This window comes from Rhinatrema bivittatum, chromosome 4 (assembly GCF_901001135.1).
Source record: "Rhinatrema bivittatum chromosome 4, aRhiBiv1.1, whole genome shotgun sequence".
Taxonomy (NCBI): domain Eukaryota; kingdom Metazoa; phylum Chordata; class Amphibia; order Gymnophiona; family Rhinatrematidae; genus Rhinatrema; species Rhinatrema bivittatum.
In genome coordinates, this window is record NC_042618.1 from 166,641,396 (window position 1) to 167,781,007 (window position 1,139,612).

General features: G+C 45.5%; 8 protein-coding genes and 1 long non-coding RNA gene across 30 annotated transcripts; 4 read left to right on the forward strand and 5 right to left on the reverse strand.

Moving 5' to 3' along the window:
* Positions 1 to 900: 900 nt before the first annotated feature.
* On the reverse strand, positions 901 to 32,254 carry CANT1 (calcium activated nucleotidase 1). Of its 4 annotated transcripts, none has more exons than XM_029599146.1 (4): positions 32,105 to 32,254; positions 12,508 to 13,153; positions 11,739 to 11,942; positions 901 to 1,372 (listed from the first exon to the last, which is right to left on the reverse strand). In XM_029599146.1, the coding sequence occupies exons 2-4, from the start codon at positions 13,133 to 13,135 to the stop codon at positions 1,002 to 1,004; spliced, it is 1,203 nt and encodes a 400-aa protein (XP_029455006.1). In that variant the 5' UTR covers positions 13,136 to 13,153; positions 32,105 to 32,254; the 3' UTR covers positions 901 to 1,001. The 4 variants fall into 4 exon arrangements, with proteins under 4 accessions (XP_029455006.1, XP_029455008.1, XP_029455007.1 ...); XM_029599148.1 differs by lacking the exon at positions 32,105 to 32,254 and adding an exon at positions 31,925 to 32,061; XM_029599147.1 differs by lacking the exon at positions 32,105 to 32,254 and adding an exon at positions 29,204 to 29,366.
* Positions 32,255 to 59,846: 27,592 nt separating this feature from the next.
* C1QTNF1 (C1q and TNF related 1) lies at positions 59,847 to 84,408 on the forward strand. 4 transcript variants are annotated; one of them, XM_029599149.1, is made up of 5 exons: positions 59,869 to 59,928; positions 62,312 to 62,403; positions 71,077 to 71,288; positions 72,397 to 72,545; positions 77,214 to 84,408. In XM_029599149.1, the coding sequence occupies exons 3-5, from the start codon at positions 71,089 to 71,091 to the stop codon at positions 77,762 to 77,764; spliced, it is 900 nt and encodes a 299-aa protein (XP_029455009.1). In that variant the 5' UTR covers positions 59,869 to 59,928; positions 62,312 to 62,403; positions 71,077 to 71,088; the 3' UTR covers positions 77,765 to 84,408. The 4 variants fall into 4 exon arrangements, with proteins under 4 accessions (XP_029455012.1, XP_029455009.1, XP_029455010.1 ...); XM_029599150.1 differs by lacking the exon at positions 59,869 to 59,928 and adding an exon at positions 61,849 to 61,890; XM_029599152.1 differs by lacking the exon at positions 62,312 to 62,403 and having other exon boundaries at positions 59,847 to 59,928.
* A 15,027-nt stretch (positions 84,409 to 99,435) lies between these two features.
* On the forward strand, positions 99,436 to 126,155 carry ENGASE (endo-beta-N-acetylglucosaminidase). 4 transcript variants are annotated; one of them, XM_029599156.1, is made up of 14 exons: positions 99,436 to 99,542; positions 101,286 to 101,365; positions 101,448 to 101,649; positions 102,182 to 102,330; positions 113,783 to 113,940; positions 114,372 to 114,520; positions 114,765 to 114,930; positions 120,941 to 121,044; positions 121,355 to 121,463; positions 121,716 to 121,921; positions 122,621 to 122,769; positions 123,437 to 123,608; positions 123,813 to 123,927; positions 124,774 to 126,155. In XM_029599156.1, exons 1-14 carry the CDS (start codon positions 99,451 to 99,453, stop codon positions 125,194 to 125,196), a joined length of 2,274 nt encoding a protein of 757 aa, XP_029455016.1. In that variant the 5' UTR covers positions 99,436 to 99,450; the 3' UTR covers positions 125,197 to 126,155. The 4 variants fall into 4 exon arrangements, with proteins under 4 accessions (XP_029455016.1, XP_029455014.1, XP_029455015.1 ...); XM_029599154.1 differs by lacking the exon at positions 99,436 to 99,542 and adding an exon at positions 99,553 to 101,200; XM_029599155.1 differs by lacking the exon at positions 99,436 to 99,542 and adding an exon at positions 99,553 to 101,200 and having other exon boundaries at positions 122,621 to 122,760.
* A 24,530-nt stretch (positions 126,156 to 150,685) lies between these two features.
* On the reverse strand, positions 150,686 to 710,275 carry RBFOX3 (RNA binding fox-1 homolog 3). 12 transcript variants are annotated; one of them, XM_029599169.1, is made up of 15 exons: positions 709,768 to 710,275; positions 683,556 to 683,638; positions 654,370 to 654,471; positions 405,918 to 405,958; positions 228,397 to 228,630; positions 213,602 to 213,742; positions 190,988 to 191,041; positions 189,432 to 189,524; positions 186,503 to 186,563; positions 184,307 to 184,360; positions 177,023 to 177,155; positions 172,638 to 172,677; positions 170,763 to 170,824; positions 167,981 to 168,059; positions 155,388 to 159,194 (listed from the first exon to the last, which is right to left on the reverse strand). In XM_029599169.1, the coding sequence occupies exons 5-15, from the start codon at positions 228,595 to 228,597 to the stop codon at positions 159,150 to 159,152; spliced, it is 963 nt and encodes a 320-aa protein (XP_029455029.1). In that variant the 5' UTR covers positions 228,598 to 228,630; positions 405,918 to 405,958; positions 654,370 to 654,471; positions 683,556 to 683,638; positions 709,768 to 710,275; the 3' UTR covers positions 155,388 to 159,149. The 12 variants fall into 12 exon arrangements, with proteins under 12 accessions (XP_029455024.1, XP_029455025.1, XP_029455026.1 ...); XM_029599164.1 differs by lacking the exons at positions 155,388 to 159,194; positions 405,918 to 405,958; positions 654,370 to 654,471; positions 683,556 to 683,638; positions 709,768 to 710,275 and adding exons at positions 150,686 to 151,969; positions 274,242 to 274,262; XM_029599165.1 differs by lacking the exons at positions 155,388 to 159,194; positions 405,918 to 405,958; positions 654,370 to 654,471; positions 683,556 to 683,638; positions 709,768 to 710,275 and adding exons at positions 150,686 to 151,972; positions 274,242 to 274,262.
* Positions 710,276 to 870,171: 159,896 nt separating this feature from the next.
* Positions 870,172 to 977,823, forward strand: ENPP7 (ectonucleotide pyrophosphatase/phosphodiesterase 7). Of its 2 annotated transcripts, XM_029599171.1 has the most exons (9): positions 870,172 to 870,522; positions 924,465 to 924,715; positions 939,102 to 939,247; positions 950,087 to 950,716; positions 956,058 to 956,292; positions 963,986 to 964,006; positions 964,666 to 964,686; positions 972,591 to 972,729; positions 977,311 to 977,823. In XM_029599171.1, exons 1-9 carry the CDS (start codon positions 870,473 to 870,475, stop codon positions 977,318 to 977,320), a joined length of 1,503 nt encoding a protein of 500 aa, XP_029455031.1. In that variant the 5' UTR covers positions 870,172 to 870,472; the 3' UTR covers positions 977,321 to 977,823. The 2 variants fall into 2 exon arrangements, with proteins under 2 accessions (XP_029455031.1, XP_029455034.1); XM_029599174.1 differs by lacking the exon at positions 964,666 to 964,686.
* Positions 977,824 to 992,560: 14,737 nt separating this feature from the next.
* CBX2 (chromobox 2) lies at positions 992,561 to 1,002,604 on the reverse strand. Its single transcript, XM_029599175.1, has 5 exons — positions 1,002,136 to 1,002,604; positions 1,001,658 to 1,001,701; positions 999,385 to 999,450; positions 997,823 to 997,892; positions 992,561 to 994,461 (listed from the first exon to the last, which is right to left on the reverse strand). The coding sequence occupies exons 1-5, from the start codon at positions 1,002,205 to 1,002,207 to the stop codon at positions 993,067 to 993,069; spliced, it is 1,647 nt and encodes a 548-aa protein (XP_029455035.1). The 5' UTR covers positions 1,002,208 to 1,002,604; the 3' UTR covers positions 992,561 to 993,066.
* A 36,924-nt stretch (positions 1,002,605 to 1,039,528) lies between these two features.
* On the reverse strand, positions 1,039,529 to 1,044,395 carry CBX8 (chromobox 8). The gene is made up of 5 exons (XM_029599176.1): positions 1,044,197 to 1,044,395; positions 1,044,053 to 1,044,096; positions 1,043,845 to 1,043,910; positions 1,043,667 to 1,043,733; positions 1,039,529 to 1,043,472 (listed from the first exon to the last, which is right to left on the reverse strand). Exons 1-5 carry the CDS (start codon positions 1,044,263 to 1,044,265, stop codon positions 1,042,591 to 1,042,593), a joined length of 1,128 nt encoding a protein of 375 aa, XP_029455036.1. The 5' UTR covers positions 1,044,266 to 1,044,395; the 3' UTR covers positions 1,039,529 to 1,042,590.
* Positions 1,044,396 to 1,068,305: 23,910 nt separating this feature from the next.
* Positions 1,068,306 to 1,082,514, forward strand: LOC115090277. Its single transcript, XR_003856359.1, has 2 exons — positions 1,068,306 to 1,068,394; positions 1,081,888 to 1,082,514. It is a non-coding gene; the product is annotated as an uncharacterized LOC115090277 (long non-coding RNA).
* Positions 1,073,507 to 1,082,834, reverse strand: CBX4 (chromobox 4). The gene is made up of 5 exons (XM_029599177.1): positions 1,082,616 to 1,082,834; positions 1,082,400 to 1,082,443; positions 1,081,480 to 1,081,545; positions 1,079,201 to 1,079,267; positions 1,073,507 to 1,078,401 (listed from the first exon to the last, which is right to left on the reverse strand). The coding sequence occupies exons 1-5, from the start codon at positions 1,082,682 to 1,082,684 to the stop codon at positions 1,077,052 to 1,077,054; spliced, it is 1,596 nt and encodes a 531-aa protein (XP_029455037.1). The 5' UTR covers positions 1,082,685 to 1,082,834; the 3' UTR covers positions 1,073,507 to 1,077,051.
* Positions 1,082,835 to 1,139,612: the final 56,778 nt, after the last annotated feature.

The window sequence follows — 1,139,612 nt, forward strand, 5'->3', positions numbered from 1 at the left end:
CCATATTGCATTAGCCTGTATGTTACTATCTTAGAATGCATGTCTAACTTTGTTAGATTCCTGGTGTGTGAGCCCGTTGTCTGAATCAGATAAGGAACAACCCACATGGGCACCAGGCAGGAACAAAGATGAGTCTTCTTTTGGCTAAGTATGGCATGGTATCTTCAGAAGATGCAGGCGATCAGCTCTCTGCCTCAGCCAGCAGAAGGTGCTTGAAAAGCCTGGGCTACCAGATAGCTAAGGACTCTTCATTTTCAGTTATTTTAATTTATTTTGCTGGGAATTTATAAGAACAAAAACAAAAAAAAAATCAGTGGGAAAAAAAAAGTAGTCATTTTTCCTGGTTAAATATAATTTTTGTTCTTGTAATAAACAACTAATACATTCCTAACAAAAATAAAATAAAAACTGAAAAACAAAGGATAACCTCCTTCCAGGTGCAGTATCCTTAAATCTGCTCAAGAATCTTAGCTCTCCCCCAGCACTTACTGAGCCAGAGCTCATCAGCTCAATCCCCAAAATCAAATTTATAAGTGGAAACTATTCTGCCAGCACCGCTCCCAGCTCCTACAATATCCCAGAATATGCCCTGCCAGCACCTTTCCGAGATCCCAGGATACATCCTGCCAGGCGCTCTCCCAGCTCCCACAATATTCCACCTCTCCAAGATCCTGGGAATCATCCTGCTGGACACTCTCCGAGCTCCCAGAATCCATCCTTTCAGCCCCTCTCAGAGCTTCCAGGATTTCTATCTGGCCCCACTGTATGGTTCACTAAGCCTGGACTGTTTTCTCTCCCTGGTGTAGGATACAGAGTTTTCACAGCCAGATAAAACCTCCTTAACAACCAGCACCAAGTAACACACTAACACTCAAGTCGAGGATAAAAATTTCAAACTAAAAGAGAAAATAAAAACAATTTATTGAATAAAACTCTGTGTTGAGACTTGTTACTCCTCCTACATTCATTTTGCTTGAGATAAAGATTTGTTTTTGTCTATTTTAAATAAATTCTATTCCTTCATATTTTATGCTGCCGATCTTGGTTTCTGGCAGCAAAAAGCGCCCATCCAACGTGAACACCATGATGTAGGTGGCAACTGTTCCACTGTCCTCCTCCGATTTCAGTGCCACTATAATCTGATCGTCTGTGTCAGGGATGAACTTGAAAGAGGAGAAGCCGTGGGTGGGCTTCAAGTCACCAATGTGGCTGACAGCTATGTCTGTGAAATCTTGAGTGCACCGGAGGAGAAGGTTGGTGCCTTTGTGCTCATCGTCCTTTTCATTGTAACGCTGGTGGCTAGCACGGCGCGGCAGGAAGAACCATCGCTGTAGGGTCTCACTCCAAGCTGCAGATTCATGGATCAGGTAACCTGGGAAAGAGCAGCACATACCAGCCTTCATTCTCTGAACGGTAAAACATATTTAAGAATTTGCTTAAAACACGCATCCTACAATTCAAGAAGGAACACATTCAAGATTTATTTATCTTTCATTTATTTTAAAATTATTTTTTGTAAACTTTTTATTTTGAACTAAGGGAGGACATGTACATAAACCAGCAATGATATAATGTTGACCAATGCTCTACAGCCCTTCTGTGCCTGCAACACAAACATCAGTAAGTACAGCTCTCCAAATTCCCCATCTTACAGCTGCTTAGGCCCAACTGCTCCAAGTCCTCAAGGCCCGAGTTCCTAGCACTGACCTATTTCCAATAGGGCGCCCATATTCTGTCATACAAATGAGACATTTTGAAGAGAGTAAGTCATTTTCTCGATCACCGCCATGTCATGAACCTGTTTATGCCGGTGCAACATGAGTGATTCCGACTTCCAGTGTGTTGCTATGGAGAACTTAGCTGCATGATTAACTGATTGCAAAGTGTTCGCTGTACCCCTGGGAGAAACACATCAGCACAGAGCACAAGGAGACAAGTAACAGGCCTGAAATTTGGCATCCCAGGATATCCACAATCCTCTGTCCAACCCTCCTCCAGAACCTTCTCACTAGTGGACATCCCCACCAAACGTGCAAGTAGGAGCCCATCTCTCCGCACCCCCTCCAGCACAGCAGGGAAGAAGAGGGAGAAAACTCGTCACAATATAAGGGGTACATATATAAGTTCTCTTTTTCAGTTTATACATAAGTTCTGATCTGCAACTGCATATGGAAACCTTGTGAGCCTTTTTCCAAATTCTGCACCAGACCCTCTCCCCCAGCCGCAGCCCCAAATCCCTATTCTAGCTATCCAGACTACCCATCGGATCCCTGTCCTCTAATACTGAAATATGAGCTTTGTAAAGTAAGGAAATGGTCTTCCTCCCTGACCCCTATAACATGAGAACCTTCTCCCCCCAATGGGCATTCTCCTTCAGTCCTACTAAGGTACTCCTGAAGGCTATCTAAAACCTCCCTTGACCCATCATGCAGCTCAAACTCCTCCTGTAAATCCTCAAAAGAGATACATCCCTCCTCTCCCACAACTGACCCAGGAAACGCCAACTTGCTCTCCATTATTCTGCTGTGACATTATGAAGGGTGGCCGCCAAAATACATCTATTATTCCTTCAACATCACCATCGGCCCCTGAACTCCCCCTGGAAACTCTAAGCTTTTGCACATTCCCCTCCAAACCTGAATACTGTGTCCTATGATCGGGCATGATCTAGTGGCCAGTCTAGCCTGCGAAGAGGCAGGGTGCATGAATGGCAAAAGTGCCAGGTGTACCCATCCTGCCAGTCTGACATCCAGGGAAAGCCAGGGTTATGAGTAATCCCTACGCAACCAGCCTCTAATAAATGCTAAGCAAGCGGTCCTTTAATATCATAGAAGATTGGGCAATGCCATTCCCCTCCCCCATCCCCCTTCGTTCCCATAAAGTACTTAGTTTCACTCTGGGGTTCCTTCCCTGCCAGACGAATCGTGAAAGTTGACAGTTTAAGTTAGAAAAGATTTTAGTGGGCAGCCCTATAGGAATGTGTTGAAATAAATACATAACCTGGGCAGAATATTCATCTTAAGGACCTCAATTCTCCCCAGCCCTGACCAATTTAGCTGATCATCAAGTATCTTGGTATATGCCGGTGCATAGTTTGTCCTGTATATGTCAGTCCAATTACAAAGCAGAAAAATGCCCAGGTATTTGAAGCCTTCTGCGGCCACCCGAAATAGATGCATGCAACATGGCAGGGAGTGCACTGTCACCCCCCCCCCCACCACCCCCATCCCGGGAGATACAGCTCCAATTTTTTGTAGTTAACCATATCCTTTCAAAGTTGCCAAAACTCTGGGAGCCAATTCTTTAATCTTTACATAGTCTGTGTAAAGAGAAATCTTATGATCCTTTCATTAACCCTGAACCCCATGATCTCCTGATCTGATCACTTGAGCCAGCATTTCAATAAGCAGATCAAATAACAATGGGGAGAGGGGGCAGCCCTGCCTCGTCCCCTGCCGGATGGGAAAAGCTTCAGACAGGAAGCTGTTGGTCAGGCACTGGGTGTGTATACAGAACTGTAATCCATCCCACAAACCCAGGGTCCAAATTAAATTTGTTAAGCACCTCAAACATAAATGACCAATACACCTTGTTGAAGGCCTTCTCAGCATTCAAGGTCACCAAAAGCCTCGGAATCTTAAGCTTGCTGGCCAAAGAAATAATATGAAAGGCCTTTCTGGTATTTGCCTTAGGTAAGTGCCCTTTCACGAATCCTGTCTGATCTTCCTGCACCAGCTGAGGATTGATTCCTCTCCAGCCTCAGATGTAGTACCTTTGCCAGGACTTTGATGTCCGCATTTAATAATGAGATGGGTCTATATGACCCTGGGTCTTCTTCCTTCCTTCCTATCTTTTTTATGAATGAGAACTATAGTGGCCTCAGTCATCCTGTGCAAGCAAGAAGGATCCACCCTCAAATACCTGAATGCACTAGCCAAAGGGAGAGCCAGGTCTGAAAAGAATGACTTATAAGTCAAGAGGAAATCCATCTGGACCTGGGCTTTTGCTGACCAGAAGCAGCTTAACTGCCCTGTCCATCTCTTCCAATGAAATTGGTGCTCTGAGATGTTCATTGTGTTGCCCTGAGAGCACTGACAAAGTGATTTTATACAGATATCCAAGAATTTCTTCCTTAGTACAAAGCTCCTTGCCTGCATATAGGTCTGCATAATATAGGCGAAAGGTGTCATTTACAATTTTTAAGTTACCAGACAGTACCCCGCTTGCAGTATGAATTTTGATTAATGTACCCTTTGCCCATCTCCTCATACTTGCCAGTAGTTTCCCCGCCTTGTTCCCATGCTCACAGAACTTTGTTTTATCATTTTTATTGGTTTTCATATTACAACATGACCCATAGGCAACAAATAGTGGAATATAGTACCTCTGTGAACCAGTCAGTACTAGTAACCAAATATATAACAGAACAATGTCCACTTATAATGCCAATCGTCTGTCATGTTTGTATCATTATAACAGCACTTATCAAATACTAATGGATATCAGACCAATGTCTTCCTTTTGCAGACTTTCTTCTCAAGACACCCCCACCAGATGGGTTCACAACAGCCATACTAAAACTTAGCTAATTATACCCTCCCACCCACCCCCTCGCAAGCTGTATAGTGCATGCACCATTTAGTACCTAGGATGAACAACTAACAGATGTGTGTGGCAGGAAATTGATATCGCCTCTTAAGAGTTTGTTTCTCAAGTCAACTGGGAGCATAGGAGATAAAAGCCTCCAAATGTGCAAAAACCTTTGTTCGAGATTGGATTGCTCATGACCTACGAGCGGAATTCCAACATAATTAACTTGATCATAGTCAATTTCCATACTTCCAGTGAAGACTAGAACTATTGAGCCAATAACTTTTAATATTCCCTTTTCGGCCAAACTACATTTTATAAGTAGTTCTTTAAAATGTTTTCGAATCTCAACATTTTTCTCGACATGGCCAAGAATACAGAAAGGTGCAGAACAAACATTAAAAGGAATATCCAATTTAGATAAAAATGTTTTAGTGGACATTTACGATGAGATCCAAGATGGCAGCGAGCTGGTAAGACGCACTTGGAACGGCTCCGTGGGTTCATATTTCCTTAACCATGCCGCACTCCGCGTGTAAACTGAAAGCTAAAGAACTTGAACTGTTACCTGTTGTGATGGGCCTGATGGATTCACACGTGCGGCGAGTCTCAGAGATTCCGGGAGTGGGCTCGCTGGGGAGTAACCAGGAGCAAGAAGTACTCGGCGCTTCCCCAGAGCTACAAATATCTCTGTCCCCAGAAGAGAGGTGTGCCCCGGCCAATCTGGCTGAGGCTAGAACCTCACGCTTACCTTGGGAGCCGGCTTTGTTGGAAGTAAGCAGCATCGCTGAAGCCCTAGAAAAGGGAGTGAGCCCTAATGGAGGGCCCCCAATGACAGGAAGAACTGGTGAAGAGCTTCAACAGCCAAAGTTCCAGCAACAAAATGGAGCTACAACCGGCAGGATTCAGCCGCAAGTTGTTGAGCTGGTGAGACCTACTCTAATTACTTTGGATGCAATTTGGGACACTATTAGTCTGTTAAATGGAAATGTTGCTAGTCAACTGAAACCTATAGTTGAAGACCTAAATGGTTTGGAAGATCGTATGACTAAGGTAGAAAAGGCGATAAAGGAAAATCATGAAGAAAGTGAGAATGTGAAAAAGGAAATAAATACAATTAAAGATGTTCAATATTCCATCATAAAAGAAAATTTAGATATGAAGATGAAGATGGAATCCATTGAGAACCAGGCTCGGGCAAAAAATATCCGTTTTATAAATTTTCCAAAAAATTCCTTAATAGCACCAAGGGATATGTGGAAGAGGTATCTTTTAGAAATCCTTAAAATACCTAAACAGACGTTGCCTTTAATATCAAGAATTTACTACATATCACCTCTTAAAAGGGGAATTGAAAAAGTACGTGGGGGACAGATTTGTTCAACATTAGCACCTCAAATGGATGTGACTAATATTATTGAAAGCTCTTTGAACGAACAGGTCACTCCAGCTACACTTATTGTGTCATTCCTCCTGGAGACAGACAAAGAATGGATATTTAAAAGATTCTTTCGATATAGATCTGAAAGCTTTCTGGGCTTGAAAGTTCAAGTTTTTCCAGACTTGGCAAAAGAAACTCAAAAAAAGAGGAAACAATTTTTAATTTTAAAACCTAAGGTGTTAGAAATGGTGGCTGCATATTTCCTAAAATTTCCATGTAAATGTCTAGTAAAGTATCAAAATGCATCATACATTTTCTATATTCCTGCTTTCCTCTTTTATAACCGATAGATTTACGCAGTTGCTACGTCATCTCCTGTCTTTTGAAAATCTGTAAGCACAACCGTTAAAAGAAGGGACCCGTTTAACCAGCTTTTGTTAAGTAATATAGATACTTCTATTTCCTCAAGGTAGTGGATTGAATCTCAATTTTGAGGACTAAATACATCGACAAAAATTGTAATTCCTGATTTTTTCTTTTTTGTATAAGTACTTTGAGAATGTCATAATATTTTTCTATTCAAATGTTAATTCTTGAAATATGTAATTGGAAATTATAAATAAAGAATTATAAAAAAAAAAAAAAGTCTTAGTGGATAACCAGAAAGCTTGAACAGCAGGGCAGCCCCAAAACAGTGCATTAAAGTAGCCTTATAGAACTTTCATCGTGTGAAACGCATAGATTTTTCTGTCACAGCCATCTAAAGCAGCTCCAATTCGCACGTCCTCTCTATGAGCCACCTCCAGATCTTTGAAAACCCCCCACACACACACACACTTATACAAACGCTCCAGCCATGCTATATCCCGCACCAACTGGCCTCTCTCAACTTTTTACAGTGACTAGTATAGCTGATCATCTTGCTGTGTAAAACCGCCTTCAGAGTTTCTCATATGACAACCGGGTTACATTCGATAGTTGCACATATTTCCTGAAATATCTTTATTTCTTCCTCAATCATGGCCTTTAAATCCTCTCACCCCAGAATCGAAAGACTTAACCACCACGAGTGCTCCCCCGGCAGTGTCTACATTAAATCCATATCTAGCCCTATAGGGCTGTGGTCTGATAGATAACAGGGCAAAATGGTCACACCCAGCACTCTACCCAACAGGCTTTTACCTTATAGAAAAAAATTTATGAGGCTGTGAATGTTATGCACAACTGAAAAGTATGTGTAATCCCTGCTTGTTAGGTAACTGTTTCTCCATATATCCACCAGGTCCAAACCTTGTATGAAGGCTCGAAGCCCTCTATTTGGTTCTGACCCAACCTGCCGTGATCTAACCAAAGTAGGATTTATGCATGTACTCCAATCTCTTGATGCTAGGCCGGATGAGGGGAAAAACCAGCCTTCTCCGCCCTGACCTGTGAGTAGAAGGCATCCTGCTGTTTGTTTGGCCCATACACAGCCACCACCACCGTTTGTTCATACAGGGTACCGTCAATAAAAACAAATCTGTCCTCCATATCTTTTTGAACTTTGTGACCATTGAGTGGGAGAGCTTTATGTATCATTATACAGACCTCCTGACTTTTAGAGTTAAAAGATGCATAACAGAACTGACCCACCCACTCTCTCGAGTCTCCCATATTCTCTATCAGTCTGGGTTTCCCATAGCAAGGCTATCTGTGTCGAGTGCTATTTCAGAAAATTGAAAATTTGCTTCCGCTTAATGGGGGAGGTAATGCCGTGAATATTCCAGGTCACCAAGTCTATCTTAGAATTAGCCATTTTCAAGATGTATACGCCCACTCTGAAGGATTAAGCCGATGTGCCTGCTCCACCAATTAATCCAGCACTGGACAAAGAGCGCCAAGGAAAAACATCATCCTCCCAAGTTTTGAGTTAACGCATGAACCCTAAAAACCTCTTCTTCATTAAAGCTACCCAGAACCCAACTAATAGAACTTCCCCAGGTTTAGGAATGGCGAGAACCCCTATAGACTCTCTAATCCCATACTGTCCCAACCTTCCAATACTTCTCATTTCCCACCCCCACCTCTCCTCCCACTCCATACAGTGGCAGGTTTCTCCAGCGGGAGAACCCTTGGAGCCAGAGCTCTGCCCTCTCCCTCCATATCACCCCTCTTCCCCCCCTCAGCCTTCTCTACCTTATCCCCCACCTTTCCCACACAATCCCCAAGCAATATTCCATCATATTCTATCCCTCTGCAATCTCAAAGCCCCCTCCCCCGAGCCAGGGCCCTCCCATCCGCCAAGCCCCTTAGCCCTCAACCCCCAACCCTTCTCCCCTGTCCCACCCACACTTCCCAATGGAACCCTTGACTAACATGATGCCTCCTGAAACAAGAATAAGTAACAGTAATCCCACCAATACTGCCCATGCTAATGTACCATGGCCCTTTAAAAGTAAAAGTACAAGTCTCTTGTAGCACGTGCTAACCCTTGCAAAGTCCCCCAGGTAAACAGACACGAGTACAGGTACCAACTTCAGAGGTCTCCAAGAACTGACTCCATGAGCTAGAATTCTTTTTAATACATGCTCCTGCCTTCTTTGCTCGCCAATCTCACCAGCCAAGCGCCTCCGCTCCCCCCGAGCATGCTCCTTTCCGTTTGTGCGTAGCTGGGCAGATACCATAAATAAGGCTTGTTCTGCAAGTGCATGTGGTCCTGACCATTCAAGGCCAGCATTACCACAGGAGACAGATAAAAGCATACAAAACATAAGGACCGTGGCAACAGCAGCTTACCTCTCCACACCTACCCACCATACACCCCCCCAGTCACTCCAATAAGGCAGACAGATGTAAAAAAAGAAAAAGAACATATAGTAAAATCTCCCAGAGATCACCCCATCAACAGTCATGCATAAAACTCTCTTTTGTGCCTGCTTGACTCTCCCTCCCCCGACAGCACAGGGTACTCTCCTATTCGACTCCTGGCGAGCAGGCCTCAGCCGCACCGCAGCCCTGTTTCCGTCCCATCAGCGCTTCCCCCGGCTTGTTCAATAGCATTCTGTACCTCCACCAATGAGTCAAAGATCTGAGGTATGTCAGGGAAAAAGACCTTCAGGCACGCAGGATAAAGGAGGGCATATGCGAGGCCTCGCTGTCGCAGCACCTTTTTAACCACCGCAAAGCCAGTCCTCTTTTTGTACTGGCATAGAAAAATCCTGAAAGAACATCACTTTGTGATTTAAGAGAATCTCGCCCTTTGCTCGTGCGGCGTTCATTATCTTAATCGTATCTGGAAATGCATGCGGCTGCATGACGACAATACAAGGTTGCATGCCAAAACTCTATGTGCGCATTCCAACCTGATGTGGGTCCTCATCAGCTGTCAAGTCAAGTACCTGACAGCCAATGCTCGAAAAACGCTAATGGCGTCGAGCCCTCCACCTCCCTCTGGAAGTCAGACAACTCTAATATTATGGCGGTGGCCCCGGTTATCATCCAACTTATCTGTTGTCTCAGTAAGTCACCAATCCAGCAGATCCACCTCGCGCCACACTTCAGTTATTGAAAGCTCCACATCCTCAATTCCAGTCTCCACTGAATCCAGGCAAGATGAATTATCTTGCACCAAAGCCACTAGCTCCGTGACTTTTTCCACAACAATCACAAGTTCTCTGTGGATTGTCGAGGTTAGTTTACAGAAAAATGACTCAACAGGATTTGTAACTGTTTTGGCACGTCTATCGGGGGCACGAGCGTAGGCCACTCGTTATCAGAGGCCTGGCTCCTCAGCCTGCGCCCTAACACCCTGCAAGCTTTTATGACCAGATCTCTGTGCCTTGTCCCCTTTGTCTGCCCACATCGCCAGCAGCTATTTAGAGGGTTCTTCTTTTGCCATTTAGAGAGCTTCTAAGAAGTATTAAGTGCAAGGATGAAGCCAGATTTCAGACCCAGGGGTGGGAGAGTCAGCCACAGGCATCCTCACCCTTCAGCACACCACATGATCTCCTAAAATTATTTCTATACTGAGAACAACCTCTCCCACAGCACATTTTAAAGATCTTTATCATTAAAGGCCAGAAGGATCAGCTAACGTTTTGGGGATAATCTCATATATTGAGATTGTATTTTATATTAGAAGTGTACCTCCACTTATTGCCTCTTGTAATCAACCCCCCTACCCACTCAATACAATGCTATTATGATTATTAGGAAAGGAATGGAGAATAAAGTAGAGAATCTCATAATACTTCTTTATCGGTCAATGGTGCCCCATGTGCAATTCTAGTTGCCACATCTCAAACAAGATATAGTGTAACTAGAAAAAGGTACAGAGAAAGGTGACCAAAATAATGAAGATGGACTGGCTTCTCTATGAGGAAAGGCTAAAGAGGTTAGAACTCTTCAGTTTGCAGAAGGGACAGCAGAGAGGGAGATATGATACAGGTCTATAAAATTATGAGTGGAGTAGAACAAGTAAATGAAATCAGTTGTTTACTCTTTCCAAAAAACAAAAAAAGGCTAGGGGACATCACATGAAGTTACTAAGTAGCACATTTAAAACAAATTGCAGAAAATGGTCTTCACTCAACACACAATTAAGCTCTGGAATTCATTGCCAGAGAATGTAGTAAAAGCAGTAAGCATAGTTGGATTTAAAAAAGGTTTGGACAAGTTCCTGGAGGAAAAGTCCATAAACCGTTATTAACCAGGTAGACTTGGAGAAAGCCACTGCTTATCCTTGGGTATAAGCAACATGGGATCTGTCTACTTTTTGGGATCCTGCCAAATAGTTGTAACCTGGATTGGCCACTGTTAGTAACGGGGTTCTGGGCTTATTGGACCCTTGGTCTGACTCAGTATGGTGATTCTAACGACAAGAAGACAATATTAAATTGAAACCCCACAAATCAGAATATCCCAATACAGAGTCAAATACATAAGAACCAACAATAGTAACTGAACACAGGTAAGAGAATCTAATGCTTCCTGGCTCTTGTCAGCCTCAGGAAATGAAATAATTCTCTGCTGTCATGAATCTTCCCCCCCTGGATACTGAAGTGTGGAAGTCAAGGTGACATCACAGATGGGTGCTGGGAGTGGGAGTGGCAGTGGACGACACATGAGAGGAGATTTTTCTCTACAACTAGCAACTGCTGCGGTTCTTCATGTCCTGCCCTGTTTGGACTGGTGCCAAAAACCAGCTGTCCAAAGCCAAAGGTCAGGGCACCTTAGGAACTGGCACAGGAACTTATGGCAATTAAAAAAAAAAAAAAAGTCACAAATGGAAATTAGTCAAGAAATATATGAAGGACCTAATTTACTGAGCAAAATGAGAGAAAATCCTTAGGACATAAGCCCTTGTCTAATAAAGAGGTTTCTCTCTTTTTTTTTTTTTTTGTTATTTATTGACCTTTATTGCCATGCATTCAAGTGAATTAACATAGCAACCATGCTACTGAAACAGACTTGAAATTGATTCAAGGGATTGAGGCTTTGTCAGGTTCGATCTTGTATGGATTCTTCATGCCAGTGCCTGCAAAAGCACAACGCTGACCGACCAGCATCAAAATCTCATTTTCCACCTCATAATGGAACCATTTGGTCCCAAAAAGAAGTTTGAGCTCAGGCAGGGCTTTCTGCATCTTTGGAACTGCAGCATGAAAACACCCTAAAAAGAAGGCACACACCTGCTAAAAAGAGCACGTACTCCGGGCACAGGGACTTCTCCTCGAGCCAGAAAGCGCTGCCACTGAATAGTGTGCCTGGACATGATCGACCATCCTACCTGGGGGTTTGATCAATGCGGCAGATCTTAGTGCATTGTAATTGGAGATCCAGTTCTCGTGGTACACGTTGCCCTTCTGGCCAATCACTTTCACCCACTCGGGGTTCTCGTTCAGGACCTCTCCTGTGGTGCTGGTCCACTCCTTGCCCAAGCCCCCCACGTAAAGGTGCTGATCTTTCACGGCGAGCCACTCTGCTTTAAAACCTAGAGGAAAGAAACCCCATCACACACCATCATTAGATAAGGAGGCAAGGACACCGCAATTCTAAGCAGAGCTGGTAGCAGATACCCCCACTCTGTAGCAACATAGATCAAGGAGGAAAGAATACTGCCCCTCCTCTCCTAACATACTGTCACTGGGTCAATGACATCCCCTGTCCACTCTAAGGAGATTGGGACAAGCATAGCGCCCTTCCCCCCTCGCTACACAAACCACTGAATTAAAAACGTTACCTTCCTTTCCCCTCTCCCTGCTATGTATAGTTTGGGATGATAAAATTACTCCTAAGTTGGATAGTCAGTTTCTGAACTACATCAGGAATTGCAACCCAGGCCTGAGCTCAGAGTTATGGTAGCTGTAGCACATACATTTACAGTTAACAATGCTCTCACAGGTTCGATCCCGAACCCCCTCCCCCTCCTCTGTCCTAGGCTCGACCTTGCTCTCTAGTTTGTTCTGTCCATTAATTCCCCGGCTTGTGAAGTTTCAGATTTGGATCTGGACTTATCTTGCCAAAGACGGGAAAACCTGGACTTAAAAAACACTCACCTTTCTCCACTGTCCCGTCTCCGTCAGGCAAGATTACCCAGGGAATGGCTCTGTTTCCCTCTAGCTGATACACCACCCCTGTCCGGTCATCCACAGAGTACAGCTTGCCATTGAAAACTGCCAGTTCAGAAAGCTCCATCCCTCTGTCCTTCTCAGCCAGGTGAGACTCCAGCATGGTGTCATCTTTGTCCCACTCCAAAGTCACTTTGTCCCAGCTATTTGAGAGCATCAGGTATCCCTTCTTCAGGTAGCTGTACCAGGTATTCTTCTTGGTGCTCTTAGAGTTCGTATCTAGGTCTGCAACGACCCCTATTCGGTACCGCATTCCCTCGGTGGTTTTCTGCACAGGGGAGAGTGGGTAGGTGTCATTGTACTGTTCCTTTGAGAGTCTGCTGAGCCTCCAGTTATGGGCATTGGGCTGGATAACTCTGGCAGTGGAAGATCGGTGGAAACAGTACAGCAGCAGCACCAGAGCAATGCACACAAGGGACACAAGGATAGCCTTCCAGCGGGGGCGAAAGCGTGGGTCAGCGGCCTTGGTCATTGATGCCAACACAGGAAGACCACCAACGCTGATCCTAAGTGGGTGCATAGGATCACTACATTCCAAGAGCTCATAAGTCTTCATGGGATAGCAGAGAGTAACCTACAAGAAAGAACAGCCAGGACTCAGATACATTGCAAATGGCCTGCTGTCATATCAAAAGAAACAAAAATAAAAGTAGCATTACACAATAAACGGAGGAAGATTTCTGGGCATCATGATACACTGTGGCTTTGGGGAAACAGATTCATTATATACAGAGAGGACTGGCAAATCTACCTACAGGCCTCTGTCATGCAGGAGTACATCGCAAGATTAACTATGAAAAAAACAGCAGAAATATCACAGTAACGTGAAAAAGAACATGTCTGACAGGACTATGATTCTTGCTATTCAAGTGTGAATAGGAGGTTTCTATATCCTATTCCCATCTGTGTTACTTATGGAATTCCCTCTTGAATGGGATAAAGCCTTACAAACGAATACCAGGATGGATCTGATGTCTCATGACTTGAAGTTGTATACATGCTGGAGGGGGGCGGGGGGAGGGAAGACATTTGTGGAGATGGTGGGGAAGAAATGAGAAGCTGAAGTTGTCAGTCAACCATGCATGGGTTTATTACCCACTCGGGACCATAACAAAACTGACTTCCCAATAACTATCATGCAAATCAGCGTCACCTCACAATCTCACAAGGCCAAAGAGGCTAATCCATGAGTGTAAAGATCTGCAGAGAGCCTCCACCAGCCAAAAAAGCAACACAAACTCATTACATGTAACAGGCATATCCAGCATAGCTCTCTGCTTCAACGGCAGGGGAGAAAGTCCAATACTTCACGCATATCCAGCAAAGCTCTCTGCTTCAATGGCCGAGGGAATGAAGAAAAGTGGATCTATATACAGACAATAACCAACAAGGACTGAATTACATAGTCTGGGTAAACAAATAAGCATGGGTGTAGCTTGCTTATTGCGGCGGTTACTACCCCTAACTAATTAAGCTAGATATTCACTTAGATGCAGTTCCAACACTGCTCTCTACATTAATGGTGGGGGTGGAAGGGAAATAGAACCAAAAGGTTACTAAGAGCCAAGACTAACAGAAGTATGAGAAAAAAAAAAAAAGTGCAAAGCTTACTGGGCAGACTGGATGGGCCATTTGGTCTTCTTCTGCCGTCATATCTATGTTTCTATGTAACAGTTCTCAGACATTCCTAGGATACAGTAAAGCACCCCCCCCCCTCCCACACACACACACACACACACACAGATTCTCGACTGCCTGCTAAAGCAGCAGAATTAGACTGGTAGAGATCTTAGGGCAGGATGGTGACGTTGCTGCTTTGTAGCACTATATCTCTGAATCAGATGCTAAGAGGAAGGAAGAAAAAAAGAATGGAAACAGTGAAAATTGTGTAACTTTCTAACATGAAATAATACAGAGATGAAGGAGGAAGTGACAGTACCCTGCAAGATGGCTGCCTGAGCTTCCCATTATGTTTTGATAAAATCCTGATTCTACTCATTTGTTGAGCATCCTGGTTATTTTTTTAAAGTGGATATAGAGTTATGACAGCCACCCAGAAGAAGCTGGTCAATTTAAGAGAATTTTCTTATGCTGGAGGCCAATAGAAGGCGGGCTTTGCAGGGTTGGCTGAGGAATTTGCAACCGAGAATGAACAAGTTACCTGGGTGGATTTCCAAAAATGGTTCTGAGATTTTAAAGCTGATATAGCTTCGGTGAAGAGTGAAATACTGGATACTGTGACTGATTTATGGAAGGATATTAGTGAGATTGGCAATAGAGTGGAGGAAGCTGAGATGCATTTTGAGGAGCAGACCAACATAATGATACACTTACAAAAGAAATTCCAGCGCTTAGGGAGGGCAAATGGAGGACTTGCAGTTAAGCTTGGAGAACTTGAAAATCAGTCCAGGAGGAGTAACTTGTGCAACCGGGGAGTCCCTGAAAATGGTAAGTTCATTGACTGGATATGTGCCGTGTTTTTGGAGTCGGACGGCTCTGAGCCTTCTCACGTGCATATAAGGTGGAGAGGGCATATAGAACTTTAGGGGCACCAATCAACAGTAAACCAAGGGATACTGTGGTTTGTTTTCATCACTTTACCACTAAGGAGGTTATTACAAAGAAAGCCAAGTCCTTGGGCACTATACAGTGGAAAGGCCATGTGACAGCAATTTTCAATGATTTATCGCCTATCACTTGAAGAAGGTGGGAACTAAAATGTGTGATGGACTCTCTCAAGGCTCAAAATATTTGCCTCAAGTGACTTTTCCCATTCGGCCTCGCTTTCACTATTAGTGGGGTTACTATGAGAGTTCGTTTGATGGAGAAAGCTTTGAAATTGCTGGGAGATGCTGAAGCAATGCGAAATGGACACCAAGTGTTTACCTCAGCAAAAGTATTCCTGCTGGCGAAGAGTCAGAGGGGTGGGGGGGGGGGACGAGACTCAAATGTAACTCTGGTGAAGATGTACTTGTGGGCCATCTTGGGGGGGGGGGGGGGGCGAGGTTATCATTTCTCATTTAAATGGGTGTGTTTGATCTAGCCTCTTCCAACATTTTTGAGTAAGATGGTAGAGGGGATATGTGCGTTCACTTTGCTATGGGAGAGGAATTTTGTGGGCTAATCTTCTATTGTCTCTCTCTTTTCTCATGTTGGCTAATCTTAAAGTGTCTTCTTTAGATGTTAAAGGCTTTGAATTCCCCTAAGAAACGCCAGCTTCTATTTAAAGAAGCCAAAACATTGTATCAATTTCCTTTATTCAGGAAACTCATTTGAAAAGCAAGTGGAAAAGCTGATGCATAAGAAATTGTTTCCTTACATTCTTTATGCTTCTCATGTGGTATATTCTAAACATAATGGGGCTGGTATTTTAAAGTTCAAAAGATTCACTTTTTTGATGTCTTGGAGGTGATAAGGGATAAAGAGGGGAGCTAGATATTATTAAAGTTGAAGAGTGATGGCATCATTTTTTTCTTCTCTCAATATTTATGGTCCTAATATAAATCAGATTTAGTTTTTTCTGTCCCTGAGGGATACTCCTATTGAATACTTGAAGGTCATTTGATTGTTGGGGGTGATTTCAGTATAACTTTCTCCTCTATTAGATAATTCTAAGAGTTGTGATGCTCATTCAAGACTACAAAGAATCGAGCTTAAGCATTTTTTCTCTTCACTAGGATTAATAGACTTGTGAAGGGTGTACAAATCAGTCTATTAGATTATACTTTTTATTCTAAGTCGCATATTCTAAAATTGATTTCTTTTTAATGAGTAAATCACGTCTATCAGAGGTACTGTCCTCTGCGTTAGGACCTATCATGTTGTCTGATCATGCTTCTGTCGTGATTGAATTCTTTTTCAAACAAAATGACAATGGATGTTGTTTTTAGAGATTAAATGGTTCTTTATTAAAAGATGTAGCATTGTGTGAGCAATCGAGAGCGGATTTGCAGGATTATCTTCAGTTTGATGATCAAGAGGGTATTTCTGCTCATAGACTATGGGAATACCTTAAAGCTATGATTCATAGAAAATTAATATCATGGGCCAAAAAGGAAGAAAGGCAATTGGAAAATGACGAGTTGACCAAGTCAATTCAGTGAGTAGAACAAATGCATAAATGCAATGGTAATCCTAAAATCCATGGTAAATTAGAGGCAGAGAAGGGGAAACTGAAGGAACTTTTGCCTCGTTTGAATTCAGAAACAAGGCCAGCAGGCTATTTGCTTGTTCATTGAAGCAGGTATAGACTAAAAATAAAATCACCAGGATTAACGAGGGAGAGGGGTGGGTTATTTTTATGGCAATGATGGTTTTATCAGGACTTATATACTAAAACTACTTTATTAATGATGAGGAGATGAATAGGTATCTGGATCAGATTGTTATGCCTATGATCTCTCCTGATGTATAATCCAGATTGGAGACAGAAATTTCTGAGCCAGAAGTGTTGTCAGCTATTGGGTCATTAAAGTTGAACAAATCACCTGGATTGGATGGTTTTACAGCTAAATTTTATATGAAATGTAGTGGCATTCTTGTGAAACCAGTTAAAGCTGGTCCTCCTTCTATGAATCTGGCTGGGATAACAGTTCTTGCCAAGCTGGGTAAAGACAGCATGTTATGTAGGTCTTATGAACCCATTTCTCTTTTCAATTTGGGTTTAAAAATCTTGGCAAAAGTACTAGCTTCTTTTTTGGGGTGTGCTATGCAGGAGTTAATGCATGATGACCACTCTGGATTTGTTCTCAAGAGACAAGCTGCTGATAATGTTTGAAGACTTTTGAATTAGGTCTGCTAAACCCAACATGGGGCGAATTTCTATGTTGCTTCTTGCAACTGATGCAGAGAAAGCCATTTCATTGGGGGTCAGAGGTACCTCAGGTTTAAAGTATTACAGAAAATGGGTTGGGTCCCGATTTTATTGCGTGGATAAGGGGGTTATATTTGCAACCCCAAGCATGCATTAAGATTAATGGTAGGTATTCTGATATCTTTTCCTTAGGTAGGGGTACTCAACAGGGATGACCTCTTTCTCCTCCATTCCATGCTATTGTTATGGAGCCCCAATGAGAGCGCATGCTTATTATGGGGGATCTCTCGGGCATAGAGGTGGGGAATGACATATTCAAGATTTTCCTTAATAACATAAGAAGTTGCTTTACTGGGTCAGACCAAAGGTCCATCAAGCCCAGCATCCTGTTTCCAACAGTGGCCAATCCAGGCCATAAGAACCTGGCAAGTACCCAAACACTAAGGAGATCCCATGCTACTGATGCAATTAATAGCAGTGGCTATTCTCTAAGACAACTTGATTAATAACAGTTAATGGATTTCTCCTCCATGGACTCATCCAAACCTTTTTTTAAACCCAGCTACACTAACCACATCCTCTGGCAATAAATTCCAGAGCTTAATTGTATGTTGAATGAAAAACAATTTTCTCCAATTAGTTGCCAACTTCATGGAGTGCCTCCCTAGTCCTTGTAGTACCTGAACAAGTAAATAACAGATTCACATTTACCTGTTCAAGTTCCTTCATGATTTTATAGACCTCTATCATATCCCCCCAGTCATCTCTTCTCCAAGTTGAACAGCCCTAACCAATTTAGCCTCTCTTCATAGGGAAGCTGTTCCATGCCCTTTATCATTTTGGTTGCCCTTCTCTAGTGCAAATATATTTATTTATTTTTATTTTGTTTGTTAAGATTTCTATACCACTATTCAGTCAAGCCGTCATAGCGATTTACATGTTTTAAAAGAATAAAAGAATACATAAATTTATCATAAATATATCCCAAATAAAACAAGAGTAAAATACAATATGCTAACATTATTCATAAGGAGATTACAACAAATAAAGTGTAATAAAAGAGTTAAATAAGAGTTCTTTGCCTATTTTCCTTCCAAATTCTCAAAAGCAATACCAAACAGCCATGCGGCGAACAGAACTGCACATAGTATTCAAGGTGCGGTCTCACCATACAAAGGATTTATGACATTTTATGTTTTATTCATCAGTTCCTTCCTAATAATTCCTAACATTGTTTGCTTTTTTGACCGTCGCGGCATACTGAGCTGACAATTTCAGTGTATTATCCACAATGATAACTAAATCTTTTTCCTGGGTCGTAACTCCTAATATGGAATTTAACATCGTGTAACTACAGGATGGGTTATTTTTCCTTATATGCATCACCTTGCACTTGTCCACATTAAATTTCATCTGCTATTTGTACGTCCAATCTTCCAGTCTTGTAAGGTCCTCCTGCAATTTATCACAATATGCATGTGATTTAACAGTTAGCTTCTTCAGACTGTTTTCTCGGTGCTAACTTGGAATGGACTTTTGATCTCATCTGATCTCTGCCTGTCTTGACCTCTACTTGGACTCCGACCTTGCCCGACCGCTGACCTTGGCCTGACCCATACCAAGAAAAATTTTGCCAGCCGAGAGTGCAACTGGAGGGACTTTCCTCCTGCTGGAGGGAATTACGGCCAGAGGGACTGCTCAGAGCCTGCCAAAACACCTGAAACTACTTCTCCACGCCCCCTGTGATGTGATCGAACCGGGACTGGTTAAAACCAGGGGGCTGCGGCGTGCAGCTGCCGGTGCGCTGCCAAAGGAGTGCACCTAAGAGGGCACACTCCTTGCTGCTCTCTAGCTAACATTGGAGATTATTCCTTGAAGATACATGGGCAGGAAAAGGAAAATTAAGGTATTTCCTTCGCTTCCAATGCCTGGGCGGTTAGGGGGCCTATGGATAGTCATATAATACGTAGAATGAATGTTTCCTTAAACCTTAACCAAGATGTATCTTTTTCCTTGGGCTCAATACAGAGTCCCGGCCACCATTCATCACCTCAGAGTCAAGGCTATATCTGATAAAGATTTAAATATTTTAAGTGTTTCCTTGATTGATTCAATTCCTCAAAATAATGAAGTGGCTGCAGTAGGGGGAGGCTTGGATACCTCTCACCCGCAGCCATTTCTGATGGAATAATAATGGAAGCTTCTAACATTGAAATACCTGATTTAAACAATGTGACCTTGCTAGATGTTTGGAAGTCAGTAAATAGTATGCAGAAATTATTAACCCAGGCTTTGACTCAATTTGGTTCTTTTAATAATGAGATTAAAAATTTGCTTCAAGATCATGCAACTTGATTAGTTAGTTTGGAAAGTAATTATATGGTGATAAACTCACAAGTTTCAAATTTATAAGCAGCTAATACAGCATTTGTTAAGGATAGTTTGGTGACTTCAAGACAGCTAGAGAGTTTAGAAAATGTAATAAGGTCAAAAAATCTTCGTTTTTTTAAACTTCCCAATTACTAGGTTATTGTCAGCAACAGAATTGCTACGGAAATATCTGGGTGAAGTTTTACAAATCTCTACAAGCAAAGAAATAGCGTTAACTAAGATATTCTATGCCCCTAGATCCAAAATTAGTCCTTTGGGTCCTGAGGTTGGAGTAGTTATGATACAGGGAGGTAGCCTGAATTTAATTTCTTCTCTAAAAGCTTCAATTTATTATTTTTATATACCGACATCTGATCTGAGATATCACATCAGTTTACATTCAGGTACTGTAGGTATTTCTCTATCCCCAGAGGGCTTACAATCTAAGTTTTTGTACCTAAGCAATGGAGGGTAAAGTGACTTGCCCAAGGTCACAAGGAGCAACAGTGGGACTTGAACCCTGGTCTCCTGGTTTGCAGCCCACTGCTCTAACCACTAGGCTATACCTCCTCCTTCGATGGATGATATTTCTACAAGGGCTACCCTCTTAGTAACCTTCAATAGTGAGATTGATAAAAATATAATCCTACAAAGATATTTTAAAAACAAGGATTTTCTCTTCTGCGGAAGGAAAGTCCATGTTTTTCCAGATGTGGCTAGACTCACCCAGATGACAAGAAAACAATTTCTAGTATTAAAAGACAGGATTTGGGAGTCACGTGATGTGGTGAGCTCAGTGGCAGCTACGAGACTGAGCTCCGGTCATCACCCCGGATAAATCCTCCACCATCTTCTCTTACCAGGCTTTCCCCGTGACATCTCTATAGCTACAGCATTCCCGCTGCCCCAGTGTTGCAGTGCAAGTATTTCTCTTTCCCCTTATGGCGACCCGGACGGCGTGAAAAGAAAAAGAAAGCAAGGATCCCAGACGTCAAGATGACCGCCGCACATCCTGAGGACAATCAACCCGCTGAATCCCTGGAAGAAAAAATATCACACGCGGTAGTGGCTGCGCTAGACATCGGTTTGCACCAGCTATCCGAACAAATTGCAGAGGTGCGTGCTTCCCTCACTGACTTTGATTCCCAAATTGAATGGGTGGAAGGACGCGTTGCCCTCGTGGAAGACGACACAGGGGCCCTTCGCCGCAATAATTTGAGGTTTGTGGGGTTCCCAGAGGCGCTCACAGAAGTGGACCTCCCTCGCCTACTAGAAGCATGGTTGTTGGGCCTTGTTCCGTTGCTGGCCTCACCATCAGGGGGTCTGTTTGAGCGTGCACACCACAAGGGCAGAAAACCGGACGGGGAACAAAATCGACGTCCCAGGGTGATAATCACCCGCTTCTTGCATTTTGCCCATAAATCGCTGGTTTTACAACACTACCAGAAACAAAGGGAATTCCTTTATGAAAACACTAAGATATTGGTGTTTCAAGATTTCTCCCCAAGTGTTACGGCTAAGCGCAAAGAATTCACTGGAACATGTTCAGATCTCATTGCTAAGAAAATTAGATTCTCTCTCCTGTACCTGGCTCAGCTTCGCATCTCCTACCTGGGGTCCACCAAATCTTTCATCTCTGCCGTAGAAGCTAAAGCCTATGTACAGAGTTTGCCAGACCCGGTCGCTGGGGATCAGCCTTGATGTATGACATAGAACCTAGAAGATGGTGAAATTATTTTATTTTTGATGCATAACCCACCTTGGTCCACATTTGTCCCGGTCACTCATGCCGGCGCACTGTAATTCTTTCTGTGGTTACACTGTGCACTATGTCTATAGCCATGCACGGACTTCTATTTCTACTTGGTAGATGCTCAGCTTAAAAGAAAGGGTTTTGTCGTTAGGTGCTTTATTCCTACTTAAATTTCCATGCAAGTGTTGCATTACTCTAAATGGAAATAAGTTTATCTTCTATGATCCTACACATTTTGAAAAACTTTTCTTCTTGATAAAGAGTTGAAATCTGAGTGATTTAGAGAATTGTTGAGGATTTGATGTAAAGAATAGAAAATGTTGTCTCTCTTAAGAAACTGATATTTTGTTTCTTCTTTACTATTGCTTGGTGTAGCACTCTCCGTTTATAATGAGGACTAGAGAAAAGATATTGGATTGATAATCCATATTGCGTTGGTTGTTTCTTTGTATTTGTGAAAACCTTATTTCATGTATTTTATCGATATAAAAAAAATTGATAAAATCTTAATAAAATATTAATTTAAAAAAAAAAATTTGCCAGCCACCAGAACCTGCAGGCTCATCCCAAGGGGGAAGTGGCTGGCCAGGCGGAAGACCTTGTTCTGCTCTGCCATGAAGCCTTGTGCTACGTCTATAGGGGAAATCCCCAGACCCAGCTGGCTAGTCCATGACAGACACAATGTCAAAGAAAGCAGTTTCTGCAGTTGAAGCATAATGTTCTAGAGTTAAAAGTCACTTTCTTCCTTAAATTTTCATGCAAATGTCTAATCATGTATCAAAAGAATACATTTGTTTTACTGACCCTCTTCATTTAGAGATTTTCTTCAAAGATAAAGGCTTAGGAAGAATTATTATCTAATAGGCAGTGTGTTTAGATGTTGCTATCTCTTATTTGATTTTTTTTCTTCGTGTTATTTTCTTTTATCAGCTCTCCCCCCTTTTGGAGATGGGGGGGGGACGACTAGTTTGTGTTAATGTTAAAATATTGTATTTCTTTAAGTAATTATCCTGCATATAATCTTCTCAGTTATTTACATGATTTTCTTTTATTTCATTTTTTACAAATGGAGAAAAATTAAAATAAAATAAATAGGCACGAGATAATTTAAAATATTTAGGGGTGCATATTAGGGCAAATTGGCAGGGTCTGTTTAACTATTAATTGCTAGTCTATTCAGAGATTTGGAGTCTCATCTTGATCTTTATTGGCTTGGACGCACTACGCCATGAAGATCTCTTTTTTGCCTAAGTTGTGTTGAATACCTGCCAAAATTGACAGAGGAAGTTGTCCAAATTCTCCACCTGAGGGTCATTCCATTCCCAAAGGAGTGCTGCCCAGACTAGAGTAGGACCTGCCAGAAGAGATAGCGTAAAGGTCACCGTAGTTCGGTCCGAAGAAAAGCTGGCAGCCTGTAGATCAAAATGCATCCTGCACTGATTGATAAAACCTCAGCAGGCCCTAAGATCCCCATCATACCTGGAAGGTGGCATGAGATGCGGCATGCATCCCAGATGCTGGGCACGAACAGCTAGAGGAGTCACCAGTGCAGGTGCATGAACCTGCATGGATTCCATTCGGGTTACAGGCCTTAGAGTATACCAGTCATATTGTTGAGCTAGTCTTGCTGCTGCTGGACCTGGAAGACCAACCTTGAAATATCCTGAGCTGGAAACGCGTCCATTGAGTTTATGGCCTCAGCAAATGGTGTGAAAATGGTTGATGCAGCCCAGCAGGAGAACCTATTAAGTCCATGCTGACAGCTGGTGAACTCACACTTACTAGAACTGGAGCTAGGGCTTCACCTATATCAGCCCCCTTCCCAGCAGGTAGAGCCCATGGGTTCCAGGAGCCGCCGGGGCTTAGACGAGAGACCCATAGGGAGTGATCAGACAAAGTCAAGTCTCAGGAAGAAGTTAGGGCTGGCAGCAAGTAATGGTATCTGGGTCCAGACCAAGGTTGGGACAGGCAGCAAACAATTAGTATCTGGATCCAAGCAGGGGTCAAGGCAGACAGAAGTCCAGAAGAGTAGTCCGTATCCATAGCAGAACTCATAACCAGGAATCAGGCAGAGACGAACGGACAAGACAAGGCACCCAAACACAGACAACTCTCTCAATTGAAGGGACATCAAGAAGAAATTTTCCTTGGGACCATAAAGAATGAGTGGGCAGATACATTTTCAATAAAATCAAGAGATAATTTGGGCCATCCTGTTTTTAAAGTTTTAAAAATCATTAACAATATTTTAAATTCAATTCACTGTTTCATTAGAAGCCAGTGAAATTTTTTTTTTTTAGTACCAGCATAAGAACTCAAGGGTCTTTACCAACGATTAGACATGCTGCAGAATTTTGTATAATCTGGAGGGCACGTGTGGAAGATTTAGGAAGCCCAATAAATGAGAAATTACTACTTACCTGATAATTTCCTTTTCTTTAGTATAGACAGGTGGATCCAGAACTTTTAGGTTATGTACTCTACTAGCAGATGGAGACTGAGCAAAGCTGACACCACAGTATGTGTACTCCAGCAGTGACATCAGCCTGCCAGTATTCTCTGCAAAAGCAAACTGTGGACAAACTAGCAAAAACTTGATTAATAACAGACAACCATTCCAGCACTCAGCCAACAGGAAAACACTGAGCTCAGACAAAGAATGTATAAACACTAGTCTAGGGACTGGATTAACACTTACCAGTAACCCCTGTAACACACAGCCAACCAGGAGGACAACAGCACAACCTGGCGGCAGCCAAGGGCGGGAAGGTGGATCCACCCGTCTATACTAAAGAAAAGAAAATCAATCAATTAAGTAGTAATTTCTCATTTGTTAGCATTTAGACAGGTGGATCCAGAACAAGTGGGACGTACCTAAGCTAGTCCCGAACAGGGCTGGAGGCTGCCCACGGTCCTGTCAAAACCGCACGTGCAAAGGCTGCGTCCTCCCAGGCTTGCACACCCAGATGATAATACCTGGAAAAGGTGTGTAAGTAGGAGAGCGTCGCCACTCAGCAAAATGATGATGGGAGACAACAATCTAACCTCCGCCCATGACACTGCCTGAGCCCTTGTGGAATCTGCCCCAACCTGAGTAGGCAACGGCTGCTCAGCAGCCACATACACGGCCTTAATGCAGTGAGCTATTGTAGCTCTCTGGCCACTCCTGCACAAGGACATCGATGCCCAAAGCCTTTGGATCTCTCCTGCGACTGAAGAAACAAGGAACCTTTGCAGTGCAAGACGTCGTCAGAAGGTCCAGACATGGAAAGCCCCAGCGATCCACTATCAGCTGAAATGCCTTGCTTTACAATTCCCATTCTCCTAGATCCAGTCTCTGCTGAGAAAGTCTGCTCTTACATTGTCTTTTCCTGTAATGAGACTGTGGGCTCCAACGAGACTGCAGGAAGTGCTAAGAGGATGCATATGTGCCTTCGCCCACAGCCCCACGTCCAGGGTTGCTGGCATCAATCCGAGCACCTATAGACAAGACCACGATGTTGGGCGTACTGTGTTCATCAATAGGCACACCTATGTCATCAACTTCTGAATATGACCCTCTGGCAGGAACACCCTGCCCTGCTTCGTGTCGAATCGAACACAGAGATACTCTTGCGACTGAGATGGCTGAAGACTGATTTTTGGCCAGGTTCACCACCCAACTGGACGTCCAACCAGGTGCCCAACTAAGCATCCAACTAGGCGCCCAAAAACTGGATGCACAACTGGATGCGCAACCAGATGCACTCACAAGAACTGACGGGCCTGAAGAGGGCAGCCTAACGCAAACAATAAAATGTGTGAAAATGCCACCGCAGACTATACCACGTGGTGAACAGAGATAAGTCTAGGAGTGGGGCCCTAGCTTTGTCTTGCCAGGAGCCGTTCCTTCAAGTGACTCTGGGGGCAATACAGCTGTGTACCGTTCCTGCCTTTTTGCCAAAAGTGGTTTCATATTTTCACTTGAATCAGTCCATTTCCTTGCCATCTCTGGGCAGGGAAAGAGGCTGCTCAACCCCGCCCGGCTGCCTACATCCCCTGAGCTCCCCTGGAGGCAGGAAGGAACCATTGGATCGGCGAGCCAAGCACGGAGACCAGAGGAAGGAGGAATCCCTACAAAACTCCTTCTCTGTTGCACTTTTCTCTTTTTTTTTTTTTGCTTTACCTGGGCTCAGCCCATCCTGGTTGAGAATAGAATCAGTCTCCGGCTGTGGGGGGAGAGGGCATAGACCGTCACTGCTACACTTGGCTTCCTGTGCCCGCTTGCCTTTCAGCTGTCTTTTACATCTAAGTCCACGTTGGCTGAAAACCAGCTACGGACCAAGGCACTCATCTGAGGGAAATTCCAATCACCTCAGGAATTCTCAACTGAGGGAGGGTATCACCACAGGAGAGTGGGGCAAATTAATTTTCTTTCTTCTTTTCTCCTTTTAAAAAAGCTTTAAGCAATCCTCAGTAGGGAGGTGCACATTCACCATCTGCTGGAGATGGAGAATACTGGCAGGCTGATGTCACTGCAGGGGTATATATACCGTGATGTCAGCTTTTCTCCATCTCCATCTGCTGGTAGAGGTGCATAACCCACTTGTTCTGGATCCACCTGTCTTCACGTTAAGAAATAATAACTTACATTAATCTATCACTGTAAGCCCAAAAGCTTGTACTACAGTGCGAAAATCCAAGAGTGTCTAAGTGACAAACTATCTTATTTCTTGTAACACTTGACAATGGAAAAAAAAATACAGCTGAATATCATCAGCATAGATTTTAAGCATTATAGATTTCCTATCTAGTATAGAACATAATGGCTGCAAATAAATAGTAAAAAGTGCTGCGGAGGGGACAGCCCCTTGTTATAGCCCTGAAGGGAGCACAAAGCAAAGCGAACAAATTACATTCATAATTCCAGATAAAACTGGAACCAAGAGAGAAGTGTCCCCCTCCCTCAATTCCCCAGCCCTTCAGCCTGTCCAATAAAATGGATAGTGTCAAAGCTGAGGATAAATATATTAAAAAAAACCCCAAAACACTCAGCAATTATCGGGGTATCTGCATCAAACTGTTCAAGAAGAAAATTCAAAAACAGAGATCAGGGGGGGGGCTTCTGTTCTGTGCTTTACTCGAAACCCACACCGACAGGGATGCAAGTACAGCAGAACAACCGCGGCTAGGCCACTTGGTTACCAGTATCGTCAAGTTGTAAATTTAAATGCCCGAGTCCGGTTTTCAAGGCTGCAAGGAATTGGTTCCGCAAAGTTGAAGAAAACATTGAAATGGTATGAGACAAGCAGGAGCTTAAGGTGGAAAGGGAAATCTCAGTTACAAATTCCATCAGCAAAATGTATGAGACAATCAAAACTGCTGAAAAGATCATTTGGCAGTATTACGCCAGTGTTGTGGAATGAGCTCCCCCTTGAATTGAGGGAGGAAGTCGATAGCGTTGAAAACTTGGTTTAATGTCTCAATCCTTTATGGCAAGGGCGTAGAACGGAACACTGAGAAATGTAGGCATCGAGTCCTGCAATGTTATGCGAGGTTATTTTTTAAAAATATATTATTTTTATTTTATTTGTGAATTAATTGAAATGTTGGAAATATCGATACTGTTCATCACTGAGCGATTTTTAATCAGTGAAGCTATTTATAAATATTCATTTATTTTATTTAATATCTTCAAGAAATCTGCAAGCTGACAATAAGGAAGGGTTCCTACTGATTTCAAAGACAGTTGTAAAGCTAATAATTGAAAATGCTAAGCTTGCTACAGATTTACCATTTAATTACTGAAAGCAAATAAATCCTCTTGGAGGGTATATAAGATTGATAATGGACATGAATCCAAGAAACTATCAGGTCAATGCAATATAGTGCGCTCGGCTGAGTGCACTACTTAACACGCGCATCCAAACCCCTTATGCAATAAGGGGATTAGCACGTCCAAACGCGTGTCCTAACCAGTGCATAGCTAATAGCGCTCATCACATGTAAATTCATGTTGATGAGGCTATTAACTATTACCCCCCATGCCAAAAAAAAATAAAAAATTGTGCACCCCAGAGCAGGCATTAATTCTTGAGGAGCCGCTAAAATTAACAGAAAAGCAGAAAATACTGCTTTTCTGTTCCTCTGGCTTAATATCATGGCAATATTAAGTTGGAGGAACAGAAAAAAGGAGTAAGGAAAAAAAAATTAAAAAAAAAAAGTCACCAGTTAGGAAAATGGATGCTCGTAAAATTGAGCATTTGTTTTCCTAACCTGCACTGACAGCCACCTCTCCTGGGCTCCCGCTGCCGAGGAGGCGCTAGTGTCTCCTTTTTACCACAGCAGCCCATTTACATAGGGTGCCCCGGAGAGGTGCACTGGCACACACCGGGCCTTCATCTTCGCAGCGAATGGTGCGGGTCCCGTGGCATGCCGGTGAGAGAGAATGTGTGGTGGAGGGGAGTGTGTGAGAGAGCAGGAGGGTGTGAGAGAGCATGGGGGGGGGATGCCGGTGAGAGAGAGAATGTGTGTGTGAGGGGGGATGACAGAGAGCATGGGAGGTAAGAGAGCAGGCAGGGGGATGCTTGTGAGAGAGAATGTGTGTGTGAGAAAGGAGAGGGGGTGTGGGGGAGTGCGAGAGACAGCTTGGTAAATAAACTTTGCCAGCCCTCGCTTTAGCAAATGTGCCTCCACGTTCCTTGCCCTGGGTGAAAACAATTTTGTTTTTCCTTTTCAGCTAATGCTTCCATGCAAGAGCATATGTGCCAATAAAAAGGCTCACCGCCCAGGCATAGAACGGGTACACTTGCTAGTAATCCTATAATCGTGTTGTATATAAAGATATTGTTTGTACGGTGCAAATAGTGGGAAGAGTACACCAATGTAGTCGCTTACTCTTTTCCTTTCCATGTTGTTTGTAATGTTCTTGTGTATGAAAGGTTTAATAAAAAAAAAGATTTGAAATATAAAGATATTCTTGTCTTCGGGTGCGTCATTGTGTGTTAAGTAAGCTTATTCATCTGGAAGTATCTAGAAATTCATCCCCCTTCAAAATTGTTGAAGTATAAGACTCTTTTCTTAATCCTGAGCTCTTTTTCTGCACAGATTACTGACAAGTTATAAAAGTATTATTTTGCTAGCATATGACACCTGAAAAACTACATAAAATAATATCCACACATTGATGGTGCCTGGTGGAACTGTGATCAGGTGCAGAGTTATTGGGGGAGATGATAAATATAATTGACAATGTTGCTGACACTGTTTTACCTAAAGATCCCTGTGTTTTACTATGTTTGTGTATGGATGCCTACTTCCTGCTTCTATTTTCATTTCATTATGGGGTGCTGGGGTTCGGTCAGGAGTATTAAGCTGAAAAAAATGTATGGTCTACTATGATTGCTGTGTTCTGCTGATTTTGTAATATGCTATGGTTGTATTTTACTTTTCTTATCAATTGTGAAAGGCAGTGGTTCAATAAATATTGATTTAAAAAAAAGAAATAGAGGAATGTGGTGGGGTGAAAGAGTAAAGAGACAGGTGTGAGGGGAGTGGGGTAACTGGATCACTATCACATGCGCAGCCCACAGACCCTCTAGGTAACCTGTCTCATGAACTGAAGCGTAAACTCTGCTTACCAGAGTCCACATACAAAGGTTAACCGCTCCAGCTGTGCCCTCCCAGACTCTGGCGCCGAGGCCTCTTACTTTTCCATGGCTTTGAAGACCTCTGAATTCATCTTTTGCAGTACTCCAGAAGAGTCTTGGGATTATTTAGCGGGAGACAAGGTTGGAAAAACTCGGCATACTCCTGCTGGTTTCTTAGCCTCAGTCTTTGTACAGAAATGTACAGACTCTTTGCTGGATGGAGGGAGGGGGAGAAACTGGTTAAGCAGCAACTGAAGGGTGAGGCTCCTCCAGGATGTGGAAATGCCATTAAGGACACGTCACCTGCATTGGGGACAGGTACTCGCTGCTGGCCGAACCTGCTTCTCTTAAGGAGCTATTAACCCTGGAAGCTCAGACAGACTGACAGCATAACAGCCTCAAAAGTAAGATCCAGGCCATTTAACAAGTCCTTCAGCTGGCTGAATTCGATTGCAGAAAAAAATCGTTTGAATCCCAGGGACTCAATCATTGCTCGTGCTGTGAATCAGGGCAACCAGGATTCAAATCCTGCTGTTGCCCCTTGTGACCTGGGGCAAGTCACTTCTCCCTCCATTGCCTCAAGTGCAAACTTAGATGGTGAGCCCATTGGGGACAGAGAAATACCTACAGTACCTGAATGTTATCCGCTTTGATGTGCCTGATAGAGTGGAATAATAAATAAATACAGGCCACCCAGCTGAGGCTCTGAGGAGCAGCCGCAAGCCATCAGAGTCCCAAATACTTGTCCAGAGGAGACTGGCCATGGCTTCCCCTAGACAAAATATCATGGGGCATTGGGGGACAAGACACGCCTACACATGAGCACCCTGTTAGCAGATTTCTGAAGGCAGACAGGTGACTCTGAAGGGACTGGTATATCCTGCTTTAGGCAAGTTCATATTCAAAAATGGAAATGAAAAATACACCTCTGACTCGTCCAGGCCTTAAAACAATTTTAGGTACAGTACAAGTATCACCCTCTCCTCTTCCCTCCCTAGCCTCAATGACTGGTTTGTTTGGTTTTTTGGGGTTGTTTTTTTTTAGCTCCTGTTATGGCTATGTGAGTAACAAATTGTTTACAAGCACAAAACCAGAGTTACTGCGACTAACAATCTGTGGAAGCCCGAGACACAGCAGAGACTATGCTTACATACACCCACTGAACCCCTCAAATCCCCTGAACTTCACCAGGGCATAGACTCCCCACAAACTCTACCATGCCCTTCTAGGGCTCCTGCTGTGTAAGGAGTGAATGCCAGATGTTCAGAGGCACAGCAACAGGCTTCCAGCTCTATGGATATGTTTGGCTGCAGTCTCTAGGTCTCATAATCTGTGATGCCTTTACAAATCAGAGTAACTAGCACTGAGAAGGCACAAAGCTGACCACAGCCAATTACAATCTGTATCTGCCAAAGGTAATCTCCAGCAACTTCCCTCATCCTCAGCTTCTTACATTCTGCTCTTTAAGCTCAAGGTGAGGATGTTCAACATTCAAAGCAAGAGAAGGGGTTAAATACAACTGCATTTTTTATCTGTTAAGAAAACAGGTTCTGTTCAGTGTGTGATACCAAGCAAACTTTGTCCCCAGTAAGATAATGAAAAAGACTGGATAAGAGAAGCTGCTGCTGCTGCCTCCTGCTCACAGAGAGACTCCAGCAGGATGCTGACACCCCCCCACCTGATTGGTATTAATGCCTAGTCACAGATAGCACCACAGCTCGGCTTTTTAAAACTCCCATCTACCTGCAGTTTATGGTCCTATTTTAAATCATATTCCAGAATGCAACATGACAAAAATGCAACACCTCACACTGCCCATCCCTGTGAGCCAGGGGGTGCCTGAGATAGAATTCAGCTAATGCTCCATTCTTAGGGGCGAGCGGCCAAAGCATGATTCAGTTTTTATGGTACAGGTAAAGAAACACAGCCAGCTTGACAAAGCAATTTTCTGATACAGAATTAGAAACAGATTCCATTGTGCAGTGTTTTCCCAACCCTCTCATGGAGGCACACATAGCCAGTTGAGTTTTAAGGATTGCATGAGAGATTTCCATACACTAGGTGTCCAAGCTATGGAATTCCATCTCAAGCATATTTATTACAGATATCCTGAAAACGATACCAGTTAAGTGTGCCTCCAAGAGAGAACTGAGAAAAACTGCCATAGTGTTTGGATGGGATAAGTAACCAGAAAACACAGCATGTCCCAGTTTTCCTTACATTGCTAACTACACAGCAACACCCAGCAAGAAGGCCCTTAATCACCCTCTCCAGATTCTTCTGCAGTTAGCCAAAAAAGAAAGGCTTGGCTCACTGGACCTTTAACTAAGAACCTACATAAAACAGCAACATATACCCAAGACAAACAGCAAGTGCCCAACTGACATCCATGGTACAACACCACGAGCAATTGGCTCAGCTCATAAGAGCCGGGAGTTTCTCAGACTTTGCAGATTGGGGGGGGGGGGGGGGATGTAAAAACAATGAGGCAGGTCTTATTTCTAACTCGAAATTCCTCTCAGTCCGTGCTCTTCTATCTGCAGCTCTCAGACCCTGGGATCAGGACATCCGCTCATTAGTGTTAATGTCGGAAATATCCACGGGAATGCAATGGAAGTAAGAACAGAAAGCAAATGCCAACGAAGATCAGGCTGATCTTCCATACGCCAGCGTGAAGCAGATGAAGAAGGAGGCAGCGTAACACCAGTAAGGCAGCAGCACTGAACCAGTCTGTACACCGTAAGACGGGACAAAATAACGCTCGCATCAATCGCATAATACCGCTAATGATCAGGGCCGCAAAGTCGGCCTTCGCCGCGGGAGACCCGGGGGCCTTTTTGAAAACGAAAGCATTGAGTGGCAGCGGACAGTTCATTTCCCCTCTCCTGTCCGCCCCGGAAGAAAAACATCGGTGGCAGCGGCCGGCACAGTCAACTCTCTCTCACCCCCTCCTTTACTCACCGGCTCCTATCATGCCGAAACAGCAGGAGGAGGACGAGGACGGCAGCCTGGCAGCTCCTCCGGCGCCTCCTCCTCCCTCCTTCCCTGCCAGGCCCTGAGCGCCGGACTCTGCACCTCGTGCTTCCAAGCGCTGCCAATCAGACGCCGGCGGGGGAGGAGCTGCCAGGCTGCCGTCCCCCGTTAGGAAATGACAGGAGCCGATGAGTAAGGGGATGCGGGGGAGGGGGCGGTGAGTGAACAGGGGAATATGCGGGATTCCTGGGGTGGGTGGGGAGAGTGAAGGGGGGGGGGGGGAAACCAGGTGAGTGGGAGGTTTGAAGGAGGAGGGAACTGGGGTGGGGGGTTGGGGGAGGGAGTGAACCGAGGCGGGAACCAGGGTAGGTGATGGATTTGTTGGGAGGAGGACATGAAAGCAGTAGAGTGAAGAGATCAAAGGGGTTTTGGAAGGGGGATAAGGGAAAGAGGGGATGGGTGGCTGAGTCTTACTTATTTATTTATTTATTTATTGTTTGTTTTTGTTATACCGAGTTTCACGATAGGCATCACATCAACCCGGTTTACAAATAACAAGGAGTGTAAAGCATAACCTAACGTAAAAATCAATATTTTCAATAAGAACCTTGAACTTTAAATACAGTGAATCAGAAAAAGGGAGAGGGAAAGTTACAAAAAACAAGGAAAATAAACGGGATGGAAGGGGAGAAATTGAACAGCACAATATTTACATTTCAGCCTATTGATACATTAGAATAGCAAGTGAAAAAAATAAGACTATGAAACGGTACATAGGTAATCAAATGAATAAATATGACACAGTTGTGAATGGTAATAGTATGATAAATATTCAGCAGGAATTAGTGAGAGAGGGTTTGAGGTTGGTTGATTCGTGTTTACATTCCATTATTGCATAAGAGTTAGTGCTAGTGAGAGGAGGTTTTATTCAAGGCTTGGAAATGCTTTTTTGAAAAGCCAAGTTTTTAGTCTTTTCCTAAATGTTAAAGAGCATGGCTCTTGTCTCAAATCAGGTGGGATCGAGTTCCAGAGAGCTGGACCTGCTGATGAGAAGGCTCTGAGACTCAAGGATTTATGTTGGTAGGTTTTGGCCTTTGGAATTTGGAGTGACTCTTTGTAGTGTTCCCTGATAGGCCTGGCGGAGGTGAATTTTTTAAGTGGTATTTGTAGGTCGAGTTGCGTGTGTTGGTTGATAGTTTTGTAAATGATGTTAATGGTTTTGTACATGATTCTATAGTGGATCGGAAGCCAATGGAGGTTTTTGAGAATAGGTGAAATGTGGTCAATTTTCCTGGAATTTGTAAGGACTCTGGCTGCAGAGTTCTGAACCATTTGTAAAGGTTTGGTGTAAGAAGCTGGGAAGCCTAATAGTAATGAGTTGCAATAATCTAGTTTGGAAAAGATTATTGCTTGCAAGATTGTTCTGAAGTCCTGAGTGTGAAACAGCGGTTTTATTCTTTTCAGGATATGTAATTTGTAGAAGCAATCTTTGGTGGTTTGGTTAATGAATGTTTTGAGGTTGAGACGATTGTCTAGGATGGCTCCTAAGTCTCTTACGTGGGTTGTTTGAAGGAGTGTGGGTGGTTTAGGAAGTGTGTTATTGTTTTCCGGTGATATGAGCAGGAATTCTGTTTTCGAAGCATTGAGTACAAGGTTTAGACTGTTGAGGAAAAGTTTAATTTCTAATAGGCAACTGTCCCAGTATTCCATTGTTTTTGAGATTGATTCTTTTATAGGGATTACGATCTTCCTTTCTTCCTTCACCCCCATCCCTATTCCTCTCTCTTTCCTCATCTCTTCTTCAGCCCAATCTTCCCTCCTCTTCCACCCCATCCCCCCTTTCTTCCCACCTCTTCCCCGATCTTCCCTCCTCCTCCCCACTCCTGATTTCTCTTCCCTCCTCTTCCTCCTTTCTTCCCATTCCTTATCCTCCCTGAATCCACCATCCTCTCTTCTCTCTGTACCCTTCTCCGTCTCTTACGCCCTACCCCTCCCACCTAATATTCCTTCTTCATTTTTCTCCTCTGCAATCTTCTTTCTTCCCATTCTAGATCTCTTTCCCTCCTTCCTCCCCAGCCTTAATCACTAAGATCCCTTTTCCTCTAATAAAAAAACAAATAAATTAATTGGACACAAAAATGTCAGAAAATGATTTGTATTAAGTAAAAAAAAATCTATATAGAATTGATTTATTTAAATTGCAAATATGTGCAAAAATATGCAGATTTCCACATAATTGCCGCAGAATCTTGAAAAATCTTCTGCAGAAAATCAGGGGCACTCAAAGTGCACTCTGGCCTGCCCAAACAACCAACCCCCTTTCTGTAAGCCTGCTGGATCCTGCAACCCCTTGCCTGAATGGTTCTGTGTCACACTATCCGATACACTTCCGGCAGCTTCATTCTATCGCTGGCAGAGTACGGTGCAGTGCTGGTAGCCTCGCTCCACCTTTCAGTCAGGGAAAGTGAATGGAAACCTTTATTCGCTCAGGAGTGCCAAGTGAGGGGGCAGGGACTGCTTCCCTCAGGAGCTCTATGTGCCATTGCCTTTGAGAACAGATTTCCTACTGAAGGCCTCAAAATAAAAATACGAGAGGAGAGCTGTGCCAGAACTGCTCAGTGACAGACATTGTCTCCCTCTTCTGGATGGGCTTCATGTGCTTATCCCCAAGGCACACTGGCTCCATGTGCATATCCAACTTTGTACACTCTGGAGCACAATAGAGAGAGGCGGGCCAGCCTTTCTCTATTGTTTTTCTTTTTTTCCCCAAACCTTTTCACACAGGGGCCGATGCAATAAGACGCATGTTCAAGACGGGTGCTCATATTGAGTGCCTGTTGTCCTAACGTGTGTGCAGCCACATCCCCTGTGCGCCCCATGCAGTATTTAAATGAGAGGAAAATCAGGGCATTGTAAAAAAGGGTGCGCTAAGGCAGACTTGTGTGTCTCTGGTGCTCAAAGGTTTATTGCATCAGGTGCCCACAACTGCAACAGGTGCTCAATACGTTGGTCCATTTTGATAAAGCTTCTTTTTGATTATTTTGCTGCAGTGCTGATTTCAATGCTGAAGTTTGGTTACTGTGACTCCAACATCGCTCTAAGTTTCAATAGCAAGAGGAAATGTGGAAAAAAGGATTTGCACTCACAAAGCGGGGAGTAGCTGGCTTGTTACGGCGGTTACTACCCCAAACCAAATAAGCCTGATACTTCACTTTCAATGCATATCCAGCATAGCTCTCTGCTTCAATGGCAGGGGAGAAGAAAAACTAATACTTCACGTATATCCAGCATAGATCTCTGCTTCAACGGCAGGGGAGAAGAAAAACTAATACTTCACGCATATCCAGCATAGATCTCTGCTTCAACGGCAGGGGAGAAGAAAAACTGATACTTCACGCATATCCAGCATAGCTCTCTGCTTCAACGGCAGGGGAGAAGAAAAAACTGATACTTCACGCATATCCAGCATAGCTCTCTGCTTCAACGGCAGGGGAGAAGAAAAAACTGATACTTCACGCATATCCAGCATAGCTCTCTGCTTCAATGGCAGGGGAGAAGAAAAACTGATACTTCACGCATATCCAGCATAGCTCCCTGCTTCAACGGCAGGGGAGAAGAAAAACAACCAATAAGGGCTGAAAAACAGTCTGGGTAAAACAAATAAGCATGGGTGTAGCTTGCTTATTGCGGCGGTTACTACCCCTAACTAATCAAGCTTGATCACTGCTCTCTACATTAATGGAGGGGGTGGAAGGGAAATAGAACCAAAGAGCTAAGAGAAACAGATAAGTTTGCGACTCTTCCCACTCCATAACCCCTAATGTGACTTTGGAACATATATTAAATGCTATTTCCACTATGGAAAAGTCTATTGCTTCCCTGACTGTTACAGTCAGGGAAAGCATTGATCTGAGTCATGGATTGGAAAAAAGACTGGAGAAAACTGAATCCATAACATCTGTATTGGAAAAGAAAACAACTGAAATAGAAAAGATTCAGATGAATTTGATTAAATCTGAGTCTATACAAATGACTAAAATGGAAAATCTGGAAAATCTCGTAAAAAGGAACAATATAAGAATCTTAAATTTTCCTAAGATGAGATTATTATCACACCGTGAACTGCTTAGATGTTATTTTACAAATGTTTTAAAATTTGCTGAGCAGGATATTCCTAAAATAAAGAGAATATATTATATACTCCAGCCAAATGAAGTAAAATCATGTTTAGATCACAGGGAGAATATGGAGGATTCTTATGATTTAACCAACATCCTAGAAAAATCCTTTGAATTGGAAGTGAAGGAGAGAGCTACTCTATTCGTTCAATTTGACTCATCTGTGGAAAGAGATGTGATCTTGAAGTTGTTTTTTCGAAATCAGAATCAAAAATTCTATGGTTTCACTGTGAAAGTTTTCCCTGATCTTACTAAAATAACTCAGTTAAGAAGAAAACGATTCCTGGAAATGCGGGGAGAGGTTGTATCTAGAGGGGGGAAATTTCTCTTACGATTTCCATGTCAATGTTTAATCATATATAAAGATTCTAGGTATAAGTTTAAAGAGCCGGAACAATTACGTACATATCTCGATTCTCATTCCAGTCAGCCTGAGGGGAATTAGGCACATAGAATTGTGCACAGGTTAACTCAGAAGCTTATGTTATTGTTTAAGACTATCCTTAAATTACTGCTTATTTCAAATTGTCTCTCCCCTATTTCTTATAATATTTTGGGCTAAATGGAAGGGATGTATTTTTTATTACATATATTTGTTTCTTAATAATAATTGTTTTTTCCCTTCTATTGTGAAATGCTGATTATCTGTAAAATTTGTGAAAATTCAATAAATAGATAATTAAAAAAAAAAAAAAAAAAGAGAAACAGATAAGTATGAGAAAAAAAAAATGTGTGAAGCTTGCTGGGCAGACTGGATGGGCCGTTTGGTCTTCTTCTGCCATCATTTCTATGTTTCTATAAATCAGGTGCCCATTGCTACGGGCGTCTAACTTGTGCAGTCAGAAGAAAGGTGCACTTCTTTTTGATAAATCGATATACATATATTCTCCACTGCAACAAGTAAATTTAAGAGTCAGGATGAACCTAAGGAGGTGGACACATTTATCACAACACAGAGGTCCATATTTTTAAATGTTTCTCATGAGCCCTTGACTGCGATTTAACTTTACTCCACCTCCGTAGCTGGAGTTAAATGCCTCATGTTAAAAAATGTGTGTCGGCTGCCCAGCCTTTGGATGCACTTTCCTGCATCGGAGGGTAATAGTCAATGTTACATGGAATTTACATGCGTTGGGTGCTATTGGGTACGCATTTGTTAAGGTGTGCGTTTTGGGTCTGCTCTTCTCTTTACTGCATTGTACGCTTTTCTTGTGCGACCAAAACACGTGCCCAACTGCAAGTAAACCTGTGCGCCAGGCTGGGCAAACCTTATTGCATTAGCTGCACAGGTAGTTAATGTCAAGGCAGTGAATGGGATGGGTGTGTGTGACATTTCTTTTAAAGATTTGTACTGTGTCATGTGGCCTGCACAGAGGTACAATTTGCAGGCAAAGGCGACAGATTTGCACAGCTAGCAGCACTGTGCTAGCCAGGCACTCGGAGATGCATGTATCTGCAAAGGTCAAGCAATTTGGTTCTTCTTGCAAGGACCCTTGATGAGATCTTGTCCCATGGTCAGATTCCACCCTGCCGAGTATTCCAGAATCAGAGACAGGCCATGTTTTCCAATTTCCCACAGATCTCTGAGCAGAGCTAGTGCCCTGCAGTCAATGACCAGGAGCACAACACTTAAGGAATTGGTACAGATGCTATGCCAAAACAGACAACACTCCAGCTCACTCTGGCTGCCCCAGGGTAAAAAAAAAAGCAGAGGCAAATTTTAGCTAAATAAGAGATTCCAGCCAGGAACAGAGCCAAATTAATAAGATAGACAGAAGTGAAGACATTTCCTAAATCTGCTGTCAGATAAATGGTTGAATTAGCACAAGATTGAGGCTTGTGAACAGTAAAACCAGTGGTGATTTTCTATTTAAAAAAAAAAAAAAAAAAAAAAAAAGTTCTAAGTTTGACCCTGTGTTGACTTCCATCATTCACACTGGCTGCAATGGGGCAAAGGAAGCAAGATCTGAAAGGTTTCAGATCGATGACCAGACAGAAAATCAGCACCACGACCACTGTCAAGCTTTCAGACCAGGTCACTGCTACCACTTTGCTGTGTGTCCATGCTGTATGAATCACCTTCACATGCTTGGAAGTTCTGGAATTTTTGGAAAATCGGGCATGGGCTGAAAGTAGAAATATACAGGATGAAGAGAGGAGGGAGACCAGACTGGGTAATAAGAACACAAGTTCCTCTCCCCTTTGAAAGCAAGACAGAAATCCACCAGACTATCCATCCCAGAACTGGCTGCATGTACATTTCTGAAATACCAAAAATCGTAAAATGCTTTTAGCTGGATAAAAGGTCCTGGGTAAATCCCTGATCCATTATGAAAGTGCTTTAATTACCACATTATTGCAACACAGTGAGGTGTTTTCCATGTTGCCAAACATACTCGCAATGTGATGTTACCAACATTTTAAAATAAGGTTTAAAAGTGAGGATGAGGACAGGATACCTATCACTGGATGCTGCTGATCCCTCAGGTGCATGAGGCTGACAGAGCTGTAGAATTGTAATCATAAAATGAACATCATATTGGCACAGTGAACTAAACCTGTGGCCAATATTGAAATGTTACTTAGCTGGATAAATAGGACTTATCTGGCTAAGTGGTGGCCGCTGAATATCCGTCTATGTTCAGTGGCCACCACTTAGCCGGATAAGTCACTTGTCCGGGTAAGTAGGTAGCCGGGTAGTCAATGGATGAGGAATGGGCAGATCGGATGGCACTACTTATCCAGTTAACTTAAGTAAACGTTTAATTTTGAATACTGGGCCAAGATAAATTTATCACTGACATCAAACAAAGCAAAACAAGCCTGAATAGTAGAACATGATACCATTATACTCCACCTCAAGACAGTGCTATCAGCTGATAATACTGCTCCTTCCTGGAGAGCAGCCAGGCACACACAGACTTCCCTCCCAATAGAGCAAAATGGAAGCCTTTCCCTGAGAAGAGACTCTGCAGGGCACAGATTTCAGCCATTGTCCTTTAACATAAGCTTTTAGAAGGTCAAGAACTATAAGGTATAGCCAAGCTAATACAATTAATCTTTCTAGTCTGTCCACCCTCACAACTGCTGAGCTCTACAATCCCTATTGTTCCCCTCAGAGATCCCATGCTGTCCTTGTCTCCCCCAGCTCCATTGGGAGGCTGTTCCATTTATCCATTACCCTCTCTATAAAGAAATATTTTCTTAGATTACTCCTCGGTCTACCCTTTTCACCCACATCCCATGACCCCTTGTTCCAGAACTTCCTTTCCTGTCTCCTGTACATTGATCATATCTCCCCTATCCTGCCTTTTCTCAAAAGTATACATGTTTTAGATTTTTAAGTCTGTCCCGATATGCTTTACTTCGAAGATTAGTAGCCACCCTATTGACTGACTCCATCTGGTTTATATCATTTTGAAGGTGTGATTTCCAGAATTGTACACAATATCCCACATGATGTCTCATCAAGGAGTTACATAGCGCCTATATCACCTCCTTTTTTCTGCTGGCCATTCCTCTCCCTAAGCAGCCAAACATCTATCTTGGTTTTGCCATCACCTTATTTACTTGTTTGGCCACCTTGAGACCATCAGATACAATAACCATCAGATCCCACTCTTGTTTTATGCTTAGAAGAATTTCACCCTCTAGGTTGTACAGCTCCCTTGGGGCTTTGCAGTATAACTCCTGGACTCTGTGAGGTCACCAGTATTACCCCCCAACCCAGGGCACCATGAGGGCATCAGTATTATCCACTTCTCTGCCTCTCACCAGACTTGTGAGGCCACAGCATTACCCCCTCCCCTCAGGCTCCGTGAGAGCAGCAGTGTTCAAAAGCAAAGCTTGTCAAGAAGCATTGTTTGAATTTTCAAGAAGGCTCCTCACCCAGTACAAATGTTCCTTTGTGAATACACAAGGCTTAGGGGTAACCTGCACGGAGCAGCAGTTGCTACCATTAATAGAAACGTGAGGGTTACCTGCACAGAGTGGAAGTTACTCCCATAAGAAACTTTCTGGGCAGACTGGAGGTCAGTAGTAATACCCTCCCTGGGGGCTCCGTGAGGGCAGCACCATAACCTCCCCTCCCAGGGGTCTGTGAGAGCAGCAACATTACCTCCCTCCTGGTGGCTCTGTGAGGGCGGCATTATTACCCCCCCCCCCCCCCCCCTCCTCCTCAAGATTGTGAAAGCAGGCAGAGTTACCCCCCTCCCCACTGGAGCACTGTGAGGGCAGCAGCATTACCCCGCCCTTCCCTCCCAGGGTTGTCAACTTTTCCACAGACCAGGATTGGTCACTTGAGGACTGGGAAGAGGGGAGAGATACCTGACTCTCCCCTCATTTGCATAACTATGCCACCACTGCCTTTGAACCTGACTTCTTTCTTTTGTCCCTCTGTTCTTTTTATTCTGGCATCCTGAGGACAGTGGCAATCTATCAATGGATCAACAGAACCAACAGGGCTATCAATGATGAGTGATGCGCTCATGAATCCATTTGGAACACCGTAAGAATGACAGCGCACAGCCTGCCAAGATGCATGTATTCCATTAATTGTGTATGCACATGTGTATGATGGGTGCATTGCTCATTTTTCTCAGTGTTACAGAAATATGAGCACATCAATCATCCACACCCTTCACTGATCTCTTCTTATGGTTCGTTCACAGCTGGCCGAGATACTCAGGCACAGCACAGAACAGCACACAGCCACTTACATTCAGCCTTTGAGTTACAGTATTGTAGAAATTTAAAAATTGTGTTGTTTTTAATGTGCTACTGAAAATAAATTGGCAATGAATCCTCTGGGAAAAAAAAGTGAATTACAATTACAATGTCGTAAGCCTTCCATACCAAACAGTACTAACTGCCAGCACTCAAATAGTAACAACTCTATCTATGATAAGACATCACTTCAAATATTACATTAGACCCTAAAACACTCCTACACCTCCTATCAGGAAAATAAAATAAGTCAAGCTGCTATAGATCCCTACACAGAAACTAGATGCTAGCAGAATACCTTGCTTAGTCACACACGCAGAACACAGACAAACCCACACCCAGCACAGACTAAAGAGACCATCAAATATAAATAGAAACATGCAGACAAACTCAACTTAAAATCGCAATAAGCCAGACTGTGGAAAAACAGAAACATTATCATTTCACATAAAACATCAAACAATAAAATCAAGAAATTAAAACGTAATAGTAAAACCATACTCATAGAAAGAATAAATATTTCAAAATAGCTGGCGAAAAGAATATCCAATAATTTAAAAACCTCATATACATTTTTTTTTATTTCCTAAACACCAACAAAATATTTCAGAACAGCAGGTACAACAAACGCCCAATAATTAAAACAAATAAGGATTTAGAATATCCCCTGCTCTCCATACCTGGGAACTTTTGGCATACAACACAGCTGGGAGCAGGTTTCACATAGATACAGGGATGTGAAGGCCCACATGAAAGGCAAGATAGCAGCACACAACCAGTATCAGCGGGAAATAAGAGGAGGGGCCCCTTGCCCTATAACGTTCACCGAGATGGAGACACGATTGATGGAGCGGCTGGGACCAGAAGTCTTTGAAGGCATGGATCAGCGGCTAGACATGTCACATCTCGCTGCTGGTAAGTTGCCAGATAGTGTCTTGTGAAGGTCTTGTAAAAAATCTGTCTTAGCCAAAACATGAGCCACAAAGCATGTGCTGTGTCCTCAGTGCCTCCAAACAGATAGCTAGCCAGATACAACATAAGGTTAAAAGCACCATGCTATGTGAGAGGATCACTATGTAAATTAAATAACTGCACCTCTCATGCAAATAAAAATAAATTTGTGTGCAGCCATTGGTACTTATGTGCTCTCTTGTTTTCCCCTCTGTTTCCACAGAACACTCCGGTCCCAGCCAGGAGTGTCCAGGACCCAGCTGAGATGGCCCAGGGATGCGCTGTTATCCCCCAGGGACGAGCCGCCCACCGATATTTCACAGGCCCTTGTTAATGGATGCCCAGACACAGTGGTCATCAGAGGAAGAGAAGGAGCAACAGCCAACCCTGAGAACCCCCTCCCACTATGTCATGCAGTCATCAGCATCAAGAAGTCCCCTGAATCTTTCCCTTGAGCTTCGCTCCTTAATGGAGCAGCACATTGAGTGGGAAGCCTCCAATGAGCCTTCAAGCAGCACCCCATGCCGCTTAAATGTCCACCCGGCAATGCCGAGCTTGCAACCTCTGAACTCATCACCAAGCCCTATACCACTGCCACCCTCATGTGCACCTGTGCCACCAATAGCTCTAGCACCTGCACCAGCACCACCCACACCACCACTGTTGGATCCTGCTCCATCAGCCCCAGATCCCATGACAGCTAGGCATGCAATGCAATTGTGTGCAGAAATGCATGGGGTACACAGAGCCATTACCCGCCAAAATCAACTGAGACAGCTAGGGACAGCAGCATTACGACAGCTATCAGCACCCTCTCAAACATTGTGCTTCAGATATTGCAGCGGATGCCTGAACAGCAGGCAGGCTCAATACCCTCTACACCACGCAGCAGTCCCTCAGTGTCCCAAGGGCACAGGGGTTGTCCTTCCAAAAATATGCCACCGCCAACTGGTAAGCCACGGCGTGGCAAGGGGCCGTGAGGCCAAAACAGTCTTGGCTAGGCCAGAAGCTAATCTTCTAACACAGGGATGGCCTCCTCACAGAGGTGATGTACCGTATAGATGGAAAAATCCGGATCAGCGTGTGCTTTCCACAGAGGTGATGTGCTCAACGAGGCGCTTTCCTTTGGAGTTTGAGCTGTCCTCATCCACTGCACGTGTGTGCTGCATGCTGCAGGGTGCCATCTCTTCTCATCGGCTGCAAGTGCTGGCTCCATGCTGCTGTGTCTCATCCTGGGCCTCCTGCCTCCATGCTGCTGTGTCTTGTTCTGCTCCTTCAGTGCTGTTGCTAGATCTTGTGCTTGTTCTCCTGCTGCCTACATGCTGAACTGTTTGCTTGTTCTCCTGCTGCCTTCATGCAGCAAGTTGCTGCCGTGGCTCTAAGGCTGTCCCCTTTCAGTGCACTCTTTCAGCAGGGACTGTCTGGGGCCTCTGCCTGTTTACACATTGTATACCTTAATGGACTTCTCATTTGATGGCAGTACTTGAGCTTTTGGGGTGCCACTTCCTATTTCAACATTCCTAGGTTATCATGCTTCTGCATTACAGATCACACCCACTACCTGTATATGTTAATAACTGATAGCATTTATGTGGGTACAACTTCCATCGTAATGTGCTTTAAGGAAAAAATAGCTATTTTTTGGCTATTAGTTATCTTGTACTTGCAGAATGTGATAACCTATGATTTTGACCTTAATGTTAACAGTGCAGTACACAAGTTGTTTAATAAACACCTCACTGTTTTGAGGAATAAACCTCCTGTTAACGGTAAGTTCTTTGTGTCTTTCTTATGTTCTGCTAGTCGAAATGTTTTCCGTGGACATTACTGTGCAAGCTCCAAATGACACATAATGTAGCAAGCTAGAGTATATGGCGTTTTGCTTTTAATGCATAGCTCTGTGTATGCATGTGAAGGGGCAATGCAGAGGTTAATAAGAAGTCCTTTACTGGACCCTTGACTGCTAGCTCTGCATCCCCCTTTTACAGACCTTACAGTTTGGTTACTCCTGCTTATATGTATGTGTCTGTGAATCCTCTCTGTAGCTTAAAGGGCAACACATGATATAGTCAGCATCTACTGGGTGGGTGTTAAGGAAGAACCTGCAGTGTCAAGGAGGTTACAGGAGTACATGTCACGGTAATAAATATAGGAATGGTAGTGTATGTCACTACATAGAAGTGACAGTGACAGAATTAAATACATTTATGGACTTTCTAAATGTTCTGCAACAAAAGACAAGGGGTGCAGAGCACTGTCGTGAAGTAGAGTCATTTTCACCCACTGTTTCTAGTAAGGTGTGTCAAGATCTTAAACACTGCACTGTCAAGTAATACTGCAAGTACAGGCTTTCTTTCCATTACAGTTTGCAAGTGTGATGAGCCACCATGCATGGCTAATGACATAGTTGGGCTGCAAGAATGCTTGTTCACATGTGGTCTGAAAGGGGTGCTGAACCCCACCTAGTCTGGGTGCCCTAGACGCAGAAGAAAAAAATCTTTTAGCTGGTGTGGACATCCATTATTGACAGTCCAAATGCATACACTCCATGTCCTGGCAGTTTAGGGATAGCATAGTGTGTTTCCAAGTTCAGCAGAGAAAGCTAAGCACTTACCTTATCGTAAGCGACATATCTCACTACCTCAAACACATGCCTTCCTGTAGATGTGTACATGTTGTGGCTTGCAAGGGTTATTATCCTTACTGGGGAAGACTTAGGGTTGGTACCCACTGCAAGACCATTTCCCATTTGCATTGTGCGTGCACTACATGCAGGACAATGCCACACTGTATAAACAGACAATGAGCAAGGGTGTTGCTTGTGTTGTATAGATGCCCACCTTAGTGTCTTCCAACAGTGCTCCTGGACTGGCATCGCAACAGAGTATGATATGTTTAGGGGGTGGGGGTGAGATAGTGGAAGTGAGATCTCCATGCCCACTGAGACATGCCCTCCTCTGGGGTGCAGACTGTCTGTTTGCACAGCGTTCACATGAGGCAAACACAGAACATTGTCTTCTGGCTAGTGTGTGACATGGGTTCCAGCAGAACTTAGGCTATGCCGCACCATACTCTTAGCCCTCCCTTGTGGCAGGTTACCCTCCAGTGTGAACTACCAGCTCTGCTTTCAGCATGCCCCATTTAGATGGTGTCCCACTCACAACTGTGAGGAAAAAGGAGACTGGCTCAACCCTCTGTATCGGAACGAGGCATAAGTCCACATCATGTCCGGGTCAAGGGGAGTCGGGGGCAGGTGGTACCCGCCGGTTTCTGCTCCATTCCCCCTACCTCGCTTGCTGTGTTTCTCCTGCTCACGGCCCAAATATTCTCAAATGCTCTTTGCCGCAGCTCTTGGGTGGCAAAAAACTCGCCGCCCTAGGCAAACTCATCAAGGCTGTGTCAGCCCTGGCCCGCATTGCCATACTCCCTCCGCACAGGAAATGGAGCTGTTTCACTGTGATGCACACACATTTCCCCAGCTGGGTGATGTGGTTTGTGCGGGATTCCACCCCGCGGCTGTAAAGACATACAGGTCGATCCAGTATCGTCCGCTCGAGGATTGCCCGTCTGTAACGTGCTCGTAGCGCACAATTCGGGCGCGCAAGGCAATTCGGCGATACAGTCTCCAGTTTCACGCGTCCGTATCGCTTCTGAAAACAGACGCATAACCCTTTCCGCACCCGGCATGTAAATGAACGAAAAAGCTGTATAATGAAGGAATTAGCTATTCCCCTGCGATACTGTAACGGGCGCTGATATTATCTCCTCCGTAACCCGCTGTTCTGCCGCGGCCTTAACCTGCTAGTTTACCGCCTCCCCCTAGTAGGAGTTAGTGTAGTGTAGTGTAGGGTAAAAACATTGCTTACCCGCCCTGGTCCCGTCCGGTCTCCTGCAGCCCCGTCCGGACCGGACGGGGCTGCAGGAGACCGGACGGGACCAGGGCAAAAAAAAACAAACGAAAAAGTAGCAAGGCTCGGGCCTGCTATGGTAAGTTTAAAAAGTGTAAAAAACAAAAAACCTGTGTGTTATATAAAAAATAAAACAATTTTAAATACCTGTCGGAGGGCCGTGGGTCCCGGTGGGCGGCGGGCAGCCATCAGCGGCATCCGGTAGTCCCTTCTCCCTTCCTCCCTCCCTCCCCTGCCTGGATGAGCGCCAAAATCGCACGGGCGGGTCGGCAGCGGGGGGGGGGGGGGGGCGGCAGCAGGATCCGGAAGCGGCGGGTAGGCGGCAGCGGGGTCCGGGGGGGCAGCGGCAGCGGGGTCCGGGGGTGGCAGCGAGATCCGGGGAGCCAGCAGCGGCAGCATGTTCGATCGGGTAGGCAGCTAGGTGGCAAAGTAAAGATGGCCGCCTGCACGGGAAAATCGTGCAATTGGCCGCTGAAGACGTGACGTCACGACGTTTGGCGTCACGGGGTGTGACGTCACGTCTTCAGCGGCCAATTGCACGATTTTTCCCGTGCAGGCGGCCATCTTTACTTTGCCACCTAGCTGCCTACCCGATCGAACATGCTGCCGCTGCTGGCTCCCCGGATCTCGCTGCCACCCCCAGACCCCGCTGCCGCTGCCCCCCCGGACCCCGCTCCCGCCTACCCGCCGCTCCCGGATCCTGCTGCCGCCCCCCCCCGCTGCCGACCCGCCCGTGCGATTTTGGCGCTCATCCAGGCAGGGGAGGGAGGGAGGAAGGGAGAAGGGACTACCGGATGCCGCTGATGGCTGCCCGCCGCCCACCGGGACCCACGGCCCTCCGACAGGTATTTAAAATTGTTTTATTTTTTTATATAACACACAGGTTTTTTGTTTTTTACACTTTTTAAACTTTTTTACACTTCCTGGTGCCTGTCATTTCAAATGTCATTTGAAATGACAGGTACCAGCGCACCCAGGTTACTGTATAGGCGCTGTTACAGCGCCTATACAGTAAAATGGGTTGCGCGGGCATAACCCTTCCCTAACGCTTCACAGCCGCGGCATGCATTTGCATGCGATTAGAGGAGAGTATCGGGGAGTTAGTGAAGAGAACTGTGCGTGCGGGGAGGAAGGGTGCGCCTGACACTACCTCACTGTTTTTACCGCGGCCTTACTGGATCGACCTGAGAGTCTGGCAGTGGTGTCGGCTCTACTGCACCACAGAGGCCTATAACTCTTCCCCGCCTTGGAATTAAGGCTTTTCCGGATTACCATGCCGGAGGCTGCCCTGCGGATCTTCACATTCACAGCCAAGGTGCTACCGTGATAGGGATTAATGATCATCTCCCCACACTCATACCTCACACTGACCACTCAGCTGCTGTTCATTGGGCCCCTTAGGCACAACTGTCTGGCCAGAGCCTTTCTCCCTCGGGATGCTCCAGTCGCCATGGCAGAGAAGACAGCATCTATCGGGCCGGCTCTTTTATCTCTGTGCATTAATTTATGCCCCTCCTGGACCATATGGCAGTGTGGCCGCACGCTACCCATTTGGTCACCCTGCACGTGTGTGGCCCAGTGGGTGCTCCGCTCACAATGTCGCCAGGCCTCCAAGACCCTCTTGGCATTTTCTGATGTCAGGTATCCCCTTACCGAGCCCCTCTCCTGGTGGAAGCATGTGCTCTGTTAGGAGAGGCCACACCCTTATCTGGGACTGTACATAAAGTTATTTTGTACTATAGTGCCTCCAACCTGGGTTAGGCATGGCACCTGGATGCTGTATGTACAGAGGATCTCTGTACTAAGCAGCAAGCTATGTACCCGATCTACTCCTTGTAACAGCGTGCAATCAGGTATGTCCCCTACGCGTTTGAGGGTCATGTGGACACCAAGACGGTATTGATCATGACAGACAAGCACATAGCTATGTGGCACAGACAAAAGCTGGTCTCCTCACAATAGTGGGAGGAGTCAGTGCAAATCTGGCCCAGGTCCCTGTGCAGGTACCGTCTCCTACAAACTGTGTACCTTGCAGGCAGGCCAACCATCATATTGCACAGTATGAGCCTGAATTTACAGGCCCACAAGTGTTTGCGGAAGTTGGCTATTTGGGCCTACATCTAACACCTGAGGGTGGTGTGGTACTTTCATGTCTTTGCCTAGCCCTGCTAATGCTAAGTTAGCCACTTCACCTCCACATAGCAGGAGAACTGTGAACCAGCTTTTTATACCTTAGCACGATCACGGGGATGAGGCCTCTGCTTCCTCTGGTGGGGGAAGGCTTTGGACCAGCTCTAACAGCACAGGGGCACCGTGACGCTCACTGTCCAGTACTGGCTAGGCCCGGTTCCGTTCCCAAATGTGTACAATATTTCCATAGGGGAGGGCATTCACATGGGCACCTGTCCAAACCTCTTCACGCGGCATTACTCCTAATTGCAATACCGGAACCTCCAGTCATTGGCCCTCAATGTGTCTCAGGTAGTGGAGCCTGCATGAAAGCTTTCCATCAGCAAGTCTTAACACTTGAAATGAAGGATGTTCTCCCCCTGGTGTGGTGACAAAGCCTCGGACCCTTAACCCAGACACACAGGGAAGCTACTTGACTGTCTGTCAATACTCGCCAATTCTGGCTAGATGACCAGTTGCATGCAGGTGCACAGGAGTACAATCAGTGGTTACCAACAGGGAGTGTGTGGCGCACCGATTTCGGTGTTGGCCTGGGTAAGGCCTCTTTCAGAGGGCTTGCCACAAATCAATCTGCCTCTGTGCCCTCGTGTTGTGTGCTGGGACCTCGACATGGTGCTTGCATGCCTAATGCAAGCTCGTGTAAAGTCTTTGCGCTCCTGCAACCCTAAACATATGACCTGGAAAGTCAGGTTTGTGGGAGCAATGGCCTGTGCTGGCAGGCTCTGTGAGCTTCAGACGTTATAGACCCTTTCTGCGTTTAAAAGGCTTAGACGGGGCGCTGTTCCGCAGCCAATGGGACAAGACGAGTAAGTGCAGAGCTCCGTCCCCTCCGCGCTGAAAACACCACATAAACACCTTATTTTCCCCGTTTTTCTGTCCCGGTTTGCACTGCCGCGGCTGCTTCCGTCGTGCCTGCGATCATGGTGGCGAAAAAAAAGATGGCAGACCTTAAACAATTTGCCTACGGGAAATTGCACGCAGAAGAGGGGCCTGCGAGCACGGACCAGACCTGCCTTGATTCTGACGCTGCCGAGGCTCCCGGTGCCGCGATCGGAGCCCTCCCCCAGCAGACCCAGCTTACCGCGGGAGAAGCAGTCACGAAGGAGGAGATGAGAGGGTGGTTTTTGGAGCTTTGCGCCGACATGAGGCAGCATAAACAAGATCTTATGTCCTCCATGGCTGACATTAGGGAGGACTTAGCTGCACTTGGACACCGTGTGGATGATGTGGAAGTGAGGGTGGATGGTCATGGGGAGACCATGCACAAAATGGCGGCTCAACAGCAGCAGTTTGCTACAGATCTCTCTGACCTCTCTGACAAATTAGAGGATCTAGAAAACAGAAATAGGAGATGCAATCTCCGAATCAGAGGCGTGCCAGACAGTCCGGAATATGCAGATGTCCATAGCACTGCCCAGCAAATCTGTATTTTCATCTTACAAATGGAATCTATGGAACAGGATAACAACTCTGTAGAGGCCCCTACCATCCGGCTGGAACGAGCCCACCGGGCCCTGGGACAGCAAGGGGAGCAAAGATCACGGGACATCATTATCTGTTTTCACAGTTTTCTGCAGAAATCCCAGGTCTATGAAGCGGCCAGAAAGCAGCGTGATATTAAGTGGAAATCTCACTCCCTCGCAATATTTCAAGATTTGGCACCAGTGACTCTCAAACGCCGCTACGACCTGCGCGAAGCCACAGCAGCTCTGCGATCGGGAGGGATACGCTATAGATGGACTTTCCCATTTGGACTGCAATTCCAAGTTCAAGGCGTGACATACTGTGTCAAGACACTACCGGAAGCGGCGGAGGCATTCAAGCAGGCTCAGCTACCAGTCCCGTTCCAGATGCCAAAGCAGGCCACGGCCCACCCCAAACCGGATGCCATGCCTCGCTGGCACCGGGCTGGAAAGGGGGGACGCCGCCTCCGCCGTCAATCGGGAGATGCCGGAGCGTCCATGTCTGATCAGGGCTGAACAGTTGATCTCATACTTGGTCCACCTTACCAGTATTCCTCACACAGAGGTGGTCTTGGAGATTGCTTCTCACGGCACCCTTTTTCCAAGGGTTATCTACATCTTACACAGACGTTTGGGTGGATATTTTCTCTGCCCTATTGAGTTATTCCGAGTTCTGTACTTGTTTGCATTCTTGGTGTTTTCATGTTGTTCTGCCATCTTTTTGCTTATGAGGGGGGGGACGACCTCGGCACGGGGAGTTCCCAGTGTGCCGGGTTTAGTTGCAACCTCCTGAAGGTCTGCTTTCCACTAGGAATGGTGGCATGCATTCCACTATTTGGGATTGACAACAGGGTATCTTACTATTGTTATGCGATCTATGCGTGGCATATACTATCTATGTGGGGTGACTGTATACACTTCTGTTTGGGTGGGGATCCAGAACCTGGAGAGCTTTGGGAATGGCCACATGTTTCTCTAATTTCTCTAGTGTGCTACTCTTTTTCCTACTATGGCTTCTAAAATAATATCCCTAAATGGAAAGGGGCTAAATACTCCCCGGAAAAGAGTACTTCTCAAAAAGGAATTACAAGTGCACCAAGCTGCTCTAGCCTTTGTTCAGGAAACGCATATCCGGAAGTGTTTTGAAAAATTGCTAGTTTTTCCCTCTTACCCCAGCACATATTGGGCAGCCAGCACAAAAGCTTCCCGTTACACAGGGGTGGGGATACTTATTTCTCACACCTTAGTCCATGACTTGATGCATAAGGTTCTGGATCCACAGGGCAGGTATTTATTGCTTAAATTGAGGGTGGGCGGCCGTGTCCTGACCCTGGTTAATGTCTATTTCCCTAATGTAAATCAAGCCTCATTCCTGAAAGAGGTAGACCAGTTACTGCTTAGTCAGGCAGCGGGAGATATTATATTGGGGGGAGATTTTAATTTATCCATGGACCCTAAGGTTGATAATTCCTCTCAGTCTACCAATGCCTTCTCTGGGTTACGCAAAGCGTGGCGCTCCTTCCTGACTCGCTGGCACTTAGTTGATATTTGGCGGGATAGGTACCCGACCTCGAGGTCCTATACATTCTTTTCTGCTCCACACAATTCTTATTCCCGTATTGATTATCTTTTTATTGGTGCCCATATTCAAAACCTTGTGCGGGCAGTGGGCATTGATGGCATAACGTGGTCCGATCATGCGCCTGTTTGGGCTACCCTGGCCCTCACAGACAAAGATGGAGGCCTGCGCACTTGGCGTCTTAATAGCAGTTTGCTGAAAGATATAGCCTTCACCAAACAGCTTGACTCCCACATACGAGAATACTTTAGTATGAATAAAACAGACGGCATGTCTGACGTCACACTCTGGGAATGCTCTAAGGCAGTGGGTCGAGGGCTTTTGCTCTCTCGGGCGACTTTTTGCAATAAGGAACGAGAGGGCAAAAGATCGGCATTGGTGTTGGACATTGCCCAGCTGTCGCGACAGCACGCTGCTACCGGGTCGCCTGCACTTTATAACCGCCTTTTACATGCTAAAGACCTGTTACGCTCCATAGATGATGCTTATGTGAGTCATCAGCTGAACATGACTAAACAAAAATACTTCGAGGGGGATAACAAGGCGGGGCGCTTGTTGGCGCAGAGTTTGAAGGCGCAGCAGGCGCAGACCTTAGTTGCCAAAATTTGCACTTCCCAGGGGATCATGGAAACCTCTTCAGAAAGCATTCGCACCTGCTTTTCTGATTTTTACGCCCAGTTATACACTCCTGAGGCATCTATACAGGACGCTGATACTGACTGCTATTTAGCCTCCGTATCATTACCAGCACTTACAGGGGATCAACAGCATTTGCTAGACGCCCCTATTACAGTAGATGAAGTCACATTTGCTATTAAGAACTTGAAACCAGGTAAGGCACCGGGGTTGGATGGATTCATGGGGGAATATTATCGGCAGTTTAAAACGGCTTTGGCGCAGCCCTTTACTGATATGTTTAATGCTCTTAGAGACATTGATAACATCTCTGCTACTGCAAACACGGCTGGGATCTCAGTCATAGCAAAGCCCGGTAGGGACCTGTCCCGACTTCCTGTGGATCATATAGGCCCATTTCATTGATTAATGTGGACTTAAAGATTTTGGCTAGAGTCCTTGCAGAGAGATTGAATAGCGTTCTTGTTAACCTAGTCCACCCGGATCAGGTGGGCTTTGTCCCAGGCCGCTTGGCTGCGGATAACGTCCGTCGGATTGTGGACATTATAGACCTTGTTCAACATGACCATATCCCAACTGTTTTATTGTCTCTAGATGCGGAGAAAGCGTTTGACCTGGTTCACTGGCCCTTTCTCTTTCGCACACTAGAACATATGGGGTTTGGCATCTTTTTTATTACTTGGCTACGGAAACTCTATGACCACCCTATGGCCAGAGTCAAAATTAATGGTAGTTATGGTCCACCCTTTTCCATTGGTCGAGGAACCCGCCAGGGCTGCCCCTTATCTCCCTTGTTATTTGCCCTGTTTTTGGAACCATTCACTACTCGCATACGGATGACCCCCTCTGTGGCTGGGGTTTCTATTGGACGACACCACTTTAAAATCTCCCTATTCGCAGATGACATTATGCTTACCCTCACTGATCCGATTAATTCTCTACAAGGTGTGATGTCCGAATTGAAAGCTTTCGGGGCTGTCTCGGGGCTTAAAGTCAATTTTGACAAGTCTGAAATATTGAATGTTAATCTCCCCCCCCCCCCCCCCCAGATGTAGCAACTTTACAACTCAGCCTACCTTTTAAATGGGCCAAAACAGCGTTGAAATACTTGGGAGTTCGTATAGGACCTACAGTTAGTCAGTTGTTTGCCCTGAACTATACGCCTCTCTTACAATCCATTGCTGCTGACCTCCACAAATGGTCCAGACACACACATTCCTGGCTTGGGCGAATTGCCATTGTGAAAATAAACATTCTCCCCCAATTCTTATACTTTTTTACCACCATCCCAATTCTGTCTCACCAGCTATCCTTCGCATGTGGCAGCAGAAGATCTTTGGGTTCATATGGCGCAAAAGACCACCCCGGGTTTCACGCAACACTCTGTATCTTGCTAAAGATAGAGGTGGCTTGGGAGTCCCGAATTTACAATGGTATTACTGCGCGGCCCAGATCCGTGCCTTACTTGTATTCCATACTACTCATAACATCCCACTGTGGGTCTCTCTGGAACAGGCGATAATGGGGGATTTTCCACTCTCTGCACTCCCGTGGCAGCCTAAGTCCTCCTGGGCCATGGTCTCTTACATGCCCTATGCTCTGGGTACCACACTTTGTCTCTGGCAACGGTGGAAAGCTCTGTTGGTTGGGAAGGAGCCTTATACTCCTCTCACTCATCTTATTGCTAATGCGCTTTTCCCTCATACCACCGCTGCTGAGGCGTCTCAGCCATGGCTCGCAGCTGGCATTCGCTATATAGAACACGTTCTTGTTCAGGGCTCTGTCATGACAAAGGAGGCTCTTTGCTGTCATTATCATCTTATAGACGTGGACTTCTTACTGTATGCTAAAATATATCACTCCATTAAAAGGGCTGTAAGACAGGATACTTTGTGCCTCAATGTCACATTGTTTGAACATTATTGTCTTAATGTACATAAGCTAAGGGGACTCATCTCCAAAACTTATGCTTTATTGGCAGGGAGGACACCGGGCCAGTTTTGCCAACAGAGGGCTTGGGTGTCTGACTTTGGACATGTATTGGATGAGGATGACTGGTCTCAAAGTTTTCTGACAGCCCGCAAATGTTCTATCTCTGCTAATCTCCAGGAAAACTGTTACAAACTATTGTATCGCTGGCATTATACCCCTATGCTTCTCCATCGCTTCAAACCTATCATACCGGATGCCTGCTGGCGGCAATGCGGACAGATAGGAGATTATTATCATGTTTGGTGGCAATGTGGGAAAATTAGTAGCCTGTGGGCTGAGGTTTTTGAGTGGTTATCTCATACCCTTCGGGAACCTCTAGAGATCAAACCGTGGCACGCCTTGTTAACCTTGCCAGTGACATCAGTAAATAAACCACAACAAAGGTTTATACAACAAGTCTTTATTGTCACTAGGATTGAAATAGCAGCACATTGGAAAGCCAGTGGTGTCCCCAGTCTTGCTCAAGTCCTTCATAGATTACGTAATGTTTATCAACTGGAGCGCCTAACAGCAGTGCATCATAACCGTGTGAAACCTTTTACTGCAATTTGGGAACCATATCTTACATGGTTGAAGGATCAAGCCCAGGGGGACCCTGTCCCTGGCTTGAGTGCTGAGTCTCGCTTGTTAATCTGATCTCCCCACTTCCTGTTCTCCCCTCTCAGGCTTGGGATTTCCCGACGGTCTTCAGGCACCCTGGCGCCTGACTCACTTAAAGCTGTGTACTTATGTCACCCCTTCACAACAAAAAACGAAAAACTATGTACTTTTGTCACTCATTCACTGGTTGTTTCAATTCTTGTTGTCAGGGTGGGAGGGGGGGTTGCAGGTCCTATTCTTATTCTTATAGTTCTGATGATTGCTATTATGTTTGTACTTACTATTTTGTGTTTGCTAAATCATCCAATAAAAATTGTTAAAAAAAAAAATAAAATAAATAAAAGGCTTAGACCTCATACGTTGCTGTTTTTTTCCATCTGAATAGGTCCTTTCTCATGCCCAGCTTCTTAGAAAGGACATATTCGCAACAAGGGAAACAAACTCTGTACAGGCTCACTGGAAGCGTGCTGTAGCCTTGCACAGCAGTACACAGCCATTCCACACAAATCTTTCTATCCTATGAGAAGAACATTTTTGGGTTTGCTGGGGCCAAGCGCACCCTGTTCAACAGGTTCTCGCACTGTGTCTCCTTTGGCCAAGAGCAGGCAGGGCTTTCACTTGGAGGCCTGGTCAACAGGCACTCCATGTGAGCCATGGCAGCCTCGGTGTCCAACTTCCATGCATTCCACTTTTTCGAGAGATTCCAGGCCGCAACATGCAGTTCTTTACACCCATTAGCTGTGCACTACTGTGCACATTTTGATCCACACTATCACTGTACCTTCTGCCCGTGTTAGCTCTTCCCAGTTTAAGAAGGCAATTCTTTATGCCTATAGACCAGTGTATAGCTTCATCCTGCCTCCCCTGAGGCCACAAGCACAGCAGTTGGAACAAAGATCTTGGCATTGTGAAGGTGCACGTGAGACTGTATGCCTCATTAACAAGAATTACCTTATAAGAACCAGCCATATGCATATGATAGTGATGCAATTTGTGAGAGACAGAGGTAAGCCCCGAAAACCGTATGCATGTATGACCTTAGCTTTTCCGATCAAAGATGGGATAGCTGTCAGTGTGCTATGACTGATGAAGTCAAGGCTGTACAGTACTTCTGGCACTGCTGTTCTTTCACTATCCTGCAAGTGCTTTGTCACATAGCATAGAATGCCTACCACACATATAACACATCAGCAGTGGCAAGAGCCAGCCCTTGTGCACATCAATTGTGAGACATTTGACTGCACTCATTGAATATATGGCATCCATGTAAGGGTGCTTGCATTCAGAAAGGGTAAGGCTAACTCAATGACCTTGACATATACACATAGCAGTAAGTAACACACACATCACTGTAAGCTTCAGCAAGGTAGTAAGGGAAGATATAAATAGGAACATGTCTCATGTGTGCTGTATTGTGGCCATGCGTGGAAAATGGCAAAAAATAAACATGCTGCAATTGTATGTACATTTAAGCTGCTGCCCCGCTCTACCAACTGCCATTCTCTCTACATGTATACATGCAGTTCCTGAATCTAGTGTTACATCCATGGAAAACTACATTACACAGGGGTATGATTTAGCTTACAGTGCCTGAACCTGAAGCATGTGCTCCAGTGATGTGATAACAGTGGGACATCTCCTTGTCTGGGTATGCGAGAGCTGCAATCATGATGGCTGTCACGGTACATGGTCATAGATAGGGTCTCCACAGCCATAGCAGACATGCCTTTTTTGGAATGGCAAAGAGGCTGAAATGAAGGTCACACACATGTAGACAAGTTCACAAAGATAGTCTATATTTTATTTCATGTACCCTGTTATGGGCCATCCCTAACCTTTTTGATGAGCAGCCCTAAGTTTTTTGGGGGTGTACACTTTCAGCTAGTCATGCAAGTAGCATAACAAAGAAAAGATGTACCCAGTACAGGAGCTCCTACCAAGAGTCAGCCAGACCTTCCCTGCTGGGGGAAAGGATAGTCCTGGGCCATCTTTAAAAGTGTGTCTGTATTAGGTGCTGGCGAATCTGGCTGCCACTGACTGTGTTCTCATGGACTCGTGCATGCACACATGGGGGATCATGTGTGAGATCAGGATGTATAGCCATTGGTATTCCATGGTGAAAAGCCACATTATGGAAAAATCCTAGCAGCTTTGGGTAGAGCATACATTAAAGCTCCCCCGACTTGTCCAAACAGTGAAAGCGGCTTTTCAGAAGGCCAAAGGTACGTTCTATGACTGAACGTGTAGCACATAATGCATCGTTGAATCTTATTTGTGGCGGCATGTTGAGCATGAGTATGGGGGTCAGAAGCCAGGGCCTGCATCCATACCCCGAGTCTCCTGTAGCAATGACAGATGAAAGCCATTAGAGTTTGCAGTCTTAGAGGCAGATGTGACTACCTCACCACAATATCCTGTAGCACTGTATAAAATAGGCTGTCCCTTGGTTGAGTCTTTCTACATGATTCTGGTAGCCTGACAGGCTAATAAATGTTTGCTGTTGGCTACAGCATGTATTGCACAATTTGGAAGTATAGCATGACTGGCCCTCATAACCAGACTAATGGTACTGGTGTGTATCTGCCAGCAAACCTTCAGGACTATCGTTAGTGCTCAGATACCTGTGCTAAAAGGTTATGCGGGACCTAATGCTGTCACGGTTCTGGGGCCTATGTGCTCTGCAGTAAGATCAATAAAGCAAACCTTTCACAAATACCTAAATAGGTAACAAGGCAGGCCAGCGACATGTACAGCTGAATGATAGTGGTACAAGTGTCTGATGAGGATCTGAAACCTCACTATCTTACTTACACCTCAGTAACTGAGCACAGCTAACATCGCTGTGCCAGCAATGGGCACCATTCACGGTTGACACAGACATGAACCAATGCAAGAGAAGCAAAGTGGAGGAGCCCAACATGTGATATAATGTAGAAATGCATGCGACATATAGATTGCTTCCTATTGTCCATTCTGTAGCTTGTCTGATAGGGGACTTTGGCAGGGCCTAGATACATTTGTGGAAAAAAGCCCAATGTGCCACTAAAAGTGGCATTTGGAAGCATACAAGCCAGGTATTATGCCAGTAATCATGTCTAACCTCACAAGCCTAAGCATCCCATGTGGGTGGCATTGTTTATTTATTTATTTATTTGCTTTTGTATACTGACATTCGTTGGGGTACATCACATCGGTTTACATGTTGGCGTGGAGAAATAGTAGGACGAGCTTATCTTACTATTTTACATGGAGGAGGCAAATCAACAGTTGGTACAATTACGTTATGTGAATCAACAATATAATTACATTTCAGCAAATCAGCAGTTAGTACAATTACATTTTAGCAGTGGTGAACATTGAAACGGAATTGATTCAAACATCTCAACAGTTAGTACAATTATATTTTTATTATATTATATTATATATTATATATATTATATTATATATTATATTATATGCATTACACTCATACACATAGAGATGGAATGAATCTAGAAAAGTGTCTTGTACCTACGAACCAACCATCACCGTACAGGCCTGCCTCAAAACTTTGAAACAGATCAGATTGCCTGAGTATAAAGGAATCGTGCGCTGCTCCCGGGTGCCTGGCCATCACATCGAGGATCCGCATTCCTGCATCACGGACCTCTTGGACGTTGAGGGAGTGGAAGAGCTTTCTGTTGCGGTTCACCTCCTCCCTTTCCCGAGGTGGAATGATAGCCACATGAGTGCAGTCAATAGCTCCAGTGACATTAGGAAAGTGGGCAAAGGCATAGAAACCTTGCTTCAAGTCCATCAAGCCCTGCCTGTTGCGAGGGAAGTTTATGTAGCGAGGCAGGCGGTCCGTTACAGCTTCAATGACCTGGTGCAGACATCGTGAAAAGGTGCTTTGGAACATTCCACCCATGACTGCTGCTGTGGATTGGAAGGAGCCACTTGCTGTGAAATGCAGGGCGGCCGAGAGTTTGGTGAGGCCGGCGATAGCACGGGACCTTCTGGCGAGAGGTTCAAGACCCCCCTCGTATTTATTCATAGCACGAGAGCTCAGACGATACCTGGTGATCACAATGTCCTCTGGCAATCCCAGCAATGAAGTTCGTGGCAGAAAGATCCGCTCCCCGTACCTGTGGCGCCGGAGCCCGTGGCAGCGGAGCCTCTGCCAGCACTGCTAGTACTTCCCTCGCATGTCTTGCAAGTGACCTTGCCTAGAGTCCGGGTTGCCCTTCGCCCACATCCTGTCATCTGCGGCGAGCCTGCTGATCCATGAAGTGGGGTTGCCAAATACATTCGGGAGTTTGTAAATGTTGTAAGGAAGGTAGACCTAGTAAAAACAGCCTTTTTTATTGCTCCAGAATGGGTTAGTTGGTGTGTGGGGATTGTTTACAGTTTTTTTCACGCGTGATACGCGCCATGATAATACCGCAGGGTGCGATACGCACACAGCGATAGAGCGTAACGCAACGGGAAAAGGTGTAGATATTGGGCATGTTAAGAGCCGCGATAACAGCGCAAGCTTTTCGCGGATCGCGGTAACACCTCCCTAGTTAACATTTGTCCCGCCCTAACTCCGCCCACATGAATAGTTAATTCAAAATGAACATACGCGTTTCGCGATAAGCAGTTTTAGCGTGCTCTGCAGTAGTATCGCATGCGATATGGCCGTATCGCGTGTGATAACGGCTTTTCGCGAGTTGGAAAATAACCCCCTAAGTGATGGTGGTTAGCCATGGCCAGATAGTCGGATAAGTACCATTTATCCGGCTATCTTTTTTTTAAACCGTACACAGTCTCTTTTTTCCCCGGTTTGCCTCCGCCACACCTTTCCAAGTTAAAATATATGTTCGGCCTGTGCCAAACACACATTTTTCAGTCAATGCAGGTTTTTTTTTTTTAACTTGCGATGCATTTACATAGCATTAGATTACTGAATCTGGAGTTAAACAAAATGTAATCCCCAGCATTAAAACTGTGCGCAGAAAGCCAGTGCACGGTTTCTTAAAGCTCAGATTATTGCATCGGCCTCAGAGGAAGATGATCTCTTTCTCTTTATTCCAGACTGTTAATGTGGGGCATGCAGATGTTTGCTTCTCAGTGTCAGAGGTTTTTCCTGACATCTTCGGTCTCTCTAGTCACAGCACTGAGAAAGTGGCAGAGCCTGGTCTGAAGCTCCCCGATCCGAATCCCCCGCCCCCCCCCCCCCCCCCAGGGTAGGAACCCAGTCATTCCCAGCCTGAGAAGCGCAGTCCCAGTGCTGTTACTGGGTGACTTCTTCCAGTCCCCCTCCCCGATCCGCCATGCGCTTCCTCAGCTGGCTCCTTTCACATTTGCCCTGTGTCCCGCTGCTTCCCTTCCGTTTGCCTCCCAGAAACCTTCTTTCCGAGCTGAGGAGGAAGATGTCAGGGATTGGCTTTCTTTATGCCTCGGCTCATCTTTCTGCTCTTTACTCTACAGGCAGCTGGGGTGGAGCTCAAGGCGCAGGCGGGATGCCAGAAAAAAAAAAAAAAAAAAAGCAAACTTGTCAGAGTCCTCACTCAGCTGAAGGCTAGGAATCGCCTGATTTGTGTCTTGGGATCTGGAACCCCGGAGAAAGGTAAGCGAAGGCCAGGGGCGTGATTTGATTACTGCCCCGGTGCAGGGCACATGGTCACCCAACCCTTCGGCCTTTAAACCGTTTCTGCGCTGCTGGGGATCCTTCCGCAGGCAAAAGCTGCATTCCGAAAGAGATGGAGAGTCCTCCCCACCTCCGTGGTGTGCATCCTCCTCCTCCTGTATACAAACCAGGATCAGTAAGGGGGGGCAGTGAGAGGATGGAGGAAGAGAGGGGGGGGGGGGGCAGGATGTGAGGAACTGGGATAGAAGAGAGAAGGAGGGCTTTCAGGAGATAAACAGGAGGAAGTGAAGAGGAATGCCAACGATTGACTAAGGCAGGGCTTCCCAAACTTGTAGCCAAAGTGACACCCATTTTTAGCAGGTGAAAATTCACCTGACCGTAGAGGTCAACCAAAACAAATTAGCAGGGGTGCAGTCCCCCTCCAGCAATCACACCTCACTCTCCCTGCACTCCAGCTGATCCCCTCTTTCAACCCCCACCCCCCTCCAGAGGAACCCTTCTCTCAACCTCTGCTCCTCTCACCTCCCTAGCCCATCCTCTTTTTCTCACCTTCTCCAGCCCTTTTTTGCAGGGACAGCGTTATTAGGGGCACACAGGGCCCATGGACCAACTCTGTGACTCAGTGCCCTGAATCTCTGCTTCTTCAGCTGCTGGCAGATGCCCTCTTGCTGGTGGCCGAACAAAAGGCCCAGTGGGGCTATCAGCCCTTTCCTCCTACCCACAGCTGACAAGACATCCAGCAGGGCCTCCCCCCCCCACCCTCCCAACCAATTCTCTCAGCCCCCAGCTTCTCTTACAGCTTATGATAGTTTCTGCCGCTCTGTGCAGGTTACCCCATGCAGGCTAAGAGAGAATTTGAAAAGAAGTTGGATGTAGAGGCAAAAATTCATAATAAAAAATTTTTGTTTAACATATCAAAGCAGGAAGCCTACAGGGGAATTGGTTGGACCATTAGAAGGTCGAGGGGTTAAAGGGTCTCTTAGGGAAGATAAGACCATCAAGGAAAGACTAAATGAATTATTTGGTTCAGTACTTACTAATGAGGATGTTGGGGAGATACTGGTTCCAAAGATGGTTTTCAGGGGTGATGATATGGATGAACTGAACCAAATGATGATATGGATGAACTGAACCAAAATAAGGTGAACCTGGAAGATGCAGTGGCCAGATTGACAAACTGAAATGTAGCAAATCACCTGGTCTAGATTGTATACACATCAGGGCTCTGAAAGATCTAAAAAAATTAAATTTCAGACCCATTACTAGTAATTTGTAACCTATCATTGAACTCATCCATTGTACCTGAATTCTGGAGGGTGGCCAATGTAACCCCGATATTTAAAAAGGGCTCCAGGGGCAATCCAGGAAACAATAGACTGGTAAACCTGACTTCAGTGCCGGGAAAAATTGTGGAAACTGTTATAAAGAATAACATCACAGATAGAGCTGGGGCTTCCATTAGGCAAACTAGGCAGTTGCCTAGAGTGCCAAAGGTTTGGGGGCAGCAAAATCTTGCCAGCATGAGACCCAAATGAATTCTGTGCCAGAGCTAATACTGCCAAAGAAGGGATCACTGTTCTGGAGCCACTGCTGCTGTAGGAGGGAGCACTGTTAGGGGTAAGTTGGGGGAGGGTATGCATGACCAAAGGTTTGCCTAATACTCTTGTACCAGCTCTGATCACAAAACATTTAGATAAACATGGTTTAATGGGACACAAAGAGCATGGATTTACCCAAGGGAAGTCTTGTCTCACAAGTCTGCTACAGGTTTTTGAAGGGATTAATAAACATGTGGATAACGATGACACAAAATTATTCAGAATAGTTAAATCACAAGTGGATTGTGATAAATTGCAGGAGGACCTTGCAAGACTGGAAGATTGGGCATCCAAATGGCAGCTGAAATTTAATGTGGACACGTGCAAGGTGTATCGCTCCATGGTGAGACTGCATCTTGAATATTGTGTGCAATTCCAGTCGCCGCATCTCAAAAAAAAGATATAATCATATTGACTTAGGGAATAGCTACTGCTTATTACCAGCATCAGTAATATGGGATCTATTTAATGTTTGAGTATTTGCCAAGTACTTGTATCTTGGATTGTCTACTGTTAGAAACAGGAAACTGGGCTTGATGGACCCTCGGTCTGACCCAGTAAGACAACTTTTTATGTTCTTAGAAGTGATACACCTAAAGTTAACATAAGTTACTCCATTTCTTCATTTCCATTCTCTGCCCTTTAGGGATCCGCAGTGTTTATCCCATGCTCTTTTGAATTCCATAACTGTTCTCTATTTCATTCTTTTTCTGTAGGAGTTGTATCTCCCTGACCTTGAGTCTATTCCATCTTGTGTGCTACAGGTATATGCTGCTGCTCAGGACTGTGACATCTATAGCAGAGTGCAACAGTAATCAGCCCCACTCCACCTGCCTCTCCAAGGAGTGCACATCTGGTAGGGTTGTCTGAGTTCAGCCCTGATGTGTACATTACCCCATGGATGAGAGAGCCCTGCAGCTGTAACAGTGTGTACAGTGCCTGATGAGAGAGCCCTGCAGCTGTAACAGTGTGCACATTGCCTGATGAGAAAGCACTTCAGATGTAATAGAGTGCACACTGCCTGATGAGTTTTTTCCGAATGTTCAGGCTCCACCTTAACCAGAGTGGAACCAGGCTGCTGGCACTAACTTTTAAAAAGGAGATAGGAGCAGCTTTTAAGCTAGAACAAGAGAGAAAGCCGACAGTTGCTCAGCACAGCATGGTTTGGATGGATTTGAAGGATACTAATGAAACAGGAGAGTTAGGGCATCCCAACAGAGAGGGTCCAATAAAAGCAAAAGTAGTCTGTGTGCATATAAGTAAAGAATCATCTGAGCTAAAGGACTCCAGATTATCCCTGTTAACTGAAAAGCAGGTTGTTAATACAAACAAAAACACACTTTGAAATGTCTGTATGCCAGTGCCAGAGGTCTAAGAAGTAAGATGGGAGAGTTGGAGTGTATAGCAATGATGGATGAGGTAGACTAATTGACATCTCAGAGACCTGGTGGAAGGAGGATAACCAATGGGACAGTGTTATATCAGGGTATAAATTATATTGCAATGATAGGGAGAATCAACTTGGGGGGGGGGGGGCACTTTATGTCCAGGAGGGCATAGAGTCCACAGGATAAAGATCATAGAAGAGGCCAAATGCACAGTAGAATCTTTATGGATAGAAGTCCTGTGTGTGTTAGGTAAAAGTATAGTGATAGGAGTATACTACCGTCCACCTGTCCAAAATGATGAAACAGATGATGAAATGCTAAGAGAAATCAGGGAAGCTAACCAAATTGATAGTTCAGTAATAATGACTGGGTAAATGTAATATCAGGACATGCTAGAGAGGTAAAGTTCCTGGATGGATTAAATGACTGCTTCATGGAGTAATTAATTCAGGAACTGATGAGAGAGGGAGCTATTTTAGATTTAATTCTTAATGGAGTGCAGGATTTGGTGAGAGAAGTAATGGTAGTGGGGCTGCTTGGCAATAGTGATCATAACATGATCAAATTTGAACTAATGACTGAAAGGAGGACAATATGTAAATCTACAGCTCTAACACTAAACTTTCAATAGAGAAACTTTGATAAAATGATGAAAATAGAAAAAACTGAAAGGTGCAGCTGCAGTGGTTAAGAGTGTTCAACAGGTGTGGACACTGTTTAAAAATACCATCTTAGAAGCACAGTCCAGATATATTCCATGCATTAAGAAAGGTGGAAGGAAAGCCAAATGATTACCGACATGGTTAAAAGGTAAAGTGAAAGAGGCTATTTTAGCCAAAAAAAACCCCTTCAAAACTTGGAAGAAGGATCCATCTGAAGAAAATAGGAAAAAGCATAAGTATTGTCAAGTTACATGTAAAACATTGATAAGACAAGTTAAAAGATAATTTGAAATGATGCTGGCTGGAGAGGCAAAAACTCATAATAAAAACTTTTTAAAATATATCCGAAGCAGAAACCTGTGAGGGAGTCGGTTAGACTGTTAGATGATTGAGGGGTTAAAGGGGCTCTTAGGGAAGATAAAACCATCACGGAAAGACTGAATGAATTCTTTGCTTCCATGTTTACTAATGAGGATGATGGGGAGATATCAGTTCCAAAGACAGTTTTCAAGGGTGATGATTCAGATACTCTGAACCAAATCACAGTGAATCTGGAAGACACAATAGACCAGATTGACAAACGAAAGAGAAGCAAATCACCTGGACCGGATGACATAAACCCTAGGGTTCTGAAAGAACTCAGAAATGAAATTTCAGATCTATTAGTAAAAATTTGTAACCTATCATTAAAATCATCCATTGTACCTGAAGACTGGAGGGTGGCCAATGTAACCCCAATATTTAAAAAGGGATCCAGGGTGAACCAGGAAACTATAGACTGGTGAGCCTGACATCAGTGCCGGGAAATATAGTGGAAACTATTCTAAAGAAATAAATCACAGAACATATAGAAAGAAATGGTTTAATGGATCACAGTCAGCATGGATTTACCCAGGGCAAGTCTTGCCTCCCAAATCTGCTACAGTTTTTTGAAGGGGTTAATAAACATGTGGATAAAGTTGAACCGGTAGATGTAGTGTACTTGGATTGTCAGAAGGCGTTTGACAAAGTTCCTCATGAGAGGCTTCTAAGAAAAACTAAAAAGTCATGGAATAGGAGGCGATGTCCTTTTGAGGATTGCAAACTGGTAAAAAGACAGGAAACAGAGAGCAGGATTGAATGGTCTGTTTTCTCAGTGGAAAAAAGTAAATAGTGGGGAGTGCCTCAGGGACGGGGCGGATTGGCCTTTCGGGGGATCGGGCATCCCCCGGTGGGCCGAGTGTGGCCGTGACAGAGCCGTGCTCGGCAGACCACATGGTATCTCCTGGGCCGGCCTGGGCGGCGAATCCCCGGGCCAGTCTTCAGCGGGAATCCGCTGCTGCTCAGGGATCTGTACTTGGACCAGTGCTTTTCAATATATTTATAAATGATCTGGAAAGGGATAAGATGAGTGAGATGATCAAATTTGCAGATGACACAAAATTATTTAGAGTAGTTAAATCACAAGCAGACTGTGATACATTACAGGAGGACCTTGCGAGATTGGAAGATTGAGCATCCAAATGGCAGATAAAACTTAATGTGGACAAGTGCAAGGTGTTGCACATAGGGAAAAATAACCCTTGCTGTAGTTACACGATGTTAGGTTCCATATTAGGAGCTACCACCCAGGAAAAAGATCTAGGCATCATAGTGGATAATGCATTGAAATTGTCAGCTCAGTGTGCTGCAGCAGTCAGAAAAGCAAACCGAATGTTAGGAAATATTAAGAAGGCAATGGTGAATGAAACAGAGAATGCCATAATGCCTCTCTCTGTATTGCTCCATGGTGAGACTGCACCTAGAGTACTGTGTGCAGGTCTGGTCACCGCATCTCAAAAAAGATATAATTGTACTAGAGAAAATACAGAGAAGGGCAATCGTGAGAGGACTAGAATGAGTAAATGTGAATCGGTTATTTACTTTTTCAGATAATAGGACTAAGGGCTCTCCATGAAGTTAGCAAGTAGCACATTTAAAACAAACCAGAGAACATTCTTTTTCACTCAACACACAATTAAACTCTGGAATTCATTACCAGAGGATGTGGTTAGGGAAGTTAGTATACCTGGGTTTAAAAAAGGTTTGGATATGTTCCTGGAGAAGTCTATAAACTGCTATTAATCAAGTTGACTTAGGAAATAACCACTGCTATTACTGGCTTTAGTAGCATGGGATCAATTTAATGTTTGGGTACTTGCCAGATATTTATAATCTGGATTGGCCACTGTTGGAAACAGAATCTGGGCTTGATCAACCTTTGCTCTGACCCAGTATGGCAACTTCAAATGTTCTTATGTGTACACTGCCTAATGAAAGACACTGCAGCTGTAATAGTGTGCATGCTGCCTGATGAGAGATACTGTGTCTGTAATATTGTGCACACTCCTGAGAGTACTGCAGCTGCAATAGTGTGCACACTGCCCAATGAGAGACACTACAGCTTTAATAGTGTGCATACTTCTGACAGAACTGCAGCTATAATGTGAATATTGCCTAATGAGAGACACTGCAGCTGTAATAGTGTGCACACTCCAAAGAGAACACTGCAGACTCCTGAGAAAGCACTGCAGCTGTAATCATGTGTACACTGCCTGATCAGAGAGAACTGTGGCTGTCCTGAGAGCACTGAAGCTGTAATAGTGGATACAGTGCCTGGTGAGAGACATTGCAGCTGTAATAGTGTACACACTACTTCAGAGAGCACTGAAGTTGTTATAGTGTGCACACTGCCTGATGAAAGACAATGCAGCTGTGACCATTTGCACAATGCACTACAGGATGAGAGATACTGCAGCTGTAATAGTGTGCACACTCCTAAGAGAGCACTGCAGCTGTAGTTGTGAATATTCTGACTGATCAGAGAGCACTGCACACTGCCCGATGAGAGACATTGCAGCTGTAATAGTGTGAACATTGTCTGATGAGAGACACTGTAGCTGAAAGAGTGTTCACATTCTTAAAAGAGCACTGTAGTTGTAATCGTGTACACAGTCCTGGGAGAGCACTGCAGCTGTAATCGTGTGCATGCTGACTGATTAGAGAGAACTGCAGCTGTAATAGTGTGCAGGCTGAGACAGCATTGTGGCTGTATTATTTATTTATAAAATTTATAATCTACTCTGTCTACAATGTTAGGCAGAATACACATGCATAATACAGGCTCACATGCATAATAAAATACTATCAAATTAAAGAAGACAAATATACAGCAACTGTGAACACACAACCACAAAATTAACACCAGCAACCCCTTGACACATCTCTTTGCAAAGTGCCTACAGAGTTGTCAATAACAAAATTACAACTCTTGCCTGAAGCTCCCAAAACATCTCCCTCAATTATAATACTGTGTCCAAAGAGCCTGATGAGAGAATTGCAGCTGTAAGGGTGCACATCCCTTGATGGAAACATGCTAGGCTCACACTCATCTTTACTTCTTGGTGATTCTTTTAATGCTGATGAACCTAAGTTGTGGATATTGCAAGATTTCTCCAATTGGATCTGCCAGGGGATCTTAAGCCCTGCTATGGGATGCCAGTCTCACCCTTCAGCAGTGACTGCCACAATGCCTGATGTAGGAAGCTGTCCACTGGGGGCCATTATGGGATCAATTTTGCTTCTTCTGGGCGCTACCATGTTAGCCAGAGAGAGCTGGGTCTCCAGAGTAAAGCACTTCTCTGCCCTAGCAGCCTCTTTCTTCACTTGGTCACACACTCTCTCAGCTATAATTAATGTGACTCATACAGAAACTATTCTACAAGAGACCTTGCCATCATGATTGAGGTTCCTGGCAGGTTCCCATATATCTCTAACCCCAAATTACCTTCTTTCCTGGAGAACTAGGAATCTTTTGCAATCTTGCGCCTTCTTTAATCATGTGGTAAAAGTTGAGGTAACAATGAGAAAATTCCCAGCTCCGGGGCACCTACAGCTGATGTGTTTGGTAGGGCAGGAACCACACCACAGGAAATCATAAAAGTTACTCAAAAGTTTACTTTGCCCACCCCCTTCTCTGTTTCTAATCTTCCCTTCTTCTTTTCTCTTCTGCTTCTGCCTTTTTCTCGCACTCTCTAATCCCCCAGCCCCCGTGCATTGGTAGGGAGGGCTCAAGGATAAAGAAGTGACATTATTAAACTGTGGCAGATAGATTCTCCTCTTGTTGCAGAGACAGTAAGAGCTCCCTGACAGCAACAAGATGGGGGAGGGGAACAGAGGCAAGGGCATGGCCTTAAGTCACCTATACATCAGGTCACCTATAACACTGCAGTCTGTAACTAGGAGCCCAGCTCCAGTCTGCTAATTTGCTTTTTTTTTTTTTTTTTTTTGCCATACTCCATTATAATAGTGATTACGTCTATTTTTAATATTCCCTTTGTTCCCTATTCCAGCAAATATTGTGCAGCCAGCTCCTCTCCTTCATTCCCCGACTACTGGCTTGTGCCTGTCGCTGCGGCCAAGGCTGTAGGGTTTCGGTGGGCTGGCACATGTCATGGAAAATTGTGGCTTCCGCCCTGATCGCTGGCTCCCACACCGAAATGCCTCAGGCAGCAAATCAGCCCTCTTATTTCAGGGGCTCCAACGTGGGGTTTCCGTCCCCTCGGGCAGAGATGACAGAGGGGCCGGACTGTGGATTTAGCAGGGTCACTGTCTCTTCTGCCGCTTCCGCCTACGCATGCTCGGCGGTTGTGGAGTAAACTTTACGTAAAGGCAGGCAGGTACGGGGATGTCCGCGCAGCACACGAGCAAAGGTAACTGCCTGCGCTGAGTTTGAAAACTGAGTTATGCGTCTACCTTTAGGTAAAGCAGAACGGCGGGAGAAAAGTTAGACGGTTTTAACGACACGCGGTTTAGGCAGGAACAGCTAATACGTGCCTCAGAAAGAGCTTTGTTTAGGCGGACACATTTGTGCAGGCAAGGAAAGTGCTGCGTACTTTCAGGCAGCCGAGAATCTACTGACCGCAGCTGGCTGACTTAGACCGGGTTAACTCTATTTTACCTGCCTAACAGGCAACTAAAGCACTTGATTTCTAAAGCTTCTTTTTCCATAGACTGCAAGAAAAGATTTTCAGGTCCATATTCAAAAGCCATTTAGATGCATAATTCAAACGTTTTCCTTCTAAATGGCAAATTTGGCATACTCAGCTACTTATCTGGCTAAATTATAGTCGGATAATTACTTATCCAGCTATAATTTAGCTGCATTAAAAGGGGCGTTCCGGGTAGGGTTTGAGTTATCCGGCTAACGTAGCTGAATTTCGGGTATATCCCAAATTATCCGGTTTCATGTGGTTGGCTAACTAGTTACTCACCCGGATATCTTCAGAGATAGCTGGGTGAATAGCGCACCTGTTAAAAATAAAAATCAAGTTGCAGGCCTCCCAGCCAGATGCCGACCCCCCACCACCACCATATGTCGCAACCCCTCCCTGCACGGCCTAGAATCCCACCCCCCCCCCCACTCAGGAAATGAGTTTTAAAGAAACAGTGCCAAGCCTAGGCCTCCCTCCCCACTAAGAAACCAATACATTATCCCATTCTCCCCCACAAACAGCATCCTCCTTCCACAGAAGCCCTCCCACCCACCAGGTACCTGTATTGTGGTCCCCATTGTCAGTGCCGGGATCGCCGAGCTATGCGATCCTGGCACTTCAAGTGTTACTTAGGTAATAACGCTGGAAGCGTACTGTGCAGTGTAAATGTACACTTCCAGTGCTATTACCTAAGAAGCACTGGAAGCACTGGGGTCACAGCATTGATAATGGGGGTCCATAATACAGGTACCAGGTGGGTGGGAGGGCTTCTGTGGGAGAGTGTCTGCCTATGGGTGAGAAGGGGCAATGTATTGGTTTCTTAATGGGAGGCCTGGGCTGAGCACTGATATTTTAAAACTCAGTTCTTGACGTTGGGGGTGTGTGTGTGTGTGTTTCTGATACAGTGAGGTGGGGGGTTGCGATTACTGATGGGAGGAGTGGGCATTGGACCAGGAGGCCCATGACTTTTTAAAAATTTTAACAAGTGCACCCAGACATCTCCGGGTAAGTAGCTAGTTATCCGGCCACATGAGGCTGGATAACTTTAAGCCTATCCAGCCATATTTGAACAATGTCCAGTTACAGTTAAAGTTATCCAGCTATATGTAGTTGGATAACTTTAATCACCTATATTCAGTGGTATGTTTCTCCTGCTGAATATATGGGATAAGTTATCCGACTAACTTCAGCTGGATAACTTGTCCACTACCCAGCCTGTTGAATATGGACCTCTTAGTGAATTAGGTCTTATCTGTCTCATTCTCTACAGCATCTCTTTTTCTGCCTCAACAGTCTTTCCTTGCCTATGCATGCGAGTATCCTTCTCCTTTCCTGCCCGGGCATGAGTCTCTCTCTCCTTCTCCCTGCCTTTGCATGCCAGCGACTCTCTCCCTCTTTCTGCCTGTGCATACCAGTGGCTGTCTCCCTCTCCCTGTGTGTGTGATCATCCCTCTCTCTCTCCCTACTTGTGCAGTGAGTGGCTCTCTCCTTTTCCCTACCTGTGCATCATTCTCTCCCTCTTCCTATGCATGTGAGGAGCTCTCTCTCTCTCTCTCTCTACCTCCCTGCCTATGCCTGTGAGTCGATGGCTCTCTCCCACTCCTTTTTTCTGTTGCTTGCCTTAATAAATTCTGCATTGGACAGGGCTAAGATCTGCTGGAAGATCTGAGGTTTGGACGTGGTAGAAATTCAATTTTCTTGAATGTGAGAGATGCCTTCAGAAATTTGACTAGTCTGTGTTGCAGACCTGATTCCTTTACAGTAAACAGGATGGAACCTGTGACTACACTACAATCCCAAATCTTTTCTCTTCCCCCACATACACACGCTACGCTATCTCCTTTCAGTTGTCCTCTTTCAATGCATATGTGAGCTCTTTCATGTTAGTCCTCTCTTTTCCCCATTCTTTTGGCACCTGCGCCCTAATGCCTCTCTCCCCTCTGAGGATTTCCTTCTTACAGTCCCCTTCAGATCAGGGGTTTACCTGAGCTGGATACTGAATTCAGTGTCCCATGTGGCAGTGCAGGTCACTAATTCTCTAATTACTGGACTGGACATTAAATCTGGTCTCATGAGGTTGGTTTTCCAGACTATGTGAATTATCTTGTACAGTGCTGTGTACAAAGATGCTACATAAATAATTCATATTATTGTCTTACCCCTCCTCCCAAGCCAGGGGGTCCTGTTGTAAGACTGGAGTAAAGTAAGGGCGTATTCATACACAGAGAGGGCTCTGGGTGAATGGAACCTCACAATACAATACAACACAATACAAGCAAGAGCAACTAAAGCAAGTGCAGAATTCAAGCAAATCTAGGACAAGCCCAGGGAGAAGAGGAGGTAAAAGTCTGTGGTACCCGTGCAAAGAAAAAACGGGCAGAGAGTGAATGGGCCTTGCAGTCTCGGTCTATGTTTCTATTTCTTTCCATGAATAACGAGCTCTTCTTCCATTGTCTCATCATCCCAGGAAGCTTCCAGAATGACCTGCATTTTGGGCCCTGGATTGCTACTCATCTCATGCCTTCTGCTTCTGGTGCAAGGGCCGGGTGACACTTTTCGGACTCAGGCCTATCATAGCCATCGATCCAAGAGGAACCTGGAGGAGCCCAGAAAAGAAGAGCAGCTTCAGAGCCATCAACACACAACTAGGTCACCCCCATTCCAGGACTCATCCTCCAGGTGGGCACCACGTGACCTTGTGTGTCTAGGTGTTCCTCACATATGCATGTATGTGTGGGCATGCATGGGAACCACTTGTGGGATAAACACCGACAGTGTGCTGGCTTAGGAGAGTTTAACAAGCAGATCAAGGGGTGAAAGTGAAATAGGGATATTCAACTGTCACCCTCAAGTACCGCACACTGAACATGGCAGAAAATAGATCTGCCTACAATTGGGGCATTAGTGATATCTGACAGCCTCGACTGGTTCATCATCCTCAAGGATCACAGTTGGAAACCCTGAACCCTGCACAGTGAAAAATATAAAAGATGAAAATGTCAGACTTCCATAAGGTTTCATGTTTCCAAGAACAGTGAAAAGATTGAGAAAGACTTTTCCATTCACTCTGCTGAGTATGGTCATGCACAATATAGTGCTGAGGGGTGGGGGAGAGAAAGGATACTGGGTGGGAGAGAGAAGACAGGCAATGCAGCACAGCCATGGGGAGCAAGGGGATTCAATAAGGTGCAGGTGGAGAAAAAATGGTTACAAAAGATATAGTACGGTGCTGGGGGGCACAGGGATATAGCACATTGCTGTGACAGTGAGGGAACACAGCAAGGAATTAATTATAGATGGAGGGAGGGCTACATCACAATGCGGGAGAGGGGATGCAGCATGGTGCTACAGTGCTGGGGGAGAGAAGAGGGGATATAGCACGGCACTTTGGGAGAGGGAAAGGTATGGAAACAGCATGATGATGAGGGAAGAGAGGAATACAAAACAGCATTTGGGGAAGGAAAGAGAGATACAGCATGCAGCTGGGTGGGGGAAGTGAGGGATACAGCACAGTGCTGGAACAGGGGGAGTTGAAGCATGGTGTGAGAAGGGGACGGGAGAAGGGCTACAGCACTGCAATGCAGGGAAAGGAGAGGGAGGCATGGCGCAGCACTAGTTGAGGGAGGGGGAGCATGGCTATATACGGCACTAGAGGTGGGGAGAGGAGCAGGGATACAGCATGGCATGAGGGGAGGGGAGAAGGGATACAGCATGGCATGGAGGTGGGGGAGTGGGATACAGCCTAGTTCTCTCTTGTAATATTTTCTCCTTGGTTTCTGTCTTAAAGGGTTGAGGAGGAGCCTGCTAGGACAGCTACAAATTCAGATTCACAGTCTCCCCCCTCCCAATGTGTGCGCTGCTGTGACCCCCTTACTTACTTACCTGTGTACCCCATATACCAACCAGTTCCCCAAATTAACATCACTCTCCTGAAAGGTAAGATGGAAGCTGGGCATAGAGGACCCTGTCCTGAGCGCTATAGGAGAAGAATCTTATAGGCATGTTTTTACAGGATCAGGACTCTAGACGCTGTTTGTTTGTTTTTTTATTATTTCTAAAGCATGACGGTTACTTTTAACAAAGACCATCCAGCCTTCTGGTGCCATCTCCTGGCATGATGTCATGCCTCATTGCTTGAACAATTTTCACATCTCGGGGGGGGGGGGGGGGGTGGGGGGGCTACAGCATGAAAGTGTGGGGGTGGAGGCAGATGAGAAAATGACTTCACACCGTATGGCTGCCATATTTAAACAAAGCGCCGTGAAGCAGAAGCAAAACAAAATCATTTTGGGCACAAACGTGAAGGAGAATCTGTAGAGGACAATCTCCAACCTTCCTGTCTAGATGCATAGGCCACCCGCAGGCCAGATACCCTGGTGTTTTCCAAGGGAAAGTGCACGGGTGCTTTGCACCTGCTTGGTATGTGGGTAAAATTTGAATGGAATATAATATGCATAGATTTTAAAATATAATCTACGCAAGTTATTTTCAGATCCCGCCCAAAACATGTCCCAATGGGACCCCACCCCTAAATGTGGCAAAAACTATGTGCATTGTGAAACAGCACATGAAGTTTTAGCTGCTCAGATGAGGGCGATTTACTCAGGTAAATTGCTCTCTTCCCTACCAGTAAACAGTTTTGAAATTTGCCCTCAACGTGTACAACCCAGAGGAGAAGAGGGGTTATGACGGAAACATTTAGGTACCTCAAAGGTATAAATAATGCATAGGAAGAAAAAACCTTTTCAGAGGAAACAATGCTCTAGATTCGAAAAAGAGGTTATAGTATAAGGCTCCGAGGGGGTAAAATCAGGAGCAACATCAGAAGGTATTTCTTTCCAGAAAGGGTGGTGGAGGTAGAAACAGTAACATAATTTAGGGATAAGCACAGAGGATCCTTAGCTGTGGGAGAGTGAGGAGTAAAGCCTGGGATAAGCACAGAGGATCCTTAGCTGTGGGGGAGTGAGGGGTAAAGCCTGGGATAAGCACAGAGGATCCTTAGCTGTGGGGGAGTGAGGGGTAAAGCCTGGGATAAGCACAGAGGATCCTAAGCTGTGGGGGAGTGAGGGGTAAAGCCTGGGATAAGCACAGAGGATCCTAAGCTGTGGGGGAGTGAGGGGTAAAGCCTGGGATAAGCACAGAGGATCCTTAGCTGTGGGGGAGTGAGGGGTAAAGCCTGGGATAAGCACAGAGGATCCTTAGCTGTGGGGGAGTGAGGGGTAAAGCCTGGGATAAGCACAGAGGATCCTAAGCTGTGGGGGGAGTGAGGGGTAAAGCCTGGGATAAGCACAGAGGATCCTTAGCTGTGGGGGAGTGAGGGGTAAAGCCTGGGATAAGCACAGAGGATCCTTAGCTGTGGGGGAGTGAGGGGTAAAGCCTGGGATAAGCACAGAGGATCCTTAGCAGTGGGGGAGTGAAGGGTAAAGCCTGGATTAAGCACAGAGGATCCTTAGCAGTGGGGGAGTGAGGGGTAAAGCCTGGGATAAGCACAGAGGATCCTTAGCTGTGGGGGAGTGAGGGGTAAAGCCTGGGATAAGCACAGAGGATCCTTAGCAGTGGGGGAATGAAGGGTAAAGCCTGGATTAAGCACAGAGGATCCTTAGCAGTGGGGGAGTGAGGGGTAAAGCCTGTGATAAGCACAGAGGATCCTGAGCTGTGGGGAGTGAGGGGTAAAGCCTGTGATAAGCACAGAGGATCCTGAGCTGTGGGGGAATGAGGGATAAAGCCTGGGATAAGCACAGAGGATCCTGAGCTGTGGGGGAGTGAGGGGTAAAGCCTGGGATAAGCACAGAGGATCCTTAGCTGTGGGGGAGTGAGGAGTAAAACCTGGGATAATCACAGAGCATCTTTAACTGTGAGATTTAAAGCCTGGGATAAGCGCAGAGGATCTCTAATAATAGGGAAGCAAAGGGAAAACTAGAGATCAAATAGTGCATTAACAAGCTAAATGGGCAGATGAAACAAGTGTTGCAGTTGTCATCTGACAATAAAAAATAAAATTTTCTAAAAATTCTGTTTCTATATAACTCAGGATATCTTACGAACAAAGAGGTAAAAAGCCGAAAGACTGGCCAATTGAACAAAATATTCAGCACATGCTAAGTTATAGCATCCAAAGCACTGTCAGCCAGAGTCTGCAAGTCATGGCAAGCTCACAATTTTGGCATTTTATGCTGTGCTTGGATTTGATGCTCTGCAGCCCATTTCCTGGCACACCTAATGCAGACAGCTTTTAGATCCTTTGCCTGCATCCACACCTCTCTACTTAAACATATACATGTGAACTGAGCTATGGTTTTGGTCACCGGTGAGGTTGGATTTAGCTTCTTTTTTTTAAGTGAAACTTGTTTTTCTTTGATGGTTTGTTTTTTTTTTTTGGGGGGGGGGGGGCATCTCTGATTCCGATGCATCCATCCTCCTTGGTGCTGCTGTATAGATAGGTAGATATGTGCCCACCATCCCTTGCATGGTGGACACACACCAGCAGTTAATGCCTAAAATGGGGAGTCAGAGCTGCTAAGTATTCTTAGAAGGATTATGACTAATTTGCTGGAGCTGAGGTGTAGTCAATGGCTACAGAACCTTCAGCTGTCAGTCCTGGTTTGTACAGTAGATTGTTGCCCATTAGCTTTACCTTGGGTCCCATGGTCCATTTTCAATTGGTAGCGCCCCAGGGGGGTGGAAACCTGGTTACTGAAGTTTGAATCTGTAGATGGGAGGGGACAAGACAACTGATGGGGTTTGTCTGTGCTGGTGTAGGTCAGGAGATGGGATGGGATGGGATGGATGTCAGTGAAGGGCAGGGACATGGGAAGGGTCTTGTGGATGCCTGTGAGAGGTAGGAGATGGGATGGAGTGGGGTGTTGCCAGTGGCAGTGAGGGGCAGAACACGGGATGAGTGCTGAGAAAATTTGTTTCTTAAAATTGGATATCCTGCTTTTCCTTAAATACCGCACATCAAAGAAGGGTCTCATTTCCCTATAGCTGTCATTGAGAGAACAAAACAGCCACAAGGATCAAGAGAAAGCTGTCCATGTGGCTGGGTTTCCTCAGTCCTGTTCTTCCATCCTCACTGCAGAGAATATAATAGGAAGGAGAGCTCATATTAACAGATTCTTTTTCATGTAAAACACAGTGCAGACTGGACAGAAAAGAGAACGTGCCTGTGCTGTTCTGTCCAGTATCAATGGTTTCCAAAAAAGAAAAAAATCATTGCAAACTGATAAAAAATGAAATAACACTGCCTTCTAGAAGATTATAAATAATGAAGGGCAATCATAAAGAGGGCATAATTCATGCATGGAACACAAAAAGTTTTATATACTCCTATCTATATTCTTATCCCAAATGTTTACATTTTTTTATAAATATATGCAATGTTCACAAACTGTCCTGTGCAAACTACCAAAAGAAAAAGTGCAATTGTCTCACTTAATCAACATAATCTTATCATAACGAGCAGAAATGCACCTACCAACAAGGTTCCTGGGAAAGTGGATACCTCACTATAGCTAGGAGTTGCTGTATGCATGTTAGAAACCTGCATTTTTGGAAAAGAACTAAATCTGTAGTGTCTACATGCGTCCTCTGCAAACCAGATCAAAAAAGCAGGTGAGGCATTCCAGGTAGCAGAGAGCATCGTGTGGAGCTCCCAACCAACATTTCACTTCACGCTCACTTTGACGATGTGCCAGCTTTTCTGCTTTTAACGCAGAAAAGCGTAAAAAGTTAGGACTGCCTGAACCTCTTTGTGTTTTGTGAATTTATTACTTCCTCTCTATGACTGTCTTTCAGATTTATACAGCATTGTTTCATTTTTTGATCAATTTTTTTATTTTGTTTTTGGAGACCATTTTTTTGCTTGTTAGTTTATTGGGCTCTTTTTTGCTTCTGATTTTCTTGAGTGTGGCAGTGCCAGGTTTGGATGGGTTTCTTGGCATATTTGTAATACAGCGTGTGAAGGTCAAAATGCATCAAAGTGCAAATGTGTGAAATATGGCTTTAGAAATCTCTACTGTGCAGTAAGCACTATGTGGTCCATATTCAATCACTGTCAAGATAGCAAATTTAGCCAGATAAACATATCCAACTAACTTTGGAGGTATATTCAATAGTGTAGTTGCACTACTAGATATATATCCAGCTATCTTAAAGTTAACCAGATAACTTTATCTGGCTAACTTTAGGACAGCTCTATGTCATGACCAGACTTAACAAGATAGGCTATCTGGATAATGTAACTCTTCCCTAAAATGCCCCCAAAATGCTTCCAAGTATTCTGACCTCTATGTTTTTATCTGAGAAAGATTTTATTACAATACCTGTAATAAGCACACAGGGCTCTTAAAGTTTCCATCCTTTCTGCCCAGATCATCAGGAAGGGAATACATGACTGAAAATCTGAATCACATGTGTAAGTTTCACTTGAAACAAAGTGCAGATAGTTGATTTTGACAAATATCTAGTGAAAGTCAGCGATTTTTTTCACTTTTGGGGGCAATGGAGGTATTTCTGCTGGTACAGAGCAGCAAAGTGGGGAGGTAAAATGTTACTGCTAAGGGCTCAGTTCAGTTTTTATAATGAAGTAAATATTTGTCCTTCTAGGTGAGAAAGGGGACATTGGAACACGAGGGCACCCTGGGAAGTCTGGCAAAACTGGAGGAGCAGGTTCTAGGGGCCACATTGGAGCCAAAGGACAGAAAGGGAGCCCTGGGGCCCCAGGAGACCCATGTAAGAATCATTATTCCGCATTCTCAGTGGGCCGGAAAAAGTCCCTGCACAGCAATGACTACTACCAGCCACTAATATTTGATAATGAGTTGGTCAACCTTTATGGGCATTTTAACATGTTCTCTGGGAAGTTCTTTTGTTATGTGCCCGGCATCTATTTCTTCAATCTGAATGTGCATACTTGGAACCAGAAAGAGACATATCTGCATGTGATGAAGAACAACGAAGAAGCAGTGATCCTGTATGCCCAGCCCAGTGACCGCAGCATCATGCAGAGCCAGAGCCTGATGCTGGAGCTGAAGGAAAAGGATGAAGTTTGGGTGCGCCTTTATAAGGGGGAACGTGAAAATGCCATCTTCAGTGATGACTTTGATACCTACATTACCTTCAATGGATACCTGATCAAAGCAAGCACCGAGCTGTAGCTCCTGATACCTCCAGTCCATATACCATCTTCCACCTATTGATCAACTCCTACTAGCCATCATTCCTCACTAAGTCACTGTTTCCTGCTCACCCATTACCTCCCAGTCAATCCATCGCTTCTCCCTACTGAATAACTCCTCCTCATCCATCGCCTCCCAGTTAATGTTCAATTCTTACCCATTATCGCTTCCCACCAATTGATCAACTCCTACCAGCCATCATCTCCCTCCAAGCCACTACTACTGGCCTACCCATCATGTCCTACCTATTCATCATCTCCCGCCTATTACATAATATAAAAAGTGCCATGCTGGGCAAGACCAATGGTCCATTCAGCCCAACATTCTATCTCCAACAGTGGCCAGTTTTGGTCACTTGGAAGTACATGTCACAACTGAATTGGGAAAGATCCCTTTCCTCTTTTCACTCCCAGAAGAGGTTGTGATCCCTACATCTACCTGGCTAATAATTGTTAATGGACCTGTCCTTCAGGAACTTATTCATACCTTTGGTAAACCTAGCTAAGCCTTGATTACATCCTCCAGCAACAAATTCAATAGCTTCTATCATATCCACCTCTCCAGTATCTCTTTTCCAAGCCGAAGAGCCCTAATCTATCTGGCCTTTCTTCATAAAGAATCTGTTTTATCCCTTTTATCATTTTTGTCGTCCTTCTTGGTACCTTTTCAAGTTCTGTTATATCTTATTTGAGGTGGGACAACCAGAAATGCACACAGTACTTAAGATGTGGTGATAGCATGGATCAGTACAGAGGCATTATGATGTACCCAGTTTTGTTTTCTATTTTTTTTCAAATAATTTCTAATATTCTGTTTGCTTTTTTGACCACTGCTACACACTGAGCTCAGGATCTCAGTGTTTATCCATAATGATTCTAATGTCCTTTTTCTGGGTAGTTACTCCTAATATGGAAATAGCATCATGTTTAGTGAGTTTGCTTACCGTAAACTGGGCTCTCCATAGACAGCAGAATGAATTAGCATAAAATAAATAAGCAGAAAAGCATTTAGAGTAGATCTTAACTTACTTTAAAGAAAGAAGCAAAATTTGTCAACTTTCCTGTTGTTCTCTTATGTGAACAAGTTGATTGATGGGCAACCTCAGAAGTCAAATAACCTGTCTGCCACTTCCTGGTCCAGGGTCCACTCATGGGGGCAAAAAACTCTGCTGAGGTGATCCGTCAACTTGTTGGAGATTCCAGAAAGGTAAATTTCTTAGAGAAAAGCTCTATAACTGAGAACCTATGCCTACATTCTCAGAAATTCCTGGCAGAGAATTCAGGATCCTGTGCTCCCTTGTTTGTTCATGTAGACTATTGCCACTTGGTTGTCAGTTTAGATCAGAATTCTCTTTCCCTGAAGGAGATGCAAGAACACTCAACATATATCAAATGGTTTGTAGTCCAAGAGATTGATCTCAAAAAGATATTCCAGTGCCAACCAGAACCCTGAATTCGTAAGAAGCCTATATGCACATCCCCCCCCCCCCAATAGATGTATCCATCACCAGCATTACCTGGTGAGGAAGAAGTCAAAGAGGGGCACCTTCTTCCAAGACCTTTGGATCTAGCCACCAGTGGAGGGAAGTTTTCATCCCTGCAGTAACCTGTATTGGATGAGACAGAGGCTGATGCAGTTGATCCCACTGAACACAGAAACCCCATTGGAGAACTCATGTTGAAGCATGTCATGGGGACCGCATAAACCGCTGCTGCCATGTGCTCAAGGACAACCAGAATTGCTTGGAATGGGACTTGATCTCACTGTAGTAAGTTTTGGATCAGCATTCGACGACAAACTGTCCAGTCTGATGGGAGGAATGTTTACTCCTCCTCTGAGTCTGTTCATACCCCAATGAATTTGATTATCTAGGTAGGAATGAGGTTTGACTTGGCAGAGTGATTATGAAACCTAGTGACTGAAACATTTGGATCATCTTCTGCAAGAAGTCCAACATCCCTTCTTGAGAAAGCCCCATCACTGACCAGCCATCCAAATAAGGAAAGACACAAATTCCAAATGATGAAAGTGTGTCACTGCTATGGCTATGCATTTTGTGAAGACTCTTGGGGCTGCCAAAAGCCTGAAGGGGAGAACCTTGTATTAATAGTGAGAAGAATCCATGTGTTTCCAACATGACAGATGAATGGGTATATATATGTCCTTCAGATCCAGAGCACATATCTAATTTCCTGCTTGGATGAAGGGTAGGACAGAGTATAGGGAGCTCATTTTGAACTTCTCCCATAAGAGACTCTTGTTCAAGCTTCATAAATCCAGGATATGTCTCAATCCCCCTGACTTCTTGAGAATAAGGAAATAGCAGAAATAGAATCCCTTACCATGGTCTTTGGAAGGGACAGGTTCTATTGCCCTCTGGCTGAGGAGCAACCTCAAGATGGAGCTGGGTTGAGTAAGACAGATCCAGATTGAAGGCTAAACATTGGTGCAGCCCTGGGGGACAGGAGAAGAACAAACAATTCTGAACATCCAATGGTCTGTCCTTGGTGATCTTTCATCATTCCTCGGAAAATGGGTGAATCCGCTCCCCTACCAAAAGTATTGAAACCTGAAGGTTGGATATCATCAAAAACTAGGCTTTGGTTTGGGCTGGGACTGCTGTGGTATTTTAGTCTGATGCCTCTCATGTGGGCATCCACGTGTTGGATGCTTTTGTTGCGGCAGTGCAGGTGGAGCGCGTTACCACTGAACTTAGTGGAAGGGATGTCTCTGGAAGAAGCAATGTTTAAAAGCAAAGTAAGGTTGTCTGGAGGAAGAAGGCTGTTTGGCTCCTGCCAGCAAGGCCTGAATGTTGCATGTTGCTCCTTAATCTGGGCAATGATTTCTCTGACCTTGCCCCCAGAGATGGTCACTGGAACATGGGACCTTAGCCAACTTGTCATGAATATCCTCATGCAAGCTGTTGGCTCTCAACCACGAAACCAGTGTTCTCCAATGGCTGTAGTAGAAGATCTTGCCACTGTTTTAAACAATTTGTACACTGATCAGAGAAGATGGCATTTGCACTCTTTCACAACCAGAAGAGCCTGCTGATAATCTTCCTGTTCTCTGTCCAGATTTTACCAGAGGCTTCAGCTTGCTGATGCAATCAGGTAAGTAATGCACCACATACAGTTGATGTGATGCATCAAGTTCTGGAAGACTTTCTTCCCCAAGCTGTTCAATAATCTAGGATCCCTGCCCAGAGGGGGGAAGGGGGAGGGAGTTGTAAAAATTCTGTTTTTTTTTTAGTTGTTTTAATGCAGACTCCACGATCACAGATTTGTGCGGTAACTGAACAACCCCAAACCCAGGAGTCTGTATTTAAGGTTCAGTTTCCTGGCTACAGGGGGACACAAAGCCAGATTATCCCTCAGGATTTGACAGTTTAGGATCACTGCTGGGTTGGAAGGCATTTCCAGAATCAAAAGTAGTCCGAAAACTTTGGTGTAGGGATCGTCTTCCCTACAGATATTGACTTCACTCACCTTATGCAGTTTGTCCAGGAATTTAGAGTATGAGAAATCTGGTGGCCATGAATGCCCTGGAAGGTCAGGTAAGGGGTCTGAGGAGATCCCCGTAGACCTCTCCTGAGAACCTAAAGATGGAGGGACACTAACTCAGGATCCCATGAAGATGATGGCAATTGGGGCAAGGACTTTAGTAGCCTTGGAGGGGAATACTCCTGGAGCACGTTCCAGGCAGCAGTGTCTCGGGCTCCAACCTCAAAATGCTGGCTAGTGTCCTTTGCAGAGAGGGATGGCCTGTCTGACTGAGGCAGGGTGGTTTCCATCACTGGGATCTCTGATGAGAGATCCCAAGGCATGGAGGCAAAATGGACTCCCTCTTGAGGGAACAAACCCAACATCCTTGACAGGAGAGATTGAAGGGTTCCCTCCTTGTCACTAGCAGTCAACAAGGTAAAGAACATCTTCACCAATTCAGTTTCATAGTCTATGGACTGTTGTGTTCTCTGGCCCAGAGTTGGAGAAGAGACATCCTCCTGAGAAGCATGTATTGGACTCCATGAGGAGGCTCCCTTTTGGGCTAACTGTGCTGAAGGCCACAAGACGACCATGGGCACAATGGAGCAGATAGAATTTGGTGTCTCCAAATGCAGTCCATGAGTAAGTTACATTAAAAAGGCCCTGGAATCCAGAAAGAGGAGGCAAGATTGAGATGAGTGCCAAATTGGAGTAATGTAACTACAAAGAGTCTCCTCTCAGTCCCCACAAAGCTTGTTTCTGTGCCAGGTGCACTGATGGCACCAAAAGCTGAGCACCTATGGTACAGAGGCCCAGTGCATTGATAAGGTCAAGGCTCAGTGCTTCAATGATGTATGCTTTGGTGCTGACTGTTTTTGAAAATGCCAACCACGCCACCAACTCTAATGAATGGCATTTTGTCTTCTGCATTGATGAACCCTGCACAGAGGGGGAAGAAGCCCATGGGTGTGCCACAAAGCATGCTGGCTTCTGTTCTAGATGCTTCCAAATCTTGCTCAATCCCTGTGTTGTGGTGAATCCGGAGCTTTTTTGCCACAGTTGGGGAGCCCTGCCCGAGGGGCTGTTGCTTGACTTGGTGAGGAGGCCCTGCTTTGAGATGATGAATGGCTCCAAAGATTTACCAACCTGTGAAGTTCCTTCTTCATCCAAACCCTGATCCACTGGGATCTGGGCGACACAGACTGCAGTCATAACAGTTAGCTTAATCATGATCTGGACCCAGCACCTGTAGCAGATGATGTGACCATTGGTGATGGACATCCTGCAGCCACAAACACAGTCCTTGGAGCGGCCTACTTGGAGCTGGACATTTCAATATTTCTTTTGGTTTTTTTTTTAGATAGCACTGAAAAGTGCTGTTGAGGGGTGGTTGAGGCAGCAAGGTAACTTCAAAAACTGTTTGAAGTTTGAAGAAAAACTGCAAAAGAAGAACATTAGAGAAAATTAATAGATAGAGGAAGGGTTCATATCCATGTGGATGCTCATCCAAAAAAAGCCTCATAAGGGCTCATAAGGCAGCACATGCATGGGACGTTCCATGCATGCTCAGTAGTAAAACTTTACTGATCTAGACAGAAGGGTCCATTCAGCACTGTCAGATGATGTCACCCATGTGTCATGGCTAATGCAGCCCTGCTTGTTGATAGAAAATTATAGTTAGGATTATTTTTCCAATGGATTTCACATTAAACTTGCCTATATTAAATTTCATCTGCCATTTAGATGCCCAGTTCCCCAGTTTGACAAGGTCCTTCTGCAGTTCCTCACAATCTGCTAGTGTTGTGTCATCGGTAATATTTAATTGTCTCATTCATGTTTTCCTTTCCATATCACTAATGAATAAGCTAAACAGCACTGGTACCAGCACAGATCCCTTGGTTACTCCATTATTTACCTCTTAAATGGGAACACTGACCACTCAAGCCTTCTCTGTTTCCTAGCCTTTAACCAGTTACGAATCCATAATAGGACATTTTCTCTTTTCTCATGACGTTTTAATTTCCTGAGGAGTCTCTCATGAGAAACTTCAACAAATGCTTCTGAGAATTCAAATATACTATATTGACTGGCTAACCCTTATCCACATTATTTACTCCTTTAAAGAATTCCAATAGATGAATAAGACGTGACTTCCCTTTGCTGAATCCATGCTGGCTCTTCTTTAAGTCCATATGCCCGTTAATTTTGTTCTTAACAATAGCTTCTACCATTATGCCTACTGCTGTTGTCAGGCTTAATGGTCTGTAATTACTTGGACCACTTCTGCAGCCCTTTCTAAAAACTAGCATTACATTGGCTACCCTCCAGTCCTCAGATACCATGGCAGATTTTAATGATTATCAGTACTGATCTACTCTTACCCACTGTCACCCACCAAACAACTGGTTTTGGCCTACCCATCATGTCCTGCCTAAGTTATTAGTACATCACATGTTCACTCACTTTCTATACTGTTTCATTCAGATCCATATTTAGGTCTCCAAGAGCAGACACATCTAGCCTTTTTTCTTAAACTCCTTTTAATTGTGAGTGCAATCTAATGGTTACAGCCCAGAGTTGTGACACCTGCAGACTTATAGGTGAATTTTCAAAACTTTACGTGCATAAGTAGCATCTACTCATGTATTTGTTGCTGGAGGATGTGTGAAAGCTGTTAGTATAGCTGGGGTTAAAGAAGATTTAGACAAGTACCTGGTAGAAAAGTCCATAAAGGATTATTTGGGTGAACTTGGGGAAATCCACTGCTTAGCCCTGGGATAAGCAGCATGGAATCTATCAAGCTTTTGGGATCCTGCCGGGATCCTGGGCTTGATGGATCTTTAGTCTAACCCAGTTTGGCAAATCTTATGTTCTTATTCTGTATTTTATAAAAGTAGAATATACGTGCATATTTTCACTTTTGCCCATACATGGACATGTATAAAAAAAGGAGTGGTCTAGAGGCATTCTAGGGTAAAGCCAACATTTCACAAGTAAGTTGCTATTTTAAAAGACACATACACATAGATTTTCCAATTTAGTCACGTAATTTTACACTTGCTGATTATCTGGCATAAGTGATATTAAACATGTTTATTGTGTACTAAAGGCCAGGTAGGAGGTCTGGGTGAACTGGGGAGGGGGTGGGGAGATCAGGCTGAAGAATCAGAAGGATCTCGATGACTGGGTGAACTGGTGGACTATTTGGTAAAACCGGTAATTTCCTTCATGCGCTCCTGTTTTAAAATACACTGACTTACTGTACGAGTGTAAATCCCGATATATGCAAGGCCTACTTTATTTTCACGTGTAAAATATACATGCGTATATTTTTAAAATAGGAAAAGTGAGTTCAGTGCATTGATATACGTTCTACATGTCTTCGCACGTAAGCCTACATACACATATATGCTGTGGGGTACAGATACATGTATTTTATAAAATGCACATATATCATATATGTGGGTTATAAAATACTAGTGTAGACCTGCTTGCGGCCATGTATGCGCTTATATGCCACTATGTGCATTTGTTTGAAAAGTTATCCTCTTCGGTTTTGTGGTCAGGATTGCCATCAAGTGACCATTACAACAAAATACCTAAATTTTTTCTGATTAAGCTGCAGGAAGGATGGCTGAATTAACACAAGTGTGAACTGTGAAACGGCTTCTGCTTTTGTTTTCTCACTACGACCTCTAGCAGTGCTCTGCAGTGACCCAAATTAATTTTAAACAACATTTGTGCATGTAGCAAAAAGCACCTTTGATATTTTATGCCTCACGTGAATCTTGGGTTTGTTTTTTTTCCTCTGTGTTGCAGCAGCAGAGATATGCAGAGTGAGGCAACAGGCAGTGGCCCATCCGACAGAGTCAATTCCTAATAAGTTGCAGCAATCTCTGTTGCTTAAATTTGCCTCTGCAGCACTGCTGGAAATAAATGCCAGAGTCTCGTTTTACTAACCTTGACTGCGAACCTTTCTCATTTGCAAGAAGTGCAGCAGAACTAACAAACCTCCCGATAATGACCCCCGACTCCTGTCCTAGTTCTTTTCATAGCAAGGGAAAAAGCCACTGCAGCCGCCAGAAAGATCCTGACCCAGGATATTCTGGTACTTACGAAGTTTGCACCGAGATGGGAAGTAAACCCAGGTCTGGCTTTCTAAGAATTTGAAGGCGCGCCCTCCTCTCTGCCACTGGGCTGGCTGGTGACCTCTGTCGGTAGGGTTTACAGAGGAGGAGGCTGGACCTGTTAGGTTAAGCACCTTCGTTTCTGCTTTATTATAACAACACCTTCTGCTGGTCAGGCTTTTAACAAGAATTTTTTATATAAAAACAAGGGCTTGTTCCATACTCATGGGACTTTATTACTGACAGGAATATTATACAGTGATATATGCATTTTTCTTAATGTATCATAACATTTGTTATAAAACTTAACCTTTTCCCAAATATTTATGGTGGAGATTGTTACTGATCCAGATTCTCTCTTTGGGGATGTGAATGAGTGAGTGCATGTGTTACACTCTTTCATTCCTGCTTTGCTCCGATTCTTTCCCCCATTCTCCGGGATGAACACCCATCCTGCATGTGAAGCCAAACCATCATTTTCTGCTCTGTCAGTCACATAGCCTTTCCCTCTTTTGTCTTGTTCATCTCTTTCCATTTACACTTTCTCCTTCCCCCTTCCCCCTCCCTCCTCAGTCTTTATTTTCCTGTTCTTGGGTGGGTATGGCTACACCCGTGAGCACACCAAGTATTACTGGAATATGTGGAACATTAGTACGACATGCTGGGTACTACAGAAGCATTTTGGAGTTCTGTGATTAAGTTGTACAACTCTAAACGGGAGTGGACTGGCGCAGGATCAAGGTCTGTTAGCCGTACATTACGGGAGTTTTTCTTGGCAGGCTGTATGGGGACCTGGCTGAGTTGGAGGAGAGGGGGAGAGTTTCTGTTCTCTCTTCTAGCTGCAGAACTGGAGCGTGAGATCACCAGGCCCGATGAGATATCTACAGCTCCAGGAGCCAAAGGAAATATTCCCAAACTGCACTCTAGGGTGGGGTCCCTATCCTTCAGAGTGCCGTGGAAGGGTTAGTAGATTAACCAAAGGAAGGGGGAGTGAACAATTGTGGGAGAATAGTACTTCACCCAGTGTATTTATATAGGTCTTACTTCTGTCATTTTGTAGGTTGTATACCTAAACCTGTTCTCCCGTTGTTTTGTTTCCTAAACACAAATCATTTTGTAATATAAGTAATTCAGGCAGAGTCCTGAATTACTTATGACAATACATGTTACTGCATTCTTGTCAGGCCGATTCAGTAAAAGTCACGGGAGAGCCGGCAAGCGCCCGCTCTCCCAACATGCGCACAGGCCACTCTCCTGTGTGCGCGATTCAGGAAGGAACAACATGCAAATGAGGGCCTGCGGTAAAAGGAGGCTCTAGGGACACTAGTGAATCCCTAGCGCCTCCTTTTTGACAGAAGCGGCGGCTGTCGGGTTTGACAGGCGACGCTCAATTTTACCGGCGTCAGTTCTCGAACCTGCTGACAGCTACGGGTTCGGAAAACAGACACCAGCTAAATTGAGCAACCGTCTTCCAACCCGCGGGCAGATTTTTAATTTTTTTTTTTACTTTTGGGGCTATGATATTAAGTCGGAGGGTGTACAGAAAAGCAGTTTTTACTGCTTTTCTGTTCACTTTCCCGGTGCCGGCCGAAATTAACGCCAGCCTTTGGCAGGCGTTAATTTCTGAAAGTAAAATGTGTGGCTTGGCTGCACATTTTACTTTCTGTATCGCATGGGAATAACTAATAGGGCCATCAACATGCATTTGCATATTGCAGGCGCTATTAGTTTCGGAGGGGAGGGGGGGGGTTGGCTGCGCGTTTTCGACGCGCAATTACCCCTTACTGTGTAAAGGGTAAAAATATCACGGCGAAAACGTGCGGCCAAACGCGGGCTAACAGTGCGCTCCACCGGAGCGCACTATACTCTATCGGCCTGTGTGAAAGATGGACCCCAGCTGAGCTCTGTCCTTCATCATCTGTTGACCCTCAGCCCAACTCCTAGCAGATGGTCAGAGGTCTGGCAGGATACACAAAGCAGCAAGACAGCTGAAATATATACTGGTGATTACCATGTATTTTACTTTTTCTGTCTTTGTCCCTGTCATCTCTGCTGCCTCCCCCTGGGTGGCTCAAGGCCTGGAATGCACCCCTCCTTCTTTCCTGGCTGGTCTTGACAGTCAGACCTGAATCACAGCACACAACTCTACCACTGGAGCCATGGGGCCCACTCTGATAAGTTTTACTTCACTTTGGGTGATTGTTATCTATAAAGTGATTAAGAAATGATATTAAATAAAATAAATAAATCCAAGGTAGCACATTTCAAAAAAAGAAAACTTTTGGACAATTATGCAAGAGTGGAAATATCCATAAAAGGTTCACCATGGCGGGGGGGGTTCCCCCAAACCTACAGCCTGCAAGGCTCACTCTTCCGGGCTCCAGCCCATCTTCAGGATTCTCTTTTTTTCTTTTGAGAGAAAAAAAAGCAGCACGGAAACAAGTCCATACTCCCCCCTCTGACTCTTGCATGAGGAAGGGTGCTGCCTCACAGGCACAGAGATGAGGTATGGAGGAGAAAGGGCCTCCGGCGGCAAGGAGGCCACCACTTCAGAGCCACTGTGACAGAGGACAAGCAGGAGCAGCAGCAAGAGAGACTGGGCAGGTCGAAGAAAAAAACAAATCACGGTCTCCTTCTTTCCACTGCTGCGGGGACCAAGCAGGAAGAGTGCAGCCATAGGGATTGGGCAGGGGGGGGGGGGGGGGGAAAGCCATATTGTGTTCTCTTTTCTGCCGCCACTCCCCCCAGTACCACGGGGGCCAAGCAGAAAGCTTTATCAGGGAAAATCAGATGAATGGGGTATGCTGGTAGGGGAAGCAAAAGGTAAAAGAAAGATGCAGGCAGGGCCTGGTGTGCTAGCGGGGGAGGCAGAGGGGAGACACAGGCTAGTGGGGGAGGCAGAGGGGAATGCAGAGCTGAGGGGTATACTGGTGGGAAAATGGAAAGGTAGAGGATAACATAGGAATGGGGGCATAGAATGATGGGGGAAGGTGAGGCAAGCTAACTACAGAAGAACATAAGATATGCCAAGCTGGGTTAGACCAAGGATCCATCAAGCCCAGTATCCTATCTCCAACAGTGGCCGATCCTATGCTACTAATGCCGGCAATAAGCAATGGCTATTCCCTGTTGATTAATAGCAGATTATTTACTTCTCATCAAGGCAATTATCCAAACCTTGTTTAAACCCAGCTACACTAGCTGCCTTAACCACATCCTCTGACAATGAATTCCAGAACTTAATTGTGCGTTGAGTGAAAAAGAATTTTCTCTTTGTTTTAAATGTTCTACTTGTTAAAAAGTCATGGAGTGCTCCCCTTGTATTATCCGAAAGAGTAAATAAGCGTTTCACATTTACCTGTTCAAGTCCTTTAATGATTTTGTAGAACTCTATCATATTCCCCCTCAGCTGTCTCTTCTCCAAGCTGAACAGCCCTAACCTCTTTAGCCTTTCCTTATAGGGCAGCCATTCCATGCCCCTTATATTGGTTGCCCTTTTCTGAACTTTCTCCAGTGCAGCTATCATTCTGAGAAGTGGCAACCAGAAATGCACACAGTATTCAAGCTTCAGTTTAACCATTGAGCAATACAGAGGCACTATGACATCCTCCGTTTTATTTGCCAGTCCCTTCCTAATAATTCCTAACATTTGGTTTGCTTTTTTTGTCTGCCACAGCATTCTTGCTTAGCACTTGTATAGTGCTAATCGACGTATGCAGCACTGTACAAAAACATGCGAGACAATCCCTGCTCAGCTGAGCTTACACTCTAATCAGGACAAACATACAGGGAAAAAGAGACTTTGGGAATTTAATTTATTAAAACAAATGTTAAAAATTAGTGAAGCTGTAAGCGAGACAATTAGGGCTTAAGATTTAAAAGCAGCCTCAAAAAGGTGGGCTTTGAGTCAGAATTTAAATAAGGCAAGAGAGGGAGCATGCTGCACCAGCTCAGGAAGTCTATTCCAAGCATATGTTGCAGTCAGGTGGAAAGCACCGAGTCGGAAATTGGTGAGAAGGGAATAGATACGAGTGACTTGCCTGATGAGTGGCGTGCATAAGGAGGGGCTTGGAGAGATAAGAGAGGAGAGGTAGTGAGAAGCCACGGACTGAAGGCGCTTGTAGTTGAGTAAGAGGAGCTTGAACATTTCTATGTTCTATGTTTCTATGAACTATATGTGGGAATGGATAGGGAGCCAATATAGTGACTTAAGAAGAGGGGTTATATGGGTGCAGCGACTTTGGCGAAAGAAGTCACGCAGGTGACTTTTGGCTAGATTATAGTGAAGACAGATGGCTCACTGGGAGACGTATGAGGAGCAGGTCTAAGCGGAAGGTGATGAAAGAATGGATAAGGGGTCTGGTAGTGGGTTCAGAGGTTATAAAGAAACAGCACATATGTGTAGAAAAGGAAAGAAGAGTCAAAGATGACTCTAAGGTTATGGGTTGAGGGGACTTGGAGGATTAGAATGTTATCCACAGAAATAGAGAAAGGAGGAAGGGGGAAGTGGGCTTAGGGGAAAGATAGGGAGCTCTGTCTTGGCCATGTTGAGTTTAAGGTGGGGACATACAGGCAGCAATATCAGATAAGCAGGCTGAGATCTGGGCCTGGATTCTTGATGACATTTCTGTTGTAGAGAGATAAATATGAAAATTGGTTCTTACCTGCTAATTTTTGTTCCTGTGGTACTCAGGATCAGTCCAGAAAAGTGGGATGTGTATCCCTACCAGCAGATGGAATCAGAGAGCAAAACTTTGGGCACTGCCATATATACAAGAGTGCCACCTGCAGTCCCTCAGTATTGACCTGTACCCAAGCCCATCGGTACCCTGGGTACTTGCCAGGTTCTTATGGCCTGGATTGACCACTGTTGGAAACAGGATGCTGGGCTTGATGGACCCTTGGTCTGACCCAGTATGGCATTTTCTTAACATAAAGAACGGAAGAAGGAAACTTAACCAAATGGAACCAACCTTTGTTCGAAGAACATAGTTAACCAATCAAACTACGAAAAAACTGCTCCAAAAACCATGTCTGCAAAATGACGGAGCCCTGTGCAATATGCAACAGAGAGAAAAAAGTTCAGTAAGGCTGTCTTTCGGTAGCTGAAGAAAGGGTCGGGCCTCTGGACTGATCCTGAGTACTACAGGAACGAAAATTAGCAGGTAAGAACCAATTTTCATTTCCCTATACGTACCAGGATCAGTCCAGAAAAGTGGGATGTACCCAAGCCCCCCTACACTGGGCGGGAACCCGAAAGACCCGCAAGCAGAACACTCTCACCGAAGGAAGACTCCTCCAGAGCATGCACGTCCAGACGATAATGCTTAGTGAAAGTATGCAAGGAAGACCACACCACCGCCCTACAGATTTCCTGAGGTGACAGTAACTGACATTCCACCCAGGAAGGAGCCTGGGCCCTAGTGGAATGAGCGCGGAGACCCAATGGAATTTGGCGCCCGTGAGCTATATATGATGAGCAAATGGCCTCTTTAATCCAACGAGAGATGGAAGCCTTAGACGCCTTGCCCCCTTCTTTGGGCCACCAAAAAGAATAAAAAAATGGTCGGACCTCCAGGTAACGTAGCAAAATGCGCCGCACGTCCAACAGATGTAGATCTCAGCCTTGGGAGGATTCATGAGACCACTGAGGGAAGCCCGGAAGCTCCACAGTTTGATTGATGTGAAACGCCGAAACCACTTTCGGCACGAAGGATGCAACCATGCGCAAGGACACCCTATCCTCGGAAATGCGAAGAAAGGGGTCCCGACACGACAAAGCCTTTAACTCAGAAATACGACGAGCCGAGCAAATGGCTATCAAAAATATCGTCTTTAAAGTTAAGTCCTTCAACGATGCCCGCGAAGAGGTTCGAAGGAGGGTCCACAGAGCACCCGAAGAACTAGGTTCAAACTCCAATCAGGGCATATCGAACGGATGGGAGGCCGCAAGTGTTTAACCCCCTTCAGAAACCTAGCAATGTCTGGATGAACAGCCAGCGAACCGCCCACAAACTTGCCAAGCAAGGCACCAAGCGCCGCCACTTGAACCCGCAGAGAGTTGAACACTAACCTCTTCATGAGACTCTGCTGCAGAAAATCCAGGTCCTGAGGAACAGTCACTGCTAACGTGGCGAAGGAGCGCTGTTGGCACCATGCCTCAAACAGTTTCCACACTCGCACATAGGCCATAGAAGTGGCCGGGCGTCTCGCCTGCAGGAGCGTAGAAATGATCGGCTCGGAATAGCCCTTCAATCGTAAACGTCGCTTCTCAAAAGCCAAGTCGCGAGAGAGAAGTGATCCTCCCAATCCGAGAATATCGGACTCTGCCGAAGAAGTCGTGGTAGATACACGAGCTGTAATGGTCCCTCGAGAGCCACGCAAACCAGATCCGCGAACCACGGGCGATGCAGCCACTCTGGAGCTACTAGCACCACCCTGCCTGGATGGAGCTCTATGTGCCGGAGAAGCCTTCTGATGAGGGGTCAGGGAGGAAAGGCATACAGTAGAATTCCCATGGGCCAGGGACACACCAGAGCATTGAGCCCCACTGAGCCCTGCTCGCGCCAACGGCTGAAGAAGCGTTCCGTCTTCGCGTTCGCTCGCGTTGCCATCAGATCCAACTGCGGAACGCCCCACCTGGTGCAAATGAGGTTCCAGGCGGGAAGAACGCTGCTTCCTTCTGATGACGTCAGACGCTGTAGGGCTATTTAAGCCCTGCAGCCAGAGCCTTTCGCTGCCTTGCAATGAGGTTCCTCAGGGCTTCCTGACGTCTAGTTGCTGCGTTCCTGCTTTGACTGTCTCCTTTGACCCGGCTTGCTTCCTGACTCTTCTTCAGCCTTATCCTCTGGTTCCGGCATCGTCCTCTGATTCCTGGTTTGACCTGTTTCCGTCTTCGACTCCGCACTTGTCTCTCCCCTGGTTTTGGTTGCCATTCTGCCTCCTGGTTCTGACCCGGCTCTGCTATATGACTCCGCCTTTTGCCTCTCCCTTGGAATTCGACTTGGCTTGACCACTGGACTCTGCCTCAGACCTCCTCGGCTCTTCAGTTCCTTGTTGGCTGGCCCCGAAGATTCTCCTAAGTCCCAGCGGCCGGGCCCCTACGGGCGCCTCCTGGGGGGGCTCCGGCTTCCAGGGCGAATCTCCAAAAGTCCCAGCGGCCGGACTCCTACGAGCTCCTCTCGGGGGAGTACCGGTCTCCAGGGCGAAGACCTTAGAGCTACAGGGCCAACGCCATCCCCTCCTCATTCCACTACTGAGCCCTTGGTCGCATAGGGCTCCTCCGGGGGCCACTATCCAGCCGTCCACGAGTCCGTTTAGCCGCCTCGCGGTCGGGACACCTGCGGTGATCCTTCACAGCACTCCATCTCTAGTCCCGACTGGCCCAAGGGTCCACGAAGCTAACACCAATATCCTGGACAAGACCCTCCTTCACCAGTTCCACTTGGACCACCATGCGAAGCCCAAGCCCCCAGGAAGGGGGCGAAGGAGAGGGGTACTGTTGCGGTCCTGGGCCGTGCCCCGGTCCCTCCACCTACCTCGGGGATGGTCCGGGCCACTACGGCATTTCTTCGGCCTATACAGGCCTGCCTGGCTTCAATCCGTGGCGCTCCCTCCTAGAGGGAGATGTCGCCGATGCTTCGGAGCTGGTCCCGCCCCCTAGGCGCACGCGCAAGGACCCGATTCTTAAAGGGGCCAGCACAGGAAAGCACAGCACCTCCCAGGAGTGACGTCAGACGCTCCCAGGGTATTTAAACCCTGCACCAACTCCACTCCTGGCCTTGCAACGAGGTTCACTCGCTTAGAGTCTCAAGTTGCTTCAGACTTCGGCTTCTTCCTGGCTCCTGACTTCGGCTCATCCTTCAATGTCTTGCTTGCTCCTTCCAGGAGGCCTCTCCTAAGTCCAAGCGGCTCGGGTCTTCATGGGCTCCTCCTGGGGGGACCACAGGCTTCCAGTGGTGAAGTTCCAGTCGGCCTCCTGGCTTCAACTTCCTTATCTTCACTCTAAGGAACGTCTCTTCAGACACTCGCTTCAGGAGACCTCTAGTAAGTCCAAGTGGCTCGGATCCTCACGGGCTCCTCCTGAGGGGAATCTCATGCCGCCTCCCGGCTTCGACCTCCACTGTGGGCCTTCCCACTGTGCGCCATCATCTGTCTCAGCCGGCTCAAGGGTCCACGAACTTAACATTTACTTACTGCAATATGAGACACTTACAGAAGATCCTTCGAGTTATTCCTTGCAGGTCATAAACTAATCTGATTTTCAGGATTTCCTGAATGTTCATAAGATGTATTTCCATTCAATGGAGGTGGTGCATGCTAATAGACCTTATGCATATTCATTGTGGAAATCCTGGAAACCAGATTGTTTTGCAGTCTTTGAAGACCAAGGCTAATAGCACTGCTTTACAATCAGGATTCTGTATGCCTTCAGGTCTGTTTATCAATGTGAAAAGGAAGTGCAACCAGAGGACAAATATCCCCATGTAGCTGAGATTTAAAAAGAAAAATAAAACTGCAAGCTACCACCCTACGTCAGGGCAGGGTGGGGTTGGATTGTTTTGAGTGCTGCATGGGGAGATTAGTCTTGTTTGCATTTCATTCATGCTCTGTGCTCTCAGGCAGGACAATTGAGGGTAGTACTCAATTGAATAGTAGTCAATAAACAAGCCCCATGTTAAAAGCCAACTATGCATTTGCATTGCTTGTCTGTAATTTGAGCCATATTTCTCACTGTTTTTCTACACTGCTTTTGTAGAACAAGCTTTTTAAAAAGCAATAAAGTAGAAAATTCTGCTAGAATAGGATTTTGTAATTTGTTTTTGAGCTTATAAACCTCCACTCATCAAACTCTGAAGGGGACCCCTCTCCCATCCTTCTTGATGATCTGACATATACTATGTGACCATTTCCTTGAAAAGTCTGGGGACCCCTGCACCACATCTTTGTGTGCCTTCATACTCCCCTGTGTGAGTCGTACGCCTCCCATCCCTGTATTGCCAGAGATCTCTGTACACTTATGATTCTCATCCTCACGTCCCCTCATGAAGTGGCACCTCTTTTGTTAGGATGAGTGTATGACTCCTGCAAATTCACTCCCTAGCAGCAGTATAACCATCAGAAAAGGAGGGGGCTCCATATACAGATGTGTGTGTGTGATGAAGAAGACAGTGGAGTCTGCAGCACTTGAGACCCTACAAAACCTTAGAAATGAACTGGGTAGCCAATTCATTTCTAAGCTTTAATTAGCCAGCGTTTAATCTAGCCGGGGTAACTAGGTTTAATTTACAATTGATTCAAAATCTCCTTGATGTTCTGCTCCCAGCTAGCTACTTAAATAGTCAGGTTCTAGCCTGCCTTAGTTATACTTGCACAAACGTCCGGCTCCTCAGCTTAAAAAGAGCTGGAGACTCAAATCCTGGTAATGCATCCATCGTGACCTTGTGACTGCCCAATCTGTGAGGCGTGGATGTGACTAAGGATCTATAGGGGAAAGGGGGCTATAGAGGGAATATATCCCCCAGCTCCAGTGCATCCCTATCTCCTGCTTATTCTACCTGGTGTTTGATACTGTAATAAAGTAAATGTTAATAAAATGTCATTCCTCACATTATCCACCACCTTTTTATCCAGTATTAGCTTTCATTCCTTTCTTCTTATTTAGGTGTGGTTCAGACGTTGTGCTGCTTCTCTCCTGTGCTTTTTAATAACTTTTGCTATTAATGGACTAAAATGTAGGCACGGGTCGGCAGCAGATAGAAAGCCAGGAAAAGTGCCATTCTCTTTCTGCCATTTGGGTTTGGGGAGCAGAGGTAAGAGAGAAAAGAGCACTGTGACCCTGTGGAGTTTGTGAAGGGAGCAGGATTAAAGTCGGTGTGGGGATGCAAATAAGCTTCCTATATCAGGCACTGTCTGTCTAATTATGGCTCTATTGTCTAGTGTTTGACACAGAAATGGGAAATAAAGGTCAACAAATAAAAACTAAACACTAACTTGTATAAGGCGATACCTTTTCATTGGACTAACAATACCATACTTGACTAGCTTTTACCAAATGCTTTAGATGAATTCTTTGGTAGTCTGTGGGCAATGATGCAGTTGCTAGAAGTTAGGAGATCTAATGACCACCAGATTATCACCTTGAATCATATAGAAACATCTACTCTCAGCAAAACTTAAAAAAAAAAAAAAACCCCTCCAAATAAGATGACAATTCTTACAATTAGTTCCTAGAACTTGTTTTCCTAACAATAAAATGTAAATAATTATCTTAGTACTGTTCAGCTAAAATAAAATCAAACCAAAAGTCATCTAAAAGAAATTACTTCATTCTTATCAAACCAAACCAGAGCTTGGTGACCTGCAGTAAGAAACTACTTTTCTTTTACCAAGTGATCTCTTTTCAAGATAAACTCACTACAAAAAAAAAAAAAATTAAAGTTTTCTTACTAGCCCAATTGCAGTCTGATATAGGAAAATTGGATCTTACCAGTTAATTTTCGTGCCTGTAATACCACAGATCATTCCAGACCAGTGGGTCATGCACTCCCACCAGCAGATGGAGGCAGAGAAAAAAACTTCGAGGCACTGCTATAAATACCACTAGTGCCACCTGCAGCTCCTCAGTATTGGTCGATCCCCAAGCAAAAGACCACTGGAACCAACTACAAACCAATTTAAACAACTATTCGACCCGAACAAGGCGAATAAAGGAAAAAAACAGGAGGATTGGATTCCCCTAAAGTATTTATTTATTTATTTTTGGCTTTTCTATACCGACGTTCATGTAAAAAAATACATATCACAACGGTTTACAATACAACAAAAACATTCGCTCAGGGCGATACAAAGTAGTGAAGGGTTGATAAAACAAGGAGGTAGGCGATCTAAAAAAGCCGTGGAGGCAACATAAACAATAGATGCCAGGTAATGTTCGTTAAGATGCTTTATTAGGAGACATGTATATCCAATGTAAAAATACCCGACTCAGGCCGAGTTTCGCCCCCCTCTCTTGGGGGCTGCCTCAGGGGCTGTGTGAAAATGTCTTATGTATATATATAGAGATGATCTTTTGCCTATAAAATTTCTTGGAAAATTCAAGTAATGAAACAGCGAAGTGAATGGTCTCCTGCAAGACGTGATTAGAAGTATTTTTCGGAGACAAATTTTAACAATTCGCTGTTATGCGCACCGCGGCTGGCTGGCACTCAGGCTGTGGGCATATGTATCATAAAGCTGTATAGCGGCACGCCGGTCTCCTTCTCAATGGAATGAATCGGTGAATTGTTAAAATTTGTCTCCGAAAAATACTTCTAATCACGTCTTGCAGGAGACCATTCACTTCGCTGTTTCATTACTTGAATTTTCCAAGAAATTTTATTGGCAAAGATCATCTCTATATATACATAAGACATTTTCACACAGCCGAGTTTCGCCCCCCCAAGAGAGGGGGGCGAAACTCGGCCTGAGTCGGGCATTTTTACATTGGATATACGTGTCTCCTAATAAAGCATCTTAACGGACATTACCTGGCAGCTATTGTTTATGTTGCCTTCCCCTAAAGTAGGAAACCCTACCCCAGATCTTCTTTAATATTGGCATCAAAATTATTTCCTTCAGAATTTTTTTAATACAGTAGCTAACCAAAAGGTCAGCCCATCTTTCGGCAGACATGTCTGGGCGGGCCTCTGGACTGATCTGAGATATTACAGGAACGAAAATTAGCAGGTAAGATCCAATTTTCCTTTCCTGAACATACCCAGAGCAGTCCAGACCAGTGGGATGTACCAAAGCTTCCCTACTGTGGGAGGGATTCCGAAAGACCCGCTCTTTGAACCCGTTCCCAGAAATTGGATTCCTCCGGCGCTCTTACGCCCAAGCGGTATTGCTTGGAAAAGGTATGCAGAGAAGACCAGACCGCGGCTCTTCAGATCTTTTGAGGAGAAACCAGCTGGCACTCCGCCCAGGAGGCCGCCTGTGTCTGCGGGGAATGAGCTTTTAAACCAACTGGAATGGAGCGGCCATTGCTAATGTACACTGAACCAAAGGTCTCCTTCAGCCACCGAGACAGAGTGGCCTTGGATGCCTTGTCCCCCTGCTTAGGACCACCAAACCCCCCCCCCCTTCCCTCCCCAGTTACTTAGTTAATTGTTCTGTTACTGCGTTTTACGTTATATACCGTTCTCTGTAAAGGCTATGCCTATATATCTTCTGTTGTAAGTTACTTGTAAACCGGCACGATGTGCAAACGGTTGCCGGTATATAAAATTAAATAAATAAATAAACAGGACAAACAAATGATCTGACTTCCGAAAAGGATTGGTGACCTTCAAATAGTGCAGGAGGATTTGGCAAAACATCCAATAAATACAGGTCTCTATCCATCGCCAAGTCGCGAGACCAATCCGGGAAGCCAGGGAGCTCTACCGACTAACAAGAAACGCCAACACCACCTTCAGCAGAAAGGATGGTACCGTGCGTGAGGACACCCTATCCACCGAAATCCGCAAAAACGGGTCCCTGCAGGACAGGGCCTACAATTCTGAAATGCGCCGCGCCAAACAGATCGCCACTAAAAAGACCGTCTTCAGTGTCAGGTCCTTGACTGAAGCCTGCCCCACCTGCTCAAAGGGTGGTACACATAAAGCCCGCAGGACGAGGTTCAGATTCCACTCCGGACACAGTTTCCGAACAGAGCTGAAACTTGAATCCAGATGGAGTTGTATCCCAGGCCCTTGGAAAGTCCCTGCTGCAGAAAAGCCAGAATGTGGGGAACAGATGCCGACTCCGGCCTAACTCCTTGTTGCACCCACCAGGACTCAAACACCCTCCACACTCGCATGTAAGCCATGGAAGTGGAAGGACGCCTGGCCTGCAGCAGAGTGGCAATCACCGCCTCTGAATACCCCTTCAGTCGTAGGCGTCGCCATTCAAAAGCCAAGCCGTGAGAGAGAATTGATCCTTCTGATCCACAAAAAAAACAAAATGGCACCCGTGCCAAAAATAACCCAGGCTCAGCACTCCGTGGAGGAGGAAGGAAGCAGTTAAAAAAAGACTGCAAACCTCCGATTTGACTGCCCAGGCCCTCAGAACACCTGCCCTGAGGCCAAAAACGCCCAAGAGCTGCTTCCCCGCTCCCAGGAGGCTCCGGGCACTAGGATACTCCTCCTCCCTCAGACAAGCATTGCCTGAGACAGCAAGCCTCAGAGAAAAAACTGAAGGCAAAAATTATCTTTTTTTTTTTTTTAAACGTAAGTAACAAAAAAGAAAAACCCCACCTTTAGGAGGACCTAGAAGAGGGCATTGGGGTGTGGAAGGAACCAGTCCCCTGGCTATCCAACTCCCTGGAATCCGAGGGCTCTACAGCCGGGGGTGTCCAACCCCCTGTTTGCCCTGCTCTACCCAAGGGATGGCCCTCGATCGGAACCTCACACCTCTGGGAGCCCTGCTAAAACTCAGTCCAGAGCTACAGGATGCACGACCACCATCTGCTAGAGACAGAGAAATACTGAGGAGCTGCAGGTGACACTAGTGGTATTTATAGCAGTGCCTCGAAGCTTTTTTCTCTGCTTCCATCTGCAGGTTGGGAGTGCATAACCCACTGGTCTGGACTGATCTGGGTATGTTCAGGAACTACCTTTATGTACTGGCTCTATGTCTCCCTCTCTCTCATTTTTGTGTTTTTGCTAACCTTTATTTCCGTGCATTCAAGAGCACTAAAACTGTAGCTAAATTAATTTATGTGTGGCCAGACTGCCTGATTTGGGTCCCTGTCCCCCCCAGACCTTACCTGGCGCAGAGATGTATGGTGTGACCCAGGGACAGAAAAAATAAAAGAAACAAACAACAAAAAATAATAACTAGACTGGTAACAACTGTATTCCAGATTTGCAGCAAGGGGAGAACTGGGCACTGTTGTTTTCCCTGTGGAGCAGAGAGATGTCATAATAAAACTGTTTCAGTTTAAATCCAGCATGAGACTTGTGCTGTTGCCAAAAAGCAGCTGTTATCGGATTACAAGAGGCACAGGGGGTTTGGCTACTAAAATGAGCCAATGGGGAGCCAGTTTACTACCCGGAAAGAGGAGAGAACGTCAGACCAATCAGAGAGGAGCAAGCAACAACAGGCAGGAGGAATGCAGTCTGCGTAAGTAGATCAGGAGAGAGAGAGAGAGAGAGCAGGGGAAGGAAAGCAGAGAGTTGTGCATGGGCTAGGATCCCTCCTTGCCCTTAGCCACCAGGAGACAGAGCACAGCAGAAGGAGAGTCCAGGAGCTGAGAGTTGACGTCCCCCTCCTGCAGGACCTCCTTCAGCTAAGTAATCCAAATTTGCTCAGCAGCAGTACAGCGATTCCTGCTGTCTTTCTGGGCCTCAGATGGTTGCATCAGTGAGCTGCAAGATAACCCTCTACTGTTTGCTAGCAACCAAGTAGAGGCCTGCCCATAATTTCTAAATCCCTGCCTCAGGGCCCGGAACCAGCTTGTTTCCCTGGTTTTGGTGCCTCTATAAAACTGGAGTTTTCCCAGAAAGTGCCAATACTTCTCAACTTATACAGCCTGCATTGATTATAATTTAACCACCACTTCTCTTACTGATACTCGTGCCCAACGTTCTTGTGATTTTCCTTTTTTTTTGGGTGTATACACTCCTTGGACTGGGACTAATGAAAGTAACAGTATAACATTTATTTTGTGCACTGGTATGACATTTACCCTCAAGGTCTTGGGTAACCATAAGGTTTGCCAGAGGGCAGTCTGAGCAGGAGAATCCACAGACTGCTACTGAAATTTCAAGTTGCTCATAGCCCTGGTTTACTGGGCAGGTTGCTCAATTTACTAGAACAATATTTGGCCAAATTGTGATTGTTAGGCTTATGGATGCGAGCTGTTAATAATTTCCCTTCTGTGCGTTATCATTTCTGTAGTGTTCTGAGTACCTGTTAATAGTAAAAAAACGTGAAGGTTTACAGAAAAGTGATTTTTGTGTTGTACACTGTTCCCAGGTGTGGGGTGGGAACTACAGAGACCCACGGAAGAGAGGATCGAGGCACTTGGACTATTTATCCCAGAGGTGCTAAAGTTACCTGCAAACCCCCCACTCTGACCTTCATACACACGGGTGCAGTTAGGGGTATTCTTCATGTGCAGCCCTTCTCCCTTGGCAGCAGAACAAGGGCGCTATGTATGCATAGAAACAAAAAACTTAATAGTGGATGAAGTCCATCCAGTTTTCTCCACAAAAGGGCATTTGGTTTTACTGGGCCTTGCACACTAGATAACTTGAAATGCAGATGCCCTTCATTCTTGCAAATCTCTTAAAAGCGAAAGGTATGTGTTTATAAGAAAGAGGTTTCCCTTTTTGCTGCAAATCCTTAGGAGTGTTGAAGCTTACTGCAGTGAGTCCTCTTACAAGTATTTGACAACACTTTACAATTGGCACACTGTAACCCTGAAAAAAGAAAACTCCCGACTTCCACTGTGGACGGACCCAAGCATTAGCGTGGGATTTTCCATGGCCCCTGTGGATAAACAGCAAGGAGGAAGAGGCCGGGAACTGTGGTGACGCGCATCACTAAGCGTCCGCCTCATTTCCAAATGTGAAACAGCGGAACTACAAGTTTCAGCATGCTTTGCACAGCAGCGAACGGGCGACCATTGCATGCAGCCTGCTGATTGGCAGAGGCTTAATGGACCCTCCCCAAGTGATAGGGGAGAAACCGAAAGCGAGTGGGCGAGAACAGAACACCATGGAGAGGGGTGCCGCAGCGGAGGAGCAGGAGTGGGGGCGGCCCGGGCCCGGCAAGATGTAGGGGCGGCATGACATGGGCGGTGCCACGAGCGTTTAATGGTGTTCGTGTCTGCTGAGATCTCTATTTCTGTTTCTCTCTCAGCTCCGGCGCCTCCGTGGACAGTGCAGCATCAGATGTTACCATTTGGGAAACCATCCACTATGATGCGACCCCGTTCTCGGGTAAGAAACTTGGCCGCCAGCAGGGTGGACTGTGCAACGCTGTGATCTCCCTCAGTTCACCTGCCCTTCTTTCTCGTTGCAGCCAGGCACCACGACAAAGATACCACTGAGCCAATTAGCTTCTACCTCTCCAGCCTGGAAGAGCTCTTGTCTTGGAAACCCACCAATCAGGATGCCTTTAATATTGCTGTAATGCCATTGGCTAAACGCCTGCCTCCACTTGAGAGCAAAAGGCCGAGGACCTTAGTGTGCCATGATCTGATGGGAGGCTATCTTCAGGACAGGTAGGAAGATGGGTGGGGAGGAGCTGGGCGCTGAGGGGAGAACCGTGGAGTGGGGCTGGAAGAGGAAGGAGGGGCTGGGGACGGGGCTGGAAGGGGGAGGAGCTAAAGGCAGAGGGTGGGTCGGGGTGGAACGGTGTTAGGGGAGGAATTAGCGCTAGAACTGGCGGAAGAACAAGGGAAGAGCTGGGGGCAGGGCAGTGGGTGGGGAGGAGCTGGAGAGTGGGGGTCAGTGCTGGAAGGAGGAACTGAATCCAATAGGCATCGGCTTGGAGCCATTGGGAGACCATTGATTGGGCACAGCTAGTAGATCCGTGGCAGAGCTGGAGTGTCATATTCTGTTGATACATACTGAGAGATATGTTATTGACTTCTAGAGTGGGACCTATTCTCCTCCTCTAGGGTTACCAGATCAAGGGGTACAGCCTGCACGCCCTGGGGATAAGACCATGACTGGCTTAGCCAATTCCTAATGACCTGGTAAACTCTATCCTTCACCTCACGTTTTTTTTTTTTACCCCATTCTCTGCTGCAGATTTATCCAGGGTTCAGATACGCAAGACTCTTATATCTTCTATCACTGGCAATACATCGACATCTTTGTATACTTCAGTCACCATATGTTCACCCTGCCCCCTGTCTGCTGGACTAATGCTGCTCATAAACACGGAGTCTCTGTCCTAGGTAAGAGCAGCACACCTTCAAAAATAACTCTGGGAGGGCAGTGTTTAAGAAAAGTCTGTGGTGCATATTTTTTATTTATTTATTTTATTTAAAGAATTTTTATATACCGGGGCACGTAAAATAACATCACCTCGGTTCACAGTGTAACATAACATAGCAACAAGCTTTACAATGATTATAAATAATGGTTCACAGTATAACATGACATAGTAACAAGCTTTACAATAGGTTCCAGGCTGGAGGAGATTAATCTATAAGGGAAGGTAGGGTTGGTATGTGGGATAACCTAATGTTTTTGATACATCGACTACTCAAAGAAGTCTGATTATTAACTATATACAAGTGAGGAAGGAGTCAAGGATTAACTAATAACATGGGAAAAAGAATATAAATAGTAAAAGGTTGGGGTAAGGAAGGGGGGTAAGGAAGGGGTAAGGTAGCCTAAAACTGAAGAGCTGTGAGCACCTCTATAGCTAGTGCTGTACTTCAGTCCCTACAGCACCTCCTGATTGGGTAGATAGGGACTGTAGGAACCTCCCCACTGTTAGGGCTCTTGCACCATCCCCTACAGTGCCTCCTGTTGGAGGAGATTAGAACTGCAAGAGCTATGAGTTGCTCTACAACCACATTCCTGAACCATTCCCTACATAGCCTCCTGCTGAAAGATGCTGGGATTATAGGAGCCCTGAGTTCCCCCAAAGCCAGTGCGCCTGTAGCATTGCCTATAATGCCTTCTACTGGAAGAGGTTTGGACTGCAGCAGCTGTGAGCTGAGCCAGGGCTTCTAGGGTGGGGTGGGGATAATCTGATAATTATTTATTTATTTAAATTCTTTTCTATACCATCGCTAAGTTATATACCATTGCGACGGTTTACATGTAGGCACAAATTTAATGTAGGTGGATGCGTACTATAGTACATTCTAACAGGTGCCACAAAAGGTTCAGTTACAATAAATCGTTAGACAATCAATTGTTTAGTGAAGTAGGTCATGATCAAGTGTACCTGTAAGGTACGGTTCACGGGTAAAAATCATATTTATAGTGTTTACAATTACATTTATTGTGAGGTAGAATTCATAGATTATTAAATGCACATTCTTAGAATAGTGCTGTGTGCTGCTGTTCTTCTGCCTATTCCTGTATATTTTCCATTCTCCAGTCTCTTTATAAAATGCTTGTTTAAAAAGCCATGTGTTTAAACTTTTCTTAAAGGTTTTGAGATCTCTTTGCAATCTGATCTCTAGAGGCACTGTGTTCCAAAGTGTGGGGCCCTTTCTCTCACTTGAGTTAGACTCGTTGTTTTTACTGAGGGAATGGTTAAGAGTGCTTTATTTGCCGACCGAAGGTTTCTGTGTGGGACGTGCACTCGCAATGCTGTGTTTAGCCAGTCAGATTTTTCATCATGTATTAGTTTATGTATGGTACATAGGGCTTTGTATTTAATTCTGTGTTCAATAGGTAGCCAATGTAATTCTGCCAGGGTTTCGGTTATATGGTCCCTCCTCCTTTTTCCGGTTAGTATTCTAGCTGCTGTGTTTTAAAGTATTTGAAGTGGCCTTAATGTTGAATACGGGAGTCCTAGTAAAAGGGCATTACAGTAGTCTGTGCTGGAGAACACTAGTGCTTGAAGTACTGTTCTGAAATCAGTTAGTGTTAGTAATGGTTTTAGTTTTCTGAGTACCATGAGTTTTGCATAGCCTTCTTTTACTTTTAGCGATATGTGCTGTTTTAGATTGATTTCTGGGTCCAATATTATTCCAAAGTTTCGTACTTTTTCTGCTAGTTCAATTTTCTGGTTGTCTTTGAGGATTATTGGAGTTTGGATGACTTCAATATTTTTCCATTCTAAGTGTATATATTCTGTTTTTTCAATATTAATCACAAGTTCCATTCAGTTTAGTAGGTGTTTTATAATGTCTAGGTACATGTTAGCTAGGTTTAACGTTTTCTCTAGTGTGTCCTCGATTGGTAAGATTAGTTGAATATCGTCTGCATAAATGTAATGTATGATTCCTAGACCTGCTAGCAGATGACACAAGGGCAGCATGTATATGTTAAAGAGGGTTGCAGACAGGGCTGATCCCTGCGGTATTCCTGTTTTGAGATTGACTTTTTCTGAAAATACGTTGTTGATCTGAACTTGAAAGAACCTATTATTTAGATATGAACTAAACCATTTTATTGTTTTGCTGTGTAATCCTATTTCTTCTAGTCTTTTTAGTAGTATTTTATGGTTTACTGTGTCGAAGGCTGCTGATAAGTCTAGCACAATTAGAATGTAATGTTTACCGCTATCAAAATCTCTTAGAATGTTATCTGTTAGTGAGAGAAGTAGTGTCTCAGTGCTGTAGTGCTTTCGAAATCCATGTTGAGATGGATATAGTATGTTATTATTATCTAGGTGTTCAGCTAGTTGTTTCTGTACTGTTTTTTTCTATTAGTTTAGCTATTAAGAGAAGATTTGAGACTGGTCTGTAGTTGTTCAGGATCATGGGGGACACTGTTTTTTTTTCTTTGATTGGTTTTATAATTGCCCCTTTTAGCATATCTGGCATAGTTCCTCCTTCTTCAAGGGATAGGTTTATGATCTTAGCTAATGTAGGGGAGACTGTGTTAGCTGTTTTCTTAAGTTCAAATGTTGGTATTGAGTCGATTTTGTGTGGAGCCGGGTTTGTTTTTTAGCATGTATTCCACTTCCATCTCGCATATCTCAATAAATGACGACCATTGGTTAACATCTCTTTTTTGCATTTTAATTTCTTGATTGTTAGTGTTTGGAAGTTTATTTCTTAAGTTAGTAATTTTTTCACTGAAAAATCTGGCAATTTCGTTACATTTTGATTCTGGTAGATTTTGTGATGATTCTTGTTTGTCATTGGTGAGATTTGATACTATTGAGAATAAGGTTCTTGGATTGTTAGCAAATTTTTCTATTTTATTGCTGTAGTACCGTGTTTTCGCGTGTATAGGCTGCGGCTTATACACGGATTTACATTTTTGAAGAGAGGGGTGCGGCCAATACAAGGGTGCGGCTTATCTAAATCTGTATTTACATAGGATAGACTAGGATAATCTAATACCTACCGGCATTCTTATATATATATTTTTTAGTTTGCTTGTTGAAAGTAATACCGGAATGTTTACCACTGAAAGTAGGAGCAGTAACTAGCACACTTCAAATTACCGTATATAACAGTATTGTTATTAAAGAAGAATGCACTGCAGACAATTCAAAACCAGATTGAGATGTTATTTTAATTAAGTGTATATATCGATACAGTACCTTTAATTTACCAGTAATTTCGAATTGTCACATATGAAAATTTAGAACACAAAAGCATATAAATATTTCCAAGTACTGTATTTCCATCTGGAACCAGTTACACATAAAACACATGTAAACTTCAGTCTATATTTTAACGAGGAAATAAGAATCTCAGTTTGTTATAGGCAGCAGTGTAATCTCAGTTAGCCAACACAATAAGTCAATATATGGTACTGCCAGACAATGATTCATTGCCAAATATTTTGTCATATCCAGTTTGGCGATTCAAGAGTACTGGTATTTACAGTTGTAGAGAAGTTTTGCTCATTTGGTCCCTAGAAAGAAGAAAAACATTTATTTATTAACAAGGAAAAAATATTTTCCGGAAGAGAGTCCAAAATTAAAGTACAGAAGATTTTTAAGATTTTAATGTTTTATGATATTTACACCATACCTCATCATATGGTGAAAATCCCTCAAAATCTGTCAAGCAATCAGAATCAGCAGTGTTCAGCTGCAAAGGCTTCTGCTTCGTCGTCGTTAAATTCGTAGTCATCATCTGAAGCTGATTCCGAAGCCGATGAATTAGCGCCATCTGTGCTCTCCAGTAAGCCTGCCTTCTTGAAGCCATTAAATATTGTCGTTGACTTTACAGCCTCCCAAGACCTCAGAACCCATAAGCACACTTCTGAATAGGTAGCTCGCCGCTGCTTCCCTGAAGGAGTGAATGAGTGCACCCCATCTGACATCCACTTCTCCCATTCCTTCCGCAGCAGGCACTTAAAAGGGTAATTAACCGCAATATCCAAAGGTTGTAATTTGCAAGCACCCATTCTCTTAGATTGGCTTCAAGAACTGGCCATTTGGCAGGCATACCTCGATGGGCACGCTTCTTTGGATTCATCTTTTCCAGTTTGGCTTCTTCTTTTCTCCATCTTCGAATACACTTTTCGTCCACAGAAAATTGACGACCCGATTCTCGATTTCCGTGTGTTTTTGCGTATTCTATTGCTGCCAGTTTAAAATCTGCCATGTAAGAATGACGCTTAGGCATTGTACGGTATACAAGGGTGTGGCCAATACAACAACTTGCTGACAGACACCGGATTTCCGCGGCTTATACATGGGTGCGGCTTATACTCGTGTGCGGCCTATGCATGCGAAAATATGGTATTCTTTCTTAACATTAAGGATAGTTTTTTGTAGAAAGCTAGATGTTTTCTGCATTTGGTTAGGGTATCGGTTGTTTTGTGTTTTCTCTTTTTTCCATTGATCCTGGGTGTGTGCTGGTACCTGTCATTTCAAATGACAGGTACCAGGAAGTGGATCCCAACTTTAACCAAAAGAAAACCTAAAATCCCCTCCTCCCGACGCAGGGCGAAAAGCGACTCGACATGTAAAGTATTGTGAATAAGTGTAACAAGTTTAAGTTACTTTCTTTCTTTCAGCCCTCTCTGCCTTCCTCCAGAGGCGCGCACCGCAGCTCCCCTGCCTCCCGGGGGCAACCGGTGGCGAAAGCGGCTTCCAGCGGCCCCCGCCGGCAAAGACTGATGAACGCACGCCCGTAGTGCACAGGCACTCAAGCCAGCGAAAGCACATGAATGGGTGTGCGTGACGTCACGGCGCACGTTCATATGGTTTCACTGACTTGGGGGCCCGTCAATTTGGGCACTCAAGCCAGCGAAGCTTTTGAGTGGCGGAGACTGAATAAGAAGGGTTATAGGGAGGAGGTTATTTCCACTCTGTTGCATGCATGAAAGACTTCCACCTCTCTGGCTTACATTTGAGTATGGAGGATGTTTGAGACTATGTGTGCTGACTCGGGAGTACCAGCGCGCAAGGCCCCGTTGTACCATTGTCTTTCAATTCTTTGCGGGTGCAAGTGTCTTCTCTTGGCTCCCTCCTAGGGCAGGTCGATGGTTTCACATTGGCCGCCCACCCTGATGTCATTAGTTTCCTCAAGGGGGCGAAGCATTTGAATCTGCCCATCCGTGTTGCTTGTCCATCGTGGAATCTTAATCTGATTCTTCGGGTTCTCTGGCGTGCCTTTTGAGCACCTCAAGCAGGCCACACTCAAAGACTTGACTCTTAAGACAGTGTTTCTAGTCTCTATTTGCTCGGCCAGTAGAGTGTCTGAGCTCCAAGCCTTGTCTTGCAGGGAGCCATTCCTTCATTTTTCCGATTCAGGTGTTTCACTCAAGACTGTACCATCCTTTTTACTGAAGGTAGTTTCCTCTTTTGACTTAAATCAGTCAGTAGAGCTACCTGCCTTTTCTTCAGAAGACACTGAGAGCACACCTGGCGAGACCTAAGGTGCCTAGATGTGAAAAGGGTACTCCTGCAATACTTAGTTTAGAGTCTCTAATCATCTCTTTGTCTTATGGAATGGATCCAATAAGGGGAACAAAGCTTCAAAGGCTACCATCGCTCACTGGCTAAAGGAGGCGATTGCATCGGCATATATTTGTCGGGGCTGGCTGGTCTCTGAGGGTTTAAAAGCCCATTCACTCTAGTTGCCGGCTTCCTCTTGAGCAGAGAGCCAGTTGGTCTTCCCGCAAGAGATATGCAGAACAGCTATTTGGAAATCTCTTCAAACCTTTGCTCGTCATTATCATCTAGATGAACAAGCGCCAGTCTTTGGTTACTTCGGCAGAGAGTTGCTTCAAGCAGGACTCTCTCAGTCCCACCCTACTTAGGGAAGCTTTGGGACATCCCACTGTCTGGACTGATCCGGGTACGTACAGGGAAAGGAAAATTGGTTCTTACCTGCTAATGTTTGTTCCTGTAGTACAACAGATCAGTCCAGACGCGCGCCCTTACTGGAGGGAATCTGACTTTTTCTCTTTGACAGCCGCTCAAAGCCTTTGCATTCACAGATAGCCCAATTTACAAGGCACTGGAATTATCGAATCAACATATAAGAGCTATACGGCACCGGTAATATCTATTAAATATATAAGAGCGATTACTTTGCACTTATTCAAATTTTTACAGTTACATTTTGGATGTTAAAGATTTTACTTGCTTGATCTTTTTTCTCTAGTTGAGGTTACATTTTTCTACTTTGATAATGTTTATACTGAAGGGATGCAGGGGAGCACTGTCCTGATATAGGATGCCCTTCGAGTTTCTCTGTCTCCATCTGCTGGAAGGAAGGCTCAATGCACTGTCTGGACTGCCTCCTTAAAGAAAAAAGGGAGAAACAACAAAGAGGGGAATTCTGTCCTCTGGCACCCTTTAGTGAGGGCACCAGAGACCAAATAATAATAAAGGAACGGGGGGGGGGGGTCCTTGAAAGAGGCCACAGGTCTCCCCATGGCCTAAACCCACTCCTCATCACTTACCTCATAGCTCTCACACTTCACCTTGGTTCTGTTGCTTGAGTTCCTTTCCAGAATCTTCAGGTCCTTCAGTCTCCTGAGAGCCAGAGCCAGCAGAGATGCTCACTGCTTGCTGCCCTCCTGTGAAATGCCACTGAGCCCAGGCAGCTCTGCCTTTTATAAGCCTCCTGCTGTCATTATGACCTCATTAGCAGGTGGGAGAGAACATTTGAGACTGATGGAGGGAGGAGGGGCCTATTTTCAAGACCCAGGAAGGGGGCAGTGGCAGGCAAAGGCTGCCCCACCTCCCTAAAGGAAAAGAGGAGCAACCGAACAAAAAGGGAATTTCTTTCCCCCATCACCCTCTAGTGGGGGCACCGGAGACTAGTTGTAATAAGGCAAAGGAAGCAGAGGGGGGAGGGGGGCCCTTAAAAGAAAGAGCCACAGGTTCCCCTGTGACCTAAACCCACTTTTCACCACTACACCACTTACCTGCAGGTAGTCCACCTTGGTTCTGTTGCTTGAGTTCCATTCCAGAATCTTCAGGTCCTTCAATCTCCTGAGAGCCAGAGCCAGAGCTATGCTCACTGCTTGCTGCCCTCCTGTGAAATGCCAAAGAAAAAGGGGAGAAATAAAGAGGGGAATTCTGTCCTCTGGCACCCTCTAGCGAGGGCACCAGAGACAAAATAATAAAGCAAGGGAAGGGGGGGGGGGGGTCCTTAAAAGAAAGAGGCCACAGGTCTCCCCATGGCCTAAACCCACTCCTCATCACTTACCTCCTAGCTCTCACATTTCACCTTGGTTCTGTTGCTTGAGTTCCATTCCAGAATCTTTAGGTCCTTCAGTCTCCTGAGAGCCAGAGCCAGCAGAGATGCTCACTGCTTGCTGCCCTCCTGTGAAATGCCACTGAGCCCAGGCAGCTCTCCTTTTTATAAGCCTCCTGCTGTCATTATGACCTCATTAGCAAGTGAGAAATAACATTTGAGACTGATGGAGGGAGGAGGGACCTATTTTCAAGACCCAGGAAGGGGGCAGGGGCGGGTAAAGGCTGCCCCACCTCCCTAAAGGAAAAGAGGAGAAACCGAACAAAAAGGGAATTTCTTTCCCCCATCACCCTCTAGTGGGGGCACCGGAGACTAGTTGTAATAAGGCAAAGGAAGCAGAGGGGGGAGGGGGGCCCTTAAAAGAAAGAGCCACAGGTTCCCCTGTGACCTAAACCCACTCTTCACCACTACACCACTTACCTGGGGAAGCTGATTCCGGTGAAATCGCTTCGCAGCTGCTCTAGAGCACGCAGGGACCCTGGGAGGGCAGAGTTGCGGCAGCCTCAGGACCCTTTTCTTTTCAGCGCAGGTACTGAAGCCTCACTGCAAACGTTCAGGGAGCAGGAGAAGGCTGCCCTGGGGGAGGGGAGCTCTCTGCCACCTCCTTCGCCGCGTCCTGCTGCCCCTGGGGGGCGACTTGCAGGCAGTGCAGATCTCTTCCTCAGAGGAGGAACGGGGGAAGGACTCGGATGAGTCTTCTTCCTCGTTCTCCAATTTTGTTTTGTTGCTGCATAAAGCCTACAAAACACGAAAAGCAGCAAAGAGCCAGGGTACTAAGGTACCCCGTGAGGTCCTGCCGTCGCTGGGGGCTGGGACAGGAGCTTCATCACTCCACAAGTGTGCATCAACCAAAATTGAACCAATCATCCAAAACCTTAATCCCGCAGCACACCGCCTTGACCCCATCCCAATAAAGCTACTAAAACAAATCCCTAACACCATCGCCAAAACTATATCAGACATAGTCAATCTCTCCCTCAAACAAGGCATCTTTCCAGACAGGCTCAAATGTGCCATCATCAAACCAACCCTCAAAAAGCCCCAACTTGACAAAACTGACCCATCAAACTACAGACCCATCTCAAACCTTCCATTTATTGCCAAGATCCTTTTCCTGTCAGGTGGACAGTTCAGGTACGGACGAGGTGGATGAAGGCGAGTCTCCTCCTCAAGGCCCTGGTGAGGGACCGGATGCGGATCAGGATCACCAGCTCCAGCCAGCCAAGCCAGTAGATGTGTCTTAGAAGGTTTCTGGCTCTTTAAAAAAAAATAATAAAAAATTTACTCAAGATTGTGAAAACAGTGGCAGAAGGCGCAGCAAGTTCCTTTGAGCCTCCTAGGAGGTTGGCAGGTCCTGGTGGGACTGTCCCCCCTAGTATTAGAGGCAAAAGAGCAGGGGGTTGAAGATCCGGGGACTGCTACAGCCGGCGGGTGATACCGAGGAGCCCGGTTCACTCACTCACGGCAGGCAGCTCAGCACAGCCTTCGGAGCACTGGGGGGGAGAAGGTAAAAGTGAGTTTTATTCTGGTCGGCCGGTCCAGCGTTCTCTCCAGCTCCTCTCTGCCTGCCATACCGCTGCATTTCGGCTCGTGCGAAGGCCCCTGCCGCCCGGTCTATTTTTGGCGCGCTTACCTCAGCTGATCGGAGCTAAATTTAGCTCGAGGCTATGCCTCGTGGTGCGGCCAACTTCGTGCAACAGTGCGCGCACCCGCCTCTCTAGAGCCGGCATTTGTGCAGATTGTGTCTCGGGAGGTGAAGGGACCTCAGGGAGGTCCGCTGAGGGGAATCCCCATGGCAGCAACAGTTCTTCGCAGCGCCTGGAGCCTGGGAGGCTTACAGCTCAGCCGCAGCCACCTGATCTGTTCCTGCTTAGTGCAGGGATGGAGGCCATTTTGAAAACATTCAGGGATGCAGAGAGAGCCGCGATGGAGGCATGGAGTTCCCCGTCACCTCTCTCCCTGTGCCCAGGGCCCTCTTGGGGGGGGGGCAGGTCGCAGGAGGATCGGGCTCATACTTCGGATGGTGATCCTGAGGGGGCCTCAGTCTTCTTCGTCGTTCTCCTCGGACTTGGTGAAGTTTTTTCACAAGATGTTCAAGGCATGGAGAGCGTCCAAACACAAGAGGGGCAAGGTCTCTGAGGTTCCCTCCTCCCGTAAGCGTCCCAAGTCCCTGCTGGTGGGGGGGGCATACTAAGTCTAAGCTCCCTCTCAGATCCATGGCAGGTCCGGATGATTCGTCGTCTTCGGATCTATCTGATGGAGGAGACCCTTCCCCGGAAGACCTTCAGGGGGTAGACGCAGGTCAGGATGGTCAGCCCCTGGTGCCCAAGCAGGGAAGCACGTCTGCAGTGGACGGTGATGATCCCAACGTTGGGAAATGGAGAATCCACTCGGCCGATAGATGTTCATATTCTGCAGATTTATTCAATGCATTTTGATATTGTGCGCCCACCTTCAAAGGGTAGGAGAATGGGTATGTTTTCATTCATGTTACCAGTTTTCATTCCCTCTGCTCTACGAGGGGGGGAAATTTTGGTTGTACTAGTTTACTTTTCTCTGCTTGGGTACAGTGTAATACTGACAGACTGTAGGTTGCACCTCAGGGGTATCGGGCGGAGTCCGTTAAAACTTCTCTGTCTCCATCTGCTGGAAGGGAGGCAAAACCCAGGAGTCTGGACTGATCCGTGGTACTACAGGAATGAAAATTAGCAGGTAAGGACCAATTTTCCTATATGCGTGCAGTGGGGTAACTTGCCGGTACGGCGGTTACCACCCGTAGCAGAAGGTATGGACATTACTACACTTAACCAATATGCTTTGATGCTTTTAATGCAACTGCAACACTGCTCCCTGCTTAAATGGCAGGGGGAAAAGAAGAACTGGATTCAGAAGACAACGGAGGGCCTCAATACCCATGGCCTGGGATACTGGGATACTGCTTCTACGGCCAAGTCTTAAAGGAAACAAAGAAAGCGTGCATGGGGGTAACTTGCTAGTGTAGCGGGTACTACCCTTAACCAATAAGCCTTCATATTCTTGATGCAACTCCATCATTGCTCTCTGCTTCAAGAGCAGGGGGAAAAGGGGAATTAGACTCAGACAGCAACCAATGAGGGCACTGACACTTAAGGTCTGGGAACTGATAAGCATGAGGGTAACCCGCACAAAGTAGCGATTCAACAGAAGGCATGGGATTACTATCCTTAACTAATAAGCCTTGATACTTTTAGTGCAACTCCAATATTGCTCTCTGCTTCAATGGCAGGGAAAAAGGGGAATTGGATTCAGATAGCAACGGCCCTGACTTTTATGGTTTGGGGAACTGATGACCATGGGGGTAACAGTGCAGCAGTTTCTACCCTTAATAGAAGGCATGGGATTACTACCCTTAACCAATAAGCCTTGATATTTTTGATGCAACTGCGACATTGCTCTCTGCTTCGGAGGGGGGTGGGGGAGGAGGAAAAGAACCAACATGAGCCATGACTTTTTTTTTTTTTTTTACAGTCTGGGGTACCGATGCGCAGACATTAGGGAAAAAACACAGGATGGCGCTTACAGCCAAGTGCATAAGCAAAGCACATTCAAGCAGCACTGACTGATACATGGGGTTTGGCACGGCAGATACTACCATAGGAAGCTTGCTGGGCAAACTGTATGGACCATTTGTCCTTTTCTGCTGTCATTTCTATATTTCTGTATTAATTTTAATATTTAGAAGTGTGATGATCATTTATGCATTTTTACAGGCTTGTTCTTGGAACTCAGGGAGGAAGCTGATCATGATTAAGTTTATTTTTGGAAACGTATTATTTACCTTATCACTCAAGTACCCAAAGCAAGATATGAAATATTGGGGCGGAAAGGGAGGAAGAGCTTATGGACATAAGCTCCGGGTCTTTTAAATACCTAGCAATGCCCCTATTGTCTGTTGAATGTGGGCTCTGCATTCATGACAGAATTGTTTGCTATAACCTATTTACATTTCTGCATTGATGTATTTCCTGCATTCCCTTATTCTTTGTTTTGTGCTCTGCTTCAGGGACATTCATCACAGAGTGGGAAGCAGGTGCAAGGGTATGTGAGTCCTTCCTAGCTGGTGAAGAGTCTTCGTTTCGTGCTGTGGCAGATCAGATGGTGCGGGTGGCACAGTTTTACCGGTTTGACGGCTGGCTGATCAATATTGAGAACCTCCTGAGTGTGAGTATGTGCTTAAGCATGGAGTGGCATAGAATTCTCTGAGGCTTGGTGGCCATGGCATGGCGAAAACAGGTGGCTGATCAATTTTATGTTCACCATGGGGAAGCTGGCCATGGGCTTTTGTCACATGGCTTCAATGATTGCAGTCTCTCCCTTTGCCTTTCTGTCAGGTTTGGTCACACAACCCTGGTACAAACTGTTGTCTTAACTGGACTGAGATTTGGTATTTCTTCTCTGGGCTCTCCTTGTGAGGCCATATTAAGAGCTGCCACATGCCTCTGATCAGCGAGCATATCCCCTCACTACCTCCACTATGTCTGCATCTGTCCTGTGTGTATAAGATATTTGAGTTTCTCCGCTTGTGTGTTTACATACTGATGTGCAAAGCGAGGGAATGCTTGTCTCTTTCTTTTGCTCCTGACATTTTGCAGGTGGTGGCAGCGAAGAACACGCCACACTTCCTGCGCTACCTAACGGAGCAGATGCACCAGCACGTGCCAGGTGGACTAGTGATCTGGTATGACAGTGTCATAGAGAATGGGGAGCTAAAATGGCAGAACGAACTGAATGAAAAGAACAGGTGAGAGGTGTATGGTGGAGTGCATGCATGTGTATGCACGCCTTTGTGAAAGAAGACCCATACAGGAGAGAGGCATGAGGTGGAGTGTGTGTGCATGTGTACACTTATGGAAGGAGATCCATGCAGATGAGCACAGTCACCTGCGCCAGCAGAGAGGGAGGAGGAAGAGGATACCTGTTACAAGCTGGTTCCTGCAATGTAGACTCTTTCCTTTTCAAATGTTTCTGTCTCCTGCTCCTCTCAGAGTATTTTTTGATTCTTGTGATGGAATCTTCACCAACTATAACTGGACAGAACAGCATGCCGAGCAGATGTCATCACAGGCAGTAGAGCGGCGAGCAGATGTATATATTGGGGTGGATGTGTTCGCACGAGGCAAAGTTGTTGGGGGCTATTTTGATACAAATAAGGTAGGTCAGAAAGTGGGTTACCTGTGGCGAATCAGAGGTTCCCTGTACGTACCCGGATCAGCCCAGACTCCTGGGTTTTGCCTCCCCTCCAGCAGATGGAGACAGAGAAGTTTTTTACGGGCTCCGTCCTATAGCCCTGAGGTGCCACCTAGAATCTGTCAGTATTTCTTTGTCTCCAATTGCTTGTATAGGAACAGCGAGGAAGACTCAGCAAGTTTTCTTCAAGCCTCCCAGGGGGTTGGCAGGTCCTGGTGGGACCCCCCCCCCCCCGGTATTAGAGGCAAAAGAGCAGAGGGTTGAGGACCTGGGGACTGCTAGAGCCGGAGGCTGATACCGGGGAGCCCGGCTCACTCACCCTTGGCAGGCAGGTCGTCAGAGCCTTCAAAGTAAGGTAAAGTGATTTTTTTGCTGTCGGCTGGTCCAGCATTCTCTCCAGCTCCTCCCTGCCTTACCGCTGCATTTCGGCTCACGCAAATGCTGCGGCCCCCCCAATCTGTTTTTGGCGCGCTTACCTCAGCTGATTGGGGATAAATTTAGCCTGCGGATATGCCTCGTGGTGTGGCCTGCTCCGCGTGTGGCAGCGCACGCACAAGCCTCTCTAGGGCTGGCGTTTGTGCTGACGGCGTCTTGGGGGGTCTGCGGAGAGGAATTCCTGTGGCAGCACCAGTTCTTCGCGGCAGCGGGAGCCTGAAAGGCTTGCAGCACAGCCTCAGCCGTCTGACCCGTTCCTGCTTGGTGCAGGGACGGAAGCCATTTTGAAGACCTTCAGGGATGCAGAGAGAGCCACGCTGGATGCAAGGAATTCCCCGCCAACTCTCTCTCTGCGACCGGGGCCCTCAGGGGGGCAAGTCGCAGGATGATCAGGCAGATCCTTCAGATGATGACCCTAAGGAGGCCTCAGATTGGTCATCTTCGTCGTTCTCCTCAGACTTGGTGAAGTTTTTTCACAAAATGTTCAAGGCATGGAGAGCATCCAAGCGTCGGAGGAGCAAGGTCTCGCGGGTCCCCTCGTTGCGTAAGAGACTCAAGTCCCCGCCGGTGGGGGGCCCACGAAGCCTAAACGCCCTCTTCGATCCGTGGCTGAGCTGGAGGACTCGTCTTCGTTGGATCTGTTGGATGAGGAGGACCCTTCCCCCACAGGACCTTCAGGAGGACGATGCAGGCCAGGATGATGAGACTCTGGTTCCTAAGCACGGAGGTGTTTCTGCGATTGATGGCGATGATCCCAAGGTGGTCCGTTTGTTCCGCAGGGAGGAATTGTCTGCTTATCCCGAATATTCTGTAAGAGCTTGGAATTAAGTCCCGCAGGAGGATTCGCGTATGGGAGCGGTGGATCCCGTGATGTTAGGTCTAAGAGATCCAGCTCGCTCTTTTCCCTTCCATATGTCGGTCACCAACCTCTTGTTCTGGCAGTGGGACACTCCGGATCTGGGATTGAAGGTCAGCCGCAACATGGATAAGTTGTACACTACAAGAGAACGCACTGGAGCTGCTCCGGGTACCCAATGTGGATGCGGCAGTTTCTGCAGTCTCTTAAGAAGACTATTATCCCGGTTACTGGGGCAACGGCCCCGAAGGATTTGCAGGATCGGAAGTTGGAGGTACAGCTTAAGAAAATATTTGAGACCTTGGCCCTGGGAGTGAGGGCTGCCATGTGCAGCAGTTTTGCTCTGAGGGCGAGCCTGCATTGGGTGCAGCACTTACTATCAGTGGCATCCCTGTCGGAAGTGGATATGGCTCAGGCAGGTTGCTTGGAAGCGCCAGTGGCTTACAGTGCGGATGCACTATATGATCTCCTATGCACGTCGGCCAGAGTTATGGTTTCAGCCGTTTCAGCCCGCAGGCTCCTTTGGCTTAGAAATTGGTTGGCGGATGTCTCCTCAAAGGCTCAGCTGAGTTCCTTGCCTTTCAAGGAAAGCTACTCTTCGGCCATCAGTTGGAGGACATGATTAAGTCTCTGGGAGAGAATAAGGTCCACAAGCTGCCGGAGGACAGACCCAGGAACAGAGGCTCTTTTCCTCAGAGGTCCAGATTTTGGGGGAATCGTCGTTTTCGGGCCTCAGGGTCTTCCTGATCCTCCGTTCGTCAAGCTCCCAGCCATCAACATTCCTGGAACCAGTCCTTTCGTGGCCTACGGCCGGCCAGAGAAGGAGCCCCTCTGGCTCATGGAGGCTCCAAGTCTGCGCAATGAAGTGAGGCCAGTCCACTCTTCCGTTCCAAGGATAGGGGGAAGACTGTCTCTCTTTCTGGAGGAGTGGGCCAACTTGACCTCAGATCAATGGGTCCTAAATATAATCGAACACGGCTATGCTTTAGATTTTGCTCAGCCGATCCACGAACACTACATGGTTTCTCCATGCGCTTACCACCAAAAGAGTTGGGCGATGCAGGATACTCTCCAACACTTGCAGGCATTGGGCACCATCGTTCTGGTCCTGGTCAGAGAGCTCCAGAGGGGGTGCTACTCCATCTACTTCTTGGTGCCAAAGAAGGAAAGAACCTTTCAATCCATCCTGGATTTTAAAAGGGTCAATCGGGCCCTAAAGGTGCCTCTGTTTTGGATGGAAACCCTGCGCTCGGTAATAGCGTCTGTACACAAAGGGGAATTCTTGGCATCTCTGGACCTGACCGAAGCATACTTGCACATACCAATTCGACCGGATCATCAGAAATACCTGTGGTTCGCAGTTCTCGGGCATCATTTCCAGTTCTGAGTGCTACCGTTCGGGCTGGTGATGGCGCCCAGTAGCCCTACGAAAGGAGGGTATTCTGGTGCATCCTTACCTAGACGACTGGCTGATTTGGGTGAAATTGGAAGTCCTTTGCAGAGCTGCGGTTCAGAGGGTGCTACAGCTGCTGACCTCATTAGGATGGGTGGTCAATCCCGACAAGAGCCATCTGATATCATCCCAGTCCTTGGAGTTTCTAGGGACTCGGTTCGACACAGTCCTCGGAAAGATCTTTCTTACCGAGGAGAGACTTTCCAAGCTTCTCACTCAGGTGGAATCCTTGCGGTCCACGCCTCGTCCCATAGCCTGGGATTATTTACAGGTCTTGGGCTCGATGGCAACCACTCTCGAGCTGGTTCCGTGGGTCTTTGCTCATATGCGTCCTCTTCAGTCAGCCTTGCTCTCCCGATGGAATCCGCTGTCCGCGCAATTTTATCTCCTCTTACCACTGACAGATGCGGCACGCTCCAGTCTTCTTTGGTGGCACTGTCCGGACAATTTGCGTCGGGGAGTGGATTTGGAAATACCCTCCTGGATAGTGGTCACCACAGATGCCAGCCTCAAGGAGTGGGGCGGTTTGTCAGGGGACAGCAGTGCAAGACCAATGGACGAAGGCAGAGTCCTTGTGGTCGATCAATCGGTTGGAGACCAGAGTGGTTTGGTTAGCGTTGCAGGCCCTACTCCCCTTGGTGGAGGGGCGTTCCGTGAGGGTACTCTCTGACAATGCGACGATGGTGGCTTACATCAATCGTCAGGGAGGGACCAGGAGCCGTCCGGTGGCGATGGAAGCTCAGCTCTTGATCCGCTGGGCGGAACAAAATCTGTACCAGATTATGGCGTCTCACATTGCCGGGGTGGACAATGTACAGGTGGACTTTCTCAGCTGCCATCAGTTGGACCCGGGGGAGTGTGAACTCTCCGCCAAGGCCTTTCGTCTTCTGTGCCAGAGCTGGCCCAGGCCCACCATGAATCTCATGGCAACGTACCACAATGCCAAGGCTCCTTGATTCTTCAGTCGGCAGTGAGAGCCGGGAGCAGAAGGAGTAGATGCTCTTGTCCTCCCCTGGCCAAAGGACATCCTGTTGTACGTTTTTCTGCCATGGCCGTTGGTCAGAAGGGTTCTACGCCACATCGAGATCCATCTGGGAAAGGTGGTACTCGTGGCTCTGGAGTGGCCGAGGCGTCCGTGGTTTGCGGATCTCCTAAATCTAGCAATGGATGGCCCGCTTCGGTTTCGACCGTCTCCCAATCTCCTGAGTCAGGGTCCCATTTGTTTCGGAGAGGTAGATCGCTTTTGTCTAGTGGCATGGCTTTTGAATGGCAGAGAGGTTAAGGAGTAAGAGTTACTCAGATGCGGTGGTAGCCACACTCTTACAGTCCAGGAAAAACTCTACATTCATTGCATACGTTTGGATTTGGGGAGCATTTGAATCCTGGTGCATAGAACGCGCCATGCAACTGTCCAGGGCTTCCATTCCAAATATTCTGGACTTTTTACAGGCAGGGTTAACCAAAGGGTTGGCGTTTTAATTCCCTGTGAGTTTAGGTGGCTGCCCTTGGCTGTTTGCATGGCAAGGTGCAGGGGGTGACACTAGCCTCTCATCCGGACGTGGTTTGTTTTCTGAAAGGGGCCAAACATTTGTGGTCCCCAGTCCGGAATCTCTGTCCCTCCTGAAAATTTAATCTGGTTCTCTGCGCCCTTTGCGATGCTCATTTTGAACCTTTGAAGTGGGCAACCATGAAGGATTTGATGCTGAAGGTTTTTTTTCTGGTGGCTATTTCCTCAGCATGGCGTATTTCCAAGCTTCAGGCGTTGTCTTGCAGGGAACCATTTTTCCTGATTTCGGAGACAGGAGTTTCATTACGAACAGTTCCCTCCTTACTGCTGAAGGTGGTGTCCTTTCATTTGAATTAGTTGGTGGACCTACCTTCTTTTGCAGGTCTGGATTCCTCTGATCCTGATTCGAAGATGTTAAAGAAGCTGGATGTAAAGAGGGTGTTGTTGCGTTACTTGGAGGTTATGAACAGTTTTTGTCTTTCAGACCATCTATTCGTGCTGTGGAGTGGCCCCAAGAGAGGTCACAAGGCGTCAAAAGTCTCTATCGCGAGCTGGTTGAAGGAAGCTATTGTGTCGGCATACCTCGTGCAGGTTTATCCGATCCCGGCCGGACTTAAAGCTCACTCTATCCGATCACAAGCGGCCTCGTGGGCGGAGTGCCAACAGGTGTCGCCGCAAGAGATCTGTAGAGCGGCTACCTGGAAGTCTACACATACATTTGCGCGGCATTATCATTTGGATGTCCGAGCTCTAGAGCCCGGTTCCTTTGGGGCCAGTGTGCTCCGAGCGGAACTCTCTCTGTCCCGCCCTGATTAGGGAAGCTTTGGTACTTCCCAGGAGTCTGGGCTGATCCGGGTACATACAGGGAAAGGAAAATTGGTTCTTACCTGCTAATTTTCGTTCCTGTAGTACCATGGATCAGCCCAGAGTCCCACCCAAGGGAAACTGGAGAGTCTGCTCGGCCGGTAATTAGTGAGTTCTACAAGTTGTTTTAACGTGCCCCCCTTTTCAGGGTAAGAGTATGGGCATTCGTTTGTTCAGCAAGTTTCTGGTTTTCATTTCCTCTGCTCTTTGGGGAGAGGTGGTGGTTTATATAGATATTATAGTTGAATTTTCTGCTTGGCTACAGTGTAATACTGACAGACTCTAGGTGGCACCTCAAGGGTATGGGAAGGAGTCCGTAAAAACTTCTCTGTCTCCATCTGCTGGAGGGGAGGCAAAACCCAGGAGTCTGGGCAGATCCATGGTACTACAGGAACGAAAATTAGCAGGGAAGAACCGATTTTCCATTTTGCATGCTTTGTGGTTTGTTGTTCTGCCCTGTGACACTTTTCCCCAGAGAGCTCATTGCCTCTGTGCTGGCCTGCAGGTGGTTGACCTCTGCACTGTCGTTCAAGCAGGGGCTTTGGATGCTGCTTTGATGCAGCAGGAAACTTAAATAACATACACATCCCAGCATCCCCAAGAACATGTAAGACTGAACCATCCTGCAGTGCCATTGGCCAAAAATCCATTTCTAGTCAGAAGACTATCGGTGTTAAAGCTATGCTTATTACTATGTGCACTGATTGGTCCTGAGGATTCTGAAAGTCTCCAGCCTTGGCTGGTACAGAGGGAGCAAATCTCTGTAATTAGGCCCTGTTCAGCTCCTGTGGACAGCATTTCACATAACAGACTTCCTGTGATATTTCCTGTGTCTGCTCCCCTTTCTTTCTTTCCCCAGTCTCTGCAGCTTATTCGCAGGTATGGCTTCTCTGCTGCACTCTTTGCGCCTGGCTGGGTCTACGAGTGTCTGGACAAGAACGACTTCCTACAGAATCAGAACAAGTGAGACGCTTTAAGTGTGTTGGCAGATTCCTGAGAGGTGGGGTGCCCTGTGACTGATTCCACAGGTGGTGACTGTAGAAGATTATTTGCCCCTGTGTACCAAACTGGAGACATTTGAAAAGTGAATAGTAGAAATCCTGTCATTTTATTTCTGGTGGGAGGTCTGGAAAAAATGTTGGACCAGAGAAAATATGTTGAACCATTTCTCCTTTCCTAAAGCTGTTTTATTATTTTTAACACATCTTTCTCGCTGCCTTCCCCAATGTTCCTCTTTCCCCTCTCTTCCCTTCCTTTTTGCTTGTCTGCCTAGATTCTGGAGCCTACTGGAGGAATATCTGCCCATACACAGCATCAGTACCCTGCCCTTTATCACGTCCTTCTGCATTGGCTGCGGGAAGCAGCGATTCTTCTATGGGAAGGTGGGTCTTCAGTATTGCCACTGTAGGTCCTGGAAAGACAAGCCCAAGAGGAGACACTTAACCTCTACCATTCAATGTCTGCAGTGTCCAAATAGGACCTCTCTGGCATGCTATTTTCCCCTGACTCTCTCTATCTCTCTCTCTCTCTCTCCTCTCTCACTGGAGGAGAGTATCTGCCTGTTGGCTTGTTCTTTCATTGTGTAGGATGAGGACATCTCTGGCAGTGCAATCTCTCTCCTCTCTCTCCCGTAGGAAGAGGACGTAGAGAGCTGGTCTAATCTAAGTGCACAGGAGATGCAGCCACTCTTTGTGAACCGCGCACCAGATTCTGGGACAGAGGGTGAGGAGACAGGTGGCTGGGTGAAGACCCAAATCTGCCCTAAGGATGCTTGGCTTGGAGGCAGCTCCTTGCTAGTGGAGGGTATGATTCCCATTGATGCAACAGATGTTACTGTGAGGTCAGTGTTGCTTTTGAAGGTCTTTAATTTTTGTGCCATCTGTGGGGCATGGGGGAATGTGGTTGGTGTTGTCTATGGGAGGGAAAGGAGTGTGTGTGTGGGGGGAGGGGGGTGAGGTTGACACTGTCTGTAGGGTATGAGATGAGGGTGCCATCTGAGGGGAGGTTGGTGTGAGGGTACAAGGAGTTAGATTGGCACTCCTTTTATAGGCATGGGTGGTGAGGTTGGCAACCTTTGAATGGGGATGGCAGTGGGGAACTGATTCACTCTGGGTGAGAAGTGGCAGTAGGGTCAGTATTTCTCCAGTACATTTCTATGAGGAAGAATGTCTTAAAAAAAAAAAAGTCTAAAGGTCAAAGATGATGGATTACTAATCGCAGCCCACACTATGCCGTGTATGAATGTTAGATCATGTGTACGTGCAGTGACACCATTGCAGCTCTGCGTCCCTCTTCTCTATTGCAGTCTGCCCAGATGCATTTCATTACTGTTACTCTGAAAGAAAAACAAATGGTTCTTAGGACAGGTATCATAGCCCTCCCAGTCTGTCTTATCAGGAGACTGAATACCCTGGAATCCCTTCCCAGGTTGGTAGAGGGGGACACTTCCTGGTGCCATGGGGAGTTGAGGAAGCAGATGGTAGGGAGCGTTGCACATTGTACAAAATAGTTGAACACACATTGTTGTTTGGGTCGGTAGGCTTTTCTCACTGCAGGTGCCTTCTCCTCCAAAACTCCTCCTCTCCATGGTGTATAAGTTGGATGGGAACCCCAATGTCAACATTGCTCTGGAACTGACAACTCAGGACACCCCTACCTGTCAGATTGGTAACATCTCAGGCCTCACAGGTGAGTGTGGTCAAAATCTGTGTATCTCTCTTTGGGCCCTTCTAGGCTCTCCTTATCTTCTACTGGCTTTTTCTTTCTGTAGTTTCTTTGGCCCCAGTCTTGTTCAGTTTTCATGCCTCTTCTTCTTATCCCTCTGCATCTCATCTCTTGGCATGCTCTGTCTCATAGAGTAATGTTGGGTGTTGCTGGAGTAGGAGACACAGTAATCCCAGAGGTTTGGAGATAGTTTGGTGTCTCGGTCCTGGGGGATCAGAGCCTGGCATAGCTTTGCGTTTTGTTTCTGTGAAACAGCCTGGACTGTCTTTTTTTTTTTTTTTTTTTGTCCACTCTCACATCTCTAATCCCAGCACATTATTTTAGGGTAGTACCATCTGGCCCTTGAGAAAAGATGAGCAGGACCCTTAGCTGTGTCACAGACTGTCCTAAGGATGCACTGGGATGCTCCTCTGGTGCCTGCAGCATTTCCTGACTTTTATACTTTTTGCTGTCTTGATCTGGGTCTCCTAGCTTTTCCATTTCCTCTTTTTTCCTTTGCTGATAAAAGTTCTGTTTGTTCTTTAGCTTCCGTGTTTCTATATGTGCCTCTCTTTTTTTTTTTTCCTTTAGTGTTCTTTGTCCTTTTTCCTTTATTGCTGTGCTTTGTTGCTTTTAAGCTGCCTTTCTCCAGTTCAGGGCACTACTACACATCATTTGAAATCTGGGCCAGACCCTCAGAGTGAGCCTTCAGAGCCTGGGCCGGGACCCCAGCTGCAGCACCATCCTGTGCCAGGATCTCACGCAATCCTTGCCAGACTGCTGGGCGGGTGTGGGCAGCAGAGTGACAGCGGCTGGAAGCAATAGTGAGTTGACCATTGCTAGCCTTTTTCATCCCCAGCTGCTCAAGGTTGTTCCTTGCACAGCCGGTAAGGTTTGGTGACATCAGTCCTTTTCCAGTAGGTTGGAATGTGTGAATGCTCCTGCATGTGATTGGAGTCTGTCTGCAGCGACTTGACTGACGGAGTCTCGTCCCTCTGTTTTTCTTTTTTGGGTTTTTTTTTTTTCAGTTGTTATGAGTTGGAGCTGCAGGGATGCCTCCTCCAGGACCTCTTTATCAAGGTCTCGCGGCTGCCGTCCAGTGTGCAGCCGGAGAACTTTAGCTTCCGCTTGGGAGAGATCAAGGTGAGAAGCTGCTAAATGTTCCTGCACTGGATGATGTTGCATGCCCAAATGACCAGACTCACCTAATGTTTCTGTGGCAAATCTGGCATTGTTTCCTGAACTGATAGGGACCCCTTTTGTAGCAGAATCATCTATAACTTGTGGATGCCCCAGATAGGCATTATGGCTGTGGGGTCCATATCAGAAATAAACCTATATGTTGTATATAGACCTATATCCCTCCCTCCATTTATTTATTTTGGATTTTTATATACTGACATTCTCAATACAAGTATCGAATCAGGTCGGTTTACATATAACAAAACTTTCGCAAAAAAGGCGTTACATTGAACAGCGTTTCTTAACATATAGCGTATAACATATAGCATATAGGTATAAATAATAGAATTAAATATTACATAGATAATAATAATAATAACTTGTCAACAGGACGTGGGTAAATGTTCGGCATGTTTAAAGCGAGAATAAATATCTAGAAAAATTAAAGGGGTAGACTAAATTGAGATATGAGGGAACATAGACCATGTTGATGTGCAAAAAAATGCGAGATATGCATGAGTTAAGGAAGACTGATGAATCATAGAAGAAGTCTTAAGCAGGTGTGTAGTTCAGATCTGAAGTGGTTGGGTCTTGAGGGGGGTAGGGTGATCTAGGATCTGGAGTTGGGGAGCTGATGGTATATGTAAAACTGTATCAGGTAATGGCAGATACATTACCTTGATGCAATAAATGATTAAGGATAACTGCATTTGCACTATTGCTTGAGAGCAGGTACCAGTGTAAAGATCTCTGAGGTGGGGGCTGTTTGCCTCTGGGCTCTCACCGACATTTGTCTCCCCTCTGTAGGTGCTGGATGCGTGCAGCCTGTCTGCCCCCCTGCAGCGTGTGCATAGTCTCAGCGCTCGTCACTTCCTCTGGCGACGAGGTTCTTACGACCCCGGCTGCCAGAACTCTCAGCTTTATCTGAGCGTCACGCTGCAGTGGTCCTACCCCATGGAGCGAGCTCGGCAGTTCCGCATCTATTGCCAGGGGGTGATGTGCCACCGTGCTGCCACGCCATCTCACACTGAGCAGCCACACCTCATCGGTCTGGCTTACGCCAACATTTACCGAGTGGTTGACCTCGCGGTACCATCGGCCTGCACTGGCCAACGCGGCCATTTAGAGTTCTCAGTGCAGCCGGTCACAAAGGAAGGATTTACCACGGACCGATCCGACTGGGGGAAGCTGGTGCTGGAGTATGCGGACCAAACTCATACCCAGGTGTGAGACCTGCTGTGCTAGTTACTGCAGGAAGTTCTTCCTGGCCAGACTGCCATCAAGTGCTGCCACCACTCCTTTCCACAGTTTGGGAGATGGAACCCACCTGTAGGACAGTAAACATGGTTTTAGGTTTTTCTTTTTTTGGTCTGTTATAATATCCTGTCAGCTGATGCTGTGGGGTTTTGCCTTTTTTTTTTTTTTCCCCCTACCTGGTAGTTTCTCCTTTTTCTTCCAGCTCAGTCAGAACCAATGCTGGTATTCTGGGATTTCCCCCCCTATTTTAATAGACCCGCCCTCTCACTGTTTCTAGTGTGGCCATTGCAGTAACAGTCCTGAAGCTGGGGCTCCTTCTGGAACCCTGTATCATGAGTTCTAAATCCAACCACCAGGTGTCGCCCTTACCAGTGATCATGATTCCCTCTCCATAGGGGCTGTGAATGCCGCCGCCGCCGCAGCAGCCTCAGCTGACCCAATCAGGAAATCAAACTGGGGACCTTCTGCATGGCAGCACTGCACCTGAGGCACCAAGCTGGGCTGGCCCAGCTTATGCTGTGTGTTTTTTTTTTAATGTACCCAATTATTCGCTATGGCGGGGGGGTGTTGGCTTTTGCCCCATTTCTCCCACAGTAGCTTCTGTCACTCCCCTCTTCCTAAGTGCCATTCATGGGCAGCATAAGGGATTCACACTTGCCCAGAAGAGGCATAATCTTTGTGCCAGCACAGCAATAACAGCCATCTTCCCCAGATTGGGGGAGTTGAATGCAGATCCCGTGCACCATTCAATACAGCACTACAGGGTGAGCCTACACTGGTGCTTTATAATAAAAGAGAGATTTTCTATTGTTAATTGTAAAGAATTGACTAAAGGTGCATAGCGCTTTTGCCATTTTCTTTTGGATACCAGAAATGCCTGGTAGCTAGTCAAGAAATGTATGCAGTTTATCCAATAAAAAGTGATAACCTAGTATTTTTTTATTGACTTTTTTCTAGGGCTGTGCACAGACTTTTTTGTGTTTTCATTTTTTATTTCATTTTGCTTATTTAAAGTGGAAAACAAAATTTAAAAAAAAGAAAAATATGTCTGCCCTGTCCAAGTAAAAGAACCCTCTGATCCCTCTCCAGCTTCTCTTACTCTATTGAAGAATCTTCACCAGGCAAGAGAGATCCTTGGTTGTGCCTGCCCGCCTGTGCTGTGATTACAAGTGACAGTGGTGCCATTAATTTATTCCATGCAAAATGATGCCAGCCAGGCCCAGACCCAAGCCAGCACCATTTTGTATAGAAGAAATGAACAGTTTCCTGTTTTAATTCAGACACACATCCCCATTATTTGTACACATTCTGGATTACCAGGAAGAAAGAGCCATAAGGCAATTAAAAGAAGGCTAGTCCTTGTGCAGCCTAACCTATTCTGTATCTCTGTAATTGCACCACAGTTCTAATTATTTAATGCACATGGTTATTCCCTTGCTGCTGTAATTCTAGTACAAGACATGGCTTCACACCAGTTACATGTAGTTTATGTGATGCACTGTGCCCACGGATCTGCATCTGAATGATATTCAGCCATTAGATCACTCTTTTTTTGTTTTGGAAGATGCTTATTGTAGGTTGTGAGAATCCTCTTTAAATATTTGAGTAAAAAGACGTGATAGTATTCCTTTATGATGCACTTATCATTCTTCAAAACAAGCAGATTATGAAGAAAGGGTGGTGAGTTTCAAAAACCAGATTGAGCAAAATATTGTGGCTGCTGTTAGTCCACTTGAGTATTTAGAAATAAAAGGTTAGCAATACACATCGTGAGTGAGAGCTTTTTACTGGACTAATTTATGTAACCCTTTTTTCACTGGGTGTATATCCCAAAGGGCATACAAAATAATTTCTGTGTCTGGGGCTGTCTCTGCTAATACTGTCTCCCTGTCAGTCGCTTCCCAAGGTGTGAGTTCTTTTTGTAGAGGGAAGTTGGGGGGGATGTCTTCTCTCTGTAAGCATTTAGGAACATAGGTTCCTGGAATGATGCCTGCCCCTCCTGCACTGAATGTGTAAAATGGCCAGTTTCTGGGCAGAATCCTGCTCTGCGTGGGGTCCCACAGTCCTACCTGAATTCTGGGCCCCAGCCTGTGCTTGGTCCCCTGAATGAAGAGTCTGTTGAGGGTCTTCAGATTTCTTCACCTTCTTCTTTACAGATATAATCTCTGAGGGAGAGGTCTGATATTAAAATCCAGAACTGTGCTTCTCAGCCACAACTCCAAGCGAGGAGAGGTGGACAAAACGTCCTGCCCACAAAAAATGGTATAACTCTTGGACAGACAGAAATCTCCTCCAGAGGGAAATCACTGTCACTGCAGATCTGCCTCTCTCTTATACAGGGTTCTAGCAGGTCTTCACTGAACCTGGCCTCCCATGCCAGGGAACTCCCGTCATCAAAAGGATGCCAGTAAAACTTCTCAAAAATAGTATAACACTTAACAAAGGCTCTGTAATGAACCAGAGGCAGATCCAGACAGGCAGTGAGTGCACAGAAAGGACTAACCTCTAACAATATACCCAGTCAGGAGATGGGCCTCATTTTAAAATAAAATATTTTGAGAGGTCCTCACTTTCCAAATCCTGAACTAAAATCCCACTCCTCACCTACTCCTAGCCCCCCACTTACAGGAAAAAGGGTCCACCCACTCCAGACAGCCTCTAGGGGAAGGTGCTGATAAGAGGTATCGCCTAGCTAGTTCTTAGGATAAGAAAGTAGGGCCATCTTGTGGCTGACCAGGGGTTTGCCACACTTAGTATGTCTGTGAGGAACGTTTGAGAGCTCTCTCCACTTCAGGCCAGTGAAGAAACGGCACTCACACTGATGTGAAGTAGTACCACAACTTGTTTGTTGCTCCTTTTTTCTACGGAAACCAGATTGTCGCAGAGACATGCTCCAGACTATTTTTAGAAACCCCCACATTCTATGCTTTTGTTAAGGCCTAGGTGCGCCTTTGCAGCCATGAGAAGCAGCCATATGGCGGCAAGACTCGTGTGCAGGAGCAAGCGTTGGGGGACCAAAGGGAGAAGAGGGAGGTGGGGCAATTATAGTTTGTACAAAGATTGTGAATGTAAAGGGCAAGGTTGTTGCATGGCCTTCCCCCAACCAAAAAGGTGTCCTGCTGTGCCTGCTTTATACATTCCATTTCAAAGCAATTAGCAAGAAATCTTCAGTCTGAGTCACATCTTACAAATGGTTAAGAGTGAATAAAAATTATTGTTGTTCCTAGTCTCAGCTCTGGAGGGCTCTGTGGACTCCAAGTAAATGGATAGATGTTTTCTACCTGCACTGGGCACTTGTCACCTTTTTCTAACCCAATATGTCAAGTTAATCGGAGAGTTCCCCAAGTATCCCTGCCACACCCACTGCTGGATGATCAGGGTTTTTGGACTCATAATTATTTATTTGTTTATTTAAAAAACTCTTCCCTGTACGTACCAGGATCAGTCCAGACGGTGGGTTATGTCCCCCGTCCAACAGATGGAGTCAGACGAGGCTTTGAAGGGTGCTGCTATAAGAACGTGTGCACCCTCACTAGGAGCCCAGTATATCTCTACCTCCAGCAGATGTGAGTAGGGGAACCTGGTGCTTCCCCTCCATGAAGGATCTTTTTTCTTTCATTTGGTTTGTTATCCTCAGGCTGGCTCAAGGTGTTTGAAAAAGTTTAAAGTTGTCAGAAAGTTTTGTTCAAAAAAAAAAAAAGTAAAAGAGGGAGGAGTGTGGACAGTTCCTCTCACGGAGCTTGCAGGCAGGGCTGCTTTCAGTCTCTCCCTCCCTCTCGCTTTCTCTCTCTCTCTCATGGGTAAGTGTTGATTTTGTGACTTTTTTCCTTGTAAAGTTTTCTTTTTCAGCTGTAGCTGCTTCTTGCTGGGGGAAAGCTGGTGGTGCCAGCCTCTTCCCCCCCCCGCCCCCCGCTGCCGCAGGTTGCCCCGCGACGTTTCATTCCCCGGGGCCGCTGCAGCAGAGAGGGGCATTCCTCTGCTGTTCTGAGGGCACCTGGGGGAGCGCAGGGCTGCTTCCCCGCTCTCCTGCGGCGTTTTCGCTCCTCTCTGGGCCCCTCCCCCCGTGGCTTGCCCCTCCCCCGGCTGCCAGTCGGCATGCCGCGGCCGTCCCGCTGCTCTGCCTGCAGCGAGCCAGGGTTAAGGATTTCTCGGGAGGGAGTCTGTTCTGGGTGCATCCCTGGTGGGGAGGGCACCTCTGGGCTGCTGGACCGTTCTTCTCACCGCGGCTCGACTCGATCCAGGCTTCGGGGGCCGGCCCCTTCAGCGGGAACGGCGGCCATTTTGGTTTTTTCCGATCCTCTCCAGCAGCCATCAGGGGAGGAAGGAGAGGACTCTGATAGGGAGGACCACCGATTCTTGCTTCAATGGGGGCCTCAGGAGGCCAGGACCCCCCAGATGAGCCCGGGGATCCATCGCCCCCCCCCCTCCCTGGGGTCCCCCCACCTTTTTCCCCGGAGTTCATTGTGCTGATGCACAATGCTTATTTGCAGCGCCTGGAGGTTCCTAGGGTGCCCAGGTCAGTGGAGGCTCCGCAGGGGACCCCGGGCTCAGCGGGGGAGGGGGGCCGGAGCTCTCCCACAGGGTTTCCTGGGTCCACTTTGCGCCCCTCGCTGGGGGGGGGGATCCCCCGTCTCATCCGGATGATCCGACCTCTGAGACACAACTGGAGTGCGATGACCCGCGGGTCCTACGCATCTTTAGGAAGGAGGAGCTTGAGGACCTTATCCCGCAGATCCTTCAGGAGTTGGACTTCGACCCTCCACCAGAACTGCCGGCGCCCCTGGTCCCAGTTGTCACCTCCTCTGCCAGGAAGGGGTCCCGCTCTTAGCCGGTCTGCGCCCTCTCTCCCGGGCTTTTCCCACTCATCCCACCTTTCTACAATTGTTAGCCCGGGAGTGGGATACTCCCGAGACATACCTTAGGGTCGGACGCGCCATGGACAAACTGTATCTGCTCCCGTAGGATTTCCTGGAGTTAAGGTCCCGAATGTGGACTCGGCGGTGACCAAAAGGACGACCATACTGGTGACGGGTGGCACAGCTCTGCGTGATACTCAGGATAGGAAACTGGAAGTCTACCTCAAGCGGGTATTTGAGGTCTCGGCTTTGGGGATGCGCGCTGCCATCTGCAGTTCCCTGGCGCAGAGAGCAAGCCTCTGCTGGGTTCAATAGCTACTGACTTCCCAGGCTTTGCCAGCTGAGGAAGCAAGACAGGCGGACCGTCTAGAGTCCGCCATAGCTTATGGGGCGGACGCCTTGTATGATTTGTTCCGCGTCCTGGCGCGATCCATGGTCTCCGTGGTTTCAGCACGCCGCCTCCTATGGCTTCGCAACTGGTTGGCGGATACCTCCTCCAAGTCCAGTCTTGGGTCTCTTCCCTTCAAGGGCAAGTTCCTCTTCGGTGAAGACCTCGATCAGATCATCAAATCTGTGGGGGAGAACTCGGTCCACAAGCTGCCAGAGGACTGCCAGCGGAACTTCAGGACTTTTACTCCTTCCAGATCCCGCTCCCGGGCGCAGCGTCGCTACCGTGGCTACAAGCAACAGGGGCCCCGGACCCCATCTTCCAGATCACAGTCCTGGCCCCGTTCCTTTCGCGGTCGCAGGCCCGCTCGGGAGGGGACGAGTCAGGGGGCCTCATCCAAGCCCACTCAATGAGGCCGAGCCCGCCCACTCCTCGACTCCGCGGATCGGAGGACGAACTTCTCACTTTTACAAGGAGTGGGCTCGCATCACTTCGGACCAGTGGGTCCTAGACATCTTAAAGAACGGCTACACTTTGGAGTTTGCCCACCGCCCGAGGGACAGGTTTCTCGCCTTGCGGATCGAGCCTCAAGAGACTGGCTGTGCAACAGACCTTGGACAGGCTCCTGAGCCTCAGGGCCATTGCGCCCATCCCCTTCGGAGATGTGGGCTCTGGCCATTATTCCATTTACTTCGTTGTGCCCAAGAAGGACGGTTCCTTCCACCCAATTCTGGATCTCAAGGAGATCAACACGTCCCTAAGGGTCCTCCGTTTCCACATGGAGACCCTGCGTTCCGTGATTGTGGTGGTACATCAAGGGGAATTCCTTGCCTCCCTCGACCTGACAGAGGCCTATCTCCACATCTCCATTCTGAAGGCACATCACAGGTTTCTCCGCTTCAAGATCTTGAACCGACACTATCAGTTCCGAGCCCTCCCCTTTGGACTGGAGACCGCCCCACGGACGTTCACGAAGATCATGGTGGTGGTTGCGGCTGCTCTGAGACTGGAGGGGATCCTAGTTCATCCCTACCTGGACGACTGGCTCATCCGAGCGAAGTCCTTCTCCCAGGGACAGTCGGCGGTCTCCAGGGTGTTTCACCTTCTCCGGTACCTGGGCTGGGTGGTGAATTTTGCCAAGAGCTCCCTCACCCCTTCGCAACATTTGGATTTTTTGGGAGCGCACTTCGACACGCTTCAGGGCAAGGTCTTCCTACGCCCGAACAAGGCCCAATCACTCCGGGAACAAGTACAGCGTTTTTCTGTGTTACCGGATCCCACGTCTTGGGACTATCTGCAGGTCTTGGGTTCCATGGCCTCCACGATCGATCTTGTCCCATGGGCCTTCGCACACCTCCGTCCCCTACAAGCGTCCCTTCTCTCTCGCTGGAAACCAGTCTCTCAGGATTACCAGCTGGTGCTTCCGCTCCCCCTGTCTATCAAGGACAGCCTGGACTGGTGGCTGGAGCCACGTCACCTGGCCCAAGGCGTATCTATAGAGACACTGAATTGGGTGGTGGTCACCACCGATGCCAGTCTGTCCGGCTGGGGGGCAGTATGCCACCGGAGTTCAGCACAGGGGCTGTGGACGAAGGAACAAGCGGCTTGGCCGATAAATCGCCTGGAAACAAGGGCGGTGCGTCTGGCCCTCATGCACTTCTTACCCTTGCTGCGGAATCGAGCGGTGAAGATCCTATCGGACAACTCGACAACCGTAGCATATATCAATCGCCAAGGAGGCACGAAGAGCCGGCACGTGTTGCTCGAAGCCGCCTGCCTAATGTCATGGGCGGAGAAGCATGTAACGCGCCTGGCAGCGTCGCACATCGAGGGCGTAGACAACATTCAGGCAGACTACCTGAGTCGTCAGCAACTGGACCCCGGGGAGTGGTCCCTCTCCAACGAAGCCATGCATCTCCTTCGCCATCCCTGGGGGACGCCACGACTGGACCTCATGGTGACGTCCCTCAACACCAAAGCAACTTGGTTCTTCAGCCGCCGGCGAGAGCGTGGTGCGGAAGGAGTGGACGCTCTAGTGCTCCCCTGGCCGGACTACGTTCTACTCTACGTTTTTCTTCATCGGGGGCCCGTCATTCTTGTGGCTCCCGAGTGGCCACGGCGTCCTTGGTTTGCAGATCTGCTCCATCTGGCAGTGGACGGCCCAATACGGTTAGGCCATCTTCCGCGACTGCTTCATCAGGGGCCAGTATTTTTTCGACCGGGCAGAACGCTTCTGTCTTGCGGCCTGGCTTTTGAACGGCGCTGCCTCCGACGCAAAGGATACCCCGATGCAGTACTCAACTCTCCTCAAGGCACGGAAAACCTCGACGTCGGCTACCTATGTGCGGGTCCGGAAGGTCTTTGAGGCTTGGTGCACAGCGCATGATACCCATACCTCAAGGGCCTCCGTCCCTCATATGCTGGCGTTCCTTCAAGATGGTTTGGATAAAGGACTCGCCTACAATTCCTTGAGAGTTCAGGTCGCTGCCCTGAGCTCGCTTCTTCAGTACGCTGCCCATTCATCTCTCTTGGGACAGCCGGATATCACCCGTTTCCTCAAAGGGGCGAAACATTTACGGCCTCCAGTCAGGGATCCATTCCCTTCCTGGAGTCTTAACTTGGTACTCAGGTCTCTGGCGGGTCCTCCCTTCGAGCCCCAACGAAACGCCACCATTAAGGATATCACGCTCAAGACTGTCTTCCTGGTGGCCATAAGTTCCGCTCGCTACATCTCGGAACTTTAAGCGCTCTCCTGCAGAGAACCCTATCTCCGGTTCACAGATTCAGGGGTTTCACTACGCACTGTGCCCTCCTTTCTACCCAAAGTCGTCTCGTCTTTCCACCTGAATCAGACGGTCGAGCTTCCGGCCTTCTCAGCGGGGGAATTGGGTCACCTTCATTCTCTGGATGTCAAGCGTGTTCTCCTTCGCTATTTGGAGGTCACTAATGAATTTCGAGTCTCAGACCACTTGTCTGTATTGTGGTCAGGACCAAGGAAGGGTTCCCAGGCCTCGAAGACGACAATCGCAAGATGGCTTAAGGAAGCCATAGTCACAGCATACATAGGTACGGGTAGGGATCCTCCTCGGGGGATCAAGCTGCACTCTCTCCATTCTCAGGCTGCATCCTGGGCTGAGGTACAGTCCGTTTCCTCCTAGGAGATCTGCCGCGCGGCGACTTGGAAGTCTCTGCATACCTTCGCACGACATGCGTTTGCAGTTGCCGTTGGCCTCTGGATGTTTTGGCGACCAAGTCATTCGAGCAGGGCTTTCAAGGGCCCACCCGGTGTAGGGAAGCTTTGGTACATCCCACCGTCTGGACTGATCCTGGTACGTACAGGGAAAAGAAAATTACTTCTTACCTGCTAATTTTCGTTCCTGTAGTACCAACGATCAGATGCCCGCCTCACGATTATGGGGTTCTCTCTTCTGGGGTCCTTCCTTCCCTGCTCAATCTATTCACCGCATTCTGTTGTCATTATGGTTTACGCTCGCCTTCTGGAGACTAGTTCAACTCACAAGCCTGTTGGTTGGTTTTGCTCTGCAAGTTTCAGTTCAATGGCTTTCATTGCCTCAGTTGGAATTTGTTTCATGATAGTTACACTTGATCCAGCCTTGATACGTGTTTTCTTTTTGGCTTTGATATTCTCTATACTGAGCTCCTAGTGAGGGTGCACACGTTCTTATAGCAGCACCCTTCGAAGCCTTGTCTGACTCCATCTGCTGGACGGGGGCATAACCCACCATCTGGACTGATCCTTGGTACTACAGGAACGAAAATTAGCAGGTAAGAATTAATTTTCTTTTATAACCCATTTATTCCATTGGACATTCATAGAGGCTTACAAAAAATACACTATACAATAAAACAAAAAATATATCAGATTGAAACAAAATAAGCAAAAACTCAAAAGAATAGACATCAATAAACTGAAACGCATCTCAAAGATTTTGTGTCACAGCTTACCCTGCCAACTTGCAGGTAAGACACCACAGATGGTATAAGTGACTTATAATCTACCAAGCTATCTTATGAGGCAAGCTTTTGTACCCCTTCTCCATCTTAATCAACAGGTAAGCCCCAGATCAGCTTCTGCAGTTCATCACTCTTGGAGGCCCTGCAGGCAGTCCTCACTTCTCTCAACCTAAACATTCTTCTAGAGGTCCTTATACCCCCGATATCCCAAAATTGCACATATAAAGCAGGGTACATGGAACTAGGGAAACACCATTTCTGATTTAGAACATGAATTTATTTAGTAAGAGACTACAGGGCCCTTGTATTTAATACTTTTACAATGAGCTTTCAAGAATTCTGCTTCCTTTATCAGATCAGTGCAAAATGAGCTAAATGTGATGTGCTCATATATAGAAGTCAATTGTTGGATGAATTATAGCATCACATAACCAAACCACACAATATCATTGTACACACAGCCAAACCACATAATACAATCGTACATATAGACAAGTCATGTGGTACCACTATGCACAGTCAAGCCACACGCTACTACCATATGCACAGCCAAATCACACAATACCATTGTATGCACAGACAAGCTATAAAATACAAAAGTATATATACCCACAAGCCACATGGTACCACTAAATGCATAGCCAAACCACACAATACAATAGTATATACAGACAAGCCTCACTGTCCCATCATATGCACAGCCAAAGGACCCAATACTACTGTCTGCACAGCCAAGCCACACAATGCAATAGTATATACAGCCAAGCCACACAATAAAATAGTATACACAGATGAGCCACACGGTACCACCGAATACACTGTTAAGCCACACAATACCACACTACACAAGCCAAACCACACAATGCCAATGATCAACCACTCTGAATCACACACAAAAGGACTCATTATCACTCTTCACCTAATTGTAAAATCTGCTTTTATGTCTGTGTCTCGTTTCCCATCCTTCTGTAAACACTTATCCAGGAGATGGCCACAAGGTGGCAGTACGATCATCACTTTCACAAGGAAACTCAAACAAACACCCCCCCCCCCCAAGCATTCACTCACATTCTAAGTTTTAGAAGCTGAATAATTACATTTAACTGAATTTGGGAATACTGCCATGTTTTGTATGTAAAAAAAAAAAAAAATTAATTTTAGGGGAAAAAAAAATTTTTTGGAAATTAAGTATTACAACAGATTCTTTGAGGGTAAAATGCTCCTAAATGCAGGGTAGCCTCAGCTAACTATTGTTAATTGCACTAAGTGCAGACGCACAGACACAGAAAATGTTGGCAGCAAGGATCACGGGGGCCACAGTCTGCCCCTTTTTGCTGCTCACTGTGCTGTCACAGTTGTTTTGTTTTTTTTTAAACAAATCTCTTTACTGATTTGAATGTTACAAAAAACAAATGAAAAATACATAAAACAAAGTATCTCAATAGAAAAGAAAGAAAAGGTGCTGGTGCGGTTACTATAATGACCTATTAGCGAAAGTTATGCATTGCATAGTCACTGTTCACATTGGATCACATCACATGCATTTTCAAAACGACTCCAACAGAAATTTGCAAATAGCCCTTCTGTTCTTTCCAACCTTTTTAGACATTTGGTTATACATCCCCTACCAAAATATAAATACGGTACCCAGACAGAAGGCGATATGACATCTGCAAGCCAGTCCTCTTTAGCTGGAGTGCTCAGCTCTTTCCAGCATAAAGACAGCCTGCGACAGGTCAATGCCAGTATGAATTCGAGATTATCACTAGCAGGATTAGGATGCATATCGTCAGTGGTACAGCCTAGTAAGCTACCAACAGATCAGGGGGAATTTCTTATATATTAATTCTAGCACAGACCCACAGCAGTCCAATAATCAGATACCTCTGCCCAGCTCCATGTCAAATGGAAAAGATTCCTTCCATGGCCCCATGTTATTTATTGATTTATCTACCTAAAAATGCTTCTTGGACAAAAGATAATTCAAAGTGCATACAAGCAATAATAAACACAAAAATACAACAACAAGCTTTAAAAATTAACCTCTCCCCACCCAACACAGGGGAGAATCCAACCAACCCATCTTAAAAAGCTGAACCGTTGTAAAATATGCCCTATGAATGTAATTCAAGTGGAAAAGCCAAAGATTTTGATAAACTGAAACTCTTCTTGGTGATTCGGCTATGGTAGTCCACTGACCGGACAATTCAACACAATCCAATGCCCATTTCTCAACCATGGTAAAGGCAAGTCCTTGGAGCAAGTCATGTTGCTATAAGGAACTCGTATTCATTTTGGTCTGGAGTTTACAATCAACTCTTTGATTGGTGACAACTTCAGAACTTTAATAGACCCCACTATAGAATAAAGGGCATATCTCAAGAGTAAATACTTCAAGAATATATTCCCCTTTAAGGAGTTTGAATTATCATCTTTATATAACTGTGTGGGTAACTATGCCTTTTGACTTCCATAGTTTAAATTCTTCCAAAGCATATAAATCTGGAAACCTGTTCTTTCTCCAGAACAGAGTTCCCGCTCTCTTCCCAGATTGTGGCTGATAATTGAATGGGAGAGGTAACACAGCTATCTTTCTCTTCACATCCATGCACATCTGTCAATTGACTTGACAGTGCCTGTTTTCGCTCTAAATGTGTATTATTCAGCCACCATTTTAACACAAGGGTAATTTGTTCAGCCAGTAATGAAGTTTATACTTTTAGATCCAAACCTGCTCTCTTCCAGGATAATTGTGACACACCAAGCTGAATTCTGGGGTCCTTCCCAGCCAAAGTGAAATGGCAAGGGGAGCTTTCAAATCTAATGAAGATATTAGGGGGTATGTCAATTGCAGTAGTCCTGATAATGTATCCTGTTAACCAGTAATAGAGGTAATGAGCTCCACCTAGTGAGATCAAATTCTATTTTCTCAATCAAAGGCATTTAATTATTCAGCATGAACTGAGTCAGCTCTTTCTCTACCTAAATCCCAAGATGTTGAAACCTGTCTAATACAATCTTAAAAGTAACTTCCTAAAATGTTTCCAGTGTGTCCACGTGACTGGGATAAACCAGGGATTTACAATTCATAATTCAGAGAAGCTCCCGCAAATATTCAGTGCCTCCATTACCTTTGGCATAACCACGATGGGCTTCTGAACATATGTCAATATCTCATCGGTGTAGAATGAGATTTTACAGTGGACATCATCAACTTCAAATCCTTCAATGACAGAGTGTCCTCTTATCACACTAGTCATTCCAAGGGCGAAGGGTAATGGAGAAATTTGACATCTCTGGTTCCTCTTCCCAAAGGAAAGACCTGTTTTTACTCTTGCCTTATGTAACAGATTTACCCACTTTGGGGCCGATGTGATAAGGCGCACTGAAGCAGCCATGCGTTTCTGCACGCTTATACACGTTTGTACACGCCTTTTCCCGCGCAAAGCCCTATATGGGTATGTAATAAGGATTTTGTGCATAGGAAAAAAGCGTGCACAAGTGTGCTTACAGCCCCGTGCTTTCTCTGTGCGAGTACATTGCTAATGACATGCAAAGGAGGCGATTATCTATTTACGGACAATGCAAGGGAGCCTCGCTAGCAGGGAGATAGGGTTAGTGCAGGTTTTTTAATGTGGGGTTTTAGTACCTGGGACAGGGTAGGAGGTAAGTGAAAGTGCCGGGGTGGAGACCAGTTTTTTTAATATTTTTGCGGGTCAGCCAAGCAGTGGAACAGATAGAGAGAAGGCAGCTTCTCAACAAGGCAGAGTCACCCATCTGCATTTCACGCTCTTTTTCGATCATGAAGGAGTTAGATATTGCTCTACCCACCTTCACATCAACTTCTGGACCACTAATTTATTCTTTTTTTTTTTTTAAAGAAAGGTTTTCACCGTGAGAATCAATTGTGGGGTTCACATTCCAATGGGTGTACGCACGGGTTTCTGCACGGATGTCTGCGCATTTTACTATAATAGGGCCATGAGCATATTACTGCGCACATTATGGCACATATGTTTGGTGTGCAAGGATTTTATGTGTGTATCCAATTAGCATACACTGCCATTATTACATCCCGCGCTTCTGCTGTTTTTTTGCCACATGCATCCAAAAAATTTGCACAGAAAAATCAACGCAGATGTCAGCACAAGTCTTATTACACCCTCTGTGAATACTGGAATAAAGAGCACCCGCAGGCATTTCCATCCCTTGAATCACACCATATGCAATAAAGAACATCCCCAGGCATTTCTATTCCTTACATTACTCTACATGCAATACAGAATATCCACAGGCATTTCTATCCCTTGTATCACTCTACATGCAATATAGAACATCCGTATGCATTTCTATCCCTTGCAATACTCTACATGCAATACAGAACATCTGCAAGCATTTCTATCCCTTGTATCACTCTACATGCAATACATAGTCTAGGGGAATTCTGTGCCACTGCGGAGCACAGAATTCCCCCCCTGCGCAGAATTGCCATTTTCTGCACAGAAAATAGCAGAGGAGACTCGGCATGCCGCGAATGCGACGCGCTCCACAGTGAAGATGAAGGCCCCGTGCGCCATTCACGATGAAATGGAAGGCCCCCATGTGCTGCGAATGAAGTGTGCTCCACTCGCGACAAAGATGGAAGGCCCCGGTGAGAGAGAATGTGTGTGTGTGTGTGTGTGTGTGAGAGAGAGAGGAGAGGGGGAGGGGTGGGGAGAGAGAGCAGGAGGGTGTGAGAGAGCATGGGAATTAAGAGTGGGGGGATGGGAATGCTTGAGTGTGGGTTTCAGAGAGGGAGTCTATATGAGGGGAGGGGAGGGTGAGATAGAGCATTGGAGGTAAGAGGGGGATGCTTGAGTGTGGGTTTCAGAGAGGGCACCTATATGAGGGGAGGGGGTGTGGGGGAGGGAAGAGAGAGCAGGAGGGTATGAGAGAAAGCATGGGAGGTAAGAGAGCGGGGAAGAATGCTTGAGTGTGGGTTTCAGAGAGAGGGAGCCTATGAGGAGATTGTGAAGGAGTGTGCATGTGCGTGAGAGACTGGGAGCTCGTGTGTATGAAAAAGGGATCATGTGTATATGAGAGTGCTAGCCTGTGTGAAGGGATTGTGTATGTTTGAGACAGAGCCTGTGCGAATGGGTGCGTGAGAGAGAGACGTAGGTAGCCTGTGTGAGGATGTATGTGTGAGAGAGAAAGGGAGCTTGTGTGGGTGTGTATGCAAGAAAGAGGGCCCTGTATGAGGGGATGTGTGTGTGCGAGAGAGTGAGAGAGCCTGTATGAAGATGTGTGTATGTGTATTAGAGAGAGGGAACATGTGTGAGAGAGAGGGAGGGACAGAGGGGAGCCTGTGTGAGGGGCAGTACTCAGAACGGGGTCAAACTCTGGGACTGGCGATAGAGTGGAAGGGGTTGAGCCTATAGGTGGAGGGGAGAGATACTGGCAGGTGGAGGAGTTGGTGCCTGAGAGGGCAAAGTGGCCAGGGGAGTAGGGAGAATGAGTGGAAGGGACACTCTTACAGTGAATTTCTAGGGAAATTCTGCTAAAAATAGTTTAAATTCTGCATCTTCAAGTAATAACTTTTTTCTGTATTAATTTTAAATGTAATTACTTAAAGACTATCATGTGACTTATTTTGACCAATATAAATTTTACAGAATTTTGCAGCATTTTAAGTTTTTGTGCACAGAATTTTAAATTTTTTTGCGCAGAATTTCCCCAGGAGTAAATACAGAATATCCACAGGCATTTCTATCCCTTGTATCACTCTACATGCAATATAGAACATCCGCATGCATTTCTATCCCTTGTATCAATCTATGTGCAATGCAGAACATCCATAGGCATTTCTATCTCTTGTAACACTCTGCATGCAATATAGAACATCCGCCTGTATTTCTATCCCTTACATCACTGTACATGCAATACAGAATATCTGCAAGCATTTCTATCCCTCGTATCACTCTACATGCAGTACAGAACATCCACAGGCATTTCTATCCCTCGTATCACCCTACATGCAGTGCAGAACATCCACAGGCATTTCTATCCCTCGTATCACCCTACATGCAGTGCAGAACATCCACAGGCATTTCTATCCCTCGTATCACCCTACATGCAGTGCAGAACATCCACAGGCATTTCTATCCCTCGTATCACCCTACATGCAGTGCAGAACATCCACAGGCATTTCTATCCCTCGTATCACCCTACATGCAGTACAGAACATCCACAGGCATTTCTATCCCTCGTATCACCCTACATGCAATATAGAATATCTGCAAGCATTTCTATCCCTTGCATCATGCTGCATGCAATAAAGAGCATTCCCAGACATTTCTATCTGTTTATTACACTGTATGCAATAAAGAATATCCAGATATTTCTATTCTTTGCATCATTCTATATGGAATAATATTAATTACAACATTTATTACTCGCACACTCCACGGTTTGTAGCGAATTACATAAAAACAATTATAATTAAAAAAAAACAACAAATCATCACATTACACGATCATCCATCACATATCAGTTCCCATAACTCTGTCACTGCTAACTTGTTACCTCAAATGTTTGCTGAAAAAAACCCCAAACAGTTGTCAAATGTTTCTTAAACAACTTGTGGCATTCTATAGCCCATAGTTGTACAGGGAGCAAATTACATAAGAACATAAGAAATTGCCATGCTGGGTCAGACCAAGGGTCCCTCAAGCCCAGCATCCTGTTTCCAACAGAGGCCGAACCAGGCCACAAGAACCTGTGACTGAAAAAGCCCTCTCTCAGGCCTTATATCTGGTCTAGATGTTCCCTAAGATTTTAGCTACCTGCTCATGGTATGAAGTACTTCTTCTCCAAGAAACTTAATTGCACAAGTCCAATTTTGCAATGTTTGTAACCAGCGTGCTAAAGTGTGCTATTGCTTTCCTAAGTGTTACACACACAATCTAGATTATGCATGTTAACAGCACGTTTGTGTGTAAATTAGTTTGCAAACTTTTTTTTTTAATTTAAGACTTTTATTGCATATTAATACCAAACCATTATGAATACATAGACTAAGCCGTCTGGTAACAGAAGTATCTCTAGGATTGCAAAACAGCATTTGTGATGCAATTTTTAAAAATCTCCCAGTTTACCCTCATCTCCTATCCCCTATCCCAATTACCTAGGCCAAATGTTTAATCTACTTGCTAGTCAATATCTGGGCTAGCAGTCTTTTAGGGCGTCAACCAGGAAGCATAAGGTGACCAAATCTCAAATCTGGCCAAAGCCTGATGTTTAATTGCTGTAAGTCTGTTCAAACTGTAGACTCGATCTAGTTCCCGCCTGACCATTTCCAACGAAGGGGCAGCTTTCTGTTTCCAATTACAGGCAACTTTGCACCTTGCCGCCAAGATCTGTTGAATAAGCTGCTGCAATGATAGTTTACATACAAACGTTTTAACACAGAGAAACTTTGCTGAGGTAATAATTATGTAAAACTATAGAAAACAGTTCATTACCTGTTAGTGCAACAAAAAAAACCCCCAAAACTAGGCATGCTAACTGCCTCACAGACACATTAACACAAAAAATGTAAGCACACCTCAGGGAGCTGTAGTTACATTATTGCGATAATATTCACAGGTGAAGCACATGCATACTTTACCTTCTGTCTGATATGCGTGTCATTAATGTCGGGCATTAGTACATCCGATAAACACCGCATTAACAGCCAATGTTAACACTCTTTAGTATGTTGGCTCTTATGTCTGAAGAAGTAAACAATGATTTTGCCAAATCCTTTATTTGCTGAGATTAGAAATAATATTCTTCTCCTTTGTCTCTGCCCTCAGTGGTCATTTCCATAACAGTGGAGTCCCTCGACCCCCACCAGGTGGCACTAAGGGTGAGGTGAGGTCTTGGCAGGATGCCATAAGACCATCCCCGGGCATTTCTATCCCTTGTATCACGCCGCATACAATAACGTATATCCTCGGGCATTTCTAACCCTTATATTATCCCACATGCAATAAAGATGATATCAAGATAAAGTGTGCATTTCTTTATGGCAGAGTTCACCGATATTTAGCCAGGTTGGTGATTTGTCCACAGCAGCATTTGGGATTCAGCTGCCGAAACCGCTGATTTTGGTGGACGAGCTTGGGCTGGGGCAGGGGGAGGTGTATCAGCATGTTGGCATGAAGTAGTGAAGATTTTCTGCCTGGTCAATGACCTAGGATCTTTTTGAATTTGCATTCTTGTCCCTACTGCAACTGGAGTGGAAGGTGGAGACTGTTGCCAGCCCAGTCCTGACATCTTTTATTTTTCTATTTTCTTTAATCACCACTGGCTTGAAGACCCAGTTATTTGACGATGAGCGTTAGCCAACCGATATGTTTCTCCTGGCGCAGTGCGTTTCTAAATGGATTTGTTTTTGCACTTAACATGACAGGAATGAACCTCATTTGTAAACTGGGGTATGTTGGGAAGGATCTCAGCCTCTCAACTTTACTGCTAATGCCCTTTTTATGACTTGCATTTTGCCAGAGAGAGTCTCCTGTGGTGTGCCCCCAGCTATACAGAGTTAAAGATCTTTGTGTCTGAGCTTCAGAGTACTGCTGGTCCCCACCCCCATGCCTAACCCCCAACCTTCTAACCTCTGTAGCAGCATTAACATCCTCTTCCCTGTAATTTGCATGCAGTCAATTTTCTAGCCCTGGTTCTGCTCAAATATTTTATGCAGAGAAAGAGAGAAAATTTATAGTAGCAATTATTTTCTCCCAGGCTAGGGAGCAAGCAATTAGATGTGAGGGGGTGTGGCAGATCGTGGAGTGAGCCAGAGATGCAGGCCACCAACTTCCTTGCAGCAGCCCCCAGACCCACAAGCAAAAATGCTCATTTCAGGAAAATTACTATGGGCTGGGGCCAATGCAATATCGTGGGTTCAGCAGTACGCACAAGAAGTTTTGTGCACAAAAACTGTGGGCCAGATTTTCAAAGGGGTGCGCGCGTAAGATACCTGGCCGAAGTACCCCCTGCGCGCGCCGAGCCTATGTTGAGTAGGTTTGGCGGCGCGCGCAAGCCCCGGGACGCACGTAAGTCCCGGGGCTTTCCGAGGGGGGGGGGGGCGTGTCGCGGCAGTGCGTCATTTGGGGCGGGGCTGCAGGCGTGGTACCGGCCCGGGGGCATTTCGGGGGCATGGCCGAGGCCTCTGAAACGGCTCCCGGGCCTGGGAATCGCGCGCCGGCGGCCGGCCTGGCGTGCGCAAGTTATGCCTGCTTCAGGCAGGCGTAACTTCTACAAGAGGTGGGGGGGTTTAGATAGGGCTGGGGGGGTGGGTTAGGGAGGGGAAGGTGGGGGGAGGCGGAAGGAAAATTCACTCCGAGGCCGCTCCAATTTTGGAGCGGCCTCGGAGGGAACGGAGGCAGGCTGCACGGCTCGGCGCGCACAGGCTGCCAATTTTGGGCAGCCTTGCGCACGCCGACCCCCGGATTTTAATGGATACGCGCGTATCTATTAAAATCCCGCAAACTCTTATTTGCACCTGGTGCGCGAACAAAAGTACGCGTGGGCGCAGATTTATAAAATCTACCCCTATGTGTGTAAAACCGTGCATCCTGCTTAGCGCCCGCGCATGAAAATCCCATGCCAATGACGGCCTTAATTATTACCCCCCAGTGCAGAAAGGGACATTAGCTTAACTTAGGTTTTCTTAGCACTGGAAACTTTACTCCTGGTCAGAGGTGGAGTAAAGTTTCCAGTGCTTTTGTCAATCTATGAGCAGAAGCTGATATTCTGATGCCCAGACCTGTAATCAGATCTATGCACAGAAAACGTGCTTTGTGCCCACAAAACATGTTTTCTGTGCATAATTATGCTGTATGTGCACAAAAATGCTTCCTGTGCTAGAAGTATTTTTGTGCACATAAATTATATTTTATGTATACAAATAATGTTTTGTGTGCATAAATCATTTATAACAGATTCCCCCATGCCCCCGAGTTTAAAATGTGCATTCAGCCTGTGCTGAGCGCACATTTTAACTCAGGTTTGTGTGCATATTTTCCAGTCTGTGCACTTTTTTTTTTTTAACTCCCAATGCATCAGTGTACCATTAGCTTACTGCATCGGGAGTTACAAAAAATTGTAACCTATGGGGCAGATTTTCAAAGGCTACGTGTGTAACCTGAAAAAATCTGCCCCTGCGCGCGCTGAGCCTATTTTGCATAGGCTCAGCGGCACGCGCAAGCCCTGGGACGCGCGTAAGTCCCCGGGCTTTCAAAAGTGGGTGGTCCAGGGGCAGGTCCGGGGGCGTGACGGCGGCGTGTCCCGAGCCCTCCTCCGTTCTGGCTGTGCCGGGGGTTTGCGTGCCGGCAGTCTGCCGGCGTGCGCAAGGTACGCCTGCCTCAGGAGGACGTAAGAAATAAAATAAGGTAGGGGGGCAGATTTAGGTAGCGCCGGGAGGTGGGTTAGATAGGGGAAGCGCGTGCCAAGCCTGGATTTTATAACATGCACGCGGCAGCATGCACATGTTATTAAATCGGGTGTAGATTTGTTTGCGCCGGGTTGCACGAACAAATCTACACCTGCGCATAAGTTTTAAAATCTGCCCCTGTGTTTAGAAATTGTGCGCCGAGTTTCAGCACACAGTTTAAATCCACACGTTATTGCATCGGCCCCTATATATATATATGTCCAAGTTACCAAGCACGCTTCTGGCTGAATACAATCAGGCTGAAAGGAGTTAACCAACAGGCTAAGGAAGGACATTGCTGGATTTTCCTTTCAGGCATGGCTGAAGCTTCCACTCGACCATACCATGTCCTCCTTTTCTCTTTCACCTATGTGGACGTATGGATTCTGTACTTGTCTTTCTGCCACTACTTATCATTTCCACATGCTCCAAACTAGGAACTTTCCCTCTTCCCAATTTCTTTTTGGAGATGTTGAATTTGAGGGTGATGTCACTGCTTTCAGATGTAATTGATTCTGCCTCACTGGAGAGACTTCAGAATCAAATGGACAGAGCCGTACAGCTCTGGATGTATTATACCCTTGAGAGAACACTTCTCCCAGTGATGTCTGGGGCAGTGAGCACACGTGCAGGACTGTCTGCAGAAGTGAAAGCACCTGTGGCGGGAGAGGATGAGGACTTCTTATATGCAGTTGTCCAATATTTTCTCAGCCTTCCTCAAATAAGCATGGGGGTAACCTGCACGGAGCAGCAGTTGCTAACCTTAACAGAAGGCAGTGGGATTACTACCCTTAAACAGTAAGCCTTGATTCTTTTGACACAAGTGCAACATTGCTCTCCGCTTTGCTGGGGGATAGAAGGGTGGTGGGAAAGAGGATTTGGATTCAGAGACAATCAACACGAGCCCTGACTTTTACAGTCTGGGATACTGATGCGCAGGCATAAAGGAAAAAGCACAGGACTGCTTCTGTGGCCAAGTCCAAAAGCAAAGCATATCAAGCAGAACTGTCTGAATTTTCAAGAAGACTCATCACCCAATAAAAAAGTTGCTAGCAGTAATGTTTTTTTTATGGGTTATCATAAGACTTGGGGAGAATTGCATGGCGTGGCAGTTGTACCCTTAAGAGAAACATGGGATAACCTGCACAGCGCTGCAGATACTACCATAAGAAGCTTTCTAGGCAGACTGGATGAACCATTTGGTCCTTTTCTGCTGTCATTACTTTGTTAAAAAATTTTCTTTTTTAATACACAGACTAATTTTGCTGGAGAGTGAAGGAAGCTGCTCCCTACAGAGCCACATCAACACTGTGAGCAGCAGCTTAGTGATCAGCTGGCATTGCCCACTTCAAGCCCTACTGCCTGCCTAGACAGGACACCTTCCAAGATCACTGGAGCACCCTATGACTTATTGGGATACGCATGCAAATAGATTATACAAAAAGAAAATATCTTACTTTTTTTTTTTTCATTTGGCAGTTTCTTCTTGCTTCTTTGTACTTGCAGCTCATTGGGAACCAGGGTTGGGATGCAGGTGCCATAAACCTTTATTTTTATCTGGGGATTTCACCCCTTTTTTTAAAATAAATAACCCCTCCCAACTTACATTTAGTTCACTCATTGCATTGATGGTCTTGGGCTGATGGCCATGCAATCATGGAGCCTTGGGGTCTGACAAGTTTTCGGTGTGCTTTTCTCCTCTGGTTTTTCAGACATTTAAATCAAGGGGTCAGAAGAAGAGCCCATAGCTTCAGACACAGGAAAATTCAGAGATACACATCAAAGTTACACAAAACAAACATTACTTGAAAAAAAACCTGATAGAATCCTCCCTCCACCCAGACAGGAGATTTCACGCCGACTCATAAATCAAAATGATTTCTACTAAAACATCAAATTTCAGGATCTGTCACTTTTGGTATTTCCCCCATCAGCTCAGGCAGCTAGCAGAACAGGGAGCTATAAGAAACGTATGAACTCACCAACATTACAAAAACTTGCAAAATATAAGAAATGACCATCTCTATTTCTAATAAAAACCTTCTCTCCCTTCTTAAGTTACGGAAACCACTCTTGTTCCACCTGGTTGCTGGAATTTGCTGGTTATAAGAGATTTCCCCCTTCCCCAGTACCCTTTGAGTTAGAACAAAGGACAGAGGCAGTGGAATCAGATGCACATCACTGAGGACTAATTATTCTTTAATTGTCTGCTTGATTTAAAGATAAGAATTAAGATGAAGGGGCCTCCGGACTGCAGTGTAAGCACAGAGACAAATTACAGAGGATAAGGAGAGACTTTACTTTTGTTTACCCTCCTGTGTTCATGGGGATATCAGGAGCAAGTTTACCAGAATTTCCAAATACAAGATTAGTGTCTGAGCTTGGAGAAAATAATCTTCCTGTGCCATCTTTTGAGCTCCATTCTTGCCAATATGTACTATTGTTGGGGCCTTAATCCTCCCGATCAGGGTCCCACTTCTAAGAGTCCCAGTGGCAGGGCTCCATTCACGGCTCTGGGGGCTGACCTAACTGACCCTGAGACACGGGAGTAACATAAGGGGCACAGCAAACTCATCAAATTTCAGAGCCAAGATGGGTACAGTTTAGGGAAGTGAAACCAGCAAATGAAGTAGCGAGTGCCAGGGGAGGGTAGGCAACAAGTAAAATCAGGACCAACTTGGTGCTTTCCAGAAATACATTTTTAATCAAAATGACAGAGAAAGCGCCTCTATGATCCTGAGAACAGGACAGATGGATGAATGGAAAAAGGAAAACAATGGCTCCTAGAGCGGAGGCCGCACAAAAATGTGGAGGTCATGAGGTCTAGTGGGCCATGCAAAGGCATTAGGTACCCTAGGTAAACCTTCAATCTGCTCTATCCCCCTTACACATCTGCCTATCAGGGCTCCTCTGGCACAGCATCCACCCCTAAGGTTGCCAATTTTCAACTGTAAAAATTCCGAACACTTAAGAGTTGTCGAGTAAAAGTTTTGCTGACCATGCCCTTTCCTTCCACATCCATGCATGACTGTCATTGTCACTCTATCGTTAGTAACAAGGCAATTGATGGCAGATAAAGACCAATTATTCAGAAGCATCATTTAATCAATCCTCTTTTATGAGAGTGATCTATTATCAACCCCAAACTATACAGAGCAGAACAGAACCCCTATAGAAAATCTGCAACCAAATATTCTGAGTCCATAGAAACCCCCCTAATAAGGGTTCAGAGCTGGAGGAGGTTTCCCTTTTACTATGCACCGTAAGAAAAAGAATATTCAAATTTTGGCATCATCTCAATAACAATGACAAAACTCCATCGTGTACAGGCTTTCTGTGAAGCAACACAAAATCCTACAAAAAGAACACTCAGCACCTATGGAGCAAACCTGCCATCCCCAAACAACACTAACACCCAGAACCCAAAACAGCACTAATCTTACATATGAAAAGATGGCAATGCAAATATTTGCAATGGACCTTAGAACACCAATATATCTCCTATGGAAAACAAAACAAACAAAAAAAAAAAGCAAACTTCTATCAATCCTTACACAAACTTATACCTACCTCACCTCAGCCATACATTCAGAACACAAGACAGACCCTCACCAAATATAGAATAAGTGACCAGAAATTAGAAATAAGCAGTCAAAACAAATAGAAATCCAGAGAAGCCAGACTCCACATGCAGTGCAACATTGGAGAACTTGAAACAGAAATGCATTTCCTTCTCTGCTGATCAAAATGAAAGGATAAGAGATGCATATTTCCAAAACAGAAATGTTCCAATCAATAAACTAAATATAAAATGCTTTCTTCTATCTTTGTTGTCTGGACATCTTGTTTTTTTCACATTGTGTTGATTCCAATCTCTCTTTTCTGCTTCTTACGACCTTGTTCAGGGTCTCCTTTAATTTTTCATTTCTTCTCCCTTCACCTGTCTTTTTCACCTCCTCCTCTACATGTCTTGAGATTTATCTTTCACTTTCATTTCTTTTTCTGCCTCTAGCTACTCATAGCTACTTTTCACCTTTCTCTCCTCACCTTTCAGTCCTCAATCTCTTTTCAATCTCACCTACCCACCAACTTTCCATCTCCCACTCCTACCACTTTCCCAGTCCATCTCTGCTCTCATTCTTTCCCTATTTCCACCCTTTATGCTCATCTCCTCTCCAGTCTTCAACTATTTTCCTCTGCCTCTGACCTTCTCATCATCTCATTTTTCATGTCCTACTCCGTCTCCTGCGCCTTTCTTGTCTTTTACCTCTATTCAGCAACCAAGTACCCTTCTTTTTACTGCCTCAACTCTATTCCCACTATCTCACCCCTCCATAGCACCCCCATCCTTTTCCTCTCAGGGAGGGAGGGTCACAAACTTTCTCCTCTCACATACTTGATTACTCACACATGCTCATACATTCTCCCTCACACACATACACATGTACATGCTCTCTCTCTTCACCCCACCTTCATGCTTGCTCTCCCTCAACACATATATGGACTTTCTCCCTCACACACACACATATGCTCTCTCTCCCCCTCCCACACACAGACATGCTCTCTCACCCCACTCACACATGCTCTGTTTCTCCCCCCTTCCCTACACACTCACTAACTCTCTCCTCCTGGAATGTGCAAGCAGTCGTCTCCTCCTTGGGCCCACACAGCATTGAGATGCCTCCTCTCTTCCATCTGTGGGACTGACACTGCTCCCCTTTTTTTTGATCACACAGGCCCAGACACTGCTGCCGCCTCCTGTTCCCCTCTTTCTCCAAGAGGGTCCCAGCTGTTGCTGATCTCATGCTCTGGCTCCTCTGGTGGGTGCAGTTTGAACATCAGCTGACTGAACCGCATGGTGTGCAGAGCATCGCACAGTTCAAACAGCTGACATTTGAAATGGGTGCAATTCAGAGACACTGAGCAGCTGGGGCAGAACTGAGGTAAAGGCACCATGGTGCTGTGCTGGAATAGCAGTGCATTGCAGACGGCAGGCTGTAGTAGATGATCTGACAGAGACTGCAGCTTGATTGCAGGTAATTTAGTCCTCCTCCTGGCTTCTGGACTGTCTGGAGAAATATTCACTCCTCACTCTTTCCTCACCCCTTGCCAAGTCCTTCCCCCCCCCCCCCCCTCCTTTGTCTATACTGCTCAAAATCCCTTCTATCCCTGTCCAGCATCTTTCTTTTCCCTCCCAGCATCCTCTTCCCCCTTGCTCAGCACAGCGTCACCCCAATCTCTGCCAAATTGCCACCTTTTTGCAGTGCCTAGCATCCTCTCTCCACCCCGCCCTCACCTGCCCAGCACCCTCTCCACAAATCCCCCCTCAGCTCCATCTCCCCATTTACTCAGCATCCATTACCTTTTTTCTTGTCGTGCTGTGCCTTAAAAGTGGATTGGTGGCGCCTGGAAATTTTTTACCACCCCTAAAATTTTGGCACCCTAGTTGACCACCTATTTTGCCTAATAAAAGAACCAGCTCTGGAAATCTTGTGTTAAAGGGAAAAGCAGATTGTACATGGTCATCACACCACGCCTCTCTGGGTTATCTTCATATCAAGAAAACTCTGACCTATCTGACCATGAGCTCAACCCGACACCCCCTCACTCAGCCAGCAATCTCCATCTGTCACCTCACAAACACAAGCCCAATGACCCCGAACACCCCCCTGTTGTAATCTTCATACCAATTATAACATCATGTCTTATCAGTTTTGAAATCAACGGACCACTGTCCTCCCTCACTCCCCAACATACCTCACCCCTTAGAAAAAGCAGAGAGCCAGCATACTGAAGAAAGAAATCTTTATTAATAATCATATAATAATACTGTTAATCTGAATCACACTTTAGAAGCATAGACAATGGCAAAGGAAGTTTTGAGGCTTGGAGCCCCAGGAAGGGACAAAGGGAGCCTGGAAGAAGTAAATGGAGAGCGAGGGCTATATACACCAGGAATAGAAAAGAAGACGTTCATTTAGTCACTTTTTTAGCACGCCGAGTACAAAGTGAGAGCTTTGCTTTAATGAGAAAGCGCAGCCATGTTGGGAGAGTTGAACAGTATAAATATATTCCATAGAGCCCCTTCTAGCACCCTCATCACACCCCGAGTGTCTGCAAAACCCAGCTGACTTCCCGCGGGCCTCAGACTCACTGCTTGCCGGCAATGCCATGGAATAGTGCATGAGAAATAAGGGGAGTGTATCAAAAGCTATTTTTTTTAAAGTGCTGTGGAAAACCATTTTTTTTTCCTTGGCTTACATATACATATATTTATATTTAAAAAAAAGCCCTGAAATTGAAGCCCTTTGGAAGAAAACCTACGGACCTGGACAATGCCCTACCGTCGGCACTTCCACTCCCCACCTCCCACTATTGTAACCACCTCTGCTAACTAGCAGGCACACAGAGTCCCTGATAGGGGATAAGGGGGGTGGGCGGGGAATCAAGACTACCTGTCTCCATTCTAGCACATGTGGCCCTGAAACCTTGGCAAACTTACTACATCACGGACACAAATGTTTCTCCTACCCAAAGCTAGAATGGCTACCCCCTTTCACTTCAAGACCTCCTCAATTTCCCACCAGTTTTTCTCTCACTTTGCCCTTCTCCCAAACGTACAGTGCATAAGGTGGCAGGAGGCCCAGTGCACCAAGGATGCCTCTCAGACTGGGATTTTGGCCTCATGGAAGATCCAGGCACACAATTCGGCTTATTCCTGTACATAAGCCTCTTCTTTTTTTCTTCCATCTGCCATGGAAATATTTACTGGAAGCTCAAAAAATATGGGAGGGAAGGGGCAGAGTCTCCCAACATGACTGCAGGATGCAAAGAAGTGACTTTATTCAGTGGAGTGCAAAAGTGCACAGGTTGCAACTCGGGCCTGGTAGACGCTGGGTCTCAAGCTCCCGCTGGTGCCTCCGATGGGACTTGCTTGCTTTGGGATGTGCATTTGTGTGTATGGGAGACAGAGAGAGAGCATTTTCTTCAAGCCTCTTTCTTTGTTGCCATCTCAGTATTCAAGTCCTGTTTTTGCCCTTGGCGATCCGAAGAGGTAAACATCAGATATGTTCACTACAATATAAAAAAAAAACAACAAAAGACAAAAAAGTACCCCCAAAAAAGCAAAAGCTTTTCACAGTATCACTGCAGCAACTATGAGACATTTCACTAGCAAAGTCAAAGGGTTTGCAAACTTCTGTGAGATAGAAAACAGGCCAGGCCACAAGATGGTGGATGCGTTCAGACCTCAGAGGCATAAACTGCGGACTGCGCCTGAGATGCCCTTTGCACCAAAGTATCCTTGTGGCGGGCTGGATAGGCTAGGCCACAGACTCTACTGGGTTTCAGAGTGGGAATGAGTAGGGCCCTTCTGAACCCCATGCAGTGTGCAAGGGGTGTGCTCTGCTCACACAATTGCAGGGTCTCAGACTTCTGAAGATGTTCAAGCTCTTACAGTGTTGCACTGGTGGCAAACATCACAGTGTTTATAAAGAGCATTGGCCTCAATGGAAAGCTATTCAGGAGGAAATCTGCCTCTCTGGCTTACAGCTGCAGAACTTTTAGGCAGATTATAGGTTACTTGCTTTGTTGGCAGGATGCGCTACTGGTGGTGTTCTGGTATTTAGGCTTCCTGTGTGCACAGGCCTAGTGTTTCCAGGTCACCTTACTAGACTTAAAATCCTCTTTATTCTCTCAGTGACTGCAATACTATATCACAAAAAAATGACAGAGGCTGGTGGAACCTTCTAGACCAACAGATTTATTGGGGCATGAGCTTTCCAGGACGAGGGTCAGCTTCAAAGTGATGAATCTGTTAGTCTAGAAGCTTCCATGGCCTGAAGCAAGGAAATGTTCTTAACAGTGCCAGTTAATCGTCTTGTGACCTCATTTCCTGAAAGGTCGCACCCTATGCTTTGTGCTCCTTCTTTAACTGAGATAGAATGGTTTTAAAAATCTAAGATATGAGCTTGAAGTTATGGATTATCTAGGTAGAAACCAAAGGATCTAATTTTTAACAAAGTCCTCAACAAATTCTGTTATAACATGGATTTTTTTTTTTTTTTTTAAATAGTGTCATGCGGGGACGATCAGTGCCCTGTGTCTCAGCTGCCGCTGTGAAGGATTTCTCCTCCGACTCTCCGAGTACTGCGTCGGGGACGGAGGTAGTGGGGGGGAGTTCTCCTGGGCCAGCTGCCGCATTGTGGGGCCTGTACAAACAGCACTGGTCAGACAGTGTGAAGAATGGAGAAAGAGGCTCCTGCCTGCAAGGCAAACACATCAAACAAGGGCGCTTCCTTCTCTGCCCACCTCCCCCCCACCGTGAGTAAAAGCCAGGTCAGGGCTGCAGGAGTGTAAAGCAGCACCGCTGCCAGCCAGGGGAGGCGGAGCCAAACCAAAGGAAATAAGTTTGACACTTCTGCAGCCCTGACGCTGGTATTAAATGCGGGAAGGTAGGCGAAGGAGGGAGTGCTGTCGTCGGATGTGTTTGCCCTGCTGGGGTGGGGAGATGCCTCCTTTCTGCACTCGCCCCCAGTCTCTGTTCTGCCTGATTGACACTGTTTTTAAAAGCACTTTGGCAAGGCCCGATACTGTTTTTGAAGGACCCGGGATTGCTGGGGCGGGGGGTGGAGGTGGGTAGTGGGGGATTGAGGTGAGGGATACAGTGAGGACCTGAGGATTAAGAAGGGAAAAGTAGGAAGTGGAGGAATTGAATGGGGAGAGGGCCTTGGAGGGTTGACGTTGTATGTGCTGAATTTTGTTTTCCCTCAGAGGGTTTCACCCCCCCCCCATGAATTAGCGGAAATCAAGTTGAAATACCAAACAAACAAATAAACAAAATACAATTGGGATGGGGAGGAGTAGAGATTTAGGGTTTGGCTGGGAGAATAAGTGAGGATTGAAGGACAATGTGAAGTGGGCAATTGGGTGAGTTTGGGGGTTATTTGGGCTGCCAGATAGGTGTAAAAGAAAAGGAGCTGAAGGTGGGGGAGGAGTTAGGGGATGGTGTTGAGAGGGTTGGAATGAGGAAGTGGAAAGGGTCAGGTAGCTAAGCCTGTAGCCCAGTTACCCCTAACACCTCAGTTTAATTATCAAAATCTCAGAGAGAGGGGGGGGGGGGGGAAAGAGAGGGAAGGACATATGCACCTGTGCACTGGACCTTTTAAGTACCCAGAAACAGCCCTGGTGTCATGCCCGGTTCCTGTTTGACACTACCCTGAGCACCCCTGGTGCTTTAGTTCCAGGTCTGCAACTTGACTACCTGACCAGGGGCTCTTTCACCCCAATCAAATCTCAGAATGTCCCAGTGAAGTAGGAAGTGTGGGCAGGCTCAGAGAAGGAGAAGACCAATAGCAGTTTTAAGAAAGAAATTCAACTGAAAAGGATTATAAAGCCAAAGTATACCAGGACAAGGCTGCAGCACTTGTCCTCAGAGTCCTGGAGGAATGTTCCAGACTCATGCCATCTGCACAGCTTTAGGAAGATGCACTGGTCCTGGACAAGCCTGACTCTCACGTCATTTTGGACGTGCTTCCGAGAGAGCCAGCAATGACTGCATAGCATCCTGTCTCTATCATTCATTGTGTTTTGCATGTGTTATATGTTGTATGACTTTGTGTTTTGCATGTGTTGCATGTGTTGTATGACTTTGTACGGTACAGATTATGTTGTAAACACAAACGGGCAAGTAGCTTATCAAGGACAGGAGTGATATCTAAACAGCGAGTATGCAATGCTCTATTTACATACTGATACAGTTATATCACTGTTACCAATTCACAGTACATAGGAAACACACTCTGTCCCTTACACTGCTGTTGGATATATATAATACAAGTTATGCATAGTAATGTTATATCATTGCATCTGCTATATACAGCATATGTTACATGCACACTAATGGTGCTTTGTCACTGTTATATCACCTGATCGGTTGGCGACAGTACAGGGCAGGTTACATGCGCAGTCCCTTCTGGAGCTGCTACAACATGTTTCTGTCTTGCACTCCCTTTGTCAAGCTGGCTGGCCTGTTCTGCTGATCTTTTTTCCATCTTTTGTGTTCACATATAAAAGACAGCCCATGGAATAACCATTCACATCAGAAATTTATAGAAGAAAACATGATCCTTTTTTCTTTCTATTTTTATAAATATAATAATGTTATAATAGTAAGTTCTATGAGCCCAAAACTTCAGCTGCCTGCTGTAGTTGTACATTAAACTAATGCATTTTTGTATTTACATTAATCTTTTCAAGTTATTTAGTTAGACATAAGACATGCCACAATGGGTCAGACCAAGGGTCCATCAAGCCCAGTATCTTGTGTCCATCAGTGGCCAACTAAATCACAAGTACCTTGCAAGTACCTGAATATTAAATGAATAGATCCCAAACTACTAATCTTTACTGATTAATAGCAGTTTATATATATATATATATATATATATATATATATATATATATATATATATATATCTATCTCTTCCACCCACACACACACATGCACACAAGTGGTACCATGTTGGATCAGACCAATGGCCCATTGAGCCCAGCATCCTGTCTCCAACAGTAGCCAGTCTTGAAAATACCTGGCCAGTTCATTCCCAGAAGTAAGAGGTGGAGAACCCCACATTGGCCTGGCTAATAATTATTAATAGGCCTGTGCATTACATTTACACACACATATATACGCATTACAGAACAGTAACAGAAGGTCTCAAGGGAAGCTAGTGTTAGGTGAGCAGGGTGACATTTTAGAGGAAGTCATGGAATAGAATTTAATGCTAAGACTGGAAAATCTGATGGAAAATCTTGCTGCCTTGTCCTATACGTGAGCTGCAGTCCTGACAGTCTTTTTAGAAAAACCAAGCCATAAATCCACACCAGAGAACAAATCTCAAGTACAGAAGTGCTGAAGGGGCAATGTAACAGACAGAAGATGTAGAAAGAGAGGAAAAAGCATGCAACCTGGATAGACAGCCAGCAGAAACCAAGGCAGAATTGGGTGGCAGGAGTTTTCAGGGGAGCAGGTATAACTCAGTAGGTGTCAAAAATGAAAATGCAAAGTGGTCACAGAATACATCTAGAATTTATTTTTAGCATTGCTGGGTTTGTCCTGAGGAATGCTATACTGAAACCATCTGCCTTCTTGATTGGCTAAATGCATGTATGTTTGTGAGAATGGCTATGTGGATATATACCTGTGAAAGTGAGTAACTGTGTGTGAGTGACTGTATACATACGCATGTATGAGAGGGATACTCTGCCTCCTGCTCCTTGGGCCCGGCCCTGCATGCCACAGAGATAGTGTTCACAGCCCCTGAAGGACAGGGAGTCTCAGCCATCACCCAACAGCAACACCTAGTGGTTAGATTCAGAATGCAGCTGTACCATGATCTGGCTGGAGCTGTCTGAGGGCTCTGGCCAAAGGCTGTCGCTGTGATGGCTGGGTGATAAGGGAAGAGGGTTTATAAAAAGGGGGGTGGGGAGGAATCCATGGGTGGTTGCAAATGAAAACACATGGTGCTGCAGTCCCATACAAGCTGGTTCCAACTGAACTGGAAACCTGAAGGTGCAGAAGTTAACTCCTGGGTCAAAAAAAAATAAAAATGGGAAAGTGTGTAAGTGTAGGATGGAGTGCTTGTGTTTTGTAGGACTAAGAATGTGCGAGTACATGTAAGCATGTGAATAATTATAGTATGTGAGGTCTATTGATAGGTGTAATGTGAGAATGTTAGTTGTGAATCAGTAAGTATGAAGGGGGTGTGTCTCTGTTTGAGTGGCTAAAGGAAGGCATAGATCAGGGATGTCTGAGCATGCAGTGGTGGGGGTGTACTCATGTGAGCATGTGTTCATATGGGAATGAGTCTACATGGCTGTAGACCGATGTGTGTGAAGGTGAGGGGGGGAGTATATGTGAATGAATAAGGTGAGTGTGAAGGGCTGTGAATGGGGATGTGTGGGTTAGTTTATTCCTTAAAGATTGCCAGCAGGAAAGGGTTGGTTCCAAGGAATGGTCACAGCATTCCAGCACTTTAACCTCCAGGCCACTAGTTCAAACCCCAGCCTGAGTGATCGAAGTGAATGATCTGGGCATCTCAGTCCAGTTCCAGGGGCCATAGGTGTGAATCTGTCAGTTCTACTGCACACCTCATCATGGTCTTGTGAGGAGAGAGTGTGCACTTTTTCCATATGGGACTATCTTATGAAGCATCCCTCCTCTGGGATTATCTTTACTTTGGATCTATTGTCTTGGTTAACTTTTTTGCTCTCCTCACTCTGGTTTTGCAGATTTACACCTGAGATCCTGTCGGAACCTATCTGCAGAAAGCCACCGGGCCTCCGTAAGAGCAGCTTGTGCAGAAAATAACACAGGGATTTTCAGAGAAGAATGGGGTATCTGAAACAAAGATGGCCGTCTTCTTGGCTCCTGCTGAAATTCAATTTTCTATCTTGCCTTTTCATTAGTTTCTGGATCTGCTAAATCTTTGTGGAACCTGCTCTAATTCAGGACAGTGATACCACATCTAGAGATTATAGAATTGCTTCTAAGCCTATACTGGCTAACAGGATATCGAAAGTTTAAGAGATGACTTGGATGATGGGAATCTTTTGGGCTCTTCCATTCTACAAATAATGCTTCTTGTGAGGGAGAACAGCAATGGACCCTTCCATTGCTAAAAAAAAAACTGGAGATTAACGGACAGTTCCATTTGATAAAAGGGGGATTAATGAATAATTCAATTACAATCTGTATGAGTGGGAATACTTCATTTCCCTCCCTGGGCTCTTCATGACAAAAGTAATTGATGAAGGTCCTGTGAATATGAAATAGATGAGGAGGCCAGGGCTGGATTTTAAATTATGGCACCTATAGGTAGAGAACGCAGGGAATTTGCTCCTGGACAGTTGTGGGGAGTGCTAGTTTTTGAACACCTTCAGAATTTGGCATCCAAGGCACATGCCCATGTTGCCCAAGTCTAAATTTGGCCCTGGAGAAGGCACTGAGTGAAGGCTCCCACTTTGGGTACACAGAATTCCTTAGATTTGTTTCAAAGTTTCCTGCCCAGTCAATGTGAGAAGAAATCCCATATTCCATGTATGAGTACGTGGTAGGGTTGTCAACAGGCTCCAGATTTTCTGGACAGGTTGATCCAGTCCTGTTTTTTTACCCCATTGCTTGTAGGGACTTGTAGTTCTGTCTTCCCTCTAAAGGTCCTTTAGAAAAGCAAGACTACAAGTCCCTGCATGCAGTGGGATAAAACCGGGATCAGAGCAGCTACCCTGAAAATCTGCAGCCAGTTGGTAACCCTAGCACCCGATGACTTGCATGTTCTGGGGTAAACACATTTGATGTGTTAGCACCTCAGAGTATAGTTGGACAGAAGCAAAGCCTGCTCTTCCCTTCACAGCAGACGAACCAATAAGATACATTTGAGTCACATACAGTGTATTAGCATGATACCAAAGGACTGCCTGAATAAAAGGGATCATCACTAGAAGCTGGAACCGCATCTGCTGACAGTCACATGAACCTGCACTGGATGACAAGGACTGTACCCCAAAACAGGAGATTGCACCATGGACAGCTGCATGAAGGTGGGCATGGGTGAGCTCTGGAAACCAAGTACTGGACATTTCTGGGAGATGGCAGCAGTCAAGGCGTCAGTGCAAGAGCAGGGTTCAATTACAGGCCTCACACCGAAGGGCGTCGTTCAGCACCGTTCCTCTGCACAGGTTGTGTTCACTTGCCGACCCGCCCTGGCGACAGTCTGGCCTTGTGCATTCTGCCTAAGCCAGAAATAAGGTTCTCTGAAGTCGGACTCTGGCTTCCAGCCCAGCTGCACAGAGCACACACGCCTTTCCTGACTTGCATCACAGCGCCATCATTTGGGCAATGCAGGGGGTCATAGTGGGCCAGTTGCCTGAGCATTACTCAGAGAAAACTCATGCACTCAGACCTCTGAGCACTCTTTAGTGCACGTCGTCCTGTTTTACACAACGTCGTTTGCAAACACCACAAACTGAACTGAGATTATAAGTAAAAGGACGATACACATCCGGAACAGAAAAAAAAAAAAAAAAGGGAGGGACACACATACAGGAAGCCCAATGGGTGGATAAAAGTCTATCATTAGGTTGCTGTGTGGTCCTGACCCGAAGGCTTTGTGTGTTTGTCCCGAGGACGGCCCATGCCTCTGTTTGGGTTTCACAGAGACAAGGTTAGTTACATTTTCAGGGAAAGTCTCTCTTGCTAGTAGGGGGTGAAACGACTGTACGCTCCTCTGTACAAGCTAGCCTGCAACATCAAAGATGAAAAAAAAACAACCAATCAGTATTCAAAAAAAAAATAAAATGGAAGTTTTTACATCCCTTTTTCTTTCCTTCTTGAAAGGCATCAAACTGTTCACCCAAACTGCTCACAATCAATGAACGAATTTAGAAGGCACATAATCGTCAGATTTGGCAAACGTGAGGCTAGAATAATCTCTTTTATCCCTCTTATTTTTTATTTTACTTTCCTCATTTCTTTGTTTTTCCCCCTCACTATATTTTCAGCTCCACTATTTGTTGCCATGTCTTCTTCAGTGCTTCCTTCCCACCTCCCTGTTGCCCCCCCCCCCCCCCCCCTGTCTCTCTCCAGAGTCTATGTAGCCCCAGAGGTCAGTATGGGCTATGCCTATGTGTGTAGATTAGAGAGATACAGCTTGAAAGATCACTGATAACTAGGAATCTGGCAGGGGCCAGGATAATTCAACAAAAGGTCTGGCTTTAAACCAGCATCTCTGGTCTTTTTTTGGTGCCTGGGTCTCAAAGGGCTAGAGCAGGGGGCGGGGGATGGGAGCTGCACTGCATGCTCCGTTTCTGTGTTGGCTGCATGGCTGATCTTGCTCAGCGATACCAGGTTTTTATATGGATTTCCGCGCAAAAAAAAAAAAAGGTACAAGGGTTCTCAGAATCTTTCTTATAGGCCAGCCTTGTTAGAACAAGCTTTCAAGTGACAGGTAAAATATAAGAGGTGAGATGGAGGAGTTTGTACATAAAGACAAAAGAGTGCAGCCTGCAGTGGACAGGATGGGCTGGGTTTCTGTCCTTTCCCGTTCCCCTCTCCCTTCAAGCTTTCCGACCCAATGCCTTTCAACTAGGAAGAGAAGGGAAGAGAAATCACGGCAAGAGGCAGGAAGGTGCTCCCTTCACATTAATGAAAGCTTTTAGCTAGCAGCTGCACTGGGGCAGGAGATTGACTAAAAGGACAAAAAAATCCCCCAACTCAGCAGAGCACATGGTGATGGCTGGGAGTATCTGTGTCAGGGTTAGTACAGTGTGAGATTTAGAAACTCTTTGGGGGGGGGGGGGGGGGGGGGGAAGAGAAGGAAAAGGACCAAAAGAAAATTAACCCCCCTTCATGCCGCTGCAGTTTTTGCTAGTTTCTCATTTAATTGTGGAGGATTAAAAAAAAACCAACCAAAAAACAACTTTCCCGGAAAAAAAAAAAGATTTTTCATCTTTGATGTTGGATGCAAAGCTAGCTAAAAACAAGCATTAATATTCCTCAGTGTGTATGGAGGTTCCATAGCAGAGAATAGGGCTTCCCGACTCCGGCCCTCTGAAACCGCCAATGGTTCAAGTGCTCAGGAGAACTGATGTGAGAATACACGCAATGGAGATCCTATGAATGCACACTGTGTGCACTAACTGGACTTAGTGCGCACTAAATCCAAGTTCCTGTTCATACCTGGATCAGTCCAGACTCCTGGGATTATGCCTCCCTTCCAGCAGATGGAGACAGAGAAAGTTTCACTGACACTGCTAATAACCTGGCGTGCCACCTGCAGTCCCTCAGTATTTCTCTGTCTCCAGCAGATGATGGAGGTGCAATTCCTGCAGCCTTGATGAGTTAAAAAAAAAAAAAAAAAGAAAGTAGGGGATTCTTCTAAATTTCCTCCCAGGAGGTTGTTAGGCCTTGGTGAGGCTATCCTTCCTAGTGTTGAGAGCAACGAGCAGGGGGTCAGGGACCCTTACCTGTCTCAGGCTATCACCGCTGGGGAAGGTATAGCTGGTAGTGCCAGTCTCCTCCTCCTCCCATTCCCCCAGGAGAACTCTGGCTCTTCTGCAGCAGCTCTCAGTCAGGAAGTATTGGTTTCTTTTCTCTTGGGCATTAGTAAAGTTAAAAAAAAAAGAGCTTCTTTTGCAGAATCTTTTGGAGGCTTCTGCAGCCGGGAGACTGTATGGAGAGTTGGGAGCTGCTTGCTGAGGTGGGAGCGTGGGCGGCAGACCTGTTTAGCAGCGTGGTGCAGGTGGACTGTCTGTCAGAGCTTGTTCTCTTTAATTGCGTGGTCGGGCCTGATCAAAGTTGGCACACTCTGTTGCAGCAGCGATGCTGCGCGGCAGTACTTGTTGCTTGTGTGGGGATACGCAAGTGTGTCTCTCCTGCAACGGACTGTGCTCCTGCTGCCTCTCCGGTGGAGAGGGCGGGTCGGGGCCATTGGAGCCCGCAGCAATCCGGCAGGCAAAGCCAAGTTCAGGCACGGGAGCGTCTTTAAAGTCGGCTGCCCCTCCTCCGCCGGGTGCAGGAAAGTCAACCATTTTGTCTGAGGCTGAGGGTCGCTCAGGGGCTAATTGGGGTTGTGATAACCTCCCTCTTCCATTGTCCCTGGTGGGGCAAGACTTTTTTGATCTGAGGCAGCCCAATTTGGATGGGGAGGGGGATCCTTCTGATGATGCCTCTGAGGATCCTGCCCTGTTCACTTCTGAATTTGTTCTTTTGATGCACGATGCGTTTTTGGCACGCGAGGCAGCTGGCAGGAAGTCGGATTGCTCTCAGAAGCCTGTCATTCAGCGACCGGTTAAGAGATCTGGGGTCTGAGAGGCCTGTGCCACGCAGGATGTCTAGGATCCTCGGGATGAGGTCAAGGTCCTCCCATCCTGGTGTTGACTCCAATGATACAGAAGGGGCTCCTCAGGGTGTAGCCATTCCGAGCCCTATGGGGGGTGGACAATGATCTAGTGGCCTGGGTGTTGATCCGGATAGTCCAGATCCGGATGGGGGGTTGGACCAGATGTTGGTGGCAGAGGGAGACGACCCAAAGGTGGTGCAATTGTTCAGAAAGGAGAAGTTGTAGCCTTTGATTACGCAGGTTCTTTGAGAGCTAGGGATTAAAGTCTCTCAAGAGGAGTCCGATCAGGAGGGAGTGGACCCAATCATGGATGGCCTGTGGGGCCCGGCAAAAGCCTTCCCTTTTCACAAGTCCATGAAAAAGCGGGTGGTCAGGGAGTCGGACACTCCAGAGACTGGCGTCGGTCGTGCAATGGCAAAGTTATATCTGTTACCAGAGGATACCCTGGACTTGTTGGCGATCCCCTAAGGTGGATGCTTCAGTGTCTGTTGTCACAAAAAAGACTATTATTCCTGTACCAGGTTCAGCGGCACTGAAGGACATTCAGGACAGGAAGTTGGAGATTTATCTCAAGAAGATTTTTGAGGGGTCCACGCTTGGCATTCAAGCAGCAGTTTGCAGTGGTTTCATGTACAGGACTAGGTTGCGCTGGTGCAGCAGTTGCAGGCTACAAAGATTGCTGTCTCCGTCCGAAGATAAACAGGCGGACTTGTCTGGAGGTAGCAGCTGCGTATGTAGCAAACGCTTTGTATAACCTCATCCGGAATTCCTCAAGAATTATTATGTCTGCGGTTTCGGCCAGAAGACTCCTTTGGTTAAGGAATTGGTCAGTGGATGTGTGGTCCAAGTCTCGTATGGGAGCCTTACCCTTCAAAGGGAAGCTTCTGCTTGGGGAAGACTTAGAGGAGCTCGTGAAGTGTCTCGGTGAGAACAAAGGGCATCGGCTGCCAGAAGACAAGCCCAAAGATGGTAAAAGGTTCCTTTGCGGGACGAGCCTAGTTTCGATCAAACCGGCGGTTTCGGCTGAGTAGGTCGCTGGTGCGAACTCAGAGGCAAGGCTCCGGGAGGCAGCAGACCTGGAGCCAGCCCTTTCGTGGGGGCAGGAAGTCCAGAGTGGGTCTTGGCCAGGGCTCTGGCGGAGTTAAGTCCACCCAATGAAGCAAGGTCAGACCACTCCTCGATTCCTCCAGTCGGAGGCTGTTTGACTGTTTTACGAGGAGTGGATCAAGATCACATCAGACCGGTGGGTCCTCAGCGTGATAAAAGATGGTTACATATTAGAATTCTCTTATCCATTACAGGACTTGTTCATGATGTCTCCTTGCACCCTGGTCGGAAAGCGAAAGTTAGCTCAAAGTACTGTGGAACAGTTACAAGCATTGGGAGCAGTGATTTCTGTCCCACTGGGGGAACAATGGACGGGCAGGTATTAAATATACTTCGTGGTCCCGAAAATGGACAATATGAACCATCCTATTTTAAATTTAAAGAAGGTAAATGTCATTCTCAAGGTTCCTCGGTTTCAAATGGAAACACTGCAGTCAGTGATTGCTGCAGTACGCAAGGGAGAGTTCCTGGCACCTCTGGATTTGTTGGAAGCTCATCTGCATATTCTGATTCATCCGAGGCATCAGAGGTTTCTGCGCTTCATGATCCTCGGGAAACATTTCCAATTTTGCGCCCTTCCATTTGGTTTGGTGACGGCACTGCAGAGATTCACCAAGATGATGGTGGTTGTGGCAGCAGTGCTCAGAAAAAGGAGCAACCTGGTTCATTCATATCTGGACGACTGGCTCATTTGGACAAAGTCAGAAGCCCTGGGTGTTCAGGCAATGGATCTCGTCTTGCAACAACTGAGGTCACTGGGATGGGTGGTGAATCTGGCAGAGTCACCTCACCCCTACTCAGGTTCTGGAATTCTTGGGAGCACGCTTTGATACCAAGGTGGGGAAAACTTTCCTTCAGGAGGATCGTATAATCAAGCTGCAGATGCGCAGATTATTGGAAGCAAGGATGACCAGGGTCTGGGATTATCTACAAGTCCTGGGGGGCTCTATGGCCTCGACGTTGGAGCTGGTGCCTTGGGCCTTTGCGCATATGAAGCCCCTGCAGTGGTCACTCCTTTCCCATTGGAATCCTTTGTCGGAGCAGTTTCATCTTCCTTTTTCACTCAAGGAGCCCGCCAGATCCAGTCTTTCATGGTGGCTTAGTCAAGAATATTTGAGGCATGGAGTGGACCTGGAAGTACCAGGAGTACCTGGAGAGCGGTATGCCAGAATCAGTCTGCTCAAGGGCAATGGTCCGAGGAAGACAAGGTTTGGAGACAAGGGCAGTGTGGTACGCCTTGATTGCATTTCTGCCTCTGTTGAGTAGCCACATGGTGCACATCTTATCGGAGAACACAACCACAGTGGTTTATGTCAATTGTCAAGGGGGAACCAGGTGTTGGGCGGTGGCCCAGCAGGCGCAGGATTTGTTTCTCTGGGTCGAATCTAGCTGTGCTGGCAGCGACTCACATTGTCGGAGTAGATAATATGCAAGCGAACTTTCTCAGTCGTCAGAAACTGGATTGGGGGAATGGGAGCTGTCCAAAGAGGCGATGGCTCTGATGAGTCGTAGGTGGGGTGTTCCCTGCCTGGACTTGATAGCGACGTGAAAGAAAGCTAAGGCACCCCGGTTCTTCAGTTGCAGAAGAGAGCACGGAGCGGAAGGCGTGGATGGTCTGGCGCTGCCTTGGCCCTGGGGAATTCTACTCCATGTCTTTTCTCTATGGCTTTTGGTAGGCAAATGGGTTTGTCGCATAGAAAATCACCCCGGGAAAGTGATTTTAGTGGTGCCAGAGTAGCCAAAGCACCCGTGGTTCACGGATCTGGTCAACCTGATGGTGGATGGTCCGCTGAAGCTAACCCAATTGCCAAACCTACTACGTCAGGGTCCAGTATTTTCGGATCAGGCGAATCACTTTTGTCTTGTAGCTTGGCTTTTTAAAAGAAGCGTTTGAGAGAAAAGGGTTATCTGGAGGATGTCATTTCTACTTTGCTGTAGGTTAGGAAGACTTCCAATTCATTGTCATATGTGAAGGTGTGGAAAGCCTTTGAATCCTGGTGTGCGGCTCGAGGAATAGTCTAGACTCAAGCTTTGATTCCTCACATCCTGGCTTTTCTGCAGGAGGGTCTGGTGAAAGGCTTGGCTTTCAACTCACTGAAGGTTCAGGTTACGGCCTTGGGCTGGCTGCGAGGTAGGGTGCATGGTCTGTTGCTTGCAGCCCATCCTGATGTGGTTAGTTTTTTTCGAGGTGCTAAGCATTTGCAACCTCCGGTACAGAAAACATGGCACCTGAATTTGGTTCTTAGAGAAATGTGTGTGGCTCCTTTTGAACTTTTAAAAAGGTCTACATTAAAGGTTTTTACGTTGAAAGTAGTGTTTCTGATAGCCATTTTTTCAGCTTGGAGGATTTCAGAACTGCAAGCGTTATCATGCAGAGAACCTTTTTTTTTTTTTTTAAAGATCTTGAACTCTGGGATTTCCTTGAGGACTGTGCCTTCTTTTCTTCCGAAGGTGGTGTCGTCTTTTCATTTGAACCAGTCTGAGGAGCTGCCTGCTTTTCCGAATCTAGACACGTCGTCTCCGCACATTAAGGATTTGCGGTGTTTGGATGTCAGATGGGCTTTGTTGCATTATCTCAAGGTCACCAATGGTTTCAGATTGCCTGACCATCTCTTTGTGCTATGGAGTGGCCCCAAAAAAGGGCAGAAGGTGTCAAAGTCCACGATTGCAAGGTGATTGAAAGAGGCAATAAGCTCCACTTATATATTTATAAGGGGCATCCGGTCCCAGAGGGATTGAGAGCTCATTCAGTTCGGTCTCAGGTGACTTCGTGGGTTGAGTGCCAGCTGGTGTCGCTGCAAGAAATTTGTCGGGCAGCTCCTTGGAAGTCATTGAACACTTTCGCCAGACATTATTGTTTGGATGTCCAACACCCAGAGTCCATGGGCTTTGGTGAGAGTGTTCTTCGAGCGGGACTCTCACAGTCCCACCCTAATTAGGGAAGCTTGGGTACATCCCAGGAATCTAGACTGATCTGGGTATGAACAGGAAAGGAAAATTAGTTCTTACCTGCTAATTTTTGTTCCTGGAATACCAAGGATCAGTCTAGAGTCCCGCCCTGGTGTGGGTGAGAGTCCGCTCGTATTTCTGTCAGGTTTCTGCTTGTATATAGGCTGCAGAGCTGCTTACGATTCAAACCAGTTCCCCTGTTGTGGAGTTATAGAGCAATCAGCTTTTTGGGAACGGTTTTATCCTCATTTTCCCTTGCTTGTTTGAGGAAATATTATTGGCATTAAGTTTGCATACGTTTATCTTGGCTTGGGTACAGGTCAATACTGAGGGACTGCAGGTGGCACTCCAGGTTATTGGCAGTGTCAGTGAACCTTTCTCTGTCTCCATCTGCTGGAAGGGAGGCATAATCCCAGGAGTCTGGACTGATCCGTGGTATTCCAGGAATGAAAATTAGCAGGTAAGAACCAGTTTTTCTTTAGCGTACACTATCTGGTCTTAGTGTGTACTAACAGAAAACTAAAAAAATAATTTTGGTGTTTTTTTTTTTTTCACTGCGTGCTTCCAACAAAATGAAATGAAATACACATTGTCGTTGACAGTGTCTATTTCGTTTTAAGTGAATGCACAATCCTACTGGGAATGATCAGCTTACTGAAATTCTAAATATACATGCAGATATCCTAAGTACAATCAATAATCCTAGAATACAGATTTTTGTTCAGCAACCATTACATAAATGTCTAGAAAGCATTATATCAGAGGCACACAAGCCAAGCTCTTCTGGGGCTAGAAGAAAATTGGGTTTTTCAGGTAGCTAATTTGTGCCAATCAGCCTGTTTTTTCAGACCAAATATCCATTGTAGGTAGGCTGAAAATAGAGGAACAGGGCTGGGCAGATCTTAGAGTTTTATAAGCAATGAAGTGGAGATGAACTAGTTCATGTGTTATTTGACCAATCAGCGACTCGGGTGGGCTGCTCTCACAGTGCCCAATAACATCACAAAGGCACTCTGACAATTGTGTCCAGAAAGAGCCGCAACAGGGGATTATTTAATGTTTTAACACATGTCATGCACATCACAGGTTGCAGAAGTTCATGTTCCTTTTCACTAAGAGTGAAGGCATCTCTAACCATTTGCCTCATGCGAGCAGTGGACACACATCTAAGTGATCACTCTTACTTTACCCAATGGACATGTATAATAATATTTTGAGAGAGAGAATGTTACATTGTTATTAGTTTATAGATATATTACCAATCCATGAGTTACTCTTGTTCTGATTAGGTGACAAGTGACAGAAGAAGCCACAAGTAGTTCTGAGAAGGGTCAGCAAAGACTAGAAGTGCTCAAGGTAGCTGTACAGTCAGTTTAGGCAATTAAATGAGTTTTCTTAAAAGCACAAATTAAAAAAAACCCTCGGATGCTCTTAGTTTTTAGCTGTGGGTTGCCTCACAATTCAAGCTTTGGGTGAGTTTCTGAGATATATGGGTCCAGGGGCTATGATTCCTTTGAATCCCTGATGCACACTCAGGAGCAAATTTTAAAAGCCCTACGAGCGTAAATCCGGTTGGATTTACACGCACCAAGCCTATTTTGGGGCGTGGGCGATCTGGGGGCGTGGCCAGAGGCCTCCCTAGGGCCACTTGGTTGGCGTGCGCAACCTATGCCTGCCCAGAGGCAGGCACAACTTGCATAACAAAGGTATGGGGGCGGTTTTAGGTAGGGCTGGGAGAACATCTCAGATATAAAATGTCCGATTTCGGAGCAGCCTCAGAGGGAACAGGGAAAGCCATTGGGGCTCCCCTAGGGCTTGGCGCATGCAAGGTGCACAAGCTTGTGCACCACCTTGCGTGAGCCGACCCCGGATATTATAACATGCGCGCGTCTGTGTGCACATATTATAAAATCGGGTGTAGATTTGTGCGCGCCGGGTTGCGCGCACAAATCTACGCCCGCATATAGGTACTAAAATCTGGCCCTCACTGTTCCTGGCCTGTTTTCAGAGAACTGAGCCCCGTTTATCAGGGCACTGGCTCTGTGTGGACTTCAGGAGCTCGCACAGTAGCTAGAGGTCTGAGGATTTAGCATTTTCCATGCTGAAAGTCTGAGGAGCCTGTGCTACTTACCATGGTTCCGATGCTGTATGTGGTAGCAGGGCCGATGGTATGGTGGTAGGGTTCAGCAGCTGCATACAGCCTTCCATAGCTACAGAGAAAGCACATGGGAAGGGAGAACATCTCAGATATAAAATGTCTGACAAATTCTTTGACAGACACAACTAAGTGTGTCAGTGCATGGAGAGGGAAACATTCGGGCCGAAACAGTACAGCATTGTTAGCCCGGGTCTGTTCGCACGTTTTCGACGCGCTAGCTTTACCCCTTATAAAGTAATGGGTAATAGCATGTTGAAAACGCGCGGCCAACCCCCCCAAAACTAATAGCGCCCACAACATGCAAATGGATGTTGATGAGCCTATTAGTTAGTCCCGCACGATCCAGAAAGCAAAATGTGCAGCGAAGCCGCACATTTTACTTTAAAAAATTAATGCCGGCCCAAAGGCTGGCGTTAATTTCTGCCGGCGCCGGGGAAGTATACAGAAAAGCAGAAAAAACTGCTTTTCTGTACACCCACCGACTTAGTATCATAGCGATATTAAGTCGGAGGCCCCAAAAATTAAAAAAAAAAAAAATTTAAAAAAAAATAAAAATTTAAAATCGGCCCGCGGGTCAGAAGATGGACGCTCAATTATGCCGGCATCCGTTTTCCAAATCCATGGCTGTCAGCGGGTTTGGAAAATAGAGCGTCTGCTGTCAAACCCGCTGATAGCCGCCGCTCCTGTCAAAAAGGAGGCACTAGGGATGCGCTAGTGTCCCTAGCGCCTCTTTTTACCGCAGGCCCTAATTTGCATACGCCACCCTCCTGAATTGCATGTCCAGGAGAGTGGCCTGTGCGCGCGCCGGGAGAGCCGGCGAGTGCCGGCTCTCCCGCACGTTTTTCTGTATCGGCCTGATTGTGTATTACTAACCAATGAAAAGACTGCTTTATTACACTAAGTGAATCTCTGACCTATGAGAAGACTGCTTTATAGTGCTAAGCTGTAACACCGATCAATGGTAAGACTGCTTTATAAAAATACTAATCTGTAACCAATGGCAAGACTACTTGGTAGTGATGAATTGTCTATTCTAAGTAATGGCAGCAGTGGTTTATTGGCTGGGCTGTCCATTTTCTGACAGTGTTGGTTGAGGCCTTTCTTTGAAGATGTTGCAGTAAGAGTTCAGGGCTCTAGGGGCAGCATGGTAGTTTCATGTGATCTTTACTCCCAGAACACAGACTGAGACCCATCTCACTATAACCTCATTACCTACTCAGGTGTCAGCTAGTGCTGCCATGTAAACCAGGATCAACCCTAAAAGGCTGATGCAGTTCTGGCTTTGCCCCATTGCTTCTATGGGAACATAAGAACATGCCATACTGGGTCAGACCAAGGGTCCATCAAGCCCAGCATCCTGTTACCAACAATGGCCAATCCAGGCCATAAGAACCTGGCAAGTACCCAAAAACTAAGTCTATTCCATGTTACCGTTGCTAGTAATAGCAGTGGCTATTTTCTAAGTCAACTTAATTAATAGCAGGTAATGGATTTCTCCTCCAAGAACTTATCCAATCCTTTTTTAAAACACAGCTATACTAACTGCACTAACCACATCCTCTGGCAACAAATTCCAGAGTTTAATTGTGCATTGAGTAAAAAAAGAACTTTCTCCGATTAGTTTTAAATGTGCCACATGCTAACTTCATGGAGTGCCCCCTAGTCTTTCTATTATACGAAAGAGTAAATAACCGATTCACATCTACCCGTTCTAGACCTCTCATGATTTTAAACATCTCTATCATATCCCCCCTCAGCCGTCTCTTCTCCAAGCTGAAAAGTCCTAACCTCTTTAGTCTTTCCTCATAGGGGAGCTGTTCCATTCCCCTTATTTTGGTAGCCCTTCTCTGTACCTTCTCCATCACAATTATATCTTTTTTGAGATGCAGCGACCAGAATTGTACACAGTATTCAAAGTGTGGTCTCACCATGGAGCGATACAGAGGCATTATGACATTTTCCGTTTTATTCACCATTCCCTTTCTAATAATTCCCAACATTCTGTTTGCTTTTTTGACTGCCGCAGCACACTGAACAGACGATTTCAATGTGTTATCCACTATGACGCCTAGATCTCTTTCTTGGGTTGTATCACCTAATATGGAACCTAACATTGTGTAACTATAGCATGGGTTATTTTTCCCTATACGCATCACCTTGCACTTATCCACATTAAATTTAATCTGCCATTTTGACGCCCAATTTTCCAGTTCTCTCAAGGACTTGCAGTTCCAGTCCCTGTAGGAAAGACAGGGGTAAAAGCAGAACTGGATCAGTCCCTCAGGGTAGAGCTCAGCCAGGTGGCAATCCTCACCTAAAGTCAGAGATTAACTCCTTTGTAGAGCGCATGAGACCTACTAATAGACCACGCCATAAGGGTGCCAGGCTAGGTCAAACAAGACCTACTGGAAGTCATGTCATATGTGGAACCTGAGGTAGGAGACAGGCTGAGGATGCAGCAGAACTCATTACACATACATTGCTGTTACGACCACTACCTTCAGTATGTTATTTATTATGTTTTTATGTTATTTGTTTAGATGTATTTTAAAATATATTTTGTATTTACCTTCATTTGTAAAATGCTTTGGGTGTTTTTATAGCAAATTGAGAGAAAATGGGGTATATGCATAAGATATCAATATACCAGTGACCCAGAAAAGCCCCACAGAAATATCTTAAATGTAAAAGAATTTCCAAGTCTCCGGTTCTTCACTGCTCTCGGTCAGTCCAGACAGAAGTCCTTTTCCCATACCTGTCACTGTAGGCTGCTGTTGCTGCCGCCGGCTGCGCATATCTGTATGCTGCATACCCGCCCTACAGCAAGAAGAAAGAGGGTTGAAAACCAGCAGAAGGCATCCTCAAAACCAAGAGAGTATCTCATCCCTGTATAGACCGTACTATGCCTCCCGTATCTACTTACCTGACAATTATCTATTTAATGTAGTCACTTATTAACTTTGTCAATGGATCGCTATCAATTTGAATGATCCATCTGCCCATCCTACTAACCTCCAGTAGCCACCCTAGGGACATCTGAGAACCCTCCAGAATTTATAAGAGATCACAGAGGAGACCATGGTTTGTCCGCAGGCTTGTTGCTGCTGAACAAGGACCTCTGTATGGAAGGAAGGTTTCAGCACTGGATTTAATTTTATTAAATTTTATATATCGCATGTAACTGGGCATAACCAAGCACTTTATAAGGATAAAACATACATAATAGAGGTTTAAAAAACCCCGTATATACCATAACAAAAAACCCCAAATCATACATAATAAACAAGCGAACACAATAAATAGGTTAAACAATATAAAACAACTATTGCAGGAGGCTGTTAGCCTGGCAAGGTGATAAGGCCGCAGTTCAGCTAACATTTTAGCAGTTATAGGGCCTGCCAAAAGAGCCAGGATTTTACTGCTTTGGGCCTGGTACTCTGCCCAGCATGCTCTGTTCAATCTGAAATTGAGCCAGTGGGTGCCTGGGAGGAAAGCAACCCCTGCTGAAAGAAAGCACCCCTGAAACAGCATCCCTCCTCCCTTACAGAATGCCAGGATCATAAGCAATCCTGGGGCGCTTCCAGAAACATTAACCTTAAATAAATTACACTTCTAGAGGTGAGAATGTCACCTCCCTGATGGTTTTAATTATGTGTCACTTTCACAGACCTTTTAAAAAACAAGGTTACATGCTGAACCCAGTGGCTGTGCCAACAAGCACTAGGAACAAATTTTAAGGTAATGCTCTCATGGTTTGCGTCTGTGTTGTTCAAAAGTCAAGAATGCAGGGATGCAAAAAATAAAGAGGCATCCAGGATGCTTTTCTCAGGACAAATGTGCACCAAACAAGTGCCCCTTTGTAGTGGTTTCACAATAATAAAAATCAGACCTGATGGAAAGATCACAACTCCCACAATCCCATCCTCTCTCAGCAGGGAATAGTGCAGAGGTGCTGGCTGTTGGGCAGCCTACAGCTCCTGCAGTCCCAGTCTTCCTTCACAGGAAGCACTCAGAGAGTGGTTCAGGAGCTCTGGTTATTGGGGGAACCTGCAGGCCCAGCTTCTTCTAGCAGGAAGTGCTGTAGGGAATGGTTAGGGAGTACTCGCTGTGGGGAAGTTTACAGCTCTTGCAATCCCAGCTTCTCCCAACAGGTGGTGCTGTAGGGAATGGTGCAGGAGCACTGGGCGTGGGGGAAGTTTACAGTTCCTGCACTTCCATAATCTCCCAGAAAGTCACAGAGAAAGCGGCTTCCAAAGCATTTTGCCAGTGTTAACCAGCTGCCTGAAAACTGTGCTTCCTCAAAGTAGCTAGAAGTCCACTCTTTGTTCCACAATGCACATACTTTAGCAGGATTCAAAAGAGGCATCCTGGGGCCCTGTTTCGATCGGGGGAGGAAAAATGGAGGCAAAGATTGCTTTTTCAAATCTTCCAATGCACTTAGATCAAGCAAAATTCTAGCTGCAGGAAAAGGGGGCATACATGTCTGTGGGGTACTTTGTGTCCACGGCAAATTTCAGAAGGAAAGTGTGTGGCAAAATCCAAGGCGAAAGGTACCCGCGGGCATATTCCCAATGCAGGTGGTCTGAAAACTGCACCCCAATCTCATAGAAAGAAAGTCAAGAGAACTTACATAAATTTCTGCTCCATAAAAGCCGTCTTGGTAAACAACTCTAGAAAAGCAAAGAGGAAAGAGGCTCGATGAAACCAAGTAATACCCAGCTAGCGGGAGTTGAAAGAGAACCAGAGGTCTTCAAGTCAAACTTTCTTCTCTTTGCCTAATCGCTTTCTACATGCTAATATGGGTGGGGGAGATGGCGAACGACCATGGAGCACTGGCAGCCAATTCTGTAACAAGGAAAGAACTTGAGAGGCTCCAAGAGAATAAACTCAGTCTGGACTCTCTTTCAGCTTATCTAAGGCTGTGGGTTCCCTTTATTTATTTATTTATAAGCTTTTATACACCGAAGTATTGGCGGGGGCCTTCACTCCGGTTTACATTTTTAACAACGCTATACATTGAATTCAGAGGAACAACTTTAACAGAATTAAAATTATAACGAATATATACAAAAGACCTGTTAAAGGTCTAAGTATGTCATACTGTTAAAAACATAGACATACTTTAACATACTTACAATTATAGCGAATATATACAAAAGATTAGGGGGGCTACATAAACAAGGGTGAGTAAAAGATCTTAGTGGTAGCTCTTTATGCTTTTCTGAGGTTGGGTGCCCAGCACTGAATCTCACACACTTCAAATGTGGCCTGACATACACAGAGGAAGGGTGGTTCACACCTGTGCTGTGTACATACAAGGTACAACAATTCTTAATGAAACACCAGCAAGTTATCTGAGTGTTCCAAAAGTACTGGATCTATTTTGATCCAAGGAAGAGACTTTTCGATCCTAAAAGCTAGTCAAGAAATGTTATTAAGTTAGTCCAATAAAAAGGTAGCACCTTAGATTTTTTTTTTTTTTGGTTTTTATTTACTAAACTTTATTTCTGTGGATCAAATGTATCATTTTTGCTTCAATTTTCACAGGAAGGAAAACAGGGAGTCCAAGACTTGATTATTTCCTTTAGATAAAAAAAATGTATGCAACGGCTCCCCATAACCATGTGGCAAAAGACAGCTCAGACAACAAGAGGAGCACACTCAGGCAACATTGCTCTATGTACAAAATGAAAATTCCATCCAATCCTAACACTGCCCTGCAGCTCAGAACAAAAATCCCATCCAATCCCAACACTGCTCTACAGTACAGAATGAAAATTCCATCCAAACCAAACACTGCTCTACAGTGCAGAATGAAAATTCCATCCAATCCTAATATTGCCCTGCAGCACAGAATAAAAATTCCATACAATCCCAACACTGCTCTACAGTGCAGAATGAAAATTCCATCCAATCTTAATATTGCTCTACAGTAAGAATGAAAATTCCATCCAATCCCATCACCTCTCTACTGTACAGAATGAAAATTCTATCCAATGCTAACACTGCTCTACAGTACAGAACAAAAATTCCATCCAATCCCAACACTGCTCTATTGTACATAATGAAAATTCCATCCAATCCTAATATTGCTCTATAGCACAGAAAGAAAATTCCATCTAATTGTAACACTGATCTATAGTGCTGTATTGCAGTTCTAACCAGTGGTAAAATCCTATATTGTGCTGAATTGTCTATTCTAAGCCAAGGTAACACTGTTTTATGTACCAGACTATCTGTTCTAACCAATGGTAATCCTGCTGTACAGGCTGCACTAGCCATATTTCTGAACATTTTGAGAACAATTTTCTTAAATGATGTGACAAAGGAGAAGTACAAATTCTGCTCAAAGGAAGAGAGAAGCAAACATCCAGAAAATATTTACTCAGGGCCTGATGAAATAAGGTGCGCTCAGTACAACACAGGTTTACTTGCAGTTTTGTGCACACTTTTTATGCACAAATGTTACTCCTGATGCAGCAAGGAGCTTTGTGCACAAAAAGATGAATTTTAAAAGTCTGGCGCGCCCAAGTCGGGCTTAAGCATGCCCACTGAATTTTTAAAGCTGCCAAGATGTGCGCGTATCTCCCACTGTGTGCACATCTCATTGGATTTCACAAAGGGGGCATGTGTAGACAGGGCTTGGGTGTTCCGAGGTGGGGCATGGGCTGATCTAAGAGATTTGTGTTATGTCTCCAGAGACACACACACCTGTGCTTGTGACAAAAGACATTTAATTTCTAATTTGCTAGCTATAATATAAACTGATTTCCTGCTGACATTGTTCTCTTTTCTGCTATATTTCCTCTGTTGTTGCATGTTTTTGACATCTCTATCTATTTAATCTAGCTACTGTTTTTAGCCTCCTGGCTAGTGTGTATTGAAATAACTGTCGGGTCGATTCAGTAAAAACGTGGGAGAGCGGACGAACGCCCGCTCTCCCGGCGCGCGCGATTCAGTATGTAAATTAGGTGGCGCGGTAAAAACTGGCAAAAGGAGGCGCTAGGGACACTAGTGCGTCCCTAGCACCTCCTTTTGACCCGGAGCGTCGGCTGTCAGCGGGTTTGACAGCCGACGCTCAATTTTGCCGGCATCTGTTCTCGAGCCTGCTGACAGCCACGGGCTAGGAAACCGGACGCCGGCAAAATTGAGCGTCCGGTTTTCGGCCCGACAGCCGCCGGCCCAATTTAAAATTTTTTTTTTTTTTTTTTTTTTTTACTTTTTACACCTTTCGGGACCTCCGACTTAATATCGCTATGATATTAAGTTGGAGGGTGCATAGAAAAGCAGTTTTTACTGCTTTTCTGTGCACTTTCCCGGTGCCGGCAGAAACTAGCGCCTACCTTTGGGTAGGCGCTAATTTCTGAAAGGAAAATGTGCGGCTTGGCTGCATATTTTACTTACTGTATCCCGTGGGCATACCTAATAGGGCCGTGCCGCGGGTTGGACGCGCGTTTTCCGCCCCTGTATACACCCCTTACTGAATAAGGGGTAAGGGAAAACGCGCGGCCTGTGTGTTTGTAATTTATAGAACAAAGGGCTGTTCTCTGCTTCAACAGCAGGGGGAAAAGAGGAAAAGGGGAATTGGATTCAGACAGCAACCAACAAGGACCCTGAATTTTATGGTCTGGGAAAACAAATAAGCTTGGGGGGGGGGGGGGGGGGTAACTTGCTGATGCGGCTGTTACTGCCCTTAACCAACTCCAACATTGCTCTCTGCTTCAATGGCAAGAGGTAATGGGGAGCTGGACTCAGTCAGCAACCAGCAAGGGCCCTGTCTTTAAGGTCGGGAAACTGATAAGTATGGAGGTGACCTGTACGGCGCGGCAGATACTACCGTGGGAAGCTTGCTGGGCAGACTGGATGGACCATTTGCTCCTTTTTTGCCGTCATTTCTATGTTTCTATCTGCATGCACATATTTACGCCGCCTGGGTGTGTGCTCAGGTCGAGTGCCACATATCTTTACTTCTGCTAGGAACGAGGTGTAAGTAAAAAAACAAAACAAAACAAAAAAACAGCTACTCCTGATGTATTTAAAGATTTTGGGGTAACTGGGGGGGGGGGGGAGGAGTGCAGGTTATTAAACCAGAGGGGCTTGGGCAAACTGGTGGATGAACCTGGCGAAACTGGTCGCGGTGTGGGCATGCGCCACTTTTAAAGTACGGAGACTTACGCGATAGAATCGCAATTTACATGCATACGTGCACGCCCACTTAAAATGAGGGTGAGCCCAGGCTATTTTATAACGAGTGTGCAAGTTATTCGTGCGCCAATGTGCGCCCACACGCCAGTCTGAAAGTTACTGTCAAAATGTGCATCCAAAACTGTGCTTCCTGCTTAGTGCCCTCGCATGGAAATCCCATGCAAATGAAGGCACTGACTATTACCTCCCAATGTAGAGAGTGGCGCCAGCTTAACTTAGGTTTTCTTAGCCCTGGCAATTTCACTCAAAAGTGGAGTAAAGTTTCCAGCACTTGTGTCAGTCTATGGGCAGAAGCTTAAGTTCTGGCGCCAGAAACTGTAATCAAGATTTATTTGCAGAAAACATGCTTTGCGCACAAAAAAAAAGCATGTCTTCTGCGCATAAATAGGATTTATGTCCACAAAAAATGCTTTCTGCAATGAGAGCATTTTTGTGTGCATAAATCATATTTTATGTGCACAAACCATGAATTTTGTGCATACAAATCATGTCTGAGAGACTCCCCTGCTCCACCAAATTAAAATGTGCACTCAGCACATTTTAACTCGGGTTTGCGTGCCCATTTTCCAGCATAACTATTAGCTTACTGCATCAAGAGTTAAACATTTTCTTTAACCTGTGTGTTAGGAAACTGCGCACTGAATTTCAGAGCCCAGTTTTAACCCACACCTTATTATATCGGGCCTTCAGAGACAGAGAGGAGCACACACATGCAAGACACTTGATACTCAGGAGGGAAAAAGGAGCGCAGACTCACTCTGGGCCCTTCTCTCGCTCTGGCACGCCTTCTCATCCACGAAAAATACTCACGTTCCGTAAGTGGGAATGGGAGGCGGAGGGGGTGCAGCACGGAATGTGTTATACACCGCCCGACCTCTGCCGCGCAGATTTGTCCCTCTGTATGCTACTGTGGTTCCTGCTGCTGGATAAGGAAATCCTGTTACTGGAGATCGAGAAAAAAAGTGGTTAGCCAGAGAGGAAAAAAACAAAAAGACATAAAATGTACAGGGAAGGAGACCTGGGGGGGGGGGGGGGGGGGAGGGTTAAAGAGACAGAAGGCCACACAAAACACTCTGTTGTTACCCTAAAGCGGGACAGCTACCTGTTCACTCCCACACCCTCAGTACGCCCAAATCTCTAGATGGACTTGTTCTTCAGAGCAATAATTGAGAAAGAATCATTTTTCACTAATAACGTCCCTGTAACAGCAGGTGCTCAGAGCTGAGGAGTGTGGGAACATGCTCGCTGCGCCTTCTTCCAGAGTGTCCTGACTACAAAGGCTGCGTACATCTCGCGTCTGCAGCTCCCTCAGTGTCCCGACTACAAAGGCTGCGTACATCTCTCATCTGGCTGCAGCTCCCTCAGTGTCCCGACTACAAAGGCTATGTACATCTCTCATCTGGCTGCAGCTCCCTCAGTGTCCTGACTGCAAAGGCTATGTACATCTCTCATCTGGCTGCAGCTCCCTCAAGTGTCCTGACTATAAAGGCTATGTACATCTCTCATCTGGCTGCAGCTCCCTCACTATCCCGACTATGAAGGCCGTATACATCTCTCTTGGTTGCGCCTCCCTCGGTGTCCTGACTACGAAGGCTGTGTACAGTTCTCATCTGGCATTGCTTGTTCTCTCTCCCTTCATGCTGCCAACGAGTTTCTCTTGCCCTGATCTGTATTTGCAACTGCAAATAATCTAAGTCCTACTCTCAGCTGAGATCAAAGGTACTTCAGGAGAGAGCTGGCCTTAAAAACATAACATAAAGGCACTAGGAGGTGAATTTTAAAAGCCCAGCGTGTGCATTAATTAGGGGATACACGAGTAACTTGGGCTTGCGCATGCTGAGCAGATTTTAAAAGCTGTCCGGATAGGTGCATCATTTCCCGCAACGCGCACATCTCCAAAAGGTTTCAAAAAGGGGCAAGGCGTGAACATGGTCTGGGTGGGGCATGGGCGTTTTGGGATGTGAAGCAGAGCGGTGCGTATCAATGCTTACATGCCCCGGCGTGCACCGAGGGACCCCGCTGCGTAACCTTACCTCTGCTGTGGATAACGTGTAAGCTAAAATATAAAGAAAACTGGGCAGACCTGTGGGGTTTTAAGGGTCACGGCTAAGTGGCGGGCGTGAAGGCTATTAAACTAGTGGGGTTTGGAGGACCCTCTCACTTAAATGGGCAAACTGGTGATAATGGTAAAACCGGCAATGGCGTCGGCGTGTGCTCTTTTTAAAATCCCCTGATTTCTGCGGCAGAAGAGGGATTTGTGCCTGCAACCTCGGCGCACGTGCGCACGGCCAGGCTATTTTTTGTAACATGCGCACATACGCGTGGATATGTCATGAAATGGCCGCGTCCTTGGGCGCGAGCTGACGTATGTGCGCAAATGTGTGCCTGCGCGCCGGTTTGAAAGTTACCCTCCCTGCACCTGGACACTAAGATGTCTGCATGAATACATTTAAACATGGACGCAATAAGAGAAACCTCACTATTACACCGGCCCACACGACAAGCATAGATAGTTACAGCTGTGCATAATACTACACTAATACCTGTACTCGCATCAACACAAGGCCTAACACAGGGACATAATCTGCACTCATTGGCTCTGGGGGCGCTGGGTTTGGTTCAGCTGGGCCAGAGTACTTGTGCCAAGTAACAGATGGTGTGGTACAACAGTCCTTAGTCTTGTAGAAGGGGGGGAGAGGAGCCAGGGGAGGAGAAATGAGAGCCTCAGCTAGGTTAGGGTAATTCTGCATTGCATTTCTGGGTAAGGGTATGTAAAATAAGGAGAAACGGTCATTTGGGGGAGGAGGCTATTATTCATCTGCTAAGCAGGGAGTGAGAAACAAGCCAGAATTACACAACAGAGAACCTCTTGCTTGGCTTCTCCTGCCCGACTGAAGACATCCTTCAATCTAAGCAGCGCAAAGGCAGGGCTTCCCCAGTCCTCAGCTATTCCTGGGCTGCAGGAGAGGTCATTATGATTGCTAACTCCACTGCATAATGCACCTCAGCTGCTTCCCTGCCACAGAATCAAACTGAAATGGCTGCTCCCTCTCCTCTGTGCTGCCATAATATTGAAGACCATACATCATTTTATTTTATAATTGATTGTACAATAAACAATTGTTTTTTTGTTTTTTTTTTTGGCTTGTTAACTGAGTGTAAGTTAAGGAAAGGCGATTCATCAAATATAATAAACTAAACTAAAGGTAATATTTAGCAAATCATCTGGTACCTTATGAACCAAACTTGTCCCTTACAATTCTCCCAGCAAGGCTTCCTTACTCTACTTTCTCCCACGCTTAGGAGGCTGGAACAGACCCATAGACTGGCTTTTAGTTTCATGGCTCTCCTTTTATGTGGAACAACCTCCTACCGTATTAAGTACTAGAAAAGAAACAAAGTATCTAAAATTTAGGGGGAAAAAAACTGTAATGCATGGCTGTTCACAGATTTCAGAGTTTCTCTCCCTCTCCACATCCTCCTAGCCGGGCTGAATGCTTAGCAGGAGTGTGCGCTGCACTTTTTAGTTTTTCTTTTGTTGCAAAAACAAAAAAGAAATGGAAAAAAAAAATCTAAACAAAATAAAAAAATCAATGTTGGATCAGAGGTTTTTCACCTTTTTCTGCCGCCCACAAAAACAAAAAATTATATATATCTAAAGAAAAAAAATAATCCTGGACCCCTTTCCCCACTCCTGTATGAGCCATATGGCAAAATGGTGCTGGCCACAGGTCGCCAGCACCTCTTTGGAAAATAGCAATGATGGGGCTGGAGTGACAGGATCCCATTCGGGATCCTGTAGAATGGGATCCCAGTATCGTGCCCCATTCGGAGCTGACGAATGGGGCACGATACTGGGAAGAGGCATGGGGAGGGAGAGAGGTGGAAAAAGTCCTGCCATGAGCCTTGTTTTTTTAAGAAAACGAACACAACTTTATTGGTTTTCCTTTCATTTTGTTTTCATAACAAAAGGAAATGGGAAATTTGAATGAAATTTGCTGTTTCCAAAGCGTCCATCCCTAATTCTTGGAGCAGCAGTTTTGACAGCTCCTGGCACATACATATTCATCTCTTCAGGTCACTCACTGAAGCAGTCAATCTCCATTCAGAACCCAACTCTGAATGGGGCTTGGTCTCTATACAGAGGGGAGGTAGGCCATCAGAGGCACACAGGAAGTGTAAAAGACAAAGATCATTAATAGCATAAGAGACAATATAGAGACCAAGCCCAGTTCAGAATTAAGTTCTGAACAGGGGATTAATCTATTCATTCACTGAGTGCAGTGAATAAACGGATAGATAAGTGCTGGGAGCTATCAACACTACCAAACTAAGAGGATAACTTTCAAACAATTCTGCGTGGTCCCATATGCACGTTTATGCGGGTGTGTGAAGATCTACTACAGTATTTTATAATCTGTGCATATCTGGTTTGTGCAAATTATAAAAAAGGCTTTTGTCCATCCAACATACGTGCGTGTTTCATTATGCATTAACATCAGCAATGCACTGAGGGGTAGATTTTCAAAGGGTTACTCTTTAAAACCTACCCCTGCGCGCCGCCGAGCCTATTTTGCATAGGCTCGGCGGCGCGAGCAAGCCCCGGGACAGGCGTATGTCCCGGGGCTTTGAAAAAGGGGTGGTCCAGGGGCGGTCCCGAGGCCTTGTTACGCCTGCCGGAGGCGATTTCGGAGCGGCCTCGGAAGGAACGGGGAAAGACATCGGGCCTCTGCTAGGGCTCGGCGCGCGCAAGGTGCACCCCCCCTTGCACGCGCATGTTATAAAATTGGGTGTACATTTGTGCGTGCCAGGTAGCGCGCACAAATGTGCCCCGCGTGCGTAAGATTAAAAATCTGCCACTGAAAATGCATATTTTTTCTACCTATTTTATAAACATATGCTTGCAAATTTTGGGCCGCATTTTCAAAAGGTTAGGCCCGTAAATCCGCTGGATTTACGCACGTAACTGGCCTTATGCGCACCAGGCCTATTTTAAAAAGGCCCGGCGACACGCGTAAAACCCCGGGATGCGTGTAATTCCTGGGGCTTGCAAAAAGGGGCGGAAAGTTGGCGGGGCGGGGTCAGGGGCTCCAGGCACAGCAGCCATTTGCCGCTGTGCTTGGGGCGGGGTCAGGTGCTCCAGGCACAACAGCCATTTGCCGCTGTGCTTGGGATCGTGCGTTGGCAGTTGGCCGGCGCGCGCAACTCACTTCAGCCCCAGGGCTGAAGTAAGTTTAGTAATAAAAGAAAGGAAAAAGAAATGGTAGGGGGGGAAGGGCAGGGGAGGTAGGGGAAGGGAAGGTGGGGTGGGGAGTAAGGGAAGTTCCCTCCGAGGCCGTTTCCTCCCAGGCCGCTCCGATTTCGGAGCGGCCTGGGAGGGAACAGGGAAAGGCAGCGTGGTTTGGCGCGGGTTTGGTGCGCGCAAGGTGCACAATTGTGCACCCCCTTGCATGCACCGGCCCTCGATTTTATAACATGCGTGCGCCTGAGCACGCATGTTATAAAATCGGGCGTACATGTGTGCGCGCCGGGTAGCACACGCACATGTACGTCGCGCATGCTCCTTTTAAAATCTACCCCTTATGTACAAAAAAAAGTATTTGTTCATATAAAACCCTAATTTATACGCGGAAGCAGGTATATTTTAAAAAATGCGAATGCAATTGAAATCAACACTTTGCCAATACCTCCATCACTTCACCCAGTCAATCTTCAGTTCATTCAGAACCTCCTAGTATTTCACCCTGAACTCCCCCCAGTTCATCCAGTCCTTCCATCTAACAATAGCAGACAACTGATGAATCTGATATCAATTGTGCCAGATAATTAGCAAATATAAAATTGTGCGATTAAGTTTGACAGAGTCCCTCATGAGAGGCTTCTAAGAAAACTAAAAAATCATGGGATAGGAGGCGATGTCCTTTCGTGGATTACAAACTGGTTAAAAGACAGGAAACAGAGAGAAAGATTAAATGGTCAATTTTCTCAGTGGAAAAGGGTAAAGAGTGGAGTGCCTCAGGGATCTGTACTTGGACCGGTGCTTTTCAATATATTTATAAATGATCTAGAAAAGGATATGACAAGTGAGGTTATCAAGTTTGCGGATGATAGAAAATTATTCAGAATAGTTAAATCACAAGCGGATTGTGATACATTACAGGAGGACCTTGCAAGACTGGAAGATTGGGCATCCAAATGGCAGATGAAATTTAATGTGGACAATTGCAAGGTGTTGCATTTAGGAAAAAAATAACCCTTGCTGTAGTTTCATCATGTTAGGTTCCATATTAGGAGCTACCACCCAGGAAAAAGATCTAGGCATCATAGTGGATAACACATTGAAATCGTCGGCTCAGTGTGCTGCAGCAGTCAAAAAAGCAAACAGAATGTTAGGAATTATTAGGAAGGGAATGGTTAATAAAACGGAAAATGTCATAATGCCTCTGTATTGCTCCATGGTGAGACCGCACCTTGAATACTGTGTACAATTCTGGTTGCCGCATCTCAAAAAAAATATAGTTGCGACGGAAATGATAAAAGGGATGGAACAGTTCCCCTATGAGGAAAGGCTGAAGAGGTTAGGGCTGTTCAACTTGGAGAAGAGACGGCTGAGGGGGGGATATGATAGAGGTCTTTAAGATCATGAGAGGTTTTGAATGAGTAGATGTGAATCGGTTATTTACACTTTTGGATAATAAAAGGACAAGAGGGCATTACATGAAGTTAGCAAGTAGCACATTTAAGACTAATCGGAGAAAATTCAATTTCACTCAACGCACAATTAATCTCTGGAATTTGTTGCCAGAGGATGTGGTTAGTGCAGTTAGTGTAGCTGGGTTCAAAAAAGGTTTGGATAAGTTTTTGGAGGAGAAGTCCATTAACTGCTATTAATCAAGTTTACTTAGGGAATAGCCACCGCTATTAATTGCATCAGTAGCATGGGATCTTCTTAGTGTTTGGGTAGTTGCCAGGTTCTTGTGGCCTGGTTTGGCATCTGTTGGAAACAGGATACTGGGCTTGATGGACCTTTGGTCTGACCCAGCATGGCAATTTCTTATGTTCTTATGTAGTCACGTAAATAACTTATAAAATACCAACTTGCATGCGTTTCTCTTAGCCCTGCCCCGGAATGCACCTAGACTGACTCTTTTTTTTGCACAGGTAAATGTGTGCGCGAAACAAAAATACATGCATACTTCTGATATTTACGAAATAGCACGTACACAATTATGAACTACTTATGCGCATATATGCTAAATGAAAATTAACACATAAGTATTCAGCAGGGAGGAGATAAGATCCTTTAGTTTAGTTTAGTTTTTTAAATTTGGTGGATTGTCTTTTTTTTTTTTTTTTAACTACAAAAAAAGGTGATGTACATTTATATGGTTAACAAGCAAAATCTCTTTCTCCCAGCTTGGTCTAGGGAGACTGGGGAAGGGGCATTAGGCGTGATGATGTGAGGGAGGTAGTGGATGCCCCCTTATGTTTTCCAAATGACTGGATGCAGGGTGTGAGCACAGACTATTTTTTATTGCAGGAGACAGGTGGGGTGCCAGGCAGCAAGATTTAGGATCATGTAAGTTAGGCATTTAGTGTTGAAAATCAGTGCTAGGTACCTAACGTCCTCCCTGGCCCCTTGTTCCCACCTTGCCCTTTTTTAAAGCACTTTAGGTGCTCAGAGCCGGCAGATATTTTAATTCATGTCTAGGCTCCTCACTCTTAGGTCTTTTAAATCCTGGCCTCAGAGTGAAAGATTAAAAAAAAAAAATATTGGGATGTTTATACACATTTGATGATGTAAAACTTTGTGCAAAAATATGGTCAAGGTGATTAGCATAGTGGGGTTTAAAAGAGGTTTAGTCAAGTTCCTGGAAGAAAAGTCCATAACACATTACTAGCCAGGTAAGACTAGAGAAAGCTATTGCTATACCGGGGATTGAGAAATATGAAATAGATCTAGTTTTTTGGGACCTGCTGGATATTTGTGACCCGGACTGGCCACTGCCAGAGACAGGATGCTGGGCTCGACAGACCTTGGTTTGACCCAGCATGGCACTTATGTTCTTAATTCCAGTCCTACTCACAACCAACCTGCATAGAACTCGGGACCATAAACAGTGCCCACCACTGGGTTTAACTTCCAGCCTGCAACAAAAAAAGCACAGTAGGGACATTAATCCAATCCATTCCAATCCAAAATTTATTTGTTGTTCAAATTTCCATATAACAAGGCTTAAAACCAATATAAGCAGAAAAAGTAAATAATGGTCATGCAATAAAAAAATTACATTAAATAATTACAAAATCAATTTACAATAAACATTTCAACAAAAAAGCGACTTGCAACATTTAAAAATTACAACATTCAGTTTATACTACAAATATAATCATTGCAATGAACTAGAGACTCATAACAACAAACACTTTAAACGAACAGGAAAAGATAATCTAGTCCAATTACTAGGACTAATTACAACCAATGAAGTCAAAATCTGTAAGGGATAGAATAAAAATGGACTAAATACATTCTTTGAAAGCAAAGTGAAAAAGCCAGGATGTAATCCTTTTCCTAAAGGTAATCAAACAGATTTCTCTGGGTAAAGGATTCCATAATATAGGACCTTTGCAAAGAGAAAGATCCCTGTCTCACACCCTTACTAATTGCGTAACACAATGTCTGTATAGAAAGAGCTATATCCAGGATGTCCCCCGCCCCCGGCAAGCAGTAAGGATGTGCTTTAGTTTAGAACGACACAGAAAATTTCACGGATATTTTTGAGAATATTTTGAAAGTTCGTGAGTGGGTTTGTCGAAGATTACTGCAGCATCGGTAACAGCAGTTATTATGGTTTGTTTTTTTTATTTAGTATTTTTTAGATGGAGTGTCTTATTTCTAATATGGGTTTATTGTGATTCTGATTGATTCTTCTGTTGTAAGAATGTACCGACCCACACATGACCACATGACCAGATTGCCATCACCATCCCCCTCTGTCTTGGATTAGGTACAGCGACTGTTCCGGCTTCATTACAGATCACTGCCACACTGTCTTGTCTTCGCTCTGCCTGGATCTCATCCTCCTCTATCCCGGGTTCTGCACAGCGCCTGTTCTGTCTTCGTTATAGATCACCGGTGCTCCACCTTGCCCTAGGTCTGCCTGGATCTCTTTTTCCTGTAGGTCAATACTGAAGAGCTTTTTTTTTTTTTTTGGGAGGGGGGGCAGGGGAATCTTCTTTGTTTTATTATTTCTACACCCGGTCTCCATTGTTCCTTGTGATATCTGAATTTCTCGGTCACAGGACAGATATTTAGTTCTTTGCTTATACCTTCATTCCTAATCCTATCATGTCTATTACATCCTTTAACCAATCTTAAAAATTTCATTTCTGCTGCATGAATTCTGCTAATATTTTTATTGTGTGTAACCCATGTTTCACATCCACGGAAAAATGTTGGTGCTGCACCTGTAAGGGTTGACTCAGGGTGACGTTATAATAATGTAAGCTGCATTTCCCTTCTGGTTTTCCCTTTGAATGTTCTATGGATGTTTCCACAGATTGATTGGAATCAATATAATTTATGTCATGTCATGTCATTGTCAGAACCACAAGCTGCATAATTAAAGTGCAAGACTTCTTCAAGAGCACAGTTGTCAATGACAGTCTTAGTTCTCACAAGACATTTTCCTTTTAATGACAATGTCTTGGTTTTCTTTAAAGATATTTTGAGATTATAGCTCTTACAGAGTTGATGTAATTGATAAATTGATTTCTAAATTTCACTTTCAGTTTTATGGTCATTAATCAGAAGTTCTTGTATTTACGTTTTGTGATTCAGTGGAATTTTGGGATCAGCTAAATGCTTCTATTCTCTAACCTCTTCAATATAGATATTAAGCAGTGCTAGTGATAAGCAATGCCCCTATCTTACTCCTTGATCTATTTCATCGTAGAATGAACCAACCAGCACATGACAGTACATGTGTTGGAATGCACCAAGCCACACAATGGCAGGAGTGCAAGAATGCACCAAGCCACACATGACGGCAGGAATGCAAGAATGCACCAAGCCACACATGATGCCAGGTGTGCAGGAATGCACCAATAAGTGGATTATTGAAGGGTTGCCTGAACAAATTCCTTGTTATGTCATTGCTTACAATCTGAGCGTTTGCTGAATCCAGTGAATTTAATGAGCCTTCAGCAGTACTTGAGAGGCGATTGCTGGTATCACCTTGAATTGAAGTCTGTAGTAAGCAGATAACAGAGCCAGTGTCAGCCTCTTACCATTTGTGTAGGGATTTGCTGCCTTTTTATTTGTCATTACTCGGGCTGTGGCATTGTTTACCTGAAACAAGAGAACAAAGAGGAGGTAATATTATACATTGCCTGGAAATATTAATCTATCCTGCTACCCGGGCAGATATCTTCTAATTAATGCACCTCACTCCTATCCTGCAGCACTTACTGCTATTCCAGTACTGAGACCTCCACACCCAGCTCTGCCAATGTACCTCAGTCCTGGCCTGAAGTATCACCTGGTATTCCAGGGCTGACACTTCCCACACACACACAGTTCTTCCAATGCACCTCACTCCTTCCCTGCAGCACCCCCTGCTATTCCAGTATTGAGCACCCTCTCCCCCAACCCCACACAGCTCCGGCTCTCTATGCAGTAACCCACCATGGTGCTCAGAATGACTGACTGAAACCTGTTCATGTTCGGTGCAAAACTGAATGCTCCTTGGCAAACAGACAAGTGAGAATAAAGAAAAACAGCTGGAGATGGTTAAAACTAAATCAGCATGAATCAGAACATTCATATCAGAATGTTTGCTCTACATAGATTTCCAATAAACATTTTTAACAATTTTACATATACAACCGTAACATGACCATTGATTTTACAATTAAAGTTAAAATAGTGAGCATAAAACAAGTAAAAACCAGGTACACTTTTAGACTTCAATAATCAGATAGCAGTTGTCTACAAATGTGTGTGTCACAAGTATAAGAACTCAAACTCCTATCCCCTCACCAGAGGCGGCATAATTTTAGTACATTTACATATTAGTCAAATTATGACACTTCAGCTAAGGTAAACGGATTCAATTGATAAGTGGGGAGAGCAATGTTTGAGTTCTCCATTGGCCTGCAAATGGATTTGTAAAAGGAAAACTCCTCCGGGAGTTTCTCTTTAAAAATCTCCCCCCCCCCCCCCCCCCCCCCGCCAGTGCTGCAGGAAGGATTTGCCTGCATAATCTGCAGGCGCAGAATTACGAGGGGGGAGAAAACGCAGGCGGAAGCACGCGCAGGGATTTCAAAATGAAATCCCTGCTGTGTACTTCTACCAGCCTCTCCCCCCCTCAGCATTGCCCCTTGTCCCCGCAATACTCCCTTTGAATTCTGCCCCCTAAATGTTTGAGAGAGATTAGCCCTATATAATTAAGAAAACTACTAAAAGAAAGCTATGAATTTCACTACTGACTGCTGATTTCAAGTCCTTGAACCATCAGGCTGATAGATCTGCATCTCTCTGTAAACCATGGCAGCTCTCTCAACCACATCCATAACAAAGCAGCTTTCTGGTGACCATGCACAGCCAGAAAAGCTCAGAGAAACTTAAAAAAGCAAAGAGCTGGAGAGGAAGTGAGAGCATGCAGTGGGAAAAGTAAGCCAGGTAACTTCCAGTGGGCACAGAACAGGGGTATAGCTAGGGGAGTGGGTCTCAAGAGGGAGGGAGTGAGCCCCCTTCACCTTTGGCTCAGGCCTCCTTCCTTTGCATGCAGGATCATATCAGACCTGAGTCAGCTCTTACACCTGCAACAGTTAGGGGGGGCCTGGATGCACAGGAATCACTGCCAATCTACGATCCCCCTGTACCTTTGAACAGGCTAACTTGGACCGGGAAACCAACATGGCCCTTAGGCTAGTCCAGTAAAGATTTGAAGCCATCAAAGTCTTTCTTTTTTTTTTTTACTTTTGGCAGGTAATTATCCCCCCCTCCTCTCAGCATCTTAAAAGTTCAGGAATGCCTGGCTGGTTTTCATAATTGCTCTACTGCAGCCTGAGAGACAGCCAGGGCAAGGAGAGAATGGAAAAAAACAGAAGACACAAGAGTATTGCCAGGAAATTAAAGTGTTTTGTAACCACTGCCACGAAGACTCACATAGGATGGAGTAAGGCATGGGGGTGGGGTGGGGGTCAATACAGTGCCCCCCCATGCTAGTCTTGCCCCCCCCTAAAAAAATTAAGTTCTGGCTAAGCCCCTGGCACATCAAGAGGCCTACAAACGCTGCCAATTTCTGGTCCTGGCTGCCAGGGCTGAACGGAGGGCTTTAGCTTGCATTCGGCATGTCAGGTTGTGGAGGGCAATGGCTGTCATCATTTACACTGACAATGCAGAATTAATGATGTCACTGCAGGAGATTCTGAAATGGGAAGAACGAATGTGGGGGGAGAAGAAAGGAAACGCAGGAAAGAGAAGCCCGATGCGTGAAAGGAGGCGGTACTAGAAATGTATGGAAGAGGAGGGACAAGTGAGAAGCATGGGACGTGACAATGGAGTTCTAAGGGTGAAAAAAAATGGGAGGGGCAGATGTACCAGCCCAGGCTGGGGGAAGGTAAGATGGAAGAGTTTGGGCAGGAGCGAGGGATGGAAAGGGGCAGCAGGTGGAAGAGTCAGGCAGGGCAGGAGAACAGCGGAACACATTGCACTGCACTTAGCTCATGCTCTGACTGCCTCCTACATCCTGGGCTGTTACTGCACAACCTAGAAACTTCCCACGTCGTCCGGGCAATACCAAAAAGAGTCAAGGACTTCAGAACAGAGGGGTGGAAAAGACTATTTGTACATGTAGCCTGTTTGTTAAGAGGGGCCATAGGGGAGACACAAAGCAACACAGAGAAAAGGGGACCCAAAAAAAGGCAGAGAAATATGGAGGAGGGTGATAAGCACGAGAAGAAACACAGGGACGTAGAGGAGCACCCTACCCTTCTATAGAGCCTTTGGACCATTTGGGACCTGCGCATTTCTTGTTTTTTTTTAATATATATATATATATATAATCAGCTAAAGTACATTTTTGTAAAGGATGGTTAGGAGTTTGGAAACCACGGCTGCTGCGTGAGGAAGGCGGAAATTTCTTTTTGGAGTGTAGAGGCGAGGACAGGCACGAGAGACGCATGCAGAGCACAACAAAAAGCAGGCAGGCACCTCAATTTTCCGGCCCTCTACGATTGTCCCATTCAGTTTTTCTCGTGCTCGGTCCGCATCCGTGCTAGTTTCAAAAGTTACAAACCCAAAACCCTGTGAGATAGACAGAGAACGAGGAGAGAGGACAGAGAGAGCAATATCAAGACAGAGCAAGAGGGAGAGAAAGAGAGAGAAGGAAGGGGGGTGAGTAAAGAGAGAAGTACTAGTAAAACGGAGAACATGAAAAGGAAAATTTCATAGCAGAGGGTTACAGAAATGTTTCCAGCACTCAGAATCTAGAAAGACTGCAGCACACACAGACAGCTTGGGAAGGAATCCTTCTCTAGACACTGGAATGGAGCTCACTGCTTACAGTCCAGCTAAGGGGCATTTCTGCAGATACCACCATCTTTTAAGGAAGTAGGCAGAGTTCATCTGAGGGCTGCAGGCATTCTCTGAGGTAGGTCCTACCCCCCTGGAATCAGCTCCCAAAATCACTCAGACAGGAATTGTACTTTTGGACATTCAGAAAGCATCTTAAAACATTTCTTTTTTTACTAGTGTTTAATTGTTTTTCATTATTTTGGTGGGGACTTTTCTGGCTGGCTGTTTAAATTTTTATGGCAGATCTCAGTTTAATTTCCAAGTCTTTACTGTTTTAATTGTACAATGTGTTGTAATGGCTTTGTTGTACACCACCTTGAATGACCTTTCTGAAGGCTGAGGAGGTGGTTTATAAATAAGCTAGATAAATAAAATAAAGATATACGGCTGGGAGGGTTTCAGGGATAGGGGAAGAATCTTTTCCTTACTCCTGCTGTATTGTCCATAACAAAACATCTAGTTTGGGATGGAAAACCTGTTAGCAACCACAGCATTAGCAGTATATGGATCCATAGGGGTACAGCGCCATCTGATACTTTGGGGGGAGATGTGTGCACTAAAACGAACCGAACTCCAGCCCCCCCAAACCGAATAAAAAATAAAGCAAAACAAAAATAAAAATGAATATTTTCTGGCTGCAAATCTGTACAAGTTGGCTTGCATGGGCAGAGGAAGGGATTGTTCCAGAACATGCCTGCCTTCCTCATTCTTAACCTCTCCGATACTTGAGAAGACCATTCCCACACTGCCTCCCCGTGGATTTTCAGTGGCTGTCCCACCCCCCATTTGTACACTATGACTAGAAATCTACCAACTGGATGTTTACTTCAGCAGGGGTTGCCGAAACACCTTTTAAAAGCAATAACAGACTGCAGTTCTTTTCCGAGCTACTTCCAGGGATGCCGTCTGGTTGCACACTGTTACTTTATAACTAGCTTTGGGTTTATTCCTCCCCCTCGGGGCATATCAGATGTACTCCTGCAGCACATCCAGCCTGGGATCCGGCTAACAGAGCCCTCTGCGGCACTTTCAGTGCCAGGAATTGGGGTATGGCTCTGCTAACCCCTGCAGCCATCTCCTCCAGAAAAACGGAGGACAGGACTCCCCCGAGTGCCGGCCACGCTGCCCCACACCATTTTCTCTTTAGCTCCCCCTCAGAAGCCACATTCCTTTCTTTGCCCCTCGATACTCACCTTAGATCCCCGCTCATTAAAAATGATTTCCACGTCTAAAATTTTTCCAAATTGCTGAAAAACAGAAACAAGAGTTTACTGAAAGACACGAACATGCCGTTATTCCTCAGGGAAAGCAACAGGGAGAGTAACTGGCACTTGCTGCGCTCTGCGCTATTCTGGCCTGTGTGTGAGATCTTGTTGCATTGCTAGCGCTCCGTGCCTCACCGGGTAATAAATGTTCCCCGTTTTCCCGCCCTCTATGGTCCCAGTTTCCAAAATAAGGAATGCATATCCTTTATCTGCAACCCCTCCTCCCCTTCCCTGCCCCCCCCCCCCCAGCATCTGAAGGCTCAGTACTACCTAGCAATGCAATGAAGCCAAGCCTATGCAAGGGTGAAGGGAGGCGCAATGAAGCAGAGATTTGAGGTGGGGACTGCCACACAAACTGGAAGATGGAACGGGAGGACAGGAAAGTTAAACATTTCCCAACTGACCAGAAATCATGGTGAGAGGTAAACTGAAAAGTGCATTCTTCTAATGACTGTGAGAGAGCAAGTTTTAATTGCTGCCTTCATTAAAATTAACCACCTTGTCAACACAAGGTTCATTTAGAAATAATGAGGGAGAATCAGGCTTTCTACACAGTGTAAGAAAGATTGGAGCGAAGAATATATCCAGTGGTCACCAGCCGTTCCAGACCAGGGGCCCTGGGGAACTAACAAACCGAAAGTTTTAACAGGAAGGACAAATTCCCTACGCCTCAGAGTAACACAGCAGATGACGGCAGAGAAAGACCAGCTGGCCTGTACAGTTAATCCAGTCATTCCCTTCTCACACTGCTTCCTCACTATCCTCTTTTACAAATTTCACATTGAATGACATGTCTAACCTTTCAGTACTCAGAGCCTTTCATGTGGTACAATCAATTTCTCATATCAAGTTTCCTGCTAACTTTCTCAGAAAACTCAAAAGGCATGGTCCAAGCAGGAAGCTGTTTGTCCTGAATGGTTCGGGTCACTCAAACATACCATTTGCAAGGGAGGTTCTCCCGCCCGCGTGGATACTATCCTGTGGAGTTCCCCAGGGTGCCAGCCTCTCCCCGTGCTCTGCCCCATGGTGTGAAGGGGTCAGGTTCCACGTATATGTGGATGATATCCAGCTGTGTCTAGAGCTCACTCCATGGAGGTAGGAAGCTCTATTAAAGCTGAATGGTTGTTTGCACTGAATCACAGATTGGATGTGGAAAAACAGATTAAAACTGAACCTGTAAAACAGACGGGCCGATACAGTACAGTGCACTCTGGTGGAGCGCACTGTTAGCCCGAGTTTGGCTGCGCGTTTGATGCGCTAGCTTTACCCCTAATACAGTAAGGGGTAATAGCGTGTCAAAAATGCGCAGCCTACCCCCTCGAAACTAATATTGGCCGCAACATGCAAATGCATGTTGATGGCCCTATTAGGTATTCCCACGTGATCCAGAAAGCAAAACGTGCAGCGAAGTCACACATTTTACTTTCAAAAATTAACGCCTGCCCAAAGGCTGGCGTTAATTTCTGCCGGCCGGGGAAGTGTACAGAAAAGCAGAAAAAACTGCTTTTCTGTACACCCTCCGACTTAATATCGTAGCGATATTAAGTCGGAGGCACCAAAATTAAAAATAATAAAAAAAAAAAATTAAAAATTGGCCTGCGGCCCGGAAGACAGATGCTCAATTATGCCGCCATCCGTTTTCTGAACCCGTGGCTGTCAGCGGGTTTAAGAACCGATGCCGGCAAAATTGACCATCGGCTGTCAAACCCGCTGACAGCTGCCGCTCCTGTCAAAAAGGAGGCGCTAGGGACGCGCTAGTGTCCCTAGCGCCTCTTTTTACCGCGGGCCCTCATTTAAATACTGGATTGCGCGCCCAGAAGAGTGGCCTGGGCGCGCGTTGGGAGAGTGGGCGCTCGCCTTGGAGCGCCGGCTCTCCCGCCGATTTTACTGTATCGGCCTGAAGGTTAGGAGCAGAAAACCTCTATTACAACAATGCCTCTGATCTTAATGGACAGATGATGGAGCATCAGAACGAAGTCGTATACTGGGATTACAGTGGACTTTGGCTTGTTGTCAAAGCCTTTATAGAGTCTACTGTGAGACTCTTCCAGCTGATTCAATTACACCATTTATGATCTTTTCCTGAGCAGAAAGATTTGGCCTCCCTGGTTCATGCAGCAGAAACCAGCAAGTTAGATTACTGTAATTCCCGGTTGGTAGGACTAACGTAGGCTAATGTTAGTCCATTGCAAAAAATCCCAAATCCTGCAGCACGTTTCTTGTTCAATCTCTGCCCGTGGGATCATATTCCACCTGCTGTAGAATCACTGCATGAGCTGCCCATCGCTGCCCATCTCTTTGCAAACAGAGTTTAAGATCTGGTCTATGGTGTTTAAAGTGCTCTCAGGGAGTGCCAATTATATTTTAAAAATCTCTTAACTCTGGTATTCTCCAATTAGATATTTAAGGTATTTCCATCAAGTCTAATTTCCAAAGGAGATCAGGCTGGTGGGGACGAGCCAGAGGGCATTCTCTTATCATTGCACTAAAATTGTGGAACTCGCTTCCAAGTTATGCTCGAAAGATCACAAATGGCTTCTTATTTAGGAAACAACTGAAGGGGATTCTTTTCAGCACAACTCTTAGAAAATAAGTTGTCTGTGCCATATGCATGGAAGCCTTTGGTTATGGGACTGGAAGTGAGCTGAGCAGTAACGGGTCTTTCAGGAAACAAGCTGTATGTCTCTGCGGGATTATAACCGGTTTTTGGCTCTGGGTGAATCTTTTCATTACTGCTTCACATGTTGCTGGCCTTTTACAGACAACATATGAGGTGATTCTTATTACTGTCTTATGCATTGCTGGTCAATACTGATATACTTTTTAGCGTGCAGATTGGTTTTCTGCATTGCATGGTTGTTTTGTTGCAATATGTTTGCATTGTATTTTGTTTGCTCTATTTATGATTTGTCATTCGATGTTCAGAGTCTTGCAGTAGTTGCTTTGGGTGATTGGTAAAAGTAAAAGCTGAAATAAATAAATAAATCAAACTGAACACATGCCGACCCTTGTTAATCAATTTCATCCTCTCCCCATGCAGAACTATGGTACCTTCTTTCGTATACTGCTTTACAATATTTTCCTCAAGACGAATGCTAGGCTAACTGAATCTCCATTGCCTGCTCCTCGTTTTGATTTCTGCCTGAATACGGTGACTTTGTGTGCGTCCCCTTGCTGGTTCTATGGAAAGGGCGGCTCTCTCCTTCCTCCACAACCGAGAGACGGCCCTGCAACCACTTCACATGTTCCCCTGAATGTCCCTTTGTCTCCTCAGCTTTTTTACATGGTGGAGTTCCTGCTTGGCCCGCTCCTTGGTTCTGCTCGTAGTTGTTCAGGTTAACACTACTTGAGGAGTTAAACCTTCCTCAGGCATCAGAAATACTGAAGCAGAAAAAAAAACCAAAAAACCCTCTCTCTGCTTTGCCCCTCTTCCCGGTAATTTTGTTTCCTAGTTAATCCACAAAGGAACTTTTAGCACTGCTCTAACTAAAGAGCCTTTTGGGACTGGATTTGCAATCTTTAGCTTTTCTAACCACCCTTCCACTCTTTTTTACATAACTGTGTGTAAGGAAAATGTTTTCCCCTGACTTCTTGATTGAGTCACAAGGCATTAATCTTTTCTTTCTGTTTTCCGTGGATGTTCACACTTCTGCAAAACTGCTCCATCTTTTAAATATCTCCATTCTCCCTTCGATATCGTTTCCAAATAATTCTTCATTCCAGTTTCATTTTAATCAGCAATTTATACTTAAGTTTTATACACCTTACCAGGATCCCCTGGGGGTGCCAGACCCAAGGTGTCTGATTTCCTCTGATGCCTCTCTTTTTTATCTTTTCTGTTTTTTTGTTTTTTTTTAAACTGTTTATCTTAGAACTTGACACAACATGTACATTCAATTTAAACAACCTCTGAAACAATAGTACAGCATACAATTAGCACCAAAACTAGCCACCCCGAACATATTCAATACGAGTGGCTGAAATAAAATGAAGAACTCGGAAAAAAGAATATAAAATGGGACTAAGCATTCAAATTCTCTCCCCCGCCATTTCCAGTACAGGGACCAAACGTCTGAGTACTGATCCATTTGGTCTCTGAGAGCACAGGCATTTCCAGAACACTGGCGTGTACATTATTTCACAGAGACATGAAGGTTTTGGCCTTGGTCTGAATGATGGCAACATATGTGGCAGAGAAAACTGTACAGCCACACAATTTCTGAAACAAGGAGAAACATTCAGCCTCTAAGCAGTTACCAGACGGGCCCCACCTCACATTATATTGGGCTATTTTGAATAGCAGAGAATGTGTTATTCAAGGCTTAATTTGTAGACAAACAGGAAGTGGAACTGGGGGGGGGGGGGGGTCTGGCGTTGAACTTGGAGCAAGGCTAGAGCCAGGTTCGACTGGTACAAAGGGACAGAACCAGGGCTGGATGTGAAAACTGTCTCCAAAACACACTCACTTTCTCTCAAACACACACACACACACACACACACACATATATATATACCTACATGCACTCTTCCCACTCTTAACGTGTTTGATGAACACTGGTGGGTGAAAGCGCAGTTGCTTACCTGTAACAGGTGTTCTCCTAGGACAGCAGGATGTTAGTCCTCACAAGTGGGTGATATCATCTGATGGAGCCCGGCACGGAAAACGTTTGTCAACATTTCTAGAAGCTTTGACCAGCAGACTGAACATGCCCAGCCTGCCGCTATCCAGGCGAGGTCCCACTTCAGTCTTGTAACACAGAGAAAAAATACGAGCGAAAAATAAAACAACAAATTGGAGGAGAACCTATCTCTGTGGGGAGGCGGAGGGATTCCTGAGGACTAACATCCTGCTGTCCTAGGAGAACACCTGCTACAGGTAAGCAACTGCGCTTTCTCCGAGGACAAGCAGGATGATAGTCTTCACAAGTGGGTGAGTACCAAGCTCCAGACTATCCCTGTTAACAGAAGAGACCAACAGCGGTTGAACAAGGTGCCATGGGCACAATAACAACTGTGACGCTGTAGGTCGGTAGAGGACTGTCTGGTTCCCCAGAAGCATGGAGAGTTGGGTTCAGGTCTGGAACAGGTTGCGGAGGACGGATTGACCAAAGGTGCTGTCCTGATACTCATCCATGTCCAAGCAATAATGAGCCGCAAATGTATGAAGAGAACTCCAGGTTGCGGCACGGCAGATTTTGACGACGGGGACTGTATGTAAATGAGCCACTGAAGCTGCCATGGCCTGCACAGAGTGAGCCTTCACTCGACCAGCTAGTGGAAGGCCCACTTGTGCATAGCAGAAGGCAATGCAATCCGCAAGCCAGTTCGACAAGGTCTGTTTACCCACCGCCACTCCCAGCCTGTTGGAATCAAAGGACACAAAAAGCTGGATGGACTGTCTGTGACCGGCAGTGCGATCCAGATAGAAAGCCAAGGCTCTTTTACAGTCCAAGGTGTGAAGAGCCCATTCTCCCGGATGGGAGTGAGGCATTGGAAAGAAGGTGGGCAAAACGATGGACTGATCGATATGAAATCAGTCACAACCTTAGGCAGAAACTTCGGGTGTGTTTGCAAGACCACACGATCGTGAAAGAACTTCGTGTATGTGCGTATGTAACCAGGGCCTGAAGTTCACTGATCCTATGGACCGAAGTAATTGCTACAGGGATATGACTTCCAGGTGAGGAACTTCAGGTCGCAGGACTGCAGCGGCTCAAAAGGAGGTCGCATGAGCCATGGGGGACCACATTGAGGTCCCAGGACGCAACTGGGGGGCCAAAGAGGGGGCTCTAGCTGGAGAAGGCCCCACATGAAACGGCCCACTAAGGGCTGGACCGAAACAGGTGTGCCAGTGACACCTCGATGGTACACACTGACCACACTGAGGTGCGCCCTGACGGAGCTGGTCTGGAGACCAGACTCGGACAGGTGCCAAAGGCAGTCAGGCAGCTGGGGAAGGGGGCATGAGAAAGGATCTAATTCATGATCCGCACACCAGATGGAAAATTGTTTCCACTTCAGGCTGTAGGACTTCCTGGTGGAGGGTTTGCGAGACGCCACCAGAACCTGGGAGATGCAGTCCGACAGCACCAAGGGCTGGAGGACTATGCGCTCAACATCCATTCCGTGAGGGCCAGCGCCTGGAGGTTCAGATGGCTTAGGGTGCCCTGATGCTGCAAGATGAGATCGGGCGCCGTCCCCAGCGGGATAGGCAGCCACACCGACACATCCTGCAGCAGCGGGAACCACACCTGCTTTCATTGGCCACACCTGCTTTCATTGGCCGGAGCGCCCGTCAATTTGGGCGCACCGGCCAATGAAAGTATATAGACGGGCGCGCATGACGTCACGGCATGCGTCACGCGCGCCCGTCTATGCGCTTTCATTGGCCGGGCGCTCCGGCCAATGAAAGCACGCCTGTCTGTGTGCGTTTGGAGGGTATGTGTAGGGGAGGAAATGAACTGCGGGTCTGAAGTACGTTTGGATGATGGAGGTTGAATCGCAGGTAATGGTAGTGTTCGGCGTACTTTGGATAATGGGGACAATGAGAATTGTTAAGATTGGGGTACACTGGGCAGATTTCTAGGTGCTGTGTAGGGGGGGGGAGGGCTAGTAAGGTGGGTTTCCAGACTCGTGCTAGATAAATTTTATGGACGCTGTAAGAGGAGGGGAGGCAAGTTAGGTGCCATCTTTTGGCAAAGTTTGGGAGCTGTGCAGAGGTTAGGCTGGAGCGCCCAAATCGACGGGCCGATGGAGCCCTAGCTGTTGCCGAGCCAGGTGAACCCCGGGCCTGCGCGGGGGGGATCGCTGCGAGCCGCTTTCGCCGCCGGCTGCCCCCTCCGGAGGGCGGCAGAGAAGGGAAGGGGCTGAAAAGCAACAAAAGGTAAGTTGCCACATGTCGAGCCTCTTCGGGAGGAGGGGATTTTCGGTTTCTTTTGGGGGAAAGTTTGCCGTCTACCATTACCCCTGCCTCTAACGCAGGGGTAAGGGTAGGCGGTAAGTTAGCAGGTTAAACTCGCGACAAAATGGCAGGGTAAAATAGCGATAGTCGGGGCGCGCGTTACTGTATGGGAGGGAATAGCTAATTTGAGCGTTTACATCTGATATACATGCTGCGTGCGGAAGGGGTTACCCGGGGATTTAAAGAGGCGGTAAGAATGGGTTAAAGGGGATAGTGTATCGCGGGTTGGACTAACGCGGCCGAAAAGTGAGTAGAAAGCGGGTTAGGAGCAGGGTAACCGCGGCCCCACTTTACTGTATCGAGCTGTTAGTAGGAAAAGGAGAGACCAAGGATTTTCAGAGGGAAAAAAAAGGGGAAATAAGATAAAAGGAATTACTTCCAGAAATATCCCCTACTTTAACTTAGCAGACTCCCCACGAAATACAATATTAGGAGTGTGAATCCAGATAAGCTCTTAACTGAGAAGGCTCAAAGAACAAATATTTAGAATTTTGAAAATAAAGTAAACATTTGCATGGATATCTTAGGCTAAATCTAGCACCTCGCGATACAACCTCCTCTCTCATTAAGAGAAATTTCTTTCGCCATTCTTGAGTGGACCTAGTTATGTCGGGATAGATCCAGACCTTCTGTCCATGGAATAATTATAATTGGTTTCGAAAGAAAAACCTCAAAACTGAATTTCTTTCTGATACAAAAGCAAAAGTCACAAGTAATGTCCTTCTTGTCTGAATAACAGTTTCTTGAGTAAGTTCCAAAATATCGGAAATATTTAAAGTAGTATCTTGAGGTTAACTCCCAGGGGTTACATCCTTAGATGAAGGTAAATAATACATTTTTGTTATAGCTGTAACCATTTCATTAGGAAATTTGAGAATTTGAATGAGGTAATTTCTAAATAAATCCTTTGGAGACATCAGATTCAGGTATGGAAAATTTAAAACCCTTAAGTTCAAAATTCTTGAAGAATTCTCCATATTTTCCAGTTTCTTAGAGTAAATAATATCTGATTGAATCAGCTTGCTCCGAACTGATTCTACAGATGACACTCTTGTACCCAAAACTTTCATTTTAGTATTGAAATTTGTAATTTGGGATTTAATAACTAGTGTCTTGGTTTTAGTTTCCTTCAAAACTTGGGTTAAAGAATGTATAGCTTTCTCTTACGAGGTCAGAGTGTTCCAAATGGAGTCTAAAGTTATTACTGACGGCTTGATTAAAGATGGTTGCAAAGGTAAGCATGCCTTGGGCTCACATTCTCCTGATTCTGTGGGGTTCTCATGCTCATTTAGGCTTCAGGAACATGTGGAGCTTCCATGGGGCCCGTGGTATCCTGCGACCGGGGATTCACCGAAGGCGACGTCAATATGGCATCCCTTCTTGGGGCATCTGATTTTTACTTGTGGATTAGTTCTCTTACCAAAGACAATAAAGAATCCATTGGATTTGGGTCAGAAGCTGTAAATGGCGGTGCTGGTACCGTCAGCACACTGGAGTGTAAGGATGTCTCTTCAGCCAACGGAATCAACGTTCGCTCCACGCCGGTTTCCAAAGCGGCTCCCCCCTCCAGTGCCTGCAGCAGGGGAGACGCAAAGAACGATTCTATCCATGCTTGTCATTGATCAGGTAATGGTGAGGAAGCCAATATTTCCACGAAGTCTAGCTTTCCTTTTAGTATGTGGCATAATAGTTACAGAAGAAAAATTTTGAGGAATTTATGGACAGAGTGTCCGAGCATGCACGTCAATCGGCAGCCATTTTGGTCCCATTTCTTTAATTTTTAAAATAAAAGTATTATTTATTCTTTTATTTTAACTAGTTTTTTAATTTGTTGTTGTTCTTTTTATTATACTGTGTTTTTTTATACCATGTTAATTTTACTTTATTGTACATCACACTGATTTACTTCTGCAAGATTATCAAATATTAAACTAAACTAAAAAATGAGGCCGCAGGCCATCTGAATGATTCCAACCTGCCAGGTGACTAAGAAGACGACGAAGCTGTGGGGCCACCTGACCCCGGTGGATTCTAATCCACCAGGTGGCTGAGATAAAGATGAAGCAACAGAGATGATACTGCTAGGCTGCCTGATGGACCCCAATCTGCCGCATGATGGAGAAGAAGTTGAGCCCATGGGTCACATGGAAGATATTAACCCACTGGACAGCTGATATACAGAGGAGGCCATGGGGAATCTGGCTAATCCCAACTCGCTGACAGCCAAAATGGGGAGGGACTGGGGCTGCCAACTGACCTCAACTAAAGAAGAGCTGGAAAGGCCCAGGTATGTGTGTGAGACAGCATATGTGTGAGAGACGGAGAATATGTATGAATGCATATGTGACAGCAGGAGCATGTGTGTGTGTGTATATGTGTGAGTGCAGGAGCATGTATGTGAGGGAACATGTGTAACAGCATGTGTGTGAGTGAAGGAGCGCATGTGTGCGTGTGAGAGCATGTGTAAAAGTGAGGGAGCGTGTATGTGTGAGTGAGTGAGGGAGCATGTGTACATGTGTGTGTGCGATTATATTATATTATATATATATATATATATATATATATATATATATATATATATATCTGGGGTAGATATTCAAAAGCCATTTAGATGATAACTCACAAGTTATCCATCTAAATGGCTAATGCAGCATATTCAGCCACTTATCCAGCTAAATTGTAGCTGGATAACTACTTATCTGTCTATAAGGCATTTCAGGGGCATTATGGGGAGGGGCTGAGATATCCAGTTAACCTAGCCAAATATTGGGTATATCTGGCTAGGTTAGTCGGATAACTTTAGGTCTGCTTCTGAACAGGTGTAAAGTTATCTGGCCTTGTGTGGCCAGATAACGTGCTACTTCAAAAGATACCTGGGTAAGTAGCACTTTTGCTAGAAAGAAAAAAGAAGATTTAAAGGGCCTGTGGCCCGATTTCCTCTGTCCCCCAATTGGGCCTTACATCCCTCCACCCCAAAGCTCAAATATAAAAATGTGCTGTGATCGCAGCAACCATGCCATCCCGTCTCCCTGGCCCAGACAAACCCTTTCTTTAGAGTACCTGAGGCCAGGCCCTCCCATCCCCCCCCCCCCACAATATAAATTAGCACCTGTATGCACTCCCAACCCCCTCCCCAGACTTTTCACTCAATTCTTGAGGCCTACAAATCCTTGCCAGGAGTGGGACCTGCACTTACCTGCTTCTGGCAAGGTCCAGAGCAGCTTCTGTCAAGCTGCGCTGGAAGTATAAACTATACTCCAGTACTAGAAGCCACACAAAGCCTGATAACTTAAAGCATATTCAAACATAGCCGTTTAGATTTTTAAGTTATCCAGCTACATGTAGCCAGATAACTTTAAGCAAGTATATTTAGCAGGACATTTATCCCACTGAATATACAGGGCAGGTTATTTAGCTAAACTTGGCAGGATAACTTGTCTACTAAATGTCCTACTGAATATGGACATTTAGTAGACAAATTATGCAGCCCACTCCCACTAATACATAATCTTAGGGTGACTGGAAAAAAGTTCCCAGGTATGGAGGACATGAACTTCTACCATCCTTATTTGTTTTATTTTTGGATGTTATTTGATGTGTCTGCCTTTTTGAAATATTTTATTGGTGGTTTTGGAAATCTAAAAAACGTTTATATGAGTTTTTAATTACTGGATCTTCTATTCATCAGCTGCTTTTGAAAATATTTAATTAGTATGTTTTACTATTATAAATATACATTTATTATTTGTTGTTTGATGTTTGAGGAATGGTGATGGTTCTGTTTCTCCATTGTTTACTTCACAGAGAGTCTTCCTTGTTGTAGTTTCCAGTTCAATTTTTGCCTGCATGTTTCTGTTTTTATTCTATGGTTGCTCTGTTCTATATTTGGTGAGGGTCTGTTTGTGTTCTGTATGTGTGACTGAGGTAAGGTATTTTCCTAGTAAGAGGTGTATTAGTGTTTGTGGAAAGCAGTAGGCAGTTAGCTAGTGAATGTGAAGAACTTTGTCACGTGACAGGTGGGAATAGTGGAACAAAGGTAATCACAAATAAATGTGGATCAATATGAACTGCACAGAGCTTAGCATAAGAACCATTAAACATGATATTTTCACATGCTGTTTTTTTAGTTTGCCTAGTAACAAGTAAAAATAGAGACCGGAAAAGCTTCTGTAGGCAGTTTGATAAGCTCAGTGCCTAACTGTCTGGGAGACATTCAACAGGATATCTCCTAGCAGAAACTATAACTCAAAGCATAAACTTACAACAAACTGTGAAGCCTAGATAACATAAGTGCAACTGCCCAACCTGGACCAGAGCCAGAAATGGGGGTATAAGGGAAAGGCAAGTAACAGCTTCTGGCAGATCATCAGAGCGTGCTTTAGCCATTTTGAGTTCTCCAGGCCTGTGTTTCCTGAAGTTCCCAGATACTTTGACTCACAAAGGGGGACTGAGGGAGGGAAGTATTTTTGTACAAATCTTTTTGCATAGCTTTGTTACTGCAATACTGTTTGCCTTTACTGATTTTTAAAATAGTTACAATATTTAGTAAACTAAGTATTTGCTTTTACAAGTTTGTGTTTTCTATAACAAAGTACTCTACCATTTATAGTGTTTTACGTCCTGGTGTAATATTTGCAGTGTTGCTTTTTCATAGGTAGGATTGTTACTGTTTGAGTGCTGGCAGTTAGGGCTGTTTTGGTATGGAAGGTTTACTATATTGTAATTAGAATTCAGATTACTCATGGCTTTCTGAGAGTAAAGCACACACCCAATTCACATTACAATAGGCCTAATATTATATGGACTCTGAGTGTTTTTTATTTTAAAGATATTTCTGGTTGGCATCATAGCAATGCAAGTAAATATAAAATTATGTAAATGATATTTTTACTTCAAAAGATTGTACGTTGATTGTTCTTTTTCAAGTAAACCTATTATAAATACATAATTTGTAACTGTGTACATGGAGAGGGCAGAGAATGTATGCGTGTGTGCGTGCACTCAAGGCTATAAGGTTCGCCTAGAGCATCTAATATCCTTGCATCAGACATTGGTCTAGGGGAGGTGGTGAAGAGCCAAGGGGGTTTGGAGTGCCAGTTTTTAAAGTTTAGATTGTTGGAGGGAGCTGTTTTATTTTTGGTAGGCCTGGGAAAGACTGATCAAATGGGGCGGGGAGGAAGGAGGGGGCCTCACAGTAATTATTCGCACAGGGCAACAAAGAAAGCTAGAACTGGCCCTGGATGTAAAAAGAAAGTCATGGTATCACGAGCAGGCCATGGTATCGTATTATTTTAGATTAAGAAGGAATATTTTATCTTCTATTGAGGTTTGGCAGTTAGGACAGTGCTCTAAATCTTAATGAATTCTTAGAAACCGCAGGTGTCAGAATATCATCCAACAGTTTCTCTATACCAATAATTCTTGCTCTTATCACCCAAATTCTTAATTAGAATAAAATCCTCTTTAATTGCAGTTAAAAATTATATTTCTGTTTTTAACCTGCAAATGCATTAGTGACACACTCATTTTGATATCTAAAGAATCAGGGTAACAAAAGGAAACCCAAGCTAGTGACATAAATACACTGACCAGCGGTCAATAAACTCAACACAGGAATACTGAATGGCTGGCAGTCAGTGACAGAGGGACTGTTCAAGTTAACATGGACAGTGGAGGTTGAGGATCAAGGAAGAGGTATCAGAGAAGCCAAACTGAAGGGCCAGTATAATAAAACCTGAACTAAAACAGGAGTTAAGAAAAGCCCATGCCAAAACTTAATGCGTGTGATAAAAACATGTGGCCCTGTGGGATGCAGTAAGCTAATGGGATGCAAAACAAGCAAGAGTAAAAAACAAAAAAAACAAAAACAAAAACAAAAAGGCATACTAAATAAAAAATGCATTACAATGTAAGTTAACCTGAAAATCTGCACTAATGCAAAAAAAGTGCTTTAAAACAGGAGTAAGGAGGAGTGTGACCAAATGACTTTGCATGCAAGACTGGTGTTATGCATCCCGACTTGGGCATAATTTCTCATTTGGGTAAGCCTTGTCTAGTGAAATCAAAGGATAAGCTCTCTGGAGTAGGCACTTACAGCCGAACAGTACACACATTGATGCTGTGCATCCTGACTTGGGCACAAAAGTATGCAAACTGTTTGACTGTAGGTACCTTCCCTATAGAGCGTACTCATTCATTTCTCTTGGCATGCCTTGCCAAAATGACCTTATATGCGAGATTTTTCCCAAGTCAGTATGCACAGCACCAATTTAGCTTGCAAGCCCATTGTGCCATAGTGCCAGTGCGTAATGTTCAGCTGTAGGTGTCTGCCTGAAAGAGCTTGCACTTGGATTTTACTTGCAATAATGGGGTAGACACTTACGCCTGACCAGTATGCACCGGCACTGTGGCACAATGGCCTTGCATGTCAGATTAACACTGTGCATCCTGACATGGGCACAATCTCACATGCAAGGCTTACTTTGATAAGAGACAGAAAGGGAAGATGGAGTGAGAACAAGAGGGGAAGGGAAGGGCGAAAAGGGAGAGGGGTAGGGAAAGGGAAGCAAGTAGAGAGAGCGTAAGACTGCATGGAGACTGATATATGATGAAGAGACAAATGTTGGGGTGTGTGTATGTGAGCGTATGGCTGAGGGCATCTGAAATTGTTTCAGCTAACACAACACTGGGAAATTTGTTGCGTCGGAGATGGACCCTTGGGCCGAGGTGGTGTTGACGCAACAGGTAAGGACCTATGGGTCCCCACCGTCGGCAGGTGGCATAGGCTGATAGGCAGAAGCCGCTGGAGCTTCACCTATACCAGCCCTCATTCCCCGTGGGTTGAGCCTTTGGGTGCCAGGGCCGGCAGGACTTAGGTGGGCCTCTGTATTTAGTTGCAGGAGAAGTTGGTTCAGCCCAGAGACAGCAGACGAGAAATGGTACAGTTCTACTTTGGACTGGATAATGTCCTGGAAACTCGGGCACCAATAGAACAAAGGCAGACAGAGGGCGCTTGAGCAAAGGTAGGCCGAAGCCTGATGAATCCACGTCCAGGGAGTAGGCAGAAGAGGCGTCCAATGGTAGGCTTGAGTCAGGGCTGGCGGCAATCCAGAGACAGTGGCAAACAAGGCTGAGGTCTGATCATGGAGATAGTCAATAGCGTAGTGAAGCACAGCTGAGGTCTGATCACGGAGATAGTCAATAGCATAGTCGGATGAAGTAAAGGTCAGGGTCTGGAGATAGGCTGTAGCGTAGTCAGGCGAAGCAAAGTCAAAGTCCGTGTAGTCAATCCGAAGCATAAGCAGGACAGGTACAAGGAAACAGGAACCAGGAACAATGAGGAACAGGAACACAGGGAAGAGATGAATCTCTTAGTAGCAATGAGTACTCTACCAGCGAGGAGACCTTTTGCAAAGGCAACGCTATGGAGCAGAGTCTGAGCTTAAATACTAAGAATAGGTTGACGTCATCATCCGGGGGCCACGGCTAGGTTCCCGCCGCGGTCCCTACATAAGGATCAGCGATGCGCACATGCGCCTAGAGAGGGGCGCGGCTCGTCGGGCCTCTGAGGCCCGACGAGCAGTGGCATCAGGACCAGGAACGCAGAGGACTGTGGCAGGGCCGGAGGCACTGGGGGAGGCCCAAGGACGGAGCTGGCGGCCCACCGCCACTAGCGAGGAAGAACAGAGGCTGGAGTCCTTGTGGAAAGGTGAGGGGGGCTGTGCCGCGGGCTTGCCGCGGACGGCACCCATAACAAAATTGGTGCAAGTTAACTTGCATTTCTGTAGGCCAGTGTTATTCTTTTCTATTGCTCTGCTCATGTGGTAGTGTCTAGCTACTGCTACCATATTGGGTACAGTAAGAGAAAACTATTAGTCACCAGAAATGTGAGTTTACTCCAGCTCAGTATAAGGAAGAAGATACATTTCCAGCATAAGCTCTACAGGGAAGACACCTATAGCTGAACAAAGCATAAGCTCTCAGCGGTGGGCACTTTAAGCTGAATACTATGCACTTTGACACTGGGCACTCTGATTCTGGTGAACTGTTTTCCTGTAGGTTCAGGGCTGGCAGAAGTACTAGGCAGCTTCCTAGAGCACCATGGGTCTGGGGGTGGCGATGGCTTTGCTTCTCCTTCTTCCTACCCATGTGGCCCGAAAGAAGAAGTGATGGGTCCACATGGGTGGGAAGGAGGAGAGGCCATGCAGTCATGGCCAGACCAGGAAGAGTTGGCATTGCCCGGGTTTGCATAGCTTTCAAGTGCACGAGGAGGAGCAGCAGCAACAGCGCAGTCCCTGCCTCCCAGGCTGACATAGGAAGCAGAGAAGCAGCAGCCCCCCCACGGTCTCAAGAAAGATGAAAAGTCCTGTCTACCGCAGGGGCTGAAGGAGGAAGCTTCCACATTGCTGATGGGGAGGAAGTGAGCAAGAGAGTGTGTGTGTTTGTATTTGTGAGAGCAAAAGATCCCAGGTATGGACATCAGAAGATTTTTAAGTATTGGGTGGTGTTTGTTTTGGCTGTTTTGAAATATTTTATCTGACTTTGGAAAATGTATATGAGTTTTGATTATTGTATGTTATTCTATTGGTCAGCTGTTTTGAAATATTGTTTTTATTAGTATGGTTTTAAGAACATAAGAAATTGCCATGCTGGGTCAGACCAAGGGTCCATCAAGCCCAGCATCCTGTTTCCAACAGAGGCCAAACCAGGCCACAAGAACCTGGCAATTACCCAAACACTAAGAAGATCCCATGCTATTGATGCAATTAATAGCAATGGCTATTCCCTAAGTAAACTTGATTAATAGCCGTTAATGGACTTCTCCAAGAACTTATCCAAACCTTTTTTGAACCCAGCTACACTAACTGCTCTAACCACATCCTCTGGCAACAAATTCCAGAGCTTTATTGTGCATTGAGTGAAAAAGAATTTTCTCCGATTAGTCTTAAATGTGCTACTTGCTAACTTCATGGAATGCCCCCTAGTCCTTCTATTATTCGAAAGTGTAAATAACCGATTCAAATCTACTCGTTCAAGACCTCTCATGATCTTAAAGACCTCTATCACATCCCCCCTCAGCCATCTCTTCTCCAAGCTGAACAGCCCTAACCTCTTCAGCCTTTCCTCATAGGGGAGCTGTTCCATCCCCTTTATCATTTTGGTTGCCCTTCTCTGTACCTTCTCCATCGCAACTATATCTTTTTTGAGATGCGGCAACCAGAATTGTAAACAGTATTGAAGGTGCGGTCTCACCATGGAGCGATATAGAGGCATTATGACATTTTCCGTTTTATTAACCATTCCCTTCCTAATAATTCCTAACATTCTATTTGCTTTTTTGACTGCTGTAGCACACTGAGCCGACGATATTAAAGTATTATCCACTATGAAGCCTAGATCTTTTTCTTAGCTCCTAATATGGAACCTAACATCATGTAACTACAGCAAGGGTTATTTTTCCCTATATGCAACACCTTGCACTTGTCCACATTAAATTTCATCTGCCATTTGGATGCCTAATCTTCCAGTCTTGCAAGGTCCTCCTGTAATGTATCACAATCCGCTTGTGATTTAACTATTCTGAATAATCTTGTATCATCCTCAAATTTGATAACCTCACTTGTCGTATTCTTTTCCAGATCATTTGAAAAGCACCAATCCAAGTACAGATCCCTGAGGCACTCCACTGTTTATCCTTTTCCACTGAGAAAATTGACCATTTAATCCTACTCTCTGTTTCCTGTCTTTTAACCAGTTTGTAATCCACGAAAGGACATCGCCTCCTATCCCATGACTTTTTAGTTTTCTTAGAAGCCTCTCATGAGGGACTTTGTCAAATGCCTTCTGAAACTCCAAATACACTACATCTACCAGTACACTTTATCCACCTGTTTATTAACCCCTTCAAAAAATGAAGCAGATTTGTTAGGCAAGACTTCCCTTGGGTAAATCCATGTTGACTGTGTTCCATTAAATCATGTCTTTCTATATAGAAACATAGAAATGACGGCAGAAGAAGACCAAACGGCCCATCCAGTCTGCCCAGCAAGTTTCGCACCTTTTTTTTTTTCATACTTATCTGTTTCTCTTGGCTCTTAGTAACCTTTTGGTTCTATTTTCCTTCCACTCCCCACCATTAATGTAGAGAGCAGTGTTGGAGCTGCATCTAAGTGAAATATCTAGCTTAATTAGTTAGGGGTAGTAACCGGTCTATGATTTTGATCTTGAGAATAGTTTCCACTATTTTTCCTGGCACTGAAGTCAGGCTCACTGGTCTATAGTTACCCGGATTGCCCCTGGAGCCTTTTTTAAATATTGGGGTTACATTGGCCACCCTCCAGTCTTCAGGTACAATGGATGATTTTAATGATAGGTTACAAATTTTAATGATAATTCATATTTCTTGATTTTATTGTTTGATGTTTTATGAGGAACTGTAATGTTTCTTTTTTTTCCATTGTTGCACTTTATACATAGTCTGGCTTGTTGCGGTTTCCAGTTCATTTGTTTGTCTGCATGTTTGTATGACCACTTTATTCTGCATTTGGTGAGAATCTGTTTATATTTTGCATGTGTGACTAATTTAATGTATTCTGCTAGTGAGTAGGTTCTGTGCAGAGATCTACAGAAGCTTGGCTTTTTCTGTTCCCTAATAGTAGGTGCATTGGCATTTTAGGGCCTGGTATAATAATTGCAGTGTTGCCTTTTCATAACTAGGGTTGTTAGTGTTTGAGTGCTGGCAGTTATTGCAGTTTTGGTATGGGAGAAATTGTAATTTAGTTTACTCATGGCTTTCTAAGGGCCAAGCCCATAGCCACATGTTATAATAGAACTAATACCAATTCCAAGGGTCTTTTTCACTTTTTTGCAGGGTTTTACAGACCTGCATGTACATATAACATACATGTCGTAAATTATATTTTTCCTCAGAAGACTGCACTTTAAATGTTCTTGTTCATATAAAATCTATTATTATGGATGCATTATTTTTAATTGTGCATGGGGAGGGTACAATGGGAGAGGGGGGCAGCAGGCAGTAAGTTTTGCCTAGGACGCCCTAATACCCTAGCACTGGCCTTGTCTAGGTGCCACCCCAGAGAACTTACACTGAAAATTTAATTCCTTCCTGGGTCTGAGATGGAGTGCCAAAGATAACATTGGTGAATTTTATCTACCTCAGGCCCAGGAGTTCAATTTCCAGCATAAGCTCTCTTGGGAAGGCACCAGTCACAGGTTTTCCGGCTTTTCCTGAACAGCTGACCAGTACGTGCAGAGCACTAGTGCATACTGTTCAGCCGTTGGTGCCTACCTAGGAGAGCTTATGCTTTGTTCAGCTAGCTGTAGGTACCCGAGCTTACACTTTGATTTTACTGCCATTCCTTGACAAAATGACCTTGGATACGAGAATGTGCCTAAAGTTGGAATGCACAGCACCAATCTTACAGGCAATGCCATTTTGGCAAGGCATGGCAAGTAAAATCTAGGTGTAATCCCTCTGGGCTATACGGCATCTACAGCTAGTTGAGCAAAGCATAAGCTTTCTGGAGTGGGCACGTACATCTGAACAGCAGGCTGAAGTCAGGATGCACCATGGCAGTGTACTGTTCAGCTGTAGGTGCTCAACTAAATAGATTACACTGGAAATTAAACTGCTGGGTCCACAGTGGAGTAAACTCACATTTCTGGTGAGCGAAGTTATTTTATGGCTGTGCCCGGTGTGGCAGAAGCAGTTAGATCAGGGCTTCCCAAACCTTTCTGGGGGACCCCCACAGCCATTCAGGTTTTCAGGATATTATAGAAACATGATGGCAGAAAAAGACAGTACAGCCCATTCAGTCTGCCCATCCGTCCAATTAATTTAGCATTACTTCCTTAGAGATCCCCTGTATTTATCACATGCTTTCTTGAATTCTGATATTGTTTTTTGTCTCCTCCACTACCACTGGGAGGCTGTTCCACCACTCTTGCATCCACACATCCACCACCCTCTTTGTAAAGAAATATTTCCTGAGTCTATGCCGTTTCAACCTCATCGTGTGACCCCTCTGTTCTAGAGCCTCCTGTCTGTTGAAAAAGGCTCACCTCCTGTGCATGGAAACCTTTGAAAAACTTGAATGTCTATTATATCTCCCCTATCTTGCCTTTCCTCTAGGGCAGTGATGGAGAACTCCAGTCCTCGAGTGCCACAAACAGGCCAGGTTTTCAGGATATCCACCATGAATATGCATGAAAGATATTTGCATATAATGGAGGCAGTGCATGCAAATCTTATCTCATGCATATTCTTGGTGGATATCCTGAAAACCTGGCCTGTTTTTGGCACTCGAGGACTGGAGTTCGCCATCACTGCTCTAGGGTGTACATGTTTAGGTCTTTCAGTCTATCCTCATTTGCTTTAGAATGAAGACCACTGACCATTTTAGTGGACACCCTCTGGACTGACTCCATCCTGTTTCTATCTTTTTGAAGGTACGGTCTCCATAATTGTACACAGTATTCCAAATGAGTTCTCACCAGAGACCTATACAGGGGCAATATTAACTCCCTTTTTCTGCTGACCATTTCTCTCCATATCCACAATGAATAAGCATGAGATAAATTTGCATATACCGAGTTTCCATGATATGCAAATTTGTCTCAAGCATATTCATTGTGGATCTCCTGAAAACCCGACTGGCTGTGAGGTCCCCAGGACAGGTTTGGGAAGCCCTGAGCTAGACACTACCACACGGGGCACAGCAATAGTATAGCGCAGCCACCAGAAATGTGAGTTAAGTTTTACCCCTGCTCTGACCCAGGAGTTAAGTTTCCAGCATTAAGAAAATGTCCTTTAAGCTGTTTGCTCTTTAACGCACCTCCCTGCATTGCTGGGGAATAGCTAATACCTTCGCTTACGTGGAATTTGCATGCACTCATGCTAATCTTGGTGCTGGCTTTAACCCTGGTATTTAACGGGTTTTAACTCCTAAACAAATGTGTACTAAAGCAGGAGTAAAAACCTGCGCCAAAGTCAGCGCTCCTGGTTACATCTGCCTCTGAGAGAAGGGCCCTATCTGGGGGCTCCAAAGAAACCTGAAACTTCGGGGAGCTGACGCATGAGTGAATATAAAGGAAGGATGCTTGCTGTTCATTCCCATGATGCGACTCCTTTGATGCATTACCCTGAAAGGGATGAGTGGCAGCCCTTTCACTAGCCCCTTCTGCAGGTCCTCGGCTTCTTTAGAAATGCAAATACAGCCCAGAAAGGCTCAGTGAGCAGAGGAAATAAGACTACAGAGAGGGGAGAGAGGCCGGCACCTCAGCCTCATCTCCAGCTGCCCACGGGCACCCCCCACAGATCTGTCTGATTCCCTCTACCTCCCCTTCCTACTCTCCCACTCACATCTCAACCAAAGGGACAAGAACTGAGCTGACAGCCCTGGGCGCACACAAATCGGGGAATTATCCATAGAAATAGAACAGAATCTACCCTCCATCCAAAGACCAACTGGATTGCTGTTACAGGTTATCTCCTCCCTTCCTGAACCAAGAGACAGGGGAAACCACGGAGCCACAGAAATCACCAACATTACGAAAATGACGAGAGACCTTCGCTAGTTATGACCAGAAATATAAAAGGCATGTGTGACAGAGACTAGTCCATTCAGGGCTGAGGAGGAGAACATGGTGAAGTGCAGTGCTGGCCAAGGTGAACCTGCACCAGTGCTTAACACAAAGGAACGAGAAACACTTGTGTATCTTCAGCAGGGCAGACGGGTGTCAACATTCTCCCTCTGTAGAAATGTGGATAAGGTTTCAGGGTCAGACAGATTTATTCAGGGACTTACAGGAGGTTATTCAGGGACTTACAGGAGCCATATTTAAACCATTAAGTATAAGTAACATATTCAGAGATTTTTTGAAGACAGAAGGGTCACAGCGGCCAATTAATTTAAGGATAATGTAATGTGTCTGTCAACCCTTATGCCTCTAATGGGAAGAAGGTCCTAGTGCAGTATTTTGTAATTGTCTCTGCTATACTTTGGTTGTAATTGTTGTCAACTTTTTTTGGTTTCCAGTCATGTCTGGCATTCTATCTTTCTGTCTCTCTGCCTCTGCCAGCAGGTTCTCAAGCAGTCATTCCTAACAGGCTGCTGCAGCGCGCTTTAATAATTGGTTGCCTTTTGTTTTCGTGGTCTCTCAAACTGAGTGGTCCAGCATCTCAAGTCCCTTTCAGGTTTTTTTCTTATCGTCGTCATCTGGCAAGGTAGATGCTCTTTGTCTTTTTACTCCGTATGTATTTTTATGAATGTTAGGTTGTTCCTTGCCTTGAATTGTAGAAAGTGCGGGTTATAAATGCTTTCAAATAAATAAAATACATAAACAGTGCATGGGAGGAAAGCAGGGTAGGTAGGGCAAATTTATGGGTGCAGGTAAGAGGATGCTGACCATTTGTCTGAGGTCTAGATGAAACTCAGGTGATAAATCTGGGGTAGATGACAGCAGCTAAGTACAGTGAAACAGCTAAGTGTGGGAAAATAAGTGTGGGAGCTTGCTGGGCAGACCGGATGGGCTGATTGGTCTTTTTCTGCCGTCATTTCTATGTTTCTATGGGGCCCGATGCAATACAGTGCGCTCAGCCAAGCGCACTGTATAACCCGCTGTCAGATGCGGGTTAAATAGGTGCTAATCCACCCCTAATGCAATAGGGGGATTAGCGCCTATTTAATGCACATCTGATGCGGAGTGAATGAGTTAGCGCTCATCACATGCAAATGCATGTGAATGAGGCTATTATTCATTCACTCCAAATGCAAAAAAATAAATGTGCATCTCAGATGCACATTTATCGCTCAAATATTAACGCCTGCCTGGAGCAGGCGTTAATAGCCAAGTGCACTGAAAAGAAGTACAGAAAAGCAGAAAAAAAACCTGTTTTCTGTACTTCTTTTTTAAAGTAAAAAAAATAAAATAACTCGGCAGACGGCCAGTTATGAAAACCTAATTTACATATTGCATGGCGCCCCCCCCCTTGTGGGCGCCATACGTGCGTTAAGAAAGCGGGCGCTGAAAAGTCAGCGCCCGCTTTCCGTGAAGATTATTGCATCGGCCCCTATGTTTCTATTACAAAACTTGGTAATAAGTCATGGAAGGGACCTGGCTGTTCAGTTACATATTGGTCTTGTAGGAATCAAAGCTCAGACGAGAAGGCCTGCGATGGAGGTGGTGGAGAGCAGCACTTTTTGCAGATTCTGGACATGCTACAGCAGGCGGTGATGGGGACGAGTTGAAAGGTCAGGTAAAAGACAAGATGGTGGGAAGAGGGAGAGTTGGTGCTGCGTTGCATAGAAGAAATTATATGTTCATCTCCCCCAAGTGAAAGAATCTTGACTGGGCGGACTGGATGGACCAATCTGGTCTTTATCTGCTGTCATCTACTACATTATTATGGAGAACCCATGTTTTATTGAAAAGTTTAGGTGTTGCTGTGACCAGTATGCACTTGGCAGCACCCCCATAGCTGACAGATCAGATGCTGATGGAGACCTCTGCAGCTGGGCTCAGGGGTTGTTGGGGGGCCCCCAAGCTTTAACATTACTTACCCCAAACATTTGCCTCAGATCTGGGTCTCGGAAACGGAAGGGGATATTGGAGACATGCAGCCGCTTGGGCTGTTGTTTCTCTGTGTTGTCTGAAGATTGTAGCTGTTGACTGCTGTCTGTCTGTGCAGTTTCGTCTGTCTGCTGGAAAACACACATGCGAGTCAGGAGCAGACATAGCAAGCAGGTCAAACATACATGAGTCAAGGATCAAAAATACCAGGCACGCATATGTAGACCCTATCACTAAGGAGGGGTACGGGCAGCGCCGTAAAAAGTGATGAGTCTGCAGCTGATTGCAGCTCCCCAGAGTCTGTATTACAGATGCTTAAAAAAATCAAAACAGGCAAAGGATGGAACCGCTTATACAAATGGGACACATCTGATGAAGGTGACATTCAACCTGTGAGTGAAGTCTGATATTCTGTGGGTGAGACAACAGCTCTGGCTCAGAGTTCCTGTTCCTACAATATATTCAAGTCCCATCTTATGGCCGTGCAGTTCCAAACCTATATCAGTGTCTTATCAAATGAGTGAGAATCCACTTCTGCAGCGGACTTTGTGTGTGTCTGTCAGTAAGGGGTCAGATAAACTTTATGAAATATATCAGTGACCCACGAGTCCAGAAAGGTTTCTAACGTCACAGGATCCTGAGTGGGCCCGAAGGTTGGTATCGTGTGCTCTGGGCTCTGAACGCTTCCTTGCTGCTAAAACCCAGCACAGAAATGGATCTGCCCCGTCCCTTTTTCTTTTCACAAGTTCACCTCTCTAAATCCAGGAGTCCTTACAGGAGTCTGTCCCTTCCTGTTTTCCAGGAGAAGGCACGCCAGTGAAGTAATAAGAATAGAGCAAGATGGAGAAAGGCAAGAGTACTATTATTCTTACTGCGTTTACACAGCTCCCTAAACCAGGGCACTGCACAACAAAATTACATACTGGGACAATGAGTCCCTGACTCAGAGGGCTTACGGTCTAAGTATGTACCTGAGAAAATGGGAGATAAAGGACTTAATTCACTGCAGCTCTTCTCCCATTCGGTATCTATGGAAAAAAGCTGAGGGAATCTGGCCCAAAGTGACATCCCCAAGGTCAGCAGAAGGGAATTTAAACCCAGGCCTCCTGGCACCCAGTCCATTCCTCTAACCCCTCACTAGTGACATAAATGTGCTTTAAATGCATACATGATCACAAAGGTGCAGTACTATTTTATTGCATAGAACTTATTAGAAGAAAATAGACCCCTTTTGGAAATAATGGTGTCTGTGATAAATTATGCATGTTTTCACATGGGAGGTTATAGTTCCATCTCTCCCCCTCTTCAAATCAAACTGAAGGTAGCAAAAAATAAAAATAAAAAAAAATAAAATTAATATTTGCCAACATTTTAACATATAAAATAATGCAGGTGATGATGGCTGTGGTGTGAGGAGGGAGGAAATTCAATTGGAGAAGAGAAGGCTGAGCGGGGGATATGATAGAGATGTTTAAAATCATGAGAGGTCTAGAATGGGTAAATGTGAATTGGTTATTTACTCTTTTGGATAATAGAAAGACTAGGGGGCACTCCATGAAGTTAGCATGTGGCACTAGGGATGTGCAGCAGGGCCGGATTCGTCCGATTCAGTATTCATATTTGTCAGGACCCAAATCCGTTGCATCTGTTTTTGGGGGACCCCGATTCATCCATTAGTTACATATGGTATTCGTTTCCCTTTAAATTTAATTAACTACAACCCCCCATCTCCTGACCCTCCAAGACTTGCCAAAAGAGCTGGTGGTCCAGCAGGGGTCCTGGAGCGATCTCCTGCACTCGGGCCGTCGGCTGCCAGTATTCAAAATGGCGTCGCTAGCCTTTGCCCTTACTATGTCACAGGGGCTACTGGTGCCATTGGTCGGCCCCTGTCACATGGTAGGAGCAATGGATGGCCGGCGCCATCTTGTGCTCCTACCATGTGACAGGGGCTGACCAATGGCATCGGTAGCCCCATATGACATAGTACACAATCACAAACCGCAACGTATAGGTCCCTATTCGTTGCCTTCGTGGGGTTCTGAAATGTATGGCGAACTCCCATGAATGCAACGTATCATTAACGAATAAAATCCCCACCCTCCTGACCCCCTCCTCCAATTGTGCTCCTACCCTATGACATAGTAAGGGCAAAGGCTATCGGCGCCATTTTGAATACTGGCAGCCGACGGCCCAAGGGCAGGAGATAGCTCCAGGACCCCCGCTGGACCACCAGGGACTTTTGGCAAGTCTTTGGGGGGTCAGGAGGGTGGGTGTTTTATTCGTTAATGATACGTTGCATTCGTGGGGGTTCACCATATGTTTCGGAACCCCACGAATGCAACGAATAGGGACCTATACATTGCGGATTGCGCATTCGTTCAAAATGAATGCACATTCCTATGTGGCACATTTAAAACTAATCGGAGCAAGTTCTTTTTCACTCAACGCGCAATTAAACTCTGGAATTTGTTGCCAGAGGATGTGGTTAGTGCAGTTAGTGTAGCTGTGTTTAAAAAAGGATTGGATAAGTTCTTGGAGGAGAAGGCCATTACTTGCTATTAATTAAGTTGACTTAAAAAATAGCCACTGCTATTACTAGCAACGGTAACATGGAATAGACTTAGTTTTTGGGTACTTGCCAGGTTCTTATGGCCTGGATTGGCCACTGTTGGAAACAGGATGCTGGGCTTGATGGACCCTTTGTCTGACCCAGTATGGCGTGTTCTTATGTTCTTTTACACAATCGCATCACCAATTACCATGTATGCACCTTGCGTTTTGTGCAGATAGGTGCCATCAAAAAGATAAAAGGAAGGATACAGGAAAAAACCCATGTTTCCATGTCTTGCCTGTACATAAGGCATGAAACCTGATTTCTAACGCTATTATGAACTAGAAACCACTGAGTTTTGTGCTGCTTCCTCTGTTTCAAAGACTTTTCCTCCTATTTTCCCTCCAAACCACCATTCCCCCTCTTCCTTCCACCCCCGCCCTCCCCCAGGTAACTTCTCTTACCTCTGCTTCTCTCCTCCTCCTCCTCCATCCAGCCTCTCCACGAAGCCTTGGCTTTTCCTCCCAAGAAAGAGTCAAATTCCTTAGACTCCTCCACTCCAGCTCCTTCCTCTGTGTTCTCTCTCTCTCTCTTCCCCTTTCCTCTCTCCCTGATTTCCCTTCTTTGCAGTCTCTCCCCACCCCTTTTTCCTTTTGTTTGCTTGAACCTTCTCTCTCTCTTCCCTTCCCCCACTTGAGCTGACAACCAGTAGTGCCACGGGAGGCGATGGCAGCTGCCACACGTGGGAGCTACCTCTCTGCCTCCAGTGCCAACGCCAGCTGTAGTGCGAGCACGACACAGGGAATCCCTTGCCACTTTTCGATTCCTAGTCATCAGCGGCAACCTTGTGAATTTTGCAGCATAGAAGATATTCTCTATTATTCCAGTACGGAGGATCTCCCCTCAACACACACACACACAATGATGTGGGAGCAGACCTGTACCAAATGAGGGGAGAGACCCTAGGGACAAGTGCAGGGCTCAGGGGAATGAGAGAGATGTGGTGAAAGGCAGTCGAAAGCCATAGATGAGCCGAGATTGGAAAATATTAAGTGAAGAGAGGGAGGCATCGCTAGCCGGTGATACCCCACGCTGCTTGTCACCTCACACACACAGGCGGCTGTCATGATAAGATGCGGCAAGGCTGCTGGGCGAATACCAGCTGAGGGGGGAGAGGAACACCGCTCTGCCATTTATCACGGCGTCCGTTCCCCTCTCACATTTGCTGTTTAATCTTTGTCCGCAGCTCTGAATGCACAAAAAAAAAAAAAAAAAAGGGAGCAACAAATTCTCCTCAGAACAAAGTTGAACCAATTATCTCCATTCATCTCATGCCCTTATGTTTCTTCTCTCAGGCCCTTCGTCTCCCAGTTTTCTCCCTCTGTCATTCTCCCGTCTATCCATCCATTTCTCAGAATATTATCTCATCCCTCTGTCCATCAGCCTCTCCATTCTCCCAGTTTGGGGGACTCTCCTCTCTCGTATCTCCACCCCTGTCAACAAGTGCAATGCTGCAATGCTCCCCCAAGCTGAATTTGTAAGATGTCTGAAACAGAGGATAAGGAATGTAAAGAGCATTTTTCACTGTTCAGATCTTGCTCTATCTGTAGTTTATAGAGGTTCCAGCAGAGCCAGCCACTTAATATAATTATAGTATTGTAATTTCACAGACAGCGCAAGGAAAACGAGAACAGAAAACGGGAACTGCGATGAGAGAGAGAGAGAGAGCAGACGAAAGAAAGGAGAGACAGAAAGGGAGAGCGCGAGGAAGAAGTGGGGATGGGGCATTCTCCAAACTGTGGTGTGGGGCTGGACACCCCTGTAACGGAACTCACTCTGATTGCAATGCTTGCAACATACAAAGTTACCAGCTTATCGTGAGTATCAGAGAGGAGGAGAACTCAAAAAGAGAGAAGCAAGAGAACAAGAAACCCAGGGCAGGAGGTGGGGGGAAGAGAGAAGCAAGGTGGTGAGAGAGGAAGGGGAGGGAAGAAGGAGCAAGGCAAAGGGAGGGGGGGGGGTGGAGGGAGCGGGTAAGAGGAGAGTCTGAAAGGCTTTCATTGGAGGCGGCAGGAAAAGCTGGAGCCGAGGAGCGCTCTTCCTCACGCGCCCTCCTGTTGCCACTTTAACACACTTTGCCTTTGTTGTCGGGAAATCGCAGGGAAGTGCTGGGCTCAGCACTTTTCCCCCTTGGAACTGCATTACAACCACATAATTGAAGCTATCTGATTGGAAAGCCGCCAAGAAGGTAGATTACAAGTGATTAGAAAACACAGCAGAGCCGGAGAGGGACTGTAGAAGCCTTTGGGCGGAGGAGCTGCTCGGAGCCCTTCTCTGGGCTCCAGTTGCCACTGAATCTATAATACTAGAAGGGCTGGATTTGGGGGGAGGGGGTCCTACTTTGAGGAGCCTGGAGCTGGGGTGGGGGAGGATTCCCCTTCTGAAGATGTGATTGATAAAAAAAAAAAAAAAAAAAAGCGGGCTCCTCTTCATAGGAACGTAAGAAATGCAATGCTGGGTCAGGCCGAGGTCCTCGAAGCCCAGCATCCTTGTCTCCGACAGTGGCCAATTCATGTCGCAAGGACCCGGCGGGATCCCGAAGAGCAGATCCATCTCTTGTTACTCACTCCCAGCAATGGCGATGGCTTTCTCTAGCCTACCTGGCAAATAACGTCTTATGGCCTTCTCCTCCAGGAGCTTGTCCAAATCTCTTTTAAACCCTGCTATGCTAGTCGCCCTGACCACGTCCTCTGGCAACAGACATCCACAACGTGACAGTGTGCCCAGGGGAAAAGAACTTCCTACCATTTCTTTCAAGTTGTTCGTCACTTCCATGGAGTGTCCTCTTGCTTTAGTATTAGTTGAAAGGGTAAATAACTGTTCTTTATTTAGCCGTTCCACCTCACTCATGATTTTATAAACCTCTATCGTGTCTCCTTCTCAGCTGTCTCTTTTCCAAGCTGAAGAGTCCGAACTTATTTAGCTTGTCGTTCCAGCCCCTTTATCTCTGCACCTTTTCTTGAACTGCTACATCTTTTTGGAAATAGGACGACTAGAAATGCACACATGGGGTAGATTTTCAGAGCCCTGCTCGCCTAAATCCGCCCAAAACCGGGCGGATTTAGGCGAGCAGGGCCCTGCGCGCCGGGAAGCCTATTTTACATAGGCCTCCCGGCGCGCGCAGAACCCCGGGACTCGCGTAAGTCCCGGGGTTCTCGGAGGGGGGCGTGTCGGGGGCGTGTCGGGGGCGGGCCCGGTCGTCGCGGCGTTCCGGGGGCGTGTCGGCAGCGTTTTGGGGGCGGGTACGGGGCGTGGCTACGGCCCGGGGGCGTGGCCGCGCCCTCCGTACCCGCCCCCAGGTCGCGGCCCGGCGCGCAGCAGGCCCGCTGGCGCGCGGGGATTTACGTCTCCCTCCGGGAGGCGTAAATCCCCCGACAAAGGTAAGGGGGGGGTGTAGACAGGGCCGGGCGGGTGGGTTAGGTAGGGGAAGGGAGGGGAAGGTGAGGGGAGGGCAAAGGAAAGTTCCCTCCAAGGCCGCTCCGATTTCGGAGCGGCCTTGGAGGGAACGGGGGGAGGTAGCGCGGCTCGGCGCGCGCAGGCTATACAAAATCGATAGCCTTGCGCGCGCCGATCCAGGATTTTAGTGGATACGCGCGGCTCCGCGCGTATCTACTAAAATCCAGCGTACTTTTGTTTGCGCCTGGAGCGCAAACAAAAGTAGGCTGTTCGCGCTCGTCTGAAAATCTACCCCACAGTGCTCAAGGTGCAGTTACATCGTGGAGCAATACAGAGGCAATATGATATCGTCTGATTTATTCTCCCTTCCGTTTTGAACCATTCCTTACACTCTATTTGCTTTTTTTGCCCACCATCGCACGTTAAGGCGAGAATTTCAACATATCGTCCACAAGGACTCCAAGGTCCTTCTCCTAGGTGGTGACGCCCAATACAGAATCCGGCATTGCGTACCTGTTAATTGGGATTATTTTTCCCTATGTGCATCACTTGGCACTTTTCCATATTAAATTTCAGATGCCCTTCAGATGCCCAGTCTCCTAGTCTCACAAGGTCCCTTGCAGTACCTCTCAATCTGCTGCTGTTCTAACAACTTCAGATACATTTTGTGTTATTTTAAAATATGATCATCTAACTCATTGTTCCCTTTTCCAGATCATTTATGAATATGTTAAACAGCACGAGTCCCAGTATTGATCCCTTGGTACCCCCCTAATGACATTTATCCGTTTAGAAAACGGACCCATTTAACTTTACTTTCTTTCCTATCAGTTACCAATTCACAATGGTACATTGCATCCTTTTCCATGACTTTTTAAATTTCCTGAGGAGCCTTCTCATGGGGGACTTTGTCAAATGCCTTCTGAAAATCCAAATGCACTACATCAATTGGCACAGCCAGCTCTAGGACATACGACACCCTGGACGAAAACTGTTGATGGCACGCTCACCATACATTTTCTCTCTCTTCTCCCTCCATCTATTCTGTCCCTTCTCTCTCTCCCTTCAGGCATTCTCTCTCTCTTCCACCACTCGGATAACTTTAACGGCATGACAATTTTACATGTGCTGCCAAAGTCATATGCATAATGATTAAAATAAAAGAAGAAATGAAAGACAAAATACAAATTAATAACTGTAAAGTAAAATGACAGGTTATAGAAAGTACAACAGGGACAAATCTCAGGTTTTCGTGCTGGCCCACATTCTCCCTGGACAGGATGCTATAGCTGCTTCCCTCTGGGCATTCTCTCCCCTTTCTCCCTCCTCCCTCCAGGCATTCCCTCAATGTACACAATATACAAATTCTAGAGTCACTTTAGTAAAAACACCACCAGCAGTCCACTATCAGACACTTTGGAAATAACACAAACCCCAATAAACAAACCTATTACAAACCTATAAAGAAAACTTGTCATACTAAAACAGCACTAACTCCCAGAACTCAAACAGCAAAAATCCTACTTATGAAAAGAGGCACTTCCAATATTACACAGGGCCCTAGAGCACCAATACACTTCCTACTGGCAAAACAGAATAAGTCAGAAAGCTATAGACCCCTACACAGAAACTAAACACTAGTAAAATACCTCATCTCCCACACGCAGAACACAGACAGATCCAAACCTAATGCAGAATAAGGAGCCACATATTAGAAACAGGTACACAAAAACTGCAGCTACAGACCTCAAGAAAACAGATTTTGCATACAATGCAAAGAAAAACTGAAATGCACTTTCTTCTGTACTGTGTAAAATACAAAGATATCAGAGATGCACAGTTCCAAACGGATATATTCCAATCACTAAATTCAAAATAAAATGTTTTTTTACCTTTGTTATCTGGGCAGTTTATTTTTATGATCATGTTGGTTCTGGTCTATTTTTCTGCTTTTGGTGCCTTCCTTTTCCAGGGTCTCCTTTCTCTTTCTTCTCTCTCATCCTGTTTGCTTCACTTCCTCCCTATATCTGTCTCTAACATTGATCTTTTCCCTTCATCTCTTTTTCTGCCTACCTTTTCACTCATAACTAGATTTCATTTTGTGCTTATCCCTCTCCATTTCCTGCTGCCCCAGTTTTTCACCTCCCTAACTTTCTCTTCCATTGCCCCCTCTCATCCATCCATCTCCTCCTCATCAATCTCTAGATATCTGGCTCCATTATCTTTATTCCCCAACTGCCGCCTCCTTTATGACCTTCTCATCCCCCACTATCCCAAAACGGACACTTTCTTCAACCATTCCCCTTCAAACGCTCCTATATCCATCCTTTTAACTTTTTCCTTATGATGTCTGCACATCTTTTATTGTTTTTCCACCCACATTCACCTCTTCCTATCTTGCCTCTCTCTTCCTCTTACCCCATTGTCTTTCCCAGTTCTCACAACCTTCCTATTTTCATCTCTCACCTACCTACCAGCATTCTATCTCCAAGTTTCACCCCCTTTCCCTCTCTGTCATCACCTCCCCATTTCCCCTGGTCTCATTCCTTCTTCAATCTCCTGTTTCCTCCCTCTCTTTTATTCACTCCCTAGTCTCCCATTTCCAACCTCTATACTTAGCCTATCCCCATCCCTCATCTACTTTCTTAATTTTCTTCTGCTTATCCCCTCACCAACTCAAGCTCTTTCACCTTCCCTGGCTCCAGCCCCTTTCTTCTGCCATGTTGAGACCCAGGCCTGAATTTGTCAATAGGCACACTAAGCCTGTGCCTAGAACAGCAAACATTTGGGGGGGGCAGCAGCCTGGCTGAAGATTTGCTGCCTTCCAGCTGTGCTGAATCTTACGGAGTAAGGAACTGCTCTCTGCTTCCTAGCCAGACCCTCCCCTCTCAGGCAATGTGCAGATTACAGGAGGGGAGAGGGTGAGCCTGGAGCAGAGAGAGCATAGGGGTCCCTTTTAGGGAGGTTAGGAGAGGCTAAGTGAAGGAGCACTAGGGGGTGAAAGGAGATCAGTTGGGGGGGGGGCATATATCTGTGTATCAGATAGAAGGGAATGGGGGAGGGAGGCAGTGCTTTTGTGAGAGAGAAGGGATTGGTACTAGATGTGTGTGTAGGCCAGACTGGGTGAGAAATTAGAGAGGGGATGCAAGGGACAGCAGAACCAGAAAACAGAAGGAGACCCACCACTCTCTCTTCCCCCACCCCAATCCACTTAAGAACATAAGAAATTGCCATGCTGGGTCAGACCAAGGGTCCATCAAGCCCAGCATCCTGTTTCCAACAGAGGCCAAACCAGGCCACAAGAACCTGGCAATTATCCAAACACTAAGAAGATCCCATGCTACTGATACAATTAATAGCAGTGGCTATTCCCTAACGGGCGGATTTTAAAAGCCCTGCTTGCGTAAATCCGCCTGGATTTACACGAGCATGGTCTTGCGCGCCGGCGCGCCTTTTTTCCATAGGCTGCCGGCGCACGCAGAACCCCGGGACGCGCGTAGGTCCCGGGGTTTTTGGAAGGGGGCGTGTCGGGGGAGGGCAGGACCCGATGACGCGGCATTTCGGGGGCGGGACCGGGGGCATGGCGCTGGCCCGGGGGCGTGGTCAGGGCCTTCGGACCAGCCCCTGGGTCGGAGCACAGCGCGCCAGCAGTTCGCTGGCGCGCGTAGATTTACGTCTGCTTCTCGCAGGCGTAAATCTACGGACAAAGGTAAGGGGGGGGGTTTAGATAGGGCCGGGGGGGTGGGTTAGGAAGAGGAAGGGAGGGGAAGGTGAGGGGAGGGCGAAAGAGAGTTCCCTCCGAGGCCGCTCCGATTTCGGAGTGGCCTCGGAGGGAACGGAGGCAGGCTGTGCGGCTCGGCGTGCGCCGGCTGCCCAAAATCGGCAGCCTTGCGCACGCCGATCCAGGATTTTAGAGGATACGCGCGGCTATGCGTGTATCTTATAAAATCCAGCATACTTTTGTTTGCGCCTGCTGCGCAAACAAAAGTACGCGATCGCGCTGTTTTTAAAAATCTACCCCTAAGTAAACTTGATTAATAGCCGTTAATGGACTTCTCCTCCAGGAACCCATCCAAACCTTTTTTGAACCCAGCTACACTAACTGCACTAACCACATCCTCTGGCAACAAATTCCAGAGCTTAATTATGCGTTGAGTGAAAAAGAATTTTCTACGATTAGTCTTAAATTTGCTACTTGCTAACTTTATGGAATGCCCCTTAGTCCTTCTATTATTCCAAAGTGTAAACAACCGATTCACATCTACTCGTTCAAGACCTCTCATGACCTTAAAGACCTCTATCATATCCCCCTCAGCCGTCTCTTCTCCAAGCTGAACAGCCCTAACCTCTTCAGCCTTTCCTCATAGGGTAGCTGTTCCATCCCCTTTATCATTTTGGTTGCCCTTCTCTGTACCTTCTCCATCGCAACTATATCCTCTTTCCTTTAATATTGGATTCTATCCCCAGATCCAGGAACCTCCATATCTTCCTATTGTTCCCTTCTCCCCAGGTCCTGGAACCACCCTCAATCCTCCTCTCTCAATCCCAGAATTCCCTCCCTTCCCCTCCACTTTCCCATCCCAGATCCCTGATCTACCCCACCTCAATCTTCCCCATCTCTCTCCTTCTCCTTTCCAATTTCCAGTCCCTTCATCTTCTCCTCACCCCATTCCTGGTCCTCCTCCCTTCTCTCCTCATCCCTGAGATCTTCTCCCTGGACTTATACTTGATATCCCTTTTCCGCACCCAATAAAAGGAATATAAATTATATAGACACAAGCAAGGTTTATAATATAATATGAAAGATGAAAATGATTATCAATATTCTTCAGAACTCTCAACATTTTGCCAAAGAGTCTACCCCTGAGCTGCCACAGGAAAATGTGGGGCTGTGTCTTAAGATATTCTGATCCCTAATCAGTCTTAATGGTTGGGGGAGAAGCAAAAGTACCAAGAATGCCTAGGGATGGCAAAATCCTAAATCCGTCACTGTTGGGATCTCTCTCCCTCTTCATGCAACCATTCGTAATGCTCTCTCTTGTCCCTCCAGCCCCATGTCTTCTCTCTCTGACTCTTCCCTTTATTCCCAGATTTAGTCTGCCCCATCTCTGTACACTTTCAGTCTTACTTCTCAGTTCCATCAATCCCAGTCTTATCTTCCTCTGTGGTCCTCTCTCTCCCTTTCCCTTCCTCCCTATCCCAAGTCTTATCCCTCTAGACTGAATTTTGTCTCCTACTTCATGCCCCCATCTCAAAATCTCTCGCCTCACCTATACCTGCACTACCCCTTGTAGTCTCCCTGTCCTCTCCCACCACCCCATGTTGGTCTCCCTCTTCCTGCTCTCCATCATCATCACCCAATGTAGAAATCACTATCCCTTCCACTCCATGTACAGTCTCTCTTCCCTCCATTATCCCATATGAAGTAGGTCTCCTACTCTTTGCCCAGTACTTTCAGCCCCTCTCTATTCCAGCAGCTGTGTTCCCCAGCTCTTCTATTGGCTCCCAACAGCTGGCAGGAGTGGCACTTAACAGTGCAATTTCCTCTGCTGTACACGGCCAGTCTTATGGATTGAGTGAGATCCCATAATCTCACATTCATACTGTGAGAATGACCCAACGAGGTAGAGGAAGCTGACAGACTATTAAATGTCACTTTTCCTGCCAGCCACATACATGGCATTGGGGGAATGGAGGCAGATCTAGCCCATAAGGCTTTGAGAAGACCTAATTACCTCTAGCCTTGTCTTAAATTGGATGCTTATGCCCACAGATGACCAGCTCAATGGGTGATGGTGACAGTATCTGGAGGTGCTCCATGTCTCCTGGCACCCCAGGCTCACCCTACCCTAAAGGCCAGCCCTATCAACTGGCTCACCTGTTCTACATATTTACACCTTCAAAAAAATCTACTAAATTTGTAAGGCAAGACTTCCTTCTGCTAAAACCATGTTGACTCTTCCCTATGAAGCCATGTCTATCTATACAACCAGTAATTTTGTTTTTAAGAATAGCTTCTATCATTTGTCTGGGTCAGATCTTAGGCTCACTGGCCTATAGTTTCCAAGACCATTCCTAGAGCTCTTTTTAAAAATAGGTGTTACACTGACCACCCTCCAGTCTTTGGGTATTGTGGCTGTTTTAAATGATGTTACAGGTTATTAGTAATGGATTTGCAATTTTATATTTGAATTCTTTCAAGACTGGAGTGGAGACCATCTGGTCCTGGTGATTTGTCAATTAGGTCTATTACATCTTCCATTATCACAGAGATTTGCTTTAGTTACTCAGAATCTCTACCATCAAAGAATGTTTCTAGTGTTGGTCTTCCTCAGTAAAGATAGAAGAAAATAATCCATTCCATTTTCTGCTATTTCCTTGTCCTCCCTGAGCAAGCCTTTTACCCTTCAGTCATCTAGTGGCCCAACTGACTCCCTCACAGGTCTTTTGCTTTGAATGTACTTGAAAAAGTTTTTACTACTAGTTTTTGCCTCTATGGTAAGCTTTCTCTCAAATGTTTCTTGGCATGTCTTATTATTGTTTTATATTTAACTTGCCAGTACTTATGCTCTTGTCTATTTTTTTCAGTAGGGTCTACTTTCCATTATTTGAAAGATGCAAGTTTGGTTTTAACTGCCTCTTTCATCTCATCATTAAACCATACTGGCAGTTGTCTGGTCCTCCAGCATTTTTAATGCATGGAATACATTTTATCTGGGCTTCAAAGATAGTATTTTCAAACAATATCCATTCTTCATGCAAACTTTTAATTTTTGCAATTGCTTTTTTTTTTTTTTTTAACCTAATTTCCTTATTCTTTCATCGTCTCCCTTTTAAAGTTATATGCTATTATAGTAGTTTTACTTAATGTTCTCTCTCCAGTGATTATGTCAAAGTTGATTGTATTATGATTGCTATTGCAAAGTGGCCCCATCACACTAATCCCTTGCACCGGTTAATGTTTTCTACTGAGGACTAGATCTAAAATAGCTGCCCCTCTTGTTGGTTCTAGGACCAGCTGCTCCATGAAACAGTAATCAATGGCATTAAGAAAATTAACCCTTCTAGAATATTTTAATGAGATACTGACCCAATTAATACTGGGAATAGCTTACATCTCCCATTATTATTGTGTTGCCAAATTTATTTGCTTGTCAAATTTCTGCTAGCATTTCACAGCCTGTTTCTTCATCTTGGCCACATGGACAGTAGTATACACCCACTGCTATAATCTTACCATAAGAACATAAGAACTGGGTCAGACCAAGGGTCCATCAAGCCCAGCATCCTGTTTCCAACAGTGGCCAATCCAGGCCATAAGAACCTGGTGATAAGAATTACATAGTGCATTTTGTTTCCTGCAGGACTTTTATCCTGCTGGACTCTATGCCATCCTTTATATATAGTGCCACTCCTCCACCAATTTGATCTGCCCTGACATGTCGATATAATTTATATCCTGGTATCACAGTGTCCCATTTGTTATCCTCCTTCTACCATGCCTCTGAGAGGTCTATTATGTCTATATCCTCATAATGCCATACATTCTATTATTTAGACTTCTGGCATTTGCATAAGGACATTTTTATTAGTATTTCTATTTGAATTCACAATCTACTTATAAGCAGAAGTTACAAGCCTTAACCACAACCTTTCTACTGGGATATTCTAATTCCCTGTTTTGCAAGTATCCATGGAAGATACCTCCCTCAAAACTATGCACTTCTGAATGACTATCTGCTTTCCTCCGTTGTCTACATCCAGTTGGTCCTCAACATTCACTCTGCTTGATAGCGTCCCTTCAAAACTGTCTCCCTAACAGGCACAGGGGTTGTATGGCAGCAATTCTGTTTTACAATGTAATGAATGCTGCTGGTCTGCAAGCCCCTGAGCTTTTAAAGTGGCAGACCCAACAAACACCACTGCTGCTCAGGCTGAGCTGTGCTCGGGAAAAAGTGCTGCTGAGACTGAGGAGGAGAAGGCTCTCCTCCCCCACCAACTTTTACATGGTGCCCCTAGTCTGCCTCGTAGGAAATCTGGACCTGAATATAAGAAGGGGAAAGGTAATGTCACCTTTTTGGGGGTTTTTTTGTTTTTGTTTTTTTTTTTTTTACTTGTGTTGTATTTACATAAATCTTCAGCATTCGGTTTTCTTTGCCAGTCCACATAAGAAATTTTGGGGAGAGCAGCAGTGCCATTAGTGGATGCTTCTACCACCTTTTCATTTCTGGTTTTATGTGGGGGATTAGGAAAAGAAGCACAACATATAATTTAGAAGGCAGCCCAAAGTAAAGAGGTCTGAGAAGAGAATGTGATTCACAAGCTGAGGAATTGGACATCTGGGTGTGCATATTTACAAAGGTGGGATTTAGCCAGGAACAAAGGAAAAGGAGTGAGGACATATTTTTAACCACAAGAGATGGGGGCCAGAAGGCAGAAAACGGGGAAAGGGAAGCTGCAGGGGTGCTGAGGAGAGAGAACAGCATAACCCTGCATCAGGGTGATACCAGACCATACATGCACATAAAAGGGAAAGTCCAATGTAATGCACGCACCCCAAGACTTCAGCTGCATCATGTTCACTCCCCCATTACTCTAATTCTCCCCCATGATAGCATAGCATGCATGACAAATGCACCACCACAAGCGTGAACAGTCATAGTATATAACCTCCTGGCAGATAATCTGATCTCCAGTGCATATACACAATCTCTGTACTGCATGCAAAGTTAAAGGCAGGTCCACAGCCCTGCTAGGACCTCTCAGACAAGCTCTTACCGGCACAGTTTGCGCTGCTGTGCTGGCATCTGTGCCCGGTGGCTCCGCATGATTCTGTGCTGGTGTGTACAAGGTCAGAGCGTGTTCTGGTACTGTGGTTTGGCCAGAGTAGTCCTGTGTGGGGAGGGGGGGAGGGGGTGCGTATTCTGCTGGGATTCCATTCTGCGGTGGGTACTGGGCTGGGGGGTAGGGCTGTGCCATCGCTTCCGGAGGGGCCGTGGCGTCCTGATTACCCTAGGGAAACAAAGCAGGAGTTTGGTTACAACCAGAATGCACATTATCGAAGGGGGGGGGGGGGGGGGAAAGAGGGGGAGTACATAATCCCTCCAGAGCAAAGAAGGAGGTTTTCCCAGGAGGCTTTGGGAACTGCGCCCTAATGACCAAAGTCTAAGCAATTTGCCAATAACCAGGTGCAGCCCTGAATTGAGCAGGTAAAACCCAGTGCAGCAGAGCAAGGCATCATCTGCATTCCACAATAAACGATACAAGTCATTCATTACTGGCACAGGAAAAGAGAAAGCTGCAGGGAAGGCAGAAGGATGTAAAGAAGTGAAGAGAGAGGGAGAAAGGTCAAGCAAAAATAAAAGCAAGACAAATGTTTGGAAAAGGAGAGGGAAAGAGCATGAACAGAGAGGAGAAGGAAAAAAGCAGAAGATGGAGGAATGGAGGAAGGAGCGAAAGAATAAGAAAAGAATTCAACAGTGGTCCTGGTGTCTCTGCCAATTACCAACGAAGGGCTAATTCTGCAATTACAGTCTTTACTTCAAAGGGCATATTTAACCTCCCCCTAATGCTTTCCTGCCACTTGTCCTGCCTTTCAGGGCAGAGTCCTGGGACTCTTCTATTAATGCCAGGTCGTCGGAGATGGCTGTCTACCCCTCTCGTCAGAAGATGATGTCCGATGCTGCTTGTCTCACTCCCAGTCTCTCCAGCTGTAAACTTCTGTCCTCAGTCCTGCCAGCTCGATAGAGTAGATTATATCTCAGGTACAGACCAAGCTACTCAAAAAGGAGGGCATGAAATGTATCTTAAACCTAGTTAATAGATCTGAGTAACATGACTCACAAGGTTTATTTAGCCAAATGAAGTGAATCTGAGACATGACCTAACAGGAGCATATAAAGAGGGGTTAACAAAGAAGACAGTACTTCTCCATCTCCATTATGCATACGACAAGAAGGAGAGATTTAAAGAAAACAATAGGAAGAACTTTCTAATTATAAACTAGCTAAATGCTGTTAATCTAGAATCTCTCTCACTGGAGGTTTTCACTGCAGATAAGACAAACACTAAGTCTGGGAGAGTTGGAGTAGGATGCCTCAAGAAGGCAGGGACATAGATTAGATCAGTTTTTCCCAACCCTCTCGGGGGAGGCACACCTAACCAGTCGGGTTTTCAAGGTATCCATACTGAATATGCATGAGACAGATTTGAATTCCAAAAGGAAATAAGCAGAGCAGAATCCCCACACTCAATGAGTCATACAGATAGCCAGCAGAGTGTGGAACCAATAAAAGGTCCTTACAAAGGTCTGACGGCTCACAGTACTTTATTTACAAGACAACCTCTCTTGTCTGAACATTTTCAATCAACAATCTTTAAAAATGTCCCCCGACACGGAGCCCGTGTTTCGCCCAAAAGCTGCATCGGGAGGGACAACGGCATAAATTCCAGATGCTTTTCATGTACCAAACATCAATGACGTCAATGACGTTTGGTACATGAAAAGCATCTGGGAGAAACAAGGGGTCCATGTCAGGGACATTTTTAAAAATTGTTGATTGAAAATGATCAGACAAGAGGAGTTGCCTTGTGAATAAAGTACTGTGAACCGTCAGACCTTTGTAAGGACCTTTATTGGCTCCACCCTCTGCTGGCTATCTGAGATAGATATGAATATATTGGAGCCCCATGATATGCAAATCTATCTTATACATATTCCTTGTGGCAATCCTGGAAACCCGACTGGTTAGGTGTGCCTCCAAGAGAGGGCTGGGAAACACTGGATTAGATGACCGTTTATGAAGCAAGTGTGTTCTGTATCGCAAAGAGGAACGAGGCTGATGCGCTGTTGTATGCTGGGTATTGGGTGTTGTTTTAGGCTGTGTCCTGTATTGGGTGCTGCTGCAAGCTGTGCACTGTGTTGGGTGCTATTTTGGGCTGTGCATCTATAAGGTTTCTCTCATGGAGAATGTCTCCAAACAGGTCAATCTTTGTGCATATCATGACAGTAAAGAACTTTACTCGGAAGCTAAGGTATGTTGGGCAAGATAGTCTCTCAAATTTATTGCTAATGCCCTTCTTAATACTTGCATTGTGCCATACAGATCTTCCTTCTGGAATTCATAAGATGTAATATGTATAGACAACATATCAAGGTCCGCCTGGAAGTTCTTTTTAATCAGGCCAGTGGAAACCAATACAATTAGTACTATTTCTGTATCTTTCTGCCACATTTTCTTGGACTCTGAGTTCATCATTTGGTACTTAAGGATCTTTTCTTGGTATTGACACTTCTATCAGCAATGCCATTCTTGCGCTTTTCTCTTTTACCACAATGTCTGATTTTCTTGCATCAAAGCCAGTGGCATACAGAGGGTCTCCAGCGCCCGGGGCCCAATGCATTTATGTGCCTCTCCAGCACCCCCCCCCCCTGTAACACACTGCACATCCACAGAAATTCCCCCCAAAATAGAGAGTTTGGATGTTTCCCTTACAGCTCATCATACAAAAAGATATTTTCAAATTCGGGTGTCACCTCACAGTAATAGCAGCACAAACACCTTCCACTGCCAGACACATTGGGGTAGATTTTAAAAGAAGTGTGCATGGTCTACATGTGCGCGCGCTACCCGGCACGTGCACGTTATAAAATCGGGGGTTGGCGCGCGCAAGGGGGTGTACAATTATGCACCTTGCGCGCACCGAGCCACGCTGCCTTCCCCCGTTCCCTCCCCCCTAACCTGACCTTCCCACCCCTTCCCCTAATTTTTCCTCCCCCTAGTCCTACTCTAACCCCCCCCCCCCAAAATGTTAATTTACCTTTTGCGCCTGCCTCTGGGCAGGTGCAAGTTGCATGCTCCGGCCAACTGCCGGCGCGTGATCCCAAGCACAGCAGCAAATGGCCACTGTGCCTGGAGCCTCTGACCTCGCTCCGCTCATGCCCTGCCCCCTTAGTAAAGCCCTGGGACTTACACGCATCCTGGAGCTTTACACACATTGCCGGGCCTTTTGAAAATAGGCCCGGCGCGCATAACCTTTTTAAAATCCAGCCCATTGTGAACTAACACAAAACCCCACAAAAGAGACACTCAAAATCTATACAGCAAACCTCTCATAACGTAACAGTAATAACACCAAGGACTCAAACAACAATAACCCTACCTGTGAAAAAGCAAAGGTAAATATTACATTGGGTCCCAGAATACCAATACACCACCTACTGAGGAAATAAAACAAACCCGATTGCTATAAATCCCTACACAGACACTACACGCTAGCAGAATCTCTCATCATGGTCACACTCACAGAGCAGAGACAGACCCTCACCAAATACAGAACAAAGAGTCACAAATTAGACAAAAACTGAAATAGAAACCCCAAGAAGCCAGATTCTGTGTGTAACAATGGAAAAACAGAACCACCATTCCTCATAAAACAATAAAATCAAAAAACATAAAGCATCAATTATAATAGTAAAACCATACTAATAAAAGAATAAACATTTCAAACTACTGATGAATAGAACATCAATTAATTAGTCATATACATTTTTAAAAAATTTCCCAAGCACCAATAAAATATTTCACAACAGCAGACACATCAAATAACACCCAATAATTAAAACTAATATGGATTAAAAAAACAGGCCCCTGCTGTCCATACTTGGGAACTTGATTTCCAGTCATCCTGAGATTGTCAAAGATTAGGGGGCTAGCGGGGCACACAAACTTAATCCTCTCACACATACTCACATGTCCATTCTCTCTCACACAAACACTGTTACATACACACAAATAAATGCATACTCTTATAGATACCCACAACCTCTATCACAGACACAGATACACTCTCATGCACAGGTGCTAAGAGCCTCTTTCTCCCCCATCCCCCACATCAAGCTCTTATTTTCCCAGATTCTCACAAACACATACATGCTCTTACTTTCATTGGCAACCTGACATACCCATGCACCCACCCATTCTCACACAGACAGACCCCTGGAAGACACCCTTTCATTCACACGCACACTCCCGCACAGGCAGATTCCCATTCATACACATGCACACACTGAAGGCAGACCCCCTCTCTTTCTTTTGCTAGCAGCCTCGGAGCCTCTCTCATTCCTCTGCTGTCGCATGGCAATTGGAGAGTTGCCGATCGCTGCTACTGGCACTGAAGTTCATTCTGCTGCCTCCTCTGTGCAGGACCCGCATTATTAAAAATTTTTTGGGCTTCCATTTCCTCCATGCGGATATCGTACATAGCGAGATCAGCATAGAGAAAGTGCTACTCTTGCACATTCCCAAAGATAACATATGCCAATCACTAACATTTCAATTTTTTTTTTAATCCATGCTGTCTGATCTTACTTTTCTAATCAAATGGTCACAGGCTTTTTTTTCAATGTTTCCTTTCTTGGTCTTTTGCCAGTTCCTTTTACAGAGTCTCTCATTTTTCTGTTTCTTCTCTCTCCACTTTTCTTCCCTTTATTTCTCAAACATACACTCAAGCTCTTCTTCTCACATGCTGTCTCTCTCTCATACATACACACTGATCTCTTTCACATGCTGTCATTCTCTCTCACACACACATGCAGGCTCCCACTCTCACATGCTACCTCACACATACACAGGTATCACTCTCTCATGCTGTCTCACACACACACACACAAACTCTCACATGCTGCCTCTCTGAACATAAAGGCTCTCATTCCTACACACAGTCTCTCAACTCACTCTCAGATACACACTCTCTATAAAGCCTCAGCCTCCCTCTTGCCTCTGGGTCTCCTTTTTGCGAGTTGCAGCGGGATGGGCTCTGCAGTGACTCTGATCTTCTCGGGCCACCATGAGGTAGGATCTGCAGCGGCCCTGCTACCAAGCCTTCTCTTCTTGGGCTGCCGCGAGGTAGGATCCACGGTGTTCCTGCCACAGATGCTGCTCCTCTTCTGCACGCGGGCCAATGCACCTCCTCCTTCCTGCCCGTATGGTTCCGGCAATGTTTCTATTTTGGGGACGTGTAGGAAGGAAGGAGAAAGAGCACCTGGAGGTTAGGAGGTGACATTTTCTTCGGACAATGGTGGGATGAGCTTCACCCCACCCTGGCGATTTTCCTGCTGTGCACGGCTGCGAAAAACATTATGGGTGGCCAAGCATATGTGCAGTTTAGAGGAAACAGTGGCCTGGTCACAGGATAGGAACGGCGCGCTTCCCTGCTCAGCCACTGGTGGGCTGAGGTCTACTGGCAGCTGCACGGCCTGTCTTTTTGTTTTTCGACCACCAGTGGGATGGGATTCACTGGCAACCGCATGGGCATCCCTATGTCGGCATCAGCTCCCCCGCCCCCCCATGGCCCTGTGCCCAGGGGCACTGGCCCTCCCCTGCCCCTGGCTATTTTAAAGCTAGCCGGTTAGCTAATTCCAGTCAACTTTAGGACAGCCCTACGACACAACCAGATTTAGCAACATAAGTCATTATGTGGTTAGTATTTAGCTGCATATGGCTTTAAGTATAACTGGCTAGCCATTTAGATGGATAACTTTTCAGATAAACCCGGTGGGTGATATTACACAATACGCTCAACTATATTGTAACATATACATCAATGTAAGAGAGTTACCAAACTTTATCATAAAGGTTTAACATATACCATAAAATGTGTCATGTTGATTTCACAACATCCTCCCTTGTACTCATTCATACGTACACTCACACTATTAAAAACATAAATGCAGGCTTGTCATTAAACATCCCCGTTTCACCAACTTAGTTAACACTTATAGATACATATGCAGTTTACATTATAAGTGTTAACTAAGTTGGTGAAACGGGGATGTTTAATGACAAGCCTGCATTTATGTTTTTATTAGTGTGAGTGTACGTATGAATGAGTACAAGGGAGGATGTTGTGAAATCAACATGACACATTTTATGGTATATGTTAAACCTTTATGATAAAGTTTGGTAACTCTCTTACATTGATGTGTATGTAACCTTTCAGATATCCTTCTAAATGGCTTTTGAATATCAACCTCAAGGTTTCTAAAGTAACTCTCGATTTCTTATGTTTCCACTGTATTTATGCTTTTGCCAATTATTTTCCTTCTTTTTATTACTCTTGAATCTTTATGCGCATACAATTTAAAATTCCAGCGTATCTTCACTTGTGCACCGATACGCATGTATATGGGCGCACACTTGTTTTAAAATTAGCCTGGTTTTTAGATCTGTTGGATGCTGTTACGTATGCTTGGAGGCCTATAATAGCAGCTCTGTACCGTATATATAATCTATTTCTACAAGGCCCATATCACCTTCGACTCTTGGAATGTACAATCTCAGCATATGCCGATTCTTACAGATTACCTGGTGGGCATGGAAGAGTTTCCTGTTCAACTGTTTGAGATCTTTATTGGGCCAGTCTACAATTCCAAAACTGTAGGAGAGTGAAGGGATTGCAAGTTGATTGATAGTTACAGGCTATTCCGTGCTGTTAAAGTGCTTTTCAATATCAGTTTCAGTCTCCTATAGTACTCTTTGCTGATCTTTTCTTTTAGTATGCTGGAATGTTGCACCTTGTTTTACTCCTAGATATTAAATACACCTTCCTTTTCTTGGAGACTGGTTCTTCGGGACTTCGGAATATACTGATTACCCCTTAATACGCACGCTGTGTACACCATATGACCCAAGCTTTATTCTGCATACCTCACTCACTCCCCCACACAGGGATTCAACTCATTTTGTGTTAGTGCAAACAATGCGGAAGGTGTGGAGAATAACGTGCAACATGCTAAATCTCTCCATAGATGTCTCTCCCCAATTTCCTATGCGGGGCTCCTTATTGGCCTCCCTATCTGCCAACACCTCCCCCAATTCGCCCTCACTACCTACTAACTGGCCCCTGAGTGCTTTATTGGATGTGAACACTGGTCAAATGTTTTCCTTTACACACTGCCAAACTCATCTAGGGTTTCGGCCTTGCCATTTTCTTTTATATGGGCAGTTGCGAGCTAGAACTCGTACACTGCTCCGGGGACAGGAGGGCAGGGTGAGTAATTCCACTTACAAAGATCTGATGTCATGTTTTCAAATGCGTAAGGGTTCACTGTCATGTCTCTATTTCTTTTATGTCACTGTGCAACCTTATCGGATTTATCAGGACTTATCTACTAAATGGTCTCGTGACTGTGGTGAGGATATACAAGCCTGTATGCTTAAGAACTCTTATGCAACTATTTCTAAAATAACGAACAATGTTGGTCTTCGAGAGTTACAGCAAAGGATTTTTCATCGTACCATATGTTCCCCTGCCCGAGCCCATCGCATGGGATGTGCACCATCGGCGGCATGCCTTAAATGTCCTGAACTGTCGGCTACATTGTTCCATTGCTTGTGGAGCTGTCCTTGTATACAGTCCTTTTGGGAATCTATACATAGATGTTTATCCTCCATTCTCCAAACGGAGATCAGTTGGGCATCTTCCTTTTGTCTTCTCAATAACGATGTTGGAGACCAAAGCTTAAATGTGGACAATATAGGGTTTATTTCTAAAGCCTGTTTGATTGCCAGAAAGTGTATTATGCTCAAATGGCTAGATTCGGTTCCTCCCACTCACACCATGTGGATTTCAGCGCTGACGGAGCTTTATCAGCTGGAGTATGGCTCCATGTACAAGTGCTCTACAACCAAGCGGAAACAGTACTTTCGGGAGCTTTGGCTTCCATACTATCAGAGTCTTTCACCTGCCGTACGCCAGTCGGCCCCCTTGGAGGGTCCGTGACCACTAGTTGCACCAGGACTGTGTTACTAGATTGGGGGGGACTGTACTTTGGACTCATTCCATGGGCTCTCTTGGTAGGGGGGTATACTCTAGGTTGTTCCGGGAAGACACCTATCAACCGTTTGCTTTGTTGATGTTTGAAAGTTGTTGTCCTTTTAAGTTGTATTGGTCTCTATGGTTCTCTATGGGAGGGAGGGGGGTGGGGGGTGGGAAGGGTGACCTCAACATAGGCATTACTCAGAAAATGGAAAAAGAATATTGGGGTAGTACTTGCAATGTGTAGTGTGTATCATAATGTGTATGTGGTTGTATACAGGTTGCTCCAATAAAAATTGTTATTTAAAAAAAAAAAATACACCTTCCTGCTCAAGTTCTTTTATGTTACATTCTTCAATCAGAGAAAGGTTTTTAGTTTTGTTTAATTTTTCTTTAAAGAAGGTTGCCCTAGTACATTTGTCCAGTCTAAATGTCATTCTGATGTCATCTGAGAATTCTTCACTACTCAACATTATTCCACTAAATAACTGAGTTATCTTCATCTGTCCCTCTCACTTTTGGGAAGTTCTTATCATACTTTTATTTTATACTTTATACTTGTACTCTACAGCGCCGCTCACAACCCTCTCCATTTGTTAATCCCCTTCTTGTACTGCCACTGCATTGCATCGTAGTCACTCTTACTCCTGTGTATATAATGTCTATATTTATAGAGTGTTCTATATGCGATCCAGGGCTCAACCAGTATTTACCTTGTTAGTTTATTTTGCTAAACCTCTGTCATCTGTACTTTCAGTTACCCAAGTTTCCACAACCCCTGTTTATTGCAACTTATCTCCTTCCTTAATGTTACAATACCCCTGTTCCATGTAAACCGATATGATATGTTTCATGAATGTCAGTATAGAAAAAGAGTTAAATAAATAAATAAATAAATAAATAAATGATGGTCACAAGAGCTAAAAAAGCTTCAAATCATTTACAAATAGTAGGTGCAATGTTATCTGCGCATGGAGTTGAGCATTGTTTTAATCTGTGCACTCTGTTGGGTGCTACTTTGTGTTGTGAATGGTGTTGTGTGTTGTTTCAGCTGTGTACTGTATTGGATGTTGAGTACTATTTTAGGCTGTGTTGGGTGCTGTATATGATATCATATGTTGTTTTGAGTTATGCATGGTGTTGGGTGCTGTTTTGAGCTATGCTTGGTATTTTTATTGTTCTGAGATGAGTACGGTATTGGATGTTTAGTGCTATTAGGTTGTGTAGTGCTGTTATTTATATAGTTGGCTATGATGAAAAGTCCAGAGAGAAGTTCAACCTTCTTCTGACTGCTATCTCTAGGTGGTGATCCAGAAGATGACAAAAACCCACTGTTTGCAGTCAGTTCTGCAGCAATGAAAAATAATTATTCTCACCCCAAGTCTGGTGATTGACTCAGAATTGCTGGATTAGAGCTTTTCTTTAGTACTAAACTGAATCTTCAGACTCACCTGTATACTTTTCTTTATAAAACCTATCCAATTTTATTTATTTCGCTCGGCAGTTTCTTCCCACCCCTTTGGTTTTCTAGCTCAATTCAAGCCAGCTGTGATTGGGACTATGGTTCAATAGGACTGCAACTATTCTAAATGTTCATCCATTTTTAACTCTCCTCCTTTCCAGCTTAGCCATCACAGGAAGTCCTTGGTCTGAGGCAGCTGACTGCAGCACCTTCTGGAACCTGATATATGTGCATCCTAAGCTTGGCCACCAGGTGTCACTGTTGTATGAAGACTGGGACTCCCTTCCTCCAAGGGCTGTGAGTGCTGCCTCTGCAGCACCCCCCATCCTGATTAGCCCAGGCTCTGGATTTGAACCCATAATTCTCACATGACACTACCACTGAACCATTTGATTGAGACCCAGTATAGCTTTGAATTGATTTAGTGTTCTAGCCTACCTTTTCCCTCTCTAAGTAAAGCTTCCCTTTCCTTTGTAGGGGGTGAAATCTGTTAGCCCTTCGTTTCTGAGACTGCCACCCCCTTGTTTTGTGGGTGCTGGAAGCCCATGCAGCACTGGAGATGCAATGGAGAGCGTGATAAAAGCAGATGAAATTATTGGAAGATACATGATTTTGTCCTGTCAGTTCCAGAAATGCTCTACTCTCCAGGGAAAGGGGCAGATTCAGCTGCACTGTGGGCAGAGGGGGAACGTTAATGACACGGTTACACATTATGGCTGAAGCGGAAAGAGACTCTTCTCATTGGATTAACCTGCAACCTTTGAAATTCAATGCATTAAAACTCCTCCTCTTTATCCCTTCTACATACGGGCTCCATGGTAGCATCCAGCAACCCCCACTCCAATGGTAGCCTTGGGAGCTTCTTTATTCGTGTGGGAGCAACCCTATGCAACAACAATACCCAGAGTCCCTGTTGGAGGGGCGGTTTCATTAATGTAAGAGACACATAAACAAACACACACTTCTCCTGTGATGCCTGAACTATAAAAGCACATGTGGGATTACCGAGGAGTAGGGTGACCTTAGGGTAGAGATGCACTGCAGGAAGAGAACCTTCCTCTCTCTCCCTGCTGCCAGCACAGCCTAAGAAAGGTTTCCCAACTCCTGGTTCACTCTCAGAGCAAGGGGAGGGGAGTGAATATAGGAATCCCATGTCATCTTAACAAACCCATACACAAACGATCTTTAAAAAAAAAAAAAAAAAAAAATGCTTTGCCATACCCCAGCCACTTTCTCTTCTAACCAATAATCAACTCTGAAATTAAATTTGGATTGGATTTTAGATTTGATTACTCGACTTCTCAAACCAAGCTCAATGCAAATTACATTGGGATACCTTGCACCTTGACTTATACACAGTCTGTATCTTTTTTTTTTTCTAGTTTTTCTTTAAAAAAAAAAAAATCATTTATGCTTTTGCTTTGTCTGTCTGTCTCAGTGCATGTCATCTCCTGAATCATTTCACCTACAGCAACCACATTTTCAGGATAGGCTGATCGTAAGACCTCGGGCTTAAATCTGGCAATATGAACCTTCACTCACCAGCCGATTTTGCCCCCTATTTTATACCTCCTCCCAGCTCTCTTTATGCCAGTCACTGCGACAGTCCCTGGCCGGGGGCCACTTCTGGAACCCTGCAATTATGGCCCCTTAATCCAGCCACTAGGTGTCACCATTCACAATGACTGGGGACCCCCCCCCCCGAGTGCTACCCCCACAGCACCTCCAACCCCGACCGGCCCATGCGGCGGAAGATGGAGTCAGGATTGGAACCTAGGTCCTCCTGCATGACAGCACGTGGCAGTATCACCGAGTCCCGCTCGCTGGCCCAGATGCCTCTGCGTCTTAAGAAAAGAGCACCCAACAGTTCTGGGTGCGTGGAAAGACTAATGCTTCGGGTTTCTGTCAGTGGCTCTGCCCTTGCAGGAGAAGCTGCATCAGTAATCCAGCACTGGGCGATAAACTATTCAAAATGATTTAGCAAGAAGCGGTGGGAGCTTCAGCAATCCCCCTGTGATATTTTATAACTCTCCAGTGGCAGGGTCTTTCACCATGAAATACGACTGTGGCTCACAGCTCCGAGAATAACTCCTTAATTGTGTATGTGACCAGTTTATGATGCAGAAAGGTCACTGGGGAGATTGGAGGTTTCTTTTGGCTCTCTCTCTTTTTTTTTTTTTTTTAAAAGGCACTGAAAAAAGCATGTTAGTTTTGAATGAATATTAAAAATATAGATATTTTTCATTTTGCCTTTTGCAATAGTTAAACAATTGCAATAAACTTTCACTTATTTTAATTCCTTGCAGAATTAGAAGGAAAGCTGGAGCAGCACAACGCTAGGTGTTAGGGTTCCTGCTTGGCATCAGTGTGGGAAATGTGACTCAAAGGCTTCGGAGACCGCACCCAGTGCTCTGAGTGGCTCTCATGTCTCACTTAGGGACCAATCAATATGCGACGCACACTGACTGTCAGTAACCCCAGCCACAGGCGATGTGTAACGTATGGAGAGGCAGTAGCACAGGGAGTGAGATTCACTAGGACACATGGAGTGACTAGTGAAAAGTGCCACACCAGCAGCAGCAGTGAGCACGTAATGGGAGGGAGCTGTGCACTAAAGGTCAGCAGACAGAAAAATCCGCATGCTGTGCACTAAGGCTCCAGCATGCAAGCTAAACTGGGACCAGAGAACATTGGTGAGCACATGCATGCAAATAAGGAATTATCATATGTAAATTAGACTCTAGCATGAGCCACAAATGACACCGCCTAATAGTGCTTCACCAGGATCACGGGACTGGGTGAAGTACCCCATGTGGCATCGTTGGGAGGGTTGGAAGGAGGGCTCTTGCATCCTTACTACTGGTGAAGACTGGGACCCTCCAGAATGGTAAGGAATCATTCTGGAGGGCTGGTGGGTGCAGTCCAGCATAGAGAGGGCTTGCCTTAATTAAGAGAAGGGTGTTGTGAGGGAGGCAAACCTGGATTGGGGGAGAAGGCTTGTACAAGGAGCAAAGGGGGATAGATAAATCTTCCATGCTAACTAGCGCTTTCACTTTGGGCAGGTTGTCACAGGGGATTTCGAGAGGCCGTGTGCACACCATAAAGTATTTTGCTTAGCGTGCATGCTAGCCTTACACGTCTGCCAATAAGTCTTCATTTTAGCGGGCGCGCAACCATATTTAGTGCATCCCATGTTTAAGAAGGGCTTTAATATGCCAGTTACATTTTTAAGGATGTGCGCACTAAAACTTTTTAAACATCTTTTTATCACCTTTCAACATAACTGTACAGCTAAAATATTAACCAGATCCAACATGAAATTACAAAAATAACCAAGGAAGCAAGGCGTGCCCTGTGCCTCTGCAAAAGAAGTGGCATGCTCTGCTGTTAGGAGAGAGTGTCACTGGGGCAGAAGTGCTAAAATCTGTAGAAAGAAACGTCCTTTAATTGTTAAATACTGGGAAAGCAACAGGCTTGTAAAGAACTTTGCATGTAAGATGAAATTCATTCCAATCTACCATGGAGGCTGTTTGCCCCCCTCTCTTTTTTTAAATGGCTACTATTTCTTTGCCAAGTTGGGAAGGGAGTTGCACATAATTGATTCACAGGGGGCAATTTCCAAACAGCCAGAGCAATTGCAAAAAATGCAGGTGGGTTTTAGTGCACATACTTTCTGCATAGCTTCAGAGAGAAAAAGAGCCAAGTGATTTCTGTTTAAAAATGTTACAAGTGCAAAGTCCGCACCTGAAGAGCACACCTATCGGCTCTGGGCCCGCTATCTGTGAGGTTGGCAGGAACCGTGGCCACAGAAAGCCCGTGCACTGCTTTACTCCCTGACCTAAACCCACCCACAGGAATGCCTCTTCATGATGTGGCTAAAAGGTGCACGTTTTGAACGCTGCAGAATCATTGGGCCGCATTTAAAGCCATTTTGCCGAGTTAAATACTTTAAAAAAAAAAAAAAAAATCCCCATAATGCTTTGCACTTCATGAAGCAACCTGTGAAGCTGCCTCTGGGTAGCAGAAAGCTCTGCAGTCCAGTGAGTATGAAAGATGTATTGACTTTGTAACCTCTTCCCAGTACCATTGCAAAGTGCTTGTGGGTCAGTATCAGCAAGGCACCTTGCAGGTAGCCAAGCTGAGCTGCTCTTAGGTCAGCAGACTGTCTCTGGTCTGGAGCCAGAGGGTTGTAGACTCAAAGTCCCAAAATCGCCCGCTGGAGAAGAGAAATGGCACGGCCCTGGCCTGTCCTGGCTTCCCTTTAAACAAGAGCTAATACTTCATCGCATGTGAAGGCCGAAGTGCCCGGAGCACACATTCAGTACCAGCTAGTGAGGAACAGAAAACTAGATAAAGAAACCATGAGGGAGAGTGTATGCAGTGTGTTGTGACAGCTTCTTTTCCTGCAAAATCTCTTACCTGCAGAAGAGAGGAAAACGTCTTCCACTCTCTCTCACCCAGAGAAAGTCTATAATCCATGTCACCTAATCCACTCTGGCCCTACAAGAGCTTTGATATCTGTTACGAATTAGGACCATGAGTGCATCGTTCTCAGGCCTGTTTCCTGCACTGCACGGCACCCATCACCTCAGCTGAACTGTGCTGTGAGCTTCCCCTCTGTGGGGAGTGGGGAAGGGCTGCTACTGCAGGAACCAGGTAACTACGGCAGGTTAGGGAGATCAGTGACATGCAACAGCTTGATCAGAGAGGGGTGGAAAAATGAGAGAGGGGAATGCTGTGCACTCACGTCTGACAATTAAAAAACCCCAGCGCTGCACAGTCACCTTCCCATGACACTCAGTTATAACCTGCGCAGAAATAATTTTCTGATGTTTTTATACCTGTAGGCCAGATATTATATTACCCAGAGCAAGATAAAAAGGACAGGGGTACTGAATCAGAATTATTTTTTGAAAGGTTTAATAAAATTAGTCCTCAAGTAATGGGGGTGCTATAACTTTTTAATAACTAGGGTTGGAATCACTTAATTAATACTTGTATTATCTGATTACCTTTGGAGACATGCCAGCACAGGGGCCATGCTTCATCGCGGTGGAGTGGTTAATTAACTGGTCATCGACAAAAGCTTTGATCTACATTGTGCGCATTTTCATTAAGAGAGATTATGATTATTAATGATCCATAGTTTTCATTCACCAAGTGAGACTGGAGCACTAAACACTGGGCCCAAGTTACAGAATGCAGAAAGAAACAAGGAGCCACAAACCTTGGTGTAAAACTATTTAGCACAAAATTTACTCTTAATCTGTAAGAGAAGTGGGAGTTGAAGGGTGAGGGTCAATCAGGCCTGGATCACGAGGGGCAAAAACCCAGGGGTGGCTCACTCTAGCAAAAGGTCTGCTGCCTCCAGTCCTGTCCTTTTGCTCACGGCCGTCCGAGGAGCCAAAGAGAGAGACCCACCACGCTCTTCCCCACTTCCTGCGGCCACAAGAACAGCTGTCGCTGCATCCCCCCCCCGCTCAGAGGCTGCCTCTCCTCCTCTTCATGTGGCCTGAGGAGGCCGAAGTTAAGGGCTGCCGTGGAAGCTCAGATGCTGCCAAAGAACTGCTGCCTGGCTCCATTCCTGCTGCTGGGAATTCAGGGGGAGAAATTCAAACCGAACATGGTAAAAAGGCAGGGAGAATGCAATCTGAGGTCTGCGGGGTGTGAGGGGGGCAACGTGCACGGAGAGACAGTTATAACCCTGAACAGCTTGCTGGGCCGACTGGATGGCCATTTGCTGCCCTCAACTACTTCATTGCTATGTAAAGCATCACATCTAAAATTCGGTGTGGGGGGTGGGGGTTGAATGTCTTGGTAGTGGAGCAGCTAAATTTCTTTAAATCAGTACATCCGGCATCAGATCTTCTTGGGGTGGAACTTGAGGTCTGAAGTGGTGGTGACGGAGGTGGGGAGGGCGTGTTAAGGGAATGGAATTACAAGTAGGCTGAGGGGGAGGAGGGGGAACAGAACCAGAGGTCTGCGGGGAATAGGGATTGGGGGGTAAAGGATCACATCTGAGGTCACTGGGGGTGAGTGTGTGTGTGTGTTGGGGGGGACGGGGACGATGACAATGCAGTATCAACAAGGCCTAAGAATCCCAAAAGCCAAAGCCCATCACTCGTGTAGACAGGTCATACAGACACAGAGAGACTGCAGGATAAGGTCCAAACTCATTGCAACCCTCCTCTTTCCCACACTCAGGCTTAAACGGATGGCCTATGCAACACATGTAGCCCCTCAAGCCAAGGCTTGCTCACCCCCCCCCCCCCCCTTCGGGACAGTCACTCTTCCCCCCTCTGCACTGTGACTTAAACCACCGTTTGGGCCTCCACTTGTTCAGTAATTTGGGCTGAGGCTGACGTTTGCTCCCACATCTCCATGCTTCAACTTGCCAAATAGCAAATACCTTACAAGTCAATATTCACCATCATGTCAGCACAAAAAAAAAAAAAAAAAGGAATATTTGAAATGGACTGAAAAAAAAAAAAGAGAAAGAGGATGCACGAGAAGAGTAGTTGCCCTAGAACTCGAACAATGTCCTTTGCCTCGCCCGCACATCTGTTCCCAAACACCAGTTCACTCAGAGCTATGCACGGGTCCATGGGTGCCGTGCTGCGTCGGCAGGGAAGTGACGGCACGTCGCTGGAGGAAGCCGCAGTCATGGAGGCCGCTGGAGTCTGGTATTGTAGCAGGAATGGTAGAACAGTTGGGTGAATCAGGTGCTGAACAGCTTGGCGGCAAAACGTCAAGCAAGTTCACATCTACCACCGTGGGGGAAGGAGATTGTATCAGTGTTGGAAGAAGAGGGAGCCACTGCAGTTTTCGGCATCGGACCCGCGCAGGCTGATATCACAGTGAAAATTACTGCTTAGATTGTAGGGGAGGATGAGTTTTTGATCCTGCCAGGGCAGTGATGGCGAATCTAGGACACGCATGCCAAAGGCAACGTGCCATGATATTTTGGGTGACCCGCCAGCTTCCACCAACACCCAACCAAATTATAGGACCTTTGTAGGCTGCTGCAGCTGTGGTAGAGCGGGAGCATCCCTAGGTTTCTGCTTCTCTTCAGTCTGCCCCCCACCCCCCCTCGTCAGCTGCAATCAAATCTGCATTATTTTATTTATTTTTTTCTTTTCCCACTGGCATCTTTAATAGTAGACTTTGGATATTGTTCTTTTTTCTTCTTCTCTCTTTTGGGTTGATTATGCGCTATGTCAGTGGATTCACTGGATTGTCTATTCAAGTTTATACTTGATGTATATTGCTTAAAAGTTAAATTAAAAGAAAGTTAAAGTAAACAACAACAATGGGGCCGGTATTTAGCCGCCGAGAGGCTAGTTAAGTTATAACTATATCCGGCATAACTTATGTGGATAACTCTGGCCTGCCCCTGGACAGCCCTCAAATTATGCGGCTAAATTCTTGCTGCATAACTCGCATGCGGCTAGAATTTAGCCGCATTCGGCTTTAAAATTTAGCCAGCTAGCCATTTGGATGGGTAACTTTTCAGTTATTCGTCTAAATGGCTTTTGAATATCAACTTCAATAAAACTATAAATCAATATCAATATATAATGGGGACATTTTCCAGAGCCCACATATGGCCAAAGTCTGTAGGTACAAAGTTCCCATAGACTATAGCCCACATTTTCAGAGTGGTCCTATGCCCATACATGTGCAGACATAGATGCAGGAAGTTGCGCCTGCTTCCAAGCAGCTGTAACTCTCTGCATGCACATTTACTTGCATACTTTTAATAAATTAAAGTGTGCGCGTAAATTATTTCCCCTATACCACAGAATGCCTACCACGAGTGCACGGAAAGATATGCAAAAATCGAGTTATGTACATCCTCTTCCTTGCATAACCTTGCGGATGAATTTCAAAACTGGGATTTACACATGTAAATCTTTTTCAAAAGTACACTCAATACACCTAATTCCCACATATAAAACTTCAAAACTAACAAAATAAAGCAGATACTCAAACAGCAAGAAAGCAATACTAAAAGTCTCCTAAATCTACAATAGTTCCTTTCCAAACAGAGAGGTCTAAGAAAGACATTTCATAAGTTTAGGAAACTGTATGAGAAAGCCCAAGCTTTAGTACTGGACAAATTACATTCCCTTACTGACAAAACAGTCAGAAGGAAAGCATCCATTGACCTGAGATGATGGGACATATCTTGCCAGTTTCTCTGACAGATATGAGGGACCTAAGCTATGTAGAGCTTTGAAAGCAAGGCAAACAATCTTAAACTTTGCTCTAAAAACTACAGGAATTATTGATGCGCTTGTAGGTAGGGGGTGTTTATTGTGAATTTTGGGTTTTTGTTTCTCTCATTGTGTTGCTTTCTTTGTGAACACCCAATAAAAAGTTTCAATTACAAAAAAAAACAACCCCTACAGAAATTAATGTAGGTCAAGTAAAAAACAAGAAATCCTCAGACTTAAGACACAATTGGTACCCGAAAACTGTGTCTTAAGTTGAAGCACTGCAAATTGAAACTGATTATAATATTCTTATGGGATAAACTGGTTCCAGTACTAGGGCCCAATACTATATTTTCACCAAATAACCTGGAATTTACTACTATATAATACTGTGAAAAGCATTCCTTTTTTTTGTCTGAAGAGGAAAGTGCCAAGGCATGCCTACCGGACATTGCACTGTTTTGAGGAGAGGTGGTTCCTGGTACTCTTTGTACTGACATCACCTTGCCAAGCCTAATGGTCATCAGCACACCAATGTATGCCATTTTGGAAAAGCTTGGGCAGCTTAAAAATTGAAATAAATATTGTAGATTGGATAATGGGTGTCAATTTAGAAACTCTGTAATACTGAATCGCAACTCGAAATGCCTTAAGTCGAGGACTTCCTGCAGGAGAAATTTGAACACTAAAGTTATAGCCCATAAGCAAGCAGGCAGCAGCATTGTCTATCAACTGTAACTTATGCAAATTCTTCAAAAGTTGAACCACAAAAAGTGCATTACAATAGTCTGAGATAGCACTAAAGCTTGCACGATAGTTTCCAGTTGTGGACTGGTTAAATAAAATGTAAGCAGTTGTACAATACAAAGTTTATACCAGGCCCTTTTAATTACCCCAGAAATATGCTACTCCATCTTTAGAGCAGACTCCAAAGCCCATTCCTAGCCTTTTGATATGAGACTTGAAAGACAGCAGCAACCCTTCCAGCTTGACCGGCAAATCTGACATGAACACAGCAGCCTTGCCAAAGTACAGAATCTTGGTCTTTGAAAAGAGTTAAGGGCATAATGCATTGGCTTTCATTCAACATGAAATGGCTGCCAGACAATCATTGACATTCATGTCTGAAGCTACCAGATCTTTCAAAGACCAGTAAATTTGCAGATCATCTGTGTAACACTGCAGGTTAAATCCAAATGATCTAATAATGTCTAACAGAGGGTGCAATGTAAATGTTAAACAAGACAAGCAACAATATTGCACTCTGGGAGACTCCCCCACTGCAAGCCCACTGGAGCCAATGTTTTCCCTTCGCATAAAACTGTTTAAGAATGATGTACAAGAAAAGGCTGAAAGCTCTGAGCATCCCTGCCGCCAATGCCCCTTTAATCTGGACAATAAAATGCCGTGGCCAATGCGGTTGAAGTCAGTGGTTGAATCCAAGAGCATCAACAAGGATGAGCTCCCCCTTCTCAAGATTCAGTCTGAGGTCATCCGCCAACGACATCAGAGCGGGCTTCATGGTTTTACCCCTTCGGACTGATCAGGTGTGCCATGGAGAAGTCACCTCTTTCTGATGCTCACATCCATACCAGCACCTGATCTCTGCTTTCAGCCACAAGTGCCATAAGGAGCTCCTTCCTGAGAACGTGTAATCATGCACGCCGCCTCTTTCTAGCTACAGTATGAGCCCTGGAGTGTGGTAATTAATGGGCAGCATGTAGGGGACAGAGAGCTGGGCTCCGCTTTGTTCGGCACCAACTGTGTCCACAGCAACCTCCTCATCTTCCCCTTCCTGAGCTTACTCCTTTGAATCTTTCCAACCTCTGCCTTATTTCCAGGCTGAGTGAGTTAGGGAGAAAGTATCCTAGGCACTGGAAGCGACTACATTTGAATGCTGATAGCAGTTGCAGTGGAGGAGCTCTGGAAGCCTTATGGTGCAGCTGGCTTCTCCTTCTGCACTTATACTGTTTACAGAGGGAACTGGCCCACTGTGATGAGCTCATGTTTGTCTCAGCTCCCCACCCCCCTTCTTTTTTGCATTAAAATTTGGAAGAGAGACTGGTAGGGCCTTTCAGTGCTTTCTTAATACTTCTTTTGACCATGAGTCCTTACAATGGTTGTACTGCCTGCCTGTCCCATGTTACATAACATTTTTGCTAATATGGGTAGGAAATACTGCTATAACTGGCACAGACGCTGGATGGTGGGGGATCTAGACAACCATTCCTCCTCAGAAAATCGTTAAGCATCACTCACTCTATTAATTTAGAGAGCAAGGGTAAATTCGAGATAGGCCTACAACTTTCAAGTAAACTGGGCTTCCAAGGAGAGTGAAACATTCGGGCTGGTGGCGGTAAGGCCCTGCGACTGGCTGCACTTACCCTGAACCCCGCAGGACTACACCAGATTCCCCTCATGGCAAGGCTGCTGTCAACACGCTCCTGGCCTGCCGCGCTGTGCCTCCCCCGAGGTGCATGCGCACTTGCTGCCGCTTCCAAGACCCCCACAGCAGGAAAGAGACTGACTACGCATCCTGATGACATCAGCGCGGCTGATGCCTCAGCAGCAGGTCCTCCTGCCTTGCAGTGCGTGTTGCTGCTCCCTGTGCCTGCCTCATTAACCTGCTGTCCTTCCTAACATGTTCTTTCGCTCCTCAATGGGTGCATACCTGTAGGATTTGTTCTGTTTTAGTTTCAACAGTTCCTACAAAAAGTTCAGCACTTCCTTCCTTTGAGTGGCTGCATTTTCTCTTGCACTGCTTGGAAAACTTGCACGTCCATTCTATGTCCTTTAGTCATAGGCAGCCCTTGTCAGCATGGTCGTCCAGCTTACAGAAGGAGCATGGCCGCAGCACTTGTTCCATTTTAAGTTTACCCCTTTCTACTAAAGGTTCTTTTTTTATTCTTTGTCACAGGGGCAGCACTCTCTCTCATGTCCAGTCCTGGCACAAAGTGAGCAAAAGGAAAATGTGTCCTGACCCTTGCTAGTCAGGAGAGTAGGCACCTCCAAGATTCCTTTTTCCGCCAATTCTTCAGTCATTTCTGCTTTGAAGGGTCTCTCTTGTCAGTTTGCATATTAGCTCTGGTGCTGGCCGAGTTACCAGGTTGACGTCCAAGGCCTCACTTCCTTGGTATTGACAGTTTCTGGCCAAATGTCCTCCTTCCCATGGCTGAAACAAGCAGAGTAGCCTGATGGCTGTGTTTGAGTACAGAAGCAGAGTAGTCCTCCTCTGAGGTCTTTTGTTGGGGTTCTGTATTCTCACTGCTGTGATAGGGAGCCTGTGTCAGTTGTCTCTTTAATCTCTGTACTACTTCCAGCATCAGCTGGGCCTGATGGAAGGCATCTTCCACTTCCAAGGCCTTCTCCAGTGTGAGCCCTGGGTGTCAACACACCCAATTCTGCATAGGTCAGTCCAGCCCATCCAGGAACTGCTCCAAAAGGACCTGATTGCTACCTTGAGGCCTGTCTTTGCCTCTGGCCGTAGCCATTTCCATCCAGCATCTTTCAGCTGATGAAAAAGGCTTTGTGGAGTTTTCCCTGGCTGTAGGGTACTCCTTCAGAACTGCTGCCAGTAGGTCTCTAGTACAGCCCACTCTTTCCAGGATGGCAGTACTGACCACAGAATAGTTGGCTCTCTCATCAGGAACGGCTCCTTGACTTGGTGAGTAGGTTTGGTAGGTATATATTTTCCAGCTGGTTTCTGGCCAGCCCATCAGGCAAGCAGTTCTTTCAAAATTCTCTAAGAATACATTGTGGTCTTTCCCCACCTTCATCTTAAACAGAACAGGAGGTGGAGGGCATGCGCCTGTATTATTGCGGTTTGCATTCTTGTGCCAGTTGGATCAGTATCGTCTGCTGGTGGCTCACCAACGCCAGCTGCTGGCCAAATTATTCAGTCAGGGTGTGGATTGCCACCCAGGTTTTCTGCTGCCCTTCAGTGAGGGCATGTTCGGCTCGCTCCATGCTAGCCTACTGGCTCTGGTACCACAAAAGTTTGCTGAGGGGCTCTGCCCTGTTCTGGAACACTCAAACAATTTTCTCTTTCTCTTGCCTGTTCGGCTCTGACTCTGTAAATATAAGCCCCTCACTCCTTTCGATGCTATCCTTCTTAGCCTGCTGTAAAATTAAATTTTGGCTGTCATTACAGCGAGGCCCAATTAAGGAGAAAGTAAAGGAAGGAAAAAAAATTCCCCCCTTTTTTTCTTCTTTTGGTGTGGTTCCTTTGTTTGTGCAAGACTTAGCGTAGAAGTTCAATTGATACCACCATTTTTGGCACAGTCTTGGGTTAGATAGAGAACAGAGTCAGGCTGGACTCTGGCAAAACCATTCATAAACGTCTCTATTTGTGACAAGAAACAAATAAAAGCAGCGCTACTATTCTTCGTAGTTCAAACAAACAAATGTAGTAGTACAACTTACAGTTCAGCAACTTTCTCTTGGCTTCCTTCTCTCTCCTGGGCCTCCTATTCCTGGCCAGTTATTACTCCTTTCCTAGGAATCTCTGCCCAGGATTGGGATTCCCTGCCACATTAGATTTAAGGTAGACCAGGCCAGTTCTCTGGAGTCGGTCTTTTAAGGTGTTTTGGGGGGGGGGGGGGTTCCTGTATACCCCTTCACATGCCCTATACTTGCAGCCAGCGTGAGAATTATAACATGTATACCAAACTCCCCCTATACATGTAGCCAGAGTATTATAACATACACACTAAAGTGCCCCTATACATGCATCCAGATTATTGCAACATATACATTAAACTGCCCCATATGTGCAGCCACAGTAAGAGTTATAACATTCACACCAAGTGGAGTAACAGTTTTAATTTCAAACTTTGCTATCAACCTGCATGAACACTATCAACTGTAAGAATAGTCATGCATTCATTTATGCATACTGTACACTAGCGTGCCGTCCTATCTTTTACTCCTTCATCTTGCTCTGGTTCTCACTGCACTCAGCTTCTCCCTCCTGTCATCACCCATTCACCATCGCCCCTTCTCACCTCAGCCATTTGTCCTCATCTCTCCTCAGCTCCTGCCCTGGTTACCCCTCTCTTAATCTCCTGCTCTCATAATCCCACAGTGGATTCTCTCTCTCTCCAAATGTCTGTCAGTCATTTCACCTTTGAACCTCAGCAGGTAGACAGAGCCTGCGTTCCTTGCTTCATAGTAGCAGTACCCACAGAGGCATGGTGCCCGTGAACAAGCAAGCAGCACAGGCCTGGGGAACTCTGAAAGAGCCTATGTGCTCGCTGTCACCTGTGGAAGGTCCTCCTCCTGACCCTCCTCAGCTGGCCATTCTTGGATGGGTCTCTGGTTTGAATGAGAAGCGGGTGCTACAGGGACAGAGAACACTTGTTCTTTCAGAGTTCCACTGCATACGCTGTCTGATTGTATGCCAGCGCCACACCTCTGTGAGTACTGCTGCTCCGGGAGAACCAACAATGGTGACAGGAGGCAGGACGGGATTTGAGAAAATCGAGCTGTCTACTTGAAGTCTGTAGGCTTGCACACTTTGTGAAAGCGAGTAGCAAAGTGCCTCTTCCACCTTCCCACATTCGATTGTAACTCTGTTTATTAGGGACTACGCAAAACTAAACAGAAAACACTTGACAGAAAAATGTATAACAAAATGTATTTTTATTTCAGTGTCAGGGCAGGAGGAAAGGAGTGGGGACTCTGTCATGCTACCTGTCCACCTGCTTCTTGGTGCTGGGGTGGACAATGCTGCTCTTTTCTTTCTGATTCCCACCTGAGCACGAGGATGCCATTCTGTTGGTGAGAAAAGAAAATAAAAGAAGTAATGTACCTACAAAAGAATATTAAGCCTTTATGAAGCATTAGCTTCATGATGGACACCGGCTACACCATGTCCTACAATGCAAACAGGAGGACAGAGCACGTGGCCGAGAATAGCGTGTGATAACCCTGTAACATCAAGAAAATTTGAAAGCGTAGAAACCTACTAAACCTTAACATTATAAGGTCAGACATCAGAAGTTAAGGTTAAGAGCAATTGGAAAGTTGCTCTATATACCAAATGCTAATACAGAGCTGGTCCTGGAAGGGAACCAGACATGGAATACCATAACTCTAGAAGTAATTCAGTATAAGGTGTGCACAGGGACGGATTGACCTATCGGGGGATTGGGCTTCCCCCGGTGGGCTGGTCTAGCTGGTCACGTGGTCTCGACTGCGTGGCTAATCGTCTCTTGCAGCCTGCACTCAGCCCAGTGACTTCCATCAATTCAAGATAGGTGGCGAATTGGCGATTGCAGCCTCGCAGGCCCATTGAAGTAATAGTATAGTACACCCCCCCCCCTCAAAGCAGGGCCGACACAGGTGGTAGCTGTACCCAGCCAGCCCCCGCCGGAGAAATTAAAATCGAGGCCGGCAGAGGCCGAAGAAAAGAAGATGGGCCGGCGCTGCCCAGCCAGCCCCCACTGGAGACCAAGCGGCGGGGGCCGAAGAAATAAAAATCGTGGCCGGTGGAGGCCGAAGAAAAGAAGATGGGCCGGCTCAGTGCCTCCCAGACTGCCCCCACGGGAGACCAAGCCCGTGAGGGCCGAAAAAATGAAGATGGGCGCCGCCCAGCCAGCCCCCGCTGGAGATCAAGCGGCGGGGCCGAAGAAATAAAAATCGTGGCCGGCGGGGGTGAAAAAATGAAGATGGGCACTGGCAGGGGCCAAAGAAGTGAACACCGGTGCTGCTAGCCGCCGCCGGAGACCAGCTGTTCAGCTGGGGGCCTTAAATCGGCAGAGTGCTTGTGTGTGTGTGTGTATATGTGTGAAAGGAATGGTGCTTCTGTGTGTGTGGTGTATATGTGAGTCAGGGAGGGTGCTTGTGTGAGTCAATGCGTGTATGCGAGAGAGAGATGGAGCATGTTTTTGGCTGGCTTGTGGCTGTGAGAGGGCATGTGTGTGATTGAGCCTGTATGTAAGTGAGATAGAACATGTGTGTGATTGAAATCCTGTGTGTAAGTAAGAGGAGCGAGAGCAGTGTGTGATTGAGTCTGGCCAGAGAAGCGACGTGTGATGTGTGAGACAGATCAGGGAGATGACTGATGGTATGTGTGTGCGAGAGAGGGATACTGGTTGGGGAGATGATTGGTGTGTGAGGGACAGAAACTGGTCTTGAGGGGGTGTATGTGTGTGTGTGTGTGAGGAGAGAGAGAGAGAGAGAGAGAGACTGGTTGTGGTCCCTAAGGAAGAGGACCATGAGGACAGCTTCAGCAGCTACTGCTGCTTCTGGTGTGGCCTGCAAGGTTCAGAAGTAGGAGAACTGCTGGAGAGGGTAAGTAAAGGTGGCTTTTTTAAGTTCATTTTTCTTGATTGACTACCATTTTAATTATTGGGTAGTAATATGGCATGTGCTTGCTCTTTGAAATATTTTATTGGTGTTTGGCTTGAGTCTTTAATTATTGGATATTCTATTCATCAGCTGTTTGGAAATTATTTTATTAGTATGATTTTATAATTATGATTCATGATTTATATATCCTGATTTTATTGATTGTTTCATGAAGAATGATGACATTTTTGTTTTTCCATTGTTGCACTGTATAGAGTCTGGCGTGATACGTTTTACAGTTTAGTTTTTGTCTGCACATTTCTATTTATACTTTATGTGGCTTTATTCTGTATTTGGTGAGGGTTTGTGTTCTGCATGCAAAGACTGAGAGGAAGCATTTTTTAGCATGTGGTTTCTCTGTAGGGATCTGTAGTAGCTTGGCCTGTTCTGTTTTCCTGATAGGAGGTGTATTGATATTTTAGATTCTGGTGTAATATTTGTGGTATTCTTTTTCATAGGTGGGGTTGTTATTCTTTGAGTGTTGGCAAATAGTACTGTGTTGATACGGGAGGACCATGCCGAAATATAGGGGTGTGTACATATATATGTAAAATTATATTATATATGTAATTGGGTACCCATGGACCAGTATGGAGATAAATCCCCCAGGCCACTATTTTCCCACAATCCACCCCTGGGTGTGCAGCACGTGTGGCTTGACCAGACACAATCCTAGTTCTTGCAATATAAGCTGCACAGGCTCATGCCAGGAAATTGATCTCAGCATGCATACCTTCATATGACCAACTCAGAAAAGACCCACCACATGAAAACAAAGCGTCATCCTCATGAATGGATTTATTTTATTTAACATTTTTAAACCGTCCTCTCAATCTAAAATAATTTGCCCAAGGCAAACAAATATAAGACTTACACATTTAAAAAGAAAAAAAAAATACCATAACAGAGCAGAAAAATATCAGTCACTTTATAACAAATCAAAAATCCTCTTGTATCCAATCACAATGGAGAAAGCCAAGTTTTCATCCTCTTCCAGCCGGATGTCCAAGGGAAGCTTATTGCACAAGTCAGGTGCCATTACTGAAAACGTCTCGAACCAAGATCCTAACAGTTGAGGGTAATGACAGACAAAAAGGGCACACTGTGCAGAGCAGGGTGAAACAATCCCACAAATACATATGCCCACTATTGTGCAACACTCTGAAAATCAACCTCAAAATTTTTAAAATGTATTCTACTTTCTGCCAGCAACCAATGTAAACGCCACAGGTACCAAACAAGTCGTTGCAGGAAGGGAGAAAAAGATACACCACATGTACATTACTCCCCAACCACTCCTGGAGCCATGGAGGCACCATACTGGATGAAGAGGGAGCCTCTACCATTGCCTCACACCAACATGAGTGTTGGCTTCAGTCATGTGGGACTGTAAAACATAGAAAAAAGTGTATGCCATCACATTTATGACATCACTGTATAATAAGTTATGAACATCCCATTAGTGACACATTCATTGCCCCTTTCAAAGGTAGGGCAGATTGGTTGTCTATAAAAACTCTTCTTAGCAGGTAAAATGGTCCCTACACATCAAAACATAGAAAGAGCCAGCCGTGTGGATCAGTGGTCGTCGGCCTGAGGCTCCGTGATCGTGCAGAGGGATACGACTCTGATTCCCAAGCCTTGGTTTTTGCTCGTCAGGTCCGGCCCAGGGATGCTGTGTACGTAGCACTCACCAGCCCCCTGGTGGAGGGAGTCTCAGTCGACAGCAACACTTCCTGCCCACTCAATGCATGCACGTCATGTTCCGGAAGGAGATGGAAGTCCATGGCTCCCAGTCCAAGAACTCCTGCTGCAATGGCTGGGAACTATACCGAGGAGGGGGGGGAAAAATGTCTGGGCAGTCATGAATGAAGGCTCATGGCACAGCAGTCCCTGGCACAGGCAGCTTCCAACTGAGATGGGAGACCAAAAGGTGTAGACACAGAAATGGTTGGTCCAAAAAAAAAAAAAAAAGACAATAAGAAAGTGACAGACAGAGAGAGAGAGATGCTACTTACTGACATGGGGAGGGAGCAGACACCAGGAGACCCACTCGTTGTCACGCGATTACCCTATACAGATGAGGTGGAGGCAACGGGAAAGGGGATCAATTTTATCATATGTTTTAATAAAAGGTAGATTTTTGCCTCTGACGTACGTCTCTGGATTCCCCTGGGGGTCCATGACTACATCTTTTCCTGTTTGGTTTAGAGGTGAAAGGGGGAGGGTTCTATTGTCTAAAAGGTTCCTGGGTTTGTGTTCTCACACCGCTACAGAAAAGAAAAGGAAGGCCAAGTGGGCAGCTGGAGGTCAGGCCAATGTGATTTAGTCTCTCTGTTAATAACTGTCCTCTCCCTGAGAAATATCTCCTAGGAGCAGAGGGGTCTCTAGCGCCACAAGTGTCAGCATGGCAACATTTGGGAAGACTTCTATTTGTAAAAGCACAGGCCAAATGTGACGGGCGTTCTCAGGAAGGATGCAGCAGCGCTTTCTGATCTCACACAGGTAGAAAGAGGATGTTTCGGTGCGTAGCAAGCAGCAGATGAAAATCCCATACAATTGTGGGGAGCTTCCTGAAGCTGCAGGGGAATATGAAAATGACCCTCTAGATTTGTTAGATTATGCTTGTAAACAATCTCTGTCTGAATGTCTGCTGCTATACTTTGGCATGCTTAAAACTTTAATAATTCATTCAGTCTAAATTATTTTAAAAGTTAAATGGTGGGTGCCAGACCCCCTCTAGAAGAATGGAGGGAATGTAATTGGTTTGTTTCTGCTCTGCCTGATCAGTCGGTCATGCAGGGAAAACTGAACCTAGTGCTGTAATCTGGATCAAAGTCCACAGCAGATATTGGTGCTTAAGTCCGAAAGGTCCATGCAAGTACTGATGGCAAAGGCTTGGGCGCTGATCTTTACTACTACTTTTTTTTTTTTTTTTAGCAGTTTACTAAAGGGGACTAACACAGCGTGCAAAGGCTGCAAATTGTCCTGCAATCGCAACAGATAGCCCTGCACCTTGATTTTAATATTCAACATTGGAAATATTTTAGTATTTAATTTTAAATGTTTTAAGTCAGTAATAACATGCTAATTATTTAAACAGGGTTGTGTCTGCAGAATTCAGCACAATTTATCAAGGGAAGCGGGTTTTAGGGCAGATTGATTAGGGCTGAACTTTTACTGCTGGTACAAAGCGGGGGACAGAATTGATCGCATTGTATTTCCAGCCTCCAAGCACCAGTGAAGGATTTCTTCCGTTTTCTTTCCCATAATAAAACTCCTTGGCAAGCAGAGCTCTAACTGGCAGGTGGCCACAGACTGGGAGTTTATTTGCTGGAGAAGGCAGACTCAATCACTGGGGGTGGGGTAACTTACAAAACTGTACGGGCAGGTGACAAACCCACAGCTGCATTTCCCAGTTCTTGAGAATTTCTCATTAGGAAAATACGTGTGCATGTTCTCCTTGAAAACTGACCCATGGAAAAGCACCTGGAAAGATTCGCACCTCCTTTTCCTGCAGATATTTTTTTCCTCTGAAAAATAACATATCCAGTTTTGAAAACGCAACCCCCCCCCCTCAAAAAAAAAAAGCCCCTGTCCTAAACCCACTTTATGGCTCCACTTGCTTTTCTGACAGGTAAAAGCAGGAGAGCTGTTGATTCCTGCACAAACTTTGGCCTGCGTTCAGGAAGAGTTATTTTCAGCCTTTCTACTCAGAAAATAACTTTTGAAAATTGCCCCGAGGCTGTAGAAAAGTTTAATATGAGACAAATGGTAAAGCAGCCGTTTATTAAACGGCTCCTAAAGCTGCATGGGACACATGTGTCAGTTAGGCAAACAGGAAGCAGAAGAATTCAATAGTATGCTGCATTGGTTTAACAGGCTGGTTTGATGGTTTTGGAACATTAGACATTTATTCTTTTCATGATTTTGGTTACTAATTCATTTTCAAGTATTTTTTTTTTATTTGTGCTTTACTTTCCTTGTTCAGGCTTTTTCATTAACTGGAATGCAGGCATTAAAACATATTTCTACCAATACTCACACACACACACACACACATATGTACAAAAATTGTTAACATTGGGATACATGATCAGAGCCTGATAGAAGGTCTTATTGGTTTTGGTAGAGTTCCCAATTCAGTACAGGGAAGGGAACCTTGTATGGCCAAAGAGAGAAAGCATAAAAGAAAAAGGACTGGAAACCTAATTGAATTAAAGAATATATTAGCCTTTATGCATGGAAATGAAGGTTAACAAACAAAAAATATATTTGGCAATCTCTTTTTATTGGACTAACTTTAATGTATTTCTTGTCTAGCTTTCAGGGAGCCCTTTTTTGAAACCAGACCAGTGCAACAAGGAACTTATGATCAAGATAATTACGAAACGAACTTGGGGGGAGCAATGCAAAAAGCTGAACATTAAAACTGTGCGCGGAAATTCAACACACGTTTCTTAATGCACGACCTCGTTTTTTTGTTGAAACTCCCTATGCAGTAAGCTGATAGTATGCTAATACTTCAGGAGCTAAAACAATGCCTACAAACCAGAAAATACGCACAAAGAAAAGGCAGAGACTGTAACTTTTAAACCGGCGCAACATGTGCACATGTTTGTCAGCCAGGGACGTGGCCATTTTATAACACACGAGCGTATAGGAATGCGTGTTATAAAACTGCATTGACCACACGCACATGTGCGCGCAGTTTTAAGTGGACGCGTGCCTAGGTGCGCAAATTCCGCTTCCATTGCGTAAATGGGGGGATTTTAAAAGACAAGAAAGGAAAGGACTTCCAACCCCCCTAATTTCATAGCCTCCCTTCTCTCCTGTTTAGCCCCACCCTCTAAAACCTCGCTGATCTGCCTAGAATTTTTCGTTTTATAAGTTACACATCAACCATAGCAGAAGTAAAGTTGCACAGCTGGGGACCCCAGCGTGCGTCTGTGCGCATAAGTATTTACACGCTAATTTCAAGTTAAAATACAGGAACACCCATGCCCCGCCAAGACCACGCCCCACCCTTTTTTTTTTTAAACTTTTCACTTGTGCGCGCAGTGGCAAGTACATGCGTATCTGGGGCGGCTTTTAAAATCCGCTCAGTGTGCGCCAGCCCGGCTTCTGCGCAGGGCTTTTAAAATTCACCTTTTAGTGCATAGAAAAACAAGATTTATGCATAGAAAGCATTTTTTTTTTGCACATAAATCATGTTTTCAATTTCTGCACATAAAATATGAGATGCATAGAAAAATATTTTCAGGACAGAAAGCACATTTTTTGCACATAAAATGACCCCCTAAGGCACCGGAATTCCAGCTTCCACCCATAGATTAACCTTAGTCCTTGAAACTTTGATCCACCTCACACTAGGCACTAATTTCCAGTGCTAAGAAACCACCAGGTGAGCCAGTTCACCTCTCATGGAATTTCCATGCGAGGGCGTGCAATTTAAATGCACATTTTTTAGGTGCAAAACTCCTTGCTGCATTGGCAGTAAAGTTTATGTACAAAAAAGTGCGCTCATCTGAGGGCTAAACGTTGCACTGTGCCGAGCGCACCTGACTGCATTAGCCTCTAAAGGAAAGGAAAGACTTTTGACATTAAAATGATCAGATGCTTCTGAAACAGACAGGGAAGGACTCAAAGACCTGCATTTCTTATCTCAATAGCAACCATAAAACTATACTGCCTGTCACCTTCTGATCACCCATCAACACCCCCCACCAATCCTCCTTCCCCTTCACCCTATCCTTGGAATGCCTTTCAGGATTCACTTATATCTTCTGGTAAATATCATCTGTTGCTGATTTCTGACCTGAGGAAGGGATGTTGGCTCTCCACAGATAGTCAAGACATGTATTAAATCAATCTAAGAGAAAGGCATCACCGTATAATAATTTTGTTGTTTATTTGTTAATCTGCATTTCTATGCATTTAACTGGTTTAACACAGCAAACACACTTATTCATTTTGGAAACCAAGAAAGTCAGGTGGGACAGGCAGTGCTATTGCAGGCTTAAAGCTTCCTCTGGGAAAAGCAGCAAGGGCTCACCCTCCACAGGTTACAACCATGCTAAAATTAGGATCTGCGGCCAGGTTGCTGCACACCTCAGTAAGTCTGTAATGGATGATAAATTCCGCCAGAGCTAACTTACTCCGGACAGCACAGTACAGGGCAATATAGCGTTAGTACCGGCCTTTGATAAATAAGCTGCATTACTCCTAGGATGAGGCGCTGGCTGAACAGCTGGGAGAGAGAAGGGAAGGTAAAAATCTCCCTCTCTCTCTCTGCTCTGTGGATGGAGAGTGACAAGATGTTGTTTAGAGTGGGGTATAGCGTTCCCTTCTGTCTGTGGGAGGACCCACTTAACGATCACAAACTTGTGACTGACTCCAGGATTCTGGTCTTCTAGATTTGGGCATTAATAAAAATCTCTAAATCGGGCATTCTTTGGCGTCTAACCCACGTTGTTGCCCTCCCGGCTTTCTTGGATAGCCTACACCCTCCTGCGTTGTTGGTCCATCACTTCTAGATTTGGGGCCAGAACAGGCTCACGGAGGCAAGGCCAGATTTTAAATCTGCGTGGTGATAACCTAGAGACCCCCGTTCTGAGATCAAAGTCACGGGTATTTTCTGGTAATGTTATCTTTTGCTCATTCTCAGGGCGATGCAACAAGGTGTGCCCTGTCTAGCACACAGGTTTACTCCCAGTTGGGCATGCTAGGCTAGTGCCCGATGCAGTAAGGAGATCAGCGCGCCCAAAACACGCGCCCTAACAAAACGCGTACCCGACAGCGCCCATCACATGTAAATTACACGTAGAGGAGGCTGTTAGCTATTACCCACTGATGCAGGAAAGAGCTGGGCGCCGAACATACAACTTTAACGCCTGGAATTAACTCCAGCCCCAGCAGTGGAGTAAAGTCAACTTGCAGTCCAGGGCCCATTAAAAAAAATAAATAAATAAGTGAAAAGATCCTCTATGTTGCGGATAAGGGTGCCCTCCTCCTCCGCAGCATTGTTGTGACTAATTTACTGCTTGAGGTGGAAGATAAATAAACGTATACTGAGGATCAAAAAGAAACCCACTTTTCTTATGGCCACACACAATTTAGATGCCGGTAGCAAGGAAAGGGGGGTCTAATATGCTACACTTCAGCAGATAACAAAAACAAAGAAGGGCTCCCGTTCCAATAAACTACTTTTGAGAGCTACAGACACACAAGTCTCCCTTCGTGCGCGCCCCCTTTTCTACGCCGCCCCTGCACCGAATGCCCAGGGGATGAGGCTGCGTGTGCGTTAGGAAAACGGGCGCGCAATACCAGAACCCTTTTTGAGCACTCGTCTTACTCTAAATCGGTCTCTCTACTTGGACCCGAGGAAGGAAGTATTGACTCCCCAAAACCAGTCAAGAAGTGTATTAACTTGTAAAGTAGAATGGTAACATCTTATAGTTTTGCTTTTTTTTTTTTTTTTCCTATTTGGAAAACCTTTATTTCTGTGCTTTCAGTGAAGACTAAACACGGCAACCTCACTACTTTATTAAGAAATCCTGCGTATCGTAGCTTCCCATTGGGGGGGGGGGGGGGGGGGGTCTGGCGTCTGGACTGGAGCTCTGCGTTCCCAGCAGGGAGGGTTAACTGGGGGGGGGGGGGGGGGGGGGGGGGGATGGGACAATCTCCAGCCTGAGTGATTTCAATCTTTCAGTTCCACACGGCAAGTCTTCTTATAATACAGTCAGAGTTTCCATATCATGCTCCGAATTGCGCGCCAGCATTTCCACAGCCCCACCAACAGCCCGCCTGACGCAGCCAACTATTTGCTGTAACTTTTCGGAATACAAATGCTTTTATAATCAATTAGCTTAGACCAACTGCTTACCCTCCTCCGCTTCTGCGAAGGGGATTCCCCTGTGTTACACACACACACACCTGCATTTTCCTTTTCTCTCCTTTGTAGTTATATTCCTACTGCAGACAGCAACCCCCAGCCTTCTTTTGCTTTCTCAGGAAAAGCTGGGAGCCTTTGTCTGGCTCATTTAAAACTGAAACGGGGAGATGGAATCTTAAGCTGATTAAATGTCTCTCATTAACAACGTGCTTTAATTAATGAAGATTTTTTTTTTCCCCGTTTGTTCCACTTGCTTAGTGCCCGGCCTCGTCTGCCTCCTCAGCACAATGCTGGCGGTGCTCTCTCACTCTCTCTCTCCACTAATTCCTGTCCATGCCGCACTTTCTTGATTAGGCCCATCAACTTCTGTCTGACAACTCCATTTTGGCAAAAAAAAAAAAAAAAAGTTCTTTTACAAAATGTTTGAAAAACAAAACCTGTGTCCGATTAGAAATCCAAAGTGTTGGTAACCTATTGCTTAAAAATATTCCTGGGGACGTGGTAGATGTTGGTGACTTTCTTTACAGAGCCATCTCCACTACCTCTCATTCTCAGGAACTGATTCGTCCGCCTTAGAGCCATAGGGGTAGATTTTAAAAAGGTGCGCGCGCTACCCGGCGCGCGCACATGTACACCCGATTTTATAACTTGCGTGCGCAGGTGTGCGCAAATTATAAAATCAGGGGTCGGCGTGAGCAAGGGGGTGCACAATTGTGCACGTCGAGCTGCGCTGCCTTCCCCCGTTCCCTTCCAGGCCGCTCCGAAATCGGAGCAGCCTGGAAGGGAACTTCCCTTCCTCCTAACCTGACCTTCCCACCCCTTCCCCTAACCTTTCCTCCCCCTAGCCCTACTCTAACCCCCCCAAAATGTTTAATTTACCTTTTGCGCGCGCCGGCCAGCTGCCACCCTTTTAGTAAAGCCCCGGGACTTACATGCGTACCGGGGCTTTACGCTAATAGCCTCATCATTATGGCATTTAAATGTGATGAGCGCTAATAGCTACGCGCTGGTCTGAACGCACGTTTTGGATGTGCTAATCCCCTTATTGCATAAAGGGTTATGGATGTGTGTCCAAAAGGCAGGTCCAACTGCGGGTCAACCTATGTGCAAGCATGAGCACACGGTATTGCATTGGCCTGACAATTACCTGTGATTTACCAGTGTTAGCCAAGTATTGCCATGAGCTTTACCTGAGTTACCAAGCTAGATAAGCTGGAAAGAGCTGCATTCTTTCAGTCTTATGAGAAAGCACCGAGAGGATTTAGAGCAAGAGAGACAGAAACATTGATAAGAAAAGGGAAGAGGGAGAAAGCCTATCCAAAGCTCGGTAATCGGCCTTGGAGTAAATATCTTTTTTACTGGAAAAATAAACAGTGGCACACCTGAGGTGCTTCTGCATTAATTAAAAAATGATTTCTGTCTGCCTCAAAGTCTCTGTGCTGGGGTTAGTAGGATATGGGCCTGCTCCAGGAGTTGAGAAAGATTCAAATGTACACAGGAGGAAACATCAAAAACCCCGCCAACCCTAGCTGCCTCTGCACCCCCTCTATTAACACCCAGTGTTCCTCCCTCCCTCCAACACCCTGCCAACTCCAGCCCTCCCCACCCAACATGCTGCTAGCCTCTCAACAACCATGACCCCCAAGTCCACATGCACCTTGCCAACTACTGTTCCCACTAATACGTAGCGACTTTCTTCCTCCACTCTGTCAACCCCCCCCCCCCCCATGTCCCTTCTCCTCCTCCCACACAACACCCTGCCAAGCCCAGCGCCCTCCCTCCCAGCACATAAAATACCTGCCAACTCCACGAATACCCACATGCCAACACTCTGCTACCCAGAAATCTGTTTTCTACACCCACTCAGACTGACACTGGTGATGTGGCAGAGAGTAGAAAACGATCAGAGCATGATTGTGAATCACATTCCAATTCCCATGTTCCTATTCACTTGCACTTGGCACCTTGAAACTTGCATTTCTTGTTGGTTCTTGCTAGGACCCTAGGAATCAAAGCTTTCATTAGCTTGAGAGTGCTAGTACCCTCCTTGATGGTGTGGGTGCAGCAAACACACGACACAGGAGCAGTGACGCAACTAGGGAAGGTGAGCAGGGCAGCTACCCTGGGTGCTGAATGGGGTATGGCTCACTGGCTTGGGTGCAAGATTCATGAAGCTTGCCCTGGGTGCAAAAATCTCTCGTTATTCTACTGCACAGAAGAGGATCTTTATTGTTCGTAGTAGTTGTAGTATTTATTTCCCACCTTTTTGAACTATTTTTCGCTCATAGCGGGTTACAGTGGCTTAAGTCCAATAGTGTGCTACAGATTGGGCTATAAGATGAGATACAGGATCTATAGTGTAAGAGTTGAAGTACAGTAACATAAGTAAACATTGAGGTAGAGTAACAAACCGAAAGCATAAACATGTAAACAAGTGATGCCACAGCACGCGTTAGGGGAGTGATACGCCTATATGCCTAGTCAGCGAGGAAGATTTTGGGTTGGCCTGCTGCGTGCCAAGGAGTTTGTCTCTTCCATGCGGTAACTGGTTATTGATCTAACCCTTTGAATGTTTGATGGAAGAACCAGGCCTTTACATGCTTCCTAAGCTTTCTGCAGTCCTGTATCCGATGAAGATGCTTCAGGAGAGAGTTCTAGAAGGTAAGGACTGTTACTGAGAAGGCCCATCCTCAGGAGTTAGACCTTTTGTTGCCTTTCATTGAGGGTATGATTATGGAGGCTACTTGGAAGGATCGTAATGACCTGGCCTGCATGTATTGAGGTAGACATTCCTTTAGGTACTCTGGACCTTTTCCTCTCAGGGTCTTGAAGGTTAGGATCAGGATTTTGAATTTGGCTATGTAGGGAACTGGAAGCCAGTGCAGTTTGTATAGAATGGGTGTGATGTGGACCCGTTTATTACAGCCCTCTAGCAATTGAGCTGCAGTGTTTTGAATAAAGCTGGAATTGGTGTAGATCTTTAGAGATCAGTCTATTTTATAGTGCGTTGCAGTAGTCCCGTCATGAGGCAATCACATCATGGACCACTGTAGTCAGGTTTACCTTCTTATTGAAAGGGCAGATTTTTTTTTCCCCGTTGGCGCATGTGGAAGATACAGTTTAAAAATGTTGCCTGGACCTAGGGTTGCACAGTCGACATCAAGTCCAATAGACACTCCAGGCATTTGATCTGTGATTTTAAGGGCAGTTCACAATTCCCAAAAGGGATTGCGTTTTTGGAAGCCTGCTTGCTTTTGTTCTGAACCCACAAAAACTGCAGTTTTGTTTGGGTTCGACTGGGATTTGTTATTTATTTCGGTCTATTCTTAAACGGCTGTGAGGCAAAAGGTTAATTCCCTTGTCGTTTTTGACTGATCTGGGTCCATCTGTGCAGATGGAGAATTTTAGATTACAGGACCTAATTAACTGAGCTAACAATTTAAGGTAAATGCTGAACAATGTGGGGAAAAGTATAGACCCTTGAGGGACCCCGCAGGATGGGGTTCGAGGGGGGATGAAGAGCCTGTGACTTGTACTGATTGCAGCCTGTCAGACAGATAGGATTTGAACTCCTGGTCCTTCCGGCCTCCGAGAGCTGTGAGAGCAGTATGGTGTGATCCACCCTATCAAATGCAGAGGAGAAGATTGTCTAGCAGGGAGATGAGGACTGTTTCTGAGCCGTAACCTGGGCTGAAGCCAGACTGAAGTGGATCTAGCCACTTGATCTCTTTAGGCTGGTTGTACAGACTTGCTCGATAATTTTCCCCGGAAAAGGCATGTTTGATACTGGGCAGTAGTTTTCTGGTTTGTCTTTTTGTTTAATTAGTGGGCATTTTACAGCTCTTTTTTATTGCAGTTGGTAGCACCCCTTCCAAGAGGGATGCATTTACAATTTTAACAGCCTGGTCTGTGAGGATCCTGCTTGCTTGCTTGCTTCAATAGCTTTGATGGGCAAGGGTGAAGGGAGCAGAAGGTTGGCTTTGCTTAGAGTTTTTTCTGTTCCGGGGGTGAATGAGTCTCAAGTATTTGGGGGCCCTAGGCAGATCTGGAGTTGTCACCTCTTTCCCCTGAATTGCTGGAGAAAGATCTGGCTTCCCTGGATTGCAGAGGACGGGTCTGTAGTCTTTGCCTCATTTTTGAGAGTGATCAGGGGAGTGCTGGTGGGAGTGTTTTGGAAATCCTGTTGGAGACTTTTAATCTTGATGTTGCTCCTTAGTTTTCATAGGGTAGAGTGGTCTTATTAAAGAGGGGGTTGAAATAGGTTCTTCACTATTTGGAACAGTCTCTTAGTTGAGTCTGAGGCCTGTTGATGCTTTGAGAGAAGCATTGTAATTTTTTTTTTTTTTGAGCAGCTCTTACGATTTTATGATAGGAGGCCATGTGCAACCTACATTTTAGCCTATCCTCCTCTAAGAGTAATTTGCACCATCTCTGTTCTATTTTCTCCCCTATTAGTTTGTGGGCGTGGAGTTCTGCAGTGTACCATGGGGAGTGATTATGTGTGTGGTAAGAGACTTTACTTAGTGGAGTGCTTTCTTCCCAGGCCTTTGCTGGATTTATGTTCCAAAAGTCAACTTGGTCCGTTAAGGATGTCAGGGCCAGACCCACATGGGCAGAGTCTAAGGCCTCTAGAAAGTTTTCAGTGGTTTGATTCTTTTTGTCACAAATCTCTTTCAGGCTTTACCTCTTTTAGGTCACTGGTTAGAGGAAACTTGAATAGGAAGTGATCGGTCCTGGAGAGAGGGGTGATCTCTATGCTGCCAGGACACCCCAGGTCCTCATTCGTCTCTATGCTGCACGTATGGTGTTACTAACAATCGGGCCGATACAGTACAGTGCGCACCGATGGAGCGCATTGTTAACCTGCCACTGGACGCGTGTTTTCCCTTACCCCTTATTCAGTAAGGGGCGGAAAACGCACGCCAAACCCGCCGAACCTAATAGCGCCCTCAACATGCAAATGCATGTTGATGGCCCTATTAGGTATTTGCGTGCAATTCAGAAAGTAAAATGTGCAGCCAAGCCGCGCATTTTACTTTCAGAAATTAGCGCCTACCCAAAGGTAGGCGCTAATTTCTTCGGGCACTGGGAAAGTGCACAGAAAAGCAGTAAAAACTGCTTTTTTGTGCACCCTCCGACTTAATATGGCGACATTAAGTCGAAGGTCCCGAAGAGTAAAAAAAGTAAAAAAAAAATTTGAAGTCAGCTAATTTCTTCGGGCACTGGGAAAGTGCACAGAAAAGCAGTAAAAACTGCTTTTTTGTGCACCCTCCGACTTAATATGGCGACATTAAGTCGGAGGTCCCGAAGAGTAAAAAAAGTAAAAAAAAAATTTGAAGTCAGCCGGCGGCTGTTGGGTCAAAAGCCGGACGCTCAATTTTGCCAGCGTCCAGTTTCTGAGCCCGTGGCTGTCAGCGGGCTCGAGAACCGACGCCGGCAAAATTGAGCTTCGGCTGTCAAACCCGCTGACAGCCGCCATTCCTTTTGCCTGTTTCTACCGCCGGGCTTCATTTCAATACTGTATCGCGCGCACAGGCGAGTGGCCTGCCCGCTCTCCCGCGGACTTTACTGAATCGGCCCGAATGTGATTCCTGAGCTCACTCTGTGCCAAGTCACATCCTGTGTGAAGCCTCCTGCCTCTGTGCCAGGTCACACATCTCGCGTGAAGCTTCCCATCTTTATGTGACATGTCACACATGCTGTATTAAACCTCTTGCCTAAGAGCCATATCACACTCTGTGTGAAGACTCCTGCCTCTCTGCCAGATTGCATGTTCCATGTGAAGCCTCCGCCTTTGCGCCATATCACATCCTGTGTGGAGCCTCCTGTCTCTGTGCCACATCACAAGCCATGTTGTCACCTGTCTGTGCCACGTCACATCCCAGGCGAAGCCTCCTGCCTCTGTTTCAGGCCTCACATCCCATGTTAAGCCTTCTGTCTCTCTTTCTGCATTATTACATATTACTTTGTGTGAGGGAGGGCGGACAGAGGGGCAGCTCATTGTTCTGTATTTCTAGCCTTCTGCATCATGTTAACAGAAAGATCATGTGACATTTCCAGCAGAGAAAAACACAGTAAATTTTTTATGTTTTCTGGCTGTTTCATTGTAAAATTGCCCAGCGCTGTGCAATAACATTCCTGAATTATTAACCTACTCATTAGAATGTTTTATTTGCTGGCTGTCTCCCTCCAACCTCAAAAGCAGCAACCAACAAAGACTAAGGGGATGCTCGTGCTTTCAGCACATGTGCAGAAGCTGCTCTTAATAAGGAATGCCGACACTGCCACCCTCTCCTTAAACTTAAAGAGCATTTATACGTCAGAACTCCAGCCCGCTCTGATTTAATGCTTCCTACCCAGTCTCTCCTCTGTCTCAGCCAGGGCTCCTGTACCACTCACTACATCTTCTGCTGGGAGAGCCTAGTAGATGAGGTGGGATATACATGCTTTTAAGATAAAATAAATAAGAAATGCCATGCTGGGTCAGACCAAGGTCCATCAAGTCCAGCATCCTGTCCGGGTTGCAAGAACCCAGCAGATCCCAATTACTCCTCATTCTCAGGGATAGTGATGGCTTTCCCTCATTTCCTGGACTAATAGTCTTTTCCTCCAGGAACTTATACAAACCCCTTTTTAAACCCTGCAGCGCTGATCGCCTTGACCATGATTTCTGGCAATAGACTGCACAGTTTGGATGTGCACCGAGGGAAAAAGTACTTGCTACAAGTTGTTTTAAATCTGTTAGTGGCTAGTTTCATGGAGTGTCCCCTTGTTTTAGCATTATTTGAAAGGGTAAATAATCATCCTTTAGCTACCTTTTCCACCCACTCATGATTTTATAAACTTTTATCACATCCCTCCCTCAGCCTCTTTGTCAAGCTGAGGATCTCTAACCTTTGTAGTCTCTAATCACAGGGGAGCCGTTCCATCCCCTTTATCATTTTTGTCGCCCTCCTCTGTACCTTTTCTAGTTCTCCTATGTCTTTTTTGAGATGGGGCAACCAAAACTGCACACAGTATTCAAGATGAGGTCACACCATGTCTTGATACAAAGTTAGCTGTGAGGAACCCCAATTGCCAGTGCTCCTGCACCATTCCCTACAGCGCCGCCTGCTGGGAGAAGCTGGGACTGCAGGTGGTGCGAGCTCCTCCATGGCCTCGCTCCCTATAGAACTTCCTGCTGAAAAGAGGATGGGACTACAGGAGCTGAGAGTCCCCACAACAAGTGCTAGTGAACCATTCCCTACAGTGCTTCCTAATGGGAGAGGCCAGGAATGCAGTTCTCCCAACACCCTCTGAGCTCCTGCATCATTCCCTACAGCACCTCCTGCTGGCAGGAGATGGAACTGCAGGTGACATCAGCTCCCCCACAGCTATTGCTCCTGCGCCATTTGCTGCAGCGCCTCTTGCTGGGGGGAGACTGGGACTACAGGAGCTGCGAGCTCCTTTAAACATTTTACCGGTTTCAATCTTTCCCAGAAGGAATCCCTAGAAGAACAGTAAATAAAGCAGTGGTGGCAGAAACCTTCTCTGTTGCCAGGGATATTTAATTTCAAATCCAAAAGATGATGAAAGAAATTCAGTGTATATGTATAGCAGTGAATATTCTTGCAAAACCTGCTCCAAATACTCATCTCAGAAATCAAAATAACAAACCAAAGAGAAAAAAAAAGCAAATCAGCTATCAGTCTATGATACAGCTGAAATATGGTTTGAAACAGGGAAATTAAACATCACTTTTAACTTGCACCCTTATGAAAAATACACAGCAGTGTCATAAATAAAGTATGAATTACCACACTGACACTTTCATTTTAAATAAGGGAAATAAAAAACACTCTCCGTCCTATCTATAATTATTTGCCACGTGGTGAGAGACGGCGAGGTTGTTCCCCCAATGTCATTATAGCATCCGGGCAGCTTTATTGGGGGAGGTGAGCTGAAGAATCTGCAGAAAGACAGACAGTGAGAGAAAGAGACAGAGACAGACAGACAGCGAGAGAGATAGAAAAAGAGAGAGAGAGAGATGAATGCACCATTTTATGACCGGGACCAGACTGAAAAATCAATTTTTAATTGAGTGTATTCTTTGAGCAAATCCCACTGTCCATCATCTCTTGCTAATGGAATTTCTATCTTGGGTCCTTCTAATCAGCCCTTCCACCCTAATGGCCCCCTCTCTCATGCACCAAACTGTTAACTCCACCCTCTTCCATCCTGCTGACTGAGGCTAGTTTGCCCAAAGCTACTAAATCAGGTTGCACTGCTGGCTTTAGTGCAGAAGATTAACCTTTTCATAGGGACTCTGCTGAAAGTGATTAATAGTGGAGGGAGCGCCTGACATCTCTGTACTGAAGCTACAAGTCTGGAACAAGGAGAGGCCTTCTGCATCTGCCCCCTCCCCTGCTAAACAGCTGCAGTAAAAGAGGAGCAGGACCTACAGACATCTTGGCACTCGGCTGCCTGTTCTTGAATCTTGCTCAGTTCAGACATATAAGTCAGTGGTAAGTTCATTATGCATGCATAGAGTGTACAGATCAGGGGTGGCCAACCTTTCACACACTAAGAGCCAAGAAATTGGGCGCACAGTACCAAAGACCTCATATTTTCTAAAGATGAAGGGTTGTTGGGGGAAGACACCCTTCTAACAGCATCTCTCCCTCTCTCGATCCCCCTACCCTGTCCCCACCAGTCTCTCAATCTTATTCCGCTCCCACTAGCCTCTCTCTTAATCCCCCCCAAGTCTCTCACAAATCCTTCCACCCTGTCCTCCCAAATTTTTCAGTCCTCTCATCCTATTCCCACCAGATTTCTATCAGTCTCTCTCTATCCTCACATCCTGTGTCCACTTGTCTCTGACCAGCATCTTCTTTCTCTCCCCTTATGGTCTGCCCGATATCAGTTTCCCTCACATCCCATCGCTCTCCCTCAATCATCCCCAGCATAACATTCCCCAGACCTCACAAGAACAATGACAGAGGCTCAGAGGCTCCAACACCTCCCTCCAAATCCCTTGTGCTACTCTGTCGTCCCCCCCCCCCACTCATTCTCTGACTAACACAAGTATCTCCCCTGCCCCATCCCCTCTCTCTAACACCTCCTTCTCCAGTGCCCTCTCTCGAATACACCCTCTAACATTACCCTTTTTGGCTCTTATACACCCACCGCCTCTCCCCCAAAATTCACCCCTTTTCAAGTCACTCCAGAAGTACTCATCCATTCTTGTATGTGTCTCTCTCTCAAATTCTTCTTCCTCTAATCACCATTCCTGGCTCTCTTACCCCTCCATCCCATCACACCTCTAACTTCCATTCTCCCCTCCCCACCCATCACCACTTCTGGCTCTGTTATCCCCATTTCCCCTTTCACCCCCTCTAGCTCTCCCCCTTCACTACCCATGGCTGTCACCCATCCTCACTCTCCCTCAGCTGTCACCTGCTCTGGCTCTCTCACACACACACACACTTTCATCACCAACTCTGCCCCACCCTGACTCCATTTCTGTTTTTTCTCCCTCCTCCTGTTGTACATCGCTTAGGAAGATTTTACTGTAAGATCTGGAAAGCGATTTATACATTTTATAAATAAATAAAATGTCACTGCCCTCAGAAGCATTCACCCCCATTTGCACCACTTCTTCAAGCCTTCACTTGATGACTACTCTCCCCAAGTATTCATTAACTGCATTCAGCCCCTTCCAGCATTCACTCCCTTTCCCTTGCCACAAATTATTCTGGCCTGTGTGGAGCTTTGGATGACTCCCTCTTCCCCTCTGTCAGCTGAATCCCCAAATCATGGGAGCACACTGAGCTGCTAGGCCGGGGGCTCTGTACAACATCAGCCTTTCCTCTCCATAGAGCAGACCACAGAAAAGCCCTCTACACCAGGCAGCAGGTGGGATAAGGGTTTGTATAGGATGGGGAGATCTGGAGCAGAGAACTGACTGACTGGCTCTTCTTTGCAGCTAGGACCTCACCCCCTCCTCTGTAGATGAGTGCAGATAGGGGTGAGGGGGGAGAGGCAAGAAGCAGGGTGAGTAGAAGAACAGGGAAAAGCAGAGAAGACCATCTGATTCCTGCTCCAGTTCCTTCCTTCTGTCTCTGCAAGAACCAGCAGCACTGTCAGGTCAGGAAGGAGAGGGGAGGCTAGAGCAGAATGGCTCTTCTCTGCTCTGTTCTATTGTGCATGCTTCCTGCTCTAGTCATAAGAACATAAGAAAATGCCATACTGGGTCAGACCAAGGGTCCATCAAGCCCAGCATCCTGTTTCCAACAGTGGCCAATCCAGGCCATAAGAACCTGGCAAGTACCCAAAAACTAAGTCTATTCCATGTTACCATTGCTAATGGCAGTGGCTATTCTCTAAGTGAACTTAATAGCAGGTAATGGACTTCTCCTCCAAGAACTTATCCAATCCTTTTTTAAACACAGCTATACTAACTGCACGAACCACATTCTCTCGCAACAAATTCCAGAGTTTAATTGTCCCTCCCCTCTGCGCTGCTACTCAATTGCCAGAGGGCAAGAGCTACATTTTGCACAAGAACGAGTCACATGTGGCTCCTGAGCACAGGTTGGCCTCCCCAGTTTAGGCTCTAGGCAATTTACAACTTAAAACATTCATAATGTAACATAAAAAAAATTAAAACAAACAAAAGCTAAATTTAAAACAAATGTGAATCAATACATAAAACACAGAACATCACCACATGACATCTAAAGGAACAAAGTGTAGGCCACATCTATAATCGCACCCTAGGTAATACCCTTATGGCCATCTTAAGCAATAATTAAAAATCATACAAGAAAACTGAAATATTCTTAATATGGGCCAGGACGACAATATCCATGGTCAGCCATTAGGTCCAAAATAAAAGTTCTGATCAATAAAATGCCTGAGTGTAACATGGGGAGTTGACCAACCCTACAGTGTGTATATAATGTGGGGAGAAAATCTATTCTACATCTTATCAATAACGTGGGCAGATGAGCCACCCTACAGGCTGTGTATCATGGGTGGAGACAACTTACCCTACAGACTGAGTATAATGCAGGGAGATAACCCAGCCTACTGCCTGTGTATAATGTGGCAAGAGAAGCCATCCTACAGTTTGAATGTAACTTGAGGATATAACCCACCACACAGTCAGAGTATAATATGGAGAGGTGATCCACCCTACAACCTGGGTTTAATGGAGAAATAAACTATCCCACGGCCCATATGTAAAACAGGGCGATAATCCAAGCTACTGAATGGCCTCTGGGGAGCAAACCAATAATGTGTGCGTATCCAGGAATCATGGTGAAACTACAAAGAAAAAAAAAAAAAAAAAAGGATCTCTCATGCATAGAATCTTTTCCAAACAGTTCTTGTAACGTGACGTCACGGTATTTCAAACCTCACAAAAGCTAATGATTGCTACTGCAGTGATAACTAAAGAGTTCAGGCTTTTTTTTTTTTTTTCAATAAAGCACCTAAAACTGATTAACTAGAAATAATGTTCATGCAATTTTGTTTATGCAACTTACCTCTGTCCCCTCAATGCTATAACAGAACACAAGAAGCGTTTCTCAGACTATGCTGAAGTAATCCTACAGCAACAGAGATCATTTGCAGAACATCAAATTTCAGGTCCAACTGCACAAGCCAAATATATTTTATATTCACCAAACTTGCTTACCTTTATTACTGATGGACGGTGGAGGAGGACAGTCAGTTAGCATTTTCTGCTACAGATAGTTATAGGGCCACAATTCAGCGTGCAGGCACCAGGAGCCATCAAGCAAGGTGAAGAACATCTGGAGAGGCCCAATGTGCTGGTGGCACTTACCCGATTTCTGGCACCCTCACATGTCCCAGAAAATTCTGTGCCATGCTTTCCTTCCTTCCTAGATTTCTCCTCCGCGCTGCCACCTCTACTGTAGCTTATTTAACTACCTCAGGACTCTTCGTATGCCTTCCCCTCCATCCTCTGCAGTGAGCCCTTGCTTTTTTCCTCCTTGCAGTGCCCTGAATCCATCGCCTGGGAACTCTTGATGATCTGAGCCGAAGTCTCCGCATCCACCAGCCTGAACACCCTCGGCAGACAGCAGGCAGGAAGCGCTGCTGCCGCCATCTTATTTCACGAACCGTTATGAGCCATTGAAGTGCTTCCTTCCTGCAGCTGACCTGCTGGCCTCGTGGTGCTCTAACTGCACAGCCACTGCTGCAGGAAAAGGAAAGCAAAATGGCAAGGGAGAGAAAGATAAAGCTAAAGACGAAGGGGCCATTGCTCCTGCCTCAGAAGAGCTTGGCTTCCCCTGAGGTAAGGGGTAGGGGGGGGCTAGGGAGTTATGTTGGAGCGGGTGGTGGGTCGACTAGGAGATAATTATTGGTGGGAAAGCAAGAGTAAAATGGGAGATAAACTGGCCTGCACTGTTTCAATAGGTAGGCAAATAGGCAAACGGGATGTTTCTGCAGATTTTTGCCTGCTGAAATATTTGGTATTACCGTCTGGTTATACAGACATGCCTAAGTACACGGGCAAGTGCAGTTGTATAAGTAAAACAGAGTAAAGACCCGAGCCGATGACCGCAATCCCACGTGCTGTACTCACGATGATAAAAGCACACGGTCACATTCCTATGCACGTCAGCATGCGTGTACTGACTTCACAGCGCAACGGCCTCACACGGGTGCGTCTTCCAGGAAGCAGCCAGGCCGGGCCCGGGTTGCTGCTGCCCGTCTCACCGTGAAAAGGGCGGCATTCGGCACTCCTTCCCATCCAAAGCCTGGTCTCATGCTAATAGCTTGTCAACATGAAACAGACTCCATAGAGGGGAAGAAAATTACCCGCCGAAAAGGAATTGACTGATCGCCATCTTTTCTTTAAGTAACCACTGACCTGTAAATATTTCATTATCCAACACGCCATGCTGCACACACACACACACACACCACGTGGAGCTGACGGGGCAGGAGGACTGCGCTCAAGCACAGCTGCAGGGCTAATCATTCCTGACGGGGGAGAACTGGTCACTGCCCGGGCATTGCCTGGGCATGGGAGGAGCCTTCGTAGGGTGGATACCTTCAAGCTCAGTCACATGAAATATTCACGCACTAAATGGCACAACTTCCTGTATATGCCAGATCATTACAAAATGGCAAGGTAAGGGAGGGGGGGGGGTCATCTTAAATGTTAGTGGATTGCTCTCCCCCCCCCTCCCTCCCTCCCTCTGTCTCCAGGTCCCTCCGTGACCTGGAGACAGAGGAAAGCAGGACATCTCACTGCTGGTTCCTAAGAAAGAGCAGCTGGTAGCACATGGGAGTTAAAAGCTCCTTCATTTCAATAGGCCTAAGTATCCCCTTTCCCACCTCAAGAGGTGTTAATGGAGAAATTACTATCAAATGCCCAGGATTCAGTGATCCCAGTCAGCGAACACCAATCTCCCTCCGCGAGCAGATTATCCCTCTAGGGCAGAATTAATATTTACCAGGGAACTAATTCTACCACAGTACACATTAAGATCATCCCAGAGTCTGCACTGACTTGTTATAAATGTGTGATGTGGAAGCTGGCTGCTCTGTGAACACATGCTGCTCTTAAAACAGTCAGCATGTAACAGCCAGACTCCCAGGACTGGGTACACTGCTTGCCTTGTGCATACACAGAACTGGGAACAGGTGCAGGACTCCTCATATAAGCCCAGTTATTGAAGTTGTACTTCCCTGTTCACTGTAGCGTTTTATAACTTCTATTTGTGGATGAGTCCTTTTTGGTCTGAACAGCACATGAATACCTGGCTCTGCTCCATCTTACAGATCTCTAGAAACTACCATAATATAGCAGTGGGGGTATACTACTGTCTACCCAACCAGCATTGTGAAACTGTGAAATGCTAACAGAGATTACACAGGATACTGAACACGGAAATACAATAATCAGTGCCCCCCCCCCCCCCCCCCCCAAGATTTCTGTGGCAGATTTTTCAAGATTGTGTGGCAACGCAAATTCTGGGGCAATTATCTGATAAATTGCATAATTTTGCATATATATGCCTATTAAATGTTAAAAAATGTACTTTATGGAACTAAAGTAAATTTCTGACATTTGTGTGTCCAGTTAATTTATTTGATTCTTTTTTTGGGGGACAGGGATCTTAGTGTTGGCACTTGGAAAGGGAAATGGGGAAAGCAACGGGGGATGCAGAGAGGGACAATGGAGCAGGAATCTAAGGCAGAAGGGGGTAAAATGGATGAGGAGAGAGGATAAGGAGGAGGGGAGGATAGGGGAAATAAGAGCGAAAGGGAATGCGTGGAGGAGAGGTTACAGGGATCAAGGGGGAGAAAAAGAAGAACCGGAATTGAAGAAAGAGATCCAGGATCATTCACACCCCTCCTCCTCCCAACACCGTCTCTTCTTTCACACTCCTCTGTTCCCCTCATTCACGGTCCCTCCGATCCCCTCGCTCGCTCTCCACACTCCTTCCTCCGATCCTTCACTCACACCCCAAAGCCTCTCCAACCTCCTCACTCTTTCCCCCCCCCCACACCACCCCTTTCTTTCTCTGTACTCCCCTCCTCCAATCTCCTCACTTACACTCCACAGCCCCATACAATTCCCTCATACATTTCTCACTGCTCTTCTGATCACCTCTGATCCCCCCCACTCACTTGCCCACAATGCCTCCCCCACAGTCCCTCTAATCCTCTCTTTAATTCTATCACATCTCCTCATTCATTCTCTCCCCTCCCCCCCACCCGCATCTCCTCTGATCCTTTCATTGCTCTTGCCCCCACCATCCATCCTCTTGGTCCAACCCAACACCTCACTCTCATGCCCGCCATCTCCATACTCTTCCTTCCCCTGTGCCAGCTCTGATCCCTCATTCACTCTGGCTCACACTACCGATCCCCTTAATCTTGAATCTTGCCCCCAACAACCCCTCACTGTCTTGGCTCCTCCGTCCCCTCATTCATTCTCTCGCCTCCCTGCTCTCCCTCTGATCCTCTCAGTTACTCTTGTCCCTCCCCCCCCCCCCCCCACAATTCTTTCACTTATCCCAGCTTGTTTGCAGCCCAATGGCAGTGCAGCTCTTCAGGCTGCATCCTCCCAGTCTGATTTCCTCTCAAACTTTGAACCATTGCAGCGTGATTCAAAGCATGACACTGGGGGCTGGAAGCAGAAGGCGAGGCCGTGGCTCGAGGCGTTGTGCGGCACTGCAGTTCCAGAATCGCATTGGGGGGGGGAAGAGGTTGGTAGTGGGACAGAAACAGGAGGTGCTGTTGCCATCGCTGCTTCTCCTATGTCACAGTTCACGTTTTAGCCCTGATCTCTGTGAGGAATGGCGAATTCCATGGGAAAGGCTGAATTTTGTGGCCCTTCCCAGAGTCACAGAATCCGGGGAGACCAGGGGGCCCCCAACAATAATAACGGCATACTTCAATTATCCTAAGATCGACTAGGTGAATATCTCATCAGCGTATGCCGACTAAGCAGAGGGGTGCCAAGGGTCTCCTGCACCCGGGGACCACGCGCCCCTCCACCCTCACGTTGTTCTTGGAGAAATGCTTAAAGTCAGGAAATTCACACTAATGCAAATGCCAGAAAAGAAATGAACAGACTGTTGTGAGCAGCCTATGGGGGCGAAAGCTTCCCTGTGCTCACTGAGACGGGGGATAAAGGCTCACTTCACCCTAAAAGTCCCTGGTTGGCCACCCTGTAGGAGCCACATAAAAAAAATTCTCACCCTTCAGCTAGTTAACAAAACATGAGAAATTATATTGAGCCCCAGAGGTTAGGAGCGAGGACTGGAGAAAAGGCAATGGGGAGAAATCCCTTTCAAATAAGTAAGAAAGGAAACTCACGAAGTTCAGCCTCTCTGAGGGAGCACACAGGGGCCACTAATAGCCTGGTCACTGCTAGGCAGAACTCGATACTTCACAATAACCGTGCACCAATAAATCGCATAACAGTACTCAAGACAACTTTCCAGTACAGGTCTGCCACTAAAAACAAAAGCATTGATTTTTTCCCCCAAAAAACAAGGAATGCTGAGTTTTAGGCTGTATATTATTAATCTAATAAAGAATATACATAGCCTGCACAAATCACAACCAATGAACTCATGTTTTGGGTTTCTTTTAGCAAAATACAAAACCTCCAGATGGATCACCTCTACTATGGTCCTCCTCTTTCTCTCCATGTAGCTCTGGACCAGGGCCGGGACAAGGGTATTAAGACATCTCTGGCAAACCTTACAGCCTTGTGCCCTCCCCCCAAAATGCCCTCTCTCCATGCACAATTAAAAATTATACATTTATAACATGAAAAAGGGCATTCAAAGTACAATCTGACAAGGTAAAATATCACTTAAAGTAACATATATATTTACATACACGGCTGTGGTGTCAACCAGAAAACATTGCAAAAAAAAAAAAAAAAAAAAGCAACTCATATGGAATTAAGCCTATTGTACTGTGAGTTGGGTGTGAGCTTAGCCCTCAAAGCCAAGATTAAACAATTTCAATTCCAATATAGTAAAGCTCCAATACCAAAACAGTACTAACTGCCAGCACTCAAACAGTAACAACCCTACCTATGAAAAGGCAACACTGCAAATATTACACCAGGTTTAAAACACCAATACACTACCGATTAGGAAAACAGAATGAGCCAACTTGCTATAGATCATTATACACAAATTACATGCCAGCAGAATACCTCACCTCGGTCACAAATGCAGAACAAAGAACCCATAATATATAAATAGAAACATGTAGACAAAAACAGAACTGGAAACTACAAGAAGTCAAACTCTGTATGTAATGCAACAATGGAAAATTAGAATCACCACCATGGCTCATAAAACATCAAACAAAAAAATTAAGAAATATAAAACATTAATCATAACAGTAAAAAATACTATTTTAAAAGAGCTGATAAATAGCATATTTTTTGATTAAACATATAAAATGTTTAAATAGTTCCAAAAAAAATCAATAAAATATTTTAAGAGTAGACACATCGAATAACATCCAATAATTAAAACTAATAAGGATAAAAGAAATTATCTGTCTCCACACGTGGAAACTTTGATTTCCAGTCACCCTGAGATAGTCATGGATTAGCTCGGGGAGGAGAGGGGCACACAAATTTTGCCCTTGGCTGTCTCTCTCTCATATAAAACACACTAACACATATATGTTCATTCTATACACTCTCACATGTTCATACACTCACTATTTTCCCCCTCTGGAACACACACTCCACCTTCAGTCCATGTAACCAATGGAACTACTCCTTTTTCTTCTCTGGGCATGGGCCGATGATGCTCCTGCTCCTTTCTTCTGACCACATGGACCAACGCTGTTGCTGTTCCTTCCCTCCCCTCTCAACCTTTCCCTTCACCTCACTCACTCTTCCTTTCCCTTCCCGTTCCTTCCCTCTCTCTCATCCCCCTTCCCCTCACTCACACTGCCTTCCTTCCACACTCTCATCCCCTTCCTTTCCCCTCACTCACTCCTCCTCCTTCTCATTCCTTTCCCTTCACTCATTTCTCCTCTCTTCCCTCCCCTCACTTGCCTTCCTCCTCCTTCCTTCCCTCCCCTCTCACTCATCCCCTTCCTCTCACTCACTCCTTCTACCTTACCTTCTCTCACTCCTCCTTTTTCCCATTCCTTCCCACCCCTCTCACTTTCCTGTCTCTCTCCTTTCCTCCCCTCTTACTCATAAACCTCTTCCTTCCCTCTCCGTTATTCAGCTCAGCTCTCTTTTCCTCCCCTCCCTTCTTTGTATGAAGGAAGGGGAGAGAAGGAAAGCAAGGGGAGTTCAGTGAATGACAGCGATGTGAAGAGAAGAGGAGAGGAGGAGGCAGGGGACTGAGAAGTTCTCACTCCCAATGCCTTCCTCGCTTCATCTTCTCTGGCTTGTGGGGCGTGCAGGCTCTTCTGAGTCACCACAGGTTTTCCTTAGCCCATGGTGGGTGGGAACACTACAGGTACATCAGCAGTTTTTCTTCAGCCTGCAAGGGGTGGCTATCCTGCTAGTATCAGCACCGCACTGCCATGTTTTGTTTATTTTCTTCTGCCAGCGGAGGTGGAATAGGAATCCCGCGGGCAATGCATGAGAGGAGGGGTCACACTGTAAGACCTGATGCGTGCCACCTACAGAACTGGAGCCCTGGGCCTTGGCCCCTTCCCCTATCTTCCCACTCTGTACACCACTGCAGCCAAGAAGGTTAAGTTTCCAGTTGCCATAAATGACTGCTTCACCGAGAAGCTTGTCCTGGAATTAATTGAAAGAGGGAGCTACTTTATATCTAGTTCTCAGTGGAACACTGGCCCTGGTATAAGGGAAAAGGGTATTGGAACAGTTTAACAGTTTTACAATACTAATTATATAGTGCAATCAAATTTGCATAATCACTGGAAGGAAGAACAACAAATAAAATTATTACAATTTGGATTTTCAGAAGGCGTTTGACATAGTCCCTCATGAGAGGCTTCTACGAAAACTAAAAAGTCATGGGATAGGAGGCGATGTCCTTTCGTGGATAACAAACTGGTTAAAAGACAGGAAACAAAGAGTAGGATTAAATGGTCAATTTTCTCAGTGGAAAAGGGTAATCAGTGGAGTGCCTCAGGGATCTGTACTTGGACCCGTACTTTTCAATATATTTATAAATGATCTGGAAAGGAATACGACGAGTGAGGTTATCAAATTTGCAGATGACACAAAATTATTCAGAGTAGTTAAATCACAAGAGGACTGTGATACATTACAGGAGGACCTTGCAAGACTTGAAGATTGGGCATCCAAATGGCAGATGAAATTTAATGTGGACAAGTGCAAGGTGTTGCATATAGGGAAAAATAACCCTTGCTGAAGTTACACGATGTTAGGTTCCATATTAGGAGCTACCACCCAGGAAAAAGATCTAGGCATCATAGTGGATAATACTTTAAAATCATCGGCTCAGTGTGCTACAGCAGTCAAAAAAGCAAATAGAATGTTAGGAATTATTAAGAAGGGAATGGTTAATAGAACGGAAAATATCATAATGCCTCTGTATTGCTCCATGGTGAGACCACAACTTGAATACTGTGTACAATTCTGGTCGCCGCATCTCAAAAAAGATATAGTTGCGATGGAGAAGGTACAGAGAAGGGCAACCAAAATGATAAAGGGAATGGAACAGCTTCCCTATGAGGAAAGGCTGAAGAGGTTAGGGCTGTTCAGCTTGGAGAAGAGACGGCTGAGGGGGGATATGATAGAGGTATTTAAGATCATGAGAGGTCTTGAACGAGTAGATGTGACTCGGTTATTTTCACTTTCGTATAATAGAAGGACTAGGGGGCATTCCATGAAGTTTGCAAGTAGCACATTTAAGACTAATCGGAGAAAATTCTTTTTCACTCAACGCACAATAAAGCTCTGGAATTTGTTGCCAGAGGATGTGGTTAGTGCAGTTAGTGTAGATGGGTTCAAAAAAGGTTTGGATAAGTTCTTGGAGAAGTACATTAATGGCTATTAATCAATTTTACTTAGGGAATAGCCACTGCTATTAATTGCATCAGTAGCATGGGATCTTCTTAGTGTTTGGGTAATTGCCAGGTTCTTGTGGCCTGGTTTTGGTCTCTGTTGGAAACAGGATGCTGGGCTTGATGGACCCTTGGTCTGACCCAGCATGGCAATTTCTTATGTTCTTACACTTAATAGCAGTTGCAAGGTTTAAAAGTCTGTGTGAGGCGTGGACATTATAAAAAAAAAACAAAACAAAAAACATTTTGGAAACTCAGATAAAATGTATTCCATTAATTAAGAAAGGTTGAAAGAAGACCAAATGACTGCCAGCATGATGACAAGGCATCTTTTAAAAAATGGAAAGTAAGTTCAGATGAGGAAAATAGGAAAGAACATAGGCACCATAAAGTTAGATTTAAAATATCAAGGATTCATGAACTGGATGGAATAAGATGGGAAAGTTGATGAGCAGTGGGCAAAACTGAAAGTAGATGTTATAACAGCAACAAACCTTTTTGTTAGGAAAATAAATACAGGTAAGAAACATCAGGAAAGGTCCATTGAGCCCGGCATTCTATTTCTGACAGTGGCCAGTCCACATAAACAAATAGCCGGCAGATCCCCAGTAGTTTTCCTATTTCTTGTATCTCACTGCCAGAGATAAGCACTAGCTTTTCCAAGTCTACCTAGCTAATAACTGTTTATGGACTTTTCCTTCAGGAACTTGTCTAATCCTCTTCTGAACCCAACCCAGGAACATCTCGCAGATCCCATATCACTCCAGTTTTATCGTCACTTCATTGGTTGCCTATTAAATTCAGAGTCCAATAAAAGGTCTTGTCCATTATCCACGCTCTTATCCATAATGCTTCTTCATGATGGCATTGTTCTTCACTGCGTATATACAAACCAGTGAGACAGCTAAGATCCTTCTCAAAAAACCTTCTCGTAATAGAGCCTTCTCTGTAGTGGGCCCTATCCTGTGGAATTCATTGTCAGACTTTCTCCGTCTTATACCATCCAAATCAACAATTTAAGACATTATTAAAAACACATTTATTTCAGAAAGCTTTTAATTCCCCAGCTAGTACTGGTTCTTAAGTATTGCTGTCTCCCCCATCCTGACTTCCTCACCTACTGGCACTTTTCTGTATTTATTTTGTAACAGAGTTGTGTTTTGTGTTATTTCTGTTTTACCCCTATGTTCTATGCTTTTTATTCTTTTACACAGAATATGCATGTTTTAACATTGTGAACCGTTTTGATTAATTTTCAATTGAAAAAGCGGTATACAAACACTATTAAAAAACAAAACAAAACTATGGGGTTCATTTATCAAAGTGGTTTATGGTGTTTTCGCATGCGAAAAAAGACTTTAATGCATGCGAAAATGCCTTATCCCAAGGTGCAATGCAAATCTGGAAAAGGGGAGGAGTTTGGGTTGGCTTTGCGAATTCATATCACACATTTTTAATGTGGGAAATAACTACACCTTTTTCATTTGTTATCGCACTTTGTGATGTTTTCACAAATAGCATTTTCACTATTTTGAGAGAGAGAGAGAGAGAGATAAACTAGCTATAAGGACCTTATAGTAAGTAGGTATTTATACCTCTGTATGAGGCTCACCTAGTACCTTGAGGTGAGGTTTAGGTAGGGGTGTAGGGGTTAGGGGCCACTTTATCATTCAGAGTGAGACGTACGAACAGAACAATACACTCTTGTGAAGATTTGATGACCTTCGGAGTGAGAAAACTCACCCAAAGATGAGATTAGTACAATGTTCTCTCAACCTTGCTTGATGTTACCCAGGTAGAGAGTCCATCAAACTAGGTTGAGAGAACACTGTACAAATCTCATCTTTGGCTGAGTTTCCTCACTCCAAAGGACGTCAAATCTTCATAAGAGTGTACTGTTCTGTGCGTACGTCTCACTCTGAATGTCAAAGTGGCCCCTAACCCCTACACTACTACCTAAACCTCACCTCAAGGTACTAGGTGGGCCTCAAAGAGGTATAAATACCTACTTACTATAAGGGCCTTATAGCTAGTTTCTCTCTCTCTTGCTTAGTGTGAAAAAATTATCACATTCTACAGTAATACCTATACAAAGCACACTTTGCAATAAACAGGCTATTACCATAAAACACACCCCTTTTCCTATTGCATGCGATATTTAGTGCATTTTGATAAATCCAGGCCTATGTTAGTTCTCTTGACCATGTCCTCTGGAAAGAGATTCCATTGCATTGAGTGTCAAAGTTCTTTCTACAATTTGTTTTAAATCTACCGGTTGCTAGTTTCATGGAGTGTCCCTAGTATTACCTGTTCCACCCCACTCATGATTTTATAAATTTCCTCTATGAGGAAAGGCTAAAGAGGTTAGGGCTCTTCAGCTTGGAGGAGAAGAGACAGCTGAGGGGAGAAAATGAGGTCTATAAAATAATTGGAACAACTAAACGTGACTTTGTTATTTACTCGTTCAAAGTACATAAACTAGAGGCGCACAATGAAATTACTAAGTTGCACATTTAAAACTAATAAGAGAAAATATTTTTTTTACTCCATGCATAATTAAGCTCTGGAATTCACTGATAGAGGTGAGGTGAAAGATGTTAGTGTAGCTGCATTTAAAAAAAGATTTGGACAAGTTCCTGGAGGAAAAGTCCACAAAACATAATTAAGGTGGAGTTGCAGAAATACACTTCTTATTCATGGAATAAGCAGCATGGAATCTACCTACCCTTTGGGACCCTGCCAGATACTTGTGACCTGGATTGGTCACTGTTGGAAACAGGTTACTGGGTTTGATGGACTTTTGGTCTTATCTAGTATAGCAAATGCTATGTTCTTATCTCAGTTGTCTCTTTCCCAAACTAAAGAGCCCTAATCTGTTTAGCCTTTCTCCATAAGGGAGCTTTTCCTATCTCCATTATAATTTTTGTCATCCTTCTCTGTACCTTTTTTATGTCTGCTGTATCTTTTTTGAGATGGGGTGACCAGAACTGCACACAATACTCAAGATTAAGTCGCACAATGCATCTGTACAAAGGCATCGTGAAATTCTCAGTTTTGTTTTCTATTCCTTTCCAAATAATTCCTAACGTTCTATTTGCCTTTTTGACTGCCAATGCACACAAAGCTGAAGATTTCAAGGCACTTTCCACAAGGACTCAGAGATCCTTTTCCTGGGTGGTGTGACTCCTAACAAGGACCCCAGTATCGTGTACCTGCAGTTAGGATTATTTTACACTTTTTCACATTAAATTGTATCTGCCAATTAGAAGTCCAGTCTCTCTCACAAGGTCCTTCAGCAGTTCTTCACAATACCCTGCTATTTTAATGACACAAAACAATTTTGTGGCATCTGCAAATTTGGTTATCTTACATGTTCCTTTCAACAGATCATTTATGAATATGCTAAATAGCACGGGCCCCAACACAGATTGCAAGGACTCTCCACTAATAACTTTTCTCCATTCGAAACCATTTAGTCCTACCCTCTGTTTCCTCTCTTTTATCTAGTTACCAATCCACAATAGGACACTGCCTCTGATCCCATGACCTTCCAATTTCCTGAAGAATCTCTCACGAGGGATTTTGTCAAATGCTTTCTGAACATCCAAATACACTATATCAACTGGCTCCCCCTTTATCCTCATGTTTATTTTCACTCTAAAAAAAAAATAAATTGGTAAAGCAAGACTTCCCTTTGCAAAAACCATGTTGATTCTCTCCCATTAAACCATGTCTGGCCTAAAATGTGCTCCCTCACAGAAGCATGTTTTCTAAAGAAGTAGCTGAAAAAGGTAAAGAAAAAAGAAAACCAGATTAGCATTCATAAACTACAAAGACGAAGACAGGCATCAATATCTGGAAAAGCTTACGAGAAGCTGGGAAAGCAGTCAGGATTGCAAATGGAAGAAAACATAGCAAATACAGTAACTGTGGACTGATAGGATACAGGATAGGAGAGAGGTGAATAGCAAAGTGCCCTAGGGATCTGGGAAAAGGAGCAAGGAGAGAACTCATCAATTTGCACAGGATACAAAATTAGTCACAGGCAGGCTGTGAGGAATTGCAGGACCTTGCAAAGACTGGGGAACTGGGAATCTAAATAGCAAATGAAATTTAAATGTGGAAATGTGCAAAGGGAACAATAATCCCAATTTAAATACACAATGCTGAGCTCCATATTAAAGATAGTCACCCCCCAGGAAAAGGATCTTTGAGTCATTATGGACAATGCGTTGCTAAGGGTGCGGCAGCAGTGAAAAAAGCAAATTGTAGAATGTGCATCATTTTTCACCTCACTCCCGCCCTGAAGCAACCCCTGCTATTCCAGTACTGAGACCCTCACACACAGCTCTGCCAATACACCTCACTTCTGCCTTGCAACACCCCCTCCCCCATACTGAGAGACAGCTCTGTTCATGTGTGAATGACCAGTGTTGTTCACCTTTTAATATTTTTCAAAGAAATGTCTCTTTGTGATACGGTGCATGGTGGAAACAATTTTCTCCACCACTTCAGAAATTCTGCTTCCAACTCAGAAGTCTCTGAACTTGGCACAGTTGAGGGCAGGGAGAGGAGCTGTCACTGCATCTCCCGTCTATCTGGCATTATTGCTGAGTCTCTCTCAAGTCACATCTCCAGTGTGGCAATTCTTTAAAATGATTTGAGCAGTTTGGGATCCTGCTGGGATTCTTCCTTTCACTGGCACTTTCCAGTGCCCTCCTTTCTGCTCGCATGGATTTCATTCCTCACGGACGTTTTGCCCAAGTTTAAAATTTGCTCAGCATGCGTCTGCATTTTGTTTTTGCCATCATCAGAAACTCTGGAGTTTTGGGCGTTTTAAAAGAAAAAATGGACAACAAAGAAGGTGGAGGTGAAACGCTTCTACGGGTTTCTGAGTCACTTTGGAGGCAATGTTGCACGAATGAAATAAGTCAGAAGTTAAAACAAAAGTAAAGCTCCACAAACTGAAGATCAGACAGAGAGAGAAGGGTAAACGGACGCTCCTGTCAGGGAACGCTTCGCGGACCAGATCAGGCATCAACGACCTTATGATGATGAGACTCAAAAAAAGGCAACTTCAAAACCACCCAGAACATAAAATGGTTCAAACACTTTGAAACAAACAGAAAGAGATTTAATACAGACGTTGGATTTCCTCATTCATTTACCACACATGGTCTTTCTAATTGTGCTGTTTATTTCCCTCAGCTTTCTCCCACCCCATCCTAAACACATCAACCTCCCCCGTTCCCAAAGCTGAAAGGAACAGTAAAATAAAAATAAACCCACAACTGTTACCCAATCTATAATTCACATGCTTATTTGGGCAACATGCTCCATTCCTCATTCTGCTCTGTTTAAAGCTGGACAGTCGTGGAAGGAGCTGCCAAAGGTGAACGTAACTGTGGCCCTAATTATTCCCCCCCCCCCCCATATAAACCCAACTTCAAACTCCAACTCAAGTCCAATGGGATAAACTTGCCTTAAAAAAAAAAAAAAAAAAAGAACACACACTGAGCAAAGGAGGAGAGGAAAGGGAGAAGCTTAACCCTGGCAGGGAGGTTTAGGGGTTCGCTTACACAAGGCGCGGACCCCTTCCAAGATTCCTGATGTGTAAGGAAGGTCTCTCTTCTTCCACGCAGACCCTTCCAGCCTGTCACCTGCCCTGCCAATTCAAAACTGGCAAAACTGTCGCGGGAAATAAAGCACTTATGGCTTTCCTCCTCCCCAGAGAGTCAGACCATAACTGCACTTGGACTAGTTCAATCAGAAAGCCATTGCCTACAGAGAAATGAATCCTTGCTAAAACATAGAAAAGGGGCCGGGGGCAGGAAGGATAAGGGGCGTGGACCTAATCCTGGCAGGGGGAGGGGGGAGGGGTTTAGAAGTTGCTTCCAACTACCCAAGGTGTGACCCCCCCCCACCCAAGACTCCTGGAGGGCAGGAATGTCTCCTTCCCCCCCCCCCCCCCACACACAAATCATTCTGCTGTGACCTGAGGAAGGCAGCAGGGCTCCCCAAACTAGGCACGGATGTATTGCACTAGTCCAACAAAAAAGCCTCACTTACAGTTTGTTTGTTAATCTTTTATTTTGTACGTATCAGGGAGGACAATTGTCAAAGCCATTTGAGGTAAATAGCAATTTACCCAGCATAAATTTGATTTATTCTCATATTTATAAGCTGTCTTTCCCCAAGGTGGAAAACAAATATCTGTCTGAAATCTGCTCTCTCCCTCTCTGCGAGTGGAGTAACCCACCTACGTTTATTCACACTTCATTGAGGCGTTCCTGGGGGTCTGTTTAGGTCAGAGATAGAAAACAATACCTGCAGGTCAGGTCACGTTGTAAAATCTATTTGCATGCCTTTCCTTGCATGATCTACCTGCACAAAATACAAGTGCAGAAGTCAGTGGGTACCAAGTTCCCAAGGAAAAGTCCATGCATTACCGCCTTCTTTTAACCTTGGTACAAAAGTTCACAGTGCGAAAAAGATTCCCCCTCTCCAGAATGCCTCTGCATCACCAGCAGAGCTATCGTCTGCTTCCAGAAGGGGGCCACTGTCGAAGACAGTACCCTGGGCGCCATGGACCACTGCTCTGAGCCAGATGGCACAGCTTAGCTGGGAGCACTCCATCCCTGTCAAATGACATGTTCACATCACACAAGTCCCACAAGGTCAGAAGAAAAAAAAAAGTAAAAGGAAAGTGAAGTTACTTACCTGTAATGACGGTTCTCTGATGGACAGCAGGATGTCACCGTGGGTGACATCACATGGAGCCTGGCATGAAACTTTGATTTCAAAGTTTCTAGAAGCTTTGCACATGCCCTACTGGGCATGTACAGCCCTAGCCACTCTCTGCCTGTCGGACTGTGCCACTCGGTACATGATAATGTTAAGACTTGAGAAATCAAGAGGAGGCAGGAGGGATTTTGTGAGGACTGCCATCCTGCTGCTATCCATCAAAGAACCAGTGTTAAAGGAAAGTAACTTCACATTCTCCGAGGACAAGCAGGATGGCAGTCCTCACATGCAGGGACTCCCTAGCTAGAAGCCGCCTCAAACAAAAGTGAAAAACTAAATAATGCCAAAAGCACTACTGTTTTGGGTTGCAATAGGCCAACCTCAAATAATCTCATTCCTTTTTATTTTTTTTGTGGTAGTATGACTAATAACAGGCCTAGGAGGGAATGGAGTTGAGTTCTACACCTCAAAGAGACTCCTTAGGACAGAGTGCTTAAAATTCAGTTTCATATTAGGCAGCCCTGCCAAAATAGGGGAGCGTTAAGAATGTGTGGAGAAAAATCCCACTTTGCTGCTTCAAATAAGATGCAGTCAGAGCTTTAGCACAGTGAGCTTTGACATACACCACTAGACCTAGGCCCTCTTGGGCAACAGAAAAAGCACAATTCATTAATCAAGAATTGCCTCCAACTCCTCCCCTTCAATCCAAACATCTGGCCCCTGGAGGCCAGAACTCTCACCCCATGGACCCCTCTTACAAAAAATATCCCTTGTGGTCCAGTGGGGGCTCGGAACACCCTCTAGGTTCCGGGCATGGAGGTCGCCATTTTGAAAAATGATGGGGCAAAGGCCAGGTGCACCATTTAGGCGGCCGCCGGGCCTGGACCCTAGGGGGGGGGGGTGCTCTGTGCCCCCAGTAGATCACCAGAAACATTTTTTTGAATGAGGGGATTCAGGGTGTGAGGGTTCCAGCCTCCAGGGGCCACATTTTTGTATGGAAGGGGGCAGGGCCTGGAACAATGTTTTAACTTTACTTTTTTAATATTTAGGAACTATAACCTCCAAGGGCAGCAGGGGGTGGAATGGGACAGGGGATATATGTAACTCCCCAGGGTGTTTGCTTATTTTTGGGGGGAGGTGGGAGAAGCACTTGCTTGGGGCTGTTAGACCCTTAAAGACAGGGCCCCAGAAGTTTGGGGATGTGTTACAATGTCTCCAAGCTCCCAGCTGAAGTTAACTACAACTCAAGAGTTATAGCTAACTTCAAATCAAATAACACACAGGCCGATACAGTACAGTACAGTGTGCTCCAGTGGAGTGCACTGTTGACGCGCTATTTTTACCCCTTATAAAGTAAGGGGTAATAGCGCGTCAAACGCACGGCCAACCCCCCCCCCCCCCCCCCCCCCCCCGAAACTAATAGCGCCCGCAACATGCAAATGCATGTTGATGGCCCTATTAGTTATTTCCGGGCGATACAGAAAGTAAAATGTGCAGCCAAGCCGCACATTTTACTTTCAGAAATTAATGGCTGCCAAAGGCTGGCGTTAATTTCGGCCGGCACCGGGAAAGTGCACAGAAAAGCAGAAAAAACTGCTTTTCTGTACACCCTCCGAATTAATATCATAGCAATATTAAGTCGGAGGCCCCAAAAGTAAAAAAAAAATAAAATTAAATTAAAAAAAAAAAAAATCTGCCCACAGGTCGGAAGATGGACGCTCAATTTAGCCGGCATCCATTTTCTGAACCTGTGGCTGTCAGTGGGCTCGAGAACTGACGCTGGAAAAATTGAGCATTGGCTGTCAAACCCGCTGACAGCCGCCGCTCCTGTCAAAAAAGAGGCGCTAGGGACGCGCTAGTGTCCCTAGTGCCTCTTTTTACCGCGGGCCTTCATTTGCATCTTCTTCCCCCCTGAATCGTGCACACAGGCAGAGTGGCCTGTGCGCTCGCCCGCTCTCCCGTGACTTTTACTGAATCGGCCTGACAGCTTGCAAAGTTTTCAGTTAGCTGTGTTATTTGATTTGCATAGTTTAGGGTATTTATAAGCTCATTAGTATGTATTTGCTCATTAGTATGTATTTGTACTGTGATCAGTCAGAGTAACTAGAGGACAGATTCAGGCTGGACTCTGGCAGAAATCTTGCATGAACTTCTTTATTAGTGACAATAAAACAATCAAAAGCAGCTCTGCTATTCCTCGCAGTTCAACAGCACAAAGGTACAGTTCAGTAGTGTTTTTTCAATAGGCTTTCTTCTCTCTCCTGGGCCTCCTGTTCCCTTCTGGGCCTGGCTAGTTATTCAACTTCCCAGGGACCTGTGCCCAGACCAGGATTCCCTGCGGTTTAATGCTTAAAGTGGACCGGGTCAAATCTTTGGATCTGGCCCTTTAAGGTGTTTTGGGGTTTTCTCCTGTATATTCCTTCACAGCATGCTAATGAGCTTGTTCAAATATACATGGTGCTAGGACTCAAATAACACAAGGATTTTTAAATACCTTGTATTATCCTTGCGATAGGCCATTTACTGCATGAAAAATAGCATTTGTCGTGCAGTAAATGGCTTTATGCATCTTAGTGAATGAGCCTCGAAGTTTGGACACATCCATAGCCAGTACAAGTTGTACTAGACAATTTTGGAATGAATCTGAACAAGAGTGTCTCATGGTTGAGCGCTGTGGATGCTGCCCAAGACATGGAGTAGATGAAATCACCCACACTTTAAGAGCCAGTGTACAACTTGAATGTGACGATGACCTGTCTTGAACAAACATCAAGTGACACGATTATGCTCGCCGCAGCACAAATTTAATATACAATTCCCTTCCATGGGAAAATTATCCTTCCGGCTTCTTGGCAGTGGATTCCTAGTAGAGGAAATCCCCTAAAACTGCCTTCAGCTTGCAGAAGCACTCCATATGTCTTCCAACATCCTGCATGAGCTCCTGAGCAAACTACCAATGCAAGTTTCCTCCCCTCTAAACGGGTGGCTGCTCATAGGCACCACTCCAAGTGGCAACTCAGGTGTAAGGAACATCTGGATGTTGGTGCTAGGCTTATCTCCGCCTTATGCCAGGCCGAAAACAGGACACTGCCCCAAAAAGACAGATGGTTCAGGTAGAAAGCAGCTACTCAGAAGTAACCGCCCCAGGAAGAGGGAGTATAAAAATGTCCTCTTCTATGAGAAGAAAAAGGAGCTGAGAGAAAAAAACATCTCAAGCTTTCCCTTATCAGGCTTTGTATAATGCACTTACATTCAGGATAGGGCCGAGTCATCAGTCAGTATAAGTTGGCCCAGGTCCCATGGTCCTCTGCTAAAGATGGGTGGACATTCCTTGACAATTAAAAGCTGCAAAAGCATTTTTCAGAAAGATTTGGATGGGTACCGTATAGGAGTACCCTTCTTGATAACACGAATATCTTGGATACTCTGGTTTTAGCTAAAATTCTCATCCCCACTCGACCGGGAGGTATCACAGTGGTGACACTGGGATCTAGGCATTAATCCCTGTCAAAACTCCGAGCCTGGGCTACACTGTAGTTTGAGGGCCCTCCACTCACTGGCGCAAGAGTGCTAATGGGTGGAGAGAGCATACGAAAACCCTCTCCATGCACTATAGTGTCCTCCCTAAGCCTCAATTGTTGATAGTAGGGCTACAGTGGCCATAACACTAAGTGACCTTAACACTAAGTGACCCTGCCTTCAAAAAAGCAGTTCACGGTACTTGGAATGAAAAATGCTAGAGTTCTAAAGACCCCAGCTCCATATCTGGAGGGCTAGAAAGAGCTGCTTCAAAAACCCCCTGACTGATCGTAGGCATTGCCATCACTGGGCATAGCCCCTGGCAGAATAGGTTTCACCTCGGAGAGCTCAGGATAGTATAACTTTTAGGAGCAGCCCAGAAATAGGAAATCAGGTCACAAGCTATCAAAGAAGGGATCCTCTGGAGACCTTTTCATGCTCTGTGGAGGAGGTGAATCAGGACTCTGAGGCATAGCTCTCCTCCTCCGATAACCCATCCAAAGTGAGCAGGATCTTGTTCATCTATGTAGAAGGCTTGGCTGAACTTCTGATGTGCCCAAGAAATATCCTGGCACGCTGGCAGCCAATGTTTGCCAAATTGTAATGGTGCACTGGTGCTCATGCACCAATGTCAAAGCACTCGCTGGTGCAGCTGCCTACTTAGACGCCTGGGCAGCAATGCATTTTATTGCCCCTTTTGCAACAGTCCGACATTGACTCCCTAGCACCCTATGTCAATTCAGTCAACACCGATTCTGTCGGTGCTGCTCTGTTGGGGGCCGAATCTGTCAGTGCCCACGGCGACCAATGCCACCAATTCTGTTGGTGCCCGTGACAGCTGATGATACAAATTTCATCAGTGCCTATGGCAGCAAACAACCCTGATTCGATCAGCACCCATGGCGGCTGTTGTTGCCAACTTCATCGGCACCCATAGTGCCAGATCCCCATGGCACCCAGCACCGATTCCTTCAATGCTAATGGTGTCCAGCACCTGATGTACTAATGCCCATTTCACTGGCACCACAGCATCCAGTGTCAATTCTGCTGGTGCAGCAGCACTCGCATCATCGATTCCCATCGGTGCACTGGTACTTTGATATGCACAGGCATCAGATGTCTTCATCGCATGCACCATCAGTGCATCAGCACTGCATCTCCCATGCTCAGGCTCTCCAGCTCCTCCTTGAAGACTGCTCCGTCAAGGCTGTAAGGCAGGCAGGAGGAATGGGAGGCCCATAGACTAGTGCAGATCCCAGAATTAGGGGGGGGAGGATGAGCTCTTCTCCCCATGGGAACTCTCCTTCATCCGGTATCAGCTAAGGACCAAGCTCGGTGCACGGATCAAAGGAGAAATCAATGACATTGATATACTGGCAATGCCCTTCTGGATTCCTTGAGGTTGGGACCTCCGGTGATGCCTATCGGTCAGATTAAGTCTCCTGGAGCTCCTGCCTGGAACACTATCTACAAATGGTGGGAGCCTTACAGGGTTCAGCTGCCGAAAATACTGAGGTCTGAACCCAGGCAAGTCCCTGAAACCCAAGTGGCCTGGCCTAGCCCGCCCATGTAGGAGTTCTGAAAACCGTAGGGACCATGAGGCATTAGACTAAGGCAAAAAACACTACATGAAGGCTGAGAAAAAAACCTTTACCCGGGTTGCGTTGGGCACCAGGCTGGTGCACCATGCGGTCGACAGTAATAAAGGTAAAAAAAAATAAATATCGAAATAGACAAAATCTACCTAAAAGCAGAGCTGTAGCTGGGCAATTTGGCGCCTATGGCCAAGTGAAAATCTGCTCCTCCCCCTTTACACAAGTCATGACACCACAAGTTGGGAGATTCTGTTAAATGTTTGAACAGCAATGCCCATGGCCACTGCAAGGATATTAGAGGCCCTAGGAAAACTTTATAACCTTGCACCCCCCCCCCCCCCCATCACACCCTCCTCATATCAATTAAAAATTATGCATTTATAATACAGATTTTACATGAAAAAGAACATTCAAAGCACAGTCTTCTGTATATTATATTTACATGCACTGCTGAGGTACCAACCAGAAAACCCTGCAAAAAATCAAGAGACGCTTGAAATCTGTATGGCATTAGGCCTACTGTAATGCATCTTGGGCATAGGCATGACACTCAAGAGAGCCACGAGAAAAAAGAATTTCTATATAAAAATAGCAATTTAACTGCCAGCACTCAAACAGCAACAACCGTACCTATGAAAGTAAATACTACAAATATTACACCAGGCCTAAAATGGTAATACATCCCCTATTAGGAAAACAGAACAAGTCAAGCTGCTATAGATCCCTACATAGAAACTATACACTAACGGAATAACTCACTTCAGTCTCACATGTAAAACACAGATAGATCCTCAAATACAGAATAAAGAGACCATACAGAATAAATAGAAATGTACAGACAAAAACTGAATTGGAAACTGCAACAAGCCAAATTCTGTATGCACTGCAACAATGTAAAAAACAGAAACATTACCATTTCTAATAAAACAAAATTAGTAAAACCGTACCAATAAAAATATTAATTCAAAATAATTAATGAATAGAATATCATTCAATAATTAAAAACTCAAATAGCAAAGTTGCTTACCTGTAACAGGTGTTCTAGGACAGCATGATGTTAGCCCTCACACTGGGTGACATCTTTGGATGGAGCACTGCACTGAAAACTTATGTCAGCGTTTCTAGAAACTTTGACCTGCACACTGATCATGTCCAGCATGCCACTATCTGTGCATCCACGCTGGGTCCCTCTTCAGTCTCGTAATATAGAATTACGAAAAAATAAAATAAACGTAGATGAAACCCAGTTCCGTGGGGTGATGGGCGTGTTTCGTGAAGACTAACAATCTGCTGTCCTAGGAGAATAATTTTGCTTTCTCCTAGGACAAGCAGGATGGTAGTCCTCACACATGGGTGAATGCATTGCTACAGGTTGTCCCCAAATAGATAAGATGAATACGCACCTAACCAGGCGCCAATGGGCACAACAACACAGGTGCTGTTGGTAATGGAGGGAGACAGCCTGAACTCAAAAAAAGGGCCTTAGGCAGGAAGAGTTGGGTTTTTCAGCTGAAAAAGATTCTAAAGGACAGACTGACTGAAACTGCTGTCATGTCGGCCATCCCTGTTCAAGCAGTAATGGGTGGTGAAAGTGTGGAGAGAACTCCACCTCGCAGCCCTGCAAATTTTGGTTATGGGAACCAAATGCAAGTGAGCCACCAAAGCCGCCATGGATCTGACAGAGTGAGCCTTGAAATGGCCTCCAAGATAAAGGCCCGCCTGCGCACAGCAGAAGGAAATACAATCCACCAGCTTTGCTTGGTAACTGCAACTCCCAATCTATTCTTCTTGAATGAAATGAAGAGCTGCGTGGACTGCCTGTGGCCTGCTGTCTGTTCGAGGTAGAAAGCTAAGGCCCTCTTGCAATCCAAACTGTGTACAGCCCTGGGAAAAAAAGGTGAGCAGAATGATTGATTAAGAAGAAAATCAGTCACCACCTTAGGCAGGAACTTGGGGTGAATATGCAATACCACTCTTTCATGAAAGAATTTAGTATAGGGCAGACAGGTCACCAATGCCTGAAGCTCACTGACCCTGCATGCTGAAGTGAATGCAACCAAGAAGATAACCTTCCAAGTCAGGTACTTCAGATCACAGGAGCTAGAACTTTTGGAATTCAAGGTTGTTATTAGATTTCCATGTAAGTGTATTATGCGAGTAGAAGGAGTAAAGTATATATATTATGATCCTGATCACTTAGAAAAGTTCTTAGAAGAGCGGAGAATACAAAGAGAAGGAGTTAGAACTCAAATCCAAGAATAAGTTGGAAGTAATTAATTATAAATCTGTAATACTACTGACTAATTTAAGTATAATAATTTTTTCTTTTTTCTTGTTGAACTTGCCTATATAAGGCTCCCTAATATCTTGTTTGGTAATTGGAATCAGGTTATATAAATAATTATGGTGTTGATACAATTATATTTATGCAATTAATGAATGTGTATAAGAACCTGTTTTCCTTAAAATTTTCAATGCAAATTGAATTTATATACATGAATTGATTTATTTTGTAAATTTAAAATTCATAAATAAAGAATTTAAAAAAATAAAAATAATAATGACTTAAATAAATGTATTCTGAAATTTATTTGGCAGGTGAGCAAGCTCGGATAGGGCCGAGTCGACTCTGGTTAGCCAAACTGCAGGGTGTCATGACTCTACCACACCTTCGGATACATTACTGGGCAGCCAGGCTAATTTTTTTTATAAAAACTTGGTCAGGTGTCTGAGAGGAGTCTTGCCTGCATCTGGAAAAGTTTCAAACTGAAGTGGTTAACTTAGGGGTATTGCTCTTCTTGCTGCGAGACTCACCTAATAGTAGAAGGATCTTTAGAAAAAGCCCCATGATAGCTCATACCGTTCAAATATGGCGTCAGGTAATTACGATTTTGGGGCGGATGGATGAGGATACTTCCCTTATTGCTCCCATATTCGAGAATCCTAATCTTTCAGGGATAACGTCCTTGTCTATGTGGCCCAGTGATGGGATGAGGAGGGGTTTGCTACATATCAGTCTCTTTGCAATGATTATGATTTATTCCCCCATTCTTGCGACTCGTATTTTCAATTAAGGGGGTCGTATTGAGAGTAAACTCGACTTGACTAAGGTGCTGCACGAACTGGATGGGCTAGAGACTTTCATGAGTGACCCCGATGCTTACAAGAAGGGCATTTCCCTCATTTATAAGGGCATGTTTCTCGGTAAATGTGGGAAAGAAACACCACAATTTATAATAGATGCGTAGAATACTGATTTAAACTTAAGCACTTCAGCACAGGGCCTGGAAGCGTATATGAAATTTAGCGCATCAATTTCTAATTGTGCTAAAAGGACTGAACTGATGGTTAAACTGTTAAATAGAACATATCGTACCCTTACTTTTTATTCTAAATGTTTTTAAAAAGTTAGGGTTCTATGCTGAAGAGGTTGCGGTCAGATGGGTCCCTACATTCACATCTGGTGGCACTGCCCAGTGGTTAGAAATTTTTGGAAGCAAGTTATTCAGGAAGTTGCAGATATTCTAGGGGTCCCTGTTCAAGTGACCCCATACTCGGGATTACTGGGCTGCTGGAATAATTCATTGATACCAGTTAAATATAGAGCACTGGCAGGTCTGCTGCTTTTAGCAGCTAGGTTTACTGTGGCCATCTTTTGGAAGATCAGCCCTAACATTGAACACTGGAGGTCTCAGATTAGAAATATCGCTGACATTGAGTTGTTGTAAAATATGTCCGTATTTGGGGTCCATACCATGAATATTTGGAAGATGCTTAATTGCTGTTTCTGTGTGCCCTAGTATGTATGGTGGGGAAATTTTAGCTGACATGTCTATGCTAATCTTATAACTCGTTTTATGGAGATCCCATACCTTGTATAAGTTGTCGAGTTTTCCTCTATTGTTTCTTTAATGTATGCCTTCAAAATCTCAATAAAGAGTTATAAAAAAAAAAAAAACACGTCATAAGTGGACTGCACCTCGTGTTTGCCACACTCCAGCCCTGCTGGGTAACTGTGAAAAAGGCAATTTGCTGCTGCTGGGGGAGGTGCTCGGACAACTACTGGACCTGCTTCCAAAGGTTCAGAGTATACTGGGTCATATATAGCTGGCAGGAAGCGATACGGGCGATCAACATCGCGCCCTGGAACACTTTCCTCCCCAAGGTGTCCAATGCCCTGTGCTCCTGATGCGGAGGCACAGAATCGTGGGTGCGAGAATGCTTGGCCTTCTTGAGGGCTGACTCTACCATGTTTGACTGATGTAGGAACTGACACTTCTCAAAACCCAGGGCCTGCATCTGTTTTCCGATTTACTGGAGAAACAGATATGGGGTGCTCCCACATCTGAAGGAATAACTCCTTAAATATATCATGGAAGGGAACAGCCACAACCTCCTTTTGGGCGTCAACAAACTGGAGGACCTCCAGCATCTTAAGTTGGACATCCTCCTCTGTCAGGAGCTGGAAGAGAATGGCTTCCACTATGGCCCAGACAAAGCCTGCATAGATCACGTCTTCCAGCAGAGACCGGTGCCTCTCTTCTGGAGGGGACGGGTCTGAGGGGAGATCATCTGAGCCATCAAAGGAAGACTCAGAGGAATCATCTCCCCACAGTCATACGGGGCTTCCTCCTCGTTAAAGACCCCTGGGGATCCCCCCGTGGCATGTCCTTGCCCAAACCCTTTGGCCTGGGCACCGAAGGCATGACAGCATCGAGGGAACTGAGGCACCTGGAAACACTGGACGCAGCACCAAAACCCTGATGGTGCCTTGGGCTGCAACAGCTCATCCTCCTCAGAGGAACCCATGATGGAAATTGCCCCGGATGGAGGAGGCACCAGTGGCCGCTGGGATATCGATGGACCCCCGGCAGCGGCTGTGTTGATAAGACACCGAGGAAGATTTTGGGGCACTCCAGCAGCGGTGCCAACATCACAGGTGCTTGTTCCGGCACCGGTGAAGGCACTAGTGGAGCTGGTGGTTTGATGCCCTGCAGGGCTTGGATCACGCTAGCTGCACTCTGCAGTCCAGCTCCTCCTGAAAATCCACTGAAGAGAGAACAGATGGATGAGGAAGAAAAGGCATCACAGGATCTCCCTCGGAGCCCCAAGGGAGATCAGTGACCGGCACCAATATTGGTGGGGAACGCCTAGGACTCCTGGGTTCGATGGAGGTCGATGCCTCCTCTCCGTGGGGTTGCTTTAGGGGCATCATAGCAGCCACCGGTGCAGACTCGAGCCCAGTGCCATGTGATGACAGCGAACAATGACAATGCTTCCAGGGATTTCCCTCAGTGCTCGGTCCTGTCTTTTCCCGGAGCCGAGGAAGATGGTGGTGATATTGACGTCCTGGAGTGGCTGACACGGACAATGGCCTATCAACAGCACCTCTCTCTTGGGAAGACCCCAGTAGGGGAGTGGACAGTGAAGTTTCTGTGTCCATTAGTTCCTCGCGGCCCTTCGGCGTCGATGCCCCCGACACCAGAGTCAATGGATCGAATTTTCTGGACCCGAAAAGTTTCTCCATTTTGTCCAGACGGGCCCGATGGCCTTTGAGGGTCACTTGATCGTAAAGCAACACCCTGTGACATCTTGCGATGCCCCCAGGCAGAGGATACAGACCTTGTGTGGATCCATGGTAGACGTGGTCCGTGGGCACTGGGGGCATCGGCAAAAACTGGACAATGCCATAAAAAAGAGCCAGCGAGCGGTTGATGACCAGCCGCCACCGACAAGCAACACTGCTGGGAATCATCTACGAGGAAGGAAGAAAAAAAGCTTATCACATCGCCCTACCGAGGCACCGACAAGGAGGAAGTTGGTAACTGACTGGGAAATAATGAAAAACCACGATGAAAATATGATGAAAAGAGCAGAGCTCCACAACTGTGAGACGAAAGCTCCATGGAAAAAACGAGAATGAAGAGGGACCCCACGTGGACGTGCTCAGCGTGCCAGTCAAAGTTTCTAGTGCCAGGCTCATCTGATGATGTTACCCATGTGTGAGGACTACCATCCTGCTTGTCCAAGGAGAAAAAAAATATTCTAAACATCAATAAAATCTTTCAAAACAGACACATGAAATAACATCCAACAATTAAAATATGGATTTAAAAAAATTCCCTATTATAAATGTCTTGGAACTTTTTATTTCCAGATGCCCTGAAATTGTCATGGATTAACAGGCAGAGAGTAACTGCGGTAGTTGTGCATACACATGCTCCCTGTCACTCCCCCACAACTTACACACATGCTCTGTCTCACGCTCCCACACACATGCACATATGCTCACTCTCTCCCACACATGCTCTCACTCTTCCACATACATGCTCTCTCTCTCACTTCCTCCTTGTTGTAGCAGGCAGCAGCAATCTCCTATATATATATACTAATAAAAAAAGAAAAACTGTGAACACTAATGGTATATTTTAAACAGTCTGAAAATAGATATAGTGATTTGTTATATATTAAATGGGAGTTTTTATTTTTAATCAAAAAATATTTATATTAATACAAACAAAATTTTATTTAAAAATCTCAATGCAAAATTGTACATAAATTATTTCAACCTTAAAAAATGTCCATGTGTTTCCTCGTTGCAGCAAAGTTTGTAAAGACTATCAAAATGTTCTACAGGAGTTCTAGCATCATATATGCTTAAATCTCACCAAGTTCATCAGCGTAAGAGATCTTAACTTGCAACTGGAGAGGGTCAGAATAGTCTATGACCGATGTGTAAATCCAAAAAGTTGCTTACTCAAAGTGACCTCAATTCTTTGTCTCAATTCCAACCTTTATAGCAGTTTCCAACCAGTTTGTAGATCAAGCTGCGACAGTGGCTTCCTCAGGAGGTGATAACTTCAATATATCCTCACATGTGAATGTGGCTCAACCAGCCCTCACAAACCTTACTGCAGAATGACAGGGGAACCACCATTAGCTGATTTTCTTTAAATGCTTTTTCTTCCTTATTAACTCACGACCTCTCTGTTTGAATACATCTTCTCCGATGAAATAAGAATGAGGCAGTATATATATATTAATGAACACTTAATAGATATCACTATGAATGTCAGTATTTTCTGTAACTATAGATATATATTTAAATAGATATAGATACATAGATGTAATGCTTCAGCACGAGGCACAAGAGTGTTGTCCAGGAGAGGAGCTGAGAGGAAAGTAGTGGGGCAGGGTTTCTAGCTAAGAGCCCCTGGTAGAGGAGAATCAGAGCTGTGTTTTGTAAAGTGAGAGAATTTGAAGACCACTGGAGAGCGATCCAGGAGATTAATTCTCTCCCAGAAAAAAAAGAGTCTGTCTCAGCTGCGGAAGTCCACATTGAAGTATTAACCCAAAGCCTTTGGGTTACTTGAGAAGAGGAGTTATGCCATACTGCAAAATGTCATTTGGTGTTGACTGTCAAAGGAAGCTTTAAGTGAACGTTCATCATTTCTGTTTTGTTTCTTCTCGACTGTTGTTTAATTTGGATTAAGAATGCATGGGAGTAATTTGCATGCAACGGCAATTACTACCCTTAACAGAATGCATGGGGGCAACCCACATGGAACAGCAGCTACTACCTTAACAGAATGCATGGGGCTCCCTCCAAGGAATGGCAGTTACTACTCTTAACAGACTGCAGGGGTAATCTGTATGGAGCGGCAGTTACTACTCTTATCAGAATGCATGGGGTAAGCTACATGGGGCGGCAGTTACTACTCTTATCAGAATGCATGGGGTAAGCTACATGGGGCGGCAGTTACTACTCTTAACAGAATGCATGGGGTAAGCTACATGGGGCGGCAGTTACTACTCTTATCAGAATGCATGGGGTAAGCTACATGGGGCGGCAGTTACTACTCTTAACAGAATGCATGGGGTAAGCTACATGGGGCGGCAGTTACTACTCTTATCAGAATGCATGGGGTAAGCTATATGGGGCGGCAGTTACTACTCTTAACAGAATGCATGGGGTAAGCTACATGGGGCGGCAGTTACTACTCTTAACAGAATGCATGGGGTAATCTGTATGGAGCGGCAGTTGCTACCATAAGCAAGTTGCTGGGCAGACTAAATGAACCATTTGGTCTTTATCTGCCATTCTTAGAAGGTTACTATGTTTTATTTCTTTTGTTGGACTTTACATTAAACTTTTTATTTTTGGAACTAAGTACAGTGGTGTAGACCCTGCTTTGCTGTGAGTCTCCCTTTGAACTTCCCAGTCTGGTCCCCGAAGGGTGAATCCTGGAAGTTTTGGACTTTTTTTTTTTTTTTGGGTAAATTCCGGGGCTGCAAAAAATAAAAGATCACTCACCATCCCTAAAGCCGCCGAAGGTGACCCGTGTGAAAACAGAGTTACAGACAATTTAAAACAAACTAACAATAATAATCAGCAAACAGCCCTAACGCCCAACTGCATCTCTTGCTAGGGAACAGGGCAGCTGGCAAATACCGAGAGACATAAGTAACATCTCTCACTAGGTTGCTTTCCTCGAGCAAGACGCGTGGTCCTGCCCAGTATCACACGCCGCTGACAACTCCTTCCATCTGATTGTGTGCAGACTTGGGAGAGGGTTGAACGCGCTAATGTTTTTTTTTTTCCATGTCCCTGGTGGACAGAAGGAAAGTGGGGGGCTTTTTTTTGCTGGCCTCCACAACCTCCCTGTCCTAATCAGCAAGACTCGAGACGAGATGCACTCTCTTTACATAAATGATGTTGTTTTCTCTCTCTGCTCTGGGCAGGGAAGAAAGAAGGAAACAGCGTTTCCTACCTTGCAAACAGCAGCAGGCAGAACTTCATTTATTTCTCTGCTTTTGATTTTTTCGCCTTTTGCTAGGGAAGGCACAAGGTGGATTACATGAAATGGTAAGAGATGTACTGGGCAATTATAAGGAGAGAGGCAATTACAGGGCACAGTGGGGAGGGGAACGTATCAATAATACAGGCAAACCGTAGCGAAGACCCCCCCATTTATCGAGGCATGCAGAAAGGGGAGTACAGGAGTCAATGGGGGACGAACTGAGAATCCACTAAGGGGAAGGGTCTCTGCTAAGGAAGGAATAAAGGAACTCAGAAATTACAACCGGGGTTTAGAGAATAAGAGGAAGCAGCAGAGCAGCTTTTCCTCCTACACAGGAGATGACTGAATCCCTCCCCTCCAAGTGTGAGGGGCAGGAGGGTACCACCCCCTCCTCCAGAACGAGAGGCGGGAAGGGGCATCTTCTCGACCTTATCTCCTGCCCCCAAGCACAAGAGATCTCCCCCTGATCCGAGGGACTAGAGCGTGCAGCCTCCTCTCTGTCCAGCCGGACGTCTCCTCCCTCCTCGCCCTACTGAGCGGAAGCAGTATAGTCCGCTTTCCAAAAGCTCTTACCCAAGCCACTGAAATGTAAAGTTGAAGAGCCCAGGGGCTGCTGCCTGCTAGCAGCTTTCCCTGGAGCAGAGAATTACTTGTGGGAGAAGTGAAAGTGCTTCGCTGCCCCTAGGGGTCTTCTTAGCCAGGTCATGACCCTGCACTGGCCCAGCTACACAAGCGAGGCCCGTCACCCGGAGTGCCTCTCTCCAGCACACGCCGCCCGGGTCTTTCTGTCTACAACACCTTTCTTTCATTCTTTCTCCTAATTAAAACATTATCGATTTTATACAAATCTATCAATGACAATAAATAACAATGTTGTCTTTTCTCTCATAAATCCACTCAGAGTTTCAGGCAGATAGTCTGAAGACCATTAGGTATTTGCTTCACAGTGCAGTCTGCTGCACAAATATGAGTGGGCCCGGGATATATTCACACTTATGGTGTGTAAAGACCCCCACACACACACACTCGTTCACATTTACACTCTCTTGCACAGATACACCCCCCTACACATTCACATACAAACACTCTCACATAGAGATATGCACATGGACACACATATACTCACCCTCTCATATAGATACACCCCCTCTCACACAGAGATATAAACATATACACACACAGATTCACACATGGATATAGACTTATACACATTCACAGCCCACACATTCACATACACAGATATATGCATTATATATGTATATGTATATATATATATCCCCCCTCACACACAATCACATACATATCCTCTCACACAGGAATATCCATATGTACACATGCATACAGATACATATACACACTCCGCACACTCACATACATGCACACCCTCCCACCCACTGATATATAGATGTACGCACACAACCTCACAACAAACATGCGCTCATACACACCCTCACATATGACTGCAAAAACCCAACTGACAGGGCATTGCTGTGAGAAAGTGGATAACGGGTATAAATAAAACATGTAAAGATCCCACTACCCAATCTTCTTTTTTTCTCTTCCTGTGACAATGAACTGCATTCTCTCCTTCCTTGCTCTCTCTCGCTGCTCTGACCTCTGCTCCAGCCAAAGGTGGCATGATACATGTGCTATTCCAGGCCAAACATAATGGAACATTAGAAGGAAATTGGGTTTGCCTTTAATTACTGTCCATGGCCCACAGAGAATGTTTAATTTGTGATCAGCAAGCTAATGTGTTTTTCTCAGTGAGTCTCACACATGCACACACAGTGAGATACAGATGTGTATACATACAGTGAGATGGGAGATACTGATGGGTACATACACAAAGTGAGAGATGTTTATACTCACATATATGTACTTATGCATGCACAAACAAAAGTAGCCAGTCTCACAGAAATATTAAAAGGTCATGGTCTCTCACACTCAATGGTGCAGTAAGGCTCTTTCATCATCACATATATATTGAAACACTTATGATCTTTCAGACACAGAGACTGGTGCAGTCTCTCTCTTACACAGACTGGCACAGTCACAGTCTCTCTCTCTTGCACACACACAATGGTGCAGTCACAGTCTCTCTCTCACCTACACACAAGACTGGTGCAGTCAGTCTCTCATACACACACACTGGTATAGTCACAGTTTCTCTCACACACTGACTGGTAGTCACGGTCTCATTCTCACACACCCCCCTCCACACACACATATTGAAACAGTAACTGTCTCTCTCACACAGACATATAGGAGAGTTCCTTGTCACACACACAAGACACTAGCCTCCTAACAGTCAGGAGCATTATTTTCCCTCTAATTACATATTCAGCACTTCTGAGAAAATGAGATTTACTAATTCAATTGGACTGAAAAGCAGGGCTGTAATAAAATGAAATTTGTAACTATCGTGCAGTTAAATTAGTTAAATGGAGAGGAAGGAACTGCGCCACTGACCCCTGGATCTCCTAAAGACTAATCAGACATTCAAACTGAGCTGTGCTAACACAGCCCTCAGGGCATAAGTAAACTGGATAAACCTGGGAAGTAGGAAACCACTAGGGGAGGGAATAAAAGAAGGCATAGGAATGGGAGGAGAGGAGATAGGTACTGAAGGCAGACAGGTAATAGGAGGAAAAGGGGAGACAAAAATAGATAAGGAAGGGGTCAGGAGACAGCTGATGAGGGGGAAGGAGGAGATGAGTAAGGGGACAAGAGAAGAGTAATCACAGGATAGCAGAGAAATAGGTAGGAAGGAGAGGAGATTGTAAAAGGCATGAGTGAGGAGATGGGTAATAAGTGAGGAGAGAAAGGGGGATGCCTGGAATGGCCACTAAGCAGAGGCAGTGGCAACCAAAACTATGACAGAATTTAAACCTGCTCGGGAAAGACAGGGAGCACAGTGGTGAGGGCAGGTGGTGGTGGTGGAGGTGGGGTAACAGGGAGAAGAAATGAGGGAGAGGGCTTGAATGTTTGCTCAGTCACCTGATACTTCAGAGGGGCCAGAGAGGGGAGAATACAAAGCCAATGGGCAGAGAACGGTGTTAAAGCTTCCAAGAAGGCCGGAGTAACCGTGGTTACAACCCCAACACTGATGAGCGGAGGGCGGCCGGATGCTCCAGAGAACAGACTCACTGGTTCTGGAGACTGTATTATTACAAAGCTTGGTGGTAAAACGTGAGAGGGCCTGGGGCTGGATTAAGGACGGTAAGAACCAAAGAGGAAGACGATTAGGCGGAGGTCAGCACTATATAACAGAATCTAATGACGCTTGGAAAGGTGGCAGAGCTAGTGGAAGCAACAGGGGTGAGAGAGTGGGTAAAAAGACATGGGTGGGGGAGCTAGTATTGGTTCAAGTATGAGGATTTTTATATGCTCATCCACTGAGAGCGGTGGAGAATCAGAGAGGAAGACATACTTCCCCCTCCCTCGTGTGTGCAATAGACCGAGCACACCCACTTCCACACCTCTCGAGCGTGACAGAGGAGCAAAGATACTTTCTTTTCTGCTGAGTACTACCCAGAGACTCTGCAACTTTTCTGGACTGTCAGCAGTCCCCAGCAATGCACAGGGCCCAGAAAGGTGTCCGATTCATCACCACAACAGGTCTGATTGGAAACGAGAGTTAATCAATAAGGGGGGAGGAGGTGTCAGCACCAGGGATTGTCCGCGTCAGGATTTATGAAGGGAAAGGTACGAGGAGTGCGGGACGCAGCTTGACAAGAAACTGCTGAACTCATGCACTGCAAGATTTAGTCTATTAGGTTTATCAAATTAAAATGGTCTTAAAGGGACCTGTGAGAAATGGATGAGCGCACGAGGGAGGGGGCAATGGCCAGGCTGAGAAATTACTGGGACATGAAGCAGTTGTGAAAGGGGAGGGCTACATAATCTATTATACAGCTTGATCCCTTATAACAGACAGACAATCTGTTAGACAGCATGCACCCCCTTAACATGGATAATGTGGTATGAATACATTCCTAACACTGCACAACTGCAGAAAGCACAATAGCTTCTTCCATTCATTCTATGTGGAACAATAAATCAGTTTTAATGGCCAATCTGCTAGCCCATAATCCATGCTCTTCTTGGCAGAGTGCCCGCACTGATGGCAGAACCTGGGCTTGATGACATCGCAGTTCTCTGGGTGGTGGTGAGCTGTGATGTCAGCCCAGCGCCCGCGCTGGTGGCAGAACCTGGGCTTGATGACATCACAGTGCTCTGGGTGGTAGTGTGCTGTGATGTCAGCCCAGCGCCCGCGCTGGTGGCAGAACCTGGGCTTGATGACATCACAGTGCTCTGGGTGGTAGTGAGCTGTGTTGTCAGCCCAGCGCCCGCGCTGGTGGCAGAACCTGGGCTTGATGACATCACAGTGCTCTGGGTGGTAGTGTGCTGTGATGTCAGCCCAGCGCCCGCGCTGGTGGCAGAACCTGGGCTTGATGACATCACAGTGCTCTGGGTGGTAGTGTGCTGTGATGTCAGCCCAGCGCCCGCGCTGGTGGCAGAACCTGGGCTTGATGACATCACAGTGCTCTGGGTGGTAGTGTGCTGTGATGTCAGCCCAGCGCCCGCACTGATGGCAGAACCTGGGCTTGATGACATCGCAGTTCTCTGGGTGGTGGTGAGCTGTGATGTCAGCCCAGCGCCCGCGCTGGTGGCAGAACCTGGGCTTGATGACATCACAGTGCTCTGGGTGGTAGTGTGCTGTGATGTCGCTGCAGCTGCATGTAATGATGTGTGCGCCAAGCAAACCACATTGCTACACTGCGTACTAATTAACCTAAATATTTATCTTCTTTTTCCCACTAAAAAATAGTTTCTCATTTGGAAGTTAATTAGTCTAATTAGATGTAATTAAGGACTCAGAACATAATGCTGATCACAACTGAATTGCTGGGTCTGTGTTCATTTACATTGTCCCCCTTCCCCCTGCCCACCCGTCCTCCCTCCATTTTTGAAGAGAGAAGACAGTGATCTGTCAGGGAGCCTGGGATGCAGAACCCAAGATGCGAGCAGATGGGGAGGAGGCAAAAGGCCCAAGGGGGAGGAGTAAGGGCTCAAAAAGAAAAAAAGCGCCTACACCTGGAATTAAAAGAAAATACAGCATCATCTTGCTGCAGGGTCAGCAAAACCTGAAATATGGGCCAGCCCAGTACTGTGTGGTGCCACGGGTGGGGGAGGCCTGGGTGCGACTTCCAGGCCGGCCTGGAGCCGTGGGTTGCTGTGAAGGCGGCCTAGGTTAATTTCAGGGCCAAATGGCAAAGAGGATGATGTGGAGGAAGAACTCACAGCCCCTGGGAATGGGGGAGGCTCAGTAATTATATAAAAGAGAGATGCCTAGGGGTCAGATACATAAATGAGGAAAATGCCGACTATGGCCTCTAGCCAAGGACTGTTCCTGCAATGGCTGGGCAAGGTGGGAGGGCCAAGGGGTGAAGTGTCATGAACGGTAATTTCAAATTTTATTTTTTTTTGTTTGATTTCTTTGTCAGCTGCAATCTTTTCTTTCACAAGTTGCTTTAACTGCAGGGACCGAAGCACTAATTGGTTCTAGGCTGGATTACTACAATGCACTTTTACTTTGATCTCCTGGAAAACTCCTTTGTAGTGTTTGCCATTGAGTCAAAATAATGCAGCATGTGTCACTGCTGGTCTCGCACCCCTTCATCATATCCATCCCACCCTCCATGGACTTCAACATCAGCCAGTGTACCTAAACGAAACGAAACGGTTAGAAGAAGGAAACAATACCAGCCAATTCCGAATGACATCGCATGATGAGCGAGGGAGGGGAGAAAAGGGCCAGTCACCCCTTCCCCTCCGAAACACCTCTTCCTGCATTCTCTGCTACAATGGGCCCCATCGGCCTTCCTTACAAAAATCCAGGCCAGTAAGAGGTGAGGTGGGCAAGCCTGATTTATTCTGATTCTGAAGGGAAGAAAGCTTACGGAGGTGCATGACTGTATCCGCGTGTGCCGCCTAATAACTTTTCTGTTTCGTGTCCTCTCCACACCAAATTTTCAGGATATGCTGGGAATGACAAGGCGATCCTGACAGAAGCCTTGCTTTTTTTTTTTTTTTTTGGATGCATGTGTTCACATGCCGCCTCACGTCCTATGAGTTCTGCAAGGAGCATCTTGTTGCATATACACTCAACCTCAAAACTAGGCACTGCTTCTGCTGCCGTTACACAAACACTTCAAATTAGACTCCAAAGAGATATGTAATCCTTGACCAGGGATTTGTGAGCCCGGTCCATGTTCTTTGTAAATTCTCTCTCCACGTTTGAATCCCACAGTCAGCAACTTTGTGAGCCACTTCTTATATACCCAAGTACAAGTCTACCTGGGTGCTAACAAGCTCAGTCCGAGGTTCTTTAGTTAATGCCCAGTTATGGTTTACCCCACTCTTCAGGTTAAAAGATAGATTGGTTGTCCCAAGCGATGAGGTGAAAATGCTGGGGTGACTCTGGATTCTGAGTTTCCCTTGCGTCGCATACTCAATCTTCGTTTTTTGTTTGGAAGGGATGATCTGGCTACCATGCTTTGGGGTTAACTCACTGGGATTATTGTAACTCACCTTATGTGGGTTTGCCTCACCTTCAGATGGTGCAGAGCACCACAGCTCACCTTTTTGTTAGGTTTGAGAATTTATGAGTGCATGATTCCCGACCTAAAATCGTTGTATCGGTCTCCAGTGGCCTTTACAGCCAAGTTTAAAATTCTCTTCTTGGTCTACAAAGCGCAGGTTCCTTACATCTGAATATCTGACATCACATTTAGTGTGGTACTGCCCTTCTAGATCGTTATGTTCATCTGACTAGCTTCTTTTAGAAGAACCAGCCAGGATTCAGTTAACACAAGCAAAAACGTTTTGTCCTGCTGTAGACCAGTGCATTGGAACACCCTTCCTCAGAAGCTTAGAGCCATGGGAAAGTTAGTGTAGCTCAGGAAGCTTTGCAAGGCCTGGCTGTTTAACCAAGCCTTTAAGCAAGAAACCAATGTATATAAGAACATAAAGCTTGCCATACTGGGTCAGACCAAGGGTCCATCAATCTCATATCCTGTTTCCAATAGTGGCCAAGCCAGGTCACAAGTACCTGGCAGGATCCCAAGGGGTAGATAGATTCCAAGCTGTTTATCCCAAGAATAAGCAGTGGATTTCTGCAATTCTCCCTTAATAATTGTGAATGGACTTGTCCTTCAGGAACTTGTTCAAACCCTTTTTAAACGCAGCTATACTAATAGCTTTTACAGCATCCTCTGGCAACGAATTACAGAGCTTAACTATGCATTGAGTAAAAAAATATTTTCTCTTTTTAGTTTTAAATGTATTACCCAGTAACTTCATTGTATGTCCCCTGGTCTTGGTTCTTTTTAAAAGAGTAAACAACTGATTGATATTTACTCATTCCATTCTACTCATTTTATAGACCTCTATCATATCTCCCCTCAGCCGTATCTTCTCCATGCTATAGAGTCCTAACCTCTTTAGTCTTTCTTCATAGGGGAATTGTTCCATCCCCTTTACCATCATCTTGGTCGCCCTTCTCTCTACCTTTTCTCTTTCTGCTATATCTTTCTTGAGATGTGGTGACCAGAACCAAACAAAATACTCAAGATGAAGTTGCAACATGGATTGATACAGAGGCATTATGATATTCTCTGTTTTATTCTCCATTCCATTCCTAATAATCCCTAGCATTCTATTTGCTTTCTAGGCTGCTGCTGCACACTGAGTAGAAGATTTCAACGTATTTTCAACGATGACACCTAAATCCTTTTGCTGAGTGGTGACTCCTAATGTGGAACCTTGCATTTTGTAGCTATAATTTAGGTTTCTCTTCCCTAAGTGCATCTTTGCACTTGATAACATAAAATTTCATTTGCATGCCCAGTCTCCCCAGTTTTTGCAATGTCCCCTTGCAATTTCTCACAATCATCTGGTGATTTGACAACTTTGAATAAATTTTGTGTTATTGGCAAACCTGATCACCTCACTTGCAAGCATTGGTCCTAGAACAGAGCCCTGGGGCACTCCATTACTCACCTTTTTCCAATGGGAAAATTTACCATTTAGCCCTACTCTCTGTTTCCTGTCTTCTAACCAGTTGGCAGTCCACAACAGGACACTGCCACCTAAACCCATGACTTTCTAATTTCCTAAGAAATCTCACATGAGGGACTTTGTCAAATGCTTTTTAGAAATCCAGATACACTATATCAACTGGCTCACCTTTATCCACATGTTTATTTACGCCTTCAAAAATTGTAGCAAATTTGTGAGGCACAACGTCCCTTGGTTAAAGCCATGTTGGCTTAGTTTTAATGGAACAATGCTTATCTATATGTTCAGCAATTTTGTTCTTTATAATAGTTTTTAGTTTCTACCATTTTGCCTGGCACAGATGTCAGATTCACTGGTCTAATTTCCTGGATCACCCCTTGATCCCTTTTTAAAAATTGGCGTTACATTAGCAATCTTCCAGTCTTCAGATACCATAGATGATGTTATTAATAGTTTACAAATCTCCAATAGCAAGTCTGCAATTTTATTTCTCAGTCCTTTCAGCACTCTGGGATGTATACCATTTGGTCCAGGTGATTTGCTACTCTTTAGTTTGTCAATTTACCCTAGTAAATCTTCCAGTTTCACTGAGATTTGTTTCAGTTCCTCTGAATCATCACCTTTGAATATAATTCTGGCATGGGTATATCTCATACATCTTCCTCAATGAATACCGAAGCAAAGAATTCATTTCATCTCTCTGCTATGGCTTTGTCATCCCTAAGTTCTCCTTTTACCCCTTGATCATCTAATGGTCCAACTGACTCCCTCGCAGGCTTTTTACCTCAATTGTACCTGCAAAACATTTTTATTATGAGTTTGCTTCCATGGCAAGCTTCTTTTCAAATTCTATCTTTGCCTTCCTTATCAGTGCTTTGCATCTAACTTGCCAGTGCTTATGCTGTTTCCCATTTCTTCATTCGGTTCCCTTTTCCATTTCTTGAAAGATGTTATTTTAGATATTATAGCCTCTGTCACCTCACCTTTCAACCCTGCCGGTAGTCGTTTAGCCTTCTTTTCACCTTTCCTAATGCATGGAATACATCTGTTCTGGCCTTCCAAGATGATATTTTTAAACAACATCCATGCCTGAGCTAAACTCTTAACCTTTCCAGTTGCTCCTTTCAGGTTTTTCCTAACCATTTAACTCATTTTATCATAGTCACCTTTTTGAAAGTGAAATGCTGTCATAGTAAATTTCTTTTTTGCGCTCCCTTCAGTTATTAAATCAAATTTGATAATGTTGTGATCACTATTGCCAAGTGGCTCCAACACTGTTACCTCTTGCACCAAATCCTGTGTTCCACTAAAGGCTAGGTCTAAAATAGTTTCCCCTCTTGTTGGTACTTGTACCAACTGCTCCATAAAGCAGTCATTTATTTCATCTAGGAACTTTACCTCTCTAGAATGTCCTGATGTAACATTCACTCAGTCAATACTGGGATAATTGAAATCACCCATTATTACTGTGCTGCTGACTTTGTTAGCTTCCCTAATTTCTTTTAGCATTTCATTGTCTGAAGTTCATTCTGGCCAGGTGGACGGTTATACACCCCCATTGCTATTTTATTCCCTTTTTCACCTGGGATTTCTATCCATAAAGATTCAACATTGCATTTTGATTCCTGTAGATCTTTTATCCTGTTTGACTCCATGCTCTCTTTAACATATAGTGCCACCCCTCCACCAATTTAATCCGTCCTCTCATTTCGATATAATTTGTACCCTGGTATCACCGTGTCCCATTGGTTATCCTCCTTCCACCAGGTCTCTGAGATGCCAATTATATCTGCTTCTTCATCCAGTGCTATAAACTAACTCTACCATCTTACTTTTTAGACTTCTAACATTTGTATACAGACATTTCAAAATATGCTTCTTGTTTGTATTAACAACCTGCTCATCAGTTGAGAGGGGTAATCTAGAATCCTTCTGCACTTTACTTAAAGGCACCTGATCCCCCCTTTGCCATTTCTTGCAACCTCTCTACTGGGAAGCCCTTTTTTTCCCTGATCTCTTTGTATCCTTCAAAGATGCATCATTCCGAATCATACTCTTCTGAGTGACTGTCAGCTTTCCCCCATCATCTAGTTTAAAAGCTGCGCTCTCTCCTTTTTAAAGGTTAGTGCCAGCTGCCTGGTTTCACTCTGGTTAAAGTGGAGCCCATCCTTTCGGTAAAGGATCCCCTACCCCAAAATGAAGCCCAGTTCCTAACAAAGCTATAATCCTCTTCCTTGCACTATTGTATCATCCATGCATTAAGACTCTGGAGCTCTGCCTGCCTTTGGGGTCCTGCACATGGAATGGGGAACATTTCTAAGAATGCTACTCTGGATGTTCTGGATTTTAGCTTTGTAGCTAAAACCCTAAATTTGGCTTCCAGAACCTCCCTCCTGCACTTTCCTATGTCATTGGTACCCACATATACCAAGACAGCTGGCTTCTACCCAGCACTATCTATCTGATGTGTGAGGTCTGCTACCTTTGCACCAGGCAGGCAAAGAGACGTTCAGGTTATAGCACTGTTTAAGTTTTTTTAATTTGTTCATTCTATGGTAACACTTTACCGGCCTTTCTTCTTTCCAGCTTGTTGTAAGCTTCCAAGTTCTCTCCCCCTGTTGATTGTAACTTTGACTTATTCCTACCTATTGTTATCTTTCGTTTACTTGAATTATTACTCTAGTTTTCCCTTTGTTAAACTGTAAACCGATCCGATATGGTTATTTACTATGAAGGTCGGTATAAAAAACTGTTAAATAAATAAATAAAATAAATAAGTTACCAAGTGATCCTCACAACCACTAGCCACCCAGCTATCAACCTTCCGAATAATTGAATCGCCATCCTAATTCAACATCCTAATTCATTCCTCCTAAGCACATGCCCTTGAAGACCTTTCCTCAGTGCAGGAGGATACGACATCATCTTGAGGGCAGGTCCTAGCTACAGGATTGCTTCCTGCCTCATAAAGCTGATGCTCTCCTTCCAGGTGACCTTTCTCCTCCAAAGCAGCACAGGAGCTGCCAGATTGGAGGTGGGACTTCTCTACTATGTCCCTGAAGGTTTCCTCTATATACCTCTCTGTCACCCTTAGCTCCTCCAAGTCTGCCACTCTAGCCTTCAGAGATCGGACTCGTTCTCTGAGGGTTTGGAGCTCTTTGCACTTATTGCACACATATGACCACTTGCCAGCTGGGAGATAATCATACATGTGGCACTCAGTCCAAAAGACTGGAAAGCCTCCCTCTAGCTGCTGGACTATTTCCTGCATCATAATTTTGTTGATTTGTTATCGATTTAAAATTTCTAAGGGAGCAGGGATGTAAAGCTAACCTAAAGTACTTTTAGCCCATGGATTTATTTTACATGTGTCTGGCAATGACCCACAAAACGCTACAATTAATCTACTTATATCTTCCTAGTTACCCAAATTATTAACTCTTGTTTTGAATTAGATTCCTTATGTAGAAAATCTGCAACAAATTACTCCTACCAAATATAATTACCATGTAAAATAAAAAAAGAGAAAACTAAATTAAAAAAAAAAGAGAAAGTACAGCAAGGTAAACGGGCAGAGCATAGTATGGGTGTGTGAGGTGTACGCACCTAATGGTACACGCTTCTCGGTGTTCAAAGTCTGGATCACTTGCTGTGACCTTTAGAGTCTGCTCACAGGGCTGCTAGATAGAATATGCAGATGAACCTTCCTGTCCTCTGCTGCTGTAAGTGGTGCAGTGCTTCTAGAAGCTGGAGTTGTGGAGTTCAAAGCCTAGATCGCTCACTGTGACCTCTGGAGTTCTCTCCCAAGGGCTTCTGGGTAGAATATACAGATGAGCCATCCAGTCCTCTTCTGCTGCAAGTAGTGCAAGGCCTCTAGAAGCTGGGGCTGTGGAGTTCAAAGCCTGGACTGCTCACTGTGACCTCTGGCATCCTCTCTCAGGGGCTGCTGGGTAAAATATGCAGATGAGCCTTCTAGTACTCTTCTGGTGCAAATGATTCAACTCTGAGAAATATCTTTTATTGCTATGACATTGCTTTTGCTGTCTTCTGTGCTCAATTTTATTTTTGTTGAGAACTGAATTTTTGGTTGGTCCTGAGTTATGTTCATTGTTTTATTTTGCTATGTTTTAATTATTTTTTTAATTATACATTGCCTTGAGCCTTTTAGGATTAGGTAGTTTATAAATATAAGTTATAAAAAAATAAATACATAAATCCAAATGACAAGGAAACATTATTCTCTAAATAAAATCTTTTTCTTCTTTACCCATAGGCAGAATGAGCGGAATTTACCTTCCTCTCCCACTGTTCAAAGTCAAATAACTAACTTTTGTTTCTAACAGCTCCTTACTCTGAACCTACATCCATCACAGCTTTTGACTGACCGTTTATTCTCCGCAAACTGATGAAAAAGAACAAAACCAAGTTGAATGATCCTATTTGGTTAATGTAACAATCCTCGCCTGCCATATTTTCTGTTTCTTGTTGTCTATGAGGGACTCAACAGGAGGAATTTACACTAAGTTGAGTAGAACAGGCATTACTGTCAGCAATGTCTATTCTAGGGCTTGCCCAGATGATTTTAGTTTCAACACACAGCCAGGCTCACCCTGGATCTAGTTTTCTGCCCTACTGGTCGTGATACCCTACAGGTAGAGAATATTAAATTGCTCCTGGGTGCCTTGGTCAGATATTTTTTGATTAATTTTGCAGCCGGCCACTCTGTTCCTGATTGATGCTCAAAGGCTCGTTAGGAAATTGAATTCCAGAGGTAAAATTGATGCAAATATTTTTTTAATCATCTGGGAGGATTTGGAATTCAGTGTTACAGCAGGCTCTTGGTGCTCATGTTCTGGTGTGATCTGGGTTAGTGGGCTCTAGTCAGAGCTCGCTCTCTTTTATAGATGAGTTGCAACAATTGAAACACATTAATAGGGTGGCTTGTAAGACTCTGGAATAAGTCACAAGTGGAAACAGACAAGGCCAAATATTTAGCTCAGGTTAAAAAAGAAACTGTGGCTAAGAGAACGCACTGTTAGCCTGCTATTGGACGCGCGTTTTCCCTTACCCCTTATTCAGTAAGGGAAGGAAAACGCGCGTCCAACCCGCGGCACCTAATAGCGCCCTCAACATGCAAATGCATGTTGATGGCCCTATTAGGTATTCCTGCGCGATTCAGAAAACAAAATGTGCAGCCAAGCTGCACATTTTACTTTCGGAAATTAGCGCCGACCTTAATTTCTTCCGGCACCGGGAAAGTGCACAGAAAAGCAGTAAAAACTGCTTTTCTGTGCACCCTCCGACTTAATATCATAGCGATATTAAGTCGGAGGTCCCGAAGAGTAAAAAAAAGTAAAAAAAGTAAAAAAAAAGTAAAAAAAAATAAAAATTTGAATTCGGCCCGCGGCTGTCAGGCCGAAAACTGGACGCTCAATTTTGCTGGCGTCCGGTTTCCGAGTCCGTGGCTGTCAGCGGGCTCGAGAACCGACACCGGCAAAATTGAGCGTCGGCTGTCAAACCCGCTGACAGCCGCCGCCGCTCCTGTCAAAAAGGAGGCGCTAGGGACGCGCTAGTGTCCCTAGCGCCTCCTTTTACCTGGATCTACCGCCGGACTTAATTTAAATACTGAATCGCACGCACTGGTGAGTGACCGGTGCGCGCGCCGGGACAGCGGGCATGTGCCCGCTCTCCCGCAGACTTTACTGTATTGGCCCGTTAGTAAGTGACTCTCTGCATGAAGGGTTGTTGCCACCCAAATTGAAAAGAGCAGTGGTATAATCCTTATTGCAATAAACCTCCTCCTGGAACACAAATAAGCTGGAGAGTTTTCACCTGTATCCAGCTTCTCTTTTTTAAGTCTAATTTTGTATGTTGTGCATTTACAACTACTTATTGTATTAGAGGACAAGAAGGTCCTGGATCTGTTCCAGTTGGGATTTAGAGCAGGGTTCTGTACTGAAACTGTTTTACTGTCACTGGTCAATGACGTAAGGAGGAATCTGGACAAAAAGGTCCCATCAGATCCTGTGCTCCTTGATCTCTCAGCATTCTCTGATGACAACTGATTCTGAGATTTTGCTTTGAAAGCTGTATTGGATTGGGGGTTGCTGGAAGAATGGCAAGCTTGTTCCAAGTCCTTCTTATCAGAAAGGTCTCAGATGGTTTATTGGGGTAATGTCAAGGGGGGGAATCCTTGCACTGTAGTGAGATTGGCACTGCCCAACTGGTGACCCAGCTGGGCCCCCCCCAACAGTAGGCAGATTCACAGAAACTGGGACCAGGACTGTCTTCACCTATAGAAGTCCCATCCTCCGCAGTCTGAGTCTTTGGATTTGACTTAGGCAAGGACCCTGTGGAGAACAGACAGATAAAACCAGGAAGCAGGCCAAGGTCAAGGCAGGTGGTAGACAGGCAGTATCAGAATCCAGGCATGGGACAGGGCGGGCAGAGGTCAGGCAACGTCAGAATCCAGGCATGGGTCAGAACATGAGGAATCAGTCTGAGGAAGGCAAGACATCACTGGGCCAGGACAGGGAGGAAAAAGGCAAGAGCGGAGCAATACTGGGACCAGACTGGGGAAAGGGAAGGCAGAGACAATGGGAAGAGAGGCTGGAACAGGCAAGGCAAGGCAAGCTCGAACGAGGCAAGGCAGGATCCGGCAGCAACATGAACTGCAAGGCAGGAGGACCTGTTGCTGACGCGCTGAGTGGCGGATCAGCTGACGTTTAAAGGGCTTGGTCCTGGTGAGGTCATCCCTCAGCCCTGTGAAGAGTTTCCTCACTACAGGGCCTCTTAGCAGGAGTTGTGTGTGCACGTACCTAAGGAGCGCCCAGGAGATGGTGGCATGTTGAGATTGGGATCGGCGGCAGGGTGCAGGGTGAGTGAGGGTTGGATGTGGTGTGGCTGCTGCGGTTGACCAAACGTTACAGGTAACTACTGCTCCAGTCCTAGACTTTTATGGTATGAGATTCCACAGGGATCTTCCCTATCCCTGACATTTTTTAATATCTACGTGCAGATGTTGTGTAACATTCGCTCACCTGGTATACCTTTGCACTGTTAATGCAGAGGATTTCCAACTATATAGCCCTATAGCTCCTGATTAGGCAAAGGCGGTGACTTTTTTTTTTTTTTAAACTATTTAAACATACAACAGACAATACAAATGAAAACAAAATGTGTAGCAGTGTCACTTAATACAGCATCTCTAGACATAAGCATACTATCACTTCCATAAAGACACAAGAATAGACAGTTTCCCCTTCACATACTTCATGACCAAAAGTGTTATTTATTTTAAGTGTCAGAGGTTCCTGCAGGTGTTAACCCCCTTCCCCTCCTTCCAAATGCCGCCAGTAAGGCCTCCACACCCTAGCATAAAGATAAGATTTTGTGTGTAAAGCAAATGTTTTTTTCAATTATCACGATATCCTGTACCTGCATGAACAAATGCAAAAGCAAAGGTTGTGTTTTCCAGTGGATAGCAATTGTAAACCTAGCAGTGTGAAGGAGATGATTTCCTAGCTTATGCAAAGAGCTGGCACCACACTGGACCAATGCCCTAGCCAACAGCACTGAAGTGAGACTCACCCGGCATCCCATGATGCCTAGCAGTTTGGCTTCAACCCCCCCTTCCAGAATTCCTCTGCAACTGGACATTCCCACCACATGTGGAGGTATGAGCCATCCTCCCCACATCCCCTCCAACAGCAATGCGTTGCCCCCAGGGAAAACCTAGCAGAGTAAAATATCTAACTAGCTTGTACATCAGCTCTGTCTTGTGACTACATGTTGATATTTTATGTACTTTTCCCCATATAACCCCCCCCCCAGTCTTTATCTGTTAGGTGGGTACCAATATCAATGTGCCATTGCTCTATCAATTTGGCACTGGACTCCCTTGGACCGTCCTTTTCAATGCCTTTAGTTCACTGAATGGATGAAAGCCTTTGGCCACTGCCTAAAACGGAGGTTTATGGATTAGCAAATTACCATTTGAGAATCGTAACACGCAGTTAGTATTAGCTGATATCATCCTTCCTTTAAAAAGTCAAGTTGGAAGTCTAGGAGTACTGCTGGACTCTGAGCTCAGTATGGAGGTCGTATCAAGCACTGCCTAGTACAAACTCCCTGTGGCACACCGGCTATGCGTCTACTTGCCAGCCTCTGATGTTAAGACTGTCACTCAAACAAGTAAAAAAAAAAAATAATAATAATAAATTGAGGAAACAGAACTAATGCTATGGGAATTAGTATCAGATCAGCATACTTGCTCTTAACAAATAATCCACAGGCTCATGCTCACAATGGGCTTCAACCAGTATCATATAGATGAGCACTTGGTTCACGTCATGTACTTCTTCCCATATTCTCACTAAATCTTAAATTTTGCAAAACTAATTACTCAAACAACAACTTTTTATTCCAATCTATGTAATACAACTTCAAATATTACTTATCTTGAGATAAATGATTCCACTGTTTGTAAAACCGCTCACTTAGCGACATAACCACAGTGTCAACAGCTCATTTTCATCAGTCTGATGTGTGAGCTGTTGTGGCTGAAAAGAGAATGGTTATATTTCCTCTGAAGAAGGCACGAGAGTGCTGAAACATTGTCAATGTTGGGTTTGATCTCGGGACTGATTTTTGCACTGTGGTTACTACGCAAGTGAGTGGTTTTACAGACAGTGGAATCATTTATCTCAAGATAAGTAATATTTGAAGTTGTATTACATAGATTGGAATAAAAAGTTGTTTGAGTAATTAGTTTTGTAAAATTTAAGATTTAGTGAGAATATGGGAAGAAGTACATGATGTGAACCAAGTGCTCATCTATATGATACTGGTTGAAGCCCATTGCGGGCATGAGCCTGTGGATTATTTGTTAAGAGCAAGTATGCTGATCTGATACTAATTCCCATAGCATTAGTTTGTTTGTTTTCCTTGATTTATTATTTTTGTAAGTTTGAATACGAAGATTTTTTGCTCTCTATATTTTATGACTCAAACTAGTCACATTCTACATGGTTAACTGCAGCCTTCTACAATGGGTCTGCCTAAAAGTTCCCTATGCAGACCTCAAGTAATCCAAAAGAATGCTGCCAATTTCGGCTTGGGTAATAAATACAGAGATGGTTACTGCCATGTGGCAAAAACTCCACCGACTCCCAATTGTGCTCTGAATGCAATTTAAGTTACTATGCCTAGCCTTCGTAGTACAGTGTGGCCTCAGTCCCCCTTATCTGAAGGAACTTCTGAGCAGGTATTGACCCTGCCAGCTCTTTTATGGACAAGTGCAAGGTGATGCATATAGGGAAAAATAACCCTTGCTGTAGTTACATGATGTTAGGTTCCATACTGGGCCGGATTTTAAATGCCCTGCGCGCGTAAATCCGGCTGGATTTACGCGCATAGGCCGCCGGCGCACGCAGAGCCCCGGGACGTGCGAAAGTCCCGGGGCTTTGTAAAAGGGGCGTGTCGGGGGCATGTACTAAATGACGCGGCATTTCGGGGGCGTGGTCGAGGCCTCCGGACCAGCCCCCGGGTCGGGTGATGGCGCGCCAGCAGCCTGCTGGCGCGCGCAGATTTACATCTGCTTTTAGCAGGCGTAAATCGTGCAACAAAGGTAAGGGGGGGGGGGTTTAGATAGGGTTGGGGGAGTGGGCGAAGGAAAGTTCCCTCTGAGGCTGCTCCGAAATCGGAGCAGCCTCAGAGGGAACAGGCAGCGCGCGCTGGGCTCGGCGCGCGCAGGTTGCACAAATGTGCACCCCCTTGCGCGTGTTGACCCCGGATTTTATAGGCTACGCGCGTATCTTATAAAATCCAGCGTACTTTTGTTCGCGCCTGGTGCGCGAACAAAAGTACACGCTTGCGCAAAATTATAAAATCTACCCCACTAGGAGCTACCACCCAGGAAAACGATCTAGGCATCATAGTGGATAATACTTTAAAATCGTCGGCTCAGTGTGCTGCAGCAATCAAAAAAGCAAACAGAATGTTAAGAATTATTAGGAAGGGAATGCTGAATAAAATGGAAAATGTCATAAAACTTCTGTATTGCTCCATGGGGAGGCCGCACTTTGAATACTGTGTACAATTCTGGTCGCCACATCTCAAAAAAGATATAGTTGTGATAGAGAAGGTACAGAGAAGGGCAACCAAAATGATAAAGGGGATGGAACAGCTCCCCTATGAGGAAAGGCTGAAAAGGTTAGGGCTGTTCAGCTTGGAGAAGAGATGGCTGAGGGGGGGATATGATAGAGGTCTTTAACGAGTAGATGTGAATCGGTTATTTACACTTTTGGATAATAGGACTAGGGGGCATTCCATGAAGTTAGCAATTAGCACATTTAAGACTAATCAGAGAAAATTCTTTCACTCAACACGCAATTAAGCTCTGGAATTTGTTGCCAGAGGATGTGGTTAGTGCAGTTAGTGTAGCTGGGTTCAAAAAAAGGTTTGGATAAGTTCTTGGAAGAGAGGTCCATTAACTGCTATTAATCAAGTTGACTTAGGGAATAGCCACTGCTATTAATTGCATCAGTAGCATGGGACATTCTTAGTGTTTGGGTAATTGCCAGGTTCTTATGGCCTGGTTTGGCCTCTGTTGGAAACAGGATGCTGGGCTTGATGGATCCTTGGTCTGACCCAGCATGGCAATTTCTTATGTTCTTATGCACATGAAAGAATAGGTATCTTGAGAAAATGTGTTTTGCTTTGCACTGCCCAAAAGAAACACATTTGAATTTTCTATCTTTTAGATGGCATGTTATGATATTGGGGTTTTAAGGAACCATTTGACTGAGCTATAAAATTCATTTTGTAATGTAGATTTTTGGGATGGAAAAAGATCCAGTTCTCTTGGTCCTGGTTAAGGAGGTTTGATAGGGCTGGGCCTGGATGTTTTAAAAAGCTGCATTTGATTGGACCAAAGATCATTCCACATGGTCATCAGAGCTTGCTGATTTCTCTGGGACAGTGATGGGCTTCTGGGCTGAGAAGGGGCTGGAGCTGGCTTTTTGTCTGGTCTGTTCTGTGGTTGGGAAGGGATGGGATATTGAATAAGGGGGACTGGTCTGCTTTTCCTCCGGTAATTCTGTGAATGGTGTGGTGAGAACTATTCTCTTAAGAGGATTTTCTTCTACTGATTTTATTTGAAATGCTGTCTGTTGTATTTCTGTCATCAGCCCTGGAGTGTTTTCAGAAGGGTGGAATACATTTGGTGAAAATTAATTCATTAATTTAGATTTGGCCAATTATTGAACTTCATATATGTGTGATCACAATTTAACTTCAGAGGAAGCAACTTCTTATAGGAAATAAGCCAGAGACAAAACTGATTAATTAAAATCTCACTCCTAAATAAAATACAGCAGCGGTTTATACAGAAACTGCTTACATGGAGAATTTATAGCTGTAGACTGTTTAACAGAAAGTAAATGGAAAGAAAAGTTGTAGGATAACAGAAAAAAAAAACTTTACCTAGTAAGTTATCGGGCTTATGCCAGCTGTCACTTGTAGTCAGCTCGCTGGATCTGGAACAGAAAACTCAGCCAGCAGCATAGAGAAAAGAGGACTGAAGATGATCCAGTTCCTGCCTGCAGGCTCTCCCGTCCACTCACCACTCTCGCCCTGTGTTTGTCTCCCTGCCTCTTGCCTCTCCCCCTTGCTGCTCTTAAATGGGACTGCATTTCTCCTTGAAGGATGTTTATTGCACCTTACATCACCACCGAGGATATCAGTCAAGAAAGGATGGATGTCGCCTTCAGTTGCCAAACCCTGCCTCACTGGACCTGCAGTTTCAAAGCCGGATATCCTTACAAGCTTTGGAGGGATAGGGGATAGCATCTCCCTCCTCCCCCCCAGTCCCTTTCTCTAACACAGGTGACCCTGTTACATCCACCAGCCCTCTCCTCTGTTCACAGGAGAGGGATAAATACAGGCAGGCGACACACTGTCCATGCCCCCCCCCCCCCCCTTATACGTAAACCAGAGCTGGTCAGACACGTCCCCCCCACAGTCTTCACACCAATCAGAAAAATCCAGCAACACACGTCACAAGATAAAAAATTCAAACATGCCAGGGTAAAAAAAAAAGGCTAGAATCTTCTATGCACCCTGAAACAGAAAATGTTGCTCTTCCATACAGCAGATGAATTTTTCGTGGCACCTAGCTGAACTGAGAGACCCCCAACATTACCAAAGATTACCTAAAGCAGGAAAGAAATGAACTGCTCCCTCTGCCTCATGATGCCAAGCCCAGGCAGGGGTTGTAAGGTCCGAGCTCCAGGGGTGGGCGAGCTCCTCATTCTGCCCATGCAATTTCTGAAGCCCTTTGAGCTTCATTCTCTTTCCAAAACCCCCTGAAGGGAAAGTTTACCATCACTTCCTCTACAGCCAGCGAGGCTTCGGCATACCGCCGAACCTCCCACTCCCCACCATCCCTAAGCTAAACCCAAGCAAGGCTTCTAGGAAATCTAGGGAACGCGATAATAACCTCCACTTCCACAGGAGACAGGAGCAGCACTTTGGAGCAGACAACCAAGAAAACCCCCAGCCCCGACCTCTGGTCTTCTGTTACAAGGGCTGTGTCCACTGTGCACAGCAGAGCAAACCCTGTGAAGAAGGTACAGGAGCACGTCCAGAAGCCACTATATTCCTTTCAGGACAGAGAGATGGTAGAAAGGCATACACAGGTATGTAAATCCAGACACAGACATAAATGGTGAAACACACACATACACACGTATAATGATACAGATCCAAACAAGCACATCTATGTTTAAGTATCACACACACACATATACACACGCACACACAGATGGATACAAAACACGCTTTCATATAATTCCATATACATTCACATACAGATGCTGAAGCAGGCACAAGAACCATGCACACATACACATGCATAACAAAGAGATTGTAAATTTATGGAACAGTCAAACTAGAAATGAACTAATTTTTATTTAATGAATTCCAGAAAAATGTATTTAGTAAACAAAAACTATTTCCTTCTGTTCCCCTGGTTATATTCTTTCTATCCTTAGATTTGTAGGCACAGTCTCCAGGCCAACAAATACAGTTCCAAAATCTAATTACCCAAGCTCAAATTGTTATTTGTTCTCTTCACAAACTATAAATGACAATTTAAATATATTTTGTCAAAAGGTTTACTTGATGGAGTACCCTATCATTAATCAACTTCAACTACATGTTGTCCTACAAGATCCACATAAAAGGATCCGTGTAGCTGGCGACAAAGACCATCCCAGGTGGTTCTATCCCTTTCTCTCTCACTGTATCACAGTGCAGAAAGCAAAGATCATCCCCAGGCGGTTCTATCCCTTCTCTCTCACTGTATCACAGTGCAGAAAGCAAAGATCATCCCCAGGCGGTTCTATCCCTTCTGCCTCACTGTATCACAGTGCAGAAAGCAAAGATCATCCCCCAGGCGGTTCTATCCCTTCTGCCTCTCAGTATCACAGAGCAGAAAGCAAAGACCATCCCCAGGCGGTTCTATCCCTTCTGCCTCACTGTACCCCAGTGCAGAAAGCAAAGACCATCCCCAGGCGGTTCTATCCCTTCTGCCTCACTGTACCCCAGTGCAGAAAGCAAAGACCAACCCCCAGGTGGTTCTATCCCTTCTGCCTCACAGTATCACAGAGCAGAAAGCAAAGACCATCCCCCAGGCGGTTCTATCCCTTCTGCCTCACAGTATCACAGAGCAGAAAGCAAAGACCATCCCCAGGCGGTTCTATCCCTTCTGCCTCACAGTATCACAGAGCAGAAAGCAAAGACCATCCCCAGGCTGTTCTATCCCTTCTGCCTCACAGTATCACAGCGCAGAAAGCAAAGACCATCCCCCAGGCGGTTCTATCCCTTCTGCCTCACAGTATCACAGAGCAGAAAGCAAAGACCATCCCCAGGCGGTTCTATCCCTTCTGCCTCACTGTACCCCAGTGCAGAAAGCAAAGACCAACCCCCAGGTGGTTCTATCCCTTCTGCCTCACAGTATCACAGAGCAGAAAGCAAAGACCATCCCCCAGGCGGTTCTATCCCTTCTGCCTCACAGTATCACAGAGCAGAAAGCAAAGACCATCCCCCAGGCGGTTCTATCCCTTCTGCCTCACAGTATCACAGAGCAGAAAGCAAAGACCATCCCCAGGCGGTTCTATCCCTTCTGCCTCACAGTATCACAGAGCAGAAAGCAAAGATCATCCCCCAGGCGGTTCTATCCCTTCTGCCTCACAGTATCACAGAGCAGAAAGCAAAGACCATCCCCAGGCGGTTCTATCCCTTCTGCCTCACAGTATCACAGAGCAGAAAGCAAAGACCATCCCCAGGCTGTTCTATCCCTTCTGCCTCACAGTATCACAGCGCAGAAAGCAAAGACCATCCCCCAGGCGGTTCTATCCCTTCTGCCTCACAGTATCACAGAGCAGAAAGCAAAGACCATCCCCAGGCTGTTCTATCCCTTCTGCCTCACAGTATCACAGCGCAGAAAGCAAAGATCATCCCCAGGCAGTTCTATTCCTTCTGTCTCACTGTATCATATGCAGGAAACAAAGACACCCCCCCCCCCAATAGGTGGTTCTACTCCTTTTATCTCACAGTATCACAATGTACTACAGGGAATAGAGATCATCCCCAGGTGGTTCTATCCCTTCTGTCTCATTGTAACACAGTGCATGGAAAAAAGACCACTCTCAGGTGGTTTTAATCCTTCTGTCTCGGTGTAGCACAATGCAGAAACAAGGAACATCCCCAGGCAGTTCTATCCCTTCTGTATCACAGTGCATGGAAAAAAAGGCCATCCCAGATGGTTCTACCCCTTCTGTCTCACAGTGCAGAGTACAGAGATCATCCCCAGGCAGCTCTATTCAATCTGTTTCACTGTACAATGCGTCATCAAGTATAGGAGCATACAATACATATGTCCCTTCAATCTCTTATACACGCTAACGTTTTTTCATGTGCTCTAGTAATGATGGGAAAGAATGAGGTTTTCAGAAAACCTTCCTCATACTTGTGATCAGTTTTCACTAGATGTTAACCCGGCGGGCACATTCTGGCCTCTATTTCCATCTAACAAATACCTTCCTGTCTTACTCAGGGACCTGAACAGTGCGCTTTGGACCTTTTTAAACAGCAGAGGTAGAGCTGGAGAAATTGCTTTAATTATGAAATGATGAAATGCCTCTTTCATGGAAAAAAAGGAAAGAGCAAGAAAAGCCTTTAGTGAGAGCACGTGTGCAGAACAGTCAGAGCAAGACAGCCCTCCCCCCGCCCCTTAGGACAGCAGCTCTACTCCCACTCTCTGTGCATAAATACCATGAGAAATCCTCCTCAGAGCCACAATCAAATCTTTTATGCTAACTGTTCAATACAAACCACTTCCTGCCCCGTATTCCGCATTTCTGCTTTGATATGGTCTGTTGAGAAGCTTACACCTTCCTTGGTGAACAGTGGGGGAGGAGAGTCCTGATGGCTGTGCTTTCTGGAGTAATCTGTCTGTCCACCCTGAGCTTGGAAAAAAAAGCGCTTTTCTTATCTTTACAGACTCTTTATTGGAAGTACAAATTCTCCAAGTTCAACATTTTATTTACCACATGAATTATTCTGCACATGCAGCTCATGGGACTGATTAATGCATATGTACAGGGATGGCATGACCAAACTACTCACTGCAGAGGGAAGTTCTGATTTACTGATTGCTTTCCTAAATTTAGAATAAAATACAGACCTGTAGAGGGACAATACTGAGTAGCCTACCTAGTTACAAAGTCTGCAGACAGGCCATTTCTCTTCTCTGCCCATACTGAGCACCCATGCACATCTGCACCTATCTGCGCGGGCAGCTGGTTTAGGGTGAACCTGTGCATGGACACCCTGGAGCACTGTGAAACCCTGGGGACAAACCTTTAGCTGTTCCATGGGGGAACAGTTTCAACAAGTCTGCCCAGGTGCGCAATGATTTACCTTTCTAGATATCTTTGCATACTGTCCCCAAGATGTCGCCGTTTACGTTTTCGTTCTGCATGGGTTAAGTCGATAAAATTAAGAACTGCTAAGCTGTTAAAGAATGGTTTTACTTGTGTTAAAGATGGTAAATAACCTTTACTGAACTGTTGGGACAATCAAGAAGTGCCTGTTAATGGAGAAGTTCTTCTGGAGCTGAGCATAACTGGGACCAATTCTTCATTCTTTCAGTAACGCGACTGTAACAAGATCTACTTCTGTGGCAGTAACCATAATTACATTTACGGAGTAATTTTTTTTTTTTTTTTTACAAGACTGAAAGCTATAAAGATTTTAAAATGTTTTCTCCTTTCCGCGTGTGGCAGGGAAAGGGCACTGGAAATGCAGGCTCCAGGCATCCCAGGGAATTTGTGCATTAGCAGACTGGAAACGGGGAAGCATTAGAATACCCCAAAGGGTAGGAGGAGCACAGCAGGAGTGATTTCCCCCAGATTCGTGTTCCCGACGCACTGTGAGGGGGCCGATGCAATAAAGGGCACCCGACCTAGCACACGGGGTTTACGTGCGGCGGGGCACGTGTTTTGGACGCGCTAGACGATGCAATAAGCAGGAGGTCAGCGCATCCAAAACGTGCGCCCTACAAATGTGTACCCGATAGCGCCCGTCAGATGTAAATTCCATGTAGATGAGAGCATTGTCTATTAACACCCCCCCCACCCCCCATGTGGTAAAGCGTTGGGCGCCCAAGACACACTTTTTAATGTGGCAAATTTAACTCCAACATCAGAGGTGGAGTAAAGCCAACTCGCAGTCAAGGGCTGATGAAAAAAAAATTTAAAACTAGGGTTCTCTGTGTTGCGATAAGTGTGTCCTCCTCCTCAGTCTCGTTGTGACACATTAAATTTACTACTTGTGTGGAGAAAAATAAATGTATATTTTGACTTGATTAAAAGAAACCCACTTTTCTTATGCCCACACAATTTAGACATCCGTAGCAAGGGGCGCCTAATATTCTGCTGAGGTTGCTGGAGTGTATCTTACTAGATAAACGAAGCTTGACCGACGTGCCGCAAATGCGCAGTAGAGACCAGCTCTACCGCGCATGTGCGGGCGAGCACGTCGGTCTGAGCCAGCGTCAGAAAGAAAAAAATGGCGGCATCCAGTGGCAGCAGCGGGCGGCGACGGCGGTAGCGAGCGGCGGCGGTGGTAGCGACGGTAGCGGCCAGTAGCGAGGGAGGGAGAAGAGAGATAGAGGGAGGGAATGACTGAGTGGGAGGGAGGGATTGAGTGAGGGGGAAGGGGGACTGAGGGAGTGGGACTGAGTGAGTGAGAGGGAGGGAGAGAGGGGGAGGGGAGTGACTGAGTGAGAGGGAGTTGGCACTGAGGGAGGGAGGGAGGGAGTGGGACTGAGGGAGAGGACGGAGGGAGTGGGACTGAGTGAGAGTGAGTGGGACTGAGTGAGTGAGAGGGAGGGAGAGAGGGGGGAGGGAGTGAGTGAGAGTGAGTGGGAGGGAGGGACTGAGTGAGAGGAGAGGGAGGGTGGGGAGGAGTGTGTGAGGGAGGGAGGGAGGGAGGTAGGGGGTGGTGAAGAGAGGGGAGAGAGAATGAGGGGGAGGTGAGAGACAGAGGGATGTAGCCCGTTTTAACGGGCTTAACGGCTTGTTATAACAATAAAAGAAGCACGATCAAAATAGATGCTTGTTTTGCATGCCTGTTGCAACTGGGTGCCCGATGCAATAAACTATTGAGTGCTATGGAGGCACAATTCTCCTTTAGCGAGCCTTTTTCATGCCGCCTCTCATTTAAATATTGCATCGGGCGCCCAGGGGATGTGACTGCGCACACATTAAGACAACGGGCGCTCAATACTAGCGTCCATTTTCAGCACACGTTTTACTGCATCGTCCCTGTTCCCCTGTGACAATGTGGGGTAAGGTTGCCAGGCCTGGAAAAAGGTCACCATAGGCTGACTATGCCGTAACTTCCAGACAGTCAAAGGAAGGGGCTCTCTTGAAAACAGAGTACAGAAATTAAACTGAGAAAAATATGGAGCAGAACAAGAACAGAACAGAAAGTTGGTGGTGAAAGGGGGCATAAGTGAATTGGGCTTATGGGATTGCAGCCAGTGATGAGAGGGGCCACAAGTGAATGGTGATAGTTTTTGATCCCTATACCGTGATGCAGTGAGCCAGTGATGAAATTAGCCAGAAGTGAATGGAGGGGGTAAGTTTTTAAGAGATTGATAGGCCATTCAAGAGGCATCTAATTTCTCTAGATCCCTGTCCCCAATATTTTGGGAAGTAATAACGAGTGTTACTGGGGAATCGATCCCCTGACTCTGCAGATTTTGTGCTGGAACATGAGTTTACTCCTGCAACAAGTGTTCAGGGATTGGTGTTATTCACCGAGGCGAAGGGATCTCAGCTCACTGTCCCGTCTGGAAAAAGAGCATTTTCAGCAGCTCTGCTGGAGAGCAAAAAAGAAAAAGGGACAGAGCCAGGAGAAGTAGACAAAAAGACATTAACCTATGGTAGGTTATAGCTCTCCTCATTTAAAAAGGTGTACTTTCTTTCCATCCAGGTTCCTAAAAAGCTGTGCATCTACCATCCCCTTCCTTGGGAAAAAAAATTCAGTGTCAGCTCTTCCTTCTGACTCAAATACTATCAATAATGCAGCAAGCGCCTGAAGAATACAGCAGCCCGAGGAAGGAGTGCAGAGAGCGCTGCAGCAGGGCTGGAGAAGATGAGAAACGATGCCCGATGTGAATACGGTGGCAGAGGAACATTCAGGGATCAGCTCTCTGCCAACTCTCCCTCCAGGCAGCTGATGCATGCTTGGGATCTCCTTTAAGTGCCATCCTGTTTCGTTAATGCTGCCGCTCAACAGTGATGCTAACAACGCAACTCTGCAAGTATGGCATCATGAGCAGGCATCATCCCTTCAGGACAGGATAGGATCCAGTCTGGGTTCTACCCCATGGCATACGTGGTCTTGTAGCTCCTACTGCCCTAAGAAAAGCAGGAGTACAAAGTCCATGCCTGCAATGGAGTAATAAATAAATAAATAAATAAATAAATAAAATAAAACCAAACAGCACTACATGGTACTCGTCGGCCGACCTAAAACAGCACCCGGGAAGGGTGCACATGATACTGGTCATAGCAATGCTTTTCTGAAGCTTAGCATCCTGTCACTGCTGCACGGTCCAAAGGGTTACAGCAGTTCAGGTACCGTGACGGCTAGCGCACATCCATTACGTGGCTGACATACGCATGTGGAGCTGTGCAAAATCAGAAAAGAATCCTCCGTGAGGTGCGTGAAGGACTGCAGGCCACAGGGCCATCATTTCCTCTGCAGACCTTCAAAACCTCGCTGTCAACGCAGTAATGGAAGGATGTTAACTCCTAGAGGGCACCCTGTGGGATGTGAGAAAAAAAACCCACAACATCTGGTCCCTATCTGCTGACATCTTCTCTGTCTGAAAGCAAATCAGGAAAGTCCAAAAATCAAGGAGGAAATAAGTACATCAATTCACCCAAAAAAACGTTTTAAAAGGAAGTGAAAAGCCTGAAAACACTGCAGGATTAGTCAAAGGCAGGTCTGTGTTAGAAACTGCATCTTGCACGAAGCTTCCAGAGCACAACCAGTCTAAGAAAACATTTCAGCCAATCTGGGCAACAAAGCCTGGACAATATCATGGGCTTCTGTCAAGTGGTCGACATGTAAGGTCTGGAGGCTAACTGAATACCCCAGCACATCCAATGCTACCGTCTCCTCTCTGCTCTGCAGTGATAAAGGAATACTCGCACCCATTGCTGGTGGGTGGAGGGGTTGCCTTAACGCAAAAATGGCCAATGCCAATGAGACGGTTCTGAAAACATCTCCCCAGTTGGATCTGAGTGCAGCCATTCTGGACGCCGAGGCAGTTAAACGAATCCCCGGCTCTGCCATTCCAGGTTGCTTTGTTAGTCTGCCTTTGGGACGTCGTCAGCCGTCCCGGCAGTGGGTCAAAGGGCAGAGGAGGACTGCAGCATTACCTGGCGATGGACCCACTGGTCACCCAAAACATGCAATGGCTACTGTGCCACCACGCTTAATATATAAAACGTTTTTACATGGGTAAAGTTGTTCACACTTATAAAAACAGGATGTGAAGATTCCCCCTCCCCCCCACCTCTCCAGTGAATGTGCACTTTTCGCTGTCCTGGGAGTGAGCGCAGGAAAGCCCATGCGGGGATTTTAATTCTGCGATCTCTCCACGTGATTTGGTACCCACGATGTGAGCACCAACCCAGATTTTCAAAGGGCAGTTTCCCCATGTCAACGAGCTTGCAATTACCCATAGACCAACGAGCTCCCTGCGGGCTTTGATGTGGGCCCTTGACGGGGATAATTCTCAAAAGCGTGTACCCGCATAAAACATGGCTCTACGTGCATAAAAGGGGCTTTTTGATAATTATGCCGGGGGGGGGGGGGGGGTTGTATGCATTAAAGATTACATGCGGCAGTGATTTTGCATGGACTTTTACACTTACTGCAGAGAGGAGTTCCCGGGGGCAGAGCTGAGGGCGGGGGGGAGCCCGGGAAAATCATTTGTGTGTGTAGTTTCGCTGTTCGAAAGCTTGTGTGGAAAGGTCCACACGGACCTTTCCACCTGCTCTCCCAGCTGGCATAAAACGTGCGTGCCTCTGCCACGCCGCAGCGCACGCGGGTCCCGCTAATTTCCAAAGTGGATTTCGGCCCCTACGCCTTCTAGGGCTCCCTGTGTATTCAGTACTAAAACCTCAGCACAGTCTGCAGGAGTTTCATTTGGGCCCCTCCCCCAAGATGCGCCACATGCACTTCTGGCCCGAAAACTCAACATAGGCTTCCGAAAACCTAACTCGTTCCAGGTCCCTGCCATCCGCGAGAGCCAGCGTGCCAGAAAATGAAGAAAGCCTTCCTCCTGCTCAGGGACCGGGCTGAACATCTTTTACCGCAGCAGGAGAATAATAGCATGGGTCAAATACCTCCAGATACTTCCGTCACTTCCACAGCTCAGGAATTCGGCAGCACTGAGGCCACGGTGACTGGCTTCACTCAGACAGCAGCTATAAACAGTTTGCTCTCAGAGTAAAGTGCTTTCTTGGATGGTGACATTTAACCCTCAGGCTTCGAGAAATAAATCACATTTTCTGAAAGTATTATAGCATTAATCATATACTTTACAGCTCTGGACTTCAGACACAGCTAATGCTTGTGCGACGGCGTGGAGCAGAATACAAGTGTCAGATTCAAGAATCGGGGGGGCCGGTTACACTACTCCTCGACGCCTTCCTGCAAGGTACACACATGCATGGACTCCAAACTTTCACATCAGGCTAGAAGTGTTTCAAACAAACAAACAGAGACAAATTTCAAAGGACTCCGTTAAGTGAGCTCACTGCGCAGGCAGAGTTTAAGAGTCTAAGCCAGCCCGAGGGTTTGGCGCTTTCTGCTAAATCCCTTCAGAAGTTATCCACGCTGTGTAAACTTTAATTTGTCCTCAGTACAAGGTTTGTTTATAGCAACTTTTTATTTTTAAATTTAGCACTGGGAAATATTAAGGTACGGGGCAATGGGAAAGGATTTACCTAACTCCAGGTGTGTTCTTGCTGGAAGGCCCCCAGTTTCAGCAGCCTCATGGTACCATAAGTCTGGCTCCCAGACACTTCACCCTAAATGAACCTTTCAGTGGGGAAGGCACTACTACTGCTCAGGAAATGGAGAACAGGTACCCACTGCCTTTAAAAGCCATCAGGAAGAAATCTCCATACAGTAAAATGCAAAGTATTCTAGAAAGCTCCAGAAAGCATTAACATGATTTGTTTGTTTTTCCAAACTTTCAGATCCAGGTCTGCAGTCCAAATGTACTGACCAAATGCACTGATGGAATAACCCACTTGACCAATCAGCTGTGACTGATGTCACACACCACAGTGACGGCTCCACCCATACCCAAAGACTGGGGAGCCCTGCTAAAACAGCAGTAGGAGCATTCTTTAAAGAAACGGGTGGTAATTAAAGCATCCATTTACAGCCCCCCTTTTTTGTTCTAATTGTATTTCGTTCCTGACAAGATTTTACTGTTCACTAGTTTTGATAGCTCCTCCTACTTAGCAATGCCTGCTGTCATGGATCGGAGGAAATATGGATGCTGCTGTGCTGCTCATCATCAGAGCCCACTGCAGACATCACACTGACACACGGAAAGCATGAATACTGTATGGACAACTGAAGAGCAGATTTCGATGACAGTCCCAAGCAAGTAAAGCATGAATACAGCACAGACAGCTGAAGAGGGAATTTAGGGGAAGGATTTTGTAAAATGTAGGCAGGTGGCTCTGATAAAAGATGAATAATTAAAACCAGAAAAGCGTTTAAATAAATAAAAAAAAATGAACATTAATTAATACAATAAAGAAAACTCTAGTCAGTGACAGCAGATAGTGTCAGCATTCTGCTGGTCTCACACCAGTCCACATGGTACAAGATGCAGACAAGACATGAGGCCTTTATTTGCTTTTCATTCGTAAGTGGAGGCTCAGTGCTGTCACTCAGGAATTATGGAAAACCCTCAATCCTTACTAGTAGGACTCAAACCTCTTTCAGTTGGAAAACCATCAGATATTTTCTGTGTTTATAAATTTCTGTGAATACAAGACACAAAAAGTGGTGCATCGCAGGAAGCTCCGGGAGGTGTCACAGACTGTATAGCACTTTAGGTTCCATTTTCATGTAACAGAAAAGGAAACAAGGACCTGGTAGGTGGCTCAGATCCAGAGGTTTCCTTCTGTACTCACTAGCAACTAGCAACCCATGGCAGAGTTACTCCCAGTCTGCTAGGGGGAGGCTGGGGTATGGGGCAGTCTCAAGCCAGTTTTGTCTTAAGTCACTTTTCCAGGGGTGTCCTATAGGAAAAAGTGCGATCAGCTCTGCCACACCCACGAGATCCCAAGCTACAGAAGAACTGCATTCGCGTGAGACAAAAATGGAACCATCTCAGCATTTAAAGCCACCTTAACCCGCCGCCCCCATTCTCATTCCGCTGCTCGTCTTTAAAAGGAAAGGGGGAAGGCGATACCAACAGGTCTGAGAGAAAAACTCTCATTAACAAAGTATTTGCTGTACCTTGGATGCTAAGCTCAGAACATGTACAGAAATGGTTAGCTCCTCACATGAACATATTATAACCAGGTCTGTAAGAACACGTTATACACACACACACACACACAAGACAAAGAAGAATGAACTGAAACCAAATAGCAAAAACTACAATTCTGGAGACCGCACCTTCAAAACGATATAAACTAAAACAGAGCTGGTCCAGAGGGCAGTTGCTAGAATAGTCAACGGTATTCATCTTGAAGCACACGAGGACAATCTTAAAGATCTAAAACAGGAGGAACGAAAGGAAAAGGGAAGCTACCATACAAACATTTAAATACTTCCAGGGAATAAATGTCCATGAGGGGGTCCTCTTTCAAGGGAATGAAGAAAAAGGTGTAGGCTAAGGAGGAAATATTTCCTTCCAGAAAGGGCAGTAGATGCATGGGACATCCTCCCGGTGGAGATAAGAACGGTATCTGAATTCAAGAGAGCACGGGTCAAGAACAGAGGATCTCTGAGGAAAAAGAGGAAGGAGCTACAAAGCCGAGCAGGAGATGCAGATGGGCAACCTGGGTGGGCCGTATGGTCTTTATCTGTCATCATGTTCTATGTTTCTATACAGACAGAAAAGCAGCGCACGCACGCACACACACACACACACCAGGAACACTCGTATATACACAGAGAATGAATTATCCACATGTAGAAAAAAAACAACTTTAAGCACTATTGATAATTAAATGGCATCCCACTACATCACTGGTGACTAAATCGTTATGCACAAAAGAGATATGGACACAAATCTATCCATCTATCTATCTATACACACACACATTTTATTTTACTACTTTCTATACTTTTGTTGTTTTACGACTCGTGGAAAACCTTGATAAATGATACCTATATACTTTCTATCTGCTCTAGTTATAGTGCATGCCCAGTATGGTTCCAATACATGTAGTATATGTACTAAGTGCTAACTGAGTCTGATCAGCTTTCTTAGAGACTCAAGAGCAGAAATGGCTTCTCCTCTTGGCCTGGGAGCCCTGTCTTGTGCTCTTCTCTGGTGCAGTGGTGGCTCATCCTCCCATCCCAGAAGCGCTGCCCTGAGTAACTCTAGTGCTGAGGTGGTTTCTCCTATCTCAGGAGCTCTGCCCTGGGCTATTTCCTGGTGCAGCTGTGGCTTGTACTTCAAGCCTGGGAGTGCTGCTATGGGCTCCTCAGAATAGCAGTGATGTCTTCTCCTCCCATCTCAGGAGCTCTGACCCGGGCTCCTTTCTGGTCAACGATGTCTTCTCCTCCCATCTCAGGGGCTCTGCCTTGGGCTCTTCTCTGATGCAGAAGTGGCATGTGTGTTTCCATCCTGGGAGCTCTGCTTTTGGCTCCCCTCTAGTTCAATTCTGGCTTTTCCTACCCATCCCAGTAGCTCTTCTCTGGGCTCCCCTCTAGAGGATTGAGATTACACAGCTCCTAGAAAGGGCCTTTCCTCAATTCAGTGGTTGCAAAGTTCAGGGATAATTTCTGCCGAGCTGAAGAAAGGGCTACAACTGGTTGTTTAAAATCATTTGAATAACATGGTCAGAACTTTCTCTGGTTTTTCCTGACATTTCCCCAGAATAGCACCCAGTACCCAACCAAAAAAATACCGCCCCCCCCCCCCTTAATCTTCTGATTTGCACTGGGCAAGTGAAGCGGTGGGGGGAGTGTGTGCAGGGGGGGGGGTGGGTTAATGCATTCTTTAATATTTTTTCTAGGTGGATCTGTAGCTTCAACCTAATCACCTCAGCCTTGACTCACAGCTTACAGCGGAGGAAGATTTCCTTATTTGCAGGTGCATCTACTTTCCTCCTTACAGGATGAAGGCAACAAATTATTCCTTCATAACAGAAGCCCAGTCCAGCCTAGCAACGGAAAACAGGCAGGACCTTACCACTGGAATGCGTCAGGCAAAAGAAGTTAGTGAAGTGGAGGAAGGCAGCTGCCCAATCCAGCTAACGCATGGCGGGGGGACAGACTCCAGCATCAGGAAGTCAAGCCGCACGAGTCCGTGCAATACACACAAACACAAACCTACAACCCACAGTGCACGTCTGAGCTAGGAAAGCTCCCTGCACGGCAGGGAACGCCAAGGCTGGACCGTCTGCTCTTCCTGGGCTTCCACACCCTTTACCCACGCTCACCGGCTAACGGGGGAGCCTAAATGCAAGCCTGCAGAACACCACAACCAGAAAAGAGAGCCCTCCAACTCTCCGGGAAGGCGAAAGAACCAGTGGACAGAGAAGAGAAGGCACAGCGAGAAGCTAGAGGTGAAGTAAGTGCTGACCTTTCACCTAGGGATAAAATGCCAGCTGCAAATCGGGAGGGCACAAGGCTAAGTGAGAAGGGCACTTACCTGCTGGAGGTAGAGGAACGCCGGAGGGCAGGGGATGGAATGAGGCAGCATGCCGGAGTGGGAGAGCAGGAGGCAGCCGGCGTTCGCCATGGAGCCCAGCATGCGTTGGAGGCACGTTTGGAGCGTCTGCACGAGTCCGGTTGCCGTCCCCTTGCACGGTGCACGCTCGGCTCCGTTTCTCTCTCTCTCTCTCGGCTTCCTCCTCTGCACTTGTCCTACCCCCCCTTCGTGGGGCTTCCTAAGAGGTAGACATTGAAGGAACGCCCCGGCCTTGCCTGCTGCTCCTGTACAAGCGAGGAACAATGTCCGCTGTTTACTTTTGCACCCTCAGAAGTGTGCGAGCAACGAACGGGGTGGCTAGGAAAGGGTGTGTGCGCGCCAACGGTGCTAGCGAGTGAAATAAAAGAGGTGGGAGGTGGAAGACAGGAGGAGGGAGGGGGGGAGTCCCCGGTGGATTCAAACATCAAACAGAGCACGGTGTAAAATGAAAGGAATCAGTAATGATGGGGGAACAGCTGATACTGCACTTAACTCCTTCGCAGCTGCTCCTTCCTCCTCTTGCGATACTCCAAGAACCCTGGGGCTTGGAGGGCGCGCGCGCGTGTGTGTATTTGGAGAAGGTAAAACTCTTCCAAGAGCATCCCTGAGGAAGGCTAATCCTTGGGCTGCGGCTTCAGGGAAGCCGAGCTGCTCACTGTGGCAGGTCCATTAATACCTTTTGAAGGGAGCCACGGACACCTCCTCTTGTAACGGGAGCATCCCCGGAACGCGCGATGCACACGGGGAGGGGAATTTCGTGAATTCCCACACAGCGGGAGACTTTGTGTGTACGTTGCAGGCGCAGAACATGGGCTGCCTTTGAAACTGGTGGGGCAGCACAAGCGATCTTACACACACACTTACACCTGATGCATAAGTTGTGCGGGAGTTACCTACAGGCTTAACGTTAGAGAAAAAAAAAAGTGTGTGCCTGAGTCACAGCTCTTGCACCCCCCCCCCCCCCCCTTCAATGCATGTAAAGCCCGTGTGAAGCCAGGTCATGCCTGCCCCAATACGGTCAATTTTGGAACAGCCAATCACACACTTATAACCGGGATTTCGGGGCATAAAGGGCTTTGAAAGTTATCCCCTTCTAGTGTAATTTTCAAAGGCAATTAGTTTTGCTCACAGAAATGGCCTTGATTGGCGGGTAACCTGCACATGTGTCCTAAACACATAAGGTTACCTGAACTGCGTGGAAGGGTCCCTGGGCGGCGGACTAGGTAGGAGGGCTTGGCACTTTGGGATTTTTAAAAGTATGTGCATTAACTGTGCTTTGAAAATTGGTGTAACTCGCGGGCTGTATTTTGCCACCTAGTTCAGGCAGTCTGTTTGCAAATGACCCCCTCACGGCACACACTTGTTGACATGCATTCTGCACACACACACACACACACGTGTACTGCATGCGTTTCCAGCTGTAACATGTATCTGCAGATAGAGGCACACCCTTCCTTCCACGTACACAATCAGAAGCAAAGCGCTTCCCAGTGAAATGTCTGGGAAGCATATGGGATGACGGGACTGGTAGCCCAGACTGAACTGAAGCTAGAGTGCCAGGGTAAAAGGAACAAGGCTATTACTAGCCAAATAAGAGTCCAGGGAGTTAAAAGTGTCAGGCAGGGCAAGCGACAAGAAGGGATGTGACTGGCCACCATTAGGAATGCAGGTACACATATGTCCATGTGATTATACATTTAACAAATGATGGATAGTCACATCCTTTGTTGTCGCTTGCCCTACCTCACACCCTTAATTCCAGGACTCTTATTTGGGTACTGATATTTAAAAATATATGCATACAATTAAGCAGGATACACATAAACATAAAATTACATATGGACACATGCATACAATGCTATGTTTAACACACAGAAAAACTACTTATATATACAGAAAACGTGGATATGGTCAATGATAGAGTTATAGAATTATACCTTGGGCTAGTCACATCGCCCTCTATTGCCTCAGGCATTTTTCCATAGACACAGAATGGGAAAAATTCCTCAGTGAATCAGGCCCTTAGACAGGCAGGGAAGTATTTACCTGCACCTGAATTGAACACTCACCTTGAGCACAAGTTTGAAAAGGCAAGAAATCAAATCCAAATCTTAATCAAATCCCTAATGTCAGCCATTGCACACATACTATACACCCCTGTCTTAGTATACATTTACGCATCCCTAATGTCAGCCAGCGCACACATACCATACACCCCTTTCTTACTATGCATTTATACATCCCTAATATGGATAATGCACACATACCATACACCCCTGTCTTACTATGCATTTACACATCCCTAATATGGACCAGTGCACCATACCATGCACCCCTTTCTTACTATGCATTTACACATCCCTAATATGGACTAGTGCACACATACCATACATCCATGACTTACTATGCAATTTCACATCCCTAATATGGACCAGTGCATGCATACCATGTACCCTTACTTACTATGCATTTACTCTTCCCTAATATGGAGCAGTGCACGCATACCATGCACCCCTTTCTTACTATGCATTTACACATCCCTAATATGGACCATTGCACACAAACCATGCACCCCTTTCTTACTATGCATTTACATATCCCTAATATGGACCGGTGCACACATACCATGCACCCCTTTCTTACTATGCATTTACACAGCCCTAATATGGACCAGTGCACACATACCATGCACCCATGTCTCACAACGCATCCCTAACAGAGGCCATTGTACACACATACCAGGTGCACAATAACTTTACATAGCCCTAGATTTCTGTAGCTTTTCTGCTTTTAAGCCAGAAATATTTGACTTAATGATGTTACCACCAGAAATCCTTTGATAACCGGAGGTGAAACTGCAGGTAGTGTACTGCCCCTCCCCTCGCCTCCCATGTTCATGTCACAGTTGAGCAGGAAAAGCTTTTTCATGGAGTTATTGGAAATTACTCCAGAACCCCATGGTTCTGCAGACAGTTTCCAAAGGATGGTCACCAGAAGTGTCCTCCTGGAGCCTTAAAAGTGATTGAGTGTTGACAACGTTTTATTGCCTGCAGTAATGGGGGACAATGACTATTCCATTCTTAATAATGAGCTGCACTATCAGCAGCTACACCCTTGGAGCCCTTCGGTACCGAAACTGAGTGAAATTGTATTTTCTCTGAACATAAACCAATTAATTTACTGGGAATTGATTAGTTAAAGGTGAAAGTGACCTCCATTCAGTCTGTGCTGGGTACAGAGGGGAAGTTCAAGGATTGAAACCAGAAAGAGATGTAAGAAGAAACACTTTGCTATGCTGCTCCACAGTGATCGTAATTACTCCAGAAACAATGTCTGCTTCAGACAAGCAAAACGGAGTGCGAGGGTCATCTTCTGGTTTCTAGTCACTAAGAATCTGTTGAGGCTCCTCCCGCTTTACAGCCACTTTCTTTACGTCAAAAAAAAAAAAAAAAGAGGCAGCAAAGCCCAGAATCTGAGGGCACTGTTTAATGAAAGGTATTGCACCAGACTAATGCATGAAGCCGCCTTCACATGGGGCCATGGGTCGCACAAACATGGCTGAGAGGAGCAGCAGTGCCGAATTTTATTTATTTCTTTAATTAAGATTTTTTTTTTTTTTTTTTTGTAAGCATTGGCTGGAAGTTCAATCCATCTCACAGCCCCATTCCAGGAAAATTAAATATAATAAATACACAGACAAGGGCACGGGGGTGGGGGAGGGATAGGAGGAGAAGAGTGACTGGATCCAGTAACTGCAAGACATTCACAATTAAGAGGGGCATGGTCACCCCCTCCCCTGCCTCCTTCCAGCTTCCATTTACGCCATCCTCGCCTGCTGTAGCTCTGGCAGGTTTGCTTTTCTTTTGCTGAAGTCCCATTTGTCTTTGTGGTAGCTGAAGACCCCCCACCAATCTCAGCCTGCGCTGGTAGAACGTCAGTCATGGCAATACAAATGGACTACAGATGTCCAACACACGAACAAAGTCATTTCTCTCCTCCAAAAAAAAAAAAAACACAAAACGTTTGGTGTGACTTTGTGGTTCAATCTGCACAATTACACAACTGTGGAAAGATCCGCGCCATCACAAGGGGACCTCGGGGCAAGCAACCTGTGTGTGTGTGTGTGTGTGTGTTGGCAGTGCTGGGAGCAGTGTCTGAAAGTAAACCTCACTGCTACTGTTACCTGAACTTGTGGGAGGCATCTTGGTGTGATACATGAAGGGGGAAGTAGGAGTAGGATTGTTTGAGGTCTGAGTGCCTCCTGCTGGGCAGATGCAGAACTGCAGTGACTATTCCCAACTGACTCAAGGGAAGGAAAGATTGAGCTCTACAGAATCAAGTGCCTCTTTCAAAACACAGCAGCTGGCTGCCCTTTTTTGAAAATCACTAGTCTTCGGAGAGATGCTGCAAAGTAGGTCTTAAGATGGAACTTCCCCCTTTCAAAATACGATCAAGAGTTTAGTGGGAAACAGTCAGATGTGGCGTCCTGGGCATATATTGATGACATGTTCCCCCGCTACCCCCTATATTTTTCCATCAATTTCATGTTGGAAGCTGTGGCTGGGTTTCATTGTCGCTTGAGCTCTGATAGGCTTTAAATCATCACATAATACATTCCGGAAAATATAGAATTTCAGGGAAGTTAAAAATGATTATAAGTTGCCAAGTGTTTGTTTTTTTTTCAAGAGACATGCTTCATTGAGAAGGTAAATCACCATCCTAATACACTAAGGAAATCTGACGCCCTTCCCTGGGAAAAAACTGCTCTAACTGCTTGTCATGTGCTGCTCTGTCCAAGGTACTGAATTGATGCCTGGAGAGGTGAGAACCCCTCCATCAGTCCCTTAGCCCAGGATGGAGGACTAGAACCCATAACTTGATCACAAACATGATGGAGGTGGGAGGGAAGAGCCCTTTCCCCCATCTGTCACACTAGTACTTAATGAGTCCCAGATAAGCTGTTTTTGGACTAAGAGGTGAATTTTAAAAGTCAGGCGCTCACCTAGGTTCAGTGCCGCCCAAGTTTACTTTTGCTATGGAGGAGGTGTAAGTTAAAAAGAAAATACAGGTGTCCCTGAGGGGTTAAAGGAATCTGGGGTTACGGGGGGGATGTTCCTGGAGAACCGAGCTCTAGACTGGGCGAACTGATGGATGAACTGATCATGGGGGTGGATGCACACCTGTTGTAAAATTCCCGCACTTGCGCAGCTCAAACCCGACTTTACAAGGCTGTGCGTGCCCACTTGCAAAACTGGGTGCACACATATGGGGGCCCAGGCTATTTTATAACATCCGCGTGCTAGTCAGGAAAGAAAGTTTTGCAGTGTACTGTAATAGCTCAGCTTTTCCCAGGGAATCTACTCTAGTTCTGAAACCTGCAGATTCAGGCAACTTTTTGCTTAGTTCATTCAATATTGACCTGACAGAGAGAGCAGAGCTCTCGAAAGCAAGTCACCAAAATCAAATTAGTGCAGTGAAAGGGGGTCACATACTATTTGTGTGTTTGCCTCTATTTCTAGGAAGATAAATCCCCAAAGTGAAAGAATCTTTGTTTTCTTCTTTGACCTGACAATTTTCTCCTGTTCTTTTTTGGCTTCTCGCTCAACTGGAACCAGCATCTATCGAGATCCAGATTCTCAGGTCTCCAGGCACCAGTACCCACTGATTTTCTACCTATTTTATAATTCCCTCTCAACTCACCTAATTCAGTGCTCAGCCGGGCGCCATGCACCAAGGCTCCCTCTGGAACCCTGCAATTATGGGGGCTAAGTCCAGTCCCTAGGTGTTACCACTGCACAATGACTGGGATGCCAATGGCTGTGAATGCTGCCTCTTTTGGTTGTTGCTGGTTTTTGTTGTTGCTTTTTGGTTCTTCAAAGCCTCTGCAGCATCCCAGTCCCAGCTGATATGGGGAGCAGAAGACTGAAGCTGAGAATCAAAACCCAGGTTCCTCTGCACGGCAGAGCCCAGCACACTGCCACTGAGCCAACGGCCCCACCCAAAAGAATGATCTTTTAATGCAGAACAACAGATAGTGCTTTCCATTCAGATGAGATCCCAATGCACTTTACAACAATCCTGCTGAAAGCAAGCATACAGATACATGCTGGGATGCACTGGTTGCAGAGGCTGGAGCAGAGAGAAACAGTTCACTGCCACAGCATTTACTTGAGTTTGTTACCACAGGAACAACTTTCACACAGTCAAACTTTAGTAGAAAAATTGCGTAAATCAGAATTGCATGTTCAGATGTGATTTACAGCCTTGTAATGTTTTAGTGTAAACATGAAGTTGATACAGATACATCCATCCATGTACATTTTTGCAGTAAAGGCACAGACTGATCATCCGATTGAGCAGACTGGATGGGCTAGCCAGTCTTTTTCTATCATCTACAATGTTGCTATGGCAGGAGGGAGACTGGTACCTAGAAAATCCGAGTTCTGATCCACTATCCATGGGATTGATACAGTTCAATGCATCCCGGCAAAGTGGCCAGATCCCAGGAGGAGAAGGGTGTGGTAGAGGGCCCAACTGCAGCGTGGGCCTGACTCCTACAGATCACAGGTAGCAAAAATGTGGAGTATAATTAATAAGTCCATCCCCTTTTAACTTCTCACCAAGGGATGGCCTCATTGTTAGGATCACAATATTTCCACCTCTGCAAGAGGCGGCATCGGTAACATTTGCTAAGAAATGGAGAAATTATTTACCTGATAATTTCTTTTTCCTTAGTGTAGACAGAATGACTCAGGACCAATGGGTATAGTGTACTCCTGATAGCAGATGGGAGACGGAGTCAGATTTCAAAGCTGACAGCCTACGTATACCCGTGCAGGAAGCTCAGCTCTTCAGTATTCTCCTCGAAAAGCAAATGTGGATATATGTGTGCTTTAATAACTTGATTAACTTGGTTAACTTGATTAACTAGGTCTGGTTCAACTGATTTCCAAATTGGAGACCACCAATGCACTCAACCAGATAACGCTGACACCCGGCAACTATGGGTGTCTTGAACTAGGGGTAATACATGGCTTGCCCGTGCTTGTCTTGTTCTCGGGGTTTGTCACCCGAGATTCCCGGATTCTGGGGCAGCCGTGGGCGGGGTGCTGAGTCCATCTGTCTACACTAAGGAAAACAAAATTATCAGGTAAGTAATTTCTCCATTTCCTAGCTTGTAGCCAGATGGACTCAGGACCAATGGGATGTACAAAAGCTACTCCCGAATAGGGCAGGAGGCTGCCCATGGCCCACTTAGTATGTCCTTGCAAAGATTGTGTCCTCCCAGGCCTGGACATCCAGGTGGTAGAACCTGGAGAAGGTGTGTATGGAGGACCATGTCACCGCCCGGCGGACGACAGCATCTTGGATTCCGCCCAGGACACTGCCTGGGCCCTTGTTGAATGGACCTTGACTTGCAGAGGTGGGGGTTTCCCTGCCTCTAAGTAGGCCGCTTTGATTACTTCTTTGATCCAGCAGGCTATGGTTGCCCGCGAGGCTGCTTCCCCCTGTTTCTTCCTGCTGTGAAGGACGAATAGGTGGTCCGTCTTTTGCATAGATTCCGATCTTTCCAGGTATTGGACTAGGAGTCTGCCGACGTTTAGTTGGTGAAGAAGGCGTGAGTCTTCCGAGTCCTTATGTTCGTCTGGAGATGGCAGCGAGATGGTTTGGTTTAGATGAAATTGAGAAACCACTTTTGGTAGGAAGGAAGGGACAGTGCGTAGCTGTATGGCTCCCAGTGTGAACCTGAGGAACGGTTCCCGACAGGATAACGCTTGAAGTTCGGAGATGTGACGGGCTGAACATATTGCCACTAGGAATGCAGTCTTCAAGGTCAGGAGCCGTAGTGACAGGCTTCGTGTTGGTCTGAAGGAAGTTCCTGCTAGGAAGTCTAGTTCTGGATTGAGATTCCATTTTAATGGTGATCGGATTTGTTTGACCCCTCTCAGGAAGCAGGAAACATCTGGATGAGTTGACAGACTGATGCCGTCTACTTTGGCTCTGAAGCAGGCCAGTGTGGCCACCTGGAACTTGAGCGAGCTGAGAGACAACTCCTTCTTCAAGCTGTCCTGCAGAAATTCCAGGATCATGGGGATTTTGACTGTCCACGGGAGGATCTCGCGGTCCTCACACCAGGCTTCGAATACTCTCCATATTCATATGTAAGCTAGTGATATGGAGAACTTGCGTGCTTGAAGTAAGGTGTCAATCACTGCCTTAGAGTATCCACTTTTCTTCAGGCGAGTCCTCTCAAGGGCCAGACCATAAGAGAGAATCGAGTCGGGTCTTCGTGGAGGATCGGTCCTTGCCGGAGAAGGTCCTTGTGTAGAGGTAGGCACAGAGGGTTCCCCGCAAGAAGTCTTCGCATTTCTGCGTAACATGGCCTTCTTGGCCAGTCCGGGGCCACTAGAAGTACTAGTCCCCTGTGGTGTTCTATCTTGAGGATGATCCTGCCCAGTAGTGGCCATGGGGAAAAGGTGTACAGCAGGACTTACTGTGGCCAGGTCTGGACAAGGGTGTCGATTCCCCGGGATTGCGGTTCTCGTCTGCGGCTGAAGAACTTGGGAACTTGGGCGTTGGACCGGGTTGCCAGTAGATCCATGGCTAGGGTTCCCCAGCGATTTACTATCAACTGGAAGGCTGTGGTCAACAACGTCCATTCCCCTGGGTCTAGACTCTCTCTGCTGAGGTAGTCCGCAGAGACATTGTCTTTTCCTGCAATGTGGGAGGCTGAGATCCCTTGCAGGTTTATTTCTGCCCATGCCGTGAGGGAGTCTATCTCCAGAATACCTGTTGGCTTCTGGTTCATCCCTGGCGGTTGATGTAGTTAACGGTTGTAGTGTTGTCAGACATGACTGACAGACTCGTCCCGGAGTCTGTGGCTGAATCGTAGACAGGCTAGTCTGACTGCTCGGGCTTCCAGTCGGTTTATGTTCCATCCCGCCTCTTCCTTGTCCCATTGTCCCTGGGCCGTCAGTTCCTGACAGTGGACTCCCCACCCTCGTAGGCTCGCATCCGTGGTGAGCAAGATCCAGTTTGGTGGGGATAGTTTTACTCCCTTGCTCAGATGGTCTTCCTGTAGCCACCATTGGAGCTGGGTCCAAACCTCTGCTGGTAGCTGGAGGTGAATGGAGTAGTTCTGGGACATCGGGTTCCATCGTGACAGTAGGGAACATTGTAGTGGGCACATGTGGGCCCTTGCTCATGGAACGACTTCCAGGGTTGATGCCATGAGACCGAGGACTTGGAGGTAGTCCCATACCTTGGGGCGAGCATAGTTCAACAGTTTTCTCAGCTGACCCATCAGATTCCTTCTCCTTGGAGGGGGAAGGACAACTTTGTCCTGCTTGGTGTCGACTGGACTCCCAGGTACTCTAGCGATTGGGAGGGCTGCAGGCAGCTCTTGTCTGTGTTGACAACCCTCCTGAGATTCTGCAGCAGAATCTTGATTCTGGTGGTTGCCTGGAGACTCTCCTCTGGAGATTTTGCCCTGATCAGCCAATCGTCCAGTGCTGCCGCCACTACAACCATGATTTTGGTGAAGGTCCAAGGGGTGGTAGCTAGTCCGAAGGGTAGCGCCCGGAACTGGTAATGATGGTCCAGTATCGCAAAGCATAAGAAGCGCTGATGGTCATGATGGACCAGGATGTGGCGATAGGCTTCGAATAGATCCAGGGAGGTCAGGAATTCTTCCAGCTGTACTGCCCTTATGACTGAGCGTAGGGTTTCCATGCAGAAGTGTGGTACCCTCAGATAACGATTGACGGTCTTGAGGTCCAGGATGGGCCGGAACATTCCTTCCTTCTTGGGAACGATAAAATAGATGGAATAGGGACCAGTAGTTTGTTGGTGCGTGGGCACCGGGGTTATCGCCTTTAGGCTGAGTAGCCTTGCCAGTGTGGTTTCCACTGCCGTCCTCTTGGAGAGGGAGAGGCACGGTGATCTCACAAATTTGTCTGGGGGGATGCTGTGGAAGTCCAGATAGTATCCCTCTCGAATGATGGTTAGGACCCACTTGTCCGACATTATCTCGACCCATCTTTGATAGAAGAGGGTAAGTCTGCCCCCTATGACTTCTTCCTGTGGATGGGTCTGTTGATTCTCATTGTGAGGTGCGGCCGGAAGAACTGAGCCCTGCCTGTGGGGCGAGGTGCTTGGTAGTGTGTGTTCTTGTACGGTCTAAAGTGCTGAGCTCCTCTGCCCTTGGTTCTTCGGGAGGGGGAGCACTGGTTTCTTTTGTTCCTGTCCTCTGGTAGACGAGATACTGGAGATTCTCCCCATTTATTGGCTAGCTTCTCCAATTTGCTTCCGAACAAGAGATCCTTTAAAGGGCATCCTCATGAGGTTCACTTTGGATGTCGCGTCGGCTGACCAATTTTGGAGCCATAGATGTCTTCTGGCTGCCACTGCCGAGGCGACGTTCCTGGCTGAGATGCGCACTAGGTCTGAGGTCGCATCCGTGAGGAAGGATACCGCAGGTTCCATCGTCTCACTGGGCGTGATTGCGTCTCTGGAGAGGAGCAAGCAAGAACGTGCCACCAGGGCGCAGCAGGAAGCGATCTGAAGAGTCATTGCTGCTACGTCGAAGGATTGTTTAAGGATGGATTCCTGGATTCCAGTTGTCTGTCCTGGGCATCCTTTAGTGCCACTCCTCCCTTGACGGGGATGGTCGTGCATTTGGAGGTTGCGCAGACCATGGCATCCACCTTTGGGAACTGCAGGAGTTCCTTAGCTGTGGGTTTCAAGAGATATAGAGCTTCTAAGGCCCGTCCTCCTTTGAAGCTGGCCTCTGGGGCATTCCATTCCAGGTCAATCAGTTGCCGTTCGGCTTGCAACATTGGAAAATAGCATGAGGCCTGACGAAGGAAGACCAAGATGAGGTTTTATCTTTGGTTTCGCTGTGGTGTCCGTGCCTGGAATGTCCAGCGTCTTCAGGGTCTGGGACATGAGAGCTGGTAACTCTTCTTTGGAGAAGAATCACAGCATGGTGTGGTATGGTTCCATCCCTGGGGGGATTTCTCCTTCCTCCAGGGAGTCAGCCTCGTCCTCCGAGGTGTCCGTGTCTTAGGTAGGGAGGCTCTTGCTTAGGAAGGGCATGTCTCAATGGACCCGAGAGATGCTTGGAAGGTCTTGCGCTTCTGGTGGCGACTGGGACTGAGTTGCAGCCGGTACTGAGTGCGCTTGGACAAAAGTTTGCAGCCCTTTGAAGAATTCCACCCAGGAAAAGGCCCTAGGGTCCATGTTGATTCCAAGCGGAGTTATAGTGGAGGCCCTGGAGGTGCCTTCCTGTGTAGGTACCGAGTTGGAGATACAAAGGTCCGGAGTACTATCATTAGTGGATCCGGATCCCTCTACTGGCTGTGAGGGACCTTGCTTTGGTTCCCCCTGAGCCTCTTTGCACTGCTGGCATAAGGAGGAGGCCACTTCAAGTTGCGCGGCTCTCAGGTGGCAGGCTGGGCAGAGGGCTTGTCCCTTGGCCTTCTTGGCAGGCGGTGCCATGGTTTGTGCTCGTGGGGAGCTTCAAAACTCGTCTATGCGCAAAGGTGTGCGCGCCGGGAGGCTTGGTTGTGCGCTCTGGGTGCGCCGAAGATGTGTGTGCGGAATGCGTAAAGATGTGCACGCAGGCTAGTACTTTGTGTGGCTGGCTGAGATGTGCGTGCCGCTGTGCGCACGGCAATATTTGTGCGCTCGGGCCGTCTATGCGCGCCACTATGTGCCCGACACCATTATGCACATCGCTGTGCACACAAGTCGGTTGTGCACACGGCTCAGTAGAGCAGACAATATGGTGGACAAGGGGGGGAGATGCGTGTGGACCCTCGCACCGAATCGGGGTCTAGCCCAGGCGGGGCTGCTCAACCCGATTTAACAGACGCCGGAAGGGACGATCTGTACGGCTATTCGAGCCTCGGAGGCCGGAGACTGTAAGAAAGGTTTCTACCTTACCTGGTCTCGGCGTTTCCCGGTCTCGTGGCGGGCGGTCTCTGGCTGCGGGGGGAGAAGGAATTACCTTCACCGCCGCGCTCGATACTACACCCGCTGCCTCTCAGACACCCTGGGGGCTAAGTCCACGCTGGGAATCGGCTACCAGACTGAGGCTTGCCTCTGAGGGATCTCGGAAATCACCTCAGGAATTCTCGACTGGGGGAGGGGAGGGATCCTTAGGTATCACCGCAGGAGAGCGGGGTTAGTCTTCTAGAGGTAAGTTCTCTTTCTTCTTTGGTTTAAAATTTCTAACACTATTCTAGTGTGTGTAGTGTCCCTATCTGCTTTAGGAAATGGAGAAATACTGGGGAGCTGAGCTTCCTGCACGGGTATATGTAGGCTGACATCAGCTTTGAAATCTGACTCCGCTTCCCATCTGCTATCAGGAGTACACTATACCCATTGGTCCTGAGTCCATCTGGCAACACGCTAGGAAACCCTCATTGTAAGCTCAGGAATATCCACCTGTTTCATTTCCATCCCCACCATGACACTCCTGTGTCTAGTGCAGTAAGACAGCCACTTGGTGGCACTGTCAGTGCAATGTGAACTGGGCATCCCCCTCCATATCTTCCCAAATAGGGTGTGAGAAAACACCCCAACTCTAAGCGGTAAGGGGGACATTCTTTCCTAAGATTCGGAGGCACTGCTCCGACCAGATCCGTACCTCACCACATCAGCAGAGACCTGCCTAACCAGATACACCTGGGCGAATGGCAAAGAAACCACTTTCTGCGCTGTCTGCTTCAAGGAAGAATGGGATGCTTAAAAAATGTATTAAACTAATCCTGCAAAAAAAGGACACATAAGGGCGGATGCAGTATCATGCGCGTAAAAACCGTGCGTACAGCCGCCTATTCTGGGCGCTTGATGCAATTCGCAAATGAGCTGCTGCGCTAAAAGGGATGCACAATGGGTAATTTGTGTGTCCCTAGCGCTCTGCATCGGGCGTCCAGGAGAAGTGGCTGTGCATCCACAACAGCCTGGCCAGAGCTCCCTCCCCCACCCCCTGGCAGGGCTGTTCCTGATTGGTCCTTTTCACTGACAAGTGTCAGTGAAAAGGACCAATCCACTTTCAGGCCAGCCTTCTGAAAGGGGATTGGTCCTTTCACTGACATGACAGTGAATGGATCAATTGGCAGTAAGTGAAGCAGTGAATAAATTAATATTAAGTGCCCTGTGTGAGCAGGTTACCAAAAGGGACACTCAATTTATGAGCATCTGTTTTATCCCAATTTATGCTAATTTACTGGCACAATACGCACGCACAATATACACGGCTCTGAATATGTATATTGTTAGTGAATATTGTGCGTCCTGAAATTTTTTTTTACGTCAAGACTTTTTTTCTGCATGGTGCTGCTTTCTGTGGTTCTTCGTACTTAGTACATGTGATGAGCGCTATTAGCTACACATGAGTTTGGATGCACATTTTGGGTGCGCTGATCCCCTTATTGTATCAGGGGTTATGGACGCATGTCCAAAACATGCGTCCAAGCACTCGTTAACCTGTGTGCTAGGCTCAGCGCACGATATTGCATCAACCTGATATAATTTAACCCATTCGTCTCCTCACTTTTGAACTGGGTAGCCCACACTAAAGCAGTATCATCACACTTAGGCAAAATGCTGCACAGCATTGTGAGAAAACATGACCCAGAGTGATACCGAACTCCTACTGTACAGACCAAGTTCTCTCAGGTCTGAGCCAGAGCGATACAAAACCTCTGCTGGGCCCCTGATCTAGATTCAATGTTTAATATTGAACAACAACGACTCAAATCTAATAGCTATAGTAATTAAAACAATAAAACAAAGGCTTCCTCGTGGTTCAGTGACAATGCTGCGCTCCACGATGTGGGGGTTTGGATTCTGCTCCTGTCACTGGGTAGGATGCAGAGGCAGAGCTCACAGCCCCTGGTGGGAGGGTTTGGCTAAGGATGGATGATCAGGAGAGTGCCTTGGTGTGTGCCTTTCAGCCAGTTGGCTGTCATTATGAAGGCTCAGCTGGACAGGTGAGGGTTAAACATGGAGGAAATACTTTGGTGCTGGTGCTCCAGTAGGGAGCAATTTCAACTGAGCAAGAAGCCCAAAGGAGCAGGAATGTCACACACCCTGGAGTCAACAAAGTACCTTCAACAAGGCCAAGTGAAACTTTGGAGAGTTCAAACTGCAACAGCTGAACTCATATATAGCTAGCTACAACTAGGGTTGCCAACTGGCTTCAGAGTTTCAGGATAGGTTGATCTAGTCCTGGTTTTACTCCATTGCATTTTTCTGATTTCCATTTCGCATTCCCTAAGAAAAGCAAGACTATAAGTACCTGCATGCAGGGGAGTAAAACAGGACTGGGTCAACCTGTCCTGAAAATCTGAAGCCAGTTGGCAACCCTAGTTGTAGCTAGCTATATATGAGTTCAGCTGTAAAGTTAAATTAGATACTTCAAAATATTATTTATATGTTAAATACTAATTGATGGTCCATGGTCTGTACAGCCTTTGTTCTGTCAATCCTGTTAATTGTAATTTTTGCTAATTAATTACTACTAAGAATGTCAATTGTAAAGCCTGTTGCTAAGTTACTGTTAAATGTAAACCGCGGTGATGTATTTCTTTACGTACTGCGGTATATAAAAATCCTTAAATAAACAAATAAATAAATAAATAAACCCTAGCCTACAACTGAGTTTAATATTAACCAGGTGATATGCCACATTGTATATTTATTCAGAATATGTAAAAACACATGAACCAACTACCCTGAACTTTATATCTACAGATTTACATTTCTAGCCTTCTGCAGACTTTACCTTTTAATTATTCACAGGAATAAGATAATTTACAGGGTCTAATTGCTAATGTGATATAAGCTGTTATGTACTTAGCACAAAAGTATCTTCAATATTTTCCCAAACTCAGCAGGAAGTTGTAACAGTGAATTTCATTTACATAGTGCGAAGAGGAGTTGAAGATGTTCCCTGGCACCTCTCAGAAAAGGGGTGAGCATCATAGGATGCTGAAAGAATGGTTTGTTTATTCCCTTTCATGTACACATTATTATTGGCTAACAACAATTAGAGGATGTCTGCTTACACAAAGCAAGAAGCGGGGCTGGCTGAAAACAAATGGGGCTTTGTGAACAGAGTTGTGACATCTGAATCCCACTGCTGACACCAGTCTTATGGTGTGAAGATCAGCAAATAAGTTTCCTGTGCTCATGCCCAAAATGAAGTGCTTCAGAGCAAAGGATTAGTGTCTCCTGTATGTGGGTGCTTTTAATGCCATATAATTTATTTCCTTTGGATAACCCAGGCCCTGATTTACCTATCCCTTCTCTTTACAGTGATGTACTCGCTGAAGCTGTTTTATAACTATCTGCTTATGTCTTAGGTGCAGCAACATGGATTTACTTGTACTATGCAACACACATCACACTTACAGTATCAACATCAATAACTGAGATATGCAGGGGGCTGAGAAGTGGAAGTGCAATGCTGAACGAAGGGAGGTGAAGGTCTGAAATGAGAGGGAGAGTTGGCCTGAAGGGGGAGATGGGACAGAGGCTAAGAGAGGGAGAGATGAGGGCAGAAGCTGAAAAGAGGAGATGGGGGGGGGGGGGGGGGAGGAATGGATGATAAGGGAGAGGGCTGAGGAACTATGAGAAAAGAATAAAAGAATTGGGAAGGAGAGCCAGAGCAGAGAATGAATGGAAGACTGAAAGGGAGAGAGAGCAAGCATGCAGGGATGAAGGACTGAGAGTGGAAGGAGAGTCTAACCATGTAAACAAACAGGACTGCGTCCCTGTGAAAAGAAATGTTATCCCTAAGTCCAGGAAAAGCCGCAGAACTTCTCCCTGCTGCGTTCGAGGTGACTGGGTCTGATGACGCCCTTTGCCCTCACTACCTGATGGTTGGGGGCTCTCTGACTTGTCCTTCCCCGAGGAGGGGCCGAAGAGGGCAACATTAGCCCAGAGCTGGGGCTCTTAGCTTGCAGATATAAAACTTCAAAGGATTGAGTGGACGAGGAGAGACATTTAATCCTGCCCGCCTGGATAGTATGCCTGGGTTTATCCCCAGGGTCTGGGAAGGATGCAGCAGTGCCATGAAATGGAAAGTAGCACACAACCAAGAGAAATTCAGGATATCTGTTGGAAGTGGTATGAGAAGCTTTGGATTTGGTCTGGGAGAAATGTCTGAAGCTAAACAGGAGCTGAGGGGGTAGAAAATCCATCCAGGAGAGAGTTGACTCTCCTGGATGGATTTTCTACCCCCTCAGCTCCCAGGAACCATCCCTCTCACTACGTCCACTATTCTATAACTGGAAAAAATATCAACAATATTTTGCTTTGTGTCTGCCTTTATCTTTATTAAAATTTGCTAATCGCTTAACATGAATCTGCTCTGTTTCTCCATTTTATTATTGCGCATTGTCTTAATGTAAATGAATGGTTAATATAATTTTGTCTATTATAGAGATTAAATAGAATTTAATTCTGTTCTGCCTGGCTCTTCAAAGACTCATTTGTCTCTGATGTGTAAGTATGTTAGCAGAAATGTGATCAGAACTGAGCGTGTGTACTTGTGTCCCGGAAGCCGATGATCACTGCCCTGTGGCGAGGTAAGGGCAAGTGGACGCAGTATTCAGCACTGGTGGCAACAAGAGGGGATGGTTTAAAGCCAAATTATATTGAAAGAAAATCATGAATTCCCATATCACACCTTCTTGGAGAGAGTCAGGGGTCTATACTCACAAGCCATCTTCAACCAACGTTGGGAGTTATCCGGACAAATCTTTCGGGTTAAAGTTAACCCCCCTCCCCCTCCCCCACCCTCGCCAAGCAGATAAATTCTGTCTGGGTAAACCATTTCTTGCACAAGCTCTACCCACATAAAACAAGAGAGCGCTGGAAGCAGTTATTCGTTGGCAGGTCGGTGCTAATTAATATTTCGCGTTAGCAGGATAAAAGTTAGCCGGATAATTCTGATGGGATAAATCATTGTCCTAAAGTTAGCTGGAAAAATGTATCTGACGATATTCAGCCTCTGAACATCTGGGTAAAGTTAACTGGACAAAGTTATGCAGCTAAATTGCCTGATCAGCAGGTCTTTGGAAATGGACCAATTAAGGGGGCCGATTTTATTAGAATGTGCTACATTTACCACACGGAAAATTTCTGTGAAATTTACTAAACTGCGATGCTGAATACCTGTGGTAGTTTTCCACATGTTGCCATGGCTGAGAACTTCATGAGTTCTTGGACTGCCATGCTTTAAAGAGCCACACGAGTCCAAAACCACCAAGTAAAAATATCCCGGGGGATCTAGGAAGACCCCTCCTGCACTTTGAGCCAAGTAAAAATTACAAGTAACTTTAAGGCCTGCTCCAGCAGGGGAAAACCCTGCTCCGTTTGAAAAATCCCCTCCTGGACTCTGCCCATACCCTGCTACCACTCTCGTGCAGCCTGTCCCAAAACCTACCTGGGGTCAAGTGGAGGCAGGCATGATTCTCACGTGTTCCTGTCCACCCCCACACGCCATTTTGAAAAATGGTGCTGGCAGGGCAGAATCAAGTGGGAATCGCTCTTCCCTCCAAGGGAGGGCAAGCAAACTTTGGGAAGGGGGAGGGGAGTTTTGGAAAGGAGCTGGGCCTATAGGGACTTCAAATTTACTTTTCATTTTTACTCAGCTCAAAGAGGGAGAGGGGAATTTCACTAGACCCCCTCAGGGATTTTTTTTTGTTTTGTTTTACTTGGAGCTGGTGGAGGGGTTGTTCTGGGGTTGGGTGGCCCCTTTAAATGCTGGCCCAGGGAGCACTGATTAAGCTGCATTAAGCTCCCAGGGAAGACTTAGCTACACCAGGTACAGCGCAGCGAGCAAAGATCTTTCCTGCGCTGTGATACTCATCTGCATGGAAAAAAGATGCTCTGCGTGTTTTTGCATGCAAAGCACCTTATTTCCATACACACGCTGAGCCTGATTTTTTGGGGCTGCAATTGACACGTGGATCTTACAAGTTCTGTGAATTATTCCCATTTTCCTGCACTAAGGTGTTTTAATGTGTGGCAAACATGAACACATTCAATGTTAAACTTCCATACTGAAGCTGAATACACAGTAACTAGTACTGAAATTTAAATTCAGTTTTTCCTTTTAGCACTTTCCTTTAAAACTTTTAAATGCAAAAATATTTTCAGCCTAGATTTCTCAAAGAAGGCAAGGGAAAGTTTGTACCTTGTTAATAAGATCATAATTAGTTAGCTTTACAACATCCTTATATTGGTTATGCAATTTCTACCTGTTAGGGACACTTAAATAATTGTACTGTTCTGTGTACAGTGATGGTACTTGTCAGATGACCGCACTTCCCCCTAAATTCCCCTTCCAAGAGCTCAGAGCCTGGTTGCAAACACTGGGAGTGATTCACTAAGCTGAGCTAAGGCCATATTTAAGTACTGAGCAAAAAAAAAAAGTCACAAAAAGCTGGTAAGCAAATTTTCTTGCACCATTTTCAAACATGATATATTTTTTTGCCCAAGGATTCAATTTTCTGCAACTACCAGAAAAAGAAAATCTCATTCAAGCAAAAACCTGTGCAGAATACACCATGGGACCTTAGTCTGAAAAGCAAAATTCTGTTACTAGGCAAACATCCCACCAAGCTTTTACTTGCTTGTGTGTCCTATGAATTTTTTCCCTTCCTGAAGTTGCATAAAATTAAATCCTGGAACAAAAGGTACATAAACACAACGGACAGAATTGCAAGAAAAGCCGATGGTTAAACTTCTGTTAATGACATAGATATCCAGAACTAAGAAGAAAAAGAACCATAGTATTTCACTAAGCAGCAACATGAAGGTGGATTACATGCTGTGAAGCTGTGGCAGAATTTAACAAATTTAAGCTGAGAATCTCCTCTCAGGCTGTGCTGCGGGTCTCACATGCTCACTGCAGACTCCCCCATAAACCATAACACTGAGCAGTCACCAAGAAGCTTTAGCTCACAGGCTTCCACTGTACACAACACAAGAAGACATTTCCAGGATGTTCGGTGGCACACAAATTCCACTGGAATGCATGAATTTCTGCTTGTTCTTAACCAAAGAAAGGACCTAAAACTCAGAATATATCTGCCATCAGCAGCAGTCTCAGCGCCACCGGTACACACCCCACTGATATAAACTCCTTTCCTAATCTCTGTATCACCCATACACACCCCACTAATATAAAATTCTTCCCTAATCTGAATATCACCCGTACACATCCCACTGCTATAAACTCCTTCCTTAATTTCAGTATCACCCATATACACCCCACTTCTATAAACTCCTTTCCAAATCTCAGTATTACTCATACACACTCGATTGCTTTAAACTCCTTCCCTAATCTCAGTATCCCCATTACACTGGACACTGTTATAAATTCCTTCCCTAATCTCATTATTACCTGTACACACCCCACTGCTATAAACTCCTTCTCTAATTTCAGTATTACCCATACACATCCCTCCTTCCTTAATATGATTATCATCCATAGATAGGGTGACTAACTGTCCGGTTTTGGACTGGAGAGCCCAGTTTTGCAGCCTGTTGTACAGGATCCAGACACTGTAAAACCCAGTCGAGCAAAGGGTGATCTACCTTTGACTATTAACCAATCAGCGGTGGCCTCGCAGCACCAATCAGCTGCCTGCTTATTTGTTTTTGGAGGCTGGTGCAGTCACAAAAGAGAGAGGAGAGAAGCCTGTGTCAGCGGAGGACAGTATTTAAGCTGCCCGGTGGGACGCCAGCAGAACCCATCCCATTTACAACTGAAGATGAAGGAAGCACTGGGTGGAAGGAGGCCCTAGTGGGCTGCGAGCAGAACCCATCCCATTTGCAGCCAAAGACGAGTGAGGCGCCGGTGGGCAACAGCCTAGGAGAAGTAAGCAGCTGATGACATCGACGCGTCCTGTAGGTGTGTGTGTGTGTGCGCGTGCTCAGAATGATAGGCACAGGAGTGTGTGTCTGTGTGATTTAGAGCCTTTGTGCCTGAGTGAGGGTGTGTGTGAGCGAGGGATTTTATGAGGGGTGTGTTTGTGTGTGAGAGGGAACACATGTGAAGGGGGTGTATATGAATGTGTGCAAAAGAGAGAAGGAGCCTGTGTGAGTGGGAAAGGTTGTGTGCAATAGAGAGAGGGAGTCTATGTGAGGGTGCATTTGTGTGCGCAAGAGAGAGGCAGCCTGTGTGACGGTGTATGTGTGAGTGAGAAAGAGGGAGCCTGTGTAAGGGTGTGTTTGAGAGAAGGATAGAGGGAGCCTGTGGTGGGGGGTGCACAAGAAAGGGACCTGTAGGAAGGGCCGCATGCATGTGAAGGACAAAGGCAACCTGTGTGTGTGTGTGTGTGTGTGTGTGTGTGTGTGTGTGTGTGTGAGAGAGAGAGTGAGAGCATATATGCAGGAGTGTATGAGTGTGCAAGACAGAGGGAGCCGGTGTAAAGATGTTTGTATCTGTGAAAGAGGGAGGGCACCTGTGTAAGGATGTGTATGTGAGTGTGAGAGTGGGACAGAGAAGAGTGATGAAATTCTAAGAACGGAGGGCAGCGGGGTGGAGATAGTGGAAGGGGTTGAGCCTGGAGGGGGAGGGGAGCGATAGTGGAGAGCAGAGAAGTTACTGAGAGGGCAGAATGGATAAGTGCAAGGTGATGCATATAGGGAAAAATAACCCATGCTATAATAACACAATGTTGGGTTCCATATTAGGTGCTACAACCCAAGAAAGAGATCTAGGTGTCATAGTGGATAACACATTGAAATCGTCGGTGCAGTGTGCTGCGGCAGTCAAAAAAGCAAACAGAATGTTGGGAATTATTAGAAAAGGAATGGTGAATAAAACGGAAAATGTCATAATGCCTCTGTATCGCTCCATGGTGAGACCACACCTTGAATACTGTGTACAATTCTGGTCGCCGCATCTCAAAAAAGATATTATTGCGATGGAGAAGGTACAGAGAAGGGCTACCAAAATGATAAGGGGAATGGAACAACTCCCCTATGAGGAAAGACTAAAGAGGTTAGGACTTTTCAGCTTGGAGAAGAGACGACTGAGGGGGGATATGATAGAGGTGTTTAAAATCATGAGAGGTCTAGAACGGGTAGATGTGAATCGGTTATTTACTCTTTCGGATAGTAGAAAGACTAGGGGGCACTCCATGAAGTTAGCATGGGGCACATTTAAAACTAATCGGAGAAAGTTCTTTTTTACTCAACGCACAATTAAACTCTGGAATTTGTTGCCAGAGAATGTGGTTAGTGCAGTTAGTATAGCTGTGTTTAAAAAAGGATTGGATAAGTTCTTGGAGGAGAAGTCCATTACCTGCTATTAAGTTCACTTAGAGAATAGCCACTGCCATTAGCAATGGTTACATGGAATAGACTTAGTTTTTGGGTACTTGCCAGGTTCTTATGGCCTGGATTGGCCACTGTTGGAAACAGGATGCTGGGCTTGATGGACCCTTGGTCTGACCCAGTATGGCATTTTCTTATGTTCTTATGTGAAAGGGGTCTGGCCAGGGGAGTAGGGAGAGAGGAAGGAAGGAAGGGACACTCCTACATTGAACTTCTAGGGGAATTCTGCTCATAATATTTAAAACTCTACATCTTTGAATAATAATTTTTCTGTATTATACGTTAAGTTAATTACTCAAAGACTCTGATGTATATTGTGATATTTTGCCCAATATAAAGTATGCAGAATTTTGCAGAATTTTAAAATTTTGTGTGCGGAATTCCCCCAGGAGTAACCATGCGCCTCTCCCTAAGTGTTTGCTCTAGCTTGAACATTCTATGGCCTCTTTCCCGCATCTGTTCTCCCAACTCGCCAGTCTCAGCCTCCCGCCCTTGATTGCTCACCGAGAGACAGATCCTCCTCCTTGAAGGTTCACGCAGACTCCAGCAATCCTCAAGGCCCGCCTGCCAGGGCTGTTCTCATGTTTTGCCTGCGTAGGTGGAGCACGTCATCACGCGTGGGCCAGGGATCCCCCCCTGGAGCTGGTCTCAGGACACACGCCATGGTGCCGCTGCCACCAGTTATCTGCCTGAGCCTCCAACCCTGGCCTCACACCCCATCCACTGCTGTAGCTATCCATTCCGACTGCAGCCTAAAGGTAAAGCTGCCCTGCTGCCACCCCGCCTGCCTCCCTCTCTTCCTCCCACCACAGTCCCCCCCCCCCCCCGGCTGTCTCAGTCTCAGAACTCCCATCCTGTCTCCCATAGCTGGCACAACCCTGGTGACCCAAAGGCCCACTCTAGCTTTGCTGCTGCCTCCTTCCCTGTGACAGGCAGGCCTAGCCTTGATCTGGTCGCCTCCCCCAGGCTGTCAATTGCCTCATGCTGCCTGTGTTTTCTGTTGCCTCTCCTGCTATTGGCTGCTGCAGCCAGAGAAGCCAGCAGTCAAAAGTGTTTTATGTTTAAAAAATTAAGAGAAGCCAAAATCACCTTAGGAAGTTGGTGGAAGGTACACACATGAAGTATACAATTGTAATGAACCCCCTCCCTCTTTTTCCCCTTGACCACCCTTCCTGGCCAGCAAGAGGCTCATCCCTTCCATTTAAACCAATAATTTGTACAGCATGTGTGAGAGTATGTGTCAGGGGCAATATACGTGTGAGAGGGAGTATGTGGCAGTGATAGCACGTGTGTAAGGGAACTTCTGATAGAGCGTGTGTGTCAGTGTATCCATGGAGAGAGAGGACGTGTATGAGAGAATAAACGTGTGTATATTTATTTATTTATTTAAAAACTTTTCTATACCGTCGTTTAGTAATGCACCATCACAACGGTGAGAGAGGAGAAAGTTTGTGCATCCCCCTCACCTCCCTTCACTCCCCAATAATCCATGAGAATCTCAGAGTGACTGAAAATCAAAGGTTCCCAGGTACAGAGAGTGGCAGGTTTTTAAATCCTTAATTAATGCATGTTATTTCTGTTGGATTCGTGGACCCTTGAGCCGATCGGAACCGAAAGGTGAACTGCTGCAAGGTAGCAGCAGTGGCCCCGACCGGAAGGCGGCAAGGACGGAGATGTGGCTGGACCGAGGAAGACCCTGGGAAGCCCTTTGCGACCAAGGGCTTAGGCAAGGAAGACGGGAACGGATGGAGCTGACACAGTGGTGAGGATGTCTTCGCCCTGGAAGCCGAGCCTCCCCCGAGAGGAGCTCGTAGGAGTTCGGCCGCTGGGACTTAGGAGATTCACCCTGGAAGCCGGAGTCCCCCCAGGAGGAGCCCGTAGGGACCCGGCCGCTGGGACTTAGGAGAGCCCGCGGGGGCAGAGTCAGACGGGATCCAAGGTCGAGTGCCAGAGGGTCGTTGCTCACCAGTCCGGAGTCAAGTGCCAGAGAGTCGCCGCTTGCCAGTCCAGAGTCGAGTGCCTGAGAGTTGTCGCTTGCCAGTCCAGAGTCAGAAGCCAGGGGATCACCGTGAGCCAAACCGGGGTCAGAAGCCAGAGAATTGTCGCAAGCCAGTCCAGAGTCAGGAGCCAGGGAACACTGTAAGCCAATCCGGGATCAGGAATCAGGAAGACCAGGAAAACACAGGACGCAGCAACTGGAGACAGGAAACCTGGGAACCTCGTTGCAAGGCAAGGAAGGCTAGTAACTGCAGGGCTTAAATAGCCCTGCAGCGTCTGACGTCAGGAAAGGAGGAGCCGTGCTTTCCCGCGCTGGGCCCTTTAAGGCCAGGGCTCAGCCACGCGCGCGTGCCTAGGGGGCGGGGCTAGCCGCGGGAGGACGCCAGCGGCGAAGAGGGAGCCGGCGCATGGCGCCTGAAGGCCCTGCAGGCCCGCGCGGGGTCGGACCGCAAGGAGGGAGCTGCGCCCGGGATCCCGAGGGAGGAGAGGTGACCGCGGACCCGCGGCGGGGTGAGTGGCGATTCCGGGGCCGCCCCGGAATCGCAACAATTTCATTTGTTTGCTGTTCTTAAATATTTTATTGCTGGTTGGGAAATTATATAAAAAGTGTTTAAGTTTACGTGACCTTTTAAATACTGGAGGTTCTGTTCATCAGATGTTTTGAATTATTTACTCTATTTATTATTATGGTTTTACTATTACGATTGATGTTTTATATTCCTTGATTTATTAGTTATTTTATGGGAAATGGTATGATTTCTGTTTTTCCATTATTGCACTGCGTGTAGAGTTGTGGTTTCCAGCTCAGTTCTTGTCATATGTTTTTACTTATACTATGGCCTCCTCATACTGTATTTGGCAAGTATCTGACTCTGCATGTGTGACTGAGGTGAGGTAGCTAGCATGCTAGCATGTAGCTTCTGTGTAGGAATCTATTGCAGCTTGGTTTGTTCTTTTTCCATAATAAGAAGTGTATTGGTGTGTTAGGGCCTGGTATAATATTTGCAGTGTTGCCTTTTCATGAGTAAGGTTGATACTGTTTGAGTGCTGGCAGTTCATCCTATTTTGGTCTGTGACGTTTACCATTATGTAATAGTAATTCAATTTATTCATGGCCTTCTGAGGCCTAAACCCACAAACAATGCATGTTACAATAGGCCTGATACCAAGCCTGCATGATCTGAAATATATGCAAATTTATGCAAATGAGGGGAACAAACACGCCTCATTGTGCTTCCTCTCCCCCACCCCTTCCCAGAGTCCTCAAGTGTCCAGTCGTGGTCTATGGGAAAGTTGGTAACCCAAACAATACACATCCCACTGCAATAAACTTCTTCCCTAATCTCAGAATCAGACGTACACATTGCACTATTATCACCTTCCATAAGCTCATTATCACCCATACACTGTTGCGTCCGTCGGTCCTAGATGGCTTTGCCCCGTTTGCCTCACCTTATTCATGGCTCCTTCCGCTTACCTGGGAAAGATGGCTACCGCCACGTCTACAAGCCGACCTCTTTGGCTTCCCAGGAATGGCTATGGTGCAGCCTCCCGCCATTGCTCCTCCCAGGTACCTACTAGGGTGCGCGCGCAACCCATGTCTTTGTACCTCCCTTGGCGCGAACCTCGAGGGCGTTCCCTCATGCTGATGTCACGCCATCCGGGTATATTACGTTCACTAATTTGCTACTCTTTGAGTTAGCAAGGACTTGAATCATTTCTTGTCTACGTTACTCTGCCGCTTCCGTGCTGCCGCAGGAAGCTCTCTCTCTGCCCTTCGGGGTAACTGCTACCTGGGTACCCGCTCCTCGGGGGCCCTCTGCTTTATTTCAGATGCCTTACAGGGAACAGGCACTCGCTCCTCGAGGGCCTGCTCTCCCTGCCTCGGTGCCTGTACCTTCTACAACATACCTGGTGGAATCGCATATCAACAGCAAACACCTAGTGAGTACTCTCTCAGTCTATCTCATCCACAGTATCTCCTCACTGGGAGACCTGCTGCGGAACCTCCTGACGTCATCTAGGAGAGAAGGGCTCCCTCTGCCGAGGTCCCTGAGACTGCAACTACGGATTGCCTCACTACTGCCACCTAATGGCTCTCTTCAAGATGTCTAAATAAAGAACTATTGTGTTTTTGTGTAGTACAAGTCTAGCTCCTTCCCGTAGGTGTGGTCATCTCCACAGCACCCAAGGATCCACCAAAACACACGTAACCATAACATACACATTCCACTGCTATAAACTATTTCCAAATCTCGGTATCATACCTACGCATCCCACTACTATAAACTCCTTTCCTAATCTAATTATACTTTCCTAATCTAATTATAACTGTTATACTGTTATGGATTTAAATGTAACTGGTTTGTTATTATGTAAACCGGAGTGAAGGCAATGTCTGCTATACCTCGGTATATAAACGAATGCTAAATAAAATCATCATCCATACACACTCCACTGCTATAAATTCCTTTCCTAATCTCATTGTCACCCAAACACACCCCACTGCTATAAACTCCTTCCCTAATCTCATTGTCACCCAAACACACCCCACTGCTATGAACTCCTTTGCTAATCTAATTATCACCCAAACACACCCCACAGCTATAAACTATTTCCCAAATCTCGGTATCATACCTACACACCCCACTATAAACTCGGTATCATACCTACACACCCCACTATAAACTCCCTCGCTAATCTCAGTATCAACCATATACATCCCACTGCTATAAACACCTTTCTTAATCTCATTATTACCCATACACATCCCACTGATATAAACAGCTTTCCTAATGCAACTATCACCCCATAATTCCCACTGCTATGAACTCCTTCTCTAATCTCAGTACCACCTATACAAATCGTAGTACTATAAAATCCTTCCTTAATCTCATTATCACCCATACACTCCTCACTACTGTAAACAACTTTCCTAATCTCATTATCACAGTACACATCCCACTGCTAAAAACTCCTTCCCTATTGTCTGTACTCCTAGTACACATCCCAGTGCTATAAAGTCCATTCTATATCTGTGTATCACCCGTACACATCCCACTTCTATAAACGTCATTCATAATATGAGTATAAAACTGTTACGAGCGCGCGCGGGCGCGGTCGTCTCGGGCGGGTGGTGAGCCCTTGAGCCACGGCAGGACCCCAGGAGGAGCCCAAGGCCACACCGTGGGAGGTGAGCTGAGTAGGCATGGTGAGCCAGGCAGGCAGGAACAGAAGCAGGGAGTCCGACCCTCAGCCGGACCTGCATGCCCATGGTAGCCAACACGGGGAAGTTGACTAATGAACGGTCCTCCGACTGTTCCCGGCCCTTTCGGACCTGCCGCAGGGAACGGCAATGGGCAGCAGGCCAGACAGAGGCGAGGGCAGACAGAGTCCTTAAACAGAAGACATCAGACGGGACAAAAGCAGGCTGAAGCAAGACGGAGACATCAGGACAAGGGCTGAAGCGAGACACAGGAAAGGTCCAGGCGAGCAGGAACTCCGATGCTGGGATACTCACATCCGAAGCCCCCTCGGCTGGCAGAAGCTCAAGAGCCCGTGGGACGAATCCCTCCTGTTGGCCACTCCAGGGCCCAACAGGACAGAAGGCTCAGGAACCAGGTCAAGGTAGAGACAGGTAGACATCCGGACAAGGGCTGAAGCAGACACTGAAGACAAGGCTGGACGGGAACATTGCACTGTCCATCAGGGCGCCCTACTCAGCCCGCCCGTGGGACTGAGTCGCGGACCACCCTGTCCCAGACACGCCCTACACAGCCTAGGAAGGCTGGTCGCGGACCACGCTGAGAAGGAGGGTGCGGGGAAGACCCAGGCGAGCAGGAACTCCGATGCTGGGATACTCACATCCGAAGCCCCCTCGGCTGGCAGAAACAGGAGCAGACATCAGGCAAGGACACTGGACTAGGAATCATGGAAGACCTGGATCAGCACGGTTACAGCCAACTGTAAGGCCTGATCAAAGGCCGAAGACAAGCAGGAGTCGGAGTCACGGACCGGAGTCAAGGCAGGCTGAAGACAAGCAGGAGTCAGAGTCACGGACCGGAGACAAGGCAGGCTGAAGACAAGCAGGAGTCGGAGTCACGGACCGGAGTCAAGGCAGGCAGACGACAAGCAGGAGTCGGAGTCACGGACCGGAGTCAAGGCAGGTTGAAGACAAGCAGGAGTCGGAGTCACGGACCGGAGTCAAGGCAGGCTGAAGACAAGCAGGAGTCGGAGTCACGGACCGGAGTCAAGGCAGGCTGACGACAAGCAGGAGTCGTAGTCACGGAGGACCTGGATCGGGAGAGGCCACAGGCAACTGTGTAACCCAATCCAAAGGCCGAAGACAAGCAGGAGTCGGAGTCACGGACCAGAGTCAAGGCAGGCTGAAGACAAGCAGGAGTCGGAGTCACGGACCAGAGTCAAGGCAGGCTGAAGACAAGCAGGAGTCGGAGTCACGGACCGGAGTCAAGGCAGGCTGAAGACAAGCAGGAGTCGGAGTCACGGACCGGAGTCAAGGCAGGCTGAAGACAAGCAGGAGTCGGAGTCACGGACCGGAGTCAAGGCAGGCTGAAGACAAGCAGGAGTCGGAGTCACAGACCGGAGTCAAGGCATGCTGACGACAAGCAGGAGTCGTAGTCACGGAGGACCTGGATCGGGAGAGGCCACAGGCAACTGTGTAACCCAATCCGAAGGCCAAAGACAAGCAGGAGTCGTAGTCACGGAGGACCTGGATCGGGAGAGGCCACAGGCAACTGTGTAACCCAATCCGAAGGCAAAGACACAGTGAACAGAAAGTCCTTAAATACTGGAGGTAGAGGGCAACTCCCTGGGAGGAGCTTGCCAGGACCGCCCACCGCTGGTCCTATAACTAGGGTAGAGAGCTGCGGGCCAGCCCCTAGGGAAGGGCGTCGCCCAACAGGAAGTCCAAACACTGAGGCTGCAAGCCACCGGCACAGCTAGGCCTCTCAGGCCCTGGAGCAAGTCCTGGATGATGCGCAGGCGAGGCCCTGGCTTCAGAGCGGCCTCTGGAGGAAGGTAAGAGACCTCCTGCAGCGCAGCAGCAGGGGGGATCGCAACATAAAACGTACATATACCATTGCTAGAAACTAATTCTTTATCTCAGTATCACTAGTACACATCCCACTACTATAACCTCCTTCCATAATCTCATTATCACCCATAAACTCCTTCTCTAATCTCATTATCACTCATACACATCCCCTGCTATAAACGGTTTACCTAATCTCAGTATCACCCGTACACAACCCACTGCAACAAACTCCTTTCCTAATCTCATTATCACCTGTACACATCCCAGTTCTATAAACTCCATTCCTAATCTGAGTATCACATGTACACATCCCACTGCTATAAACTACTTTCATAATCTCAGTATCACCCATACACATTCCACTACTATAACCTCCTTCCATAATCTCATTATCACCCATATACATTCCACTGCTATAAACTCCTTCCCTAGTCTCATTATCACACATACACATCCCCCTGCTATAAACTGCTTAAACTCCTTTCCTAATCTCATTACCATACGTACACATCCACTGCTAAAAACCCCTTTCCTAATCTCATTATCACTCATACACATTCCACTACTATAACCTCCTTCCATAATCTCATTATCACCCACATTCCACTGCTATAAACTCCTTTCCTAATCTCATTATCACACATACACATCCCCCTGCTATAAACCCCTTTCCTAGTCTCAGTATCATCCGTAAACACCCAACTGCTATAAACTCTTTTCCTAAACTCAGTATCACCAGTAGACATCTCATTGCTATAAACACCTGCCCTAATGTCATTATCACCCATACACGCCCCACTGCTATAAACTCCTTCCCTAATATCAGTATCGCTCATAAACAACCCAGTGCTATAAAGTCCTTTCCTAATCTGTGTATCAACCATATACATCCCACTGCTATGAACTCCTTCACTAATCTCATCCTCAACCATATGTTGTGGTTTTGAGGTGTTGGAGTGGATTCTTGGGTACTGTGGTGATGACCACTCCCACGGGGAGGAGCCCCATGAGGATCCACAGCACTAGGCTAGACTCTAGACACGCAAACACAGAGATTTGTCTTTTATTATACAGCAGAATTATACCACCAGAGGTGGCAGTAGTGAGGTGATCCAGAGGTAGCAGTTCAGGGGCCCTCGGCAGAGGAGACCCGTCTCACAATGATAGTATAGGGAGTGCAAGATGCAGGTTCCCAGTGCTGATCTGTAGATGAGATAGACTAACAATGTTAGATTACTCACTAAGTTGGTAGCTGTATAGATGGAGATCCCAGCAGGCAGAAGTAGTTGAATACAGGCACTGAGGCAGGGAGAGCAGGCCCTCGAGGAATGAGTACCTGATCCCTGATAGGCACCTGAAAGAAAGCAAAGGGCCCCCGAGGAGCGGGTACCCAGGTTAGAGAATTACCCCGAAGGGCAGAGAGCGCTTCCAGCAGCAGCAGGGAAGGGGCAGAGTAGCTTAGACCGGACAAGTCCAATCCTTGCTAACTCGATTTGTTAGTGAACGAAGGACAGGCTAAATACCCGGATGGCGTGACGACACTCAAGCGGGCCGCCCCTGAGGTTCCCACCATGACATGGATAAAGACGTGGGTGACATGAGTGCGCGCACCCAAGGAGGCCCTCAGGAAAAACATGGCAAATTGCCTTGCCATTGCCATTCAGGGGATGCCGGAGAGAGCAGCATGCAGACGCAGCTATTTTATTTATTTATTTATTTGAGTCTTTTCTATACCGGCATTCGCGAAGGGAATCGCATCATGCCGGTTTACAAATAACAAGGAGTGAACAACAATAAAGTGATAAAAAACATTAACAAGTGCTAAAAGAAGGGAAAATTGCAGTTACAATAAAACAGGGACATATTTCAACTTGGAACAGAAGAAAAGGAGATAGTAATTTAACAGTGAAGAATAACTGGGAAAGCCTGCCAGTTTAAAAGGGATTGTACCATTGATGGGATTGTCAAAACTGTTGATTATCCTGAAGGGTCCCAAGGCTAGCGGGGAGAGCAGAGAGAAAGGTGAGGCACAGAGGTTGAAGCTGTCTGAGACCGATGGACGCAACAGTTCCCCCTTCAAATGGTCCCCTCCAGACCCCCTACCTGGTCTTGGTTTTCGAGGATGCAGTCGGTGGAATTGACGAAGCATCTCTTTGTCCATGATATTAGCCAAAGGTTCTCAAGAGTTTTCTTCAGGTCCATAACCCTCCCATGACAGGAGGTATTCCCAAACTCTGCCTCTCTTTCTTATATCAAGGATGGCATCAACCTTGTACTCGATGTCTTCTTCTGCATCAATGGGAGTAGGTTCCGGTGTCTTGGTGGAAAACTCGGTAAGGACTAGCGGTTTCCCTAGCGAGACATGGACGCATTATGAATCTTCATTGCTGGAGGAAGTTTCAGACTTTACGTGGGTGTCCCCAGATGTCGGTGGATGGGGAAGGGTCCGACAAAGCGTGGAGCAAATCGAGCTAATGGTAGCTTGAGTCTTAGATATTTGGCAGACAGCCAGACCTTGTCACCAGGCTGGAATTCAGGAACCTTGCTGTGGTGAGCGTCATAGCCTTTCTTTGCTCGTTGTCCTTTAGTCTTTCTCCAGAGTGATTGAATGTCATTGGCAGTAGATTGAGCTGCCGGGGATGTCACTGAAAGTGGAAGTGGTAAAGGTGGTAAGGGTAGCCGTCCGTAGACCATTTCAAATGATGTTGATCCGGTAGATGTTGCTGGATGAGAGTAAATGGCGAATTCAGTCCAGGGCAATAGTTCAGCCTAGTCATTTTGACGTGAACCAACATAGGCTCGAAGGAACTGCTTGAGTGTTCTATTCATTCTCTCAGTTTGGCCATTCGACTGAGGACGATACGCAGAGGTGAAGTCAAGTGTGCTGTCGAATTTCTTACACAAGGCTTTCCAGAACTTTGCTGTAAACTGCGCTCCTCTGTCAGAGTCGATGTGTTTTGGCATGCTGTGTAGGCGAAAGATGTGGGTGATGAAAAGTTTAGCAAGCTCCATGGCTGAAGGCAAGCCAGGGAGAGCCATGAAGTGAGCCATCTTCGAGAAACGATCCACTGTAACCCAGATGGTATTGTTACCTCCAGAAAGTGGTAAGTTTACTACAAAGTCTGTAGCAATGTGAGTTCAGGGCTAATCTGGTACTGGTAAGGGATGAAGCAGGGCCCAAGGACTTCCAGGCAGAGGTTTCTGTCTGGCACAATTGGAAAAAGAAGCAACATAGGCGAACGTGTCTTCCTTCATGGTGGGCCACCAGTAGTACTTCTGTAGTTTAGCCAGAGTTCTTCTTTGACCAGGATGTCCAGCCAGTTTTGAATCGTGAGCCCATGCTAACAATTTCTTTCTTAGATTGCAGGGTACAATGGTCTTACCCGGAGGTACCAGATGTGTAGTTGACAGGATAACTCTCTTCGGGTCGATGATATGCTGGGGTTCATCAGGTACATCTTCAGAGAGAAATGAGTGAGATAGGGCATCTGCTCTGACGTTCTTATCTCCAGGGTGATATTTCAGCACAAAGTCAAATCTGTTGAAAAACAGGGACTATCTCGCCTGGCTATGGTTTATGCGCTGCGCGTGACAGAGGTACTCCAGATTTTTGTGATCAGTGAAATCAGTTATCTTATGTTGTGCACCTTCAAGCCAGGGGTGCCACTCTTCGAATGCCATCTTTATTGCCAGTAGTTCTTTATCCCCAATGCCGTAGTTCTTCTCCGCTGGCGAGAAGCATTGGGAGAAGAAAGAGCATGGATGCAAGATCTTAGAGTCACTGATCTGGCTTAGCACGGCCCCTACGCCTACATCCGAGGCATTGACTTCTACAATAAAAGGCCGTGTTGGGTCCGGATGGTGGAGGCATAGCTTACTTGAGAAAGCGTCTTTCAGCTTCTGAAATTCTGTCACAGCTTCCGTAGGCCAATTAGCGACGTTGGCACCTTTCTTAGTCATTGCTGTTAGTGGAACAGTTAGTGAAGAGTAATTCTTGATGAATGTTCTGTAGTAGTTGGTAAATCCCAGAAATCGTCTAAGAGCTTTTAGACTGGGGGCTTTGTGTCCATTTTTGAATGCTCTCAAGCTTCTGAGGGTCCATCTGGAATACTTGGTTAGAAACAATGTACCGTAAGAAGGGCACAGATTCCTTGTGGAATTTGCATTTAGACAACTTGGCGTATAAACAGTTCTTGCGAAGTCTCTGCAGCACTCTTTTGACTTCTTCCTGGTGGGTATTCAGGTCCTGGGAAAATATCAAGATGTCATCCAAGTACACAACGACACATTGGTAGAGAAGATCACGCAGAATGTCATTCATCATGTTTTGGAAGACAGCCGGGGCATTGCACAGGCCGAAGGGCATCACCAGGTATTCAAAGTGCCCATTCCGGGTATTAAAAGCCGCCTTCCATTCATCGCCAGAGCGGATGCGAACAAGGTTATAGGATCCTTTGAGGTCAAGCTTGGAGAATATCTTGGCTCCCTGAGGTCTATCGAATAGCTCTGAGATAAGTGGTAAGGGATAGCGGTCCTTTACAGTGATCTTGTTTAGACCTTTGTAGTCAATGCATGGACGTAATGTTCCGTCCTTCTTCCCCACGAAGAAGTAGCCTGCGCCAGCAGGAGACTTGGAAGGTCTTATGAAGCCTTTCTGAAGATTTTCCTGTATGTACTCAGACATAGCTTTATTTTCAACTACGGAGAGAGGGTAAACCCTTCCTTTGGGTAGTTCTGTGTTAGGCTTCAAATTGATGGCGCAGTTGTTGGATCTGTGTGGAGGCAGCACGTCTGCAGCTTCTTTGGAAAATACATCTTGAAAGGATGCATATTGAGGCAGCAACCCTGGCAACAACGGGGTAGTTGGCATGCAGGGTATTGGAGAGACCTCCATCAGACATTTACCATGGCAATCTGGTCCCCAACGTGAAAGCTCCAAGGTGACCCAGATGAATTGAGGCATATGTTTCTGCAGCCACGGTAGCCCCAGAACTAAAGGGTGCATGGCCTTCTCTAACACAAAGAAGGAAATAGTCTCTGTATGAAGAGCACTGGTACGATAGTTCACTGGTTCTGTGAGCAAGGTTACTTCACCCAGTAAGGGCTCCCCATGGATAGAAGATAGGAGTAGTGGAGGCGTCATGGTAGTGGTGGGGATCCGCAAATGTTCCACTAGACGTCTCAATATGAAATTTCCTCCTGCCCCACAGTCCACTAAGACAAGGGTCTGATATTCTAGAGGTCCGCAGATTAAGGATTCAGGAAGAGAGAGTGGAGGAGAGGGTGCAGTTAGACCTAAGAAGAGTCCTCCCACAGGACTTAGGTCTGCCAGTTTCCCGAACATATAGGGCATGATTGTACAGCATTACCAGCTTGTCCACAATACTTGCATAGTCCCAACCTCTTTCGAGTTCTTCTCTCTTTTGAAGTCAAGTGACTGTGGCCTAATTGCATTGGTTCTTCTTCGCCAGCAACTGGAACTGAGGGAATAGGCCTGGGCGTAAACTTAACTCGAGGCGCTTCCTGAAGTGGTCTTCTGGGACTCTTGGCCTCTTGAACCTTGTCATGAAGTCGGTGATCAATTCTTGTTGCCAACTTCATTAGTTCTGCTAAGGTCTCAGGCATCTCTCGAGCCGCCAGCTCATCTTTCAATCGGGAGTTCAGTCCTTCAAAGAAGAGGGCCTTCAGACATTTAGGGTCCCAATGTAATTCTGACGCCAACGTCTTGAATACTATGGCGAAGTCTGGCAAAGGTTTATTACCTTGTTTCAGATGAACCAATGTAGATCCTGATGTCGTGTACCGGGCAGGATCATCGAATACTGATCTGAACAGTTCAAGGAACCCGGCAAGATCATGCAGTATAGAGTCATCGCGCTTCCACAGTGGAAAGGCCCAAGCCAAAGCTCTTCTGTCCAGATAAGACAAGATATAGGTGGTTTTAGCATAAGCTGTAGGGAAATGATTAGACTGCAGAGAAAAGTGCATGCAACATTGATTGATAAATCCTCTACATTTCCAAACTTCCCCTGAGAAGCATGTTGGAGCAGATAGAGGTACAGTTGTCTTGACCGTCACTTCTGGCAGTGTAACTTCTTTACCTGTGGTGGTCGGTGTATTCATCTGTGTGTGCAACTGGTTAAAGGCAGTAGTCAAGTTATCCAGGGAGTTCTGTTGTTCAGATTCGCTGGGCCAGGCCTGGAATGGCCTGCAATGCGGTGAGCTGAGCCAAATCCATGGAGTTAGCAATCTGTTGTGGTTTTGAGGTGTTGGAGTGGATTCTTGGGTACTGTGGTGATGACCAGTCCCACGGGGAGGAGCCCCGTGAGGATCCACAGAACCAGGCTAGACTCTAGGCACGCAAACACAGACATTTGTCTTTTATTATACAGCAGAATGATACCACCAGAAGTGCAGTAGTGAGGTGATCCAGAGGTAGCAGAGGAGACCTGTCTCGCAATGATAGAATAGGGAGTGCAGGATGTAGGTTCCCAGTGCTGATCTGTAGATGAGACAGACTGACAATGTTAGATTACTCACTAACCAGCCGAGCGCACTGTTAACCCGCGGTTGGACGCATGTTTTCGACGCGCTGGCTTTACCCCTTATTCAGTAAGGGGTAATAGCGCGTCGAAAACGCGCGTCCAACCCCCCCCGAAACCAATAGCGCCCGCAACATGCAAATGCATGTTGACGGCCCTATTAGTTATTCCCGCGCGATTCAGAAAGTAAAATATGCAGCCAAGCCGCATAGTTTACGTACAGAAATTAGCGTCTACCCAAAGGTAGGCGTTAATTTCTCTCGGCTCCGGGAAAGTGTCAGAAAAGCAGTAAAAACTGCTTTTCTGTACACCCTCCGACTTAATATCATGGTGACATTAAGTCAGAGGTCCCAAAAGTAAAAAATAATTAAAAATAAAAAATTTAAAATCAGCCTGCGGCTTGCGGGTTGAAAACCGGATGCTCAATTTTGATGGCATCCCGTTTCCGAACCCGTGGCTGTCAGCAGGTCCAAGAACCGATGCCGGCAAAATTGAGCATCGGCTGTCAAACCCGCTGACAGCCGCCGCTCCTGTCAAAAAGGAGGCGCTAGGGATGAGCTAGTGTCCCTAGCGCCTCCTTTTACCGCGGGTCCTAATTAGCATAATTTTATTTACTGAATCATGCGCACAGGACACTGGCCTGTACGCATGCGTTTCTTTCTGTATCGGCCTGCTAGTTTGTGGCTGTATAGATGGAGATCCCAGCAGGTAGAAGTAGTTGAATACAGGCACCGAGGCAGGGAGAGCAGGCCCTCAAGGATAGGCACCTGAAAGAAAGCAAAGGGCCCCCGAAGAGCGGGTACCCACCCGTACAATCCCACTGCTATAAACCCCTTCCCTAATCTCATTATCATACATACACACCCCACTCCTATCAACTCCTTCCCTAATCTCAGTATCACCCGTATACATCCCACTTCTATAAACTCCTTTCCTAATCTCATTATCACCCATACAATCCCACTGCTATAAACTCCTTCCCTAATCTCATTATCACATGTAGAGATCCCACTGCTATAAACCCCTTCCCTAATCTGAGTATCATCCATAAACACCTCACTGCTATAAATTCCTTCCCTAATCTTATCACCTGAGATATCCCACTCCTTCCCTAATATCTTTATCAATAGGTTACATTCCACTGCTATAATCTCCTTTCCTAATCTCATTATTACTTGTAGACATCCCACTACTGTAAATAATTTACCTAATTTCAGTATCACTCATACACATCCCACTGCTATAAACTCCTTCTCTAATCTCAGTATCATCCGTACACACTCCACTGCTATAAACTCCTTTCCTAATTTCTGTATCACCCGTACATATCCTATTGCTGTAAAATCCTTCCCTAATCTCATCACCCGTACACACCACACTGCTATAAACCTCTTCCCTAATTTCATTATTACTTGTACACTTGTCCACTGCTCTAAACTCCTTCCTTAATCTGAGTATCACTCTTACTCATCCCATCGCTATAAACTCCTTCTCTAATCTCAGTATTGCTTGTACACATCCCAGTGCTCTAAACTCCTTCCTTAATCTGAGTATCACCTGTACACATCCCACTGCTATAAACTCCTTCCTTAATCTGAGTATCACCTGTACACATCCCACTGCTATAAACTCCTTCCCTAATTTCTATATCACCAGTACACATCCTACTGCTATAAACTCCTTCCCTAATCTCATTATCATCCATACACACCCCACTGCTGTAAAATCCTTCCCTAATCTCATTATCACCCATACACAGCCCACTGCTGTAAACTCCTTCCCTAATCTCATTATCATCCATACACATCCCACTGCTATAAACTGTGTCCCTAATTTCACTATCACCAGTATACATCCCAGTGCTATAAACTCCTTTCCTAACCTCATTATCAACCCTACACACCCCATTGCTATTGGTATCCTAATCTCAGTATAGCTGGTACAGAAGCCCCTACTGCTATAAAGCCTCTCTCTAGTCTTGGTGTCACCCGTGCATACCATACTAGCATAAACTCCTTTGCTCTTTCTTTATTCCTGCATGTATGTCTTTTTTTTTAATTGATTTTCAATTTATTGCTCCCTTTCTAAACAGAAAGATTTGCCAGTTAAAAATTAGCAGCAAATTTATCGGAATACTGTATAGCAATCCCAGCCTCCTAATGAAAGATCTAGCAATTGGCCACATAAGGATAATTGGAAATTGGTCTTGGGAGAAGGGAATCTTTACTTTATTGGAATTTCGTTTTCTGAAGTAAATGCCACAGCCAGAGCTTGGCAGCTCCCAAGCCTGCAGGATGTACCTCTGCAGGGAAAATGACCTATTCAACGGGAGCCAGGAGCTCATTTAGAAAGAAAAGTAAGTTAGCAGAGATGGTTGGTGCGAGAGGAAGTGTGTGCAAGGGACCCAAGACCCGGGCACCCAGCAGCAATTTCATCCGTTGAGCTCCAAGACAGAACTTTCTAGCTAATCCACAGAGAGCAAGAAAGAACACAGCGGACACGGGCATGCTCACAAACGTTCACAGGCGCAGACGCTCTCGCGTTTATATACGCACACGGATATCTGCTCACATTTATCATTGCGCAGTCGCTGGCTCTCACCCGCCGTCCCATGCAGGGTCAGCAAGAACCTGCTGCTTCGGCCTCTAGTTGGGATGTTCAGAAGCAAGGCCACCTAAGTTGATGAAAGATCCGAACAGATTTAACAGCTGGAAAGCATCCGCCTGTTGAACAGTACGTGGGGGTAAAAAATGCGCCGAGAATTCAAAATGGAATCCTAGAGCGGAGTTCAGCCGCCCAGCCCAGACCCACTCCTAGCAAATGCCTCTCTTCTCCATGTACGTACGCTATGGACAGAGCAAATGCTTTTCCCTCACAGAAGGGAAAAGGCCATTTTCAAAGGTGGGGATGGGGGGGAGCTTTCCATGAGTAAAAGCCCATTTACCTGCATAAAACCCTTGGAAAACTGCCCCCTTAAAGACCTAAATTTGTACACCCTAGAGGAGAGATGAGCCGGGAGGATATGAGAGAAACACTCAAACACCTCAAAAATATAAATCAGGCACAAGCAGCAAAGGTTTCTCAGAGGAAATAATGTTACAAGAAATGCCGGACTGGGTCAGAGCAAAGGTCCATCAAGCCCATCGGTCCGGGTCACAAGTATCCTGCAGATCGCAAAAGGTAGATCTATTTCTTGTTAATCCCTTGCAGGGATAGTTATGGATAGGGATGTGAATCGTTTTTCAACGATTAAAATTATCGTCCGATAATGTTTATATCGTCTTAAATCGTTATAGAACACGATACAATAGAAATTCTAACGATTTATCGTTAAAAATCGTTAAATCGTGTTAGTGCGCACTAACTCGAGTTAGTGCGCACTAACTCCCCGTTAGTGCGCACTAACTCGATTTAGTGCGCACTAACTGAAAATGATACAAATAAACACTTTCCAGGTCACTGAAGGTCAGTTAGGAATGAATATGTGTTCCTATTGGCTGGCTGCCCTCTTATCTATTGATGTTACCAAGGTTACCACTGAGGTGATGGTTGGGGGGATGGGAAATGGAACTGGAAACTAACGAACACCAACAGAAAATGAAACAAAGTGTTCACATTTCCCAGGTCAGTAAAGGTCACTTAGGAATGAATATGTATGTATGTATTCCTATTGGCTGGCTGTGCTCTTATCTATTGATGTTACCAATATGGTTGGGGGGATGTGAAATGGAAACAGTTGGAAGCTTGACAAAAAAAGTAATGTAATGATCAGCACTCACGTGACTAGAACTTGTTTGTTTATTATTTTTGTTAGCAGGCACCTGAAATGCTAGTGCATGTTGAATTTGCCAATCACTGTGCATTTTAGAAAGGTGGTCCTGGCTGGAACTGTACACAGTTCAAATATATGTAATTGATTGTTGGTAAGTGTATTTTTTAAGTAGCCACACTGGCACCAGTATGTTTACTTTTCCTCCTACTTAACTCACTAGCTCAGCTTTGTAAGAAGGGCTTCTCTGCTTGTGTGTTGTTTTTGTTTGGTGTGAGGAGAGCAGAAACATCAGATCTTTATTCAATCTACTACAGTCATCTCTTACAGTGCCCTATCCCTATTAATACCAGGAGTGTTGTGATCTTCCTGCACACAGTGCCCTAACCCTGATACCAGTCTGAGACAGCTCCCTCCCTGCATTACTAGTGAGAGGCTGGCTTCACAGACAGGGGGGAGCTGCCTGACCCTCACTCCTGACTTCCCCCATGTCCCAGCTAGTGAATGGTGTGTGGGTGGGGGGGGGGGGGGGGGGGAGGATGGTGAAGTCTGAGACAGCTCCCTCCCTGCATTACTAGTGAGAGGCTGGCTTCACAGACAGGGGGGAGCTGCCTGACCCTCACTCCTGACTTCCCCCATGTCCCAGCTAGTGAATGGTGTGTGGGTGAGGGGGGGGGGGGGGAGGATGGTGAAGTCTGAGACAGCTCCCTCCCTGCATTACTAGTGGGAGGCTGGCTTCACAGACAGGGGGGAGCTGCCTGACCCTCACTCCTGACTTCCCCCATGTCCCAGCTAGTGAATGGTGTGTGGGTGAGGGGGGGGGGAGGATGGTGAAGTCTGAGACAGCTCCCTCCCTGCATTACTAGTGAGAGGCTGGCTTCGCAGACAGGGGGGAGCTGCCTGACCCTCACTCCTGACTTCCCCCATGTCCCAGCTAGTGAATGGTGTGTGGGTAAGGGGGGGGGGGGAGGATGGTGAAGTCTGAGACAGCTCCCTCCCTGCATTACTAGTGAGAGGCTGGCTTCACAGACAGGGGGGAGCTGCCTGACCCTCACTCCTCCGGGGTATTGTGATCTTCCTGCACACAGTGCCCTATCCCTGATACCAGGGGTGTTGTGATCTTCCTGCATGCAGTGCCCTATCCCTATTAATACCAGGAGTGTTGTGATCTTCCTGCATGCAGTGCCCTATCCCTATTAATACCAGGAGTGTTGTGATCTTCCTGCATGCAGTGCCCTATCCCTGATATCGGGATGTGTGCAAGAAGATCACAACACCCCCGGTATCAGGAATAGGGCACTGTGTGCAGGAAGATCACAACACCCCCAGTATCAGGAATAGGGCACTGTGTGCAGGAAGATCACAACACCCCTGGTATTAGGGATAGGGCACTGTGTGCAGGAAGATCACAACACTCCTGGTATTAATAGGGATAGGGCACTGTGTGCAGGAAGATCACAATACCCCTGGTATCAGGGTTAGGGCACAAGTTCTAGTCACATTGACTGATCACATTACTTGTTTTGTCAAGCTACCAACTGTTTCCATTTCCCATCCCCCATATACTGTCAGTAGGAAACTTGGTAACATGAATAAATAAGAGGGCAGCCAATAGGAATACATATTCATTCCTAAACTGACCTTAACTGACCTGAAAAGTGTCAAATTGTATCATTTTCAGTTAGTGCGCACTAACTTCCAGTTAGTGCGCACTAACTCCCAGTTAGTGCGCACTAACTCCCGTTAGTGCGCACTAACTCGAGTTAGTGCGCACTAATCGGAAAAAACGATTTTTAACGATTTTTTAACTAAAAAATCGTGCCTAAGACGATTTTCTTGCCCTGCCACACGATTTCTATCGTTAAGACGATATGGAAAACGATTCACATCCCTAGTTATGGACTCTTCCTCCAGGAACTTGTCCAAACCTCTTTTAAACCCTATTATGTTAGTTGCCTTAACCAAGTCCTCTGGCTCCAGATTCCACATCTTGATTGTGCGCTGAGTGAAAAAGTACTTTCTATGATTTTGTTTTAAATATGCTGATTGCTAGTTTCTTGGAGCGTCCCCTTGTCTTATTACCTTTTGAAAGGATAAATACCTGTCCTTTATTTACCCTATCCACCCCACTAATGATTTTATAAACTTCTATCATGTCCCCCCTCAGCCGTTTCTTTTCCAAGATGAAGAGCCCTAAACTGTGTAGCTTCTCATCCTAGAGGAACCGTTCCACCCCCTCTATCATTTCTGCAACCCTTCTTTGCACCTCTTACAGTTCTGTTATCTTTCTTTATTTCATACATTTTATAAACCACCTTCCCAGCTTTAATAAAGCAGCCCAAAGTGGTGAACAAATTAGCACAAACGATTACAATAAAGGGTTTAGATCGTTGGGCCAAGGTGGAGTTGGCGCAACCTGCAGGGAGGAGCCCTGCAGGTCCCCACAGTTGGCTAGTGGGAGCTGGTGTGACAGAGGTCCAACTGGAGCTTCACTTATACCAGCTCTCGGTCCAGTTAGGTTGAGCCCTTGGGTGCTGGGGCTAGGCTTATGCTGCTGAGCTGGATGACTGGAGAGATCACAGGCCATGATCCGAGGCAGGCTGGGTTCAGGTGTAGTCAGGGGCAGGCGGTGGTCGAGGCGGACAGCGTTCAGACGTGGTCATGAGTCAAGCAGTGGTCAGTGGCTGGCAGAGTTCAGACAAAGTCGAGTCAAGGAGGCTGAAGTCAGAACCAGAAATCCATCTGAGGGAAGGTGGGACGGATAGGCAGGCAAGGAGGCGAGGAACAGCAGAGGCGGGCAGACAGTGACACAGAATACACTGAAGAACCGAAGACTGACCACAAATGAGAAACTGATGAAGAACTGAAGACTGACCGCAGGATGAAGGCGAAGACCAGGAACTGAAGAGACGAAGACCAGGACTCCAGGGATGAACATCAGGAACACAGGAATGAAGACCAGGAACACGCTGAGGCATCTTGCTCTATCAAGGTAGTGGACCTAATGCAGAGGAACAGGATGCAGGGAGGAAGGGCCTTTTAAGGCCAAATCTAATGAGGCCATCCAATAGGGCCACGGGGCTTTTACCGCTGCGGACCCTTTAAATTTAGTCAGAAGTTGCACACTCGTGCCTAGGGAGGACATGCCTCACTGCAGAGCATCAGCAGCATCTCAGCTGTGCTAGATGGCAGCGTGCAGCTGGATCAAATGGCAGCTTCCCTTGCAGGACCAGGGTAGAGGTGAAAGTGGCGGTCCATGGGGCTAGCCGCTCTCACCTCTATGAAAATGTATCAGCCTAGCAGCCCAACATACCACCCATAATTTTTGACATCCTTCCAGCAGTTATATAATCTCCTTACTGGAGTAAAGCCATACTGTTACCTTTTTACAAAAGGATAGATAATCATTCTCTAACTTTATCTCAAGCTGCAACTTATTCCAAAGAGTTGGTGCTGCTAAAGAAAAAATCCAGGTAGCAATCCTCATACTCTTCACCTCTTTAAATGAAGGAACATTCAAAAGCCTAGCCTGATTAGAGCGCAGCTGCTTCCTCAGTTCCTACCAGGTCAACATTTCTCTGAGGACAAGCAGGATGGTAGTCCTAACACATGGGTGACATCATCGAATGAAGCTCGGCACGGAAAACATATGTCAAAGTTTCTAGAACTTTGACTTGGCCTCATTGACTATGCTCAGCTTGCATTATGGCACGTGTCCTCTTCAGGTTGCGAAGGCCATGAGCTCGGTGAGTGTGTTCCTGCAATGGGCATATGATTCCTGGATTCATTGCCTCAGTCTTGAACCTTGTCCAAGCCTTGTTTGCTTTTGTACTCTTTTTTTTTCAAGACCTGCAGGAGGTGCCTGCATGTTTTCCTGGATTTTTTTTTACGACCTGCAGGAGGCGCCTGCACCCAGATTTGCTCAAGTTCTTCAGTCCAAACCTGGAACTTTTCTACGACCTGCAGGAGGTGCCTGCAATGGTTCCTGGAGCTTTCTTTTTATGACCTGCAGGAGGCGCCTGCACTCATGTTCTTCAGTCCGATCCTGGAACTTTTCTATGACCTGCAGGAGGTGCTTGCAATGGTTCCTGGAACTTTCTTTTTATGACCTACAGGAGGCGCCTGCACCCAGGATTATCAACTTCTACAGCTGCTTCAAGCCTTCTGGTTCTCTCGTACTTATGTTTGCCTATGACCTGCAGGAGGTGCCTTGATTCCAGGTATATTTCAAGCTCTTCAGTCTGTCCCAAGTTTACGGTCTGGTTTCCTGGAAGTTCAGCCTTTAGCTTCCTGTCAGCATCTGCCCATACCACTTTGGTTCAATCTTCTAGCTATGTCCCGCACCATCAGTCTGGTAACAAGCTGTCAGCCACATTATCATCCCACCCTTCAGCTTGTTTCAACTATCAGCTATGTGCCAGTCTCTGATCTTGCATAGTGCAAGCAGTCTTGTTTCAGACCATCAGCTTTACCTTGCCAGTCTTCAGCTTCGGGATATGGAGTTAATAACAACAGTGGCCTCTCTGGATACCTCCTGTTCTCTAATTCTTAATGAGTGAGACCTCAGCATCAACCTCTCAAGACACTCATTGCAAGGAGTTACTTGCAATTCTAAAGGACCTTGCTTCTGCTATCTATACTACCACCTTCTAACATCCTCCTCCCCAAAATCTTAGGGAATCTATTAGCCCTAGCCGTGAGTAACTGATTAGTAATACAGTTCTGCTATCTGGGCAGCTATTATCACCCTTACCCAGGAGTCAAATCAAAGGATGTCTTTTCACCTCATTTATGTGTTTCTTGATCATCTTGAAAGTGTGCACCTCACAGTATGACTATCCTTTGGCACTGCATTCAACCGCTTCCAGAGATTTTATTCCACCCACCTTGTCCACTGCCTCATTAGTCAGATGGCCTCTATCACCAGTCAAGAGATCTGACCTAAAATAAAGTTTGGAATGTCCACCTTTGCCAGAAAACATCTGAAAAGTAGCTACTGACTATTTAACTTGGGACTCTGATATCGAATCGTAAGGAGAATAAAATTGTTATTAAGAACTCGAGTGTGTCTGATGTCTAGTGGTCATATTCTCCATTTTCCTGGGGAACTCTACTATTGCAAGAAGCATCTAATCCCATTGAGGGTTCTTAAGATCAGCTCAAATGTCACCTCAGGGAGGGAAACAAGGTTGACAGTCTTCTTGTGATTGCTGGAGTAAGAAGGGGTTTCTCATGTTAATTCACTGCACAATTTGCAATTCACCTTTGTGGAGAAAGCATAAGATGATCTTTGTGAATGAAAGTTGGAGGCAAGACCTGATAAAAAGATGTTTTCAGCTAAGTTTGTTAATGTGTGGTCTACTTTCCCCAGTCCAAGAATAAGCAGTCCTGTTCAGGTCCATTTCTTTGTGCTCAATGGAACGCGAAAAAGGAGCTGAGTCCAACCTTCATCTATTTCTTGCCCATGTTTCAACTATGTAAAACAATCTACTTTTGATTTATGAGTTTGCTCAGATTGGTGGATCACGGAGCCAAGACTTAAGTGCATTTCCTAAACCGTGTTCTGCCAGCGTCCTGTTGCTTTCAGATCCTGGTTTTTGTCTTGAGGCTGGCTCTACTTTTAAAAGAGACACTGTCATGATACCTGCTCTACTGCTAACTCCAAGCCACATTTTCTTGCACCTCTTGCTCGTGGTAGTTTCATCATGAACCCGGACCACAGTCATCTAGGACTTCAACTTTCCTGGAAAATTTTTTTTTTACTTAATAGGAGGGGCACAGGGTTTTAGCGGTGCACCCAAATTCTCCTAATCAGCTATCTCCTGGGGCGTGCCGCAGAGGAAGTACCTCCTGAACAGTAGCTACCCCCTTGGTTTCCAAAAAAACCCGGTTTCTTCTCCAGTGCCATCTGTTATTTAAAAGCCAAATGGTTTACTTTTCTGCAGTACAACTTCTCATTTATCATGGATCATTAGCAGTATCTGCCAAAGCGGCTTCAAAAACGGTTCTCAATCAACTAATCAAATACCGCCATTGCCAGAGTGGCGTAAGGACAATATTTTTACTTTGACTCTCATTTTGCATTAATTAAGTGCGAATGTCAGAAATTGGACCAGTATTCCTGGATGCTATACTCTAAATCTGCACCTTCAGTCATGTCCTTAGTAGTGTCTTTACCCAAGAGTTGTCGCCATGTCTTCATCCAGCCTGTTCTGAATAGTTCTTCACTTCAGTTCCTGAAACCAAACATGTTCCAGTCCTGTGCTTGGACCCTCAACCCCTGCCCCCCACCCCCAATGGTATAGGGATATACCTTTGTCTCCTCTGAAGCTGAAGATAGGAGGCTTGAGGAGGGGGCTTTGAGGAGGAGGTATTGTTGCACTCATGTGCACGACAGGCCCGCAAGCGGCTCCACTCACCGTCCCCGATGGTGACCGGTGAAGCCGCAGTCCAATTGTTGCTGACTCCTGCTGCCATGTGGCGAGAGGCTGCCGCCTGTTTTTTGTGGCAGGACTACTGCTATTGCTGCTTCTTTGCAGCAGGAGCACTGCCGACTCTGTCATTTTTGCGGCAGGAGCATCTTCACTGGAGGAGCGCCACCAACATCATCTTTCGCCAGCATCCTCTAGGTGAGCACGTGCCTCTGCATTCAATTTAAAGGGCCCATGGCGGGAAAAGCCCCGCGGCCCCATTTGATGACATCATTGCCTCGTCATTCCTGCAGCCCTATAAAACGGGCTCTCTGCCAGTTCCTTGGGGCCTTCGCAAGGGATCCTCATGGTCATCGATGGTCTCTTTGTCCTGAAAGGTCTTCTGTGATTATGCTCCTGTCTTGATGATCTTCATGTTCCTCATTGGATGTTCCTGGTCTCTCTGTTCTTTGTCAGAGCTCCTTCATGTTGCCTATTCTATGTTTCTGGCCTCTCATCAGTTCCTCATCCAAGACTTCTGAGTTTTCACCTCATCCAAGTCTTTTGTCAGGTTCCGAATGTTCCAGTTCTCATTCCAAGTTCTGCCCTTCAGTTCATCTCTCGTCCTTCCTTCAGGCATGCCAGTGGCATGGTCCACGACCAACCTGTGGCAGGTTGTGTAGGGCGCATAGCGGGACTGTGTGGTCGTCGACCAGCCCTCAGGCTGTGTAGGGCATGCTGCGGTGCAGTGCCCATTGAAGATAAACTCTAACTTGAACCACAGCCTTCACCCCATGTTCCTCATCTCCAGAGCCTTTGTCCAAGTTCCAAGTCTTCATTCAAGTTCCAAGCCTTTAGTGTCTTTGTCCATGTTCTTTGTCATGCCATATCCTGTCCTCAGCCTTCGTCTGTCCTGTCACACTCGCCGTTCCATGTGGCAGGTCTGAACGGGCTATCGAGTGGCTGGAGGGCTACCCCAGAGATCAGCATTGCGTTGTTGGGTCTTACTCTGTGCATGCAGTGGAGGCCTGAGTGCTACATTCCAAATCCAAGCTACATTCCAAGTCCAGCCCCTCCTGGATATGCTCGCCTCCCACGGTGTCTACCTTGGAGCCTCGCCCTGAGGGTGTGCCGTGATCCAAGGGCTCACTCTCTCGAGCAAGCGATCTCACCCCATGCTCACAACAATCTGCTTTTAGCTTTGCCCAGTACTCTTCTACTTCCCATAGATATTCCCATCCAGCTAACAACTCTTTGAGGTACTCCCCCATTTTAACAAAGTTAGATTTACTGAAGTCTAGGATCCTTGCCTTAAAATGAACCATCACCGCCTGAGCTCTAATGCTGAACCACACCATCCACTGATCACTGGGTCCCAGATGATCATCCACTATAACATTGTTTCCATTGGTAAGCACCAGTTTTAGTATTGCCCCCTCCAGAGTAAGTTCCATTACCAGTTCTTCCTTCAGAGAATCCAAGATCTCCCTGCCTCTAGAATACGCTACAGCCAGGATGTCCCAATCAACATCTGGTAGTTTGAAATCCTTATTAATAGCACCTCCCCTTTCAAGGGGTTGGAAACAACTGAAATTCAGCTAAGTTAGCTTGATAACTTTGGGGATCATAAACAGTAGGCTGATTAGTGGACAAGTTATCCAGCTAAATTGTCCCATATAGTCAGCAGGATAAATGTCCTGCTGAATATACCAGCCTACAGTTATCCAGCTGCATACAGCTGGATAACTTTAACCCTAACCAGCCAGCATTTTGAATGTGGCCAATTAGGCTTAAAGTTATCCGACCTTGTGTGGCCACATAACCTGATGTCTTCAAAAGGAAACCACATCTTCCTGTGTTCAGTCCTCAAAACTATGCCTGTCTCTAAAGAAACATTGAAAAGGTCAGACAGCAGACCTGCCAGAAGTTATCTCCCTTAAAACCCTCAGATATATCCCATCTGTTGGGTTTGTGGCATATTGTGGACTCTTGGTCGAAGTGGCGATGACTTCCCATGGGAAGGGGCCCCATGGGGAACCACAATGATTGGCTAGACTCTAGTAAGCAGACTCTGAGGAGAGAAAGCTTTATTATACTGCAGCTGAAGAGTAGAATCTTGCCCAAGGAATGGACAGTGCTGTAGTCCAGAGATATCACAGTAAGCTCAGACAGTCTCTGTAGATGATGGTCTCACCCAGATGTAGTAAAGGTCCGGTAATGTTCCGCAGCACGGGATAGGGCGTGAACCTGAAGGGTGGAATGAGGAGAGCTGGAGCATAGTGATACTCACAGAGTAGCATTGCTGATAACTTCCTTTGGTAGTTGAATGAAGAGAGGGACCCGAGGTCCGAGGTGCAGGATACCCTGAGCAGAATAGGCCCTTGAGGAGTGAGTACTTAGGAGTGCCGAGGGATCCTGAAAGAAAGCAGACAGGACCCCCGAGGGGTGGGTGTCCTTAGGTTAGGCAGATTAACCCCGGAGGGCGAGTAGAAGCGAGAGGCACCCGAAGGGGCGGGTACCCAGAGCTTCCGTAGTAGCGAGATACCCCGGAGGGTAGTGAGGAATCCAAGCGAGCAGCTTAGAAGCGGTCAGAGTAGCAAAATCGAAGTCCTTGCTAACTCGTTCAATTGGAGCGTAGCGGAGGTTTAAATACCCAGAGGTACTGACGTCATGTGATGGGGCTGCCCCTGAGGTTCCTGCCATGACGTATTCAAAAACGTAGGCAGCGTGCGCATGCGTGCCCCAGGAGGCCTCAGGAAGAAGCATGGCGGACGGAAAAGGGTAATAGAGGAGGAAAAGGGTAAAAGAGAGGTGAGGCAGAGCGGTCGCAGCCATCTGCGACCGACGGACGCAACACCATCCAGCCTCATTGCTTTATTTACTTTAAGTTTAGACAATTCCTCAAAATCCAGTTAAGTGGCCATCTTTAAAAAAAAACCAAAAAACAATGTGGTCCTCCCGGCCTGATTCCCACCTCCACCCCCTCCCCTCCCAGACTCCCCCCAACCCCCTGAAATTTAGCATTGGTTCTTCCCTCTCCCTCCCCGCTAAATATACCTCTGAATATTGCCTTTTTGGCCACCCCAAACAACCCTGCCACAATGCCAGCCTCCCTCCATAACCCTCCCACTCATTCAATTCCTGAATAAGTCACCTTTTTTCAACCTGAAATCACAGTACAATGCAATCTCGGGTACTTTCATCGTTCCTCTAGTAATAACCCTGGAAGTGTAGAATTACGATGACAGCGTTATCCCTAAAGCAATGCTGGAAGCACCCAGGATCTCATTGTACTGCAATCCCAAGATAAAAAGGGGGGGATGCTATAACTGATTTATTTTTAAATTTCAAGGGTGGGGGTGGTGTCCTGGCCAATGTGGGAATCTAGACAGGACCACCATAGTTTTTGGTTTTTTTTAGGATGGTCACTGAACAGGATATCTTTTCCAGATATCCAGTTAAGTGACAGGTTGTCCGGCCACACAAGGTCGGATATACCTGAAATTCAGCTAAGTTAACTTGAATAACCATTAAATCTTGCTTGGTCTGCGATGGAGGTCTGAATATTACACCATATAAATACTGTAGATGTTGCATTCCCTCTTTACAGATTAACCCATAATGCCAAAACACTCTTGTTGACAAAATCTATACAGCTTTTCATTCATCTCCAGAATGCTCTTTTCCTTTAACTGCCTTTTTCACTTCACCACTAAACCATGCTGTCAGTTGTTTGGTCTGCTTTCGACCTTTTTTTAATACATGGAATACATTTTATATGGGCTTCCAGGGTGCTATTTTTAAACAGCAACGATGCCTCATATAAACTTTCAATCTTTCTTTTAGTTTTTTTTTTCTAATTTCCTCATTCTATCATAGTTTCCCTTTTTAAAATTATACAATATACTACTGTGGTAGTTTTACCTCCAGTGGTTATGTCAAATTTGATTGTAATACGTTTGCTATTGTTTAAAGGCCCCACCCTAGTGACTCCTTGAACCAGGATATGCAAGGACTGAGGACTAGACCTAAAGTAGCTACCCCTCTCATCAGATCTAGAACCAGCTGCTCAATGAAAATGGTCATTTATGGCACTGACCAAGTCATTACTGGGGTAACTGAAATCCCCCATTATTACGATATTGCCAAATGTATTCGCTTTTCTAATTTTTGTTAGCATTTTACAGACTGTTTTTTTCATCTTGGTTACGTGGATGGTAGTATTCACTTGGGGTACATTTTAAAACACAGCGCGCGCGTACTTTTGTTCACGCACCAGGTGCGAACAAAAGTACGCCGGATTTTATAAGATACGCGCGTAGCCGCGCGTATCTTATAAAATCTGGGGTTGGCGCACGCAAGGGGGTGCACATTTGTGCAACTTGCGCGCGCTGAGCCCTGCGCACGCTGCCCATTCCCTCCGAGGCCGCTCCGAAATCGGAGGAAATTTGATCTGCCTTGTCACACCAATATAATCGGAGCGGCCTCGGAGGGAACTTTCCTTCTGCACCCCCCCCCCTACCTCTGTCGCACAAGTTATGCCTGCTTGAGGCAGGCGTAACTTTGCGTGCGCCGGGCCGGCTGCCGCGCCCCATGTTCCGGTCCGGAGGCCGCGGCCACGCCCCCGGAACGCCCCCGGGCTGAAATCACGCCCATGGCACCGCCCCCGGATGACGCGCCGACCGCGTCACGCCCCCGACACGCCCCCGATGACGCGATGACCACGTCACGCCCCCCGACACGCCCACTCCAAGAAAGCCCTGGGACTTACGCACGTCCCGGGGCTTTGCGGACGCCGGAAGCCTATGTAATATAGGCTTGGCGCGCGCAGGTGCGTTTAAAAGGGTTACGCGCGTACCTTATGTGCGTAACCCTTTTAAAATCCGGCCCTTATTGTTATACTCTTACCCATCATACATGGAATTTCTATCTACAAGGATTCTACAGGGCATTTTGTTTCCTCCAGAACTCTTATCCTGCTTGACTCTCTGCAACCCTTAACATATAGCGCCACCCCTCCACCAATTTGATCTGCCTTGTCACATCAATATAATTTATATCCTGGAATCACAGTGTCCCATTTGTTATCCTCCTTCAGCCATGTCTCTGAAATGCCTGTAGCGTCTGTATCTTCGTACGATGCCATACATTCCAACTCACCTATTCAGACTTCTGACATTCATACACAGACATTTTAAAGATATTGTTCTAGAAAAAAAGAGGCCAAAGTATGAGGCTCCAAGAGAATCAAGAAAGATTTCCTCATGGAACAGTCTCCGAGACGAAGTGGTGGCGACAAAATGCAGAAAGGGAATTCAAGAAAGCTTGGGACAGGCATGGAGGTCGTGAAGGGAAAGCCAGAGATCACTGTCCTGCAGTGACATGCACACTGCACTATTTCAGTGAAATGCCACGCCTGCTCTTTTCCTTACGTTGAGCATCCACGCTCACTCACACCCAGTGCCAGCCCTGCTTCGTACCCTGAATACACTTGTGTGCTCCTGCTGCAGGAGCTGGGGTTGAACAGGTCCTGCTTCTGCGCAGAATCATTAAGGTTCAACCAGGCCTGGCTATTAGAATTTCTTTTCTGATCATGTTATTTGGGGTCAGTTCTATCCCGTGGGCTTCCCAGACACCTGAGGGGGAAATGTACCAGTGATGTGGGCTGATCACTGAAATCCTCCCCCTCACTAAACCCCTCACCGTCTTCTGTTCTCCACATCATTAATATTTAAATCAGAATCTTTTACAAACAGCCATAGAACAAAATAAGTCAGGAGGGATGGGGGAAATGAGCCATGATTCTGTTAGAACACAATATTCACCAAGAGCTTACCGGAAGATCTGTAAGAACAAATTATTATTATTAGCCCTGTATCAAAGCATCAGGACAGCGAAGAGATAGGGCAGCACTCAGAAGAGGCATAGCTCTGGGGCAGGAAAGATTACAGATGGATATAAGGGGAAGATATATAGAGTGAGTTACAGTGTGATATAATGGGAACTCTCTAAAATATATTACAGTGTTATATAAACAGGGAGCTGCCAGGGTTGTGTTACAGCATGAAACAATGGGTGGGGGCTCCCTAAAATATATTATGGTGTGATATAATGAGGGTCTGTCTGGGGTGTGTTACAGTGTGATATAATGGGTAGGGGACTCCCTAAGATATATTACAGCGTGAAATAACAGGGATCTGTCTGGGGTTTGTTACAGCATGTTACTACGGGTGGGGGAGCTCCATAAGATATATTACAGTGTGATATGACCGGGGCTGTCTGGGGTGTGTTACAGCATGATACAAAGGGTGGGGCTCCAAAGCATGAAATAACAGGGGCCCTCTAGGATATATTACAGTGTGATATAAATGAGGGGCATTACAATGTGATAAAACGTGAGGAATGTTACAGTGTGACTCTGTATGACTAGGGGAATCTCTATTTTCCTTGGTAGTTTTTTCCTTTTCTTTTGGGCTGTCACCTCAACCGAAAGCGCCCCAGGATTTGTTTCATTTATTTATTTATTTATTTAACACTTTTATATGCCGACATTAGTGTGCAACATCATACCGGTTTACATCCGAACTGACAGAATGGAAAGTACATAAAACGTTCATTTTACAATAACCTAGAACAAGGGGGAAAGCCAACAATCACTCAGTAGTGCATGGTTCGGAGGAATGTATCCTTGAAGGATATTAATGAAACAGGAGAGTTAGGACATCCCAACAGAGAGGTTCCAATAAAAGCAAATGTAGTCCATGTGTCTAAAAATAAAGAATCACCTGAGCTAAAGATTTCCAAGTTATCTCTATCAACTGAAAAGCAGGTTGTTAATACAAACAAAAAATGCACTTTGAAATGTCTGTATGCCAATGCCAAAAGTCTAAAAAGTAAGATGGGAGAGTTAGAGTGTACAGAAGTTATACATGGTATTGTATTCTTTCAGTTATTATGTTATATTGTAAAGCGCTACGCTGAATTAATGTTTGAATGTAAACCGAGGTGATGTTACCTACGTGCCCCGGTATATAAAAATCTGTAAATAAATAAATAAATAAATAAATAATAAATATAGACGTAAATGATGAGACTTAACTGGCATCACAGAGACCTGGTGGAAGGAGGATAATCAATGGGACAGTGCTATATCAGGGTACAAATTATATTGCAACGATAGGGAGGATCAACCTGGTGGGGGTGTGGCACTTTATGTCCGGGAGGGCATAGAGTCCAACAGGATAAAGATCATACATGAGACTAAATGCTCAGTATGGGTAGAAATACCATGTGTGCTGGGTAAGAGTATAGTGATAGGAGTATACTACTGTCCACCTGGACAAAATGGTCAGACAGATGATGAAATGCTAAGAGAAATCAGGGAAGATAACCAATTTGGCAGTGCAGTAATAAAGGGAGATTTCAATTACCCCAATATTTACTGGGTAAAATTAATATTAGGACATGCTAGAGACATGAAGTTTCTGGATGGAATAAATGACTGCTTCATGGAGCAACTGGTTCAGGAACCAACGAGAGAGGGAGCTATTTTAGATTTAATTCTTAGTGGAACGCAGGATTTGGTGAGAGAGGTAACGGTGGTGGGGCCACTTGACAATAGTGATTATAACATGATCAAATCTGAACTAATTACTGGAAGAGGGACAATATGTAAATATACAGCTCTAACACTAATTTTTATTTTTTTATTTTTTATTTATGCATTTACAGATATATTACTTCATATATCAATTCAAAAGGTATAAGAGATCTTACAATAAAATGTAAAACATAGTTAATTTTAACTCAAATTAGAATAAAACATAGATCTCTAATAAATTTTTCAGGTAACATTTGGACCAAGATAAGAAAGACACATATGGAGCTCTTACATTACAGATATAAGAAATCAACCATCACATGATGCATTCACCCTTATCATTTATAACACACTCATCCTTTCCCATCCAAAAATCCCCTTAATTGCTCCAGTTCGTAAAAAATGTACTTATTTCCTTGAAATTTTAAGCAACATTTACAGGGAAATTTAAGCACCATATTTGCACCTAGATTTAATACTTCAGGCCTCATGGTTAGAAACTTTTTCCTGCGCTCCTGTGTGGTGCGCACAACATCAGGATATATCCATACACCTTGCCCATAAAAATGGGCTGATCTATTTCTAAAGAAATATTTCATTAATAAGTTTCTATCCTCTCCGAAAGGAAAAAAGACCAACAGTGTGCCTCTAGTTTTAACCTCAGAAATGATGTCTCAATTAATTCTGTAACATTAAGGGGTAGATTTTAAAAAATTGCGCGATCGCGTACTTTTGTTCGCGCACCAGGCGCGAACAAAAGTACGCTGGATTATAAAATCCGGGGTCGGCGCACGCAAGGGAGTGCACATTTGTGCAACCTGCGCGCGCCGAGCCCAGCGCGCGCTGCTTGTTCCCTCCGAGGCCGCTCCGATTTCGGAGCGGCCTCGGAGGGAACTTTCCTTCGCCCTCCCCCCACCTTCCCCTCCCTTCCCCTACCTAACCCACCCCCCTGGCCCTATCTAAACCCCCCCTTACCTTTGGTGGCAGATTTACACCTGCTAAAAGCAGACGTAAATCTGCGCGCACCAGCGGGCTGCTGGTGCGCCGTCACCCGACCCGGGGGCTGGACCAGAGGCCTCGACCACGCCCCCGGGCCGGCGTCACACCCCCGGGCCCGCCCCCGAAACGCCACGTCGTTTCGGGAACGCCCCCTCCCCGCCCCTTTGACACAGCCCCGGGACTTGTGCGCGGTGGCCTATGCAAAATAGGCACGCGGGCGTGCAGGGCTTTTAAAATCCGCCCCTAAGGTTTTTATTGATTGCTCTTCCTCCATTCCCATAGTAGATGTTCCTTTCTTTGATACATAGAAGGCTTTGGAAATAACCGGGGTTATTTCCTTGGGAATCTTTAAACATTCAGAAAAATATTATTTTAGCAATTCAACCAAGGCTAATCTTTTTATCACTGGGAAGTTCACAATTCGCAGATTTAGATATCTAAGAGAATTTTCTAAATTCTCAAATTTTCTCTCAGCTTTTATCTCAGCTCTTAATAACAATAATTACAACAACAATAACACTAGATTTTTAAAAGGGAAACTTTGATAAAATGAGAAAAATATTTAGAAAAAACTGTAAGGTGCAGCTGCAAAGGTTAAACGTGTACAACAGGTGTGGCCATTGTTTAAAAATACTATCTTAGAAGTGCAGTCCAGATGTATTCCACACATTAATAAAAGTGGAAGGAAGTCAAACTACTACCGGCAAGATTAAAAGGTGAGATGAAAGAGGCTATTTTAGCCAAAAAAAACATCTTTCAAAAACTGGAAGAAGGATCCATCTGAAGAAAATAGGAAAAAGCAGAAGCATTGTCAAGTTAAGTGTAAAACATTGATAAGGCAAGCTAAGAAAGAATTTGAAATGAAGTTGGCCATAGAGGCAAAAACTCATAATAAAAACATTTTAAAATATATCCAAAGCAAGAAATCTGTGAGGGAGTCGGCTGGACCATTAGATGACCGAGGGGTTAAAAAGGTTCTTAGGGAAGATAAGGCCATTGCAGAAAGACTAAATGAATTCTTTGCTTCTATGTTTACTAATGAGGATGTTGGGAAGATACCAGTTCCGGAGATGGTTTTCAAGGGTAATAAGTCAGATGTACTGAACCAAATCACTGTAAACCTGGAAGATGTAGTAGGCCAGATGGACAAACTAAAGAGTAGCAATCACCTGGACCAGATGGTACGCATCCCAAGGTTCTGAAGGAACTAAAAAATAAATTTCAGATCTATTAGTTAAAATTTGTAACTTATCATTAAAATCATTCATTGCACCTGAGCATTGAAGGGGGGGCCAATTTAACCCCAATATTTAAAAATGGCTCCAGGGGCGATCTGGGAAACTATAGACCAGACCAGTGAGCCTGACTTTAGAATAGTTTCCACAATTTTCCCGGCACTAAAGATCAAAATCACAGAGCATATAGAAAGACATGGTTTAATGATATAGTCAGCATGGATTTACCCAAGACAAGTCTTGCCTCACAAATATGATTCATTTTTTTGAAGGGGTTAATAAACATGTGGATAAAGGTGAACTGGTAGATGTAGTGTATTTGGATTTTCAGACGGCATTTGACAAAGTTACTCATGAGAGGCTTCTAAGAAAACTAAAAAGTCATGGGATAGGAGGCAATGTCCTTATGTGGATTACATACTGGTTAAAAGACAGGAAACAGAGAGAAGGATTAAATGGTCAATTTTCTCAGTGGAAAAGGGCAAACAGTGGAGTGCCTCAGGGATTTGTACTTGGACAGGTACTTTTCAATATATTTATAAATGATCTGGAAAGGAATAAACCGAGTGAGGTAATTAAATTTGCAGATGATACAAAATTATTCAGAGTAGTTAAATCACAAGCGGATTGTGATAATTTGCAGGAGGACTTTGCGAGACTGGAAGATTGCTGTAGTTACACGATGTTAGGTTCCATATTAGGAGTTACCACCCGGGAAAACGATCTAGGCATCATTGTGGATAATACATTGAAACTGTCGGCTCAGTGTCCTGCGGCAGTCAAAAAAGCAAACAGTGTTAGGAATTATTAGGAAGGGAATGGTGAATAAAATGGAAAATGTCATAATGCCTCAGTTTCGCACCATGATGAGACCGCACCTTGAGTACTGTGTACAATTCTGATCACCGCATCTCAAAAAAGATATAATTGCAATGGAGAAGGTACAGAGAAGGGCTACCAAAATGATAAAGGGAATGGAACAGCTCCCCTATGAGGAAAGGCTGAAGAGGTTAGGGCTGTTCAGCTTGGAGAAGAGACGGCTGAGGTGGGATATGATAGAGGTCTTAAAAATCATGAGAGTTCTAGAATGGGTAGATTTGAATCTGTTATTTACTCTTGTGGATAATAGAAGGACTAGGGGGCACTCCATGAAGTTAACAAGAAGCACAATTAAAACTAATCCGAGAACATTTTTTTTTCACTCAGTGCACAATTAAGCTCTAAAATTTGTTACCAGAGGATGTGGTTAGAGAAGTTAGTGTAACTGGGTTTAAAAAAAGTTTAGACAAGTTCTGGAGAAGTTCATTAAATGCTATTAATCAAGTTGACATAGGGGTAAATTTTAAAAAGCTACGCGCGGGCGTCCATATGCGCAAGCTACCCAATGAGCGTGCATATTATAAAATTGGAGGTCGGTGTGCAAAAGGGAGTACACAATTGTGCACCCTGGGGCAGATTTTAAAAGCCCTATGCACGTAAATCCAGCTGGATTTACGCACATAGGGGAGTTACACGCGTCTAGCCTATTTTGCATAGACCCAGCGACGCGCGCAAGCCCCGGGATTTAAAAAAGGGGCGGGGCATAGGCAGTCCAGGGCGGGGACGTGGCCAGAGGCAGGCGCAACTTGCACAACAAAGGTTAGGGGGAGGGTTTAGGTAGGGCGCATGTTATAAAACCGGGTGTAGATTTGTGCGCGCCAGGTTGCACGCACAAATCTACGCCCGCATGTAGGTATTAAAATCTGTCCCCCTGTGCGCGCCGACACCCGCGACCTTCACCGTTCCCAACTCCCTTCCCTAACCTCCCTTCCCCTAACCAACCCACCCCCTATCCCTATTCTAGCCCCCCCCCCCCCCAGACCTTTGTCCTACCTTCTGCGCCTGCCTCTGGGCACCCGGCCGGCATGTGATCCTCCGACATAGCAGCAAATGGCCGCTGTGCAGGAGGCCTCTGGCCCCGTCCTTCCCTGCCCCCAGACCTCCCCGCCCCCTTCCCGCCCCTTTTTCAAAGCCCCGGGACTTAGATGCGTCCTAGGGCTTTACGCATGTCGTCGGACCTTTGTAAAATAGGCCCGGCGAGCATAACCCAATTTATGCGCATAGGGCTTTTAAAATCTGCCCCATAGGGAATAGCCACTGCTATTAATTGCATCAGTAGCATGCATGTGTTTGGGTAATTGCCAGGTTCTTGTGGCCTGGTTTGGCCTCTGTTGGAAACAGGATGCTGGGCTCGATGGACCCTTGGTCTGACCCAGTATGGAAATGTCTTATGTTCTTAACCTCCATCATAACACCCCCCCCCCCCAATCTAACTCAGTCATCACAATGAGAGTCCCTGGCCAAGGGCCAGGGACTCTCATTGTGATGACTGAGGGGGGCTACTTCTGAAACCTGGCCCATGTGCACCCCAGAGTCTTGCCATCTGGTGTTGCTGTTGTGCAGTGGCAAACTCCCTCCTCACCACAGGGCTGTGAGCGCTAGTTCCGCAGCTTCATCAGTCCTTACTGGTTCAGGAAGCCAAAGCTAGACCTGGGCCTCGAACCCCACTGGCAGAGTGCTGATCTAGCGCGGGGGGGGGGGGAGCTCCTTGGTAAATCCTTTACTCCTTTCCTTTCCCCTCAGCCTATCCCCGCACACAGTGCCCCCTCTTCCTCCGCATCCACGAGCTTCTACCAGGAGTATCTGCTCCTCAGTGACTCTTCCTGGTCTCCCCACCCCCCTCTCCTTCCTTTCAGCAAGAGATTAGATTTCAAACAAACTGCAGTTTGCAGCAAAAACGGAGAGAGCGAGAAGGGGTTAAGAGAGGGAGAAGGAGAGGGAGGGAAAGAGAGAGAGGTTTGTGCATTTTGTATAGCAAGAGGGGTTCAGATCGATGCTAAATAACTTATGACACATTCCAGCTGCAGCAGAACGTCTGTGAATATTGCAGTGCAATCTGCGCAGTCCTGGAGTGCCCGGCGCGCTCCTATGAAATGAACTGCATAACCAACTAATCCTCTAGCGTGCCCCGGCCACCCCCTTTCTCCAGGGCACATTCCTTTCCTAAGGATGCAGCAAGGGTGTGGCCGAGTTTCTCTGAAGATGCAAAGCAGGAAACAGGACGCTTGGGCACCCCAGTGCAGCCGGGAGTGGGGGACGGATGATGGTTAGGCAGATTGGTGAGAAGTTATAGAGTAGACATAGTAAAGCTACACCAGCAAATAAAATGTGATAATTCAATCAGCAAACAAACTGAAGCTCCCCTGCACATGGCTGAGGACGGTCCCTAGGCAGGTCACTGGGGTGGGTGGAATCCCTGGGTAATAGTAAATGAATTCTCAGTGCACCACAATCCCAGCTCCTGTTTTGACCCAGTTACAAGTGCAAGGGAGGAAGAGGAAACTGCTGGGCCGAACCCTCCACCTCCCCTTCCCCGCCCCTGTCCCAAACCTCAGAGGCCAGTTGGGATCATTCTCAGGTCGATGCAAAATTGGCTTGCGTGAAATGGGCGCTCATGACTGAGCACCCGCTCTCCTAACACGAGCCCCGCCACCTCTCCTGGGGCGTGCGACGCATTATTTAACTGAGGGGCCGCGCTAAAAAAAAAAGGACGCGCTAGGGATAAATGGTGAGTCCCTGGCATCAGGCGCCCAGGAGAAGTGGCTCAATTAATGGGCGTCCGTTTTCCTAACCTGACCGCCGGCAAGATTTCTTTTTTTTCATGCTGCTTCCGGGACGATACTAAGTAGGAGGAACCACAGAAAAGCAGTATTTGGGGTTTTTTTGTGGCTTTGTGTGAGGGTTTTCAGTCGGCTTGGAGTGTGTAAAGACTTAACGCCAGCCCAAGTTTTCCGTGTTAAAATGTGCACATCAGGTGCACGGTGATTTTTTGCATCGGGGGTAATAGCCTCATCTACATGCATTTACATATGATGAGTGCTATTATCTACGCTCTGGTTTAGACACGAGTTTTGGACACGCTATTCCCCTTATTGCATCGGGTGTTAGCCTAGCCTAGCGTTAGCCTAGCGTTTTAAAAGCATGTGACCAAGAGTTCATTAGCCTGTGCGCTAGGCTCAGTGCACAATATAGCATTGGCCTGCCTGTGCAGTGTGAGATTTGTCCTGCCAGCCTGCAGATTTTGAAAACCACCATGGTGTCGTCACTTCCGAGATGGTGGTACTGTGTCGGTGCGCAGATGAGTATTAAGGGGAGGCAAGGGGGGCGGTCCGCCCCAGGTGACATCGGGGGAAGGGTGCCATTACTGCCAGCAGGAGGGTCCTGCGGTGACACGGAGCAGTGACATGCTGGCGGGATTTCCACTCCCTGCTAACAAAAGCAAGGTCCTGTGGAAGAGGCCAGCGATGCTGCCGGCATCTCCCAGAGCCAGGGGGCAGAAGAAGAGGCCCTGCTGTGCAGCCAGCAGACAAAGAAGCGAGAGACTGCCCCTGTGAGAGGGATATGAGAGAGAGGCAGCCAAAGAAGCAGCCAAAGAAGTGAGAGACTGGCCCTGTGAAAGGGGTATGGCCAGTGTATGAGAGGGTGTATGAGAGTGTGTGTGTGAGTGTAGGTATGTGTGTGTAATTAGCTAGATAATAGAACATACTATGTTATTTTAGAATATCTTCCAAGTCTTTACTACTGTACCAATTTATTTATTTTATTTATTTATTTTTAATTTTTATATACCGGAATTCCTGTATACAATACAAATCAGTCTGGTTTACAAGAAACGAAAAGATTGCCCTGGTCTGGGAGGTCAGACCGGGGTTGTTTACATCGAACATTGAACAATAACAATTAACCATTAAACATTGAACGTTTTCGTAAATTAAATTAGAATAATTAAAAGGTTAAATATTGCATATTATTAACTGTAAAAACAATATATTCAAGTTCAATCAATTTGCCACATTACAATTTGCCATATTACAATTTGCCACATCAATTTGCCACATTACAATCAATCAATTTGCCACATTATGCCTATTTGCATTGGTATATGTGCATTAACTCTTTTGCTTCCATGTGTTTTCCTCTTATAGAGCAAACCACAGTTCGTACATCACTAAACCTTTGGGACATTTTGTAAATCACAATCATATCAGAGGTTATTCTACTGTAGCTAAGCATCACAGTCACCTAAGTTGCTCTGTGCCACTCTGCATTGTCTGCAGCTGCAATACTGTAAACATTACTAACGTTTCATTGGTAACCTTGGACCATCATAAATAAATAAATATTGCATCATGGTGGATCACACCTCTTTTAACTTTCATATTTACAATTTTCCTCATGATAATTTCTGACAACCCAGCTATTAGTAACCTATACTTAAGCAAAATGGTTAATGCAACACTTGGCAACATATAGTGCACGAAGCATGCTATGGTAGAATTATGTATCTTTCATCCCTTTCCCCATCATCCCTAAGGACTGTCAACGTACCAAGGTGGTTTTATTGTGAGGTAGAGAAGGTAGGCTGACACGCTTACAGGATCAGCCACGTACTGTGGAGGATGGGACTCCAGTGTACTAGATAAACAGTATACCTCCATATACTGTACTAGCTAGATTTTATCCTACTTATAAGCACCGATTCCCTCCCTACCACTATCACAAATACACAGCAATGACAAGAGCAAATACTGCCTCTTATTGGTCCTTCCATCTGTGTACAGTAATTCTACAGAAGAGTAATTCTACCGCTGCATATTCTTTGATATGGGCACGAGTGAAATAACAAGTATTTTGTTTGTGACTGTATGTGTACCCCCTGTTCACAACAATCTCAGGGTGACAGGTATGGAGAGTGGGGGATTTTTAAAATCCTTATTAGTTTTAATTACTGGGTGTTATTTGATGTCTGATGTTTTGAAGTATTTTATCGATGTTTAGGAAATTTTTAAAAAAATTTGTACAGGAGCTTCTAATTATTAACTATTATTATATTCATCAGCTGTTTTGAAATTTTGTACAGGAGCTTCTAATTATTAACTATTATTATATTCATCAGCTGTTTTGAAATGTATATTTTTTAGCATGGCTTTACTATTCTGATTGATTTATATTTCTTGATTGTATTGTTTTGAGGAATAGTGATTTTCTGCTTTCCCATTTTTGCACCTCATACAGAATCTGGCTTATGGTTTCCAGTTCAGTTTTTGTCTGCATGTGTGTGTGTGTGAGAGAGAGAGGAAGCGTGTGTGTGTGTGTGTGTGCATATGTGTGTGTTAGCGTGTGAGAGAGACACAGAGTAAGCGTGTGTATGAGAGAGGTACAGAGAAATTGTGTTTGTGTGTGTCTCTCTCTCTCACACACACACACTCGCTTCCTCTGTCTCTCACCAAGGTTGTTATGTGTGTGTATGAGAGAGAGGGAGCATATTGTGTGTGTGTGTGTTTGTGCATGAGTGCCCCAGACTACAACAATCTTAGGATGACAGATATGGAGAGCAGGAGATTTTTTAAATCCTTATTAGCTTTAATATAGGAAGTAGAAGACTCTTGGGTGACTGTCTGTCTGTGGACGTATGCATAGGAGCAGATGTCTGTCTATCTGTGTGTGTGTGTGTGTGTGTGTGTGTGTACATACGGTGAGAGAGAAGGGGTGTGTGTAACTTTTCTTAAAGGAGCAAAGCAAAATGCAAAAGCCTCTTTGCTTGCTCTGCATCAAGTGACAGCTGCTTAGACTGCCGCCCCCTCCCTTCTAGTCCCTCCCATCTTTCTCCCTTTTCTCCCTCCCACTTGTCTTGTTTTACAACAGTACAGCAGATATTACAAGCTCCAGAGGATCTGCTACTGGGGAGGGATGTGCTTTAGTTTAAAACAATATAGACCATGTTAATGACATGGTGTATGTCATTTCATATCTCTTTTAAAAATAAACAATAGGAAAACAAACCCACAAAATTTGGGGTTTTTTTTTTTAATCATTTTATATGCGCATCATTTCCAAATAGCTCACACTATGTCTGAGTAGCAAAAAGGTATTTGCAAACAGTGCCATTATTTCTGATTTATGCTCATTATTTGCAAAAATTTAAACAATGAAAAGAAAAAACCCCTGAAAAAAAGCCCTCAATAAAATGAAACTCAGGTGACAACCGCCCCCCGCCCACAAATGAAACAAAACGACACCAAACTATTATCATTTGGCCTGAATACTCCTACTGCTGGGCAGACACCTCCATCTCCACGGGCAGGGTGCCGCAGCACGAGATCCCCGGCGCTGCACCCTCCCTCCTCCCTACCCCCCCACCGGAGTGCAAAACCAGGGTCTCCTCTGGATTCTCTGCGGTGGTGACCCTGCACCAGACGGAAAGTCTGCAGTTCTCCAGATACTAACGACCCAGGAACTGACCTGGGCCCCACAGTGGATGGAAAGGCTGGGCTTAGTTCTCACATATCTGGCTCAGAAAAGCATTTAACGCTCTGCTCCTGACTGACAGCAACAAAAAAAAAAATTAATTCAATAATTCAGCACAAGAAAACGAGTCAATACAGAAATGAAAAACCTCATCGGGGAGAGAGGAAAAGGGAAAAAAAGAAAAGGAAAGAAAAGAAAAGAGCATGCAGGAGAAAGACAAGAGAAAAGGGGAGTGGCACAGTGGCCGAGGGCTCAGTCCCAGCCTGCAGATGAGCACCTGGAAGGGGGAGAGAGTCTCGGCCACTGTACAATGGTGGTGACACCTAGTGGACAGATTTGGGTCCTCGTTAGCCGGTGCTGGAATGAGCTGCTGTTTGTGGGCCCCCAGAGGTTCATGGCACCATAACCTGGTAGAAACAGATTCTGATTAATCTAGAAGCCCAAAAGTATTGGAAGAAATGTTAACACAAAAAGAAAATTATGAAAAAAGTCAAAAGGAGAATGAGGAGAGGAAGAAAGATGGGAAAGGAAACATGAGAAAGAGAACAGGAAGAGCAGAGAATGAGGAGAGGGGAAAGAGGAGAGGAAGTGCAGAAAACTGCACAGAGGAGAGAGAAATGATAGGAGAGAAAGAGCAGAGAGCTGCACAGGGGAGAGAGGAAAACCAGAGAGTTCCACGGGGGAGGGGGGGGGGGGGAGAGAGGAACATAAGAAAATGCCATACTGGGTCAGACCAAGGGTCCATCAAGCCCAGCATCCTGTTTCCAACAGTGGCCAATCCAAGTCACAAGTACCTGGCAAGTACCCAAAAACTAAGTCTATCCCACGCTACTGATGCTAGTAATAGCAGTGGCTATTTTCTAAATCAACTTGATTAATAGCAAGTAATGGACTTCTCCTCCAAGAACTTATCCAAACCTTTTTTAAACATAGCTACACTAACTGCACTAACCACATCCTCTGGCAACAAATTCCAGAGCTTTATTGTACGTTGAGTGAAAAAGAATTTTCTCCGATTAGTCTTAAATGTGCTACATGCTAACTTCATGGAGTGCCCCCTAGTCTTTCTATTATCTGAAAGAGTAAATAACTGATTCACATCTATTCGTTTAAGACCTCTTATGATCTTAAACACTTCTATCATATCCCCCCTCAGCCGTCTCTTCTCCAAGCTGAAAAGTCCTAACCTCTTCAGTCTTTCCTCTTCAGTCTTTCCTCATAGGGGAGCAGTTCTATCTCCTTTTATCATTTTGTTCGTCCTTCTCTGTACCTTCTCCAACACAACTATATCTTTCCTGAGATGCGGCGACCAGAACTGTACACAGTATTCAAGGTGCAGTCTCACCATGGAGCGATGTAGAGGCATTATGACATCCTCCGTTTTATTCACCATTCCCTTTCTAATAATTCCTAACATTCTGTTTGCTTTTTTGACTGCCACAGCACACTGAGCCGACGATTTCAATGTGTTATCCACTATGACGCATAAATCTCTTTCTTTGGTGGTAGCTCCTAATATGGAACCTAACATCGTGTAACTACAGCACTGGCTATTTTTCCCTATACACATCACCTTGCACTTATCCACATTAAATTTCATCTGCCTTTTAGATGCCCAATTTTCCAGTCTCACAAGGTCCTCTTGCAATTTATCACAATCCGCTTGTGATTTAACTACTCTGAATAATTTTGTATCATCCGCAACTTTGATAACCTCCCTCGTCGTATTCCTTTCCAGATCATTTATATATATATTGAAAAGTATCGGTCCAAGTACAGATCCCTGAGGCACTCCACTGTTTACCCTTTTCCACTCAGAAAATTGACCATTTAATCCTACTCTCTGTTTCCTGTCTTTTAACTAGTTTGTAATTCATGAAAGGACATCGCCACCTATCCCATGACTTTCTACTTTTCTTAGAAGCCTCTCATGAAGAATTTTGTCAAATGCTTTCTGAAAATCCAAATACACTACATCCTCCGGTTCACCTATATCTACATGTTTATTAACCCTTTCAAAAAAGTGAAGCACATTTGTGAGGCAAGACTTGCCTTAGGTAAAGCCATGCTGACTTTGTTCCATTAAACCATGTCTTTCTGTATGTGATTTTGATCTTTAGAACACATTTCACTATTTTTCCTGGCACTGAAATCGAGCTAACTGGTCTGTAGTTTCCCGGATCTCCCCGGAGCCCTTTTTAAATATTGGGGTTATATTAGCCACCCTCCAGTCTTCAGGAACAACAGATAATTTTAATGATAGGTTACAAATTTTAATTAATACATCTGAAATTTCATTTTTTAGTTTCTTCAGAACCCTGGGGTGTATACCATCCGGTCCAGGTGATTTACTACTCTTCAGTTTGTCAATCAGGCCTACCACATCTTCTAGGTTCACCGTGATTTGGTTCATTTCATCTGAATCATTACCCATGAAAACCTTCTCTGATACGGGTATCTTCCCAACATCCTCTTCGGTATACACTGAAGCAAAGAAATCATTAAATCTTTCCGCGATGGCCTTATCTTCTCTAAGTGCCCCTTTAACCCCTTATAAGAACATAAGAACATAAGACATTGCCATGCTGGGTCAGACCAAGGGGCCATCAAGCCCAGTATCCTGTTTCCAACAGAGGCCAAACCAGGCCACAAGAACCTGGCAATTACCCAAACACTAAGAAGATCCCATGCTACTGATGCAATTAATAGCAGTGGCTATTCCCTAAGTAAACTTGATTAATAACCATTAATGGACTTCTCCTCCAAGAACTTATCTAAACCTTTTTTGAACCCAGCTACACTAACTGCACTAACCACATCCTCTGGCAACAAATTCCAGAGCTCTACTATGTGTTGGGTAAAAAATAATTTTCTTCGATTAGTCTTAAATTGCTACTTGCTAACTTCATGGAATGCCCCCTAGTCCTTCTATTATTCGAAAGTCTAAATAACCGAGTCACATCTACTCGTTCAAGACCTCTCATGATCTTAAAGACCTCTATCATGTCCCCCCTAAGCTGTCTCTTCTCCAAGCTGAACAGCCCTAACCTCTTCAGCCTTTCCTCGTGGGGGAGCTGTTCCATCCCCTTTATCATTTTGGTTCCCCTTCTCTGTACCTTCTCCATCGCAACTATTTCTTTTTTGAGATGCGGCGACCAGAATTGTACACAGTATTCAAGGTGCAGTGTCACCATAGAGTGATATAGAGGCATTATGACATTTTCTGTTTTATTAACCATTCCCTTCCTAATAATTCCTAACATTCTGTTTGCTTCTTTGACTGCTGCAGCACACTGAGCCGACGATTTTAAAGTATTATCCACTATGATGCCTAGATCTTTTTCCTGGGTAGTAGCTCCTAATATGGAACCTAACATCGTGTACCTACAGCAAGGGTTATTTATCCCTATATGCAACACCTTGCACTTGTCCACATTAAATTTCATCACAGTCTGCTTGTGATTTAACTACTCTGAATAATTTTGTATCATCCGCAAATTTGATAACCTCACTCGTCATATTCCTTTCCAGATCATTTATATATATATTGAAAAGCACTGGTCCAAGTACAGATCCCTGAGGCACTCCACTGTTTACCCTTTTCCACTGAGAAAATTGACCATTTAATCCTACTCTCTGTTTCCTGTCTTTTAACCAATTTGTAATCCATGAAAGGACATCGTCTCCTATCCCATGACATTTTAGTTTTCGTAGAAGCCTCTCAGGAGGGACTTTGTCAAACGCCTTCTGAAAATCCAAATACACTACATCTACCGGTTCACCTTTATCCACCTTTATCCACATCGGAGCGGCCTCGGAGGGAACTTTCCTTCTACCCCCCCCGCACCTTGCCCTCCCTTCCCCTACCTAACCCACCCCCCGGCCCAATCTAAACCCCCCCCCCCCTTACCTGTGTTTTAAAAGTTATGCCTGCCAGAAGCAGGCGTAACTCGTCCCCGGCCTGGGACCCGTTTTGGAGGCCTTGGCCACGCCCCCGAAACGCCCCCGGCCGGCACCACGCCCCCGACACGCCCCGAATGTCGCGTCGGCCCCAACACACCCCCCTAGCGAAGCCCCGGGACTTCCGCGCGTCCCGGGGCTTGCGCACGCCGCCCAGCCTATGCAAAATAGGCTTGGCGCGCGCAGGGGGATTTTAAAAGGGTTACGTGGATAATACATGCAGGGAACCCTTTAAAAATCCGGCCCTCTAACTCTCCCATCTTACTTCTTAGACTTCTGGCATTGGCATAGAGACATTTCAAAGTGTGTTTTTTGTTTGTTTTAACAACCTGCTTTTCAGTTGTTTCGGATAATTTGGAAATCATTAGCTCAGGTGATGTTTTACATATAGGCATATGGACTATGTTTGCTTTTAATGGAACCTCTCTGTTGGGATGCTCTAACTCTCCTGTTTCATTAGTATCCTTCAAGGATACATTTCTCCGAACCATGCACTGCTGAGTGACTGTCAACTTTTCCCATTGTTCTAGTTTAAAAGCTGCTCTATCTCCTTTTTGAAAGTTAGTGTCAGCAGCTTGGTTCCACTCTGGTTAAGGTGGAGCCCATCCTTTCGGATCCCCAGTTCCTTACAAAGCTGAATCCCTCTTCCCTGCACCATCGTCTCATCCACGCATTGAGACTCCGGAGCTCTGCCTGCCTCTGGGGACCTGCACGTGGAACAGGAAGCATTTCAGAGAATGCCACCCTGGAGGTGCTGGATTTCAGCTTCCTACCTAAAATCCTAAACTTGGCTTCCAGAACCTCTCTCCCACATTTTCCTTTGTCGCTGGTGCCCACATGTACCACGACAGCCGGCTCCTCCCCAGCACTGTCTAAAATCTTATCTAGGTGACGCGTGAGGTCTGCCACCTTCACACCAGGCAGGCAAGATACCAGGCGATCCTCACGTCCACCAGCCACCCTGCTATCTACATTCTAATAATCGAATCACCAACTATGATGGCCGGCCTAACCCTTCCCTCCTGGGCAGTAGCCCTGGGAGACTTGTCCTCAATGCGAGAGGACAATATATCACCTGGAGAGCAGGTCCTTGCTACAGGATCACTTCTAACTGACTCCCTTGCAGGCTTTCTGCTTCGGATATATTTGAAAAAGTTTTTACTGTGAGTTTTTGCCTCTACGGCCAACTTCTTTTCAAATTCTCTCTTAGCCTGTCCTATCAATGACTTACATTTAACTTGCCAGCCCAAGTTAAATGTAAGACATTTATAAGACATTGATAAGACACAAGGGAGAGAGGAAGAACAGAGAGCTGCATAAGGGAGAGAGGAAGAGGCGAGAAAGAGCAGAGAGCTGCATGAGGGAGAGAGGAAGAGCAGAGAGCTGCATGAGGGAGAGAGGAAGAGCAGAGAGGTGCATGAAGGAGAGAGGAAGAGGCGAGGAAGAGGCAAGGCGAGGAAGAGCAGAGAGCTGAACGAGGGAGAGAGAAAGAGCAGAGAGCCACACAGGGGAAAGAAGATAAAGTGAGGAAGACCAAGAGCTGCCTGGGGGAGAAGGGAAACAGGAGAGGAAAAACAGAATGCCACACGGAGGGGAGGGAAAAGAGGAAAGAAAAAGCTTAAGAGCCATATGGAGGAGAGAGGAAAGAGGATAGGAAAAGCAAAGAACTGCACAGGAGAGAAAGGAAGAGGAGAGAGGAAGAGCAGAGTGCTGCTTGGATGAGAGGTGAAAGAGGAGAGGAAGAGCAGAGAACTGCATGAGTGAGCGAGGAAAGAGGAGAGAGGAAGAGCAGAGAACTGCAAGAGTAAGAGGGGAACATGAGAGGAAATGAAGAGAAAAGTAAGTGTGAGAGGAGAAAGGGGAGAGTAAGAGCAGAGTGCCGCCCGTGTGAGAGGGGAAAGAGGGGATGAAGAGCAGAGTGTCACTTGGGGAGACAGGAAAGAGGAGAGGAAAACATGCAAGGGAAGGGAAATACAGAGATACAGACAAGGGATGAGAAGGACATAGCAGTTTCCTGAACGTGTATGACCTGGTCTCTCATAGGAGAGGGCTGAAAGGGAATTTATTCTCCTCTGACCATGGAACCCACTGAAACACAAACCATTATAAGGAAATCACATTCAGTTGGAGTGTGTGTGTAAGGAACAAACACACACGCTACGTTGTTACTGGATTTAACATATCCTGACATGAACACTACAACTTCACCAGAGACACACAATATCCTGCTCCTCCTCCCTACTGTTAATTTCCAAGCAATGTCCTTTCAAGTTTTTGTGTTAGCAGAGGAACTGAACCACCTGACACCAGGTGTGGTACAGCGGCTCCAGCTGTTTGCTTTCTGGACACTTCTTGGCTACGGCAGAGAGCATTTCCCTGAACCTTTTACTGTGAGCTTCGAGCTCTCCCTCCCAGACACAAACCATTATGCTGGCACGACTTCTATCTCCTCCACCTCCACATACTATGCGTACAGCACCTGGATCTCCTCAGGTACTCATTTTACATTAGTCTTTCGGGAGAAGGGAAATGGATATAGCGCATGTGTGTGTATTCAGAGTCACTGCTTCCCTCTCAGAGCTCTGAACCAGCCCTCCAATCATACGGAAAGCACAGTGAGAATTATATGGGTCTTCCACAAAGATGACCTGTGAACTCCTTCTCACATGTGCTGGAGAGAATGCGAGTGAACATCCACACGGCCACACACTTCATCCTCTTTCAACCAGAGCACGGCACAATGTCTCCAGCCCACATTAACTTTCCTGTTGGCTCCTTCCACTTTCCTCCTTAAACTGAGGAGAACAGAACAGCATTTGCTTTGGCAGCCTCAAGAGCAGTATGTCCCATGGGCATCAACCCTGGTAGCTTTACTTTCCCCTGAAAAGTTAGGCCCAGCTTGGCCCAAAATGTTTTCGCAGACTGGAAATAATTTGATTGCCAATTAATTTCTTCCTTCTTATGCCTGGAAGAATCTGAGGTCTGAACTCACTACCCACAGTGGCAATATCATAGCACAGCCCAGAATGTGTCCTGGAGCATCAGGAGACAGCTCTTAAAGAAAGCCCTGGACTGCTCTCCGGTGACAGTCAATACCTACTAAGTATTGACTCCACATTCTGCCTACACCATGGTTTGCTGTCATTATCAATCCTTTAGAGTTAGAGAGGGTCAAACCCTTTTGTCTCTTCTAGTCTTGTTAAGCTTTTCTTAGCCTTATTGACGTGGCAATTAGGATACTACCCACAATGCTCCACTGCGGTTACACGCAGTAAAAACTCAATTGTACTGTAAAGTCGTCTTTCCCTAGCCTGGCTGTGTCCACAGCCAAATTTCTATCTTCCGGAGATGCTCTTAAGCATCGCTACAAATCTCTTTATTAAACCAGCCATGCTACATCAGACTCCTTCAGTCAGCTCCATCCTACATCAACCACCCAGGTTTCTGGCACATTCTCAGAGGTGAAATTAGCAACTGAAGCAATGGAAAAGCCTGTGTGACTACAGGTCTGTCCACAGCACCCTGATGGAGAGGTAGGGATACTGTACAAACTCGTGAACACAGAACCCACTGGGACAGGGCTCACATCCTTCAATGAAAATAAGAAATACTCCTTAACGAACTGATGGACAACAGAGAAAAGGGAAACCTAGAAAAAGATTAATGGAGAAGCAAAGACCCAAAGAGCCACAAAGGTGATACCTGAAAGAACACACCTAAATCTGTCACACGATCCTCAAAGGAAAATATTTGCAGTCAGACCTCACATTTACACCCCTAAAACTCAAAAGAAGAGCCAATACAGGAGAAGCTGGGCAGGTGGTTGCTCAGTCCTGCAGAGCAGAGCTCTTGTTAGTGCTAGGACACAGAGGAGAAGGAAATCATCCACAGTCACACTTCTATGGGTGCAGGAAAGAAACTATTTGCATACTTCAGATATATATATATATATATATATATATATATAATGGATACAACAATACATTCTAGATCCTTCAAGAAAAAAATTCAGAAGTTCCTTTTTGATTAGATTTACACAACAAAAAAATCAAAAAGGAAACAAACAATCAGTATAGTTCTGCTACCGCACCCCAGGTAACTTTACCTACCAGAAAGCAGATCAGTACTTCTGTAGCACTACTCTCATCAGTGTAAGAGCCACAGAGGACTCAGAAGCCACAAAAACAGGAGAAAATCCTGGATGAACCTAGCCCTCAGATTCTACCACTGTGCGCATCCTTTTATTCCCAGACACCTGGGCTGAAGTCAACACAGGATCAGCTCTCCCTTCACCAGCAGGAGGCGCCACAGTTACCTATACGGAAATGGCCTCAAGTGCTGCCCAGGGACACAGACCTATTGGCTCTGTGGATAATGCACTGCAAGAACTGAGCAAAAGCACCCAGCAGAAGGAGCCACCTTTCATGGTCTCTTTCAACTACAATATATGAAGACAGAGAGAAGTTTTATACCTTTCTTCAGCCAATTTGTGCCTCTTGTGCTGCTCGTAAATCTACAAAAGAAAAAAAGAAAAAAGGAAGCGTTAGAAGGAATAATAATTAGCCATAACTTGGTAATATTCAATCCCACACTTGACTGGATGGGGAAATTGGGGAAGCAGCCCAGTCATCATCGAGGAGTCTCCTGGCTCTCAGCGAGAACCTCGATAACAGAAGGAAACTTCGCCAGGTTCCAATCCCCTAAAGAGGGCCCAGCACATAAAACAGGAAGGATCCTATGGCAGAAATTTTACAAAGGTGGCGCATTAAGGCATGGCATGCGCCTCCGAACTGGTTAAATAAAAAAATAAAACAAACAGAAAAAGGAAAGTAACTCAGTGGCAGACCAGTGAAGGGCCAACAGGTGAAAGTGAAATCCAGGGACCCCATCAAAGAGGCGAGAGAGCTGAAGGTGAAGGACCAGTAGGACTGAGCGAGGGGCCAGAAGCAACAGGCCCTGCTGGACATCTTCATATGCCCAAAATGCTATTAGCAATTATTAGGTAAACTCAATTAAGGCTGCTTCCTCCCCTTCAATCAATCCCACCTACTTCCGTACCTTCTTACTGCTTTACTGTTGGAGGAGTACATAACAGGCCCTTTTGTAAGCCAAATGTGTCCTGGGTGTCAGGTATTCATGGTAACTGGAGCAGGCCCTTAGCATTTCCCTGTTTTATAAGCAGACCAGCATAGATATTTTATGCCTTACTGCACTAAACAAGGTCAGGCTGCTGAACGATATCACCCAGAGTCAGAGCTCTCCTGAAGTGTTACAGGCCTAACCAGCAACCCATGTGAGGATAATCGGACAGCTCCAGCAACCACCTCTTTGCTCTTTTAACTCAGTCTCTTGTTTTTTTTGTTTTGTTTTTTATTGTGTTGCCTTTACTAGACTGTAAGCTCCAAGGAGTAAGGACAGCCCATGTTGTCTCTCCATGCAGTGCTGCAAACACCTGGTGTGCACTGATGATAATTCAGATTCAGTTAGAATTATCATCTTAAAACGTTTTAAAAGATAAGAGGTCCATTTTCAGCACCACTTTTAAAAACTTAAAAAAAAAAAGATGTGGAAGTCCTTTTTGCTCAGGCTTGGCTTTTCCCGATGAAGCTTAATTTTGCAGTTTAGGGATGGCTTTTGTAGATTTGTAGTACAGCATTACAGTATTGTAAGTACAGTGTTACCATTAGTTTGGTGATCTGTATGGTGTTTACTTTATTATGGATGTTTTTATTTTTGGGTGGCCTATAAGTAACTTTAAATAAATAAACAGATAAATATCCAGCAGCATGCCCATGCTGCTGAATATACAGGCTAAGTTAGCCGGATGAGTTTATCTGGATAACTAGCCACGTCGCACAGCAGCTGAATATAGACCTCTAAGTTTAAAGTAAAGGAAAATACTGTGGAAAGATAACTTTTGTAAGGGGGGAGAACATCAGCAGATCAGAATTAATGGCTCACATTCGATTGCTATTTACTCTTTTTAATCCATGGTTTACAGTAATAAAACCATTTTTGCACATGACACGAAAAAAGTTGGGCTTATCCAGATCTTTGGCCTTCTTTCAACGTAACCAGGTCTGCAATTCTGTAAGTTCTCTTCTCTCCGCACAACCTCTCCTCTAAGCCACGGCCCACAACCTCTACCAAACTGTGTCACTGGTAGCAGAGTTTCCGCTCACAACACCAAGAAAAGAATCCACTTGTTAAGTGTCCAGAACTTGACATCTAAGGGGAAATGGATTCTGAGCAAGTTGTGAGATGTTTACCAGCCAACAGAAAAACTATCCAGAGAGGATGTGGCACGTGAGAGAGCACGTCACAGACCGCAGGCCATAATCTCCATGGCACCTCTGGATACTCCTGATGCTGGGCCAAATAAAAGGAATCAACCACAGAGAATCCAGTTTCCTCCAGGATCAATACAGCTGCCAGCAGAAACTCTGCATCAAAAGGAAAAATGCTTTGCTTTTGTAAGAACGCCATCTTGAATAAATTTCACATGAAATGGCATTTCGGTCTGAAGGGAGGGCAAGCTTTACTGGACTCTTCCAGTGTGCGTGACTCATATGCCAGGGAACGGGGGTGGGCCATGGCCCATCCAACTTTGCCCGGCAAGTGCGTTGATCAGGCCATGGCGATTCCCTGCTTTCCCCAAGCCTTCTGCTACCTGACTGGCAGGTGCTCTGATCCTCCCCCTTTCCATGCAAACTTACGACAGACGTCACATTTTAAAGAAGTAGCTTCCACCCCGAGCAAGCGTTAAAAAAAGCAGCAGAAACACCTCCTGCAGGCCCTCTTTTCCTTGCCGCCGCCATCGCTGGGAACTTCCTTCTCTTGCCGCTGCTGCTGCTACCCTGGGCCACGGGATCTGTCTTTATCGCTTTTGCCACCACCGGACCTGCACTGCCTCCCGCTGCTGCCCTTAGCAGTTTTTCAAAGAGAGCTGGGTAGGGGAGTCACCCCCCCCCGGGAACAGGTACATGGCTGGTAGTAGACAGATGATGGGGAGGACTGGGAGAACCGGGGCCCAGGATGTGGGGGACAGGAGGGAGAGAGAGCAAGAGCAGGGGGAGGGGAGGGAGCAGGCTCAGCAAGGAGGTGGGAGCGGGGGAGGGAAAGAGGAGGGGGATGGGAGCAGGGGAAAGGAGGAGGAGGAGGGAAGGAGAAGAAGAGAGCAAGCGTGGGGAGAGAATGGGGGACTGAGTGGAGAGGACGGGACAAAGGGCAAGAGCAATGGGGGGGTGAGGAGAGGAGGAGTCGAAGAGGAGATGAGGAGGATGGGGGAAGAGAGGTGGGGTGCTGAAGGGGGAAGAGGAGAGAGCTGGGAGCAGGCGGGAAGGGGCTGGTGGCAGGGGAGAGAGGAGACTTCTCTTCTGCTCTCAGCCCCCCTCCTCTCTCTCCCCTTGCCTGCCCCATCTTACCCTTTCTCTCTCCCTTTGTTCCCACCTCCTCCTTCTCTCCCATTGGCCTCTCTCTCCTCCACACTCTTCTCCCTTTGGGCCCCTCCTCCCCCTTTCCCCTGCTTTCACCTACTTCTTGCTCTCTCTTCTCCCTGCTCCTATCTCTTCTTCATGTCTTGCTCCCACCCCTACCCACCTCCCACCAGAGAAAAGCCATAGCTCGATGGCCCCAAACATAATACTCTTCTTCCTTTTTTCATGGTGGGGGGCAGGTCTCTCGTCTCTCCCTTCAGCCACCTCCATTCTCTTCCTCTCTCTCACCTGCCACAAACTATTTCCCCCTGCTTCCAGCCCTGCCCCCACTTCAGCACCTCACCTCTCTCCCCTATTCCCCCCTCACCCTGCAGCCCCTTTTCTCCCCTTATTTTCACCCCTGGCTCTTTCTTCCTGCCATGTTCTCCCCGCTCAGTCCCCCTTCCCCCCCTCCCTCCTCGTTGTTCTAACAATCAATTATACTTTATATGGCTGAAAGGAAGAGCCTATGCAAAAAACAATGACATTAATTATAAACAGGGGACGGAGTTGAGGCAGGGATGTGGCGGCGTTCGGGCAACGTGCACGGCTGCCCCTGTTGTGACAGAACAGAGCCATGGGCTTTGTTACCAGAATAAACTGCTGCCTTTTTAGAAATTGTAAATAAGCTTAAATAAAGCGATCAGCTCTAGTTCGATTGCTGGCATCAGTCTGAGCAGGCCCAGGAAGGAGCTTCCTAATTTCAGCCCTCAAATCTGGGATCATTCTGAAGTCTCTGTTAGCAAACATTGCACCACAATCAATTATGTTAATTCTCGCTCAACGATTGCATTTCAGGAAGAGTCCCCCAGTTCATTAAGGGTGTTGGTGCTGACTCTCGCTGAAGGCCTTGACAGTGACATCACCCCCTGCAAGGCAGAACAAGACACAGCGAAGCTCAGCCTTAAACGGCCCCCCCCCCCGCCCCATCACTAAGAAGCTGAGCGGGCCTGGCAGTGCCGCCACTCAAACTACATACACACCATCGTGAGGCTGCGGGCCGGGCCGGGCCGGGCTTCTGATTTAGATCTGCCTTGCAGTACCTAAGCCCAGGACGCATCCGAGCACCAGTAACAAACCTGAGACCGGACTTCAGCCTCTAGAGGACGTGGATTGAAACTGCAGTTACCTGGAGAGATTGTTTCTTCCAGCCCCGTCACCCGGGGCCACCAGCAAGCTCCATGCCACGGCGTCAGGCTGAGCCAGGCCCGGTTTTGCCCCCAGTGCACCTCTGCACTCGCCTTTCCTTTCCTTTTGGGTGCAGCCCCCCCCCCGACTGGCTCGGCCTGGCTCTTGTTGGAAACCCCAGCATCCCCGGGAAGCTCCAGTTCCCAGATTTCAAACCTTACAAAGTGTAAGGGCTTTGCTGTTGCCAACTGTCAGCATTTAAAATTGTTGAGCAGGTATGACAGAAACTACAATATTACATCTTATTTTTCCTTTCTTCCCCCTACTTGCTTGGGATCTAATGTTTTGTTTACCATTGAGATGAAGTATTATGTCTTCCCCCCCGCCCCCCCCTTTTTCATGATTTTTTTTTTGTTTTGTTTTTTTAATACCCACTCAGGTAAATCTTTGTTTCTGAATACAACCTTGTTAGATGTAATTTAAAAATGTCATAAATAAAATGTTAGTCAATACTTCAAGAAGCAATCAATATGTGGTACCCAGAAGCAGCCGCCTCCCAACTTCCTCAGCTTTAAAGCTTTTGGGCTGGATGTTAGATGCTAAATTCTCCAAAAATGGAGGCCTCCATACACCTGCTCCCCCCATGCTTCACAGAATCTTTAGCAGATACCTTGTTTGTTCCCTGGGCTGGGACAAGGGTGCTCACTCTGCCCTGGGCAGCTCTGGTGCAAAAATAAATGCACCAAATTGTGATTTTGACACCGTGCTTGTATATTCTTCCCAAGAAAGTGACTATAAATTAAATATGACATATTTAACCTTCCACGAAAAAAAACAAAACAAAACCCCACTCTGTTTCAGTTATTCGCATGCAGGTACACGAAGAAGAAAATATTTTGTATAAAGTCCCATCATTAGGGTAGGATTATTATGGAAGGATCCCGGTCATCCGCTTGACGTTACTGGTGAGCGTCGTGCGGCCCATGGGATGAGGTTGCCAAGGTGGGCAGCACTTCCAGCTCCTACTCAGCCGCTTCACGAGGTTATTTATTTATTTAAAAACATTTACATGCCGCATCATCTAAAAATTCTGCGCAGCTCTCACGGTAGTAGGAAGATGAAAAGATCAGACTGCGAAACGGCCTGAGCTAAAAGCCCCTGGATGGAGGGGTGCCGTCTTTCTGGGGTCCTCTGGTACCCCAAAACTCCAGCAAAGGCCGCCCCTTCATCAATGGTTGAAAGCATGCGTATCCTTCCACACGTGCAGAGGCTGGGCAGTGGTCAGAAGGCCTTTCTAAGTGCAGAAACACGCTTTTTTCTTTTTTTTTTTTACTTGCATGAAATGCGTAGAAAATTCCCATCTTTAAGTGTCCCAGGAGAAAAATAATCATTTTATGTTGTGTTCAGTTAAGGTGGTTGTGGAATTATTTTGGGTAAGATACTGAGAACAGAACCTAGGAAACAAAAAAAAAAAAATTAATAGAGGCCCCTAAAAATCAGCACAAATAGAGGTGGTTTTTTGTTTTGTTTTTTTTTTTGGAGCATGACTGACCGACCCACAAAAGCAGCAAATTATAGAGAGAGAAAGAGAATAACGCTGCGTGTGTGATCAAGACAGCCCTGGAGTGGCATATCAGTGGACCGACAAGGAGGGTCAAATCCTTCCCCTTACCTAGGTCCTAACCCAGCAATACGGAATGGGCAGATGTGCCCACGCACAAGGCATCTGCTCACGCGCACATATGAGAAGAATGGGGGGAGGGGGGGGGGGAGCTAGGCACAGCTGCACTTTTGCACCAAAAGCATTTTAAGGGGACGTAGCCTCCGGCTCAGCCTGCGTCTCACCCCCTTCGGCGTGTAAGCAGGGACACACCAGGCAGCAACCCCCCTGCCTGGCCACGGTACACCAGCCCTCACTTAAACTGCCTTCTGCTGTCTGCAAGACTCGGGCTGTAATTGCAGAGCTAAATACAAGGAAAGAAGAATTTAAATAAAGCAGCGAAGGCTGCGATTGCCTGCGACGGACATTCCCTCTGCAGGCCGAAAGAGTGAGCTGTGATGGCACGGTGCCTCCCACTAAAAGCATGAGTGTCACGAAATCAATAATTCATTTACTTTAATGAGATAAGTACTTTGAAAACTAATTGCAAACTGCTCCATTTACTGCAGCCAGTTAGCCTTTAATGTAAATCTCAGAGTTGCTGTAGTGAGAGAGAAGGGACGGATGTACAATGCCAGCTTTTACCTTTAAAAAAAAAAAAAAAACCACAGCTAAGAAAACGTCACTCGATCAGTCCATGTCCTGCATACAGGGAACAATATGGACTGCAGGTAGCATCCATTCCTCATAAAAAAAAAAAACTGTTACAGGAAATCCCAGTTACCACACAGGAGTGAGGTGCACTGGCAGAGCTGTGTGCATGTGTTGGGGAGTGGTGACCTCAGTATGGGAATAGCAGGGGGGGGCGCTGGAGGGCAGGAATGAGGTGCAATGGCAGAGCTGTGTGCATGTGTTGGGGAGTGGTGACCTCAGTATGGGAATAGCAGGGGGGGGCGCTGGAGGGCAGGAATGAGGTGCAATGGCAGAGCTGTGTGCATGTGTTGGGGAGTGGTGACCTCAGTATGGGAATAGCAGGGGGGGGCGCTGGAGGGCAGGAATGAGGCACACTAGTAGAGCTCTGTCAGGCCGATATTGAGCACCCATTTTCCTAATGCGCACACAACTACATCTCCTGGTTGCCCGTCGCAATATTTTAATGAGCTGCTGCGTTAAACAGGACGCACTAGGGGAGAATGATGTGTCCCTAGCACTCAAATTCATCAGGAGCCCAGGAGAAGTGGCTGTGCACCCACAATGGCAATGGCCGCTCAATACGAGCATCTGTTTTATTTATTTATTTATTTATTTATTTATTTATTTAACGCTTTTTATATACCGGCATTCGTAGGACACATCATGTCGGTTTACAGGTAACTGTGAAAGGAAATTACAATGAACAATGAAAGAAGGCTAACTAGATAATATACGACAGTGCAAAGATAGAGAGTCAATGAGCAGAAATACAACTTGGTAGAACGAAATGGATTTTGATTATCCATAATAAAATTAGATATGCAAATGATCTTATAAACAATGTTAGGGGGGGCGTGTGCACTTTTGAACTTAGCATATGAACTTATAAACAATATGAAGAAAGTATGTGCACTACTGTACAATTGAATGCGGGGGGGCAGGGAGGGATGGAGCGAGGAAGGAAAAAGGGCGGAAGGGGTGGGGGAATAGTGCGGGGGATGAAAGTGGGGCAGGGGAAAAAGGGTACTTTAAAGCAGGGGTACTTTCGAGGACAAGTTGCTAGGGGGTGAAAGGGCAGGGTAGGGGGAGGCTGCGGGGCGCTGGGGAGGGTGAGAGGAAAAGGCAGGGAGAGTCTTAACTTTGCAGGGGATGAGGGTGAGGGATGGGGCAGAGGAGGGGATGGGGCAGGGAGGGTGCTAGGGTGGTACGGCGGAGGTCAATGAAGAGGATTGTGGGCCGGGCGGGAGCTGAGGTGGTGCAGGGGAGGTCATTGACTAGGATTGAGAGGAGTTGGGGTAGGCCTGTTTAAAGAGCCATGTCTTGATTCCTTTTTTGAAATGGCTCAGGGACGGTTCTAAGCGGAGTTTGGCGGGAAGGGAGTTCCCGCCAAACTTATCTTATCTTATCTTTATCCCGCTTATCTTATCTTTATCCGCTTCAGGTCGATCTTATCTTATCTTTATCCCGCTTCAGGTCGATTTCTCCCAATATACACGCACAATATACATGCACAATAGCAAGGGGCGAAATCGGCATCCAAAATTTTTTTTTTTTTTACATCAAACCTTTATTCTTAAACACCGCAAGCAGTAGATTTAAGTATCGCGGCGATACTAAGTAGGAGGAACCACGGAGGACAGTATTTTTAAATTTGTAATGAGCCCTTGCCTCGCGGATTGACTTAACGCCAGCTCCAGGGCTGGAGTTAATTCTGCCTCGTTAAAAAGTGCGCGCTGGGCGCCCGGTGATTTTTTGCACTGGGGGTAATAGCAAACAGCCTCGTCTACATGGAATTTGCATGGGGTGCGCGCTATCGGCCACGCGTTTGTTTGGGCGCGCGTTTTGGAGGCGCTGATCCCCTTATTGCATCGGGTGCTAGTTTAGCATATCCAACCGCATGTTAAGCTGGGCGCACTTTATTGCAATGGCCCCTGAGCGTGTGTGTGTGGGGGGGGGGGGGGGGGGGAGGGGAGTGAGGTGGGAGTCTCAGTATGGGAATAGCAGGGAATACTGCAGGGCAGAAGTGAGGTGCATTGGCAGAGCTGCAGGAAATGCAGCAGATGGTGGTCAACGTGTTAAGGCGCGGTTTTTACAAACCCTCTTTTCTTCTTGTGATGGACAGAATTTTTTTTCTGTTAACAAACTTCCCTATCAGTGTGTAAAAGGCGGGGGAGGTGGCAGGGGAGAGACAACGAAGTCCAGCAATCAAGCCCTCTCCCTTCAGGCAGCTCCTGCCAGCACGGATCTACAGGGGTCCCTCTCAGAAATAACCGATCCTAAGTAGGATATCAAGCCCCCGCGTTAATAATCCCGGCAAAAGGCAACGTATGGCAGCCGGGCTGCTCTTTTTTTTTTTCTAATAAGGTTTCGGTGTCTTCCAGGGTGACGATGGGCAGGATGGGGAGCCTAAGTCAAGAGACTTCTAGACGCGGAGGACAAGGGGGATGAAAAACTCATCTGAAGGAGAACGGAAAAGTGGAAAAATCTGAGAGCTGGGAAGGCTGAAGAATGAGTTTCTGGAGCAGGGGAGACTTAGGGATCCCAACAGGGATCTCCCCGTTAGGATCTTCCGGGTGCTTCCAAGAGAGAGCCACTGTCAGAGAGAGGATGCTGGGGCTCAATGGATTGTAACTTTGACCCAGCCCAGCACTTCTTATGCTCATTCAGAGCAGGTCATGGAAGAGGTCGCAGCCTGCAGGCAGTGGTCAGTCTAGTCCTGGCTAGGACTAGACTGACCACCAACCTTTAGGCAGCGGTCAAATTAGGCCATATTAGGAAGCTTCTGACTCCACAAATACATTCATGTGACCCTCTGTTAGCTATAGGTTTACAAGAAAAACAACCATCCAAGCCATCGTGGTCAAGAAGAAATAAAACATTCCTTTATTCTACTCTACCCTGGAAATGTAAAAATGTATTCCCTACAAAGTACCTGATTCAGCTGAATTATCACTGCACTTTCCATAGCACTTTTGCAAAGGATTTAACATCTGGTGCAGCTTTTTCCTTAAATATCATGAGGCTGATATTCAAAACAGCACTTAGCTGGGTAAGTATTACTTATCCAGCTATGTGGCACTGCTGAATATCCAACTAGGATCAGCGGGCATCACTTATCTGGCTTAAGTGTTTAGCCGGAGAAGTCAGGGGCAGGAAATGGGCATAACAGGGAAGAGTTCATTTAGCTGGCTAAGTTATCAGATATTCAGAGTTAGACGATTAACATGTCCGTCTAACTCTGGTTGGGCCACAGGGCTGTCCTAAAGTTAGCCAGGAAAACTTATCTAACTGGGTATATTTAGCTGATGCATTGCCAAACATACAGAGCTAATTAGCCAGATACATATATCTGGCTAACTAGCAGAGCTGACAGCGGCTGACTATGGACCTCCATTTGTTTAAAATAGATTACAGTGAAAAATAAACCAAATACAGAAGATGGAAAGGCCTGGTGGTTACAGCAATGAGTTAAGAAGCCAAGGTTCAAATCCTGTCGTTCCCTGTGACCTTGGGCAAGTCACTTTACCCTCCACTGCCTCGGGTACCAACTTCAGATTTCAAGCCCTCTGGGGCATGGACCTACCTACTGATTCTGATTTGTTACTCGTCTTGTGCACGTGTATGGAAAAGCGAGTAACCATATCCAAAACCAAAAAAATCTTAATGGTAAACCTTTTATTCAGAAATAATTTAAAATCTATACAAATGATCAATTATGTATTGAGAACACAAATGAATCATAACTATAGGTAAGAATACATTTCTTTGAGAGCAACCCGATACAACGTATTGTCATTTATAAATTCAAAATGTTGATGTAATTTTTAAAATTCTGTCCCCACCTCCAGACAAAGGACTAAACTTCTCAGTTCCTGGAAAAGGGCAATGGGGCAATCAGCGTCCCAGCAGGTCACTGCATTGAGGTAAGGGAGAGACTCACGGGCAGTCCAGCTCACGGCTGATAAACGCTTTGCAATCCTGAAGGTCAGTTTTCTTGGGCTCCTTCTCACATTCCAGTCCGATTAGATAAATCACATACGCACTGGCATGATTCTTACTCCTTTGGTTAAATCTGAAGAGGAAGCCTAACACGGTGAGATGATGAAGGGAACTCGCGAAAACACGATTTCCATTTGATTTTTCTGCAGTGAAATGTAAAGTGTGCCTGTGAGATGATCAAACACATTTTTATTTCTTTACTAGGTGATGGATGACTCCTATTCTGTCAAATATCCCCAAACCACACCTTGCAGAAAAAGAACTGGCCAAACCAATCTCATAACAGAGCTACCTCAATAATGCTGTCGGTTATAACCGCAAAAACCTTAATCACATTCTGAGATACAGCTTTTTCCTTTCATTTTGGTGCTTTCCCTTTCTTTAGCTCTTATTATATTCTGATCAGAATAACCTCTTTTCCTTAATCTCTCAGTCAGCTCCACTTTAACCGAGAACAATTGTTTGTGCCCCCAGACTCTTTCGGGCAGTGGCCTTTTGTATAGATCACAGTGTTTCCTGTGCATCCCTTACCAGCCATCTTAGTATCAACCACACCATCATCTCCTTTCATCAATGTACTAGCCATGGATTTAACACATTTTTTTTGTCCTGACTCACACTCAGTCTTAGATTCTGCTACAATTAACAGAGGAGACAAATTTATCCAACACTGCTGTATCACCACCATCCCCAAATACGCATGAAGTCATTGATGTAACTTTTCCAAATCATAAAATGATCAAGAAAACGATTAGATAAAAGGTCTGAAGTGGATATAATCTCCCAGGGGCCAAATAAAAAAAGCACACATGAAAAAGCAAATCTTGTACCCGGAGCTCTCCTTGATCTTTGATGGTAATAGTGTTTGTGAAATGTAAAATGATTTAAAACAATATCCTTTATTGGTAATACAAAATCAATTTGAGGTCAGAATCCATTAAGTATATCATAATCAGTCCTTTCCCCGGGTTTTACATTTCTAGAATAATCCGGGATGCCTGAGTCACTCTGGAAAGTTGCAGGCCTCAGACTCCTAGGAGAACATGGGCCTTCCTTGCTTGGGATATCTATCTGATATTGTAGAGGGCAGGTGCCTTGCCTTCTGTGGTCTTCCACTGTCACCCATGGCAGATTCAATCTGGTGCATTCATCAGTCACTTCTTCCCCCACCCCCGAGGAAAAATGATCGGTTAAAAGGAGCAGGGTCTGCAGAGAAAACTAGAGTATCACTAGACACCATCCAAAATTCCCAAATCCCATCGCCAGGACCAGTCAAATCCTTTGACTGTCCTGCCAAAGTGTCCGCACTCCCAGATTCTTAGCCAACAATACCGGGACAGGTAAACCATGACAGTGCATGTCTACATCTTTCCAAACAAGTCTAAACATTATGACCCAATGCTTTTATCAGTCTAAACCCCAGGTACGTTACCTCCAGCAAGGATGGAAGAATCCCAGGTGCTAGATCACCTGGGCATCTAAATGTAACCTGGGCACCTTTCCGGGTTACCAGTAAGCCCTGGGACCATACATGTTAGTGCAGTTAGAGAGGGATAATTAGGGGGAGGATTCATTCATGGGCAGCCCCTCCCATTGGGGATGTCCCCCTGCAGGAGGTTTTACAGCAGAGCTCTGCAAAGGGCTCTGGGGGCAGTCTGAGAGGAAGGTTGGAGATTTTCATGAGTCACACTGTTGGCCTACCTGGGGCCTTGCAATCCATCCAAGATCCCTCAGAGTAGGTCAGGGCTCCACTGCTGTGTTCTCCTCCAGAGGTGCAGGGGGGGTTGTCCAGGGACTGATTTGGATTTTTGGACTTTTGCTTGGTAGGAGTCTTGCCGACCTCCTGGGCCTTTCCAGGACTCAGGGAGTGGGGAACCCTGTGTTCAGGACGCCCAGGGATAGGGAAGACCTGCCCCTGAAGTGGTGGTGACCCGTTGTAAGAGACCTCCGGTGTTATTTACTTTTGGGGGAGAGAAAAAGTTAATTTTGGAGACCTGGGAGGAAGCATCTCTTCTGCCCCCCCCTCTTCCTACCCATCCGTGGACCTGTGAGATCTGCAGTTCCATCCAGGATCCCTCTCAAGCCAAGGGACATCTAACTGTGAGTAAGATCACATCTATAACAGGAGGACGCCCATCCGGAGTCTTCAAAGCCCCTGGGGAGACAGACAGAATTTGCTCTCTGTGCAAAGACAGGTTTTGGCCATCTTGGAAGGGGTTTCCCGTCCACTAAAGCGTTGCCCAGTCCGATGGGACCAACATTTCACCTAATCCAGGAGGGTGGAAAGTCCCCTGCCTAAGCAGAAGACCCTTGCACGGATAGAGGTTAAAAGTTGTAACTAAAGAGAGAAAGGACTGAAGTGCTGGAAGTTCATAGCTATTGTGCCATCAATCTACCGTTATCTGCAGTAAACGTATTATTTTGGACACTAATCCAGTGGTCCCTGCTTTGGGCACACAGCGGATAAAACTTCACCTTACCCAGCGACTTCAAGGAAGGAAGTCAGGCATCCCGCACTAGGACCTGAAAAAGACCCCTTTCTCGCCCCAGTCGAAAGGATCCATACCCTGGGAGTAAAGGGAAGCAGAAGAGCTAGTCAAGATCCCTGCCACGAAGAGATTATAAATAACGTTATGGTCCTTCCCATGCCAGGCATGCAAACCAGGGTGGGCTTACATAAAATTCTGTGCCTGGCGCCAGCCTATACCCAGAAAGTGATGCTGCAGCCCGGGGCTTTCACTCACCATCTAGAATTGGAGAGGCTGGGAGAGGAAGGGGCAGACGGAGGCCGAAGTTGGTAAGAGAGGCTGGAAGGAAGAGCAGGAAAAGAGGCTGAGGGATTAACGTTCTCTGCTCCTGCCAACACTCGGGCCGATGTGACAAAGTGCGCTCAGCCTAGGGCGTGGGACAGCGTCTGGTTGGATGCACGTTTTGGATGCGCTATGCTAACACCCGATGCAATAAGGGGATTGGCGCGTCCAAAACGCGCGTCCAAACTCACGGGTAGCTAACAGCGCTCATCACATGTAAATGCCATGTATTAAGGCTATTAGCTGTTACCCCCGATGCAGGAAAATCTCCCGGCATCCCACGCACACTCATTAACGAGGCAAACCTAACGCCAGCCTCCTCCTACACGGCGTCGTCGCTTTAACTCAATTCTACTGCTTGTGATGTAAGAATAAAGCTGGGTGGAGCCCCACTGATTTGAGATGCACATTCGCTGGGTTTAAATGATAAAACGTTTTTTTCTGAACCAAAGGCATGAACAAAAGCAATCATGTCAGGGGTTCTTCAGGGAATGCATGTGGAGCATTTTAAAATAAAGCTGGGCAATGGCCAGGGCTCCAGACCCTCCTCCGCAGAGGCTTGAACGGACGGGCGCCCGATGCAATTCCGGGCGCCCGATGCATTGAGCGCTAGGGACGCACAACCGTTCCCTAGCGCGTCCCTGTCAACATGGCCCCTAATTTACATACTGCATCAAGCGTCCAGGGGCTGTGGATGTGCGCGCATTGGGGGAAAAAAAAACGGGTGTCCAGTTTGGACGGGCATTTTTCCGTGCACGACATAGCATCGGCCTCACGGCGTTGCTTTGGTGGCTCCTGCTGAGCCATAGTGCAGAGCTGGCGGCTCCTGGTGTGACGTATATTCTGGGTCTAGGGGCTCCAGCTCTCAGGTATTGGGATGTTGTGGATGCCTTCAGATAGCCATGAAGTGGAATTAAGCTGGAAGGCCTGTTGTACTCTCTCTGGCACAGTGCCAACTCTCCTCATAATATCGGCTTCTGGCAGGGCTCCGAATGCTGCTCTCTCCCTTCTCCTCGCTCAGAGGCTGATGTACAAACATGCTTTTGCCCTTGCAAATATGATAACTTGCATACAATTTTCCACAAAACTTAACTACACCTGCAAGAGGCATACTTATGTCTTTCTGTGATAAAATTTGCAATTTTCCACCAACTTTGTTTTTTTTTGTTTTTTTTGTTTTTTTTAATTCTTCGAACTTCATTTCCATAATATTTAAAAGAGTCAGTATCATGAGAGGAACTTCTGGCTCATTTCAGTGAAGAACTTTGCCACTTAGTACCGTGGGCCCCTTAGGAAGGGAACTGATTGCTCTGAGTGTAAGTTTCCGGGCAAATCCTTTCTGCCTTCCAGCTGGGATACATGCTTCAGGAAAAAAAAAAAAATCAATGCTATACATCTCAATTAATCACACGGGGGGCAAATTGATCAGCAGCCTAAATTAGGTCAACACTCCTGTCTCTTTACAGGGCAGGGCCCCTCCATCATCATCTTATCACTAACAGACTGAACAATCTGCAGTTAGGGTGTCCAGGAAAGGGCTGAGAACTCTCTCCCTCTCTCCTGCTGCAGCTGGGGTGTCTTTAGAATAGCTGATGGCTGGCTCTCTCCCTCTCTTCTCCTGCAGTCAAAGGTTAATTGCTCTCTTTCTCTCTCCCACTCTCCTCCTGCAGGTAAGGTATCTCTAGAAGAGCTGACAGCTCTTTCTCCCTTCTTGGAGTCAAGATGTCTCTGGGAGGGCTGACTATACTCTCTGTCTCTTCTCCTCAGATAAGGTGCCTCAGGGATAGGCTGACTGTTCTCTCTCTCTCTCATGTCTCCTGTAGTCAAGGTGTCTCAGGGAAGGGCTGGCTGTTCTCTCTGTCTCTTCTCCTGCAGACAAGGTGTCTCTGGGAGGACTGACTTCTCTCTCTCTCTCTTCCTGCAGTCAAGGTGTCTCTGGGAGGACTGACTGCTCTCTCTCTCTCTCTTCCTGCAGTCAAGGTGTCTCAGGGAAGGGCTGACTGTTCTCTCTCTCTCTCTTCCTGCAGTCAAGGTGTCTCTGGGAGGACTGACTGCTCTCTCTCTCTTCCTGCAGTCAAGGTGTCTCTTGGAGGACTGATTGCTCGCTCTCTCTCTTCCTGCAGTCAAGGTGTCTCTGGGAGTGCTGCCTGCTCTCTCTCTCTCTCCCTTCCTGCAGACACTGTTTCTGGTATCTGTGGGAGGGCTGACTGCTTTCTCTCTCTCTCTCCCTTCCTGCAATCAAGGTGTCTCTGGGAGGGCTGACTGCTCTCTCTCTCCCTTCCTGCAGACACTGTTTCTGGTATCTGTGGCAGGGCTGACTGCTCTCTCTCTGGGAGGGCTGACTGCTCTCTCTCTCTCTCCCTTCCTGCAGTCAAGGTGTCTCTGGGAGGGCTGACTGCTCTCCCTTCCTGCAGTCAAGGTGTCCCTGGGAGGGATGACTGCTCTCTCTCTCACTCCCTTCCTGCACTCAAGGTGTCTCTTGGAGGACTGACTGCTCTCCCTCTCTCTTCCTGCAGTCAAGGTGTCCCTGGGAGGGCTGACTGCTCTCCCTTCCTGCAGTCAAGGTGTCCCTGGGAGGGATGACTGCTCTCTCTCTCACTCCCTTCCTGCACTCAAGGTGTCTCTTGGAGGACTGACTGCTCTCCCTCTCTCTTCCTGCAGTCAAGGTGTCTCTGGGAGGGATGACTGCTCTCTCTCTCACTCCCTTCCTGCACTCAAGGTGTCTCTTGGAGGACTGACTGCTCTCCCTCTCTCTTCCTGCAGTCAAGGTGTCCCTGGGAGGGATGACTGCTCTCTCTCTCACTCCCTTCCTGCACTCAAGGTGTCTCTTGGAGGACTGACTGCTCTCCCTCTCTCTTCCTGCAGTCAAGGTGTCTCTGGGAGGGCTGACTGCTCTCTCTCTCACTCCCTTCCTGCACTCAAGGTGTCTCTTGGAGGACTGACTGCTCTCCCTCTCTCTTCCTGCAGTCAAGGTGTCCCTGGGAGGGATGACTGCTCTCTCTCTCACTCCCTTCCTGCACTCAAGGTGTCTCTTGGAGGACTGACTGCTCTCTCTCTCTTCCTGCAGTCAAGGTGTCTCTGGGAGGGCTGACTGCTCTCTGGGGGAGGGCTGACTCCTCTCTCTCTTGCTTCTTCCGCAGTCAAGGTGTCTCTTGGAGGACTGACTGCTCTCTCTCTCTCTCACCCTTCCTGCAATTAAGGTGTCTCTGGGAGGGCTGACTGCTCTCTGGGGGAGGGCTGACTCCTCTCTCTCTTGCTTCTTCCGCAGTCAAGGTGTCTCTTGGAGGACTGACTGCTCTCTCTCTCTCTCTCACCCTTCCTGCAATCAAGGTGCCTCTGGGAGGGATGACTGCTCTCTTTCTTGCTTCTTCCGCAGTCAAGGTGTCTCTCATGGAGGACTGACTGCTCTCTCTCTCACCCTTCCTGCAATCAAGGTGTCTCTGGGAGGGATGACTACACGCTGTCTCTCCCCTCCTGCAGACACTGTTTCTGGTATCTGTGTTCTGCCTTTTGGTCCGTCTCTTGCCATGCTGAGTCCTTCCTGTTATGTGATGTGCGACCTGCTTGCATGAGTCCTGAGGAGTAATGAGCTAGAGATGCAACCTGTGGTTCCTGCAGACTGCAGCGCTTTACCAAATCTGCTCTGCCACATTCTGCAGATTCCAGGCCACAGGGCGTGCTCTCTTTCATGCCCTCCTGCCAGGGAACCCTCCAGCCTTCAGTAAGCCCAAGGATCCCAGGAGGCCACTATGCCAGTGCTGCTGCTGCTGGGTGCCTCGGAGGCTTTTCTTGGCTAGGACGGCTTACAACCAGCAGGTCGGTTATTACAAGCGAACTGCAGAGTGCCAGGAACCTGCCTGCCTGCCTCTGAAGACCCAGTGCCTCTGGCCGGAACCTCCTCATGGGGGCGCTGCCGACCCCTGCCCTCTCTCAGCTAGTTTTGTTTGTAGGACACACTGCTTCCAGCTTTGGCGCCATCAGACTGTTATGTGTTCACTTGCACTGTGCAAAACAAATCGCAGGGGTTACAGAAACCCCGGCTCGAAGGGGCTTACAGTCTACAGGTGAGCACAGGGAGGTTCGGAAGTTGGAGCAGGTCAGTGTGGTGAGAATCACCTTTACCTTCATTAAAATTCAGAATACCCCTTTCCGCTGCCTCCCCCTACCCACAGCACCCTAGATAGCCACAGAACCCCCCCCCCCGAGAAGACAGGCTGCACCCCACACTCTGCTCTGCTGGGACACTTCTTCCATTGTAAGTGAAATCAATTCTGTTGGGTATTTTACTCAGCTGGGGCTCTTCTCTAAGCCTCAGCTTTTTCCTGCCTGCATCGCTACCCAGTATAATCCACCCTGCTCCTCTGGGAGTCGATGCTTCGATCGGCTCGTCAGCTCTTTCATAGGAAATTGCTTCTTTCTTTCTTTTTTTTTTTTTTACACCACTGCTTTCTCATTCTGCGGTCCTCTCTGCACTGCCGCATGTGTACAGGAAGCCCGTGGCACCAGCGAAGTCCCTGCAACAGAGAAGGAAACGAGCAGGTCTCCCACCCCAGGGAAGATGAAAGCTCACAACTCCGGGGGGGGGAGCCCGCACGTGCTACTGAGCCTCATGAGAAGCCACTTACAGTGCCCTCCGCCTACATCGACAGCGTGCGAAGCTGGCCCTCGGGGGCCCCACAAACAAGGCTGCTTGTTCGGCAGGCATCAGAGACTTCGCTAGGCATTTGGGCCAAGAATCTGGTACACCCTGGTCTGTTTCAGATGTCCTTAAAAGTGATTTATTGTCAACACACACACACACACGGGGAGGTGGGAGATGGGGGGGGGGGATAAACTTTACAGGAAGACTAACATAAGGAAGGTCACTTGACTGACTTCATCGACGCCCCTTTTGCACGGACAATAGCTCGCATTTCAGTCAACAGTTCATATAACTACCCCAATTGTATCACCACCAGGCTGAAGAAAATGTTTTTCTTGACAAGAAGTCAAAAACCAAGTAACTCAAGAATCCAGATACAAATACACTGCAATCAAATCACCCGAAAATCCCTGACGTTTCCTTCCCCAGTGTCTAGCACAAAGGCACAAAGTGGTTTCTGGCACCATTCTGCTAGAGCGGGAGGAGAAAGCTCAGATAACCCAGAGAAGCGCAAAGACTGCGGCAGGAGAGAAGAGCACAGCTGGGGGGGGAGGGCAGAGAGTTTGGCAAGGGATAGAACAAGGGGGACCGGCACATTACCCAAGCTATGGATCCTCAGGAGTGAACAGGGAGCAAGTGCCACACTCTCCCCTTAGGAGTGAGCAGAGAGCAAGTGTCAAAGGAGAGAGTGCCACATTCTGCTTTCAGGAGCGAGCAGGGAGCGAGTACCACACACTCCCCTCAGGAGACCGCAGAGCCAAGTGCCATATTCACCCCTCGGGAGCGAGCAGGGAGCAAGTGCCACGCTCATCCCTCAGGAATGAGCAGGGAGCAAGTGCCACGCTCATCCCTCAGGAATGAGCAGGGAGCAAGAGTCATACTCATCCCTTAGGCATGAGCAGGGAGCAAGAGCCACACTCATCCCTCATGAATGAGCAGGGAGCAAGTGCCACACTCATCCCTCAGGAATGAGCAGGGAGCAAGAGCCACACTCATGCCTCAGGAATGAGCAGGGAGCAAGAGCCACACTCATCCCTCAGGAATGAGCAGGGAGCAAGTGCCACACTCATCCCTCAGGAATGAGCAGGGAGCAAGTGCCACACTCATCCCTCAGGAATGAGCAGGGAGCAAGAGCCACACTCATCCCTCAGGAATGAGCAGGGAGCAAGTGCCACACTCATCCCTCAGGAATGAGCAGGGAGCAAGTGCCACACTCATCCCTCAGGAATGAGCAGGGAGCAAGTGCCACACTCATCCCTCAGGAATGAGCAGGGAGCAAGAGCCACACTCATCCCTCAGGAATGAGCAGGGAGCAAGTGCCACACTCATCCCTCAGGAATGAGCAGGGAGCAAGTGCCACACTCATCCCTCAGGAATGAGCAGGGAGCAAGAGCCACACTCATCCCTCAGGAATGAGCAGGGAGTGAGCACAACACTCTCCCCTCAGGAGCGAGCAGGGAGCAATGGCCACACTCTCCCCTCAAGAGTGAGCAGGAAGCAAGTGCCATACTCTCCCCTCGGGAGTGAGAAGGGATCTAACTGCCACACTCTTCTCTCAAGAATCAGCAGGGAGCCAGTGCCAAAGGGAGCAAGTGCCACACTCTTCCCTCAGGAGAGAGCAGAGGCCAAGTGTCACATTCACCCCTCAGGAGCGAGCAGGGAGCAAATGCCACACTCTCCGCTCAAGAGTGAGCAGGAAGCAAGTCCAAAGGGAGCAAGTGCCACACTCTCCCTTCAGAAGAAAGCAGGGAGCAATGGCCACACTCTCCCCTCGGGAGTGATCAGGGGTCAAGTGCCACATTCTCCTTTCAGGAGTGAGCAGGCAGCAAATGCCACACTCTCTCCTCACCAGTGAGCAGGGATCTATTGCCACACCCTCCTCTCAGGAGTGAGCAGGGAGCATGTGCCACACTGTCCCCTCGGGAGAGAGCAGGGGCCAAGTGCCACATTTACCCCTCAGGAGCGAGCAGGCAGCAAGTGCCACACTCTCCCTTCAGGAGAAAGCAGGGAGCAATGGCCACACTCTACCCTCGGGAGTGATCAGGGGTCAAGTGCCACATTCTCCTTTCAGGAGCGAGCAGGCAGCAAATGCCACACTCTCTCCTCACCAGTGAGCAGGGATCTATTGCCACACTCTCCTCTCAGGAGCGAGCAGGCAGCAAGTGCCACACTCTCCCTTCAGGAGAAAGCAGGGAGCAATGGCCACACTCTACCCTCGGGAGTGATCAGGGGTCAAGTGCCACATTCTCCTTTCAGGAGCGAGCAGGCAGCAAATGCCACACTCTCTCCTCACCAGTGAGCAGGGATCTATTGCCACACTCTCCTCTCAGGAGTGAGCAGGGAGCATGTGCCACACTGTCCCCTCGGGAGAGAGCAGGGGCCAAGTGCCACATTCTCCTTTCAGGAGCGAGCAGGCAGCAAGTGCCACACTCTCTCCTCACCAGTGAGCAGGGATCTATTGCCACACTCTCCTCTCAGGAGTGAGCAGGGAGCAAATGCCACACTGTCCCCTCGGGAGAGAGCGAGAAGCAAGAGCCACAATTGTCCCTTGGGAGTGAGCAGGGCCCGAGTGCCACTTTCGAGGAAACAGCTCCGCTGACAATATTAATAGAATCTCTAGCTCTTTATCTCCTGCTGGGTGGCCAATATTTTCCCACATTTGCTGACATATTGCTTGCTCTGCACACACATGTACATGGTGTATAATTTGGAAAACTATTCCAGTGACTTTCCCACCTCAGTGATCAGTAGTGCTCCTTTCATACCGGCACAATTCGGGTTAGTCACAGCTCCTGCAAAGCTTTGCTTTATCAGAGATCTCTATAACCTTTGATGGACCCTCCTGAGAACGAGTATTTGAGGGCAATGCTAACTGCTGGGGCAAGTCTGATGAGAGGGGAGAGGGCAGAGCTGGACCAAAATTACAAAGGGGTGAAATACAAATTTCAAGGCATGCCTGGGTAAATAAAGTCACTTGGGTTATCAGCTGAAACAGATTTCAAATTGTAATGAATGCAAATCTCAGATCTACAAGTTACAGACTGACAAAGAAAATGCTTTGGGCCCATGGCAAGAAAGAACTCTGTCACAAAGTTCGGAAAATAAACTAAGGATTTGCGTGATATGTTGCAGGATTTCAAAGGGACGGGCATCACAAATGTTTTTTTGTCTGTGTTTAAAAAAAAATGCAAAAGCAAGCACCAAAAACAGCGTAATTATGTCTGTTAGGCATAAAGATCAGCTGGATTATTTAGAGTGGATAGAGCCCTAGTAAACATAGTGTCCTTAGATGCACTGCACCTAAGAGTGGAGAATACCGAGTGAGACTCAAGTCAGTGCCCACAGCACTAAAGACAGCATGTCCTGGCTTATGAGCCAGGTTCACTCCTGTCATTGTTCTTGGAGGACTTTTCCTCCAAGAACTTGACTCCTGTCAAGTTCTTGGAGGAGAAGTCCATTAATGGCTATTAATCAAGTTTACTTAGGGAATAGCCACTGCTATTAATTGCATCAGTAGCATGGGATCTTCTTAGTGTTTGGGTAATTGCCAGGTTCTTGTGGCCTGGTTTTGGCCTCTGTTGGAAACAGGATGCTGGGCTTGATGGACCCTTGGTCTGACCCAGCATGGCAATTTCTTATGTTCTTATGTTCTTATTGTGTGCGCACAGTAAAAACTCATTTGGATAATACTACCCCTTGAAAACCGAGGAGAGCCTCCACGGGCGGGGCCGACCCCAGCAGACACTGCACTACAGAGGGAGCTGACGGGTACATCGATCCCTGCAGACGCAGCCCTAAGGAAGGTCTCCATGGGCACGCCAACTTCTGAAAATGCAGCCCCGAGTCTCGTTGGGCGCCGACCACCTGCACACACAGCACCAAAGACAGTCTCCCTCCAGGTGCACATCAACCCCTGTAGGCACAGCACTGAGGAGAGAGAGCCTGTGAGCACACAGGCCATTGCAGACACAGTTTAGCTGACAGCTATACATTCACTCAGGCACTGTCTGTTTTATCTCCACCCAACTCCTAATATTTTTAACTTCAATGGGGCATTTCCTCCCCTATAGGAGGCCCAGTTAAGGAGCATCCTATCTCAGCTCATTCCCTCATTTAAACCCTGACCTTGTTAGGACACCTAGATAAAACTGCTTCACTCTGGTCTGCAGGTGCCTTGTTTTGCAGCCTTCTCTGCACCTTTCCAGGTTATCTCTGCACCCCAGCGGCATTAACCAGGCTTCCTGTGCTGGAGACTTGAGCTGCGACGCATTCGGGCCACAATTCATTTGGTCCTTTTTATTGTAAATAGTTATAAATATTACAATCTAGTTTTAATATTTAATACAGTCAGGTTAAATAAGCAGTCCAAACTCCATAAATAATGATTAACTGGAGGTCTTAATTGTGCCTCGGGGATCAGGCTGCATGCGTTGTTTACATAGAAGATGTTCCATTCTCTACTCCCCAGGAAGACGAGAAAGCATCCCGCCACCCCACCTCTCGTGAGGCATGGGAGACAGGGCGCCAGCGGGGGCAGCCTGCTGAACACAACACGGGCAACTGGACAGACCACAGCCAGGAGGGGAGGCCCAAGGGCCAGCGATGACAAGGTGCAAGGGTAGGGAAAGGAAAGGATACAAGATACAAACGAAGGAAACAAAAGATGTTGGCAGACAAGGACCTCTTTGGCCCACCAGGGCTGCCCATTTCTACCTGTCTACTGTGCTGTCACAGGTCTTGCTCGTCCTGCGGTCTTCTCCTCCCACCATTAGGGTGCCGTTGAGTCTGCCACGGGCGTGCCTGAATTCTGAGGCTGTTCTGCCTCCCATAACTTGTTCTGGAAATCTGTATTCAGGTACCCCCCCCCCCCCCCATCCTCTCAGGGACAAAGTGTTTTCTCCTATTCCTTTTGAGCTTCCCTCCCCAACTTCATATGATGCCCCCCCTTGTCCTTGAGCTTCTCATTCTGTGCTCTTGTAGCTTAGGTCCCACTACAGGTCAAAGTGAGGGCATCGGTTAACAATGAGAACCTTCTAGTGGTGGGGTGGATGTGCTTCTAACATAGTAACATAGTAAACGATGGCAGAAAAAGACCCACGTGGTCCATCCGAGTCTGCCCAGTAAGATTTTTTTTTTTAATGGGTAATAACTGCCGCTCTGAGCAGGTTACACCCATGCAAGTTACCCCTTTTCTTCACTTCCATTCTTTCGCCATTATGGCTCCTCTCAAGCTCTTTTGAATTCCATCACCGTTCTTGCTTTTAGCACCTCTTCTGAGAGGGCATTTCATGCATCCACCACCCTTTCTATGAAGAAATATTTCCTGAGGTTGTTCCTGAGTCTACCCCCTTGGAGCTTCATATTATGACCCCTAGTTCTACGGCTTTCTTTCTACTTGAAAAGGTTTGTTTCTTCGGCATAATTAATACCTTTAAAGTATTTAAAAGTCTGTATCATAACTTTCCTGCCCCTCGTCTCCTCCAGGGTATACATATTTAGATCCTTCAGTCTCATCTCATAAATCTTCTGGTGCAGACTCCACATCATTTGAGTTGCCTTTCTCTTGACCACTTCTATCCTGTCTCTATCCTTTCTGAAATGTGGTCTCCAGAACTTAACCCAGTACTTCAGGAGAGGCTTCATCAAGGACCTTAACAGGGGCATTATCATCTCCTTTTTCCTGCTGGTTATGCCTCCCTCTAAGCAGCCCAGCATTCTTCTGCCCTTAGCCACCGCCTTGTCACATTGCTTCGCTGCTTTCAGATCATCAGACACTATCACCCTGAGATCAAGTTCCAGGTCCGTGCACATCCGTCTCTTGCCCCCCCATCACACAGAGCTCCTATGGATTACTGCATCCCAGATGCATGACTCTGCACTTATTGGCATTGAATCCCCACTGCCAAAACTTCTACCACTCCTCAAGCTTTCTTAGATCACTTTTCATTCTCTTTTTTCCTTCAGTTCTGTCCACCCTGTTGCAGATCTGCTAAAAGACAAACTTTTCCTTTAATTATTTATTTAAAACTTTTTTTATACCGGTATTTAGTTATAACCATCATATCGGTTTACAGAACATAAAAAACTTATCTCCAATACATCAAATAAAATATAATGACCAGGGTCTTCATTCTCACAGCATTAATATTAATTAACAAATTACAATTTCATTTTAAACTTAGCTCATACACATAAACATTCATAACATTAATACTCGCATGCATTTCAGTTGTTATATACCTGACTTTCTCCTGCCTTTGTTAAGCATTAGCAACCTGTTATTAAATTAATTTATTCTTATCATGCCTTACTTTCCGCTGTTCTGCTATATCACTCGCAAAGATATAGAACAGAACTGGCCCAGATCCAACTCTTGAGGCACTTATCGCTCTTCTTTCCTCTGAGTAGGTTCCATTTACTACTACTCGCTGTTATCTGTCGGTCAAACAATTTGTAATCCATTCCACCTTTTTGGGACCCACTCCCAGGCTTTTCATTTTGTTAATGAGCCTCCAATGCGAGACCATCTTAAAAGTTTTGCTGAAATCCAGATATATCACAGTGACTGCTTATCCCTGATCTATTTCTCTAGTTGCCCAATCAAAAAAAAAATCAATCCGGTTCGGTTGACGTGACCATCCTCTGCTAAAACTATGTGGCCTCAGATCCTGCAACCCATTGGATTGTAGATAGTTCACTATCCTTTTCTTCAGCAGCGTCTCCATTAATTCCCCCCCCCCCCTATTGAGGTAAAGCTAACTGGCCTGTAGTTTCCAGCCTCCTCTCTGCTCCCATTTTTGAGAAGCGGGACCACCAATGCCCTTCTCCAATGTCGTGACACCATGACTATCTCTTTCAGCTCCTTTAGTATCCTGGGATGAATCTCATCAGGTCCCATAGCCTTGTCCACCTTCAGTTTTGTTAGTTCCACCCAAATACTCTCTTCAGTAGATAATATTATATCTACTAGACTCCCATCTCTACTTTCGCCTACCAGCAATGGTTCTCCTCAAAGGTCTTCTTGGAGTGAACAACAAACTAATGCATTCAATATTTCTACTTTTTCCTCATCTTTCTCCACAGAATAACCCTTGACTCCTTTAAATCTCACAATACTGTCTCTGGCCTTTCTCTTTTCTCTGATATATCTGAAAAATGTTTTGTGAATGATGGTCGATTCCTTCTCTCCCCCGAAGGGCATGGGACAAAAGAAGGCATCTCAAAATTCATCCCTCGAGGCTGCAAAGAGAGTTGGTTAAGAGTTTCAGATGTTGAAAGACTGGTGTATGTTGTTCCAAAAGGGAGAGAAGCTGTGTGAAGAGCAAGGAGCTGGGAGAAAAGAAGGAATGACAAGGAGAAGTTGTCTTGGCCTGCTTCTCTAGTTCTTTGGATTGTCTGTAGGAGGAAGAGAACCTTTTCTAGCATAGTCCAGAAGTTAGACTTGGAGCACCTGTACACTAGAAGCAAGTGGGAGGATTTTCATGGGTCACCTACTGAGTTGTAAGCATTATGGGAAAAATCAAGAGAGACTGTAATTTTCTTCTGAGTTCTGCAGGGAACCTGTGAAGGAAGGAGTAGAGGGCTGAAGTTTACAGAGACTTACAGAGCATAAGATCTGCTTATCTGGAGAGCAATTTAGAGAGTTTTGAACCATTGTATTCTGAATCTGGATTTTCTGCTATTTAGTTGTGGATTGTGTTTTGCACTAGCTGAAACTTGGTTATTCTTCTCAAGTAAAAGCTTCTTCTGTGACTGGAGCATACCTTTGGTCTTATTTGGTAAGGTAACATCTGCTCAATTTGGAGACATGATTAAGTTAAGAACATCTGCAGCCCCCAGCTCAGTCAACTCTTAGGCATGGAGGAACCAGGGGAGCGTCTTTGACTATGTAAGGTCCCCATACCTCCTGGGGTGCCCACAGAGGGGGGAAAGTTCAGTCTTTTCAAAGCCTCTTAAGGTTTTTCTTTTCACACAGGGGCTCTTCCTGCTCATCAGCACAGTCACACACCAAAACCTCAGCACGCTGACTCCTGAGTTGTTGTTCAAAAACAGAGTTCTTTACAGTAACTGATGACGGCAAAACAAAGTCCAAGAAATTCTGGCACACTACAGAACACAAGTCCACCATATAAAAAAGAAATCTCTGTTTCTTCTCCCACTCTTCCCCAGAAAGGTAGGGCCTTTCACTCTGCCCTCCCAGTACCTTTTGGACAATGAAAACTTCTACACGAGGGTTCCTCTTTCTCTCTTTCTTGAGTCTCTGGCTGATTTTTGTTGAATCGGTCTTTGACTATGGACTTTCCCAGGCAGGATGCCTCTCCGTACACTTGTCCAGCTCTCTGACAGATCCCTGTTTCTTTTGGCTCTCCTCAGATGATGATTTCCTTAAGGAGCACGTCTTCTTCCCATGCTATCTGGACTCCCAGGAATTTCTCCTCCTGTAGGCCTCTCTTGCAGATGAGGCCTAGCCAACCACCTCCCTGGGTGCAAGCCACCTTCCCTGGACAAGTCGCTTCTCCTCTCCTGAACCTTCCCTGTGGAGGGATAGGCCTACTGGTACCACTCTGTGAAGAGATGGCCCCAACATACTACAGAGCTCCAGATCTTGGAATCCCTCTCCTTCTGCATCCTGTGTGGGTACGTGGGTTTTTATATACTCAATACTCCTCCCAATGGGCAGCGGCATTTCTTCTTAACTCATCAACAATACACTGACATAAGGGTAAATTCTAGTGAGATCTCTGACACTCTGAGGGCACTCAGACCAGCTGAAGCCTCAGCCACCATGCACACGAAGGGCAAGCACTACCTACAGGGGGCAGAATTTGACACCCTACTACACATCATTTCAGTTACAGGAAATATTTCCTGTAAATCCCAAATCCAATGCACCAGAGCAGACCCAGGAGGATTCTGCCACTCTGCCTACACCACAAAGTGAAGCTGGTCTCCAGCGGGAAGCTGGAGGATGGGAAGCTCGCCAGTTACCCGCACAGATCCAGGGAAGAATTTCCAGAAACGTCCGGACTGGGTTAAGGGAGAAGCCTCACTTTCTACACCACCAATCAAATAATTATCAATTTACTGAGGATCCCATACAAGTTACCTCTTCCTCTGGGAGACTAGCATGCTGACCTGAGGAGGCCTTCAGTTTATTTGTGGATGTTTCACCTTAATTTGCATGCTATGTGTTTATATATTTATTCTCTACACTGCTTTGTGCAATGCTTGTGAGCGGGAAAGCAGTTTCTAACAAGCCGATACAGTACAGTGCGCTCCGGCGGAGCACACTGTTAACCCGTGATTAGATGCGCGTTTTCGACGCGCTAGCTTTACCCCTTATTCAGTAAGGGGTAATAGCGCTTCGAAAGCGAGCGTCCAATCCTCCCAAACCTAATAGCGCCCGCAACATGCAAATGCATGTTGATGGCCCTATTAGGTATTCTTGCGCGATTCAATAAGTAAAATGTGCAGCCAAGCCACACATTTTACTTTAAGAAATTAGCGCCTACCCAAAGGTAGGCGTTAATTTCTGCTGGCGCCAGGGAAGTGCACAGAAAAGCAGTAAAAACTGCTTTTCTGTGCACCCTCCAACTTAATATCATGGCGATATTAAGTCGGAGGTCCCAAAAGTTAAAAAAAGTAAAAAAAAAAAAGAAAAAAAAAATTGAAATAGGCCGCAGCTCACGGTTTGAAAACTGGACGCTCAATTTTGCCGGCGTCCAGTTTCCAAACCCGTGGCTGTCAGCGGGCTCAAGAATCGACGCCGGCAAAATTGAGCGTCAGCTGTCAAACCCACTGACAGCCGCCGCTCCTGTCCGAAAAGAGGCGCTAGGGACACAGCCCTAGGAAGGGGACTTTCGTGCACAAGTCTCCCACTGAATATAGCCAGTTAAAGTTATAAGCAGAACTTTACTGAGGTAACTTTAGGACAGATATTGTTACAATCAGAGTTTACACCTAATTTTAGCCAGGGAGGAGGAGGGCCTCAATGTCTGCATTCCCCAGCTAAAGTTTCAGCCCTACCCCCTGCGCTGCCTCTTTTTATCCAGATAAATGCTGTGCACACAAAAATTTAGGCAAGACAGCAAAGGGGGAAATATCGAAATCTCCAGGTTTGTCCAGGTAATTCGAAAAGGTACCCAGACAAAGCCTTTGAATAGCGACTTTGCAGATCTCAGGCCTTACTTGCCTTGTGTTTCCATGGAAATGCATCTGAAGCTCAATTACCACTCTGCCCCCCCCCCCCCCCCCCCCCGCCTGTCCTGGGAAACATTTCCAGATCTGCCACATGTTAACAGGAAAATGAGAGCCCCCTCCCCCAGCACACTGAGGAACTCCCCCACCCACCAGCGAGATTGTCAGTCTGCAAGTCGCTGTAGGATATTGCATTGCACCAAAAAGGAGCCACAATTGGGTTTGAATCGATCGGATTTCCCCTAGATCACGTTTACATCGACTGGCTGAGGATAAGAGGGCGCGAGTGTATGAGCCTGTGTGCATGTGCTCGTGCGAGGGTTTGTGAGAGCGTGCACGTGTATATGTGAGCGTGTCGCTCTATTTCTTCCTGCTCTAATTTAAATGAGATTGCAGTGGGTCGACAGAATGGGAGGCACTTCCCTAGAACTCAATAGTGATGTATTTCTAGTTCCTTGAAAAAAGAGGTCCATGCGTGGGGTATGGGACAGTGCTTGTCCAGGCTAGGGGAGAAGGGGATGGTGTTACTGCACAACCCACTGTCACCACATGTCCTGGATTTATGGGCACTGCCTCAGTTTTTGGTCTCTATCATTACTGACTCTGCAGGTCGGCGTGACTTTTTAAATTAGTTCTGGCACTGCCCTCATCCCATGTAAAAACCAGTCCTGGGACCGAGGGATCAGATGTGCTTAGAATCAGCACTGCCCTCGTCCTATCCCAACATATACAATTCAGCCCCAGGGTTGGGGGATGGGGAATCAGGCCTGCTCCGAGTCAGCACTGCCCTTCTCCCAACCAAACATATAAAATCCAGCCCCAGGGACGGGAGATCAGACCTGCTCGGAGTCAGCACTGCTCACCTTCCATCTGGACATTGGATCAGAGCTGCTCGGAGTCAGCACTGCCCATATCCCATTTGAACATGCAAAATGGGATGAGGACTGGGCTACCCTTCCACTTGGCCTCAGTTCTTAGCAGAGCTCTGAGCTCTCTGTAATCACACTGCACCGGTATGCAGCAAGCAGTGATGTCATCGGACAGCACTGAGAGGTCATATGGACCGTGCGCAATGATGTCAGAGAGAGCTGTGTTCTCCTGGAGACTTTAGAGAAGAAAGAGACTACACTGAAGTCTCAATTACACCGGGAGATCAAAAACTTTATCCGTGAAGGAGAGAATGTCATCTTCAGGAATTACTGTGGTAAAGGAGCAATGCCGAGACCTCCACTTTCTGTAAATTCAGATAACTTTACTGGCATGGCAGTTTTACATGTGCTGCCAAATAGCAACTTCGGAAATGACTGCAGATAAAGAACAAAATGGCCCATACACTGAATGATTAAAATAAAAAAGGAGAAGAAAAAAATATTACAAAATAATGTAACCCTCACCTGGATGGGGCACATGGAACTTGAGAGGGTCCAGCACCTGAATGGGCTGCGTGCTGGTCTCTCAGGAAAGGTCCAACAAGGAACGCGTGTCAAGCAGATGCTGGAGCGGGCCTAGGACCCAGAGGCAAGGAGGGTGTGCAGAAGGCCTGAGCTGTATAGGGATCTCAGGCTTAAGAGAATCCATCTCTCCACAACCACCTCCGACTGTTACCTCCCCTGCTCAGTTCTGACCACACTGGAGCTCACTTTACAAATATATTTAAACAGCAAACATTTATTTTCTGGTGGTACCAGCAGTCAGAGTGCATAAGAGAAGACTGAGAGAAAACACATAGTTTTGCACAGCTTGGCTGTGGAGGTTACTAAGAAGACAGACAAGGTCAAAATACTGAATCCTTAACCCTTATTTATGCCAGAAGTAGGCTGCTCTGATTCTGGAGTGCCAAAAACAGGCCTTGCTTTCAAGATATCCACAATAAATATGTATGAGGTATTTGCATGCACTGCCCCCATTGTATGCAAATATATCTCATGCATATTCATTGTGTATGTCCTGAAACCAGAACTGTTTTTGATATTCCAGGACCGGAGTTGCCTACCCCCTGATATACACTTTTGCCTGGATTAGGAGAACTTCTTAGAAATACTCCTCCCACTTTTCAAAGTACACTTTAATCCTCAATAAATCAAAATACACTCTTCTCTCCCGTATTTCAAAGTACATTCAGTTCGAAGCAATCTCCCTGCAATTACAGCCTTTACTCCTCCCTCTGCCAAAACAGACGAAGCTTCTCACAGACAACATCAATTTCTCCCACATCAACATGCTGATGCAATGTCGTCACGCGAAAAACGGGCACTCACGACTGACCGGCCGCTTCCCTAACGTGCGCCCATTCACCTCTCCCGGGCACGCGATGCAGTAGGCAAAGGAGCCGCTGCGCCAAAAAGCAGGCGCTAGGGGGAAACTGTGCGTCCCCAGCATCTCCTCGGCATCGGGCGCCCGGGAGAAGAGGCTGTGCATGGGATAGGAAAATGGACGCTCGTTAATTGAACAGCCGTTTTCCTAACCTGACTGCTGGCAAGACTTTTTTTTTTTTTTTTTAAGTTACTCATTTTCTCGGTTCCTCAGACTTAATATCGCCAGGATATTAAGTCAGAGGAACAACAGAAAAGCAGTATTTTCTGCTTTTCTGTTAACTTTTGGGGCTCCTCAAGACTTAACGCCAGCTCCGGGGCTGGTGTTAATTTTTGAGAGTAAAAATGTGCGCGTCAGGCGCACATTAATTTTTTACATAAGGGGGGAATAGCTAATAGCCTCATCAACGTGGCATATCCATACGGTGAGCGCTATTAGCTACGCAGTGGTTTGGATGCGCTAATTCCCTTATTGCGTAAGGGGTTAAGGATGCGCATCCAACTGTGGGTTAACCTGTGTGCTAGCCCGAGCACATGGTATTTCATTGGCCTGCAAGTGCTTTAGTACTCACTCTCACTAGACGCTCAGTATTTCTCTCCATTCTCCGAAGAAATTCTGTAATGCTTCAGACGTTTGATCTGCCCCCATCCAAACAATCCTCGGAGTCCCCAGCTCCACCCTCCGAAGGATTTCTTCACTCCTAGAGTCTTCCTTCTGACCATGGGAACTCTTAATTCTCCTCCACCTCTGGACATGTCCCACTGTTGCCTCTCCTTGAGGAGAAATGCCTACTCTGCCTCTCACCATTCACCTTCTAGAACGCCCTCTTCAGAGAGAGGCCCTGCCCCTGGCTGAATTCTCTCCAGTTCCCCAACTGGCTCCTACTTAAGAACATAGGAAGTTGCCAGAATGGATTAGTCAGAGGATCCATCAAGCCCAGATTCCTGTTTCCAACAGTGGCCAATCCAGGTTACAAGTACCTGGCAAGTACCCAAACACTAAGCAGATCCCATGCTACTAATCCTGGCAACAAGCAGTGGCTATTTCCTAAGTCAACTTGATTTATAGCAACTTCTACACCTCCCACCAAATCTTAAAGCAGCCCTTTAATACTGAACGAAACCAGTCTCTCTGTAGAATCTTGCTCCCCAGCCTTCTTAAAAGGGAGCATTCCCACGTCGACCATTAACCACTCTTCTTTCATCAAGACACAGTACAAATGCATCGTGTAAGTTTTCCAGAATGGATGTTGTCTTGTGGCCCAAGACACTGCACCTTCCACACACAATTAGCAGCAACAGACAGCTTCTGCCATCCTACAATATTTTCCACTCCCCATGAATTTCCACCACAGTAAATCCAGCTCCAAGGCCAAGAAAAACGCTCCTTGTTATGAGACCTGTAACAATAACAGTAACGTTACAGGCTACAGAAAGTACAACAACTAGGGCACTCCGCAGGTTCTAGTCCTGGTCCGTATTGTTCCCGGGCAGGTTTCGCTTCGGGCCTGGTAGCAGGGTAACACATATTTTGCTGCTGCTCTAGCTGGTGTTTCTTCTCTTTCCCCCAGGATTATACAGAGTTATTCCTGCTTATGCTTTTGTGGGAAGCCTTCGATTGTTTTCTGTTTATTTTGGGAAGTGTACATGACTGATATCTGTGCATTTTGCACTGCACAGGAGGAAAGGCACTACTGTTTCTGTTTCTCTGGTGCTGCACTGCATGCAGTCTGGCTTCTGAGGGTTTTCAATTCAATTTTTTTGTCTGCATCTTTCTGATTCTAATTTTTATGTCTCTTGAGTCTGTATTTGGGGAGGGGCTCTCTATGTTCTGCATGTGAGGGACTCTGTTAGCAAGTCATTTCTGTAGCACTCTGGCTTGTTTTATCTTCCAAGCTGCACCTCACAAACAGGAGATATATTTGGGTTCTAGGGCAAGCTGCAATATGTGCACTGCTGCCTTTTGGAAGGCAAGCTGCAGCTGTTTGAGTTCTGGGTATCAGTGCTGGTTTGCTACTGCAGGTTTCCTACATAGGTACTGAGTGCGAGTGTGAGCGGTGTGTGTTTTCAGGGTTTCGTGTTGCTTCACAGAGTGCCTCGTAGAAGAGGGAGTCTGGTAAAGTAGCAGCGCCAATAAAATATTCAACTCAGTCGCAGGCACGAGCTCCAAGTCCAGAGAGAACAACAACGGCATATGCATGGCTCTCTGTGGTAAGGGCTCGCGTGATAATGAATCCATACTGCAAAATTGGCACGCGGTGAGGGCACAGAGGGAGTGCGGCAACAGGAAAATGCTCTCTGTAACTAATATTTAATTAATGGAAGTTTGCAGAACAGAGGTGTGTGTGTGTGGAAGCATGGCACAGGCAGAGCTTGGGATCTTCCTAATTTCAATGAAAGCTGCAAAGGGCGGAGGACAGACGCGCAGGAGCTGAGAGACTTTTGTAGCGTTTAATATAAATTCATTCTGCAAGCTGCTGACACAGCTGCCTCTCACTGCCCAGAATTTATGGCTCTTTCTAATGCGCACGCACCAAAAGAATAAAAATATATCACTGTCAGCGAAAAAATAAAAACAGAAAGAAGGAGGGCAGGAACCCTGCCCCCCTCCCCAACCAGGGCTCTTTTACCTTTCCCTCTTCTGACTGCACCACTGACCGACTCCTGCAGACCCCCAAACTTCTAAAAGAGGCAAAAATATCCCATGTGAATATGTGCGTGTGAGAACAAGTGTGAGTGAGCATGACCGTGAACACGGGAGCGAACATGAGTGTGTGAATGTGTGAGACAGCATGAAAATGAGAACAAGCATATGATGTGCATGTATGTGAATGAGCGAGAGCAAATATGTGTGTGTGTATATGTATGTGCGAGGGTGAACATGTGAAAATGAGCGTGTGAACGTGTGAGTTCGTGTGCAAGTGAGAGTGAATGAGTGTGTGCCTGAACGAGGAAGTAAGGGTGAACAAGTGTGTAGGCAAATGAGGACGTGAGAGAACACGTGTATGTGTGTGTGTGCGCAAGTGTGCATGTAGTGTGACGGTGAACATATTAATGCGGGTATGTGAAAGTGGGAGTTAGTGTGCATGTGGGAGTGAACATGCGTATATGAATGTGAATGAGCGAGACTGAATGTGTGTGTGTGTGGGTGTGTGTAAATGAGGAAGAGAGTGAATGTGTATGTATGTGAACGAGTGAGTGAATGCGTGTACATGAAGGAGAATGAAGGAGTAATAAGGGAGTCAGAATGAACGTGTGTCCGTTTCCCCTACTTTCCTGGCTCCAGGAGATGCTTGCTCTCAGCTCCCTCTCAATTTTCTAAGAATCAGCTTATTCACTGACCAGCACTGACCTGTTTGAATTTTGTCAGCTGCTGGAGAGCCCATTTACCCCTCTCCAGCAATCTAATCCCCACTTTATGGAGTAACAGAAATACCACTCCCCTTTTCTAATAAAGCAGGAGATATTTGTGCCTGGCACCAAATGAACTTAACTCAAAGTGAGCTGAATATGTCTGGCCTCAATGCAGCCTTCCCCACTCCCTGGAGCAGCCTTCAAACCCCCAGAACAAACTTTTACTGTTTCCATCCACCCGCTAAGAACAGCTGGGGCCAGCTTCTCCACAGCTGTCAAACCATTCTGCACGCTCCTGAACCAGTGATGGAAAGTCATGAGGTCCAATGAGGAAGGGAGGGAAGAGGACACCCTGTAGCCTACGCTCAGACTGAGTCCAAAGCAGGAACCTGCACACAGGAATGTTTGCGGAGAGATTAGATCAGGAAGACGCCTTAAGGCTCCCGTCACTGAAAGTCTAAATGTGCGCAGAAAACGGCCGCTCAGTGCTGAGCGTCCATTTTCCCAACCCGTTTGACGGCCGCCTCTCCTGGGCGCGCGAATCAATATTAAAGTGAGGGGAGCGCAGCTGAAAAGGAGGCGCTAGGGACCTCGTCAGAATCGGGCGCACAGGAGAGGCGGCTGTCAAGCGGGTTGAGAAAATGGACGCTCAATCTACGAGCGTCCGGTTTTTTTGCCGCTAACCGGCGTAGACAAGCACAAGGTACACGGCCTGGACCGTGTATCTTGTGTGTGTAATGGGCGTCCAAAATTTTTTTTTTCAAAGAATTTTTTTTTTCTAAATAAACACTGCTTATTTGGTTCCTCCTGCATCATATCGCTACGACACTATTAGGAGGAATCTCAGAAATTAGGATTTTTTCTTTTTTTTTTTTCAATGCGCCCTTCAGCACGGCACTCCTTTGCGCCAGCATTTTCCGCGTTGCAAGGGCGCCTTGGCCGCGCAGAAAATGTATTGGATCGCGGGAGGTTAGCTAATAGCCTCGTCTACACGGACTTCCATGCGATGAGCACTATTAGCTACGCGGAGATTTGGACGCGGGTCCGAAACAGGCGTCCAGTCGCGTGTCAGGACTTGTGCAGCGGCTGGCGCACGGTATTGAATCGACCCGCTAATGAGGAGCGACAAAACACAGTCCCCCTCTCACACACTCCTGACACGAAGCCCCAGAGACCCTGACCCTCCTCTCCCCATTCATCCAAGGAGATGCCAGAGCCAGACCCAGGCCCGCTGTTCCTGGGCCTTCCTTAATTACAAAGCCAGGCTATGAGCCATATTAACAGGCTCCTCTCCTCACCGGGGAGCTGGAAGAAACCTTACATCCAGCCCAGACAGCAGCTATGAGAACGAGATTTCGCTCAGAACTAATACAGGCTCTTTCTCACTATTAATACAGGCCTGTCATTACCGTACTCATAGCCTTCTCCTTTATTCCTTTAATTATACTCTGTTTTGTCTCCCATTTCTCTGCATCTCCTTATATACCCCTTATACCCCCCTTCCCTGTCCTTAAAACCCTACCTTTCCATATAGCAACCCTTTTATACCCCCCATCCGCTATCCTTTAATCCTTACTTTTCCCTATAGCAACCCTGCTAGTCTATATATAGCTGCCTTTCTGAACGTATAATTTGTAAAGTCATATATAGTGACTCCTATATGTACTAGTTAAAGATAATGTATATTATTGTATATAATACTTTTTGTTATTATTGTATATAATACTTTTTGGGGTGTATAATTTATATAAGGTTATCCACAGTCCCTTATTGAGTGTATAATTTGCAATGTTACTTATTAGGTTCTTCTGTTGTTTTCCGTCAGGTACTGTTCCTTTTCTCTTCCTGTTTTTCCCTCTCTTCTCTCGCCCCTTCTCTCTTCCTATCTGCTCCCTCTCCCCCCACCCTGGTTTTTTTTGTAATTTCCTCCTTCAGTTATATTGTAAACCGGCATGATGTACCCACGAATGTCGATATATAAAAGCTAATAAATAAAGAAAATAAAATAAATATAGGGAGGTGAATGGAAGGGCTTCGGAGTCAACAATAACACTGAGGTTTATCCCACCCAGAGGGGATCTTATGCAACGTGGCTTACAGGCTAAGTATCTGCTGGAAAGCGAGAACTTAGTAAGTGGCTGTGGTAGGATTTAGGCCCTGCCCCTGGAGAATTCAAATTTTGTATCTATAGGCACTGGCAGGGGTGTCTCCCTAGGGCCTAGGCTATTAATTAGCTACTACAGGGGGAGATTTATTATGTTGCAACATTTCATCTCAGGATGGAAACAGGATGCTGGGCTGACCCAGCATGGCAATTCTTATGTTCTTATGGGGAGCCGTTCTGCAATATTTTGGCCCTTCCCTGGCAAAATATTGTGGCGGTTTCTCCATGATATTTTTTATCACATTAAAAAAAAAACTCACAATAAAGAATATTGCAGGGAAAGGTTCACCAACGCACAACAGAAGCCTAGAAACCCTCTCCCCCCGCCCCCCCCCAATGAGTGAAACCCCCACCCCTGGGATCTAAGTAGACTCCCACCCACCTCTCTGCCACCTGTTGAGGCAGCCCAAGCAGGCCCAAAAGTTTACAAAAAATTAAATTTAATGTTGTGCAGCGATGCCCCACCCCTTCCCAAACCCCTCTCCTTTGCTCAAAATTAACCCTGCCCCAACCAAAGACCCTCACTATATCCAATCACTCCCAAAGCAGCAGGCTCCCTTCCTCCCCCCCCCAACATAAATCATAGTTCCTGGTAGTCTAGTGACCCCCTCAACATAGAAAACAGCCCTGGTAGTCTAGGGGAGGGCCTGAACACTCTGCCCCCGCCCCCAGATCTCCCCTTACCTAAGGAATAAATCTGGGTGATCCAGTGGCAGCCTGAGAGTGCCCCCTAGCTGCAGGCTGGTCGATGCCATTTTCTAAAATGGTGCCAACCTGCCTTTGCCCCTGCTTTCTTAGGTAAGGGAGGGGGCCCCTAGACCATCAAGGTCTATTATCTATGTAAGTGGAGGGGTGGAGGGCCACGAGACTACTAGTGAATATGGATTACGTTCTGGGGGCCAGGCATCCTGCTATTTGGGGAGGCTGGATAAGGGGAATAGTTGGAGTAATTTGAACAAAAGGGGAGGGGTTTGGGAAGGGGTGGGGGCTGAGCATTGCCACGCAACATTAAATTATTTATTTATTTATTTATTTATTTTGGGCCTACTGGGCAACTTTGAAAGGTGGTGGATGGATGGGTAGCGAGCTGCTCAGATCCCTGTTGAGGGTTTGAACGGTGGGAGGGAGGTTTTTTTGGGCCGCACGACCCTTTAAGAAGCATCCTGATGACCCCAGGATCTTTTAACCTCAACTCCTGAATTTGTGTTACATTAACGCAGCTTGATTTTTCTGAGGCAAGTCTTGTTACTGTATTAGCAGAGGACTACCTAAGCTTTAGCTGTTTTACATGGCTTAGTAAATTTTATGCATGCAAATTCATGCAAAGCAGCTAATTTCAACAGAGGCAGAGATTTTTGGCAAAAACCCCGCAATATCACAAATATAGGGCAATATCTCTGCAATATGGGTATAATGCGTGATAAACGTTGTTGTTTGGGCATTTTAGTCCCATCGCGGCTTATTAAATCTCCCTAGTAGTTTATATGTATCTGGAATGGAGGGAAACACATTCCTATAATAATAGTCTCAGCTATTAAACAAACTGATGACAAATTATACTGGTTACTTTTCATGGAGAGGAAGAGGATGTGCCCCTCACTGAGGACAGGACCCCCGTCCAGCATTCCCATGCCGAGCACCTAGCAGCAAGCAGCATTTCCAAGAGGCCCAATATCTGTTTTGTGGTAGAGCTGGGAGTCCCTGTCTGCAGTATGACTCAGACAGAAGTCACCATCTGCCGTATGCTGGGAAGCCCCAAAGTGAGTCCCATCTGAAGACCCGGCGCTGACAGGAAACAGCTTTTGGCAAGTCAGACCATAACTCAGATATCATAAACTCAGACAATGTAGAAAGGCCTGCAGCAATAGCCAAGCACATTCACTCCTGCGGCACTGTACGCTACATCAGAACGTTATGATTATACCCCCAAAAAAAACTGTTTCCAGTCGTCATGAAATGCATGAAAATAAAGGTAGGAGGAACAGAAACCACCCCCCCACAGAAAAGGTAACCTCTTTTTAAAACAGACAACACTCCCTTCCCCAGGTCTGTGAAACAGGAAGGAGCAAAATCTTAGGCTGCCTGAACATACCATGAATCACAGACACCATTGCCAATTGTGGTGAGCGGGAACCTGGAGGGGCCGGGGTGTGTTATAATATGTAGCAGATTGGTGAGGAGATGTGACAATTTTGTGCCTCTCTGTCATCTTCTTATGACTCTGGTAAGGACATTTCACTTGCTCATTTTGTTCTTAAAAGATTAGTGCTCCTGAAAGCTAGGCAAGAAATGCATTACACTAGTCCAATAAAAGGGATCACCTTCTACATTTTTATTGACTTTTACTTCTGAGTATTATCCATATGAGAATTTCACTAGGAGGGGGTCGCTGAGAAACCTGCCAGGATGTGCACCCCATTTTTTTCCAGTATACTGAGTACAGAATATCGGTAGGCAAAATAAATATAAATAAATAATATAAATACAACAGACACAGAATAGAGAAAATCCTTTAGTACATCCGGCCCCTTGAGGAGATCAGCAGCTATGCCAGGTGTTTCTCCCCCCTTTTCCCACCTCAGGTAAGAGTCTGGCTCTCTGTACACGACAAATCTAGAGGGGAGTAGCAGGCCTGGAGTTCCTCGGTGGCTCAGGGATTCTCTTGCTGTTATGTGCAGGGTACTGCTGGATCTTGACGCAAGTTTCACCACAGTGAATGTCCCGTTCCTGTCCCCCCCCCCCCTCCAACACACACACACACACCAGAGCTCTTGTTTTTAGCATAACCCCCATCTCCCTAGCCAGGGTCCACAGCACATTTGTTAACGGCTGTCTATAATCCCCTTGTGCATAGAAACCTCTCCATCTAGCACAGTTTTCTCCTATAATTTATTGCCCATACACTCCAGGCCACCTCCCCTGCAGCACGGCCTTCTGGGCTCTGAAACGTAATCCCTCCAAGAGACGTTCCCTTCCAGCTTTTGAAGCCATGCTGCAGGGGAACCACCAGGTCTCAGCCTTCACTATCCTCTTCATGCTAATAAATGCATTGCATCTGCCTTTATCCCAAACAGTCGCACTCCTAATGCCTGCAAGTCAATAAAAGATGCAGATCGTTATCTCAAAAAAATCAGAGATCCTGAGCTGTTAACAGGCACACTTTCCACTTAACGAAAAGCAGCATCTGCCCCCTACAGTCCAAGAGGGGACCGGTGCCTGCACACTGCGGACCAGCAGGGGCCCGGCACCTGCGCCCTGCACAAAAGGTTATGGAACGGCTTTTAAATGGTGCACTGAGGGATTCTGGTGGAGATAGAAAGGAAATGAGGACGGACACACTGAATTAGGAACAGTGCATCTGATGCCCTTCTGTTGCATACTCTGCCAGAGTTCACAGTCCCTTCCCAGTCTACCCTCTTTGTGCAAGCGTGAGTGTTCATGTGTTAGTATAGCTGAATGCTCACTCTCTATTTATCATGCTTGTGTATATGTACAGTTGAGCACGTGCAGATTTGATGGGGTGATATTGTATGGTATCGCTCAATTCTTCACACAGATCACCTGTTTAAGGAGGGCACTGCTCTAGTGTTATAAACGCTCCAAAAGTGCTCCTCACTGTATACTGCCATGCCTATGCATGTACGTACACACAGGGCCGGCCGCAACCCACTGAGCAAGCTGTGCACTTGCACAGGGCAGCAGCCTGGAGGGGGGCGGCAGCCAAGCTGAGGGCGCTGCGCTGCTACTGTCTGGTGGTTCCCAACCCACCAACATGGTGATGATGAGGAGCCATAGGGCTGCACGGGGGTTCCCAATCCACCGCGCAGCGAATAAAGAGGAAGACAGGGGCAGCGCGGTGGGTTCTCAATCCGCCATGCAGTGAAGAAGTGGAAGACAGGGCCGCACAGCACGGTTCCCACATCCACTGCCCGGTGAAGAAGAGGAAGACAGGGCCAGCGCGGCGGTTCCCAATCCGCCACGTAGTGAAGAAGTGGAAGACAGGGCCGCACAGCGGTTCCCAATCCACTGCCCGGCGAAGAAGAGGAAGACAGGGCCGCACAGCGGTTTCCCAATCCACTGCCCAGTGAAGAAGAGGAAATCGGCCGTGCGGCAGCTCCAAATCCGACACGCAGCAAAGACGAGGAAGAGCACAGGGCAGAGGAGGAGCCACAAGGCCATGCAGCAAACAAGAGAAGTTGCAGTGCCGTGTTTGGGAGAGTGTATATGTGTGTTCTGAGCATGTATATGTGAGAAAGCTGGATCTTGTGTGTGTATGTGTATGTAAGAGGAATCCTGTGCATGTGTGAACATGTGTTTGTAGGAGGGATCATGTGTGGAGTGAGAATGTGTTTGAGAGAGAGGGAGCATGTGCATGAGAGCATGTGTGTGTAAGAGGGAGTGAGCATGTGTGTTATGAGGGAGAGAGCATATGTATGCATGTGCATGAGAGAGGAGAAAGTTTTATGCATCTCTCTCTCTCACTGATTCACAACAATCTGAGTGACTAGATATCAAAAGTTTCCAGGTATGGCAAAAATGAATTATTTTATCCTTATTAGTTTTAATTTTTGGAGGTTATTTGTGTCTGTTTTGAAATATTTTATGTAAGAATGTCGGTATATAAAAATAAAAAATAAAATAAATAATATATGAGAAATTTAAACACAAATTGTTTATGAGTTTTTAATTAATTGGATCTTCTGTTTACCAGCTATTTTGAAATGTTCTTTTTTTAGTATGTTTTCTTCCTATTATGATTAATGTATTTATTATATTTATTCTTGATTTTATTGATTAATGTCTGAGGATTGGTGATGGTTTCTGTTTTTCCACTGTTACACTGTATAGAGTGACTTGTTGCGGTTTCCAGTTCAGTTTTTGCCTGCATGTTTCTATTTATACTTTATGGTTTCTTTTCCTGTATTTGGTGAGGGTCTGCCTGTGTTCTGCATGTGTGATTGAGATGAGAGATTCTGCTAGCATGTAGGAATTTATAATAACTTGGTTTGTTCTGTTTCCTAATATGAGGTGTATTGGTGTTGTTTTAGGACCTGATATAATATTTGCAGTGTTGCCTTTTCATAGGTAGGGTTGTCACATTTTTAAATGCTGGCAGTCAGAGCTGATTTGGTGTGGGAGGTTTATTATATTTTAATTGTAATTTATTCATGGCTTTCTGAGGGTCAAGCCCACACCTAACACGCATTACAGTAGCCCTAATGCCTCATGGGTTCCAAGTGGTCTTTTTTGTAGGGTTTCAGGTTGCCATTGAAGAAGTGCATGCAAATACTTGTTGTGATTTTTTTTTAAACCTCAGAAGACTGTACTTTTCATGTAAAATCTATTATAAATGCATCAATTTTAATTGTATACGTGGCGAGAGCAGGATGGTGGGGGTACAAGGTTTGCTATGGGCACCTAATGCTCTTGCACTAGCAATGAGTTCCAGGGGGAGGGAGTAAGAGACCCGGAGGGTAGAAGGGTGACAGTGCTTAAAGTTTAGGTCGCTGGAAGGAACTGGGCTTTTTTTGGCAGACCCGAGACAGAGAATGAATGTGAGGGAGGGGGAGGGGCAGCACAATAATTGTTTACACAGGGCAGAAAAAATGCGTACAGATGCACAGTGTCTGCCCATTCACTTTGAGTTTCGGATGCTTGTATAGTTGCATGCACGACAATAGTTGTTGTAGGTGTGTGTGTGTGCGTGTGTGTGCATGTATGCACTTTATGGACAATCTCCCCCTCCCTTGGTCATAGTCCCTCCAGTTCAACCCCTTCCCCCACAACTGAATGAGACAAGCACCTTGGCACCATCAGCAGTCAAGAAGAGCTGAGCAAGCCGGCAAGAAGAGCTGTACACAGCAGCTCAGAAAAACATTTACACTGAATTGTTTCCAATCTTGTACACTTCCAACGTTTTTTTCCCTCCTAAAGATGCGGTCCAGGAAACATTCAGAATAACAAGTTAATATCATTTTATTGTTTGCTTGATGAGGCTTTATTGGAAAATTTATACCAAGTGTTGCATTTTTAAATATTAAGTAGGGGATAGATGTGATTATGGAGATAGCCGCGCTACAGGCAAACTATGCAACAACAGGCTACAAATCTCCAGCTTCCTCCCTCCAGTACATCAGTCGCAAAGCTTTATTACTCCAAAGCCAACTCAGCAACCCATGAATAATGAGAACAAGTGCTACTCGGAAAGACAGCGTGAGGGAGAGAGCTGCAGAAGAGCAGAAACGGCGGAGACGGGTCAAACCGTGCGAGGGGGAAAGCCAGGCAGAGGAATGCGCGAATCAGAGGGAATGAGGCAGGCTGAGGACAGCAAAGACAGAGAGAGAGAGGCTGCAGTGGAGGAAGAGGGGAGAGAGAGAGAGAAATGAACCATGAGCGAGAAGTTAGATGCAAAGGTTGCTAGAAAGTCTGCACCATAATAAAGGCAAAGGCCAAGGCACTCCTGCATTCCCCCCCAGCACCCATGGGCTTGCAGCCTGGATCTTCCTTGACAATGTGGAAGCACAAGGCCGTAAGTGCATGGGTCTTGCTGTCAGACCCAGCTGACCAGCAGAGCACTTTATAATCACACCTTACGCTGAAAGCTTCTTAGGAAAGGCAGCTCCGAAAACTTCTTACTCTTCTACCGAGTAATTACTGAGAGTGGTTCTTGGCAGGCTGTCCCAGTAGGGTCTCAGGCTGCCCGGGGCACTCTTGGAAGCCCACGTGCTCCCTGAATTTCAGCTAATAGGAGCACATATTCCAGCACACAGAGGGAAAAAGGCCTGGCCACAAGCTGAGGAGAGAGAGCAGCCTATTAAAAAAAAAAAAAAAAAGCACCTTCTCAAGTATTTCTCTTCTAAACTCAAAAGTCCTGGGAGCGAACAAATCATTTCACTACTGGGTCAGGGGGAACCGCGCAGTCTCAAGTTAATTTGAAAGTGTGGCAAAAGCTGGAGAAGCCTGCAGAAAAGGAGGGAGCAGTAACATTTTGTGAGTGAGCAGAGGGTGTGCTCAGCTTCTACCCCGGTCCCAACACAGGAAGACAACAGCAAGCAGGACAGATGGGACTCTGAAGGGGCAGGGGAGGCGCTAGAGGTTTTCCCGTGGACGCTGCAGCTCAGGACTGGAGAGGGAAGACGGGCTCATGTCTATCCTGGATTTCGGCAATGTCTGCTCTCTCTTCTGCAAGCCGCGCCAGCTGAGCGCAGAGAGCATGGGGGTGAAAAGTATCTAATCGTCAGAGCCCCCCCGGCTTCCCGAGGCAGAGTTTTCAGGATTCTGCAGCAAGAGTTAGCACATTTTGTACAATTGTACATTGAGTTGCAAATAAAGTTCTTTTCTGACATTTCTGTATCTAGTTAATTTATTTGGTTCTTTATCAAAGGCAAAGGAAACCTTTAGTGATTAGGGATGGGGAAGGAAGAAGGGTAAGGGGATCTGGGAATGGGGAGAAAGGAGCTCTCAGAAGAGAGAAAGGAAGAAGGGAAGGCAAGAGAGGTATGGATGGGAGGAAAAAAGAACCAGGAATGGGAAGGAAGGCAGGAAGGAGGGAGGGAGGAGGTGGGGAGAAAGAAAGGTTTGCAGGTGGGGGTAGAAGAGGAGGAAGGAGAGTTAGCAGTCATGCCAATAGCCCCTTCAATCCTCTCACACCTACAGTGATCCCCTCATTCACTTTCTACACCAATTCCAGTCTCCTCCCCCATTTCCTCCCTCCCCAATGGCACTCTCCCATTCCCCCCATCCCTCTGACATCTCCTTCTCTCACTCCTTCCCCCACCACCCTAGTGATCCCTCAGTCACTGTTCCACCCAGCTCCAAGATCCCCTCGCTCACTATCCCTCACTTCCTTCCTCTCCTGATTCCCGCCCCTTTCACAATCATCCCAACACAAACTTTTCCTCCCACCCACATTCCCTCTCACTTCCTCCCCATCTCCTTACTCTTCATCATTCACTGCCCTTCCTCACCATCCCCTCCCCTCCTCCCTTGTTCACTTCTTTTTTTTAGAATTTAAGGTTATATTGATTTTTTAACATTGAAATACATAGGTAACTTACAGAAGCGTAATAGAAATACATATGAAACATAAATCCACCCCCCCCCCGATTCACCCCCCTCACCCCCCATCCCCCTTTCCTGGTGGAGTCCATAAGAAAAAGGACTTCAATCCGTCCATAGCACATCTAAACCTACAAAGAAAAAGCAATAGCCCAAATAAGGAGCATAATTGATATCAAAGGTCTCGATTTACAAAATGTGCATACATGAACCAAAGCTTACCCATCCATATACATAAGAATGAATCTATAATTCCCGGAATGCAAAGCTGGGAAAAGGCAATAGCAGCAGCAGTAAGTTGTTAAAGTTTTGCTATATAGTCTGTGAAAGGTTTCCAAGTGGTCAAGAAGGAAGACATTCTGTCATACTTGGAAGCGGTTAAAGATCCCTTGTTCACTTCTGATCCTCTCACCCTCCCTGGTTTACTTCCTTTATCCACAATAACTTCATTCTCCCTCATTCACTCTCTCTTCCCCCCACGATCCCCTTATTCACTGGACCGCAGCCTTGCAGTGCCTCGGGCCACATTCTCCTCTGCTGCCGGGGCCTGAATGGCATATGGTTCATGGAACGACTCAGACCTCAGGCCACAATCCTCATGTTCCCAACATGGAGGGTGAGTGAGGAGATTAGGGTGAGGGTGGAGGGTGAGAGATACCAGAAGGGAAGTAATACAGCTCCCCACCTGCCACCAATGATGCCTCTTTTCTGGGCAGAGAGGAAGCAGGAAGAAAAGGAATCGGCCAGCCCATGAAGCCATTTGCCCTTCTCTCTGGGGTAAGACCTGGCCCTCAGTCCCCCACATTAATCTGGCCAGGACCAGACAATTCTGCAGCAAGGCCGAATTTTTGGCCCTTATCGCAGCTATGGACTTGTTGAAAATTGGGGCCCTACTGCTAGTGTTCTCGATCGGTGATACATGTTGCAGGGTCCAGGGGATGAGTCTTTGAATCATGGCTCTGTGTGAGTCTACCATAAGAGACAGTAGTTTTGGCTCTAGTCAACTGGATTGAGAGCTGAATAATCTCTGCTCCTCTAATCCTCCAAGCATGGCCTGGGCCTGAAGCCAGAGAGGGAGTAGGGGAACTGTGCGCCTGGGGAACTGAGCTCATCACTTGGTATGAAAGCTAGAGGAGGAGGAGATGGGAAATTAAAAAGGTTTGCATAGGGATGTGCAAGGAAAAAGGAAAAGGAAGGATTGTGAAAGGATTAGCCAGGATGAAACCCAGCTGCTCATGCAAACATTTGAAAAAGAGATAGACCAGCTTTTAAACTAAACTAAACTAAACTAAATCTTGGGGGAAGTCAGAATATCCTGATAAGAGAGGTTGTGATAGAGAAAGAAGTAGCCTAGCTATATTTAAATAAAGAGCATACAGAAATAAAATGATTCTAAGATGCCCATTTCAGTTGCTAGGCAGGTTGTGAATACAATTTGAAAACATACTTTGAATTGTCTGTCTGCTAATTCAAGAAGTCTGAAAAAATAACCAATATTGGAGAGCGAGAATGGATGGCATTAAATGAAAATGTAGACATAATAGGCATCTCAAAGACCTTGTGGAAGGAGGATAACCAATGGGATATTGTGATACCATGGTACAAATTATATCAAAATGATAGGCCGGATCAAATTGGTGGTGGGATAGTGTTATATGTTACAGATGAAATAGAGACAAATAGGATAAAAATCCAGCTGGAAACAAAATGCCCTGCGGAATCCCTATGGGTAGAAATTCCAAGTGTGATGAGGAAGAGTATAGCGGTCGGGGTATACTACCCTCTGCTTGGCCAGGATGAAAAGACAGAGAAATGTTAACAGAAATTAGCAAAGCTAACAAATTAGGTAACACAATAATAAGGGAAGATTTCAATTACCCCAACAGTGACTGGGTAAATGTCATCGGAACATGCTAGGGAGGCCAAGTTTCTAGATGCTATAAATGATTGCATCTTAGAACAGCTGGTCCTGGAACAGACAAGTGGGATTACTCTAGATCTAATGCTCACTACAGCACAGCATCTGGTGTAAGACGTAACAGTGGTGGTGGCAGTAGTAATCAAATTTAACATAATCACTGACGGGAGGCTTTTAAAGAAAACTACAGCAGTAGCATTTAACTTTAAAAAGGGAGATTATGATAAAATTAACAAATTAGTTAGGAAAATACTAAAAGGAGCAATTGCAAAAGTTAAGAGGTTGCATGCGGCATGGATACTGTTTAAATACACCACCTTGTAAGCCCAGACTAAATGCATTTTATGCATTAGAAAAGATAGAAGGCCAAACTACTGCCAGCACGGTTAAATGGTGAGGTGAAAGATGCTATTAAAGCCAAAAGGACATCTTTAAAAAATAAAAGTAGGATTCAAATGAAGTAAATTGAAAAGAGCATAAACGCTGGTAACTTAGACGTAAAGCAATAACAAGGCAGGCCTAAAGAGAATTTGAAAAGAAGCTTGCAGGAGAGACAAAAACTCAAAATAAAAACTTTTTCAAATATATTCAAAGCAAGAAGTCTGTAATGGCTTTGGTTGGACTAAGGGGTAAAAGGGATGCTCAAAGAAGACAAGACCGTAGCAGAAAAACTACATGAATTATTTGCTTCGGTCTTTACAGAGGAGGGTGTTGGGGAGATATTCTATACCATAAAAATTATTTAAGGTTAATGACTCAGAGGAACTGAATCAAATCACTGTGAATTAGAAAGATGCAATAATGCAAATAAACAAACAAACTGAAGAGTAACAAATCACCAGAACCAGAAAGTATACATTTCAAAGTTCTGAAAGAACTCAAAATTTAAACTGCAGACTTCTTACTGGTAATCTCCAATTTCTCCTTCAAATCAGGCACAGTACCTGTGGATTGGAAGATGGTCAACGCAATGCCCAGTTTTAGAAAGGGCTCCCGAGGTTGATCCAGGAAACTAAAGACTGCTAAGCCTGACTTCAGCGTCAGGCAAAATGGGAGAAGCTATTCTGAAGAACAAAATGACTCGCCATCTGGATACAGACCAATGGGGCAGAGCCAACATGGATTCAGCAAAAATAAGTCCTGCCTTACAAATCTGCTGCATATTTTTGAAGAGGTTAACAAATATATTGATAAAAATGAGTCAGCCAATATAGTGCATCTGGATTTTGAGCCCCTCATGAGATGCTCATCAAGAAATTAAAATGTCATGGGATAGGAAGCAATGTCATTTTGTGGACTGATAACTGGGTAAAGAATAGGAAACAGAAAATAGGACTGAATGGTCATTTCTCTTAATGGAGAAAGTGGAGTGCCCCAGGGATCTGTCTGGGGCTGGTACTTTTTAGTATATTTATAAATGATCTGGAAAAGGGAGTGAAGAGTGAAGTGATCAAATTGCAGATGACACCAAAACAGTCAAAGTTGTTAGATTATGAGTCAATTGTAAGAAATTGTAAGAGGACCTTGCAAGACTAGAGGACTGGTTGTCTAAATAGCAGATGAAATTTAATATGGACAACTGCAAAGTGATGCATTTAGGAAAGAATACTCCAAACTATAGAAACACAATGCTGAGTTCCATATTAGGTGACATCACTCAGGAAAAAGACCTTGGAGTCAGTGTAGACAATGCTTTGAAATCCTAGGCCCCTTGCGGTGAAAAAACGAATAGAATATTAGGTATTATTAGAAAAGGGATGGAAAATAAAACAGAGGATATCATAATGCCTCTGTATCGATCCCTGGTATGACCACACCCTTCAGTATTGTGTGCAGCTCTGGTTATCCCATCTTATTTTATTTATTTATTTAAAGAATTTTTATATACCGGGGCACGTAGCAAAACATCACCTCGGTTCACATATATCTTAAAAAAAGATATAGCAGAACTAGAAAAGGTACAGAGAAAGGTGACCAAAATGATATTTATTTTATTTATTTTAAAAGTTTTTATATACCGCGAAATAGCCAGGGTCTGGCCGTCTAGGCGGTTTACAGGAAACATACATAATTTAAAATATCTAACAGAAATCAAACAAATAATGTACATTAAAATGAAACACAATCGAAACAAAGTTAACATAAAGTGCGGTATAGTCTATCATTTCAACTCATAGCGATATAATGAAAAAGCCATCCAAAATGATAAAGGTGATGGATCAGTTTCCCTATAAGGAAAGGGTGAACAGGCTTTGCTCGCCAGTCTGGAGAAAAGAAGGCTGAGAGGAGATATGATGGGAGGTCTATAAAATCATGAGTGGGGCGGAACGGGTAAACTAAGAATGGTTGTTACCCTTTCCAACAGTACTAGGTCTAAGGGGACACTCTTTGAAATTAATAGGTAGCACATTTAGAAAAAAAAAAAACTGGAGAAAGAATGTTCTCACTCAGTGCACAATTAAACTTTGGAATTTGTTCTTGGAGGAAAAGTCCATAAACCATTATTAGCCCTGTAGACTTGGGAAAAGCACTGTTTGCCCCTGTTTATGGGCGAGACCTATTCTTTGGGATCCTACCTGGCTCGACCACTGCTGGGGATAGGATGCTGGGCTTGACCTTTGCTCTGACCCTGCATGGTACACCTTAAGTTTCTTAAGACGTTCCACCAGCACTGCTTGGTTTTGGCAGTGGCAGGGTGGAGGTAGGGGGAGATGGGGGTGGAATAATTACACTATAGCAAAATGACAGTAGGAACTGTATGGGAAAACATCTCCGTGACTTCCATCAAGGAAAGCCCAGAGCAAACGTGACCAGGTTTGTCTGCCTGGTGTTACAGCCTTAAGAAGGAAGCAGTAAAACCTTTCGATCTCACACAGTAAGAAAATCCCATATATTTGTGGGGCGTTTCCCAGAAATAATGGAGAGACTCTGGGGTAAGATAGGGTGGGGATAAAAAATCTCCAGTTCTTCAACATCTATGTCATTGAATGAATCTTCTCATCTAGACCCCCGGAACTGACGGATGTCAGCTGGTAGTCAGCCGGCATATTAGTCTGCTAGCTTACTAGGTTAAAGGGGGTTTTTTATGTTTATAAACTTAACTTTCATTTTTATCTGTCCGTATTTGCAGATTGAGTAACTTTCTGTTGCTGTGCTTTAATAAAGCTTACCTTATATAAAAACTTATCAGAAATTAAATTGTGGTGGTCGCCCATACCAAAAATATAATAATTGGCTGAAACTAAACTGCACCGAGGTGAGCTGGTGAGTGTTAGATCATCCTAGAAAAGCGGAATTAAGTACGATTTGGTTCTGTTTGATCAGTTCTACAGGGAATCAAAAATCAATCAAGTGCTACGTCCGGATTATGGTCAGGAGGAGAAACTGAATTTCGACTTTCGGGAAGCTGCCAGGATCAGGAGCTGGGTGGGTGCTGGCTAGCTTGGAGAGAGAAGGAAAAGTAAAATCACTCTTCCACCATCCATTATAGAGTTGAAAATAAAACAAAAGACTTATTTATACAAAGACCAATGCCCAACAAACTCTTCAGCAATTAATCCCATGGTGTCCTGGTTCTGGATGCAGTCTGGGCAAGCGAAGATGCCCAGCAGAAACAAGGAATCCTTCACTCGCTTAACTGGGCTGACATGAAGATTAGGATTCCTGACCTATAAAAGAGGCGCTGTACAGTTCCTGGTGATCCTGCTGTACAGCCCAAACCTGATGCACGGCAACCTCAGTGCCTAACGGGGCTGGGAATGAGCCTCCTTCAGGGCACCAAGGCATTCTCTGCATCTGGAGGCGAGGCACACATCTGAACAGGAAGGGTCACCCTACTCCCTCTGGATACGTGGACTCAGCGTCCTGAGAGTAAAGGTGGTACGGAGCCTGCACCCAACACACAGCCAGGATCAGTCCAAGCCTGAAATGTGCAAGCAAGCGGTGGCGAGACGCCTCTTCACCTGTCAAGCCTCACATTTTCTTCCCTTCCCTCCTAGAAAGGAGAGAGAAGATGAGAAGATCTGGCACGTGAGAGTGTTGCTGAGATAAGCCATTCCATGCCAGAAATGCTGAAAATGCTAAAGATGTATGTCCTGTTGCTGAGACGTCGCCTCCTGCTACTGTGGGGGGAAACTTTTAAAGATTAAAAACAAACAAGCACAAAGGGGGTGGGGGTGCAGTTTCTGCACTCCCCCCTCACCGATGGCCCGGTGCCAGCTCACATCTGGCACATGCCGGCTGTAGACTTCTAACCCTCATTACACTCACTGGTAGCAGAGATACAAAGGGTAGAGCGAATTCTCAGGGGTGACGTCCATGTTTATGGGGCAGTGAGAGGCAGGATGTCTTGCTCTTTTCTCAGCACTTCAGCCTCTTAGGGGGGGCAGAGGGAAAGTTATTAATTGTGCCTCCGATCACAGGCGGTTAAGTTTCACTTCCTTCTGTCACCGTTGACAGAGCAAAGGGTTTTCTATGGAGCAAAGCAAAGGCTCCCAACATGCTGCTCCGACATTTAGTATATAACACACAAAATGAGGAGTATCTGAAGCGTGAGCAGCAGGGCGGGGGGGGGGGGGGCAGGGGAAAACTGAGCTAAAAAGGAAGCAAAGGGGAAGAAAGACAGAGGGGAGAGAAGAAGGCAGAGCTAAGAGGGCTAGAGAAGAAGAGAGGAAAGAAGGAAAGGCAGAGAGGGAGGAAAAGAAAGGCAGAACAGAGGGTGCTGGAAAAAGTGGGTGGAGGGAGGAAGGCAGAGCAGGGAGCAATAGTGTGGGAGGGGGAGGGGGAAAGAGTAAAGAAGGCCGATAAAAGACCAAACGGTCCATCCAGTCTGCCCAGCAAGCTGCTCATGATAGTTTAACTGCCGCTCCGTGCAGGTTACCCCATACCTTCTGTTAAATATAGTAACTGCTACTCTGTACAGGTTACCCCCCATTTTTCATGTCCAACATCGAGCATCCAACATCGAGTATCCAACATCGAGCATCCAACATCGAGTATCCAACATCGAGCATCCAACATCGAGCATCCAACATCGAGTATTTAGCGATCCGCAGTATCTACCCCCTGCCCTTTTAAAGCCATTTACTGATTTCCTCCTTTCCACCTCTTCTGAGAGGGATTTCAGGCATCCACTACCTTTTCCCGGAAGAAATATTTCCTGATATCGGTTCTGAATCGCCCCCCCCCCCCCCCCCCCCCTGTAGTTCTACGTTTCCTTTCCACCAGAAAAGGTCTGAAGGTTGCACATCATGAAAACTTTTCAGGTATCTGAAGGTCTGTATTATGTCTCCCCTGCACCTCCTCTCATCTAGGGGGTACATATTTAGGTCCTTCAGCCTCTCTTGTCTGTTCTCTCTAAGCTGTGCATGTGTGTGGCCATGCACAACCTTTTTTTTTTTTTTTGCAGCCGCACACCCCTTTTAGCCCCCTGCCTAAGGATCAGATCAGGGAGGGATAAATCAAACCCCTGCCCAATCCGATCAGTGGCATCACACCTCCTCCTCTCAGGCAGCAGGAGTCCCCTTTATCCCGACGTCGCCTCCTGCTACTGAGGGGGCCAGACTTGCAGCTCTTACCGCGAGATCAGCCTGCAGGAGCAGGAGATGATGTTCGGATCAACGCGACTCCTGCCGCCGCCCACCCCACCACTCGGCAGGCTACCCACACACAGCCTGCCCCACGGTGGCTGAAGAGAGAAAGAGTGAGAAACAATGCAGAAACCGCCAGCAGACCCCGTCCAGCTGGCGGCTGAAGATGAGGCCCAGGTCCTGTATGTATGTGTGTGGCTGGGTGAGAACTTAGGTGGTGGGGTGGGACTGCCTGTGGGTGTGGGTGACTGCTTGTATGTATGTGTGTGTGTGTGTGTGTGTGTGTATGACTACCTGGGTGTGAGAGCCAGGCTGTGGGGGAGGGGGGTGTGAATGACTACCTGGGTGTGTGAGATACTGTGGGGGTGGGGGGTGTGTGTGAGAGAGGCTGTATGTATGTGGGGGATAAGAACCTGGGTGCATGGGTGAGAGGCTGTGTGTGTGTGTGTGGGGGGGGGTGACTACCTGGGTGTGTGAGATACTGTGTGTGTGTGTGTGTGTGTGTAAGAGAGAGGTTGTATGTATGTGGGGGATAAGAACCTGGGTATATGGGGGTGGGTGGGTGAGAGACTGTGTGTGTGTGTGTGTGTGTGTGTGTATATGGCTGGGTGAGATCCTGTGGGTAGGGGTGTATGTGTGACTGCTTATGTGTGGGTGCCTGCTTCTATGTGTGGGGGTGAGAGTAAGATCTTGTGGGTGGGTGAAAACTTGGGTGTTATGTTTGTGTGTGTGTGGAGGTGGAGTCTGAGAACCTGTGAGTGTGCAGAAGTGGGTGGCTAGGTGAGAGCCTGGGTGGTGTGGCTGGGTGAGAGCGTGTGTGTGTGTGTGTGTGTGTGTGTGTGTGTGTGTGACTGCCAGTGTGTGGGTGTGGATGGAAGGAGGAAGGGAAGAAGGTAAGTGGAGAAAGAAAAAAACAAAAAAAGTTGATCTGTAAAAGGGCATTCTTTATTAATACAATGTGTGGTAACCGGTAAAGCCCTGAATTTCGCTCATGTGACCGAGCTGCTTCAGGGGCTGTATCGATCAAACAAGCTTTCTCAGCTGTGTATTTATGGATCACATTCAGTATGCCTTATCTACCAAACACATTGTTCAAATGGGAACTTTGTAATTTGGTTTGGCGATGGTTGTCCGCAGGTTTGCCGTCTGCGAGTCGTAAAACCGGAAGTCTTTCAAAGGACTATATGCCGCGGAACGTCTTTCTTATTTATATTTTAGTCATCCTTCAGCGGTGTTTGTCTGCACGTATCCGCGTTTTCGTCAAACTGGAAGTGTTACTTTGAACTCATTTTATTTTTGTCTGCATATTTCTGTTTCTAATTTGTAGTCCCTTATTATGTATTAGGTAAAGGTCCGTTTGGGTTCTGCATGTGTAACTGAGGTATTTCTGCTGGCATGTACTTTCCCCATGGGACTTTGTTCTGTTAACTCCAGTGGGTTGTGTATTGGTGTTCTAGGGCATAGTAAAATATTTGTATTGTCGCCATGTCAAAGATAAGACAACTATTCTTTCAGTGCTGAGGGGGTTGTGTTACTTCTCAAAGTGTTTGGCAGAGAAGGGCTTGCATGCACTTGGATGAGTGTGTGTGTGGAAGAGGAGGAGAAGTGAGTGTGCATGTACATGAGAGTCTGGGGAGTGAATGATAGGGTGTGTGCGTGTTTGTGAGAATGGGCATGTATGCGTGTGAAAGAGTATGAGAGTGCATATTCAAGTGTGTTAGTGTGTCTGTGTGTGAGAAAGTTTGTGTGCATGCTGCTCCAATGTTCTCTCTAAGAATTAGGTTGCTGTGAGCATAAAACTGATACACCTTTTGCATCAAAGACAGCAGTGCTCACAGGGTAATGAAACCAAAAATCTTTGCTCACAGCAACTCAGCCCTTAGAGGGAACATTGCTCCTCAATAGTTCTTCCAATACTGATCCCACACCATTTTGGTCGCCTTTGTTTGGACTGCTTCCAAAATTCTCCATCTCTTTTGAGATACGGGCTCCAGAACTGAACACAGTACTCCAGGTGAGGCCTCACCAAGGACTTGTTCAAGGGCATTATCTTCTCTTTTTTATTACTGGTTATTCTTCTCTCTATGCAGCCCAGCATCTTTCTGGCTTTAGCTATCGCCTTGTCACATTGTTTTGCTGCCTTCAGATCACCAAACACTATCACCCTTAGGTCCTTCTCCTGGTCCGTGCTCATCAGTCTTTCACCACCCATCACATACAGCTCTTTTGGATTACCACATCCCAGATGAATGATTCTGCACTTCTTGGCACTGAATCCCAGCTGTCAAATCTTTGACCACTCTTCAAGTTTTCTTAAATCACTTTTCATTCTCTCTACTCCTTCAGGCATAGCCATCCTGTTGCAATTCTAGTATCATCCTTCCTGCTCCACCTACCCTCACCCAACCCTCTTACTGCACCTACTCCTCACCCAAGCCTCCTGCTCCACCTACTCCTTATCCAACCCTCTTACTGCACCTACTCCTCACCCAAGCCTCCTGCTCCACCTACCCCTTATCCAACCTTCCTACTCCACCTACCCCTAAACCAACTCTCCTGCTCCACCTACCCTAACTCAACCCTCCAACTCCACCTATCCTCACCCAAACCTCCTGCTCCACCTACCCTCATCCACTTCCCTGCCCCATCCAAACTTTCTTTCTCTACCTACTCCCTCCTGCAGTCACAATCACACATCAATCCACTAACTCACTGTTTCCCAACCAGTGTACCATGAAAGTTACCACTGCCCGATACTCAGATCCAAACCAGCATGCAGCAACCAGTAGTGGCTCTTAGATGTGCAGGAGCTGCTTTCTGACATGTGCAATCATGTTTGCCTCTTCTTCCTAGCTACAGCATGAGCCCTGAACATTGAGAATTAATGAGCAACATGCAGGGCTCAGAGAGCTGGACCCCACTGTATGCAGCACAAACATTGTACTGAGCATCTCTCCCTCTTCCCCTTCCCGAGTCTCCTCCTTTGAGTCCTGTCTTATCCCCAGGCTGAGTGATGCAGGGAGATTGTGCAGTGAGCACTGGATGTGACTCATTCTGAGGGTTCGGAGCAGCCCCTGCTCTGCGGACCCCCTCCCCTTCATTATTCCACCTCCTCCCACTATTCCACACCTCACAGCGCCAGCCCGCTCTGCTATTCCACGCCCCACAGCAGTCCTTCACCATTCTGTTTCAAATCCCACAGTGCTCCCTCCCCCCCACACTCTTAGGCTCCCCGCAGTGCCCCCTCCCCGCTATTCTACACCTCACAGCACTCTACTCCCCCTCCTTCCCAGTCCTTCCATGTGGTGGTGCTCCCCACAGGTCCACATCCCACAGCTTTCCTCTGCTATTCGCCCTTCCCCCAGGGCTGCCATGTTGTGCTCTCTCACACTTTCTTCCCTCGCCATCCTTATGGTCCTGCCATGTAATGCTGCCCCATTTCAGCATTGACAGCTCTTTACCTAATCACCTTCAGTGGTTTCAAATCACAGGATAGTTCTGAAACACTTAGTAGGGATTAGATATCACAATCCATCAAACCCTTTTCACTATAAGCTGTTTCCTAAGAAATGATCTGGATGCAGCTCTCGTAACAATAATGCCCGATCATGTTAGTGAACACCTCGGACATATATATATATCCATTTGAAATCCTCTGGCATCCTTTGGCAAAAGTTTGGTTTGCCCTTTAAAGAGAGGCACTGGGGAAATCAACTCTTTCCCCTTTATTCACCTGCTATTGCACTGGTCACCCCCCCCCCCCTCCCTCAGCAAGAAGCTCAAAGCACTACAAACCCATCAAACTCAGCTAATTAAAGGACTCTGCTCACTGAAAAATCAGTGTCTTGGATGAGGCAGCGGGAGTGAAAATAAAACGGACTTCTGCCAGCGCTGCCCATCCCAGGTCTCCCCACAAACCAGCAGAGACCTTGGGGAAATTTACAGCTCTCCGGCCTGTAAATCACCACTGAGGGCCAGGCTGTGCACTTTCCGCTGCAGACCGGCTCTGCCGGCTACCAGTTCCGTTTAGTTTGCAGAAAAGCATCCTCGGAGGAGAAGCCACCCAGGGCTTAACTCCATCATGATGTATGATTATAGACCCTCTGCACTTTGAGAAGAGAATAGATTTATAGGAGGCAGACATTGCTAGAAGAGTGTCCATTACTAGGTCTCTCTCCTGAGATATTCTAATCGGATGGCCACGCCTGCCTTCTTCACTGCCCTGACCAGTTCCTAAGCCAGTTAAACGTTCAGATTAAGCCCTGACAGAAACAAAAAAAAAAATCAATTGCGTGTTTCTAATACACTGCTGGAGGACATGGGAGGAGGCTACTCAGACCCAGAAACCTTTCCCTGACCAATAGCACCTCCTGGTGATTGAAACATCACTAGGACGACTCGGGCCACGTGGCACTGAGCCCCTCATATTGTCTCATGCAACAGCAAACCAGGCTCCAGATTACGCACAGTCTCAGCATAAAGCAACATAAATAGTGACCTTCCAAATACAGGAATAAGCTGTATCCTGAAGTATCGTGACATGTCTGCAGTCTTCATGATCTGCTCAGCAACACCGCCAAGCGAGCACATATAGTCGGATCCATATTCAGCCTTATCTTTCTAACTTGGCTGGGATATTCAATGGCCCAGCTGCGCCGCTCCATCTACCCTCCTGTCTAATAGCAGGTCTAACATATCCGGCTAATTTGGCCGTATAAAGCCGAAATATTGGCACTTATCAAGCTAAGTCAGTGGGATGGTCCCGGAACGGCCTCTTCCTGCCTTCCCACGTAGCCAGCTAATTATTTAGCTGGAGAAAACAGCTATCTGGTTAAGTGGCAGGCACTGAAAGCGGCTGAATATTCAAACGGCGCCACTTAGCTGAGTAAGTCCAATCTTATCTGGCTAAGTGGCGCTGAATATCAATCTGAAAGAGTCCCTGAAATCTATATGCAAGCTACGCACTAACTAAACATATGGAAGTGGATATGCAGAGAGCTGGGTACGTTATCTGGCTAAAGTTATGTGGGTAACTTTATCCAGCAGGGCTTACCCAGATAGGTCTGCCACTGAATATACCTGAATATTATTACAGGCATAACCTTAGGAGAGTTATTTTTCCAACCACACTTATGCACGTAACTTTAGTTGGGGATTGCTCAAAATCTGCATTCACCAGCTAAAGTTTAGTCCCCATCCCTAGAATACCTGTTCTTATCTGGATAAATTTTGTGTACATAATGAGTTGTGCACAAAAAAAAGGGCAATGTTAAATAGAAAATCAGGGAAGCTAACCAATTTGGCAGTGCAATAATAATGGGAGATTTCAATTACCCCAATATTGACTGGGTAAATGTAACATCAGGATTTGCTAGAGACATAAAGTTCCTGGATGTAATAAATGACTGCTCCATGGAGCAATTGGTTCAGGAACCAACAAGAGAGGGAGCTATTTTAGATTTAATTCTTAGTGGAATGCAGGATTTGGTGAGAGAGGTAACGGTGGTGGGGGCCACTTGGCAACAGTGATCATAATTTGATCAAATTTAAACTAATAACTGGAAGGGGGACAATAAGTAAATCTACAGTTCTAACACTAAACTTTCAAAAGGCAGTGAATTCTTTGCTTCCGTGTTTACTAATGAGGATGTTGGGGAGATACCAGTTCTGGAGATGGTTTTCAGGGGTGAGGAGTCAGATGAACTGAACCAAATCACTGTGAACCTGGAAGATGTAGTAAGCCAGACTGACAAACTAAAGAGTAGCAAATCACCTGGACCGGATGGTATGCATCCTAGGGTACTGAACGAACTAAAAAATGAAATTTCTGATCTATTAGTTAAAATTTGTAACCTATCATTAAAATCATCCTTTCTACCTGAAGACTGGAGAGTGGCTAATGTAACCCCAATATTTAAAAAGGGCTCCAGGGGTGATACGGGTAACTACAGACCAGTGAGCCTGACTTCAGTGCCAGGAAAAAGAGTAGAAATTATTCTAAAGATCAAAATTGTACAACATATAGAAAGACATAGTTTAATGGAACACAGTCAATATGGATTTAATCAAGGGAAGTCTTATTTATTTTATTTATTATTTTTATATATCAACATTCGATCTGAGATATCACATTGGTTTACATTCAGGTACTTGCCTAACAAATCTGCTTCATTTTTTGAAGGGGATTAATAGACATGTGGATAAAGGTGAACTGGTAGATGTAGTGTATTTGGATTTTCAGAAGGTGTTTGACAAAGTCCCTCATGAAAGGCTTCTAAGAAAACTAAAAGTCATGGGATAGGAGGTGATGTCCTTTCATGGATTACAAACTGGTTAAAAGACAGGAAACAGAGAGTAGGATTAAATGGTCAATTTTCTCAGTGGAAAAGGGTAAACAGTGGAGTGTCTCAGGGATCTGTACTTGGACCGGTGCTTTTAAATATATATATATAAATGATCTGGAAAGGAATACGAGCTTGGATAAGAGACGGCTGAGGGGGGATATGATAGAGGTCTTTAAGATCATGAGAGGTCTTGAACGAGTAGATGTGAATCGGTTATTTATACTTTCGAATAATAGAAGGACTAGGAGGCATGCCATGAAGTTAGCAAGTAGCACATTTAAGACTAATCTGAGAAAATTCTTTTTCACTCAACACACAATAAAGCTCTGGAATTTGTTGCCAGAGGATGTGGTTAGTGCAGTTAGTGTAGCTGGGTTCAAAAAAGGTTTGGATAAGTTCTTGGAGGAGAAGTCCATTAACTGCTATTAATCAAGTTTACTTAGGGAATAGCCACTGCTATTAATTGCATCAGTAGCATGGGATCTTCTTAGTGTTTGGGTAATTGCCAGGTTCTTGTGGCCTGGTTTGGCCTCTGCTGGAAACAGGATGCTGGGCTTGATGGACCCTTGGTCTGACCCAGCATGGCAATTTCTTATGTTCTTAAGAATGTATACGCTTAAAATTGGGTTTACACGTGTAAATGCATTTTACCCATGTAAGTGGGCTTTTGAAAATTGCTACAATTTGTGTCATTGAATTGTCTATAGGATTTACCCATGGTAAGGGCATGTTCTGTGCTTGAATGGTTTTTGAAAATTGTTATGATAGTACATTAGATTTACACGTGTAAACTCCTTTTAAAATTACTCTTAAAACATGTCAACTTACTGGAGGGAGACTTCAAATTTTAGTTTTTGTACGGCTGACTCCAAAAGTTAGCTGAAGTCTCCGAGTATAGACCTCGTGCTTTCTAGATTATGTCAGCCATGACAAGTTTGAAACTGCCACAGAGGCAAGAGACAGATTTAGCTGTCCAGATCTGCAGAAGAACCTTGCAAGGCTGCGGTGTAGGCCTTGTGAATGGAAGATGTTTACTGTGGAAAAGTGCAACGAGATGCACAAAGGGAAAGATAATTCTAATGGGGAGAACAATGTTTGAAGCTACTTACCCCCTAGACAGCAACTAACCTGGGAAAACATCTAAATGCTCTGCTCCTCCATAGCCAGGCTAAATGCAAAGAGATGTTTCCAGAGACACCAAAGCCAGAGAGGGAGGATAACAGCCTGCAAACACTACAACTTCACAAACATGCACATTACTTTCCCTTCCTGGCCACCTTGCTGACTGGCTCCGATGGACGGCTAACTTTTTATCCAGCTAAAAAGAAATCCGGCTAATTTGGGGGTAGGGCAGAGTCCACTACTTTGTTAAGTTAATCGGATAAACGCTGATTTTCAGAATTATCCGGCTAATGCAGCTGAATGAGCTTAAGTAAGCCGAAGAGCTGTCCCAAAATCAACCGGACAAAATTTATCCAGCTATCTTTAAGATAACCAGGGATAAGAACATAAGAAATTGCCATGCTGGGTCAGACCAAGGGTCCATCAAGCCCAGCATCCTGTTTCCAACAGAGGCCAATCCAGGCTACAATCCTGACAAGTACCCAAACACTAAGTAGATCCCATGCTACTGATGCCTGTAATAAGACAACTTGATTAATAGCAGTTAATGGACTTCTCCTCCATGAACTTATCCAAACCTTTTTTAAACCCAGCTACACTAACTGCACTAACCACATCCTCTGGCAACAAATTCCAGAGCTTAATTGTGCGTTGAATGAAAAAGAATTTTCTCCAATTAGTTTTAAATGTGCTACTTGCTAACTTCATGGAGTGCCCCCTAGTTCTTCTATTAACTGAAAGAGTAAATAACCGATTCACATTTACCTGTTCTAGACCTCTCATGATTTTAAAGACCTCTATCATATCTCCCCTCAGCTGTCTTTTCTCCAAACTGAACAGCCCTAACCTCTTTAGACTTTCCTTATAGGGGAGCTGTTCCATCCCCTTTATCATTTTGGTCGCTCTTCTCTGTAATGTTTGGCCAGCCCCATGACTGGCGAAACTTACACTTAAAAGCCACTACCACCGTTATGCCACTCTGCCCGCACCACCAAATTGGGCAGTTTTTCCGGCTAACTTTGGTGGCCAGCCGGCAGCTAAATTTGGACCTCTGGACGTCCTAGTGAACACACGTAGCCGGGTCTGTCTGGCAGGCTGTGCAGGGGAAGGGAGGTGCACTGGGTGTGAACTAAATGAGGGATCCTGTACACTTATTTACCTAGGAGAATGGAGTACTAAGGAGGAAGACGATAAAAACCGTCTTAGATAAGGAGAGAAATCTTACAAACGGCCACGCTCTAGGGATTTATTCTCCAGTGTAGAGAGAAAAAACTGGACCAGGTGGTCTTTACCTGCCTTATCTCCGACATTCTCTTCTTATGTAAGCCGGCTGTGCTCAGACACAAGAGGGCTGAGAAGGTGGGACCGTAGTGGCACTGCATAGGTTATAGTAAAAAGAAAGCAGAGCAAATGCATTGAACACTTTGGCCTCTCTCATGTGATGCAGAGTGGGGGGGAGGGGGGGGGGCGGGGGAGGCAGGGGGCTGAAGGATTACAAGGCCAGCAAGCAAAGGATACGCAGCAGCAGGTCATTTACAAAAGGCTGAAGTTAAAGCTACCAGCTCATTTCTCCACTTAAGTGATATTCTGGGATTACTGGAACTAAGTCAGCAGCAGCTCCTGCCCTGAGGCGCACGAGACCTGTTGCTCTCTTCAGGGCCCTGGTGAGGCTCTCTCACAGCAGCCATTAAGACTGTTAACGTCTAATGAAGCATCTGCTTCTTTTAGATCTACAGTACCATTAGCCTACCTCCATGATGACATGACACATTAGTCCGGTCCTGGCTTTCCAGCCCCCACCTGCAATCACCAGCATGCACGGAGACTGAAATTACAAAACCAGCACCGGACAACTGTAGGAGGTGATTTCTGTCATACTTGTGGTAACGCTAATTTGTATGGCTTAAATGGTTTCCCTTGTCTTTCAGCTCAGCTAGCTGTCTGACAGTGACAGGCTCTGTGGTCTGATGATGCAGCAGAAATGCTTCTGATGGGAGGGAGGATCCTATCTTGGCCTCACCTTATTAGAACCTCCAAGGACAATGTTGTGCTTGGTGGTCCGCGGTTCCACCCTGTGGACCGCCGCTCTTACCTCTCTCCCAGGAAGTCCAGAGACGCCCGACACCGGTCTCCTTCCCTGAACATGGTGGCAAGCCACGCCGTGGCTCGGCAGCACATCGCACAGACAGGGGCGGATTCCGGGTAAAGATCGGCCTGGGGATTTTCCCCAAAACCGGCCCAGAAGATACCCCCCGTGGTCTGCCGAACACGGCTCTGACGCGGCCGGGCTCGGCAGACCACATGACCAGAGCGATAGGCCCACCAGGGGATGCCCGATCCCCCGATAGGCCAATCTGCCCCTGTGCACGGCACACGCAGCAAGGCGCTACAGTCCCTGGTCCTGCTCCCCTTAGGGCATGCCTGCACCGACTGCCTCCCATTTAAAGAGCCAGCGGCGGGAATCCAGCAGAGGTGCCTCCTGATGACATCACAGTTTCTACTGGATATAAGGCCTTCCCAGTCGCCCCTTCAATGCCTCGGCAATAGGTCGACTCCTTTGGAAAAGTGCTTTGTCTCTGCGTTCCTGATTCCTAGTTCCGTTCCTTGATTCCTGGTTCCTGCTTCCACTGTGAGCCCTGTTCCTGGTTCCTTGAGTGTCTGGTTTGTCTTCTGAATTCTTGTCTTTTGTGGTCAGTCTTCCCTTTCGTCTATCTTCAGCGTCTCGTCTTGCTCTAGTAGTTCCTCGTCCTTTCTCCTCCTCTTCGTTCCTTGTCCCATTGGACTGGATGTCTGGCTTTGACTTTGGTTGGACTTCTGACTCTGACATGGATTGAACTTCTAGCTTGACCTCAGTTTGGACCTCGACGCTGCTTGATCTCGGCCTGCCTCTGACCACTGCGGCCTACTGTTACTGCTCGAACTCTGCCTGCCCTGATCTCTGCCTGAACCACGACACTGAGTGAACTCCACCCGCCTCCGATCACAGCCTGTATGTCTGTGTTGACCGCCGCCTGACCCAACATCTGCTCGTACAGCTAAAAGCAGCTAAAAGCATGGAGGGGCTTCCACGACGAGCACACTTTTAAACAGGTTGAAAGAAGCATTCCCACTGATGTGCTTAGGTCAGGTGATTTGCCCAACATCCTCCTTGGTAAAGTTTTTTCTGCTTTTATCTTATCATCCCTGAGCACCCCCTTTTATCTCTGGGTCATCTAGAAGTCCAACTGACTCCCTCACAGGCTTCTTGCTTCATAGATACTTAAGATTTTATTATCAGATTGTGCCTCTATGACAAGCTTCTGAAATTCTCTCTGGTTTTCCTCTTTCCTATCCTATTTCCCTCAGTCGAATCAGCTTTCCGTTGTTTGAAAGATGCTCTTTTGGTCTGAACTGCCTCTTTCACCTCACCATTAAACCATCCTGGTAGTCATGTGGTCTTCCTTTGACTTTTTTTTAATGCATAGAAAATATTTTATCAGCCTTCCAAGATGGTGATTTTAAACAATGTCCATGCCTCATGCAACCTTTGAACTCTTGAAACTGCTCCTTTTAGTTTTCTAATTTCATTTTAACTTAAATGTTTTTGCAGAAATTTTACTTAATATCCTCCCTCCAGTGATTATGTCAGATTTTATTGCATTATAACCACTACTGCAACCCCTCTTGCACCGGTTTCTGCATTCCACCGAGGACCTGATCTAAAATAGCTCCTCCTCTCATCAGTACCAGGACCTGCTGCTTCATGAAGCAGTCATTTATGGTGTCTAGAAACTTAACCTCTCTAACATGTCCCAATGATAAATTTACCCAGTCAATACCGGGGTAACTGAAATTGCCCATTAATACTGTGTTGCCAAATTTATTTGTCTTTCTAATCTCTGTTACCATCTGTGTAACTCCAGCGGTGAGTGGCTAGTAACAGCCACAGAAAACAACAGTTATGCTCTGGCTGTTGGTCAAGTGCACTTTATTTACTGTGGAATTACATTCAAACAATCTGGCAGCACACCTTCACTTTATTCGGGTATGGCACAAACCTTTAATTTTGGGAGGTCCTTGTAACAAGTAGCTCTCGCTCTCTGCTTCCTGGGCCCTGCCAGCTCTCTCCGGCCCTGCCAACTTAACCCCTAACTAAAGGGAACTCCCCTGGATCAGAATCCCTTGCGATATTGATCCTTAAGGAGGACCGGGCCAGATACCCTGTAGCTGGTCCTGTAAGGTGGTTTGAGGGAGTTTCTTATGAACTCCCTCACATACCCACCCCTTCAGCTTGGCCTTGTCTGGTCGAGCATCCAGCCATGTTTGGGCCAACTCCTGGCTCGGTCTGAAGAGCACCCCCCCCCCCCCTTCCAGGTGGACGACCCCGGCTATCCGTGAGCTGACCCCAGAGGGTTAAAAACTGGGTACAATCTCGACCCAGGATTATTGGATTTGGGAGTTCAGGAAAGACAACCGCTTCCATCATGGCCTGACTTGCTGGAGTGGTTAACAGGACTTGACTGGTTGGACATCTGTTTGTCTCCATGTACACATGCAAGTGTCTCTTTCTTCTTGCAGTTGATAAGTTCCTCCATCCAGTCTGCCCAGCAAGCTTCCCAAGGTAGTAACTGCTGCTCCGTGCAGGTTACCCCCATGTTTCTGTTAAGGGAAGTAACTGCTGCTCCGTGCAGGTTACCCCCTTTTTTATTCATTCCCATCCTCTAGCCTTTAGGGATCCACAGTGTTTATCCCATGCCCCTTTGAAATCCTTCACAGTTTTAGTCTTCACCACTTCCTCCAGAAGGACATTTCAGGCATTCACCACCCTATCCGTGAAGATGCCCTGCAAACAAATGGTAATGGAATCCACTCTATTTAGTGCTCACTAATGGGGATAATGTCTCTAATGTCCGGGTGGGTACCCACCTCAGCACCAGTGATCATCAAAGAGTATGGTTTGATATTGCAAATAGGAATCGGAGAAGTCACATGAAAACCTGAGTTTTTCATTTCAAAAATATGGACTTTGTTGAAATGGGGAAATACCTGGAGGGAGAACAAGAAGACTGGGAGAAAACAAGAGAGGTGGAACAACAGTGGGCCAAACTAAAAGAAGCAATTACAAAGGCAACAAATCTATATCGGGCCGATACAGAAAACCACGTGGGAGAGCCAGCGAGCGCCCACTCTCCCGACGCGCGCACAGGCCACTCTCCTGGGCGCGCTATTCAGGAAGCTCAGGTATGCTAATTAGGGCCCACGGTAAAAAGAGGTGCTAGGGACACTAGTGTGTCCCTAGCGCCTCCTTTTTTGACAGAAGCGGCGGCTGTCAGCGGGTTTGACAGTCAATGCTCAATTTTACCGGCGTCAGTTCTCGAACCCGCTGACAGCCACGGGTTTGGAAAACGGACACCGGCTAAATTGAGCATCCGTCTTCCAACCCGCGGGTCGTAGGCAAATTTTAAATTTTTTTTAAAAAACTTTTTTATTACTTTTGGTGCCTCTGACATAATATCGCTTTGATATTAAGTCGGAGGGTGTACAGAAAAGCAGTTTTTTCTGCTTTTCTGTACACTTCCAGGTGCAGGCCGAAACTAAAATGTGCGGCTTGGCTGCACATTTTACTTTCTGGATCGCGTGGGAATGACTAATAGGTCCATCAACATGCATTTGCATGTTGCAGGAGCTATTAGTTTTGGGGGGGTTGGCCGCGCGTTTTCGATGCGCTATTACCCCTTACTGTATAAGGGGGGAGCACACTTTACTGTATCGGCCCATATGTTAGAAAAGTAAACAAAAGCAAGAGAAACAAGAAACCTATCTGGTTCTCAGAGGAGGTAGCTGATAAAATAAAAGCAAAAGAACAGCGTTCAAGAAATATAAAGGCTCCCAAAGGAAGGAACACAAGGAAGAATATCTGGTGAAACTGAGGGAGACAAAGAACGTAATCAAGAAAGCAAAAAGTCAAGCGGAAGAAAGGATTGCTAGAGAGGTAAAGCGAGGTGACAAAATATTTTTCAGATACATCAGAGAAAGAAGAAATGTCTGAAGTAATATAGTGAAATTGAACAGGGAAAAGGATCAACGTGTGAAGAGAGACGAAGAAATGGCAGAAATATTAAACAAATACTTCAGTTCGGTGTTCACTAAAGAAGACCCTAGAGAAGGACCATCGCTAGTTAACAAGAAAATGGAGAGGGGTGGAGTAGACGAAACTCTGTTTACAGAAGAGAATGTATAGGAAGAGCTGGGGAAATGAAAGTGGATACTGAGGGAGCTCAGAGATATGCTAGCGGGTCCGCTGCATGACCTGTTCAACAGATCCCTGGAAATGGGAATGGTGCCAAGTGATTGGAGAAGAGCAGTGGTGGAGCAGGAGCAGAGAGGAGGCTGGAAACTACAGGCTGGTTAGCCTCACCTCAGTGGTGGGAAAAGTAATGGAGATGCTGCTGAAGGAAAGAATAGTGAACTACCTACAGTCAGGAGGATTGCTGGACCCGAGGCAGCATGGATTCACCAGAGGAAGGTCCTGTCAGACAAATCTGATTGACTTTTTTGGTTGGGTAACTAAGGAATTGGATCAAGGAAGAGCGCTCAATGTCATCTACTTGGATTTCAGCAAAGTGTTTTATATGGTCCCACATAGGAGGCTTGTGAATCAAATGAGAAGCTTGGGAGTGAGAGCCAAGATGGTGGCCTGGATTACAAACTAGTTGACAGATAGAAGACAGTGTGTGATGGTAAATGGAACCTACTCTGAAGAGAGAGCGGTGTTAAGCAGAGTGCCGCAAGGATCGGTGTTGGGACCAGTCCTGTTCAATATCTTTTTGAGTGACATTGCGGAAGGGATAGAAGGTAAAGTTTGTCTTTTTGCGGATGATACTAAGATCTGCAACAGAGTGGACACGCCAGAAGGAGTAGAGAGAATGAGACATAATTTAAGGAAGCTTGAATAGTAGTTGAAGATTTGGCAGCTGGGATTCAGTGCCAAGAAGTGCAGAGCCATGCATCTGGTGTATGGTAATTCAAAAGAGCTGTATGTCTTGGGGGGATGAAGGGTGTTGTGCACAGAGCAAGAGAGGGACCTTGGGGTGATAGTATCTAGTGATCTGAAGATGGCGAAGCAATGTGACAAGGCGACAGCTAAAGCCAGAAGAATGCTCGCTAAATAGAGAGAGGAATAACCAGTAAGAAAAAGGAAGTGATAGTCCCCTTGTACAGGACCTTGGTGAGAACCTCACCTAGAGTATTGTGTTCATTTCTGGTGACCTTATCTCAAAAGGCTCAGAGACAAGATGGAGGCAGTCCAGAGAAGGGCGAGAAAAATGGTGGGGGGGTCTCCATCAAATGACTTATGAGGAGAGGTTGAAGGACTTATATGTATACCCTGGAGGAGAGGAGGTGTAGGGGAGATGTGATTATAGACCTTCAGATACCTGAAAGGTTTTAATGATGCACAATTGACAAACCTTTTCCGCTGGAAAGAAAGCAGTCATGTAATGAAACTCCGGGGAGGACGACTCAGAACCAACGTCAGGAAATATTTCTTCATGGAAAGGGTGGTAGATACCTGGAATGCCCTTCTGGAGGAGGTGGTGAAGACAAAAACGGTGAAAGATTTCAAAGAGGCAATGGATAAACACTGTGGATCCCTAAAGGCTAGAGGATGGAAATGAAGAAAAGAATGCATGGGGTTAACTTGCTGGTGTGGCAGTTACTACCCTTAACCAATAAGCCTTCATACTGTTGATGCAACTCTATTATTGCTCTCTGCTTTAACGGCAGGGGGGAAAGAGGAAAAGGGGAATTAGATTCAGGCAGCAATCAACAAGGACATTGGATTTTACTGTCTGGGAAAACAAATAAGCATGGGGGTAACTTGCTGATGTGGCTGTTACTACCCTTAACCAATAAGCCTGAGTCTTGGATGCAACTCCAACATTGTTCTCTGCTTCAGCAGCAAGAGGTAACAGGGAACTGAATCCTGAGAGCAACCATCAAGGGCCCTGACTTTGACGGTTTGGGAAACTAAATAAGGGGGTGACCTGAATGGCACAGCAGATGCTATCATAAGCTTGCTGGGCAGATTGGATGGACCATTTGGTCCTTTTCTGCCATCATTTTCTATATTTCTATGTTTCCCCAGGCTGCAGGGCACCCTGCCAGAACTGCAGCCGGTATGTTTCTGGGGTACACCCAGCTCTCTCCAGGATAGCGGCCTTGACTTCTGCATAGGTGGCCCTCCCATCTGGGTTGGCTGTTTGGAAAGCTGCTACCCGTAAACAAGTTTGCCAGGTAGATTGTCCAACTCATTTCGAGCCAAGCTGACAGCAGGGCTATCCTTTTCAAAGTATTTTAGGAAGACCTCAGGGTCTTCACCAGTCTTCATTCTAAACAGGATGTGCGGAGTTGTGGTTGCCTGCAGCATCCTGTCCAGAGCAGTCTGTATAGCCTTTGCTATCTGAGGAAGTACTGTGCTTTGCTGCATCATTTGCACTTGAAGCGCCTGCTGCTGGTCAAGCTGGGCTTGCAGGAAATTTTGCAACTGTTGCTGGCTTGTGGTAAGTATTTAAATCACCTGCTCCATCTTCCCTACCGAGTTGTCTTCCAGTTTCATATCTCTCCAGGGATAGGAGAGCATGGACAAAACAAACAAAAAAAACCCCTGCTGGCCTATTAAGCCCTTACTTACTCCTTGACCCCTGACTAACCAGGCAGGGATAGTCCTCTTGGCCTGTGCACAAAGCTAGGGTTGGAACTGAAGCCCAGGAAAGGGAACTCTGTAGAGATTTTTTTTTCCCTCTTCTTGCAGGCCTCTGCCTGTAATTTAAACTCCTGTGCACCCTTTAGCACTACTTGGCTTCAAACTTCCAGCAGGCTATATACACCAAAATAACTTTCCTTTCTTCTGGAGTCTTTGGGTTTTTCTCTTTATCCGGTTTAAAGAAAAGAAATCCCACATATGACACCATATGTGGTAACTTGAGCAGTGAGTGGCTGGTAACAGGCAGAGAAAACAACAGATATGTTTTGGCTGTTGCTTAAGTGCACTTTATTTATGTTGGAATTAATTTCAAACAGTCTGGCAGCACGCCTTCACTTCAGATATCACAAACAATATCGCTCACCTTACTTCAGGCATGGCACAAACCTTTAACCTTAGGAGGTCCTTGTAACAGGTAGCTCTCTCTCTCCAGCCCTGCCAACTTAACCCCTAACTAAAGGGAACTCCCCTGGATCAGAATCCCTTGCGACATTGATCCTTAAGGATCAATGTCGCAAGGGATTCCTGTGGCTGGTCCTTTAAGGTGGTTTGAGGGAGTTTCTTATGAACTCCCTCACACCATCTCACTGTCCGATTCTTCATCCTGGCCAGGCCAGCGCTCTCCTGGATGCGTTTTCTAGCCCTCAGCTCCCAAGAACCATTAGTCACAACACTACATTTGCTATTCTATAACTGGAAAGAGTATCAACAATATTTTGTTTTGTTACCATTCTAGTTTTCTCCATTGTATTACTGTGTATTGTCTTAATGGAAATGGTTAATAAAATTTTGTCTATGAAATTAAATAGAACTGAATTCTGTTCTGCCTGGATCTTCAAAGACTCATTTGCCTCTGGTATATGTTACCATAAGCTTAACATCCTGCTGACTCTAAACTGCCCTAATGTTATGGTAAATTCCTTCAATAGTAGGTGGATATACAGGGTAGATGATGAACAGACAGAGTTAAATTGAGTTTGCTTTGGTTCTGTCTGATCAGCCATTCAGGGGTTGAAAAGAATCAATGAAATGCAGTTTTAGGTCCAGGTTCAGCACAGTGACTGCCATATTGTTCCCCTGAGAGGTGCTAGAGACAGGAACTGGAAGTAAGGCTGTGTTTGGGTACCTGGTAGAGAGGGAGAAGGCAGCCCCTCTATTTGACACAAGTGATTGACTGTATGGGATTCGGAACGCCCGAACCTTGGAAGAGAATGCAGGCAGGACAGGAACACAGAGCCAGAGACAAATTTTAAGTCTCTGTTGTGGCACTGAAATGGATCTCACTGTTGGCAGAGAATTACAAAAATGAAATCTGGAAAGGGGAGAATTTGGGAGTAGTGTGGGGGAGGGAAGCAAGAGAAAAAAAAGCTTTGTTCAGTAAAATGATTGTATTACTGAGTGCATGTAAACGTTCATGTATTCTCTGCTGGGTTATCTGAAGTGAGGCCTTGAACTCTTGTAATGCAGGGCTGATAGGTGGGAGTCATGACAACTAGCATCTCATGCTGATATGGGGTTACGTTTGGCAAGGCCCACTCCCTTCACCCCGAGCCCTACCCCAGCATCTTAAGCTTACCTTAACAACTTTCTTCATGCCAAACCCTGCCCAAGACCTTACCTCAGCCCTAACCCTCCTACCTCAATACCTTCCTTAACTCCAAACTCTGTCCAGTACCTTCCTTCACCCCTCTAATCCTGTCACAGCACCTTCCCTCACCCCAACTCTGTTCCAAAATCTTCCTTCACCCCTAACTCTGCTCCAACATCTTCCCTCACCCCAACTCTGCTCCATCTTCCTTCACCCCTAACTCTGCTCCAACATCTTCCCTCACCTCTAACTCTGCTCTAATATCTTCCTTCACCCCTAACTGTGCTCCATCTTCCTTCACCCCAACTCTGCTCCAAAATCTTCCTTCACCCCAACTCTGCTCCAACATCTTCCTTCACCCCTAACTGTGCTCCAACATCTTCTCTCACCCCAGCTCTCCAACATCTTCTTTCACCCCTAACTCTGTCACGGCACTTTCCTTCACCTCTAACCTTGCCCCCCTCCCCTACCTCTTCTAACGATCCTGCTCTCTAGCATCTGGTGGTATACAGAGAAGCAGGAACAGGAGCTGAGTTCTCTTGCTTTCTAACAGCTCTCCATGAGATAGATTAAGCACTTTTCTCTCAGCAGGGTTTCCTTCATCACTGCCTCCCTCCTGCTCTGCGGCCAATATCTCAGTTGTGGTAAGCAGGAACCGTTACCACTTTTTCTTCAAATCGGAAATGATTGCTCGCCTTCTACGGCGGCTTTTCAATGAACAAACCATTTGTATCTTTTTTTTCTGCTGAGCAAAGCAGAGATTGGACCATCCACAGTTGTCAGCAAGGTGTTCTGTGATAAATCGATGGAGAGTTTGTTGGGAGGGGCAGCAGAGAAGGGGGTAAACAGAGAGAGTGGAGTGACAGGGAAGATAAAGGGCAGTTACAAGCTGCAATTTGTGCAATTGAGTCAATCAGTCTACAGGGGCTGGTGGGAGGGGGAGAAAAAATGACAAGGAAGCCCAAGTGAGGCTTGAGGAGTGAGTGAAGCAATGCAAATCACAAAATATAAGAGACCACTGCTACAGCCTTAATTAGGAGAGCTCAGGGAATGGGCTCAGGGAAAGGCAACAAAAGAATGAAACTGTCCTATCACATCTAGCACTCCAGCAGCTTCCTGAAGGTTTGTGTCCATCTCCCCAGTTTCAGCTCTTTTCTTCCCTGGAATTGGTTTCAGTTTCCTTCTGTTTCCCAGATCAATAGCACACTGTCACGTAACTCAAAGTCATTACTTTTACACAACAGAGAACAGACAAATCATTACTTAGGGAACTGTTTCCAAGGATCTCTCATTAAACCAACTGAGCACCCTCTCATTATTCAACTGAGCGCAATCTGTGCTTTCCGAGAAATGTATGCCCCCGTGTACATACACATCTGTCCGTATCTTCTGAGAAACGTGTGCTTCTGCACACATACACATCTGTCCGTATCTTCTGAGAAACGTGCCACTACATACATACACACCTGTCTGTATCTTCTGAGAAACGTGTGCTTCAGCATACATACACACCTATCCGTATCTTCTGAGAAATGTGTGCTTCTGCACACATACACATCTGTCCATATCTTCTGAGAAACGTGCCACTACATACATACACACCTGTCTGTATCTTCTGAGAAACGTGTGCTTCAGCATACATACACACCTATCCGTATCTTCTGAGAAATGTGTGCTTCTGCCTACATACACATCTGTCCGTATCTTCTGAGAAACGTGTGCCTCTGCATACATACACACCTGTCCGTATCTTCTGAGAAACTTGTGCACCCACACACATCTGTCTGTATCTTCTGAGAAACGTGTGCCTTTGCATACATATACATCTGTCCATATCTTCTGAGAAACGTGTGCCTCTGCATACATACACACCTATCCGTATCTTCTGAGAAACTTGTGCCCCACACAAATCTGTCCGTATCTTCTGAGAAAAGTGTTCCTTTGCGTACATACACATCTGTCCGTATCTTATGAGAAACATGTGCCTCTGCATACATACACACCTGTCCGTATCTTCTGAGAAACTTGTGCCCCACATATATCTGTCTGTATCTTCTGAGAAACATGTGCCCCCACACACATCTGTCCATATCTTCTGAGAAACGTGTGCCTCTGCATACATACACACCTGTCCGTATCTTCTGAGAAACTTGTGCCCCCACACACATCTGTCCATATCTTCTAAGAAACGTGTGCCTCTGCATACATACACATCTGCCCGTATCTTCTGAGAAACGTGTGCCTCTGCATACATACACATCTGTCCGTATCTTATGAGAAACATGTGCCTCTGCATACATACACACCTGTCCGTATCTTCTGAGAAACTTGTGCCCCACATATATCTGTCTGTATCTTCTGAGAAACATGTGCCCCCACACACATCTGTCCATATCTTCTGAGAAACGTGTGCCTCTGCATACATACACACCTGTCCGTATCTTCTGAGAAACTTGTGCCCCCACACACATCTGTCCATATCTTCTAAGAAACGTGTGCCTCTGCATACATACACATCTGTCCGTATCTTCTGAGAAATGTGTGACTCTGCGTACATACACACCTGTCCATATCTTCTGAGAAACTTGTGCCCCCACATACATCTGTCTGTATCTTCTGAGAAATGTGTGCCTCTGCAAACATACACACCTATCCGTATCTTCTGAGAAACTTGTGCCCCCACACACATCTGTCCGTATCTTCTGAGAAACGTGTTCCTTTGCGTTCATACACATCTGTCCATATCTTCTGAGAAACGTGTGCTTCTACATACATACACATCTGTCCGTATCTTCTGAGAAACGTGTGCCTCTGCAAACATACACATCTGTCCGTATCTTCTGAGAAACGTGTGCCTCTGCATACATACACACCTGTCCGTATCTTCTGAGAAACTTGTGTCCCCACATACATCTGTCCATATCTTCTGAAAAACTTGTGCCCCCACACACATCTGTCCATATCTACTGAGAAACTTGTGCCCCCACACACATCTGTCCATATCTTCTGAGAAACGTGTACCTCTGCATACATACACATCTGTCTGTATCTTCTGATAAACGTGTGACTCTGCGTACATACACACCTGTCCATATCTTCTGAGAAACATGTGCTCCCACATACATCTGTACGTATCTTCTGAGAAACGTCTGCTTCTGCATACATACACATCTTTCCGTATCTTCTGAGAAACGTGTGCCTCTGCATACATACACACCTGTCCGTATCTTCTGAGAAACTTCTGCCCCCACACACATCTGTCTGTATCTTCTGAGAAATGTGTGCCTCTGCATACATACACATCTGTCAGTATCTTCTGAGAAACTTGTGCCCCCACACACACCTGTCCATATCTTCTGAGAAACGTGTGCTTCTTCCTACATACACATCTGTCCGATACTTCTGAGAAACTTGTGCCCTCACACACATCTGTCCGTATCTTCTGAGAAACCTGTGCCCCCACACACACCTGTTCGTATCTTCTGAGAAACTTGTGCCCCCACACACACCTGTCCGTATCTTCTGAGAAACTTGTGCCCCACACACACCTGTCCGTATCTTCTGAGAAACTTGTGCCCCACACACATCTGTCCGTATCTTCTGAGAAACGTGTTCCTTTGCATACATACACATCTGTCCGTATCTTCTGAGAAACTTGTGCCCCCACACATCTGTACGTATCTTCTGAGAAACGTGTGACTCTGCGTACATACACACCTGTCCGTATCTTCTGAGAAACTTGTGCCCCCACACACACCTGTCCCTATCTTCTGAGAAACTTGTGCCCCACACACATATCTGTCCGTATCTTCTGAGAAACGTGTTCCTTTGCATACATACACATCTGTCCGTATCTTCTGAGAAACTTGTGCCCCCACACATCTGTTCGTATCTTCTGAGAAACGTGTGACTCTGCGTACATACACACCTGTCCGTATCTTCTGAGAAACTTGTGCCCCCACACACAGCTGTCCGTATCTTCTGAGAAACTTGTGCCCCACACACATCTGTCCGTATCTTCTGAGAAACGTGTTCCTTTGCATACATACACATCTGTCCGTATCTTGAGAAACTTGTGCCCCCACACATCTGTACGTATCTTCTGAGAAACGTGTGACTCTGCGTACATACACACCTGTCCGTATCTTCTGAGAAACTTGTGCCCCCACACACACCTGTCCATATCTTCTGAGAAACGTGTGCCTCTGCTTACATACACACCTGTCCGTATTTTCTGAGAAACTTGTGCCCCCACACATCTGCCCGTATCTTCTGAGAAAAGTGTGACTCTGCGTACATACACACCTGTCCGTATCTTCTGAGAAACTTGTGCCCCCACACACATCTGTCCGTAACTTGAGAAACGTTTGCCTCTGTATACATACACATCTGTCCGTATCTTCTGAGAAACGTATGCCTCTGCATACATACACATCTGTCCGTATCTTGAGAAATGTGTGCTTCTTCATACATACACATCTGTCCGATTCTTCTGAGAAACTCGTGCCTCTGCATACATACACATATGTCTGTATCTTCTGAGAAACGTGTGCCCCCACAAACATGTCTGTATCTTCTGAGAAATGTGTGCCTCTGCGTTCACAGTGATTTCTTTCAGTTCGTCTGACTCATCACCCCTGAAAACCATCTCTGGAACTGGTATCTCCCCAACATCCTCATTAGTAAACACGGAGGCAAAGAATTCATTTAGTCTTTCTGCAATGGCCTTATCTTCCCTAAGAGTCCCTTTAACCCCTCTGTCATCTAATGGTCCAACCGACTCCCTCACAGGTTTCTTGCTTTGGATATATTTTAAAAAGGTTTTATTATGAGTTTTTGCCTCTATGGCCAACTTCATTTCAAATTCTCTCTTCGCCTGTCTTATCAATGTTTTACACTTAACTTGACAATGCTTATGTTTTATCCTATTTTCTTCAGATGGATCCTTCTTCCAACTTTTGAAGGATTTTTTTTTGGCTAAAATAGCCTCTTTCACCTCTCCTTTTAACCATGACGGTAATCGTTTTGCCTTCCTTCCACCTTTCTTAATGCGCGGAATTCTGTCTCGAACTGTGGTACCCTTTCGGCAAATGATATAATCTCCCCAAATCTCAGTTGAAATCCTGGCTCTGCCACTGAGTGTGTGTCTCTGGAGAAGCCACTTTACTTCCCTGTGCTTCAGCCCTATTCCCAGCTCTGCCACGGATCTTTCCCCGAGCCTCACTTCACCTTTTAAACTCTTGTCATTCTCATGTTAATCAAGGTGACAAATACAGCCTCATCTGGAAGAGTTTTTAAGCTGTAAAACAAAGGGAAAAGCATGCCAGAAAAATAAAGTTTATCCAAGTAGAGTTTCACACAAAAGCAGATATCAAGGGTATACACAAACACATCTAACCAATCCACCAGCAAAAATCAATCTGCAGGCACCTACTTAAGGCTGTCTTTCTCTTGGGCTCTCAAGGAAAAGAACACAGAGGGTGACTTGTCCATCTCTTTTGCACCCCATGACAGCTCAGCTGTGCCATGATGAAGAACTGAATGTCTCATAGAAAAGAAGTTTACCTACATTTTTTGGCAGGCTTCCTACAGAACAGTCATTTTCTGAAAAGGGTTTGGTTGCCTGTTCCTCAGTTTGACTCTCCCGCTGCTCCTAGGACGAGTTTTTATATCTCTCTGTCCCCCACCCTCATTGCTGGCTCTGCCATGGACCGTTGGGGGGCCAGAAGCTCTAGGACACAATGCAAAACAAAGCGTGCGTCTTCATCAGACTTTTTGGGTCAACAAGAACAAAATAAATTGTACTGTCTTACGTTCGGGGTCTGCAAAACCTGGACCCACTTCCCTTTTTTCAGAACTTTTCTTAAGGCTGATCTACCTCAAAACCCCTCAGAGAAAGAGAGAGAGAGAACAGGGCTGGAAGGGAAAGAGAGCCAGAGGGAGAAAGTGCAGCAGTGAGCTAAGACGACAATATTACATTGTGTATGGGGAAGGGGGATATTACTAATCCCCACCGAGGATTCTCCAGCAGTCCCAGTGTTTTTAACACTTGATCAAGATGGTTGGTTGTAATTAAAAAGGCGTAATAAAAAGTTAAGTGCTTGTATTTCATGACACTAGATGCAGTGAAGCGCAGGAGGCAGGCGTCGCGCATGCAGACAGCTGAGAAAATGCTTCACTTTTTATTTGCTTTTTGGTTGGCTCTGCACAGTCAGACCAAGCCAAGCCAGGATCAGCACAAAGATTTCCACACCATTTACCTACCAAATCGAAGATAAATGCCAGACTTTTAACACCGGTCTAGTTTAAAGATGCCGTTCCGGAATTAATTACTTCACAGCACGCAGGCTGCACAGTCTGCAGTCCCGCCAGCGCGCTGCACTCTCGGAGGGGGAGGGGGGAAGGGGAAGGGCAGAGGGAATTTGTGGGGTAAAAAAACAACCCCCAGAGTGTAGGGGCGGAAGCGGCGCCGATCCATCTTGCTCGCACGCTCTGCATTATACAACACTTCAACAAGGAGGCTCACTGTACAAACCCCAGCAGGCCTAGGGGACTCCGACCCAAGCTTGGGGCGTGGAATACCAGAACACAGAGCCACAGGAAGCCGAGAACGAGCAGGACAAAAATATGGAACTTGCCTCCCCTCCCCAAAAATGTGCCAGTTCTCTGCTTGGTAGGGAAAACTCAACTGAAGGCAAACAGCATTCAGGTTATCTGTACAGGCACTTCCTCCTGCACAGGGGGGAGGAATCTGCATTGTTAGTGAAGCACAGGACGAGGATGGGGGGACAGGGGCGGGCGGGGGAGTCCGATGGTGCTCTTTGTGGCTGAAGACGGATGGGCCAGGGTGGCCTGTGGAGATACTGATTGGACCACGGATCACTGACACTTGTATGAGCCTCGGCTCAGGTTTCTGCATTAGCAGGAGCAAAGCAGTTTGACTGCCACTTAGGAAGAAAGAAAGGTCAGCAAAGAATATATTGGGCTAAATGAAAGGCATTTAGGGCTAAATAAAAAGGTCTCACCTACAGCTTTGCCTGCTGACCTTTGTTTCTAGCTAACGGGCAAAACTGAAGCTCCATCCCCAGGCAGCATAAAATACCGGGAGTAAAGTTTTCCTGCCACCTCTGTCCCACCCTCTCTCTAGCCTATGGATCCTTTCTTCCTCTGCCTGCATCTCCCCTGCTTGAGCACATACTTCCTTCCTCAGACCTCTTCTCAAATTCCCACTCCTCCAATCCATCCCATTCCCCAGCCCCTTTACCTGCTCCCATTTCTCTTTTTTTAATACAGGGCCGTGGGCTATCCAGCTTATACAGGATATTTAGCAGCGGGGGGGGGGGGGGGGGGCACACCACGGACTATACCTGGCCATCAGGAAGTTAGACGGTTAAGTTTATCCGGCCTAACTTAGCTGAACAAGTGGTGCCATCCCCCGAAACACCTCTGGATTACATCTGGCCAAATTTTAGTGGGCTAACTCAGGAGGAGTTCAGCATGCAGGAAGTTTGAAACCTCAGTGTTTGTCCAGCCAAGTGCCAAACTTAGCAGGGCAAACACGCTGAGCATTGCCTCCACCCCCACTGTTTCAGAAAGACGCGGGGCAGAAAGGAGTTTGTACAGCCACCGCCAGGGAATACCGGAGAAGGCAGAGAAAAAGATCATGCAGGGAAAGCAACAGGGCTGTAGGGCAAGTGAGAGGATGTGGAAATTCATCAAGCACATTCACATTGTTTCACGGGAAATCAGGCGTTTGGCTGGAGAAGAGAGGATGAAGAAAAGGAAAGGGGAGTAAAGAAATCCTTTCATCCTCTGGGAGCTCTCTCTATAGAAAGCATACAAGGATTGTTGAAGCAGATAGAGGTTTCTAGCCTCATCGCTCGAGGGTGGGAAGAGGCGTTTCTTTTAACTAATTGATGGCGAAAGAAACCTCCCCCTCCAAATTCGTTACCACGCCTATCTTACAAAACCACATCGCACTCGGGATACGTGAGAGCAAAACCTTTCCATCATTAATCAGCAATCCTCAGTGCACGATCACCACCTCTGCGCACACGTGTGGCATCGGCAGGGCACAGGCTCACACTGCCCTCTGTATGGGTCACCGGCGAGAACTCGCCTGGAGCGTTCTGCAGGCTGCGCCTTCGCAGGGACACCCGGAGGCCGGAAGCGCTTCAGAAAAGGATGCAGGGCCTGAAGCACAACTTCTACACAGAGAGACAAGATACACAGAGAGAATTAAGATTTATTGCACCCCTGTTTATTTGTAAACCAGCATGATGTGATCATTTCATGAATGCCTGTATATAAAAACCTTAAATAAATAAATAAAATAAATACTCAAAACTGTGCTCTCTGGAAGAAAAGAGATGGAGAAACATATCTGACAGGCTTCAATCGAGTACAAGCAAAACAAGAGAAAATATTTTACTGAGAGGGCGGGAGATGCCTGGAATAGTCACTAAGCAGAGGCAGTGGCAACCAAAACTCTTGACAGAATTTAAACCTGCTCGGGAAAGACAGGGAGCACAGTGGTGAGGGCAGGTAGTGGTGGTGGTGGAGGTGGGGTAAGAGGGAGAAGAAATGAGGGAGGGGGCTTGAATGTTTGCTCAGTCACCTGGTACTTCAGAGGGGCCAGAGAGGGGAGAATACAAAGCCAATGGGCAGAGAACGGTGTTAAAGCTTCCAAGAAGGCTGGAGTAACCGTGGTTACAACCCCAACACTGATGAGCGGAGGGCGGCCGGATGCTCCAGAGAACAGCCTCACTGGTTCTGGAGACTGTATTATTACAAAGCTTGGTGGTAAAACATGAGAGGGCCTGGGGCTGGATTAAGGACGGTAAGAACCAAAGAGGAAGACGATTAGGCGGAGGTCAGCACTATATAACAGAATCTAATGACGCTTGGAAAGGTGGCAGAGGCTAGTGGTAGCAACAGGGGTGAGAGGGTATCCCTATATACAGTATGTATCCATGTTACTATGTCCCTATATATGTGTCTATACACAGGCAGTAGTTATTGATATATTCAGGCATGTCACCGGTGTCACATAGCACAGTTGTACAATGAAATGATTACTCCCTGCATCATTCAGCAGGGACCCAAGGGACTTAAACAGTAACCTGTATCAAGCCAAAATAAACCCAATAATTCTTTTAAGCTAAAGCATAGCAGAGAAGAGGACAGCATAATACTCACATGAACTATGTAACGGTGTCACAACAAATGAATGGAATGGAACAGCCACGCTCTGCTGACACTGCTCATCATGGAGGGAGATGGGGGTCGGGGGGGAATGGACGGAGAGGATATGAAGTCTCTCTGTAGCACCTTCCTACATTCAGGGCCATGGAGACAGTTTGGGATCTCCCACAGAAGCTGGCAGAGGGACCCCACCCCCGCCTCCCCCAGAGCTACAGCACAAGGATAGGGACAGGCAGCCCAAGCTTCTCCTTCTCACCTACAGCTGCTTTTCACTCTGCAGCTCTTGGTTACCTCTCCGCATGCCTCCATTCGCTAAGTGAGGTGCTCTTATCTGTGCCCTTCTCCTCCCTCACCCCTTTCTCATGCTGTGTGCTTGGGACTGCCTCCCTGAGGTGATGTGTCAGGCCCCCTTCTCTGGCCTACGTTCAAATCCCACATAAAAGTATACCCTGACTCTTCCTCATCACAGTTTTGTCAATTTCAGCCACATTTGCTGTACTCTATCCATGTCCTGAAGCCTTGCCTTGTCTGTATGTCTTGATTTAGACTGTATAAGTGCCCCAGAACAGGAACTGGCTCTTCTGTGTATCCGTACTGTGCTGTGTAGCTCTAGTCATGCCCTAGAAATGACTGGTTGATGTGTTTTGCAGGGTTTGTACAGGCCTGAGGGTCCTCGAGGCATGTTGTTTACCAAAAACAAGTCAGTGCTCAAATCTAAGCAGTCTGAAAATAATATAAAACAGGGCTTCCCAAGTCTGTCCTGGGGACCTTACGGCCAGTGGGGGGTTTCCAGGTTTTCTACAATGAATATGCATGAGATAAATTTGCATATCGCAAAGACTCCATACATGCAGATTTATCTCATGCATATTCATTTTAGATCTCCTGAAAAACCCCCACTGGCTGTCAGGTCCCCAGGACAGGCTTGGGAAGCCCTGTAATAAAACCTAGATAGAAGGGACGTCTTTCTCCAAGGTGCTCGCTGCCCCGAGGGATTGGGGGCCAGAAAATCATCTAGAACTCAACAGTCGGATTCAAAGGTGAGCCAGAAGTGAAAACAAAGATAAGTATTCAGAGTTAGACCGAAAATGCTTCTTGTCTGAAGAAACTGGGGCCGACTCCCCCAAACCAGGCCCTCAGCTGAGAGAAAGGGAATCGTCCACCTCCCTCCCAGCGGATGCGCAATACCAGAAATCTTCTCCCCAGTCCTTTCTTTCCTGTGCCACATCTCCAGGGAGTTCTCCTTTCATTCCCCATCCTCTAACCAACCACGCACACTCTGCAGGCGCTGGCAGGGTGCCCAAGTGCAGCAGCCCTTCCCCTCACCAGCTCTCAGCCCCCTTACAACACATCAGAGTAATGCAGTGAAAGATGAAGGATGGACTGAGTCCCACCCCCCAAGCTCTTCCTCCAGGAGCTTCTTCCAGAGCACTGAATCGAGGAGATGAAGAACTCCAGGGACAGCTCTGAACCTGCCAAGAAAGTTTCAGCTATCTGCAGAATTCACTTACGGGGACAAACAAATTACCAGTTCCAGCTGCCCTACAAAATGAGCTGTGGAGAAAGGCGAGGTGACAGAGTGAAGGCGCTTCAGGGGCCAGTACCCTACCCTGAGCGTCCAGTAGGGCAGGACAACTAGTACACAGGAAATAAAGCACGGAATCAAGAGGCAGAAGAGAACAGACAGGATTTCTAGTGTGCAACATTCCCAGATAAAAGCTTGTCTGCTTTACAAACTTTAAGCCATTCCTGACTGCAGGCATCTCATCTTTGGGGGAGAGGGCGAGGAGCCGGAGGGCAGGCTGAGGGAGTGCTCCTGGAATGCTCTTCCTTTAACAATGTTTATTCAGTGCCATCCTCACCGAGTATTCTCTTCCAGGGCCCCCCCCCCCCCCAAAAAAAAAAATGTTTACACACAGAGTATGGTTGGCTTTGCTAGGGCGTGCTGCAGCCTCTCGGTTTGATTCTATTCATCAGCTTGTCGGGTGGGGGAAGGGGGCCCCGCAGCATTCTCATTGTGAGAAAATCCTCCCATTTTAGCCAAACAGGGCTGCCGCTTAGATTAGGCGAACTAGGCAGCCGCCTAGAGCATCACACCTTGAGGGGGGGAGGGGAGAGCAGCAAAATCACAGGAAGAGGCTCAGGGCCACCAGTGGAGTCCATCCCACCGGCGGCCAAAGAGCGTGAAAGGAGGCCTGGGGCCTGCTGGCACAGCCGATCCCACCAGCAGCGAGAGAACGCAGGAGCTGCCGCCGGTAGGTAGGTCTACGAGGGGAGTGCAAGCGCCTAACACCCTGGCACTGGCCCTGCAGCCAAAGCTGTGGGAACACTGCACCAGCCAGGGACCAAGCAGGCAAGGGCACATGGTGCCCACGTCGCACTCAGGCCTTGGATGCAGGGCTTCAAAACAGTTCCAGTCAGATGCTCACCTGGAGGCCCGTCTGCAAAGGGGGCCAACGGCCTTAGTACTGTCAGCGTGGGAAGGGTTCCAAACGAGCTCAGAAGCGAGTTCAAGGACAAAATCCACATGGAAATGTCACTTTAGAAAAGGACCGCGACGCATAGGTGGATAGTGTATGCGGGGCTGCGTGCGACAGGGGGCTTGCACTGCTCTCGCCTGCGCTGCACCTGGCCCGTGCTGGGGCACAGAAAGCGTGTGGGTAGCTTGCACAAGTTGGAAGAGTTTTTTTTCCCCGCCTGCTAATTCACAGTTACTAATTTTAGCAGCTCAGGAAAAAAATAAATTATATCAGGGACTCACTAAAACTCCAGTGCGTCAGCTTTAAAATGTAATAAAAAATATTTAATTGAGAAAAATTGCTTTGGATAAAATGTGTTATTTGTATTTTTTTGATTTATACTTTTACTGAACGGATTACATTATGTTGTGGGAAGGTGAGGGAGTGGCGATATGGGTTTTAAATTAGTTGTAATAAAATTGTGTTGTGATTGTAAGCGGATTTGAGTATTGGGTATTGCCGGTAATTATTTCCCCCGAAATCTCTCCAGTCCTGTCTCTTCTTACACGAAGGGCTGAGAGCAAGGAGGGGAAAAGAAGTTGAAGGGAGAATGAAAGGGGGGAGGGGGGAGGTGGGATATCTGGAACTAAAGCAATAAAGCATGCTCCTTATTAAAAATTGCAAGAATTACATTTCCTCCAAACAGGACGGGAGGTGCCTTAGTACTCCCGAAAGCTTCCACCTTTAAAACAATCATTAATCTTCAACAGGGATTACCCTTGGCCGGTTTTCTTGTAACTGCATTTAATTTCCCTGAGCACTGAGCATGTGCAGAATTTATAGCTGGAGCGCGCGGACCATACAAGTGCACTGTGCACGTGTGTCCTGCAGGTACAAAAAAAAAACCCAACCAAAAAAAAAAAAAGCCTCCATTCCTCTTTCGAAGTTATCAACACCTCCCAACCCCATGAGGATGGATAACATCAAAAATATTTTCTATGGAGAGAATACATAAACAAAAAGATGACGGTAACTTTCAAACCAGCGCGCACCTGCACGCGTTAAGTCGTGCCCCGAGGAACGCGGCTGTTTTATAACGTACGCGCGCACCTGTTATGAAATAGCCTGGCCGAGCGCTCACGTGCCCCAAATCTGGAGTGAGTGCTTGAGGGTGCACGCTTATGCCATTTCTACCACATAAATTGAGGGATTTTCAAAGGGGCACGCACCAACACTATTCCCAGTTTTCCCAGTCCAACCCCAGTTCGCCCAGTTAAGAGACAGGTTTCCCAAACCTCCCTAGTTTAATAGCCTTCACCCCCTCCCCCCCCCCCCCCCCATTTAAGCCCGATCCTTAAAATCTGCCTAGTTTACTTTCTTTCTTCTTTTTTTTTTTAACTTGCATGTCATCCATAGCAGAAGTAATGTTATTTGGTGGGGGTCCTCAGCGTGAATTGGTTTGCGTAAGTATTTACGCGCACCTCTCAGGTTCACGACCTGAAATGCCCACGCCCCGCTCCGCCCCCTGTTTTGAAACTGCCAGGATGTTTGTGCTCCGGCAGACATACGCAGATCTCAGAAGCTTTTAAAATCCGGCGAGCATGAGCCCAACATATTCACGCATCCTCTAATTAATGCATGCGTAGGGCTTTTAAAATTCACCTTTAAGAGAATAGGCATATTTTTTGGCACAGGAGTGATATCCAATTGCTCTAAACAGAGCAAAGGATAATATCTATCTTTTTTCCTTAAAAGTTTCTTTTTTTTTTTTTTTCAATTTTATAACAAAGCCGTCAAACTCATTAATCTCTTATAGACTGTATAGATATGCCACCTTATACTGTAACTATCTTTATATCAAGCTACTCATCTTATATCTAAACGGTCCAGATCCCATCTACTTATGTTTTTGAAGAGTTGAACAGCCCAATAATTCAAATCCCATCTACTTATCTTCACGTTTCAGTCCTGCGTGACCAATAAATGTGCCATGTGTGCCAAATAAGAGTTTCAAGCTTGCCTAATGACATTTTCATGTGTTTCTGTGTCTTCCACCAATACTAAAATACCCCTCTCCCCACAGGGTCTCTACCTCTCGATGAGTCCAGGTGCAGGTCTGGCTTCCAATGCCCACGCTGCTGGATGCTGCCAAAATCTGGGGTTGAGAGAGCAATTGCCTATTTCCGGGTGCAAGTGGTGAGGGATCATCACTCCTCCGTCCATGTTTATGATCAGGTCAGACTTTCCAGGCTCACAGAATGAAGAGAGAATTTTTTTCTGTCATCCTGATACTCCCATAGTTCTTCTGGGAATGACCTGCCTGATTTATTATTGGAAGGAAGGTACGTTACGGTATCTCTGGCTGATGCCCATAGGGCTGGATTTTCAAAGATCGCACCGGTTTGTGAATCGCCTGATGGGGGGGCGAAGCGGGGGCTGGGCCTGCGAAAGCCGGCAGCGATCGCACCACCGCGGTGTTATCGCTGCCAGCTTTCACAAACCAATAGCGCCACCATGAAAGGTGGCGCTATGGGGCACGCTACTGGCGGCGATATGGGGTCTTACCTTTTCGCCACCAGCAAAGTTTCCGCGGCGCCTGCACCGACGCCGCCCCGACTCCTCCTCTTCTGGTCCTGACTCCGCCCCTATCTAGCGATAGGGATAGAAAATGACCCCCATAGAAAGCTGTGTGGTTAGACATGGGATGGAGAACTATGGGGGGGGGGGAATGGGGGGGTGTCTTGTATGCTCATCTGCCCAAGAGGATGGAGTGGAAACAAGGAAGAAAGAAAAAGACTTCCCTGGATAGGGAGCGATATCCTATAAGCAGTCATACCCTACGGCTGGCAACTGGGATGTGTCCTGCAATGGGACTGGGAGAACTGGCTTTGACCACTAACGGGACTGGTGATTAATAAGCATAGAAGAAAGAACTGATTCCCAACAAGAAGCTTCTCTGGTGTATGGAATGGGAATGGGATTCCCCCCCCCCCCTCCCAAGATTCACAGGGAATCTGCCTCAATGTATTCTGGTTAATGTTGGTAAAAGGGAACGGAAAGAGCTTCCTGCATAATGTTATGAAAAATGAAAGAAAGGGAGATAAATTATTTTCTAGCATCTGGAAGCCTTTCGGGCAGAATTGCTGGTGTCCTCAACAATGCAGCACTTTGCTGGCTGGACACTTATCAAAAGAAAAATGCAGGATGCCAATTCAGTGGTTTCCAAAGTGTGTTCTATGGCTTCTGGCCATCTGCATGTGTCCAGCACAGAGCAGGAGAGCAGGGGGGCGGCAGGATCCTGTCCGCCCCGCTCAGCTGGAGAGATGCTGCGACTCCCAGCTCCCTTCTTCCAGGGTCACGCCACACAGCTTTGCACCAGTTTCCAGAGAGGGAATGCACACATGCCTTCCGTTTTGAAACTTGCCAGGGGTACAAAGGATCCGTGGACGTCCGCAACCATTTCTTCGCAAGATCAGATTTTTCCTGGGAAAATAACACGCGCAGACTTGAAAATGCAAATCTACGTACACATTCTCCTCTTATCCTGCCCAAATAATTCCCCTCGGGAATGCCTCCCAGGGTAAGCGTGCACACTGCAGAGAGGTTACTTTTCAGATGGCCGTTTTACATTGGTGACTCACTTTTTCCCCCACATAAATGGCTTTGAACATTGCCCTGAATGTACACAGCCCAGGGTACCAGTGTCTGCGGCTCTCTCTCTCTCACACATTCTCTACGGTTACAGTCTGACCCTGGTTTTATAACCCCTCCATCCAGTTATTCTGCTCTACTGAAATGCTCCGGGGGAGAAGGGAAGGGGAGAGCAAACCCTGGAGCAGTTCGGCTTGTCTTACAGAAACTGGGACCTCACCTCCCTGCCTGAAATGGGGGTAAAAGCAGAGGCACTTAGCCAATACATGGGAGACAGAATTGGACAGTTCCCTGTGGGAGAGGAACAGAAACAAAGGTAAGGAAGAGAAGTCCGCAGCTGATTACACTGCGGCCTGCTTTCCCCTGCACCATTTTTTCACTTAAAAAAAAAAAGCAACCCTGAGAAAATCTTCAGCTCTTGTTGCAAATTGTCTGCTTTGGATGTGAAGCTGTTACATATTATATTATATTGTTCTAGGACCGCATCACAATTTATCAAAGTCCCAGTCCCCAGAGTCCCAGAAATCAAAGCATCAGAAATAAACAGTAGCTTAAAAGTGCAGCTGCAGGATGGTGTCAGAGTGGCCCACTAACATACAGTGTTTTATTGAGGCTTTCGCCTAATAAAGTCAATGTTGCCAGCCTCACTGCCTGCAGAGCATTTCCTCAATTAGATGAGAGCCAATAGGGCTGATGGAAGCACTGCACAGAGCTGGCAAGGTCTGCAGGAAAGGCAGCAAGAGCCCAGGAGGGAGGGGGCTCCATCCAAACCTGATCCTCTCACATAGCGTAGCACCGGGAGGAATTCTCAGGTGCTCATCAAATCTCCACCTCCCCCCAAGGGCTGTGGCAGCGTAGCATTTATAATGTTAAATTAACAGGACGGATAGGCAGACTTGGTGGCCCTTGCGTTCTTTTTCTGCCGTCATGCTTCTGTGTAATTGTGCATCAATATGAGACAAGCAGAAATGGCAGTAATCCATGCTCAGTCATGTCCAGACACCCCACCATACAATACACATAAGGTTTCCCTCACATACTGCCCCACCAGAGAGCCAGCACTGGCTACTTACTGGTTAGACCACGGGACTGAGAACCCACTTGACCTACTGACTCTTGTGATCTTGGACAAGTCACGTCATATTCTATTGCCTCAGGTAGTCACCTAGAATGTAAGCTCTTTGGGGCATAGACTTATTGTACCTGAATTACTGAAAATGTTATTACCCACCTTTGAGCATTATTTGGAAAGGTGGATTAAAAATCCAAATTATTATTATTATAGTACAGGCAGCAGCAGTGCAAGCTTCCCTCAGACACACAGACATTTACGCACATACTTTCTCTCTCTTCATGCCCCACCAGAGAACAGGTACAGTATGGGCAGCAGCAGCGCTAGCTTCCCTCTTCTCATATTCCCCTTCACACTCTTCCCCACCATTGAACAGGTTCAGCACAGACAGCTGTTCAGAAGAACTGAAAATAATCACGGGGCAGGTTTTAAAAGATTAACACGCGTAGGGGCGTTACGCTCGCCAGGCCTATTTTCAAAAGGCCCAGCGTGTAAGTCCCAGGGCTTGAGAAAATGGGCAGGACGGGGGCTTGGCCAGAGGCCTCTGCAGGACTGCTGGGCCAGGAGATTGTGTGCTGGCAGTTGGCCGGCAGGTGTAACTTCTACTACAAAGGTACGGGGGTGTTTCTTTAGGGCTGGGGGGCGGGACAGGGAGGGGAAGGTGGGGGGGGGGGGGAAGGAAAGTTCCCTCAAAGGCCACTCCGATTTTGGAGCGGCCTCTGAGGGAACGGAGAAATCCAGCTGGTCTCCCCGAGGGCTCGGCGCATGCAAGTTGCACTAATTTGCACCCCCTTGCGCGCGCCGACCCCTGATTTTATAACATGCTCGCGGCTGCGCGTGAATGTTATAAAATCAGGCGTACATTTGTGCGCGCCGGGTAGCACACACAAATGTAGGCCGCACGCATAGGTTTTAAAATCCGCCCCACAGTGAAGAGGCACAAGGTGCTAGAGCAAACTGACAAACTAAATAGTAACAAATCCCTAGGACCTGATGGCATCTACCCCAGCGTTCTGAAGAATCTCAGATATGAAACTGAAGACCTGCTACTGCTAGTCTGAAACCTATCATTAAAATCTGCTGCTGTACTTGAGGATTGGAGGGTAGACATGTGATGTCAATTTTTAAAAAGGACTCTACAAGTCGCTCAGGAAACTACAGCCCAGAGACCTTGCATCGGTGACAGGTAAAATGGTGAAAGCCATTATTCGGAACAAAATTGTTTGGCATATGGATAAATATGGCTTAACAGAAAAGAGCCAACATGTTATTTAGCAAAAGAAATCTTAACTTACAAATCTATCAGAATTCTTTGACGGTGTAAATAAACACGTGGACAAGGGTAAGCCAGTCAATATGACGCACCTGGATTTTCAGAAAGTATTTGATAAAGTCCTTCATGAGACTCAGAAAATTGAAAAGTTGTGAATAGGACATAACTAGTTAAAAGATATGGAACAAAACATAGGTTTAAAATGGTCACTTTTCCCCTTGTAGAAAGGTAAATAATGGAGTGCCACATGGATTTGTACTGGAACCTGTGCTATTTAACATATATAAATGGAAAAAGGAACAAATGAGATCAAATCTGCAGATGACACACAAGATTCTGCTTGAAAGGGTGGTATATAAAAATGCAAGAAATAAATATTCAAAATGGTTAAAACATAAGCTGATCTGAGGAATTACAGGAGGACAATGTGAGACTAGGAGATTGGGCATCCAAATGTGGAAAAGTGCAAAGTGATGCATAAAGGGAAAAATAATCCAGAAAAGGACCTTGGAGACCTTGTGGACAATGTATTGAAATGCTCAGCTCAGGGTGCTGTGGAGAAAAATAGACAAGTTAGGAATGATCCGGAAAGGAATGGAGAATAAAGCACAGAATATCACATTGTCTCTGTGTCAATCCATGGTGGGACCACACTTTGAGTATTGGGTGCAGCTCTGGTCGCCCCATGTCAAAAAAGACCCAGCGGAACTAGAAAAGGTGCAGCGAAGAGCAACAGAAATGATAAATGATGAAGAAAGGCTAAACAGCTTGCAGAAGAAACGACTGAGGGGGTGGAATATGATAGAAGTTTATAAAATCATGAGTGGGGTGGAATAGGTAGGGGATGATTATTTACACTATCAAACAGTACTGGCACTAGGGGACCTGTCTTGAAACTAGCAGATAACAGATTTAAGAACAAACTGAAGGAAGTATTTTTTTCACTAAACGCTTAATTAAGCTGTGGGACTTGTTGCCAGAAAATGGTGTTAAGGCTACTCGCATAGCTGAGTTTCTAAAAGGTTTCTGGAGGACAGGTACATAAATAATCATTAGCCAGATAAACTTTGATTTCTCCACTTCTTAATTCTTGGGGAGAGAACATGAAATAAGACTTTCATACTGCAGGTTGCCTTCCAGGTGACGGGGACTGGCCACGGCTTGAGACAGGACGCTGGGTTAAATGGATCCAGCATAGCATTTACATTTTCCCAAAACCTCTTTCCAATCCCAATTTACTTTCTTATCCCCACAGCCACATACCATCCAATTGGCAGACCCTTTCCCTAAATCTCTGCCTTAACATGCTTCCTCTTCAGAGCATGCCTTGCGTCCCTCCCCCCCATACCCCCCTGTTGTCCACCATCTCCTTGTTCATGGCACTCCTATTTCCTACAATCCCTCCACCTCTGCATCTGCCTCCTGGCCCCATCCCTTCTACTCTCCCTCTCCCTCCCCCACCTCCTATCCTCAGTGTTCCTGCCTCTCCCACTCCCCTACCTGTTATCTATGGCATTCTCATCTTCCCACCTCACTACCTGTCCCAGGCACTGCTAGCTTCCCCCCTCCCCCTGCTGCCACCATCCTGGGTTGACCACAATGTAGATATGTAATCTTTTTTTCTGAATATCTCATGCTGTACAGATTTATTCCACTAAATTAAATCTTGCCTCTCTGTTCCCTGCTTACCGAGTATTTTGCTAAATTAGTTTTGGATTGAGCTGGGAAGCCGGGTACAGAGATGTTCTTTAGTCCAGTGGTGCCTGGAAAGCTCCCAGCACAGACAGGGAATGAAACCTAAAGATTATGAGATGGGACGGAAGAGAGACTCCAGCCTCCCCCATTCCTAGGAAACAAATTCATTTCCTTCCTTGCACAGCAAGGTTGTTGCCTACCGATCCGGACTAAGAATGTACAACAGAGACTGCTGACAATTTTAGGATCATCTGCTTTATTTCCTTCATTAAAGAAAAGCACGATGGAGAGAATGCAAAGAAATGCGCTAGTCTAGATTTCCCATGAGCCTCTTTTGTTTCCCAGAATGCAACTCAGGATGGAATCCCCTCCTGGGCAAGGGCTGCACTCCTTTTCTCTCACTGAATTTCATTTTCTTTGTTTCAACTAAGCAAACACATCAAACACTTATAAATATATAAATAAACAAACAAAATAAACAGCAGTGAAATGAGCAAGTGTTTAGGAAGAGACTTTCAGTCCAATATAAGAACATAAGACATGTCATACTGGGTCAGACCAAGGCTCCATCAAGCCCAGTATCCTGTCTCCAACAGTGGCCAATCCAAGTCACAAGTACCTGGAAATAACCAGGCAGCCTGGACACCCATGGTCCGACTCCACCCCTACCCATCGCAGCTGGACCCAGCAATATCACACACACAAGGAAAACGTGACACATATTTTGGGATGACCATGGCCACAGCTGTTTATTAGAGCACCCTAACATGGAGTCTAATTTAGGCGGAGAGTCCTGCTACCACTGCTTATTCTCAGCCACCGGGCAGGTGCCAATATCTCCAATTCTTTCCGCCCACCGCAGGGGTCCTGGGCAGACTGCCACGCAGCAGACCCCACCGGAGCCCCTTTCAAACTTGTCCGGCCGTCGATCTGTCAAGGCCCAATCCCCAGGCTTGACATTCATCATCCGTGGCCAAACACTGTGAGGTGGCCCCAAGGCCCCCTCTCTTTCTTAATGGCACCTCCCTGCTTCCTTCTAATGCCTCCCGTGTTACAATAGCCTTTCCTGGATTCAGTCACCGCTGCCACAGGGGTCCTGTCATGCATGGGCCAAGAAATCCCCTTCTGCCCACGCAGGACAGGCCCCACCCCCCCACACACAAAACAGCTATGGCTCATGCATCAAACCCATTAACAAACTCTGAATAGCCTGCAGAAACAGATTATTTCCCATGTTTGACAAATCTACTCCATCCGGAGCGTACAATTCTGCACAATACATGTCCACCCATTCATGTCTCAAATGATAACCACCCAAGCGTTGAATGGCCTTGGCTACCTGCTAATGAGCTTGGCACGGTTTCTTCCCCACCATCTAATGCCCAACATATTTTACCGAGGTATGATTTCGGACCAGCACATCTTTGAGGACAGCCACGATGAGGCAAGGTGGCTCACGTCGTCCCTGATTGTGTTGAACAGAGCAAGGCCAGTGCCATTCCCCAAATCATTGCCACCAAGGTATATGATAATGAAGTCTGGCAGCGCCAGGCCTGCTCCTTCCGACTGCAGCATGGGCCAAAGTTGATGCCAGCGCATACCTCCTTGACCCAGCCATTTGATGGTCCAGCCTCTTCCCGACAACCTAAGATCACACCCAAATTTCCAGCTTGTGGCCCTTTTCGTGCATGCGTGATGAATGAGTGGCCAACAATCCACACCGAACAATGATGGATGGCAACTGCGCAAGTGAAGGAAATTCTTGGTATGCACCTGACCCGGCGCAAGTGCAGGGGAACCATTATCATGCCTAATGTATGACGCAAAAGCTGCGGACCTCCATCGACTCATCTGCTGTATGACAGCCTGTGGGAGACCGGCAGTGGCAGCACTGGAAGCGGCTCTGATGCGGAATGAGTGCATGCTGAAACACTCGCTCTGAAGCCCGGCTTCTGCCAAAGTTTTCTTGAAGACTGCTGAAAACTGGTATCTGCTTAATGGGGATTTATCCCGGTGAAGTAAGAACAAGCCATCCCCTTTCGGGTGTAGGGTTAAGTATAGAGTCACGGCTGCAACCGAACATATTATTAGAACTTTAACTGCTGTCAAATGATGACTTGACCATGAGCCCCTTGATCAGTCTTGGACTGTCTCAGGGATAGCATGCCGTTCAAGACGCTGATGTCCTCCCGCAGTAAGCCCCGCAGGTGTGATGCATTCTGCGATGGTGCTGTAAACTCGATAATGCACAAAGCTCCAAAGAATGCAAGTGCAAAGGCAACTCGGAAGAGCGTAGTCTCAAACTCATCCACTGCTACCACGGGCAGGACGCGTCAAAGCAGTAACAAGAGGTCATGTGTCAGCGACCTCTGTCTGTCATGCTGAGGTAAGGAATCCCTGGCTCAGCCCAGCATCACCCTTTTGACAGCAAAATATTGTTCTGCGCAGCCCATTTCCAGCTTCGAGAAGAATGCTAGAGTGGCAAGGTGTGAACGAACCATGTTCCTGGACAGACCCTGCTATTTGGCATGTACTATGTAGCTAAAGAAGAGATCCTCTGGAACCCAGTGACCGGACCAGCTGTTCGCAATGAAGAATGCCTTCACTTTGTTGTAGTTGCAAATGTAAGCATGCCATGTGGATGGAGCAAGTGATATTCGCAGCATCTCGTGTGCCATCCGGTTCCGAAGGACCATAACTGTTCTGAGACCTCTTTGCCGATCAGCTCCGCTTGTGGTGCTGGCTTCCTGAACAGGGACCACTTGCAACAAGAAAAAGAATCAGCTATCTCATTGCACATTCCAGGAACATGCAACGCTCGCGCGACAATGTCCCTGCGCAGGCAGCATAGCACAGACGCCCTCAGCAACTATGACACCAGGAGACACTTGGAAGCCTGCTTGTTTATTGACTGAACTACTGCTGCATTCTCGCACCATAGCACCATCTGTTGACAACTAAGCACCTCACCCCAGATGTGTACATCAAATACAATGGGAAACAGCTCAAGAAATGTGATGTTCCTGATTAGGCCGCCTGCTGACCAGTAGTCTGGCCAACATGCTGCACACCAAGCTCCTTTGAAGTACACACCAAAACCAATGCCTCCTGATGCATGAGAGTATAGCTGACCGGCCCAGGAAGTCATGCTGAAACACCGTTTAAGTCCTTGAGAAACTTGGACCATAAAGCTAGGTCTTTAATTGGCTTGCTTACCCGCAAACAGTAGTGGTCACGAACAAGACCCATTGTGGACCAGATTAAGCGGCGCAGGAAAATCCTTCCCATCGGAATAACATGCACGGCAAAGGCCAGGCTGCCTACGAGGGACCTCATGTGACTCAGCGTAACTTTCTTGTTGCGCATGGTGATAGACTCCAGATTGGTCACTTTCGCTAACTTGTCACCTGGGAGTCTGGATTCCACTTATGTGGAATCAAGCTCGATCCTGAGGACAGTGAGGACCGTTGCCAGGCCTTGAGACTTGTCCTCTGCCAAAGGGGCAACTCATGAAACGCATCAAACAATTTAACACATTCAGGTGTACCACCTTTTCCTAAAAACAAGAAATCATAGTGAACTAGTGACGCTAGCCCAGATGCCTCTTTGGTTGCCCAATGTAGGATGGTACAGAATGTTTCAAAGTAGGCGCACAAAATCGAGCATCCCATTGGCAGACATTTGTCATAACAGAAGGTCCCCTCGAATTGGAAACCGAGTAGTGGAAAACTGCTTGGGTGTACCGGTAGTAGCCGAAAAGCAGACTCAATGTCCACTTTCACCATGAGGGCACCCTGACCCAGGATCATAGTAGATCCAATGCTGCATCAAAGGACGCATACTGTACATGCAAAGGAATATGGTCATTAACGGAAGCCCCCACAGGATGAGATAGATTATGTATAAGCCTATTATTTTCCAGCTCCTTTTTTGGGACGACTGCTAGTGGAGACAACACAAGATGTTCTAATGGGGGGGGGGGCCTCAGCGAAAGGGCCGGTAATCTGCCCTAACTGATCCTTCTTTCTGAGTTTCTCCCTGACAATGCTGGCCAAACTGTGCTCCAAAAGAGCATTAACCACCTTAACAGATTGTGGCTGATCTGTGTGGGGAATAAGAAAACCATCTTGGAAACCGCTCAGTAAAGTATTCACCCCCACCCTATTAGGGTAACGTGCCAACCAGGGAAGCATCACCTGCCATTTTACCGGGGTCAGGGCAATAACCTGTACACACCCATTCCTTATTTCGCAAGCATTTGTTTCCTGGGTGAGGTGCTGCGCGCCGATTACAGACGTGCTTATATCTGCAATTGGCAGCTGAGCAGGCTCCCTGGTTGTATCGCCAGCAAACGTAGCTAGAGACTTGCACGCGCTTAGCTTGCCCGCCACACGCCTGCTCACTGTGAAACGACCGCGAGCACATTTTAGAGTCAAGCGCCCGCGCTGTCATTTTTGTGAACCAGAGGCTGATTTGCTGTCTTCCCCAAGACACAGCGGACTTACTGGCCATTCTCTCTCGAAAGACCTCATAATTAAGCCATGCGAACCTGCTGTGCTCTTTATAAGCACCCAAAATAGTATCCAAGTATGTGAACAAGGGCTGCACAGTAGCGGGCTCTGCATGCACAACTACAAAAGCCATTCCAGCGAATGCACACACCCAGTTAATAATCTCTCTCTGGGTAGGCTTGGCTGCCTCCACTTCCCTTTTCCTCTCCTGCTTACTCTGGTCCCATTTGCTATGTCCCTCCAACAACTGGAACAGATTAATGTAGGGCCTGTGTCTGATATGATATCTAAGAACTTTGGGAACAGATTCCCAAAGTTCATGATCCGTTCCAGGCAGCTCTGGGGGACCATACAGCATCCTCCCAGACCAATCTACTTGCCAGGGAAGATGAACATGAACTTCCGGAAGAAGAGGATGATGAACTGAATGAGGAAAATGAACACAGCCTATGGCTCACACGCTTGCGCTTATCCCTTTCTCTGCGCTCCTTTCGAGAAGCCTTATCTATGCTCCGCGAAGCGAACTTACCATGCTCCTTGGTTGGTCGTGGCACCGGTGCGGGTATCTCTGCCGGCGGATTCAGTGTCTGGGATCTACTGCCCATGTCACTGAGATGGGGCTCGGCTGAGCGCTCTGGTGATGAATTCCATCATCAACTGTGGGTCACATCACCCCCAGGTTGATGTGAAATGCTTAGAGGCGCTGCAGGGGCCTCCCTATGACTATGCCTGCACCTTGGGTGGTAAGAAAGGCAGTGACTGAGCTCTCCCGAGTCCCCACCACTATCGGGATATGGTGAGAAACCCCGTTAGTGGTAAGGGAGAGATCTGAATGCGGTCGGGGAGTAGTGAGGCCATTTTTTTCGCATAGACTAGGGATCAAATTCAAAAGGTCTATACCTCCAATAATGCATCAAACTATTTGGATCCCTTGGAGAAGAGCCACCATTGTTGGGCCTCTGGTACAGCCTGTGCTGCAGACCAGGACTTCCATGGAAACGCTCGGAAGACAAGCGGGAAGCCGGCCAGGATGGGGAAACTGCACATGCTTCTAACACTGGGCTCAAGAGAAGGTGCCGATCGGGTTTTGCGCACCGCTTTCCAGTACCGGGGTAGGAAGGAGTGGCGGGCAGCTTAATGAGCGAGAACCACTTGGTCTTTGATCACGCCGGCTGAGGGCTGTGGCATCTCGGTGTTGAGTACACCAGAACTGCCGCTGCCTCTGCCTCTCCTCTGTGCTTTTCCTCCTTGACCTCCCTGCTTCAGAGAATTATCTGAATTCTGTTTTCCTTCCGGAGCCTTTCCTACCTTTTCCCCACCTTTCGTAGACCTTTTTGCACCCGCTTTCGCTCCTCGAGGCGGCCCGGATGCCCTACCTCCTCCCCCCTCCCCGTCGCCTTCTAGTTCCCCTCTGGTCAGAGACGCCCGCAGGCAGGAGGGCCAAAGGATCGGCACACGAAGGTTCCGGCCCAATGGGCGCTTCAATGGCAGGGGTACCTAGAACCTCTGTAGCGCACTATGCTGGGGCCTGCTGAGCCACAGCCAAGGAACTGGACCTCAGGGACATCCGTATCAAGCATTAGCAGCACCTCGGCTTCAATAAGAGTTAGCCTGCTCCGAAACGGCCAAATTCTAAATCATCTATTATTATAGTAATACAAATTTTTTATTTTAGGAGCGCAAAAGACGTGGGATAGCAAGGTCTCAGGAAATGGAGTAGGAAGATGGGCAAGATGAGCAGGCAGATAAACAAATTAAGCCTGCTGCTTGCAAGAATTCAAAAAAAATTTTTTTTTTAAAGTCCAAACGAAAAGATTTTATTTATTTTTTTTAATTAATTAAAGCTTTGTAGAAGGCTTAGTACCACTCACCCAGATGAAAGAAGGGCTCGAACCAGCGACGCGATCGAGACTGCAGCAAGCAGCGCTGCAAATCACATCGCGCCGGGGCAAAAGAGGAAGAGGCCGAAGAAAGGGGAGCCAGCGGGTTTTAAATTTCCCACTAGCCACCTCCCCCCGATGACATCATCGTGCCACTCCTCCAAACCAATCCCATGGTCCAGAGTCAGGGCGCGTTAAGATAATGTCATCGCGCCTGACGTTGGACAGCTGCGCTGACCGACGAGGGAAGGAACTCCGCCCCCGGGGAACCGGCTACATTGCTGCTGGAGCCATCATCGACCACGCAGGGGGAAGGGACTCCTCCCACACTCAAGCCAGTAAGCCCGGCGCGGATGCATCAGGCCCCAGGTTATTTGCAGCTCCCGCACATCCGTGCTGGGGGGGCCGCTCATGTACCTAAACATTAAACAGATTCCATGCTACTAATGCCGACAACAAGCAGTGGCTGTTCCCTATTGTTTAATAATAGTTTATGGCCTTTTCCTCCAGGAACTTATCCAAACCTTTTGTAAACCCTGCTATACTAACTGCCTTAACCACATCCTCTGGCAATGAATTCCAGAGCTTAATTGTGTATTGAGTGAAAAAGAATTGTTCTGATTCATTTTAAATGTGTTACTTGCTAACTTCATGGAGCACCCCCTTGTCCTTGTATTATCCGAAAGAATAAATAACCATTTTACATTTACTTGTACAAGACTTTTCATGATTTTATAGACCTCTATCATATCCCCCCTCAGCCGTCTCTTCTCCAAGCTGAACAGCCCTAACCTCTTTAGCCTTTCTTCACAGGGGAGCTGTTCCATGCCCCTTATCATTTTGGTCGCCCTTCTCTGTACTTTCTTCAGTGCAACTATATCTTTTTTGACATGTGGCAACCAGAATTTCACACAGTATTCAAGCCTAGAGGGCGTGAATAAAGAGGAGGCATTCAAACACTGCACAGAGCGGCAGTAGCCACAGAGGCATTCAAACACTGCACGGAGCGACAGTAGCCACAGAGGCATTCATGGAGCGGGATGCCAGTGGCCAGCAGTTGGTGTTCCACCTTCACGGTGCGGAAGGATGGAGGGCTGCTATCTCCAAAAAAACCCAAAAAACAAAAAAACAAACAAAAAAATAAAAACAGGGGTGGGTAAGAGTATGGGGCAGGGGTGTGGCCTGCTTGTTTACAGCGGTTGCTACCCCCTAATTGAGCTGGATGTCAGTTGGATGCAGATAGGGAGCTGCTCTCTAAATTGGTGGTGGGGTGGAGGGGAATTAGGGCTGGAGGGTACTGGAAGCCAATAGTAACAGGTGGGAGAGAGAAAAAGGGGGAAAAATGGATAAAGTGCGTAGCTTGCTGGGCAGACTGGATGGGCCGTTTGGTCGTCTTCTGCCGTCATTTCTATGTTTCTATGTGTGGTCTACCCGCTGAGCGATACAGAAGCATTATGATATCCTCCGTTTTATTTGCCATTCCCCTCCTATAGCTTTGTTTAAAAAAGGATTGGATAAGTTCTTGGAGGAGAAGTCCATAATCTGCTATTAATTAAGTTGACTTAGAAAATAGCCACTGCTATTACTAGCAACAGTAACACGGAATAGACATGGGGCAGATTTGAAAAGGATTACGTGCGTATATATTACGCGTGTAACCCCAAAAACCCGCTCCTGCGCACAAGCCCCAGGACGCGCGTTTGTCCAGGGGCTTGAAAAAAGGGGCGGGGAGTGGGCGAGGCGGGGGCGGGACAGAGGCCTCCGGCACAGCGGCTGCCCGGAGGCAGGCGCAACTTATTCAACAAAGGGCTGGGGGGGGGGGGGGTTTAGATAGGGCTGGGGGGTGGGTTAGGTAGGGGATGGGAGGGGAAGGTGGGGGGGGGGGGGGGGGGAAAGGAAAGTTCACTCCGAGCGGCCTCGGAGGGAACGGGGAAAGCCATCGGGGCTCCCCTAGGGCTCGGCGCGCAAAGTGCACCCCCTTTGCGCGCCGACCCTGGATTTTATAACATGCGCAGCTATGCGCGCATGTTATAAAATTGGGCGTAGATTTGTGAGCGCCAGGTTGCGCGCACAAATCTACGCCCGCACATAGCTACTAAAATCTGGCCCTTAGTTTTTGGGTAATTGCCAGGTTCTTATGGCCTGGATTGGCCTCTTTTGGAAACAGGATGCTCGGCTTGATGGACCCTTGGTCTGACCCAGTATGGTATGTTCTTATGTTCTGTTTGCTTTTTTGATCGCCACAGCACACTGAGCCGACGATTTCAATATATTATCCACTATGATGCCTAGATCTTTTTCCTGGGTGGTAACTCCTAAAATGGAACCTAACATTGTGTAGCTACAGCATGGGTTATTTTTCCCTATATGCATCACCTTGCACTTGTTCACATTATATTTAATCTGCCATATGGACGCCCAATATTCCAGTCTCACAAGGTCTTCCTGCAATTTATCACAATTCTTTTGTGATTTAACTACTCCAAATAATTTTATGTCATCTGAAAATCTACACCTCACTCGTCGTACCTTTTTCCAGATCATCTAGAAATATATCAGAAAGCACTGGTCCAAGTACAGATCCCTAAGGCACTCCACTGTTTACCTTTTTCTACTGTGAAAACAGACCATTTAATCCTACTCTGTGTTTCCTGTCTTTTATCTAGTTTGCAATCCACAAAAGGACACCACCTTCTATCCCATGACTTTTAAATTTTCTTAGAAACCTCTCATGAGGGACTTTTTAAACGCCTTCTGAAAATCCAAATACATCGTATCTATCGGTTCACCTTTAAACACATGCTTATTTACCCTTTCAAAAAAAAATGTAGCAGATTTGTGAGTCAAGACTTCCCTTGGGTAAATCTGTGCTGGCTGTGTCTCATTAAATTATGTCTATCTATATGTTCTGTGATTTTATTCTTTATAATAGTTTCCATGATTTTTCCTGGCACTGAAGTCAGGCTCACAAGTCTATAGTTTCAGGAGCCCTTTTTATATATCGGGGTTAGAGTAGCCAACTTTCAGTCTTCAGGTACAACGGATGATTTTAGTGATAGGTAACAAATTACTTGTAATAGGTCTGAAATTTCATTTTTTAGTTCTTTCAGAACCCTGGGATGTATACCATCTGGTCAAGGTGATTTGCTAGTCTTCAGTTTGTCAATTTGGCCTACTACATCTTCCAGGTTCACCATGTTTTGGGTCAGTTCATCTCTTTGTCACCCTTGAAAACAGTCTCCAGAACAGGTATCTCCCCAACAATCTCCTCAGTAAACACCAAAGCAAAGAATTCATTTAGTTTTTCCACAATGGCCTTATCTTCCCTAAGTGCCCCTTTAACCCCTCGATCATCTAATGGTTCAACCGACTCCCTCACAGGTTTCCTGCTTCAGATATATTTTTTAAAAAATTTATTATGAGTTTTTGCCTCTATGGCCAACTTCTTTTCAAATTCTCTTTTCGCCTGTCTTATCAATGTTTTACATTTAACTTGCCAATGCTTATGCTTTTTCCTATTTTCTTCAGATGGATCCTTCTTCCAATTTTTGAAGGAAGATCTTTTGGTTAAAATAGCCTCTTTCATTTCACTTTTTTTACCATACCAGCAATCATTTGGCTTTCTAGCCACCTTTCTTAATGCGTGACTGATGCATTTTGGTACTTGCAGTCCTGAACATGCAAGGACTACAACAACTATGATACACAGTGGCGCAAGTTCAAAAACTAGGACTGGGTCACTTGGTAGCTCTGGCAAAAACAGCCTCACTGCACAACAGAATTACACAGAAACCATCCCAGCAATTCAGCTCCATCCTCCTCCATAAGCACAGTACCTCAGCATCTCGAACTCCAAGGATTGCCGCGCTCTCTCTGGTGTTACTGATTATATGAATACACACCTAACTCCCAAAGGGAGAAAGCTAGAGAGACGTTTCTGTGGATGTTAGTAAAATTACAGGTTTTTAACGCAAACAAGAAAAAGAGCAACAATACCTAATAAATATCTATGCAAAAAATGCAAAAGGTGCAGATCAAACTACAAATTTAGTAACAGAGAACTAGGTATTAGAAAACAACTGCACTCAAGAAACTAATCCATATATTTTTTGATAGAAATAAAAAAGAAAACTACATTGAACTTGGTAGATGATTTGACCTCAAGTGCTCTTTTATGATACAGTTTGTAACCTACTGACAAGAGACTATGGATTACTTGAGTGCAGTTAACATCTGATACCTATTTCTCTGTTATTACATTTGTAGTTTGATCTACACCTTTTATATTTTTTTTTGGAAGTTTTTAACTCTGACAGGCAAAAACATGCTAGAGTTTGAACTTCCTGACTTCTAATCCATGACCCAGTGATAACAGGGCTTGCCCGGCCCAGAAATTCCTTTTGCACATTTATTCAGGAAGAAAGCAGCTCTTCCCTGGCAACCTGGGGATCTCTAGGCCTGGCTCTAGCAGGTGTGCAAACCGTGCAGTTGCAGGGGGAGGCATATCCGGGGAGGTGGCAGAAGGTGAAAGTGAGAAAGGGGACCAAAACAGGGAAAAGAAAGAAGAGGGCCACCAGTGCACCCCATCTCAATGGCGGCGAAAAAAAAAAAAGAAGAGGACCATGCATGATCTGACCGGGAACAGAAGAGAGCCCATTCTGCTTCTCCTCCTCCTGACGGCCCCATGATATAAAAAAATTGCGGGACTAACACTTCCTTTATGCTGATCTCGCAATGCACAAGATAAGGACAGAGGAAAGGCTAGCTGCTAGAGTTTTGAATACTTGCAGGGCCGACACAGGAGGAGGAGAAGCAGCTGAATGGGCTCCTGTATATTCATCGAGGCGGCAACAGCAGCAGAGAAGGAGTAAGACAGGCGAAAGTGGGGCTGCTGGTGAAAATAGGGAGCTTGACTGGGGAGGAGGGTGAGAAAGCATGGGAACCTGCCCAGATTGTGTATGTGTGTGTGTGTCTCAGAGAGCATTGGAGTCTGCCTGGATTATGTGAGCGAGAGATTGGGAGTCTGCCTGCGTGTGCGCAATATAGACCATTGGAGCCTGCCTGTTTGATAGAGACCATGGGCATGTGTGTGTGTGTGTGTGTGTGTGTATGTGTGACTGTCTGTCAATGGATCCTAACCTACCAGCAGCCGAAGGGAAGAGGAAGGCCCAGGGCTACTGGCAGATCTGAACCAAAGAAGAGCTGGAGATGCCCAGGTGTGTGTGAGAGAGGAAGCATGTGTGTGAGCCTATATGCATATATGTGTAGATATATAAGAAAGAGAGGAGAAAGTTTTTGCATCCCAATCCCACTAATTCACAACAATCTCAGGGTGACTGGAAATCAAAAGTTCCCAGGTATGGAGAACGGGAATCTTTTTTTATCCTTATTAGTTTTATTTTTTGGGTATTCTTGTCTGCTGTTTTGAATTATTTTATTGGCATTTGGGAAATTATAAACAAAACTGTATATATTTTTAATTATTAGATTTTCCATTCATCTGTTTTTGAAATATTTTTATTAGCATGTTTTTACTATTATGATTAATGTATTTATTATATTTCTTGATTTTATTGTTTGATGTTTGAGGAATGATGATGTGATATTTTTACCTTAGAATACTGTACTTTGATCTTTTTCATGTAAAATCTTTTATAAATGTATAATTCTTAACTGTGTGTGTGGAGAGGGCCGGGGCGTGGGGGGATAGGGCACCTAATACCCTTGCATTGGCCAGGGGTTCTGAGGAGGGGTAGAAGACCCAGGGGTTGGGGAAGATGTCAGTTTTTAAAGTTTTATCACTGGAGGGACAGAGACTGAATGAACAGGGGGAGGAGGACAGCACAGTAATTGTTTGCACAAGGCAGCGAAAGAGCTATAAACAAGCTTCCCCTGTTAACGCTGGCTAGGCTAATGAAACAGTCCTTCTAGGCCAGCGGTTCTCAACCTGTGGGTCGCGACCCCAGCGGGGGTCGAACGACCAAAACACAGGGGTCGCCTAAAGCCATCGGAAAATACATATTTCTGATGGCTTTCAGCCGCTGAGAAGTCGCGCTACCGTCTGCAGCAGCGCTATTCAGCTGGAACGCACGCCGTTATGGATGCGCGTTCCAAACTGAATGCCTGCGCGCATGCGCAGACGTGATTGCATCATCCGTCCGGGGCCTAAGGGGCGGGGGGAACGCTCCACAGTCCATAGCAGCGCATTACATGTGTCCGGCGCTTGCTGCCGTCATCAGTGGGCGGACGCAGCAAGCGCCGGAGGACAGAAGCCTAAGAGGCGGAGAGCAAGAGAGCCTGAGAGACAGCCTGCTGGTGTAAAAAAGGTTAATAATGTAAAAACAGTACACACACCATACACACAATACTGTGTAAGTGTAAGGTGCTTTGTGTGTAATCATTTCTGAATTGGTAAGCAAGAAGCAACCACAACCATCTCACTGAATTTGGCAGCATACTGTTGCAAAATATTGCACTGTTGTTTACTGTTATATTACTGTTGTTATATTTAAACCCATGCTATGCCATGGTGAAATGTTATTTATTTGGAATTGTTGTTATATTTAAACCCATGCTATGCCATGGTGAAATGTTATTTATTTGGAATTGTTGTTATATTTAAACCCATGCTATGCCATGGTGAAATGTTATTTATTTGGAATTGTTGTTATATTTAAACCCATGCTATTCCATGGTGAAATGTTATTTATTGGAATTAGTAATAAATATTTCTCAACATATAATTAAATATTGTTTTTGTGATTAATCACTATGTTTAAATTATGTTTGATTTGTAGCAATGAGAATACATAATGCATATCAGGTATTTACATTCCGAATCATAACTGTAGCAAAATTACAGTTTTGAAGTAGCCACCAAAATTATTTTTTGGTTTGGGGTCACCGCAACATGAGGAACTGTATTGCGGGGTCACGGCATTAGAAAGGTTGAGAACCACTGTTCTAGGCCATTATTCCTGTGTGCCACAACTAGACCGACTGCACCTGACCAAGTAGCTTAAGGTAAGGGCAGTGGTTATGTCTTTACCCTCAGGCCCATCCCACCATTTCGAGACGAGTCCCTCAGAGGTTTCCAGTACTGTGACTGGTCAAGGACTGACTGTGAAGTATTTTCCAAAATTAAACCCAGCTAGCAGGAGTCATCCCTGAGGCAAGAAATATTTTCCATCCCCTCTTCCCAGGACTGATCAAGGAAGTGAGGTCAACATCCCAAAAGTTTTACCTCTTTCACACAATCTTTTCATACTGTTTTCCCAATCCTTGGAGCACCAGTTACATAACCTAGACTCTTCCATGTATTTTTCCCACAACACAACACCCCTAGCATGCACACACATAATAGTATACACCTCCACTATATACACCCCTTCACATACACACACCCCATCACATACACTGCATACACCCCCACACTCACATCATATACACCCCCCAACCACACCCACGTTCATATACACATACTCATCCTATACACCCCCCCCACACACACACACACACACTGACACAGTATACACCGCCAGTTATCTCACAGTATAACCTTTTCTCTCTCTTTCAAATATTTGTATTGTCTTTCCAGTTCTGTGAACCCCCATCTCCTTTCTGCATGTGTCTCCCCACCCCCTGCCCTCACCTCCTGCTTGCTGCTCTAATCGGGCTTTGCACCCGGACCGCACAATTTAATTGCATGTCAGAATTAAATCTCTTTTGATGAAGAACAGTTCGGCTGCAGCTGTGGCTAATCAAATTAACAAAGTCCTTTTTGATTTTCAATTATCTTCTCCAGTAGAAGACTTTCTCCTGCAGACAAGCACATGAGGGGACTGCAGGGACCCAGCATGGACCCCACTCCCCTCACCCTCTTCTTATCTACTTAGTGTCAAGTTTACTAGGTTGGAAGATAATGCTGTAAAAGCAAAGGAAAAATGCACATTGAAAACATATGAAAAAATAAACAAGGACAGCAAGAAAATTCAGAAAGAGACAAACCAGAAACGGAGGAAAAAAAGAGAATAACAATTCAGAGAGGAAGGATATAAGCAAATATACAGGGCATTTATTTATTTATTTGATTTGATTTATATTCCGCCTTTCAGCACCTCAGGCACTGTAGGTAATTCCCTATCTCCAGATAGTAAAGTTATTCAGTGTGGAGCTCCAGACACTCTGAGATCCATATTCAAAAGCCATTTAGACGATAACATAATAGCTATCTGTCTAAATGGCTTTCCTGACAATATTCAGCCTTTATCCGGTTAACGTCTAGCCAGCTAAAAAATTAGGTGGCTAGAATTTAGCTGGATAAGTTAGGGGCGGTCCAGGGCATAACTGGGAGAAGTTGAGTTAGCCGGCTAAGTCTCGTCAAGTCAAAAAGCTGTCCTAAAGTTAGCCGGCTATAGTTAGCCAGCTAACTGAATGAACAGTTATTCTCTGAGGGGCTCCAGACACTCCGTGCAGTTATTCAGTGTGGGGCTCTGGGCACTCCATGAAGTTGAGTTAGCCGGCTAATTCTCGTCGAGTCAAAAAGCTATCTTAAAGTTAGCCGGCTATAGTTAGCCAGCTAACTAATTAAGATAGCCAGATATATTTAATAGCGTGGCTGCACTCATGAATATGCCTCCAAAATTAGCCAGATAAGTTTATCCGGCTAACTTTGCTATCTAGACTATGTATGAATATAGACAGTTATTCAGTGTGAGGCTCCAGACACTCCATGCAGTTATGCAGTGTGCAAATCCGGGCACTCAGTGCAGTTATTCGGTGTGGGGCTCCAGACACTCCCTTCAATTATTCGGTGAGGGGCTCCGTGCACTCAGAACAGTTATTCAGTGTGGGGCTCCAGAATCTCCATGCAGTTATTTGATGTGGGGATCCAGACACTTCGTACAATTATTCGGTGAGGGGCTCCGTGCACTCAGAACAGTTATTCAGTGTGGGGCTCCAGAATCTCCATGCAGTTATTTGATGTGGGGATCCAGACACTCCTTACAATTATTTGGTGTGGGGCTCCGTGCACTCAGAACAGTTATTCAGTGTGGGGCTCCGTGCACTCAGAACAGTTATTCAGTGTGGGGCTCCAGAATCTCCATGCAGTTATTTGATTGGGGATCCAGACACTCCGTGCAGTTATTCAGTGTGGGGCTCTGGGCACTCCATGAAGTTGAGTTAGCCGGCTAATTCTCGTCGAGTCAAAAAGCTGTCTTAAAGTTAGCCGGCTATAGTTAGCCAGCTAACTAATTAAGATAGCCAGATATATTTAATAGCGTGGCTGCACTCATGAATATGCCTCCAAAATTAGCCAGATAAGTTTATCCGGCTAACTTTGCTATCTAGACTATGTATGAATATAGACAGTTATTCAGTGTGAGGCTCCAGACACTCCATGCAGTTATGCAATGTGCAAATCCAGGCACTCAGTGCAGTTATTTGGTGTGGGGCTCCAGACACTCCGTGCAGTTATTCTCTGAGGGGCTCCAGATACTCCGTGCAGTTATTTGGTGTGGGGCTCTGGGCACTCCGTGAGTTATTTGGTGTGGGGCTCCAGACACTCCGTACAATTATTCGGTGAGGGGCTCCGTGCACTCAGAACAGTTATTCAGTGTGGAGCTCCAGAATCTCCATGCAGTTATTCAGTGTGGGATTCTGGGCATTCAGTGCAGTTATTCGCTGTGGGACTCCAGAATCTCCATGCGGTTATTCAGTGTGGGGTTCTGGGCATTCAGTGCAGTTATTCAGTGTGGGGCTCCAGAATCTCCATGCGGTTATTCAGTGTGGGCTCCAGAATCTCATGCAGTTATTCAGTGTGGGGTTCTGGGCATTCAGTGCAGTTATTCAGTGTGGGGTTCTGGGCATTCAGTGTAGTTATTCGCTGTGGGGCTCCAGATACTCCATGAGGTTATTCAGTGTGGGGCTCCGGGCAGTCAGTGCAGTTATTCGGCATGGGCTGCCTGCTCTCGGCATTTAGCCTGGTTACTTGGCATGGGACTCCAGGGTCTCAATGTTTAGCACAGGGTTCTGGGCTTTCTGTATTCAGCAATGTCGTGCCCTCACATCTGCCTATACAGGCCTGAACTGTAAGGGATGTATCACACACCCCAGACGCGCTGAGGGTACATCTCACCACAGGAGGGGCAGAAATGAGTCAAGAACTTCAGTTTATGATACCCTCACCAACATTATCTTTTTTTTTAATATAATCAGATATATACTGAGACTGGACTCGGTTTTAAGGACCTCCATCCATCCAACCGGACACTGTAGGTACGAGCCAGAGGAAAGGAAGGTGGGGAGAGAGTAAAGTACTGCAAAGTGTTAGCAGGGGAAGAGCTTGCAATGTGCAAGCGATCCCGAAGGAGACATTACTGAGGCTGATCAACCTGCTCCTACTTTATCTCTTTAATCTCTTTTTGTGTTTTCTTCTGGAGCTCTCATTCATCAGCAAAGCTGCAGCACCCTCCTGAGGTCCATGTTCACACCACTGCCAGAATACGCCAAAAACAACTAGGATTATTATTAGTTCAGCGTCTTGTGCAGGGGCACCAGAGGCACAGCACCCCAACATGGAAAGAATCCCAGAGGGACATGGACCGTGCTAGGACTGGGAGAAAGGGGGAGGGAGGATCCAGTAAGCCATTCAGAACGGCTGGTGGAGCCCAACTCCCCCACAAGATGGACTTGGGGTGACTTACACTTTCAGAGGCTGCCACGCTTTGTGAAGAGTTTTACAAGATTATTCTCTAAAGACAATTAAGTCCAAAACCACAAGCAAACACGGAAAAGCAATGAGAGCAAACGAGAACAAGAGAGAGAAAGGAGAAGAATGCAAAGGAAGATGAGCGAAAGAGAGAGAAAACTAAGCCACGATTTACCTCAATGCTTCTGAAATCTGTTGGCAATTCTGTGGCATCTTTACATATATTTGCATATTAAATAATGTCTTTTTTTTTTTTTTTTGCTTTATAAAATAGTCATTACCTGACCTCTCGTGTTTCTCAGTGACTTAGATAGTTTTTTTGTGGGTGGGGAAAAGGGATCGTAAAGATCAGCACAGGGAAGGAAGGAAGGGGGACTGTCGTGGGGGAGGAGAAAGGGGAAGGATTGGAGATGGGAGAGGGGAAAAGAGAAGGGTTGGCATTGGGCAAAATGGGAGAGGAAAAGACTGGAGATGGAGGGGGAGGAGGCTCTGGAACCAGATGGGGAAGAAGAGGTAAGATGGATAGAGGGACATGGAAAGAGTGGGGGAGGAATGATCCTCTCTCTTACATCTCTCACACATATCCACCTGACTGCCCCCCAGTACAGACTGGTTCAGGGGTAGTTCTATAATGAGGCAGGGTGAGGCGGCCGACTCACGCGACAGAATTTTAGAGTGGCAAAGAGTGGCCCCAAAAACGCCCAGTGCCTGCCTCACCTTGCTGGCAGGGTCGGGGCAACCAAGAAGGTGCTAAAATCGATCTAATGGAAGACAATCAGAAGGGGCCATGGGGGCCGCCGGTGGATCCTAACCTGCCTGCGGCTGAAGAAGCTGCGGGGCCGGCGGCGACTCCCACTCCACCAGTGGCTGAAGACTGGATGAGGCCACAAGGCTGCTGGCGGATCCCAATCCGCCAGCAGCCAAACCACAGCAATACGGTGGATTGTGGTGGCTCAGGAGGGTAGAGTGGTGTCGTAGCAATCAGCTGGAGTGGAGCAGGGCCTCGGGCCATGCATCCATTGGAAGCTGAAGCTGCAGGTTTTGTGGTCTGAGCAAGAACAGGCTGCAACCGCAGGGCCCCACAGCTTCCAGGAGCTGGAGCAAGAGGGCAGCGCACTGTCTCCCCACCCGAAAAGGAGGAAGACTCCTATCTGTGGTCAGGACTGAAAAAGGAAGCCGCTTGGGGGAGGGGGAGAGTGATTGAGAGAGACTGTGTGTGTGTGTGTGTGTGTGTGTGTCTATGTCTGCATGTGTGAATGGCAGAGTCTGTGTGTGTGAGAGAGAGGGAGTATTGTGTGTGAGTATTTGTGTGAGAAAGGGAATATGTGTGGCAGAGAGGAAGCATGCAAGCATTGAGGGAGGAAGCGTGTGTATGTGTATGTGAGCGAGAGAGTGCATGAGTGCAACAGGGAGTATATGGGTGTGTGTATGCTCGAGTATATTTATGAGAGGGTTAGCATGTATGTGTATATGCGAGAATGTGTGAGAGAGGGAACATGTGTGTATGAGAGGCTATGTATGTGGTGTGTGTGTGTATATATATATATGTGTGTGTGTGTGTGTGTAAAAGAGAGAGGAGAATGTTTGTGCGCCCCAGTACACCAAATTCAGAACAATCTCAGGGTGGCAGGAATTCAAAAATTCCCAGGTATGGAGAGCGTGAATTTTTTTAATCCTTATTAGTTTTGGTTTGTTTTTTTCAGATGTTGTTTGATGTGTTTGCTTTTTTGAAATAATTTATTGGTGTTTGAGAAATTTTTTAAAAATTGTATTTGAAATTTTAATTGGATCTTCTATTTATCAGCTGTTTTTTAAATATTCTTTTTATTGGTATGTTTTATTATTATGATTATGTATTTTTTATATTTCTTGATTTTATTGTTTGATGTTTGAGGAATGGTGATGGTTCTGTTTTGTAGTATTTATGTGAGTTTTAAATTATTGAATATTGTATTCATCAGCTGTTTTGACCTATTTATTCTTTTCATTAGTTTGTTTTAATATTATTAATATTATTAATTTTATGTCTCTGGATTTTATTGATTGATTTTTGTGAGAAGTGATGTTTCTGTTTTTCCATTCTTGCACTGCATAATACAGTTGGATCTGTTGTAGCTTCCAGTTTGGTTTTTGTTGGCATTTTGATTTCCAGACACCCGGAGATTTCCATGGATTTGTGCAGGAGAAGAGCCCTCCTCTTGCAGCTCACATGGGACAGCAGTCCAGAAAAGTTGGCACGGCTATCGAGAAAGTACCGGATAGGATGTCAGCTAGCTGAAGAATCTTATAGGAAGGAACCGTTAACAAACACACATTTTCTGTCCTTAAAGAATGAGCTGGACTATAAACAGACAGAGCAGACCGCAAAGACAGCGGGCGTGATATGATCATAACATGCAGCACCAGTTATTAAATGGGCTTATGCAAAACTTGTACCCTGCAGATTATCAGCTTCTTCTCCCATCCTCCCTTCACCCTGCCAGTCACCCTGGTGACAATCTGGGAGGAGAAGGAGAGTGGCAGTGCCTCAGGTAGCTGTAGCTGTAGCTGCTGATCCACCCAGGACCTGATTCCCATTTTGAATGCACAGGGAACTTGCAGTGCCATGCATTTCAAACCCCAAATAAATTCCGGGAGGTAGAGAAGGAGAATGCAGCCAAAAGCACTGATTGCTCCTCTCTTCTTCTTCTTCCTCCTGCCAGTTTAGCATGGGAAGCTGGGGGGAAGCAGGGGAAGGGAGATGCACACCCGCATGCATGCGTTCAGCCACCCTACCTTGCTATCCAGATATTACATGGGAGGGGGGGGGGGGCACAGCCAATTCGATGGCAATGGTCCTTACCGCTGCATCATGGGAGACCAGGGCCCAAGCCGGGAACACTTCTTACTGCTCTCGTCACAAGTCACGGCCGTTTTGGCCTCCCTTCGTCTTGGCAAATGCTCTGGAGGGCAGTCAGGGTGCCAGAGGCTTCCGGGCTTTGCCAGTCAAGCCCTTACAAGGAGTTTATCAAAGTTGGACTCCAGATTCAGCGATATCCGAAGTCAAAGAGCCAGCGAAGATTACATTTGCCACTGAATATATCTGGATAAAGTTATCTGGATAACTTCAGCACAGGCCTCTCTCCCCGACCAGATCTACCCACATAACTTAAGCTGGACAGCACTGAAATATTAGCGTCTAGTGGTTAAGATCTTGCTGCACCTGCAAAACACCTCCAGTTCCATTTGCTTTCTTTTTTTTTTTTTTTTGCTTTTTAAACTCTATGTTATCATTTTTCAAATTAATACATGAAATATGCACTTGAAGCTGCAAAAAAAAAAGTATAATACGTCTTGAATCAAGCATGCACACCAAAACCAAACTTATTCCCAAACAAACTGAAAGCGTGGTTACTCCTGCTTTTTAAAGAACTTCTTTAAACGCTGCAGCGTTTCAGCAACCCATGCCTGCATCAGGAGATTCTGAGTCAATCTCATATAAAACACGCACACAGGACATTAACACCACAGAGTCCAACCACTCTGTTCGTTTGGGGATAAGTTTGGTTTTGGTGTCAGTTCAAGACGTGTTCAGGAAATACTTTAACCCTCTGAGAGAATCAGTCGGATAACAACAATAGTACTGATGAAGAGTCCATGTGTGTGATCAGGAAGCGCGCCCGCAATCCTTGCGTTTGGAGACACATATATGGTCTATAACGACTTTGGCTGTTACAAAGAGTTTTGAACTTGGGCTAAAGACATGTTAACAATGGATGGCATGCCTTCGACATGAGAGATGTGCACATTAGGAACAATCTACTTGGAATCCATTTATGCATTCATCTCTAGACTCTGAATGTGTGTTCGTTGGTGACACTAATACAAGTTAAGTATCTGGCTTGAAATTCCCATCTCTACGGTAGACTGGAATTTATATTTATACATTTTTTGTGACTTTTTTGCTATATTTGTTTGGAATATTTAGGACATTTGTTAGTGAGGTATTTTATGGGTTGCTCTGTTAGGATATGATGGTTGCAATGTGAGTGTTCGTAGGTGGTGAGTGTGAATGAGTGAGAAAGTTATGCTGCAATATATGGTTGGGTTTGGGTTTTCACCTCTGTATAGGATAAAGTTTTGAAGTATGTTAAGTGATTTAAAGAGTATAATTTAAATTAATGTATTATGCAAGGGATGATTAAAGGACGGATATACTATTAGTTATAATATTATACTGTCATGGTTTTGTTTGTCAGTGGTTATAAACAAAAATCCAACAAACATTCAACAATATAGTCCAAATTCAGGGCGAATCCAAAAGAATAAGAATAGCAGGGCCTCACGAAAAAAGCCCACTGAATACTAACGATAGCATTTTAAATTGAATCCTTTGGAGAACCAGAAGCCAGTGCAACGTTTGTAAAGTAGGCATGAGATGATCTAGAAAAAGGGGTCATGGGATGAGGTTGAAAGGGGGTAGACTCAGGAGTAATCTAAGCAAATATTTCTTTACAGAGAGAGTGGTGGAGGGATGGAACGGCCTCCTATGGAGGTGATGGAGCCAACGACAGGATCTGAATTCAGGAAAGCTTGAGATAAACACAGAGTGGGGGTGATAGGAATTGTAAAGCTGAATTAGTTGGTGTGGATAGGCAGACTAGTAGGCCGTATGGTCGTTTTTTTGCCATCACATTTCTCTATTTCTATGTCGCGGATGTCAACTACACAAAGCAATAAAAAAAATTTAAAAAAAAACACTTTTTGAACTCTTCTGTTCAAAATACCATCAACAAAACAGTTGCTACACCAGCATAACCTACAGACTATCCTGTGGTCCTTCTTTGCCATGCGAGGGGGGTCTTCCCTGTTGGAGGGCTTGTGCTCTGCCCAGCAGCCACAGGATGGATCTGGTAATTTGCAGCCAAGTGAGCTGCGGCGGCTTGCAGGCCCACTTGCAGCCCAGACTTGCAACCCCGCCCCCAGAGGATTTGGACTGGTCCTTGGGAGGGTCATAAGGGATCAATGGGCTTAACCCAGTGTTCCTGGCAACTTGAAGGCTGCAAGCTGGACCCTGGATGAGGAAGATCCGTAATCCTGGGCATCTGTGAAGCAACCCAGCTGAGCCCCTCATTAGTATTGGAACAGATGTGAAAGCATGGACTGGAACATTCTGACATGGACTGGACTGGACGTGAGTACCGTGAGCTTATGAAGAAACTAATGAAGCTGAAGAGAACCTGTTAGCTAACCTTTTTGTTATGAACAAACCTTGCACCGAAGGAGAGGATATTCGTGATTCATATCCTTTGGCTAGTGACCTGACAGAAACCTAAAAATCCCTCCATGTATTTATTTAAAATTATTAACCCCCCTTCCCCTGCTTCATTCAACAAGTCATGGCCGGTGCTAACATTTTTTGCTGCCCTGTGCAAACAATTATTGTGGAGCCCCCCACCCCCACCCCCACTACATTTCATTCATTCTCTGACTCGGGCCTGCCAAAAAAAAAAAGCCCAGTACCTTCCAGCAACCTAAACTTTAAAAGCTGTCACCCTCTACCCTCCGGGTCTTTACTCCCTCCCCCAGAACCCATTGCTGGTGCAAGAAGAGTATTAGGTGCCCTAAGCAGATCTTATACCCTTGCACCCCCTCCTCCTGCTCTCGTCACATACATGGTTAAAAATGATGCCTTCATAAGAGATTTTGCATGAAAAAGAATATTCAAAGGACAGTCTTCTGAGGTAAAACAAAATATAAGTATTTGCATGCACTTCTTTGGTGCCATCCAGAAAATCCTACAAAAAATCCAAAAAACACTTGGGACCATAGAGCATTAGGGCTACTGTAAGATGAGTTGGGTGTGGGTTTGACCCTCAGAAAGCCATGAGTAAATTATAATTAAAATATAATAAACCTTCCACATACAATATAATAAACCTTCCACCAGCACTAACTGCCAACACTTCAAAAAGTAACAACCCTACACCAGGCCCTAAAACACCAATACACCTCCTATTAGGAAATAGTAGCTTGTGATCTATCTAATGTTTTGGTACTTGCCAGGTCTTGTGGCTTGGATTGGTCACTGTTGGAAACAGGATGCTGGGCTTGATGGACCCTTGGTCTGACCCAGTATGGCATTTCTTATATTGATTCCTACACGCTACAGAATACTCCTCCCCATCACATCTGCAAAACACAGGCAGACCCTCACCAAGTACAGGAAAAAGAAACCATAAAACAGAAATAGAAACATGCAGGCAAAAACTAAATAGGAAAACCACAGCAAGTCAGACTATATGCAATGCAACAATGGAAAAACAGAAATCACCAATCCTCAGCCATTAAACAATAAAATCAAGAAATAGAATAAAAGCATTAATCATAATAGTAAAAAACATACTAATAAAAAGAACATTTCAAAACAGCTGGCGAATGGAAGTTCCAATAATTAAAAACTCAAAACAGTTTGTTTTCAGTTTCTGAAACACCAATAAAATATTTCAAAACAGTAGACACATCAAACAGCATTCAAATATTTATTTATTTATTTATTTATTTAAAGTCTCTTTTATACCGATGACCGTTCACACATCGCATCGGTTTACAATTAAACAGTAACAGATGGGCGGAAACCCTTACATATAACATTGTAAAACAGCGTAACTTTTGGGCGGGGCCCTTACATGTAACTGATAAAAAGGAGGCTAAAACTTGGAAGGGTATAGAGCTGACTATACTGGGCAGAGTCCATGTAGTCAATAAATAGATACAGCATAATCACTATATACATATAAGAACAAAACTATAAACAATAGATAATGACATAAATAGCAGATTCAAAAGTACCTAATCGAAGGGCATAATACAGATTCCACAGGGTCGAATTCCTTAGTCATATAGTAGGATTATTAGTTAAAAAGAGTTTTAGTAGAACAGGGGGGTTTAAGTAATGGCTGGTGAAATCTGGTAAGCTTGCTGGAAGAGCCATGTTTTCAGTTTTTTTTTGAAGGTAGGAGTGTATGTTTCCAGGCGTATATCAGAGGGCAGGGAGTTCCAAATAGATGGGCCGGCGAGAGAGAAAGCTCTGCTTATGGTGGAGGATAATTTAAAAGATTTGATAGGTTGGGCGCGTAGGGTTCCTTGGAGGGCTGTACGTGTTGGTCTATTCGAAGTACGGGGGAGGAGTGGGGGGTTAATCCAGTTAAGGTTAGAGTTCAGCAGACTTTTGTGGATGATAGAAAGGGCTTTATAGCGAATTCGGAAATGTATAGGGAGCCAGTGAAGTTCGATAAGTGTGGGGGTGATGTGATCTCTTTTTTTTGAATTAGTTAGAATCCTAGCGGCAGCATTTTGTAATAGTTGTAAGGGTTTAGTATGAGTAACGGGAATGCCTAGCAAAAGTGCATTACAATAGTCTACCTTAGATAAAATGATAGACTGGAGTACAGTGCGGAAATCAGAAAAGTGTAGCATAGGTCTAAGTTTTTTTATGGTTTGGAGCTTAAAATAGCATTCCTTGATGATGGATTTAATAAAGGGTTTGAAAGTAAGATGGTTATCAATAAGAACCCCAAGGTTGCGAACGTGTGATGGGAAAGATGTGGAAGAGTATGCAGGTGGGATGTCTGGGAGCGGGGGGCCCATTTGATATGATTAAGAGTTCAGTCTTACTGGGATTTAGAGCTAGTTGCATGTCGTTTAGTAATGTTTTGATAGAGGAGAGACAGGATTCCCATTTAAGAAGAGCAGTTTGAAGAGAGTCCGAGAAAGGGAAAATGAGTTGCACATCGTCCGCATATATGAAATGCTTGATGTGGAGGTTAGTGAGGAGAGTAGTGAGGGGGAGCATGTATATATTAAAGAGGGTGGAAGAGAGGGAGGAACCTTGGGGAACACCTTGGGGCAGACTAATGGGGTCTGATTCATTGTTATCAACTAAAACAGTGAAGAGACGGTCCTGGAGATATGATCGTATCCAGGATAGGGCATTGCCAGTGATCCCGATACTCCTGAGGATGTCGAGGAGGACATCATGATTGACTGTATCGAATGCCGCTGAGATGTCAAGCATGGCAATCAAATAGGAGGAGCCTGAGTCAGTTCCTTTAATGAGGGTGTCATGTAGGGAGAGTAGTAGGGTTTCAGTACTTAAGTGCTTTCTGAAACCGTGCTGTGTAGAAGGGAGAATATTGTTCTGTTCCAGGTGATCGGAGAGGCGTGAGTTGACTATTTTTTCAAGGACTTTAGCTAGGAGGGGTAGGTTGGAGACGGGTCTGTAATTAGATAAAGTGTCAGGGTCAAGATTAGGTTTTTTGAGTAGTGGTTTAACTACTGCTTGTTTAAGAAATTTAGGGACCGTGCCATGCTCTAAGGAACAATTAAGGATATTTGAGAGAGGTTTGGAAATCACTTCGGGAATGGCTAGCAGGAGTTTAGTGGGGATAGTTTCGGAAGGATGAGATGAGGGTTTTAATTTTTTGAGGATATTTTGTACTTCAAGGGAGGATGAAGAGTCAAAAATTGAGAGGGAGGCTGTCGAGTTGATGGCGGGCAGGCAGATATTGATGTTCTTATGTGAGAAATGTGCAGTGATGGAAGAGACTTTGTTTTTGAAAAATTGAGCTAATTCATTGCAGCGATTTTTAGAGTGATTAACTGGGAGTTGTGTGGTAGCAGGAGAGGTGAGGTCCGCAACCATAGTGAATAGGGCCTTGGGGTTATCTTGCATGCCATGTATTTTTTTAGCATAGTAATTACGTTTAGCATGGAGGATAGAATTTCTATATTCATGCATTGTTTGGTAGTATAAGGTTTTATTTGCAGGGGATTGGTCTTTGCGCCATAACCTCTCAGCTGTCCTGAGTTGAATTTTGAGATTCCTGAGATCAGGTGTGTACCATGGTTTTCTGTTTCTACAGTTAGGGTTGATAATTTTTGTTGTAAGCGGGCAATGTTTGTCAGCAATGCTAAGGGTAAGGTTGAGCCAGGTAGAGAAGGCATTGTTTGGGGATGAGACGTCGATTTGGCTGTCTAAGTCAGCGCATGCTTGTGAGATGGTATCAATATCGCATGGTTTGCGAAATTTAAATGAAATGGGCTGTTGTGGCGTGGTGGGGGTCATTTGCGGGAGTGAGAGTTTTGTCTGAATCAAGGAGTGGTCAGACCAGGGTACTGCAATGCATGAAGGGGGATTGCTTATGCTAACGTGGGAGTTGACAAAAATCAGATCAAGTGTGTGACCTGCTTTGTGTGTGGGCTAGTTCACGATTTGTTGGAAGCCCATAGCTTCAAGGGAGGAGAGGAATGCTTCACATGCTGGGGATTGTGGGGAGGTATCCACGTGTAAGTTAAAGTCTCCTAGTAGAATTGTGGGTATGTCAGAGGATAGGGAGTTTGCAAAAAATTCAATAAGTGGGGATGAGTCTTTCTCGAGGAGACCTGGGGGTGTATAGATGAGACACAGTTGGAGTGAGTTAGATTTAAAAAAGCCAATTTCATATTGGTTTGGAATATCACATTTCTGGGATAGTAGTTTAAATTCCTTTTTTACAGCCAAGAGTATGCCGCCACCTCTTTTCTTTTTCCGAGGGATAGAGAATACATCGTAGATTTCTAAGGGTAGCTGGTTGATGAGGGGAGAGTCATGTTGTTTGAACCAAGTTTCCGTTACAGCACATATTTCTGGTTTAGCATCTGTAAGGATGTCATGTAAGAGATGTGATTTCTTTTGGAGTGATTGTGCGTTAAATAAAATAATGGAAATGAGTGATAAACTGATGGCTTGAGTGCGTGTGAGGGTGTGTATTGGGATAAGCCTTCTTTTGCTGAGGGTGGACTTGCGTTGTGTGGCCTGATGGGAGAATGTCAAGGGAGAAAATGGGTTGTGTCCCAGGTGGCAGGATAGGGACCAGTTGCCATTTAAAGGAGGCATAATTGACCTACAGGGTATTGGGAATATGGAGTTGGGTGAGACAGATGTAATGCAGAAAACTACCAAGAACTAATATTATGTACTTTACCGCCAAAAAACACTGATCTAATATAGTTTAAGGCAAAGTGATGAAGCAGGATTGTACAGCCGTTGTACAGTGATGACAGAGTATAAGTTATTTTTAGGGTGTCTGGAACGCAAATAAGGTAAACAGATATTTCTAACATATATATACAATGACATTTAGCAAAAAAGGCATGGTGGTGGTTTGCTCCTGAAAAGGTCCTGATGAGGTGCATAACACACTTAAACCAATTAAAGTACCGAGAGTTAGGGACACTTCAGATATTAAGCAATATTGATAATTGGCAATTCAAGAAATTCAGATTACCAGTGAATCACTGAACAGCATTACATACTTTTCTAGTCTTACTGTTAGGTGTTGTTAACTGCCCGAACTGTTAAGCTTGCCTAGACTTGTGTTGAGCCCCGCCACACTAAATGTAGTTCTTTTGGCCTGTCGAACGGGACTGCTCGAAGGGGCGCTCAAAGGGGCAGGCCCCTTTGACACGCTCCTTAGACGCGCGACGCCAGGCGCGCGACGCCGGGGAGAGCAGGGTTTTAGACGTGTGTGTATTAAAACTAATAAAGATAAAATAACTCACACTCTCCATACCTGGAAACTTTTGATTTCTAGTCTCTCAGATTGTCGTGGATTAGTGAGAGAAAGAGATGCATAAAATTTCTCCTCTCTCTCTCTCATATAAGGTCATTCTTCATTGTGTGATGTGCCTGTATCGTATGTGGTATTATTCAAATTAGGGGAGGGGGAGGAATGTGGGCGGGGTTTGAGTGCTATGGGGGCGATAGTGTGTGGTGCGGCTGCACCGCAGCAGGCAAAACCACACCGCTGCCCCCCTTTTTTTTTTTTTTTTTGCAACACATCATTCTGCAAATATAGCAGAATGATGACTCTAGGGGTTTGATATGTATTTATACATACACATACATACATATGCTCTCTCCCTCATACATGCTCATGTTCACTCTTACATACACATACACACACAAGATCCCTCTCTTTCTCACATATACAAGCTCAGACACACACAAGAGTCACAAATGCACACATGCTAAGATACACATAATGAGAACACCCTATGCTTCCATACCTCAACCTTTCCTGATATAATCTGTAGAATTTACTGCTCAAAAAGAACTTACTACTATTTAGACCTCTTATTCCATCATCCTGAGAGCTTGCATCTGTCTCAGTGCTCTCTCACACATACACACATGCTCCCTCTTTCACACACGCCTCCTCTCACATACACATGCTCAGACACCCACACACACTCTGATTCTGCTCAGGCACACACACACACACACCCAGACACACTCCACTTATACTCAGACACCCATACACAAACAGACATATATGCTCAGACACCCATATACACTCCACTTATGCTCAGGCACACACACACACACACATACACATGCATGCTCAGGCACCCACACACACTCCACTTATACTCAGACACCCATACACAAACAGACATACATGCTCAGACACCCATATACACTCCACTTATGCTCAGGCACACACACACACACATACACATGCATGCTCAGGCACCCACACACACTCCACTTATACTGAGACACCCATACACAAACAGACATACATGCTCAGGCACCCACACACACTCCACTTATGCTCAGGCACACACCCACACACATGCATGCTCAGACACCCACCCACACTCCACCTATGCTCAGACACACACACACTCCACTTATGCTCAGACACCCACACACACTCCACTTATGCTCAGACACACACACACACAAATGCTCTGACACACACAGGATTCCTCCTGCTCTTACATAGACTGTAGAACCATGGCCTCTCCCAGCAGCCCTGACCCTCCACTTCTTCGGTGGGACAGGTTGGGAGCTGCCTGATGGCTTGTTTTTTCCTTCTGGCCGCCTAGCATGTGTTCTGCAGCTCATCCTGACCTTTCAGCTCTGCAACTCTTCACCAAGGGAACTGCTGCGTGGCCTTGTGGCTCCTCTTCTTTGCCGCGTGGCAGGTTGAGAACCACTGCGTGGGCCCGAAGGCTCCGCTTGTTCACTGTGCGGCATTATGGCTTCTTCTCTGCTTTGCCGCGCGGCCTTGCAAGTCGCAGCCCTGGGGTTCTTCTTCACCGCGCGGCGAAGAAGAGGAGGAGCCGAGGCGCCACAGGGTCCTCCTCCGCTGCCTCATCTTCGCCGCGTGGCAGGTTGGGAACCGCCACGAGGCCCTGCATGCTCCTCCTCTTCTCCGCTGCGGCTCCTTCTTTTCTTTGCGGGGCGGCGGCACCAGCAGCTGACTCAACTTGGTCGCGCCCCCCCGTGCAAGTGCACACCTTGCACAGTGGGCTGCGCCGGCCCTGCAACTAGAGCTGTCCGAAACCGTGTACAATAAAGCACACAAAATAAATATATAACAACCACAACCTCCATAAAACAAATATCAGTAGTGAAAATTCCAGATATAAGGGTCCAAGCAGACAGTAAATACAATTCTGCTCCTCCCCTGACCTAAAAACCATCCTTAAGGCTAATGGCTAAAAAGCCAAGTTTTAATCTTTCTCCGAAAGGTCAGATCATTTCTTTCCATCTTGACAAGAAGCTTGATCAAGTTTAAGTAAATATTGACAGGGAAATTATAATAGAAAAGAGAACATGCCAAGCCGTGCTTATTTTACGCAGGTAAAACTTGGCAGGTTTATTGAGGGGTGGGGGTGGGGAGGGCAATTTATACCCCAAAGATTTGTCCAGCTAAAGGCAAATCTTTTGAATAGCAACTTCACCAAGGATAATACCTCAGAATTTCAGCGGGAACCCCCCCCCCCCAAAAAAAACAAAACCACGGATGACTTTGGATTCGTCCACCTCTTGGAGTGCATGAGTGACCTGGGAAGGCTGCTTCACAGTGCTCCCTTCCTCTGCTCAGGGGAACAAAACCTTATTTTTTAAACTACCAATTATTAAAAATAAAAAAACAACCCTAACCCTAACCCTAACTCTTACCTCACATACTCTTACCTCACATACGTCTCTTTTCAAAGAATGATTAAGACTTGACTATTTATTTGGAGGAGCTGGTCATGCACACAGGTTTGGGGCTGTTATGTTATCTGTGCTGTGGGTGTGATCAGTGTTACAGTGCATCGCTGGTGCAGCCGTGGATGGTAAAATTATATTTGTATGGAAATGACTATATTATTGTACCCCATTTTGGGCTTATCTATAAAAGAGGGATATCAGGTCCCATCAAATAAAAAAAAACGTACACACAGAGTGCATGATACATTTTAAATTGACTGAACTGATCTCTTGAGAAGGTTTGCTATGAAATAAAAAGACAACGAACAAAAAAACAAACTATAAAGCGATACCTCTTTATTGGACTAATCTAATAAGATTTCTTGTCTGGCTTTCCCTCCTCAGGTCCCAACAGCATGAGCAGGTAAAGGCAGAGGAGGGTGATTTGGTTTGCGACGTAATCTTTTATTAGCACCGTCAGATCGCTGTGGTTATGCCATTTAAAAAACCACAATCAGGGCCAGTAAAATGGGAGCAAGCGACATCCAGCACAAGCGGAAGTAGGAAGCTCAGCTGCAAAAGTGATCCAAGAGAGGGATCCGGCAGGAGGCATCAGCGAGGTCGATCTGCATTGTCTCTGCTGCTGCCGCCGCCGCCCGACCACGAAAGAAGACTCAAGCACAGCAGGGAACTGGAGCGGAGGTATAACACGGTACGCTCGTTACCCTCTCAAAACGTGCACAGAAATTTGAATAAGCGTAATGTCATATTCAAAGCATTTTGCGTAAATTCAATAGCCGCTGCAGCTTTCATAAGAAGCCTGGGATCTACTTGCATTCCTGCGCTGAAGACAGATGCGGGGCCGGCCCAGTGGCACTGCTGCACAGGCCCATTCGCTGGCCGGACCCCCCTGGTGCTCGAGGTTGCTTATGGAGGCAGCAGTCACAGCCCCTGGTGAGGGGGAGGCATCCCAGCCTGGATTTAGGGCTCATTATTGCAGGGCTCCAGAAGGAGCCCAAGTGCATGGCCCCTGGCAGTCACTGTGACGGAAGAGACATACGAAGAAAATAATCCCTGGGTAGCTGTGACTGGAAGGCGCACGGCACCAGATCCTGGCCCTGGTTCCGACAGAGCTGGAAGACCGGAGGACACTGCTGTGTCAAAAAAAAAAGGGGCAGCAGATGTAGGGCTCCATTGCCTTCACTTTTATTGCAAAAATAAGGAAAAACAAACTCTGCAAAAGCTAAACAAGCCAAAACTAGTAATAAAATATAAAAACTTGTCCACATATCACTTTTGGTTGTTCCCTGAAACGACTTTGCAGCACAGAGCTCTGCTGCCCCCTGCTGGCAGACGAGAAGATGAACATGAAGCCCGGAGAGGAGACAGACCAGTGAAAAGAAAACAGCAAGAGCAGAACCGGACAGAGGCCAGTGGCACAGCCAGAAATGAATTTTTTGAGGGGGCCCAAGGTTAACATGGGTGGGCAGATGACGTACAAATCTAGGCCCTACTATTTGTACTCTTATCAGTAAATAATGCCTTAGAGTACATCTGACAATGGATTTCTAAGTAATTTCATCATGAGTGATGCTTTAAAATATTTTAATTCTATTATTTCAAGCACTTTCCAGCATTAAAAAGACCTTATTAATCTATATTAATTTGTTTTATATTTATTGCAGTTTATAAATACAAATCATGTAAAAAGAAAAAAAATTAACAGAAACATCAGATCCAATTATGTAATAAAACAAATATAAATGTATTCTTTTGTCAATCTTTTTTCCAAAAATGCAGAAAATATAACTACAATAAAACAGCAATAATCATTATAATCATCATAAGAACTTAAGATTTGCAACAGGTGCAGAACAGACCTAAGACATGCAAAAACAATATATTCAAATGCTGGTGCCAACTCAGTGACAGCAAAACAAACTCCCTCCAATGCCAACACCTAGAACCTTCCCATGCCATACCATAATGGCAGTAACTCTCAGGACTCAAAACAGCAGCAAACCTGTCTACAAAAAGGCAGCAAAGCAAGCATTACACCAAGCCCTAGAACACTAGTACACTATGTAGTGGGCATACAGAATAAACTGAACTACTACAAATCCCTACTGAGAAACTACACACTAGCCAAAATACTGCACTTCTGTCACACATGTGCCACACAGACAGCGCCTTACCTAATATAGAATAAGGGACTACAAATTAGAAATAAACATACAGACAAAACTGAAATGGAAAGCCCAAGAAACTAGTCTCAGCCTCTGTGAATACTGGAATACTGAAGAAACAGCAAAATGCAAATATATATATACAAAACACAAATGTACATTCCCAAAGATGGCATGTTCCAATTGCTGAACGTCAAAATAATTTTTTTTACTTTTGTTGTCTGATCTTATTTTTCTAATTGGTTGGTCCCAGACTCTTTGCTCTCCTTGTCTGTCTTTTCCTAATTCCTTTTTCAGGGTCTCTTATTCTGTTTCTTCTCTCTCCTCTTCTTCTTTCCTTCCTCCTTCTTACACACACACAGATTCTCTCTCACTTGCACTCTCTCAAACACGTTTTCTCTCACACAGGCTTCCACTTTTGCATGCTCGCTCTCTCTCTCTCACATACACACAGGCTCCCATTCACGCTCCCACTCTCATATGCTCTCTCACATGCAGGCTCTTACTCGCAGGTTCCCACTCACACACACAGGTTCCCAGTCTCACATGAAGGTTTCTACTCCCACACACACAGGCTCTCTTACATGCTCTCTCCCACATGCAAGCTTCCATTCCCATATGCTCTCTAACACCAACTGTCTCTCGCACCTACATGCTTTCTTTCATACATACACACACAGGCTCTCCAATCCCATGCTCTCTTACATACACATACAGGCTTCTCACTCCCATGCTCTTTCACACACATGCACAAAGATGCTTCTCACTACTATTTGTCTCTTTCTCTCATTCATACACAAACACACAAACACACACACACACTCGCTCTCTATCAGGGCCTCTCCCTCTCTTGCAGGCCTCCTTGCTGCAAGGCCTCTTCTCTGGCCATGCACGTTGAGCTCCACAACGGCTCTTCGACAGTTGGGCCTCTCTTCTCGGGCGTCAAATCACACAGGATGAGCCCCGCAATGACCCTGTGACTGTCGGGCCTCTCCTCTTGGGCAGTGCAGGATGAGCTCTGCGACAGCCCTGCGAAGGTCAGGTCAGGCCTCGGGAAGCGCAGGATGAGTTTCGCGATGCCCTGTATCGGGCCTCTCTTCTCAGGCGCTGGGTAACTCTGAGTGGGTGGGTTTGAGTGCAAAGCGGGTAGGCCACAGCCCACCCAGGTCCACCCATGGTTATGCCGCTGACGGAGGCAAACAGAAAGAAGGCAGAAGATCATTAGGCATTTTGCAGGGTGGCACTGAGGTGCACAATCATGTCGGGGGGGGGGGGGGGGGGAAGCACATGCCTGGCCAAGGCCTCATCAGCCCAGAGCACCATCCTCTCCTGCCTGGATGTAGACTCAGATAACTTTCTCAGTATGACAGTTTGACATCTATTGTCAAAGTTATACCTACAGTGATTTAAAATAAGAAGAGAAAAAATGACAAAATAGTAATAACAGTAAAAATAAAGCTACAGGGTACAGAAAGGACAACTACAAGGACAATTTGCAGGTTTTGGTACTGGTTTGTATTGTCCTTGGACAGATTTCATTTCTGGCCTGGTGACAGGATATTGCATATTCTGCTGCTGTTTTCCTGTTTCCCCCAGGATTATACAGACACTTTTTCCTGCTTGTTCTTTTGTGGGAAATCTGATTTCCAGGAAGCATGCATTCCTGATATCCCTGTAGTTTGCACAGCACAGGAGAAAATACATTTCTATTTCTCCGCTGTTGCACTGCATGCAGAGTTTGGCTTCTCGGGGTTTCCAGTTCAGTTTGGATGTAGGGACACGTCATCAAAGCAGTGTACCCTGTCTCTCTTTTCTACCTCTTATATTTCCTCCCCAAATCCCTTCTCACTGCTGCCATCTGTCACAATGCACATGTCTAATAAAACCAAACCATAGTCCCTCTTCTCCTTCTGCATCCCTGGGAGCAGTTTCTCCAACTCTGCTTCTTTGTCAGCTTCTATTGCCTTCAACTAAACTGTAAGCTCCTTTGGATAGGGACCTATAATATCTGTTCCCCAGCAAGCTGTGTAAGCAGAAGGGATCTGGCTGCTCAGAATTCACAAACATGATGGTAACTGCTGCACAAACAGGGAAACCTGTGCAGTGGCCAAGACGCTACCTAACAGCTTCACAGTGCAGTGCCAGACAAACCTTACCTTTCCTACACTAGCACTGCTTTGTGCAAGAGGCAGAATGAAATGCACATCCACATACCATCTAGATGACTCCTTCCATTACACGGATGACCTGCCAGTCTCATTGAGGGTTTTCTAAGACTATGCATATGGATCTTATGTGCAGGTGAGCGGATAATAAAGGCTGGCACTCTACAGAGACTTCTGGGGCAATCCCTGACTTTGCCACTAGAGGGCTGCCCCTGAACATGCTCTGGAAAGAGCTCATGGCAGCTCCTGTCAGAGAGAGCTGTGTGTACTGGAATCGAAAGCTGCTGCTTCCTGCATCCTAAAGCCACTCTGCACAGCTGCCTCACCTCCTTGCTCTCCCCACCCCACCATGTAATATTCATGTCGCTGCTCAGTCTGGTTGTTAGGAAAGAATTTCCAAGGCCTGTCCTGGTGACCACACAGGCAAACAGTTGTGTTTTCAAGATATCCACAATGAGTATGCATGAATCCCAGTCCAGTGCAGTGCCAACACCTTGTCATGGGACGGGGCAGAGAATGCAGGGGGAAGCGGAGTCCTGGCCCGGCAAGCTGCTGCCTGACACCGAGCCATGCAGGAGTCTAAACCCAGTGCCTCGCTGACATGCAGAACAATGGGTGTACCCCGTCCTACAGAAAAGGGGATACGGACGAATCCCAGCCCTGACATGCAGGAAAAGGGGATGCGGGGGAATCCCAGCCCAGAGAGGCGCTGACGTGAAGAAAAAGGAATAAGATGCAAACACCTGGCCATATAGTAAGATGAAGAGGGGAGGAGTCCCCAGCCCAGCAGGGTGCAGACACTGAGCTATATGGGAGTCTCAGCCCAGTGCAGTACCGACAAGCAAACCTAGGGTCGGGTTGGTGGGGGAGTCCTGGCCCAACACCAGTCAGTGGTTCTGAGCACCAGCACAGCAGCTGGCATGAGATATCTGGCAGGGCTGCAAGGGCTCTGCCAACAAACAGATGTCTGGGTCCTGAAAGATTTTTGTTTGCCTAGTACTATTTCGTTTTAGTAATATTTTGGAGCAGTTGCCTTCCTCCCCACGGAGGGGAACCATCACATCAGCCCAGCTGCTGAGGACAGATGCCTAATGGGGACCGTCTGCCACTTTTCAGAGGAAAAAGATTCACACTCAGGGCAATCACCAAGACTCAGGGAACTGACTATCACCCTTGTGGTGCCAATGAAATGATGAAGATACAGAAGGAGAGAAGGGACTTAGAATCTCACATAAAATGGACAACCGGGAAAAAAAATAAACAGGCCACGGTTTCAGACACACCAACCGGAGAGCATGGAGGGAGGCTACAATGCTTAATGTGCATGGGAACAGAGAAAGGGAGGGGCCTGAGACGCCCACGCCCATGGGGAGAGGGACAAAAAGGGGAGCTCAGGAAAGAGAGGAAAAAAAAAAGAGAACTGTGTCTCATCATGGTACGGGAAGAGAAGGGGGACACCAGGGACGAGTGTGGCGGAATCTCACGGGGGCGGTAGAAATGGAGGGAGAGAAGCCCCCAGCACCGTGCCAACGGGATGGAAATAACCCAACGTAAGCCTGACTCGGCATGAGCACTTACAAGCTATGTCCTTGCTCACTGGCTCTGCAAAACCAATTAAGAAACAAATCTAGAGCTCTGCACATGATGTGAGCCGCAGTTCCCTGCAGAGGAGATGGCGATCGATAGTGGTGAAGTTAAAGGGAGCAAGGAATCCGCCAGCAGACGGCAGGTGCCACTCTCGCATATCCTGTCCTGGAAACGGGAAGGGACGCTCTTAGTGGGGGCTTCTTGGCGTCTGTGCGGCATTTTAGACAGCAGGGGAGGAGAGGGTCAGGTCTGATAGCTTGTTTAAGGCAATCTCTCTCTCTCTCAGCCCAACACATGCAAACACAGCCCTCACAAACCACATGAAACCCTGCAACAGGGAGGGGAGGAAAGCCTCTCTCTAGCAGAGCCAGAGCAGTGCCCTCTTTATACAGCTGCTGTCCTCCTGTCTCCTATACCTGGTCAGGAGAGGAGACAGGGTGGGGTGGGGGGGGGGGGGGGGAGTGCCGGTGGAAGCCGGTGCCTCTCCCCACAGGCAGAGGAAAACAAACCAGCCCAGAACACAAGTGATTCATTACCCAGGACTAGTGAAGGATAATTATTCTTTAACTAGGGGAAAGCGGCTCTTCAACAGCAGCAGCTGCAAATTAATTCAACATTGCTTCAAAGAGTAATTGGTCTAGGAATGACTGGAAAGCTGGAAAAATGTAATTACCACTGGAGGTGTGTAATACATTAATAAATGAGAAAGGGGGCTTCTGACAGATAAGAGATGAGTCTCCTAAAGAAAGAACAGGCAAAAACTCCCACAGAGCCCCTACACACAGAGCCCACACAATCCCCACGAGCCCCTAAACACACAGCCCACAAACTCCTATGAGCCCCTAAACACACAGTCCACATACACTCCTCACGACCCCCTAAACACACAGCCCACAAACTCCTATGAGCCCCTAAACACACAGTCCACATACACTCCTCACGACCCCCTAAACACACAGCCCACAAACTCCTATGAGCCCCTAAACACAAAGCCCACATACACTCCCCACGAGCCCCTAAACACACAGCCCACAAACTCCTCATGAGCCCCTAAACACAAAGCCCACACACTCCTCACGAGCCCCTAAACACAAAGCCCCCACACACTCCTCACGAGCCTCTAAACACACAGCCCACATACACTCCCCACGAACCCCTAAACACAAAGCCCACATACACTCCACACAACTATAAGATCGCCTAAACCAGGGTCCCCAAACTATGGCCGGTGGGCTAGATCCAGCTCACCGAGCTAGTTTTTCTGCGCCTCCTCCCCCCCCCCCCCCCCCCCCCCCCCCACCCCTCCCCGATAGTCCGAATCCATCCCATAGAAATTTTTTAGTTGCAGTGGAGGCAGAAACACTGGCAGGGTTTCCCAGTGTGAGAAGACCCAGTGGACCCAGACCTAAGATTTCAACTGCTGGCAAGGAGGCCAAGCTCTTCCAATGAGAGAAGATTCACGGGCTCGAGGCACTAGGAAGAGCCAACGCGAGGAGGCCAGGCCCTGCTAGTGGGACATCAATAAGCAAGGTGCTGATGGAGAGAGGGAGAGTCAGTGAGATTGGAGGCAGGGTGCAGGTGAAAGTGAAAGAGAGGGAGGAGGGAAGAGAGGAATAAGAAGTTGCGTGCAAGAAGGAGGGATAAGTGGGAGGGGAAGGACCATAAGAGGAGAGAAGGTGTGAAAAGGAAAAAGGGGAGGCTGTGTGTGTGTGAGAAGAAGAGGGGCAGGGGACGGGCAAAAATAAGAAAGAAAGGAGGAGGTGGGTGAGGGGCAGAAATGGAAAAGGAGGGGAGTAGATTTGAGAGGGAGGGGTGGGGGAGTAAAGAAATGGGGAAATGGAGGGGAGTATGCTATACGGAGATAGGGACACACACACACACACACACACACACACACAGCTCAGTGGACCAGCGTAGGAGGCAGGGTTCTGGAGAGCGTGGCACAGCTGTCAACTTCCAAGAAATGTTGAATTACTGACACACTTAGGAACCTTTGCCCCCAGCTTTCCTCATTTCCCAGCATTTCAAATCAATAAAAGGACCAAATGTAGCATGACCCCTCCCTTTCTCACCCAGCAAAATCTGGAGATCTGAGCTCAGCCCTCTTGGTGATTTGAAATACAGCCCTTCTGAAACATTTGAGGACCACTGCCCTAAACGCACAGACATCACCCACATCTCTCCAAGAGCCCCTAAACGCACAGACCACAGGCATCACCCACATCTCTCCAAGAGCCCCTAAACGCACAGACCACAGGCATCACCCACATCTCTCCAAGAGCCCCTAAACCCACAGACCACAGGCATCACCCACATCTCTCCAAGAGCCCCTAAACCCACAGGCCAGACACCACATCTCTCCAAGAGCCCCTAAATACACAGGCCACAGACACCACCCACATCTCTCCAAGAGCCCCTAAACCCACAGGCCAGACACCACATCTCTCCAAGAGCCCCTAAATACACAGGCCACAGACACCACCCACATCTCTCCAAGAGCCCCTAAACCCACAGGCCACAGACACCACCCACATCTCTCCAAGAGCCCCTAAACACACAGGCCACAGACACCACCCACATCTCTCCAAGAGCCCCTAAATGCACAGACCACAGACAAAACCCACATCTCTCCAAGAGCCCCTAAACCAACAGGCCACTGACACCATCCACATCTCTCCAAGAACCCCTAAACCCAAAGGCCACAGACAGCACCCACATCTCTCCAAGAGCCCCTAAACACAAAGGCCACAGATACTCACCACAACTGTCTAAGAGCCCTACATTCCCCACAACTGTCTAAGAGCCCTTAAACACACAGGCTATACACACACATCCCAAGCTTGTGGTCTTGACAAACTTTCTATCTAGTCAAGAGGCCCAAACTTGTTCACCAGATGTCTTCCAGACCATGTTATTATCTACATGAGAATCGTCACATACGTACCAGCTAACAGGTTGTCGTATTGGAAACCTACCAATCCTATGCCAGTAGATTGTGGTTATCTCCAATCAATACTAACCTTTGGATCCTGTGCATATGTATGAAGTCCTGATGAAGCTAAGACTTTGGAGTTACAGATTTTGAACTTCATTAACACATGTGAACTTCACACGCGAAACCTATGAGACTTTTAACGAAGCTTCGAGACTGGGCTCCCAGCTCAGTCTAGCTCTGCTCCATTAACTATGTGTACCTGCCTAATCAGCTTTGCTGATCTCATACTTGCACAAGCCTTTGCAAACTAAACCAATCTTCACTCCTGTCTACATAATTTAGCGGGATTCTGTAAACTCAGGTTCTACTGCACTGAGATTTTGGTGTTAACCTGTTTGCCTGCACGAGGTCCAGCTGACTGCCTCTGTGCCAGAAACAGGACTCTGACCAGACCCTTTCAGAGGGACAACACGATTTCAGTGGGGAGAGAGAAAGTCTGAGAGCATCCCTGAGATGTCTTCATGCGCTCCGAATAAATGTAAGATTAGCTTCCTAAATTATTATTTTAAGCTGGGTAGTTAATTTGCAGTGTGTTTTGAGATTTGCAAAATAACTATGGGCCACACACAGATCTTTTCTTAACCATGATTTGCTCTGCTAAACTAAACTTAAAACAATATCTATCATATATAAAACCATTATATATTTTATGTTGCTATAATAAAAATCATTCTTTTCCACCTCAAGAAAAGCTATAGACATTCTGCTCTCTTTAAATGAATTTGTACCTTATTTTATCTTTTAAATGTCAGATAAACCATGTAAAACTAATTATTCCTTACATTCACCACAGCTTTCCAACAGTCCCTATACACAGAGCTCACATATTCCCCACAATTCTCCAAGAACCTCTAAACACACAGCTCACAACTCTCCAAAAGCCTCTAAACACCCAATCCACAGACATTCCCCACAACTCTCCAAGAGCCCCTACACTCCCCACAACTGTCAAAGAAATCCCTTGCCCACACACTCCACACAACTCTCCAAGAGCCCATAAATACACAGCCTACAGATACTCCCTACAACTCTCTAACAGCCCCTACACTCTCCATAACTGACCAAATGTCCCTAAACACACAGCCCACAACTCCCCAAGACCCCTAAACACACAGCCCACAGACCCCCCCCCCCCCCCCTACAACTCTCTGAGATCCTTAAACACACAACCTTCAGGTGCTCTCTAAAACTCTCCAAGAACCACTACACTCCCCACAACTCTCCAAGAGCCCTTTGGCGCAAAACAGGGATTTTGTGTGTATTGTAAAATATGTGTGTAGATAGATGATAGAGAGCTAGATAGATAGCTAGACAGATAGATACAAAGTTTACATTTGTGGGGGAATATAGTTCCACCACTTCTTCTAGACTTAAGAGGAGGGTTCTGCTCCTCTCTAGGCAGCCTTCAGGGAAGAGGGTGATGAGCCAGAAGCAGACAGAAGCCATTCTTCCCCCTGTTGTTCTGCCCCCCCCCCATCCCTTCTTCATGGAAAAGGAGAAGAGGGTGTGACCTTGAACAGTCACTGCAACTCATAGAACAGACACAAAAAGGGGCTAAATTAACAGAAGTTTGACATTAGAGGGCAGTAATGCCAATGGTCAGTGCTCCTACCCTGGCTATTAATACTACTGCTCACAAGTTTCAGACTTGTGCTAATTCACCTCCATTTTGTGCATGTTAACCTTATATAAATCAGGTGAAGGATCACTAGAGTAAGGAGGAGGAGGTGCTTAGGGGAGAGTTCATGGCTTCACCCCCTCTGACAGTCACACTTTAGCATGGCCCATTCTTTGCCCCCTTCTCTCCTCCCCACTAACTCCACAGTTCAATTTCCTTTTTTACTAAAAAAAAAAAAAAAAAAAAAAGAGGGCAGCCTGGGCCTGATTGATGCCCTTAGAACCACCTGGTTCAAAGTGCGACCCTGGGACCCCACGAGGGAGGAGGGAGAGCGCATCTGAGCAGCCACAACTCCCATCGTCGTCATCCTGCTAACAGCAGGTGAGTTAAAGTATCAGGATGGAGAGGGAGGAAAGGAGTGAATGAGCCATGGGGAGAGGGAGGGTAAGACCTGAATGACCGGGGATAGTCATCAGAATAATTATGGGTAGGGAGGAGAAGAAAACTAGTATTGACCCATAGATAGCCATGGGGAGAGAGAGAGAGGAAAAGAGTGAACTCCTGGGGATAGCCATAAGAGAGTGAGAGGATGAATGAACCACCAGGGATAGTCATAAGCACCCTAGGTTTTACCCTAGACTTATCCACAGGTCACAGCAATTTTCTTAGTATTGTGGCGCAAAAATGCCTTCAACTTATCTAGAAAATCTACTTATACACAAGTATATACAGTAGTTAGAAGAATCTGTGCAGCATGGGGGAGATACCTTAGCAGCTTGGGGAGCTCAGCGATGGAGTTTTTCAGCAGCTTCTCTGCCTGTGGAGGAGACCGGGGGTTGGCTCTGTGGCACTGATGGACTGTTCCCCTGCTTGCCATTGAGATGCTAGTGGTTCCACAGATGTGGGGAGAAACAGCGATCAGGGGTTTGCGTCGAGCATAATCGCACCAGTAGAACAAGCCTCGCGGGGTAACAGGATCTAGTGCTGAGGCTTTCCCCATCAGCGCGGAAATGGTGGCCATTTTCGATTCCCTAGCAACATCGGCAGGAGAGGCAAGGGAATCCCCTCCTCAACTATCAACCGGCAGTTCCCTATCTCGCAGAGGTGCAGAGAGGAGTCTCTGGTTCTGGTAGAGGTCTTCTGCCGGTTTTAATTTGCTTACGTGCAAAGCTTATTTAGCAGGATGCTGGCTCTTGGCCACAGTCTCCATGGATTCTTGGCCAGTCAAGAGGCCTGAGCTGTTGAGAAGCTTTTCAGGCCTTAGAAGATTTTCAGTGCCAAATGTTGAACAGATCCGGGCCTAAACACACGGAAGGTGCAGGAAGGCATTGTTTAGCTGTGAGATAGGCTGCAGCAGTGTTTTTTTCCCCACATGCGTAGGTGTATGCGCACATTCTCGCCATGTGGCGGTTGCATGCACAGGGACCTGTGCGCATAAGGCCGCAGCCTAGATTGAGCGCATACGTCTGTGACCTAGACTTGAGCATATTTTTGCAGGTACTTGAATGCGTATTTACGTAGGTACATGTGTGCATAAGGCCACAGCCTAGACTGGATCGAGTATGTGCATGGGTACTTGTGCACATAAGACTCCAACCTAAACTTAAGTGCATATTTGCGCAGGTACTTGTGCAACTACGACCTAGGTGACATTGGTGTGCGCACAGGAGGCCGCCTAGAGCTGAAGTTCAGGAAAGCTAGGCACTGGGGACGAACAGGTCAAAGCGCCTTGCTATCTGTGAGGCTTGCCATCTGATAGCAATTCAGTCTCCATTTGTGTCAGCACTGTTTACATGCTCAAAGCAATTTGACTACTACAACTTTTGCCCATGCTAGGACAACCCCTTGGCCTACGATGTCTCTGGAGGGGAGTGGAGTGGGAGGTGAGGCAACAGTCAGTTCTCCTCCTCCCTTTTCCCGAGGGCAGAAGCTTCCCCGAGAGAGAGAGGTTGGACAGAGCAAGTTTGAGCTTATGGGCTCCGGTATAGATCCATTCTCCTTCTCCTGGGTGGAATGTTTCCAGGGCCTGCAGATCTATCTGCAAGGGAGCCAGGTGAATGTGAAGCAACCTACTATGTAGGGATCGTGTGCTTAGGCCTCCCATCCATCAGTCACGGCAGGCAAATGTCGCAGGGAGGTTATCCTTGGTAATGTTCAAGGGGGTGTGGATCATGAGTTATCAGAGGATTCCAATGGGGAATTGGCTTTCTCACCTCTAGAACAGGGAGAAATTGCATATGATTGAGAGCCACTTTGGACTCTGCTCCAATTGTTTTCTTTTTTCACAGAAATGTCTTGCTGAGTTTGTTGGCTGAGATCCTGAACACGCTCGGCATGGCCCGAGTCTGTTGGCTCAGACCCTGAATATGCTTAATGAGTCCGGAGGTCAATTTTAAGATAAGCATCTTGTTTCTTTCCCCCCAATCACGGAAAACTTCTGTCAAAGTTTCCAGAACTTTGACTGGCCCCTACTGGGCATGCCCAGCATGGCACTAACCCTGCAGTCAGCAGGGGTCCCCCTTAAGTCTTATTTGATAGCTACAGGCAGTGCCAAAAAAATAAAACAACAAAACGTTACGAACCCACACCTTGAGGCGGCGGGTGGGTTTCGTGAGGACTAACGTCCTGCTGTCCTGTGAGAACACCTGTCACAGGTAAGCAACATTTGCTTTCTCACAGGACAAGCAGGATGGTAGTCCTCACATATGGGTGAGTACAGAGCTGAGGATGTCCGAACATGCACCAAATGTACCCAAGATGTGCAACAGGCACAACAACTGGGGTGGAATTTGGTAGAGGGCATCCTGAACCCCACCGGGCAGGCGGAAGGGTGTTGGTACGTCACATTGGAAATAGGTTACGCAGGACAGATTGGCTGAAGATGGAATCCTGTCTTCTGGCTTTGTCCAAGCAATAGTGGGCTGCGAAGGTGTGGAGTGAGCTCCAGGTGGCAGCCCTGCAAATGTCAGGAAGCGGCACCGATCATAGGTGTGCTACTGAAGTCGCTATGGCCCTCACAGAGTGTGCTTTAACACGGTCTTGGAAAGGAATGCCTGCTTGCTGATAGCAAAAAGATATGCAGTCCGACAACCAGGAGGAGAGAGTCTGCTTACCCACAGGTTGCCCTAATTTGTTGGGATGGAAAGAGACGAATAACTGAGTGCTCTTCCTGTGGGCAACTGTACGGTCTAGGTAGAATGCTAGAGCCCGTCAAGGGTATGCACAGCCTGTTCCCCTGGGTTGGAGTGGGGCCTGGGAAAGAAGGTGGGTAGTATGATGGATTCATTAATGTGAAATTCCGAAACTACCTTAGGCAAAAACTTAGGGTGAGTGCGGAGTACCGCCCGGTCCTGCAGGAGTTTAGTGTAAGGCCTGTAACTCACTAACCCTGCGAGCTGAAGTGATAGCTAAAAGGAAAATCACTTTCCATGTGAGATATTTTAGGTCACAGGAGTGAAGAGGCTCGAACGGAGGTTTCATGAGCCGACCGAGAACGAGATTAAGGTCCCAAGAAGGGGCTGGAGGACGTAAAGGGGGCTTGATATGGAGCAAACCTTTAAGAAAATGTGTTACGAGGGGTTCAGCCGATATAGGGACATCCCCGACACCTTTATGGAAGGCGGCTACCGCACTGACATGCATTCTGATTGAAGAGGTTTTTAAACCTGACTCAGACAAATGCCAGAGATAGTCCAAAAACCTTGGGATTGGACAGGAGAAGGGATCAAGGGACTGCGAAGTGCACCATGATGTGTACCTTTTCCATTTATAGGAGTAAGATTTCCTTGTGGAAGGCTTTCGCGAAGCAATCAGGACACGAGAAACCAAATCTGAAAGGTTAAGTGGCTGAAGGATTAGCCTTTCAACATCCATGCCGTCAGGGACAAGGCTTGAAGATTGGGATGGCATAGACATCCGTCGTTCTGAGTGATCAGAAGCGGGTCCTTTCCCAAGGGAATGTGCCTGCGGATGGAGAGATCCTGGAGTATTGGAAACCACACTTGGCGTGGCCAGTGAGGTGCTATCAGGATCATGGTTCCCTTGTCCTGACGGAGCTTCACGAGAGTCTTTGAGAGAAGAGGAAGTGGAGGGAATGCATAAAGCAGACTGGTTGTCCACGAGAGGGAGAATGCATCTCTGGGCTGAGAGCGTTCACTCCGAATGAGGGAGCAGTAATTGTCTACTTTGTGGTTCTGAGGGGACGCAAAGAGATCTATTTGGGGATAACCCCATTGCTGGAAGAGAGAGGTCGCTACCGAGGGATTGAGCGACCACTCGTGCGGTTGGAAGACACGACTCAGTTTGTCTGCCAAGACATTGTGCACTCCTGGCAAGTAGGTGGCCCTGAGGTACATCGAGTGGGAGAGCGCTTCCGCCCAAATCTGCGCAGCTTCCTGACACAGAAGGAAGGAACCTGTGCCTCCCTGTTTGTTGATGTACCACATGGCCACCTGATTGTCCGTCTGAATTAGGATGACGTGATTTGATAGGTAATCCTGAAAAGCTCTGAGAGCATATCGCATTGCTTGAAGCTCCAGGAAATTTATCTGGTATTTGGCTTCCTCTGGAGACCAAGATCCTTGTGTCTGTAGATCGTTCACATGAGCTCCCCAGCCGAGGTTGGAAGCATCGGTGGTGAGAATGAGTTGAAGATCTGGTAGATGCAAGGGCAGTCCCTGGAGAAGATTGTACTGATCTTTCCACCAGGCGAGAGACAGACGGAGTGCGTCGGTGATGTGGACAATGGTTGACAGAGGCTGAGTCGCTTGAATCCATTGTGACCTCAGAGTCCAATGCATGACTCTCATGGCCAGGCGGGCCATTGGAGTGAGATGGACTGAGGACGCCATGTGTCCGAGAAGGACAAGGAATTGCCGAGCCGTTGCTGTATACTGAAACTGCAACTGGTGAGCGAGAGACACGAGGGTTTGCACTCGTTGTTGAGGTAGAAAGGCTTTTGCCTGTAAGGTGTCCAAGTCTGCCCCAATGAAAGACAAGGTTTGAGATGGGGCTAAATAGGATTTCTCATAATTGACGAGAAATCCTAGAGAGATTAGAGTGTGTAGGGTCAAATCCAGGTACGACCGAGCGGCTTGCTGGGATGGGGCCCTGATTAACCAGTTGTCTAAATAGGGGTAGACATGAACACCTTCTTTCCTGAGAAAAGCTGCGACAACTACGAGACATTTGGTAAAGACTCGTGGTGCCGATGCTAGGCCGAATGGAAGCACCCGGTATTGATAGTGCCTTGGGCCTACTAAAAACCGGAGGTACTTGCGATAAGCTGGAGCTATCGTGATGTGGGTGTATGCGTCCTGGAGGTCCAGAGAGCAGAGCCAGTCTCCTCTTCATAGAAGAGGTAGAAGCGAGCCCAAGGTTACCATTTTGAACTTTTCCCGCTGGAGATACTTGTTGAGGGCATGTAGGTCCAGAATTGGACGAAGCCCCCCCGGATTTTTTGGGGATCAAAAAGTACCGAGAATAGAACCCTAGGTCATGTTGTGAAAGAGGAACGGGTTCTATTGCTCTTAACTGGAGAAGAAGGGAAACCTCCTGTTCCAGAAGGACAGAGTGGTCGGTTACTCTTCACGCTTGTAGAGGTGGGGAGTCTGGTGGAACAGCAAGAAAATTCAGGTGGTAACCCTGAGCAATGATTGCCAGCACCCATTGGTCGGTTGTGATTGATTGCCATATTCCATGAAAGTGGCATAATCGGCCTCCCACTGGTATGCCTGGCAGAGGGATCAGGCTGCTGCTCTCCAAGTGAAAGTCAAAAACCTGAAGCAGGCCCCGGCTGGGGAGCTGCTTGTGGCTTTTGCTTCCGGGGCTGGCGAGGCTGAGATTTCTGATAAGGCCTCGTAACTCGGGACCTTGTTGGTGGGGGATAGTACTTCCTTGGACGGAAGAATGACTTCTTGGAGTCTTTCTTGAAGGGCTGTCTAGAAGGGAAGTCAGAAGGCATCGATGAGAGCTGTTTGAGGGTCTCATGATGGTCCTTTAACTCAGCCACAATTTGCTGAATCTGTTCACCGAATAGATTATCTCCTATACAGGGCAGGTCAGAGAGCCTGTCTTGTACTTCTGGGAGAAGGTCAGAAGACTTGAGCCAGGCCCAGCGTCTTGCCGAAATGGCAGTTGCAGACACTCTAGTGGAGGTGTCGAAGATATCGTAAGCTGTTCGTATCTCATGCTTCCCTGCCTCAAAGCCCTTGTTGACAAGGGTTTGAAGATGTTCTTGGAATTGGTCAGGCAGGGTTTCAGAGAAGTCCTGTATTTGCTTGAAAATTACCCTATTGTATTGGGTCATGTACAGCTGGTAAGAAGCAATTCTGGAGATGAGCATGGCCCCTTGGAACACTCGTCGACCAATATTGTCTAGGAACTTGTGTTCCTTGACAGGAGGGGTAGAGGAGTGTGGCTTTGTCCTTTTCGCTTTCTTTTGAGCTGATTCTACCACAACTGAGTGGTGGTCAAGCTGAGATTTTTGAAAGCCCGGGGCTGACGGTACTAGATAAGTAGTGTCAGCTTTTCTGTGTACTGGGGCAATGGATCCAGGATTTTCCCAGTTCTTTTTGAGGAGGTCAAGAAGAACTTGATGAATGGGAATAGAAGTGATCACTTTAGGGGCATCCAGGAACTGGAGAAGCTCCATCATCTGGTGCCTATCATCTTGCTCCATCTGAAGCTGAAAAGGGACCAATTCCGACATTTCCTTCACAAAGTTAATGAAAGAGAGGTCATCTGGAGGAGAACGCTTTCTACTTTCAGTAGGAGAAGGAAGTGAAGGTAAATTATCGGTGTCTGTGGAAGTATCATCACCCCAGGTGTCATAAGGATCAGCAGGCTGACCTGTAGGACGAGAAGGGGGTTGGATACCCGAAGGGCCCGGCTGAGGCTCTGAGAAAATCGAAGGAATTGCCGGGGGCACCGCGGATGCCCTGGGGGGCATCGGTGCCGGCATCGAAGGCCTCGATGGGCGTATCGCCCCCGATGAATGAATCGGTGGCGAGGGACGACATGGCATCGATGGCCGAGGCAATACCCCCGAAGAAGGAATGCGGAATGGTGTTTCTCCTCCCGATGAAGCAGTCAGCGGGGAGCGCACCAGAGCCATCGGAGACCCGGGAATCACCGGTGGAAGGGCTGTCATAAGCGCCTCCATCCGGGATAGCAGCGGTGCCAGCGCTGCTGGAATCGGGTCAATGACTGGTTCCACTCTCAGTGCCAGTGTCGGTGCCGGAGGGACCTGGAGTCGTTGCATCGCCTTGTCGATGGCCTCCTGGACCAGCCGGTCCAGTTCTTCCCGGAGACCTGGGGCAATCAGCTCCGGCTCCGTGACGGAAGAGGAAGGCTGAGGCATAGTCGGAGGGACCACCTTTACAGGCGGAATCACAACTCCCAAACCCCGATCGGGTGAGAGTGGCCTCGATGTCCCGGTCGCAGGAGTGGTCTGTGCTGCTCCTGGACGGGGCTTCTTCGACGGTGGCTTGGACGGTGGCGAGGTCGATGATTTCGCTCCCTCGACAGTCCAAGACTTATGATGCTGATGGCGATGCTTCTCCCTACGATCCCCTCGATCCTGAGGGGGAGAAACGGGAGTCGATGGCCGTGAAGACGTCGATGGCGGGCGGTCACCGGACGGTTGTCGATGGTGGTGCGACTTCGACAGTGCCGGTTCCAATGACGTCGATGCGATGGACGGCATTGGGGTGTGAGCACAGAAAAGGAGTCCCATCTTCTCCATTCTGGCCTTGCGACCTTTCGGTGTCATAAGGGCACATTTGGTGCAAGTCAGGACATCATGCTCACGACCTAAACACATTACACAGACTCCATGAGGGTCTGTGATAGACATGGTACGAGTACAGTCCGGGCACCGACGAAAACCCAACGCCATGGCCATAGAAAAATCGAGCCGCGGTACGATCGATGGCCAGTAGGCCGCGAGGGCCAAACTCGACGGTAATCGACGAAAAACGGTGAAAAACTTACCGGAGTACCGCGGCTTGAGAAAAGTTAGAGGAGGGACCCCTGTGGGGCTAAGTAATTTTAATTAAGTCCGTGAGGAAAATTCCTGTCAGGAATCTCTTTAGAGCTCCTAAACCGCGAGGCTACTGCTGAGCGGAAAAAAGAAGACTGAAGGGGGACCCCTGCTGGCTGCAGGGTTAGTGCCATGCTGGGCATGCCCAGTAGGGGCCAGTCAAAGTTCTGGAAACTTTGACAGAAGTTTTCCGTGATTGGGCTCCATCCTGATGATGTCACCCACATGTGAAGACTACCTTGTCCTGTGAGAAATTGGTGCGTCCATATCTGGACGATTGGCTCATTCGTGTGAAACCAGAGAACCTTTGTCGACAATTCATAAAAAGGTATCGAAGCGCTTGAAGTCTCTAGCATGGGTGGTGAACCTAGCAATGAGCCATTTAGTCCTCTTTCAAACTCTGGAATATCAGTTCAATATGCTGGTGGAGAGAGTGTTTCTCATGGAGACAGACTGCTAAAATTGCAGTCAGATTAGGCTTCTGCTAGAACATTTGGTACCCAGGGTCTGGGACTATTTAAAGGTCCTGGGTTCTATGGCATCGACTTTGGAATTAATGCAATAGGCATTCGCGCATATATAGCCTCTGCAGGGGGCTCTTCTCTCCTGATGGAATCTGTTATTGGAAAAGTTTCATTTTCCTCTTTTGCTATAAGGGGAAGCCAGTCTTTCACACCAATCTCGAGCATGGTGCGGAATTGGAGGTTCTGAATTGGGTATTAGTCACTACGGATGCAAGTCTTTCTGAATGGAGAGCGGTGTGGCAAGATCAGTCGGCTCAGGGCCAGTGGTTGAAACAAGAGGCCTCATGGTCAATTGGTTAGAGAGAAGAGCAGTGCATTTTGCATTGCTTGCCTGTCTGCCAAAGTTACACGGCCATTCAGGATGGATCTTATCAGACAATGCAACGACGGTGACCTACAACAACCATCAAGGTGGAACCAAGAATCAGGCAGTGGCTCGAGAGGCTCGGGAGTTGAGTCTCTAGGCAGAGTAGCACTTGGGAGCAGCTGTCAGCATCTCACATCACCAGAGTGAACAATATTCAGGCAGCTTTTATCAGTCAGGGAAAGTTACACCCCTGGGAATAGGAGCTGTCGGAGGCAGCGATGTGTCTCATTCATGGAAGATGAAGCTATCCCAACCAAAGAAAACACCAAAGCATTACGTTTTACAGTTGCTGAACAGAACACGGTACAGAAGGAATCTGGGGCTGCCATGGACTTGAGGGATTCTTCTTTGTCTTCCCTCCCGTGGCCTCTGGTGGACAAGGGTTTACAGCAGATAGAGAAACATCTGAGCAATGTGATCCTAGTAGCTCCAGAGTGGCCACATCGAACATGCTTCCCAGATTTGATCAACATGGCCATAGACGGGCCCCTGAGGTTCGGACATTGGTCGACTCTTTTCCACCAGGGCCCAATATTTTTGAGTCTGGCTGCTCACTTCTGTCTCGTTGCTTTGCTTCTGCGAGGAGATGACTGAGATGGAGGGGATATTCCAAAGCAGTTATTTCCACCTTACTGCAGGCTAGGCAACCTTCTACATCCCTGACGTATGTGCAAATTTAGAGGACTTTTGAGTCCTGGTCTGCTGCTGACGGAGTGCAACCTCAGCCTGTTCAGGCCATGGTTTCACATATTTTGGCTTTTCTACAGAAAGGTTCTGGTCAAAGGACTTGCCTTTAACTTTCTGAGACTCCAGGTAGCAACATTGGGTTGTCTCTGGGGTAAGGTACAAGGTATCCTCTGTCTGCACATCTGTACATTCTACAGTTCCTTTGGGAAGCTAAAAACTTGCATTCTCAGGGGCGGAACATTTGTCTATCTTGAATCCTGAATCTAGTCCTTAAGGGATTGTGTGAGGTTCGGTATGAACCACTAAAGAGAACTAGAGTTAAGGACTTGACTCTTAAAAGTGATTTTCTTGGTGGCTATTTGTTCAGCCAGTAGAATTTCAGAGCTCCAGGTGCTGTCGTGTCAAGATCCCTTCCTACAGATGTCGGATTCGGGGGTATCTTTATGCATGGTGCCTTCTTTTCTACCTGAGATAGTCTTGGCATTCCATCTTAGTTAGACAATGGAGCTTCCAGCTTTTATGGGTTCCTCTATGCCTCATGCGGGGGAGCTTAGGTTCTTAGATGGGAGGCATGCATTACTGAAGTATCTAAAGGTCACTTATGATTTCTGTAGATTGCATCACCTCTTTGTACTGTGGAGTGGTCCAAAGAAGGGAAATAAGTCATCTAAGGCTACAATTGCGTAGTGGCTGAAGTAAGAGATCAAGTCGACTTACATTTCTAAAGGGCGCCCGCTGCCGGGGGGTTAGGGGTGCATGTGACGTGTTTTCAGGCAACTTCCTGGGCTGAGTTACAAGTGTCTCTGCATGAAATTTACTGGGCAGCTACTAGGAAGTCATTGCACACTTTTGCTAGGCATTATCGCTAGGAGTTCAGTGTTCCGGCTTCCATGTGCTTTAATGAGAGTGTTGAACGAGCGGAACTTTCCAGGTCTCACCCGAGTTAAGGGCAGGTTAGGTACATCCCAGGAGTCTGGACTGATCTGGGTACTTACAGGGAAAAGAAAATTGGTTCTTACTTGCTAATTTTCATTCCTGTAGTACCACAGATCATTCCAGAGACCCAATCATGTACTGGGGGGAAGAGTCCGCCACTTGTCCTGTTGCTTTGCATATAGTTCAGAGTTGTTGGAGGTTTTCAGTGCTAATCGCTTATGTTAAATTTGGGAAACGAGTTTTCCATTGTCTTTTTGGGCAACTTCACCATCTTCTGGCTCGTTGGAGGGGAAGAAATTTGCATAGACGTTTGCTTAGTAACTTATGGTTGTTGCTGTCATCTCGGCTTGGGTACAGATCAATAGTTAGAGACTACAGGTGGCACACTGGGTTATGCACAGTGTCAGTAAAACTATCTGTCTCCATCTGCTGGCAGGGAGGCAAAACCCAGGAGTCTGGACTGATCTGTGGTACTACAGGAACAAAAATTAGCAGGTAAGAACCAATTTTCCCTCTTCCTATTTGCAAGATTAATTTTTTTCAGTGCATCGTTTCCACTACTTGTTAGTAAATTCTTTGGTTTGTTAGCTTTGTCTGTCTTGGACTGATTTTGATGATCCCGGAATTTTTTGCATGTGGTGTTTTACTAGAATCTGTGTGACTTCCCCCCCCCCCCCTCCCCCGGGATTGTGTGTGGTCCCAGAGTCCCAAACAAATCACCAGGGGGATAGCTTGCGGGAGGGGCACTTACCCATAACCAAGCTGGAACCCAGCTGTATGGTAGGAGGTTGCCAGTGTAGGAGCACTTGCACAGGGGCAGGCAGGCCTGGGCAAGGCTTGGCAGGATCTTCTAAGTGGCCATGGGGTTAACTCTGAGTGAATGTTAGGAGTCGTGCTGAGGTGTTATATGACATTCCTAAACACAACCCACAACCTTCCAACAGCCCCTAAACACACAGGCCACAGATCTTTCCCACAACTCTCTAAGCCACAGAAACTCCAATTCTCCGACTGAGGTTCATTCTTGTAATGGCATACATAAAACAAGTCCATTTGGAGACAATACCCCAAGACAGAAGAGAAACTCCTACCTCTCTAACAGCTCCTAAACTCACAGCCCACAGCAACCCCTTAACTCTCCAGACACCACAGAATCTCCCCACCACTGTCCAACAGCCTTAATGACACAACCTGTAGCCACAGTAGCAATGCTAGTCAATGTAAAAGTTAGTTTAATGTAATATCCCACAATATAATAAGTTACAAAAATGCCAGTTTACTGAACTGACATACTATAGTGATATACCACTACATCACAGCCACTTTTACATTAAGCCCTGCTCTTCTGAGTACTGTCTCAGGAGGACCTGCTGTGGGGTAAAACATCTCCAGTAATTGCACAATTCTATTTATAATGTGCACTGTAATTTTATTGTAATTGTTATGTGTTTATTATATATGAGATTGTACCTATTTATTGGGTTGTGCACCGCTCTGAGCTGTCCAAAATAGCTGGTCTGCAACTGTAAACAGACACTCACAGGAATCCTATGGAACATAAGGCATTAATTTAGTTTGAAGAATTGACTGGAAACTCTCTTATTTAGATCATTTGATTTTACTCTACCTGATAAGTAATATGTATTAGGAATAACATAACAACATTTTAGAAAAGTATGATCTGTTTGTTTTGATGTTGGCTTGAGGATGGGTGATTTATTTAAATGTTTTAATTTCTTTCTGTTTCTGTCCTGTTAGATATTTGGTTGTCATTGTTACTTGTTACTGTAATTTGTGTTTGATATTTATGGAGTAGATTTGCATTGCTTTGGTTTTTCATGCTTTTAATGTAAGTCACTATGAGCACACACACCCCTCCCCCCCCCCCCCCCCATTTGATGACTAATCAAATGAGAGCAGCACACTAATTAATTAATTATAACCATTAAAAAAAAAAAAGCAGCCATGTGCAAGGGTAGAAAAGGCTCCATACAGTGCACGGAGAGAAACATTAGGCAGCTCTGTAAAAAGGGAAACTCCCTCATGTAAGTACAGAGCACACAACATGGGGGTGGAATACAGGCAAGGAAAGGCCATACCAGGGCCCTTCTCCCATCACGGAGCACTTCCACACCTCACGCCACCTGAAATGAAGGGCTGCGTGCTCAGAACGCACGCAAAGTCCAAATCCAATCTGCCTTTTAAGACTGCCTTTTAAGATGCATCCTAGGGAATTGCTGATTTTGTAAATTTGTTAATTTTTTATTCTCAGTTTTTTTTTAACACAGTTCCTATCAATTTCTCTCTCCCCTAGCACTTCACTACCTTTCTCCTTCCCGCAACTTCTGCGCTTACTGTCACCTGACCCCCATCCTCTCCTTTTTCCTTCACTGCTCCACCTCCCCCCTCCCTGTTATTTGTAATTTCCTCTTCCTCCTTTACAATGTTGATTGTGAACCGGCATGATATGTCCTATGAATGTCGGTATATTTTAAAAGCATTTAAATAAATAAATAAAATAAATAAGACGGGTTGGCAGGCGTTAAGAGAAGCTCGCTTGTGTTTCAGTAAACACGTTAAATACAGCCGCAAACGCATAGGCTGCACATCGCCATGGAAACAGAGGGCTTGACAGTGCTATGGGCTGCGATCCAGGTTCACAAGACGACAAAGGGTCCGGGAGCTGGAAACAGGGGAAGATGACCCCTCACCTTTCCCTTCATGGGCCACAGGAGTGGGGCAGAGCACAGCTCGCTGCCTGGGTCCTCTCATTATACCCTGTGCTGTGCATTAGCATTGCTTGTGTGCACGGCTGGGTTGGTAACTGTCTGTTTAAAGGAGAATTTTTCACAAGCCGTTTCCATTCCCCCCACAGAGTGCCCTGAACCCAATATCATCTACTTTAATTAATTTTAAGTGTTTGCTGTCATCGATCTTTTAACACATATTTTTAAACACTTCCTTGCAGGTACTAGTATGCACCAATAAATTTCTTGAGGTTCGAGGGAGATTTGATGCCAGTGCGGTGTCCAGGAGAGACGAGGAGAACTGCAGCAGCAGCAGCCAGGATAGGAATAGGAGGCCCGTCCTGTTTCTGTTCTGCTCTTTCTGGTCCCTCGCCAGGACCTGAGAAACAGCCGGAGACAGAGGGGCAGGGGATGGACAAGAAGGGGGTATGGCACAGAGACAGACAGCAGCAGCATCCAAGGGTGGCCTCTAAGGACCTCCATGTAAAGACCACAAAGTTCATTCAGTCCTCACCATGTTCCCTTCTTGTTACAATATCAGAAACTTGACACCCCACTTGATCTCAGGCTTTTTCCCCTCCCTCTCCCACAACTAAGGATCCTCTGTGCCTTTCCCAGAATGTACACCTCCCTCTCCCACAGCTAAGGGGCCTCAGTGCTTCTCCCAGGCTTTTCACTCACAGCTAAGGCTCCTCTGTGCCTGTCCTCGGCTTTCTTGAATTGTAATACTGCTTCTGCTTCCTTTGACTCCCCTGAGAGGCCACTCCATGCATCCACCACCACCACCACATCTAAGAAGACATATTTCCTTGACTGTCACGTGAGTTTACACCTGACCAGCCTCATATCACAACCTCATTTTAGAACTTACTTCCTGTGCCTCATGCACCAGTCTTCTTCAGAGCAAAAGCTATTATGAGATCGCAGCACTACTGTTTAATTAGGAATGGTTTCCTTGCTGCCATAAGAGTGATTAAAAAGAAAGCCCAAAAAGGAAGCCCCTGCAAGATACAAATCAAGCCAAGCCTCATCTCTGTAGGGACTGCTCCACAGGCTGTAACCTCTCTGCAATATTGGTGCCATGGGTAGGAGTAACCTGTGTCACTTTTATAATTAACTCAAAAACCGATCCTATCTATCTCCAGTGTCGAAGTCCCTTCCCTGAGAAGAAGTAGTGCATATGTGCAATGCACAATCACAGGATAGTTTCACCCATTTCCAACCAGGTCTAAGGCTTGAGAGAGAGAGCAAACAAACAGGCTGATACAGTATAGTGCGCTCAGCCGAGCACACTGTTTAGCATGCGTTTGGCCACATGTTTTCCATGCGCATCTATTACCCCTTTTACTGTAAGGGGTAATAGCGCTTCAAAAACGTGCGGCCAACCCCCCGAAAACTAATAGCTCTCATCACATGCAAATGCATGTTGATGAGCCTATTAGTTAGTCGCCCGGTATACTGAAAGTAAAATGTGCGGCCAAGTTGCACATTTTACTCTCAGAAATTCAAATTAATACCTGCCCAAGGGCAGGCGTTAAATTCTAAGCAACCCGGAAAAGTGATATTAAGTCGGAGGAACCAAAACTTAAAAAAAAATAAAAAAAAGTTTAAAAAATCTGCCCGCCAGTCAGCGGTTAACAAAACGAACACTCAATTTCACCAGCGTAAGTTTTCCTAACCCATGGCTGTCAGCGGGTTCGAAAACCGATGCCGGTAAAATTGAGCATCGCTTGTCGGACCTGTTGACAGCCACCTCTGCCGCTAATAAGGAGGCACTAGGGATGCGCTATTGTCCCTAGCGCCTCCTTATTAGCGCGCCACCTCATTTAAATACAGAATTGCATGCCCAGGAGAGGTGTGTCGAGAGAGAGGGCCCTCAACACGGAGCGCTCACTCTCCCGCATTTCTTACTGTATCGGCCTGAAAGCCTGAAGTTGTTTCAGTAAGAGGAAAAGCCTATGTAAGAAAGTCATTCCCTTATTAATAGGAAAAAAGCGCCCAGCAAACAGGAGGCAGGACAGCAGATGTCCAGTGTGTTTACGAAAGTTGGGAGGAGAAGCAAGGTAGCCTATCTCTGCTAAATCACATCCACTCAGAACACTGCTGAAGTGCATCTTCACTTCATTTACAACAATTATACCCACTTTATACCAAACAAATCGAGTTTACAAATCCTCCAATAATTATGCTCGTTTGTGCTGAGAATGTTCCGATACAGTAAGAAGTGCGGGAGTGTGGGCGCTCCGTGTTGAGAGCCCTCTCTCCCGATGCGTGCCTGGCCCCAGTAAGAAATATACAGTTTTATCTCCAGTTCTTCCAATTCTGTAAACTAACTGAGAATGTTCCAGGATCTGAAGTAATCACCAGTGACTTCCTTCTCTCTCCAGGCCCACACCCTGGGTGGGCTCTGGCTCTCCCCCTCTTTTTTTCCACCAAGCATATGCTGCTATCCATGGGGCTTCTGTCAGCTCATCTGCTTGCAGCAATTATGTTATCTAAGGAACCTGGTTTCCACGTCAAAAAAATGCAGTGTTTCAACTCTAAGCATGGCGGACAATCTGTTGCGCTAACAAAAAAAGCTGAAAACATCAACTTCTACTGACAGCGTGAGGGGTGTGATGGAGCAGAGTCCGTAGGAGACACAGTGGTGACAAAGGAGTGAAATAATCCTTTATTAACCACTGTGAAGAGAGCAAGGCAGGGCCTTCTGGTACCCTGAGGGTAAATAAAGACCATTCGTGGTACAATTCGTGTAGAAAGATGAACCCAGATCAGCAGATCACCACTCCAGAACTGGACTTGTCATTCTGAAGATAAAGGACAGCCAGAGCCCAGAACCGCGGAGCTATGAAATGGAAAGAGCATGCTTCAATGCCCCTGTGTGTCTGTGTTAGAGTGAGTTTATATATAGAGAGAGAGAAGGAAAATGTTGCTGGCACAAACTTATTAACATCTGGGTAAATCTAGTGCATACTCTAGAATAAAAAACGAGTTCACCCATTTTCTATATAGATATTCACAAAATCTTTTAAAAACTCTCAATATGATAAAACATTTTACCAAAATATAAAAAAAATCTTTATTACAATCTGATTCCTTTCTAATCAATGTGTTCATGAAACAATCATAAATACGAAAAAAAAAATTTAAATCAAAACCACTCATACCAACATACATACCACAATATTATAGTGTTACAATTATTGTTTAAATAGAAGCTTATAGGTTACAGCTCACTATTAAACAATCCTTTATTGAAGAACATACAACAATAAATCATCAAAATATTTAGAGGTGTTACAGCCCTTTTGTGCATTAATACACAGTCCAAGAAACTCCAAGTCTCTTAATTATCCGTAAAAGTTCATACTCCTCACTAAACTGGTGATAATTCCAAATTTTATCAGTTACTGCTGTGAAAATGTTGAACAAGACCCCAAATGCTGGAAAAGTCCCCTACAAAGGCCTTCATTTCACCCTATCATGGGCTTCATCAGGGGGTGCATCACAGATATTATAATACATGGATTCCACTAGAGCCGTCTTAGCTAGCTTGCACTTTTAAAGACCAATGTCCATTATTGCATTAATGCAGCATTCTTCAATTGTAAATACATTCCTCAGTATCTTAGTTATTTTGCCTTGCAATACTACTGAAAATAAATAAAGACATTTCAAAGTATTTATAAATTAAATGTTCTGAAATTTACCAGCAATAAAGTTAAAGCCAATGTAAAACTTTATCATGAACTACCTATGTATAGATCAATTTTTAATCATAAACTAACATCCTATTCCAATTTTGAAATGAATTTGTGACCCTTGTAAATTTTACCAATTAGAAAGTAAGATTTCCGGGGTAAGGTAAGCTATCATTTAAGGTAAGGTAAGCCATCATTCACAATAACCGCATAATGGTGACTTAACACTGAAACGCTAACAGCACATCCACTTTTTATACTTTCTCATCTTTCACCAACTACTTTAATGTTCCCCTAATAGAAGGATTCCCATTCAATGACCTGATTCAGTCCTATTGGATGGACCATTTGCCAACAAATAATAAAAACCTATTCTTTCTAATGCAAATGATTTGTATTTTGGTAAGTTTAATCATACTGAGAGTTTTTAAAAATTTTTGTGAATATCCATACAGAAAAGGGGTGATCTAGTTTTTTATTCTAGATTATATCTATCTATCTATCTATCTATCTGTTTATCTATCTATCTATAACAGTATACAGTGGCTTGCAAAACAATTCCACTCCCTAAAAAGTCAGCAGATTTGTGTGGATTACAAATGACATTTACATAGATTGTTCCAGACAATATGCTTATTGCAAACCAGTAAACTCTTAAAGTAAATTTTCAAAGTCATAATTCATTATTTCTCTGCCTTTTTTGTAAAATAAAATTAAAAATTGAAAAATGCTATTTGAATAAGTATTCAATCCCTGTGCTGTGGAAGCTCCAAGTTTACACAGAGGAAATATATTACTCTAACAATTGGCCTCTACCTGTGAATCATTTAGAAAGATCAGCTTTTCTGAATAAAAGACCCCCATAGTTCCAGGCCCATTGGTCAGACTGTGAATCTGAAGGAAAGCTGTGAAAATGAAGACCAAAGAGCATTCTAAGGAAATTAAAAGATAACGTTATAGACAAGCACAAGATAGGAAAAGGCTACAAAATAATATCCAAGTCCTTGGATATCCCAGTGAGCACTGTTGGATCAATTGTGAGGAAATGGAAGCTGCATCAAACCACCCAGACACTGCCTAGACAAAGCCATCCCTTAAAACTCAGCATCAGAGCACGAAGGAGACTTGTGAGGGAAGCCACGGAGAGGCCAACAATCACTTTAAAGGAGTTAAGGAGTTCAGTGGCTGAGACTGGAGTGGAGATGCACCAGTCAGCCATATCAAGAGCTCTGGATACAACTGGCCTGTATGAGAAGGTGAAAGAATGGATTGGCCTATCGGGACTTTGGGCCTGCCCCGGTGGGCCCGTTCAATCAATCATGTGGGTTGGTGTTGGTTGCAGCAGCCCCATGCCCGTGGAGCCGCTGCAGCCAACGCCGGCCTTCAGTAATTTTTGTTAAGAGAGAGGAAACTTAAAATATTCATAACAGGATTGGCTGTAGCAGTGTGGGGCCTGTTCTCCCTCTCTCCTAAAGTAGCACTGCAGCAACGTGACCCTATAACATACTTCTTGCTTTCTCCAGGGGCCCCTCCTCCACCCAACACCATGGCGGCGGCAAACACTCCCAACGTTTCTCCTTGAATCCTACTTCAGAAGCTGTAGGCCACCGCTGGAGCCAAAGTAAAGAAGAGGGAGCCTGCAGGCTTCCGCCAAAGTCCAGGCCAGTGGGGCCTAAGGAAGAGGGGAGCTGCGAACCATTAACAGAGCCCAGGCTGGTGGGGCTGAAAAAAAGAAAAGGGAAGCTGTGGGCCGCTGCTGGAGCCCAGGCCGGCGGGGACGAAAAAAGAAGAAGGAGGTTGCGGGCCGCCAGTAGGCCCTAAGAAAGAGGAAAGCTATGGGCCATCGCAGTAGCCCAGGCCAGCAGAGCCAAAAAAAAGAAGGAGGCTGAGGGCCATCGCCGTCATAACATCCTTACGTGCAGATCAATTTTTCAGCACGAAATGTGCAGCCATTTTGAACATTTGAGATGCGGCATCCGGATACCTCATAAAGCCACTGATATTGCCTTGAGCGCCCCCGATGAAGTGTTGGATGAAACATAACGTTATGTCAGGTGCATTAGGAACAAGTTTTGCTGCTGCCAATGCTTCTAACTACTAAGGGAAGTTTCCTTTTTTAATTTGCATTAAACATTTCAAAAAATTAAGAATGTTGGGACACTTTACACGTTTAAATGATGGACTTTTGATTAGTTATGACCCGGGCATTTCATGCTGCAAAATTGATCTGTACTTTACTAACCCAGAGGAACTCGGCTCAATTTAAAGCCAAAATATATTGTATAAATATTTTATTTCAACATAATATCAAAAATACATTTTAACCACAAGTGCTACGTGCAATACATCATGTCCACATTTAAAATATACTCTTCATACTACCATCCATACCACACATACCATCACACCATACCATATAATAAAAAGAACATATGCATCTACAATATGAATACCCAGTACAGTACATTAAACATTCAGCTATCATCAGTTGTTATAACGCGATACCAAGTATCTGCACATGTTTTTACCCGTATTCTGTTACATAACATAATATTATGTTGTTCAAAACTCTCAAGCGTCAAACCTGATACATAGTATCTTCCATTATTCAAAATATACTGCTCAGTCTACTAATATTATATAATGTACCCTGTGTTCTAATACCCTACGGGATACCCGTTTCGCCCCTTCCTGGGGGCTTCTTCAGGAGTATACTGCTGAGTTGTTCACATCAATATTGTGTCTGCATATTCATGGGATATATTGTTCAACATCCATGCGATGAAATTGCTTTCATAAATTCCATGAAGATCATTAAGTGGATATCACGTTGCACGGAGCAGTCATTCCTCCCACTAACCATAAAAACATATTTCATACAATTAGAACAAATACTTATTTTATCTCGGGGATAACCACCCTGTGCACCTTCACCTAAAATACTCCGTACCAACCAGAAAAGTTTTAATTACCCCGGTTATTTACTAACCGCTGTACATATATTTCGCTTACGAGCACACATTTGCAGGCAAAAAGGTGTTAATAGGTTTCTCAAAAGGAACTGCTCACATTAGTCCAATTCCTGCATAAAATAGTAAACCATGTAGGTAAATTCAAACCTTTTCTTACTCCCAATATTGTTATCCTATAATAACACTCAGCTAGCTATCCTATACATATTTATCCAATTCCTACATAAAGTAACAAACCCCGCAAGTAAATTCAAACCTGTTCTTGCCTCCCATGTGACTAACCTATAGTAACACATTCAGTCTATATCCGTCTCATATTCTTCCTATCACAGGAAAACATCGGCGGCATTTAAATCACCCTACCAAGCATACCATAAATTCTACCCCCCGATTACTTGCCCTTATCATACCCTCCCACTTAACATACCTCCCTTATTCTATGTCCCATCAAGTCTAATTTCTCATTATACTCCACAAGCCTTTACCTAAAATCTCTGCAAGCTTACCTTAACAGTACTCGCGGGCCATCTACAGGCGTAATTATTCCTTCTCCCAAAAAGTATCTTTTCAGTAAGTTTGCTGCGACAGACGCCAACACCAAACTCCCGATCTGCACATAAGGGTATTATGACGGTCCTTTTTGCAGCATTTTTGTTTGTACCGATTCCTCAGCAAACATCATACCAACAGTCAAGTATGGGGGTGGCAGCAGCATCATTTTGTGGAGATGTTTTTCCTCAGCAAGCGGGCACTGGGCATCTTGTTAAAATTGAAGGATGAATAGGTGATACAACATAAGGGGAGCTACTGCAAGGCAACTTGCTTCAGTCTGCTAAAAAACTAAAACTTGGGAGAAAGTTCACCTTTCAGCAGGACAATGATCCCTCGCACAAGGCCAAAATAACACAGAAGTGTTTCAACAACAAAGAAGTGACTGTCCTACAATGGCCAAGAAAAAGACTAGATCTCAATCCAATCTACAATCTCTGTCACTATATGAAAATTGTAGTCCATAAGCGACATCCAACCAACCTGAACAAATTGGAACAAATCTGCCAGCAAGAATGGGCATAAATCACTCCCAAACAGTGTGCAAAGCTGGTAGAAACTTACTTCAACAGACTTAAAGCTATTATTGCAGCAAAAGTTGGTTCTACCAAGTACTAGTCTGAATACTTATGCAAGCAGAATATTTCAGTTTTTAAGGATAAATTACTGCTTACCTGATCATTTCATTTTCCTTAGTATAGACAGATAGACTCAGGACCAGTAGGTTATGAACCTCTGCCAGCAGATGGAGACAGAGCAAGCGAATGTCACAGTATATATACTCCTGCAGGGACATCGGCCCGCCAGTATTCTCTTCAAAAGCAACTGTGAATAGACTGGCAAAAAACTTGATTAGAAACAGTCAACCGTTACTGTACTCAACCAACAGGAAAACTGAACTCAGGTAATGAATGTATGTACCCCAATCTAGGGACAGAATGAACATTTACCAGTAATCCCCTGGAACACATAGCCTTCCAGGAGGACCAGTAGACCAATCATTCGGCAGCCAAGGGTGGGAAGCTGAAGCCATCTGTCTACACTATGGAAAACAAAATTATCAGGTACGTAATAGTCTCTCCTTTCCTAGTGTGTAGACAGATGGACCTAGGACCAGTGGGATGTACCCAAGCTACGCTCGACCAAGGTGGGAGACTGCCCGCAGTCCAGTCAACACTGCATGTGCAAAGGCTGCGTCCTCCCAGGCCTGCACATCCAGATGATAATACCTGGAAAAAATGTGTAAGGAGGACCACATCGCAGCTCAGCAAATGTCGACGGGAGACAACAATCTAACCTCCACCCATGACACTGCCTGACCCCTAGTGGAATGAGCCCTAACCTGAGTAGGTAACGGCTTTTCAGATTCCACATTTGTGGCCATGACTACCTCCTTAATCCAGTGAGTTATTGAAGCCCGCAAAGCTGGTTCGCCCTGCTTCCTTCCACCATGAAGGACAAACAGGCGATCCGTCTTTTGGAAAGCTTTAGAAACCTCCAGATACTAATGTGAATCTCCGTGCGGAGTTAGCAATCTGATATGTTCTCCGAGAGGAATTAGCAATCTGTCAGAAAGCTCTGTTGTTAAAGCTGGTAATAGCAATCTGTAGTTATTTAGAATAGTTGTGGGTGGATCCTTGGACCAGTGGCAGGTGACCACGCCCTCGGGGGAAATCCCGAGAGGGCCTACTGGTCAAGCTTAGTGTAGGAGACAGACACACACTAGTTCTTTTATTAGACAATATAGTAAACCACCAGAGGTGGCAGTAGTGAGCTGGAAGCGCCCGGCTGGGCTGTAGTCCCTCAGGTATTGGAACAGCGATCCCAGGGTGGCTGAGCCATACAGAAACTAAGACAGTGAGTAGGCAGTATATGCAGAGTTCTGGAACAAGTCCTTGATGGTAACACTCACACAATAGTCTCTTAAGGCAGCCCAGGAGTTGGTATGCATTAGGCCCTCGAGGAGCGAGTATCTGGTTCCGGGGAACGCTCTGAGAGATAGATACAGACTCACTGATGTTAAACAACAAAGACTTCTTAGAAGCAATATATTAAACCACCAAAGGTGGCAGTAGTGAGCTGGAAGCGCCCGGCTGGGCTGTAGTCCCTCAAGTATTGGAACAGCGATCCCAGGGTGGCTGAGCTGTAGAGAAATTAAGACAGTGAGTAGATAGGATATGCAGAGTTCTGGAACAAGTCCTTGATGGTAACACTCACACAATAGTCTCTTAAGGCAGCCCAGGAGATGGTATACATTAGGCCCTCGAGGAGCGAGTACCTGGACCCAGGGAAAGCTCCGAGAGATAGATGGAAACTCACAATGTTGTAAGCAGTGATGACTTCTTAGCAGAAGTGGTATTCAGGAGCAAGTCTGGGACGTGGGCCCTCGAGGAGCGAGTAATGATTCCGGACTGTGACCTGCAAAGAAAAAGAGAAAGCGAGGCCCCCGAGGAGCGGGTACCTCTAGTGAAGTCTGAGGAGGCAGAATAGCTAAGGTTGCGGAGAGTGAATCCCATCCGCAGAGACCAGGAGGAAGCTAGGTAACCAATTCCTTGCTAACTCGTCTTGTTAGCGAAAACTGAGACCTTAAATATCTGGAGCAGGTGACGTCATCTCAGGGGGACGCCCCTGAGGTTCACGCCAACGCTGGTACATCAGTCGGGCCGCGTGCGCACGCGCCCTTAGGCATCTGGTCAACATGGCGGCTTGCAGCATCGAGCCGGTCCGGGAACGCCGGAGGAGAACGGCCTGGAGACGCCGCAGCAGCGAGCCTTCCATCAACCCCGAAGGGAGTTGCCAACGAGGTACGGTGGGTGGAGCAGAGATGTCAGACAGCGACGGACACAAGAGACACCGCACGACATAACTCTTGACATCCAAAGGACGCAACAGGTGATACTCTTCTGTAACTTTTCCCTTATCCAAGGATGACAAGAAAATGGACTGATTCAAGTGAAAATCTGAGACCACTTTAGGCAAGAAAGAGGGAACAGTACGCAGATGAATCGCTCCTGGAGTCACTCAAAGGAATGGCTTCCGGCAAACAAGGCCTGCAGCTCGGAAATTTGGTGCACAGAACATATCACCACCAGAACACTGTCTTTCAAGGTCAATAGCCGCACGGAAAGGCTATGCAGCAGTTGAAACATAGGACCTGCCATGAAATCCAGCACCAGGTTAAGACTCTACAAGGGAACCGGTAACCACAAGGAGGATGAATATGATTCACTCGCTTCAAGAAACGAGCCACGTCAAGATGAGACAAAAAGGATTAACCATTGACCTGACTTCTGAAACATGCAAGAGCCGCAACCTGTACTTTCAAGGAATTAAGGGCCAACCCCTTATTTAAATCATCCTGCAAAAATTCCAAAATGAGCAGGATCTTCACTAAATAAGGAAGAATACCTCAATCCTCACACCATGCCTCAAATACTCGCCAAACTTGCACATAGGATAAGGAAGTGGAGAACTTCCGAATATGTAGCAAGGTGGCCACCACCACAGAAGAATAACCACTCTTTAACAAGCGAGCCCTTTCAAGGGCATACCATAAAACAAAATTGAGTCAGATCTTCATGAAGGACAGCTCCATGCTGCAATAGATTCTTGTGCGGCGGAAGATGAAGGGGAGACTCTACCACGAATCTCCACAGATCTGCATACCACGGTCTTCTGGGCCAATCCAGTGCCACCAGGAATACCATCCCCCTGTGACCTTTGATCCTGTGAACTATTCTTCCCAAAAGGGGCCATGAGGGAAAGGTATACAGCAGCTTGTCTTCTGGCCAGATTTGTTCAAGAGCATCGATACCCAAGGACTTTGGATCTCTCCTGCGACTGAAGAATCAAGGAACCTTTGCATTGCGAGAAGTTGCCAGCAGGCCTAAGAATGGAAGGCCCCAGCTAACAGATGAAACGACTTGTCTGACAACACCCATTCTCTCAGGCCCAGGCTCTCTCAGCTGAGAAAGTCTGTTCTTATGTTGTCTTTTCCTGCAATGTGAGAGGCCGAGATCACCTGAAGATGCCCTTCCGCCCATTCCATAAGCCAGTCTATTTCCAGCGACACTTGCTGGCTTTTGGTTCCTCCCTGCCGATTGATGTAAGCCACCATTGTTGAATTGTCTGAAATTATTCGGACCTCTTGACCCTGCACTCTGTTGCTAAACTGCAATCACGCCAACTAGACTGCCCGGGCTTCCAGGCAATTGATGTTCCAGAGAGACTCTTCTGTGTCCCAGCGCTCTTGTGCCATTAGTACCTGCCAGTGTGTTCCCCACCCCTCGAAACTTGCATCTGTCATGAGAATCAACCAGTCTGGTGATATCAGGGAGTCTCCCTTTCTCAGATGAACTTCCTGCAACCGCCACTGCAGGTGAGAGCTGATTTCCATTGGCAAGTGGAGCCGAACCAAATAGTCCTGTGACTGGGGTTCCAACAAGACAACAGGGTGTGCCGAAGGGTACACATATGTGTCCTCGCCCAAGGCACTGTTTTCAGGGTTGCCGCCATCAAACCAAGTGTCTGAAGATAGAACCAAACTGTTGAGCGTATAGAGTTCACCAAAAGACACACCTGCAACATTATCTTCTGAAGCCGAGCTTCTGGCAGGAAAACTTTGCACTGTCTCGTGTCAAACAAGACACCCAGATACTCCAATGATTGAGATGGCTGAAGACTGCTCTTGGCTAGGTTCACCACCCAACTGAGCTGCTACAACAAAGAGATCACTTTGCGTGTCACCAGGCAGCTCTCTTCCAGAAACTTGGCTCAAATCATCCAGTCGTCCAAATACAGGTGTACTAGAATCCCATCCTTTCTCAACTCCACTGCCACCACCAGCACCATAACCTTGGAAAAAGTTCTGGGAGTGGTGGCTAGACCAAAAGGCATCAATCGAAACTGATAATGGTGCCCCAGCACTGCGAAACACAGAAAACGGTGCTCCAACCAGATGTGAATATGAAGGTAGGCCTAGGACAAATCCAGGGATGTCAGATATTCCCGCAATTGAATGGCCATTATCACTGAGTGCAAGATTTCCATGCGAAAATGAGTCAACCTCAAATGACAGTTGACTTCTTTGAGATCCAGAATAGGACAAAAGGAGCCCTCCTTCTTGGGCACAACAAAATAAATAGAATATCGCCCCATACTTTCCTGAGACAGAGGCACTGGGACCACAGCTCTCAGACTGAGGAGCGTTGACAGGATACACTCCACTGCCTTCTTCTTCTGCGGGGAGTGGCAAGGAAACACCATGAACACGTTCCAAGGAACACTGTGGTCAAATAGCCCAACTCTGGTCTAGTTTTGCTCATTTAAATGAGCTTCATAAGAGGCTAAAATGTATTAAAATATAAAACAAATGAATTAACATGAATAAAAACATAAAAAATGAACAAGCATATATTAAAATCATATCAACTTAAAAACAAATATATACCTACATATATAATAAATATTGAATATTAATATAAAATAATAAATAATTAGAATAAGTATGCACATACCAAAATACAAACAATGAAGAAACAGGACTTTGAGGATACAAGTTTTCTTTTGAGGTGAGTACATTGTGACATGAGGATATTAATTATATGTACCTGTTGACGTTCAGACACTTTTTCTTAATGGTGTAACCACTCTTCTAGATACAATGTTGTTCTTATATATCTACAATATTTGAATAAAGTCACTGAAAAACAATGTGTGAATATTGCTTGACTTTCTATACATTATAAACATTGATCGAATGGACCAAACTAAAGTATGTTTTAATAAAGGGAAAATAAAAGGTTTTTTTGCATTAGGTAAAAATCGTACACAAATTGTTTTCTGTCAAACATAATAATGCACGTGCACCTACACTAATTGCAGGTAGTGTTTCACAACCTATGTTTTTAAACAATAATTTTGGGCTATTATCAATATGCGCTATTAAATACACTTTAGTTTAGATATTAAACACATTTTGCAGATGATACAAAATTATTCAGAGTAGTTAAATCACAAGTGGACTGTGATACATTACAGAAGGACCTTGCAAGACTGGAAGATTGGGCATCCAAATGGCAGATGAAATTTAATGTGGACCCTTGCTGTAGTTACACGATGTTAGGTTCCATATTAGGAGCTACCACCCAGGAAAAAGATCTAGGCATCATAGGGGATAATACTTTAAAATCGTCGGCTCAGTGTTCTGCAGCAGTCAAAAAAGCAAACAGAATGTAAGGAAGGGAATGGTAAATAAAACAGAAAATGTCATAATGCCTCTATATCACTCCATGGTGAGACCGCACCTTGAATACTGTGTACAGTGCTGGTTAGGGATGTGAATCGTTTTTTGACGATTTAAAATATCGTCTAATATATTTTAAATCGTCAAAAATCGTTAGAGGCGATATTTAATAGGAATTCCCCCGATTTATCGTCAAAAATCGTAAATCGGGGGAAGGGGGAGGGGGAGGGCGGGAAAACCGGCACACTAAAACATCCCTAAAACCCACCCGGACCCTTTAAAATAAATCCCCCACCCTCCTGAACCCCCCCAAAATGTCTTAAATTACCTGGGGTCCAGTGGGGGGGTCCCATTGTGATCTTCCACTCTCGGGCCACGAGTGCGTTGATAGAAAATGGCGCCGGCGCTACCTTTTCCCTGTCATATGCCATTTTGGTTCCTGTCCCCGACGTCACGAGCATAGAAGATCGCTCCCGGACCCCCGCTGGACCCCCAGGGACTTTTGGCGCCGGCCATACGGCAACACGATTCGAGTGCAGGAGGTCGTTCCCGGACCCCCGCTGGACTTTTGGCAAGTCTTGTGGGGGTCAGGAGGCCCCCCCAAGCTGGCCAAAAGTCCCTGGGGGTCCAGCGGGGGTCCAGGAGCGATCTTCTACGCTCGTGACATCGGGGACAGGAACCAAAATGGCGCCGGCGCTACCTTTGCCCTGTTATATGACAGGGCAAAGGTAGAGCCGGCGCCATTTTCTATCAACGCACTCATGGCCCGAGAGTGGAAGATCACAACGGACCCCCCCCCACTGGACCCCAGGTAATTTAAGACATTTTGGGGGGGTTCGGGAGGGTGGGGGATTTATTTTAAAGGGTCGGGGTGGGTTTTAGGGATGTTTTAGTGTGCCGGTTTTCCCGCCCTCCCCCGATTTACGATTTACACGATATTTAAAAAAACAAAACCGCCACGATCCGATTCCCTCCCCCCCCAGCCGAAATCGATCGTTAAGACGATCGATCACATGATTCACATCTCTAGTGCTGGTCGCCGCATCTCAAAAAAGATATAGTTGCGATGGAAAAGGTACAGAGCAGGGCAACCAAAATGATAAAGGGGATGGAACAGCTCCCCTATGAGGAAAGGCTGAAGAGGTTAGGGCTGTTCAGCTTGGAGAAGTGATGGCTAAGGGGAGACATAATAGAGGTCTTTAAGATCATGAGAGGTCTTGAATGGATAGATGTGAATTGGTTATTTACACTTTCGGATAACAGAAGGACTAGGGGGCATTCCATGAAGTTAGCAAGTAGCACATTTAAGACTAATCGGAGAAAATTCTTTTTTACTCAACGCACAATAAAGCTCTGGAATTTGTTGCCAGAGGATGTGGTTAGTGCAGTTAATGTAGCTGGGTTCAAAAAAGGTTTGGATAAATTCTTGGAGGAGAAGTCCATTAACTGCTATTAATCAAGTTGACTTAGGGAATAGCCACTGCTATTAATTGCATCAGGAGCATGAGATATTCTTAGTGTTTGGGTAATTGCCAGGTTCTTGTGGCCTGGTTTGGCCTCTGTTGGAAACAGGATGCTGGGCTTGATGGAGCCTTGGTCTGATGCAGCATGGCAATTTCTTATGTTCTTTAGTAGATCAATGTAGATATACAATGGATCAATGGAGAAGAGACGGCTGAGGGAGGGGTATGATAAAGGTCTTTAAAATCATGAAAGGTCTAGAACGGGTAAATGTGAATCAGTTATTTATTCCTTTGGATAATAGAAGGACAATCTTAGAAGCGCAGACCAGATGTATTCCACTGATTAAGAAAGGTGGAAGGAAGGCAAAACGATTACCAGCAAGGTTAAAAGGTGAGGTGAAAGTGACTATTTTAGCCAAAAATAATCCTTCAAAATTTGGAAGAAAGATCCATCGGAAGAAAATAAGATAAACATTGTCAAGTTAAATGTAAAACATTGATAAGGCAAACTAAGGGAGAATTTGAAATGACCCACTTTGAAATTCGCCACTGGAGAGTCTCATTCAAGATCAATAAACTCTTGAATAGCTTCCATAACAAGGTAAAAACAAGAGACTTTAAGCAAGTAAACCAAAATGAGATTTTTCTTTAGCTCAGACATGGAATCTGCCCCAGGTACTCCCAGCATCTTCAAGGTTTGGGAAATCAAGGCCAGCAGTTCATCCCTATGAAAGAACCACATCCGGGTTCCTGTCTGGAATACCCGCAGCTAACCGAGGCATGCTCCAGCACTTAAACATATGACTGGAAGAGGGAGGGGCCACCGGCTGAGGATCCGACCGGACCGGATTGGCCAAGGCTGAGGAGTTCGCTTGAGGAAAGGATTGCAATCCCTGAAAAAACTCTACCCAAAAAAAAGCAGAAGGATCCAGGCCAAAACCAGAAGGCACTGGAGTAGGGCCGACTGAGCTGCCATCTCCTGCAGAGGAACCTATCAGGGGAGTTCCACAGAGGAACCTATCAGGGGAGTTCCAAGCACTGACATGTTAAGAGGGCACTTCAGGCTGAGATGCCCGAATATGACAGGCAACATAGAGAGAAAGGCGCTTAGGTTTCTTGTTCATTGGCGCCATTAGTATGGCAGTCGACTAAGAATGTGCATCCAGCCAGCTTGCACTGAAAACATTCAAGCATACAAATTTTAAGCGCAGAAAAATTAGTCGCTCCAGATTAAGCACCACAAAAACAAACGCACAGTGCGCCAAACAGACATTCCTGTAGAAGGCAATTGAACATGCACTGAAGCACACAAGAATGCCGCCGCGGCCTACCACGTGGCGCGCAGGAAAAAACCTAACAGCGGGGCCTAGCCCACCCGGGCTGCTGAACCCGCCAGGCTGCCCAGTTCCCTTAACCCCCACGGGAGCAGGAACGAATGTTGGAACGGCGCACCAAGCACAGAGACCGAAGGAAGTCCTACAAAACCCCTCTAAACTGACTTTTATTTTATTTATTTTTTAAAGTTACCCAAGCTCAGCCCTTAGTGGCTGAGTACAGAGACAGTCTCCGGCTGCAGGGTCAGAGAGCATCTGCCTTCACAGCCGCACTCAGCTTCCTGCACCCACTGCCTTTAAGCTGTATTATCAGCTAAGTCCGCGCTGGCAGAAACCAGCTACCGAACCCAGGCACACCTCTGAGGGACCACAGAAGCCACCTCAGGAATTCTCAACTGGGAAGGGACCAACTGCTATCACCGCAGGAGAGCCGGGCTTTTAGGGGGTTTTTTTGTTTGTTTTTTAAATCTCCTTCTCAAATCTGAAGCAATCCCCATAGGGAGATGCATGTCCACCATCTGCTGGAGACAGAGAATACTGGCGGGCTGTTGTCACTGCAGAAGTAGATATACTGTAACGTCAACTTGCTCCATCTCCATCTGCTGGCAGAGGTGCATAACCCACTGGTCTTGAGTCCAACGTCTACACTCTAGGAAATTTTCTTTTACAAAAATGCAGAGAAATAATGAATTGCGACTTTGTAAATTTACTTTAAGAGCATACTGGTTTGCAATAAACATACTGTCTAAAACAATCTGTATAAGTGTCATTTGTAATCCACACAAATCTGCTGACTTTTTAAGGGGCCGAATACTTATGCAAGCCACACTATAGATATATACATACATATATATATATATATATATATATACACACACACATGCACTTGTGCACAAAGGTTTAGGCACCCCTGGTTACCCCTCGATCACAGAACAATTTTTTCACACTTTTGACCATAGGCATTGTTATTACACAAACTTGTTCCACAACATAACTGGCTTTTATTTGCATATATATTTTAAAAAATTGTGAGAAAGTAGAATTTCATCTTGTGCTGTGATATTATGGGCCGTGTTCTCCCCAGTCTCGGCTGCAGCAGTGATAAATATATTCTTGGGCAGGGCTTAATTTTACTTTTTCTTAAGCCCTGGAAGGAACTGGCAGTATGTATTATTTCTAGAAACACCCCCCCCCCCCCCCGTCTCCCTAGGAGTAGGTAGGGAAGCAAAGCAAAACCTAGGGCAGTGTTTCCCCCAGCCAGTGTGTCTTCAGACCTGATGACGTGTGCCACAGAAAAGTCACTACTACCTGATGCTCTGATCCAGGCCACCAACTGGGCTTTGCTCTCAGCAACTTGCAGCAACAAGGAATACCAGCGGTGGCCCTTAAACTGACAGGAACGCCTTTATGCGAACATGTGTAATCATGCCTGCCTCTTCCTAGCCTGGAGTGTGGTAATTAATGGGCAGCATACAGGGCAGAGATAGCTGGGACTCGCTTCGTGCAGCGCACACAGTGCACACACTCCTTCCTCATCTTCCCTGCCTTTTGAGTCCTTGAAGCCTCTGTCTTATCCCAGGGCCAAGTAAGATTGTGAGAGCATGCACTGAGCACTGGATGTGACTCATTTTGAGTGCTGGGAGCAGATCCAAGGTAACTAACAGCCAGTTGCTCTCGCCGCACTGATTTCTCCCTTCTCCCTTTGCAGTTGATGCATTGTGATAGGTTCATGTGCACCTTCATCCTCTCTCATGTTTTGGAAGAGAGACAGTTGGGGTTTTCAGTGCTTCCCTAGCTCTTTTGGCCATGTGAGTCCTCTCCTTGTCTGCAATGTCTGCTCCGTGGAGGCTGGTGTGCTACACCACATTTTCATGAATGTAGGTTTGCCTTCGGTGTGAAAAAGTGGGAAACACTGTCCTAGGGAATCATAAAAGCAGTGTACTCTCTAGCACACAGTCTATGAGAATGTGCTGGAATGGGGAAGGCTCTGAGAAGTGGAGGCAAGCTACTGTCATACGGGCTGATTCAGTATGGTGTGCTCGGCCGAGCACGCCGCGCAGTTTCCACGCGCTATTTTTACCCCTTATACAGTAAGGGGTAATAGCGTGTGGAAACCGTGCGGCCAATCTCCCCCGAAACTAATAGCACCCGCAACATGCAAATGCATGTTGATGAGCCTATTAGTTATTCCCGCGCGATACAGAAAGTAAAATGTGCAGCGAAGCCGCACATTTTACTTTCAGAAATTGACGCCTGCCCAAAGGCAGGCGTTAATTTCGGCCAGCATAGGGAAGTGTACAGAAAAACAGAAAAAACTGCTTTTCTGTACACCCTCTGACTTAATATCATAGCCATATTAAGCCGGAGGCCCCAAAAATAAAAAAAAAATAAAAAATCTGCCCGCGGCCCGTGGGTTGGAAGACGGACACTCAGTTTTGCTGGCGTCTGTTTTCCGAACCCGTGGCTGTCAGCGGGTTCGAGAACCGACCCCGGTAAAATTGAGCGTCCCTTATTACCGCGGGCCCTCATTTAAATACTCGATCGTGCGCCCAGGAGAGTGGCCTGGGCGCTTGTCGGGAGAGCAGGTGCTCGCTTCGGAGCGCTGGCTCTCCCGTGGTTTTTACTGTATCGGCCCAATAGAAAGGAAGGGATGAGCCAGAAGGCGGTGCTTGTGTAGCATTAATGAGGCTTCTGTCTGAGATGACTGAGCTGAGCTCTAAGAGGGGCAGTTGTGTTTCCTGGAGTGTGAGGTTGCCAAGAAAGGGTGAGAATGGGAAATGGAGGGGGCTGCTGCAGACTGAGGAAGGACTGGTAACAAGCATCAACTTTTACATAATGATGTAGCAGTGCCGGGGCAAGGGGTACTAACTGAATGAGCACATGAGCAGCAGTACAACAGCAAATGTATTTGTGTGTGTGTATATCTGTGTGTCTGTGTCTGAGCCAAGGGCTGGCAGTATGGGTATTTCATTACTTGGCAACTGATTCAAGAGCTGATTGGATGGCAAAAACTTTAAAACCAGACCAGGAATCCAGGATATATGAGAGATATAACCAAACTTGTGGAGGGCTGATCGATCGAATGGATGGAAATGAGGATGCAGCTCAGTTTGCTCTCCCCTGCTTTAGGATATGCTCTTCTTTATTGTATTGTACTTTATATAAAATTATAATTTCAATAGAGTAAACCTCCCATACCAAAAAAGCACTAACTGCCAACACTCAAATAGCAACAATCCTAGCTATGAAAAGGCAACACTGCAATTATTACACAAGACTCTAAAACATCAATACACCTCTTATTAGGAAAAGAGAACAAGCCAAGCTGCTAAAGATCTCAATACAGAAACTACACCCTTATAGAATATTTCACTTTTATCCAGCTAGAATTTGGCTGGATAAGAAGGGGGTGTTCTGGGGGCAGGCAGGAGGCATTCTGAGGAGGAACAGAGTTAGCCACATAAGTTAACCGGCCGACTCCAATATTTGGAGTTATCCAGTTACTTTCTGTGGCTAACTCTGTTCGGGACGTAGTGCTGTCCTAAAGTTAGCCGGTTAGATTTAACAGGCTAACTTTAAGATAGCCCAGCATATTCAGCGGTGCAACTGCATCGCTGAATATAACCAGCTAACTAGCCCAGCCACACAGCGATTGAATATGGACTTCCTCGTGTATAGTGGGCAGTTTGTATCCTAGATGATATGAAAGTCTGGTCATTAAGTAAGCTGGTTTCAGCATAAGATAGAGTGAATTTGTGTATTACAAAGTTAAACATGACATCCTTCTGCAATTTTTAATACAAAATTAATATTTGCTAATTTTAACAGATTGAAAATAATAAAACAGTGAATATGGCATGTGCAAACGCAGACAAGGACAAAAAAAGCGCAAATAGATCCCAAACAGGGAGCAAAATCAAAGAAAAATGGGGGATCAAACAAATATATATTTAAATTAGATTGTTTACCTATGAGCTAATAGTATACAATGTAAAGAATGTTTTTTCTTATTAAAACCGCATCAGCAAGCCAGACGGCAAATCTCTGACTTTGAATGAGATTGCCCAGTCTTCTCAATCATTTGCGGTTTTAAACAGAGTCTTTGTAGAACTTATATAGGGAACTCTTTCTCAAATGCAAAGTAAACCAGAGTCTTTATAGGACTTATATAGAAATCATTCCCTTAAGTATAAAGTGAATAGTCATTGAAATCATCTTTACATGGTCTGCTTGCTGACGCAGAGCTTTTAAAGTGCCAAGTGACAATTCTCCAAAGGTCAAACTGCAATACAAAACTTCTAAAGGCTCAACCACGGCCGAAGTTTCGCTTAAATAAGCTTCATCAGGAGCCCAACTTCATATTCACTTTATACTTAAGGGAATGATTTCTATATAAGTCCTATAAAGACTTTGGTTTACTTTGCATTTGAGAAAGAGTTCTCTATATAAGTTCTACAAAGACTCTGTTTAAAACCGCAAATGATTGAGAAGACCGGGCAATCTCTTTCAAAGTCAGAGATTTGCCGTCTGGCTTGCTGATGGGTTTTAATAAGAAAAAACCATTGTTTACATTGTATACTATTAGCTCATAGGTAAACAATCTAATTTAAATATATATTTGTTTGATCCCCCATTTTTCTTTGAATGTGCAAACGTAGGCCATCGTTCCTGTTAATTCATTACTACTTTTTTTAAAAAGTTGTTAATAAGACCAGAAAGGTTAATTGACTCGTTGGGTCTTCAGTTAGTTAGGTGAAGACCATTTCACAGATAAACAAATACTCTGACCTGTCTAACCCCTCAGTTTGTTTTGTTTTTTAATTTACATTCTGCTTTTTGGTGCATTTAAAGGAGATTACATTCAGGTACTATAGGTATTCCCTTATCCCCAGAGGGCTTACTATCTAAGGGTCTGATTCATCAAGGCATTTTCCCCATAGACACGGAATGGTCGAAATGCCTTAGTGAATCAGGCCCTTAAGTTTGTAGGTGAGGCAATGGGGCATAAAGTGAATTACCCCAACTCACAAAGAGCAGCAGTGAGATGTGAACTCTGGTTTTCCTGGTTCATAGCCCACTACGCTAACCACTAGCCTATGCCTTCACTCCAGCTTTTATTGTTATGTCCACCTTCAACAATCAGGGGCTCCTCAGCAACTGTCTAAGCCAGGGGTAGGAAACCTATGGCTCGCGAGCCAGATGTGGCTCTTTTGATGGCTGCATCTGGCTCGCAGACAAATCTTTAATAAAAAAGTAAAAATCTTAACAAAACCCCCCCACCCTCCTGACACCCCCCAAGACCTCCAAAATTAATTTACTACAACCCCCACCCTCCTGACCCCCCATCCCCAAGACCTGCCAAAAGTCCCTGGAGGTCCAGCGGGGGTCCAGGAGCGGGTCCGGGAGCGATCTCCTGGACTTGGGCTGTCGGCTGCCAGTAGTCAAAATGGCACCGATGGCCCTTTGCCCTCACTATGTCACTGGGGTCGACCAATGGCGGCGGTAGCCCCTGTGACATAGTAAGGGCAAAGGGCCGTCAGCTGCCAGTAATCAAAATGGCATCGACGGCCCTTTGCCCTTACTATGTCACAGGGGCTACCGCCGCCATTGGTCGACCCCAGTGACATAGTGAGGGCAAAGGGCCGTCGGTGCCATTTTGACTACTGGCAGCCGACAGCCCAAGTCCAGGAGATCACTCCCGGACCGCTCCTGGACCCCCGCTGGACCACCAGGGACTTTTGGCAGGTCTTGGGGGGGTTAGGAGGGTGGGGGGTTGTAGTAAATTAATTTTGGAGGTTTTGGGGGGCGTCAGGACGATGGAGGGTTTTGTTAGATTTTAACTTTTTTATTAAAGATTTGTCTGCAAGCCCTGGACCCCCGCTGGACCACCAGGGACTTTTGGCAGGTCTTGGGGGGGTCTGGAGGGTGGGGGGTTGTAGTAAATTAATTTGGTAGGTCTTGTAAGGGTCTCATGGAATTACATTTTAAAATATGTGGCATTCATGGCTCTCTCAGCCAAAAAGGTTCCCGACCCCTGGTCTAAGCATTTGAAAATGAAGATAATTCACTCTTACAAAGAAGGGGAAGGCTATTGTGAGGAAGAGGCACATGAAAGCCTCTTATCTCCCCAGGATCACAAGGAGCCTCTCAGCCAGGGCAGAGCCTGGTACAGGCTCAGGGCCCCTGGGACAGGAAAGAGACTGCATGTCCCAGGTTAGTAGAACTAGGAAAAGCCCATAAGAACACGGGGGAGGAGGTTTCTGAATACAGGAGCTGGCAGGGTCTAATGAGAAGGAAGCAGGCAGAACGATGGCAGGGCCAGAAGGGCCACCCACTCTCCGTGCAGGATTTAAAACGCTGCCGAATATTACAGAGGAGGAAGAGATGGAAGTAGAGGGGCCAGACTCAGGGGAGTCCCTGGGCATGGAGGCTAACTGAAGGTGCTGTACCTTAAACTCTTCTAAGGGATCGCACAGAGATTGTTTGTTTGGTTTTCAGCAGAGCTTGCAGAGGCCCTTTGAACCTGGGGGCAAGGCTAATTGCAACCCTTTCTTTTTTTTCCTTTACGTGTTTGTTTTTCTCTGAATGTTTGTGGATGAGTTGGTTTATTTTTTGTTTGGTTTTTTTACCTACAAGCAAGGGACAGGTCTGTAGGTTTGGCACAACAGTGGGGTGAAGGGGAGAGTGTATGCCTCAGCCCCACGGCGTGAAATTGGGTTTGAACACTTATATTGCACACACAGTAACCACAATTCTTCCTTCCCTCCATTTGGACGGTTATGACTTTTTTTTTTTTTGGTAGTATTTGTTTTCTCTGCACTCCAAGCTTGTCTTTTAGTAAGCAAGTTTGTTCCCTAGTGACTGCCTGTGGCTTATGGGACAAGGACCCAACTATACTGGCGAGGTCCCTCCTTGGAAACTGGGTAGTGCTGAAAGGCTTAGAAAGGGTAGTGCATTCATTTAAAATGAATTTGCAAAATGCAACGGATAAGGGCAATTCATTTCATTAAGGGGGGGCCACGAAACAAATTCAGGGACCCCTCAAATTAAACAAATCTTATTTGTTTAGTTTATTTAAAACTTCCAATTCAGCCTAGGCCTAGGGGCCACGGCCTATGCCCGAGCACAACTTCGGCACCTCGACCTAGGCCCGACGTCAGGGCATAGGCTTACAAGGGCTGTGGCCTAAGCCCAAGTGTGATGCCAGGGGCTTGGCCTAGGCCCGGGCAGATGCTGGGACCTTGGCTGAGACCCAGGCAAAGGACCAGAACCCCCCTTCCCCCCCATGAAAAATTACTTACCTGATCCGTCAGTTATCCAAAACGTGGCCTGGCCAGGTCCCGATGGCTCGGCTTAGGCAGGACCTAGGCTCAACGCTGTAGCCTGGCCCAGAGGCCGGGTCCTGTCGCTGAGGCCTGGACCCAGGCCCAATGCCAGGGTTAAACCCAGACACAGGCCCAACACCAGGACCCAGATGCCTGGGCTTCAGCCTAGCTCAGGCCCAGACCCAGGCCTGAAGCACAGACCTTGGAGGTCCTCTTCTTAGGTCTTCTCTCTTCTTTCTTCTAATGATGCCTTCTGCTGGGGGTCGCACCAGAGTTAATGCCAGCGCATCCTCCTCAGCGTAGGGCACCATTTTGTTGTATGGCATTGCCACACCATTGCACCTGGGCTCCGCCTAGGCCGAGTGCCCTGGCATCCATTTTAGGCTTCAGTGTTGGGCCTAGGCTGAGGTCACGGTGACCTATTACAGACTTAGCCTATGCAAGGCCGAGGCTTTGGCCCGGACACTGTCTTCACCAGCAGATCCCCACAGGACAGGGTAAGTGGGGGCCGGATGGGTGGTGGTGTCAGGAGGCCCCATTTTTTCATTTTTGGGGGTTCTTTAAAAAAATTTTTATTATTTTTTTTTTTTTTAATGAAAACAAATCAAACATTCCATGAATCTAAATTTGTGGGGGAAAAATTCCCGAAAAGGAACAAAAAAAACTAAACACATTTTTTACCCCGCACATCCCTCAGCTCAGTCAACCCTACCGAGACCAAGAGGGGCATCTACTGCAGTGGGGAATTGACAGCGGAAGCCTGAGCTGTGCTCGGCATGCCGATGGACACAACTGAGGAAGCTCGACCGGACACTATACAAAACCTCAATGCTTCCAGCTAGCAATTTCTACTCTCAAACTTTTATTTATTTTAATTAAAATATTTATATCCCACTTATAATGAGTCCATGCTAAGCGGATTACAGAACAGCAAACTTTAAGAAAATGGAAATTACAGTATCTTGTGCGGCTGTGGCCGAACAGTACGGTTTTCTCTTCATCACTCCAAAGCAACTTTGTTCCAAAAGGTTTCAGGCTTATCAAGGTTTTGTTCTACATACTTCAGACACCGATAGACAATGACTTTTGTGATGGGGGTCATAGAAAAGGTTTCCTTCTGCCAACTCTCCCATGCAGATCACTGCTCTATAAGCAACTGTCAACAGTGCGAGTTAAACTTTTCAGCAGGTCCTGTGGGTTCTGTTTTGCAGATCGGACCAGTTTTTCAGGCAGTTCTTTCAGAGATTTGTCTTGATTTTGCCTTGACTTCAACATTTCCATGTAACTTCCATTCCTTAACAATGCTTCTGAGAGTTGGAATTGCTATCTGGAAGCATCTGGAGATATATTTATAGCCTTCCTCGGTTCCCCGTCCACTGTTTTTTTGGAGTTTTTTTTATTATTTTTAATCTGTTAAAATGAGCAGATAATAATTTTGTTTAACTCTGTAGCATGTAGAGGTGATGTCCACTTCTATTCACTTAGATATTTATTGAAGCAGACAATAAGATGAAGGTGCCTAAATCTGTACATGAATGTACACACACACACACACACACGTAGCATGTGACTGCCAGGAGCTGTATGCATTTTTCACAGGGCACACAGGAATCCATTCCTCGTCTTTTTGTTGCTGCAGGCTCAGTGGACGTGGGTTGTCTAGCACAGATCCTTCCTGTAGACACATCCTGACAAATGATAAGCGAGAGACCGAGAATGGCACATTTTTCAAACTGAGCTGTTGGCAAGAAGGATGTAATCTTGTTTCATTAAAGCCTGCTTCTCCTGAACATGACGACTCTGTCAAATGTCACCTAAAGGAATCTCTTCTTCTCCGACAACCAGCACTTTTTTTTTCCTGACACTTTTCTCACCTCCTTCTCTAAACAGTCAGGTTATTCCTCCTTCAACCACATAAAAATATGGGCAATTCCCCAGAGGTTCCGGGCAACAGCTGGGTGTATGGCACTGCTCCAAGGGACTGATCCGAATACATCACCCACCTGGGGCTGATGCGGTGCCTCTACAGCAATGCTGTGAACTGCCATGCGGAAGACCTGGGTTAATTCCAGGGCTTGGCTTCTGCTCCCCTGCGAGGTGCAGCACTGACAGCCCAGGGTGGACAGCGTCTCAAATATTGCTTATCACAGACGCCTGCTGCTCATTCTTGGAGGCATGCATAAAGGAGTCCTAGTCTGTGGCCCCTGGCCGAGGGGTGTCACTGCAACGGGTGGGCAAGATTTCAGGGGGAAGGCCTGAGTTAAATGCTAATGAAGGTTCGTGGCACCGTAACCCAATAGATGCCACTCCAACTGAGCTGGAAGAATAAAGGAAACTGCCCCGCCAAGAAAAATAGATCTTACCGAGCAGCAACGAGGGGGCCCCCGTTCTGGCATTCTCCTGTAAACAGAGGCGGAGGAACCACCAGCCAGTGGAACGGGGGACACAGTTCTTCACTGGATAAAAATACAGAATTGCTCTGACTCCTCAGCTGCAGTCTCCTCTGTGTGAAAAGAAAAACAGCAAAGCTCTAACCCCCTCTCCAGATGCAGTCAGCGGGGCAGCACTAGCACTCATCAGGGAAGCTTCCTCCAGAGGTGAGGCCAAGAGCTGTTAGTAGCTTTCTTTACCGGGTGGCTTTTAGAGCTCAGAAAACAGAGAAACACCTGAGCACATCAGGATCATTTCTCCCCCCCCCCCCCCCCCCAGTCTGCCTCTTGTGCTGCCTACTATGCTGGAACTAGGCTTATAACCTGTAACTGCTTTAGAAAACTGGCCAGTCCTTTCCCACCTGGCTCTGAGTCAGAAGAATCTGGCCCAGTACCTTGAGGAGCGATGCATGCGTGCACCAGAATAGCTGCTAAGGAGTCGTCATAGACACAGCATCACCTGCGCAAGACGGGCAGGTGCTGGGTTAGCCAAGTTATGTCATTGTTTATTCATGGCTCGCTTTTCCAGCAGCAGAGTTCAAAGTGTATTACAGTAATATATTAGATATAAGATACAGAGAGGCTCATATTCATTCACTGGCTCAACTGCAAAGTTAGGCCCTAATTCACCAAGGCTTTTCTTGCATTCTATATCTATGAGAAAAAAGCTTAGTTAATCTACTACTTAGCCAGACAAACTTATCTGGCAAACTTTGGAAGGATATTCAGGAGCACTACTGAATCTAGAAAGCTATCTTAAAGTGCCCAAAATATTCAAAAGTCAGCATTAAGCCAGATAACCTCTGAGTTATCTGGCTTGATTTGAATATGGACCTCAGAGTGTACGTAGCATAACTGATACCATTCAATGGAATGGAATGTGTCCAGCGAGTAATTAACAGAGCAAAAGGACGTAGGAGATATATACAGCATCCATAAAAGTGGCTCATAAGAGTGGTTACAGCCAAAAGCTGCTTCGCAAAACTATTTTCACTAGTTTTCTGAAGGATGGGAAATCTGAGGAACCTTTCCCAAGGTAGACACAATGGGATCGAAAATCAAGAAAAGCAGAGCACTTGTCACTAGCGGGCCAATACAGTAAAAAATGCGGGAGAGCGGGCGAGCGCCCGCTCTCCCAGCGCGTGCACAGGACACTCTCCTATGCGCGCGATACAGTAAAAAAAATTATTTAAATTACACCCAGCGGTAAAAAGAGGCACTACGGACACTAGCGCGTCCCTAGCGCCTCTTTTCGGACAGGAGCGGCGGCTGTCAGTGGGTTTGACAGCCGACGCTCAATTTTGCCGGCGTCGGTTCTCGAGCCCGCTGACAGCCACGGGTTCGGAAACTGGATGCAGGCAAAATTGAGCGTCCGGTTTTCAACCCGCGAGCCTATTTCAAATTTTTTTCTTTTTTTTACTTTTTTAAACTTTCAGGACCTCCGACTTAATATCGCCATGATATTAAGTCGGAGGGAGCACAGAAAAGCAATTCTTACTGCTTTTCTATGCACTTTCCCGGTGCCCGGAGAAATTAGCGCCTACCTTTGGGTAGGCGCTAATTTCTGAAACTAAAATGTGCGGCTTGGCTGCACATTTTACTTACTGAATCACGCAGGAATACCTAATAGGGCCATCAACATGCATTTGCATGTTGCAGGCGCTATTAGGTTGGGGGGGGGGGGGGGTTGAACGAGCGTTTTGGACGCACTATTACCCCTTACTGAATAAGGGGTAAAGCTAGCGTGTCGAAAACGCGCGTCCAAATGCCGGCTAACAGTGCGTTCCATCGGAGGGCACTGTACTGTATCGGCCAGTAGGTGACTAAAGTTTAGCAAATTTCCAAATTCGTGCTTTCATTTTGAGTTGAAAATTCCATTAAATAGCCAGTGAAATAATGATTTATCATCCATTTGTCTAATCCCTATTTGAAAAGAAAAGCAGAAGGAAGAGTAGCAGTAGTGTAGCAAATGCACAGAGCCCTGTCACAGAAAAAAAAAAAAACCCAAAACAGAGCACCAGGATGAAGCAGGCCACAACAAAACCACCTGCAAAATACAGCTCTCACATTCAGGTTGTTTTTCCCCAGGTGGATTACTTTGCCCTTATCTCAGCTGAAACTCATCTACCACTTTATTACCCTTTTACTCTGTTTCATGAGCTCTCTCTGCAGCTCTTCAGATTATCTGGAAAAGTTTTCTGTCTTCTGCAGACTCTGCGACCTCAGTGCTCCCTTTCCAGCACGTTTTTGACTGGGCTGGCCAGCACCAGTCCCAGCACACCTCCCTGTACCACAGTCTACTGCAGAGCGTGCACAGGCAGGCACACAGGCGCCATTCTAGCGCTGCCAATTCACGTGCCAGCACTGAGTCCCCCAGGCCCCTGCTATAGGCTTCTGGTTTCAGCCATTAGTCAGCAGGGTCAGCACCTTTCCTAACCAAACTGCTCATGAATTCATCACTTATTAGCCTAATCACAGCTACCTCGCACAGCAGGAGAGAGAGAGAGAAGAAGCAACCAAGTATATCCCAATGTCCTTTTCTTGACTGTATAGAGAGATTTCTCACCTTTTTACAGCCTCTGTGGTGTCTCAGTACTTTGTGTAAGGATTTGGCAGTTCATTTCAGAGAGTGCAGGACAGGCCACTAATCAGAACAACCTCTGCCTCACCCACTGGCTGCCAGACAGCACCGCAGGCATCTCTCCCCCACTTCCAGTCATGGCTGACACTTTGCCTCCTCCCAGGACCCATAGTTCTTGCTGTCTTGTTTCACCAGATCAAGGTCTGTGCTGTTAATATGAACAATATTTACATGTTATTGTCTACAGGAAATTAGGGGTCCGCATCTGGGTAGTAAAAGGATTGCAAAGCACACTGCTTTAGTCAAGCGGGTTTTTCTCTTCTGCTAAAACGTACGTAGCATGGCAAGTTCCTCTCCTGCCTGTACTGTGCTACCTTCATCTGCAGATGGTGCACTGGAAGTAGCGAAGGCTCTGCTGCACACAAGGGCGACAAACCTGCTCTCTGAATATCTGCATACAATACTCTTTCATTACTGTTAGCTGGTTACAGGATAAACTGAGAACTGATCTCCTATTTTACTTAATATTAATAACGTACCCCGAGCGCCTACTAGATCAGAAACACAAACAGAAGACGATGTTGGTAGAAAAGGACGGCTCGGTCCAGCCACCCTGCCATGCGCTGTCACCAGGTCTCCCTCCATCCGTGGGCTTCTCCCTTCCTCCTCCTGCCATTTAAGATCCCTTTGGAGTCTGTCCCAGGCTGCAATTCTGCCGCAGTTCTGGCTCCCATGCCCTCTGCTGGAGACCCCCTCACCCCCCAGCCTCTCAATGTCAAAAGCATCTTACTACCACTACTATTACTCACCACTTCTACAGCGCTACTACACATAACATGGCGCTGTACAGGTACACATAAAATACAGTTCCTGCTCCATAACATGACAAACAAGAGTCTTGCAGGAAATATATTTATTGCAGAGAAGCGGTTAAAATTTGAAAGCAGCCTCAAAAAGATGAGTTTTTAGACTGGATTTGAATAAGGTCAGAGAGGGAGCATGACACTGGGACTCAGGGAGTCTATTCCAGGCAAATGGCAGAGCAAGGTGGAAAGGTGCGTGATTGGGAACTGGCGATGGAGGAGGAGAAGGGCACAGATAAAAAAAAAAAGCGACTTGCACGATGAATAGAGTTCACACAGAAGGGGTGTAGGGAAAAAGAAGGTAGGAGCTGCAGAGTGAAGGCATATGCAGACGAGTAAGAGAAGCTTGAACTTTATGTGGAAGTGGATGGGGGGAGCCAATGCAGTGGCTATGGAAGAGGAGTTGCATGGTCACAGCGACACTGAGGAAAGATAAGTTGCACAGCTGAACTTTGAATAGACTGCAGAGGAGAAAGATGGCTCAGTGGGAGGCCCACAAATAGCAAACTGCAGTAAGTTTAAGTGGGAGGTGATAAAAGACTAGATGAGCATTTTGGTAGCATGCTCATAAAAGAAGGAACAGATTTTAACATGTTATAGAAGGAGAAACCACACACTTTATCAGTGTTTTGGATGTGTGTAGAAAAGGAGGGAGAGGCATCAAAGATGACCCCCCCCCCCCCCCCAAGGCCACAGGCCAAGAAAAACAGGAGGATAAAAGTGCCATCCACAGAGACAGGAATAGACGGAAGAAGGAAAGTGTGATTGGAGGAGAAAACAAGACATTCCATCTTCGGCATGTTAAGTTTAAAGTAGTGGCAGGACATCCAGATGGCGATGTCAGACAAGCAAGCTGAAATCTGGAACAGGATTCATTATGAAACTTCTAGTGTAGGGAGGTAATCACTAGAGATGTGAATCAGAACCGGAATCGGTTCGGATTCCGGTTCCGATTCACATCGTGTTTTCTTTTTTTGTCCGGCCCAATCGCGGTTTTATCAGCTGCGCCCGAGCCGGTAAACAAAAAACCCACCCCGACCCTTTAAAACTTATCCCTTAGCTTCCCCCACCCTCCCGACCCCCCCAAAAACGTTTTACAGGTACCTGGTGGTCCAGTGGGGGTCCCGGGAGCAATCTCCCGCTCTTGGGCCGTCGGCTGCCACTAATAAAAATGGCGCCGATGGCCCTTTGTTCTTACCATGTGACAGGGTATCCATGCCATTGGCCGGCCCCTGTCACATGGTAGGAGCACTGGATGGCCCGCGCCATTTTTAAAGATGGCGCGGGCCATCCAGTGCTCCCTCCATGTGACAGGGGCCGGCCAATGGCACGGATACCCTGTCACATGGTAAGGGCAAAGGGCCATTGGCGCCATTTTTATTAGTGGCAGCCGACGGCCTGAGAGTGGGAGATCGTTCCCGGGACCCCCACTGGACCACCAGGTACCTGTAAAAAGTTTTTTGGGGGGGGGGGGTCGGGAGGGTGGGGGAAGCTAAGGGATTAGTTTTAAAGGGTCGGGGTGGGTTTAGGGGTTATTTTTGTGTGCCGTTTTTTTCCGCCCTCCCCCAAAACGATAAGAGAACCCCCACGAACAATATCGTGGGGTTTTCCTATCGTTTTGGGGGATCCCCCGATTTCTGACGATTTTGAAAATATCGCCGATATTTTCAATCGTCCGAAGCCCGATTCACATCCCTAGTAATCACCAGCATAAAGATGGCATTGAAAGCCATGGTAGGAGATCAGAGCACCAAGGGAATCCATATAGAGAGAAAAGAGACGGAAGCCCAGAAGAGATCTCTGAGGCACACCTACTGAGCGTGGAATAGCAGTGGAGAAAGAACTAACAAAGGATACAGTAAAAGTGTGATGGGACGGATAAGAAGAAAAGCAGGTTAGAACAGAATCCCGAAATCCAACACAGTCTGCCAACAAGTAGACCGTGATCAGTGAAGTCAAAAGCAGTTGACAGGTCAAGGAGAATAAAGATTGAATAAAGGGCCTTGGACATGAAGAGGTTGTGTGGGATCTTGGCAAGAGCAGTTTCTGTATAATGTCTCAGTTTTGGCAAAACAGGGCAAGCTGCAGGGCAGGAGTGAGGTGCACTGGCAGAGCTGCAGGGCAGGAGTGAGGTGCACTGGCAGAGCTGTGTGTGTGTGGGTCTCAGAACTGGAAAAGCAAGAGATGGTGCAGGGCAGGAGTGAGGTGCACTGGCAGAGCTGTGTGTGTGTGTGGGTCTCAGAACTGGAAAAGCAAGAGATGGTGCAGGGCAGGAGTGAGGGGAGTTAACAGCCGGCCCACAACACCGTAATGTTATCACAAACTATTATAAAACAGAGCTGGGACACTGGATAATATGGCAGAGATTTAATTTAAAAAAAAAAAATCCTCTTCCAGACATGACTCTATCCATCACTGGATTCATTTCATTATGTGTCGTCTTCCTCTGCCCGTATCCAGTGAGCAAAAGAAAAATGTAAGCCTGAAATGTTAACATTCAGTTTTGGGGGTCACCTCTACCTGTCCAGGTTCCAGAATCTTAGCCTGGGCTGCCCAGGACATGACATGGGGGATCGCCAAAGAAGAGCTGAGGCTTCCTGTAGTATGCTTCTGGCACAAATGAATGTGGGACAGGCTGTCTGCCGGCTCTGAGAAGGAACACTGAGAAGGCTGAATTTTCACAGAAAGCTTACGCCCAGGAGGGACATCTTGCCTCCTGTAGCATTCCCTTGCTCTCATTTCCTCTAAATACTGCATCCCCCACTTCTGAGGGCGGGTTTCACAGACCACAGTGGCTTCGACCGATTTAAAAGTAAATCAAGATGTCATGGATTTACAGAAAGGAATCGGCATCTGAACAGATACAGGACACAGCTACGGAAGAGCTCGGTTTCACTCAGTTTATAAATTAAGTTACCTGCAGCTTCTCCCAGATACAAATCTTGCTGACAATGATCTGTAATATTCCAATTCTCATACAGTACAGGTCAAATCTTATTTATTAGAGATGTGCAGCAGAAACATTTTTGGTTCAGTTTGTTTTTTCATTTCAGGGGGATGGGAAGGGTTCTTATTTATTTATTTTTAAGGGATTTTTGTTTGTTTAGTACTTTTTTTGAGAAATGTATCCAGATCATTATCATGTCAAAATGTTGAATGTCATTTAATGTTTATTATGTATGTAACACTATGTAACAATGTTTATTATGTATGTAACACTATGTAACAATCAGCAGGTTATATATTTTTTAAATACATAAGGGTTTGTTTTCAGTTTGGTTAATGCTTTTACGGGATGGTTTGTTTCCTGAACCATAAAAAAACGCACCTAAAAAACCTCAGAACAACAATAAAAAATTTAACTGGGGCTCCCCAAGGCCCTGCAACCCTCCTCCCGCCCCTAAAATCAAACCCAGGGGACCAGGCTAATCCAGCTGGGCCTCCTGCAGGTAAAAATCAAGCCAAGTCTTGGGTGTAACCAGCTGGGCTGAACTGTAGCCAGCTGGGGCCCTTATGGGCCCCTTTTGCCCACTTACCCCCTTCCCATAAGTCTGGATAAAAAGGATGAAAAGAGCAGAAGCAAAGCCCACTTGCTACTGCTCTCCCGCTCGGATATTAATCAATGGCACCAGCAGTAATGGTAGTAAGTGATATCACTCTGGTGCCAACATCTGGGCTGCCGGTGCTATTTTTAAATATCCAGGCAGCAGGACAGGAGCAAGTGGGCTTTGCTCTTGCCTTTTTCATCCTTTTTTTATCTAGACCCATGGCATTTTTATGAGAAGCCATTTTCAGTTCCATTCAGAATGAACCAAAAAGTCCTCATTCATCCCATTTCACCCATTTGTTTATAATGAACCACATCCCTATCTATTTATTTTAAAATGTTTATAACCTGTAAGTCCTAAATACTTGTTTCTTGCAAAGTACAAAAGAGCATCCATATTTTAGATCTTCCCATGGTGTGACATGAATGAGGTTTCCCCTACCCTCACTCCTTTATATAATGGATTTCAGAATATTACGATGTAGTGCACCAATGACCAATCACTCCGCTCTGAAAGCCATAAAAGAGCCTGCCACAGGGCATATTTTCCTGATGAGTACAGTGGTACCAGGGATCTTCCTGTAGAGGTAGCTCCAGGCACACGAGATTTGCATTCGAGGCATATATTCAAGTTTGACAAGTGGAACCGCCAAGTGGTAACTACAATGCCAATATGTCAGATCTCGTCACCATTCTCCCGACACAAAGGAATCACTTCGTTCTAAGTTCGGCTGCAATACTTGTACCTTCCCACCTCTTCTTCGTAAACCGGCGCACGCACTTAATTCCCTGAGAAAAGCAAGCACAGACAGATGCAGGATTTTCTGCCGCAAATTCCAGTCTCTGTCAGCTTTCCACAAGGCTAGAAGTGCATTAGTACTGGGACACTCAAACCCACATTAAAGACGAAAACTATTTATAAACTCTTCAGAGAATCTCACACAATGCTGTTAAATACACAGCACCAAAAGACTGCCAGGTCTGCACGGCTGGTGCTGCTTCCTTAGGCAGTGCCCACTGAAACAGATGGCAGAGTGGGCGTTAGGTACCAGCCTCCTGACACTCGCAACAGCTGTTACCATTACAAAATGCTAACTGCCATCAATCAGGACAACACCTACCCACACTTACAAGCAAGCACCAGAGGAAAAAATCCCAAATGATGTCTAAATTTCTCTAAGCACGATGCTCCCTGCATGCTAAATAATACGGAGGACTCTGCTCTCACCATCCTCAGGAGGACCCAGCGAGCTGTGTCTTGCATGGGCCCCAAACCAGGGCTCTGACAAAAGTCTGGGTATTCGCTGGATGCCTAAGCACGCGCTGGATGTATTCTGATGATGACAAAGGAAGATGGTGCTTTCTAGAACAGATTTTGCCGAGGTTCTTCAGAATTTCTTTTTGGCTGGTTCTGAATCACAATAAACAGAAATCAAACATTGGCATTAATGAAAGCAGAACCTGATGAACTGAGACGATTTTTCAACCAACTCTGCGAGTATGTAATTCAGGGCACTAGAAGGCAAGAGACATTCAGTCATCTTCAGGCACCTGCCCGCGCTATCCAGCCAAGGAGCCAATGAAGGCAGGCCTGAGGCACCAGCTTCTTATCTCCCCCAGTATCCCATCCACTAGGGAGAGTAGGCAACTCCTGTACTCAAGAGCTGCAAGCCAGTTGGGTTTTCAGGATATCCATATGCATAAGAGGTATCTGCATGCTATGAAGGCAGGGACAGATTTAAGATTTTGCCGCTCCAAGGCACTTTCGGTGCTTTTATCTGTCCACCTCCAGTAAGGGTCTGTTACGGGAGAGCAGAAGGCTGTTCTCTGCTGAATGAAATTCAGAAGAGATGGAAGACAGCAAAACTTAGCCAGCCCGCTGCCCCTAAATGTTTTCCACCTGGGTGCCTATTGACAAATCCAAGGCTGCATGGACGTAGTGCAGGCAAATGCATCTCATGAATATTCAGTGTAGATCTGTTGAAACTCTCAAGGGCTTGTAGCACTCGAGGACTGGAGTTACCTATGCACTGCGGTCCCGTAAAGTATTTAACAGGGAGTCATCTGAACTAAGCTCTTCAGAGATCAGATACTGCTGGGAACAGGCTGTGGCAATCCAATGTGAGATGCACAACAAAAGTAGGCAACAATGTTCAAATCACATCTTGCATATCGGATACCATGAAACCATCCCAACTGTAATGTAAGGAGAACTGGAAAGAGTTTTGTGATCCAAGGCCCATATACATACAGAACATTAAACATGTACATGCAAATGTATGTACAGAGCAGCTCACCCATGCTTATTTGTATATCTGCCAAAGCATACACCAATTCCTACTTAGAAAGTACTTCCTTATATCTTATTCAGTTTTCCTAAACTGAAATGAACAGTTGAGTGCACACATGTTCAACACCAGGCATATGGGACAGATGTGTATGAGGTTATTAGAAGTAGAATAACCCCATTTGAAATTCTTAAACATTGCACTGAAAGCTTTGGATTGTAGCCCCCAGTTTTTCTTAATGCTGCCCCCATGTCCTTCATGCCAACACCCAAACTATGGAAGCTGCTATTGCTGTAGCCTGGTCTGACTTTGGTAACTCCTCTCTCACTTGCAGCACCCTGGGTCTTGATTAATATTTATTTATTTATTTATTTATTTATAGATTCTTTTATACCGAGGTACGTATAGATATACATCACCTCGGTTTACAGGGAACAATAAATTAGCAACAGGCTTTACATATAACAGTTTACATAGTAGAACAATAATAATAATAATAATCAAATAATAATCAAATAATAATCAAATAATAATAATCAAAAGTTCTTAATACTTGTGTCTCTGACTCTTTGCCTCCCTAGTACCTGAGGTACATGTTACTCAATTCATATTTAAGAAAAATATCATACTGGGTCATACCAAAGCTCCATCAAGCCCAACATCCTGTTTCTGACAGTGGCCAATCCATATTTACTAGGTGTGTACAGGCGGTATACACTATTTTATATATAAATGTACTTAGTACATGGATGGCTGATCCTTTTTAGCAGCTGTCTCAGCTGTGCCTCTTTCCTTCCTTCATACAAGCATTCTCACAATCACAACCACAGGAGACAGGTACCACCTTCCTGCATGTCCATCCATTCCTCGGCAACTTCTGAGGCTCAGCCAGCAGTGCAAGGTCACACAAGAACACCATCCGTCCAAACCCTGCCCATCTCACTGACACAGAGAAGTAGTATGAATAGCATCTTTCCTTCTCATATACATACGCGTACATGCATGGGCGCATACAGGCACACATCTTCAGAAGGCATGCATTCTAACCATGGTCTCTAGGGAGGATTCTGTACACTGACAGTCAATTGACCTCACGTGTGATGAAAGCTGAACTCTGCCATTCAGACTGAACTCCGCCATAGCATACCAGTGCTACACGACTCAGCACCCAGTCAAGCAATAGCATCTAGATACTCCACCCCCACCCCCAAACATGAATTATTCCTGCAATTTCCTCATATTATTCCCTTCAGGTGCACAAGAAACTGGAACGTGAACAATGGGCTACTGCTAGAGAGTGAGTCTGTTTGTGGAGGAGGACAGCGGTTCTCATGTATAACATGCCACACGTACTACAGCCATAAAAACAGAGAGGGTGTGTGCACGCACGTGTACAATTCTAAAATGCAAGGGAACATGCAGAGGCAAATAGAACTTCATTTGCTCCCAGCACCTGATCTTAGATCTAAACGTCAACGACGCTTATTTACAACTAAAGAGATCTGGGTTCGTGTTTTTTATATTTCTGCTGATTTGTACTCTAGCCCTTCTCTTTCCATTGTTCTATACAGGCAGGGAGTGTGCTTAAGGAGAACTCTGTGTGATAACTTGAAAAATGCAAAAAATAAATCTATATCATCTATCTATATAAATAAATAAATGATTTTAAATAAATAAGCTTGCAAAGCAAAGTCTGTCTGGAGTAGTCTAGGGCACAGAGATGAGTATTGGCAGTCAACACTTGCACTGGATGAGTCTGGCATGCGGGAAACTGTGTGACTTCAGTCATACGATGCCCCTGGGGCAGATACGAAGACATGCACAGATGGGTAAGGTAAAGTTACATATTCCAGGCCCCAGCAACACCAAGGCAGCACAGCAGGATTCTGAACGCTGGAGCAGAATCTGTTGGCTTTATACTGCAGACCTTGGAGCTACAGAGTATGTGCTTGTGACATACTGGGTACCAAATACACAGGCTCGAAAACCATTCCCCCAAACATCAGCTGTGGACAAATTAGGGGGGAAAAAAAAGTAAAATTTCTAAAATATCAGCAAGTGATCCGTCCTGATCAACATGCATGTATGTTACTCATTTTTCTCAGGACCTCTTATGCCTGCACCGCTCCTGAGGATCATCGTCCTGACCCTGGTGAAAATCACGGACATTTCACATGCATTTTCTCTAAATCCTGCACCTACTTGCAGCATAACATGGAAGAAAATGCTGCACCAGCCTAAGAACCTGTTGCCATCTCTGCCCTGCCCAGTTATGCCGGCAGGATTGTCCCATTCCGGGCATGTTTCTACACCACAACCTCCAGCAGGCATCCATACCCGCGGAACAGGCAAGCATCAGCCTTTTATATCACATCTGGAAGCCCTTCTCACATGTAATTGTTTTAATGCTTTAACACAATCAGTAACTAATAGATGCTAATTGGCTTCTGTAACAGAAGAGTCTGTCTCTTGGAAAGCAAGGGACTGCTCCCTGCAGGAACAGCAGCTTGATCTGGCATTTACTTCCAAAACTCAGACAGCACTACAGAATCTTATTGCTTTGGGACAGGGGACATGCCTGGTAAAAAGCAGAAACACGGAAGAATATTTCTATACCGTACTCATAACAGAAAGGGGATGGTGAAAACAGTAAGCAAGCAACAGGAGCACATACAAAAGGGAAGTAGATCTCAGTCCACCCATAAAGAGAAAGTCCAGCTAGAACTGCACAATGGGACCAGATGGATATTTTTTGAGAGCTTGGACAGGGGGCTAGCAGGATAGATCTGGGATGTCCCTGGAGCTTAGAGAGGAGCTGGCAGGATACATCCCGGGATATTATGGGAGTTTAAAGTGTTATGGTTCCGCCTGCTGCACAGACTCTCCACCAGGGGTCCTCAGCGACTCTTGTTCGCAGCCGCACAAGTTACCTCCTCTCTTAATCACATGACACCTCATTTCCAGCCTGTCCATTCCCTCAGTGCCTCTTCATGGAATCATCTCGGCCCCTTGACCTGGCCAGCCTTGTCATGCTACTCTATTTTGCCTTGCAGCCTATCCAGGCGTTCTGTCTTGCCTTGTGGCCTACCCAGGCCTCCAGCCTTGCTCTGCAGCCTACCTTGGCTTCCTGCCTTGCTCTGCAGCCTATCTTGACCTTCTGCCTTGCTCTGTTTCCTATCTTGGCCTCCTGCCTTGCTCTGGGGCCTTCTAGGCTCTCCTGCATTGCTCAGTGGCATTCTGGGCTTACTTGTCATGCCCTGCAGCCTTCGGGCCTACTGGGATTATATTGCCCAGTCTTGTGCCCTATTGGACTTTCTGGTTTACTGTTGCGTGTCCTAGTCCTGTCCTTGTCCAGTCCTCTCCCTGTCCAGTCGAGTCCATGTCCCCAGTCAGGCCTTGCCCTCTCTTCAAACTCTTGTTTGCCTGTCTTGTCTGTTTCCCAGGCCGTGCCCTTGTCCTTTGTTTCAAGCGTTGCCCTAGCCTCTGGTCCCAGTCTGTACTGTGTTCCAGCTCCCAGCTTACACCAGGTTCCAGCCCTACCTATATCCCTACATTCAGCCTTGCCTGTACCCAGCCCGTCTGTCCTCAGTACCTGCCTTATCATCAGCCCTGCTTGGATCCAGCTCCCAGGCTGTGCCTGACTCCAGCTCCCAGTCAGTGCCTGGATCCGGCTCCTAGATTGTACACAGCTCTCAGTCTGTGTCTGACTCACCAAGATGTTTGCTAGAAGGCAACTCCTACTGGCCCCCAGATCCCAAGGGCTCAACCTGCAGGGGAGGGGGCTGGTTAAGCAGAAGACCGCCTACAGTCCTACCTTGTGGGGTGCTCTTTGGCTCCAACATGCTAAACTGTGACATAAAGTGTTCTGACAGCTCTAGGACAGTCATTTTCTGGAGACAGAAGTGGTTCTAGAGAACTGGAGAAAGGCAGGTTTTGTTTTTCTCCACAAAACTGGGAGATGGGAGGGTCACTACAAGGAAAACCTCTAAGAGCTTTATATGAAACCAAGAAGCTTCTGGACAAATACAAACCACCAGGGCCGGTGCTAGCCTTTTTGCTGCCCTGTGCGAACAATTACTGTGCTGCTTCCCGCCCCCTTTTTCATTTAGTCTCTGTCTTGGACCCACCAAAAAAAGAAGCCCAGCTCCTTCCAACTACCTAAACTTTAAAAACTGTCACCCCCCCACCTCCGGGTCTTCACTCTCTCCCCCGGAACCCATGGCCAGTGCAAGAGTATTAAGTGCCCTAGGCGAACCTTATATCCTTGCATCCCACCCCCACCCTCTCCCCGCACACAGTTTAGAATTATGCATTTATAATAACAGATTTTACATGAAAAAGAATATTCAAAGTACAGTCTTCTGAGGTAAAAAAATATCACAACATATATTATATTTACATGCACTGTTATGGTGCCAACCAGAAAACCTTACAAAAAAGGACACTTAGAACCCACATGGCATTAGGACTACTGTAACACATGTTGGGTTTGGCTTGACTCTCAGAAACCATGAGTAAATTACAATTAAAATATAATAAGCCTCCCATACCAAAACAGCACTAACTGCCAGCACTTAAAAAGTAAGAACCCTATCAATGAAAAGGCAACACTGCAAATATTACACTAGGCCCTAAAACACCAATACACCTCCTATTAGGAAAACACAACAAACCAAGCTGCTATAGATCCCTAAATGCTAGCAGAATACTTCTCCTTAGTCACACATTCAGAACACAGGCAGACCCAGCATGCGATTGGTTGCACGTCCATAACCCCCTGATGCAAATCAGGGGTTAGCGCGTCCAAAACGCACATCCAGTTGCGTGTGTAGCTAATAGCGCTCATCACATATAAATTCATGTTGATGAAGCTATTAGCTATTCCCCCCTGATGCAAACAAACAAAATGTGCGCCTGACGCACACATTTTTACTCTCAAAAATTAACACCTGCCCCAGAGCAGGCATTAATTCTTGAGGAACCCCAAAAGTTTACAGAAAAGCAGAAAATACTGCCTTTCTGTAATTCCTCCAACTTAATATCGTGGCGATATTAGGTTGGAGGAATCGAAAAAGAACAACCTTAAAAAAAAATAAATAAAAAGTGTGCCAGCAGTCAGGTTAGGAAAAGGGACGCTCAGTTAACGAGCATCCATTTTCCTAACCTGTGGCTGTGCACAGCTTAGGAAAACAGATGCACGTAAAATTGAGCATCCGTTTTCTTAACCTGCATTGACAGCCACTTCTCCTGGTCGCCCGCTGCTGAGGAGGCGCTAGGGGTGCACAGTTTCCCCATGTGCCTCCTTTTTATGGCGGCAGTCCATTTAAATATTCATCGGGTGCCCCGGAGAGGTGCATTGTTCTGTTTTCCAATCTGCACCTCCCAATAGCAGGTGTCTGGGCATTCTAGGGCACGTTGCAATATTTGCAGTGCTGTCTTTTCATAGGCCATCTTATAGTTGTTTGAGTTCTGGGTGTTAGTGCTGAATTGGCAGGGCAGGTTTCCTACATAGTGACTGAGTGTACTTTTTCCCCAGGATTTTGTTACTTCACAATGTGCCTGGTAGTGGAGGGAGTTTGTGTCGTCGTTATTGAGATGACTCCGGAATTTGAATATTCTTTTTCATGTGGTGAGTAGCAAGAGGAAGCCGCATTGTCTTCATCTTGGAGCTGTCTGTGGTCCCAGGTCACCGCCTTGTGCAAGTGCACGGCTTGCACAGTGGGTTGCACCGGCCCTGCAAAGCCCCCACCATCACCGCCATCAGTAGAACTACTATTACAATTATTCAAACAATCCTCTTATATGGGAGTGAGGTTTGAGATCTTTCCCCAAACAATGCAGAACAGGATAGAATGCCAATAGAAATAATATAACTGCAGTCCTGCAACCACACTCCATGTCCACGGAAACACCCTAAATAATGCGTGCAGAGCAGAATTTAGATGCTTCCTCTTGCTACTCACCACATGAAAAAGAATATTCAAATTCCGGAGTCATCTCAATAACGACGACACAAACTCCCTCCACTACCAGGCACATTGTGAAGTAACAAAATCCTGGGGAAAAAGTACACTCAGTCACTATGTAGGAAACCTGCCCTGCCAATTCAGCACTAACACACAGAACTCAAACAACTATAAGATGGCCTATGAAAAGACAGCACTGCAAATATTGCAACGTGCCCTAGAATGCCCAGACACCTGCTATTGGGAGGTGCAGATTGGAAAACAGAACAAGCTTGACTGCTATAGATCCCTACACAGAAAACACATGCTAGCAGAATACCTCACCTCAATTACAAATGTACAAAAACAGATGGACCCTCACCAAATACAGAATAAGTGATCACAGATGAGAAATAGAAACTGGAAACCTCAAGAAGCCAGACTTTCAGGCAATGCAATACCGTCGCAAGGAAAACGGGCGCTCATGATTGAGCACCCACTCTCCTAATGCGCACCAATGCACCTCTCCGGGGCACCCGATGAATATTTAAATGGACTGCCGCCATAAAAAGGAGGCACATGGGGAAACTGTGCACCCCTAGCACCTCCTCGGCAGCGGGCGACCAGGAGAGGTGGCTGTCAATGCAAGTTAGGAAAACGGACGCTCAATTTTACGAGCGTCTGTTTTCCTAAGCTGTGCACAGCCACAGGTTAGGAAAATGGATGCTCGTTAACTGAGCGTCCCTTTTCCTAACCTGACTGCTGGCACACTTTTTATTTATTTTTAATTTTAAGGTTGTTCTTTTTCGATTCCTCCAACCTAATATCGCCACGATATTAAGTTGGAGGAATTACAGAAAGGCAGTATTTTCTGCTTTTCTGTAAACTTTTGGGGTTCCTCAAGAATTAATGCCTGCTCTGGGGCAGGTGTTAATTTTTGAGAGTAAAAATGTGTGCGTCAGGTGCACATTTTATTTGTTTGCATCAGGGGGGAATAGCTAATAGCTTCATCAACATGAATTTATATGTGATGAGCACTATTAGCTACACACGCAACTGGATGTGCGTTTTGGACGCGCTAACCCCTGATTTGCATCAGGGGGTTATGGACGTGCAACCAATCGCATGCTGAGCCGCGCACTGGCCGCAGCGCACAGTATTGATTCAGCCTGTTTGCATGTAATGCAACACTGAAGAAACAGTAATACATTTGCTTCTATGCTGCATAAAATAAAAAATACCAAAAATGCACATTTACCAAAGCTAATAGAGAAAATCAAAGATTTCCCATAAAGAATGAGCTGAAAAACTCTGTATAATCCTAGAGGAAACAGGGGAAACAGAAGCTAGAGCAGCAGAATATACTAGAAATGCCATACTGGGTCAGACCGAAGGTCCATCAAACCTAGCATCCTGTCTTCAACAGTGGCCAATACAGGTCACAAGTACCCGGCAGGATCCCAAAGAACAGATCCAATTCTTCCTCATAACTAATGATAAGCAGTGCCTTACCCAAGTCTATATGGCTATTAATGGTATACAGACTACAAGAGGTCCATATTCATAGAAACATAGAAATGGCGGCAGAAAAGGACCAAATGATCCATCCAGTCACTTGCCCAGTAAGCTTATGGCAGTATCTGCTGCATTGTGCAGGTTACCCCAGGTTACTTTTCAAGCTGCTGTGCAGCTCAATAGGTTAGCCAGATAAACTTATAATCTAACTGTCTGCATATTCAGTGGCTGCGTCGCTGAATGTATCCAGCTATCCTAAAGTTAGCCAGATACGTTTATCTGGCTAGCTTCAGGACAGGTCTACTGGAGGTCCAGATTTAGCCAGATAACTTGTCTGGCTAACTCAGCTCTTCTCAGTTACCCCCCTGGAACCCTCCTAACAAAACCGACCAAATTTGAGCTGGATAAAAAGCTATCCAGGTAAGGGCCCAAACATTAATTTAGCTGGATAACTTCTGAGCAATCAGTCTAAATGCTTCTGAATATGGACCTCCAAAGTTTTTTCTCAGGTGGTGACTCCCAATATGGAACTCAGTGTTGTGTACCTAAAGTTGAGATTATTTTCCCCAAACGTATCACTTTTCACATTTCTGCATGTATTTCATCTGCTGGTCAGATGCCCAATTTCCTAGTCTCACAAGGTTTTTCTGCAGTACCTCGCAATCAGCTGCTCTTTTAATAAATCTGAATAATTTTGTGTCATCTGCAAATTTGATCACCTCACTTACAGATCATTTATGAATATGTGGTACTCCACTAATGACCTTTGTCCAGTGGAAAACTGACCATTTACTCCTACTTTCCCTTTCCTGTCTTTTAACCAGTTACCAATCCAGTCTGCAATCCAGCTTATTCTTTGTGCGCACTGCAACGCCTTCAGAATGCAGCTGCACGGTTGATCTCTAGTACACATATGAGGGATCATATTTCTCCTGTTTTGGCAAATCTTCACTGGTTGTCCATAGAGTCGCATGAATTGTGCATACACTTTTGGCGCTTGGCTCATTTTCTTGGGCAAATTGTTTGCTGAGGATTTATAATCCATTGCGGGCCCTGAGATCTTCTCAATGCGGCCTGCTTAATGTCCCTTTGATTCGGCTTGCATCTTCACATGAAACGTGAAAATGCATTTTTGGTGGCAGCACCTATTATGTGGAATCTTGTGCCACAGGAATTACGCCTAAAAAACTGCATTAAAACTTTTAAAGCTGCACTGAAAACCCATCTTTTCAGACTGGCATACAATTAATATTCTGACAAAGTCCCATTATTAATTGTATTGATTTTAGAGTTTGAGTGGAAGTCACTCTGTTTCAACTGTCTCATGTTTTTTATTTATTTTATTGTGTACATAACTCTGTAATCTGCCTAGAGCCACTGGCATTGGCAGGATCTAAGTATAAATAAATAAGATCACTAACTCTTATCCCATGACTTTTAATTTTCTGAGGAGTCTTTCATGGGGGACCGTGTCAAATTCCACATACACTATATCAGCCAAGCTCATCTTTATGTACATGTTTATTTATTCCTTCAAAAAAAAATCCAATAGATTTGTAAAGCAAGACTTCCCTTTGCTAAAACCATGTTGACTCTTCTCCAGTATGCCACACTTAACTATATATTCAGTATATTTGTTTTTAAGTATAGCTTCTACATTTTGCCCAGCACCAACCTCAAACTCACTGGTCTGTAGGTTCCCGGATCAATCCAGAGCCATATAGTGGCTGTCTTAAATGATAGGTTACAGATTACTTAGTAACCAGTTTGTAATTTCATGTTTTCCAGGACTCTGGGATGGATACCATCCAAGCCTGGTGATTTGTTACTCTTTAGTTTGTCAATCTGATCTATTACATCCATCATTATCACTGAGGTGTGTTTCAGTTGCTCAGAATCATCCCCTTTAAAGCGTGTTTCCATTGTAGGTATGTTCCCAACATCCTCCTCAGGAAAAGGCTTGAGGTAAAGAATTCATTCAGTTTTGCTATTTCCTTGTCCTCCCTGAGCAATCCTTTTACCCCTCAGTCATCTAGTGGCCTGACTCCCTCACAGGCCTTTTTGCTTTAAATGCTCTTGAAGTACAGGTGCATGGCCTCCCAATGCTTTTCTTCAGGAACCTGATAAGGAAGGCTGGCTGTCTGGCTTTCAGTAAGAAAGCCAAAACCACCAATCCCCCTTCCTGCAGAGTTCAGAAAGAAATCAGGTGGGGGAAGGGGGTCTCTGGTGCATAAGAATCCCTCCCCCTAGGATATTTCACAGGGCAGTGCAGCTTGCAAGGGAGGGGCTGGGCAGGGCCATGTGCTGTATTTGTCTAAGTACTATGTTATATTTTCCGATTAAAGTCTTTATTATTTTTCACTATAACCCGTGCTGGACTTAAAATGTAGAGACGAGATGTCAAATATAAGAAAAAATAATGAGGGAAAGCGTCATCTCCAAAACTTAAAAAAATCATTTTACATTTTCCCCAAAACAGCTTCAAACCTTCTTCCCAGCATGGAACAAAGAACAAACAGAGCTTAAGCCTGCATAAGACATATGTCCATACATAAATAAATACGCTTTTAGAACATCTGAAGTCACGGTAATTCCCCCTCTGCCTAATTATTTGCACTCATTAGACAGCTGATCTTGATTAAGATGCGCAGACAGGTAGCAGTTTCAGGAGCTGGATCCTCTCACAAAGGCCTCCCTCCCACTCCCATCACAGCTGCCACCCTTAATGTCCCATCCCCCAGGGTCCTGAGGAGTACCAGAAGCTCCCCACCTGGGATCACACACCTCCCGTTTCATCAGTTTCAAAGTCCTGAAAGGGAAAGTAAAATCACCACTATTTGCTGACAGGGTCTTCCATGACCCTGCAGGACGAGGGGAGGGATTTCATAGCGCAGGAGTTAATTATTTTAAGGTTTCCCTCTCCCCAGCACTAGAGGAGGAATGCAAAAACATGACGTACCCTGTTTGCACCTTCCAGGGATTCCACTTCACTTGGAAATGTTTACATGTGTCCAAACAGCAGAAACCTCAGTGACAGGTAGTATCATACAGGCACTGGCTTAGCACGTTTATGTTATTTTAATTAATAAATACATTTTGATAAATATACAGAGTCCCAGTCCAAATAAAAGCTGCCACAGAAGTTAATTTAGTAAGTTGTTTTGTTTTGGTTTTTTTTAAATTTAGGGACGGCGTTTGCAGAGCAGAGAATGGTTGTTCCTTAAAGGTAGGATTTATTCTCTTGGCTCATGTGAGGAGTATCCATAAATAGCCTCCGGCTTTACTCTAGAGTTACAGAACGCCCCTCACTTGCTCAGGAGAAGTGAGAAGGAAGCGTACATCGTGCGTCTTCCCTCTGGAGATCTGCCTGGAATAGCTTCACACGTTTCACCCAGAGACAAACGGGGCCAGAAATCTCTTCTCTGGTTCCACCAGTAATGCCCTCTTGCCCGATCAGTGCCAAAAGCCAGGTCTGGCAGAGCTCTGACATCACCATGTTCACCCGGCGGCTTCCAGAGAGGCTAATTAACCAGGGCCTATAAACCTGTGCCTCAGAGAAGCAGGAAATTACAACCGATTCCCAGTAGTGCTACGATCCCACAGCCTACTGAGGACAAGCTGGGAGTCACAAATGAGTCCCGGAAGCACCAGGATCCCTACTGAGGAGAAACTGGAAGCTGTTCAGTTCCTTAAAAAAGGGGCCAACAGTGAGCTAGAGCCCAGCCAATGTGATCCTGCCTATTTTGTAATTATTTTCCTTCCTCCTCTACCATTTTATTAAAGATATTTTATCCTCTTTTTGAAGTTCAACTGATGTATTCTTACCATTCCTTAACTTGTTTTGTAGTTTGGTTTCTGCATTTCTGTTGAGATGTTGTTTTGAGATGTGGTATTGCTTTAGTTTCTTTTACTACCCTGTAGCCTATTATACCTATTTTATGGTTGTTTTTAAATATGTTTTATTAATTGATGTGTTACCGTGTGTGTTCTATTGTGAGCCGCCCCGGATAGGGGTGGCATACAAATAAAGTTAACCATAACCATACCAGAATCCCCCCTGGTAATTATGGCGTATTCTTTTGACTGATGGGCAATCTTTTACTGCTGCGGTATTGTGCTAACATTCGGAGGACAGAATGCTAAGCACTAGGCTTCCTGCTCCCAGGAGACGGGAGGTGATGTGAGGAAACAGGTTAAGACCAGAAAAAAGCGCAGAACTAGAACCGAGCATCAGGTCAAACACAATTAAAGAATCTCCAGGAAACTCAGGAGATGGGAACAGAAAATGCAGCCCCTGAACAGTGCTTCGAGCAGCCCCAGAAGTTCCCACAGGCTCTTCCTCTGCAGGTCCACGGTTAGGTATTCAGCCCAGCGCCCACACTGGAACACACACACCCTCGCCCGCCTCCCACTCAGGGCCTCCGAAGCTTCATTTTCCAGGGTTTTGACAACAAAAACAAAAATTAGGTCAAACCTGAGAAGGTATTATCTTCTTCCAAGCTGTTAAATGCACATTGGTAATGAGGCTTGGTTAAGAAACATTGCCCACGCTTTCCTTATTTTGCTCTGAAGATGCATTAACCATTTAAATGAGCTGCCAGTGCTGTGTGGTTTTTTTTTTTTTTCTTACAGAGAAGCTGATGCTTTGCAGACTCTCAGTCACCTCTCCCCCTCATTTTCCCTTGCACAGAAGACCTGAGGTCCAGGGTCAGCAGGATAGCAGCTAATAGCCAGAACCTGCAAGAATTCAGTGCAATCATGAGGCTCAGTGTCAGCCACCTCTGAGGTCTGTAATTATCTGCAATGCACAAACTAGGAGCATTACAAATCCAAAAGCACAATCAGGCAAGCTCAGGGCAATGGGCCAAAACAGTCTGGGATTCTGGGACATACAGTTATTAGTGGAGGAGACCCCCCTTTTATTTTATCTTTGTCATTTTTATTTTTAATTATTTTAGGGATTCTAATGTACTCAGGTTTCCTTTTATAAATCTTTGTTTTATTTTGTAAACCGTTGTGATGGACTACCGAACGACGGTACATAAAATGTGTAAAATAAATAAGTAAATAGGTCTACACTAGCTAAATTGTCCCTCGCTTACTCCCTAGTTGGGATTTAGAGAAAGTGAGAGCGAGAGAGAGTTTGCAGACCATCCCTGCAGGCCTTTCCACAGAGGCTTGTCTGGATTGGTCAGCAGTTTCCTGTAAAAGGCAGCTCCGTACCTAAGGTCGGTGAGGCCGGAGGTATTTATTTGGTTTCTAGACTTTTGAGTTGCAGGAGATGCTCTTGGAGGATTCCCTACTGTTGGGCCCCCAGCCTGATACCAGAGGAAGTGACACTGGAGTATGGGATTTTTCTTTTGTAGTGGGAAGATACTGTGTTGGAGCTTTTCCTAATTCTGGGCACCCGCCTACTTCCAGGGAAGAGGCATCTTTCCTTGACCAATACCCCACGGTCTGGAAGAAGGTTGTCTGTGCAGAGTGGAAGAGACGTTGCAAGGAGTTTTAAGAAGAGCTGTCTTTCTTGTTTGCTTTTTGAGATTCTGCTCCTGCCTGAAGATATCTATTACCCCCTCCTTGGGAGGTCAGGAAGGCGCTAGGACTCCTTTTGCCCAGCTAAAGAAGGGACAGCAGTGACCTGACAGAGTAAAGCAGGGAGAAGTACGTTTGCAGAGTTTTCTTCCAGTGTTTTGGGAGGAATTCTTTTGGCTACCTTTTCCTGCCCACTGAGCAGGAGGAGAGTTTTGATTCTGAACATCTTTTGGGACTTTCTTCCATCAGAAGTCATTGTAACAGAGTAATGATGGCAGATAAAGACCAGATGGTCCATCCAGTCTGCCCAGAAAGCTGCTTACGGCTGTAATAGCTGCTCGTGCAGTCCAAGCTTTTACCATCAGAGAAAGAGTTAAGGAGATGCCAGCTCTACTGGAAGCCCTCTCTCTAACGTCCAGAAGCGTTGGGTCTTTTCCTTGCATTTGACGTCCAAAAGGGACACTGATTCAGTTAACAAAATTGTTTGTTTTTGGGCGAAGAAAACTGGAATTGGACTTTCAGTATTTTTGGTTGCAGTTAAGTTTTTGTTGAACACCCAGCCGGAGTGTCCAGTATCTTCATTCAAGTTCAGAGGTGCCCTAAAGCAAAGGCATCCCAAGCACGAGCAACGTGAACCAAGAAAGATCAAAGGAAGTGAGAGACTGTGGGTGGGTCCCCACCAAGGCCAAATTTATATTGCCAGTGCCAATAGGCAATGGGGGGGGGGGGGGTTTGACTGTGTTCGTCACCCAACACCCCCTCTCCCCCCTCCCCCCACCACACAGGGGCAGGAGATAGTTTGTCCTCCTGTCCTCTCTGCCGTGATACCTTCTCACCTCCGTATTGCGGCGTGAGCCCAAAGTGGCAACGAGCAGTTGCAGGAAATTCAGCGAGGAGTCTCCTGCCACCCTCACGTGCTCGCCAGCCCTACCGACCCCCGGTCCGCCCCCCTCAAGGGGTGGGGGCAGGGTATCACAGGACCAGTGAGCATGCGAGGGTGGCAAGAGGCCCCGTGCTGAATTTCTTGCAACTGCTTGCTGCTGCTGCTGCTTCGGGATCGCCCCGCGATAGAGAGGTGAGGAAAGGAATGCCATGAGAGGCAGCAGGCTTAGATTTAAGCATGCATCAGTGGCAACACTCCAGCGCCTATACAATATTTGGCGCCAGAGGCAGTTGCCTACATTGCCTATGCCTAAATCTGTGCCTGGTCCCTACCCCCGTGAGCCTAGGATCCTGGACGTTTATCCTCCTTCCCGCCAGAATGAACCCCCAGTACCCCAGTGGCCTGCTCTGAACAGAGAGGCGACAGAGTTGGGAGTAGAAGTGGCCCTGAGGACAACAGTGAGCCCCTACATTAGAAGTCAGAATCCCATGTCCCAGACTGCATCAGTACAGGACCATAGAAAGCCCAGGACTGGATGGCTGATTCTTGATGCTCTGGTATGAATGTACAAAGGGGAGGAGGCAATATGCTCACAGATATATTAGTGATGTTGTACAAAACTGAAAAATTCTTCCCAGACACATTGCACTGGACATGGGTGCAACAGGTCAAACACAAGAATGAGATAACTTCCAGGACTCAAGCTATGAAATATACTCGTGAGCCTGCACTTCCTGGCATAGGGCAGCCGCAGACCCTCCACACTTCGTGCATCTGATGCATACATGGAGTTCTAGCTCCAGCATCTCCAGCTGTTCCCCGAATAACTTAATGACTCTCCATCTAACTCACGACCTGCACAGGGCCTCTCTTTGCCTCTCTGCTATTTGTACACTGCTGATTGAATTACCTTGTGACCCCTGTATTGATTCTTTCTTCCCGGCTTTCGGTGGACTGACAGAATGAGGTCGACACCCATGCCTAGAACCTGCTGCCTGTGCATCCCCGGCAGAAACCTCTTGTCTGACTCTTCTCAGGCTCTCGCTACATCAGCAGTCAATACCAGGCCTGAACTTTAAACTCACTTGCACCTTGCTATAAAATGCCCCACAACACCAGGATGTACTGCAGCCAGAATGGGAAAATGTCCTTAGCACTAAAGGAGGTCAGGGGTTTTAATGGTGTCCTTCATGTTCCGAAAATTGCCTGCTTTTCTGTTAACGAATTAAGGTTTGAAAGGTTAATTTGTCTGACTTGATTTCCTGGCTACCTGCCCTACTGGTTGTTTTGGTTTTTTTTAATATAGACTCCTAAAATGTCTACTTCCTTGCTTCGATTAAAATTGCCCCTTCAGCAATTAATCCTACCCATAAGTTACCTGGTTCTTAAAGGCCCCCCCTCAATTTGTTTTTTCTGTTTCTTGTCTAACTTTATTAGATTGTAAGTTTCAAGAAGCAGGGATTGCCCATGATGTGCATCCATAAAGCTCTGTGTACACCTGGTAGCGCTATACAAAACAGTACAGCAGCAGGACTGTACCTCCCAGGCCAGCTGTATGCACAGGAAGAGCCACAGTGGGTTCCCCTTATGCTCCGAGGCCAGAACCAGAGCGAGGACTCCATGCCACCGGCCTTGCTGGATGTGGGGAATCCCTCAGCCTGGCCAACTGTGATTGCTTCCCGAGAGGACATGTGAGTTCAGGTGCAAGGTCCCTGCCCTAACACAGAACATAAGACATTGCCTTGCTGGGTCAGACCAAGGGTCCATCAAGCCCAGCATCCTGTTTCCAACAGAGGCCAAAACCAGGCCACAAGAACCTATTAATAATATAATTTAGCAATGAGGAAATCAGCAGACAGTAATCTCTAGAATCAGCACAAGCACCGCTGGGACAGAAAAAGTAAAGAGGGAGAGTGATGGATAAGCAGTAACCACACAAGGGATGGGGAACAGATTTATATTTTTGGTCTCAGTCGGATTTGCTTTCAGCATGCGTGCCACGGAGGACGAAGCAGGCCTAGCATTGCCTGGCTCCAGAAGGAATGATAAGATGACCTATTATTGGTACCATTTTTCTTCCTTTCTTACAAAGCCCTGTAGTTCCTCAGACCCAGACGGCAAAAAAAAAAAAAAAAAAAGAAGGGTGAGGGAGAGGGATAGAGTGGAGAGGTCTGTATCTAATCAATGTCTCTGTTCTGTCTGCAATAAACTCTCTGGGTTCTTTCTGGCTTCTAATTTTACCTGCACAGTGGCAGAGTTCGCACCAAAACGTACAGCAGTGAGGTCAGTGCAGCAGAAGCAGAGACCGCCAGACAGAGAAAGATGCAAGTTTGCCAAAGCTGAGAAATCAAAATCAAAGACTTTGGCATTGACAGATGTTTAAATTAGTATTGGGGGATGGAGGATGGAAGCCAACTGATTTGACCTTTTATGTCCAATGAACAAATGAAGATTGTGAAGAAAAAGCACAAAACTGAGGAGATCACTAGGCTACCCTTGAGCAACAGGGTAGAAGGGAGCAGGTATGAGACTATACGGGGTCTAGACCAAGCCAGGAGCATGCGTGCTCATAGCCTGACAACAAAATTACAGATCTGCAAGGCCTGTGTGTGGAAGCAGAGCAAGATTATTGTTGCTATCACACAGAAATGGTAAAATCAGTCCCATGAATACCGAGCTATAATCTGTTCAGGAAGGATGGGGATGACAGAAAAGGGGGAGATGTAGCTCTTTATGTCCAAATAATATCAAAGCAACTGATATGTTAGAAATCTTAGCAGACACGCAGTCAACCTCGCAGCCAGGTCTGTCTGCTACACAGCGGATCTAGAAGACCGGAGGGAGAGGCAATGACCGCGCTAGGGTTGGTGGCTATTTGGATTATTACAAAGCTTTGTGGTTAGACATGGGAAGGGAGGGGTGCTGGGAGTGAACCAAATGGAGGATTTTGGATGTCCATCTTACCGATCACGACAGGGTACTAATGAGAAAGACAACAAAAACTGTCCTGGATAGGGAGAAAGATCTTACAGGTGATTACACTCTGAAGCTGGTGACTGGGGTACATCCTTGCAATGTGGGCTGAATGCAGTAAACAGGCAGACTGGAAGGGCGAGTTGGTTGTTTTTTGTCATGATCTACTTTGTTATTATGTTTTCACAAAAGAACAAGGAAAAACTCTTGTCTAGCCCATAAGGAGGATGTGGTCAAGGTATCTAACATAGGGCAGGATTCAATCCCACGTAAAAGATGTAGCTATTCGCCACGCTACTGCCGGCGATAATGTTCCTCACATTATCGCCGGCAGCGGTGCTGCAGCCGACTCCTCCCCCTCTCTGCCCCGACTCCTCCCCTCCCCTAATTTGCATTATATTGCATGCGAAAAGGCCCTCATGCAATATGGCCCTAATGCATGTGATAATGCTTTAAAAAATAAACCCCATAGTAAGGCTTGAAACGGATTTGGACAAATTCTTGGAGGACAAGTCCCTATACAATTATTAGCCGGGTAGACTTGGGGGGAAGTCCCTGCTTATTCCTAGGAGTGAGCAGCAAGGAATTGGATCTTCTCTTTGAAATCTGCCAGGTACTTCCAATTGACCCGGATTGGCAGCAGTAACCAATTTTGTTTGGGCACACTGAATCCAGTCTTCTATTGCTGTATTTGCAGCCGAATGCTGATAATCTGATGTAACTCACTTTGAACTCTTTTGGTGGAAAAGCATATCATAAACCTAAGATGAAAATGATGAAGATGATGACGACGATGGTAGGAGCACAGGGAAGACAGCAAGATGGCAACAAAGACTTGAGTGACAAAGGCTTGGGCAATGGAAGCTTCAATGATGGGAGAGGTGGCAACGGAAGCTCAGGTGTTGGGAATTCCTTCACATTTTAGAGATCCTGGATGGTTCCCTGTTCTGTTCAAACATTTTCTCTCATGTTTTTGAGGAACGTTTCTTGGAGGCCTCTCTTACAAGTCAGTCTTGTACTAGCTACCCGGTTTAGTCAGGGTTCTCAAAACCTGAAAGAAAAGCTCTCAACAATCAATCAGAGGCCGTCGTCAGTCTCCGGAAAGCGTGCAGTGGGGGAGGGGCAGCAGCAAGGAAGCTGGAAATGTACACAGTTTATGAATAAATGGAGCCATCTCAAAGCTGAGCACTGCACTGCAGGGGTGTGGGAGAGATTCGCATATAGAAGATGTGCCATGCAAGGTCCATCAAGCCGACAATGGCCAGTCCGGGTCAGATCCCAAATCGTATATCCACCAGGATGGAAAAGTTGAAAACATTTTCTCATCATATATTATGAAAACAATGTTAATGCCCCTCCTAACCTCTTAACACCTTACCCGTCGAAACTTGTAAACCATTGTGATGGCGAAACCGAATGACGGTATATAAAACTCGATAAATAAATAAAATATTTTAAGGCCAATTTTCTAAGTCATTTGCCTGGCTTAAACTACCCTTCTCAAACGTGTTCCCACACCAGACTGGGATGCAAAGAGTTAAAAGGTCAGACTCCAACAGAGCTGGTCCTGATAACTGACTTAATTTTTAAAACAAACTCATGCCTTTAGTGCCCACCTCAGTACACCTCCAATACCCCATGTGGGGTGAAACCCAACAGCCCATCATTGGATTAATTTCATTATTTGTCCCCTTCCTCAGCCCATACCCATGAGCAAAAAAAAAATGTCAGTCTATCTTTACAGTTATGCCTGAAATTTTAAAAATTCCATTTTGGGTATCACCTCTATCTGTCCAGGTTCCAGACTCTTACCCTGTGTTACCCAGAAGAAGACATGGGAATCCCCAAAGAAGAGCTAAGGCTTCCCTGTGATCTCGGCACAGATGGATGTGGAGCAGGCTGTCTACTGGCTCCGAGAAGGAACATAAAAAGAAGGCTGAGTTTTCAAAGAAAGCTTGTGTCACGAGAATATCCTTGCCTCCTGTAGCATTCCCTTGCCCTCATTTCCCCAAAATAACACAACCCCACCTCTGTAAGTGAGTTCGACAGACCACAATGGCTTCAACCAATTTAAATGTAAATCAAGATGTCATCGATTTATATAAACCAATCAACATCAGAACAGGTACTGGAAGAGCTTTGTTTCACTTCTTTTTGCTCAATTTGAAAATAGTTATCTGCATCTCCCAGGTACAAATCATGCTGACAATGATCTGTAATACTCTAATTCTCATACAGTACAGGTCAAATCTTATTTGTTTATTAGGGATGTGCAGCACAAACATTTTCGGTTCAATTTGTTTTTTCGTTTCAGGATAAGGGGGTTCATTTTCAGTTTGGTTAATTTTTTTTTGGTATGGTTAGTTTCCCTGAACCATTAAATAGGAAAAAAAAACACTCAAAACAATAAACCAGGCCTCCCTGAGGCCCTCCACCCCTCCCGCCCCCTAAAATCAAATCGGGGGGGGGGGGGGCCAGGGGGCTTCCCGGGCCCTTCTGACCCCCTCCTTGCTGCTAAAAATCGAGCCAAGGCCTGGGCCTTACTGACTGGGCTGAACTGTGCCCAGCTGGGACCTTCCCCTCCCCCTCCCCCCCAAAAACATGTGCCAGGGTCAGGGACTTCCCTCTTTGGTCTCCACTTACCCCTTCCCATGGATCCAGATGAAAAGAGCAGGAGTGAAGCCCGCTTGCTCCTGCTCTGCTGCCTGGAAATTAAAAAATGGCACTACTACTACTACTACTACCAGCAGTAAGTGATGTCACTTTGGCACTAACATCTGGGCTGCTGACATTTATAAATTTCTAGGCAGCAGGAGTGAGTGGGCTTTTTTCCTACCCTTTTCATCTGGACCCATGGGAAGGGGTAAGTATGGGCCAGGGAAGAAACCTCATAGTCTGGGAGTTCACATGTCATAACCTATGAAAAGTGAAGGTGTTCTGAAATCTGGACCATATGCCACCAAAGTAACCAGCTCTTAGCCTTTTCTTGGTTCTCATTCATTATTTCCTCATTACTGAGAGGGGTGGGGGGTACCTTCTCTCCCCACATCACATGCCAAAGGTGAGGCAGTAACATCAGCTACCTGCAGATGCTCATGGTCTGACATTATCACATCCAGCCTGTTTATCAAAAGGGCTTTTGCCCAGCAGCGAGAGGCCCAGATTGTAATGATACTGTGCAGGCAGAGAATCCCAGCCACCAAAAAGCAGCAACACCTGCTGGCTTGTTAAAGGTTCACTTCCATCTGGGTCTGATTTGCATATGAGACCCTCAATAACACAGCACGGATGTGTAAATGAGAACCTCAATAACACAGCATCGATGCAAGCATGAGACTCTCAATAACACAGCATGGATGTGCATAAGAGACTCTCAATAATACATGCATATGAGACCCTCAAAAACACAGCACAGACATGCATATGAGACTCTTAATAACACATTCTATTTCCTTGTGAATCAACAGAAAATACTGCTTAATATATTACACTGCCTTCCCTCAATACCACCCGCCCTAACTCTTTCATTCCTCCTGCTTCTGACACTATGTGGTACTGCCCCTCCCCCCCCCCTTCAAGTCTCATGCCTACAGGGATGACCATGTGACATTACCCCCCTCCATCCCAGTTTCTTTCCTGAATGGGTGGCAGTGAGTGACATTACCCCCTCTTCAGCCTCCTTTCTAGGTGGATGGCATTACCCCCATCCCTTCTCAATCTTCCTTCCTGGGTGGGTGGCATCTGCTGCTTCTGATTCTTTTTATTGCTGGAGTCTGCCCAGCAAGCCATCCTTCTCTGCTCAGTTTTGCTTCCTGTGCCTAAACCCATCCTCCACCCCTGGCTGGGCGTGCACTAGAGAAAGAAAAGTCTCCTGCCAAATGCGGGAGTAGGGCGGGAAGAAAGAGGGAGTGGAATCACCCTTGCTCCTGAATTTTGCCATTAATCAAACAAAAGCAGGAGCATTGCACCTCTACTTAAAATGCATCAGTGGTGCAGAGGAGGGAGAGGCTCTGCTAATCTGCTCACTGCAAGCCCGGTTACCTTAGGCTGCTCAATCACTGACGATAATTACATTTCCCATTTTACATATTGAATGTTAATTAATGTCTCCAAAGTAGAGAACTCAACAATGTCAGTTCTGTGCACAGAAGATGTCCTGAGTTCATTTTATCAATAGGTTTATAAATCTCATACACAAACCAAGTTCAATGTGATGTAGAAAAAGCAAAACCTCAAAATTATATTTAAAACATTAATATAATATCACAGAATACAATAATCCAAAAACATAAAAATAAACAACTAATCAATAAAACATAATAACAGTAACAAATCATACAAAACTTAAAAGCTCAACCAAAATAATTTGAGAAAAGCCAGACTTTAATTTGCTTACATAAAATACAGAGATCACGATAAGGTCTAAGATAAGCAGGGAGCGAATTACATAGTTTAGGCACAGGGAAGGAAAACATTCAAGTATGGTATTTTTCTAGCCTAATCTCATGAAATCCTGGGATATAATAAAAGTCAGCCTGAGATGATTCTATTTTTAGAAATGAAATAAGAAATAACCACATTATGATGAATTTTAAACAGAACTACCATTTTAAACTGTGTTTGATATTGAACAGGTAACTAATGTAATTTTTGTAATACTGGCATGACTGGATCTCTCATTTTAAGACCTTCCATAAGTCTTGTTGCAGTATTTGAATCAACTGAAAACAATCTAATGCCTTTTTAGTAATCCCAGGGGAGTCAAATTATGGTAGTCAAGCCTGGATAAAACTAAGGCCTGAACTACTGTTCGTAGATCCTAGGTGGAGAAGAAAAAACCTTGTAAATAATAAATTATCTGCATAGAAAGATCTCAATCAAATAACACACCCAAGTTACAAATCAATGCCCTAAAAAGCAGTAGAATGTAACTTGGAGTGCCCTACTAGTAACATCTCAGATTTTTCAGCACTGAGTTTTAAACAGTTTAACTCATACCAGGTAGAAATTTCAGATAGTACATAATTAATTCCTAGTTGTTTTTCTAAGCCATAATAGGAAAAAGGATTTGTACATGATCTGCACATATATAATAGTAAGCTCCAGGAGACTTACAACAATTTACAGAGTGGTGACATAAATGTATTGAATAACTAAGGAGAAATTATAGATCTTTGAGGTACTTCAAAACATAATGTCCAAGAATCGGAGACATAGTCGTCTAAAGCCAATACTGGAAGATGCTGGAACCACTGCAAAAACTTTAACCACCCAAGCAACAGTCTGCAAACACCTAATAATAAAATGATGAAAGCAGAGGAAAAATCTAATAAAACTAAGCTCGTACCCTTACCTATATCCAAAGCATGAAAATGTCATCTAACAAAGAAATGAGAATTGTTTCCGTATTATTAAATTTTCTAAAACCAGGCTGATAATCGTCCAAAATAGATGTTGAAGTCATATTATCTGATACCTGGATTGAAAGAGCCTTTTCTAAAACTTTACTCATAAAAAAGAGGTTGGTCACAGATTGGCCATTATCTTTTGACCCAAGGTGGAGATGGTCCTTCTTCAATAACAGGTGTACCATCGGCTTTTAAAAGGAGTCGTAGAAAAAAATCTAGATCCAGAGATATTAACAAAACAAGCATGGAACGTGCATCACGTGGCCAAAGCCGACAAGCCTTATGTAAAGACAGGCTTTCCCCCCTTTCAGGCTGTGGGGAAGCTGTCTGAGGTACGGAGTGATTCCAGCGGATAACTCCGCTGTCCAGCTCATCAACACAATGTCGTCAATCCCAGGTCACATTTTTTGCTGGCTGAACTCTGTTTAAGAGGGAAACGGAAAAACATACACTGGAGCGAGAAGGGAGGGCAGGGTGGAGATGGGGGAGAAAATGGAAACATTTCTTTGCCCCTATTTGTTAAATACCTAGTGAAGGATGAAGTATAGCAATGTTACAGACGTTCAGTACCTTCAGTACCTTTCCAATGATGGCCCATCAGACTCCTTCAAAAAGGAGGATAGAAAAATATCCAATAATAATGAAATAGGCCTTAAACCTAAAATTAATACCAGATCCGCAGAGATTTAAAACATCCCAGGAATGATTATGTCCATCTAAAGGCCTCATAGCATTTCCAGTGCCATCATTAGTATTTCACTTAGGAAATAAAAGTAATGGGTCTGGGCAAGGTTACATTTAACTCCTTCCTGACAGTATTTTTAATGAAAAAAAAAAGTTTTTGAGCAAAGTCAGTACAAATAGCTAAAGATGGAGTCAACTGTGCACCAAATCTATATTGAGAGGCCGTCTGAGGAAACAAAGAAATAACTCTCTCTCTAGGTTTATTAGATGAAAATAAGATGCCAACTCTCCAGTAATACATCTCTTATATCCCCTCCATCCCTCACCCCTCCAGCCCAGCCCTTCACCCCTTCCATCCACACATCCATCCCAGCATCTCTCCACCTGTGCACGCCTTCACCCTTTCCCTCGCCCACCACTTTTCAGAAGATTAGTGGTCCCTGCCTCCATGACCCCCTTCTCCATATGAATGCTTGGGGAGGAGGGATATGTACAGAAGACGACAGGAGACCCACTGGACAGAACTTTGCTCATGGGTGGGGTTCTGCTTACAAACCCCTCCAAAAAAGTCAAGGGGTAGGGGAAACTACTGAGCTAAACGGTGGCTAATCAAAACCATTCTCACATCCACCAGTGGCCCCAAACCTCAGCACAGCCTCTGCCTAACTCTCTGTCTTTACCTTCTCCGATGAGCTGAACTAGAGAGATTTGGATATCTATGAAGGCAATGAGTCAGAGGGGAAGGATGTGAGCAGGAGGACCACACCCTTATTGTGAAAGGCTCACCATCCTTATGAACCAGAGTTAAGGTCTGTAACACTGCCAAGAATCATCTCAGGAGCCTGGTCCCACAATGCAGCCCCTCTCCCCCCACATTACGCAACCCCGTGCCCCCACTACCAGGAGACCAGACCCCCAGCACAATGCCTCCTACCCCTGCAGTGCCTTCCCTACCACTAGAAGCAGGGCCCTTTCCCCACCCCATCTTCAAGGTACAGTTCTTCCAGGAGCCCGGTCCCACAGCATGATGCTTCCTCTTCCCCCCCCCCCCACCTCCCCTTCCAAGAACCTGGCCCCAGAGTGCAGCACCTTCCCCATCCCACCAGGAGCCCGGCATCTCCCTCCCCCCCACCCTTTGTACAAACTCAAAAATGAGAACACTGTGATATGCCCTGAATGTACGTTTCGGCTGAACCGTTTATGGAGGAGGCGCGTTTGTCATTCTCCTCTCCTTCGCCCACATGCAGTACATCCCAGAACAACGCGTGGGTCGCAGCACCAGGGCTTACAAAGCAGGGATGGGGATGGCTCTGAGGAATAGTCACAACCTTACAAATCCCAGCTCTGGAGATCAAGGTGAAGTGAGTTGGCAGTCTCACTCCAGAATCAGGGATATTTATTTATTTGATTTACCGTATATTCCACCTTTCAGACACTTCAAAAAAGATTACGTTCAGGTACTGCATGCATTTCCCTATCCTACAGGCCGATGGAGCGCACTATTAGCCCAGGTTTGGACGCGTGTTTTCGATGCGCTAGCTTTACCCCTTATACAGTAAGGGGTAAAGCTAGCGCGTCGCATGTCCAACCCCCCCCCCCCCCGATACTAATAGCGCCCGCATGTCCAACGCATGTCCAACCCCCCCCCCCGAAACGAATAGCGCCCGCAACATGCAAATGCATGCTGATGACCCTATTAGTTATTCCTGCACGATACAGAAAGTAAAATGTGCAGCCAAGCCGCACATTTTACTCTCAGAAATTAATGCCTGCCCAAAGGCTGGTGTTAATTTCTGCCGGCGCCAGGGAATTGTACAGAAAAGCAGAAAAAACTGCTTTTCTGTACACCCTCCGACTTAATATCATAGCGATATTAAGTCGGAGGCCCCAAAAGTAAAAAAAAAGTAAAAATTAAAAAAAATATATTAAAAATCGGCCCGCGGCCAACGGGTCAGAAGATGGACGCTCAATTATGCCGGCGTTTGTTTTCCGAACCCGTGGCTTTCAGCGGGTTTGAGAACCGACGCCAGCAAAATTGAGCGTCAGCTGTCAAACCCGCTGACAGTGTCCCTAGCACCTACTTTTACTGCGGGCCCTAATTTGCATAGGCCACCCTCCTGAATCGCGTGCCCAGGAGAGTGGCCTGTGCGCGCGCCGGGAGAGCGGGCGCTCGCCAGCTGTCCCGCGCGTTTTTCTGTATCGGCCTGCTATAGAGGGCTCACAATCTAAGTTTGCGCCTGAGGAAATGGAGGGTGAAGTGACTTGCCCATGGTCACAAGGAGTGGCAGTGGGATTTGAATGCTGGCTGCCCTGGTTCACAGCCCGCTGCTCTAACCACTAGGCTACTCCACAGCAGTCCTGCAGAGTCCTGTGAATCTGTGCTGCACACCTCGTCAAGGCGCTGAGACCAGGCCATGACAAAAAGCAGCCGCTCTATGGCCAGTGCAGCATCCCCCTTTCCCAGGTCACCCGCCCATCCTGCTGAAGGCTGGATAGAGGGGAGTATGATGGTTGTGCCTCCAGCAGCTCTCCTGAAAGAAGAGGGGAGGGGTACTTTCTACTGCAAAATCTCATCTCTTTTCATAAGTGTAGGTACTGAACAACTTACCATAAACTGTATCCAAACCTTAAACTTCAGGCGGAAAAAAAAAACAACTCCTGCTTTAACCTACTGTACAAAAAAATCATATAGTGACATATAATATATTATAATCTTTATTTGTTTTTCAACAATATTCTAAAGAACACCCTTTTTAAAAATTTCTGTATTTCAAACACAAGCCCTCAACAAGGAATACCAACCTAAAAATCCCAACCCATACTTACAAACCATTCATACTTCCTTTCACACATCTATTCTCTAAAAACATTTCTCAAATCTTTTCCTATATATTGAAGCTTTGCAGATATTTATTCAGATTTTGTTTTTCTTATTCATACCCGTTCAGTTTCTCAAAAGCAGAAAAAGATTTTTTATGCTGTAAATTTTCATTACTGCCAACAGTCACATCCTCTTTCTTCTGTAGACACTTATGATATTTTTATACTCCCTTTATCCTCCCGATCTTTCTATATTTTCTTCATCCTCTCAACATGTTTCGCCTTTCGACAGGCTTCTTCAGGAGAGAATAAAAATTTTTTTCTGCTGCTCACATATCTTCAATACATTCGTTTTTCCAATATTCCCATACAGGTTTCATCTGTGCGCCCAAGAGCCATCGGACGCATTCACAGATACGTTCTTCGACTCCCGCTTTTCAATACATCATAAATGGGCTCCCACAGGAGCCCATTTATGATGTATTGGATATACCACTCTCGCGGTATATCCCATAATTCGCTTTCACATGTTACCCTACCAGTCTCGAAACCGGACACCGCCACTGCTACGAAATCCGACCGCCATTCATTTCAAACAAGTTTTTATCCCCTTGACTTGTGGGAACCCATTTATGATGTATGGAAAAGCGGGAGTCGAGGAACGTATCTGTGAATGCGTCCGATGGCTCTTGGGCGCACAGATGAAACCTGTATGGGAAAACTGTAAAAACGAATGTATTGAAGATATGTGAGCAGCAGAAAAAAATGTTTATGCTCTCCTGAAGAAGCCTGTCGAAAGGCGAAAGATGTTGAGAGGATGAAGAAAATATAGAAAGATCGGGAGGATAAAGGGTGTATAAAAATATCCTAAGTGTCTACAGAAGAAAGAGGATGTGACTGTTGGCAGTAATGAAATTTTACAGCATAAAAAGAATCTTTTTCTGCTTTTGAGAAACTGAACGGGTGTGGATAAGAAAAAAAGATATCTGTATAAATATCTGCAAAGCTTCAATATATAGGAAAAGATTTGAGAAATGTTTTTAGAGAATAGATGTGTGAAAGGAAGTATGAATGGTTTGTAAGTATGGGTTGGGATTTTTAGGTTGGTATTCCTTGTTGAGGGCTTGTGTTTGAAATACAGAAATTTTTAAAAAGGGTGTTCTTTAGAATATTGTTGAAAAACAAATAAAGATTATAATATATTATGTGTCACTATATGATTTTTTTGTTTGTCAATTTTTGTGATATGTTATTGATTGCCAGTGTATGTTAACCTACTGTACGGCCTCGCTATGACTGACTGCACCGCTGCAGGCTTACAGCCTCCCCCACCTCCCTCTTCCCTCCAAGACTCCCAAAGAGCACGGCTGCCGCCGCCGTTTAAGGCTCTGAAAGGACAGTTAACCCATCCCAAGTAGATATTGATCTGCTGCTGGTAAAAGAGGAGAGTGCCAGCAAAGTAGAGCAGGCACAATCCAGGGAGACTTCAGTAATTACAAGCAGATAAGAGCATCCCATGTAATTAGGAGTCATGCAGACCAGCGCACCCAGCTCTGGCTCCAGCATGCGTGTTTCTCTCTCTCTCTCCTCTACAGCAGTCCCAACACAGCAAAAGAAATTAGGCTCCAAAGTTACCAGAGGCTGAGCTGCAAGAATAATTAAATAGAAATTAAGACTACATCATTTATAATCCAAGCACAAAGTGGATAATGTAGAACACAATTTTTAGCCTTAGTGTGAAATTAATCACATGGTAAAAACCATGAATGTCATGGATCAGTCTTTCGAGGAGCACACGGTGGCAGCTGAGGCACTATTTGGACTGAAAGGAAATAAAAGCCGAAGCAGCAGCGAAAGATAAGATCGTACACATCAATACACAATCCTTGCAAGGCCTGGTTTCAAAGCCACCGACAGGGTAGGTAAATCCAAACCCGAGGTGGCATGGGAAAGGGAATGTAATTATGAGATCCCGGAAGATGGATGGAGAGAAATAAGAGAAAAGGCATCAAAGCCCGTCCATGTCAGCAAGCCTGGCGGAGAACAGCACAAGAGCACTTCAGGCGGGACCCAGCCCCCGACCTCCGACCCCCAGAGGTGAAGAGACTCGTACAATATGCTGGGACTGTACTGTTACCACTGAATACTGTGGGGAAAAAAGGTACAAAGTCTTACTGGCAGTGTAACTAAGGTCCAGAGAGTAAGGAACCCAAAGGTATTCCCCGACGGTGGGCACTCTCATTTCTTAAATTAGAAAGATTTTGCAATTCTGTTAGCCGCGCGAAGTGTGAAACTGCATCTTCGTGGAAAGAAGGAGGCCCCCGCTAGATCCAGAGATATTAACAAAACGAGCATGGAACGTGCATCACGTGGCCAAAGCCGACAAGCCTTACGTAAAGACCGGCTTTCCCCCCTTGCAGGCTGTGGGGAAGCTGTCTGAGGTACGGAGCGATTCCAGCGGATAACTCCGCGACCCAGCTCATCAACACAATGTCGTCAATCCCAGGTGAAGTTTTTTGCTGGCTGAACACTGTTTAAGAGGGAAGCGGAAAAACATACACTGGAGCGAGGAGGGAGGGCAGGGTGGAGATGGGGGAGAAAATGGAAACGTTTCTTTGCCCCTATTTGTTAAATACCCAGTGAAGGATGAAGTATAGCAATGTTACGGACGTTCATAAGTAAGATGTGCACTATTATGCTGTTGAACAAACACGGGAACTTAAAATCGTAAAAAGTGCGCGTAGTGGCCATGCGAACCTCCCTTACCGCACACTGAGCAGGCGACAGTGAGTGAGCCGGAGAGGCAGCAGAAACAGAGAGGGAGTGCGAGGTGCTACGCTAAGGGTAAGCAAGGTTAGATTCCCCTCCCCCCGGGCTCTGTAAAGGCCCAGATGGTAAGGAAGGTAACCCAGCAATTGCATTAATTCAATACACTGGGCAACAAATTTTCACAAAAGTCATGTTACGGAAATGAAATTAGTCAATTCTTATACATTTCCATGTGCTAAACATGAATGTGACTGAGAAAATGCAAAATTGGCTCTAGTTTTTTTGTAATGTGCAATAATATAATTATATCTTGAATTGTATGCCAATATTAGGAGACCTAAGGTTAATACCGTTTGAAAAATGAAGTCATAGACTACGTCTTAGATTTCTTTGCTTGTCTCTTGTACACCTGTTCGGGAGCATCTCTGCGGAGTGTCCAGCTGTAGTCAGCCAGCATGAATATTTCAAATGCTCACCCTTTCTGACTGAGCTTCATATAGTACACTGCTGACATCAGCTTACTCAGCAACAGCATGGCAGTAGAACTGCATTGCATCTGAAAATGATGTAATAAACTCTGGATGATGTGTGCATGATGGTATTGTGCAATATGATGCAATATTACATCATTCTAGGCTTATTTACAGTCCTGGATAAATTTAGATGACTAAACATAGAAAGTGAACTATATTAAATATCTTCAAAACGAGAGCCAATAAAAACTTTTCATGGTCATATTCGTGTTCAGCACATCAAGATACTACAGAGTAGGACCTTTTTAGGTCAGTAACACTTTCATTGTTGCCCAGTGTTACCATTCTACAGTTGAATACGCAGAAGACAGCATTGTGCCAAGCATGTTAGCAAAGTTAACCAAGCCTTCCATCTCCTGTGTTACTTGCCGCACAAAGATCTCCTCCAACGTCGGATACAGACCTGCTCCACCGGACCTGGGTACAATTTTACAGTGCAACAGTTCCCTCCCCCACCCCACAGGAAGTGCATGACCCCCCCCCCAAAACAATGACACTACGATAGAGATGCCCGGTGTATCTCAACAAAAGAGGGCCACCCAGACCACACGCACTGTCAGTGTCAGTCCAAACTCCGGCTCTGAAACCAGCAGGGGGAAGCTACAGGACCTGATTGTAATTCGCTTTGGAAATGCCTGAAAAGCAGACTATAAATTAAAAAAAAAAAGAGGGGATTCGTGTGAGCCACGCTCTGGTATATAACAAAATGGAGACCTGTGCTCTTAGGCTATGCAAATTCCAGAGGCTACTGCAAACAACACAAGCTACTGCAAACAACGCAGCCAAGAAAAAATACTTCCACCCCCCGCCTCCATCTCCCCCCAGCTGTCAGCTGATTTAAATCCACACCAAGGTCATGTTATTGCCCGCTCCTGTAAAATCTCAGTGCAGTGAATCTATGCACCTCTGAAAGAGTGCTGAGAAAAAGGCTTGTTAAACTAAGTATCCAACATCTGCACACACAGGTTAATACTAAGGGCAGGTCTGGAAGTTCATAGCTGATAATTTAACCCCTACTGTCCCCTCTCTCCACCTGTAAGTACACTTTGCTAACCCTGAGGGCTCGGAGTTCTATCCAATTAGTCTGAGCACCTTCTTAGCGAAAAAGGTGTAAATATCCACAAACTGAAACTCCGTCTATGCTGCTTAAGGTATCTCCACAGGTCCAGATGTGGTCTGGTCTAAGGCAAAGGGCAACTCAGCTCATGCAGTCAAAGCTCCCACCCTACCCCTTTTCCCTCACCTCACCGTCTGGGGCCCTGAGGAGCAGGAGAACAGGGGGTCAATAGACAACCTCTATCACTGCATGAACAGATAGAGCCAAGTGAAATAAAGGTCTCCTCTTGGAAGTGCTTTATATTCAGCATTAGAAGGCATGAAACATTCAGCCATTTGACTGGCTAGAAACATGCCCAATGCCGGAATACAGAAACATACACTAGATGCTTGGCCCCCATTTGCTCACTATGGTGACATAGCTCTTCTGATTTTCCCCTCACCCTGACGACTGCCACTAAGGTCCTCTGAGTCTGTCCCAGGCATGCCTGCTGCTGTGCTGGCTCCTTTAACCATCACTGTAAGTCTGTTCCAGATGTCCACCACCCTCTCAGTGACAAAGCATCTTCTCCCATTCCTTTTGAGCCTCCCTCCCCCCAGCTTCATACGATGACCCCCTTGTCCTTGAGCTTCTCTGGTAAGTGCTTTGCTCTGGTACTTTACTGAAACCTGCTAGATATTTGAAGATTTGTATCGCATCTCCCCATTCTCTTCTTTCTCTTAGAGTACATCTTTAGCTCCCTCAGTCTCTCTCCATATGGCTTATGGTCCAATCTCCTCCTTTAAATTATTTTTGCCTTGTCAATGACCTTCTGGAGATATGATCTTCAGAACTGAACACAATACTCAAGATGAGTACCACCAGAGCTCTCTAGAGAGGTAATATTATGGCCCTCTTCCTCCTCGTGATCCCTCTCTTTATGCACCCAAGTATGCTATTAACTTCCTAACTGCTTCATCACACTGACTGGCTACCTTGAGGTCAGCAGAGATGACTCCCCGGTCTCCTTTGTTGGTTCTTCCCTTCCCTAAAGGTATTTGGCCTTTCAATTGGTGCATCCAAAAAGCTAACAACCATACACTCTTTTCAGCTCATAAGAACATAAGAATGGCCAACTTGGGTCAGACCAAGGGCTATCAAGCCCACTCTTTCTCCGACAGTGGCTGATCCAGGTTGCAAGTATCAGGTAGATCCCACAAAGTAGTTCAAATTCCTATGGACAGCAATAGCTTCCCTTAGCCTGCTTGGCTAATAATGTGATATGAATTTTTTCCTATAGGAACTTCTCCAAGTCTCTTTTAAAGCCCGCTATGCTAGTCGCCTTGATCATGTCCTCTGCGAAAACATTCCAAAGCTTGATAGAGAGCCGAGTGAAAAAGTACTTCCTATGATTTATTTTAAATCTTCCGATTGGTAGTTTCATGGTTTCCCTTTGTTTTATTTATTTATTTGTTTGTTTTTATATACCGACATTCGAACATGGGTATCACATCGGTTTACATGATAACTTGTATGATAGTGTGACAACAGGTCATAATATCTTTACATTGAAACTTGTAAGAAAAACTGCCTCAACGTACTGCTTTAACATTATAACTATATAATTTTAACAGTATAACTTTATAACTTTAGTTTTAGTATTATTTACCCCTTCCACCTCGCTCATGATTTTATAAACTTCTATTGTGTCTCCTCTCAGCCATCCCTTTTCCAAGCTGAAGAGTTCCTATGATGGAGCATCTCTCCTATGATGTGCAAAGCCACTCATCGTAGGAGAGATGTTTCATCCCCTTTATCCTTTTTGTTGCCCTCCTCTGCTCCTAAAAATGTTTGATTCTGTAGGCAATGCTGCCTAATTATATCCCATTTAGGTAGATGAGATTCTGAATTATTATTTTCTTAACTGTTTTTTGTTTTATTTGTGATGCATATTCTTTGTAATGAAGTAAAAAAAAAAACCAACCCCAAGATGAAAGAATTTTCCATTCTAGGCAGATAAACAGCATTTACTCATCAAGACCTATACAAGAAAAAAGAAAGACTCCTAACATGAGAGAGAAAGCAGCTGTTTCTGTGCATGGAGCTACCCAGACGCTCTTCAGGAAACGCACTCAGAGCTCACATTTGACTCAGTACTGGAATAGCAGGGGATGCCACAAGGCAGGTGCGCTGGCAGAGCTGTGTGTCAGGGTCTCAGTATTGGGATAGCAGCGGGTGTTGTAGGGCAGGAGTGAGGTGCAATGGCAAAGCTGTGCACAAGAGCAAAAGAGGAAATGAAGGGGAACTAAAACATTTAAACGTGCCCTCACATATGTCTGGTGATATGTCGGCCTCCTACTCTCCTCTCCTCACCAGCCCATTCCTATCTGTCTCTAAAAATCAGCATTTGAATTAACTGTGAATCTTGTCAGTATGTTCTGAAGTCTGTGGGGGTCATAGGCACAATCTGACTACTTAGTTTAGGAGAGCAAGGGCAGGACTGTCGCCAGTCTAAATTATACCTTGGATAGTCAAGGTTATCATCTGCCATTGGCTGACCCATACCTTTTTTTGTTTGTTTTTTAAATCTGCACAGCCCACCTAGTTAAAATATTATGAAACAGGAGTAAAAACACTCCAAAGCCCCAACAATGAATACCATATAGAAACATAAAATGTGTCAGCAGTAAAGGGCTCGAAGGCCCATCTAGTCTGAAAACTTACTTCCTACTACACAGCCACAAGCCGCACTTGATCTCTGGCTTTCTCCTTTAACAAGCCATGACAAGTGGCTTTCTCCTTCAACAAGCCATGACACGTGGGTGATGTCATCCAACAGCACTAAACAAACCCTTTTCTTTTAGCTCATACAGATTTTGCTCTACTGAGCATGTGCAGGAGTTCCCACATGGACACTGCCTCCTGAGCCTCTCAGTCGTTTTTCGTCCAAGCTCCAGCACAGACATGTACCCTTTCTCTCTCATCTAAGTTTTTAGTATTTCTTGTTTTTGCTTCTAAAACTCTCTTTGAGTTGCCTCGCTGCCTCATCAGCCCTTCCATGGTACTTTCCAGTGCTACCAAAAAAAAAAAAAACGTTAAATCTCATCATGTCTGGCTCCAAGAAGATCATACCCAGTGGCTTCAAAGACTGTGTGTATGGAGGAAGATGTCCATAATCTACGACCATGGTATCTGTTATCAGTGTCTGGGACTAGACCACAATGCAGCTAATTCTTATGACTGTGGCCAGATACCTCCAAGAACTCAAAAAATCAGGGCCTGGAAGAGGGAGAAACTTCGCAGGTCAGTGAAAAGCCAGAGTTGTTCCTCCTCTCAGAGTGGAGCCTCCTTGAACTCACTCTGTGCTGAGTTGAGGAGGACTCTTCAAACAAAGCTCCCCCTCCTACAGCGCAGATCCTGGTATCTGCTGCCCCACTGGGGACAAGAAAAACATAGAAGTGCCACGCACAGGTATCTGTAAACCCTGCGCAGGCCCCCACGAGGTTTTGTCCAGTGCATAAAAAGTGACATGCGCCAGAGCTGCCAGCACAGTCAGTGCTGCCGAAGCACAAGTCGGGCTCAGTCCCACTGATACACCTAGCACCATCAACACATCAACACAACAGGGCCTGGCACTCTAGGTACCATTAGTACATCAACCCTGGGTCACGCAAGGATAGTTCAAGAATAATTAAGACTTGACCAACTTAGCTATGGTGCAGGTATTTATTTACAGTGCTTCCAAGATACAAGAATCAAAATAGTAGCTCACCTTGCATCAGGCACAACTAACAGGTAAACATCTACTGTCTGTGTGTATTGTGAGGTCCTACCAGCTCCCCCCTCAGGCCTCCTCAAGCTCTCTAAACCTGGGCTCTTATGGCAGGGTGACGGGAACCTCCCTTCACCCAGAATCCCTTGTGGCCTTCTGCCTTAAAGAGACCTCAGCTAAAAACCTGAACATGGTTCCTTAAGGTAGAATGAGGGAGTTGTCGGTACACTCCATCACAGCCAGGTTTTCAAGATATCCACAATGAATATGCATAAAATAGATTTGCACTATGCAGATCCTGAAAACCTGACCTGTTTGTGGCTCTCCAGGATCAGAGTTGACCACCCCTCATCTATAGGGATTCCCTCCAATCCCCTATCTGATCCACCAGAGCACTCTTCGTTACCAGATGTCTCGTATTCGAAATTCTTTGACAGTTTGGGGAAAACATTGGGAGTCAATGGCCACACGAACATGGAACCCTGCACTGAAATCTTTGGTTTCTCCTAATCCTGGAAATGCCATTCAAGCCCGCAGTGATACTGTTATGATTGTGCTTCTCAAACTGCCGCTCAACCAGCAAAAGTTCTTCCCTCTTTCCAGCTTTAGTCTCGATGACCTCATGACTGTTGCACCTGTTGGTCGCAGGCGGCTGCGACCTTTGCTGCTCACCTCTTTTTGCCCTGCAGCTCCGATTCTGGCAAAGATGGCCACCACTGCCTCTGCATGCCGACTTCCCTGGCGTTCCCGGGACGGTGCGGGCAATCCCAGTCGTCATCTTGAATCTGGTGTGACTTAGGACATGTGCACGCGCACCTGCCTCCTTCTTATCCACATCATGGCGGGAACCTCAGGGGCGTCCCCTTCGCATGATGTCATCTACCTACATGTATTTAAACCTACCGGACCTTCCTACCTATGAGCAAGGATTTCCGTCTTGCTTAATCCCACTACTCAGAGACGCTTCGCCTTGCTGCTCCTGCATTCCAGACTGAGTGACTCAGGTACCAGCTCCTTGGGAGCCTTGCTGCACTCAGGGCTATCCGCTCCTCGGAGAGCCTCTTCTGCGAGTCTCACATTCTCCAACCTAGTGAGTATTTCTCGCTGCTACTACAGATGAACCCTCCAGTGTACCCATGCCTCGGGTCTTCACTGTGACTACGACAGTAGCTTATCTGCTACACTACGGAGTGAGTACTAGATCTGCTCTACTCTCCTCCTCTCTTCACGCTGTGTGGATTCCTGGGTTACCGTGCTCTGCGGACCACTACCAGATCCATGCTGCCTTTTGCCTATTTAGAACACCAGCCTCAGACCTACCCCGCGCTGTGGGCCACTACTGGAGCTATCTTGCACAAGAACTACCAGGAGGAAGTATTCCCCAGGTTACCCCACTCTACCGGAGAATCCAGCTAGAGACTCTTCAACTCTGGACTGTGTTTACTAACCCACTCCTCGGGTTACTTCTGCTGTATAATAAAACCCTCTTGCCTCTCGTGTCCATCACTGCTGAGACCCCGCCTGTCTTGGTGAGTCCCCACAGGGCTCCTCCCTGTATGTGAAGTCAGCTCTCACCATGATCCAAGGGCCCACTACGAAGTACAAACATAACAATGACTCAGCAAACCCTGACTATTTAGTCCTGCCTCCTTCTAGACTCAGGGCCTTGTCATTGAGTCTCCTTGGCTCCTTGTTTGCCCTCCCCCCCCCCACCCCGGTCTCTGTATACCTTGTGGCTCTCCACAGCCTTCTGCCTTGTGGCTTTCCAAAGCCTTCTTGTCTCTGTATACCTTGTTCAGAACTTTGCTTTTAAGCGCCCCTACTTCCAAAGACACCCCTTCCTCCAATTTCAACAGTAGCGTGTACCATCTACGCTTCCACAACAGTAGTTTCCAGCTTGCGGATGTCAGTGTGAGAGACATCAGCTGAAGATAAACAAGTCCAGCCCAAGCCTGGACCTTGTTTTTGACCTGCCACAGACCTCAAGCTTTGACCCTTCCAGCAGGGGGAAGGGTTCACCTTTACATGCAGAAGTGGTGAAAGATTATCCATTGGGTCCTCAAAATTGTGGAGTCTTGTTATAATTTGTGCTTCTCCCACCCTCCAATGTGGCACCAGCCTTCAATCTGGATCTGTCTCATTTGACCCAGCTCTGTCTCGAGGTAGAATCACTTCTCAGCCAGTGGGTGAGTCTTTGACCCTCCCAATCACCATGGCAAGGGGTTCTAGTCCCGCTATTTCCTTATCCCCAAGAGGTCGGGGGGGGGGGGGTTTGAGACCCCTCCTGGATTCACAAAATCTGAACAAGAGCCTGTTATCAGAGAAGTTCATAATGAATTCCCTCCCTTGCTGTCCTCAGTGAGGGTCACAGCAGAAATGAAGGGGTCTTTCCAGTGGTGTCTAGACCCAGATGTCCTTGAAATGGTGAGTTCCCATTCAGTTTCTACCTCATCAGATAACACCAGCAACAAATTTGTCCACCAGGGGATGGGGCGCTCACACGGGTCCTTTCTGAATCTAAGGAACCTGGTTGTCAATTTTATTTTAAATCAATCTATTGAAGCTATGAGCAATCAGACATGTATTGAGAGCTTTTTCAAAACTCCTTCAAGGAAAAATAAATCTAATCCAAACTAACAATGTTCTTTGTCAATAAGCAAGGGGGCACAGGGTCATAGATTCTCTGCCAGGAATTCTTAAGAATATGGGAATGGGCTTACAGCCACAAAGCCTTCACATGAGCAACCTACTTTCCTAGGAACTCCAACATGTTGGTGGATCACCTCAGCAGTGTTTCATGCCTACAAGTAGTCTCTAGATCAAACAGTGGCAGACAGATTGTTCTATCTCGAGTCACCCATCGATTGATTTGTTTGCATCAGGAAACAACAGGAAAATAGAACAATTCAGATCTACTCTAGACATCTTTCTGCTCAAATAGGATGCATTCCTATAGTATGCTTTTCCACCACTTCCACTGGTGGCCAGAACAGTGCAGAAAGCTCACAAAGATCGGTCTCGTTTGATCCTCATTGCTCCAGGGTGACCAGACAAATGTGGTTCTCGTACCTTGTTCAGTTGTCAATAAGCCTGCTGATTCTTCTGTGATCCAATCCAACTTTGTTAACTCAGGAGGAGGGTCATCGATGTCATCTGAACCTTTTCTCTCTCAACTTGATGGCATGAATGTTGAATGCTTGCTAATCTCATCACTATCATTATCCAAGGAAGTTGAGGATAATGTAATCTCTTCCAGGAAGCCTTCAAAAAGAAGAGCTTATAGTTTTAAATAGAGAAGATTTTCATCTTGGTATCAGGCAATTTCCATAGTCCCATTTGCAGCCAAAGGAGTTGCTTCAGTACTTATTCTACTTCTCCTCCTACTGTCTCAGTGCGTCATCCGTCAAAGTGCATCTCAGTGCCATTATGGCTTATCATGTTCACGTGGATGCAAACCAATCTCCATAAATCCTTTACTGTCAAAGTTCATAAAAGGCTTAAGAACATAAGAACATGCCATATTGGGTCAGACCAAGGGTCCATCAAGCCCAGCATCCTGTTTCCAACAGTGGCCAATCCAGGCCATAAGAACCTGGCAAGTACCCAAAAACTAAGTCTATTCCATGTAACCATTGCTAATGGCAGTGGCTATTCTCTAGGTGAACTTAATAGCAGGTAATGGATTTCTCCTCCAAGAACTTATCCAATCCTTTTTTAAACACAGCTATACTAACTGCACTAACCACATCCTCTGGCAACAAATTCCAGAGTTTAATTGTGGGTTGAGTAAAAAAGAACTTTCTCCGATTAGTTTTAAACGTGCCACATGCTAACTTCATGGAGTGCCCCCTTGTCTTTCTATTATCCGAAAGAGTAAATAACCGATTCACATTTACCCGTTCTAGACCTTTCATGATTTTAAACACCTCTATCATATCCCCCCCTCAGCCGTCTCTTCTCCAAGCTGAAAAGTCCTAACCTCTTTAGTCTTTCCTCATAGGGGAGCTGTTCCATTCCCCTTATCTTGGCTTTTGGCATATGAGAACTCCGGTGACCAAGCCACCGGTGCCATGGGATCTCAATGTCATATTGGCACACCTAATGGAATTGCCCTTCAAACCATTACAGTCAGTTTCCTTAAAGTTCCTCACATGGAAATTGATGTTCCTAGTCACCATCATCTCAGCTAGAAGTCAGTAAACTTCAAGTATTGGTTCGTTACTCATTATATATTCAGTTTTTCCACAAAAAGTGGTGCTCCACACTCACCCCAAGTTTCTGCCAAAAGTAGTTTCAGCTTTTCATCTGAATCAAGTCATTAAGTTGGCCATGTTCTTACCCCGGCCTCATGCATATGAAGGGGAGAATGGCCTCCATTCACTGGACTGCAAAAGAAGAGTCGGCTGAGGGGGGATATGATAGAGGTTTAAAATCATGAGAGGTCTAGAACTGGTAAATGTGAATCAGTTATTTACTCTTTTGGATAATAGAAGGACTAGGGGCACTCCATGAAGTTAGCATGTGGCACATTTAAAACTAATCGGAGAAAGTCCTTTTTCACTCAAAGCACAATTAAACTCTGGAATTTGTTGCCAGGGGATGTGGTTAGTGCAGTTAGTGTAGCTGGGTTTAAAAAGGGATTGGATAAGTTCCTGGAGGAGAAGTCCATTACCTGCTATTAATTAAGTTGACTTAGAAAATAGACACTGCTATTACTAGCAACAGTAACATGGGATAGACTTAGTTTTTGGGAACTTGCCAGGTTCTTATGGCCTGGATTGGCCACTGTTGAAGACAGGATGCTGGGCTTGATGGACCCTTGGTCTGACCCAGTATGGCATGTTCTGATGTTCTTATTTTCTTATCTAAAGAGAACTTAACTTCACTGTCAAGCTTCTCAGCTCTTCATCTCTTACGATCCTAACAGATTAGGAATAGTGATTGCCAAGCGTACATTGTCCAACTGGCTAGCGAACTATATTACACATTGTTGGGCTGGCCTCCAGATCACAGACTCTGTCAAGGCTCATCAAGTGAGAGCCATGAATATCTCAGTGGCTCATCTATGGGCTGTGCTGACTGAAGATATCTGCAAAGCTGCAACTTGGTTGTCAGTTCACATCTTCATATCCCAGTACTGTCTGGACAATCTTTCAAGAAGTGACTGTAACTCTGAACAAGCAGTTCTGTGCAGCCCATTCACCCAGCAGTCCAATCTCCAAGGCAGCGGGAAGGGTGGTGGGTATCCTGGGTTGCTTTTCAGTAAGTGCTCCGCTGCAACCTTAAGGCCTCCCCATGTGTCATGGCTAATTCAGCCCTACTTGCTAATGGAGAAAGTAAATCTGCTTATCGCAATTGGGGTTCTCTGTAGACAGCAGAATGAATTAGCCATGCTTAATACCCTCCTCCTGCCTCCCTGAGAACTGACTATTGAGCTATAGCAAAGTTCTACAATCAGTAGCACATATGCAGGATCTCCCACGCATGCTCAGTAAAACAAAAATTCTATGAGCTAAGAAGAAAGGGTCCATTTGGCGCTATTGGTTGACAACACGCATGTGTCATAGCTAATTCATCCTGCTCTCTGTGGCGAACCTTGTTTACTTTAAGCAAACTTGCTTTCCTCTCACTCCCCCACAGCTAAGAATCATTTGTGCTTATCCCAGGTTTTACCTCTCATTCTCCCACAGCTAAGAATCCTCTGTAATTATCCCAGGTTTTACCTCTCATTCCCCCACAGCTAAGAATCCTCTGTAATTATCCCAGGTTTTACCTCTCATTCCCCCACAGCTAAGGGGCCTCTGTGCGTATCCCAGGTTCTACTGAATCTGTTACTGTGTTTGTCTCCACCATCTCCCTTGAGAAGCTGTTACATGCATCCACCATGAAGAATTCTTTCCTGATTTCTTTTATTTACATTGCACTGTATTTTTAATTTGAATTTTTAGACTTTTATAATTTTGTTTCCTTCTGGTTTTGGGAAACATTTTTATGTAAAAGCTGAGTTTTCAGGAGTTCCTGCACGTTAACCATTTCTCCCTTTCTCCTTTAGTGTTCCTTGAATGAGGAAAATTGGACACTTCAGACTCAAGAGTATCTAAAGGAATCTGAACCAGCCCTCGGCTTGCATCTCTCCCAACCATAATTTCTGGAATTTGTAGGTTAATTTTATCCCTCCCTATCTCCCATGAGCTGACCAAGCCTCAGAAAGGTTATTCACTATCACGCCACAACCTTGTAGCAGCACTGGAGCTAAAGACGACACACGTCAGCATTACAGATCATGTGGATTTGTGTCAATTTCTGTTCACTATTTCAGTTCAATACAGCTTTAAATTTAATCAGGACAAAATCATGTGCATAAAAAAAAAAAATCAGTCTTTCATTCTTAACAGTGGAAAAAGTTCTCCATTCTATAATGGCTTTCTTCCAGTAATGAACCAGAAGAATAAATTAGATTTCAAGCTTGGGGTAGATTTGTGCAATTTCATTTTGTGCCTAGGGGCGAGCCTGTTTTTTTTTTTTTGCCAAGATAACACTGATTTAACAGCTTTAGCATGAGCATGATGGAGCGTGCAGGACAGCCATGTCAGAATGGGAAGGAAGAACCCCATTCCGCTCTGTACAGCAGATCCCCCATTACAGGGACCGAGATTAGCCAAGCAAGTCGGTACTGCATCAGAAAGGCAGCGGGCGCCTGCTTCACATTACTCCTGAAAACCAGACATCTCTGTGCCAAAAAAAAAAAAAAAAAATCAACGCACTCTCTAAGAAATGAATTCTGCTTCAGTCTCAATCCAGTGACTGCACCTCCCTCTGTACTATTAGTCCTCACTCTGCTGCTCTAGTAGCAGCATGCATAGTATCGGAATAATTTCAGTAACACAATTTATAGCCTGAAAGTCTCAGTCACCTTCTGCAGTCACCGTCTCCAGCTGCTCACAACTGAGAGCGGAGTAAATGCAAATGACCTTCTGGTTAAAGTCCCTGAATACCAAATGTGACAAGGAACAATGTGACTCAAAAAAACAAAAGGCTGACAGTGCAAAAAAAAACAAAAAAACTTTAGCATCCAGGAAAATTGTGTTAATTACGCCATCAAACCTGGACTTTTTTTTTTTTTTTATTTAGGAGGAAAAGACTTCAGGTGCCAAATCTGTGATGTTTTCACATATTTGGTGACATGGCAAAATCATGAGTCAGAAAAACCTCCTGATTTTAGTTTGCTGTGATTAGCCCTATTAAAAATATTTCTCAAAAAACAAATCTGTAAACTCAAAAGCAATTTCAATAATCCAAAAAAAGCCATCACTGACATTAAATAATTTCAAAGTTCATAAATGTCATTCAAGCTCAAAATGCTTAGCTTATATATAGTAAGATGGCTTGTAAATGAATGAACTTTCTTCTCTGCCGTCTCACCATATATGAGTTAAGTATTTTGAGCTTGAATGACATTTATGAACTTTGAAACTTTTTAATACTAGTGATGGCTTTTTCTGGACTATTGAAATTGTGGAGTGTCTAAATTACAAGTCGCTTGAAACAGAGAAGAAAGTTCATTCATTTTCAAGTCATCACACTATATATAAGCTAATCATTTTGAGCTTGAGCAACATTTATGAACTTTGATTGAGTTCCCACTGGAGCACAACTGGGCAGATGAAAATGGCATAATGAGATCAAACTCTCATAGGCAACACTATATACCCAGATGCACAGCCACTGGGGTGCCTTTACTTCGACCTCCATCACATGCGAACACTGCTACCTGGGTCTTCATGAGACTGAATGCCAGCCTTTTGTTCAGACCCTCTCGAAGGAAGTATAGCCCGTGGGATGACTGCTTTCTAGAAGAAAGCAGTCTTCTTTGGGAAGAGAAAGGAAACATTTCTCCAAACCTATCCCTAACTGAAGCAGAATGATCCCTCTTTCACTGATGTCCCCTTTCAAGAACCAGATCACCACAGAGAATTTATATAGATCCTCCATTGGGACTGGACCCTGCTAGATAAGGCCCCATTCCTTTAGGCAGATGCAATAGGGTTCAGTTCAGCAGCTATCAGAACCTTCAACCAGCCCCTTCTTGGTCAACAAAACATGAATGGCTCACTGCATTCTTTATTATCCAGACTGTCAGTGGTCAAGGTGGGACCTAGCATGGGTTTAGCCTTGGCCATAGGCACATGAATACATGTCTACTTCTGGGCTCTGGCCCTTGCTCAGGAATCTGACTTGTAGGTTCCTCTTCCTTGCTATACAGGTTGCTGGAGAGGATGTTCATCCAAGAATGAACCGTAAGTTTACATTACAAGTCCCCCACTTAAGAAAGCCCGACTTACAGCCACAAGAGATCGTGCATTGTCAATTGCTGGCCCCACGCATTGGAATGCCCTACCTCTCTCAATCTCCGCCTGGAGCCATGCCCTCACAAATTCCAAAAAATGCTGAAGACATGGCTCTTCCACCAGGCTTTCCCGGATTAATTACTTGCTGACTCTTTGCCACTCCCCCGATCCCTAGATGTCATCCTTTTTTCGATGTATCCCGTTTAATCCTCTAATTTATTGTAATATTGTTGCATTTCTGTAATTTCTCGCCCCCATTGTAGTTTTATCACTCCTTACTGGTTCCTTTCTGTTAAGTTTGCACCTTCCTTGCTTCCTATTTCCTATTTATCGGTTGTCCTGTTTTCCCCTCCCTTGTTTATTGTATTTTCCACCTTTTGTTAAAATGTAAACCGATATGATGTGTATTTTAATGTCGGTATAAAAAAGCCATTAAATAAATAAATAAAATAAATACTCAAGCAGCCAGGCTACTTCCTGCCCTAGCATGGGCTGCTAGTACCCCATGCTCATGTCACCACTATGGCCTTGTCTGTGAAAGTCATGACTGCTGTCCCTCTTACTAGCAGGCAGGGGCATCCATGCTAGCCTGATGGCGCTTCTTCTCTGAATAAAACATATTCTGTATTGACCCATGCACCTGGGACCTCTGGCTCTGCCAATGTGCATCATATCCCTTCAGATGGCATCCATTGTGACCACCACTTTTTCAGAGGGTTCTAGGGACATCCCCTTTCAGAGCTGAATCTGCTTAATTAGACTATTAAGAACTACCTGACTTCCGGTTATGGCTGCGTGCTGAATGGACACAGGGAAAGGAAGCTCCTGACAAATTCCCCCCAGACTCCTATAAAACTTGCTCCACATGACTTTCTTTCTGGCAATGTCATTTGCAACTAATTTACTGCTAGTGAAGGAAGAGATTTTAAGCCTCACCGTGCTGGTAGAACAATGGTATGAGCGCCAAGTCACAGTGAAGTCTATGTGAAAAACTGAAGGCTGGAGAAGAGCAACACGTGGCAGGAGTCACAGAAGGCGTTGGCGATGATGTTGGAGGAAATGTTGCAGCAGATTTCTAAGGCGGTTACAGCTGCTCTGGATCACCACCTTTCTAAATTACAAACGGCTATGTTGGATATTAAGGTTAGCTTAGAAAAAACCCGCGATGAATGGAGGCTGCGGATATTGGAGCAGGAAGATCACTTAGTTCAGGCTGAGCTGAAAATTACTGAGTTGCAAGTCAAGAACAAGCAATTTACAGATCAAGATGACAATGAGGAAAACCGCAACAGGTTTCTCTTGTCTACCCTGCTAAGCTGAAGATTTTTTACAACAATGATCTGAGGAACTTTACTGATAAAAAGGAAGCTGTAGCATTTGTTGATGGCTTGAAGAATGCAGAGGGCTGACTTCTCCTGTGTTACATAGTTGGGTGTTCATTTTACTGAATGCAAGCAGATGTTGGCGTTCATTGCTGTACAATACTCCTTTCAGGTTCTTTCCTTCTACTTTTGGCTATTGCTTGTTTTGTACTTTTGGATAATGGTCTTTTTCTCTTCTTTAGCTAACTATGAAATAATCATCTGCAAGGTGTATAAGTTATATTGTGTTATGAGGTATATTAGCATCTAATTATGTATTCAAATTTGTGGGTTTCTGGGGAATTTCTATGGACACAACCCAAAATGAGTGTTTGCAGAAATGGGGTTTGTGGTCCCTTGGAGGGGCGGGGGAGGGACGTATCTGAAAAGTATGACAGTGGTATGGGTGTAAAAGCTGGATTGTGTAGTGGGGTGCGTGGATAAATGTCTGTCCAACCCTTAAGGGAGAGCCGCCGAGCCAATTCTTGTATCTCCTATTATTTGCATTTTGTTTCTAACTTCTGATCAAGGTATCTTTGTTCTATCCGTCTATTTTCAAGGCTTGGGAGTTGAGACTGGGCGACACCCAAGATTATTGTGGGAAAGCTGTAAGGCCTGTTCAGGCAGGTCGGAAGACATATTTATTTGTCATAGGGGATAATGGTTAGGGTGAATATTTGTACTCTTAAAGGTGAATTTTAAAAGCCCTACGCACGTCAAAGCCAGAAGATATGTGAGTATCTCGGGCTGGTATGCACCACGTGGATTTTAAGAAGCACCCAGTATGCGCACAAATGGGAAAGGCAAAAAAAGGGTGGGTGTGGGCTGAGTCTGGGCAGAACATGGGCAGTCTGGTTATGTAACATTTATTTATTTATTTAACATTTTTATATACCGAAATTCATGTAGCAAATGTTACATATCAATTCGGTTTACATTATAACATTAAACAAGCAAGACAGAGTGCAATTACATCGAACAGGAGGATAAACTTGGATAAAGTAACTGAACTATGCGTGTAAGTATTTACACGCACAATAGTGTACTGGGTTCCCCTACTGCTTAACTTTACTTCTGCTATGGATGGCGTGTAAGAAATGAAACAAAAAAAATGAGGCTAATTAGCGGGGTTTTAAGGGTTGGGGCTAAAAGGGAGGCATATTAACTAGGGGGGTTAGGAAGTCCTATCCTGATTCTGGGCAAACAAGGAATGGACTGGGGAAACTGGTAATTGCATTGGCACCGGTATCTAATAAAGTCCCCCCACTTACACGGTAGAGCTGGCTTTTAGACATACATGCGCGCATCCATATAAAATTGCCCGTGCATGTGTGCGCATACAGACAATTTTATATCATATGTGCATATATTTATTTATTTTATTTATTTAACAATTTTATATACCGACCTTCATAGTAGATTACCATATCGGATCGGTTTACAGTTTAACAAAGGGAAAAAACTAGAGTAACAAATTCACGTAAACGAAAGATAACCAAAGCAGGAATAAGTCAAAGTTACAATCAACAGGGGGCGAGAACTTGGAAGCTTGCAACAAGCTGGAAAGAAGAAAAGGCCAGTAAAGTAATTTTACCGTAGAGTGTACAAGTTACAAACTTAAGAACGTGCATATACGTGCATATGTTATAAAATGGCCGCATCTCTGGGTGCGAACCGGCATACACGCGTACATGTATGCCTGCGCATCTGTTTGAAAGATACCATCCCCATGTTGATGGCATCCACTCCCCAATAAAAAGGAAGAAACTATTGTCCTTGTTTTCCAAGCAAAAAGCACATAAGAAACACACCTATCTGATGCAGAACATCTCAAACTAAAAAAAGGGAATGAGTTAGGCAGTGCTATTTCTCCTCCTACTCGAGGCGCCAAAGAGGGGTGGCCATTTTGATACACGAGCAACTGTGGTTTGTCTTAGATCATCAGATCACAGATGAGGAAAGTAGATTTCTATTGATACTGAGGCAACTATGTGGCCAGAGGATGGCTTTATGCAATATGCTCCCAATATATATTCACATGAACTTTTTATTCTGATAATAAATTATTATGGCTCCCACGTATAGACCCATCTTAGGGGGAGATTTTAATGTGATTGTGGATTCCCTATGGAATGTAAGATGGCTAGAGAAGATAAAACGGAATAGGAAAATTTAGGGGTCAATTTGACAACTACAGACCAGTTAGCCTGACTTCAGTGCCAGGAAAAATAGTGGAAATTGTTCTAAATATAAATATCACAGAACATATAGAAAGACATGGTATAATGGAACAAAGTCAGCATGGCTTTACCCAAGGCAAGTCTTGCCTCACAAATCTGCTTCACTTTTTTGAAGGAGTTAATAATCATGTAGATAAAGGTGAGCCAGTAGATGTAGTGTATTTGGATTTTCAGAAGGCATTTGACAAAGTTCCTCATGAGAGGCTTGGTGGCGATGTCCTTTCGTGGATTACAAACTGGCTAAAAGACAGGAAACAGAGAGTAGGATTAAATGGACAATTTTCTCAGTGGAAAGGAGTGGGCAGTGGAGTGCCTCAGGGATCTGTATTGGGACCCGTACTTTTCAATATATTTATAAATGATCTGGAAAGAAATATAACGAGTGAGGTAATCAAATTTGCAGATGATACAAAATTATTCAGAGTAGTTAAATCACAAGCAGATTGTGATAAATTGCAGGAAGACCTTGTGAGACTGGAAAATTGGGCATCCAAATGGCAAATGAAATTTAATGTGGATAAGTGCAAAGTGATGCATATTGAGAAAAATAACCCATGCTATAGTTACACAAAGTTAGGTTCCATATTAGGAGCTACCACCCAAAAAAGAGATCTAGGGATCATAGTGGATAACTGTTAGGACCGCCGGCCGCAGCAAGCCGCAACCGGGGCCAGCTACTCACCAGCACGGTGAGCCAACCCACCGACATTGAAGGTTCGGCGTCGGCGGGTTCTCTCTGCAACAGTCTGCTGCCCTACCATCATGGTTGCGGTGTCGGCCGTTCCCCTACGCGTGTCTGGCTCCGCCCCCGCTGGGTTCCCCTAGAGCCGCGCACGCGGCAGAAGATAGTTAAAGGGCCAGTACAGGAAATGGGTTGGCTCCTTCCTGTAGGCTCCAGCTGCAGGAGACTATTTAAGGCAAGGTCTGCACCTCAGACCTTGCCTTGGCTTCTTGGCTCTTGTTGGTGTTTGGTTCCTGTGTTCCATCCCTGTTCCGCTGGTTGATTTCTTGTGCCTGATTCCTAGACTGGCTGCTGTTTTCTCTTCTGGTATTGACTTCTGGACTGGCTGCTGACTTCTCTTTGGTTTCGACCCCTGGACTGGCTGCGGAATATCCTCTGATATCGACTCCTGGACTACCCTTCAGCGTAAGTTGGAGCTGTATACGACCTGCTGGAGGCGCCAGCCGTTTGGACCACACGACCTGCAGGAGGCACCTGCATCCAGATTTCCCTCTTTAACTTCACAAGATCTTCTGAGTTGGCCTCGCCTTCCGACGGTAGGAACTTGGAGTTACCGCGTCGGATCAAGGGTCCACCTTCCGAGTCATAACAATAACACATTGACATCATCGGTTCAGTGTGCTGCGGCAGTCAAAAAAGCAAACAGGATGTTGGGAATTATTAGAAAGGGAATGGTGAATAAAATGGAAAATGTCATCATGCCTCTGTATCGCTCCATTGTGAGACCGCACCTTGAATACTGTGTACAATTCTGATCACCGCATCTCAAAAAAGATATAGTTGCAATGGAGAAGGTAAAGAGAAGGGCAACCAAAACGATAAAGGGGATGGAACAGCTCCCCTATGAGAAAAGACTAAAGAGGTTAGGACCTTTCAACTTGGAGAAGAGATGGCTGAGGAGGGATATGATAGAGGTGTTTAAAATCAAGAGAGGTCTAGAATGGGTAAATGTGAATCGGTTATTTACTCTTTCTGATAACAGAAGGACAAGGGGGGCACTCCATGGGAATCACTGGATATTTTCACCATGTATTACTAACTCTTTATCATAAACCAAAAGCTACAGTACTGGTCAATGGGACTCTCTCCACCCCATTTGAACTCTATTGGGGAACGCAACAAGGCTGCCCATTATCTCCGCTATTGTTCATTGTCACCTTAGAGTCTCTATTAAACAATATCAGGAGTAATGAGACAATACCCTTATTCAATAAACATACACATGGTTACTGTGACTCCAACATCGCTCTAAGCTACAACAGCAAGAGGAAATGTGGAAAAAAGGATTTGCACTCACAAAGTGGGGAGTAGCTGGCTTGTTACGGCGGTTACTACCCCAAACCAAATAAGCCTGATACTTCACTTTCAATGCATATCCAGCATAGCTCTCTGCTTCAACGGCAGGGGAGAAGAAAAACTGATACTTCACGCATATCCAGCATAGCTCCCTGCTTCAACGGCAGGGGAGAAGAAAACCTGATACTTCACGCATATCCAGCATAGCTCTCTGCTTCAACGGCAGGGGAGAAGAAAAACTGATACTTCACGCATATCCAGCATAGCTCTCTGCTTCAACGGCAGGGGAGAAGAAAAACTGATACTTCACGCATATCCAGCATAGCTCTCTGCTTCAACGGCAGGGGAGAAGAAAAACTGATACTTCACGCATATCCAGCATAGCTCTCTGCTTCAACAGCAGGGGAGAAGAAAAAAGGATTCGCACTCACAAAGCGGGGAGTAGCTGGCTTGTTACGGCGGTTACTACCCCAAACCAAATAAGCCTGATACTTCACTTTCAATGCATATCCTGCTTCAACGGCAGGGGAGAAGAAAAACTGATACTTCACGCAAATCCAGCATAGCTCTCTGCTTCAATGGCAGGGGAGAAGAAAAACTGATACTACAAGCATATCCAGCATAGCTCCCTGCTTCAACAGCAGGGGAGAAGAAAAACAACCAATAAGGGCTGAACAACACAGTCTGGGTAAAACAAATAAGCATGGGTGTAGCTTGCTTATTGCGGCGGTTACTTCCCCTACTACCCATAACTAATCAAGCTTGATATTTCACTTGGTTGCAGCTCCATCACTGCTCTCTACATTAATGGTGGGGGTGGAAGGGAAATAGAACCAAAGAGCTAAGAGAAACAGATAAGTATGAGAAAAAAAATGTGAAGCTTGCTGGGCAGACTGGATGGGCCGTTTGGTCTTCTTCTGCCGTCATTTCTATGTTTCTATGTTTCTATAAAGGGCATCCCCCATGTCCAGGAGAACCAGCCCCTTATAAGATCTCCTAGTTCACATTAGTACCCTGCAGCACTCCTGGGAAGCCCTAATGCAAGAATTCATCCTCTATGAACAAATGGCGGGCTTGAAACTTAATTTGGGAAAATCAGTGGCGTTACTCATGATGCCGGAAGCTCATGTATGGATCCCAGATGATTTTCCTATACCTCGGGTTATGGGCTCCATAGTCTATCTTGGCGTGATGATTCCTTGGATCCCGGCTTTAGTACAGCCACTGAACTATAGAAAAACATGGCAAAAGACTAATGCCCAACTCCAGCTCTGGCAAAACCTGCCGCTCTCTCTTGCAGGTCATATGGCCCTATATCAAATGATGATTCTGTTAGCACCGCCGACTGCGGCAAGCCGCGACCGGGGCCGGGTGTCATGGCCGCCGGCCGCAGCGGACCGCGACTGAAGCCGGGCCGGCGGGTGCAGAAAAATTAATTACCCTGATGACGTTCGGGGCTCCGACGGGGCAGGCTGCTTTCCTGCTTCTCCCTGCGGCTGCCGTGGCATTGCTGGCTGGCTCCTCGGGGTTTGGCTCCTCCCCCTTGGCTTCCTCTAGGGCCGCACACGCGGCTGAAGATTGCTCTTAAAGGAGCCATGACAGGAAGTCGTCATGGCTCCTCCTGAGTCTCCTCCCCTGGCTTCTGGTACTTAAGGCAAGGTGCATTCAGACCTTGCCTTGGTATTGAGGTTCCTGTTGGAGTTTGCTCTGGTGTTCTCTGTTCCTGGTTCTTCGTCCCGCTCTGCTTCCCTGCTCCGTGGATTGATTCTTGGCTCCTGACTTCTGGACTGGTGGACGTGTCTTCTCCTGGCTTGATCCTGGTACGGCGTTGGACCCTTCTCCTGGCTTGATCCTGCTATGGCTTCGGACCCTTCTCCTGCTTAGACCCTGGACTGGACTCGGACCTCGTCTGTGTATCGAACCTCGGACCGGCTTTGGATTCTTCTAAGACTCCGTCCTCAGACTGCTATGACCTGCTGGAGGCGCCAGCCGTCTGGTACCCACGACCTGCAGGAGGCGCCTGCATCCAGACCTTTCTACAGTCTTCTGAGGAGTCACCTAAGTCCCAGCGGCCGGACCCCTACAGGCTCCTCCTGGGGGGCTTGCGTGCTTCCAGGGTGAAGCCTTCAGTCAAGTCTCTCCAGTCCAAATGGCCTCGCCCTTCGATGATAGCTGTCTACCTCGAAACAGGGGTCCACTTTCATAACAGATTCTCCCCCACTGGCTGTATGCAATGCAACTACTACCAATGACCTGGACAAAACGGGAATTGCATGGCATAGATACTCAAGTGCGACAATTCTTGTGGAAAGACAAAAAACCCTGAATAGCCTTGGTTAAACTCCACTGCCTAAGAAAAATGGGTGGATGGGGGTTGATGAACATAAAAACTTACAATGTGGCATGTCAAATGCGTCATACAGCCAATTGGATTATGGGCACTAATTTTTATACACCCTTGGTAGTTGAACAGCTCTATGTAAAACCTTTACATCTTTCATATGTGATACACAGAACACACCAGATACTCCCCATGCATCTTCGCCATAACATGTTGATAAAGCCTACTATTGCAGTATGGCGCTGGTTTTGTCGACGCCTGGGTTTTCCTAACCGTCACACTCATTTTTTGCTGATAGTGGGGAATAAAGATTTTTTGCCCGGCCTGCAAGGCGGGGTATTTAGGATATGGCGGGACAAAGGACTGTGAGCCGTTGTCCATGAATTCAATACTGTGCGCCCTTTTCAAACTCTTCAGGAACATTTCGACCTTCCAATGCAACATTTTTACGCATACCTGCAAGTACATCATTATGCGAGGTCCCTGACCCTGCCAGATCCTCATAACTATGCTTGGGAACTTCTTTCGGATTTTTTGGACATGGACGACCCCATGCGCCACCGGATGTCCTTCTGGTACAAGTTACTAGTGAAGCATCAAACTCCTCCTAGTTGGGATGCTTTGGTAGCTAGCTGGAACAAAGAGCTAGGTACAAAATTGACCTAAGCATATTATAAAGGCTGTTTTGAGCATACACAGACCTTAGCTGTGCATATTCCCCTTCAAGAACTACAGTTTAGATTTCTGCATAGATCCTATATGGCCTCCGCACAGGCGGGTAACTACGGGAACCTGGGCAGCAGTTGCAGCCCCAAATGTGGGGACAAATGTAGCAAGCTTGGGCACCAAGTTTGGACCTGTCCATTCATTTACTCATTTTGGCAACAGGTTTATAAATACTTGCTTTGTTTAACTAACACTTCTTTTGCATTTACAGTGAACATTTTTCTTTGGGATGATACCAGAGGCATTACTTTTTCCAACAAGTATGTAAAATGGTGCTGTAGATTGCTGATATTGCTCGCCAAGAAATTTATTCTGCAAAAATGGATCTCCTCAGACCCGCCTACACTAACACAATTTTGCAACTTGATTCATTACATCTGTTTTAGATAAATATGTAGACAAAATTGAATGGTTTAAAAAAAAAAAGAGATAATGTCAAGTGTTGGGACATATACCTCCAGTCTCTTTCTCCATTGGCTCGAAGCCTGCTGCTCAATGATTTACCTACTGTGTAATGTGGTCTATTCCATACATCTGTGTTACCTCAGGATCACCAGTTGTGGGAAGGGGGGGGGGGGGGGTTCGAACTGCACGCCTTCTCAGTATAATGGTCCCTCAATTGATCAATGCCCGGATGGATGAAGAGTTCCCTCCGACGGGCAGTACCCGATATGGGTAAAATGTATACTGAATATGAAAGACCAGCTATCACTGTACATTGGGTTATTTTGTGTAAAGTACAACACTGTATAGCAAAAAATGAAAATGTTTATTCTTTGTTCTTGTTGATACTTGTGCAATTCAATAAAAAACATAATAAACAAAAAAAAAAGGATTGGATAAGTTCTTGGAGGAGAAGTCCATTACCTGCTATTAATTAAGTTGACTTAGAAAATAGCCACTGCTATTACTAGCAACAGTAGCGTGGAATAGACTTAGTTTTTGGGTACTTGCCAGGTTCTTATGGCCTGGATTGGCCACTGTTGGAAACAGGATGCTGGGCTTGATGGACCCTTGGTCTGACCCAGTATGGCATGTTCTTATGTTCTTATGAGGGTGCATTTCAGGGCATGCACGTGGGTTTGGCATGTTTCAAGATTTCCCTTTTTGCTGATCACATGCTGCTTTTTGTTAGTGACCCTAAGGTTAGTGTATCAGTAATTCAGGACCTTTTTTCTCATTTCCAAACCTATGCAGGGGAAAAATCAACTGTAAGGAATCGGAAGCGCTTGCTTTAGACCCTAGCATTCCAAGGATCTGGAAGGGTGTTTTTCCTTTCAAATGGGCAGAGGACAGATTGAAATACTTGGGAGTATGGATACCGAGAGACCTTACCCAATTATATAGTCTTAATATTCATGAGACTATAGAGACTTGGTGCAAATTGCCAGTTTCCTTTATGGGGAGATGTGCACTGTTGAAAATGATGATCCTCCCCAAGCTTCTTTTTAGACTATATATGGTTATCTAATGCAAATACTGCTTCCCTTAAATCTGTTTTTCCTCAACTTTATTTGGAAGGGCAGATGGACCCAAGTGGGATATAAGAAATTGATATTTGCTAAGGAGGAAGGGAGGGGCTGGCCTTTCCAGGCATACAAAGATATAATGTTGCATGCCAACTGAGTTTTATTTATGTATTTATTTATTTATTTATTTAAATTCTTTTAATATGCCGTTTTCTTGGGGAGTGGTATTGTGAAAAAAAAATATGCTTGAAGGTATGTTTAAAATTTTGCATCATGCTTTTTATGATGATATCAGGCGTTATCTTATGAAATTTGTTAACTTCCCCCTGTGTATTAAATGTAATGTAGAGAAGGGTTCAATGACACATAGAGATGAATTCTAAAGACCTGCGCATGTGCGCACATGTACGTGCATTTGCCAGCTCACACCCATGGACATGGAGATTTTATAACACACACGCATATATGGGTGTATACTTGCACCTGTTATAAAATCGGCTATAGGTGGCACATATGCATTCGACTTTATATTAATGTGCGCATATATTGGCAAATGCTGCCACGCTCACATAAGTGGGGGGACTTTAGTAGATATGCGCACCAATGCAATTACCTGTTTCCCCAGTTTGTTCCCAGCGCACCCCAGTAAAGGAGAGGACTTCCTAAAACCCCTAGCTAGCTTGCCTCCCTTTTACGTTATTAGCCCCAACCATTAAAATCCATCAACTAGCCTAGTTTTTGTTATTTTACAACTTACACACCATCCATAGCAGAAGTAAAGTTACATGGTAGGGGATTCCGGCACGCATTTATGTGCATAAATACTTACGCACACACTTCATAAAAACAGACTGAGCCTGTCCATGCCCCATTCCTTTTTTGAACTTTTTAATTTGTGCATGTACCAGGAGATAGTAGAGTTGCTTACCTGTAACAGATGTTCTCCTAGGACAGCAGGATGTTAGTCCTCAGAGATGGGTGACATCATCAGATGGAGCCCGGCACGGAAAACTTTTGTTAAAGTTTCTAGAACTTTGACTGGCACACTGAGCATGCCCAGCATGCCACTATCTGCACGTCCATGTCTCGTAACATCGAATTCACAAGCAAAAAAATAAAATAACAAAAGGAGAACCCAACTCCATGGGGTGGCGGGCAGGATTCCTAAGGACTAACATCCTGCTGTCCTAGGAGAACACCTGTTACAGGTAAGCAACTCTGATATCTCCTGCCATACGCACAAATTAAGAAGTTCAAAAAGGGGTGCGGCATGGGCAGACTGAGTCTGTTATATGAAGTGTGTGCGTAAGTGGCAGCAGGCAACCTAGGACCTTCAGGCACGTGTCTACGTCACGCCACATCTCCAGGACTCCCTGTCCTGGTGGGAGGATCTATCCAACGTGGAGCAGGGGTTCCCTTTTCAGGTTTCCCCGCCTCAGGTGGTGCTTACCACCGATGCCTCCCCCTGGGTTGCGGGGTGCATGTGGACGACCTCCATATGCAAGCTGGTGGATGGCTCAGCAATCTCTATGTCACATCAATTTCCTGGAGCTTCGAGTGATTCGCTATGTCCTTTGGGCATTTCGACACTGTTTGTCCCACAAGGTAGTCCTGATCCGGACAGACAATCAGGTAGCAATGCGGTATATCAACAAACAAGGAGGTGCTGGGTTGTTCCGCCTTGGTCAAGAGGCGGTACAGATTTGGTCCTGGGCTCTGTCACAGGGCATGCTCCTGTGAGCGATGTACCTAGCCAAAACAGAAAATGTGGTAGTGGACCGTCTGAGTCAAGCTTACCGGCCTCATGAGTGGTCACTGGATCCAGCAGTGGTGGCTCAGATCTTCCGCTGGGGGGGAAACTTCGGATGTGGATCTCTTGGCCACCCCCTACAACTGCAAGCTGAGCGTATTCTGCTTCGTGTTCAGAACAGACAGACTTCCAGCCTCGGAAGCCTTTGCCCGACATTGGGGCACGGGTCTCCTGTACACGTATCCTCCTCTTCCGCTGGTCATGAAGACTCCCTTGAAGCTCCAGCAGGACCGGGGGACCATGATTCTTGTCGCCCCTTACTGGCCCAGGCAAGTGAGGTTCCCGCTCTTTCGGGACCTGTCAGTCAGAGAACCCATCCATCTGGGGACTTCTCTCGATCTGATCACCATCGATCTGCGCCATCCAAACCTCTGAGCATTAGCCTTGATGGCCTGGATGTTGAGTGCCTAGTCCTGCAGCCCCTGGACCTCTCTGATGACATGTCTCATGTACTGGTAGCTTCCAGAAAGCCTTCCATCAGGAAGTCTTATCTACTGAAGTGGAGAAGGTTCTCTATTTGGTGCGAGGGTCATGGCTTGGATCCCTTCGCCTGCCCCACTCCAAAGTTGCTCGACTATCTGTGGCACCTCTCAGAGGCTGAGTTAAAAAACAACTCGGTCCAAATACATCTGAGTGCCATCAGTGCTTACTATCAGGGTGTGGGTGGTACACCCATCTCTGTGCAACTCATCATGGGGCGGTTTCTGCGGGGATTGCTTCAGCTGAAGCCTCCCCTTCAGCTTGCTGTTGTGTCCTGGGACCTCAACATAGTATTGGCGTGGCTAATACATGACCCTTTTGAGCCTTTGCGTCCTGCAATTTAAGTTCCTGAGCTGGAAGGTTCTCTTCCTGGTGGCAGTCACTTCGGCACGCAGGGTTAATGAGCTTCAGGCATTGATTACATATCTACCCTACACAAAATTCTTTCATGATAGGGTGCGTACGCAGGACTACCCTAAGTTCCTGCCTAAGGTGATGACTGATTTTCATCTTAATCAGTCCATCATTCTGCCCACCTTTTATCCGAGGTCCCATTCTTACCAGGGCAAACGGGCTCTGCACACTTTGGACTGCAAGAGCTTTCTATCTCGAACAACAACAGGCCACAGGCAGTCCTCGCAACTCTTTATATCCTTTGACAGGAACAGTCTGGACATTGCGGTGGGCAAGCAAACTCTGTCCAACTGACTGACGTATTGTATCTCCTTCTGCTCTAAGCAGGTGGGCCTTCAGCTTGGAGGCAGCGTAAAAGCTCACTCTGTGACAGCCAAGGCAACATCGGTGGCTCACTTGCAAGCAGTTCCCATTGCCGAAATCTGCAAGGCCGCAACGTGAAGGTCCCTACACACGTTCGCTGCCCACTACTGCTTCAACAGGGATGGTCGACATCACAGCAGTGTTGGCCAATCTGTCCATTGCTACCTCTTCCAGGCTTAAACCCACCTCTCCCTACCTAGGGCCCATTGTTTGGGTTCAGGCTGTCTCTCTATGTTACCAACAGCACCACAGTTATTTTTGTGCCTGTTGGCACCCGGTTCGGTGCCTGTTGGTCATGGTTGTGGCCGGGAGCAACCTGCAGCTTGGTATTCACCCATCTGTGTTGACTACCATCCTGCTTGTCCTAGGAGAAAGCAGAGTTGCTTACATGTAACAGGTGTTCTCCTAGGACAGCAGGATGTTAGTCCTCAGGGAACCCGCCCGCCACCCTGCGGAGTTGGGTTCTCCTGCATTTTATTTTATTTTTTCGCTCGTGAATTCTATGTTACGAGACAAAAGGGGGACCCCGCATGGATGCTTGGACAGTGGCATGCTCAGTGTGCCAGTCAAAGTTTTAGAAACTTTGACAAAAGTTTTCCATCCCGGGTTCCATCTGATGATATCACCCCTCTACCCTAGGCGAAACACATGTACACACATGGTTTTTAAATCCCTGCAGCGCGCACCGGGCCCAGTCATGCGCATGTGTCCCAGCTTAGGCATGCTTAATGTTTTTAAAATCTGCTAGACAGATTTTTGATGTGTAGTAAGGTGATGCCTTTTTGGAATCAGATGTTGCATGTGATATTTGATGTGATGGGGTACTGCTACTGCGGTATGGAAATATCCTTTTGCTGGGTGATATGGTTAATATACAAAAAATAAAGAAGGGTGTTACCCCTTCCCTTTCTCTTGCGCTGGTGAATGCGTGAAAATGTGTACTTCTCACAAGGGCTACTTTAAATCTATGGATGAATAGAATGGTTGACTGTATGATATTAGAAAGACTGGATATCAAAAATGCAAAATGGACAGTGATGGAGGGGTATGTGGAGGCATGGAAAACGTTTTTTCATCAGTTGCCTGACTTCCCGGACATCATCCGTGTCCAGAAAGGAACGCTCACCAAAGTAAAGGAGAGTAAGAAGCATGTGGAAGAAGGGAAGATGGAGGTTCTAAAAGCTGATGGGATTCAGGATTGCTGTAATATTATTTCATTTGCCACACTGGCAGAAATTAATCATTTCCACCAAATCCGAGTGAAAGACTTCAGTTCACAGATGCAACATTTCTTACAGCAACAGATTACTTTTTTCCAAAAAGTGACACACAAGTTGGAGGAGGCTCTTCACCAATATGATACTGTTTAGATTTTGTTTTGAACTCTCTTCTCAGTACAAAGATGAATAATGGTATAAATCTGCTAGGGAGTTAGCAAGCTGTTAGGGTTCTCCGTGAGGAGTTAGCAATCTGTTATATCTGTTAAGAAAGCTGGGTGTTAGATGGGAGGAGCAATCTGAATGAATGGCTCCTAAGAAGGAGGAGTCAGCTATCTTGTAGTGTCTCAGATTCTGTAATATATTCCGCTATGCTGGGAGTTAGCAATCTGTTATGAATCTGAGATAGTAGTGGTGAATCACTGGGGCGGTGGCAGATGACCCGAGACGGACCACCGGCTAGGCTTGAGTATGGAGACAGACACACATTAGTTCTTTTATTAAACAGGTTTTGGAAACCACCAGAGGTGGCAGTAGTGAGCTGATATGCCCGGCAGGGCTGTAGTCCCTCAGGCACTGGAACCGCGATCCAGGATGGCTGAGCTATTGAGAAACTGTAGAAAGTGAGTAGGCAGAGTAGACAAGGTTCATGAACAGAACTGGATGACAAAACTCACATAATACTCTCAAGGAAGCTCAGGAGCTGAAAAGGTTTAGGCCCTTGAGGAGCAAGTACCTGGTTCCAGGGAAAGTTCTGAGAGAGCGATGGTAACTCACAATTGTTTGTAGCAGCAATAGCTTCCAGGCAGTAGAGAATCTTCAGAGTGTCCAGGAACATGGGCCCTCGAGGAGCGAGTGCCGGTTCCTTTCTGTAATCTGAAAGTAAAGAAAAAGAGTGAGGCCCCCGAGGAGCAGGTACCTCTGGTAAGTCCGAGGAGGCAGAGTAGCTTGGAGGAAATGTAGCCGAATCCGTATCCGAATCCTCTACTTGCTAACTCAGTTAGTTAGTGAATTAGAGACCTTTAAATATTGGAAGCGGATGACGTCATCTCAGGGGGACGCCCCTGAGGTTCACACCCTTGCTGGTACTTCAATCAGAGCGCGCGCGCGCGCGTGCCCTAGGTCATCAGGCAACATGGCGGATCTGCAACGTAGAGCCGGTCCGGGAATGCCGGAGGGAGACGGCATGGAGACGCTGCGGCAGCCAGCAGAGGTGCATTTTTTTGATATGCTGTAATAATATTTTGGAGAATTATCACTTGTGTCTCTATGACAGACAATTTGGTGGAGATTTCATGTGTTTTTTGCTGCTGAATACATACTATTAAGAAGAAAAAAAAAGAACTTCCCTATCCAGTCTGACTGTGGGCGGGATGGAATACTGTTTCGGAGGCCTAATGACCCCTAGAACTGGCTCTTAAGCCAGTTGTCTAGATACGGATGCACCCTAATGCCTTGCATCTGTAGGGCTGTTTCTGACACTACCCTGACCTTGGTAAGGGTTCTGAGGGATGTCACTAAGCTAAAAGCCACACTTGAAACTAAGACTGTTCGCCTGATATCCAGGACCTTAGAAGGTTCTGATGGAATATCCGGATATGAATACGGGAGTAAGCGCCTACTAGATCCAAGGTCACAAGATGCTCTCCTAGCCGGGACCAAGGCCTCGACACTGGTAATTCTGAGGCCATTCCACTCTTGCTGCATTCGGGCGTAGTTCTGTTCCAAACTCTTCCCCTTCTTTTCCCCCTTTCAGAGTATTCTAATCAGTAAGGGCCCTATAACTCATGGCACTATACAAGGGGAGAACCATTGGTTGTTTCCTAATATCCTGAAGGGTGAGATCTCTTTCCATGAGGTCTGTGGCAATGTATTTGCTGTCCCTAGAGGATGGTCTCACGCTGGGCGAGATGGCAACAACTCCTCTTTCCAGAGTAGGCATAAACTGGTGGGACTGTCCTTATCTGATGACAACTTCCTCCAGGGCCCCTGGAGCAAATCTCTCCCAGATTATCTGCTACACTGCAGGTATAGGAGCTTGACCTTGGCTGCTGTCCCTAGAAGGTGACGGTTATCCCTTAGGCAAGCAGGGACACTAGGATGTATAGGTCCCTGTACAGTTAACTGATGTATTACGTATTGCCCTAATGAAATTTGGGACCCTGTCAGGGATCCTTACCGCCCTCCTAATGTTCCTCCAAGGCTGTCCCTTAGAATGCCTACAAAGGGAGGAGAGGATTTACTTCTTCAGAAGGATCTGGGCTATTCATCCATCCTGGCATAATCTCTGATTCTGCTGCCAATTGCTCTTTCCTTAACATGAAGGACTGAACTGGGGCTTTCCCCTAAGAGACCCTCGCTGAATTATACTCCCTAAACCAGAACGAAATAGCCTGCTAGCTGATTGTCTGCTTGGCTCTACAGTTAGGGCATTACCAGCGAGAGAAGCCTGCAGGGATTGAAAAGCCTGCTTGCCTCCCCTGACAGGGCATTACCATTCAAGAGGAGCCTGCAGAGCTGAAAAGCCTGCTTGCTCCAAACACACAGCACTACAATTTAAGAGGAGCCTGCAGGGATAGAAACATGCTCGGCTCTACAGTCGGAGAATTACCAACTATCTGAAACTATCACATGGAACACTGCAGGGCTGCTAATTATGTACTATTTCCTTAAGGGCTGCTAGGATTGCAGGACTACCCAGCGGGTGTGATCAGGTAGCCCAACTGAGGCCCTTCCCTATTAGATGGGTCCTCAATCTTGCCCTGCAGCTTGAGTTATTTAGGTTTGTTAATTACTGTTCTCCCTTTTTTTTTTTCTCAGGTTCCCAACTTTAAGTAAGTTCTGAAACACCAGGACTTGTAACAGAATTTATTGCAGTTAGCTCTGATTACCAGACCAGTGGCTTATGCAATTAAGCTACAAGCTCTGCTCATGAGCACTGTGCTAGTGCACCTAGGCAATAGGAGGCAATCATCTGAGGCACTCTTTAAGGCACTACTGGTCCCCGCCTCCTAAGGAAGTTTTAATTCTGCAGCAGCATAATACATTGAGAAGGATCTATAAGCTTTGAGATTGCTGAGCCTTCTAGCCTGGCTTACTCTGCTAAGTAAAATCAAACAATGTGCATGCATATTATCCAGTGTTTGTAAACTCATAGTGAGTCATGTTTAACCTTGCGGTAGTTCTTACAGGCCTTGCCCAGCCTGAACTTGGTAAATCTCCTCGATGTATCACATTATGCACATATATATATACATATGTAGCAAAGTCACAGCAGCATTAAAATCAGGGAAAAACAGTTTCCTTTTGCCTGTGTTAAATGAATAAGTTAGACTGCTGCCCTCTCTCTGTCATATGCATATTTCCTCAAAGAAAAATGGATCAGTCACTACTCACCACCTCCAGAGAGCCACTGCCTGCTGATAGCAGACCCGGCTTCTACTTACTTCTCTGCTCCATCACCTATGAGAGAGAGGAAGGAACAGAGGAGGAGGAGGAGAAGAGAGAGAGTCTTGGAACCTCCCTCCCTTTTTATTGTTTGGTTTGATTTTTTTTTTTTTTTTTGGAGTGGCTGCCAGGCTCCTGAGAATTCAGGAATCACTCTCTGATGGTATCACAGACCCCCAAAGGGTACTGTGACAATTGTCATTCTCTGGAAGTTCCACAGACCCCCAAAGATTATTGGGGCAAACTTCCAGGAGCTTGACCAGGGCAGAGCCTGGGACACAGCTCCCACTGGAAGAAGCAACCCCTTGGTGTAGTTGTCCCAGGAGCAACAAAGACTCAACCAGGCCAGGGCAAAACCCTGACTCTAGTAGCTGTGTCTTCTTTACATTTCTACATTTGCTGGAGACAGAGACTACTGGTAATGGACCAAGACCACGCTCTCTTTAAAGCCCAGCGTGAGGTCATGAAAGAGATGTGTTCTCTGTCTCTATCAAGTTGTGGAGAGACATCATAATGGACTAGCATAATGAACTGGTTGATAGTAGATGAAAAGGAAGCATATTTTGCAAACTAATAAATGCATGATTTATTGTACTTTATAAAAATAAAGTTGATTTATGTGTCTCAGAAATTTTTTTTTAGTGGGATAAAAAATTGCAGAGATCAATGCAGTTAAAGAAAGACAAAAGTAGGATCAGAATAGACATGAGATTTTGAGGATGGGGAGAAGATGGACAAGGAAAGGGGATCTTAGAAATGGAGGAGGAAGAGAAAAGAAGATGAAGAAAGAGAAGGAGATGAGATCTCCAGGATGAGTGAAGAAGAGGGAGAAGAGAAGATTTCAGGAATGGAGAAGGAAAGAGGTCAGTGGGGAAGATAAGAAAAGAAGAGGAGATCTCAGGGATAGAAGAGAAGGAGAGAAGATCTCTGGGATGAGGGAAGGAGAGGGAGGGAGCAGGAGGCAAAAAGGATCAGATCAGAGGTGGAGAAGGAAAGGAGGAATCTGAGAGTGGAGAGGGAATGCAGGCAGGAAAGATTGGATCTGGGACTGGGAGAAGAGGGAAAGGAAGGGAGGATTCCCTTTCTCACTTCCATGTCTCCCCCCTCACAAGCACACATGTTCCTAACCCCTCCCTCTTTCAAGGCCCTGCTCCAGTCCCCTTTCTCTCATATGCACACTACCTATCCGCTTTCCCTCTCTCATCCTCCTTCCTCCCAGCCGAGTCTCTTGATTTCCACCCCCCCCCCCCCCAGTACTGATTGTCACCCTTCCTGCTGCTGACAGGATGAATGATGATGCTTTGGACCCATATCCTCCTCCTCCTCTCTGCTGCTAAGGAATCTTCCAAGTACAACCACCCTTGGATCCAAGACTCCAGAAGTTTATGTCTTCATTCAAGCAGACATAAACCTGGCTCACGTACTGCAGGCTTCGACCCACAAGCAGGTACTCACATTCAGGTTCAGGGTTTCACAGATTACCACAGAGCAGGATTTCTGGTTTATGACAACGGATCTCCTCTGGGTCCTTGCATTGGGCTCTCCAGTCCTCAAACTGCAAAGAACACTGAAATATTCCCAGAAATCTCTTTTACCTTGTTTCTGGTCGGTCCTCTTGCTTCAGGGATGGGGGTTGCCTATCTGAGGCCCAGGCGGCATGTAAACCCTTTCGCAGTTGCTTTTTTTTTTTTTTTTCAATAATCTCAAGCCACGAGAAAGGTTCTAGCCCCTTTCCACCAGCAGCCTGTTCGTTCAAAGCTAGCTTAAACCTTTTCACCTTGGCAGCCAGTCCCCACCCCCTGAGTCAGGCCCTAGGCAGCAAAGGACAACAATACCCAAGGTTGCTCTCCTCCTGCTGGCCCAACTAGAGTGGAAAGGGATGAGAATTGTATACATTAGGACGCATGCCCCTCTAGTCAGTGTCTCCTGCAATTCTGCGGGAACAGCATAATTGTGTGGCAAGAGCTGAATTTTGTGGCATGTCTGGCAATGCCAGACACATTGTGATTTTCACATTGTGATTTTCACATTGTGACATTGCAGGAGACTGGAGACCTTGCAGGCAGGGATGACCCACAGGTGCCTACAAAGGACTCGCTTTTCTGCTGCTTAGTTGTTTATCCCTAGCTGGAGAAGGCTCTTCTTTCCAGTATCTACTCTCTTTGCTGTAACCTCACAGAAAATAATATTTTGCCCCTTTTCAAAAGAGAAGAGTGAAGCCCCCAAATCAATCAGTCTATGCCAGGGTTGACCAACTCCGGCCCTCGAGAGCCACAAACAGGCCTGGTCTTCAGGGCTATCCACAATGAATATGCATAAGACAGGTTTGCATACAATGGAGGCAGCGCATGCAAATCTGTCTCATGCATGCTCATTTTGGATAGCCTGAAAACCAGGCCTGTTTGTGGCTCTCGAGGGCCGGAGTTGGCCATGCCTGGTGTATGGGTGATGGATATCATTTGGTCGACCACAAAATAAAGTGTAAAAGTTGCAGTTGGTCAGTGAGCAGGGAAGAGCATCCGCATCCCCTAGCACGATCATTAAAGGACAGGAGTTCTTGGAACAAATTCTTTCCTGAGCCATCCTTTGGCTTTTTCTACAGTACAATTGTGGCATGTGGATCAGGGGTTCCCAAACCTGACCTGGTGACCCTCAGCCTGTCAGATTTTCACGATATCCACAATCGAAATGCATGAGATAAAAGTTGCACATACTAGGTCTCCAATGTACATCAATTTATCTCATGCATTCTCAGTGCGGATATCCCGAAAACCCGACCGTGACCAAGACAGGTTTGGGCAGTTGTATCGTAGACAGACAAGGGGCTTTCTAGATGCTCTTCAAACACTTTCTTCTGCGGGATTCCTAGAATATCCGAAGCAGAAACTGGACAAGTTTACACAACCTACAACTGCAAATAGAAATGTTCCAATTACCAGAAGAGATATATCGGCTCCCTTAGAAACAGCGTTAACATTGCATTACCACTAGAACAAAATTCTACAGCTAGAGATGGGCTAGCGGCGACCGCACAGGCAATTTCTAATGAGCAAGAGACTCAAATGGGCAGCATGGGACTGGGGTAAGAAAAATGCGCCCAGGCGTGTGATTTCACACTGCAACAAAAGTCCACGGGAATTTTTTACCCTCTGGCATTGCAGCAGTTTTCAATGGGAAGATGTCTGCACGGCTTCACATGCAGCTGTGAGAGGGCTTTTTCCATGGAAAAGTAACACACGTAGAGTTGAAAATGCCATCAATTCCCATCGTTCTCCTCCTCCCAGTAACGCCTCTTCTAAGGCGGCTGATGGCATGCGTGCTGTGGAACCAAGTGCTGACTAGCTACATCAGGATTTCAGACAATCAACATGAGCAAACCACTCTGAAAATTCTCCTGCCCAACCTCATCGGCCTCATTTACTGTAACCTGAGGCACCGTCCCATTTGGATCCAGATCCCAGTGTCGGACTGCAGCCAGGCAATCCGAATTCATAGTAACATAGCAAATGATGGCAGATAAAACCTTCCTACTGTATATTTTTGCTTCGGACAAACACTGGGCAGTTAGTTCTAAGAGGGTGGCATTCAGGAAGGCTTTAGTGCCTCAGGCCCTTAGTGGTTACAGCTCCTGACTGAATCCTGGAACCTGAGCCCAGCATCACCACTGATGCTCTGTTTGCACTGTGATCACAACTGTTTTCTCCATCAACTTGACATTAAAATATATGATAGCAAAGTGTTTCCATTTCTACTGCAGAGAAATCAACAGAAAAAAAAAAAGACAGCAAAAGTGCAAGAATAGCTCCCTCTCCCACACCTTACAGCTGTTCTTCCTCTTTCTACTCGTCCTGGAAACTGATACAAAAGGACGCAGGGAGGATTTAAAGGGAAGAAGCACATTCCCCTATTGATGGAATGCAGAGTTTTCACCGCTGATCTGATCACATTTTTATACCTCTGGGCCCACTTCCACTGATAATGTAGAAACGGTGCAACAGGCTGCGCTCAAGAGCAGCCAAACGCAAGAAATAAGCAACAATGCCTCCAAAGGCACCGGTTTTAACCTGCTTCAGACGTTATTCAGTGGCCTTGAAGAGCCTCGAGGCTGCACATGAGGCCAAGGATGGAGAAAAGGCTGGAGAATATTAATAATACCACGTAGCCAATCAGTCCCTGAAACTCTCCAGAGAGTCCAGAGTCTTCAGGAACCTATCACTTGACAAAGGAATGAGGACGAGACACCCTCCCCCCCTCCATCCGCAGACCGAGCTATGCAACAGGAATTTTACCTTCCCATGGTCATTCCTTAAGTGGCTGTATTACAGTTCCTCCAAACCAGTGAACGTATGCTGGATTTCACTTGGACTCGTTTAGCTGGGTCACACTATGTCTGAACCAAATCAGATAGCAGAGTATGAGATGTAGTGTGTCCCTCCTATAACTCCTTCACAGCACATGCACACACTGGTATTATGCCATTGCATATGTGCACAGTCTCACTGGCAGAGGTACTACACCAACTGTTCTCTCACCAACATGTGTATATTTTGGAAGCACTCATACTGTTTCCACACACACACACCTCTGAGCCAGTGTTTCCCCAACCTTGTCCTGGAGGCACACCTAACTAATCTGGAGTCTCCATTATATGCAAATCTATCTCAGCCATATTCACTGTGGTTGTCCTGAAAACCAGACTTGCTTAGGCGTGCCTTCAATAGAGGGTTGGGACATACTGTAGTAGTGACCGTTTTTTCGTTCCAGACTCCCCGCTAGTAGATTTCATCCTGAAATAATTCACCACACCCAAGAAAGGTCTTCCATACTTCAGTATTTAATCAAGAAGCAGCTATAGTTGGTTTGAAGGTAGGTCAATGGAATTTGGAGTTAACTCTTGGACTATGCTCAAACACTGAAGGGTGAGGAGAGTGGAAGAGAAACGGATGGTTATTTATATCTTTTTTTTCACTTTAAGGCACACTGTGGCTGTCGGTTTTTCCTTTGTAGAAAATCTGTAGATCATGTCATTTTCCAAAACGGAGGCGATAACATTGCCACACATTTTAACTGCTTGGGTGGGAGACGCAAGTGAGCACATCCTGTAGTGGTTACAGCGCGCTGGACTACGATTCAGAAGTCCTGGGCAGGGCTCTGTTTGACCTTGAATGAGTCACTTTCTCTCCAGGTGACCCAGCCATAAAATAAATACATAAATGAAACAAAACAAAACAAAGCAAGATGTTTGCTTTGATCTGACTTTCCTGGACCATATTTTGCAATTGTCTTGGAGCTCCTGAGGTGTGTCTGTTAATGGCCTATTACAGAAGAAAGCCGCACATTTCTAAAGGGGCCACCCACAACACATTCCTTTCCTAGGCCCTACTGCATTCCCTGAAGGATGGCACAAATTAATTTTCTCTCATTTTCTCTGCATCTTTTTACAGGGATGGCATGTCAGTTCAATAGTAATTAGAGCAAACTGCAGTCTTTAAGCAGCCAGTGTTCACATTAGCACAGAGACATGAGAGATCGGCTAGGAAAATAAATGAAAGATGTGGGGGGGCAGGAATTTACAAGAGCTCTGAAGAGTTTTTAAGTCCTCCGAGATCAGGCTGCAATGTCCCCGGTGCCATCGGGGGTACGGCCCCAAGGATCAGCGGACCACAGTCGCGCTGCACCCCTCTGTAAAGAAAACACAGGGGGCAGGGCTTCCTCTTTGTAACAGACTGTCCCCCAGAGTCAGTCTTGTAGGAAATGTACTCCAGAAGACCTAGAGCTGCAAGAAACAGCTTGGTTATTCTAAAGAGAGGTGCCCAGAGACTCTCCCCACCCGCTCTTCATAGGCCCCACTCCCTCACTGCAAATGTGCTCAGCTTTCAGCTGAGTCAGCTGGTGTTTCGCTGGGCACTTGCATTAGGGTTGCCAACTTTTCCATGGAGCGGGGGGGGGACACACTTGGGGGGGGGGGGAGAACACTTGTAACCGGACACTGTACAACGGGCTGCAAAACCAGGCTCTCCAGTAGAAAAACGGGCAGTTGGTCTCCCCAATCTGCATGTGGCATTTCACGCAGGAAGCTCCTCAGAGCGCTGGATGCAAGTGCGCACACGCGATTTCCTTCTGGGTCCATACAACTGCATAACCTATGACCCTGCTATCTCACTTTCTCTCCTTGTGGCCAAGACCACCCTATCATGCACCTAACCAAGAATTCAGCGCCTCACTCCGGACACTGACCCCCCCTGCGGTTAGAGGCAACAAGGGCAATCGCCACTTACTTTCAATATAATCCAGTCCCACAAACGGACCCCTCTTCACTGCCACCACACCGACCTTTAAAATTTGACTTAAAACTTATACATACAATTTGACTGAGTCTGTGAGCCCATTCTGTCTATATTCTCTCTCCCCAAATCAGATGATCCAAATCCCACACAGACAGTCACAAGCTTGTGATGAGTAGTGAGTCCCTCCCTCCCCTCTCATAGACAAGGAAGAACAATATTCTCTGAACAAAATCCGCTCATTCTCCATCCAGAAGACAAAGGCAGAAGGACTTTATGTTCCCCCTTTTTCTCCACTACCCAAACAGTGCCCCACAACAAGCTCCTGATCTTGACAACTTCCAGAGAGGGGGACATGCACTACTCTGAACCTGGTCCATATGCAGTGCTGGGCTGATTCATTAGATCCCCAACGGGCCGATCAAACAGAACCAAACTAAATCCCATTGCACCCTCTGTCAATTCACTATTGCTATGCTGAGAAGTTGTGCATGTTTTGCTGAGATGCTGCGTATGTTGTGCATTTTTAAGTTAAGTCCTATTTGATCTATTTCAAGCTTAGTCTTGCTAACCACCTTCTCCATCAGATTACAACTGGATTTACTGTCCACCTTCTCCTTCAGATTAGAAGTGTTTAACTGCTATAGCTATGGGGTCTTTGACTGCATGTTACCACTGACTGACCTTGGTCAAACTCTTTAGTTCGGCTTTATTGTCCATCACGAGCACAGAGATTTCAGCAGCAGGGCTTCTTGACATCTTATCTGTCAGACATGCAAGGTTAACTGAAACAAGAGACTGTGCATTCTCGGTGGCAGCACCAACATTTTGGAATTCTCTTCCCCAAGCATTGAGGCAAACTGATCGTATTCAATCTTTTAGGTCCATTTTAAAAACATTCTTATTTAAGCAAGCTTATTTTTAATACCACCAACTTTTAAGATCTGTATTAAGCTGCTGTGTTCATTTGATGTAGGTTATCTTTTTATTTTATTTTTATTGTTTTATTTATGTTTGTCTTTTAACATTTTATCTAGTTGATTATTTTTAGGGTGATGTATTGTATTATTTTCTATATGATTTTATGTATGTTATTACTGTAGATCACTTAGTCTTTGGTGTGTAAGCAATGCATAAATCTTAATAAAGTTAATATGTTGTACCCCGCTTTGGGTGAATTTCTTATTCAAAAAGGCGGGTAATAAATCCAAACAAATTAAAATAATAAAGACCGTAGCAGCATGTTCAGGACTAATATACAGTGCCAGGCAGTAGTTTATAGCAGTTAGTTTCATTCCAGTGCATGCAGGGAAGCAGGTTTCAGACTGTTTTCCAGGACGGAGGTAGTTATGGGTCTGACATAAAAGCCAGGTTTTCAATTGCTTTCTTAAGTGGGAGTCGTCATGCATGTAGCGGAGCTCTTTAGGGAAAGACTTCCATAGGGCAGGTGCTGCTCCCGAGAAAGTTCATTGACAAATATCTGCATAAATTAGATTTAACCAGCTATTAAATGTTTGATATGGGTGCCCATCACAATTTGATCTCTTGTATTAGATAAATCAGAGACGAGGCTGATTAACTGGTAAAGTAGAAAGCAGACATTCATACGAGTTACTTGCATGAATAATCTATACATACAGATGGGCCCTAGGCAGGTAAATGAAAATAAAATCTGGACTGCAAAGAAAAAACAAAACCATAAGTTAGCAAAGTAATATGCAGGCCATCTGGTTACACTGGTCAGTTCCGGGGGTCACCCAACAAGGTCACTGGAGAAGTCAAGATTTTCTGTCTTCCCCCAGCAGTCTCTGAGTGTTTCTGAAGTATATTTATTATACACTGAAACATCATCTTTCTACTTGTACAAGATCAGAAGGCCTGGCTGCTTCCTTCTTAAAGATGTCACAGCAGACAGTCAAACTCCATCACATTTCTCAGCCTGACACTTTGCTAAATGCCAAAGATCCCCCGAGGCACCTCCTATCCTCGCAAGCCATGGGGCTATCCTGTAGCAGCTACTTCCTCCTCCCTTTCCCCAACACAAGCACAGGGTGCCTTCAGCCTCCTTCCTCGTCTTTTCACCCTTAAACCAAGGGGACAGGAGACGAGTTGAGGGTCACGGCAGGCACCAGAGGATCCAGAGACCCAGCCTGACACTCTGTCCCTGCTCCTCCTGCACTCATGAAACTACTGCTCTTCCTCTATTCAGCTCACACCGCAGAACAGAGAGCAAATAAACAAAGAGACAAAAATCCAGCATTACGGGAAAAAAAAATAATAGGACAGGTATTAACTCCTCTCTCTTGTTATAGCACGGGTTAACGGAAAAATTCACTCTGACTAGCTACTGGGGTCCAGGGTAAAAGGGCCACACTGAAGTCGCGAGCAGCCAAAGCTCAAACTGAGGCCCGAAGGTAAACGAAGCGAATTGTGAACAGACTCCGGAGAGCCGCCACAACAATTTCTGACCAACACAGCACAGACATCAGTCCTCTCCAGGCCTTTCTTGGCCTCTTCTCCTCCTTTAAATATTTTATCTACTTTTTCTCCCTCTCTTCAAATCAAGTAGAAGGAAGTTCAGCGAACTGGAAGCTACAGATTGGATTGCATGTCTGGATAGAACTAATTTACTGCTTGGTGGTCAGAGGGAATTTAATTAGTTCTTCTCCTGACAGAATCTGCCCACCACTGCTAAAATATTTCACTCTGAATTAGCTCAAAATGGAACTAACAGGGTAATATTAGTGTTGCACACAGTTATTCCTCCCCCTCCTCTGTATCTGCTGAAATTAATCCCGCACCATGACAAGAGCAAATCCAACAGGTTGAAGAGTCGGGAAGGAGGACGCACACAGAAGACCAGAGCTCCGGGAATGCAGCCTTCTTCTGAGGTAATGCAGGGAAAGGCAGAAGGGGCATCAGCATGCTGGAATAAATCCCTTTCTGACCACAGCCCAAATCCCTCATCAGAATCTGCCCAGAAAGGGGCCAATTTTCAAAGGGGTATTTTTTTTGGGGGGGGGGGGGCTTCTAACTTTTAGAGTAAGGCTCCTGAATTGGCCCTTTTGAAAATTTACTAGGGCTGGGTTCCCTAAATTTAGGACCCTAAAATGTGAGGCGGCTACGGGGATGAAGCCGGGGCACAGAGACAAAGTCGGGAACTTGGCACCCATTTTCAGCACTAGGCACCTAACTTAGGGCCCCTAAATCTAGGCAAATGGATAGCAAGTGTACATTTAGGGACCGAAGTTTGAGGCCCCTAAAATTTATGTGAATTTTCAACTGAAAACTCAGGCTCCTAAGCTTAGCTGAAAACAAGCACCTCACTTAGGGCCGGATTTTCTAAACTACCGCGGCTTCCTGAATCCCGGCGCTAACGGGGGGCGGGGGCCTGTGAGTCCCTTTTCGCGTGCGATATCAATAGAAAATGACCCCCTCAGGGGCCTAAATTTAGGAACTCGGCTTTTTTTGAATATCGGCCCCCAAAGCTCTTTATTTTCCAAAACACCTCAGCTGCTTTGCTCTGAAGGTTATTTTGAGGGAAATCTGCCGTTACCTACGTGGCTGCGTGGCGCACACGAACATTTCTAACCCGCAGCCTTCACACCTTCCCTTCCAGCAGGCAGCCAACTGGGGGGGGGGGGGGGGAGGGGTGGTAAAACAGCGCGACTGCCTTTGAAAACCAAAACATACACGTTCTGCTTTCCTCCTCTGAGCTAAGGGTGGCCCTGGGAAAACCTCCTTTTAATCTGGCTAAAAGAAGGTGCCCTGTGGAAGCCCACGCAGACCTGTGGCCCGGCAGAGGCCAATTTTTGGTCAAGGGCTGTGAAAATTGTACCCCAACCCACCCCCTCTCCTCCAGAGCCAAGATGGGTTTCCTAGAAGAAAGAAGATTTCCCCAGTGTGCCTACAGTGCCCTCAGAAAGCCAATTGCCCCCTCCCCCTACCCGTGATATTCTGGATATAATGCAGGGACTTCCATTCATTCTTCCATCGTGTCATCTCTCTTCTCCCTCCCCCCCACTTTACAATTAACGACATTCCCCATGGAAACCTGTGCTGCAGTGCCACAGCGCATTACTGCTCCTGCATCTCGGCTCCGTCCTACACCCTGCATCTGCCCCCCATTTCCATTCATGTCAGCAGCCAGCCTCAGCGCCTCCTCACCTCACTGCCACACGGCGGGATACTGCAGAAACCTCGTAACATCCACTCTCTGCTGGATGGGCTGGGATGCCTCAGATTCTCTGCTGATCACATCTGTGCCATCTGCAGGAACAAAAAACACCTGGTTACAGTAATTAGCTCACAAACAGATCCAAAAGGCGAAAGTTGCAGCTTAGCAGAAGGACTGCTCGTTGTGGCCCAGAAGTGGTTTTATGATTAGTGCACGGTGGCAGAGAGTCAAGAACATTCGGCCCTTGGTGGCTTCTAGTTCCAGCTCTGTCAGACTCTGTGTGACCTGAGACAAATCAGTTTATCTCCCTGTACTTCTGTAATTGAGCACCTCTGGTAACTCTGCCTTTCCCTTTAGCTGGCCGATGCGAGTTGTGCAAATCAGCATATCTGGCTGTCCGGCACAGGGTTTTCATGCAGATTTATGCCACACATGGGTAAAATTTCCAGGTGGCTCGTAGCATTCTGCATCTGCTGTGAACATCAAGTTGGGAGTTTCTGGTCTGATCCAGGGAGATCTCAGAAGATCATGCTGCCAGCTCCCAAGACCCATGTTCACAGTCACAAACTGTCTTAGACGAGGCAAAGATGTGTCTCTTATGCTACTATGTAGTGGTGGTGTGCATTATTTTGGAAATAAAACTAAAATGAGCTTACTCCTGATGAACGCACCTAAACTAGCAGCTCACTGACTACAGTCCATAATTTGAAGGTTTACAGTGTTAACAATGACCCCTTAGTCTGTCATTTCTAATTCTTTAATGTCCGTCATGCCTTATCACAGGGGTTCTTAACTCTGATCCTTAAGGGCCACAACCAGGCAGTGGTGTCTAGTCTAGCAGAAGTATATGAGGTGGCAACAGGGGGCCAAGCCAAGTATGAAGAGAGGGCTGGGGAAAGCCAAACTGATATGTACACACATCAATCCCCTGCCCTGCCATTAAATTGGCTATAAAAGATACAATAAGAGAAAGTCCCAAGGTCCTTATGTGCAGTTAAAAAAATAATAAATCCCAGCCAGTTTCAACCTCTCATTTAAAACAACCATTAAAATTATTTGATAGCCTCCTTCAACTATATTCTATGAATATGAGCATGAAGTCTAAAGTCTGCAGTAGTAGTAGCAGTAGTATTCAAGAAGGGAGAGAATTTCAATGTAAATCCTGTACCTCCACTTCTGCATCCACATAATGTCTCCCAATATGAACCTATAACGCTGGCCCATACTATTCACCATATGAAAAAAAGAAAAACGTTCAAATTCTATTGTCACCTCAGTAACAGCAGCACAAACCCCTTCCACTGCCAGACATTTTGTGAAGTAACACAAAACTCTAAGAAAACGAAACTTAGAATCTATATAGCAAACATGTCATACCATAACAGCACTAGCTTCAAGGACAAGCAGTAACAACCCTACTATGAAAAGGCAGCACTGAAAATATTACACCAGGCTCTAAAACACCTATTAGGAAAACAGAACAAGCCAGATTGCTATAAATCCCTACACAGGAATTACAATCTAGCAGAATAGCTCACTTCAGTCACAGATGCAGAAGACAGATAGACCCTTGCCAAATAAAATAAACATACCACAAGGCATATACAGAAACGTGCAGACAAAAACTGACCTAGAAACTGCAACTAGCCAGATTCTGTATGCGATGCAACAACAGAAACAACACCAAGGCCTCATAAAACATCAAACAACAAAATCCAGAAATATAAAACATCAATAAAATTAAAAAGAATAAACACTTCAAAACATCTGACAAATAGTATAACATCCAATAATTAAAACTATATTAACATTTTTAAAAGTTTACTAAACAATAATAAAATACTGTATTACAAAACAGCAGATACATCAAATAACATACAATAATTAAAATTAACAGGGATTAAAATAACCCTTCACACTCCATACCTGGGAACCTTTGATTTCCAGTCAATCTGAGATTGTCCTGGATTGGTGGTGGTGGGGGGTTGCACAAATTTTGTTCTCTCTCTCTCATACACACAGTCCCACATAGGTTCATTCTCTCTCACAGACACACATTCACACATGTTCACTCTTATACACACATGATCACTGACTCTCCCTCACATGCATGCCCAAGCTCTCACTTACACACTCAGCAGCTCACTTCCCTTCATACACAAGCTCTCACACTCAGCTGCTCTCTCTCCCTCACACACACAGGCTCTCTCACACTCAGTGCTCTTCACACACAAATACACAGGTATTCTCTCACACACACATAGGATCTCTATCATACACATAAAGGCTCCCACACACACATACACATATACAGGCTCTCTCAGACATGTAGGCTCTCACACGCATACACACACAGGGTCCTCTCACACAAACAAGCTCTCTTTCTCAAACACACAAACACAAGATTCACACTCATACATACACAGGCTCTCACATACATGCACACAGGTTCTCACACACACATGGGCTCTCTCTCCCTGACTCACAGGCTCTTACACACACAGGCTCTCTCTCTTTCATAAACAAACAGGCTCTCTCTCTCTCATACACATACAGGATCTCACACACAGACAAGTTCTCTCGCTCTCATATACACATGGTCTCTCTCTGACACACACAGGCTCTCTCTCTCTCTCTCTCTCTCATATACACACAAGCTCTCTCTCATACACACAGAGTCAGGTTTTCTCATACACACACACACACACACACACACACAAACAAGTTCTCTGTCATACACATACAAATTCAAGGCCTCTCCCTATCTTTTCGGCCTTTTCAACTGGCCCTCAAGTGCGATGGGGTCTATGGCAGCCCCACTAGCCTCTTCCTCGGCCGTCATAGAATGGGGTACGTGGCAGCCCCGCAAAGTTTAATCTTCTGCCACCATGGGATGGGATCCACAGCAGCCCTGCCGATTTTTCACCTTCTGCCACCACAGGAAGGGGTCCTCTTCTTTCCCTCCTTCATCAGATGATGTCTAACTGTGTGCCACAGGAGTCAGAAAAGGCGTCTGCATTGGTGGCACAGAAAGCCAAGATAGCAGGGCCATGGACAGTAACCCTATCTGAAATAGGGGTGGTAAGCTATTTTTTTGGTGTGGCACTTGCCACCGCTTGCTACCCGTAGTGATGCCTATGCATCCCGGCCAGGTTTTCAGGATGTGCACAATACGTATTCTTCAGATACAAGATACAAGATGCATATGCCTTATCCGTTTCTAATCGTTTGCTGTAAACCGATGTGATATCTCGGATCGAATGTCGGTATATAAAAATAAATACATATAATACATTTTAATCCACTTGGGCCATGAACATTACTGAACAGTACATTAGAACATAAGAACATAAGAAATTGCCATGCTGGGTCAGACCAAGGGTCCATCAAGCCCAGCATCCTGTTTCCAACAGAGGCCAAACCAGGCTTCAAGAACCTGGCAAGTACCCAAACACCAAGAAGATCCCATGCTACTGATGCCAGTAATAGCAGAGGCCATTCCCTAAGTCAACTTGATTAATAGCAGTTAATGGACTTCTCTTCCAAGAACTTATCCAAACCTTTTTTGAACCCAGCTACACTAACTGCACTAGCCACATCCTCTGGCAACAAATTCTAGAGCTTAATTGTGCGTTGAGTGAAAAAGAATTTTCTCCCATTAGTCTTAAATGTACTACTTGCTAACTTCATTCCAACTGTGCCCCTACCACCACCACCACCACCACGCCCTCTCGTACACTCTGACCCAGGTGGACAGTGGAACAGGGGGTGGTTTCTAGAGGGTAGATTTTGCAACTAGCCTCCACCAGGGCTCACCTATGATAAAAGCTGCCAAGGCCCTGCTTCATTCTGGGCCTAGACAGCTCTTGGCACGTTCCCAGGTGAGAAACCATCCCTCCCCCTTCCACTGTGGAAGCAGCAGCAGAGCCTTCCTCAGGGAAAAGACTCTTAAATATTACCAAGGAGGCGTTTCTCATTTAGTTATAGTCTGTAGCTTCATGCTCTCTTCCATCAGGGAGCCTCGGATTGAAATTGAAGTGTATTAGGATAATTTTATCACGTTTTATTAAGCCCAGGATGCTGCATGTTTGATATATTGTTTTAATTAAGTTTTAAGTCAAAGAACACAGTCTCTCATATTTTATCTTGCCATGTCACGTTTGATGACGGTACTTAATCACAATGTATAAAAAAACTTCCCATCTCCGATGATGAATACTCATGAACTTTGCCTGGAGAGCTCATCCTCCTCCCATCATCCTTCAGAAGAAATCAAACCCCCCCCCCGATACACCCACTCTCCTGCCACAGCTGCCCCCTCCCCTTGCCTGATCTGATGACCCCCTCCAAAGCACTCCAGCACCAGGAGGCCAGCAGAAAAGCATCCCCTCTACTACAGGGACAAGGCAGAAAGGCAGCGAGTCCTGCATGGAAAGGCAATGTGGGGGAGGGGCTTGTGTGAGATCACACCTGCTCATGAGTGAACGTGCCCATGGGAGAGCGCACCTGAGTGTGTGCTTGTGCATGAGTGCGTGCTCACCCCTGCCTGTGAAAGAGGAAATGTTTCAGAAGAGAGCCAGCGTGTGAGGGCACCCTGCTCATGCCTGTATTTATGTCATGCATGTGTGCTCGCTGTCTTCTGCATACACAGTGCATGTGGGGAAAAGAGAACACATTCTGAAAACAGCCCGGGTACCATCATTGTTCACGCCCTCTCCCCTAAACACAGACGGAGAAAGGATTTTCCAGCACTCGCTGCCCTGCCCGAGGTGGTTAACCTGTGGGATTAACCCAGCAGACCCGTAATTCAATTTCATGAGAGCTGCTACAGAATTCAGATGCTCCACTTTCCTCTTCCTTACTTTTCTCATGAGATAGTGGAAAAACGAATGATGTCAAATAAAAAACTACTTAACAGACTATTTTATGCTTGAAAGCAAGTTGTTATTCTTCTGCGGCAGCCAAGAATTACACGAGAGAGAGAGAGAGAAAGACAGAGAGAGAGGATATGGAGAAGGGGAAGAGAGTGTGTTGAGAAAAGGGAGAGAGGGAAGAGCACGCAGAGACAGAGGAGAGTGCACAGAGACAGTTGAGAGAGCATGAGGAGACCTAGGAGGGGAGACAGAGGAGGGGAGAGCACATAGAGACAGAAAAGGGAGCGAGAGTGCACGGAGTTGGAGGAGAGGTAGGAGACAGTTTGCAGAGAGAGGAGGAGGAGCAAGAGTTCACTGCAATGGAGGCGAGTATGCAGAGACAGAGTGGGTGAGAGAATGTGCGGAGAAGGAGGACAGAACACAGAGACAGAGTGGGAGGCTAGAGCATGTGGGGATGGAGAAGAGTATGCAGACAGAGTGGGGAGAGAACATGCAGAGAGAGAAAGAGGGGACAGAGCACAAAGGCAAAGATGAAGGTAAAGGGATACTAAGTAAAAACAAGAATCCAAGATGTTGAACATGAGATGAAAAACCAGGATAGGATTACGCCACATTCTGAATCATCCGATCATTTTGGGCAAAACATTTTGTCTCGAGGAGGGGAATATTATAACAAAATCTTTCTCTGGGGCATCCTACCAGGGTCGGATGTAAAATTTTGGCACCTATTGGTAGAGTGCAATGTCGGTATCCTTTCGAGCTCTGCCGGCACATTGCTCCAAAGCAAGCAGAAGTAGGCTCCTCTATGGCCTATGCCTAAATCTGGACCTGTCTCCTACTTCACATTAGCTTCCCACCAAAGAAAACAACCTGCAAGCTTACATACAGGCCGATACAGTACAGTGCGCTCCGTTAACCTGCCCTTGGACGCGCATTTTCCCTTACCCCTTTTTCAGTAAGGGGCGGAAAACGCGCGTCCAACCCGCGGAACCTAATAGCGCCCTCAACATGCAAATGCATGTTGACGGCCCTATTAGGTATTCCCGCACGATACAGAAAGTAAAATGTGCAGCCAAGCCACACATTTTACTTTAAGAAATTAGTTTCTGCCAGCACCGGGAAAGTGCACAGAAAAGTGATATTAAGTCGGAGGTCCCGAAGGGTAAAAAAAGTTAAAAAAAAAAAGAAAAAAAAATTTAAATGGGCCGGCGGCTGTCGGGTCGAAAACCGGATGCTCAATTTGCCAGCGTCCAGTTTCCGAGCCCGTGGCTGTCAGCGGGCTCGAGAACCAACGCCAGGAAAATTGAGCGTTGACTGTCAAACCCGCTGACAGCCGCCGCTCCGGGCTAAAAGGAGGCGCTAGGGACGCGCTAGTGTCCCTAGCGCCTCCTTTTGCTCGTTTCTACCGCCGGGCCTCATTTAAATAGATAATCGCGCGCACAGGTGAGTGGCCTGTGCGCGCACCGGGAGAGCGGGCGTTCGTCCACTCTCCCGCGGACTTTACTGAATCGGCCTGATAATGGGCTAATGGTGGCCTGGAGCCCATTCCAAAAGACAAGAAGGTGTGGAAGAAATATATGAGATTAGAACATAAAAACATAAGAAATTGCCATGCTGGGTTAGACCAAGGGTCCATCAAGCCCAGCATCCTGTTTCCAACAGAGGGCAAACCAGGCCACAAGAACCTGGCAAGTACCCAAACACCAAGAAGATCCCATGCTGCTGATGCAATTAATAGCAGTGGCTATTCCCTAAGTAAACTTGATTAATAGCAGTTAATGAACTTCTCCTCCAAGAACTTATCCAAACCTTTTTTGAACCCAGCTACACTAACCACATCCTCTGGCAGCAAATTCCAGAGCTTAACTGTGCGTTGAGTGAAAAAGAATTTTCTCCGATATATATAACCAGGACCTGGGTTTGGAAGGTTCTTCTAACAATTCAGCTGCCAGATTCATTTAGGCTGCACCGAAGCATTCCCTACATGGGGTTTCTGTAGGTTTGTATCTCTCTGTCTTAACCCCCTCAATAAAAGGCAGAGGATGAGGCCATTCTCCCACTTCTTATGCCATTGGCACTCAAACCAAAAAGATCATCACAACTACAACATCACTCTCTGCTTTGACGGTGGTGAGTGCGGGGGGGGGGGGGGGGGGGGGGGGGGGGGTTGTAGAACGGGAATTGAATTCAGACGACCACCAGCATGGGCCCTGACTTTTACAGTCTGGGGTACCGATACTCAGACATAAGTAGAAAAGTACAGGGCTGCTTCTAAGGCCAAGTCCATAAGCAAAACACATCAGCGTCATTTGAATTTTCAAGAAGGCTCATCAAATAACTGCATGGAGTGGCAGTTGCTACTCTTAAGAGAAATATGGGGTAGCCTGCACAGTGTGGCAGATGCTACCATAAGAAGTTTGCCGGGCAGACTGGATGGACCATTTGGTCCTTTACTGCCATCATTACTATGTTACTATATTATCATTACCCAATCTACATCTCGGGTTTACCAGTCCCGCAAACCTAATTTATTTATTTTATTTTAGGCATTTTATATACCGTCGTTCCAGATGAAGATCACAACAGTTTACCATATCATCATTCATATTCTTGGTCAATAATCACATACTGTGTACTAACATTCACATTCTAAGTTAACACCATAATAAATACATGTTCTGGTTCATATTCATACATATTCAAGGACATCACGATCGTAAGGACTTAGTCTAGATCATATTTGTCCATTTTTGGTCAACCCAATGGTAAATACAGGTTCTAGTTCTACTAACAATACACTTTGCATTATTCATTACTTATTGCACTCTCCACCAACATTAGCATATTGGTATTTTACGTTAAATCGTATGCTTTTCTAAAAAGCCATTGCTGGATCGGCAGCTTCCTAGCAGGAGCTTTGGAAGTGTGATAGAGGCTCTCTGCTCCCTGTGCAATTGGATGAAGCAGCCTGGCTGCCATGCTAGTCACTTGAATGAACAGAAATAAAAGGTTAACAAATAAAATAAAAATATATATATAAGGTGATACCTTTTTAAGCATGAGAAGAGCCAGAGACAGTACAATCAGATTAAAAGCATTGCCCCTTTAGCTCAGAGTTAAAATCCCTCATTTACAAGAAGTCCAAACATCCCCATCTTTGAATGGTGAAAATCTTGTATCACTGTGACGTGATCTAAGACCCCTGCACTATGGAGCTAGAAGCACCCCTGTGAAAAACCATGTAAAAAAAAAAAAAAACACCTCTGATCAGGAATGTAAAATTGTAACTGTTAATTTCCTTTCCTTTAATCCTGCTAGATCAGTCTGGACAATAAGATAACTCGATCCTCAGCAGCCAGAGACAAAGAACACACTTCTTTTTATCATTTGTTCCTCTACTGCTGGCTACAAAGGATGTAGAACCAGGCAGTAACCAGCAGTAGCTTTTTCCAGAGCAATGAGATAACTACCCTATGTCAAACATTTTTCTAGTTTCTCTCTATATAACTACTTGACAGAGACTTGGCATTACAGAGAGAACTCAAGACTCCAGTCCCTAAATCAGAGGGGGAATAGGGAAAGAAGAAGACAGTCAAAAAGAAGAGTGAGGAGAGGGTCCCATCAAGCACTGCTCCCACTTATCAGTCCCTGTGTTCTCAGGATTTAAGGAAAGGAAATTAACAAGTAAAATCTTACATTACTTTTCTTCCTGCTAGTCCAGTCTTGACCACTGGGAAGTACCTAAGCAGTACCTAAGTTGGGCAGCAGAAAGGCAAGGCTGACCTAAGGAGGCTTGCCCCAAATGTCGAGTCTGCCTTGGCTATTACATTGTCTGCAGAACCTTGTGAAGGAGTACAATGATGTACTGCTCTACAAATCACATCCAAAGAGACGAGACACGCGTCTGCCCATGAAGAAGCTTGAGCCTTCATGGAATGAGCCCTAAGATTGAGGGGCGCTTGTACCCCTTTGTGTAGGAAATGGGTTCCTTGACCCATCTGGTTAGCAAAGCCTTAGGGACTGTCTCCCCTTTTCAGGGGCCTCTGAATAAGATGAGTAGTCTATCAGATTTATGAAAATGGTTAGTACTTAAAGTACCTTAAAAGGAGTCACTTAACATCCATAAAGGGAAGCCTTCTGTCACCCTCTCGATCCCTCCTTTCTCTGAACACAGGGAGGGAGATGGATTAATTTAAGTGAAAAGAAAACACTACTTTTGGCAAGAAGGAAGGCACAGGCCAGAGACTGATGGCCTCTGCTGAGAACATTATACAGGGATCACTGCATGAGAGGGCCTGAAATTCTGAGATGTATCTAGCAGAACAGATTGCAACAAGGAACACTCCTTCAGGGAGATGTCTTTCATGGATGAATGTCTTAAAGATTCAAAAGGGGGCCTATTAAGTCCTCCAACATAAATGGAGGATGGATTTGTTCTACTCCTTACAAATATCGGATTACATTTGGATGTGTGCTATTTGCTGACCCTTGCATGTGTTAGGATCCTGCCTGTAGGCCTAGCCGCAGGCAGTCCCTCACCTTCTGCGGCAGGTCGCTGCTGACGCCGTCTCTCACAGCCTGGAGGCCGCCAACCAAGTTCCTCTTTGTGCAGCCCAGAGGCCGCTGCTGTCGCTGGTGCCTCCACAGTCCTAGTACCACCGCCAGGATCTTCTCTTCGCAGCAATGGGTGCTGCTGCCATTGCTGCCTGAGCAGCAGAGAAGCCGCTGTCCATCTTCTTCGTGGCAGGAATGCCGCCAACATGGCCTCCCAACTGCTTCCTGCCTCCTGGCTCCCCCTAGGCACGGGTGGGCGCGCACCTCTTCTGTACTTTTAAAAGGCCAGCGGTGGGAAAAGCTCCACGGCCCTCACTGATGATGTCATCCACCCTCGCCTGGATCAGCCCTATAAAAGGGCCCTGCTTCAGTCCCCCTGGGCCTTTGGAGCTGGTCTTCACAGTGGTCTGTGGTCTTCCTTCCGATCCAGGTCCTCCATGGTCTTCCTGTGTCTTGATGGCTCTTCGTTCCATGTTCTTCATGGTCCTGGTCTTCTTCGTCTTGATGTTCCTGGTCTCGTCCCTTGTCAGAGCGCCATCGTCGCTTGTTCCTTGTTACTGTTGTTCCAGATGTGCTGACGTCCTGTGGTCCTCATGTTCCGTGTCAGATGTCCTGATGTTCCAGAAGTCCCTGATGTCCGATGTTCCAGTCCTGATTCCATCAACCTCTTCTCCAGCTCTTCATCCAGTTCCCAGGTTCCATTGTTCAACTTTCCTGGCGTGCCACCGACATGGTCTGTGACCAGCCCATGGTGGGCTGTGTAGGGCGCCTCGTGGCACAAGGCCTACCTTCTCGTCCACAGCGCAAACCTTCAGAAAGCTGTTTTTAATGCCAAGTTCCTGAGTCTTGAATCCTGTCCCGGACTTTGGAGTACCTTGTGCCTGCTTCCGTCCATGTCTAAGACTCTGCCAGAACCTGCTCCGCTTCAGCGTGGCTGTTTAGGGCGCGCCTCGGTGCAGGCTTCTCCTGAATCTTCTTCATGTCCTGGCTTCAAGTTCCACTGCTTCGCTGGAGTCTGCTTCACTTTTGGCATGGTCCACGACCAGCCATGGGCAGCTGTGTAGGGTGTGCTGCAATGCAGCACTCACCCAGTACTTTCTCCTGAATCCTTGCCTGAGACCTCCAAGTATCCTGAAACTTGCCTGAGTCTTCTCAGTAACCTGAATCCTTGTCTGAGCCGTCCAAGTATCCTGAGACTTCGTCCGAGTCCTCCAAGTATCCTGAGTCTACATCTGAGTCTTCTAGTTCCAATCTTGTCTTGTTCCTGCCCTCAGCCTCAGTCTTGCCTCAAGCACTCGTCGTTCCCAAGCGGCGGGTCTGGAAAGGCTATCCAGTGGCCGGTGGGCAACTCTCGAGACCAGCATTGCGTTGCTGGGTCTCATTGGTGCATGTAGGTCCAGTGGGGGGCTGTGCCAGCCTTGTTCCTGTTCCAGACGTTCTTTGTCTTGTCTTCAGTCCAGACCTGTTCCTGCTTTGCCCGTGCTAGTGCTCGCTCACCTCTCACGGTGTGCCTTGGGGCTCCTCCCTGAGCCACGCCGTGATCCAAGGGCTCACAATCTCCCTTGAGAAAGCAACTGCACCTCTGCGCTTGCAACAGCATGTACCTCTGTAACAAGAGATTTATTTATTTATTTATTTATTTATAGCTTTTAAATACCGACATTAGTGTGCAACATCATACCGGTTTACATTAGAACTGACAGAATGGAAAGTACAAAAAACAGGAAAGGGGAGTGGCTGCCACTTGGACCTTCAGGGAGTTAAGGGCCAAAAACTTACACAAACCTCTTTGAAGAGAGGCCAGAATATCTGTTACATATGACTTCCAGGGCAATACCATGGTATCATTGCAAAAACCCTCAAACATGCACCAAATCCGGATATATACTAGGGATGTTGAAGCTCTTCATGCCTTAAACATGGCTGATATCAGTACTGCAGAAAAACCCCTTCTACATAGCTGCTCCCTCTCAAGGACCAGGCCATAAGTAAAAATGGAGTGGGGTCTTCCATCACTATGTGGCCTTGCAAAAGCAACCTGCATTCTTGGGGAGCGGGAGGGGCGGCCTTCCAGAAGCCTCACCAAGTCTGCATACCATGGACTTTTTGGCCAGGGAGGGGAAGCCAGGATTACTATTGTGGGGTGATTCGCTATTCTGTTCAGTGTGCTATTATCTCCAGGTAGTAGCCATCATTCCCGCAAGCCACCCTCTCTTCATTCACATCCTCTAGACTTTATGGATCCACAGTGTTTATCCCATACCCCTTTGAAGTCCTTCACAGTTTTGGTCTTCACCACTTCCTCCGGAAGGGAGATCCAGGCATCCACCACCCTCTCAGTGAAGAAGTACTTCCTGACTTTGCTTCAAAGGGGCATGGGATAAACACTGTGGATCCATAAAGTCTAGAGGATGTGAATGAAGAGAGAGTGGCTTGCGGGAATGACGGCTACTACCTGGAGATAATACCCTTATTCAACAAACATACACACGGTTAATGCGACTCCAACATTGCTCTATGCTTCAATGGCAAGAGGAAATGTGGGGGAAAAAAATGGATTTGCATTCACAAAAAAGCGGGGAGTAGCTTGCTTGTTACGGCGGTTACTACCCCAAACCTAATAAGCCTGATACTTCACTTTCAATGCATATCCAACGAAGCTCTCTGCTTATCCAGCGTAAGCTCTCTGCTTCAACGGCAGGGGGGAATGAATGAAAAGATGATTTATATTCAGACAACAACCAACAAGGACTGAATTACATAGTCTGGGTAAACAAATAAGCAAGGGTGTAGCTTGCTTGTTACGGCAGTTACTACCCTGAATCAATTAAGTCTGATACTTCCCTTCAATGCATATTCAGCGTAGCTCTCTGCTTCAATGGCAGGGGGGTGAAGAAAAGTGGATTTATATTTAGACAACAACCAACAATGACTGAATTGCACAGGCTTGGTAAACAAATAAGCATGGGAGTAGCATGCTTATAGAGGCAGTTACTACCCCTAACCAATCAAGCTAGATACTTCACTTAGATGCAGCTCCAGCACTGCTCTCTACATTAATGGCAGGGGTGGAAGGGAATTGGAACCAAAAGGTTACCAAGGGCCAAAGAGTAACAGTTAAGTATGAGAAAAAAACAAGTGTGAAAGCTTGCTGGGCAGACTGGATGGGCTGTTTGGTCTTCTTCTGCCATCATTTCTATGTTTGTATGTTTCTATGAATGGCCACAGTGGAAAAATGTACAGCAGGACTCCCTTTGGCCAGGGTTTGGTTAGTGCATCTAGGCCGCTTCATCTCCACTCTTCCCACCTGCTGAAGTATCTGCTAGCTTTGACATTTGCTCTGGTCACCATCAAGTCCATAAGGTGGGGGGGGGGGAACTCTGCCAATCTATCATCAACTGAAAGGCATTCTCACTGTTCCTACTCAGGAAATCTCTCTGGATGTTTTCGCTCCCTGCAATATGAACTGGCTTCTTCTGATAGGGACATACTGTGGGTGTTGCCCTGTTTATATAAGCAACTGCCATGGTGTTATCCAACTACACCCTGACTGCCATTCCTTTTACTATGAGTAGGAAGTGTTCTAGAGGTACCTGAAGATATCTGTTAACACCTTTGAGGTCTCGGATTGGTTGGAAGGATCCATCCTTCTTTGGTGCCATGAAGTATATTGAATATGCTCCTTGCCCTGTTCCTGAAGTGGGACTGGGACTATGGCCTGGAGACTCTGTAGCCTGGGGCTTATGGGGTTTACAGCCTTCCACTTGATCGGTGAGAAACAAGGGGAAACAATGAAGGTGTCTGGGCCAGTTCCAGGGATATCTTCTCTTTACTATATCTGGGACCGAACAGTCCATAGTGATTTGTGTCTATTCCAGGTAAAATAGTAAGAAGTGGGCTCTAACTGGTATTATGCCCGGAGGAACTTTTTGGGCATTACCGGGGTTGGTGTCTGGCGGCAGCCACCGCGTTGAAGTCCTCTTTGGCTTTCCTGACTCCTGAAAGGGCTGAGCCTTGGATCTAAGCGGCTGGGGTGGAGATCCCTAGAGAGCCTGTATCTGCAAAAGTCCCTGACTCTCTCTTGCCACTCGTTTTGCACCCCAGGTCACACTTTATCCACTGGAAACCTTTGGGGCTTAGACTCCCCCGAATCTTTAACAAGCTTATCCAGATCTTCCCCAAACAGTAAACCACACCCCGAATAGGAGCTTACGTAGCCAGGTTTTTTTATGCTACTGCCCAGCTGCACAACCACAGAAGCCTCCAGGCTGCCATTCCTGAAGCCACCGCCCAAGAGGACATTCGGATCAAGTGATATAACATGACCGCTAGGAATGCCGCTCCCAATTCCAGTCGGGCTGATGTGGTCCCCTCTGGGAACTGCTGAATCCAGCAGACCAATGCTTGAGCCAAGTACCCTCCACAAACGTATGCCTAAATGGCCATGGCATTAGTGGTGAATACCTGTTTGAGGACTTTTTTCAATTTTCCTATCTTGTGGGTCCTTAAGCATCTTCCGCTGGAATAAACTGCAGACTCCAGGACATCCATCCTTGTTCTTCTCTTCCAGCGGGAGGGGGTACAGCCTGCTTAATGCATGGCCATCCCAAAGTTTGCTCCAGGGGGACTCCCACTCTGAGGCTAGAATAGTCTGGAAGTCTGAGGCTTTCGAAACCGAATATGGCTGTTTGAAGGCTGGTTCCCTGTCCGCCCCTGGGCCCCTAGCTCCCATGGCCCGGGAAGGCCATTCTTCACCCTGGTCCCTCATGGCCTTAAAAGCTTGGTGCATAACCGAAACAAACTCAGGAGGGAAAAGCCCTGTACTCCTGGTACTTCCATGCCCCTATCCTGATCCTTCACGATGGGGACCCCAGCAGGGAGGGGTTAGGGCTCTGGCTCTGCTGGAGTTAATCCAGGCCTGCTCCCTCTGGGTCCTGTATGTTAGACTCACCCCCTACATTATCTGGGAAGAGAAAGCTATTGTACCACGTGGCAAGGTTTGCTCTGCATCCTGATCACAGGCCAGGCAAAGGAGACTGCAACACTAAGGATCTGCCTCCTGCTGCAGGTCATGCCCCGTCAGCACTGCATCCTAAGGGTGTTCAACATTTTTGGAATAAGTGCACTAGAGCCGAGCCAGGGCCACGGCTGCTGCTGCAGGACTGCCACATGTGGCAGCACATTCAAATGCAGTTAAACTGCAGCATCCTGCTTCCTTCTCTTCAATCGCGAACTACTCACCACTTCTGGGGTTGTTTGGGGAAAGCTGCCTTCCCTTTGCATGCGGCCTCACAGGTCACGGTGCTACGAATGGTCTCCTCCTCCATCTCAATCCAGGTACTCTGTTGCCGCCTTTTTTTTTTTTAACCAGCCTTACACCAGCAGTACGGAGGAGGAAGATATAAACAAACAAGGGATGTAGAGATGGGGAGGCCTCAAGTTCGCTTCCTTGGGGCTGGGAATGCCCTCTGGTTCTCCCAGTAGCCTCCCTCGGAACCCGACCACCAAGGATAATCCTCAGTCCCCCACAGGATCCTGGGATTCACCCTGGGGAGCCTACAACTACCAGAGAACCTGGGAGGCGAGCTCCACCGGGGAAATCAGCCCCCCACAGAGCTGGTGACCCGGGAGCCATGAAGCTCAACTAGGCTAAGGCTGCACCTTGGCTCTCTATGAGTCTTCTCTCTTTCTTTTTTTTTTGGGGGGGGGGAGGAGCAGGTAACTCTGCTGCTGACACTGCTGGAGACAGAGACTACTGGCAACTGCCTGTTTCCACACTCCTTATGAAGCCAGCAGAAGCACAAGGGAATAAGAGAAGTGTGGTCTCTGTCTCCAACAGCTGAGGAGCAAGATATCCCATGGGTCCAGACTGGACTAGCAGGAAGAAAAGGAAACCAATATTAAGCTGAGCACAATCGGGCAAAGCTGCCACAGCAGCAGTCAAAGCTGGAACGAGACAGGTGAGCATTCCTGTTCCTGTTAATGAAAAACAATAAAGAGACTTTGCAAAAAAAACAAAAAAAAGGGGAGAGGGGAGAGTGGGAGGAGGGCAGGGTTGGATTTAAGAGTATGGCACCCATAAGGCAGAGGATCAGGCATGGAGGTGTTTGCCCCCAAAAATCAAAGAGCTGCAGGAAGAGAGCCAGGCTGTGGGTGCCTTCAATATTTTGTGCCCTGGGCACATGCGTAAATTGCCTATGCCTTCATGCAGCCCTAGGGAGGGGAGAAGCAGCAGCAGGGCATGGGAGTGCCACCCTACCCCTGCATGTGACCCTGGTGAGGCCATGAATGGAGTCCAGGCTTTAGCTTTGGATACTCCTCAGAGAGGCAGGAAATGTGAGAAAAAGGGGTAAAAACAGGGCCGTTAAGGTAAAAAAGGTACAGAGAGCTGAAGTTATTGAAATACTGTCCATGCTGGTGCCATTTTCCATAGAAAAGATTCATTTCAAGTAGGAATTAATAAAACTGCTGAAATGGACTCAGCAGGAAGAGTCTCACAGGTGATACCCCAGGAGCGACAGAAACAAAACAACCTGCAGGGAAATTATAAAGTATTTCCCAGTGGAATCTGGACGCGGGGTGTCGTTCGGAGGAAACCGATCTGCAGCCAGCAAATAATTCGCTCTCACTGCAGCAGAATTATCTTCCGCCTTCCCCAGGACCACACAGGTAGCGCTGGAGGCCGTCCGATGAAGTTCAGACCTCACAACTGCTTCTTTATTTCAACATTTACATTCTTCTTCTTTCCAGCACAGAACAGTTCCCACATCACTGCAGGCTACAGGCTAGGAAAGGGAACGTACTGCGATCTCTGACCAAACCCAAAGCAAGAGATCACGCAAGACGTGTGCTACAAGTCAGACATCTGCCATGATCAAGAAGTAGAACTCTCTATTAACTCAATGAAACAGAGATGTTACGCACTTCTCCCTGCACGGTGAGGCCACCGGTCACATGATGTGGAGACAGTGGGAACGAGAGATCTTGCAGACTTGTGGGGAACTGAGCAGAAGGTGTCAGAGAAGTTACAACAGGAGTAAGAACTAATCTAGTGTGGTCAATCCCACAGAGCAGCATTCCCCTTTGACCCCCTCAGTGCAGCCAATCCCATGGAGCAACATTCCCCCTTGACCCGCTTCAGTGCAGCCAATCCCCCCAGAGAAGCATTCCTCTTTGACCCCCTTCAGTGCAGCCAATCCCATGGAGCAGCATTCCCCTTTGACCCCTCAGTGCAGCCAATCCCATGGAGCAACATTCCCCTTTGACCCCTCAGTGCAGCCAATCCCATGGAGCAACATTCCCCTTTGACCCGCTTCAGTGCAGACAATCCCCCCAGAGAAGCATTCCTCTTTGACCCCCTTCAGTGCAGCCAATCCCACGGGGCAGCATTCGCCTTTGACCCCCTTCAGTGCAGCCAATCCCATGAAGCAGCATTCCCCTTTGAACCCCTCAGAGCTGGCTCTTCCTATCTCTGTGTTCTCTAGCACCCCACTGCCAGTCTGGAACCTTCTAGACCCCCTCAGCAAAGAATAGGCGTGGCACAATGTGAGCTTAAATATAAAAAGAGGGTGAGATGCCAGGCAAAAGAGCTCAGAGGCACAATCAGAAAAGGATGTTTCACTCCTGTATTTGGCGCTAATAAAGGGGAAAAGATACAGACATTTTGGCTGACCAGCATCTCTGTACATAAGTGTGACGGAGCTCAAAAAAATAAACTCAAAGACCATTCTAAACATATCGAATTAAACAAAAAAATGTACTTCCTGGACTTACTTCCACAGCTTCTGGGAACGTATGTGGATCTCTTGTTTTCAGGACGATATTGTGTTGGATTTAGAAACAATGCTGAAACTCTCTATAACTAAATCGCCTCAAGTATGTCTTTTCGGACTTTTTGATGACTCACTGGATGCGCTCCCGGATCCTAAGAAATTATTTCTTTGAAAGGCTTTTCTACTGCTGATTCAATCCATTCTAACCATGTGGATTTCGTCACAGCTGCCCAAGATGGACCAGTGGAAGGCCAGATTGTATAAATTGCTGCATTTTGAACACGTCTGCTAAACATAAATCTAAAACATCACTTACTGTTTCTTTAGCTATTTGGTAAGTATACTGGGTCACTCTCTCGCCGGCCATGCATGATTATATAACACTTTTGAGTTATAATAATGTTTTTGTATTTCGAGTCTGTACAGGTGAGGCTCTCTCTCTTTCTATCTCAATCATTATCAAGTATTTCCATTTATTCAAGGATTACTGACTACTGTGGGGAGGGTGAAAGGGGGCTGGGTGGGGGAGGTTATTGCTTTTGTTTAATTTTTGTTTGGGATCTCTGATGTAAGAGCTTAATTTTGTATGGATTTATTTTCTTGATGCTTTTTCTACACTATAGTTTTGTCTTTATTTGGAAAACAATAAAGAAATGAATGAGAAAAAAAGAGTACTTCCCAGTGTCAAGGATCTCGGACAAGAATTTCCATAAGAGCAGCATTAGGACGATGTATGTTCTTTATACATCAAAACCAACGATTTCTCCATCACCAGCGGGCGAGCGAGCGTGTCCATAAGTGCTGCAGTATCAAAAGCCAGAGTTCAGCTCCAAGCAGCTGCTGACCGCTCCAATTCATCCCCTCCGATACGCTCCTCAGTGCAAAACCTTATTCAGCGGGAGTCAGAGCTTCCCCAGCTGGATGAGCACATCAGGTCTCCCCAAATGTCTGATATTTTTCAGCAACTCAAACCCCAAAAATACACAAATACAAAACTCTGAGCCAAGTGCTACATAAACGTGCTCTTATCTTTGTTTACTAGATAAAACCTGTTGTTGTTACTATTAATTACTGCAGAGTCCACCTGGCCAAAATGATGAGATGGGCGATGAAATGCTAAGAAAAATCAGGGAAGCTAACCAAATGGGTAGTGCAGTAATAATGGGGGATTTCAATTACCCCGATACTGACTGAGTAAATGTAATATCAGGGCATGCCAGAGAAGATGGAATAAACGACAGCTTCATGGAGCAATTGGTTCAGGAACCAACGAGAGAGGGAGCTATTTTAGATCTAATTCTTAGTGGAATGCAGGATTTGGTTAGAGAGGTAAAGGTGGTGGGGCCACTTGGCAACAGTGATTATAACATGATCAAATTTGAACTAATGACTGAAAGGGGGACAATATGTAAATTTACAGCTCTAACACTAAACTTTCAAAAGGGAAACTTTGATAAAATGAGGAAAATAGAAAAAAACTGAAAGGTAAAGTTGCAAATTTAAAAAGTGTAAACAGGTGTTGACATTGTTCAAAAATACCATCTTAGAAGTACAGTCCAGATGGCCAAACGATCACCATCATGGTTAAAAGGGGAGGTGAAAGAGGTTATTTTAGCCAAAAAAAACTTCCTTCATAAACTGGAAGAAGGATCCATCTGAAGAAAATAGGAAAAAGCATAAGCATTGTCAAATTAAATGTAAAACACTAATAAGACAGGCTAAAAGAGAATTTGAAATGAAGTTGGTTATAGAAGCAAAAACTCATAACAAAAACTTTTTAAAATATATCTGAAGTAGGCAACCTGCAAGGGAGTCAGCTGGACTGTTAAAAAATCAAAGGGTTAAAGGGGCACTGAGGGAAAATAAGGCCATCATAGAAAGACTAAATGAATTCTTTTCTTTCATGTTTACTTGTGAAGATGTTGGGGAGATACTGGTTGCAGAGACGGTTTTCAAGGTTGATGACTCAGATGAAGTGAACTAAATCACGATGAACCTGGAAGATATACTTTAGTAGGCCTAATTCACAAACTGAAAGAGTAACAAATCACTTGGACCGGATGGTATACAGCCCAGGGTTCTGAAAGAACTCAAAACTGAAATTTCAGACCTATCAGTAAAAATTTGTAACCTATCATTAAAATCGTCCATTGTACTTGAAGTCTGGAGGGTAGCCAATGTAACCCCGATATTTAAAAAGGGCTGCAGGGGTGATCTGGACAACTATAAACTGGTGAGCCTGACTTCAGTGCTGGGAAAAATAGTGGAAAATATTCTAAAGAACAAAATCATAAAACATATAAATAGATATGATTTAATGGAACACAGCCAGCATGGATTTACCCAAGGGAAGTCTTGACTCACAAATCTGCTACAGTTTTTTGAAGTAGTTAATAAATATTTGGATAAAGGTGAACTGGTAGATATAGTGTATTTGGATTTTCATAAAGCATTAGACAAAGTCCCTCATGAAAGGTTTCTAAAAAAAACTAAAAAGTTATGGAATAGGAGGCTTGTCCTTTTGTGGATTACAAACTGCTTAAGACAGGAAACAAAAGAGTAGGATGGTTAGTTTTCTCAATGGTAAAATACAAACAGTGGAGCACCTCAGGGATCTGTACTTGGACCAGTGCTTTGCAATAAATTTATAAATGATCTGGAAAAGGATATGACGAGTGAGGTGATCAAATTTGCAGATGACACAAAATTATTCAGAGTAGTTAAATCACATGCAGATTGTGATAAACTGCAGGAGAACTTTTGCGAGACTGGAAGATTGGACATCCAAATGGCAGATGAAATTAATGTGGAAAGGGTAAAGTGATGCATATAGGGAAAAATAACCCATACTGTAGTTACACGATGTTAGGTTCCACATTAGGAGTTACCACCCAGGAAAAAGATCTAGGCGTCATAGTGGATAATACATTGAAATCATTGGCTCAGTGTGCTGTGGTGGTCAAAAAAGCAAATATAATGTTAGGAATTATTAAGAAGGGAATGGTAAATAAAATGAAGAATGTCATAATGCCTCTGTATCGCTCCATGGTGAGACCGCACCTTGAATACTGTGTACAATTCTGGTTGACACATCTCAGAAAAGATATATTTGCACAAGAGAAGGTACAGAGAAGGGTGACCAAAATGATAAAGGGGAGGGAACGGCTCCCCTATGAGGAAAGGCTAAAGATGATAGGGTTGTTCAGCTTGGAGAAGAGATGGTTGGGAGGAGATATGATAAAGATCTATAACATCATGAGAGGCCTAGAACGAATATATGTGAATTGGTTATTTTACTCTTTCATATAATAAAAGGACTGTGGCACTCCATGAAGTTAGAAAGAAGCACATTTAAAATAAACTGAAGATAATTATTTTTAACTCAGTGTACAATTAAGCTCTGGAATTCATTGCCGGAGGTTATGGTTAGGGCAGTTAATGTAGCTGGGTTTAAAAAAGGTTTGGATAAGATCCTGGAGGAGAAGTCCATAAGGAGAAATTACTACTTATCTGATAATTGTGTTTTCCTTAGTGTAGACAGATTGACTCAGGACTAGTGGGTTATGCTCCCCTGCCAGCAGATGGTGATGGAGCAAGCTGACATCACAGTATATATACTCCTGCAGTGACCCCAGCCTGCCAGTATTCTCTTCAAAAGCAACTGTGGACAAACTAGCAAAAAACTTGATTAAAAACAGTCAACCGTTACTGTACTCAACCAACAAGAAACAATGAACTCAAGCAATGAATGACTGTACCCCAATCTAGGGACTGGATGAACACTTACCAGTAATGCCCTGGAACACGTAGCCCCATAGGAGGACCATTGACACAATATTCGGCAGCTGAGGGCAGGAAGCTAAGTCCATCTGTCTACACTAAGGAAAACAAAAGTATCAGGTAAGTAGTAATTTCTCCTTTCCTAGCATTATACAGATGGACTCAGGACCAGTGGGATGTACCAAAGCTACTCCCAAATAGGGTGGGAGGCTGCCCGCGGTTCAGTCAACTCCGTACATGCAAAGGCTGCGTTCTCCCGGGCCTGCACATCCAGACGATAAAACCTGGAAAAAGTGTGTAAGGAGGACCACAGCGCAGCTTGGAAAATGTCGATGGGAGAGAACAATCTAACCCCTGCTGTTATGTTCGTGGACCCTTGGGCCGGCTGAGACTGCAGGTGTCATGCTGTGGATACCCACAGTGGGCGTCACAGCCAGGAGGCAGCACTGAGGAGAGGAGAGACTTCGAAGACGGCTTCACCACCGGAAGCCCGAGGTCCCCCCAGGAGGAGCCTATAGGGACCTGGGCCTCTTGGTCTTAGGTGGATCCTATGCGACCAAGGATCAGAAGAGCAGCCTGCCGAGGTAATCCAACGATGAGATGGTGCCCAGGAGGTCAGGAGAGACCACCTTTGGAAGCCCGCGGTCCCCCCGGGAGGAGCCCATGAGGACCCGAGCTGCTGGGGCTTAGGAGATCCCTCCGGGCGGGGATGAACAAGTACCTGCGGCAGTGGGAAGAGACGAAACCGAAGTCCCAGAACAAGCCAAGGTCGGGTGCCAGAAGTCAGATATCGGATGCCAAAACCAGGGATGGAAGCAGGAGCCGGAGTCAAAGAATGAAGCAAGGTCAGGAGCCAGGAATCAGACATCGGATGCCAAAACTAGGGACAGAAGCAGGAGCCGGAGTTGAAGAACAAAGCAAGGTCAGGAGCCAGGAATCAGACTTCAGGAACAAGCAGGAACAAGGAAGCAGGAAGCACAACTAGCTACTCCGAAGAGTGAACCTCATTGCAAGGTACTGGCTAGCTGTGGCTGCCGGGTTTAAATAACCCGGCAGCGTCTGACGTCAGCAGGGAGGCATCCTCTGTTTTCCCGCACTGGCCCCTTTAAATAGAGAGCCCCTGCGCGCGTGCGCGCCTAGGGGGCGGGGCCAGCAGTGGATCACCGGCGCCGTCTCCCTCGCAGGTGGGGACGCCGCAGGAGGCCGCGTCTCAGGCCTGGACGGCCACATCTTGTGTTCGGCGGGCCAGAGGGGGCTCCCGCGGACAGAGCGGACCGGGTGGTGAGTGGAGATCCCGGGGCATGACCCGGGATCGCAACACCTGCCCATGACACTGCCTGAGCCACAATGGAATGAGCCTTCACCTGAGTGGGCAAAGGCTTTTCAACTTCCATATATGCGGCCGTGACTATCTCCTTAATCCAGCGAGCTATTGTAGCCCGTAAAGCTGGTTCATGCTGCTTCCTTCCACCATGAAGGACAAACAGGCAATCCGTCTTTTAGAAAGGTTCAGAAACCTCCAGATACTGCACAACATGTCTCTTGACATCCAATGGATGCAAGAGGCGATACTCCTCCATGTCCTTGATCTTATCCAAGGACGGCAAGAAAATGATCTGATTCAAATGAAATTCCGAGACCACCTTAGGCAAGAAGGATGGAACAGTATGCAACTGTAACACCCCTGGAGTCACTCAAATAAACAGCTCCCAGCAAGACACAACCTGCAGCTTGGAAATCCGTCGCGCAGAACACATAGCCAGAACACAGTTTTCAAGGTCAACAACTGTAAGGAAAGGCTATGCAGCTGTTGGAATGTACGAACCGCCAAGAATTCCAACACCAGATTAAGACTCTACAATGAAACCGGCAACCTCAAGGGAAAATGCTTCACTTCCTTCAAAAACACGGGCCACATCAGGCCCCTGAAACAGGCCAGAGCCGCAACCTGTACCTTCAAGGAATTAAGGGCCAAGCCTTTATTTAACCCATCCTGCAAAAATTCCAAAATGAGTGGGATCTTAACCAAACGAGGAAGAAAACCTCGAGCCTAACACAAAGTCTCAAACACTTTCCAAACCCACACATAGGCTAGGGAAGTGGAGAACTTTTGAGCGCAGAGCAAGTTAGTAATCACTGCAGAAGAATATCCATGCTTCAACAAGCGAGCCCTCTCAAGGGCCAAACCGTAAGATAAAACAGAGTCGGATCTTCGTGAAGGACAGGCCCCCTGCTGCAACAGATTCTGGTGCAGTGGAAGATGAAGGAGGGCCTCCACCAGGAATGTTTGCAGATCTGCATACCATGGCATCTAGGCCAATCCAGTGCCACCAGGAGTACCATCCTGCTGTGGTCTTCGATCTTGCAAACTATTCTTCCCAACAAAGGCCACGGGGGAAAGGCATAAAGCAACTTGTCTTCCGGCTAGACCTGTATGAGAGCATCTATACCCAGGGACCACGGATCTCTCCTATGACTGAAGAATCGAGGAACCTTCATATTACGAGAAGTCGCCAGCAGGTTTAAGAACGGAAGGCCCCAGCAATCCACTATCAGCTGAAATGCCTCGTCCGATAATACCCATTCTCCTGGATCCAGACTCTCCCTGCTGAGGAAGTCTGCTCTTACATTGTCTTTTCCTGCAATGTGAAAGGCTGAAATCACCTGGAGACGTCCTTCCGCCCATTCCATAAGTTGGTCTATTTCCTGCAACACTTGCTGGCTCTTACTTCCTCACTGCCGATTGATGTAAGCCACTATTGTTGTGTTGTCTGACATCACTCAGACTGCTTGACCCTGCAGTCTGTAGCTGAACTGCAAGCATGCCAACTGGACCGCCCGGGTTTCCAGGCGAGTGATGCTCCAGAGGGACTCCTTGCATTCCAGTGTTCTTTAGCCGTTAGCTCCTGACAATGAGCTCCCAATCCTGGAGACTCACATCTGTCATGAATATCAAACAGTCTGGCAAAGTCAAGGAAACTCTCTTTCTCAGATGATCCTCCTGCAACCACCACCAGAGGTGAGAGCAAAATTCCATCGGCAAGTAGAGCTGAACCAAATAACCTTGAGACTGTAGGTTCCAACGAGACAGTAGGGAGTGCTGAAGAGAAAGCATATGCGACCTTGCCCATGGCACCACTTCCAGGGTTGCCGCCATTAAACCAAGTACCTATAGATAAGACCACACTGTCGGGCATATGGCATTCACCAAAAGATGCACCTGTGACAACTTCTGAATCCAAATTTCTGGCAGGAAAACTTTGTCCTGCCTTGTGTCAAACCGAACACCCAGATATTCCAACGACTGAGGTGACTGAAGACTGCTCTTGGCCAGGTTCACCACCCAACCGAGCTCCTGCAACAAGGAGATCACTGTCAGGAGCTAACGGCTAAAGGACGCTGGAATGTGGGTCATTAGGCAGCTCTCTTCCAGAGACTTGGTGCAAATCAGCCAGTCGTCCAAATAGTTGTACTAGGATTCCATCCCTTCTCAATTCTGCCGCCACTACCACCATAACCTTAGAAAATGTTCTGGGAGTAGTAGCTAGACAAAAAGGCAGTGTCTAAAACTGGTAATGGCACCCCAACACCGCAAAATGCAAAATGTTGGTGTTCCAAACTAAGGGGAATATGAAGGTAGGCCTCGGACAGATCCAGGGAGGTCAGAAATTCCCCTGACTGCATGGCCATTATCACTGAGCACAAGGTTTCCATGCAAAAATGAGTCACTCGCAAATGACAGTTGACTCCCTTGAGATCCAGAATGGGACGAAAGGAGCCCTCCTTCTTGGGCACAACAAAATGAATTGAATATCACCCCATGCTTTCTTGAGACGTAGGCACTGGAACCATGGGCCTCAGCCTAAGGAGCCTTATTAGCATAAATTCCACAGCTTGCTTCTTCGGTGGGGAGTGGCAAGGATATACCATGAATACGTCCCGAGGAATACTGCAAAATTCCAGTGCATATCCTTTTCATATCACCTGTAGGACCCACTGATCCGATATGATCTCGACCTACCTTTGATAAAAGAGAGAGACATTCCCCTATCTCTAGTTCCCGAAGGTGGGTCGGCAAACCTTCATTGTGAGGCTTGAGAGGATCCACTCCCCCGGAGCCCACTCCTTGCTTGAGCTGTCTGGGACGAAAGGACTGAGACCTGCTGAAGGGCCGAGTTCTCTGAAAGGTTGACCCTCTGTAGGGATGAAACCGCTTGAAACCCCTGATGTGTAAAGTCATTGCCACTCCTTCAAATATTTGTTTAAGGATGGCCTCAATCCTCCTATCATGTACATCCTTCAAGGCCGCTCCTCCCTCCATGGGGATAGTCATCCGCTTAGAGACAGCACAAACCAGTGCATCCACTTTTGGAAAACGCAAACGCTCTCTCACCGCTGGATCCAGGGGGTACAGTCCTTCCAATGTCCGATCCCCTTTGAGGTTTGCCTCCAGAGCGCTCCATTCAAGATCAATCAATTCTTGAATGGCATCCATAACAGGGAAAAAACAAGAGGCCTTATGCAAAGAAACCAAAATGAGATTCTTCCTTGGCTCAGACATGGAATTTGCCCCAGGTACTCCCAGCATCTTCAAAGTCTGGGAAATCGGGGCCAGCAGTTTATCTCTATGAAAGAACCGCAACATGGTCTGATATGGTTCCAGTCGCGGAGGAATTTCCCCATTTTCCAAAGTCAGAATCTGCCTCATCATCAGTGCCATCTGGGATCCTGTCGGGAATACCTGCAGCGAACTGAGGCGTGCTTCGGTTCTTAAACATAGGACTGAAAGAGGGAGGAACCACCAGCTGAGGATCTGACCTGACAAGATTGGGCGAAGCTGAGGACTGCCGCTGAAGAAAGGATTGCAAACCTTGAAAAAACTTCACCCAAGAAAAGGCTGCATGATCCAGGCCAAACCAGAAGGAACTGGAGCGGGGCCCACTGAGTTGCCATCTCCTGCGGAGGAACCAGTCAAGGAAGCGCCAAGGTCCAGTGTACCTCCAGACAAATCCTTAGCCAGACCATCTTCAGGCTGGGAAGACCCAGGCTTAGTGAAATCGGAGGAAGACAATTCTCCCTGAGCCTCTAAACAGCGCTGACACATATCAGAGGACACTCCAGGCCGAGATGCCCGAATATGAGAAGCAACACATAGAGAAAGGCGCTTAGGTTTCTTGCTCACCAGCACCAACATGCAAAGCCAATGGAGAATGTGCGTTCAGTCAGCTCGTGCTGAAAAATTTTAAGCACACAAAATTTATGTGCCAAAGATTTAGGCGCCCCAAGAGTAAGCGTCGCAAAACACACACGCACAAACTGTGCACCAAAATCTGGGCACACCACCAATTACTTAAAAGATGTGCACACAAAATTCGCACCCAAAACTGAGCACACAACGCGTGCGCAGAGCTAGATGCACTGCATAGACCAATGTTCCTGTAGAGGGCAGCTGAACGCGCACAAAAGCGCATCAAAACGTCGCTGCGGCCTACCTCGGGGCATGCAGGAAAAAGGCCTAACTGCAGGGCCTAACGAATGTCGGAACTGCACACCGAGGACAGAGACCGGAGGAAGTCCTGCACAACCCCTCTATACTGCCTCTGCATTTTATTATTTTCTTTTTTTTTTGTTGTTTTAAACTTACCTGAGCTCAGCCCTTACCGGCTAAGTATGGAGACGGTCTACGGCCACGGGGGGAGAGGGTATGTGCCGTCATCACCACGCTCAGCTTCCTGCACCTGCTGCCTTTAAGCTGTACAATCAGCTAAGTCCACGCAAGGAAAACCAGTTACCAGACCAAGGCACACATCTGAGGAACCATGGAAATCACCTCAGGAATTCTCAACTGGGAGAGGGACCATCTGGTATCACCACAGGAGAGCTGGGTTTTTTGTTTTTTGTTGTTTTGTTTTTTTTTTTTAAATCTCCTTCCAAAATCTGAAGCAATCCCCATAGGGAGATGCATGCTCACCATCTGCTGAATATGGAGAATATTGGCAGGCTAGTGTCACCGTAGGAGTATATATACTGTGACATCAGCTTGCTCCTCTCCATCTGCTGGCATGGGAGCATAACCCACTGGCCCCGAGTCCATCTCTCTACACGCTAGGAAAACTGCTATTAAACAAGCTGAAATAGGGAATAGCCACTGCTATAACTGGCATTAGTAGCATGGGATCTACTTAATGTTTGGGTACTTGCCAGGTACTTGTAACCTGGATTGGCCACTGTTGGAAACAGGATGCTGGGCTTGATGGACCCAGAATGGAAACATCTGACCCAGTATGGCAACTTCTTATTTTCTTAGAGTCAAACTGGATATGGAAAACTAAGCTGTTTCCTTCTCCTGTATTAGTAAAGAAAAAAATAGCAAGAATCTGAAGACCCAGCAGTGTAAAAATTTAAGCATCAGCCAGGACGGTGCCTCATTACAGCTACCCACTGTCATGTGAAGGGACCAGGGTTCTACTCCTGCTTCAGATCTTCCACTCCCTGGGTCAGCTAGGGCTGGGGCGCTGCAAATCTTTCTCGTGCATATTCATTGTGGATATCCTGACAACCTGGCCTGTTTGTGTCACTGGAGGACTGGAGATCGCCATCACTGTCCTAGAGGAAGGATTCCCAGTCATCGTGCAATGGAGACACCTAGTGGCCGGATTTAAAGCCCTTGAGTTCTGGGAAATGCCCTGTTACTGCAATGATTGGGCTAAAGTATGTTGGGAGGGATATAATCTTGGAGGAAATATCCATGAGTAGTTGTGAGCGAACGCTCACGGCACTGGAGCCCAACAGTTCTGACTGAGCTGGAGCCCGTAAGAGCAGGAAGAATTGCCAGGCCAAAAAGAAAGGAAACAAACAAAATCCAGACATACATCATCACAGTCATTAAATGTTTCGGGCGGTTATGAAGTTATCCATACCTTTCTAGCAACTACTGCTGGTTGCTTCCGGCATTATATTTTACAAGCCATGGTACCTGCTTGTCTTGGCTTTATCTTGTTCTGTGGGCAGCGATCCCCTACTGCCCCCCCTCTGCAGGTCACCCCACATCTGTGAGGGGCACAACTGCAGCTCACGCCAACTGGAGCTGGAGGAAGCAGGTGGTGAGAATCTGGAGAGCGGTCCCCTCCAGCATGGCATGCAGTTAGACCAGACACCGGCCCAGCTACTCGTACACCACGCATTGGTGCAGGGTTGTGTACGTTGCTGTGTACGCTGTCAGGGAAATCCCGATCAGTCCTTCACAGGACGCTACCACCCAGACCCAGCACTCAAGAGACCGTGCACAGCTAAACATCTGGTTATTCATCTCACTCCCAGGTAAAATGCACTGAGGTGATATGGGACGTGTGCATGTGGAGGATGCCTGTACATTCATGCCATCAAATACAATGTGAAAAGCACGCGCCAGACGCTTTATTCCCGGCAAGGTGTGACTTCTCTCTGAGCCCTTAGGCTCCATCTCTTCCTCCGGGGTCTTACAGGGTGAGAAGAGAAAGCTCTGAATAAAGGGACTTTCAGGTAAATATTTTTTAAAAGTTGTCTTCCTGGGATCAACGCCCCTCAGCCTGAGGGTTAAAGCACCCTGCAGTCAGTCCCTTCAGACAGCTGTCTTTGCACAGACAGTAGGTCTGAATGTGTCTGCATCAAAATAAATAACATTCATTTAAAATGTAAAGCGCTTGCAAAATTGTGTACTGCTCATGGGAAGATGTCCCTGCCTTCCTGCTCCCTGAAACGTTACTGCTGTGCTGCCTGCTTTGAGTTCAGACTAAAATTCCTGTCTAAATAACGTGAGTGTGCATAGGGTGGGAAGGGACCATGGCAAGTCAGACGAATCCAAATCAACTGTGGGGATCAGCTGAGGGTGCAGGTCTGGGAGAGGGTAAAAACACCAGAGAAGACGCCCCATAAAGACAAAAGCTGACCCTGAATCTCGCCTGCATACTGAACACAGCCAGCCACAGGCAGAGGGAAATATCCTGTCCCCAGTGGAAGGGTCTGATCCTACAGAATTAAAACCATGGCAAGTCAAAGTGGGTTACTATCCAGCAGCAGTAAATACAGCCCTACCTGCACCACGAGGGAGATTCCCTAACCTGCAATGTAACAAAGGCAGTCTTCTAAAATCCGACAATTGGCAAGGGGGAGAGGGGAATCTCTTAAAATTCCCAGTGTTTTTCTGGTTCTGCATACCTGCTGCGCCAGTTCCACAAAAGCTCGTCCCAGCGGCTGTCGCTGTCACTCCCTCCACGGCTCAGGCGGCGTGGACACAGCACCTGCGGAAACACCAAAGTCCCAAGGGAGGTGAGCGAAGCTCTGAAAGCCCGTGCGTCTAGATTACCTGCCCTCCTAGAAGCTTAAACGGGATGCAGGCATCGCCTGAGGTGCAAACCTGATCTCCCCAGAGGGAGCCCAAGCCTGCACCCGTTCCAGGTCCGTGCAAGGGACGCTGTAATATGAGGGGCAGGGGTCGGGATCCTTACCGAGAAGTACAGCGCCCGACCGTGAGCTTAAGCCTTTTCCTTGGAAGGGTGAACAGAAGATCCAGGGGGGGGGGGGCCCATATGTAAACGGGATGGGAACAGGAAAGAACCAGGGACCCCTTTTCCCAGTCAGACCCGTGTCACCAGATAAAGAACAGAGGACGAGGGCAATTCCCCAGAGCATCCGATGCCGCTCCCACCAGAGCCCGCCACTTCCCCTGCGCCAGACTTGGGGGGGGGGGGGGTGTCTGTGCTTCCGACAGGTACAGAGCTCAGGGAGAGAGGCGGGGAGCGAGAGATGAAGCGCAAGCCCCCCCTGGCCTTCGCCACACTCCAGTGCAGCGCCGGCTCCACGTGGCAAGGAGGCATGAAGCTATTTTTTTCCCCCATTATATTTAGGACCTACGGATGTTTTGGGAGAGGGAGAATTCTTAAAATTGTGAGCGAACAGGCAGGTCCTGAGTACGCATGACTGTCCAAGTGTGAAACCATCGGATGTCACGCCAAATGCACAAAACCCAGCAAGAGGACTCAGCTTTCGAAGGCAAAGAAATTCTATAATACAAAACTTACCTTGGAAGAACATAGAAAGGGAGGGTGGGGGACTATCTCCACTGAACAAGGTACCATCCCCCCCCCCCCCCCCCCCAACCACAGCAATGACACCATCCCATCAAAAGGAAAAACCTCCCATTCTTTAAACAATAAAAAATGTACAGCCCAAAAAACGTGAAAATAGATCAAGAAAGACAGAGGAAAAAAAAGACCCCCCTGAGAGTATCTTGAAGCAGGTGGGAGCCACCGCTGTCCCCCCCCCCCCCCCCCCCCCCACACACACACATCTATCACTTTCCTTCCCCCCCTCCGCAATTCACACCCACCCACCCCCCCCACCCCCCCAGTCTGTAATCGCCCCTTCTCAGGGCCCTGCCAGGAGGCAGATAATTAGCGTCGGGTTCTTGATGGGCTGCATGTCAAGGAGGCCTGGGGGCCGGGCTCGCTCTCTCTCTCTCTCTCTGTACAGCTCTGCCTTGCACAGTCGGGAGGTGGGTGGGAGATGCCTGTTCTCTCGGGCTTCAGAGATGGGGGAAAATAAATCAGTTTCCTAGCCCACATCAAACGAGGGTCAGACAAATTGTCGGCCGCTTCCCCTAACGCGTGGGGATCTTTATTTTAATGATGCTTCTCTGTTTTCCAGCCTGTCTTTTATTTCCCAGCTTCTAAATGAGGTCTCTTCCCCCCCCCCCGAGAATTTACAAAATCCCCCAGCGCCTTTCAGTCCTGCAGATTTGCTTGTTTAACAGGGCTCTCCGGTTACGTTCTCATCAGCCGCCTCGCCAGACCCTGGTCAGGTCATTCACAGCAAGAAAATCTTTCATCAGTGCAAGAAAAGTACCAGCTCAAAGTTTTCTGCTTTTCAGCAACCCCCCCCCCCCCCCCCCCCATCCCCAGCAGGAGTTTGAGAAAAGCAGAGCCAGAGAACGAAGGCTACTGCAAGCCATAAGCTAGCGCAGAGCGAACGCATCCCATCACAGGCGCGGACAAAACAATGCCCGGACAGAGAGAGGGAGGCAAGGACAGAGCCACCTTTTGGTATTCGGCTGGATACTTTCCAGCCCCGTAGAGGGTGTCAATGTGTGAATCCAAATCTACATCCTCCATTATGGCTTTCTTTATTCTCTCCAGTGTCAACCCATGGATGCCCTGTAGTGCTTACATATGGGCCGATTCAGTAAGGTGCGGTAGAAAGAGGTGCGTTAGTGCCCGGCGCACCCGCGTTTGCCGCACGCACAGTTCGGATCACCTACCGCTCGATACTGTATTTAAATGGCATGCAAATGCAAGCCGCGTCCATGAAGCGCAATCCATTTTACTGTATAGGCGCTATACAGCCGCCTATACAGTATCCTGGGTGCGCTGGTACCTGTCATTTCAAACGTCATTTCAAATGACGCTTGAAATGACAGGTATCAGGAAGTGGATGGTTCTCCTACAGACCCCGCTGCCTTGAGCGCCCGGCCCCAGCAGCCGACGATCGGAGGAAGGGAGTGCAACAAAGCACCCTCCTTCGGACGGACAAGAGAGACGAAATTTCACAGTCCCAAACTTTCCCCCAGCCCCCGCTCACCTGCCCTGGCCGCGGCCACGCAAGCCCCCAGCAGCAGCAGTAGAAGGGCAGCGAGAGAGAGTGGCTTCAACAGCCCCACCGGCGAAGATGAATACGTGCACCCGTTGTAGGTCCAATATGGGCGCTCAAGGCAGCGACGGCGCATGCGCACACGCCGTGACCGGCTGGACGAGGTCACGGAGTGTGCGCATGCGCCTTCGCTGCCTTGAGCGCCCATATTGGACCTACAACGGGTGCACATATTCATCTTCGCCGGTGGGGCTGCTGAAGCCGCTCTCTCTCGCCGCCCTTCTACTTCTACTGCTGCTGGGGGCTTGCGTGGCCGCGGCCAGGGCAGGTGAGCGGGGGCTGGGGGAAAGTTTGGGACTGTGAAATTTCGTCTCTCTCTGCTGGGGCTTGGATTGGGTTGGTTTGGGACTGGGCGGCTAAGTTCACCACACTAATGCAAGGGTCAGGGTAGGCGGTAAATTAGTAGGTTAAAGACGCGGCAAGATAGCAGGTTAAAAAGGAGATAGTCGGGGCGCACTTTACTGTATGGGAGGGAGTAGCTAATCGGATCGTTTACATACATACACATGCCGTGGGCGGAAAGGGATACGCGTCAAGTTAAAGAAACGGTAAGGATCGGTAAAAACAGATAGTGGATCGCGGGTTAGACTTACGCGGCGAAATTGTGAGTACACAGTGGGTTAGAAACGGGGTAACTGCGGCCGCGCTTTACTGTATCGGCCTGATAGTAACATAGTAAAAAAAAAAAAAAAGTACAACTTCAAATATATTGCTTATTTTTGTTTTCTGTGCATAGTAAATGACTGCAGATAAATGGTTCAGCCAGTCTGCCCAGCAGAGATTCTCCCAGTTTAGGCAGATTTATTTATTTGATTTTATATTTCTTATATATATTTTTATATTTCTCTGTCCCCAGAGGGCTCACAATCTAACAGGCCAATACAGTACAGTGCGCTCCGTCGGAGCGCACTGTTAACCTGCCCTTGGACGTACGTTTTCCCTTACCCCTTATTCAGTAAGGGGAGGAAAACGCGTGTCCAACCCGCGGCACCTAATAGCGCTCTTGATGGCCCTATTAGGTATGCCCGCACGATACAGTAAGTAAAATGTGCAGCCAAGCCACACATTTTACTTTAAGAAATTAGCGCCGACCTTTGGGTAGGCGCTAGTTTCTGCCGGCACCAGGAAAGTGCACAGAAAAGCAGTAAAAACTGCTTTTCTGTGCACCCTCCGACTTAATATCATAGCGATATTAAGTCGGACGTCCCGAAGAGTAAAAAAAGTTAAAAAAAAATAAAAAAAAATGTAAAATGGGCCGGCGGCTGTCGGGCCGAAAACCGGACGCTCAATTTTGCCGGCGTCCGGTTTCCGAGCCCATGGCTGTCAGCAGGCTCGAGAACCGACGTTGGCAAAATTGAACGTCGGCTGTCAAACCCGCTGACAGCCGCCGCTCCGGGCTAAAAGGAGGCGCTAGGGACGCGCTAGTGTCCCTAGCGCCTCCTTTTGCCTGTTTCTACCGCACCACCTAATTTAAATACTGAATCGCGCGCACCGGCGAGTGGCCGGGAGAGCGGGCGTTCGTCCGCTCTCCGGACTTTACTGAATCATTACCTGAGGCAATGGAGGGTAAAGTGACTTGCCCAAGGTCACAAGGAACAGCAGTGGGATTTAAACCCTGGTGTCCCTGGTTCAAAGCCCGCTGCTCTAACCACTAGGCTGCTCCTCCTCCTCTCCACAATAAATTCACAGTAGATTCACACACACAGTCCCTTATGCAACCCAACACCAAACCCCACCCATCCCGACCCCACAAGCCTTTCCCTACCTCAGTCCTGAGAATGCCCAAAAACTTTCAGAGCAATGGGCTCTACCTCCTCTACTAGTGGGCAACTCCAGGCCATTTTCAACATTTTTTGTCACGGCATCAAAACCCAAGCCGAGACCCTGATGCAGTCTCCGTGCAGGTTACCCCAATGCGTTCCTGAGGCCACAGAGCAGTCGTTCCACTGCTGTTACTGCCCCTCAGTGCTTCATTACCATCCTCTTAGTCCAGGGATCTTTTGTGTTTATCCCACTGGTTTTTTCTTTTCTTTCTAAATTCTGTCACTGATTTCTGTCTTCACCACCTCCTCTGGGAGGGCATTCCAGGCATCCATCACCCTCTCCATGAAAAAATACTTCCTAACAACATTTCAGAGTCAAACCCTCCCTTCGGAACTTCACATCATGATCCCCAGTTTTACAATTTCCTTTCCACTGAAAAAGGTTTTCTTCTTTCTCTCTTATATGGTCTCATCTCATAGATCCCATACCATTGGTTGCCTTTCTTGTCCGGTACAATCCATGCCTCCAGCCCCAGCCTGTGCCTTGTTCCAGCCCCCAGCCGGTGCCATGTTCCAGTTCCAGTTGAGTCCTGCTGGCCACTAGAACCCAAGGGCTCAACCTGCAGGGGAGGTGGCTGGCCCAGGTAGAAGACCTGGCTCTACCCTGGCTAGAATTCCTGTGTCACCCCAATAAGGGGAGGGGGGTTCCTCCAGCCCTAGCCAGACCTCCAGGGTATTGCAATCCTCACCTAAGCTGATTGGCTGCTTTTCCTGTCTGCTACGATCTCACACCCACAACCAAGCGAGGAATCCTGACACAACTCTGGCTCCCACCCTCCTCCCTGGGACAAATGGAAACATCTTTAGGACTCGAGTGGCCCCAGAACTCACAAAACAACTCTTTCAGTGAAATGGTCGCCTGGGATATTTCCTCTACACCTTGGTTGCACCTAACAGTTATAGTTGGTGCAATCAGTTGGTGCATGAAATGTGGGTTCCTTTTAACATCTCATACCTTTACTTTCTATTCCAATTGTGACAAATTGGGAGTCAACGCTGCTCAGCTGCAAGCAAACAAACCTTCCATGGCCCTTGAACTGGGGCCTTAGGCGGGAACAGTGCATTATCTGATCTGCTGCTAAAATCCTGGAGTTTCAAATACCCATGCAAGTACCGCCTAAAACATCCTCTTTCCTGGATTCTCTTGGATGCCCAAAGAAGCTTCCCGACAGCACACACACCGGACAATGCTCCCGCCAAGGAATGACTAGGTGTGTGCAAATTTTTGTTTTTGTGTAAGCAACAATGCTTTTAAAACAACAGTTTCTGAACGCCAGTATTAGGTGTCGCATTTCTGTATATAGTACAAAGAAAAATGTATATGAGCGACTATGTAAAACCTGTGAACGATGCTCCAAAATGAATGAGCACTTGCTCAAAGGCTCAGCTTAGAGGGAACTATGACACAGGATACCAGTTTCCTTTTTCCTTTTTATTTATTCATCTCAGCAAACACACTTGAGGAAAAAAAAATAAAAGGCCCAGACATCACATATGCAACCATGGTAACTTCAGGAAAGTTCAATAAAAAAAAAAAAAGAAAGTTGTATTTAATTCTTTGAAAGGCATCCATGTGTCAAAATCTGACACTGGAAGATTTATTTAAGTCTGGAGCTTCCACTGCAACGACAACTGCACATAGACACAAAGGGATATTTTGCTGATGTCTGCTTTGATTACAAATCCTCAGCAAATGAGACCTTGAGTTTGGAAATGGGATGGTTATTACAGGCTTTAGCTAACCCAAACTCAGGTCTTAGAACAATTTTCAGCAGAAAATTATTGATCAACCTCAGCAGATAAAAGAGATCACATATGCATGTTAAACAAGTCCTTTGTCTTGCAGGGAAAACTGCGTAAACCCCTCTAACACACATTTTGAGGTGGTCCAACACAAGAAGTGCCACGCTGGATCAGACCATGGTTCCATCAAGCCCAGCATCCTGTCTCCGGCAGTGGCCAATCCAGATCACCAGGAGTTGCCTGCCATATGCATTCCTTGTTACTCACTCCCAGGGGATAAGCAGTTGTTCTCCCCAAGTCTACCTGAGTAATAGCTATGTATGGATCTTTCCTCTAGGAACTTGTCCAAATTCTTTTTAAACTCAACTATACTAGATGCCTTGACCACATCCTCCTCAGAACCGTGAAATACGTTATCACTTTCTTTACAGCATGCAGAACCCTCATTCTCCCTTTCCTGATAGGTAGAAAAATGCAGAGAAATAGAATCCTGCTTCTGACATCATCAACATCTGGAATTAGGCAGAGGAAGCACACTGAGCATGCTCCAACCTCAAAGTAAAGGCAAGAAACTAGAAAAGCTCGCCCACATCTCTTTCACCTCATTTATGAATCCAAGCAGACAGAAGATTTAGAACAAATCTGAGAAAGTATTTTTTTCACTCCATGCAAAAGCAAGCTGTGGAATTTGTTGGTGGAGGCTATGTTCAAGGCACCTAGCATAGCTGAGTTTAAAAGGGATTTGGACAAGTTCCTGAAGAAAAAAATCCATGAACAAGTATTAACTGTAGACTTGTAAAAGCCACCGCTTATCACTGGGAGTAGGAAACGAGAAACATCTACTTTTTGGGATCTATCAGGTACCTGTGACATGGACTGGCCACTGTCAGAGACAGCATTTCATTTCTTATGTTCTTAAGGTCAAAAGCATTTACAGACCTACTCCACAAGAATCAGGAAATGAGAAACAGACACACTTTGAAAACTTGGTTAGAAAAACAGTTATAAATATGTGATTGAGAATATCCTACAAAGGTGAGAAACTTATTGTACCTGAAAAAAATATTGTAAAACCACCATGAGCAAAACTTGAAAAGGAAGTCTACAAAAACACACCCAAAAGGCTCATATATATGTGAAAAGAGGGAGAAAAAGGACCTCCTATGTCCTGACAGCACACTTTACCTTGTCCTATGAACATAAGAAATTGCCATATTGAGTCAGACTAAGGGTCCATCAAGCCCAGCATCCTGTTTCCAACAGTGGCGAATCCAGGCTACAAGATCCTGGCAAGTACTCAAACACTAAGAAGGTCCCATGCTACTGATGCAATTAATAGCAGTGGCTATTCCCTAAGAGAACTTGATTAATAGCAGTTAATAGACTTCTCCAAGAACTTATCCAAACCTTTTCTGAACACAGCTACACTAGCTGCACTAATCATATCCTCTGGTAACAAATTCCAAAGTTTGATTGTGCGTTGAGTGAAAAATAGTTTTCTACGATTAGTTTTAAATATGCTACTTGCTAACTTCGTGTAGTGCCCCCTAGTCCTTCTATTATCCGAAAGAGTAAATAACCAATTCACATTTACCTATTCTAGACCTCTCACGATTTTAAAGACCTCTATCATATCCCCCCTCAACCGTCTCTTCTCCAAGCTGAACAGTCCTAACTTCTTTAGCCTTTCCTCATAAGGGAACTGTTCCATCCCCTTTATCATTTTGGTTGCCTTTCTCTATACCTTCTCCATCGCAACTATATCTTTTTTGAGATGCGGCGACCAGAATTGTACACAATACTCAAGATGCGGTAACACCATGGAGAGATATAGATACATTATGACATTTTCCGTTTTATTCACCATTCCCTTCCTAATAATTCCTAATATTCTGTTCGCTTTTTTAACTGCTGCAGCACACTGAGCTGACGATGTCAATGTATTATCCACTATGACGCCTAGATGTTTTCCTGGGTGGTAGCTCCTAATATGGAACCTAATATCATGTAAATACAACACGGATTATTTTGCCCTATATGTATCACCTTGCACTTGTCCCCATTAAATTTCATCTGCCATTTGGATGCCCAATCTTCAACAATCTGCTTTTGATTTAACTACTCTGAATAATGATGTATTATCAGCAAATTTGACTACCTCATTCATTGTATTCCTTTCCAGATCATTTATAAATATATTGAAAAGCACTGGTCCAAGTATAGATCCCTAAGGCACTCCACTGTTTACCCTTTTCCACTGAGAAAATTGACCATTTAATCCTACTTTCTGTTTCCTGTCTTTCAACCAGTTTGTAATCCACGAATGGACACTGCCTCCTATCCCATGACTTTTTAGTTTCCTTAGAAGCCTTGCATGAGGGACTTTGTCAAATGCCTTCTGAAAATCCAAATACACTACATCTACTGGCTCACCTTTATCCACATCTTTATTAACTCCTTCAAAAAAATGAAGCAGATTTGTGAGGCAAGACTTGCCTTGGGTAAATCCATGCTGACTGTGTTCCATTAAACCATGTCTTTCTATAAGCTCTGTGATTTTGATCTTTAGAATAGTTTCCACTATTTTTCCCTGCACTGAACTCAGGCTCACTGGTCTATAGTTTCCTGGATGACCCCTGGAGCCCTTTTTAAATATTGGGGTTACATTGGCCACCTTCCAGTCTTCAGGTTCAATGGATGATTTTAATGATAGGTTACAAATTTTAACTAATAGATGGGAAATTTCATTTTTGAGTTCCTTCAGAACCCTGGAGTGCATACCATCCAATCCAGGTGATTTGCTACTCTTTAGCTTGTCAATCTCACCTACTACATCTTCCAGGTTCACAATGATTTGGTTCAGTTCATCTGAATCATCACCCTTGAAAACCATCTCTGGAACCGGTATCTCCCCAACATCCTCATTAGTAAACACAGAATAGTTCATTTAGTCTTTCTGCAATGGCCTTATCTTCCATGAGAGTCCATTTAACTCCTCGGTCATCTAACAGTCCAACCGACTCACTCACAGGTTTCTTGCTTCGGATAAATTTTTTAAAGTTTTTATTATGAGTTTTTGTCTCTACGGCTAACTTCATTTCAAATTCTCTCTTCGCCTGTCTTATCAATGTTTTACACTTAACTTGTCAATGCTTATGTTTTTTCCTATTTTCTTCAGATGGATCCTTCTTCCAATTTTTGAAGGATTTTTTTTGGCCATGCCAGTAGGATGTTTTTTTAACCGTGCCAGTAATCGTTTTGCCTTCCTCCCACCTTTCTTAATGCAAGGAATACATATGGATTGTGCTTCTAAGATTGTATTTTTAAACAATGCCCATACTTGTACACTTTTAACCTTTCCAGCTGCACCTTTCAGTTTTTCCTAACTATTTTCCTCATTTTATCAAAGTTTCCTTTTTGAAAATTTAGTTTTAAGCTGTAGATTTGGTTTTAGAGCTGTAGATTTACATATTGTCCCCTTCCAGTCATTAGTTCAAATTTGATCATGTTATGATCACTATTGCCATTTCCGTATGTGCATCACTGATCATTAATTCCTATTCCCTTCATGAATATCCCTGCTTGCCACAATTAAGAAGCTTTGTTTTCCACTACACCCCTCCTAGAGCTGCATTCACTCAGTTTTACATAGCACAATACTGAGCAGCCTACCACAAGAAGAGCAGAGACAGGGAAACATGTGACCATTCAAGGACACACACATGTACTCTGAGCTGATATAAGCTATACACTGAATGATATCATGGAATTATCACTCAGATTTCTAACAGTCCCTTTTCCCCCTCTGGGGTACTATGGTTTTCCGCTGGCCACAGAAATTGCCACTGAAGCAACCACTTCATTTTCTCTGCTGTAATGTGATAAACAGCTCTGAATATTATTGCCCCTGTAAACAAAGATAATAATGTACTATATTATAAAAAAAAAATCATTAATTTTCCATAGCGAGTGCTTCCTGCCAGTTAATAAGCTATCACTGTCTGGTTTGGGTTCTCAGATCAGGAAACCGCTCCATCCTTCCTCCCCCCCATCATCATCGAGTTAAACAGAACTTCCTAGAAATGTCACTAGCATAGCCGGGTCTTTAAAAACCACTACCCAGGACTCCATCTCTGCTGCAGACCTGCAAGAAAGGGGACTGATTTATTCTATTGTTCTCCTCCAACCCTGCAGCACTTTAATTGTCCATTAAGTGAAGCAGAGAGAAGCTGTAAATCTTTCATCCCCAGAGAATCAGCTCTTGACCTCGCTTGCCAGTCCAGTCCACAGCACCCAGCTAGATTTAGAAGGCAGAGATAAGGAGCTGGTTTGGGGAGAAAGGGAAAGGAATCATGCCCAAAGCAGACACAATACTGATCTCTCCTCACCCTGGGTCAATGCAGAGAAACGCTAAGATGAGATTTATCCATGCAGTTGGGAAGCTGCGTGACACAGCTGCAGAGTTAATGGAGGCACTCTCTGAGGTTAGGCTTGAGCAGAATGGAAGAAATTTTGTAACCCCTGCCTCACACACACACACACACGCAAACACACACTCACAATGTTAAGGCTGCTGAGCAAAAAAAAAAAAAAAAAGCATGCATCTTCTATCCAAACCTCCTTATGCTGCTATAGATCAGAGCAAGTTTTGCCATCTCATGGCTGGAGCCCCACAAGCCATAGCTGGCGGGCTTTCCCTCCCATTCATTGTGCCAGGGGTGCTCTGTCAATCCAGGGATCTCAACTCCTGCTCAGTGCAGGGCTGGATGTTGCCCCCACCCCCAGCCCCAGATGCCCAGGCGTCATCACCAGCTGTCCCCGTCCCACATCGTTTCATTAAAACAGCAAAAACCGTGACTACATTATTTTTGTTATACACGAAAAGAATGAGAGAACTCAAAGTAAATGAGGTAACTTCCGCTCCGTTTCGTGTTATCTGAAGGAACCCGGGCAGGCTATTTCTCTGTCAACAGCTCAGGCGTCTCAAGAAACTGCGATGACAATCTAATTTACAAAAAGCATGCGCTCAGAAATCTTTATTTATGTATACACAGAATGAGTGCCTTCATCCCATATGGGAAGAATTACCTTATAAATAAAAACCCTTTAATTGACAAACACTTCTCTTCCTGTCCATGTGTCAACAAATACCAACAAAGTAAACTTAAACAATTTCCAGATATGTACATAAACACAATTACTTCTGAACCAAAACACAAGCATGAGCAGGATGCACAGGGAAGGAAGGGTGCGGGCGGTAAGCAGCAGCTCATTTACATACTTCAGTCCTCAGCTGAAACCGCAGCTCCTGTGACAGGAGGACAGGACAGAGATTTTCGGGGCAACACGGGTAGAGGCCATCCTCAACCTTTGCACTGCGGCTTGAAATGGACCACCTCCAAACTTTAACCTGGCCTTGAAGTTGGAAAACAGAGGAAAACCAATTCTCTCTTCTTACAGGGCAAGACTTAACAGAAAAGTGAAGTGAAAATCTATGCAAAGAAGATGGGGGGAAGCCCACGTGAAGTGGAATGCAATCCTCCCGGCTCATGAGGCCTCCATCTTTGAATGTAATTTAACCATTGGGGACGAGACGGTACAGAAGAGAAAGTCTGTCCATGCAAACCTCTTCTAGGTACCTGGGGGGGGAACCCTTTCACTGGCAACAGACACCTTGACTCCAAACAACCAGAGGAAATTATCACCAGGTGCCACAGGACTATCCCAGTTCTCCTCATACCCCAACATACAGCCTGGCATTAACAAAATAATGGGCTATACCAGCAGGGCCCGCGAAGTTGCAAAGCCTATTGGTACAAGAGGACATAGGTCTGCTGTCATGCAGAGGCTGAAAGAAAAAATACAAAAAAGCATATTAAGGGGCAACACTTCCTCAAATATTTAAAAAAAAAAAAAAAAAAAAAGGCTTATTTGCGCTCAATCAATTTCCCTCCGCCTCTGAGCCCAGACACTGGGCTAGGGAATATGGGGGGTGAATGGGAGAATGGAAACAAAACAGCACAGACGGCTCACTGCTGCCCAAGGCCAGATTCTTTCCCAAAGTCAGCAAATGCATCTCAAGGCGTTCTGGAAGGAGAACAGAAAATAGCCTGTCAGCTCGGTTACGCTTTCTGGCGTGATGAGCAGAGAAATCCCCCAGCATCCTCCCTTCATACTAATGAGGTCTTTTCATTCCTCACAAGGAGGAGCACGGAGTCCCTGAGGAACTAATATCAGCGAGCGAGGTCGATCTGTACGATTTGCCGTCCCCAGAGGAAACGCACATTTATGTCACCACCGGGGAATATCTGAAGGCTCCCACTGCCTCGGTGCATTCAGCCATTGCGGCTTCAACAGCCAGAGCTGAACGAGGCAGGAGCCCTGGGCTATATGGGTATGGGAGGGGGAAGGGGGCGGGAACCTTGGTGTAGAACTACTTGGGATCAAATGCAAATGCAGCTCAAACTGCCCGGCAATGACAGTCTTCCAAAATTCTCCCTGGGGTTCTCTTTGAATGGCAAGTCCTTCCACCTATTTCTGCTGCATGGAGTGGATCGCGTCGCAGGCCTTCCGCAGCACGGTACAGATCTCCAAAGAGGACGGATCACGCGGGAGAAGAATGATCTAGCTGTCAGGGCACAACACAAGGACTCCCGCGTATTGTGGGTTCTAGTTCTGGTAACCATGGCTACCTCCAGATGTGCAGGAGAACGGCTTCTTGTTTATTACTAACTGCCTTGTGCACTTTTCTGATATAACAATACATGGTAGGCACAATTTACTTTCAAGATTCACATTTTGTATAAAACTCCCTTCACCAGGAACTCTGCCAACCAGTGAAAGAATGAATGCCCTTGAACATTTCATGTTTAAAAGTACATGAAAATAAAGCTCTCAACAAACAAGTTGCACTGGGGAGGTTGGAGCTCATCTGCATACTTGTGCCATCTGCCTCGGCTGTCGAAGCCTGGTGAGGATATGATCCACCAAGGCTTCGGCGTCTGCCGACTTGTATCGCTTGGCCGGCAGACTTGCACTGAAGGGCCACATCAGTTCAGCTCTCCAACAAGACATTCTGCTCAACTTAGGTCAGCATCGCGCCTTCTTCCTTTCACTTCCTTTGGCTCTCCTGTAGGAATGTGCATTTCCTATCTTAACAGAATGATCGGGTCTGGGGAAGGAAGGGATGTGGAAAATCAAGGTCTTTAGTCATGATGAGAGGCTTCTAGGAAAAGTAAAGTCATGGGATAGGTGGCGATGTCCTTTCGTGGATTGCAAACTGGCTAAAAGACAGGAAACAGAGAGTAGGATTAAATGGACAATTTTCTCAGTGGAAGGGAGTGGACAGTGGAGTGCCTCAGGGATCTGTATTGGGACCTTTACTTTTCAATATATTTATAAATGATCTGGAAAGAAATACAACGAGTGAGATAATCAAATCTGCAGATGACACAAAATTGTTCAGAGTAGTTAAATCACAAGCAGACTGTGATACATTACAGGAGGACCTTGTGAGGCTGGAAAATTGGGCATCCAAATGGCAGATGAAATTTAATGTGGATAAGTGCAAGGTGATGCATATAGGGAAAAATAACCCATGCTATAATTACACAATGTTGGGCTCCATATTAGGTGCTACAACCCAAGAAAGAGATCTAGGTGTCATAGTCGATTCAGTGAGCTGCAGCAGTCAAAAAAGCAAACAGAATGTTGGGAATTATTAGAAAGGGAAAGGTGAATAAAACGGAAAATGTCATAATGCCTCTAATATCGCTCCATGGTGAGACCACACCTTGAATACTGTGTACAATTCTGGTCACCACATCTCAAAAAAGATATAATTGCGATTGAGAAGGTACAGAGAAGGGTGACCAAAATGATAAAGGGGAATGGAACAACTCCCCTATGAGGAAAGACTAAAGAGGTTAGGACTTTTCAGCTTGGAGAAGAGACGGCTGAGGGGGGGGATATGATAGAGATGTTTAAAATCATGAGAGGTCTAGAACGGGTAGATGTGAATCGGTTATTTACTCTTTCGGATAGTAGAAAGACTAGGGGGCACTCCATGAAGTTAGCATGGGGCACATTTAAAACTAATCGGAGAAAGTTCTTTTTTACTCAACGCACAATTAAACTCTGGAATTTGTTACCAGAGGATGTGGTTAGTGCAGTTAGTATAGCTGTGTTTAAAAAAGGATTGGATAAGTTCTTGGAGGAGAAGTCCATTACCTGCTATTAAGTTATAATAGCCACTGCCATTAGCAATGGCTAATGGCAATTAAGTTATAATAATGCTAATTATTATATTTATATATATATATATATATATAATATATATTTATATATAAAGTTATATAATTGCTAATGGCAATTAAGTTATAATAGCCACTGCCATTAGCAATGGTAGCATGGAATAGACTTAGTGTTTGGGTACTTGCCAGGTTCTTATGGCCTGGATTGGCCACTGTTGGAAACAGGATGCTGGGCTTGATGGACCCTTGGTCTGACCCAGTATGGCATTTTCTTAAGTTCTCATGTTCTTATGTTGTCGGTGTTCCTGGTCCTGGGCTTTCTTGCCTGCTGAATGTCCTGGCTTTACATCTGTACCGCCGCCCACAACCAGGCCGTCCAGATGTTCCATTCCATCCGCTCTGGTCTTGACCTCTCCCAATGCTGGCTGTGAACCAATACACCTGCTACTGTGACTGACTTTGCCAACATGTTCACAGCATTCCTCATGAATCTCACCCTGCCGGAGTGGGGAGGGACAAGGACAGCTGACTCGCTACTCTCGTGGCCGCGCGGGCCATATTAGCCTTTGGCAACGCCAGGGTTTTTATTTCATCACAGGGCGCAGGGCTTTTGAAGAGACTATATCCTACCATGACAACTTGTTTCACGTTAGGCCATATGGTACCCCACTTATCAGTTCACCTTCAGCTAGTCCCTCCTTCTACTATCACCTCCATCCCCATTGTAGAGGGAAAAAGAGTTACCATCATCCCCTGAGATGGAGTGGCTTGGATACATTTGTTTGCTTCCTTCTTCCCAGATAGCAGCCACAGAATTTGAGACACTTGTTCTCAACCTTTCCCCTGTCAACCAAGACATTGCAAACCAAAGTAGTGCAGCCATAAATGCCCTTCAGTGAAAAGTTTCCTCCCTTTCTGGAGTTGTCCTGAATAATCCAACGGCCTTGGATATATTGTTAGCTAAAAAAAAAGGTGGTGTCTGTCAAGTGATTAATGCTACCTGTTGCACTTATATTGATAGACAAGGGAGCATTCAAAAGTCTGTCCTTAGTCTGAAGGATTCAGCTAATCAGACCCATGAACTGAGTGTGGGGGGGTGAGGGGGGGTTGCAGATTAATGGGAATTGGGGATTTATTTGGAGGATTGGGAATGAAAATTGCTTACGTCATACTTTTGATTGTTGTTGGACTACTTATGATATTATCTGTCTGTTTTCTTGTTCAGTGCCTTATGTCTTTCTGCAGGAAGAACGTCTCTGTTGTGTCTTCTACTACCGTCATGGCGGTTGCCACCCTTCTGCCATCTCCCTTGCCCCTGGCCCTTCCTGAGACAGCTTCACTGTTGAGTTATTACACAATTGATTGGTTACCTGCAGCACGCCTGTTGCAGTGGATGCAGGACGACCTTCTCCAGAATTTTATTAGTAGTTTAGTTTAAGGCTTATGACAACAGATAGCACAAAAAGGAGAGCAACTGTGGTAAATGTCAGGATTTCTAGCTTGAAATCCTTAGTTAGGTTACGCTAATTGCTGTCATTAAAACTGAGACTGCACTTTTAGGCCTAGCTAGAAACAGCTAAAGGCAGAAGTACTGAAAATGACAAAGCTACAGCATGCTAAGAATTATATATTTATATACTGTTTAGTATTGAAGCGTAACCATTTATGAAGATATTTAGTTATTTACTCCAAAAAGTGAACTGTAATTTCATAAGGGAAAATGTAAGGTATTAGTTACACAAATTAGGTATAAGTTCTTGGAATTCAATACATATTGATAAAATGTTGTTAATATTCATGTACTGTGTGATGTGCTGACCATTGATTTGTCCATAGCTTGTAATTAGTGTCTTAAAATCATTTATAAGGTATAAATTGTTGCTGCACCACTCAGGGCGCTCACATTTTGGGATGCTGTTGGTGACCTGTTTTATCCGTGTGCTCATGATCAGGTAATAAAATAAGGAAGAATGCTAATTTGTTTCTTTACTGATTACAAATTTTTCTTTAAAGATTTTAAACTGGTACAGACAGACATGTAAAAAGCCAGGCCAAGTGGCCTGCCTGCTAAGTCCCACTTACAGGATTTTCCACAGGGATACGAGAAGACCAGGATAAGGGAAGGATTGTTTTGTTTCAGCAGAGGTTGGAGTTTCTTTTTCACGCTGCTGTTTATTTTAATTCAATTTAACAACAAACCAACCCATACAAAACATCAAACCAAACGAAAAACTAAATTTAAGAAAAGAAACAAAAACATTTTTAGTGTATTCTTGACTCGACTCTGCTTCCTCCTTTTGATGCTAAAATCCCCACCCCCCCATTTCTCCACTGCAAACGATTCCAAATATCGAATCTACCGTCCCCTTCTCTACATTCTCCACCTTCCCACCAATGTTTTCTTCTGCCTTATCCACTGCTCTCCAGTAATGTTTTTTCCCTCTTATCCAGTCATCACCAAGAGATCATCTCTTCCTCATTGGCCATCACTTTCTTTTCTCCTGCTCTCAGCTGGAGACATCAATCCCAGTCCTGGTCCTTCAAGGCAATTCATCTGCGTACATCGTCCTGTAAACCCTCCAACCTTACACTTATCTCACACCTTCCCCACCCCTTTCCTATGGCATATCTGCTCTGTTTCTAACAAGCCTGTCTACCTTCTTTACTTCTTTATTGCATTCTCTTCATCTTTTTGCTCTGACTGAGCTCTGGCTCTCTCCTGAGGACTCTGCTTCAGTTGCTGCTCTTTGTCATGAAGGTGATCTTTTCTCCCACACATTACACTTGGCAAGCCACAGTGGTGGTAGTGGTGGTGGTGGTGGTGGGTGGTGGTCTGCTACTCTCCCCATTCTGCAGATTTCAACCCCTTCTTCTTAAATCCCACTCATTTTAATCTTCCTTTGAAGCCCTGTGAGGGAATCTATAAGAAACTCCCTCAGGCCATCTTAAGGAGGACCAGGCACAGCTGTCTTGCCTGGTCCTCCTTAAGATCCAGACTTGCAAGGAATCCTGGGTGAAGGGAGGAGTCCTGCACCAGAGTATAAGAATTCAGGTCCTAGAAGGGTTAAACAGATCCCCTGGAGCAGGCAGGAACCTAGTCTATGCAAAGACCTGCAATATGTTTGATGTCTGTGTACTACCTGAACTTAAGGTGAGCTGCATTCTTTCTTTGAGTTTGCTTTTCACTGTAAATAAATTGCACATAAAGGAAACAGGCTGAGTCTCCCTCCTTATTCCTCCTGGCTGTTTCCCAAGCCACTATCGCTGAAGTTACTACAGACCCATGCCATTACCTATTCACCTCACTATTTCCCCTCCCCCAACCAGAAAACGTATATATTGACCCCCTAGCAAGTCCCACTCCTCCATCCTCAACAACTTTGACTTGGCTTTCTTTCTTTCTTTCTTGAATCATGTTCCCCTTCTCTTATCCTGGAGATTTTAACTTCCATGCTGATGACCCCTGTGAGGCAGTGCCCCTCGTGTTCCCCTATTTACCTGTGCAGGACCAGGCTAGATGCTTGGTCCACCTTAAATTCCTTAAGCAGAGGATGCTCTATGGGCGGTTTCCTGCGGGGTAGGTGGAGCACAGAGGGTGCAACCAAAGACTGGGGAATAAGAGCTGGGATCCAGGTGGGGATAATGAAACCAGGCCCAGGTCTCCAGGAGGAAGGCAGCTCCTGTAATGTAACACTGTCCAAACACTGAGCTGAGACGAGGCTGAACTGTGAGTACTGAGGGAAGCAGTACTGAACTGTAAGTAAAGACGGTACACTGTTCTGAAGGGAAGACAGTCTACGGTTGTGCATGTGTGAAGCTGTAATAAAGATATACTGTTTTAAGCAAGGCTGGAATCAGACTAGTTTGTCTCCAGGCCTTTGGGAATCAACGCTCGTTCCCACAACCCCCTCTATCTCTTATACTTCAAAGCTCATTGCCTTAACCTCCTCATTTGACCTCTAACTAGGGTCTTCCACTGCCACTCACTAGCATGGCCACTGCCTTAACCTAGTCATCTTTTTCTTTCCTTTCAGGTTTTTCACCTCTGTTCTTCCCCTCTCTATCATCTAATAACGTTCACATTTAACCACTCTCCCAGTCTTATTTGGTCATCACCAATACATTTGGCAATGTTCAGGCTATAAATCCTTGCATCCTCTCCACTACTGTCTCATCTCCTCCACAGCTTCCTCACGTAGTCTGTCGAAAAAGGATGTTTCTTGTTAACTAGTAACATGATAGCAAAACAAATGATGATAAATAAAGAATATATTGACCCAGTGGAACTTCATCTTGTTTGGATGGATAAGCATACATCGTCCCACAAGTAACCCAACGCCAACTTCCTCCTCCCCCCATGTGTCTTCCCTGAACGCTCAACCCTTTTCCTATCACTTCCCTACGTATCTGTCGCAAACATGCCCAAAATCGGTCACAGTGATGGCCTTCACCACGTATGTTAGTAGGCTATTTCAGGCCTTGCCATCTTCAACTATTCTTCATATAAAACCAATACTTAAGCCAACATCCGGACACCATTCTATGTCTTATTTCCAAGTTTTCTAAGAATCTCCAGGTTAGGGAGACTGCTGTAAAAAAAAAAAAAAAAAAACCTGGCCTCCTCATGCTTACTGAAATTTGGGTTTTCACTATGATTCTTCAATGCAGGTCACCCCAGCCTTCTTGGAAGGCTAAGGCTGTTGTACCCCTGCTGTTTATGGTGGTGGCAGCTGTTCCGTGCCAACTACCACAGTATCAGCTGGCCAGATTCACAGCCCATGATGCAGAGTTCCAGAAGGAGCCCTGGTGCATGCTCCCCCCCGCCCCCCCCCCCCCCCCCCCCCCAAGTGCGAGGATCACCGTTGCAATCACCAGACTAGAACAGTGGGAGATGAGGGGAAAATCCCTGGGGCGCTTCCAAATGAAGGCTCTTGGAACCAGAATCCCAGCATTGGCTCCATCTGAACTGAAAGAGAAAGGAGGAACTATAGGGTCAAACCTATGGAAACATAATTTCTTTCTCTATCACTGCCTTAATCTGCCCCTTAACTTTATCCCTCCCCTCTCACATCATCTCTCACTCACACTACTGCAACCTGTTCCTCACACATCCCCAGTGAACCGCAGTCTATCCAGGATTCAGCAGCCTGCTCTGTCGTCCTCTGAGGCCATTAACACCGTGCAACCCCCCACCCTTCTCAAGTCCACTTCCACATACAATGCAAGCTCCTCCCAAAAGTGCATTCATTCTGCAGCTTCTCATTACCTCTCTTCTTTCATCTCCCTGAAAACCCCTCCTCACGTGTTCATCAAATAAAAGTTGCTTCTCCTCCACTGCCAGCTTCCAACTCTGCGCCATCCCGTCTTGTTGCACCCTATGTCTGATATGGGCTTCCTGAGTCAGAGGATCACTGCCCTCCCTAGCCACATCCATAGCCAGCCTAAACTCCTCCCCACCCCCCCCACCACGCCAGCTTTTTTTTTTTTTCTATGAGATTGCTTTTAACTCTTAATCCCTGGCTCTCCCTGATCACAGCCCTTATTGATTGTAACTAGTTTACTGACACACATTTCCTGAAGCCTTTTGTTTGTGTGTTTTCACCAGACTGTAAGTCGGAAAAAAGCAGGGGCTGTCTTCTTCTGCATATCTATACAGCGCTGCGTACATGTGCAGCACTACGGAGACGAGAGAAAAAGCAGGAGTAGGCGATACCATTTCAGTGCACTGAATGCATTTGCGATGAACTTTAAAGCGCTCTACCCCCTTTCTCGAGTCAGTGCAGAATGAGATCCAAAAGGTGACATCTGAATGTACAAGAAAATTCACAAGGCTGGTGCACAGACAGCTGTACAGTAGAAGGAGGAGGCAATCTGTTTGCAGAAGGAGACAAGTGGCAAACATTGCCAGAGTCCTCTTGTAGCTTATGCCCTTTGTCTCCCCCCATTTTTCACCCTCTGCAAACAACACTACACACACACTCTCCCCCCTCCACTGCTTTTACTTTCCAGCTCTGAAAACCACCACAACACCACTGCAACGCAACCAATAATTTACTTGTATATTCAGGCAATATCGTCCCTAATTCATTCTGCACTGATCTGATACAGGGAGCAGAGCTCTCCAGAGCAAGTCACAGATCTATGAAGTTTGTCCAATAAAGGAGCTAAGCCTACTGATTTTAGTGGACCAACACAGCAACTGCACTGTTTATAAACCACAAACTACTCTCCTGCCCACATGCCGATTCTTTGGATTTTTTCCTATCCTCTTTCTACTCATTCCTGGGTATAGTGGCTTAGGTCATCACGGACCCTCTAAGAATTCCTGGCAGAATACTACGAAGATCCTCCATTACCTTCTGCATCTCACAGCATCCAGTCTTCTTCCCTACTGGCCAGGCTCACAAGCCATGAAGTGAGCCATACAGTCCATTCAGGGTGATACAGTAAACGGCCTGCCAGGTAACAATCAAAACTTTGCTTCTAATTCATCATAGCAATACTTTTCTACTATAACCCTTCAACCTACACTTTACAGAAACATAGAAAATGAAAGCAGAAAAGGACACACTTGCCCATCTCGTCCGCCTAGCGAGCTCACATCCTAAATGATTCACAGACTGTTAGGGTCTGGGACTTGTGGATTACTTGTTTGAGTTGTGTCATGGTTAAGGGTAATATGTGTCGCATCTGTAAGTCACCCCCCCCCCCCCCCCCGATTAGTTGTATACCTATACTTCCTCTTGTGCTATTTGATTTATACTGATACCTCACCCCTGTGCTTGCTTGTTTTCCCAGACTTTAATGATAAAAACAAGCTTCTGCTCAGAGTGCACAAAGTAACAAAACAGTGCAGTATAAACACCGACAAAGTGAAAACAGCTGTGGCTCTGTGTGTTATAACTTCTGGGCTTCACTGTCCCATTCAGGAGTTAAAGATCCGATCGGCTCAACTCATGCCCCTGGTACACACATCTTACACACTCCTCATTTCTGATCAGCAAGGAATTCTCAAGGGAGTTCCAGCTGCTGCACAGCTGTATGCCACAACCTTACTTTGGAAAGTCAGTTGGCAAAGTCTCTACAATACCTCAACAAACCAGGAAACATCATGGGCAGCGGGCAACACTGTTTCCTCTGAGCTGTGCGTGTGAGCGGCCGCGCATAACTTTTCTCTCGGCCTAACACAGTTTTTGCCCCTCCACGCACGAAGACCGGCGGTGCCGTGGTGGAGCCCATCCCACCACGGCACAAAGAAAAGAAGAGGCCCCGAAACTTTGGGTGCTCCTCCTTCTTCTTGACCATGCAGCCCAGAAGAAAAAAGTTGCAGGGGCCGAGCAGGCAGGAAGGAAGTGGAGCGTCAGCCCACATGCGGCAAGGACACCACGGATCCCATCTCGCACGGCCCAAGAAGAGGAGGCCCAGAAGGGAGAGGGAGGCTGAGGCCCTGTAGAGAGAGAGAGAGAGAGATGAGAGACTATGTGTGTGAGACAGCATGTGAGAATGAGAGTTTATGTGTGTGTGGGTGTGTGAGACAGCATGTGAGAGAGCCAGAGTGTATGTATGAGAGAGACAGTATGTGAAAGTGAGAGCTTTGTGTGTGAGAGACAGCATGTGTGTTTGTGTGACAGAGCATATGAGACTGAGAGCCTGTGTGTGTGTGTATGTGAGACAGCATGTGTAAGTGCGAGCCAGTGTATGTATAAGACAGCATGCAAGAACCTGGGTGTGTGAGAGAGCCTATGTGTGAGACAGCATGTGAAAGTGCAAGCCAGTGTATGTATGAGAGAGCATGCAAGAGCCTGTGTGTGAGTGAGCCTGTGTGTGAGACAGCATGTGAGAGTGAGAGTGGGTGTGTGAGAGAAAGACAGCGTGTAAAAATGAGAGCCTTAGTGTGTGTTTGAGAGAGAAGAAACATGAAAAAAAAAGAGACCTATAAAAAGAATTGGTAAAAGACCAAGAAAGGGAACAAGAAAAAAAAAAGCCTGGGACCAACCGATTAGAAAAATAAGATCAGATAACAAAGATAAAATAAAAAATGTATTTAGAATTTTTAGGATTGGCATATGTTATCTTTGGGAATGTGCACTGCATATTTATATTTTGTTCTTTCTTGAGTATTCCACTGTTCAAAGTCTGGTTTCTCGGGCTTTCCATTTTATTTTTGCCTGCATGTTTCTGTTTCTAATTTGTCTTCCCTTATTGTGCATTAGGTAAGGACCTGTCTGTATTCTGCATGTGTAACTGAGGTGCAGTATTTCTGCTGGCATGTAGTTTTTCTGTAGGGCTTTGTAGCAGTATGGCTTGTTCTATTAACCCCAGTAGGTGGTGTAATAGTGTTCTAAGACATGGTATAATATTTGCATTGCTGCCATGACCTAGATAAGGCTGCTGCTGATTGAGTCCTGAGATAGTGCAGGTATAGTATGGCAAAGTTCTAGGTGAGTTTTTTTGCAGGGGTTGGTGTTACTTCTCAAAGTGTTTGGCATTGAAGGGTTTGCAGTTACTGAGCTGAGTGTGTGTGTGGAAGAAGAGGAGAATTGAGTGAGTGTGCATGTGTGAGAGTCTGGGGAGTGAATGAAAGGAATTAGAATGAGTATATGAGATTGAACATGTATATGTGAGAGAGTATAAGAGTGAATATGCAAGTGTGTGAGTGTGTGTGCGTGTGTGCATGCTGCTAGCAATGTTCCCTCCAAGGACTAGGTTGCTATGAGCATAAAACTGAGAGGCTTTTTGCAGAAAAGAAAGTAGTGCTCATAGGGTAATGAAACCAAACATTTTTGCTCACGAGCAAACATTTTTGTACACAGCAACCCAATCCTTAGAGGGAACACTGGTAAGCAGAACCCAGACCCTGGCTGAGCCGTCCCTTCCGCACAAAGGCAGATTTCACCCAAGTCCTCAGCACGGCATTTCTCAAGGTTTTATGAGATCTCCCTGTAGGACAGTGATGGTTCCTGGTTTGTGTTTTCTTTCTTAAACATAATTCAGTGTCATGGTCATTCACCTCAAGTGGACTGATACAACTGACCTCTGCAGAGCTCTGTCAGATGAAAAAGACCAGGAGGGGGTTTCCTGCTGCTGAGACCATGGGCTATGCTCCGCGGCAGGGGAGGGATGTCGCCTCACCACGCTCCATAATGGAAAGGGAGATGATCAGAGACAACTGGCAATGCACAACTTACTTAGGCCCTCAACCTGTTATATAAGCAAGCAGACATTTGCAGTAAATCCAAGCTTGATCCTAGATTTGGGAGCAAGCGTTGGGGGGGGAGGCACTACTATCATCTCCACCGACTGACTGATGACCTAGACAGATAGATACAGCTTGACAGAGAAGTAATACAGATGAAAAACAGGCTTACAAAGATGACTAATAATTTCAGCATCTCAGGCCAACTGGAGGTGGCAGAAGTCACAAAGTTGGCCAGCAATGGTGCCACAAAGTCATTCAGTCAAACACAAACAGTCAAATAGCAACAAGGGAACCGAGGAAGCCCTTTTTCTTTTTAATAACATGCTCCGGATACATGGTATGAAAGGAATACACACTATCTCTTCTTTTCACACAGACACAGGGTTTACTCTCACTGTTCACTCACGGGGGAGGGGCGACTCCACTTTTTGTAAGTCACAGAAGCACCTCCAATAGCCAGTGAGACCAGAGCCTTTAACTGGTTGGCGGCTGCCTCTGGCATATGTTTTATTTTTTTCGGTATTTATACGCCACACTAATAACAACAACAAAAAAATGTTCGCTCACAAGGCGCTGTACATGAAAATGTAAAACATCAACAGCCAATCTAAAACAACTTTCAAGTATGATTTCAACTATAACCCAGAGAATATGTAGTCCTTGCTTTTCAGCTTAAGTGTAACAAGGTCCAGGACCTGAGCTGAGCATGGGTCCTCGCTCGGTCATTTTTTTTTGGCCGAGACTGAGAACCTGTACAACATGGAGGAAAGGTTAACGCTCTGCCATTCCACCCCACTGGGGATACAATTACATTACAACCGTGGCCAGTGCAGGAGGATTAACTTCCTGTCAAATATGTAAATACGTTTCAATTACATATAAACACACACACATACACGCTGACATAGTTATGAACATCCCTATAGTAAAATGATGCATTCATGCAGCAAAGAACACTCTCCTTTATTCAGTAAGCAGCAAATGGAAAAAAAAATCTATTTAACATATCGCAGAAGCATTTTCACCTAAAATTCGGGGATTGTGAACTTTTTCTACACCATGAAAAATGCACCAGGAAAGGAGCCACCAGCGAGGAGGACGTTCTATGGACTCAGAACTTGGACAGAGGGTGTCCTGCTTCCCTGCTGCCAAGCTACACCAGTATCCCCCACCTCTCTATTTTTCAGTAGGTTGACTTTTTTTTTTCTTCTTAAGACACCCATTAATAATCTATAAACTAAGGGCCTCATTTACTAAGCATTTTCCCATAGACACAGAATGAGGGAAAAGCCTTCGTAGGGCCCTTAAAGATAAAAATCTTATGGGGGTTGAGACCAGAGGGATTTTTTTTTTTTTCACGGTTCAGTCACACACGTGCAGATTTTGTTGGGCACCTTGCGAAAGGTATCATCATTTATTAATGACTGTGCTAATTATATTCAGCATCTGACTAAATCGCGGAAGAATTTCTCCACCTTTATGCCTTCGCTATGAAGGAAAGCTGTGTGAGGGAGGCAGGGAGGTAAGAAGAGTGGGAATGTACAGGGAGCCACTCGTTTCTTTATTTATCTATAAACATTTGATATTCTGCCTTTTCCCATTCCTTCTGACCTTGGGCAAGCCATTTCACCCTCTGTTTGCTCAGGTACAAAAATGTACGTAAGCCCCCTGGAGATACCTACAGTCTCTAAGTGTCACTGGCCCTGAGCTACCCATGAAAGGGCCTGAGCTAAATGTAAATAAGTATAGGTAGGCACAAGGCAGATTACATAAAATGTAAGAAGCACACATAACACAAGCCCTTGCGCAGACAGACCTCCAAATGCCTCAAGAAAAGCATTCCTATAGTACACCTGGCCACCTTTAAAAAAAAAAAAAAAAAAAAAAGACAACTATAAACGGGTCTGCAATGATCCTCAGCTCTTCCCGGAGATGCAGCTGCTGTCTGCTTACGATCAGCCCCCTGGGCCTCCAGCTATAGCACGGCAGATCCTATTACATGCGACCCTCACCGGCCAGATGTTTATACCCAGGATCCTGCATGCCTGGTTACTTGCTGTAAACCTTTGAGCCCTACCGTGTAAAATATAACGCTTGCCATCTAAAACGCCACCGTACAGGTGGACATCTGGCACAGGACAAAAACGAGAACTTTCTGCACTTTCTCCTCCTGGGAACTTGCACGGCTCTCCCCCACCCTGCTCCACTTCAAAGATTCGCAATCTCAGCCAACACCTGCACACCCCTGGAAGCGGATACCTTCTTCCACTAACCGGTCTCCTTTTAACGCGAAATGCTCCAAAAAAAAAAAAAAAGATTCAAAAAAAAAGTCACCGTGCACATTAAGGGAAAGGAAACTGTTCCAGTTTTGGGCAAACTGGAGAAGGACTGACTTAGGATCCCTAGCTGAGTGCCACTTCCAGAACCTGCATATCCCAGTTGGGCTCCCACGCCCCGATTATTATTTAGGGTACGAGGAGACAATACAAGGCCTCCCCAAGCCCTGGGGAGGGAGCAGGGCTGGAGAGCTCAGGGCGGCCAGAGGCAGCCACGCATCCCGTGGGCCGACGAGTAAAGCCCGTGCAACGTGCCAACATGTAAACAGACGCATCCGCTACACACCCACCACATCCCACCCCACACACGGAACCTAAAAACGCCCTCATCCAGACAGACCCCCGGATCGCTCCGCTACCCCCACCACTCACCGATTCCAGGCCAGGGCCAGTCCCATGCCCGCAGAGTCCGTGACAGCTGCTCCGCTCCCTGCGGCGTACCGAGCCCCCGGAGCAGCTGCGAGCCGATGCTTAGGCACCGAGCCTCGCGCGCAGCTCCAATCCGGCCCCCTGTGCACCAAGCCTCGGGAGCAGCCCGGATCCCAATTCCGTACACCGAGTCCCGGGTGCAGCGCCGATTCTTGTGCACCCAAGCCCCCAGGAGACGCTCCGCTCCTATCCCCCAGCAGCGGGTCCGATCCCTGTGCGCCGATCCCCGGGAAGAGCTCCGATCTGATCCCTGTGCGCCGATCCCCGGGAAGAGCTCCGACCCGATCCCTGCGTGCACCGAGCTCCAACCGCTCTGCAGTCAGCAGCTCCTCCACTCCCGGGGACAACTGAGCACGTGGCGGCTCTGGCGCTGCGCACTGGCGGCTCAGCGCCGCCCCCGCCCCGGGGTCGCAGCTGCACCTCGGCCCGGGAGACCCTGAGGCCACGTGCCGAGCGGCACAGGACTAGGGATCCTCCTACCCTGTAAAAGTGCATGCGGCGGGGGGGGGGGGGGGGGGGGGGGAGCACTGACGCTGTGCTTTCAAAGTCCCGCTGTAAAGTGTCCAGTGGCTCATCTAGGGGAGAAGACATCGTACGGTCGGCCCGGCTAAAAGGTTTCCGTCTGTGTAGCTCCCCATGTTGACCCCCTAATTTTGATCTTAAATTGATTGACTTTTGAAGGGCTGTATGTATATTCTGAGATGTTCTGAATTTGTGTTTTCGGCTGGGATTACAGGACATTACAGGACATTTCAGGACATACATACATTACAGGCAAACGCCGCCCTCCATTAAACACAGAGACACCCTAACCAAAGCCAAAGTGTATTCTTTCAAACACAACTTGCCAACGCGCAGTGGAAACTATAGGCCACAGCTTTTAAATAAACTATAAACAAACAAACAAATACATGAAGTGCAACCTAAACCACAACCTTACACTAAAGCAGCACTCGGCCCCTGGGAGACTGTCAGGCCGATGCAATGCCATGCGCTGGCCTCAGTGCACAGTTCAACCCATGTCAGGATTGGACATGCATGAGCTTTGGAGGCACGTCCTTAACCCCCGATGGAAAACGGGGGTTAGCGGGCCCAAAACACGCATCCAGAGCAGTAGTCAGGCAATATGGCGCCTATGGCCAAGTGGAAAACTGCACCCTCGCCTATACACAACACATAATACCATGAGATGGGAAGCTTTGTTAAATTATTGTACAGTAATGCCCATAACCAGTGCAAGAGTATTAAATGCTCTAGGAAAACCTTACAGCATTGCGCGCCCCCCCCATCACACCCTCCTCACGGACATTAAAAAATGATGCATTTATAATAACAGATTTTACATGAAAAAGGACATCCAAAGCATAGTCTTCTGAGGTAAAAATATCACTTTAAATATGTATATTAGATTGACATGCACTACTGTGGGGCAAACCAGAAAACCCTGCAAAAAAAAAGCAAGAGACAGAACTCATATGGTATTAGGCCTACTGTAATGCATCTTGGGCATGGACATGACCCTTAGAGAGCCAAAAAAAAAATCAGACCCTCAAATATAGAATAAAGAGACCATAAAGTATAAAAGAAATGTACAGGCAAAAACTGAACTGAAAACCTCTACAAGCCAAATTCTATATGAATTGCAACAATAAAAAAACAGAAGCATTACCATTTCTCATAAAACAAAATTTGGTATTAGGCCTACTGTAATGCATCTTGGGCATGGACATGACCCTTAGAGAGCCAAAAAAAAATCAGAATTACAATGCAATAAACTTTCTGTATCAAAACAACACTAACTAATTGCAACAATAAAAAAACAGAAGCATTACCATTTCTCATAAAACAAAATTTGGTATTAGGCCTACTGTAATGCATCTTGGGCATGGACATGACCCTTAGAGAGCCAAAAAAAAAATCAGAATTACAATGCAATAAACTTTCTGTATCAAAACAACACTAACTAATTGCAACAATAAAAAAACAGAAGCATTACCATTTCTCATAAAACAAAATTTGGTATTAGGCCTACTGTAATGCATCTTGGGCATGGACATGACCCTTAGAGAGCCAAAAAAAAAATCAGAATTACAATGCAATAAACTTTCTGTATCAAAACAACACTAACTGGCAGCACTCAAACAGCTACAACTCTACCTATTGGCCGATACAGAAAAAAGTGCGGGAGTGCAGGCGAGCGCCAGCTCTCCAGACACGTGCACAGGCCAGTGTCCTGGGCGTGCGATTCAGTATTGGCATGCATGCAAATCAGGGCCCGCGGTACAAGGAGGCACTAGGGACACTAGTGCATCCATAGCCCCTCCTTTTTGAAAGAAGTGGCAGCTGTCAGTGGGTTTGACAGCCGACGCTCAATTTTACCGGCTTCGGTTCTGGAACCTGCTGACAGCTATGGGTTCAGAAAACGGACGCCGGCTAAATTGAGCGTCCGTCTTCCAACCCGCGGGCCGTGGGCAGATTTTTAATTTTTTTTTATTTTTGGGGCCTCCAACTTAATATCACTATGATATTAAGTCGGAGGGTGTACAGAAAAGCAGTTTTTTCTGCTTTTCTGTACACTTTCCCAATGCCAGGCGTTAATTTCTGAAAGTAAACTGTGCAGCTTCGCTGCGGTCAAACACTCCGGTGGAGCGCACTTTACTGTATCAGCCCATATGAAAGTTAACACTGCAAAGATTACACCAGGCCTAAAACACCAATACACCCCTATTAGAAAAACAGAACAAGCCAAGCTGCTATAGATCTCTACATACAAACTACACACTATTGGAATACCTTACTCAGTCACACATGCAAAACACAGATAGACCCTCAAATATAGAATAAAGAGACCATAAAGTATAAAAGAAATGTACAGGCAAAAACTGAACTGAAAACCTCTACAAGCCAAATTCTATATGAATTGCAACAATAAAAAAACAGAAGCATTACCATTTCTCATAAAACAAAATTTGTAAAACCATAACAATAAAAAGAATAATTAAAAACTAATGAATAGAATAGCATTCAATAATGAAAACCTCACATTAAAATTTTCCAAACATCAATAAAATATTTCAAATAACACATCAAATAATACCCAATAATTAGATACAATAAGGATTTTTTTTACAAATCACCCATTATCCTTATCATGGAACTTTTGATTTCCAGAAACCCTAAATTTGTCATGATTAGCCGGCAGAGAGGACGTGGGGTCAATCTCCCACACAGATGCTCACTCGCTCGCTCTTCCACATGAATACACACCTGCTCTCTCAGTCTCTCACATACCTGCTCTCTCTCTCACTCTTCCTCACACATGCTCCCACACAGTCTTGCTCCCCTTCCCCCCACTCCCCAGCACTCTTGGTCCACTCTCCTCTCCGACACCCTACTCCCCAGGATTTTGAATCCCCAGCCCCCTCTCCCCAGCAGTGTTGCTTTCCAGATGCCTCTTCCATCTCAGAAACCTCACTCCCTAGCAGTCTTGCTCAACAGGCCCCCCCTCCCCCCATCCCAGACCTCTACTTCCCAGCAGTCTTGCTCCCCAGCCTCCTTTCCCCTCCAAGGCCCCCCTACTCCCCAGAAATCTTGTTCCCCAATTCCATGATTTCCTGAACGCTGCTCAACCCCGCGGTGGTGCTATCACGATCCCCTCGTTCACCCTCTCTGCTCCTGAAGAATGGAAGGATCGCGGCCTTGCAGCGTGGGCTGCTTCCTCCCTCCCGGCTCCCGGTGCCTGAATGACGTCATCAGGTGGAGGAAGCAGCCTGGTGGGCTACGCTACTTTTCCACTTTACTGAGGCCCCTCATGGCGGCAGCGCTATGGTGCCTTTCGATAGCGGCACCTATGGCCATGGCCATATTGGCCATAGGCACGCTACGGCTCTGCGTGCATCCACCCAAGTGAATAGTTAATAGCGCTCATCACATGTAAATTCATGTTGATGAGGCTATTAGCTATTCCCCCCCACCACCATGCAAAAAAAAAAAAATGTGCACCCAACATGCACGACTGCCCCAGAGAATATCATGACGCTATTAAGTCGGAGGAACCAAAAAAGAAAAAAACCTTAATTAAAAGAAAACAGTGTGCTGACAGTCAGGTTAGGAAAAGGGTCACTCAATTAACGAGCGTCCACTTTCCTAACCCATAGCTGTGTACAGCTTAGGAAAACGGATGCTCGTAAAATTGAGTGTCCGTTTTCCTAACCCGCTGACAGCCACCTCTCCTGGGCGCCCTCTGCCGAGGAAGCGCTAGGGGCACACAATTTTCCCTAGTGCCTCCTTTTTACCACGGCAGCCATTTCAAATATTACATTCGGGCGCCCCAGAGGTGCATTGGCACGCATTGGGAGAACGGGCGCTCAACCACGAGTACCCGTTTTCCGCACGCTCCACCATGAGCGCCCGTTTTCCACACGCTGATGTTGCCTCGGCCTCTTTCTTTTTGCTGATCATTTCCTTTTCCATCATTATTCACTTTTATTCATTTATCATTTTATCCACCACCTTGCCCCTCATCAAGCCGTACCATGGCATTGTCATAGCTGAAGGCAGCGGCAGCTCATCAGCCAAAAGAGAGACTAAATGGGAGCGCCCAGGTGCCATTAGATAGGGGGCACCTAGACTGGTGATGGGTATTAACATTTAGTACATTGTGAATAGACCCCAAGAAGGAAAGCACAGTATAAAGAAATGAATAAATAACCCCAAGGCTGGGATCCGGCTGGCCCGGGGACTGGTGGAATAATAAATAACAAATGGTGGGGACAGCACAGCAAGGCTTTCCCAGCCCCGAAAATTAGAGCTATAAAACTGAAGATATCTCCGGGGTGGCTCACAGCAGGTCACTGGCACCCCCTTCCTCATGAGACAGTGAAGGGCAGGTCTTCCCTAACCAGCCAGGCCCGGATACAGATTTCCCCGTGCCCTGAGCCCAGGAGCTGATCAGGCTCCAGCGAGGTCCCTATACTCTAAAAGGTAAAAGTCCAACAAATGCACCCAGAGGGATCTCCCACCAGACAGGTTGTGTACTGGCTGGGCAGAAACCCTCCCGACCCTGGCCAGGACCACCAAACAGGGCTTGCTTGGCTAAACTGGCTGGGCCTAGGAAACAACAAAAGCTTAAATCCCTCTACCTCTGAACTCTGTTCTAAACTCAAAGGACTGCCTCCCGAGCTGTGGCAAGGGCGCGGTTACATACTGATGCAAGCGGGTCTTCATTTGAATGGTTCCTCCCTTCATCCATCCTACTCTAGCTAATGGGCACTGCATTAACCCAGGGCTTACTGGTAACCCGAGAAGTGCCCAGGTTACATCTAAACGTTTATTTATTTATTTATTATTTTTATATACCGACATTCGATCTGAGATATCACATCGGTTTACATTCAGGTACTGTAGGTATTTCTCTATTCCCAGAAGGCATGGGGCTAATGGCTCCACTGGGGAGCAGATAACTCTCTTCTTCCTTCAGCTTTCTAGCCAACAGACAGGAAGGTCTCCTGTAGGACTGGCAGATTCTGAAGGCACTTGCCTGGTTTTCACTAGTGGATAGCTGCCTGATATCAGCGTAGGAAGTGCCATGCTAGGTCAGACCAAAGGTACATGGAGCCCACCATCCTGTCTCCCAACAGTAGCCAGTCCGGATCTCCAGGAAGTTCCCAAAGAGTAGATCCATTTCGTGCTGGCTAACACTAATAATTGTTTATAGACTTTTCTTCCAGGAACTTGTCCAAACCCATTTTTAAACTCAGCTATGCTGGATGCTTTGACCATGTCCTCCAGCAACAAACTCCAGCTTTTCCAGGCATTTCCAAGCAGATTACATTCAGGTACTGTAGGTATTTCTCCCCAGAGGGCTCACAATCTAACGGGCCGATACAGTACAGTGCGCTCCGACGGAGCGCACTGTTAACCTGCCATTGGATGCGCGTTTTCCCTTACCTCTTATTCAGTAAGGGGCGGAAAACGCGCATCCAACCCGCCGAACCTAATAGCACCGAACCTAATAGCGGAGGTCCCGAAGAGTAAAAAAAAAGTAAAAAAAAAAAAAAAATTGAAGTCGGCCGGCGGCTGTCAGGTCGAAAACCGGATGCTCAATTTTGCCGGCATCCGGTTTCTGAACCCGTGGTTGTCAGCGGGCTCGAGAATCGACACTGGCAAAATTGAGCGTCGGCTGTCAAACCCGCTGACAGCCACCGCTCCGGGCCAAAAGGAGGCGCTAGGGACGCGCAAGTGTCCCTAGCGCCTCCTTTTGCCCATTTCTACCACTGGGCCTCATTTAAATACTGTATCGCGCGCATCGGGAGAGCGGGCATGAGTGTGCAGACTTTACTGAATCGGCCCGTAGGTTTGTACCCAAGGCACAGGAAGAAGTGACTTGCCCAGTGTCACAAGGAGCAGTGCTTTGAGGGAAAAAAAATACTTCCTCCAGTTTGTCTTTTATCTATTACCTGTTAGTTTCATGAAGAATAGGCTAGTCCTTGTACTATATGAAAGTGTAAATAACCATTCTCTATTTATCTGTTCCACCCCATTTATGATTTTATAAACCTCTGTCATATCCCGACACCCTCCATATGCACATCCAAGTTGTATACAACCTCCCCCACACACACACACACACATACAACCCTCACCACACACTCCCTCATAATTACATCCCTACCTACTAATTTTACAGCCATGCCCCCAAATAAATATGCCCCACACTCCATACACATGCAAATCATCCACGAACCCCCCCATCCACCCAAAAACACACACATTCCACACAAATCCAATCCCCCAGATACCAACCCCTACACTATCTAAACACAGCCCTATACCCCCACATATACACACTGCCACATCCCTCCACCACCACACCCACTCATCTAAGCACATATACAGACATCCACCCATATTCAATTCCACACATGCTCCACCTTTACCCCCTTCGTATACCCATATCCTCCATTCCCCCCAAGCATCCCTCTGTCATAAACCCCCACACAGCCACACCTCGGAACCACATACATCCCTTCTACAAATCTAGGTTGGAAAACATTGCCAAAGGGTTCCCTCTGAAAATGCGCGTCCAACCCCCTGAACCTAATAGCGCCCGCAACATGTAAATGCGTGTTGATGGCCTTATTAGGTATTCCCGCGCGATTCAGAAAGCAAAATGTGCAGCCAAGCCGCACATTTTACTTTCAGAAATTAGCACCTACCGAAAGGTAGGTGCTAATTTCTCCGGGCACCCTCCGACTTAATATCATGGCGATATTAAGTCGGAGGTCCCAAAAGCTACAAAAGTTAAAAAAAAAAAATTTGAAGTCGGGCCCGCGGCTCGCGGGTTGAAAACTGGACCTCAATTTTGCCAGCGTCCAGTTTCCGAACCCGTGACTGTCAGCGGGTTTGAGAACCGATGCCGGTAAAATTGAGTGTTGGCTGTCAAACCTGCTGACAGCCGCCGCTCCTGTCCAAAAAGAGGTGCTAGGGATGCGCTAGTGTCCCTAGCGCCTCTTTTTACCTGTTTTTACCGCTGGACCTAATTTGAATAGAGAATCGCACGCACAGGAGAGTGGCCTGTTCGCCCACTCTCCCGCAGACTTTACTGTATCGGCCCGTAAGTTAGCCAAATATGTTTATCAGGCTAAATTTCTAGCTGGATAAGGTATGAATATGAATATCCCTGCTATATAATTATGCTTATCTATAAAACAATATGAAATCCAATTTATTTTGTTTAATTTTTTCTATTTATTTAAAATAAATTATATGTTAAAAGTATAATTAGTTTCATTAACACTTTCAAAATCCCAATGTTATTTATATTTTACTTGCTCAGGCACCCGTGGCTCGTAGTACGCAAATTTGAAGTAATCTTATAAAAAGTTGCACAAAAGAAAATGTCTGTGCATTAGAAAGAACATTGCTTATGGAGTGCTCCGGGAGTGGCTTGAGAAACATTGTTCTAGATCATGAAAGAGCAATTTTGGTTATAAGCACTCCTCATTTAGGCTTCAGAATGGCCAGGAAGGTCACCAGGCCTCCACTTTTGTCTCCCAGATCTTAGCCAGGCCTGGAAAACATGTTCAGTGTTTAGTTAACATTTTTTCATTCTTACAAAAAGAAATCTTACCAAAGGTCCAGGTTTGCAACTAGAGCGTGAAACATACTAACATGTTCTTCCTGCATGCCCTTTTTTGGAAAGTTATTGTGCCTAAAGACAAATGGATGGACACACATCGATCCCTTTTGCTTACATTTTTCTAATATTCCGTACATCGGAAAGCATAAAAAAGGATGCAATGAAAGCAAAGCCAGGGATGTCAGATGTATACAGATGCGTTCTGTGCTATTTTAAGCTCGGCGGCATGGAGGAGCATTCTGGGAACCTCCTTTTGATGTGGTTTCTGAGCAGGACTCCCTGCTGAAGTGGGGATGTTTGAGGTGGTAGCTCACGCACTGAGGTGGACATCAAATAGTTCAGAGTTTCCAGCGCCCTAGTAAAACTAAGAGAGAATATAGCATTCTGACTCCAGAATGTTTATCTCGGACAAGTTCAAAAAGCAGAACCGAGCCTTCAAACGAAGCCCCCTTGCCCTCTATGGGAATCTGTTAGAAGCTATTCCAGTGGTTACAATGCTGACCAGCACTACACTCCAAATGCCCCCTCCACACACACACACATACCTCCTACACCCACCCTCACCATTCCAGCACAGAGCAACAAAGACAGACAGCGACAAGGAAAATACATGAAGCAACTGGCAAAGGATGGCACAAAAAGGTACATATATTGCCACACATAACAACACACACAACTACACCTACACCCACACACATACAGATCTGCACCTCTCATACATATACACAGCCACATACCTACACACACTTCTGCCCCATAACCCCTCACACACATCCCCCCCCACACACCCACGTGCACCTACCATACATACAAACACACATCCCACAAACACTCCACTCCACAACTCCATACCCTCTCCCACACACATCCCACACATTCTTACACCTGTGCACACACCCCAACACACCTGCTCTCACCCAACACACCTGCTCTCACCCATCCAATCTACACTCCCCTAAAGAGACAGGGAAAATAAATAATGCAGCTTCTCAGTTTACCCCCCCCCCCCACACACACACACCCCCTCACGCACACACACCCTCACACACACACGCATACTTTCCCCAACAACACCCCCACAGTCATACTCCTCCAAAATACTACATCCCACAACTCCCCTTACACACACAACCCTGCCATACATTACCTTGGCTACAGAACCTCCCACATACAAACCTACCCAAACACAGACCAATACCTTCACACATCCACACATGTACATATACATCCCGACACCCTCCATATGCACATCCAAGTTGTATACAACCTCCCACACACACACACACACACACATACAACCCTCACCACACACTCCCTCACAATTACATCCCTACCTACTAATTTTACAGCCATGCCCCCAAATAAATATGCCCCACACTCCATACACATGCAAATCATCCACGAACCCCCCCATCCACCCAAAAACACACACATTCCACACAAATCCAATCCCCCAGATACCACTCCTTACACCGTCTAAACACAGCCCTATACCCCCACATATACACACTGCCACATCCCTCCACCACCACACCCACTCATCTAAGCACATATAAAGACATCCACCCATATTCAATTCCACACATGCTTCACCTTTACCCCCTTTCTTATACCCATATCCTCCATTCCCCCCAAGCATCCCTCCGTCATAAACCCCCACACAGCCACACCTCAGAACCACATACATCCCTTCTACAAATCTAGGTTGGAAAACATTGCCAAAGGGTTCCCTCTGCATGCTTTTCCAACTTGTTTCCATAGCAGAATCAGCGGTGCCACTGAAAGAGGTTATCAAATTGACATTTGGAAACTCCAGAATTGCAGTGTTTGTCACGCATTATTTTATGAGTATAACCATCACTCCTATTTTAATGTAAATAATTCCTTTCAATCACATCGAGGGAGATCCCCAGTTTCATGCACATTTGTTAAACAACCTGATACCCAAATACCATATCTCTGCCTTACTAGTTTTCCCTCATCTCCACATTTCAATAATGCTCTCATCCTTAATCATCTGATTTTTTATTTTTTTTTTAATGTTTTGGGCATTAAAAGCTTTTCCTTTAACCATATGACACCTTGAATACATACGCACGTGCAGGGCTTAAAGAAAGAAGTGCTCTGCTTGTAATGAATTCAGCCCAGATTCTCAGCCTGCCTCCCTGGGAGTTGGCGTGGGGACCGACCAGCTGCTCTTACAGTCACAAGCGTGCAGTTGCTAGGAGATACCGCGCTACGCTGGCAAAGTGGCATGCGGGGAGCAGAGCTGGTTCCCTGACAGATTCTTCAGGTGGGGCCAAGAGAGAAAAGGAATTCAAACATGCAACAGGCCGCTGTACAGGTATTAGGCTGGTTTACACTTTTTTTTTTTCCAGAATAGAAACTACAGGCCGGTTAGCCTCACCTCGGTGGTGAGGAAATTAATGGAGACTCTGCCTAAGGAAAGGATAGTGAATTATCTACAATCCGGAGGGTTGCTAGACCCGAGGAAGCATGGATTCACCAAGGGAAGGTCCTGTCAGATAAATATGATTGATTTTTTTGATTAGGCAACTAGAGCATTGGATCAAGGAAGAGCGCTCATTGTGATTTACTTGGATTTCGGCAAAGCTTTTGACATGGTCCCGCATAAGAGGCTCATGAATAAAATGAGAAGCTTGGGAGTGGGCACCAAGATGGTGGAGTGGATTATAAACTGGTTGACTGACAGGAATGGGACCTATTCTGATGACAGAAAAGGACCAAATGGTCCTAGCCTGATGTATGTGATGTATGTGACACAACTGCAACTTCGCTGTCTGCAGGGGAATTAGATTCAGACGACAGCTAGGCCCCAGCTTTTACTGACTAGGATACTGATTTGCCGACATTAGGGATAAAGCACAGGACTGCTTCTGTGGCCAAGTCCAAAAAGCAAAGTATGTTCAAGCAGCATTGTCTAAATTATCATAAAGGCTGCTCACCCTGTAATAACAATTTTGTAATGAGTTTGACATTTAGATTGTAAATATTGCTACCCTTGGGGGCTTGGGGGTAACCTGAACAAAGCAGCGGTTACTACCACAGGAAACTTGGTGGGCAGACTGGGTGAACCATCTGGTCTTTTTCTGCCATCATTACTATGTTACTATAAGCTCCCTGGGATCTTGCTGGGTATTCAGTTTTCAACCTTTGAAACTCAGCCTGAGGCTTAGAAGCCATGTGTGGTTCTATCAGGCCACAGATTTTATTTAAAATATACAGAGAATATAATGGAGGTACAGCAGGTTTGGTTTTAAGGTGAAAAAAATATATAAAATTTAATGTGAGACTTTGCAAATTGATCACAAAATGTCTCCTTGAGCGCCAAAGGTTGAGTCTCTCTGCTTGAAAGAGAAACCCATTGCTCAGTCTTAAATGATTTGTCAGTTACTCCACGGGGCTGAGCAGTAAGTCGGAGTCCCTGCGGACTGCGAGCTGACTTATGGTGACTGGCAGGCGCTCTCTACTTTTGTGGGGAGCATCCATTCTGTGCCTGCAGCTGAAGAAGAGCGAAAGGGAGAGGGCAGACAACCCCTATTCCTGTCTGGCCTCCATTCTGCTTCCATCAGCTGTAAAGAGCCCTCAGCAAGGTAGGACAGGTTCACTTCAGTCTAAGGCTATCATTCAGCTGGGGGGGAAGTGGGACGGAGGAGGGGAGGCGGGAGGGCAGCTGCTTTTACCTGGCTGGCAATCAACTGCCTTGAATTTTGAGCATGTAATTCTCCTTTGCCTATTGGGATAGTGCGAATAGATGCATCCTGGTATTAACATCCAGCGGGACCAGGGGCGGTTCTATAATGAGGCAGGGTGAGGCTACCGCTTCAGGCGGCAAACTTAGGAAGTGACAAAAACTGGTCGTCGTCCCCCCTCCCCCCCCCCCCCAAACTCCTCTAGCGGCTGCCTCGCCCTGCTGCCAAAATAACAAAGGACCCGCGCAGAATTCCCCCCCCCCTCCCCCTTGCGCAGCCAGGGTCTCCTTCATCTTTGCCATTTTAGGCTGGATGCTATGATAAAGAAAAACAAATAATGATAAAACAGGAGGAGGGGGCCGACAGGAGAAGTGCGGCATCACAGCCCCACTACTCACAATGCCACTGCCACCATTGACCAGAGAAAGAAGAAAAGAAACAACGAAAGAGAAAAAAAAAACTAAAATAAAGAGAGAGAACCTGCCGCGCTTGCAGTCAGGACTGTGGTAAATTGATGGCAATTTGAGTGCCGAGGACATGATGAAGAAGCCTGAGAGATGTGAGCTGCAAAAAAAAAAAAATTAAAAATAAAACAAGAAAGGAAGGGCCAGCCGGAGTGGAGACGAGCAGCGTCGGAGCAGAACCAAAGCCCAGGCTCGCCGATTCTCTTCCTGCTGCCTCTGCTACTGGAGCCACCGCTGAGAAGGAGGAGGGGCCCGATATGGAAAAGCCTTGCCGGCATCGCTGCCCTTGAAGTCGCCCCTTCTGCTCATTGTCAAAGGGGGAGTGCCCGAGAGGAGAGGAGACAGAGATCGTGGGAGGAATCAGCTGGCCAGCAGCGGTGGGTGGTATCAGCGATCACCGCCGCTGTGGGCGGCGTCTTCCTCCCGCCCTAGGCCGCAATTCTGGGCCCGATGTGCTGGCTCTTGCCTTCTGCCTATAGAGCCGTAGCTTGCCTATGGCCATTGCCCTAGGCGCCGCTACGAAAAGGCGCCAACGAGAGCAGTGTGGCTGGCCTCCGTTGGGTCCTCAGCAAAGGAAAGCAGCGCGGACCTGCTGGCAATGCTGCTGATTCTGGTGGGGGCCACACTGCTTTTCTATTTAATAAGGCAGCACTTCCCACGCTGACAATTTCGGCGGGGCCACGCTGCTTCGGAGAAGTAGGAGCGCCCCTGCCGGACGTAGTCCAATACTGGTGGGGCTCCATGGCCGGAAGTCGTTCCCTTGGTAATGGGGGCTGATGAAGGAGATTGATGATGCCTGCTAGGTCAAGAAGGAAGTGAGTGAGAGTGAGCATGTGTGCTTGTGTGAGGAACAGTGAGAGCATGTGTGCATGGGTGTGGGAGAGAGACAGCATGCATGTGGGAGAGTGAGAGAGAGCATGTGTGCTTGTGTGAGGAACAATGAGAGCATGTGTGCATGGGTGTGGGAGAGTGAGAGAGAGCATGTGTGCATGTGTGTGGGAGAGAGACAGCATGTGTGTGGGAGAGTGAGAGAGAGCATGTGTGCATGTGTGTGGGAGAGAGACAGCATGTGTGTGGGAGAGTGAGAGAGAGCATGTGTGCTTGTGTGTGGAAGAGTGAGAGAGCATATGTGCATGTATGGGGGGGGGGGGGAGTGACAGAGAGCATGTGTGTGTATTGGTATGGTTTAACTAATTTTGTTTTATGAGGAATGGTGATGTTTCTGTTTTTTACATTGTTGCAGTGCATACAGAATTTGGCTTGTTGCAGTTTCCAGTTCAATTTTTGTCTGTACATTTCTATTTATACTATATAGTCTCTTTATTCTGTATTTGAGGATCTATCTGTGTTTTGCATATAAGACTGAAGTGAGTTATTCCGTTAGTGTGTAGTCTCTGTGTAGGGATCTATAGCAGCTTGGCTTGTTCTGTTTTCCTAATAGGGACTGTATTACCATTTTAGGCCTGGTGTAATATTTGTAGTATTAACTTTCATGGGTAAGGTTGTTGCTGTTTAGTGCTGGCATTTAGTGCTATTTTTATATAGAAATTCTTTTTTCTCGTGGCTCTCTTGAGTATCATGCCTATGCCCAAGATCCATTACAGTAGGTTTTATACCATACAGATTCCAAGCGTCTCTTGCTTTTTTGCAGGGTTTTCTGTTGGCACCTCAGCAGTGCATGTAAATATAATATACATATTGTAAGTGATATTTTTACCTCAGAAGACTGTGCTTTGAATGTTCTTTTTCATGTAAATTCTGTATTATAAATGCATAATTTTTAATTGTATATGAGGAGGGTGTGATGGTGTGTGTGGGGGGGGGGGGGGAGTGCAAGGCTATAAAGTTTTCCTAGGGCCTCTAATATCCTTGCACTGGCCATGGGCATTGCCGTGCAAACATTTTAACAGAATCTCCCAACTCGTGGTGTCATGACTTGTGTAAAGGGGGAGAAGCAGATTTTCACTTGGCCATAGGCGCCAAATTGCCCAGCTACAGCTCTGCCTGCCTTATGATCCAACCAGCCAGACGTGTCTCGACTCATACACACACACACACACACACACACATACACACACTCCTCTATGCACACTCACTCTCACCAGGGCCTTCATCTTTGGCTCACGCCAAAGATGAAGGCCCCAGTGAGAGTGATTGTGTGAAGAGGGGTATGTGTGTGTGTGTGCTTGGGGGGAGATGAGAGAGCATGTGTGAGGGTGCTTAGGGGGGAGATGAGAGAGCATGTGTGAGGGTGTTTGGGGGTGTATGAGAGACAGCATGTGTGAGGGTGCTTGGGGGGGAGAGAGCATGTTCAAGAGTGCTTGGGGGGGAGATGAGAGAGCATGTGTGAGGGTGTTTGGGGGTGTATGAGAGACAGCATGTGTGAGGGTGCTTGGGGGAGATGGAGAGCATGTGTGAGGGTGTTTTGGGGGTGTATGAGAGACAGCATGTGTGAGGGTGCTTGGGGGGGAGAGGGCATGTTCAAGAGTGCTTGGGGGGGAGATGAGAGAGCATGTGTGAGGGTGTTTGGGGGTGTATGAGAGACAGCATGTGTGAGGGTGCTTGAGGGGGGGAGAGAGCATGTTAAAGAGTGCTTGGGGGGGAGATGAGAGAGCATGTGTGAGGGTGTTTGGGGGTGTATGAGAGACAGCATATGTGAGGGTGCTTGGGGGGGGGGAGAGAGTATGTTCAAGAGTGCTTGGGGGGGAGAGAGCATGTGTGAGGGTGCTTGAGTGTGGGTGCCAGAAGGAGGGAGCCAATAGGGGGGGGGGGGGCACAGGGGGCGGGTGACCACCAACTCATCCCTTGCCTCAGGCAGCAGGTTGCCTTGAGCCACCCCTGAGCGGGCAATATAGTTTCCCTTTGGGAGGGGCCTGAACCTTCAGCTTCAGGTACCACTGTGGTTGGTTCCTCTATGGCCATCTATTTACATGTCTAGCATGTTCTCTTCCCAAGCCACTTTCTAGCTTAGCATAATGTACAATTCTTCAGAAATAATGATTCCATGTTAATATAAATCATGATGGAGTAACATCATTAAGTTATACAAACGTGCATCACATTTAAAGGGTAATTGTTTCTACACATTAACAGCCAAATTTCTGAACCTCTAATATAACAGTGAATGCTTATTGAATCAGAAGTGCACATTCCAAGGCATTAATAAATTACAAAAAACAAAGGAGCACCATGTGATATTCATTTCAAAAGGCAGCAGTACATCCTTATGAAAAGAGAGAACAGAGAGCTGCAAAAACTAATCAGCGAGATGACCTTAAGCACCATGGACAGCCCTCGGAAGTCTACAGGCCGCTTGTCAGCTCATTGACTCAGTCATGGAGAAGGTGACGTTACTGATACAAAATAAGCAAATAATTATGAAATCATATTTGCTATTTAAAGCAGATATTTAGAAAGCAGGTTTGTTCTAGGTGCCCCTGTTAGAGAATCAGAGGAAGGATGAACTCCATGGACCCCTGGCCTTATTTTAACCTGTGTAACCATTTATATAACTTTCACGGGTCACACCTCCTTCAGAAGCCAGGGATTATTGAAATGTAAAGGTGTGTGATATCTCCCTTCAGCATCCAGGCAGAGATTTAAAAAGACATGTTTTATTGACATCTACCCATATAGTGCAAGAGCAGAGAGGTCTCTATACCTTCCCTTCTCGGTAGAATGTGCCATACCTTACCTTATTTTCAAAATGTCTAGCAGTGAGAGCAGCAAACTGAGAACCAGGGAAGCCAGAGTTCAAATCCTGCTGCCATGCCTTGTGATCTTGGCAAGTCCTTTCAACTTCCATTGCCTCAGGTATAAACTTAGATTATAAACTCTCTGGGGACAGAGGAATATCTACAGTACCTGAATGTAACTCACCTTCAGCTACCAATGGGAAGGCTTGAGCTAAATCCAAATAAATAAATACCTGAGAGAAGAGTGTTAGCAGTCCAAAAATGTGCATATTTTGTCATCTGTCCTTATAAAAGAATCATATCTGTTCAGCTACTTTGGTGATTTTTCTTTAACTTATTTTATTTTTGGAAGGCTAACATGGTTCTCCTCTATTTATTTAATTTTTAAAGACATAAATGGTTCCATAATTTGACTTGCTGACTCCCATGGACTTCTGCATTATATGTGTTTGATACTTTTTCATCCTTACAATTTACTTTTGACTCTACATAAGTGCATATATTGAGTTATTATTTTGATTTACCAACCTGGCTATCCCTTGACCTCCAGTGTCATTAAATTAAATTATTTTAGAAGGCTACACTCCTTGGACCCATTGATGGTGTAGTCCTAGAGCAAGCTCTGAACATAAGAAATTGCCATACTGAGTCAGACCAAGGGTCCATCAAGCACAGCATCCTGTTTCCAACAGTGGCCAATCCAGGTTACAAGTACCTGGCAAGTACCCAAACACTAAGCAGATCCCATGCTACTGATGCTAGTAATAGCAGTGGCTATTCTCTAAGTCAACTTGATTAATAGCAGTTAATGAACTTCTCCTCCAAGAACTTATCCAAACCTTTTTTAAACCCAGCTATACGATCTGCACTAACCACATCCTCTAGCAACAAATTCCAGAGCTTTATTGTGTGTTGAGTGAAAAAGAATTTTCTCCGATTAGTCTTAAATGTGCTACTTGCTAACTTCATGGAATGCCCCCTAGTCCTTCTATTATTCGAAAGTGTAAATAACTGAGTCACATCTACTCTTTCAAGACCTCTCATGATCTTAAAGACCTCTATCATATCCCCCCTCAGCCATCTCTTCTCCAAGCTGAACAGCCCTAACCTCTTCAGCCTTTCCTCATAGGGGAGCTGTTCCATCCCCTTTATCATTTTGGTTGCCCTTCTCTGTACCTTCTCCATCGCAACTATATCTTTTTTGAGATACAGTGACCAGAATTGTACACAGTTTTCAAGGTGTGGTCTCACCATGGAGCGATATAGAGGCATTATGACATTTTCCGTTTTATTAACCATTCCCTTCCTAATAATTCCTAACATTCTGTTTGCTTTTTTTACTGCTGCAGCACACTGAGCTGACGATTTTAAAGTATTATCCACTATGATGTCTAGATCTTTTTCCTGGGTGGTAGCTCCTAATATGGAACCTAACATCGTGTAACTACAGCAAGGGTTATTTTTCCCTATATGCAACACCTTGCACTTGTCCACATTAAATTTCATCTGCCATTTGGATGCCCAATCTTCCAGTCTTGCAAGGACCTTCTGTAATTTATCACTGTCTGCTTGTTATTTAACTACTCTGAATAATTTTGTATCATCCGCAATGGATGGATCAAATTGGTGGAAGAGTGTCACTATATGCTAAAGAGAGCATTGAGTTAAATAGGATAAAAGTTCTGCAGGAAACAAAATGCAATATTGAATCTTTATGGATAGAAATTCCAGGTGAAAAAGGGAATAAAATAGTAGTAGGGATATATTACCGTCCACCAGGCCAGAATGAAGTAACAGACAATGAAATACTAAAAGAAATTAGGGAAGCTAATAAAATCAGCAGCACAGTAATAATGGATGATTTCAATTACCCCAGTATTGACTGGGTATGTTACATCAGGACATTCTAGAGAAGTAAAGTTCCTAGATGAAATAAATGACTGCTTCATGGAGCAGCTGGTACAAGAGCCAACAAGAGAGGAAACTATTTTAGACCTAGCCTTTAGTGGAACACAGGATTTGGTGCGAGAGGTAATAGAGTTGGAGCTTCTTGGCAATAGTGATCACAACATTATCAAATTTGACTTAATAACTGGAGTGAGTGTAAAAAAGAAATCTACTACAACAGCATTTAACTTTCAGAAAGGTGACTATGATAAAATGAGGAAAATAGTTAGGAAAAACTGAAAGAGCAACTGCAAAGTTTAAGAGTATGGATGTTGATTAAAATTACCATCTTGGAAGCCCAGACCAGATGTATTCCATGCATTAGAAAAGGTAGAAGGAGGGCTAAACAACTATCAGCCTGGTTAAAAGGTGAGGTGAGATAGGTTATAATATCTAAAAGAACATCTTTCAAGAAATAGAAAAGAGATCCAAATGAAGAAAACAGAAAAAGGCATAAGCACTGGCAAGTCAAATGCAAAGCATTGATAAGGAAAGCAAAGAAAGAATTTGAACAGAAGCTTGCCATGAAAGCAAAAATTCCTAATAAAAACATTTTTAGGTACATTCAAGGAAAAAAGCCTGCAAAGGAGTCAGTTGGACCATTAGATGATCAAAGGGTAAAAGGGTCACTTGGAGATGACAAAGCCATAGCAGAGAGACTAAATGAATTATTTGCTTCGGTATTCACTAAGGAAAATGTAAGAAATATACCCATGCCAGAAATTATATTCAAAGGTGATAATTCAGAAGAACTGAAACAAATCTCAGTGAACATGTACTAGGGCAAACTGACAAACTAAAAAGTAGCAAATCACCTGGACCAGATGGTATACATCCCAGAATCTGAAAGAACTGAGAAATGAAATTGCAAACCTGCTATTGGAAATTTGTAAACTATCAATAACATCATCTATGGTACCTGAAGACTGGAAGATTGCCAATGTAATGCCAATTTTTAAAAAGGGATCAAGGGATGATTCAGGAAACTACAGACCAGTGAGTCTGATGTCTGTACCAGGCAAAATGGTAGAAACTATCATGAAGAACAAAATCAGCATAGTTTAATGGGACAAAGCCAACATGGATTTAGCCAAGGGAAGTCTTGCCTCACAAATTTGCTACATTTTTGAGTGTGTAAATAAAAATGTAGATAAAGGTGAGCCAGTTGATATAGTATATCTGGATTTCCAGAAAGCTTTTGACAAAACCCTTCATGAGAGACTTCTTAGAAAGTTAAAAAGTCATGGGCAGTGTCCTATTGTGGATTGCCAACTGGTTAAAAGAAAGAAAATAGAGAGTAGGGCTAAATGGTAAATTTTCCTAATGGAAAAAGGTGAATTGTGGATTTCCCCAGGGATCTGTTCTAGTACCACTCCTTTTATTATATTTGAAAATGACCTGGAAATGGGAATAACAAGTGAGGTGATAACATTTTCAGATGACACAAAATTATTCAAAACTGTTAAATCACAAGAGGATTGTAAGAAATTACAAGAAGACATTGTAAAACTGGGAGACTGGGCATGCAAATGGCAAAAAAAATTTTAATGTGGACAAATGCAAAGTGATGCACTTAGGGAAAAATAACCTAAATTATAGCTACATAATGCAAGGTTCCACATTAGGTGTCACCACTCAATAAAAGGACCTAGGTATCTTCGTTGAAAATATGTTGAAATGTTCTGCTCAGTGTGCAGCAGCAGCCAAGAAAGCAAACAGAATGCTAGGGATTATTGGGAAAGGAATGGAGAATAAAATAGAGAATATCATAATGCTTCTATATCACCCCATGGTACGACCTCATCTTGAATACTGTGTGCAGCTCTGGTCAGCACATCTAAGAAAGAAATAGTTATTGCGGAAGTGGGCCCGAGGACTGAGGCGAGGTTGACGCTACCACAGGGAGGGGCACTCCAGGTCCTCACCATCGGCAGGCAGAGTTGGCTGGAGCAGAGGCCCAACAGGAACTTCACCAATACCAGCTCCCGTTCCCCTTAGTTTGAGCCCTCAGGTGCTGGGCCAGCTGGTCTTAGGCAAAGACCTCTGTGAAGAGAAGAGTCTGTTGCAGAAGATATTGTTGGCCAGCGAGAATAGAACAAAGTCAGTCCAAGCAGTGGTCAGGCCAGGCAGCAGAGAGCAGAGACGAGAGTAGGCAGAGGTCAGGGACAGGCAGAATTCAACAAAACGAGGAGAAAGCTATGGTCACAAGGTAGTCAGAAGTCAAACATCTTCGAGGAGCAGACCAAAGTCAAGCCAGGAATTCAAACGAAGACAAAGCCAGGGATCCGAACTGAGGTCAAGCCGAGAAGTCAATCCAGGAGGAATAAGGCAAGGCAGAACAGCAGGAAGACACCGGTGACGGACGAGGAACCACAAGACAGGAATGCAGGAACTCCAAAGACACAGGAAGGAACCAGGAACATGAAGACAAGGCACTGGAACAGGAGCAGGAACTGGAACTAGGAATGAAGGGGTAATCAGCTTCTCTGAGGAGTCTGGCCTATTGCCGAGGCATCTGAGGCAGAGCAGAGGAGGCCTTATATAGGGGAAGGCCTTCCCCTACATAAGGGGAAGTGAGTGGTGAGTGGTGTTCCTAGGATGGTGCATTGAGCCTGCATGGCGGCCAGCCATGTCTTCGCCCAGGGTCCAGCCTCGGTGTTGGTGGGCCTCCTTTGACGCGGGGCTGGAGGTATGAGCGGCCGGTTGCGGGACAGACTCATGATTGGCCAAACGCAACAATAGCAGAATTAGAAAAGGTAAAGAGAAGGGCGACTAAAATGATGAAGGGGATGGAACAATTCCCCTATGAAGAAAGGCTGAAGAGGTTAGGACTCTTCAGCTTGGAGAAGAGAAGGCTGAGCAGAGATATGATAGAGGTCTATAAAATAATGAGTGGAATGGAATGAGTAAACGTTAATCAGTTGTTTACTCTTTTAAAAAGTACAAAGACCAGGGGGATACACAATGAAGTTACTGGGTAATACATTTAAAATTAATAATAGAAAATTATTTTTATTCAATGCATAATTAAGCACTGAAATTTGTTGCCAGAGTATGTGGTGAAAGCTACTAGAGTAGCTGCATTTAAAAAAGGTTTAGACAAGTTTCTGGAGGAAAGTCCATTAACCACTATTACGGTAGAGTTACTGGGATAAGCAGCTTGGAATCAATCTATCCCTTCACCCCTTGGGATCCTGCTAGGTACTTGTGGCCTGGCTTGGCCACTGTTAAAAACAAGATACTGGGCTTGATGGACCTTTGGTCTGACCCAGTATGGCAAGTCTTATGTTGTAACGTTCTGGGCTGCTGTATTTCCTTCAAACCACACCCCCCAGGGTCTGGATAAGGCTTATCTTGATGGGGAAGAGGAGCAGATTGAAAGTCAGATTCCACTCACCAAACAGCATGGCCTTGAACTTCTTATAGTTCACACTCGATCCCAAAGCTCTTCCAACGTCTTTGCATATGCCTACTAGTGTCCTCGCCAATATCCTGGTCTGCGCAGAACATGGTGACATCATCCACGCAGAGCGATGACTTTTCATGTTGGTTTCCTTGAGTGCCTGATACTGTGATTCCTCTTTTTCCTGCATGTCATCTGATATGTTCTATGAACAGCTCTATAACAGAAACAAGCAGAGAAGGTGAGAGAGGACAACCTTATTTGACCCCTGACCTGATAGGAAAGGAGTCTCTTTATCTTGGCAGCTGTGGCTCAGAAGAGGGGACATGTGCAATGTTAGACTTTGTGTTTTAAATATTCTCTGACCCAGGAAAAAGTGTGAACAGTCACAATACTGCCAACATCATAAATTACCTGACTTTTGGTCACTAGGAATTGGAGCTATACTAATGGTTGCTAAGCCTGTCCTGTTGGTCTCACAGCCAGTTAAGTTTTCAAGATCTCCACAATGAATATGCATGAGATATATTTGCATATGTTGCAGACCCACTACATGCAAATTTGACTTATACATATTCATTCTGGATATCCTGAAAACCCCACTGGCAAGCCCTGGGCTAAACTAATACTATAATTTTTCCAACTTCCCAGCTGTAACTTATTATCTACAGCGGTGATCTTCACTATTTTTAAAGCGCAGGCCATTTTGGATTCAATGGGGCTGGAATGGAGCTGGGTTTGGGAGGGGGTCATCCGGAGGGTCCCCCTCCAATGTTGTGGCCAATTGTGGGAGGGGGTCTCCCTCCAGTGTCACAGCTGACCAACCTGCCAACCTCCAATCATCCACATAGTGGCAGACTCTCAACCTCCATAGATCCCTCCGCCCTCTCACCACAGAAGTCTCTCTTTGGTCCCCCTTATAATGATGTGGTTCCCCTTCCCAGCATTCTCTCCCCCCACCCCCCACCCCCCACCCCCGGTTTCCCCCAGGATTCTACAGAATAAACATTAGGGGTTTCCTGTTCTTGGATTTGAAAATAAAGAATAGAGTGAAACCTGGACCCTGTTTGCACCTATTTGTGGCTAATGCACTTCACAGAAGCCCAGTTAACAGACTGAATTGGGCAGAAGAGAGCTGTCCACTATTCCAGCTGAAATTATTCATGTGCATCCGGCACCAGAACAGTACATAAGGTCAAGGAATGTTTCTTTTTGGAAAGGGGAATGTGGGGATGAGAACTCTTTGCTAACGTTTCACCAGTACCGTCTATTACAAAATCATTCTGTTAATGCTTCAGGTGGTATTTCCCAAGATGCTCTTCTGTGTTTCCAGAGGAGACGGACCCCCAGGCAGTGCCAGGTTCTGGGGACTAGGCCTCAGACATGAGGGATATGTATCCGAGAGCCTGCGCCCATCTGTCATAACACTAATTATGCAAATTAATCATTGGTAAAGCAGGCAACTTTCTTTGCTTAGCATCTATACAAGACGAGATTTTGTAAGGAGCTTTGAAGCTACTTATTTATTCTAGTAAGAAGTGTTTGGTAACACGTTAGCATGATTCCAGCTTCCCTCAGTTCCTTTAAGATTAAATTTTAAATTGATTTGCTGCTCTCAAACAGTTCATAGCTCTCAATATGTCTTAGTAGTTAATGAGCCGTGGCTGCGACACAGTCAGAGCCTCCTATTAGCCTCTACCAGCAGGAAATATTTCTCTTTCACTGAATTTTTAAAAGCTTTAATAAAAAAAAAACCCCCAAGAATAAAAGTTTGAAGACTTTGCCTCATTTACTCCAAGTCTGTAGAGCTTGGCTTGGATGTTAACATTTGCTCCATTTTTCTCTTTGATGTTTCATCCTTCAAGATTATGTGAGTTACTGTCCCACTGACTGTCTCAGAATTGTATCCAGTGGTGTTCAAACATGGCAGCTGTGGGTACAAGCTTCCTTCCTTTACGACCTCGCAAAATAGCTGCACTTTCTGCAAAATCTCATCTTGCTCTCCAAGCTAGTGGAGTCTGAAGGTAGTGCAGTTTCTGAGGGAAAAACATGTCAATATTGCAAGCATAATTATACCAAATGACAATTTATTGCCACAAGAAGAAACCTGAAGTCATTGTGATAAAAAAGAAGTGATCAAAGAAGAAAAGATAAAATTGGTTGTTGCAAATGGATGAACATCCATAGCATCTCACAAACAGATGAACATCTATAGCATCTCACAAACAGATGAACATCTATAGGATCTTGGGAGTGGATGAGCACCTAGAGGATCTCAGGAATGCACATGGAAACTACCAACAGTTACAAGTGTGGTAGTATACCATGATAGGTGCTTCATGGCCATCTCCTTAGATGAGTAAATGTTCAAAGAGCCACTGAATGGAAAAGTTAACCAGTTAATTTTAACCACTTAACTTTGTCCATATATTCAGCCACAGCTAACTAGCTAATAGGGATGTGCAGCCCGCAACATTTTGGTTCAGTTTGTTTTGTCTTTTTAAGGATTTCTTTTTCATCAGGATTTGGTTCATTTAATTTTTTTCAGTTTCGTTCATTTTTCAAACTGAAAAAAATAATTAAACTAGAAAAAAAAAAACAACCCCAAACCTGAACCACTAAACAACAACAACAGCAAAAAACAAGCCTCCAGTGGCCATGACTGCCAGTTCCAGGCCAAAAAAAATGGTTCATAGAGGAGGGGGGTTAAAGTGGTTGGGAACAGGATTTGACAGGAGGGTGATTTAGTGTTGTAATGCAATCCATGTGCAGGAATGCAGCTCTTAACTTATGAACAGAGACTGACTGCCCAATAGACAGAATAGGCAACTGTACAGGGGCAGTTACTCTGGAGCCAGAAGTATCCTCCAGCAGCCACCCCTGTGGGGCTACATCACTATCAGTTATTTACTCTTTCGGATAGTAGAGGGACTAGGGGACTAGGGGACTAGGGGACTAGGGGGACTAGGGGACACTCCATGACACTCCATGACACTCCATGAAGTTAGCATGGGGCACATTTAAAACTAATCGGAGAAAGTTCTTTTTTACTCAACGCACAATTAAACTCTGGAATTTGTTGCCAGAGAATGTGGTTCGTGCAGTTAGTATAGCTGTGTTTAAAAAAGGATTGGATAAGTTCTTGGAGGAGAAGTCCATTACCTGCTATTAAGTTCACTTAGAGAATAGCCACTGCCATTAGCAATGGTTACATGGAATAGACTTAGTTTTTGGGTACTTGCCAGGTTCTTATGGCCTGGATTGGCCACTGTTGGAAACAGGATGCTGGGCTTGATGGACCCTTGGTCTGACCCAGTATGGCATTTTCTTATGTTCTTATGTTCTTATGAGAGAGCGGATGAACGCCCGCTCTCCCGGCGCGCGCACCGGCCCCTCGCCGGTGCGCGCGATTCAGTATTCAAATTAGGTGGTGCGGTAGAGAAACGGGGAAAAGGAGGCGCTAGGGACACTAGCGCATCCATAGTGCCTTCTTTTAGCCCGGAGCGGCGGCTGTCAGCGGGTTTGACAGCCGACGCTCAATTTTGCTGGCATTGGTTCTCGAGCCTGCTGACAGCCATGGGCTCGGAAACTGGACGCCGGCAAAATTGAGCGCCGGTTTTCGGCCTGACAGCCGCGGGCCGAATTCAATTTTTTTTTTTTTACTTTTTTTACTCTTCGGGACCTCCGACTTAATATCGCCATGATATTAAGTCGGAGGGTGCACAGAAAAGCAGTTTTTATTGCTTTTCTGTGCACTTTCCCGGTGCCGGAAGAAATTAGCGCCTACCTTTGGGTCGGCACTAATTTCTGAAAGTAAAATGTGCGGCTTGGCTGCACATTTTACTTTCTGTATCCCGCGCGCATACCTAATAGGGTCATCAACATGCATTTGCATGTTGAGGGTGCTATTAGGTGCCGCGGGTTGGACGCGCGTTTTTCTCCCCTTGCTGAATAAGGGGTAAGGGAAAATGCGCATCCTAGAGCAGGCTAACAGTGCGCTCCATCGGAGCGCACTGTACTGTATCGGCCTGCAAGTAAGGCTAGATGACTGACACATCATTATGGGGGAGGAAGACCACTCCCCTGGCTGTGATTTCGGAGGGGAAGTAGTCTACTGCCCAAATTTCTAAGGGCAATCAGAGGAGGGGAGGGAATTTACTGCTCTTTATGAGTTGTCTTCCATTCATTCAGGAAACAGAGACCCAACTCTATTGGGAGAAAACAGCTAATTAAATTTAGTGGGATCACTGAAGAGAAAATTATTTAATGTTTGGCACAGAATGTAGTATGTCACAGCTTGGGTGTTTGGTGCACACTGCATAATGGATCTGTTGCTAGTACCCAAGATTACATCAAAGAATATCAAGGGGACAGGGGTTTTGTTAAGTATTTGGGGATGCAGGATGGTTTATGGGTATTAAGAGGGGATCTATATTCATTTATTGTTGCTTGAATGGTCAGAGTAGTAGTTCTATTTGTAAAATCCAGGTAAGTCTGAGCTATGCTCTTAGCTATTAATGCTTACTGTATTTTGATGTATTTGTATTTTTTTATGTCTTATTTTTATAAAGTATTATTTGTTGGAATATTTTTCTATTTTGTAAACAACTTTGGGTTGGAGTGTGTGTAAGAAAGGAAGTAAAGAAATATAACATAACATAATCATGGTCCAATCACCTTGCAGGAAAACAGAGGAAGTGTCCTGAGTCATTGCTTTCTACCTACCGGTACTCACTGAAAGAAAGATAGTGAGCTATAGAGCATAAGGCACAGGAAAGAATACATATTGCTCTTATATTCCTTAGTGAATTTAGCCGAAAAAGGATTTCCAGGTGTATGGTATATTCACAGATCTTCATATCCCCAGAAAGAGAGGATCCCAGCTGACCTTTAATATTTGTGATGGTAATGGAGTGGAATCACCCTCAACTGTTCATATCTTTATTGCTGACTACGTCTTCTCTGTAACTATATGCAGATTTGCTCCAGTAGCGGCCCTGTTTGTTTTTTGTTTTGGGGATTTGTTCGGTGTGGATGAGCAGAACTAGATAAGGCACATATGGCCTTTTTCTTCTTCTCTGTTTCCATTTAACTCTTATCTATTGCAATTTAGTGCATGTAATCCTGATTTTATCAGCAGGAAAAGATCCCAAATATAAGTGTGTGTTCAGAAGGGATTTAATAAAAATGTTTTCTGAGGAAACTGATGAAGTCGGCGGACTCTTTAAAATAAGGTACAAGGTTCCTCAAATCAGGGACACCTTAGGTCAGGGGTTCCTAAACCTGTCCTGGGGACCTTATAGACAATCAGGTTTTTAGAATATCCAAAATGAACATGCATGAAATAAAATTACATACATTAGATACCAAGTATATGCAAATTTATCTCATGTATATTTATTGTAGATATCCTGCAACCCTGCCTGATTGTGGGGTCCCCAGGATGAGCTGGAAATTCTGACACAGGTAATTATTAGCAGAAGAGAACAAATCCATTTTTGTCACATTACCTTCACTTTCTGAATCTGTATTTTTAACTCAATAATTTTCAGCGATAGTGAGATGGCAGTAGGTCTGCATGGGATAGAGATAAAGCTAGATGTAAAATGAATGACATTCTGTTTAATGAGCACCACTGAAAGGTCTGATTCTGTCCCTTTCAGCCCAGTCAGAGCTTTCTCTTCCATGGAGTCAGAAATATTAGTGAGGTTATGTGGCCTGAGATTTTGGTGGAAGTATTGCATGCCAATAAATAGCTTCCCAACTCCAGGTGTGATGATGAACTTAAATGGCTGGATTAGCACTTTGCTCTAGACTGAGTCTGACTATATTGTCATAGCCACCAATTTTTTTTTCTTCCAGAAACTTGTCTAATGTCCTTTTGAAGTTTTGGCATTTTAACCTTGGTCATGTCCAAAATGCCTCTTTCTTTGAGTAAAGAATCCCTATCTATTTCCTTTAGCTGGACAGGACCTCTCCTTCCTTGTCCTGGTTGTTGCTCCTGAGGTAAAATGGTGGCCTGCAAAATCCCTGTAGGATCTATTGATATAGCTGTAATTAAACCCACTCTCAGCCTTTTTTTTAAGGGAAAGAGCCCAGCTTGGAAAGATTTTCAGCATATATAAGTACCTTATCCCCTTTATCAGCACAGTCACAGTGGCGTTTTTGTAACATTTAATATCCTTTTCAAGGACGAAATGCAATACAAGAAATGTTGCTAGATTAAAGCCATCTTTTGATCCTTGTTGTTCAGCAGACTCATCCTCTATATTGCATGCCAACCTGCACCCCAGCATGCATATAGACCTAGATAAATTCACTCCCCAGCGTACACATGCAGATCTTATTCACATAAAAAAGGAGCTGACTTTTTAATGCTGACAATCTTACTTCCTCTTCATCGAGCCAGACCAGTGACCTGTGGGATTCTCCCTCCTATCAGCAGAAGGGGCCAGAATGCAAATGCTTCCCTTCTGACATCTCCACCATATAAGCTGGCTCAGCCGAGGGGAAGTCAGTAGTCTCTGCCTCCAGCAGATGGTGAAGGGCAGACAGAGTTTGTCCAGCAGGAGGAGGAGTGGCCCCAGGGCAACGGCCTTCTGTAAAGTTGCTTTCCCTGGGAGCCAGTGCCAGGGTGGGGAGCCCCCTCAAGACGACAGCCTCCAAGGCAACCAGGTGGTTCAGTCTCCTGGTATCCTCCAGAATTCAACCAAATTGTAATTAAAAAAAAAAAAAAAAAAAAAAGAAGTAGCCCAGCCCGAAGCAACCGCAGCCAACCCCAGGTATGGAGAAGGGGAGGAAGTGTGCATGGTGTGGGGCCTTTTGGGTTCCTAGTGTTGCAGGCTCATTTTTCCATAATTGTGACAGTGATAGGCAGGCCCTGGTGGAGAAAGGGGGCAGGGCTGGAGCAAACAAGCAACGCGGCGCGGCAAGCACATCTTAGCCAGCGCTGCTTGAGCCGGCATTGAGACAAGCAAGGCAACTCTTCCACAGCATCGGAAGGAGGGGCAGGCCCAGCTAAGCAGCGCCAACAGCCAGGGTCTCCATGCGGGGAGGCCTCGGAGTTTTCATCAGAATTCATTTTGGCCATGCACCAGGCCTATTGGCAGTTAAAACAGAAGGAAGATCCAGGGGATAAGCCCATAATACAGGCAGTCTAGGAAGGTTGGAGGCTCCACTTGGAAGAGTCGTGAGGGGGGGGGGGGGGGGGGGGGCAGAGGCGGAAGAGGAGTCCTCGCAAGAAGAGGTGATGGAGGATGAGGAAGTAGAAGTTAAGGACTCAGCAGTGCGCCTATTTAGACCTGAGGAGCTGGGGGCTCTAATCTGAAAGGTCACACAGATGCTGAGTTTGAAAGAGGACAAGCTAAGGCTAGAGTAAAGGGTAATCCCATTCCCATTCTGACAGGGATAAAGAAGCCTAAGAAGGCTTTTCCCATACTTTCACAATACAGGACATGCTGGCAGAAGAATGGGAGGTCCCAGAGTCCAGGCTTAGGAGCCGTAGGACAATGCAAAGGCAATATTTCATTTCATTTATTAAAATGTATTTATTGCTTAACACTTAAGGCCTAAGCGATGCAAAAAAAAAAAATAAAACATTCACATTTCAAAACATAAAAATAAAAAGTTAGAAACACAACATTATCAACATATCCTAGACAGCATCAGGACAAGGACGAGTTGTTGAACCTGCCAAAGAAAGATACTGCCATTTCAGCAGTGGCCAAAAAAGACAACAATCCCAGTAGAAAATGGAGCAGCCCTGAAAGACCCCCAAGATAGGAAAGTAGAGACCTTACTTAAGAAAGGTTTTGAGCTTTCAGCTCTGGCCCTCCAGGTGGCTCTCTGTGGGTGATACATAGCCAGGGCTTTATTAATTTGGGTCCAGCAAGAGATGCAGGGTCCAGAAGAGGCAGGGGCCTCTTGCAATATGGTGGACAGAGTCTAGTAGAGGCAGAGTCTAGACCCAGGAGAATGGGAGCTGGCATAGGAGGCATTCATGCTCATAGTAAGGTCATGGGGAACGCCCAGTGGGATCTGATGGCCACAAGAAGAAACAGCAGTACCATCCTTCCTCCCTACAGTCATGTCAGAATTTGATCTCAATCAAGCCATCACACTCCCAGGATTCAGGAAGGCGGAGTGTGTAGGGAAATGTAAGAACTTGAGGTTCCTAGATGTCTGAAGGATCTTTCTGAGATACCTGGAAGTGACTAACGACTTCAGGAAATCAGGCGATTTGTGCTGTTCTCGGGTCCTAGAAAATGGGAGGTAGCGTCCAAGGCCTCGATCGCCAGGTGGGTTAAGGAAATGGTAGCAGCGGCTTAGCTAATGAAAAACAAGCCATTCCACAAGGGCACAGGCAACATCAAGGGCAGAAAACAGGGCAGCCACTCCCATGGAGATATGCAGGGCTTCCGTGCACGCCTTCACAAAACATTATAGATTGCACCTCTGTGAGAGAAAGGAGGCAAAGTTTGCAATGGGGGGTCTAGAGGCAGTGCTAGGGATCCCACCGAGGATGACTACAACTTAGGTAATCCCAAGGTTCTCTGGTCTGGCAGGAGGAAGAGGAAGGTACATTAGATCTTACCTGCTAATTAACTTTCCTGAAGTCCTGACGGACCAGTTTAGATCCCGCCCGAAGGATGGAACCAAAGGATAGTTGGTCAAACAAGAGAGCACTGCATGATGTGAAGGGAAGTTCCTCTCCTCTCTTCTTTACTGTTATTTCATGCTATAAACTTTTATTCCTTTTTCTTTTGTGTAAGTTTATGGGTTCCTTCTTCTGCAGGAAGATACCCATTCCAGAGACGGTTTTCAAGGATGACGATTCAGATTAACTGAACCAAATCACAGTAAACCTGGAAGATGTGGTAGATCAGATTCACAAACTGAAGAATAATAAATCACCTGAACTGGATGGTATATATCCCTGGGTTCTGAAAGAACTAAAAAATGAAAATTCAGCTATTACAATTAATTTGTAACCTATCATTAAAATCATCCATTGTACCAGAAGACTGTAACTCCAACATTTAAAAAGGGCTCCAGGGAAACTAGAGACCGGTGAGCTTGACTTCAGTGCCGGGAAAAATCATGGAAATTGTTAATAAGAATAAAATCACAAACCATTTAGATAGAAATGGTTTAATGGGACACAGCCAGCATGGATTTACCCAGAGAAAGTCTTGCCTCACAAATGTCCTATAGTTTTTTGAAGGGGTGAATAAACATGCGGACAAAAACAAACTGCTAGATGTGGTGTATTTGGATTTTCAGAAGGCATTTGACAAAGTCCCTCATGAGAGGCTTCTAAGAAAACTAAAAAGTCATGGGATAGGAGGCGATATCCTTTTGTGGATTGCAAACTGGTTAAAAGAAAGAAAACAAAGAATAGGATTACATGGTTTGGTTTCACAGTGGAAAAAGATAAACAGTAGAGTGCCTCAGGGATCTATACTTGGACCAGTGCTTTTTAATATATTTATAAATGATCTGGAAAGGGGTACGATATGTGAGGTGATCAAATTTGCAGATAACAGAAAATTATGCAGACTAGTTAAATCTCAAGCAGATTTTGATAAATTGCAGGAAGACCTTGTGAGACTGGAAGATTGGGCTTCCAAATGGCAGATAAAATTTAATATGGACAAGTGCAAGGTGATGCATATAGGGAAAATAACCCTTTTTGCAGTTACACAATGTTAGGTTCTGTCTTAGGAGTTACTACCCAGGAAAGGGATCTAAGCATCATAGTGGATAATACATTGAAATTGTTGGCTCAGTGTGCTGTGGCGATCAAAAAAGCAAACAGAATACTAGGAATTATTAGGAAGGGAATGGCAAAAAAAGGGTGAATGTCATAATGCCTCTGTATCGCTCCATGGTGAGACCGCACCTTGAATACTGTGTGCAATTCTGGTCACCTCATCTCAAAGAAGATATAGTTGCACTGGAGAAAGAGAAGGGTGACCAAAATGATAAGGGGCATGAAAAGGCTAAAGGGGTTAGGGCTATTAAGTTTGGAGAAGAGACAACTGAGGGAAGATATGATAGAGGTTTACAAAATCATGAAAGGACTTGAACAGGTTAATGTAAATTGGTTATTTACTCTCTCAGATAATAGAAGGACTAGGGGGCACTCCATGAAGTTAGTAAGTGGCTCATTTAAAACAAATTGAAGAAAATTCTTTTTCACTCAGCTCATAGTTAAGCTCTGGAATTCACTGTCAGAGGATGTGGTGGTTACGGCAATTAGTCTAACTGGGTTTAAAAAAGGTTGAATAAGTTCCTAGATGAAAAATCCATAAACTGCTATTAATCAGTAAGGAATAGTAGCTTGAGATCTATTTAATGTTTGGATACATACTAGGTACTTGTGACTTGAATTGACCACTGTTGGAAACAGGATGCTGAGCTTGATGGACCCATGGTCTGGCCCAGTATGGCATATCTTATGTTATTATGTAAGCAGGGAGCTAGAGCTCCAAGGAACCAGGGAGGAACACACTGCGAACGGATGTCACAGTTGAGAAGCAGGCTGGGTAACAAGTCTCCATGGACTGAAAAAAATAAAGAAAAGAAAAGCGAAAGGTATCAGATAATACGAGCCAAGCAATGGCAAAAGACTACTGACTTCCCTTCTGCTGGGCCAGCCTTTATGGTGGTGGTGACATCAGAAGAGAAGCGTTCGCACTCTGCCCCCATCTGCTGGAAGGAGGGAGAATCCCACAGGTCACTGGTCTATCAGGATTCAAGGAAAGCCAATTAGCAGGTAAGATCTAATTGAACTATCTTTCCCTTGTAAAAATGTGACTGTTTTATATTTTGCATATTTGTTTTTGTTTCTTCTTTGACGAAATGAAATGTGAGGGTGCGTGGCAGGGCTGGAGATATACTGCTGGCCTAGGTGCCGCGGGGAACACTCAGCCACCTCATAGCCTTCATTTCTGAAGTGACCTTGAAAGTTCGCCATAGAATGACATCCTTCCTATCCAATTGGTTCAGCCATTACTTTGTATCTTTGCAACAAATGCAAATATCAGTAGGGGTGAGAGCCAGGCTGAGAGTTTAAGCCCTGAAGCAGATCATAATTGCAGACCAAGAACAGTCCTTGCTGCATAAGAAAACACTTTTATTAATATGCTGGCAGTGTAGCAATGGTTAGAGCAAATAGCTGTGATGCCAGAGACCTGTTTTCAAGTCTCCTGCCCAGCACTCCCTCTGTGACCTTGCACTAGCCAGACTCCGTCTTGCACTGTAAAATCTTTAGGGTTTAGACATATTAAGCCTCAGTCTATACTCTGCAATTGAGAATGCTATGAGCATATGCCTAGGAGCAAATCTCCACTGACTGGTTACTAGCCCCAGCTTGCTAGAATATCTTTTTCTATCATTAGAATATCTTTTTCGATCATGAACACAGACACACACATACACACACAAAAACCCTGCAATCCAAGAATCTCCAAGTATTCCACTATGTGCAGCTCAGAAAGTATGAAGACGGCCATGTGAGCACTGCATACATTCTTCTATAGAAATAAAAAATATATATATTTAATGATTCTCTTACTAGACTATTGGACAGGACTCTCTTGCAGATTCAGTATCTACATTGGACAAAGTCTTCCTTTAGCAGGCCATGTTCACTTTTGGGAGTGCAGTAAATTATGTGGGGGAGGGTTTTCTCTATCTGTTCAGGTGTTCAGAATAAAGGTTTTGTTTGCAAAGAGAGGGAGATTTAGCCATTTTCTTTCTGTTGGAAAAAAAAATCCTTTGTGAATACGCTTTGCTGGAAGCTTTTCCAAATTTATTCAATTTTCCATTTGAAAGGATACCACTGCAAAATGAAGTCTCTTTCTTAGTCATTAGGGTGGAGGGAGGGAGAAAAGGGACGAGGAGGGTGCAGACTGCAATTCATAATGGCAGAGAGCTGGGCAGGAATGCAGAAATCCTTTGGGATTTGAACAGGAGGCGGTAGGCCGTGGGTGAGGGATGTGAAGGTCAGGAAGGAGCGGAGTAATAGGGGCCAACATCCATCATGCAGGTGAAAGCTGTGTGCTGCCACTGCAGAATATCTCCAGAGGAGAGCAGGAGGGGGGGGGTGGCACTTTTGAATCCTTAATGACCTTGGAGGCAGGTCTTTTATTTATGGGACTTCATCATCAGGACGTTCGCAGGTGGCAGTTCCAGTTTTCTGTTATGTTGTCATGGCAAAACAAACAAAATCACATTTTCCCCAAACCGCGCTAGTGAAATGTGGCGTTCGGAATCCCTCAGAGCATCGTCTGGGCAGCATTGCGCAGACGGCACCTGGAAGGAGGCTTAGGGGTGGTCAGGACTAAAGAGGCTATTTCGCACCAGCCCTGCAATATGGCAAAGGCAAGAATATCACATGTTTACCAATAAATAAGTAAGCAAAATGCATTTGTGCTGGGAGGATCGGAAATGAGCGCCCGCTTTGCTTGCGGATGAAATATTCTATTAAAACTCTATTCAGGTCCCTGAGCTCACGGTTAATTCCATTTGCTGCAGCTGATAAACCTCCAAAAGAAAGGGATTCAAAATACAGACAGAAAATAAAGTCGTCGTTGTGAGATGGTAGATTGTGTTGCTCATCTTCCTGGAACCTAGGCAAAATTATCATAACAAAAAAAAAAAATAGCAAAAGGAAGGTGGTTTAGACGGAAAGAGGAGGGGGAAGGTTTCTGTGGATTCCCTTCCACAAGAGACGGGTGCTTTCTTTTCGGAAGAGAGGTGTGGGTTGCAGATCTGAGTGCTGGGGAGAGTGTGCTAATGCCTCCATGAGACAGCACAGGGCTACCAGTGTTTAACTTCATGGAGTAACTGGTGGACTTACAGTGAATGTGGCTGTCTTAGTAGTTCAGGGGTTGGACAAAGGTGAGGTGAAGGAAGAGAGCCTTAAGCCAGGCAAGAGGAGGAAAAAGTTAATTCACTTCAAAGAACTGGATCCATGGAAAGGAAGCAACCCTTTTTCAGGCCGATACAGTACACGCGCTGGGAGAACGGGTGCTTGCCTGATCTTCCGCGATTTTTACTGTATCGGCCCATTTATGTGTGTGATAAAGTTAATACAATTAAAGGTGATTCACTATTGCAGTCCAGAGTCCTTTTCTGACTCTTCACCTCTAACTGTTGGTTTTCCCCTCCATTTAAGGTCATAGTGTCAGCTCCATGATCGCTTTTCAGGATGGGTCCTATCACTGCTTTCCAGATGCCAGTGACACCCCCGTTTTTCCTGCTTTCCCTCATTCCCCTTACCAGCCGTTGGCCTACTATAATTATTAACTGAACATTTATTTGGGGGGGGGGCCTTACAATTGTGACAAGAGGCCATGGGCTGGGGTACGTGCAAGAGCGGAAAGATAACCAAAGGAGGATTTTATTTTTTTTTTTTGTAAAGCTGCGTGCTACTAATGAGTTTGTAGTATGGTTTTAAAAGCTGGCAGTGATCGAGCATCCTAGATGTCTGATGGGATCCATGAAAACACAGCAAGGAGAGGAAAAGCCTGAAACCGAGAGGCAGCGGGGGTTGGGTACATGGAATGATAAGAGGGATAGCATTGGAAGATTGCAGACTGTGCCGCTGCCCATCTCCATGTCTACTACAAATCTGAGTGTTATTTGACCCTGTGCTCTCCTTTTCATCTCACATTGCTAAACCTTGTTCTTCTCTTAGGTACCAACTGGGTTTCAACCCTCTTGTGCATCTGACGCCTTCAGCTCTTTTCTTCAACCCCTTTTAACATCACACCTCAATTGCTATCGCTGCCTTCCCCGCTGGTCATCCCAGTTCTGACTTCTGTCCATTGCAGGTCCTCCAGAAGTCTGCTCTCAAATCCTAATAGCTGCCTCAGCCTCCTCCCTCTACCTCTTTTTGAAGCCCTGCATTGGTTCTTGGTAAAATCTCAATGCTTTTTCAAAATTCTCATATTTGCTTTCCACTGTGATCTCATGGCATCTCTGCTCTGTACCTGTCTGCCACTATTTCCTTCTGTCCTGTTTCCTCTGATCCTCACTTTTCTCACTGACTGCTTCTCACTGTTCTCCTTGTCAGACAGGCTGCTTCTTACCTCTGTGCTTTCTCTAGCTTCCCTGACTTTACAATCAGCTTTCCTGATATCCAGAATTTATTTAGAAGAAGAGGTGTGTGGCATGTGTGTATGAGAGAAAGCACCAGCATCTGCGTATGAAAGAGAGAGAGCCTGAACATCTGCAGGAGAGGTAGCCTGCATGTATGTATGAGAGAGAGCCTGCATTGTGTATGAGAGAGAACCTGAATATGTGCATGAGCGTGAGCCAGCATGTGTGCATGAAAGAGAGAGAGCCTGCAAGTGTGCATGAGAGAGAGCCTGAATATGTGCATGAGCGTGAGCCAGCATGTGTGTATGAAAGAGAGAGAGCCTGCATGTGTGTATGAGAGAGAGATTGAATATGTGCATGAGAGTAGGCCAGCATGTGTGCATGAAAGAGAGAGAGCCTGCATTGTGTATGAGAGAGAGCCTGAATATGTGCATGAGCGTGAGCCAGCATGTGTGCATGAAAGAGAGAGAGCCTGCAAGTGTGCATGAGAGAGAGCCTGAATATGTGCATGAGCGTGAGCCAGCATGTCTGCATGAAAGAGAGAGAGCCTGCAAGTGTGTATGAGAGAGAGATTGAATATGTGCATGAGAGTAGGCCAGCATGTGTGCATGAAAGAGAGAGAGCCTGCATTGTGTATGAGAGAGAGCCTGAATATGTGCATGAGCGTGAGCCAGCATGTGTGCATGAAAGAGAGAGAGCCTGCAAGTGTGCATGAGAAAAAGTGCTGTATTAGGGTGGCCAACTGACTGGTTTTGAACCGGACAGCCCGATTTTAAAGCTTGCTGTACATTGTCCGGTTACAATGGTAACCGGACACTGTAAAGTTCAGTCAAGCTAGGCTTGTGCTATCGAGGGGGAGGGCTGGGCATCTTAAAAACCAATCAGCTATGCCCCAGGCGTACCGCCAGTCAGTCAGCTGGCTTAAACAGGGCCTGGAGACACAGCAGCAGAATTGAAAATAAAGAAGCATGCTTTGCCTGCCCTGACCGTGTGCTTCTCGTGCTGACTCTGCCGCTGCTGCTGCAGTTATCTCTGCTCTGCGCTCCGACTCCTGCACTGTCCCTCTCCCTCCCAGTTCATTCCTCCGCTCCTGGCTTGTCCCTTGCAGGGCTGCTGCAGCCCGCGATTGTTACTGTCCACTGCTGATGATGGTGTGGCAGGCCCTGCAGAACTGCTTCATTGCCTGCCCTGAGTCCTAACTGAAGGTACGCGTGCTGCCACCAGAGTCCTCCGGGCCTTTCCAGAATGAGAGACCATCCCCGGCCTCTGGCACTGGTTGTCGTTGCGCTGCCTGCCGCTCCGCTGTGTGCACCTGCAGCACTGTTCTGGATCGCCTTCCCTTGCCTCAGTCTGCCGCCGTCGTCCTTTCCAGCTCCATCCTCTTCCTAGCAGGTAAAATGTTGCCCTGCAGGCTATGGTTGCTATTGCTATGGTTTTATTTTTTTGAAGTGAGGGGGTGTAATATTTCTACAGGGTCTGCAGCCAACAGGCTGATTCAGTCTTGGTTTTGCCCACCTCATGCCTGGATTTGTACTTGTTAGGGAAATCAATCACACAATCATAACTAGAAAGTCTTGCATGCAGTGAGACAAAACCAGAACTGGGTCAGCCTGTTTGGTCAACCTTGGGTCAGTTGGCAACGATAGATCTGCTGCATTCCCTGCTTCTCTCGCCTCCCCAGAATCTCCCCATTTCAGTTTGTGGGATGGTGCCCTGAGGAGTCTGGAAGGTTTGGCTGGCATTGGAGAGTGGGGGGTGGGGGTGGGGGGTGGGGCAAGGCCTTGGATGACATGAGAGGGCCAGAGTCTGTGGCCGCATAGGATTTCAGGGGTCCTGGTGCCAAGACCCTTGACAGGCACATTGCTATCCTCCCTCCTTTGGACCCTGTGCATCCTGGACAGTTGTCTGCCCCTTTCAACAGCTCTGGCTCCCCTCTGTTCAACCCTCTCTGCCCAGCATCTCTCAACCTCCTCCCCTACATCGCCCTTCCAGAATTAAATTTATCCCGTCTTCCAGCCAAAGCGAAACATTATTCCACCCCAGTTATTCCATAAACACCCCTCCCCCCATCTGAATGAACACACACACCCTTGAGCAACTGATGTCTCCTATCCCTCTCTCTCCCATGCAACTCATACATATGCACACTAGAAACAACCCCTCCAGAAACAACCTATCCTTTACCCTCCCCATCCAGAACAAGTCAACCCCCCCAGCCTGAGTATGTCAGTCAGCATAAAATTGTTTGAATGTGTCAGCAGGCATGTGCATGAGAGAGCACGTGAGAGTCAGTGAGTATGTGTCAGTATGCATGTGAATGAGAGAGTGTGTGAGGGTCAGTGTGTGTGAGCATTCCCACTCCTTAATCCAGCCTTGAGTTAGCATGCGTGTGAGAATGATCATGTGTGTTAGAAAGTGTGGGTGTGTGTATATGAGAGTGAGAAGCGAAGGTCTGTACAAACCCTCCACATGCAACTAATGTAGTTAATTTATTTGATTTGATTTTATATTCCCCCTTTCAGCCATTTCAAAGTGGATTTCATTCTCAGAATGAATGGAAAAAAGTTCCCAGATATGGGGAGTGGGGGATTATTTTTAATCATTATTAGTTTTAATTACTGGGTATTAAATGATATGTCTGCTGTTTTGAAGTATGTTTTGGTGTTTAGGATTTTTTAAGAAATGGGTTTTTAATTATTGGATGTTCTTTTTGTCAGTTGTTTTGAAATATTATTTTTATTAGAATGATTTTACTGTTATGATGTTATGCTCAGGCTTGTGAACCCTTGGACCGATGGGAGGATGGTGTACCTTAGGAGGTGGATCCGTAGGTTCTCCCATCGGGTGGCGAGACAGAACAGAAGATGCGACCAGCTGACCCTCGACACTAGAGACTGAGGCGACCGTGCAGGCAGACGAAGAGTCATGACATCGAGGAGAGGAACTGTGTCTTTGCCACTGGAAGCCTGTGGTCCCCCCAGGAGGAGCCCGTAGGGACCAGGGCCACTGGTACTTAGGTGGACCTTTGAGAGGTCAAGGAGTCGAGAGATCGGTGCAAGGGCTAACTGGAGCTTCACCCCTGGAAGCCTGCAGTCCCCCATGGAGGAGCCCGTAGGGACCCGGGCTGCTGGAACTTAGGTGGGCCCTTGGAGACGATGGTCCAGAAGAAGTCCAAGGTCAAGTGCCAGAGGCTTGTCCCTTACCAGTCCGAGGTCACACACCAAGGGATCGCCGCTTATCAGTCCGAAGTCACACACCAGGAATCACTGCTTGCCAATCTAAAGTCAGGAACCAGGAATCACTAAGATGAGACAGGAACCAAGAAGCAAGGATCCGAAGCACAAGAAGACTCACCGAAGCAAGCAGACTCAAACAACACTACCAGGAGACGTTGCCAAGTCAAGGAATGAGCAGAGGAAGTCTCCTTATATACTTCCTCTGCTCTGGCTCATTAAACACAGGTGCAGGCACTTAAAGGGATGAGGTCCCTTTAAATCTAGTGGGGAGGCGCGGCCTCGCACCTAAGGATGGCGGCGGCCATCTTGGATTCCCAGCCCGTGGGGGAAGCCGCCCGACACTGCGAGGAGGAAGCAGGGACGGCTCCCAAGCCTGGTGACCATCACGGATACTCACGCCGGCACGCGGGGACTACAGGCCTCGGCTTCCCGCGAGTTACCCGACGCTGCCGTGGCGGCCTGCCGGTCCAGGTCAGGTAGGGGGACGCGGCCGTCCGCGGACGTGGAACACAACATATGATTGATTTATTTTTCTTGATTTTATTGTTTGATGTTTTATGAGGAATGGTGATATTTCCCTCTTTCCATTGTTGCACCATACAGAATCCGGCTTGTGGTTTCCAGTTCAGTTTTTGTCAGTACAGTTTCTATTTATACTTCATGGTCTCTTTGTATCTGGTGAGGGTCTGTCTGTGTTTTGCATGTGTGATCAAGGTGATTTATTCTTCTAGTTTAGTTTATTTACTTTTTAAATTGCTTTTCTGATGTAGGGCTGTAGTTGCCTGGCTTAGTCTGTTTTCCATATAGGAGGTGTATTGCTGTCTTAGGGGCCTGGTTGCAGTGTTGCTTTTCCATAGGTAGGGTTGTTACTGTTTGAATGCTAGAAGTTAGTCCGGTTTTGGTATGGTAATTGTTTACTCATGAATTTCTGAGGGCCAAGTCCACCGACCTTGGTCCTTAAGTGTCCAGTCATGGTCTATGGTCTATGGAAAAGCTGGCAACCCTAGCCTGCATGTGTATGAGAGAGAGTGCATACATGTTTGTATGAGAGTATCTGCATGTGTCCATCAGAGAGAGAGAGCCTGCATGTGTGTGAAGGAGAGAGATAGAGGATAAAGATTGTGTGGCTTTCTTCAACCAAATCCACAACAATATCTGGAAAATCAAAAGATGCCAGGTATTTATTTATTATTTAATGGTATGGAGAGCTGGACATTTTTTAATTATTTAATTATTTAGGGGTAGATTTTATAACATGCGCATGCAGCCTACATGTGTGCGCGCTACCTGGCACGTGCACATGTACGCCGGATTTTATAACATGCGCGCGCAGGCGCACACATGTTATAAAATCCAGGGTCAGCGCACGCAAGGAGGTGCACAATTGTGCACCTTGCTCGCGCCGAGCCGCACTGCCTTTCTCCATTCCCTCCCAGGTCGCTCCGAAATCTGAGCTGCCTGTGAGGGAACTTCCCTTCCCCCTAGCCTGACCTTCCCACCCCTTCCCCTAACCTTCCCCCCCCCCAGCCCTACTCTAACCCCCCCAAAAGTTTTATCCTACCTTTTGCAGCCTGCCGACATGCGATCCCTCAAGCCTCTGGCCCCACCTCCACCCAGCCCACACCCCGCCCCTTTTGTAAAGCACCTGGACTTACACGTGACCTGGGGCTTTACGCGTGCCGCCGGGCCTTTTTAAAATAGGCCCGGCGCGCGTAAGGCCGGTTACGCGTGTAACCTTTTGAAAATCCGGCCCTTATTATTTTCACGTGTTATTTCATGTGTCTGCTGTTTTGAAATATTTTATTGGTGTTTGGAAAATATTAGAACAAATTTATGTGACTTTTTAAATCATTAGGGGCCCAGTATTGAGAGATGGCCATTTAAGTAACTTGGCCGTATATAACTTATCCAGCTAAATTACATGGTATATTCAGCGGCCTTGGCACTGAATATATATATTTGTACTTAGCTGTATCAGTTACAGCCATCTAACATATAGCTGGTAAACTTTTTTTGGAAATTTTTTATTTATGCATTTTAAACATTAACATCAAGAATACCATCTTGAACTAAGAAATACAGAGAATTTTCAAAATCACCAACACAAAGAATCCACATAATAAGAAAATAAATAATTAAAGTCTCTGTATATAAAGTCCCCAATAAGAGGGGGGAAGGTTATACACAATTTTCTTGCTGTACTATTTTTCTCTTTGATCATTGCTACCTGAGTTGTTTTTTTTTCATTAATCTGTTGCCTGATCGACAAAATTTGGCTTTCCAGATCCACCATAGTTTGAGTTAACACAGTCATTTTTTCCTCAAATTGTTTAACTTTGACATTTATCGGGAACACTTGTTGCAAATAGAAGCTCTCATTTCAATGATGGTTTCCCATATTGTCTCTAAAGTAAATGAAGAAGGTCTTACCACTTCTGGCAGAATTATTGTAGAAATTCCTGCAGCGGCTCCAGCTTGCTCCAATAAACATGTCCCTGTTCCAACGCCGGGTTGCCCTCTGATGGTTCTTGGGCTTCCTGAAGAGGTCGCAAGCCCTCCGATTCCTGCCGAGTCACGCCCCACGGCACTTCGGTCAATCAGCGTTCCCATCAGTACAGGGGCAGCTCTTTCCTCAGCCGGATTCCCCGGCGGTGTCCCTTCTGCGGGGCTAAAGGGAGATATAGGGCCTGGGAGAGAGGGGAGCTCTTCTTCTCCTCCCCAACTCTCCAGCAGCTGTAGGCTTCCCGCATTTTGATCCCAGCGCATGATGTGTGCATCTATGGGTCCTTGGACTGGCGTCGACGTAGAGGGGACCGCAGGGAAAGGTTCCCCTCTCGGTTTCCACTTTCTCTCCATAAGGTAAATAGCAGCAAGAAATAATTACCAACTCAGGAGCTCACAAACGCACAGCTCTCCTAGGCGGCAGCCATCTTGGAAACACCCCCCCCCCCCCCCCCGGTGTGTTCCCTTTCTGATAGGAGATGATAGCTGGTAAACTTATGCGGCTAAGACAAAATATTGCTACTTAGTTGCATAAGTTATGCGGCTAAGTCCCTTCACCACTGCCTGCCCACAACTTATGAAGCTAACATTTTAGCCATTTAAGGGACTTATGTGGCTAAGCAGCAGCCACTAAATGTAAGCGCATATTTAGCGGCCACTACTTAACCACATAAATCCTACTTATCCAGCTAAGTAGTGCTGAACACGCTTTAAATATTGGGCCCCCTATGTTTGTCGGCTGCTTTGATATATTCATTCTTTCCAAATCAGCCTGGCCATTGTAGTGATATTCCTTGACTATATTCTTTTCATGGTTTTAGTCTTACGAATGATGTCTTCTAATCCCTTGATTTTATTGCTTAATGTTTTGTGAGTTGTGATTATGTTTCTGTTTTTCCACTGTTGCATTGCATTATACCGTTGGGCTTGTTGTGGATACCAAAGCATGTTTGTGTGCGAGAGAGAACGAGTGAGCCAATGAGCATATGTTTGAGCAAGAGGTCTATTTAAGCCAGTGGGCCTCTGTGTGAGTATAAAAGAGAGAGATTGAGCCAGTGAGCATGTATGTGACAAAGAATGAGTCAGGGAACATGTGTGTGAGCACGTATATGAGAGCAAATGAGCCAGTGAGCATGTGTGTGAACAAGAGCGTGAGTGTGTGAAACAGTGAGCATGTCTGTGAGAGAGAGCATGTAAGCCAGTGAGCATGTACAAGAGACAGCGTGTGATTTAGTAAGTATGTGTATGAGAGAGAATATAAGGGAGTTTGTGTGAAAATGAACATGTGTGTTAGAGAGAGAAGAAAGTTATGCATATCTCCCATTCCTTATTAATCCATGACAATCTCAGGGTGACTGGAATCTAATTTTAGCTTTAATTTTAATTATTGGGGATGTTTGCTGTGTCTGCTATTTTGAAATATTTTATCGATGTTTGGTAAATTTTAAAAATAATATTATATGTTTGCAATTATTGGATGTTCTTTTCATCAGCTGTTTAGAAATATTTATTCTTTTTACTATTATGATTGATGTTTTATATTTTTTGATGTTATTGTTTGATGTTTAGTGAGGAATTATATTTGTTTTTCTATTCCATACATTCTGGCTTGTTGTAGTTTCTAGTTTAGTTTTTGTCTGCATGTTTCTATGTATACTTTATTATCTCTTCATTTTGTATTTGGTGAGGATCTGTCTGTGTTCTACATGTGTGACTAAGGTGAGGTATTCTGCTAAGCAGACTTGTGGGGTGACCCTAGCTAATTTGGATGGATGGAATGGGGATCTACAGCTTTGTTTACTCATGACTGGTCTACTGTATACTCTATTTCTTAGTTATTTAGGAAAAATGTGCAATTTATTTTGGAGATATTTGGACTTAATTCTGCCAGGTTTCAGAGATGATTTTGCATGTTGATGTATGTGCTGCAGAGAAAGTGCACAAGGGAGTAAGATTTGAAAAAATCCCCCGGGCTGATATTTTCCTGCAATCCCCCCTGCCTATGCCAAACCAGTTTTGGAGCTCCCTACAGCTTCCACTATAAATTAGTAAGATTATAATAGCAAGATTTATTTTTGGCCTGGCAATTTCCTCCTCTTTATTTGTGCTTTCAAGTCAGTCAGAAACAGCATTCATTAGATTATGGTGCAATGGGTCTTAATTCACAACTTCCTGAGTGTTTTCCCTCTAATTTTAAATCCCCTTCCAAATCAGCCTGGCCATTGTAGTGATATTCCTTGACTAAGGCCAAAATCTACAGCTTCCTCTGGAACCCAGTTAACATGGACCCTAATTCTGGCCACCAGGTGCTGCAGCTGGCCAACAAGTAAGGCCCCTGAGGCCATGAAAATTGCCTCTAGGGCATCCTCAGCCCTCCTGGCCCCTGCTGGGAGCTGAACCCATGGCACCTACACTGGGCCACCAAGCTGGTTCAAAACAGCAGAATTTAAACTCCTCAAGTGATTCTTCATGCCTTAAAAAAACAGTAAGGCTGAATCAGCTGATTTGTACTTCTCCTATAGCTATGAAATCCATTTGGGCAGGCTGGCATAGCCATCGTACAGAAAGCTCAGCTCTGTGCACTTAAAGGTGATTTTTAAAAGCCCTACGCGCGCCAAAGCTGGAAGGATGCGCACACAAGAGGGGCCGGTGTGCGCTGTACGGATTCTAAAAAAGTCCGCAGTTCCTCGCGTACCTCCTGCTATGCACACAAAAATGATTTTCCAAACAAAGGAAGTGGGCCTGGGCGGGGCCTGGGTGTTCCTGGACTTTTGAATGAAGCCGGCATGTAAGTATTTATGCGCAGAAGCACGCGCCGGGGTCCCCGACTGCATAATTTTACTTCTGCTATGGATGGTGTGTAAGTCATGAAACAAACAACAACAACAACAACAAAAAACACAGGTTAATCAGAGGAATTTTTAAGGGTTGGAGCTAACAGGGTAAAAGGGAGGCTATTTAACTTAGGGGGTTAGAAAGTCCTAATCCTTTACCTGGGCGAACTGAGAATGAACTGGGGAAACCAGTAAGTGCGTTGGCATGCGTATCTACTAAAAATCCCCCACTTACACAGCAGAGGCGGCACTTGCGCACATGCATGCATCTATATAAAACCGTGCGCACACGTACACGCATGCAGCCTGTTTTATAACATGTGTGCATATACGCACACATGTTATAAAACGGTCACGTCCACTGGCGCCAGCTGGCACGCGCGCACACATGTGTGCACCCGCACGGCTGTTGAAAAGTTACCACCCCGCTTGTTCATCACATCCCGAGCAGCCCTACCTCAGCCACAAGTGGTGGTTACAAAAGGACATTCACACCCTAGCCAAAAACTACCGCTGTCCAGCCAAATGTGCTTCAAAAGATCAGTTCAAATGCATTTGGGAGCTTTATCTCCTGGCTTTCTTGTTGGGGGCAGTGTAGTGTGGATGCTGGCTTAGTCCATTCACTTGATCCCTTTTCATCAGGCCACCTTAATACATTTCTCGACTTCGCTTTCTTCCCTTCACCAGGTCGGAACAGAATGAGCAGGTCAAGGCAAGAGATAAAGAAGCCTAAACCTAAAACTGAATCACAGATTGCATTGTGCTGCTGGCATGAAGGGGAAGGAGGGTGTGGAGGCTGAAAGCTGAGTGATAAGAAGGTGAGAGACAGAGAGGCAGCTGAATTGTCTGGTAGTGCCTTAGAAAAGCCCCGTCTCTAGTAAGTCCTTTATATTTGTTTTTAAGTTGAAGTGTCTGATCATTTTAGCTTCTGTCTTACATCCCTGGATTGTTCTGAATTTCCCTTTCAGTATCCCGATCAGAAGGTCGTTGATGCAGTGGTCTGGTCCTCCACCGAGGTCTTGCCTTGCTCGTCCTTGTATTGCGTAATCTTGTGTCTGTGTAGGCAGAGTCTTGTCTTTTTTACATTGCCCCTGTTTCTCTGCACTGACTAATATGTACTACGGTAGAGGAGGATGTCTTACGTTGAACGTCTTTTTTTTTTTGTCTGGTCCTGAAGTGCCTGACCTTGGCTTGCTCTGAATCTCCCTGTTAGTATCCTGATCATAAGGTCCTTGGTGAAATGATCCGGTCAAAAAAAACAAAAAACCCAAACTGTTGGCCCCTGGAGGTGTTGCCTTGCTCTTCTTCCTGTTGTTATCTTGCTGGGGGGGGCAGCCTCTGTTCTGCAGATTTATTACATGTTGACTCAGGTTCTAGAGAAATGAAAGGAAAACATCGTTTCTTTATTTCCCCAAGAAGTCAGGAGGTGGCCTGTGCAAAAGCCAAGCACACAGCAGCAGTTTTGATCATGCAACTAGACAAGGAGATAATGAAAGAGGAGAGGTCCTGTCCCCCCCCCCCCCCCAATTGACAATTAATATTCTGCATCAAAAGACCAGAGAGAGAAAAGTAACAGTTTCTCCTCACCACAAGAACAAGTAAACTTTGAACAATATTTACTCCTGGGTTGCAGCAGCATTCAGTTTAATTAAGAGACTTGGTTTAATTAAAGATTGATTAGCTAATAATTAGTCTAATGATCAGTCAAAGGGAAGAAAGGAAGGAAAGAGGTCAGCATGACAAATAAGGAGAGGGAGGGGGTGGAGAGCCTTGGAGGACCCAAATAATGAACAATTTTAATCAGTTATAAATTCTATTTCCTTTTCCCTCCAGGCCAAATGTGTTCTATTATTTTGGCCCATTATAAATGGGGCTTTCACAGTGAAGTTTTCTAATCAGCATGAGCCTGATGAAGTCCCAGGTGAGTGGTGGAAAGACAATTGAATTTATTTGCCTTTTCATCAGATTTCAGCTTCCTAATAGAGTTACAGACTCTTTATGTATTTACAGACATTGGGTCTCTAGTTCTGCAATGGAGACGTTTTATTTACAAGGTTAGTGTGTGTGTGTGTGTGTGTTCCCAGTTACACTGGAGTGCAAAACTGGTCAGGCAAGACTTTCATTTACATGAGGAATGTCACCCCTCTGTCCAAGTGTATGTGCCAGAGCTGCACAGACCTTCAATGAGTAACAGTAAGGGTGGGCAAGCCATAACGTTTTAAAGGTAAAGAGATGTCAAAATCAAGCCAAGAACAGGTCCCCAGGTTACAGTCCCACCTCTGCCACTTTCACTGTGTGACCTGGAGAAAGTCATGGCCTCCCCATTTTCAAATTTAAACTGTAAGCTCTTCGAGGCAGGTGCCTGGTAGTATAATTGATTATGTCCAGGCTGATATTCATAGATAAAGCCAGGCTTTAATTCATGGGGGAATGGCCTGGAACTTAACAGACAAGAGTGGCAGGAGCGTTCTGCTCCAGCCCTTCCCCTTCAGGCAGCCTGGAAGGAAGAGGAGAGGAGGGGGTTGAGCTGCTTCCTAATTCTGCCCATCTCCTCCTGTTCTGAGGGCATGGGGTGTCTGTGAAGCAGAAACTGCACAACGAACAGACACAAAAAAGATTTGAATTAGCCTAAGCCTGAAACTTATAAGCAGTCACGAAAGCTTCAATCCTTGTGCTAGTTCAACACTTTTTAGTGTCTCTTACCCAGGGCTCAATTTATGGTGGAACAACCCAGAATGGCATTCTGCCACCGGGTTGTTTTTTTTCTGGGTCCCAAGGAAGCCGAGTAGGCCCGGTGGTGAAAATTAGTTCTGGCTCCACCACAGAAATGGAGCAGAGATGGAGGGGTAAACCAGTTCCAACTCCTCTGCAGAAACGGAGCAGAGTCTGTGGTGGCACATATGATTTCTGGGCCCCCTCCCCCATCCCCACCCACAGGCAGAAAAGCAGAGCATGATGGAGCTGCTTACCCCCACATGGCCTTGAAGTTTATATAAGTTCCTGACACAATTGAAGAGGCCTTAAGGGATATTGGCCACGTCAAGCGACACAAGGGGAATGCTGTTCAGTTCCACTGCTTCTGCTGCTACTGGGTGTGTCATCCTCCTGGACGGGTTGCTGTTTACCGTGCTGTCTTTCTGAGACCAGCTGCCTCTGCCTCTGGTGACACACTAGGAGAGGGGGAAGAGGCAAGAGAGTGAGTGAATTGATAGTGGGGAAGGGGGGCGAGAGAGTGAATGAAGGGATTGGAGGAAAGCAGAGTGACGGTGGAGGAAGGGCAAGTGAGTGAGAAGAGGAGGGAGGGCAAGTGAGTGAGGAGGCTGGTGGGAGGGTAGGACTAGTGAGTGAGTGAGGGGATGGGACTAAAAAGGATAAGTGAGTGATAAGTGAGGGAATTGTAGGGACTGTGAGATAAAAATGTGGAGCAGTCTGTGAGTGAGACAATTGGAGAGGGCAGGGAAAGAGTGAATGAGGGAGGGGAAAGGGATAAGAGGGTGTGTGGTGGGAGGAAAGATGAAGGAGGGAGGAAGTGATGAGAGCACATGGTGCTGCTCCCTTACTTCCTACCCTGTCTGAGGAGATTGAGGTAGGCGGGTGGTGCATGCCAGTATGCCTCTACCCCCAAGGCAGCGGGTAGCCAGCTGGTTCTGGCTCAAAGAGGGGACCTTGTGCCTTACTGGCCAAGGAGGGAGAGGAGTAGAGTTGCTGGAAAGGACAGTTTTCCAGGAAGGGGGAATTAGTGAATATGGGGAGCCAGGGGGACTCGAGAACCACCATGGTTGGGAGGTGAGATTTAGAGTCTCTAGGACCACTAGGGGACAATAAAGACTACTGGAGGATTCATGGGGGGAGGGGCTTGGGATGGAGAACCAGGGTCACCAGAACAGAGAGGAGAAAAGAAAAAGGGCCCCATTCTCTCTACCCTCCTCCTCCTCCTCGTCTTAGTGACCCTCCATCAGCAGCCCCCAATAGTGTTCAACCTCCAGTTGTCCACTCACCAGTTCTTACTGCGCACTGTGGGGGGGAGGGGGGAGAAAAATGGCTGGGAGTTGGGGGGCTGGAGATGAAGGATCACTGGGATGAGGAGGAAAAGTGTGAAGAGTGTGTTTGCCTACAGTGCACAACAGTGTGTGTTTAGGAGAGAGAGAGTTCACACCCAGTCTGGTCTTGACCCCTCCTCCTGGCATAGGTCACACCCTGCCCTGGTCCTGCTCCCTCTGTTCCACCCCTGCCCCCCTCCCCCATTTTACAGTTCCACTTCTTTTTTTTCTACAAATTAAGCCCTGGATAAAGCTGATAATGGTATTCAAGACTTTTATTTATATCACAGATAAGAAGACTGAAGATTGCTAACTATCAGCTTTCCACCTCTTGACCTCCCATAATGACTTTTGACCTTCCCATTGTAATTGATTATAATGAGCAGATCAGTGGTCATCCAAGTGATTGCAGTTCAGTAGTCTGACATCAGCACTGAGCTGTGAGAAGCCAAACTGTCACACACAGCTGTCCATGCACAAGTCTGTCAGGTTTTCCTGGATAATGTTAGATCCCTGGAGAGCTATCTGCAGAATGATGTTCTCATAGGTGGCTGCCTTCCAGAGGTCCTCCTGTGTAATTTAACTTGCCATGATGCAGGAGCAGCTATGTTTCCGGGAGACAATTACTGGGGTCATTTTTTTGTGTGTGTGTGTGGGGGGGGGGGGGGGTGACTTGGCAATGTCCTCCTGTTCCTTTGGCCTTCCAGCTCATTTGAACCAGGGTTGGGATCCAGCACTATGAGCCTTCATTTTCCTCTTATTTTTATATCTCCCTACCAACTCAGCCCAGCCACCATAATGATGGTCCTTGGCCAGGGGCCACAAACCATAGCCCTATACAGAACCCGGCTAACGTGGACTCTAAACCATTGAGTTCTGATGATACTCCCTCGCCACTAAGGGCTATGAACTCTGCCAATATAGCCCTGGTCAGCCCTGGGAAGCAGAAGTCTGACCCAGAACTGAAATCCAGGTCTTCCATATGGCAGTACACTGCAATGACACTAAGACACTGGGCTGGTCTCATTTGAGGGTTTTTTTTTGTCTCTTCATTGGATGGATGGAAAGATGAATACATATTTTGTCCACTTTGTCCTGAGATGAAGGTCACAGCTGAGTTCTTCAGCTCATTCACTTTCTAATGTGTAAAACCATTTCCATACACTGAAAACTGCTGGGAGATCCCAGATGCACCAACCATGCAGATTAGAGATGAGACAAATGCTCTGCACCAGCAGCTTGATTGCAAAATTAATAAATTGATGCTATAGCGCAAACAGTGTCTTGCTGCCCTCTGCAAACAATTACCCTACTGCCCCCTCCTCATTCTTTTTATTTTAAATGCTTAATTTTTATTGTTTTTCCAATAACCATCACACAATAGATATACTCTCTGTCAGAGTCTCTCTAACACACCTACACACCCACACACCTACACACACACATACACACACACAAACAAACACACACACACAAACACACCCACACATATACACACACCTACACACACACATACACACACACATACAGACACATACACACACACTCACACACACACACACACACACACACACACACACACACAGTCTCTTTCTCACATTCCTTCCAGGACTCCTCTTCTATACCAAAAAATGTCCAGCTCCCTCCAGCAATCCAAACTTTAAAAACCAAACACACATGCAAGGGTATTAGGTGCCCTAGGCAACTTTACAGCTTTGTGTTAATATTCTCCAACCCCTCCCACCCCTCACCTCGCCACACAGAAATACAAATTATGCATTTATAATAGCAGATTTTACATGAAAAAGGACACTCAAAGTACAGTCTCCAGAGGTAAAAATATCACTTACAACAACATGTACATTATATTTACATGCACTGCTGTGGTGCCAACCAGAGAGCCTTGCAAAAAAAAAAACCAAAAGAGACACTTGAAACCCATATAGTATTAGGCTGAATGTAATGCATGTTGAGTGTGGGCTTGGTCCTTAGAAAGCCATGAGTAATCTGAATTACAATTATTATATAGTTAGGGCTTCTGATTTTAGGTGTTTATAAATTGTAAATTCAGGTGCTTATTTTCTAGCTAATTATGGTTTCTTCGGGGCTATGAAAAATTGTTTTCATAGCACAGGCACTATTGTTGGATAACTTTTCCTGCTGAATCAAATACATACATTTGTGCAGCTGAGGAGTTGTTAGCATGGAAAAGGCACACAAGCAAAGCAGAGGATCTAGGGTAGGCAAAGAAGGGATGACAGAATACTAGGGGAAGTGGTGTTTTTCTGGTGCTTATCTAATAAGCACCTTTTTATTGCCTCGGGGGAGGGGGTTCTTAGGGTTTACTGGCTAAAATCTAAAATCAGAAGCCCTATGTATAGTAAACCTCCCATATTAAAATAGCACTGCCAGCACTCAAACAACAACAACTCTACCTATGAAAGAGCAATACTGCAAATATTATACCGGACCCTAAAATACCAATACACCCCCTATTAGGAAAACAGGACAAGCCAGGCTGCTATAGATCCCTACACAGAAACTACACGCTAGCAGAATAACTCACTTCAGTCAGACACACAGAATAGAGACAGATGCTCACTAAATATCGAATAAAAAGACAATAAAATATAAATAGAAACATGCAGACAAAAACTGAACTGACAACTGCTACAACCCAGATTCTGTTTGCAGTGCAACACTCTTACATACTCTCTCACTCTCACACACTTTCATATATGTTTTCACTCACACACTCACTCATATATGCTCTCTCAAACACATGCACATGCTCTCACACATGCTTTTGCTCTCTTACACACATACACTCTCACACGTGCTCTCTCATACCTGTTCTCCCTCTCTCACACACACACACACACACACTTTGCTGTGTCATACTTGCTCTTGTTCTGACACACACATACACTCTCTCTAACATACACACACTTTCTCTTATACATGCTCTTGCTCTCTTACAAACATACACTCTGGGTCTCTTAAACACATATACACTCTCTCATATATACACAACATGTACTACCATGCTCTCTCATACATGCTTTGTCATTCTCACACATACTCACACACACACACACACACACACACACTCCCTCTCACTCACACTGGGTCTCTCCCTCTCTTCTTTAATCATTAACAGAGGCCCCAGGAGTCTGTTCCACTCTGTGGCTGCCAATGGGATAGGATCCACCAGGGCTGACCTTAGAGGGGTACAAGGCCCATGTGAATCAGCCAGAGTGGGGTCTCCACTCATGATTGAAAAACAGGAGAGATTTTCCTGCTCAAGACTGAGATTGCATTCTACACTTTCCCAAAAGACTCCATCAAGCTCTTTTGCTTTCCTCCAAGCCCTCTCAAGCAGCCTCCCTTCCAAGACCCTCTCAAGCAATCTCTCCACACATCCCCTAAAGACCCCATGAAACTCTTTCTCTTCCATACAAGATCCCTTCAAGAACTCTCCCCTCCTCTCAGGCTTCAAAACCCTAGCAAACACTCACTCTTCTCTCCATAGCCCTCCCAGGCACCTTGTTTATGGTGACAGTCAACCCTTTCTCTCTATGGCTGATTCTTCTGCACTGCGTGGGAAGACACAAGCAAATGGCACCGCCCCTTTCTTTGTGCCAGCAGACACGCACTGATGATGTCTCCTGCCGATGTGAGGCAGATGTGCTTTAAGGATATTTGAATACTTCCTGCAGTGAAGGCAAGTGTCTGTGCGGGGACCCTGAAAGCACAGATCCTAGTGCAATCGCCCATAGTCACCAGTCCTCCACTCCAAGGATGACCCTGGTCTCTGCCAGCAGTCATTTTCTTCTGTTCAGCCCTGGGGGGGAGCTCCTCACATGTTGGGGCCCCTCACATGTTGGGCCCCTCACATGGTGGCCCTAGGTAGAGTGAGGACCTCTTTACTTTCTGCTTTTTCTGCTGGCTGTTTGGGCTCCAGCAACAGACCCACCCCAGGCCTCTCTCTCTCTCTTTTCCACTGCTGCCACCAGTCCCCCTTCTCTGGGTGTGCCATCCCATGCAGTTGCACAGTTGGCACATCCGGTGGCGAGCACAAAGCAGAAAAACTCAAGTGTTTAGCCTAACTGTGACATATCTCACACATACAGTATCCAAGACTGAAAGGGGCCAATGGAAATATCCTTCTTGCAATAGAAATGCGCTTAATTTCCCCGAAATGCACTGAAATATCCAATTATGCAAACCTGGGATCCGGTTATTCTTTCATGGGGACCTGCTTATAATTACAGATTTAGTGGAGTGAAAAGCAGTTTAATGGAAACAAACCCTGGCCTAACTGATTTTTTGTTTTACTTTGTTCTAAGGTATACAAAACATAAAACCAAAATGGGGAAACCCCTTTAATACATCTGGCCTCCTGTTTGTTGGTAAAATGATAGGGTGTGGACAAAGCTCTCTTAAGCTTTTGTTTTTTTCCTGCAGATGGATTTTGACCACCTGGCAAGTGCTGGAAGTCGCGTGAAAGGCCTAGCAGGTGTCTGAAATATCTGCATGTGTTTGCATCCAGGCCAATCAATTCATTGTTGCTACTTTAGCAGAGAGAACAGTGTAGATTTGATGTAGCTGTCACTCTGAATGTGATATCTCTGCATGCTGTAAGTACTTCCAGTAAACCTTTCCCTGTAGGAAATTCACTAAATCTCTGAACCTAAGTCAGATCTTACCATTCTCCATCCCCTCACATTTATCCTATCCCCTCAAAATTATTTTAGCATATTAAATACACCTAAATGTAGAATCAGTCATTGTGAACCTGCAGATGGGAGATCATTAGGGGACCTATATATCATCCCTTCCGGAGAAAAGGCTCTTCTCTGGCCATCCTCTACAACTGTGCTACCGTCACCTTCTTTCACTGCGTACTGCTAATTTCTCCAGCGCCGAGGTTGACGATGATCCGGAGGCCTTGGATCGATCCGACGATGGAGAAGTTCGGTCCCCCAAGCCCCTCCCTTCACAAGGAGGAACCGGATGGGACGTGAAAGGCGATGGTGCGTCAGGGGGGGATCTCTGCGGCCCTTCGGTGTCGAGGCTCCCAATGCTGGAGTCGATGGAGCCGACCTTTTGGCACCAAAAAAAAAGCTGCTCCATCTTGTCCAGCCGGGAACGACGGCCCTTAGGGGGTTATCTGAGCACAGTCGGGGCACCCGCGGACGTCGTGGGAAGCCCCCAGGCAGAGGATACAGACCTTGTGCGGATCCGTGAGGGACATGGTCCGCGGGCACTGGGGGGGGAGCATTTACGAAAACCAGACGACGTCATGAACAAGCTGGCGAGCGCTCGATGGCCAGCGGCCGGCGACATACTCGGGAACTGACCGCAAAGATCGAGAGAAACACCTACCAAAACGCCAGGGGGAACCGACCACGAAGAGGGACCCTGCGCAGAGGAAAATCCTCGATGAAAAGGACGTTTTTGAAAAATTGTGGAGAGAGCTCCAAGAACCGTGAGGCGACTGCTTCGAGACTGAAGAGGGACCCCGCTTGGCTGTGCGTATAGTAGCATGCCAGGCTCCAACTGATGATGTCACCCATCTGGGGGGACTACCATCCTGCTTGTCCTAGGAGAACAGTTCGCTATGATCAAGGTGGCTTCCAGCATTGTTCTGACCACCTTTTATTTTTTTCAACAGGCCACTGTTAATTTTCAATATAGCCGGCTAAGGCTAAAGTTAATTGGCCACCCAAGAACAGATAACGGAAGACCTGCTCTCAGCCATGTCTTGAGATATTCAAATAACTTATTTGGCTAACTCCAAATATCAGAGAGAGCCAGATAAGTAATTCATCTCATCTGTCTAAAATTCAGCTGGATAAGTGCAGGGAATATTCAAAATTTGGCATTTAGCTGGATTAACTTGCACACTAACTGGCTTTGAATTTCGACCTAACTGTGTTTTGCAGGTTGAATGTATTTCTATCGCACTGAGGAATAAGAGGGTGAGAGAAAGGGAAACTAGGTAAGGAAGATAACTGAAAGGAAAAAATCAAAGGATGGAAAAAAAGAGATCAGGAGCCTGAAAGAGAGAAACAGAAGTTCAAACTGAGCAGGAAAGAGGAAGAAGCATCCTGTGTGCTCTGCTCACATCTGCATGCTTCACTTCCTCCTGTCCTGTGCAACACTGCTGAGGTCTATTGCATCATGGAAGGAAAGTATGGTTCGGATTCTGCTTCTGATACTGGGGCCAATGTAATAAGCTGCGCTGAAGCAGCCGCGAGTTTTTGCATGTGCTTGCGCAGGTTTTTCCCGTGCAGGTCTTTGGCGCGTACGTAATAACATTCAGCGCGAGAAAAACGTGCACATAAACCCACTTAAAAACCCATGACTGGTTTTGTGTGAGTGCATGCAAATGGCATGCAAAGGAGGCAATTTTCTATTCATGGGCTATGCAGCTAGCCACACATCAATTAGTGCGAGTTTTTTCACATGGCCTTTTTAGTGCTTGGGTCAGGGCAGGAGATAAAGCACGTCTAGAGGCCGGTTCAGTCCATTGCTGGTATTAGTGTGGTTGTGTGTCCACGCAGCTCTGGGGTAATCATGGATTACCTTCACTTTTTCCAGATGCTGTGGTACATTTTGCGGGTCGGCTGAAGAAATCTCTGTGGCATTTCCCACGCCTCCTGGAATCCACGAGTACAGCTGCCACGCAATCAGTGACAGAACATAAACAGGTAGATTTTTAAAAGGGCCACGCCCACACTCATCAATATGCGCATCTCACCTCGCGTAGGTATGGGCTATTTTATAAAGTGTACGCACAGGTTTTAAATTACTCTTCATGCTCATGTCTGCAGCATTTTACAAGTGCTGAGAGAGAGAGGGAGTTGATATTCAGTATATGCACACCATTGTAAGAGGGGCACTTTGATTCGGGGTGAGTTTTCAGGAGATGAGCTGGGGTTTGGCGGGGGGGGGGGGGGGGTGTTACAGCCACATTGAGAGGTATCCATTGTAAAACTGACATCATTAAAGAATTTTAGTCCTTATAAGCCATGAAAAGGGGTAGACTTGTACAATGCAGCTAGCAGAGACTGCAGTGTACAAATCAGCTCCTCTTGTTAGAATTTTCATGGCTTATAAGGTCTAAAATTCTTTAATGATGTCAATTTTACAATGAATATCTCTCAATGTTGCTGTAACACCCCCCCCAAACCCCAGCCCACCTCCTGAAAACTCACCCCGAATGAAAGAGCCCCCCCCCTTAAATGGTGCATATATTGCGTGTCAGGCTGAGCTCTCTAAAGAGTCTCTCTCCCCCCCCCCCCCCAAGCAGCCATAGCAAAGGACATGTGGGTCTTATTTTTTTGTGAAAGGGGAAGGTTATCACCCCAAGAATCACTCACAGGTCCCCACATTAACGTGGGTTTCAGCGTGGTCTATTACATAGGGCCTTGACTGTGTGTATTTGCAGGCCTTTTCACACATGTTTTACTTCTGCGCGGATTTTCTAAGCGCATCTGATTTGCATATGCCTCCTTTATTACATCCCATGGAGGCGCCTGCGTTTGCCACACATGCTAAAAAAAACCCAAACATGTGCAGACAACTAGCGTGGATCTTATTACATCGGCCCCACTGAGAGGAAAGTATAAACTGCCAAGGGACCCAGATTCTGGAGGGGAGTCGTTAGATCAGTCCTAGCTTTACGACCCCCGTCCCATTGCATTGTTTTATATGTAGTAGTACTGCTATGAACTGGAATAATGTACCGGGATGTAATTTCTTAAACCAGGAATGACCAAGAGCCTTGTCTCAGAAACATGTCTCTCGTCAGCAGTGCTTCTTGTCGCTTGCCCTCAGCTGGCCCCGTCGCTTGGGGGTCAGTGCTCTTGATTAGAATATTTCTGCTACTTCTAGAAGGTTTCATTTTCTCTTACAGTATAAGATGGGGGGGATCCCAGAATGAGGGAAGCATCCCGTTTTCTAAGGATTACGGTTGGATGGGGTGTACGAAGATGGATGGTTAGCGAGACTTCTCTCCCTTCTCCAGGAAGGAATTCTGAGTGCTCTAACTGTGTAATACAGAAAAAAAAATGGAAGTGAATTCCGTGAACCTAAGGCCACCCTGTTCCTGGCAACCTCAAAAGTGATGTCATTGCTATTAATAAAAGGCTTGGAAGGATCATCTCCCTTCTTTGCCTTGGACCACAGGGGACAGAAAGATTAGAGAAATGAGAGAAAACAAACTAGCATGGCCCAAGACACCATAAACAGAGTCTTCCCTGCTAATATAAAGGACAGCAGGCACCCCCCCCCCCCCCCCCCCCGATGACTCCACCAAACTATGCCATCACAGAGAGGGCATTCGGCAGAGCAAAGCCATCACAGAGAGGGCATTCGGCAGAGCAAAGCTGACGAGCTTTCTGCTCTGGACCGTTTTTTTTGGAAAAGATAAGTTTTCTCTTCCTTTGATAAATTTTACTTGATTGGAGTCAAAGCTTTAATATAATGCACTCAAAAAAAGTTGTTTTTCTTTAAAAAAAAATTTTTTTGTTCCTTTTTCAAAAAAAGGTTTTTTTGCTTATAATAGCGGCATACGTTAACGTGACAGAAAAAAGGTCACCCCATGATCATATAAGGTGAGCGAGCACATTCACAATAAGTGCACAAGGTTAAAGCACTGTTCCAGTGTAGATGTGCTGTGGCTCATATATGAGGGTGAACCTGTTCTGACAAGCTCACGTTAATATATGTGATTTTTCTATATTTTGATCATAGAGAGAGTGCAAGCAATCTGTTAGCAAAGGAAAAGCAAACAAAACCTTATAGATAAACACAGCCAGCGATGAGTGCAAACACAACAGCAAAGTGTGTTCTTCCAGAATGACATAATTTGGCTCGTTTGGAAGTGGCCCATTGGAGTGGGTCTTTGAAGGGGGCCCTCTGGCAACCATCCCACTCCCACATGCAAGCCATAGGAATTGCCACCTTCGTCCCTTCATGTCATGCCACCATTAGAAGGCTGCTGAGACAGTTTTGGAGATTTCCTTCTGTGCTGTGTCAGGTTCTGAAAGGTGTGAAGCCTGAGTGACATTTCTTTGACTTTTGTCCAAACAGGGTTTGCATGAGAGGAATGCAATAGAGAAAAAGCCAGAATGTGCCACTTCAGTGATAATTAACGCCTTCTCTTCCCTACCTGCCTACTTTCTTAATGTAGAAACCAAAATGGATTCATTAAAGAGTCTTAATCATTACAAGTCAAAAGAATACATACTGCTTAATGCATGAAGAGAAAACACATTCCCTAACATGATTAGAGACTACAAATTCAACCTGTTTAATGTTTCTTTTAGAAATTAGAGCCAGAGGGGCCAGATTAATAAACTTCAGAGCCTTCGTCCACAATCCAAATAATCCAGTCCAGGCTTTATTTCTCACATAGTTTTCTGTCCTGAATCTTTCTCACCTACTTTGCTGCTCATTGGTATTTTGGGTTCTTTCAGGTGAAAGGTATTAGCCAACTGGTCCAGCTCACAGGTTTTGTGGTGAGTACGTATTGTGCAACACCGAAGACGGAAATATTATGTGATACTCCATTTCTATTGTTAAAGTGTTTCTACCTTTTATTCAGAAAATAATTCAGAAATGTACAAAAATGCAGTGCAGAAACATATTCTGGGTGATCAGTGTTCAAACGTTGATCTAGAAGTGATGCTGATCCCAGAAGTCTCAGGTAACTGCATTTTCTTGACATGTAAACCCTGCCCCTCCTCAAGCCCAGGGAACAGTCAGAATTTTCACTCATTTCATTGTTCCCACCCCTCACTGTAATTTTTCTGACATGGATCATCCTCTTCTCTCAATGAATAGAGGTGAAGAAACACCAATGAGCCTGTGATTGTCATCACAGACAGGCCGATACAGTACAGTGTACTCCGGCGGCGTGCACTGTTAGCCTGCATTTGCCCGCACGTTTTCGATGCGCTATTTTTACCCCTTATACAGTAAGGGGTAATAGTGCTATGAAAACGCGCAGCCAACACCCCCCCCCCCCCCCCCGAAACTAATAGCGCCCGCAACATGCAAATGCATGTTGATGGCCCTATTAGTTATTCCTGTGCAATACAGAAAGTAAAATGTGCAGCCAAGCCGCACATTTTACTTTCAGAAATTAATGCCTGCCCAAAGGCTGGCGTTAAATTTCGGCTGGCACCGGGAAAGTGTACAGAAAAGCAGTAAAAACTGCTTTTCTGTACACCCTCCGACTTAATATCATAGCGATATCAAGTCGGAGGCCCCAAAAGTAAAAAAAAAAGTAAAAAAAAAAAAAATTTAAATCGGCCCGCGGGTCGGTAGATGGATGCTCAATTTTGCCGGCGTCCATTTTCCAAACCCGTAGCTGTCAGCGGGTTCGAGAACAGACACCAGTAAAATTGAGCATCGGTTGTCAAACCCACTGACAGCCGCTGCTTCTGTCAACGCGCTAGTGTCCCTAGCGCCTCCTTTTACCGCGGGCCCTCATTTGTATGATGTTCCCTCCTGAATTGCGCGCACAGGAGAGTGGCCTGTGTGCGCGTCGGGAGAGTAGGCGCTCGCCGGCTCTCCCGTGACTTTTATTGAATCGGCCTGAGAGTAAGAGCATGAAGATACAAATACTTGCCCATACTTGGAAGAATTTATGAATATATTTATCCATATACAATATACGTCTGGTGGGTAAGTTGCAAGATAACCATAGAAAGCAATGCAGTTTTGCTTCTTAACCACATATACAGAGACTTCCCTAAAAAAACTAAAACCTTCAAATACTCCATGAAGGGGTCAGAATAGAGATTTTGTAAACAATGTAAAAAAAACATGAATTAACAAATGTCTAGTTCAGGGTTAGCTCAGAAAAAGCCCTCTTTCTCCTTTCATGATCAGCTTCACATAAAATCCCTTTAAGGTGCTGCTCTGCTTCTTGCTGCATTTAGCATACCTTCCGCTACTCTCAGGAATGAACTCTCAGATGAAGCATTTTATCACAAAGTAATATAGGCAGTTAGAAGAGATCATTTTATTGTTGCACACACAGGCCGATTCAGTAAAAGTTGCGGGAGAGCCGGCGAGCACCCACTCTCCTGACGCGCGCACAGGCCACTCTCCTGTGCGCACGATTCAGGAGGGAACAACATGCAAATGAGGGCTCGTGGTAAAAGAAGGCACTAGGGACACTAGCGCGTCCCTAGTGTCTTCTTTTTGACAGAAGCAGCGGCTGTCAGCGGGTTTGACAGCCGATGCTCAATTTTACCGGCATTGGTTCTCGAACCCACCGACAGCTACGGGTTCGGAAAACGGACGCGAGCAAAATTGAGCGTCCATTTTCCTACCCGCGGGCCGTGGGCAGATTTTTACTTTTTTTTTTTAATTTTTACTTTTTTTTTACTTTTGGGGCCTCCAACTTAATATCACTATGATATCACTATGATATTAAGTCAGAGGGTGTACAGAAAAGCAGTTTTTACTGTTTTTCTGTACACTTTCCCGGTGCCGGCCGAAATTAATGCCAGCTTTTGGGCAGGCATTAATTTCTGAAAATGTGCAGCTTGGCTGCACATTTTACTTTCAGAAATTAACGCCTGCCCAAAGGCTGTCCAAATGCTGGTGTTAATTTTGGCTGGCAAAAACTGCTTTTCTGTACACCCTCCAACTTAATATCATAGTGATAGGACTGTATAAGTGGTAAAAATAGCACGTCGAAAACGCGCGGCCAAATGCGGGCTAACAGTGTGCTCCACCGTAGCGCACTGTACTGTATCAGCCTGACAGTAAGAAGGAGAATGTTGGGGAGATACTCATGCTGGAAATGGTATTTAATGGTGATGATTCAGATGAACCTGGAAGATGTAATAACGCAAGCTGACAAACTAACGATTTGCAAATCATCTGGACCAGATGGTTTACCTCTCAGAGTCCTAAAGAATTAAAAAATGAAATTGCAGATCTATTACTAACAATTTGTAATCTATCATTAAAATAGACTATTGTACCTGAAGACTGGAGGGTAGGCAATGTAATGCTAATCTTTATAAAAGGGCTCCAGGGGTGATCTGGAACTGATATCAATGCTGGGAAAAATCATAGAAACTATTCTAGAGAATAAAATTACAGAGAATATAGACAGACATGTTTTTAAGGGGGTCAATAAATGTGTGAATAATGGTGAGCCAGTGGGTATAAGTGTATCTGGATTTTCAGAAGGAGTTTCACAAAGTCTGTCATGAGAGACTCCTTAGGAAATTAAAAGTCATAGGATAGGAGGCAATGTCCTATTGTGGATTGCAAACTAATTAGAAGACAGGAAACAAAGAGTAGGACGAAATGGTCAGTTTTCTCAATTAAGGAAGGTAAATAGTAGAGTGCCCCAGGGATCTGTACTGGGACCAGTGATTTTTCACATTTTTATAAATGATCTGGAAAAAGGAACAATGAGTAGTTAGATCAAATGTTTCAATGTGAAGCTCGCGAGAAGGCCCTGTGAACTGACTCACTTATCCCCCTATGCCTCTTCAATCCTCACAGGGCAGGAACGTTACTCCAGCCTACCGGGACCCTACAGTACAGCTTGCATGCCAATGCAGCACCATGGCCCCACCATGCTCCTTTTCCTTCCAGACCTTGCTCTAGGCACATGCGCACAGTGCGCACCTTTATCTAAAGGGCCCGGCGTGGGAAACCTGAATCCAGCACCTTCCAGTGTTGCCACATGCTCAATATGAATTAGGCAGCCTCAGACTATCAGCAGCACCTCAGCAACGGGTCCTCTGCAGTGCAGTGCGTGTTGCCTAGTATTCCAGGCTCCTGTGACCTGCATTCCTGTTCCCTCATCCAGCCTTGTCTTCAGCCTTGCCTTGCCTCGCCTTCCAGCCTTGCCTCGTCCAGCCTTGCCCTACCTCACCTTCCAGCCTTGCCTCATCATCCAGCCTTCCTTGTCCAACCTTGCCTTGTTCTGCTCATCTTGCCCAGTGTCCCCTGTGTGTCTTTGTCCACCCTTTCCCTTATTTTCTGGATCTTGACCTCTTACTTGGACCTAACTATGGTTTCTTGCCACCTGGACTTGACCTCTTGCCTGGTCTTGACCATTCTTGTTAGCTGCCTGCCCTGACCTCGGCCTGTGTCCATTAGTCTGCTACCTGCCCTGACCCTGGTGTACCTGTGGACTCTAGTTCTCTTCACCTCCTTAGGAACCTACCAAAGACCTGCCATCTACAGGATTCCAAGGTCTAAAGCTGCAGGGAAGGTGGCTGGTATAGGTGAAGCTCCAGTCTGTCTCGCTACAGGGCACGTCTGCCAGCTGCCGGCGTAAGCCTTGTAGTTTGCCTACGAGGCTGCATCAACTACACCGCAGCATAGAGGGCTCACACCCACAACACCCTTTACATCAGATTTGCAAATGACACAAAATTATTTCGAGTTGTTAAATTGGAAGCGGACTGCGAGAAATTGCAGGAGGATGTGTGTGACTGAGCACACAAATGGCAGATGAAATTTAATTTGGACAAGTGCAAAGTGATGTACATGGGGAAAAGTAACCCAAACTATATTTATACCATGTTAAGTTTTATATTAGGGATAATCACCCAGAGAAAGGATCTAGGCATTATAGTGAACAATATGTTGAAATCTTCAGCTCAGTGTGCGGTGGTGGTCAAAAAAGCAAACAGAACATTAGAAATTATTAAGAAAGGAAAGGAGAATAAAATGGATAATATCATAATACTTTTGAATGACTCAATGGGGGGGTATTAAGGATGGGATGGAGGGTCATGTGGATTTGTTCTGGGTTGCAAGGGGGGGTTGAGAGAAAAGAAGAAGGTGAAAATGGCAAATGTTTTATTGTTTTTCTGATTTGCAGGCACATGTGTATGTAATACAATAGCCACAGCCATTATAACATAGGTACGTATATGCATACATAGTATCAAGAAGGCAGAAAGTGCCTACATGTGTGCCCTCTTTGATAAGTACGTGCAGATGTACGCGCAAATCCCACTTCCATCATGTAAATAGGTCAGTGGGGCAGCCATTTTCCCACTACTATTACACTTCCCCCTAACACAGAAGAATTAGGAAAAAAAGGGCAGGAAAGAAAAAGTTATTTTTTTGGCCCAGCAGGGCTGTGTAGATGTGTCTGAGAAAAGCCCTCATTTTAGTGCTCCCGATATTTGCCACGATAATAGCCGAGATCTGCAATAAAAGCTCCTATCCTGCAATAAAAACTATTTTTCCATTCTAATGCACAAAAAAGGTGTTATTTCTGATGTTAAATTACAAGTTAGTGTGCGATAAATTTTCCTGACAGGTGGTAGGAGTCCCTCATTTGCATAAAAAGCTAGCTTTTGCATACTCATTATCAAATTTGCATACAATTGTGTGACAGGATAAAGACTGCACATTTATCATGCATTAGACCCCTTTTATCATGCGTTGAGGCCCTAACGCAATTTGATGAATGACCCTGTTAGAGGGTAATTTTCAAAAGGATGTATATGCTTATAACTGGGTTATACACATGTAAATACATTCTACTCACGCAAGTGGGCTTTTGAAAATTGCTACAATACATGCCATTGAATTGTCCATAGGACTTACCCGCATTAATTGTACTTAATGCAGGTAAATGGCTTTTGAAAATTGATACAATAGTATGTTATATTTATATGCGTAACTTCTTTGAAAATTCATCTATTAGATTGTAAGACCTCTGGGGATACGGAAATATTTACAGTACCTGAATATAATCCACTTTGATGTGCTGTAAAGCAGAATATAAATAGTAAATAAAATAATAAAAAGACTAAAGAATACTCCATGAAGTTACTGAGTAGCACATTTAAAACAAATCAGAAAAATATTTTTTTCACTCAACATACAATTAAGCTCTGGAATTCATTGCTGGAGGATATGGTAAAGACAGTTAGCATAGCTGGGTTTAAAAAAGGTTTGGACAGGTTCCTGAGGAAAAGTCCATAAACTATTAATCACCAGGCAGATTTGGGGAAAGCCCCTCCTTATTCCTGGGGATAAGCAGCATGGAATCTAGCTGCTATTTGGGATCATGCCAGGTACTTGAGACCTGAGTTGGACACTGCTGCAAAACAGAATACTGGGCTTCATGGACCCTTGGTCTGACCCAGTATGGCGGTTCTTATGCTCTTGTATTCCCTTCTAAAGGGCTGAATGAATCCATCTCAATTTGGTTGTAGTTACAAGCCTGGCATTTTGCACAATGGCTGAAACTCTACTTCTCAGCTAAACTCAGTATTCTCCCTCCTACTCTGAGGAACTTGTCTTCTTCTAAGTATTCTCATGTACCCGGTGCCTTTTGATTTGTGACACAGATTTGTGTTCATGATGGATTGCACTAAGATAATTGTATTCATGTCCCTAATGAACACCTTATATACGTATTCTTAGTGAAAATATATTAGTTTTTCCCACTCACTCGTCTGTGGAGTGCTAGCCACAGAGTTGGCTTTGGTTGTCACCTAGGCCAGCCTTCTTCTCATTCCCTGACAGCAGAGCTGGATTACCCAATAGGCCTAGCAGGTATGTGCTTAGAGGTCTCCCAAGGTTAACGGCTACCACTCTATACATTGACTGTTATATAGTATATATATAATGAGCCTAATACTGTACAACTAATTTGCTAAGACCCTCTGGGGCCTCTAGCACCAGGCCTTTGGGGACCCCCTACCCCCATAGATTTATTGTTATATGAAGGTCTTAATCTGACACTTCTTGGCACCTCTCTATGGTAATCCAGGCAAGCTGCTTGTATTGGATTTTCCATAGAAACATAGAAATGACAGCAGAAAAGAGCCAAATGATTCACCCAGTCTGCCCAGCAAGCTCTTGCTTATGCCAGCGTCTGCTGCACTGTGCACGTTACCCTCATGCTTATCAGTTTCCAGATCGTAAAGGTCACGGCCCTTGGATGTGGTTTGAATCCAATTTCCTTTAACCCTTGCTGTGGAAGCAGAGAGCAATTCCCCTTTTCCCACTGCTGCTGAAGCAGAGAGCAATGATGTAGTTGAAATAACAATATCAAGGCCTATTTGTTAAGGGTAGCAATTGCCACACCAGCAAGTTACCCCTAATTACCCCCATGCACTCTTTTCTTTATTTCCATCCTCTAATCTGAATTCCTTCACTGTTTTCGTCTTGACCACCTCCTCCGGAAGGCATTCCAGGCATTCACCACTCTCTCCGTGAAGTAATATTTCCTGACATTGGTTCTGAGGCTGGAGTTTCATTTCATGACCCCTAGTTCTACTGATTGTTTTCCAACGGAAAAGGTTTGATGATTGTGCATCATTAAAACCTTTCAGCTATCTGAAGTCTGTATCATATCTTCTCTGCACCTCCTCTCTTCCAGGGTATACATATTCAGATCTTTCATCCTCTCCTCATAAGTCTTTCAATGCTGACCCCTCACCATGTTGGTCGCTCTTCTTTGGACCGCCTCTATCCTGTCTTTATCCTTTTTGAGATACGGGCACCAGTACTGAACTCACTACTCCGAATGAGATCTCACCAAGGACATGTACAAGGGCATTACCACCTCCTTTTTCTTATTGGTTATTCCTATCTATGCAGCCCAGCATTCTTCTGGCTTTAGCTATTGCCTTGTCACATTGCTTCACTATCTTCAGATCCCCAGACACTATCACAACAAGGTCCCTCTCCCAGTCCATGCACATTAAACCTTCACTCTCATCACATACAGCTCTTTTGGATTGCCGCACCCCAGATGCATGACTCTGCACTTCTTGGCATTGAATCCCAGCTGCAAAATCTTCGACCACTCTTCAAGCTTTCTTAAATCACTTTTCATTCTTTCTACTCCTTCAGACATAAGCCACTCTTGTTGCAGATCTTAGTATCATCCGCAAATAGACAAACTTTACCTTCTATCCCTTCCGCCAGGTCACTCACAAAGATATTGAACAGACTTGGTCCCAAAACTGATCCCTGTAGCCCTCCACTTAACACCGCTCTCTCTTCAGAGTAAGTTCCATTTACCATTACACGCTCTCTCCTGTCAGTCAACCAGTTTGCAATCCACACTACTACCTTGGCACCCACTCCCAAGCTTCTCATTTTGTTCACAAGTCTCCTATGTGGGACCTTATCAAAAGCTTTACTAAAATCCAAGTAGATCACATTTCGCGCTCTTCCCTGATCCTTTCCTTCAGCAGAGTCTCCATTAATTTTCCCATCACCAAGGTGAGGCTAACTGGCCTGTAGTTTCCAGCCTCTCTCTGCTCCCACTCTTGTAAAGCGGGACCACCACCGCTCTTCTCAGGTCTTGCAGCACCACTCCAATTTCCAGGGATCTATTGAACAGGTCCATCAGCAGACCCAACAGCACATCTCTGAGCTCTCTCAGTATCCTGGGATGTACCTCATCTGGCCCCATGGCCTTGTCCACTTTCAGTTTTCCTAGCTCTTCTCATACATCCCCTTCGGTAAACAGAGTTTCGTCTACTCCACCTCCATCCACTGTCTTGTCAACTAACGATGGTCCTTCTCCAGGGTCTTCTTTAGTGAACACCAAACTGAAGTATTTGTTTGATATTTCAGCCATTTCTTTGTCTCTCTCCACACATTGATCTTAGACACCTTTCAATTTCACTATACCACTTCAGACCTTTCTCCTTTCTCTGATATATCTGAAAAATGTTTTGTCATCTCGCTTTACCTCTTTGGCAGTCCTTTCTTCTGCCTGGCTTTCTTGCTTTCTTCTTCTCCCTCAGTTTCACCAGATATTCTTCCCTATATTCCTCTTTTTGGGATCCTTTATATTTCTTGAAAGCTGTTCTTTTTGCCTTTATTTTATCAGCCACCTTCTTTGAGAACTAGATTGGTTTCTTATTTCTCTTACTGTTGTATACTTTTCTCACATATAGATTTGTTGCCTTTGTAATTGCTCCTTTTAGTTTGTCCCACTGTTATTCCACCTCTCTCATTGTCTCCCAGTTTTCTACCTCCAGGTACATCCCCATTTCGACAAAATCCGTATTTCATGTTCATTCTTTCTCTCACGAGAGAGCACTTCATGGTGACTTTAATAATACAAAAAAAATATTGCTCTTATTCTCTACCCTGAGGTAAAAGGTCATGTTCTCCACATCCATCCTGATGATGGAGCAGTTTTTCTTCCCCTTTCAAAGTCACTCAGTGTAAGGAACAGGAAATAAGCCTGGCACAAGGTGTACCAGCAGAATCGGAGTGACAGACAGGAATGTGTCCTTGAAACAGTCTCTATCTAGTGAGGGAAAGGTGAAGAGTTAAGAACAGGCTACATTAGGTATAACGAGAAGGACTTAGGGGGAGCTCTGTCAGGGGACGTTTGGGACCCAGTGGCAAGAGGACCCCTCAGGTTTTCACCTGTAAAAATAGCATATACGCATGAAAGTAGCATGCACGGGCAGATATGTTATTTTATAAACCTCAAGAGAACATGTGCACTTGCAGTATGGCACGGGTACGTTTTACCCGGAAAATAAAGGGTGGTCCAGAGGCGATACGGGGCAGGGTTCAGAAGTGCGCGCGCAAGTCGCTATTTTGTAAGAGATATATGCGCACGCATTACTGAACGTGTCTGAATATTTTTTTCACCTGCTAATGGACTTGCACAATTGAAATTGGACTTGTCCTTGGTCTGCAGTTTTTGAGTGGGAGGTCTGGGTATACTTGTAGGGGGTTCAGGGTGACGTGCTAGCGGGTTTAGGTGAGAATATCTGGGTGAACTGGCAGAGGAATCGGCAAACTGATGAGTCCAAGTATGCACGCAAGTATTTTCAGAATGGTATACACGCATACTTTATAAAATACCTGCTTTTGCATTTATATCAGAGTTATTGGGCAGACATAAGAACATAAGAACATAAGAAAATGCCATACTGGGTCAGACCAAGGGTCCATCAAGCCCAGCATCCTGTTTCCAACAGTGGCCAATCCAGGCCATAAGAACCTGGCAAGTACCCAAACACTAAGGAGATTCCATGTAACCATTGCTAATGGCAGTGGCTATTCTCTAAGTGAACTTAATAGCAGGTAATGGACTTCTCCTCCAAGAACTTATCCAATCCTTTTTTAAACACAGCTATACTAACTGCACGAACCACATTCTCTGGCAACAAATTCCAGAGTTTAATTGTGCGTTGAGTAAAAAAGAACTTTCTCCGATTAGTTTTAAATGTGCCCCATGCTAACTTCATGGAGTGTCCCCTAGTCTTTCTACTATCCGAAAGAGTAAATAACCAATTCACATCTACCCGTTCTAGACCTCTCATGATTTTAAACACCTCTATCATATCCCCCCTCAGTCGTCTCTTCTCCAAGTTGAAAAGTCCTAACCTCTTTACATGTTATGTATTTCTACTCCCCTACAATATACATGCCTGCATTTATAAAATAGGTACAGAAAGTAAGCGTTTTAACCTATACACATACTTTTGGGGCAGAACTACATGGCATTTTATAAACTGTACGGAACATACAACATAGTTTATAAATATTTGCATATATCTCTGCATGTCCACTTACACACACAAACTGTGGACACCTGGGAGGTGGGGCCAGATGCGGTATGGGCCCTGGAGCATGGACTGGGGCTGGAGGAGATGGTGCCACTGGGGGTGCTGGTGCTAGTAGTCAGGCCTGTATGGCATCCATCTAATCCGTAAAGCCTTGGAGCAGGCCAGCAATTTGGTTTAGCTGTTTCTGCTGCTATTGACCGTGGAGGGCCAAACCCAGAATGGCCTGAGCTGAGGACATGTCTGCTGAGCTCATGGCCTCGGCAATCTGTCAAAGGGTGTGAGCCCTTCTGGCTGTGGCACGATTAATGCAGCCTCACAGGCGAGCCTACTAGGCCCACGCTGACAGTTGTCAAACCTGCTTGGGCTGCAACAACCTATATCAACCCCAATTCCCCACAGGCTGAGCCCTTGGGACAAACAGGACTTAGGCGAGGGTCCCAGGGAGTGGACAAGCAAAGTCAGGAGATGGGCCAAGGTCAGAGCAGGCTGCAGGCAGCAGAATCGAGATCTGGGCAAAGGTCAGGGCAGCGGAGTCAGGTTCCAAGCAATGGTCAGTGTACAAGAAAATCAGAAAGAGGGAAGGCAAGGCGGGACCAGACTGGGGAAGACAGGCCAAGCAGGAACAAGGTAAGGCAGGCTAGATGAGGCAAGGTAGATTGGATGAGGCAAGGCAGGTTGGACAAGGCAGGACGACAAGAGGTACGTACACTGCAGGCAAAGCAGGACAGCCTGTTGCTAAGGCTCTGGCTGGGAGTGTAGGCTGGGTTTAAATGCCCCGCTGGTGATGATGCCATCAGCATGCACCGCCCCTAGGGTTCCTACCGCAGGGCCTGTATATATGGTACCATGGCACACACACATGCCTAAGGGGCAATGTTCCAGGGCAAGGCTGGAGGCTAACTGTGATATCCATGTCAAAAAGTAGGCCCGAGTCATGTTGCAGCAGGCAAGAGGCGTCTCAGAAGTGCAGCATCTGAACCAGCAGCATCGGGGTGAGTGTGGCTTATCACAGGGATGTCTCGCGGCTGGCAATACTGACAGAACACCAAAGCTGTCTATGGAATGCACATGTAGAAGCTCCTTTGGTATCCCATTGTATAGACAAAAGGACATTCCTTTACTGATTGGATTTTTTTAGTCATTGATATGGTGTCTTTTGTTACAGGGAAGTGATTGTCACCACATTCTTTTACAATGAGTATTAAGATGGATCTATAATCTACAGATGCTACCTCCGTTGTCATTGCATTATGATATGGATTTTCTGTGCATTTCTGATTGGCTGGTTTGTTAATATGTATCTTTGTAAATAAGTCTTTGGGCAGTCACGTCATTCATTCTGGAAACTTCGGTAGTGCTGTATTTTGATTATATAAGTCAGGGCATGTCATATATTCATTGAGATGCTAGTTATTACAGATAGAGGGCATATAGCAACTCCCAGGAACACTTGTCTTTGACTCTTCTTTAAAAAAGCCAAAATAAATTAAATTTTAAACATCTTGCTGAGTTGAAGTGTTCTTGTTGCCCTGGCTTTGAGTCCAGAAATTATTGACATTTACCAATGATAGCATGACATGACTTCTCTCGACATTTTGGCAGTTTTCTCTGTTGCCAGATGTAGCTGTGATCTGAGTGGCAGCTGTCTGTCCCTATGTAACTAAAAAAACAGCAAGGAAGGTTGCTTAATAAAGCCGTGAGAGCAACAGTACACAATAAGCAACCAAATGTCCCTATGTAACTACATTTGAAACAGCAGAAGATCTTTTGGAGTCTCCCCTGAAGCAGGAGATTTAGGCTGAAATGCTGGTGTTGGGATTTTCCAAGTTTTGGACATTTTTGATGATTTGGGACTTTCCAAGTATTGGTGATTTGTGAACATCAGTGATTACGTGCTAAGCATAAGTTTGGGAAAACCTTTGGACTACTAAGCATCACGTTTCCTTTAAGACTACACAAGATATGTATTTTTGTGTACGGAGCTTGGGTTTTGATTGACTTTTGAAGATGCATGATTATTTTTTTATTTTTCAATAAAGTAAATGCCTATTTCATTGCAAAAATCTGTGTTGAAAGGGAGATTATTTTGGAAGTGTTTTTTCGATAGAGATTTGACAATGCTAAAGAGTTGAACATAGTTCTTACCAGTAGATCACATTTTTGTGAGTAATAGGACCTTTAAGTGGCATTCACATTCATTCTGTATTTCCTTAAATAGATGCTATATGCCATTTTTCTTTGAGGTATAGGATTTTTCCTCCACCTGTGTTCTAAACATCTGAGAATATGTTTCATGGATTTTAGTTGGGGAGTGTACCATGGTTTGTAATGGTTCCTAGATATGTGAGAGCTTTTGAGTGGGGCAACTTCTTCTATGATATGATCTCCAGGTGTTTGCTACTGTCGCAATGTTATCTGAATGAGATGTGAATATTTTAGGAAGAAATATTTCTACAAATCTATCAAGATCAATATGACCTCTTTTATAATTGACTGTGGGTTGTTCTGCTTTAGAGCCAGTAGGTAAAGAGAGTGTGCACCTACGAGAGATTAGATTATGGTCAGACCATGGGATGACCTTGTGTTACTGTAAGGCCAGTGTAGATGCACTAATTAAGTTGGTGTTGATAAAAAGTAAATCAAGAATATGAGAGTGTTTATGTGTTGGGAAGCTGATCAATTATTCATAGAAACATAGAAATGACGGCAGAAGAAGACCAAACGGCCCATCCAGTCTGCCCAGCAAGCTTTTGCACTTGGTTTTATTTCTCATACTTATCTGTTACTCTTGGCCCTTAATAAACTTTTGGTTCTATTTCCTTTCCACCCCCGCCATTAATGTAGAGAGCAGTGTTGGAACTACATCTAAGTGAAATATCTAGCTTAATTGGTTAGGGGTAGAAACTGCCGTAATAAGCAAGCTACTCCACGCTTATTTGTTTACCCAGCCTGTGCAATTCAGTCCTTGTTGGTTGTCTGAATATAAATCCATTTTTCTTCATTCCCCCCAGCCGTTGAAGCAGTGAACTGCGCTGCATATGTATTTCAAGTGAAGTATCAGGCTTAATTGATTCGGGATAGTAACCGCCGTAACAAGCAAGCTACACCCACACTTATTTGTTTACCCAGACTATAATTCAGTCCTTGTTTGTTGTTGTCTGAATATAAATCATCTTTTCTTCATTCCCCCCTGCCGTTGAAGCAGAGAGCTATCCTGCTTATGCATTGAAAGTGAAGTATCAGCCTTTTTTGGTTTGGGGTAGTAACCACCATAACAAGCAAGCTACTCCCCGCTTTTTTGTGAATATAAATCCTTTTTTCCACATTTTTTCTTGCCGTTGAAGCATAGAGCAATGTTGGAGTTGCATTAACCGTGTGTTTGTTTATTGAATAAGGGTATTATCTCCAGGTAGTAGCCGTCATTCCCGCAAGCCACTCTCTCTTCATTCACATCCTCTAGACTTTATGGATCCACAGTGTTTATCCCACGCCCCTTTGAATTCCTTCATATTTCTGGTCTTCACCACTTCCTCCAGAAGGGCGTTCCAGGCATCCACCACCCTCTCCATGAAGAAATACTTCCTGACATTGGTTCTGAGTCTTTCTCCCTGGAGCTTCAAATCGTGACCCCTGGTTCTGCTGATTTTTTTCCAACAGAAAAGGTTTGTCGTTGTCTTTGGATCATTAAAACCTTTCAAGTATCTAAAAGTCTGTATCATAACATCTCTGCTCCTCCTTTCCTCCAGGGTGTACATATTTAGATTCTTCAATCTCTCCTCATAAGTCATTCGATGAAGACCATCCACCTTTTTGGTTGCCCTTCTCTGGACCGCCTCCATCCTGTCTCTGTCCCTTTGGAGATATAGTCTCCAGAACTGAGCACAGTACTCCAGGTGGGGCCACACCAAGGACCTGTACAAGGGGATAATCACTTCCCTTTTCTTACTCAATATTCCTCTCTCTATGCAGCCCAGCATTCTTCTGGCTTTAGCTACCGCCTTGTCACATTGTTTCGCCAACTTCAGATCGTTAGACACTATCACCTCAAGGTCTCTCTCCTGCTCAATGCACATCAGCCCTTCACCCCCATCGAATACAGTTCTTTCGGATTTCCACTCCCCATATGCATGACTCTGCACTTCTTGGCATTGAATATCAGCTGCCATATCTTTGACCACTCTTCCAGCTTCCTTAAATCCCGTCTCATTCTCTCCACTCCTTCCGGACATAACTTCTTATAAAATTTGTGCGGAAGAAGAAAGTGGAATAGTATCGAAGTGAAGATTGAAAACCACCAAATGACAGTGGTGTTAGGGCCGCAGGGTAGTGTAGATAGGATTTCAACTATTGGGGAAATATCTTGCTATGACAGAGTCCAGGTGGACAAAAAGTAATGCAAAAATTCAGAAATTTGTAGAGATTAAGAGAAATTTGTAAGGATCACATGGTTCTAGATGTAGATGTGTGGGATTTAAAGTGTCTTTTATGAAAGCCAGTATGCCACCCCCCTCTGCGGTTTGGTCTAGGTCTAAAGACTGCAGATTAGCTTGAGGAGAAGACTTGGTTGATAATCACAGGGTCAATGTCTGATAGCCATGATTCAGTAATGAATAAATAATCAGGTAGGTCATTTGATAAATCATGAATGGTTGGTGCTTTCTTGCTGATAGATTGTGCATTTAAGAGTAAAAAGTGAGAGAATGGAAGCTGTCATTAAAATCAGCATTGTTTTGGTAGAAATATGTTTGAGGCAATGGGGTCTGTTGGCAAAAAGTGAATTCTTAGGTTTTGAGAGAGCACCATAAATATCCTGTCTGGTAATGATCCGTATTGCCATGATTGCAAAGATAAATTTCAAGACAAACAAATGTTGGCACGTAGTAATTGTCCAAGGGTTTCAGAATCATTGCTTTGCTGTGTGAAAAGTCATAGTTGATGATTCCAGGCTATATGAAGGGGCAGAGTCCCTTGAAGAGGTCCAATATAGTCATACTATTGTTATTTAGAGTTGTAACCTCAGCACTTTGCATGTTAACCCAGTGCTTTCTTGGCTGCCTGATGCAGTCATGCTACTGCTGTTTAGGGTTGTTACTATGGCACCGTGCAGTTTACTCCAAAGCTTTCTTGGTTGCCCAATGCAATCATACCAGTGCTGTTTAGAGTTATAACCATTTCTTGATTGCCTGATTGCCTGATGCAGTCATACCACTGCTGTTTAGAAGGTTCTAAGATTCTAGGAATCAGTTCTTCACATCACAAATTCTGCGTACATTTGGAAGAACTGGCATTCTCTCGAAATGCAGAAGAGCAAAGTATGCTGCATGCCAAGCAGAGTAAGGTGTAGTCATAGCTGGAGCAGCAGGACCGGGGTGTAGTGCATTAGAAGAGTTTGAGGGAGGAGGGGTGAAACCTAGACTGTTCCTGTTCATTTATCCCCTTTTTCCTCATGAGCACTAGAAAATGAAACCAAATGTTGGTTTGGTAACGGGCTAACACATCTTTTGGAAATGTTTCAGAAACTAGGGCAAAAGCAGTAAAGAAGCCTTTCTCATTATCATGTAAGGGCTGTGCTATGGAAGCCTGGTGTGCTGCTCCTTCCTCTGATCGCCTTCTGCTTGTCTGTGGATTTTACAATCACTTTTGCCACGGGGGATATTCCCTTCAGAATCCAAAAGGTATTTTAGGTTTGTGATAAAGGGGCCTGGAGACACAGAGATCTTCTGTCAGTATATGAGAGCCCCCTTCCCTTCTGATTGTTTTTAATCTGTTGCAGAATTTTGGGGTCACAGGTTCAGGGGCAGGCTAAGAGGTTTCTTCCCAATTTAGTCTGGAGAATTAATTAGTTCTAATGAAAGTAGTGCTGCCCATGTGTTACATGCACTGGTTGCTGCCTTCCCTTCTGCATCACACCAGCGGGACCCTTTTATGGGCCAATTACAGATCTGTTCTGGGGCTCTTCTCAGCAGCATTGCACCTTGTTATAAAAACCCCTTTGGATGCCATTCACCTTCCTGAGCTACACAAAGGCAAATTTTTAAAGCTTTTTCTTTTATGTCCCTTTGGCGAAGGGGGTCCATAGGTGGGAGCACATACAATTTACAGAAGCAGAAGACAGGAAAGTCGCTGGGATTCTGGGACTTCAGCCTGTCAGTCAGCTGCCCCCTCTGCCTCCTTTCTTGCTACACCTAGAAGTGTATTTTATCTCTTTATCTCTGCAGGGGCTGTAAGGAGCCTCCTCAGCCCCAGACAACCAGGAGAGCAACAAAAACAAAGTGAACTCCCAACATAGGCTTTCAGGACCTAGGTCTTTCTTGAATCTTTCCCAGTACTTTAGATTTAGCCAATCCTGTGACAAAAGTAAATTTTCTACCATAAATTGCTACTTTGTTTGGGGTTGGATAGACCTTCCCTCGGAGAACTGAACAGTACTTAGGGGCGGATTTTAAGAGCCCTGCTCGCGTAAATCCGCCCGGATTTACGTGAGCAGGGCCCTGCGCGCCGGTGCGCCTATGTTCAATAGGCCTACCGGCGCGCGCAGAGCCCCGGGACTCGCGTAAGTCCCGGGGTTTTCCGAGGGGGCGTGTCGGGGGCGGGGCCGAGTGGCGCGCCGTTTTCGGGGCGGGACGCGGCGTTTCAGGGGCGGGCCCGGGGGCGTGGTTTCAGCCCGGGGCGGTCCGGGGGCGTGGCCGCGCCCTCCGGAACCGCCCCTGGGTTGCGTCTAGGCGCGCCAGCGGCCCGCTGGCGCGCGGGGATTTACTTCTCCATCTGGGAGGCGTAAATCCCCCAACAAAGGTAGGGGGGGGTTTAGACAGGGCCAGGGGGGTGGGTTAGGTAGAGGAAGGGAGGGGAATGTGAGGGGAATGTGAGGGGAGGGCGTTAGCAAATTCCCTCCGAGGCCGCTCCGATTTCGGAGCGGCCTCGGAGGGAACGGAGGCAGGCTGCGCGGCTCGGCGCACGCCGGCTACACGAAATCGGTAGCCTTGCGCGCACCGATCCAGGATTTGCGCGGCTACGCGTGTATCTACTAAAATCCCGCGTACTTTTGTTTGCGCCTGGAGCGCCAACAAAAGTACACGAACGCGCCGTTTTGGAAAATCTACCCCTTAGTGCGCAGGATGGTAGGCCGGACTTTGAATCCATCTCCCTTGGGTAAGTCACTCTGCCTCCATGAGCTGCATTTTACCTCTCTGTAATGGATTAACATTAATCTCATGGCTCTACTGGACTTCCTCCTCTTGTTCCTCCCTTTACTATCTCCCAGTCGCCCATTTTGGACATATAGTTCAGAGTCACTTGTAAAGTAGGCAGGAGTGAAATCCTGTGGAGGTGAATCATGCTGTATTGATTTGCAGTTGTTGCTGTCTTGCTGCAAGGCCTGTTCGAAAAGAAGAAAATAAACAAAACCCCAATTGCTGCTTCTTTTTTTTTTTTTCAAATTGTAATTTTATTGCAAGAACAGATCACAAAATACAAGAAAATGTCATATCAAAAAAACAGAACTGTTCAGCAAATTATTGGGAATAATAGTAATAAAATATAATAACATACAAAGCACCTGAGAAATTAAGAGTGACCCTCCCTCCCCCCGCCCACTGTTCATTCTAAAATAATCGGTGGTACATCACATAACATCTAATTCTGTAACCCTTGGGACTCGGTGATGCACAACATCCGAAATCCCTTGCAAGAATCCAATGAAAAGAACAAACACCTGTATGGGTACAAAATAATTTATGGTCACAAAGACAACCATTGTAAAAACAGGTCCCAGACCCTATGAAACTTAGGGAGCACATGATTTTTAAAAGCAGTGAGTTTGTGTAAAACACATATCCATTCTAGTCTCCTGAGAATAGCGTCCAAGGATGGAACAAAATCTGATTTCCAATGGGAGGCTAACTCGCAATGTGCCAATATCACAATCTGATGTACCAAGAGCCAAGAATCGGTAGGGATATCCAAAGGTAAGTTCAATATTCTCAGGAGAAAGGTGCAAGTGGGATTGAGTTATCTTCCGCACAAAAGAGATAACTGCCTCCCAAAACAAAGCTGTCCTAGGGCATCCCCACCACATGTGATAAAAGGTTCCTCCATCTCCACACTCCTTCCAGTACAAATCGTCTCTAACTGGATATGCCTTTTGGATGCGAACAGGAGTAAGGTGCCACCGCATTAACACTTTCGTTTTCAGTCAGAAGCGCTGAGACAGAACACCTCTTCATATTAATAAAAATCAAATCCCATTCCTCCTCAGACAATTCCCTCCCCGGATCCTTCTCCCAAGCCAGGACAAATGCAGGATGTCTTATGGGATCTGTGTTCAGAAAACCATAGATATTTGATATCATACCCTTCATTTTATCTGCCTGATCACACCAGTGCTCAAATTGAGTTTTGCCTAATAGTACATCCTCCCCAACCTTTTCTGTGACCAAAAGGTATCTAAGCTGGAGATAACAAAATTATGAATTATAATAATAAGTAAATTATGCTTATCCTTTAATTCCTTAAAGGTGAAAAATGTCTTTTCTCCCCATAGCATTCCAATTCACATAAACCCTTTAGCCACCCAATGCCGATAATAATGGGTAGACAAACCCGCTGGGAAAGATTTATTGCAATTAAAAGTGGAATTTTAAAAAAAATCTTCATTTACCTACTAAATTATTTTTCAACTGTTTCCACAACCTCAAAGTGTTGTCCATAGCCGGAAGCAGACAAACCTGCGACCAAGTCAACCGGAGGAGGTATGTGTTCTGTTTGGGTTCAACTGTACCATCCATCTCTGGGCGTCTCTGAGGCTGTGGACATGGACGCCTCTACGGACGCCGGAGAGATGGAAGCCACACCAGGCCAGAGTTCAACTGTACCAACCATCTCTGGGCATCTCTGAGGCTCCGGACATGGACGCCTCTACGGACACCGGAGAGATGGGAGCCGCGCCAGGCCTTCATCCGGCGTCTGCTAGGCATCCTGAGGCTCCGGGGGTCCAGCGGAGGCATGGACATCTATACGGACGCCTATACGGAGCCTCTACGGACGCCTATACAGAGCCTTTCTCCTGCGTCTAGAATTAGGCATCCCTGAGACTGCTTATTGTAGTAGACGCTGAAATAAGAACGCATAGTTCATTTAAGAATACAAACTTGATAATACACAGTGTTGTAGATCCATGTATGTACTGTTAAATAATTTATATGTGCTGCTAGTCAAACTATGTACACCAGAGAATCCACAGTGTGGCATATGCATGTATGTACTGGGAAACTTTTTCTATTAGCCCTGCTAGTAAATCAATATCTAGAATTAGGCATCCCCGAGACTGCTTATTGTAGTAGATGCTGAAATAAGAACGCATAGTTCATTTAAGAATACAAACTTGATAATACACAGTGTTGCAGATCCATGTATGTACTGTTAAATAATTTATATGTGCTGCTAGTAAAACTATGTACACCAGAGAATCCACAGTTTGGCATATCCATGTATATACTGGGAAACTTTTTCTATTTGCTCTGCTATGTGCACCTGAAAATACACAGTGTTGCATATCCATCTATGTGCTGTTAAACGATTTATATGTGTTCATCAATTAATTTGAATTTCTTGTGTTTGCCTCTGTTGTATTCCGTGCAGGCAGAGCACCGTGCCATCGGCAGGCCAGGACGTTTCATTCGCACACGGACAACTCTGTTTGGCATGTGTGAGCGAGATGTTGTCCAAACCTACCAGCTGAGCTCACGGGCAATCTTGTTCCTCTATGAAGAACTGCGCTGCAACCTAGACCCCCTGGCCAATCGCCACCATGCCGTGCCAGGGTTGACAAAACCTCTTGGTGCCTTAAATTTTTTTGGTACCGGAAGTTTTCAAAACCCCGTGAGTGTCGTTGCTGGTATGACACAGGCCTCCATTTCACGGCATCTGTCGCAGGTGTTGAAGACCATGATTAAGCGGATGAGGAAGTACATCGTCTATCCTACGGATCCAGCAGAACTGGATCCGTAGTGGGTTCATGGGTATTGTGGGGATGCCGAACGTGTTGGGTGCTAACGACTGTACTCATATTGCGTTTACCCCCAAGTCGGAGGAAGAGAGTGTGTTCCGGAATCGCAAGCACTTCCATTCCATGAATGTGCAAGTTGTTTGCGATGCACATCTTCGGATTCTAAATGTTGTAGCAAAGTATCCTGGGGGATGCCATGACGCCTACATTCTCGCACATTCATCTCTGGGGACCCAATTCCCAGAAGGAAAGTACGGTGAAGGTTGGCTACTTGGTAAGTGACAATGGCTACTCCCTGGGATTCTATCTGTCATGTGTTCAGGTCTGGGGATGTTCAGGATGAACAGTATACAGTTATGTTTATGATGTTTGGTGCTGCGAAATTGTTTTTGATGCATTCTGGATTATTGATCCTATAGGTGATGGCGGCTATGGCTGTAAGCCCTGGTTGCTAACTCCACTCCAGTCCCCATGCACAGCCGCCGAAAAACGCTACAATGAGGCTCATGGCAGCACCAGAAACGTGATTGAGTGCACTTTTGGACTTCTGAAAGGGCATTTCCAATGTCTGGATCGCTCAGGGGGAGCCCTGCAGTACAGTGCAGAAAAGGTGGTGAGCATAATTGTTGCCTGCTGCATGCTACACAAAATTTGTCAGAGATTTGGTGTGGATGCAGAGGTAGCCGAAAACTTGCCACCAGATCTGCCTGAGGAACTGGCAGCTGAAGCGGACAACACTGCACGGGGTCATGAAGTGCGACGAAGGATCATCGAAAGTTATTTCTCTTGTAAGTTATTAAATGTCATACATTTGTTTTCCTAACTGCTCTTATGCTATCTTATGGCACCACTTCTGTCTCCAGGGCCCCATACTGAGTTCATCACTCTGATTAATTCTAGATATTAATCATTCTAGATATTAATCATTTTTCTACCTGTACGGCCTATTTACTCTTGTCTTGTTTTTGTTTCAGAAGCTGAGATTCATCTATTTAACAATCTACCCCTCAGAACATTTCACATGAAGATGACCCCTCCATCAAACCCTTTACAATCAGAAATGTTTTCATTCTCCCTTCTGCTTTTTTTTTTTAATGGTATTGGTTGAAGTATAAAAAGTTAAAACTTTGTCAACCCATTGTAACCTAATTTTCTTTCTTTCCTCTTGTATGAACATCAATCAAAATATTATTCATTGTCTTCAGTTTTTTAGGGTATTTCTTTTAGTATTAATTCTAAAAACTTTGTCAACCCATTGTAACGAAATATTCCTTCTTTCCTCTTGTATGAACATCTAGGCCCTGAAAATATTATTCATTGTCTTCTGTTTTTTAGGGTATCTCTTGAAGTATTAAATCTAAAAACTTTATCAACCCATTGTAACCTAGTTTTCTTTCTTTCTTCTTGTATGAACATCTAGGCCTTTTCCCGCAACCAAAATATTATTAATAGTCTAGGGTTTTTAATGGTTGAATTTATATCCCTTGAAGTGTTAAATCGATATAAAGTTTATAAACATTTAACCGACATTTTTTTCTTTCCTTGTATGAATATCAAAGCTTTTCCCAGCAATAACTAATAACGTGTATCTACCCATTGTATACAACATTCTTGTCTTTCCTTGCATTTTATACTCTTGCATGTGGAGCGCCCCATCAGTGCCAAGGATCCCACTCCCCACCCCTGTCTCTACTACCCCCAGCTGTACCTTCATAGCAGACATAGGGGATGGGGTGACATCGACATTGACATTATCAACCTGGTCTCTCCCCTGCGAAGCACAATGACAATGATGCTCTTATTCCCCCGTACTGCATGGTCTCTTCCCTTGCCGTACCCATCCTATCTCCCATGTATAAATCTATAACAATTTAAAAAATAGCAATTAATCAATGTTGTAATATTGTCAACTTTGATTACTTAACTTTTTTTGGACATATTCAGTGTTGGATGTGACATTAAACGATACGTAGGTAAATTGCAAAAATAACTTTTATTGAAAATTTTAAGATTGGTTGACGGAATGATAACTGAGGCTAGTTCTCGAATAGCGCCTATCAATTCCACCATCGTTTCTCGAATAGCATTTGCTTGAGCAGCCATCCCAACGTTGAGGTCTGATCTCATCAACCGCACTTCCTGGAGGAAGAGTTCATTATGTTGATCCTGATGCGAGGTTATTCCACTCAAAAATTGCTCGCTCAGGCCATCATTTCCAAAAATTGCCAGTTCTAGGTCCTGCGCTACTGATGCCGTTTCCAGTACTGGTGGAGTGTCAGCCTGTAGCTGGGATGGTTGCGAATCAAGAAATGTTTCCAGGGGTGCTGAAACCTCGGGGGCCAGGGGAACCAATGCTTCTGGTGGTTGACTGAAAGAAGATACATCAAACAGGTTCAGTGTTACCACGTCCTCTGTTGACATGTGTTGGCTGGGGGAGTCAGTGCTCGGCATCGGGAAGATGAAATCATCTGGCGTGGGGATGGATTCCTCACTTGTAACATCGCCATCGTCCACTCTATCTGTGGATAAAGATATAGAAAGAGATTGCAGTCATTCTATAAGCTAGGAAGAATGCATCGGACTTTATAGCAGTACCATCGTCATACTCCAAACATTTGGCTCATGGAATCATGTGTTAAGTGTAGCCAAATTTTCAATCCGGAGGGCAAAACAAAATAAAAAAAGATATATAGATATATATATATATATATATATATATATGTAATTGAACAAGAATTCTTATAACAGTAAAAGAGTCACAGAGAGACGTGACATATTTGCAAAATTTTATCAGATAGTATTACCATAAGGAGGGTGACGGTAGGGCAATCAATCACGTACATCTCAAAATAACTGTTGGAAAAAAGTGGAAACCAAAGAAAGAGAAAGAGCGATCAAACATCTGTCAACCCTTCATGAGCCATAATGTAAACATGCAATGCTAACAAGATTTATGTACATGCATACCTCCACATGCTGCCGTGTCAGCGCCGTACTGCGTCTGCACGCCCACCACGACCTACGGCCTGACAGTTCGTAGAACCAGCTCCTCCACAGTTGTGAGCACGATGTTACATGGTGGCCCTCCACCGGTCCTCTTTGCCGAGGCGTCTATTTTTGCGGCCTTCTCTTTGACCTCTTTTCTGGTGTCGCACCACCGGTGCTGCACCTGTTTAATGTCCCTGGGCTTGACAGAAAGGGAGCTCACATCCTGAGCGATCTTTTCCCAAACCCTTTTCTTCGTCGAGCACGAAACCTTTGACTGGAAAAGAACTTTATATTTCTCGCAGACGGCACGGCACAATAATTCCTTCTCTTCATCCGTAAAGCGAGCGTTACGGGTTCGCTTTTTGGATGGCTGGCTCACACTTGTGCCTTCCTGTTGTTCATGCTCAATGGCATGCTCCTCAGCCTCAGCGATTGTGCACTTTCCCGGCATATTAATACCTGAACGGTAAAAAAATTACCAGTGATTAATGAATGGGAAGACAGCATGACAGAAATTAACAAAATCTGTGTTAATAAAATATACTAGAAACTATAGAGGCCCATGTATAGCATCAAGCAAGAGCCTGAAGTGCCTTCCAGTACCGGTTGCCGGTCTTCGGACTCCGCCTGTACCTGTGCAATGCAATGTTTTCCGGGCATCATTGTCTGAATCGGAGACAATAACAAGGGGAAAAGGGGTTAATGACTGTGATGAAAATTTACCAAATGACAGCAAAGGTACAGGGCACAATGGAGAGCATACAGCCAAGAGTCTAAACCTAAACTTCAAAAACAGAATAAATGCAAAGAAGAGGGTAACATATACAGGCAACAGTGAAAATAACAAAAATCAACAACCGAATAACTGCAAAGAAGAGGGTAACATAATCAGGTAACAGTGAAAATAACAAAAATCAACAACCGAATAACTGCAAAGAAGAGGGTAACATATACAGGTAACAGTGAAAATAACAAAAATCAACAATCGAATAACTGCAAAGAAGAGGGTAACATATACAGGTTACAGTGAAAATAACAAACATCAAAAACAGAATAAATGCAAAGAAGAGGGTAACATATACAGGTAACAGTTAAAATAACAAACGGCAGGGGTGGGAGGGGGGTTGGGGGAGTTCTTTTGTGCTGGAGATTTGTTTGCTCTATGATGTTGGGCGCTGAAGGACAACGGCACCCAGCTTGGTGTATTGATTTATCTGTTATGTTTAAAAAAGCAATAAAAATCATTAAACATAAAATAACAAACATCAAAAACAGAATAACCGCTAAGAAGAGGGGCACGTATACAGCTAAAAGTCACCATGAAAATCATGAACGAACAAATAATTACCGGAAAGAAGAGGTGAACATATATTGCAAACAGGAAAATGAAAAACAGAACTGCCACCATGGATGTCAAGGCCATGGAGGGTAGCGAGAAAAAGGCGGGAACGTCCATGTTCGCCGGCCATGTTACCTTCCAACGTCCATGGCCAGTGGCGGAACCAAAGGGACGCCTAATTCTAGGCTTCTTCCATGAGCATCCAAGCCTAAGCGCACAGAAAAGTGAGTAGCATAGGCACATGGAGCAACACAAGGGACGCCTAATTCTAGGCTTCAGCGTACATCATGGCCTACCTATCAACCTTTCTGGACTATCACGAAGGTTGGAAGTTAGGCTGCCTTGAGCGCCGGAAAGGTTGGTTGAACGTTCGAAAGTGGCTAGCGTGGCCGCAGCGTCCATGAATCCTGGTGGCTTTGCGGTACCTGTTGGAAAGAAAGAAGCGTGCATTGCTACGCCTACCTGCTGAAAACCTTGCTGATCTCCCGATAGATATCCGACGGAACAGTTGTACACGGTGTGTCCTAGTCCAAAACAAATTCGAAAGGGACTTTTTCATTCGGAGAAGCGACTTATATACACGTTCATGGTAGGATTATGACGCTGTGATAACATCACAAATGGGAAACAGCAGTTCCGAAAGGAGGGAAAAAAGGCAGGAATGTCCATGTTTAGCTTTGAGCCCCAGTAGGGACATGGCAGAACCAAAGGGACGCCTAATTCTAGGCTTCAGCCTTGAGCGCCTGAAAACTTTTTCTAGCAGTAGGGACATGGCGGAACCAAAGGGACGCCTAATTCTAGGCTTCAGGCTTGAGTGCAGAGAAAAGTCGGTAGCAGAGGACAGTGATGAGAAAAAGGCAGGAACGTTCATGTTCACCGGCCATGTAACCTTCCAACCTCCATGGCCTGCGGCGGAGAGGCTGCAGTCTTGAGCGCCTGAAAAGTTTGTAGCAGTAGGGACATGGCGGAACCAAAGGGACGCCTAATTCTAGGCTTCAGCCTTGAGCGCCTGAAATGTTTGTAGCAGTAGGGACATGGTGGAACCAAAGGGACGCCTAATTCTAGGCTTCAGCCTTGAGCGCCTGAAAACTTTGTAGCAGTAGGGACATGGCGGAACAAAAGGGACGCCTAATTCTAGGCTTCAGCCTTGAGTGCCTGAAAACTTTGTAGCAGTAGGGACATGGCAGAACCAAAGGGCTGCCTCAACGGACGCCAGGAGCAGGTAGCAGGGCACTTGCACGTGTAACGCCACGCCCGGACGGCCATTTTGCAATTGCTTTGCCACAACATGCCGCGAAGTAGGCTCCCAAATTTCGCTGATGGTGATGTGAGGCTATTCGCCTCCCTTATCGTTGCAGATGAGAGGCACCTCTACTTTAGCCCTGGGCGCCCGTGGGACCAGGACCGGGCCGACGAGGGCTGGCGGGTGCTCAGGGCCCAATACAACGCCCAGGCTTCGTACCCGAGGGAGGTAAGTTCGTAGGCCTCGGTTTCTTGTAATATTCTAGTACACTGGAACTAAACCAAGTAAAATTACTTGGGGATTGTTTTGTATTGCTGTGGGTGACAAAAGTAAAACTGACTTGTAAAAGTAAATTACATTTGGGTGGTTGTTTAGTATTGCTGTGGGTGACAAAAGGAAAACTGATACTTGACTTGTTTGAACCAAGTAAATTACATTTGGGTGGTTGTTTAGTATCGCTGTGGGTGCCAAAAAGAAAACAGACACTTTACTTGTTTGACTTGTTTGTTTTCATTTAATTTTTGCCTCAAGAGGACAACTGGTACTTGACTGGTACAATAGGACAACTGTTACTTGACTTGTTTGAAGTATTTGGGTAGTTGTTTTGTGTTGCTGTGGGTGACAAAAAGAAAACAGACACTTCACATGTTTGACTTGTTTGTTTAGATTTAATTTTTGCCTCAAAAGCAAAGTAAATTTTCTATTTCAACATGTGTTTCCTATTTCAATTTTATTCCTGCCAGGTTGAGGCATTGAAGAAGTGGGCGAGATGGATCCAGAGGGAGGAGCCAGATTACCTGAGGGTCCTGCGGGCCCACCGCAGAGCTGAAGGTATGTGCTGTTAGCAATTGTCATGGTTGACATGCAAGTGCCAAGGTCTTCTTTACTAATTCCATGAAGAAATTGAACATTTGTACCATTCTTGATCGATGCATGCGCAGCTGTGACAATTTTGTGATTTCTGTTTTCAGAGAGCACCACGGAAGACAGTAGCAGCAGTGAAGACAACGCTCCTGCTGAAGAACACCACGGTGAGCCTTTAATAGCATCAGCATAGTTAAAGTATGTGGATGTTTAATGCCATTTGGCACACCTATGAAATGTGCATTTGTAGATATCATACTATCTGCAATGTTAGAGGTTATGTTCCTGTTTAAAATGTTGCACAGTTCTCCCTCCTACTGTTGTGGATGTTTGCATGTGCGACAGCAGTAATGCTTTCACTTTTTCTCTTTTCAGACACATCGGCAGAGGAAGACATCCAGCACGCCTCCTCGACACGACTCTGTCCCCTGAGCCCGCGATCGAGCCCCCCCCCCCCCCCCCCCCCGTTGTCCAGCCCCCCCCGCGATCGAGCCCCCCCCATGGTCCAGCCCCCCCCGAGATTGAGCCCCCCCCATTAATGAGCCCCCCCTCTTATTTTACCGCCCCAACTCTCTCCTGCCCCACCTGCCCCACCTGCCATGGGAGACGAGGAGGGCATCTCCTGGGCTTCCTGGGGCGGGTCAACAGCCGGAGGGCAGCACAGCAGCCGGGGAAGGACCCTCAAACCTTGAGGGGCATCTGGATGCTATGCTGCTCCTCCTGGCGCAGATGACCCGCGGCCTGGCGACCCAGGAGGGAATGGCAGTGCAGGTGGTGACCATCCTGCACGATCTGCACCATGGCCAGCAGGAGATAATTGAGCTCCTGCGAACAATGGCAGGAGCTCAGTCCCTGCTCGTTATGGTGCAGGCTCCTGCAGGACAGGCACTGCCTGAGGGACATCAATGATGATGCTCCTCCTCCTCCCCCATGGCATGGTCCCTCCCCTTTTTTTCCCAATGCCCCCCCTTACCAAACTGTAAATTATTGTGCGAAAAATATTTCTGTAAATAGTTTATTTTTGAAAATATGTTATTTTGTTTAAAAAAATTGGTTTCTGTTTCCTTTCAATAATTTATTGCATGTCACTTCTGTGTTCATAAACTATGGCAATAATCAAGAACAGAATGACTGCCAAGGATGAGGAGCACATGCAGAGCATACAGACGGAATACAAATGGAAAATATAACAAACAGAAGAGGAGAACATGGAATAGAAAGGGAAAAATACCAAAACAGAAGAGGAGCACATGGAATACAAAGATAAAAATCTACAAAATCAACCAAACAGAAGAGGAGCACATAGAATACAAAGAGAAAATCTACAAAATCTACAAAGAAGAGGAGCACATGGAACAGAAAGGGAAAAATACCAAAACAGAAGAGGAGCACATGGACTACAAAGAGAAAATATACAAAATCTACAAAGAAGAAGAGGAGCACATGGAATACAAAGAGAAAATCTACAAAATCAACCAAACAGAAGAGGAACACATGGAATACAAAGAGAAAATCTACAAAATCAACCAAACAGAAGAGGAACACATGGAATACAAAGAGAAAATCTACAAAATCTACAAAGAAGAAGAGGAGCACATGGAATACAAAGAGAAAATCTACAAAATCAACCAAACAGAAGAGGAACACATGGAATACAAAGAGAAAATCTACAAAATCTACAAAGAAGAAGAGGAGCACATGGAACAGAAAGGGAAAAATACCAAAACAAAAGAGGAGCACATGGACTACAAAGGGAAAATCAACCAGACAGACAGAAGCACAGACGTCCGTATAGCAGCGGGCATTTCAGTCATGGACGTCCGCAAAGAGGCAGGAACGTCCATGAACGGAAGCCCCAACCTTGGACGTATGGCCGGGCGCTCAAGGCAGCGGCCATGGACGTTGGAAGGCAGTGGGACCTCTGATCATGGAAACCCGGATACAGGCGAGAAGGTCCATGAACGGAAGCCCCGATCTTGGACGTCCGGCCGGGCGCTCAAGGCAGCAGCCATGGACGTTGGAAGGCAGCGAGGCCTCTGATCATGGATGCCCAGATACAGGTGGGAAGGCAGAAGCCCCAACCTTGGACGTCCGGCCGGGCGTCCGGACGTGGAGGGTTGGGGGTAGCCTCCGAACAAGAGTACATCTGGATGCTCAGGGCAGTGGCCCTGGTGTCCATGCGGGGTCTGTAGAAAAGAACCATCCACTTACCTGGTGGGATGACATTTCAAATGACATTTGAAATTTATTTATTTATTTATTTTTAATTTTTATATACCGGAATTCCTGTATACAATACAAATCAGTCCGGTTTACATGGAACGAAAAGATAGCCCTGGTCTGGGAAGTCAGATCAGGGTTTTTTTACAAAGAACATTGAACAATAACATATAATACATTCATAATACAAAGAACATTGAACAATAACAATAAATCCTTAAATATTTTCGTAATTTAATTAAAATTAGGCCAATGGCATGTTGAACTTAAATTAAATGTAAGGTAAATTGAAATTTAATTTTGCATAAAATTGCATATTATTAACTGTAACACAGAATATTCCCAAGTTCAATCAGGATGCGGCGCTTAGTTACATTCTGGAGATTGGAACGCTTGCCTGAAGAGCCAGGTTTTTAACTTTTTTTTTAACTCTGGTAGACTGGGTTCGAGGCGTAGGTCAGGGGGGAGAGCGTTCCAATGGTGTGATCCTGCAGTTGAGAGTGCTCTTTTTCTTAGTAATGATGTTGCTGGAGGGGCGAATAATGTGCCTCTGTAAGCGCTTCTGATGGGTCTGGAGGATAGGTGTGGACGAAGTTGAGTTTGGAGTGATATAGGTGCGATGTTGTGTATTGATTTATGAATAATGGTGAGGGTTTTAAAAAGGATTCTCTGTTTGATGGGTAGCCAGTGGAGGTTGCTCAGAATGGGGGAAATATGTTCTCTTTTATTGACAGGTACCAGCACACCCTGGATACTGTATAGGCGCTGTATACCGCTCTATACAGTAAAATGGATTGTGAACGCCTACAGCTTCATTGACGCGCTTTGGACGCTCGTTTACCGCTGCTTGGATTTGTGTCTAATTTGAATACTGAATCGAGCAGCTTGTGAACCAAAATGTGCGCGCATCAAACGAGTGGGCGCCCGGCACTGCTGCACTTTTTCTTACGCGTCCTTACTGTATCGGCCCAAGAGTGAATAAAGGAACTGTAAGGAGGGTCTTCCGGACCATAAGGAAGCCTTGCAGCCATCCTAAAAGGTGTGACTAACAAATTAGATTTAAACTGTTGTGGAAGTTAACGAAGTCGGGCCTAGTCTAAAGCTGAAGAAAGATTTGTATATAGAAATGTGATTTGACTTTGTTCTGAACTCTTTGAAAAATATTGAGAGAGAAACTGCTGATTTTTTCTGGAAGTGTGGTTTTTTACAATTTTTGAACTGATTAACCAGTTTATTTAAGTATATTATTTTTTGTTGGAGCATATCCTCTGTAGTGGACAATGAATTTGTGGAGGTGTTTGTGTAAGTGTCCTCCGCTCAGTTTGGCCCTGTAGTTTATCTGCTCCCAGCCCATGACCCAGCTGAGTCTGATTTCCTCACTTTGGGTGAATTTGCGCCCCAGGTTCCCCAAAGCTGAGAAGGTGACCCCAGATGGTCAGGGAGTTACATTGGGATTTATGATTTATATTGTGATATTCTGTGTGGCTTATTGTATCTCACTTAGAATTTGTTAAAATAAACTTGTAACATATTTTAAATAAATAAAAGTTTTCCAGTGTTCTCCTTCTCTCAGTAGAGATTATGAATACCTATAAAAATATTTTCATTGATTTCTGCTTTTGTAGAGATCCTTAATCCATAGAATGTTGCAATAAATTGGCCTCAGGTAGGAGAGAGGGAGAGTGAGAGAGAGAGAGAGAGAGAGCGAGCAAGCCCAGCCATGATAGCATGTCCCATGCATAGGTATTTATATCCCTAGGATAGGCCCACCTAGTAACTCGAGGTGGGGATTAGATAAGGGTGTAGGGGTTTAGGGGCCACTGTCACATTCTACATGAGACGTACAAACAGAACAGTGGTCTCTTGTGACGATTAGCTGGCCTTCGGAGTGAGGAAACTCCCTCCAAGATGGGATTTGGCCAAGGGTCTCTCAGCCTAGCTTGATGGACTCTCTACCTGGGTAACATCAAGCTAGGCTGAGAGACCCTTGGCCAAATCCCATCTTGGAGGGAGTTTCCTCACTCCGAAGGCCAGCTAATCGTCACAAGAGACCACTGTTCTGTTTGTACGTCTCATGTAGAATGTGACAGTGGCCCCTAAACCCCTACACCCTTATCTAATCCCCACCTCGAGTTACTAGGTGGGCCTATCTCTCTCTCTCTCTCTCTCTCACATGCAGGCAATACATCAGGTTGGTTTGGCACTTATCGCAGAATATGAAGTGGTATCGCAATGTGTAGTAACTTAGCTGTTCGCACAGGTAAGTTTCGCAAAATGCGATAAACACCACATTAGCATAAACTACGCCCCTTTTGCTAACGCATGCTGTATTTACCGCATTTTGATAAATGAACCCCTAACTGAGGTTTTTATTGACCAAAAAACAGGAACAGTGAACAGAAAAAAAAATTCAAATTGCAAACAATAACGGGTAAAATAACAAGGATTCATTCTTTAATAACTAACTAAACACTTTTCACTGTACTAATCCAGTATAAGAATGGCCAGGGCTCTGGAGCTTGCAGCCAGTTCCAAGACCTGGAGCTGGAGTGGAACTGGTCAGTTACTTTTTAGCTATGCTCCAGAGCTGAAGCTAAAATTGCTGGAGCAGAGCCAGAGTCAGAATGGAGCAGGGCTCCAGAGCTTGGAGCTGGATCTGCTCCTTAAAATACTGATAAAGTTTACTGAAAGTAACAAAATGCAGTATTTAATTCAATTCATATGAGCAAAACATGAGCAGCCATGAATAAACTGAATTACAATTACAATATAGTAAACTCCCATACCAAAATAGCACTAAGAGCCATCACTTAATAGTGATAATTCTATCTATGAAAAGGCAAAATTGTAACTATTACGCCAGGCCCTAAAACACTAATACACCTCCTATTAGAAAAAAGGACAAACCAGGCTGCTATAGATCCCTATACAGAATCTACAGAGAAGGAGAATACCTCACCTTGATCGCACATGCAGGACACAGACAGACCCACAACAACTCAGTCTCTGTATGCAGTGCAACAATAGAAAAACAGAAACATTACCATCCTCACAAAACACCAAACAATAAAATCAAGAAATGTAACTCATCAATAACAGAAAACACATACTAATAAAAATAAATATTTCAAAACAGCTGATGAATACAACTTCCATTAATTAAAAACTCATTTACATTTTTTTTTAATTTCCCAAGCACTAATAAAATATTTTAAACCACCAGGCACGTCAAACAGCACCCAATAATTAAAACTAATAAAGATTAAAAATCTCCCTGCTCTCCATACCAAGAAGTGTTCAATTCCAGTCATCCTTTGTCGAGGATAGGGGGGTGAAGGGATGCACAAACTTTTTCCTCTCTCTCTCATATACACATACACACACTCAGTCTTGCACACATTTATATGTTCACACACATGCACACTCTCTTTCACATTCACACATTACATAGGAGCCAACTTTCAAAATCTTTGGGGGTGCTAAACTCAATACAAAATACCCTTCTATGATCATAGTGAAGGAGTTTTCTCAATACTGGGCATGCTGAAGCACCCACAGAGCTTGCACCTATGCACACATGCATACCTTACTCACATGCTCTCTCCCATGTTTACACATACGCACTTGCTCATGCTCACACATATGCACATTTGCATGCTCTCTCCCATGCTCACACACAAGCACACTCACATGTCCTCACATTCTCACACTCATTCACATGCATGCTCACTCACACTCTCTCTCTCTCATGCATGTGTTCTATCACACACTAACTCACCAGCACTCTCCAGCTCTTCCTTCCCTTGGACTCTGAATAATTAAAAAAATGATTTACTTAAATTGGTGGTCAGGGGGATCCAGGAGGATTGTCTGTTGTATAACTCCCTGAGCTGACCCTTGGCATTGGAAGAGGCAAGCTAAAAGACCTGACGTTGGGGGGGAGAGAGGCAGCGGTATTATTTTTGTTTAAATTTTTTTTAAATAATTGTCTTTTTTATGATTCTATCAATAAACAACATTGAACAGTATATACATCCAGTGAGACAACCGATATAACCCCAATCTCCAACCCCTGTCCCCCCTCCCCTCACCCCCTGATCCCCATGCAACAAAGAGGCTTATTGAGAACATATACAATACCATCAGTTGCAGGTTATTGTTAAACATTACCCCAAAAGTAACACTCTCCTACTACCAATAACAAGCATGACAGGAGGGCTCTCAAGCCTCTCTTACATATCTGCTCTGCACTGTAGCAGGGCGGTGTTTAATAATTGGGTCCCAAACTTTAAAGAAGGCTGCCCTCTTGCTTTTCCTCGAAAGGATCCGTGTACAATGATCGAGAATTTGTTTTAATTTCTGCTGCTGTCCAAGCACAAAGGGAGGGGGGGGGGGGATGACGGCACAGAGCAATGGGAGGTCTTCGGCCTGGTGGTGAGGCAGCAGCGCAGAGGTGTGCTGGCTGACTCCCACCACACAAGAACAGGTAGAGATGGGAGCGGTAGCAGCAGCAGCGTTTCCTGCCACCATAGTGCTGGAAAAGCAGAGGGGCACCTGTCCAGAGCGAAGAGCAGCCTCATGGGCTGCCACTATGGTAAAAATTAGAGAGCAGAAATGAACAGAGAACATTGGAGGAGGATCCTGCTCTCTCAAAAATGGCTACTGCAGGTTGATGTCGGTAGCAGCAATTCCACAGGCAATGGAGCTGCTGCCACTAACACCAACCCACGTGATTGGCTGGACTGGCCACCCTGAAGCCCCGATAGGCCAATCCGCTCTTGGAAACACCAGGAATGCCTCACTGTAAAGGAAGCAATAACCCGAAGGAAGTGTTAGATGCAGAAGTGGTCAGAGGGGGCAGCATTGCAAGGGGGTGTTCAACCTGGGCCTTGGAAAAATACAGTTCAGGATTAAACTTGTCATGGCTCTTTACCATGGCAGAGGGCAGAAGAAACAGATAAGCAGGAGAGACCTCCCGGCCCCAACAGCTAAAAGAAAGTGCAGTGGCAACGGAGAAGCCATACAGCACTTCAGACACAGTCAAGGTAAATGGCCCAGGGTGCTCTTGGTCTGGCTTGCTTAAACCAAGTGCAGCGTGCTCACTGTAGTGCTTTTCCAGAGCAGCCAACCAATCAGCACTTAGCAGATTGTGAGGTGCTGCTTTTGTGGCAATAAATGATTGGTTGTCTCGGCTGAGCTGGTCAGAGAAATTCGACATTGGGATTGGAGGAGAACAGGAGCTGCTGCGCTCCCTTTAAGCCTGGCATCGACCCCCCCCTCAATTCCCACCTTGCTACGCCACTGCCAGTGCCTGAGGGGGCCAGAAAAAGGGCTGGCCACATGAGATGGAACCAGGGTTTAATTTGTGAGGGAATGGCCTGGAATGGGGTTCCAAATCTTCCTTTCAGACTTAACAATCAGGGTAGCAAGAGCGTTCTGCGTCAGCCCCTCCAATTCTATCAGTATGCAGGAAATAGAAGAGGAGAGGGTGAGCCTGGAGCAGGCAGAGAACAGCCGCTCTGCTCCCTAATCCAGAAACTCCTTCAAAACAGAACAGGAGAGGCGATGGTGACCATGACGCATACATAGGGACCTTTGTTTTCAATTTTTATGTTGGTATTTTCCTGGGAATTTGAATATTAAAACAAAAAAAAAATCAGTGGTAAAATAACTTTAACAAATCAGACAAATATCAGCAGAAAAGTAAATTTTCTTCTGAAGTTTTTGTTGTAACATTGAAATTCTCAGAAAAACTAAAATAAAAATGAAAACAAGAACTGTTATTTGTTACTATATGGTTGACTCTGTGCAGAAAACACCAGTGTCAGCTATTTTGTTATAATTATGGTTGTAAAAAAAAAACAAAACCCTCAATAAAAAGTTTTGAAATATAAGCATATACCACAGAGTAAAGAACAGACACAAAAAGAAGTTGAATTAGTAGTACAAGTTTGAAACTTGTGAGCAGTAGTGCCAATTGTCACTTGTGTTAAATGAATTCAACCTCTTCTTGTGCCTGTTACCTAGGATTTAATTTCTGGCAGAACAACCCAGAACAGTATTTTACCACCTTTTTTTTTCCGGGACCCAAGGAAGCGGAGCAGAGTTGGCAGTGTAAACCAGTTTTGGCAGAGTCAGTAGTGACACAGGATCATTTCGGGCCCCCCCCCCCCCCCCCCCCAGCCCTGAAGGAAGCAGAGCAGAGAGTGCTGGAGCTGTTTACCCTGAGACAGGGGAAGCCACATGGCCTTGAATTTTGTGCAATTTCCAAGCACAACTGAGGAGGCGGTGAGGGAGAACAGCCAAGACCGAAGACACACAAGGTGAATGCCTGACAGCCTCACTGCTTCTGCTGTGTGTTGGTTTAGTGGCCTGGCCTGGCTGCTGCTTATCCTGCTGGCTTCCTGGGCCCCCTCATCCCTGGTGACCACACTGGGGGAAGGGGCAAGACAGTGAGGAGGTGTGGGAAGGAGAGTCAGTGATCAAAGGGAGGGAAAGGAGAGTGCTTGAAGGCAGATAATGAAGAGAGAGAGAAGGGAGGGTGAGTGAATGGGATACAAGGGAGAGGAGGGTGTGTGAGATGAGGGGAGAGAGGGGATAGGAAGGAGGGGAGGGTGAGTGAGAAGAGCAGAGGGAAGGGTGAGCGAGGAGGCAGGAAGGAGGGGAGGATGAGTGAATGAGAGGATATGGGGGGGGGGAAAGAATGAGTGAGCGGATCAGAGGGGCTGTAGATTGTTTGGGAGAGAGAGTGAGTGAGGAGATCGAGGGTGCTATGAGGTGTGAATGAGGGACTTGGAGGAAGTGAGGTGGGAGTGAGAAGATAAGCGAGGGAGGCACTCTGTGAGTGAGGTGATTGGAAGGAGTTGGGAAAAGAGAATGAGGGGAAGGGGAACAGGATGGGAGTGAGTGAGGAGAGCCTGTTTTTGAATTCCAAGTCCTCCCCGGTCACAGGAGGCTGAGTGTAGTGGGCAGTGTATGCCAGGCTGCCCTCATTCCCCAAGGCAGAGGATTCTTGTTTGAAGAGGAGGCCTGTGCTTTACTGGCTAAGGAAGGAGAGATGCTGAAGAGAGTCATTTTCAGGGGGAAAAGAAGCTCAAGGACTACTATGGATTAGGGGTGAGACTTAGGGCCTCTAGGATTACTATGGGAAAACTAGGACCATTGGGGGGGAGCTAGGAATGGACAACCAGGATCCTCAGGGCACAGAAGAGGAGAAAAGGAGAGAGAAAGGGCCTCATTCTCTCTCTACCCTCCTCCTTAACCCTGTGATCTTCCATCTCTAGTTCCCAGCAATGCTCAGTCTCCAGCCATCCTCCACCCACCAGTGCTCATCAAGTGAAGAATAGCTGGGGACTGAGCACTGGTGGGAACGGTGTATGAAGAATCACTGGGATAAGAAAGAGGAAGAGTGTGTTTGTAATAGTGTGTGTGTGTGTGTGTGGGTGGGTGGGTATGGGTGTGAGTGTGTGCAAGAGAGAGTGAGTTCATATTCAGCCATTCCCTTCACACAATTCACATCTGGCCCTGCTTCTGCTTGGCCTTCTACCCCCCCCCCCCCCTCCTCCCCCACTCCACAGTTCCACTTCCTTTTTGTCTACAAATTAATCCCTGGCTAGAACAGGGTCTCAGCAGAGATCTTGCCTATCTGTTCTCCTAGCCAAGACTAAAGAATTTTAGCAACTTCAGGGCTATTTCCCTGTGAGCTGTGTCTGAAAGATCAATCAGGGCACAAGTATTAGCAATAGACCACAGGCTTTCTGACCAGTAATGGCTTCTGAGCAATGGCACTAAGGGATGTTAATGTCTTACAGTTCCCTAAGGATACTGGGAGTGGTGGTGGATTTAGGATTTTGCCACCCTTAGATACTAGTGATGCTGTCGCCCCCTCCCTCCCTCAGACAAAGGACAACAAAGCAGAAGATCTAAGAAGGGCCGGTGCAACCCACTGTGCAAACTGTGTACTTGCACAGGGTGGCAGGGTGGAGGGGGCAGTGGCCTGAGGTCCACCTGCGGCGAAAGTCAACAGGAGACCATGGGGCCCAGCAGACTCCAATCCTGCCAGCCACCATTCAGAAGAGGCCACGGTGGTTTGGTGGTTCTCAAACTGCCAGCCACTGAAAAGAAGAAGAGGGCATGGTGGCCTTGCAGTTCCCAACCCACCAGCTACCAAAAAAAGAGACTGTGGCACCCCAGCAGTTCCCAATCCATCGGCTGCTGAAATGAAGAGGCCACAGCGGCCTAGCAGTTCCCAACCTGCCAGCCTCCAAAACGAAGGAAAGGCTGTAGCGGCCTGGGAACTCCCAACTCACTGACCGCTGATAAGAAGAGGCTGTGGCCACTTGGTAGTTCCCAACCTGCAGGGTGGCTGAGATGAAAAGGAAAATGTCATAATGCCTCTGTATCGCTCCATAGTGAGACCGCACCTTGAATATTGAATTCTGGTCGCCGCAGCTCAAAAAAAGATATAGTTGCAATGGAGAAGGTACAGAGAAGGGCGACCAAAATGATAAGGGGAGAGGAACAGTCAGAAGAAAAAAAGAGGTGATATTGCCTCTGTATAAGTCCCAGGTGAGACGTCATTTGAAATAGTGTGTACAGTTCTGGAGACCACTCCTTCAAAAGAAAATAAATGGAATGGAGTCAGTCCAGAGGGTGGCTACTAAAATGGTCAGTGGCCTTCACTATAAAATATGTGGGGACAGACTTAAATATCTAAACAAGTATACCCTAGAGAAAAGATGGTATAAGGGAGATGTAATAGAGACATTTAAATGCCTCCGACATATCAATGCAGATGAAGCAGGGCCCCTTTGAACTGAGACTCTGGAATTAGAGATCATGGGATGAGGGTGAAAAGGGCTAAACTGAGGAGTAATCTAAGGAAATATTTCTTTACAGAGAGGGTAATGGATAAACGGAACAGCCTTCCTGTGGAGAGATAAGGACACTATCCGAAGTCAAGAAAACATGGAACAAGTATAGAGGATCTCTGATGGAGAGGTATAGAGATTGTAGAGCAGGGCAGTTGGTATGTTAGGCAGACTAGATAGGCCATATGGTCTGATGTCATGTTTCTATGTTTATAAATGCATTCACTCTGCAGCTCCTCATAAGACAGTGGGAGAAAATTCAGCAACCATAGGGAGTCAATCAAATTAGAAATTCTTTATTTGCAAGCATGGATGCCTCAGCTTGTGGAAGTGGGGGAGGAGATGGTAGGAAGGGACAGATTTTAATAAAGTGTTTAGACTGATCAGTCAAATGAGTACTAGGTGATATAAAATAGGGGATCATGCTGGGATTCTAACCCCCGAGCACGAGCATGGTTAAACCTTACACAGTCTGTTCAGTTTGTATTTTTGTTTTATGGCAAGGAATATATACCTAGCAGGGGCTGGCTGATTCAGAACACAAAGGAAGGGAGCATGCTGGCATCCACCCAGATGAAGCAGGCAGCAAGGGGACATGTGTCCTGCCGCCTGTAGTGAGGGGGCATTGTAAGGGGTGAGGCTGATAAAGAGATTCCCAGGATCTGCGGTGCCCACAGCATGAAATAAATTCATTCTCAATGGAGGGCTTTCCCCTGCTGTTCAAAGACAGCCCTAGTTTCTGAGAGGCAGAATAACATTCATTTTTCTAATGAAGTGCTTGCCAGTCACCCGCTCCCTCTCCTCCTGTTTAAGGTTTGAATAGAAGCTACAAGTTTGTAGAAAAATCCCCCCCCCAGTAAACCAAGTTTAACTCTTTGCTTGCCCAGAGATCCGTATTTTTGATGCAGAACTCAAACTGTTTCATTTTTCTTTCATTGCGACCTCCAAGCATTGACCGGCTACAGACGTATCCAGACACCAGCGATTAAAAATTCTTTGGTATTTATCCCTGGGACATTACACTATTGTCTCCTCCGAGGCACAGACAGTTACAGAGTTGATCAGTACCTGTTAAATAAACTATGAAGCCAACAGCCAAAAAAAAAAAAAGTTGAGCTTTTAAATTTAGGCACCCGATGACATCCCCCACCCCAGGTCTGTACTAGATGACTCTAGCTCAAACCCTCGGTTAGGATGCAAGAAACAGGAGAGGAGCCGGCCTGTATAAAGAGCAGACACAGCAGGAAATCAGGAAGGGGGGTTTTGAGTTGGGTTTGTGGAAAGAGGCGTGTTCCGTTTTGAAATTCCCCAGCCTCCAAAATCAGGCCCCAGAGCTCGACAGCAGGGAGAGAGGAAGAGGCACATTGTGCCCAGCACCCAACTGATCTGGAAAGGGATGTCCGGGGAATTGTAGGAGGAGCTTGTTCCTGTCTCTGGGAGGATTCCCCCCCCCGGGAATTGTAGGAGGAGCTTGTTCCTGTCTCTGGGAGGATTCCCCCCCCCGGGAATTGTAGGAGGAGCTTGTTCCTGTCTCTGGGAGGATTCCCCCCCCCCCCGGGAATTGTAGGAGGAGCTTGTTCCTGTCTCTGGGAGGATTTTCCCCCCCCCGGGAATTGTAGGAGGAGCTTGTTCCTGTCTCTGGGAGGATTTCCCCCCCCCCCCGGGAATTGTAGGAGGAGCTTGTTCCTGTCTCTGGGAGGATTTCCCCCACCCCCCGGGAATTGTAGGAGGAGCTTGTTCCTGTCTCTGGGAGGATTCCCCCTCCCCCCGGGAATTGTAGGAGGAGCTTGTTCCTGTCTCTGGGAGGATTCCCCCTCCCCCTGGGAATTGTAGGAGGAGCTTGTTCCTGTCTCTGGGAGGATTCCCCGCACCTCATCCTGCCTGCTTGGAGGAGGTCGGAGCAGCGCAGAGCTGAGGTTCCCGGCCTGCCACACAAAGAGGGGCAGCAGTGTCTTTTGCCATCAGACAAGTTCGGTGTGTTTTGGAGAAGATTTGTGTTTCTTTTTGTTTGGGAGCAATTTTAGTCCAATCCCAAAAAATGAACCAAGAAAAAAAAAAAAACCAACCCAACAAAAAGCCAGACCCCCACAGTCAAAACTGGAACCAGAAGAATCAGTGAGAGATCACAAAATGAAAAACAGGCCCGAATCACATCTCAAACAATCCTTTATTTTTTAGCCAGCACTTCAGCAGTAGTAACACCGCACTTTACTGTTATCGGCCTGTTTGTTATTACTGCTGAGGAAGTTTTGCTTCACCGTCTCCGCCCAGGAGGAGCTGGGGGTACAATGGAGACATCAGAGAAGAGACGGGAGACCCCAGCTACTCCACTAGGAGCCTGGCTGCCACCACTTGAAGGTCAAGGTTTTCCTCTTGCCTGCCTCCTTCAGGGGTTTCTCATATGGAGGTGCAGGGCTGAGGCTGTTTTCACTTCCTGGATCTGGATTTTTATTTATTTATTTATTTATTTTTATTAAGAAAGAAGATAACAAAAAAAAACCCAAACTTGTATTAAAGTATTAACAGAAGAGAAAGAAAAGGAAAAAAAATAAACGAGAGGATTCCTGCCGACTGACTGGTTGCAGTAACGTTTTGTTTTGGAACACCCCACGCCAGTGTCCTTTGAATCTCTGGCATTGGTGCAGAGGCCCTGTGGGAAGAATCATTTTAACTGTGAGTACACCCCTAGAAGATGGAGAGAGAAACATTCCCCCCCCCCCTGTAAGCCTTGGACCCTGGAAGTTCAGCCTTTCCCCCATTCGGAGAATCCATGCCTCAGGGCTGTTGTGAGACCATGTGAGGACTTAGCCTAGGACTAAGTGTGGCCCCTGTATGATTCAGGCTACAACACCTGAAGCAGAGCGCTACATAAGAATTTTTCCCAGAAGCACAAAATGGGGAAAAATCTTTGGTAAATAACCCCCTAATTAGGTTCCTAAGTGAAGAACCTTATATATCCAGCTGAATTTAGGGGTCTTAAATTTTCATCTGAAAATTCATCTAAATTTAAGGCTCTAATACTGCTATTTATTTGCCCGGATTTAAGGGTGTCATGTTTGTGCATGTATTAAGCACCTTTTGTAAGGTGGGTTTAACTACACCTTTTTCAATTGTGTTAAGCTGTGCAATATCTGTTTTTAGTATTTAAGCTGCTGGAGAGCCAGCCTAGTTATCAGGGTATGTGAGAGAGAGAGAACTTAGCTGCAATGCCCTCATACTAAGTAGGTATTTATACCTCTATATGAGGCCTACATAGTTACTCGAGTTGAGGTTTAGGTAGGGGTGTAGGGGTTAGGGGCCACTTTGACTTTCAGAGTGAGACATACGAACAGAACAGTGCTCTCTTGTGAAGATTTGATGACCTTCGGAGTGAGGAAACTCACCCAAAGATGAGATTTGTGCAATGTTCTCTCATCCTAGCTTGATGTTACCCAGGTAGAGAGTCCATCAAGCTAGGTTGAGAGAACACTGCACAAATCTCATCTTTGGGTGAGTTTCCTCACTCCGAAGGTCATCAAATCTTCACAAGAGAGCACTGTTCTGTTCGTATGTCTCACTCTGAAAGTGAAAGTGGTCCTTAACCCCTACACTCCTATCTAAACCTCACCTCGAGTAACTATGTGGGTCTCATTTAGAGTTATAAATACCTATCTAGTATGAGGGTATTATGGCTAGGTTCTCTCTCTTGCTGGATATTTAGTGCATTTTGATAAATCCAGGCCTAAGTTAGGTATCTAATGCTGAAAATCCTAACTTATTTCCTACCTTAAATCCACCCCGAAGCCATCCATTTTATAGGATGCTAAATCTAGGACCCTAATCTAGGCATCTAAATTTAGGCACTCAGCCATTAGTACATTTTCAAAAGGATCAATTTAGGAGCCTAAGTTTAGAAGTTAGCAGCTTAACCCCTTTGAAATTAGACTTCTTTATATCCAGTAGTTATAAAGGGGTGCCAGACAACTGTAAGAGAAAAAACTAACATGAGAACATCTTAAGAGCTATTTCAGTTTTAGAAGAGTTCTGGTTAAACAACCGTGAAGAAATGTGAAAACTAATGGGTGATTTGAGGGACAAATAAAAGACACAAGATCCATCAAGCCCACTCTCTGCACATTTATTAAGTTTGCTATCTTACAGGAACTGGCTCACACCTTCCTTCAATGCCAGAACAACCTGGCATCATCCAACACATATAATTCTTCCACATCCAATTACTTCTGGGGAGAATCTGGCATCACTGTGTGCAATGGAGATTGGGCACAGAGTTCCTCTCCCTCACCCTCCCCCCCCCCCACACACACACACAGAATTTTTTAATTCCATGAAGAATTAGGCAATCTATTGGCAGTGGTCCACATGGGCTGGAAAGAAAGAGGAGGAGGAGAGACATCTCCCCAGGCTAAAGGAGGCAGGGACAGTCCAGAAAGTGAGAGAGAAGCTGGCGAGGTTGAAGCTGAGGGTGGAAGGAAAGTGGGTGTGCGGGTCAAGCTTAGGGCAAAGGGAGAGGGGGGGGTAGGAGTCCACTATCTTATGATACATTGTTATATTATTACACTTCTACGTCTGCGAGTAATAAATTGTCTCCTGTTTTGCTGTTGAAATTAATTATTGCTCAAAGGCACTATTGCGTTATTTCGACAAATAAAATGTGCAGAATTTTAAAATACTGGATGAAAAATCATGAATTTTATGGCTCGGAATCCCCCCAGGAGTCACATCATCTATGTTCCACGGGATTCAGTGCTGTCATCCCTGTTGGTCAATGTTTTTATCAGATCATTGGAAGAGCCAGACTGTGTCTAAGGCAGCAGAAATCGGGGGGTGGGGTGGGGGCAGACTGGCTGAAGATTTGCTGCTTTCCAATAAAAATAATATGAATTATACAAATAAAGATAGTGTAAAACTGCTTTTGTTTCATAATGTAATATAAAAGATGGAAATGTTTGCCAATTTGCTTTAGAAGTTTTGCATTCCTGCCACAGGATCTACCCCCGAGCTGCCACAGGAAACTAGGGGGGACTGTGCCTTAGACCTTCTGCCCCCTGTTGTCCAACCTTGTGGGGTGGGGGGAAGGAAGAGGAGCATTGCAGGGGGCACTAGCACCAACAGTGCCTAGGGGTGCCAAAATCCTAAATCTGTCACTGGGAACAGCTAATCTGATCACTGGGCTTGACTAACTACATATACTGTACACAGATGATATCCAGCTGGTTGTACCAATTACAAAAGCCACACCACTGTGATGGAACACGTCAGTCTGCGTATTAAGGAGATTGCCAGCTTGCTCCAAATGAGCAAATTGGTGCTTAATGGTCAGAAAAATGAAATGTTGAAATTAGGTGACCCAGATCAGATTTTTCCGCCTCCAACAGTGTTGATTGAGGACAACCTGGCTCCATGCTCGTCAACCATCAAGAACTTGGGTGTGAATTTAGATTCAGATTTGGACCTGGAGTCCTATGCGGTGATCAGCAGCCCAGACTGCATCCCCGGAGGAAGGAGAAAGAGGCTGGGCTGACCCCCATGCCTTTTATCCTCCCTCCCAGGAAGGATGCTTCTTTGATAGCACGCAAGGCCATGGTTTTGTCCTGAGCCTTGAGTTAGTAGGCCCGGATTACCTGTGGTGACCCCTTCAAGGGGGGGGGGGGAGCAATAGGATGGGCAGGGGTGTGGGGGCTGAGTTGTGGATGTTAGATGGATAGTTCTGAGGTTGGGCATTGTGGGGCCTGGCACTCCAAGAAAGTTGAACAATTTGTGGATCGAGAATTTTTCTGTGTTCCTCCGCTTTCTTGGTGTATTTTATTTGTTTGTTGTACTGAGTTTCATTAAATGTATTGTTTTTATAGACAATCTTTTGATTAAGATGAGGAAGTGGTTTATAAGTTGTTAGATAAATAAATAAAGGCCACCCCTTGAGAGAAATTGTTTTTCTGAAGTGACTGCAGATGCAGCCTGATAATGAAATCCCGACACAAACAGTGTATGCCTGCTCGTTTTGATTTTCCTGTGTGCATGTTCTTATAAAATTGGACCTCCCTTTCTCCTATTTTCCCCCTATCCCTTCTTCTTTTCCAATACCCCTGAAAGTCTTTTCTCTTGGCTCTCCCCAGTGAGCATCCGCTTTCCTTATTCCACTGACATACCCAATCAAATGGGGTAACTAGAACTAGACGAGATCTGCCAAAGGCCTTCTGCAATCAGAACAATTGTCCTGCTTCGTAACTCAGGGCTTCCCAAACCTGACCATGCAGACTCAGTGAATGCAGATTTATCTCATACATATTCATTGTGGATATCCTGAAAACCCAACTGGCAGCGGGGTCCTCAAGGGCAGATTTGGGAAGCCCCACCTAAATGGTGGTTTCCTGCCAGGTCACCAACCCAGAAGCTTTCTAAACTTGCTTCCTTTTTTCTATCGGGGGGGGGGAGTGTAAGGTTCAGTTTGCTGCTGGCCTTGATCTGATGGCTTCTTCTTCTTCTTCTTCTTTTTTTTTACAAAATTACCACTGGTCTTCTCACATAGCCCAGTAAATTATTAGCTTTTGAGGCTGCATGAGTGCCTTGGGCTGTTTGGTGCATTCAGCACTGATAATGACTGCTTCCTTCTAATCTGAGCCCCTGCTTGAGTGTGGTGGGTATTTCCTGCTGTGAAACTTACAGCTGATTCCCTCTTGAGTAAGGAAAACAATATTTTGCTTGAACCAATCAGAGACGTCTTCGTTTTATGTGCTGCATTTGGAGTCTTAAAACTCTCCTTATCACACAACTGTGAATCCATTTGTGCATGCAAACCTGCTACAGTCATAGTCGCTAACATGTAGCTAGAATTACAAGCTAAATGTTACAAACAGTATTGTTCAGCAGACATTGCTACTCTATGTTAAACATCCAGAGAGACTGGAGGATGGAAGGGAGCAAGGGTGCCTGCACTTTTATTCCATTTAAACCTCTGCCCCTTGCCCTGATGCAGTCTTCAGTGTAGCAAGGCATCATCAGTGATCAGTTATTACATAAAATCATTCCTGCTGTGCTTGCTGACGAAGTCACTGACTCACTTCCCACACTGTGACTCCACAGGGAAAAGAGAAGGCAACTGGGGAAAAGTGAAGACCTTGCTCGATGAGACTGGATGAACTGAGCAGGTACAGTTTTACTATATGTAGCAGCACAGCCCTGCTTCGGGCTAGTAGGGCTATAGAATAAAGTTTTGGAACTCCCTCTTCCTCCCTGCCCCCAAAAAAAAGAACCTCTGAAATTTGCCTAGCCCTTGGTCTGGTGTATGCACATCTTGTTGGTAACAAGTATCTCACATAATTACTGTCTTGCTCTGGGTGGCAGGTGACCTCCACTGCTGCCCAGTCACGCTGCCTTTTCCCACACTGCTGAGTCACAGCACTGATCTCTGGTGAACAGTCGAGTCAAGCTGGCACATGCATGCTGAGCTTACTGGGAGCGGAGGTCTGTGCTGCTTTTTCATGCACAGTGAGACATGTTACTGCTTCTGAATAGATCAGGGTATAGCTTTCCTGGCCAAGTGCTGCTAGCTCGCTTGTGGGGGAGTGCGGGATCGTTTTGCTCTGTCATGGAAAAGCTTTGTAAAGGTGACTCAGAAAAGAATGGAGGTAAATTATGTTGTGATTTGGTGAAAGCTCCACATAAGGGTCTTGATGTATATTTGTTGCCAGAGAGCCTTTTCCTATCATTCTGGAAATGGCATACTCGTTTGCCTTATATGGTGACGTGACCCCTCCACATTTTCTCTAGACTGAAAATTAACAGACATGAACAAAGTTATTATGACCAGAAGGGTCTAGTTACAGATGTCCCCAGAATGATTTGCCATCCTTGGGAGCTGTTCATCTAGTGCCTTGGAGAAAAATTTGGCTTCTGTTTCAGGTTGTCTATGACATCTGCTAATCAGTTTAAACAGGAGGTGCACGTCACTAAATGACTCAGTCTTTCATCCTTGTGAAGTCATTTTTTTTCATCATTTGTATTGTTGTATAACCTAGCTGAAAGTACTCAAAAAAATTTTAAATATGAAGCAAACAGCGGCAGGTCCCAAGTGATCCAAGACGCTGATGATGCTTTTGCTGATGAATGATACTCAAACAAAAATTAATAGAAAAGTGTTGGAGAAGAAATCCCTGCATGTTTCATGCAGACATTTAGATTTCATCCCTAAAAACAGGAAAGAGGGCAAATCACCTGGCTCATTTTTTCTACACCCCTACTTGTTGTCTGTTGACCTCTCCCACAACCCTTTCCCTCTGCCCTGAGGACAGAAGTACAGGAGGGGGACATCATCTTATACAGGTGAGCAGCAACACCAAGTTACCTTCACGTACCCAGGCACTCCAGTCTGGGGGGATTTTCCCTTATATTCTTGACCCTATTATGAGGTAGTAAACCTTTCTTAAATTTTTTTTTGGCAAGTTCTCAATGTTGGTGAAGTAAAGATGAGTATTGTAACTCCATCTGGGATCATTTTAGAATGCATCCTTACTGCAACAGGCAGAAGGAATGTGCATTTGGATGATCTGAATGTAACGTTTGATCCAACTGAGTCAATTTTGGGGTTAGTTGGGTCATCTGAATCAAATGGGTGCAATCCCCTGAAAAATCTGAATCCATTTCAGTTCAGTCTCATTAAAGTCTATGAGGGAAGTAAAGTCAGAGCAAGTGGATCTAGTTGGGGATGGGACAAGGAAGGAGCAGGACCAATAATGTTTCATTATATTTTTCAACCAGTCTTTTTCAGCTGGTAGCTGCATGGATTGATGTCATCATATTTTTAGGTGATCGTGAAACTAAGAGCACTTTGAGCAGCCACTGACTTGTTGCATCTCAGTGAGAGAAGGCAGAGACTTGTTACAAAGTTCCAGAATAAAAGAAAAGATTAGCAAACAAAGTTTTGGATTTAAAGAATATCTCAAGGTACACTCTTACAGTCACTGTCACTGTGTCCTACCTGTGCTGCTAGCAGCAGGAGAAACTGTAATTTCTCTGTCAGCGAATTAAAGTGAAACTATATATTAGCAGGGTAAGACCACACTGCTCTTCTATAGTAAGCAGATGGCATGTGTCAGTGACTGTAAGAAACAGAGAGAGATATTGATTTTTTTCTTGCAGTATGTGCAGAGTGGCCAGGGAATGACTGTGACAGGGGTGCTTCCTCTGTGTAAAAGAGTTACTGACACTGATACATTACTATTCTGTATGTGACTCTTGCACTGTTAGGGGCAGATTTTAAAACATATGCAACCCAGCGCGAACAAATCTACACCCGATTTTATAACATGCGCGTGCTGCCGCGCTCATGTTATAAAATCCAGGGTGCACAATTGTGCAACCTGCGAACGCGGAGCCAAGCAGCCTGCCTCCGTTCCCTCCAAGGCCGCTCCAAAATTGGAGCGGCCTCGGAGGGAACTTTTTTCCAGCCCCCCCCCACCTTCCCCTCCTTCCCCTACCTAACCCACCTCCCAGCCCTAACTAAATCCCCCCCTACCTTTGTTGAGAAAGTTACGCCTACAAGAGGCAGGCGTAACTTGTGCGCACTAGCTGGCCAGGCCCCAACATAGGCTGCTGTGTTGGGGCACTCGGCCATGTCCCCGGGACATAAGCGCGTCCCGGGGCTTGCGTGTGCTGCCGAGCCTATGCAAGATAGGCTTGGCGTGCACAGGGGGAGGCAGGGGGAGGTTTTCTGGGGTTGCGTGTGTATCTTACGCGTGCAACCCTTTGAAAATCTACCCCTTAGTGAACATAGTCAGCGTTCATGCCACTTTGCTTGTTTCCATACCCCATGTGTTGGGGTCTTCAGGTCAATGTTGGTGCCTTTTGCCCTTCTTTTGGTCCCTTGGGGTGTTCATCCCACCATTTGGGCTTTTTTTTTGTCCCTCTTTTGATGCTTTCAGGTGCTCAGGCCACTATTTATTTTGCTTTATCCCTCTCAGGGTGACTTGGGTTCTTCATGCCACTGCTGGTGCCCTTCACTGTTCTTTTGGTGTCATAGGGTGTTCATGTTACTTTTTGTCTTGAGGTGCTGTTGCCTGTGCTGCCGATGCCTAACAGCATAGATGGAAAACTGCAAAGGCAGAGTCAAAACTAAGATATATTGCTTCCCCCGCTGACTTTAATGGGGAAGCAAAAGAGATAAAGGACCAGAATGAACCAAATGAAAAAGGAAACTGAACCAAAAACCTGAAATGAACCACAAATGTTTCTGTGCACACTCTAATAAAAAAACCAAACTTAGACATTAAAGATCCTACCAACGTTCGTCCAATCTCCAATCTCCCTTTCATAGCCAAGGTAATGGAAAAATTAGTTAACACCAAATTATCGGACTACCTCGAAGACCACAAAATCCTGTTCCCTACTCAATATGGCTTCCGAAAATCATTAAGTACTGAATCACTACTCATATCCCTGACTGATTACCTCATCATGGGCCTCGAAAAAGGTCATGCCTACTTACTGATCCTCCTGGACCTCTCGGCAGCATTTGATACAGTTAACCACTCCATCCTCCTAAATCAGTTAGCTAACATTGGCATAACAGGCACGGCACTGGCCTGGTTCAAAACATTCCTTGGGAACAGAGGCTACAAGGTCAAAATACACAACAAAGAATCTCAGCGTTATCCTTCCTCTCTAGGAGTTACGCAGGGCTCTTCCCTCTCACCCACGCTCTTTAATATTTACCTTCTCCCTCTCTGCCAGTTGTTAACCAAACTGAACCTAAAACATTTTCCATATGCCGATGATGTCCAGATCGTCATTCCCCTTAAAGAATCCTTCACAAAAACTCTAGAATTCTGGGAAAAGTGCCTTCTAGAAATCAACGGCCTCCTCTCCAGTCTAAACTTAATCCTAAACTCTTCAAAGAGCGAACTCCTTCTCATATCCCCGGACAACAGTAACATCACTACAAATCTACCAGCTAACTTACAAACATCTCAAGTAAGAGACCTAGGAGCGATCATTGATAATCGGCTAAACCTAAAATCATTCATTAACCAAACTACACTGCTTTCATAAACTTCATGTCCTAAAAAGAATAAAACCACTTTTCCACTCGCATGACTACAGAACAGTCCTGCAAGCAATAATCTTCTCTAAGTTGGATTATTGCAACTCTATATTATTAGGTCTACCCTCATCTCACACTAAACCTCTTCAGATGGTTCAAAACACGGCAGCCAGAATATTGACAAACACAAGGAGAAGAGCTCACATATCTCCAATTCTGAAAGACCTACATTGGTTGCCAATTCACTATAGAATCATATATAAGTCCATCCCCTCTATCTACAAAGCTATCCACCAACACTCTCCGCTTAACCTACAAATCCCATTCAGAAAACATACCTCCTCCAGACCCATCAGAGAGTCCTATAGAGAATCTCTACAAGTACCACACCCCAAAACCTCTCAGCATATAACTTTCAGAGACAGGGCTTTCTCCACTGCAGGACCACCTCTATGGAACTCCATTCCACCGGATCTGCGACAGGAACCCTGCCTTCCAACATTCAGGAAAAGACTCAAAACGTGGCTATTTAAGAAAGCCTTTCCAGACTCCAACTGAACCTTAACTCACCATTAACTGACTCTCAGACCTTACCTTAACATGATATTCAATATCATTGCGAAACTCCATTACTTAGTAAATACCATAAATTTGTAAATTTGTTCTTTCTGTTAATTTCCTATCGACTTTTCACTGCTCCCAGTTGTATATTTCCCTGTTTTATTGTAACTGCAACGTTTTTCGATCTGCACCTGTTAATGTTCTTATTGTATCTTATTTTTACACCCCTTTGTTAATTGTAAACTGGCATGATGTGACACCTTTCGCGAATGCCGGTATAGAAAAACACAAAATAAATAAATAAATAAATAATAGGCAGCGCCATGTTGAAGTGTTTGAGAAGCTTTCTTGAACATGAATATGAATTTTGCTTTCGTTCTGAACATTCCCAGATCTTTCTGAGGCAAAACTTCGATAGTCAAGGAGGTTCCCCCCCAACTATGAATGTAATTAGATCAGGGGTCCCCAAACTATGGCCTGTGGGCAGGAGTGAATTCAGCTCACCAGGCTAATTTTGCCAGCCTGCCATGCTTTTCTTTGGTGCAACCAGATCCAGCCTGCAGAAAAAGTGTTTTTTTATTTAATTCTTTATTCAAGCATATAAGCATGCTAACTCTAGAGATTTAACACATAAATATAAAATGTTTTAACCAAGTATCCCACAGAACCCGCCTCTCTCCCTTACCCCCTTCTCTTATCAATACCCTCACCCCTCCCTGATCCCATCATAATAAGAATAATAATAAGCAATGATAATGGTGCATAATCTTCCAGGCACAGTTAACCATTTACAGCAAGAAACTAAAAGTATTCATGTCACTGCCTCCCCTATGCTAGGCAGTTTTGTTTTTTTTTAATGCATCAATAATGGAGCAGAAAGGCTAAATAAAGCTGTTGGTGAGGAGGCCAAGTCCCACCAGCAGAAGAATTGAGACCCGCAGCGCTATGAATTGCTGGCGGGGATACACACCAGCAGCAGTGGGAGAAGAGCCGGGACCCACTGCAGCAATGAGATCTTCTAGCAGGAAGGCCTGGCCCCACCAGTGGAGGAAGAGGTATCCAGGCCCTGCTACTGAAGGAAACTGCTGGTGGGCAAATAAGGGGGGGAGAGACAGAGGAATGGGAAGGGAAAGGAAGAGAGTGAATGAGAGGGGTGGGGGAGGAGGAGGAGTGAATGAGAGGGGTGGGGGAGGAGGAGGAGTGAATGAGAGAGGTGGGGAGGAAGAGGAGGAGGAGGGAAAGAGGTAAGTGGGAAGCGTGAGAGATGTGCAGGGAGAAGAGGGATTGAGAGAAAAGGCAAAAGGAGGTAGGGAAAGAGTGAATGAAATTAGGAATGAAGTGAGGGGAAGGGAGAGAAAGAGATGGAAGTGAAGTGAAAGGAGAGGAGAGGAGGGAAGTGAATGGGAGGGGTGAGAATGAAGTGAAAGGAAGAGAGGGGAAGGAATGAAAAAGAAGGGATTTGGTGGTGAGAAGGGCTGTGAGGGAATGCTGCCCGGCGTGCCGGGAGGCGAGGGCGGGCCCCGCGGTGCTCGGGGTGCGTTGCGTTATTGGTAGCAGCCCGGTGAGAGTGAGGAGGGAGTGCATGCCAGGATGGGAGGTGCACCCAGCCCACACATGCATAGCAACCCTCGTGGAGGGTGGGGTGGGACAGATGCAGATAAAGGGGATGCTTGGCATTAGTGTTACATCGGGGTCCTCTGATTATTTGACCTTCTGGGATAAGGGAGAGAGCAGGGTTGTCGGAGGGGTGGCAGGGTTGCATTAACTGGCAGTCTATCTGCCACACCCCGGGAAACCTGTTCTCTCCTTTCCCGGCAATCTCAAATCATCCAGAGGGCCAAACATGCCTCCCCCCCCCCCCCCAAGCAAACTCTAAGAGACACCCCCCCCCCTCCCGGCTCTCCCGGCAATTTGAAATTTCCTATGTGGCCCTTCCCTTGAAATGTTTGGGGACCTCGGAGTTAGACATTTCTACTGCTAGCCTATTGGGAGTCTGAACGGCCATCAATGCAGCAAAAGATTTTCTTTTCATAATTGTTCTCAATCTCATGCCCTGGCAGCAATTAAGTCTCTGTTTTTGGCACCATCTGCAAGGGAAAGTACTACTGGGTCCCACAAAATGTCAGAAAAGAAAAAAAAATCATTAAATGTCTGGGGGTCACACAAGAATGGACTCTGATAAGGAGTATTTTATTTCTTTAGTGATTCTACCTTTCTTTCCTTTTTTTTTTTTTTTTTTTTACAATGTGCCTACCTTTGCCTTTTCAGACATGCAGCTGCTGCCTCAATTTCTGGTGCAATGCATGTAAAGCAACAAGTGCTTAGGTCTCAGTCACTGAGGTGGAGGGATTTGCTTTGACTACAGAGTTCTTGGTCCCTCACATCACAAACCCTATCTGTAAAAATAAAATGCAATAAAAATGTTTGAGATCCGTGATTTTTTTTGTGTGTGTGTGTGTGTCTGACAGTCCTTAACTCTTCTGGGAGCTGAGCTGATTGATAATACCTTTCAGTTTGCAGTGAACATCTTCACTTCCCTGGACTTAAAGCAGCCCCGCACGTCCAAGTGCGCAGTTCAGCCTGGTAGGGCTCTGTCTTGTCTTTAGAGGACACATCACTCGCCCAGAGAGAAACCCAGGGAACTAATGAAAAGGGCTGCAGGATTAGACTGCTACAGGAGATTGATACAGAAACCAACAAGAATCTGTAAGATTTTCTGAAAAAGAAAATTCAGAAAGCAAAAGGGAAGAGCCAATTCCCTAATTTCCATGACAACAGGAGGATGCTAGTGGCACGTCCATGACGCTGAGAGCTTGAACATGTTGAGCTGGGAGCCTGATCACAAAGCTCCATTTTTCTGTAGAGGAATGCAGCGTTGCTATCAGATTGGTGATTGTGTGCTTGGTGACAATGAAAACAGGTTTATCTGCACGGAGACAAGACACAGGGCTGCATTTAGACTCCTGTAGACAAGAGCTGGTTACTTTGGGTTGGGAAATGAAGAGCAGCACCAAATAATATCTGAGGGGTCTCCAGAGAAATGATGAGAATCAAGGACATTTGTAAGCCTTAAGCCTCCTTATCTCATCCAAAACAATTCTCTTAGGAGAAAATTAAAACTCAGAGCCCATGTTTTAGTGCAAAACGTTTTATTGAAGCACACAAACAGAAAACTGAACCTGAGGTGCAGGGTTTCTTATGCATCCCCAGGTGATAACAAAGAATGCATGAACATACATTTTTATATTTAATTCCCCCCCATTTCCCTCTTTTTTGCCCCCTGCCCCCCCCCCTACAAAGTTCACATGAGTGCTGCACATTGTGCCCATACGTCCTCAGATGCATACGCAAAAATGCATAGATCAGTCATTGAGAACTAAACTTCTGGTTCGGTGTAGCAAAGCTTGTAGGTAAGAGTCCCAAGACAATTAAAAACTATGACGGTGTTGGGGTGTATCATGAGATGCCAAAATGTCCATTTGCATCATACGATGTAGATGATTGTGCCAAACCCAAAAGGAAGGAGTGTCTGCCTCCCTCCAAAACAAAAAGATTAATTTTTTTCCCCACAGCACAGGCCTTCCTAAAAAATAAACGGGGTCCCGAGCCTCTAATGAGCAATGGGGGAATGCAATCAAATAATACCAGTTGCGGAGAAAAACGGGATTTGGGCATCCAAAAGGTCCCCCAGGTAGCCCACAATATGTTTCCAAAAATTTTTTATGGAGGGGCAGGCCCAGAAATAGTGGGATAGTGTACCAATCATTGCATTACAGTGCTGACATAAGGCCGTTGCTATAAGCTTGGAGTGATACGAGATGTGAGGGGAGATATAAGCTCTCCGAAAAAATTTGTATTGCATTTCCCTATAGTACATGTTGACAGAAATAGCTGAAATATGCTTCATACAAACAGAAAGAGTATCCACAGTAATAAAAAATACCCCATCTTGGTATCTCTCGATCATAGTGTGGTATGTATCTGTTATGAAACGCTTGAGTACCCCTTTATAGTATGCAGACAAAGAAGGTGGGTGTTGTTTTTCAAGCAAAAGGAGGGCATCCAAAGAGTGAAAGACTGAAGGCTGCCTAGAGGGCTCCAGAAGAGAGTGTACATAATGGTGAATTTGTAAATACGCAAAGAGGTGGACATCAGTTAACCCATACAAACTTTTCAATTTAGCAAAGGTAAGTATTTTACCGTCATCGTCCCAATTGAGTAATTCCCCTATTCACCCAAGTGCGAAAGCTAGAGGTATGAGAGCCTGGGAGAAAAGCAGACTCTAGGCAGCCCCATCTGCTTAGTTAGGAGTAGCCAAGCCCTCCGGAGGGGTGTGATCAGTGTGTTGTGGGCTTGTTGAATAAATCTTAAATCTAATGGGGCTTCTAGTGTTTTCTCTGCCAAGATATTAACAAAGTTGGATTCCCCCAATATCCAGTCTCGCACAAGGCGAAGATTGGCCGCCAAGTTGTAGCGGGCGAGGTCAGGAACTCTCAAGCCCCCCGTCCCCCACTTCAGCTTCAGCCAGAGCAAGGGAATGCGAGCCTTCTTGCCTCGCCACAAAAAGTGGCATAAAGCTCTGTCAAAGCACATGATATCTTGATGTTTAAGTTGAAGCGGGAAGGTCTGCAAAACATAGAGCTATTTGGGCAGGATTACCATTTTAAAAAGGTTGATATGGCCACCAAGAGATAGCAGCAGCTCCTGCCATGCTCGTACTTTGTCCTGGGTGAGTTTTAGCAGACCAGGTATATTGAGACCATAGGTTGTGGCTAAGTCGGTGGATAAACGGACCCCTAAGTATCTAATAGAGTCCACAGCCCATTGCAGCGGAAAGGTTCCTCCCCATCTCTCTTTAAGTGCCTCTGGGAAGGCCAAGTCTTCCGATTTGTCCCAGTTTAGGTGCAGCCCCAAAAAGGTTCCAAAGGATTTAAATAGGGATAGCAATGCGTGGAGCAACCGCTTAGAATCCGTAAGAAAAACTAAAATATCATCAGCAAACGCTGCATATTTAAATATTTCAGTTTGTTTCCCAGAGTGCAGCTGTATTCCCCATATCACAGCCAACTTCTGAATGGACAGCAACATTGGTTCTAAGGTAAACAGGAAAAGGAGGAGGGAGAGCGGGCAGCCCTGGCGTGTACCTCTGGTGACATGAAAAGGGTCAGATTGAAAACCATTTACCAAAATAGTGGCTTGCGGGTCCTGATATAACAACTGGATTGCGCTGTAAAAAATCCCACCCATTCTCATAGAGTGTAGAAGATGGAACATATACCCCCATTCCACTCTACCAAAAGCTTTTTCCGCATCAAAGCTGACAACTAAATAAGGGGTTTCCATATGATTACAGAGAGCGCCATGGCAGTAGATACCAGTCTAATGTTGGTAAGGGCATATTGTTTCCTAACAAAGTCTACCTGACCTGGTCTGATCAGGGATGGCAGGATAGCAGCCAGATGTTCCGCAAGTATTTTGGCCAAGAGTTTGTGGTCAAAATTTAATAGGGACATTGGGTGAAAGGATACATGAAGGAGAGGATCTTTACCAGGTTTTGGGAAGAGAGTTATATGGGCCATATTTCCATGTGTGGGATAAGTACCCGCTTGAACCAAAGCATTAAATACCTGCGGAAGGAGCACCCTTAGGGGTTCTATGAGACATTTATAAAACTCTGCACTGTACCCATCCGGGCCTGGAACCTTAAGTCGTTGGGCTTGACAAATGGCCATTTGTACTTCATCCTCTGTGATTGGGTCATTTAAACGCTGACCCTTTTCTAGGTTGAGATGGGGAAGGTGAAGGCTCTCACAAAACTGATCCCAGTATTCTTGATTTCAGCCTTCAGAGGTGTAAAGTTCAGAGTAATATTTGTGGAAGCACTTCAGAACTGAGGGGGTATTGTTGACAATCTGGCTGCCAGGAAAGCAGAGAGCTGGTATATAATCGGGACCCTCGAGAGGATTTAATCAAAGTGGCCATTAGTCTCCCTGATTTGTGCCAAATCTATATAGCTTAAGCTGATAATATAGGGGGCTCTTTTTAGCCCTTTGGTGCAGAAGTGAGTTGATCGCTATCTGTAGTGAGAGGTAGGATTCCCGATTTACCCTAGAATTTGAGCAGATGAGAGCACGTTTAGCTCGTTGAAGGTGAGTGCTGAGAGCAAGTAAACGTTTATCAAGGGCTTTCCTCCGATGAGCCAAAAAGGAGATAATATCTCCTCGAAGCACAGCCTTTGCTATATTCCAGAATAATATTGGGTCTTCGCTATGTTGGGAGTTTAATTTGGAGTAATCTGCCCATTTCTCCCAGAGATATTCCTGAAAGGGTATATCAATTGCAAGAAAATAAGGGAAGTGCCAATGGAAACAGGATGATGCTAGAGGGGATCTTGACAGTTCTATCCAGATTGGAGCATGATCAGAGAGGACAATGTCATCTATCACTGCTTTGGTGACTTTAGAAAAAAAATGGGTACTCACCAGGAAATAGTCTAACCTAGAGAATGTAGCATGGGCTCCTGATAAGTGAGTAAAGTCTCTTTCTGAAGGGTGCAGCATCTCTAGGCATCCACCAGGTGTAAGGCGTGCTCCAAAAAAGAGATCCCTTTACTATATGCACCATCTCGCTGGGTGAAGAGGAACTTATTCCACTGGGGATCGCGGACCACATTAAAATCACCCTCAACAACAATTTCCTGATCTATGTAAGGGAGGAGCAACTGATAAATGTTATTGAAGAAGGTTGCACTGTAAACATTCGGGGCATAGAGATTATATAGGACCAGGGTGGATTGGTTGAGATCTACCACTAAAATCATGTAACGGCCTTGAGGATCTTTAATTTCAGCTTTAACTGTGATAGGCAGATGTTTACGAAGCAAAATTGCCACCCCAGCTGATCTGGTATTGGCTGATGCAAAATGTACGGATCCCACCCAATTTTGACACAACTTTGCATGCTCTATGTCGGTTAGATGGGTTTCCTGCAAAAAAGCCAGATCCACTGAATTTTTTTTTTTAAATTGTGAAGTATCTTGGACCGTTTAATGGGTGAGTTAGTACCACAGACGTTCCAGGAAAAAATACGGGTTCCTCAGCTAACCATCGGGAGAAGTCAGAAGGTTCAATTTCAGATGGCTCACAAGTATAATACAGGGGGGAAGCCCTCCCAGCATAGACTTTCCTCCGGGTCCAATTTGTACAGCACAATCCAGTACAGTTACAGATGGTAAGGGAGCACACATACAAAAATACCAAGCAATAACCCCCCCCCCCTCCTGCCATCCCTTGCCCCTTTCCCATCCCTTGTCCCTCCCTCCCCTCCTCCCCATTCCAAAACCCTCTAAATCCCCAACATCCCCTTCTCAACCCCATTTAAAAGAGATCACTAATATGCAAACAGTTCCCTCTTCATCTATCCAACCCCATCCACCAGCGAAAAATGAAGTATTAAAAAAAGAACATTTGGCCTATTAAATCATAGCCAGATATGTCTATAACTACCAAAGTGCCCCTTCTGAAATCAAGCGAGGCCAACATCCTAGCCAAAAGTGGGGCAGTTGAAGAAATGAAAGTCCCCAATGGCACAGCAAAGTCCAGTGATGACACCAATAAAAGGTGCGATAGCTCAAAAAATGCCAACAAGTAGAAAAACAAAAACCAGAGAGCTCTTATCCACCAGTAATCAGCTGTGTATCCAGGTTTACCAGAGGTGTCCAGTCTCCTTTCACTTGCCTCGGTCCTGGTCTGCGTTGCGGGGGGCCGCCGAAGGCCTGTCCAAGGTATTGATGTAATTCTGGATCTCCACCACATCAGTGAACCAACGCGGGCCTCCAGGTACCGACATGCGGATTCTGGTTGGATACTGTACCATGGCTCGCATTCCCAACACACGTAGTTTAGTGCAGTATGGAGAGAGGATACGCCATTGTGCTGAGAGAGTCGCAGAAAAATCTTGAAAGACAAGGATTTTTTTTGTTTTCATAAGTAAGCGACTTCCCAGACCGCAGTGCCTGTAGAATTTCAGTCTTATGCGCAAAGTTCAGAATTTTTGCGATCACCACTCATGGTCTATCTTGTTGAGCTCATTTGGGGCCTAGTCTGTGGGTGTGCTCAATTCGCAGAGGGCACTGGGACCGCGAGAGACTAAGTTCCCGGGTAAGCCAGGGTTCCAGCAGGCCAGGGAGCTCCTTATCATCCAGGGTTTCCGGTAGGCCCACAAATTGGAGGTTTGACCGTCATGACTTGTTCTCTAGGTCCTCCAAGCGGTCTGTATGTTGGGCGATGATGTTTTTTAATGTGACCAGCTCAGACTGGGAGGTGTGGAGGCCATTTTGAACATCCAAGACTCTCTGTTCGAGGTCGGTAAAACGCCTCTCGTAGTCTGCGATGGATGTAGTTAGCTCGGTTAATTAGGTGGAAATTTTTAAATTCCGGCTCTAAGGCTTCCACGACGGCTGCTTTCATGTTGGCCCAAACTGCGGGCGAGGGCGGCTCCACGGCGCCAGCGTCATCATCGGGCAGCATGTCTAAAGGCCGAGGCCTTTATTTGTCTTTCTCCTTATCCTTTTTTGTTGCTCGAGACGACATTGTAACTGCCTGAGGGGGGAGCAGAAGGTCCTGAGAATCCGATAGGCACCTCTCTGAGCAAGAAAACGGCGTTTGCAGCCGTGGATGGGGCTGGATGTCGGAACAGGGATCCAAGAAGGGAGGATTACATCCGCTCCCTTCACTGCATCACGTGATGTCCAGAGCCCATGTTTTATAAGACACGCTAGCTGTCTGTGTGAGCTTTATCTGTGGCTTATAAACAAATAATGGTAGGAGTCCTTTACAATAAATACATGTCCCACAAATTCTTGTTTGTCATGTATGTTTGTCTTGACTGTATGAAGGTTTACAACGTTGTGCTTTATCCATATTTTCTGGCTGCTTGAAGCTATTTGTCTGTTTCATTTAGGCAGTGGGCTAGCTATGTTATGGACTGAGGCTGTAGCTTACTTTAGTTTTTCGGAAGAAGCTAAGATGTTGGGTAGCAATAATCTGAAAAGAGCTTACATCTCACCTCTTCTGCTTGAACCTGATCTGCAAAAAGCAAAATCATGTTAGAGTTCCTGAGGTGCAAAGGAAGCCAGAGGGAGATCATTCACAGTCCACAGAGTTCTAAATCACGGGAAATGGGTTGAAAATGAAGGTCCTGGAAACTTTTGGTCATTACATTAGAGAAAAGGGACATGTAATTTCTTTATGCTAAATCTGATCCTTCTGTATTATATGAGGATTTACAGCTACTTAATGGTCAACTGTCCACAGCACTGGTTCCACCATATACAAAAAGATATTCAAACAGACCCTAGGGGTATCTGGTCTTGGGCCATTGCTGTTCACTTCTGGATGTCTCCACATTTTTGAGCATACAGGACACTGTTATCAGACGGTGGCTATGTCTTTATTAGGAGAAAGCACATTCAATCCAGTGGCAAAGCCAGAACTGTATTTTTGGGGGGCTCATGGTTAACATGGGTAGGCAGCAGACATACATATCTAGGCCCTACTAGTTGTACTTTGATTGATAAATAATGCCTTAGCGTGCACCCTACAATGGATTTCTGAGTACTTTGCAACAGCCATCACGCATGAGTGACATTTTAAAATATTTAAATTCTACTACTTCAAGCACCTACCAACATTAAAAATGCATTATTCTATATTAATTTATTTTATATTTATTGCAGTTTATAAATGCACCTCAGGTAGGCTCTCATACACATCCCCACCCAAGCAGACTCCCATTCTCGCATACACACCCAGGCAGGCTCCCATTCATATACATATATCCCCAGAAAGGCTAGCATACACACACACACACACACACACACACCCCTCACCAGGCAGGCTACCATCCACATACACAGTCACAACCAGGCAGGCTCCCATTCACACACCCCCACCCCCAGGCAGGCTCCCATTCACACACACACACTCCCAGGCAAGCTACCAATCATATGCACACCCCCAGGCAGGCTAACATTGACATACACACTCACACCCAGGCAGGATCCGATTCACACACCCCACTCCCACCCCCAGGCAGGCTCCCATTCACACACACCCACTCCCAGGCAAGCTACCAATCATATACACACCCCCAGGCAGACTAACATTGACATACACACTCACACCCAGGAAGGATCCGATTCACACACCCCACTCCCACCCCCACCCCCAGGCAGACTACCATTCACACACCCTCACCCCCAGGCAGGCTCCCATTCACACACCCTCACCCCCAGGCAGGCTATCATTTACATATATACACACTCAAACACAAACCACAGGCAGGCTCCTCATTGGTAACAAAAGGGGGACCCTGTTTTGCTGCTGCTCCTTGTGTGCCTGCCTGCGATATTTAAAACTCATGAGGCTAGCACTCCTCTACGCTGATCTCAAAATGCACGAGATCAGCATAGAGCACTTACTAGCCACATGTGTTTTGAATACCACAGGGCCAACACACGTGGAGGAGAAGGAGAAAAGGTGCCTTCCAGTGAGAGTTGTTTTTTTTCTTCGACCTCCGGTCTCCCGATCCATTCCTCTTCTTGGCAGCGTCACGGGCCTCCTCCTCTTCTTGCTTGCTGGTGGGATGGGGTCCATCAGTGGCCTCATGGGCCTCTTCCTTTTCTCAGCTGTGCTGGGATGGGTCCACCGGTGGACTCGCGGGCCTCCTCCTCCTCCTCTCGCCCAGTGTGTCTGCTTCAGCCCTGTGACAGGGCCTCTCTTCTGGGGCTGCTGGGCAACACTGATTGGGAGCCCAGGCCCACCCATGGCTAAGCTACTGATTTAGTCATTACTGGCATGTGACATGCCAATAACTGCAATAGCAAAGGAAAGGAAACTCAAGGACTTGCCCCTACATGGCATTTGTCATTGTCCTTTGTTAATGAACTTCAGACATTTAAGGGCATGCTACATTTCGCTTTCACATCTACCGATTAAAGGAGAAGATCTTGAGACTGGAAGACTGGGCATCTAAATGGCAGAGGAAATTTAATATGGACAAGGGCAAAGTAATGCACATAGGAAAAAATAATCCTAATTTTAGATACACAATGATGGATTCCGCATTAAGAGTAATCACCCAGAAAAAAGAACTCGGAGTCATTGTGGACAGTACTTTGAAATCCTTAGTGCAGTGTGTGGCGGCAGCTAAAAAAACAAACAGAATGCTAGAAATTATTCAGAAAGGAATGGACAATAAAACAGAGAACATCATAATGCCTCTCTGTAGATCAATGGTGTGGCCACATCTGTGTGCTCAATTCTAGTCAACCCATCTCAAAAAAGATAGAGCAGAGTTAGAATAGGTACAAAGAAGAGCACCAAAAATGATTATAAGGGAACTATTCCAAGCCCTTAAAGAAAGGCCAAACAGGTTAGGGTCTTCAACTTACAATTATGGAAGATGTGTTCAAAGCTACTAGTATTGCTGGGTTTAAAAAAGGTTTGATCCAGTTCTTGGAAGAAAAGTCCATAAATAGTTATTAAACCGGTGCTGTTTAATAATGCATTTGAAGATATATAGAAGCTTTTAGGTAAAAAATTGTAATTGGTGTATAACATTTTTAGACATTTTATTGTATTTACATTTTATTGTATGTTTTCAATTTATGAATGTGATGATGTGATCTGCACTGATCATAATTATGGATTTAGTGAATTTAAATAAATAGATGATTCAGGGAGATCCACCACTTGTCATTAGGGAGTAAGCAGCAAAAAATTGGATCTACTTTTAGGGAGTGGCCAATGTCAGAGACAGAATGTTGGGCTTGATGGACCTTTGGTCTGACCCAGCATGGCGTTTCTTATGTTCTAATGAAGAGTGTTGAAGAGAAAGTAAAAAAAACTTAACAATAATCAGGTTTCTCATTTGTATTTTTCCTATTTCTGAACCCTAAAATAGCTGATGCATGCAGTCATATCATTTTCATCGTGATGTCATCACAAAGAATTATGCTACAAAATATAAATCTTCTAGCCAACTGTCTAGATTATTACAAAGCCTGGTGGTAAGAAATGGGGAGGTGGGAGTGAGGGACAATGGATATGGTTTAAGGAGGGAAATTTATGCTTTCATCTACTCAGGATAGTAAAAGAGCCAAGGGGAAGATAACAAAAACTGGGTTGGATAAGGAGCGATATTCTACAAGTGGTAGGGCCAGTGCTTCCCTTAGGTGAAGTAGGCAATCACCTACAGCACCAACCCTTAGGGGGTGCTGTAGAGAGACCATGGTGGAAGACGAGAAAAAGAGGCCCAGGCGGAGCCCATCCCACTCGTGGCGGAAGACGAGCAGGAGGAAGGCCATCAGATGAAGTCCATTCCACCCACAGCTGAAGATGAGCAGGAGACAGGCCCAGGTGGCCGAGCTGAGGATGAGCAGGAGGGAGGACCTGGGGATGGAGCCTGTCCCACCCGCAGCTAAAGACAGGAAGGAGAGAAGGCCAGGAGGGCTGCAGGTGGAGCCATCCCACCCGCAGCTGAAGACAGGAAAGATGGAGGACTGTGAGCAGAGTTCATCCTGCCTGCACATGGCTGAAGACTGAAGAGAGGCCAGGGCAGAGTCCATTCCACCTGCAACCGAAGATAGGAAGGCCCGGCAAGGTTGCCTGAGAAGCCCATTCCACACACAGCAGAAAACGATTGGGAGAGGGCCAGTCCTGGAATGAGAAAGCAATAGATGGGGGCTGAAAGAGGAAGAGTTTGCTATTACATGTGCTTGGGGAGGGGGGATGAGTAAAACAGCGTGTGTGTGTGTGTGTGTGTGTGTGTGTGTGTGTGTGTGTGTGTGATTGAAAGCATACATGTGTGTGATTGAGAGCAGGTATATTTGTGATTCAAAGAATGTGTACAGACTACAGAGAGTATGTATGTATATGACACATGTATGTGTGTGATTGAAAGCAAGTGTGGAGAGAATGTGTGTGTGTGACTGTGTTTGAGATTGAAAGTATGTGTGGAGAGAACAGATATGTTTTTGATTCAAAGTATGTGAAGAAAGAAAATGTATATATATGTGACTGTGTATGTGTGATTCAAAGCATGTGTGGAGAGAGCATGTGTATGTATAACTGAAAACATGTGAGTGTGATTGAAAGCATATCTGTGTTTGTGATTGAAAGAGCATGTGTCTGTGGGTGAGAGAGGAGAAAGTTTGTCTGCAACAACACCACCTCAGCCACAGCTAATTCATTACAATCTCAGGTTTTCTGGAATTCAAAAGTTCCCAGGTATGAAGAGAGGGTAATTAGTTTTATCCTATTAATAGTTTTCATTATTGCTTTGGCTGTGATTTGATGTATCTGCTGTACTGAAATATTTACTGGTATTTGGAAAATTGTTATAAGTTCTTAATTTTTGGACGCTATTCTAGTCATCAGCTGTTTTTAAATATGTATTCTTTTTATTAGGATGACTTAACTATTATGATTAATCCTTTTGAAAAAACCTAAAAACCTGGCTATTTAAGCAAGCTTATCAAAGAGAGTAGGTGAATAGTGAAGCCGGCGAAGTGCGAGGTATGAACAAATGAAAAATGAAAATCAAACACACAACACCACAAGCGATACGTGTGTAGCTGTATTTTATTTTTATATTACTTTGTCTGATCATCCATCACTATAAGATAAAGTGACACTGATAAAGTTAGCATTGCTTTTAATTCCGAAACCCCCCCCCCCCCCCAACTCCGTACAGTATTTTATCACACTACAATTATTTTATTTTAAAAAAACTATGTACCGGACCGATATGGCACTTGTGTAAAGTAACGTTTCAGCATCCTTATTTTTATGTGCCTATTGTAAACCGTTGTGACTGAAGCTACTAAACGACGGTACAGAAAAGACTTAAATAAATAAATAAATAATGATTTATATTTCTTGATTTTATTGTTTGATATTTTATAAGAAATGGTGATGTTTCTGTTTTTCCATTGTTGCACTACATACAAAGTCAATCTATCTTGCAGTTTCCAGTTCAGTTTTTGTCTGCACATTTCTATATATACTTTATTGTCTCTTTATTCTGTACATGGTGAGGGTCTGTCTGTGTTCTGCACATGTGAGTGAGGTGAGGTATTCTGCTAGCATGTTGTTTCTGTGTAGGAGTCTATAGTAGCTCGGCTTGTTCTGTTTTCCTAATAGGAGGTGTATTGGTGTTTTAGGGCCTGGTGTAATATTTGCAATGTTGCCTTTTCATAGGTATGATTATTACTGTTGAATGCTGACAATTAGTACTGTTTTGGTATGGGACATTTACTACATTGTAACTGTAATTCTATTAACTCTTGGCTTTCAGAGGGCAAGCCCACACCCAATCTGCGTTACCATAGGCCTAATACCATTTAGGTTCCAATTTCTTCTTTGCAGGGTTTTTTTGAGGCGCCGTGGCAGTGCAAATAAATATAATATGTTGTTGTTGTAAGTAATATTTTTACCTCAAAGGACTGTACTTGTCCTTTTTCATGTAAAATCTGTTATAATAAATGCAAATTTTGTTTTTATTGTGTGTGTGTATGAAAGGTGCGAGCAGTGGGGTGGGGCGGAGGTGCCAAGCTATATGGTTCGCCTCGGGTGCCTAACACCCTTGCACCGGCTCTGACAAGCAGTCAAGCTTCTACAGCTGGAAGCTGGGAGACATCCTGCAGTGTGGACCAGAGAAAAATGCACAGTCTGGATTGGACAATTGGTCTTTTTCTGTCATCATCTACTACAGCGGTTCTCAACCTATGGGTCGCGACCCCGGCGGGGGTCGAACGCCCAAAACACAGGGGTCGCCTTGTGTCGCGCGCTCCCGGTCTCTCCCGCTGCCGTTGCCGCCGGGCTGTCAGCACGTTCAAGCCCAGCGGGAACGGCAGCGGCGCTAGAAGAAGCTGTGCACCCGTGGCTGGGCCTTTTCTTCTTCCTGCGCCTGCCCCCCCCCCCCTCCCGTGACCCGGAACAGGAAGTGAATCGCGGTGCGCGGGAAGGAGAGAGAGCTGCGCCGTGCGAAAAAGTAGCAGCAGCGGCTGCAGCATCGGTCCTCGAGCAATAGAAGCAGCCGGTAATGGAGAAAGGAGACAGCAGCATGAGCCTCCCGCGGCCGATGGGATTCTTCTTTCTTGGCCAGCGGAGGCTGCTGCAGCTCCCATTTGTGCTCGGGGGGGGGGGGGGGGGGGAAGGACGTGAGTGAGAGAAAGAGAGAGAAGCAGCCAGCCAGCCTGTGTGATTGACTGGTCAGAGAGCTGATGTGTGTGTGTGTATGTGAGAGACAATGAAAGTGATTGCTCAGGGAGATGACTGATGTGTATGTGAGAGTGTGAGACATTAGTCAGGGAGGTGACTGATGTGTGTGTGTGAGAGAGAGAAAAAGCATGGAAGTGAGAAGTCTGGGTATGTGAGAAAGCATGGGCGTAAGAAGCCTGGTGTTGTGGGGGTGAAAGACAGCATGGGAGTGAGAAACCTGGTTGAGTGTGCATGCATGAGAGAGAGAGACTGCTTGGTAAGGTGATGGTGCGTGTGAGAGAAAAAGACTGGTGTGTGTGTGTGAATATGAGAGAATGTGATTCAGGGAATGAGAAGCCTGTGCACGTGGAGAGAACAAGCATGGGAGTGAGAGACTGGTGAGTGAGTGAGTGAGTGTGTGTGTGAGAGAGAGAGAGAGACAGAGAAAGTGATTATGAGAGTGAGAAGCCCATATATGTAAGTAGAACACGGGAGTGGGAAGCCTGTGTGTGTGTGTGTGTGTATGGCATGAGAGAAACTGTTCAGGAAGGTGACTGGTGTGTGTGTGTGTGTGAGAAAGTGATTATGAGAGTGAGAAGCCCGTATATGTAAGTAGAACACGGGAGTGGGAAGCCTGTGTGTGTGTGTGTGTGTATGGCATGAGAGAAACTGTTCAGGAAGGTGACTGGTGTGTGTGTGCCGAAGACTGTTTGGGAGATGATTGGTGTGTGAGAGACAGAAACTGGTCATGGGGGCATGACTGGTATGGTGTGTGTGTGTGAAAGACATGGGCACTAAGGAAGAGGACCATAAGTATAGAGCCTAGCTTCTACTGCTGCTTCTGGTGAGTGCCACGGCCTGCAGGGAAGGGGAGTAGGAGAGCTGCTGGAGGGGGTAAGTAAAGGTGGCTTTTTAAGTTTATTTTTCTTGACTGCCATTTTAATTGTGTGATGTCTGCTTTTTTGAAATATTTTATTGGTGTTTGGAGAATGTTTAATAGTTTTTATGAGTTTTTAATTGTTGGATGTTCATAGCTGTTTTGAAACATTTATTCTGCTTATTAGTATAGTTTTACAATTATTTCTGTGTGGGGATATATAGCTGCTTGCTAGTTCTGTTTTCCTAATAAGAGGTGTATTGGTTTTTAGGACCTGATTTAATATTTGTAGTGTTGCCTTTTCATAGATAGGGTTGCTCCTGTTTGAGTGTATTCCATAATACAGGTGTAACTGTGTGTGGATTAGTTTATGTGCATTACTACAGATCCTGGGAGTATGTTAGGTCGGTTCTGTGTCTGTTACCGAGATGAGATATTTTGCTAGCATGTAAGCGTTTGTATCGGTCTTATTTGTTGTGTTTTCTCAGAGGACATGCATTGGTGGTAAACTGCTGTCTTTTCATAAGTAGGGCTATTGAGCCTGGAAATAGAAGGAGTTTGAGTTGCTGTTACTGAGATGTCACTAGAACCAGAATATCTTTTTTGTAGGGTGAGTTGTATGGGGAATGTCATAATTCTGCTTTACATCCATTATTGTGGGTCAGGAGGGTTCCTGTGGATACAAACTGTACTTTTACATCTAGCCCCGTGACGATCATGGGTCAGTGTGCCATGCATGTGAGAACCTATGGTGAGTTGAGTTACATTCACATTATAAATGTCATAATTAAATGATAAGTGTGCACTAAAATCCAACCCCATCCATAACCCCGCCCCCATATGACCAAAGCCCCGCCCTCACCCCACCCTCACGGGGCGAGGGCGGGGCGAGGGGTCACCGCAAATGAGGAACTGTATTGCGGGGTCACGGCATTAGAAAGGTTGAGAACCACTGATCTACTATATTACTAGGGTTCCTGGTGATTTAGCAAGCTGTAGTAGCTAATACTTGTTTATCAGTCACTACAAGATTTGCTTGTCTCAGTTAATGAATTCCCTATGATTACTGTACTTGTGCAGAAATTCTTGGTTCTTGCCGGAAAAAAGTGCTCAACTGATTTACCAGAAAGCAGAGGTCCACCTGCACCCCAGTGATGAATATAGATACAAGCCTACTATAAACTCATTTTTTTTTAAATATAGTATGCATTCTAGCTGTTGAACAATCCCCATTTTCCTACAATATTTTCTTGTAACAAATGTGTTCAATGCTCAAATGTTTACAAAGATAATATTTGGATAAGGTTCTTTGACATTGCATTCCCTGATAAGATTCACCCAGTGTCAGAAGACCAAGTATGACTAGATAGAGAAGTGAGATTAGTAATAAACTTCGGCACCGCAGCTAGCAACAACAAGCCAGAGGCACCTTCCAGGCTAATTCTTTCACAGAGATACAGGCACATGGCAACAGACACCAAAGAGGACTGAATTAATCCGAGTTTGAAACTTATGAGCAGTAGCGCCAATCATCAAGGCTTCAATCCTGGCACCTGTCCATTCATGCATATTTCACATGCATCCATAATTCAGTAAATTCATAGTTAAACTATCTTAAAAACATCTTTCAAAAAAGCGTTTTCAAAACTAGAAAAGCTGCATAAGGTACAGAAAACATGTTAAGAATGAGCAAGGTCCTGGAAACCAGCTGGAAATGGAGAAACAAAAACCAGACCGATGCCTTGGAAAGGATTTCATTTAATTTTTATTGTACATGGGGCATGTGGCTTTCCTGGACCCTTTACCGTCTTGTTTTGTGGGTCCTTCCCTAGAAACCAGCTAGCGGGCTGGAATTAACTAGAAGTCCTAGTTGAAATGCAGGTGCTCACATAGCCAGGTCTGTCTGGCAGGCCACACGGACGATCTAGGAGGTTACATGCCTGGACAACAGCCATGCAAGTATTTGCTGGCTGACCAAACCTAGCCAGTCTCCGCAGAGCTGTAACCCTATTTACATAAATGCAAATATAACATCCATAAAAAATAATCATTTCACCTCAGAATACCCCCTTATTGTTTGTCCTTGTTGATACTGCACAGTCTATTAGTTCTCCGCAGCCCAACCAGACAGAACCAGGTGCAGCTGCACTGTCAACCCCCCTGGTTTGTTGCCTGCTCAGCCGTCCTGGCTTACCATCCTTTTTCTTTTCATCTTTACTTTCAAGCTGTAGCCTGCTGGAACCGATCCAGTTACCCCCATGGCCTGAGGTGTCACCGGGTCACACTTTCACCATCTCTTCTCCTTTTTTTTTTTTTTCTTTTTTGAAACTTAGGATCCTCTCTGCTTATCCTCTGCCTTCTTGAGGTCTGTTTCTAGTTTGCCCTGCACTGCCTGCTCTGAGAGGATGTGCCTCAAATCCACCGCCACACATCCAGGCCGATGCGATATCACTGTGTAAAAAACGCGCGTCCAAACTGAAAAGGACCAATCCCCTTTCAGGACAGCCTTCCGAAAGGGGATTGGGTCCTTGGGGATGCTGCTTTCTGCGGTCCCTCCTACTGTGTCACCGCGATACTAATAGGAGGAACCACGGAATGCAGGATTTCTTTTTTCTCGTTGAGCCCTTGAGTGCGGCAATGCTTTAACGCCTGCTCCTGGGCAGGCGTTAAGTTTGCTGCGTTAAAATGGGCGCCTTGGTCGCGCGGCAATTTTTTGGCATTGCGGGGTAATAGGTAATAGCCTCATCTACATGGGATTTTCACGTGATGAGCGCTATTAGCTACGCACTCGATGGGACGCACGTTTTGGACATGCTAATCCCCATGTTGCATCGTGCTAATCCCCATATTGGACATGCGTCCAAAACGCACGTCCAACCGCATGTTAAGCGGCACACTGACCTGAGTGTCCGATATTGCTTCGGCCTGAGAGACTTCGGGAGCTGAGGGTAAGGCGCTAGTAGTCGGCCGGCAATAAGGCATTAGTGTTCAATCCTTTGAAAGCGTATGAAGGGAAATTTGGGAAGTGAAGTGACATACAGGAGGAACTAATGGACTTTCTCCCCAAATTTTGGCTCTTTCTCGTAACAAGCAGCCCAGGAGCTCTGGGACTGGTAAGTCGACAGGTTGCGCCCTGAACTGGGTTGTCTGCTCTTTGATGTCTTGGATATCTGCCTTGGAAAAAACAAACTATCACTCCAGTAGAAGCAAGTCCATTCTGATGTCTGGATTCCACAAAAGACATGGGGTTTTGTCCCTCTCTCATGGACTTGATTCTGGATCATGAATGCACTTGCCTCTTCTCCCCCTCCCCACCAAGATGCAGTCCCTGTCTAAATAAATCTCTCCAAGAACTCAGATACAAAATGCCCGGGAGTCATTCAGCGCATCGTGATGCTTAATGTCACAGTCTGCGTTTCTATGGTGATAGATGCCACATTATCCCAGCTTCCATCTTTCCTGATATATGGCTGGACCAATACTTACTATTGTTATAACAAAGCCGATTGCTGAGGGTTTTTTGTTTTGGGTTTTTTTTGGACTGCAGCCTCCCTGTTGATTTGTAGGTGATACAATGAAAAATAAAGCAAAAATGCAATTTAAACTCAGGTGTGTACCGAAAATGTCTCTAATTAACCTGAAAGTATAGGATCGCCTTGATAAGGATGCACTCACAGAGTCACCCCAGAAATAAGGCATAGCTCCCAAAGAAATGAATCCTATAGCATAGGCTGTGCTGAATACGGGGTAGAGGGGAAATCGACAGGTGAGAGTCTTCCCTGTCCATCCCAGCCAGGCCCCACTTCTCATGCAGGACACTGCATTAGCCATCTTGCAGATCTGTGATCTGAAACCTCACTTTACTGAAAGGGCTCGGTTTCCTGTTTTATGTAGTTTTTTTTTTGTTTTTTTTTTTAATGCCACTTTTAGGGAAACTTTGCGTTCACAGGGGGGCTCAGTTTTCAAGCCGGCCTGCCCAGGTGCCAAGTCAGCTGATACTTTTCCCCTTGAGAACTGCAAATGGGAAGAGCAGGGCCGCAGCCTTCTGCACCTGAACTCTCCGTGAGCTGGCTAAATGTGACCGAGAAACAGCGCGCGGATGTTTGAAAATGAAACGCACGTGTGCCGCTCGCTAATCCCGCCCAGAACGTCTCCCCTTTAACCCGGCAAAAAGTCCGCCCGCCGCGGAATCTCCCCCCCCCCGCTCGTCAGGCCGCGGTTCACTTTCCTGTCGCCCTGCAAAGAGACAAAATAAAAAACAAAAACCAATCAGGGCGTTCTGACTGGAAAGGTCTGTCTGATGGACTCTGCGATCCCATCACTGCAACGGAGCAGCGGAAAATCCCAAAGGTGCAGGAGATGTGTGAGGTGGAGGGGGGAATGTAGGTGCTGCCTATTCCTGATTAAAGCTGGGGATGGGGGGTGGGGGGAGGCAGACCTGTGAGGAAGAGGAACTGAGCTTCCAAACTTTAAGAACATAAGAAATTGCCATGCTGGGTCAGACCAAGGGTCCATCAAGCCCAGCATCCTGTTTCCAACGGAGGCCAAACCAGGCCAGATGGTTGTGGAAGGCCGTGAAGGCAAATGGGTAGGGATGGGAAACCGTCCTCACAGAGAGAATGAAAGAAAACGTCTGTGAAACTGAGGTGCCCAAGTATTTTATACAAAATGCTGCCCTGCCCCTTTCTTACTCGCACATTGAAGGGGAATTCTCAGCCAGATACCGACTACCCGCAGCCTTTTTCTACGCGAGTCCATTTGCTTTGAAAATTAAGCCGAGGAAACTATCCGCACGCATTGGCTCCTCTTAATGGGTCTGGATAATTTCCCTGGCGGAATGAAGGTGCATGTTTTTTTGGTTTTTTTTTAAATTAAAGTAGTAGGCGCTTAAATATCTGCCCACCTCATATGCTGGGGTGGGGAATACGTGGTGTATATACAGCGTATGCGTGCATTTTTTTTTCCTTGGCACATCAGGCGGGCAATACTAGAAGACAGCGTAAATAAATCCCTTTTAAAATGACCCTACCTAAGTCCCTGCTTGTGGCTATTGCCGGTAAATTTTAATTCTTGGTGTAACGATTCACAATGGGGGTGATAACATGAAGTCTCGTGGTGCGTCTCTGCCCAGCCCCCCCCCCCCCCCCCCCCCGCCCTGATACTGCTGTGAGCCGCAAACATGAAAAACAGCTGCAAAGGTAAAAAAAATGAATTTAAAAGCAGAAAGGTATAAGCAAAGTCAGATGGAGATCTCAGGACAAACTGAATTGTTCAAGGAGCAACGGACTTGCTTGAAGCTTTCTGCCTGCACTTTTTAGAACTACCTGAAATTCTCACACGATAGCTACATTTTCCAGCACACACCCTCACAGAGTGATGAGGTGTCACTGCGAGAAACTCACCCCGAATATGTTCTTCTCTTCCAGTCACGAGCAACAGGCTGCCTGCGGATGGCAGATCACTTGCAAACTTGCAGATTTCCATTAAAGTTCTCTTCATTTCTTACAGGCCCGTACAGTAAACTGCGCGGGAGAGCCGGGGCTCCGAGGCGAGCGCCCGCTCTCCCAACGCGCGCCCAGGCACCTCTCCTGGGTGCACGATTCAGTATTTAAATTAGGGCCCGCGCTAATAAGGAGGCGCTAGGGACACTAGTGCGTCCCTAGCGCCTCCTTATTGACGGAAGTGGCGGTTGTCAGCGGGTCTGACAGCCGACGCTTAATTTTACCAGTGTCGGTTGTCGAATCTGCTGAGAGCCACGGGCTCGGAACATGGACACCGGCAAAATTGAGCGTCCGTTTTCCAACCCGCGGGCCGCGGACACTTTTTTTTTTTTTTTTTTTAAGATTTCTATTTTTTTTATTTTTGGGGCCTCTGACTTAATATCGCTATGAGTTAATATCGCTATGAGTTAATATCGCTCTGACTTAATATCGCTATGATATTAAGTAGGAAGGTTACAGAAAAGCAATTTTTTTTTTTTTGCTTTTCTGTACACTTGCCCGGTGCTGTCTGAAATGAACTCCTGCCTGAGAATAAAATGTGTGGCTTGGCCGCACATTTTGCTTTCTGTATTGCGGGTGAAAACCTAATAGCGCTCATCACATGCATGTGCATGTGATGAGCGCTATTAGTTTCGGGGTGGTTGGCCGCGTGTTTTCCACGCACTACTGTACAAGGGGTAATAACAGCACGTCAAAAACGTGCGTCCAAACCGAGTGTACCGTTCTGTATTGGCCTGTTAGTTCGGCTGAGCGTGTGAGACTGCTGTGCTCAGGCCTAGAACAACTAGGACACGGCTAAGGACAAAAGAACAAGATCCCCAACTGCTGCCCCTCCCCCCCCCCCCTATATTCCCATGGTCCTTTTGTAACTACACATGACTTGTTAAATTTTACAGGGGATTCAGTACTTTACTTACCGTCATTTATTCAGTCATACCTCTAGAACCTGGAGTACAATGTCTGACCAGGATTCAACCTTTCTTCTCATTTGCTCTCCGAAGTTACAATTACCTCTCTCAGTTAAAACATCACGAAGAGCAATTCTATGCTATGTAAATGGCTAAGGCTACAGAAACCAGCACGGGCTGGGAGCAAAGAGCAAGAAGTTACAGGAGTGGGATGTGTCTCTAACAAAATCACAAATGCCAAATGCCCCCCTAGTATTGCTGTGAATAAGAAGCATTCCTCGCAGGGCAAACAGTGGTCATGCCCGGTGCCAGCCCGATTGCTGATACCAGAAGCAGGGCATGCTGCAGTTTTGGTAAAGGATAAAATCATAATCTCGCACATTTCTTTCCCGAGATTACACCGGTAGCCTTTTAAAAATGACAACCCTGGTGAGCTCATTTTAAAAGTTGTTCAAGACACACTTAATCTTCCTGATTTAATAAAGATGTTTTCCATGGGCACAGAATGAGGAAAAAGCCCTTTTTGAATAGGCTCCATTACATAGCAACATAGGAGAAAAAGACCAATTGGCCTGTCCACACTGCTAAGGATACATCCCAGTCTCCAGCTGTAAAAGTGTGACTGCTTGTAGGATAACACTTCTTATCCAAGCCAATTTTCACTTCCTTTCTTTTTTGGTTCTCTACCATCCTGGTAAATGAGCATACAAATTCCCATATTTAATCCAGCACCCAGCACCACCCCTCATGTTTTACCTCCCAGCTTTATAATAATCTAAACAACCACCAAAACTAGCATCGCTGCTGCACTACCATACAGTTACCCACATCCCCGTGGCATTGCTAGACATCGCCCGACCACCGCCAATTTACCTGAACTGACCCAGTAGGTTTCCTGGGAATTTGGCCTGCTGGTTGTTGCAACCCATCCAGCCCATGGCTACTGTACTGCTAGCTCAGGGCATCCTTTATCTGTGCCTTGTTTTCTCCCTATCACCCCTCGCTTTGCCTCTGTTTTTGAAGAGAAGGGTGGGTTGTATACAATTCTGCAGCCTCTCACCCCTGCTCCCACCCCTGTCCTCTATACCTGTCCCAAGTGAGATGCCATTTTTCCCTCTATGCCTCAGCAGGTGGATTTTATTTTTGTGATAAGCAAGTTCTTTTTGGGTGTTTTTTTTAGGTAGTAGGGATGTGCTGAAATGTAGCATCGGGGCAGAGGGCACCGGGTTTGTTTTGGAAATTGCACTTGTTGCCTATTCATCCTGCAGTGTTATGCTAGGCCCTCAGGTTTAGGTATCAAACCCAGTGATTCTTACACCGTGTAGACTACCCCTCCCCCTTTTTCTCCTGTGTAATAATTTTAGCCCCCATAAAGGTAACTTTTTTTTTAATGCAGGATAATGTAGTGCCTTAAAGTTATAAGAACATAAGAAATGCCATACTGGGTCCAACGAGTCCATCATGCTGTCTCCAGCAGTGGCCAATCCAAGCTGCAAATGCCTGACAGATCCCATAAAGTAGATCTGTATATTGTCACTCATTCCTACCCAGCTAATAATGTGTTATGGATTTTTCCTCCAGGAACTTGCCCAAATCTCTTTTAAACCCTACTATCTTAATTGTCTTGACAACAACTTCCAATCTCAGAATCCACAGCTTGAATGTGCGCTGAGTGAAAAAATACTTTCTCAATCTGTTTTGAATCTGCTAGTTGCTAATTTCATTGAGTGTCCTCTTGTTTTAATAATTTTTGAAAGGAAAAATAACCATTCTTTTTTTACCCCTTCCATCCAACTCATGATTTTATAAACTTCTGTCATGTCTCCCCCCCCTCTGCTGTCCCTTTTCCTGTGTAGTTTCTCATCATAGGGGAGCCGCTCCATCCCCCTTTATCAGTTTTGCTTTCCTCCTCTGCACCTTTTCTAGCTCTGCTATATCTTTTTTTGAGATGGGGCGACCAGGACTGCATTGAATACTCAAAGTGCAGTCACACTATGAATCAATACAGAGGCAGCACGATATGTTCTGTTTTATTCTCCGTTCTTTTTCGGATCATTCCTAACATTCGATTTGCTTCTTTGAACGCTGAGCTGAGGATTCCAAGGTATTGTCCGCCAGGACTCCAAGGTTCTTTTCCTGGGTGGTGACTCCCAATACAGAAACCAGCATTGTGTACCCGTAGTTTGGATTATTTTTTCCTCTGGGCATCACTTTGCACATTTCTATATTAAATTTCATCTGCCAAAACCAAAATTCTCGTGCTCCTCACAGTCCACCCTGTGCGAACCTGGATCAACCTATCCTACATTTTGAGTAACACTGTCCTACATAATGAGTGATGTGCTGAGCTATACTGGGCAAGGCTCTATTTCATGACTCTTCTGACATGGGACAAAGTCCCGGACATTACAACCCATTGTGCAGGGATTCAAAATTAAAATACAAGCTGGGATAAAGTGGGTCATGCAATATAGGATTGTGATGGTGCTATGCAACTTGGCTGGAAATAGCTTCTGTTTCTCTACTGAGCTCTTCCTGATCCTGGAAGGTAAGTTTACTGTGGTACTTCACCCTAGAACTGCTTATGTGTGCAGTTCCGATTCACATCTTTTCACTGTGCACTGCTTAATAAGTGGCCAGAGGGTGCCACCTAGTGGACAAGCTTCAAAAGAACACCTCACCAGCTCACGCCTCCTCAGTTCAGATTGAGGGTTTCTCATTCTTTTTTTTTTTTCCCCCAGATGAATCAGTATTTTTATATTTGCGTTTTCTTTGTTTGTTCTGATATAAAACAGTTTCTTGTTGCCACGCTGAGATTCCACCAGCAAAAAATATTTTAAAATACCCAGTTTTGGAGGTATATTTGTGTGGGTTCTGAACTTCTATTTTGGTACTTTCTGGGATTTGTAATCCTGCTTATTCCACCTGACGTTTTTGTCACTACCACAATACATCAGGAAGGAGGATGTCAAAACACCAGGACTGGCCAACAGCTGGAGTCAGATCACATCCCTGTTTTGAACAATCCAGTTCACTCAGCATTTTTAAGAATCATTTTCTTAGAAGTTTATACAGGAATCACTCACTGTTCGGCTACAACAATCTCAGCTGAGGGTATCACTTTAAGGAGGAAATCAGCAGGGATTGAAGTTGACTCCGGTTCTTACAGGAATCTGAGCCCGTCCTGGTTTTTTATTTTTTTTAGCAGACTGCAATAATTCAGCCTTTCCCACGTGACCTAAGGCTGTAGCTACCAAAATCCACTCCTGAAAACCGCTCAGAGGTCGGCTTTTCAGGGTAATCAACATATGCAAACTAACCTGTTATTAAAAATGTGTATGCAAGCAGATCTGATGAATATTCATCGTGAATATCCTGAAAACCAGACCTGCTGGGGGTTTTCAAGCACCAGATTTGGAAAGCACTGGCCTGGAGTTATTGTCAAGTAGAGACGCACTTTGTCAAGCCTTAGAGTGACCACTGGTTTGGAAGGGCTGAGAGGGAACGTGAACATGGACAAATGATAGTGCACAAACCCAGATGCCATCACCCCACCGGCACCATGTCTGGTACAGCTTTGCTACCAAGTAAAGAGGAGCAACAAGCCATGATTAAAACCATACATTTTATGAAAAGTCAGGGGATTTCCACGGAAGAAGTGCAATTAATCAAATCAAATAAACTAGCCAACTATATACTACTGTTAACTTTAATTTTTATACACTTTTCCAAAAGATTATAAGCTACACCAGGAATTTTTACACAGAAAGGCTGAAAATAGGAAAGAAGTAATGGCAGAAGGGTTTTTTTTTTTCAATTTCCCTATTCTGTGACTATGGAAAAAAATTTGTTACTAAATAAGGTCCTTAAAAGGTTGATGTTCAAAAGATGTGCCTGGCTACAATGGGGTTTTGGTCATGTAAATCTAGCCATTTAAAATGTTGACACCCCCTCCCCTTTAACCAGCTACATTTATATGGTTAAAATCACAAGCCACACACATTTAGCAGGGTAACAAAGTGCCCTAGGATGTGTTTCACATTTGGCAATATTCAGTGCTAACCAGCCAAATTTAACAAGGTAGTCTTGGCCACACAAAAGTCAGGCCTAAATCCACCTGCTCTAACTTTCAGGCCGATTCAGTAAAGTGCGCGAATGCCCGCTCTCCCGGCGTGCACACAGGCCACTCGCCTGTGCGCGCAATTCGGTACTTAAATTAGGTCCGGCGGTAGAGACGGGCAAAAGGAGGCGCTAGGGACACTAGCGCGTCCCTAGCGCCTCCTTTTGGACCGGAGCGGCAGCTGTCAGCGGGTTTGACAGCCGACGCTCAATTTTGCCAGCGTCGGTTCTCGAGCCCGCTGACAGCCACGGGCTCGGAAACCGGACGCCGGCAAAATTGAGCGTCTGGTTTTCGACCCGACAGCCGCCGGCGGACTTCAAAATTTTTTTAATTTTTTTTCCCTTTTTTTACTCTTCGGAACCTCCGACTTAATATCGCCATGATATTAAGTCGGAGGGTGCACAGAAAAGCAGCTTTTACTGCTTTTCTGTGCACCCTCCGACTTAATATCATGGCGATATTAAGTCGGAGGTTCCGAAGAGTAAAAAAAGGGAAAAAAAAATTAAAAAATTTTTGAAGTCCGCCAGCGGCTGTCGGGTCGAAAACCAGACGCTCAATTTTGCCGGCGTCCGGTTTCCGAGCCCGTGGCTGTCAGCGGGCTCAAGAACCGGACGCCGGCAAAATTGAGCGTCGGCGACAATATCCTCACGGTTTATGTTACCTGCTTAACAGGTAACATAAACCGTGAGGATATTGTCCTGCTCTGGAGGTCATGTCTGTTGCCTTTCCCTCATCTTTTTGACAGTAAGGGTCTCACAATCCCTGATCTCTTTTGATCACTGCAAACATTCCTCTCTTCCTGGAATCCTACTCATTCACTGAGACAAGCACACTCTGTATATGAGCCATTTCCTGATACCCACATCCCTGAATCTATTCTGAACAGTTCCCCAGAGCAGACAGACACTTCATTTCCAGAGTGTAGCCCCCTTTCTGGTCCCAGCATTTGGCACATTTCACTGATTAATTTACCACATTCAGCATACTCCTGATAATCTTACAGGTATTTCTTGATTACCTGCAAGAATCTCCTAGATTACATTTGCAGACTCGCAGGTGCTGTTCCCTCAATGTTATCTTTTAAGACCATGCATGCGTTTCTACAACCCCCTAATAACACAGGACATACCCCCATATATGACCCCCACTACAGCATGCATGTTATGCCTCCTCCTTCTTGTTCTCAAATGAAGCTGTGCTCATTAACAGAGCTCAGTGAGTCACTTTTAAGGTCAAGCGATGTGTTGACCAACTACTATATGAAACGTTGCTGTCCATGTGTTCACTGCAGTTCTCAAGAATTCTCTAGAAGCCTGCACTCTTTGCCTTCCTGTTTTCTTTTGCTTTTGCAGTCAAATTCACACATATGGTAGCTCTCAGTCCCCGGCACAGATGCACCAACAGTCACTAACTCACGAATCATATCAGCGTCATGTGCACAAGATGTACCTCAGTGCTTCCAATGACTCCCACATCCTGCAGGACTCACTGCATCTCTCTGGAAGTCTCAGACTGCCTCTTTTATTTTTCTGTGCCTGCAAAATTCTGAGACCCTGTAACAGCCGACTCCCATTAACATTGCCACTTTCACCTCAGGGCACAAGTTCTCCCACCCATTAATGTGAAAACAGAGGATCTTCATTACTTTTACTTTTATTCATTTATTTACTTTTCTCTTTTTCAGGCACTTAAAAGCAGATGATATTCAGCTGCTGTAGGCATTTCTCTGTCCCCAGGCATTTCTTATCTCTTTATCTCCATAAAGCTGCAGGTCATTAGCGAAATTCATTTAGACGATGTCTCAGCACATATTTACAGGATTTCCAGATAAACTTGGATTACTATGATGCATTCTCCACATGCTCATTACATGTCACAGGAAATCTCAGGAAGATTTTTCACATCGCATAGAGCAGCGTTTCCCAAACCTCTCCTGAGGCACACCTAACCAGTCAGGTTTTCAGGATATCGAAAATGAATATGCATGAGATAGATTTGCATGCATTGGAGACCCGGGGTAAACAAATCTGTCTCGTGCATATTCACTGTAAATTACCTGTGTAGTGAAGAATCTTACTTAGACCCAAGTATGTACATACTTTCATTGTGTCATGTTGTACACAGTTCTATGCTGGCTATTTAGGAATAACTAAGCCCCATCCCAAAGAGATTCAAGCACACAGTCTGAACAGGAGCAGTGAACTTCTTTATTTCCCAGGATACTCCCTGGTGTCCCCATGACCTTTGTTAACAACTTTATTAACACAGCCTTTAACTGAGCTTTACATATGCTGAACTACTGAGCATTATACTCCATATCACAGTTTGCAATTATAATAACAGATCAAATTTAAAAATCAGCATGCAGTCTCAGTCTAGTGTTCAGTAAAACTTATTGTCTCACCCATAGGGTTCTCCATTTCTCTCTTTCTTCTCCACATATGAAGCACCGAGCCTCCATTTGTTTTCTAAAAGAGAAGCACTATACTCTTGCAGTCCTTTGGCATCCTCGAATGTTTTGGACTTATTCACAATTACTTTCATCCTTGTTGGATACAACAGTCTAAACCATGTTTTCAAATTGCTCTTGCATTGTCAGAAACTTCTTACTTTTCTGTGTTGTGACTTAATGCAATACCTGGGAACTTTTGATTTCCAGTCACCCTAAGAGTGTTGTGGATTAGCTGGACTGGGGGTTGGGGGATGGGGATGGTGCACGCACCAGTAGCTGCATGTGCACAGAATTTCTAGGTGTCATAGTGGATAACACATTGAAATCGTCGGTTCAGTGTGCTGCGGCAGTCAAAAAAGCAAACAGAATGTTGGGAATTATTAGAAAGGGAATGGTGAATAAAACGGAAAATGTCATAATGCCTCTGTATCGCTCCATGGTGAGACCGCACCTTGAATACTGTGTACAATTCTGGTTGCCGCATCTCAAAAAAGATATAATTGCGATGGAGAAGGTACAGAGAAGGGCAACCAAAATGATAAGGGGAATGGAACAACTCCCCTATGAGGAAAGACTAAAGAGGTTAGGACTTTTCAGCTTGGAGAAGAGACGACTGAGGGGGGGATATGAAAGAGATGTTTAAAATCATGAGAGGTCTAGAACGGGTAGATGTGAATAGGTTATTTACTCTTTCGGATAGTAGAAAGACTAGGGGGCACTCCATGAAGTTAGCATGGGGCACATTTAAAACTAATCGGAGAAAGTTCTTTTTCACTCAACGCACAATTGAGCTCTGGAATTTGTTGCCAGAGGATGTGGTTAGTGCAGTTAGTGTAGCTGGGTTTAAAAAAGGATTGGCTAAGTTCTTGGACGAGAAGTCCATTACCTGCTATTAATTAAGTTGACTTATTTTTATTTATTTATTTTATTTAGAGTTTTTTTTATATACCGACAATCATGAAAACATATCTTGCTGGTTTACATAGAACGGGGGTGCAATAAATACATAGAACTTAAAAACATAGAACCAGAACTGAGGTGACAGAAGGTACAGTTACATTTAACAATGGAGGCCAAACTTGGAGAAGGAAAAAGAGAAGAGAGGATAGAAATGGTTAAACAATGTACAATTTAAATGTAGTATACAAAATAAATGTTATATACAAATGGTAAGGTGTTTTGGGAGTCATTGGGTTGTGTCCGGGAAAGCTTGCTTGAATAACCAAGTCTTAAGTTTTTTCCTAAAAGTTGGGAGGCAGGGCTCCTGTCTGAGGTCTGTAGGAATGGAATTCCACAGTAGAGGGCCAGCTGTGGAGGTGGCACGATCTCTTAGGGTAATGTGTTTGGTCGTTTTCACTGGGGGAACCAGGAGGGAACCTCTGTAAGCATCTCTGGTAGGTCTAGTAGAGTTATGTACTTGGAGCGGGAATTGGAGATCGAGAGTGGTGAGTTGATGAATAGTTTTATAGGTGATAGTTATGGCTTTATACATGATGCGGAAGTATACGGGTAACCAATGAAGCTCTTTCAGGACTGGTGAAATGTGGTCTCTTTTCCTTGCGCCTGTCAGGATACGGGCAGCTGAATTTTGAACCATCTGTAGTGGTTTGGAGTAGGATGAAGGTAGACCTAGCAATAGGGAATTGCAGTAGTCCAGTTTCGAAAATATGACTGCTTGGATGATCGTTCTGAAATCTTGAGCGTGGAAAAGAGGTCTTATCCTTTTCAGGACCTGGAGTTTATAGAAGCAGTCTTTGGTTGTTTTGTTGATGTGGGCCTTGAAGTTTAGCCGGTTATCTATTATCACTCCTAGGTCTCTGGTTTGTGTGGTAGGAAGATTGGTAGGAAGTATACTGTTGTTGGTGTTGTTTTCAGGCGAGATGAGCAGGATCTCAGTCTTGGAGGAATTTAAGATGAGGTGTAGACTGTTGAGTAGTTGTTTGATTTTTTGGTGGCATGATTCCCAGTAGACAAGAGTATTAGAGTATGTGTCTTTGATAGGGATGATGATTTGAATATCATCTGCGTATAGGAAAAACTTTAGATTGAGGTCGGTGAGAAGTTGGCATAGAGGGAGAAGGTAAATATTGAATAGAGTCGGAGATAATGAGGAGCCTTGAGGGACTCCTATGGCAGAGTCAAATCTTGAGGATTCCTTGTTTTGGAGTTTGACTTTGTAACCTCTATTGTTGAGAAAGGTTTTAAACCAGGAAAGGACGGTGCCGCAGATTCCTATGGATGACAACTGGTTTAGGAGGATGGCGTGGTTGACAGTGTCGAACGCTGCAGATAGGTCTAGCAAGATCAATAGGAATGAGTTTCCTTTGTCGAGGCCCAATAGGAGATGGTCTGTCAAAGAGATAAGGAGAGATTCTGTACCTCGATTTTTTCGGAATCCGTGTTGTGGGGCGAAGAGGAGGTTATTGTCTTCGATGTAGTTTGAAAGTTGAGAGTTGACTAGTTTTTCCATGATCTTAGCGATGAATGGGAGGTTAGCTACGGGGCGGAAGTTGTTGGGGTCCTTCGGGTCAAGGTTTGGTTTCTTTAGGAGTGGTGAGATTGAGGCCATTTTGAGATCATCTGGGAAGGATCCTTGGGCTAGAGAGCAGTTGATGATGTTTGTCAATGATGTGGCTATTGAGTCTGGAATAGATAGGAGTAGTTTGGTGGGGATGTGGTCTGCAGGATGAGACGAAGGTTTCATTCTTCTCAGGATGGTTTGTATCTCAGTGGAAGAGACGGGCTCAAAAGTGTTTAGGCTGGAGTTTATGATGGACGGGTGTTGATATGTCGGGAGGGCATCCGTTGAATTGGAAGGCAGTTGAGTTAAAAGATTGTTGATTTTATTTTGGAAAAACTGGGCGAGTTCTTCAGCTTTGGATTGTGCCATGTCGCCGGGGATTTCTCGCGGTATGGTTTGAGTGAGGCTGGATACATAAGCGAAGAGGGCTTTAGCATCAAAGACCAGGTTGTGAATCTTAGATGCAAAATAATCTTTTTTTGATTTTGAAGTGAGGGCTTTGTATTGGTATAGTGTGGATTTGTATGATGAAATGGTGAAGTCACAAGGAGTTTTACGCCAAGTCGCTTCTTTCTTTCTTAAGCTTTGTTTTAGTTTTCTGAGCTCGTTGGTGAACCAAGGTTGTCTGTTGGAGGCATTGGTGTGAGATTTTTTTGTAGTTGAAGGGCAGAGCTTATTTGCTATATTTTCTGTTATATTGTTCCAGGAGCGAATGGCAGTGTTTGGGTTGGTGAGATCTAATAGAGGGAGCTGTGACTCCAACAGGTTGTTAAGATCATCTGGGGAGCATCGCCTCCTGTAATGGAATGAAGGTGAAGGGATGTTAGGAGTGGTGGTTTCTTTCAAGGCGAAAGAGGTAGAGATAAGAGAGTGGTCCGACCATGGTACTTTTTTGATCTTCAAATTTGATGTGGTCGTAATGCCTTTGTTACTGAAGATTAAGTCCAGAGTATGCCCCGCTTTGTGAGTGGGTTGGTTGACTAATTGTTGGAATCCCATTGCTGACAGGGCTGTGAGGAGGGTTACGCAGCTATTAGATGGTGAAGGATTGTCTATGTGCAGATTGAAATCTCCTAAGATGATTGCTGGAGAATCCAGGTCGATAAGTGTGGTGGTGATTTCGAGGATTGGGGAGATGTCTGCTTCTAAGAGCCCTGGGGGGGCGTAGACAAGAAGGATTTGAAGATGTTTGGATGTGAAGAAACCGACTTCCAGTTTTGTGTTAGAAGTGAATGGGTGTTGGGTGAAATTAAGGCTTTTTTTGGTAGCTAGAAGGATTCCACCTCCTCTTTTTTTCAGTCTCGGGAGTGAGAAGAAGTCGTAGGTCGACGTAGGGAGTTGGTTTATTAAAGCTGTATCTGAGGGCTTGAGCCATGTTTCTGTTACAGCGCAGATATCTGGCTTGGCGTCGGTGAGATAGTCATTGAAAATAAGGGATTTTTTTGTTAGTGATTGGGCATTGAAGAGTGAGAGTGAAAAGAAGGTGAGGCCTAACAGCTGGGTGATTGGTGCAATCAGAATGGGGGTGAGTGATTTTAAGTTGTTGTGAAGGGCTTGTCTGGTGGATGGTCTTTTAGGTAGGAGGCGGTGTTGCAACGTTGGTATTGGAAGAGCTGGAGACATTATGGATGGTTAGCTGGCTGTCGCTGTGAGTAGCTGGGGGGCCGATGGGGCGAGGCTCGGATGAGAGGAAATTAGTTGGGAGGTTGGGGCTCTGGAAGAACGCTGGTTAGCTGCTTGCTGGTTAGCTGCTTGCCGGAAGAACGCTGGTTAGCTGCTTGCTGGAAGAATTCAGGATGAGTGCAGGATGGTTGTTTGTAGGATGAGCGCAGGATGGTTGTTTGTAGGATGAGCGCTGGGTGGTTGTTTGTAGGATGAGCGCTGGATGGTTGTTTGCAGAGTGCTGGAAGTTGTTTGCAGAGTGCTGGAAGTTGTTTGCAGAGCGCTGGATGGTTGTTTGCAGAGCGCTGGAAGTTGTTTGCAGAGCGCTGGATGGTTGTTTGCAGAGCGCTGGATGGTTGTTTGCAGAGTGCTGGAAGTTGTTTGCAGAGCGCTGGATGGTTGTTTGCAGAGCGCTGGAAGTTGTTTGCAGAGTGCTGGAAGTTGTTTGCAGAGCGCTGGATGGTTGTTTGCAGAGCGCTGGAAGTTGTTTGCAGAGCGCTGGATGGTTGTTTGCAGAGCGCTGGAAGTTGTTTGCAGAGTGCTGGAAGTTGTTTGCAGAGCGCTGGATGGTTGTTTGCAGAGCGCTGGATGGTTGTTTGCAGAGCGCTGGAAGTTGTTTGCAGAGTGCTGGAAGTTGTTTGCAGAGCGCTGGATGGTTGTTTGCAGAGCGCTGGAAGTTGTTTGCAGAGTGCTGGAAGTTGTTTGCAGAGCGCTGGATGGTTGTTTGCAGAGCGCTGGAAGTTGTTTGCAGAGTGCTGGAAGTTGTTTGCAGAGCGCTGGATGGTTGTTTGCAGAGCGCTGGAAGTTGTTTGCAGAGTGCTGGAAGTTGTTTGCAGAGCGCTGGATGGTTGTTTGCAGAGCGCTGGAAGTTGTTTGCAGAGTGCTGGAAGTTGTTTGCAGAGCGCTGGATGGTTGTTTGCAGAGCGCTGGATGGTTGTTTGCAGAGCGCTGGAAGTTGTTTGCAGAGCGCTGGATGGTTGTTTGCAGAGCGCTGGATGGTTGTTTGCAGAGCGCTGGAAGTTGTTTGCAGAGTGCTGGAAGTTGTTTGCAGAGAGCTGGAAGTTGTTTGCAGAGTGCTGGAAGTTGTTTGCAGAGCGCTGGATGGTTGTTTGCAGAGCGCTGGAAGTTGTTTGCAGAGTGCTGGAAGTTGTTTGCAGAGCGCTGGATGGTTGTTTGCAGAGCGCTGGATGGTTGTTTGCAGAGCGCTGGAAGTTGTTTGCAGAGCGCTGGATGGTTGTTTGCAGAGCGCTGGATGGTTGTTTGCAGAGTGCTGGAAGTTGTTTGCAGAGCGCTGGATGGTTGTTTGCAGAGCGCTGGATGGTTGTTTGCAGAGCGCTGGAAGTTGTTTGCAGAGTGCTGGAAGTTGTTTGCAGAGCGCTGGATGGTTGTTTGCAGAGCGCTGGATGGTTGTTTGCAGAGCGCTGGAAGTTGTTTGCAGAGCGCTGGATGGTTGTTTGCAGAGCGCTGGAAGTTGTTTGCAGAGTGCTGGAAGTTGTTTGCAGAGCGCTGGATGGTTGTTTGCAGAGCGCTGGATGGTTGTTTGCAGAGTGCTGGAAGTTGTTTGCAGAGCGCTGGATGGTTGTTTGCAGAGCGCTGGATGGTTGTTTGCAGAGCGCTGGAAGTTGTTTGCAGAGTGCTGGAAGTTGTTTGCAGAGCGCTGGAAGTTGTTTGCAGAGTGCTGGAAGTTGTTTGCAGAGCGCTGGATGGTTGTTTGCAGAGCGCTGGATGGTTGTTTGCAGAGCGCTGGAAGTTGTTTGCAGAGTGCTGGAAGTTGTTTGCAGAGCGCTGGATGGTTGTTTGCAGAGCGCTGGATGGTTGTTTGCAGAGCGCTGGAAGTTGTTTGCAGAGTGCTGGAAGTTGTTTGCAGAGCGCTGGATGGTTGTTTGCAGAGCGCTGGAAGTTGTTTGCAGAGCGCTGGATGGTTGTTTGCAGAGCGCTGGATGGTTGTTTGCAGAGCGCTGGAAGTTGTTTGCAGAGTGCTGGAAGTTGTTTGCAGAGCGCTGGATGGTTGTTTGCAGAGCGCTGGATGGAGGGTGAGCACTAGTTGGGTGCTGGTGGGGTGCTGCTTGGGGAAAGCGAGGGGCGAACCGAAGGGGCGAAACAAAGGGGCAGGCCCCTTTGTCGCGCGACGCCCGGCGCGCGACGCCAAGGAGAGTGGCGGTTTAAATACCCCGCCGGTCTGTCGCGCCTCTTACGTCACCGCTGCGACGTTTTCGTGGGCGTTTCTGTGTATTGTGATGGCGGCTCCGGGCGAGGGCTCGCGACTCGTGGAGGCCGGCAGGAAGCGAGGGCTCGCAGCCCTGGTCGATGCCGAGGGAATCGGGTGATTGCGGTCCTTCAGGTGAGAGAGCTGCTGCAGAGAAGGGCCGGCGATCGGCGCAGGAGCCCGAACGGGGCGAGCGGAACAAGAGGCCTTACCCCGACGGGCTTCAGCGCCGATCGCGCAGGCCAAGTTCACCGCTGGACCCCGGAGGAAGCAAAGGAATTGGTAAGGGAGAGCGGCGGTTTAAATACCCCGCCGGTCTGTCGCGCCTCTTACGTCACCGCCGCGACGTTTTCGTGGGCGTTTCTGTGTATTGTGATGGCGGCTCCGGGCGAGGGCTCGCGGCTCGTGGAGGCCGGCCGGAAGCGAGGGCTCGCGGCCCTGGTCGATGCCGAGGGAATCGGGTGATTGCGGTCCTTCAGGTGAGAGAGCTGCTGCAGAGAAGGGCCTTATATAATAACCACCGCTATTATTAGCAACGGTAACATGGAATAGACTTAGTTTTTGGGTACTTGCCAGGTTCTTATGGCCTGGATTGGCCACTGTTGGAAACAAGATGCTGGGCTTGATGGACCCAGTATGGCATATTCTTATGTTCTTCTTATGTTCTTATATAATGCTCATTCTCACACACTCACTCTCATTCCTTTCATTCACCCAGACTCTCCTGAGCATGCATACTCAATTCTCCTCCTCTTCCACATACACACACACACACTCTCACCTCAGTAACAGCAAAACAAACACCCTCCACTGCCGAACACAAACCCCTGCAAGAAAAGACACCTAGAACTTTGCCCTGCCATACCTTACCAGCACTAAATCTCATGACTGAAACAGCAGCATCCTCATCTGTGAAAAGACAGCAATGCAAATATTACACCAGGCCCTAGAACACTAATACCCGAGCTACTGGGGAAACAGAGCAAGCTGTACTGCTACAAATCCCTAAAGAGGAACTACACTAATAGAAATACTGCATCTTAGTTACATATGCAGAACACAGATCGACCTTTACCTAATATAGAATAAGGGACTACAGAAACATGCAGACGAAACTGAAATGGAAAGCTCAAGAAACTAGACTCTGAACAGTGGAATACCGAAGCAAGAGCATAATACAAATATATAATGCACATTCCCAAAGATAGCAAAGGCAATTCACTTAGAAACTCAAAATATATATATATATTTTACCTTTATTGTCTGATTTTATTTTTCTAATCGATTGGTCCCGGTTTCTTTTTTCCATATTCCCCTTCTTGGCTTTTTCCTAATTCCTTTCTTAGGGTCTCTTTTTATTCTTTCTGTTTCTTCTCTCTCTTCCTGTGTTCTTCCCTTCCTCCCTCAAACACACACACAGGCTCTCACTCTCACACGCTGTCTCTCCCACACACAAACACACACACAAACTCTCACATGCTTTTTCCATCTCTCTCACACACACACACACACACACACACACACACACACGGGCTCTCACTCTTATACGCTGTCTTCATCTCATACACACATGCAGAGGGTCTCACTCTCACATGCTGCCTCCATCTCACTCACACACACACACACACACACACACAGGCTCTCATTCTCACACACTGTCTCCAGCTCACAAGCACAAGCTCTCACACATTGCTTCCATCTCTCTCTCTCTGTCTCACACACACACACATAAACGCACAGGCTCTCACCCTCATACACTGCCTCTATCTCACACACACAGGCTCCCACTCTCACACTGTCTCTCTTTCATGCATACATACTCTCATTTTCACATTGGCTCTTTTTCATACACATACACACAGTCTCTCACTCTCACACACTGTCTCCATTTCATACTCATACAAATAGGCTCAGGCTCAGGCTCTCACCCTCACAATTTCTCTTACACACAAGCATTCTCTCTCACACACATACACTCAGTCAGAACCTTGGCCTTCCCCTTACCTCTGGGATGGAGTCCACTGCAGCCTTGATCGTCTTGGGCTGCCACAGGATGGAGTTTGCAGCAGTCCAGCTACAGGGCCACGTCTTTGGGCACAATGCAGCACTGACTGGGTGGGCCAAGGCCCACCCCATGGCTACATCACTGGCAGGCCGATACAGTAAAATCACGGGAGAGCAGGCGAGCGCACGATTCAGTATTTTACTTTATTTTAATTAGGGCTGGCGGTAAAAAGAGGCGCTAGGGACCCTAGCGCGTCCCTAGCGCCTCTTTTTTGACGGAAGCGGTGGCTGTCAGGGGGTTTGACAGCCGACGCTCAATTTTGCCGGCGTCGGTTCTCGAGCACGCTGACAGCCACGGGTTCAGAAACCGGACGCCGGCAAAATTGCGCATCCGGTTTTCGGGCCACGGGCCCATTTAAAAATTTTTTAAATTTATTTTTTACTTTTTTAAACTTTCGGGCCCTCCGACTTAATATCGCCATGATATTAAGTTGGGGGGTGCACAGAAAAGTAGTTTTTACTGCTTTTCTGTGCACTTTCCCGATGCCGGCAGAAATTTCTGAAAGCAAAATGTGCGGCTTGGCTGCACATTTTGCTTTCTGAATAGCACGGGAATACCTAATAGGGCCATCAACATGCATTTGCATGTTGCGAGCACAGTACAGTGCGCTCCATCGGAGCGCACTGTACTGTATCGGCCCGTGGGACAGATGCTGCCCCTGTGTGGGCCTGACGCACCTCCTCCTTCCTCCCATGGCTCCTGCAATGTTTTTTTCTGGGACCTACTTCTGCAGGAAGGAGCACATGGAGTCCCTCCAGAATTCTGGAGTCTCTGGGTCAAATCTGGAGAGTTCCCAGGTATGCTTAATTTAGATGTGTAAGAATAAAAACAAATTTGCTGCAAAGTACAGGTGCCTATACCTTGACTTCTTTAAGGATTTCTCATAGCCGAGGATTTCTTAAGATACAAATCATCATTGGTTTGGGTATTTTTTGTTCTTTTTCTTATCAGAAGGCACTCTTTCAATTCCAAAATACTTCATAAATTGAATTTCCAGTAACTCTGGGAAAAATGTCTCCATAAAATTCACTGGATCATCACTTTCCATTCCATCTGGAATCCCCAAATTCTAAGATTATTTCTTCGACTCTTTTTATCATCTTCAAAGTCTCTTTTAAGTTCAGCAATGCTTTTGACCTTTGTGTCCTGTAGCAGTGTCTCAATTATCTTCCAACGAGGAAGCTCTTTCCTGCAATTCATTCACTTTCTATTGAAATGAAGAGACTTGGGCTGTAGAGGAAGCCGTCCCTGTTTTCATAGTTTCAGCGTAATTCCCTGTCATGTGAACCTTTGGGAATTGTAGCTCTTTCAAGATAAAGAGAAGGGGGTCAGGTTCAGTTTTCATGCCAGACGTCAACTTCTGAGGTGATGGAGGTTCCTGTTTGGACCTTTTGATTTTGTGAGATGTTGCAAGTGCTGTTCATGATGGTTGTCGTCCGGGGGTTGCCCCAGAAACGATTGGCCTAGCATCAGGAGAGTCAAATCCAGGCCTGCTGACAATTAGAAAGTCTTCCGCCTGTGCCAGCCACCTTCCCTTCAGGTTAAGCCCTCAGGTGCTGGTGGCTGGTGAGACATGAGATATGTGAATAGCCCCCAGTATTAACATGGAGAGGCCTGGAATGGAGAGAAGAGTTGGAACAAACCATGAATCCAGGGAGAACAGTGCTGAAGGTAGAATCGGGAGATGAAGAAGTCTTGTGGATTCAAGGAATGGAGCCAGAGTATAAGGACCAAAAGGTAGGCAGACAACTGACTGATGAGTCTGCCTCGATACTGGAAACAAGATGGCCACTGGGAAGAAGTGAGGGGCACAAAGCTGGGAGGACAGGATAGAGAGTTCAAGCAGCTTACAGCATATCCTCAGGTGTGACCTGGCTTTGCCTGTCACTAGACTCTTTCTGTTTTTTTCCATCATAGACAGTGGGTGTCATTTTGGAGTCCTCCCCTTGAGTTATCCACATCTTTTTTTGTGGGAGGCTTCTGGGGAATATAAATGTCCCCTGGAGCATGCTCAGAATCATAGGGAAGGATGACTTGAAGAGAGTTGGAAGCAGTAAGAAGTTGCTATGGTTTGGTCTTTGCCATCTCCTAGGTGGACTGACCAAGAGGAGAGGGGTTTCTCTGCTTCACAGTGAAAGTGAACTAAGAAGTAGATGTTGGAAATTGAAGATTTTACTATTTTTGGAGTTGAACCAGTTACTGAAGGAATGGAAAACCCTGGTATCTGGAAGGGCTGGGTTTCATGTCTTTTTGCCTTTGCTTATGGTCAACAGCAAGGGTGAAGAGCGTGAAGGTTTTTTAGATTCTGGTCTTGGTTGAGGAAGCCTTTGGATCTATCTGGTTGAAGGCTACATTTTTGTACAAGGGGTTTTGCCATCTGTTTCCAGCCTTGATTCATGCTGGAGTTACAAAGAGGCTACCTTCTGGAAGTGGATGCTGGTGCAGGGATAGGAAGAATATCTAGGAGGATTGTCATGGATAAGGAGAAATGGTTTTCCTAACTTTGATTTTCCTGAAGCTGCTTTTCATTTTTTCTAGTCTGGCATGGATTTTGATTTTCAAACTCAGCTAATCTTTTTGTTGAACACCATTGTTGCACTCTGGTTTTTTTTTTCCCCCTCAGTGGACTCTAGGACTGTGAGTGGAGAATGTAAGTTTATTTTATTTTTGGTCTCCTTTTTCCTTCCTGGAGGATATCCCTGCCCAATGACTACAACAGTGAATTGAGGATGAGCATTGACATAATCACACCAAGGGCCCAGGAGGTTAAGCCTCCTCCCCCCTCCTCACTCCTGGGGGATGAACCCCAGCATTGTAGCTCCCTGGTTTAGCCAATGAACCGACTGGCCAACAAACCTGCTACACGGGCTAGAGGAGCATTCAGCAACAGATCCTAACACTGTTTCTATTTTGCTCAATTTACTAGTAGCCAGGATAGTTATCTCTTGGGATAAGTATCTTAAAGAGAGAGTAATTTTACTGGCAAGGTTTATTGATTTTGGTTTGCTCCTCAGAGAGCAGATCTCTCAAATGTCCATATGGCAGCAAGTTCTCTATTGTCCCCTTAGCATCTTCAAGGATTATTCACTTCTTGTGGAAGAAGCAGAAAAATTGTCGGAAAGAAATGTCTCTGATCTGTGAAAAGGCAAGGACTGGGAAAAGTTATATTTTGATCTGGGATAGGTCAGAAATTCTGTATGTGACATTGATACTCGAGCTGCTAGATAAACACGAGAGAGCTGGCATCTCACTGGCAGCCAGCTCTTCACAGCACTCGCTGGTGATCCCCTCAGAGCTGGCAGAAACTAAGAGCCTACAAAACTGCTCTCCTGGTGATGTCACTCAGCAAAGTACTTAAATCTTTGATTCTATTTCTCTAACACCATAAATCAGACCCAGAAAATTTAATTTTCAAATGCGGCTTCTTGCATGTGCCAGGAAAGGCGAAGTGGTTGAAAGCTCTCCCTGAGATGAGCTACATCAGTCACACCAGACAGAATTCTGGCCCTCAGTCATTCTCTCAACAGCCTCATTAGATGGGGACTGTGTCCTTCCTGGCCCTGACACATTCACAATCAAAACCTTATGAAAGAGAAGCCCAGTGATTTGTTGAAAGCTGATGCACCGTGTGAGTTGGCTAGCAATGGCTTAGGGATGACTTAGTTCCCAGTGTGGCTCTGTGCCATGCCATCACCTCCATTTCAGACTACGTATCTGATCATTACTTTCTACAGCTAAATGTACTTTAAAATTCAGATGGTTCATACTTCCCAGGAATGCTGCACTTCATGGTCTGACTCACTTTGCTAAGATGACATAAACTCTTCTGCCTCACAATAATCTTTTTCCCCTTAAATAAAGAGCAGAAGCCTGTTTATGACAATAGAAATGTAGAATTTTCTTTCAGACACTTTGTCTCTCCCGACTCCTGGACCACCAGCTCGGTCACGACCGATTTCTTCCTTAAGTCTTCTGTCTCATGGGGGATGGCAAAGCGGAGCTATTCTGGGCCTTTGCACATGGCCTTAATCCTCCCCAACCATTGCTGTAATCCATCCTGGCACGGCAATGAAAATCTTCTGGCCAGCACACAGTGCATCCCTTTCTGGGGGATGAACCCCAGCATTGTAGCTGGGGTTCATCCTTCAGATGGTCGGCAAGCGTCACAGTTACATGACAACCAGAGCTCCTAGTTGGGGCTGCTAGAGCTGCTAGAGCTGCTGCCGCAGTGGTCCACCAGCTCCTGCAGCCCCATGAAGTAGGATACAGTTTTGTAGTAGCAGTAGTGAGATGAGATAAGACCTGCCAAACTGGGTCAGCCCCCCCCAAGGTCATAGTAACACAGTAAATGATGGCAGAAAAAAAAAACCCCAACAACACCCTCCCATGAGGTTTGCCCAGTTATTCCTGTTCACACTGCTAAGGATATAGCCCGGGTGTCGGCTGTGGAGTGTGACCTCTTCTAAGATATCTCTCCTTATCCAGGACAGTTTCTGATATCAAGATTCCCCACTTTATGTTCATGCTTTGGGCCCGATTCTCAGTGCATGCTTTAAAGGAGCCTGATCTCTCTCTGAACCAAAGAAAGAGGAGAGGAGAGAAAATGATTCTAAATATTCTGCTCTATGCTTCTCTGCCTGAGAAATGCAGACACTGCAGAATGTGCCTGAGCTGAAAAAAAAAATGACTTCTGCATGGCCACCAGCAAGTCAGCAGCAAGTACCTGGATACTTTCAAACCTAAGAAGCTATAGTCAGACATAGCCGGTGAGATTTGAAAGTTATAAACACAATACCTGCAAAAAAGGGTGCAAATATCTTTCTTGTTATAACGTTTGCCGATATCCGACTGAAAAGACATATGCCACCTATTAGGCTATATCCAAACTCAAACTGCATACCGTTTTTAATTTTTATGGAGTTTTTTATGGAGTTTTTTAAATGCAATTTAAAAAAGGCAAAGTTTTTAAGCCTTAATCCAATCTGTAATTTGATGAAAACCCAAACTAAATCCAAGAGTTCTTGAAATCCTTTTTTGATCTGTATTGCTGACGGCTAGGGAAACATCTAAGACAGCTTATGGCTTGACAAGTAGCCCTAAACATCTGAGAATTGGTGTACATAAGAATATAAGATATGCCATACTGGGTCAGACCAAGGGTCCATCAAGCCCAGTATCCTGTTTCCAACAGTGGCCAATCCAAGTCACAAGAACCTGGCAAGTACCCAAACATTAGGCAGATCACAAGGTACTATTGCTTATTAATTACTGTCATAGCAGTTTATGGATTTATCTTCTAGGAATTTATCCAAACCTTTTTTAATCCCAGTTACACTTGATATAATTCATAATTCTGGTTCAGAACTGTGGCTCATTCAGCCATTCCCAGAATCCTCAGAGGGCTGATTCACACTGACACTGCCGAAATATAGTGAATTTTCTAATCATCCCAGACCCAAAGAATGTGGAAGATCCGGGAAACTTGTAGGCTCTGCAAAGCCTATAATTAAAGGCCAGGTGGGCATCAATGACAATATTTGCACCACAATACAGGGAAGCTTGGTCCGCATGAAGCCAGGACGCAAGCTTTTGTCTCGCAGACACCTATCCCAGCGACAGGAGCCAGGTGAAAAGATTCTTCTTTAAGGTTACAGAGTCCCGGTGCCAGCAAACAGAATTCAGGCCTAGTTTCTATTCAGGACATAGACTTGCCATCTGTTTACACAACAAAGTGGATCAAGAGAAGATCAGAAGAAACAAAGGCCATCAAAGCCATGTTGATAAAGGAACTTTTATGGCGGGAGGATGGACAGGTTTAGCTGGTGAAGAATTCTTAGGGTGGGGGAGTGATCCTCACAAGCATTTTCTATACATGATAGATTGCCATGACAACAGCATAATGTATCTTTATAAATGAGTCTTTGGGCAGTCACGCCATTCTGGAAACTTCGGCGGTGCTGTATGTTTGATTATAAAAGTAAGGGCATGTCCTATAGCCGGGGAGATGCTGGTTATTTTGAAAGACGAAAGGGCACCTAGCATACAGCATCTCCCAGGAACACTTTTTAAAAGCCAAATAAAATTTAATTTATACCTTTTACTGAGTCTAAGTGTTCTTGTGCGCCTGGCCCCGAGTACAGAAATTATGTACACACTAACTGCTGTAACCGCATCCTCCGGCAATGAATTCCAGAGCTTAACCATGCGCTGAGTGAAAAAGAATTTCTTTGATTTGTTTTAAATGAGCTACTTGCTAACTTCATGGAGTGCCCCCTGGTCCTTCTATTATCTGAGAGCATAAATAACCGATTTACATTAGTTTGTTCAAGTCCTTTCATGATTTTGTTGACCTCTATCATATCCCTCCTCAGTCGTCTCTTCTCCAAACTGAACAGCCCTAACTTCTTTAGCCTTTCCCTGCTAAAGACGACTTCATGTGCCCGACGCTGGCTGTGTTTCGACAAGGATGTCTGCATTGGAGGCCTGAGAGAATGTATTGAAGAAGTCTTGGTATACAGTCTGAGTTTAGACATAGCCTAATATGTGGCATATGACTTTTCAGTCGGATACCAGACAAACTTTATAACAAGAAAGATATTTGCACCCTTTTTGCTGGTATTGTGTTTATAATTTTATTAGAGTGCTTTCACATTTGAGGCATTTGGCGTTTTTCGCATAGATTTGAAAGTTATACAGGCAGATATATCCGGATAACTTTGGGTGAATGTATTCAGTGAGGGTCTCGTCCTGCTGAGTATCTGTGACAAGTTATCCAGCTAAATTTAGCAGGGTATCTTGCCCATTTGCCGCTTTTCTGAAATATTCTTCTTCTGATATTTTCAACAGCAAGAGAATAATTAAAGAAACACCATCCCACCATTATGATACAGAGTAAAAAGATCACACTTTACTCCAAATAAAGTCATATAATCTATGAGAGCCTTTAAGAGAGTGTGCCAACCTTTCGATATGAGCTACTTCAAAAAGGTTGTGTATACCACCCATCCAAAGTAGGTGTTTGCTTCCAGTATTTGGCTATGGTAAATCTGGTCATCAATAACATTTGAGAGATAGGCTTCCTTATTTAGATAGAGACTTGAGGTGATCCCCAATGACCCTGTAAAGAAATTTGGGAGAAGGAAAAAAATTCAAAACCTACAACCCGGAAAATTTCAGCAAAAACATGTGACCAAAAAGTCTGGACAAGATGTCAGGTCCACTAGATACATTATGTGCGATCTTGTTTTTCTCCAACATAAAGGCCTAGTTATGGGGTTCAATTATGAAAAAAAACCGAGGAAATGTATATGTCTGGTGGAGGAGTGTAATCTTTAGGTCAGCTCTTAGAACACAAAGAAATATGGTGAGCATCAAACCATAAAACATAGCAGTTATGCTCTTCAAGATTAGTTAACAGCTTGGTATTCCATTTACACATTACGGAATGTGAAGAGGAATCATCAAACCTTGACTCAAACAAGCTCTGCTGTAGAGCAGAAATCACCCCTTAGTTTGGAGTCCTTTTTACATTAAACTGACCACCAAATTCAATGATCTGGGAATGCACCTACTGATTTTCAAGTTGGTAAGAGGACTTTTTAGGTTAATATAAATTGGAAGGGCTTTCTCTGAAATATTATACTGGCAAGTAAGATGGTCAAAGGGTATAATTTGTTCTGATGACCTGCTCTATAAACTTTAGACCATTTGCCTCCCAATTCTCCAAGTTAGCAGAAAAGGAATGAGGGGTTATGCCAAATGAGAGGGAGTGGAGATAATTGCCCATCTCACATGCCCAGTCTATTACACACATGGTGCCATACTGATAAAGTATGAGCAATAACTATCCGAATCTATAAATCCTCCTAATCTGTGGATGAGTGGGTTAGAGGTAATCAGGTATGCAAGCTCTCTACCTATTCAAAATTATTCTTCAGTGGAAATCCTCCCTTTGGTTTGAGAGGGATTTAGCTAGTTTCTCAAAAGAGCTAGCCTAGGTGCCCAACAATACAACTGGAGATTAGGAAATGCCATGCCACCTTTACATTTAGAAAGCCATAAAGTACTAAGCTTTACACAGGAAGATTTGCTAGTTCATATAGGGCTGGATAGAAAACTGATTAGATCTTTGAAGCTTTCCAGACTTTGAACGTCTTACATATTGAGAAAGAGTTATCACCCGAGGTAATACAGCCTATTCATTTTGAGCATATTGACTCTTCCAGACCATGTAGCAGGAAGATCACTCAGGGAAGTTAACTTTAAAACAAGCGTGCATGCGCCCACATAAGTGCGTATATGGGCATGAGCTCACATATGCAGGAATTTTAAAATATGCCTACTAGTGCATGCATGTGTGCTCCTAATTTTAAGCGGTTAGCAAGGAAATGTTAATAGTATATCTTTCCTTAGGACTTGTCAGCTTTTACATGTGCAAGGGAGCACATTTTAAAACGTGCGCGCGTGAAGGAAATTACCAGTTTGACCACTTAGTCCACCAGTTTGCTCAGTCTATCTCTAGTTCATCAAGAAACCTCTGGTTCTTCAGCTTGCACTGCCCCCAGTTTACCCAGACCTCTGAACCAATCATTTTGTGTCTATAATGAGTTTTATTCTGCTTACACCTGAAAAAGAGCAGAAGTAAATATGCGCATGCATTCACAGGATTTATGCACCTAAATGCTGGAATGTCCCCCTCCCTCCACCCCAAATCTGTCCCCTTTTTCATGCATTACGTTGCACACAGGCACTCATATACACACGTAATTTACTGGTTTTAAAATAAGATTTACTTGTGCTTGGCCCATATACTCGCGTTTATGAGCCTGTTAATGCGAACAACCCTTTTAAAATTCACCCCTAAGCTTTCAAGTCTTTTCTGATCTATGTAATTACAGGGCATTGTTGCTATTACATAAATCTCTAAAGTGCCTGGTAACCACAGTCCCTAAATATCGAGACCTCTCCCTTTATTTATTTTTTATCTATTTATCCTGTTTTGTTCTGTAATGCAAGCAATGGTTCTTCCGGCTTTAGACTACTGCCAAGGTTCCTAGGTTTACTTCAGTGTTCCCTACGAGCTCTTCAAGTATTACAGAACTCTGCTGCAAGACCTATTTCTGGTCTGCCTAGAAGGACTCATATTTCTCCAGTCCTTTGCGGAGCTTCACTAGCTGCCAGTTACTGAACGTGTTAAGTTTAAGGTGGCCTTGCTCATTCATAAAATGCAAAAGATTGACTCACCTCACTGAATTAACCAGCAACTGCACATTTACAACCCAACTCTCGTGCTTCATTCAGCTAAAAGGGAACTGTTGGATACGCCCTCGATTCACCAGGTGCAGCTTGTAGACTCAACAGAGATACTTTTCTTTGATGCCAGCCCCACGCTATGGAATTCATTACCTTTAGCTTTACAATTAACCAAATGCACACAGACTTTTAAAAAGATGCTAAAGATGCAATTATTTTGACTGGCATTTGATGAAGAGATATAGTTTATTTAATCTTACACAATAAAAAGTCTGGACAGTAATCTGATGTCAGGGAGTTTGTTCAGTTTTCTTGGCATGAACTATATTTTATGACTGTTTATATTTTATTGTTTTATTTTGTATTTTAGGTCTTGTGCAGTGAATAGGCGGCATAGAAATATCTAAAATAAATCAATAAAATCACAATGTAACCTTTATGAACTGTGGTAATAAATCATCTAGTGAAAAAAAGCCACATCAAACAGAATCATAAAGCCCGATTATCTTAGCAAGACGTTCATGCATACATAGGGATTAAAGTGTTATCACTCAAACATAGTTAGTGATACCAACACTTTGTTCCAAAACTATTTAAATGAAAATAGCTCACTCTTTTAAAATCATTGGTCTTCTAAACAATTTTTTTTAGAAAAAAACAATTTTGTATTGCATTTAAAAGTCTTATTGAAAGACAACACTTATTGAGAGAGAGAGAGAGAGAGAGAAAGAATCTACAAAACAGTCATACTATTCAAGTAATTATCTCTCAATAGGAGGGCCATCCAATAGCTCGAGGTGAGGTGTTGGTTGTGTTTAGGGTTTAGGGGCCAGTTTCTCATGTAGAGTGAGACATACGAACAGCACTGTACTCCTTTGTGATGATTTGACGTCATTTGGAGTGAGGAAACCTCACTCCAAATGATGTCAAATCTTCACCAAGGAGTACTGTGCTGTTTGTGCATCTCACTCTACATGAGAAACTGGCCCCTAAACCCTAAACCACCACCAACCTGCCAACACCTCACCTTGAGCTACTAGATGGCCCTCCTATTGAGATATATATAGTTGCACACTGTGAGACCTCCCCAAAGGTATTCTCTCTCGCTCTCTCTCTCAATGGCCAAAATGCAATTCTAAGAATTTATCGCAAATTGTGTTATGGCTATTTTGGGCTTATCGCACAGCCTAAGGCCAGGAAAAAAGGTGTAGTTAAAATTGTGTGACTTTGCCCCTCATTTTCCTAAACCCTGCCCAAACTCCTCCCTGATCCCACTCCTTCCAAAAATTTGCATTCGTGCCATGTGCTACCGTTATTATCACATGCGTTATGGCTTTATTGCGTGTGTTGATGAATGACCCGGAAAATCAGCAAAACTATACAATAATATACAACACCATCAAACACATTCATAAAATCTCTCCAACTCCTAAACCTTCCAACCATTTGTAGCTTAAAGCTTGAATGATAGGGAAGAATGTTGAGTCAAGCTTGATAGGAAAAACCTTAGACTTATTCATGTTTATTTTATATTCAGAAATGGTACCTTATGTATTAATTTATTTAAAAAATGTATTAATTTGTAAAAAAAAACACACTAAGCTGAGCACAGAAATAAATAAAACAACGTAAAAACCTTGGGGAGTGAGGGGCGTATTCAGTAAGCCAGAGAGCAGACATGTTATCTAGCTAAAGTGAGCTGGACAATTTGCTCTGAATATTCAGCGGGATAAATGTCCCACTAAATATCCACAATTACAATTATCTGGCTACCTTTAGCTGGATAACTTTTAAACTTAACCACTATATTTGAATATAGCCAGCTAGGTTAAAAGTTATCCGGCCGCATGTGACTGGATAACTTTCATCTTAACCAGCTACATTCAAAAGAATACAGCCAGCTAAGTGGCAGAGGCTTATGATCTTTTGACAGCCATGCTGGTAGCTTACACTTCCAACTTTAATGTCTTAGAAATGGGGACAAAGTAGCCTTTACCAAGGTACAGGGTAGGTGGGAGAGAAAGGAGTGGTCCCATAATTTGCCCCCACCCCACTTCAGGGATCTCCCAGAATGCAAGGGGCCACTCTTACTCCCAGCTCTTCTTCTCTTACAGTAAACCAGTCCACAAGGCACTGGGGTGCCAGAGTTTGTTCTGGCAGGGAGGAGATAAACCTCCAGGGACCTAGGCTCACAGGCGTGGGGATCCACAGTCAGTCTTTTAGTCTCTTCTTGGTTGCTTCAACAGATGTACTCATGCTTGGGATGTCCTTACTTTAGGATACCTCTGACTCTGAAAAAAGATGCTGGACACTCTGGTGAGGCGTTCATCAAACATTTACCTCAACAAAAAATACTTAGAGGGTTAATATTCAAAATGCGTTCAGCACTATTTAGCCATGTAAATAGGACTTATGCAGCTAAATGGCGGACACACATTCAGCAGCGCAACTTAAGCCATATGAGTTATTTATGCAGCTAAAAAGTTAGTTGCATAAATTGTGGGCATGCAGTGGACGGATCGGGGCAGAATGAATTAGCAGTATAACTTATGCGGCTAACTAGCAATATTCAAGCTTAGCCGCATAACTTATATGGCTAAGTTAGATGTACCATAGAGCAGGTCTAACAGCCTGTATAACCTATACGGATAAGTGTGAATTTATATGCGCATATTCAGCAGCTTAGCTGTGCCGGTGAATAACGAATCTAAGTTAGCTGCATAAATCTATGCATGTCTATGCGGCTAACTTATCGGGCCATTCATCAAAATGCGTGCTTCCCCGGGACAGTGTAGAATGATGCTGTCCTGGCCCGCTCCCTGCCCTATCCCTCCTCGCCCAGCCCCTATCTCTTGGCTCACCCCTTCGAAGAAGCCTGGCCGGGGTTTTACGCATGTGGCCGGGCCCGTTTTAAAATGTGTGCGGCAAGCGCAAGGCCCGGCCATGCGCATAAACCTCGGGTATTACGCGTGTGGACCTTTTATTATCTGGGCTTATATGTGGAGACCCCTAGGTTTCCATTAGCTAAATTGATCTTGGCTTACTCTCTCTTTGGGATTTAGAGTAAGAGAGGGTAGCTTGCAGTCCATCCCCGCAAGCACCTCCACTGAGCCTTGTCCGGATTGGTCAGCGGTGCACTATAAAAGCAGGCTCTGCATGTGGGTTGGTATGGAATTCTGAGATGATATTTTGAGTTGCAGGAATGCTTGCAAAGTTGTTTGTTTTTTTTTCGCCCATCTTTGGACCCCACAGCCTGAAACAGGGAAAGTGGGTTTTGTTTTGGAGCTTTTGGGTTTCAGCTGAAGAAGACTTGGTGGCTGACATTATTTTAGGTGTGCAGCCTGATCAAGAGAAGGAGCAATAAGTAATAAAACAAAACAAAAGTAAGTTGATAGGAAGGGTTTAGGGGGTGGGGAGGAGAGGGGAAGAGGGGGGCAGGGAAGTTCCCTCCCAGTCCGCTCCTTAATTGGAGTGGACTGGAAGGCAACTGGGGGAAGCCCGATTGCGTCACTGCACGTATTAATTGAAAATCCGCACACACACCCCCTGCACACGTATGCTGTTATAAAATCGGCACGTCCATGCGCGCACATGCCGGGAACCACTGAGCAGATGATTTCAATGTATTATCCACTATTACGCCAAGATCTCTTTCCTGGGTTGTAACTCCTAAGATAGAACCTAACATTGTGTAACTACAGCAAGGTATGATATGATATGATACAGACTTTCAGAAACTTGAAAGGTTTTAATGATCCAAAGACAACGACAAACCTTTTCTGTCGGAAAAAAATCAGCAGAACCAGGGGTCACTATTTGAAGCTCCAAGGAGGAAGACTCAGAACCAATGTCAGGAAGTATTTCTTCACGGAGAGGGTGGTGGATGCTTGGAACGCCCTTCCGGAGGAAGTGGTGAAGACCAAAACTGTGAAGGATTTCAAAGGGGCGTGGGATAAACACTGTGGATCCATAAAGTCTAGAGGATGTGAATGAAGAGAAGAGGCATGGGGGTGGCTTGCGGGAATGACGGCTACTACCTGGAGATTAATATCCTTATTCAATAAACATACACATGGTTAATGCGACACCAACATTGCTCTATGCTTCAACGGCAAGAGGAAATGTGGAAAAAAGGATTTGCATCCACAAAAAAGCAGGGGAGTAGCTTGTTTGTTATGGCAGTTACTACCCAGAATCAATTAAGCCTGATATTTCACTTGGAATACATATCCAGCGCAGCTCACTGCTTCAACGGCAGGGGGATGAAGAAAAGAGGATTTATATTCAGACAACAACCAATAAGGACTGAATTGCACAGGCTGGGTAAACAAGCGTGGGAGTAGCTTGCTTATTACGGTGGTTACTACCCCTAAACAATTAGCAAGATACTTCACTTAGATGCAGCACCAGCACTGCTATCTATATTGATGGCGGGGGTGGAAGGGAAATAGAACCAAAAAGTTACTTATAAGGGCCACGAGTAACAGCTAAGTATGAAAAAAATAAGTGTGAAAGCTTGCTGGGCAGATTGGATGGGCCGTTTGGTCTTCTTCTGCCATCATTTCTATGTTTCTATGTGGGTTATTTTTTCCTATATGTATCACTTTGCACTTGTCCACCTTAAATTTCATCTGCCATTTGGAAGCCCAATCTTCCAGTTTCGCAAGAATTTTGAATTTTTTTTTTGTGCTTTTTGAACTGTTTTATTTATTTATACTTTTTTGTATACCACTTCTTCATAGGAAAATATCAAAGCAGTTTCCATAAAAACATACATAATAAAATAAGATATACAGCATACATAATAAAAATAAGTCAAAGTAACTTAAACATAAGGTGATACATTTCTCATAAAAAAGAGAGGTTGCACGAACTCGCATCAGAGCTATAGAAGGGACCTTAATCAAGAGTTAAATGGTTAAATGCCAGGCTGCACAAATAGGTCTTTAGTTTCTTTTTAAATTCTTTAGAACTGGATTCAAGCCTTAAGGAATCAGGAAGAGAATTCCATAATATAGGACCTGCAACCGAGAAGGCGCGCTTTCTTGTTAAATCTAATCTGGCTAGTTTTATAGAGCAGTGGTCCCCAATCCTGTCCTGGGGGCCCACCAGCCTGTACGGTTTTCAGGATATCCACAATGAATATGCATAAGAGAATTTGGATGCACTGCCTCCATATCATGCAAATTCTCTCTCATGCATATTCATTGTGGATATCCGGAAAACCCGACTGGCTGGTGGGCCCCCCAGGACAGGGTTGGGGACCACTATTATAGAGGGTACTTCTAGGTGATTTTTATTTAGTGAACAAAGATGACGAGTTGATTGATAAATACGTAAGCTTGAACATAACCAAATTGATGAAGTATTACAGAGGACATTGTGAATTGTCATAATGATTTTGTATTGGATGCGGAAGGGAAACAGGTATCCAATGTAATGAGGAAAGAATGGACGTTATGTGATCACGACGCTTTGCGTCGACCAAAATGCATGCAGCAGCATTTTGGATCAGTTGAAGGGGGCGGATAGCAGTGGCTGGGAGACTTAGGTATAAAGCATTGCAATAATCAAGGCCTGTAAGAATGAGGGCCTGCAATATGGTTTGGAAATCGTGTGGACATAGGAGCGGTTTGAGGCGCTTTTTAGTAGATGAATCTTGAAGAATGATGTTTTAACCAAAGCAGAAATATTGTGAGACATGGATAAAGTCGGGTCAATGGCGGTACCGAGATTACGGACTCTCGTTGTGATGGGAATGGTGTAATTGTTAAAGTGAAGGTGAGTAGGAGGATGACCTGAGGGCTGTGGGACAGGTGTAATAGTTCAGTTTTCTTGGAACTGTTAATGGTTTGCTATTTTGAACTCAAGCCAAACAAGCCAAACAAGCTCTCCCTTGTCCACAAGGCTTTATACAATCCTGAAATGAACTGGTTCAACGAATCCTTCCGCCTCCACCAATCCAACAGGCCCATCAGACACCAACATCTCGCCTCCATGCCTACCCCCTCTCCCAAACATTACAAACTTACCTCCACGATAGCCCGAGCGCTCTCTATCGCCGGGCCCACCCTTTGGAACACTATGCCTGTCGAATTACGACAAGAAGAATGCACAAAAACATTCAAACGGAAGCTGAAGACCTGGCTCTTCACCAAGGCATACACCTAATTTCCTCTCTTTCCTCTCTCATCCCCACCTACCCTCCTCCCCTTTCCTCACCCCCACCTTTAGGTACTTCCGTGCCCCCCTTCTGTTCAGCCGTCTAACATGCCCCTATCTCTTAGCTCGCTTACTCCTTTAACCCCCCTCCACCCCTCCTTCCCTCTTATCCACCTCCACCCCCTCCCCATCCCATCCCCTCCCCTCCCTCTTCCAACTCTACACAATTGTCCTTCTAGGACATTGCTATTATTTATGAATATTCTGTATATATTGATACTCTATATATATTTGTAAATTTCTGTAAATTTTGTTCATAACGTTTTTTCTGATTATCTCTCGCCCTTATTTCCCCCCCTCTTTTGTTCTCATGTTAACTCGTTTTATCTGTTTGATGTAAATCGCATCCTCATTTGTTTTCATGTTACTTCGTTATATCTGTTCGATGTAAAACGCCTTCCCAGGCGCCAATTTCAGTTACACTGTAAACCGATGTGATATCCCTGATGAACGTCGGTATATAAAATCTTAAATAAAATAAAAAATAAATAAAGCTATCAAAGCCTAGCAGGGAGGTGTCCAGGACCTAGGCCCCAGAAAACAGGGTTTGGAGACAGACTTTGTTTTTTAGGGGGTTTTTTTATTTTAACTGTCAGCTTCTGAACTACGACTATGGATGTTTTGTGGTTAAAGTGGGCCAGAAGTTGCAGAGGATAAGGCTCCAAGCCAGTCTCAGCTTTCACACTGTAACTGTGAGCGTTTGGAGACTAAAAGCAAGCCAGGAGCTGTGCGGGGAGAGGATCAGAGCCGGGTCCAGGGTCCAACCGTTAAAGCTGTAACTGTGGGTGTCAGTTGCCAGAACTGAGCCAGAGGCTGCAGGAGATGGAAGGGAGGAGGGCAACAGAGCAAAGCTCAGCCTTTCAAGTGAAACTGTGAGTGGTTTGTTTTTTGGGGGTTTTTTTGCTGCGCCCAAGGGGTGAAACCCCTGTGGGCATGTCCCAAGTTAGACTTGCTCACTAAGGGGTTGATGTAATAAGCTGAGCTAAGCCATCCGTGTGTTTCTACTTTGATTTTTGCGCTGGTTTTTTGGCGCTATTTTTACTCATGTATGTAACGCCGAAACCCCCCTCCCCCCACAAAAATCGGAGTAAAAACCCACAGTTGGCTTAGCACGGGAGAATGCAAATGCCATGTAAACGAAGCAATTAGCTAATATAATACCGACAATGCAATGCAGAGAACTGCATTAGCAGGAAGACATTTTAGTGCCTGGTTTTTTGTTTTTTTACATGGTTGTTTTAGCTTCAGGGTCAGGGCAGGAGTAAAAGTTAAAACACGTGCCTGAGATACACAAAAACACAGGAATAAGCCACACAAGCTGTAACAAGTCTGCTTGCAATTGAGCGCATACACTGGCCCAGTTCTCCTCATTTGTCCAAAAGTTCGATTTTGTACAGAGCCTGGCACATGTGTTTGATGGGCATTTTCCAGTATGCCGGTGTATCTGAAGCTGAGACAATATTGTAAAATAGTAACATTTTGTGAGTCAGCCAAAGAATAACAGTGGCAGAAGCTCTACAACAAGGAAGAGAGAGGGAACAGACAGAGAGTAGACGGTTTATTGCAGAAGAAGAGAGGAGGGCCCCGAGAGGAGCAGACTCAGCTCAAGCTGTTTGCAGAAGGGCACGCAGGGGTTGCCACAGGCATATGTAGTGCGGATGTATAAACTGAACTCCAGGGCAATTCTTTCTGTTGCGAGCGTGAGCCCCTCTTGCCGTTATGCAACTGACGTAAACTTGGGGGGCCAGGACCCTAAGGTTTGCGCCGACAGCGGGCAAACCAGTATTTTGCACGGGCCAGACTAGGAACGAGTTCATAAATTTGTAATTATGGACAAGGCAAAGTGCAGGCTGAAGGCTGCTGCTGAGGCTGAAGACGAAGACAGACTGAAGACTGTGGCAGAAGACAAGGCAGGCTTTGGCTGAAGATGAGGCAGACTTGGACAAAGGCTGGAGCGCAAGACAGACGTGGAGCTGAAGACGGTGGCAAAGGCTTGAGGCTGAAGACAGATTTGAACGACCTTTGCTGAGGCAAAGAAGAACATCGGGGAGGCCCTTTTATATGGCGAAGAGTCACAACGTCATCCAACGGCGCCATAGTCTTTTTCCACTGCGGGCCCTTTAAGAGAATGATATAGATCCTCTAGCAGAGCGTGAACATGCCATTCCAGGCTTGGTCAAGCGTCTTGGTGTCTTGCATTTTCTTGCCACAGGCTTATTCCAGAACACAGTGGGCTGTGGTGGCTGGTATTGATCAGGCAATGTTTTCAAGGCATATCAGCCAGGTACTAACAGCCATGATAAAACGGGTCAGGCAGTATATCAAATATCCACAGCAGCTCACGGAGTAGCAGGAGATGAAGCACACTTTCTTTGACATAGCTGCCATGCTGAATATAATGGGCACAATTGATTGCACCCATGTCACTCTTTCCCCCCACAAGGGAGAGAAATGGCATACCGTAACAGGAAGCATTTCCACTCCTTGAATCTACAGGTTGTCTGCAGAGCACATATGAAGATCATCAATGTTGTCTCCATCCTTGTGAGGTCGGTGCTAGCCCAAAATTTCACTGAAGGAAAATACTGTGAAGGTTGGTTGCTTGGTCTGGACAGCCGCCCTGGTGTCCACCATCAGTGCTTGAGCTGTTCCATTGTCCTGGGTCCACTGACTGGCAACTGACATCCTTCATGATGCTCTCCCAAATCTTCATTTTCACCATGATGGATGTCTTCTGACCAAAGAGCACAGTGCGCTTTTCAGAGACCTGCCGCACTGAAAAGTCCTTCTCTTCTTCTGAAAAGTACAGATCAGGTAGCATCGACCTTCTTTCTTCAGCCTGGGTGGCCCCACTAACACAACAGCCTCCTTGCTGCACAGCTTGCAAGTGCATAAGCATCTTTCGCCATGCAGCCCTATACGTGCAAGAGTCTCTTAAGTGGCGCGGCTCCCAGCAACAGCCTCTTTTCCATGGTGCAACCCAGCTGACCGGGCCTTTTCTCTTTGGCTGTGCGGCCCCCATAGACAACAGCCTTCTATTTTCCAAACTTGCAACCCAACTGACAAGGGCCTCTTAGCTTTAGCTGCGTGGCCGAAAAGAAGAGGCCCCTGTCAGCTGGGTCACGAGGCAGAAAAGAGAAGGCCGCACGGCACAGCTGACAGTGGCCTCTTCACTTCAGCCATGTGGCCCAGCTGACAGGGGCCTTCTCTTTTCGGCTGCACAGAACCAGGCAATTCAGCTGCTGTGCAGGCTTGGCAGTCATAGCAGCCTTCTCTTCAGTCCAGTGCATTCCTGTCTTGCTTATGCAATACAATAAAAAGCAAGTACGGGAAACTCATAATGACTCAGCATAACTCATGTGTGTAAACCTGAATCTCCAGCCTCTGTTTCAAGTCATTACTAAGGGACAGTAGCTGGACTTTTTCCACAAAGATCTGGATACATGGTGAAGAACTATTCTGTTCAGGGGAGAACAAGGTTTTGTAATAATATTTAAAAACCTCAGAAGTATCTAAAGGGGCATAAGTTAGCCTTACAAAAGATTCTCTAGGTTTACCCACAAAAGTATTTTGTTTCTGCTTTTGAATAAGGCTAGTGAGGAGCCTGTCTGGTTTATCACTATGAGAGAGAGAGAGAGAGACAGACAGAGAGTAGAGATGTGAATCGTGTCCTCGATCGTCTTAACGATCGATTTCGGCTGGGAGGGGGAGGGAATCGTATTGTTGCCGTTTGGGTGTGTAAAGTATCGTGAAATCGTTAAAATCGTGAGCCGGCACACTAAAACCCCCTAAAACCCACCCCCGACCCTTTAAATTAAATCCCCCACCCTCCCGAACCCCCCCCCAAATGCCTTAAATTACCTGGGGGTCCAGCGGCACACTAAAACACGGCACACTAAAACCCCCTAAAACCCACCCCGACTGCAGGAGGTCGTTCAGCGGGGGTCCTTAACCCTCGCTGAACGACCTCCTGCAGTCGATCTCCTGCCGGCGCCATTTTCCGTACGGACAATGGCGCCGGCGTACGGAAAACGATTCGCGGCAGGAAATCGCTCCCGGACCCCCGCTGGACCCCCAGGAACTTTTGGCCAGCTTGGGGGGGCCTCCTGACCCCCACAAGACTTGCCAAAAGTCCAGCGGGGGTCCGGAACGACCTCCTGCGTCGAATCGTTTTGGTCTATGGCCGCCGCCATTTTGCGGCGGCCATTTTGCAAAATGGCGCCGGCTGAAGACTACACGATTTAGTGTGCCGGTTTTCTGCTCTCCCCCTTCCCCCGATTTAGCTACGGACCGCCGCTACGGAGGTAATTTAAGGCTACGGAGGTAATTTAAGCTACGGACCGCTGCTACGGACCCCCAGGTAATTTAAGGCATTTGGGGGGGGGTTCGGGAGGGTGGGGGATTTAATTTAAAGGGTCGGGGTGGGTTTTAGGGGGTTTTAGTGTGCCGTGTTTTAGTGTGCCGCTGGACCCCCAGGTAATTTAAGGCATTTGGGGGGGGTTCGGGAGGGTGGGGGATTTAATTTAAAGGGTCGGGGTGGGTTTTAGTGTGCCGGTTTTCCTGCCCTCCCCCTTCCCCCGATTTACGATTTTTTTGACGATAAATCGGGGGAATTGGTATTGTATCGTGGCCCTAACGATTTTTGACGATTTAAAATATATCAGACGATATTTTAAATCGTCAAAAAATGATTCACATCCCTAACAGAGAGAGACTAGCCTTCATACTAGGTAGGTATTTATACCTCTATATGAGGCCTACCTAGTCACTCAAGGTGAGGTTTAGGTATTAGTGTAGGGGTTAGGGGCCACTTTGACATTCAAAGTGAGACATACGAACAGAACAGTGCTCTCTTGTGAAGATTTGATGACCTTCTGAGTGAGGAAACTCACCCAAAGATGAGATTTGTGCAGTGTTCTCTCAACCTTGCTTGATGGACTCTCTACCTGGGTAACATCAAGCTGAGAGAACATTGCACAAATCTCATCTTTGGTTGAGTTTCTTTCTTGAATATTTATGCTCCTAATACCGATCAATATGCTTTTTTGAGAGTATTAGATACTGTGCTTGAAAATCATGATGAAGGAATGGTAGTATGGGAGGGGGGGTGGATTTTAATTTTGTTCAAAATATTAGACTTATCATATCTCACTATAGGTTAGCATCTTGCAATAAAGTGTGATCAGAACTGGCATCCTTGATGGGACGATGGGGAATAGTAGATATTTGGAGACAACGCTATCCTACATCTAGGTCCTACACGTTCTATTCCACGCCACATGGGACATACTCAAGAATCGATTATTTGTTAATAAATTACTACAGAACAGGGCCCAGGAGGTAGGGATTGGTGACATTAAATGGTCAGACCATGCCCCTGTCTGGGTCTCTCTTCAACTTATGAGTGAGACTCTGGATTAAGATACTGGCACCTGAATGATAGCCTACTTCAGGATGAGGGGACTTGTAAATCCATGGGCGCTAAGCTTAAAGAATTTTTTCAGATGAATACAGACCCCATGGTATCTGCTAGAACTGTATTGGAATGTTCTACAGCTGTGATGAGGGGGAATTTTATAGCCCAGGTTTCTATTCTTAAACAAGAGAAGGAAAAGCGGAAAACAGCTCTGTTAGACAGGTTGTCAACTCTATCTCGTCTTCACAACATCGAAAAATTACTCAGTGCTTTGGCAACTGAATGCCGTTCGAAATTAATTAAGTATTCTAAAATCTAATCAAATATAGTTTATGCTTGAGCGTAGAAAAGAGACTTTCTATGAAGGGAGCAATAAGGCAGGGAGACTCTTAGCACAGAAATTAAAGGTCCAATCTGCTCAGAACAGTACAGTAAAGTTGAAGGATGCTAATGGGAAAATAATAACTACCACGCCTGCTATTAGGGAATGTTTTACCAGTGTCTATTCCTCTTTATATAGTGAGGATGGGAATATAGATAACTCTGGCATTCTAAATTATTTAGAGTCAGTTTCACTGCCATATCTATCAGAGGATGAAATACAATTCTTGAAGCCTATAAGCTTGATGGAAATTTTGCAAGCCATTAAATCTCACCCCAGGAAAAAACTGCATTACCCAACAATCAACATCTCTTAAACATGGGAAATCCCTGGGGGTGAATGGGTTCACAGGAAGTTATTATAAGCAGTTTCACTCTATACTTATAGATCCCCTAATTAAATTCTTTAATAGTATCAGGGACGGAAGCTCTCTACCGCCACACTCGAATATTGTGGGGATCATGATTATTGCTAAACCGGGTAGGGACCCAACCCTGTGTGGTTCATATCTCCCAATTTCTCTAATAAATGTAGATCTTAAGATTTTAGGTAGAGTTCTAGCTTTCAGGATTGGTGCATAGGGACCAGGTTGGCTTCATCCCGCAGCACATTGCGGCTGATAATGTTTGGAAAGTTATAGATATTTTATGGTGGGTTAAAAAGAATAATATCCCTTCTCATCTCCTTTCTATTGATGCTGAAAAAGTGTTTGACACGGTTCACTGGCCATTTCTTTTTTCTACGCTAGAAAAGATACGATTTGAGCCCTTTTTTAAAAATTGAATAAAATAATTATATCGTGATCATCGTGATTGCATTATGTGAATGGGAGATATGGTAGTAGCTTTACTATGGGGAGAGGGTTGCCCTCTCTTGCCACTTTTATTTGCCTTATTTTTGGAACCATTCGCTCACAGAGTCAGATCTGCTGAGGGGATTCACAGTATAAAGAGAGGGGATCTGGACCTTAAAATATCCCTTTTTGCTGACGATATACTATTTATCCTAACCGAGCCCATGCTTTCACTGCAGAATATTGCAAACAAACTTAACCTCTTTAGTGCCGTCTCTGGATCTAAAGTCAATCTAGAGAAATCTGAAATATTGAATGTAACACTATCGGAGAGCGAAGCTAACCTTCTAAATCCATCTTTCCTTTTAAATGGGTGAAAAAATCTATTAAATATTTAGGAATTCAGATTGGTTCTGATGTGCAAGATCTCTTTGCCCTTAATTATGACCCATTAGTGAAAGCTCTGGAGGGAGATCTTCTTAGATAGGCTAGGGAACATTCTTCATGGCTAGGGTGAATCACGATTGTAAAGATGAATAACTTACCGTGTTTTTTGTTATCTATTTATCACTCTACTAATTTTCATTAGCTCAGCTATCCTTCATAAGTGGCAGCAGAAGATTTTTTATTTTATCTGAAGGAGACGTCCTCCGAGGATTTCACCTCTTCTTTTGTATCAGCCGAGAGAGAGGGAAGGGTTGGAGGCACCGAACCTGGAGTGGTATTATGCGGCTGCTCAACTTCGGGCCATCTTAGACATGCATAGAGTCACCTCACCTAAGCAGTGGGTTCAATTGGAACAATAAATGGTAGAAGGGATGCCTTTGAGTGCATTGCCATGGCAGCCACAGGATACTTGGTGCCAGTTGGAGCTCCCATTATCACTGCATACTACATTGAAAGTGTGGTCTAGATGGAAGCCTCAATTAGTGGAGTGGAGAGATTACTTTTATTCTTCTCATCTATTTCATAATAGAATTTTTCCAGCAGGATACCTTAATAAGGCTTTTTTTGGGTTGGCAAACTCTGGGTATAACTCGATTTGAGTTCCCTTATGAATAGTGCAGATTTCAAGTCCAAGTATGACTTGGATGAGCTAGATTTTTTTGTCCTTCTATCAGGTGTGTCATTTTCTTAGGTCATCGGAGATCTCTTCCTCTCTAGCACAAGGGAAACCATCTTTGAGCACTTGTGTGGGGAAGTTGACAGGAAACGAGGTCTGATCTCAAAACTTTATTCTCTTCTGTACGGCCCTGTTGGTCAGCCCTTCCCTCATATTGGGGCTTGGGAGGCAGACTTGGGGAAGAAATTACCATCGGAAATCTGGGACCAGGTGTTCATGTCCGTTCGGAAATGCTCCATCTCAGCAGCGCTACAAGAAAATTGCTATAAATTGCTGGTGAGATGGCAACTCACGCCACACAGACTGCATCGCCGTTATCCCTCCCTTAGTGATCTTTGTTGGAGAGGATGTGGCGAAGTGAGTACTTTTATTCTTGTATGGTGGGGGTGCAAAAAGCTCTTTTTGTTTTGGGCTGCAGTGGTCACATGGCTAGAAGAGATATTAGGAGTAGATTTATGTGACATGGGTTTAATTCTCCTTAACGTTCCGTTTCAATCCCTGGGGAAATTTCAACAGCGATTTTGCCAACAAGTTTTTATAGCAGCTAGATGTGAACTCGCATTGAGTTGGAAAAGCCCTGATGTTCCCGCCATACAAAAAGTATAACAAAGAGTACACTTTTACTGTAGGACGGCATCTATCTCAGCTGCCTTGCATAAACGCAAAGCATCGTATCAAAAAATATGGAGTCCTTTTTTGAAATGGGAGGAATCTTGCCTATAACCAAGTTTGGTTCACTTTGTAATTTTATTTTTATAGCCTCTGTTAATTTTCGGTTATCGGTTTTCCTCTCCGACTGCTACTAGGATTTGGGCACTAGTAACTATCTTGTGTAAATGGAGAAGTAAATTTGATAGCTTGTGTTAGTGCTTATACCTTAATAGTGGGAATAACTTTGCCCATTTTATCAATACTCAGGCGGATCTTTCCTTTTTCCCTTTTTCTCCTTCTCTCCTTTTTCCCTTTTTCTTTTTTTCCCTTCTCTTTTTTCTTTAAATGATGTTGCTATACATAACTACACATGTTAATAGTGCATAATGTTTCTTGCATTCTCTTCAGGATAACTGTGCTACTTTGGGGGTTTTTTGGATTTCATGTGACTCAGCTGGATTGATACTCTTTTGCTGGTATTGACTGCAGGTGGGGGGTGGGGGAGGGGGTCACATTGATTTGTATGAAAACGAGTCATGTCTATACCTTTATTTATTTATTTAATTAATTAATTAATTAATATTTTTTATATACCGACATTTGTTTGCACATCACATCGGTTCACATGGAACTATTGTAACAAGGTAAGAGAATTACATGGAACTGGTAGAATAATAACAATAACAGAATTAATGGAATAACAGGAGAGAGACTAATAATATTAACAAAATTAAATGTAAATCAGCAGAGGGAATATAATACAGAATCCGTAAGTGTCGGTTGCTTCAGAAAAGGCACGAGTTGATCAATGGGAGATAATAAATTAAGGGAGTAAAACACATCTAGGGGTATATGAGCAGATGAGCTAATGGAAATAGGTGTGTAAGGCTCCTAAAAGAATATATGGACAGAGGAGTTAAAGGAAAGAGGGTGTGGAAATATTGAGATAATAAGGGCGGGGAAAATGAGAATAAGAGGGATTATGTAAATGCTTGTTTGAAGAGACAGGTTTTTAGTTGTTTTTTTTTAAATTTCTGGGTGCACTGTTCTTGACACAGATCAGGGGGCATGGAATTCCAGATTGAGGGACCTGAAACGGATAGTGCACATTCCTTTGTGGAGATAAGATGAGTACGTTTAGGAGAGGGTGTGTGTAGGATTCCTTTGTAGGAGGATCTGGTAGGTCTGTTAGCGGTGTGGAATTGTATGGAGTCATAAGCCAGAGCTTGCTCTGGTTGTGTAGGGTTTTATGTATGATTGAGAGCATTTTGTAGATGATTCGGAAAGTGATTGGGAGCCAGTGGAGATCTCTGAGAATAGGGGTGATATGATCTTTTTTGCGGGTATTTGTAAGGATTCTAGCAGCAGAATTTTGTAGCATTTGGAGCGGTTTAACAGTGGCTTTGGGTAGGTCTAGGAGGAGGGTGTTGCAGTAGTCAATTTTGGAAAATATAGTGGCTTGAAGGACTGTGCAGAAGTCAATGAGGTGGAGAAGTGGTCTTAGTTTCTTTAGAGTGTTTAGTTTGTAATAGCATTCTTTCATAGTCGAGCCAATGACTTTTTTTAGGTTTAGGTGGTTATCTATAGTGACGCCTAGGTCTTGTACATGCTGCGAGAAGGTTATTGAGGGGGGATAGGAGTTTATGGTGTTGTGGTGGGGCGAGATGATAATGAGTTCAGTTTTGGAGGTATTAAGTGTGAGGTTAAGATTAGTGAGGATATTGTTAATCGATGAAAAAGCATTTTCCCAAGTTTTGATGGAGTTGGATAGAGAGTCTGTGATGGGGATAAGGATTTGAATGCCGTCCGCGTAAATGAAGTGATTGAGGCCTAAGTCGGAGAGTAGTTGGCAGAGGGGTAGCAGGTAAATATTGAAGAGGATAGAGGAAAGCGAGGAGCCTTGGGGAATGCCTCTGGATAGGTTGATAGCTTTGGATTCACTGTTGCCTATTCTGACCTTGTAGTGTCTGCAGTCCAGGTATGATTCAAACCAGTGCATGGGGGTTCCTGAGATGCCAATTTCAGTGAGACGGTTTAACAGAATGTTGTGGCTTATAGTGTCGAAGGCAGAGGATATGTCTAACAAAACAAGTAAGTATGAATGGCCCTTGTCTAAACCTTTTAGGATGGAGTCTCTGAGACATTAGAAGGGTCTCAGAATTGAAGAATTTGCGAAAGCCAAATTGTGATGGGAAAAGGATATTATGTTTTTCTAGGTGGTCAGAGAGCTGGAGGTTTACTACTTTTTCGAGAACTTTTGCAAGGAAGGGTAGTGTTACAGATAAGCAATTGCACTTTCTTCTAGGACAAGCAGGATGGTAGTCCTCACACATGGGTGAATCCCTAGCTACAGGCCGGACCTGACCCAGCGGAACCAACAGGCACCAAACCAGGTGCCAGCAGGCACAATAACAGAGGTGCTGGTGGTGACTGCGGGGACAGGCTGAACAAAAAACCAGGGGCCCCCGGTGGAAGAGTTGAGTTCACAGCTGAAAAAGGTTGTGCAGGACAGACTGGCCGAATCTGCTATCCCGTTGGCCATCCCTGTGCAGACAATAAAGTGCAGCGAAAGTGTGAAGGGAACTCCATGTTGCAGCTCTGCAGATCCCTCCCAACGGAACTGCATGGAGGTAGGCCTCAGAAATCGCCATGGCCCTTATGGAGTGCGCCGTGGCGGGACTCTCCAGGTGCAGGCCTGCCTGGTCATAGCAGAAAGAGATACAATCTGCTATCCAGGTGGAAACAGTCTGCTTGGTAACAGCCCTGCTCAGCCGGTTGGAGTAAAATGAGATAAACAGCTGGGTGGACAGCCTGTGGCCTGCCGTACAGTCCAGGTAGAAGGCCAGGGCCCTCTTACAATCCAGTGTGTGCAGTGCCCTCTCTCCCAGGCCAGCATGAGGCCGGGGAAAGAAAGTAGGCAGCATATCGGACTGGTTAAGATGGAAATCTGTAAACACCTTGGGCAGAAACGAAGGGTGTGTGCGCAGAACCACCCTGTCATGATAGAATCTAGTGTAGGGTGAATAAGTCACTAAGGTGTGCAGCTCACTGACCCTGCACACCTGATGTGACCGCTATCAAGAAGACCATCTTCCATGTCAAATCTTTGAGAGCGCACGAACGCAGTGGCTCAAATGGCGGTTTCAACAGTTGGACTAGTACCAGGTTCAGGTCCTAAGAGACTGCAGGGTCCTCAGTGGAGGCCGCAGCTGAAGAAGCCTTCGCATGAATTGCCCCATGATAGGCTGCACTGAGATGGGCAAACCAGCCACGTCTTGATGGTACGCACCTATGGCGCTGAGGTGCACTCGCATGGAGTTGGTTTTAAGACCCGCTTCCGAGAGGTGGATAGTTCAGGAGGTGTCAAACGGGGCAAGAGAAGGGATTGCAACTCTTCTGCTCGCACCATATGGTGAACCTCTTCCACTTCAATGCACAAGACTTCCTGTGGACGTCTTCCTGGAAGCCACCAGGAACGGATCACATCCTCCGAAAAAGCCAGGGGTTGCAGGATCAGCCTTTCAACATCCATGCCGTGAGGGACAGGGCACAGAGGTTGGGATGACAAAGTCTGCCCTGATCCTGGGAGAGGAGGTCTGGAGCTGTACCCAGAAGGATCGGGTTCCGCCTAGACAGTTGCCAAAGAAGTGGGAACCATACTTGTCAAGGCCAATGTGCGACGACAAGGATCATGGATCTCTGGTCTTGGCAAAGTTTCAGGAGAGTCTTCAGTACTAATGGAAGACTTCCCCAATGGATTGCAAAGGCATCTGTGGGTGGCATGTCGTCTGACCTGTCTTCAGAGAGCAGTTTCGGGACACTTTTGCGTTGTTGGGGGAGGCGAACAGATCCACATCCATGGTCCCCCAAGGACAGAAGAGGCGATCTACTACCTCCTGTTTCAGGGACTACTTGTGAGGTTGGAAGTTGCGGCTCAGCCAGTCCTCTAGGGCGTTCTCTGCACCTGCCAGGTATACATCCCAGAGAAGCATCCCCTGCGACAGTGCCCAGATCCAGATCTGCACTGCCTCCTGACAAAGGAGGAAGGACCTGGTTCCTCCCTATTTGTTGATATACCACATGGCCATTTGGTTGTTTGTCTGAACGAGGATGACCTTGTTGGCCAAGTGATCCCGGAAGGCCCATAGGGTGTACCGGATCGTCCACAATTCCAAGAGGTTTCTCTGGCACTGCGCCTCCTGTGCAGTCCAGAAATCCTTGGTATGGAGGCCACTGAGGTAGGCTCCCCACCCCAGGTGAGACTCGTCTGTGGTCAGCACAACCTGAGGCAAGGGTGCCCGAAAAAGAATACCACACTCCAGGCTGAGTGGAGACATCCATCAAATCATGGAGGTCCTAAGTGATGGGGACACCCGGAAGCGGACCTGGAAGCCCTTGGTACCCTGTCGCCACTGGGAGCGCAGGGACCACTGGGCTCATCACATATGAAGATGGGCGAAGGGAGTGACATGCACGGCCACGGGCATGGTCCCTAAAAGTTGCAACATGCGCTGTGACAAAATCAGGATGCTCATTTGAATTTCCCTCACCAGGGAAGACAATGCACACACTCTGTCATGTGGCAGGAAGGCCTTGACTTGTGACGCATCCAGGACGGCCCCGATGAAAGCCAGCTGCAACGAGGGGCAGAGGTTTGACTTCGGGTAGTTGATTAAAAACCCCAGATACTCCAGGACCTGAATGGTACTGTGCAGTGCCCTGGCCTACATTTTGCTCTGCACCAGCCATTCGTCCAGGTATGGAAACACCTGGACTCCGAGCTGGTGCAGATAAGCCCCCACCATGGCGAGACATTTTGTGAATACCCATGTCGCAGAGGCAAGGCCAAATAGGAGCACGCGGTACTGAAAATTATTAAGCGCCACGCCATTTTTTATGATGCTTATATATCCAGGGATACAAGAACACTTAGAATTTTTTATAAAGCATAATTTTTGTATTGATCGATATAAGTATTCTTGGGAGATGCTGAAGCCATGTCTCTGACAAACTGACCACGGGCATCTCAAGTGATCCTTCTTTTATAGATAACATACAATATCATGGAAGATTCTAGAGTGCATGACTACCTCAAGGATAATTTACATAGGTTGTCATGTCAACAGCATGATAAGATCATTCCTAAACTGCCTTGTTTACTTCTCCCAGGTGGGGCCCATTTACCATCACTCTCTAGATAATCCTTTGTTCTGTTAGAATCTTGCTGGTCAGGGTAATTAACACATCTGTGGCTGTGTTATAGAAACCCCTGAGAAAGAATGCTCCATTGTGACTGTATAGCCTGAAGTTTCCAACTGTTTCCTTCTAGTTTGTGTGACCCTATGATTAGGCATCACCTTATGGAGCCAGCTTGACTGCCTGTCCAGATGTCCTGGGAATTCTGCAAGTCATGCTCAATAAGTCACTTAGAGTTCATACAGCCAATGCAGGCTAAAAAAACAGAGAATTCTGGGGCATTTGCCTTTCTCCATGTTGGTTTTCTGTTCAGGCACACTCCTCAAAATGTTGAAGCCCCACCACAAAGCGAAGATACCTCCTGTAACTTGGGAGGATCACATTGTGTGCGTACGTATCCTTAAGGTTGCGGGAGCAAAGCCAGTCCTCTTGGCTCAACAGGGGAATAATGGTGCTCAAGGATACCATCTCGAATTTTTCCTTTTTCAGGAATCTGTTCAAGGCTCGCAAATCCAGAATGGGTCGATGGCCTCCTCTGTTATGCTCCTGCCCACGGACCTCATCCTGCGGTCAGGCCCTCCATTCACTGACTACTGGCCCGACGCCTCAGGACTCCCTTGAGGCAGCCTATGCCATCCTGGCTCACTGCTGCCGCCTCCGTGCGGTCCAACGCTGCCCTGTGTGGCAGGAGGGGCCGCTTCCGTTCCTCTTCGTGGCAGGAGCCGCTGCCGGCATTTATCTTTGCGGCCCTAGTGCCACTTCCTCTCTTCTTCACGGCAGGAAGCCTCCTCCAGTCTGGCTTCCTTTGCGGCAAGATGCCGCCACAGGCCTCTGCTCTCCCTGGACTCCTTAGGTGCGGGAGCGCACCTCTTCTTATGTATTCAAAGGGCCAGCAGCAGGAAAAGCCCCGAGGCCCCCAACAGATGACATCATCAGTCTTCGCCTGGATCAGCCCTATAAAAGGGCTCTGCTTCTTTCTCTCAGGGCCTTCGGATCCAGTCTTCACAGTGTCTGTGGTGTTCCTTCCAGTCCAGGTCCTCCGTGGCCTTCCTCTGCCTTGATGGATTTTCGTTCCATGTTCTTCGTGTTCCTGGTTTCCTTCATCTTGATGTTCCTGGTCTTGTCCCTTGTCAGAGTTCCCTCATCACTTGTTTCTTGTTCCTGATGTTCCAGATGTCCTGCTGTCAAGTCGTCCTGATGTTCCATGTCCAGATGTCCTGATGTTGCTGATGTCTGATGTTTCAGCCCTGTATCCATCTTCCTTGACTCCAGCTCTTCATCCAGTTCCCAGGTTCCTTGTCTGTTCACCTTTCCTGGTGTGCCATCATTGTGGTCCGTGACCAGCCCATGGGGGGGCTGTGTAGGGTGCCTCATGGTACAAGGCCAACTTTTTCATCTGCAGCGCAAGCCTCCGGAAGACTCCTGTTTTTAATGCCAGCTTCTGAATCCTGAGTCTTGAATCCTGTCCCTCATCAGGGCGTTCCTTGTACCTGCTTCCATCCATGCCTAAGACTCTGCCAGAACACGCGGAGGTCCACGACCAGCCACAGGAGGCTGTGTAGGGCGTGCCTCAGTGCAGGCCTCTCCTGAATCTTCGTCATGTCCTGGCCTCATCTGGAGTCTGCTTTGCTTTCGGCATGGTCCTCGACCAGTCGTGGGCGGCTGTGTAGGGCACGCTGCAATGCAGTACTCACCCAGTACTTTCTCCTGAATCCTTGCCGAGTCTTCTGAATAACTTGAAACCTTGTCTGAGTCTCAGAGTATTCTGGTCTTCGTCTGAGTCCTCCAAGTTTCCTAGTCTACGTCTGAGTCCTCCGAGTATCCTAGTCTAAGTCTGAGTCCTCCGAGTACCCTGAGTCTACGCCTGAGTCTTCTGTACCCTGAGTCCTCGATTCCAAGTTCCATGTCTTGTCTTGTTCCTGTCCTCAGCTTCCGTCTTGTCTCATGCACTTGTCATTCCCAAGCAGCGGGTCCAGAAGGGCTATCGAGAGGCCAGAGGGCTACTTCTGAGACCAGCATTGCGTTGCTGGGTCTCATTGGTGCTGAGCCTGCCTTGTTCCAGTCCAGACACTCCTTGCCTTGTCTTCAGTCCAGTCTCATTCCTGCTCCACCCATGCTTGTACTCACTTACCTCTCATGGTGTGTCTTGACGCTTCTCTCTGAGCCGCGCTGTGACCCAAGGGCTCACAATCTCCCTCGAGAAAGTGACCACTCTTCCGCGACTCGCAACACCCTGTTTTCTTTGGAATCAGAAAATAACAGGAGTAAAACCCAAGACCCTGCTGTCCCTGAGGAACTGGTTCCACCGCCCTGGCTTGGAGAAGGGCCAAAAGTTCCTCTTGAAGCAGCTCTGGATGCAAAACGGGACCCCACTGTGGACTCGGTGGAAAATCTGGTGGAGTGCCCATGAGATTCAGCCAATAACCCCGCCTGATGACATTGGTCCGATGTCACGGTCGGCCACTGGTCCCCTGACCGGGGGGGGGGGGGGGGGAGCAGGTCCCCTAGCACCGGAAGAGATGACTGGCATATGCTCCCTCGCCATCAAAATCTTGTAGTGGGACTGGTCTGGGGGCTGGCTGTGGACATGGGCCTCGCTGCTGGCAGGATCTGCCCCTGGTGCTCACTTGCTGCGGCCTGGAAGAGGGGGCCAGAGGGAAGTACTTTCTAGGCCTATAGAAAGGTCCCTTGGTCCCGGATGGATTGACCACTTGGAAGAGATTGATGAGGATGAGCGTCTGGCAGGCAAGTGCTGGAGGGTCTCATGGTGGTTCTTTAACTGTGCGACCACCTCCTTGACTTCATCACTGAAAAGATTATCCCCAGTGCAAGGCAAGTCAGCCAGCCGGTCCTGGACCTCAGGACAAAGGTCTGAAACCCTAAGCCAGGTTAGATGATGGGCAGAAATACTTGCTGCCGCTACACACCCTGCCATCTCAAAGACATCATAGGTAGCACGCACCTCGTGCTTACCACATTCAAAGCCCTGCTGGACAAGGGCCATGAGGGTTTCCTGGGGCTGCTGCGGCAGACCGTCCGCCACCTCCTGGACTTGTTTCCAGAGGTTGTGGATATACTGGGTCATGTACAAGAGATAGGAGGCGATCTGGGCTATTAGCATAGATCCCTGATATACCCTCCATCCCATGGTGTCCAATGCTGGTTGCTTTACCTAGAAGGGTTGAAGCAAGGGTTTTTGATCACTTTGCCTTCTTGAGCACCGACTCAACCACCACTGGTGGGGGAGCTGATGCTTTTCGAAGCCTACAGTCTGCTGTACTAGGTACACCCCATCGACCTTCCGATTAACCGGGGCAACGGAGAGGGGGTGTCCCCATAACTGGAGAAGCAGGCCCCGAAAGATCTCATGCACTGGCACCGCTTCAACCTCCTTCGGGCCGTCGACAAACTGGAGGATCTCGAGCATTTTATGGTGGGCATCCTCTTCCATCATAAGCTGGAAGGGGATAGCTTTGGCCATCGCTCGGACGAACCCAGTGAAGGTCAAGTCCTCCAGTCAACGCTACCATTCCTCTGAAGGGGAAGGATCTGACACAAAGTCATTGGAGTCCACCAATCAGGTGTCAGAGGTATCCTGGCCTCAGGGTTCATAAGGTCCCTTGGGCGCTTCGAGACCACCTGGAGAGGAGGGGCATGGAGCCCCAGGCATGGCCTTAGGTGTAGGTGCCAGAAGACTTGGGGTAATCATGGGGCCCAGAGGGTTAGGCCCTTGCCCCGGGGGCACCGAGCATGGCGCTGAGGGACCTTGAGTGCAGATGGCACCAATGGCCCTTCATCGGCCCTGCACTTTTGAGCCCTGTGGGACACCGAGGAATCGCAAGGCACTGGCATCAACTAGGTTGGAAGGACACAGAGGAGGACATCGAGGCAGTCCAACAATGGTTCCAGCCTGGTCACTGCAGTCGGCATCGGTGCAGGCACCAGCATCGGTGCAGGAGCCAGCCTCGAAGGCATTGGCGAAGGCACTGGAATCAGGGAAGGCACCGGTATCGATGGGGCCACCGGCTCCCGCTTGCGCAAAGCATGCTCCACTGCCAGGTGCACCCGACACTCTAACTCTGCCTCGAAGGCCTCCAACGATAGCGGAGCCCCAAGGAGGGTCGATGTCTGGCATCTGAATCAGTGCAGATGCCCTGGACCACTGACATTGAGGGAGGATGGGGCCTTCACATGTCTAGGCTGCTTATGCGGCAAGGCGACAAGCGCCATGGTCCTCACCAGTCCAATCCGTGCTTGAATGGGGATCGGTGCCAATGTTTGCAGGATCTCCCACAGTGCTTGGCCCAGTCTTTCCCGAGTGCCAAGGACAATGACATAGTCTGGGAGCACTGGGGGCATCGGCAGAAGCCCAAGGCAGCCATGAGGCACACAGAGACCGCGAATACATGATGACCGGCGGATATGAGAGAAGAAAAAATTACTCACCAACTGAGAAGAACCCGAGAAGACCGAAGAGAGACCCATTGCAGGCAAAAAAATTTGCGAAGAAAAGACTAGTTTTCCCACTAAAGAACACGAGCTCCACCTCCGCGAGATGACAGTTCCGCGGAAAAGAAAAGACTGAAGAGAGACCCCGCATGGAAGCAGTGATAGTGGCATGCTGGGTATGCTCAGTGTTGCCAGCCAAAGTTTCTAAAAACTTTGACATAGGTTTTCCGTTCCGAGCTCCATCTGATGATGTCACCCATATGTGAGGACTACCATCCTGCTTGTCCTAGGAGAAGAAGAAAGTTGACCACTAGGCATTATCCATCATCCCTCTGGTTCATTGTAATGGGATTGCTTGGCCTGGCAAGCTGGTTTAGGATGTGTTCAGAAGGCAGGCTTCAATGGACTCAGAATTTTCACCCCTGCTTCACGTGACTGGACAAGTGTGGAAAAAGAAGAAATAATCAATAGATTAGATACACAGGCTCTGTGGTGAGGGAGTTAGTCACAGGAGAAGCCAATATTCAAGAGGCCGTTTAGTGGACAAGTTATTTGGCTAACAATAGCCAGATAACCTGTCCCATATATTCAGTATGGAAAAACATCCCATAGAATATACAAGCTTAAAGTTAACCAGCTACATGTATCAGGATAACAAAAACCTAAACCAGATATATTTGAAAATAGCCAGGTACGTTTTTAGTTATCAGGTCTTATGGGGCTGGATAACGTGCTACTTAAGCGGATACCTTTAAAGATATCAGGCACTTTCGAATAATAGAAGGACTAGGGGGCATTCCATGAAGTTAGCAAGTAGCTCACTTAAGACTAATTGGAGAAAATTCTTTTTCACTCAATGCACAATAAAGCTCTGGAATTTGTTGCCAGAGGATGTGGTTAGTGCAGTTAGTGTAGCTGGGTTCAAAAAAGGTTTGGATAAGTTCTTGGAGGAGTAGTCCATTAACGGCTATTAATCAAGTTTAGTTAGGGAATAGTCACTGCTATTACTGGCATCAGTAGCATGGGATGATCTTAGTGTTTGGGTAATTGCCAGGTTCTTGTGGCCTGGTTTGGCCTCTGTTAGAAACAGGATGCTGGGCTTGATGGACCCTTGGTCTGACCCAGCATGGCAAATTCTTATGTTCTTAAGTAACGTTGTCACTAAAGAAAAACAACAAATAAATAAATAGGCCAGCAAGTCATCCCTTCCCTGCCGAAAACATCTTATAAAGGCCCAGCCAGGCTGTGCCCTCCTTACTCCCCCAATCCTTAAAATGTTACCAAGACCTACCCCCCCCCCCCCCCCCCGGTGTTTTAAAAGTTTTTAAATCAGACTTCCCCCTCTCTTCCCTCCCACCCCCCCCCCCACAAGGATTTACAACATCGTGGCGCCTCCCCCCCCCCCCCCAATACCTTATATTTGATTGTAAGGAGCACGGGACCCTCCTCGCTGCTCTAAGGGAGACAGCGCTGGAAGCTATCCGGTTAAGTAGCACATTATCCGGCCACACAAGGCTGGATAACTTTGGACCTTCTCAGAAGCAGATCTAAAGTTATCTGGCTCACCTAGCCGATATACCCGATATTCAGCTAGGTTAGCCAGATAACTCAACCCCTCCCAGGAATACTCCTGAAACGCCCCTTTTATATCTGACTAAATTATAGCCGGATAACTACTTATCCAGCTATAATTTAGCTGACTAAGTTGCTGAATATGCCATATTTGCCATTTAGATGGATAATTTGTGAGATATCCATCTAAATGGCTTTTGACCTGGACCATGCTTTGGGAATTCTCATGTATCTCTCAAAACATTTCAGATGTGCAGACAAAAAGGGTATAATTAAAAGAGGCATAGATGAGAGAGGGGAGAGGGATAGACAGAGAGAGAGAGAGAGAGAATCCCAAACTTTCAGCCATCCTCCTAATAACTGTATGGAAAGTATTTGTACTGCAATATTGCAAAGAAGAGGTGCCCACAGGATATCAGCCTTGTTTGTGTTTTAGGGCAGTAGATATGTGTCTTACCACACCTACAGAGTGAACCTACAACAACTGTGCACAACTTTACTGACAGAAATTGTTAGAGATTTATGAAACAATACACAAACCCTTCTGCTCTTTCAATTATAGGAAGAAAAAAAACACTTACTCACACAAGCAGATTTAAGTTTTAGATGCTCCTGTTCTCTGAGATGAGTTTCTTGAAGCAAAGCAATTTAGACTTTCTCCCTACTAAAAAAACGAGGCTTACACTTTCTTGTTACAAATGATACAATACCTTGCACATTAAGTGACACTGCATTCAATTTCAGATCACCCAGGAGGATCAACTGAAAAAAAGGATCTGAACAGGATCCATATTCCTGTGCAAGCTGTAAGATAAGGAGAAAATTAAAGTCTCAGTTGTATTAGTGTGAAGATAAAACAATAAGAATACAGTACAGTCATCTGTCCATTTTCTTGTTTAACCCCAGCACACAAACACAAAACTAAATATCAATTTAAGTGAGATTTAATATGTACAGGTTCATAGATTACCCAGGAAACCAATAAGACTTGCAAAATCAGGGACTGACAAAATGTTATACATGCAAAACTACATTAAATCTACTTCACTGTGCAACCAACCACACTTGTTACCAACCCAGCCAGATGCTGAGTTGATAAGAGTGGGAGAAAGAGCAGGGCCTATAATAACCTGCATCAACAAAGTAACAAGACAACAACCTAAAATTAAAAAACAAAAAAACAGCCTGCTGTTAGGGGCAGTGGAGATTGAACTTGCAGCCTTGGACATTCAAGACCAGGGGATCCTGAAATGAAGCCACTGGGACTCTGAAGTACTAAAAACCATGCAGAAAATACTAAACGAAGAAAAGTTACGGAGACCCGCCTCTGGAGGTTACCTCTTGGACCAGCATTAGGTGTGTCCCAAATAGAGGGCAGTATATATATGAAGCTCTAGTTTGTCACACCTTTGCTGGTACAACAACCCTCTTAGTTTCCGAACTGCAGAAGTACTATCCACATGACTCCTGATTTCCTATAACTGTGCTGCTGCTTGATAAAACTTCCTGTCTTACAGTCTAGTTTGCCATGTCCTGTTTGTGTCCAGTTGCAGTGTTCCTACCTCTTGCTTCTCCAGCCCCAGGTCTCCATTGGCCTTGTCCCTCCATGTGCGCTCCTTCCCTCTGGGGCAGCCCTGATTGCCGAGCACAGATTCTCCCTGACAGTTTGAACCAGACCAAACCAGAGGCAAGGAAAATATGGATCCTTCACCAAAGACTTATTGTGATTTCTTTTCTTGTGTTCATGGCTCTATGCAAAAACAAAATCCATATCAAATTCAGCAACTAAGTAGTTTCTCAACTTGACCACTAGGCTATGATTGTCATCTCTCGAGGGACAAGGCATACATACATGATGTCATGCTGGTGGCTAAATTCACAGACTGAGCTCTTGTTGGTCCACAATAACAGATTCCTCCTGCGGCCACACTAGCCATGTTCACAGCGTCCAAGACTCTGTTCCAAGCTGCACCCACGGCATCCAAGACTCCATTACAGGCTGTGCCAGGAGTCCACTACTCTGCTCCAGGTTGCGCCACAGAACCGCTTCAGGAAAAGTCCCCTCCTGTAAGGGCTTCACCCCAAGACATCCCAGAAGCCCCTGCCCAGGTACAAATGAAGCCAGCTGCTGCTATGATGACTCCAGTGTTCCAGGCTGAGCTAGAAACTCCCTTAATGACTCCGCTCCAGGCCGAGTCAATTTCTATGATGACTCTGCTCCTGGCTGTACCAGCTACTCTTGAATGTACACCGTCATGGCTTTAGTCTCAGGAAGAGACAGAGGATAAGTTCGCCCTCGGGGAGGCGTGGTCCCAGGCAGGAGGTTAATAGGACAATCAAACCTCCGAAGAGGTGGAAGAAGGTCTGCTTTTTGCTTTGAAAACACGTCTTCAAAGTTCGCATAGGGAGTGGGTATACCTGAAGAGGTGGCCACCAGAGAAACCACAGGTGGTGGCATCACTTTACCTAGGCAGGACTGATGGCAGGTGGAACCCCATTCCACCAGCTGGAGCGACTCCCAATCAAATTGAGGGGTGTGACGTTGGAGCCAGGGTAGTCCTAAGACTACCGGGTGAATGGATTTCTCCAGTACCAGTAATTCAATTTCTTCAGTATTAAGGGCGCAGTACAAAGTTGAACTGGCTCTGTGGTCAGGAATATTCGACTGGGTAGCGGTTCTCCATAAATGGAAGCAATGCACAAGGAGGTCTCCAGAGGACGGGTTTTTATACCCAGAAGTTGAACTAGATCCTTGAGGATAAAATTGCCTCCTGCTCAGGAATCCACCAGAGCAAAAACTGGAAAGGGCCGTGAATCCCAGATCAAGGTGACAGGCACAGATAACTGAGGGGCCGGTGACGTTGCACCCAAGTTCAGGACCCCAACTGAATTTAGGCCAGGAAGTTTCCCGGACGGACTGGGCAGACCTGTAGATAATGGCTGGGTGTTCCACAATACAAACACAGGCCTGTTTGTCTCCGCTGGAGGCGCTCTTCCGGGGACAGCCGTCCATGACCCAGCTGCATGGGTTCTTCCATCTGGGCCACAATAGGACCCTACTGGAGGCAGAGCTGGTGGCTGGTGACGAACTGGAGGAACCCGAGAGGGCTTCTTGGGCATCCGATTCTCCCAGTGATGCTCTTGGAGACGATGATCAATTCGGCCCGTCAGATTGATAAGGTCCTCAAGAGAGGGGGGGAGCTCCCACCCTACCAACTCATCCTTCAGCTTCAGGGAAAGTCCATCCAGGTAGATAGTTCGTAGCAGTCTTCCTGCCAAGCGAGTTCAGAAGCTAAAGTCCGGAATTTGATTGTGTAATCAAATAGATTTCTTTGACCTTGACGAAGATGTAGCAAATTGGTACTTGCCACGGCATGCCGCTCTGGATCAACGAAGGTCTGCCGGAACACGGCCACAAATTGAGACAGTTCCTGTAGAAGGGAGTCCAATTGCTCCCACAAGGGAGAAGCCCAAGCCAGCTCCTTCCTTTGGAGATGAGACAAGATAAAGGTGACCTTTGTTAATTCATCTTGAAAAACAGAGGGCTGCAGAGCGAACTGCATGTAGCATTGGTTGATAAACCTCTGCAGAGCTTTGAGTCACCGTTGAAATGTGGTGGAGCTGGTAGGGCCAACAAGGTTTTTGGAGTGGAAGGAGACGGCTATTGGTGAGAAGAAGCCGGTATTGGAACTGGGTTGCTGGTTAGGTCATCAAGCCGGGCATGAAGATGCTCAAAAGAGGAGGCCAGTGCCTCAAGAAACTGTTGCTATTCTTGTACTTTTGAGGCCAGGCCAGGGATGGCCTGGAGGGCACATGGCTCCACCAAGTCCATGGCCTTTGCAACCTGTTGCACCAGAGGTGGACCCTTGGGCCGAGTTGGGGTTGATGCAACCCATAGAAAGGGTCCTATGCGCCCCCTCCATCGGCAGGAGGAAGAGGGCTGATGGACGGAGGCCGGCTGGTGCTTCACCAATACCAGCCCTCATTCCCCGTGGGTTGAGCCGTTAGGTACCAGGGCCGGCTGGACTTAGGTGGGCCTCCATATGTCATCGTCGATGGAAGGGTCGAAGTCAGCCCAGAGGCAGCAACAGAGAAATAGTACAATCTGTACTGGACAAGGTGGAGTCCCAGAGACCCGGGTGCCAAAGGAACAAAAATCAGACAGGGGGTGCCCAAGCAAGAACAGGCTGAAGCCTGAATAGACCAAGTCCAGGAAGTAGACTGAAGAGGCATCATAGGGCAGGCTTGAGTCAGGGCTGGCAGCAATCTGGAAGCGGTGGCAAGCAAGGCTGAGGTCTGAGCGAGGAGATAGTCAAATGTAGTCAGGCAACATAAACTTCATTTTCTGTATCAAATGGCACACTTGACAGCCACTCACCATGATCGTCTGCCAGCTTTTCTCAGAATTTGGTCCCCCTATCAGACTTGGTTAGCAGTCTAGTAATGCTCAATTTGTTCCACAACTGGGTGTCCTATTATGTAGTACAAAAGTGGCCCGTGTGTGTTTTTCTTTCATCTCCTCTCTTATATGCCCATACTTAAATCATATTGATGCTATTTGCTTCACACAATACTATGCTTTCGCTGTCAGCAAGGGTTTGAGTGGGGGTGGGGAGGGGGGAATTCATCCTTTTTGGATTTATTGCTTCTAAAAACGTGCATTAGGGCAGACAGATGCTTATTGGTAAAGTTTTGTCAGGGTATGGTATGATATCCATAGCGTATTATCATGAGGCGCATGTGAAAACTGTATATTGTAACATGTTTATGTCTTTTCTGTATGTTAGGGATTTCATGGAATGTATGCATCCTGTTTGGTCTGATAATAAAAATGTTTATATAAAAAAAAATGTAGTCAGGCAATGCAGAGGTCTGGGTCTGGAGAGAGGCAATGGAGTAGTCACGCAAAGGAGAAGTCTGGGCTTGGAGAGAGTCAACGCCATGGTCAGGCAAAGCAGAGGTCCAGGCTTGGAGAGAGTCAACGCCGTGGTCAGGCAAAGCAGAGGTCCAGGCTTGGAGAAAGTCAACGGCGTGGTCAGGCAACGCAGAGGTTGAGGTCCGAGGAGGCAATCCGAGGATAGGTTGGAGAACAGGAACACAGGAATGAGGAAACCAGGAACAGGAGTCAGCGAGGATCAGAAACACAGGAACGAGGGAAATCTCTCAGGAGGCAACGAGTACTCGACCAGCGAGGAGACCTGTTGCAAAGGCATTGCTAGGAAGTGAAGCCCGGGCTTATATACCGGAGCTCCGCTGATGTCATCATCTGGGGCCGTGGCTCAATTCCCACCACAGGCCCTACTTAAGTCACAGTGATGCGCGCGCCTAGGAAGGGATGCGGCGCCGCGTAGCAGCGTCTGTCTGCGGGCCACACGGAGAGGCCCAACACAGAGCACCAGGAGCTGTAGCTGAACCGGAGGTACCAGGGTCTGCAGCTGAACTGGAGGCACCAGGGGTGGCCCATGGACGAAGCCGGCGGCCTACTGCCACCAGAGACGAGGGACCAGGCACTGGATTCACTTGCGAGAGGTGAGGGGGCCGAGCTGTGGGTCTGCTGCGGCCAGCACGTGTAACATTGCCTACCAAGCTCCTGCCTATCCACCGGTGAAGTCAGTGCTAGCTTTCTCTATAGTTCTAGTATCTGCATTGGCATCGGTGAACTCCATGTCAACTACTAGGGATGTGAATCGTTTTAGGACGATTAAAATTATCGTCCGATAATTTTAATATCGTCTTAAACCGTTATGGAACACAATATAATACAGATTCTAATGATTTATCGTTATAAATCGTTAGAATCGTGAGCCGGCACACTAAAACCCACCCCCGACCCTTTAAATTAAATCCCCCACCCTCCCGAACCCCCCCCAAATAACTTAAATAACCTGCGGGTCCAGCGGCGGTCCGGAACGGCAGCGGTCCGGAACGGGCTCCTGCTCCTGCATCTTGTCGTCTTCGGCCGGCGCCATTTTCCAAAATGGCGCCGAAAAATGGCGGCGGCCATAGACGAAAAAGATTGGACGGCAGGAGGTCCTTCCGGACCCCCGCTGGACTTTTGGCAAGTCTCGTGGGGGTCAGGAGGCCCCCCACAAGCTGGCCAAAAGTTCCTGGAGGTCCAGCGGGGGTCAGGGAGCGATTTCCCGCCGCGAATCGTTTTCGTACGGAAAATGGCGCCGGCAGGAGATCGACTGCAGGAGGTCGTTCAGCGAGGCGCCGGAACCCTCGCTGAACGACCTCCTGCAGTCGATCTCCTGCCGGCGCCATTTTCCGTACGAAAACGATTCGCGGCGGGAAATCGCTCCCTGACCCCCGCTGGACCTCCAGGAACTTTTGGCCAGCTTGTGGGGGGCCTCCTGACCCCCACGAGACTTGCCAAAAGTCCAGCGGGGGTCCGGAAGGACCTCCTGCCGTCCAATCTTTTTCGTCTATGGCCGCCGCCATTTTTCGGCGCCATTTTGGAAAATGGCGCCGGCCGAAGACGACAAGATGCAGGAGCAGGAGCCCGTTCCGGACCGCTGCCGTTCCGGACCGCCGCTGGACCCGCAGGTTATTTAAGTTATTTGGGGGTGGGGGATTTAATTTAAAGGGTCGGGGGTGGGTTTTAGGGGGTTTTAATGTGCCGGTTTTTCGATTTTTCGATTTTTCAACGATTTTCACGATTTTTCACGATATTTTACCCCCCCAAACGGCAACAATACGATTCCCTCCCCCTCCCAGCCGAAATCGATCGTTAAGACGATCGAGGACACGATTCACATCCCTATCAACTACCTTGTTTACTCAAGCTCCTACTTGTACACTGGTGAAGTCAGCACCAGCTGGCTCCACAGTTCTAATGCCTGTACTGTCAGCAGTGAACTCCACGCCAACTAACTTGTCTACCCCAGCTCCTACTTATGCATCAGTGAAAGCAACCCCAGTGTCATACTTCATGCCAGGTTCTGTTCTTGTTTTTCACCTGTGGGGTCTGGCCTCATGCCCCTTCATATTATATACCTTGGGATTGGATCTGGAACCCTGGAGGTCTTTTGAGAATGTCCGGAAGCTACCCACTGGAGGAGGGGGGGAGGCATTCTGTCAAGGGCAGTGTAGACTGAACCTATGGCCCCCAGAGGTTCAAGATCAGGGGATCCTGCAGTGGATCCACAAGGACTCTGAATCACCAAGAACCCTGCAGAAAATACTAAACAAAATAAATAAAGTTAGGGAGATCCACCTCCAGAGGCTCCCTTATGGACCAGCATAATGTGTGTCCCAAATAGAGGGCTGTAGGTGCCTTACATACTTTTGCTGGTCCAACAACCCTCTCAGTGTCTGCCCCATGGAAACGCTATCTGTGTGACTCCTGGTTTTCTGCAACCGTATTCCTGTATTTTTGCTTGGCAATTGCGTTTTTGCTTGATAAACTTTCCTGTCTTATAGTCTAATTATCTGCATCCTGTTTGTGTCCGTTACAATGTTCCTGTCTCATGGTTCTTCTCCAGCCTCTGGACTCCATTGGCCTTGCCTCTCCAAGCCCGCACCTTCCCTCCAGGACGGCTCTCATTGCCGAGTCCAGATAGTTAATGACACCTGTAAGAATAAACAAAGAAAAATACAATTCATGCACTGTGCGAACAAAAGCAAAAACTGTACCCTAAAAAAAAAGGGCTGTACATAAAACGAGAATATCCATCTTCAGGATGGCAATGTTTCGCAAGGATGACCTCCTGCTTCAGTCAGGGAAGAAAACTAGTAGCCCTGCGTCAGCAAATGCCAAAGATAAACATGTAGAAAACATAGAAAAAAGTAAGTTCTTGAAGAGCCCAATGCAGAAGCAAATGGAACAGAAGAAAACTAGTAGCCCTGCGTCAGCAAATGCCAAAGATAAACATGTAGAAAACATAGAAAAAAGTAAGTTCTTGAAGAGCCCAATGCAGAAGCAAATGGAACAGAGTTGACAGTGTTGTTGATTAAAAATCCATGAGCCTGATCAGTCAATTCCATCCCTAAAAAGAGAGAAAAAATAAACTCTAAAGGACATGCAAGCGAACATAACGCAAATGAACCATCATGAGAAACAGATTTGTATAAGAAAAAGGTATTAAAGGGAGAAATAACCAAAAATAAAAATAGTTGTAGTTATAGTAGAAAGAAAAGTGGAAAAATACATATTAAGAAGAATAGAGAAAAAGAAAAAAAAAAAAGAATTGAAAGCAGACACTATGCCAGACCCCCATGGGCCAGAAATTGAAGAAAAAAGTTGTAATCCCCAATTCAGGAGCCAAAAGTATAGACCGAGTGTTCCCTGCCATCTGCTGTAGATTTCAAGTACTCTCATTTCATGAATAGCGTCAAAGATTTTACTTTTCCTGTCAGCAAAATATTTTGACGTTTTGCAAGGCAGAGCGTGCTGTAGGCATTCCCTCTGCGAATAAATTCTTTCTGAACTTCAGAAAAACTCTTCTTCTTTATTTCGCTTCAGCCAAGAAATCCTGGAAAATCAAAATGCGTGATTCCTGACAATGTAATGTTCCAGCTTTTCAAGGCAGCTGATATTATATGGGCCTTGTCCCCAAATTAATGTAACCAGTGAATATGGCTCATGGACACTTTCTATCTTTTGGTGCAGGCCCAGCAATACAATGAGTTCTATCTATAATGAACTTGTTGGTGAGCAAAGAAAAATTGTACCAAACACGTTAGCCTCTCCACAAAATAAAATAATATAGGGTTGAAGCCCTCTACCTTTTCTGACAGCCCAGTGATTTGAAGATTATTGCGATGGCTCCAATATTCCAAGTTACCTTTTTTTCTCAAGTATGAATTTATAAGATCATTCAAGCTTTTCTATTTTCTATACAGTTTTCTTGTCACGGGGTGTGAGCCCTTGGCTGTGGTGTGGTTGATGCAACCTGTTAGGCGAACCAATTAGGCCCATACCAACTGCAGGTGGACATGCTCTACTGGGACAAGGTCTGGGATTCACCTGTACCAGCCCCATTCCCCGCAGGTTGAGCCCTTGGGTTCCAGGGGCCAGCAGGGCTTAGACGAGGGTCCTGCAGAGAGCAGACTGGTGGAGTCAACTAGTAAGCCATGGTTAGGGCAAGCAACAAATTAACAGCATCAAGGTCCAAGCAGAGGTCAGGGCAGGCAGAGACCCAATGGTGTCAAGGTGTAAGCAGAGCTCAGGGCTGGCAGAGATCCAATAGCGTGGTCAGAATCCAAAAGCTGAGGTCAGAGCTGGAAGTCAGCCAGAAGATGAACAAGACACAGACGGATAAGGACAAGAGAGGAAAGAGGCAAGGACAGGGATAAGGCAGGGGGCAAGGACAGGAACTGTTACGATGCTCCTCGCGGAGCCTATCCCGCGAGCAGCCTCTCACCTCCCGTGCTGTCTGCCGCGTTGGTCGGGCCAGTGCCCAACCGCCTTCTGCCCATCTTCTGGCCCGATGCCGCTGGTCCCCTGCTTTTAATGCGGCCTATGCCACCTCGGACCGCCGATGCTTGCTGCCGCTCCCACGTGGCCTGACGCCGTTGTACAGGAGGTATGACAGAAACCCTAAAACCTGTAAAGGGTTCATTAACCAATGCTTAATGCATTTTGAATGCATAACTTTCCTTTCAACCGGGCCAAGATGACATACATCCTATCCCTGATAATTGGTTTGGCCTTAGCTTGGATCTCACCCCTAAGGGAGAGGAATGATTCTCTCATGGGGAATCTGGAGGAATTCCTAAAACATTTTCAATGTATATTCGATGAGCCAGGTCAGACGTCCTCAGCTATTACTGAGTTACTCCATCTCAAGCAAGGTACAAGAACTGCTGAAGACTATGACCATGGCCTCTAAAGTCCGCTGGAACGAGGAGAGTTTGGTCGCCCATCTTTTGGCAGGATATCATGGACAGAATTAAAGACTAATTTGCTGGTAGAGACCGCCCAGTCATTCTTGAAGACATCATTGCCCTCTCCATCCGCATCAATGTCCGATTCTAGGAGTGGACTAGAGAGAGGGAAGCCTCTGAACAACAACTAAAGCTTGCACCTATGTTTCACTGGCCCCTAGTAACCTCCATCAAGGAGCCTATGCCCGCTTCCACTGCCGAAGAGCCCATGCAGTTTGGACAAGTATGGCTCACTGAAGAGGAAAAGCAGAGGTGTTATCGGCTCCACCTCTGCCTGTACTTTGCCGTTCAAGGGCATTGAACCCCCATGATAGGAATTATGAATACTTATGATGTCAATCAGTCTCTGTAATGCATCAAGACCTCCTTTATTCTCACGTCCTTTTCTACCTAGATGACTTCCTCATTTTTTTCATCTTCCTTGGCCCAGCATTGACGGCATGTCAAGCATGTTCTCCAGAGGCTCTGGGAGAACCATCTATATGCCAAGCTTGAAAAATGGGCTATATTATTGTTACGGGCCTCCCTTACTCTAACAGTTGCATGGTCATTTGGCTTGTGGTGGACTAGTTCTCTAAGATAGCTCCCTTTACACTGCTTTCTGGACGTCCCTCAATCCCAGAATTGGCTCATCTCTTCTTTCAGCATATCTTCCGAATCCACAGCTTGCCTGAACACGTACACTCTGACCACAGAGCACAGTTTACTGTGAAATTCTGGAAGAGCCTTTGCCAAAAATGTAAGGTTTCTTTGGATTTTTCATCATCCTACCATCCACAAACCAATGGGCGACAAAACAAACCATTCAAATCCTCAAAGGCTACCTGAGAGCCTTTGTGAATGAATGGCAAGATGACTGAGCTTCTCTCCTCCCATGGGCAATATTCTGTCATAATAATCATACTGGAGAATCTGTAGGATCATCTCCCTTTAAGATTGTATATAGTAGTCATCCACATGTTCCTCTACCTGTACCATTGGCAGCACCATGTCCCACTGCTGTTGCTGTGGGCAAAAACCTGGGAGCCTTATGGCAAAAACATATCAGCTCCTTACCTTGGCTGCCGAAAAATACAATAGGCAAGCAGATAAGAGACGTCATCCAGCACTCTGTCATGGGGTGTGAGCCCTTGGCTGTGGCATGGTTGAGGCAGCATGTTAGGTGAACCCACTAGGCCTACGCTGACAGGAGGTACAAACGCTCTAATGGGGCAAGGTCTGGGCTTCACCTGTACCAGCCCTGTTCCCTGTAGGTTGAACTCTTGGGTTCTAGGGGCCAGCACGGCTTAGGCAAGGGTCCTGCAGAGAGCAGACTGGCAGAGTCAAGTAGTAAGTCAAGATCATGGCTAGCAGTGAACGAACAGCATCAAGGTCCAAGCAGAGGTGAGGGGAGCAGGAGATCCAACGGCGTCAAGGTCCAAGGAGAGGTCAGGGCAGGTGGAGATCCGATAGCATGGTCAGAAACCAAAAGCCAAGGTCAGAACCAGAAGTCAGCCAGAAAATGAACAAGATAGAGGCGGACAAAGACAGGAGAGGAACAAGGAAGGAGGCAAGGGCAAGGAAAAGGCAGGGAGCAAGGACAGGAACAAGACAGGATACATGGACTGGAACAAGGCAGGAAACATGGAACAAGCTGCACTGTGGACTAGGCAAGAGGACCTGTTGCTGAGACAATCGCTGATTATTCAGCAGGGCTTTAAATAGGCAGAAGCCATTGATGTCATCCAGGAGCACTGCAGAACTTTTCCCTCCATGGGCTCTTTAAGTGCTGTGAATGCGTGCGTGCACACACCTAAGGAGCAGCCTCGGAAGGAACTTTTCTACTGCTCCCCCCCCCCCTTCCCTTCCCTTGCCCTATCTAACCCACCCCCAGCCCTAACTAGAACCCCCGCCTTTATTTCAGAAGTTACACCTGCCCAAGGCAGGCGTAACTTGCACGTGCCGGCGCACCATCCCCTGGCACAGGCCGCTGTGCCAGGGGACTCGGGACCGCCCCCAGACCTCTGCCACGCCCCTGGACTGCCCCCTGACCCCCGGACCCACCCCTGGGCCCACCCCTGGACTGCCACCACACCTACGGACCCGCCCCCTTCCCGCCCTTTTTTCGAAGTCCAGGGACATATGCGCATCCCGGGGCTTGCTCGCACCGCCGAGCCTATGCAAGATAGGCTCGGCGTGTGCAGGGGCAGCTTGGGGCAGCTTTTCGGTGTTATGTGCGTATGTTACGTGCACTACCCTTTGAAAATCTGCCCCTTAAGGTTTTGTGTAATATCACTACTCAGTAACTCAGCGTTTCACTAAGTCTTGCAAACGCAATGAGGTGGAAGTAAAATAGTTCCACTCACAAGAAATCATGGCTGTAAACTTTTGGTTCATGAAAATCAAAATAATGTGTTGTGTAAGCAAAAGAACACCAAAAGTAGGAAGAGCATATGTCGAAACATAGTCTGTCTGTAAAATGTCCACATCATGGACATCACAATGATAATTTGCTCAGTCTGCATGGTGTCTTGATCCACAGACAACTCAATAATGTGAAAGTCCAACAAGTAATCTAACTCTTTACTAAAGTTAACGGCATCTTCTCGAAACACATCCAGGATCTATATCTCGGAGGGACAAGTTCTGATTCCAAGTAGTACAGTAATATTCCTCCCACATCCACTATGGGAGGAAGTCTGTCAAAACATAGGGGCAGATTTTCAAAGGGTTACGCGCGTAACCCCGGAAAAGCTGCCCCCGCGCGCGCAAGGCCCGGGATGCACATATGTCCCGGGGCTTTCAAAAATGGGCGGTCTGGGGGCGGGGCCAGGGGCTGGGTGGCAGTTCGGGGGCGGTCCGGGGGCAGTCCCTAGTCCTCCGGCACAGTGGTCTGTGCTGGGGGATGGCGTGCCGGCAGCTGGCCGGCACGCGCAAGTTACGCCTGCCTTGGGCAGGCGAACTTTTTCAACAAAGGTAGGGGGGGATTTTGTTAGGGCTGGGGGGTGGGTTAGATAGGGGAAGGCAGGGGAAGGCAGGGGGAGTGGGGCCGGAGAAAAAGTTCCCTCCAAGGCCGCTCCGATTTCGGAGCGGCCTTGGAGGGAACCGGGAAAGCCATTGGGGCTCCCCTCTGGCACATGTGTGCACCCCCTTGTGTGTGCCGAGCCTGGATTTTATAACATGCGCGCGGTAGCGTGCGCATGTTATAAAATCAGGCATAGATTTGTTTGCACCGGGTTGCACGAACAAATCTACGCCCGTGCATAAGTTTAAAAATCTGGCCCATAATGTTTACTGTGAGAAAATGTTACCTAATTTTGTGGTGTATTAACAAGCCAAACATTATTTACAACAGCAGCTTTGGCATCAGAAAAATCATACTTAGTCATGGTTACTTTGCATTTCTCCTGTACATTTTTCAGAAGATGGTTTACCGGGTCATAATCAATGTTATGTCATTTGTGCACTGGCACAGCTCTAAATTAGGTACTAAGTATTGCTGAGGATTGTTGCATGGATAATCTAGAAATGCAGGTGTATTTACACAAAGAAAGAGATTATTGTACTATATTCCATTAATCACATGCTTTAACTGATAAACATTATCAGGTAATGTAAAAGGCAAATTCAAAATATAAGTAATCCCTTTCAAAAAGGGTTTGCCAGGACACAACCAATGTATGTCCCTTGTGCACTGGAACAACTCTAAATTAGGTACTAAGTATTGCTGAGGATTGTTGCATGGATAAGCTAGAAATGCAGGTGTATTTACACAAAGGAACAGATTATTGTACCATGTACCACATTAATCACTTGCTTTAACTGATAAACATTATCAGGTAATATAAAAGGCAAATTCAAAACATAAGCAATCTCCATCTTGTCTATGTCTCCATATAATGGAACAGCACATCCAATGTGGAAGGCAATTTGAATCTGAATATGCTCAATAGAATTATGAGTAATCTTAGCAAAAGCATCAGTAATGATCTCTAGGGAAACCAGATAAGTAGGGATCTGACCCTACATAAGGTTATTGATACTTTTGTTTAACTTTCTAAGCAAGTCATTGGTAAGAGATTGAATAGGTGAAATGAAAATACGTTTTTCATTGATCCCTTTAAGTACATTCAATTCATGTCCATGTTGATCAATGGCCGCAGCACACTAAGCTGATGATTTCCATATTAGGAGCTACCACCCAGGAAAGAGATCTAGGCGTCATAGTGGATAATGGTCAGCTCAGTGTGCTGCAACAGTCAAAAAAGCAAACAGAATGTTGGGAATTATTAGGAAGAGAATGAGGAATAAAACATAAAGTGTCATAATGCCTCTGTATCGCTTCATGGTGAAACCGCACCTTGAATACTGTGTACAGTTCTGGTTGCTGCATCTCAAAAAAGATATAGTTGCGATGAAGAAAGTACAGAGAAGGGTGACCAAAATAATAAAGGAGATGGAACAGCTGAGGAAAGGCTAAAGAGGTTAGGGCTGTTCAGCTTGGGGAAGAGATGGCTGAGGGGGGATATGATAGAGGTCTTTAAGATCATGAGGGGTCTAAAATGGGTAAATGTGAACCGGTTATTTATTCTTTCGGATAATAGAAGGATTAGGGGGCACTTCATGAAGTTGGCAAGTAGCACATTTAAAAGTAATCGGAGAAAATTATTTTTCACTCAACGCAAAATTAAGCTCTGGAATTTGTTACCAGTGAATGTGGTTAGTGCAGTTAGTGTAGCTGGGTTTAAAAAAGATTTGGATACGTTTATGGAGGAGAAGTCCATTAACTGTTATTAACCAAGTTGACTTAGTGTTGTGCCGGAGGTGGACCCTTGGGCCGAGGTGAGGTTGATGCAACCCGTAGGAGGGATCTACAGGTCCCCACCGTCGGCAGGTGAAGAGGGCTGATGGACGGAGGCCAGCTGGTGCTTCACCAATGCCAGCTCTCGTTCCCCGCGGGTTGAGCCTTTGGGTGCCAGGGCCAGCTGGACTTAGGTGGGCCTCTGTCAGTCGTCTTCGATGGAATGATTGAGGTCAGCCCAGAGGCAGCAACAGGAGAGAGTAACAGTCTGTACTGAATGAGGTGGAGTCCCGGAGACCTGGGCGCCAATAGAACCAAAGTCAGACAGGGGGCGCCTGAGCAAGAACAGGCCGAAGCCTGAATAGGCCAGGTCCCGTGCATAGACTGAAGAAGGGTCGTAGGGCAAATTGGAGTCAGGGATGGCAGCAATCTGGAAGCAGTGGCAAGCAAGGCTGAGGTCTAGATGAGGAGAGAGTCAAGAGTGAAGTCAAGCAATGCAAAGGTCTGGGTCTGGAGAGAGGCAACGGAGTAGTCAGGTGATGCAGAGGTCTGGGTCTGGAGAAGCAATGGAGTATGCCTCTGTATCCTCCATGGTGAGACCGCACCTTAAATACTGTGTACAATTCTGGTCGCCGCATCTCAAAAAACATATAGTTGTGATGGAGAAGGTACAGAGAACGGCGACCAAAATGATAAAGGGGATGGAACAGCTCCCCTATGAGGAAATACTAAAGAGGTTAGGACTTTTCAGCTTGGAGAAGAGATGGCTGAGGGGGGATATGATAGAGATGTTTAAAATAATGAGAGGTCTAGAATGGGTAAATGTGAATCGGTTATTTACTCTTTCGGATAACAGAAGGACTAGGGGGCATTCCATGAAGTTAGCATGTGGCACATTTAAAACTAATTGGAGAAAGTTCTTTTTCACTTAACGCACAATTAAACTCTGGAATTTGTTGCCAGGGGATGTGGTTAGTGCAGTTAGTGTAGCTGTGTTTAAAAAAGGATTGGATAAGTTCCTGAAGAAGAAGTCCATTACCTGCTATTAATTAAGCTGACCTGGAAACTAGCCACTGCTATTACTAGCAACAGTAACATGGGATAGACTTAGTTTTTTGGAACTTGCCAGGTTCTTATGCCTGGATTGGCAGATAGGATGATGGGCTTGATGGACCCTTGGTCTGACCCAGTATGGCATGTTCTTATGTTCTTATGTTTTCCACCTCTTATGCTGGCCGATACTGTAAAAATCATGGGAGAGCAGGCGCTCTGTATTGAGCGCCCGCTCTCCCGACACGCACCCAGGCCCCTCTCCTGGGCGCGCGATTCTCTATTTAAATGAGGTGGCGCACTAATAAGGAGGTGCTAGGGACAATAGCGCATCCTTGCGCCTTCTTATTAGCGGTAGAGCTGGCTATCAGCGGGTCCGAGAACCGACGCTCTATTTTACTGGCAGTGTTTTTCGAACCGCCGACATCCATGGGTTAGGAAAATGGTCGCCGGTAAAATTGAGCGTCCGTTTTTCTAACTCACTAACCGGCTGGCAGATTAAAAAAAAAAAAAAAAGTTTTTAAATTTTAGGTTCCTCCGACTTAATATCGTTAGGATATTAAGTCAGAGGGTGTACAGAAAAGCAGTTTTTTCTGCTTTTCTGTACACTTTTTTGGGTTGTTTAGAGCTTAACACCTGCCCTTGGGCAGGTGTTAATTTCTGAGAGTAAAATGTGCAGCTTGGCAACTAACTAATAGGCTCATCAACATGCATGTGATGAGCGCTATTAATTTTTGGGGGGTTGGCCGTACGTTTTTGAGGCGCTATTACCCCTTACAGTAAAAGGGATAATAAGAGCGTGTCATAAATGCGCACCCAAACAGGTGTTAACTGGTGCACTTGGCTGTGCGCATCATACTGAATCGGCCTGATGGAGTGGAACAGACAATTTGCTATCAACTATCACTTTAAGCCTGGTTGGGTATAGCATGGCATATGGAAGACGCAGGTTTCCAAATTCCTACTTTACTGCATCAAACAATTGCCTATGCTTTTGCAGGTCAGGTGAGAAATCAGCAAATATCATTATCTTCACTCCTCTGCGTGAGTCAACGATCCTGCCTCCCTGCTGAATTTAATATTCGCTGCTTGTCCAAAAGGTTATGGAGGCGGACTATCAAGGCTCTAGGCATTTCTTCCTATGCTGGCTGCGGTGCAGCTATTTCGTGTGAGCAGTCAATCTTGATGGCGCCATCTTAGCATGAAAGGCCAAGAAGCTAGGGGAGCCACCGCCCCACAAAATTAACCACATCTCTACCTTCTGTTTATTCCAGGATACCTATTATTCTAAGATTATTCTGCTGTGATTGATTTTCTAGGTCATACAGCTTATTTGCAGTTGAGGTTTGTTGGCACTCCAATATATCCACTTTTGTACGTACCGAAGTAAGTGAGTCCTCCAGATCAGAAATTCGGGTTTCAGCATCCTCCAGCCGGCCCATGTGTTCTTGGATCATTTTCACCAGCTGAGCAATTTTGTCTAAAACTATGCTGAGGCAGGTGTCTCTAGTAGCTGAGTTATCTGTATAGTAAAAACTTCTATGAGGTCACGGCCCTGTCCGGGCCTCCCACCGCATCATCAGGCTCCTCATTAAAAGGGAAGACACCATCGCATTTTCCTAGTCTGGCGATTTTTCTCTCATTACCTTCCATAACTTTGAACACCTCTCAGCCCAGAGCTCAGGTATGGAGCTCTGACCAGTTTCTTTGGTGAGTGCCATGACAGCCTTTTCAGCGCAATACCAAAAGATCAGTGTAAATATTAACGAGTAGGCCCTGCGGGAGCTCAGCAAGACATTTCCACCTGCCTCAGAGCCAGTGGCATGGGCCTGGGTGGGCAGTTACCCACCCAATTTGGACCCAGGCTCACCCAACTGGAACCTGAAGTGGAGCACCGGACCTGCAAGGCTGTCGTGGGATCCCATCTCCGCGCGGCGAAGAGAAGGACCCAGGGCCAGCGCGCCATTCCGTGCATTTGCATGGCACACATGGGGAAGTGATCCTGCGGCCGTATGGCCCACCGATCTTCCTATTTTGGGGGGGGAGGGAGCAGAAGTGCTGCACACAGCTTCCACTTCCTCCCCTCCCCCCCCCCCCAAGCAGGAAGATCGGTGGCCATATGGTCCAAAGATAGCAGGAGGCCGGTGGCAGCAGGAGAGGCCAACTGATCTTCCTGCTTGGGAGGGGGGAGGAAGCGGAAGCTGTGCGCGGGCTTGAATGTGTATGTGTGGGTGAGAATGGGAGCCTGGGTGTGTGTGTGTGTGTGTGTGTGTGTGTGAGAATGGGAGCTTGAATGTATGTATGTGTGGGTGAGAATGGGAGCCTGGGTTTGAGTGTGGGTGAGAATGGAAGCTTGAATATGTAGGTGAGAATGGGAGTCTGGGTTTGTGAGTGGGTGAGAATGGGAGCTTGAATGTGTGTATGTGTGGGTGAGAATGGGAGCTTGAATATGTGTAGGTGAGAAAAGGAGCATCGGTTTGTGGGTCAGAATGTGAGTCTGGGTTTGAGTGTGTGGGTGAGAATGGGTGCCTGGATGTGTGTCTGTGTGTGCATAAGAATGTAAGCCTGGGGAGGGGTGAGAAAGTGAGAACTTGTATGTGTGTCTGCAGAGAATGTGAGTTAGTGTGTGTGTGTGTGTGGTGGGGGAGAGCATATGAGAGTGAGAGCTTGAGTGTGTGAGGGAGTCTGTGAGAGAAAGCATGTATGTGTGTGTGTGGAAGGGAAGAAGACTGTAGTAGAAGAAAGGCAATGAAAAGGAATTAGGAAATGAGCAACAAGGGATAAAATAGGAAAAAGAGACCAGGACCAACTGATTAGAAAAATACAAAGATCAGACAAAAAAATATTTTGAGATGTTAGATATGCCATCTTTGGGAATGTGCATTTCCTATATTTTTATATTTTGCTTTTTCTTCAGTATTCCACTGTTCAGAGACTTTAGTTTCTCAGGCTTTCTATTTTGGTTTTATCTGCATGTTTCTATTTCTAATTTGTGGTCTCTTATTTCTATATTAGGTAAAGATCGGTCTCTGTTTTGCCTGTGTGTGTGACTAAAATGCAATTTTTCTGCTAGCGAGTAGTTTCTCTGTAGTAGTAGTCCAGCTTGTTCTGTTATTCCCCTAGGTGATGTATTAATGTTCTAGGGCCTGGTGTAGTATTTGATTTGAAGCTTTTTCATAAGGTTGCTGTTATTTGAATCCTGAGAGTCAGTGCTGTGATTGAATGGCAAGATGCCTCTTTCTTTGCAGGAGTTTGTGTTACTTCACAAAATAGCAGTGGAGGGTTATTTTTTGCTCAGGTGACACCAGAATTTGAAAATTTTTTTTCATGTTAGTTGTAATGTGAATTGCCCTAGCTCTGCGCTGCACCTGTTCTGATGATTAATTATATTTTATTGTATTTATGAAGATTTTTTGTTTTCTGCAAAGATGGTTCATGAAAGAATACATTCATTTTTGTTTTATTACATGAATGGATCTGATTGTTTTCTAAACTTGTGCATTTATAAACTGCAATAAATATAAAATAAATTCTGATTAATAAGGAATTTTTAATGCTGGTAAGTGCTTGAAATAATTGAGGTAACATGTTTTAAAGTTTCATGCATGAGGCATAATGGCTGTTGCAAATTACTTAGAAAGCCATTCTAGGGTGCAGTATATGGCATTATTTATCAATAAGAAAACAACTAGTAGGTCTCAGACCTGTATGCCTACAGCATGTTAACCTTGTGCTCACCCAAAAAATCAATTCTGACTACGCCACTGCTCAGAGCATAACTGGAAGTTCATTTGTGCTGTCTTTAAGAGTTTTCGTACACATTTTTAGGCGTTTCAGGGTTAAATCAAAGAATAGGTATCAATGAAAGTTCCTGGGAGCCCAGCATGTACGCTCCTTCCTCTAAAGGCGCATCACATGAACCGCCCATGCCCCGCAAACTTTATGTTTAATAGCCTGTGACTGAGCCAGTAGTAAGAGACTTCACAATATTATGTAAATTATTAATATTAATTACTCTGTTATCTTTCTCTAATTCTCTCCCCAGTTATATGATCCTTGTTATATTGTAACTTCAAGTTATCTCTGCACTTGTTTATGTTCTGTTATTTCGTTCACACCCCCTATGTTATATGTAAACCGGCATGATGTGGTTTCTAACCACGAATGCCGGTATAGAAAAACCCTAAATAAATAAATAAATAAATAAATAAATAAATAATTGCATTATTGCTAGCTGCAGCAATAGAAATTGTAGTAGTGATATTAAAAACCAGTTGAGAGGTTTTATAATGTAATATATAACGGCAAGAGTTGGGCTTGACCTCTTGTCCATCCAGATCCTCCCACCTTCTACCCTCCACTCCTAACCAGGACCCCACCTATCTTTATGACATTAGCCTTCATAGGGCCTAATATTCAGCGACACTTAGGGGGTCATTTTCTATGTGGAACTCACGCGAAAAGGGACTAAATCGGGGCGGGTTCTGGGCGGCGTCCGCACCGGAAGGGGAGGAGTCGGGACTCGGGATGGCACTGGGGCGGACGCCGCGAAGATACCGCTGACGGCGAAAAGGTAAGAACCCTTTTCGCCGCCAGTTTCGCGCCCAATAGCACCACCTTTTACGATAGCATATTGGGTGCAAAAGCCGGCAGTGATAGCACCGCGGAGGTGCGATTGCTGCCAGCTTTTGCAGGCCCGCCCCCCGCTTCGCCACCCCGCCCCCCATTACCGCCGGATTTTCTAAGGTGTGCAACCTTAGAAAATCCAGGCCTTAGCTGGATAAGTGGCGCTACATGGCAGCGTTTCAATATCTGACCACATTCAGTGGCCACCACTTAGCCAAATAACTATTTATCCAGCTAAATAGTTATTTGTCTAGGTGGTGGGCGATATGGGGACCTTCCAGGCAGGATCTACTTACTCAGCTAATATAGCTGAATAAGTGACAATATTCAGCCTTATCTGGCTAATTTAGACAGATAAGTTAGACCACAGGTCTATAGTTGCTGGATAAACTTATTCGTCTAACTAAAATTTATCCAGGCATATTCAGCGATGCAGCCAAGCTGCTGACTATCCTGGTTAACTTTCTTAGTCATATAACATTTTAATATCTACTTCACAAAGTTTAAGCCTTCACCATTAGAGTGACCCAGTTCTGTCACTGACACACAGTTTGGTGATTACTGAACACCACCAGGATGTCAGTACCATCAGGACCAATGTCACCCTCAAGTGAGAACTGGACCACTAGAGGTTGAGTTTATCCCCAGTCTCTCAGGCATGGTTATTTGGTTTAGGTAAATAAGTCTTCTGCTAGGGAGATTTAAAGCGTGTCTGAAACACAGCCTGATCCAAGAATGACACTAACAAGTCACAGGTTACCCTGGGTTACTGCCATAATCCAGTTAAATGGGTGAGTCTCATTTCACTGAGAGATAAGACAGCAATAGCCATAAACTTCTGAGAGAAAGTCATAAAAAAAAAAACCCAAGGCCTGAGAAAAAGTGCAAAATCCAGATTGGTTAAGGGTCAGGTCTGCTTTCTACAATCTTCTTAGATATGATTTCTGTGGAGATTAGGATTTATTGCTATATTTTCAAGTGTGCAAACTACTTGCATAGTTCACTGAGGGGCTGTACTGTCTTTCAGTCTATCTCAGCCTTATCAACTGGCTTGAGAAGGTAGGGACATCACAGTATTAGTGGTTAATGCTGGAAATACACCTCAGCTGCTAGGGGGTGTGCAGCCTTTGAAAATGAAATAGAAAATTGTAATGAAATTTCCTGATTTGTTTCATTTTATTTTTGAAATAAAACAAAAGAAAAATGGAATAAAAATTCCATTCATTCTGGTTTGCTTCATTTAAAAACAGGGTATCCCCCCAAATCCCCCCTCCCCTAACTTTTTTACCTCAAGTCTTCTTTCTCCATGGGGCAGGAGTCGCACCTGCCCCACCAATGTTAGAATGGTAAATGGCATCAGCTGACTGAAGCCAGCCCCATTATCCATACAAGGAAATGGGGCTGGCTTCATATGATGGCTTTATATGATGTATATAATTTTACAACCTCAGCCATTCTTTCCCTGTAAACTTGCCTCCCCCTCCCCCCTCCCATTTTTTGTAATTCCTTCCTCCCCCTCCCCTACCTCCCCCCTGATTTTTCTTCAACCCAAATTTTCTGTTGTTACCTCCCTAACACTTCAACGTTTGTTATTACTGTTAAATAATAAGTTCTATGTAAAGCCTTGTTGCTGAGTTCAAAGTTTTTACTGTAAACCGATTAGATGTTCCAAACGATGATCGGTATATAAAAACCACAAATAAATAAATAAATAAATAAAATGGCACCTGCAGCAGTTCCCATTGTAACACCAGCGGGGCAGTTCCTGCCCTGTGAAGAAAGAATGCTTGGAGTAGGAAGACGCAGGGAGGCTGGAGAGGGGGAATGATGGATGGTCTGAGAGGGGTTTGTGGGTTTATTGTTTTGTATTTTTTTCCTTTTTCTTTTTTTGCAGTGAGTATGACCCAATATATATATATATATTTATTTTGTTTTTCATTTCTTTCCTTTCTTTTCATTTTTTTGATGTTGTTGTTTCACATATATGGAACAAATGAAAAACTGAAATAAATAAAATAAAGGATAAAGAAATTGGCAAAGAATGTGTGTGCAGAATCCTAATCACTGCTACTTTGCAAATTGCCTCTTGCTTGATGAAACAGGCAGGCACTCGTGGATTGCATTAATGTTATTTCAGGCAAGGACCAATGATAGTTTCTCCAGGTACGCAGTGGTCCCCCACATATCAATTGTGCAAGATTAGACTCATTAATGACAGAGCTTTTTTTAGGGAACGAGCTTCGGCTTGGTCAGTGCAGTGTTCTATCAGCCGTGCCCAAAGCAGGAACCGTGGGCTTTCCACCATCTTCTCGTTATTCTTATGCTGGGGCACAGCCTGCGGAGAATCCACACTTCTGACTTCTTGGGAGAATTTAAAAAAAAAAAAAAAGGTTACATTAGCTTTAAGACCAGCTGACGGTGGTGGTAATTTATAAAGTGCCTGGGCAATCTTCACAAGGAAACTGCCCACAGAGTTTTCTTTTGAAAATTCAAGCTAGCAAAGACTCGCTGATTCTGCACCTCATTTTCTGCAGATATAAGCGACATGGAGTGAAGAACGCACTGGGAATTTGGACCCGGCGGGTTTCCTCCTGCTTCAGTTCAGTCACAACAGGGTCTGCCACCACGAACCTTCATTCATAAATAACCCAAGATTGTGCCCCTATTTTATATTCCCCTCTCCTAGTCTGCTCACTGCTGTGATGGTTCTGGGTCAGGGGCCTTGCAGCAGGGTTAGACCTCTGCAATCATGAGCCCTAAGTCCAGCTGCCAGGTGTCACCCTTTAAGCATTAAGCAATGACCACAACTCCCTTCCTGGAACTCGGAGCACAGCCTCAACAGCAGCCCCGGCCCCAGCTGACGTGGGGAGTGGATCAAACTAGCCACCTTCCGCATGGCGTGCGCAGCGCTGCCACTGACCCAGCTCACATGTTGGGATTTCTAACTGAAATCCTGTCTGTATTTTCCCTTCCTCGTCCTTCCACCGGGATCACCCCTTTCTGCACATGGCTTTTACCCACACATGCACACTTTTACCTGCTAAGGGGAAGGCAGCCTTCAGCATGGGGAATTTACTTAGTTACCTAGGCACACTGAGCCACTGTTGATCACCACCTACTCCTCGATACTTTGTCCTCGCTTGGATTTCGGGACTCTGCCCTGTCTTGGTTCTTTTCTTACCTCTCCCATCGCACTTTCAGCGTTTCCTCTGGTGGTTCTTCCTCTACTGCCATTCATCTTTCCTCTGGTGGTTCTTCCTCTACTGCCATTCAACTATCAAATGATGTGCCTCAGGGCTCCATCCTGGGCCCTCTTCTCTTCTCACTATATACTAATTCCCTTGGTGCTCTGATTTCCTCTCATGGCTTTCAATACCATTTTTCTGCTGATGATTCTCAGATCTACCTATGTACACCAGAAATTTCACCAGAAATCCAATCCCGGATCTCAGCTGCCTGTCTGACATTGCTGCCTGGATGTCCCGCCGCCACCTTAAACTCAATATGCCAAGCCTGAGCTCCTTATCTTTCCCCATAGCCCACCTCCCCTCTTCCTCCTTTCTCTGTTTCTGTGGATAACACGGTCATTGTCGCTGTCCCATCAGCTGGTAAACTTGGGAGTCCTCTACGAGTCCTCTCTCTTGCCTTCTCTACTCACATCTAAAATACTGCTAAAACATGTCATTTCTTTCTTTATAACATTTCCAAAATATGTCCTTTCCTTTCAGAACACACTACCAGAACCCTTATCCACTCTCTCATCTCCTCCTGCTCAGACTATTGCAACCTGCTCCTCACAGCTCTCCCAGCAAACCATCTCTCTCCACTGCAATCTGTCCTAAATTCAGCTGCGCAAATTATCTTTCGCCAAAGTCATTATGCTTACATAACCCTTCTTCTGAATTCACTGCATTGATTCCCTATCTGCTCCCGCATACAGTTCAAGCTCCTCTTTCTTACTTACAAATGACTTCACTCTGCAGCACCTCACTACCTCTCCTTTCTTATCTCTCTCTACACCTGCTCCTTGTGCACTCTGCTCGTCGTATAAGTCACTCCTATCCATGCCCTTCTCCTCTACTGCCAGTTCCAGACTCCGTGCTTTCTACCTGGCTGCACCATGTGCTTGGAATGGCCTTCCTGAACTGGCGCGTCATGCTCCATCTCTTGCCATGTTAAAATCCCATCTATAGACCCACCTTTTTGAAACCGCTTTTAAATGCTATGCCTGATTGTCTGCTTTTAGTCTTGAGTAAATTTCTTTTCTTTTAACCAAGTTTCTTGTCCTGTATATTTGTCTTATTAGATTGTAAGCTCTAAGACTTTTTGTATGTTTGTAAAGTGCTGCTTATGTCATTTAACGCTATAGAAATGTTAAGTAGTAGTAGTAGTAGATTTGAAAAACTGTCCTCAGTATTTATAACTCTTAATTGGCTTCAAAACTCTGAAAGCAGTTCTTTCGCTGCACACAGGCTATGTGAATGTTTCTTTCCCTCTTTGCCTGTCTTTTCTCATTCCCTTGTTCTCCTTGTGTCACTGTTTACATATGGTCAGCGTTGACTTCCATGGGGACTGCAAGCAGCAGTCATGGGATTGCGGAGGGATGGTCTTAGTCCTGGTGGCGTCCTTTGCTGCCACGCCAGTTGCACACCCCTGAGGCCGCACGGGAAGGGGACAACAGGAAAGCAGACAAGGTCTGAGGCAATAAGTAGATTTCCAAACTTTTATTACAGTACATAGCGAAGCTCTCCCAGGAGCCCACTTCCACACTATAGAGGAGCGTCATCGTGTTATCAGATCAGTAATTACCCTTCCTAGAGGCAATCCAAGGAAAGATTCGCCTACTGCAGAGACTCTCTCTCTCTCTGTCAGGTCTGAGTTAGGTTTTGTTTGAGCAATGTGCTACTCTAAAAATGTTGATCATACCTTACACACACATTTGTAAGGTCTAATCCACCTCTCTAAACCTTGCACCCCTTTGTAATTCTTTTCTTCACTGTATTCTGTATTATTTTGGCATTGCATGTACAAACTGTCAGGCCAAGAAAGGTTCCTGAATCGTGTACCTGCATTGTTGTGTAAATGAAACCAATGTGGTGACAGAAGCATTCTTGGGACTGGATTGTGGCTTTCCCCTTTGATTAACAGAAAAATCTCTGGATTCTTCATAAGAACATAAGAATTGCCATTTTGGCCCTGACTAAGGTCCATCGAGCACAGCAGCAACCTGTCTTCCACAGTGGCGAGCCAAATTTGAAGTTCCTGGCAGATGCCAAGCAAGTAGATCTGTTTCTTTCTAGTCCCTTCCAGGTATACAGATGGCTTTCCCATATCCACCTGGCTAATAATGTGATACGGACTTTTCTTCCAGGACTTGTCCAAGCCTCTTTTAAACCCCACTATGCCTGTCACCCTGATCACATCCTCTGGCAACAGATTCCACAACTTGATTTTGTGTTAAGTGAAAAAGTACTTTATACGGTAGGCCTCAGTGTTAGAATTTGTGGGTTTGTGGGCCCTGGGCCGAGGTGAGAGATGGTACCACCCATGGGGAGGAGCCCCGTGAGCCTCACCGTCGGGAGGCGAGGTCTCAGCTGCAGGGTGTACAGGACAGCAGGTACTAGAGAGAGCACAGAGAGAGGCACTGCCCACGGATTAGGGAGTGTAGCAAGAAAGTCACACAGACACAGAGGTGCCACAGGGTCTGTGGAGTGGGGTATACCCAAGAGAGAGGATTCCTCTGTAGAGATGATACGGCAATGATCCGCAGAGCGGGGTACGCCGGTGAGCGTCCTCAGTAGAGATGATACGTTAGTGGTCCGCAGAGCGGGGTACACCGATGAGGTTTCCTCAGTAGAGATGATACGATAATGGTCCGCGGAGTGGGGAACACCAATAAGAGTTCCTCAGTAGAGAGAATACGGTAATGGTCTGCAAGCGAAGTACTCACAATGGAAGTAGTGATGGTTCCAGAGGGAGCCCCAGGGAACGGGGCAAGCAGCGGTCCTAGGCACAAGGCCCTCCGAGGAGCGGATAGCTAGAGACAAGGAAAGGGCCCCCGAGGAGCGGGTACCCGGGACGTCTCATGCCGAGGAAGCAGGAGCTGGAACGGAAGATCCTGTAGTGAGCGAAGCGGATTCAGCAATGAGGGAACTCGTTGCCAAGTTGTAGGCAGACAGGGCCAGCCGGCTTAAGTCCATGGAGAATGACGTCATTAGGGGGAGGACGCCCCTGAGGTTCCCGCCATGACGTGCATAAGACTGGCCCAGAAGCGCGCATGCATGCCTAAGGAGCTCCAAGGGCAAGATGGCAGTCGGCAGTGTCCACGCCGTCCAGGGAGGCCTGGGATCAGGGGCGGGCAGGCTGGCGATAGCTGGCAGAGGCCGCAAGTCTTCCCAATGGAGCCAGTGCAGTGAGACAAGAGGTGAGCAACAGCGGTCTCAGCCGTCTGCGACCGACGGGCATAACAGTACCCCCCTTCTTAGGGCCCCTTCCTGGGGGTTTGGGTTTTCTTGGGTGAGAGACATGGAACTGCTTGATCAGTTCCTTGTCAAGGATAATGACTGCCGGCTCCCAGCTGTTTTCTTCTGGGTCAAATCCTTCCCACGAGATCAAATATTCCCATTGCTTCCCATGCTTCCTCATGTCCAAGTTGTCCTGTACTTGATATGTAATGTCCTCCTCTGATGCCAGAGGTTGGGGCTCAGGAGGTTTCTTGAAGAATTCAGACAAGATGAGAGGCTTTAATAGTGAGATGTGGAAGGCATTATGAATCTTGAGCGATATAGGTAAGAACATAAGAAAATGCCATACTGGGTCAGACCAAGGGTCCATCAAGCCCAGCATCCTGTTTCCAACAGTGGCCAATCCAGGCCATAAGAACCTGGCAAGTACCCAAACACTAAGTCTATTCCATGTTACCATTGCTAATGGCAGTGGCTATTCTCTAAGTGAACTTAATAGCAGGTAATGGACTTCTCCAAGAACGTATCCAATCCTTTTTTAAACACAGCTATTCTAACTGCACTAACCACATTCTCTGGCAACAAATTCCAGAGTTTAATTGTGCATTGAGTGAAAAAGAATTTTCTCCAATTAGTTTTAAATGTGCCACATGCTAACTTCATGGAGTGCCCCCTCGTCTTTCTATTATCTGAAAGAGTAAATAACCGATTCACATCTACCCGTTCTAGACCTCTCATAATTTTAAACATCTCTATCATATCCCCCCTCAGCCGTCTCTTCTCCAAGCTGAAAAGTCCTATCCTCTTTAGTCTTTCCTCATAGGGGAGCTGTTCCATTCCCCTTATCATTTTGGTAGCCCTTCTCTGTACCTTCTCCATCGCAATTATATCTTTTTTGAGATGCGGCGACCAGAATTATACATAGTATTCAAGGTGCGGTCTCACCATGGAGCGATACAGAGGCATTATGACATTTTCCGTTTTATTCACCATTCCCTTTCTAATAATTCCCAACATTCTGTTTGCTTTTTTGACTGCCGCAGCACACTGAACCGATGATTTCAATGTGTTATCCACTATGACGCCTAGATCTCTTTCTTGGGTTGTAGCTCCTAATATGTAACCCAACATTGTGTAATTATAGCATGGGTTATTTTTCCCTATATGCATCACCTTGCACTTATCCACATTAAATTTCTTCTGCCATTTGGATGCCCAATTTTCCAGTCTCACAAGGTCTTCCTGCAATTTATCACAATCTGCTTGTGATTTAACTACTCTGAACAATTTTGTGTCATCTGCAAATTTGATTATCTCACTCATCGTATTTCTTTCCAGATCATTTATAAATATATTGAAAAGTAAGGGTCCCAATACAGATCCCTGAGGCACTCCACTGTCCACTCCCTTCCACTGAGAAAATTGTCCATTTAATCCTACTCTCTGTTTCCTGTCTTTTAGCCAGTTTGCAATCCACGAAAGGACATCGCCACCTATCCCATGACTTTTTACTTTTCCTAGAAGCCTCTCATGAGAAACTTTGTCAAACGCCTTCTGAAAATCCAAGTGTACTACATCTAGCGGTTCACCTTTATCCACGTGTTTATTAACTCCTTCAAAAAAGTGAAGCAGATTTGTGAGGCAAGACTTGCCTTGGGTAAAGCCATGCTGACTTTGTTCCATTAAACCATGTCTTTCTATATGTTCTGTGATTTTGATGTTTAGAACACTTTCCACTATTTTTCCTGGCACTGAAGTCAGGCTAACCGGTCTGTAGTTTCCCGGATTGCCCCTGGAGCCCTTTTTAAATATTGGGGTTACATTTGCTATCCTCCAGTCTTCAGGTACAATGGATGATTTTAATGATAGTTTACAAATTTTTACTAATAGGTCTGAAATTTCATTTTTTAGTTCCTTCAGAACTCTGGGGTGTATACCATCTGGTCCAGGTGATTTACTACTCTTCAGTTTGTCAAACAGGCCTACCACATCTTCTAGGTTCACCGTGATTTGATTCAGTCCATCTGAATCATTACCCATGAAAACCTTCTCCATTATGGGTACCTCCCCAACATCCTCTTCAGTAAACACCGAAGCAAAGAAATCATTTAATCTTTCAGCGATGGCCTTATCTTCTCTAAGTGCCCCTTTAACCCCTCGATCATCTAACAGTCCAACTAACTCCCTCACAGGTTTTCTGCTTCGGATATATTTAAAAAAGTTTTTACTGTGAGTTTTTGCCTCTACAGCCAACTTCTTTTCAAATTCTCTCTTAGCCTGTCTTATCAATGTCTTACATTTAACTTGCCAATGTTTATGCTTTGTCCTATTTTTTTCTGTTGGATCCTTCTTCCAATTTCTGAATGAAGATCTTTTGGCTACAATAGCTTCTTTCACCTCCCCTTTTAGCCATGCCGGTAATCATTTTGCCTTCTTTCCACCTTTCTTAATGTGTGGAATACATCTAGACTGTGCTTCTAGAATGGTATTTTTTAACAATGACCATGCCTCTTGGACATTTTTTACTTTTGTAGCTGCTCCTTTCAGTTTTTTTCTAACAATTTTTCTCATTTTATCAAAGTTTCCCTTTTGAAAGTTTAGCACGAGAGCTTTGGATTTGCACACTGTTCCTTTTCCAGTCATTAAATCAAATTTGATCATATTATGATCACTATTGCCAAGCGGCCCCACCACCATTACCTCTCTCACCAAGTCCTGTGCTCCACTGAGAATTAGATCTAAAATTGCTCCCTCTCTCGTTGGTTCCTGAACCAATTGCTCCATAAAACTATCATTTATTCCATCCAGGAACGTTATCTCTCTAGCGTGTCCCGATGATACATTTACCCAGTCACTATTGGGGTAATTGAAGTCTCCCATTATTACTGCACTACCAATTTGGTTAGCTTCCCTAGTTTCTCTTAGCATTTCACTGTCCGTCTCACCATCTTGACCAGGTGGACGGTAGTATACCCCTATCACTATAGTCTTCCCCGACACAAGGGATTTCTACCCATAAAGATTTAATTTTGTATTTACTCTCATGCAGGATGTTTATCCTGTTGGACTCTGTATGTGACCGGGCCCAGCTGGCGAAGTACAGAAAAAGGCCCAATGTATCTGGGAGTGAAGCGGGGTGAAGGCAGTTTTAAGCGAAGAAAGCGAGTGCTGAGCCACACTTTGTCTCCAGGGTTAAACTGAGGAGCTGCTTGATGATGGGCATCATAGAACTTCTTTTTTTCTTCTGGGCAGCTTGCTGTAGAAGTTGTTTAGTGTGCTCCCAAAGTTGATGTAACTCTAGTGCAGAAGGCTGCGCCGCTGGAGAAGACACAGACAGAGGTAGTAGAAGAGGAGGCAGAGGCTGGCGTCCGTATACTATTTGAAAGGGTGATGACCCGGTAGATACGACTGGTGGGAGTTTAAGGCGAACTCGGCCCAGGGTAGTAAGTCAGACCAGTCATTCTGCCGAGTTCACATACGCCCCAAGAAATTGTTTCAGGGTTCGGTTCGTTATCATTGTCTGACCATTGGCCTGCGGGTGATAGGCTGATGTGAGGTCTAAGGCAATATCAAACTTTTTATATAGTGACCTCCAAAATTTGGCTGTGAACTGAACACCTCGATCCGAGAGCATAAGTCTCGGGAGTCCGTGGAGGCGAAAGATATGGCGGAAGAACAGTTTAGCCAATTCCAGGGCTGAAGGAAGACCTGGTAACACCACGAAGTGAGCCATCTTCAAAAATCAGTCTACAGTAACCCAAACGGTGTTATTGCCACTGGAAGGAGGTAGGTCCACTATGAAATCTGTGACTATGTGTGTCCACGGCTCACTAGGTGCAGGAAGGTGTTGTAAGAAACCCCAAGGGCAGCCCATTGGCGACTTCTGATGAGCGCAAGTGGGACATGATTCCACATACGCTTGAGCATCCTTCTTCATGGTTGGCCACCAATAGAATCTCTGGATAGTGGAAAGAGTTCTAGCTTGTCCGGGGTGACCTGCCAGCAAGGAATCATGCGCCCAGCGGAGGATTTTCCTTTGCAGTGGTCGGGAACCACTGTCTTCCCAGATGGCACTGTGAGTATAGTGGAGAGGAGAAGTTTAGTTGCATCAATGATGTGCCTTGGAATTTCCGGAACATCTTCTGTGGTGAAAGAACGAGAGAGTGCATCGGCTCGAGCGTTCTTATTACCAGGCCGGTATCATAGTAGGAAATTGAATGAGTAAAAAAGAGAGACCAGTGGGCCTGTCTGTGATTCAGGCGTTGAGCATGGTGCAGGTACTTGAGGTTCTTGTGGTCAGTATATACCGTGATCTGGTGCTGCGCTCCCTCGAGCCAGGGATGCCACTCCTCGGCCAGTTTAATCGCCAGTAATTCCTTGTCCCTGATTCCATAATTATGCTCAGCCGGGGAGAATCGTTGGGAGAAAAAAGAGCACGGGTGCAAGGTGTGATTGGCTGAATGCTGGCTGCGTACTGCTCCAACACCGACATCCGAAGCATCTACTTCGACGATGAAGGATCGTCGGGGGTCGGGGTGATGCAAGCATGGTTCACATAGGAACACCTCCTTGAGTTCCTGGAAGGCGATCATGGCCTCGGGTGCCCACTGAGAGGGATTGGCTCCCTTACACATCATGGCTGTGAGTGGGGCGGTCAGTGTTGAATAATGATGAATGAACGATCTGTAGTAGTTTGTGAACCCGAGGAATCTTCGGAGCGCCTTGAGGCCCATTGGTTAAGGCCAATCGCGAATACTTTTCGTCTTCTGTGGATCCATCTGGAAACCCTGGCTCGAGACCACATAGCCGAGAAAAGGGACTGTCTCCTGGTCAAAAGAACATTTCTCCAGCTTGGTGTATAACTGGTTGACCCTTAGGCATTGCAGGACATTGGCAATGTCCTGGTGATGACTCTAGAGGTCTTGTGAAAATACAAGGATGTCGTCGAGGTAGACCACGATGCAACTGTAGAGTATGTCTCTGAAGATCTCATTCATCATATTCTGAAATACTGCTGGCACGTTGCAGAGGCCAAATGGCATTACCCGGTACTCAAAATGGCCATCGCCAGTGTAAATGCAGTTTTCCATTCGTTGCCCTGGCGTATCCTGACCAAATTGTAAGCTCCCCTGAGGTCCAATTTGGTAAATATCTTGGCCCCCTTGGAGCCTGTCAAAACGTTCAGAGATTAATGGCAAAGGGTAACGGTCCTTCTGAGTAATCTCGTTTAAGCCATGGTAATCTATGCACGGCCGGAGGGAGCTGTCCTTTTTCCACACAAAAAAGAATCCTGCTCCAGCGGGAGATTTGGAAGGCCGAATGAAGCCTTTTTCCAAATTTTCTTGTATGTATTCAGACATGGCTTTTTCTCTGCTAGTGAAAGTGGGTAGACCCTTCCTTGGGAAGACTCAGTGTTAGGCAATAAGTTTATAGTGCAATCAAATGAGCGGTGAGGAGGTAGTGTGTCTGCAGCTTTCTTTGAAAACACATCCGCAAAGGAGGAGTACTGTGGCGGGAGACTCAGAAGGGACATCGTAGTAACTAGGCAAGGTATCGGAGATACGACCTCCAAGCACTTTTTATAGCAGGAGTTGCCCCATTGGGACAATTGTAGAGTGCTCCAATTGAATTGTGGAGTGTGAAGTTTTAACCATGGCAGTCCGAGGACCACAGGGTGTATAGCCTTGTCCAGGTCCAGAAAGGAGATAGTCTCCGTGTGCAGAGATCCAGTGCGGAGTCGGATGGGGACCGTGGAGAAAGTAACTTCACCTGGTAACGGTTCGCTATGAATGGAGGAGAGCAGTAATGGCGTTGGTGTATGGACAGTGGGAATTTGAAGGTGTTCCACGAGTTATCTTAGGATAAAATTTCTACCGACCCAGGAGTCTACTAATGCCAGGGTGTAAAATTCCAGAGCATCCATGTTAATTGAGACAGGCAGAGTTAGCGGAGGAGAGGGTGAGGTCAGGCCTAGGAGAAGCCCTCCGGCAGAACCTAGGCCTGGGAGTTTCCTGGACAGAGTGGACAGGAGGGTACCGCATGACCCATTTGACCACAATACATGCAAAGGCCAGATCTTTGACGACGACGCTTTTCCTTTGAGGATAGATGGCTACGACCCATTTGCATTGGTTCCTCTTCCTCAGTGCTGTGTGTAATAGCAGTCTGAGTGGAAGAGGTTGGGTGAATACGTGGAGCACCTGAAGCCATCCTCTTGGATCCTCTAGCCTCGTGCGAACGCTCACAAAGACGGCAGTCAATGCGATCGGCGAGATCTATAAGAGAATCCAATTCCTCAGGGAGTTCTTGTGCTGCTAACTCGTCCTTGATACGCGGGCTCAAACCTTCGAGAAATATCGCCCGCAGGTAGCCTAGGTGCAATTCAGATGAGAGAGTCCTAAACTCGATGACATAATCGGTCAGAGATCTGGAACCTTGTTGCAGATGCAAGAGCATAGACCCAGAGATGGCCTTTCGACCTGGGTCATCGAATACAGAGCGAAATAGGGCGAGGAAGCCCAGCAGGTCGTGGAGGATTGGATCCATTTGCTCCCAAAGGGGTGATGCCCAGGCTAATGCTTTTCCATCCAGGAGGGACAGGATGTATGTTGTCTTGGAAACTACATCAGGGAAATATGCAGGTTGTAAAGAAAAGTGCATGTTGCACTGGTTCAAAAAGTCCCTACACAACAAGGGTTCACCTGCGAAACAAGGAGATGCCGGCAAGGGCACTGTAGGCTGGAATGGTGACGCATGTAAAGCTGGGTTTGGCTTGGCAGGCATTAGGGTGGAGTCCAGCCGATTATTCAATTGATTTATGGCACTAGCCAAAGTCTCCAAAATCTTTTGCTGTTCTGTAATTCGCTGGGCCAGGCCAGGGATGGCCTGGAATGCCGAGACCTGTGCCAGGTACATGGACTTGGCAATCTGTTAGGATTTGTGGGTTTGTGGGCCCTGGGCCAAGGTGAGAGATGGTACCGCCCACTGGGAGGAGCCCTGTGAGCCTCACTGTCGGGAGGCGAGGTCTCAGCTGCAGGGTGTGCAGGACAGCAGGTACTGGAGAGAGAGAACAGAGAGAGAGGCACTGCTCATGGAGCGGGGAGTATAGCAAGAAAGTCACACAGACTCAGAGGTGCCACAGGGTCTGTGGAGTGGGGTATACCCAAGAGAAAGGATTCCTCTGTAGAGATGATACGGCAATGGTCCGCAGAGCAGGGTACACCGATGAGGCTTCCTCAGTAGAGATGATACAGTAATGTCCGCAGAGCGGGGTACACCGATGAGGGTTCCTCAATAGAGAGAATACGGTAATGGTCCGCAAGCGAAGTACTCACAATGGAAGTAGTGATGGTTCCAGAGGGAGCCCCGGGGAACGGGATAGGCAGCGGTCCTAGGCGCAAGGCCCTCCGAGGAGCGGATAGCCAGAGATGAGGAAGGGGCCATCGAGGTGCGGGTATCCGGGACGTCTCATGCTGAGGAATCAGGAGCTGGAATGGAGATCCTGTAGTGAGCGAAGCGGATTCAGCAATGAGGAAACTTGTTGCCAAGTCATAGGCAGACAGGGTCAGCCGGTTTAAGAATCCATGGAGAATGACATCATCTGGGGGGGGAAGCACCTGAGGTTCCCACCATGACTTGCATAAGACTGGCCCGGAAGCGCGCGCGCCTAAGGAGCTCCAAGGGCAAGATGGCAGTCGGCAGTGACCACGCTGTCCAGGGAGGCCCGGGAACAGGGGCGGGCAGGCCGGAGATAGCTGGCGGAGGCAGTGCAATGAGGCAAGAGTTGATCAACAGCGGTCGCAGCCATCTATGACCGACGGGTGTAACACTCAGTCTAATTAATGTTGGATAACTTGTAATTAAGCCCTGAGATAACCTGCATGGAGGGGCATTTACAACCCTAAATGACACATGGCGGAAGGAGGAGTGACTGTTGGGTCCCATATGGATATTTATATGTCTATCTACCCAAAGTAGACAAATCTCAACTGGGCAGATTGCAATAGGCCATTTTGGTCTTATCTGCCATCATTTTCTCTGTAACTCTGTTACTGTGTAACTCAGATCTGATGATGGGGACCCAGGATTTACTTGGATGGCAATCATCATTTGTTGGAGAAAATCTATAGCACTGCTAGGGAGTATACTTATCCCAAAGAATGTCCTTAGGAGGGCTGCAAACTTCTTTTTGTTTTGTTTTTTCTTCTCTTACCATCATGTGGTTAAATTAAAAGATAAGATAGAGTCTCCAACTTGGACTAACCTCCAGATTTATTAATCAGATGGGGAATTGCTGGCTAGCTGGTCCCTATCTGTATTAGGTGCTTGTAAAGATCCCAAGGGATTAGATAGGAGTGTAAACTTTGTTCCTGGATCATTCAGTTAATAATGCTTTGCTTGGGATGTTTGTTCCTTTATTCTAAGAGCTGCGAAGATGCCAGCTGTGCTGCTGCTGGTGGCCGTGCTACTGCCCCTGGTCACCACTGCTCCCTTCCAGCAGAGAAGTGCCACCACAAAACTGCTCCTTGTCTCCTTTGATGGCTTCCGTTGGAACTATGAGATCGATGTGGACATGCCAAACCTGGATGCCATGGCCAAGGACGGAGTGAAAGCCCGATATCTCTCACCCGCTTTCATCACGATAACCAGTCCATGTCACTTCACACTGCTGACAGGTGAGTGCCACGCAAGCCCACGACTCTGGCCACAGCGGTTTCAAAGGCACTGAACACCACAAAGTTAGCAACCAACACTGATTACCATATGAGCTAAAAGCCTAGAAGTGCTGCTCACTGACATGCAAGCGATTTGGGTTTGATTCCTGGCTCAGGTCTTCTACTTCCAGGGTTGGTTGGGACTAGGGAGGCTGCAGAGACAGTGTTCACAGTCCCGGGGTGGAGTCCCAATCATTGCCTAGTGGCAACACACCTAGTGGTCAGATTCAGGGCGCATGATTGCCAGAGTCTGGAATAAGCCTAGTGGGTATCCAGCAGCCGAGGACTGTCGCTGCAATGACTAGACTGGGAATGCTGAGAGAGATATAAAACAGCAGGGGGGGGGGAATCCCTAGGCTGTGAATGGGCCGGATGCTGAAAAGGAGCAGGAGGAAACTGCTGCGACAAAACAATGAAATAAAATTACAGGCACTTCCTATAGAGAAACAAACTGTAATATGTGATCTGTTTCCTGCAATAACAGAATTTTCCACTCACGAGTTCCGTACAGTGAAACTCCAAGGCCTCCGCCAGGCTACAGGCACCCAGCAAACAGGGAGAGGAGAGGCAAACTGCATCCAAACTTCACTTATGCACAATTTAAAAATGATACGAATTCAAATACACATGGGGAAAGAGAGAATGAATACAAAAGAATCTTAATCGCCCTATTTAAAAAAAATAGGGAAAAAAAAGGTCCTCAGAAGGGAGCAAAAAGTGTGACCATGCTCTCAGTCACTGGTCCAAAAAAAACCCAAACTTCCTTATATACATTTCTGAACATTTAAATGAAAAACATAGATTTGTGCTAGAAAAGGATTTTGTAGACAGTATCACTTTACTTAAAGGGTTGCCATAAAATATCCATACTGATTACTAGCAAGATGGCAATGATGAAAAACAAGCCGATGTGTGGCCAATGTTTTGCTAAATAGCTGCATCAGAGCAAATCTGAAATGTGTGCATGTCTATTTGTATCCACAGGGACACAAATGGAAGCCACATTGTCATCTAATCACCCAAATAGCTGGCATCATAGGAGTTGTAGTGAGGAGGGAGCATGTAAGGGAGAGCAACCTGGAGGAAAGTATGTGAGGTGGGATGGTACCAGCTGAGAGTATGAGTGAGGGAGAGGATCTTGGGGGGGCACGGAGAGGGGGTGAGGAGGGTTGGTACCTGCTCAGAGCATGAGTGAGGAAGAGGATCCTGGGAGAGCACGGAGAAGGGGTGAGGAGGGATGGTACCTGCTCAGAACATGAGTGAGGGAGAGGATCCTGGATTGAGGTGAGGGATGATGGTTCCTTGTGGAGAGTGTGAGTGAGAGAGAGGATCCTGGGAGGAGGGGGTATGAAGGGGGATGGTCTCTGCTGAGATTGTGAGTGAGGGAGAGGATCCTGGGTTGAGGTGAGGGATGGTGGTTCCTTGCGGAGAGTGTGAGAGAGAGAGGGGATCCTGGGTTGAGATGAGGGATGGTGGTCCCTGCTGAGACTGTGAGTGAGGGAGGGGATCCTGGATGGTTGGGGGGGGGGGGAATAAGGAAGGATTGGTCTAGCTGTGGATGGAGTAATGGAAAGGATTCTGAGGCCTGGGTGGAGAGTGAGATTGATTTATTTTTATTTCCACGTTTTATATATCATCATTCCAAATGAAGACAACAGTTTACAAATTAAAATACATAATGTAAAATAAAATTAATACAATTTATAAAACATACTAAAAATAACAGAAAAGGAATAAAATCAAATAATCATACTTTACGTAAGTCTTTCAATGAACAATAATAACATCAGCGTAACTTTCTCATTTAAGATCATAGGCATTTTTAAACAGCCAGGTTTAAAGTTCACATTTGAATTTTTTTCCATCAGTTAAAATACGCAATGCTTCCGGCATAGAATTCCTTAATTTAGGGCCAGCTTTGGAAAAGGCTCACATAAGAAAGCGCTCTGAATAGAGGGAAATATTAGTCACCCTTTATTTTCAGATCTATGTGATCGTTGAGAAGTGTAAAAATGTAAGCTGACCCAATCCAATCAGAATCTTTAGAATGAATAATTTTGAAGATTAATGTGAGAATTTTATACTGAATTATAAAGTCTATTGGTAACCAATGTAATGAAATCAAAATCGGGGTAATATGGTCAAATGTTTTACAACCAGTAAGAAGTCTTGCTGTTGCATTCTGTAACATTTGAAGAGATCTTAAAAGTATAAGGAGGGAGACAAAGCAGAAGAGAGTAATAATAATACTTGGATTAGAAAAGTTTCCCGGTTGGAGAGCATCATCCTGGTGCAGCAGGAAATGATCCTGTAGCAAGGACCTGCTCTCTAGGAGATGCATTGTCCTCTCACACCGAGGAAGAGTCTCCCAGGGTTACTGTCCAAGAGGAAAGGGCCATCAAAGTTGGTGATTTGATTATTAGAAATGTAGATAGCTGGGTGGCTGGTGGGCATCTTCACACCTGGTAACTTGCCTGGTGTGAAGGTGGCAGATCTCACGCGTCACCTAGATAGGATTTTAGATAGTGCTGGGTAGAAGCCGGCTGTCATGGTACATGTGGGCACAAATGACATAGGAAAATGTGGGAGGGAGGTTCGGGAAGCCAAGTTTAGGCTCTTGGGTAGAAAGTTGAAATCCAGAACCTCCAGAGTGGCATTCTCTGAAATGCTCCCTGTTCCACGCGCAGGTCACCAGAGGCAGGCAGAGCTCCGGAGTCTCAATGCGTGGATGAGACGATGGTGCAAGGAAGAGGGATTCAGTTTTGTTAGGACCTGGGGAACCTTTTGGGGAAGGGGGAGACTTTTCCAAAAGGACGGGCTCCACCTTAACCAGAGTGGGACCATGCTGCTGGCGCTCAGTTTTAAAAAGGAGATAAAGCAGCTTTTAAACTAGAACAAGGGGGAGAGCCAAAGGTCACTCAGCAGTGCAAGGTTCAGAGGAAGGTAGCTTCAAAGGATATTAATGAAACAGGAGAGTTAGGGTATCCCAACAGAGAGGTTCCAATAAAAGCAAAAGTGGTTCATGTGCCTAGAAATAAAGTATCACCTGAGCTAAAGGATTCCAAATTATCCCTATCAACTGAAAAGCAGTTTGCTAATACAAACAAAAAACACACTTTGAAATGTCTGTATGCCAATGCCAGAAGTCTAAGAAGTAAAATGGGAGAGTTCGAGTGTGTAGCAGTGAATGATGAGATAGACATAACTGGCATCTCAGAGACCTGGTGGAAGGAGGATAACCAATGGGACAGTGCTATATCAGGGAACAAATTATATCGCAATGATAGGGAGGATCAACTTGGTGGGGATGTGGCACTTAATGTCCGGGAGAGCATACAGTCCAACAGGATATAGATCATACAAGAGACTAAAATCTATATGGGTAGAAATCCCATGTGTGTTGGGTAAGAATATAGTGATAATCACATACGGGCCGATACAGCAAAGTCCGGCGGTAGAAACAGGTAAAAAGAGGCGCTAAGGACACTAGCGTGTCCCTAGCGCCTCTTTAGGGACAGGAGCGGCGGCTGTCAGCGGGTTTGACAGCCGACACTCAATTTTGTCAGCGTTGGTTCTCGAGCCCGCTGACAGCCACGGGTTCAGAAACTGGACGCCAGCAAAATTGAGCGTCCGGTTTTCAAGCCGCGGGCCTACTTTGAATTTTTTTTTTTTTTACTTTTTTTACCTTCGGGACCTCCGACTTAATATCACCATGATATTAAGTCGGAGGGTGCACAGAAAAGCAGTCTACCTTTGGGTAGGCGCTAATTTCTTAAAGTAAAATGTGCGGCTTGGCTGCACATTTTACTTACTGAATCGCGTGGGAATACCTAATAGGGCCATCAACATGCATTTGCATGTTGTGAGCGCTATTAGGTTCGGGGGGGTTGGACGCGCATTTTTGACCCCTTACTGAATAAGGGGTAATGCTAGTGCGTCGAAAACGCGCGTCCAATCAAGGGTTAACAGTGCGCTCCGCCTGACATTAGTTCTAAGTCTTCCTCTCTGGAGTTTCAAATCATGACCCCTAGTTCTACTAAATTGTTTCCAATGGAAAAGGTTTGTTGACAACCATGGATCATTAAAACCTTTCAAGTATCTGAAGTTCTATATCATATCACCCCTGCTCCTCCTCTCCTCCAGGGTATACATATTCAGGTTCTTCAACCTCTCCTCATAAGTCATTCGATGGAGACCACCCACCATTTTGGTCGCCCTTCTCTGGACCACCTCCATCCTGTCTCTGTCTCCTTTGAGATAGGGTCTCCAGAATTGAACACAGTACTCCAGGTGAGGCCTCACAAAGGACCTGTGCAAGGGGATTATCACTTCCATTTTCTTACTAGATATTCCTCTCTCTATGCAGCCCAGCATTCTTCTGGCTTTGGCTATTGCTGTATCACATTGCTTCGTCGACTTCAGGTCGTTAGACACTATCACCCCAAGGTCTTTCTTCTGCTTTGTGCACATCAGCCCTTCAACCCCCAACGCATATAGTTCTTTCGGATTACCACACCCCAGATGCATGACTCTGCATTTCTTGGCATTGAATCCCAGCTGCCATATCTTTGACCACTCTTCCAGCTTCCTTAAATCCTGTCTCATTCTCTGTACTCCTTCCGGCGTGTCCACTTTGTTGCAGATCTTAGTATCATCCACAAATAGACAAACTTCACCTTCTATCCTTTCTGCAATGTTGCTCACGAAGATGTTGAACAAAACCTGTCCCAACACCAATCCCTGTGGTACTCCGCTTAACACCATTCTCTCTTCTGAGTAGGTTCCATTTACCATCACCCATTGTCTTCTATCATTCAACCAGTTTGTAATCCACGCCAACACCTTGGAGCTGACTCCCAAGCGTCTCATTTTGTTGATGAGTCTTCTGTGTGGGACCATATCAAAAGCTTTACTAAAATCCAAGTAAATACTTTGAGCGCTCTTCCCTGATCCGCTTCCCTAGTCACCCAATCAAAGAAATCAATTAGATTCGTCTGACAGGACCTTCCCCTGGTGAATCCATGCTGCTTCTGATCGAGCAACCCTCCGGATTGTAGATAGTTGTTGTGAACCTGCCCGCTAGGAGCGCGGGCATGTCCCCTACCTCTCGTGTCCAGTCAGGCCGCTGATGCTTCTTGTTATTACGTGTGTTTTAGTGGATCCTTGGGTGCTGTGGAGATGACCACACCCACGGGGAGGAGCCCCGTGAGGAGCCACAGCACTGGGCTAGACTCTACATAAAACACCAGAATTAATCTTTATTTATACAACTTGAAGTAGCCACCAGGTGGCAGTGGTGAGTTGTAGTCTCAGGGATCTCGGCAGAAGGAGCCCTTCTCTCCAAGATGACATCAGGAGGTTCTGCAGCAGATACTGTGGATGAGACAGATGAGAAATTAAAGTACTCACTCGGTGTTAGCTGTAATGGATGCGATTCCACCAGATGGTTGTAGTAGGTACAGGCACTGAGGCAAGGAGAGCAGGCCCTGAGGAGCGAGTACCTGTTCCCTGAATGGCACCTGAAAATAGAACAGAGGGCCCCCGAGGAGCGGGTACCCAAGTTAGTAGCACACCCCGAAGGGCAGAAGGAAAGCTTCCCGCAGGCAGCAGAGAAGCAGCCGAGTAGCACAGTCAGGAACAGTCGAGTCATTCGAGTCTATTCGAGCCTTTGCCAACTCAACGAGCTAGCAATCTTGAGAAGTAGATATACCCAGGGTGGCGTGATGTCAGCTGAGGGAACGCCCTCGTGGTTCGCACCACTGGACGTACTTAGACGTGGGTTGCGCGTGCGCACGCACCCTAGCAGGTACCTAGGAGGAGTAATGGCATACGGCTGCACCATAGCCGTTCCGGGGACGCCAGAGAAGTTGGCTTGATGACGCTGTGGTAGCCATCTTGCCTAGGTAAGCGGGAGGAGCCGAGATAGGGGTGCAACAAGCAGGGCGAAGCCGTCGAAGACCGACGGACGCAACAACGCTGTTCCCTCCGACCCGGCACGGGAGCCACGTTCTCTTGCCCTGCGCAGCAGGGCCGAGTGCCGGGAGCCTTCCCTCGTGGTCGGGACCGCCGCTGCCGCTCCGGTGCACTCCGATGCAGCTGGAGCCGCTCCTGCTTTCTTCCTGGGGTCCTCGCAGGCAAGGAAGCCATCCTTGCTGGTGCTGGGGTCTTCAGCTGGCAGGGAAGCCGTCCCGGACGGTGCCTGCGGCTGCCCAGGTCCTTGCCCGGCAGGGAAGCCGTCCCTGTCGGTGCCTGCAGCTTCTTGCTCTTCCTGCAGCCTGTCACCTCTCCACCTTCATGACAGGGTTGCCCCGCTGCCTGCCTTGCTTCCTCGGGCCTTCCACGTGGCTGAGGATGCCACCAGCTTCCTGCTCTTCTCCTCCAGCTTCCTAAGGTGTGGGCGTGCGCCCCTTTCCTGCTCTTCAAGGGCCAGTCAGGTGTGGCCTCCTGCTGGCTCCTCCCTGGGTGTTGTCCTCTTCAGCTCTACAAAAGGGCCCAGCATTCATTCCAGCGTTGCCTTCGCAAGGAGTTAGTTGTTCCTGGATGTTCCTGTCCTTCACTCCAGGAGACTTGCTGTTCCAGCTCTTATTCTAGGTCCTGTGTTCTTCGTTTCCTGTCGGAGCTCCATGTCTCGTCTTGAAGTCCGTGATCCATTCCTGATGACCATGTTCCAGTCCAGATGTTCGCGTTCCAGTCCAGATGTCCGTCTCCTGTTTCTGATGTCTGTGATCCAGTCCCGATGTCCTGAACCCCAGGTTCCTCATCATCACCTTTCCTGGCGTGCCATGTCGTGGTCCATGACAGTCCCACGGGTGGGCTGAGTAGGGCGCTTCATGGTACAATGCCTTCTTCACTACCGCAGCTCAAGCCTTCGGAGGAAATCCCTTGCTTGAAGCCAAGCCGTGTCTTGGTCCTGAATCCCTTGCTTAAAGCCAAGACGTATCTTGGTCCTGTGTCTTGAACTTTGCTCGCCCTCGGATACCTTGTGCCTGCACCGTCCATGCCTATGACTCTGTTTGTTCCTGCTCCGTTGCAGCGTGGTCCGCAACCAGCCACTGGCAGCTGTGTAGGGCGTACCTCAGTGCAGGCCTCTTCAGTATCTTTGTCATGTTTCAATATCAGCTTCCATCATTTCGTCTAGAGGCTCTTCGAGTCCAGCGTGGTCTGCGACTAGTCTCGTGGGTGGACTGTGTAGGGTGCGCTGCATCGCAGTCTCAACCCAGTACTTTACTTGCTTCTCCTGTATACCTTGAACTTTGCTTGATTCTCCCGAATGCCTTGAACCTAGCTTGAGTCTTCTGAATACCTTGAACCTTTCTCTGAGTACCTTGTTTCTGAGTCTTCGTCTATGCATCCAAGTACCTCATTCCTGAGTCTTCGTCTGAATCTCCATGTTCCGGTCTTCACTGCCCTGGCCTCCAACTGGCCTGCCACTTCTTGCCGTTACCCAGCGGCAGATCCAAAAGGGCTTGGAACGGTCGGAGGACTGTTCAATAGACCACCATTGTGTTGATGGTCTTCCCGAAGCGTGCAGGTCTGGAGGAGGGTCAATATCTTCAGTCATCTGTCTTCAGTCCAACCGCGCTCCTGTTCAGCTCATACTCGGGCATGCCTCGCCTGCTGTGGCACCTCTTCGGAGTTCCTCTGGGGTCGAGCCATGGTCCAAGAACACACATTCCCCTGGTAAGCGGAACCGCTCTCCTAGCGCTTCCCAACAATAGTTCACTATCCTTTCCTTCAGCAGAGTATCCATTAATTTTCCCACCATCGAGGTGATGCTAACTGGCCTGTAGTTTCCAGCCTCTTTTCTGCTCCCACTCTTGTGATGCGGGACCACCACCGCTCTTCTCCAGTCACTCAGCACCACACCCTTTTCCAAAGATCTATTGAACAGGTCTCACAGTGGACCCGCTAGTACATCTCTGAGTTCCCTCAGTATTTTGGGGTGAACCTCATCAGGCCCCATGGCTTTGTCCACTTTCAGTTTTCTTAGCTCTTCCCATATATTATCTTCTGTAAATGGAGTTTCGTCTACTCCATCCCCTTCTACAGTCTTGATAACAAGTGACAAACCTTCTCCAGTGTCTTCTTTAATGAACATTGAACTGAAGTATTTGTTTAATATTTCTGCTAATTCATCATCTCCCTCCACCCATTGATCCTTAACCCCTTTCAATTTCACTATACCACTATGTACTATTCTCCTTTCTCTGATATATCTGAAAAAATGTTTTGTCACCTTGCTTTATCTCCTTGGCAATCCTTTCCTCTGCCTGACTTTTTGCTTTCTTGATTACTTTTTTCATCTCCCTCAGGTTCACCAGATAGTCCTCCCTGTGTTCCACTTTTTGGGATCCTTTATACTTCTTAAAAGCTGCTTTTTTTGCTTTTATTACATCAGCCACCTCCTTTGTGAACCAGATTGGTTTCTTATTTCTCTTACTTTTGTTTACTATTCTAACATACAGATTTATTGTTTTTGTAATTGCTCCTTTTAGTTTGGCCCACTTTTGTTCGACCTCTCCCATTTTCTCCCAGTCTTCAAGTTCTGCCTCCAGATATTTCCCCATTTCCAAAAAGTCTGTTTTTTTGAAGTTCACAACTTGGATCTTTGTGACACTTCTCCAGATCCTATTTGCAATATCAAACCATACTGTTTGATGATCACTGGATAGGAGTTTACTACCGTCCACCTGACAAAATGGTCAGACAGAAGATGAAATGCTAAGAGAAATCAGGGAAGCTAACCAATTTGGCAGTGCAGTAATAATGGGAGATTTCAATTACCCCGATACTGACTGGGTAAACGTAACATCAGGACATGCTAGAGACATAAAGTTCCTGGTTGGAATAAACGACTGCTTCATGGAGCAATTGGCTCAGGAACTGACAAGACAGGGAGCTATTTTAGATCTAATTCTTAGTGGAACGCAGGATTTGGTGAGAGAGGTAATGGTGGTGGGACCACTTGGCAATAGTGATCATAACATGATCAAATTTGAACTAATGACTGGAAGGGGCACAATATGTAAATCTACAGCTCTAACACCAAGGGCCTGATTTTAAAAGGGTTACGCGCGTAAAGCCCCAGGACGCATGTAAGTCCCGGGGCTTTGCCAAAGGGGCGGGGCGGGGGCAGGGCAAGAGGCCTCCGATAGAGTGGCCATTACTGCTGTGTCGGAGGATCGCGTGCCGGCAGGCTGCCATCGTGCACAACTTGCGCCTGCCTAGAGGAAGGCGCAAAAGGTAAAATAAAAATTTGGGGGGGGTTAGAGTAGGGCTGGGGGGGGAAAGGTGAGGTTAGGGGGAAGGGAAGTTCCCTTCCAGGCCGCTCCAATTTCGGGAACGGGGAAAGGCAGCGCGGCTCGGCGCGCGCGCATGTTATAAAGTCGGGCGTACATGTGCACACACCGGGTGGCGCGTGCACATGTACACTGCGCATGCTTTTTTTAAAATCTACTCCTAAATTTTCAAAATGGAAACTTTGATAAAATGAAGAAAATAGTTAGAAAAAAACTAAAAGGAGCAGCTGCGAAGGTTAAAAGTGAACAACAGGCATGGACATTGTTTAAAAATTCAATCTTAGAAGCTCAGTCCAGATGTATTCCATGAATTAAGAAAAGTGGAAGGAAGGCAAAACGATTACCGGCATGGTTAAAAGGTGAGGTGAAAGAGGCTATTTTAGCCAAAAATACATCCTTCTAAAAATGGAAGAAGGGTCGATCTGAAAAAAATAGGAAAAACCATAAGCATTGGCCAATGTGACCCCAATATTTAAAAAGGACTCCAGGGGTGATCTGTGAAACTATAGACTGGTGAGCCTGATTTCAGTTCCAGGAAAAATAGTGGAAACTCTTCTAAAGTTCAAAATCACAGAGCATACAGAAAGTCATGGTTTAATGGGACACAGCCAGCATGGATTTACCCAAGGAAAATCTTGCCTCACAAATCTGCTTCACTTTTTTGAAGGGGTTAATAAGCATGTGGATCAAGGTGAACTGGTAGATGTATATTTGGATTTTCAGAAGGCGTTTGATAAAGTTCCCCATGAGAGGCTTCTAAGAAAACTAAAAAGTCATGGGATAGGAGGCAATGTTCTTCCATGGATTACAAACTGGTTAAAAGACAGGAAACAGAGAGTAGGATTGAATGGACAATTTTCTCAGTGGAAAGGGGTAAACAGTGGAGTGCCTCAGGGATCTGTTCTTGGACTGCTGCTTTTCAATATATTTATAAATGATCTGGAAAGGAATACGACAAGTGAGATAATCAAATTTGTAGATGATACAAAATTATTCAGAGTACTTAAATCACAAGCAGATTGTGATAAATTGCAGGAGGACCTTGCGAGACTGGAAGATTGGGCATCCAAATTGCAAATGAAAAGTAATGTTGACAAGTGTAAGGTGATGCATATAGGGAAAAATAACCCATGCTGTAATTACATAATGTTAGGTTCCGTATTAGGAGCTAACACCCAGGAAAAAGATCTAGGTGTCATAGTGGTTAATACATTGAAATTGTCGGCTCAGGATGCTGCAGCAGTCAAAAGAGCAAACAGAATGTTAGGAATTATTAGGAAGGGAATGGTGAATAAAATGGAAAATGTTATAATGCCTTTGTATCGCTCCATGGTGAGACCGCACCTTGAATGCTGTATACAATTTTGGTCGCTGCATCTCAAAAAAGATATAGTTGCACTGGAGAAGGTACAGAGAAGGGCAACCAAAATGATAAAGGGGATGGAATGGCTCCCATATGAGGAAAGGCTAAAGAGGTTAGGGCTGTTTAGCTTGGAGAAGAGACGGCTGAGGGGGATATGATAGAGGTCTATAAAATCATGAGAGGACTAGAACATGTAAATGTGAATCAGTTATTTACTCTTTCGGATAACAGAAGGACTAGGGGGCACTCCATGAAGTTAGCAAGTAGCACATTTAAAACAAATTGGAGAAAATTATTTTTCAATTCAACACACAATTAAGCTCTGGAATTTGTTGCCAGAGGATGTGGTTAGTGTAGCTGGGATTAAAAAAGGTTTGGATACGTTCTTGGAGCAGAAGTCCATTAACTGCTATTAACCAAGTTGACTTAGAGAATAGCCACTGCTATTACTGGCATTAGTAGCATGGGATCTACTTAGTGTTTGGGTTCTTGCCAAGTACTTGTATCCTGGATTGGCCACTGTTGGAAACAGGATGCTGGGCTTGATGGACCCTTGGTTTGACCCAGTATGGCAACTTCTTATGTTCTTATCTAAATTTGAAAAGATTAAGATCTAGAACACAGTGCAGAATTCATTATTCGTTAATAATGGTTTCAACTGTTGCAGTAATCACAGTCTACCATTATCTGATGTAATCAGATATTTAACATGTTACTCATAGACAGCTTCTCATCTATCAGTACCTCAAGATTGTGCACATGGTCTGATAGAGTAATTTTACCTGCACTTATGTTGCTATGTGAAGGATTATTAAGAGTCCTTAAAAAGATTTAAAGACAATCTAATATGAGATAACACTTGTTAAATTGCAGCCATATAGATATTTAATACTTTAATGGTATGATCAATTGAATTAATTATAAGAATATAAAATTGAACATCAGCATTTAAACAGAAAGTGAGCTCAAGACTTGCTAACAACTTATATAAAGGAAGCATGTATATATTGAATAAGGTGGCTGACAGGACAGCACATATATCAATACTGAAAAAAATCAGAAAAATGATTACCAATTTTCACTTGGAATGATCTTTCAGATACAAAAGATGTGAACCATTTAAGAACATTACCTGCAATCCCTGTTTCTACTAATCTATGAAGGAGAATTGCATGATCCACTGTATCAAATGCTGCAGATAGATTGAGTAAGACAACTTAATATGATTCACCTGAGTCAAACCCAAGCAAGACAGAATCAGTCATAGACATAAGCAGTGTTTCAGTAGAGTGATATTTTCTAAATCCTAATTGATTTGAAAATAGGACATTCTCATCTTCCAAATGTCTAGATAGCTGACCACGGTTTCAAAAACGTTTGATAAAAAAAAGATGAATTGGAATTGGGTCTGTAATTACTCCAATCATTATTCTTTTCAGTATTAGCTTTTAAGATCAGTTTAATCACAGCTTGTTTTAAGCTAGCAGGAAGAATCCCTTCAGAAAGGGAGAGCTTGACCAGTTTAGAGATACTAGGACTTATTATATCGTGAGCCGCCTTCAAAGATTTCACAGGAATTAGATATAAAGGATGGGCAGCTGGTAGTTTTATCCGAGCTATAATTTGTCCTGTTTCTATAGAAGAAATCGGTTCAAAAGCATTCCAAAATAAGGAACCATACAGATGTTCAGGAGTATTCAATAAAGTAGTTTGTGGAGAATTTTTAATCAAGTTATTAATTTTGTTAAGGAAAAAAATGGCACACTGATTGCATTTTAAAAGCAAAGAGAGAGAGAGTCGGTGATAGGAGGTAATTGGTAATCATTTTTCTGATTTTTTTCAGTATTGATACATGTGCCACAGGGTTCTGTCCTATCAGCAACCTTATTCAATATATGCTTGCTTCCTTTATATAAGTTGTTAGCAGGTCTCCAATCAAATGTTTAACCATTGCATAAAGTAAATTAGAGTTGAACTTTACATTATGTATCTTTTGTGCATAATATTTTTTTGGCATAGCTAATTAAAGATCTATATTTGCATAAAAGCGATCTATGATTACCTAAAGTTTGGGAAATGGACATTTCCTCCAATGCTTTTCACATTTTTTAAGATTCCTCTTAGATGCTTGATGGTATTACTAAACCAGGGAGCATTTATTATTATTATTATTATTATTATTAGGATTATTAATTACAGTCTTAATTATAGCAGGGCTAAGTTCATTTGTTATAAAAGTGACAATCTGATCCCAGGAAGAACAAGCTGAATTGATATTAGTTTTTGGTTGGTTATAGTATATACTAGTTGGTTATAGTATATACTAGTTTTTGGTTGGTTATAGTTACTACTTGTTCGATGTAAACAGAGTTGATTTGATTTGTATCAAGAAAGTCGGTATATAAAAGCCTTTAATAATAATAATAATAATAATAATAATTATCCAAATTTAAATCATCAAGTTCTATTATTGTTTTTTCTTTTAAATCATCAGGGTTCATAGATTTACAATATGAAAAAGACAATTTCACTGAGCAAACACTGGCTGTTTTATTTGGAATAAAAATGCTAGCACCAATCAGTTTGTGACCTGACCAAGGTAAAGCAGATACAGAAATGTTTGGAGACATAACATTCTTACCAGCAGATAAGTCTAGAGTATGACCTGCTTTATGATTTGGTTAAAAAATGTGTTGTTCCCATCCAAGAACGCTCATGGATTCTAAAAAAGATTCACAAGCATTTGATCTAGGCTCTCTATCCACATGTAAATTAAAATCTCCAAAATAATCGTGGATCTAGGAGATAACTGATTAGCAAAAAGTTCAATCAACTATTGCGTTCTAACAACCCGGGAGGACAATATACAAATCCTAAACTTAGGTACTGAGATTTAAGAATAGCAGCCTCAAAAGGGGGAACAATAGTGCAGGTACATGTTTAAGCTCTTTCTTAAATATTATCGTTATTCTTCCACCTTTATGTCTTAGTCTAGGATAATGAATCTTGTCATAATTTGGATGTGAGATCTGACTGACTAAAACACTATTATTCTCCTTCAACCAGGTTCTGGTTAAACAACAAATTGAGGGATTGTGATCTTCAAGTAGAGCATTCAGTAGTAATAATAAAATCAGCAAACAAGATGAAGCAGAACGAGACAGAGTAAGAACCAGATAAATCAGGTGTCTTGTTTCTTTTATGATCTCGTTTATATAAACCTGCTAAATCCCCATAAATCCCAGGACCCAGGACAGAATGCATTAAATTCACTACTGCCATATTCCCTTTTTCCAAAAGAAAGGATAAAAAGTGAAAATGCAGAATCCAGAAAAAGAAAACTCAACCAATGGCACCGACAGAAAAACGAAGAATGGCTTACTAAAGGCGACACTAAGGGGTGCACAAAGGGGCTTGCTCCTTGTGTGCGCTTCTTTGGCACGCAGCGCCTATGGCGTCAATGCACGTCCTTTATCCCGGCACCAAGAGAATTACATCAACGGTGGGCGGGGTCAACAGTCCTACCAGGAGGGGCGGTGGATGGTCTAGGAGGCAGCAGCTGATGGGGGTCCTTCGCAGGCAGGCCTTAAGATGGGGATACAAGGCAGGATGGTCCCAGGTGGAAATATTTTGCCACATGTTGATCACAGTCCCTCAGGCATCACTTATCTGTTTTTCTTTGCAGGGAAGTACATAGAAAATCACGGTGTAATCCACAACATGTACTTTAATACTACAAATGGGGTTAAACTTCCCTATTACCCTACACAGGGCATCTCCAAGTGGTGGGACAATGGCAGTTTGCCAATCTGGATCACAGCTCAGAGACAGGTATGTAACACACTCTCCTCTTCCTCATATCACTCTCATTACAGGGTACAGAAGAGTTACAGAAGGGATTTAATTTTGTGAGCTTTAGCACATGGGGCTATTATTATTCCATTTAAAGACTGAGTTTTGTCCCCAGTGCAACCTGCAAAGAAGTGAATTGATGTGGGGAGAAAGGGAAACACAGAGAAGATATGAGTGTGGGAGAGCTGCAGTGATGGCGTTGTGATGAATCACAAAGTTGCTGGTGCAGTTAAAATGTCTTTCTAAGGAAAGGATATTCAAATGGCACTTAAAAGGGGGAAGGGACCAGGTTTACTGAAAAAGGGAGTAAGCTATAGAGGTAGGAGGCAGCAAGAGGCAAAATGGAGGAAAGAGTGAGCGGAGGACATCCTGCAGGGGCAGAGAAGAGTGGTATCTGCACAGATGAAAGGAGGGGCAGAGCAAGATTTTGGAGATTTGAAAAGGATTCCTGCTGTTTCATTATGAATGGACTACAAGAGGGGGGCAGAAAGCCACAGAAGTAAAGGCAAGTAAGGATCAGGGAATGGATTGGGATTTTGTCTACAGAAAGAGAAAGAAAGGGGTGAATCTTGCTTTGTCAGAAAACAGCGCTCCCTAATATACCAATGAAAGAAGAGAGTGTCCATCCACAGGGCTGTCTCTAGGGGAGTGCAGGGCACAGAGCAGTCTCCCCGAGCTACCTTCCACTGGAAATGCCATATCCAACCAGCAAAATCTGTAACTTGTGTGCAGGGGCAGATTTCAGGAAAATGTCAGCCCAGGGATTTTTTTCAAAACCTGCCCACCGGGTATCTGATTTCCTCATATCTAAACAGGCCACAAACTTCTAATAATTTTAAGAAGTCACATAAATTTGTTCTAATATTTTCCAAATACCACTAAAATATTTCAAAACAGCAGACAGACACATGAAATAACACCCCAAAATTTAAAATAATAGGATTTAAAAATCTCCAGCTTTAAAAAAAAAAAAGAAATACCAGAGATCTTTTGATTTCCATTCACCCTCTCATCAAAGCTAGAGTCCTGGAAACGGAATAAAGTCTTATTGCATCAGGAGAGATGTTTTTTGAAATTGCATAACAGTAATAAGACTGTGGTATTGAGGCTGGGCAGCACTTATAGTCTACTTTCCTAACAGTGGTTGTGTTTTGTTTTGTTTTTTCTGAATCACTGCCATGGGAATTATGGCTGTTCTTCATATAGTCTCGCTGAATGTTGATGGTATTCATTTACCAATAAAAAGAAAAAAATATACTAAACTTATTTAAAAGAGCTAAAACTCAAATTGCATTTCTTCCAGAAACACATCTTACTGATAAGGAACATGGAAAATTAAAACAGGACTGGGTTGAACAATGTTACTATGTTACTTATTCTAGTAGACACTGACAGAGAGGATTTGTTATATTAATACATAAGAATTGTTAATTTGTGTTGGAAAAGAAAACTGTGGATAAATAAGGGCGCTGTCTTATTATTAGTGGTTCTATTGCATATCAGAAAATTGTACTTTGCAATGAACTGTATATGCCCCAAATGTCTTTCAACAACCTTTTTTTCTAAATTGATGAATGCGATGGGGCAATTTCTCTAATACCAGATAATAATGAGAGGAGATTTTAATCTACCCATAAATCTAGAATTAGATACCAAACCTTATTAGAGTGAGATGTCCACAAAAAATAACCGAAGGGGTACATTTTCTCAGGAAAGAATTGCAATTAATCCCAACCAACTGTATTACATCCCAACCAACCAGATTTTACTTTTTTCCTAAGGTACATAATTCATATTCTAAAAAAGATTATTTTTTAATTTCCTCATCTCTTCTTCCCAAACTTCAATCTGCTGCCATGGACACCTTCTTTTTATTGGATCATGCTCATATCACAAAGAATATGTCTATACCAATACGAAAGCCAGCATTTCAATGGCGTTTATAACCATTATTATATTATGATACAAATTTCTCTGACTATTTAAAGCAAAAGTGGGATGAATATGTGGAACTTAATCTGACTGAAGGTGGCCCAGGGGTTGTTTTTTGAAATGCAGGCAAAGCAGTCCTGTGTGAACATATTATAGCTTATATGGCTCCCCCAAAAATGCTAGACAAAGAAATATTACATCTGTATGAACAAGTAGGATCTGTGAAGCAATAACATATGCAGTCTCTGCAAGTAGATACGCAGAGTCAAATAGATGCTATAAAAAATCTCTAAATCACCTGTTGTTCCAGAGAGAGATTCAACATATAGTATTTTTTTAAGAGCCAATTGTTCTGGCAAGGTAAAAAAGCTGGCAAAATGTTAGCACAAATAGTCAAAAATATTAAGCCCAAGCACTATATAATTGCATTAAATGTTAAGTCAAACTTGCTACACACCTCCAATACAGAGATTACACAAATAATGTTGGAATACTATCAAAGTTTATAGGCTGGGCAAGCGTCTGACGAAACTACTCAAAGTAAATCTTTTGCAAATGTACATCTTTCACAACCAAATATTTTACATAAGCAGATACCAGATAAACCCATTTCAGTGGCAGAGATCATGACGGTTATAAAACACATAACTTTGGCCAAGGCACTTGGATTAGATCATTTTGGTATGGAATTTTATAAGATTCTGGGGGAAAAGTGCTAGAGCCATTACTTAATATCTACAATTGTAGCATGGCTGGTGGCAGTTTTAAATTTGATATGAATCATGTTTTAAATTACAGTTTTCCCCATACCTGGTAAGGTAAGTGGGTCAGCACTGTGAACACTGTCATGGTTTTTGACTGAAAAAGTGCTACAATCCAGATAAGTCTAACCATTTAAATGATGGATTATACATATGGAATAATGCCAGTCAGAGTTTGAAATAGTCATTGACTTTATTCGTTTTAATTTGCAAAAGAAAACTTTCTCAAAAAATATCTTTAACATCATGACCTATGATTATGCATAAGGCCGAGTTGAATAGGCGAAAGCCCTAACGAGGAAGCCTATTATGAAGGTCATTGCCTAAATATTTTTGGTGGTGCAGCGTCGCAAAAGATTGACATCGTGTGAAAAGCTCTGGGTTATTGTATGTATAAGGATTTATCCTTGCCTGGCTCCTATAGACCAATATCGTTAACAAATGTTGGATTTGAAAATATTGGCATGCTTTCTAGCCAATCGGCTCATTTTGATAGAATCATCATTAGTAGTGGCAGATCAGACAGGCATTGTAAAAAATCAAAATGGTGTGACCAATATATGAAAGTTGATTGCTGCTCTTTGGTTCGGAGAATCTAATAACAAACAGGGTCAGATCATTAGCTTAGATGCAGAAAAAGTCTTTGATAATGTTCATATATAAGAACATAAGAAATTGCCATGCTGGGTCAGACCAAGGGTCCATCAAGCCCAGCATCCTGTTTCCAACAGAAGCCAAACCAGGCCACAAGAACCTGGCAAGTACCCAAACACTAAGAAGATCCTATGCTACTGATGCAATTAATAGCAGTGGCTATTCCCTAAGTATAATTGATTAATAGCCATTAATGGACTTCTCCTCCAAGAACGTATCCAAACCTTTTTTGAACCCAGCTACACTAACTGCACTAACCACATCCTCTGGCAACAAATTCCAGAGCTTTATTGTGCGTTGAGTGAAAAAGAATTTTCTCCGATTAGTCTTAAATGTGCTGCTTGCTAACTTCATGGAGTGCCCCCTAGTCCTTCTATTATTCGAAAGTGTAAATAACCGATTCACATCTACTCATTCAAGACCTCTCATGATCTTAAAGGCCTCTATCATATTCCCCCTCAGCCGTCTCTTCTCCAAGCTGAACAGCCCTAATCTCTTCAGTCTTTCCTCATAGGGGAGCTGTTCCATCCCTTTTATCTTTTTGGTTGCCTTTCTCTGTACCTTCTCCATCGCAACTATATTTTTTTTTAGATGCGGCGACCAGAATTGTACACAGTATTCAAGGTGCAGTCTCACCATGGAGCGATATAGAGATATTATGACATTTTCCGTTTTATTAACCATTCCTTTCCTAATAATTCCTAACATTCTGTTTGCTTTTTTGACTGCTGCAGCACACTGAGCTGATGATTTTAAAGTATTATCCACTATGATGCCTAGATCTTTTTCCTGGGTGGTAGCTCCTAATATGGAACCTAACATCATGTAACTACAGCATGGGTTATTTTTCCCTATATGCAACACCTTGCACTTGTCCACATTAAATTTAATCTGCCATTTGGATGCCCAATCTTCCAGTCTTGCAAGGTCCTCCTGTAATGTATCACAATTCGCTTGTGATTTAACTACTCTGAATAATTTTGTATCATCCGCAAATTTGATAACCTCACTCGTCGTATTCCTTTCCAGATCATTTATATATATATTGAAAAGCACCAGTCCAAGTACAGATTCCTGAGGCACTCCACTGTTTACCCTTTTCCACTGAGATTTAGATGCTATGGTCTCCCTGAATCATTTATTCAATGGATATGATTGCTAAATACATTACCTATAGCTAGTATTATCAATGGTTTAATGTCTATCCCATTCTTACTACTTGGAGGAACATGTCAAGGTTGTCCTTTATTTTATTTATTTATTTATTTATTTAACTTCTTTTACTATACCGACACTCAAGACCAGGTCTTATCGTACCGGTTTACATTAAAACATGGGGAAACCAATTAACGTATAAGTAGAAATGAGAAGTTACATTAAAACAGGGAGAGTAATAACATGGATGTCGGAAGATAGGACAGAATTAAACAATAACAGAAATGGGAGATCAAGAATCAACCAATAAGTTAACAAAATTACAAACTATAAATTAACATAAAACAATAAATTAGTAATACAGAAACATGGATTATAATCAGCGGATATATACTTGGTATGTCAGATGGGGGGTGGGTGGGAAAAAAGGTGGGTTGAGGTAGAGAGGGGAAAGGGAAAAAGGTTGGGAGTGAGGGGAGGGATAAAGGGTGGGTTGAAGGGTGAGAGAGTTGGTTAAAATGGATTCCTTCAACGGTAGGCTTGTGTGAACAGCCAGGTTTTAAGTTTTTTTCTGAAGGTTAAATGGCATTGTTCCTGGCGTAAGTCTTGAGGAAGCGAATTCCAATGTAGCGGACCTGCTGTCGAAAGTGCTCGCTTGTTAATGGAGTTGTGGACTGATGATTTGTTGGGAGGGGCCTTGAGCTTACGTTTGTAGGCAGTTCTTATTGGTCTTGAGGATGTGTGTAGTTCCAGAGGGAAGGTGAGTTGGAGAGTGGATTGTTGGTAGACCGATTTGTGGATGATAGTGAGAGCTTTGAAAAGTATTCTATATTGAATAGGAAGCCAATGTAAGATTTTTAGGATAGGTGTGATGTGGTCCTTGCGCCGTGTGTTTGTAAGGATCCTGGCCGCTGCGTTTTGCAGCATCTGTAGAGGTTTGGTCGAAGAGGCGGGGAGACCGAGTAGAAGAGCGTTGCAATAGTCTATCTTTGAAAACAGTATTGCTTGAAGCACAGAACGGAAATCCTGGAAGTGTAAGAGCGGTCTTAGATGCTTCAGGACCTGTAGCTTGAAGAAACATTCTTTAGTTGTCGCGTTAATGAATTTTTTGAAATTCATTCTAGCGTCAAGGGTGGCCCCAAGGTCTCTGACATGGCTTGCTAGTGGGGTTATTGTGTTGTTGGTGAAGGGGTGGTTATCGCTAGGGGAGATAACCAGGAGTTCCGTTTTGGACGTATTTAGGACCAGGTTGAGACTCGAGAGAAGCTGGTTAATGGCTTGTAGGCAGTCGTTCCAGAAATTTAGAGTTGAGGAGATGGGGTCTGAGATGGGGATTATGATTTGCACATCGTCTGCGTATATAAAGTGGGTGAGGTTGAGGCTATTGAGCAGCTGGCATAATGGAAGTAGATATATGTTAAACAGGGTAGGGGAAAGAGAAGAGCCCTGTGGTACTCCTTGTTTTGACGGGATGGGGTGGGATTCTTTGTCGTTTATTTTAACTTTGTAGTGCCTGTTGTTCAGAAAGGATTTAAACCAGAGCAGTGCGGAGCCAGAGATGCCTATTTCCATTAGACGGCTGATGAGGATGTCGTGATTTACCATGTCAAACGCCGCAGAAATATCGAGTAGGGCTAGAAGGTATGATTGTCCCTTGTCAAGGCCCATCAGGATGGTGTCCGTTAAAGAAAGAAGGAGGGATTCTGTGTTTAGGCGTTTCCTGAATCCGAATTGAGAAGGGTATAAGATATTGTGGGAGTCCAAGTAGTCAGTGAGACGGAAGTTGACAAGCTTTTCCATTATTTTAGCTATAAAAGGTAGGTTTGCGATGGGGCGGAAATTGCTGGGTTGGCTGGGTCTAGATTGGGTTTTTTTAGTAAGGGTTTCAGCGAAGCAATTTTTAAGGAGTCAGGGACAGATCCTTGATTGAGGGAACAATTTATGATGTCTGCCAGAGATCTGGCAATGGTGTTAGGAATGGTGAGGAGAAGTTTGGTTGGTATTTGGTCCCAAGGGTGAGACGAGGGTTTCATTTTCTTGATAATTGATTCTATTTCCAGTGATGATGTAGGTTCAAGAGATACTAGCGTCTGTTTAAGGATAGTAGATGATGGATTTTGGCTAGGAGTTTGGCTGGGGGTTGTAATGCTACGGATGAAGTGTTGGATGTTGCCAGTGGGCCAAGTAGGTTTTTGACTTTGTTGTCAAAGAAAATCGCCAACTCTGTGGATTTGTTTTGGGCTTCTTCTTCTGAGAAGGTAGGGGAAGTGGGAGTAGTGAGGGCTGCCACATATGAGAAAAGCGTTTTAGGGTCGTATAAGAAACCGTGTATTTTTTTGGCATAAAAATCTCGTTTGGTGCGGGTGATCGATGTTCTGTAGAAGCTCATTGCTGTTTTGTAAGAAGCCAATGCTGTGGGGGAGGGGTCTTTCCGCCAGCGTAGTTCCTTGTGTTGTAGGTCTTGTTTGAGTTTTCTTAATTCTGTAGAGAACCAGGGTTTTTTGTTCGTGCGTGCTGGGTTGATAGTTTTTGAGGATAATGGACATATTGTGTTTGCTACTGCGTGTGTGATTGTTTGCCAGGAATTAATTGCGGTATCAGCATCTGCGAGGTCCAATTTGGATAGGTCTTTGGCAAGGCTGTTGTTGAGAGTGTCCATAGAACAAGGTTTCCTGAATTGGATGGAGGATTTGGGAGCAATAGGGGTCTGTTTTTGATTAATGGCTAGTTTTGTAACTATCAACGAATGGTCTGACCAGGGGATGGGGGAGCAGGAAGGTGGGGAGATGGGCGAGATGATATCATTTGTGAATATCAGGTCAAGCGTGTGGCCTGCCTTATGGGTGGGCTTATTTATGATTTGATTGAAACCCATTGCCTGGAAGGAGGAAAGTAGGGCTTCGCAGTTGGAAGATGGGGAGGGAGAATCAACATGGATGTTGAAATCTCCTAAAATGATAGCAGGTGAGATGGAGTCGATATGTTTGGCTATAATTTCGATGAGTGGAGAGGGGTCGGCTTCTAGGAGCCCTGGGGGGGCGTAAATAAGGCAGATTTGGAGTTGGGAGGATTTGAATAATCCGATTTCTAATTTAGTCGTAGATTTGAAGGCTTGTTGAGTTAGTCTTAATTCTTTTTTTGTGATTAACATTATTCCACCCCCTCTTTTTTTAGGTCTGGGGATAGAGAAGATGTCATATTGTTGTATTGGTAGTTGGTTAATTATCACCCTCATTATATATTTTGATGGTTGAACCCTTAGTGACAAAAATAAAAACAATTCCAGCAATTAAAGATTTTTTCTTCGGTAAGAGAGAGTATAAAAGTTTCTTATTCGCAGATGATATGCTTTTGTTTCTTGGTAACCCTTCTGATTCCCTTGTACAGTATTCTGTTCTACACTATATTCTGTTTGGAATATCATACTGAATATAATTGAGCAAGTAATTCAAATTAAACCACTTTTTTGTGGGGAATTTCTCTTTTTAGGTTCAATGTGAACGGTGACACATATTTCAAACAGTCAAGCTAAATTTGTTCGAATAGTTGCTTTATTGGCCAAATCCTGTATTCTCTATAATTGGATTCAACCAAAAAGCCCATTTGCAGCTTTTGATACCAAAGATTAGCCGATTGGATGCAAATTGAAAGGTTAGATATTAAATATACTCAGCGATTGGTACCACGCGAATATATTAGATTATGGGAGATCATTTATGCTCTATTACCTAATGCTATTCAATAATCCCTTCAAGGTAGTGGATATTCCCCTTTATGGTGATAACCAGGATAAGAGATAAGAGAAGCGTGCACAGGTCTTTGGATATTAATTGGTTCAGTAGGCCAGGAATGGGTTTGAGTGTGTGAATGTGTGTGTGTATGTTTGGCATGTATTGTGATATTATTTGGTTTTTACTTTGAAAAAATTACATATAGGTGATGTTGTGTCCCGCGCCCGTGGACGGCCATGGGAGCGGCCCCCTACCTCCACCGCAGCGGCGACCCGCCGCAGCAACCCCTGAAACGCTCCCCGGGGCCCATCACCCCGGGGTTGGTCCGCAGTCTGGCCGCCTGCTGGGGAGCTGTCCCTGCTCCTCCTCGGAGGAAATCCAAGATGGCCGCCGCCATCTTTAGGCGCGAGGCCACGCCCCCTGCTGGATTTAAAGGGACCTGATCCCTTTAATGATACTCACCTGCTTCCAATGATCCAGAGCAGAGGAAGTATTTAAGGAGGCTTCCTCTGCTCATTCCTCGACTTGGCAACGTCTCCTGTGAGCTTTGTCCAGTCTGCTTGCTTCGGTGAGTTCCTTGAGCTTGGCTTCTGGTTCCTGCTTCATCTTCCTGGTTCCTGACTTTGGATTGGCTTACGGTGATTCTCTGGTTCCTGACTTCGGATTGGCTGACGGTGATTCTCTGGTTCCTGACTTCGGATTGGCAAGTGGTGATCCTCTGGCGTACAACTTCGGACTGGTGAGCGACGACCCTCTGGCACTCGACCTAGGACTTCTTCAAGACTACCGTCTCCAAGGGCCCGCCTAAGTCCCAGCGGCCCGGGTCCCTACGGGCTCCTCCTGGGGGGACCGCGGGCTTCCAGGGCGAAGCTCAAGTTGGCCCTTGCACCGTTTCCCTGACCTCCCTAGGTCCACCTAAGTCCCAGCGGTCGGGTCCCTACGGGCTCCTCCTGGGGGGACCGCAGACCACCAGTGGTGAAGACACAGCGCCTCATCTCGTCTCTTTATCACCTCCGTGTTCGCCTCAGCCTCCAGTGTCAAGGGTCAGCTGGTCCCGCCTCCTGTTCTGCCTCGCCACCCGACGAGAGAGCCTACGGACCCTCCGAAAGGTACACCATCCTCTCGTCGGCCAAGGGTCCACAAGCCTGAGCATAAAGGGTGAAGAGAGGCATACACTGTTTATCCTGGATAAAGCACCTGTGAAGATGTTAAATTATAATGATGATGTAAGGGATATTTTCTTTCTGTTCAACAATTTTGTGAATGTTCTCTATCCCTGTAAGCATAAATAAAAGTTTCCAATAATTTAAAAAAAAGGTTTGGCAAGTTCCTGGAGGAAAAGCCCATAAACCATTATTAAGGTGGAGTTACATAAATCCACTTTTTATCCATGGAATAAGCAGCATGGAATCTTTGGAATCCTGTCATGTACCTGTGACCTGGATTGGCCACTGCTGGAAACAGGATACTGGATATGATGGACCCTTGGTCTGACCCAGTATGGCAAATTTTATGTACTTATGTAATCTACCCAGCTGCCCCCATCCTACTGAGATGCTACTCAATATCAGGTCATCTACAGAGCAAGCATTCTTCCAAGGCTTCTTGGTGGGTGGTAAGCACAGTTTCTTTTACTGCTCTAAATTTTTATCTAAACATCAAAAGACTGAAAAGATAATAATGAAATATTTATTTATTTATTTATTTAACAATACTTAGATCCCACCTATTGCAAAACAATCATTCTAGAAATAGATCTTTTCAGATCTTTCGAGACTGAATCTATTTTTTACACTCTGTTTTCAGTCAAGGCATGAAATAAATCATCCTGATAAGAGCATAGGAACATAAGACTTGTCATACTGGTCAGACAAAGGGACCATCAAGCCCAGTATCCTGTCTCCAACAGTGGCCAAGCCAGGTCACAAGTACTTGGCAGGATCCCAAGGGGTAGATAGATTCCAAGCTGTTTATCCCAAGAATAAGCAGTGGATTTCTGCATTAACTCTACCTTAATAATGATTAATGGACTTTTCTTTCAGGAACTTGTCCAAACGTTTTTTAAACGCAGCTACATTAATAGCTTTCACCACATCCTCCGGCAACAAATTCCAGAGCTTAATTATGCATTGAGTAAAGAAATATTTTCTCTTATTATTTTTAAATCAGTATAAACTGGTTAATGTTTATTCATTCCATTCCACTCATTATTTTATAGACATGTATCAAATATCCCCTTCAGTAGCAAAAAGAAAGCAAAAACAAAAAAATCGGGGCCTTTTGACCTGAATCATAGGCTATAAAAATTATATCAGTCAATAAATTATAGTTGTAGCAGCAAAAAAATCAATAATCTATCCATTAAGTGAGTGAAACCCAAAGGCTTTTGTGATAAAAGGCAAGTTACTGAGTAGGCAAGATTTCAAACAGACTGGTGACTAAATGGTTAGCTGGATGGACAAAGAGAATGAATGCCAATGAGATTAACAAATGAGATTTTTACCTTCCCCTTGGCAGGAGAATGTTGTATATACAAATAAATAAGTTCTTGAAAAAAAATGACTGACATGTCCTTCTTCTTCCAGGGCTTGAAGACCGGGTCCCTCTTTTTCCCCGGAGGCAATGCTACCTACCAAGGTGAAGAAGTGAGCGTGAAGAAGGTGGAGTCCGGGTTCCACAAATGGAACAATAAGACAGAGTGGGCAGAAAACATTGAAACGGTCATGTCGTGGTTCACAGAGCGGGACCTCGACTTTGTGGCCCTCTATTTTGGAGAGCCGGATTCCACCGGACACAAGTTTGGTCCAGAATCCCAAGAAACGAAAGAGATGGTCAGGCAGGTGGACTGGGCTATTGGCCACATAAGGAGCCGCATTGAACACTACGGGCTGAAATCCAAACTGAACTTGATTATTACAGCTGACCACGGCATGAGGACAGTCCTGAAGGAGCCCGCAGTGAATGAGATTGTACTCTCACGGATTGCAAACTTCTCCTTCAAGGACCTCCAGTTCGAACTGCTCGACTATGGACCAACTGGACTATTGTTGCCAAAAGAAGGCAAGCTGGAGCAGGTGTACCAGGCCCTGAAAAACGGCCATCCACATCTAAATGTGTACAAGAAAGAGGAGCTTCCGGAGAGGCTGCATTACACAAAAAGTCCTCGGATTCCCCCCTTGGTGCTGTACGGCGACCCAGGATATGTTATCCACGGAGTAAGCATGGCTCTTTTGCTTTTTAGTATTCTAAAATAGAACCCTCTGTGTTCCTTTCCATCTTTCCCTGCTTCCTCAGCTTAACGGAAAGAAGCGTTGCAATCCTTACTTCCCCTGATTCTTTCTGGGTTCAAGGATCCCCAAAATATTTAAATGCACAGGCATGATCAATGTTTTTACATGCATATTTGAAAAACAAAACAAAACAGATTTTTTAAAATGTTTTTGGGACCTATGATTATACTTAAGTGGCACCAAGAAGGTGAATTTGATTACCTGGTGCACTTCTAGGGTCCTTTTACTATAAACATGCAGTTTTGATATCGGGATTTAAAATGGAAAAAAAAAAAATGCTTGCTGGATACTGATTTACTTGCATTGTGATTGGTGCATTCATGCAGTGATGTTTTTGTTATTTGTTAAAATCTATTTTAAACATTCTCCCACTAAAATAGAAAAAGCTGCCAAAACAGTGCTCACCAGAAAGCAGGGTCAACAGGCAGGCTGCAGGCGAGCCCTTAGTGTTGGAATCACGTCATACATGGGGTGCAGAGCTTTCAACAGCTCAGCTCCCTTCTTCAGATTTTGCACGGATCCCATGACAGGATTATAACTCTGGGAAATCACCCGTCCAATTAAAAAGGTTTCGCCTATAACTTCTGAGCGACTGATTGTGATTTCTACGTCTGCAGGTAGATTAAGATGGCAACCACACAACCATATTCAGCACAAGAAATCCTTCTCTTTTGATTATTCTCTGGAAATTGCCCAAGGATATAAAAGATACTTCTCCTCATGTTACATCTAACCCAAACTGTGTTCCCAACATGATAATCCCTTTCCTTCCTTTCCCACACCAGAAAACGTTTATTCCTAAATACTGTAAAATATGAAATATGGGTTCTGGTTTTCCTTGCTCTGGGGGCCTGACTTTGGAAACCCCATCCTCTGCCTTCCCTTCGCTCCTTCTCCTCTCCTTTACTGCTCTCTGCTCTCTCCTCACCTGGCCCCAGATACCATTCCCTCGTTCATTACTCTTTCCTAATGTATAACTCTTCCCCTTTCCTACTGAGTTGCTCTTTCCCTTCTACTGCCTTCTCACTGCCTCTGTCCTTCCACCCTCTCTCCCTCCACCCCTGTATCTCCTCTCCCTTACTGCCCCACCTGCTCTGGTTTTTTATTTCTCTCACAGAAGTGGAGTTTGGAGGCGATTGGATAATGTATAAATGAGCAGTGAAGCTCCTGGTACTTGGAGTAGTTCGTACAGTTACACTGGAAGATGCAGACTGCAACTTTTCACCCCAAGGACCCTTCAGGCAGCTTAGCTCCTCACCGACACCTACAGAAGTATAGTGAGTCCAGTCGTTGAATTAAAGGTCTTTATTAGCACAAAATAAATTAAAATACTCTTGTCCAACTCTGGCCGAGTTTTGCTCTGAATATTGGTAGTGATTTCCAAAGAGAACTGTATAGAGGATCTTCAGTTTCAATAACAGCATCAGATGTGGCTGGATCGAGAGCAATGATTTTCTAAGGATAATATTTCAATTATGAAAGAACAGAGCCATAAGGACCTCCTTATATTGTATTAAATTATGGCAGGTCGCAAAGAATTACCCTAACTATGGAGTGCACAGACCGTGTGAGGTGATTGAAACTGAAGATCCTGCATACAGTTCTCTTTGGAAATCACTACCAATATTCAGAGCAAAAAAAATGTTTTAAGCCCCTGATGCAGCCTTACATTAAGGTGAAACTCGGCCAGAGTTGGGCAAGAGCATTTTAATTTATTTTGTGCTAATAAAGACCTTTTATTCAACGATTGGTCTCCCTTTACTTCTGTTGCTCTCTGCATTACGAGACCATCCTCCGCTGTTTTTTCTTTTGTCCTCACCGGCACGCCGATACAGTGAAAATCACGGGAAATCTGGTGCTCCGTGTTGAGCGCCCGCTCTCCCGACGCACGCCCAGCCACCTCTCCTGGGCGTGGGATTCTTTATTTAAATGAGGGGTCGCGCTAATAAGGAGGCACTAGGGGCTGTCAGCGGGTCCCAACAACCGATGCTCTATTTTACCGGCATCGGTTCTCAAACCCACTGACAGCCACGGGTCAAGAAAACGGATGCTGGTAAAATTGAGCATCGGTTTTTCTAACCTCTGACTGAAGGGCAGATTTTTTTTTTTTTAATTTATTTACTTATTTTAATTTTTGGTTCCTCCAACTTAATATCGCTAGGATGTTAAGTCGGAGGGTGTACAGCATTTTCTGCTTTTCTGTACACTTTTCTGGGTTGCTCAGAAATTAACGCCTGCCCTTGGGCTAATTTCTGAGCGTGAAATGTGCGGCTTGGCCGCACATTTTACTTTCAATATCCCAGGGGACTAACTAATAGCCTCATCAACACGCACTTGCGTGTGATGAGTGCTATTCGTTTTTGGGGGGCTAGCCACGCGTTTTCGATGCGCTATACCCCCTTACTGTATACGGAGTAATAGACGCGCGTCGAAAACGCATGGCCAATCACATGGTAAATGGTGCGCTCGGCCAAGCGCACCGTAATGTGTCAGCCTGCTAGTGGGGAAAAAGGTGGTGGGTACAGGGGCGAGGGTGGAGAGGTCTAGCATCTGTACATGTTCTAAGGAAATGCAGAAGGATTCCTAACCGGGGATTACAAACCAGGCTTGGACTTACACACAAGTTTACTAGGCCTGTACCTAGGGCAGCAAGATGTGGGAGAGGGTGACCCAGTTCCTGCCCCCACCCTGCCGCTGTGCAAGCCTGCCCTGGGAAGGTCCCACTGCCCTGTGAGCATGAGCACTAGCCCCTCACTCAGAAGCCCCATCCCCTCTGCGCTTCAGTGCAGTGGGCGTAGCCTGTGAGGACAGGCTGAGCCCCCTGCCCTCACTGCGCTCTGAGGGTCACCGCCGGAGCTGAGAACCTGGGAGCCACACTCATCTTGAAACTTTGCCTGGGGAGGGAGGGCCGGCATGGCACTGGCGCTGAATCGGTGCCTTAGGGACGGCGGCTGACCAAATCCGTCCCTGTTCACAAACATCTTCTGGGGAGGAGGAGGAGCGATATGGCACTGCAGTAGGGTGAGAGACGGGGAGCGTTCTCTTTAGCTTCCATCTCTGCCTCGCAGTCCGTAGGTTTAGTAGTCAATCATGTTCTGCGGATTCAGATTAAGACACATCATCAGGACCACAGGGGCTCCATGAACGTCGGACACCTAAGTGGGGCATTGCTGGTCCCAGAGCAGCTGCAGCAAATGACTGTGGTGGCTGTGTTGAATTAATAATGCTCAGTGACAGGGTATTTACAGACCCTTAATGCTCACACTTAATTCTGGAGGCCAAATGGTGGGCTTTTAAGACAGACAGGGCAATAACTGCCAGTAACGATCCTGTCCAGAGGGGATTATTACTGTTCGAGGAGAACATTTCTTCATTCTGAGCATTTTTAATCTTTTTTTTTTTCTGTCCTGACATTTTAGAAAAGTTCAGTGGAGCAGGCCTTTCTGGGGAGTTGTTGTTGTTACCCCCATGTTCCAGGTTGTTTGTACAATAATGCAGTATCCTCTTTGGTTTTTAATAACAAGGAGGGATTCTGCAGCTGCACACACACACCCCCCTCACTATAACACTCACCTCCTCCTTCCTCGCGTGCTAAGAATAAAAACATAGGGAATAAGATTCACTTGCCCACACTGATTTCATAAATAGTGCAGCTGCACCTCTCCGTGTCCAGGGAACAAGCTGGGCCTGGCTGTCTGAAAGGCCCTCCATCTGGCCTGCAGAATTAAGTGCGGGAATTGCCTGCCAGTGGGCATTATTAATAAAATATAACCATCACACTCCTCTGCTGCGGCTGACCTCGAACTGGGAATGCCCTGAGCTTCATGGAGCCCCTGCTACTCTGATCATGGTTCTTAACCTGAACCCTTACAATGTTACTGACTCCATAAAGCTACCGGCAAGAGGAAGCTGGAGGCTGTGACTGAGGTGTAGTGAGAATGCTCCCTGTCACTCATCCTACTGCAGTGCCCAGAAGAGGTTTGTAACAGGGACAGATTTGGTCAGCTTTTCCCCCCCCAGGCATTGATATAGTGCCAGTGCCTCGCCACCCCTCCCTCCCCCCTCTGGCAAAGACATAACAGAATTAGAAAAAGTACAGGGAAGGCAACCAAAATGATAAAGGGGATGGAATGATTCTTATGAGGAAAGGCTAAAGAGGTTAGGGCTCTTCAGCTTGGAGAAGAGATGGCTGAGGAGAGAAATGATAGAGGTCTATAAAATAATGAGTGGAGTGGAACTGGTAAACGCGAATTGGTTGTTTACCTTTTCAAAAGACAAATAGGAGGAAATATTTTTGTAGTCAACGCATAACTCGGAAATTCATTGCCGGAGGTTGTGGTAAAAGCTGTTAGGGTAGCTGAGTTTAAAAAAGGTTTGGACAAGTTCCCGGAAGAAAAGTCCATAAAACAGTATTAAGGTGGACTTGGGGAAATCCACTGCTTATCTCTGGGATAAGCAGCCTGGAATCTTATCAACCTTTTTTGGATCCTGCCAGGTACTCGTGACCTGGATTGGCCACTGTTGGAACCAGGATACTGAGCTTGATGGACCCTCAGTCTGACCCAGCATGGCAAATCTTATATTCTTATGTAAAGCTTCAAGATACGTGCGGCTCCCCAGAACTCGGATCCAGCGGTGATCCTCAAAGCACAGTGAGCTTTTCTTAGGAAGCTCAGCAGGGAAATCAGAAGTACATCTACTTGCTGAGGGTGGGGTAAAACTTCCAGGCATGGAGCTGAATGATCATCCTACTCAAAGGGATGTGTCCCATTATAAATAACCAGTCACACGTCACAACCGTCAGTGAGGGAACAGGCAGCGAGGTGTCCCCATCTAATCGCAGGCAAAACTTCTGAAAGCAGCAGCTCCTGGGAGGCAAAAGGGAGATCTGTGGGCAGCCCTTTGCTCTGCAGAAAGGCGGGAAATAAACGAACAAAAGCAGAAGCCTTCGAGCAAAAAAAAAATAAAGAGCTTAATACCGAGACCCAGGTTAACCGTCCATGCTCCCTGATGGTTAATCTGGATCTCATTGCATTCTGAGGTTAGGGAAACTTGGCTGAAGGCCTTGACGAGCTAGGGTCCCATGGGAGCTCAGGTGTTAGAACCAGGGCTGCAGGCGTCCAGTATACACAAGTCAAATCCAGAGTTCTGCACCCGCCGCTTTGAACATTACTCCAGCCGCCCTACAGGGTCTGACGCTGGCGTGCTTGCAGCCTTTAAAAATGCAGGATTGTATCTAAACGTCAGGTTTTCTTTTCGGTTTCAGAAAATAAAGGTGCAGAACAACAAGGGAGAGCACGGCTTCGACAACGATGACATGGACATGAAAACGATTTTCCGGGCTGTGGGTCCATCCTTTAAGCGGAATCTGATGGTGGAGCCCTTTGACAGTGTGCACATCTATGCACTCATGTGTGAGCTGTTGGGCATCTCTCCTGAAGCGCATGATGGATCTCTGGAGGTCACCAAGACCCTACTGGTAGACTCGAACCCCAGCACAAGTAAGGGAAGCAAAGAGATCACTCTTTTATCTCTCCTTTCTCACTGTAATGGAATTATTTCTGACCATTCTGCCTGAGGTCAGAGGTTAGGCTGTATAGATTCAGGGTTCTCACCCAGACTAGTTTGAAGGCCACAGGCCAACCTCTGAGTGAACTCATATTTACTGTGAAATGCTTATGGACAGGCAAGAATCTGTTTCTTGCAGTTATGCCAGTAGTTCTATGGTGAGAAAGTAAGTAATTAACTGATACTAAAGTCTGAGGGGCCGATGCAATATAGTGCCCCCAACCTAGTGCATAGGTTTACGTGCGGCTGGACGTGCATTTTGGACACACGAGACTAGCACCCGATGCACTAAAAAGATTAGTGTGTCCAAAACGCACGCCCAAACAAACGCATAGCCAATAGTGTTCATCACATGTAAATTCCATGTAGATGAGGCTATTAGCTATTAGCTGGGCGCCCAATGCACAGTTTTTAACGAGGCAAATTTAACTCCAGCCGAGAGAAGTGGCATTAAATCAATCTGCGAGTCAAGGGCTCAGGAGAAATTTTTAAAATACTGTTCTCTGTGGTTCCTCCTACTTAAGTATCGTTGCAGTCCTTAAATCTACTGCTTGCCGTGTTTTAAAAATAAAGGTATAATGTAATGGCTTGATGTTAAAAAAAAAAAAGAAAAAAATTCCGGATGCACAATATACACGCTTCAGGCCGATTTCTCCTCTTGCTATTGTGTGTTTATATTGGGCGAAATCGACCTGAAGTGGGATAAAAGGGATGCTCGTATTGAGCGCCCGTTGCAATAGTGGGCGCCCGATGCATTTGAGTGCTAAGGATGCACCATTCTTCCCTAGCGCACCCTTGTTAACGCAGCCGCTCATTTACATATTGCATCAGGTGCCCAGGAGACGTGGCTGTACGCGTGCAAGTTCAAAGGAAACTCGGTACGAGCGCCCATTGTAATGCACGTCTTATTGCATCGGCCCCTGAGAGAGTGAAGGCCACACAGCTGTGCCTGAAGCTGATAAGAACAAAGAGGGAGGGAACACTGCTGCTCTGCCATGCATTTAGTGTACAGGGAGAAATAACATCTAGAGAGGGTGGGAACACTGCTGCTCTGCCATGCATTTAGTGTACAGGGAGAAATAACATCTAGAGAGGGAGGGAACACTGCTGCTCTGCCATGCATTTAGTGTACAGGGAGAAATAACATCTAGAGATGAGGGAACACTGCTGCTCTGCCACGCATTTAGTGTACAGGAAGAAATAACATCTAGAGAGGGAGGGAACACTGCTGCTCTGCCACGCATTTAGTGTACAGGGAGAAATAACATCTAGAGAGGGAGGGAACACTGCTGCTCTGCCACGCATTTAGTGTACAGGGAGAAATAACATCTAGAGAGGGAGGGAACACTGCTGCTCTGCCACGCATTTAGTGTACAGGGAGAAATAACATCTAGAGAGGGAGGGAACACTGCTGCTCTGCCACGCATTTAGTGTACAGGGAGAAATAACATCTAGAGAGGGAGGGAACACTGCTGCTCTGCCATGCATTTAGTGTACAGGGAGAAATAACATCTAGAGATGAGGGAACACTGCTGCTCTGCCATGCATTTAGTGTACAGGGAGAAATAACATCTAGAGAGGGAGGGAACACTGCTGCTCTGCCATGCATTTAGTGTACAGGGAGAAATAACATCTAGAGATGAGGGAACACTGCTGCTCTGCCATGCATTTAGTGTACAGGGAGAAATAACAACTAGAGAGGGAGGGAACACTGCTGCTCTGCCATGCATTTAGTGTACAGGGAGAAATAACATCTAGAGATGAGGGAACACTGCTGCTCTGCCATGCATTTAGTGTACAGGGAGAAATAACAACTAGAGAGGGAGGGAACACTGCTGCTCTGCCATGCATTTAGTGTACAGGGAGAAATAACATCTAGAGAGGGAGGGAACACTGCTGCTCTGTCATGCATTTAGTGTACAGGGAGAAATAACATCTAGAGAGGGAGAGAACACTGCTGCTCTGCCATGCATTTAGTGTACAGGGAGAAATAACATCTAGAGAGGGAGGGAACACTGCTGCTCTGCCACGCATTTAGTGTACAGGGAGAAATAACATCTAGAGAGGGAGGGAACACTGCTGCTCTGCCACGCATTTAGTGTACAGGGAGAAATAACATCTAGAGAGGGAGGGAACACTGCTGCTCTGCCACGCATTTAGTGTACAGGGAGAAATAACATCTAGAGAGGGAGGGAACACTGCTGCTCTGCCATGCATTTAGTGTACAGGAAGAAATAACATCTAGAGATGAGGGAACACTGCTGCTCTGCCATGCATTTAGTGTACAGGGAGAAATAACATCTAGAGAGGGAGGGAACACTGCTGCTCTGCCATGCATTTAGTGTACAGGGAGAAATAACATCTAGAGAGGGAGGGAACACTGCTGCTCTGCCATGCATTTAGTGTACAGGGAGAAATAACATCTAGAGAGGGAGGGAACACCGCTGCTCTGCCATGCATTTAGTGTACAGGGAGAAATAACATCTAGAGAGGGAGGGAACACCGCTGCTCTGCCATGCATTTAGTGTACAGGGAGAAATAACATCTAGAGAGGGAGGGAACACCGCTGCTCTGCCATGCATTTAGTGTACAGGGAGAAATAACATCTAGAGAGGGAGGGAACACTGCTGCTCTGCCATGCATTTAGTGTACAGGGAGAAATAACATCTAGAGAGGGAGGGAACACTGCTGCTCTGCCATGCATTTAGTGTACAGGGAGAAATAACATCTAGAGAGGGAGGGAACACTGCTGCTCTGCCACGCATTTAGTGTACAGGGAGAAATAACATCTAGAGAGGGAGGGAACACTGCTGCTCTGCCACGCATTTAGTGTACAGGGAGAAATAACATCTAGAGAGGGAGGGAACCCTGCTGCTCTGCCATGCATTTAGTGTACAGGAAGAAATAACATCTAGAGATGAGGGAACACTGCTGCTCTGCCATGCATTTAGTGTACAGGGAGAAATAACATCTAGAGAGGGAGGGAACACTGCTGCTCTGCCATGCATTTAGTGTACAGGGAGAAATAACATCTAGAGAGGGAGGGAACACTGCTGCTCTGCCATGCATTTAGTGTACAGGGAGAAATAACATCTAGAGAGGGAGGGAACACTGCTGCTCTGCCATGCATTTAGTGTACAGGGAGAAATAACATCTAGAGAGGGAGGGAACACTGCTGCTCTGCCATGCATTTAGTGTACAGGGAGAAATAACATCTAGAGAGGGAGGGAACACTGCTGCTCTGCCATGCATTTAGTGTACAGGGAGAAATAACATCTAGAGAGGGAGGGAACACCGCTGCTCTGCCATGCATTTAGTGTACAGGGAGAAATAACATCTAGAGAGGGAGGGAACACTGCTGCTCTGCCATGCATTTAGTGTACAGGGAGAAATAACATCTAGAGAGGGAGGGAACACTGCTGCTCTGCCATGCATTTAGTGTACAGGGAGAAATAACATCTAGAGAGGGAGGGAACACTGCTGCTCTGCCATGCATTTAGTGTACAAGGAGAAATAACATCTAGAGAGGGAGCGAGCGCTTCTGGACGTGATAGCACAGACGGGCGCTTTGGAAACATGTAAGCTTTATATATATGTAGCAATTATTATCTGCAACTGGTTCTTCTGCATGATTTGATTTTATTTGTTCTATCCTTTTACTGCTCAAATAAACTTACTTTCCTAAATACCTGGAACCGGGCTATACTAAATCAAAGTTTGTGTGTGACTATTTGCGTGGGGAATAAGCTCCTGGGTTCAAGCCCCCCCCCCCCCCCAGGTATAATCCCAGTCATTGTGTGTGTAGTTACGCTGGGTAGGCTTCCCCAGGTAGTCCTGTGTGCATGCAGGTGACCAGTCCCTCAGGGAGCTCCCAGTGTAGACCCCAGTGAGATTAGCCCCTCCAGGTCAGAGCCCCTTGGGAAGAATGTCAGTGTGCACGGTCTGAACCCCGAACACTCATGCATCATCGAGCCCCATAAATGCTCCTGACCAGGCTGTAGTCAGAACTGAATTTTTTTTTTTTTGGGGGGGTAGGGTTAATTTGAGGGGGCACTGTGCTAGTGCCCCACCACCATACCGCCATCTCTTACCCCAGTGTTTCCCAACTTTCTCCTGGAGGCACACCTAACCGGTTGAGTTTTCAGGATATCCATAATGAAAATGCATGAGATAGATTTGCATACACTGGAGTCTCAGGGTTACAAAGCTCTGATTACTGGCAACATTCTGTATCTTCTGTCTTTTCACTCTCTCTCTGACTTGGCTGTCTCTCTCACTATCCCTCTGTGGTAATGGCAGCTACTTTATGAAAGTGTTAAACTCTCCGGCTGCAATAGAGCATTTTGTAAACAGGCTTCCAACCAGCCAGGCATTCCTGAACTTTTACACTGCTGAGAGGAGGGGGGATGTTTACCTGCCAAAAGTAAATAGGAAGATTTTGATGGCCTCAAATCTTTGCAGCACTAGCCCCAGGACAGTGTGGTTTCCCTGTTCAAGTTACACTTTTTGAAAGCAGGGGGCTCATGGACTGGCAATGATTCTGGTGCCGCCAGGCCCTCTAACTGCTGCACCTTTAAGGACTGACTCAGATGTGACATGATCCTGCTGCTAGGGGAGGGAGCCTGAGACAAATGTCCGGGGGGGGCACAGACCTCCGACGCCCCCTGCTCCTGACTATGCATCCTGGCCTCTCTATGCAGTCCTGGGGTTTCCTGCTTCCAGGCCCAGGAATACATTGCAACGAAGTCTCCCTTCTCTCCGGTTCTGAGCTCTCCCTCCGTTTACAGGCCAATAAGACCTAAGTTGTTTTTGTTCTTGATGTCCCATCAGATCACTCCCCTCCACCCAACTCTCCCCCCCAGCCAAGGCAGACAACTCAGGCATTACTCTTTGATCCCCTGACCACTTGGAAATCTCCAGGCACTGCACTCCCAACCTCTGGGAAATAAACGTAAAAAACAGTGCAGATTCTCTGAGGAGAGTAAGTGCAGTAAGCCTCATTACCACCCCCCGCCCTCGCAGCAATAATTTCAAAGTCATACTGGGTCTACAAACAAGCTGTGGGTGGACTGAATCAATAACTCTGTGGCAGGCTTCAGGTGAAGAAGGCAGCAGAGTTCTGGAAAGCTTGTGGCAGATGCACTGATTTAATCCCAAGGAAAAAAAATCTCAGCTACACCTTCTTAGTTGACCCCTTGCCTGTACAAACTCTGAGAGGGAGAAGGCCATCCTCCTAATCATCTCACTCACGCCCACAGGAGAAGATTTAAGGGGTTTGCAGAAGTAGAGCTAAAGAGTGAAAAAAAGCCCACACGTCCCTTGTGCTGCCAGTACCCTGCGCCCACGGATTTAATTTTCTGCAGCTTCTAGCAAGGGAAAACAATAATTCACAGAAAATAATTCTGCAAACAAAACTTCGTGGAAGATGTGCAGAGGGGATTTTTGCGCAGGTCTTCTGTGTAGCCCTTTCAGGCCAAAGGCGGCCATAGAAGGAAGTGGATTCAAAAATATAAGAATATTCCCATGATAACAAAATCTTCCGCACTAGTGTCTGAGCAGGCTGAAGAGTAAGGACTGGATAAATGGAAGCTTACATGCATTTATTTATTTGTTTGTTTAAACGATTTCCATCCCAAGTCCTATTTATTTATTTTATTTATAAGCATTTGATACTCTGCCTTCTCCTAAAGTTAGGCCCAAGGCTGATTACTTAAGCAGGCCCGGTGCGACCAGGTGTGCATACGTGCAATTGCCTGGGGCGGCACAGCCGGTAGGGCGGCAGCAGCAAAGGAAGGGAGCTCAGGAAAGGGATCCGCCAAAGGCCATGCACTCACCAGAGGCAACAGCAGAAGAAAACTGGGAGCTCGTTCTGCAATCCCTCCTCTTGTGCTGGCTGCCCCAGAACTCGATACTTACGGTGCTACTACTGCCTGTATCATCATCTCACCATACACCAGGGGAGCATACAAGAAGTGCTACCACTGCCAGTGTTGACTACCGCGGGCCGGCCTGCACACGTGGAGGAGCAGCAGGAAGGATGATTACAGCTCTGCTATTCGATGAATCCTCCTCTCTTCCAAGGAACGAGGCATCGGGTGGCAGCGGCGGCAAGAAAGACCCATGGACCCTGCATGCATAGAGACTGTGTAAAAATGAAGCCTGCCTGTGGAAGGATGGGGGTTGTATGTGTGAGTGAAAGGAGCCTGCCTGAGGGGGATGGGGGGATGTGTGTGTATGTGAATGAAAGTCTGCCTGGGGGGGGGGGGGGGGGGCTAGTCATGAATTGAGAGCCTGCCTGGGATGGATGGGTGGGTGGGTTAGTTGGTTGGTTGTGAATGGGAGTCTGCCTGAGGGGGAAGGGTGTGTTTGTGTGTGAATGGGAGCCTGTCTTGGGGGGGGGGGGGGGGGGGAGTGAACATTTTTTGCCACTAATCCATGACAAGCACGAGGTGACTGAAAATCAAAATTTTCAGGTATGGAAAGTGAGGTATTTTTCTCTTCTTGTTTTAATTATTAGGTGTTTGATGTGTCTGCTATTTTGAAATATCTTATTGCTGTTTGGAAATTTTTAAAACTTTATATATGAGCTCTTAATTATTGGATGCTATTCTATTTGACATCTTTTTGGCAGTATGCTTTTTATTAGTATGGCTTATTATGATTGATTTATATTTCTTGATTTTATTGTTTGATTTATGAGGATTAGTGAGATTTCTGTTTCTCCATTGCTTTATAATATACAGAGTCTAGCTTGGTTTCTGTCTACACACTTCTATTAATATTTATGGTATCTTTATTCTCTATTTGATCAAGTTCTGTCTGTGTTCTGCATGTGTAAGCGAGGTGAGGTATTTTGCTAGTATGTATAGTTTCTATGTAGGAATTTAGAGCAGACTGGTTTGTTCTGCTTTCTTAATAAGGCCTGGTGTAATATTTGCCCTTTCATAGATAGGGTTGCTCCTGTTTGAGTGTTTGCAGTTTACTGTTTTGGTTTGGGATTTTTACTATATTGTTGGCGGTCCAAGACGCATTGCAATAGGCTTAGTATTATATGGGTTCCAAGTGTCTTTTTTTTGCAGGGTTTTCTGGTTGGCACCACAGCAGTGCATGTTTTTCTGTACAACAAACTGGTGCTGGCTACGGAGCCCAGCCAACATCAATTTTATGTACCGGTAGGTGGAGAAGGAGCAGCTGGGGATCATTCCTTCACAATTTAGAAAATTTTGGACCTGTGGATGGGGTAAAATAGGTTCCGGGGAATGTGTTAATTTTCATAGTTTTGATTGCCAGAGGGAGCAGGAGTTTTTTTGGCAGAGGGATTGGGACAGAGCGTAAGACTGACAGTTTCGATTGTGTGCTGAAATGACAGGAGTCGGATGGCACCTTATAGACTAATCAATTTATTTTTATTTTTATTTATTTATTTAGATTTGTATTACACTTCTCACACTTTTTTCTTAAATTTTTTTTTTTATTTAAGCATGAGCTTTCGAGAATAGTTCACTTCATCAGATGCATTGTGTGTTGGTTACTGGGGAAAACAACAAACATTCAGAGATAAGGATACATTAGATAGGAGTGATTTCTATTCAGCTTGTGAATTAACTGTTTTTACTTTTTTCACAGCGGAGACCTCGACATTGCCCGGTAAGTCACTCCTCATGTACTACTTCTGTCTAGCCTGCAGGCCCTGGGCAAAGCTTCGGCTCTCCTGTGTTACAGCTCTGCCGCGGTGTTCAGGGTGCTAAGGCACAGCTCAACCTGTAGCGCTAAAGAGTGAAAAAAAGCCCACACGTCCCTTGCGCTGCCAGTACCCTGCGCCCACGGATTTAATTTTCTGCAGCTTCTAGCAAGGGGAAAAAATAATTCACAGAAAATAATTCGGCAAACAAAACTTCGTGGAAGAAGTGCAGAGGGGACTTTTGCGCAGTTCTTCTGTGTAGCCCTTTCAGGCCAAAGGCGGCCATAGAAGGAAGTGGATTCAAAAATATAAGAATATTCCCATGATAACAAATTCTTCCACACTAGTGACTGAGCAGGCTGAAGAGTAAGGACTGGATAAATGGAAGCTGACATGCATTTATTTATTTATTTGTTTATTTAAACGATTTACATCCCAAGTCCTATTTATTTATTTTATTTGTAAGCATTTGATAGTCTGCCTTCTCCTAAAGATAGGCCCAAGGCTGATTACATAGAGTAATGGATACATTCAGATATGATTCAGAGATAAGGATACATTAGATAGGAGTGATTTCTATTCAGTTTGTGAATTAACTGGTCTATTTTTACTTTTTTTTTCACAGCGGAGACCTCGACATTGCCCGGTAAGTCACTCCTCATGTACTACTTCTGTCTAGCCTGCAGACCCTGGGCAAAGCTTGGGCTCTCCTGTGTAACAGCTCTGCCGCGGTGTTCAGGGTGCTAAGGCACAGCTCAACCTGGTATTAGAGCTCCCCCAGGTGGGCACTGTCCACACTGCAGCTACTACTACCTCACAGGGCCAACTCTACTGCCTCCAATTCATAGATGGCAGAGGGGGACGGTGAGGCCCAGCCAGGCTCTGCCCAAATTCATTTACACTAAAGTCTCCGTAATTGTTGATGTGATAACTTTGCAGTGCCATAATGTTGATTATTACTACATCAATATCTGCGGCGCAAAAATCCGCTACTACGTTTCATTTAGAAGGAACAGGACAGGAAATATTTAAAGGAGAGATCTTGAAGTAACCATCTCAGGTGACCTCAAGGGAACCATTCAGTGTAACAGAGTAACGAGGAAAGCTGAGTTGCATAAACAGGCAAAGGGAGGTAGCATTTCCCTTGTATAGGTCATTATTGAGACCCCACCTGTTTTGTAATCCGCACCTTCATAAGGACACTGAGGGGAGGGTTTCGATTCCAAGAAGGGCTGTTAAAATGATACAGGGCTGCAACTCAAAGATTTGAGATACTTCAATTAAACTCAGTGAAGGAAGGAAGGGAAGTGGGAATTTGAGAGAAACATTAAAATATTTGGCAGGTTTCAATAAATCACAGGATAGGAAAATATTCTATAGAAAAATGCATTTCAAGGTCAAGGGGGTCATAATCTGAAATTGCAAGGAGGAAGGTTCAGAGGAAACATGAGAAAATACTTCTTTCCTGAGAGGGTGGTGGATGCCTGGGATAACCTCCCAATCATCTATAACCAACCTCGTTCCCTTGTCTATTATACTCAACAACCAACAACCATTCAAAAGGGAACTTCTCGTTATGTGGTTTCTTTTGTGCGGTAGCTAGCGTAGCGTCAGCCTTTAAATTGGCTTGACTCTATGTGCTAGCTTCCGCGTTTTTATTCTTTATTTTGTTTGAAAATCACTTTTTTTTGTTTCTATTTTTTCTATAAATGTTTAAGAATAGTGCTTCATGGCGCTCCCATTTTTTCTATAAATGTTTAAGAATAGTGCTTCATGGCGCTCCCGTTTATGCAGGCTGACCCGGTTTCAATGGTAAATCTTTATCTTAAGGTCGCACTTAGCTTAATATGTATCTATTGCCGTTGCTGATCGGGGTCCGCTTCTGCTTGCCAGCAGCGGACCCCGGTCAGCAGCGGCAATAGATACATATTAAGCTAAGTGCGACCTTAAGATAAAGATTTACCATTGAAACCGGGTCAGCCTGCATAAACGGGAGCGCCATGAAGCACTTTTCTTAAACATTTATAGAAAAAATGGGAGCGCCATGAAGCACTATTCTTAAACATTTATAGAAAAAATAGAAACAAAAAAAGTGATTTTCAAACAAAATAAAGAATAAAAACGCGGAAGCTAGCACATAGAGTCAAGCCAATTTAAAGGCTGACGCTACGCTAGCTACCGCACAAAAGAATCCACATAACGAGAAGTTCCCTTTTGAATGGTTGTTGGTTGTTGGGATAACCTCCCAGCAGAGGCGGTGGAAACCAGTCCTGGGGCAGAATGTCAGCATGCACAGGACGGGGATAGAGGACAGTGGTAGAAGCAGTGTTGGGAGGTTGCTGTATTGCAAACAACCCACCCTTCACTGCTTCAAGACAGAGGCAAGGGGGGAGGCGATAAGGAGAAAACAAGGGGTAGATAAAAAGGAAGAAATACCGCAGGCTACAATGTCCCAGAAATCAACCATATTGATGCCTGCAGGCTGGTGGCGAACAAGTACTGTCCAGCAAGGCCACATACAGAGCTAGAGCCATGCAGTTTGGCACCTATGGCCCAAATGAAAAACTGTGCCCTCATCCATTACATAACACACGACACCACAGGCTGGGAGACTCTGTTAAATATTTGTTTTTGCATAAATGGGAGGTGAAGTAGATAAACATTACGTATGCAGAAATATACACATAAAGAAGAATGTGTAATTTATAAAGAAGTTTGTCTTGTTCTATTTTTAAATGAGTCTTTTTTTTTTTTAACTCACAAAACCACTGTTTCATTCCAATGCTTGTCACAAATTGGTATGTAAACTTTAAATATTTGTATAAATCACTTCTATGTAGTTGCCCTTGTTCTAATTTAGAATTTGTATTTTTTTGAAAGTTTTTTATTTCAGTTCATAAGTACATATCTACAAGGAAGCAAATAGTGCACAGGTTAAAAGTACAAATCAGCAGATTGTTTCGTTGGTTCCTCCCAACTCAGCCCCTTGGCAAAACACGATCAATCGTGTTAAAGGACTATAAACCTGAAATACTCTGTGACCCCAAGCACGGGAATAAAACAGCGGTATTGTGAATTAAAGAAAAACTCTTATTTAAAAACAGAATGAGAACCTTCTTTATTACATATTCCTCTTTATGTACATATTTGTTTTTAAAATGTAAAACATTATTTATAATCTATAATAAACATAAGGTGGACCCTGGTCCCAAAATGTGACCCTTATATCAGTATAGATGTAATCCGTAACCTCTACCCAACTGATTAATAATCTCTGCCTAGTTAAGAAGTAGCGGTTGAGAAAGGAGTGTTTGTCTTTAAACCATGATGATTTCACCCACGATCTATCATGGGTATAAAGGGTGAGACTCACAGGGGAATGTGTTACTTTGTGGGGATTTTACTGAGGATTTTCAGTTTACGGTTACCAAAATCACCATCAACAATTTTGAATAGGTAATTTTTGTATGTGACAAAAATATATGATTTTAAAAGACAATAAGTAGAAATATCCAAATATTTTTAAAACTAGCTATTTCAAAAGTTAAAGAACTGTGTTTTTGCCAAGTGATGATCAGATTGTAAGCCAAGTGCTCCTGAAAGCCTTTTTCAATGGAAGTACTGGCTTCCATGAGCATGCTTTTATCACTTTTGTTGAAGCCTGCAATTTTTATTATAGTAAATTAACTAGGTTCTAAATCTCATTAACAACAAAGCAATCTCCCTCCACTACCAGGCACATTGTGATGCAACACAAAACCCGGTAAAAAAAAACCCAACACACTTAGAACCTTTGTAGCAAATCTGCAATACCATAACAGCACGAACACCCAGGACTCGCAAGGAACAACCCTTCCTGCGAAAATGCAGCAGTGCAAACATAGCAAGGGGGCCGTAGAACCCCTATGCACCTCCAACTGGGAAATCAGAACAAGCAGCACCTCAGATCCCTACTCTGAAACGAAACACTAGCAAAATCCTTCACTTCTGTCACACACGCAGAAGATGCCCAGGTTCTCGCCAAATTCAGAATAAGAGATCATAAATTAGAAACAGAAACGTGCAGATAAACTGGAAACCTGGGAACTTTCAAGCCCTGGTCACCCTCCTGTGGACTGGGGAGGGGGAGGAAGGATCCCAGCATTTTCCCCACTCTTTCGAGGACAGACCACCAACATTCTCCCTCTTCTCATCTCCCTTCCCTCCCCAGCATTAACTCCATCTCCACTGGATCCCAGCACTCCCCCCACTCTACCAGGCTTATCCTCCTGCAGCAACTCTTGTTCTTAGTACCTTCTCCCCAGGCTTGTTCCCTAGCACTCGTTCCCCACCACAGATCGCATCCCTCCACGCATTTTCCCCTTTCCTCCACCAGCCCTCCATTTCCCTCACTCTCTTCCCCACAGTACCTGAACTCAATCTGCTCTGAAGTGCCGGGCAGGTGGAATATAAATCAAATACATAAGATTAACAAATAAGCTGGTAAGGGGTGCTGCACAGAGTTGGTTATATTCTAGGCTTGATTACCTTGTATCGATGCAGTATTCCACAATAAAGATATGTTGGAAAAAAAATTAACAAAAAAAAAAAAATCTGCTACCCGCCTCTTTCCGCTTAGCCAGCAAACTCTTCTTCTTCCCCAGCATCCACCCCACATCTCCCTCCACTTTGCCTCTGTATCGCTCCATGGTGAGACCGCACCTTGAATACTGTGTACAGTTCTGGTCGCCGCATCTCAAAAAAGATATAGTTATGATGGAGAAGGTACAGAGAAGGACCACCAAAATGATAAAGGGGATGGAACAGCTTCCCTATGAGGAAAGGCTGAAGAGGTTAGGGCTGTTCAGCTTGGAGAAGAGACGGCTGAGGGGGGATATGATAGAGGTCTTTAAGATCATGAGAGGACTTGAACGAGTAGATGTGACTCGGTTATTTACACTTTCGGATAATAGAAGGACTAGGGGCATTCCATGAAGTTAACAAGTAGCACATTTAAGACTAATCGGAGAAAATTCTTTTTCACTCAACGCACAATAAAGCTCTGGATTTTGTTGCCAGAGGATGTGGTTAGTGCAGTTAGTGTAGCTGGGTTAAAAAAGGTTTGGATAAGTTCTTGGAGGAGAAGTCCATGAACGGCTATTAATCAAGTTTACTTAGGGAATAGCCACTGCTATTAATTGCATCAGTAGCATGGGATCTTCTTAGTTTTTGGGTACTTGCCAGGTTCTAGTGGCCTGGATTGGCCACTGTTGGAAACAGGATGTTGGGCTTGATGGACCCTTGGTCTGACCCAGCATGGCAATTTCTTATGTCCTTATGTCCATTACCCCCTGCCTGCCTCCCCCCTTCCCCTTCAACAGTATGTGCCCACTGCCTTTCTTCCCTCCTTTTTTGCAAATTTACCACTTGCTCCCCAGTATTTGCCTACCTAATCCTGCACTCATATCTTCATTAAATTTGTGCGGCAGCTTCCATGCTGCAGCAGCACAACCACTAGCAGGTTCATACCTCGGGGGGCAGGCGCTTCCTGCTGATGATCTCATGTATCACATGATCTGCACCCGGAAACGTTGGCCAACCAGCTTTCAATCCCCTGGAGGCTGCACTGTCACAGAGAGAAGGTGCATAGGGGCAGCAGAAGAGAAGCTTCTGGTCTGCCGTTGCTCTTTTGTGTACAGCAATGCCCAGGGCTGGGGCAAAGGTATTAGGTGACCTAGATGAAACTTACAGCCTTACACCCCCTCCCCACACAGCTTTAAAAATGATTTTACATGAAAAAGGATATTCAGTCTCCTGATGTAAAACTATCACTTGCAACATGTAGATTACATTTACATGCATTGCTTTGGTGTCAACCAGAAAACGCTGCAAAAATACAAAAAGGAAATTGGAAACCGTATAGTATTAGGTCTACTGTAACCTGGGTGTAGGCTTGGCCCTCAGAAAGTCACAAGAAAAGGGATGTACAGTGACAATATAATAAGCCTTCCATATCAAAACAGTGTTAACTGTCAGCACTCAAACAGCAACCACCTTATCTATGAAAAGACCATACTGCAAATGTGCAGGCCCTAAAACACTAATACACCTCCTAGTAGGAAAACAGAACAAGCCAAGCTGCTATAGATTCCTACAGAGAAACTACACACTTCAGTCACTTGTGCAAAACACAGACAGACCCTCAAATATAGAACAAAGAGACCATAAAATATGAAAAGAAAAGTACAGGCAAAAACTGAACTGGAAACTGCCAGATTCTCTATGCAGTGCAACAAAGGAAAAACAGAAACATCACCATTCCTTATAAAATATCAAATAATAAAATCAAGAAATATAAATATCAATAATAGTAAAATCATACCAATAAAAATAATTCAAAACAGTCAACAAAGAGAATATCCAATAATTAGAAACTTATATAAAAATTTTCCAAACACCAATAAAATATTTCAAAACAGAAAAATCAAATAATACCCAATAATTAAAACTAATAAGGATAAAAAAAATCCCCTGCTGTCCATTCCTGGGAACTTTTGATTTCTAGATGCCCTGAGATTGTCATGGATTAGCAGGGGGAGAGTAAGGGGATATGGTGCACTTTATCCTCTCTCTCTCTCTCTCTCTCCCACACAAACACACACACATGCTGTCACTCATTCACATTTTTCCCCTCTGTAATTAGCACCATGGCCAGAGGGTTCCACGGTGCTCCTGACAGCATACAGTTGGCACCTACAGCCTCGGCCACTTTGGCCATAGGCATGTTGCAGCCCTGGGTCCAAGGCAGCTAAATATTCTCTGGCAATAGTCTCACTAATTTTGGTAGCTGTTTAGATTATTTCAAAGCTTGGCAGTGAGATATGAAAGGAATGGAAGGAACAGGCTGATATTTCTGCCATTAGGTTCCTTCTTATGACTCAGGTGACCTCGAAAGCTCATCTTTAGCCAATTCTCATGTTGAACCACTAAAACAAATCAAAGCTTGCACAGCACAGAGATCCTCCTGTGTCACATGTAATCTTTAATGGGGTTTTAACTCCAAGGGCACACAAACATATTTGTTTCTTCGGGGCTACTCTCATTTTTAATCTTAACCCTGGGAGAATCCTGGATGGGGGATTATTTTTATGAGGCAAAGTTCTCGCTTATGGCCTGCACCATGGTGTAGACTGTAGGTGCATCTCATGAGGTGAGAGGCTGTGACAAATCAGACAGGACCAGGGTCTGGGTGTTAACATAAAGTTTACTGATCAGTAGTCATAAATTAAAGACCATTTGTCAATAATGTTGAAGTTACATCACACCAGATGCCCTTTTATTCCGGCATCTGGGTAGAGCCCCCTGGTGATATTTACTGCACAAAGCTCACCCAGCGGCTATCAGAATCCTAGTGGAAGGGTCCCCAACTTCAAGCAAAAAGCCCTACCTTAGGTCATCTCCTCAGACACCCAACCCGTCTTGATACCATGGCTGGAGATCCAGTTGGGGTCTCCCGATCTCGTTCTTTCATCCTTAGTTGATATTTCTGGGGGGACTTCTCGTGGGGAAAAGTGGGATCAGGCTACCTCAGCACTGCAATCCCTATGAGGAGGGGGATCCAAAAACCTCCCCACTCTGTTCAGATCCAAAAAACACTTCTTAAATTTAAACTGGATTCATCTTCTGCCCTCTCTGTCTCTCACAGCAGGATCCATCACCGGTGCTTCCCACCTAAGGCTTAGAGTGGGCTCAAAGGTCTTTGGCCCTCCTTTGAGAGACATTTTGCCCCAAAAGGGTATAAGGCGTAAAAATCTCTCTTTTTTGTAAATTAGTAGGAGTGCAGGGAGTGCACGATGAGGAGTCACTTCTAAATGAAACTCCATCAGGTGAAGCTGGGAGGCCTCACCAGAGTGTGAAATGTAGACATCCTGACTCTTTCAATGCTTTCTCAAACTGATCCCAAAGTGTCCTAAAATAGCTGGGCTAAATAATATTGAGGCATCCAACCATAGCTCTCCAGGTGGGAGGGGCTGAGGGAGATGGATGGCTCCTTAATAGTGGGTTCTATGCAGGGACAGTGACATCTGGGGTTTGCCACACACAGATATGGACAGGAGCTCTTTATATTTTGAAAGATAGCTATGGGATCAGTTGTCTATCCAATTTTGCAATCGTGCCAGTGTGACAGAGTCGGGAAACTGAGATTCTTTCAGGTGTTTGCTCTGATCTCAACTGTGGGGCTCCTTCAGTGTTTCGGTTCAGCCACATCCACGGCTACACTGTCCATTCTTGGTTTAGCAGGGAAGGGAGCAGGTGAATGGGAGGATGGGGGAAGCATATCTGCCCACACTGCTGGGTACTGCATTCCCAAAATTAGGTTCACAAACGGGAGAAACATGAAGATGGCTCTAGGAGGAGAAAAGATGGGGAGAAAGAGAAGGTGGAGAGATCTAACAGAGAGAAAAAGACCTGGGACATCAGGCCCCGGGTGCTAGTCCCAGCTCTGTCCTTTAATCTCTAACCTGGGATCCACTTTATCTCCCTAACCTGTCGATTTCCTTTGCATTCCAGGAGTAACTCCGTCACCAAGTCAATCTCAGGTCGGATTCATTGTGGTGATCGTATTAGGCTCAATTACGGGTGTCCTACTCCTGATTTTCCTAATTGGTCTCATCGGCACATCAGTAAGCAGAAAGAGAAAAGCAAGAAGGTATAAGGTGATATCTGAATAATAATTGTCATCAGAGTGGCACTAGTTTGGCCTGATCTTGTTCAGGGTCAGTCTTTTAAATTGCACAATACACACCCTCAAGCTTGGGAAGCCCACCCACCCTTCAGCTGCGACAAAGCAATAGTTACCAAGACAATTCTGTTACAATTGTTAATACTCTGTGGGGCCGATGCAGTAAAGTTTGCCCAGCCTAGGGCACAGCTAAACGCATTGCGACATGGGTTTTGGACGCGCTTCACTAACATCTGATGCAATAAGGGGATTAGCACGTCCAAAACGTGTGCCCAAAAAAACTGCTTAGCCAATAGTGCTCATCACATGTAAGTAAATTCCATGTAGATGAGGCTATTAGCTTTTGCCCCCCTGATGCAGAAAATTCCCCAGCGCCCAATGCACACTTGTTACCGTGGCAACTCCAGCCCCAGAACTGGCGTTAAGTCATTTCGTGAGTCAAGGGCTCATGTTAACCTGCATAAGTCAGCTGTCTGTGCAGGTAAATGGAAGATCAGACTTGTCCACAGAAGTGTTCTGGTGGCATGCATTAGGCATGTATTAAATGCATGTGTGTACATTGTATTTTTAATATGTACAGCATGAACTGGGTGAGACAACTAAAATATTGATTGGACAATGCTTAAGGTTTGTGTTCCGTGTTTTCTTAAATGGTTCTAAAAAAAAATGTGCAACATGCCGTTTAACGTGCCTGACTTATGTTCTTCTTTTTTTTTTTTCCTTCTCCTAAATATATGCGTACTTTTGCCTGCCTAACACTTTTTATGAACAGAAATTTAACCAAGGGCTAGATTTCCTCATTCTGGAGCCGATGCAGTGGGCACACAGCCACATTTCCTGGGAGCCCAATGCTTTTCGGCGCCAGGGACGCACGATTTATCGCCAACCTGTCCTTTTTACCGCACCAGCTCATTTTAATATAAAATCGGGTGCCCGGCAGGGGTGGCTGTGCACGCGTCAGGAAAACGGTAGCTCGATACGAGCGCCCGTTTTACCACCCGTCTTTATTGCATTGGCCCCTGTGGGCAGGAGAGCATCAGTGCTGGTGATCTCCCTCACCCATGAACCCTCTGGCGACTCCATCCCCCTCCGCTAGCAGCTCCTATGGGGTCCCCAGTCCCAGGCGAGAGTATTCCTGCCTGGATTCGGATTACACAAAGCCAAAGTAGGGGAATTAGTGGGGAGACAGTGACCCAGGGCAGGGTGCCATCCTATTCTCAGCTGCTGTGGACCCCAATTGACACCTCCTATTTCCTGTGACAAGCAATAAAGCCGCGTGCCTGCAGCCTTAGGCCACTTCCATGAGCCTACAGGCCAGCCAGCTTACCGAGCTAATTCAATACATCTCTGAGGAGCTTTCAGCCGTGCACTGTGCGGGTGAAGAGAGCAGAGCTCTCCAAAACTCTTCACAAATGTATGAAGTTACTCAGGTTTCAGCCACGGCTTCAGAGACCTATTTCGGATTTTGGCTCCCCAGGCACTGTTGATAGAGCAACAGGGAGCAGAAAGTGTAAAGCTCAATTCTCTAGTTTCCTGTGGCAGCGCAGGGATAGATTCTGTGGCAAAAAATGTAAAAGTTCTGAAGCAAATTGGCAAACATTTCCATTTTTTATATTACATTATAAAAATACATTTGTTTTACAGCATATTTATTAGAATAAATAGATAATTGATATAATTCATTTTATTTCTATTGGTGATGAAAGGTGATTGCAAGTATCAGTACAGGGAAGAGACTTTATGACTGGAGAGAGGAAGGGAGGAGGATCAGGAATGGGGGTGAGGAGAAAGGCGGAAAAGGAAAGAAGACTGGAGATGGGGGGATGGGAGATGGGGAAGAGGAGGGGGAGAGAGAGGGAAAGAGGGGGAGGTTTCTTGGATTGAAGATGGACTAGGAAGGATTGGGGAGTGGGTTCCAGGATCTGGGAAGAAGGGAGAGGAAGGAAGGAAGGAAGAAGGGGATAGAATCCAAGATCAAGGGAAGGAGGGTTTGAATTGCAGTGGTTAGGGAGGGGTTCCTACCATGCTCCGGTTCTGCTCCTCCTTGCATCCCTCTCTAACATCCCACCCAACGTGTAGGGTCCTTCATTTTCAGTTTAAATTGATTTTCAGCCATAAATTCCCAGATTTTTCCAAAGGTGACAATCGGTTTAAACTGATTTTCACCCTAATTTTAGGCTGATTTAAAAGCTGCTGCAGATATGGTGTTTCAAGGCTGCCAGCCGCTGAGCCCATGCTGTGGTTCAAGTTCTGCCGCCTCAACCTCTAAGCAGCCAAAGTGCCTGCTGCCTGGTGCCGCGAATGCGTTTGAAGCAGGTCCTGTCCACTGCGAGCCCTTTCCAGCAGGCTCCCTGGCCCTGTACAAAAGCAGGAGTGCAGTCTTGCAGCGTGAGGCAGCCTCAGTAAGCAAACTACCGAAGGAGAGAGGAGACGCCTGGAGCCCCCATCAGGAAGAATGAATGACGTTGCAGTGCAGGGAGGGGTCGGGGGGTAGGAGAGAGAGATTCTCGGTGGTGAGGGGTGGGGGGCAGCAAGAGGGGCATGCTAGGCAGAGGAAGGGGTAAAGAGTGGGTGACTGGGAGAATCCTGGCTTCGGTCCAGCAAAATAAATTCCCATATTTACCTAGAAAAATTATGGGTTATTTTTTTCAACCGATTTTCCCCTGTTCTTATTCTTATCATAATAAACCCTGATCAGTTCTCCGAAAAAAAAAAAAAAAGAACCATAAAAACTGAAAATGCAGGTCCCTACCAATATGACATTCACATACACACTTGGCACCAGTCCCTTCTCTCTCATGCACGCAAGCAGTGCCCCCTACCCCTATTTCCCTCTCTCTGTCACGGAGATGTTCACGTCCCTGTCGATCCCACTCTCATCCCCCAGCCTCTTTCCCCACACTGCAATGATCTCTATTCAGCCCCTCCTAATCTCCCCAAAATGATTCCCTCCATTGCTCTGTTTGCTGCAGGTTCACTCCCCCCTCCTCTCCCGTCCCCTGCATGCTGCCGGGGGGGGGGGGAGGCTGGCTCAGGAAACAAAGTGCTGTTCTCTGCTGAGTGCAAGGCTGGTGCAAGGGTATTCGGCCCCCTAGGCTTCCCTTCGGTCATGCAGCCCCCTCCCCCAACTTCCCTCCAGTACAGCACTTCCTCCTATCAGCGACAGCCCTTTGGGCCTCGAACTGACTGGATTCCCCCCCCCTCCCCACACACATTTTGCTGCTCTAGGCAACCACCTAGTTTGCCTAATGGAAGCACCGGCCCTGGCTGAGTGAGATTCAGCATAGCTGAAAGGCAGCAAATCTTCAGACAGCCTGCCGACCCCCCCAGATTTTTGCATCCCTAGGAATAGGCCTACAGGCCTATTGACAAATCCAGGCCTGTACAGCTTGTATGAGGATCTTTATTTCTGCACTAAGCAGTAATCCTGCCCTCTGCCCCATCACTGAAGCTGCCCGACACTTCGCCTCACAAGGAGAGGAGGAAAGCCCTGGAGCTGCAGAAGTGTAATAAACTGAGAAAGGGCAGGCTGGCCACATAGGATAAATTAGATGTGATCACCCAGTGCAAACCTGATAAATGCATGGGGGTGGACGGACAGAGAAGCACCTGGTCAGGCATGGAAAAGCTAATAGGTACGTCTGCTACAATATGAAATGGCTTGAACACCTGCTCTGGCTGCTGTTAGCCCTAATATTAACTGAGTGGATCTGCCCAGCACTGGAAGCCCCACCCCCCCTGCCCCACATATAAATCATAACACTGTCCCCCACAGTGCAAATCCCAGCACTGGAAGCCCCACCCCCACAGTGCAAATCACAGCACTGGAAGCCCCACCCCCTCTGCAAATCATAACACTGTCCCCCACAATGCAATTCACAGCACTGGAAGCCCCACCCCCCCACATGCAAATCATAACACTGTCCCACACAGTGCAAATCCCAGCACTGGAAGCCCCCCCCCCCACACATGCAAATCATAACACTGTCCCACACAGTGCAAATCCCAGCACTGGAAGTCCCACCCCCACAGTGCAATTCACAGCACTGGAAGCCCCACCCCCACAGTGCAAATCACAGCACTGGAAGTCCCACCCCCCCTGCAAATCATAACACTGTCCCCCACAGTGCAATTCACAGCACTGGAAGCCCCACCCCCACGGTGCAAATCACAACGCCATCCCCAACAGGCATAGACTGAGTTAATTTCTCTTTCGCCTGAGGTTCCCAAAAATTCCTTCTTTTTCAGGCATAAGGCCACTCATACAGGAAGATCTTACACCAGCAAGAATCAGAGATCCCAGCTACCCCCCCCCCCCCCTCCTCCTTACAGGGCTATCTCCGGAGTTTCTCTGCACACCTTCCTTACCCAGCTACTGAACTCTAATTCTAGGACTCCTTGCAGGCTCTGATACCAATGGAAAAATGATTCCCAGGTTCCTTGCGGAGAATTAGGTTTAAAGGTCTCTGCTCCAGATCCCAGTTCTGTGGTCCTTTCTTTTCTCCTTTTTTACATGGGTTGAATGAATAACTATTTTATTTTCTACAGGTGCAAGTAATCCATGCACACTGAGACACCGACAGAAAGACCACCGAGAGTCACATGGGACGGCGGAGGGGGTGGCGGCTGTGCCGTTCTCAGCCACGGACGAGATAGACACACCTCAAGTCTGGACTCCACTCGGTGTCAGTGCAACAGACAAACAACACTCGAGAATGCCCTTGTTCCACAGAGGGGACACCGAGTAACTGCACCCGATTAATTGAACCCAGTTTCTGGACTCCATCCCTTCACGCCTCCTGCACTTGAACGGAAGAGGAGGGCATTAGGGTGTGCTGCAGCCATCCAGCTGATGTTACTCTTGCCAATGGTGGAGCTTCATGACCCAGCTAGCTGGGGGCCACTTAAAGCCTGGTCCCCGGGTGCTTTCTACCTCAGATAATTATGAGCATCACAGCCTGAGAATCAGTCATCAGAAAGCCAACAAGAGCTGTATCATGTTGAGAGCTTGCACGTTATGTTCCTTCTTCAGACTCTGGCAAATAAAAATGAATCACTTTCCAGGTTTTGGGTCTTTCTCTGCTTTCCTTCGTAAGGCAAGAAAATAGGGGGCTCGCCAACGGTCCAGCGGCAGTGCCACCGTACGGGATCCCCAGGTTAGATCTCCAGTCTCAGCTGCTGCTCTCCTCAGGCTGGCAGGAGCTTTTACAGCCCTGAAGTGAGAGAGAGAGAGAGAGCTACAGCCCGGACACCTACTGGCTGGCTCCAAAGGGCCCTGGCCTGCCGTTAATGGAATGCTTGTGGTGCCAGGTGGCTTCAGCCAGGGCAGGTTCTGCTTATTAAGCTGGAAACCCAAAGAAGCAGCAGTAAACTACCGATCGCCCCTTGCCCCCTCCCAAAAAAAAAGGGAAAGCATAAAAAAATGTAGGAAGCTGCTGTCTATCCCCCCCCACACCCCTAGAAATAGCCAATTTTTCCTGCTCCTTTCATCAGTAAGTGATGAGTTTGTCCTCCCCCTTCACTGAAGAACAGGAAACAAGATGTCAGCCGCGTGCAGAGACCGCAGCCCTAGAGCAGCCTTAGAATGGAAGGAGAGGCAGGATGGCAGGTTTCAGTGCAGTAAATAGGGGGCAATGAAAACCAATGCAGGTGGCACCAGGGTTGAAAGGCTGAATTAACTCGTCCCTTTCCAGCCCCAACTTGCCGGTAGCACATTTCTGCTCTGAAAGAACCACTGTTGAGCATCACCTGCTCTGGGGTCTATTGACAGAAACCTCCACCAGTCCTTTTATCTTCTTCTGAAACATTTTGTTAATCACACAATGACAGATGACAGCAATTGTTTAATGGGGGGGGGGGGTATCTTAGTACATTCCTTGGAGATAACGTTTCTGAGAAATTCTTGCGATCCGGGTTTAACAGGTATCCTCTGCTCCTACAGCCCTCAGGATTAAGTTCCTGCTCCTTTGTCTGGGCCTTTGCTCTCATCCAGAATGCATAAGGCACTCAAGAGACATCTTCCACAAAGAATGAGACGCACGGAATCTCTGACATCGGTGGCCATTCAGACAAATCCAAACCAGCTCTCTGGTTTGTTTTCCTCAGGGATGTGCAAATAGCTTCTTTTCATTCCCCAACCCCCACTGCCCAACCCGCCCCCCCCCCCTCAGCTGCCCTAGAGAAACAAACTGGGCACCAGATGCTCCTTAGGAGTTTGGTTTCACTTTCTGCTGGGTAATGCGAGACTCCCTTAGGATGTGGCTTAGTGCAGCTGTTCATAAAAGACCAACTTCTCCCAAGAGCGGGGTTTAGAAAGATGGCCAGATGAAATGTATGCCGAAGTGCATGAAAATAAAGATAAAAAATTCAGACTCGCAGGCCCTGCTGTTTCCAGGAAAACGTGAGCAAGCCAGGGGTTTTTACATCAGCTCCTGCTATGAATCATGGAATACATTAGCAGCTTCCTTGCTACAGGTCTGACCCTCATTCTCCCTTTTCAGGTATGTGGAATCATCAACATCTGGAATTGGGTGCAGGAAGCACAGACAGCATGCTTAAGCCCCAAGGTCACACAAAATAAAGGCAAAAGACTTTACTGGCCACATTTCTTTCTGGTCCATTTACATGCAGACAAGCTCCATAGGAATTCATGGGAAAAAGTGAGAAAAGGAGCTGAAATTTTGATGAAATGATTGGGAAACTAAATATATATATATATATATATATATATATATATATATATATATATATATATATATATGTATTTATGTAGTTATTTTATATACCATTGTTCCAAATAAAGATCACAACGGTTTACAACATAACATACATGTAATGGCATGACTTAAACAATGACTAAATGTAATCAAATTACATACATAGGCATGAACATTGACAATGTAATCAAGTGAGATATAGGTCAACAGGGTGTTCTAGAGTTTTAACTAAAGGTAGTGGGATAAGAGGTTAGAGGTTTATAAGATAAGTTTTCAATTTTTTATTTTGACGTCATTGGGGGTGTGATGGGCTGTTTAGTTCTGTTGGTGGTTTATTAATGTCTTTGACCTTATTGGTGCTTGTTCTGAGCACAGGTGGTTTTAAGTTGTCCTTATTGGTGTTTGCTCTGATTTCAGGTAAGTTTTAAGGTAGGTTATAGGCATTTGTAAATAACCATGTTTTTAGTTCACTTTTGGATTTCTTTCTTTCTGGGGTCAGTCGTAGTGACTCGGGTAGTAAGTTCCATAGTATTGGGTCAGCAATGGAGAACACACGGTTTCTTATTTCTGTTAGATGAGTATTCAGTAATATATATATAGATATATATATAATGATGTGACAGATACTGTTCTACATAGGTCAGGGAAGGCTAACGAGTGTGCATAAAAGTTTAAAACAAAGCAAAGTGCACCTTTATTGTGCACGTTGCTTTGTTTTCACTCCCTTATCACCTGTACTATACAAGAAGGAAGATGTTCCCTTCACAAACAAGACTTCGGGTCTTTGCACAGCTCAGAAGCTTCATTCTCCATTCTACCACTCATGGTACAGCCCAGTCTCAATAATGCACAGTTAGACCAGGGGTGCTTAACCTGGTCCTCTGGACACACCTAGCCTGTCAGGATATTTGCAATGAATATGCACGAGTTAGATTTGCATACAATGGAGGCAGTGCATGCAAATCTCTCTCATGTATATCCTGAAAATCTGACTGGCTAGATGTGTCCCGAGGGCTGGGTAGAGAACCCCTGGAATCACTATGCAAGGGGGTGGAGCCATCAGACTAGGTTACTGCAGTCATCTTCAGGTTCACACTATATGATAGCAGACGGCAGTAAGCTATGTCATAGATGCCTGTGGACTGTTAGGGCAAAAAATGGCCCTCAACTGGGGTCTGCTTGGTTCAGGGCTAGTGTACTCTAAGTGGAACCACAGAATGGCTCTGAAGAATCCAGTCTCAGATAGCCTGGTATATGGCCCCACCCCAAGGATCCAGATCGGTCCTCTAGGAATTTAAAAGATATGCTGGGGTGGTTTATAGATGGATAGGAGGCCAAATGAGGGTGTGGGATCCTGGTGGAAAACCAGTGAGCTTTTCTCCCTGTGTATTCTGATGTTATGTGATGTGAAAGGGCTAAGCTCTGTGTTAAGTCTGTAAGTAGAAGGTGTGGCTCAAGCATTCACTGTATTTGTCCATAAAGAGGAATTACCGTGGAAACTGACCTGGACTGGATAAGTGGACTGAATGTAAGCTGTACCCCAACCTTGAGCACATGCATCTGATTAAAGTTCCTGTTGATTAGTACCTGCAGTCAGGGAATGCTTGTTACTGTCTTTTCTCTAAACAATAAACCAGTAAAGCCACCATTCTCAGCATGGTTTGTATCGCAATGGTTTCCAACCTGATATGAACACAAATCCAGGCCAATGCAATATCGGCGCACGTTAAACGGGTGCTTATGATCGAACGCCCCGCTCTCTTATTGCGCACTGATCCACCTCTCCCGGGCGCCCGATTTAATATTTAAATGAGCTGCTGCGATAAAAAGGAGGCTCTAGGGAACATTTTGCGTCCCTAGCACCTCCTTGGCATCGGACGCCCAGGAGAGGTGTCTGACAGCGGGTTAGGAAAACGGGCGCTCAATTTTACGAGCATCCATTTTCCTAACCTGTGTACAGCCACGGGTCAGGAAAATGGAGGCTCGTTGAGTGTCTGATTTCCTAACCTGAACACCGGCAGCACTTTTTTTTTTTTTTTTTTACAGTTCCTCCATCTTAATATTGCCACGATATTAAGTCGGAGGAACTACAGAAAAGCAGTATTTTCTGCTTTTTGGGGCTCCTTAAGAATTAATGCCTGCTCCGAAGCAGGCATTAATTTTTGAGAGTAAAAATGTGCATGTTTGGTGCACTTTTTTTTTTTTTTTTTTTTTTTGCAACAGGGGTAAAGCTAATAGCCTCATCCACATGAATTTACACTTCATGAGCGCTATTAGCTTTATGTTGATGTGGCCACACGTTTTGGATATGCAAATCCCTTTATTTCATGAGGGGTTTTTGGAAGGGCCGGGGAGTCTGTCTCGCTGGGCCCATGATAATGTGGGCACCAGCCGGCTCCTCCGGTCAGATGCGCGTGCGGGGGCAGGGGAGGAGGGGCGAGGGGGGAGTCGGGACGTGCGTCCTGGCCCCCCCCCTCCCCCTGAGTTGATGCGGCCATGATGTGGCGGGGCAGACCTGGCCGACCATATGATTTTGGTTGGTCAGCCGCACCGCATCATCATAATTCAAATAGGGTTTAAAAAGGGGCGGAGCCGTTGTGCCCGCCCCTTTTTGATGTGCGCAGCTGGCCTGATCCCCTCCCTCCCTCCCCTTGTTTCTGTATGTTATGGGGCTTGTTTGTCACAGCTTGGGGGGGTTAAGCGGAATGACCAGAGCCAGGACTCATTTGGGGTGGGATTTAGAGCAAGGAACCCGCTAGGTGGCGGGCTTTCTTGATTCAGGCTTCAGCTGCATGTGACTGGGTTCAATCTCATGCTGGGGACCCCTTGCTGGGGGTTGTGGTGGGGTCCCGGTTAGCGGCAGGATGCTGCTGGTTTGGTGACCTGCAGAGGGGTCATTGTGCTGGGGCGTGGCAGATGATCCCAGGGTGGGAATTTAGTGATATGTTGGCTCTGGTGATTTACTGTAACAATAAAGCTGCGGCCTTGTTTGAATTCCAGAATGCTGCCTTTGAGTGTTATTTATATCATAAGGTTATAAGGAGCCGATGGGAGGACACCATAAGTGCTGGCTGCCCATATTAGGATGCCTTTAAAGCCATGTGCTCAGCCAAGCGCATTATATTGCATTGGCCTGATTGTGTCTCATGTACATACAGGAATAATAGAGCCACCGGGGAGATATAGGCAACAATAGACATAGCACACAGTCTCCTACAATTCTAAGGCTGGGGAAGAGAATGCATAATTGCCCTGCAGAACAAAGCCATGTGGTTGCCGTGTTAGGCCACGTGGATAGTCAGACATAAAGAAGTTGAAGGTAGGAACTTTTCATTGGGCTAACTTCATACATTTCTGCTTAGGTATTAAGAACTCTGCTCTCTTCATCAGAATAAAGCAAATTAATAATGATGGTGTGAGGTAAAAGAGAGGGAGGTGGGAGGAAGGGAAAGGTGGATGAAGTAAGAAGTGTTTTGTTGACCCTTATTTCTGCTGCATAATCAACAAACCTAGAAAAATACATATGTGGAGTGGCTCCCTTCCAGAGAATCATTGTCTACCCCTTCTCTCCGGAACCACCAAACAGCAATATTGTACTGCAAGCTGACTGGATGAGAGAAAGAAAGAGAGAACAAATCAAATTCACATCAGTGGGGGATGCAGCCAATCAGCTTAGCCAAGGAAGGAATTCAAAGGGGCCGATGCAATAATCTTCATGGAAAGCGGGCGCTGACCTTTCAGCACCCGCTTTCTTAATGCAGACATGGCGGCCATTTTCATTACTGGCAGACGGCCGGTTATGAAAACCAAGGCAGAGTTTACCGGCGTCGGTCTTCATAACTCGGCTGTCTGCCGAGTTATTTTATTTTGTTTTTGTACTTTAAAAAAAGAAGTTTTTTCTGCTTTTCTGTACTTCTTTTCAATGCACTTAGCTATTAACGCCTGCTCCAGGCAGGCGTTAATATCTCAGCGATAAATGTCGGTGTGAGACGCACAATTACCTTTTTGCATTTGGAGTGAATGAGTAATAGCCTCATTCACATGCACTATATTGCATCGGCCCCAAAGTAAGGGAGCAGCAACTTACAGAGGACAATAAGTGCACTGCTGGTATTGCTGTAGGCATTTAGTGGTAGGAAGAGAGACCTGCAGGCTATCATTGGATGCTACTGCTCATTTACCTGGAGAGTTTTTGAAACTACTTCTGCTGCATATTATGTTTAAATGAATATATTGTTTTTCTGCCACTGTTTAACAATACCAGAGGACATACAGGGGCATAGGATAAACACTGTGGATCCCTTAAGGCTAGAGGATGTAAATGAAGAAAAGAGTGCATGGGGGTAACTTGCTGATACGGCGGTTACTACCCTTAATTAAAAAGCCCTTATGCTGAAGATGCAACTCCATCATTGCTCTCTGCTTCAACGGCGAGAGGAAAAGGGGAATTAGATTCAGACAGCAACCAACAAGGAAACTGAATTGCATAGTCTGGGAAAACAAACAAGCATGGGAGTAGCTTGCTGATATGGCGGTTACTGCCCTTAACCAAGAAGCCTTTATGCTGTTGATGCAACTCCAACATTGCTCTCTGCTTCAATGGCAAGAGGAAATGGCGAATTGGACTCAAATAGCAACCAACAAGGGCCCTGACTGTCACGGTCTGGGAAACTGATAATTATAAAGGTGGCTTGTATGGCCAGTAGTTACAACCATGAGCTTGCTGGGCAGACTGGATGGACCATTTGGTTCCTTTCTGCCATCATTTCTGTTTCTATACCCAGGTAGCTCAGAGGGCTTCCACTGGTTTAAGGCCTACAGGGCCATCTCATCTGGTTAGGTGGCAGGAGTGGCCACAGCAGTAGCAGGCATCTTCCTTTCCTCCCCGAGTGTGCCCTTTGTGGGATTCTCTGCAGAAGATGCTGCAGTCTGGGTGTTTATGTCTGGTATTTTGTATAGCTATGTAAAGCAGAAACTATTGGGCTGGCATTGTATCTCAGTGATAGTGCTGTGCACCGTCATGTAGAAGTGATAGTGCTGTGCACTGCCATGTAGAAAACTGCTCCCTGCGTCAGCCGAGGCTGGAGATGTTGGGGAGGCAACATTCACTGTCCTTGGAGGAAGAGAATCTCAGTCATCGCACAATGGTGACACCTAGAGGCCAGACCCTAAGGCCATATTTGCTCAGTCCATGGAGGGAGCCACAGCTTCTGGCCCCTAGTCGAGGACTGTCACTGCAGGGACTGCACTAAAGCAGATAGCAGAGGAAAATAAAATTGGTTTGTGGGGGGGGGTGGGGGGGATTCCTGGATAGCAGTGAACGAAGGCTCATGACAACACAGTCCCCCGGAAACCAGGTCTGATTCAGTTGGAATGCCCAAGGAGCAGGAGGACATCGATGGCCAAAAGTATAAGAAACTTGAAACATGTAAAGCCCTTCGGGCCTAAACTGAATTTTCCAGAAAGTTTGGGAAAATTTGGTTTGGTTTTTGGGTTCCCCAAACCAGGACGAATTAGGCAATTTCGTTGAACTTGCCTAATTCGTCCTAAACGATTGCACATCCCTATTAGAAACTATTCCCACTGATACATTATTTTTATTCATTTGACTTAAAATGGATTTCATTTATAACTAATTAATTTATTCAGTTTAGTTATTTACAGTGTAATATGACAAATGCTGCAGCTAAGTGCAGCTTCCACACACATAAACTTAAATGATAGTAATAACAAATGGGAATGTATTTAAAAAGTCAATCTGAGAACCTGACAGATAAAGCTTCCAGCAGTCATCAGATAAGGGCAAGAGATAAGCATGTGGTAAAAACAGCCACTCATAATACTCTGTGATAGCCCCCTCAGCACAATCCCTTTATTAATAACAAATCTGGCATTAATATCTTGGCAGCAAATCAAAAGGTTCTCTCTCCCACAGTCAGCATAAAGACCCTTCCGAAATTAAGGGCTAAAATATCTTTTCAGTTAAGACTTTCTGTGGCCAGAATTATTCACTGCCCATCCAATGTCAGGTGAGCTAAAAACACTGCTGCTGATCCCTTTTCCTACTATTGAAGGATATCCTTTGACAAACCATCCCTTCAGCATCAGCAGCAATCAGTCATGGGTGGCTTCTGCACTTCCATTTATGAGTATGGGAGTACAGCACCTTTTAGAACAGCTTTAATTCATTTAATAAAGTCACTCCACATTGTACCTTTCTAGTTAAGGTGCATCTTTGTACGTTATAGTAAGTGACTTGTGAGAGCAGCCTCTTGTGGTCTAGAGAGGCATTCCAGGCCCTGAGGGTAGGACTGAAATCTGGCCTAGACAGCCTGCATGCAGGTAATCTGCAATAAAGAGGGGCTTAAATTTAAGGTCACTAAAAACATCATCCGCCAAGGATGGCCCAACTCCTACATACTGCATCCAGGTAGAGGCTGAGCCAGTGCTTATGATAAGGGTGGTCAACTCTGGTCCTTGCAAGCAACAAGCAGGCCTGGTTTTCAGGATATCCACAACGAATACGCATGAGATAGGTTTTGCACAGAATGGCGATAGGAAATGAAGGATAGCTTTTAATATCCAGCATTCTTTTATATCCACATCGTCTTAAAGTAAAATATTTTGTGCTTTATTGTTATCTTTTATTTCTGATTATTAACTATATTTTATGATTAAGAGACTTTTAGTTTGTAACACCTTTTCTATCTTTTAATAACTTTATTTTATGATCATGCTTCTTATTTCTATTTATGCTTGGACTAATGGATGTCTTGTATAAAATATTGTAAACCATTATGCTGGCATCCCTGAACAACGGTATAGAAAACTTGACAAATAAATAAAAATCGATCTTATTCATGTTCACTGTGGCTATCCAGAAAATCTGGCCTGTTTGTGGCTTTCAAGGCCTGGAATTGGTCACGCCTGTCATAAGCAAGGAGCTCGGGCTCTGCCAGGATGCAGCACCTGAGTGCACAAGAATCTCCTCATAGTAAAACACAGTCATGCACATAATGGCAACGGTAAAATGTGTCAGTAAAAAAAACAAAACGTTAGGTCTGTAAAAATGTGGAAGTGTGTCAGTAAACAAAACAAACAAAAAAAACAAAAACCATGTGCAGGAGTTAGCAACTGACATGTTCTCTGGTTTGTAAACCAGGAAGTGTAAGAATGGAGTGTAGATCTATGAAAGAGAGGAAGGGCCTGTGCCAACAACTCAGAAACCTCAGTATGAGACAGTAATTTGAGATTTACAGCCCTCTGTTCAAGGCCAGGAGCGAGGCTGTTAGGGCACACAGAGCCATAGGACATGTTACAATCAAAGAACAAGGAAACAACCCAATTACAGTCAGTAACAGGTGTGAACAATGTGGCTGAACAGAGATACAACTTGGCAGAGCATATTAAATGTAGAAACATCTGAGGGGAATAAAAAGAGATCATGGAAGTCATGCTAGGCTCCCTGATAGTTGTAGTGGGAAAGCCTGGCTATAAGCTTGACTCTTTGAATCATGGTGGGGAGAGAGATTTCTAGGCCTTTGCATAAGGACTGATAGTTTGATTCTTGCCTCTGTTCCACTGGGCTCAAATTGTACAACACAGAAATTGTACCTACGAATCTCTTTCAAGCACAGGCTACTTGAAAGGCAAAAAGGTAGAAAAACATAATCTAAGGCTTGAACGTTACTTTAAACAGCCTGCATGTCTTTTAGGCTCTCTGCCTCTCAGTTTGTATTTATTTCTGTAGCTTCCTTTCCCTCTATACAGTGCAGTGTGCATGAACAATTTTATAGACACAATAATAGTTTTATGCAGACACATTCCCCATAATGCTGAGTTTAAGCTCCTGCATCTCTCAGTTTAAACCACCAATGGTTTTCACTTCTGAATAAACTCCTTTCTCTCAAAAACAAAATAAATTTATATAAAGGGTAAGTTTGCCTTCCAGTGCATTACAGATAGGCTCCCTTAGCATGACTGCTAGAGAAATTCACAAGGGAAATTATTCACTTGTCGTACGTCACTGCTAATGGAGCGTAAACATTGAAAAATATCATTCACTCAGATGGAGCACGAGTCTCTCAGGAACAAGATATTGAGTAGTTCTCCCTATAACTCTCTCTCTCTCATCTGGTGCTCCACAGTCACTGTGGGGGAAACAAGGGAGAGGTGGGGAAGGGGATGGGAAGTGATGAGAGGATAAGAGAGGGAGGTAAAGGAGGGAGAGGCTGAGAGAGGAGATAGCGAGGACCTAATGGGGGGATAGGGAGACCAGGACCCAAGGAGAAGTGGTGAAACAGTAAGTCAGGTGGGGGGAGTGGTGAGGGCCAGAAGAATTACGAGTTGAGAGGGGAGGAGGGCGCAAAAGCGGTGGGGATGGCCTGAATACATTTCCTGGGCAGTCTGAACTAGTTATGAAAGTGCCAGATGGCTGGAGCACCAAAGTAGCCCCATGAAAACTTCTTCCAATTTAATCTTAGATACAGATGGACAAACCACGAACTCTCAGAGCAAATCTTGCTCAAACACATCTTTCGACTTTGTCGGGTTCGGCGTTGCTGGGCATGAAGAATCTGACTGTGATCTCTTTCGCCCCATTGAGCACTAGGGTTGATTTTATACTCAATTAAAGAGGACAACCTTTAGCTAAAGAAATAGCATTCTTTGATCACTCCCATCCTAGAAACACCCCCCACCCCCCCCCCCCCCAACAAGCTGAAACCCAATCAAAAATACATTTCACAAGAGCTTACCCAATTCTTTTCAGACCAATTAGAAAAGCAGCAAACAAACTGGCAATAACTGGTACTGGCTGTCATCCGCTGGCCACACAATAATAAACCATAAATATGATGGCCCAGAAAACAGTGGAGAAAACTGGAAAAAAAACAAAAAACCCTCCTGGGAAAAATGCATTCTGTGAGAGCCTTAAGCCAAGTCATTTAAGAAAGTCAAAGCTATTCCTTCCTTTACGAAGCAGAGCACGAGGGACTGGAAATGAAGGAGCAGAGGGCCCAGGTTCGAATTTCCAGTTTAAAAAGAATCCAGCTTTGGTTTGACTTCCAGTCCAGGCCAAAGGCAAGGAGGTTCAAAGTCAAAAGACCTGCGTGGTTAAAAGTGACTTTCAACCGCATAAATCTTAACCAGTTAAGAATTTGCTCCCCCTGCCCCCCCTCCCCCATTTAGCTAAAATCTGTCCGCACAAAATCACTGTGCACTCAGATTTAGCTGGACAAAAAGAAAGGGCCGGGTTTTCAAATTTAGCTGGTTAGTGCGAAATTCAGTGCTAACTAGATTAAATGTGTCTGTCTCAATGCATCTGCCACAAATCTAAGCATGCAAGTTTTCTGTTAGATGTAACCGGATATTCAGATGCAACTTCAGCTAGTTAGTTGTGGCTAAATGTTCTGGAGGAAGTTAACTGGTTCATTTGCTGTTCAGTAGCTCTGAATATTTATCCCAAAGCTCCCCCTATTAAAATGTTTTCATTTCCATTACTTTGGTGGAAATGAAGTGTGGACTTCACTGCCCTGTTCATCATCAGGAATCTGCAACAGCAGCAACCTGATATGTGCAGAGTGAAAAAAAGCATCACTGAGGAGCAATTAAAACAAAATCAGGGATGTCTAGAATTAAAGTATTAAAAAAAAAAAAGCTGAATCAAGAATAAGATCAGAACTAAAAGAGTACAAACAGGCACACTGCAACTTTCCTGAGAACAGACATTGCCCAATCTACCTGCTTGGAGCATTTGAAGCTGAATGGCACATCTGGTTCAGAATGGGAAACAGAAGATTTCCCATTAAACATTAGCACCACAGGGCCTGAAAAGCACTGAACAAAGTTTTCCCTCTCTTTTTTGAGGGTGCAGGTATAAATCAAACAGGTACTTGGTGGAGAGTGTGGATTAAATTTCAGTTACATATGCACTGCAGGACCTGCTAAGGCTGAAACAATTGCCAGCACACCAAAAAGACAAATGCTCCCACCACACTGGATTTTTTTCTGACTCCCTTTACAAAATGCTTTTAGCTGTCCTAAGAAAGCTTTGTTTCCTGTTCCTGCAGTAATATTTGCAGGGGGGGGGGGGGGGAGAGCAGGGGCTTGAAGGCAGTCTGGCACTTTTTAGGAGGGTAAGGCAAAGAGGTCAGAGGTTAAACCAGAAAAGCACACCCAAGGCCCAGAGAGAAGACATCAAATTTATCATCACAAATGGCCCCACAATATGGCACATTTTATGTTACTGAGGCAAAGCACAGAGGAAACGGATTAAAATTCACAAAAACTTGCCAGTGGTCCTTCCATTAAGTGTTAAATATTTTCTCTTTCCTGGAATTGAACATGTCCCATTCCACAGAATGAAATCCTGGGGAACGGTGCTGGGAATTAACTCCCTCTGTACAACTTAAAAAAACCTTCAAAGAGTCAGCAACCATACACAAGACTGAAAAGTGTACAAAAAATATTTATTGATCTACTAACCGTTAAAAAAACATTATAGTCTTACAAATTTGTTTTCCAGACATTCTCCTAGTGTTTAATGCAATAAATTAAAAGGCGCCTAGTGACCTGTATCTAACCAGCATTAGTTTCCAAACAAAAAATGCTACATAATATTCATGAGAAAGTTCAAACATTAAAATGAAGGAAAACTTGAAAAATAAACTGGACTACTCCAGTGCATCCCACTTCTCCAACAGTGAGTGCATCCTCACACAACTTACTCCCAAGGTGCTCAACACTGTAGTCAGCATGCAAACCCCTCCCGCCCCAACCAGCCCCTGAGTCAGCACGCACCCCTTTGATGTCACCCTGCCACTGCAGTCAGCACGCACCCCTTCCCAAACAGCCCCCTCAACACACACCACCACTGTGATAAGCATGCACTGCCGCTGCAGTGAGCACGCACCTCCACAAAACAGCCCCCCAGCACATACAGTATGCACCGCCATAAATGACCCACCCCAATACACACAGCCATTGCAGTCAGCATGCACCCCCACAACACCCCCCTGCAAATATTGCCACCGCAGTGGAAATGCACCAACCAACCCCTCCCCCCAGCACACAAAGCTACTGCAGTAAGAATACAACCCCTCCCACACACACACATACACTCTCCTAGCACTAAACACCACTGCAGTGAGCATGCAGCATCCAAACCCCCTCCATGCTGGCACTGCAGTGAGTATGCACCCCCCCCCCCACACACACACACAAACAGCCCCTCCCAGCACACATCACCATTGCAGTGAACATGCAACCCCCACAGACACCGCTCCTGCAGTGATCATTAGCAAACACCCACACACACACTGCCGAGCCCTTGGGAGAGGTGTAGGTGCAGGATGTGCTGATCTTATGCACAGTTCTCATTGCTGTCCTGCTTCTACAAAACCACATACTTTACTACGATGAGAAGTTTTCACTTTTCAGTGATAAGACCTCAAGACCGCTGATCGTGGTGAGTACTCAGGGGCCACAAACAGGTCTGGCTGTTCAGTTCTCTGGCATGCAGTATGCAGCAGACATAGCTGCATATTTCTGGTTCAAGACTCAAGATTCATTTGCACACTGAAAACCAGAGCTGCTTGTGGAGCTCCAGGACCGGAACTGAACACCCTCGTAAATCAATCGGAAATGTAGGGCATGAATGGCTCTCATCTAAAGAAAAATGCCAAAAACTCACACTATTAACAGATGAAAGACTGACACCCCCTGCTGAAACATGAACAGGCAGGAAAAAAATAAAAAAATCTTTTCCTCCCAAGCTTCTATTTTCCAGTTTTTCAGGTCATTGTAAGCCCTTCATACCCATAGACTATTCTGAACCTCGCACAGAGGAAAAAGCATTGAAAGAGCCTCTAGTTTAATTTTTGGTTCATTATGTATATACAACTGCTTCCCCGGAAGATTAAGAGTTGGTTACTTGTTCTGGTCTAAGGTGGAACCCTCTGGGAGCTAATGTGCTCGCACGGAGGTGCGGGTCAAGCTCCCCCAAGCATCACAGGGGTCAGCGAAACCAACGACAGACGAGGCCTGTGCAGTAGGATGCCACGCACAAACAGCAGCAAAATTAAACCCCAAAATGGGGTGTGGGCAGGGACTGGAAACTAAGCCCCCAATCAAGAGATGGGAAGCGGGGGAAAGGCAAATAAATCACAACCAGCACCAGAAACAGAAGAGAGGGTCAATGAGAACTGGAACAGGCAAAGCAAGCCACATGGAAGTGAAAAAAAAAAGCTGCCGGCTCACCGGCACGGAGAAGTAAAGATCCTAATCCGACACCACCGGTCAGGAAGGCCTCCCACCAGTCTCTGGACACACTGGGACTTTTATTTCAGCTGCTCACTAACACAAAAATCAGCTTTGCCCAACCATGGGCTGCAAAAGCTGAAAGTCTGGGTCAGGGCACACCAAGAAGGCACATTACAAGAGGTCGCTTCCTGGGGGCTGTGACCACATCCAGTGGAACGAGGATGCAGGCAAAAACCTTGGAACCGAACTCTGCTACAAAATTTGGCGTTTTAGCTTCGAGGAGCTTCTCCTCAGCGACTTAGTGGGAAAGGGAGTTCATGACGCCCCGAGCGGTCGGCGGAGAGCCCCCACATGGCTGGGCACAAAGTCAGGAGGTTAGTTCAGTTACAAGGCTTCGGTCAGGTTTGCTTCGCAAACCTCCGTTTCCCTATCAACAGGCAGCACATTTTTGGTGTTTTGGGGGTGCGATTTATTTCAGCACAGACCTGAATCGCGGTTCGCCCTCTCGCATTCCAACTCTGTACAGGGAGCAATTCTCTCAGGGAAGCTGGGGGCATTTGCTCTGCAGAGGGTCCCAGGCGCTTGTAGCTTTAAAAGGAAAAAAAAAAACACCCACCAGGCTGTGCAATGAGTAGCAGTAAATCTTTTCAAACTTGTTTTCCTAGCCTGCAAACTCCAGCCAGCATTATCTTGGTTAGCTAGCACACAAAAAAAAAAAATGCAGGGCAGTCTGCTTCGATTGTTAGAAATCACCTCCACTCCTAACTTTTTTTTCTCCTACCCATAAGCACTTCCTCCCTCCCACCCCCCCACCCCCCAAAACATAACACTGTACCAAGATTTAGAAAAAACCAGAAAGCAAACTGGTTCAAAACGGACTGCCACCTGGGCTTAAGTATAAAAAGGCAAAACCTTAAAACAAAATAAATGCTAAAAAAAAAAAAAAATCATAGGCAATCCAGCATTGCGACTTTTAAGTAAACTCAAAATGAATGCTATACATTTAAGCACTTCTCAGCGTTTGGGTCGCATTGCAATTTCTTTAGTTATTAAAAAAAAAAAACCACACCCCCAAAATTTTTCATTCCTTCTTTGGAAACAGGAATCTCGGAACCTCTCCACTCTACTGTATTCAAGCACGGACTTCACCCCCCCGGGGAATGTAAACTCACCAAACACAGGCATCTCAATGCCCTATTTCCCCCCCCACCAAATGCAAAGAGCAAAAACAAAAAAAAAAACAAACTTGCACGGCTTTGGGAGCCACCCCAGAGAGAAAGAAGCAGGGTCAAGAGTGGGTTAAAGGCCGAGATTCTCCCGGGCCATCTCAGAAGTGACGCATGTTAAAAAATCCCACGCTTGTCGGAGACTCCTTCACGGTCACCGTGATGAGGTTGGCGGTGACGTCCGTGACGAAGACGTGCTCGATGAGACTGCGCGTGGGCTTCCAGTCCTGGCTGGTCTGGATGGAGACACACATGTTCTGGCCCCGGCTGGAAACGGACGAGTCCCGGTCGGAATCTGAGCTGCTCTCCTCCCCGGTGCTCACTTCAGACAGCACCAGCGGCTTGGAGCTCTCCTCAGCTGGTGGTCCCTGCTCTGGCTGTTTCCCTTCCTCCTGAACAGCGAGGGACGGGCAGAGGGGTTGGCTGCCGTCCTTGTACTCCCTCTCCGTTTTTCTCGCTGGCTTTTCGCCCTTGCCAGCCACGTCTGCCGTCACTGCAGGCCTGACCACACCAGGCCCGGTGCCCTTGCGGGGGAAAGTGCTCGGGCTCCCAGCTGGGCTGCTGGTGCCTTTGGAATGTGCGGCCGAAGCATTCCTGGGACACCCCCCGCAGCCTAAAGCATGAAGTCCGTTCTTGCTGACACTCTGCAAGTTTAAGGCTTGGAGGCTCGCCTCCTGCGTGGTGCCGGGGCTGGCTGAACCTGCCCCCAGAGAGCAGGCCCCTGCCACAGTCTGGCTGTCTGCCTGAGCAGGGAGCTCCGATTTTTGATCACTCGCAGAACCAGAATGGCTCCCTTTTGCTGTTCTGGATGCCTGCGGGTTTATCCCAACTCCTCCAGACACTTTGGCATTTTTCACTTTTAAGTCCAGCCCCGCGCCACTTTTCTTAGAGATTTCAGAGGACAGTGCCAGTCTCCCGGCAGACTGGCTGCTCAAGTTATTCTGGTTAATTCGGTTCATGTAGTGGACAATGGAGCTTTGCCAGCTCAGTGCCCGGTTTGGACTGCCACTGCCATGACCGGGTCCACTGGAGTTTTTGGCTATGTTAGCGAGATGGTCCATAGACAGACTTCCAGAGGCGGCCCCACTATCGCTTGCCCTCTGAGCATCTCTGGGCTGTGGTTTTAGCGGGCTGAAGGCTGCTCCTTGAGTGCCGAGCTGCTGCTGCTGCAGCTTGCCAAGGAGTTTGGCACCGATGGTCAGGTCCTTCTGACTGGTCTTCATCACTTTGGCCAGGGACTTGGTCCCCCGGGCTGCTTTCTGTTCCGGTGGCAGTGGCTTTCTGCCCCGTTTCTTCCGGACGGGCTCCTTCGCTTCAGGCTTGGCCACTACAATCTGGGCTTTTTTCTGTGGCACTGGGTGGGTCTCCCGGGCTCGGGGTCCTCTCTTTGCATTTAGGTCGTTTTCGTCTTCATCAGAAGAGGAGGAGGAGGACGAGGAGGAGGAGGAAGAGGAAGAGGAGCTGCTCGATTTAGTTTTCAGTGGCACCTCAGTTTCCTTAAAAACATAAAATTGAGAATGAGTTAAAAGGAACGTTTAACTCCTACTGTCTAAACCAGGGCTTCCCAAACTGCAGACTGGGTCCCCAAACAGGGGGGGGGGTTTACAAACGCTTCATCTGCCTCAAATAGCAGCATTCAAGTGCCAGCAGCAGCAGCAGCAGCATTAATAGCGGGAGGCAACGTTGGGATCTGTAAGCCAACGCACACTCAAAAGCCCAGCAGTGGCACTGTCCTTGCATGAATTTCTCTGGTAACAGGAAGCCCTGAGTGAAAAAGGATCAAGGCCACAGTAGGCCTTGTGAGCTTGCACGAGCACACAGGCCCCATGCTGACTTTTACTAGCAATGCTGCTGCCAGCTGCAGGTCACAGTTGGGTTTGGGACCAGCCACAAGGCAAGGGGAGGCTGAATGTGCATGGACCAGTGGAGAGTGCCACGGATCCTCTCTTCTCACTCACCTCTGAACCTACCCAAGAGAAAACCCGTTGCCCCTGACATCAGCCTGCCCTCTCTTCCCACCAGTTGTCATCCACCTTTGGTCCAGGGCCCCCAAGAAAATGTTCCCTCTGACCCTGGCCATGGGAGTGTTTGTAGGAGGGGCTATTTGAAGGGAGGGATGAGAGGGAGGAAGGGGTTGGATAAGGTGGAGAGGGATCAGCTGAGGGATGCAAAAATGTTTGGAGGTGGTGAGAGGTGTTGAGCTTGGGAAGTGAGAGGAGTGGAGGCTGGGAGCGAAGAGTACACTGGAAGAGATTAGGACTTCTGGAGGGGAGCGGAGGTTCAGGGAAAGGATCAGCTGAAGAGGATGGTTGTTGAGCAAGGAATTAGCTGGAATAGAGGAGGGGGAGGAGTGATTGGGGTATGGTTAACCTCCAACACCTAATTTGTTTTGGCCATCTTCTGGGATCATGTGAATTTTCAAATGCTAGAATAAGTTCACCCCGACTAAAAGTTTGGGAAGCCTGATCTAACCTTCCCTTGGAAGCTGCCCTATAATAATACCAGTCGAGAGTGGGTGCTGGGCAGATGGACTTCCCAATGTTGCATTTACGGCAGCCACACCGAGCTCCCAAATGTCAGGCACTGTTCAAAATCCCAGCTGCTTCCTCAGCTGCTTCCTGTTTATTATTACTATGATTGTGCGTCCAGAAGTCAACCTTGCTTTCACACCTTCTCCATATGCTACAGTCCTAAGATTTTCCACCTTATGTCTGGGTTCTATCATTCATCCATGGCCGGATTTAAGAATTTGGTTCCCGTAAGCAGGACTGGAGTGGGAAAGTAAATGCGGGGCTGCCCCCTCCCCAAGAGATAGGAAATTGGGAAGGGGGTGATGGGCCAGAGGGCCACAGTGGTACCTCTCTGAAATGGCAAGGCCCTAAACTAAGTGGGATAAGTGTGGGATAAGGCTCCCGTTTGACCTGGGGGATTTGGCACACTAGGCAGCTGCCTGTGCCTAAATCAGGGCCTGCATTCTACCAGCATTTCTGGAACTTACTGCATGAGCAGACTGGAAGATTCCACCTGAAGTCGACATTAAAAAAAACAAAACCTGACATGACCTTTCCCCTCCTGCAGGCATCCAGCTTTATTTTGGAAGAAACAGCAGCAGCCCTTTTGAAAAGTCACTAAGAGTGAAGTTCCTACATTTAGATCCCTAAATTTCAACAGGCTCTTAAATTTAGGGGCCCAAAAATGGATGGGCCACAGGGGCTGAGTCTGAAGGTGGGGGAGGGGAGGAGCTTGTCCCTGCTTTCCAGCACTGGACATCTAACATAGGCACCTAAATCTGGGCACATGGATAGCAGAGCCTAAATTTAGGAACCTCCTTTTAAGGGTCCTAAATTTATATGAATTTACAACTAAAAACTTAGGAGCTTAAGTCTGGCTGAAAATAGGCACCAAACTTAGCCCTCTAACTTAGGAGTCCAAATACAGGAGCTCAGCTTTTTGGGAATATCGGCCCCTATGTTTTTCTAAATCCATCAGCAAAAGGCTGTCATCTGGGCCAACCCAAGTGGCGGCAGCCATGCAGGGCCCAGGGTTATTCAGGCCATTTGGGGACCCCTTAACATTTGTGTATAATCAGAAAAGAAGCTCATATAAGTAAAAACAAGAAGTTCCACACAGAACCAACGTACTTTCCAGGAAGCCTGCATGCACACATCTAGAAACAAGCCTGTTCAAGAGCTCCCCCCACACATAGTGACATTTTGGTATGGATAAGAGACTAAACACAAAAGTTATTGGGGAGGGGAGTCACAAGCATGCACACAAACATGGTGATCACAGAAGCCTTCTGCCCTTCAGAAAGTAGGGTAAAAAGAAACAAAAAACAACCCCACGCATCTGTCACACCAGCACGCATTCGTGCATTTCTCTCCGATCTCCCCCCGCCAGCCGGAGGAGAGCCGTGCTTCTTACTCCCACCGCTCCCTGCGATCTGAAGTCGGAATGTGTGGGACTGGTGGGCCTCACGAGACTTATGACCACAGGGCCCTGAACATTCACACTTCCGACTGAAACCCTAAGAGGAGGCAGGCAGCTGTTCTCCGACGACCAGCGGGAGGGAAGAGACCGAGTCAGGGAGTGGAAGGGAGCGGGCAGTAGCAAAGCACAGGGCCTGGGTTGGGCCTCCTACGATCTGTGTTAACCCTAGGGCAAGGCCTGGTTTCCATGCCATGGCTGAAGCTCACTGCTGTCAGGGCCCGGCTTTGACAGGAACATTAACTAGTGCGGTTGCTGATCTGAATAGTTAAGGTGGAAAGGCAAGGCCACCCCACAGAAAGCACTGGTACTATAGTTCGCATCAGCTGATAATCTTTGTCTGCAGCAGAAGGATTCCGAGTCTCCGGGACTCTTGCTTTGTCTTCTGCGTGATATAACACCCTGGGGATGTGCCATTTCATCTCTTAACTCGTTTCTGCTTCTGTGAGAAGAGCCAGTATAGTTATACAACGCGGGCACAAAGCTGTGTATCCAAATATACGGAGATCGCTCTCACTCTCCCTTCATCGGGCCTCATTTAATCAAGCTTTTTCTTTTTTTTTCTCCACAGACACAGAATGAGAGAAAAGACTTTAGTAAATAAGGTTCAAGGTTTGTCTCTTATCAATTTTCGCTATCAAAAACTCACTGAGATTTTTTGAAAAATTCATGGTTGAATATCTATGGCTCAAGAACTTGCCATCAAAATCAGAAAAGAAAATGTAGGAGGATTTACTGGACAGAATGACAAGATGAGCACAAATTACTATATAGATCATTCCTGGGATACTCTGCCTGCCTGTTGAAATCCAGGCCGTGCTTGTAGCCAATGAGTCACTTGGCACCGGCAAAGTTCAGAGTGATACACACCACATTTTTTCTTGGCCTTCCTCTAGGTCGTTTTCCCCTCTTCCGATTCTGTATCTCTTTCTCTTGCTCCCTGCAAATACAACAACCCATGGTCAGACTGGGTTTTCACAACATCAAGCAAAAAAAAAACAAAAAACCAAACACTGCCTCTCAGGTGGCCGTCTCCCCTCACACTAAAGCAAAGACCCTTGTGCCTGAAACTCCTAAGCTGAAGCAACACCCAGGCTCCAACTGCTCCTTGTACTGAACAGATGCACAGGACTGGTGAAGCTTTCCGTGCTTAAATCCAAGTGACAGTCTCACAGAGACAAGGAGGGCAGACAACAGATGCTCCACAAGGACAGCAAAAAAAGCCAGATTGGCAATTGGTTACTTCAGGGTATATGTTCCTGTGGTATCAGTACTTCTCGGGTGATCTGAGTCATACCTCAGTGCACCTGAGATGTGCTACTATCCACCAATGACAGACAGGTTACTGGGCCATCCCACCTAGCTATAAACCAGCGGCAGCCCAGAACTGCAGCCTGGACTGTCTCGGAAACTTTAGATATTTTGGGTATGGTGAGAGAGAGAGAGGAAGTTCCAGCAGAGCAGTCTTAAGGGCTCCAGTTTTCACCGGAGAAGCCAAATTATAAAATTTTCACTCATCAGAAAACATTTTGCTTATTCAAAATTCTTACTCCCCCCTTTCCTTTCTTTTAATCAGAGCTTATCTGTGGTGCTCACTATGGAGAGAAGATTTTAATCAGACTGGTATCTCGCCGAAAGGAAAAGTCCTCCAACACAGCCAGGAAAACCTGCAGCCACTACACAACCTCCTCAAGTTCCTGCCCCAACTGTGTCGTTGCCAAAAGAAGAGCTTAGGCCCCATCTACCCCCTCCCTTGACTACTGAAAACCTTTTCTAGTTTTTCCACTATTCTAACAAGTATTTGGATTCAAGCCTACGTACCTCCCCCAGTTCTTCTCTGTGACCGCAAAGCATTTTGAGACACATTTGTTTGAAAGGCACAGTAGATAATTATCCTAACGCACTGAGGACTGAGAAAGCTCGGAACTTCCCCCTCAAGATCTGTATCACTCTGGGATTCAGAAGTCATTTGGAAGGGTACTGATGAAACTTCTTACATATTATCAATTATTTGGAATTAAAACCACCATCAATGTCATAATACTTTCAATCCTGCACTTTTGTCTTTCATCTCAAAAGCAACAGATGCAGTATGCACACAGTCAGAGGTAGGGAGGAGGGAAATCATCAATGACCTGATGGGTGGGACTTATTAATGGTTGTATTAATTTTTTTAAAAAGTGTATAGCCGACTCTACCCGCAAGTCCCATTCCCATCACGGAATACCATTCAGCCACAAGCTTCAACGAGAAAAACAACAAAACATGGAGGGGAAAATCATTAGGTTTAAATCAAATAAAAAAACCCAAAACATTTTATCAGTGGCAAAGCTGTTTTCTGGAATTCCCAGCAACAAAAACATGATGGCAGACCTCTAGATACCCATTTACATTATTTGATTGATTAAGAAACTAGGACCTAGTGAACTCACCTCTTCTGGAATGCCAGGAGAAGTCTGGCATCCAGGATATTCTCCTCCGGTTCCCAGCTGTTGTGCCTGAAATGACCAGAAAATAACTACAGCAGTTAACAGAATAGTGTAAGAGACTGAAAACATGAAATTAAAAAAAAAATTAAAAAAAATATATATATATACATACACATACACACACACACATATATATGGATTTTAAAATTGAACAGCCTGTAAAAGGGGTGAATGGAAGGAAAAAATAGTAAAAAATTAGTGGTCAACTTGCCCTGCACTTCAGACAAATCTAACAAAATCTGCATTTTGTTTTTAGACTCTTTGGGGGTGTTTTGGCTGGGCTTGGAAGATGTGTGCAGCAGAACCGCCCTCTTGTGAGGTCACAATGCGGTGTTTTAACACAGCCCCCCTCTTGTAATGTTATAGTGACAAGTGACAGACCAGGATAACAAGCACTGAAGCTGATTTTTTTTTTTTGGGGGGGGGGGGGGAATTGTGGATTGACAACTTTGCATATAGCAATTGTGGAAGACAGAGACAGCAGCAAAAAAATCCTCTTGAAAACATGTGTGATTCTCAATCCTAATTTTCCTACAGCCTTGATCAAGAATACATCATACAATTCTTTGTCAAATAGGTAGAGGATAGACAAGCCTGCAACAGAACAATGCCATGAAATACCCAATATTTTGTGAAAATAAGACATTGTTGCCTGAGAACATTTGCTGTGCAGACACAGTTTAATTTGGCAGTCACTGAAGAAACAGCTGCTAGACACCAGTAAAGTTTGGTACCCAACAACACTTCCTGGATAATTTCAAGTGCATCTTGAAGGGCTTGCTATGAAGTTTGAGCAGTTTTTGGTACCTGCTGCTTCAAAGAGAAGCTAATTCTCTCTTCAGGCACTGAATACAGGACTGCGACTTCAGTGGAGGATGACAGATGGCTTGCAAAAAGGAAAAGGCCTTATTTGAACATAAATCTGCATAATTAGCAGAGAAGTACAAAAAATTGCAGTCAAGGATAATGTCTTGTGCTAATATTTTGTCTGTTTGCAGTGGTGCAAAAATCCCTTTTAAAACAAACACAAACAGACTTGCCAGATAAAACTCTTCTCTGCCAAATCCTTCACAAGCCTAATGAAGTCCCACAAGAGGGCCACCTGTTCACCCCCTCCCTGCAGGCACCCAAAGACAATGACCAACTCGGTGCCAATATAATGTCTCGGCCACTTAGCATTTCAAAGGGCTAAAGGGAAAACAAATTATTTCAAAATAAAATGTTTACAAAATGCCCAAAAAGAAAAGGAACGATGTTAATTAGATTTGGGAGCAGTAATCTATAACCCCTCCAAATGCCCAATGAAGAGATTCTAAACAAAGCCTGGACTAGTGAAAGAGCACGAACAATGGAGCAAAACGAACGTGTGAAGTGCGAAAATACAAAGCCACGAGAAAAAAAAAAAAAAAAGATTAAAAAAGAAAGAAAAAGAGAAACTGGGTTTGAAGGAGCAGCTGGCAGAGGGAGTAAACAGAAAGCCCCCTGCATGGCAGCCAGATCCCTCCCTCTGAAAGAGAGAAACCCCCATCAACTGAAAGCTCAGGTTTCAGCCAAATAAAAACCAGGGACAAGAGGAAAGTGAGGTATGTCCTGCAGCCCCCAGCGAGGGGACACACAAACTACAACACACTCTCCCCCGCCCCCAACACGCATGCAATCCATAATACGCCTCCTAAAAAGTACATCCCTCCCTCCCAGACACACACAACTCACAAAACACTCTCCCCCCCTCCACGGTTTGAAACTGTCATACACACCCCCCACACACATAAACTACCATGCAACTCCTCCCTCCAATACACCCCCTCCTCACACACACACACACACACCGCAATACACCTTCCTCCAGAACTCCACCAAGCACAATGCACAGCCTAACAATAACAATCCTCAGTCCCACGCGCTTCCCAAACAAACCCAGAGTGATGAACCACTCTCGGGGCCCCCAACGATTCCCCTGACCCCCGGAAGGGGGGGGGGGGAGGGGGTGGCGGGCTCCTTGTGTCCGGCCCTAGCTCTGCCCGCCACACTTTACGGTAAACAAAAGAAGCCCCCGAGCGGCCCGAACAAAAGAAGAGCGGGGAGCGGTGGCCGGGAGGAACAGGAAGAGCCCGATCCCCGAGCGCAGCCCGGCCCGAGGGAAGGGGGCCTGGGATGCAGAACGACGGGAGCACCCCCCCCCCTCCCTCCCCCGATCGCGGGTCCCAGAGACTCACTTGGAGGACCAGCCACGCCACTTCACCAGATACTCCAGCTTCCCCTGCACCGGAGAGAAAGAGAGAGAGACAGAGTTACCGAGAGCCAAGCGAAAGATGGGAGCGGCGGGCGGGGTCGGGGGGGGGGGGGGGGTCGGAGTTGAAACGGTGAAGCGGGGGACAGGTGTCGGGTCGAGGGCTAGATCGAAGGAGAGGGTGGCGGGGGGCAGCGGCAGAAGATCAGAGGAAGGGAGAGAGCATGAGGGTTCGGGTGGGAGCGGCGGATCGAGAAGGGAGGGCGGGAGATGTACGGCGAGGTGGGATCGAGGATGGGGGGAGGCAGCAAGGGAGGATCGGGGGACTGGAAGAGAAAGGGGGTCGGGGGAACGCGGATCAGGGGTGGATCTGGGGAGAGGGTGGCGGGAGAAGGAGGGGGGGGGGACGGGACATAGGGGGTCGGGGCCGCGGTGGGACGGGATAGGGTTAGGAGCGCACCCACCTTGCGGAGCCGCTTGCTGAGGATGCATTCGGCAGCGAAGACCTGCTCGCCCACGGCGCTCAGCTCCTCCATGCCGCCCGACCCCAGCCCCAGCCCCCGAGGCACTGAGCGGGCTCCGAAGCGGGACCGCCCCCTCGGCTCCGCCCCGCTCACGTCACTCACTCCCAAAATTCCTGCGACCAATTATAGCGCAGAGCTCCCCCCCCCGCCTGCAGCCTCTCCGGCCGCGTGTTCGCCATAGAGGAGTCTCTGGCGCTGAGGCTGTGCCTGCGCTCTTCTCATTGGTCCTTCCCGGGTGGAGTGGAGGAGGTGGGGCAGGGCACGGATTTACAGCCTCCGGAGGCTGAAACCTGCCCCAGCCAAGGCCGCTGAATGACACAGGAGGGAAGCGGCACTCGTGGTTCTGGCTGTGCTCCAGTTGTGCGCCCCGCATTATCAGACGGACACACCCGACACCTCCTGAGGCTTCGCTCCTTACTGTGTTATTTATCTTTCATGTGGAGCCATTGCAGAGAGCTCCCGGTCATTGATTTTATCCTCGCGGTCCTCATGGCTACCTCAGAGCTCCTCTTTAACCTGTTATAAGTGTCCTCCCTCATCCAGGGCAATGAGTACCACTCCTGCAGCACAAAGCAGCCTTAATACCCAGAGCAAGCAGATAAATCCATATTTCATTAGAGAGGCAGAAATATGGCACTTCTTAACTAGCTAAACCTTAGACAAAGATTCTGGGGCGGGAGGGTGCCACTTATTGTCTAGTCTTCACAGAATCTCATAGTTGAAGCCATAAAAAACTTGGCAGTGAATCTCACTTGAAATTCTATTCTTGTAAACAATAACAATAACAGCTTTGTCCAGATTTACAGCTGTGAACTATTTGTACTTCTGTCCAAAACAATACTTCTGTTAGACACTTCAGATTCAAGCCTTTCTTTGTAATGTCCTTTTAGGTATCTGAACGTGAATATAAATCACTTACTTACATAGCTAATAAAAAGAATGCAATATGAGACTCAAATACAGTTTATCATCTTGGGTTCGTTATTTTACCAATATGCAGCAGAAAATTCAGTGTTGGATGCTTATCAGGAATAAAGCTCAAACTTGTTATGTTTTTGATATGAGAGTGTGGGTGTGGGTAGATCTAGGGCTCAGGGTGAGGTGCGAGTAGATAGGAAGGAAAGGGGAAAAGGCAGAGTCCTGGGGAGGGTCCAAAGATGAGGAACCTCCCCCTCCCCAATGAGGGGAAAGTAGGACCCTAGAATGGAAAGGACCCTAGAATGGATGCCAAACTGGGGTGAGTAGTTTTTGGAGGGTGTGAAGAGATCAGGAGGGAAGCAATGCCCCAGTTGGTCCTTAGGGTGGAGGGTAAGTAGAGAAGTGGTAGGGGAGGCAGGGGCTTAGAGTGTGTGTGTGGTATCAGTAAATCAGATGGGAAGGTAACAGGGCCTTCAAAAGAAAGAGGTATCACAATTTTTATTTTTTAAGTGCTATCAATATATTTATCTTTTGAAATTTAATATTCACACACACCTCTCATTCATGAATTAGGGACCTTCATAACACCCACGGTGCTGCAAGCATGCATTTGTGTTTTTGCCCCTATGTGGGTCCTTTTTAATCATAGGTCCCACCTATGCAAAAACACTATGTCGAAAACGCGCATCCAACCCCCCTCCCCCCCCCCCCCCCCCGAAACTAATAGTGCCCGCAACATGAAAATGCATGTTGATGGCCCTATTAGTTATTCCCGCACGGTACAGAAAGTAAAATGTGCAGCCAGCCACACATTTTACTTTCAGAAATTAGCGCCTACCCAAAGGTAGGCGTTAATTTCTCTCAGCACTGGGAAAGTGTACAGAAAAGCAGTAAAAGCTGCTTTTCTGTACACCCTCAGACTTAATATCATGGCGATATTAAATCAGAGGTCCCAAAAGTAAAAAATAACTTTAAATAAAAAAAAAATTTAAATCAGCCTGCGGCTCGCGGGTTGAAAACCGGACGCTCAATTTTGCTGGCGTCCCATTTCCGAACCCGTAGCTGTCAGCGGGTCCGAGAACCGACGCCGGCAAAATTGAGCGTCGGCTGTCAAACCCGCTGACAGCTGCCGCTCCTGTCAAAAAGGAGGCGCTAGGGACGCGCTAGTGTCCCTAGCGCCTCCTTTTACCGCAGGCCCTAATTAGCATATTTTTATTTACTGGATCGCGCGCACAGAACACTGGCCTGTGAGCGCGCCGGGAGAGCTTGCCCGCTCTCTTGCATTTCTTTCTATATCAGCCTGTTGGTTGGGAGTGAGTATAATGCATCAAGGTATCAAGACTTGTTTCACATTTGACTCCATTGGAGCCAGTATAGGTGTCACAGACAAGTTCTGTTATATGAGCATAAAAGCTTTTATTGTGTACTATATGCAAATCATGTCTGAGGCACCACCTAGTTTCTGGAGCACTAAACTAATACCCAAGAAAATTTTGCTCCTGGGGGAATTCTGCACAAAAAAATTTAAAATTCTGCACACAAAAACTTAAAATTCTGCAAATTTCTGCAAACTTTATATTGGTCAAAATAACACAATTTACATGACAGTCTTTAAGTAATTACATTTTAAATTAATACAGAAAAAAATTATTACTTAAAGATGCAGAATTTTAAATATTTTGAGCAGAATTTCTCTAGAAATTCACTGTAAGAGTGTCCCTTCCGCTCGCTCTCCCTACTTCCCTGGCCACTTTGCCCTCTCAGGCCCCAACTCCTCCACCTGCCAGTATCTCTACCCTCCACCTCTAGGCTCAACCCCTTCCACTCTATTGCCAGTTCCATTCTCAGTACTGCCCCTCACTCAGGCTCCCTCTGTCCCTCCCTCTCTCACACACATGCACCTTCTCTCTAATACACATACACACACCCTCATATAGGCTCCCTAACTCTCTGGCACACACACATCCCCTTTTTCATACACACGAGCTCGCAATCTCCCACACACATACACACTCCTTCACAATCTCCTCATATAGGCTCCCTCTCTCTGAAACCCACACTCAAGCATCCCCCCGCCTGCTCTCTTACCTCCCATGCTCTCTCTCTCACACCTTCCTGCTCTCTATCACTCTCCACTCCCCCACACCCCCTCCCCTCATATAGGCTCCCTCTCTCTGAAACCCACACTCAAGCATTCCCCCTCTCATGCTCTCTCTCTCACACCCTCCTGCTCTCTCTCACTCTCCCTTCCCCCACACCCCCTCCCTTCATATAGGCTCCCTCTCTCTGAAACCCACACTCAAGCATCCCCCCTCTTACCTCCCATGCTATCTCTCACATCCTCCTACTCTCTCTCACCCTCCCCTCCCTCCTCACACACACACACACACACACACACACATTCTCTGTCACAGGGGCCATCTTCGCCGCGAGTGGAGCACACTCTGTTTGTGGCACACAGAGGCCTTCCGTCTTCGCCATGAACAGTGCACCAGGGCCTTCATCTTCGCCGTGAATAGAGCGCGTCCCGCGGCACATGCAGGACACACTCTGTTTGCGGCATGCTGGGGTCTCCTCTGTTATTTTCTGCGCAGAATTTGGCAATTCTGCGCAGAAAATGGCAATTCTGTGCAGGGGGGGATTTTTGCACAAATTCTGCGCTTCGCAGTAGCGCAGAATTCCCCCAGGACTAAATTTTGGCCACATGCTGGAGAGTAAACCATAGTTGCTGCACTTATGAGAATGGAAATTATTCCAGAATCTTTGTGTACTATGCTCTCAGCTCATCTCCTTGTTACTGTCGAATTCTCACCCCATTCTAGCTCTGCATCCCTCTGCAGCAACCTAAACCCTATGTTACAGCCTGATATTTACTCCCTCTAATTCTGCATCCCTTTGCTCCCAGCTCAATCTATGATGCAGTCTAACTCTGCACCCCTCAGTTCCCAGCTCAACCCCATGTTACAGCCTCACACTCACCCCTTCTAACTTTGCATCCATCTACTCCCAGCTTACCCCCATACTACAGCCCGATATTCACCCCTCTAACTCTGCATCCCTCTGCTCCCAGCTCACCCCTATGCTACAGCCTGACATTCATCCCCCTCTAACTCTGCATCCCTCTGCTCCCAGCTCATCCCATTGTCACAGCCTGACACTCACTCCCTTCTAACTATGCATCCCCTGCTCCCATCTCACCCCTATGCTACAGCCTGACATTCATCCTCCTCTAACTCTGCATCCTTCTGCTCCCAGCTCATCCCCATGTGACAGTCTGACACTCACCCCCTCTAACTCTGTAATCCATCTGCTCTCAGTTCACCCCCATGTTACAGCTTAACACTCAGCCCCTCTAACTCTGCATCCCTCTGCTCCCAGCTCACCCCATGTCACAGCCTGACACTGACTTCCCTCTTAACTCTGCATCCCTTTGCTCCCAGCTCACCCCCATGTCTCAGTCTTTCACCCCCTCTAACTCTGTAATCCTTCTGCTCTCAGCTCACCCCATGTTACAGCTTAACACTCAGCCCCTCTAACTCTGCACCCCTCTGCTCCCAGCTCACCCCATGTCACAGTCTGACACTCACCTTCTCTAACTTTGCATCCCTCTGCTCCCAGCTCACCCCCATGCTACAGCCTGACACTCACCCCCCTTTAACTCTGTATCCATCTGATCCCAGCTCACCCCCATGTTACAGCCTGACAGCTCTCTGTGAACTTCTATGCATTGATTAGTGCTCAGTCTTATTGTTGTTGCTGAAAGCCCCTTGGCGCTCTAATATTGACTTGTAGTACAAGCTTAGACTGTGTCACTACATTTTCATGCCTGCCTGAGATGCTGCCTTGTGGGGTGACTGCATTCTACCTTCATCAGCATCCTTTATTTACTAGAACAGATAGGGAAATCCACCAGGATGAGACTCGTTCTTGATTCAGAAGGAATTCACTTATGCCACTCCTGACCGATAGAAACCCGCAGCCATTCTGTTAAAGTTTATATAATGCACTGTTGCCTAATGATAAATAAGCTGTAAATTATAAGTGCTAGGCAGTAAGAATAAGATAGGAAACTCCCTAAGGAGTGGTGTGATGCTGCCATGGCAATGCCAACATTATTTATTCATATTTTGGGGGCCACCTCTCTTTTAATCTGCACAATAACCTGTTGGACAGAAAGTGCCTGGCTACACACTTTAATTAGTACCAGGTGTAAGCCACTGTGTGGGAGGGAATCTGCTAACACCGCAGAGCCAGGAGTGACCAAGTGACTATTGTGTGGATCGTGTGAAGAGAGAGAAGATCCTCAAATATCAAATGATGCCGCGCCCAAGAAAATGTGGCAGAATGGTAGAGGAAAATTGTTCCATCTGTATTGCGTGCCACTGGCCTGATTAAAAAGAACTACCAAGCGCACCTTGATATGTTGCCTGTACATATTATATCCTCCAGAACGAAGCTCTCTTTGATACAATGCAAGTCTTAAGAAGGGCATTAGCAGTGAATCTGAGAGACTGAGATCAGGCTGAACATACCCATCTAGTTTATGAGCTAGGTCCATTCTTTTCAAGGTATGGACAAAATCAGCCCATTGGGAGACATTACCCAGGAGCAGCTGATGGCCAATTAGAGCAGGAACACATCAAACATTTCCTATACAGATCTCTTTTCAGTCCTGAACCCAAAAGATTGACTGAAGCTTTTGGAACTTTCCCTAGCAGCAGGTTCCATAGGGATCTAAGAAAACAGAGGAGAGAGTCAGTATTGGAAATGTGCTTCTTCACCCTCTCCAGCTGTCCGAAAACATGAATAAAAGGAGCGGAATAATGACCCAGGGGAACAATCAGAAGACAAAAGAGGGTTCTCATCTTTACCCTAAGGTATAAGGTTCATTTTGAAAAGTTATTACGATTAAGGTTGAGGGCCAGATGTACTAAGTACTCTCCCATAGACACAAAGGACCTGATTCACTAAGCCTGTCCTCTCATTCTGTGCCCATGGCAAAGAAAGCTGAGTGACCTGGGTCCAGAACAGGAAAAACCCTTTAGTGCATGTGACCCTAAGTGATTTAGAAGGCATGGCAATAGGATGCAGTGCTTCTGGCATTGCTCCAGTACAGTGCCGCCAATTCAATAAAGCCATGGAAACCTCTTTGCTTTCCTGCTTTACATCTTCTGGGTCCTGGATTTCCAGTCCAATCAGATGCCGCTTCAGGCCAGCAGGGGGATAAGGATCCAGATCAAATTGCAGGAGTGCTCATTGACCTTAGCCAGCATTCAGGCTGATACAGTACAGTGCGCTCCGTTAACTGTCGAAAACACGCGTCCAACCCCCCCCCCCCTCCCGAGACTAATAGCGCCCGCAACATGCAAATACACGTTGATGGCCCTATTAGTCATTCCCACGCGATACAGTAAGTAAAATGTGCAGCCAAGCCGCACATTTTACTTTAAGAAATTAGCGCCTACCCAAAGGTAGGCGTTAATTACTGCCGGCGCCAGGGAAGTGCACAGAAAAGCAGTAAAAACGTCTTTTCTGTGCACCCTCCGACTTAATATCATGGTTGAAAACCAGACGCTCAATTTTGCCGGCGTCCGGTTTCCGAACCCATGGCTGTCAGCAGGTTTGAGAACCAACACCGGCAAAGCTTTCAGTGGCAGATCCTGACAGTTCTGCTACCTGCTGACCTCAGAGATTTGGAAAGACCACGTCAGTGAAAGCACACAGGATCAGCAACCGCATTAATCCTACAGTGTGAGTCACTGAAATGTGTCCTGCACTCAATTGCTTTAATATATGCTTTAATGACCCTTGGAGCATTGTAATGGATCCTTTGGGACCTTTAGTTTTTATTTTATTTTTCCTAGGAATTTTTTAAAGCAAAAAAAAAAAAAGCCATCAATGGAAAAAAAATGACTTTTATAATAACAGGAGAAAAATCAATGGAAAAGCCATTTTTCAATTATTTTTTTGTTCTAACATTGAAATTCCCAGAAAAAAAAATAAAATGAAAACTGAAAATGCAGGTCCCTATGGATCCTTTAATAAACCATTTATTATGGTGATGTCATTACTATAGTGACATCTGGATGCTATTCAGTTGCAGAACACTTCGATGTGATCGGTGCTGGTCCATCATCAGACCCAACTACAGGATTCTGTATTTCAGAGAATAAATTGAAGGTGGTAAAAGCAGGAAGCTCTTCAGTTTCAGATGCTCTGAGATACAATCTGAATACGTTTCTTCCCAGTGCATGTTTCATGCTTTGTGCAATCATGCTGCATGCTGTTATATCAATGATTAGCAATCTAACAGGGTCATTCTTTAAACTATGATGTGCCGTTAAATTTATATTATATATATATATATATATATATATATACTATATTTATAGCGGAATGATGACTCCCGGGATAAGCTCTGAAGAGCCATTTCTCATAGGCATACTTTTAATTATTAACTTGTATATCCTAAAGAATTAAGGGTTATCATTACTCCCGTATTGCAGAAATAGTAGTGTGGTTTCCAAACCTTAGTATTTCTAGCTCCCATTTATACTAAATACATTTAAGTTGTTGGGCTTAGTCTTTAACAGTGTAAATGGGATGGGACCATTCTATTTGGGTGATACATTATATTTTGAGGAGGGTATTAGGCTCGCAGAATGAAGGCCGATTAATTGTTTCATCACCCAAGAAAGTTCATCTGCAGGGCAGAAATAATAGTGACATAACATAGTGACATAGTAAATGATGTGTTATGGTTTTGATGAAGTTGTGAACCCCAGGCCGAGGTGAGAGGTGTCTCCGCCCACAGGGAGGGACCCCGTGGACCTCACCATCAGTGGGCGTGGTCTCAGCGACGTAGGACACAGCTGTGAGAGAGACTTTATTAGGGAGAAAGATAGTTACATCACCCGAGGGGCGGGAAATGTAATAAACACAGTCTTAGAGTAAATACAGTAGTCCAGATGAAGGTGTAGATTCCAGCTCCTGGTAGTGGCCCGCAGAATGGAGTAAGCCAGGAGATTACTGCAAGCTGATGATAATACTTCTGCGTGTAGATCCGATAGTGGCCCGCAGCGTGGGGTACGCTGTGGAACTGTACTTGAGATGCAAAGGATGCAGAGGTCTGATGATACTGGAACAGGCTGCAGACTGTGTGAAATAAAGTAGTCCTGAGGCACAGGATGAGTAGCGTAGATAGACTGAAGAACGGTAGTGGCCCGGGAGTTGAGGTACGCCGTGAAACTTCAGCGAGGTAGATGGAAGTTGAAGATAGTACTCACACAAGGAAGTCCCAATAGATATACCCGAGGAGCGGGTCAGGAAGTCCTAGGCAGGAAGGCCCTCCGAGGAGCGGATAGCCAAGATGCGGAAGAGCCCCCGAGGAGAGGGTACTCAGAGTGTCTGAGTGCCAGGAGGAGAGTCTGGAACAGAAGATCCAAGTTAGAGCGGATTTAACAAGCGAGAGAACTCCTAAGAACATAAGAACATAAGAAATTGCCATGCTGGGTCAGACCAAGGGTCCATCAAGCCCAGCATCCTGTTTCCAACAGAGGCCAAACCAGGCCACAAGAACCTGGCAATTACCCAAACACCTAGAAGTTCCCATGCTACTGATGCAATTAATAGCAGTGACTATTCCCTAAGTAAACTTGATTAATAGCAGTTAATGGACTTCTCTTCCAAGAACTTATCCAAACCTTTTTTGAACCCAGCTACACTAACTGCACTAACCACATCCTCTGGCAACAAATTCCAGAGATTTATTGTGCGTTGAGTGAAAAAGAATTTTCTCCGATTAGTCTTAAATGTGCTACTTGCTAACTTCATGGAATGCCCCTAGTCCTTCTATTATTCGAAAGTGTAAATAACCGAGTCACATCTACTCGTTCAAGACCTCTCATGATCTTAAAGACCTCTATGATATCCCCCCTCAGCCGTCTCTTCTCCAAGCTGAACAGCCCTAACCTCTTCAGCCTTTCCTCATAGGGGAGCTGTTCCATCCCCTTTATCATTTTGGTTGCCCTTCTCTGTACCTTCTCCATTGCAACTATATCTTTTTTGAGATACGGCGACCAGAATTGTACACAGTATTCAAGGTGTGGTCTCACCATGGAGCGATATAGAGGCATTATGACATTTTCCGTTTTATTAACCATTCCCTTCCTAATAATTCCTAACATTTTATTTGCTTTTTTGACTGCTGCAGCACACTGAGCTGACGATTTCAATGTATTATCTACTATGACGCCTAGATCTCTTTCTTGGGTGGTAGCTCCTAATATGGAACCTAACATCGTGTAACTACAGCTAGGGTTATTTTTCCCTATATGCAACACCTTGCACTTGTCCACATTAAATTTCATCTGCCATTTGGATGCCCAATCTTCCAGTCTTAGCAATGGGCCAGTCAGTATAAGTACACTAGCAGGGCTGACATCATCGGGAGGGGATGCCCCGAGGTTCCCACCATGACGTATACATAAGGAGGCCCTGCGCACATACGCGCGCCTAAGTAATGCTGGAAGTAAGATGGCGGTTGGCAGTGCCCACGCTGTCCTGGGGACGCTGGGGAAGTCAGCGTTTTTTGGCGGAGGCCGCCATTCTCCCAATGATTGATGGTGCAGGGAAAAAAGAGGTGAGCATGAGAGGTTGCAGCCATCTGCGACCGACAGGCGCAACAGTAGTCCCCTTCTTAGGGCCCCACCCCGGGGGTTTCAGCTTCCTGGGGTGACCCATATGGAATTGCCTGATAAGGTCTTTGTCCAGAATATTACTTGCGGGTTCCCAGCTGTTTTCCTCTGGTCCGAATCCTTCCCAGGAAATAAGATATTCCCATCATTTCCCATGTCACCGAACATCTAAGATGTCATCTACCTGGTAGGTAATGTCTTCCTCCACAAAGAGAGGCTGTGGTTATGGTGTCTTCTTGGAAAACAAGATGAGCGGTTTCAGCAGGGAGATGTGGAAGGCATTGTGGATTTTTAGTGATGATGGCAACTGCAAGCTGTATGTGACTGGATCCAGACGACGTAGTATAGGAAATGGTCCCATATACTGAGGTGTGAATCGAACTGAAGGCAATTTGAGACGAAGAAAATGGGTACTCAACCAGACCTTATCTCCAGGCTGAAGTTGTGGAGCTGCTCTGTGATGGGCATCATAAACCGTCTTCGCTTGCTGTCCAGCCTTCTGAAACAGGCCTTTAGTATGTTCCCACAGCTGGTGCAACTCCTGTGCTGAAGCTTGAGTGGCCGGAGAGGTCACTGATAAGGATATCAGTAATGGAGTAAGGGCTGGCGACCATAGACTAGTTGGAAGGACAAAGAGCCTGTGGATGTGTGAATTCAGCGCGAATTCTGCCCAGGGGAGCAGTTTGGCCCAGTCGTTCTGTCTTGAATTGACGTAAGACCAAAGGAACTGCTTTAAAGTGCGCTTCATCCTTTCGGTTTGTCTGTTTGCTTGCGGGTGATAGCCAGAAGTCAGGTCCAGAGAAATATCAAATTTCTTACAGAGTGATCTCCAGAACTTGGCTGTGAATTGTACTCCTCGGTCAGAGAGTATGTGCTTTGACATGTCATGTAAGCGGAATATATGACGTATGAAGAGTTTTGCAAGCTCAGGAGCAGAAGGTAGTCCGGGTAGAGCCATAAAATGTGCCATTTTGGAAAACTAATCAACCGTGACCCATATGGTATTGTTTCCACTAGACACGGGGAGATCGACGATAAAGTCCGTGAATATGTGGGTCCACGATTCACTAGGAGTGGGCAAAGGTTGGAGAAGACCCCAGGGACGACCAGTAGGTGGTTTCTGTCTGGCGCACATAGCACAAGATTCAACATAGGTCCAGACATCCTCATTCATTGAAGGCCACCAATAATTTCTCTCCAAAGTGGACAGAGTTCTGGATTGTCCTGGATGACCAGCAAGGCATGAGTCGTGAGCCCATCTGAGGATCTTTTTTCTGAGTGCCCGGGGTACCACAGCTTTTCCAACCTGCACTGTATGTGTGGCTGACAGAAGCACCCGAGTAGGGTCGATGATATGCTTCAGAGTGTCTGGGATGTCTTCCGGAGTAAATGAGCGGGAGAGAGCATCCGCGTTGTTCATGTCTGCTGGGCAATATCTCAGAAGGAAATTGAATCTGTTAAAAAACAATGACCAGCGAGCTTGTCTGTGGTTCAAGCGTTGTGCATGACGCAGATATTCAAGGTTTTTATGATCCGTAAAAACTGTTATCTGGGGTTGAGCACCTTTGAGCCATGGACGCCATTTCTTCGAATGCCAACTTGATTGAGAGAAACTCTTTATCTCCTATACCGTAGTTTCACTCAGCAGGGGAGAAACGCCGAGAGAAAAAAGAGCATGGATGGAGCGTGTGAGTATCACTGTGCTGGCTGAGGATAGCGCCAACTCCGACGTCCAATCCACCTCGACTACGAAAGGTCATCGAGGATCAGGGTGGTGAAGACATGGTTCTTGAAGGAAGGCTTTTTTTAGTTCCTGAAAGGCTGCTACGGGTTCAGGGGACCATTGAGAGGGATTGGCTCCCTTGCGTGTCATGGCGGTGAGAGGTGCGGTCAAAGTGGAGTAGTGATGAATGAATGACCTATAGTAGTTGGTAAATCCTAGAAAGCGACGGAAGGCCTTTAAACCAGTAGGTTGAGGCCAGTCCCAAATGCTCTTAGTTTTCTGCGGATCTATCTGGAAGCCCTGGCTGGACACGACATATCCTAAGAATGGAACTGACTCCCGGTGGAAGGCACACTTTTCTAGTTTAGCATATAGATGATTCTCTCTGAGTCTCTGAATGTTGCGACCGTCGCTGCCTGACTTCTCCACTCCGCCCACCTTACCGTTTTGGTGACTTCCTCTTTGGTTGATGGAAGTTTGGCTGCCGCAGCATCATCTTGCCAACCTCCTCCGGCGTCCCCGGACCGGCTAGACGCTGCCTTCTGCCATGTTCTCCTGAGGCCTAAGGGCACTCACGGTGCGGCCCCGACTCAAGTACCAGCTGTGGCATGAACCTCAGGGGCGTCCCCCTGAGATGACATCATCATCGCCAGATATTTAAGGTCTCTTGTTTTGCTAGCTAATCGAGTTAGCAAAGGGTTTCCTACTTAGCTGCCTCCAGGTATCGCTGCGGATGGGATTCGCTCTCCGCTTACCTTGCTACTCTGCCTCCTCAGACTTTACCAGGGGTACCCACTCCTCGGGGGCCTCGCTCTCTATCTTGCTTTTCAGGTCGCAGTCTGGAATCGGTACTCGCTCCTCGAGGGCCTACTTCATTCCAGCTCCTTCCAAGGGACTATTGTGTGAGTGTTACCATCAAGGTTCTGTTCCTGAACTCTGCATACTCTGCCTACTCACTATCTCAGTTTCTCTACAGCTCAGCCATCCTGGGATCACTGTTCCAGTGCCTGAGGGACTACAGCCCAGCCGGGCTCTTCCAGTTCATTACTGCCACCTCTGGTGATTTTCCAAAACAGTTTAATAAAAGAACTAGTGTGTGTCTGTCTCCCAACTCTGAGCCTGACTGGTAGTCCCTCTCGGGATCTTCCTCTGTGGGCGTGGTTATCTGCCACCGGCCCAAGGATCCACCCACAATTTTCACAAATAATAACAGATTGCTAACTCCATGGATCCGGCACAGCTCAATGCCTTGCAGGCCATACCGGGCCTGGCCCTGCGCATTTTGGAGCAGCAAGACGCCTTGGAGAAATTTACTTCAGCGTTCCAACAGCTACACACACAGAAGGTTCAAGGCACAGCTTCCAACCATGAGGGTCAGTTACAGGAGGTAACTTTAAAGACTGCTGTACCACTGGCGGCTCCAATCCATTTTTCCGAAGAAATCCAGAAGACCCAGGGCTTTTTAAACCAGTGCTGCATGCATTTTACCTTACAGCCATCTTTATTTCCTACGGCTCTCTCCAAGACCACCTACATCCTTTCATACCTGGATGGTAGGGCCTTGTCTTGGGCATCTACCTTGTGGGAACGCAAGGACCCCATTTTGCAGGACATAGAAGGATTTATGGACTTATTTAAATCTGTTTTTGATGACCCTGCCCGAACTGCTGTCGCCAGTTCTGCTTTGGTTGAATTGAAGCAAGGCAACAGATCATTGGCTGAATTTGCCATAGAGTTCAAGACTCTTGCGGCAGAACTCTGCTGAGACCCCAAATGTCTCAAGACTCTCTTCTTCAGAGGCCTGGATAACTGTTTAAAGGATGAGCTGGCTGCTCGCAAAACACCTGACTCGCTGGACGAATTAGTAGCCTTGGCCACTCGGATAGATCACCGGCTCCGGGACAAGGTGAAGAAACTCCGGCCTAAGGTGTTACCTGGGTTGAAACAGGCTAGTGCAATATCTGTCCCTTGGATGGTTCCAGTAATCCCTGTTGCTGATAAAGATGAACCAATGCAACTTGGTCATGGGCATTTGACTTCCAAAGAGAGAATACTTCGGAAGAGGCGCGGCCTTTGCATGTACTGTGGTCAGCCCAGCCATGACGTCTCTACATGCTCCATTCGTCCGGAAAATGGACGGGCCTAAGTCCTGCAGGAGGACTGTTCTTAGGCCTCACTACGCCCTCTCCTCCGCTCTCTCTCCCAGTCTCCTTGACCTACGGACCAGTCACAGTTCAGACTCCTGCCCTGGTGGACTCAGTGGCAGGAGGCAACTTTATTCTCAGACGTCTAGTGGAATACTTGAGGATTCCCCTCATCAAGTTGAAAGATCCACTACTGTTATCCTCCATTCATGGAGAGCCCTTACCGGACGACGTGATTTACCAAACCGTACCAATTACTCTCCGCACCGAAGCTCTCCATATGGAATCACTCTCCTTCTTTGTACTGGAAAGGGCCACACACCCTATCGTCCTGGGGTTGCCCTGGTTGCAAGTGCACCAACCCCAGTTTGAATGGACATCCTTGGATCTCTCCTGCTGGGGCCCAGAATGTCACGGGAAGTACCTTAAGGAAATCTCGCCTATCATTTGCATGCCTATGACTCCAGTGATGCCAGGGCTGCCGCCCCAATATGCTTCCTTCAGGGATGTATTTTCCAAAGAAGCAGCTGATATTCTTCCTCCACATAGGCCCTATGACTGTGCCATAAGACTGAAGCCCAATGCTGAGCCACCGAAAGGACGGGTGTACCCTCTCTCAGCCATTGAGAATAAAGCAATGTCATAATACATTGAAGAAAATCTCCAGAAGGGCTTTATCCGACCATCATAGTCGCCAGCTGGTGCAGGCTTTTTCTTTGTGGGGAAGAAGGACGGTACCCTACGTCCATGTATCGATTACCGAGGTCTAAATGAAATCACGATCAAAGACCGTTACTCCTTGCCGTTAATCTCGGCGCTGTTTGACCGGCTGCAAGGGGCCAAGATATTTTCAAAGCTTGACCTGAAGGGGTCCTACAACCTCATTCGCATTTGGAGCAGTGATGAATGGAAAATGGCCTTCAACACGTGAGACGGCCACTTCGAGTATCTAGTAATGCCGTTCAGGTTGTGCAATGCACCCGCCATTTTACAAAATATGATGAACAACATCTTGCGGGACCTGCTGTACAAGAATGTTGTGGTCTACTTGGTCAACATACTAATCTTCTCCCAGGATTTGGACACCCACATTGCAGATGTCAAGCAAGTACTCCACCATCTTCACGAACACCGGCTGTACGCCAAACTCTCTAAGTGTGAATTTCACAAAGACTCAGTGCCTTTTCTAGGCTACATTGTGTCAAAAGAAGGCTTCCAAATGGACCCTCACAAACATGAAAGTATCAAGAATTGGTCCCAACCTACTAGCCTGAAAGCTTTAAGGAAATTCCTGGGGTTCACCAACTATTATCGAAGCTTTATAAAGAACTATTCTTCTTTAACCATACCCTTGACTGCGATGACCCGCAAGGGTGCCAACGCTTCAAAATGGTCAGCGGAGGCCATTTCCGCATTCGAGAAATTGAAGACTGCCTTCTCCACAGAACCGTGCTTGCGACATCCAGACCCAAACAAGCCCTTTATCGTGGAAGTTGATGCTTCAGATGTGGGTGTAGGGGCTGTGTTGAGCCAGACAGGAGACTCAAAAGCCTTACGTCCCAGTTCTTTCTTCTCATGAAGATTTTCTCCTGCCGAGAAAAACTATGGGATCGGTGAAAAAGAGCTCTTGGCAATAAAGCTTGCAATCAAGAAATGGTGGCCTTGGCTCGAAGGCGCTCAACATCAAATAACCGTATTCATGGATCATAAAAATCTAGAGTATCTCCGCCACGCACAACGTCTGAATTACAGACAGGCCAGATGGTCCTTATTTTTTAATCATTTTGATTTTGTGTTGAAGTACCGCCCTGGAGATAGAAACACCAGAGCAAATGCGCTGTCACGCGCCTTTCATTCTGAGAATGTGCCTGATGAGCCACAGCACATAATTGACCCGAAGAAGATCCTCTTGGCATCCACTCAGTCTGTACCCGCTGGTAAAACAATCGTTCCTAAAAGACTCAGGAAGAAAGTGCTCTTTTGGGCACACAATTCCAAGCTGGCTGGCCATCCTGGCCAACGCCCTACCCTGCTCAAGATACAGAAGCTGTATTGGTGGCCTACCATCAAAAAGGATACCTATTCCTACGTGGCATTCGGCACCAATTGTGCCAAGAACAAACCCGCTTCTGGACAACCATGGCGTCAGATGCAACTATTGCCAGTTCCAGAATGGCCCTGGTCACACATTGCTACTGACTTTGTAGTTGATTTACCTACTTCCAGAGGAATGAATACCATCTGGGTGACAGTGGATCGATTTAGCAAGATGGCACACTTTGTGGCGCTCCCTGGCATACCTTCAGCCTTGGAGCTTGCAAAGCTCTTCATAAAGCACTTATTCCGCCTCCACGGACTACCTTCTCACATCGTATCCGACCATGGGTCCCAATTCACGGCATGATTCTGGAGGGCCTTGTGCAAGTTGTTTGACATTTCTCTAGACTACACCTCAGCCTATCATCTGCAGTTGAATGGCCAGACGGAACGGATGAATCAAACAATGAAGCAGTTTATTCCAGCTTATGTCACGTCCCGACAGAATAACTGGGCCGAATTGCTTCCATGGGCTGAATTTGCCATTAACTCTCATCCAGCAACATCTACTGGATTGACACCTTTTGAAGTGGTTTTTGGACATTCCCCAACACCGCCACTTCCACTGAAGCTCTCAGTGACGTCCCCAGCAGCTCAATCCACTGCTGATGATATCCATAATCTGTGGGTTCAGACAAAGGACATGCTAATCAAAGCGAGTGACCATGCTAAGAAGTACTACGATGCGCACCATTCGCAAGCTCCAGTCTTCGAGCCAGGAGACAAGGTCTGGTTGTCAACCAAGCACCTCAGACTCAAACTACCCTCCTCTCGGGTTTGCTCCTCGCTACGTGGGACCGTTCCCAGTCCTTCAATGTATTGGCAAAGTCACCTACCGTCTGAAGCTACTACCTGGTCTCAACATCCATAATGCTTTCCACGTTTCACTTCTGAAACCGCTCATACTCAGCGAATTTACTTCCAAATCTCATGACCCACCTGTCATCAATGCAGAAGTCGACTTAGAGTTCAAAGTCGAAGAGATTCTGGATGTTCAGAAAAGAGGCAATACTTTTGAATACCTTCTATCTTGGGAAGGTTTTGGCCCTGAAGAAAACTCTTGGGAGCCTCAGACCAATATCCTGGACAAAGAGATGCTTCGTCAGTTCCACATTGCGCATCCTTCACAACCCAAACCTAGTACCCGAAGAGGAGATTGCCCTTTGAAGGGGGGTACTGTTGCGACCGTCGCTGCCCGACATCTCCACTCCGCCCACCTTACCTTTTTGGTGATTCCCTCTTTGGTTGATGGACGTTTGGCTGCCGCGGCGTCATCTTGCCAACCTCCTCTGGCGTCTCCGGACCAGCTAGATGCTGCCTTCCGCCATGTTCTCCTGAGGCCTAAGGGCGTGCGTGTGGCGCGGCCCCGACTCAAGTACCAGCTGTGGCGCGAACCTCAGGGGTGTCCCCCTGAGATGATGTCATCATCGCCAGCAGGGGCGGATTGTGGGAAAATAGTGGCCCAGGGGATTTTTCTCCATACTGGCCCATGGATACCCAATTACATATGCAATATAATTTACATATATAATTTACATATATAATTTACATATATATGTACACACCCCTATATTTCGGCATGGTCCTCCCGTATCAACACAGTACTATTTGCCAAAACTCAAAGAATAACAACCCCACCTATGAAAAAGAATACCACAAATATTACACCAGAATCTAAAAATATCAATACACCTCCTATCAGGAAAACAGAACAGGCCAAGCTACTACAGATCCCTACAGAGAAACCACATGCTAAAAGAATGCTTCATCTCAGTCTTTGCATGCAGAACACAAATTCTCACCAAATACAGAATAAAGCCACAAAAGTATAAGTAGAAATGTGCAGCGAAAAACTAAACTGTAAAACGTATCACGCCAGACTCTATATAGTGCAACAATGGAAAAACAAAAATGTCACCATTCCTCATGAAATAATAAATAAACTCAAGATATATAAATCATGAATCATAATTATAAAATCATACTAATAAAATAATTTCAGAACAGCTGATGAATAGAATATCCAATAATTAAAGACTCAAGCAAATTTTGAAATCTTTACCAAACACCAATAAAATATTTCAAACAGCAGACACATCACATACTACCCAATAATTAAAATGGTAGTCAATCAAGAAAAATGAACTTAAAAAGCCACCTTTACTTACCTTCTCCAGTAGTTCTCCTACTCCTTTCCCTTTAGGCCACACCAGAAGCATCAGTAGCTGCTGAAGCTGTCCTCATGGTCCTCTTCCTTAGGGACCACAACCAGTCTCTTCTCTCTCTTTCTCACACACACACACACACACACACACACACACACACACACACACCAGTCATACCCTCAAGACCAGTTTCTGTCTCTCACAAACCAATCATCTCCCCAACCAGTCTCTCTTTCTCTCTCTCTCTCACACACACACACACACACACACACAAGCACCATTCCTTTCTCACATACACACACACACACAAAACACACACATACACACAGAAGCACCTTTCCAATCTAAGGCCCCCAGCTGAATAGCTGGTCTCCGGCGGTTAGCAGCACTGGTGTTCACTTCTTTGGCCCCTGCCGGCCTCAATTTTAATTTCTTCGGCAGGGGCCGAAGAAATGAAGATGAGAGCCTCCCAGCCAGCCCCCGCCGGAGACCAAGCCGACGGGGGACCGAATAAATTAAAATCGAGGCTAACTCCATGGACCTGGCTCAGCTCTCAGCCATCCCTGGCCTGGCCCAATAATTAGCCGAACAACAATGGACACTAGAGACTGTTATGGTTTTGATGAGGTTGTGAACCCCGGGCCGAGGTTAGAGGTGTCTCTGCCCACAGGGAGGAGCCCTGTGGGCCTCACCGTCGGTGGGCGTGGTCTCAGCGACGTAGAACACAGCTGTGAGAGACTTTATTAGGGAGAAAGATAGTACATCACCCGAGGAGTGGGAAATGTAATAAACACAGTCTTAGAGTAAATACAATAGTCCAGATGAGAGTGTAGATTCCAGCTCCTGGTAGTGGCCCGCAGCATGGGGTAAGCTAGGAGATTACTGCAAGCTGATGATAATACCTCTGCGTGTAGATCCGGTAGTGGCCCGCAGCGTGGGTATGCTGTGGAACTGTACTTGAGCTGCAAAGGATGCAGAGGTCTGATGATACAGGAACAGGCTGTAGACTGTGTGAAATAAAGTAGTCCTGAGGCACAGGATGAGTAGCGTAGATAGACTGAAGAATGGTAGTGGCCCGGGAGACGGGGTATGCCGTGAAACCTCAGCAAGGTAGTGCTAGGCAGGAAGGCCCTCCGAGGAGCAGATAGCCAAGATGCGGAAGAGCTCCCGGGGAGCGGGTTCTCAGAGCGTCCGAGTGCCAGGAGGAGAGTCTGGAACAGAAGATCCAAGTTAGAGTGGATTTAACAAGCGAGAGAACTCCTTGCTAACTTGTCTTAGCAATGGGCCAGTCAGTATAAGCACACTAGCGGTGCTGACATCATCGGGAGGGGACGCCCCCGAGGTTCCTGCCATGACGTATACATAAGGAGGCACTGCGCACACGCGCGTGCCTAAGTAATGCCGGAAGTAAGATGGCGGTCAGCAGCGCCCACGCTGTCTCGGGGAAATCGGCGTGGGTTGGCGAAGGCCACCATTCTCCCAACGATTGACAGTGCAGGGAAAAAAGAGGTGAGCATGAGAGGTTGCAGCCGTCTGCAACCGACAGGCGCAACATGATGAGAGAAAAAAAGACACAAATGGCCCATCCAGTCTGCTCAGTTAAGATTTTTCAGAGTTGTAACTGTTGCTCTATGCAGGTACCCCCATGTCTTCTACTCAAGATCATAGTTGCGTCTCTGTGCAGGTTACCCCCAGGGCTTCATTACCATCCTAGGGATCCTGTGGGTTCCTCCCGTGCCTTTTTAAATTCCAGTGCTGATTTTTTTTCTCCACCACTTCCTTGGGAGGGCAGTCCAGGTATCACTAACCATTCAATGAAAAAATATTTTCTGACAATCCAGGGATTGCCCCCTTGAAGCTTCTAGAACTTACTTTCCACTGAAAAAAGTTTTCTTCTTTTGAATTACTAATACATTTCAGGGATTGAAAAGTCAGTATCATATCCCCCTTGTCTCGCCTCTCCTCTGTGGTATATATTTTTAGATTCTATGTCATAAGCCTTCTCTGGCTTTCGGCCTGGAATGCAGTTTTGGCACTTCTTTTTAGGCTTAAGAGGCAGAGCAGCAGGGATGTTCTGCTCCAGCTCCTCCCCTCCAGGCAGCCTGCAGGGAAGAGAAGAAGAGGGGCTGAGCCTGGAGCACACAGAGAAGAAAACAGCCACTCTACTCCATAATCCAGCTCCTCCCCTCTTATTCCCTCTCCACTGTATTGCAGGGAAGGGGTGATACTGAAGCAGACACTGCAGAGCAAAGAACAGGTTAAAAAAAAAAAAAAAGATTTGAATTAGCACAAGTTTGAAACGCGAGCAATCGTGTCAATTGTCAGTGCTTCAATAGTGCCTTGATGAATGGCACTACTGCTCACAACTTTCAAACTTGTGTTAATTCAACCCCTTTTTTGACCATTATCGAGGGCTTCATTTCTGGCAGAACAACTCAGAACGGCATTCTGCCACTTTTTTCTGGGACCCAAGAAAGTGGAGCACAGATGACAGTGTATATCAATTTTGGCTCCCCTGAGGAAACAGAACAGATCCAATAGTTGCACGGATTATTTCCCCCAGCCCTTGGAGGAAGGAGAGGCCAACAGAAAATTTTGGAGCTGCTTACCCTGAGACAAGGGCAGCCACATGGCTTTGATTCATGTGTGTGTGTGTGTGTGTGTGAGAGAGAGTTCAGACTTGGCCCTGCTCTTTGCACAGGTCACATCTGACCCTGGCCCCACTCATCTCACCAGCCTCCATAGTCCCATTTTCTTTTTGTCTACAAATTAAGCCCTGTGCCTTCTGATACAGACCCCACATCCAGAGGTGTACCTAAAGTATTTGGCACCTGGGGTGGAAACTTCTTTGACATTTCCCCCCCCCCCCCCCCCCAATATATAATTTAAACGTTTCATAAGAACAAAAAAACATGCCATACTGAGTCAGACCAAGGGTCCATCAAGCCCAGCATCCTGTCTCCAACAGTGGCCAATCCAGGCCATAAGAACCTGGCAAGTACCCAAAAACTAAGTCTATCCCATGCTACTGATGCAATTAATAGCAGTGGCTATTTTCTAAGACAACTTGATTAATAGCAGGTAATGGATTTCTCCTCCAAGAACTTATCCAAACCTTTTTTTAAACTCAGCTACACTAACTGCTCTAACCACATCCTCTGGCAACAAATTCCAGAGTTTAATTGTGCGTTGAATGAAAAAGAACTTTCTCCGATTAGTTTTAAATGTGATACATGCTAACTTCATGGAGTACCCCCTAGTCCTTCTATTATCCGAAAGAGTAAGTAAAGAATTCACATTTGCCCGTTCTAGACCTCTCATGATTTTAAACACCTCTATCATATCCCCCCTCAGCTGTCTATCATATCCCCCTTCAGCCGTCTCTTCAAAGCAGCAGATACATCAAATAACATCCAATAATTACAACTAATAAAGATTTTAAAAATTCCGCTCTCCATTTCTGTCATCCTAAGATTGTTGTAGACTGGGAGCATGCACACACACACACACACACTCACATACATGCACACACACAATATGTTCCCTCTCTCTCATAAACACACATACATGCTTGGTGAGAGACAGAGGGAGCATGTGTCTGTGTGAGACACACATACACACACACACACACTTTCTCTGTACCTCTCTCACACTCACATACTTCCTCTGTGTCTCTTTCACACACAGACATTCTTCTTCCATCTCTCTCTCTCTCTCTCACATACACACACACACACACTCACACACACACGCTTCCTCTTTCTCTCTCTCTCTCTCACACGCACACATGCAGACAAAAACTGAACTGGAAACCACAAGCCAGATTCTGATGCAGTGCAGCAATGGAAAAGCAGAAAATCATTATTCCTCAAAACAATGCAATCAAGAAATATAAATCAATCAGAATAATAAAACCATACTAAAAAATATAAATTTCAAAACAGCTGATGAATAGAATAGTCAATAATTAGAAGCTCCTGTACAAACTTTTAAAAATTTCCTAAACATCGATAAAATATTTCAAAACAGCAGACATCAAATAGCACCCAGTAATTTAAACTAATTTTAAAAATCCCCCACTCTCCATACCTGTCACCCTGAGATTGTTGTGAATTGGGGGTACACACTCACATAGAGACACAAACAAAATATGCTCCCTCTGTCTCACACACATACACGCTTGGTGAGAGTCAGAGGGAGATTGAGTGTCTGTGTATCTGTGAAACAGACAGACACACACGTTTCCTCCGTCTCTCTCTCACACATACACGTTTCCTGTGTATCTCTCACACATGAATCCTGTCTCACCCACACACACACACACACACACATGCTTTCTCTCTCTCACCCCCACCCCTGCACACAGGCACCCTCTCATTCATGCACACAGGCACCCTCTCATACACGCACCCACAGGCACACATACATACTCACTCTTCTATACACTCACTGTCTTATACACATACCAGCATCCTCTCATACACACACGCACACCCTCATACACACACATACAGACACACACACATGCCCCATACACACACCCTCATACACATACACCCTCATACACACAAACACCCTCATAACTCATACACACACCCTCACACACACACACACAGACCCTCATACACACACATACACACATCCTCATTCACACACACACACACCCTCATACACACCCACAAACCCACATCCTCATACACACCCACACCCACACATCCTCATATGCACACACCTCCTCATACACACCCACACACACCCACACATCCTCATACACACATATACACACACCCTCATACATACACACAAACCTCTCATACACACACACACCAACATTCACTGGCACTTACTCTCACAGGGCCAGTCTCACCCTTCTTTATCTGCCAACAGCACCGCAGGACATATCTGGGAGCTTTTGATTTCTGGTCACCCTGAGATTTTCATGGAGTAGCAAAGTGAGAGAGGGTACACACACAAACTTTGTCTTTCACATACACACTCTAATATACACACTTGTTCACTCACTCCTCCATTCACACATTCTCTCATTCTCACTTCTTTCCCTCTCTCTCTCACACACACACATACACACATGATCAAGCATACTCACTGCTCTCCTTTTCACAGCCTGATACATTCTCATGCCTACCCCTGCTCTAGTCTTAGGCAAAGCCTCTATCATGAGAATACCACAGTTTATCTTGGGGACAAAGCAAAGGAAAATCCTGTGATTGGAAGTGTGAATAGTTGTTTTAAAAGAGTAAAAAAAAAAAATAAATAATAACAAAAATAAATTTTACCTAGAGGTTTGCAAGATGCCCCTTGCAGTGGGTGATCAAGCTGGAAACTGGTGCTGGCCCCTGAGTGGCATGGCCCTGGTGTTTGGGAGCTGGTGAAAGGCACACCCGGGGGGGGGGGGGGGGGCATGTTAGTCCAAAAAAGAAAGAAGAGGGTTGCCCATGGATCCCATCCCACCGGCGGCGAAGGCAAGAAGAGGCCCGTGCATGATCCGACCGGGAGCAGGAGGGAGCCCGCTCAGCTGCTGCTCCTTCTCCTGTGCCAGTCCCACGGTATTTCAACATTTGCGAAGCTAGCATTTCCTTTCTGCTGATCTTGCGATGCATGTGATCAGCATGAAGGAAGTGCTAGCTCCACGATTTTTGAATACCGCTGCGCTGGCACAGGAGAAGGAGCAGCAGCTGAGCGGCCTCCCTCCTGCTCCCGGTCGGATCATGCACGAGCCTTTTCTTGCCTTCGCCGCCGGTGGGATGGGATCCATGGGCGGCATTCGAGGCCTGCTTTCTTTCACCGCAGCCAAAGTTTTCGGATGTTGACCCGGAGACCCAGCAATTCATTCAGAATTCTGGAGTCTCCAGGCCAAATCTGGAGAGTTCCCAGATATGCCGCAGGCCCTCTTCTTTTGCTGCCGGCTCCAGGAACGCCGGCGGCAATGCTGGATCTGTTCTTTGCCACCGCATTGGCTCCAGGGAATGCCGGCGGCGCCGCTGGCCTCTGCCACTGCAGGTCCTTGCTTTTGCTGGGGGGGTTTCTGTTCCGTGCTGCCACATGACCTTCCTGCCGGCGGCAATGGCACCCCTCCCCCTGTGGCCACCAGGACGGACCGCCCCCTTTGCAACCCCCCTTAGCACACCTCTGCCCGCATCATTTTAGTTGTCTTTCTCTGGACTCTCTCTAGTCTAACATTTCCAGTGCTTTCTAGTCTTCAAAACTGAACACAGTATTCCAGGTAAGGCCTCACCTTTGATCTGTACAGAGCCATTATCACTTCCTTTTTTCTGCTGGTTATGCCTCTTTCTATGAAGCCAAGCATCCCTATGGCCCTAGCCTCTGTCTTGTCATACTGTTTCGCTGCCTTGAAATCATCAGATATTAATATTGTTATGAGTCTGCTCGCAGGCCTAGCTGCAAGCAGCTTCTCACCTCTCCGCCGCCAGTCTCCTAGCTGTCCCAATGCCGTTGCTCTGCCCCATGGCCTAGAGGCCATTGACTTCTTCCCTCGCTGGCAGGGCTGCTGCTTGTTTCCTGCTGCGGACAGGGCTGCCGCTGTTCAGTCCACATGGCAGAGGCCGCTGCCATGCTTTCTCGCGGCCTGGAGACCGCTGATGCCATCGCTCCTCCTGCGGCAGTCTAGGCTGCCACCATCTTGTTTCTATGCGGCATGGAGCCTCCCCTGATCTCCTCCTGCAGCGGAGGCTCCCACTGACGCCTCTGACCTGCCTTGCGGCCTTGTGCCGCTCCTGCATGCTCTTTGCGGCATGGACGCCGCTCTCCGGGGTCCTGCCCCTAGGCACGAGGCCGCGTCTCTCTCTTCGGTTCTTAAAGGGCCCACGGTGGGAGTAGCTCCACGACCCCATCTGATGACCTCATCCGGGTGTTTCCTCTTCAGCCCTATAAAAGGGCTCTTCCTTCAGTTCATCTTCGCAAGGAGCTGCCTGTTCCTGGACTCTCCGCTGTTTCAGCCCTTCAGTCCAGGAGGTTCTGAAGTCCATCTCCGCTTCTTCAAGACACTCTGTTCTTCATGGGAATTCCCTGTCTTCGTCTATGGTTTCTGGTCTCTCATTGGATCATGTGTCTCCGTCTTCAGATGTCTCCGTCTTCAGATGTCCTCGTCTTCAGGTGTCCCTGGTGTTTTCACCTTTAGATATTCCAGATGTCCTCATCTCTAGATGCCCCTGATGTCCTTGTCTTAGATGTCTCAGATGAACCTGCCTTCAGAGGTCTACATCTTTAGATGTCTCAGATGTCCTTGTCCCCACATGATCTTGATGTCTTGTCTTCAGATGTTTTGCATTCTGGCGTCCACTTCCTCTGGCTCCTCTCTTTGAAGCCTTGCCTTCCGATGTCTTGGGCTCCGGCTTTGCCTAGCCTTCAGTGGATTGTGCTGTCAGTGGACTTGCCAAGGGGCTGTCGCGCCACTGAAGCCTCCTCTCCAGCTGAGTGTGTTAGCGTGCTATCCGGATTTCACCCCATCCTGAGTTTTACCTTGCTGTTGTCTTTCCACTCATCAAGAGTCCTCATCTTGCCTTAGCCTTGCCTCAGCCTTGCCACAGCCTAGCCACAGTCTTGCCTCAGCCTTGCCTAGTGTCTTGTCTGACCATGTCTCCGAGTACCTTCGCCCGACCATGTCTCCAAGTACCTTCGTCTGACCATGTCTACAAGTGTCTTCGTCTTGTTCCAGTACCATCGCCTAACCTCGACCTCTGTCAGTCCTGACGCATCTGCTGTTCCCAGGCAGCAGGTCCAAAAGGGTTATTGAGTGGCTGGAGGGCTACCCCAGAGACCAGCATTGCGTTGTTGGGTCTCTTCCAATGCGTTCAGGTTCGGCAGAGGTCAGAGCTCCTGGTCTTCAGCCTGTCCACCCGTGCTTGGACATGTCTTTCCTGCCTTGGTGCTACCTGGGAGCTCCTCTGCAGTTGCGCCAGGGTCCAAGGGCACACTAACCTCTCCAGAATTGGGACTGCACCCTAGAGTTCCCGGAATAAGTATCACCCCCCTAGTCGGTGTATATCAGCTTCTCTCTCACCATCTCCTAAAGCACCTTTGGATTTCTACATCCCAAATGCATGACTCTGCAATTTTTGCACTGAATTTCAACTGATAAGCAGTCAACCACTCCTCAAGCTTTCTTAGATCACTTCTCATTTTGTCTTCTCCCTCAAGTTGTGTTACTTTGATGCAGATTTTAGTGTCATCTGCAAAAGCAGGACTTTTCCTTTTAACTCTTCCACAATATTGCTCACAAAAATATTGAACAGGACTGGCCCCAGTACCAATCACCACTCTCTCCTCAGAGTGAATTCCATTTACTACCACCCTCTGTCATCTATCACTCAACCAGTTTATAATCCAGTCCTTCACCTTAGGACCCACCCGCCGTGGCTGCTAATTTTATTTGTGAGCCTCCTACGTGAGACAATATCAAAAAGTTTGCTGAAGTCCAAGTGAATCACATCCAGTATATGTCCTTGATCTAATTCCTTTGTCATCCAATTGAAGAAATGAGTCAGGTTCTTTTGACATGATTGGCCTCTGGTAAAACCATGCTACCTTTATCCTGCACCCCATTGAATTGTAAGAGTAACCAGCCTGTAGTTTCCAACATCCTTTCTGCTACTTTTATGAAGACTCCATAGGACTACATCTGCCCTTCTTCAGCCCTATGTAACTACTTCCATCCTCAAAGATCTATTGAATAGATTTTGTTCCTTTAATTTTATAGGATCCATCCCATTTGGTCCCCATGATTTTGTCCACATTCAATTTTGCTAGTTCCACACAGACATTGTCTTCCTTCAACGGTGTCATATCCACCCCAATCCTATGTATCCTATAAGTACTCTTGCCAAAAATCCTTATTTCTTGTCCAAAGTCTTCTTCAGTGAATATCAAACAGATATATTAGCTTTTCTGCATTGTCGTTATCTCTATCCACATATTGTTCCTTGTCATCTTTCAGTCTTACTTTTCCACCTGTGATCTTCCTCCTTTTGCCAATATTCCTGAAAAATATCTTGTCACCTTGCTTTATTTCTTTAGCTATCTTTTCTTCTGCTTGTGTTTTTGCCATCCTGGTTTCTTTCTTTGTCTTTTCCAGCTTAACTAAATATTCTTCCCAGTATTGTTCTTTTTTAGAGCATTTTTCTGTTTCAGCCCTTTATCCTAGAATATGCTTCTTACAGATCTTCATTTTTTATTTATTTATCCCATTTAATACCCTGCCTTTTGTAAAATGAAAGCAGCATACATGAAATTAAGAAAATCAATACTACCACAATGCAATAAAATCATAAATATCATCATAAAATCCCGCTAGCTCATGACACATCAAAGTGGTTTACATGAAAAGAATAAAATCATCAATATAATTCAATACTTTATTTATTTATTTATTAAGCCCTTATATACCATCGTTCAGACTGCCCATCACAACGGTTTCCATATATAAAAACATATATATATATAGTAAAGTAAAACAATAAGCAAATACAATAAGCAATTAAAATATACAATATAAACATAATCATAAAATCCCACTTTAAAAAAATGTACTTCCATTTAGGAAACAATTAAAGATCTGATGCTTTTCTCTTGCTTTTTAAAATAGGGCTGCTACTGTCTGTTAATTTTGAGGTGATGAGGGAATAATTATTACCATTACCAATGCTTTTTTTTTAATGAATTTGGATTGCTTTGTATTTTATTTATTGTATGTTATAAATAATTGTTTATTTTGTTGGGATTAGACTCCAATTTCATTCTGTATTTATAATTTATATTTCCTACTTTGGGTTTTGTAAGTCCAATGAGTTCAATAAGGAAGAAAGATTTTTAAATAAACATGCAAATATACACTAGATTTCTTCCTTCCTATTTTCTCTGTCTGCATCTTTTCATCCTTCCAGTATTTGTCTCTTTATTCTTGTACTCTCTTTTAATATCTTATTGTCCTTTAACTTTTCCTGGAATTTCTCTTTGTGCAGTACCTGCAATCTTTTTCACACAGTCCCACTCTCCTCCATCCATTTTCTCCCTCTGCCCCCACATGTTCTGCCCATGTTCTTCCAAAACTTCCCTCCCTTCCAAACCTGCTTCTTTTCCTTTCTCATCCTCCGCCAAAACTTTGTGTTTGCCTTTTCCTCTCTCTTGGTCTCTCTCTCTCGTGGGCCATGAACTCCCCGCCACCCTCCAGTGACCCTGCAGCCTGACTCCCCTTTCCTCTTCTCTGCCCGTCTCCTCTCCCTGCTGCTGCTCATACCTGTATGAGAGAGGGGATGGGGACAAGTTCCAAAATCCCTCCCTGGGAAATGGTGAAGGGAAACAGAATGTACCCTCTCCTCCACCACAGCCTGGTCCAGCTGTACTGCTGCTTTTGGGACGACTACATATAACCCTGAAAATAAGTGTCTGTCTACTTCACAACGTGAAGAGTAATATCACACTACCCTTTCCCCACTTCCACAATCTAAGTTCCCATTAGTCACATGCAGTTTGTGACATGGAAGAGATGGAAATTATTTTGAATAGGGACAGGATTAAGGTCTGAACTGTGAAATGTATGGGAGGGCAGATTCTTAATTTGCAGTAAAAAAAGAAAGCAGAACTGTAGAGCATGAGGGAGGGGCTGAGGGGGGGGGCAGGTGAATGTGTGACCTGTGCAAACAGTTAAAGGATGGCTGGGCAGTCAGCACTGGTGGAAGCTGGGGATGGTAGATCACAAGGATAAGAAGGAGCATGGCATCACTTCTGCCCTAGTGATCCTGATCCTCCACCTCCAGCTTCACCATCCACCTATGCTTTCTATAATTTTATTTATTTTATTTATTTAAAAATGTTTATATACCGCTTTTACAAACATAGTTTAATCAAAACAGTGTACAAATATTTTAAGACAAAAATCAAAATAAAAAATAATAAAATAGATAAAAAGTAAAATAAAAAATTAATAAAATTACAGAAAATATACTAAATAAAATAAAAGCAATAATTAATACAAATATGGCATATTTTTACTTGGTGATATTAATAATAGTAAGGTGCCATATGTTAATTTGAGGAGAAAAAGGTTAAATGATTATTTTGTAGGTGTAATTTTGAATGCAATTTGAAAAAGGTGTGTTTTTAGAGATTTTTTAAATGGTCTTTGTTCTGTCTTAGTGATCCTAGAGCACTATTCCCAGTGGTCTTTGTGCACCCCTCTCCCAGAACAATACCCTATCCAGCAATTCTCCTCTTCTCCCTCCTTGGCCCGTAAGGCACAGGCCTCCTCTTCAAGCTGGAATCCACTTCTCTCCTCTGTCTTGGGAGATGGGTGCTGGCAGGTGTACATCACTTACTCTCTTCATTCTCCTCGGATGGGGGTGGAGGGCTTAGAATTCAAAAGTGTGGCCTGCTCTTTGTCTCCTCAGGAGAGAAAAGAAGGAAGCAGCACCACATGGTCTCCTCAGTCACTCTTCTCTCCCTCCTCTGACCACACACTCTCTTATTCACTACCTTCCTCTCTCCTCGTTTACTCTCTCCCAACCCCCTTCTGCTCACCTTACTCACCCCTCACAGCCCCTCACTCTCTCTCCACTCTCCTCCACACAACCTGCAGCCCCCTTGGTCCCCTCACTCATTCTTTTGCACACCCACATCCCCTCACTCACTTGCCCTCGCTCCCCTCCCTCCCATCTCCTCACTTACTCTCTTGCCTCTACATCACTTCATTCATTCATTCTGTTGCCCCTCACCTTCTCCCAAACCCTTAGTCTCTTTCTCTTCTCTCCCCTCTCTTGACTCACTCTTTCATTCTCTCTCTTCACCTCCCCCCCCCCCCCCCCCCACACACATCCCCTCACTTGACTGCTTGCCCCTTCTCCCTCCCCCAGTCTGGTCACCAGCAGCAGAAGTGGGGCTGGGAGGCCAGCATGATAAGCCATGACACAGAGAAGCCATAGAAGCTGTGGGGTTGGCATGCATTCACTCTGTGTCTCTTTGACATTGACCATTTTCCTTCATGGACTCCTCACTTGTGCTGGGAAATTGCACAGAAATCAAGGTCGTGTAAGCAGCTTCATCTGTTCTGTTCTGCTTCCTCCAGAAGCTGGGGGTGAGTGGGTGGGTGGAGATATGATCTACACTGCCACCAGCTCTGCTTTATTTCCAGAGGGGAGCTAGAACTGATTTACATCACCGTCTCTGCTCCTTTTCCTCTGGTCTCACAAAAAAGGGGGCAGAACACTGTTCTGGATTGTTCCACCAGAAATTAAGTTATGGGTAGCAGACATAAAAAGCATTTGAATTAGCACAATTTTGAAACTGCTGAGCAGTAGTGCCAATAATCAAGGTCAGGGTGTTATGCGTACCGTCTGTGGCAGCCCCGCAGTGCAATTCTTTCACCTTTCCAGACGGACTCCAGCTGCTGGCTCCTCCTCGCTGGCGGCGGTGGGCTGCCAGCTCCGACCTCGGGTCCCCTCCGGTGCCTCCGGCCCTGCCACGCTACCCAGTGTTGCCAGCCAAGATGTCCCTGTTCGTCAGGCCTCTCCGCGTGGTCCACGGAGAGACGTCGCCATCACCGCCGCGCCCCTTCCTAGGCGTGCGTGTGCATCACTGATTCTTTTAAAGGGCCCACGACAGGCACCTGGCCGTGAACCCGGATGCTGACATCAGACTCTTCAGCATATAAAAGCTCAGGCCTCGCTCCATAGCGTTGCCTTTGCAACAGGTCTCCTTGTACTCCGAGTACTCATTGCTATTCCTGAATTTGTCTCATTGTTGTGTTCCTGCTTTCCTGTAGTTCCCAGTTCCTGTTCTCCTTGTTCCTGTTCATCTATGTGTTGGATTGACTCTCTGGATTTGACCACCGCTACGCCTGACTACTCTTCAGCTTCTCTCCAGCCCCGGACCTCCGCTATGCCTGACTACTCTTCAGCTTCTCTCCAGCCCCGGACCTTCGCTATGCCTGACTACTCTTCAACTTCTCTCCAGCCATGGACCTCCGCTACGCCTGACCATGCCTGCCTTCTCCGTGCCCAGATCTTTGCTTTGCACGACTACGCTACAGATTTTCCAGTGTCCAGAGTTCTACATTGCTTGCCACAGCTTCCACTTACCACCAGCTCTGAACCTAGCCTGTCAGTGACGCCTCTCCTCGCCTATCCTCTGGACATGGACTTTCAAGGCTTAGGACTTCCTTTACTTGGGTGCCTCCAGTTCCTCATTGTTCCTTTGGCACCCGAGCTTCCGTACCGAATCCAGACCAGGATAGAACTGCACCATCTACAGACTGCTGTCTCTGAGCTGAAGCACTATTCACCTCTAGCTAACCTCGAGGCCCACCTAAGTCCTGCCAGCCCCGGAACGAGGGCTGGTATAGGTGAAGCTCCAGCGGCCTCTAGCTTCAGCCCACTCCACCTGCTGATGGTGGGGACCCATAGGCCCTCGCCTACGGGTTGCGTCAACCCCACCTCAGCCCAAGGGTCCACCTCCAAAGCAACACAGGGTTGAAGTTTTGTCAGCTGGCACTACTGCTCATAAGTTTCAGGCTTGTGCTAATATCCCTTTTTGCTTCTTTTCTTTGCTCTATATTATCTCAGGATCACCCCTTCTCCGTTTGTTCCCTTCAGAACAGGAGGGGAGGGAAACCACAGAAGACAAGGAACTTCTCACCTCCTAAGCCATCTGCAATAAGGTAGACACCCAGGAAAGTGTGGTAAACATGAGGAAGGATCTAGTGAAGTTTGCAGAATGGTCCAGAGCAGTGGTCCCCAACCCTGTCCTGGGGGCCCACCAGCCACTCGGGTTTTCAGGATATCCACAATGAATATGCATGAGAGAAAACTTGCATGCACTGCCTCAAAAACATGCAAAATTTCTCTCATGCATATTCATTGTGGATATCCTGAAAACCCGAGTGGCTGGTGGGCCACCAGGACAGGGTTGGGGACCACTGGGCTAGAGTCTGGCAGCTAAGATTTAATGCTAAAAAAAACCTCTTTTGAAGCATGAAACAAGAGTGGGATCTGGGAGTGATCGTATCTGATGATCTTAAGTGGTGATGGCAAAAGCCAGTAAGATGATTGGGTGCATAGGGAGAGGAATGGTCACCAGAAAAAAAAAGAAAAGTGGGTGATATTGCCTCTGCGTAAGTTCCTGATGAGACTTAATATGGAGTATTGTGTACAGTTCTGGAAACCACACCTTCAAATGGATATAAACAGGATGGATTTGGTCCAGAGAGGGTGGCCTCTAAAATGGTCAATGGTCTTTGTTAAAAAAGCATATGGGGGCAGACTTCATCAGGAAATATTTCTTCACAAAAAGGGTGGCGGATGCATGGAAAGCCCTCCCGGAAGAGGTGGTGAAGACAAGACCAGTAATGGAATTCAAAAGGGCGTGGTATAAATACAGATGATCCCTAATGGCTAAAGGATGGAAATGAAGGGGTAAACTGTGTTAATTGGGGTAACCTATATGGAGTGCCAGTTACTACCTTTAACAGAAGACCTAGGGGTATCCTGCAGGGAGCAGCACTCACTACCCTAAACAGTCTGATGGGCAAACTGGATAGACCACATGGGTCTTTTTCTGCAGTCATTTACTATATACGTATGTTGTAGTCTTAAAGATCTAAAGGTAAAGAAAGGTGGGATAGGGAGGATGTGGTAGAAACATTTAAATACCTCCAGATATCAATGCACGGGAGTAGGCCTCTTTCAACCAAAAGGAAACTCTAGAATGAGGGGGTCAGTAGATAAGGGTGAAAGGGGGTAGAAACGTGAGAAATCTAAGCAAATATTTCTTTACAGAGAGGTAGTGGATGCATGGAACAGCCTCCCAGTGGAGGTGGTGGAGACAAGCACACTGCAAGCATGGGGGATTTCTGAAGGAGAGATAGGGATTGTAAAGCTGAGCAGTTGGTATGGTTAGTCTTTTTCTGTTGTGGTGTTTTTCTATCGCCCTATGTTGCTGGGTGGCTGTTCTCTGCTCCATGCTCACTCCCCCTCCCCTCTTTCCTGTATGCTGCCTGGAGGGGAGGGGCTGAAGCAGAACACCCCTGCTGCTCTGCCTGTCAAGTCTGAAAAGATTTGGAGGAACTCACTTCCAATCTTCCCCCAACAAATTAAGCCCTGTGGAAGGAGGACAGTGTGAAGCGCCGTTTCCCGAACAACACAGGGAGAAATGAAAAAGGACAAATGAATAGGGACTGTCCATAATCAATAGGTTCCTGCCTTTGCTTTATTAAAATCGGCATCACATTTTCCTGATGAATGTCCGAGGACAAACACCCCTGGTGAAGAAGAGAAGCAGTTTCTGGTCTGCAGTTTCACTTGGAGAAGTACCTGCCCTGCCCCACAGCTGTTTCTCAGGCTTCATTCCTGGAGCTGGGACCCTTCCTCGTTTACATGACATTTGCTATCCTCAGTTAAAACATGGAAAACATCCTCCTGTAAAGAAAACGAGGATCCATCTCTTCGAGCTGTCTTTGCGAATGCACTACCCTTTCTAACCGAAACTGAAATCTACATTGCTTGTGTGAGAGGTAACCTTGGGATATGACGGGGCAAGCTGACCTTTCAGAACATTACAGATGTGAAGTAAACACATTAGGGAAAGCAGGTTTCTCGTAGATAAATGGGTCGCTGTGAGTCTGAGGGGGCTCTGCTATTATCTTTGTAAGCAACACAATGCTGCACCGTTTCCACAGTTATAATCATGCAGGTTTATCCCCTGCAGCCAAGCGAGAAAGCGCTTCAAAATGGATTGTAGCCGTCGACTTTGAAGTTCGAATCTGTGGTAGCATTTCCCAGGGCTTCTTCGAGCTGATTTATCAAGGCTTGCGTCTCTCTTCGGGCCCTTAGTGCGCAGAAGCACAGGTTCTCCTTACTGACACACAATACATCTTCCTATCCAGATACTAGAACTTTATTAAAAATCTATGGGTGTCATTTGCTTCAGTGCTGCAGCTGACTTGGCAACCAGATACAGATCTGTTTGAAGAAGGTCTGGGCAGGTAAAGACGAATTTCGCACTTCTGTTCTCCGTTGGCTGGCAGAGAGTTGCCCTTCCCGTTACAAGTAACACTTGAATCTGCCGACCTTACCCTGTCCTCGCCGCTCTTCATTCTCAGGAGAGCTTTCCCGGTGCCTGTGGGAAGCCCACGTGTAAGTGGTGACCCCGAAATGTAAGACCTTAGCAGCCCGAAGCTGTCAAAAGCCAGTAGCCTTAGAATGAGTATGAGATTCACACGAGCTCAGTTAGATTAATATATAATTATTAGTCACTAATATAATACTATAATTCGGTCGCAGTTTGGCATTTTCTCAATGTTTATGCAACCTAACTGAACCTAATTTCAATTAACACATTCTAGTAGAGAGCAATGAAGAACAGAGACAAATATAGTGAGGAGAGTGTCATTATGGAGGAAAACAATTCAAAATACTTTCCTTTTTACTTTTGGTTTTGTGCAACTTTGGCCTTGGTTTTCATTTCCCTAAATTTTCTATTAGCACATGCTAAGTGGACATTACGCGTAATAGACTTCCCTTATATAATCAGAGTATTACTTTCCGATATTTCTGGAGCACAAAATGGTTTCACTTCACTTAGGAGTCCTGACGATTCTGGAATCCTCAGGAAGCACCACTCGACAATGGGATTGGGGTGGTTATATGGATTGGGTAATCATTTTTAAATGATTTGATGGTTGAAATAATCTTAACATTTGGACTTTTGGCAATCCTTTTTTAATAATAAAAAAAAGTTTCAATGGCTTTGAAGGAATTTGGGGGGCGGGAGGTTAAAAGGGATCACACTTCGCTTTTGGGGAGTTAAATGAATAGAGTGCGCCTTTTAAGAACTGTCTTTTCTGGAAAATAAAGTATAAATAATGTCGTGAGCAGATTTATTTCAGAACTTTATATTAGAGGCTGGGTTTGTAGGAACCTGAAATCCAGGTCCATGCAATTTGCTATAATAAATTATAAAGTTTCTCTTACATCTGTTTCAGTTAAAATGTGTTTTAATGTGTATTTACAAAGCACCGTTTTGTGTGACTAATCATGTATTGATTAGGTTAATTAGTCGCTTGCTATGTAACTGGATATTATAAGGATAGGGAAAGCTGCATTAGGAATAAGTCGCATGTCTAAGACTATCTGATAACTGAAGCTGCTTTTCATATACCGACAGGTCAATAGACACAAGAAAGGAAGCCATTGCTAGGGGTTTATCAGTGACAGTCATGTTTTTACATCATTAGTCAGTTGACGTACAGATTCATTGGGAGCCAAGTTATGAATCTGCACACAATATCCAAATGTGTTGGTGATTTATAGGCAGTGTACATACCATCTATATAATACAATTTATTTTTCTCTGAAAGAAAAATAATTCCAAATTTTTTAAAGTGAAGAACAGGTCAGTGAAAAACAATAATAGTGCACTCTTTAGTAGTGACTTCCGGATAGAGTGATTTTGTGCTGAAGACCCATTCTCTTCCAATTTATTAAAATTAAACTAGAGAGGGGGTGTGTCAGAAAGCCCAGCTACATAGCATTGGTTATTCAGTCTCTGTTTTCCCTGATGAAGTTTCTCCAGGTAACCGAAACGTTGGATTGTGAACATGGTGTGTGAATGTTTGATTCATTAATCTGTATAAATTCAAGGAAAGCATAACTGAATCCTTTTTAGTAACATTTGTCATTGTTTTGGTATATTTTTTATATCTGCAGGAAGTTGACTATTTCAAATAAATCTTTTAATTTATCTCGTGGAATTTTGCAGTTTTAGAAATTTCTGCTTGGTTAGTTTTGTTCTAAGTTTTAAACGTTTATAAGGATTTCTAAAGGGATCTTGTTCATCCTAGGAGAGCAACTTTACTGGGAAATCCATTTCCTTCCTGAAACATTTCTCCCTTGGAAATCATGCTTTACACCAAAATTAAAAAAAACAAAACAAAAACATACATATTTATATATTTTCATGGACAATGTTGGAAAAAGAATCCACCTATTTCTTATAGGGATTTTTCTCGTGTGTCTCCTATTGACAACATAATGAAACTATAGAAAATAATAATTAAAATCAGCATACTCTGGCAAATAATTTTTTAACAGAGCACATATATTTCGCTGTCTTTAACGGGGTAAAGCATCCTGGAAATATAATCAAGACAATAGCAAGTTTTCAAACCGGGTGATCCGAATCACGTGGTCAGAATTCCAATAACATCCTTATTGACTTTCTAGTTCGAGGTAAATAAAATGTTTTCTTTGAAAACCAGTGACAGAAAGTATTACTTAATGACTCTGTGCCATCTTATCCACCTTCAGGTTACTAACCCGCAGGCTGTTGTGGAAGAACACAAGCGGTTCTGGAAGTTACCATGCACAGTAAACAGACTAACAGTTCATATATGCAGGCAGAAAAAAAGATAACTAGATGGATGAGGATGCATGGTGAAGTAATTATTTGCATTCTGTAATTTCCCAAGTTTGTGATGATGTGATGTGCCCTAACCCTGTTATTACTCTCCTCTTAGAAGTTTGCATTGAAAACAAACTCTTAAGGCAAAGGGCGGGTTTCAGGAGGAAGAGAGATAAACACAGTCTAGTTTAACCACCCACACTGCTATAATAATGTAGGTGAGAGCAACATAAAAAAAAGGCACTATTAATTTAGAACCTGACGCATTCTAAATAATAAATATCCAACTGAGTTTCATTTTGTAGGAAAGTATTCTGTGTGCAGTGAACCAAGCAAACGTCACTATTTTAGGAATTTAACTCCTCCAGATAAGTTGTCCTTTATGTTGAATATATTCTATAAATCATATAATTTATGAACCGAAATCCAGAGGCCCTTCTTGTCCTTGTGCTCTACATCAGAGGAAGAAAAAGCGAGGTGACGCTGCTGTTTAGGGCAGTGCCTTGGAGCTTCTAAAATATTTTAGCTTCCGAGACATTTTCTGAGAGACCCACAGAACGGGATCACCTCGCGTTGGTAGCAAAGATTACCACTTCCATTTGTTTGTTAATAGGGAATCATAATGAACGTCTCGTGTGGTGAAGGGGTGGGAAAGACAGCTTCAGTCTCAGGAGAAGCCTATTTAGGCCCTTATAACTAGCCTTGCGTGAAGAGGTTTTAGACAAAAGCCAGAAATGAAATAGTGTGTGGTGGTAGTTATATTTTGACAGTCTGGCATCCTTACTAGTACTGAAAATTTCACTTAGAGGGCCTAAAACCAGACTTATGTTCCCTAGCCTTATTTGCTTTGCCATATATAGAAGGAGGCAGCCTTTTCACAATAGGGAATTATAGGATAATTCAATTTTCAACGTACATCATATAGAATCAATGTACAAATGTTTACACAAGAGCCAGCTTGTTTTCAATAACCTATGTATCAGGCACCATCATTCATATAATCATTCTATTATATACAGAGATCAGGTTTTAATATATTACATTTTTACTATTTTAAAATGGAGACCCTGACTGAGTTTTGCTGTTGATGTAAGGAATTATACCAGAAACCAAAACAGACTTTGACTTTATCATTGTCCATTAAAACAGAATTTACATCTTATGCTTGTTTCAAGCCTTTAATACTCAACATAAGAAATGCACATCTCTATTTACAAAATATATACTCAAACACAATCATAAATCATATATATTACTGACAGCTTCAAAGTACATTTTTTAGAAGACAAATATTAAGCTTCACTTCTAGGTTACTGAAATTTATCCAGATTTTAATGGTTTTAGAATTAAATAAATCACATACATATATATGCATTTGTGTGTATATGTATTTATGTGTATACATCTCTGTATAGATATACACACATACATACATCAAGACAAATAAATTACAGCAGATCACATAAACTGCTGAAGCTAGTACATTAATTATCCACCAATTATTGATGACCTCTTAAGACAAGAGCAATGGAGCCAAACCAGGACAGTCATGAGTTATGAAAAAAATATGAACAGGAAGTGCAAGCAAATAAGACTCCATGTGCCATTAATAGAAAAAGGCCTTCCTAAGCAGGGTCTTTCAGAAATGAGCCCCCAAAGGCACACATAAGGGGCATTTCTTTCCTTTTGAAATGTTAGCCAAAAGAAATGGTAACATTTGCTTATAGAAGAAATGTATATGTATATGTATTCAAGCACAATCTTCTTTCTTTAAGTGCTGGGACCCTGCTTTTCAAAGAATTTCTCCCATTCAGTGGCAAGGAACAATACTAGGAAAATGCAGGGCAATTTTTAGTTTGTAAAAACGAAGTTTATATTTGGATGTTTCTGCAATTCTTATTGTATGTATATTTATTTTTATTGGTAGTGTACAGTGCAAAATAGTATGCAATACCATATCCATCCTAGACAATAAAGTTGTACAGAATTGGATCCCATTCTATATTTTAGAAAGGATGAATAGAAAGCTTGTAAGGCTGAGTCTAGACTTAAATAATTAAAGATGAATTCTTAAATAGTACACTTGTAATAATCTAACACAGCTTGCAAACTTCACTTCAAAACAGCATTAAGTACATGCCTAGGCTGATTCAGTTCTTTATATATAGAAACATAACAAAGAACACTAGGGCAGATAAGGACCATCAGCCCATCCATATCTCCTGCCCAGCTTTATAGTCTCTTTCTCTTTCTCACAGAAACACAGGGCATGAGGACAGATAAAGACCCCAGAGCCCTTTCATACAAATTAGTTTAAAATCCGTTGTTGGGGGAGGGGGTTAATACAAAAAAACTGCCTTTAATTATGTAACACATTCTCACCAGACAGCTGGTAAAGTCTCTGTTAGACCTCTATTCTTCAAAGATTTTGTAATTGGGCAGGGTAGGAGAAATCTTTTAGAAAAAATAGCATATAGTGAACATCATCTGTGGATGTATTCTGGATGCCTATTTTATTTTCATTTGGTGAAGGAGAAAACTCGATCAGAATAGTACAGAAAATATGAGAGGAGAAGCAGAATGTAACCAGCTGTTGTGTGGCTGAATGCACTGAGGCCCAGCTGTACCAAAGGTTTTTTTTTCCCCCTCTGTGGGGAAAATGTTTGTTACATCTGGTCCTAAGAGCCAGAAGCCTGACCTTACAATCCATGTTATACTATGGCAGCCTTACCCTCACCCTCAGAGGTTCCTTGGTGCTATCAAAGTAAATTTGTTCTTCTGAACCATTTGAGATCTTAGTGATAATACAGATGCTAGCTGCTTAGTAGGTTAGGTAAATTAAGGTCTGACCCACCCAATCAGAATGGCCCGTGAAAGCCTCTGGAAAAACCAAGAGGCCCGAGCACCAAAGAAGCAGCAACTCTGAGCTTTAGCATCCGAAAAGAGAACAGCACACAAGGAAAACAGAGGAGAAAACAAGTGGGTCTTGCTTCTGCCACAGCTTCAGCTTGGTAAAGACAGAGAAGAGGAACACTTACAGCATAATAATGAAGGAAAACTACAATCAGCACAGTTTAGAAAACAAGGATTGTTTCATGTCCTTTCTTTCTTGTAGAAAACGCGTCCTGTGCACCTTAAAATCTGCATTTCTGCGCCTAGATGAAACCTCTCTGGTCTCCTCCATCGCATTCTTCTTTTGCTTAGAACAAAGGTGCAAATTCTACCTACCAGGCAGCGGCTTTTTTTCCATTTGTGGTGCCTGTTCCAGCATGCAGCTAATCACAGACGGAAAACCTTGCTTCTCTCCCACTCAAAGCTTAAAGAACTGGCATCCTTTATTACAAAAAGGGAATGGTGTGTTTGCTCTCCCAAGAGTCAAAAGAAGCTTCATGGGTTTGAAAAACAGAACTGCAACTGCACATAAGGATGCTGAATGACAATACTCTCCCAAACTTTCTTGGAATTTGAGGAATGTAAATAGATTCTTTTTTTTTCGGAGGGGAAAGCAAACAAGGACAAGTGAGAAACAGTGCTGGCCTTTAGTTCACTTAAAGTGCGTTCAGTATCAATATTGTAATAAGTCTTAAACCTTCCCAGATATTTTGAAATTCCCTTTCTTAAAAGGTAATCAAAAAGTTAACACTACCTCACAAGGGCACACAGACTAAGACCTTCTCACAACTTATATTTACACGTTTGTTTTTTTTTTGTTGTTTTTAATGAAAGCTCTGCAATACTGTATTTGGAATCCAATTCCAAACTGCTCCATGAAGGCTTTGTTAAGAGATCTTGGGCAGCACTTGATTGTACAAGCAACACTTATAATCTATTCAAATTCAGTGCCAAAACAGCGCATCCCCTCAGCAAGCTTCTCATAAAAATTATAATTAAATCATAGCAGATGAACAGGTGACCTCCCTTGGATGCGATAATCGTTAAAACATGTTAGAAAAAAACAAACACCTATGAATTACATTTTTGCATTTGGGGCAAAATCACTCATCAACATATACTTAAATAAAAAAACATTCTTCAAGAACTGAAATATATGAAGGGCTAATTTTTTTAAATAGCATATTTACATCTAATAGAAAATATACATTTTGCAGATTATTTGTATTAAAAAAGAATAAAACATAAAGGAAAAGGTATATTTAGAGACAGTTGATATCCTGTACAGAAAACAAAAACTATATTAAACCAAGTAAATGTGTATATTTAAAATTTCATCTTTTTTCTTTAAAAAACCCTTGGTCCGTGCTGCTTTCTTTAATCGTTACGGTCAAAAAGTTTGATGTTACGTCTGTTACTACCACTTTTTCCAAATTGTTTAAAGATGGACTCCAAGATTCTTCCTCTGGGTTCCCAAGAATTCTGGTGACAGGTATCCTGGCAATTAGAGATGGTTTGCTTTGGGAACCAACAGCATCTCTGTACAAATCAGTTACTGTCCCTGGGTTCCCTGAACTGTGCCTGGCTTTAGAGCCGCTGGGAATCAATCCAGCATGGTCCTTGGCTTCAAGATAATCTGCTCTGTGTTTAGTCCTGGGAGGGTAAGTATCCATTCCATGCTTCTCTCGAGGCTCCAGTCCCATTTTACTCAGCTCCCGATCTCTGTGCTGGTACCCTGTCCCAATTTGGCTGGACATGGGGCCCATATAGTCCGTCTCTTGCCTCTTAGCCAGCTGGATGACGCTCTGTCCTGTTCCATATTTGCCTGATCCAGAAGCAGACTCATCCATTCTCCTTGACTTCAGGTATTCCCCTATCTTATCTCCTCGTTCTCCTTCTGGCTTCCTGTTTGAGGATTCCAGTGTTTCTGGGTTGTCCTTAAATAGTCCCCTTCCAGATTTAGGGCCTCTTTTCTTCAGAATCTTTTGTTTGTGAGTCACAGATTTGTCCTCGGGCCTCACCCTGTCCCTGATGCTATCCCCTCTGGAGGTACTGCTGCTGCTGCCCTGGGGCGACATCACTATGTTCCTCAACCCTTCCCTGGACCTAGAGGTGGAAGCCAAATCCTGAGGGGATCGGCCAGGATAGGGCACTCGGACTCCTCTGGCAGAGTCACTGCGAAATTCATAGGTTTTGGCTTTTGCCTTAGCCTGTGCCTACAAAACAAGACATACCAATACACACATTATTTTGCTCACGGCTGTATAATTATTATGTATAATATCCCCTCATTCTGACACCTATCAACACTTTAAAGAAAGCACTACTAAAGATACTGAGCTTCTACCCATTCATTACCTGAAAGAGCAACATGATTGTGCAGACAGACACCTGGTTTCTACATCCTTACCTTTAACAGGAAGGTTTTGGGTTTGGGGCCTCGCTTTTTTGGCCCGAATAGCTCTCTCTCTCGTTCCCTAGGGGGTTAAACAAACCAATGCTTCAATTGCGCATTGCTTAAAAATAAAACAGCCAAAGCCACACATGTCTAAGTTCCAGATTTCCTATTCGCATATGCAGGCCTGTACCTCTCCTCAAAGGCTGCAACCAAGCGGGCATCCAAGATGTTTTCTTCAGGCTCCCAGGTGCTATACCTAGAAGCAAGAACAAGGCAAGAGTAGATATAAGCAGAAAAAGCCTGCGGGAGAAGAGCAGATTATTCTGTAACTTTTGCTGGCACCGTGATGGCAACAGAAGCCTCAGGCTGGCAGTGCCAGGCAGCAGCCACCTACTTACTTCTGAGACCAGCCCTTCCATTTCACAAGGTACTCCATGCGCCCCTGCGGAGAGGGAGAAGAGGGACACTGTCAGCACCGCCACCGCAACAAGGCAAACGGGACCGTGCAGCGCCACCCTGGGCTCGCCCGAGCCCGCACTTACTCTCCTGATGCGCCGCTTCAGCAGGGACTCGGCCGCGAACACCCGCTCGCCCACCGCCGACAGCTCCATGTTTACGGCTCGGCCGCTTCCAGAGGCGGCTGTGGGGCGCGTGCACGGAGGGGGGAGGGGAGGCGAGCGAGCGCCTGCGTGCACGCGCACAGCCGAACGACTGCTCCGTGACGTCGCGCCCCGCCCCCTTCCCTCGCCTGTCTACTTGTGGCTAATTGCGTTCCTAGCGCAGACCGGCCGGTGGAATATTCCGCTGCGTCCCAATTGGCTGCTCTAAGTCTCCGCCCCCCCCATCCTTTCCCTCCCCTCCCCCCACACACGGCAGTGGCTGCGTGACTCGCGTTCCAATCACCGAGCCTGGAATGGGTGGAGTCAGGCGTGAAATGATACATGGTCCCCTGGAGAGGAAGTGACGCAATTCGGGTTTTCTGCGTCAGTGTGGGGGGTGGTAGAGATACAGCTGACGTCGAACGTCTCTCGCGTGCTGCTGTCCGTGAGCTCAACTCGAGGCGCCTGCAGGTGGGTGCGTCCCTTGCGGAGCTCATGCGCGAGGCCTGCGGCAAGAGCATATGTGTAATGTTGCATGGGTGCAGAGCGGGGGCCCGGCGGAGCTTTGTCTGTCCTCCCGTGCAATGCTCGACCTACTCTTTGGAGGAAGTTGCTTACTTTTCTTTTCCACTAATGTGACAACTTCGCCTATAATTTAATTTACAGTCTTGATTACGGTTTCTCCCCTTTTAAAAAAAAAGTTAAATAATAATAATGTCAAATGTAGGTTAAGTGGGTTTTTTTCCTGCTCCGAGAAATACACTCAAAGATTATGGGACGTTTCATTGATTTACAAATTCATTTGCTTTGGCCTTTTCCTTTTTAGATAAACATAAAAAATTGCTGAGAAATAAGTAACTAATGATTATGAAAGAATGTTTATTCTGTTAATCATTATAAATCTATCGCTTTCTCTAATGTGATGACGCAATAGATACTAAGATGTCAGATAAAAATGAAAAACTGTAAAAAGTTCAGGTATTACAAAATTCTGTTCTAGGTTCATACACTGAATAAATTCCCAGACCACCTTATTGGACAAAACTTCCCCATAGTTCATTGCAATGGAAGTCGGTGAACACTAAATATATAATCATAAAAAGCCTCTCGCATAAGAGATCAGCAAAGCAGTGCCAGTAATCCAGCTGGTTCCATTTAAATTTAAATACGTTCCAAAAGTTTAAATAGTAAAAATAAAGCAGACCTCAACAGTTCATGGTATCCGTCTTTGGTTTTCTCAAGAAACAAACTTTTGTATTCATTTCTCAGGTTTTCAAAAGTAACAATAAAAATCAATTTAAAAAAGGAAAAAGATTAGGGTTTAAGGTGAAAAAATACTTAATATGTGACCACTGATGCAACAAGATTGCACGCGTGATTTGTTTAAAGTAATTATGACATTTTTTGTTGCTGTCTGCACATGGTTTGATTATTTCGCTAAAATATAAATAGTTTTCATTTCTGTTAATGTTCTTTGTGTAATTTCTGTTTCCTCTCTCTTTCTTTCCCTTTCCCTGGCACTCCGATACAAATCTTTTAAAGAGATTACTTGAGATAGTGTTTCACTGTATTTCGCTTGTCGGTGAGGTTTTTTTAGATGCTTCTAATGTCCAAAAAGATAAAAAGTTAAGTTTACTAGTTTGTTGTTCCCTACGGGAGAAACAGTCAAGTCCTTTCTTTAAAACCTTTTGAACACCTGTGTCAGATTTATTTTAGTAAGGAAACATACACATATACATGCATTTGTAATCTGAATATTAAATATCTGGTTGATATGTGAGTGAACTTTTAACTCTATCATATTACGTATAACTCGAGCTATATTTTTTAAAATGTGACGGACATTTAGAGTATGTTCACAGAAATGGAGAAAGTGCGTTCAGATCAAGGACAGATAAATATATTGTATTATTTCTTCTTCCTTTATAACAGGTAGATATTATCATCCCAGTTTCCTTGGCCTACCTTTCAGAAACAACCTGTAGATGTGGATGAAGTACAGCAAATACACTTTACTATAAATATCAGTTTGAAAAGTAAAAGGGATGATTGGCATCTGTCTGTTAATCCCTGAATTTATCCCCTGGTTTCCCTAATAAATAACCTGTCTTTATGAAAGGTTGTAGTGAGTTGTTTAATCTCTCAGGTTTTTTTTTAATAGTCTTTTAATTCTTCTCTAAAGTAATCACCTACTCACTGTAGTGCATTTAATGTATACTTGCTATTATGGCAGCAAGCCATAATGTGCAAACTGTTGGTTATGGTTACCCTGACCTATTTTTTCCCTGACACGTTCTTTAAAACAAGCCAAACTTTTTTTTTAAATCGGGGATATCCTAGCTACTGTGACAAAGTTAGGAAGAAATATCTGAAAACAAGTTTGCTCAGTTATTTAGATGTTCAATAAAAGAGATATTGACTAAGGATGTCAGACTGCAGAGGTAAATTGTTCCCTGGAAAAAGTATCTTCTGGGAGGAAGTAAATGCCATCACTACCCCTTTCAGGTACTGTAAATCCTGTCAGTTAAAGTTTCATTCCAAGCGTGAATAGTGCTATGGAATATCTTTCCATCAAGTCATTATTTAATTTATAATGCGATTTGTCATTGCTTTTATTATATTTAACAGTAAGGACAGCCAGTTACTGCACCATAATAACTTTTATTTTAGAGAGCACATTCCTGTTTGTGGATAGTCTGGAGGAATATGCGCTCTACACAAGTGAACATCAAGGCTGAACCACGGATTCTGTGTAGGTTCTGGGACCTTTATCAGATCAGCCAAAAAGACGTTGGAGTACAGGACCTCTCCAAACCACATAGATTTCTTGATCTGCATTTTTTTTTTTGTGTCTGTTGGCCCAGTAAACGGACTCATAACATTAAAAAAAAAATCTAGTTTTCCCCAGGATCAATAGGGCTGATAGAGCTATTCAACACCGATCCATGACATTTCACAATTCAGGCTGCAGCAACAGCTCTGTCAAAAAGAGGGACAGGTCCAAACAGCTGTTGTTCTACTTTAGAAAATGCGAAGCTTGTCATTGAGCTTTTTGTTGTTGTTGTTGCAAGTTTAGAAGGTCAGACAGGTTGAGAGGACTTCTGTGTTTTAGATGAGACTTTGCTTACCAAAAGGTTTGGCTTCTGCCTGTACTTTCCCTCCTGCTATTGATGGCTGTGGAAAACACGTGCATGTGTTTTGGTACAAATATATGTTAGAAATTTGAAAGAGTTGGATAAAAACTGTACACGATATGAAGGGAAAAGAGGAGAAAACATAGAAATGACGGCAGAAAAAGACCAATCGGCCCATCTAGTCTGCCCAGCAAGCTCCCACACTTATTTACCCATACTTATCTGTTTCATCAACCACCAAGTTCAGGGCCCTTGTTGGTAACTGTTTGATTCAAAACTGGGCAAGTATATTTGCTGTTTGAAGGGCCTCCATTTTGTAATAAGAAATTATCTCAACTGCGTGTTTTGTTCCTTTTCCCCTACTGAAATGTGGACTGTGAGCTGCCAGCTGGGCTCGGGATTCTGACGTTACTTGGAAGTACGAGTTGTCTCCGATTCTTTCTTTCTGCACTGAGAACTGAAGAGGAGGATCGAGAGCCAATCTTCAATCTTCTTTCTTTGCAAGAATTCTAGTGAAAAGCTCTGACGATAAAGCTCTGCTTTGTGCTGCCTTGTAGGCTTGAAAGCTTGCTTCTGCAGTAAATCAGGTACAGTGTGCATCCTGTTACCTTAACTCCCCATATGGCTGCAATTTTGACGGCCTTTGAGATTTAGGATAAATGGGGACTGGAAATAAAACACTCAAGGATCTAATTTTTATGAAACAAAAATGCCAGAACTTCCTTTTTAGGACTCTTACCAAGCTAATAAACTATATATGTGTCTTTAACAAGTATTTTACAGTCTTAACTATGAAGCACCTGTTTTCAGCAGGGGATTTTTTTTTCCATGCATTGAAGAAGGTTAAAGTGACAGTACTGGCGCATTTTTTGTGTTAGATAAATCAGAAGTTCAGCAAAGTCATGAAAATTCGCTCTTTTTGCTTTTAAAATTTTTATTCTTGAGAAGATATTAATATTTAAAGTTTGAGAAGGTGCCTACCTCTTAGCCAGCTCACCTTTATGACTAAGTAAAACGGTGACTTCTTCGATGACCCTCATCAAAACCTCATGCAGGTCTCCTAATGCTACATATAAAATAGAAATATAGCCAGAATAACCGAAGGCAAGTCAAAGGGAAGGAGGATTTAAAAATAAGGGGCGTGGCATTTTATTCCCAATGTATAGAGGTATACAAGAATGATACTGTAAAGGGCAAACTAAGAGGAAGGATATATCATTAACATGAAAAAAAGGAAGCAATAAAGCAGAAGTTAAGGCAAGCACATATGCTATAACAAACTTCTGTCTTCATTAGATTGTTTCAAATACTACACATTAAAATGTGCTCACTTTAAATTTTAATAATCAAACGATGTTTCTTTCTTTTCGTAAATTGGTGCGATCTTGCCGATTTCAAGTAGTAAATCACCCAATTCTGCAAGGATATTTGAGTGATGTTCATAAACATACTTCCTACAAGAATGCATGGCTTATGATTACTGATAAACAAAAAGACACAGTAATAATTTTACCGAGAACCAATTCATTATGCTAGGATGTGAGGGGCAGTTCTCTTACTTTTAATTTTAGATCGTTTGCATTTCTCTGGAAAGTTGGGAGAAAGAGGAGTGAAGCTCCGTTAGCCTGTAGGTTCTGCAAGGGCTAAATGTGAAGAGGCAAGACCAAACTGCAGGGAGATTTCAGGCTATTTTATTAAACCTGACGTCCCTTTTAGGAAGACAAATAGTTTGGGAAAATTATTTACATGGGTTTAACAACTTGGTTGAACTCTTACATGGCAGCCTGGATTGTAATTTATATATTTCATTCAACAAAGTAGTGTAATGGCCGTCTTGGTCCATTTGGATAGGTAGAAATAAGTCAACAAATAAAATATATTGTTAGTCCAACCAAAAGTATCGCATGTTTATTGATCTTTATTTCCAGCAAAGGCTCGTTGTCTTTGTATATGTGTGTGTAGGTGTGCGTGTGTATGAACTGTCTAAATATCTGCCACATGGGTGCTTGTGCCTTTGTAGTAGTTGTGTGGCAGCATAGTTATATGTGAGAATGCACAGCTTGTGCCTATTCGCACCTGTGTGCATATGTTTGCGCCGGCGGGACAGGATGAATATTTATAAAACTCTTTGTCTGGCCCACGATCACACCGAAGCATACCCGGTAAAATGTGTATCCCTCTAAAGTCTACCGGGTATTATTAACGATAGAATTCATGGAACCTGAAATCCAGACCCCCACAGGATCTGTAACACCTTATTATTCAGTCCCGGACCCCCCTTTCACCTTCCCCGATATACCCTTCTCCATATATCGTAACACTAAAAGAATGGGTTTTAGGCATTCATCCTCATCTTCCCCATTTTCCCGTAAGTAGTACAATACGTCACAATCGAAGTCCAATTATTTTGTGTCCCCCTTAGAAAGGTGTCATTCATGTGTAACTTCCGCAGGCGTTTTATTAACGAGCAGGAGCCAGTCGTGATAAATGATGGGGTGGAAGCTGAGGATGGACGAAAGGGGGCTAACGCCGCGATCTTTCTACTAAAGCCAGAACGTCTGCAGTTCTGATATTGCTGACCCCATAGCAAAGGGCAAAGAGTGAATCTGTTTTGATCCGTTCTTTTGCGAGACCAGACTGGCGAAACAAAGAGCAGAGCAATCTCACATAGAAAGGAGGAGGTTAAATGTTTCCTGTTACCAAATCCAAGGCTCCCTTGTATTCAAAAGTGAGTCTTGAGATTCTTCTTGCTTTTGAAAGCTTTACAGAAAATGTGTTGGGTTGTTTTTTTTTTGTTTTTTTTGCCATACAGCCCTTATATGAAAAGAATTCACATATTCAGTGGGGCGCTTCCTGGCAAAGCTCTCGAACCTGAGCGAGAGAAATCAAGGGGAACACTCAAAAACCACGGACAAAGGACTCAGATAAGGGTCTGAAAAGTTGACAAGAAAGAAGGGGAAACCTGGAAACTGCAATGGCTTTCCAATAAAAGGAGCACTTTAAAACAAAAGCCAAGTGTCACTTTTAAACCTGTCATTATTTCCTGCCGCTTGTGTCCTGGACTAGGTTGAGAGACCTCTCAGATTGTGAAGGGGTGCGAAGAATTTGCTTTGCAAAGTCAGGGACCCTTCAGATGGGTTGCAAACCTTTCTGAGGTGATTTGTGGGAGGTTTCTGTCTGACAGCCTGTTGGGGGGGGGGGGGGGGGGGAACAAGAGCTCCTTTGCAAAATGTTCATTCATCTTGAACTATTAAATAAAAAGAGGAGACTCACGGCAGATTGCAAATATGACGCTCTCAAAAGAAGCACATTTTAAGGGGAAGCAAAGCGTCCTGCAAATTATATTGTAAATGTAATATGTTGGTACATCGCCTTGGGCGACTAGTAACAGCGATTCCCGGGGAGCGCAACTGAAATGAAGTTTGCCGTTTGCCGCCATGTCCGATCATAGAGGGCGAAGAATAGCTCTATCCCAAATTTTTGTCTGTCTGCCTGCATTTGGGTATATGCATGTGTGTATTTGCCGGTTTATGAGTGGGTGTGCCTATATTTTTATATAATAATGCTGGTCTGCTTGTATTATTACGTGTATCTGTGTCTGCGTTGGTTGCTAAAGGTGGAGATGAGAAAATGGGAGCCCATGCAATTGTTAACTAAACGAGAAGATGTCCCGTGTACATGCATTGCATACCGATATATTATGCAGTAGTGGGCGAAGGGTCTTCTTTCTGCCGTCGCTGGAGGGGTTTCAGCAGCATTTGTGCCGGCAATAATACTGATGGATCAGAGATCAAACCGGGGAAGTTATTGTTAAAGAAACTCCTCGGGACTAGCAGAGCAAGGAGTGTCCTGGAGCTATCACCTATCACCATGATTCCCGGATCTCAGCGCAGGAAACAGTCACCTCTCTAGGGCAAGGACTAAATATGGCCCTAGAAGTAGTCGAGAGGAAAGGAATCCGGTAATCCCTGGACTAAATCCTGCAGAAAGTGAGGTGGACTCCCCACAGGAGCCCTAAACCATATTTCCTATCTCACCAGCAGTTTTTCGGCTTATAGGAAATGACAGAGGAGACTGTAATATACCATCGGTGGCGGCGGTGGGGGAGGGCTTGGCTCTTTGTACGGACCTGGAAGGTGAACAAGCTGCTGATGTGATGGTTTTCTTCTGTCCTCAGTGTAGCATTGTAATAAACTCATTTAGGAGACGAGGGAGAAACATTTCCCGTGGGATCCTCGGTGAGCAATAGAATTTGCATGGATGACATGAGAATGACCGCTTTATTCTTCCATGGCTAAAGAAAACATGTGGCATTTAATTGCTAACAAACCTGTTAAAACACATCTATTTATCAATAAGAGATATAAACTATACCTGTCTGCTATTTTACGTTTCACTGTCTCTTTCTCCCACGTGCATCATTTGCCACTGATATACTCTGCATTTTTCCCTCCTTCCAAAGGGTTATGATTATATTTCTGGAAACGTCTTGCATAAACATCTATACAATATTTAGTAATAGACGCTTTCAAGAACTGAATTTAGAAGAGCAGATTAATACGGATAAACAATGTACACCGGGTATTAAAAGCAGTCCTAGCAATTGTTTAATATTCACTTGGTGATGAAAGCAAAGGTATTGGGTGAAATTCCCCTTTCTTCTTCTTATTTTCCATTCTCGGGGAGATTTTGTAGGATTTGAAAGACTTTGTGCCTAGAAAAAAAAAATATTCTCCGGGTCCTGCCTGTTTATGCCAAATATCTTGTAAACCTTCTGCATTCATTTTCACCTCCTATCTTCCCTCATAAACAGCGCCTTCCGGGGGGGAGGGGGGCGAATAGGTGCGGTCATCCTGGGCCCCCGCACCGCAAGGATAACTCTATCCCTCATTACTATGCAGGTGTGCATACGCACACATCGTGCATGCACTAGACACATATATAAAGGAACACACACATTGTCCGGTCCTTATCCCTTCTTCCTCACACACAGAGACACCCCACACAAATACTGGTTAAAAGTTTGTGACTGGGGAGTTACGTTTCGCTGTGAAAGGCCCTCACTGCGGCTCTTTATACCATACAATTATTGCGCTAATACTTACATTTGGAGGTTAGAATGACCATAGCGCTAGATTGCTGCGGTTTGATGCTCATTGCCAAAGCGGCTCATCGCATGGCAACGGCCGTGTACCTGCTTTATAAGCTTAAACTCTTGACAGTAAAATGATATCTTGCCAGTGAGGATTCTGCAGCAAGATCGGATGTATCAAGTAGGGTTCTGCAGCTTGATTCCAGTTTGCAATAAATTAATAACAGGCAACCAGAAATCCTCAGGACCCTAACCTTGCCGAGGAAAAAGAAAATTAAATTGCTCTGCTTGATTATTGTGCTTAATTGGTTTGAGCTGAAGTTTGCATACCGATAGAAGGACGGAGAAAGGTCAAAGGATGTAGAAACAGGGGGACAGAGAAGAAAAGGGAGGGCGAGGGAGAGAATATTATCATTTTCATTCCTCAGGAATTCCCTCGTGACTTAATTTGGGATTTCAACCTTGAAGGTTATCTGAACCCATGTTATCTTCGAGAAATTTTTTGATTTGTGATATATATGTAATTACTATGATGTAAATGTTCTCTTTTACTCGTAGTACGTTCTGTTCAAACTATTACCCATCCCTTTTTCCTAAGAACCCGGTTGCATAAAAAAGTATCCTAATCTGATTTTCTCAGTCAACAATTTTAAAATAATAAGACGCAGGCATAGATAGAAAATAAAATGCAGAGAGAGAGAGAGAGAGAGAGAGGAATGGGTGCAAAAGTGTAAACGAATTATCAATGGCACGTTACTGAAGATAGATAGTAGATACCCTCCAGCATTAGAGATCATTAAGCCGCAATGGAAAGGTGAGGATGCAATGAAAAGACAGCTGCCTTGCCCATGCAGATTATTCCTTTGGATAATTTATGTTCAGCTATCCACAGGGTGATAGTGAGACTGGTTCTCATACTGCTTCCTGGGCCTTTGATCAGAACCCTGATTGATTCCCCACTACAAACATAACGGGAGTGTGGAGTGTTTTTATACTGTGCTTGCTTGAGCATGAGAAAATATAGTGCCCCTCCCTCAAATCCCCCATTCCTACCCACCACAAAAATCTTCTACCATGGCAACCTGTGTCAGACTAAGTAACACAGTCCAATTATTTACACGGGTACTACTGGTGCTTCCTGAAATTGTTGACCACAAGATCTGCCAGGAAACATGAGCTCTCCCTGCTGCCACGCTCTGTTACCATTCTCCTCTTCCTCTGTAGCCTACCCTAGTGACTGTTACTGTGTGTGTGTCACTTGTTATCAGCCTTTCACACAGGTCCTGAGGACAGCTACAAAGAGCTCGTAAATCCAGAATGTGCGAACACGCCCTGCAAGCTTCCTTACACCTCGCACTTCTTCATCTCATTCTCATACATCTCCACATGGCCTCATGCACAACACCTTTACATACACATACCCATAGACAGGGGCTTTTATACAGCATGAGTTTTGGTCGGGGGGGGGGGGGGGACGACAGACAATGTAACCTCCTTCCTCTCCCCAAACCCCCTAGTTGTTGATGCCATGTGGGACAAATATTGGTCGGGTCCTTGCCCCAATGGTCCATGCCTTCCAGAACCTAGGCCCATGCGCCATGGATACTAATAACACCCCCCCCCCCCCCCACACACACACACACACACACAACAAGCCAAAGCCAATTCTCCCAGACCCAGCTGTCCTATGCTACACGTCCTCGCGGTCATTCTCAGGGAAGAGGAGGAGCTTGTTTCCCGTCCAGGCTGTCATACAAGAGACGCCTTGAGAATTTTCTTAAAATGCGGTAATCACCGTCAGGCCTGCCCCTAAGAGCTCACCTTAAACTGTCAAAGGGAACCCCGTGGCTCTGGTTTTCAAACATGCAAAATATTTGCTCTGCACTATAGTCCTCAAATAGTTTCCGTAAAAATACTCAGGTTGCCAAATAAACATAAGGATCCTCTCTATATAACAACGGGGACCCTCGCAAATCGTTGCGAAGTCCCTCCATCATCTCACAACCCATCATCGAAAACCTGAGCACATTTATCACTGGTGTTTCCTGCACTAGTGTGCATGAATGAGTCTTGTGAATTGCTTTTCTTAGAGAAGCAGGCCAAGATATGAGAGATTATGGTCTTTGCATTTTTTTTTAATTGCAGAAAGCGAAGTAACCCTTCTCCCAGCTGCTCCCAGGGCTGCTATGAAAAAGCAAGTCTTTATCAAAAGCATTCTGTTAATAAACCTAAAGATTCCATGTTATCATTTGCAGAAAACATAACATTGGCATTGTTTATCCTCTTGGGTGCAGAACAAAGAGACGAGAGGAAAGCCTGCGCGGTAGACCTCACCCACGGTTAAGGGGGAAACACTAACACATTGTACAATCGCAAACTGCATTCGGAGAAGAAAACAGACAACAGAGAAAGGGAGCGACACGTCTAACGCTGGAGGGATTTCCTTTATCCCTTTGGTATTCGGAAGCCATGACTATGGGAGAGAGAATGTCGTAATTAAGGGCCCGGATGAGAGCCCTTCTCTAGATTTACTGCAGATGGAACACATATTTCCAAATCATACATACAGTCCCTCTTTCTTCTCGCTTTGAGATCCAAAGTATATAATGTTTCACTGAGGGAGGCATTAGGATACTTATGCTGTGGGTGTTATTAACACTCGGGCTCTAGTAGTAAGTGGTATAGGTGTAGACATTGCTTGGGATTCATAAAGACTCTGATGGAAGCAAACGTACCTGGAGTCGATTATAGGACCCATGATGAGATAACTTCAGGTTGTCCAGGTGGTCCCTTGTGATTGAGGGAAACAATTTACAAAATCCCATACCATTGCAAATTGTTATTATGCTCCCTATTTTTATTGGGATAAGGGGTGTGCACTGTGAGAATGCTAAATGCAGGTATATTATCCTCTCGGGAAACAGTGCCGCGCTCCCTCTTTCTCTCTGTCCTTCCCTCTCCCCCCCCCCCCCCCCTCCCCCCCAAATCCGGAAAACAGGCGAAGAAGATGCAATATTTAACATTAATGCAAATGAATAATAGTTTCGGATTACAGTTTTTAGTACTTCTATGAGTAGTAACTTTTGTGCCCCCATGATTTCAATTTACTTCCCTCCCCCCCCCCCCCCCCCCCCCCCCCCAATATTTCTGCATTCAACTCTTCACTGTGATATTATCAATACAGGAACAAAGGATTAATGCTCCATACTTAAGAACGCGGTTAAATGAATAGCAGGTGAGTTAAATATGTATTATAATGCACGATTATATTTCATGGTCAGTTTTAAATACTGTGGCTGATATGTTCGTAGGTTACTGTTTTATAATAACTTTCTTCCTATTCTCTGTCTGTGTACAAAACCCGCCTAGACGGGGCTCCACCCCTTCATGTTTTTTCTGCTGCACTGAGACAGCTGGACAGTGTCCCAGCCAGAAAGGAAAGTTCCAGATTCCTGAAGTCTGTGGTTCTGTCAGAGCTCCAAAAATGGCAATCTTGGTTAAACTAAATGGTAAAATAAAACCGAAATTACAACACATATAACAAACACAGATGGCTCATATATTGAATACAATTTCCCCAGAGGATCTAAAAGCCATTTACAAAATAGGACGCATTTTTGGCTCTGCAAAATAAAAATAAGGTATCATTTGACTATTATACAATGACGTGTCCATATGGTCTACTTCTCCCATGACTTATAGGACTTGGAAAATAAGCATTTTTGCATAGAACAAAAAATAGAGGAAACCTAAGCACATTTGGACTGCTGCAGCGTTATTTCTGTCTATAAAGAATTTTGAATACAATATTCAAAACCTCTCTCGCTCTCTTTCTCCCTCTAGCCAATGCTCCTGCAAATACATCTCTTATTTCCCGACTTTCACTGCCAGGGAATGTTATCGTCTCCAGATTCTTTTTAAAGCAATGTTAAAAGACAACAGGTATACAAAACATCTCTATACTCAGTAAATAACTTAGATTGTTTTTTTTAATTATAAATTATTTAGCCTTGCTCAACTCAAGTACATTGGGAAGTTACTATAGTTAGGTTATCCGTATGATTCTATTTTACCTGAGGAACTATGTTGTCGGGCCACTGTTTTTCAGAGGTTGTCTCCCTCTCTATCTGTGTTCAGATCTTTGGAATATGAGCCCCTAAGTCTTCTCCACCTGATACAACAGGCGTTTCTTAACAAGAGCCAGCAGGTCATGCAAGCCATGCAGATGGTCAAAGGAAGGCACAACAGTAACAACAAAAATTAAAAAATATTCATAAAATTACCTACATGGCAACTGACTGACCGATGTCTTTTAAATGTAAACTGATTATCAGATCTACTTATCATCCAGAAAACAAAGAAAAAAAAACCCCGATTAAGTTATTGCATTTTAAGTAAATAAAATTATAGTGGCAGAAGACAAACTAATTCACAATTTATTTAAAGTCTCAGCCTGAGTTCATATAATGTGTATCTTGAAAGGTGCAGAAGTGACTAAAAAGATGTTTATTTTAATTTATACAAGGCAGGAAAATAAGATGTTTGGTATACCTAGTCCTTCTTCATTCCATAGAGAAGAAAATAACCAATTATTTGTTTTCTTTCCACTGAAAAAATTATCAGTCAAAAATAACTATTTTCAAACAGGTCCGATGCACTAAAGTTTCCCCTCCCCCCCCCCCCCCCCCCATTTTGTGTCTTTAGCGAAAAATGCTGAATACATCTGGCCTTAAGTCAAAGCCTTTATACACCTGTTCTAGCTTCTTGAAATTGATTTATAGGGCAAAAATCTTCTGATGATTTTGTCTGGTTGTCTCATTCTGAAATAATTCTTTCCCTCTACAAAGTCTCACACCTTCATAAATACAAACTCACTAGAAATATGGAAACATATATAGCCATTAGCCAAATATTTAGGGATGAGCTTACAGAAACACACAATCATAAGCACTCCCACTCTGCCCTTCTGTTTGTCTCTTTCTTGCACTTGACATAAAACTTAAGATCCACAGTCCATTAAAATAAGAATAAATCCTTCGAATGTATTAAGCTAAAAAAAAACCTGTACTCATTCTGTCTGTGCCTGACACTTATTTTGCCTTGAAGCTGATCAACAGCCGGTACAAAAAAAAAAAAATGAAAATGCATCACTTCCAGCAGCTCTCCAGGAAATCAAAGTGGTATTTACCACCGTGCTTCAATGGCAGGATTGTTCTAAGCTGAAGGTTAAAAAATAAGGGTAGCTTTCACCAGGGTGCTACTTTTCTCAGGCGGATTTCGTGTAGATACTTATTTTTGTAGTCCTGGAAATATTAAACCGCATGGGTATACTAAACTAGGTCTTACGTTTCTTTAACCATTTTGATAGAAAACGGCAATTATGATTTCCATATTTTACAACCATAAACTCAATGCTAAATATTTGGCTAATGGTTATATACAGAGTGCCTACACAGACACCGTCACAATATTGTGTGCCTATATCATTTGCTTTCCATGTACTCGGTTTGATTGGTGAGGTTGGGGATCTGCAGAGACTCTCAGTAGCATAGATTAATTCCAGGTCCCTTCTATAGGTGGCGTCCTGCTACCAAAAATAATAAGCGACAGCCTCTCTAGAAGAAAGCAATCAAGTGCTTCCTGGCAAGCTGGGTGCCAGAGACTCCTCCACGGCTACCTTCATGCCACAGACTAAAGAGGCAACGAGCAGGCGGCGTCATCTCCAGGGCTGCAGGAATCCCTCGGCAGCTTGCTTCCAAGCGGAACATCTTTTGCTCTCGCCTTCTCTGCATGGCACAAGCAGCCACTGTGGCTGAAATACACCTGCGATCTCCTTGGCTTCTCCTCAATATACTAATCAAAGCGTGAGGGAAGGGGGGGGGGGAGATCCTCTCTCTATTTCTGACACCAATGTACTTATATGTCTAATGTTCAAACGTCAACATTAATTAGGTACATTAAAAATACAAACAAATCTACGAAGTGTGATGGAGACTCACAGGGTTCAGCTGGGTTTAAAGGCAGGCAGAACCGTAGCTATAATACGGAAATATACGCCAAGTGGAACGTGCGGAGACATTCACGGGCAGCATGCGGGGGGGGGGAGGGAACGACAGAGCTGCTATTTCGGTTTCGCTGGAGAACCCGAAAGGTCGCTGTGTGCTCCACGAACGCTCCCGGATTACTATGAACCGAATCCGGTTTGCTCACGCCTTTCGGCTGCTTGTCTTCGATTGGCCCGCATGATGCCAGGGCCCAGAGAACCTGCAACCTCCGGCTGCTGAAACACACGTCAGCACAGTAAACCCGCAGGTAGGAGGCATCCGGGCATCGGGCTGCAGCAACCGCATGGCCCAAGAACCCGGTAGAGCCAGGATAAGTCAGCAATTCACAGGTCAGCACAAAACCTGAAGATATCAAAGGTCCTGCCACTGTGGGGTGCCCGTGCCCGTGAAAGACTGCCTTAAATCTATCCATACCTGCATGGTCACAGCAGCAAGATGAGGGGAGAACCATAAAAAAAAATCAAGCTTCTGCATTACCCATTGCAGTGAAATAACTGCCATCGCATATCTGTACCCTCTTTTTCTTCTACTCTTGTCGGCGTATTTGTCATTCAACTGTCTTGTTCATAATCACAAATTCTACCTTAGTACATAGTCATGAATCCAACATACTTAGCAAACTATCGATCTCTGGGAAGTTAAAAACAAAAAACAAAACAGAGCAAGTGAACATGGTTATTCCTTACCTTGGATTCCAAAATTAAAAAAATATAAAGATTCAAATAATTTTGACAAAAAAGGAAGGAGAACGAGGAATACGATTAACAGAAAGCTGACTAGAAGCCAAAAACAAAACAGAAAACAGGCAAGGCGTTGTTGTTTTGGTCTTTAAATTTTGATTAAAGCTCAGTTTTATGGCTTGCCAAAGTATAATTGGAACCTCAGTTTATCTTGTTTCCCGGAGGAGATGCTGAACTTTTGATACATTCCGTTAAATAAACCCAGGAAGAAAACTCCCCGAGATAAAATTTCATCAAGCTGGAAAATAAACCAACAAAAAAGTATAAACGTTCCTTCATGGGGATACTGAATACTGCGGAAAAATATGTAAAAAAGCTCTTTTGTCTGTAAGGATTTCACTTTCATGGGTACAAATATAACCTTTACTTGTGAGTTAAGGAATTCAGAGAAATGAGCAATATTGGCAGGAAAAAGAAAAGAGCAAGCCCAAAAGGCATGCCTTATCTAATATACAAAGCAGAAATGCATGAAAGATGCATTGTATCATATTATGTTAACACGAGTTCTTTCTCGAAATGCGCTGACTCGTATTTACTGTACTCACTGGCAGCAGTGAGAGTTTGTCCTTGCCAATGCTGTCACCGCTACTTCCGTAATTGTAACGCTAATGTAATTCTCTCCTCTTAAATCAAAGCATGATTTGTAAAATAAGAGAAAAAATCCTCTAGAAGCAGAGGTCGTATCAGAAATATGTAGGTGAACGGATTAAAAAAAAAATTTTTTTGGAATCCATTTTATGCTGCACCTACATCTTTATATCTTCCCCCTGGGTGAACCCAGCGGGGGGTTTAATTGCTGTTTTAACCTTGTAATAGCTTAGTCAGAAGTACTCCCCTGGTCCCAGAGCAGTTTTCCGTGTGCAGAATGGAATTACTGTATAGCCTTTACAGCAGGAATCCTTCTAAAAGCACAACAAACTAGGTGATAAAAATAGCAAATCATTTATAACGGTGTAGCCCACCCCCCCAGGGGCTATTATTAAAATAAGATGCCCCCACTATGAAATGCCAATATTGTGCCTGAGGCTCCTGGACTCTCAGCCTCCAGCACCGGGCAATGGATGGAGACAATGGTTATCCCCACAGCTGATGTGTGACGGGGGGGGGGGGGGGGCGCTCTCACTGCTGCAGAATTTACGGGAGATCGATAGGGCTCTATGCGAACCCCGAAATGCTTCTCTCAACTTGCTATTTCCCACCGACTGCTGAACCTGGTACGGATCCGTTCTTTAAGCAGCACCCCTCCCCCACCCTGCGTAGGCTTTCAGTCAAAGCAAAAGGATGCTGCCCCCCCCCCCCCCCCCCAGGCACCACAGCTCGGAGGCGACCATGACCCTTGACTTTACTGCGCGCTTCATGGCGCTCCCCTTTGGCCAATCCAATCAAATTAATTACACACTAAATACCTTCCCCAGATTCTTTATTTCGCAGACAGAGATGAGTTTTTAAGGATCTCGTCGCGGTCTGTGCTTGGCACTGCTCAAGCTCCAGTGACTGAAGCAATAAGCTGCCAGGGAGCTAATAAGCATTATAGGTGCTTACACGGCTGCCTTTCCATACCAAACCGAAAGAAAGGGCTTAGTCTTATTCTAAGTGCAGACATTTCCAAAGCCTGCCCTGGCGTTTTCATTTCACGGGGTTGTTTGCTTTTTGTGCTTGGTTTGAGCCGGATTTTTGCACACTGCTCAACCGCTCTGTGTAGCAGACCTGTGTGCATCTATTTTAACAAAAGCAATTAGACGTGAATCACAGTTCATTAGCATTTAACCTACTCGGCAGGCTGGAATTCATTAGGATTGCATCTTTGCCTTGCAGCCCGTGTGGAAGTGTCCCTTGTGGGGGGTGGGGGCCTGCGTTTTGCCTCCCCTCCCCCTTTGTACTGCGGCAGAGCTCCACAGCGCTATCGATCGCTTGCAGCTCGTCCGGGAGAGAAATGAACAAGGTATATACTGTATTTAGGTTTATTTCCTTTTATGGTGATGTGCACGGGCGCCCCGCAGAATGGAGGCACCATATAAGGAAACAGCGCCAGAGCCCTGGGGTGAGCTGGTGAGATATTATTGGCTCCTCGGTATCACAGCAACCAGCTCTCCTGCAAAAAGGCCAACTAGAGACAGCCATTCTCTAATCTCTCTTACAGGGAACCTCTCTCTCTCGCTCGCTTTCTCTCACAGACAGCCATTCTCTAATCTCTTTTATAGAAAGCTCCTCTCTCTCTCTCACTATCGCAGAGACAGCCATTCTCCTCTTCTAGACAGCCATCTCTAATCTCTCTTATAGAAAGCCTTTATTTCTCTTAGAGACATACATTTTCTCTCTCTCTTTTAGAGACTATCATTCTCATCTTCTAGACAGCCATTCCATAATTTCTCTTATAGAGAATATCTCTCCCTCTTAGAGACAGCCATTCTCTCTCTTAGTTTGTGAGATAATCATTTGATGATCTCTCTTATAGAGTTCTTCCTGTCTCAGAGATTTTTCTCTACTCTCAGCCATTTTTCTCTACTAGACAGCTATTCTCTAATCTTTCTTATAGAGAGTGTCTCTCACACACACTCTATCTTACAGACAGCTATTTTCCTAGACAGCCATTCTCTCTCTCCTTTATAAGACAGCCAGTCTATGATCTCTCTTATAAAGAGTTCCCTTCTCTTACAGACAGCCATTCTCCTATCCTAGACAGCCCTGTCTCACTCTCTTAGACAGCCGTTCTCTGTTGTTATTTCCTAATAGACAATCCATCTTTCTCTTTTATAGACAGTCATTTTCTTCTCTCTTAGAGACTGCCATCCCTCCTCTTGTCATAAAAACAAATATTCTGCCTTTCTATCTGTCTGTCTGTCTGTTTCTCTCTCTTGCTCATAGATATTCAAATTCAGATTCAGGACATTTTATTGGCATGGAAATTTCTACATGTGTTGCTAAGGTGTTGCCTGCCTTTTATGATTCACTTACATTTTCTGGTAATGTCATCTTTTTCTCATTCTATTTTGACCTGAGGAAGGGAGTGACAACTACTTAAAGTTGGTCAAGAAATGTACTAAGTTAGTTCAACAAAAAGGGATCATCCTTATATGTTTTTTTGTTAACCTTTATTCTGTTTCTAAAGAAAAACAGTCATTCTCTGACTATGACATAGCCAGTAGTTTTCTCATCTCTGTGTTTAGCCCCCCTGTCTCTTAGAGACAGCCCTGCTCCTTTCTTAGGTCCTTATTTACTAAGTATTTATTTTCCCCATAGTCACAAAATGGGAGAAAACCTTTAGTAAATAGGCTCCTTAGACAGCTATTCTCTAATCTCTTTCTCTGTCTCTTAGAGACAGCCATTCTCTAAATCCTCTTATAGAGAGGAGCTCTCTCTCTCTCTCTCTTTTCTGTTATAGACAGCCATTCTCATGGCTCATCCCAGTCTGTCCGACTCTCTCTCTTTCTGATTCAGATTCAAGGAAGTTTCTTTGGTTGATGATGTATACATGCGCTGGAAAATAATAAGTAAGGTGGTAAAAGGAAAATTTCTGTCTCTGTATCTCTCTCTCTCTCTATGTTATAGACAGCAGTGATGAGCTATCAATGGTTTTTATCAAGTAACTTTTGATAGTTTTGATCCACTTAGTGCGAGACTCTTTGTTTTCATTAAAAATTTTAAGGAGGGGCTCTCAAACACTACCCCTCCCCCCCCTTCCCAGAAGGTCACGGATAGTGGTCCTCTCTCTACGCCTCTCAGGGAGAGCTATTCTTTCTCTTTCATAGCCAGGCATTCTTAGTGATGTGTTAGAGAGGGCTGCCAGAGCTCTTGGAAGCTGCTTCTTAAATTAGGGACTAATTTATTAAAGCTTTGCATCTGTTTTATGCCACTGTTTTTTTCCCAATGAAAATAATGGCATTTTTTTCCATTCTGTTGCAAACCTTTAATAAATCAGCTCCAAAGTGGCTTGCTAAGTGAAGCAAAACTCATCAGAGTACTTTGGTAAGGAAAATAGTAGAGAACACAATCCCTGAGTAAGAAATTCTCAAGACATCACTGTATAGTCTTATTCTTCTCCTTCTCTCATACACAGTTATTTTCTCTTTCTGTCTGTCTGTTTCACAGAGCGGAAGGATGGAGGGCTGGAGCGGAAGAATGGAGGGCTGCTATCTCCAAAAAAAAAAATAAACAAAAAAATAAAAACAGGGGTGGGTAAGAGTATGGGGCAAGGGGGTGGCCTGCTTGTTACAGCGGTTGCTACCCCTATTGAGCTGGATGTCACTTGGATGCAGATACGGAGCTGCTCTCTAAATTGGTGGTAGGGTGGAGGGGAATTAGGGCTGGAGGGTACTGGAAGCCAATAGTAACAGGTGGGAGAGAGAAAAAGGGAAAAAAAATGGATAAAGGGCGTAGCTTGCTGGGCAGACTTGATGGGCCGTTTGGTCTTCTTCTGCCGTCATTTCTATGTTTCTATGTTTCTCTCCCTCCTTCCCTCTCATTGACAGCCAAACTGTGACTGTCAGCACATTCACCGACACTAAGAGTCCTCTATTTTCTCAGATTAGGAAACCTTATGGGCATAGCAATTTGTATGTGTGTTGCCAAAGTAATATACAGAGTGATTAATATAAAAGAAGAAAAAATGCATAATACTGATAAGAGTAAAATAAAATCACAGAGTAGAGAAATTACACTAACACATGTTCTCATTCATAAGCAGCCAAAATCCCATGTTCCTCTCAAACTCTGATAGACAGCCCACCTCTGTCCTATAGACAGCAATGCAATGACTACACATATAGAATCTAAAACATTGTTTCTTATATATATATATATATATATATATATATATATACATATATATATATATATACCTTGTCAGTCTCACCATCTCTCAAACTGCTATAGAGGGCCAACAGGTCAACAACCTGGAACTTTATTTTTTTTTTTAACTCTTTATAATTTTTTCAAACTGAACAACTCATGGTTACAAAAAGATATGACACATCAGAAATAACAAAATAGGCATTACAAAGAAAAAACATCCATTCCGTGGTACAGAAAAGTAGATCCCAAAGTAAACCAACTATCCACTCTCCCGCCACCTCCAATATGGCCCTCAAATGTCTTGATATTTATCTGGCTGTTTTTTTTAAAGAAAAAGTAAGCTTTTCTATGAGAATGGTTTCCAATAACTTAGATTCCCAAACAAAGAGTAGTAGGAGAACTCTTCCATTGATGGGCCACTGTCAGACACGCTGCGTGAATCATATGACCCGCCAACTTCCCACAACCACGCAGTTCCCACCTAGTAACCCATCGCCCCATAAAAAAAGAACAGGATCAACCCTCAGCCCCTGTCCACAGATAGCGGAAATATTATCCGCCTCCTGACCCCAGAACTCTTGCACAGCAGGCCACTCCCACCACATATGATAGAAAGTACCTGAGGAACCACAACCCCTCCAGCAAAACAGCACTGACATTTCTAAACTTAGCATAAAAAGCTGGGGTACGATAAAGTCTATTCAACAGTTTATAATGCATCTCCTGCCCCTTATAACAAAGAGTTATTTGCCGGGAACGTTTCCAGGCAGATTTCCAGTCCCTACTGTGTCCAGAACAACATTCATGTCCTCATTCCATAACCAAATAAGCGTTTTTGAATGTGCTTCCTTTTCCCATTGCAGCTGGAGTGGAAGGTGGAAGCCACTGCTGGCCCCAACCTGGTATCTTTTTAAATAATGTGGGGTTGTTTTTTTTAGAAAATTACTGAGGGCCACCCATTCTCCCCCTCTCATATATACAGCTGTCTTCTCTCCCTCTCCCTCCCACACACTTCATAGATACAATCAGGAAGGAAGTACTGAGACAGTACAGGAATGAATACAACGAAAGTCCATGTTACTGTTAGAGACTTCTATGGTCTATTAGGCATTCCAGAAGAATAAACTGAGTCATTACCTTTAGAGAAAGCAAAACAGAGAGAGAGAGAGAGAGAAAGATTATGGGTTTTTTTTCTTCTTTGATAATATCACTTTATGCATCGCATTAGCAACACATGTACAAACTGTTGGGCCAATAAAGTTTCCTGAATCTGAGAAACAGAAAGGGAGAGCTAGAGAAAGAATAAATATGTATAGGCATTATAGCATGCTATGGAAATATTTGTAAAACATATCCCATGTTTCCTCTGAAAGTCTAACATTACTCATGTCTTAAAATACAATGGGAGCCTTAAAAGAGATTTTATTTAATTTTAATGTTAAAACAACTAGTCATTCTCCCACCACTGGAAGCAAAACCACTGACTCATTGCTTAGGTGCGGGCTTTCTCCCTGTGCAGAACAGTGAAATAATATTTTTGTGTTAAAGTGGACCACGTAACCAAACAGATTAACACTGACAACTCCCAAATACTTCAAAGTTTGGTTTCTGTGGTTATATTCGACTGTGTTTTAGGGTGATACATTAAAAATACAAACTGGGATGGGGGGAGGGGGTGGCTAAGATAAGATAGGATGCAAACAAGTGAAAAATAGTTTCTGCCAAAATGGAGGCAGAGTTTCAGTTCTCTGTGGTGTAGGGAGAGAGGGTGCTAATGCCCAGCTGCTTCTGCAACTGCCTGCCAGAGGAGAACAAGCTACCGATCTGGAGGAAAGTGCTAGTATAACGCCAGGCTGGGTCAGACCAAAGGTCCATCAAGCCCAGCACCCTGTCTCCAGTAGTGGCGACTCCGGGTCATTAGGAAGTACCCTGCACATCCCAAAGAATAAAACCATTTCCTTATTACTAGCTCTCAGAAATAAATAATGGATTTACCTGAGTTTACCCAGTTAATAATAGTTTATGGACTTTTCTTCCAGGAACTTGTCCAAACCCTTTTTAAATGTCTTGACCATGCCCTCCAGTAATAAATTCCACAGTTTAATTGTTGCATTGAGAAAATGTACTTTCTCCAGTTTGTTATATATCTGCCACTTTTTAGTTTAATGGAGTGTCCCCTAGTCCTAGTACTGTCTGAAAGGGTAAATAACTATTCCCTATTTACCTGTTGCACCCTACTAATAATTTAATAAATCTGTATTATATCTCCAAGATGAAGACTCCTGCATATCTTTTCTTCATAAGGGAGCTGTTCCTTCCCCTTTATCGTTTTTGTTTTCCTTCTCTACACCTCGTCTAGTTCTTGATATTGTGCCACCAGAAATGCATAGTAACATAGGGCATGACAACAGTTAAAGATCAAAATGGACCATCTAGTCTGCCACCAAGTGTGGGGTTTTTTTTTTTGTTTGTTTGTTTTTAAGGGTAATAGTAACTGCAGCTCTCTGCAGGCTACCCACAAGTCTTCTGTTAAGGGTAGTAGCAACTGCTGCTCTTTACTTACTAGACTCGAGAAGGCCAATACAATATAGCACACTCTTTAACCACGGTTGGATGCACGTTTTGGACGCGCATCCACAATCCCTTACACTATAAGGGGATTATCATGTCCAAAATGTGCATCCAATCCCCGCAAAACTAATGCATGTTGATGAGGCTATTAGCTATTTTCCCCAGATTTAAAAAAAAAAAAAGTGCACCCAATCCGCACATTTTTATGCTCAAATTATTGCCTGCCCCAGAGCAGGCGTTAATTTCTGAGCATCCTAAAAAAGTGTACAGAAAAGCAGAAAATACTGCTTAGTGCCAATATTAAGTCGGAGGAACCAAAAGGTTTAAAAAAATAAATTAAAAAAAAAGTGTGCCAGCAGTGAGGTTAGAAAAAGGGACACTCAATTAACGAGTGCCCATTTTCCTAACCCATGGCTGTGCATAGGTTAGGAAAATGGAAGCTCATAAAATAGCGCATCCATTTTCCTAAGCCCTGACAGCCACCTCTCCTGGATGCATGCTGCTGAGGAGGCGCTAGGGGCACACATTTGTCCCTAGTGCCTCTTTTTTAGCGTGACCCCTCATTTAAATATTCTATTGCATGCCCAGGAGAGGGGGCTGTGCGTGTGTTGAAAGAGAGGTGCCCAAAATGGAGGCACTTTTTTAGTGCGTCCGTATTGTATCAGCCTGAAGGTACAGTAGCACCATATATCTTATACAGAGGCAATATGTTATTTTCTATTTTATTGTCCATATATTTTTGGATCATTCCTAACATTATATTTGCTTTTTTTTTTTTTTTTTATGGCTACTCCAGCAATAACTCCAAGATCCTTTTCCTGTGTGGTGATTCCTAAGGTGGAACACAGCATTGCATACCTATAACTACTAGTATTATTTTTCTCTCTGTGCTGTCCACATTAAATTTCTTCTGTCATTTAGATGCCCAACATCCGCAGGCTTTCTTGTGTTTGGTACTATTTGTAAGGGACTGATGCATTTTGGAGTCTGAGGCGTTGTTGAAAATAAGGAGAATTGAGTTACCCTACATCAAACCCCTGGCTGTGCAGTAGAAAAATGGCCCTACCAGACTGTACAGTGAAAGAGGTGGGCTTTCAAACCAATATCTTTGTGCCACTGCTGCTTACAGGTACTTGTAGGAAATGTGAGAAGATCCGACTCTTCCAAATAAACACCAATGACTAAATAAACATTTAGTGTCTTTGAAAAGGAAAGCTCGGTGTAACCCTGGCCTTTTGATGAAATTCTATCTGGGCACTAAGGAGGGATAAGATATATATAGTACCTTATCAGTGTTTTAAATTATGTTATCTTACATTTGGTAGTTCTTTGCCTTGAGCATTCCAGATTAAATTAATGCTAAAGATGGAAAACAGAGGAGAGAAGGCTGTGGGGCCCATATTATCTAAAGTAATAAAGGCAATGATTAATAATTATGAAGGGATACTTCCTGCGGAGGATCTGTAGTCTGCAAGGTACCAACCCTTATGGAAAACTGGCTAGTGGGGGAAGGGGAAAAAAAACCTTTTCTAATCGATTCTCATGAGCTATTTTAGTCTGGGAATGTGCTGTGCACCGCTCACAACTTAGAAACTCGCTGACACCCAATATGGCAATGGAAGGAAAGAGAGTCGGAATCTTTCACTGCTGTGCGCTAAGATCCCGACATTTCCTTCTTATCGTCAGAGGGACAAGCTTGAAGCTCTGTTTCTGCAGCATGCACCTGTGTACAAAACCTGCCATTAAAGGTTTGATCTGACGCTCATTGTTACATTTCCCCGCTTGAAAAATATCTCACAATCTGCCCACTAACATCACGCCTTTCTGTTCAAGCAATATTTCTCGCTCTCTCTCTCTCTCTCTCACACACACACACACACACACACAGACACTCGCACGCAGTCTAACACATCTGTTTATCCATTTGTCTATCGGTAACGTGCAATATATGCAACCTTGGTCACTACATGGGCCACTTGAGTTGCAAGCGCAGCTAGAACGTGCCCCATTCCCATGTTAATTTATTTCCAGCTTAAGATGTTAGCGTTTGTTTCGTGTTATTGTGCCCCGCTCTAAAATAACCTGAGGTAAAGAAACCACACCGAGGGTCTTAAAGAGCCAGATGTATCTGCTGAGTCTCAGGGTGCATATCAATGATCTGTTCCGATATGGTTACAGTATGGGAAATATTGAGAGGGACATACTGGGGAGACTGAGAGAGCCAGTTGGTCTTCGTCTGGTAACGGCTACTCTATTACTATGTCCGTCTATCCGTCTAATCGTCCTTTGGCTTTCTAGCTCTAGAAAGCTTTTATTTGTACTAACCCCTATTCATATACCGGTGCTTCATGTCTAATAATTATACAGTCACACTTACACACACATTTGACTTTCCTCGCATGTTTGCTATTCGCCCTCACTGGCATTTCTTATCTACCCTGGCAGCGACCAGTACATCTCCTTTCCAAGTAATATACCTGTCACCTTCCCTTTTATTGGCCATTGACTTCGTCACTTGTGAAGCTTGTTCCTCGTTAACTGCTTAGCACGGCAAAACCCTAACACAGTAGCTAAATTCCTTTTCGGGATTTGATTGTAAAACATTCTGATTTTGTTTCCCGACGGCTATTTTTACAGAGCTGTTTTATAAAACTTGATCCAAAACTATTAGTCCCCTGGACCCTGGCATGGAAGACTTTTTAGTTCTTTTAGGCACAAACGGAATGGGTGGATTTGCAGGGCCAGAACAAGGGGCTCGCTCTTTATATAAAGGTACTGTTTGTTGCTAAGTAGCAATATCCCCCATTTTTTATTTTTTTTTTTTTGCAGGAAGAATCATTATTTCAGTTTGCGGTTACTTTCGAAACCTCTGTTCTTTGCTCCTCTTTACAAGTCTAACTTGGTACATGGATCTCTTTTGTCCTAGATCACATTGGTGAATATTGCACATGGGGACGTTGTAGGTATCTCGTTAAGGCAAAAGGGTTAATAATACTGAGCTGCAGTCACCAGAAACGGATCTATGAGACTCAAAGATCCTAGCTTTCAGCCTCTTTATTTCCCAAAGATCTGATCTATATGGCATGCCCTCCTTTGGTTCTGTTTGAAATAAAGTCAGTGAAAGAAGTAAGAACTGGAGAATTACTCAGAATGAAAGAAAAAGGAGGAATGAATTGGTGAACCGGGTAGGAGCAGGTATAAAACTGCAACAATGAAACAAATCCACAGAAAGAGGGAACGAGGGAAAGAGGGGTGGCGGGTCCTCACGGCTGCAAGAGATCTCAATGAGAAAGCAGACGGGTGCCCAGACTTTCATATCTCTCATAACCTACAGGTACCGGGCAGAAAAAGGCAGACAGTTTACCATTAAATGGCATCTCTTTCAACGTCTTGATCGTAATAACCCCCCGCCCCATTTGATTTTTAAGTTTATTGAAATAGTAGAAACAGAGCCTGGCTCAGACGTGAGTTGAGCAAAGACATTTCTCCCGCTTTCTGTCTGCAAGGACGAAGAGAGAACAGCAGCCATTTTCTCGGCTGCAGCTGCCTTGCAGAGTGCTGCACAGGGCACTGCCGATGGCCCCCGGTGCTGGCATCGCTAAGGGGAGGCATGCACGTCTGCTGGGCACTGGCCACATGGCAGGAGGCTGCTGTACTGCAATGCACAGGGCGGATGCATTGCCTTGCCAGAGGAGGAGGGGGAGGGCTGAGGCGCATTCACTGCTCGCCTTCCTCCGCCATCTTGTACAGTGCTGGCTCTATTCCAAAGCAGAGATGGCGAAGACAAAGCGAGAGAAGAAAAGGAGGAAAAGAAGGAAAAGGGGAAGGAGAAAGAGAAGGGGGAACGGGGAGAGGACGAGGATGGGGTAAAAGACGAATGGGGAGAGGGATCATATATAACAAGGAACTAAGATAATTGAAAAGGAAATGTGAGAAGGCAAACAAGAATGCCAGAGGAAAGGAGAGGAGAGGACGGGTCTGGCCATTAAAAGGTGTTAACATGGAAAGATCCTTCTTCTATTTATCCACTTGCTTCAAGAATCAAAACAAGCCCCACAGTAGTTCGCTGCAGAACTAGACAACACCAGCAAAAAAAAAAACAAACCGCCCAAGGAAATATTGCATTGCACTGAATTACTTTCCTAGCAAGGTCTGCTCTACACTTTTCAAACTCCAGGAGTCACTGCAGGGAAGAGGGTGCAGAAGGACAATGTTTCTGAAAAGATGGGGGTGGAGAGCAGAGGATGTTACTTTAGCTCGGATTTTTAATTCATGGGACAAGTAATAAAGCAGTCATAAAACGCAAGACAAGCTCTCACTGCACCCCCTAAACATTCTTAATATTAATATGACAGTTACTTTAATTGCTTTGTCACCAGATTAATATGTATAGACAGCACACACGAAATGACGCACATAGAGACAGAAATCTTTATTTCGCTTTGATTTGTATCGGTTACTGGGCTTTATTTCTCTTTGGCAGAATATTAAGATTTGGGAGAGTGTAATGCACTTTCACCGGCGCTTAGAACCTGCAGTTGCATTCACAAGTATTGCTCAGGCGGAAAATACGGCATTGTACTCCGCACCTTCTCGGTCACATATGAAATGGAGAAAGCTGGGTCTGTTTGCTGTTCTCCCTTCCCAGGCAAAACTTCTGCTGCTCTGAAACTGCAGTTTGGGTTGTTAAACTGCAGGAGGTTGGCATGATGTAATGCCTTCCGCGGAAACAGCGCGTCTGAATATTCGTACAAGAGATTAAAGCAATCCCTAAAAAACCGGTCTCCATAAAACCATCCGGTTCTGTTTTCCACATGCACTACAACCTTCTCTGAACGATATGCTCACGAGCCACTGTGCACTGTGCCTCCCTGATCCGAAAGATAGGAGAGCCCCTGATGCAGTAATCCGAATGCTGACGTGTGTTACCAGCCCAGGGAAGACAGTGACAGCTTTCTGCACTGCCCTCCCTGGGCTGATAACCTTTTTATGCACATTCTGATTTAGTAGAAGTATGACACTTTTTAAGCATATTCCGCTGTAGTAGAAGTATGAAACTTATTAACTGGTATAAAGGCAGGCTGGCTCAGTTTCTCAGGGTTTATAAGTTTCCATATTCTTTTTTGACAAACGACTTAAGTATTTCTCGTGACCGATGATATTGTAAACATATGTTCCTACATTGACAATTTATCCCGCTGTTGACATAATTGTCAATCATTGCCTCCTAACTAGAATCGACTACTAATTATCCTTTGTATAGCGCTACTGGAGGTACTATGAAATGTGTTTCTCCCTCAAATAACCTTGAGAGTTCAGGTTTTATCTTTCGCAATACTTTAAAAGTATAGAAAAGCAGAAAACTTCAAATATAGTTTTGAACTTTCCCCATGGGAGGTGGGGAGGGGAAGGTCCTGCAGTGCTCTGTAGTTTAATCAATCTGATCTTTGTAGAGTGAGGGATATTGCCATTTAATATAACGAGAACCATTCGTCCCAGAAGTTATTGCCTAATACAAAATGATCACTGTACTCCGCAAATGGAAATGGCACCTGTTTTGTTTGAATTTTTCCAACCCTCGTGTTACTGCTAAAAATTCAAACTATCGTTTTAGGGACTTGATAATAGCCGGTTTTTTTCTCCCAAGGATGGGGGCTAGTAGTTAGATAAAGACATGAAAAGCATAAAGAAACCAATCTCTCCTGATGATTCTCAAATTGTACAGAATGCTAAATCCAGTGACATAGTAACTCACCTGACTCGGGGTAAAAAAACGGTACAGGGTCTCTTATATGAAGGACATACCAGTTTCATCATATTACAGAATTAAAGGTCAACAGTCTGTGACGAGCTTTCCAGAGGTATCCTCACTGAAGTCAGTGAAGAAACAGCCCAGATACACTGGATTTAGAAACCTAGAAACCTGACTGCAGAAAAAAAAAACCCATATGGCCTATCTCCGGTGCCCATCCTCAGTTATACATATAATGTGCAATAATATTTAAACCCAGTGTAACTGCGCTGTTTCTTCACTGACTCCATGAAGAGAGGATAACTCTTGAAAGCTGGCCACATACCTATTACGTTAGTCCAATAAAATGTTTTCATCTGCATCTAGTTTGTTGGCTCTTAATTCCACATCTCCAAGTGGACCAAGGACAACCACAACGTTTGCTCAGAATGTTAGATACCACATACAGCCGCATGGAGAAACAAATATGCAAACTCAGAGAGAAATAAACAGAGATAAACAGCCACCTCTGTTTTCTCTCCAATGCAAGAGCAATATCACCCCAAAAGAACTTAGGATCACCAACATACAACTGACTATGCAGCACTCTACGCACAGTCAGAAACTGAGAAATGAACCGATCCACACAAGAAGAAGAAGAAGAAGTTCATAAAACCTCAAAAAGAAGGAATTATGAAAAAAAAAAAAACATAGAGGAACAAAGCCAGAGTGTACAATTTACATCCAATATAACTGAGTTGTTCTTTTACTGAGCTTATGACGAGAGAATAACCCTGGAAAGCTTGTCACAGATATATTAAGCTAGTTTCACTCACCTACATTTTGTTTGTTGACCCTTAATTCCACATGTCCAAGTAGACTGGCAGGGCAACCACTCTTCATGCTTATCATAATCACAGAGGATGGGAAGATTTGGGGGGAGAAGGGGAAGAGATGCATAGTGGATGGTGAAGATTTGAGGGAGGGGATGTTGATCAGATATCAAAGGTAATAAATAAATTTTATAAACACACACATATTTATAGAAATAGAGAGGGGGGGGGGAGGGGAGAAAGAACTCCGAATCCCATGAAATGAGGCACTACAGACAAGAATATTATACAAATAGTCAGAGAAGACTTGTATTATTTTATACTGTAGATCTCTGTTCCTTACATACATGTTAAGACAAATATAATTTTTACATTTCAGAAAAAAAGATTATATTTTTTTACAATGACTAACTTAAGACAGAGTCATACCTGCCAGTGATCTGTACACGTGTAATTAGAAATATGACCGTATTTACAAGAAGGCTTATCTTATTATCACTGATGAAACTGGAAGGCGAAAGTTACATGTTTTGTTTACTAAACCAGTGGTCTCTTGAAAGTTGTTTGGATTTTTAAATGAAAATGAATTGATATGAAGAGTAAATAAACAATAGTTCACTGGCAGTAAGGGAGGCATAATGAACATGCAAGGATTTGGACCCTTTACCTCTGCTATTCATTTTACACATGCAGTACCGTTCGCTACCAAGCGAGTTCCATTAATCCGAAGCACAAGTCAGCAGATATTTTTGCCCAAGCACAGGTGAATACTAAGACTTTAGCTCTGAATTTCAGTGAGTTTTGAACTAGAGCACCAAGAACCCATGCGCTTACAGCATGAAACCTTCATCTCAGCAAAAGAAACCCCAGAATGTATCTTGAATTGCCCTATGCCTTGGTTTGAGTGCACTCCGTATGTGGTATATGCTTAAGATCCTCTCCCATTTCGTGTGTAGGAGAAACCCGTTCAAAATCTTCAAGCATGGTCTACCCACAACTTGACTTGAACTCCCCCCGATCATTTTAAAACTTTACTTGGATTATTTATTCACATCACAGGATTGCACTTCAACTTCTCTGTGTTTTTTTTTCTTGCTCATTCATCGCTTTACAGATTTTTTTCCAGGAAAGCAATAGCAAGACTTCTTTTTTTGTTTTTTTACTACCATAGAAGAGCCATCTGAACATAATGGTTATAGAACTCTTCCCACCCAAGACAATGTTCATGCATATCTGTGACATTGTCTGGGTGGCGTTGAAAAGTAGTTATTGAAAGTTAAGGCTCGGAAGAATGCAGATACGTCTGCATATAAATGTACGCCCAGATTTTATCTAAGTCTGGCACGTTTACATTGTCAGACTTAGTAATAAACTCAGTTTTGAGGGTGCCAGCTAGGTTGTTTGTAACCCATATGCTGTAAATTGTCTTTTCCCTCTTGGTAACATTTGGGACATTTTTACTTCTTTGCTTACATTAGCTCCCCTCCTCCAGTAAGTAAAAAGTTAAAATAACGCGGAAATATGTTTAGGGCTAGGCCCAATGTTGGCACACCAAACCAAAAACAAACAAAAAAAAAATAATAATAATAAAGTAAATGCGCTTGAAGTGGTTGTACAAAGTCTCGTTTTAATTCCGATTTTCTCAGCACAAACTTCACTGCGCACCTTGAAGTAGGCAGGAAGCCGCTTGCTCCGAGGTTTGAGCTATTTTAATCTTTTAAACCGAGACGCATCAGCCTCCGTGGTTTCCGGTATCGGGGGCTCAAACAACTACAGCGATTTTGCAAGAACCAAAACGTGTTCTCTCTCTTTTCTGTATTAATAAGAGAGCGGAAATCACTAGTTTAGCAACACTTCTGCTGGGGGCCTTCTGTTAGAACAAATAGACAGTACTTTTGCTGTAAAATGGCTCCAGCGCAAAGAGACACGCAAGGTCTCAGGCGTTTATCACAAATGTTTTGTCTTAGTCCTCTAAACAGGTGTCACCTACACAGTTCGTTTGTTGACCCTTAATTCTGTATTTCAAATATAATTCAGGAGTACATAGAGCACCTGCTTTTCTCTTTTCGGCTGCCTTGGAGATTGGCTGATTACCCTTCTTTTTTTGGGGGGGGGGGGAGGGGGAAGGATACCCCGTTTCCACCCCCCTCCCCACAGTGATTGCAAGTACCCGTGCTCTCTTTTAAATACTTTTATTTCAGGCAGGAGTTTTCTGAGTTAATGGATGTTGGATCGCTCCCTCTCCCTTATATGAATGCCTCTCACCAGAATGGCCCTAAAAGAGTCTGTTAAACCTCGGACTCATAATTAGGATTATCCTATAGATCACATCAAAAGAAAAGCCTGCCCGAGGTCACTATTTTTTCCAAAACCAGAAAGCCGCATTAGCTCTCAGGTCTAAATGTCTTCTTTCTCTACCACGTGCAAATCTAAATAGAAAATAATACATTTTCACTATAGTATATAATATTTTAACTGAAAGGCGTCCCGTCTGTATTTCAGATAAAGCGCTCTCAAAACGTTTCTTCTTTACTCTTGCAGTTTAGAAAGTAGCTCACATCAGCAAATGTATTGCAAAACACAAAGAATGCAAACCTTACAAAGGACTGAAACATTACAGATGAACCCCCCACCCACCACATATTTCAGGTACTCTTCTGAATCCTCCGACTGTGGCTCTGGGTTGATGATCCATGACAAAAGACGTACGACTTTGCATTTCAAATATTTAGAGTGTATTTACATAGTATTCACAAATGCACTCTGCCTTTTAATTGCTGTTGTCTAGGTTTAAAGTCTTTCTCAGAATAAGCATATGACAAACATCCGGCTGAGCGTCCACGGGTCAGTATTCTAAATATGATCACCCGCAGCCCCAACGCCATATTTACAAACAATCTACCCAAGTCAAATGCGTTGCAGTGTTCCGGAAAATATTCACATCCAAAACAGTTAACCGGAAGCTTATTGTTTTACAAATTTCTAGTAGCAGCATTTTCTATAATAGCTTGTTTTGCTTTATAATGTCGCACATAGAAGCTACACAGCCATGTGTGCTATTAAAAAAAAAAAAAAAAAAGCTGGAGACAGTGTAGCTCATGACATACAGCCTGGAATGGTATAGTCTTTCAATATTACGGTGAAATATGAAACAGTAGAATGTAGGATTAAGCGATGGAAGAGGATGGGAATTCTTACATCTAAGATTGTAAATAGCATTGTACAAATACCTACCAATACATATATACAGAGTGACCATGTTCGATCACAAAATACGTTTCAACACCACCATCTACACAAACGGGAGTAAGTTTTCACAGGACAAGTTAGCACTGTTAAATATAATACTATAAATCGTTTATTTACGTGCTTCTTTTCGGCACTGACAACAGCAGCCATTAAACACCCCAGTCCTAAGAAAAGCTAAAAGGAGAAGGCGATGACTTGCAATGAAGAATGGTAGGATGAAATCTGGCATTGAGAGCTGGTCCTCCCCTTATTCCACCAGCACAAGGAAAAAGGAGAGGTTAATAGCACCTCTCACCAAATCACATTGTAGGATTAATAGGATGTAGGCAATATGCGACACTGATTGTTCCTTTTAATGCATCCCCCTTGGATGGGGGGTATGCCTTGGGGAGGATGGACATAGATGCTTTTCTAGGAAGGTGCGTATTGGCTGTACAGTATTACATTATTGGATGAGGCCCTAAATCAAATGGAATATAGCTGGCCAGTATCAATATCTGAACTAAAGACTAATAATTTGCAAAGACCAGCCTTACATCCTAAATATGTTTAGCTTTCCTTAAAGTTAACCCCGCCCAACCCTGATACTCCCCTACACAGTTACATACTCTTTGAAAGTGACAGTGAGGCAGTTGGCTGTTACATCAGTAATAATTATATTCCCAAAGAATGGTTTGAATTCAGTCAACGGTTCTTCATCTATTTCAGTTTGGATTTGCACAGGCGGCTGCTGCTCCTCTATGATTTGAACATCAGGTTTCTCCAGTTCTCGGTCACTCTCTGCCCTTGATTTCACACATCGCAAATCTATGGGCTCATCTAGGTCTGAATCTAGCAAGATCACATCTGGCTGTTGGAGAGGTGTCTGATGGTTCACATGTTTCTCCATCGCCTGGTTCGGTATACTGCTGGGAGCACTAATACTCCTCGAGGTGAGCATTTTTTTGCAGGACTCTATTTCAGTATGAGTTTCAGACAGAAATCGTTTTCTAGGATTGCACAAGTTCAGCCCCGTTTCCTTGGGTTTTGGGTCCTGACTTGGTAATGACCATGATGTTAATTCTGGTTTGGTGGTCAACGGCAAGGGTTGCTCATGAAAAGCCTCATTAGTCGAATAAGTTCGCCTAAGGCCTGCTACATGGAAAGAACCTTTGGCTCCTTCATCGCCTCTTACTGTCTTGTGTTTTATGCCATCTATCCTTATTTTCTCATCAGATGCTTTCTTCCAAGGATCAATATGCTTTTCCCCTTTGTCTTTAGTCCTATCCACAGATGTACTTTCTGTAGGTTTGCTCTGTGTTCCCTGGCTTGGTTTCTCCTGGTCATCCTCCGAAGACTTAATTTTAACAGATTGCATGCCATTCTCCATGTACTTGCTCATCACTATAACAATTCTTCCATTCTTATTTTTATTTTTTACGATTTTCATTCTACCGCCAATTCCATTGGTAGTAATCCCATCTTTTGAAGGACTGGGCATTCCATTAGCAACTATAGCCTTTTCATTCCCATTCACAGGGCTGCTAGGAAGTTTATTCATGTCTACAGAAAGATTATTCATTTGACCAAGGTAATTTTTGGTCTGGCTATGAGTCCATTTACTCTGATGATTGATCAACTGACTTTTAGGATGGTCCATAGAGACCTGGCTTGGAGAATCCTTGCTTGTTTGATATTGAAGCTCATACATTTTGGGATCAGGTTGGTAGTGATGATGCTTCTTGCTGTTCAGTTGATAGTAATATTTCCTTTTGCTATTTGAATGATGCTTCACAGAATTGTCTTTGCCATTGGGCTGGTACTGATGGTGCTTTTTACTGTTGAGTTGGTATTGATGAGACTGGCTTTTGTTGGAAGCGTTCAGTTCAATCTTTGGTCTGTTGTCCAGGGTTGAGTCCTGAAGACCAGTAAGGATGTTGGAGCGACGTGCAAATGATGGAAGCTATAATAATACAAGAAGTATAGAATTAGCATTAGGTTATAGCTCAAAAAGTTACACAAAGTCTATTTCAATAAACAATGTTTCTTTACACATCACTCAATATATCCAAGTACATACTGTAAAACAGACTAGCATTTACAACAAAAGGGTGTATAATAAGATATAAGATTCATTACAACCAATAAAATTATCCTTCAGTAAGCCTTTGTAGCACAGGTGTATAGAGAAAAGATCACTAGCATAAAGGCAAGTTGAAGCAGATAAAGATAAACAGTTTACAATGAAAATATTACCAGAAATAAACCCTATCTTATTCCACTAATTTTGTCAAACTTTAGAAAAATATGTCAATATCCATGCCTTCAAATGTTTCTGTTTCAAGGTTTGGTAACAGATACACAAACTTCTGATGTGTTCCCATATATGTTAATTCATGATAGATAGCTTATTCCAGAGGTAAGCACCGATTTATTGTATGGAGTCATTTATTTGGGGCGGTCCAAGCTTGCAGTTGGTTGTTATATAATGAGAGGGGTGTTGCCCGGCTAATGACGTCATACTGCTCAGCCAAAGAAAGTTGTGCAATATATCCGCCATAACCCATTCCCTCCTTTGTGTGTGTAGCAACAATATTGTTGGAGTCTATGCAAATGTAGAGAATAGAAAAATGACTATAGCCAGTAGTAAACAGGATCCATTTATCCCACCACCTGCATTTTAAGCAAGCTGAAAAACGTATGATCCGTTTCTTCTTTTTTTTTTTTTTTTTTTTTTACACTTTGTGGTTTATTGACTTTACCTGAACGAGTAGGTGTTTGGGTTTAGGTCCTCGTTTGCGGTATCCCATTAACTGTTCTTGCCGTTCCCTAGAGAAAGTACAAAAATCAATGACAAATGTAATTAGGAGCCAACCATTCTCCCCCTACAGCATAACGCAGCGCTAAAAGGTCTTTAAACAATCCTTAAAACGCCTTATCACCACATATTCATGTCCATATAGTTATACGGATGCTCAAACAATTAAGCCACTCTGCATGAATTATGGGTTTTATCTTTTATTAAGCATGCGAAACACTATTTAGTGCTGTGTAGTTTTATACGGAAAGATACTCAGTGCAATATTTGTCCAAAAAAAGACAAGCAAATAGATTTACCACAGTTGGAGTTCTGCTAATTGATCTGCTCTTAGTTATTAAAAAAAATATTGATGAAATTATTAGCTGGCATGAATTGAAGAGCCCAAAATTATTTCTACACATTCTGAATGACAGAGTTAACCTGACACATCAGCTTTGTTGTTTGTTTGTTTTTTTCCGGGGGGGGGGGGGGGATCCACCGGAAAGCGTTTAATTGATTGAAAGATTACTGTAGAACAGCTGCTGCTTGCAGTTGAAACACTGGCTTATGCAACGTTTGGCAACCCAGTCATCATCGCATACCAAAAGCTAAGCAGAAGGAAAAAGTCCTAAAGACACGCGGCTGTCCTGGTAGTCCTCGTGTCTCTGGCAAAGCCACTATAAATGCAAAAATCCAATCAATGCCAAATGAGGTTGTATTTATTTGCAAGTCTCCATCACATCAGCAGAGCAAGAGGCTAACGATCTCATTAGAATTCTGAGAGAGTCCTGCCAGCAGTCACAACACATTTGGCATTAAGGACCTAAAAGAAGGGACGGCTCATTTTGTTTACTTAAGAAAAAAAAATAAGCTAATTGGGGAGTCGTTCTTACATACTGGCAAAAAAATAAAATAAAGGCTGTTTTTTTTAATGATCCATCTCAGAAGCAGCTCTAGCGTTCCTTTCTTTTTCCCTAGAAGTCACTCTTCTGAAGTTTTATGGAGCAGAGAGTGTTGTACAACCTTGAAAAGACAACCTATGAAGCAAACACCAAACATGCTATAAATAAGATTTCTACAGGTGAATTCTACTGCCCTGATGGAAGTCTAAGTATGTGCCATTTCAGCTTTTAATAGGAGCTGAATTATAAAACACACCCGAACAGGTGCGCCCATTCCAGCTCAAAGTGAAATGCTATGCAACCGCGGGTTTAAGGTTTCCTTCCATGATCTCCTCTAAGACCTAGGCAGCTCTATTACCAAAATGGTGTTAATGTTTCTATTACTTTTTCAATCCATTCATATTTAAGAAGTTGACCAATTTCTTCCGTTTCTGCCTGTTTGGCACAGAAGACTACTAAATAGCAAGAGGAATACAGAGAAGAAAACAAAAGTTGAGTATGATTATCGCGGGAATTTATGAGGGGCAATAAAAAAAAGATAGTCTTTTTCTTCGTACAAGAACTGCAGGTGGAAAATAAAAACAGTGCTGTGCATGACATATCTGCAGGATATAAGGAAAATAGGTGGACTACTAAAACTGTAAAACATTTCGGAGGGGGCGGCTACGGGTAGGAGTTAAAGTAGGCGCCAAAAGACTACAAAGAAATCGGCACAAGACAGTTTTACTTGGATTGTTGCCAACTGGAAAGGACAAACTTCCCCGAGCATTCATTCCCCTTTTGCTATGAAACCCCCTCGCACACGTCTCAGAAAGAGATTTCAGTTCAATCTATGTTAAAAGGGATGCTTAGTGGGTTTAAAGGGAAGTTAAATTACTTGGATTTAATGTTAGAATAGGCCAGCAAAAGTTCTTGTGAAAATGTCTTCCTCCCGAACCTGAGAAGCAGACGGCGATTATCCCGTCTGCAAGGCTCAGCTCCGCCACAGGATTGCAGGTCACGCTCGCCAACTTGATTTGGTCATTAACAGGTTAAGTGACGTTCGGTGACGCACACAGAAGTGCAGAATAACAAATCTCCAGGGTTTAGCTCCGCTGGGAAGAGGAGAGGCGGCAGCAGCAGCAGCAGCCAGAGTGCCCGGGCAGGGCAGCAGCAGTAGCCCGCGTGTCCATCCTGTCACACTAAGATAGCCCGTGCTGGAGGCTCTCTGCCAGCCCTGCCCCATCGGGCCAGGGCAGCTTTAGTATCAAACAGAAAAAACAGGGAAGAAGTGGCAGTGCGCCCCGCCCCGCCCTCCCGCACACACACACACACTGTCAGCATAGCTGCCAGCACTCACCTGTTTTGAAAGGCGATCAGCAGCCGGGGATCGAGGATATTCTCCTCCGGTTCCCACGTGTTATATCTGTACAGTAGAAAGGAAACGGGAGGTATTCAGCAATAACCAAAGCGCCTTCCCTCCAAGCCACAGAACCTCCCCCCCCCCCCCCCCCCCCCCCCCCCCCCCCCGGAAACGAATCACCATGTACAGAGCAGCTTTTCATCAGCAAGCGACCAAGTGCAATCTTCCATAAATCCAAGTTGCAATGTGGTCTCCCCTCCCCCATCGCTCACTTAATTCACAGCCCGTTCGGAGTAAGTTAGAGCAGAAATGAGGCGGCCATGGACTCATTTAATGAGCGTTTATTACCGAGGAATTCCTGGCATGTCAACATGCATCGAAAAGTAATTTTTTTTTTCTTCCTAGGGATTTCCAGCATTGGCGCACAGCGAGATCAACAACCAGAAAGCGACCGTGTGGTTTTCAGTATTAACCCGTCTTCTATCAGAGAGACCCGAACTCTCGTCTTTAAATAGCCCCAAATCTAAGCAGCAAAACCTGCAAAGAGCGCGCAAGAACATTTGCTTTACTTAGAAGAACAAGCAGCCAAATGCCATTTTTTTTTCAACCTTCCCTTCGTTTTCCTCGGCTCGCAAGCACAACTGAACGTATCTGCAATTTAACGTTAGTTATGTTTAATCTCCGCATCGCCAAGCCTTTCTGGAGGGAACAGAAAAAGAAGCCATTTTATCCTGCACATCAGTGCCTCTCCCTCTCCCTGTCCACCAGGGTTTGCTGCCCATTTCGTTTCCTTTTTATACATAAATTAGTGCTGGCATTTTGCTGGCGAGTAAAGCCGTCGCCACGTTCCCCCTCGATTTTGCACCAGGAATGTGCTCGGCCCTGCACCCGGGTGGCGATCGCTGGTGGGCACTTACTTGGGCGACCATCCTCTCCATTTCACCAGGTATTCCACTTTGCCCTGCAGCCAAGGAGAAAAAAAAAAAAAAAAAGACAACCGAGTCAGCAGGAGGAACCCCCCGGGCCCCAGTCGCCTCCCCGGCATCCCTCTGCCCGCATCCCCCCTCCCCCCCCCCGGGTGGCGGCTTGCTAAGCGCGGCTCCCTCTTCTGCAGGCAGCGGCTGCTGGTGTACCTTGCGGATCCGCTTCTTCTCAATGCTTTCCACCGCGAAGACGTGCTCTCCGGAGGCCGGCAGCTCCATACTGGCTCCGGAGCTCCAGGATCTCGCGGCTCAGGCTTTGCGCTGCGTGTCCCCCCCCCCAGTGCCGCCGACCTGCCGCAGCTCCCTCGCGCTCTCCCTCTCCGACAGCGGGACAGACACTGGACTCCGACCCCGGCGGCAGCGCAACTCATGCAAATCCTGCTGCCCTGACGTCACCGGGAGGCGGTTCTTTGTGTCAATCAGCGGCCAGAACGGGCGAGGATTGGTTCCAGGACCTCGACCTGAAAGAAAATGGGACGGAGGAGGGGGCATCTGGAAGAAGGGGAGAGGTGTGTGTGTGTGTGTGTGTGTGTGTGTGTTTGGGGGGGGGGGGGGGACGGGACGACATGGAAAGGGGGAAATAAAAGACAAGGAAGGAAGAAAGATTAGTGAGGGATTGAGGAGAACGGATGGAAAAGGGGAAGGAGAAAATAAAAAAGGGGGTGCTGAAGGAAGAACGGGGAGCACTATGAAGACGCAGAAAGGAAAGAGCAACAGGAACTAAAGGACAGAAAAAAAAAAAACCACAGGCTGAGAAAGGGGACGGGGCACAAGTTCCTTGCAGTAGTTGAAGCTTATACGAGAAACAGGGAAAGGAAGGAGAGGGGAAGAGGGGGAAGAGCTGCAAAACTAGGAAATGAAAGGTTAGAAAAAGAAGAAGGAATAATTGAGGGAAAGGAAGGGTGAATTATAGGATAACAGAGAGAGAGGGAGATGGAGAAAATAGACGGATGAGAGAATACATGAAAACAAAGAAGGGTGAAAGAAAACAGGGATATGATAGAAAAACAGAAAATAAGGACCAAATTTATAGAAAGAGAGAGAGAGAGAAGGCGGGAAAGATGAAGGTGTAGGTTGTTACTAATATAGGGAGTGGACAAGAATTCGAGGGAAGAAGAATTAAAATAACAGTAAAGAAAGACAGACATGCCAAAAGGGAGGGAGGGAGTTATTAAACGGGAAAAGACAGAGGCTGTCGGTGTGTTCCTGTCTATGCGTCCACGCACGTTTGGGTGTATTTGTGTCTGTGTGTAAGAGTGTGTTGCGTGTGTAATGTGTGTGACTTGTTACTGTGTGCAGAAAGAGGAGCACATAAACTATTAACAGACACTCCCGCCTCATCGCATACAGAAAAAAAAATCTGTTTAATTTAATTGTGACCCTCTAGAGACTTGAAAATTTCTCCTGGAGATTTCACTTTGATTTCCACGTGAATCTCCTTAGGTAACCTTCAGTTATCCCATAATAAACTAGATGGATTTGGAGGAGAGGGACTGCATATTCTCCAGACTGGACAATGAAAACATACATAGACGGCTAGGCTGGCGCCCATCTCGCTTTACGAGTCCACAGATCAATACGCCAGTATCTGACTCCTCCGAGAAGGGACAGAGGATGCCCACCTCTGAGCCCATGCGCGGAAGGGTGAGAACACGCCACAAACCTGAAGCAGTGACTGAGGGAGAGGCTGTCTCGGTGCACACAGTGCTAGGCGTACGTCAGACTCTGCTTCTAGAAAGGTGGGGGGTATTATCCCAGAAGCCTGGGGTTTTTACTTTAATAATTCTGTCACGAAAAGACATAAAACCAAAAGAAGCCAAAAGGTACAGTATGGCAGGAAAGTCACAATGCGACATAATTTACCTTCAGTAAAAGAAGAAAGCGGGCAGTATAAAACAACCAGCACCACGTTTGTAATGTTTATTATTATTATTATTATTATTATTATTATTATTATTATTATTATTATTTGTCCGAGAATAGGAAAAATCGGCGAAACTACGAAAGGACATTAGAAAGAAATACCTGGGGAAACCGTGAAAACAAGAAAATGCTTGTAAGGCAGGAGGGGGCTCGAATTGTCTCTTAAAATATTTGTCCTCAATGAGTCTTCTTATCTGTATTCTGACCGAAAAATAAAAACAAAAAACAACTATGCAGAAGAAGAAACACAGTTAACACTAACAGTAGTCCAACAAATGGCCAAAGCCCATTTTAAAGGCTCAGATAACAGTGGGACTCAGTGCTGGGTGACACATGCTTGGGGGATGTACCTGGAATTCACTATGCGTCATTAGAGTTCCAGGAAACCACAGTTTAATTGTGATGAATCCATGAAATACCCAAAATTGTTTTGGTTTCAATAATAAACTCTTTTAGAGCTAGATTTACTCATCTCTTTATAGACATAGAATGAAAAAAAAAAGCATTAGTAAATCAGACCCTTAAAATATAGACAAATTCTGTTAAATGCTCTTTTAAAAAAGAACAGGAGAATAACTTAGGCAATAAAGTGAGCCAGCCATTAAGAAGGAAAGAAGGGATGAAAGAAAGAAAGAAAGAAAGAAAAAAGAAAGGAAGAAAAAACAAGAAAGAACCTAGCAACACCCATCTACTTTCTTCTGCTTTCAGTAAAGAGTATTAACTATTCCTTTTTATATCCCCCAAAACGGCATGCGGTCTGTATAATGTGTCCTGTTATGAAGGGCATGGTTTCCAAACAGGTCCCCAACGCCAAACGGGTACTGGAAACTGCGGTATAGGACGGTTGGGAGAAAATACATGTGCGTTTAGAAAGAGAAAGAGAGGCAGAAACAGACACACAATGAATCCTGACTGTCAGAAGTCGCGAACCCTTATAGCGAATTCAGACGCCCTTGCAAAGTTGACACTGCAGAAGTTTGCAGCAGCGACTTAACACTTCCGGTGACGAAGGACGAGAGGTCGGAGAAAATTAGGACTAGGGGTGACTTCTTTGGCTCAAATAGGAGACCCGTAACAAAGTTGAAATGTGCCGGATTGATCCGTTGTATCCCAAGGTGTGAATCCTCTTTCTATGGGAGGAATGCATGCATTTATTGTATTTAGCTCACGCCCTTTTCATTATAGCGCGCCTTGAGCGTTACATTCAGGTACAGTAGGGATGGAGGACCAACCAGATGTGCCTTATCAGTGTATCACCCACCCAAGCGGAGAGCTCTGAGCTGCATTTTTTTTGAGACAGGGCAGGGCTGCCTTTCGGAAGACCGAAGCTAAGTGGACTTTCGGTTCAAAGTTTTGCCGGCTCTGAAACTCTCCCGTTTTGCAGGTGCATTGCATGAATCCGGGGGTGGGGGGGGGGGGGGTCACCTCTTTCTAAAACAAGTACCAGCTGGAGTTGTGAAGAAGAAAAGGATCCGCTTAGCATAACATATGTTAATATGGGCGGAATCGAAATATTTAAATAAATAAATAAATAAAGACATAAAATAAGGATTTCCTCAAATCCGCAACTGCGTCGGGATCATCAATGGAGAAGCCCCTATGAGTTGGGTGATCTTGTGTTGAGCCCCAGGGCAGGGAGAGCTACGAACCTACCACGCCTTGCATCGGTACAAGGCAAGACGCGGAAGTTCACGACCAGTGAGCTCAGACTGCAGCCAGGAATTTAAAAAGTTCCAAGATTTATGTCTTGCGAAATAAACGGAGAAGAAATCAATGTGCTAATATTGCCTTACACTTTTCAGCAAAGTACTTTATACCTGGAGCCTCCCTCTTTAGTTGCTATTAATGAATAACTGACAACAACGATAATTATAAAATCCGCTTATACAGGAGTTCTTGGGAGGTGAATTTTTCGAAACAGACGAAAACAATATTTGTTATCGTTATTTTTTTTTCGCCTTTTCTTTAATCCACACATTATCCTTTGATTTGATCAGGAATAATTGAAATTTCTTGAAATATGAAAAGGCAATAAAATCCCAAGTATGACACACCGAATAAAAGGGCAAAAAAAAAAAAAAAAAAGCAAAACAAACAAAATAACCATCAAAAGCAAAATACAATAAAGAAATCCCAAACAATGAAAAGAGTTCTTGACTTGAACTGTTCCTTTTAAGGACTCAGAAACGTCCCTCCCCTAAGTTCGCCTTCTCATTCTTGTTTTGACTGCCCCCCCCAAAAACACGACTTTACGATTAGAGGTGACCTGAGCTCGGACGGACGCTGCTCATGACAGTCGCAAGTGCTGAATCAAACCACGTCCAGCCAACGGATTGCTGAAAAATTACGGCTAAAAGACTTTTTTTTTTTTTAACTTTTTCACCTTAAAGTATAGCGAGTAAGCACACGGAGCTTAATTTTACTTGAAAGTGGAACCCTTCTTATCTTCTCAGGAAAAACTCAACTCCTGTGCCTTACAAGAAACTGACACGTTCATCCCAATTGTGCCCTAAAAGAGACAAGTGGTTTCCTTAAACACACCCTCCCCCTTTACAGTTTGTAATACAGGAATTCACAGCCCAAGTGGAAGCGCCCTCTCCGATTAAGTCCTATAACAAGAATGCCAGACACAGAGCGGAAGGAAACTATTATGAAAAGATGTATCTGCTCTCTTCCTCCTCCTTCCCAACCTGCACCATCCCCTTTCCTCTTCCACCTTCTAAAATCAGTTTTATCACCGTCTCTTTCTTAATTTCGCTCAATTACAAACTTGAGTCCCACTTTGTTTTTACAACCTTGTAATCTCTGGATCTGCAAAAGCAACTTTTTTTCTAACTCAGTGGAGGGTAACCATTAAGTAGGGTCTATTAATGATTTAATCATTCGCAATAACAGTTTGTTGTAAAAAAAAAAGACAACATGTTTTATGTCAAATTCATTAACAGAACTGAAGTTTTAAGAATGGTGCTGAGATCTATCAAGTGAATTTTGACTTAAAATAAAAAAATCAGACCATAGGATAGACTGGCCGGATCCTGGAGACGGTGAAGGAGGGAATTTCTTTTTTTGTGTGTGTGTAACGTTTAATAACATAATCGTTTACTGTCAGTTTGCTTTTCTTTACATATTTGTTTCTGCTTTGCAGTAATTGTTTTTGTTCTGAAAAGTTTGATCTAGATAACAAGTCTACAGAAATTAGATTTACAGAAATGATATATTTCCATCCGTTAGTTTGTTTTTTTTTAGAATAAGAATCACTATTGGCGATCAGTAGACTTTACATTTATACAAAAGTAAAACTTGTCTTGTGCATGACTGTAGACATCCCGTAACATTTGTTTTCTCTCTTTGTCGTCTGTTTACTTAGCACGTGACGGACTTTATTTTTTCACTAAATGCCCCTCTGTTCTATGTTCATAGTCTTTGCCCTGGATTGATTTTAGAAAATACTTTTTAAAAGGTGATTTCCACGTCACGCCTCCCCGAAACTTATTGTTAGAATATATGCTTATTTTTATTGTCAGGAAAGATATGCTGTTACGTCATTTTGAATTAATATGGAAACAATCGATTTCAGCTAAGAAGGGCATTTAAAGTTATTTCTAATATGTATGCCATTCTACACAGATAGTAACATTGAAATACCTTTATTAAATCTAAGTTTTCATTTGACATTGTTTTGTTTTTGGATAAAGGGAGAGGTCTTGTAATCAGATGAAGATCAACAGGTACACTCTCCTGACGTCTTGTTTCAACTATTCTTCCCTTTCCTTTCAATTACTGCTACATCACAGGCTCAAGTATTATTGACTGATGTGACAAGATTGAGCCAAAAACATTAGTCACGGTTGAACTATTAAAAAAATGCTTCTTAAAGGTGAAACAACTGCTTCTTCTCAGTATAATCCTAAAGATGTATGTAAATCGGGATGCAAACGAGGCTCCCTCTGGAGAATACAGGTTGTGAAAGGCTTTCTGACTCTGTTTCCCTGAATCTGATTTACTTGCCAGCAATGGTACCCTGCTGCATACACATACACATATGCAATATATGCACACTTAACAAACGTCTATAAACTGATCTTTTCATACACACTTAAAAAATACCATCACCTACATACACAAAGGCGCAGAGTGACGTGTAGATACACACACAGACAAGCTTACATACCCATACACCCATGCATACATGTATGCATAAGCACATACATAAAAACATATAACACAGGCTACAGGTATCTAGCTCCTCTCTTTCTTATTCTTCTGGTGCTCCCTATTCTTTTAATGCTTCTACCTGATTTCCTGAGTGGAGGCGCATTGTATATTTAATTAGTATGATAAAACTTCAGCGAATGTCCCAAGAAGAGAATAGACAGCGGGGAAGGTGGGAGATAGAGAGAGCATCGTTATCTCTATGACCCTGGTTGGGGGAGAAAAGGACACTGAAACCATCAGTAGAAAGGAGACCACATTGATGTCCTGCCATGTGAGCTAGAGATGATTCTGCTGTCAGAAAACTCTTCTGAAAAGGAACAAGATCAACTAGTTTAAATGACATATGTTCTTCCGAAATTAGTTAATACCTCAAGGACATGGCTATGACAGAGCCTTTTAAAACACTTGAAATATTAAAGAAAATGTACATTAGCAAAGTGTAGAGCAAACCCTGATCTATAAACTGGACTAGCTGTGCCTCTAACCTTGACACTCAGGCAGATGTTTTCACCACTGTTGGTTTACTAGGTAGGGAGTATCAAAATAGACTTTGTGCTGTGATAATTCGGCGAAAGCGATGGAGCTATCTTGGTCAGCTCACAGCGTCAGGTAAATGCATCCATCTGTAAGCTGTACAAAGGGAAGAGGTCATCGAGGGCTGTTAAGATGTGCTGTGATGGAAGGCGGTGGAAGAGATTAGGAATCAAGTGTAGATGGTGTTTCGCAAACACAAATGGAGGACACTTCTTAGCACACGAGCCGCTGTCTTGCTGTATGGTCTTTACTGCAGTTCAGAAGAGGTTTCAGGCAATATGCTGGACGGCATGGACGGCAAAAGCTTGCTACTGAAAAGAACTCAAATGCTCATTCCTTGAAAAAAGCAATCGATAGAAGCCCTATGCGACTTTCACTTGTTCTGACACCCATCCATCTTCCTACAGCTAATGTCCAAGTTCTGTATGGAGAAACACGAAAAGCCAGAAGACAAAGATTCGCCTTGACAGCAGATGGAGTCTGACTGAACATTAAAGCAACACTAAGACAGGCCAGGCACTTATTTTTTCCCAAACAGGGAGCAAAATTATCTTACAATGAATCGAAATATAACTCTCAATAAATGATTTTACAGAGTTAATACATTTGTAGCAACAAGAAAAACGCAGCAAAGTTCAGCAGCTTTGAACCTATCATTTCAATGTTTACCTCTGCCTAGAGTATATATAAAGTAATGGAAAAAAAAAGTGATTTTTGTATGCTCATTAGAAGTGAAGGATGCAGCTGCAGCAAGAGATAAAAATGGCAAGAACCTTCTATCGCCAGCCTCCACTTCTCCCATTAAGCATTTAATGGTATTAATCACTTTCACCTCTGGGACGTCTCGTTCAGAGACCTCTCCCTGTTCTAGTGCATGCACTCGGTGACTCCCATTGTTTTCCCTCGCAGAGAAAATCATCTCCCATCTCAGGTTTACCCCTAGCTGTACAGCCTGGGTACTTGGCCACCATTCGGCACAGACTTTACATAGCTTTCCCTGACAGCACTTTAATTCAATTAAAGCACCGAAGTGAAATTAGATAACTTGTTTTTAAACAGGCTGCTTCAGTTCAAGTACATTTTTCAGAGACATGTTTTTTTCTTGGTCACTTTCCAGTTTTAAAGAATACAAAACTCATTCTCTAGATCTTTGCTGTTTAAAAGAGGATTTGCTTTTCCTGTAAATAATTGTCAATATTTTTTTCTCTTTTTGTGGCAATATTAAGAAAGCACATTCAATGAATGACTATCTCTCACATTTCCTGGAGTTTGGTTCATTCCTAGTAATATTTCACCGGCTCAAGCAGCTCAGACGCATGACAGAGAACTCTATTGAGCAAAAGAACAGCACAAGCATAGGCAGCGGAACGGGATGAGCTACCGGGGCCTTGGCCCCACCAACTTTTTGCCCAACATGGCATCAGCAACTAGAGGCTGATGGAAAGGGTCAGCCTCTAGTCAGCAACTAGAGGCTGGGGAAGAGGGTCAGGGTCAGATGTTTGTTTGTTTGCGCCCCCCCCCCCCCCAACCAAAAAGGTTTTCCGCTGGTCCAGAGCACAAGGATGAAGCAATGCAATGCGAATTTAAGAACCTGCGGCTGAATTCGCTATCTTAGCAGCTGTTAAACCGCTATAGGTGCTTAAACAGTTCTACCGAGACTTCATAAATCCAACAGGGAAGGTTAACAGTTGGAATTTGTGATTGTATGATGTATTTACACCGTGCAAAGTTTTCGGTAGTGTCACGACCATGATCAGCAGATTAGGGAGAAGAAGCCTCAGAGATGCTCAGCTGAACTGCTTTGCATTTTTCACTCCGCGCCCGCGGAGACCATTGAAAGCGGCGTGACACTGCGTGACCTACTGCTCAGCTGCTTTATATCATTAGGCTGCATACAGGCGCTCACGTCTTTAATAGTACGGGGGTTTTTTTTATCCTTTTACTGAAGGTTCATAAATTAACATGTCTTTTGATTTAAAGTAAAAACAATAGCAATTTGCTTCGATTGAATAGGCAGACAGCCAGATATGAGATGGGCTACCATTAAAAGTAGAGTTTACATCCGAGTTTGGCATAAGATACATTGGTCGCACTTAGGTGTATAAATGTTAGAACTAGGGGTGCTAGGCGTGAGGGTAGGATACCGTAGCACTGCCCGAGGATTCAGCCTTCCCTCATACATGGGTCAAACACGTTTTGACTGGAAAATCCAAATATTCTGCTCTTTTGTTCATCGCAAAATTTATTATACGCCTTTTCAGACCATAGGATCTTTCTCTCTCTCGATAGATAGGTAGATAGATAGACACAGATATTCAAACTATATGGTACAGTTGTATATTCACATAGAATCGAATGTAACAATGCATTTATTTCATATCTCACTTTCTCATCCCATATACCTTCCATTAATGAACCGTCCAGTTATATATTTCGGCATTAGGAACTTATTTTTTTCAGATTGTATATTTGAATGTTTCACTTTAGCTCTTCTCCTGCCTCTTCTTTGCCCCACAACAACAATAACAAACAAAAAAAAATTACAAACTGTAAAACCCGACTGGAAAAATGTAAAGACGGACGTACTTCATTAAAAAACCTATAGATTCATTTCAGCTTTTTTTAGTAAATGATTACTCCATGGACTCACTCATCTTGGATTCCTAATCTTCTCTTCTCTTTCCATAATCCATTGCTGCAGCTCCTTGGTTTATTCTATTTCAATCTGCATTCTTTATATCCGCGTTTACATTTCAGATCTCTTCAACGCAGACAGGGCCCTGAAATTGTACCTATAAAAGAATCTGATGTAAAGCTCTGATGTAAGACAACGAGGCATCCTATATACTTCCATGAACAGGGTAAATCTGTCTCCCTCTGTCCAACACAAACCACTACTATGTGTGTGTCTGTGTGTTCTCCCTCAATAGCCTACATCATCAGGGGTACATCAATAGCCTGCCTTCATCAGGGGTACATCAACAACCTGCATTTCTACCCCGTATGTTCTAACTCCACTAGGGCTCTACAATATTTTTCATAGGCTCCTAACGGAGATGCTTCTTGATGGCCATGAGAGAGTAGCCTGGATACGACTTTCTTCGTTCACTTGCTTTTCAGAAGCTACATTGGCCAAATGAGAAAGAGAAATACGAATATTATGAAACCCCCATAACTCCAAGCATTAGTTCCATCTTGGGCTACTTTTAGGAAGCAAACACTTTTTTTTTTCTGGGATAGGAAGCTGAAATTTCTTGGAGAGAAGCTGCCATCTGGATGCCCTGTTGCTATTTAATTTACAAATTAGATAGAAATCGATGACGTATCTTCAAGAATGCCTGAGGGTGACAGTTCCAATCAACCTGTCACAAACAGCTTTCCTGGTGATGGTGGGGCTTCAGTCCCTCCCCTCCCCCTTCCCATCAAGTCTGCTGTGCAAAAGCTTCCTTTTTCTGAGGGTCACAATACTGCCTTGGAAAGAGGCAGGAGAAAAGAATGGGTATGTACCTTTAAAAAAATCAATGAGGACAGGAGGTAAGAAGCAAATATTGCAATTCTCCTCCTGGTTGCCAAGGCGAATCTGTCAATAGAGCATTGATCAGACCGGTCTAACCTCCAATTATTGCTTGTGTGCATCTCTGTGCAATCTACACCAGCTCAGCACACTTCCAACTCACGTTGAATGCTCATAATATTTACATCATATCTATCTGTCTATCTATAACACAAAATACATGATTACGGATTTATTTTAATATTTCTGTTTCTGAAAACCACGATTGGTCTCGCTTCTTCCATGAAGTTGTATTCAAGTAAATGAATAGTTGCCGACCAAGTGCCTTGTACCCGTCAATGTGAGCTTTCTGGAAACTCTGAAGACAATTTATTATTGTAAAACGAATAGTAATCATCAGCAAGTGACATCATTTCTCAGTCATGCTTGTTTTTCGATTTTTCGTGAGGAGATCTGAAGATCCATTCAGAAGCAATACAGGTTAATAATTTACTCCCCCCTCCCCCCCCCCCCAGTCCCAGTGAAATATCCTTTGTATCTATCATAAAATAGCAATGATAAGCTAACTTTTTTGATGGAACAGTTATTGACAGTCCATCTTATAAAAACGGTGACCCCATTTGAGAGTAGCCTAAATCATTTTTATCGGACCAGTTTTCTGCCGTGCTGTAACAGAGAAGAAGACGTCGGATAATCGGATTTTGGAGTTAAAGGTTAGCTTTTTCTCTAAGTCAATTCCGGCAACTTCTTTAATAGATTCGTTGGGCTGTATTCAACTAATGTGCAGCAGAGCTCTCTATGCCAGTCCAAAAAACGGACTAGACGAGTAAACAAACAGCGAGACATTGTGAAAGTGGCATTGTTCTTCTGTCGCTTGCCCCAGGTCACCCTTTGTATCCGAAGAGCGTCCCTATGGTTCGGTGGCAGGAAGGAGAGCTGAGTGACCGCATCTCTCTCCACGTGCCTGCCGGTGGTTGCCTCCGGGTCACACCGGGGTAAGTCCTTTCTCCAGGTAACATGTGCCCATGCTATCTTCCCCGAAGGATTCTTCTAGTTTCTGTGGCATAGGAAAGGTTCGCCTGGCTTTCTTTTTTTTTTGCTTGCTTTCTTCCACAGAGTGAGGCAGAGATCGTAGAGACATTGGAAACCAGGCTACCTCTCCCTGAATCTTAAGTGAATGGGGGAAGTTGTTTGTATTGCGTTCTGTCCGTGTCATTGTGACCATTTAAAAATGGGTGTCTGGGGGCGGGGGAGGGGGAGGGGGAAGGAGCAGGGCAGCGCTATTCTTTTGTACACTACCAGACTGTTAAAAAAAAAAAAAGTCTTGGGCTTCCGATTAGGAAAAAAAACTGTATTTACTTTTGAGGACTGGATGCATATAAACAGTCTGACAGGAGGTCTCAGCTGGGGTCATTTCCCCATTAAATGAAGAGCTGTCATGGATACTCAATGAAGAACCGAATCCTTGCTTTGGACACTTCTCTGTGGAAGACAAAACGGAGAATATCAAGATCATCCCACACAAGGGATTACGTTTGCTGCTGTTACACGGTGGAGGCAGAGGGACCTTCCGGTGATTAGTCAGTAAATCAGAAATCATTTTTCCAAGGCTCTGTTTACAATTTGTTCAGTTGAGAGATATGTACTGTCAGTGAACCTGACAGGAGAAAATATTGATCTAGAAGTAAATTGTGATCTACAGAGAATTAAAGCAGCAGTAGTTGAAACGGGAATGTAACGGTGTAGGACATTTAGGCTTAGGTTTAAAGGACTGTAATGTAGTATTCCAGAAAACAGATATTTCTAGAACTGCGCATTTCTGCTCTCTTTGACGAGTGATTTATGTTATCCCGCTCCCCCCATTTTATGGTGCTCCGTTTGTATGCTGAGAAATAATTAGCTCCAGCCAGCAGGTGCTCCTGTTCGCCAGGTGCCTTTGTCACCCATAGGTTCAGGTTCCCAGGTTTCACTCTACACTGTGGCTGATGGGGGACTGGGTTTAGTCAGAGAAAGACTATAATTACAGCCAGCTGTCCCCTGGTAAGCAGTAAATCCAATTCTGTATCGCTGAGCCCCAGACAGCTCACTGAGGCCTGCTTCCTGCTTGAAGCGCTGGGGACGTACAGCATGTCTCACCCGACCGGAGGCCAGGGAGCGAAGCAGAGTATTCCGGAGAAACTCACAAGTAAAGGCGGCACTAAAATTACTCCAGCTTACTGCATCAGTCTATCCATGGGGCAACGAAATAGAACATCTTTATAGAGGGAAATATCAGATGATAACGGCCCTATCGCCCCATTGTTTAGGTATGCGATTTATAGAGACAGTCTTATGATAAAAAAAAAATCAGGTTAGCTTTTGGACCGAACGATCAGGAGACACAGACATATCTGATGGGGGTGGGGGTGGAGAGGGGGACACGTGTTTGTGTGTGTATGCATGTATGTGTGTCTGTGTGTGTGTGAGAACGAGAGGGAGAGGGAGAGAATATGTGTCAGATCAGAGGAAGGTTTTGATCCTTATTAGTAAGGATCTGAACACAAAGGTATTATTCTCCTTGGTTTGCTAATGGATTAAAAGTGCTTCTGTCTGTCAGCTGGTGAATAAACCAGTGATGCTATGATCTCTTAAGAATGAGGAAGTGGTTCAGAGTTTGTGTAGTTAATATGAGGTGCCAGATTTACATTTAATATCTGTGCACATAAATAAACTCCTTGAGCCAGAAAACCCCAAGTCTGCCCCTTGCACGGGTCACTGATGTGTCTCTCCTTGAAAGTGAATGGGATTCCAGACTCACCAAGTCTAAACTTATGCAGAGTCTTGGGTCATTGTCTTAGCTGCTGGAGAGGGGGTGGGGGAGAGCAGTTCAGACATCAGCTGATCCGTCTACCCAATCCTAACACCTGCATAGTTGCATAGTTGCTTAATGTATCTATTTACCATATGGACTTTTGTGTTAACATATTGTAAGTGCATGCATATGTGATTTGTGCTTTGGTGACCTTGTCCGCTCCTCTTTGCTTGTCTGGAATGGACTGAGCTCTATTTTTAGGCTGTTGGCTGCAGGATCAGGGGAGATGATTTTTCAGGTTCTGGAAGCTGCAGTTTTCTCACACTCAGTAAAGGATCTTTCCTTTTCTGCATTCTTCCTATCTCATAGCTTGTGCCTTTGTTTGTTCATTATTGGGCTCTGGCTATGGCTGTGTGTGAGGAAGGCCAGAAGCCTGGTTTCCAGTATCATGTCCAAAGTTGACTGAGCTCATCCTTTGACTGTATGGGAGTGTAGCAGAAGCTGAGACCTCTCACTTTTGGGTGCTAGTTGGGTCTCCTGTCTCATTGCTTCTTATTTTTATTTTATTTTTTTATTTTCTGCTGTCTTTCGAAAAGGTGCTCAAGACAGCTTATAGAATTATTAATATTCAGGTATAATAAGTCCCTGCTCCAAACAGCTTGCAACCCCAAGAGCTCAACTTTCAAAAATGTCCACAGTACACAATTTACATGGGTAAGGATGCATAGAAATTTATGCAAGTATTTTATAAATTGTGTGCCCAAAAGTATACACATATGTTATAGTAAATGCATTTCTCACAGGACAAGCAGGATGGTAGTCCTCACATATGGGTAACATCATCAGGATGGAGCCCAATCACAGAAAACTTCTGTCAAAGTTTCCAGAACTTTGACTGGCCCCTACTGGGCATGCCCAGCATGGCACCAACCCTGCAGCCAGCAGGGGTCCCCCTTCAGTCTTCTTTTTCCGCGCAGCAGTAGCGTCGCGGATTAGGAGCTCTGAACAGATTCCTGAAAGGAATTTTCCTCACGGACTTATTTAAAATTATTTTGCCCCACAGGGGTCCCTCCTCTAACTTTTCTCAGGCCACGGTACTCCGGTAGGTTTTTCACTGTTTTTCATCAATTACTGTCGAGTTTAGCCCTCGCGGCCTACTGGCCGTCGACCGTACCGCGGCTTGATTTTTTCTATGGCCATGGCGTCGGGTTTTCGTCGGTGCCCGGACTGTACTCGCACCATGTCTATCATAGATTCTCAGAGAGACTGTGTAATGTGTTTAGGCTGTGAGCATGATGTCCTGACTTGCACCAAATGTGCCCTCATGACACCAAAAGGTCACAAAGCCAGAATGGAGAAGATGGGACTCCTTTTCCATGCTCACACCCCGACGCCGTCCATCGCATCGACATCATCGGAACCGGCACCGTCGAAGTCGCACCACCATCGACAACCGTCCGGTGACCGCCCGCCATCAACGTCTTCACGGCCATCGACTCCCGTTTCTCCCCCTCAAGATCGAGGGGATCGAAGGGAGAAACATCGCTATCGGCATTGCAAGTCTCGGACCGTCGAGGGAGCGAAATCATCGACCTTGCCACCGTCCGAGCCACCATCGAAGAAGCCTCGTCCAGGAACGGCACCCACCACTGCTGCGACCGGGACATCGAGGCCACCCTCACCCGATCGGGGTTTGGGAGTCACGATTCCGCCTGTAAAGGTGGTCCCTCCGACTGTGCCTCAGCCTCCCTCTTCCGTCACAGAGCCGGAGCTGATTGCCCCAGGTCTCTGGGAAGAACTGGACCAGATGGTCCAGGAGGCCATCAACAAGGCGATGCAATGACTCCAGGTCCCTCCGGCACCGACACCGGCACCGAGAGTGGAACCGGGCACTGACCCAATTCCAGCAGCACTGGCACCGCTACTATCCCGGATGGAGGCGCTCATGACTGCCCTTCCACCGGTAATTCCCGGGTCTCCGATGGCCCCGGTGCGCTCCCCGATGACAGCTTCATCGGGAGGAGAAACACCGTTTCGCATCCCTCCTTCGGTGGTATTGCCTCAGCCATCGATGCCATGTCATCCCTTATCACCGATTCATTCATCGGGAGCGATACGCACATCGGTGCATTCGATGCCTTCGATGCTGGCAACGATGCCCCCCAGGGCATCCACAGTGCCCCGGGTGATTCCTTCAATTTTCTCGGAGCCTCAGCCGGGCCCTTTGGGTATCCAATCCCCTTCTCGTCCTACAGGTCAGCCTACTGATCCTTATGACACCTGGGGTGATGATACTTCCACAGACACCGATGACTTACCTTCACCTCCCTCTCCTACTGAAAGTAGAAAGCGTTCTCCTCCAGAGGACCCTCTCTTTCATTAATTTTTGTGAAGGAAATGTCGGAATTGGTCCCTTTCCAGCTTCAGTCGGAGCAAGATGATAGGCACCAGATGATGGAGCTTCTCCAATTCCTGGATGCCACTAAAGTGATCACTTATATTCCCATTCATCAAGTTCTTCTTGACCTCCTCAAAAAGAACTGGGAAAACCCTGGATCCATTGCCCCAGTACACAGAAAGGCTGACACTACTTTTCTGGTACAGTCAGCCCCTGGCTTTCAAAAATCTCAGCTTGACTACCACTCAATTGTGGTGGAATCAGCTCAAAAGAAAGCAAAAAGGACGAAACCACACTCCTCTACCCCTCCTGTCAAGGAACACAAGTTCCTCGACAATATTGGTCATCGAGTGTTCCAAGGGGCCATGCTTATCTCCAGGATTGCTTCTTACCAGCTGTACATGACCCAATACAACAGGGTCATTTTCAAGCAAATACAGGACTTCTCTGAAACCCTACCTGACCAATTTCAAGAACATCTTCAAACCCTTGTCAACAAGGGGTTTGAGGCAGGAAAGCATGAGATAAGAACAGCTTACGATATCTTTGACACCTTCACTAGAGTGTCTGCAACTGCCATTTCGGCAAGACGCTGGGCCTGGCTCAAGTCTTCTGACCTTCGCCCAGCAGTACAAGACAGGCTCTCTGACCTGCCCTGTATAGGAGATAATCTGATCGGTGAACAGATTCAGCAAATAGTGGCTGAATTAAAGGACCATCATGAGACCCTCAAACAGCTCTCATCGATACCTTCTGACTTCCCTTCTAGACAGCCCTTCAAGAAGGACTCTAAGAAGTCAGTCTTCCGCCCAAGGAAGTACTATCCTCCACCAACAAGGTCCCGAGTTACGAGGCCTTATCAGAAATCTCAGCCTCGCCAACCCCGGAAGCAAAAGCCACAAGCAGCTCCCCAGCCGTGGCCTGCTTCAGGTTTTGACGTTCCCTTGGAGAGCAGCAGCCTGATCCCTCTGCCAGCCATACCAGTGGGACGTCGATTGTGCCACTTTCATGGCATGTGGCAATCAATTACAACCGACCAATGGGTGCTAGCAATCATTGCTCAGGGTTACCACCTGAACTTTCTTGCTCTTCCACCGGAATCACCACCTCTACGAGCATGGAGAGTAACCGACCACTCTGTCCCTCTGGAGCAGGAGGTTTCCCTTCTTCTCCAGTTAAGAGCAATAGAACCCGTCCCTCTTTCACAACAAGGCTTAGGGTTCTATTCCCGGTACATTTTGATCCACAAAAAATCCGGGGGGCTTTGTCCAATTCTGGACCTACGTGCCCTCAACAAGTACCTCCAGCGGGAAAAGTTCAAGATGGTAACCCTGGGCTCGCTTCTACCTCTTCTACAAAGAGGAGACTGGCTCTGCTCTCTGGACCTCCAGGACGTGTACACCCACATTGTGATAGCTCCAGCTCATCGCAAGTACCTCAGGTTTTTAGTAGGCCCAAAGCACTAGCAATACCGAGTGCTTCCATTCGGCCTAGCATCGACACCACGAGTCTTTACCAAATGTCTCGTGGTTGTCGCAGCCTTTCTCAGGAAAGAAGGTGTTCACGTCTACCCCTATCTAGACGACTGGTTAATCAGGGCCCCAACCCAGCAAGCCGCTCGATCGTCCCTAGATTTGACCCTACACACTCTAATTTCTCTAGGATTTCTCGTCAATTACGAGAAATCCTATTTAGCCCCATCTCAAACCTTATCGTTCATTGGGGCAGACTTGGACACCTTACAGGCAAAAGACTTCCTACCTCAACAACGAGTGCAAACCCTCATGACCCTCGCTCATCAGTTGCAGTCTCAGTATACAGCAACAGCTCGACAATTCCTTGTCCTTCTCAGACACATGGCGTCCTCAGTCCATGTCACATCAATGGCCCGCCTGGCCTTTGAGAGTCATGCATTGGACTCTGAGGTCACAATGGATTCAAGTGACTCAGCCTCTGTCAACCATTGTCCACATCACCGACGCACTCCGTCTGTCTCTCACCTGGAGGAAAGATCAGAACAATCTCCGCCAGGGATTGCCTTTTCACCTGCCAGATCCTCAACTCATTCTCACCACCGGAGCTCATGTGAACGATCTGCAGTCACAAGGATTTTGGTCTCCAGAGGAAGCCAAACACCAGATAAATTTCCTGGAGCTTCGAGCGATGCAATATGCTCTCAGAGCTTTTCAGTATTGCCTATCAAATCACGTCATCCTGATTCAGACGGACAACCAGGTGGCCATGTGGTACATCAACAAGCAGGGAGGCACAGGCTCCTTCCTTCTGTGTCAGGAAGCTGCACAGATTTGGGCGGAAGTGCTCTCCCACTCGATGTTCCTCAGGGCCACCTACTTGCCGGGAGTGCACAATGTCTTGGCAGACAAACTGAGTCGTGTCTTCCAACCGCACGAGTGGTTTCTCAGTCCCTTGGTGGTGAACTCTATCTTCCAGTAATGGGGTCATCCCCAAATAGACCTCTTTGTGTCCCCTCAGAACCGCAAGGTGGACAATTACTGCTCCCTCATTCGCAGTGAGCGCTCTCAGCCCAGAGATGCATTCTCCCTCTCGTGGGCAGCCGGTCTGCTTTATGCATTCCCTCCACTTCCTCTTCTCTCGAAGACTCTCGTGAAGCTCCGTCAGGACAAGGGAACCATGATCCTGATAGCACCTCACTGGCCACGCCAAGTGTGGTTTCCCATACTCCAGGATCTCTCCATCCGCAGGCACATTCCCTTAGGAACGCACCCCCTTCTGATCACTCAGAACGACGGATGTCTACGCCATCCTAATCTTCAGGCCTTGACCCTGACAGCATGGATGTTGAAAGGTTAATTCTTCAACCACTTAACCTTTCAGATTCGGTTTCTCGTGTCCTGATTGCTTCACGAAAGCCTTCCACAAGAAAATCTTATTCCTATAAATGGAAAAGGTACACATCATGGTGTTCTTCGCAATCCCTTGATCCCTTTTCCTGTCCAATCCCAAGGTTTTTGGACTATCTCCGACATTTATCGGAATCAGGTCTAAAGACCTCTTCCATCAGAATGCATGTCAGTGTGGTAGCCACCTTCCATAAAGGTGTCGGGGATGCCCCTATATCGATACAACCCCTCGTAACACGTTTTCTGAAAGGCTTGCTCCATATCAAGCCACCTTTACGTCCTCCGGCCCCTTCTTGGGACCTTAATCTGGTTCTCAGGCGGCTCATGAAACCACCCTTTGAACCTCTTCACTCCTGTGACCTAAAATATCTCACATGGAAAGTGATTTTCCTTTTGGCTATCACTTCAGCTCGCAGGGTTAGTGAGCTACAGGCCCTAGTAACCTATCCGCCTTACACTAAACTCCTTCAGGACCGGGCGAAACTCCGCACTCACCCTAAGTTTTTGCCTAAGGTAGTTTCGGAGTTTCACAATAATCAATCCATCATACTACCTATCTTCTTTCCCAGGCCCCACTCCAACCCAGGGGAACAGGCTCTGCATACCCTTGACTGTAAACAGGCTCTAGTGTTCTACCTAGACCGTACAGTTGCCCTCAGGAAGAGCACTCAGTTATTCGTCTCTTTCCACCCCAACAAACTAGGGCAACCTGTGGGTAAACAGACTCTCTCCTCCTGGTTGGCGGACTGCATATCTTTTTGCTATCAGCAAGCAGGTATTCCTTTCCAAGACCGTGTTAAAGCACACACTGTGAGGGCCATGGCGACTTCAGTAGCACACCTACAATCGGTGCCACTTCCTGACATTTGCAGGGCTGCCACCTGGAGTTCTCTCCACACTTTCGCAGCCCACTATTGCTTGGACAAAGCCAGAAGACAAGATTCCATCTTCGGCCAATCTGTCCTGCGTAACCTATTTTCAACGTGACGTACCAACACCCTTCCGCCTGCCCGGTGGGGTTCAGGATGCCCTCTACCAAATTCCACCCCAGTTGTTGTGCCTGTTGCACGCCGTTGGGTACATTTGGTGCATGTTCGGACATCCTCAGCTCGGTACTCACCGATATGTGAGGACTACCATCCTGCTAGTCCTGTGAGAAAGCAAATGTTGCTTATCTGTAACAGGTGTTCTCACAGGACAGCAGGATGTTAATCCTCACGAAACCCACCCGCCGCCCCGCGGTGTTGGGTTCGTAACGTTTTCTTGTTTTATTTTTTTGGCACTGCCTGTAGCTATCAAATAAGACTGAAGGGGGACCCCTGCTGGCTGCAGGGTTGGTGCCATGCTGGGCATGCCCAGTAGGGGCCAGTCAAAGTTCTGGAAACTTTGACAGAAGTTTTCCGTGATTGGGCTCCATCCTGATGATGTCACCCATATGTGAGGACTAACATCCTGCTGTCCTGTGAGAACACCTGTTACAGATAAGCAACGTTTGCTATATTTCCAATGCCAGAAAATGCTTATGTTTTCTACCTATTTTATAAACATACGCATACATTTTAGTTACGTAAAAATATATAACATGTCTTCCTAATAACTTTACTTAAATGCAGAGGCAACTTGATTATTATGTGCAGTTCTGATTGCCTCATCTCAAAAAAAGACATAATGGACAAAGAAAAGGTACAGAGATGGATGACAAAAATGATAAAGGGGATGGAAAAGCTTTCTTATGGAGAAAGGCTAGGGCTCTTTAGTTTAGAGAAGAGACAAATGAGAAAGAATATGACTGAGATTTATAAAATCAAGAGTGGGTTGGAATATGTAAATAGGGAATGGTTATTCACCCTTTCAGACAACACTAGGACTAATGGACACTCCATGAAACTAGCAACCAGCAGATTTAAAATAAATTATAGGAAGTATTTTTTCACTCAGTGTACAATCAAGCTATGGAATCTGTTGACAGAGGATGTGGTCAAGGTAACTCACATAACAGAGTTAAAAAAGGGTGACAAGCTCCTGAAGGAAAAGTCCATATACATTTATTAGCCATGTAGACTTAGGAGTGAAATAGATCAACTAATGGGACCAGATGGGTACTTGTGACTTGGAGTGGCCACTGTCAGAGAAAGAATTATGGGCTTTTATCTGACCCAGCATAGCACTTCTTATGTTCTTATGTATTTAATAAAGAATGCATGTCTACCATTCTGAGAATACTTACTTATGCATGTATTCAGATTCACCAGTTTGGTGATACTGCCACCAGCTCACCCACTCTTTCTCAAGTTCCTAGACTTTCTAGCACTTTATCCTGAACCATCACCAGCTCACTCAAGCCTCCCACCCAAAAACTCTAGACAAAAGACAAGTCTGATTTTAAGTGCACAAGTCCATTAGCAGGTGTTAAAATGTTCAGTCAAGTTAGGAGCACTGAGAGGAGAGGATCACCTTGCTGGTGGCTGAAAGGAATCAGTAAGTGTTTGCTTGGGACATTGTCTTTTTTAAAAGTAATGGGGCAAAGTTAACTATTTGGGAATATTATTTAGTGTGTTTGTGTGTTTGTGCTTTTAATAGCCAGTAAGGCAACGAATAAACAGAAGTTAGACTGTTTGTATTTTTAAATAGTCAGTCAGTAAGGCAGCTAGTAAGCAGTAGTTAGTGTGTTTATTTTTAATAGTCTGAAAGGCAGCTAATAAGCAGAAGTCAGAGTGTTTGTATATTAAAAAAAAAAAAGTAGCCAGAAGTTAGAAATAAGCTAGGAGCAGTGTATACCTAAGTAATAAGGTTGAAAAGTTCAGTTCAGTTACTCACCTTGGAAAGGTGTTGAGGTAGTGTGATTTGGTTTGATTAGGTACCAACATTTGTTAACCAAGAGAGCAGTGAGTCACTCTGGCTGACTAACTGTAGTTAGACTGTATTTCCCAACCCTCCCACCCCTTGCCCACCCACCCCAGCTCATCCTTTAATTTATAGGCATGTGGCACTTTCACAAAAAAAAAAAAAAAAAAACTCCTTATTGAGAGTTTGATCATTCCCCTGTAGGCCATTACTAGACATATAGGAGCAGATTTTCGAAGGGTTACGCGCATAACTTATGCGTGTAACCCTGAAAACCTGCCCCTGCATGCGCTGAGCCTATTTTGCATAGGCTCTGCGACGCCGCAAGCCCCAGGATGTGCGAATGTCCCGGGGCTTGAAAAAGGGGGTGGGGAGTGGGCAGGGTGGGGCGGGGGTGGGGCCGGAGCCTCCAGGTACAGCGGTCATTTGCTGCTGTGCCCGGGATCATAGGCCGGCCATCAGCTGGTGTATGCAATCTATGCCTGCCCAGAGGCAGGCGCAACTTGAAGATTAAAGGCCAGGATGGGGGTTTAGGTAGGGCTGGGGGGCAGGGAAGGGAGGGGAAGGTGGGGTTGGCGGAAGGGAGAGTTCCCTCTGAGGCCCTCTCTGATTTCAGAGCAGCCTCGGAGGGAATAGGAAAGCCATTGGGCACCCCTAGGGCTCGGCGCGTGCAAGGTGCACAAGTGTGCACCCCCTTGTGTGCGCCGACCCTGGATTTTATAACATGTGCATAGCGGCGCATGCATGTATAAAATCGGGCCTAGATTTGTGCGCGCTAGGTTGCGTGCACAAATCTACGCCTGAGCGTTCGTTTTAAAAATTTGGCCTTAGTGAATTCACTAATTCATTTAAAGGACATTAATTAGACATATTCCTGCTCCCATAGCAACCTAAAACCTTAAGTAGGATCTGAACCAATTTGAGGATGAAGGCAGCAGTCCAGCAGCAAGAGGGGGGCTTCCCAGTCTTTTGCGTCGAGTGTCACATGTATGATTTTTTACCCACCGGTGAGAAATTGTACATATGCATGCGATGCAAAAAGCTCCTGGCTCTCAGACAATGAGTCCGATCTCTGGCGGCTAGAGTGGCAAACCTGAAGGAGCTGAGGCAGACAGAGAGGTATATAGATGAGACCTTCAGGGACATAGTAGCCAAGTCCCAACTTCAGACTGGTGCTGCCTTGGAGGAAGAAGGTCTCATGATTGGAGAGCATCAACCTGGTGCAGCAAGAAAGGATCCGGTAGCAAGGACCTGCTCTCCAGGTGATGAATTGTCCTTTCACATCGAGGATATCTCCCCAAAGCCTACTGCCCAGGAGGGAAGGGTTAGGTCGGTCGACATAGTTGGTGATTCAATTATTAGGAATGTAGACAGCTGGGTGGCTGGTGGGTGTGAGGATCGCCTAGTAACATGCCTACCTGGTGTGAAGGTGGTGGACCTCACGCGTCACCTAGATAGGATTTAGACAGTGCTGGGGAGAAGCCAGCTGTCGTGGTACATGTGGGCATCAACGACATAGGAAAATGTGGGAAGGAGGTTCTGGAAGCCAAATTTAGGCTCTTAGGTAGAAAGCTTAAATCCAGAACCTCCAGGGTAGCATTCTCTGAAATGCTCCCTGTTCCACACGCAGGTCATCAGAGACAGGCAGAGCTCCGGAGTCTCAATGTGTGGATGAGACAATGGTGCAAGGAAGAGGGATTCAGTTTTGTTAGGACCTGGGGAACCTTTTGGGGAAGGGGGAGTCTCTTCTGAATGGATGGCTCCACCTTAACCAGGGTGGAACCAGACTGCTGGTGCTAACAGCTTTTAAACTAGAACAAAGGGGAAAGCCGACAGTTGCTCAGCAGCGCTTGGTTCGAAGAGAGTATCTTCAAAGGATACTAATGAGGCATTAGAAATAGGGCATCCCGACAGTGAGGTTCCAATAATAAGAAAAGTAGTCCAAGTGCCTGTAACTAAAAACTCACCTGAGCCAAAAAATTCTAACTTATCCCTTTAATGTATCATCGGTACATGCTAGAGGTATAAAGTTCCTAGATGGAATAAATGACATTTTTATGGAGCAATTGGTTCAGGAACCAACAAGAGAGGGAGCAATTTTAGATCTAATTCTCAGAGGAGCACAGGATTTGGTGAGAGAGGTAACGGTGGTGGGGCCGCTTGGTAATAGTGATCATAATATGATCAAATTTGAATTAATGACTGGAAGGGGGACAGTAAGCAAATCCACGTGCTAAACTTTCAAAAGGGAAATTTTGATAAAATGAGAAAAATTGTTTAAAAAAAACTGAAAGGAGCAGCTACAAAGGTAAAAAGTGTGCAAAGTGGAAAGTGTTAAAAAATACTATCCTAGAAGCACGGTCCAGATGCATTCCACACATTAAGAAAGGTGGAAAGAAGGCAAAACAATTACTGGCATGGTTAAAAGGGGAGGTGAAAGAAGCTATTTTAGCTAAAAGTTCTTCATTAAAAATTGGAAGAAGGATCCAACAGAAGAAAATAGGATAATGCATAAGCGTTGGCAAGTTAAATGTAAGACATTGATAAGACAGGCTAAGAAAGAATTTGAAAAGAAGTTGGCCGTAGAAGCAAAAATTCACAGTAAAATCTTTTTAAAAATATATCCGAAGCAGAAAGCCTGTGAGGGAGTCAGTTGGACCATTAGATGATCGAGGAGTTAAAGGGGCACTTAGAGAAGATAAGGCCATTGCGGAAAGATTAAATGATTTCTTTGCTTCAGTGTTTACTGAAGAAGATGTTGGGGAGGTACCCTTACTGGAGTAGGTTTTCATGGGTAATGATTCAGATGGACTGAACCAAATCATGGTGAACTTTGAAGATGTGGTAGGCCTGATTGAGAAACTGAAGAGTAGTAAATCACCTGGACCGGATGGTATATACACCAGAGTTCTGAAGGAACTAAAAAAATGAAATTTCAGACCTATTAATAAAAATTTGTAACATATCATTAAAATCATCCATTGTACCTGAAGACTGGAGGATAGCTATGTAACCCCCAATATTTAAAAAAGGGCTACAGGGGCGATCCGGGAAACTACAGACCGGTTAGCCTGACTTCAGTACCAGGAAAAATAGTGGAAAGTGTTCTAAACATCAAAATCACAGAACATATAGAAAGACATGGTTTAATGGAACAAAGTCAGCATGGCTTTACCCAGGGCAAGTCTTGCCCCACAAATCTGCTTCACTTTTTGAAGGAGTTAATAAACACGTGGATAAAGGTGAACTGGTAGATGTAGTGTACTTGGATTTTCAGTAGGCGTTTGACAAATTCCTAATGAGAGGCTTCTAGGAAAAGTAAAAAGTCATGGGATAGGTGGTGATGTCCTTTTGTGGATTACAAACTGGCTAAAAGACAGGAAACAGAGAGTAGGATTAAATTGACAATTTTCTCAGTAGAAGGGAGTGGACAGTGGAGTGACTCAGGGATCTGTATTGGGAACCTTACTTTTTCAATATATTTATAAATGATCTGGAAAGAAATACGACGAGTGAGGGTAATCATATTTGTAGATGATAACAAATTGTTCAGAGTAGTTAAATTACAAGCAGATTGTGATAAATTGCAGGAAGACCTTGTAAGACTGGAAAATTGGGGCATCAAAATGTGCAGATGAAATTTAATGTGGATAAGTGCAAGGGTGATGCATATAGGGAAAAATAACCCATGCTATAGTTACACAATGTTAGGTTCCATATTAGGTGCTACCACCTATGAAGAGATTTAGGCATCATAGTGGATAATACATTGAAATTGTTGGTTCAGTGTGCTGCGGCATTCAAAAAAGCAAACAGAATGTTGGGAATTATTAGAAAGGGAATGGTGAATAAAACGGAAAATGTCATAATGCTTATGTATCGCTCCATGGTGAGAACCGCACTTTGAATACTGTGTACAATTCCTGGTCGCCGCATCTCAAAAATGATATAGTTGCATGGAGAAGGTACAGAGAAGGGCGCCCAAAATGATAAGGGGAATGGAACAGCTCCCCTATGAGGAAAGGACTCAAAGAGGTTAGGACTTTCAGCTTGGAGAAGAGACGGCTGAGGGGGGATATAATAGAGGTGTTTAAAATCATGAGAGGTCTAGAACAGGTAGATGTGAATCAGTTATTTACTCTTTCAGATAATAGAAAGACTAGGGGGCACTCCATGAAGTTAGCATGTGGCACATTTAAATCTAATCGGAGAAAGTTCTTTTTCAGTCAAAAGTTCTTTTTCACTCCATGCACAATTAAACTCTGGAATTTGTTGCCAGAGGATGTGGTTAGTGCAGTTAGTATAGCTGTGTTTAAAAAAGGATTGGATAAGTTCTTGGAGGTTTTTGCTATTAATTAAGTTGACTTAGAAAATAGCCACTGCTATTACTAGCAACAGTAACATGGAATAGACTTAGCTTTTGGGTACTTGCCAGGTTCGTATGGCCTGGATTGGCCACTGTTGGAAACAGGATGCTGGGCTTGATAGATCCTTGGTCCTGACCCAGCATAGCAGGTTCTTATGTTCTTATACCTTTTATAAAATAACAACTTGTGTGTATACTTCTGAACCCTGCCCTAGAACCCTCCTAGATTATCCTTTTTTTCCCCCTGTAAAATGTTCATGTGGCTTAATGTAAATACACATGTAATCTCAAGGCTTTATAAAAAACATAGCATATACATGCTAATTTATTTATGTGCATATATGCAATTTTATACACAAAACCCTTTGAAAAATTACTCCTAAGTGAGAATTTGAGGCAACAGGAAATAAAGCGACTTGCCCAAAACACATGTGAAGTTTTCTTATAATTTTTAGTCTTGATTAATTTGTATTTATAAGAGCCTAAGGGGCATTAGATTCACCTGTTGACTTGGAGGTTTTTAATAGTAATTGGATTGAGCATTGAAAATGGCCAGATTGTTTACTTAATGATGAATAATTAGTTAATACATGGAATTCCACATTGTCATGGCATTTAACATGTTGGTCCCACTTAAAATGGTGAAGATAAGCTGTGCTTGCCAATGACTTGTGTGGCCTTGGTTTTCACAGGACTAGTTGTTCAAAGGTGTTCACTTAGAAAGGCAAAGAGAGGTAGAGAAAACGACAGGATAGTACATCAAAGCAAGCAGTATATGCATTTATTAAAAGGCTAAAGAGAAAATTGATGTGAAACAAAAATGGGATTATATAACAGCTAAAATAAAAGTTTCTCTAATTTGTCCCTGTGAACTCTTCTCTACCATCAAGAGCATGATATCTAAACCAGAAACCCACATTTCATCTTTCTCCAGTTGTGACCAACTGGTGGAGTTTTTCCAAGATAAGAATGTCACAATTCAGTTTCATTTTAGTGAAGATAGTAAAAGAGTTATGGAATTAAGTGTTGGGAAGGAAGAAGGTGTGGAAAGATGGTCTACTTTCAGCAACGTCTCACTGAAATAAGTTAAGTCTATAATTGGAAAGCTTAAATCAGCTTATTCTCAATTTAAAAAGCTTATCTATTCAAGACAAGTAGATCTAGGTGGATTGCATTAACATACACAATATCCATCCGCATACGTAACAATAAAACCAGAAAACAAAACTGTTAAACTGCCTACACTGTTTGTCTCCAGCATATTGCTATCCACATGACAGATGATGTGACCCTTTGCAAGTAATGGCAGTCCCTTCGGCCCTGGCTGCAGGAGTCAAAGGAAGGGATTTTCCTTCTCCCTGGGAGCTGATGGGCTCTGAGCATTATTTACTCACCTTAGAGTTTGACATCTTTCTCCTTGTTGATGATGTTTCACTATGAACCTGCCATTAAAAATTAGTATATGTCTCCATGGTGATACTGCATTGCTATGAACAGCAACATTTTCTTGTCTGTCTCCATGGTGATACTCTAGCTATATGAACATCAGTTTATTGAAGATGTATGGCTGTATGACCACCTGTATTGATGAGGCCACTCTACCAAAACCAGACAGTTAGCAGCGACCTAAAAATCCACTATGACAGAAACTGAAGGCTCACAGCTTCAATTTCTCCAGCTCTGGGAGTGATGGTGAATTAATTTCAAAGCCTTCACACGTTAAAAGGTCTCCACTCATGTTAATACCAGAATCACTACAAAAACTGCCACAAATAATCAGTGTCTGTCTTTACAAATCCACTTGTTGCCCTGCTGCCAAGCTCAGTGAGGGTTAGGAAGTCTCTTGGCCTTCCAGGCTTAATGGATCACTAGCATCTCTTCACTGACATTATTTTGCTGTGACCATTGACAAGCTGGCTTTTGAAATGTTATGAATTTTCATCACTTATTTTCTCATGGAGGATATGATAGAACCACTCAGTACTTTACAGGTTTCAACATAGTGCAGAAAAGATGAGATTTTCCATTGAAAAATAAATTCAAGGACAAGGGGTTGTGATATGACTGTTCAGAGGAAACATGATAAAATACTTCTTTACTGATAGGGTGGTAGATGCCTGGAATAGCTTACTGGCAGTGGTACTAGCAAACAAAACTATGACATAACTTGAAGATATTTTAGCCAGACACGGAGCATAATGGTCAGGGATGAGGAGTAATAGATAAAAGAAATGATGGAGGGGCTTAGATGATAAAACTAGAGGACCAAAGAGGTGGAAATAAAAGCCACTGAGCAGACAGTGGTGATACAACTGCATCAGGCTTCCAAGAAGGTTGAGATAACCTGCGCAGAGCAACCATGGTCACAACCCTATCAGCACTGCAGTAACCTGTATGGAGCAGCACTTACAACCCAAAACAGCAGTGGTATGATTGCATCAGGCTTCCAAGAAGGCATTGAGGTAACCTGCACAGAGTGACCATGGTTAAATCTCAAACATCAATGAGCATGGGGAAGCTGGATGTTTTTGACAATAGCATCACTAATGTTGGCGCCTGTGTGGATTATTACCAAACTTGGTACTAAGACATGGAAAAGGAACTGAGTGTTGGATTAGATTCTGGTCTTGCAAGAATCAACGAGAAAGATAAGGCCTGAAATAGCCTAGCAGTAGAGGTGGTGGAGGCCAGCACTGTAACATCATTTGGTTATGCTTAGGACAGATATGGATGGTAGTGGCAGGAAAAAGATCAAAAAGTTGGGTAAAAGACATGGGGGAGGGGAGGAGCTGTTTAAATATGGGGATATATATATGCTCATTTACCCAAAGTGGTAGAAAACAGAAAGGAAAAATCTCAGTTGGGCAGACTAGATGGACCAACTGGTCTTTTTCTGCCTATATTTACCATGTTAATGTTACCTCTATACAGACATCCTATATTATACATCCAGACAGCAACTGGGTCCTATTTACTAAGTAATTTTCCCCTAGACACAAAATGGAAGAAAACATTTAGTAAACCGGCCCCAGAGACAGCAGTATACAGTAAGTCTAGTGAGAACTCTTTCCAGTTAACTTGTTTGTTTCTCATTGGATTTGAAGCAGGCATGAGAGTTCCTGCCTGAATGAAGAGAAGAGGTTTGTAGGTGGCAGAGGTAAGTGATGACACATTCATGGATGAGGTAAATCTGCTCCACAGTTCCATTATATTAAACATCAGAGCAGGGCAGGAACCAGTGTGACTCACAGCTAACACCCAAGCTAACTTACTCATGCCTCCTGGCAGGCCATTTCTCCAAATAGCAAAGTGTGCTAGAGAAGTTATTACGTTAAAAAAAAGGTTTGAGCTTATTATGGAGACTGGATTATTTTAACAATTTATTTAAAGTGCTGAGAGACTGCTGCATGGAACAAACAGCAGCAGAAAAAGGGGAAACAGTACCTTGCCAAGGAAAAAATGCAAAATGTTAAGTGGAATGTGAGACATGTTGAACTGAAACAGGGCACGTGTTTTCCCCTGAATAGTTTCAATTTGGAACAGCCTTAAGGAGAGTCTCTGTGTAAACACAACTCTGACAATCCAGTTTATAAGCAGCATCCTATAATCACACAGTTACCTTTAAAGCTAATATTTTTTCTTGAATGATTTATAGAAGTAGGATTTCTGTCTTGCACAGTTTCAGTGACTTGGTGATTCAATATAATACACACATCCTGGAATGAGTCTAAATTTATGCAGATAAACATGACTCTACTCCCTGCTCCACATTTATACCCACAGGAGGAGAGAGTTTACTGGTATTCTCATTGGTCAGCCACTTGAGGAATAGACAAATCAAAAGGGTCATTTCAGTTCAAAATTCTTCTATATTCGTAGGCCATGTCTTGCCCCCATTTGGTTTTTCCCTTAAGAAAAGAGTTATTTGTTTATTTAATTAGTTTTACTGTTCATCCTACACGAATGCCCAGAACAGATCACAATATAAACATTCATAATACACACATACAGTAATAGCATATTAATCCCTAGCCCCATTTATATCTTCACTTCACTAGGGAATAAAAAAGTCTTTCAGTCTCTTTAAGTTACTTTAATACTACCTCCTGGTGCAGCCTTATAGATGAGATATTCCACAGTTATGGAACTTCACAGCAAAACACATGAGCTCAAGCCCTTGTCTGCTTTATAGGACATAATGGTGGAATTTCCAAGTAGCCTGCTGACAGACTGAAAAATGCAGTTGGATAACACAACAGCAAGTTACATGCCAAATAAAGCAAGTTTGCTTCCCATAAATGGTGTTTTCCGTCAATAGGCAGGCTGAATTAGCCATTACATGTGAATGATGCCATCCAGCAGCACTGAATGGACTTGCCTCTCCGAACTGTAGAACTTTGAGATCTACTGAGCATGTGCAGGAGTTCCCGCATGAGCGTTGCCTCATGAGTCTCCTCAGTCTATCCCAGAGCTAATCTAGCTATGTAGTCGACTCTCCAGCAAGGTGGGTGTTATGGTTAACTGGTGTTTGGGTGGATTCTTGGGTACTGTGGCAGATGACCACACCCATGGGGAGGGGCCCCATGGGGAGCCACAGTACTGGGCTAGACTCAGCATGCACAAACACAGAATTAGAGCTTTTATTGTACAGCTTGATGTATACCACCAGAGGTGGCAGTAGTGACGTAGTCTGGATGTAGCAGTCTCAGGACCCTCGGCAGAGGGAACCCTTCTCACCCCGCTGGTATAGGGGAATTCTGGTGGAGGTTTACCAGCAAGGCAATGCTGTAGATGAGACAGACTGAGAGTTAGATTACTCACTAGGTGGTAGCTGTAGGTATGCGATTCCACCAGGCTGAAGTAGATGGTACTGGCACCAAGGCAGGGAGAGCAGGCCCTCAAAGAGCCAGTACCTGATCCCTGTAAGGCACCTGAAATAAAGCAGAGGGCTCCCGAGGAGCGGGTACCCAGGCTAGTCAATACCCCGAAGGGCAGAGAGAGAGCTTCCAGCGGCAGCCCGGAAGCGGCAGAGTAGCTTAGACCGACCGAGACCAATCCTTGCTAACTCGATTAGCTAGCACGTAAGGGCAGGCTAAATACCCAGATGGCATGACGTCACTTGAGGGGGATGCCCCTGATGTTCGCGCCATAGCTGGAATAAAGATGAAGGAAGCGTGCGCACGCGCAGCCTAGTAGGGCCTTGGGAGGAGCATGGTGGGAGGCAGCACCTAGCCGTTTCAGGGACACCAGAGAGGGCAGCTTGCAGACGCGGCGGTAGTCATTTTCCCAAGGTAAGCGGGAGGAGCCGTGAACAAGGTGAGGCAAACGGGGCGAAGCCGTCTAGGACCAATTGACGCAACAGTATCCCCCTTCAAAGGGTGCCCTCCAGGCTTCCTACCTGGTCTTGGTTTTCTGAGGATGCATTCTGTGGAAATGTTTGAAGCATCTCTTTATCCATGATATTAGCCAAAGGTTCCCAAGAGTTTTCTTCAGGTCCATAACCCTCCCATGACAGGAGGTATTCCCATACTCTGCCTCTCTTTCTTACGTCAAGGATTGCATCTACCTTGTATTCGATGTCTTCTTCTGCATCTATTGGTGTAGGTTCAGGTGTCTTGGTAGAGAGCTCACTAAGGATCAATGGCTTCAATAATGAGACGTGGAACGCATTATGAATCTTCAATGCTGGTGGTAGGTTCAGACTATAAGTAAGATTGCCTAATCGTCAGAGAATGGGAAAAGGTCCAATGAAGCATGGAGCGAAGGTAGCTTAAGTCTTAAGTGCTTAGTGGATAGCCAGACTTTGTCACCAGGCTGGAAATCTGGAGCCTTGCAGTGATGAGCATCGTATCCTTTCTTTGCTCGTTGTCCTGCTTTAAGAAGCATCTCTTTGGTCTGAGTCCATAGTTGTTGAATATGTTTGGCAGTAGATTGAGCTGCCGGGGACGACACTGACAGTGGAAGTGGTAGTGGTGGTAATAGTAGTCATCCGTAGACCACTTCGAATGGTGTTGATCCAGTGGATGTTACTGGATGAGAGTTGATGGCAAATTCAGCCCAGGGCAACAGTTCAGCCCAATCATTCTGGTGGGTTCCCATATAGGCACGAATGAACTGCTTGAGTGTCCTATTCATTCTCTCTGTTTGCCCGTTAGACTGTGCATGGTATGCTGAAGTGAAGTCGAGAGAAATATCAAACTTCTTGCACAATGCTTTTCAGAACTTAGCTGTGAATTGGGCTCCTTGATCAGAGACTATGTGCTTAGGCATGCCGTGTAAGCGGAAGATGTGCGTGATGAAGAGCTTAGCAAACTCCATGGCTGTGGGTAAGCCAGGGAGAGCCACGAAGTGAGCCATCTTTGAGAACCGGTCTACAGTTACCCAGATCGTGTTGTTTCCTCCTGAGAGTGGTAAGTCTACCATGAAGACTGTAGCAATGTGTGTCCATGGCTCGTCTGGTACTGGCAAGGGCTGAAGTAGGCCCCAAGGACGACCGGATGGTGTTTTCTGGCACAATTAGCGCAGGAAGCAATGTAGGAGAATGTGTCTTCCTTCATGGTGGGCCACCAATAAAATCTTTGCAGTTTAGACAGAGTTCTGCATTGACCAGAGTGTCCAGCCAGTTTGGAGTCGTGAGCCCACGCTAGCAGTTTTTTCTTAGGTTCTTGGATACAATGGTTTTACCCGCAGGTACTGAATGTGTAGCTGCCAAGATAACTCTTTTCGGGTCGATGATATGTTGCATTTTATCTGGGATGTCCTCAGCAAGGAAAGAGCGAGTAGGGCATCTGCTGTAATGTTCTTATCTCCAGGGCATTATTTTAGCACAAAGTCAAATCTGTTGAAAAACAGAGACCATTTCGCTTGCCTATGGTTTAGGCGCTGTGCGTGGCAGAGGTACTCCAGATTTTTATGGTCTGTAAAGACTGTGATCTGATGTTGTGCTCCTTCGAGCCAAGGGCGCCACTCCTTGAATGCCATCTTTATTGCCAGGAGCTCTTTATCTCCTATTCCGTAGTTCTTCTCTGCTGGTAAGAAAAATGAGCATGGGTGTAAGGCCTTGGAATCACCGGCCTGGCCTAGCACGGCCCCTACACCGACGTCTGAGGCATTGACCTCAATGATGAAGGGCTTATTTGGATCCGGGTGTTGGAGGCATGGCTTGCTCGAGAAGGTGTCTTTTAGTTTCTGGAATGTGGTTACTGCCTCCATAGACCAATTGGCAACATCGGCACCTTTCTTCATCATGGCTGTAAGCAGAACTGTGAGTGAGGAGTAGTTCTTGATGAATATTCTGTAATAATTGGTGAAACCTAGGAAATGACTGAGAGCCTTTAGACCAGTGGGTTGTGTCCATTTCTTAATGCTCTCCAGCTTCTGTGGGTCCATCTAGAAACCTTGGTTGGAAACAATGTACCCCAAGAAAGGCACTGATTCCTTGTGAAACTCGCACTTAGACAACTTGGCGTATAGATGATTCTCGCAGAGCCTTTGCAGCACTCTTTTGACATCCTCCAGATGAGTGGTCATGTCTTGTGACAATATCAAAATGTCATCTAAGTATACAATGACATATTTGTAGAGGAGGTCCCACAAAATGTCGTTCATTAAATTTTGGAAGACAGCCGGGGCATTGCACAGGCCAAAGGGCATCACTAAATATTCAAAGTGACCGTCCCGGGTGTTGAAGGCTGTCTTCCATTCATCGCCAGAGCGGATGCGAACTAAGTTGTAGGCTCCTTTAAGATCAAGCTTGGAGAATATCTTGGCTCCCTGTAGTCTGTCAAATAGCTCTGAGATGAGTGGTAAGGGGTAGCGATCTTTCACAGTTATCTCGTTGAGACCCCTGTAATCTATACATGGACACAATGTTCCGTCCTTCTTCCCCACAAAGAAGAAGCCTGCACCAGCAGGAGACTTGGAGGGTCTTATGAAGCCTTTTTGGAGGTTTTCCTGAATATATTCAGACATGGCTTTATTCTCAACCACAGAGAGAGGGTAAACCCGTCCTTTGGGAGGTTCAGTGTTAGGCTTCAGATTGATGGCGCAGTCATAGGGTCTGTGTGGCGGTAGTACGTCTGCAGCTTCTTTAGAAAAGACATCTTGAAATGATGCATATTGAGGCGGCAACCCCGGCATTACTGGGGTAGTTGGCATGCAGGGTAAAGGAGCGACCTCCATCAGGCATTTACCATGGCAGTCTGGACCCCAACGTGAAAGCTCCAGAGTGGCCCAATTGAATTGAAACATGCTGCTGCAGCCATGGTAGCCCCAGTACTATAGGGTGCATGACCTTCTCTAAAACAAAGAAAGAAATGGTTTCAGAATGGAGAGCACCGGTCCGTAGACATACTGGTTCGGTAAGCTGGGTTACTTTGCCCGTTAAGGGCTCTCCATGAATTGAAGATAGGAGTAGTGGAGACGTCATGGTGGTAGTGGGTATCCGCAAGTGCTCCACTAATCATTATAAAATGAAATTACCTCCTGCCCCTGAGTCCACTAGGGCAAGAGTCTGATACTCTAAGGGTCTGCAGATCAAGGATACCGGAAGAGAGAGCGGAGGAGAGGGTGCAGTAAGACCTAAGAAGAGTCCTCCCGCAGGACTTAGGTCTGCCAGTTTCCCAGACATATAGGGCATGTTTGAACAGCATGGCCAGCTTGTCCACAATACATGCACAGCCCCAATTTCTTCCGTATTCTTCTCTCTTTTGACGTCAGATGGCTGCGGCCTAATTGCATTGGTTCTTCTTCGCCAGTAACTGGACTCGAGGGAACAGGCCTGGGTGTGGACTTAACTCGAGCTTCACCCTGAAAGGGTCTTCTGGGAGTCTTGGTCTCTCGAACTTTGTCACGAAGTCGGCAATCAATCCTTGTTGCCAACTTCACCAGTTCAGCCAAGGTCTCAGGCATCTCACGGTGCAGTGAGCTCGTCTTTCAAATGAGAGTTCAGTCCTTCAAAGAAGAGGGTCCTCAAGCATTTAGGGTCCCAATGTAATTCATACACCAGTGTCTTGAATTCGATAGTGAAGTCAGCTAAAGGTTTAGTACCTTGCTTCAGGTGAACCAATGAAGATCCTGCAGTGGTATGCTGGGCAGGGTCATCAAAAACTGATTTGAACAATTCAAAGAATCCATCAAGATCATGTAGAATAGGATCCTCATGTTCCCACAGCGAAGAGGCCCAAGTCAATGCTCTTCCATCCAGATAAGACAAGATATAGGTGGTCTTGGCATAAGCTGTAGGAAAATGGCTAGGTTGCAGGGAAAAGTGCATGAAACACTGGTTAATAAAACCTCTACATCTCCAAACTTCCCCCCAAAAAGTGTGTTGGAGCAGATAGAGGTACAATAGCCTTGACCGTCACTTCTGGCGGTGTAACTTCTTTACCTGAGGTTGTGGGTAGGTTCTTCTGTGCGTGCAGCTGGTTGAATGCAGCAGTCAAATTCTCCAGCGCATTCTGCTGTTCAGAGATTCGCTGGGCCAGGCCTGGAATGGCCTGCAATGCTGTGAGCTGAGCCGAATCCATGGCGTTAGCAATCTGTTAAGGTTAAGTGGTGTTTGGGTGGATTCTTGGGTACTGTGGCAGATGACCACGCCCATGGGGAGGGGCCCCGTGGGGAGCCACAGTACTGGGCTAGACTCAGGATGCACAAACACAGAATTAGATCTTTTATTGTACAGCTTGATGTATACCACCAAAGGTGGCAGCAATGAGGTAGTCTGGATGTAGCTGTCTCGGGACCCTCGGCAGAGGGAACCCTTCTCACCCTGTTGGTATAGGGGAATTCTGGTGTAGGTTTTCCAGCAAGGCAATGCTGTAGATGAGACAGACTGAGAGTTAGATTACTCACTAGATGGTAGCTGTAGGTATGCGATTCCACCAGGCTGAAGTAGATGGTACTGGCACCAAGGCAGGGAAAGCAGGCCCTCGAGGAACAAGTACCTGATCCCTGTAAGGCACCTGAAATAAAGCAGAGGGCCCCCGAGGAGTGGGTATCCAGGTTAGTCAATACCCCGAAAGGCAGAGAGAGAGCTTCCAGCGGCAGCACGGAAGCGGCAGAGTAGCTTAGACTGACCGAGACCAATCCTTGCTAACTCGATTAGCTAGCACATAAGGACAGGCTAAATACCCGGATGGCATGACGTCACTTGATGGGGATGCCCCTGAGGTTCGCGCCATAGCTGGAATAAAGATGAGGGTAGCACGCGCGTGCACACCCCAGTAGGGCCTTGGGAGGAGCATGGCGGGAGGCAGAACCATAGCCATTCCAGGGACCCCAGAGAGGGCGGCTTGAAGATGCGGCAGTAGCCATTTTCCCAAAGTAAGCAGGAGGAGCCATGAACAAGGTGAGGCAAATGGGGCGAAGCCGTCTAGGACCGACGGATGCAACAGTGGGTGGGTATTCCATGGCTATCTCATCCTGCAAACTACGGAAAACATCATTTATGGTAAACAAACTTGCTTTTTCCCTCAATAAGCAGGCTGAATTAGCCATTACACAAGGGGAGACCCAAACTGAGGGTTGCGGCGGAGCATTTACTTAATAAGCAACCTGGCTCTTACTGTTGAAAGTGAACTAGAGAGAGATCAGACTTTGCAAAACTGCTTGTTCAAATTTATTATCAGTCTTTGAGATGTTATCAAGATAATAGTGTGACATAAAGGTATGAATAGAAGACTTCGTTGCAACTTTGCAGATATCTTCAATTGCTGCTTCTCAAAAATGCACAACAATGAGCTTTCACAAAGTTTGTGATTTGCAGTGATGAATGCACTCAGCCAGCCAGTTAGACAAGGTACACTTGGCAGTACTCCTAGTCAGTTGGGATCATATGAGATGAACAGTAGGGAGGTTTTCCAGTGTGACTGAGTTTATTTCTCGTAATATGCCAAGGATCTTCTGCAGTCCAGAGTATACAGGGCTTTTTTTGCACTCATGTACGTTGGGCCTAGTAAAAAAGGTAGGTAATATGATGGAATGATTGATATGAAAAGCTGAAATGACCTTTGGGAAAAATTTTGGTTAGTATGGAGAACCACCTTGATGTGAAAGAAGTGCATGTATGGAGGATAGTAGATGAGAGCTTGGAGTTCGCTGATGCTTCTAGCTAAAGTCACTGCAATGAAGAACACTTCTATGTCAAGTATTTTAGAGAAGCTGTCTTTAGAGAAGTTCAAAAGGAGGACTTATTACTTGAGAAAGAACTAGATTCAGGTCCCATGGAACAAGTGGTTTTTGTACCAAGGGTTTGGCATGCCATAGGCCTTTCATGAAGTGAGATATCAATGGATGAGTCAAAATCAGTTTACTGTCCACTTGAGTATGGTAAGCTGCTGAGGTGCACCTGTACAGAAGAGGTGGTGAGGCCTGAGAAAGGTGGAGCAAATGTTTCAGGAGATGCTTAGGCTCACAGGAAAATGGGTCCAAAGTATTTTGTTGTTACCATTTGAAGAACCTGTGACTTTTGAAAGCATAATTCCTTCTAGTGGAAGGTTTCCTAGGATAACTAAGTATGTTCATAATTTCTGTAGGTAAGTGAAAATCCTCGATCACTGAGCACTCAACATCCAAGCTATAAGAACATAAGAACATGCCATACTGGGTCAGAACAAGGGTCCATCAAGCCCAGCATCCTGTTTCCAACAGTGGCCAATTCAGGCCATAAGAACCTGGCAATTACCCCAAAACTAAGTCTATTCCATGTTACCGTTGCTAGTAATAGCAGTGGCTATTTTCTAAGTCAACTCAATTAATAGCATGTAATGGACTTCTTCTCCAAGAACTTATCCAATCCTTTTTTCAACACAGCTATACTAACTGCACTAACCACATCTTCTGGCAACCGATTCACATCTACCCGTTCTAGACCTCTCATGATTTTAAACACCTCTATCATATCCCCCCTCAGCCGTCTCTTCTCCAAGCTGAAACGTCCTAACCTCTTTAGTCTTTCCTCATAGGGGAGCTGTTCCATTCCCCTTATCATTTTGGTAGCCCTTCTCTGTACCTTCTCCATTGCAATTATATCTTTTTTGAGATTCGGCGCCCAGAATTGTACACAGTATTCAAGGTGCGGTCTCACCATGGAGCGATACAAAAGCATTATGACATTTTCCGTTTTATTCACCATTCCCTTTCTAATAATTCCCAACATTCTGTTTGCTTTTTTGACTGCTGCAGCACACTGAACCAACGATTTCAATGTGTTATCCACTATGACGCCTAGATCTCGTTCTTGGGTTGTAGCACCTAATATGGAACCTAACATTGTGTAACTATAGCATGGGTTATTTTTCCCTATATGCATCACCTTGCACTTATCCACATTAAATTTCATCTGCCATTTCGATGCCCAATTTTCCAGTCTCACAAGGTCTTCCTGCAATTTATCACAATCTGCTTGTGATTTAACTACTCTGAACAATTTTTATCATCTGCAAATTTGATTATTTCACTCGTCGTATTTCTTTCCAGATCATTTATAAATATATTGAAAAGTAAGGGTCCCAATACAGATCCCTGAGGCACTTCACTGCCCTCTCCCTTCCACTGAGAAAATTGTCCATTTAATCCTACTCTCTGTTTACTGTCTTTTAGCCAATTTGTAATCCAAGAAAGGACATCGCCACTTATCCCATGACTTTTCACTTTTCCTAGAAGCCTCTCATGAGGAACTTTGTCAAATGCCTTCTGAAAATCCAAGTACACTACATCTACCAGTTCACCTTTATCCACATATTTATTAACCCCTTCAAAAAAGTGAAGCAGATTTGTGAGGCAAGACTTGCCTTGGGTAAAGCCATGCTGACTTTGTTCCATTAAACCATGTCTTTCTATATGTTCTGTGATTTTGATGTTTAGAACACTTTTCACTATTTTTCCTGGCACTGAAGTCAGGCTAACCGGTCTGTAGTTTCCCGGATTGCCCCTGTAGCCCTTTTTAAATATTGGGGTTACATTAGCTATCCTCCAGTCTTCAGGTACAATGGATGATTTTAATGATAGGTTACACATTTTTACTAATAGGTCTGAAATTTCATTTTTGAGTTCCTTCAAAACTCTGGGGTGTATACCATCCGGTCCAGGTGATTTACTACTCTTCAGTTTGTCAATCAGGTCTACCACATCTTCTAGGTTCACCGTGATTTGGTTCAGTCCATCTGAATCATTACCCATGAAAACCTACTCCAGTATGGGTACCTCCCCAACATCCTCTTCAGTAAACACCAAAGCAAAGAAATCATTTAATCTTTCCACGATGGCCTTATCTTCTCTAAGTGACCCTTTAACTCCTCGATCATCTAACGGGCCAACTGACTCCCTCACAGGCTTTCTGCTTCGGATATATTTTAAAAAGTTTTTACTGTGAGTTTTTGCCTCTACGGCCAACTTCTTTTCAAATTCTCTCTTATCAATGTCTTACATTTAACTTGCCAACGTTTATGCATTATCCTATTTTCTTCTGTTGGATCCTTCTTCCAATTTTTGAATGAAGATCTTTTGGCTAAAATAGCTTCTTTCACCTCCCCTTTTAACCATGCCGGTAATCGTTTTTCCTTCTTTCCACCTTTTTTAATGTGTGGAATACATCTGGACTGTGCTTCTAGGATGGTATTTTTTAACAATGACCACGCCTCTTGCACACTTTTACTTTTGTAGCTGCTCCTTTCAGTTTTTTTTCTAACAATTTTTCTCATTTTATCAAAGTTTCCCTTTTGAAAGTTTAGCACAAGAGCCGTGGATTTGCTTACTGTCCCCCTTCCAGTCATTAATTCAAATTTGATCATATTATGATCATATTGCCAAGTGGCCCTACCACCATTACCTCTCTCACCAAATCCTGTGCTCCACTGAGAATTAGATCTAAAATTGCTCCCTCTCTCGTCGGTTCCTGAACCAATTGCTCCATAAAGCTATCATTTATTCCATCCAGGAACTTTATCTCACTACATTTACCCATTCAATATTGGGGTAATTGAAGTCTCCCATTATTACTGCACTACCAATTTGGTTAGCTTCCCTAATTTCTCTTAGCATTTCACTGTCAGTCTCACCATCTTGACCAGGTGGACAGTAGTATACTCCTATCACTATAATCTTCCCCGACACACATGGGATTTCTACCCATAAAGATTCAATTGTGCATTTAGTCTCATGCAGGATGTTTATCCTGTTGGACTCTATGCCATCCCGGACATAAAGCACCACACTGCCTCCCGGGTGCTCCTCTCTGTCATTGCGATATAATTTGTACCCAGTATAGCACTGTCCCATTGGTTGTCCTATAAGATTGAGGTCTGGAAGGTTGGAATGGCACAATGTCCTGTCTTCCTGTGTCAACCATGCAAGCTTTGTTCTCAGATGTCTAGGAGGACTGCTGGAAAGTTGTACAAGATACACATACCATATCTACCTAGCCATGCTGGGACTGTGAAGTTTAGATGAGCACGATCCTGAAGAATTTTCTGCATTGTTCTAACGATAAGCGGTGGTGGTAGAAAAGAGTGTATGAGGCTTTGTCCCCAATTGAGTAGGAAAGTGCCAACCTGTGATCACTTTGTAAAACTGAGCAAAATTGATTTAGTTTTGTGTTCTACTGTACTGCAAACAGGTACACTGATGGTAGACCCCATAAACTGAAAAGTTCGTTGGCCACTGACTATTGTAAAGACCACTCATGTGGTTGAAACCATTTGATCTTTATTTTCCATCATGTCACTACAAGGCAGGTCAGGACTGAAATGCATTAGCAGATCTGTGTATGGTGGGGAGGAGGACCTCAATACAGAAATATTAGCAAGTGCTACAGCACAGGATCGAGTGCATTGGTAGGACTTTTATGGCTTGCTTTGCTACGACCAGCGACATTTGGGGACCTTGCTCTCTGAGGAAGGGGGCTCTGCATAACTTACTGCTAACCCACTGTACAGCCCTGAGTCCACCATCCTTTTCTGTGTACTAAACATTAAACAATATTTTACTGGTTACTAATAACTGTTGTCTCTGTTGTCAGCTAATTATTGTATTACTCTGACATGAATATTGGTAGCTCCAGTTGATGCTAAACTATTAAACATAGAAGGGATCTCCCCATTAGAATCTGCCAAGTACATCCAAGTGATCTGGACTGGCTACTGTCAGAGACGGGATGCTGGGCTCTCTCTCTCTCGCTCTCTCTCTGGCCATGGCTTCTGTAAGGTTTCTGAGAGAGAGACAGATTCTTATAAAATGTCTTTAAGGAAAGTTCACATTTCTGACTACAGATGCTGTGGTAAAATCTTCCTGGAACTTTAATCACAAAACTCATTTGTGCATGATTGTAATGACTCGAATATCGGTATAAAAAAAGCTAATAAATAAATAAATAAATATAATTGTTTCTATATTTCAAAAAGGAGCAAAGAGTTACAGTGTTAGCCCACCAAAAATCAAATTGGTCATTTTGTATTACCTAAGGAGGGAACTCTTGTAGTCTCCAAAGGTTCCCTGTTAAGTTCTAATAGAAAGGAAATATCTCTACCCAAGTATTATTTTAGTTTTCTTTTCTCTGGTTTTTTCCATGACCTAACAGGGCATTTCCATCCTACTTTCAAAACCAGTTGCAAGAGCAGTCCTAGACCAAGTGCCATCCTATGCCAGGGAAGTATATGGGGTCTCCCTCCTATTCCCCCCCATGGCTCCTTTATAGATTCTCTCCCCCCTCCAGCCCTTCCCTCAACTCATTTGGTTGGTCCCCGCCCAGATCCTAATAGAGATGTTCAGATGGCAGCAGTAAGAGGCCTGTGAGCTGGCAGGCACTGGCAGACCCTGTAGCAGCTCCACCCTGACTTTCTGCAGTTTTCTGTTACCAAGGAAACCCGTGCAAGGGGTGGGCCTACCAACAGGTCTGAGAGCAAGCACCAGCTCACTGTTCTCTTGCCGGCCCTGATTCTGGCACCCTATGTTGTCAATCAAACCCAGGGAAATATATATTTTGTTTATTTTTGCAGATTTTGAGTATAGGTGGTTTGAAATATATCTTTGGAATATTGTGTTAAATGTGTATATTGATTTAATGTTATTTAACTGTACTGGTACTACTATAAATATGAACATGGAATAAAAAGAGTTTTTACATTTATATATTTAAATTTGATATTTGCATTTCCCTGGGTTTGATTGTCTGTTGGCTTTGTGCAAATTGAGAACATAACCAGTTTTTTTGCTCTTGTTTTACAATTTTTGTTTTTGGTACCCTGTGTAGTCACTCAGGTCCCACCATCCCAAAGCTATCTTTGGATACTTGAGTAGTAAAAATTTAGAAAATGTTTCAGGCTGTTTCCAGTCAGCGCACAGGAAGGATGAACCGCAGACCACGCTCACTGCTTCCAAGGTCCTCCCTTGCCCTTTGAAACAGCAAAGCAATCTACAAAAAAGGAAGGAAAATGAATGAACGCAGGGATGGACATTTGCAGTTATTGACAGGAAGGCATAGCCAGATCATGCCCAAGGTCAAGCAGAGAAGCAAATAAAAAACAATTAAGGCTGCTGTTCCTTCCCATCTAGGATACAAGAGCTGCCTGCATGCAATGTGCGCAGTCAGACAGTCCAGAGGAGGCTGCACCTCTGTTTGAGAAGAGCTCAGATTGCAGTGCGGTTTGGTCCCGCTGGAATGAAAAGTACTGAAGAGCCGGAGATAATTTCTATTAACCGCCCTCTTAGGTCAGGAACAGCCCCGTGATCACAGGCTTCTCTGAAAGAGGGGTACAATGGACTGATCCCCAGCATTCCTGTCCTGGACTTCTCAGCCCTGTAGTGACAAAGCAGAAAGCCTCGGTGGGGAATGGTCATAGCATTATATAGACTAGAGCCTTTGACCTTTAGGGCAGGGATTCAGAGCTCAGCTCAGGCGGCCAATCTGAAATCAGAGGGTGGTCCCGGTCTGGTTCCAGGGACAGTCGCAGAAGCATCCACATCGTGACTCCTGTCAGATTCTATTATTATTATTATTATTATTATTATTATGAACCTGTGATTTCTCTTACGCATCTCTTCGTGAACCTGTGAGGACATGTTGAGTGAGAGAGAGTGAGAGGCACCCTGAAGACATGAGGGAAATACAAAGTGTGCTCTGCCCACTGCTGAAGCAGAGCAATCACCAGCGGGTTACTGCAGGTGACTGCACCGTCTGGGCCCTGAGCGAACGGACACTGCTGCAGGAAACTGGGTCACTTTCCGCAGTGATGTGAAAGTGTATAAAACTGGAAAACTCAAGGGTTTACGCATAAAATCATTAGGTAAAGCAGCACAACGAGTAAAGGAATGCCCGTGCTCTACTAATCAGCATAGATATGAGGTTGGTCTGGATGGCTGCATAAGCAGAAATTATATGGCATGAGCAAAGGTCAGCGGCCGACCTAAAGAAAACACATTTACTACCCACATCTCTAGTCTCATAGTATGTCCGATGTAAAATGAAAACGGTTAGCTGTAATACCGCACTATAGTTAAGTATCATTTTATGCACTAAAGACGTTTCCACTAATATTAACCTATGCTATAAAAATTATTTGGGTCCAACAGGTAACCGTGCTCAGAACTGATATCAGTGCCATAGAACTACTGCATTTTAATTGATTTGTATTGAAATCCACTTTGATGTCCAAAGAAAGGCAATCAAGAATTAATAAATAATGCTGTGATGGTGGCACCACGCACACACACCTGCCATTGCACTTCACTTCTGCTCTGCAGCTCCCCCTGCCTTCCAGTACTGAGACCCCTCCCCCCCCCTCCCCATACCTACAGCTCTGTTGGTGCACCTCACTCCTGCCGTGCAGTACCCTCTGCTAACTACCAAGCTTCAGCTCTTCCTCCCTCCTCCTACACACACACACACTCACTCACACTCACACTCTCTCTCTTTCTCTTTCCCTCCCTCCTGCTAATGCATCTCAGTCCTAACCTGTAGCACCCCTCGTTATTCCGAGGTACTGCATAGCAGGATTGGGGTGGACTGGAAGAGCTATGTTTGTGTATCAGTACAAGAATAGTAAGAGGTGCTTCAGATCTGCGATGAGGCACGGTCATAGACAGACGATTTAGTTAAACTGGCACGCTAGCCTCTGATAGGTTTGGAAGAAAAGCAGTCGTATTATTTCCTGGAGGTGGCTGCACCTCAAAGACTTGTGCACGGATTTCAACATTTCCAGAGCTCACAAGGTGAAGCATAAGCTAGAAATATTAAAACCTTTAACCGAACTGGAGGCTGTTAGGTAGACAGAAAGAGGAGGAAACAGAGATTCTCCTTCCCTGAAGGGGGATTGAGGATAGGTGAAAGGGGGCTGAGCAATACCTCGTGCGTCTTTCACCAGATCACCATAATTGCTTCCAAAAAGATTGCATCAGTGTCTCTTTCCCCAAGGCTTCCGTTCCCTGAAATACCGCGCCCCCCCCCCCCCACCTTCTACCCACCCCCTACAATCACAGCAAACTGACTGTCTGACCTTCCCTTTACTCCCATCATGTTACCTACAGAGCAAAGGACGTCTCATCAGTGAAATCACGCTTGCCGCCCTCCCCCAGATGCTCACACACTGCAGACCAAGTCTGTGTATCAACATATGTAGCGACAGCAGCCTCCCAGGAGCTCTCTCGCAGCTGTGCCAGGCAGGCACCTCACATAACAACACAGCCATTAGCACCTTCATTAGGAGACTGCAGCGCCAGCATCCTCACCGTTGCTATAGCACATGAAGGGTACATCAGCACCATCGCTGCTACCGGGCCAACTGTCTCAAGTTATTTCAGCCACAACCCGCACTTGCAGTCACCTGTCCTCAGCCTGGGTCCTGTGCCAGCTAATCCTTGGCAGTTGATTAGTCCCTGTCTGGCAAGGTCTAAATTAGAAGCCCTTACTTTAAACGTGGTGGGAAGGCAACCAAGTGACAAAGCCACCCAGCCTTACACATTCTGGTGGGGTGATTGGTGCTGCTCTTTTGGCAGTAAAGCTCTGCCAGGGCAGGGTTTCTGCAGCATCAGAGGCCTCTTGACTAGCTTAGGCAGCTGCAGGTTCAGAAGGCTGAAGGAACGCCTCCCCTCCCCCTTATTGAAAGAAAAAAAAACACAAAACAAAACAGACAAGGGAGCCCAGCTACCGCTTAATTTAAACACTGTTTCAGAAAGATTCCTAGCCAGGAATATTCTGCTCCTGATCAGACCTCTTGCCCTGTTAGCAGCAGGTTTCCAAATGGACTAAGATTTTTCTGTTTTGTATATTCATGTGGAGACTCCTTATTACATTTCTCTGCTACGCCAGATAAAGAGCCTTTTTTTATTTTACTAAATGCATGTGTCCCTATCTCTGCGCCTTTCCTCAGGTCTGTGGCCTCCCCATTTAGTTACATAGAAACATAATGGCAGAAAAAGATTATATGGCCCATCTAGTCTGCCCATCCATCCAATTAATTTATTTTTACAATTCCCATCACTTTCTTAGAGATCCCCTGTATTTAATCCCATGCTTTATTGAATTCAGATACTGGTTTTTTTTCTCTACCACCTCCCATGCATCCACCACCCTCTCTGTAAAGAAATATTTCCTATCCCCTTTCACCCTCATCCCATGACTTCTCATTCTAGAGCCTACTTTCCATTGAAAAGGCTCACCTCCTGTGCATGGAAACCTTTGAGATATATAAATGTCTCTATCACATCTCTCCTATCTCGCCTTTCCTCTAGGGTTTACGTATTTAGCTTTTTAAGCTGTCTCTATATGCTATAGAATTAAGACCACTGCCCATTTTAGTAGACACCCTCTGGCTTGACTCCATCCTGTTTATATCCTTTTGAAGGTGCGGTCTCCAGAACTGTACACATTATTTCAAATGTGGTCTCACCAGAGCCCTATACAGGGGCAATATTACCTCCCTTTTTCTGCTATTGCTCTCTCTTTGCAGTCAAGCATCTTTCTGGCTTTTGCTGTTGCTTTATCCACCTGTTTGGCAACCTGAAGATCATCGGTTACAATCACCCCCAGCTCCCACTCTTCTTTAGTGCTTAGAACAATTTTGTCCCCAATACTGTGCCTCTCCCTTGGGTTTTTCTGTAGCAGACACTGTAATATGAATAATGTTTTCCTACTACCTTTGTCACTTACAGATGTTCCCTGCATTTCATCCATGACAATGCTCTGACATGGCCATAGTGAAGGGCAGCAGGATTATTCTGTCACATGCAGATGTGCTGTTGCTGCATCCAGCCAGGTTTGCTTTTCATTCAAACCTGGCATGGTGTTCATTTGAAGCATTAAATACTAAATTAGCATTAAGATAAGGCAATTCCATTCTCCACATCATTTTATGAGTAGTAGGCCTTTATCGCTCTCTTTCTATAGAGAATATATATATATATATACATATGCATGTATGAATCTCTCTATATATAGAGAGAGCAAGAGGAAGAAAGGAGAAATGCATACATACATACATATTTTCTCTCTCTTGATAAGATTGGAAGGAACTGGGGGGTGTCCAAACATTTCCCAGCTCCCACCTTTCTCCTCTCTCTATCCTAGCTGTTTCTGCTAAGGTCTCCACTTCTCTGTCCATTGCTTTATAACTCTGCTGCTTGCTAGACATATTCAGACAAATGTTCTCTTTTGAACAAACATGTGTGGCTTTATCACGTTGGTAAATTCACACAGGAAAATTATTACACTGATGGATGAAGTCAAAAGACAACCATGACAAAGGATTTATCTTTGTGTTTATTTCATTTACCAGACAGGGATATATACACATACTGAATAAATCAGAAACGCATCTGGTGAGCTATTATTTTACTGTGTGAGGCTGGCTCCTTCCATCATTATCCTATTCAGGGCAAAAGAACATTGACGTGATAAGTCCTTACGCCAGGAAGCAGCAGTAAACTGAACAAACACTTCAGTGAAGGAGTTCTGTAAAACAGCTGATAATAAAAGCCAGCTCCCTGAAAAAGGAATGGGAAAAAATAACACAGGTTGATCAGTTGAAGCACATCTCAAAGGCAGCAAATGCTACTATGAGAACACACTTAAAGGAAGCTGCTCACAAAGGTGCAAACATTCCTTTTACGTAAGCTAAAATCTTGTTTTCTGCTGTTTAAATATCAGACTTTTGAGGGCAAGCCACTCGATGGTATGGAGATTCCTCCAGGTTACCAGCCTGCAGGACAGGCACATATTCAAATTGGCAGTGACATTGTCTACATATGGTAATAAACTGAAGAATCTCATTCACGTCTGAGCACTGCAGACCTGCCTCTCACTCGCTCTCATGGGGACATTCCCATTGGACACCCTCAGTTCCCTTTTCCAGGATGAGGAAACGTTTACATCAGATTTCACTCCTGCAAGGGCTATGGGATTAGTTCCCCCTGGTTCTCCCACCTGCAGGTAACATTTACCAGGTATTGCACCAGCATAGGGAGTCTGGAACCAGGAGCAGGGAAACCAGCTGTGACTCAAATAATCAGAGCCATGAGCATTTCATTCCCAATCACCCACCCTGCAGTGCTCACCTCCATTGTGCCCTTTTGGCCTGTTGAGGATCTCTGCTCCAGCTTAACGTCATTTGAGGGAAGATATTACAGGTTAAACTTCTAATGGGCATATGGTCCTGGGAAAACTGGATTCCCTGCAGGCCGATACCCTATATTGGACCAAGATGTTGTTGTATTTGACCAGAGCGATCCTTTTTGTAAACTCTTCTTGTTCTCCAAAGACAAAAAAGAAATGCAGTTACAGTTCACTGCTGGTATCAAACTATTAAGGGATGCAATAAGTAAACAACTGCATTAGACTGGTTACAAAGAACACTGCAACTGTTTATTACAAATACATCCTAACAGCAGCACTATTTGAGAAGTGTTGGGTACCTTCCATAGAAACATGAAGGCAGAAAAAGGCCATATTGCCCATCCTTCCAATTAATTTAGAGGATCACTTCCTTAGAGATCCCCTGTATTTATCCCATGTTTTCTTGAATTCAGATATTGTTTTTACCTCCACCACTTCCACTCTGAGGCTATTTCACCCATTTATCACCTTCTCTGTACCCCCTTTCAATCTCATATCATATCCTGACCTCTTGTTCTAGAGCCTCCTTTCCATTGAAAAAGGCTCACCTCCTGTGCATGGAAACCTTTGAGATATTTGAATGTCTCTATCATATCTCCCCTATCTTGCCTTTCCTCTAGGGTATATGTGTTTAGAACTTTAAGTCTATCCCCATATACTTTAGAACAAAGACCACTGACCATTTTAGTAGCCACTCTCTGGACCAACTCCATCTTGTTTATATCCTTCTGAAGGTGCAGTCTCCAGCACTGTTCACAGTGTTCCAAGTGAGGTCTCACCAGGAACCTATACAGGGGCAATATTACCTCCTTTTTTTTTTTGCTGACCATTTCTTTCCCTATGCAGCCCTGTTTTGTTTTTTTTTACTATCACTTTATGCACCTATTTGGCCATCTTAAGATCATCAGATACAATTACCCCCAGATCTTGCTCTTCCTTTGTGCTTAGAAGAATTTCACCACTAATCGTGTCCCTTTCTCTTGCATTTTTGCATTGTAAATGCATTACTCTGCATTTTTTAGCATTAAATCTTAGCTGCCAGACCTTAGACCATTCCTTGAGCTTCACTCAATCCGTCCCCGTGTTTCCTCTTCTTTCTGGCTGTGCAACCTGTTACAGATTTTGGTATTATCGGCAAAGACAAACCTTTCCCCAAAAATCCTTCCATTATCTCACTCACAAAAATGTTGAAAAGAACCAATCCAAGGACCAACCCCCTCCTCAAAGAAATCTCCATTTACCACTATCCTTTGTTACCTCCCAAGCAGCCACTTTCTAACCCAGTCAGTCATTCTAGGATCCATACTAAGGGTGCATAATTTATTTATAAATCTTCTTTGCAGATCCGTGTCAAAAGGCCTTGCTGAAATCCAAGTACACTATGTCTAGGGCTATTCCTTGATCCAACTCTCTGGTCACCTAATCCAAGAAATTGATCAGATTAGTCTGACAAGATTTACCTCTGGTAAAACCATGCTGTCTCAGATCTTATAATCCATTGGATTCCAAAAGTTGCACTATCTTCCTTTTTAGCAGCGATTCCACTAGTTTGTTCACCACAGAGGTCAGACTAACTGGCCTGTAGTTTCCAGCTTCCTCCTCACTTCCACATTTATGAATAGGAACTACATCCACCCTTTTCCAGTCCTAAAGCATTGAAAAAGTCAGGCAGAGCTGTCAGGACATCTCTAAGTTCCTTTACTACCCTGGGATATACCCTATCTGGTATGAAAATCAATTAAAGTTTACCTCACTTCCAATCTTATTTGTGTTTGTTTTATGTGGTTCTGCTTCAGGCCCTTTCATAGTGAACACCAAATAGTTGTTAAGTAATTTGCCTTTTCCTCATCAGCCTCTTCATATTCCTCCCCTTAACCTTTGAGTCTCACAAAGAAGGGGCTTTAGGAGGTGTGCAGATCTTAAATCTATTGCCTGCACTTCCATGAAGCAGACTCAAATTCACTTCTGAACCCAGGTTCCTGCAGTCCAGGAGCTACTTATGGTGCAGAAGTAGCATTCTCAAGCCTTGGATCTTGTTCCTTGGGTGGCAGCCCTGCCAACCCATCTACAGGCCCACTCAGTCTGCTCAGCTCCAAGCAGTCTGAACTCATTACAGGGGTCTGAGAACATATGCACTGCTGCTTCCACCTAGGTGTCTCTCTAGTCTGAGCTGCTTCCCACTGCATAACCTGAAATGTTCCATAACTACAGATGGTTAGTGCCAATACTCACCTGAACAAAAAGAACATTTCCTTCTCACTATTTCACCCTACAATTGCCCACGCCCTAGAAGGCGCCTTCATGGTAAAATAGTTACAAGTGTATCTGTAGCAAGGATGTCACAGATGAGATCACGGAGACATAGTTACATGAGAGTTCAAGTTAGTAACATGAACAACATGAATAATGGGAGTAAAACCCAAAAAATGAACCCTTTTTCTTCAGGAGGAAATCCCTACTAAGTGCTCATGCTTCTGAAGGGCTGCCAATGCCTGGACTTTGCTGTGATGTGTTTGCAGCAGTACAAGTATTCCCATGTGTGTTGCCAGTCATAAACACTGCATCTGCCATTAAAGAGGATCCTTAATCCCTTAACCACTTTCCAATGTTTATTCTCCTCTGAAGTCAAAATCATCTACTTCTGACATCACACTGTTGCTATGGCAATGACTGCACTGTCACAAGCTGAGGACACAGAGCTACATTAGGCAAATCCTAAAGGTTGTTCTTGCAATTAATTAAGCAACAATTATTAAAGAGCAGGTATTCACTACCAGTTTATCCTGTTTGCAGTATTTAGCACAGAGCATTCAAGGCCAATGTATTAACATGCAGTAATACTTTCACAAGTAGTTAATGCATGTAAAAAAGCTGGTTAGCATAGGTAACTTAGTTTATAATAGTTTTAACACAAATCTATGCTGTTATTGAGATTCAAAATGATGCATGGTAGCTCATTACCCATTAATGCAGTGAAAAAAATACAGATTCAAACTGTTTTGCAGATGCATTAACACATAAACCTTAACTGCAGCTCCAGGGGGTGCTGTCAAGGTTTTTGTGTTACTGTCTGAATGTATATACATTACCATTTGCCTCATTTTCATGTCATTAACATGAGCCATTGGTATGCATGATATCATTGGCTGTTAGTGCACAGGTAAATGCAGTGTTTAATGCACATTAGTACATTAGTCTCTTAGTGTCCACAGACTGTGTCCTGAGGGGATTATTCTTATTGTAAACACAAATATATTTTAGCTGGATTTGGCTTCATAATATTGTTGAAAATAAGGCAAAAGGCACAGAAGCCAGAGTTGCAGGTGAGAGGCAGGGCACGGTGAATGGTTCACATCAAGTGCATCATTCTGTCTCTAAAATAGAACAGAAGGAGGCTGCATTAAGAACATGCATTAAATAATAACTGCTATGTTATTTTATTTTAGACTATGTTGGATAGTATTTTTCATTAGCCTTAATTCCTTGGGTTGTATGATATTATTTTGTAAAAGTTTGTAGTGGTAGTGATGGAATTCATTATATTTATCTTGTGTGGTTATTTGTCTTTATGGATCTTGTAACTATGTATTATGTGCTTATTTAGGTCATCATTATTTTATATGCTTTTGTAAATCACTTTGGGTTACTTCTAGAAAGGCATTTAAGAGATCTGATCAAATACATAAATTGTATAACATTTCCCAGTGTCTTATGCAGAGGTAAACAACTCCAATCATAGTACTACAAACAGGTCTGGTTTTTCAGGACATCCATAATGAATATGCATGAGATAGATTTGCATACAAGAGGCAATGCATGCAGATATACTTCATGCATATTCATTGTAAGTGTCCTGAAAATCAGACTAATTTGTAGTACTCCAGGACCAGCATCGCTTATCACTGCTCTTATGGGCTCTGGTAATGCTTCAGAACAAGATTTAGCAGGGTTCTGAGAAGTTGAGATGAGGAGCTAAGAATTACAGTGTCAGATTCTTAAAAAAAAAAAAAAAAAAGGCAGAACATGCAAAACCAAACCAAGAGTTTTGTTTGCAGGCACAGGGATTTGACAGACACAGGGATTCTGGAATAGGAAGAGGGAATGAGTGGTTCCTTCCTTGGCCATGTAATTCTCTCGTCCAGGCTGCCACACTAGGAAGAGGGAGGAGACCCTGCTGGCTGGTAGTTCCTGGATAGGGTTCTACACTTCATTCATCCAGGACAAATCTCTTAGTTTCAAACCTGCGGTATGTTCTTTTAATCTGCTGTTATTAATGTTTGTTCAGAGTACACCTGACAATATTCTGAGCAGTGTCTGTCCCAGAGGGCACCAGACTGTCACGGCAAGGTGCAGACACACAGCATGAAGGATACCCAACAACTAAAAGCAATTGCTCTGTAATAAGAAAACCCAGCCCTACATAAGTCTTCTTTCTCACAAAGGGGCTTAATAGAATAATCTGTACATTAAAACTGTGCACTGTTTAACTGACACTATAAAAATGTAACTCCCCTATCGTAATAGTACGTTAATGCACTGGGAGCTCAGAAAAGCATGCCCACTCAAATGTGGCCTCAGAAGACATGCTTAGTGCACAGAAAACAAGTGCGCATAAATCATGTTCTCTGTACACAACACATTCTTTATGCACAAAAAAACCCTCTCATTTGTACACAAATTGTGTTTTATGCATGTGTATTCTGGGATAAGGACCCCCTCACACCACAAACTCCAGGTTTAGCCCCACCGACTAACAGTAGCCCACATAAGTAATCTGTGCACACAATTTAATGCAGTTTTGTGTGCATGTTTTGCGACACAAAACGTGCTGCGCCGGGAGTAAAGTCTGCAGCTAAAAATGTGCACACAGTCCAGCACCCTCTGTTACATCGGGTCCAGTGTCAGAGCACATGCTGCTCTAGCCAAGATCTGCCTTTTTCTAGCCATCTGAGGCACTGCAAGATTAATCCAAGTATGAAAACACAATTGTGCTCCTTCCCACGATACAGTATCAGCTCCTGAACAATGCCTCAGTGCAGGTGGTAACTGGAATGGTCTCACAAGAACTCAGTCAGAGGGAACTGGGTACAAGCAATCATGCACTTAGGAAGCCAGATGGAGGGGTGAGAACGTGCGCAGGTCCCTCCAGGTCACCACCATCCATACAACTATGTGTAAGGTGGACGCCGAGGCTGGCAAAGAGTGAAACTCAGCAAACTCCACCTGCAAGCCGGTGTCACAGTTACAGGAAACAAAGATTTGATTTTTAGTAACTCAAAGTAGCTCCGCTAAGAGTCTGTCTAGTAAAGCAGAGCTTCAGATTCTTTACACGAGGCTAGGATGGGGCTCAGTGCATAGGTTAAAAATCATTTCCTGCAAGCTGTTAGTGCACAGTAATCCCATGTCAGTTCAGTCTTCTGAGGTTCCTTGAGCTTTTAGGCTGAAGAACCACCAGGTGAGGGGAGGACTACTTTAGTACCTCCTCTCAGCATCAGCTTTTCTTTCCTTATGTCTGGGAGCTCTAGAGATTGCACAATTCATGTAACAAAGTGCACCAGAAATGATTCAATCAGGCAGGCTTCCAAAAGACCAAGCCAAAGCATTCTTTTCTTCCTTTTAATACAGACCAGGTCAGTTTAGTTTACAGCTTTAAAAGGATATTTCAAATTTCAAAGCAGAATATCGTCACCCTTCAGGGCAATATTTCTGTAACAAATATCCCAAAGTAAAGCTAACGGTTGCATATTTGTGTGCAAATGTAACAAGACAGGCAAGAGAGGGGAAGAGTTAAGCAGATCCCGGGTCTAGGCACTGTCCCAGGACAAATACCACCATGGCTCTGCGGCATAAGACCTGCACCATAAAATCAGCCTTATATTTTCCTATTAAAGTCCATATTGTTTACTAATCAGCTAAGCAGGTCCCATCTTACTGCATATGCTACTGTTCAGTCCTTCCTAAAGTTCAGCCATTCCCATTCTTCAGCTGCTCCTGCTTTCGGGGGGGGGGGGGGGGGCTCGGCCTCCACCTCCCCCCTTACCACGTACAGGATGGCAGATGAACTCCAAACCCTTCACTACTACAGTAACACTCTCTCCAATGAAGAACCCAGCAGCGGCCAAACCTGGCATATTTCCTGAATACATTTACCATGAAGCACATTAAAAAAAAAGAAGAGAAATACAAGGCAACCTAGGTAAAGTGATGGAGGCTATCAGTGCTCCGAAAATGGAAAACAATAAAAAATGGTACTAAAAACAGCCTGTGAAAATAGTACAATTACACATTTCCTGGGCAGTAAGTAAAAGACCTGGTTTTTTTTTTTTTTTTTGCTCCAGTGAAGCCCGAACCGCTTCATGTCAAGGAATTCTGAGTGCAGCAGACAGGACACTAGAAATATTGTGATGACCCTCCTCCCAAAAGCAACCCCCCCCCCCAAAAAAAAGATAAGGAAGGGTTGCAAATGCCATTTACTTGTTTCAATCTATTTCACATTCCTGGGCATCGGCTTTTTCTGGGTCACTGTAAAATGGATTTCTGGACTGCTGGCGAAACGCTGCCTGAGGCAGAGGTTCGGCCCAGTCCTTCTGAAGTGTCATAACCACATTCAGGACAGACCCAGTATTCAAGCAACATAATGCAGGCAACATGACAGGTACAAAATAATTCCCTACTGGAGGGGTGGCATGTTCACAATGGTAACTAAAAATAACATAGCAGCATTACAAACACCCTGAAGAGCTCAGCCCATTGTAGAGCGTGCACAGCCCCAAGTCAAACCAATACTGAGTGAAGCCAAAATAAGGACTCTGAGGAGGTGATTACATAGTATGAATCAAAATGCTGCAGAACTAATGCATACATCCCCACAAGAGAATCATATTGCTTTTACAGGTCGCTGTTTAGGACTGTGCTATAAGGAATGTGTTTCCTTAGGATGTAGTGTTGAGAGTTAGCATGGAATAGGCCACAAAATTGCAAGTTTCAGTATTTCGATAACGATGTGCTCACTGTGGACTTCTACACTTGAAAGTCCAGCAGAGATTAGCAGAGAGAGGAGTGGTCGAGTGGTTTGAGATCTGGGCTGTGGACCAAGGAAACCAGGCTTCAAATCCAACTTCTCCCACTGATGCTCCTTCTGACCTTGGGAAAGTCACTTTATCTCACATTGCCTCAGGTAGATTGAAAGCTCTTTGGGGATAAAAAAATTCATGTAAACCACCTTAGGCTAAAGAAAAACAATTGGAAAGATGATCTAGAAATACAAAATATATGAAACAAAAAATACTTCATTTCTACCACCCAGACCAGTCAACAGTGTAACATAAAATGTGCCATTGGACCCTGCAAAACAACAGCTAAAATACAGAAAGAAGAGAAGACAGTCTCTGACAGACAGACTGCTGCAGCTTCTAATGTCTCTTCAGCTGTCATGAGAAGATGGGACTTATCCCACTCTTAAACACCTTAAAGTTTGTAATGTTCAGCTTGGCTGATCTAACCCTTCTCATTATAATGCAGGCCTGTGAGAACAGGCTGACAGGACTCAACACCTCCTCCTCATTAAAATTCAAATTTAGGGCAAAAGAAAGAGAAGGGTAATGAGCAGTGCAAAAGGTGAATAGTAATCACCTGAATAAATTCAGTGTGACATGGTGGGATGCTCAGCCCTCGCTTTGCTAAGCTTCACCCTCAGAGCTGCTACCTACAATGCAATCACATAAAGGTGTTATGAATTCTTGCCAAGGTGAGTTTTGCAACCCCCCCCAAGATATCCTTATATCTTGCAGAACTAGCCATCCTGCAATGTACCATTGGGAAACATTTCACACCGCTAACACTGAGCTCAGGATGGATGGTACTTGGGGTACACAAGGTCATGGTTCAAAACTAGCAAAGCGAGTAAGAAAGGTGCAGCTCTGCTGTTCCCCCTCCTTCTCTGGCCATACATCTCATCAGAGGCCATCGTTAGCAGAGCTCGGTACATCAACCTGCTGCAATACAGCAGTAAAGTTTAGGGTGTAGAAGGAAATTTTCCCTTGCAACGAGCGTGCAGACAGCGCAGTGTTACAGGGTGCATCTTTAAGAGGGGTGTACATTGTCAGGCATGGCAGAATTGTTATTGCCACCCCACTTGGTGAAACACAAAAAGTCACGTCCTGATGTTTCAGCACAAGGCACTAATCTCTCTGGATCCAGTGCTGCTCTCCTGCTTTTCCCGTCTGCATTTGGCAATCACTGGGTAGGGGATCCAGATAAGAACTGAAATTATAGCACATTTCTATACTGTAAATCCAGAAGAATACTGCTTTTGTTTCTGTAATAGCCCGATGAGAACATACATATGAAGGACATGAGGACCATGTTCCCAGCAGCTGTTAGGTTTGTGAACTATCTGGCAAAGTAACTCATGGGGGTTATTCTGTCCTTACCTGAACTACAATAAATGCTGGTGTGCTCTGGGTACTGTGACCTGTTCTGCCTCATACCATGCTTCAGAACACATAATACTGTAAATCAGAAACAGTGACAGCGTAGGGTGCCTACCGGCACATGCCTAACCCATACTAAGGCTTCCAGCGGCACGGTATCTGAGCTTGGACCTGCATCTGGGATCCTGAAGGAAGGCAATGCTGCCATCTTGTCAATCCTTCGCTAAAATATTTATGACACCTCATGATGGCTGGAACAAGAAGAGGTGTGTGCTCCTATGCAGTTAATAATATCACAAGGAAGAACTCTGTATAGAACATCCCTTTCCTTCAGCAGCAGCAGCTAGTCAAGAACAGAGGTCCGAAAGACACAAAGTAGCAAGGAATCAAAAAACATCACATGGGCAATGACCAGAAGAGAATTCTTTCACCATATGCACATTTCCACCACATCCAGTACCCATAATAGTATGAATTTGGACACTGGCACATGGCTTCTCAGATTCCTTACTCAGTGTGAGTGCACAGGGATTTTACATTGCTGTTTCAAGCATGCAGCCAGATACAGGCACCGTGTTGACTATTAGAAATAGTGCACTCCATCTCCAATTCCAACGTAGGAAACACCTAGCACAAGAGGGAGATTAGAAAAACCTTTAAGGCCTGCTCCTGGTGGTATGTCCCTGCTGGAGAAGAGAGTGGGCACCGAGGAATGAAACATCACAGCCTCATTATGAATGCACCAAGTCCCACTCTCCAGTTCTACAGAGGGTTCAAGGAGTCACACCACGAAGACTATACCTGAACGGCGGCAATTTCAGGCTGGTTACGCCATACGAACACAACGGGAGAGGGGGGGGGGGTTGTCACGCTGGGCTTTATAAATCAATCACCACCTGTCTCCAGCTGCAGCTGAAGATCAGTAAATAGCTGAGCTCATCTCATACTCCCGTGTTCTCTGCCAGTCCTCATGGAAACGAGCCTGCCAGAGAAAGGGCAATATCCATAGACTGAACTTTTAATGCAGCCCCACTCATGGTTATGATCGCAAAAGGTGCTGTGACTGGCTCCGTACAAATTTGGCTTATACTAGTGATCCTTGCCTTATATCTAGCACCTCTCCATTATGGGTGTGACCGCAGTCACAAGCCACACCCTCCCATGCTCCTGCGTCCCACAACCTGTTGGGACCTCATCATGACGATGGGGGTGAATGCAGTCTCAAGATGCACCCTCCCAGAGAGCTGGATTTAAAATATGGGTGGCTCATAGGCACTGGGAAGAGGGTGGGAGGGTCCCCATCCCAACAAAATCATCAGAAGATGGGAGGGATAAGTCCCCGCCCCCCCCCCAAAAAAAAATCATTGTAGGGTGTGGGGATTGAATGTATCAGACCCCTTCCACTTAGAAATCAAAGGGTAGGAGGGGGAGGGATGTCTATCCTCTTCACCAGAAATCATGGGGGGATGGAAATATCCCTCTTCTCCCCAGAAATCATCAAGGTGGGGGGAGGAGGGAAGTACTTCCTTTCCCCCAAAAATCATCAGAAGGCATGAGGGCCTTTCTCCAGCTTGTCCCCTCTACCCCTGGCCTCCTGTGTCATTGCCTGTCCTCATCTTAGGACCCACAGCTGCTGTGGTCCTCCTT

Bases quoted from the DNA above. Each gene is read 5' to 3' on its own strand.
- CANT1 (XM_029599145.1), bottom strand. The intron at 11,943-12,507 runs GTGAGTGTTTTT...TCTTTCCTCTAG, and splicing joins AGACGGGACAGTGGAGAAAG to GTTTTAAAGCAGAGTGGCTC. The intron at 1,373-11,738 runs GTAGGATGGTCG...GCTCTTTCCCAG, and splicing joins CGCATTGATCAAACCCCCAG to GTTACCTGATCCATGAATCT.
- C1QTNF1 (XM_029599152.1), top strand. From the start codon at position 71,089: ATGACCTGCATTTTGGGCCCTGGATTGCTACTCATCTCATGCCTTCTG. The intron at 71,289-72,396 runs GTGGGCACCACG...TCTGTCTTAAAG, and splicing joins TTCCAGGACTCATCCTCCAG to GGTTGAGGAGGAGCCTGCTA. The intron at 72,546-77,213 runs GTAAGATGGAAG...TTGTCCTTCTAG, and splicing joins TAACATCACTCTCCTGAAAG to GTGAGAAAGGGGACATTGGA.
- ENGASE (XM_029599154.1), top strand. From the start codon at position 101,082: ATGGACCCTCCCCAAGTGATAGGGGAGAAACCGAAAGCGAGTGGGCGA. The intron at 101,366-101,447 runs GTAAGAAACTTG...TTCTCGTTGCAG, and splicing joins TGATGCGACCCCGTTCTCGG to CCAGGCACCACGACAAAGAT. The intron at 114,931-120,940 runs GTAGGTCAGAAA...TTCTTTCCCCAG, and splicing joins GCTATTTTGATACAAATAAG to TCTCTGCAGCTTATTCGCAG.
- RBFOX3 (XM_029599158.1), bottom strand. From the start codon at position 274,352: ATGATTAGCCCTGCAGCTGTGCTTGAGCGCAGTCCTCCTGCCCCGTCA. The intron at 228,631-274,241 runs GTCAGTGGTTAC...TTGTTTCCCTAG, and splicing joins GGATAATGAAATATTTACAG to GGTAATCAGGACGCCACGGC. The intron at 172,678-177,022 runs GTGAGTATTTTT...TTGCTTTTCTAG, and splicing joins CCCATTCCCACTTACGGAAC to AGTTGTTTACCAAGACGGCT.
- ENPP7 (XM_029599171.1), top strand. From the start codon at position 870,473: ATGGAAGGGAGGAGGGCAACAGAGCAAAGCTCAGCCTTTCAAGTGAAA. The intron at 924,716-939,101 runs GTGAGTGCCACG...TTTTCTTTGCAG, and splicing joins TCACTTCACACTGCTGACAG to GGAAGTACATAGAAAATCAC. The intron at 956,293-963,985 runs GTAAGGGAAGCA...CTTTTTTCACAG, and splicing joins AGACTCGAACCCCAGCACAA to CGGAGACCTCGACATTGCCC.
- CBX2 (XM_029599175.1), bottom strand. From the start codon at position 1,002,207: ATGGAGGAGCTGAGCGCCGTGGGCGAGCAGGTCTTCGCTGCCGAATGC. The intron at 1,001,702-1,002,135 runs GTGGGTGCGCTC...TCTCCGGTGCAG, and splicing joins TCAGCAAGCGGCTCCGCAAG to GGGAAGCTGGAGTATCTGGT. The intron at 997,893-999,384 runs GTGAGTTCACTA...TTGTATTTGCAG, and splicing joins CTCCTGGCATTCCAGAAGAG to GGAGCAAGAGAAAGAGATAC.
- CBX8 (XM_029599176.1), bottom strand. From the start codon at position 1,044,265: ATGGAGCTGTCGGCGGTGGGCGAGCGGGTGTTCGCGGCCGAGTCCCTG. The intron at 1,043,911-1,044,052 runs GTAAGTAGGTGG...TCTTGCTTCTAG, and splicing joins TGGAAGGGCTGGTCTCAGAA to GTATAGCACCTGGGAGCCTG. The intron at 1,043,734-1,043,844 runs GTACAGGCCTGC...TTAACCCCCTAG, and splicing joins GTTGCAGCCTTTGAGGAGAG to GGAACGAGAGAGAGAGCTAT.
- CBX4 (XM_029599177.1), bottom strand. From the start codon at position 1,082,684: ATGGAGCTGCCGGCCTCCGGAGAGCACGTCTTCGCGGTGGAAAGCATT. The intron at 1,081,546-1,082,399 runs GTAAGTGCCCAC...TCTACTGTACAG, and splicing joins TGGAGAGGATGGTCGCCCAA to ATATAACACGTGGGAACCGG. The intron at 1,078,402-1,079,200 runs GTAAAGTCAATA...GTATTATTATAG, and splicing joins CCAAACACCTACTCGTTCAG to CTTCCATCATTTGCACGTCG.